Source organism: Panthera leo, chromosome B2, assembly GCF_018350215.1.
Source record: "Panthera leo isolate Ple1 chromosome B2, P.leo_Ple1_pat1.1, whole genome shotgun sequence".
Taxonomy (NCBI): Eukaryota; Metazoa; Chordata; class Mammalia; order Carnivora; family Felidae; genus Panthera; species Panthera leo.
The window spans coordinates 65,089,295-66,095,111 of record NC_056683.1 but is presented as its reverse complement, the minus strand read 5'-3'; the positions used below and the strand labels follow the sequence as shown (position 1 = coordinate 66,095,111).

General features: G+C 38.3%; 9 protein-coding genes, 3 long non-coding RNA genes, 2 other non-coding genes and 1 pseudogene across 18 annotated transcripts; 6 read left to right on the top strand and 9 right to left on the bottom strand.

Annotated features, from left to right (window-relative positions):
• The first annotated feature begins 50,429 nt into the window (after positions 1-50,429).
• EEF1A1 (eukaryotic translation elongation factor 1 alpha 1) lies at positions 50,430-53,977 on the top strand. Of its 2 annotated transcripts, none has more exons than XM_042939168.1 (8): positions 50,430-50,515; positions 51,506-51,683; positions 51,953-52,132; positions 52,251-52,547; positions 52,648-52,798; positions 52,891-53,147; positions 53,231-53,465; positions 53,559-53,977. In XM_042939168.1, the coding sequence occupies exons 2-8, from the start codon at positions 51,540-51,542 to the stop codon at positions 53,681-53,683; spliced, it is 1,389 nt and encodes a 462-aa protein (XP_042795102.1). In that variant the 5' UTR covers positions 50,430-50,515; positions 51,506-51,539; the 3' UTR covers positions 53,684-53,977. The 2 variants fall into 2 exon arrangements, with proteins under 2 accessions (XP_042795102.1, XP_042795103.1); XM_042939169.1 differs by lacking the exon at positions 50,430-50,515 and adding an exon at positions 50,773-50,861.
• A 13,642-nt stretch (positions 53,978-67,619) lies between these two features.
• Positions 67,620-88,971, bottom strand: MTO1 (mitochondrial tRNA translation optimization 1). Of its 3 annotated transcripts, none has more exons than XM_042939165.1 (12): positions 88,660-88,971; positions 85,280-85,479; positions 85,082-85,199; positions 82,923-83,212; positions 80,814-80,926; positions 80,536-80,726; positions 80,169-80,299; positions 79,021-79,225; positions 78,770-78,941; positions 73,740-73,858; positions 70,264-70,424; positions 67,620-68,469 (listed from the first exon to the last, which is right to left on the bottom strand). In XM_042939165.1, the coding sequence occupies exons 1-12, from the start codon at positions 88,874-88,876 to the stop codon at positions 68,308-68,310; spliced, it is 2,079 nt and encodes a 692-aa protein (XP_042795099.1). In that variant the 5' UTR covers positions 88,877-88,971; the 3' UTR covers positions 67,620-68,307. The 3 variants fall into 3 exon arrangements, with proteins under 3 accessions (XP_042795099.1, XP_042795100.1, XP_042795101.1); XM_042939166.1 differs by having other exon boundaries at positions 68,382-68,469; positions 70,264-70,395; XM_042939167.1 differs by lacking the exons at positions 67,620-68,469; positions 73,740-73,858 and having other exon boundaries at positions 70,332-70,424.
• Positions 88,972-94,343: 5,372 nt separating this feature from the next.
• CGAS (cyclic GMP-AMP synthase) lies at positions 94,344-120,026 on the top strand. Its single transcript, XM_042937338.1, has 5 exons — positions 94,344-95,044; positions 102,870-103,089; positions 108,506-108,742; positions 116,507-116,609; positions 118,864-120,026. The coding sequence occupies exons 1-5, from the start codon at positions 94,412-94,414 to the stop codon at positions 119,213-119,215; spliced, it is 1,545 nt and encodes a 514-aa protein (XP_042793272.1). The 5' UTR covers positions 94,344-94,411; the 3' UTR covers positions 119,216-120,026.
• Positions 103,420-103,527, bottom strand: LOC122220879. The gene has a single exon (XR_006203043.1). It is a non-coding gene; the product is annotated as a small nucleolar RNA U13 (small nucleolar RNA).
• Positions 120,027-124,007: 3,981 nt separating the features above from the next.
• DDX43 (DEAD-box helicase 43) lies at positions 124,008-141,651 on the bottom strand. Of its 2 annotated transcripts, XM_042939163.1 has the most exons (17): positions 141,095-141,651; positions 139,317-139,372; positions 137,263-137,389; positions 136,074-136,205; positions 134,514-134,595; positions 133,490-133,646; positions 133,157-133,275; positions 132,593-132,703; positions 132,084-132,225; positions 131,050-131,150; positions 129,860-129,947; positions 128,735-128,862; positions 128,395-128,504; positions 127,486-127,624; positions 126,757-126,844; positions 125,699-125,851; positions 124,008-124,159 (listed from the first exon to the last, which is right to left on the bottom strand). In XM_042939163.1, the coding sequence occupies exons 1-16, from the start codon at positions 141,342-141,344 to the stop codon at positions 125,738-125,740; spliced, it is 1,944 nt and encodes a 647-aa protein (XP_042795097.1). In that variant the 5' UTR covers positions 141,345-141,651; the 3' UTR covers positions 124,008-124,159; positions 125,699-125,737. The 2 variants fall into 2 exon arrangements, with proteins under 2 accessions (XP_042795097.1, XP_042795098.1); XM_042939164.1 differs by lacking the exon at positions 136,074-136,205 and having other exon boundaries at positions 141,095-141,649.
• A 29,510-nt stretch (positions 141,652-171,161) lies between these two features.
• Positions 171,162-173,224, top strand: LOC122220090 (oocyte expressed protein). The gene is made up of 3 exons (XM_042939162.1): positions 171,162-171,463; positions 171,667-171,846; positions 172,212-173,224. The coding sequence occupies exons 1-3, from the start codon at positions 171,274-171,276 to the stop codon at positions 172,289-172,291; spliced, it is 450 nt and encodes a 149-aa protein (XP_042795096.1). The 5' UTR covers positions 171,162-171,273; the 3' UTR covers positions 172,292-173,224.
• Positions 173,225-177,890: 4,666 nt separating this feature from the next.
• Positions 177,891-180,469, bottom strand: KHDC3L (KH domain containing 3 like, subcortical maternal complex member). Its single transcript, XM_042937336.1, has 3 exons — positions 179,798-180,469; positions 179,427-179,606; positions 177,891-179,167 (listed from the first exon to the last, which is right to left on the bottom strand). The coding sequence occupies exons 1-3, from the start codon at positions 179,964-179,966 to the stop codon at positions 178,104-178,106; spliced, it is 1,413 nt and encodes a 470-aa protein (XP_042793270.1). The 5' UTR covers positions 179,967-180,469; the 3' UTR covers positions 177,891-178,103.
• Positions 179,668-207,886, top strand: LOC122220089. Its single transcript, XR_006202671.1, has 3 exons — positions 179,668-179,852; positions 179,931-180,021; positions 207,664-207,886. It is a non-coding gene; the product is annotated as an uncharacterized LOC122220089 (long non-coding RNA).
• On the top strand, positions 194,695-195,951 carry DPPA5 (developmental pluripotency associated 5). The gene is made up of 4 exons (XM_042937337.1): positions 194,695-194,758; positions 194,911-195,022; positions 195,096-195,275; positions 195,700-195,951. The coding sequence occupies exons 2-4, from the start codon at positions 194,911-194,913 to the stop codon at positions 195,756-195,758; spliced, it is 351 nt and encodes a 116-aa protein (XP_042793271.1). The 5' UTR covers positions 194,695-194,758; the 3' UTR covers positions 195,759-195,951.
• Positions 207,887-233,928: 26,042 nt separating the features above from the next.
• Positions 233,929-241,198, top strand: KHDC1 (KH domain containing 1). Its single transcript, XM_042939161.1, has 2 exons — positions 233,929-234,321; positions 240,630-241,198. The coding sequence occupies exons 1-2, from the start codon at positions 234,159-234,161 to the stop codon at positions 240,827-240,829; spliced, it is 363 nt and encodes a 120-aa protein (XP_042795095.1). The 5' UTR covers positions 233,929-234,158; the 3' UTR covers positions 240,830-241,198.
• A 9,664-nt stretch (positions 241,199-250,862) lies between these two features.
• On the bottom strand, positions 250,863-251,825 carry LOC122220086 (annotated as a pseudogene).
• A 19,456-nt stretch (positions 251,826-271,281) lies between these two features.
• On the bottom strand, positions 271,282-787,041 carry KCNQ5 (potassium voltage-gated channel subfamily Q member 5). The gene is made up of 13 exons (XM_042939160.1): positions 786,620-787,041; positions 448,817-448,907; positions 415,068-415,194; positions 380,378-380,553; positions 379,387-379,512; positions 366,166-366,276; positions 359,766-359,861; positions 347,553-347,647; positions 334,810-335,030; positions 299,791-299,899; positions 279,032-279,163; positions 277,081-277,207; positions 271,282-275,779 (listed from the first exon to the last, which is right to left on the bottom strand). The coding sequence occupies exons 1-13, from the start codon at positions 787,039-787,041 to the stop codon at positions 274,817-274,819; spliced, it is 2,796 nt and encodes a 931-aa protein (XP_042795094.1). The 3' UTR covers positions 271,282-274,816.
• On the bottom strand, positions 701,537-701,642 carry LOC122220830. The gene has a single exon (XR_006203007.1). It is a non-coding gene; the product is annotated as a U6 spliceosomal RNA (small nuclear RNA).
• Positions 787,042-801,044: 14,003 nt separating the features above from the next.
• On the bottom strand, positions 801,045-811,528 carry LOC122219072. The gene is made up of 3 exons (XR_006202249.1): positions 811,462-811,528; positions 801,432-801,600; positions 801,045-801,119 (listed from the first exon to the last, which is right to left on the bottom strand). It is a non-coding gene; the product is annotated as an uncharacterized LOC122219072 (long non-coding RNA).
• A 27,267-nt stretch (positions 811,529-838,795) lies between these two features.
• LOC122219073 lies at positions 838,796-865,786 on the bottom strand. The gene is made up of 3 exons (XR_006202250.1): positions 865,668-865,786; positions 850,405-850,473; positions 838,796-839,020 (listed from the first exon to the last, which is right to left on the bottom strand). It is a non-coding gene; the product is annotated as an uncharacterized LOC122219073 (long non-coding RNA).
• Between the last annotated feature and the right edge of the window lie 140,031 nt (positions 865,787-1,005,817).

The window sequence follows — 1,005,817 nt, the reverse complement described above, 5'->3', positions numbered from 1 at the left end:
AGACAGAAATTCTCTCCCCAAAGCCTGAAATCCTACAGCCTTCATTATCTGCACCACTCACATGCCTACGTATCTTATCTCCCCTACTCAGTCAGCAATTTCTTTCCCCCACAATACTTAGCACAGCACATTTTCACATAAATAGTTCTCAGTGAATGTATAGCCCCACATTGTTTGCCCTTCATCCATCCTCTGCTATATATCTGCAAAGAAAAATGATGTATTGATTATTTCAAAAAGAAGAGACTTCCTCCTTATAAAAGAACCATGATTTTATTCAGATATCTGTCCCTCTCTAGTTCTAGAAGTAGACCCTGATTTGTCTGAGCCAGTGCTACCCAATAGAAATATAAGGCAAATGGTATGCATAATTGAAAATTTTCTAGTAGCCACATTGAAAAAGTAAAAATAAGCAGACAGATGTAGAATTGTTGAATCACTGTGTTGTATACCCGAAACTAATCTAACACTGTATGTTAGCTAAACTGGAATTTAAAATTTTAAAGATTTCGTCAATGCAGTCTCCCATCTAAATCAATCAATCAATCATAACAAACAAGTGGGGTCAATTTTAATAAATTTGTAACCAAATATACCCAAAATGTTATCATTTCAATATGTAATCAATATTAAAAACATCAGAGAGATATTTCACTTGTGAGAGAATGACAGAGACAGAAGTTTTTGGAATCTGATGAGTATTTTATGCTTAGAACATATCTTAATTCAGATTAGATACATTTCAAGTGCCCAGTATCCACATGTTTCCAGTAGCTTCCATACTGGACAAGGCAGGTCTGAGCCCATCCACATGGCATTCCCATGGCAACAGTATTGGTTCAGGAGTGCTAGGCTGGAGACCTCAGCTGGGCTGATCAGACTGAGGCAGAAGATTCACAGTCCCTGTTTGGGAGAGTTGTCTGCCTGCTGGTAGTGATCAGGGAAGCCTGTAGCTCTGATTGCCCTGGCAGCCTTAGTGGGAATCATGTTGCAACCCTGAGGGGGAAGTGGCAGGACTGTTGTTTGGATGACACCAACGTTGAGGATGACAGGAGTGGGCAGACAGAAAAAACCTTGTGTTCTTAAGGACATTAATGAATCACTGATCACCAGGGCCCTGAGTTCACCCTACCTCTGGTTATGAAAAATAATAGGGGCACCTGGGTGGCTCAGTCGATTAAGCATCCGACTCTTGGTTTCAGCTCAGGTCACATGTCATGGTTCATGGATTCGAGCCCCACTGTGTTGACAGTGCAGAGTCTGCTTAGGATTCTCTCGCTCCCTCTCTCTCTTCCTCTCTGCCCTGCTCGTGTGCTTTCTCTCTCAAAAATAAATAAATAAACATTTTAAAGAAGGGCACGTGGGTGATTCAGTCATTAAGCATCTGACTTCAGCTCAGGTCATGATCTCACGTTCGTGAGTTTGAGTCCCACTTCAGGTGAGCTCGAGCCCCACTTTGGGTAAGCCCCGCTCCTCTCTCTCCCTCTCTCTCTCTCTCTCTCTGCCCCTCACTCCCTTGCACCTTCTCTCTCAAAAATTTTTTTTAATTTAAAAAAATTTTAAAAAGAAGACAAAAAGTAATAAATTTCCCTTTTGTTTAAGCCAGACGGAGTCAGAGTTTTCTGTAGCATCCAAAAACATCCCAACTTCAGAGCCAAGCCTTGAATCCAGGGCTGCAGGCTTCCCTAGGCCCAGGCTTCACTACCAAGATGCTTCTCAAAAAAGATTTTTTAGCAAATTCTTTTGGATATCTCTTAGATCCTCCAGGAAAGGGGGTGGCAACTGCCAATGGATTACAGGTAAAGATCCCGAAAGATATCGGTGCTTGTGAAGGCTTCTCACTCCACCCCCAGGTAGATCAGTTCAGCTGCAGCGATCCTCTGGGGCACAGAGGTCCCTTCTCAGGGCAGCTGCCGCTGTATTGCATGCTCAAGCTAGCCAGCGCGGGCTCCGTCTGCCAGGGCAGGCACTTGTCACAGCCCTTCATCACCTCTCCTGGAACCCATAGACCCTGGGTCTGGCCCAAAGCTGGATAAGCAAGAGCTTTTTGCCAGGAGGCAACTCAGGAAGCCTTTCCACTGTGATATGGCAGCTTTATCTGGCAGGGTGCTGAAGATAGGATCAGGTGTCCTAGGTCAACTGCTGTTGCAAGAATTTGGAGGAAAGGTCAGAAAGATTGACAGGCACACTAACAACTACAGGGCCATAAACTGAAGAGGGGACAAGGAAAATGGACTGGAAAAAGCCACCCAGGAGAGTAAAATGCTCATAAATTCAGATCACCATGTGTTGCTTACTAGCAGCGGCTGTGTGTGAATGAACCTGCACTGAGGTAGACCGTACAGTTCACTCACGGCGCACAGGTCCAAGCCCCAGAACTAGAAGGGAAGACAGAGCTACACTTAGCCGAACCTCCCTCCCATCTGCCTTGGAGAATATGCGTTGTGCACCAGTGGGTGAAAAACTGGCAACGTGGTACAGTGAGGAGAATGCAGCTTCAGGACCAGAGATCTGCCACTCAGTGCAGATGCGACAGTAAGCAAGCCACAAAGCCTCCACAAAGCTCAGTTTTCATGTCTCTGAAATGAGCATTCAGTATCAATCTCACAGCTTTGTAAAGCTCACATTCTAAACTGCATGTGGAACCCTCGTAGGCTAGTAAGTGCTGTAAATGTTCACTGTTACGATTTCCTTCAAAAAAAACCAAAACAAAACCAAAAAACCCTAATGATTTTTCACACCTGGAAGGTACCACCCACCTATGAATACAGCTTATGAAGAATATATGACAAACATAAGCGTTTCTAATAAATTATATGTTCTTACAGCACTTGTTCTTGTCACTTTCTGTCTGTGCCTCTGGTTTCTGATTTACAAAATGAGACCTCAAATACTTGTCCTGCACCTTGCTGGGGACTGGAATGACAGCTAAATGAGTTTATAGATCCAAAAGGCTTACTAAGATTTAAAGCTTATACAAGCCAAAACATTCATAGCATCTAGTTGCAAAAGAGCTTGCCAGAGTATAGGGTCCCACTCCTGTTTTATGAAACATTTCAAATATTGCAAAGTATAGAAAATGATATGGTACCCATATTACCATCTGTTAAATCTGGATGATAGTCATATGAGGGTCATTATTTTCTGTACTTTTCAATGTTTGAAACATCTCATAAAACAACAGTTTTTTAATGATAATTTTTTTAAAGACCTGAGTCAAGGATCAACATCTCTTGGATACATTTTTTGCCTCTGAACCCTCCATTCGCTCCATCCCCAACCTTGAATTAGATGCTATTTCTCTGTATCTTTGTGATACACTGAAGTGACTTCTGCCAAATTATTTATCACACTTCACTATAACTCCTTGTTACCCTAGGTTTTGAGCTCTCTGAAAGCAGGAGCCAGGCCCTTATCTCAGTCTCCTCAACATGTCTCATGCCTGGCTTATTGTGGGGCTTAATAAATGTTTCATAAATGTTAAGTATTAAGTAAATTAATATGAAGGAAAGACTGGTTTTCTCTCTAAGCCTTCATCAACAACCAGAACTTTCTCTCCTCTACAAGACTGGTTCTTTTCACTCTTTCTCTTTTGTACTAGACATAACTTCCTCTGAATGTTGTAATTCTAAGTGTCTAAGAAAAATCTGATAGCAACAGATCAAAGAAGCACTGTGCTTTGGTACATATTGCTATACACTAAATGGTTGTGTCCCCCCCCCCCCAAAATACCTTGAAACCTCATTTCCAATGTGATAACATTTAGAGTTGGGGCCTTAGGGAAGCTATTAGGCATGAATAAAGAGTCCATGACTGGTCTCAGTGCCCTTATAAAAGAGACCTCAGAGAGCTCCTTTGCCCCTTCTGCTATGAGAGGACATGACAGACGACATGACATGAACCAAGAAGAGGGCTCTCATCAGACACCAAATCTGCCAGCATCTTGACCTTGGACTTCCCAGCCTCCAGAATTGTGAGAAATAAATGTTATAAGCCATCCAGTCTATGGTATTCTATTATAGCAGCTCGAGTAGGCTAAGACACATATACTAAAAATGCAAAAGAAAAGGCAATTAGAACATCACTCATTCTCTAGAAATTCAAGACTGTAAATACAAATTTGAAAAATATGGGAACTTTCTAATATTGATAATCCAACAAAGCAGTCCCAAGGCATCTCAAGCAGGTTCCTGCTGAGAGGACTAAAGGTCTACAGACTTGAAGAAGATTTATATTGTTTGGTCCATGAGAACAAACTCCTTTTGTTAGGATCCCTATCCTTTTTCTTAGTATAGTGAGAATATTCAAACAGTATGACTGAAATAAGACAGTAGAGTCTGTGTATGACCATCCTATAGAGAACTAAACTTTTTTGATCACTGCAACTGCCCTTCCTAATACACATTTAGCTGAATACTTGTTCTGAGTTTCATTATAAACAAAGGCAATTGTCTTCAAGGTTAAAATTACTGTTAAAAACCCCACAATTAGTTCTCTCACACTTCCTGAAGTTTCCCTACTTTATATTTAAGCAATCTATTCCAAATTATCCAGGACAAAAGCTGGTATATCCAGTTATGGGTGCAATTGTGTTATCTGATGTCCTCGCTCACCTTTCTGGTCCCATCTGCTGCCACTCCCTTGCCACACCCTGCAAGGCAGCCAGGCTGAGTAAGTCATTCTCTTTCCTGTCTTGCCTTTACACGTATTGTTTCTTCAGCCTAGATTAAAAAGTCTCCACTCATCTGCCGAGACTCAGGTCCACTGTCGCCTCCACTGGAGGACTTCTCTGAGCACTTCGTACTCTATCAGTCATTGTACATGCCTCTATTTCAATACTTACATTTTTGGAATTAGCTGCTTCCATGACTTCTCTCCTCTAGCACCCTGAAAGCCCCTAGTAGTCTGAAACTATAACGTACTCATCTTTGTGGTTCTGATGCCAAGTATGGCACCTGACACTGAATCAATGCTTAACAAAGGAGTAGCTAAGACTGAACAAGTGAATGAATGAATGAATGAATGAATATGACACAACAAAGCTGTACTTTTTTTTTTTAATGTTTATTCATTTTTGAGAGAGAGAGACAGAGACAGAGCATGAGCAGGGAAGGGGCAGAGAGAGGGAGACACAGAGTCCCAAGCAGGCTCCAGGCTCTGAGCTGTCAGCACAGAGCCCAACTTGCGGCTCGAACTCACAAACCATGAGATCATGACCTGAGCTGAAATCAGAGGCTTAACCAACTGAGCCTCCCAGGTGCCCCAACAAAGCTGTATTTTAAGTCACTGCTCATATGCCACTAGGAACTTATAGCCAAATGGTTAACCAAAATGCATAGACACCCAAAGAAGAAGCACTTAATCAAGTTTTCATTTAAGTTCAACAGGGAGACTGCTGGTTATGTCTGCCCAAGAGTGGTGAGCCAACACACTGGGGTTCTTGGTCCTGCTGAGTCCATGGCACTGTGTGCTTCCAGAATTTGGAGCAAGCTCAGTGCAGAGGTAGTAATTTTTACAACGATGAAGGATTTTGTTGGTTGAAAGCCTGCTTGCTCATCATGCCTTGTTTGAATCCCACTGTTCTATTCCCAAACTGCTCTGTTCCAACAGGTTTTCCAGATACCGTAAGCCAGTATATATATTAAGTGGAGCAGAAGGGAAAACAGCAACAGCCAGGGTGCCAGAAAAAAAAAATGGTAGGTTACAAAATAAAGAGGCATCAGCAAGATTAGCTACACCTGGAATTCTACTGCAGCCCGCAGGATTCAACCACCTGCTTTCAAACAGTAGTCCGACTAGGAGAATGATCTAATATGCCACTTTATAAGTATGAATTCTTTGAAATTATCCTACAGTCTATACAATGGTATTCTTGGTTTATAAAGACATTATTATATCTAAAAGCATACTTATTCAAATATTGTATTCAACATGCACATTAACTGGGAGACTTGTAATAGTGCAAAATGACTAGGAAATAACCTCAGTGATTTTTTTTTTTAACTTTATTTCTTTGTTTTGGGAGAGAGAGAGAGCGAGCATGTGTGCACATGCACACACACGTGTAGGGGAGTGGCAGAGAGAAAGGGAAAGAGAGAATTTCCAGCGGGTGCCGCACTGTCACCACCGAGCTGGGGCTGGAACTTATGAACTGTGATATTATGACCTGAGCTGAAATCAAGAGCCAGACACTTAACCAACTGAGCCACCCAGGCACGCTTAATGATTTTTTTTTTAAGCTGGCAGGAGTCAAGGCAAGGAGAGGCCTAGGAGTATGTAGAACTGACCCTGGATCATGCTATGTGACTATTAGCAAGCTGCTAGGTTTCTAGGTCTGATTTCTAAGATGATTTATTAAGAAAGTCATCACTTTCTAGTGGCCCCTAGTGGCTCAGTAGGCAGAGCATATGACTCTTGATCTCAGGGTTGTGAGTTGAAGCCCCACACTGGGTATAGAGATTACTAAAAAATAAATAAATAAATAAATAAATAAATAAATAAATAAATAATTTAAGATTAAAAAAAAAGAAAAAGAGGGGCGTCTGGCTGGCTCAGTCACAAGAGCATTTGACTCTTGATCTTGGGGTCATGAGTCCGAGCCGCACATTAGGCGTAAAGATTATTTAAATAAATAAAACTTTAAAAAAATTAAGTCATCTTATTCAGTCAATGGTTCTCAAAGTGTGGTACAGCGACCAATAGAATCAGCCTCACTTGGAAACTCGTAAAATATGCAAATTATTAAGCCCCATTCAGACCTACAGAATGAGAAACTCTGGGGCCCAGCAGTCTGTTTTTGACCTGGCCTCCAGGCAATGCGGATGCATCCTAAGGTATGAAAATCTCTACTCTTAAGTGCTGGGAACTCCTTCAGGAGTTCAAAGAGAAAGACTTTGGAACCAGGCATCCCCAGTTGGTCTTTGCAAGAACCCACTTTCTTTTTTTTTTTTTTTCCTTTCCCCCCGAACCCACTTTCTACCTCAGTGCACAACCCTTGACAGTCTAAATGCGGCTGGTCCCACGCCCCTCCCCCTCTGTTTAGCTTCCTCTCAGTCATCTTCCAACTTAACCCACATGCCACGGATCTCTAAGCAATTTCCAGATATGTGTAACAAATGAATGCAAACTGAAGCCTTACATGTGCACTTTGTACCCTGCTCTCTTACACAAACTCAAGCTGGCTGAGCGCAGGAAACCTGACTCTACCCTGTGAACCAAGAACAGGCCAGGGACACCTCAGGAAGTGGCCCTCCCAGAGGATAACTGTAGTTATCCTAGTTCCCTCAAATTAATAGGAAATCACATTATACAAAGCAATCACAGCTTATATTTTTAAATATTCTGTGGAAATATTGCTGTTCGCTACAACTATATAGCCCTTTAAAAGTATTTTTCGTGCTTTATTTTACCCCTTATCCTGAGACTGATGGTGTGCAATGGGTTTTAAAAAATCAGAAATGATCATCATTTTAAAAGTTAAAAAAGAAAAAGAAAAAAGTTAAAAAAGTTTCAGCGAGGTTTATGATTTCTGCAGACTCAGCTGAGAGAGAGGTGCATTAAATCAGGTGGCTGTTGCACAGGCCCTGCAGCACCAAGACTCATGTGGAAGTCAACATACTTATAAACATACGTGATTCTGTTTGAATTCATCTTCCACAAACACCGTTTTATCATGTAAAAACCCCCGCGCCAATTAAACTAACTCAGTGGCTCCAGAATAAGCACAAGATCCTAGCATTGTGAAACCACCATAATCTGCCTCCGTTTTCATGGATGCATTCTTTCCACAGCCTTTGAGCGCCACTCTCTGTCGGGCACTATAGAGATTCAAGGTGTATAAGGACGAATAAGATAACCATGGTTCTTGCCCTCACAGAGCTTACATTCTAGCCTTCCCTCTTCTTTCAACTTTATTTCCCACAAATGTCTGTGAAATTCTTCCCTCAAGCCAGACTGGTCTGGACTGTGATTTAGTTTCCTGCCCTCCTGCTGGTGTTCAAATAGCTCTCCACCCAGAGGCTCCCCTAGTCTCTTCTCAGGGTAGTGAGCTCCTAAGCATCCTTCAAAATTGAACTCCAAGAAATATCACTTTCCCTCAAAATGTTATAATGCTTGGCATGTGCTTATACTTCAGTAGAGAGGGGTAAGTAGGAGTAAAATGAAAAAAGACTGGCCATGAACTGTTAATAGTTGCATCTGATGATTTGACATGTCTATCTTCCCTTTAGACTGCCAACTTCTTGAATTCAAACACTTTTGTTCTGTCTTATTTATCTATACATCTTGGGATGTGGCGCATTCTTCATTAGTTGAGCAAAGGCGAAATTGTCCTTAAATACATAGTTTGTTAATTTCTAGAAATAAATTGGGATTATACTTTCAGAGAATGGAGATATTGTGATGTTTAATGGCATGTAATAACAGTGTATAGCTGCAAACTTCAGTATGTTTCAAATTAGAGAGCATTAAACTCTTCCTTGAATTGGACTAATCATTAAAAAGCCAATTAGAAAGTGGTCAAATATACCCTTACAGAGGATCTTTGAGCGAGATTGCAGGCTATCCCAACTTCTTCACTATCCTGGCATTTGCAAAAATACTTTAGAAAAATATTTGAGCTACTATCTCTTGAAAGTTCCCTCTAGCAGTGCTTCAGGCCAGTTTCTAGTGGAATGGACATTTCTGCTTATCAGAACGCCCTTTTTGTGTCTGCAAATCGCAGATGGAGGCTGGAGATAGGAAGTTGGATACTGGCTAATTCAATTATCCTCCTGTTGATCAATTTTCTTCAAAATGCATGGCAATACACACTCTAATTATAAGTGGTGCTGATTTCTATGTTAAACTTGCATATGGCTTTCTATTCTCTACATGTTTATATGCAGGAATCCCAAAGGTCTGGGACAGGAATGTTAGGCTGCCCGGCACAGTTAAATGGCAAACATTCTTTAAATGTCTGTGGACCCTATCCATTTCCCCTCTGTCTCCTTATCTTAAACCACCCACTGTCCTAGTTGCTGGACTTCCCCTCCTCCATCCCTTCAGCAGACACAGCACACTCCTACAACAATGCTTCTTATACTTGAATGCGCATACAAATCATTTGAATCTTGCTAAAATGTGGATTTAATTTCAGCAAGTTTGGGGTGAAGCCTGAGGCTGCCTTTTTTTTCCTCTGAGACTGTCATTTTCACAAACTCCCAGATAATATTCGTTGCTCCTGGTCTAAAGACCATACTTTGAGCAGCAAAGCTCTACAGCAAGAATCAGCAGAGTTCCCATAAAGGGCTTGAAAATAAAATTTTAGGCTTTGTGGGTAATAGTCTCAGCCCAACTACTCGATTCTGCCATTGTAGCATGAAATCATACAACATGTAACTGAATGAGTATGGCTATGTTCCAATAAAACTTTATTTAGGCCCTGAAATGTGAATTTCATAGAATTTTCATATGTTAGGAAATTTTATTCTTCTTTTGATTTTTTTTCCCCTACCCTTTAAAAATGTAAAAACCATTCTTATCTTGAGAGCTATATAAAATAAGCAGTGGGTTGGATTTGACTGGTGCACCAGTTTGTCAATCCCTGCTTTAAAGAGCAAATTCAAGGGGTGTCTGGGTGGCTCAGTCAGTTAAGCATCAGACTTTGGCTCAAGTCCTCAGATCATGATCTCACAGTTTGTGAGTTCCAGCCCCACATCAGCTGCTCTCTGCTGTCAGTGAGGAGCCTACTTCGGATCCTCTATCCCTCTCTTTCTCTGTTTCTCTCTACCCCTACCCCCCACACACTCAGGCTCTCTCTCAAAAGTAAATAAACATTAAAAACAAAAAAGGAAACACAACAGATGAACATAGGGGAAGGGAAAGGAAAATAAGACAAAAACAGAGAAGGAGGAAAACCATAAACGACTCTTAAATACAGAGAACAAACTGAGAATTGCTGGTGGGGTGTTGGGGGGGGGGTGGGCTAAATGGGCAATGTGCATTAAGGAGGGCACTTGTTGGGATGAGCACTGGGTGTTATATGTAAGTGATGAATCACTGGGTTCTGCTCCTGAAACCAATACTACGCTGTATATTAACTAACTTGAGTTTGAATAAGTACATTTTTTAAAATAATAAAAAGAAAAAAAATCTTCAAAATACTAAATCAATGTTCTTGAAAAATGGGATGGATTCCTCCAAGAGGGAGTGGATTTCCTGTTAATGGAGACTCTCCAAAACAAGCTGGACAAACAATTGGCCAGGATTTTGGAGGTGGGTGAATAGTGTTAAAAAAAAAAAAAAAAAAAAAAAGAAGCAAGATTCAAAATGGAGTCACTTGTGCTAAAAGCCACACCAGGAAACCAAGACTCAATACCTAACCTATTTGCAGTTTCAGCCTCTCCCTCAGAGTATGACCTTTAATTTGTCAATCTGGAATTATCTAGTTAGCACTAGTGAAGTAATCTACCTGATAGGACCCCTTTCTTTCCCCACCCCCCCTGAAGGAAGTGGCCATGTCTGAAACAATCCACTCTTTGCTAGAAACTTATTTCTGCCCCCTTCTTCCTATAAAAGGTTTCCATTTTGTGCTGCTCCTCTGAGTTCCTTTCTATCTGCTAAGATGAGATGCTGCCCGATTCATGGAGCATTAAATAAAGCCAGTTAGATCTTCCAATCTATTCAGATGAATTTTGTTTATTAACAACAGTATTGGTTTAACTGAATAAATTGAAGATCCCAACTGAGATTTCCTCATTCTGTTTTATGATACTTTGATAATCATGCTCTGTGAACAAATGAAATAAGAAAATACCTGATAATGTTACATAAGTATAGATACTAAATTCCCAAAACTACAATGTGCAAAAGCAGGAATCTAAGTTCTTTCTTGCATTATAAATCTTTGCAAAAGAAAAAAAAAAATTCCTAGTGGGAATGAGATCCTGCCCATCTTTTTTTTTTATTTTTTTTTAAATTTTTTTTTTTTTTTAACGTTTATTTATTTTTGAGACAGAGAGAGACAGAGCATGAACGGGGGGAGGGGCAGAGAGAGAGGGAGACAGAATCGGAAGCAGGCTCCAGGCTCTGAGCCATCAGCCCAGAGCCCGACGTGGGGCTCAAACTCACAGACGGCGAGATCGTGACCTGAGCTGAAGTCGGACGCTTAACCGACTGCGCCACCCAGGCGCCCCTAGATCCTGCCCATCTTGTCTGGGGAATAGTCATTAGGCCACAGCAGGGAAACAGGATTGATTCTTTCCCTATTCCTTTCCCTATCCACCTTCTGGTAAGATCACTTAGGTTGCTGAAGTGTCCTTAAGTAGGCCCACCCAAATTGTTTCCTGGTAATACTAGCTTTTCATGCACTGTTAGATAAATTCAAACAATCCCTCTGGAAATTTTCAGTGGCAGGGGAACAATATGGTGGACATTATTATTTTCTAAGTAGCCATGATAATTTTCCAGTTACAAAGGAACATTTGTCAAATGTCTGGGTTCAAATGGTTAAAATGTGAAAGGCTTCCATAATTTAGAATTTTCTAAACTTTAGAGGTAAAACTTGAGCTATTAGCATCAACAGTTAGCTGTTGTTCTCTCTCAAGTGCAACAGGTAAGTGTTAGGAAGACTGAGGTAATGGAGTGATGGGATTAGGGTGCTTCCTGAGATTTCGATCCTTTGCTCTTTGAAGTTAACTTTTTGTTTACTGTAAGCCATTTTTAATTTTGCACAGAAAATTATAGAACTATAATTATCATATATACAATCTGACTCTGCCCTTCTCAATGACAGAAATAGGATTAGAAATTGGGTGGTAAGAGGAAGGGCTGCTTAATGATTTGTATCCCAGAAACTGGATTTGAGATGGGACTTTGAAGAATAAAGGCGAGATTTTTTTTTTTATTTTGCTGTTTTTGTTTTTGTTTTTGTTTTTAAGTAACATCTCTGGTTTCTATTATGGTTATAAGCAATGATGATTAGCAATTCTTGATGGAGAGAAGTAGAAAATTCTGGAAATAGCTCACTCTCTCATTTCAACTATCCTGATTCTCTCCATTTCTATCTCCTGACAAAGCACACTCACACCTGGAATGGCCACTGAGTTTTCTTGATAAAATAAAATATCTGTCCCTAAGCACTGCATTTGGGTGTTTAGATACCAGGGTTACTCAAAGAAGATAAGTATTCTCCCTCAGGAGAACAGAATAGTATGAAAACACAAAGCAAAAGGGGATAGGAGATTGGATAATTCAAAGATTAAGTAATTTAAAAAGAAAAGGAGGGGCATCTGGGTGGCTCAGTCTGTTAAGCATCAGACTCTCTTGACAATCTCCGTTTCTGCTCCTGTCACGATCTCAGTTCCTGAGTTCCGGGCTCTGTGCTGACAATGCAGAGCCTGCTTGGGATTTTCTCTCTGCCCCTCCCTCACTCACACTGTGTCTCTCTCAAACAAATAAATAAATTTTAAAAAATAAAAGAAAAAGAAAAGGAAATAGATCATTTTTTTTTCACATGCACTGTTTGTTGAAAAACCTGCTGGTGATGGTGGCGTGGAAATAGTCCAGGACTAATCATCAAAGACCTGCATCGACTCTTGGTTCTGCTACTTTCTGTTGTATAAACCTTAGACAATCACTTCAATCCTCTGGTTCTTATTTCCCTGGTATTTAAAATAGGGAACAACAGCACCTACATCAGGAATTTTTGAGGCCTCTTACCATGTAACGTTTTTTAAAAATCCTTCAAAGTTTGAATGATTCTTGTGGGCTTTACCTAGGTTTCTGTGATGATGCCACAGATCCTGTATCAATGGAACACGTGTGTTTGTTCATTTCATTAATGCCGGGAGTCCACACCGAGAAAAATCAGGTTCTAGGTAAAGTCAGGAACCATTTTGAAAAGGATTTAGAGAAGGAAAGAGAGAGAATTGATAAGGATAGAAGGTGGAAGACTTGCCTTATAGTTTTTTGATCAGAGAAAGACAAGATCAAGTGCAGCCCTAGACGCTAGCTCCTTACAAACCAAGCAAATCACCTGCTGCACACCCCAGTTTAGGACTTAAGGCATTGTACATTCATTGTTTTTGTTTAGTGAGAAGATAGGAAGGAGTGGAGTGGAAATGAGGAGGGAAAAAGAATAGAGTTGTGGCAGCAGGGGCTCCTGGGTGGCTCAGTCGGTTAAGCGTCTGACTTTGGTTCGGGTCATGATCTCACAGTTTGTGAATTTGAGCCCCGCATTGGGCTCCGTGCTGATAGCATAGAGCCTGCTTTGGATTCTCTCTCTTTCTCTCTGCCCCTCCCACCTCAAAAATAAATTTGAAAAATTCAAAAAAAAAAAAAAAAAAAGAACTGTGACAGCAGAGGACAAAATTGGTGAAGAAAAAAAATAGAAAATAAATTAGCCTTTATCCTCCGTGGAGGTGAAATGCTCCCCATGGTCCCCATGGGCTCTGCCTCCCCAGGGGATTGTAGCTTTTTCTCCAGCACACTGCAGCTGTGCTGGGCAGAGCCAGACAACTGCTGAGCTCAGTCCTAGACAGCCTCGACCCTGTGGTGCCCAGAGGTGCCTGCCTTGAGGTGCCCAGAAATCACCTATTTTGAGAAGGGAAGATGTGGCAGGCCTGTTAAAAACAAACTAAAATACCTACCACTTCGTATTCATACTCGTCTCCTCTGGTGCCCTCAGTCCACTCCCACTAGCCCTCCAGAAAGTGAAGGACCTGGTCTTTGTGTCTCTGAGTCACTAATGCTAAAGACACTGCTAGGACCATACTGGGTGGATCAATGTGGGTGAATGACATCAGTAGTCATCCCTTGTGTTAAAGAACAAAAAATTCAACTGAGGACGTTTGAAGATCTAATTGGCTTTATTAAACAACTCATGAACTGGGCAGCATCCCTTCTCGCAAGTTGAGGGGGGCTCTGAGGAGTTGTACTAAATGGAAAGTTGTTATAGGAAGGAGGGTGGGACAAGAATATTATTAGTGAAAGAAAAGAAAGAATTGTTCCAGGCAAGGTCACTTTCCCTCAGGGGAAAGGGCAGGGAGGGGTCTTGTTAGTCGAATTTCCTCATCTTCCACTGAGGGTTGCAGATTACTTCATTGGTGCTGATCAGAGTTCCTGACTGATCAGTTAAAATTATATTTCTGGGGGAGGTTGAAACTGCAGTTAGGTTATGTATTAAATACGAGTTTGGTGACTTGGCTTAAGCGACACCAGTTAGGGCCTGTGGTTTTCTGTTTAAGAATTGGAACACTAGAGTGTTCACTAGGATTTTTTTTTTTTTTTTTTGAGTTCTTTTAACTGGAAAAAGTCAGCATACAAATTACTATTGATTAGAGAACCTGGTCTCACATAGATTTTTTTTTCTTATGTATAAAAGTAACAAACAGTGAGGTTTCAAATCTATTTACTTTTGGTTTCTAAGTATACTGGGCAATGCAAGTTAAAATATTTCTATCAACCTCAAACCCTGATTAAAACTTATTTTGTGGTCTTAGTGAAATCTCACCCACTAGCCTGCTTTTAATCTCTAATGTAAAAGAGTGGTTCCAACTCAAAAGAAAGTTGAGGACAGTGTGGTTAAAGTCTACCCTTATTGGCTTTATAGAGGGTTCTTTATAGAGGATGAGCCCTTTATAAATTGATAACAATTATAAATGTAAATGCACCACCACAGCCATTTATCATAGTGTGTATCCTCTATCATAGGCATAGAAAATGCCCCAAACTTTTCCTATTTTTCTGAAGAGTTAAGGGATTTCTGCTGTTAATACTAGCTTAAAATATTTAAATGAAGTTTCACACTTCTAAGAAAAACCTAGACTGGAGATAGCTAAAATAATCCGCATATACCTAAAAATGAGTACTGCCTTTAGAGTTCAAATTAATTTCCCTATTAAAGAGAAAGGCACAGCCAAGACAACTGCAGTGGTTTTCGATTCTTGGGTGTTAATTTTCTGCTTTCAAGAGCAGCTCAAGGGCAGCCGGGAGCACTCCTGGTAACAGCCGTGGCAACCGGGCCAGCTCAGCCGTGCCTTCTCCTGGGGCTGATTTAGCTTCTCCCTCTGCACTCAGTGGACAATTATAGCCGGGTTTCAAGTACTGACTGAAAAATTAACCGTCTCTAGAGTAATGAGGGAAATTATCAAGGCCACTTGGCCCAGGGATTGAGAGCCTGGAGTGGTTGGGCCCGCAGGGGATTTTTGGCTCTGGAGCTATCTTCATCCATGCTTAGAGGACAAAGATGATTCTAAGACCCTTCCCCCAAAACAAATCAATACACACGTTTGATACAAATACAGTTTTCCTGCTTTCCTCAAGGCCTTCTCATAACAAGAGGTCTGGCTTCCCTAGGAGTGTCAGAAAGAAATGATCTAAGACCACTTTATAAACTGTCTGCAGATGATCTGTTATATGACCCAGGGGAAGCCAGAGATTTGGAAAACTTGTGACAGGCTCAAAGATGCCAGGACTGGCTTTCTCCTTACCCTGTAGGGATGTTAAAAATAGCAGCGGAATTATAAAGAGGCATCTCAATCCTCCAGGAGAAAGAGGCTATCCATAAATGCAGCGTGGTTTATACTTACAGAGCAATGCCAGACAGTGGCTCTTTCATTCCAGCAAAGTGTCATCCAGCTGCTTCCCTAACACAGAACTCACAGTTGGGGGGAGAAGATAGGACCAGCAAGAAAAAAAGAAAAATAGGGCAGAAGAAAAAAAAGCTAAACTAAAGAAATAGTTTTAATTTTCCTTTGCTATTGTCAAAACTGCACCTAACAGATGAAGAAACACGAAAATATAAAGTAATTAGTCTTGCCCTGCTCTCCCTCCTTCTAAGTTAGCCAGTGATTAGGGGGTTCCTTCCATAGATTTTTCCATTCTCATACACATGTGTTTTTTAAATTTACTGACTGACTTAACATTGGCAAACCTGAGAGTAGAAAATAGGGAAAAAAGAAAGAAAATCCCTATTCACAGCCCTATTAACCAGAGACGACCACTGTCAACATTTTAGTGTATCAGTTTCTGGCACTTTTATACCAGAGAGGAAAAAGAGACTCGAAAGAGGAAGAAAAATGAAAACAGATGAAAGGGGAAGACAAGATGGCGAGCATTTACATCGAGGATAGCATTAAGTGTTGAAAGCTTCTTGCCTATCTAAAAAGGCCAAGTACATTCCTCTCTCCCAAGAGTCTGCTGAAACAATGGAAGGTAAAAACTAAGGAATTGCGTCTATTTGCATTTAAGAGTGATCTGTAATTCCTAACTCCTGTGGCTGATATTATTTGCATTTCTAAACTGGAAACTCTTGCTTCCCTAACAACCTGGAGTTCAAGCCTGCCCACAAAGTTCCACCACAGTGCAGTGATCGATTGTGAGAGTTCTTGGCAACAGATGCAGGAGGGCACGAGTTCAGAAGTGTGGTGGAGGATTGAAAAGTACCAATTTTTTTCATGCTTGAATGTCTATAGAATTACTTGGGGGAGCTAGTTAAATGGGCACGTTTCCAAACCCTTCCCCAGAGACTGTTATCCAATGGATCTTGAGATTGGGCAGGACCCCCAAATTTGCATTGTTAGCCTATATCCTGGGTAACACGAATGCGTATTAGTCATAGACCTCACTGAGAAACACTGCATGACACTAAAATTTAGCAGTCACTTAAGTGGGAGGAAGAATTTTTTTAAGTGAAACAGAGTTCAACAGATTTTTGGCTACAGGACTTTTCAGAGCCTTTACTAGGCTGATGGCTACTGTCAATATCCTAGTGGAGACAGTATGCTGAATTTCTCAAATTTATTTCACAGAGGACTTTTTCTCCCCCAAGGAACATCTCTGCATTACTGTTCTGTGGAACATACTTAGCATTGCCAGTTTATTTGAGAATTACTTCCTTCCTGTTTTCTGTCTTATGTAACCACTGGGTGTTTTTTTTTTTTTTTTTTTCCTTCTTGGATACTGCAGTAATAAAATGTAAGAAAAATCAAAAAGTTTTTCTTTAATTTGTTTGCATAAATCTACGATTCTCTAACCTATCCCAAAACTGCAGCATGATTCTGATATACGGAAATCTCAGTGTAGACACTGCAGGAAGAATATACTTGAGTAAAGAGGAGGGGTGTTACATTTCTTGCTAAACCTTTGGAGTGGTAGCAAAAAAGCTTTGGAATCTGTCAGATTGGGGATCAAAACTTGCCACCAGCTACAGATCTATAAAAGGCTAACGTCTCTGAATCTTTGTTTCCTCACAGGCAAACTGGAAATAATAATATCTATTACACTGTCAGGCCCTTTTGTGAAGATTAAATGAGACAGCATTTGTAAAGCACTTGGGTCTCGGTCAATAAATGTTCTTTTTCCCTTAACAAAGGTTTATCTCTTTGTAAATCATTTACTGGAAAGAGTTGGATGCTTCTGTAAAGACTTCACTTTACTGATTAAACTTTCATTTGTTGGGTTTGGATATCAAAAGGAAAGTCTGAAGGAAGGGTATTCTTGGGTTTTGCATATGTAAATCATTAGAATGTTTCCCAAAGAACTGTATCCCTTTCCCTATTAGGATAATACCTAAGTTGTTTAAAAATGTAAATAATTTTTTATTTTTAGTAGTCTATATTTTATAAATGAGCTAGAAAAAGTTTACTACAGGGGCGCCTGGGTGTCTCAGTCGGTTAAGCGTCCGACTTCAGCTCAGGTCATGATCTCGCGGTTTGTGAGTTCAAGCCCCGCGTCAGGCTCTGTGGTGATGGCTCAGAGCCTGGAGCCTGTTTCAGATTCTGTGTCTCCCTCTCTCTCTGACCCTCCCCCGTTCATGCTCTGTCTCTCTCTGTCTCAAAAATAAATAAACGTTAAAAAAAAATTAAAAAAAAAAAAAGAAAAAGTTTACTACACTAACAATGTAAATAAAATTATAACTAAAATTCATTCCCATGTGGGAACAAATACTGATTATTTATGTTCATACACTGGGTGGTTTACTTCTTGGGGTAACTTCCCAGTGATTTTACTTCTAACAGTAAAAGGCTGCTAGGATTTCATGGGGCTTACAAAATCCATTGTTGGGGAATGGAATTGCTTCCCACCTCCCCACCAAAGGAAGTGAGAAATAGTCAAGATGTCATCAAAAGATTTTTTTTAAACTGTATTTTGGAATAATTTTAGATTTATGGAAAATTTGCCAAGATAATACAGAGTTTCCATATACTCTCAGTGGAAGATTTATTTTAAAAAATAACCTAAGTACAGGGGTGCCTGCCTGGCTCAGTCAGAAGAGCATGCAACTCTTCATCTCAGGGTCATAAGTTTGAACCTGCCATTGAGTAGAGATTACTAAAAAATACACAAATAAAGATAAAAGAAAAATAACCTAAGTACTTTGTTCTATGTGAACATCAGAAGACTAACTCCTAGGAGTGTGGGTATGTAACATAGTACTAAGTAGGCTGGTTGAATACGTTGGTGGCAGCTGGCCTTGACCTATAGATGACACTATCAGCCAGCATAGTATGCGTCAATGAAAGGAATCAATGCTTCAGAAAAATCCAGGTAGGAGACATTCTGGTTTCTTTCCATTCTTCTGTAAACAAAACGTAGTGGCCTTTTGTCATGTCGACTGGGGTCTGACTTAAACGATCTCTGCAAACATGATAGACATCAAATCAAATCAAATGTCTACCTTCCTTGATGCATTCCAGAACTGTAGCTTTATTTCAAAACTTTAATTAAATTTAGATTTTAAAAAGTTTTAACTTTATTTTTATTTATTTATTTCAGTAATTTATACACCCAGCGTAGGGCTCAAACTCACAACCCCAAGATCAAGAGTTCCATGCTCTTCTGACTGAGCCAGCCAGGCTCCCTTAGATAAAATGTTTTCGATTTTAATATAAATATGTTTTCTTTACAGCATTTAGCCCCATACGAAACACATTCTTGTAGGTGAGGTTATCTGGTATGAACATCTTTTTTTTTTTTTTTTTTTGGTCTGGTATGAACCTCTTACATCAGCATGGCCTTTTTGCCTAAGCACATTATTCTCATTAAACTGAATCTAGCAATAGCCATTATTTATAGATCATTGAATTAGGAAATAAATAAGTTATTTTTCCCATGTTAACTCTATTTCCTTAATATGTAGGAGATTGGACTAGATAATCTGAGTGGTGATGGGGGGAAAAGGATTTGCTTTGGAGTCAAGCAGTCACTTGTGTATTGCCACTTTAAGTAATTTTTAAAAATTTCTCTTTGCCTCAGTTTCTTCACGGGTGAAATGGTTACAGTATCTCATTTAATAGTTTTAAGTGACAGCGTTCAGAACATACTACCTCAAAATGTGGCACCTTAGCATATCGAATATACTGGTTTTTTTAGTAAAAGGCGAAAGATTTATACGATCTGAAGAGAAACCAGAGTATATATACTGGTTTTTTTTAATGTTTATCTCTTTATTTTTGAGAGAGCACGCACACACAAGCAGGGGGAGGAGCAGAGAGAGAGGGAGAATCCCAAGCAGGCTCTGTCTGCACTGTCAGTGCAGAGACCAACATGGGGCTCGAACCCACAAACCGTGAGATCGTGACCTGAGCCAAAGTTGGATGCTCAGCTGACTGAGCCTCCCAGACACCCCAGCATATTGAATATTTTAAACTGAAGGAACTCGAGGGGCACCTGGGTTGCTCAGTCGGTTACCCGTCAGACCCCACTCTGAGTTCCAGCCCCAGGTAGGGCTCTGTACTGACAGCTCAGAGCCTGGAGCCTGCTTGGGATTCTGTGTGCGTGTGTGTCTCTCTCTCTCTACCTCTCCCCACTCGTGCTTTGCCTCCCTCTCTCTCTCTCAAAAATAAACAAACATTAAAAAATAATAATAATAAACTGAAGGACTTCGAGAAGCAACAGGTACAGAAAGGACTTTCTGGCCAACACCTTCTTCCCTGAAGCAGGGTCATAAGACCTTCTAGGGAGAGGTGCCCTCCCTATATTTGGAGGAAAGGAATACCTTTGTCTCCAAAGGCAAAGGAATGCCGAGAGGAATCCTAATGAACAGGCCTTGCTCTGTTCCCCCCAGTTTACTACCTTTAGCTCACACTCTTTTGTCCTATCACATTTTTCCACAACTTTCCACTCTTCATCAAACCTAGTATAAAAATGCTTAGGCTTACTTGTTTCTTCAGGTCTTCATTTCCTTATGAGAGCTCCTGTGTCATACACAAATTAAGTTATAAATCTGCATATTTTTCTCCTATTAATCTGCCTTTTGTCAGTCCAATTTACAGGGCTCAAACTTGGTAGGGTGGTAGGAAAAAGAAATTGTGCCTCCTCTACATTAGCACCAAATGATGTGATATATAAAGCAATTACTTGTAGCAAATGGGAGTTCTCAGTGAATGATGAATTCACTATGGTTTCTTATACATTCATCTTGTCTTTCCCACTGAACTGTAAGCTCCTCAAAGGTACACTTCTTTTCTGTCCCAACTGAACCTAGCACAGCACTGAACAGGGAGTAAACTCCAGTTGACTATATTATTGTATTCTCATTCTCCAAATTACCAACTGGTTTGAATTTTAATGAAAGTTACTCATGAGGTGATATTGACTCACCAAACTCTCACAGTTGCAACATAAGCCATACAAATTGAGTAATGTTTCAGCTTTAAAAAACAGCACCAACAAAAACCCTAGCTATTTAATGAGGTTATTTCAAAACTACTTTTCCTGTACTGGAACAGTTCAACACTGATGAAGATAAAGTTCAAAAGCGATTAAGTGGGTCTAAGTGTGAATGGATTTGGAGGGTACAGAGGATGAGATCATGCTTATTGTGTGACCAGCGGATGTGAGTAACTTCAAAAAGACCTATTGGAAAAGAATAATTAGCAAGACTTTAATTAAAGTGCAGTTTGTAGTCTTACCTTAAAGAACAATAACTTGAATAAGATCTTGTTTTTTGATCAGTACTTTCACTGTTCAAACATGAGTGGGACTTGACATCCTAAAGAAATGCTAAGATGTTTCACCAATTGTGAAACTCAGGGGGCCTAAATAAACTATAAACACCTCAGTGCAAACAATATGTCAATAAAGAGCAGAGGTAGGGAAATTACTGGGGCCCACAGGCCAAATCCAACTGCTTGTTTTGTGGGGCCTGAGAACTAAGAAAGTTTTCACATTTTTAAATAGTTGAAAACAAGCCAAAAGAAGAATAACATTTTACGACATGAAAATGATATGAAATTTTACTTTCAGTATCTTTTAGTAAACTTATGTAGTGAGACACAGCCGCACTCAATCAATGATGTCGCCTATGGCTGCTAGGGTACCACAGCAGTACGGTTGCATAGTTATAACAGAGACCACGTGGCCGACAAAGCCAAAAATATTCACCATTCAGGCCTTTGTCAACCCTTCGTAGAGATTACAAGAGGCTTAAACTGAGCTCAATAAATGACTGTAAGTAAAATCTATTATTTTAAATTTGTCATTAATATTTTGTATTGAACTTCATTGAATCAAGACAGATTTTTTTTTTTTTTTTTGCGTGGGCACCGAGGAAAGGAAAGAGCTGTGACCCACTATGAGTTTACTTCTCTGCTCTTGGAGGTGCAACAGGGCCTATGAGTTTTGAAGATGCATGAAGGTTTTCATGCTACATGTTTTCCAAAAACTTCTCATAGAGGATGGCTGGGAAAAAACCACTAGGAGCACAGCTGCATGGTGGAAGCACACCTAGCTGCAGGTGAATGTTCGAGTCCTCAGCTGTGGTGTTGAACATTCTTTATTGCCTTAAATGTGGCATGAAATACATTAGAAGGAAAAATGAAGAATTCGTCAAGGAGATCTAAAAAGAAGCAAATGATAAAAATTAATATGTTATTTGGCATTGATCACCCCACAATAAATTATATGGAAAAGAAAGGGTTCTCTATAATACATTGTTTGTTGTTTTCATGTTATTTGATGTCTGAGAACAAACTCCCATTTTCCTTCACTCTCACATTACATTTCCTTCACTCTGACCCCAGATGTATGGGTTTTCCCGGCACCAGCTGGGTGTCCTACAATTCAGTTCAGTTCCAGTCAGACACTATCCACCTGGAGTTAGCATCGGATCCCACAAATTAAATGCTCAGTCCTACATCCTGCACCCAGGTAATAGGAAAGAGCTCAGTTGGAACTGATCTTGACTTGAACTTGACAGAGGTGACTGGGCATTTTATATTTGTTTTTGTTTATTTATTTATTTTGAGAAAGAGGGGGGCAGAGACAGAGAAAGAGGGAGAGAGAGAGAATACCAAGCAGGTTCGGCACTGTGAGTGTAGAGCTCCATGTAGGGCTCAAATTCATGAACCAACCATAAGATCATGACCTGATCCAAAGTCAGACACTTAATGGACTGAGCCACCCAGGAGCCTTGGTGACTGGGCATTTTAAAGGAAGAATGAAGGAATAGGGAGGGGGTGAATGAAGATTTAGTAGAGTCAGGGTAGTGAAAAATGACAAAATGCAGGTAGAGAAGTTTGATCCTTGTGAAACCCGTCTGAGTTTGTTAACTGGCTCTTATGGAAGTTAGGCTCCTAACCATCCACAGAGGCCAGGAGACAGGACTTAGCCTTAAGTGTATCCTTAAGTGTTGGCTGGAACAAACAGTAAATTCTCTTAGCAGCCTTGAGTTTTTTCAGTCAGGCACTTTTTTTTTTAATGTTTATTTTTATTTTTAAGAGTGAGAGAGAGAGAGAGACAGAGTATGAGTGGGGGAGGGGCAGAGAGCGAGGGAGACACAGAACTCGAAGCAGGCTCCAGGCTCTGAGCTGTCAGCACTGAGCCTGACACGGGGCTCGAACCCATGAACCGTGAGATCATGACCTGAGCTGAACCGTCTGAGCCACCCAGCCACCTATCTCAGTCATGTACTTTAAGGGGGAGCTAGCGTCCTCCTAGGGATGTGGCCTTGAGCTGTTAGAAACATGTTAGTATTGGGGCGCCTGGGTGGCTCAGTCGGTTAAGCGGCGGACTTGGGCTCAGGTCACGATCTCGCGGTATGTGAGTTCGAGCCCCGCGTCGGGCTCTGTGCTGACTGCTCAGAGCCTGGAGCCTGTTTCGGATTCTGTGTCTCCTTCTCTCTCTGACCCTCCCCCGTTCATGCTCTGTCTCTCTCTGTCTCAAAAATAAATAAATGTTAAAAAAAAAAAAAATTAAAAAAAAAAAAAAAAAAAGAAAAGAAACATGTTAGTATTTTGTTCAAGTCTTTATAAACCAAGGTTGAGGTCTAGTCTAGTAGAAGGCTCAGGTGAGTATGGCTAGAGTTTGGTCAAGGAGACTATCTTAGTCAACGTAAACACTTGATAACTTGGTGACCTGAGGAAAGGAATTTGAGATTTTAACAGTATCCTGCCAAAGGAATTATAGTATTTTGGGATGATTAGTTGAGACAATTTAATTTTTAAAAATAATTTTGTTGGGGCGCCTGGGTGGCTCAGTCAGTTGAGCGTCCGACTTCGGCTCAGGTCATGATCTCACAGCTCGTGAGTTCGAGCCCCGCGTCGGGCTCTGTGCTGACAGCTCAGGGCCTGGAGCCTGCTTCTGCTTCTGTGTCTCCCTCTCTCTCTGCCCCTAACCCACTCACATTCTGTCTCTGTCTCTGTCAAAAATAAACAAACATTAAAAAAAATTTTTTTTAAATAATAATAATTTTGTTGAGAAATGATGTACACACCGTAAAGTTCACTCATTTTTAAGGGCATGTTTCAATGATTTTAGTAAATTTACTGAATTGCACAGCCATCACCATAATTCAGCTTTAGAACATCTCCATCAGAGACAATTTCATCTTAATAAGTTATAAAGACTATCCTCCAAGTGAGCTTAGTGACAGAAGAGCATAATATAGTGGAGAGACTCTGGGCTCTGATGGTGAGACTCTGGTGAAGAGCCACCTCAGTTCCTACCAGTCACACAGCGTTGTGCCTGTCAGGGCTTCTCTGTCTCCCTTTGAAAAAGAGAATGAATGAGTCATGGGGATAAAACTATATTCCAGCGTAAGGAATATAGTCAGTGATATTGCAATAGCAATGTTTGGGGATTGATGGTAAGCTATACTTGTGGTGAACATAGCATAAGGCATAAACGTGTCAAATCACTAGCTTATATACCTGAAACCAATGTAACATTGTGTGTCAACTATACTCAAATAAAAGAGAGAGGAGAGAATGATTGGTCTTACCAAATGGGAATATTCTCAGAATCAAATAAGAAAATGGGTATGGGGCGCCTGGGTGGCTCAGTCGGTTAAGCGTCCGACTTCAACTCAGGTCACGATCTCGCGGTCTGTGAGTTCGAGCCCCGCGTCAGGCTCTGGGCTGATGGCTCAGAGCCTGGAGCCTGCTTCCGATTCTGTGTCTCCCTCTCTCTCTGCCCCTCCCCCATTCATGCTCTGTCTCTCTCTGTCTCAAAAATAAAAAAATGTTAAAATAAATAAATAAATAAAAATAAATTAAAAACAAGAAAATGGGTAAAAAAAAACTTCATACAAACGTTGTGGCTTAGGTATTGGTGTTTCTATGTAGAAATGAATATTCCGTTCATTCATTCATCTTTCAAAAAATAGCTGAGGGCCTACTATGCCTCATGGAATATGAAGCAGGGTGGATGCAGAAACAATTGTAAATAAGACTATGTGCGTGCAAAATACACACTATCCACACTTATGGCCCCTATTTTGCAGATTTTACAATCCAATGGGGAACAGAATAGTAAACTATTTTAAGACATAAGGTAACTATTTAATATTCAGTTAAATAGTCTTGATAAATAGGGTTCAAAATATGAAATTCAGTAAGTTGTATTGGTCAGGTCAGGTGACTATAATAGTATACCATAAACTGGGTGGCTTATAAAAAAAGAAATTTATTTCTCACAGTTTGGGTGGCTGGCAGTCCAAGATCAAGGTGCCAGTAGATCTGGTGTCTGGGGAGAGCTGCTCCCTGGCTCATAGCTGGCTATGTTTACATTGCATTTGCACATGGTAGAGGGATGAGGAGTTTTTGGAGTCGATAGTAATTGTCAAACAATTTCAGGCTTTCCTTGCCACCCATTTATCAATCTACAAGAAGAAATAAGTATGAATCTTATTAGTATGTGCTGAAAGTCATCATTATAACTACAGAGCATCCTACCTTTCGTTTGCCTAACACTTTCAACACAGACCATATCACTCCTCTGCTCTAAATCCTTTCCTGGCTCTCTGCCTCATTTGGGATAAAAATCAAAGTCCTTACATTAGCCATCAAACCTATATGATCTTCTTTTCCTCCCCTCTCTGCCCCCTCCTAGCTACCTGGCCCCCTTGCCATTTCTCAAACACTCCAAGGGGCTCCTAATTTCTATTGTCTGAAAGGAATGCTCTTGCTCTTCCCATTATGGCTTATTCCTTTAGGTCTCTGTTTATATGTCATAGTATCAGAGAAGACTTTCCTGGACATCCTATATAATATGATCTACCCCCATAGTTCTCAAAGTATGGTCCCTGGACCCACAGCATCAGCATCAGCTGGGAACTTGTTAGAAATACACATTTTCAGGGGCGCCTGGGTGGGTCAGTCGGTTAAGCGGCTGACTTCCGCTCAGGTCATGATCTCGCGGTCCATGAGTTCGAGCCCCTTATCGGGCTCTGTGCTGACAGCTCAGAGCCTGGAGCCTGTTTCAGATTCTGTGTCTCCCTCTCTCTGACCCTCCCCTGTTCTTGCTCTCTCTCCCTGTCTCAAAAATAAATAAAACGTTAAAAATATTTTTTTAATAAAAAAGAAATACACATTTTCTTCTTCTTTTTTTTAATGTGTATTTATTTATTTATTTTTTTAGAGAGACAGAGTGTGAGCAGGGGAAGGGCAGAGAGAGAGGGAGACACAGAATCCAAAGCAGGCTCCAGTCTCTGAGCTGTCAGCACAGAGCCTGCGGCGGGGCTTGAACTCACAAACCAGGAGATCATGACCTAAGCGGAAATCAGACGCTTAACCCACTGAGCCATCCAGGCACACTAGAGATACAAATTTTCAAGCCCCTGGTTGAGCCCTACTGAATCAGAAACTCTGGGATTGTGTATATTAATTTGTTTTGTATTTTTAAAAAATTTTTTTAATGTTTATTTATTTTTGAAGGAGAGAGAGAGACAGAGTGTGAGTGGGGGAGGGGCAGAGAGAGAGGGAGACACAGACTCGGAAGCAGGCTCCGGGCTCTGAGCTCTGAGCTCTGAGCTGTCAGCACAGAGCCCGATGTGGGGCTCGAACCCACGAACTGTGAGATCATGACCTGAGCCGAAGTCGGACGCTCAACCAACTGAGCCACCCAGGCACCCCAATCAATTTGTATTTTAACAACTGTCTTACTCCCAGGTGATTCTGATGCAAGTCACCTCTGAGAACCTCTCACCTTCATCCCATTTCCACACTCCCCTATTGTCCTCCACAGCTCTCATCTCCATCTGCCAAATTCTACCTTGACTTCTTTATCATCGTGGGTCTCCCTCTGCTAGGATGAAATCTCCAGGAAGGCAGGGACTTGTTTTGGCTCCCTGCTGTGTACCTGGCAGGTAGAAGAGCATCTCACTCCCCCACATGGTAAGTGCTCAATAAATGTGTCAAATGAATGAGTGAACTAGTTAGTGGGAGAGTCTGGAATCACTGACTCCCAGGCCCTAGCTCTTTCCATTGGATTAAGATGTTTTATTTATAAAAACATGACTCCCGACCTCAGCAAGAATAAGGATTCTGTTTTAGTCCTAATGAAGGCTTCAGACCTTGTTGAGGAGGGATGTGGCAGTAAGAGAAAGATGTAAGAATGTATGCAAACTGGTAAGTGCACAGATTGTGAAGAATGAATGGGAAGTAGTTTATCATTCCAAATTTGTTTTTCTCAATTAATCAGTATCAGCCCTTCCTTTCAGGAAACAAAGGCTACTGGAAAAGAACAGAAAATAAAAAATTAATCTAGGTTAGCAGTTTGTGCTTTGTGTTAGCCTGCACTTATAGATTTTGCTCCCTGACCTGCATATAACAATTACTAAATGACCCAAACACATTCTCTCTTATTGATCAAGAGTGACATACTTAAAAAAAAAAAAAAAAAAAAAAAAAGAACGAGTTACTCAGTGCTGACTCTGAGAAGAATCCTGTTTTCTTTGAATGGGATGAAAAATATTTTTCTCCTTCTGGCCTCTGAAATGGTGAGGGCTCACATGAGAGAAACTTTCCCTTACAACCTTCCAAAGTCCTATAGTTCTTCATGTCCAACTTGCTCATTCAGGTTTTCAGTCAACATTTTGTATTTGTGCTTTGTTTTCCAAGATTAATCGAGTGTCAACCCTTCCTCCCAGGGAACACACTGATAATTCAAAAGAAGATAAAACCCACTTCTCAGGATCAGGCTAATAATCCTTCTAGCCTTGGGTTTATTTAGGACGGTAACACTAGGAGAATTTTGTTAGAAACCATGGTATCAATCTCAAAAAGATTGAGCAAAACACATGGATCTTAGGGTTCATCTGGTCTCATGCCCTCATTTTACAAACAAGTGGCAAGGAGCACAGGAAAAGTATGGGACCTGCCTCCAGCCAGTCAGACCCTGTAACCTAAATCTTCAGATGATGTTTTGTCCCCTGATTCTATTTGCAGTTCTCCTGATAACCTGTGTGTCTATCACCCAGGAATTTATCTAGGCTCTTCTCAAATGCATTCATAGTTTTACATTTTGGCCATGCTGTATTATCAAGATGTATATTTACAACCACGGTAAAAAAACTATTTTTAGCCAAAATGGCACCAATATAAATTCTGTTAGTTGCTTTGGTCTATGACCTGCATGAATTTTTTAAATTTTAAAATAGAAATAACCTTACATACTTATAATTATATGATAAAAAGGTCATTACTATATGGTTATATTAAAAAATCATTCCTGGGATGCCCGGCTGACTCAGCCAGTAGAGCATGTGACTCTTTTTTTTTTTAAAAAACTTTTAAAAAAGTTGTTTTTTTTTTTTTTTTTAACGTTTATTTATTTCTGAGAGACAGAGTGTGAACAGGGGAGGGGCAGAGAGAGAGGGAGATACAGAATCTGAAGCAGGCTCCAGGCTTCAGGCTCCGAGCTGTCAGCACAGAGCCCGAGGAGGACTCGAACTCACAAACTGTGAGATCATGACCTGAGCCGAAGTTGGCCGCTTAACCGGCTGAGCCACCCAGGCACCTCCCGCCACAAAAAAAAACCTTTTTAGGGGTGCCTGGCTGGCTCAGTTGGTTAAGCGGCCAACTTCTGCACAGGTCACGGTCTCACAGTTGGTGCGTTCGAGCCCCTTGTAGGGCTCTATGCTGACAGCTAGGAGCCTGGAGCCTGATTCAGATTCTGTGTCTCCCTCTCTCTCTGCCCCTCCCCAGCTTATGTTTGCTCTCTTTCTCTCTCAAAAATAAATAAACAGTAACAAAAAATTTATTTTAAGCTTTTAATTTATTTTTCAGAGACAAAGCACGTGTGCGCAGGACAGAGGCAGGGGTGGGGTGGGGGGAAATTGGGGGTGAAGGATCAGAGGATCTGAAGCAGGCTCTGCACTGACAGCACAGAGCCCGATGTGAGGCTCAGACTCAGGAACCCACGAGATCATGACCTGAGCCAAAGTCAAATGCCTAACCAAATGAGCCACCCGGGTACCCCAAGCAGGTGACTCCTAATCTCAGGGTTGTGAGTTCAAGCCCCACGTTGGGCATAGAGCCCACTTTAAAAAATATGAAAATTTTTTAAATACTAAAACTTTAGGGAGTATCTGGCTGGCTCAGCCGGTGGAGCATGCAACTCTTGATCTCGGGGTTGTAAGTTTGACTCATGTTGAGTGTAGAGATTACTTAAAAATAAAGTCTTTAAAAAAAGTCTTATTCCTACTAACCACTACTAAAATATGAGTATATCCTTCCAGACATTGTGAAGTGCAAAAATTGACGCATATTATGTCCTCCAAAATTCAAATATCACGAATATGTATGAAACACAAAATGAAAATACTCCTCCTTTACCTCCACCCCTGAGGAGGGCAAGTCTTAGACAACCTCAAGATTTCCTGTCTCCTTGGTATACATTCATGTTCTTGGTGTGCAGGGATACCGAATATGAAGGCTAGTCAGTGTCAGCATAAATTATCTGAGTTTAACCTAATCACACAAGTCATTTAAAAGCAAGGGTTTCTTGGGGCGCCTGGGTGGCTCAGTCGGTTAAGCGGCCGACTTCGGCTCAGGTCATGATCTCGCGGTCCGTGAGTTCGAGCCCCGCGTCGGGCTCTGTGCTGACAGCTCAGAGCCTGGAGCCTGTTTCAGATTCTGTGTCTCCCTCTCTCTGACCCTCCCTTGTTCATGCTCTGTCTCTCCCTGTCTCAAAAATAAATAAAACGTTAAAAAAAATAATAAAAAAATAAAAGCAAGGGTTTCTCTGGCTGGTGGCAGAAGAGGAAGTGATAAGTTTGAAGTATGAGAAAGATTAGCAGACCTGAAGATAGAAAGCATCACCTGACGAAGAATGTGGACAGCTTCAGGGAGCTAAGAGCAAGCAGCCCTCACTACTGGCAGCAAGGAAACGGAAACTCAGTTTTACAACTAAAGGAACAGAATTCTGCTAGTAATGATTTTGGTTGCCAATTCCCATGGGGGAGGGGGTGGGGTGTAGCTTCCCCACATCACCAAGCAATTCTCAGGCATGAGCTGGGGGATCTACAATTCAACTCCAATTTTTTTTTTTTTTTTTTAAGATTTTCGGTTTTGTTTTTTTTCTTTTTAAAGTAATCTATACACCCAATGTTGGGCTCTAACTCACAACCCAGAGATCAAGAGTTGCATGCTCCACAGACTGAACCATCCAGGCATGCCACTCCCCTCCTTGTTTTTTGAAGTAAGCGCTATATAAGCCCAACGTGGGATCAAGAGTCACATGCTGTACCAACCGAGCCAGCCAGGCATCCCTCAACTCGATTTTGACATAATATGCCCTGAAGTAGCATCAGATCCCACAGGTTAGGGGCTCATTCCTACAAGACTATACACCCCCTACCCCCTACTTACCCCCCAACTTGAGACACCAGTCCCAAGCCCAGGTTACCACCTCTGCTTCTGACCCAGTGGCTAAAAATTGGAGGTTCCAACAGCCCCCACTCCCTCCTTGTGTTCAACCAATTTGCTAGGGAGCCTCACAAAACTCAGAGAAACATTTTACTTAAACGATTACCAGTTTGTTTTAAAAGGATATAAGTCAATAACAGCTAGATGAAAGAGATACCCAGGGCAAGGTACAGGGAAAGGATGCAGAGCTTCTATACTCTCCCCAGGTGCGCGACTCTCCCCAAGTTTACACACCCTGGGAAACTCTGAAACTTGTCCTTCTAGGTCTTTCATGGAGGACTCACTGCACAGGTACGACTGATTAAATCTTTGGCCATTGGTGGTTGATTCAACCTCCAGCCCCTCTCCCTTCCTGGAAGATCAGTGGGGGTGAGACTGAAAGTAACAACCTTCTAAACACAAGGTTGGTTCTCCTGGCAACCAGCCCCTATCCGGAGGTGGGGTCCAAAAGTCACCTTGTTAACATAACAAAAGATGCTCCTTATGTTCTCCTCACTTAGGAAATTCCAAGGGTTTTAGGAGCTCTATGTTAGAAATACAATGGAGACCAAATATACACTTCTTGCTATAAATCATAGTATCACAGCCAGCAACCTGAATGACTGGAAGTGAAGTCCACATGAGAACTCCACCTGGCTGATAATTCTTTTTAATGTTTACTTATTTTTTGAGAGAAAGAGAGAGAGAAAGAAGAGAGAGAATGAGGGGGGAGGGGCAGAGAGAGAGAGAGACAGAATCTGAAGCGGGTTGCAGGGTTGCAGGCTCCGTGCTGGACTTGAGCCTTGAACTCACAAACTGTGAGATCATGACCTGAGCCAAAGTCGAGGCATAAATGACTGAGCCACCCAGGTGTCCCATCTGGCTAATAATTTGATTTCAGCCTTGTGATTCCCCACACAGAGAACCCAGACACACTGTGCCTGACTTCTAACTTTTTTTTTCTTTCCTTTTTTGAGGGAGAGACAGAGAGAGAGAGAGAGCACGAACAGGGGAGAGGGGAAGAGGGAGAGAGAATCCTAAGCAGGTTCCAAGCTCAGTGCAGAGCCCAACTCGTGGCTACATCTCACAACGTTGAAATCATGACCTGAGCTGAAATCAAGAGTTGAACGTTTAACCAACTGAGCCACCCAGGTGCCCCCTTGACTTCTAACCTATAGAAACCATAAGGTAATCCACTAGGTGTTAGTTTAAGTCTCTGAGTTTGGTAATTTGTTATGCAGTAATAGAAAACTAATAAAACGCCAATCCCACTTCTTAGGAGGTAATCACTTAACACACTTTGGAGAGTCCCCTTCTGGATATTTCAATTCTTATACAAGTCTATATTTAAAGGGGATCACTGCTATTATTTGCAAATTATTTTCTTCATTTAACATATTGTCAGCATCTTTCAATGTGGCACTTGTGTATTTTTTATAAGACAAATCTGTAGAAGCTTTGTCAAAGAGTATGCTACTTAAAATTTTAGAAGTCTTTCAAATTACCTTCAAAAAAAGCGGGGTGGGGGGGCACCTGGGTGGCTCAGTCGGTTAAGCATCCGACTTCGGTTAAGGTCATGATCTTGTGGCTCAGGAGTTCAAGCCCCGTGTCAGACTGTGCTGACACTCAGAGCCTGGAGCCTGCTTCAGATTCTCTGTCTCCCTCTCTCTGCCCCTGCTCATACTCTGTCTCCATCTCTCTCAAAAAAATAAAACATTAAAAAAAAAAAAAAAAAAGATTGCATTGATTCCCAGTCCCACCAAAAGTATATGAGTCCCTACCTCCCCATATTTCTCCTGGACCAGATATTCTTACTCTTTGAATAACTTTCCTTGTCCAATGGTATTTCTTTTATACGCAACAAATTTAGAGTCAAGTAACAACCTACCACTGTAGTCTCCTTTTGTTTATTAAGCATTATCAAAACAGCCTAGGAATGTCACTTAATACAGATATTTGTACTTAAACACACAAAAACTAAAGCAAAATTACTGAAATTTGGCTTACTTGTTGATTAAGCAAGTGTTGTTTCTAGATATAAATATCTATTTTGGAAGAGTCTCAAAATTCTCTTGAGTTTTGGCAGAATATCTTTTCAAATCCACTTGTATTAACTTTTATTTTTTACCCCAGAGACTCAAAATATTTTTTTTTAAATCTCCAATATTGCTTCCTTGAATTACTTATTTGTTAGTCCAAAAAAGCATGGTCTGCCAAAACTTGGAAACAACCAAGATGTCCTTCGGACAGTGAATGGATAAACTGTAGTACATCCAGACAATGAAATATAATTTCCCTAAAAAGAAATGAGCTATCAAGCCTTGAAAGAACATGGAAGGGGGGCATCTGGGTGGCTCAGTCAGTTAAGCGTCCGACTTTGGCTCAGGTCATGATCTCACAGTTCGTGGGTTGGAGCCCCACATGGGGCTCTGTGCTGACAGCTCAAAACCTGGAGCCTACTTCGGATTCTGTGTCTCCCTTTCTCTTACTGCCCCTCCTCCACTTGCACACACACTCTGTCTCACTCTCTTACAAATAAATAAACATTAAAAAAAAATTTTTTTTAAACAGAATGTGGAAGAAACTTAAATTTATATTATGAAGGGAAAGAAGCCAATCTGAAAAGGCTACATACTGTATGATTCAACTATATGACATTCTAGAAAAGGCAAAACTACGGAAATCATTAAAAACAAAACAAACAAGCAAACAAACAAAAACAGAGGTTGCCAGGGGTTGAGAGGAAGGTGGAATGAATAGGCAAAGCAGAGAGGATTTTTAGGGCGGGGAAACTACTCTATATGATACCATCATGGCAGATATATGTCATTTACATTTGTCTAAACCCATGGAATGTGCAACACTAAGAATCCTAATTAAACTGTGGACTTTGCGTGATAACGTCAGTTCATCAGTTGTAACAAATGTACCACTCTGGTGGGGGGTGTTCATATTGGGGGAAGCTGTGCATGTGGGGGCAATGCGAGGCACATATGGGAAATCTCCATACTTTCAGCTCAATGTTACCATGACCCTTAAAAAAAAAAACAAAAACAAAAACCCACTTGAAAAAAAGTCTTAAAAAAAAAAGCATGGTCACATCACCAATCAAAGATGACATACATGTCAAGGTGAACTATGTGGGAACCTTAATATAGTCCAGTAAGGGGTCCAAATTTGTAAACCCTATATTGTAGGACATAGGTCCTTTCTGGGCCTGTTGGCCAATGCTGGGTAAGAGAGCCAAGGACAGAAAGCATTCATAAAAAAGAAAATCCTTTTGTAACAGGAGAGCCCGGCTCTAAAAATAGCCACCCATAAGCTAATTATGGTAGTCTACAGTAAAAGAAACCCTGGGTCCATGAGGATGGTGTGAGCACTTTTCCATTCCCTGGAGGCCCCACCTCCTCCAGTCTCAGATGATCACCAGGTGTTGGTTTGCTTCTAGCATTAAAGCAGCCTACTCTAATAAAAGTATTGTTTTTGATCTATGCAGTGTCAAGTGCTTTCATTTGCTCTCACGAGATCTTAAACAGTACTCAGGGTCACTTACAAATCCCAAAAAGATAACATAGGAGTAACAGTAAGCCAGAATAAAGCAACCCATTTGTGTTGAGATCAGATATTCCATGCAGACATTTGCATTTCCGTAATCTGTGCTTTACACAGTATTGTGACAAAACCATGTTCTGATTCTCCACCAATCAGCTATGCATTCTACCTGATGGAAAAATTTCCCCTTAACTTCTAGTTGGGCATTATAGAAGAAATCCTCTGTGGCTTTAAGAGCTTAACCTTGGACTTCAAAAAAATTTTTTAACAAATTAAGGCAAAAAAAACTGCCTTTAGGGGCGCCTGGGTGGCTCAGTCGGTTAAGCGGCTGACTTCGGCTCAGGTCATGATCTCACGGTCCGTGAGTTCAAGCCCTGCGTCGGGCTCTGTGCTGACAGCTCAGAACCTGGAGCCTGTTTCAGATTCTGTGTCTCCCTCTCTCTCTGACCCTCCCCCGTTCATGCTCTGTCTCTCTCTGTCTCAAAAATAAATAAACGTTAAAAAAAAAATTAAAAAAAAAAAAAACTGCCTTTAGGTAGAAATCAGTAACTATAATTTAGTAGTGTTTTACAATCTCTAATCCTGTCCTTTGGAACCTCTTAAATGATATAACCACAGTATGATACAGTACTTTTGTACCCTGTTTGCAATTTTCAGCTCGACTTTGTGTACATTTTCTACACTAATGTGTGTATATTTTGGTTGTTTTTCAACTTAGTAATTTATCCTTTTACTTCTAAAAGGATCCCCCTGCCCTTAACCTCAAAGGTCCAATTCCATGCTTACTTAGTTAACTGCAAAAGATAATTTAAGAACAGCTAAATGTGCAAGGACTTGTTTTTTTTAATAGACTATTTTTTAGAGCAGCAAAATTGAACAGAAGGTACAGAGATTTTCCATATATCCTTTGTCCCTACACATGTACAGCCCTCCCCAATAGCAACATTCCCCACCAGAGCAGTACATTTGTTACAATTGATGAACCTACATTGACACATCATTATCACTCAAAGTCTGTAATTTACATTAGGGTTCACTCTTGGTGTTGTACATTGTGTGGGTTTGGACAAATGTATAATGACACATATCCACCAGTATGGTACCATACAGAGTAGTCTCCCTGCCCTAAAAATCCTCTCTGCTCTACCAATCGTTTCTCCCCCACACCAACTTATGGCAACCACTGATATTTTTATGGCCTCCATGGTTTTGCCTTTTCTAGAACGTCATATGGTTGGAATCATACAGTATGTAGCTTTTCCAGATTGGCTTCTTTCACTTAGTAATATGCATTTAAGTTTTCTCCATGTCTTTTCATGGCCACATAGCTCATTTCTTTTCAGCGCTGAATAATATTCCATTGTCTGGTTGTACCACAGTTTATCTACTCACTGTCTGAAGAACATTTTGGTTGCTTCTGAATTTTGGCTGTAGAGGCACCTGAGTGGCTTAGTCAGTTGAACGTCCGACTCTTGATTTCAGCTCAGGTCATGGTTCCAGGGTTGTGGGATCCAGCCCAAGTCGGGCTGGGGCTGAGCATGGAGCCTGCTGAAGATTCCTTCTCTCCCTCTCTCCCTCTCTTTCTCTCTCTCTCTCTCCCCCTCTGCCCCTCTCCTCTGCTCATGCTCTCTCTCTCTCTCTCTCAAATAAAATAAAAATATTAATAATTTAAAAAACACAAATAGGCTACTATAAATACCACATGCAGGTTCTTTTGTGTACATAAACTTTCAACTCTCCAAGGACTTTTTTGTTTTTATTATCCATTCCTGAAATTTAACTAGATTGCCCTCAGTTATCATATAGGATCAAGCTGCCAATAAAATGTAACAGAAAGAATTAAGTGTTTGTTTGTTTTTTTTTTTAAGATTCTATTATTTTTAAGTAATCTCTCCACCCAATGTGGGGCTTAAACTCTGGAGTTCAGAGTTGCATGCTCCACCAACTGATCCAGCCAGGCACCCTGAAAGAATTAAGTATTATTTAAACTGCTGAATTAAGTTTCAAAGATGTCCATTGCTCCGTGGAAATAAAAAGTGGTTCTTTTTAGAACAAGGCCTTTTTAAGGGGGACTGAACCTACATTTGCCTGACAGAAGACAAAAGGTACTTCTTCTTCCTTTCTGTATCAAGTAAAATGTCCTTCAACATTTGTCCTGAATTTAACTTTTAACTGGTTTTTCAAGACTTAAATCCATTGCACATATATTTATTAACGTATGTGTGTCCTAATCAGTGTTGAGGATTAAAAGATGGACTTGGGTCCTTCCATGATAAAGCACCAAACTGAATATCCAGCTTTGTTTGTTCTAGAACAGGATTTCTCAACTTCAGCACTACTGACATGTTGGGCTGGATAATTCTTTGTTATAAGGGGCCACGCTGAGCACTGGGAGATGTTTAGTAGCAGCCGTAGCCTCTACCACTTGATGCCAGTAGCATCCCCAAGGCGTGACCCTAAAAAATGTCTCCAGACATTGCCAGTTGTCCCCTGGGAGAGAAATGGGTAAAATCACCCCTGGTTGAGAAAACCCCTGGTTTTAAAACCACACAGGACTACTCAGTTTTCCTGAAATAAGTCATGAATTTACATGTCTCGAAATACTGTTTTCTCAGCCTTGAATGACTGTAGAAAGCCTTTAATCTTTCTTTCTTTCTTTCTTTCTTTCTTTCTTTCTTTTTTTTTTTTAGTTATTTGTTGACTTAAGTAATCTCTACACCCAACGTGGGGCTCAAATTCATGTGATCAAGAGTCACATGGTCTTCTGACCAAGCCAGCCAGCACCCCAGAAATCCTTTAATCTTTCAAGACCCGCATTCTCTATGAGGATTCCTCTGACACAGAGACCCCAATGGTGAACCATGTATACCTGGTCCCTTCTAACTTTCTCAAGGTCTGTGGGGTTAAGGGGCTTATGGGGTTGGGGAGGCTTAGTTTGTCCTACAAACCAGGACAAGTGCCCTGAAGGAAGACAATACAGAAACAAGTTGGTTCTATAAAAAATTATGCAAAGGAAACAGTCCTAGATTTGAAGGAGGGGGGAGCAATAGAATGGGTGGAGAGAGGGTCAGGACAGGATTCCCTGAGAAGGTGACTGGGATGAGATCTAAGGAACCAGTCACATTTAACTAGAAGTGAGGGGTTCACCCAGGCCCTATTAGGAGCAGGGAGCATCCCAAACACTGTTGCCTTGAAGGAATTTATAATCTAAAGAGGAGAGGGTCATATCAAAAGTAATTTATTATTTTTTCAAATGTTATTATTTCTTTAGTTTTTAAAATTTATTTTCAAGTTAGTTAATATACAGTGTAGTCTTGGCTTCAGGAGTAGATCCCAATGATTCATCTCTTACTATGATACCCAGTGCTCATCCTGGAAAGTGTCCTCCTTAATGCTCATCACCCATTTAACCCGCTTCCCCCAGCCCCCATCAACCCCCAGTTTGTTCTTTGTATTTAAAAGTCTCTTATGGTTTGCTTCCCTCTTTGTTTTTATCTCATTTTTCCTTTCCTTCCCCTATTTTCATCTTTTAAGTTTCTCAAATTCCACATATGAGTGAAATCATGATAACTGTCTTTCTCTGACTGATGCATTTCGCTTAGCATAATACCCTCCAGTTCCATCCATGTTTGTTGCAAATGGCAAGATTTCATTCTTTCTCATCGCTGAGTACTCTCAATGTGGCAAATGTTACACAAGCCTTGCAAAAGGTGATGGAGAAGCACAGAGGAGGGGAATTTAGGAAAGATCTCTAGAGGCTTTGTTCTTACTGCTTCACAGGTATAAAAACTGATGCTTATGAGGAATAGACACCTGATCCAATCCCAAGTCTCTCCAACCCCAGTGCCATGCTCTTCCCACTCCTCCAGTTTCCTCCCTGAGGCCACAGCACTTTGCTCATTTCTCCTGTTTAGCACTGACTTCATCCTAACAATGTATTATATGGTAACACTTCCCCTAATTTTGTGACAGCATATGTAGCTTTGCTTAAATACTGTTTCATCATGATGACATATGTCAAAAATGATTTAGAAAATTATCATCATTTTTGTAACATTATCTATGTTACTCTGAAAAGATTATCAGCTCCTTCTCAAAGACCACTGAGCAATAATGCTTAAAAAATGGTTATCAGTAGGGCCCCTGGGTGGCTCAGTTGGTTAAGTGTCCAACTCTTGATTTCAGCTCAGGTCACAATCTCATGTTTTGTGAGATCAAGCCTAGCATGAGTCTCTGCATTGACAGCAAGGAGCCTGCTTGGGATTCTCTCTCTCTTTCCCTCTTTCTGTCCCTCCTCTGTGCTCTCTTTCTCTCTCAAAATAAATAAATGTTTTAAAAAATGATTTTCAGTTTTCTCATTTATAAGCTGGGTATAGTAACAGTACAAACCCTTAGGGCAACTATATGGATTAAATTAACATGCACAAAACACTTAGAACAGTTCTGGTATAGGTTCTGGTATAAATACTATAATTAGTGAATGAAGGGATGATTGATGAATGGATTGGGTGGGTAAATGAAGAAATAGGGACACATCTTTGTTCTCAATGAGCTCCCTCAAGCTTCATCACCCTCTACTTGTTTCTAAGCCAATCTCAGTTATGAGTATAATCAACTCCTTTTTTTTTTTTTTTTTTAAGTCATATGGAAATATCATTCTCTATTTGCTAAGCTGACATCAGGATAGTGATGTCTAGAAATGTCCCCTGCCCTCACCAGGCCTGGGGTGAACCTGTCACTCCTAGCAAACCTAAAAAAATCAAACAAGAGGGGGCGCCTGGGTGGCTCAGTCGGTTGAGCATCCGACTTCGGCTCAGGTCATGATCTCACGGTCCGTGAGTTCGAGCCCCGCGTCGGGCTCTGTGCTGACAGCTCAGAGCCTGGAGCCTGCTTCAGATTCTGTGTCTCCCTCTCTCTCTGCCCCTCCCCTGCTCATGCTCTGTCTTTCTCTGCCTCAAAAATAAATAAAACATTAAAAAAAAATCAAACAAGAGGGTACTTGCCTGGTTCAATCAGTAGAGCATGTGACTCTTGACCTCAGGGTTGTGAGTTCAGCTCCATCATGGGCATGGGGCTTACTTAAAAAGAAAAAAAAAAAAAATCAAACTAGAAATCATTGTACAAGTCCAAGCTCAAAAAAGAAAAAGACCAGGGCACGTTAAGAGGGCTACTAGAAAACAAAAATTTGGGAATGATTTGTAATACCAAAGAAAGGTTTTTATGATTGCTTGGTTGATTCTCAAACTGGAGATAGCATGCACGTATCAAGGAAGAAGTTTACTTGAGGAGAAGCAGATTGCAGTTCCAAATTTCTTATTCATTCATTCATTCATTCATTCAACAAATGTTTATTGACCATCTACTATGTGTCAGGCAGCAGATACCAAGGTAAAAAAAAAGTAAGAAAATATTTTTGTTTTCATGAAAATAGTAGCCAAATGAATAAGATAATTACATGTTGCAATAAGCTTTAAGAAGGAAACAATGAAGGGGCAATAAAAGGGAACCTTTTTGGATATGATAAGATCCCTCTGAGAATGCAAGGTATGAAATGAAACCTGAGAGCGGAGGTGAGCCAACCATGCTTGTGTCCTCTCCTTTGCTCATTTTAGGAATTCTTGTAACCATTGTGCCATAAAAAAAGTCATGGAAGCAAAATATTCCTGTACTATTGCTTCATTTTATGATGATTAACCAAGATAAAATGCATTTTTTTTTTCAGTTTCATAGACTCCTGTCTTCTAATTCCAATTAAGCATTCTGACACTAAAGGTTCCCAGGTTCCATTCTGTAGCTGCATACTTTTTTATGTTCTCCCACACTCCTGTCACACAATGGACATGTGCACATCTGAAGAGGGTTTCTGCAGACAACGTTTGCTTCAGGTTAGGAATCTAATAATAGACTCCTTCTGCCGGCTGGCTCTCGTTTGCTTCATTTGACTACTAAAGTTTGGTGTCAGAATAAAATGTTTTCAACCATAGGAAGACGTTGATAGAAGCCATTTAATTTAGTAGGAGACATTACTTTTTTTCTTTGTTGAATATTTACAGGCCTAAGGGATTGTCATAGAGTGAGGTATTTTTTGCTTGCTTTGCATTGTTGTGAAGATTTTTGCACTTTTCTTTTCATTAAAATACAGTGTTAGTTATAAATCTATTGAAAGCAGCAACAGGAGTAAAAACTTCAAAAATCTTTTCTCATCAGTTGTGTTTTTTTTAATGTTTATTTATTTTTGAGAGAGGGTAAGGGCGGGGGAGGGGCAGAGAGAGAAGGAGATAGAATCCCAAGCAGGCTCTTCAAGGTTGGCATAGAGCCCAATGTGCGCCTTGAACTCACAAACTGTGAGATCATGACCTTAGCTGAAATCAAGAGTTGGATGCCTGACTGAGACCCCCAGGCGACCCTCATCAGTTTTTTTTATATAATGTTTTTTTTTTAATACTTTTTTTAAGTGTTTATTTATTTGGGGACGGGGGCGGGAGAGAGAAAGAGACAGAGCTCAAGTGGGAGAGGAGCAGAGAGAGAAGGAGACACAGAATCTGAAGCAAGCTCCAGACTCTGAGGTGTCAGCACAGAGCCTGACACGGGGCTCGAATTCACGGACCGTGAGACCATGACCCGAGCTGAAGTCAGATGCTTAACCAACTGAGCCACCCGGGCACTCCATTTTTATATAATGTTTTTAAGAAGATATGTGAATTTACTCTTATCATCATTGATGTTGATGATGATGGTAACTACCATTTTGTAATCCATGAAGTATTATATTGATGAAGGAACTAAAGATGAAGGATGAAAGAACAAAGCTCAATAAATAAAGTTAAGAAATTTGCCTGTGGACACATAGTCAATGTCAAATCCTAGAGTAATTCAGGGATATTTGACTCTAAAACCATGATTTCAATTATTCTATATAGTAAAAATATAGTATAAAACATGAGTAAAACAAATGTTTACATTAATCATTGATGAGCTTGTACAGAGTGAAACAATGGAAAGCTATAATAAAGTAAATATATGTTATGTAATAATTATAAGCAAATGATAATGCCACCAAATAGTACATATTTGCCAAGTCCATTATAACCATTTAATAATTATTTTTAACCACTACAATTTTGGACAGTATAATTCTTTCCCATCTTATTATAAGATACCTTATAGAAATAATAGTGATTGAGATAGGCAAAGTTTAAAAGCCACTTCTAGGTACGCCTGGGTGGCTCAGTTAAGTGTTCAATTCTTGATTTCAGCTCAGCTTGTGAGTTTGCTGTGACTTTGAGCCCTGTGTCGGGCTCTGCTCTGGTAGTGTGGAGCCTGCTTAGGATTCTCTCCCTCTCTCTGTGCCCCCTCCCCTCTAAAATGAGTAAATAAATATTTGAAACATAAAAATAAATTAAAAAATAAATTCCATTTCCAATGTGTCCAAATAAGTAAAACCTATTCATACATCATTTAACAGCTTTTTAAATATTTATTAAAAATTTTTTTTTTTTTTTTTTTTGAGATAGAGAGAGACAGAGCATGAACAGGGGAGGGGCAGAGAGAGAGGGAGGCACGGAATCAGAAGCAGGCTCCAAGCTCTGAGCTGTCAGCACAGAGCCCGATGCGGGGCTTGAACTCACAGACCGCGAGATCATGACCTGAGCTGAAGTTGGATGCTTAACCGACTGAGCCACCCAGGCACCCCATCTTTTTTAATATTTAAAATGTGTCTCTTGTAGACAGCATATAGTTGGGTCTTGGTGATTTTTTTTTAATCCATTTTGACAAATTCTGCTTATTAATTGGAGTGTTTACTCCATTAATATTTGTTGCAATTATAGAAATAGATTTAGGTCTATCATTTTACTGTTTGTATACTTTGTCCCATCTGCTTTTGTTCCTTTCCTTCTTTGGATTGTTTAAAAATTCTTTTAGAATTTCACTTTATCAAATGACTTTTTAGCTCTGTCTCTTTGCATTATGTTTTTAGTATTTGCTTTAGGGGTTACAATAGTCATACTCAACTTTTCAGTTATTAGAGTTAATATTAGCTTTTTGTACAATGTAGAAGTCTTGTACACCATAGGCCCACTCACCCCCCAAATCTGCCCTTTAAGATACAATTGTTATATGCATTCAATCCACATGTGTTATGAACCCTGTAAATGAATGTTAAAAAATTTTTGCTTTAAGTAGTTTTATATATTTTAAAGAAATTAGGAGAAAAGGTAGTCTTTAATATTAACCTAGATATGTATCATTTCCATTTTATTTTTTCCTGAAGATTTGAGTTTCCATTTGGTATTATTTCTCTTCAGCCTGAAGAATTAGGGGTGATGCTTAATGCTGCCTTTAATTAAAAAAAAAATCCTAGTTAAAAAAAAAAACTGTCCTTTAACATTTCTAACTTCATGATTATTCAAAACATGGCATCTTTAAGATTCTGAAAAAGGGGCTATGAGACGGGTGTCTGGGTCACTCAGTTGGTTAAGTGTCCAACTCTTTTTTTTTTTTGTTTGTTTTAGTTTATTTACTTATTTTGAGAAAGAATGCAAGCCGGGGAACGACAGAGAGAGAGAGAGTGCAGGGCTCAATGTGGGACTCAAACCCATGAACCATGAGATCATGACCTGAGGTGAAATCAAGAGTCAGATGCTTAACTGACTGGGCCCATCCAGGTGCCCTGAGTGTCTGACTCTTGATTTCAGCTCAGGTCATGATCTCAGGGTTCAGATCGTGAGTTAGAGTCCCATGGTAGTCTCTGAGCTGACAGCAGGGAGCCTGCTTGGGATTCTCTCTCTCTCTTCCCCTCTCTCTTTGCCCCTCCCCAGCTCGCATGCTCTCTCTCTCTCTCTCTCTCTCAAAATACACAAACTCTTTTTTAAAGGGGGGGGGCTATGAGAAAAATTAATAATTAGCTAAAATGCAGGGATGTTAAACACAGAGCATACAGCAAGGTAGTTTGGCATTTGTTTTGGAAAAGAAACTTCATTCTGTGACAAGATTCCAGTTAATGAGGACCCTCCAATAAGAAAAAGGAAAATAATAAGCAACAATTCAGATTTACTGAAGGCTTCCCAGGTGCCAAGGCACTAGGTTAAGTACTTTACATCGACTTATTTAAGCTTTACCACAATCCCCTGGGGTAGATATTATTTATTATCGTTGGCACTTTATAGATATGAAATCTGAGGCTTAGAGAGGTTAGATCTCTGCCAAACATCCCCTCCCTAGTGGTGGGAGAGCCAACAGGGATTTGAGTGAAGGCTTTCTGATTTCAGAGATGCCTCACTCTGAAAATGCTATACATTACAGACAGTGCATAAGAAACAAACAAAAAGGAAAAAACAAACAGCTCCCTGACAATTACTGTTCTAACTTGGTGAAAAAAAAATTTCTTATCTAATTTTCATAACAGTCTTATAGGTTAGGTATTATCATCTTCGTTTACAGATGGGAGAGCTGAAGCTTAAAAAAACAAATAATTTGCCCAGAGCCACACAGTCAGTAAGTGATGGATGCAAGACTCAAACCCGTATCTGTCTGTCTCTGAAGCCCCAGTGTTCTACATATGTTCCTCAGGGGCCTCAGTGAATGCCAAATAGTTTTATCTTTTTTTTTTAATGTTTATTTTTTGAGACCAAGAGAGAAAGAGCGTGCACGAGCAGGGGAGGTAGAGAGAGAGAGAGAGACAGAGAGGGAGACAGAATCCGAGGCAGGCTCCAGGCTCTGAGCTGTCAGCACAGAGCCCAGTGTGGGGCTCTAACTCAAAAGCTGTGAGATCATGACCTGAGCCGAAGTCAGGGGCTTAACCAACTGAGCCACCCAGGTGCCCCTATCTTCTTCTTCTTTATTTTTTTTAATTTTAAATCCAAGTAGTTAACATATAGTGTAATAATGATTTCAGGAATAGGGTTTAGTGATTCATCACTTACATATAACACCCAGTACTCATCCCAACAAGTGCCCTTCTTAATGCCTATGGTCCATTTAGCCCATCCCCACACCCAACACCCCGTCAGCAACCCTCAGTTTGTTCTCTGTTTTCAAGAGTGTCTTATGGTTTGTCTCCCTCTCTGTTTTTCTTATTTTTCCTTCCATTCCCCTATGTTCATCCCAAACAGTTTCATCTTGTTCTCTGCTCCTCTCTGCAGAAGAGCAAACTCTTCCTCCCACCTAGTTTTCTAAGGCAGTCACCCAAAACCTACCCCCTCCATGGCTTTCTTCCACTGGCTGACTCCAGCAGTTCCAGACCAACCAAGGTGAGACTCTCTCTACTTCCCTTGCTGCTGTCCTCTCCCCCGCCACGCCCCCCGCAATCTGAGTCCCTCGAGAGTGCTCAGAAACACGCTAGGTTTTCCTGGTTCCAGCATTCATGCTCCCCTGGAGTCACCTGTTTACTGTTAGTAACTGTTCCCTCTCCCTAAGTGTCTAGAACTCTGCCACACACACTATCCAACCATGATTGTTTATCTCCTCAGTGTCTAGCTAAGCTCCTGGCACACTGTTTATGTTCAGTGAATGTTTTATGGATGCATGAGTAAAAACTGACTTCTGAAGTCCTCTACCATTACCAACATATACTGAATGCCATAATTCAAAAGTCCTTGCCACTTACAGAACACACCCAGTGTGTGCCATATGTATTGGTGAATCTGTAGAGTTCTAATACTTAAATGAAATGGACAGATAGTACTCATTAGGATGAGTAATGACATGGGCAAATTTCTCTATATTTTGAACAGATTTTTCTTGTTTTTTGAAAGAGTTAATGGCTATTTTCTAATTATAATGAGCATTAGCATTTGTCAAAATAGTCCGCATCTTTAGATACATTATCTTATTTAAGCCTTATGATCAGTTCTGTGAAATAGATGTTATGAGATACTGCATAGCGTTTTGCAGCAATGTGGATGGAACTGGAGGGTATTATGCTAAGTGAAATAAGTCAGGCAGAGAAGACAGATACCAAATGTTTTCACTCTTATGTGGATCCTGAGAAACTTAACAGAAACCCATGGGGGAGAGAAGGGGGGGAGTTATAGACAGGGAGGGAGGCAAACCATAAGAGACTCTTGGATACTGAGAACAAACTGAGATTGATGGGGGGTGGGGGAGAGGGAAAATGGGTCATGGGCATTGAGGAGGGCACCTGTTGGGATGAGCACTGGGTGTTGTATGGAAACCAATTTGACAATAAACTATATTTAATGTAAAAAAAAGATACTGTATAGTGGCATAATGAGCTCAAGGGTGATGTATTCAAGGTCATATAACTAATCAATAAAATTGACAGGAATAGACTCCAGCTCTTTAGTTCAGTGTTCTTTCCACTATGTTACCTATGAAGACATAGAACTACTGAAAGTGAGGGATACCTGGGTGGCTCAGTCGGTTAAGCGTCTGACTTCAGCTCATGTTCTCACGGTTCATGGTTTGAGCCCCATGTCAGGCTCTGTGCTGACAGCTCAGAGCCTGGAGCCTGCCTCCGATTCTGTGCCTCCCTCTCTCTCTGGCCCTCCCCTGCTCATGCTCTTTCTCTCTCTCTCAAAAATAAATAAACATTAAAAAAATTCTTTTAAAGAAATACTGAAAGTGAATATTGCCTATAAAATGCAGATTCACAAAAACTAGTGAGTAAGGGAATATTATCCTCTCTTCCATACTAAATGAGAGAAAATTTATTCTAGTAGACACCGGTCTTAGAATCATGAGAGCAGTAGTAGAACTATCTTTAGTTAATTTTCCTGGCATAGTCTTCAGACTTTCTCTAAACAATAAAAGAAAGTAATATTTCACTGAATAACATCTGTACAATGTTTTACGATGTACATGTATTAGCTATTTCCAAATTTTTACAAATTAAGAGATTCTGATGAATTTATTTTCTTTGCCGAGTCAAGTTAGTGTCATCATGTATACCTGAGGGCAGATGTTCTCCAAAAAGCCTGTGGAAACACCATCTTTACTAGATAATTGAGTGCCCCGTGTCTTTTCATGTTGTTTCACGGTAGAATTGTGAGGTAGGTACTAAATACGAAGAAAGAACAGACCCATGTTACAGATGCACTGAGAAACCAAGAACTGCTGGCCATCACACACCTGTAAGCAGCGGATCAAGGACTGAATCCCAGATTTTCTGACTCCAATGCCACTGCAATTTTCATTTTCTAGGCTGTCTAGTCCTGCAGATAAAAGTTATAGCTAGCACTCAGGTCAGAACACCTGGGTTCCAATGTTGCTTTGCAGGGCCCTAAAGTACTTATAAGATCTGCAAGATGTATTAAGAAGCAATGTGATATATTGTATTTTACCATTTTGTGCAAAAAAGGGAAACTTTTTAAAGAGAATGTATGTCTGCATTTGCTTATTATGCATAAACTATCAGTCGCCTACAGGTTCTCCATCTGTAAAATGTGGGTGATGGGATTTCATTAAATAATGCAAATATTAGAACAGTGCATACTGAAGTACCATTTTATTTGGATTCTGAATCTAAATAATTCCTTGGCTTAATCATATTTTAAAACACCCCTTTAAAGATAATTTTCAATTGCATAGGCAAGACGAAAACGTGGAAAGCCACTGCAAAATGTAATTACTTAAAGCTGCTTTAAATTAGTCCCAAAGCAGAGTGATTAGCCAATACTGAAAGATGTTTGGTGAACCACAATTATAGATCTCAAAGAACTATTGCTGTTCACCCTTTTACTAAACTTAATAACTAAAATCATTTTTTTTTCCTAAATGGGGTCATGTAGATGTTTACTACAATGTATTTTGACAGTTTGCTACTCTAAATGGTATGAACAAGTTTAAAGAAAAATCTTAAACAAAATATGACCTTAGATTACAACCTAAAAAATGTATTTACAAGTCTCAACGATGTTACTGTTGCCATTTTAACTTTAAATTAGAAGACATACTTAAATCTGCCGTAAAATCCTGGAGAAAAAAACTACACTAGGATTATGTTCAAAACACAGGGTTTAGGGAAAAGGGCTTAAAAAAATTTTTTTTAATGTTTATTATTTTTGAGAGAGAGAGAGAAAGTACCAGCGGGGGAGGGGCAGAGAGCGAGGGAGACCCAGAAACAGAAGCGGGCTCCAGGCTGTGGGCTGTCAGCTCAGAGCCTGACCTGGGGCTCGAACCCACAAACTGCAAGATCATGACCTGAGCTGAAGTGGCAGACTTAACTGACTGAGCCAGATGCCCCAAAAAGGCTTTTTAAAAAAATATTTGCTTCAGCCTTTTAGAGGCCAGACAAGGTGACAAAAATAGACCCCCACCCAGAGCCGTATGGGGTTTTCTGTCTCCTCCCGAGCATTTTCTTGCTTTCTTCCGCAGTCAGAGGACCAAAGAAAGTGACCTCCAGGTGGGGCGTCTCCAGGGGCGGGCCAGAGTGGCCTCTGTGCTTCGAAGACCCGAGTCCGCAGACCAGCCGCCGACAGGTGTCCCAGCGCACCCACTAGCTCGGGTCGCGCGGCCCCGGGAGCAGCCGCGGGGAAAAGGCAGCCAGGTGTCCGCCTTGCCGCCGGGGACCGCAGCATACCGTCGGCGCCGCCCGAGTCCCCCTTCCTCGGAACCTGGGTGCACCCCCGAGCCGCGCGTGACTTCCTCGGGACTCGCGTTCTCGTCGCGTTCCAGCCCCAACCGAGAGCAGAATGTGACCTCTGTCCTGAGAAAAGGCTGTGGCTAGTGTCTAACCCTGACTCACACTATGGCTCGAGATACCTCCCACCCCTCAAAAGTCTGGGTCATTATTGCAACAGAAATAAGAGCACCTAGTCAGTGATGCCCAGTAGGTTACTTAGATATAAATCAAGGACTTAGGTGTAATTTTGCCTTTCCTTAGGTTCTATTTTTAAAATGGATTCTCTGTAAGGTATGTAAAAAGTATCCAGTCATCTGCAATCATAGGACCTTGGGAAAGACTTGCCTATAATCTGGGATGGCTTTGGAGTCATACTTCTTTAATTTTCCTTTCTTTCCTGGGCATAATAATGAAAGTTTCGTGGTCTTTCTTTGCTCCTGGAACATTCTTGGACCATTTTGTTACTTTATTTGGAAATGTTGGATTATTTTTTTCACCCTCCAAAAGAGCTGTAATGGTGAAATACTAGAAAAATGAAAAGGTGAGATTTGAATCAGGAGCTATAGTTTTATAAGCTTCTGTGGAAATGTTTGTGGGCATCTACTGAAGAATTCTAGTGTTCATTGTAGTGCTGAATACACATACATATCTATAAAAATTACTTTTTAAATTGTTGTGGGTCCGTATTTTCAGACAGAATAATTCAATTGAAAGTACACATATTTCCAATCATTACAGTTTTAGGATTATATAAAAGTACTTAAGTGTGCAATGTCACATTTTAATCAACTGTGCAGATTTCACAGATGTCACTTTTCTCACTTTTATTTTACTAACTGGAAATTATCTTTAATACTTTTCCCACTTACCAACATCCACTTTCATTTGACTTTTCGTAGATTTGATGTTAACTGCAATTTTGGATTCCATGTAAAACTTTCAAATACTCAACTTTTAGTCTTTAGTCTTTGCTTCCTTCCCTCATATCACTAACCATTTCTTTACATTTTCAAAAATTTGTCATTCCTGTTAAAATATTTATATGACCTAGTATTATCTCCAATAATGTTCAAACCTAAACCATTTGAAGTTTACTCAAGAAGGCATGGAAAATAAATCTAGGGTGGCACCCTAATCTTAATCTTACATAACAGTGTGCAGTTAATATTGCTATGATGTACAATTATGACTGATTGTGGGAATCATTCCAAAGAAAATTCTCATTAATTAATATTTCCAAGGAATTAAACAAGAGCAGAGCTATTTGCATTGTTCTATTGGTAGTGACTGCTTTCAATTGGTATTTCTTACATTTTAATCTCATTACAAACACTGATTAGTATATCAAGATAATTTTATACCACATGTATATGATTGGGTAAGGGCACTAGGAAAATGCAGTATGAAGAAAGAATTTATGAAAGGAAAGAAGCTAGAAATATCGACTTAGAAAAGGGTTTTGTTGCTAGAAAAAAGATTAATGAGCCTCTAGGGAAACTTCATATGGCCTGGTGTCTTTCATGAAAATTCTCTCCAAAAGAGAAGGCTATGAACCTCCTAATGAAGAAATTAAACACACATACACACCACATTTTTAGAAGTTTCTATCTACAAAGAGTGGTAAACAAGAAGACACAGGAAGGCTATTCCAGAAGACTTCTTTCATTTAAAAAAAAAAAAGGTATTTGGGTTGTGAGAAGTAACTGCAAGCTAGGACTAGAACTACATCCTACAATGAAATAGAAAGTAAGTAAGCCCCATACAAGTTTGCCTTTAACTGTTTCCCCATTGTTTTATATATTCCTTTTCCTCTTCCAATTTGATTGTGGGTTCCTCTCCAAAAGGAAGTATTTCTTTTGCACAAGCCACAGAACTTCGTTTACCACTGGACACATAGTAGGTTTCAAGCATTTAATAGATTGGCTCTAGGAGTTGCAGTGATGTTCCACACGTGGAAGAGATATACTGATGTAGTAACTAGCTCATTAAAAATAAAAGTTCTTTCCTGAAAGGAGCATTTCTCAGAGCTGCCCTGATTGCCAACCAAAAAGGCCTCATCCGGGTTTGCCCTAGATTTATGCTAACATTTAGTTAAAATCAATAGGACGACATAAAATTAATCCATTTATTTAAATGGGATAGGCCACTTGAGAAGCAGTGATTTCACAAGTAATGATAGGAAATTGTGTGGATAAACTTGCTAATGCTGTTGATCAGTTTCTATATGAGATCAAGTGGAAAGACTGAATTTGAAAAGTTCTTCTTAGGTTTCTCATGCTAGCAATCAAATCAGTGTACACTGAAAAAAAAAAAATACCACGAGAGCAGACAGACACAGGTCTCTATAGCGTAATAGAATTAGAATTAAAAGGCAAACTGTGGGATTGAAATCTATTCTAAACTGAAAAACTAGACGTCTGGAGTGCCATATGGGGTGAAAGTGTGATATGGGCTTCGATAAAAGCAGCTGGCTTTGAATGGAACAAGCCAAGAGGCCAGCCCCAAAAGCATATTCGTTCGAGTCCCGGCCACCGAGTTGAAACCCTCGCTGATTCACCGGCTCTGAAGGCAGCCCCTTGGGTCTTCCGCCCCTCGCTGCCCTGGGTGCCTGGGCCTTGTACTCATCTGCAGCGGGGCGGTGATCCGAAGGCAGGGGCGGGGGAGGAGCCAGCCCCGGGCGGACAGGCGACTAGCGGTGGAAGTGGCTCAAAGGGGTTGTCCCGGACCTTCGAGAGGACCAGGCTAAAGACTGGAGGTTTACTGCCGAGGGAAGGCATACTCCAATGTCTACATCACCTTTACAATTTAAACCAGGAACGGCAGAAGGAATATTCCGCACCACCCGGCCCGGCCGCTTTCTGGCCGCCCCACCCCCCAGCTGGAGCCGAAAGTAATTCATACAAAGGAGGACTCGCCTCAGCCTTGGGGAATCCCAGGGACCGTCGTTAAACTCTCTATAACCTAGAACCGAAGGCTCGCTCGACCCCACCTCCCCACCCACTCGCTCTTGTCATCATCTGGGTCAAAAGGAGCATGCGCGAGTTGAAGTATGCTCTTCAGTGGGCTGAGCGCACATCGCCCACGGTCCCCGAGAAGTAGGGGGGAAGGGACGGCGATTGAACGGGTGCCTGGTAGAGTTGGCGCGGGGTAAACTGGGAAAGTGGTGTCGTGTGCTGGCTCCGCCCTCTTCCCCGAGGGTGGGGGAGGATCGTATATAAGTGCCGTAGCCGCCTTGAACGTTCTTTTTCGCAACGGGTTTGCCGCCAGAACACAGGTGAGTACCGGGTGTGGTTTCCGCGGGCCTGGCCTCTTTGAGCCGGCTGCGGCCCTCGCGTGCCTGTTACAACTGCCGCGCCATCCAGGCACTTTACGAGGTTCTTGACCCCGAATTTCGGGTTGTGAGTGGGTGGGAAGGTTCGCGGCCTTGCGTTTTTTCAGGATCCCCCCCCCCCACCTTCGCCTCGTGCTTGGGTTGAGGCCTGGCTTGGGCGCTGTGGCCGCCGCGTGCGAATTCGCCGCACCTTCTCGCCTGCCTTGTCACAATCTTTTTAAGTCTCGAGCAAATTAACCGGTCGAGAAAAAGCTGCTATGCTTGTCCGCGTCAAGATAGTTTCGCGGAGGTTGGTCAGGATCTCAGCAGGGTGGGCTTTTTCGCGGTCGTCGGGTTTTTGGGGTTGTGGGGCCGCCGCGAGGCGCGGAGGGCGGTGGCGAGGCCGGCTCGTCCCGGCGCACATGTCCGGCGAGGCGGGGCCCACAAGCGGTGGCCACCGAGTCGAGCGCGGGAGGGCACCGTGGAGTGGGACGGGCGGCTCTGGGGGCCAGCCTCGTGCCGTCCACCTCGGCCGGCCAGGCCGGCCCGCTCGGCACCAGTTGCGTGCGCGGAAAGATGGCCGCTCTCCGGCCCTGCTGCAGGGAGCTCAAAATGGAGGACGCGGCGGCCCGGGAGAGCGGGCGGGTGAGTCACCCACACAAAGGAAAAAGGCCTTTCCCTCTCCGGCCGCCGCTTCCTGTGACCCCACGGTGTACCCGGCGCCGTCTTGGCACCTCGATTTCTTCTCAACGACTTGGAAGCAGGCCTTCCTCGAGGGGGAGGGGGGTTTTGTGCGGTGGAGTTAACCCCACGCTTGGTGGGTGGAGACTAGAGTTGGGCCAGCCTGGCACTGGTTGTAATTCTCCTTGGAATTTGCCCTTTAAGAGTTTGGATCGTGGCTTATTCTCAAGTCTTTGGGACAGTAGTTTTACGGGTATTTTTCTTCCAATTTAGGTGTCGTGAAAACCACTGCTAAACCTAAGCCAAAATGGGAAAGGAAAAGACTCATATCAACATTGTCGTCATTGGACACGTAGATTCGGGCAAGTCTACCACTACTGGTCATCTGATCTACAAATGTGGTGGGATCGACAAAAGAACTATCGAAAAATTTGAGAAGGAGGCTGCTGAGGTAGGTGCAGCAACATAACGAAGGTAGTTGGAAGTCGGTTAGCAGGTGTTAGGTGGTAACTCAAAACTAGTCAGTAGTGTGGATCTGAATGTCCTCCTTAAAGGTGGAATAAACTAGTGTTTGCTGTTAAACTTCTTACGTATGTTGTGAGTCATCTAACAGTTGTTGAACTGAAACTTCACATTTCTGCTGAAGTGGGAGTAAGGGATTTCCAAGTTTAAGATGGATCATGTTTTAGTTCCCAAGTAACCCATTTTCAATTCTTACAGATGGGAAAGGGCTCCTTCAAGTATGCCTGGGTCTTGGATAAACTGAAAGCCGAACGTGAACGTGGTATCACCATTGATATCTCCCTGTGGAAATTCGAGACCAGCAAGTACTATGTGACCATCATTGATGCCCCAGGACACAGAGACTTTATCAAAAATATGATTACGGGCACATCTCAGGTTGGTATGATTAATAGTAACTTGAAAATAATGAGATTTGCCTTGTGCAATGGAAAAAGGGTGAGTTCATCCTTTTGAAGAAGCTGTAACCGGATATGGTCTTGTTTTCTTTTCAAAGGCTGACTGTGCTGTCCTGATCGTTGCTGCTGGTGTTGGCGAATTTGAAGCAGGTATCTCCAAGAATGGGCAGACCCGTGAGCATGCCCTTCTGGCTTACACACTGGGTGTAAAACAACTTATTGTCGGTGTTAACAAAATGGATTCCACTGAGCCACCCTACAGCCAGAAGAGATACGAGGAAATCGTTAAGGAAGTCAGCACCTACATTAAGAAAATTGGCTACAACCCCGACACCGTAGCATTTGTGCCAATTTCTGGTTGGAATGGTGACAACATGCTGGAGCCAAGTGCTAATGTAAGTGACTTTCAAGACTTGGAGGAAGTGATGAAAGGGGACAGATGTTGAGACTAATTGACAACCGTTTGGGGGATGCTAATTGACCATCTTGTTTTAGATGCCTTGGTTCAAGGGATGGAAAGTCACCCGTAAAGATGGCAATGCCAGTGGAACCACACTGCTTGAAGCTCTGGATTGCATTCTGCCACCTACTCGTCCAACTGACAAGCCCTTGCGTCTGCCCCTCCAGGATGTCTACAAAATTGGTGGTAAGTTGAACATCACTATCAGGACGTAACTTGTGCTGGTTGCTGCACTTTTTTCATGTAAGGTATTTGACACCATGCTGTAAATATTTCAGGTATTGGTACTGTCCCTGTGGGTCGAGTGGAGACCGGTGTTCTTAAGCCAGGCATGGTGGTCACTTTTGCTCCAGTCAATGTTACAACTGAAGTAAAGTCTGTTGAAATGCACCATGAAGCTTTGAGTGAGGCTCTACCTGGGGACAACGTGGGCTTCAATGTCAAGAACGTATCTGTCAAAGATGTTCGTCGTGGCAATGTGGCTGGTGATAGCAAAAATGACCCACCAATGGAAGCAGCTGGCTTCACAGCTCAGGTAACACTGGAAAGTGGCAATGTTCTCACTTAACTGCCAAACTTGGTGTTTTGAGGCTCGTTAAATGCAACTCTTTTTCTCAGGTGATTATCCTGAACCATCCAGGCCAAATCAGTGCCGGATATGCACCTGTGCTGGACTGTCACACAGCTCACATCGCCTGCAAGTTTGCTGAGCTGAAGGAGAAGATTGACCGTCGTTCTGGAAAAAAGCTGGAAGATGGTCCCAAGTTCTTAAAATCTGGTGATGCTGCCATCGTTGATATGGTTCCTGGCAAGCCCATGTGTGTTGAGAGCTTCTCTGACTATCCTCCTCTGGGTAAGGATGACTTGAGTGTAATTAGAAACTTTACTGAAGATGGGAAATACCCGAACAAAGTTTCTGATGACAATCTAAAATTTGTTTTAATAGGCCGTTTTGCTGTTCGTGACATGAGACAGACGGTTGCTGTGGGTGTCATCAAAGCAGTGGACAAGAAGGCAGCTGGAGCTGGCAAGGTCACCAAGTCTGCCCAGAAAGCTCAGAAGGCTAAATGAATATTATCCCCAATACCTGCCACCCCAGTCTTAATCAGTGGTGGAAGAACGGTCTCAGAACTGTTTGTGTCAATTGGCCATTTAAGTTTAATAGTAAAAGACTGGTTAATGATAACAATGCATCGTAAAACCTTCAGAAGGAAAGGAGAATGTTTTGTGGACCATTTGTTTTTTTTGTGTGTGGCAGTTTTAAGTTATTAGTTTTTAAAATCAGTACTTTTTAATGGAAACAACTTTGACCAAAAATCTGTCACAGAATTTTGAGACCCATTAAAACAAAAGTTTAATGAGAAACCCGTGTCTTCTTTTGGTCAACACTATAAGCTTGTACTATTCAGGTAAAAAGATTAAGAGTTGCCCATAACCTATTCCTGGTGTTAACATCTGGTGAAACTGAGAATTGGGTTAAGGTCCCCCCCCCCCCCCCCCCCCCCCCCCCCCCCGGGCTGGGAAACGTTTTTACCACCTCAGGGAAAAGAAACAAGTACATAGAGGTATGGGAAAAGGGGATCTGCAACAGTTTAGAACAGTAACACCATTAAGGTAGGTTATAAAAAGTTAAGTTTTGTAAATCAAAGTCAAGGTGTAAAATTTGTATACTATCACTATTGAGTAGACGTGATACATTGTCACAATTGAGTTTCCTTCCCACTTACTGGAATGCTTTGTCACATTTATAAATCTTGTAGTTTAAAGTATCCTGAAAGGTGAGGCATTCAATAACGTTATTGTATTTAATGGTAGAGTTCATTGTGTCCAAACTGTAGGAGAACAAAGTATATACTGGAATTTTAATGTCACTTGAGAACTAGAAATCCTCCAGTAGGAATTTTCATCTAAGCCAAGCTTGAGTGAAGAAGGGACATTGCTGCACTGGAGATTTAAAACCCAAAGTGGCAGTACTCAGCCTAAATGAGGACCTGTTTTGGACTGTAGGGTAAGCTTTGTTTTTAGTTGAATATGTTTTGAGATTTTGCTAAAAGTGTCCTTCCAAAATTGTTACCTAACGAGAAGCAATAAAAGAATGACCATTTGAAGTTCATTTGATGGATGGGATGGAAAGTGAAGAGCTCGTTAAACCCCACTGTGGTAATTTTGTAATTTATATAAACTGTATGTAGACTGGTAAATTAACAGTACTTTGGTTGACAACAACATGGTCTTAAGTTCTTGCCTTTGGATAGCTGGCAACTCTCTTTTAACACTGGTGCATTTGATAGAACATTCCATGGATCCTGGCTAATTTGGACATTAATTTCATAAGATCCTATTTGATCTGTAAATTTTAAGTTGCTTTGAAATAGGCAAAATCACAGGACACCTTGTATTTTATAATGCAGACATTTACTAAGTAGGATGTATCTAAGAACTTAGTGGCCATAATGAGAACTGCAATTAAAATATTTTTATTCTAAACTAGGTAAAATGCTTGGTCTCTGGGCAGTATTACCAGAGGCATTGTAAATTAAAAATTAATAAGACTTGGTCTCCACAGCTCCAAAACACCCGTTATTTTTTTCCTCTTATTTGTAAAAATATGTTGATTACTATTGGTTTAAGATAAGGAGTGGAGATAGGTAAGATTCTTAAACAGCATGTTTATCAACAGTAGCCAGCATAAGAAATCTTGTGTACTAGGAGGGATTTATTTTTCACCCCTCCCACCCCACCCCAAAAATCACTTAGCTTCAGAAAATGGCTACCACTAAATGGAGAAAGGGAAGTGGAAATAGTGTCCAGAAAAGCTGGGCCAGTTGGGATACTTAACTCCATAGAACCCAATGCAATATAGCCCTGTGAAGGCAGTCATCTGTTTTGAGCACCATCTACTGGTAGTCCTGCAAATAATTTACAAACTGGTTTCAAAAATGAGTCTGTAAATTGAGAATATAGAAGTTTACTTTAGCTCTGTTGAACTTTATGTACTAATTGCATTGTTCGGATTGATTAAAATTAAGAGTGGTTTCGTAAAACTAGAATGCCTCAAACTAGTGTTTGACCTTCAACCATGTTTAAAATTGGCCAGCTGTTGAATTACCCATGTTTGTGATCTTGAAATTTGTCCCGGGAATTCTGGTGTGGTTTCAGAATATGGGGGAAAGCATTTTAATGTTTAGTTTTGACACGGAGCATGAGTGGAGGAGTGGCAGAGAGAGGGAGACAGAAGCTGGTTCCAGGCTCCTGACCTGTCAGCACAGAGCCGGACTTGGGGCTTGAACTCATGAACCTGATCATGAGATCATGGCCTGAGCCAAAGTCGCTCAACCAACTGAGCCACCCAGGTGCCCCTAGGAGGAAAGCATTCTGATTCAGGACTTAAAACAGATCCTTAGTAAGGCATATTTGATTTTTAAAAAATTATTCTGTTAGTGTCCTTACAGACTGCCAGAATAGATAAATCCGGTTTTGGCCAAATCAGCTCTAATTTATGCGTTTATCCCTTAATCTTCTAGCCTCTTAAGAGCATGAGAATTCATTTGGTTGCTAAAGTTTGGGTTCAGCCCGACATAAAGGCTATTGGCTGTACAAGTGGTGCAAACCCCTTGATTTTAAGTAGTTTTCAGTATGGAGTGAAAGAATCCTGGTGAATGTTACTGGGCTTGCATTTCACGTTTCAATTGGTTTTCTGCTAAGTTCAGCCCCAAGCTCTCCACCCAAAACATTTCTTGGCCATGAGTGTCCACAAATTCTAAAAATGGCCAACTCTCAAAAAAGGGTAACAGTTTGTTGGGTGTTAATGGGACTTTACATAGGCTTTAGATTGGTGGTAGAATATATTCATTTTGTTACCATGAAATGCAGGAATACTCAATTTAAGATTTCATTCTGGTACCTGGTGCCTTGGAGTGAATGAACCACCTTCCAGGTCCTGCAAAAGAAGAGTGAGTGAGTGCATGCTGTTTCAGCTGAGAGGAACAAAACATGTTTTCCCCTTTTGATTACCTTCCTGAAGTTTTCTTTATTCTATTTTATAATGTCTTTCACTTCCAAACCCATAGGTTTTCTCATCCAGTTGGTAAGTCTCTGGGAATTTCCATGACTTAAAATTGTAACTTAATGATGTCTAGGAAACTGCCTCATGGTTCCTGAAAGGTAGTTGATCCCTGGAAATCATTGAGAAGGATCATGATTTTGTCCTTTTTCTAAATAGAGAAATAGGAACTAAGTGTCCTGTCCATCAATCACTGGCAGAAATGAGTGAAATAGGGAAAATAGTCATTCACCTTGGACTACCCTTAAGGGGCCCATAGGTCTCAAGAGTTTAGAGCTCTGGTTTTTGTGGGAGACTACATAACAAAGATAATGCTAAGTTAATGTTAATTATTTCCTGAGTAAGCAAAAAGTATTAACACTTGAGCAATTGAAAGTTTGTTAGTGTTTTTGCATACATTGAAAAATGACCTTTTTAAGAAAAGTTTTACAAGTTAAGTCTGTTTCATATCTAATTTTTCTCATGGACAGTTTGTCCATTTGGTGGTTTTCCAGTTTGGGAAGTTTATGAATTGGACTGTTCACCTGTAGGTTTGTGACTATAGGTTGTCTGTGTAAATACTTAGTGGGATCACTGGATTGTATGGCAAGTGTATGTATACCTTTTGTAGGTATATGATTTTTAAGCTGCACTATTCCTAGGCATTGGAGATAGAATTGCATACAAAATGGACAGGTCTTGCCACTTGAGTTTATAATCCAGTGGGGGAGGTAGATCCTACCTTAAATGAGCAGGTAATTCTGAATTGTGATGATGCTATGAAGAAAAATGCATTGTCAGGCATAACTTGATCTGAAGGACAAGTAGGAGTTACTGGAGAATATGAAAACATTAGACATCCAACACACACAAATTGAAAGAATCTAAGTCTTGTAAATCTAACTTCAAATCAACAGTATATTCATTGAAGTCTGCTTGAATACCTCATCAACGTATATGTCACTCCTTGGAGGGCAGAGACCTTAGGGCAAGTATTAATACCCTCATTACAGGTGACAGACTGAGGTAGAGTAGCTCCTAAGTCCTCTTGCTGGATGAGCTTTTTGTCTCCATTCTATTTGCTTGCTAGTGACATAAAACATAAGTTCTTTTGTAAGGTAGTTGAACTATTTTACTTCATTTTACAAGAATAATTTACTTGATCCCAATTATATCTTTTTGAAAAAAAAAAAAAACTTTGATCTCTATACCCAAAGAGGGGCTTGAACTCATGACCCTGAGATCAAAAGTTGCATGTTCCCTCGACTGAACCAGCCTGGCACCCCCAATTAATACCCTTTGGTCACATCTACACTAAACTGTTCTTAAGCTGTTTCTGAACCTTAGGTCACGGGGTTTCTAGATTCTTCCTATGCTGTTCCCCTTCCCAGTGTATAGCTTTTTAAACTTTTTATCAAAATTAAATCTGGATGTACAAGTGTGTAGTCTCTTCCATTGATCCAGGAGACCCAGGAGTCTGCCTGACTTGGACTTGAAAAGCTGTCCCTTTAATCTGTGCATAACTGTCCATCTCAAGATTGTTCTGAGGATGAAATGAGTTAGTTGGTGTGGACTCTAGCCCAGTACCTGGCCTATTGTAAAAGGCCAGTAATAAAAGGTAGCTTTTATTGCAGTTGTTGGAAGATCCGTTGCTTCTTTAAAAGTTTTTTTTTTCTAACTTTTTTTTTTAAACGTTTATTTTTGAGACAGCATGAATGGGGAAGGGTCAGAGAGAGGGAGACACAGGCTCCAGGCTGTCAGCACAGAACCCAATGCGGGTTTCGAACTCACAGACCGCGAGATCATGACCTGAGCTGAAGTCAACCGAGTGAGCCACCCAGGCACCCATCTAACGTTTATTTTTGAGACCAAGACAAAGCATGAACGGGGGAGGGTCAGAGAGAAAGGGAAAAGTTTTTTAAATGTTTATTCTAAGAGTGAGTGCAAGAGAAGCAGAGGGGTAGAGAGGAAATCCCAAGCAGGCTCCGCACTCTGCAGACCCTGACATGGGGTTCAAACTCCTGAACCCTGCAATTGACCTGAGCCAAAAGCAAGGGTCAGTTGCTCAGTGGACTGAGCCACCCAGGTGCCCTAAGGAGGTTATAACACGGATTAAGATCAAATATCACTTGACTTTTTAAATGCAAATTACATTTTAGATCTTTAATTGCATTGTCAAGTTTTTTAAATAAAACTTTGGTAGTAACTAGGTTCATAGAAAAGTTGGGAAGATAGGAATAAGAGTTTCAGTATACCCCTCACCTAGTTTGCTTCCCGTTAACGTCTTCCACTCCCATAGTATATTTGTCAAAACCAAGAAACCATTGTTACCTTACTATTTCCAGGCTTTATTCACATTTCAACAAGTATCCAATCTGACACTCTTTATTTTTGAGAGTAAGAGGGACAGCATGAGTGGGGGAGGGGCAGGAAGTGAGGGAGACAGAATCCGAAGAAGGCCCCAAAGCCCTGAGCTGTCTGGCACAGGAGCCCTATGGGGGCTCTAACTCAAACCAGAAACTGAGACCTGAGTGGAACTCAGCTGAGACACCCAGGCACTCCTGTCTTGGTTACTTTTAAAAACTGAGAAGCTCCTGGGTGGCTCAGTTAAGTGTCCTCACAATTCAGGAGTTCCGAGCCCCACATCGGGCTCTGCTGACAGCCTGGAGCCTGCTTCAGATCTTGTGTCTCCCTGTTTCCCTCCTTCCCTCCCTCCGTCTCAAAAATATTTTTTTTAAAAACCTCAAATATTGAGGCATCTTGGTGGCTCATTGGGTTAAGCATCTGACTTCAGCTCAGATCACCATCTCGACATCACAGTTCCAAGCCCCACATGGGGCTCTCTGCTGTAGGCACGAAGCTTACTTCAGGTCCTCTGACCCTCTCTCTGTCCCTCCCCCTCGCCTGTGCACACCTGTGTGCTCTCTCAAAAATACTTAAACATCAAATGTTGGGAGTTTACATTTATCCCTGCTATATCTCATCTTGTTGGGGTAATATTGAATCTGGAACCTGCTATGTAAGCATGTTAAATAAAAATGTGGACTTTGTTGTTTATATATCTAATATTTATATTTCTGTAGTTTTATTTAAATTATTACTAGGTACTAAATAAGGTCCAAAAACAGACCTGAGCTATTGTGCTTGGAGAACTATTCTTTGATTATGATGGTCCAGCCACCTGCAAATTCACCTAATATTAAAATTTGGGTCCTATTTTGCCATTTTGATCACAATCATGAAAATTTTAGCAAATGTTGAGTAAAAGTGAGGTGAAGTAGGTAATAGCTTTAAGTTTCCTTTTTTTGGCAGATAAAAATAATTTGCTGTGCCACTTAAGATCAAGATGTGAGTAAAATCTATACTAGGATTTAAATATTCTGTCTTATTAACCAACCATTCACAACCTCAAGGAGTTTGAGTTATTTTAGCTTTTTGTCAAAATTCACATCCAAAAGTGATCAAAGCAGCAACATATGCAGTCCGGGTATTCCCTTTAACACGATTTCTTCTGAGACATGATCTAAAATGTAGATTACTGCTTACGTAAAGCAGAATAGGTTTGAAAATAGACATAAGTCAAAGGTAGGTAGGATATCCTACTGAGAGTAACTGGCAGCAAAGACCGTGTGGTCTCCCTGCAAATGTGGTTCCCAGAGGTTAAGTGACTTGGTTACATTTTCAGTAAAATTATGTGATTGGGAGAATATTCTAGTTGGTGGTGTGATAAACTGTAGGGTTTCCACATAAGTCATTTGAGTTTGGAGTTCCAGGGCTATTTGGAGCCACCCAAACTGAGGAAGTGGTTCTCTCAGACTTCTGATGAGGGCATCTGCCAGGCTTCCTGGGCCTGGGTTGTAACCATTGAAGTAGAAGGGGTGCTGCTGTATCAACAAAGGAAGGGCCTTACCCAGCCTTGACCTGCAGCCCCTCTCTTTAGCTGTTGTCACACCTTGATTGACCATTTGGACATCTCTGTTGAGCCTCCTACAAGATTCTGTGTTGAGCTGCAAACTCAGTAAATGTCTACCAAGAGATAAGATGATTTTTATTGAGTTAGGGTTGGGTGGAGGGAACATTTTCTTGTAGCTAAATCTTTATATTGAGGTTAGGGAATACATCTCTTGGAACTCAGTTTCTCATATTTTATGTAACTTTATGAATGTTTTTCTTCAAAGCTCTGGTATCTGTCATTGAAGTTTGTTAAACTGTTCCCTGCCCCCCCCCCCCCCCCCGCCCCGCTTTAGGTTGTTCTGTATGAATTGGAACTACAGAAAATTCAGTAAGTTTCCTTTTCATTGCTTGAAACATGTCATGTGTGCTGGTCTTCTATGATACACAGTTTAGAATAATGTTTTTTTCTAAATTTAGGTAGTCTATTTTTTTATGTATCTTAACATGCTGACTTAAATTTTGATTGTCATGTTTTAAATAGTGTAGACCAAGTCTAAAACAGAATTCAAAGAGCAACCAACATAAAGACTAAATTTGAATGAAGCACTGTGTTTGAAAAATAGTTGTTTAGCCTAGCAAACGCTAGAAAAGTACTACTGTCTTCCAAGTATATATATGAAGAGTATTTTAAATCTGCAGAGAATGCTGCTCAAAGTGAAATTCACATTTTAAATTCTCCGACAGTCTCTAAACTCTGGAATAACCCTTAGATCGAGTGCTATAATGGTTCATTAAGCATGGCAACTCTGTAAATGCTTAACATGAAATAGGCTACAAAAGGTGGGAGTGGGAAATTGAAGGTTAAGCCAAGAGAAAGAGACATCGATTGTTTAGGGACAGCTGGAGAAACTTTTCATACAATGGAGGACTTCTGGTCCTTAGGAGGAAACAAATCATTGAAAATGGCAGAAAAGGTATTGTGAAATCAGAATACCTGAGATCCATGCTCAACAGCAACTTGCAATTATACTTTAATCACATGACTTAACCAGGCTACAGCATAGAGTTCAATAAGTTTTTAAGTTTTTTTTTTTTTTTAAATTCTTTGAGAAATACACAGATGTTAAAGAATCCTAATATATTGGGGGTTTTGCCCTAAGGAAGTAGTGCCATTTCTTCAAACAGATTAGTCTTAATATTTCTTACTGTGGATCCTAGTAAAGAAAAAAATTTTCTATTGCAACACAGTATAAACAGTATTTCATTGCATCAAAGATGATTACCTATGATTATGACACAAATTTCATGACTTGCTAAAGAATTGCAGCCAGCAGTTTGAGAATGTTGATTTAGAAGTCTGTTGACAGGCGCACCTGAGTGGCTCAGTTGGTTAAGTGACTTTGGCTCAGGCCATGATCTTATGGTTCGTGGGTTCGAGCCCTGTGTTGGGCTCTGTGCTGACAGCTCAGAGCCTGGAGCCTGATTCAGATTCTGTGTCTCTCTCTGCCCCTTCTTTGTTCATTTTCTCTCTCTCTTTCTCAAAAATAAACATTAAAAAAATTTTTTTAGAAGTCAGTTGACAGTCAAAATGAGGTTCTAAATCAAAATAAATGCATCCTCTCTGTAGGGTATAAGAGCTGAGGTTGTCAACCTATACTTGTCCAGACAGGCATTCAAGTATGCCCAAAGCTTACATTTGAAAAAAATGTGGTCTTGCCCACAAATATAACCCACTACCCATTGGAAGGTGGAATGGCTTTCTTTTAGACTTGAATTTCTGTAATAAAGCATGAGTTTTCTGCACAACCAACTTCAATCAGCAGTACAGATTATTTGGATTCCACATTCCTGAGGCAGCACACGGTAAAATTAATTGCAATCTAGTTTCTTCCAAAAGCAGCTGAGACAATGGATATTTATGGAGGCAAGCTAGTGGTTCTCACAGTTGGCTGGGCATTGAAATAACCCATGGAGTTTGTTAAACATGGATATCAATACCTTTCCAGGCCAGCTGAATCAATTGCTTATGATAAGGCATTGCCCCCTACTTTTACAAGCTCGGTTAGGAATTCTGAGGTGAGGTTTAAGAATCCTTGGTCAAGGGCTTGCCAGTCATACATTTCTTTACAGGTTTTTGTTTTAAAAAACAGCTCTATTGACACAAGTCATATACTGTAAAATTTACCCTTTAACATTTTTTTTTTTAATGTTTACTTTTGAGACAGAGAGCATGAATGGGGGAGGGTCAGAGAGAGGAGGAGACACAGAATTGGAAGCAGGCTCTGAGCCATCAGCCCAGAGCCCGACGCGGGGCTCGAACTCACGGACCGCGAGATCGTGACCTGAGCTGAAGTCGGACACTTAACCGACTGAGCCACCCAGGTGCCCCAAAATTTACCCTTTTAAAGTGTACAATTCAGTGGTCTTCAGTATCTTCATAGAGTTGTGCAGCCATCGTCACAGTCTAATTTCAGAACATTTTCATCACCTTATAGAAGAGTTACCCTTTTTAAGGGCAAAGAAGCCACCCCAGGAGTCTCCTTTTACCATTTGTTGGGTCAGTTTGCACACAAGCCTCAGGCCTAGACCAAACACTGGGGGGGAGGGGGGGGGACTGCAATGACCGAGACGGGCTTAAATTAATGAAGATTTAGCTCCTGGAACTGTGAAGGAAAGAGTAAACCATGGTTTTTTGGAAAGGACAATGGGCAGATGTGATTATTAGGAAGACGGCCCAGCAGTGTTTATCATAGGCAAATTAATTATCTCCAAGTCTTGTTTCCCTTGCCTCCAGAACAAGGACAACTTTATCATGGGGTTAAGTGCAAAGGTGCACTCCCTATCTGATGATACATAGGGAACATTATTAGGTAGTAGCTACTTTTATAAGATCACTAGCAAAGGCACTGTTTTCCCTAAGAGGTTATGTGATAAGTTTCTCTTAGATTTTCATAATAGGAAAAAGTTTTCTCTTGGTCCCCTTGATGACACAAAACCGTATCACTGACAGGAAGCTCAGCTAGAATTTTAACATTAAAGTGGGATCTGCCTTTTCCTCAGCTGATCCTTAATTTTCTTCTAAAATGTCTCAAGTATATTTTTAGAAATAAGCAGGGGATAAATTATCAGTAAGTAAATAGGTTTTAGAGCTGAGCTACATATACATTGAGGTTTTTAAAAAAATTGTAAGATAAACAACATAAAATTCACTTAACCATTTTTAAGTGTTCGGTGGCATTAGGTACATTCAAATTGTTGTGCAATCATCACCACCGTACTCCAGAACTCTTCATCTTGCAAAAACAAACTCTGTACCCATTAAACAATAACTCCACATTCTTCTCTACCCCCAACCACCATTCTGCTTTGTCTCTAGGCTAATCTGACTACTCTAGGTACCACATATAAGTGGAATCATAGAATACTGTCCTTTTTTGACTGTTTCTTTCACTTAGCATAATGTCCTCTAAACTCATCCATGTTGAAATGTGTGTCAGAATTTCCTTTCAAGGCTGGAAAGTATTTCACTGTTACTTACATACGTTTTGTTTACCCCATTCATCTGTTGATGGACGCTTAGGTTGCTTCCACCTTTTAGCTGTTGTGAATAATGCTACTATGAACATGACCCTTGAACAGTGTCTTCAAGACCTTGCTTTCAATTCTTCTGGGTATATACTCAGGAATGGAATTGCTGTGTCATACAGTAATTCTTTCAATTTTGGCAGGGGGAGCAGCTACACCAATTTACTTTTCCACCAACAGTGCATAAGGGTTCAAATTTCTCCGCAGGCTTGCCAAGGCTTGTTTTCTGTTTATCTGATAATAGCCAGCCTGTTAGGTGTGAGATGGCATCTCACTGTGAATTTCATTTGCATTTTCTTGATGACTAGTAATGCCGTGCAACATCTTTTCACATGGCTATTGGCCATTTATATATATTTTGGGGAGAAATATTCAAGCCCTTTGCCCATTTTTTAATTGGGTTATTTGGGGGTTTTGCTGTCGTTGAGCTGTAGTTGTCTTTTAAATATTCTGAATATTAACCCGTTATTAGATATAGTATTCTTCCATTCTATGGGTTGCCTTTTCACTCTGTTGTGTCCTTCGCCTCTTACATTAGGAAGTACTAAATATCTGCTTCATAAATAAAATGAGTATCATAAAAATAAATCTCACTTTCATATTAGGAGCAGGAAAACACAGTACAGGAAGGTAGGGAGGAAATGAAGCTGAACAGAATGTGAAGACAGGAGTTATGGAGACAGGCAAACACAAAATTATATAGTTATTTATGTCATAAATATTTTTATCCCATTTAATTATTCACTTTAAGTTTTAGTTTTGTCACCCACTGCCTTTAGTAATATTCATTCATTTATTCCAAAAAAGCATGTATGTCCTGAGTGTCTACAACTATGGCATTGCAAGCATTCAAGAGGTTTATATTTTAAGAGGGTAAGCCAGATATTGCAAATTAAGGTGGAATTAAATAATGCAATAATAAAAGTGTTGTGAGGAGGGAGCCTAAGAGGAACGGGTGATTTTCACTATGTGCCCTCCAGCATAAGCACCTCTGCCAGCTCAGGATGATCTAATCTCTGTTGGCTTAACCGACTGGGCCACCCAGGCACCCCAAGTGAGGTAATTTTGTAAAAGTTAACACATTTTAAACTACAGATTTAAAGAGGTTTCGCATCCTAAACCAAATGGCAGAACCTAAAACAAATGTCAGGGGCACCTGGGTGGCTCAGTCACTTAACCATCCAACTTCAGCCTGGGTCATGATCTCATGGTTTGTGAGTTTGACCCTCACATTGAGCTCTGTGCTGACAGCTCAGAGGCTAGAGACTGCTTCAGATTCTGTGTCTCTCTCTCTCAAAAATAAACATTAAAAAAAAAAAAAAATGTTTTCTGTCAAACATTTTTTCAGTGAGAGTCACTATTGTGATGGATTTGCATTATAAAACTTGAATTTCCTAGTATGTGTAGTGTCACTAGGCCCAAATTACAGCTATCAAGAACCTTCCACAGCATTTAAGAACTTTCTATTTCCTCAAGATAAATTTTTGTTATATTCCATTCATTAGGCACCCCATTTACTGCTTTTACTCTTGTCTTTAACCAGAAAAAAGTTTTAAAACAGCAATTTCCCTTCTAGTGCTAAACAGGTAGTGTAAGATGCCTTCTTTTTTTAATGTTTATTTTTTTTGAGAGAGGGAGAGAGACAGAGCATGAGCGGGGGAGGGGCAGAGAGAGGTAGACACAAAATCTGAAGGAGGCTCCAGGCTCTGAGCTGTCAGCACAAGGCCCAACATGGCTCAAACTTGTGAACCACGAGATCCTGACCTGAGGTGAGATCGGCCACTTAACTGCCTGAGCCACCCAGATGCCCCTACCTTCTTTTTAAAATATAGTATTATGAACAGTGTTGCCTCTGTAGTAAGAATTATGCCCAGGAATAAACATAACTAAAAGTTAACCACTTTTTGAAATTACTAAATCAAATATCAAAAAGAATTCATCATTGCTAAATGATCAGCATTACAAATACTTTTCACTTGCTACTGATATTGACTACTTTAATGGAAAAACTAAAATTAGATGAAACAGGGGCGCCAGGGTGGCTCAGTCGGTTGAGCGTCCAATTTCGGCTTGGGTCATATCTCGTGGTTTGTGAGTTCGAGCCCCACGTCGGTCTCTGTGCTGACTGCTCAGAGCCTGGAGCCTGCTTCAGATTCTGTGTCTCCTCTCTCTGCCCAAACCCCGCTTGTGCTGTCTCTGTCTCTCAAAAATAAATAAATACATGTAAAAAAAATTAAAAAATAAAATTAGATGAAACAAATCCATGAAAACTGAGCTATATCTGAGCAGCTATATAGCATTATAGCAACAAAGTATTTGGCTGCCTCACACTCAGGCTTAACAAATAGATCTGTTAACTCAGGCAACAACAAATGTTGGTGAGGATGTGGAGAAAGAGGATCTCTTTTGCACTGCTGGTGGGAATGCAAACTGGTGCAGCCCCTCTGGAAAACAGCGTGGAGGTTCCTCAAAAGGTTAAAAATAGAACTACCCTACGACCCAGCAACTGCACTACTAAGTATTCATCTGAGGGATGTAGGTATGCTGTTTCGAAGAGGTACATGCACCCCGATGTTTATAGCAGCACTATTGCCAATAGCCAAAGTATGGAAAGAGCCCAAATGTCCATCGATGGACGAATGGATAAAGAGGATGTGGTATATATATACAATGGAGTATTGCTCGGCAATCAAAAAGACTGAAATCTTGCCATTTGCAACTACATGGATGGAAGTGAAATTAGAGAAAGACAAATATATGACTTCACTCATATGAGGACTTTAAGACAGAACAAATGAACACAAGGGAAGGGAAGCAAAAATAATATAAAAACAGGGAGAGGGACAAAACATGAGACTCTTAAATATGGAGAACAAACAGGGTTACTGGAGAGGTTGTGGGAGGGGGGGATGGGCTAAATGGGTAAGGGGCATTACAGAATCTACTCCTGAAATCACTGTTGCATTATATGCTAACTTGGATGTAAATTTAAAAAATAAAAATAAAAATACATAAATTAATTAAAACACACACACACACACACACACACACAAAACCCCACAAAAAAACTAAATAGATCTGTAGCCAGAGTGACTTCAGGGCGCTTGATACTGTCTTAAGTATCTTCTTTGGCCTGAAGCTGACATGGGAGCTTCTCTCTTGATTGATACCAGAGATGTGAGTTAGCATTTCCAGGGACAAGCAAGGCTCTCTGGCCCACTTGTCTGCATTCATCTTCTTAGTCTACCTAGAAGGGTCGAGGTGTCTGAGTCAGCCAGCCAAAGGGCCCAGGTGGTCCTCCCACCCTAAACCCTATTACAACACAGAATTGAAGTACTGAAGAGGAAGAAGAGTGCCAGCACCATTCCAGTTTTTCTGTCAATTCTGACTTAAAAACAGGGAAACACTAGTCACGAGTTACTATGGATTATGTCTTCAGTGTTAAGAAATCGTGCCATAACAGTTTCATAAGAAAATACTGTATGATATGAAGTAACTACCTTTATTTTCCCTTTAACCAGGTTGCCAAAAACTTTTCCATATTGTGGATCAAAGGAAACTATGATCATTTCTGATCTATTTTACAAGATATTCATTGATGTTCAAAGATAATTACTGGTGAGGATTTCCTGGAGAAGTGTAGGAATCTTAGAAGTCAACTTTCGCCCTACATACTACATTTTTAAATGTTGGAAATCAACTGGCTAATTCTAGATGATTTTGTATAGTTTCAAATTTGAAGCCCTAAGAATTTGAGGGCTTTGAAATCGCCTCTTTATCCAAGCAAAAGACTACTAACTTTCAAAACAGGTTGAAACATAAGACTTTTACTTTGGTAACATTTAATGGACAAAGTCTTTATGAGTAAGCAAATCTGCAAGCTGAAGTTTTTTTTTCTGGTTTAGTTGTGGATCCACTATGATCTCTGTTTGACGAATACTCCCGTTACATTAATATGCTCACTGTATTAGAGCACCTAAGATGAAGAGTATAAATGAAGACTTTATAACTTTCTCAGATAAAGAAGCACAGTTATTATAATCTTTGCCCTCTTCATAAATTAATGATAAATCCATAATAACCTAAGGTTATTTTAACAGGTGCTAAAACCAAAATACAGTACTTATCTCCTCTCTCTGCTTGTACTATTTAAAAGTCTTCTATGAATACAAAGCTATAAGTGTCTTTCTTCCAGTTTGTCTGTCTCGCATAAGTATTGGTCAGTGTTGGACAATTCATCCATAGCCGCCTGTCTCTGCTGAGTGGTCTTCACAAATCGGAGCAGATTGATGATGGCAGCAGGTGTCACTCCAGGTATACGACTAGCAGCCCCAATCTAAGAATTAAAACCATAAGAGATATATGTAAGTGCTGAATCACTAAATTCTACTTCTGAAACTACTACTACACTGTATGTTAACTAACTTAAATTTAAATAAAAACTTGGAAGAAAAAAAATAATAAAACCATAAGATAAACATAAGTGAGCTATGTCAAAATCAAATTTGTTTTGCTCCTAATAACAATCTGTATATTATAGTTTATAAAATATTTTAAAAACTATTATCTTAATGTATCTTCAAAATAACTATAAAGTAGGTAAAGGGAATGTGATTATTATTAATACCTTCATTTTACAAATTAGGGAAAATGAGGCTCAGAGAAGTTCAAGTGACTTGTCTAAGAGCACATGACTAATAGATGGTTAGACTACCTACATTTTATTTTCATTAAACTAATGTAACCTCCTCAGCCATGTGTTGGACAGCACCCTATAATCTCATTAATATTTCTGTGGTATATTTTTATAGTGAAATGTATGAATATTCACTCGAAGTGGTATAAAGACTAAATAATCTCATGTCAGTTCAGGTCAAGTTTGATACCAGGTTTGTCTATGACAAACACTTGTCAGAGCTTTTTGTATCCTAGAATTGTGGATAAGGGATGTGAACTCCAATGACCTGTTCTGTCCAATTGAACTTTCTGTGATAATGGAAATTTTCCAAAACATTTGCACTGTAACAATGTACTGTCCAATACGGTAGCCACTAGCCATATGTGGCTACTGAGCACCTGAAACATGGTTAGTATGACTAAAGAGTTGAATTCTGAGTTTTATTTCATTTTAATTAATGTAAATGGTCACATTTAGCTAGTGGCTATCATATTGGGCAGTGCAGCCTATGACTACCCATAAAAACCCAAGATGAATAGGATATACAGAGTTATAAAATTTAAGGCCTATTTGCTTGGTTTCCATGATGACTATTGCTAAGAATACCATGTTTATATTGACGGAATCACTCCTCCCTTTAAAAATATTTCTTTTTAAAATTGTTTTACAGGTCATATTTTTCTTAAATGCCTTTTACTTTATGAATCACCACTAAAAAGAGCCACCGCCTATTAAACTATGATACACCATCCATTTTTAAGATACAACTCAGTTTCAGAAATGTTAAATGTGCATCTCAGAATCAATAAATATAGCACTGTCAGTGTAGACCCTGACGCGGGGCTCAAACTCACCAACTGTGAGATCATGACCTGCGCCAAAATCAAGAGTCAGACACTTAACAGACTGAGCCACCCAGGCACCTCCTAAATATTTGTCATTAGAAGTCTAATACTGTATAGTATACAATAAAGTTTTTAATTTGTTCACAGATGTTTACACACACACACACACACACACACACGCACACACACACACTTAGGCTGAAGCATGGGGTGAGGGACTTCTTTGGCTCCCCTCTAACCTCCTAGTAAGCCAACACTATGGATCTCCTAGGGAGGATTCTGAGCGGTGATTTGAAAACCACTCACATGTATTATATTTTAACCTAATGTGGTTTCTTTTATGTCATGAGTTATGGGTTAGCACATGTTTGGGACTAGAGAATAATTTTAATCAACCTAATTCTTCTAGTTATTTATTTAGACTGTTTTTTCATCTCTCAAAAACATACCAACATCTGTCATACAAAGAAATGTCCTAAGAGGTTAGATTTTTTAATGATGAAATAAAGTATTAATTATGTGTATTAATTATGTGATCACTGTAAATCCAGGTTTAAAAAAAATTAAAGCACTAGTTCTTTATCCTATCCACTGCCTGGTTTCTTACCGTCTCTGGGCGACTGAAATGTAGCTTCTCTCGAACTTCATAAGACAAAGACACATCTCTGAGAGTCAAATAATCTAAGTCTTTTGGCAGTTGGAGAGCTTCTTCTTGCTGAACTTCCTTTATTTGTTGTTGCTGATGGAACAACACTGATTCATAAATGGCTGGTAAACAGAATTAATTATGTTATGATTTATGATACTCCTATTAACAACTTAGGTTTTTAATGTTTATTTATTTTTGAGAGAGAGAGAGTGTATGAGTAGGGAAAGGGTGGAGAGAGAGGAAGACACAGAATCCAAAGCAGGCTCCAGGCTCTGAGCTGTCAGCAGAGCCCGACTTGGGGCTTGAACTCATGAACCGTGAGATCATGACCTGAGCTGAAGTCGGACGCTCAACTGACTGAGCCACCAAGGTGCCCCAACAACTGTGTTTTTATAGCTTTTTACAATTTACAAAAAAACTTCTGAATCTCTCATTCAACACTTTTTCCAACACCACAAGGTAAGTGGGGTAAGCGTACTCTTTTCCAGATGAGGAAATTGAGGATAAATCAGAGGGAGTATCTTGCATAGCAACTACAACATTCTGTCTGGTAGTTTATTGCATGCCCTTTCATCTCAAAAATTTGGAAAATTAAGGGGCACCTACGTATCTCAGTCAGTAGAACATGTGACTCTATTTTTTTAGAGAGAGAGAGAGAGACTGGGAGAATCTTAAGCAGGCTCCACATCCAGCACAGGGTCCAACACAGGGCTCAATCTCACAACCTTGAAATCATGACCTGAGCCAAAATCAAGAGTCAGATGCTTAACTGAGCCACCCAGGTGTCCTGAGCATGTGACTCTTGATCTCAGGGTTGTGAGTTCAACCCCCATGTTGGGTATAGAGATTATTTAAACATTAAAAGCAAAATCTGGAAAATTAAAAATAGAAGATACTGCTTTTCCACTCTGCAAATTTTCCCTCTCAGTGCAAACCCTCAATGGACTATGGCTTTGAATTTTGAGCCCTAAAGACAACCTGTTTTCCTAAGAAAATGGTTTTCAGAATTATGTCCATATCAAGCTGTAATTTTTAAAAGTGGGGTTTTTTACATGTAAAACAATTTAAGGTTTTTATTAAGAAATGACGTTGGATAATTTAGCAATTATTTTGTGAAGCATTCTGTTCTAAGAAAAATAAACTCAAAACCTGTTTCAAAATCTAAATTGAGGTGGTCATTCTATCCTGTAAGAAAGCCGGCTTTCCCTAAGATGTTGTGATAATATCTGCTTCTATCACTTGATTAGCAGTCAGAAAAATCTCAGCTATGAGCCTGGCTCTATCAATGAACCTGACTATGGGTACATCATTATCCTTCTGGGCCTTAGCTTCTTTATCCACAAATTGTAAGGGCTGACCCAGATGCTTTGCCACTCACCAACTGTGTGATCTTAGGCAGGTTACCACTTATTTGTAAAATTAAGACACTAATGCTAATACCTATCCTTCACAGGACAATTCTTTTTCTTTCTTTCTTTTTTTTTAACGTTTATTTTTGAGAGAGAGAGAGAGAGAGAGAGAGAGCATGAGTGGGGGGAGGTGCAGAGAGAGAGGGAGACACAGAATCCGAAGCAGGCTCCAGGCTCTGAGCTGTCAGCACAGAGCCCGACATGGGCTTGCAACCACAAGCTATGAGATCATGGACCTGAGCCAAAGGTGGATGCTTAACCCACTGAGCCACCCAGGCGCCCCCACAGGACAATTCTAAATACCAAACAAAATACTACATGTAAAGGGCTTAATACAACATCGTAATATGACAAGTTAGCACAAAAAACTGTCATACAAATATATTACTCATAAATAGACCTTACAGAGGATCATGGGATATAAGTGAGGGAATGTATATGTTAAAGGTATATTTACTTAAACTTTCAAATCTATATATAATAAAACATGAGAAAGAATACAAAGAAGAATCTGAAACTGATTTCTGCCATTACGAAACTTGCTATCTGGTACAGAGGGTCCATGTAGTGATTTGAGAACCACTGATATATCTTATATTTTAACCTAATGTTTCTATTGAGCCATGGATATAGAGTCTTTATATGTGCCAGAGTCTTTAAAAAACAAGGCAAAACAGTAGCTACTTCATGACTGAAGTCAGGGTTTTCTATGAACAAGTTAATGATAATTATTCTGGATTATTCTAACTCAAACCTGATGATTTATGGAACAAAGTTGCAAACCAAGTTTAAAATACAGAATTTAATCACCTGTCCCCAGGTGAGTTATAACATCCTGAATGTTCAATTAAGTAATTTTTACTTCATAGAGAAATCATGAAGTTGAAATAAAAGTACATTATTTTCACACATCAGTGTACTACTAGTGTCTTGTCATTTGCAGTTTTGGTGAGTTTCCCATTGTTGCCAGACTTTGGTTAACTTGCATGGTGGGATGGTAGGTAGCACCTGGGTCATCCTATATGCACAGCCAAAACATAGCAAAGTGGTAGATCTCTCTGGAACTAAAAGAAAATGCCATCGATACAAGGAATGCAGCATTCTTACCACCTTGGCTGGTCCCCAAAGAATTTAAAGTGCTTTCCTATTTGAACAGTACGTCATTATCCACCTTTTCCTACCCTTCTCCCTATCTCTTTCACTTCCCTGCCTTTTTCTCCACATAATTTTCCACCCCAGGGAAAAACATCTATCAAAACGCAGAAGCTGATGTTCTCAGTATTTTTATGTTTGAAATTTTTCATAATGTAAAACTTAAAAAAATACAGTGCAACTACCAAGTCATCTGTAGCTTTGACGGTCAGTATGAGAGCACGATATGTGTCATAATGTACAGGGGCAGGCTCTGATTTCTTTGCCTGATACAAAATAAGTATTTGTTAATGGTAGAGTATTCCAGTATATTATCAAAGCCAAAGACACTATTATTTTTCTCATTATTAGAATATCAGAGGGGAAAAATGTAAAAAGGAAGTTTAAGGGACACTTGAAATGTACTCACAAACTACCTAGGGATACTGTTAAAATGCAGATGTGCTGGGCGCCTCGGTGGCTCAGTCAGTTAAGCGTCTGACTCTTGGTTTCACCTCAGGTCAAGATCTCATGGTCATGAGTTTGAGCCCAGAGAATCCCTGCTTAGGATTCTCTCTTTCCCTCTCTCTGCCCCTCCCCTGCTCACTCTTTGTCTCTCTCTCAAAATAAATAAACTTAAAAAAAAATGCAAATGTGTTTACTCAATTAGGTCCTAGGTAGAGTGTGAGATTCTGTATTCCTAACAAGCTCCCCTGTGTTGCAATGCTGCTAGGCTGGGAACGCCACTTTGACTAGCAGAGAGCCTAAGACTACGCTGGTTCTATGGTAACAATGCCTCCTCTTAGAGCTTTTTCTTAATGGAGCTGATTTCCATAAATTGCACAAATGGAAAAGAGAACACATAGACATGTTAAGTAAAAAATTATTTTCTACCTTCTATTTTCAGTCTTTCAGCTAGTTCTCTACATGTAATGTACTTCTTCAAGGGCGCTGGAACAGCTGTGGCTAATAACTTCATGTCAACTTCCTCATACTTCAGAACATCTAGAGCTCTGCAAATACACAAAAGTTTCATTAAGATAGGAGTCCCCCCCCCGCCAAAAAAAATAGGGGTCCATATCATGTAAGCCAGATTAAGAACAAGATCCCTTGGAAATAATGCCAAATCTCTGAATTAATACTATTTTCAAAAGATACTCTGGGGTGCCTTGGTGGCTTAATGGGTAAGCGTTGACTTTGGCTCAGGTCATCTCACAGCTTGTGGGTTTGAGCCCCACATCAGGCTCTGTGTTGACAGCTCAGAGCCTGAAGCCCACTTTCAATTCTGTGTCTCCCTCTTTATCTGCCCCTCCCCTGCTCATGTTCTGTCTCTGTCTCTCAAAAATAAACATTAAAAAAAATTTAATAGTAAAAAAGAGATACTCCTAATTCTTTCCAAGTACAGTCACCAAATGCAGTGACATCTGCAACACAGTAGAACCTCAGTAAGACTAGTGTGCATTCTCCCCAGTTCTCTTCTTTATCATGAGAAATAAGTTGTTGGTAAAGATTGCAATCCTATCATCCATTTGTCCTCCCTTTCTTGTAAAGACAAAATATCCTCTGATAGCAAGGATTTGACTGAATTCTCTAAGAATTTGTGTCCTGTGAGTCATCATCTTGCATGCCCAAAATCAGCTGAAGACCTCTTTCTTGCTTTTGCAGAACTCTCCAAGTAAGAACAAAAGGCCCTGTGTGTATGTTTTAGTCTCTCCAAATAAACTGATGACAAAATGATGGTCAAGGGCTTTTCTAATAAATAAGGGCTCCTAAGTATTCTTCCAGTTGGGTATATTCTAATTTTGTATAATCTCCATTTCAATTTCTACCGATTAGGAACTTTAGGCAGCTAATTCTCAGTTCTACTTTCACTATGAGCTCTGGATAGACTAAATCCTCCTGGGCCAAAGCAAGGGGAGAGGAGAGCGATATACGCAGCTAACAGAGATGACTACTAAAGTTCCCAGGCATCTTTCATAGCTCACCAAGAGAACATGCCTAAGGATAAATGCTGACAGGTATTTCAGGTGAGATTTGCAATAACTTCATTCATCGACACTTATTAAGATCCAACTAGAGAGAGAAACTTCAGGTATGTTTCATCTCCAGAAGTTCTGGTGTTCCTTAGGCCAATTTAATCCCTTTTATACTGATCTCAGATTCCTTCTTGGTATCACCCACCCCCATCTCCTTGCCCTCCCTTAACATGGTGTGAACTAGACCAATTGTTGCTCTGTTAATTATTACTGACTTCATTTACGTGGCTTTTTGGTTATAATTCATTTAAACGGTTATTGCCAGGGCAATTAAAAGCAGTACATAATGAGTTCCATTGTTGCCAAGACCTTAGTTCTGCTTGGTTGAACTATGACACTGCCCTAGGCTGACCTCATTCCTGTGCTCCCAAGACTGCAAAATTTTCTGCAGTTTACTTCTCATTTTGTTTGGTTCTCACCAGATTCACCGATCTGTACAATTTCCCTACATTTACTGTCTTAATTCATTTTGCTTCTATTTACTAATTTTGATCTTCCCTCCAATAGATTGCATCTTTGATAAATTCTGTCCATCTCAAACCAATTAAATTATCAAGTCAACAAAAAGTCAGATCTGTCCATCCAAGGGTCCCAAGTCTTCCGAGGCCTCCCAGCCAACCTTCTTTACTGTTTATTCTATTGCCACAGTCATGCATTATCACCCTTTGCGGATGGATGCTTGACTCATTTCTTCCTCAGATGGCCTGCTCTAGGAATGTCCAGAAATTCTGGGCAGCTCTGCTGTGCTCCCAGAGACAAATTAGGTCAATTAATTACAGAGGCCTCATCTCATAAGCTACCATGAAACCATAAAACCCTAAGCTCCCAAAGGAAAACAGCTGAATTGTCTTTTAAACTACAGAACATACTGGAACACACCTAATGACTAACCAAAAAAAGCATTATCTTGGAATCTAGCAGGATGGTGATCTCAAAGAATAGCCCTTGACTGTCCAACTTAATATTTTTTTCAAAAAATAATTTATTTACAAGCCTTGGAGCTGTTCTCAGGTCCAACCTTTAAGACCTGCTTTGAATCAAACGTAAGCCTCAAGAGTTCAGAGCTCTGACACAGAAAGGACAAGTTATCACACCTCAACAGAATGTAAGAGACACTCTGACACATCAGTGTATTTCCCTATAATCCTGGCAGGAAATGTGTGTGTAGTTATTTGTGTATCTCTTCAAAGTCTGGTTCAACTTGTGTTTAGCACAGAGCCTAGCATGTACACAGTAAGTGCAATAAGTGTATTTTGACCAATTTTCTATCTCTCTAGCTTTATATATCTAGGCATTGATAAACTGAGTTCATTTAGGGAGGCTGAATGCTAGACTAAATATTCTGCTGAAATCAAATGGTGGGGGGGCAGGGGACGCCTGGGTAGCTCAGTTGGTTACGAGTCCGACTTTGGCTCAGGTCATGATCTCAAAGTTTGTGGTCCGAGCCCCATGTCAGACTCTGTGCTGACAGCTCAGATTCTGTGTCTCCCTCTGTCTCTGCCCCTCCTCCACTGACACTCTGTCTCTGTCTCTCAAAAATAAATAAACATTAAAAAAAATTAAAACAAAAAGCAAATGTGGGGACTGAGACCCTAGTTTCTCCTGAAGGGAAAGATAACCTGAATTAAAAAGAAAAGCATTTGGCTAAATTATTGTTTTTTTAATCACCTTAATAAAATGGCTACTCTTGGGATTAGTTTGGTGAAGATGTAAAATTGATAGCCTTTTCATTCATATTTTTATTCATCGATTAGCATTTTAGACTGTGTTAGAAACACTCTGCTTGCAATGTTACCTCAATACACATTGGTCACGTTTAATGCAAATTCTAATTATATAAGTTTGAAATAATGCAACATTTGTCAAAAAAAAGCATGATGTTATATATTTGTTTCACAAAATCTAAAATAATGTGAACCTTCCTAAATTTAAACAAACACCTGAAATACCAAGTGGATTATAAACGATGTTTATACAACTGCCATCTCCTAGTGCCACTTAGCTGGTAAATAAATCTATCCACCATCTTCATTTGTCAATCAGGCTGTCGTTCCTGTGACTAAGATTCCCTAGTTTGGGTGACTACTATGCAGGTTCTTTAATACTTATCATCACTATAATTAAAAATCTGCTTAATATCCTCTATTATCCACCAGTGCTCTGGGAAATTCCTGTGAAAATGAAAACCGGGGAACAGAAGTTATAAATGATAAGACACCATGATGAGATGAAAGCCAAACACGGACACGTTATGCCAGGCTGTTAATCAACGTGAGAGCACTAGAAGATTAGAGATAATAAAAAGCAGCATTAAAAGAGGTATACCTTTAAGTTCACAAAATCCCTCACAAGGAAAACAAACTTAAAAAAAAAAAACCAAAAGGAAAAGTATATTGGACTCATAACTGCAAGATAATGCCACCATATTTGCTTCTGAGCTACAATGATTTTACATTTCTGCCTTCTGGGAACCTCCCCACCTGAATTAGCATACATTTTTTTTTTTTTACTAAAAAAAGTTTTTTTTAATGTTTATTTTTGAGAGAGAGAGAGACAGCGCGAGCAGGAGAAGGGCAGAGAGAGAGGGAGACACAGGATCTGAAACAGGCTCCAGGCTCTGAGCTGTCAGCATAGAGTCCAATGTGGGGCTCGAACCCACAGACTGTGAGATCATGACCTGAGCAGAAGTTGGACACCTAACCAACTCAGCCACCCAGGTGCCCTAGCATACATTTTTTTTAATGGAAAAATCTGTGTAAGGTCGTTAGAAATGTATCTATGAAGCAAAAGCTCTATATTAATGTCCTTTAGACTCAGAGTCCATATAACCAAAATGATGAAAGGACAAAAAAATCCCCCTAAAATGTAGCATGGGATTGTTCAAGTGAGTCTACAGAATTTAAAATACTCCACTTGGAATGCAAGCTGGTGCAGTCACCCTGGAAAACAGTATGGAGGTTCCTCAAAAAACTAAAAATAGAACTACCCTACAACCCAGCAATTGTACTACTAGGCATTTATCCATGGGATACAGGTGTGCTGTTTCGAAGGGACACATGCACCCCCATGTTTATAACAGCACTATCAACAATAGCCAAAGTAGTGGAAAGAGCCCAAATGTCCATCGATGGATGAATGGATAAAGAATATGTGGTATATATATACAATAGAGTATCACTCGGCAATCAAAAAGAATGAAATCTTGCCATTTGCAACTATGTGGATGGAACTGGAGGGTATTATGCTAAGTGAAATTAGTCAGAGAAAGACAAAAATCGTATGACTTCACTTATATGAGGACTTTAAGAGACAAAACAGATGAACATAAAGGAAGGGAAACAAAAATAATATAAAAACAGGGAGGGGGACAAAACAGAAGAGACTCATAAATATGGAGAATAAACTGAGGGTTCCTGGAGGGGTTGTGGGAGGGGGGATGGGCTAAATGGGTAAGGGGCACTAAGGAATCTACTCCTGAAATCATTGTTGCACTATATGCTAACTAATTTGGATGTAAATTAAAAAAAATTAAAAATAAAATTAAAAAAAATAATAATAAAATACTCTGCTTAATCAGAGGTTTCTAATTGTTCCATACTTATAGAAGAATGCAGATTAACTATATTTCTTGGTGTGTACCCTCTAAATCTTAGGAAAGCCAGAACTCAATGGGAACGATTAGAAATATTATATTAAAAATGAAAAAAATAATTTAGAATCATACATATTTTTAATACTGAATAAAGAGATAAGTTACATCTAAATGATTCTGAGAAGCCACGTTCATTAAAATGTTCATTTAAAATAGGGAATCCACAGGTAATGTTTCTCTGAAACAATCTCACTTTTCTGTTAAAAGTAAGAAAAGTCTGTATTAAAAGTGCGTACCTGAGAGGCAGACTTTTACCAATACTTATAGAAGCCTCTGGAATTAACTTTTTCCATTTAGAACTTGAAAACTCAATGGATTTTAGCACAGAAATGCCTTCTTCCAAAGAAGACTTCATCCAAGAAGCTCTTTCATATCGTTGTTGGGACACACAGCCAACTTCCTTATACCCTAAAAGAAGGGGAAAGAATATAATGAGAGAGGTTTTACAGAAGAGTAAATATGGTTGCAGGACTCAGTGAAGAGATACCTCGGAACGTGAGCCTGCTGTCGGCGTTATCAGGGCGCAGTGACAAACGGAACTCTGCTCGGCTCGTGAACATGCGGTATGGTTCGTTGGTACCCAGTGTGGTGAGGTCATCAATCAAGACTCCTATGTAGCCTTCTGTTCGGCTAACGACAAAAGGAGGCTTGCGTTTGACCCGAAGACTTGCATTGATTCCAGCTATCACACCCTACAAGAGGACTGAAATGTTTAAAAGGCCATTATGAACTGAACAACGAGCTACGCTATTCAGAACACTATCTGGAAAAAACAGCACGGGATAGTAAGAAAGCAAGCACTGCCCTGAAGCGATAGAATAGAGAAAGAAAATGTGATCCTTATTCAAAACCAGAATACAGGTAATGTACCACTTTAGAATGCTATATTTCATTGTTTTCAAAAATATTTAACATTCCTGATAAGCCTCAGGTGGGCTAATATATTGTTTTAAATCCACCCATAAAGCTCTTCTAGCCTTTTCCCACTTACAAGTAAAAATAACATAACTTCTCACTTAAAAGGAATATGTTAATTTTCAATAATGTTATGTAAGAAGAACTAAATTTTGTTTATAAAAAAATTTCAGGGGCGGTTGCAGCGTGCGTGTCAGTACAGCGTGCGACTCTTGATCTCAGGGATGTAAGTTCAAGCCCCAGGTTGTAGAGATTAGTCAAAAATAAAACCTTTAAAAACAAAGTCAGAAAAAATCTAATCAAATATGGTATCAGACCTAGGAGCTCAAAATGAGAATTAAAACCAAAAGTTTTTGGCACAGCATAAGGAATACAGTCAATGATATTGTAACAGCTATGTAATGGGACAGCTGGTAGCTACATTTGTGGTGAACACAGCATAACGTATAAACCTATCAAATCATTCAGTTGTACATTTGAACTAATGTAACATTTGTGTCAACTGTACTCAAATAAAAAATTAAACAAAAACAAAAAACAAAACCCACAAGTGTTTTCAAAATAGTAGCCATCCCTGTATACCCTGAAACAGAAATAAGTCTTCAACTACAATGTATGAGTTGTATAAGATCTATATAGTTATCATAACAGACGTTTAAAGGAGAAACACCAGTTAAATAGTCCTTTTGTGTTTATAACAATATTTGAACAACGTCTTACTTGAGCTGCAGCTTCCTCATAACCAGTAGTGCCATTTATCTGGCCAGCAAAGAAGAGCCGTTGCACCAAATGAGTCTCAAGAGAAGGAGTGATCTGACGGGGGTCTAAATAATCATACTGAACACCATAACCTGACCAAAGAATAAATGATATAAAGTAAGTAAAAACAGAGCTGGATTTGCCTCAAAGTAGAGATGCAAAGATGATCACTAAATGCTCTTGAAAAACAAAGAATATATTTTAAATGCATAGGTGTTGGGCTTTGTCTTTTGAGGCTCTAAGCAACCATGACTATAGCTAAGACCTCTTCAGTATCTACTAATGTGATGCTGAGTTGATACTGAAGGGCAGCTGTGATTCTCTTTACCTGGCTGAATCATTTTAGCTTTCTCCAAGCCTTTGATGCATGTGATCATTTTCTCCTGTAATTCAGCTGGTAGCGTCACAGATAACCCTTGGGGGTAGATGAGGTCAGAATCCATTCCTTCAGGTTCCAACCAAACCTGATGAAGACGGTTTGGAAAACGCAAAACCTTTGATTCAATGGATGGACAGTATCTAGAACAAGGCAATGAAATTCAAAAATTTAATGAAGCAAACAAAAGAAGGTTGATGTCACTCCTTAAAGTAATGTTCTGTCCTTACCGGGGTCCTCTTGTAGTTTCCTTAATGTGACTATTAAGGTGAAGGTTCTCAAGGACAATCTCATCCACTTTAGGGTTGGTGTGAGTCAAGTAACATGGCAGCTGATCTTCTGGCTAAAATATAGGAAATACTTAAAACACTGTTTTGCTTCTTTACGAGTTTATCTTTTCCTTAAATAAATTACACACATGATATGCACTTAATTTTACAAACATTAAACCTATGCATAATGCTGAGCACTACTTAGGGAGTATTCTTGCCAAAAAAACCCCAAAAGGTGAACCTAAATTTAAACAAGCCTCCAAATCTACCAGTTTACAGGAAATATAGAAGACAGAAGAACCTATTTAAGGTACCAGAAGGATGAAATCAGAGAAATCCAGAATGTGGGAAATTCTAGAGAACAGATGGCTCAGTTTCTTCCACATATAAATGTGAAGAAAAAAAAAAAAAAAACTGGGGGAAACTGTTATAAGGCATATCATCCAACTCAGTGTATGGTCCTTATTTGGTCCTTGTTTGATAGGTATGATAATGGTATTGTGGTTGGTTTTGACAAAGTTCTCATCTGTTAAAAACATATACCAAAGTATTTATAAGTGATATCTGGGACCAAAGCTTTAAAACCTAGTAAGAGGAAAAGTGTTAAAGAAAGATGAAACAAGAATGCCAGAAAATGTTACTTGTTGAAGCTGACTGATGGACACAGAAATTATACTGTTTTTTTTACTTTCTATAAACTTGAAAATTTATAATAAACAGATTAAGTGTGTGTGTGTGTGTATATATATATATATATATATATATATATATTTATACTAAGAAAGTTGCATCACAATTTACATTTTACCAAAGCAAAAATGTGACTTGCTCAAGACAGTGGAATATTTGGAGCCACTTATTAATAAAACACTTACCAGAAACTAGGACCATCAATTATTAGTCCTCAATTCTAAATACACAATGTTTTTTTAATTCCAAAGATAGGCAAAAAGTATCCTGTACTCTTCAAAAATACCAGTATCATGAAAAACTGAGGAACTGTTCCAGATAAAGAGAAATGACAATTAAATGTAATATGTGATCCTGGATTGGAAAAAAAGGGTTGCTATAAAGAAGAATATTGGGATAATCAGCAAAATCTGACTATGAACTTTATATTAGATAACAGCAATGTATCAAGGTTAAATTCCCCAAATTTCATTACTACAATGAGGTTATATAAGAGCATGTAATTGTGCTTAGTTGAAATACATACTGAAGTATTTAGAAGTAAAGAGTCATGATCTCTGCAACTTACCCTCAAATGTTTTGGGGAAAAAAAGGAATAAGAATAAACGTGTGTAAGGTACCTGGGTGGCTTAGTCAGTTAAGCATTTGACTCTTGGTTTTGGCTCAGGTCATGATCTCATGGTTTGTGAGTTTGAGGCCTGCATCAGGCTCTGCACAGAGAGCAGAGAGCTTACTTGGGATTTCTCTCTCTCTCTTCCCCTCTCTGCCCCTCCCTGCACGTACGCACATGCACTCTCTCTCTCTCTCAAATTTAAAAAAAGAATAAATGTGTATATTACTGTTTTATAGATTAAATATATGTATCTATATATTTCTGTATATAGAAAGATAAATATGGTAAAATATTAACAATGGGTGAATTTCAGTGGTTTACAGGAGTTTGTTTTAATGGTCTTGCAATTTTTACATAGGTCTGAAAGTGTTTCAAAAAATTTTAAATAGGCAAAATTATTGAAGAGATGAAACTTAACAACTTATTGGGAAACACCCAGTTAGCCAAATTAGCTAATCCTTTTAAAGATCATTATTTTGCACCCCAAGTAATAGTGATATAAAGTGAATTGCGAAGAGTAGAAAGAAGGAAGGGAAGAAGAGAGAAAGAAGGAGGGAGGGATGGAAGGAAGGAAGGAAGGAAGGGAGGGAGGAAGGGAGGGACAGAGGGAAGAGGGAAGAAAGAAAGGAAGGAAGGGAAGGGAAGTGAGGAAGGGAGGGAGGGAGGAGGGAAGGTGGAAGAAAGGGAAGAAGGAAGGAAGGGCTATATCCTGCTGTGAATGGCCACTGTCAGCTGTAAAGTTAGATTTTCTTAAATTATCTTACCTTAATCCACACTGTCTCACTGATAAAACTGAATGGTATGGATGGATTATCTGGTGTCTGCTTGTTTAGAATGCTGAAATTAATGGACTCTTTGGCAATTCGGGGTGGAGTCCCAGTCTTCAGTCTTCCCACCACAAACCCCAACTTCTCCAGAGTGTGAGCCAACCCTATGGAAGGCTGATCCCCTAAACGTCCTGCTGGATGCATTTCTAATCCAATTACAATCACGCCTCTCAAGAACGTCCCAGTAGTCAGAACCACACTCTCTGCATGTACTGTGCTTCCATCCGCTAAAGGTTAAGAAAGAGTAAAAAGTGTGCCTGTTATCAAGGATCAAATTGGAACGTGACTATTTTAAATTAGAATTACAGGGAGGGGCTCCTGGGTGGCTCATAGGTTAAGTGTCAGACTCTTGATTTCCACTCAGGCCATGCATGATCTCATGGCATGGGATCTTGGGGATTGAGACCCTCAAGGGGCTCAATGCTGAGCCCAGAGTCCTCCCTCTCTGCTCCTCCCCCACTCATGCACACACTCATGCACACACTCGTGCGAGCATGTGCATGCTGTCTCTCTCTCAAAATAAACAAACATAAAAAAAAAGAACTACAGGGACTCCTGGGTGGATCAGTTAGTTGAGTGTCCAACTCTTGGTTTTGGCTCAGGGTACAATCTTGCAGTTTGTGGGTTTGAACCCCACATAGGGTTTCCAGCTGATGGTGTGGAGCCTGCTTGGGGCTCTTTCACCTCTCTCTGCCCCTCCCCCACTCATGGGACTGAAGTCCCAAGGAACATGGGATGATGTAACACAGCAAAGTAGTAAAAAGAAGGCTCAAAATGACATTTGTGCAGAAGGCCCAGAGAGCAATTGCCCTGATTATAGCAGATGGGTTGTAGGGAGCTGGGGAAGTTGATGTCTCTGGGAGGGAAGAATCAAAGAAAAAACAGAATTGATAGATTACTTGATGATTCAGAAATGACAGTTTTTTCCTAATGAAAAAGCTGAACAAGTACACAATTAAAATAAGCAAATAAAAAATAAAGCAAATATTAATCCAAAGCAAAGCAAAGAGGTATATGAAAGGAAACAAACATAATACACTACTTAGCTCTACAATGAATATTTAAAAAATCATAACAATATAAACATACTATCAACCAAAATTTATGGCATAACTAATTAGAAGGATTGAGGGAAGGAAAATAGGGGATTAAAGAGAACTGCTATAAAAAAGGTTAATAGATAACATCTAATACTGATAATTTAGGGAGTACAAATATAAGAATACTATTTAGAAATATGTAAATACATAGAAACGAAACTGCAGTAGTTAATCTGTAAAGGGAGATAATTATAGAGATAATTGTTTTTCCATACAAACTTTTAAATTCAATTTGATTTTTGTAAAAATTATGTGCATGTATTATCTTAATGAAAAATTAATTTATAACTTCTGGGGCACCTGGGTGGCTCAGCTGGTTAAGCGTCTGACTTTGGCTTAGGTCATGATCTTGTGGTCTGTGGGTTCGAGCCCCATATTGGGCTCTGTGCTGACAGCTCAGAGCCTGGAGCCTGCTTCAGATTCTGTGTCTTCCTTCCTCTCTGCCCCTCCCCTGTTCACACTATCTCTCTCCCTCTCAAAAATAAATAAACATTAAAAAATATTTTAAGAAATTTGTAACTCCTTTAAGTAAAAAACATAAGTATAGTAACATTGTAAAATACAAATTAAAAAAACTTAAAGCAAGAAGTAGGAAAAATAGAGGCACTTGGCTGGCTCAGTTGATAAACGTGTGGCTCTTGATCTTCAGGTTGTGAGTTCGAGCCCCACGTTGGATGTAGAGATTACTTAAAAATAAAATCTTTAAAAAGAAAAAAAAAAAGAACTAGGAAAAATAAAAATTACAACAGAAGGACCAGGAGAAAAACACATGTATGTAGGCTATAAAGTCTTACTAAGATGGTATAAATGAGCCCAGAATTTGACTAAGCTTCATGAAGGTCAAGATGAAAGGAGGAATATAATTTTTTATACAGTTTTCCTCTAGGAAAATATAATAATTTCCTAGAATAAGCAAAACATCTCCATGCTCTGCTCTAAACTTGTTTTTTCACATGGAGTTTGACACTGTTATTATCATCTATCACCAGTACAAACCTAAAACCACGCCACTGACACGGCATTTCCCAGTGTACTCAGGCTCTGGTTCTGTAAGAATAAGATCTTCTACAGCTCCCTCCTGAACAGTAAGCAGCGGTGTATTTAGGATTTCTTTCTGTCAAAAGAGAATGCAAGTTGAAGCATAACAGTTAAATAATCACTACAGTCTCTCCTGTTTTGATGCCCCATTCTCACCTGCATGTTCTGCTTATAGAGTTTCCTATCAATTTGAGCTCTCAAACCCCAAACAGCTGGTCCCTTACGCCGGTTTAATACTTTGTAATGTACACCAGACTGGTCACAGATTCTAGAACAAAGCCCATCCAAGGCATCAACTTCCCTCATTAAGTGCCCTTTGCCAATGCCACCAAAGGAAGGATTACAGGACATCTGACCTAAAGAGAACAGACAAAATAAATATATGAACATGTGTACATAGTGAGTTTAATAGAGAAACGTCTGTACAAGTGACTAGAATCATCTGATAGATTAAAAAAAAAACCAACAACCCTGAAACAAACACTAGAAAGGAACTTAGAAAATCCCAATGGGATGCAAGAGTTATTCAGGGCATCCTGGAAGACAAACCATTGACTATAGTTTCTTTTAAATATTTTCCTTGACACATTTTTACTAGTTCATTAGGTTGCCTTTTCCTTTAAAATGTGGTTTTGAAATCCTCACTTCATGAAACCTTCCCAAATCCAGCATACTTTTAAGAAGTCCCTTGGCACTAATTCCCTGTTATAATGAATTATGTCTTCCATAAATGCCATCTGCTGTTTCCTTTTTGCTTATTTTGCAGAAATGATTAAATTATATGAGCTTCCTGAAAGTAGAAACCATACTTTAATCCTTCCCCTTAAATTCCCCTAGTCTGATTTGCAAGTCTAAACTCATGAGGTTTCCTCAAAGGTTTTTAGGGGAGGTGGAGGAGTAGGGAAGTGATCTCAACATCTGTAGGTCTATTGAAGCCACCACCAAGCCGTCTACAAGTTTTTATAGTCTCCATAAGCAGGATGAATAGCGCTGTGATTAGGAGTATGGGTCAGGAATGAGTGAAAGGGATCTGGCTCAGTTCCTAGATCTACCACTTATAAGCTCTGTCATTTTGGGGGCGCCTGAGTGGCTCAGTTGGTTAAGTGTCCAACTTCGGCCCAGGTCATGATCTTGCAGTCTGTGAGTTTGAGCCCAGCATTGGGCTCTGTGCCAATTTTTGGATTCTGTCTCCCTCTGTCTCTGCCTCTCTCGCTCTCACAGTCTGTTATCTCTCTCTCTCAAAAATAAATAAACACTATACGCTCTGTCATTTTGGCAAGTTATCTAATTTTCTCTACCTCAGTTCCCTCCTGTAAAAAAGAGATGATAGCTACAGTAGATTATTTCCCCCCTTCGATTCACAATTTTATTTAGGTAAACACTCTGCTATGAGGCTTTGTACTCAGGGAGTGTGACCTAAACTCAGTAGGAATAAATCTTTAATGATCTAAGTAATCCTGTTTCTACTTGCCAGTGTTTGGGTTAAGAGTGGGAAATAAGTCACGAGGGATGAACTATTGGGGATGAAGTCTCTAGAAATGGGATGTATTTTCCTCTTTAAAGAGATACAGGAGTAGCGGAGGGTGCCTGAGTGACTCAGCTGGTTGAGCGTCTCACTCTTGATTTTGGCTCAGGTCACGATCCCAGGGACGTGGGATCAAGCCCCGTGTTGGGCTCCACACTGAGTGTGGAGTCTGCTTGAGATTCTCTCTCTCTCTCTCTCTCTCTCTCTCTCTCTCTCTCTCTCCCTGTGCCCCTCTCCCCAGCTCACACTCTCTCTCTACAATAAAAAAAGGGGTGCCTGGGTGGTTCAGTTGGTTAAGCGTCTGACTTTGGCTCAGGTGATAATCTCACCGTTAGTGACTTTGAGCCCTACATGGGGCTCATTGCTGTCAGCAAAAAGCCCGTTTCAGATCCTCTGTCTCCCTCTCTATCGCTCTCAAAAAAAACCACTTTAAAATAAATAAATGAGGGGTGCCTGGGTGGCTCAGTTGGTTAAGCGTCCAACTTCAGCTCAGGTCATGATCTCACAGGTCATGAGGTCAAACCCGCATCGGGCTCTGTGCTGACAGCTCAGAGCCTGAAGCTTGCTTCAGATTCTGTCTCCCTCTCTCTCTGTTTCTCTCCCGCTCGAACTCTCTCTCACTTTCAAAAATAAAGATTAAAAAAAAAAAAAAGAATAAACAGGCGCACAAGAGCACAAGACTTTTCCGTTGTGAAATGCAAAAATAGTTTTCCAGAAAGTATTATTTCCAGGTTAGTAGAAAATAAAAGACTTTCTGCCTCTAACTTCATTATTGGCAGATATGACTAAATCACATCACGACAATTCTTGTACTCTGCATTCTTACATCAGTTGAACCTTCTAAGTCAAAGCTATCTTTCTGAGGCCAAGTAGAAATATTTAAGATGCTCCACTATATTAAATTACCTTAAAAATGAGATTTTGATTTAAAGACAGATTTGCGATCCACTAAGCTCATCTATAAGAATTATTATCTCTGAAATGTATTTATTTAAAAAGAAAACGGATTGTATTGTATTGGTGAAATAATATGAATATGGGTTTGGATAAGAATCCCTTTATCCCTCACAGAACTACATTACTCATATTTCATGGTCATCTTAGTTCAATAATACTTTTCATTAGAGTTTTGAATTATTATTGAAAGGCAGTATCCAGTCTTTATTTTTTTTAAATGTAAACAACACTGAAATATATCATAAGCAAAGTATAATCTTTTGGGTAATCTTATCAACCCTCTCTAAAAGAATCACTGTTAACAGTGTATGTTTCTCCCCACTTAGCAGCTGAATGGTAATTTTTAAAAAGTACTTCAGTATACAAATATGTGATTTATTCACAATTTTTGCAAAACACAATTAATATTTCAAGTACTGTTCACTCTTAAGCAAAATGCAGGAGGTAAAAATAGGCATGCATAATTTACAGAATGATGTTTTAGCTAGCATCTATTATGGTGCTAGAGAGAGGTCTTGCTTTAAATTATAGCTGTCCACCCATTGCCTCTTAAGTGTGAAAAAAACACTGCTAGTTCCTGAGCACAAAATTAGAGGACCAACCCCTAGCAGAGATATAGAATGCAATAAAAAGGATCATCCTTCTTCAAAAGGGCTTCAGAAAATCTCGGGAAAAACACAACTGTCGTTTAATAAGTAATTCCTAATAAGTGTTAATTCACTCTTTTCCCAAAGCCACAAGCTAGCAAAAGGTAAATGGCAACAAGGAAATAAGAAGCTATCAGCTTGTATTCTCAAATTTCCCCCCTTTCCCAAGGCACGGCCCCCAACTCCACCTCCACCAACTAACTACTTCGGTGAGCAGCAGCGCAATCCGTGGTCCAAAGAACAGCCCAGTCCAGGGTTCTGGGAAACTCAAATCAGGATAAAACCACAGATACTAGGATTCTCGCTAGCTCTGAGAGAGGGAACAGTCTGCCCATCCGGGAAAGGGTGAAGGGGCATATTGGAAGCTTGCGTCCTGGGCCAACCTCCACTCTACCCGCGCTCCTCACCGATCGTGTCCACGCGGTGGGTGAGTAGCAGGGTCCGGGAGCCGCAACGAGCAGCAGCGGCGGCTGCCTCGGTCCCGGCATGTCCTCCGCCGATGACTATCACGTCAAACTTCGTACCCAAGGGCGCCGCGCTGTCACCGCTGAACCGGGCCAACGTAAGGCGCTTTTTGGTGAGGGAGGCCGCGACCCAGAGACCGCAATTTCGGAGAGAAAACATGGCTGGAGAAAGGCCGAGTGTGACTCTAAACCTGACCCGAGCTAGGCGCAAAAATTTAGGGTACGAGGGAAAGTCTGCAGGACGCAGCCATCTTTGTTCTGATGTCAGAGCGTCGCAGTCCACGTTCAGCGTCTGCGCTGATTGGGGCTTTGGCGGGACTTTAAAGGCGAAGCGAGACCGGGTTAACAGTGCAGGTGGCACGACCAGTGTGAGCCCGGTTTCGTGGTCCATGCAGGCTTTTGATCACCAATGGCTGTGAATTGGTGGTTCCTACGTGGTCGTTTTTGTGTTTTCTGGAGAGTGGCAGCTCTAATCGCCAGGTGGTCACCTACAGTGATTTTGATCAGTTTGCCTTATCAGATTCTTTGAATTTTCTGATATACTATCACCTGGACTTCTGTTTGATATTATAGAGTAGTCTCTGAATAAGAGTAGATTCGAAAGCAGTTAAAATATATTTGTGGATGAAAGATTCATGATGGCTAATAGGGGAATGGAATGGTTGAAGGTTAAATGGCCAGCCTTTTGGAAACACATTTTTTAAAGCCTTCCTTAGAAAGGAAATCTTAAACTGGTTAGTGAAACAACCCATGTGGCAGTTTTATTGTTCTAGTTATTAAAATATATCAAATACATAATTTTGTTGTCTTACTACGTTAACAATAGCATTCGTTATACACAATTTAAACCTTACAGAATTAAACTTTGTTAAAAAAAGAAGCAAACTGAAAAATAATATAATCATAGTATTATATATGCAAAATAATAGTAGCATTAGTATTTGTATTTTAAAAAGCTAGGAGGCATTGGCAACAAAATGCTGACAATGATCACAGAGGTGGGGATTAGAAGAGCTGACGGCAGTTATGGGTTCTTTAACTCTCAATGTATTCTGGACTCCATGCCATGGATATATAAATCTATCACATTTTAACCATAATTTATGTAATTAACTCCAATTACTGGGCATTCGGATTGTTGATCATTTTTAAAAATTTTTTACTGTTTATTTATTGTTGAGAGAGACAGAGAGAGAGAGTGGGGGAAGGGCAGAGAGACAGGGAGACAGAGAATCCCAAGCAGACTCTGTGCTGTCAGTACAGAGCCTGATGTGGGGCTCAAACTCACAAGTTGTGAGATCATGCCAGAGCCAAAACCAAGAGTTAGACACTTAACCGACTAAGCCACCACCTAGGTGCCCCGGACTGTTTATAATTTTTAATGTTATGAATATCATTGTACATACATCTCTTTAATTTTATGGGACTCTTTCTATAATGAAGATACTGGGTAAAAGGATTCCTCAATGTTTAAATTATTGATGATGGCTAAATTAGCCTTCTGAAAGCTTTTGGTCAGGTGCATTAACAGTGTAAGAGTATTTCATTAATACTGTAGCCAGGACTGGATTTTAATGAAGTTTTAAGTGTAAATAGGCAAGAAGATGGATATTGTATGTGTGTCCTTCATAGTCATATCTTGACACATTTTTTTTTGTCTTCTAAGACATTAAGCTATTCTGATTTTCCTCCTATTTTTCTGGCTACTCCTTCTCAGTATATTTTTCTGGTTCCTCCTCCTTGAGCACCGTGCTCAAGCCTAAGGGCACAACCAAACCAATCCCTAAACCCCAACTTTAGGGCTCTATATCCTGAGCCCATCCCCAATACTAACTCTGTAGCACTCTGGGGTCCAATCAGGAGACAAAAATCACACAGTAGGTATTTAACATAAGAAAAATTGACTATACTGGGATGCCTGACTGGCTCAGTTGGTAGAGTATGCAACTTTTGATCTTGGAGTTGTGAGTAAATAAATAAATAAATAAATAAATAAATACAAACTCTTTTAAAAAAAGAGCAAAATAAAAGAATATAAGATATAAGGAAACTCTATATAGTACTCTAGGGCTGAGGGAGAGTACCCAAGTAAGAATAAATTCAAAAGGGGTTCAGACCTCAATTGCAGAAGGCCTTCAGAGAATACGGGCTACATAACACAGGGGGCTTGCAGAGGGAGCAACAGCACTATGTGGACCTCCTGGCCACAGGCTGACTGCACACAAGGCTTGAGGAAGGATCAACTTCTTGGTGTGTGACCTTCTGGACCACAGGCAACTTATGCAGGCCAGGCAGGGATCTTGGTTCCCCTGTCCAGTAACTTGTAGACAGGTTATGGCCAGGCTAAGGTTGCAAGGTCCTAGAGGGATCACTTTCTGGGTCTATGGCTGGGGTAGGCTCTACCAGATGTTCTCACACTCACTAGTCTGTCCTTTCTTTGCAACCCCCTTCCACTCCTCCACTATGTTGGAAAGTGTCTTACAGTGTCCTCCTGCAACCTCTCCTGAGAAATGTTAACATAGTGGACACTTGAAAAGAGAAATGCTGAAAGGAATTCTGTCACTTATCGGATAGCATATCTCGAAGGGTATATTAAGCCCTTGTCTGAAAAGCAGTAAGTTGATAACTGACACAACATCTTAAGTTTCACCAGTTCTTGCCACACTTGCTGTTGTTTGAACAACTAGGCATAGTCTCCCCTTAGGTGCTTTGCATTAACTTTTTCTTCTGCCTGGAACATTCTTCTGGGTATCCCCTCCTTGAAATCTTTGCTCAAATGTCACTCTCCCAGTATCTTGGTATTGTACCATTCCTCATTCCTGATCCCTCTTGCACTGTTTTTGTTTTTTTTTTCTTTTTAAATTTAAGTTTATTTTTTTGAAAGAGAGAGAAAGAGAGAGAGAGAGAGAGAGCAAATGCAGGAGGGGCAGAGAGAGAATCCCAAGCAGGCTCCACACTGCACATAGACCAGTGTGGAACTTGAACTCACCAACCGTGAGTTCAAATCTCTTGGCTTTTCCTATGAGATAATGTCCAAGATCCATATCAAGACCCAACTAAAAAGTCATTCCCTCTATGATCCAGACACTGCTGCAGCAAGATTAAGCAAGGATCAAAACTTTCTCCTGTGACAGGTCAGTAGCAAAGATATGTGATTCTGGCCTGGTGGATTGTTGCTTACACATTTTTGGTTAAGCAAACATGAGTGGACTTTCGAAGACTTGGAAATAGCTGGAGGACAGCATTAAGCTAACTGTAGAGTCATTTACAGGATTCCATGATAAGCAGCTGGAGCCCCTGGAGGAGAAAAATAGAATCATAGAGCAGAGGTCTTCAGAATGAGGTCAGTATACCCCTGGGCATCCTGGAAGACTGCCCAAGTGCACTTGCAGTTTTAAGGAAATGGATTTCCTTATTTCAACTACCATTTTACTTTTCCCTGAAATTGGTCTGCTTGAGAACAAGCCTGACTACACAATAGTCCTCCTTCCATTTTATAAAAGAAAAAAAACACGTTTCTCACGTCACAATTCAAACTAGGTCTCATTGCCCTAGAGCAAAAAAACATAAACAAAAGCAAAAAATGTCTTTGTATCAAAGAGGATCTATCAAAATACTGATTTCAGGAAAACCTTTTCACAGAGTCATCAAGGCATTTTTGTCCATTGACAGATGAATGGATAAACAAAATGTGGTATATACTTACAGTAGAAATATCCAGTCTTAAAAAGGAAGGCTAGGGGAGCCTCAGTGGCTCAGTCAGCTGAGCGTCTGACTTTGGCTCAGGTCATGAACTCACCCCTCCTGAGTTCAAGCCCCATGTCGGGCTTTGCACTGATAGCCTGACAGCATGGAGCCTGCTTCAGATTCTCTGTCTCTCTCTCTCTGCTTCTCCCCCTCCTGCACTCTCTTTCAAAAATAAATAAACATTAAAAAATTGTTTTAAAGTAAAGCTGACAAATGCTACAGTATAGATAATATGGATAAACCCTTGAGGACATTGTCTTAACTGAAATAAGCCAGTCACAAAATGACAAATACTGTATCATTCCACTTACATGAGTTACCTAAAGGAGCCAGATTCATAGAGACAGAAAGTAGAAGGGTGGTTGCATGGCTAGGGAGAGGGCAGGAATCAGGAGTTATTGTTTAATGGGAAGAGTTTCAATTTTATAAGATGAAGAGTTGGGGAAATGGATGGTGGTGATGATTGCACAACAATGTTAATGTGTTTAATGTCACTGCATTGTACACCTAAAAATAGTTAGGATGGTTTTTAAAAAAATCAGTCAAAGCACTCTAAACCCAGGGGGTTCCTGTCTAATATTTATTTATGCAAAGGGCTTGGCTTTAGAAAAATAGGTATTTGAAAGCCTGTATGGAGAACTCTGGAATCGCAATGGCCAAAGCAGCATGGATAATTTAAAATGTAAGTGTCATTTTTTTAAAATGTTAATTTATTTATTTTAGAAAGAGAGAAAGACAGAGAAAACCAGTGGAGGAGGGACAGAGAGAGAGGGAGACACAGAATCAGAAGCAGCATCCAGTCCTGAGCTGTTAGTGCACAGCCTGAAGTGAGGCTTGAACTCATGACCCATGAGATCCTGACCTGAACAGAAGTCAGAGGCTTAACCAACTCAGCCACCTAGTCACCCCTAAGTGCCATTAAAAAGAAAGAGAGAGAGAGAGAGAGAGAGAGAGAGAGAAAGAAAGGAAGGAAGAAAGAAAGAAAGAAAGAAAGAAAGTCTATTTATTGAGAGAGAAATAGCAGAGAAGGGGCAAAGAGGGAGGGAGAGAATTCCAAGGAGGCTCAGAGCCCACTGCAGGGCTGGATCTCACAAACTCTGAGATCATGATCTGAGTGGAATACTGTATCCATAAAGACTCAGATGCTTAACGGACTGTGCCATCCAGGCGCAAGTGCCAATTTTTGATGGGATTTGAGAACCAATGGGTAAAATTCACGGATAAGAACTACACAATTTAAGACTGTGAGCTTTCAAAAAGTCAAATAAAATGAAATATTTATTCCAATTGCAGTTCTCAGTTCATTCCCACCTTGTAAAAGTTGAACATTTCCTATTTCTCGTTACTAAAAAAGAACCCTCACTTAAACTTACATTTAAAAAGTTTCTCAGTCGGGGCGCCTAGGTGGCTCAGCCGGTTAAACGGCTGACTTTGGCTCAGGTCATGATATCACCGTTTGTGAATTCAGATCCCTCCCCTTCTCTCTGCCCCTCCCCTGCTGGTTCTCCATCTCTCTCAAAAATAAATTTTAAAAATTTTATTAATAAAAAAATAAGAAAAATAAAAAGTTTCTCTGCCAACTTCAATGTGCAAGAAGGTCTGTAGTTCTCCAAAATCCTTTGAGGCAGGAAGCGAGCAAATCCGTCAAACTTTGTTTCAAAGCTCCGGAAAGTGTTTTCTGCTTCCCTCCGCTTTAGCGTGCTTTCCCGCCCAGCCACGTCGCTTGTACTGCCGGGTGAGAAAGTTAGCATCTTTCGCACCACCGTGGGCGGGGCGTAGCTCCCAGGGAACTCCCAGCGTTCACCCAGGGTGCGTGCTCCCCTCCCTGTTTCCTGCGTTCCCGCCAGATTTTTAAGTTTCATTTCTCGCTCTGACTGCTGGCTTCTCCTCCCTCGGCCTTTTCGCGAAGCCGAGTCTCCCGGCTTTCGGGGAGCAGAGAGCGCCAGCCATGGATCACCGGGGCGGAAAGGCCACGAGGACAGCTTCAAAGGCCGCGACCGCTACCTCCAAGATTTCGGCTCAGGGAGTGAAGGGTCTCCGGGAGGAACCTAGCGAATCTCCGTCCGCCCCTGGGGCTACCCGACCCAACTCACGGAAGTGCGGCGCGGTCGGGGCAGCGGGATCCCTGCAGAGGAGGAGCATCCCCGGCTCCCCGGAGAGACCCCAGGTACGCGCGCGGGGTGCCCGCGCCAAAAAGGCGCTTCTGGACGCTGAGGACGCGGTGGAGGGGCAGGCGGTTTCGGCGGCGAAGCTGGAGCCTCCGGCGGCGGGGCCGCCCCTTTCCAGGGTTAGTTCTCGCCGCAGGGGCAGCGCGCGCGCCGCTGGGGAGCAGAGACCCCCGCCAGAGCCCACGGAGGTTCCCAGACCTGGCCCGCTAGTTTCAGCTTCGGGGGCGGCGCCCGGCGGCTGGAATCCCCGGGCGGTGCTAGACAAATTGAGGCTGAGGCGCCAGGAAATCTCATTGGCGGCTGAGACTGTGAACAAGGTTGTGGACCACCTGCTGCGGGGCTTGAAGAGCTGTGATTCCGAATTCAAAGACGTCGGGCTGCTGCGCACCGGAAGCTACTACGAGCATGTGAAGGTGAGCCGCCCAGCGCCTCCCCTCCGGTTCCCGTGGCTAGCTGGGCCCATTTTTCCTCGTCCCTCTCCCCAGCCTGTCGGATAGTCCCAACTCCCACGTTCCCTCACTTCCCTTCGAAAGTAACTCAGACTCTTGTTCTCTTGTGGCCTGTGACATAGTTGTACCCCAAAAGGGGAACACTTGCTCGTTTCTCCATCTATACATCCCACGAATATACAGCTAGCTTGGTTGCCAGCTCTTGTCAAGACCCTGCTGTTGGGGGAATTCAAATATATGGATTCATTTCATGCAAGCAGCTTGAGTTTCTGTAACAGTGCTATACTTGGTGTTCCCTAGTCAAATTCTGAGTTGGGTAATTAGGAGTGGTCTGTGAAAAATTCCACAAAATCAGTATATCTAAGAACATTTTTCCTATGGGAAAAACTGCATAGGAAAAACATCTTCCAGCTGCTCCCAGCTCCCTCTCTCCCCAATTTCTTATACAGATGTCATGGGAAGCTCACAGTGAGTGATGCTCCTTATTTTTTATTTATTTATTTTTTTAAACGCTCATTCAGTTATTAGACAGAGTGTGAGCAGGGGAGGGGCAGAGAGAGAGGGAGACGCTGAATCCGAAGCAGGCTTCATGAAGGCTCTGAGCTGTCAGCACAGAGCCGGATGCGGAGCTCAAACTCACAAACTGTGAGATCATGACCTGAGCTGAAGTCCGAGGCTTAACCGACTGAGCCACCCAGGCACCCCGTTGAGTGATGTTCTTTAAAAATTAAGAGAAAATCTATAGATACTAAAAAAGCGTACTCCCTAAGTACACATCCAATGTGATTGTTTTTAAGTATGTATTCCACATCCCATTTGTGTGTGGCTGAATTATCTTCATTCCAGTATGAATTGAAGATTTAGGAACAGGTTCCTGACTGGAGTTTGTTTCCTGACCGGTGACAGATTTCTAGTTGTGTTTTGGCTTAAGCTGTCAGATTTTTCAGGGCTGGACCGTGCACCTCTGTTAGATCTGTATAAGATCTTAGGAGTAGCATGAACAGAAACAGAGGCTGAGAATATTTCCTTATTAGGTAATTGTAATTTATTTTAGAGTTACGTATTGGCTTTATTCAGTTAACTGCTCTCCAGAAGTAGATGATTATTAAACTCTAGATTTAGGATTTAGGATTATAAACTCTTAAGATAGCAAGCCAAATATTATGCATCTTTGTGTCTCTAAGCCTTAACACATAGCAAGCATTCAAGCAAATGAATAATGAATGTGCTCAAGAAGAAAAGATGGATGGTCTCTCTTAACACCTCTGCCTTCTCAGGGTAGCAGATTCAGATTTCATTCCCATGATAAGCATTTAACCTGATAGCTTTCAGTGAAATTAAACCTTTCATATATTTTTTGTTTTGACTGCCACCTAGATTTTAAACTCCATTGTCACAGAACGTTTTACATAAATTGTATCTTAAACAGCTGTTCATTTCATTGGTGTGGACTCAGTGATGTTTTTGTTTATTGTCAGAAAGACAGTGTATGTATCAGTCTTTGAATCTTAAACTCTTTTAGCACTGAAGACTTTATAATTCCATCTAAAAGTTTTTTGAAAGCCAAGTGAGCAAAACTTTCATTAGATTGTCTTAAGTATGATTCTTCGAGAGAGAGAGAGAGAGAGAGAGAGCACGAACGTGTGTGCGCAAGAGAGAGAGAGCAGGGAGAAACAGAGAATCCCAAGCAGGCTCTGCACGGTCAGCCTGGAGCTGGTCTCAGGGCTTGAACTCCAGAACCATGAGGTCATCACCTGAGCCAAAATCAAGAGTCAGTCGCTTAACGGGCTGAGCCACCCAGGTGGCCCATTAAGTGTAATTCTTATTGTATAAGTATCCATCTGTTCAATTATATGGATGGGATAATAAGACTTAAAAAGAGTGATTATTTTTAGAGAACGTGCACACATGGGGGAGGAGCAGAGAGAGAGGGAGACAGGATCTGAAGCAGGCTATGTATACATTGACACCAGAGAGCCTGATGTGGAGCTCGAACCCATGAATTGTGAGAACATGACCTGAGCTGCAGTTGGATGTTTGACTGAACCACCCAGGCAAAATAAGATGTTTAAAGAACAGTTTCCAATCAGGGGTGCCTGGGTGGCTCAGTCGGTTAAGCGTCCAACTTTGGCTCAGGTCATGATCTCGCAGTTTGTGAGTTCAAGCCCCATGTTGGGCTCTGTGCTGACAGCTCAGAGCCTGGAGCCTGTTTCAGATTCTGTGTCTCCCTCTCTCTCTCTGACCCTCCCCCGTTCATGCTCTGTCTCTCTCTGTCTCAAAAATAAATAAACGTTAAAATTTTTTTTTTTTTTTAAAGAACAGTTTCCAATCAGAGCCAGTCTCCTTTTTTTTTTTTTTTTTTTAAGTAAGTGCTATAACCCCATGGGGCTTAAACTCGGGACCCTGAGATCAAGAGTCCAACACCCAACCAACTGAGCCACCCAGGTGCCCCAATTTTTTTTTTTTAAGTTTTATTTAAGTAATCCCTACACCCAGCATGGGGCTTGAAGTTATAACCTCAGATCAAGAGTCATATGCTCTTATGACTGAGCCAGCCAGGTGCCCTGTCTTTTTATTTATTTTTATTTTTTTATTTAAAAATTTTTTTAAATTCTTTTTGATGTTTATTTTTTAGAGAGAGAGAGCGCGAGCACAAGTGGGGAGGGGCAGAGAGAGAGGGGGACATAGAATCCAAAGCAGGCTCCAGGCTCTGAGGTGTCAGCACAGAGACTGATATGGGGCTCGAACCCACAAACTGTGAGATCATGACCTGAGCCGAAGTCGGCCGCTTAACCGACTGAGCCACCCACGTGCCCTGCCCCTCCTTTTTAAAATCATGCACTGATGGAAGAAATGGAATGAAGTTTGTTTTATCTAAAACATGTATTGATTTTTAAAAACTGATTATAATATATATATTCATTGTAGAGTTGATTCAGTGCCTGGCTCTAGCAGTTAATCCTCTAGCAGGCTCCCATGGCTAGTCCCACCTACATACCACTTTTCTCAGCCTTTTCCATATTCACCCCTCTTCCATGTTGATGTCCTTGGGAAATTAGGAAAAGGATAAAGAAGAGCAATATTATTCATGTTTATTTTATTCACTGTTATCATTTTGGTATATTTTCTTCTGTTATGCATACACTTGGATTTCAAAATTGGATTCCAAACTCTTTCTAATTGTTAAAAGGATAGATACAAAATATACCTCTCAGTAATTTATTTACTTGGTTCCATATTGACACATTTTTATTCATATATTTTACTGTAATATTGTCAAGTTCTAGATGAAATTTGGAAGATTTCTTGTAGAAATTCTCTAATTGCCATTCTATAATATTTTCTTTGCCTCTTTGCATTTTACTAATCATATAGTTTGGGCTGAGTGAAAGGTTATATAGAAATCAAGTAATTGTAGTGGTATTAGCCAGTGGTACATTAACCAGTAAAGAAATAAACTTCAACCACATGCAACAACATGAATGAATCTTACAAACATAATGTTGAACAAGAAAAGAGGAAATAAAGGAATACATAGAGCCCATGTAACAAAGCAGGAAAAAGAAAAGATGCTTAAGATCAGAAAAGGAGTAATAAAACCTACTTATGCAGATGACTTTATTGAATTTTTGTACAAACTATTAGAAATACTGTTGATCCTTGAACGACACAGGGGCTAGGGGCACCAATCCTTCCCCACCCATGCAGTTAAAAATCTGCATATAACTTTTGAGTCCCCAAAAACTTAACTACTAAGAGTCTACTGTGGACTGGAAGCCTTTTTGATGAACAGTATGAATAATACATACTTCGTATGTTACACGTATTATATACTGTATTTTACAATAAAGTAAGGAAAGAAATGTTAAGAAAGTCATGAGGAAGACACAATTCATTTACAATACTGTACTATTTTTAAAAAAAGCAACAAAAACATGTATAAGTGGACCTACCCAGTTCAAATCTGTGTTACTCAACTGTTATCAGTGAATTTATCAGGGTTACTGGATACAAAGTCAGTAAACAGAAATCAAAGTACTTCAATATTCTAACAACAACAAAAGTGCAAATGAAATGTAAAAATACCATTTAAATAGCATCAAGAACATCAAATATTTTAGGAATAACTTGCTAAAGATGATAAAAATTTCAAAACATTGCTGAGTAAATTTGAAAACGGACTAAATAAATGGAAATCTATACCATGTTCAGTTTTCCTCAAGTTGATCTGCATAGATTCAATGCAGTTCAGTCAAAATCCCATCAATTTTTTTGTTTAAATTGACAAGCTAATTATACAATTTATGTGGAAATGCAAAGGACCTAGAATAGCCAAGACAGTTCTAAAGGAGAAAATGTTGGAGGATTTCCCTACCAAGGAGCAAGACTTACTATAAAACTACCCTAATTAAGCAGTTATTATTGGTGCAATGATAGATAAATAGGCCAGTTGAGTAGAAAGTCCAGAAACAGACCTGCATATATAATTCAATTCAATACAAAATATATGCAGTAGTGTAATTCAATGGGAGAAAGGATGACTTTTTTCAGTAATCAGTATTGGGTCAATTGTATATACTTGACACCCATCTACTACACATGATACACAAAAATTAATTCAAGATGTATAATAGGGCACCCGGGTGGCTCAGTCAGTTAAGCATCCTACTTTGGCTCAGGTCATGATCTCACTGTTTGTGAGTTCAAGCCCTGCATTGGGCTCTGTGCTGGCAGCTCAGAGCCTGCAGCCTGCGTCAGATTCTGTGTTTCCTTTGTCTACCCCTCCGCTGCTCATTCTCTCTGTATCTCTCTCTCTCTCTCTCTCTCTCTAAAATGAAGAAACATTAAAAAACAATTTTAAAGATATATAATAAACCTAAAGATGAAAGGCAAAACAACAAAGTTTCTAGAAAAAACATTGAAGAATGTCTTCATAATAATAGGATGTACAAATATTTCTTAAACAGATACTCTCTGTACAAAAACAGATACTTAAACATATACTCTCAATATGTACATATGACAAAGGACTAGTACAAATCGGTAAGAAAAAGATAGACAAACCAATTTAAAATTGAGCAAAAGACTTGAATAGATGCTTTAGTATATAATCCAAATAGCAACAAACACAAAAGATGTTCAACATCATTAATCATCAGGAAAATGTAAATTAAAACCATGGTGTGATTCTACTACACATGTATCCACTAGAATGGCTAAAATTTTTAGACTTGACAATTCCATCTTGGAGAAGATGTGGAGCAACTGAAACTCCCTTACCTTGATAAAGGGAGGATACATTGGTACAACCCTTTTAGAAAATTGACACTTTCTCCTAAAGTTGAAGACATGCTTATCCTGTGGTCCAGCAGTTCTGCTAGGCATATACACAATAGAAATGAGTGCTCATGTTCACCAAAAGGCATATATAAGAATGCTCAGAACAGCTTTGTAATAGTTAAAAACTGGAAATGACCCAAATACTCACAACAGAATAAGTAAGTGTATTGTGATAAATTGCATCAGTTCAATGGAATGTTTCATAAGATGAAAAAGAACAAACTACCAATACATGTAACAAGTAAATCTCATAAACATGTTAAGTGAAAGAAGTCACATGTAATAGAGTACATTTTATATGATTCAGTTTATATGGTGTTTCCAAACAGGTGAACCTCATCTATGTTGTTAGAATAGTAGCTACTCTTGGTGGAGGGTTTCTGAGAGTGAATGGGAATAAGAGAACCTTCTGTGCTCTGTGGATGAGAACAGGGTAGTGCCCACAAAGTTCACAGTTCCTTTTGGGATTCAGCCATTTTTCTTGAATAAAGCCTCCCTGGATTGTTGCAAGCCTTTGGTTAATTTACAGACCTGAAAAATTGAATTGACCATTTCTGCCCATTTGTTGCTTTTATGGAAGAGTGGATTTTCAGAGGCTCTTAATTCATTCCCACTGATGTCACTTCCAAGTGTTTGACCCTCATATTATACCCTAGTCAGCTTAGGCTGCCATAACAAAAATACTTTAAACTGAGTGGCTTAAACAACACAAATTTCTTAGAGTTCTAGAGGCTGGAAGTCCCAAGATCAGAGTGCTAGCATGGTTAGGTTTTGGTGGGGACTTTTCCTGGCTTACAGACAGCCACCTTCTCCCTGGGTCCTCATTCTGTTCCTTATGTGTGGGCAGTGAGAAAGGGATCTCCCTCCTTCTCCTCCTCTTCCTCCTCCTCTGAAGGCCACCAATCCTATTAGATTAGAACCCTACCCTCATGATCTCATTTAACCTTAATTAACTCCTAAAAGCCCTGTCTCCAAGTACAGTCACATTTGGGGCTAGAGCTTCAATATATTAATTTTGGGAGGACACAATTTGGTATACGGGACAGTATATCTCAATTTGGACTAGCCACGTTTCACATGGTCACTAGACATATAGGTACCTTCTTGAACAGTACAGGTCAATAGCTGTACTTGAAGCATGCTCCTGACTAATGAAAGATTTGTGGCTTTTTAAATTTTATTTATTTATTTTTTAAATGTGTATTTATTTTGGGAGAGAGAGAGAATACTCACATGTGTGCACATGGGAGGGGCAGAGAGAAAGGGAGAGAGAGAGTATCCCAAGCAGGCTCCAAGCTGTTAGTAAAGAGCCCAACATGGGGCTCAATCCCACAAACCATGAGATCATGACCTGAGATGAAATCAAGAGCCTGACGCTTAACCAACTGAGCCACCCAGTATCCCCCTGTGGCTTTTTAAATATTTTATTTTATTTTATTTTATTTTATTTTATTTTATTTTATTTTATTTTAGAGAGAGAACATGAGTCAGGGAGAGGGGCAGAGGGAGAAAGAGAATCTTAACGTGGGGCTCAATCCCATGACCCTGGGATCATGACCTGAGCTGAAATCAACAGTTAGATGCTCAGCCAACTGAGCCACCCACATGTCCCTTTGTGGCATTTTTAATATAAGAAAAATGATCATTTATTATAATTGCTGATTCATTTATTATTGTGAGGATGAAAAAGATTCTTTGATGCTCCTAAAATGCTGTGGTTAAAGACACTATGAGTTGGAACTAACACTCACTTGGGTGACCAGAAACTATAACGAGAAGGCCTTTGCTCAACTAGCCAGCACATGGCTACACACATTTTTTTAGACCACTGTGACAAGAGGGTGGCTGGAGTGTGTGTCTTGTCACATAAAAAATAGCACTTAAAGGCTTTTAATTTTATTAATCTGTAAATTCAGAAAAAAACTGGTACAGATTTTTAAAGCTTGCATCATATCATTTAAAATTATTCTAAATTATAAAAATAATGCATACTCTTGGTTTTGTTTTTTTACTTTTTAAAAATTTTTTCTTAACGTTCATTTATTTTTGAGACAGAGAGAGACAGAGCATGAACAGGGGAGGGGCAGAGAGAGAGGGAGACACAGAATCTGAAACAGGCTCCAGGCTCTGAGCTGTCAGCACAGAGCCCGACGCAGGGCTCAAACTCACAGACCTGAGCCCAAACTCACAGATCACGACCTGAGCCGAAGTCCTACACTTAACCCACCGAGCCACCCAGGCACCCCGCATACTTTTGGTTTTAAAAAAAGGGTATGGAACCTACCAACCAAAGCAACAATGCTCTCTTCGCTCCACCAGTCCCACTCCCAGAGGGTATAAATATTAGGGATCTTGCTTTTCAGAGTGGGGATTTTAAGCAGAAATTTCAAGAAAAAAATTGTGTTGCTTGGAAAATATTCACAAGCGAGTATTTTTTACTATTTCTTAGATTTCTGCTCCTAATGAATTTGATATTATGTTCAAACTGGAGGTCTCCAGAATTCAGCTAGAAGAGTATCGCAACAGTGGTGCATATTACTTTGTGAAGTTCAAAAGAAATCCTAAAGGAAATCCTCTGAGTCCGTTTTTAGAAGGGGAAATATTATCAGCTTCTAAGATGCTGTTGAAGTTTAGGAAAATCATTAAGAAAGAAATTGAAAACATTGAAGGTAAGAATTTTGACTTTTGATTCTTTTTTGAAAACTTTATTTATTTATTTTGAGAGGGGGAGAGAAAGAGACAGAGAGGATGCTCATGTGTGTGCTCAGGGGAGGGACAGAGAGAAAGAGAGAGAATACCAGGCTTCAAGTTGTCAGTATGGAGCCTGACTCAGGGCTTGATCTCAAGAACTGTGAGATCATGACCTGAGCTGAAACCAAGAGTTGGACGCTCAACTGACTGAGCCACCCAGGTGCTCCTTGGCTTTTGATTCTTAAACGTCTAATTATACCTACTAATTGCCAATGTACACTCCTCTCATGATCTTTTTTTTCTCCCCACATCAGAGAGGTAAAGTGCCTACTTCATAACAGGGCTTGAGTGAGGCACATGTCTGTCACACAGCAGCTTGGACGCCCAGTCACCACACTAATGAACTACAAAAGGATCCTTTCCTGATCTTTCTTAACCTCCTTGTTGACCACTTCTTCTTAGAAACAACTCTTTGCTCTTGATTTTAGTTACTACATTTTCTTGGTGTTCTTCCTAAAGGTTGATTTGTTCAGTTTGGTTTTCATTGGATATTCACTGAATGGCTGCCTGTGCCACTGGTTACATGTGATTGCATGAAATCCCCTCTTGAAGCTTGTAAACACAAATTACATTAAGTGCTCTAAAGGGAATGAACTGGGAGAAGTAGTAGCAACTGGGATGGAGTAAGACCCCAAGGCTGAAGAGAGCTTGGCAAGTTAAAGGAACAAAAAGAGGCCTATGTGGACAAGGGGAAGAGTGACATGAAATGCAGTTGAAGAGGTGGCCAGGGACCATACTGCAAGGACTTGTAGATCCTGGAAATGAATTCAGATTGATACCATGTTCATTGAAGTTTTAATTAGGGAGTGATGATTTGCTTTGTATTTTTAAAAGTTTACTCTGACTTCTCTGGAGAAGATATTATAAAAAGGCAAATAAAAAAAAAGGAAAGAAAAAGGAAGACATTGAAGTAATTCAGGTGAAAGATAGTGGTGGCTTCGATGGAGGTGGGAATGGAGAGAAGCAGACACATCCAAGCTGTAGCAATGCTTACTTCTGGATTAAGTGTAGGGGGTTCAAGAGGATTGAATTAAAGAAGGCCTCCAGGTTTCTGATTGAGCACCTGTGTGAATTGATTGTGCCCTTTTCTAATGGGAAGGACTGAGGAGGAATGTATTTTAGGGTATGGATTAGGAGTTTTTGGCTTTGGAGATTTTAAGTTAGAGATTCCTGTGATACGTTGAAGTGAGTGTATCAAGTTTGTAATTGGATATGGGTTTGAAGTTCAGAGGATATGTTTGGGCTATATGTAAACACATAAATGGCATTGGCAGTGGATGAGACCACATAGGCAGAGAGCATTGATTAATTTATTCATGAATCAGTATTCATTGATCATCGAATGTGCCAGGTGTTCTAGGTGTTTGGGATATAGTAATGAACAAATAAATGAAGATCCTCACCCTTCTGTACCTTAGTTATGTAGGGACAGACATATAATTTCTAACAAATGGAAAACATAATTATCTTCACTACTAGAAAGTAGTAAGTCCTGTGGTGAAAAGTGTTGGCAATAGGATGGGGGAGGGGGAGTTGCAGTGTTAAGCAGAGTGGCAAGAAGAGGATCCCATTAGAGGTTGAGAAGAGAAGGAGCAAAAGGAGACTAAGTGCAGAATGAGTGGTCAGTGTGTAGAGTGCTACTGACATTCGGAAAACCACTGGATTTAGTCTTCAGTTTTGTGGGAGTTGGTAACTTGGACTTAGCAGTTTCACTGGGGTGTGTGTAGGCATATCTTTACAAAGTTTCAGCTGTAAAGGACATAGAAAGGTGAGTAAGCATGGGGAAGAGGTAGGTTGGGGTCAAGAGAGGCATATTTTAGAATGAGAGATACTGGAATCCTTTGTATAAAGACAGGAATGATCCAGTAGGGAGGGGGCACCCACTGATGGAGGAGAGAGGGAACAGTTGAAAAAACACGGTGGTTAAGAAGGTAAGAAAGAAGGAATCCAGACACCATGTGCAGGGGTAGCCTTTGAAAGGGGGGTGTACGCTTCCTCAGTAGTAATAGGAGGGTAGAAGGATATAATGGGTAAAATGTGGGTAAAATGTGGGTAGTTTTACAGATTTAGTGATAGCAAAATGAGGGCATTCTCCAGGATTTTCTCCTTGGTCCTCTTTCTTCTCTCTCATTATGGTCCCTTCCAGAAGTCTTATCTGGGAGTAGTCTCTAACTATTGCTTGTATACCTCCCAATCCCAAAGCCAGTATCTCTCATCTAGAGATACTGAATTTCTGACCACCAAAGCCACCGGCCCAGTAGCCATCTCCTGTTGGGTGTTCTCCAAACACCTAGAGCTCATTGTGTCTAAAATGAAATACATCTCAGCCCAATCTTTCTTCCTTTTGATTATTCCATATTGAAGAATCAAATCGACATCATTCATTTCTCAGGCCAAAATCCTGGGATGGCATTCCGGACTTCTACCTTCTTCCTTACAGATTTAGTCCATCTACTAGTTCTGTTGATTTGAACCTCTTTAATTCCTCTCACTTCTGCTACTTGTGTCTTTAAAAAAAATAATACAATCTCTATATACTGTTGATTTTTGAACAACAGGACAGTTAGGGGCACCACCCCACATAGTCGAAAATCTGTGTATAATACACATATATAATCTATGTATAACTTAACAAAAAATACACATAATGATCTCCTATGTATAATCTGTGTATAATACACATATAATAATCTATGTATAACTTAACAAAAAATACACATAATGATCTGTGTATAAGTTAACAAAATTTATCTACCAAGAGCTTACTGTTGATTGGAAGCCCTACTAATAACATAAACAGTTGATTAGCACACATTTTGTATATGTATCATATACTATGTTCTTAAAGTAAAGTAAGCGAGAGAAAAGAAAATGTTAAAGAAAATCAAAGGGGATTGCTGCATCTAAATAAAAAAGTTTCTGCATGGTAAAGGAAACAATCAACAGAACTAAAAGGCAACCTACAGAATGGGAGAAGATAGTTACAAATGACATATCTGAGAAAGGGTTAGTATCCAAAATGTATAAAGTAATAATCCAATTAAAAAATGGGCAGAAGACATGAACAGACATTTCTCCTAAGAAGACATGCAGATGGCCAACAGACACATGAAAAGATGCTCATTATCACTTACCATCAGGGACATGCAAATCAAAACTACAATGAGGTATCACTTCACCTATCAGAATGGCTAAAATCAAAAACACAAGAAACAACGGTTGTTGGCGAGGATGTGGAGAAAAAGGAACTCTTGTGTACTGTTGATGGGAATGCAAACTGATGCAGCCACTCTGGAATAGTAGAGAGGTTCCTCAAAAAGTTAAAAATAGAACTACCATATACTCCAGCAATTGCAATACTGGGTATTTACTCAATACAAAAACACTAATTCAAAGGGATACATGCGCCCCTATGTTTATAGCAACATTATTTATATTAGCCAAGATATGGAAGCAGCCCAAGTGTCCATTGATTGATGAATGGATAAAGAAGATGTAAAAAAAAAAAAAAAAAAAAAAGATGTATTATATATACACAATGGAATATTATTCAGCCATAAAAAATGAAATCTTGCCATTTGCGATGACATGATGGAGCTACAGAGTATTATGCTGAGTGAAATAAGTCAGTCAGAGAAAGACAAATACAATATGATTTCACTCATGTGTAATTTAAGAAATAAAACAAAGGAGCAGAGTGACACAACACAGAGTACTAATCACTATACAATCATGGCCAAGGAGCAAAGTGACAAAAAGAGAAAGGCAGACCAAGAAACAGACTTTTTTTTTCTGTTTTAAAAATATTTATTTATTGAGAGAGAGAGCACGCACATGAGGGAGAAAGAAAGGGAGAAAGAATCCCAAGGAGGCTCCACACTCAGGATAGAGCAGGATGCGGGGCTCAATCCCATGACCATGAGATCATGACCTGAGCCAAAATCAAGAGTTGAATGCCTAACGGACTGAGCCACCCAGGCGCCCCGCAAGAAACAGACTCTTAACTATAGAGAACAAATTAACAGTTACCAGAAGGGAGGTGGGTGGGGGGATGGGTTAAATAGGTGATGGGGTTAAGGAGTGCACTTCTTGTGATGCGCACTGGATGTGGTAAGGAAGTGTTGAATCACTATAGTGTATATATGAAACTAATATTAGACTATATGTTAACTAACTGGAATTTAAAAACTTAAAGAAAAAAAGAAAATCATAAGGAAGAAAAAATACATTTGCAGTGCTATACTGTATTTACTAAAAAAAAATGCATAGAAGTGGACCTGCACAGTTCAGACCTGTGTTGTTCAAAAGTCAACTGTATTTAAGGTGTACAACATGATGTAATACACATATACATGGTGAAATGATTTCAGCAGTCATGCCAATTAACTTATCTTCTCACATAGTTGCCTTTTCTGTGTGTGGTGAGAGTACCTGAAATCTACTTTCTTAGCTCATTTCTAGTAAACAGTGTAGTAAGTAGTGTTAACGATGGTCATCATGATGTACTTTAGATCTCTGTACATACTTGCCCTACATAACTGTAACTCTGTACCCTTTGACTAACATCTCCCCATTTCCCCCCACTCTCTAACTCCTGGTAACCCCCTGGTAACCACCATCCTACCCTCTGCTTCTATGTATTCTACTTTTTTAGATTCCACATATAAGTGAGGTCATACAGTATTTGCCTTTCTGTGTCTGGCTTATTTGACCTTGTGTAATGCCCTCCAAGTTCATCCATGTTGTCACAAATGGCAAGATATTCTTTGCTAAGGCTGAATGATACTCCATGGTATGTATGTACCACAATTTCTATATCCATTCATCCATCCATGGATACCTAAGTTGTTCCATGTCTTGGCTGTTGTGAATAATGCTGTAGTAACATGGATCACTCCCTGTGTCTTCATGCCTACTGCTTCTGTGATGCTGCAGGCATACAACTTCTGTGTTGGACTGTTGCTGTGGTCTTCTCGATTGCCTGTCTCCTCCCTGCCATTCATCTGGTCTCTTCTCTAGGCTTCCCTCCAAAATGCCATCCATAAATTTAAGTGAAAAGTTAATCACAGCACTCCCAAAGCCCACAGTCTTCATGGGCTCCTCATCATTTATACCAGACAGAATCTTGACAATGCTTCCCCATGGTAGGTATTGATAAATATTGGTGAAATGAGGAAAACACTTTGCTTTGTGGGGTCAGTTTTGCTTTAGAACTAATTTGCACCTTACACTTAGCACTTTATAGATCTCCAATTACAGATATATTATCTTCCCTATATTTTCAAAGAAAACTGGATTGATAAATGCTATCTTCCCTTTTATGTGTTTAAACAGATGTCGTTGTCCAGAGGAAGAAGAGAGGGAGTCCTGCTGTAACACTTCTTATTAGAAAACCTAAAGAAATATCTGTGGATATAACCCTGGCTTTGGAGTTAAACACCAGCTGGCCTGCTAGCACCAAGAATGGCCTGCCCGTCAAGGACTGGCTTGGAACAAAAGTTAGAAGCAGTCTAAGACAGCAGCCATTTTACCTGGTCCCCAAGCATGCAAAGGAAGGAAATGGTTTTCAAGGTATCTTGAATATGAAGGTTAACTTAAAAACATATAAAAGAGTTGTCTGTGTTTTTTTTCTTTTTTTTTTTTTTTTTTTTACGTAAGCTCTATGCCCAGTTCATGGGGCTTGAACTTCCTACCCCATGATCAAGAGTCACATGCTCTAATGACTGAGCCAGCCAGGCGACCCAAGGGCTGTTAATGTTATATACTAGGGCAGTGTAACTGGTGCGGTTGGCATTTCAAGAGCCATAAGGCTAAGTAGACTACAAGGTGAGAGTTTGGTGAGAAAGGGAATTGAAAAGGGCATAGTTGTAGTAGTAATATCAAATACTTGGTTTTAAAATATCATCTCACCCACATTTCAAGTTTATTTTTAGTTTGTTTTCAATAGAGAAAGGCAGTACTGGCCTTGGAGTCAGACTGCCCTGGATCTGAATCCTGAGGCTTCTTCTCTTACTAGGTGTGTGATCTTGGGCTAGTTAACCAAGTCTCTCAAAGCTACTTGAAAGTTTACAGGGCACCTGGGTGGCTCAGTCAGTTGAGCGTCCAACTTCGGCTTAGGTCATGATCTTGCAGTTCGTGAGTTTGAGCCCCGCGTCGGGCTCTGTGCTGACAGCTCGGAGCCTGGAGCCCGCTTTGGATTCTGCGTCTCCCTCTCTCTCTGCCCCTTCCCTGCTCATGCTCTGTCTCTCAAAAAGGAATAAATGTTAAAAAAAAAAAATGTAAAAAAAAAAGCTACTTGAAAATTTCTGGGAAGAGAAAAAATGAGACACTTTATGTAAAATCACAGTTCATAGGACACCTGGGTGGCTCAGTCGGTTGAGCGTCCGACCTTGGCTCAGGTCATGATCTCACGGTTCTTTTTGTGAGTTCAGGCTCCACATGGGCTTGCTTCACTAAAGTCAGAGCTTGCTTTGGATCCTCTATCCCCCTTTCTCTACCCCTCCCCCTGTTTATTTATTTAATAAATAAATATTAAAAAATAAAATCCCTAGTTCAGCACAAGGCAGTTATATATTATTAATTTATCAGAGTCTAGACTCTCATTCCCAGCCATACTTCTTTTCTTCTGTCTTCTTCCCCTTCCACTGCTCCTCATGCAGCTAGCAGACCTTTGCATCCTCAGCTACAGTTGGTCTTCTCACCTGTGTACTCTGGCCTCACGGGTAAGAACAGGTTTTCAGATGGTGCTCTTGGGTAACATTCAGGTTCTGAGTTAGTCTACAGCTAAAACATTCAAGGCTGAGTTAGTCTACCTAAAATCAGGTTAGCTGATTATTTTATTTTTGTCTTATAAATTAAGAACTTTTGGTACCTAGTGCACCTGGATTCCAGGGATATGGAAAAGATCATGAAATGTATGAACCACGTTACAAATTAGTATTCTGAACAAATCTTGGAATTCATTGATCATGCTTAGTTTGATGGCTTATGTTTTGTGGACTCATGATAACTTTTTATATTGCGCATATATAGGAGTCGTTTTCTGCAAGAAAGGTTGTTTTGTAAGAGGATATTACATATATCATTATTCATAATTTTGTAAAAGGAACATAGCTTTCTGTAAAGAGGGGTTCCACCCCTGGATAATTTCTAGAATAGCTGCCCAAGAAACCCTCACTGTATGTGATACAGAAATCTTAACAGGACCCATACCACCCTCTTAGTGGTCTGCTACCGACTGCCGTGGGCAAGACTGGGAGACAAATCAAATTAGGGATGAGAGAGTCCTTCAGTGGTCCTGTGGGTAGTTCGTCACATCCTTGCATTGAGATGAAAGTGGATGCTTGTGATGGTTGCTCAGCTGACCTTTGCTCTCCATTACCTTGGCTGTTTTCCTCCTATCATTGCAGATTATCTGTGTTCAGGCAAGTATGCCCCTCAACCCCCATCTCTATCTGAAAGACTGAACAGAGGGGCATGTTAGCAGTGAAAATACTCATGCTAGATTGCAGACATGTATATCACCTATTTTAGTTTTTCTCTTTCCAAACATTTTACTTTAAATGTTCTGGTCTTATAAGCTATATTTTTAAAAATATGATTTGTTTGGTTTTTACTTACAAATTTTTAAGAATTTTAAAAATCTTTCCACCTGTTTCAAAATAATACCAGCATTGTTATCAAGAGTATAATTGAAAAAAAAACACTTTAAGATTTTTTGTAGTTCTTTTGTTCTTAAGATAAAAGGACAGTCAAAATACCAAGCTTAAATCCACTTGAAAGAATTTCTCCAGGTGGTTAAGCTACCCAACTCAAAATAGTTAGGTTTGTTTGTTTCATTATGGTTTTAAATTTTACATGCTAGATTTTCAATTTTGATTTAATTTTGTCTCATAAATGTATAAGGCATTCACATGGTTCCAAAGTCAAAGCTACAGAAAAAGGAATTTCTAGAGGACCACAGCTTCCATTCATGTTTGCTCTACACTGTTCTCTCCTTCCCTGACTGGAAACCCTCTTTATTGTTTTTTGTTTCGTCGTGTAAGTAAATATATACTTTTATCTTTTTTTTTTTTTTTAAGCATTTATGTATTTTTTGAGAAACAGAGTATGAGCGGTAGAAGGGCAGAAAGAGAGGGAGTCACAGATTCGGAAGCAAGCTCCAGGCTCTGATCAGCACAGAGCCCGATGAGGGGCTTGAACTCTTGAAACGCAAGATCATGACCTGAGCCGAAGTCGGATGCTTAACCAACTGAGCCATCCAGACACCCCATATACCTTTATCTTTTAAGATAAAAAGTACACCTCCCTTTTTTCAGTTAGTGAGATATTTTGAAGATAGAGTTTTGGCTTTATATAAAGGTAGCACTCATTTCTTTTCTCAGTCTGTTTTTACAGCTGATCAAGGAGTAAATCCATATATAAATCTGCTGGACATTGCCAGATCACCCCCATAGGGACTGCACAATTTGCATTCCCACAGCCATGTATGAGAGTACCTATTTCACTCTCAGCCTTAGCAACCAAACTCCTTAAACTTTGGAATTTTCGCGAATAATTCAAAAAGTAAGAAGTGAAATCTCAATGTAGTTTCAAAAATAAACTTTTAACTTTCAAATAGTTTTAGATTTGCAGGAAAATTGAAAAGATAGTAGAGTTCCTATATACTCCATACCTGTTTCCTTATCTTTAACATCTTACATCAATATGCTACATTGTCATAATTAATGAACAAATATCGATTGTTAACTAAAGCCCATACTTAATTCTGATATTCTTAGTTTTTCCCTAATCTCCCTTTTCCTGTTCCAGGATCCTATGTAGGGTACCACATTACATTTAGTCATCATGTCATCTTAGGCTCCTCTTAACTGTAACAGTTTCTCAGTCTTTCCTTATTTTTGGTGCCCTTGATAGTTTTGAGGAGCACCAGTCAGGTCTTTTGTAGAATGTCCCTCATTGATAGGTGTCTGATGTCTTCTTGTGATTAAACTGGAGTTCTGGGTTTTGGGCGGAAGACAACAGAGGCAATGCCATTCTCATCATATCCTATCAAAGGCACATGCCACGAACATGACTTAGCATGGTTGTCGTTGAACCAGGCTGAGGTAAGCCATTTGTCAGGTTTCTCCACTGTTACTCTTTTTCCCCTTTTTCATACTGTTCTATTTGGAAGTCACTGTGCACAATTCACACATAAGAATTGGGGAGTTGGGGTGCCTGGGTGGCTCAGTAAGTAAGCATCTGACTTCAGCTCAAATCATGATCTCATGGTTTGAGGGTTCAAGCCCTACATCAGGCTCTGCGCTGATAGTCTGACCCTGCTTTGGATTCTCTGTATCTCTCTCTGTCTGCCCCTCCCCCCGTCTTCCTCCCACCAAAAATAAATAAACATTAAAAAAAAGAATGGCAGAGTTATGCTCCACCTTTTTAGAGCACAGTATTTACATAAATTATTTGGAATTCTTCCTCATGGGAGATTTGTCTCCTTTTCCCCATTTATTTATTTGCTTAAGCAGTCATATTAGTAAGCACTCATGGGTATTTTTTTTTTTTTTTATGTTGAGCTATAATCCAGTACCACTTAATTTTATTGTCTAAATTGTTTCAGCTTTTGCCTTTGAGAGCTCTTCCAGTTGATTGCTGTATCCCTTGACATACTCCCCCGTAGTTGGGGGTGGAGTTTGTTTTATTTTGTTTTTAGTACTAACTCACTTTCTGGTAACTACAAGAGGCTCCAGGCTCATCTTGTGTATTTCCTGCTTCAGTCCTAGAATCAGCCATTTCTCCAAGTAGCCCTGGATCCTTTTATTGGGAAATGTACTAGAAACCAAGATCGGGGCGCTATGCGTGCTCTGCTACCAGGGTGTCATCACTCTCAGCTAAAAGAGCAAGGAAATATATATACATATAGTGACCCCAGTGTATACAGATATCTATAAACATTTCTATGTGTAACCGCCTGTATTTATATTATCAACTGGAATACAGAGCTTATGTACAGTTTCTATTGCCTTCAGTCTCAGAGACAACATTTCCAAAGTAACTTTCTTTGCTTCCACCCCCCTCCTTCAGGGAGGTTTTTTTGTTTCTATACCAGCCCCCTTCAAGGAGGTTGTTTCATACATTTGTAATATAGTTAGAGTCCCTTCTGCTGGTCTGCGTTATTTCCTGGGCTTACTTGATCTCTTAAATGACTTTTTAAAGTTGTCATACTTCAAGGTTCACTGTGCTATAGAGTTGTTCTGATTTTGGCAAATGCATTGTATCATGTATCTACCTTTACATAATAGCTTCACTGCCTTAAAGAGCCCCCCATGCCTCATTTATTCAACCCTCTGGCAACCACTGATCTGTTTACTATCTCTATAGATTTGCCTTTTCCAGAATGGTATAAGTGGATTTCATAAATGGATTTATACAGTAATGAGCACCCCTAGCCCAGTGCCTTTTCCATATATTTATTGTCTGTATATTGTGTAGCTATTACTAAAGTCTTTATTCTGTCCAATTAAAACCTCTGTCCTTGTGCTATACCATAGTATCATACATAATGTAGCTTTAGAAATCTTGATATCTGGTAGAGCAAACTCTCCCACTTTGTCCTTCTTCAAGAGTATTTTAGATATTCTTGAGCCTTTGTGTTTTCATTAAAATTTTGGTATCCTCTTGTCAAGTTCCACAAAAACATTTTTTTTTGGAATTTTGATTGAGGGTACATTGAATCTATAGATAAATTTGGGGAGACTTGATATATTTATAATAATGAGTCTTCCAATCCATGTACAGCGTGCACATCTCTATTTATTTAGATTTCCTCTAATACTTCTCAGTGAAGTTTTAGAATTTCCTTTTTTTTTTTTTATCTATTTATTTATTTATTTTTAAATTTACCTCCAAGTTAGTTAGAATAGTGCAACAATGATTTCAGGGGTAGATTCCTTGATGCCCCTTACCCATTTAGCCCATCCTCCCTCCCACAACCCCTCTAATAATCTTCTGTTTGTTCTCTGTATTTAAGAGTCTCTTATGTTTTGTCCCCCTCCCTGTTTTTATATTTCTGCTTCCCTTCCCTATGTTCAACTGTTTTGTCTCTTAAAGTCCTCATGATTGAAGTCCTATATTTCTCTTTCTCTGACTTACTAATTTCACTTAGTATAATACTCTCTAGTTCCATCCATGTAGTTGCAAATGGCAAGATTTCACTCTTTTTGATTGCTGAGTAATACTCATTGTGTATATGTGTGTGTGTATATATATATATATATATATATATATATATATATATATATACACCCATCTTCTTAATCCATTCATCCATTGATGGACATTTGGCTCTTTCCATACTTTGGCTATTGTTGATAGTGCTGCTATAAACATGGGGATGCATGTGCCCCTCCACAACAGCATACCAGTATCCCTTGGATAAATACCTAGTAGGGCAATTGCTAGGTCATAGGGTAGTTCTATTTTTAAGTTTTTGAGGAACCTCCATACTGTTTTCCAGAGTGGCTGCACCAGCTTGCATTCCCACCAACAATGCAAAAGAGATCCTCTTTTCCACATCCTCGCCAACATCTGTTGTTGCCTGGGTTGTTAATGTTAGCCATTCTGACAGGTGTGAGGTGGTATCTCATTGTGGTTTTGATTTGTATTTCCCTGATGATGAGTGATGTTGAACATTTATTATGGGTCAGTTGGCCATCTGGATGTCTTCTTTGGAGAAGTGTCTATTCATGTCTTTTGCCCATTTCTTCATTGGATTATTTGTTTTTTGGGTGTTGAATTTGATAAGTTCTTTATAGATTTTGGATACTAACCCTTTATCTGACATGCCATTTGCAAATATCATCTCCCATTCTGTCGGTTGACTTTTAGTTTTGCTGATTGTTTCCTTCACTGTGCAGCAGCTTTATATTTTGATGAGGTCCCAATAGTTCATTTTTGCTTTTGTTTCCCTTGCCTCTGGAGACATGTTGAATAAGAAGTTGCTGTGGCCAACGTCAAAGAGGTTTTTGCCTGCTTTCTCCTTGAGGATTTTAATGGCTTCCTGTCTTACATTTAGGTCTTTCATCCATTTTGAGTTTATTTTTGTGTGTGGTGTAAGAAAGTGGTCCAGGTTCCTTCTTCTGCATGTCGCTGTCCAGTTTTCCCAGCACTGGTTGCTGAAAAGACTGTCTTTATTCCATTGGATATTCTTTCCTGTTTTGCCAAAGATTAGCTGGCCATACGTTTGTGGGTCCATTTCTGGGTTCTCTATTCTGTTCCATTGATCTCAGTGTTATTGTGCCAAAGTTTTAAAGTTTTCTATTTAAGTTTTGTATATATTTTGTTAGATTTACTCATAGGAAGTTGTAACTTTTTATTATGAAAAGTTTGAAACCAATAGAAAAGTAGACTGAAGAACATACACGTACCTGTCACCCAGCTTCTTTTGTATTTTCTATGTATACAATTTTATCATCTTTCAATAATAATAGCTTTATTTCTCCCTTTCCAGTGCTATGTCCCTGTTTTTCCTTCCCTCACTGTGCTTGTTAGGATAGCCAGTGCAGAAATGAGGATAACCAACATCCTGTCTTCCTAATTTCAAAGGAAAAACCTCAACTTTTTGCCTTATATTATCATAGCTAGGTTTTTAAAAATCTACCTTTGCTGAGAGATGTTTTTTTGTTTAAATTATATATATTAAATTTTATTAGCTGCATTTTCTGCTTCTATTGAGATGACCATATGTTTTTCCTTTATTCTGTTAATGAGACAGTATATTGATTAATTTTTAAATTACAAACCAATCATATATTTCTGGTATAAAAACAACTAGATAATAGGATAGTCAGGCGAATGTAAAAGAGATGGCCATGGTAAAACTCTAGAAGTGGGGGGGGGGGGGGAATAATTTTATTCTTATATAAACTCTCCCAAGGAGTAGAAAAAAAGGAAATGTTCCCTAGCTCATTTTACACGAATACCAAAACTTGCAAGGATGGTACAAAAAAATAAACAAAAATTTTGAATCAGTTGATTCAGATTATTTTTGAAACAAAATATTAAACTGAATTTAGCAATATATAAAAGGTAATACATTCATCTTATCATGCTAACTATATTATGCTCCTGATGCTCCCCTCCATTTTTCCTATTTCAACCCATTATTTGCTTCAGATCACTTGTTTTAATATGTAATTACATTATGTGTTCATTTCTTTTGGTCTGTCTCCCTTTAGAAATCTTCCAGAGTGATATTTTAATGAAATAATTTCAGTATTGTGTTGTTTATATATGGATGCTTTTGATAAAGTACTTTTTTTTTTTTTTTTTTTTTTGGAAATTAAGAAGAAACGTGGCGGCTCTCTTTCTCTCACATTGAAAAGGACATTTTGAAAAGTCACGGACAATCTAAAACATGCTGTGAAATTAATGGGATGAAGTGTTGCAGGTAACTTCATTATTTTGTTAAATGGCAAATTACCAATGGAATGTTTAATTCTTTGTTGATTTCATAGCTCCAGTCTGAAGATGATCATTGTTGAGTTGAGTCCTGGGGGCAGCACATGGCTGGATCGACCCTGGAGTATTATCTAGAGTGTGAGCATGAAACCAGGGAAGCCAGATCCAAGGGACCAAGGAAATAGTGTTAGAAGGCAAGGCCAGGGAGCATAGTAAGTCCTGAACCTGGATCAGATAGTTGTATGAAGTAGGACAGAGTGAGAGGATATGAACACTCGCCATGGCTAGCCACGACAATTGGATGTGTCTGAGTCGTCTGGTTGCTTTAAGGTAATGAGCATTAATGTCACATAATGGGAGGAGACTAAAAGATTACTCTTATTGGATACTGGTGCCTGCTTTGAGATGGTTTGTTCGTGGTGAAGGCCAGGGACTGATTAGCTCTGCTTGGAACAACACTAAGAAGTAATTATTTTTCTTGTTAACATATGCACTGTAAAGAGCTGAGATTGAAAAGAGTTTTCAAACTCATCATTCGAGTTTCTAAAGTTGTCTAGTAGAAGGGTCACAAAAGTTAAAAGGTCAAAACAAGAATGCCCCACATGCAGGCACGGGAGATTAAGGCTTCATATGTAGGCTTTGAAACAGGCATTAAGGAAAATATATTTCCTGGGGCGCCTGGGTGGCTCAATTGATGAAGCATCTAACTTCAGCTCAGGTCATGATCTCACGGTTCGTGGGTTCAAGCCCCACATTGGTCTCTGTGCTGACAGCTTAGAGCCTGAAGTCCGCTTTGGATTCTATCTGTGTGTGTGTGTGTGTGTGTGTGTGTGTGTGTGTGCGTGCGTGTGTGTGCGCGCCCCTCCCCTGCTCTATCTCTCTCAAAAAAAAAAAAAACCATAAAAAATTTTAAGTTAAAAAACGAAAAATATCTTTTTTATTTTTTAAGTTTAAAAAATTGTTTCAAGTTTATTTATTTTGAGAGAGAGAGTGGGGGAGTGGCACAGAGAGGGAGAGAGAGAATCCCAGGCAGGCATCACACCATCCACATGGAGCCCAACGTGGGGTTCAAACCCACAAATACAAGATCATGATCTGTGCCAAAATCACGAGTTGGGTGCTTAACCAACTGACCCACTCACCCAGGGACCCCCTCTCCTTTTAAAGTTTTACTTAAGTAATTTCTATACCCATGTGGGGCTTGAACTCATGATCCCAAGATTAAGAACTGTACCCTCCTCCCAGCTAGCCAGCCAGGCACCCCCCAAAAAATATATATTTTTTTTAATTTTCTTTTTTTAGCATTTATTTATTTTTTGAGAGGCAGAGAGAGACAGTATGAATGGGGAAAGGACAGAGAGAGAGGGAGACACAGAATCCGAAGCAGGCTCCAGGTTCTGAGCTGTCAGCACAGAGCCTGACGTGGGGCTCGAACTCACAGTGAAATCATGACCTGAGCCGAAGTCATACACTCAACAGACTGAGCCACCCAGGTGCCCCTATATTTCTAATAAGCCTAAATAGTTTTATAAACATTAAATTTTGTTAACTACGAAATAACTACGAAAATCATTTATTTATTTTATTATCTTTTTAAGTAGGCTATATGCCCAACATGAGGCTTGAACTCATGACCCTGAGATCAAGAGTCACATGTTCTACAGACTGAGCCAGTCATCTGCCCCCATTTTGTAAAAATTAAAATGAGATTTTTCTAGGTACTAAATGACTGGATGAATAAATATCTGCCAGTTTCATATAGTTGAATCTATCCTGATAGAATAAAATATTTAAGCTAAAAATAAGAGGGGAGAATAAAATGTGTTTGAAACTTGAAAGCATATATTTGAAAACAGGTTCTAGAATGGCCCTATAATTACATATCTTTATTTTTAATTTTTTATATATTATAATGTCTGTATTGTTTATTGTATCTTTTTTTTTTGTATCTTTTTTTTAATGTTTACGTATTTTAGAGAGCAAGCAGGGGAGGGGCAGAGAGAGAGGGAGAGGATCCAAAGCAGGCTCTGTGCTGACAGCAGAGAGCTTGACGTGGGGCTTGAACTCACAAACTGTGAGATCATGACTTGAGCAGAGTTGGACACTTAAACCAGCTGAGCCATCCACACGCCCCTGTTTATTGTATCTTTGTATTTTTTTCCTGTTACATGCCTAAAGCTTTTTGTGGAATGAAGCAGGTTGTCAATAAAAAAAAATAAGTGGTTTTCTTTTTTATTCAACAGGAAAGATTGTCTAAAACTAATGAAATATCTTTTAGAACAATTGAAAATAAAGTTTGAAAACCGAAAGGAACTGGATAAGTTCTCCTCTTACCATGTGAAAACTGCCTTCTTTCATGTATGTACCCAGGAGTCACAAGACAGTCACTGGCACACTAGAGACCTGGAGCTCTGTTTTGATAACTGTGTGGCATACTTTCTTCAGTGCCTCAAGATAGAACATCTTGAGCATTATTTTATTCCTGGATTCAATCTATTCTCTCGGGACCAAATTGACAAAATAAGTAAAGAATTTCTATCAAAGGAAATTGAATATGAGAGAAACAATGGATTTCCAGTTTTTCATAAACTTTGAAATTATATTTTTAAAAAGAATCAAGAATTAGAGTGACTTTATAATATTGCAGTGTTTGAAATTTGTCACATTAATGATTAACTAAAATGAATGTAAATCATTTAACTCTTTTGTCTTAATGAACTATAATCAGTATAAACAGATTGATTATCCTAGGAAAGAGGTTAGTCAAGGAATAAAGAAGCAAAAGGAGTATTTACAATATAAAAGCTTTACTAGACTGGAATGAAAAGGACAAAATACTTATCACCTGAATTAAATTCATCAAGCACTTAGTAAACACCACTTCTCACCTAGCACAAATGTAGAAATTTGCAAGAGACGTTAGAAATGATCATTGCCTCCATAAAAATGGCAGACTTTGTTCAATGCTCAAACATATTTGGAAGCAATGTCTTGTCACATATGCCAGAATCAGTAAGAAGGAAATGAAAAGTCTACATCATCTCTACATGTCTCAGGAAATCCATGTCATAGCAAAATATAGAATAATGCACATGGATAAATATAAAACATACAACTTACTTTTATTATATTTAGTAACACTTTTATATATATTTCTGAAAAGGCAATACATGCATATGGTACAACATTCAAAGAAACAGGTACTTCCATACCTGCTATTTCCAAATGTTACCCTTTCTCCTCTGTGCTCAGGCAGCATTCAACTTAGAAGCAGCTGCTGTTTGTTAACTTTTTCCCATTCATACATTTTGCACATTTTCTTATTGGCTATTTTACTGTTTTCTCATTTTTTGTAGTTCTTTATATATTTTGGATACTTACGCTTTGTTGGTTGTCTGTGTAACAAATAACTTCTCTCATTGTGTGGAGTGTCTTTACCATTTTTGGTGTTTTAGTAAACAAGGTTTTAAAATTTTAATGTAGTTGAATGTATCAGTTTTCTCCTTTATAGTCTGTGCATTTTATATATCCTGTTTAACATACTAAGAGAAAAATTAGACATTTGGAGGAAAGTTTTGGGGACAGTAAATCCTAAATAAATAGAAAACTAGACAAACAAAAATCAAAACTACTTTTAATTCCAGGAAGCAAATGTGTGCAAGAAAAGTCTGATTTGATAATATTGGTCAGCTGTAATTGTATGTGAAGGCAAAGTAATACAACCATTGACTATCAGTGTCATCAAAATTATGATTAAGGAGGATAAAGGAATAGACTGAGTGCTTATATGGTGATAGTGAGGTAGAGGGGTTGGATTCTGTAGTTTCCTATTGCTCCATAACAAGTTACCACAAATTTGGTGGCTTAAAACAACACACATTTATTTCAGTGTTTGTTGATCAAGATTCTGAGCATGGCTCAGCACAGGGTCTCACAAGGCCACAATAAAGGTGTCAGCTGGGGCTGCTGTTTCATCTGGGACCAGACCAAGAAGGATCCACATTTGTTGGCATTGTTTACATTGCTAAGGCTGAGGACTTCAGTTTCTTTCTATCAGCCAGAGGTTGCCCTTAGCTGCTAGGAACTGCCTACAGTTCCTCACCATGTGAGTCTCCCAGCATTGGCAGCCCACACAACATGGCAGTTCGCTTCAAAGCTCAAGGGAGGGACAGACTCCAGCAAGAGGCTGTGCTACTGTCTTATTTAACGTAATTCCATACATATAATCATGTACACTCCATCTCCTTTACCATTCCACTTGGTTGGAAGCAAGTCACAGGTCCCACACATACTCAAGGGGAGGGGAATCCCTCAAGAGTGCTGTGTCAGTTTAGCCAGCTATACAGGTAGGAGACAACAGTCCCCACAAGACTAGCCTTACCTCTGACACCAATTGTGGTTTCAGGAGATTCCCAAAAGCATTCTTAGGATTGATAATTCACTGAAAAGACTCGGAAAACTCACTGAAGCAGCTACACTCATGGTTACTGGTTGCAATTTATTACAGGGTATAAAGATACAGGTTAAAATTAGTCAAGGGAGAAGCACTCAGCAGCGTCCAGGAGGATACCAAACACAGAGCTTCTATTCTCCTTTCTCTGTGGAGTAGTGGATGCATTATTCTCTTCGCATCCATATATATAATACACATGAAATATGGCCAACCAGGGAAGCTCACCTGGGCCAGAGTGTACAGAGTTTTTATTGAAACTCCGTGGTCAACTCCCTACATGTCTAACCTCAGAGTCCAACCACTGTGGAGGTCAAGCATCATGATCCAAAGGCCCACCATAAATCACTTTGTTAGACTTTCTGGGCTGTTCCAAGGTCTTACTGATTACCTTCCAGAAGTCAATGGCAAAGGCAAGACCTCTGAGTTAGGTTTTTAACTTGAGTTAGGGCCATATCTTTATTACCTAGATATAAAGCCCAGGAGGGTGAGGGTCATGGAGCCACCCTAAGAGTATAACCAAGGCTGAATTATTTCTTACAATGGAAAATCAGTAAATATCAAATTTGAAAAACCTAGAAAATGCAATATAAGTATGTTATTTAGAAACGGCTAAAAGATGAAGTGGTTACATCTTGGTAATGGAAAAACGGGGGAAGGTGTGGGGACTTCTTTTTAAAAATTAAGCCATGCCCTTTGTAGCAACATGGATGGAACTGGAGAGTGTGATGCTAAGTGAAATAAGCCATACAGAGAAAGACAGATACCATATGGTTTCACTCTTATGTGGATCCTGAGAAACTTAACAGAAACCCATGGGGGAGGGGAAGGAAAAAAAAAAAAAAAGAGGTTAGAGTGGAAGAGAGCCAAAGCATAAGAGACTCTTAAAAACTGAGAACTGAGGGTTGATGAGGGGTGGGAGGGAGGTAGGGTGGGTGATGGGTATTGAGGAGGGCACCTTTTGGGATGAGCACTGGGTGTTGTATGGAAACCAATTTGACAATAAACTTCATATATTGAAAAAATAATAATAAAAATTAAGCCATGTAGGGTCTCCATCAACCTTCCCTGTTGGCACCAGCATCAGTGGTGATCAAGACCAAAGCTAATTATGTTAGAGGCAAACATCCTCCGGAGGGACTGCCCAGCATTCTGGGCCCAGGGCCCTGTCACCTACTCAGTCTCTGAGGTCCCACCAGAAATCAGGCCCTGATCTCCAGAACACCCTCCCTGAAATCTGGCCCAATGGACACCATGTGGCTCCAGTCCAAAAACCCCATCATAATTTCTTGTTTTAAGTTTGGGAGAGTGAAAATGAGCTGGGGAGGGGCAGAGAGAGGACAGAAGATCTGAAGCAGACTCTATGCTGACAGCAGAGCGCCTGATGTGGGCCCGAAACTCATGAACCGTGAGATCATGACCTGAGCTGAAGTCACTTAACCGACTGAGACACCGAGGTGCAGGAAACCCATCATTTTGAAGATCATGGCCCATACTGTAGTGATCCCATCCATCCACATTACTCGAAGGAGCCGAGCCCAAGGATTGCTTTTTTTCTTGGAGGAAAACAAACCCTCCAGCAAGAAGCCTGCTAGGGAGGACCTCTTTAAGATATGTAGCATCCCAGGCACTCCCACTGCCACTCCTGTGCTATACCCCCTGAATGTTGAGTCCAACTCCAGGAAAGAAAGATCTGGACTCCAGGAAAGAAAGATCTGGACGCCAGAAACTTGGAAATGTCTAATAAAGGCAATCCTCCAACCAGCTGGAGACCCTTGGCTCTGCCTCCACCTCCACGACAGGCCATTGGTCTGTATTGCCTTGGCTTTGAGGGGCTGCTGAGGTCAGGAGACTTGGTCAGTCTCATCTGTGCTGTGTCCAAAGTTAATCGAAGTCCTCAGGGTCCCTGTGAAGCTCTGGGCCCCAGATACAACTCCTTCCCAAATCTCCTGCCAGCCGTGAAAGAGGAACGACTTTGTCTTTCTGTGCTGCAAGCTGGATTCTGACTTACAGGTTCACTTAGTCTAATGAGTCAACTCTGGTAAACTTTTTTTGACTACTTTTATTATGAAGATATTCAAATATACACAGAAGTAGAAAGGGTAATATATTATCATATGTCTACCACCTGGCTCCAACAATATCATTTTAGTTTTCTGGTTTCCCTTGTGGTCATTGAATTTGAAATTATACACTTTTTATTTCTATGTTTTATCTGGTTCTTATTCTCATATGCTATGGCACATTTTTAATGTTTATTTTTTGAGAGAGAACACGCAGAAGCAGGGGAGGGGCAGAGAGAGGCCTGAAGTAGGCTCCAGGCTGAGCTGTCAGCACAGAGCCCAACACAGGCTCAGGAGCTGTGAGATCACGACCTCAGCTGAAGTCAGATGCTTAACCAACTGAGCCACCCAGGCATCCCAAGAAACTACTTTTGTATGAATGTGTAGTAATGTAAGAGGAGGTAAAGCCCTAACCAAGTATACACAAAGTGTTAATATAACTATCATGTACAGAACAGAAAACTATTCAAAACTATAAAGAGAAGTTGGGGAATGAGATTAGTCAAAGAATCTTTCATGGAAACGAAATTTTATTTTTCCTAGGATTTATTTTAGCCTATAGGCTGAAACTTAAGCACTGTTGCATATCCTAGTCTCATGAAACCCTTTTACTCTTTCATTTAGAAGTAGGTGAAGTATAATTATTTAGACAAGCACTCCCAAATAAAGTTCTATTTAACAAAATTAAAGGGCTATTCAGGGTGATCACCTTATCTTTTTATCATAGAAAAAAATTGTCAACAGTATCTTTTTCACTGCCATGACATCTGCACAGGCTTTAAACTCTTTAAAGACTGACATTAATAGAGCAACATTTTAGGAGATAAAATGTACTTTTATTTTCAAATAAAGATAATAAAATTGGAAAATTAACTCAAGTTTAAATGTTTGATTTTATTAAAGAAGGTATAAAATATTGAATTCCACCTTTTTAAACACTATTTTAGAATCAGTCATCTCTTCATACAGCCAGCATGTTTGCAGTATTTCCACATATCCTAAATAGTATCTCTAAAGTCTCGAAATCTGAAAAATAAGTAGAGAAAAACATAAATTGCTATTCCCAAGCCTTTAAATTTTAAACTGTGATAAAATTCATGTAACAAAATCTGCCACAGTGACCATTTTAAATATAGTTTAGTGTTATGTATCTTCATTTTTATACAGCCACTCTCTAAACTTTTTTATCTTGCAAAACTGAAAATCTATGCCCATTAAACACCTCCCATTTTCCCCCTTTGGCTCCTGAAAACCACTCTACTTTCTCTAGAAGCTGACTACTCTACCTACCTACGTTGTTAGGTGGAATTACACAGTATTTGTCCTTGACTGGCTTACTTCATTTAGCATAATATCCTCAAGGTTCACCCATGTTGTACCATCCTGTCAGAATTTCCCTTTACACACTAATTAGTTTCTCTGTTTATGCCTGGGTTGCCTCCATCTTTTGGCTATTAAGAAAGCTATGAACTTGGGTGGACAAATCTCTTAGGGACCCTGCTTTTAATTCTCTTGGATATTAACCCAGAAATGAAATTGCTGGGTTATTTGATTTTTTTGAGGAACTGCTTTATTCTGCAGTGGATACACACCTTACATTCCCACCAATAGTGCACAAAAGTTCTAATTTTACCCCTCCTCGCCAAAACTCAGTTTATTTGATAGTAGATATTCTATAATAGCCATCTGAATGTGTGTGAGACAATCTCATTAGTTTTTATTTGCATTTCCCCAGTGATGAGTGAGGCTGAGCATCTTTCAGTGTTTGTTGTCCATTTGTGTATCTTTGGAGAAAGGTATATGGAAGTCATTTGCCCATTTTTAAATCAGGTTTTCATTCAGTTTTGAGCTCTCTAAGTACTAATTCCTTCAGATATGGTTCACAAAAAAAAAAAAAAATAGAGGTATCATGCTAAGCAAAAGTCAGAGAAAGACATACTATGATTTTACTCGTGTAATTTAAGAAAATACAAGCAAAGGAAAAAGAGACAAACCAAGAAACAGATTCTTAACTACAGTACGAACTGCTAGGTATCTGAGGGGAGGTGATTGGGAGATAAGTGAAATAGGAGAAGGGGATCAAGAAGGGCACTTGTGATGAGCACTGGGTGGCTGTCAGTGTTAAAAAAATCCTCTGGAATTTATTCATATAGCCCCCTACTGGACAATTAGGTTAGTCTTTTCCTACTACAAATACTGGAATAATGAATCTTTACTTACATATGCAGACATATTTATAGAATACATTCCTAAAGTTAATAACTGAAAAGGTTATGTATTTGTAATCGATACATTATCAAATTGCACAGAGCTTCTACCAATTTATACCTCAGCCAACTCAGTTACTCTTAATGAGATTTCTATACAACTTAAAATTTTCAACTCTCTAATACTTGCAACTCTAAATGAGATATATTAACTGGAACTTATATAAAAGTTAAATAACCCCTAATAATTTGTGTTAATGACTCTTAGAGATAGTGCTGATTGCAACAAACATAGTAACAGTGTAGTTAAGGAAAACAGGCCGTTGGAAATCCAAAATTTGAAAGTGTTAAATTTTACCTCCTGTAGGTAGGCTGGTACCACTTTTCAACAAGGACATTAGTAATAACATTTCTTAGGTTTTCCTTGGGGTTTTCCCAATTTTTCCATTTCTCTTCTCAGTTTATTTGCCTTGTATCTCTCGGCCATTGCCATAAGTTCATCTGGGACATTCTGAAACATTAAATGTTTATTACTAGGAATGAGATTTTCTTGCAGAGTGAAAGCTTTTCTTGGCAGTTTTAAAAATTTTTTCTATTGTTTATTTGAGAGACAAAGAGCAAGAGTAGGGGAAGGGTAGAGAGAGGGAGACAGAATTTGAACCAAACTCCAGGCTCTGAGCTGTCAGCACAGAACCCGCTCCCAATCCCGTCCCCTTCTCTCTGCCCCTCCCCTCTCAGAAATAATTAAAAAACTATTTCAAAAAATAAATAAAACCAGACTGATCTTTAAAAACTTCCATGACTGGGGTGCCTGGGTGGCTCAGTCGGTTGAGCATCCGACTTCAGCTCAGGTCACGATCTCACGGTTCGTGAGTTCAAGCCCCGCGTCGGGCTCTGGGCTGATGGCTCAGAGCCTGGAGCCTGCTTCGGATTCTGTGTCTCCCTCTCTCTCTGCCCCTCCCCCGTTCATGCTCTCTGTCTCAAAAATAAATAAACGTTAAAAAAAAAATTTTTTTAAACTTCCATGACTATGCTACCACTCCCTGCTTGCATGGCCCTTTACAGTTGCTTGCCAGTCCCCTTAACTACTGTAACTGGTGCCACTTTCTGTATGTTCTTTCTTACCACTGGGCCTGAATGTTTGCCTGCTAGAACATGTACCCCTTTCTTGTACAGTTCTTCCAAACTCTGCCCCATTGGCTTCTTCCTCAGTATGATTTCCATTGAAGCTCACTACCATTAGATCAGGTTCCCCAATTATATACCATAGCTCCTTGTCTTTGCCATGCTATAGCACTCATAACATGTTTAATGTTTTTTCCTGACAAGCGCTAAGCCCCGGTACTTGGAATAAATGAAATTATTTGAACATTAGAAAAGTGATACAAGGTAGAGTTCTGAGTTGTTTATTCTCACCTGATGTGTTCTTTCCAGAATGTTAATTAACTCACCAGCGATCCTCCAGTCATTTCTAGTGATGAGGGTAATAGACATTCCAGTCTTCCTATAAAAGGGGAGGAGTGCATGTAATTCAATTTTATAATCTGTACTCACGATTCAGTTAGCAAAACAATAAAAATAGCAAAACCTCAACTTTTTCACAAGCCCAAATACGTTATTCATTAAAAGTTAGCATCACTCCAACAGCAATTTGGAATCTCAATCTGGAGCTGTTCTATTTTTATTTGAGAGAGAAAGAGTGTGCATGCAAGTGGGGGAGAGGCAGAGGAGGAGAGAGAATCCCAGGCAGGCTTGATGCTCAGTGTGACCCTGGGATCATGACCTGAGCTGAAACCCAGCATTGGATGCTCAACTGACGGAGCCACCCAGGCACCACTGTTTCAACTGCGTATTTCCAAGGGATTTGCTAGTAGTCCTCTTACACAGGAACAGTAGAGTATCCACTGTGTAGCTCAGTGTGACACTATAGATATAAAGCAAAGAGTAGAATGAGAAACAGCTGCAACTAATCAGAGAGGCATCTGGTTGAATCTGGAACAGGCCAATTGGACAGGGATAAAGTAACAAAGCAAGTGGCACAGACAATTTACAGGCAAGACCAAAAAACACTTTTCTAGCTAAGAATCATTTGTGAACGGAGTAATGGTGGTTGGCTTCTTTCATAGGTAGACTGTGCTTACTTACCCTGCCCTTCCTGTGCGGCCTACTCTATGTACATATTCTTCAATGTTCCGGGGGAAATCGTAATTATAAACATGTGTGATGTCGTGGACATCAAGACCTCGAGATCCTAAGTCTGTGGCAATCAGTATTCTTATTTTACCTAAAGAATAAAACCAAAAGAATATACATTCTGGCATAAACCAACCCAAGACATATCAGAAAAGTATATTCTCCCCTAATATCTAATTGGGTGAACCATTGTTACTTTTAATATTAAAATACTTATGACAGTGAAAATTAGAAAGGGATATTTGTATATATATTTATACACAATACAATATAACATAATATTTATATATATTTATATTTCTTTTAAACTGCTGGCAAGTTATAATACAATATACATCATGGTTCAGCAGATGGTCCCTGCATCACCCGAACCATGTCAAAGATATACAACTTTCAGGTAAATTAATGGCAGTACCCCACATGGCAAATTACCTTGATATGCAGGTTTAAATATTAGTTCTTGGGAGTTTGGATAGCTAAATATATTTAATATATGATTAAAACGTATTCTTAATTTGAGAGTGTGCACCCAAGCAGGGGAGAGGGTCAGAGGGAGAAAGAATCTGAACCCATACTCAGCACTGAGCCTAATGTGGGGCTTGATTCCATGACAGTGGGATAAAGACCTGAGCTGAAATCAAGAGTCAGATGCTGAACTGACTGATCCACCCAGACGCCTGTGAAAATCTGAATATTCAGAGCTCTAGCAAGTAGTTTTGGGATCTGCAAACTGAGGACAGATCTTAGAAATGGGTTCCATGAAAAGGTGCTGTCACTCAGCCAGGTGCAGGCATTATACACTTAAACTGGATCAAATACTAATTGTGTAATGTACCTGTTTTTTTGTTTTTTTTTATATACCTGTTTTAAAGTTTTCTAATGCTTTCTCTCGGTCTTTCTGTTCTCTGTTGCCGTGAAGGGACTCCACTGATATATGTTGCAGGATCAGGTCACTTGATAAGTGATCGGCACTGAAGCAAAAGATGAAGTCAGTGATCTTAAGTGCTTATTCTAATACCACTATCAATTTACTAGTTTTACTTCTATTAGCAAGGACTATTCCATTCTATTTACTTCTATTAGCAGAAGACTGAAACATACTGAAAGATATATATACACTGTTTGAAATTAATATACAAATAGAGCTAATGCTAAACACATCAGTTTGATGATTTAATGATGTAAAAGAAAAAATACTCACACAGCTTTTCTACTAACAAACACGATGACTTTGTCTTTGGGAGACATGTTTTCTAGAAAAGTTTGGATATGAGATCGCTTCTCTTCTTCTGTGGTGACAATTATGTTTTGTTTCACCGTACTTACTGCCTAAAGGAGTCAAAAGATCAGTACATCAAAATTGATAGGCAAACAATATACACTGGCTCAAAATGTATCTATCGCCATCACTGGTTAAGTTTTAATAAACTGCCAAGGGGAAAAAGGCAGATCATCTCAAAAGGACCTGTTTCTACTCAAAGATTTATCGTTCAGCCTCTTGCTTCTTACTTATTCACCCAAGCTGAGTTGGAAACTTGAGTACTTGGCAAGTTAGTTGAAAGTAACTGGTTACCATTGTTGGGAAAGATGACCAGAGTGAGGCCAAACTGCCATGAATTTGGGTACAGTTCTTATAATGAAGGAGGATGATCAGCTTGGGACAAGAGTTTCCATTCAGTGAGTATTCTGACACTTTAATGCAAAATTTCAAAATATCATTGATACAACTTAACCCAGAGATAAAATGGGTTTTAATAGCATTTAATGAAAGGAATGCCATATCTAGCCAAACTTTTCATGCAATCTAATGAAATGAGCCTAGGCAATGACCTATCACTATTACTTGTGATTAAAAGATCAGTTTTTCAATAATGATTAATCGAACATCCAATTTCGATTAAGTGGAAGGCCAGGGAACTTTCAAAGGAGGAGATACATAATGGAGATCTTTATGGATTGTATAATTACTGATATCTGAACCCACTGACCCATCGTAATTTCACCAAAACACCAGACTTACACACATGTACTTGTTGACCTTGTTCAGAACCCGATTAACAGGATTAAATAAAAATGAGATATCAGGAAAATAGGAAAAAGGACTGGATAGGAGGGTATTGAGGGATTATTAAAATTTTAGATGTGAAATAACTACCATAATTGTTAAAATTAGTCTTGGATGTATACTGAAGTTTTTATCAATGAATCATACGTATCTAAGATTTTCTCTATAACTAAGGAGTGGACAGAGTTGTCATGTCAAAACAAAGTAATTACAATTCTCATAAGAAATATTTTTGGTAATAGTAATAAAAAACAAGCTTACAATTAGGTCCAAAGTACCAACATATACAATCATGGGCTCTTTTAAATAAGACTGTGCAAGTCGACGGACAGCATATGGCCATGTTGCACTGGAAATAAAGCATGATACAAACATTAAAATTTTATCATAAAAAATTACCATTTCCCTAAGAATGCTATGAATCAGATTACCCATAGAAGACAAATTCAGTACTTTTAAATAAGGAGGACTTTTACAGAATGTGTACTTCACAAAGAATTGCTGGACTAGAGTGAGGCTACTAGATGAAACCTTTAAATAAGCTGAATTAAAAAGTTTATAAACCAAGGTGAAGATCTATGCCTTAAATTCTAATCAAAAATGAATTCAAGATTTAGATTAGTTTTCCCCTGGCCTTTATAAAACAGTATTTTTTGTCAGCATACATTGTCAGTCAAAAAACCAAGTGCTTATGCAAAATAAAAGCATTTTAAGTGTACTGAAAGGACATGTAAATTCAAATGTTTCTTCATCCATACAAGTAATCTTACCTTTTGTACTTTCACTGTAGTTATAACAATGGAACTATTAGTAACAAATGAGGACATACTTTCAATTATACACTATTCTTTTTAATGTTAATGGCATAAAGGTTATAAGCCACAGAGAAAACAGTCTATAGATCACTCTGCATTTATTTTTATTTAATGTTTTTATTTTATTTGAGAGAGACAGTGTGAGCGGGGAACAGAGAGAAGGACAGAATCTGAATCAGGCTCCAGGTTCTGAGCTATTGGCAGAGCCCGACTGAGGGCTCGAACTCAAACTGGAAGATTATGACCTGAGCCAAAGTTGGATGCTAAACTGAGCCACCCAGGCTCATTTAAATAACATTGTTTCTCAGTTTTATCATGGGCAAAAAACTATTCAGTATCAAAGGTTTGTCTCTAAGAACAGGTGCATGTTTTCAAATGTGAGGCCCCCACTTCTGAAACAATCTCTCCTCCATGAGTTCCCTGTATGTTTTCACAGAAATGTCTACCTCTAACTTAGGAAATCCAAATCATTATTATACTGCTACACTGAATTGCTGTCCTAAGTGATGACATAATGTCTTTCACCTAAGCATCTCAAGATACCTTCAATACTCTAACATCCTGTAGGGGAATTAAGAATGGAGTCTAGTCCAGTGATTTCTATTTTGTAGACTAGCAATTAGGCATATTACCCACCTTGTCATAATTGTCTGCCTGTCTGGGCGCACATCTAATAAAATCTTCATTATCTGGGGTTCAAATCCCATGTCCAGCATCTTGTCAGCTTCATCTAATACCTGCATTAAAATGATTGTGGCTACATTAGATATGGGAGGTAACTAATATGCTCTGTTAACATACTATAATAAGGTAATTCTCTCATTTCCCCTATTACTTAAGCCAGTATTTTATTTATTTTAGAAGAATACCTTTTGAGAAAGATAGCAGGAGTTGGGGAGAGTCCCAACCAGGCTCCCGCACACCTGGTGAGGTGAGATCATGACCTTAGCCAAATTCCAGAAGAGTCTAATGCTTAACTGATGGAGCCACCCAGGTACCCCTTAAGCCACTATTTTAATTTCTTCAGAACAAATAAGGGCGGATCTAGTTGTAACACAGATTGATTTAAGCTGGCTTACAGTTTCTAGATCTAATGAAAAAAATGTTAATGTCGGGGCGCCTGGGTGGTTCAGTCGGTTGAACGCCCGACTTCGGCTCAGGTCATGATCTCACAGTTTGTGAGTTGGAGCCCCGCGTCGGGCTCTGTGCTGACAGCTCAGAGCCTGGAGCCTGCTTCGGATTCTGCGTCTCCCTCTCTCTCTGCCCCTTCCCTGCTCATGCTCTGTCTCTGTCTCTCAAAAATGAATAAACATTAAAAAAAATTTATTAAAAAAAATGTTAATGTCTAAAATATCTACATGGATTTTAATTTTTTTTTTACTTATCTACATTTTCTAGTATTTATAAAAACTGAAATAGAATGCAAAGCATAGACCTTTGGTTTTGGCTGAAATCATGATCTTGGGGCTTCAAGCCCTGCATCGGGCTGTGTGGGCTCTATGCCAGCAGCAGAGCCTGCTTGGCATTCTCTCTGCCCCTCCCCCACTCGTGTTCTCTGCTTCTCAAACTTAAAAAAATAAAACTATTACAACATGGATAGTATTCTAAGACTGTTTTAATAAGAATTCTATCCTTCCTCCTAGTATCCCAAACCCTCACTCCATGATTACCAAGTAAGTTATGCTTCTGAGGTCGACAAAGTTATTCATTTGTAGATCATTCAGTCTTCCAGGAGTTGCAATAATAATATCTACTCCTTTTTTCAGTTCTTGTATCTGACCATTTCTATCTCCTCCACCATATATACAAACACTTAAAAAAAAGAGGTACATGTTCAGGCAAAGAATGTCCCATTACAACGCAAAATCCCAACCAAAGCATTTTAGGTACAAAAAACGGTATGTAAATCAGAAAGTATCAGATACCCTCTGGGTAGTATTTGTCCCTTTCTAAGAACTATCCACACCCATCAACCCTCAGTGATGTGTTCTAAAGAGCCATATTTGCATCACTGTTACTTGATGTCACTGACCTGGCTACCTTTGATTTAGAGTGGGGTAATGCCTGACCCAAGCTGAGCCAATCACATTCTCTAAATGTGTAAAAAATGGGGACAATGTATAAAGCTATGAATTATTAAAATGCCCTTACAAGAATGGACAATGAAATGACAACGTACCTTTTAAGGCCTTTATATGAATACTTAGAACATTCCGCTTGTACTTGAAGAGCTAATTCCCTAGTGGGTATAAGGACTAACATTCCGGGTCCGTTCCTTTTTTCTCTAATTCTTTGGAGAGAAAACAATTATTAAAGTACCTGTCTCAGGTACATATAGTACATTCATTCACCGCTTTCAGAATTTGTAGGAATGAATGTCAGAAGTCACATACATTCACCACAAAATGTGGAGTACAGAAAAATGGCACGACAAAACACCAAGGGCCCAGATACCAGCCTTTTCATTTAACATGGCCAACGCTTTCCCTGTGTCAAACATTCCCACACAATTGTATTGGACGTGATAATTTAAACATTTCCAATATTTCACTATTAAGACTACCTATCACTTCCTAAAAATCCTTTGTCAGCTTATACTCTGACCAGGCCAGTATAAGTTCATTTCCCTGAGGCTAGGCATACTTTTTGGTCAATGCAACAGATGAAAGAAACTTTAATTGCATCTTTGATATCCACATCTATTAAGCCCCTATGAAGAGAACCCAGCTGTAGAAATTCTTACACAGGCTGTAAATCGAGATGGATGAATCCAGGCATTAGGTAGGACAATGTCTTCCCTGTTCCAGTTTGGGATACTCCTATAAGATCTATTCCTTGTAGGACTATTGGCCATGTCTGTGACTAAAACAGAAATATTAAAAGTGAATCTTTCAGTCAAATGCTCCTCTTCTCCCTGCCACAAACTTCTTTCAACATTTTTTTTCATGCTAGGCCCTGCTGGTACAGGGGATGCTCACAAGGGATAGTTACTCCCTGGTGATTTAACTTCTAATAATCAGACATTGTTTGGGGGGAAAAAACTGTCAGTAAAACATTGGAATTAAAGAAACCATACCTGAATTGGTGTCGGCTTCCTGAAACCTGCCTTTTTAATGTTTTCCATAACCTCAGGGTAATGTTTAAAGGCGTCCTCAAAAGTACAGGTAGGATTTGGTATCTGACGCTTCTGACCATTTTTCAAGTCATCACACATTATATTATAATTTTCTTTCCTTTAAGGAAAAAAGAGTATTAGTGGCTTTGGTCACTTTATTCCCCAAGTAAGAAATGTTTCCCAGCATTAGCTCATCATATCTAGAAATTCAACTGCAACTGTCAAACTACAGAAAAATACAATAGAAGTGAGCCCATCTTTTTCTTATCAGAATAGTTAACAGAAAAGAAAAAAGATACATGGTATGAATGGGCCAATGAAATTTCATCGAAAGCTGAAGAATAGAGCCTGAAAATCACATGCTTCATGATTTCTATCAGACTTGGCATACACAAGGTTCTACAAATGTTCCACGTACATTTACTGTCAACAATCCTATCAAATAGAAATTTCTCATTTGACAAGTGATCACTTGTCCAAAGTCTGAGCCCTATTCCAATCCTAGAATAACTGTTCTGCTCTTCCATATTATCTTAGTTTTATAACAGACTGATAGAAAACACGTTGCTGTTAGGACCCTTAATTCCAGATAATAAGCACTGAAGAAGAGATGCTGATATTCATATCAACTTATGATTTAACAGTAGTAGAAATAATTCTCTAAAACTGCTGTGCAACACAGCAGGCACTGCACTAACCACAGTAGTCTTCCTGAGTTAAAAACTCAGCTCTTTAATTACACTAGCCACATTTTCAAAGTTCAATAGCTATCAATAGTGACTCCTCTATTGGACAAATACTATCCTTTTTCCATCTTTGCAGAAAGGTTTCTTGGATAGCAATGTTCTAAAATATTTCATGTAGGATGTAACCAAGTTCATGTGAATACCAGAAATGTAGTCTTCGATTGCAGTAATTTTAAATGTTTGCCTGATGAGTTAATTTAATAATATAACAATACAAATACTTAAATAAAACTACTCACCTCCAACTTTCTACTTGCTCTTGTGACATTGAACTTGTTGCTTCTGACTCCTTGTAAAAATTTTTCTTAATTGCAGGTAAGTCTGAAACAAAGATGAAAATTAAAACTTTTTGATAAGTCAGGATTTATATTTCATTGAAATTTATTCAATAACAGAAGTTAAACTAATCTATTTATTAAATTCACCTTACAGGTTTAGACAGTTCTTTGCCAGTCAGACTTATGCTAGTCTCTAAGAGATCTCCTGTTTTGGTTTCTTTCAATTACATTTTTTATCTGAGAAAGGGAGCCCTGATAATTAAGTTTTGTAAGAGAAAGAATACTTTACATAAGACAATCATCCCAATTGGTGAATCTTCTTCTCAAACACAGTAGACTGATTTTACCTTGTCTTTGAAGATCCATTTTATTTCTGTTTAGGTATAGAATATTTATTCCACTTTGAGGCTATTTTGTCTCCTTTTATATGGCTAGCATACTTCCTCCAAACTTAAATCTTTTCTGGACCCCCTATCCTTGATCTCCCTACCACATACTGTTCAGGGCGGCACTGGTAACTTAACATGCAAATGAACTGGACACTTAAGTGGTCATTGTTAATATTTGTCACTATTAGTGCATTAGCTTTTTGCTTTTTAATTTAACTTTATTTTAGAGAGTTTGAGAGGGGGAGAGTGGGAAAGAGGGGAGAATGTTAAGCAGGCTCCACACAGTGCTGAGCCCATTGCAAATTTTAAATGACATTGTATTGCTGCCTTGTGATAGCCAAAATTAGTACCTGAATTTAGACTGAAGTTTAGTGGATGTGAAACATTACACTCCATAATTCCAAGTGAGAATCTCATTTAAGATTAATGCAAATGAAAAAAACCCTCATCTCTTCTCAAAAACTGTTTTTCTTTCTTATTAATGTTTTTCCCTTATTTTGCTCTTGTCAGCAAGGACACTCCAGAATCAATTTCTCAACCACATCCAACAATGTTAACCACTTATGGTTGGCATGTTCATTGTCTTCATTTCCCCCTTGGGCCTGATTTTCTATATTTTATTAAACTCTTGCCATGAATTACCTCCAATAAGACAAAAAAGTATAATGTTTTTAAGTTTACTTTTTTTGGAAGAGAACTCAAATGGAGGAGGGGCAGACAGGAAGGCACAAAATCTGAAACAGGCTCCAGGCTGAGCTGTCCATGCAGAGCCAGATGTGGGGCTTGAACCAATGAGCTGTGAGATCATGACCTGAGCCAAAGCTGGATGTTTAACTGACTGATCCACACAGGCTCCCCATAAGTTTAATATTTTAATTTCCCAATTATAACACTGATAACAGCATAGAAAACATAGAAAACAAGTCTTGCCACAGGGACCAACTGCAGCATTTAATGTTTTATTAACATTTTTCATATTGATTTCATTACTAGAAATAAGACACATCTTAGAGGATAAAAACCTCAAGTAAAACCCGCCCCCCCCCAAAAAAAAAACCCAAAAAAATAAATCAAAAAAAAAACACCAAAAGTACACCAACACTAAATGTACATGTTAGGATACAGCACTAACCTTCCCACTTTTTCTTTTTCCATTTCAAAGCATCTTCTCGAATTTGATCCCAATCAATCAATGGCTGATTCTCTGTACTATTACCCTCTGTCCTTAAATCTCTTCCAACAGAAGGTTGGAAAGCAACAATATCTGTTAAAATATTTTTTACCAAATTAGTTCAAAACAAATCCTAATTGTATAAATGACCCCACTTTACTGTTTTGTGTTTAAAAACCAGACAATAGGGGCACCTGGGTGGCTCAGTCTGCTTAGATCATGATCTCATGGTTGGTGAATTCAAGCTCCACCTCAGGCTCTGTGCTATCAGCTTGGAATTCTCTTTGCCCTTACCTGGCTCATGCACACTCTCTCAAAATACATACATACATACATACCAGAAAATAATGCTTAAAATATAGAGTAGGTTTTAGTACTATGATGCTATGACAATTTGTATAGTTTTTCAGTTACCAGAGTTACTGAAATGGAAATTTATTAAAGAAATGGAAATTAGTTTGAAAGCCTGTTGTTTGCTAATAAATCCCATATTAATCTTTACAACAATCCTGTGAGGCAGAGGTCACCCCAGATTAACAGATAAAGAATCTTAAAGGCCTCCCAGAGCTTCCTTCCTAAGAAACACTAAGAGGCAATGCTGCCATCAACTTTAAGATGCTGTTTCTTTGTTACTTTCATATTTCCGGAAATGGCTCAATAATGGCTTTTCCTTTAGTCCAAGATCTGAGATTTTTTTAAGTAAACTCTGCCTAACAAGGGGCTTAAACTCATAACCGCAAGATCAAGAGTCACATGCTCTACCAACTGAGTCAGCCAGGTGACCCTGAGATTTTTTTAAATGCCAAACTAGGTAGTTTTCAAAGTTGGTCACATTCTAGGGAAGAGATAGAAGCAGAAGGTCATGACTAATCCTTCTACCATTAATAGTGAATGCATTAAAAGGTTATTTTGTTTTTTCTCACTTACCTGTGGCTAAAAGTAAAACTGCAAGGCTTCACTCACCATAGAGATTAAGTGTTTTAATGTAAGAAAATGAGTATTCTGGCATTTCAAAGGAAAAAATCCATAACAGATAAGATTTAATGACAGCAATCTGAAGATGTTATCAGGAAAAGCATCAACTAAGCAATTTTTAAACAAAGCAATTTTTAAAATTTTAACAAGGCTGTGCTATACAAAAATTACTTACCAATTCTAGGCTTTAAACTGTAACTTTCTTGTTGTTTAACAACATTATCTATCGCTGTTTTGGCCTTGGCCTTCATACCCTTGCTACCGAATATCCTGACCTGTGCATCAGGATAACCTTTTATTATCTAGAAGCAGGAGAAAAATAGGTGAGACTGAAGTTCTTTTACCACGCCCCCCTCCAAAAAAATCACTCAAATTCAAATAGCATAAAAATTTTAAGTAAATCTAGTATTGCTATCAGTGTCTTTAAGTTCTAATTGGAGGGGATTCTTCATTCTACAAATCTATCCTGAGATCTATCTCCTGGTTGGAGGAAAAGGAACAGGACAATCTAAATTTAAAAACTACCATGTCAGGGGCACCTGTGTGGCTCTGTCGGTTAAGGTCAGACTATTTCAGCTCATGATCTCATGGTTCATCAAGCCCCTCATTGAGCTCTGCTCTTGACAGCAAGAGGATGCTTGGAATTCTGTCTCAAAATAAACTTACAAAAAACCTACAGTGACAGTTATGGAATACATTTAGCAACTAGTGTTAGAAGATTAAACTGTTAATCTGACCTCTTTTTAACTATGAAATTGTAATTTGGCAAATCATACAGAACTGTAGGGATGTGGCAGATTAACCTATGTGCTATATTAATAGCAGATTGAATGGTCAGGTTATTTGTGTAAAATTTTAACTTGAGGGAAAGCAACCTTACTACAAGGCTGACATGACATTTGAAGACTCTTGAAGTCACATCCTTAACTATGCATAATCCCAGATAACCTCATTGATTCAATATCTGGAAATTGCTATACCAAATGCTATCTTAGGCTGGTGATTTCAAAAAAGCTTAACAATTTCCACTATTTACAGACAACTCTATGTTCTTTTTATGTTTATTTTTGAGAGAGGGCATGTGTGGAGGGGAGAGGCAGAGAGAGGGAGATAAAGAACAGGCTCCTCATGTCAGTACAGAGCTGGATGCAGGGGTCAATCCCACAAACTGAGATCAAGACCAGAGTGAAAACCAAGAGTCAGATGGTTAGGGGCCCCTGGGTGGCTCAGTGTCCAACTTTAGCTCAGGTCATGATCTTGTGGTCAGTGAGTTCAAGGCCTGTGTTGGCACTGTGCTAACAGCTCAGAGCTGGGAGCCTGCTCTGGATTCTCTCTTCCCCTTCCCCACTCAGTGTCTGCCTCTGAAAAATGGATAAAGCTTAAAAAACAGAAGTCAGATGGTTAACCTACTGAGCCACCCAGGCCCCCCGTATAAGTTCTTGAAATGAGGCAGAAATGAACACGGAGAGGATGGAAAGAATGGGGATGCAGGAGGTCTTTGGCCTCCCTGATGAGCAGGAGTTATATCAGCTAAGATAGGAGAGTGTCAGGAGCCCAGCTGTAAGTACTCAAGGAGTTCAGTGGAGGGAGTGAAGGCAAAGGAGGCTAGAGGTTAAAGGAGACAGATCAAGTGGACCATGCTAAGGAGTCTGGACTTAAGAGCCTGAGATATTATGAAAAATTTTTATGCAGGAAAAGAAAACAAATTATGAAAACAATTTGTATTTTAGAAATATTGCCCTGGTCACAGTAGAGCCTAGTGAGAGGGGGATAAGACTAGAAGTGGAATGGAAGATTAGGGGAGAATGTCCCAAATGTGATTCCCCTTGAGAAATACAGGAAATATAAAGGAACTCAGTGACGGACTGGTTGCAGGATAAGGAGAGGGAAGTAATCTGAGATTTCTGGCTTGGGAACTGGGTGAATGATGTAGCCGCTGAGACTGGGAACACAGGCGCAGGTCAGGGTTTGAGGGATGGGGTCCAAAAAGCACATGATGAATATTCAAGATCTCAATGTCAGTTGAGATTATCGCTAAAGATCTTTACCTCCAGGAGTCACAAAACCTAGACCTGGAAATGGACCACAGTGTGGGACCATTCCTGAAAAAGAATGGCAGCCTGAAGAGTTTTGCCAACTCATTTAAATAACCAATAGTATGTTAATAACTAGAGAAATTATAGTTACAAATGAACTATGTTCTTTGAGGATTTAATACAGACCACTTACCTGTATTTTTGTGTTTGTTGTACTTTGTATGTCTTTTATTTTTGACCCACCACGACCTGTTTTTAATAAAATATTTAAGAGATTTAATCAAAGCCACAACTGGATATCACCTCACGCCTATGAGAATGAGTATCAAAAATACAGGAGACAAGTGTTAATGAGGATGTGGAGAAAAGGGAAGTTTGTGCACTGTTGGTGGGAATGTAAATTGGTACAGGGACAGAGGTTAGTCAAAAACTAAAAATAGAACTACCCTATGATCCAGCAATTCCTCTTGTGGCTGTATATCCAAAGGAAAACTGTTTCAAAGGTATCTATCCTGTTCATTACAGCATTATTGTATTATTCACAATAGTTATGAAATGGAAACAACCTAAATGACTATCAACAGACTACTGAATGAAAAAAAAATTTGGTATAGGGGCGCCTGGGTGGCTCAGTCAGTTGAGTATCCAACTTCAGCTCTGGTCCTGATCTCAAGGTATGTGGTTTGAGCCCACACTGGGCTGTGCTGATGACTGGGAGTCCCCAGCCTGCTTCAGATTCTGTCTTCCTTGCTCTCTGCTCCTCCCCAGCTCATGCTGTCTTTCAAAAGTAAATGAGCACTAAAAAAATTTTAATATTTCAAAATTGAAAAACATGTTATAAACATGCTAAAAAAAAGCTTTCAGCCTTGAAGTATTCCTTTTTTGACAACATGATTGAAGCTTGAGGACATTATGCTAAATGAAATAAGCCAATCACAAAAAATAGAGCATGACTTTGAGGTATCTAATGTAATCAGACATAGAAACAAAGATGATGGTTTATTTGCCAGCGATGGGAAAAGGGGAAAATGGTGAGTTGTTCAGTGGGTAGTTGTCATCCAAGATGAAAACATTCCAGAGATCTGTCACACAACATTGCTTTTTTAGCTAACAGTACTGTATTGCACTTAAATTTAAGTTTAAATACATGTGTTGGTTTTTGTTTTTTTTTTTTACAAGGAAAAGAAAGTGGCTCCAGAACCAACATTAAGTGGGTGGTCTCTAGCACAGAGCCTGCACTATCACAGGTGCTCAGTAAGTGTTCAGTGTGTGATTTACTGCAAATCTAGGGGCTTTCATTTATGGAGCATCACTCTTCAGATCTTTGAGCCTGAGCCTTCGAGGAAACAAATCTATACCTGGTCTATCAATCAGCTCTATTTAACAGCAGCCTGCAAAATGCTGTCGTTTTTCAAAACAGGTTTAGAAAAGGGTAAAACAAAATATTAGCTCTCATACCTAATAGGCAAAGTGCTCATATTTATCCTGTCTTAATGGCCACAAATGGGACAAATCTCCATTTCTATAGTTTCTAAGTGTCTTTCAAAAATGAATTTCTAAGACTCAGGTGTACTAAGAAAAAAAGATCCTGTTTTTCAGGAGGTAAATACCCAAGTAAAAGAAACAGTGCAAGATATTGCTACTGTTCTGAACAACCCTAATATCCTACACCTTCTTTAATGGCTCTAAATGGTGCTCAAAGAAACAGATTGGACTTGGACTTGTTCATTTTGGGTTAAGTCGTGAAAAGGCCTGACCTTTCACTCCAAAGATTTGATAAATCTAAGAGTTTGGTTTCCCAAAATATCAACTCCACAAAATATCTAAAGTGACATCATTCTAGCATCAGATGGTATTAGAAATATCACAGTTAAAGACCTTGATCTCATTAGATGGCTGCTGAATGGAGGCGAAGAGAGTGGGTGGGGAGGCCCTGGCCCCGCCCCGCCTATCCAACCTTGTTTCACTTACCGATCACAGCGCCAACCCACATGTTCTTCAGTCCAAAGCAGAGCGGCGATTCGCGGGCACCAGGCGCCACAGGCTGCGGAAGACCGGAGGAATTCCTCCAGCCGCCACCTCTGCCGCCCTTAGGGACCCCCTGACCTCTTCGATTTGAATCCTCCGTCGGCCTCCTTTCTGGAGCCCGGGACACTGCCGAGCTTCGTCGGGTCGCAACGACCCACGAGGAGGCGTTGGCGTCTGCTTCTTGCCTCGACATGGTTCCTTGAAGAAGATCCGGCGCGTCCGACGTCGCTCCAGTAGGGATCTGCAACACCCCCGTGCCGTCGTAGTCTTGAATAAGGTATCCACGCAGCCGCTACTTAAGGAGCCCGCTCAAGGCTCGCCACGCCCTGGCCACGCACCCATTGGTGGACAAGATGTTGTGGGCGTGGTCCTCACTGTTTGACCAATCCACTTTTTCTATCATATGAGGGCTCCTCGAAAGAGTCAATGCGCAGGCTTTAGGTTCCTTTTCAGGTGTGGTACTTCCAAGGGTTCTCCTTTGTGCTTTGCTCTACGAAACTCCCAGCCCAACCACCCTCAACCTCAGTTGTTCAGAAACGTTTTTTAGCCGTGACTCGTAAACGTCAGCCATTTTTACAACATGACCCAGTACGTACATAAAAATTTTGAAACAAAAGGTTAAAAAAACAGCACTTACCATTGTTCTAAGAACAGCATTTTGATATATTTAATCTAATATTCATTTTTAAATCATTGGTTGTTATGCACAAAATTCAATGACCCACAGTTTAAAAACTCTCTGGACTGAAAAATGCTGCTTTAACTCTTCACACCCTTGACCTGAATGTTTGCTGTATGCGAGGTAATGAAATTTAATAAATGCCTGAAGCCCTCCCGTCATTGTAGTGTGGCTCTGTGGCTGGATGTATTATTTCAGGAAGCAAGTCGGCTAGGCGTGCCCCTACTTTGATTAGGATCTTTGAATTGTCTAAACAAATCTCAGTTCACTCATCTATAAAACAAAGTAGTTCTTTATTATGCTAGGTTCTCTGGTCCATGCTCAGGAATGAAAAAAAGAAAAAAAAAGTACCAAACGTGATCCATCCAGGTTGAATGGGTTAACTCACATGGAATTAACTGTAACTTTCTTTTTCTTTCTTTCTTTCTTTCTTTCTTTCTTTCTTTCTTTCTTTCTTTCTTTCTTTCTTTTTCTTTCTTCTCTCTCTTTCTAAGTAGGCTCCTCAAGTAGGGTCGGATCCCAAGGTGGGGCTTGAACTCATCACCCTGAGATCCAGACCTGAGCTGAGATCTTAGGCTGAGGCTTAACTGTCTAAACCACCCAGATGCCCCCAACTGTAACTCTTAATGTAATCATGTCTGGAGAAATAGGATTACAGTGCTATTGAAGCACCCAGGAAATATATAAAAGCATAAATGTGTCCTATACTTAATACCCATTCTCTAATCCTTATCTGAAATGGATAGTATTTTTGTTGGATTAGATTCTAATCCAATCCAATCTAGTTGAATCAAATCGAATCTTAACATTATGTTGAGAATTTTTGCACATAGGTCTTTGAGAAAGAGGTCTGTAGTTTTCTTGCAATGTCCTTGCTTTTGGTATTGGGTCAATGCTGGTCTCATAGAAAGAGTTAGAAAGTTTTCCTTTATCTTCTATTTTCTGGAAAAGATTGTAGAAAATGGTGTAATTTCTTCCTTAAATGTTTTGTAGAAATCACTAGTGAAAACATCTGGACTTGGTGCTTTCTGTTTTGCAGAGTTGTTAAATGTTGGTTTAATTTCTTTAATAGATACAGATATAATAGAAGTTTATTTCTTGTGTGAATTTTGGCAGATTGTGTCTTTCAAGGAAAAAATCCATTTCAATTAAATCATCAAATTTGTGGACATAGAGTTGTTCATAGTACTCTTTTTTAAAGTCCATGGGAGGGGTGTCTGGGTGGCTCAGGCAGTTGAGCGTCAGACTCTTGATTTTGCTTAGGTCATGATCACAGGGTCATGGGATAGAGGACCGCATTGGAGAGCCTATTTGAGATTCTCCAAAAAAAAAAAGTTTTTTTAAAAATAAAGTCCATGGGATATACAGTGATGTCCCATTTTTTTTTATTTCCAATACTAGTAACTTGTGTCTTCTCTTTTTTTCCTTTGTTGGCCTGGCTAGAAGTTTATGATTTTATTGCTCTTTTCAAAGAACCAGCTTTTGTTTTTATTCATTTTCTCTGTTGATTTCCTGTTTTCAATTTCATTGATATCTGCTCTAATTTTTATTATTTCTTTTCTTCTGCTTACTTGTATTTAATTTGCTCTTCCTTTTTTATTTCCTAAGATGGAAACTTAGATGATTGATTTTAGATTTCTAAGTTTATTCATTTCGAGAGAAAGATCACAAGCATGTGAGTGAAACAGCAGGAGCAGGGGAGGGGCAGAAAGAGAAGGAGAGACAGAATCCCAAGCAGAGAATCCATAGTGTCAGCGAGGAACTTGAGGCAGGGCTCCATCTCATGAACAATGAGATCATGACCTGAGCTGAAATCAAGAGTCGAAATCATGTGTCCGAACTTAACCGACTGAGCCACCCAGTAGCCCCTAGATTTTTCTTCTTTTCTTATATGCATTCAAGTCTATAAATTTCCCTCTAAACACTCTGGGTCTGTGGCTTGTCTTCTCATTCTGTAAACAGTGTCTTTCACAGAGCAGAAGTTTTAAATTTTAAGTATTGTTCTATTTTCTTTGTTGGCGTTTTTTATTTCTATATTTTTAAAGTAATCTTTATGTGTACAGTGGGCCTTGAACTTACAACCCCCAAATCAAGAGTTGCATGCTCCATGGACTGAGCCAGCCAGGCACTCCCAGTATTGTTCTACTTTCTGAAGGGCTTCCTTCACTTTATCCTGCCACATAAAGGTGAATTCTACCAAATATAAGAAATTATACCAATTCTCTACAATCTCTTCCAGAAGGTAGAAGCAGAGGAAATACTTCCTAACTCATTGTATGAGGTCAAAATTACCCTAACACCAGTAGTGAACCCTAAAGTAAACTATGGATTTTGAGTGATAGTGACTTGTCTATGTGGGATCATCATAGCAAGGAATGTCCCAGTATGGTGACAGATGTTGACGGTGAGGAAGGCTGTGTGATGGGGGTTGGAGGACAGGAGGTGGGAGGAGTATATAGGAAATCTGTGGACTTACAGCTCAACTTTGCTATGAACCTAAAACTGCTTTATGAAAATAAAGTCTATTTTTGAAAAGAGGAATTTTGTGTCAAGCTTTTCATTTTGATTTTGTTTTTAATTGGATCAGCTAATTTTTGCCCCTTGGCCAGTTGACTAGCAAATAACATTCTAATATTCTATTTTCTTATTTGGTGAGAGGTGCTAAATAAAGGCATATCTAAAATGGTAATTACAGGCCCTTTTATGTATTTTAAATTATTCATAAAATAGAGCAAAATGCATCCCCTGTCGTTCAAGATCTATGACATTAAGCCTTTAGTGATTAAAAAAAAAAAAAAAAAAGGTGAAATATTTTACTCTAGATCCCAACTAGAACTTAAAATATTCACTAAGCAAGTAGAAAATTGTGACCGTGGGGCTTTCAGGTCCGGTTTACCCTCTACTTCTCCCCACCGCCCCAGACAGAATAAAGATAAAAACGCGGAATTTAAGCGCGATTTTTATCCGAGGGCCCCTCGAGCCTGCGCTTTCTTTTTGCAGACAGAAAGCCTTCCACTCGCTCACACCTTTACCTCCGGGAGGGGTCTGACCGCAAGCTCTGGAGACAGGGGCTGAATCAGCCCCACTCCGCAGCTCTAGCTCCCCTCCACCCACTTAACCTCATAAGGTGCACCAGGGCCTTTCTCAGCTGGCAGCGGTTGCCGAAAATTCCCGAAGCTCCCGGGTCGGAAGCGGAGAAGGCGCTCGATGGCCCACCCTCTCCTAGGCGCCGCTTCCCCCGCACTGCGAGTCTCTAGAGGCCCCCGCCCAGGTCCTGGCCCGGCCCCAGCTTCCCCTGGAGTTTGTACAAGGGCGGGGTCATGGTGCGGCGCTCCCGCACTGGCTGTGGGGGTGGGATTAGGGGTCCCTGTATCCTCGGAGGAAAATATCATGGTCTCAACACCATCCCACAAGGGGGCAGCAAACACCTCCCTTGGCTCTGGAAGCAGCTACATGAGCAAATCAACTTGAAATTTAGGCACAAACCAGGGTGTGAATTCAGTAGGAACCCTAATTTTGGGAAATAGGCCCTATAGAGTTTAACTTGCCACCTGAATCAGGGAAGGTGACATTATGTAGGACACCTACAATCAGCCAGGCTTGTCTTCTCATTTAATTCTTGGAAAACTCCTGTGAGGGGGGTCGTGGGTGTCCCCATTTCACAGATGAAGATACTGAGGTCAGGGAGCCACTGTGCTTGGGAACCCGAGTGGATGTGATGCCAAAGCCAAGCAATTTCTGTTCCACCAGTTTGCCTCTCAAGGACCCTTGGGCATACTTCCAGGAGGAAGGGGATTTCAGCTTTGAACTTGGTAATCCCTACCAAGAAAAAACCGTTTCCCTGCCAATGAGTATAGTTAACGTGAGCTGCAAGATGATTATAGAATTAATATGTGTTCACATGATTTTGAAAAATAAAAACGTAACCTAGAGATAAATTTATTCCTCCCATTTTTTTTTCCAGGGAAAATTCTGGGATCCTTATTGTTGTGTAGTCTTTTGCCCTATTTTATAAAAAAGGCATTTCCCCCATGTTGTTAAACATTTTTTCTTTATTATTTACAGTATGTTCTTGTCTATAATCTGTCTTTTCATTTCACACTGGGAGGGCAAGGTATAGGGAATAAGTTTTAATTCTAATTTGGCAAAAAACTATCATTGTTCTTTTATGGTGACAGCATTTGGAGCCATGATCTAGTTCTCTTTACCCTCAAATTACATAAACATCAATCTATATATTCTAATAGCACTGCCTTTTAAAAGATGCAAAATTTGGGGGGCACCTTGGTGGCTCGGCTCAGTCGGTTAGGCGTTGGACTTCAGCTCAGGTCATGATCTCATAGTTCATGAGTTCAAGCACCACATCAGGCTCTGCAGTGACAGTGCAGAGCCTGCTTAGGACTCTCTCTAGGCCTCTCTCTCTGTCCCTCCCCTACTCACGCTTTCTCTCTGTCTCAAAATAAATAAACTTAAAAAAAATGCAAAATTTTTATTCTGTTTCTGGAAATTTTTTTATGTGTATGTCAGATAGCCATCCAAATTTATTTCCAAAATACCCAATGCCCCATCATTGTTTTGAAATAATTTTATTATATACCATACTATTTTGTATATATGTATATGTTTGTTTTGTGTGCTTGTTTCTGGACTTCCTCTTCTGTTCCACAAAGCCAAGGAGACTGACATGACCTCAAATTTTCAAAGGATCACTCTGGCTGCTATAAGGAGAATAGACGTTAAAAGGGAAATATTTTGATCTCATGGAAAAGTTGTAACTTAAGCCGTTGTAAGACCATGGGGAAGCTATTACAGAGGCAAGGGATAATGATGGCTTGGACTGGACTAGTTTCTTAGGAGTGAAGGCCATGAGAAAATATATATAAACATATTTGAGATATATTTTGAAGGTAGAGCTGACAGAATTTGTTTATAGGTATAAAATGTGACACAAAGAGAGGAAATCAACCAGGTGAATAGTTGTGGCCTTTACTGAAAAGGAGAGTAGTAGGGAAGGGCAGATGTGGGGAGTAGGTTTAAATGAGATACCTTTTATAGTGCAGGTGTCAGGTAGGGAGTCGAATATATCAAACATTTTTCTTCTCTGATTCTTTGTAGTTTGATACAAAGTTGCAAAAGAAAAATGCAATCTCTAAAGAGAAGAAAGTTGTCATCCTTGTACTAGTGATTCTACAGCTGAGATTCTTTTTTAATGGAAATATTTGTAACATGAAACAACTTTCATGTATGCAGATACAGCTGATATTGTTTCCTACTTGCTTGGCACAATTAAGGGCTTTGCATGCATTAACTCATTTAAGCATCACAGTTCTAGGATCAAGGTACTATTATTATCATCCCCGTTGTACAGATGGAAAACGAAGGACTAGGAGGTTAGCCACCTTGCCCAAGGTCATACACAACCAGTTAGTGGTGGTGGAGGGAGTGCAGAAACAGGGAAAAAGAGGGGGTGAAGCAGGATCTAGAATTCAGAGCAATTAGTCATCGTTGATGGCAGAATGTCGACAGTCTAAACGTGCCAGTACATCGTGATGTATAATGTTAATTGTATTTATCGAAGTAGGAAAATACGAGGAGCCAGAAATTGTCCTGAGCTTCTTGCATGCATTCAATTAATTTAATCTCCTGAACAATCCAACAAGCACTACTATTTTCATTGTTCACATTTTACAGATGAGGAAATCGAGGAACAAAGAAGTTTGATAAACTGCCCAGAGTCACAAATCCAGAAAGGTAGCAAAGCTGGAGCTGAAATCCATAGCTCTCTATTCCTTTCATAAACATTTTGTGCCAGGCGCAGTACGACCTGCTAAGAATAGCTAGAGAAAGGAAGACCTGCTCCCGGTTCTCAATGAATTCCAACCTATCTGAGCAAGCACACGCAGATCGGACCGTTCTTTCAACCACTTTGCCTTCGAAGGTCCAAAAAGACCTGAGCCCTGACTTTGACCTGAGCCCTGAGCTCAGGAGACCGTGAGCCCTGACTTTGTCACGTTACTTGACGTTGAAGGTGCCGTGTTCATGTGGCGCCTGCGGACTGAGGGGAAACCAGGAGTTCGAAAGCCGCCCCCAGCTTTCCAGTGCGCCGTATCCGGCAGCTCTGGTGGGTCCCCGCAGCCAGCTTCGGGGTTCCCGCGGCCGCCGCTCGGTTGGGCGCGCGGAGCTGCTTTCGGGGAAGCCTTAGGGCACACAGTGACCCGAGGCAGCGGCGCGCCTTCAGCAAATCCGGACCACCAGCGCACGCCGGTTTCTCGCCTGCAGCAACGGGCTGCGGGACTGGGCGGCCCCGGGGCACACCCTAGCCTACGGCGCCAAAACGCGCCTGCCGCACCGTGGGCTTCCCGGTTTCCCGCGGGCCGTGGTTTACAGCTTCCACCCGGACCTGACGGTGGCCTCGCTCAGGAGGAGAGGGAGGATTTATCTGTAAGGCCCAAGACGCTTCGATCTGCGAATTTTCCAGATTTCAAGAAGAGCACCTGCAACCCCAGAGGTGTTTGACCTACCTGTAGTGCGCGCGTCAAAGATTTTTGGTGAGTGCTCCAATTGGGCCGCCCACCATGAGGCCTGTTTAGGCGCGCTCCTTCTCCGGCCACCCCTGGTACAATCGCTCGGCCAGCTCAGGCCTATCCTCTCCGGTACCACCTCCTCGCCCCGCGCACAACCCAAGAACCAAATTACACACTTCTAGCAATGGACCAAGCTCCTGCTGTAAGTGCAAATTCTGGACTCCCAGGGCGGCCAGGATCTCCATTTTCCCACTGTCATAGAAGGAAAAGGTTTAGTCCATTATCCTCTGCGGAAGAAGGCAGCTCCTAGTCCATGAGTCACCTGAGGCTAGGAAGGACCACTGCGGGCCCTGGGGTGGCTGGGTGAGTCTGAGAACTAAGGGCAGTGTTGGGATGAATCCAGGGACTGTCCTGAGCGGGCAGCACTGTTCGCCTTTCTGCAAAGCCTCGCGAGCTTTCTGGAGCCCGCGTCCCGCCCACTCTGTTTGGGGAAACCGCAGTCTTCCGGGGTCACTGAAGATTTAGCCGGGTGATGGAAGGGAAAGAATCGGCATGTCCCCTCTGCATGCCCTCTACCCGCCTAACCCCAAAGGGTACCCACCACATGCTCAATTTAGTCCCAAGGAAAAAAGTGGGGGCAGGCTTCCTCTGGTTTCATTTAACAATGGATGAGGGATTTTCTTAATATTTATTTATTTTTGAGACAGAGAGAGAGCATGAACAGGGGAGGATCAGAGAGAGAGGGAGACACAGAATGTGAAACAGGCTCCAACCCCTGAGCTGTCAGCACAGAGCCCGACGCGGGGCTCAAACCGACGGATCGTGAGATCATGACCTGAGCCAAAGTTGGACGCTCAACCGACTGAGCCACCCAGGCGCCCCAAGGATGAGGGATTTTCAACAAGCAGGTATTATGGGTGGCCCTGTGAACTACTGAAAGTCTTGTAGGTTTTTCCTTTCGGAGACAGAGAAGGAGAAGCTAATGGAAGCCATGATGATCGTCTATATTAGCTGTTGGTGAGAAACTCTGGGATGCCAGGGCCTTTCCTTATGCTCACCTCAACACAAAGAGAGTGGGTGGGCTGTGTAGGTGCACAGTGTGGGTATCAAGAGGCCCATCCATTTGGAGTTCTGTCACAGAATGTGCCTGTCCTGCTTTTGGGGGGGGGGGGGGAGGAAAAATTATTTGCCCTTTACTTTTCTGAGTTCTTGGGTGAAACCCCTGTAACAAAAGACATATTAACAAGAGAAAGATACAGGAAAAAATAAGCAACACCGCCTAACCCCTTAGGATTTAGGCTTAAATACCATTTTAATAGGAAAAGAGGAGGAATGTAAATCTCTTAGGGGAGAGGAAGTCATTTTTAGAAAGATAAATGGGCCCTTAGAAGAATAGGTGTGAGGTCTGAGGATTTGTGACAGTTTGCCTGGGTGTCATCCATTTTTATCAATCTTAACCTCGTTTATGAGACTCTGGCCAGGAGGTGTTTATGCCAGTTGAGTTCCTTTTGGAGCCTGTCTTTGGGCAGAAAAAGGGAGTTCAGAGAAAGCCTGTCCCTGCATTTGCTGTTTTTCAACCACCTACAGCCCAAAACAGTGCATCAAAGCAGCTTATTGGGGGTGGCATATCCTGAACTTCTACAGTCATTTTGGGGTGTCATTCTGTTACCTTTCATTTGCTATTAATAGAAACTTGTTTTAAAGATCACAAGTGGTTCTGTTAAAGAAATAAAATTTCAGTTCTTTAATACTGAGTGAGATGATGACTCTTGTTTTGCCAACATACTTAGCACAATTTTGGACTGCAGTTTAGTGTGGTGTACAATGTAGTAATTTTAGAAATCACTGCAATATAATTTTAGAACATTTCCATCACCCCTCAAAAAACTTTGTGCATCTGCAATCACTCCAGCCTCTAGCCACAGGCACTCTTTCTGTCTCTATAAAGGTTTACATAAACAGAATCCTAATAATATTTATCTTTTAGTGTCTGGCTTCTTTCATTTATTATGATGTTTTCAGGGTTCATCCTGCTATGCTATGGCAAGCATTGGTATTTCCTTCCTTCCTTTCATTTATTTTTTTTTAATTAAAAGTTACATCAAAGTTAGCATATAGTGCAATAATGATTTCAGGAGTAGAATCCAGTGATTCATTCCCTACGTATAACACCCAGTGCTCATCCCAACAAGTGTCTTTCTTAATGCCCCTTGTGCATTTAGCCCATCCCCCCCACACACAACCCCTCCTTTTATTTATTTCAAGTTTATTTTGAGAGGGGGAGGGACAGAGAGAGGGGAGAACAGAGGCTCTGAAGTGGGCTCTGTGCTGACAGCAGACATCCCAATTCAGGGCCTGAACTCACTGAAATCAAGATCTGAGCCAAAGTCAGACGCTTAATCCACCGAGCCACCCAGGTGCCCCAAGTATTTCCTTCCTTTTGGTTTCAACTAGTGTTCCATAAGATGGATATAGTACAAATTAAAAAAAAAAATTTTTTTTTAACGTTTACTTATTTTTGAGACAGAGAGAGACAGAGCATGAACGGGGGAGGGTTAGAGAGAGAGGGAGACAGAATCTGAAACAGGCTCCAGGCTCTGAGCGGTCAGCACAGAGCCTGACGTGGGGCTTGACCTCACGGACCGCCAGATCATGACCTGAGCTGAAGTCGGACACTTAACCGACTGAGCCACCCAGGTGCCCCACAAATTTTTTTATACATTAACCAATTAATGGATGTTTGGGTTGTTGTCATTTGGATGTCATGAAAAAAAAAATGCTATGAACATTTGCTTAGAAGACTTTGTTTTCTCTTGGACAGATATCCAGGAATGCTCATGTAGAGACAGGCAAACTTTCCCAAGGTGGCTTTTGACATTCCCACCAGAAGTGTATGTGGGCTCTAGTTTCTCCACATCCTCAATACTTGTTACTGTCTTTTTGATTTTAGACATTTTGGGTGCTCTAGTGCTATTTTGTGCTTTTAATTTTCTTTTCCCTAATAACGTATGATATAAAGATCCTTTTATGTGCTATTGGCCTTTTGTATGGTGAAAGATACATTAATATCTTCTATCCATTTTTTTCTTTAGACTATTTCTAATTGGTTGTCTTAATAAGTTGTAAGATCTATATTTATCCTTTATATAAAACTCTCAAGTAATTTCTCCCAGTGTGTGGTCAGTCTCTTCACTTTGTTGATGGTGTTTTTTTAAAGCACAAATTTTAATTTTGATGAACTCTACCTTACCAACATTTTTATCCCTTTTGCTTTTGGTATTATATATATATATATATATATATATATATATATATATATATATATTATATATGTATATATATTAAAGCACGTGCGCGCAAGAGAGAGGGAGAACATGAGCTTGAGCGTGAGCAGGGGAGGGGCAGAGAGAGAGGGAGACACAGAATCTGAGGCAGGCTCTAGGCACTAAGCTGTCAGCACAGAGCCTGATGTGGGGCTCAAACTTGTGAACGGCAAGAGCATGACCTGGGCCAAAGTTGGACGCCTAACCGACTGAGCCACCCTGGTTCCCCTCTTTTGGTATTATATCTAAAAACTCTTTGCCTAGGGTTACCTGGCTGGCTCAAGTCAGTGGAGCACGGGACTCTTGATCTCTCAGTGTCCTGAGTTCAAGCCCCACAATTGGGTACAGAGCTAACTCTTAAAAAAAAAAAAAAAAAACAACTTTGCCTAAACCAAGGTCATTAAAATTTCCTTTTTTGTTTTCAGGGCACCAGTAGGGTGTAGAGCTTATTTAAAATCTTTGCCTCAGGGCATGTGGGTGGCTCAGTGGGTTAGCTGTCTGTTTCTGTTGGCTCAGCCCTCCCCCCCCCCCCCCCCCAGGCTCTGTGCTGATTGCATGCAGTCAGCTTGGGATTCTCTCCCTCTCTCTCTGCCCCTTCCTCATGTGCACTTTCTTTTTAAAAAATTTTAAAAACCCTTGCCTCATGGTGCCTGGATTTGCGTCCTACTTCAGTTCAAGTCTGTTCGTATGTTTAAGCCCTGCATCAGGCTCTGTGCTGACAGCTCAGATTTTGTGTCTTCCTCTGTAAGAGTTTCATAGTTTTAGCTTTTGCATTGTCTTTTTATTTTTTCTAAAAAATTTTTTATTAAATATAATTTATTGTCAAATTCGTTTCCATACAACACCCAGTGCTCATCCCAGCGGTGCCCTCCTCAATGCCCATCACCCACTTTTCTAAAATTTTTTTAAAGTTTATTTATTTCTGAGGGACAGAGAGAGACAGAGTGCCAGCTGGGGAGGGGCACAGAGAGGGAGACACAGAATCCCAAGCAGGCTCCAGGCTCTGAGCTGTCAGCACAGAGCCAGATGCGGGGCTTAAACTCATGAACAGTGAGATCATGACCTGAACTGATGTCAGATGCTTAAGCTACCTGAGCTGAGGTCAGATGTTTAACCGACTGAGCCACCCAGGCACCCCTGCATTAAGTGTCTTAATGCTCTTATGACTGGAATTTTCCTAATTTCATTTTTAGATTGTCCCTTGCTAGTATATAGAAATATAACTGATTTTAGTGTATATTGATCTTGCCCCCTGTAACCTTTCTGAACTCATTTTTATAGTAACGTGTGTGTGTGTGTGTTCCTTAGGATTTCTTACATACAAAATCTTTTTGTTGGTGGGTAAAGACAGTCTTACTTCTTTTCCAGTATGCATACCTTTTATTTCTTTTTGTTGCCTGATTGCACTGGCTAGAAACCTCCAATACAATGTTAAATAAAAGTCAGAGCAGGCATCATTACCTTGTTCTTGATTTTCGGGGAAAGAATTCAGTCTTTCACTATTAAGTATGATGTACGATGGTAGCTGTGTGTTTTTTGATAATGACCTTTATTAAGTTGAGGAAGTTGCCTTCTATTCCTAGTAGTGTTATCGTTAATAGATGTTGGATTTTTGTCAAATACATTTGATGAGGGACCATAAGGCAAGCTGAGGGCCAAGCACAAGCTAGCACAACCTCTCCCCCACCCCAGGGTGGGATATGTGTGATATTCCTCAGGCATTCCAGGCTGCCCAAGAATAAAGGAAAGGACAGAAAACAAATGGTTAAACTGATGGAGTCTCCATCAGTTTACAATTATCTCATCAATAACCTAATCTCCAGGAACTCCATGCCATCTTAATAATGCTTTGCTAGAGGGAAAAACACCCTTAGCCTGATAATACCTAGGCCTCCAGTAATCCGTAAATCTTCTTTAGCATAAGAACATCCCTTTAAAAAAACTTTCTCTTGACTTTATGCCCCCAACTCCAACAGTATATAAGCAGTCACTCAGCATAATCCCAGGGCACCTCTTCCTGCCACAGATCCTGTCCCCATGATTTAAAAAAAAAAAAAAAAAATCACTTTTTTGCACCAAAGACGTTTTTAAGAATTCTTTCTTGGCTGTCGGCTCTGAATCGCACCATCACCCCAAAACACTATTCACATTGTCTGCATTTGTTAAGATGATCATATGTTCTTTATTAACGTTGTATATCACATTAATTGACTCTTTAAAGTTTGAATTATTTAAGTAATATCTACACTCAATGTGGGGCTCACATGCTTTAATGACTGAGCCAGCCAGGCACCCCAGCAGCTTGTATTTTTCTAGGAAGTTTTCCATTTCATCCAGGTAACTTAATTTGTTGGCATATGCTTGTTCATAGTATTCCCTTGTAATTCTTTTTATTTCTGTAAGGTCAGTGATTATATCCCTTCTTTCATTTCTGATTTCAGTAATTTAAATCTTTTTGTCAGTCGAGCTAAAGATTTGTCGAGTTTGTCTTTTCAAAAGACCCACTTTTTACTTTGACTTGTTTTGTTTTCTACTGAGTAGATTTTTTCACTTTATTACTTCCTTCCTTCAGGTTGTGTTGCATTTACTCTTCACATCCTTGTCATTTTCCTTGTTGGACCCTTTCACTGCCCACTAATAGGATCATATCCTCCTGGCTCATACGCAATTTTGCAAACTACTTGATCAAGAAAATAGAGGCAGCTGGGTGCCTGGCTGTCTCCGAGGAGCATGTGACTCTTAATGTTTGTTTGTTTGTTTATTTAGAGATGGAGAGACCCAGTGCAAGCAACGGAGGAGCAGAGAGAGGGAGACAGAATCTGAAGCAGGCTCCAGGCTCCGAGCTGTCAGCACAGGGCACCATGCAGGGCTCAAACTCACTAGCCATGAGATCCTGACCTGAGCCAAAGTTGGACCCTTAACCGACTGAGCCACCCAGGTACCCCAATTGGACCACTGCAGCCTTTGACAAAGTAAAAGTTCACTTTCTCAACCTTTCCTCCCTCCGCTCTGATACATTTTCTTCAATGATTTTCAATGTTGGGATTTGCCAACAAGTAGCTTTAGGCTTCAGCTCTTTCCACTGGCTGTTTTACTCTACGTATCTAAAGTGAAGCTCTCCAGTGCCTGAAGGCAGAACTCTGACTCAGAGACTGAAATCCAAAGGGATGTCCAAATCCTGTTTGTAAACCTGGGTCTACTTTCCTCCTTTTTTGATCACTATCTCTTGTGTTCTGGGCACTTACTCTGTTCTGTGGCCTCTGTGAAATAATTTCAAATTTATAGATAAATCAGAATTTATTAAGACTACATGCTAATTGTACTTGATCAGTAGATGTCTAAACTCTTTTTTTAAAATAATTTTAATTTATCTACTTACGTGTACAAATCATAAGGCTGAAGCTCAATGCGTCTTCAGGGAAGCTGTAAACACCCTCCAGATCAAATGAAAGAATATTACCAGGGTCCTTGGACCTTCCCTTCTCTTGGCATGTTTTTGAACTTGATATAAATGGAATCATACATTTGATGATTCTTTAGCTTACTCATGTAGTAGATTTAGGAGTAAAGTTATTGAATCATAGGATGCAAGTATGTTCATAAAACAAGCAGGCATGTGGGTACTGTGAAGAAACAATGTGTCAAAGAACTGGAATCAGTGTCACCACATCTAGCCTTTTTAGATGAAAGGGGTCACCTACATGCCATCATCTGCTCCTGCAGGATTATTGCTTTTTAAGTTACTTTTTTAATGTTTATTTATTTATTTTGAGTGAGAGAGAGTACACAAGCCCAAGTGGGGAAGGGGCAGAGAGAGAGGGGAAAAAATATCCCAAGCAGGCTCCACGCTCTCAACACAAACCCGGATCAGCACAAAGCAGGCTCCATCCCAGGAATCATGAGGTCATGACCTGAGCCAAAATCAAGTGTCAGATGCTTAACCATCTGAGCCAGCCAGGTGGCCAAAGATGATTTAAATTGTGAAGAGGATGTTGTAGAAATGCTTCTGGTACCAACTGAGTGTGACAGTATGTACTTGTAATATTTAGCTATGTTAGCGTAAATATGTAATATTTAGCTAATGTTAGCCTAAATATGAGACATTGAGATAAGTGGCAGTATGTCCAGACATATGGGAAAGCCTGGTTATCAGTTCATAGGGAGAAAATAATGCACCCCTGAGGGAGTTGTCATTATCAGTAATGATTTATATCGAAGAAATTTAGAATTCTCTGAAAGTTTGGCTGACATAGGTGTTTGAATGTTCTGTTTATCCTTTCTATCATACCTGAAGAATGAAGGTGGGATGGACAGGGAGATCATGAGCAAGATGTAATATCTTACAAAGCTCCTTCATAATGGTTCTGGTGTCTCTATCACTGGAGGTAGAACTCAGAATTTCCTAGGCAGGAAACACAAAATCAAGCATCTCCACATGCCACCACCTCAACACTTTTTTGGGAAAAGCTTTGGTCTATCCTGAAAATAGACATGTAATGACTAAACATTAAATCCTGCTGCTGGGGGAAACACAATAAAAACTATTTAGAGGTGCTTAAAGGGGTCTTGAGGGTTTGGTTCCAGGTCCTGTTTCATCTTTACAGTTTTTTTTGTTTTTGTTTTTAATTTTTTTTTTTAACGTTTATTTATTTTTGAGACAGAGAGAGACAGAGCTTGAACGGGGGAGGGTCAGAGAGAGAGGGAGACACAGAATCTGAAACAGGCTCCAGGCTCTGAGCTGTCAGCACAGAGCCCAACGCGGGGCTTGAACTCACAGACTGCGAGATCATGACCTGAGCCGAAGTCGGACGCTTAACCGACTGAGCCACCCAGGCGCCCCTCATCTTTACAGTTTTTAACGGATTATATTATCAGCAAAGAGGACTTCACTAGAAACTTTTTTGGATATGCCTTTACATTTTTTCATCAGGGCTAGTTTAAGACTAATCAATTTATCTCTGCCAGGAGAATAAGGCTAAATATATCTGGGAAATGTGTTATGTTAATGAGCAATAGCAGAATGGAAGAAAATGGAATTCTAATGGTAAGACATAATCATAAGATTGTAGTCAAAGAACATATTATGAACAAAAAGGATATTGACAGACCTCCAGGACCTTTTAATTTACATCATAAAATATCTTATGATTGTTGCCGATGAACAAAGTACAACAGAAAATTGGGCTTTTTCAATGATAACTTCATATGTATCTGAAGTTACTCCCACTCTTCCTTTCTTTCCCTCTCTCTTGGGAAAATTTTAATTTGATCAGTTAGGAAGAAACTACGTTGTCACTGCACTTACATGCCCCTGAGATGACTACCTCCTTAAATTCTGCATCCTAGGCATCTCACTTACCTCACTTGAGTCCTAGAATGGCCACCCCAACTGCTGGCTGAAGAAATGAGCATGCTTCTAGGAGGCAGAACACACACAGAGGCTCTTTCCCAAATGAATTTCTCATGCACAGATAAGACTGAAGAAATATAGACAAACAACATACAAGATGGTAGCAAAGCGCATTGAGGGGAGATAAAGTTGAAAACCATATTTCACCAGAGCATGCCCCAAATCTCACTAGATAAATAAAAAATTTGATATCAAAGTGCCAAATAGGGGCACCTGGGTGGCTCAGTCGGTTGAGCATCTGACTTCAGCTCAGGTCATGATCTCGCAGTTTGTGAGTTCGAGCCCCGTGTTGGCCTCTGTGCTGACAACTCAGATAGAGTTGCCAAATAGATAGATGATCAAGTCCAGAATCAGGAAGAAATGAAACAAACATACAGTTGGAGACAGAGTCCTCAGCGAGTAAAACACAGGGGTCTTGGTCTTGGAGGTATGCATTATTACTGAGTGGAGGGGAGAGTTTGGTCTGTGGCAGTGAGGTTCACAAGCAAACCTCAGCAGACCCTCCTCCAAATTGTCCTAGCCTAAATACTAGTCAGTATAAGACTACGGGGGACAAGCCTGTAGTTTGACAAAGCCAGTTTTATGGACTCATTCTTTTTAAAAAAAATTTTTTTTTTAATGTTTATTTATTTTTGAGACAGAGAGAGACAGAGCATGAACGGGGGAGGGTCAGAGAGAGGGAGACACAGAATCTGAAACAGGCTCCAGGCTCTGAGCTGTCAGCACGGAGCCCGATGCGGGGCTCCAACTCACGGACTGCGAGATCATGACCTGAGCCGAAGTCAGCCACTTCACGGACTGAGCCACCCAGGCGCCCCGATTTATGGGCTCATTCTAATGAAGGACAATGCATAACAGAAAACCATGGAGCATCTCACCAACAAAAAACTCTTTTTTCTTTTTACAGGATTTGGGGAAGAATGAAGTGTAGGTAAACTTTACATAAAAAATGTTGCTTTGGATTGTGGGTGTAAGATGAACATCAGATCTTAACTGTGAAGTGGGGTCCTATTTCCTTGCAAACTTCAAAACTGAGATACATTTAGAATGCTGTATCCAGTAGCTGTTTCCATTTATTTTATTTTTGATAGGCAGAGAGAGACAGAGCACAAGTGGGGGAGGGGCAGAGAGAGAAGGAGACACAGAATCCAAAGCAGGCTCCAGGCTCCAAGCCTGGACAGCACAAAGCTCAACTCGGGGCTCGAACTCATAAGCCGCGAGATCGTGACCTAAGCCGAAGTCAGACGCCTGACTGGGCCACCCAGGTGCCTCTCCAGTAGCCCGTTAACTGAAACTCTGCAACTGACTTGTAAGTCAAGACTCCTCTGTCAAAGTGACTTAGGTCCTCCAGGCAAAAGTGGGATGTTTCCTTGTTACTGACAGAATTTAAAACAGCAGTTTCTGATAGTCTATAATCTTGGAAAGCAAAGTTTCTCATTTAGTAAGAACACAGTAGTCATTCAAAGAAGGGAGGGGAGGGGCACCTGAATGGCTCAGTGGGTTAAGTGTCTGACTTGGGATCAGGTCATGATCTCACAGCTCGTGAGTTTGAGCCCCACGTCAGGCTCTCTGTTGACAGCTCAGAGCCTGGAGTCTGGTCCCCCTCTCTTTGCTCCTGCCCAGCTCACTCTCTGTCTCCCTTTCAAAAATAAATAAATATTTTTTAAAAATTCAAAGGAGGAAGGGGAAATCATTATTACAATTTATGAATTTATGGGTGCAGTGTGTCTTTGGGAGAAACACTGTTTCTTGTTAACTTTGCAGCTGGCTTTATCAGTGCCTGTCCTCTTGGCTTTGTAATCAGCAAGGCAGAATTTTCTTCCTCACCCTGAGCTACTTTTTTCCTTTTTCCTTTCTCTCCTCTGTTACCTAAGAAAAGGTTAATTCTGTCAGCAAAGAGGTAGCTTGAAGGGGACTGTAGGAAGGGTCACAGAGCTCACCTTTACCTTGACTTGCCCCAAGCCATTTCAAGTCAGTATGCCAGCAAGGAAAGTCCAATTTTAAAAAGAGAATTAAGGGGGCGCCTGGGTGGCTCAGTCGGTTGGGTGGCCGACTTCGGCTCAGGTCATGATCTCGCGGTCCGTGAGTTCAAGCCCCGCGTCGGGCTCTGTGCTGATGGCTCAGAGCCTGGAGCCTGTTTCAGATTCTGTGTCTCCCTCTCTCTGACCCTCCCCCCGTTCATGCTCTGTCTCTCTCTGTCTCAAAAATAAAAAACGTTAATAAAAAAAAAAAAAAATTAAAAAAAAAAAAAAGAGAATTAAGTACAAGATAAGTTTCTTCTCCCCCATCAGTCAATCCAAAGGTTAAGAAATGCATTTTTTATAGTTCCAATACAAACTCCAGACTATAATGACATAGGCAAATACAGAGGGAAGGGAAGGTGGAAAATGAGAACATGTTGGTCTTCAAATTCAGGGCTGGGAGCAAGCCTCTAATCTGAGCCTTCCTTGACACCTCAGCAACCATTAACTTTTGTAGCTTGTGGGATTTGGGTTGGCTTTGGTTCTTGCTCCATAAAGTGCAGCATAAAATGGAGTTCTAGATGCACATCTGAGTTGGGCCCCCAAAAGAGCCTTGCCACTGTCCTTTGGCCTCTGGGATTCCACATCACTAGATAAAAGCATTATCACTTTCATGGGTCCTGAGCATTTATGCCTTCTTGGGGCTCCAAGAAGCTTGGAGCTTCAGGGCTCCATTAAAAAAGACTAAGTAAATAAATATTGTACTTTACCATGGTATTGACATAAAAACAAATATAATGAGACAGGGCTCATTATTATAATGTTCTTTTTTTCTGAATCAAATATTTTTTTAAGTTTATTTTATTTATTTTGAGAGAGGGAGAGAGAAAATCCTAAGCAGGCCCTGAGCTGTCAGGGTAGAGCCCTACTCGGGGCTCCATCTCACGAACTGTGAGATTATGACCTGAGCTGAGATCAAGAGTCTGATGCTTAACCCAGTGAGCCTCCCAGGCACCCCACTGATTAAAATATTTTGGGGGAGCTTTCTTCTTATTTTGAGTAGGCTCCACATCCAGTGTGGGGCTTGAACTTTCCACCCTGAGATCAAGACCTGAGCTGAGATCAAGAATCTGATGCTCAACCAACTGAACCATCCAAGTGCCACTGATTAAAATATTTTTTAATTAAAACATTTTCATGGGTGGGGCACCCTAGGTGGCTCAGTTGGTTATGCGGAGACTCTTGATTTCAGCTCAGGTCATGATCTCAGGGTTTGTGGAATCAGAGAGCCCCTCGTGGGGCTCTGTGCTCATAGCATGGAGCCTGCTTGGGATTCTCTCTCTCTCTCTCTCTCTCTCTCTGCCCTGCCCCCCTCAAAATAAATAGAGAAATAAAAAAATATTGTCATGGGTCTCATGCACTGTGCCTACTGAACCTGTTGAAGAAGTGGGCCCTGGCTTAATCATTCTCCCCTCCCTGTCAGTACACAATTCAGCTTGAGGTGGGAAGGAAACACTCCACCCGAGCACCTCAGGAGCGCCATCCATCGGGGACTTGGTTCACCCATATGGCCCGGTCCCCAGCCCCAGAGCAACAGCGATCCCTGGTCCGCAACCTCATCTGGGTTCAAGTGGGAATTTACAAGCCTCAGCCCAGTTGCAGTCACTTCTCTCGATTGCTCGGACTTGCTGGGACTTGCTCAAAGTTAAGGCCTGTGTGAGGGAAGAACATTGGGGGTTGGGGGTGGGTGGTGCGGATCAGTCGCTTTGGCTCAGGTGATTATGTCCGGGTTTGTGGTTTCCAGCCCTGCATCGGGCTCTGTGCTGACAGCTTCGAGCCTGGAGCCTGCTTGGATTCTGTGTCTCCCTCTGTCTGCTTCTCCCTCGCTCACGCTCTGTCAAAAATAAAGAAACATTAAAAATTTTTGAAAAAAAAAAAAAAAAAAAAGAGAGAACATGGGTCCAAGGGCGGAGAGTTTCCGAAACTTGCTGGGCAGTTGGGGGAGCTTGGGGTGGGGTGGGGGGTGGGGGGGAGGAGGAGCGGGACTCGGACAGGTGTCCCGGGTGCTTGCGGGGCTGGGGAGGAGGAGGGACAGGGCCTCACGTGGGCATCACTTCTGTGCTCACTCACCAAAACACATTTTAGCCAGACTTGCTTCCAGGTGGAAGAGACCACCGCCGAACTTCCTAAGGTTCCCAGGTCCACCTGCAGTCGTGAATTAAAGTCAGATATAATCAGGCCACAAAGAGAAACCAAAGCTCAACTCACCTAGGGAGAGCACAGCCAAGACCAGAAAAATAGTGAGCGGCCAAATTTCGGAGGTGTCGCTGAGCCCCGCCCCCGGTCGCTCATTGGCCCGCAGGGCATGTGGGGCGGGGCCATCCAATCCTAGCAACGAGGGACCTCGCGATCCGCTGCTCTTTACGCCCTTCCTTCGTAGTCAGAAGGTAAGGGAGAGTCGCATCCGCCGAGTGGGGAGGGACTTTCTCTGTCTCCTTTTTTTTTTTCTGGTTATGTTCTTTACTTTCAGTCCTAAGTAGACCCGGGTGGGTCGGTCTCTGACGGCACAGAAGTGGCCGCTGTAAGACTTGGTCCTGTGCGCAGGTTGCCACTGCCCGCGGGGCCCCGGTGGGTGGCGAGGGCTGGACGCAGGCACCTAGTCTCCTGGACTTAGCACCTGCAACACCAATCCTGGAATCGACTCGTCTCTTCACTCGCACCCTAGCCTTTGGCCCCACTGTCGCATGGCTGTCTGGTGTCTGCAGCCTCAGCAGCTTTCCCTGTCCGGTACCAGAAGCACCAGCCACGGCTATTGAGGGCTTGATACAAAATTGAGGTCATGCTGTTCGAATCTATAACTTGGTCTTTTTAGTCAACAGTACATCAAAGATATTCTGTTCATTCTTTCTAGTATGTGTGTGTGTGTATTAACGCTTGCAATGCACTGTATTACGTTTATGTGATTTAGATAATTGGTTCCCAAATTTTAATCATTTTCTTTTTTTTTGTTCAGAACTCTGGCACTATAGCAAACAATGCTGAAATGAAAAAACTTTGTTCATGTTGCTTTATTTGTGAGTTATTGTAGGATGGAGTCCCAGACATTTAACTACTAAGTCATAGAGGCTGCAAACTACATTTTTGTAGGTGACAAATTATATCTTTAAAAAGTATATCCTTTTTATTAGAAGTTGGTGAAGAGCACCCTCCCACAGAAGTTGTTAGGTCCCTCAGTATTCAACCAGGTATGTGGGATTGGTAAAAGGGAGTTGAAGAAGATGCTTCAGGGTTATTATGCTGGTCATCTGTTCTGGAAAGCAAGTTAAATGGAAAGAATGAGACACCGAGTTGAGACTGGAACCTGTAGAATTTCTGATATCTTGAGGACTTCATAGTTGGTGGATATGGTAGCATCAGGAGAGAGGTTCTGGGTGGAGACCAGGGTTTAGAAACCTGGTCAAATTTGGGAATCAATAAGAATTCTTAGGAAGCAAGTATGAAGACAAGAATAGAACCAGAGGATGGAATCATCAGAACACCAAGCTTTATTTTTTTATTTTTTTAATGTTTATTTTTGAAAGCTCTCTCTCTCTCTCTCTCTCTCTCTCTCATGCAAGTGGGGGAGGAGGAGGGAGAGGGACTGAGGATCTGAAGAGGGCTCTGTGCTGACAACAGAGAACCAGATGCTGGGCTCAGACTCAGGAACCATGAGATCATGCTGGGCCGAAGTAGGACGCTTAAGCAACTGAGACACCCAGGTGCTCCAGAACACTAAGCTTTAGATGGAAGATCATGGAGAAGTCAGGACTGGTGATAGAGAGTAGAGGAGAATCCATAACTTTAATGCCATCATCATGTTTAATAAAATTAACAGCAGCTTATTAATATATCCTGCCCAGATCCTGTTCAAGTTTTACAGTTACTTATTTGAATCCAGATGTTGGAAAGACCTTCCCATCACATTTGATTAATGTCTTTCAGTCTTTTTAAATTTTACAACATGTGTATGACCTAGAAAACCAGGTTATTTTTCCATGCTTCATTTGCTGATTGTATCTTCATTTCACCCATCTCCATGCTTCCTAAAAACTGGTAGTTAGAGCAAGAAGCTTGAATAGTTTCAGGTTCAATTTTATTTTTGGAAGGAAGACTTTATCTGCAGTGGTCTTTACTTCCTGTTGAATATCAGGAGGCATGTATACACTTCTAATACTGAAAACTAACCAGTGGGTTCAAGTGTTGTCATCCTGATTCACCTATTATGAATCTTTCCACCTGCCTTCCATCTAATAGTTTTTGTGTTCATTGATGATCATTTGCTTAGGTCTATTATCTCATCAGTGATTGCAAAATGGTAATATTTTAATTCCACCTTTTATTTTTTTATTATCACTGGCTTGAGTTCTAAATAAGGTGCTTTCCTTATCTTGATTATTCCAAAAGAGTTTCTACAAGAAATGTGGTGTAAATACTTGGTTCTACCCACAATATATCAATTTCCAGCATAATGACTTAGTGCCTTGTCAGCTTCCAAAGTGACTAATCTGTTGGAATTTGGGATTTGGCTGTGGACAGTCATTAGGTTGATGAATGAATGGTATAGTCCTTTGTTTATTTAGGTCCTCTTTTATATCTTACAGTAAACTTTTATAGTTTTATTCTATTTGGTCTATTACTTTGTGTTTTTTATTATTTGAGATTTTCTTTAAATTGTTGTTTTCTGGGGGCGCCTGGGTGCTCAGTCGGTTAAGTGTCCGACTTCGGCTCAGGTCATGATCTCACGGTCCGTGAGTTCGAGCCCCGCGTCGGGCTCTGTGCTGACAGCTCAGAGCCTGGAGCCTGTTTCCAATTCTGTGTCTCCCTCTCTCTCTGACCCTCCCCCATTGGTCTTCAAATTCAGGGCTGGGAGCAGGCCTCTAATCTGAGCCTTCCTTGACACCTCAGCAACCATTAACTTTTGTAGCTTGCGGGATTTGGGTTGGCTCAGAGCCTGTCTCAAAAATAAATAAACGTTAAAAAAAAAAAAAGGTATTAAATTGTTGTTTTCTGTTTATCATTGTCCGTTAGTATACTAGTGCACTATTGATTTTGGCATGTTGTTCTTGTATCTGATAAACTTGCTCTCTCATTAGTACTAATAGTTTTATTTATTTCCCTCAACAATCATATCATCTGCTAGTAATGACAGATTTTTCCCTTCATTGTCAGGATTTGACCTGACGTCATTGTGGAAGCTGGTTAGTCTTTGTAAGGTTGTTAGCTTTGCAGCAGTTGCTGCAACTTGAAGACCTCTGGGCAGACAGTTGGAAGGAAAGGGAAGATGATACAAAGCAGAGAGAGCAGGGACAAAGTAGAACCAATAAGCATGAGGTGGAAGCCACAAGGATGTGGACTAGAGCCCATGTCAGTCTTTCAGCACCAGTGACGAGGGTGTCCTGCAGGAGAAACTGGCACTCTTCTTCATGGAGTTAAACATGCACCCATGCCCTCAGAGCCATGGTTCTAAATTGTGGTTCCAACTACGGGGCCTCTGGAGAAATTCCCTACTGAGGGAATTAGCCATGTTAGTCCAGCGCCCCCAAGAGGTCTCAACATGAAGGTTCCACACTAAGGTCTTGTACCCCAGACACACCTCAGGGCACCTCAGGCGCCCACCAACTGCTGTGGGATGTTGTGAGGGGAGGTGAACATAGACTCATTCTGGGGCCAGGAGTGACACCCCCACCCCCAGCTACTTCAAGCCTGTGTTTAAAATCAGGAAGGCCCATGAAACCAGAGTCCTGGTGACTACAGGCCAACTCTACCATCTCTCTCACTCTTACTCTCAACCTCTTGGGAAACCAAACACTTTCCCACAAGGCCATCAGCACAGAACTGTCTTTTTAAATTTTAACTCTTCAGATTAGTGGTGAGCTCTGAAATAAATCTATTTGCTCAAGAAACAAGAAAGCCAAAGCAAGCTGAGGATCTGAGTATACTTGCTTTTCTCCAATTTCCAGGGCCCAGCCCACCTCACAAGGTGGGGCCAATTGTCTTCATGGTGCATGGGCAATATGATTCAGTTCCTTCAAGAGCCATTCTCTGAGGGCTTCCTTGGCCTCCTTAGGTCTGAGTTGCCCTACAGAGGAGGGAAGAGCAGTCACATTAGAATAAGAAACTTGTGGCATGAAATTTAAAATAGGCACGTGATTGGCATGCAACTCAATTCCCCCAGGCACTTCCCACTTGCAGAACGCAGTTCTTAGTCCATACTCAGGATGTGCTGACTCTAACAATTCACTTAGAAATTTAGAAGCTCAGGAGTCAAGGTTGGGAGGCTTTGTGGAAGGGAGGGGAGGGGAGGAACAAATGGACTTACCTTTTTAAATATTTTTTTAATGTTTTATTATTTATTTTTGAGAGAGAGGCAGAGCATGAACAGGGAGGGGCAGAGAGAGAGACACACACAGAATCCAAAGCAGCTCCAGGCTCCGAGCTGTCAGCACAGAGCCCAACGCGGGGCTCGAACTCACAAACTGCGAGATCATGACCTGAGCTGAAGTCAGACACTTAACCGACTGAGCCACCCAGGTGCCCCTGGACTTATCTTTTTTTTTTTTTTTTTTTTTTTTTAATTTTTTTTTTCAACGTTTTTTATTTATTTTTGGGACAGAGAGAGACAGAGCATGAACGGGGGAGGGGCAGAGAGAGAGGGAGACACAGAATCGGAAACAGGCTCCAGGCTCCGAGCCATCAGCCCAGAGCCTGACGCGGGGCTCGAACTCACGGACCGCGAGATCGTGACCTGGCTGAAGTCGGACGCTTAACCGACTGCGCCACCCAGGCGCCCCTGGACTTATCTTTTTAAACAAACTTACCGGTGTGCCTGGCAGGCTCAGTCAGTTAAGTATCTGACTTTGACTTCAGCTCAGGTCATGATCTCAAGGTTGGTGAGTTCGGGGCTGTGCTGACAGCTCAGAGTCTGGAGCCTGCTTTAGATTCTGTGTCTCCCTCTCTGCCCCTCGTCCACTCACACTGTCTCTCTCTCTCAAAAATAAATAAACAGTAAAAAAAAATAAAGTGGGAACAGCCATATATAATGAGCAAGTCCCAGAAAATCTCTAACATAAAAGAGGAAAAAGAAACCTGAAAACAGAAACAATGCAGTAAACAGAAGAAAACTTGAAAAGGCATTCGTATCTTCTGAAAGATAAGAGAAGACATTAAATTCATGAAATAACAGATCATAAAAAGAATATCCAAAGAATAAAAGAGGCTTATCAAATAGGAAAGAAAATATAAGAAAAATACAGGAAGAATCTAGATCGACCATAGAATGTGGCAATCAATTAACAGATTTCAGAAAATAATAGAGAAAATGTTGAGGAGCAGATTGCCAAAGAAATAGTTCAAAAAAGTTCCCAGAACTGTAAGAGCCTATGTTTTCAGATGGAGAAGGCACACTGACTGACTGATCAACGTAATGGGTAAAAGAAAATTACACAGGCACTTCATCAGGACACTGAAGGACAAAGAGAAGTTCCAAGACACAGACAGAGACGGAACAAGAAAATGACACACAAAAGGAAGGGGAACCTAGTCTAATATTGTAATGGTAGATATCATACATCTGTTAATACCCATAGGTTTACATTTTTTCAAAATAAAAAGTTGGTGGGAAAGGAGTACAATAAAATATATGTAATATTACAAAACAGTAAAAGCAAAAATTCCCAGATACTTGTATATACATTTGTTTCAATGGAAGGATAATCCAAAAATGAATGATAGTTAACTATATTGTGGAGGAGAAGACAGGATAAACAAGAGGGGATTAAAAATTAGAGGGGATTTAAAAGTGTACATTTTCCATAATGTTTTAAAAATGTACTTTGTAAATTATCCTTATATTCTAAATAGCCCATCAGTGATGATTTTCATTTCTTACTTTGAGTATTATTTAGTAGTGTGGTATAATGTCTCTGTATTTATCCATCCATCCAACCATCCATCTAAGAGAACTAGTGTATAATTACTGTTTGTAAATGCTCTTAAACATTAGAAAAATGTCCTAAAAAAAAAAAAGAAAAATGTCCTATATTCACAACTATTAGGCCTTTTTATATTCCTTTTCTGCATGATTGCTCCTAGTCTGACTGATTTGTTGAGTATCATCTCCTTACTAGTTTATTTTCTTCATTTTAACCATTTTTCCTGTGACATACATTGTGATATTATTATTTGATGCAAAAAAAACAGTGTTACGTCATCATTAGGCTTTGTACCATTTTTCACTGTGTAGAGATTTCTTAAGAGCTGAAAATTGCAAGAAGTGAGGTTATGAAGAACAAAGCTTCTCAATGAGAATTTACAAAATCAATTCACTCATATACTTATTGTCTGAACCCAAAGCTCTCCAGACTGGTTCCTCCAGGGCCAAGCTAGGAAAATGAAAGCATGCGATCTGCTGAAGTCTTCTTGGTGGGGTTTTTTTTTTGTCTTTTTTTTTTTTTTTTTTTTTTTTACTTTATGGGGTGGAGAGAGCTTAACTTGCATTCAGCCACAGAGCTAGAAAATGTTGGAGCAGTATTCAAATCATGACCCCTCGCACCAAAGTTAAATCAAGAAGCCTTGGAGGTAATAGAATGATTCATATTGGCAGATTCTGCTAAATCCCAAAAAACTCTGTTTGACGCTGGCATAAGGTCAGCAAATAAAACTCAAGACTTGCTAAATGTAGGAAACATTATGGAGTAATATGGAGTTTCTGCATAAAGCTAAGATCCCAAAAAAAATAAAAAAATAAAAAAATAAAAAAAAAAAGAGGTTAGAGTGGGAGAGAGCCAAAGCATAAGAGACTGTTAAAAACTGAGAACAAACTGAGGGTTGATGGGGGGTGGGAGGGAGGGCAGGGTGGGTGATGGGTATTGAGGAGGGCACCTTTTGGGATGAGCACTGGGTGTTGTATGGAAACCAATTTGACAGTAAATTTCATATATTAAAAAATAAAAATAAAATTAAAAAAAACAAAAACAAAAACAAAAAAAAGATGTTGGCAACAGAATATTAAAAAAAAAAAAAAAAAAAAAAAAACAACTAAGATCCCAAATGACTATACTTCCAAAATAAAACTAAATCAGAAGTAAACTTTGCTATCTAGATGTGATTGGCAAAGGAACATGTTCAGACCTTGCCTTTCCTCAAGTATGTCTTGACCTAATAACTATCACAAACCAGCCTTGTGGCTAACTCACACTGTATGTAGGAGTCTGAAATTTTTCAAGGAGATCATTTGAAGTGGCCTCAAGTTGAATGTATCATTAAGACAATTGCTGAAGGAAAAAATGATCAATATATGAAAAGATGAAATTACATCCCTTATGCCCAAGTTTAAAAAATTAACCCCAGATCATTCAAAGATTTACACGTTAAGATAGAAACTTTAGCATTCTTAGTAGAAAGTATATTGAGTATCTTTAGACCTTAGTGCAGGGAAGGATTTCTTAAGCAAGACATGGAATGCACTTACTATAAAGACTTATAAGTCTGACTATATTAGAATGAAATATTTTACTCATCAAAAGACACCTTAACATGAAAAAACAATTAAAAAATTTTTTTAATGTTTATTTTTGAGAGACAGAGACAGACACAGAATGAGAGAGGGAGTCACAGAATCCAAAGCAGGATCCAGGCTCTCAGCTGTTAGCACAGAGCCCAACGTGGGGCTGGAACACACAGACCGTGAGATCATGACCTGAGCTGAAGTCGGACGCTTAACCAACTGAGCCACCCAGGTGCCCCAACATGAAAAAACAACTTAAACTAGAAGACATTCACAATACACACAACTGAAAAAAGATTAGTAAGAGATTGAGGGAGAATACTTGAAAGGGAGAACTTTAGGGGCGCCTGGGTGGCTCAGTCGGTTGAGGGTCCGACTTTCGGCTCAGGTCATGATCTCACAGTTCGTGGGTTCGAGCCCCGCATCAGGCTCTGTGCTGACCTCTTGCTCAGAGCCTGGAGACTGCTTCAGATTCTGTGTCTCCCTCTCTCTGCCCCTCCCTTGCTTACGCTTTGTCTCACTCTGTTTCTAAAAAATAAATAAATGTAAAAACAAATTAAAAAAAAAAAGGGAGAACTTTAGGGGTGCCTGGGTGGCTCAGTCAGTTAAGTGTCCAACTTCAGTTCAGGTCATGATCTCATGGTCTGTGGGTTCAAGTCCTGCCTCCAGCTCTGTGCTGACAGCTCAGATCCTGGAGCCTGCTTTGGATTCTGTGTTTCCCTCGCTCTCTGCCCCTCCCCCACTCACACTCTGTCTCTCAAAAATAAATAAACATTAATAAATTTTTTTGAAAGGGAGAACTTTCATATATTATTTTATATCCTTGAGAGGTTTTCTTTTATAGTGTGCAAATACTATATTGATTTTTAAAATTAAATTGAAGAAATAAAAATATCCACTAAAGTTAGAGTCAATATCTCCTCTCATAGAGATTATCTGATAAGTGTTGTAGCCCAGATGATGTGGATGAGGGAATTCAGGACATTAAAACTATCACCCTTTTGTAAATTATCAAAATTTTCCATTAAAAAGATTTTTTAAAACAAACACATCATAGCTAATTGTTAAGAACAAAACAGTTTGCACAATCTGCTATCTATTCTAGAACAACTACCAAACAAGATTTCTAGAAATGCATTAGGAAAAGTATAAGAACATGCATGAGATATCAGCTTCAGAACAATGATTTCCTGTGGGAAGGGAAAGATGCTTTAAGTGATACCTATTTTATAACATTTTTTAATGTTTAAATTTTTTTGTAAATGTTTATTTATTTTTGAGAGAGAGAGACAGAGCATGAGTGGAACAGAGGCAGAGAGAGAAGGAAACACAGAATTCCAAGCAGGTTCCAGGCTCTGAGTTGTCAGCATGGAGCTTGAGGGCTCCAACTCCGTGAGGGCTCCAAAACCATGAGATCTCACTGAGCCACCCAGGTACCCCTTTAATTTTTTTTTTCAGTTTATTTATTTTTAGAGAGAGAGAAAGAGAGGACCAGTGGGGGAAGGGCAAAGAGAGAAGGGGACAGATGATCCCAAATGGGCTCTGTGGTGACAGCAGAGAACCCCACATGGGGCTGGAACCCACGAACTTGGAGATCATGACCTGAGCCACCCAGGTGCCCCTAAGTGACATCTATTTTAAAGAAGAAAGGTGAGGCAAAAGTGGGAAGGTGTTAACATCTTGTTAAATGGGGGAGGTGGTGGGAGTTACATAGGTATTTGTTATACAACTTTTCGAATGTGTGAAATCTCTCATAATTTAAATTTTTAACTATAATTAAGAATATTGGGAAGAAATGTTGTTTTAGGATGTTAGAATTAAACGGGATTTATTTATAGTTGCTACATTTTCTGGAAGGACTACCTCTAACGTTTATATTTTATTTTTTTAAATTTTTATTATTTTTTAAGTTTATTTTGAGAGAGAGCAGGAGCAGGGGAGGGGCAGAGAGAGGGAGAGAGAGGGAGAGGGAGAGAGAGAGACAGAGACAGAGAGAGACAGAGAAAGAAAATCCCAAGCTGGTTCCACACTGTCAGCGCAGAGCCCGATATGGGGCTCGAACTCAAAAAACGGTGAGATCATGACCTGAGCGGAAGCCGAGAATCAGAGGCTTAACCTGAGCTACCCAGGCACCCCTCTAACATTTATATTTTCAAACAGGACACACTTGCTTTAATCATTTTGAAGCAGTAACCAACCGTAGAGTCAGTAGACACCAGGGAGCAGAAGAAAGTAAGTGTAGATTCAATAAGGCGGCCCTTGGCCTGATCTACCTACTTACTCCTGGAAGGTAACATAGAAACCTTAACCTAGACACGGAAAGTGATTTGGGGCAATGAGGCTGCCACTTCAAACCACACTGTTAATCAGCTATGTGCCGGCGCAGGGGCCTTAAAGGCTAAGTGAGACCTTACGCAGCTTCTGAGAGCGGGCTGGAACTCAAACGCTAGTAGCAGGAAATCCGGGGGCCGCCTTCTCAGCGCCACCGAGCAGGGGCGCTGGGGGGGGGAGGGGGGGCGTCAGTTGGGTGGGCTCACCCGGAATCACGCACGGGGTCGCAGGAAGAGGCGGGGTTGGCCGGAAACTTAAAAGGGAGCACAGGATTCGCGCCTCCTTGGAGCTTTGTGGGGGCTGCTTGGACATTGCTCGGACCTTGCTCTTCCTGGGCTGCGGGACCTAGCATGGCAGACGATGCAGGTGCTGCTGAGGCCCAGGGGAACGAATGCACGCCTGCCCAGTCCCTGGGCAGGCTGCTGAAGTTACCACTTTCACCACCTCGGATTCGCACCCGGCCATGGTGGTTTCCTGTGCAGGAACTGAGAGACCCACTGGTGTTTTACCTGGAGGCATGGCTGGCTGACTCGATCTTTGGTGAGCCACCCTAGGTGTGCTGGTGCTGTAACCCCTCCAGTCCGACAGTCCAGAGCAACTCTGGACAGTCTCTGCCTGATTTGCAGGCCACATTTGACACCAAGATGCCCACCTTCCTGCGCTTTCCTCTCCTGGCCTTCAAATCTAGCTCCCACTGACCGTTCGACCATGTTTCCCCTCAAAGTCTCTCTTTTCCTGTTTAGGCCCAGACAGAGCCATCATTCCAGAAATAGAGTGGATGAGCCAAGTCCTGCTGACGGTGGACATAGTTAACTCTGGGGACTTAGTTGAAATCACCATCTTCGGACGGCCCCGTGTACAGAATCGGGTGAAGAGCGTGCTCCTGAGCCTGGCAAACTGGCACCGGAAACATCGTGCCCGAGGTGAGCGTCTCTGAAAACCTGCAAGTGGAGGGAGCCACTGGTTAACCACCTGGCGGTACCTGCCTTTCTTCCAGCCTTTATTACCATAGCAAAACCTTTTGCAGTTTCCTAACTCCAGTGTTCTGCATGCATCCAGTTTTCTGGGCATCCCTTTGTGAGAGGAGTGCAAATAGGACCTTGGGAAAGCAAATCTGACACATTCAAGCCCGTCACTGCGCACGCATCCTCAGCTTGGTTTTACCACTGTGTCCAGATCTCAGGTTCAGAGTCTCCACCTGAGAAGTGATGCTGCTAGCACTTCCCCTCCTCCCCCACTCCCCTCAATGCCGAGTACTTTGGAACAGTGAGCATTTTTCCTTATCCAGCTGAGAAGATGAATCAACTTGAGGAGTTCTTGAAGACCCATGCATCAGGTCCCCAGACTCCTGAACATCCTATTGTGTAACTATTTTCAGGAGCATTGTGAGAACAGTCCTGCTTCTGCTGCTAAAGTTCAAGAGAAGCAAGTATGCATAAATCTCTGCATTCTTTTTTTCCTGTGTCTTGATGGGTAGTGCTCTGATTATTATGATGCAAAAGTGAGTTTGTAGTGCCATTCTAGTAAAGAACTGAATTTCCTTTTTGTCCAATGCTATAAAGAACTTTGCTGACTTAAAATTAAGCAAATACATAAAAGAGTGTTCATTCATGTCTTGATGTGAGAGGTGGGTAAAAGGCTGATGCTAGTGGTCTTATTTTTTCCTTTGCTTCTATCATTTGGAATCTACTAGCCCTTTTATGATTTTATGGCCACAGGCCCCTAAGCACAGGCCCACGAATTTGCATTTCTAATAAGCTCACAGGTAATACCAATGCTTCTCCTCTGGGGCTCTCACTTTGAAGTTGGTGGTTTGGCCCCTGGGTACCACCTACGGTGCATTTTCTTTTTGGAGTGGAGCCTTCCTCCCTGCACATGGGTGGGTGTTCCAACATGAAACCTGAGGTGATTGCTTATTTATTCTGTTGACATTGTGATTCATCAGAGTACAGCCAGGGTCCTTGGCATCTTGACTATTGGAAGGCATCCTGCCACCAAGCCAGCTGTCTCCTTTCTCTCTGAGGCCTGCACAGGTGTTCTGCATGAGCTGGGTTGTTTTTCCATTACCCATTACCATGCTAGGACTAATTTGTGCAAAATAGCCCCCACCTAACACTGCCTCCACTTTCAGGAAGCAGGCTTCTTAGGGGAAAAGTTATGGAGAGCTCTGTGGCTTCAGAGTGGAATTGATTCAACTCCTGCAATTTCTTTACCCCTTATCAGTAATGGATTCTAGCTGTTTGCAAGGGTTGTAAACACACACATACACAAGTCTTTTAAAATGTGCTGCTTTGGGGAGGGGGTTTCCTGGTGGCTCAATCAGTTAGGCATCTGACTTCAGCTCAGGTCATGATCTCACAGTTTGTGAGTTCCAGCCCCGCATCCAGCTTTCTGCAGTCAGGGCAGAGCCTGCTTGGGATCCTCTGTCTCCCTCGGTCTCTGTCCCTTCCCAACTCGTGTGTGTCCTCACGCATGCTCTCTATCTCAAAAATAAGTAAACATTAAAAAACTTTAAATGTGCTGCTTTGATTACAGGTGATATCGAATGTTTTTCTAATTCACATTTTTGTAAAATGCTTTTACATTTCTTATTCCTATATTCCTTCTTTCAACTCTGAAGATAGGAATTTTTATTATCTGTATGAGCTTTTGTAACAAATAATGGCCCATTATAACCAATATTTTCCACTCCTTTGCTTAAATTATTTGTATACGAAAAAATTCCATTTTCTGTAGTTAAACTAATTATTTTCTGTCTGATTTCCCCTCATCCTCATCCCAACCCCTTTTAATTAAGCCTAGGTACTCCTGCGTTTATCCTTCTGCAGAAATTTGATTAAAAAAAATTCCAACAGGTTATTTCTAGTGGGATATCTACAAAACCATTAAACACTTTTTATAATGTTATTTGGAGGAAGAGGATTATGCTTAAAACATTCTAATTGTCTAAAAATTATCCAGAATTATTAAATGATCCTGTGCATTTTTCATCCTTTACATACATTAACATGTTGAAGCCCTTAACCCCCAGTACTTCAGACTGTGACTGTATTTGGAGACAGGGCCTTTAAGGAGCTAATTAAAGTGAAATGAGGGGGGCGCCTGGGTGGCTCAGTTGGTTAAGTGTCTGACTTCAAAACTCAGGCCATGATCTCATGATTTGTGAGTTTGAACCCTTTATTGGGGTCTGCTCTGACAGCTCAGAGCCTGGAACCTGCTTTGGATTCTTTATCTCCCTTTCTCTCTGCCTCTCCCCCACTTGCGTGCACACTCTCTCTCTCTCTAAAAAATAAATAAACATTAGAAAAAACGAAATGAGATCCTATGAGTGGGACCTTAACCAATATGACTGGGGCCTTTATGGGAAGGGGAAATATGCACAGAGATAGGTGGGTGCATGGAGAAAAGACCATGTGAGAAGACAGCAAAATGGCAGCCATCTGCCAGCTGAGGAGAGAAGCCTCAGAAGAAACCAATCCTGCTGACACATTGATTTTGGACTTTCAGCCTCCACATCTTTGAGAAAATATTTAAGCCACCCGGTGTGTTGTGTTGTTATGGCAGCCCTAGCAAACTAATAACACATTTAGTATAGTTTTTCTCTGTGTTCCCTTTCACTGTATGCTGATATGGTATTTTTACTACCTTCATAACTTAATAATTAAAAATAATTAAAAATTAAATAATAAAAAGATTGTCATTCTTTTCAGAATTTGGGGGTAATATTAGCTAAGTATTAGAGCTTGTATCACCTACCAGGCCTTGTGCCAAGCACCTAAATATGCTTGGAACATGATTAACTTGCTAAGGTCACAGAGCTAGGACATTGGGATGGATGGGTGAAATTTGAACCAAAACATTGATTCCAGGATCCAAACTCTTTATACTGTCCCACTTGCTTTCATTTTTCCTCCACACCTGAATTTAGACTCATTTCTCATAGTTTTTATTTCTTTTTAAGAGCAATTAGAATAAACCTCTTAATTGTAAAGAATCAGGGACAACGTGGTTTTTCTTTTTCTTTTTTCTTAAGTTTATTTTTTGAGAGAGAGCTAGAGAGGGAAAGAGAGGATCCCAAGCAGGCTCTGCACGGTCAGCATGGAGCCCAACGTGGGGCTCGAACTCATGAACTGTGAGAGCATGATCTGAGCTGAAACCAAGAGTTAGACACTTAACTGACTGAACCACCTAGGTGCCCCACATTGACTTTTTAAAGTTTATTTATTTATTTTGAGAGAGTGTGTGAGGGAAAGGGGCAGAGAATTAATCCCAAACAGGGTCCACACTCTCAGCATGAGAGCCTGACACAGGGCTCCACCCCAACAAACTGTGAGATCATGACCTGAGCTGAAATCAAAAGTTGGATGCTTACCTGACTGAGCTACCCAGGCACCCCTTGTTTGTCCCACTCTTAGTGATGTTAAAAAAAAAACAAAAACAACCTTGTTTTGGGACATCTGGATGGCTCAGTCGGTTGAGCAGCAGACTTCAGCTCAGGTCATGATCTCATGGTTTGTGGATCCGAGCCCCACATCAGGCTCACTGCTGTCAGTGCAGAGCCTGCTTCAGATCCTGTGTCTCCCTCTCTCTTTGCCTCTCCCCACTCATGCGCTCTCAAAAATAAATAAAAAGGCCTTGTTTTGATCGAAAGTGTGAAACTGAGAGATTCTGATGTGCTAAGTAGTACCTGGCTTAACTAAAATGAAGCTGTGGGAAGACCTTGCAATAGGCTACATGTGTGGCCTACAGCTAACCTCAGAAGTTAGTTCTACAGATTCTATCAACCATGAATTTTTTTCTTTGATGCCTCTAATCAGCCTATTCAAAAATTGTCAAGACTGACCTTTTTACTAGCTGTCAATAGTTTTAGCTGAAAAAATATACAAACATGTCATCGTTTCCAGACTTTTGTAGTTTTACCTTTGTTCCTTCACAATCTTTTCATTGACTGCCATGGGTCTCAGTTCCCAGAGTTTCCCATCTAACTCACCATCTTCTTTTAGTTGGTAAAACATACTCTGTAATGCATATATAATGTATTTGTAAAGAATGAAATGAGCACTCCAGTGTACCCTAATAGAACCCAATATTTTTAGAAGGCATCTGTATACACCTTTTCTCTCAACCAATTTTGTTTTTAAATAAGTTCCTTTATCTGGAAAACAAATGACCAAGAGTGCCAATAGAACAGTGAGAGGCTTGTCCTATTAAATATTAAAACATTCTATAAAGCTACGTAGTTAGAACCGTGGGATAGGTATTGAAAAAAATAGAGAAGTGACACACGTGGACATAAGTACAAGTGAAACTGTTGAAAGTGATTTTCCGTAAGAGAATAGGTTGAAAAGGGCAGATAGAGAGCTCTGGAGACCTTCAGCTGGGTGAAAACTCAGGTGGCACTGCTTCATGCCCTACTTTAAGAGTCTAATAGGGCTTTTTAAAAAAAAAATTTTTAATGTTTATTTTTGAGAGAGACAGAATGTGAGCAGGGTAAGGGGAGAGAGAGAGAGAGACAGAATCTGAAGCAGGTTCCAGGCTCCGAGCTGCCAACACAGAGCCCAACATGGGGCTCGAATTCACAAATCCTGAGATCATGACCTGAGCTGAAGTCAGAAGTCTGATGCTTGACTGACAGAACCACCCAGGAGCCCCTAATAGGTTTTTTTTTTTTAATTGAACATTTGTTCTTTATTTACTCTGATATTCCCCTTCTGGATTAAAAAGATATATCAAGTCTTCATTCTACTCTGAGGTGGCCTCGATTGAAATTTTGAGCCTGGATTGTTTTTGAGTCTTAAATGTTTGAAGTTCACTCCACCCAGGCTTTTCTTTGCTTCTTCTAAAAACAGTTAATAATCCATTAAAATTCAGCTTTGCATTTTATTTCCCTTATTAAAATAAGTGCTAATTTAAAATTGGAGTGGTCATCCATTAGTGGTGACCAAAGAGTGTATGATAGATATACCACTCCTTTAGTTTTTAAAGTTAGGTTTCCTTGGAATTTTTAAATGAAAATTTTCACAATCAAGATTAACGTATGTTTTATTTATCCAAGCACCCAGCTGTTCACAGTTTGCTTCCTTCTGCTAGCTAGACACTGGCTCCCAGCTGCTAGGAGTAGAGCAGAAAGCCAAACTGACAGAGGTGCTGATTATCACTACAAAGGCAATCATATTATAATATGTAAATATCTGAAATTAACCTGTGCACCTTACATTTACACAATGTTACAGGTCAGGTATATTTCAATCAAAAAAAAAAAAAAAAAAAGCGCCTGGGTGGCTCAGTTGGTTAAGCCTCCGACTTCAGCTCAGGTCACGATCTCTGGGTTTGTGGGTTCCAGCCCTGCGGGCCCTGTGCTGGAAGCTCAGAGCCTGGATCCTGTTTCAGATTCTCTCTCTCTGCCCCACCCCGCTCATGCTGCCTCTCTTTAAGAAATAATAAACACTAAAAAAAGTTTTTAAAAAGTGGCAAAGAAGGCTAGCCATCATCCCGCGCCAGTGCACTTTCGCTGCTGCGATAGTAAGGGAGGAGTCTCCAGGACTGCTAGTGTCTCACTTGCGATAAAACTCACTGAAGGTCGGGTGACCCGACTCAAACTCGAGGACCAGGGCAGTCCTGGCTCTTTCTCCCAGTTTTCTCCTTCCTCGCCGTCAGGTGGCCGGGCTAGGAAGTCACTCGCGGCTTCCAGCGCCACGATATGCCCAGCCAGGAGGACAGTATTGGAACCAAGTTTTTTCATCCCACATCACCTAGAGTAGAAACACCACAGGCTTTAAGAAGTTTTCCAAGGAGGACGGACTCGATGGGCGGGAGAAGCCTCTTCACAGGTAAAACCAGATGTTTGCGATTAAAGAACACAAGACGTCTCACCTGCCTCTGGGTAGAGAGCAGCCTAGGGCAGATACTGGCTGCTGGAAGAATGGCCTCTCCTTCCCCTTTTACCTGATAATTAACAGACACTAGGGAAATTCAATTCTTTATTAGGATTCTTTAGATCAGTGTTTGTAAACATTTAACATGGGGGCAGGGACCAAGAACTACCCACACCATTCTTTCCCCAGCTCTGCAGCAAGAATCAGGACTTAGGTGAACAGAGCTTCAGTAAGATCTTCCACTTCAACCTTGCCAGGCTTCTGCTTCCGGGCCCGAAGTTCTTTCATAACCTGGTAACTGGGCCCTAGGTAGCATCCAGGGAGCGCTGGGTTGCCGCCTCGCCTACCGCGCCGGGGTCCTGCTGGGTCGCCGCCTCGCGGACAGCGCCGGGGTCCTGGGTCGCCGCCTCCCGGACAGCGCCGGGGGAACGCTGGGTCGCCGCCTCCAGGAGAGCACCGGGGGAACGCTGGGTCGCCGCCTCCCGGACAGCGCCGGGGTCCTGCTGGGTCGCCGCCTCCCGGACAGCGCCGGGGTCCTGCTGGGTCGCCGCCTCCCGGACAGCGCCGGGGGAACGCTGGGTCGCCGCCTCCCGGACAGCGCCGGGGGAACGCTGGGTCGCCGCCTCCCGGACAGCGCTGGGGTCCTGCTGGGTCGCCGCCTCGCGGACAGCGCCGGGGGAACGCTGGGTCGCCGCCTCGCGGACAGCGCTGGGGTCCTGCTGGGTCGCCGCCTCCCGGACAGCGCTGGGGTCCTGCTGGGTCGCCGCCTCCCGGACAGCGCCGGGGGAACGCTGGGTCGCCGCCTCCCGGACAGCGCTGGGGTCCTGCTGGGTCGCCGCCTCACGGACAGCGCCGGGGTCCTGCTGGGTCGCCGCCTCTCGGACAGCACCGGGAGAACGCTGGGTCGCCGCCTCGCGGACAGCGCCGGGGTCCTGCTGGGTCGCCGCCTCCCGGACAGCGCCGGGGGAACGCTGGGTCGCCGCCTCGCGGACAGCGCTGGGGTCCTGCTGGGTCGCCGCCTCTCGGACAGCCTTCGGAGAGCTCTGGGTTGCCACCTCCTGGGCAGCATTGGGGTCCTGCTGGGTCGCCGCTTCCCGGACAGCATTGGGGTCCTGCTGGGTCGCCGCCTCCCGGACAGCCTTCGGAGAGCTCTGGGTCGCCACCTCTCGGGCAGCGTGGGGGGATCTCTGGGTCGCCGCCTCCTGAACACACTTCGGAGAGCTCTGGCTCGCCACCTGCGGAGCTGCGTCGTCGGACCGCTGGGTCGCCGCCTCCCGGACAGACTTTGGAGAGCTCTGGGTCCCCGTCTCCGGGACAGCGTCGGGGGACCGCTGCGTCCCTACATCCTGGGCAGGGGCCTTCTCTGAGCCTGGAAGAACAGTGTGGAGACCTTACCTGTGTCCCCTACTTTCTCCACAAGAAGATTTATCCAAATGGGCTGGGGGATTAGGGTCTGGAACCTGAGAGTGCAGGATTAATTTGACCATCTATATTCCTTGCAAGAAGGAAACCCTCTCCTGGACTGAGAGGATGAGACTGCTGCCCGGTGATCTCCGGGAAGCATCAAGATCTCTACCAAGGAACCCATGGCCTGCCTAGGGAACCCCTCACTATTCCCGGTTTCATACTTTGTGCCCGGAGTTGGCGATGATAGTCAGCCAAATTCATGATCATCTTGGATACATCTTCCTGGTAATAGGGCCGACCAAATATCAAGATCTCAGCCTCGCCCTCGGGGTCCCAATGATTAACGTGAAGCAGGGTTTGTGACACACACTCGACGTGTGGTATGTGCTCTCCTCCCCGACCTGTGCAGGAAGCAAAGAGGCTGTGAGGGGCGGGATTTGGGAGGGGAAGGCGGCGGGAGAAGGTAGCGCTGGTTTGGGGCTAGGACCACTGGAGAGGCTGGCCCTGGAACGCGGCCAGCCTGGGGGGCGGGGTGGATAGGAGTGTCGGGGGTGGAAAGACCGCATTGGCCACCGCTCTCAGACCCACTCACCGAAGATCGCCTCCACCAGCCACGCCTCGAGGTGAACAGCCTTCGGACTCTTCAGGTACTCGGAGTGGAACCAATAGGGTCGCTTGGTGAGGTTACCGAGCACCTCGAATAGCGTCCCTTCTCTCTGTTCCAGCTGTACGAGCGTCGGAAACCGCTTAGGAGTGGCCATGCTGCAGTAGGCCTTGCTGCTAGCGGCCGTGAAGCTGCAAACCAAGAAGGCCAAGGTTAGTATCAGTTGCGGCAGTTGTGGCTTGGCCAGGGCCTTATTTCAAGGGCTTTTGGTAAGCCCCTCCCCATCCGCCTCCCAAACTCCGCAGCCTGGGCTTCTTCCCGAGATTGCAGGAGTGCACTGGGTAGAGCACCTGGGCGCTGTAGGAGGGGCCACTGGTCTGGACCCGCCCATTTCCCCAGGCCCTGGGAGCCAGAGGTGGAGCTTCTTCTGGGAAGCAGGTCTCGGGGAGATGAGGACAGCCCGGTAGAGGCATGGGAAGATCCAACATCTGGACAATACCTTTCAGAGAAGCGAACTGATATTTGCGCAGACACAGGTGCTTTTCAGACGGTTCAAATGGGACCAGCATTCCTGAGGGGTTGGAATGACTTTTTCACGGAAAACCTAATGAAATGCATTAAAGAAGTAAAAACTCAAGGATTAAAAAAGGTGTTCAAGGGCTAAAGTAAGTCCCACTTTCTCTTGAACCCTGAATACTGAGTTCCCTCCTCAGAGACCATCACATTTCCAGCTTCTTCCTTGACTTGTCAGAGACAGCTGAGCACATCCAGAGCAAATTCTCTAAGTAACATGTTATTTCTATGTCTTGGTTTCGTTTGTTTGTTTTGTTTTGTACAGTTTAAAGCATTACCCATGAATTGCTACTCAGGAAGATAAAGTTATATAACTTTAGTAGTTGGGGTGTCATGCCCAGGCCCAGAGGTGAGAGATCTCTGAACTCAGGTTCAAACTTGTATCCTCTGTGGGAGTTCTGTAGGCCAAAGAAGTGCATGAGAAATTTGTAGGTGTCTGACAGGATCTAAAGTCTTGAGACCTAAGCAGAATGTGAATTAAGAGCCAAAGAAGGGCAAAATCTATTCAAAGAATCACAGAATGGATTGGCAGAACGATTGGGTAGACAGAACAATTGAGTGTATAACTGACACCCAAGGATCTGGGCTCCATAACTATCCCCTCTGGAGGTTACGGACTCACTAACATAGCAACTATAAATTGAATTTTAATGTCCCATCAGTACTGCCAAAAATAATCCAATCCGAGAAGTATTTCTATGAAAATCTCTAGTCTGAAATCTCTTTCTTACAGCAAATGATATAGGATAATATATTGTTTCTTAGTTGGTGTAAGAGGATACTTAGAGTTCTACGCATGTTGTTGTCATTATGCACACGTAGAGATCTTTTACTTCATTGAAGTTTTAGAATTAGGAATGGAAATATTTAAGATAATTAAAATTAGAGTATTAATATTTAAAAGTGATCTGTCAATTATATAAAATCCTAGAATACGTGGACTAATCTATAGAAAGCATGGAGTATTCTCATGGATAGAAAGCATGGATTGAAAGCATGGAGTACTTGCCCAGGGAGGGGAATGCAGGGAGGAAAGGATTGGAAAGAGGCATTTGGAAACTCTCGGGGATGATGGAAATGTGCATTATCTTGATTACAGTGATGGTTTCACTGGATATGGTTTATATGTCAAAACTGGTTAATTGTACACATTTTAATGTAAGCAGTTTATTGTGCTTTATTCTTCAAAGTGGTTTAAAAAGAAAGGAACCATATACATGGTATTTTATATTGCTGTAATATTTTAGATAATTTATTATATTAGAAAAACAGTTTTGTAACTCTATTAAAATATATAAATAAAAAAGTGAAAAATAAAATATATAGTTAAGTCATGGATTTAGATATATGACTTTAAGATGAAATCTTAGTTTATATTCAGTGTTGGATCACTGAGAAGAACTTCAGTTTCAATATATTCATACGTTTTATTTATTTTATTTACAAGAATTATTTAGTAATTGAGAAGTTCTTGTTATTTGAGCCTATTAAAGTACTTTGCAAAGCTCTTTGCCATGTATGAGAATGGGTTTTGTTTTTGTTTTTGTTTGTTTTTGTTTTGTTTTGTTTCTGAGATTGTTTAGTTAATCAAATTTGTCAAGGAGACCTTATGTCATTCGTAGCCCATTAAACATAACTTTTAAAACTTTCTAGACTTATGAATAGGATAGTGAGTTTTGAAAGAAAAACTTGAAAGCTTAAGGAAGGACTAAAGGTTTGATTTTTACAATTTGAAAATATATTTCTTTTTAAAAAATTTTTTTTTAATGTTTTTATTTATTTTTGAGACAGAGAGAGACAGAGCATGAATGGGAGAGGGTCAGAGAGAGAGGGAGACACAGAATCTGAAACAGGCTCCAGGCTCTGAGCTGTCAGCACAGAGCCCGACTTGGGGCTCGAACTCATGGACCGCGAGATCATGACCTGAGCTGAAGTCGGACGTCTAACCTACTGAGCCATCCAGGCGCCCCGAAAATATATTTCTTTTAATGTTTATTCATTTTGAAAGAGAGAGTGCACGTGTGAGCAGGGGAGAGCGAGAATCCCAAGCAGTCTCCTGCACTGTAGGCACAGAGCCCACTCAGGGTAGATCTAACAAACTGTGAGGCTATGACCTGAGCAGAAACAAAGAGTCAGCCACCCAACCAACTGAGCTACCCAGGCGCCCCTGGTTTTTACAGTTTTAGGAAATATTAATTTTCAAAGAAATCTCTAAACACTCTTTTGTATGCACGTAAATCACCCCCAAGGTTCCAAAAAAGAAAAAATACACCGTCTTTCACCCTCCTCTCCCAGCTTACCTATATTTATCAGACCTGGTACCCCCTGTCCCACTTCAGTAATATGATTTTGTTAGAGCAGTGTTCAAGTTTATACTATTATGACCTTGTAAATAATATTCATAAACTGCAATATGATTTCTTGGGTAAAGTTTTATTTTTCTTGATGTTATTAATTGCTTTTTTGTTCAAATGCTTCTTTTTCTTTTTAAAATGCTTACTTTTCTGGGCACCTGGGTGGCTCAGTCAGTTAAGTGTCCAACTTCAGTTCAGATCATGGTCTCTTGGTTCATGTGTTCAAAGTTCCTTCTCTCTTGGTTCATGTGTTTGAGCTTCCTTCCAGGAAGGAAGCACTGTCAGTGTGGAGCCTGCTTGGGGGGTCTCCCTCCTTCCCTCTCTCTCTTTCTGCCTTTCCCCCACTTGCTCTCTCTCTCTCTCTCTCTCTCTCAAAATAAATAAACTTTAAAAAAAATGCTTATATTTCTATGTGTTCCTCCTTTATCTCCAAACTGCCCAACTATGTAAATTTCTCCTGTCCTTTCAAGCCGAGCAGGCAATTTATCATTTCATCTTGACAGTATTGTTCCTTCAGTCTTAACTGTTCTAATCTAAGTTAGTTGCTTTCCAGGCCCATCATCCTGTGGTTTACCACAGCCTTTTTCCGGTGTTGGGTCCTGGGCTCTCTGGATCCCATGACTTCCTTTCTTTGTGCATGTGCCTGTTTGGTTTTGTTGTTGTTGTTTGTTTGTTTGTTTAGTAGATTTTATAGTAGTATCAATAGCATTCAGGCAAAAATTATTAAATTTGTATATAATCATCTTCAAGAGGATCCTTGTGGTTTCTACTATACTTATGTTTCCCACTTTGTTTCTGATCAGCTCCTAAGAAGTTGAGACTGAGCTAGCTGAATTCCAGGAAGGCAGCAGAAAATTAAAGGCAGAGTTGTGAGCACAATTAGTTCAGGCTAAACAAAGAAATAGAGACTTGCAAGCTGATGACAAGACTGAAACATGCAGTGGAAGCATTAAAGGCAATTGTGGCAATAGATGCTGATGCCTAATGTGAGGTTTAGTAAGATGAGAAATATATTTTTTCAGGTGGAACTTAAGAGCAGTAGGCAACAAAAAAAATAAAAGCAAGTTTCAAGAGAATTTTTGAAATAAAATGTTCTCTTCTACTGAACCATGTAAAGGTGGCTTAGAGTTAAGAAGTTCACTTAGAAATTTCATAGCTGTCAGCTTTCTAGCCTAATGTTCCTAACTATAATATTGTAGTTCCTATAATTTTCAAAGGCTGTCAGATAGATTGGTTCATTCTACAGTACTTTAAAATTATATATATGACATATGCAGTTATTTCATTATCATTCATTGTCCCTTCAGTTTTGGAGTCTAATTTGGGTTAACAATTAGCTTTAAAAAGGAGTTTTCAGTAGTACAAAGATTAACCCTTTTTGTTGCTCTTTATTACCTGCCTTAGCCAAATGCTTGGGAGTGTTTTTGCATCTGGGGAGTGAATGGGTTTGGGGAACGTGGTGGGAGAGTTCAGGTAAGGGATAAGGAATTTGGACTCTTAGTGGTGGTTTACACTGGGCTTAACCTGGGCTACATTCACCCTGAGAACCAGAGATTCTCTCACCAAGTTCATAATATTTGAGGCAAAGTTTTCATTATTTGACTTCTCTTCAGAGAGAGACTTCCTTTCATTTTGATGGAGTAAATCCTCTATTATTTTCTGAGGAAATGCATATTTTGAGGCCTTGCATGTTGGAATATATTTTTATTCTATCCAGATAGGTATTTGGACATTTGGCCTTAGAAATTTTTCTTTTTCAGAGAGAGAGAGGGAGAGAGAGAGTGCACACGTGTGTAAGCAGGGAAGGATCAGAAAGAGAAAGAGAGAATCTGAAGCAGGCTTTGTGCTGGCAACATGGCTCAAACTCACAAACTGCAAGATCATGACCTGAACTGAAATCTAGAGTTCCACACCCAACAGGCTGAGTCACCCAACTGTCCCTGGCCTTAGAATTCTTGACTGAAATAATTTTCCCCTCAAAATTTCATGCTTTACTTTATTGTCCTCTAGTTTCCACTGATGTTTTTGACAAGTTTAGGCCATTCTGATCTTAATCTTTGGGAAATGATCTTCAATTATTTTACTAAACATTTTTTTTTTTTTTCCTCTGGGGCACCTGGGTGGCCTCAGTTGGTTAAGCATCTGACTTCCACTCACAGTTCATGAGTTTGAGCCCCATTGGGCTCTCTGCTGTCAGCCCAGAGCTGGCTTCAGATCCTCTGTCACCCTTTTTCTCTACCTCTTTCTCACTTGTGTTCTCTCTCTCTTAAATAAATAAACTTAAAACACACACACACACACACACACACACACACACACACACACACACATTTTTCTCCCTTGTGTTTCCTGGCTCTTTCTCTTGTTATTCAAAAGTTGGCCTTCTGGACCAGTGTTCTTCTTTTTCTTTTATTTTTCATTTGCCCTATGCTGTTTTGTTTGTCTGGTAATCACTGAAGTTTGGAACTAAAAAACTAATTAGAAGCTCTGAGCATGTAGGTTTGTCTACACCCAACATTCACTGAGGGAGATATGTGTAGAATTTTTTTGTGGGAATCCCAGTGCACTCTCATGAGATTTTTCAGTGTTCTCTCCACTGGCCACCCCTTATGTGAGTTCTGCTGACTTTAGAAGCAACACACACTTTTTAAAATCTAGTTTCCTTTTTTCTTTGAATTCATTGTCTTAGTTTAGATAGAAAAATTGTCATTTCAACCATGTACTGAAATCTTAATGTAAGTGAATGCTTGAAGCTAGTCAAAATGGTACCAATATAAAAATGGAGCTAGTAGTCCATGAGCTTGAAATCCATGAGTGATGATTTTTTTTTTATTTATTTTATTTATTTTTTTTTGATGATTTTTTAAATAAATAATAACAGCTATGTGGGAGTGGTATTGGGATGGGGGAAGGATGTCCTCTGTATTAGAGGATGGCGATGATGATGATGATGATGATGATGATGATGATGAAATAATGATAGTAGCTGTGTGTGAATGAATTAAGGAAGCACTAATCACACACTATGTGACCTAATCTGTGGAACAATTTTGAGAGTAGTAGTGATTATTATTCCTGAATCTGAGGCTCGTAGAAATAACAGTGAGTGAAAATCGGATCTCATATCTTGGTGTATTTTGTCTTTTCCCCTCCCTGAGGAACAGAGTTTGTATCTTTATTCTTTTTGGTATTTATTCTGAGACCAAGGACTTGTTTAACCTGGTGATTTGTCTTCGATCCCCTGAAGGTGCTTTTTCCACAATCCATGTGATTCTAAGGCACAAGAAAGTTGAGAATCACTATATGAGATCACTCTGTATTTTCTGATTTCCAGGGCTGATCGTGTAGCTTTAATACATCTCTTCTGTTCACAGATACTACTTTGATTCTGCATTTGTTCCTTGTTAATTTCAGAATGTCTTAAAACCATATGTGATATTTGAGTATGGACATATAAGAAAAAATATATACTTCTGCTTCATTACCTTGACTTTAAAAGACTGTTATTTTTTCTGTAATCAAAATAGATGCTTCTACTATAGAAATAAAATTTCTATACTACCTAAAACAACTATAACAAAAAAGAGTATTTCTAGTTGCATCTTTTGTTCTGTTTTAAGTCTTTCTACTCCTGCTTTGTATCTCTTATGGTCTAGGTTAAAAAACACTGAAGTCCACTGTAAAGAAAGCTTTATCATCTTCTGCACATCCACTTTAAATAATACAAGTTGTGGGGTGCCTGGGTGGCTAGGTCAGTTGATTGTCCAACTCTTGATTTTAGCTCAGGTTATGATCCCAGAGTTTTGGGATCAAGCATCTCTTTGGGCTCCACGCTGAGTGTGCAGCCTGCTTAAGATTCTCCCTCTCTTTCTCTCTCTCTCTCCCTCTCTAAAATTAAATAAACAAGTGAATGAATAAGTAAATAAATAAATAAATGAATAATTCATGTTGTAATTATCAACATGGATGTGTCTGGCTCCAGTGTCCTTATACTGTGTTATAGGCCTGAAAAGTAAATAATTAAAATTATTTCTTCTAACAGTAAAAGGAGCCACCAGCTGCTCTGGAATGCTATTTCCAGGAAGACTCTGACCTCAGCTTTTTGGAAGATCTCTGTCACCCTCCCACCTCTTGCATTACTCCCATCCTACCTTCTTTAGTCAAGAAAGTATTTACTTTTATAGCTAGTAACAGGTGTTGAGGGGTAGTGAGTGTTTAGATGATGGAAAGGCCTACCCTAATAACACACTCAGATGGTTTTGAAGTTTTCAACCAGAATTAAACCTGAGTGGATTAAAATATCCAATTATTTGCTACTTAATAGAGATGCTCAATGCAAAAGGATGTAAACATTCTCCAACAGAAGAAAAGCAAATGAATTAGACAATAAGAAATAAACCTGAAGTTATAATGTTTAATATCTAGTAGACTTTAGGGGCGCCTGGGTGGCTCAGTCAGTTGAGCATCTGACTTCGGTTCAGGTCATGATCTCACAGTCTGTGAGTTCGAGCCCTGCATCGGGCTTTGTACTGACAGCTCGGAGCCTGGAGCCTGCTTCGGATTCTGTGTCCCTCCCCTCTCTCTCTGCCCCATCTCTGCTTGTGCTCTGTCTCTCTCTGTCTTTCAAAAATGAATAAACATTAAAAAAATAATTAAAAAATATGTAGTTGACTTTACTGTGAATGGCATTAAGCAGGAAATGATCTTTATGTAAGAACATACTGTTAATCATTTTGTACCACAGTGTTCTCTTTAAGTCTCTTAACTATCCACCTTTCACTACCAATAGAACACAATGGTATATGGCAGCTAGAAAGGGGTCCCAAGATTGCAACTGAAATTCAGACAGATATTGAAATTTTAAAATTCTTTTTTTTTATTAGTTTTCTTTATTTTTGAGAGGCAGAGAGAAACAGAGCATGGGTGGGGGAGGGGCAGAGAGAGAGGGAGACACAGAATCCAAAGCAGGCTTCAGGCTCTGAGCTGTTAGAACAGAGCCTGATGTGGGGCCCCAACCCACGGACCATGAGATCATGACCTGAGCTGAAGTTGGATGCTCAACTGACCAAGCCACCCAGGTGCCCCAGAAATTTTAAAATTCTGATTCCATTCTTTTAATTAAACTTTTTTTATTTTGGGATAATTGTAGATTCACATGCAGTTGAAATAAAAAATACAGAGAGAAAAAAAATACAATACAGAGAGCTCCCATGTACCCTTACTCAGTTTCCTCCTATGGTAACATCCTGCAAACCTTTAGTACAATATCACAACCAGGACATCAACATTGGTGTAGTCAAGACACAAGAAACCCCCATCTTGCTCTTTGATAGCCACACCCACGTCCTTTCAGTCCCTACCCCCTCATTAATTTCTGGCAACCACTTACATGTATCTGTTCTTCATTTCAATAATTTTGTCATTTCAAAAATGTTATGTAAATGGAATTATATAGTATGTAAACTTTTGGGATTGGCCTTTTTTCCCCATTAGCATTTTTCCCCATGGGCCTTTTTTCCCCATTCAGCATTATCCTATGGAGATTCATCCAGGTTGTTTCTTTCTTCTTTTTTTTTTTTTTTAATGTTTATTTATTTTTTTGAGAGAGAGAGGGAGGGAGAAAGGAGAGGGGCAGAGAGAAAGGGAGAGAGAGAATCCTAAGCAGGCTCCATGTTCAGCAGGGAGCTCCACCTGGGGGTGGTCATTCTTTCCACCACCCCCCCCCCCCCCAAATTGTTTTAACTATTCTGGTTCCTTTGCCTTTTCATATAAATTTCGTTATTTTTTTAATTTAATTTTTTATTTTAGAGAGCAAGAGCTATCAGGGGAGAGGGGCAGAGAGAGAGAGAGAATCTAAGCAGGCACCATGCTCAGCACAGAGCCCAATGTAGGCTTTGATCCTATGACCCTGGGATCATGACCTGAGCCAAAATCAAGAGTCAGATGCTCAACGGACAGAGCCACCAAGGCACCCCCATCCAGGCTGTTTCTGTTAATACTTTGTTTCTTTTTATTGTTGAGTACTATTCTATGGTAAAGTATATCACAGTTTATTTAACTACTCACTTGTTGAAGGACATATGTGTTGTTTCCAGCTTTTGGCTATTACAAATAAGGCTGCTCTGAAAATTCCTGTGAGGGTCTTTGTGTGGACGTATGTTTTCATTTTTCTTGGGTGAATACCTCGGAGAGTAATTGCTGGGTCCTATGGTAACTCTGTTTAATTGTTTGGGGAACTGTCAGATTCTCTTCAGAGTTCCCATCAGCGATGTACAAGTGATGTAGTTTTTCTGAAGCTTCACTTTAGGGTTGTCCCTATTTTTAATTTTAGTCATTCTTTTTTTTTTTTTTTAATTTTTTTTTTTTTTTTTTTTTACATTTATTTATTTTTGAGAAACAGAGTGAGACAAAGCGTGAGCGGGGGAGGGGCAGAGAAAGAAGGAGACACAGAATCTGAAGCAGGCTCCAGGCTCTGAGCAAGAGGTCAGCACAGAGCCTGATGTGGGGCTCGAACTCACGGACCGTGAGATCATAACCTGAGTCAAAGTCAGACGCCTAACTGACTGAGCCACCCAGATGCCCCTAATTTTAGTCATTCTAATAGTTGTGTATGGTATCTCATTTAGGTGTGTTTTTTTTTTTTTAATGTTTATTTATTTTTGAGAGAGAGAGAGACAGAGTGAGCGCTGGGGAGGGTCAGAGAGAGAGGGAGACACAGAATCCGAAGCCAGCTCCAGGCTCTGAGCTATCAGCACAGAGCCTGATGCGGGGCTCAAACCCACAAACTGTAAGATCATGATCTGAGCCAAAGTCAGACGCCCAACTGACTGAGCCACCCAGGTGCCCCATCTAATTTAGATTTTAATTTACATTTCCCTAATAGCAAATGATAATGAACATCTTTTCATGTACTTATTAGGCATCTCTATATCCCATTAAGTGAAATGTCTTTATGTCTTTTATTTTCTACTTGTATTAGTTTTTACTCTTGAGTTTTGGGAGTTCTTTATGTGTTCTTTTTTTAATGTTTATTCATTTAAAAAATTTTTAATATTTTTATTTATTTTTGAGAGAGAGAGCAAGAGTTGGGGAGGGTCAGAGAGAGAGGGAGACCCAGAATCCAAAGCAGGCTCCAGGCCCCTCAAAAATAAAAAAAGATTACAAAAAAAATTAAAAAAAAAAAAAAGGGGGGAGGGGTGCCTGGATGGCTCAGTCAGTTAAGCGTCCGACTTCAGCTCAGGTCATGATCTCACCATTCGTGAGTTCGAGCCTCACATCCTGTTTTGTGCTGTCAGCTCAGAGCCTGGAGCCTGCTTTGGATTCTGTGTCTCCCTCTCTCTCTGTTCTTCCCCCATTCGTACTTTGTCTCTCCCAAAGCAGGCTTCAGACTCCTGAGCTGTCAGAACAGAGCCCGAGGTGGGGCTCGAACTCATGAACCTTGAGATCATGACCTGAGTTGAAGTTAGAAGCTTAACTAACTGATCCACTCATTCTTTGTGAGATATGTAGTTTCCATATGTTTTCTCCCAGATATAGTTTGTCTTTTCATCTTCTTCTTCTTTTTTTTTAAAGTTTATTTATTTATTTTTGAGAAAGACAGAGACAATGTGAGTGGGGGAGGGGCAGAGAGAGAATCCCAAGCAGGCTCCATGCTGTCAGCACACAGCCTGACTGGGGCTCGAACCACAAACCTGTGAGATCTTGACCTGAGCTGAAACCAAAAGTCTCATGCTCAACTGACTGAGCCACATAGGAATCCCACCTTTTCATCTTAATAGGTTCTTAACAAAAGTTTTAACTTTAGATGAGATCCATTGATGAATGTTTTCTTTTATTGATCAAGCTTTTGGTGACAAACCCAAGGACTCTTAGATTAACCTAGTTTCTGAAAGATTACTCCTGTATTTTTCCCTAAAGTCTTTATGCCCATATATTTTACATTTTATCTGCCCATACCATGCAGTCTTGATTACTATAGCTATAAAATGATAGTTAAATTTAGGCAGATTAATCATACTTTTTTTAAAAATTGTTTTAGCTATTCTGGTTCCTTGGCCTTTTCATATAAATTTTATTATTTTTAATTTAATTTAATTTCTTATTTTAGAGAGAAAGCAAGAATGGGCAGGGGAGAGGGGCAGAGGGAGAATCTTAGGCCCCACCTTCTGCGCAGAGCCCAATGTGGGGCTTGATCCCATGACCCTGGGATATGACCTGAGTGGAAACCAAGAGTTAGAGTCAACCAACTAAGCCACACTTTCATATAAATTTAAAATGTTTATTTATTTATTTAGAGAGAGTGTGTGCATGAGTGGGGGAGGGGCAGAGAGAGAGGAAGAGAGAGAGAATCTCAAGCAGGTTCCATGCTGTCAGTGCAGAGCTCATTGTAGGGGCTGGATCTCACGAACAGTGAGATCATGACCTGAGCTGAAATCAAGAGTCAGAAGGTTAACCAGACTGGGAAATTAAAGGGAGACACATAAATACTTGCATCCTGGGAAATAACAAAAGTTAAGATAGTTATTCCTCAAGCAAGAAGGGGTTGGTAGTAGCACACTTTCTGAGGAAGGGTTGGGGACAGGAATATACCTCCCCTTAGTAAATCACACCACTTGCCAAATAGGCCCCCAAACCAGCAGTTTGTGAAACTACAATCAAAATGGGTAAGTGAAAAAGCAACGAGGGCTCCATAGTCACTTATCCTAGGGGCCAGGCAGACAGTGGGGGAATCATTGATAGGAGTGGGGAAGCCAGTGCTTATAAGCTGCTGATAAGTTTGAAATAAGTTTGTATAGTTATGCAGGCTTGTCTCTAATGCCCTCAAGTTGGACATAATTCCTGTGCCTCTCTATCTGCTTCTTCAAATACTATATTGGTGGGACGACTGGCTAGCTTAGTCAGTGGAACATGTGACTCTTCATCTTGGGGTTGTGGATTTGAGCCCCATGTTGGGTATGGAGATTGCTTAAAAATAGAAGCTTTTTAAAAAAGTTTTAAGTTTATTTTTATTTATTTTGAGAGAGAGAGAGAGAGAGAGAGAGAGTACAAGCAGGGGAGGGGCAGAGACAAGGAGAGACAGAATCCCAAGCAGGTGCCACACCATCAGTGCAGAACCCAATGTGGGGCTCGAACTCATGAACTATGAGATCATGACCTGAGCCAAAATCAAGAGTCGGATGCTTAACCAACTGTACCACCCAGGCACCCCTAAAAAATAGAAGCTTTTAAATACATACATGCATACATACTACATTGAACTTCCAGCCAAAGAAATGTTGTGGGGTTAGGTACAGGAAAGTATTTAGAAAGCATGATAAGGAAATTCTCACTGAGGAGATGGGTTACACTTTTGTCCCCCAATAGTGTTACTTTGTATTAGCTAACTAACACACAATTACTTCTCCTCCCTTCCATTAAAATTCAAAACCACAGGTTTTGAACTGAGCCTGGCTGGCTCAGTCAGTAGAGCATGTGACTCTTAATCTCAGAGTCAGGAGTTCAAGCCCTAAGTTAGGCATGAAGCCTACTTAAAAAAAATAAAAAAGCAAAAAAGCAAAACCACAGAAAAGTAAAAAGAATTCTGTATGTCCTTACTGAGAATCAACTGTTGACATTTGTCACATTGGCTTTCTATATATACATAGAAAATGATAGTGTTTCATTTTTTTTGGCAGGGGGCTGAAATATTTGTAAGTAAATTGTAGATATCAACACTTTACATATTTCAGCATGTTTCTCACGGGAAACAGCACTTTCCCTTATATAATAAAACTACTTGGGGTGCCTGGGTGGCTTAGTTGGTTAAGCATCAGACTCTTGATTTTGGCTCAGGTCATGATGTCAGGGTTTGTGAGATGGAGCCCCGTGTTGGATTCTGCACTGACAGTGTGGAGCCTTCTTGGTATTCTCTCACTCTCCCTTTCTGTCTGCCCCTCTCCCACTCACATTCTCTCTCTCTCTCTCAAAATCAATAAACATTAAAAAAATTAAAAAATATTTGTCATGTTCTACAAGTTATGTATTATAGAACATATATTCAAATATTACTTTACAACATAGTCCATATTAAAATGTCCCCATTGGGGGAAGCTGGCTGGCTCAGTCTGTAGAGCATGTGACTCTTGATCTCAACGTTGTGAGTCTGAGCCCCATGTTGGTGTAGACATTACTTAAAAATAAAATCATTTGTAATATTTTTTAATGTTTATTTATTTTTGAGAGAGAAAGACAGAGCATGAGTGGGGGAGGGGCAGAAAGAGAGGGAGACACAGAATCTGAAGCAGGCTCCAGGCTTTGAGCTGTCAGCACAGAGCTGGATGCAGGGCTTGAACCCATGAACCATGAGATCATGACCTGAGTTTAACTGACTGAGCCACCCAGGTGCACCTAAAAATAAAATCTTATAAGAAAAAACAGCCCCCATTGGTCTAAAATGTTCTGTCTCTGCCTTTGATTCAGGATTTGAATTATGCATTGCATTTCATTGTCTCTTTATTAATAAAAGTCTTCATTTTTGTTTATATGACATTGACAAACCAGTAGTCCAATTGTCCTATTGGTGATGCTAATTCTGGTCTTTGTTGAGGTGGCATCTGTCCTCCAACTCTATATTGTAAAGGAACATTCTCTCCTGTCATTCCTTCCAGAACTTGTGAATATCCAGTTCCTTAATAGTTGAATATTTGATAGTTTTAGCCATGGATAATTATATAAATTGATTACATTGGTGGTTGCTAAAATCCCACAGTTGTTCAACATTATTTATTTTGAGAAGGGGGGAGAGGCAGAGAGAGAGAGAGAGAGAGAGAGAGAGAATCCCAAGCAGGGTCCACACTGTCATCACAGAGCCAGACTTGAACCCACCAACTGTGAGATCACAACCTGAGTCAAAACCAAGAGTCAGACACTCAACCAACTGAGCCACCCAGGCGCCCCAAGAACCTAGTTTTTGACTGAATATGAAGAAGTCTGCCCTAAGAAATAGTCTTAATATAGTAAGCTCATGGGCTTAGATGTTACCAGAACAAGGTCTTGGGAAAAGTCAGCTTCATCTCTGCATTTATGAAGCTACGAAACATTGAAATCACACTTTCATTGGGTGAATCCCATGTATGAACTACAAATGATGTGCTTTTTAAATGAATAAAACTATTTTTTTTTAAGTTTATTTATTTTGAGAGAGAGTGTGTGCACAAGTGGTGGGAGAGCAGAAAGAGAGAATCCCAAGCAAGAATCCCCAATGCAGGACTCGAACTCACAAACCTGAGATCATAACCTGAGCCCAAGTTGGGTGCTTAACTGATTGAGCCACCCACGTGCCCCTAAACAAAACTATTTAGAACCAGAAGTCTGGACAGTGTGGAGCCTTCTTGGTATTCTCTCACTCTCCCTTTCTGTCTGCCCCTCTCCCACTCACATTCTCTCTTTCTCAAAATCAATAAACATTAAAAACATACAGTTTGGGCCAAAATGGCCAGGTGCGGCACACCTGAGCTCTGAAATCTGGATAGATTTAAAAGTTCCAGACTCATGGGCTTCAAGGAACGTGGACAGCTGAGGCAGTTTAGAGCCCCCATCACATTCCTTGAAGATAAATAATTTCTGAATCTCCTTTTCTCATTTGTTAAATGGCAGCAATTTTATTCCCAAGTCCCCAGGAGTTGTAGGGGTCTCAGTGAAGACTCAGGGTTGGGCCCCGTTAGGTCCAGGGGAAATGGAACCCTCCTTTGGAACGTGGGAGGCAAGGACTTGATTTGGCAGCTCCCCTGTGGTTCTCGCACCCTCAAACCTCAGTTTTCGACTTTTGCGGGTTCAGGCCCAACCGCTCGTTCCCAGGGGAAGAGCTGCCATCGCCCTCTCCCCCACACACTCCCCAGGCCAAGAGATTCTGGTGCGGAAGCAACGAGTCGACGGAAACCCTTATACCCTCTGAGGCAGCTGGGCCCACCGGTGCTGGGGAGAGAGGAGGGTGACGGAGATGGTCACGTGCACGACCTAAGCGCAGGCGGGCCGGCGGAGCGTTGTGAGTGGCCGACTAGGGCGCCAGGCAGGGGGCGGGGCTTGTCGTAGGCGGGGCCTGCCCAGGTGCTCAACTTCCAGCCCGCGCCGCGGCCCTGGCTGACTGTGTTAGGCCTAGCTTGGGTTGGAGTGTAATTGGATTTGAAACCAGTGCAGATGGGGACGCTGCCGAAACGAAAAGATATTCCACCGTGGGTGAAAATTCCCGACGACTTGAAAGATCCTGAGGTGTTTCAGGTCCAGACACAACTCTTGGAAGCTATGTTTGGTGAGTGAGCCCAGCCCTGACCCAGGCGTCTCGGTCTCCGTGGTCCTGAGCGCTCATCTCCTTCCCCAAACAGGCGTAGGTGGATCTCGAATCCCGTACATCGAGCGAGTCAGCAAAGTCATGCTTGAGTTAAAGGTTCTGGAATCCTCGGGCCTCGCCGAGGTCGTGGTTTATGGCTCTTACTTGTACAAGCTTAGGGCCAAATGGATGCTCCAGTCCATGGCCGAGTGGCACCGCCAGCGACAGGAACGAGGTGAGAGGTTTGGGGAAGCCTGGGTAGTTTTACTCCCTCTTCTGTAGCCCTTCTCACCTCTCCCTCTCTTCCACTGGCAACCACCACCCGCACTTTAGGCACCACCGGGGCGGCCCCCAGTAATGCCGTCTCTTGGTCCTAGAGACCCTGGATTAAGACTACGAAGAGAGGCTGCCTGGGACTGGCCTCATAGGGAAAGATTATCTGAGACCTGATCCCCATTCTTCCCTTCCCTCCAACACTCCCCCTAGCTTCTTAGGGGATATTGGAATGGGCTCAGCGACCCCACCTTCTGAGGACTCCCAAGAATTCCAGGTGCAGACCCCTGGGCTGGGAAGTCCCAGAAATGAACCTTTAAAGAGGCTGAGAACTGCCCAGGCTTTTACCTTCTTTCCTCATGAACATCTGTTGCTTTCTGGTGCAGGGATGCTCAAGCTGGAGGATGCCATGAAGGCCCTGCATCTAGGTCCTTGGATGAAGTGAAGCCAGTTAGCAACCAACGCACCTGGATGCGGGATTGAGAGTAGACTGTGGTCAGAGCTGGAATGATCTGGCCTGGTTTAAAGTCTGCTCCAGCTTGGCAAGGAAAAACCAACTGTTTGTGGTCTCTGGCTTTGCCTCAGAGTCCTAATGTAGCTACCATTGCCACCCGCCCCTCCCCTCCCAAGTTTGCTAATTAAAGACTAAAATTTTGAATAAATAGCTCCTTGATGTTTCATTGAAGATATTGGAGATAACATCACAGCCAAGGTGGCCCTTGAGTTTAACCCTTAATTAAAACTTTCAAAGCTAGAAATGTCCAAGAACACACTTGGGGTAAAAAAAAAAAAAAAAAAAAAAAAGGTGGGGGGGAGGGTCTAGGAGTTGGGTTCTGAGGTGCAGCTTTGACCAAAACTCAGTCAGTCTTAGGGGAAATGTGATATTGTCTGGAACTGACCTGGATTCTTTTTAAGCGTAACTATAATAGGTGAACATAACGTATAAAATGAAAAGCAAATATTCTCAAACAAATATAGAAGTGCCAGTACCTTCTCAGTGTACTACTTTTATACACATGTAAACCAAATAGAAGACCACTAGCTGAGTTCTCTGCATTTAGTCTGCTGCAGAATGTTATTTCGGTTGGAATTTGAAGAAAATTTAGCCTTATAGATAGGAATATGAAAAGGGAAAACCATACAGACCTCTTGAAAGGGTCTCTGGGATTCTCTACCACATTTATACAAAATTACCACACTTGGCCCCCAAAGGGTAAGTGAAATTGGGGGAGGGGGTAGATGAAAGGTTTCCAATAGGTGGGACTCAATCCTGATGGTGGAGGGACAGTCAGACTGGGGACTACACTTTTCCCTACTAGAGATTAGCTTGGTAGTTCACAGATCAGAATGAATCCCACTTAGGGAGCTTTCTGGCCCTATGACCTTAGGTTGTTCAACTGCCTCAGTCTCTAATTTGGAGATAATAGCATCTGACTCCATACGAAGTTGTGAGGTTTAGCTGTTTATATATGTATGGTACTTATAACTGGCATCACATAGTAAGAAGTGTTGACTATTTCTTCGGGAGATTGGCCAATAATGGGAGAGAAAACTATCAATGAGATGTTTTCTGCAAGAGACCAAGGTGGCATGTCCATCAGATAACTGCTCCCCACCCCCCCACCCCCTTCACTATCACTAAATGAATGGCATCACCATTTTAGCCCAGTGGTTCTGGCCAAAAACTAAGAGCCATCATCGACACCTCACATGAAATCCAGGAGCAAGCCCAATCATCTTTACCTTCGAAAAAATAACCCAGATTGAAGCCCCTCCTGCACCTGCATTTTCTCCAGCCCTGCTGTCTCCACTCCCATCTTCCCTTGCCAGGACTCCTGGAAGAGACTCAAACAGGTTTCAATGGTTTCTCTTTTAGTTATCTCATGATCTGTTCTTCAGCCACTCTTAATTATTATTTTTTTTTAACATTTATTTTTGAGAGACATTTATTTAGCCTGACCTGTAAGGCCCTGTGTAATCTAGTTTATTATCCTGTTGCTGCCTCTCAAGCAAACCATTTTGGTACCCCTTCAGGGCTTTTATCTTCTCTCTTGAGCCTGGAACATTTCTCACATTTTCAAATTGTTCTGATCCCTTCTCTCAGGTCCATGTTCATCTCTAGAGAGGTCCACTCCTTCACAGTCTCTACTTAACCTACTTTACTTTTCTTCATCGCATTTGTAAACCTTACTGACAGTGTTAGCTGCTCATTTTCCTCCTCTCTTCCACTAGAGTGTAAACTCCAGCAAGGCATTTTTTTTTTTTTTAAACAGGCAATATGTAGGATAGAATGTTTAAGGGTTATTTCAGAAGACGCTGATACAAGCTAGACTGCTTGGGTTTGAAAAATTATCAGCTACCTATTAGGTTTGGAGCCATGCGCATGTCGGCCTTTGTGCTTCAGTGTCCTGTTTGTAATATGAGGATAATAACTATCTCAATGTGTTGTAGTGAGGATTAAATAAGCCAAGACTATGTCCTAAGACTATGTCAAGTCTTAGAACAATGTCCCTTACAATGGGCATTCAATAAATACTTCTTGAATGTAGGAGGAAGGCTGCTCTTCATCCACTGCCACTGGAACTAGATTGCTCCCTTCCGGCCTCCAGCCCAATCCTTTAAGGTTCTCATTATTGAAGACTCAATGGGAGAAGCCATGGAAATCCTTTGTAAAGGGCCTTGTTTTTCTGTCTCCTGAAAGCGTGGAATGCTCGTCCTGTTTTTTGGGGTCTTTAGCACACCATACAGCTTTTGGGTAACTGGGAAAACAAAGATGCATTTTGGCACACTGTTGAAGTTCCTTTGGCGAGTAGAGCAGGAGACCAGGCATGTACCTCAATTGGCATTTTGACACCCTCCCTTACAGCCTTGAGAATTGTACCAATACTCTGGTCAGAAAGCAGCTCCTGCCCAAGATTTTGGGGGGAAAATCAGTCTCATCTTTCCCACACCCACAAGAAATGATTGTTAAAACAACTGTACCTCTGATTTTGAAGAACTAGACACAGATAAATGAATTTCCTCCTATTTGGAATGTCAGGAGGGGAAGCTGGCTTAGCTCCATGCGGTAAGAGGGCTTGATTATTTACAAAGGTTGGTCTGTCTTGCACATTTGTTCCTTGCAGGCAAGGAGATCTCATGGTCTGTCATGGCAGAATCATTGGTTGCCAGGACCAGAGGCAATACCAGGGCCCAAGACTCCATAGACTGGGGAGGGGCTCGTTTGGGATGAGGTGGGCTGTTGGCAGGTGCCATCTTAGTTTCCAGGGAAGAGATTGTTGGTGAATCGTGGTCACCTCATGGTGGTTCTCTATGGCTTTGGGCACATTTTAATGGAACAGCATTGGTCAGGATATTTTTGAAAACCTGTCAGTGGTTGCAATGTAATGAGAACTATGGACTAAGGGGAGAGTACTGGTTGTAGTTATATTGGAATAAACAGCATTTTCTTAAGTAACAGTAATATTTAACACTTACTTGCAAATTTTTAATAGGTACCACACTCATGGATCAGAATCCCAAAATGATAGAAAAGTCTCCTTCCTATCATTTATAGGATTATAAAAATTATTATCCATTTATCTACCTATTTCTACTCTCCCAAAATAAAAAGCTGTCTATGCACTCTCCCAGAGTTTTTTTTTTTTTTTTAAATACAATTACAATTATAAATGTAGATTATTTTCCTCCTTCCTTATAGCTGGGCATTATTCCATTTAATTAGTTCTCTACCAAAGGATTTTTGGGTTGTTCCCAACCTTTGGCTTTTACATAGGTGTGGTGAATATTTGAAAGTCATTGTTTTGCCAGTTTGCAAGTAGTCTGTAGGCTACATTCTAGGGAAAATTGCTGGTCCAGAGAAGAAAAAGTATATATAATTTTGATAGATATTACCAAATCGCCTTCCACAGGGGTTAAGGTAATTTCACCCCCAGCAGTAATATTGCCTGTTTCTCCACAAGTTCATCCAGAGATGGTTGGCATACTCTTCTTTTGCTGATCTGTTAAAATGCATAGTCTTTCTGAGTTCCGTACTTCTTGCTTGAGTCTGCTCTATAGACCAACAGTTGTGGTTCCCTCAAATTGTCCTTGGCTAGTGCACCCTTCAAACAATCAGTTTGCAATGAATGTGTGTGGAAATGTAAACTGGAGAGTTGGGAATCCAAATTCTGCAATGCAAATGAAACACACAAAACTGTCCTTGCCCTTATGTGGCATCTGGGTGGATCAGTCGGTTAAGCATCGGACTCTTGATTTCAGCTCTGGGCATGATCTCCTGGTTTGTGAGATACAGCCCCTTGTGGGATTCTGCGCTGACCTCAAGGGGCCTGCTTGGGATTCTCTCCTCTCTCAAAATAAATAAACATTAAAAACAACAACGACGACAACAAAAACTGTCCTTGCACTTAAAATCTACAAATTTCGTCCCGAGGGCAGTGCTTCCAAGGGTAGAAAACATCTTTAGGTTAATCTGGGTCAAAGTAGCAAAATCTGGAAATTTAAGAATATGCCATAAATTCCATGCACACCCTGGAATGAAGATGTTTTAGCCCTTAGAAACACACACACATACACAAAACTTTGAGAAAATTCATAAGAAAAGTTTTGGAATAACCTGAAGATTAAAAAAAAAAAGGTTGTTTTGGGGGTGGCTACCTTTTTTTTTTTCCCCTTGAGTTTTAAGCTTTTGACCAGTTTTCCACCAAGGATAAGTGCAAGATTATGAAAGGCAAAACAACTTTCATTGTAATGGAGATGGGGGGTCTGCCCTAGGGAAGGTCAGACTTTGGCACTGATGAGATTTGGAGAGGAGGAAAATCTAGGATTTAGTCAAGGAAAGCCTGGATTGCTTACAAAACAGAGTTGATGAACAGGAACAAAATCCAATCTAGTGAAATCCTTTGGCCCAAAAGTGGTTAACAATAGCCAGTGCTGATTAAGGCCTTCTTGCCTGCCAGGAACTCCATTAAGATCTTGCATTTAGTGACTCACCTAATTCTCTCAATACTGTAATTTTACAGTTTAGGAAAACCAAGGCTCATCAGTCACACCCCCTCCTCATGATTCATATATTCACATTTAAATAGGTATATAAGTTTTGAAAATTACAAGAAACAATTTTACTCTTTACATGGAGTGGGGGAAGGGGGAGATTCCTAGCAGGTGTAGGCACTCCTGGTTGGGACCCACACGAGTGCCCAAACAGATCTCCACTCCCTCTCACTGTGGGCTCCCCAGGAGGTGTAACCAAGGACTCCCAGGACCCAGGGCGTCGCTGGGAGTGGGGCTGCCTGGACATCAAGTGTTTGGAGGAGCTTCAGGGTGCTTGGGACTGACCTGGGTGGTGGTGGTGCGGGGGGCGGTTAGGGAAGTTTCCCCAAGTAAGTCAGTCTGTGAGCCTGGCCAGGCGTAAGGGACTGGAGCAGATGCACCGCCCAGTAGAGACCTTGGGAACCAACGCTTGGGCCGAATGGCTGGGATTGAAGGAAAGCAGAGCAGACGGTGTTAAGGCTGGGAAGGGAGGAAGCAGGTCAGCCCAAGGCCTTGCAGACCATGCTAAGAGCTGGGGAAGTCATCCAGGGGTTTAAACTGATGGTGAGCTTTTGAAGAAGCTCTGGTTCCTCAGAACCACTCAAGTTCAGTTTCTGTCTCCCCTCCAGCTAGGATCTCAGTTTACATCCCGATTCCTCTCTAATCCCTCTGCCTTGCCTCCCCCCTGCTCCCATCAGTTCGTTTAATCTGGAAACTTTTGTTGAGTGTCTGCTTTGCCACCTGCTCAGGAACCTTGTTCTAGGGAGAAAAGAAAAATGAAGATGTGGCCAGGGAGCATTTTCAGGATTTCAGGGAATATTTTCAGGAAGCAAGCATCTGGAACGTGATTTACAGGAACTAAATCTGAAACATTAAATTGTATGGTTAACTAATGAGGAAGAAGAGGTTTATCTGTTTGGCATGTAGAATTTGGGAATTAGATTTTGTTCAAAGAGAGATGGCTGTACCAGGTCCATGTTGTAATCTCTGCAGCAGCAGTTCTGGAAACACTAGGTAATCCTAACCTGACTTCAGCCATCAAAATCTGGACCTAATTTCTTGGGATTTTGTTTTTATTTCTTTTTCATTAAAAAAAAAAAGTTTAAAGTTGGAGAGAGGAGAGAGGGAGAGAGTGCGAGCACAAGCAGAGGAGGGGCAGAGAGAGAATCCCAAGCAGGCTCTGCACTGTCAGTACAGAGCCCGATGGGGCTCGAACTCACGAACTATAAGATCATGACCTGAGTCGGACACTTAACTGACTGAGCCACCTAGGTGCCCCTGTTTTTCTTTCCAACTTTAGCAGAAAGCATGGTTATTGTTGTTGCACAGGGGATGTCTAAGATTTAATTTTATTAAGCTGCCAAATTAAATAGTGTTCAGCTATATTGTTGAAAAAGAAAAATAAGAAAATGTCCAACCTTCAAGGACTGCTAGCATGAACTTCTGCCACAGGTGTGGGACTTTAATGAGGGACAGGTAAGGCAAAGAAACTAGGGTGGAATGAATCAGGGCTTTGGGTATGAAGAAAGGAACTAAAAGGGAGAACAGATAGACAATTCTTCTCTTTTTTATTTGTATTTATTTTTTTATTGTTTATTTTTGAGAGAGAGAGTGTGAGAGGGAGAGGGACAGAGAGACAGGGAGACACAGAATTTGAAGCAGGCTCCAGGCTCTGAGCTGTCAGCACAGAGCCCAATGTGGGGCTTGAACCCATGAACTGTGAGATCATGACCTGAGCTGAAGTCGGATGTTTAACCAACTGAGCCACCCAGGTGACCCATTTTTTTTGTTTTGTTTTTGTTTCTTTAATTTTTAAATGTGTATTTATTTTTGAGAGAGAGCGAGCGAGCAGGGGAGGGACAAAGAGAGGGGAGACACTATCTACCCAGAGATAGCATCAGATTCCACAAGTTAAGGGTTCAATCCCACAAGACTGCCTCCCTCCATCACCACCACTTCAGATGCCAGTCATGAACCTGGGTTATTACCTGTGTTTCTGAACAATGGGCTACATATTGGAGCTTCCAACTCCCCCTTCCTTGGGCTTCAGACACCAGGTGCAAATCCAGCTTATTACCTGTACTTCTGAACAAATGGCTATAAATTAGAGGTTTCCATGACCCTCACCCCACCTTGGGTTTGTTAGGGTGGCTCACAGAACTCTGGGAGCCAATTTACTCACTAGATTGACAGTTTATTATGAAAGGATATAACACAGAACAGCTGAATGAAAGAGATGGGCAAAGGGCAAGGAGCTTCCACGCTTTTCCAAATGTACCACTCTTTCCAAAGCTCCACCTATTCCCTAACTTGGAAGCTCTCTGAACCCTCTCCTTTTGGATTTTTAATGGAGGCTTCATTACACTGACATGATTGATTAAGTCATTGGCCATTGGTGATCAATTCAATTTCCCGCCCCCTATCCCCTGGAGGTCTGAGGGCTGGATTGAAAGTTTCAACTCTCTGATCAGTGGTTGGTTATCCTGGTCCAAAAGTCACCTCATTAACATAGAAAAAGACACTTCAATGGCTCTGCCTCAGGAAATTCCAAGGGTTTGATTTGCTGTGAGCCAAAACTAAGGAGTCAAATAGCCAGTCAGAGGAGGATTCACCCTTGATGGGATCCTGTAGTCAAAGGGCCCTCGCTGGAGGGATCTCTGAGGAACCCACCAGAGGACTGCATAGAGTCTGGAATGGAGTTCCGTGGAGTTCTGTTGAGCAGCATTTTCAAGATGACTCAAGGTGGCTTTTTTCTCTAGGTCGACAGGACATAGGCACTTTTGCCCCACTGGCAAGGAAACACCTCTCCATTTTACACTAGTCCTCTCTCCATGTTTTGCCATCTGGACAATTGGTTGGCCCTTTGCCTTTAGACTTTTGCAGATCTGAAACTCACCCACCCACCAGTCTCTGTGTTCCATCAAGTATAGAGGACACAGAAAATTTCTTGGCAGTTCTCCTGAAGACCCCTCTCTTGGCTTGGGAAGGGGTTGGGGAAAGATCCCTAGATTTCTCCCATGGACACAAGTGGACACAAGTCTTTAAAGAACTCATTTAAATCTTAGCCTTCTTTATATATAGCCTGGAATTGGGTGATGGGCTAATGTTGGTGGAATTGGATTTTTGCCAAGCAGTCTGCTTTACAAGCCCTCTATAGGTGTTATAACTTCCTCTTGTTGAATGTGAGAGTACTTGATATATATTTTTCTCAGCTTTGGGGCCTCAGACAGAACTACAAAGATTAGGAGTCCTATTTTAACATCTTATTACGGGCTTTGGTGGGAAAATTTGTTATTTGGTATTGGTATTTTGTATAGAGAGGAATATAGGCTATTATTTATATCTGAGTTAGTCCTCAACTTACTATTATAAATCATTAATGTTTCTTGCCAGGATTTGGTATGAAAATTATTATTTTGTTTTTTAAGCTGTATTTATTTTTTTGAAAGAGAGGGGTGGGGGGACAGAAAATCCCAAACAGGCTCCACACTTAAAGCGCAGAGCCTGATGTGGGGCTCAAACTCATGAACTATGAGATTATGACCTGAGCCAAAGGCAGACGCTTAACTGATTGAGCCACCCAGGTGCCCCTGAAAAGTTGTTTTAAAAAGGTTAGCCTTTTAATAGATATATAGGAGTATCCAATTGTGGTTTGTTTGTTTTGTTTTTGAGAAATTTTAAAAGTATGGCACAGAATAAATGGCATGTTAAAAGTGTACATTTTGATGAGTTTTGACATATTTGTATATACCAGTGAAACCATCACCATTATCAAGATAACGAACATCTCCAAAATCCCCAAGTTTTCTCTTGCTCCTTTATAATTCCTCTCTCCTGCCCCTCTCTTGCCTTGAACCTGACTTAGAGGGGACACATTCAGTCTTTCACCATTAAATATGATGTTAGATGGAGGTTTTTGTAGATGCTTTTCATCAACTTGCTTAGGAAAAACTCCTCCTGCGTGTCTCCTGTCCTCTCAGTACTCTACTACAACTATTTCACTTCTGCCACTTCTGGTTATGAAAGGTGTGTAGGCTTCCCCACACCAAGCACTTCTGCAACCCCAGCCGGGTGTCCTACAGTTAAACTAAATTCTTATTTTATTTTATTTTATTTTAATTCATTTATTTATTTTTTAATTTACGTCCAAGTTCATTAACTTATAGTGCAATAATGATTTCAGGAGTAGATTCCAGTGATTCATCCCCTTTGTATAACAGCAAGTTTCTTCCTTAATGCCCCTTACCCATTTAGCTCATCCCCCCACCCATAGCCCCTTCTATGACCCTCAGTTTGTTCTCTGTATTTAAGAGTCTCTTATGTTTTGTCCCCCTTCCCCGTTTTTATATTATTTTTGCTTCCCTTCCCTTATGTTCATGTTTTGTATCTTAAATTTCACATGTGAGTGAAGTCATATGATATTTGTCTTTCTCTAATTTCACTTAGCATAATAATACACTTAGTTCATTCACATTGTTGCAAATGGCAAGATTTCTTTCTTTTTGATTGCCGAGTAATACTCCAATGTGTATACATACCATATCTTCTATATCCATTCATCTGTTGATGGACACTTGGGCTCTTTTCACACTTTGGCTATTGATTATTTTTTATTTTAATGTTTATTTTTGAGAGAAAGAGAGAGCACGAGCATGAGTAGGGGAGGGGCAGAGAGAGAAGGAGACAGAGGATCCAAAAGTAGGCTTCCAGATATCAGCACAGAGCCCCAACTGAGCCACCCAGGCACCCATTAAACTAAATTCTGACACTATCTACCTAAAGATAGCATCAGATCCCACAGGTTAAGGGCTCAGTCTACACAAGACTGCTTCCCCTCCCCCATGCCAGTTGAACCCTGCCTTCTGACCAACTAGCTATAAATTGGAGGTTCCTATTGCCCTCTCCCAGGCTCATTCAATATATTTGCTAGAGCAGCTCAGGAATTCAGGAAAATATTTAGTAGATTACAGGCTTATTATAAAACATATAATTAGCAACAGCCAGATGAACAGATTCATAGGGCAAGGTATGGGGAAATGATACAGAGTTTCCATGCCTCCTCCCTGAATCTCCACATGTTTACCAACTTGGAAGCTCTCCAAACCCTGTCTTTTTGTTTTTTTAAGGAGGCTACTTTACAAAGACATGATTGATTAAGTCCCTGGCCATGGGTCATTGATTCAACCTCCAGCCCCTCTCCTTTCCCCCAGAGGTCAGTGGGGTGGGACTGAATGTTTCAACCTTCTACACACCCTCTAAACTTAAGCAGTGATGGGATCCAAAAGTCACCTCATTAACATGACAAAAGGCACCCTTATCACTCTCCTCACTTAGGAAATTTTAAGGGTTTTAGGAGCTCTCTGGACCAAAAAGGGGATGGAGGCCAAATGTATACATTTTATTGTAAATCAAATATCACTCAGGTTAAGGCAGTTCTCTTCTCCACCTACTGGAGCGTTTTGTTTTGTTTTGTTTTGTTTTGTTTTGTTTTGTTTTGTTTAAGTCTTGAATGGGTGTTGAATTTTATCAAATGCTTTTTCTGCATCAACTGGTATGATCTCGTGGTTTTTCTTCTTTAGTCTGGGAACATGGTGGATAACATTGATTTTTTTTTTTTTTAAGTGAATTCTTTCCCCAACAAGGGGCTTGAAGTCATGACCCCAAGATCAAGAGTCACATGTTCTACTGACTGAGGTAGACAGGTGCCCGCTTTTTTCAGACAGTAAAAAACCCTTTATTTTATTTTATTTTATTTTATTTTATTTTATTTTATTTTATTTATTTTATTTTTATGTTTACTTATTTTCAGAGAGAGTGAGCACGTGCACACGAGTGTGTTAGGGGCAGAGAGAGAGAGAGAATTCCCACTAACAACTCAAAGCCCACAGGGTTCAATCAAAAGAACCATGAAATCATGGCCTGAGCTGAAAACAAGAGTTAGACACTTAACTGACTGAGCCACCCAGACTCCCTGAAAACACTTTATTTTAATGATCTGATTATCTCTTAATTAAAAATTTAAATTTAGAAAAGAGAGATTACCATGCTCTGTGAAATTAGAAAAGTGTCAAAAATCACATACATTCTCTCTTTCTCACATACATTCTCTTTAATAGATAAGCTTAACATTAGTGACAAATTTTGATAGAGTAGAAAGCCTTCATTATATTTGTCTGTATTTAAAGTTATCTAGGGGTGCCTGGGTGGCTCAGTCAGTTAAGTGTCTGACTCCTGATTTCGACTCAAGTCATGATCTCATGGTTCATGAGTTCTAGCCCTGCTTTAGGCTCTGCAGAGCCTGCTTGGAATTCTCTCTCCCTCTCTCTGCCCCTCCCCTGCTCGTGCTCTCTCTCTCAAAATAAATAAAACTTAAAAAAAAAAAAAGTTATCTATCTTTTGAAAAGAGAAGTTCCGAGGCTAATGTGCACTGAGGTTGTCAACGTGAAAAGTGTTTTGTCTTGACTCCTGGCACTAATATTAGCAATAAAGAATTAGAGATTGATGTCCAAAGTGAAAGCAACAGTTTTATTAAAGCAACAGTACACTCTCTAAGAGACAGCAGGCAGGTTCCTCGGGATACAACTGCCCTTAGAATTTTATTTGTTGGGTCTTCCTGGGCTGGGAGGAGCCGAGATGTACACTGGGGTGGTCTCTCATGGAGGCTGCTTTCAATCATTTGTGGGACTCATACTACAGGTGGGTACGGGGAGTTTTTGACCCTGCAAGGTTTGTACCAGAAGGTCATGGCAGTCTTTCTCACTGGGGTGGGGGAGAGTTTTAACCACAAGGCAAATGCATTATAATGAATGTAGGGCTTACCCTGGGGCAGAGATGGAAGAGGAGAGCACTTGCTCTGCACCTGTGATTCTTGGTCTGTTAGTCCCAAGGTTTTGGAAACTGCAAAGTCGGGATTTTGTGGATCTCCCCACACTTACCTTCTAACCTGTGACCTATTTATCATCATCCTTGCCTCCTGTTCAAGTCTCTATCATTCCCCCCTTCAAGGACTTGGGACTCTGCCTCCTGGGTTCCTTCCACTGCTCATATCCACCTTCTACCTAACAAAGTTAAGAAATTTAAGAAATTAGATCAACATTTTATTCAAATTGTTTAACCTGGTGGTTATAGCTCATTAAGTTAAAGTTATATATTGGTTTGAGAGTGATTGGTGGTGATAAAAATTATCCAAAATAATGAGTAATGAGATATTTTGGCTTTAAAAGGATACCATACTCCTAAAATTTCAATTTTTTTATTTTAGTAATCGGTCAAATTTATTTATTTATTTATTTATTTATTTATTTATTTATTTATTTAAGTAATCTCTGTTAGGATGTCCTTGGAACCACAGTAGAGGGGACGGCCATCTTGCCAGAGCAACCCAATGAAAAGCCCCTAGTAGCGTGCCAGAACGAATTGGAGGTTAACCAATCACCGAGTGACAGCACGACCTGACTCGAAAAAGGCCCACCCGGACCTAAACCCAGAACCGCTGCAGCTTAAAAACCCCACCCCACCACACCTGGGTGCGACTTCCCTGACTTCTCTCTCTCTCTCTCCCTGAGTCACGGAACTTCGCCTGAGACCTTAGTTCCCAAATAAAGCCTTTGACTGCTAAAATTTTTTAGCCTCTGACTCCTATCTTTACCCTGCCTTGCGCCTGACCCTAACAATCTCTACACCCAACATGAGGCTTAAACTCACAACTCTGAGATCAAGAATTAAACACTCTTCTCACTGAGCCAGGCAGGCAGGCGCTCCAGTAATAAGTCAAATTTAAATATATATATACACACATATATACATATACATATATATGTATATATATACATGTATATGTAATTTTTTTAATGTTTATTGATTTTTGAGAGAGAGAAAGTGCATGTGTGGTGGGGAGGAGCAGAGAAAGGGAGAAAGAATCCCAAGCGGGCTCTGTGCTGTCAGCTCTGAGCCCCACACTGGCTCAAACTCAAACTGTGAAATCGTGACCTGAACCGATATCAAGAGCCAGTCGCTCAACCAACTGAGCCACCCAGAAGCCCCTAAATACATTTTATATTATATATCAGTCTATCTAGTTTATTTCTCACCACAGTTTTGGAAAACTGTCACCAAAATGCAGTTTACTTCACAGAAGAACTTACGTGATGAACCACAGCCATTAAGCACCCACAACTTAAGACACTTCAGTCACCTGTGCTTGTTCTTATACCTTCTCTCTGTCACCCTATCTGATTGGTACACTCTCCACCCTCAGGAAAATTGTCATTTTCAAAACCAGTTTGTAATGCCCCCGATTTCAAATCGGAGAGACCACCAAGGAGCCAATACCGATGCAAATGCACGAGGGTTTATTTGCAAGCTCGAGCTTGGGCCCGAGTATACCCGACACAGCAGAGCAGGGACTTGGACCCCTAGGTTAAAAGGGGTAGCAGTTTTATAGGGGCCAGTGGGCAATGAGATTGTAACACACACAGAAAGTTGCATAGTCATGTCAGTCCACACGCAGGTGGCCAATTGAATTACCATTTACCCTATAGTAACTGTTTGAACTAGCCTATCACTGGGGTCAGAATTGGTGCGCAAATTTGGCGGGCAAAAGGCAGGGTTTAAGAATTGGTGGTTAGGGGTTCTGCATTCCTCTATGAGCTGGTTTCCAGTAAGGGTGTGCTCAGTGGCTTGACTAGGGTGGGGGAGTGTCTTAAGCAATAAGTAGGTCATGTGGGGGTTATACATGAGATGGTGAGTGTAGCACAAAATGGAGTTAGTCTTGCTCTGCTTGTCCAGGGGTAGAGGATTTTTGTTAAATTCCTTGGGTCCCACAAGTTTCCAGACTAGTAGGTCTAGCAAAGCTTCAGCACACTTCCTACCTTGTCCATCACTCCCCACCCCCACCATACATTTCATTATACATTGGTACCTGCATTAGGCAACCTTAAGGAATTTAAAAATCTGTGATTCTAATATGAAGTACCTCTTTAGTAAACATAAAGTCACATGGAGTGCTTGTTTAATGAAGATTTTCATGTCTACTCTCAGAGCTTTTAATTTCATTTCAATTTAATTTTAAGTTCTGGGTGAGGAATTTTTATATTTCATGTTTGACATTTTAATTATTTAGTGTTGTGGTGTGGACCTCTTTGGGTTCATCTTATTTGGAACTCTCTATGTTTCCTGAGCCTAGATGTCTGTTTCCTTCCCATGTTAGGGAAGTTTTCAGCTATTATTTCTTTAAATAAATTTCCTGTTCCTTTCTCTCCTTCTTCTCTTTCAGGGACCTCTATAATGCACATGATTGTTTACTTGATGTTGACCAAGACATCCCTTAACCTATCTGCTTTAAAAAAGTTTTTTTTGGGGGGGTGCCTGGGTGGCTCTGTCGGATGAATGTCCCACTCATGATTTCGGCTCAGGTCATGATATCATGGTTTGTAGGATTGAGCCCTGAGTCAGGCTCTGCGCTGTCAGTGTGGAGCCTGCTTAGGATTCTTTCTCTCTCCCTCTCACTCTCTGCCCCTACCCAACTTTCGCTTTCTGTCCCTCTGTCAAAATAAACAAACACTTAAAAAAAAACTTTTTTTTTTAAAGTTAACTTATTTATTTTGAGAGAAGAAAAAAAGAGAGAGAGAACAGGGGAGGGGCAGAGAGAGAGAGAGGGAGGGAGAGAATCCCAAGCAGGTTCCACACTGACAGCACAGAGCCCAGTTCAGGGCTCAAACTCAGGAACCACAAGATCATGACCCGCGCCAAAACCAAGAGTCAGAAGCTCAACCAACTGAACCACTCAGGAGCCCCAACCTACCCTCATTTTTATTTATTTATTTATTTATTTATTTATTTATTTATTTTTATATTTTTATATTTATTTATTTTTTGTTTTTTGTTTTTTTTCTACCCTCATTTTTAAAGAAATTATTTTTTATTTTTAAACTTCACTATTCTTTTTTTTTTTAATGTTTTATTTATGTTTTAGAGAGGGCAAGCAGGGGAGGTGCAGAGAGTGAGGGGGACAGAGGATCCAAAGCAGGCTATGTGCTGACAGCAGCAAGCCCGATGGATGTGGGGCTTGAACCCATGAATGAAGAAATTGTGACCTGAGCCAAAGTCAGATGCTCAACCAACTGAGCCACCGAAGCGCCCCCAAAAATTGTTTTTTCTTTTTGTTCTTCAGCTTAGGTGCTTTCCATTACTCTGTCTTCAAGATTATAACCCTCTAATCTACTGTTGATTCCCTATAGTGTATTTTTTTATTTCAGTAACTGTATTCTTCAACTCTCTTTGGTCCTTTTTTATATTTTCTGTCTCTTTGTTGAAGTTCTCACTGAGTTCATTCGCTCTTCTCTCCAGTCTGGTGAGTATCTTTATGACCACTACTTTGAATTCTTTATCAGGTGAATTGTTATCTCTGTTTCATTTATGTTTTTCTGAGATTTTGTCTTGGTTTCCTTTGGGACATATTTTTCTCTCTCTCCTCATTTTGTTTGACTTTTTTGTGTTTGTTTCTATGTGTTAGGCAGAACAGCTACTTCTAACTTGAAGGAATGATTTTGTATATGGTCACTGCCTGTGTAGACTGTGTGTGCATGGCGACTGTGGTTGGCTGGCATGGGCTGGGAATCCCGGGGCTCTCTGTTCTGGGCCACATTGGTGGGATGGCTGGATCTGAAGTGAGTGCAGGCTGGGGCAGTCCCAGGGCTCTCTGCATAGAGTGCACCCTAGTAGGACAGCTGAAGCCGAAGTGGGTACAAGCTGGTATGTCTCAGGGTGCTCCATGCAGAGGGCACCCTGGTGGAGCAGCTGGAGCTGAGGCAGGTGTGGGCTACTGGGTACTTTGCTCCGGGGTGCCCTGGCAAGTTATCAGGAGCCAAAGTGGTACAGGCCTGGAGTGTTCCTGGGTGCTTTTCACCTGTGTCATCTTGTCAAGATGGCTGGAACTGTAGTGAGACTGACTAGGGGTGTTCTGGTGTGCTCCACACTGGAGCTGCCTTGCTGGAATGACTGGGACTGGTGTGGGTTAGGGGCCCAGGGAACACTGAGGTGGCAGGCCAGCTATGGTGCCAGGACTGTTTCTGTCTGTGCTATCAAGATGGAGGGGAAACATAAACTCTGGAGCTCATCAGCCCTTCTGACCTGGAGAGAGTTCCAGAAGCTCCCTGACATTTGGCAAGGTTCTAGGGCTGGTTTCTTTATAATCTAGTTGCCGTTTTAAACTGCAGCTTTTTCTCTGTGCCCCAGGGCAGAGAAATTTGCTCACCATACCTCAGTACTATCACTCCCCTAGCTGCAGTTCTCAGCATTGGGGGTGGGAGTTCCCTTTGTTACCATCTCTCCCGCCATTCTCTATGTCTTTTGTTATGCAGAAGCTGTTCAATCAGCCCTAAATTCTTTTTCAGGAGGAATTGCTCTATTTATTGGCGTAGATTTGTTGTATCTGCGGAGGAAGTGAGGTCTTTCAATGTTGCCATCTTGGACTGGAATTCAACATTGATTGAATTTTGCTTTTTTAATAAAAAAATTTTTTTTAGAGGTTTATTTATTTTTGAGAGAGAGAGAGAGAGAGGGAGAGGGAGAAAGAAAGCTGGGGAGGGACAGAGAGAGATGGGGACACAACCACAAGTGGGCTCCAGGCTCTGAGCTGTCAGCACAGAGCCCTACATGGGGCTCAAACTCACAAACTGTGACATCATGACCCGAGCCGAAGTCAGATGGACACTTAACCCACTGAGCCACCCAGGTGCCCCACATTAATTTATTTTTGAATGTTGAAACTGTCTTGCCTTGCTAGGATTCTTTTTCTTTTTCTTTTTTTTTCTTTTTTTCTTTTTTATATTTATTTCTGAGAGACAGACAGAGCATGAACGGGGGAGGGGCAGAGAGAGGGAGACACAGAATCAGAAGCAGGCTCCAGACTCTGAACTCTCAGAACAGAGCCCGATGCGGGGCTTGAATTCACAAACCATGAGATCATGACCTGAGCCGAAGTCAGTGGCTCAACCGACTGAGCCACCCAGATGCCCCGGGATTATTTTTCTTATTGTGCTGTTTTATTCCTTTTATAACCTTTTGGGTTTGATAGGGTAATACCTTTTTTTTTTTTTTTTAATTTAATTTTTTATTTTTTAAAATTTACATCCCAATTAGTTAGCATATAGTGCAACAATGATTTCAGGAGTAGATTCCTTAGTGCCCCTTACCCATTTAGCCCATCCCTCCTCCCACAGACCCTCCCGTAACCGTCAGTTTGTTCTCCATATTTATGAGTCTCTTCTGTTTTGTCCCCCTCCCTGTTTTTATATTATTTTTGCTTCCCTTCCCTTATGTTCATCTGTTTTGTCTCTTAAAGTCCTCATATGAGTGAAGTCATATGATTTTTGTCTTTCTCTGACTGACTAATTTCACTTAGCATAATACCCTCCAGTTCCATGCACGTAGTTGCAAATGGTAAGATTTCATTCTTTTTGATTGCCGAATAATACTCCATTGTGTGTGTGTATGTGTGTGTGTATGTATATATATATATATACCGCATCTTCTTTATCCATTCATCCATCATATATATATATATATATATATATATATATATATATATATACCGCATCTTCTTTATCCATTCATCCATCAATGGACATTTGGACTCTTTCCATACTTTGGCTATTGTTGATAATGCTGCTATAAACATGGGGGTGCATTTGTCCCTTCAAAACAGCATACCTGTATCCCGTGGATAAATGCCTAGTAGTGCAATTGCTGGGTCGTAGGGTAGTTCTATTTTTAGTTTTTTGGGGAACCCCCATACTGTTTTTCAGAGTGGCTACACCAGCTTGCATTCCCTTTTTTTTTTTTTTAATTGTTGAGAGAGAGAGCATGAGCAAGGAAGGGGCAGAGAGAGATCGGGACAGAGGTTCGAACTGGGCCATGCTGACAACGTTTGACAGCAGCGAGCCCAATGTAGGGCTTGAACTTAAAAACTGTGAGGTTATGACCTGAGCCAAAGTCAGATGCTCAACCAGTTGAGCCACCCAGGTGCCACTAGGGTAATAGCTTTTTTTGAGAATTTTTACATTTATACTTATGGCAGATATTGATCTTAGGTGCTATCATTTAGTATTAATAATAGGGTAATAGAAGCCTCTTAAAATGAGTTGGGAAGTGCTAAAAATAGTTATACCAATTTGTGTTTCCACAGGTAGTGTCTCAGAGTTTATGTTGGGTCACATAGGATCATCATTTTGTCTCATTAGACTTAATTTTTTCCTGCATGGTGGCATGAGAAATAAGCCCCTTGACCCAATCAAAGGAGGGACGTGGAGACTCAGAGCACAGTGAAGGGAGGTTTTAATCAACATTCTTGCAAGAACAGGTATCTGATGGACAGGCACACTTGGGGCAGTTACAGCAGACAATTTATCTGCTAGTGTAAGTCCCTCCTCTGATTCCATATTGGCTGAGTACTACAGAGGTTGCAGCCTTACCTAGGAAGTCGCCTATGCCCACGTGAGGCAAAATGTATCTGACTGAAACAAATGTACATTCCTTGAGGTGATGCAGAGACTTTAGTTCTTTGGCGCAGGCTCATTGCAAAGCCCAGGGGGGAAAAAGCCTGTGAAATGGAGACTGGAAGAAGAACCAGGAAGTGAAGTGTCTAAGGGTTTGGGACTACATTATTGCGGGGGAGGGGGGTGTTCATACATATTTCCAATAGGTTCTAAACCTATTGTTAACTAGACAGCACAACTTAATTTGGTATTTCTAAAAATGAAATCTCCCTTACTTATCACAGGTAGATATGAAATGAAGGTTCATTGTGTTTTAATTCCATTTCCTTGATTACCAGTGAGGTGGAGGATCTTTTTTTTTTTTAAGTTGAGCATCTTTTTATATGTTTACAAGCTATTTGTCTTTTTTTTCTTTGAAATGACTATGTCTTTTGCTCTTTTCTATTGCTTTGTCCTTTTTTATTGATTCATAGGGGATGAATTTGAACATATATATTCAGTCCTTTGAATATATAATATAGCTATCAGCGCAGGTCAGCCCTCCAGGACACAGAGCAGGGTGGAGACCGGAGGGGAGTGGATACAAAGGTGCAAAATGGTGATATCCAGCACAGAGCCAGAAGCTGATAGGAGAGGTTTGAAGAATGAAGGGGATTCAACATATATCCCTTTGTTTTTGTAAGGATATAACAGAGTGGTCTAAGGTAAATGAAGATTGGGATAATAGAATGTTTTATTAGTAGAAACGTACACAGATAATCTGCAAAGTTCTATATGCCCCCCTTTCTTTCCTTGCTACATGCTGTGGGTAATATCCTTGGTTTGCCCCACTGGGCCAAGGCTCCTTTTTTTTTCCCCTCCAAGTCTCCTTTACCCTATTAAAAAAAATTTTTTTTAATGTTTATTTTTTTTTGAGAGAGAGAGAGAGAGAGAGAGAGAGACCAAACTCAAGAGGGAAAGGGGCAGAGAGAGAGGGAGACACAATCTGAAGCAGGCTCCAGGCTCTGAGCTGTTAGCACAGAGCCCGACACGGGGCTCAAACTCACAGACTATGAGATCATGACCTTAGCCAAAGTTGAACGCTTAACTGACTGAACCACCCAGGCACCCCCTTTTTATCTGAATGTTTAAAAAATATTTATTTTTGAGAGATAGGGAGAGAGAGCACGAGTGGCAGAGGTACTGAGGATTTGAAGCAGGGCCCCGTGCTAACAGTGGCAAGCCCATGCTGGGCTCAAACTCATGATCGTGAGATCACGACCTGAGCCAAAGTTGGATATTCAACTGACTGAAGCGCCCAGGTGCCCCCCGCCCCCAAGATTTACCTTCTGAGTGTATTATCATGCCTTTTTTTTTTTTTTTTTAGTGGGCTTCACCCCTACCAAAGGATTCAATGAGCCAGATCTCATAACCCTAAAATCAAAACCTGAGTTGAGATCAAGAGTTGGTCCCTTAACTGACTGAGCCACCCAGGCACCCCATACTTTTGACTTTTGTAAGAAATGGCCTCTCCCATGCTCCTGGGGTGGCCAGGAAGACCTGCTAGATATTTGTGAGGAATCTTTTATTTGATTTTGCATGGAAGATGCTAAAAAGCAAATTCAAAGAATGGGGTCACATGCTGTATGCTGACAACAAGATGGAGAACTGGAAGTCCAAGGGGTGCGCTGTGATTAAGTGTGAGTTGCCAGAGGTGGCTGAAAGAGTCTCTGAGATGATGAATGAGAAGAAGCTGACTGGCAGAGAGATTGAGGTTCAAATAGATAGCATGGCATAAACAATTGCCTTTTTAAAACATCAATACCAGACCTCTGAATGTGTATTTTTTCTTGTTAACCATTTCAATTTGCTGGCTAGATGTATAAAGATGTTTCAGAGGCACCTGAGTGGCTGAGTTGGTTAATCAAGAGTCTGACTCTTGATTTCAGTTTAAGTCATGATCCCAGGGTTGTGGGATTGAGCCTTGCATCGGACTCTGTGCTGACAGCTTGGAGCCTGCTTGAGATTTTCTCTCTCCCTCTCTCTCTCTGCACCTACCCCACTCATGAGTGTGCTCATGCTCTCTCTCTCTCTCCAAATAAATAAATATTTAAAAAAGAAAAAGGGGCGCCTGTGTGGCTCAGTTGGTTAAGCATCTGACTTCAGCTCAGGTCATGATCTCATGGTTTGTGAGTTTGATTCCCGCATTGAGCTCTGTGCTGACAGCTAAGAGCCTGGAGCCTGCTTCAGATTCTGTCTCTTTCTGCCCCTCCCCGCTTGTGCTCTCTCTCTCTGTTTCTCTCTGTCTCTCAAAAATAAATACATGTAAAAAAATTAATTAATTAATTAAAAAGAATAAAAAATATTTTAGGGGCGCCCGGGTGGCTCAGTCGGTTGAGCGTCCGACTTCGGCTCAGGTCATGATCTCATGGTCCATGAGTTCGAGCCCCGCGTCGGGCTCTGGGCTGACAGCTCAGAGCCTGGAGCCTGCTTCGGATTCTGTGTCTCCCTCTCTCTCTGCCCCTCCCCGACTCATGTTCTGTCTCTCTCTGTCTCAGAAATAAACATTAAAAAAAAAAATTAAAAAAAAATTTTTTTAAAAATTCAGTTGTGGGTGCCTGGCTGGCTCAGTCAGAAGAGTATGTGACTCTTAATCTCGGGGTCCTGAGTTTGAGCCCCACATTGGGTGTACAGACTACTTAAAAATAAAATCTTTAAAAAAATAAATAAAAATTCAGTTGCTTTTTGGGGTAATTTGAATTACTTTTTGAATGACTGCGGTTCCATTTGACTGTTTGCTTTGAGACTGCAATGTGTGCATTTTTTTCTGTAGTTGTGGCATCTTGTTGACATCAAATATGACTTTGATAATAAATACCGGTTCCTGAAAAGAAAAAAGAAATGCATTCTGAGTGTATTTTTAGTTTGCATGTATGAGTAAAACTGAACATCTTTTCACATGTTTAAAGGCTGTTTTGATTTTTCTTTGGTAAGTTGTTCATGCCTTTGCTCATTTTCTATCAGATTTTGCTACTTTTCCTTGAATTTTATTTATAAAAAATTTTTTTTAAATGTTTATTTTTGAGAGAGAGACAGAGCGTGAGTGGGCAAGGGGCAGAAAGAGAGGGAGACACAGAATCCAAAGCAGGCTCTGGGCTCCGAGCTGTCAGCACAGAACCTGATGCAGGGCTCAAACTCACGGACCGTGAGATCATGACCTGAGCTGAAGTTGGATGCTTAACCGACAGGGCCACCCAGGTGCCCTGGTCCTTTCCCTTGAACTTTAAAAGTTTTTTTATATATTAGGGATGTCATATATTACGGATGTTTGAATATCACCCCCTTTACCACCTTCTTCCTTCTCCAGGGGAGGAATCAGAGCATTCTTTTGGGAACACAATATATATTGCAAATATTTTCTTCCAATTTGCTTTTTCCTTTGATATTATGCTATCTTTTGATGCTCACATTTAGTTATTTTTATGAAATGAATGTTATTAATTTTTTGTCCTGGGTAGGAAGATTTTTTTTTCTGTATACAACTTTTAGAGGAATTCACTCCTGTTTTCCTTTAGGACTTTTGTAGTTACATTTAAAAATTTTTAAATCTTTGAGGGCTGAAAAAAATAGAAAAAATTTTTTAGATCTTTTATCCATTTGGAGTTTTTCTTATGTTGTTATTTGAATGGATCTAGTTTTCTCTATTTGTAAAGGGCTATCCATTTGTCCAAATATATGAATAGGAAAAGTCCATCTTTGTCTCAGCGATCTGATTTTATCACAGTCTAGATATCTATGTTGTTGTACCTATTTCTGGACTGTCTATTCTGTTTTACTGGTCTGTCTATTCATGTTGTGATACCACACTCTTTTAATTATAAAGTTTTATAGTACATTTTCGTATCTGGTAGGACATGTTCCCACTCATAGTTCTTCCATTTCAGTGTTTTCATAGTCTTTTCTGTTTTCCTAGCTATTCTTACAATGTTCATTTTTCCATATAAACTTCAGTTTCAACTTTTCTATTATAGAAAAAAAGCATATTGGTATATTTTTTTCTATAACTGGAAATAATTGTCAAGAATTTCCTTTTTTCCTCGAGAGTTATGTTTTTTTATACTTAGGGAACTTGATGTCTTGCATGCATTTCCTCCCATCATACCTTCTCCCCTTTCCTTTCTACCTTCTTCCCTTCTTCCTTGTGTGTTTATATAGTTGTTGTCTACTTCCTTGCAAATGTGTAGGTAGCTTTGTCAGATGTTTAATTTTTTCCCCTAGACTTCAACAGAAAATGTTGAGGCCATGATTCTTCTCAGTTGAGGATGCATGGGTCCCATAGGTCCATGTAAAGCCCTTCTCCTGTTTCATATATATGAATATTGCCCCCGCCCATCCCCTATCTTCACACTGATTCTTATCCCTCACCCCTTTCATATTTCTGCAGGTTTCTCCTCAAATGTGCCTGTCATAAGACCTTGTAAAAATATCTTATAGCTTTGTGTATGCATATGATTAAAATTTACACAAATATTACTATGCTATAGATTTAATTCTTGCTTATTTAAAAAATCTAATACCATATCCTAAAGATCATCTGGGTATGTCTGTAGTTAATTGTTTTTGACATCTGCTTTGTGTGCATTTACCACATTTTACTTATGTTTCCCCCTAATGATGGGCATTTAGATTGTTTTTAGTTCCTATTTCCAGGAACAATGCTATTAACGTCTTTATATATATGCCCCCTTGTGGACATGTGGGGAAATTTCTCAGGCAATTAGCTAGTAATGTGCTTTCCGCTAGTAGGTTATGTTCATACTTCTCACACTTAATTTCACTAAATACTGCTAAATTGTACACCAGAATGGTCATACCAGTCATACCAAAATTTCATAAAGGTTCCAGTTTCTTAATGTGCTCACAAAAATTTGATATGCTTAGTTTTTTTTTGCTAGTCTGATATGAATAAAATAGAATCTTATTGTATTTTCTGAACCAAATCCTTATTTCTTTCACCACCACCACCAAAAAAAAAAAAAAAAACCCACTTTGTTTCATTTTGTTTGCTTTATTTTTTATTTTATTAAAAAAATTTTAAGGTTTTATTATTCATATTTGAGAGAGAGGGAGACAGAGCATGAACAGGGGAGGGGCAGAGAGAGGCGGGGGGGGGGGGGGGGGGGGGGAGACACAGAGTTTGAAGCAGGCTCCAAGCTGTCAGCACAGAGGCCGAAGCGGGGCTCAAACCCACAAACCGTGAGATCATGACCTGAGCTGAAGCCGGACGCTTAACTGAGCCACACAGACACCCCTATTTTTTAAATTTTAGTTTTTTTTTGGCCATTTCCTAAATCTATCCAGTCTTTATTTACTTTTTTATTTTATTAAAAAATTGTTTTAATGTTTATTTATTTTTGAAGGACAGAGACATAGCATGAGCAGGGGAGGGGCACAGAAAGAGGGAGACACAGAATCCAAAGTGGGCTCCAGGCTCTGAGTTGTTAGCACAGAGCCCGACACAGGGCTTGAACTCACGAGCCATGATATCATGACCTGAGCCAAAGTCGGATGCTTAATTAACTGAGCCACCTAGGAACCCCTAAATCTATCTATAGTCTTAAAGCTTAGCCAGGTTTTGCCTCTTTCTCATATTTTACCTGAATTGCTTCTTCTTTTCTATACTTACTCCCACTTTCTTAGGTCAGTCCCCTAGCACTCACTTTGAGCTTGAAACTGATACTGTGATCTGACTGGTCTCTCTGGCTCCATATTTGTCTCCATCATATCCATCCACATTTCCATCAAATCTGATCCACTTTCAACAGCTTATATCTTTCAATAGCAATGGCATCAAGTCCCCGCAGTATAAAATCTAAATCTCAGCATTATATTATATTGAAAAATTTTGAATACTTATTTTTCTTCTATTGGCTCAAAAGTGCAAAGACAGAAATCCTGTCTAATCATTTTGGGGGCTGGCACGTAATACAATCTCTCTCAAAAGCACTTAATTTATGTCTTGAACTGGAACTCTTTTTTTTTTTTTTTTTTAGTTTATTTATTTATTCTGATCTGAGAGAGAGAGAGAGGGAGGGAGAGAGAGCTAGTAGTGGAGGGGCAGAGCGAGGAAAGAAAGAGAGAGAATTCCAAGCAGGCTCCATGCTGTAAGCACAGAGCCTGATGGAGGGCTCGATCTGACAAACCATGAGATCATGGCCTGAGCCAAGATAGAGAGTTGGACGCCTAATCTACTGAGCCACCCAGGTGCCCCTGAACTCTTTCTTATTTTCTTGCCTGTCTTGTGTTTCTACCACATTCACCTGGCTAGTTTGAGACACTTTGCTGGTGTCTTCAAAACAACTAAGGATGCTTCTACTTCAAGGAACTCATAGGAAACAAGTGCTTTTGCTTCTCTTTCTATGGAAGTGCAGCCTGTTTCTCCTGAAAACACTTCTTGCCCATAGGAGTCAGAGTAACTAGTCAGCTCCTTGCCTCAAGACTATTTAGGCATGGGGACCACCCCCTTCATTACCAAATTCTAGAGAATACAGGTCAAGCTCTCTGAGTGGTACCTTTGAAGTTCTCTCACTTATTTCTATCAAATCTTTACCAGTGACCAAGCCTCCCCTTTATAACCTCCAGGTGGGCAATGGGCTCAGAGTTGCCACACCTACTACCCCTTAAAAAATAGTCTTTATTTTTTAGAGCAGTTTTAGGTTCACAGTGAAACTGAGCAGAAACTACAGAGATTTCCAGAAACGTCCACACACACACACACACACACACACAGCCTCTCTACTATTATCATTCTGTTTTGACAAATGTATAATGACATGTATCCACCATTATAGTATCATACAGAATACTTTTACAGCCCTAAAAATCTCTGTGTTCTGCCTATTCAACCCTCCCTTCCCCTTAACTCTTAGCAACCACGTAACTTTCTACTGCCTCATAGTTTTGCATTTTCTAGAATAATTGGAATCATGCGCTATGTGGCCTTTTCAGATTGGCTTCTTTCATGTAGTAATATGCATTTAAGTTTCCTCCATGTTTTTTCATGGCTTGATAGCTCATTTCTTTTCAGTACTGAGCAATATTCCATTGTCTGGGTACTGACAGTTTATTTATCTATTCACCTACTGAAGGACATCTTGGTTGCTTTCAAGTTTGGGCAGTTATGAATAAGGCTGCCATAAATATCTGTGTGTAGGCTTTTGTGTGGACATAAGTTTTCAACTTGGGTAGATCAAAGGAGTGTATTTGTTGGCTCATATAGTAAGAATATGTTTACTTTTGTAAGAAACTATCAAGCTGTCTTTCAGTGAGGGTGCCACTTTACATTCCCATCAGCAATGAATGATTGCTAACGTTTGTTGTTTTCAGTGTTTTTGATTTTGCCCTTCCTAATAGGTGTGTAGTGATGCCTCAATGTTGTTTTAATTTTTAATTCCTTAATGACAATCATGTGAACCATCTTTTCACATACTTATTTGCTATCTGTATATCTTCTTTTTTTTTTTTTAATGTTTATTTATTTCAAGAGAGAGAGCATGCATGAGTTGGGGAGGGGCAGAAAGAGAGGAAGAGAATCCCAAGCACATTCTGCACTATCAGTGCAGAGCCTGACATAGGGCTCACGGTTTGGTTCATGAGGTCATGAGCTGAGCCTAAATCAAGAGATGGCTCAGTTGGTTGTGTCTGACTTCGGTTCAGGTAATGATCTCACAGATCCTGAGTTCAAGCTCCTCACTGGGCTCTGTGCTGACAGCTCAGCCTGGAGCCTACTTCGAATTCTGTGTGTCTCTCTCTGCTCCTCCCCAGCTCATGCTTTGTCTCTGTCTCTCTCTCTCTCAAAAATAAATAAACATTTAAAAAATTAAGAAAAAAAAAAAAAAAAGAGAACGATGAGCCACCCAGACACCCCAGCCCTCAGTATATCTTCTTTGATGAGGTGTCTTTTCAGATGTTTTGCCCATTTTTAAATCAGGCTGTTAATTTTCTTATTGTTGAATTTTAAGAGTTTTTATATATTTTGGTTATAGCTCTCTACCAGATATGTCTTTTGCAAATATTTTCTAGCAAATGCTAGATGAAAGATTTCACAGAGCATAAATTTTAAATTTTAATGAAGTCCAGCTTATCAACTATTTCTTTCATGGATTGTACCGTTGATATTGCATCAAAAAAGTTGCCACCAATATACAGAATGGAATACTATTCAACAATAAAAAAGAATGAAATCTTGCTACTGTGACAAAATGGATGGACCTTGAGGGTACTATGCCAAGTGAAATAAGTTAGAGAAGACAAACACTGTATGATTTCACTTGTACGTGGAATCTAAAAGACAAAACAAACAGAAAGCAAACACAGATTGGTGGTTACCAAAGGTAAAGGGGGGGAGTGAGTAAAGGTACAAACTTCTAGTTATAAAATAAATAAGCCATGGAGATGTAATATATTGCATGGTGACTATAATTAATAATACTGTATTACATATATGTAACTTAAGAAAGCTAAGAGAGTAAATCTTAAAAGTTCTCATCACAAAAAGAAAAAGAAAAAAACCTTTTTGTTGTACTGTGGTGATTATTTTGCAATGTATACAAGTATTGAATGATGCTGTATACCTGAAACTAATATAATGTTATATGTCCATTATACCTCATTGAAAATAAATAAATAAAAAGTCATCACCAAACCCAAGGTCATCTAAATTTTCTCCTATGTTATCTTCCAGGAGTTTTATAGTTTTGCATATTATTTAGCTCTCTGATGCTTTTTATTATTATTATTTTTTTTTGTATGTGGTTGGTCCAGTTCTTCCATAACTATTTGCTGAAAAAACTTTTTTTTCATGGTGTTGCTTTTGCTCCTTTGTCAAAAATAAGTTGACTGTATTTTATGTGGGTCTATTTCTGGATCTCTCTGGACTCTGTTCTATTGACCTATTTGTCTATTTTGTTTTGTTTGTTTTGTTTTGTTTTGTTTTGTTTTGTGAATGCTGCACTGTCTTGATTACTGTAGCTTTATAGTAAGTCTAGTAAGCTTTATTGTAAGTCTATAGTAAGGTGTCATTCCTTTGACTTTTTCTCCATCTTATTGTTTTAATATTACATTTCTCAACGGGTAGGTAGATCATTTCATATACTTGTATTTTTTGTTTTTACTTTTTATTTATTTTTTAAAAGTAGGCTCCATGCCTAACATGGGGCTTGAGCTTACACCCTTGAGACTGAGTCACATGCTGTACTGACTGAGCCAGCCAGGTGCCCCATCATCTCATATACTTGTAAATCATTTATTTTCCCTTTCTGTGATTTGCCTAATCATGTTCCTTTGTCCATTTTTCTATTGGGATACCCATCCTGTCTTTATTTGCAATTTTTTTTTAAGTTTTCAAATATCTTCTTGAAATCTGTCATCAATTTGATAACATCATGTTGTCATCTTTTAATTAAAAAAATTGAGATTTAATTGACATATAATGACATATAATGTAATTGCTTCAAGTGTACAATAGATTAGATATTTGTATATATTGCAAAATTACCATAAGTCCACACATAGTTACAATTATTTTCCTTGTAATGAGAACTTTTAAGATCTACCCTCAGAAACTTCCAAATATACTATACAATATTAGCTATAGTTACCATGCTGTATTACATCCCTAGTACTTATTTATTTTATAACTGGAGGTTTGTACCTTTTGACAGCCCACCCATTTATCCCACCTCCTATTCCCACCCTCCTTCCTCCAAACTCTCATTTGTTGAAAAGGACTTAAGTTTTAGGTATTTGAAACGTGCTTATATAAAGCATTATTTATATAAAATTCAAATAAAACTGGGCATCTTGTATTTTATCTGACAATCCTGGCTGTGAGAATTTTCTGCTATGCCAGACCCTCCTCTTTTTTTTTTTTTTCAACGTTTTTTTTTTTTTTTTTTTTTTTTTTTTTAAATTTATTTTTTTTGGGACAGAGAGAGACAGAGCATGAATGGGGGAGGGGCAGAGAGAGAGGGAGACGCAGAATCGGAAACAGGCTCCAGGCTCCGAGCCATCAGCCCAGAGCCTGACGCGGGGCTCGAACTCACTGACCGCGAGATCGTGACCTGGCTGAAGTCGGACGCTTAACCGACTGCGCCACCCAGGCGCCCCCAGACCCTCCTCTTTGCAAGGGTTTCCTGTGAAAGACTATTTCTGTCAATATGCTTCTATGTTGTAAATAGCCAATATAAGAATCAGTCAATTCTTCTTGGTCATCTTTTAAGAGCTGAAAAGCACAAGTACTGCCAGATTGAACATTTGGCCACACTTGTTTTACCTACTGCACTTTTAACCTACCATGTGGACATTCCTCCCTTTCTGTTAAGAATGCTCACGTCTTTGTAAATTTGACAAATTTCTAGCTTCAGAGTTAATCCCATTGTTGGCCACTAGGTAGAGCTAGACTATTATTTATGCTGATTCTTGTGTACCCTATTTCTGGGTGTCCTATTTAAGAGGTAACTTGACCTCTGCCTTACAATTCTTAACATCATTTTATTTTATTTTTTAAAGTAAACTCTACTCTCAATGTGGAGCTTGAACTCACGACCCTCAGATCAAGAGTCCCATGTTCTACTGACTGAGACAGCCAGCTGCCCTGTCTTAAAGATTTTTAAAACATTTTTAAAAGCAACCTTCTTCTTAAAATCCCCCACAGATCTGGGGGCACCTGGGTGGCTAGATGGTGAAACCTCCAACCTTGCTCAGGTCATGATCTCACGCTGTGTGGGCACAGAGCACTGCGAAAGGCTCTGTGTGCTGACAGCTCATGGCCTGGAGCCTGCTTTGGATTCTGTGTCTCCCTTTCTCTTTGCCTCTCCCCAGCTTGTGCTCACTCTCTTTCTCAAAAATAAAAAAAATAAACTTAAAAAAATTCCCCACAGATCATCAAGTATATGAAGGATGTGCACCTGGGTGGCTCAGTCAGTTGAACCTCCAACTTCAGCTCAGGTCATGATCTCACAGTTCATGAGTTCAGGCCCCACATTGGGCTCACTGCTGTCAGCTCGGAGCCTGCTTCAGATCCTCTGTCCCTCTCTCTGCCCCTCCCCCCCTCTCAAAATGAATAAATATTAAAAAAAAAAAGGGATAAATAAAGGATAAGGGACGAATTTGCAAGTTCATTTACCAATGACGTTTCAGTATAATAACTATCTCTTCTTGGGGCACCTGGGTGGCTCAGTCGGTTGGGCGTCCGACTTCAGCTCAGGTCATGATCTCACAGCTCGTGGGTTCAAGCCCCGCGTCAGGCTCTGTGCCGACAGCTCAGAGCCTGGAGCCTGCTTCGGATACTGTGTGTCCCTCTCTCTCGGCCCCTCCCCTGCTCATGCTCTGTCTCTCTCTGTCTCAAAAATAAATAAAAATATCAAAAAAAAAGTTAAAAAAAATAACTATCTCTTCTTGAGGATGAGTCTCACAACTGTGCTCAGAGTCAGGGAAGTTCTGTGTTCAGTCAGCCTTCTGCAATCTGCGCAAGATGGTTTAGGTGACTTTGTAGCCAAAAATCAAGAACATTTCATTTTTTTTTTTTTTTTTTTTTTTAACCAGGTCCTAAACTGATTCTTTCTTTTAAAATAGCAATGAGCAGAGGCGCCTGGGTGGTCAGTCAAAGTGCCCGACTTCGGCTCAAGTCATGGTCTTGCATGCGGTTCATGAGGTCCGACCCCGCACTGGGATCTGTGCTGACAGCTTAGAGCCTGGAGCCTGTCTTCAGCCTCTGTGTCTCTGTCCCTCCCCTGCTTGCGCTGTCTCTCTCTCTCTCAAAAATAAATAAAACATAAGATATATATATATATCAGTGAGTATAAGATTGAGAACTTTAAAGACAGATATTAAAAAAATTTTTTTGGTGATGATCCTTTTATTTGCTACTCAGGATTTTATTTAGTAATAATAATCAGATGTCTTAACCTGCTGAGTCTGGCTTGTTCAAGGGTTCATGGTACAACAGCTGCTTAGAACCTTGGCTCTGCAGAAGGGGAGCAGTTACCACAGCATCTGCTATAATTCCAAACAAAAGCAAATCAAGAAGAACAACATCAACTACCAACAGCAAAAAGCACCCCTAACTCCTGGCACTTTGTCTTGGGCAGCTTTATTCTTTGTAAATGTACCTTTATTGGGCTTTTTCAGTTATTGAAATGTCTTCCTAGATTTCATCACCACCTTCATGGATCCCAATTTATGATGCAGTAAGCTAGGCTGGCAGGTAGGAAGATTTATTTTCCCATTGCATCAAAAAAATGATGTATTTTATTTAAAACAAAACTTTTTCTGAAACAAGATGCGATTGGATTTTTTAATTCAGTGAGTCTGTATTAAAAGACACCTTGAGGGGTGCCTGGGTGGTACAGTTGGTTAAGCATCCGACTTTGGCTCAGGTCATGATCTCATGGTTCGTGGGTTTGAGCCCCACATCAGGCGCTGTGCTGACAGCTCAGAGCCCGGAGCCTGCTTCAGATTCTGTCTCCCTCTCTCTCTGCCTCTCCCCTGCTCGCACTCTGCCTCTCTCTCTCTCAAAAATAAATAAACATTAAAAAAAATAAAAAAAAAAAGACACCTTGAGACTGGAGAATCAACTAAAGATGGAACTGTCATTCAAATGGACTTTCCTTCTTCTGTAGCAAGTGTGCCAAATTATTCAATTAAATTTTGTATTTTTTAACACACATGTGCAAACATCAACAGTACAGAAGGATACAAGAGGAAAAGTAAACTCCTTTTCCTAACCCACTTTTCTTTATAACCTACTCTCAGACTTTTTTTTCTTTCATATATCTAGGCATACAGATTTAAGTCATTCTTTTTTCTTAAACTTTCTATTATGAAATATTTAAACATAAATAGAAGTAGGGGGAACAGTGTAACGAGCCCAATGTATTATCCAGCTTCAAGAATTATCAATAATCTTGTTTTATCATATTCCCTGTCTAGATTTTGAGGCAAGTTCTAGACATATTTGTAAATATTTCCTCTTTAATTTTTATTATTTATTTTTTTATAATGGTTTTAGATTTGTAGAAAACTTGAGCAGATTGTAGAGTTCCATACTATATCCCCCCCAGTTTCTGCTATTATTAATATCCCCTACTATTAAGTGTATCATATACATTGTTAACAAATTATACTTGTTACAATTAATGAACCAATAGTGACAATTACTAATTAAAGTCCATACTTTATTCAGATTAAATTTTTTTTACCTACTATACATTTTCTGCTCCAGGATCCATCCAGGATATGTTATATTTAATCCTCTTGACTGTGACATTTTTACAGACTTTTACTGGTTTTTTTTTTTTTTTTTTAATTTTTTTTTTTTCAACGTTTTTTATTTATTTTTGGGACAGAGAGACACAGAGCATGAACGGGGGAGGGGCAGAGAGAGAGGGAGACACAGAATCGGAAACAGGCTCCAGGCTCCGAGCCATCGGCCCAGAGCCTGACGCGGGGCTCGAACTCACGGACCGCGAGATCTTGACCTGGCTGAAGTCGGACGCTCAACCGACTGCACCACCCAGGCGCCCCGACTTTTACTGGTTTTGATGACCTTGACGGTTGTGAGGAATACTAGTCAGATGTAGTATAGTCTGCCCCTATACTGGAATTTGTGTGATGTTTTTCTCATGATCAGATTGGAGTTATACATTTTTGGAGGAAGATCACAGAGGTCAAGTGCCCTTTTCATCCCATTTATGACAGTCGATGTTGACCTTGATCACCTGGCTAAGGCAGTGTTTGTCAGGATTCTCTACTGTAGAGATATTCTTCCCTGCCACACACTCCCCTCACCCCCTTCCATGCTGCACCAAGTACAAGGAAGTACCAAGTACCAAGGAAGGAAGTGACCAAGCACAGCCCACACTTAAGGAGTGAGGAGTTATGTTTAGGGTGGAGTCTCTACATAATTTATTTGAAATTCTTCTGCATAGATTTGTCTCTTCTGCATTTATTATTTTATACAATCATTTATATCTATATAGACTTGGGGGTATTTATTTTATACTTTGGGTTATAATCCAATATTTATTTACTTATTTTGTAAATTATTCTAGCTTTGACCATTGGGAACTCTTTGACTTGGCTCCTGTGTTCCTGCAATGTATATCTGTCTACCTACCTACCTACCTATCTGTCTGAAACTTCCTTATTTTCTGGCACTTCAGGATACTCCAGGCTTGGGGTGCTTGCTTGGCTCAGTCCATGATCCACATGGATCATGCCACTCTTTACATTGGGCTTGTGAGTTCAAGTCCCATGTTGGGTGTGGAGGTTACTTAAAAATAAACTTAAAAAAAAAGGCTTATTTATTTATTTTGAGAAAGAGAGAGAAAGAGTGTGAACAGGGGGAGGGGCAGAGAGAGAGAGAGAGGAGAGAAAGAATTCCCAAGAGAATCCCTGAGGCAGGCTTGAACTCACAAACTGTGAGATCATGCCCTGAGCTGAAATCAAGTCAGCCTGAGGCAGGCTTGAACTCACAAACTGTGAGATCATGCCCTGAGCTGAAATCAAGTCAGACACTTAACTGACTGAGTCACTCAAGTGCCCTCAAAATTAAATCTTAAAAAGGGATGCCTGGGTAGCTCAGTCGGTTAAGCATGCAACTTCAGCTCAGGTCATGATCTCATGGCTTGTGAGTTTGAGCCCCGCATCGGACTCTGTGCTGACAGCTCAGAACCTGGGGCTCCCTTCAGAGTCTGTGCCTCCCTCTCTCTGCCTCTCCCCCACTCATGCTGTCTCTCTTTCCTTCAAAAATAAATAAACATTAAAAAATTTTTTAAATTAAATCTTAAAAAAAAATACTCCAGAGTTTTTTGTATATTTCCTGCCCATTCCTAGCATCAGCCAATTTTCCAAGGAGCCCTTTTTAATGGAGAATGGTATTAGAAACCAAAATTTGGGTGCTAAATGTGCTTGTTGCTACTGGCATGTTGTTTCTTTTAGGCCATCTCAGCTACAGAGGAAAGAAATATACAAGTGTTTATTAACTTGTGTATGTATCTACAAATATATATATATATATATATATATAAAGTTTATATATATATATTATATATATAATATATATATAAAGTTTATTTATATTTATAAAGTATATATTTATAAAGTTTATTTATAAAGTATATATATATTATACATATATATATATATATATATATAAAGATATATATAAAGATATATATATAAAGTTTATTTATTTATTTTGAGAGAGAGAGTGTGTGCATAAGTGGGTAAGGGGCAGAGGGAGAGGGAAAGAGAGAGAATCACAAGCAGGGTCCACACTGTCAGCACAGAGTCCCATGTGTGGCTCAATCTCATGAACAGTGAGATCATGACCTGAGGCAAACCAAGAGTTGGATGCTTAACCAACTAAACCACTCAGGTGTCCCTATCTACAAATATTTCTATATTAAACATCTGTATCTATCAAATTAAATATGAGTTCCTACTGATGTCCCCAACTCTAATCCATTACTATATAGATCATTCTGTGTGGTATAGATTGTTACTTATTTGTAAATTCCCACTCCAACAATGAGAAACCTGGTTTCCACCATCCACCATTCACTTACTTAATTGTTCCATTCCAGTATGTATGTATAGAGGTATCAGAACTGTTAATCTGTGTCTCGGTGGGAAACAACTTTATCAACTAGAGTACACCACTTATGTGCAGCTTCTTTTGCTTTTAGTTTTGACAGATTTAATTCATTTTCAAAGTTACCTGTAGCAGCACCTTTCCCTCCCTTCCCCCTTCGGTGAGTTTTTTTCATACATTTGCAATACAGTTAGATTCTCTTGTCACAGTTTGATTTCTTTTCTGAGATTCCCCCAATCTCCTAAATTATTTCTTTTTAATTTGCATACATTAAAGTCCATTCTTTGTGCTGTAAAGTTCTATGGCTTGACAGACGAATAATGTCATGTAGCCACCAGTATCATATCATACAGAATAGTTTCACTACCCTAATAATACCCTGTACTTCACCAATCATCCCTTCCTAAACCCCTATAACCACTGATCTTTTTACTGTCTCGTAGATTTGCCTTTTCCAGAATGTTATATAGTTAGAATCATACAGTGTGTTGCATTTTCAGACTGGTTTCTTTCTTAGCAAAATGCATTTGTTTTCTCCATAGCTTTTTGTGTCTTGATAACTCATTTATTTTCATTGCTGAATAGTAGCCCATTGTATGGAAGTACCACAGATTTTGTTGCTTTCTAATACAATGTATAACTCTATTCACTCATTTTCTATGATGGAAAGGTAGGCTACTTTCTTTTTCTTTATTTCTTCCTTGGTTCCCCTTCCTGAGGGAGGAGCATATATACTTCCCACTCTATTCATGTCATATAGCAAAGCTTGACATCTTTTGGCCAATGAAAAGTGAAGATGTTTCAAGAGCTATTACATGTACCTGTTTTCATATCAGCCATATGACTGGCATGTCTTACATGGAGGTGGTCCCTTTATCTGGGTCCGAGAGTGAAGACAACTTATAGATAAATGAGGGAAAAAAACCCTTTGTGATTGTAAGCAACTGAAATTTAGTGGTTCTTTGTTACATGTATAACAAAGCAAAAGCTGACAAATACATCCCCAACTTTGTTTTTCTATGCCAATGTCCTCTCCTCTCATCTTAGATTTTGTTATTTTTTTTGCAAACCTGGGCCTGTGATTCATTCAGGAGGGGGAAACACTGAAAGGATTTGCTTCAATTTAATATTTTGTTATTTAATTTTAGGTTATTACATGTTTATGAGAAAATTTTCTAAATTCTAAATCTATGCTTATTAATTTTGGGGGAGATGGTGGGTAATAGATTGCTTAAAGTTGCACTAATACAGTAGCTACTAGTCACAGGTGGCAATTGCAATTAAATTAGATTAAATTAAAAACTCAATTCTTTATACCATTAGCCATATTTCAAGTGTTCAATAGCCATATGTGGTTAGTGGCTACCATATTGGACAGTACAAATACATATTTCCATCATTGCAAAAAGGAAAGGCCTATTAGTGCTGTTCTAGAGAATTTGTTGAGACCTGCATATGCAAATTTGAGGCCTGTACAGATTCCATGACCCTAGTATGGATCTTAGGTAAATACCTTCCTATAGTTAGCATGCCCTACCTTATTTTGGGGTCAGTATCTGACCTTGAAATAACTGAAAAATTACGAGTCTACAAAATTCTGTGACTGCCTGGATCTTGACTATGGGTCCTACACCCATTAATCCATGCAATGTCCAGCAGCCACAACAGGAGAAAAGCTGGTTTTTAAAAATATGCTTTAGTGCCTTTGGCTCAGGAATGCTGTATCTTAAAAGTAGCCATTGTAAATGCAAGGCATGAAGGCAGCTACATTTAAAGAAGAGGCTGCCTCTATCTTTTCTTATTCACCACTAGAGGAATGGATTGTGTGGGAGGGGTGGGTAGAAAGGCAAGCGGAGGCATTTTTCCATGAAACATAGACATGTAAAAATAATACCAGCAATAGTTTATGCCTAGTAGTCTTCAAATACTTGAAATCTACCCCTCCCCCCCCCAAATCTTGCAAGGAAAAGATGATTATTTTCCTTTTTAGGCTGGCAAACCCAATCTCCTATAAATAAATTGCCCAAGATCAAACAGCCTGTAAATGACCAAATCAGTACTTTAAGTTTGGCCTAGTACTATCCCTTAGGCTACCTTCCCAATTTGTTCTCACTTCCCTGCATGTTGATAGATGTGTGGTGAACTGTGAAGGCTGTCTGGGCACTTTTAATAGTCCTGCACATGCGCCAGGAGCTGTCCAGATCCAGACTTGTAAGTGAGGTCTCCAGTACTTACCAATAGCTATAGCTCAGGCTCTGGGACCACAACATAAATGGTGGTATATAGACCTGAAAATTATAACACAGTTGCAGATAAAAGGTAAGGTGAAGGCTCAAAGAAAGGAGTGAAAAAGTGTGCTGGTGATTGAAGGAGAGGTGGTTTGTCTAAGGTAAGGCCTTTTGCCTTGCAGATGGGGAACCCAGAAATATTTAGTTTTTTTTTTTTTTTTTTTTTTTTTTTTTTTAATGTAATAGGAAAAAGAAATAATCTGTGCTAAGGAGAGTAGAAGACTAGGTTTGAGGGCAGCCTGAGTGGCTCAATGGGTTAGGGGTTAGGCAGCAGACTCTTGATTTTGGCTCAGGTGTATGGAGCCTGCTTCTCATCTCTCTCTTCCTCTCTCTATCTCCCTCTTCCCCTCTCACTCTTGCTCTCTCTCAAAATAAATAAACTTAAAATTTTTTTAATTAAAAAATACATTAAAAAAAAAGACGAGGTTTGATAAAGGCCAGGTCCAGGAAATTATTACAGACTGCAAAAAACTCCCAACACTCAACCCCATGCACCAAAAAAGCGTCACTTATGTGTGAATTGCAGCAATTACCAAACCACAATACAAACAGCGCATATATGTGTTTCACAAAGTTGATCCGCGGTTTAAGGGCAGATGAAAAATTTTACCCAACTCGGAGAGCCTGGTGAACCTGGCGGGGGTGCTAAATCTGAGATGGTTCCAAAGAGCCAGGGATTGGGGCTCGCTCTCGGCTGCGAACGGACCTCATCCTGCTTTGAGTCCCCAGTGATCTCACGGTGCGGTTGATTGCCAAGGGTTACCCGCCGCCTGGGTCGGAGAAGCGAGGGGGCCCGAGCGTTGCTGGGCACTGTAATGTTGGGAGCTGCCCAGGTGCAGAGCACACACGGGAAGGGCGCCTGGGGGACTGGATGAGGAAAGCGGTGCCCAGGGCGGAGTTCACCTGCCCGGAAGGTTCCAGCGGACCTGCTTTGTCTCGGAATCTGAAGTTAGAGTATGTAAGACAGAATGCCCAGGTAGGGGAATCAGGTATCGCAGGGACATCTCGGACCTTCGAGCCACAGGGCCTTGGATCCTAGTGCACGTTCCCCTCTTTCCAAACTAGTTGTTTCAGTCTGCGGAGCCTCAGTTTTCACGTAGGTGGTTACGATTTCAGCACACAGCCCGCAGAAGACACTCAGTCAACGCGGCTCTAAGTCCCGCCGCCGCCATCTGAGCGCCGTCAGTTTCTCCCCCGGACGGCAGGTGTGGTTCCTGCGACTGTGGCAGGACGCAGGACTGAAGGGCCTTCTCGAAGGCGTGGAGATTTTGAAGATGGTGGAATTCTCAGAGGCTTCCCTTCTCTCCCCCTATCCCCTTTTCCAGATTCCTCTGCTTTTCACCCTAACTAGCTGGTCCCTCGGTGCCCGGAGGGGGGGAGGGGGGCATTTCCAGTCTCAGCCGTGCCAGACGCACGTGGCTGCGCAGCCGGCCAGAGACACTCGAAAACTCGGAGCCTGGCGGTCCTGGGGACTTTCCAGGGCCCCTAGACGGCAGGGTAGGTAACCGAATGACTGAACGCGGGAAATGCTCGTTCGGAGGCTACAGGAAACGGCGGGCGGCAGAGTCGGCGGGGGTAGCACAGCGGGAGCGGGTGGGAGGAGCGGCCGCGGAAGGGGAGGGCCCGGCGCGCTGCGAGAGCACAGCGCCCCACTCCCGGTCCCGGAGGCTGGGGGGCGGGATGTGGCTCCGCGCTCCCCGCCGGCGCGGGGGACCGTCGTTAGAGGACGGTCAGAACCCAGAGATCGTTTATGTGTCGAGTTGTGGATGTTACCGACGTCGTTTGCTGCGTGCGTGCGAAGCTCTTGCCCTTCGAAGTCCCGTTGTCAGCATATCGTCGGGTGCCTGCCTATGTTACTCCCTTCGCAGGGTGGAGGCCTTAACCCAGTGGTCCTCGAGATTTCCTGGAACTCTAAACTATACATTGATACAGGTTTTTGCCGACGGTGACGACCTCCCTACGAGAACACGCCCAGCGCCTGGAGCAGCGTCCCAACTTCTACTTCGTGAACGTGAAGTGCCCGGGGTGCTACAAAATCACCACAGTGTTCAGCCACGCTCAGACGGTGGTGGTGTGCGTGGGCTGCACCACCGGCCTGTGCCAGCCGACCGGAGGAAAAGCAAGGCTCACGGAAGGATGCTCCTTCGGACGGAAGCAGCACTAAAAGCACCCTGAATCAACATGAGTGGGAAGCTATACCAATAAGCAGATTTTGGATCCAAAAAAACTCAAAACTGTACATTGTTACAACCTGGGTGGACTCTGACCCCGAGTGCTCCTTTCTTTCCTAACCTAAAGCTCATAACTGGTCCTTCCTGCCTGCTGGCCTTGCGGTACCCGGGCTGTCCCTGGCTGTGGTTTAGCGTCCCCTTCCCTTCACAGGCCAGAGTGGCGAAATGCTGACGGTATTCCAGAGGTGCTTCGATGTCTTAATCGTGGTGAAAGACATCCTGGGATGCGGAGTACTGATTTTCATTATTGGATGGCCCTTTTACCAGTACCTTGCGATGCTCCTGAGTACGACAATGGCTTCTCAGCTTCGGATCCGCCGAAATCGAGGTGAGTAGCTTCAGGGGCCCTGGTGCAGAAAGCTTCATTTGCCCAGGGATCTGGGAGATCTGGGAAGGGGGCTTTCGCTTTCCGTATCTTTCTGGCTCACTCCACTTCTTTAGTGTAAGAGTCTGGGACAGTTCTGAAAACAGTCACTAAATCTAAATATCCCTGGGTGTGGGCCCTGGCACCTGAGTAGGAAGAATGAGATGCGATTGGGAAGGAGTCTGTGGCTAGATTGAATGTGGAAAATCTAGGATATCTGTGCACGCCAGGCTTAAAAGTCCCCAGTGAGTTCTCTGGGCAGCTCCTTCAGGGGTCAGGCTTCTGCCAAATCTCTTTTGTGGATATACTAGATACCCTAGGCCAGCGGATTTCAAAACGTAGTGCATCGTCCCTCCTGCAGAGGCCGAGTCACCTGGAACTTGTAAAAAATGCAAACTCTGGCGCCCATCCCATACCCACAGAATCAGAAATTTTGGAGGTGGGGCTCAGTAACTTGTGTTTTAGCAAGACTGCAGATGATTCTGATGCATGCCAAAGTTTGAGAACCACCACTCTGGGGTCATCACCACAAAACATGCACATGACCAGCTGCTTTCTTTTTAGCCACTTTTTAGATGGCTGCTAAATTCTGCGGGGACCTCCACGCTCAGTTTAAGGCTGGGGCCTGTCTGGAATCCCTTATTCCCTTTTCCAGACAGCATGCTTGTGGCTGACCTTGGGACAGGAATGACATTGCTTGCAGAAGAGGTGCTGGCCAGGCAATAGGAGGCCAAGGCTCCATCCAGTTTTGTTTTGTGCCATGAAAGATGGGGATGAGGATGGGTGTGGGGGCATCTGTTCTTAATTGTGTCACGTTCAAGTTTTTGCAAACTCGATTTTTTTTTTTTTTTTTTTTTTTTACATCTAAGTTAATTAGTATATAGTGCAACAATGATTTCAGGAGTAGATTCCTTAATGCCCCTTACCCATTTAGCCCAACCCCCTCCCACAACCCCTCCAGCAACCCTCTGTTTGTTCTCTATATTTAAGAGTCTCTTATGTTTTGTTCCCTTCCCTGTTTTTATATTATTTTTGTTTCCCTTCCCTTATGTTCATCTGTTTTGTCTCTTAAAGTCCTCATATGAGTGAAGTCATATGATTTTTGTCTTTCTCTGATTGACTAATTTTACTTAGCATAATACCCTCCAGTTCTATCCACGTAGTTACAAATGGCAAGATTTCATTCTTTTTGATTGCCAAGTAATACTCCATTGTATATGTATACCACATCTTCCTTATCCATTCATCTATCGATGGACATTTGGGCTCTTTCCATATTTTGGCTATTGTTGATAGTACAAACTCGAACTTTTAAGAGCCATTTCAATGGTTTTATAATAAATAATTTTCAGTGGCTTTGTGTTGATCAGTGTTTCTTCCAGATTATGATGGGGGAAAGACAAAATTTTTCAAAATATGTTTTCAGCTTCTCACTTTTGGGGGCCGTGTGAAATTTTTTTCAGAGCAGTTCCCCAATGCCCCCCTGCTGTAGAATCAATCTCTCCTTTCTTGCCTGGTTCTCTGCCAGTAAAAGTGGAGAGTTTAAAGGAGGGAGTTGTCTGCTGGGAATACTACCTAGTAGTCTAGTCAGATGAGGGCAAAGAACTGCTCCTTGGTTTGTGTGCCCAGGGCTTTCTGCTAGCTTTTGTAGAACAGTTCAGTTGCCACTCTGGGGTTCTTAGAAACTAGGTTGGAATGAGTTGAAGGACTTAAATGGAGATGCACATGAAGTATGTCTAGTAGACTTCTTTGACAAGTGGAACTGATGAAGCTCCTGGATAGTAAAACCTGGATAGTTTTTTGTTGAGGTGGGGAGCAAAGAAATAGCTGGCAATGGAGAAGGAGCTTGACATTTGCTGTAGAAAAGGACAGAATGTTGGGTCAGGGTAGGGATGACACGATGGGAGGGAGAGTCTAAAAATCTGGAGGCAGAAGGGGATAATTGAGGCCTTCAAGCCCTTGTGAAAGCAAGAGGGATATTGCCCAAAGCCGTGGTGGAGGGACCACGTCCTGTGAGGTGGAGGAACATACATAACAGGAAGCCAGAAGGGTGAGGATTCAGGAGGCTTCGTGGAGAGTCATTCTGCCTAAAGAGAAAGGATACTCTTACATATACCTGTTTGATATCTGATTACTTATTCTATGACTATTAACATTTCTCTAATAAAACTAAATACATATATACTCCTTCATAATAACCCAAAATATATGTATTTATAAATGTAATTTGCTTAAATTTTAAAATGATTATTTTTAATGAAACTTCTAAAATGTAATTAAGTCACAAATTTAATATTTTAGATTCTCTTAAATGCTAAAAACTTTAAAAAGGAGCCAAAAGGTTTTCAAAATACATTGGCTAACATTTGAGAGTTTAAGTGCTAGATATGTTCTGTTTCAGATGTGTGATCTTATTCAATATTCAAAACAGCCCATAAGATGGGTGCTTAGGTCATTCCCTTGGAACTTACACACAGAGAAACTAAGCCACTTGGCCATGGTCACACAGTCTGTGAGTGGCAGAGTTAGAATTGGAATCTAGGCTTTTATGTTGTCTTGCTCTTCTATTACAGTGAGTGCAAAATAGATTATAACAGTTTCATTAAAACTAGTTAGAGAAATGCTAGTATCAAGACTTTAGTTTCTTCATTATCTCTGTACTTATTTTAATACCTGAGTGGAGCACAAGTTTTATATATATAATATATATAAAATATATATGTTATATATATTATATATAAGTTATATATAATATAAGTTTTATATATTATATATAATATATATATTATATATATGTAACTCTAGGAATGTATCATTATATATACATTATTATATATATAATGATATTTATGATATATTCCCAGAGTTGCAATAATATTACCAGGAAATAAGTTTATGCTTTCTTTGGATTTCAGTAAATTTTTAAGATCCCAAAAGGAAAGTAAAACCCTCTCAGATCAGACATATTTGTAGCTGATGGATTCTGGAAGGAAACTGGACCTTGTTTGATAGGGTAGTTCTGTGAAAACTGAACTCATCATTAAGCTGAGTGCCTTTTTTTTTTTTTTTAAAGAAGGCTCTATGCCCAGCATGGATCCCAATGCAGGGCTTGAACTCATCAACCTGAGATCAAAACCTGAGCTGAGATTAAGAGCTGTATATGCTCAACTGACTGAGCCACCTAGGTGCTTCTAGGCTAAGTGCCATTTTATAGTCAAGTGTAGCAACCACTCAAGTCTCGTTTTACTTAAAATTTTAGTTCCAAGGAGTGCCTGGCTGGCTCAGTTGGTAGAACATGTTACTCTTGATCTTGGAGTGGTGAGTTTGTTGGGTGTAGAGTTTGCTTAAAAATAATTTAGTTTCAAAAATATGTAATGCATGTACATGGAGATTCAGAAGATACAAAAGGGTATGTAGAGAAAGGTAAACCTCTCATTTATTGCCCCTCAGTCATCTAGTCTCTCCTCAAGAGATATTATGTCTGTCTATATACGCATATTTTATATGTACATATACAGATGTATTTTAATGTGTGGCAGGATATTTCATACATTGATCTATACTTTTATTTTAAATTTTTAGCTAATTTTAAACTTACAAAATAATTGCAAAAATACTACAGAGTTCCAGTATATCCTTCACTGAACTTCTACTTAAGTAAACATTTTATATAACAGAACATTTTTCAAAACTAAGAAATCATTTGGATTGCAACAGTTGTTCCACTGATGCAGTTTTTTCCCTTAAATATTTAAACATTTTTTTAAAGATTTAAAAAAGTGTTTATTTTTGAGAGAGAGCGAGAGAGAGAGGGTGAGTAGGGAAGGGGCAGAGAGAGAGAGGGGGAAAGATGATCCAAAGCCGGCTCCACGCCCACAGCGGTGAGTCCAACTCGGGGCTTAAACCCACGAACCACGAGATCATGGCCTGCACCGAAGTCAGTGGCTCAACTGTCTGAGCCACTCAGGCACCCTAAAGGCTTTTAATTTTTAAGTAATCTCTACACCCAGCATGGGGCTTGAATTTACATCCCCGAGATTGAGATCGAAAATCGCATGTTCTACTGACTGAGTCAGCCAGGCGCCTCTCCTAATGTAGTTTTTCTGTTTGAGGATCCAATTTAGGATCCCACATCATATTTAGTTGTCTTGTCTCCTTTGTTTCTTCTCATCTTTGACAGTTCCACAGTCTTCCCTTGTCTTTCATGACCTTTACATGGTATTTGGATAAATACCGGTCACTTATTTTGTAAAGTGTCCTCGGCTTGGTTTTGTATGTTTTTTAATGATTAGCTGATTGGGCATTATTGGGAAGGATGCCACAGAGATGATGCAACCATGTTTTCTTCTCATTACAGCATATCAGGGGATATATGATGTCAGTATGTGCTACTCTGATGTTAACCTTGATCACTTGGCCAAAAAATCACTTGCCTAGATTCTGTGCTGTAAACCTACTGTTTTTCCATTTGTGATTGTTAAATATTTGGGGGGAGATACACTGAGACTATATAAATATCATGTTTCTCATTAAACCTTCTAATTAAACTTACTAATTTTAGCATCTATTGGTAAGTCTTGTCAGAGGCAATGATTACTGTGCTGTTTTAGTGATTTCTTATTTCTCTCATTTCATTTACATTTATTAATTGGAATCTTTCTTAACAGTTGTTTCTCTCCAATTTATTCATTTATATTCGTATGCACTGTGGATTGAAACAATTTCTTTGGGAGGGGAGGCGGCATGGGAAAAATTTTTTTGGGATATAATTCAATACTATCATTTTTGTTGCTCAAGTTGACCCAACTTTGGCTCTTTCTTTTGGGTTGGAAGTTTGTCCAGGTTGGCTTCTATGGTGTGTTGTTTCAATATGTATCCATCCTTTGTTTTAGTACTCCCTTACTTTTTGGCACCACAAGATGCTAAAATGTCCAAATAAATATATGTTTGTACATGCATATTTTATATATGCACATATATTTTAATATGTGGCAACACATTTCATATGTTCATCTGTATATTTTAAACATAATTTTATCTTGGGGATTTTTCCATGTTAGTACATATAGAAATAAACCATTTAAAAATGTTAAACAGGGGCACTTGGATGATTCAGTTGGTTGAGCGTCCAGCTCTTGATTTCAGCTCAGGTCATGATCCCAGCATCGTGGGATTGAGCCCTGCATAGGGCTTTGCACTGAGCTTGGAGCCTGCTTAAGATTCTCTTTCTCTCCCTCTGCCCCTTTCCCCCACTTGTGCATGCTCTCTCTCTAAAATAAAAAAAGAAGAAAAAAATGCTAAATAATAATTCAGTATATAGATGTTGTATTATGACATTAAAATAAGATGACTTATTTTGCTGGTCTTAGTTGATGGACATTTAGTTAATTTTAGCCTTCTGCTATGATAAGCATCATATATGAGAGAGCATTTGTAGTGTGAATTCCTAGGAATTTTTTTTTTTAATATATTTTGTCATTCCCAGAAATATTTAAAATTTTTCTATTGTGAAATATAGTAAAATCTTGGTTTGCAAGCATAATTCGTTCCAGAAACATGCTTATAATCCAAAGCATTTGTATATCAAAGTGAGTTTCAAGAGCCATTCGCTCAGTTGTGATCATGTGACATTTGGTATCAGGTACTACTCATATTGCAAGACATCGCATGTTTATCAAGTTAAAATTTGTTAGAAATGTTTGCTCGTCTTGTGGAACACTTGCAGAACACGTTACTCGCAATGCAAGGTTTTACTGTATATGAGTAGGAAAGTGTGCAAAACACAAATAAATGTACAGGTCAATGAATTATCATAATGTGACCACCCATATGTTTATCATCTAAGTTAAAAAAAAAATAGACTATTGTCAACAAGCACCTTAAAAGTCCCTCTTGTGCCTTTCCCAGTCCCTCCCCTCCTTAACAAAAGTTCTTGTATGGTAATCATTTCCTTGTCTTTGTAATTATATATCACCTAAGCATTCATTCCTAAACATTATACTTAAGTTATTCTTTTTTAATGGATGTTAAAGTAAAAGTAAAAGAATGCATATTGTTTCCTTTCATGACTAACTTTATTCAGGATAAGATTTCTCCATTTTGTTGCCTATAGCTGTTTCATTTATTTTCCTTGTTGTATAATATTCCATTATATAAATATACCACAATTCATTTATCCATTCTAACATTAATGGGTTTGGGGGTTGTTTTCAGTTTGGGGCTATTATAATGAGTGCTACAATAAACATTCTTGTATGTTTCTTATTTGTCAGCTAAGGCTGCCAGAACAAAATACCAGACTGAAGGCTTATCAACAGAAATTCATTTTCTCACAGTTCTGGAGGCTAGAAGCCCAAGATCCAAGGGTTGGTTTCTGGTGAGGCCTCGGCTTGCCGATGGCTGCCTACTCATTGTATCCCACATGGTCTTTCTTCTGAGTGCGCAGAGAGAGAGAGCAAGAGTGAGTGCATGAGCTAGAGCTTTGGTGTCTTTCTTTTCTTATGAGGGTATCAGTCCTATCAGATCTTATGACCTCATGTAACCTTAATTAGGTCCTACTCTAGATAATCACAATGGGGTAGAAGGCCTTACCATATGAATTTTGGGGAGGGACATAGTTCAGTCTGTAACAGTCTCCCAGTGTACGTACAAATGCAAATCTCTTGGGGGTAGAGATACATACCTAGCTAGGGGCTTATACCATTTGGGTATACCTAGGAGTAGAATTGCCGAGTTGTAGTGTGTTTTCTGAAACTTAAAAGGTGATGCCAAAGTATTTTCTGAACTTGTCATTTTTTTAAAGTTTATTTATTTATTTTGAGAGAGACAGAGACAGCGTGAGTAGGGAAGGGGCACAGAGAGAGAGAATCCCAAGCAGGCTCTGCACTGTCAGGGCAGAGCCGATGTGGGGCTCAAACTCATGACAGTGAGATCATAACCTCAGCTGAAACTGAGAGGGGGAATGCTTAACTGAGCCACCCAGGTGCCCCTCTAAAGTTGTCATTTACACTTTTCCTAACATAGTATATGAGAGTTCATGTTGTTCAGCATCTTTGCCAATACTTAGTATTTTCAATCTTAAATTTAACTATTCCTATGGGAAACTAATGGGGTCTCACAGTTGTTTTATTTCATAGTTTCCTGAATAAAATTGAACACCTCTCACAGTTTTATTCTGTTGTGAAGTGCCTGTTTGTCTCTTCCCCACTTTTTGATTGTCTGTATTTTTCTTACTGATTTGTTGGAGCTCTGTATATATCTTGGATATGAGCCCTTTGTTCATCACATGTGTTGTGAATATTTCCTCTGTTCTATGGTTTGTCTTTTCACCTTTTTAATGGTATCATTTGAAGATATTTTAAAAATTTAATGCCCTTCAATTTATCAATTTTTTTCCCTTGTGGTTGGTGCTTTTGTGTCCCGTTTAATAAATTTTTCCTGTCCTCGAGGTCATAAGGCCCTATTTGTCTTCTAGAAAGTTTATTGTTTTGCCTTTTGCATTTAATCTATACTTTATCTATAATTTATTTTTTAATTGAAAAATTTATTGAGATAATTGTAGATTCACATGCAGTTTCAAGAAGTAACATAGAAAGATTCTTTGTGCACTTTACCAATTTCCCATAATAGAGATATTTTGAAAAATTGTAGTAAAATATCACAACCAGGATATTGATACAGACCTATTCCCTGGTTTTATTTGTATTTGTTTGTGTTTGTGTGTATATGTGTGTGAATTCAGGTCTATACAGTTTTTCTGACCTATAGGTTTGTGTATTCAGCACTACAGTCCAGGTTCTGAACAGTTCTGATACCATAAGGATCCCTCGTGTTGTGCTTTTTACATCACAACCACTTCTCTTCCTCCTCCTCCCCATTGTTTTTTGTGTATAGTTTGAGGTAGGATCACATTTCTTCCTTTTATTTCCTTTTTACTTATTTATTTTTTAAAGTTTTATTTATTTAAGTAATTTCTACATCCCTCAAGGGGCTCAAACTCACAACCCTGAGATCAAGAGTCACATGCTCTTCTGACTGAGCCAGTCAGGCACCCCTTTTAATTTTCTTTTTAAATGATATGTATTCAGTTGCCCTACCACCATTTATGAAAAGACTACCCTTCTCCCACTTCTCTGAAGTGCCTTTTCTGCTATAAATCAAGTCTCCATATGTTCGTGAGTCTATTTTAGGGTTTCTTGCTTTTTTCATCGGTGTATTTGTCTTTTCTCACACCAAAACCACACTGTCTTAATTGTTGCAATTTAAAAAATGTCTAAAAGGAAAGAAATATATATCTAAAAGGGTCTAAATATGCAGTAGAAAAGCTCTACCTTGGGGTGCCTGGGTGGCTCAGTTGGTTAAGTGTCCAACTCTTGATTTCGGCTCAGGTCGTGATCTCCTGATTGCTGGGATGGAGCCTGCCTGGGGTGCTGCACTGGCATTGTGGAATCTGCTCGGGAGTCTCTCTCTGCCCCTCTCTTCTCCCACTATGCACTCGCTCTCTCTCTCAAAGTCAATAAATAAACTTTAATAAGTAAAAAAAAAGCTCTACCTTCTTATTTTTCCTCTACAGGCGAGTCCTGCTCTTCTTAATCCTTTGTATTTCTAAATACTTTTAGAATTAGCTTGTCATTTTCCATAGACAGTGACATTTTCCATATTCCGAGTGATATTGCATGATCATCTATCTCAAATGGCACTCCCAGTTGCCTGGATTTGTCTGGTGCTCTCTATTCTCTTCATAACTAGTTTTCACCTCTCTCTCTCTCTCTCTCTCTCTCTTTTTAATGCTTGGCCAATGTCCTTGCCTAATCCTCCTCAGGACAGAAGTCATCAATATGCATTCCTCTTATCCTTTCTTTCCACCGACTGTTTTGTCAGTGTGGTAAAGTCTTAAGATTAATGATACCTCATTCTATAAGAAATATAGTGAAAAAAAGAAATATGATGAATTCACACCTAAATTATTTTTTCTAGTTATATTACAAAAAGTGGCTCAAGAGCAGCAGCTGCAATTTGTTCCCATCAGCGTTCTTAGGATCATCTACCCTCCAGTATTTGGTCTCTATTACTTTTCTAGAAGGAGCCAGGACACGAGGAGAGTGGCTGCTTGTAAAACTTTGACTCTGTTACATCCTGCCATAAAGTAAGGAGTGAAAAAGTCTAGCAGACAATGTCAAGTTTTGACTCCCCCCACTTTTGACTTGAACTGTGTGACACAGACTTGGTAACTAGTTATCTCTGGCAGATCTGAAGCTGTGAGTGGCTGTCAGTGAGAGTGTCAGGAACCCTGGGCAGTCTTGCCTCACCGTGTGTTGCAGTTTGGGTTCCTGGTAAGCAGGTGTTTTAAGCCTATCCATGTGCAGGGTGCTCATTAGGGATCAGCATCTGTGGAGGGGAGGGAAAGGAAGCCAATCCAGCTAAGTGAGTTAAGATGCAGGCCTAAGGAAGGCCTCATCTGGATCTCTGGAGCAGGGGATTTCTGGAGCAGGAGTAGGCCTTAAGCTGTCCTGAGTTGGGGTAAGAGGACCAAGATTTTGTATCCCTACATTGATCAATTATTGAATGTGGCCTGCCCCAGGAAGGGAGTATGACCTTGGGTGAGGTAGCTCTCTTCAGATAAGGCAATTTTGCAGCCTCAGAGGATTCACAGGAATATGGAAACTCAAAGATTTTCAGGGGCATCAATCCAGATGTCTTATCCTATATATCAGGGTCCCATTCTTTTCCAACCTTGGCAAAGTAGTCCTTCCTTTGTTGGAAGTTCAACTTTGGAGCTCAGCTACTCTCTCTTTTTAAAGTAAGCTCCACACTCTGTGTGGGGCTTGAATTCACCATCCTGAGACCAAGAGTTTCAAGCCCCACCAACTGAGCCAGCCAGGCATGCCCCTTAGCTACTGTTTTTTTTTTTTTTAATTTTTCTTTAAATGTTTATTTATTTTTGACACACAGAGAGAGAGAGACAGAGCATGAGCAGGAGAGGGGCAGAGAGAGAGGGAGACACAGAATCCGAAGCAGGGTCCAGGCTCCAAGCTGTCAGCACAGAGCCCGATGTGGGGCTCGAACGCACAGACCGTGAGATCATGACCTGAGCCGAAGTCGGACGCTCAACAACTCACTGAGCCACCAAGCGCCCCATACCATCTTCTATTTTTTTTAATTTTTAAAAAAATTTTTTAAAATTTACATCCAGGGGCGCCTGGGTGGCGCAGTCGGTTAAGCGTCCGACTTCAGCCAGGTCACGATCTCGTGGTCCGTGAGTTTGAGCCCCGCATCAGGCTCTGGGCTGATGGCTCGGAGCCTGGAGCCTGTTTCCGATTCTGTGTCTCCCTCTCTCTCTGACCCTTCCCCGTTCATGCTCTGTCTCTCTCCCAAAAATAAATAAAAAAAAACGTTGAAAAAAAAAATTTAAAATTTACATCCAAATTAGTCATACTCTCTTTTGATTAAGGCCTGGAACTCAGCTTTTTCTGCTTTCCTGCTGTAGATGGGAACCTTTTTACTAGCAATGACTTGACTCTCAATTGTGCTAATTGCATTCAGCCTTGCACTGACTTTTTCTCAAGCAGTGGTTCGCCAAGTGTGGTCCCCAATAAGTAGCACTAGCTCCATCTGTGAACTTGTTAGAAATGCAGATTCTCAGAATTCACTGCCTTCTGAATCAGAAACTCTGGAGGCAGAGTGTAGCAATCTGTCATTTCACAAGCCTTTAGGTGATTCTAATGCATTCTAAAGTTGAGAATTATGGGGTACCTGGGTGGCTCGGTTTAGTGCCCAACTCTTGATTTTGGCTCAGGTCATGAGTTCACATTTCATGAGATAGAGCCCTGCTTTGGGCTTTGTGCTGACAGCATGGAGCCTGCTTTGGATTCTTGCTCTCCTTCTCTCTGCCCCTACCACCACACACTCTCTCTCTCAAAATAAATAAATTTAAAAAAAACCAATAAGTTGAGAATTACTATTTTATTTTATTTTGTAAAGTTTATTTATTTTAAGAGAGAGAATGTGTGTGCATCTGTGTGCACGTGTGCAGGGGAGGGGCACAGAGGGAGGGAGACAGAGAATCCCAAGCGGGTTCTGTGCTGTCAGTGCAGAGTCTGATGTAGGACTCAATCTCACCAACTGTGAGGTCATGACCTGAGCCACAATCAAGAGTCAGACGCCTAACCGACTGAACCATCCAGGTCCCCCAGAGAATCACTGTTTTAGATTAGAGCATTAATTAAGCTTAGTAGCCACCTAATTCTACTGTCATCATATTCCTTGATATTGTACACTATTCAAATTGAGTAGTTATGGAACTCTAACAATTGGATCATGGCCTTATGCCAGAGGCTATCTGTGCTCCACTAACCACTAATGATGGTTGGATCATTACTAGTCAAGCAGTAGTGATCTAGCTCCCAAACCCCGTCCTATTGCCCACCCCCTTTCTTTTACCACTTTTTTTTTTTTTGTTTTTTTTTTTGTTTATTTATTTTGAGAGAGAGAAAGCACAAGCAGAGGAGGGGCAAAAAGAGGGAGAGAGAGGATCCCAAGCAGGCTCCACACTATCAGCACAGAGCCCAATGTGGGGTTCAAACCTACGAAGCATGAGATCATGACCTGAACCAAAATCGAGAGTTAGATGCTTAACCAACCGAGCTACCCAGGTACCCCACCACTCGTGATGTAATGAACACAAGTTAACTTTCCTAGGAAGGAGATTTTGAGATGGTAGCATTGTGTAGGATGTTCATTAGGGAGCACTCTTGGGATCAACACCTGTGGAGGGGTGGGGAAGGAAGCAGGACTCGGCAGAGAGAGAAGTCGGGCTTATGCCGGCCAAATGATGGCATCAGCCAGCTATCCAGGCCTCTGCAGAACAAAGAGGACCCTTTGTAGTTATAGTGGGATGTCTTGAGAAGACATTTCTTAGTGAGGCAGCTCTCTTCAGTGGAGGCAGGGCCCATATTTCTGACAGCTGAGGGATTTCTGCCTCAAACTCTTTAGCTTGGGTTCTTTCTTTAAAAAAAAAAAAAGTTTATTTCGAGAGAGAGAGAGAGAAATAAAATAAAAAACAAGGGGAGGGTGGGCGGGGCAGAGAGAAGGACCGACAGAATCCCAAGTAGGCCCTGAGCCATCAGCACAGAGCCCGATGTGGGGCTCAAACTCACCAACTGTGAGATCATGACCTGAGCCAAAATCAATAGTTGGATGCTTAACAAACTGTGCCACCCAGGTGCCTTGGGTTCTTTCTTGAAGGATGACTGGGTTGACACAATTCAGAGTTCAGCACACTGTCTGAAGTATTTTCCTTCATCATAGACAAAGACAGGTTTGATAAAATGCCATTGATTGAACGTAGGAAAGCAAGATTTATGTCATGAGAGATTTGACAAGTTTTATCAAGCAGGAGGAAGAAAGTGGGAAGGTGAAAGCACCATATAGTTCTTCAAAATATTTATATACTGCTTTTTGTCATGAAAAGGTCTGCATGCACATCTTTGTAATATTTCTTTAGAGAATAGATGAGGCAGAACTCTTTGTACCTTAACTGATAAATGAAAAGTTGATTTTGTGAGTGACACTGTGGTTTCAGCTATAAATGGAGGAAGAAGTTCATAGTTCTTCATAGTTCTGAATTCTTATATAGTTCAAGAAAAGAAATCCTCAAGAGCAGAGAGTAAGAAGTTAATGTGGGTAATATCTAATTATTACCAATATCATCTTATGTAAATGATATAAGGGACTATTTTGGATATCTCCTTTGATATATTTCTGTCAGCGTTCCAAGTTTTTCCTTCACTGCTTAAAACAAACCACAGCAAAGCAAAAGGCAAAACTAAACTAAATAAGCAAGGAACAGGATCTTTCTGGTGTTATCTGGCTGCAGGATAAGTCTGGGAGTAGGTACAGAACTCTCCCTGGCTACTTAAATGGGTTGTAAGTCTTGCCTTCTTGAGTAGAAGGTTTTGTTGAATCATATAGATAGATGAGCTTAATAGTTTTTCTCTTTGCCCTTTCTCTAAGTATGGTTATTAACAGGAAATTAAAAAAAAGATTGGCCTACTTTGGAAGCGGCCTAAAATCTCTGAGGCAAATGGCCTTTCGTTACCTTTAAACAACTAGACAGGAATATAATTAAGATAAGATTGCATTCCATCTTGTGGCTAACTTTGGGATCAGGTCTGGGAACTAGGAATTGACCAAATTTGGAAATGTCATAATTCTTTAAAAAATAATAATAGAGTAATAATAGGAAGCAATTGTAATAAGCACACAAATGGGCATGGAGCCCAAACTATTAGGGTCAATGTACAGCCTTTGTCAGGGCTTGTGGATTCTTGCTAAGACTTTAAAAGAAGATGTATAACAAGTAACCAGTTGTCTTTCTATGGCAAAATGAACCTGTGGAAATTTACAGAGTGGGATATTTACAATGCAGCTGCAGTTCCTTCATAGGCAGTCTTTGATAGGAAGGTTTCCAGTGGTGGAGGAGGCTGATATCCCAAGACAAAGGGCAGCAAAGAGCAGACCTAAAGTCTGATATCTAAGCCTGGCAGAAGAGGCTGCTGCCATCGGGCAGCGATTCCAGAGCTCTAGAGAGGGATCCTTGAGTGGATGGAGGTGGGGTGGGGGGGAAAGTTGTGGATCCCTCCTTGTACTGCAGTAAGAAGGTACTATCAGAAAGAATGAAAACAAATGAGGTAAACATTCAACTCTAAAAATGAGAAAAAATAATAATCTTAAGGAAACAAAGCAAAAAAAAAAAAAAAGGTTAAGGCAGAAACCAAAGGAGTATGAAACACAAACAAAATAGGAATAACAAAACAAAAAGCTGGTTTATAATTTTTTTTTTAACTTTTATTTATTTTTGAGACAGAGAGAGACAGAGCATGAACAGGGGAGGGTCAGAGAGAGGGAGACACAGAATCTGAAACAGGCTCCAGGCTCTGAGCTGTCAGCACAGAGCCCGACACGGGGCTCGAACTCACGGACCGCGAGATCATGACCTGAGCCGAAGTTGGCCGCTTAACTGACTGAGCCACCCAGGCGCCCCCAAAAGCTGGTTTTTAAAAAAGATAGTAAGGTGTGAATCCATACTGATGCAAATAAATGATTGAATAAATAAATGAGGAAGAATAGACAAATGTATGCAGAATTCCAAATAGTTTATATAGATACTATGCCCTTGAGGAAGTCGAGCCTAACTTCTTGCTCTGTTTTTTTTTTTTTAATGTTTATTTGTTTTGAGAGAGAGGGAAAGAGAGAGAGAGAGAGTGAGCAGGGGAGGGGCAGAGAGAGAGGGAGACAGTGCTGTCAGTGCAGATCCTGATGTGGGGCTTGAACCCACAACCGTGAGATCATAACCTGAGCCGAAATCAAGAGTTGGACAGTCAACTGACTGAGCCACCAGGGGCCCCTCCTTTGTCTTTAGCTGTGAACTGCACATGGTGACTTCTTTACAAGGGTACAGTAGGGGAAGTGGTGTGTGTGTGATTTTCTGGTGGAGAAGCCTGTCAAAGACTACCTCAGCTAGATGATCAAGGTCAATGTCAAAAGTGAAGTCATTTCATAGTATGTACTTTTGATATAATGTGATGAAGTGGGAGGCTACCTCTGTGGTCTTCCCCCAAACCCATTAACTCCAATCTAATTTTGAGAAAAAAAATCAGACAAATTACAATAAAGGGGCATCTAATAAGATAGCTGACCAGTACTCCTCAAAATTGTCAAGGTAATTAAAGCAAGGAAAGTATGAAAAGCTTTAACAGCCAAGAGGAGCCTAAGGTGAGATGATACCTAAATGTAATGTGGGATCCTGGAACAGATAAAGGACACTAGGTAAAAACTAAGGTGATCAGAATGAGGTATGGACTTCAGTTAATAATAGTATATCAATATTGGTTCATCAATTGTGTTAAAAAATAAAAAGCGTATTAAAATTTTAATAGTTATTTAAGTAAAAATCGATTCGAATAAGGCAGTATCCAATCTAGCAGATAAAAAGGAGCTCTAAGGAGCTGTACAAAATGAAAGACTTTTATAGGCAAAAGGGAAGAGGAACAAGGAAGTTATACTAGGCAAAAAAACAAGTTGGTTATTACAAAGTTAATCCTTTAGGGGATGACAGGTGTCTATCATTATTTAACTAGTGCTGACCAGGCGATTCCTGACTAATTGATTTAAGACTCCATTTCTGGGAGAGCTGAAACTGTAATTAAATTTAGTTTCAGTTTGATGGGTTTGGTGATGTGGTGCTTAGCATAAGCTACTCCATTTTGGGCCTGTTGTCTTGTTTTCAACAATTACAATAAAATGTATCATATTAATATAAGATGTAAATAGGGGAAACTGGGTGTGGGGTAAATGGGTATTCTTTGTATTATTTTCAAGATTTTTCTGTAAATCTAAAGCTATTCTAAAAAATTAAGTTTATTTAAAAAAATTAGTAGGAAGAATTCTTGCAAGCCTTACCAAGAAACAAAGAAGATACTGATAAAATCTAGTATGAAGAGGGGTAAATATTGACAAGCACCACAGGTATTAAAAAAAATTAGACCACCTTTCCAGGAAGTATGGGGCTCTGCGCTATCCCATGGCTGCTGTGACCCTCAACAAGGGACACAGTGACTGAAACATGAAGCTAGCTGAGGACAGCTACCACTGCCTTGGGGGCCTCACCAAACGCATCAAGTACTTGGGACACGATCTGGGAGGTGTGCAGCTTTGCCACATACAATTGGCTCACCATGGAGCTAAGGGGAAGCAGGCCCAGAGGTTCAAGAAAAAGGTGGAGACACACATCTGCCAAGAGGAAGAGAGGGGAGCTGAGTACTGTCCTGGCTGCCATGAGGAAAGCGGCTGCCAAGGACTGAGTCCTGAGTCCCTTCCCACCTCTGTGCATAATAAAGCCTTTTCAGGAGAAAAACAATTAGATGAGGCAGAAATCTTTTTTTTCTTTTTTTTATAAGTTTGTTGATTTTGAGAGCGAGAGAGCGTGAGGGGGTGAGGGAATGCGTGGCACAGAGAGAGAGAGGGAGAGAGAGAATCCAAAGCAGGCTCTGCACTCTCAGTGCAGAGTCCCATGTGGGCTCCAACCTGTGAAATTCAAGATCATGACCTGAGCCGAAACCAAGAGTTGGAGGCTTAACTGACTGAGTCACCCAGGTGACCCTAGACCAGGCAGAAATCTTAATTAGTAATGGCAGCCAGACCCTGTAAGAACTTTAAAGGGCTGAGAGAGAATAATAGTCAACTGAAGACTGTTTATCTAGCAAAACTCTCCTTTTAAGAACACAGGTGGAATGAAGGTCTTTTCTGGGAGGAAAATAAGAGTTTACCCTCATGAATGGAATATTTATTTATTTACAACCACCACATTTATTTTTATTAAGCAATAAGCAAACAAATAAAAAATGAGATGGGTGGGGAGGACCTAAACCGGCTTTTTTTCTGAACTATTTTTAAAAACCAACTAACTGGTATTCCTTTAAGCTGCAGCTGCACCTGGAGGTATTTAATTTTCATGACATGCAAGACGAATTAGGTGGGGACCACTCTTCTCCTCCTTCCCCAGAACACATTTATAAACTTCAATGGCGGTGAGTTCCATCTAATACTCTGAAAGCCATTTCTCATTTCATAACTTACCAAAATCATATGCACAACTGCAAGAGGAAATAAACAAACCCCTCAGCATAAATAAGCCACAGTAGAGTGTTAATCTTGGAGCGTCAATCGAGTATTAAGGCCAAGTGATCTTTTAAACATTTTATGGAGGACAGCTGTCAGGCTTTCTCTGGAAAAGCCCACAAGGCTTCCTAAGCACCAACGCCTACATCTTTGGCGGGGCACTGATGAGGTTACGCGTGAACCCGCACATCTCTTCAAGTGCACAAGGCAGGGCCGCAAACCGTCTTCACTTCCTGCCACTCTGCACACACGTCACAGTATCTGGTGAAAGGTGGTTTCTGTTTTCTTTGGTGACGCTGAACACCCGAACATCGTACCTGTTTCTCAGCTCTTCCACGAAGGCCAGCGGCTTTCCTTTAGTTGTGGGATTGTGCCCAGAACTACACACTCCTGGGGTGGACAATGTCTGACGAACAGCCTGGATGAAAGGCTGACTGAGCAGCTCCACTTTCCCAGTCTCATCCATGACACACACCCTCTGCCCTGGGCCTCTGCTGGGATCCCCGTTCTCAAGACCGGAAGTGGCGACTGCTCCGAGGGAGTCCGATACACCACGTACTGCCGAGCTCGGCACTGGCTTTTCCAGGCAGAGGCTCTGACCCAATTCTAGACCAAACTTCCTGCGTGCAGGATGATGTGACAACGTTGAATCCTATTTCCTCCCTGTCTGACTTTTGCGTAAATCCATTGACAGGCACACCAGAGGATTTTAAAATCTTACTGGCTTTCTGGACCAACGCTGTTTTTCCAACTCCTGGGGACCCTGTGAGGAATACGTGCCGGGCCATACCTAGGTGGGTCGGGGTCAGGGCCATGGTCAGGGTCCCCGAATGGAACTTTTAAAGGACATATTTTAGGAAAAAGAAAAATGTCCCCAAGCTGGAGGTTCCAGGGAGAATGACAGACATATCTAATTTTACATTTAAAGCCACATTAGAGTCCAGTAAAGAGATTAAAAAAAAAAAAAAAAGACATTAAACCTGAGAAATAGGCTGTCAGCACAGAGCCTGAGGCGGGGCTTGAACTCCCAAACTGTGAGATCATGACCTGAGCTGAAGTCGGATGCTCAACTGACTGAGCCACTTAGGTGCCTCATCTTCCTCCCGTTTGACGCTTGAGACCCCTACCCCTTTCTCCTTAGCTCAAGATGGCATATAAGCTTCCACTGCCTGTCTTTGTGTTTCATGTCTTTGGGGATTTCATACATATGAAATTCGTTTTTCTCCTGTTAATCTGTCTTATGTCACTTTAGTGACTAGAAAGAAACTAGAAGGTAAGGGAAAAGTTTTTGGTCCTTACAGTCCCTCACTCTTAGTCATGACCTAAGTGGTAAGTTAATGTACAAATTTAAAGATAATTGTAATTCATAAATAAGAAACATAAATGGATATGTTTAATCTGTAATTATTGTAGGAGGATAAATATCTGGGTATTATTTCTTCGATTAAGTATAGATAATGGCTATCAAATATAAGTATGCACATTTTCTCTATAGAGAGAAGGGTGGATTTAGTAAACTGTGACTAGGCCAAAGGAATGTGAAAAAGTTGTAAGTATACCAAGAATAGGAAGAATGAGCAACAATGATGATCACATGCAAAAGAACAAAACAGAGAGATGGTCCAATGGTGCCTCACAATACTAATGGATTAAATGTTCTAAGAAAACAGCTACCATATAAATGCGATAGAGAAGTTGTGAACTATTCATAGACCAGGTTGGGGCACTTGGGTGGCTCAGTCAGTTGAGCATCCGACTCTTCGTTTCAACTCAGGTCATGATATCACAGTTCATGGGTTCAAGCCCTGAACTGGGCTCTGCAATACCAGTGTAGAGCCTGCTTGGGATTCTCTTTCTCCCTCTCTCCATCCCTCCCCTTCTTTCACTTGTTCTCTCTCAAAATAAACAAAAGTTAAAAAAAAATAGACCAGGTCAATAAATGACAAAGACAACAGAATGACAAAAATACTTATCAAGCAAAGCCTGTATCATTTAAGGAGAGAAACAAGAAACCTGAAGTCCCAAGGCTATAGCAGGTGAATATGGACTATAAAAAGGGGCCCAGGCAGCTCTGGCAGGAAGCTGCTTTCTCTGCATCTCTCAGGTACTCCCAGGAGTGAGGTAGAGGAGGGTGAGGGGGGAGGGGAAGTGAGGGGAGTCTGAGAGAGAGGGTGGGCTTGCACCTGTAAATGGAACCCTACCACTCCTAGAGTCAGTGGGGTCAGAACCCTGAGGTCACTGACAAAGACCACATGGCAGAGCAGAAAGAACACCCCCTGTGGCAGGGGGCCAGTCTTTGAGATCCACAGATGTCTGAGGTTCCAAAGCACCTGAATGCTGCCCTAGTCTACTTCAAATTTGAATTCCTAAGAGTGTATATGATTATGACCAAGCTGAAAGATATGTAAGTTTATAAACAAACTTTCCACATTTCTGCCTGGGAAGGTCTTCAAGGCCTTACCCTTGCAAATTGTAGCCCATTGCTGAGGCCCTGAGGTAAAGCCAGGCCCTCTCTCCTAGGGTCTTGTGACATGACCTAGAGCCAGAGGAGCTTTCCTGGAACCTCCAATTTACTCACCCTGTGCCTTTGGGCTAGTGGCTGACCCTGGCTACTTCCTACAGGGCTGCCTGGGTGGGCCCTAAGTACCTACTGCAAGAGACATTTTTAAACCCAGCCAGAAGCTTCCTCAATTCTGTAGGCTGAATCTGGAGTACCATGTTACCACTAAGGGAAATGGGGAAAAACAATAATTTTTCCTGATTACATTATTATGAAACTTAACGACTTTTGATGTTGTATAGCATATACAGGGATTCATACATGGTCAAGTGGTCACATTGTACACCTGGTTTTTATTAACACCACTATTTGCATTAACTAGGGCTGACTGGTTAGTAAATGAAGACAATCACTGTAACTAAGTTAATAATCCAGTATTTAACTATTTGCCTAGGGCCTCAGGGGTAAAAGAAAACGGAATCATCCCTATAATGCCATAAGGAGTTTATAGTGTAGTGTGAAAATATATCAACATGAAAAGTGATAAATAAGCAGGACAACCCATTATTTGATGTTCTCACCCTGCTCTTTCCACATCTGTAAAATGGGTATAATCATATCTATTTTCATAGGATTATTATGAAGATCCAGTCAAATAATGTATATAAAGCACTAAACAGAACCTGACCTACACCAAATGCTCCATAAATGGTATTCTTGGGATCTGATCCAGAGGTAATTGGTCAGTGAACCCAGGATATGCAAATTCAGGCTAAGATGGAATCCTTTTCCTTTTATTTATGATAATACTGAGAAAGTAAAGTAACTAATAAAATGATTTAATCCAGGAAACCTATCCTATTTGGAATTACAGGAATAATGAACACTTATAGATGCTTTTGTTCTAGTCATAATAAATTCTGTACTAATGTGTTTTGCTTTTTAAGCTATTAAAAAAGACATGACAAAGGAAAATAAGGCTTCTTTTTCACTAAAAGCCAAGAAGAATGGAATAAGTTTGTAATCAATGTTTCAACACTTAAGAACTGATTTCTAAATCTTGTTTAATATCAATGAAACATTTTATTTTTTAAATTAGCATCATTGAAAGAATAAACAGTAATGTTCTTTCCAATCTACAAAAGTGCCCTGGAACATTAAAGATTCTAGCCACACTCACCTAATACAAAACACTATGGAAAGTTAGAATCAGCCATTTGTAATTCTTACTTTTCCCATCTTGGAGCAAGCAAACCAAGATTACTTTCTTTGACAATACTAATGTATATCTATGTATGTATCTATAAATGTTTTTTTTAAGTTTTTTTTTTTTTTTTTTAAATTACAACATGTTTGAACCTTTAAACAAGCATCTACGCAGGAGAAAGGTGGGTAGAGCACTGACACTAGTTTCCCCTTAGTCACAGGAGCAAAGGCAGAGTTAGACTGTGCCTCTGAGGGTAAGTCTCCTGACTCAGACCACCCTCCCCTGCACTAAGGTCCTGATCACAAAGATCACACTGTTTTGGTAACAGGTTCCTGGACAGTCTCCGAACCTATTTCCAGTGACTGCATGGCTTCATCCAGGCTGGTCATCACTGCAGTGGAGAGGGAAGCACTGGAATGAACATCCTCTCTTTTAACAGACTTCTTAAGGCTGAGCATCATTATGCCTGTAAGAAAAGCATGGAATTGAGCAAGTATACTGTCCAGGAGAACACAAAGGAAACAGGGAAAGTGACTCCACAGAAAACACTGCTGAGTCTACCTTATTGGTCACCTTAGAGCAGGCCACCTATGTTAGAATCACCCAGAACACCCAACAAAATAATGACAGCTCATATTTATCAAGTATTTTCTATGTATTCTAAGTGCTTTGTTGTATTCATTCATTTCAATCCTTGGGAAAAACCTATATGTAGGTTACAACAACTAGACCCATTTTATAGTTAAGGAGACTGAGAACAAAGAGGTTTTGGTTTGCCAATATGCCAAACTCCTAAGTGGGGTCTCCTAGGTGGGGTTGGGGGAAGTGGTGGTGAACAACCCGTATTTTTTTTTTTTTAAACGTTTATTTATTTTTGAGACAGAGAGAGACAGAGCATGAACAGGGGAGGGGCAGAGAGAGAGGGAGTCACAGAATCTGAAACAGGCTCCAGGCTCTGAGCTGTCAGCACAGAGCCCGACGCGGGGCTCGAACTCACGGACGTGATATCATGACCTGAGCCGAAGTCGGACACTTAACCGACCAAGCCACCCAGGCGCCCCATCAACCCACATTTCTACAGTGCTCTTGGGTTCATTTGAAGTCTGAGAATCCCTGAGGACAGGACTTCCCAGGCTCCAGTTTTATCTCAGAAAGTGGGGTCCAGATGGATTCCTCCCCAACTTCTGAAAAGACAGGTGGGAAGGGACTAGGGTAGGAGTTCCTTATGGTTCTTCCTTCCCTGGGTTTGCCAGCTGTCTCCCACAGTGCCGTATTCTAGGGTTTCTGTGATTCCCCTAGAAACCTAGGAATCCTAGCGTCCCAGGATGTGAAAGGAGTCCCAGGCTTGTGGGAGGGGAGTGGCAGAAGTGAAAGTTCCCGTGGCACAGCCCAGGTCCGCGGCACCCCGTGCCTCGGCACAGGATGCTCCTCACCTCCATACAGTTTCCTTTCTGGCTTCGCGGCCAAAATGCGAAGCAGGCTTTTGGCACGCTTCCGGTATCGGCGCTTCCCCATGATAAAGATTTCAACTTTGCCCTCGGAGTCGGGCTCTCCCATCCGGAGCAGGACTTTGAACTCCTGTTCGAACCTTGGGAGGAGGGTTCTACTTGGACCTGTGGAGAATGGAGGGTTCCCAAGGGATTAGCGGGGGGGGGGGGGGGGGGGGGGGGGGGGGGTAGGGGGGGCCCACACCAGGAGTTTGCGGGGGGGGGGGGGGGGAAGGTCACTGGGATACACTAGCCACTGCCTTAGGTCTGCAGTGGGTGGTTCAATGTGGTTACCGGAGACCAAGGTGGGGCCCTGTGGCAAAGATTTGCGTGTACTCACCGAAAATCTTTTCTAGCCGACGTGCTTCCACGTGAAGCACTGATGGTTTCAGAAAGTGCTTAAATCTGCACCAGTCCCGTCGAGTGTGCAAAAGGAGCCAGTTCGCGTAATGGGAACACTTACTGCTGGCTACTTGGCTGTGCGATCTATACTGGGTCGTCATTAGGTACGGCGCCATTGCTCGTGCCTGGGCCGCTATCCGCAGGAAGAGAAAATCCCACGTGGCCGGGAGGCGGGACGAGACTGCTCGCAGTCTGTCTACAGCCCGGTTGGTCCCTTCGCAGGCTCCGCCCACTCCAGGAGCGCTTGCCCATTGGCTCCCTCAAATCCGGGTAGGGCAACAGAGTCCCAGCAGTGCCTAGCGCCAACCTGTGGTCAGGAGGTTTGATGTCGTTGTGGCTGAGCATGGAGGAAGCAGGATTCCAACAGTGGCCATCTATGAGTTCCATTGTTTTCCTGATAATTAATGTTACCAAAACTGTGGGAGTATGAAAAGCACGTTGCTCACCAACATTAGGTATAGTTCAGAGAGATTCATGTTCCCCAGCACTGGATGCACCTGTATGAGGATTACCTCTGTAGTATCAAACAGCTAATATGACAAATTGTGGTCTTTTAAAGTAATTTATAACAACCTGTGAGGAAGATACGGTTATTATTTCCACTTTTACAGGTTAGGAAGTGGAAGTGGTGAGACTAGGACAGAAGTGCATATATTATATCGTGACCATAGATTCCCAAACACAGAATTTAGACTACTTTATCCTTCATCAGGTTGCCAATTCTTGCGGAAGGGGCAACTTAAAAATCATGGTTCTGAATGAACATGGCCCATCTCCCTCCCAGGTACTTTAAGAGAATTATATGTCTTATTCAGAAGCTATTTACTTGGTTGGATTTTTTTTTTAAGTTTATTTATTTTGAGAGAGAGACTGAGCAGGGGAGGGGCAGAGAGAGAGAGAGGGAGAGGGAGAATCCCAAGCAGACTCCACACCATCAGCATGGAGCCTGATGTGAGGCTTGAATCCATGAACTGTGAGATCCTGACCTGAGCTGAAACCAAGAGTCAGGCCTTTAACCGACTGAGCCACCTAGGCAACCCTTTTTTTTTTTTCCTTAAGCAATACAAATATTGAATTATGTTAGACACCTGAAACTAATATGCTAATTATATCTCAATAAAAAATGACATTTCCAGATGCTTTTTAAGGTTATCTGCTAGAGTATAAGGTCCTTCAATTGCAGGAACCACCTGTGGGTTCCAGTGTTCTGCAAAGTGCCCTTATAGGATGGAATCAGTAACTATCTATTGAATAGCAAACAGTATCAAATTGTACAGATAAATAAATGCAACTTTTATTTTCTATAATACCTCAAAAAATCTGGGGGAAAACCCCATGATAGATAAAAACCAGTAGAGACGAAACATTGCCAATAACAGTAAGTCCAAGTAGGGATCAGATCCAGTTTCTGTGTATTCCTCCCCTCCCACTTCATATTGTGTTGGCTTCATTTTCATGCTGGTAGCAAGATGCTTATAGCTCTTTCCCAAATCATATGTAGTCCCTACCACTAGAAGAAGAGGAGGGACAAAATCATTTTTATGTCTCTTTTCAGAAATGAGAAAACCTATTCTGGAAGCTTCTTAGGCTTTACCTCATTTAAAAACTGAGACATATGCCATTTCCTACTCAGGTCACCAGCAAGGGAAATGAGATTATCAAGATTAATCCAATAACCTGGTATTGAATTGATATTAGGAGCTACTCACATCATCACTACAAGATTCTTTTTCTATATTTTCAAGTCATCTGGGAGTTGAAAATGTTGTTCTATTGTCAGCCAGAGATTGGCAGAGTGATAGAGATGCTGAATAAGAAATGGACTTCCCTGAGGGCCCCTGGGTAGCTCAATCAGTTGGGAGTCAGATTCTTGATTTAGGCTCAGGTCATGATCTCACAGCTTATGAGAGAGAGCTCCAGCTGCACTGACAGTGTGGAACCTGCTTGGAATTCTCTCTCTCCCTCTGTCTCTGCCCCTCCCCCACTTGCACGTGGATTCTCTCTCTCTCTCAAAAACTAGTACATAAACATTAAAAAAAAATCAAATTCAATGTAGAAAAATTGTTTTTGAAAAAAACATCAATTTTTTCATGTAAAATTACAAATATTATCTGCTGACAGCACAGAGCCCCAGGTGAGCCTCGATCTTTCTGACGGTGAGATCTTGACCTGAGTGGAAATCAAGAGTTGGATGTCTAACCGACTGAGTCACCCAGGCACTCCAAATCTGATTTTTAAAAATTCTCATCACAAAAGTGAAACAGTAGCTTTATTTCACCAAAGGGTTGATGTTTCAGAAAGTGAATATCAACGTGCGTAGAAAGTGAACTAGAAGGTTAACTTTGTCGGAGTAGAAACTGAAGCCTCCTGATAATACTGGCATCAGTTACTTACAAATGTTTTGAAATTTTTTTGCCCCCCAACACAAAGGCCATACCAGGGAACCACAGGAAAGCAATAATCTATTTTTTTTAATGTTTATTTATTTTGAAAGAGAGCAATGGAGGGAAGGAGAGAGAGAGAAAGAGGGAGAGAGATAGAATCCCAAGTGGGCTCTGTGCTGACAGCTGGATTTTGGGCTTGAGCCCACAAACTGGGAGATCATGACCTGCCCCGAAAAAAGCTTTTTTTCTTTTTTTTTTTTTTTTTGGAGCTACTTGCTTAAAATCATTAAGTCATAAAATCTTGCTTGCTTTATCTTCAAAGTGCACCTTAAATCCATGTTTCCTATTGTTGAAGTAACTTCTTTTTCTTAAAAATTTCCCCCAAATCCAAAATAATCAAACTTCTAAGATACCTTTTCTTTTTTTTTTCTCTTTTAGTTTATAAAGGAAAAAATAGAATATTCAGGTTTGCTTCACATTCTAAAATTTTGAGTAACTCAAACATTATGAATTTTTTTTGGTTGCCAAATTAGAATATAAAAAACTGACAAATCAAAATAAAAGTTGAGTTTTTTTGGGCTAATTTTAATAAAATCGTTATGTACTTCTAAAGTGAAAAACAAACCAACCTTTGTTCATTATACAGATTGACAATAACTATCAACACATTGATTTTAAAAAAGAAAATTCTGCAGATTGGTGACTCTTTTAGAGTTCCTGGACCCAATTCCAATGTGTGTGTGTGTGTGTGTGTGTGTGTGTGTGTGTGTGTATCAGGTGGGCTCCCCCACATACAACACAATTCTTGGATACCAGCAGGATGTCCAATAAACTCAATTCTGACATTGTCTACTGGGAGATAGCATCAGATTCCACAGGTTAAGGATTCAGTCCCACAAGACTGGTCCCCATCCCTATCCCCTTCAGATGCAGGTAGCAAGCCCCAGGCTGTTACCTGTGCTTCTGACAGCCCAGCTAAAGATTGGAGGTTCCTAAGACATCCTCCTTAGGTTTGATTAATTTGCTAGAGTTGCTCACAGAACTCAGGGAAACACTTAAATTTATCAGTTTATTAAAGGATAAGATAAAGAATACAAATCAACAGCAAGATGAAAGGATACATAGGATGAAGTTCTTAACCAAGGAGCTTCTGTTCTCATGGAACATGAGGCCTGGTTCAGCAGCATGTGGGAGCTTTCTGGTTCCCCAGGCATGGAAGCTTTCAGGGGGAAAAAAAAAGACTAAAAAAGCTGTCCACTTGGGTTTTAATGAAGGCTTCATTGTATAGTCATAATTGGCTAAGTCACTGACCATTGGCTGATTCAACCTCTAGCCCCAATTCCCTCCACCAGAGACTGGGGGTGGAGGGGGTAGGACTGAAAATTCACACTCTTCAATCACATGGTTGGTCTTCCTGGAAACCAGTGGCCTCCCTTGGATGGGGTCCAAAAGTCACCTTCATTAATAACAAGACACCCATTTCCCCTTTATGGTTCTGAAGCATTTTCTGGAACTGTGGATGAAGACTAAATATATCTGAGATATATATATTTTGTCATCTGTATATTTGGTCAACTGAAGGAAGCTAACTTCAAAGTGTAATGGCCCAGAATTCCAAGGAAATACCTTAGCTTATCACTATGCGAAGCAAGCATTGACCAAAGAAATTGCCCCCGGTGATGGTGTATGTACTGGCTATTGTTTACTTACAGGATAGATTGAGGATACTCCTGATGGATAGCCAAGGCTCTGAGGGTAAATTGCTTGATTGTTATTCTGGACCTAAGGAAATCTAACTGATTTCTTTGGTGATGTGGGGTACACATTTCACTGTTGTTGTACTAAAGAGCAGCTCCAAAATGTCCTTTATGAAAAGGCCATGCCAGGGAACTTCAGGAAAGTAATAACCCAATAATTTATAACTGTAAGCATATAATTCTAAGTATTACAAAGGATTCATTTTTTTGTGCCCAAATTTATCATCAGTAAGTATAAGCAATATTCCCCAAATATCCTACCTAACTAGCTTCTGCATGCTTGGAAACTTGGAGATTTAGTTTTTTGAAAGAGACTAAACTTCCAAAAATTATGGAAAAAATTATCTCTGGCCTCAGTTGAAAGAATTTCATTGAGAAACCTTAAAGGATTCTTACATATCCTCCAGGAATAACTGATCTTTGGAAGAAGACTACCAAACCAAGAACTTCATATAAAGCCAATGATGTGAAGTAGAGAGCTTCAACCCAAGGCAATAAAACAAGATAAATTTTTTGGTATCTCTGCCCTCCTTTTTTTATTTTGCTATACTTATCATTGTACTTTGGTGCCCCCTAGAGGTGAAGAGAAATTTTTCATAATTCTTTCTCATAGTTACATTTCTAATCTTAATCCTTTGTAATATTTCTCTTCCACTTGAGGAGAGGCAAACCTCTTTCTGTGTGTGTGTGTGTGTGTGTGTGTGTCCAGGCTATAGATATTGTTCTAAATCTAATTAATGGATTTGTCATCCTACACCAGATTTGACTAACCAAAATTTAATAGCTGTTCTTTTCAACACTTCAAAAAAATAGATTTTCTTCTGCGAGTCCCTTCTGGAATTTGAATCTTCCTGACAGTATTAATCTTAGCTTTCAGCTCTATCAATATTGAACATTGAACCCAATACTTAGCCTGACTCATGAAACAAGATTATAGAATAAAAACAAATATTAAGGCTATCCTTGCAGTATTGGTCTGTTGTCTTCAGTGACTCCCCAGCCTCCACTTGAGGAATCTTTACATATTAAGGGACTAATGATTGTCCTGCTCCCATTGTGATCAATGATACTTGTGCTTCCTATTCAATTTGTGCAACAGTAAGTTACTACGTTTTATGTGGACATCAGGCGTTCACCTGATTATTACACAAACCTATTTTGTGTAATAGTATGGAGTAACTTTTAGAGAGTTTGCAATATTTAAAGCATCTACTCCTACAGGAACTGTTTCTCTAAGAAAGATACTGAGAGACCTGAAACAAGGGAAGCATGGACTATTCAGAAGAGCTCCCAGGAGATGTAATTGACTCCCACTGCAATTTCAATAGTAGGAATAATACAACAAGAAAAGCTGGTACAAAATTTGTCTTTGAACCTAAGAGAAGTCATAAATGACACTACCTCTGCTCTGGAGGTCCAATAAACTAGATTAAATTAAAGTTTCATGGTGGTTATGGATGATTAAATGGCCTTTGGTTTCTTCTTGGCTAGCTAAGACCTTTGCTTTATAGAAAACACTGCTTGTAGCACCTCCCTAAAACACAATTGGTTAGGTAGAGCAGTTAGTAGTTGTTAGAAGAAAGACTATCTGGCTCTCTAGAACACATTAGGGTGGATTTGGGGATCTGATTTCATGGTCTGGGTTTGAAATCTAGGCTCTTTCCTTTGCAACCTGTTAATAGGACTAATAATCACTTTGTTTCCAGTAATTACCTGTATTTTAGTTGACCCATGTATCCTGTCCAGTCTTTTTTTTTTTTTTTTAGTTTACTTATTTATTTTGAAACAGAGAGAGAGAGTGCACAAGTGTGCACATGCATGCATGTGCAGAAGCGGGGGAGGAGCAGAGAGAGGGAGAGGAGGGAGAGAGAAACCCAAGCAGGCTCCACACTGTCAGTGGGCTTGAACCCATGAACTCACATGAGATCATGATCTAAGCCAAAATCAAGATGCTTAACCAACTGAGCCACCCAGGTGTCCCTATCCACAGGTGTCCCTATTAAATGCTACTGTGAAGTCATTATGTTCTTAAATAATTCAGCATCTCACCTTGTAATAAAAGACTCATGCGAAACTAACTGCAGTACAAATGCAGACAGTGTTCTCCAAATAGCCTTGTGATCAATGGATTCTGGTGATAGTGTGGATCTAAACCATGCAGATGAATGTCCTGAGGGCTGGCCAATGTCCTTTGGTCAAAAGGGGAGATGGAAAAGTAAAAAAACAAAAAACCACCAAAAAAAAAAACACCCTAAGAACTTGCAGCTGGAAGGTAAACTCTAATGTTCCCTACTAAACATAAACGACTCTTGCAGAATACTTTAACCAGTCAAGACCACTCAGCGATTGTGATGCAGCAAGATGTAGAAAGGCCATTTACTACAAACTACGTGTACAACCAGACAGAGACAATGACACTCTTCAATCAAGACCACATTAACCTACCTCCTACATAAAAATCATCAGGATAATCACCAGATTTCCCTATTTTTACAAAACTGGCCTCTGCTTCTCTAAACAGCCCTCAGAATCACCCAGTCAAATCCTATAATAGGCTCTCCACAACTCTTCTGTATAAAGAGGCTCTGTATTTCTGGACTGTTGCTTCTTTCTTGAAGCAGCACACCAAATAAGCTCAGGTTTGACCACACATGTGTAATCATTGGTTGGCTGGTAGTAACTGCTATGGTCTGAATGCTTGCATGCCTCACCAGATTCACATATTGAATTCCTAACCCCCAAGGTGATGGTATTAGGAGGTGAGGCCTTTGGGAAAGTTCCTCCTCATTAACGTGATTCATGTCCTTATAAAAGAGGCCCCAGAAAGCTTGAGTGCCCCTTCAGACATGCAGCCATGTAAGGACACAGTGAAAAGAAGGCTTTCTACGAACCAGTAATATCTTACCGGATATCAAATCTGCCAGTGCCATGATCTTGGCCTTTCCAGCCTCCAGAACTGTGAGAAATAAGTACTTGTTTAAAAATTTCTTTTAATGTTTATTATTTTTGAGAGAGAGAGACAAAGAGCAAGTAGGGAAGGGGCAGAGACAGACACAGAATTGGAAGCAGGCTCCAGGCTCTGAGCTGTCAGCACAGAGCCCTACACGGGGTTCCAACTCACAGACCGTGAGATCATGACCTGAGCTGTAGTTGGCTGCCCAACCGACTGAGCCACCCAGGCGTCGCGGTACTTGTTGTTTATAAACCACCTCAGTCTATAATATTTTGCAGTGTGAGCAAACTAAAACAGTGCCTGTCCAAATCTAGGGAGGCCATTTTGGAATCTTCCTGTTCTAGTGTTTTCCATCCCTCAATCCCTGCCCTCACTCATGCCCAGTAGATATGCTCCAAAATTTCTTTGAAATTAGAATGAAGATAATTTTGGATTCTTGGACATCAGAGAGGCAAGCAGGGAGGAGATAATACAATTTGGCATGAAAGGATTAAGCTCCGATTAGACAGTTACTTGGGATGGATTTTATTGAAAGGAGTTGTAGGCATGGGCTGCCCTTCCCCTAAGGCTGTCCAAGATGTGGGGTTGTTCAGGTGCCAATATTTAGCACAGGTCCTGGGCCTATCCTGACTTCTTCCAGGTTCTTTTTTGACAGGTCATTTTAGCTTGCCCCTATTCCAAACCAGGTATGAGCAATTCAGGGCAAGGATACGAGGGCTTGCAGCAGGAAGCCATGGTTGACAGTATCTCCTGAGAACTTTTCCCTTCCATTGGTATTTGACATGGAAGAGAACCAGGAGGAGTGCATCTTTGTTGGGTGGCTCTTGTCTATGCCATGCCCCCTCCCCGGTTTCCAACCTTCCCCTACTCTGCCACAATCTGTCCCAGAGCACACACCCCTAGAGGTGGAGGTTCACACGTCCCTCCTCTGGTTGCAGGCCACCTAGACATAGACCTTCACTGAATTGAGGTGCACAGCTACACCCTCATTTAGCTGGAAGGTTGGCTCATAGCCACATGCCAGACCCACGTCACCATAGTTGGACTGCCTGTGGCAAGGCAGTGGCTATGTGATATGATGTGGAGCATGGGGAGCTGGGACTCTGACTGGCAGGCTCAAGGTCAATGTCCTTGGCTGAATTGTAGAGCTGTGCGGCATCTTGATTTCTTCAGGAATCGCTTGGGTGGCCGGAAATCCAGGCACTCCAGTGAGTCCTTAACGATAGTGCCCTGGAGCCACAGCCATTTTGGTGGTCTTCAGTCTGGAATTGCAGCAAGGTAGCAGGGAGGTGTGTGGATAGGCACAGCCAGGAAGGCCCAGGTTGGGGTAACACTGCTTAATGTCTCCTTGGGGGTCCTGGCCTGCCCTGGGTCTTAGTTGTGAGCCCTGCTTCTGTCTCCACAGACCTTCAGATGCTGCAGTTCGGCTGGACCTAGGCCCTGACCAAGGACGACCTGGCCATCTCCCCCAGAGTGCCAGGGCCAGGGCCCAGTCTGCCTACGAGGGTGGGTGGGACTCTCTCTCTCTCAGGCTTTCCCAGGCTTCCCCTACCAATGGGTTGGTTGTCCTAGATTCCATTAGATTTCACTCTGTTAGTAATAAAGGACTGATCTCCCCTTGGCATTTAGGAGGTGAGGGAAAGTTTTGGCTTTGGTGAGAAATGGCATTGATAGAAGTTTGAATTTATGACCTAATCTTGTTCCTCTTGGACCTTCTAGGCATATGTCTGAGACACGTCTCCTAAATGGAAGAAAGTGTTCTTCCACTTCCAATAAAGTAAGTGACTCCATGTACAAAGTCTCTGATGTGCTGTCTTTTTCCTTTGGATAAGCTTATCTGACCCAGGAGGGGCTTTGGGCGGGTCCAGCACTGAGGTCTTCAGAACCATGATGTGCCACCTGTGCTCACTCCCAGAGATGCAGCCCAGTACTGGAGAAGGAAACGGAAAAGAGCTCTCCCACAAACTGCTTCTCTCACACGTGAAGCCTGGTCAGGCTCTTCTAGGTTGAATGAAGACAGGGGTTTCCAGAAAAGAAGGGACCCTGGGGCTCCTGGGTGGCTCAGTCGGTTCAGCGTCTGACTTTGGCTCAGGTCATGATCTCACGGATTGTGGATTTGAGCCGGCATTGGGCTCTGGGCTGACAGGTTGCTTAGAACCTGGAGCCTGCTTCAGATTCTGTGTCTCTTGCTCTCTCAGCCCCTCCCCCTCTCATGCTCTGTCTCTCAAAAATAAATGTTAAAAAAAAAAATAAGAAAAGAAGGGACCCTCCCCAACATTCCCCTGGACTTTAAAAGGTAAACTAATGAGGGGTGTCTGGGTGGCTCCATCGGTTGAGTGTCCGACCTTGGCTCAGGTCATGATCTCACGGTTTGACAGCTCGGAGCCTGGAGCCTGCTTCAGATACTGTGTCTCCCTCTTACTCTGCCCTTTCCCCACTCGCGATCTGTCTCCCTCTCTCTCTCAAGTATAAATAAACGTTTTAAAAAAATGGTAGGCTCATGTGAGAAGAAATGAAGAGATTGTGTGTGTGTGTGTGTGTGTGGTGGTGGAGGGTCTAAATGGAGACAGAAACTGGTCCTACTTCAAGTGCCTGCTGAAGTAGGCAGCCAGGCAGCCTGGAGAACCTTAGGTACCCAGGCATTGTCCTTGATTGCTAAATGTTCGGGGGTGGTGATGGGGTGTTCCAGGAGCAAAAGATCCTGAAGTCCTTTAAGCTATGAATAAATTGACAATAAGCCTTCCTAAATCTCCTTTCTAGAACTTTCCTGAATGGCAAATCCACAGCTGGATCTCTCTAGTCAAGATTATGACAAGCTAAACATGTCCTCACTTTGAACTTCTCCTCCTCCAGCAGCCTGGATCTCACAATGAGGCTATTGCAGGTGAGGAAAGATGGTGCCTTGGACTACATACAGTGCAGTGGTGGAAGTGCTAGGGAGTGGTTGAATTTGGAGTCTATTTTAAACCCCTCAAGATTTGTTAATTTCATAGTTTTTGGCCAGTTGTAAACACAAGTAAGAATAGGTTCATAGTAGAAAAACAGTCTGGCTGGAAAGAAAGCCAATCATACTATTTTCAAAGGGAACATTATGCTTACTTTCTAATTGATAATTGAACTATTAATGGCTCACAAAGTAGAAGGAAAGCTTTTATTAAAAAAGACAATTTCAGGGTGCCTGGGCGGCTCAGTCAGTTGAGTGTCTGTCTCTTGATTTCAGCTCACGTCATGATCTTGTGGTTTGTGGGATGGAGCCCCACATCAGGCTCCTCACTGACAGCACAGAGCCTGCTTGGGATTCTCTCACTCCTTCTCTCTCTGCCCCTTCCCTGCATGTGCTGTCTCTCTCTCTCTCAAAATAAACAAACAAAAAAAGACAATTGCAAAAAGACTATTTTCTCCCTCAATTAAGTTTCACACTAGGAATTATCAAATTAACATTCTGTCTTCTTGGGACTGTAATTCTGATCTCTAAATCCAGTTCACCAAAGACTTCTGTATGGGCACACTCACATATTAATCATGTAGAAGTGGGGTGCCTGGTGGCTCAGTCAGTTAAGCACCGACTTCAGCTTAGGTCATGATCTCATGTTTTGTGAGTTGGAGCCCCACATCTGGCTCTCTGCTGTCATCACAGGGCCTGCTTTGGATCCTCTGTCTCCCTCACTCCCTGCCCCTCCCTCTGCGTTCTCTCTCTCAAAAACAAACAAACAAACAAAAAAACAAACAAACAAACAAAATGTAGAAGTTAGTATCTCAGGGGTGCCTGGGTGGCTCAGTTGGTTGAGCGTCCAACTTTGGCTCAGGTCATGATCTCATGGTTTGTGGGTTCAAGCCATGTGTTGGGCTCTGTGCTGACAGCTCAGAGCCTGGAGCCTGCTTCAGATTCTGTGATTCCCTCTCTCTGCCCCTCCACTGCTCATGTTCTGTCTGTCTCTCTCTCAAAAATAAATATTAAAAAAAAAAAAAAGTAGTATCTCAAACCCTGGAGTGAGACTACAAGTATTTAAACCGAGCTCTACCACTGAAAAGCTTTATGATCTTCAGCAAGTTAGTAATCTCTCAGTGCACTAGTTTTCTCATCTAATAGTAACTACCTATAACTATATAGTATGACAGAAAATATATATATTTATTATATTTTATATTGTATATAATATATATTTTGCCTAAATTTTTTCTTCCAATAGAACTATGATTTTGTGGGTCCCTTCTCCCTAGTTCCAAAAGGGGAGTTGTGATTGGCTCAAGCCAATCAGGGCAGATACTTGGTGACTGTTACCAGCCTCAAGAATTAACTCAGGAAACAACAGATGTTGGTGAGGATGCAGAGAAAGGGGAACACTTTTGCACTGTTGGTAGGAAAGCAAACTGGTGCAGCCACTCTGATAAACAGTATGGAGCTTCCCCCCAAAATTAAAAATAGAACTACTCTATGACCCAGCAATTATACTATTAGGTATTTATCCCAAGGATACAAAAATGCTGATTCAAAAGGGCACATGCACCCCAATGTTTATAGCAGCCCTATCAAAAATAGCCAAATTATGGAAAGAGCCCAAATGTCCATTGACTGATGAATGGGTAAAGAAAATGTGGTGTATATACACAATGGAATATTACTCAGCCATCAAAAAGAATGAAATCTTGCTATATGCAACAACATGGATGGAACTAGAGTGTATTATGCTGAGTGAAATAAGCCAGTTAGAGAAAGACGAATATCATATGATGTCACTCGTATGTGGAATTTAAGAAACAAAACGGATAAACATAGGGGAAGGGAAGAAAAAATAAGATTAAAAAAAAGAGAGGGAAGCAAACTATAGAGACTCTTAACTACAGAGAACAAACTGAGGGTTGCTGGAGAGAGGATGGGCTACATGGGTGATGGGCAGTAAGGAGGGCACTTGTTGAGATGAGCGCTGGGTGTTATATGTAAGTGATGAATCGCTAAATTCTACTCTGGAAACCAATACTACACTATATGTTAACTAACTTGGATTTAAATAAAACAAAGCAAAGCACAAAAAAGGGAATGAACATGTGACCTGTTTTAGGTTGATCAAGTGTCAGGAAAGGATTTGTATTCCATGGTGAGTGGCAGGCTCCCCACCTCCTCCCTTTTCCTGTTGGCTGTGATTAAGGGTGTGTGTGGCAGCAGTTGCCTCTGGCAGCCATCTTGTGGACAAGAGAAGAATCATCAATACTATCCTGACAAGGAAGACAGTAGAGATAAAAACGTTGAACCTGGAACCTTGAAGATGTAATTGGGCAAACTGTATTATGCCATCCTACCTCTGGACTTCAACTGTGTTAGATAATAAAATGTTCTTATATATTTTTTTAAAGTTTAAAAAAAAGGTTTTTATTTATTTATTTTTGAGAGAGAGAGAATGTGTACAAGCAGGGGAGGATGCAGAGAGAGAGGAGGACAGAGGATCTGAAGCAGGCTCTGCATGCACAGCAGAGAGCCTGATGTGGGGCTCGAACTCACGAACCGTGAGATCATGACCTGAGCTGAAGGCAGATAACCAACTGAGCCACCCAGCCACCCCAAAAATGTTCTTATATTTAAGGTTGTTTCATCCAGAGTGTTGCTGGATATATTACCTGTGGTAATGTGGTAAGGATTACATGGCTTCACACTGTCAGCACAGTGCCCAACATGGGACTTGAACCCACGAATGTGAGAGCATGACCTAAGCCGAAATCAAGAGTCAGAGCTTAACCAACTGAGCCACCCAGGCGTCTCTGGTGTGATGTCTTCATGGCTCACATGAGAATGAGTGGCAGTAAGGGGACGCATGAATACTTCGTTACTTGGGGTCACAGGGATGCGCAGGGACTGGCAATCCAGGAAGGAAGTCACACTAATGTAGGTGAAGGAAGAAGAAGCAAATAATGGAGAGATGAACATCGCTAAAAATAAGAAAAAATGCATGTGGTTGAAAAAGTAGGTGTAGATGTTGTGGCAGGATATGAGAATGCTAGGATCGTGATGTCTCTCCTAGAGCACACCAGACTTAAAATTATGATAGACATGAAGTGAATCATGGGCAAAGAGAAGTAAGTCATACCAGTGTACCTCTGGATTTTCTATTTATTTGAACAAAAACATTTTGCCATTTACCAGTTTTGTGGTGTTGTAATTTCCATGGCAGTGCATAAATCTATAGTTTACACACAATACATCTGATAAATTTCTGCTTCGAAATGTATAATTTGCAATTAGGTGGGCTAGAAAGTGAAGCCTTGTTGTAATTAAAATTAAATTGTTTTTAAAAACAATTTTTACTTGCATCACATTTTTGAAGCAGTGAAAGCCACACTAATAAAAGTTTCCAAGGTCTGGGAACCTATTTTTTTTTAATGTTTATTTATTTATTTATTTTGAGAGAGAGAGAGAGAGAGAGAGAGAGAGGGAGGGAGAGAGCAGGAGAGGGGCAAAGAGAGAGGCAGAGAGAGACAGGATCCCAAGCAGGTTCGGCACTACCAGTGCAGAGCCCAGTGTGGGGCTCAAACTCACAAACCGTGATATCATGACCTGAGCAGAAATCAGGAGTTGGATCCTTCACTGAATGAGCCATGCAGGTGTCCCTGGGAACCTGTTTTTATCTATGGTTAAGATACAGTATTTGTCGTAAGTATAATTTTGCTTTTAAGTGGTGGGGGTGAAAGGTAGTGCTAAACAAGTTCAAACGTGTTTGGAAGTGATTTACACTTTTAAGTTGGTCAAGCAGGCATGTTCCGTACACAGTTTTATTTTCACTCATCTCTAGAAGGTGGTAGAATAGGCATAGACGTGTTTGGTCTCATTAGAGCCGTGGTGGGAAGTCCCCTCACTTTGCTCTCCGGGATAACACTCCTTCTTCCTTCTTCCTCTTGTCTCAAATGCTTCTGTTAGGGCTTTGTTACCTTGTAGTCCAGAGTCCTAACATTCAGAGCTTCCTTTAAAATAATTCCGCTGGAATTAATCATGGATACTTAGTGCAAGATTCCTATGAGAATAGAAGGAATGGGCTATTTTATTTATTTATTTATTTAATATATTGTCAAATTGGTTTCCATACAACACCCAATGTTCATCCCAACAAGTGCCCTCCTCAATGCCCATCCCCCACTTTCAAGTCCTTCTTTGGTATGGTGTTGCTGGCTAGAAGCTAAAAATGGTAATTCTGGGTAGCCAGGGGCTGCAGCTTTGGGCACCTGCCTGGTCTCCCAGTGATTTCCTGTCACTTGTTTAGCAAACCCTTTTATTAGAGTTAATACAAAGCACATGTGACATGTGTCTAGTTAATACACAAGCACTACTTACCTGAATTTTGATCAATATCAAATTAATTTTTCTTATTTTTTATTTTTATTTTTTAAGTAGGCTTCACACCCAGTGCCAAGCCCAACATAGGGCTTGAACTCATGATCTCAGGATCAAGACCTGAACTGAGCTAAGAGTCAGATGCTCAATCCACTGAGCCACCCAGGCGCCCCTAATTTTCTTATGATACACCCTCAAAAACATTTGCAAATCTCCCCCTCCCCAAATTACCAATGGTTTCTTCACTCACATTGCAGAAAGGGAACTTTTATATTTTAGTCCAAAATCTGTACACACCCCATTTGGCTCACTGGGCTCAGTGAGTTCAGAACCAACCGGTTAGTTCCAGATAAAAACAGTCACGCTAACTGTTTATAGACATATTTTTAATGTTTTACTTTAAAACAAATGATCCCAGTAAAAGAGAGCAAAGGAAATTACATTTCAATGATAGCTTGAGATGGGTATGATGTTCCTGATTTATTTGTTTTCAGGAACAGACGACTGTATTGTCATACTTGACTTTTAGAACTGCTCACTTAAAATGCACATAATTATATTAAGTTTCTCTTACAAAAACACAACCATGTCATTTAAGGCAAAAAATATCAGCTTCTGGGGAGATACATTAATGTTTATGACATTTTCTCAGTCTGGTTGAATGAAGTGATCCGTTAATTTAGTTGCTCAGATTTCATCCTTTCTTGTAGTTTTGCTTTGCAAATGGGCATGAGAATTAGTCACTTTGTGCCTGATTTCCTCCTATTAGACTTGTTTCACCTGCAAATTATGAACTTTCAGAATCACTGAGTCAATGGGAGGTGAGAAAGGCACCTTTGAACAGGAGATAAAGACTTAAAAACTCAATAAAGTGTCTTACTTAAAACAAAACTTGCAACCTACAGATATTAATTTAGTTGAACAAAATGCAAACATTTAGACCAGACACAGCAATATTTTTAGTCAACCTCATAGAAGGGATGTTTGCTAGTGCGTGTTAGCTTCATCAACCCTACATATTGAAGAAGGCAGACAAACTTCTGAGCATGTGACTGCTCAGTGCTCAGCTAAATTGTGCTTCAAGACACCATTTGGCATGGACCAATGGGACTTTGCTAAGTGTAAATGGGAGACCCCTCTCAACTCTGTCGAGAGTAGCACAACAGACAAAACCCTACAGTTTGCATACAGCACGACTATCTTTTAACATCCAACAGTTTTTGTGCTAGAGTAAGATAGACACAAAATGGTCATGGCTTCAATGTATAAAAGTTTTTCACATCATGGTTTATCACATTTTGCTACGATTAAGACCTCAGTGATGCATTTAGGGTTTGTTTCTGAATCTTCAGTCTTCAACAATGCTGGATGAATACTGTGTTTGAAGCCTAAAGAGGCCTAAGGAGGGGTCCCCAATACATTCAGAATTCCTGCTGCCAGTGGGGTTCGACCCAGGACAGAGTATGTCCAGGAATCAGTGCTACCTGAAAGTTGCTGCCTCCCTCCTCTTCCTCGACTGATATTTGGAGAGAGCCTGCAGAGTGCATGGCAGGTGTCTGGCTTTAGGTCAGAGGAATGGTGTGTGTGTGTGTGTGTGTGCGCGCGCGCGTGTGTGTCCAACCTCTTTGGGAGAGTGTGTCGCAACTTCAGGTTGAGCAGAGACATAGTAGGTGAAAAACTTCATTTAATAATTTACTAAAATTCTGTGCTTCAAAAATGAAAATAATTGCTTTAAAAGCTTGATAAAATCTTTTTTAACTGGAGTGTAGAATTGAGACCCTAACTTCTGTGTGTCTCCAGCAGCCAAGAAGATTCTGAATGATACACTCCAGGGGAGGATGCTAGAATCCAGGTGGGTTGAGAAGAGAAAGCTTTTAAAATTTCAGTGCTTATCAAAAGGGGCAAGGGTTTTAAAAGGTTGAGAAGCCTATTTGAGGAAGAGCAGAGAAGTCGCTTACTTGGGGATGGAGACTGGGTAAGGCCTGGTGAAGTTCAGGAGCAAAGGAGTGGCAGGGAATTGATAAGTTATTGGAGAGGAAGAGTAGGAGAGTCAGGGGTGGAGAAAGCCAGTTGGGGGAGACAGTTGGGAAGGACTGGTGGATTTCAGGGCCTCCTCCTGCCTTTGGACAGCCAGTTGCTATCCCTGCTTTGTCTTCCTGGCTGATGAAAGTTTTTTGGAGGAGCATTATCTGCCAAGGAAAAAAACTCTTCCTTTCATAAGTCCTTCTGTGGCTGGAGTTTAACTGAACTGAAGTGCTCTCTGGCTTCTCCTTGCTTTTTTTAATGCCATTACCTTGGCTGAAGTTCTGAGACAGCTAGAGAGGTTTCCAACAAGCAGTCAGCGTGGCTTGCTTTTCTGGTAAATGCATCTTTCACTTTGTTTCCCTTGGGTCCTTGCTGCTGCGGCTATATGATTAAGTGTTTTGATTTGCAGACCCAGCCAGGAGTACCTGGCTTCTAACTGTAAATGTATATACCAGAAACGGAACCAATAATTATAGATTTGGGGCAACATTCTTGGGGGAGAATAGAAAATGTTTGCTACAGTATAAAAAGTAAAGGAAGTTTAGTTATAGCCTTCCGTATGCAAAATGTATTACATAATAGCAAAAAACATTCAGGGCGTATTAAAAAATAAATACCTTGCAAAATTCTCTGTTTATATATAAGACGAAGGGATGTTTAGGTAGTTGAGATTCCCTAGTAATATTCATTTTCTAAAAAGATCAAGTTCTTCTATTTTGGTTTGTTTTTCTCCCTCTCTTTACCCTCTGAGGGTGAGGCTATTTTCATTAACTTCACCCACTTCCTGGTGTTGTGTCTGGATTCTTTTCAAGCCTTTCCCGTTTCAGTCTCACTCCAATGTCTAATTCCCCAGGATCCTGCCTGTCAATTCGGCGGCAATGGTTTCTGACACTACAGCAAGCCGGGGATGGCGCCATTGCAGAGAGATCAGCCCAGCCGCACTGGTCCTTCTACTCATCCGTATTGTATTCGCTTGTGTAGAAGTCGACCACTTATAAAGGTGATTTAGCCATCGAGGAATACCTTCCCACGAACTCACATGTATCAAATAGTCTATTTGCCCCACTGGCCCTGAATTTCATTATTTGCACACTTTCTAACTGAAGAACATTCTCGTCCTAAAGAACAACATGAAAATGATGTGCAAAATTGCTTGCCACAGCGTTAAATCACCAAAAGCACACAGATTGACATTCAAATTACATTAATAATAAAATGACTGGATAGGAATGGGTTGGTAAATATATCTTGAAATAAGCAGCCGTTTCTATTATTATTCCCAAGTTCTGCTTTCCTTGATACCTTGTTAGCAGCGGTTGATGGTAGCCATTGTGTTTACATATACATTATGGCCTAATTTTGAAAATGTATTTTGTATTTAATCACAAAGCAGAAACGCCTGAAATTTGAAGTTGTTTACTCCCATAATTTCAAAACACAGAGTCAAATCTTCTAAATGACCTAATCTTGACATTTTCACACACCCCAAAGCATTAGCAGTGTTTGGTTTCTCAGGATTTTTAACTCAAGGTACATTACTAAATGAGTGGGTTAATGTTGATGTACCTTGGAATTTCAGCCATCCCTAACATGCATTTTCATGCAATTAAAAGATAACGGGCTTATAAACTTTCTTTCGTGTTCTTCCTGATTCTTGCAATTTCAACTTTTTAGAAGGGCTTTCGAAATAGTTCATGCAATGATATGTCTGGCTAAAGGAACTGCTATGCTAGAAGGAAAATGAAGAACTTATTTCAGTTTGACATGAGGCAAGCTGAGGGCTTCTGTACTTTCTCCTGCCTTACAAATGCTCTGAGATGATCGTGACCTTCCAGTCCTTAGAGAGTCTGACGCAAAAGCAGTTTCCCTGGCAGGCTGCGGCACAGCGTCAAACGTGTCTGTCTCAGTCTCTTCAGGACCCACCTCTTCATCAGTTATAAACAATTTGGATTCCCTCCATTTGGGGTAAAAATCCTGGCTGCCTCTGGAGCCACTTGACTCACTTCCAGAAAGCTGTATATTCAGTTCCTCCGTTGACCTGATCAGGTTTTGCACTGACAGGGATTTGCCCAAGTCCTTGGGCACCACGGGGTGGACAGATAACAGAGTTTCTCCTCCCATATCAAAGCTTTTCCTTAGAGAACGGTCCTTGGTCAGATTTGACTGTGCAACCTGAACATTTTCCTTGGAGGCAACAAGGCAGGTGGTGACATCAGAAATGCTTTCCTGTAAGCCTGCGGGGTTTGGGTGCAGGGTTTCTGGCCTGGGTAGATGCTTGATGGCTGGGAGAGGAGGCGGGATCTGTAAAGTTGTTGGGGCTGTTGGCTTGGGTGCCACATTTATTTGGTTTGCAATGCTGTTGGTGGCTGCCACTGCAGAGCCATCACTTTGACTCATTGGCACCTGTGTTGCTTGACTGTGCATAGTAGGGCTAAGCGCATAGAAAGTCTGAGCGCTGAACTCATTTGGCGTCAGAATGAACTGCAGGCCTCGAGAGATGTTGGCACTAGCTGATCTGGATAAGCAGCCACTGTTCTGTGCGGAACTGGACAGGTCTTTGCTATCCACAGGGCTCTGATAGTCAGATGTCTGTTCACATTCAAAAGGTGGGATCTGGAATGAGGCCAAAGTGAGGGCAGAGGCAGAGCCTTTCCGGAGGACCTGTTGATATATGTCTAGTAGGCAGTCTAGCTTGGACTCGATGGACTGCACCTAAAAATGGGGAAAATGGTTACATATGAGTATAACCTGTCATAAGAATGGGCTTCATTTCTAGAATTAAAAAGTGCAGTCAGGGTGTTTCAATACAGTTAAATATTGAGTATAATGAACGTCAGCAGTGGTGGGGGCAAGGGATGATTTCAGAGGAGAGGTATGATTTGGCTTCTACATAATCTCTACCAAGACCCACCCCCTTAACTCTTTAAAATGGACAACTGATGTTCTCAAAAAACATATAAGCACTGTAAGAAAGCAACTTCAAGACTCCCAGCCCAATCAAGCTGCCTTTGGCTAAGCCTCCTCCAAGAAATATTCTGGGACTCTACTGCAGTCTGGTCAGGAACTTCTATAATGAAAGCAAGACCTTAAATATCAATGTAGGTGATTCCAAATTTAAAAATAAAGGTACCAGGGGGCAAAGCATAAGAGACTCTTAAATATAGAGAACAAACAGAGGGTTGCTGGAGGGGTTGTGGGAGGGGGATGGGCTAAATGGGTAAGGGGCATTAAGGAATCTACCCCTCAAGTCATTGTTGCACTATCTGCTAACTAACTTGGATGTAAATTAAAATACATAAATAAATAAAAATAAAGGGATAAAATGCTTCAGAATTAATACTTGAAATATTTTTGATTAGACTGGGGAGCAGTTTGATTTCTGGACAGTTGTCTTTTTTTAAAGTTTTTAATTTTAATTCCGGTATAGTTAAGATACAGTGTTATATTAGTTTTAAGTGAACAATGTAGTGATTCTGCAATTCCATACACTACTCAGTGCTCATCATAAGTGTACTCTTTAATCCCCATCATCTATTTCGCCCCTCCCCCTCCCCCAGCCCCCTGCGGGCCACCATAAGTAACCATCAGTTTGTTCTCTATAGTTAGTTAAGAGTCTGTTTCTTGGTTTGGACGATTATCTTTGTATGAGAAGATACAGCTTCAGGGTTAGCAACTTTCAATGTACCATGATAGTTACAATGAAGTTTTGTTCTGTTTTTTAAAGAGTGAAAAAGATAACCACCAAAACACAATGAAAAATAGATCTTTGTTATTTTACTGTTGAAAATCTATAGTTGCCTCAAGTATTAATTGATGAGATGAAATTTTTTATTCCTTATGTGGAAATCCAAGTGTTTTAGAGAACACTGTCTATGCACAAAAAATGTAATTTCATTCACTCTTTCTTGGTTTTATGTCTTTAAAATACATTAATCACTAAAATACATCTAATTGCCAACATTTTGATTAAAAATATTCTGACTTAAAAGTTAACCAATGTAGTTGAACCGTACCTGTTTTTCAACCTTGACCACACGGCCGAGCATACTGAGATCATCAGTGGTCTCATGTTCTGCTGTTATTTTCTCTCGGCTCTTTTTATCCGATGTGATTTGCCCTTTTCCAAGAATTTGGTCAACACTATCAAGGAAAGAGGAGATCTGATTATAAATGCTGAAGGTGGAGATTGCCCTAGGCCAGAATGAAGTGTTTTGAAAAGAAAAATTAAAGACGATTATCTTTAATTTATGTAAGATGAAATAAAAATGATCTTATTCCAGTTGATGTGCTTATTTTCTTAACATGAGAATTACACACGAGATTAATTTTTTCATTACTCCGGTCGGTGATGAAGTCACTTATGGGCTATCTTCTGGAGGCAAAATTGTCCTAAACTACAAGATAACTTGTCTGTTTCCATCTCTGACCAGGCATTTCCTGAATTTGCTGAAAAAATTACAAAATCATAATTATGATTATTTCATGTTAATAGAACAGATTATTCAGTACATCTCATATGTGAGAGATAGGCAGATAAGAAAGTGATCACCTCCATCTTTTGGAATTCTAGTTGGGGAATATACACTGCATGAGCTGGAAATGTAAAGATTAGTTCTACAAATTCTGTGGCATTTCAACTTTATAAAAATGCTTGGAGCCACAGATAGTACTATTAAAGGACTTGGAAGACCATGGCCACACAGGCAGAGATTTGTAACATGACTACAGAATGAATTAAAACAATTTCCAAGGAGACTTGATCAACTGAAATGGGGATTACTGTCTTCTTTTGTGTGTGTGTTAGAACTGAATTATCAGGAGTACTGACTCAACATTCCCGTTTGCTTTGTCTGCCTAGAAATACAGGCAGTGCCTACCTTCTGTCATATCTAATCTATTATACTGCAAGCTCTGCAAGGACTAAGTCATTATTTTATTAATCTCTGAATGTCCATAGTGCCTGGCACACATTCAGGACTCAATAATTGCCTGCTGGATGAATGAATGAGTGAATGAATGAATGAACAAATTATGATTTCTATAATTGATGAACAGGCGTTTTAGTAAGGGCGCATTATATCCCACTGGGCTAAGTGTGCTGTGGGATAAAAACAAATGTTTAAGACTCTCTCCTTGTGTTTTAAGAACTCTTCAAACACAAACACCAGTAATTTGTGCCTGAGAGTGAAGCAAGACTCTTAAAAAACTGAGTTGACTGAACATTCTGGCTTCAAGATAACACAATCAAATGTAGTTGGAGGAACATATTGAACTCATTTCTTTTAATCACTCACTAAGATGCTCACCGGAGAGATAGTGTGTACCTAGCACTGTACAGGACACTAAAGAAGAGAAAGGCCAGTCTTAGTCATGAACAAGAGGAATAAACTTGCCTCCAGGAAACAACATGGGAACCAACCCCTTGTTTTTCAGTCCCAATTCTCTGGCACAGTATACCAAGATTGTGAGTGTTTCTATGCTCTGTAGTAGTTCTAAATGCTGTAGGAGGTCAGAGAAGGGAAAGGTCTGGTTTTGTGGGCCAGATAGTCGGGTCAAGTTTAATGAAGGAGAAAGACTATTCTTGAAGGATGGTTAGGATTTAGAGAATAACAAAACAACAATAGCGGCAATTATTCAAATGACATCAGCAACAACCATTAACATTTTTTGAGCATTTAGTTAATGTGTATTAATTCATTCAATCCTCATGACAACCCTATGAAGCAAGCACTAACATGAGTCCCATTTGTACAGATGAGGAAACTGAGATACTGTATACTGTCGTTGGAGGCTTCTAATGCCTGATTTACAGCCTTCAATAAAAATCTATGTTAAAAGAAAAAGTGCAGTTATCCATGAAAATGAATTAGAAATATGAGATTCAAGAGTTTTCTCTACAAAAAGTTCTTCTCAGATAGTTTTTATCCCTATTCCTTCACAACAAATCTCATTTCTATTGCTTACCGTGTTTGGAGACTTTTAATTCTACACAACATGTCTAGATGACCAGCAGAATATTGTTCAATGACATCTTTTACATCATATGGGCGTAATGTTTCCTTAAACTTCCGTTTTGCAACATGAAATTTCATAATCCTGTAAAAGCAACATATTCCATATTAATCTCCATAACTTTGCTAAAAGAAGTTACCCAAATAGCTTGCTAATAAACATGAGAAACTCTGGGGAAAAAAAAGTCATGCATCAAATTATTTTAGGCTCCTCCAGAAATGCAACATAAAAGTCCAAGATTATAGTAGGCAATTTAAGAATATCTCATGGGATGCACACATTGAGAGTAGAAAAACACACAAAAAGAGACTTAATACTAAGTGTTATACCTTTTTAGTGTTCACTGAAACCTCAAATTAAAATCAAAGTTAAAATGCAATCCTGCCTTTCCTATGTGACCCTCGGAAGTCTAAGAAATAACACACTGCATTCCTTAAAAAATATAAAAGTTGTTAAAATGGTCTTTTGTGTACCTATATGCAATTTCAGATGCAGATGTGTCTGCAAAACTCTCTTATTCTCTCTAGAGAAATGTACCTTTGTATAGACATTTTTGAAAATTCTGTTTCATAAATTACTTTTGCAGAATGCTGCTCCATTAGGCAGCCACGTTCCCTTTGTTTCAGACATAACACACATACACTGAGCTTGGAGATCTAAGATTTCAGAACCAGAGATCTCTTTTATTACAGTGCTTCCCCCAACATGGACCTTTGTTTTAAAACAATGTTTCATCAATAAATCCCATGATGCCATAATAGCCAAGTTGCCTAAGATAACCAGTTACTGCAATAACTTGATATTATTCCCAAAGAAATCAAAGAAGCATAACATTTTAATGAGTCTGTGCAGCCTTATTGCAGGTAAATGTTAAGCCTGCCAGTGTTTTTTCAACCATTAAATGGCTCATAGACTCCCGTTATCACACTCATGGATCCCAGGCTGGGAATTAGTCAATTAGGCTCTGCAAACCAAAATTTGTTGTCCCCCGGTGGAAAGTGGGAAGATTGGGAATAAATGTAGGATTTAAACAGAAAATACTCATTACCTATCCTGATAGCTCATTGCAAGGAATCCAAATTGTTTTACTGGTTAAAAAGCCCCAAACTCTTTCTTGTAATTGTATTATTAACTTCAAATTAATTGCACACTAATTATTCTGGAATCATTTATCCATAATATTCTTTCTCCCTCTCTCTACCACATTTTCTCCAACAAGCTCTTTTTTGTTCAGGGTTTTTTGATCTGTTTTTATTTGCAAAAATATGTAAGCAAAGTTATTCACAGGAAAGTAAAGGAAATATTTTTTGTTTTTATTTTTTTAATTTTATTTTTTTAAATGTTTATTTTTGAGGGAGAGAGAGACAGAGCGTGAGTGGGGGAGGGGCAGAGAGAGAGGGGGACACAGAATCCCAAGCAGGCTCCAGGCTCTGAGCTGTCAGCACAGGGCCTGAGGTGTGGCTCGAACTCACAATCTGTGAGATCGTGACCTGAGCCGAAGACGGATGCTTAACCGGCTGGGCCACCCAGGTGGCCCAAGGAAATTTTTTTTAATTTAACCTCTTAGTATTTAGCTTTAGTTCCTTTTTTTTTTTTTTCCAAATTTGGTTGGGGTTCAGTCTCCTATATTAAAAAATGGAGAAAAAATAGTGAAATATGTACTCTCTGAAATTTTTGGCCGTAATTATTTTTTAAATACCTGTTTCCCCACACTAAATTGTCAGCTACATGAAAGCAGGGCTGGGTCTCTTTTGCACAATGGTCAGTGGTCAGTAAGTGTTAGCTATTGTTACTACCAGTACTTCTACTATGGCTGTGACTACTACCATTTTTCTTCAACATTGTGTTCTCAGAGCTTTGCACAGTTCCTGATACACAGTAGAAAGAAATATTTGTTGAATAAGAGAAGAAAGGAAAGAAAGAGAAAAAGAAAATATCTGTGAATCTGGCTAATATTAAGGATTAATATTAAGGATAAAACTGAAAGAAAAGCTAAGCCAAAGCCCAGACACTTCTTTACTAACTGTCAGAGTAGCTAATGGCGCCTGGGTGGGTGGGAAAAAGGGAAAAATCATTCTTACACAACCTAGGTGGTTTTTAGGTGTTGTTGTTTGTGTTTTCAATAACACTACCACTTGTTATGTGAAGTACTTTAGATGTCTTGTCTTCAAGAGCACTTAAGATATTTTTATTTCCCTGGGAATGCAAGCCGGTGCAGCCACTCTGGAAAACAGTATGGAGATTCTCAAAAAGGTAACAATAGAATTACCCTATGACCCAGCAATTGCACTACTAGGTATTTATCCAAGGGATACAGGCATGCTGTTTTGAAGGGACACAGGCACCCCAGTGTTTATAGCAGCACCATCAACAATAGCCAAAGTATGGACAGAGCCCAAATGTCCATCGATGGATGAAAGGATAAAGAAGATGTGGTATATATATACAATGGAGTATTACTCAGCAATCAAAAAGAATGAAATCTTGCCATTTGCAGCTATGTGGATGGAACTGGAGGGTATCATGCTAAGTTAAATTAGTCAGTATGAGAAAGACAAATATCATATGACTTCACTCATATGAGGACTTTAAGAGACAAAACAGATGAACATAAGGGAAGGGAAACAAAAATAATATAAAAACAGGGAGGGGGGCAAAACATAAGAGACTCATAAATATGGAGAATAAACAGGGTTACTGGAGGGGTTGTGGGAGGGGGGATGGGCTAAATGGGTAAGGGGCACTGAGGAATCTACTCCTGAAATCATTGTTGCACTATATGCTAACTAATTTGGATGTAAATTTTAAAAAATAAAATAAAAAAAAAACCATATTTTTATTTAATTTCCCTCGGTGCCTGGGTGGCTCAGTTGGTTAAGCCTCTGACTCTTGACTTTGGCTCAGGTCATGATCTCACAGCTTCGTGGGTTCCAGCCCTGCATCAGGTCTTTGCTGACAGCATTGAGCCTGCTTGGGATTCTCTCTCTCTCTCTCTCTCTCTGCCCCTCTCCTGCTCACTCTCTCTTTGTCTCTCAGAAATAAATAAATAAACATTAAAAAAATAAAAAGAAAAGATATTCTTATTTCCCTTTCGTATTTAGGGAAACTGAGATTCAAAGACTTGTCCCTACACAAGCAATCAGTATGAGGCAAAGCCAGGATCCCACCCAGATCTGTCTGTTCTCACCTTCATATCACCTCCTGGTTTCCCATGGCATAAATTCTGGAGATGTTGACAAGGTTGGCTGGGATCTTTGGCAATTTTTCTTGGCTATAGTGGTAGAAACCACCCTACACGCAGAGGGACAAGCTTTGGCATGAGTTAGTGTGTTCCCACCGACTGTAGCTCAGGCATTTGTGGCCTGTGGCATGGCTGCCCAGCGGTGGACCCACATGCCTCCAAACTGAATGATCTGTTTTGTCCTAATGGGGGCCTGCCCTTGTTTTTTGTAGGGAGTTGTGTGAATTCTCTATGGTAATTTGTCTCAGAGTTGAATGTTGCTTTTCTCTTTACCTTTCACAAATATTTTAACAGAAGAACAATTTGAAAGCATTCAACAGACAGTGTTACACTCTAGCCCTTAGTCATATTTTAAGCAGATCATAGATCATTTTATTTACATAATTTACCATTTATAAGCTAGCCAGATTAAAAGAAAATTCATTGTTAATAATTTTGATCAATATTTATAATTTGGATTTGTACTATTTGCACATTTCCATGGTATAAATACTCCTACCATACTTCATTTCAAGCTATCAATGTGACATCACTTGAATAAGAAATTGGGAAGAGATGTACAATATTATATCATTAATCGTATTTACACCATAGAGACACAATAGATGTGTATAACTCAAGAACAGAGAGAGTAATATGTTGTAAAATGATTAGGAAGTAGTGAGTGTTGAATATGTATTGCTTTTGTTTTTAATATAATTTATTTTATTGTGAGTTTATACAATTTACTTTTTCATAATGACTGTATTTAACAACCAGCAAAATTCCTAAAAATGTGACAATCAGCTCCTGAAAGTCAGTACAGGCTGGCTCCAGTCCATCCCTGCATATATCCCTCCTTTTCAAATAATTGAAATAATATTATTAATCCAATTTTTAATTCCTAAACATGAAACTAGGCAAATCTGTAAGTAAAGCATTGGAGGGAAAGCAATTCCCCCAAAGAATGATACAATGTGTAGCCTATTAAGAACTTTAACATTGACTCAGCTTTGCATAATCATCATGTGGCCCTACTGAAACACTACAGAAGACAATCAGTCTCCCGTCTAGGACTGCTAAGCATTTACTAGGGCATCAGTGAGTGTGACAAAACCATTTTACCTATTAAGGATTAGGTTTTCTATTATAGAAACAAATAGATTTTCTTTTAACAATTTTAATTAATTAATTAATTAATTAATTAATTAATTAATTTTTATTTTAGAGAGAGAGAGACCACATGTGCAAGGGAGAGGGCCAGAGGGGGAGAGAGAGAGAATCACAAGCAGGCTCTACATTCAGCATGGAGCTTGACATGGGGCTCCACGTGGGGCTCCATCTGGGGCTTGATCCCATGAGCCTGGGACCATAACCTGAGCCTAAATCAAGAGTCAGACGCTCCACCAAGTCACACAGGTGCCCCTATTTTATTTTATTTTTTAAGTAATCTATACACCCAACATGGGGCTCAAACCCACAACCCTGAGATCAAGAGTCACATGCTCCACTGATTGAGCCAGCACCCCTGGACAACAAATAGATTTTCTTAACCGTCTTTGTTGTAGGTTGAAAATGAAAACATTGAAGAGGTCTAAGGTGAGATATGAAAATTCAAAATCGGGCAATATGTTTTATAAATGTGGAGGGAATGTTTAATAACATACATATTTTGGAAACCAGTAATTTATATGAAGGATGATGGCATTCATTTTGCCTTTGTTAAGGACAGACCAAGTATGTACTAATAGCTCCCAAAGCTGTCCCCTCCTTTTGATTTGCAATACTGTAACCTTGAAAGAATAAATCTTTCAAAGTGAAAGTAAGAACATCTTTCCCCCTTCCTAAGATCCTTCATTGGTTTTCATGGCCTGTCAAGTAAACATCAAATTCCTTAGTATATCATAATAATGCTGTTTATGGACTGGCCTTTCTCGACTTCTCTCACCCCATCCCCTTCCACTCTGCCTTTGGAACTTGAGGTTCCAGCAACAACAACAACAAAAACTTGCAGGGCCACAAAACACCATTCAATCAATTATAAACTTCAATTGTTCGCATATGCTATTTCCTCTTCCTGAAATCCTATGATATCTTCAAAAAAATTTAAAAAATATTTATTTATTTTTGAGACAGCATGAGCAAGAGAGAGGCAGAGAGAGAGGGGACAGAGGATCTGAAGTGGGCTCTATGCTGACAGCACTGAGTCTGATGTGGGGCTTGAACTCATGAAACATGAGATCATGACCTGAGCTGAAGTCAGATGCTTAACTGACTGAGCCACCCAGGCGCCCCATATGATATCTTTAAGACTCAGCTCTAAAGTCAATTTTCTTATGGAAATTTCTGTGATTCTTCCAAAGTAGTTAGTCACTTGCATATCAACCTCTATTTTAGTACTTAGCACACTGCACTGTAATTATTTGCTTATACATTTGCCTCCTTCCCCAGACTGTATAACGTTCTTGAATGAAGGGTTATTTCCTCTCCCCTTGATAATCCAACATTTGGATTAATGATCATGAGAGGTTTGTTTGTCTAGAAGCTCTACCAAGGAGACTGGGTGGGCCACCCAAGAGAGAAGAGGGTAATGGATGGGGACCTCACACCTTCTCTCTCCACATGATCATCTCTATTCATTCCTCTTTAAGAAGCCTGCACTCCAGTCCTCCTGGAGTTTTTGTCACCAAAGTGCTCATTTCTCAGGATTCTGTCTTTGTACTCTACCTAAAATGCTAACTGTCCTGGACTCAGCCCAAGCATTGACTTCTCTAGGAAGTCTTTCTTGATCACCTCTATAGGGAAAGATGGTCTTTTTTTGTGCCCTCAAATGCATTGTCCTGTAGCTAAATCTGAGGCACTATATCTCACCCACTGGACTTTATCAATGTTAGGGCTATGGTTTTTACCCTGATGTCTTGCACAATCCCTGGCAAGTATCAGAGGTTCAACAAAAGCCTGCTGAAGAAATGAATGGGGTCAGCTACTCTAGTTGCTCAAAGTTGTTTACATTGTTTTGTGGCAAGGCAGGCTCTTGTAGAGGTCTTGAAAGAATGCCTTAGAATTAAATTGGAGTTCTTCAGACATATTTCAGGGAGCACAAATCTAGAATTACTCAAAGTGTAGACAAGGGACAGAAATTTTTTTCTATAAAGGGCCAGATAGTAAGTATTTTATGCTTTATGGGTTGTATGGTTTCTATTGAAACCATTCATCTTGCATTGTGGCATGAGAGCAGCTACAGACAATACATAAGCAAGTTAAGTGTAGATGTGTTCTAATAAAACTTTATTGACAAAAAACAAACATTGGGTTGGATTTTGGCTCCCCACTGTAGTTTGCTGCCCCATGGTTTAGATAAGAGAGATGCGGGGAGCAGGAGCAATGAGGAAATGGCTTCAGGCCAGGAATAAACAAAAGCCCGTGCACTGGCCTGGGGAAAAGATGCAGAAGACCTCGGTGGTACCCTACATGCATATAAAGAAGTTTAAAATGTTCTATATATTGCTTGGTAGAAAGGAATGTTTAATCAGGTCATTCTAGAGTAAAATTAGGACTGTTAAGAAACATTTCACAATTAAGATAATAATGCCAAGCAGTAGTTTAAATTATAACCCTATGAGAAGGGTATTATTGTCATCTCCACTTGTAGATAAGGAAACTGAGGCATAGAGAGGTTAATAACTTGCCTGAAGTTAGATAGTAAATGTGGAATTGGGATTGGAATGAGTTTGGTTCCAGTGCTGAACTGTTAATCACAATGTTGTACTATTGTCTTAATATTAAGATTTTATATTTTGACACAAAATAACAGCAACAACAAAGATCCTTTCATATGATACAGCTCTTTTCACTCACATGTGCCTGGCATGTAGGTTCTCAAAGCTGCTAAGTGAATGGACTGTTCTTACTGGGCTTGTTGGAAGGTCTTTTGGAGGACCAAAAAAAAAAAGACTGAGGAGTAAGTTACACTCTCACTGGCTTCTTTTTTTCATGAGGGTAAATTGCACCACTGGAGCTAATGCAGCAGCAAAGAGCAAAAGCCCTTGAAGTTGGTTTCCTTTGATGCTGTCGGGAACTGAGAAGCTGGCTAGGAGTCTGAGAAAAGGAAACCTCTTGCACAAAGCTGACATGCCCTGTAGTACCACTAGAGGGGGAAAAAGATTCATCACAAACTTCATAAACTGGCACCTCCTGTTGAAACTGAAGGAAGTCTGCTCACACAATTTTCTGAGCACGAAGAAATAACTAAAGCAAAGTTAAACTCTGGGTAGAATATATCTATATATACACACAAACACATGTGCACTTATAAGGAAATGTAGGTGCATTTGTTGCCATGAGTTATAAAATCTTGCAAAAGTCTTGTTCCAGTCCTCTAAATCAGGGTAACAACATTGCATATAAATATGCAGAGATAAGAACGATTAGAAAGACAAGCGGCAGTGACTGCGGCCGCCACGGAACAGATGGAAGGGCCCGGCCGGCAGCCAAGGCGCGGGCAGGGCGGAGAGGGCTCAGCCGACTGTGAACCGAAGAGGCAGTTTGATTGACTGTAAGGACAGCCGTACTTCCCAAGCTTGGCTGCTCACTGGAACCGGCCGCGAGCTGTAAAAAACGCCCAAGCCTGGGTCCCACCTCCGTTGTAATTGATCCAGGGTGTGGTTCAGAGATTTTGTAAAACTCTTCAGGGGATTCTAACGTGCAGCTCAGATTCAGAGTCTCTGAAATGGAGGTGGGAAGAGGGAGATGGCAGAAAGATTTCCTTGCTCCCTGCCCCCACGCAAAGAAGTGATGGTGGGTGTTGCTAGGTCTTCTTTGTTACACCTGTCATACCCATAAGGCAGAGGGTCAGTGTGCTTTGGCGTCAGGCCTCCAATCAGAACCTGAATGTTTCCTGACCCCCTCCCTGCGTGAGGCCTGAAGTCTCATACAAGGAATAGTTAAGAAATTCCATTTGTTTTTCGGAAGGGAAAGGGAGTGCCGGGCGACGACTGATTGATTTTCTTTAAGTAAGTGTTCGTGGAGCGCCTACCACTGCGTGCTGGGGTGTGTGCTAGGTGCCGGAGGAGCACTGCCTCTGCTGGAAAGGAGCTGGCAGAGGTGAAGGAGGCTCCAGTGATTATCTGTCTCCAGTTTCTTCTCTCTCCAGTCCTGGTGGAGGCAGCAGCCCCTGTGGCCGGGAGCTCTGACAGGATCCAAGAGCCTCATTTGTTCAGAGCCAGAAGCTCTTTACATGAGCTCAGTGTGGCCGCTTCCCTGAGTGATGCCACAAGCGTGTCTGATGCGTGGGATTTAAGAATTCACTCATGGATTCTATCACTCACCTATCAGACATTTATTGAGTGCCCACCACATGCCAGGCTCTGTGCTGGATGCCAGGCACACAGTGATGAAGAAAATAAATCCTGCTGCTTGAGCACTTCGTGTCTGGTAGGGCAGACTGTGTGTGAGAGCAAGGTGGTGGGAGGTTCAGGCCAGCAGGAGTGCTAACTCAGATTAGTATTAGTGATAGGAAGCAATTTCAGGACGTGACAGTCCCTTACCCTTTGTACCTCCACCTCTGGGGATTATATTACCAAATTTTTATTTTCTTTAAAAAAATTGTTTTTTTTTTTTTATTTTTTTTTTTTTTTATTTTTTTTTTAATTTTATTTTTTAATATATGAAATTTACTGTCAAATTGGTTTCCATACAACACCCAGTGCTCATCCCAAAAGGTGCCCTCCTCAATACCCATCACCCACCCTGCCCTCCCTCCCACCCTGCCCTCCCTCCCACCCCCCATCAACCCTCAGTTTGTTCTCAGTTTTTAACAGTCTCTAATGCTTTGGCTCTCTCCCACTCTAACCTCTTTTTTTTTTTTTTCCTTCCCCTCCCCCATGGGTTTCTGTTATGTTTCTCAGGATCCACATAAGAGTGAAACCATATGGTATCTGTCTTTCTCTGTATGGCTTATTTCACTTAGCATCACACTCTCCAGTTCCATCCATGTTGCTACAAAAGGCCATATTTCATTCTTTCTCATTGCCACGTAGTATTCCATTGTGTATATAAACCACAATTTCTTTATCCATTCATCAGTTGATGGACATTTAGGCTCTTTCCATAATTTGGCTATTGTTGAGAGTGCCGCTATAAACATTGGGGTACAGGTGCCCCTATGCATCAGTACTCCTGTATCCCTTGGATAAATTCCTAGCAGTGCTATTGCTGGGTCATAGGGTAGGTCTATTTTTAATTTTCTGAGGAACCTCCACACTGCTTTCCAGAGCGGCTGCACCAATTTGCATTCCCACCAACAGTGCAAGAGGGTTCCTGTTTCTCCACATCCTCTCCAGCATCTATAGTCTCCTGATTTCTTCATTTTGGCCACTCTGACTGGCGTGAGGTGGTATCTGAGTGTGGTTTTGATTTGTATTTCCCTGATAAGGAGCGACGTTGAACATCTTTTCATGTGCCTGTTGGCCATCCGGATGTCTTCTTTAGAGAAGTGTCTATTCATGTTTTCTGCCCATTTCTTCACTGGGTTATTTGTTTTTCGGGTGTGGAGTTTGATGAGCTCTTTATAGATTTTGGATACTAGCCCTTTGTCCGATGTGTCATTTGCAAATATCTTTTCCCATTCCATTGGTTGCCTTTTAGTTTTGTTGGTTGTTTCCTTTGCTGTGCAGAAGCTTTTTATCTTCATAAGGTCCCAGGAATTCACTTTTGCTTTTAATTCCCTTGCCTTTGGGGATGTGCCGAGTAAGAGATTGCTACGGCTGAGGTCAGAGAGGTCTTTTCCTGCTTTCTCCTCTAAGGTTTTGATGGTTTCCTGTCTCACATTCAGGTCCTTTATCCATTTTGAGTTTATTTTTGTGAATGGTGTGAGAAAGTGGTCTAGTTTCAACCTTCTGCATGTTGCTGTCCAGTTCTCCCAGCACCATTTGTTAAAGAGACTGTCTTAAAAAAATTGTTTTAATGTTTATTTTTGAGAGAGAGAGAGAGAGAGAGAGAGAGAGAGAGAGAGAGAAAGGTGCAGAGAGAGAGGGAGACACAGAATCCAAAGCAGGCTCCAGTCTCCAAGGTCTGAGCTGTCGGCACAGAGCCTGATGGAGGGAGGACTCGAACCCACGAACAGTGAGATCATGACCTGAGCTGAAGTCAGACACTTACCCGACTGAGCCACCCAGGCACCCTATATTACCGAATGTGTCCAGGCTGCACAAATGGCCCCTTATGTTTCCAGATCTTATATTTTTGGCATAGATGTGTGTTTCTCCTGCTGACCCCTTTTCTTACCTGATGTTGACCAGTTGGATTGACTTACTGTACTGATATGCATTCCATATCCCTCTCTTTCCCAGTTTGGATGATTCTACCCCATGACTTCTGACTCTTCACAAGAAATACAGCATCCATCTGCCTTAAAAGTAAGAGTCCTTGGACTCATTCTTGAAGTGATACAGGGCCTTCTAATTACTGAAACTTCCCCACAGCAACCTCTTTTGCCTTTCAGAGATTGGTCAGGGGATGATGTTGATCATGGAGCAAGTTTGCCACGATAACTAAGTTTGTGGAACCTGAAATTTTGGGTCACTTATTAAAGGCATATGTGTTACCTGTTTGGATGATTTATTAATGTTCCTTCTTTGTTAATACATAAACATGATTTAATAATGCAGATTTACATTTGTGTACACATTAGACTCTGAAAACCTTTCAACATTAGTTATAGAATTATATATCCCAAACTCCTTTACCCTTCTTTCATCTTAGATCAGGCTACTAGCCAGGGAAAGAGCCTCAGGAGTTCCTGGATGGACTGACCAGCACTTCTACACAGTCTATCAGATGTCCTCACTGCAGGGGCAGTCAGGTACCCCATGTGGCTGACTTAGGGATCAGCCACAGGACCAGTTCTGTGGCCACACTGCTGCCACACTGGATGTAGAGTTGTTTTTCTAATGCTTGTTATTATTATGCTTTATATTCAGGATTTGGTAGACTCTCCTACACATTTTTTTTTTTTTAAAGGGGTTAAGAATAGTAGAACTCAAGCAAGAACTTCTAGATTCACACAAGTCTGCAAATGGTTAACTCTCCTCTTAGGATTTTGTGAGCACTGATCCAGTAACTAAATTTGGGAATTTTGTTTTCCCAGGAGTATAAAATTCTGCATAAACTTTAAAATATGAAGTGAATAAGTAAATAAATAAAGTACCCATACATGTTGATTGCTCTTGAATATTTTTAGTCATAGCAATGAATGGGAGTTTCAGTTTAAATTATAACCAAATAAAAGGTTAGAAATTAGAGGCTGTAAAGTAAGTGTGTCTTCAGTGAAAACACTAGTTTAATGCAGCCTCAGAGCGAAATGTGGCCACAGGCAATTATCTTTAAAACAGAAACAAACAAAAAGAATATTCCAGGGAATATATTAGCTGATTTTAAAAATACGTGCTAAATGATCCCTAAAATGTTCTTCTAACAGCGTCCTTTACTGTAACATGCCAGAGACTTGGCTGACAAGAATGTCTTAACAGTGACTTGCAAACAAAGACTCATCACCTCTGCTAAAATAGCAGAGATGCTATCAGCAAAATTAAGAACTGGTGATGATTAAACAGCTTGTAGATTTAACAAAAACCCACAACGGCAAACATGTGCCTCTTCTTCTCTATTTGTGGAGTGTTCTTGTCTGAAGGATGGAGTGAGATTTAAGAAGGATTCAAAGATGAGAATGCATTTTAGGGGATGGTCAAGAGAATGGTTCTGAGCTGCCTTTCAAAATAGGAAGAATGCAAGGGCAAGAAAACTGGAAAACCTTGTCACCCAACCCAGGGTTCCAGAGAGGCCTGATTTGCATAATCACTTGAGAGACTCTGACAAATCATCATGGGTCTTCTCTTTGCTGATCAGATATGAGCAATTTTAGAAGAGTTGATGAGTCTTTGCTAGTTGCAAAGAAATTCTTGACATTTTATCTAGGTTCTTATTAGAATGAAAGATTCTGATAGATAATTCTAAAAAATGTTTTGCTTACAGTCTGGCTTCCAACCCTTTTGCCACTATTGAATTTTTTTTCCCAAAGTCACTGATGACCTCCTGGTTGCCACTTCCAAATGACTTTCTCACACTTTATCATCTTGACCTCTTAGCAGCACTGAACACAGTGGACCTGGCCTCCTGCTCCTAGGCATTGTCTGCTAGCCCTTCCTCTGCCACCCCCCCCCCCCCACCAGTTTCCCTCAGTCTGGCTTCCTCATTAGTCTTCACCTGAGCCTTCTTCCTTTTGCAGCTCCCTGCAGGTTTGTGAGCCTTAACTTCTGTGGTGACCGTCTTCTGTCTTTACTCCCATACTCTCCTTGGGATGACACTTCTGCAAAACATCTATGTCTGTGCTGATGACTACGAAGTTTGCTCCCATTCCAGATTTTTCTCTGGGACTTCAGATCCAGGGCTTCATCTGCCTGAGGGGCCCCGCCGTAACTGTGCAAACTCAACAGTTGCAACAACGCACCATCTTCCCACAAGCCAGCCTCTGTGTGACTAGCCCCCCGGATGTACCATCCTGATTCCTCCTGCTCTTTCACTCCGTCTTCTTCAACAGTAAATCTCCAATCCTGTCATTGTCTCCTGTCCAAAGAGCTCTGGAATCCATCCTTCACGACTGGCTGGCTCGGGCTCCCAGCAGATCCAGGTATTGTAACAACAATGGTCCCCTCTTTCCAATCTGTTCCTTGCACTGTGGTTAGTCATTGTTCTAAGTATTAGAATAAAACACCAGTCTGACAAAGTTACGTCTGTACTTAGCCTCCATGCCTTCCTGCTTGTTATAACAGTTCCTGTTCCTCCCTTGAGTCTGACCTCTCCTCCCTATGTTCTCTACCCCCTACCAGCACATATACTTTCTTTTTTTTTTTTTCAATATATGAAATTTATTGTCAAATTGGTTTCCATACAACACCCAGTGCTCATCCCAAAAGGTGCCCTCCTCAATACCCATCCCCCACCCTCCCCTCCCTCCCACCCCCCATCAACCCTCAGTTTGTTCTCAGTTTTTAAGAGTCTCTTATGCTTTGGCTCTCTCCCACTCTAACCTCTTTTTTTTTTTTTTTCCTTCCCCTCCCCCATGGGTTTCTGTTAAGTTTCTCAAGATCCACATAAGAGTGAAACCATATGGTATCTGTCTTTCTCTGTATGGCTTATTTCACTTAGCATCACACTCTCCAGTTCCATCCACGTTGCTACAAAAGGCCATATTTCATTCTTTCTCACTGCCACGTAGTATTCCATTGTGTATATAAACCACAATTTCTTTATCCATTCATCAGTTGATGGACATTTAGGCTCTTTCCACAATTTGGCTATTGTTGAGAGCAGCACATATACTTTCTAATGCCATCTTCAGATCTGGTTCTCGGCAACTGCAGTTCCCTCTGCTAAACTCACACCCTTTACAATAGCCTGGCTGGTACCTACCAAGTCACCAGATCTCTGCTAGAAAACCCCTTCTTCCAGAAAGACTTCCCGAATGCCACCTCGCACATAAGTGCCAACATTCTTTGTGCCCAAATATCCTGGACTTCTATTATTGTAGCAATATGTTGCTCTGCATCATAATTGACTCTGTACTTTTCTGTCAGCCCTTCAAAACTCTAAGCAGGAATCCATTTTTCTTGTTAATGTCTATCCTGGTGTCTGGTGCAAAGTAGAAGCTCTACCATTTTTTTTTTTTTTTTTTTTTTTAGAGTGTAGGATCCTTTGGGAGGAACTAAAGAGTTTATAGTCAGGCCTCTGTGAGGGCAGGGGAGGAAAAGGAGAAATAACTTCTCCCTTTCACAGTGCTTTTCTTGGGAGGGTGCCTGGGAAGGCAGCAAGCTCATCCAGAGGAGGAAGGGGGAGAAATCTACCTGGAACATTGCCTCATGGTTGCGTGGAAAAAATGCCCTTTCAGCCCTGAGTGGCGTTACTCTGAGTGATTCCTCAGCATAGGTGGTGAGGACATACCTGCAAGGGGTAACAGCAAGTGCTTCCTGGGGAAGGAGGTGCAGGCAGGCAAGGCTACAAACATTTGGAAGTTGGGAGCACCCCTCAGAAGAGAGAAAGAAGTGCTCCTCTCCCATGATATACATGGGAATCTGTCTGGCCTGAGTGGAGGATGGGCAGAGTAGGCAGCATGCTGGGAAGACAGTAAGGAGCCCGGACACTTGTAGGTTAAAATAGCTCTTACGTAGTGCTTCCATGTGCCCAGCACGGTTCTGAGTGCTCTGCAAATGTCAATTCAGTTAATCCTCACCACAACCCTACAAGGTCAATACTATTACCATCCTCACTTCACCAACAAGGAAACGAGGCACAGAGAGCTGACATGAGTTGCCCAAGCTCACACAGACGCTGTCATTTCTTGGATCACTTCTCCTGAGCAGTTCTCAGGAGGGTGGGGGCTGGGGATAGAATTAGCTAATGGCACCAGGGTAAAGTTGGCTGCAGCTTCAACTAAAGAATTCTTTGAGTTTTCCTCCCAAACTTTATTCATTTGGTTTTCTAGAAGGCTGGTTGTACCTTCAGAAACAATAGGGTGCGTACAAGTCAAACATAGCAGGTGTGGTGATTATGTTAAGAGAAGTCAAGAACAGGATATAACCAACAGCTTCTTGGTCATTTCTGTTCAGAATACCGAGTAATGTCCATTGGGTTGTTTAGATTATCTTTACAAGAAGAATAGGTTGTATGGTATTCTGATTCATTTCTTGACAACTGACCAAAATAGTTGTGTAAGACAAGCTGACAAGAGAACAGTTGTTGTTGAAGATCTCACTGAGAATGGCTTTGATCTTAGCTATAGTAATTCTATGAAAAAAATGCAGGTAAGAAGCAAGTGAGCTTTGCATTGCATCATTTTAACAGACAGAGCTTATTTGCAGATTGCCTAATAAATCGTCTACACAGCACTTCTGTGTTGCCTAGGTGTGCAAATCTAAGAATTTATCTAGCCAGTTCAGTATAGGAAAACAAATACAAACATTTCTCTTGTATTTTTAAAAATTATTATTCTGAGAACTAAAATAATAAAAACAAGAAATAACAAGTGTTGGTGAGGATGTGGACAGAAAGGAAACCTTATGCATTGTTGGTGGGAATGTAAATTGGTGCAGCCACAGTGGAAGACGGTATAGATGTCCTCAGAAAATTAAAAATTGAAATACCATAAGATGAATGGATAAACAATATGTGCTATGTATATAATGGAATATTATGTATCCATAAAAGGGATGATATCTTGCTATTTGTGACAATATAAATGAACCTAGACGGTATAGTGCTAAGTGAAATAAATCAGACCGAGAAAGACAGATACTCTATGATTTCACTCCTATATGGAATCTAAAAAACAAAACAAATGAATAAACAAATAAAAAGCAGAATCAGACCTACAAATACAGAGAATAAATTGATGATTTCCAGAGGTAAGTGGGGTGGGAGGTTGGGCAAAAAGAGTGAAGGGGAGTAGGAGATACAGGCTTCCAGTTATGGAATGAATAAGTCACATGAATAAAGGGCACAGTATAGGGAATATGGTCAATAATAGTGTATAGCGTTGTATGGTGACAGGTGGTAGCTACAGTTGGGGTGAGCAAAGCATATAGAGAAGGTGAATCACTATACTGTACCCTAAAAATAATGTAGCATTGTGTTCAACTCAAATTAAAAAATTATTATAAAAGTTACTATTCTAGAACGCTTTTATAAATAGACTTGTATTGGATATAACTTTAAAAACTTATTTATTATGTATTATTTATTTATATTTATTATTTTGAAATAATGGGCATATTTTAATTTTTGTGTGAAATATTACACAAGATTCTCACTTAGATAGTATTTACACAATGCCGAGTACAAGCTTGAAAGGTAATAGTCAACCTCTTCAGATATTCTCAAATATCCAGATGTTTGATATTGCGAGGGAACATATCTAGGTAATTTGTGGGTTTACTTTTAATCGGAATTTTTTGGTATTGTGCCTGAGAAAATATTTTTTAAACAGTGATAGGAAAACTGATATCTTGCCATGTGTTATGGCTGGACTGTGTACCCCCAAATTTCATATGTTAAATCCCTAGCCCCTAGTACCTGTATTATTGTGACTGTATTTGAAGACAGGACTTTAATAACAGAAGTGATTAAGTTGAAATGAGACCATGAGGGTAGGGCCTAATCCACCCTGACTGGGGCTAGTATAAGAGGAGGAGATTTGGACTCAGGTATGTGGGAGCACAGAGGAAAGACCATGTGAAGACACAGTGAGAAGGTGCTATCTGCTTGCAAGCCAGAGAGGCCTCAGAGGAAACAACCCTGCTGACATCTTGATCTTGCATTTCCAGCCTCCAGAACTGTGAGAAAATAAATTTCTGTTGTTTAAGCCACCCAGTCCGTGGTATTTTGTTGTGGTGGCCCTAGCAGATGAATGTACCATGATATAATGAAAAGTGAGTGTGTAGAAAGTTCAAGAGTTTATCAGTTTGCCTGCCAATCTGCTTATTTCCCTGCCAATGTCAACTTTCTATTTAGAAACTAATTTCTATGAGAGAATGAAAAGAGACTTAGCATTATTTGAATTAAATAATAAACAAGATAAAAAAAATCATTAACAGGATACAGAACTTTTGTTAAAAGTAAGTATAATCTTCCCTCCCATTATGGGTTTAAAACACATCTCTGGCAACTTTGTGCATTCCCACTAAATAATATTTTGAGAATAATCTGTGATAATCCTGGAGGGATTACACAAAACTAAGTATTGTTCTGACTTTTAAGATGTATTTTGAAAATGTCTAAGAACAGCCATTGTTTATTACTATAAAAAGTGATGTCATTCATTGAAAAAAAGTCTCCAAGTGCATTTGGAGAATGTAATCCAGACAAGTTAAGACAGTGGCTTTAGTCATCTCAGAGAATCTTTACTCTCAAAAATAACTACAAATTAGAAAATGGCAGATGCTCAATAAATATTAATAACCCAAACAAGAACTCCTATTTTGCTCTTTGTGGGTGCAGTAGCATTGCTTTCCATGTTGTCATCCTTGCAGTGGAATACATATTTTCTGTTATACATCTAAATTTTAATTTGGCTCTTAGGAAAAACTATTATTATTGTAAGAGCAACTGGAGGACAAAAGGTATATTCAACTACTCATAGTAAATAATCAAACAATCGAGAAATAACAAGGAAAATGCCAAAACAAAGTTGCTGTTTTAGAGATGAATAATAGATGGTTTACAATTGCAATCAGCAACATACATATAAAACAGCACTTTAGGTGAGCTGTAAGAAATGGGTATGTTCTGGCCAAAGACATTCCAGTCAACTGCTATTCAGCTTATTTATTTAGCTGAATTCAAGAAAAGGACAGTTTTGCATAAGATTTAGGGATTTATACCAACAGACTCCTTTTCAGAACTGCTGATTATATGGATTGGTCTTTTAATCATGTATTTTAAGAAAGTAAGTATTACTGTAAGTCAAATATTTCCAATTAAGTTATTAGCTCTTGGGTGTAGCTATTATGTTTTTAGAGAATCCGTGAATTTTAAGGGGAACTTGGAAATGAGTTTTTAAAAACCCAGTAAGCAGAATCTGGATATGGGAGAGAAAAACATCCCCCTTGAGTGTCACAAAGTAGCAAGCAGAAAGCTTCAGAAATTCACAAAAAGGAGATACATGTAAATAATAAAGTCCTGTTAAAAATAAGAACCAAGAAAAGATTCTGAAAAGCAAGGGAATTCTGCAAAGGACTTCACAAAAATCAGGCAAGTTTCAAGAGGATGGTACAAAAGTAAGTCTTAAGCTGCCACTAAAGTGCTTAGCTCGCGGAATAAACCTATTTCATTTTCTTTCATTCAGCTCACAATTCTTTTTATAGGGTGTGAGGCAAAAGCAGAAAGCTATGGAAGGTCTTGGGAAACGAACAAATTGGGTTAAGTATGACTTTTAGGAAACCTAATCTGTTCCCATTAGATAAGATTTTTATGGTACTTGTCGCAAGTCACACTAATCTGTGGATGAACTACTCCACCTTCACATTAGGGTGTTTGAGGGGTATAATGAATGAATGCAGAGAATTTCAAGGTGACTTCTTAGCCAGCCATGTCCAGTAAAACTTTCTGCAAAGATGATGGACTGTATCTTCTGTGCCTAGTATAGTAGCCACTTGTGGCTCTTGGGCACTTTAAAAGTGGATAGCGCCACTGATGAACTGAATTTTAAATTTTATTTAATTTTAATTCAAATTTAATTAGATTTATGTGGCCACTGGTGACTATATTGGACAATGCTGTTCAGGTCCTTTCTGTTCCTTTAACTGAAGACTTCAGGCATAATTTTACTACATATTCTTGGGTTTTCTGGGCTTTAATATTACCTAAGTCTTCTAGGTTCCCCTGGAGTAGTGTGATCATACAATTGTCCATACTGGGATACTTTGAGAAAGACAGGGAGTGACAGGGAGTGACAATGAACAATTATGATGAGACAAGAGGCATACTCTGGGATAGCCCAGGGCACAAAAGAAGGTTGGTCCCCTACTTATAGGGTTTGTTGCTTGAGGGTTCTGTTGAGAAGTAACCAAGTTTTACTTCACTTTTTTTTTTTTTTTTTTGGCCAGGGGTGGGGGAGTGCCATTACAGATAAGATTTAAGTATCTTCTAGGGGTACACATTTTCATCAACCATGATTTGCTTTGCCATCACAAACATTTACCAAAATCTTTTATAACTCATTTCTGCTTTCCCAGTGATTCCCAAACATCAAGTAAAGCGATGTCTAATGATACTAAATGACCAACTAAAAATAGCAGTAAATAATCAGTCACGCTGATCTCTGAAATTAGACTAAGTATCTGAAGAGCTATATTGGGTTGGATATTTTATGTTTTCTTTTGGCTTTTTGGTAAGAGACAGAGAAAGCCAAAAAGACCAGAGGTATTTCTTTGCAAGAGAGTCACTCTGGGTTCCCTGACAGATTAAAATTCTCCCAAAGGGATCAAAACTAGGCAGGATGAGCACGCAGCAGTTTATTTAATCCAGAAGCTGGGTTTTGGAGGGAGTGGATCCTGGAAGTATAAATGTAAGTTACTTTGGGTACGCTTTTAGCTTTTGCCATTGGGAGAGAAAGCATACTAAGATCAGTGTTTAAACTGAATATCTATTTAAAGAGTATTTAGAGGCCCAAATTCCTTCCTTGCCTCGGCCTGGTGGATGGCTGCCATGTGTATTCTCACCAGAGAAGAAGGATGGGGTTTTAGTCTCTGGAGAGGTCTCTGAACTGCAGGCTACCAGGCACATACTCTAACCTTAAACCTAACTCTAACCTGAACCCTAGCCCTACCCATGACTCCTAAAAACTAATGCTAATCCTAACCCTAAACCTAACTCTAATTCGAACCCTAACCCTGCTCCTAACTCCTAACCCTAACCTTATGGGAGGTCTCAAAACTGCAGGATACCAGGCAAACAGCCTCACCATGGCCTTAACTCTAAACCTAACCCAGATCTGAAAAAAAAAAAAAAAAAAAAGGAAAAGAAGATGTGGTATATATATGCAATGGACTATTACTCAGCCATAAAAAGAATGAAATCTTGCCATTTGCCACGACGTGGACGGAGCAGGAGAATATTATGCAAAGCAAACTGATATGTCAGTCAGAAAAAGACAAATACCATATGATTTCACTCATTTGTGGAATTTAAGAGACAAAACAAATGAGCAAAGGAAAAACAAAGAGAGGCAAACCAAGAAACAGACTCTTAACTGTTGAGAACAAACTGATGGTTACCAGTAGGGAGAGGGTGGGCAGATTGGCTAAAAAGGCAATGGGGATTTAGGAGCGCTCTTGGCTGTGATGAGCACCGGAGGTTGTATGGAAATGTTGAATCATTATACTGTACAGCTGAAACTAATACTTCGCTGTACGTTGACTAACTGAAATTTAAATAAAAACTTAAAAAACAAAAGATCAGTGTTTGACATTATATTTCAGCAGGATAGGAGCAAGTCACTGCCTAGTACTTTAGGTTTCCTCTTTTTTAGAACTCAACCTGTTTTGAAACAACCTAGTGGGATTTTTTTCCTTGACACAAGATACAGAACATGGATTGGAGCGTCAAGTCATAAAAATAATTTTAAAAATCCAGCTGGATCTATACACTAAATGTCCTGAAAGCCACAAATTCTTATGGTGAGCCAATTCTCATGGAATCTCTCTGGCATGGCCTGGCATTTCAAATCCTGCCGACCTTTTATATAACGCATTTTGTGTTGCGCACAGTAGAATTTTGTATTAAGAAAATATATTTCAGAATTTAATAGGCATGTGAATGAATAGGAACAGAGAAACTAATTATTTTAGGAGGTTTACCTGTAGGAAAAAGCACTTAGCAACATAGTCATTCACACAATCAGAGGTAGGTCTCGGACTCATTTTGTCAAAGGTTTTCCACCAACCTGATAGCTCGAATGACAGTTTTAAGCGGTGGGGTGAGGTCTTCTACTGATACGTCACACTGGCAGCCCTTTTCATCATATACATCATCAGTGCCAAGCGCTGTGTCAGCTGCAAGAGAAGATTACCAGTTAAACAATACCACCACCAGCAGTTTACAACATGTTTGCTGAATTTGTCTCACATAGGAATAGGGGGGAACTCACAGACTAAGCTTATAAACCGAGATATGTGTAAGGCCAGCCAATTGTTTTTCCCCATGTTATTCCTCCTCCTTTTCCTACAACCTCATTAATTTTATGTGATTTGAGATGAATACCTTTCTGAGCTGTTTTCCACGGGAAAGATGAAGCTGTTGACACACTGTCTTTCCAGTCGTGGTGATGGATTTGTGTTGATCCACCCATGCTCTTTTGCCCAGTTCTTTTGAAACTAACTGCCAGCATTCAAATAACAGCTGTTTGGAATTAGGGAAACAGTCTTTGGATACTTAACTAACTGGCCTGTAAATATAGAGCTTGAAGCCCATGTCATTGACCCCATTAGCCCCAGGCCCTGAACAAGTGTGTAAGCAGCTACTCCAAGAATACTGACTACTTATAGGTTACTGGAAACAGGCAGCTCAGAAGAGAGTTTGCTTAAGATAGTGCAGCCAAAGCTGAGAGATTTTCAGATTGGACAATCAAATCAGTTCTTAATAAATCGAGAAAATTAACTTTTGGGTTAATTGCAAAATTTGGAAAAGGGGGAAGGGTTATAATAAATACCAAATTAATAAAGACTTATAAAATTCATAAGGAATAAGCTCATACTATTGAAGCTTTGTTTTCAGCAACAAGATATTGAATACAAGTTAACATTTCTGGAATGGGGGATGGGTTAAATAAATATTGGTGTGTTTATACAATGGAATATTAGGAAGCTGTTAAAAATGATGTTTAAGACTAGGGACTGGGATAATGTCACAATTTATTATTTAAAAAAATCTATATATCTTAAAAAAATCTTTTTTAATGTTTATCTTTGAGAGAGAGAGAAAGAGAGAACAGGGGAGGGGCAGAGACAGAGGGAGACACAGAATCCAAAGCAAGCTCTAGGCTCCAAGCTGTAGGCATGGAGCCTGACAGGGGACTCAAACTCACAAACTGCGAGATCATGACCTGAGCCGAAGTCGGATGCTTAACCGACTAAGTCACCCAGGTGCCCCTAAAAAAAAATCTATATATCTGGGATTAAGAATGATTTTATTCTTTTTGCTTGGCTATATACATACATACATATATATATATATATATATATATATATATATATATATATATAATGTTTATTTATTTTGAGAGAGACAGAGTGCATGAGCATAAGTGGGGAAGGGGCAGAGAGACAGACAGAGAAAATCCAAAGCAGGCTTTGCACTGTCAGCATGGAGCCCAATGTGGGGCTCAAACTCACAAACCATGAGATCATGACCTGAACCGAAATCAAGAGTCGGAAGCTTAACTGACTGAACCATCCAGGCACCCTACTTAGCTATTATTTTCTAAAATTTCTACAATGAACATGTATTACCTTGGTAGTAAAGTAAATAAAGTAATAAAAATACACTCATGAGAGATGAGTTATGTAGCCTCTAAATACTATTTCAGCCTCCTTAAATGTTAAGGTGCACTAAAGGATTAACACCGCTGTTGCCTTTGCTCTGCCCAGTGTTCATTTGCTAAGTCATGAAAAGGAGAGAATTTGCCGTGAGTTGTCTTGGTTGGGTTCAAAATCCCAAAAGGCTATTAGAAGTCCATTCACTGAAGCAGTGCTTATATTTGGACTGCAGCTGGTGCATCATTTAGACTATTTACTGTGTGGTTACTCAGTTTATTGTGTGCTGAGAGCAGAAGTAGTGGTATGGAAAGATATGTAAATGGGTCTTCATAACCCTTCTTCATGGTCCTTCTGGTCTTCCTGCCCTCAAGCCTAGTGAGAGGGTAAGACAGAGCTACCACTTCACGATAATGAAAATAATAGCAACCACTCATTGACATTTATGCCAGGCACTTAGGTGAAGCTTCTGCAACGATTAGTTTTCTCACTTATAGCAACTCTCCCAGTTGGTGGTGATATTATGCTTGGTTTTTAGAAGCCAAAATTGAGGCTTAGAGAAGGTAAGTATCTCACGTGAGGCCACAAAAGTGGTCAGTGGAGACAGTAAGTTGCGGAGCATGTGGTTAAAATCCAGTTCCGGAGTCTGTAAAGCCTTTGCGCTTTACATTGCATTACCCAGTGTCAGCATGGGTTCAGGGTTCCATAATGGGTTCAGGAGTGGCGTGCAACATGCCAGGAGAGAGCAGGGGAGAGAGATCATCGCAAGCCTCATCGGTGCAGCATATCCCTGGGGGCTATGTTCTCAACTTCTCTCTAGAAGAGTTTGCTACAGTTTATTTTTTAAATTATTATTAGTTTTTTTAAATTTAATTTTTTACTTTTTAAAATTTACATCCAAATTAGTTAGCATATAGTGAAACAATGATTTCAGGAGTAGATTCCTTAATGCCCCTTACCCATTTAGCCCATCCCTATATTTAATTATTTTTGAGAGAGACAGCATGAGTGGGGGAGAGACAAAGAAAGGAGGTCAGAGGATGCAAAGTGGACTCTGACCTGATAGCTACAAGCCCAATGCGGGGCTTAAACCCAGGAACCGCGAGATCGTGACCTGAGCGAAAGTCAGTCGCTCAACCGACTGAGCCCCCCAGGTGCCCCAGTTCATGACAGTTTAAATGAGAGTATTGACCCAGTCTGACACTTGGTTCTAACTCAGTGATGAGCTTGAGGGTAGCTGGCCCATTTCGCTTGATTGACCACCTACACAACACAGCCCTTTCAGTGCACAACATGCCCAAGGTTAGATGACATTCTTGCAGGAACTGTTTGCGATTTCTTCCTCCGATTTGATCCTAACCTGTTTTTAGTTGGTGGAGTGGGCTGAATAGTATTGCCCTAAAGTTCATATGCACTTGGAACATTAGAATATGGCCTTATTTGGAATAAGGGTCTTTGCAGATGTAATTAAGGTAAGGTTGAAGAAGAGGTCATACTGGGTTAGGGTGGGCCCTAAATCCAGTGAAAATGTCCTTATAAGGTAGAAAAGGAGAAGATACAGGAACAAAGAAAAGATGGAAGTGGAGACTGGAATAGTGCATTTAGAAGTCAAGAACACCAAGAATTCTGGGCAACCACAAAACAGAGAGGCATGGGATGGTTTCTCCCTCAGAGTCTCCAGAAGGAACCAACCCTGGTGCTGCCCTGATTTCTTGAACCGTGAGAGAAGAAATTTCTGTTGTTTCAAGCCATCCAGTGTGTGGTAATTTGTTATGGCATCCCTAGGAAACTAACACAGTGGGGAAAACTTTTCTTCATGGTTTCTAAATCTTCACTCAAGGACAATAATGATGATGATAATAACTGTAATAAGCGTTTTTTAGGGAAATCTAATTATGTGCCAAGAAATTTAATAAATTGCTTCAAATCCCACAAGAGGTATGGATAATAATATTTTATTGTTATATTTAACATGATATTAAAATGAAATATAAGCATATATTTAATATAATATGTGTCATATTATATTAAATAATGCCCTATTTTACAGACTATGAAAGTGAGGCACAGAAAGCTGAGAAGCTTGCCCATGGACAAATGAAGAGTAAGTGACAGAACCAGAATTTAAATGTGGGCAGTTGGGTTTTGGAGCTGCACTATTAATTAAATATTTCCTAACCCTGAGACTCATTTCTGACTCCTTCAAGATTTGTCTTTCTTGTCTCTCGTCATCTGGACTCCCTTCTCTTGCATTATATTTTCATCCACATGGCTGTGTGCACCTGGCTCTCATGGTCTCAGCTGAAGTGATCCCATAACACTGAGAGAGAACTGTATTCAGAGGAGTGTGATTTCCATGGCCAAGTGCCGAAGAAGACCTACAAATAGGTCCCATGGAGGCTGGATGGTCATTGGGTGCTATTATGGAACACTTTGAGATGTCCAGATGTTAGCTCCCTTCAAGAAATATCAAATAATGCACTTAATCGGGAACCTCAGGACTGAATTCACAAAAGTATTTTACACTGTCCTTCAAAAAAAGGAATATGTGACTGCTTTCCTCATCTGAACTCTAATGAGAGGTACTTCTAACATGGTCCCACTTCATATCTCAGAAAGCTGGGGGAACACTGGAGAGGCTACAAGGAAGGCAGATCCTGCGATGCCTGTGCCAATGGCTTATCTGCTTGAAAATTCCATGTAACCAACCATAACACAATGATGTATGTCCAAAACAAATAGCATAAAATACTAGGTCCTTTAATTATGAGGTTAGTGGAAAACTTTATCAGCAGGTGTGTACTGTTACAATAGGCACAAAAGGTAAAGATAAACTATAATGTTCTCACTGATTGTGAATGAAACTGGAAACATCCCAAATGATTACGAGACAGTTTCCATCCAGCTTAACTCTGCTTCACCTCGCCCCTGTCCTGTACCCCAATAAGAGCTTTAGTTTAGCCATACTGCTTACATTTAGCTTTAGTTTAGCCATACTTTAGTTTTAGCCATACAGGCGGGGCAGAAGATGGGAGTCAGTCACCAACTGCATCATATCCAAATGCACCTTACTGTGGAATATTATACCACTAATAACTTGATTGTTCAAGGCATAAATTAAATTCTCAGTCTTTAAAGAGATATTTTTTGTAGGTTAGGTCAGAGCAAATGAATAGGAAATATATCTTTGCTGGCATGTACTGAAGCAAGGGCTGAGTTAGGAATTTTTTCTCCTTATTTCAAAGCCACAAAAATGGGGAAAATGCTGTCTTTCTCCTTCATAACTATCTTGAGATGTCCATTTTCTTTCCCGTGAGGTTAATAGCACATTAAATGTCTTTCACATGATTCCTAGAGGCTTAAGACGTTTAGTGAATTTTAAGGCACCTAGATGGGGCTACATTTTCAGCCAAGCCTGGCTGTCTGCTCTCCAATCATATCTGGCTCTCTTCCCTTGCATTTTGGGAGATGTGGGTTATGGGTACATAAGCTCATGTGAGCATCAGTCTGCACAACACCTAATCACAGAAAGCAAGATGCCAATAGAGTGAGATGCTCCCTGGAAGTCCCACTCCCTGTGGGCAATCCTCCCAGGTGTGGGGAACCTGACCCAGTGGAAGATCTGTGCCTAGAGATAAAAGAAATTTAAAGTACAACCCTTTATCTCTCCCAACCCTCTCCTGTTTCCTATTAATTAGCAGTATTCAAAATTTGCTTTCAAATACTTTGTTCCCTACATTTTGGAAAATCTATTTCACAGTGTTTGGAAAAGATCATGTAAACCTTAGGTGATGAAGAGAGAGGACGTAAAGCATATTCTGAAACTTCTGCTATATCCCAAGACTGTTTTTCTGTTCCCACTATGAAATTCTGCCATCAAGATGTAGGTAGTTGTGAAAAAAGGAGAAGTAGTTTCTAGTCACCTCCGCTTGGTCACCTCCGCTTACAGATTAGATTTATTTCTACATTTCTTAGTGAAATGATTACAATGGTTTTCTACCTTGCCTGTATGTAAGAATCAGCTGGGGAGTATTAAAAAACAAACAAAAAAACCTTAATACCCAGAACATCCTCAGGACTAATAACATGAGGAAACTGAGGGCTGGGATCCAGGACAAAAAATGACATTCCGTGGTTTCCTCTCCGCCAGAGCTTAGGAGTGTGTTTGACTAGTCTGCCATTGGATTTGGGCTAATTCTCCATGTTTTCCCCGATACCGCTAGTATATTTTTCATGGGAACAATTTGAGACAATACAGGTGCTTCAACAGAAAGAGGAAATGATTGCCAGAAAACAATTTTAAAAACATCCCTTGGCAAATTGGTGATATAGGAGCTAGCTTTCAGCTTTTTACACAGCTAAAGGCTTCAGTTTTCAGAATCTCAGTTCGTGCTTCTATCACTCAGCCATCTGAAACCCCACTCTTTACAGGCCTTGCCTTGGCATTGTTCTCTTAGAAAGGAATCACCACTGTTTTTACACACAAGAGGCTTGCATGCTCATCATTCAAAATAAAATCAAATTGTCAAAATGTAGCAGAAAATATTTGTTTTGTCTGTAGAGGAATGATAATGTCCTGATGTTTGGGTCAGTAGAAGAAATTATAAAGGACGCAGCTGACAGCTTTGATCATGAAGACGGAAAATGTTACTACCTGAAATAACTAAATTACAGTGCAAAGAAAAATGCTTGATTAGGAAAACAATGGAAAGATATAAAAAGGCTTAATATTTGTAATGCATAAAGAGCTTATTTGAAGGGATCAAAATTCAAAATGTAAATGTATAAATAAGCCTGTCAGGAGAGACCACTAGTATCAAAAAATGACAGAAAACTATTCAACCTAACTAGAAATAAAATAAATATAAATTAAAGCTATGTGAATGTATGGGTTTACACCAACTTATTTAGCAAAAAAAATAATGACTAATACTAATAATACTGAGGTGAATCTGGTGACTCTGACATTGCTAGTGACCATGTAAATTGGAACAAAATTTTATAATCAGCAATCTTATAATTTTACACCAGAGACATCTTCTTTGGAAATAATTCCAAAAAAGAAAATAAAGACAGCTTAGTACAATAATGTTTACAGCATTATTGTCCATTGTAGGGAAATAGTTATAGAAATTTCAATGTCCCAAAGTAGGAAACTGTCAGTTATGGTAAATTACAGTATTTGACCATGATGCTGTACTACACAGCTACAAAAAAGATAATTATGAGTAGTATAGTATAATATTAAAGTATGTATTTTTAAATGTTCAGTAAAATTAAAATATGAAACTAAATAGTCATGTTGATTATAACTATGTACAGTGATACATAAAAAGAAAACCAATGGAAACAGAATATATATAAAAATAAAATTGGCTGTACTGAGAATGAAATTGTAAATAATTTGTATTACTTTTAAAATTCTGTAAGGAAGGGTGCCTGGGTGGCTCAGTCAGTTAAGCATCTGACTTTGGCTCAGGTCATGATCTCATGGTTTCTGAGTTCCAACCCCATGTCAGGCTCTGTGCTGATAACTCAGAGCCTGGAGCTTGCTTCAGATTCTGTGTCTCCCTCTGTCTCTCCGCCCCACCCCCGCCTGTGCTCTCTCTCTGTCTCTCTCCCTCTCTCTCTCAAAAAGTAAATAAACATTAAAAAAATAAAATAAAATTCCATAAGGAATTTAAAGATATTTTTCTATCACAAAAATATTAGAGTGGAGTATTTGAAAAATAGAAAAACAATGAGAGTGAAGAAAAAAAATCTTCCCAAGTTCCAGAGCTTAAAGGAAACAATTATTATAATGTAATTATTACAGTAAAATTGAGGAGGATGGAAATTCACAATACACTTTTATTTTGGGAATTTAAATGAAGCCTATTATAAATTCTATTCCATTATGCTATGGGGAGCATACATTAAAGTGGCCACTGTTAATGGCGGTGATAACTAATTTATTACATTCTGTTATGATTTATAATTTATTTTCCAAGCATTCCTTCCTTCTGTGGCTGTTGTGTTTCAATTACCTTTCCCCACGATCATTTTCCAACACCTTAAATATCATCCTAAAATTAGAGATTCCATTTTCGTCATGTGTTAGTCCAAAGGCAATTCCTTTAATCCAGTTAGAGTTTAGAATAGCTGCTTGGGCCCTGCTGTAGTAGTGCGATTTCATTTCACTATGTCCTTGGCCAGGGCTTTTTTCTTGTTGAGTTAGATGCTGCTATGTCATCAACAAGATGTACTGGGTTCTCAAGGTACTAATAAGGAACCTAGAAAAATACTCCAGTTAATAGATATTTTGTTCTAGATGTTTTTCTTTTCAAATACTTTTTTTAATACTTTTTTAAAATGTTTGTTTATTTTTGAGAGAGAGAGAGAGACAGAGTGTGAATGGGGGAGGGGCAGAAAGAGAGGGAGACACAGAATCCGAAGCAGGCTCCAGGCTCTGAGCTGTCAGCACAGAGCCTGACATGGGACTTGAACCCACAAACCATGAGATCATGACCTGAGCCGAAGTCAGCCGCTTAACCGACTGAGCCACCCAGGTGCTCCTTTTCCAATACTTTTTAAAACTTGTTCTTCTCCCATTATAACAATAATACATGCTCACTGTAGAACTTTGAATTTTATTTTATTATTTAAAAAAAAATTTTAATGTGTATTTATTTTTGAGAGAGAGAGTGTGCAAGTGGGGAAGGCCCAGAGAGAGAGGGAGACACAATCCAAAGCAGGCTCCAGGCTCTGAGCTGTCGGCACAGAGCCCGACCTGGGGCTTGAACTCGATCATGACCTGAGCTGCAGTTGGACGCTTAACTGACTGAGCCACCCAGGCGCCTCTAAAACTTTTAAGTTTAAATTAAATAATAAAGAATGAGAATAATTTGTTTATAGTTTTAACACTCTGAGGCATAGCCTATTAAATTTTGGCCTATTCCCTTCCACTCCCTTTTCCTCTGCATTATCTGCTATTTAATGTCAAAGTCAATTTTTCAACACAGATTGCAAGGTGGACATCTCTGGGTGCCGTGTGAGGGAACTTTATTCGTATAGCTCAGCTTCATTCAACCTCACCTCATTATATATAGCCTTTCCATCCCAACCTCCAGCTGCACCAGACTACCAAAGGTTTCTCCAGGTGCTGTTTAGGCGTCAGTTAACTTTGGATACTCTCCCCAAGGGTAGTGTCAACACAACCCTATCCATTCTCCTCCCTGTTTGTTTGTTTTTTTTTTTTTTGGCTGGCAATCTCTGGGTGCTAAATTTTCAATCAATAGATTATATTATGTGTAGGGCACCGCAAAAACAAGGCACCCTCCTCCCCGTGGGGACAGCATCAGAATATTCAGAAAAAAATTTACATTTTAGCACGCATAAAAGTTTTGCACCATTTTGAAAACTAGAATTTTATCTTGATGCTTAGCAATGACTGATATTTTGAGTTATCCAAAACAGAGAGGGTGAGCTATAGAGGGAAGCATGACAAAGTTTAGAGCCTCGGATCCAGCTCTGCAATTATAAGCCCTTCGAGAGTTAACCACCTCCGTGAAAGGCAGCCTGATGCCCGACACTGACTCAGCCGTCTTCCTCCACTGTGAGCACATAGCTCTCTGACAGTTGTTACAAAGTATGATGCTTGATTGTTTGCAAGCCCCTTTCCTTGCTAGACATGAACTCTGTGAGGGCAGGGGCCATGTCTTTTAATTTTTGTGTCTATCTACCATGTATCTTCTCATTCAGGTGCCTTCTGCCCCTAAAACACTGCATGGTTGAGAGAACACACTCAATGAATGTTTGGCTCATGAGTGATGAAGCATTTCCCCTAGGCTCCGTGACAGTAGTCCCTGTTCAATAATGTCTGGATTTAGGATTTTAAAATTTGGTGGTTGGGTAGATGACGTTTCACTGTGTTCTTGTTTACTGGGTGGATCACCTCCCCAAGTTGAGAGACAAGTGTCTTCACTGAAGAAGTTGTCAGCTGAGCAGTCAGGATGGCCCTAGTCTCTCAACTTTGTGTTCAGAGATGGATGAATTCAGAGCCTTTGCCTTGAGCACTCTATGGCCTGGAGGGCCCTTTATTTTAGTAATGATAGCTGTAATTAATTTAGCCCTTCTATGTGAGGTGGTTTACAGTACAAACTGTAATTTAAAATATAAGACTGCCAGTTTGGAAATGCTATGCTCATTTTACAGATGAAGAAACTGTAGCTGAACAAGGTTAAATAACTGCCTAAGATACAGGCTTATTAAGGGCAGAGCAATAAAATTGAGATCATGTCTGTCTGTGCGCAAGTCTCCAATGGCTCCCCATTTTTTCCAGAGTAAAAGCCTGTCTTTTCTAGGGCTACAAGGCCCTGTATGTCTGTCTCTCCTCCATTTCCTTTCTGATATCATTTCCCATCATTTTCCCCCTGGCTCTTTTCCCTCCAGGCTTCTCTTCTCTCTCACAGGCCTCCTAGTTGCTCCTTAAAGGAGCCTGCACCTCTTCTTAGGTCTATCTTTGAGGATTTGTCTCCAGAAAACCTGGAGCCTCTTTAGCTGCTTTGGGTCTCTGCTCAGTATCAGTTCTTTAGGAGAACTACCTGAACCACCCTCTGTAAGTACATACCTCCCTACTCCACCAATCTGTGTGTCTCCTTACCTTTCGCTCCTTTTTGCTTTTTCTACAGCACTCACGTTAATATATGATTTACTTGTTGGTGTTTATTATTTCTTTTCCCTACTAGAATGTAAAATCTACAAAGGCCAGTATCTTGTTCTCTGATGTATCTCACTCACCTTGAGGAGCAGTGTGCTAATATTTAATAAGAGAACCATCAGGGTAAGGGAAGTCCCTTCTACTCTAGGATCTATCTTACTGGTTACAAAGTATAATTTACTAACTAACTTCTGGATTTTGGCCACCTTGCTGTTTTCTCTTGTACTGTAGTGTGTGTGTGTGTGTGTGTGTGTGTGTGTGTGTGTGTGTGATTTTTCATGACTAGGTATACTCTGAGATCCTACTGTAAAAAAAAATCTAATTTTTCCTCATAATGCTTAATTTTTACAGGATTTTAAAATAGGGTTTTCTAGGCCATATATGAAACACTCACAGCTAACGTCATACTCAATGGTGAGAAACAGTTTTTCTTTAAGATCAGCAATAAGACAAGGGTATCCACTCATACCATTTTTTAAAATCTATTTATGTACTGGAAGTCCTAGCCACAGCATTCAGACAAGAAAAGAAACTTGCACCAAAAATAATAAAATACCTAGGAATAAACTTAACCAAGGAGGTGAAAGACCTGTAATCTGGAGACTGTAAAACCGATGAAAGAAATTGAAGAGGATGCAAAGAAATGGAAAAGGATTCCATGCTCCTGGATAGGAAGGACAAATATTGTTAAAATGTCAATACTACCCAAAGCAATCTACAGATTTAATGCAATCTCTATCAAAATACCAACAGAAATCACTAAGTTGTATATCTGAAACTAATGTAACATTGTGTGTCAAGTATACTTTAATTAAAAAAAAGAAAAGAAAATAGGATTTTCCTCCAGTGGTCCATGAAAATATTTAAGAAGCAAAATAAATTTCAAGTAAATGAATGAATAACTTCTATAGTAGAACCTGGGGAATATCTGTTGAGTGAATGTCACACACTATACTTTTATTTTTAGGTGAAATGCAACTTGTAGGTCCACTTTAAATTTTGGGTCTGTAAGTTTATGATTAGTAAATAATAGAAAAAAATTTAATATCAGTACAATAAGCAAGAGGGATTTCTCTCTAGCTATCTATATCATCCATGTTGATATAATAATAAAGGCAATCCAGATTTATTATTCCCTTCAGGAACAATGCAACATTAATGAAAATGTAATTATATTAGAGTGAGATACAGCATAACTTCATATAGTCACTTTTGCATATTCACACCTTTGTGCTTTTCCAAATGTGACATTTATTCCAGTATCTTATATTGCTAATATTGTAGGGACAAATCGTGAAATTTCAGTCATGTGGCCATTGTTCACTCAGTTCTGAATTTTAGGAGATTTGGAGTAAGTAACTTAAAAATGAGTTCTCATTAAGAATTTGGAAATCATCTTACTGAATTCCCATTGAAATAAAAAATAATTTTATAAAGAAACTTTTCTTGCATCTGTGAACATATTCCCATTAATTTTTTTCTAGATTGGAGAATTACAATGCTATATCATATTTGAAAAAAATTCTGAAAAACCAAAAATTTATTTTTACTGAAAAAAAATCCAAGTACACTCATCTGTGACATAAACTGATTTCAAAGTAATATATCCTCTTGAATTTTTAAGGTGATGTTCTAGTGAAAGATATAACTTTAATATTTTGACCAAGTAATTGAATTTTCCTGTGTATTTTTTTTAACCAAAGTAGATACAATTTATATAGCAAATCTTGCTAGCACAAATGAAGATTACATAATTTAGCTGTGCTCGCTGTGTATTGTACTTTATTATTATTATTATTATTTTTGGTGCTATGACATTCTTGACAGGGAACAGAAAATTTGGGACCCAGAATAGTCCTAGTACCCACAACAGAAGTGACGAGGTACATTCAAATCCACTATCAGAGGAAGTGCAGCTTACTTTTCTTCCCCCCTAAAGACAGTTATATCTATAGTATCCTGTGAATATCACATTCTGACAATATGGCCTATATGCTTTTAAAACCCCTTCAGCTCCATGGAAGATTTTCATAAAAAAAGAAAATACAGTTAACCTTTGACTGCACTTGACTACTTTGTTATTGGCATGGCCTAGCAGTGGTTTCCAATTTTTTTGATTTCCAGCCACAGTAAGAAATATACATACTAGTGTGATCCAGCCCATGTGTGCACACGCACGTGCACACACACAAACTTAAGATGGAAATTCCTTTCAGGGTTAAGATGGTAGATTGAACATACACATTTAATCTTGATCCCTCAAAAACCCACTAAAACTATAGTGATGAGATTATTTTTAAAAAGACATAAGCCCATAAAAGGAACAGAAGAGGAGGCAGCAACGACATAATTTTGGAAGTGGGAAAGCAGATGGACAAGTTAGGTAACTGACTAGCTGATACCAGAGAGAAAACCCTATGCCAACATTGGGAAAAGCTGAGGAATAACAAAATTTACACTTCAGAAAACTCAAAAGGCTCAGGAATTGGCAGCACTAGGTATCTCTGGGGATAACTAAGACAAGGCAGGCTGTGTGCAATCTGTCCCACAACCTTGGGTGTATGCTCCTCTCCTTTTCCAGCAGAAGACTGAATGGAAGCCTTTGGACAAGGGGTCATCAGGCACAGTCGAAGGAGGGGTATTATACCCCAGACAAGGCTATCAAGTGACCATAAACAGCCTGAACATTGAAAACCCACTGGTACCCTGTCACCATCATAACACTGGCAGCTGGACCTTTGCTCTCCAGGTAGCAGTTTGGATGGGTACTCTCTGCAGAATGTGATCAGCCCAAGAAAAAAGAGCTAAAGGTATTGACACTGGAAATTCCCCAAGAAATGGCAACCCCAGGTCAATGCATGGTGAGGATCAAAGGTGATCAGTCCCAATCATATGCTCAGAAATTCCAGTCACCTTCGTCATCTTCCACCCTTCATTATGAAAAGACATGCAAGGTTTACCAAATATCTGAGGAAAATTTCCCAAAGATAAACACCAAAATCAACTAGAAGGAGACTAAGAAAAAGAAAATTTCAAAACACTGTCATTAATATCTTTACAGAGATAAGGTAAGAGAGTATATCTATGAAACAAACATGGAAGCTAAAATAAAGGGACACAGTAAACAGCAACATCAACAGAAAAACTTAGCAATGATAGCAGAAATAAAAATCTCAGTAAGAGGTTGGAACATAAACCCTAGAATTGGCCAAAGCTTCTAGAAAGTACAGCAAAATCATAAAGAGGTGGAAAAGTGAGAGGAAAGAAAAAAATCAGAAGGCCAGTCCACAGGCACAGCTCATGGATTTCTGTAAGAGACAACAGAGAAAATGAAGAGAGATCATTAAAAACAAAGAAACAAACAGAAGATTATGAATTATCAATTTGAAATAACTCCTTGAGTGGAGTTACTCCTACTACAGTGGATAAAAATGTATCCATACCAAAAAACATCATAATGAAAATTCAGAACACAGGGGACAGACAACACGGGGGACAAAAAGTGGATTCTACAAGCTACCGAAGACAAAAACAACTCACTGCTGGTCACATACAACAATCAGAATGGCTTTGGACCTAACAATACTGAAAAGAAGCACACAGGGGTGCAATGTTTTCAAAATTCTGAAGGGAAATTATTTCCAGCCTAAAATTCGATACCAAGCAAACTATCAAGTAGCATGGGGATTTAAAAAAAAAAAAAAAAAAAAAAGCCATTTCAGACATGGAGAGTCACTTTTTTTTTTTTTTTTTTTTTGCTTTCCTTGCATTCTTTCTCAAGAATGTACTGTTTGATGTACCTCATCAAAATAGGAAAGTAAACCAAGAGAGAGGAGGACCCAAGCACAGGAGACACAACAGGAATCACAGAATGATGGTGAGGGAAAACTTCTGTGTGATCACAGTGTGCCAGGTGAAGACGTAATTGGTTTAGGCAGGACAAGGGACAGGCACACTGCCTGCTGTCAGTGTCATACCTTCTGTCAACATCACATCTTTGTACCTAAAAAGGTATTGGAGTTTTACTATCTGAAATACGAGTAAATCAAGAAAGACATGAATATGAGTCCCTATAAACTGGGAATTCAATCCAGGAAAAAGTCAAAAGAAATTCAAAAGATAATGGCTGTGGAGCAGGCTTAGAGAACAGTCAGCTTAGCTCTAAGGAGGATGGAAGATTCCAGGATGAATTCTCCAAGAAAAGTCACAATGGAATTGATCAGTTACCTGATGAAACCGATCCTGTGGAAAATCTTACTGACAGATTACTAGAAGATGTGGGAAGAATTATAAAAGCAATAATAATAAACAGGACATTTATTTATTACAGGGACAGCAAAAAGTAAGAAACAACTGTAGTGCAATGTAACACATATGCATAATGTAGACCCTGAATTTTGACTTATCAAAAAATTACAAAACCAAAACAATAAAAAAAATAAAAGTGAAAACAAAAAATAAAACCAAAAAAATTTGCAAAGCCTAGGTTGGAAGGATGGGAGGGTCTGCAGAAGAGACATAGCAAAAAAAGCAAAAAAAAAAAAAAAAAAAAAGGCTAAATCTTCATTTACTAAAATTGGAAGTAAATAGATAATGTTCAAAACTGATTAATCAGAAGGTAGTTATACACACCTGCTATCAAAAATATGGAAATTTATAAATCTCAGAAGAAACAGCCAAAAAATAGAAAGATTTGCTTCTAGGGGTGCCTGGGTGACTCAGTCGGTTAAGCATCTGACTTTGGCTCTGGTCATGATCTCACAGTCCGTGAGTTTGGGCCCAACGTCAGGCTCTATGCTGACAGCTCAGAGCCTGGAGCCTGCTCCATATTCTGTGTCTTCCTCTCTTTGACCTCTCTTCCTCTCTTTGACCCTCCCATTCATGCTCTGTCTTTCTCTGTCTCAAAAATAAATACACATTAAAAAAGAAAAAAGAAAAGAAAGAGTTGCTTCTGGAATGGAGGCCTGGGGGTAGAGCAGAAGAGCAGAGCAGGGAACCACCATATTCTTTAATAAAGGGTTTATATTATTTGACTGGAGTTATCAATTTAAACTTTCAATTTTATAAATGGTAATCATAAATTTAAATTTGTAATCGTAGGTTCACATGCAGTTGTAGGAAATAATACAGAGATTCTGTCTACCCTTTATTCAGATTTCCCCAATGGTAATATCTTGCAAAGCTATAGTACCATATCACAGCTGGGATATTAACATTGATATAGTCAAGATACAGAACATTTTCATCTCCTCACATTCTCCTTTTACACCATACCCTCCTCCTTCCTATTCCATAGCCCTGACCCCTGGCAACCACTAATCCGATCTCCATTAAATTTGTCATTTCAAGAATGTTATATAAATCATATAGTATGTGACCTTTTGGGTTTTTTGTTTGTTTCACTCAGTACAATTTCTTCGTCATCCAAGTTCTTGTGCATATCAATAGTTCATTCACCTTCATTTCTGAATAGTATTCTACAGTTTGTGGAAGAATATCTGGGTTCTTTTCAGTTTTTGGTTATTATGAACAAAGCTGCTGTGAACATTCATGTGCAGGTTTTATATGAACATACGTTTTCATTCCTTGGGCGCCTGGGTGGCTGTACTGGTTAAGCATCCAATGCTTGATTTTAGCTCAGGTCATGATCTCACGGTTTGTGGGACTCAGCCCCATATTGGGCTCTGTGCTGACATCTCGGAGCCTGCTTGGGATTCTCTCTTTCTCCCTCTCTTTGTCCCTCCCCAACTCTCTCTCTCTCTTTCAAAATGAATAAATAAACTTAAAAATTAAAAAAAATTTTCTTTGGGATAATGTCTAGGAATACATTTGCTTGGTCATAGGGTAGCTGCATGTTTAGTTTCATTGGAGACAACCAAATTATTTTCCAGAGTGACTCTATGTTCTACTTTCCCCTCAGCAATGTATGATTGGTCCAGCATCTTGAATCTTCCTCAACAATTTGTGTTGTTACTGTTTTTTTTTTTTTTTAGTCATTCTGATAGGTGTGTAGTGATGTCTCCTACAGTTCTAGTGGGCATTTCTCTAATGGCTAATTATATTAAATATCTTCTCATGAGTTTATTTGCCATCTGTATATACCCTCTTCGGTGAAATGTCTGTTCATGTCTTTCACCAACTTTCTAATTCATTTTCTAATATAATTATTTTGTTTATTGAATTTTGGAGTTCTTTATATATTCTAGATACTTATCTTTTGTAGGTGTGTGTTTTGCAAGTATTTCCTCTCATTCTGCAGCTTGTCTTTGATCCTCTTAATGAGGTAGTTCTCAGAGCAAAAGTTTTTAATTCGGATGAAATCCACTTTATCAATTTTCCTTTCATGAAAAATGCTTGTGGTGTCAAATATAAGAACTGTTTGCTTAGTTCTTTTTTTAAATCTTTATTTTTATTGAAATTTTATTTTGTTTTATTAAAATTTAAAAAAATTTTTTTTTAACGTTTATTTATTTTTGAGACAGAAAGAGACAGAGCATGAATGGGGGAGGGTCAGAGAGAGAGGGAGACACAGAATCTGAAACAGGCTCCAGGCTCTGAGTGGTCAGCACAGAGCCCGATGCAGGGCTCGAACTCACGGATCGCGAGATCATGACCTGAGCTGAAGTCGGACGCTTAACCGACTGAGCCACCCAGGCGCCCCTTTTTAAAAAAATTTTTAATGTTTATTTATTTTTGAGACAGAGAGAGACAGAGCATGAACGGGGGAGGGTCAGAGAGAGAGGGAGACACAGAATCTGAAGTGGGCTCCAGGTTCCGAGCTGTCAGCACAGAGCCCGATGCGGGGCTCGAACTCATGGACTATGAGAACATGAGTGAGCCGAAGTTGGACGCTTAAACGACTGAGCCATCCAGGCGCCCTATATTTTTATTAAAAATTTAAAATGTTTATTTATTTTTGAGAGAGAGACAGAGTGCAAGTGGGGGGAGGGCAGAGAGAGAGGGAGGTACAGAATTTGAAGCAGACTGTCAGCGTAGAACCCCATGCAGGGCTCAAACTCACAGACCATAAGATCATGACCTGAGCTGAAGTCAGATGCTTAACCAACTGAGCCACTCAGGCACCTCTGCTTAGTTCTAAATCCTAAAATGAATAGATTAAGATTTGGTGTATATGTACACACACACACACACACACACACACAGACACACACAATGGACTACTACTCGGCCATCAAAAAGAATGAAATATTGCCATTTGCAATGATGTAGATGGAACTAGAGTATATTATGCTAAGTGAAATAAGTCAGTTAGAGAAAGACAAGTACCATATGATTTCACTCATATGTGGAATTTAAGAAACAAAACAGATGAACATAGGGGGAGGGAAGGAAAAATAAATTAAGATTAAAAACAGAGAGGAAGGGGAACCTGGGTGGCTCAGTAGGTTAAGTGTTTGACTTTGGCTCAGGTCATGATCTCACAATTTGTGAGTCTGAGACCCACATTGGCCTTTGTGCTGACAGCTCAGAGCCTGGAGCCTGCTTCAGATTCTGTGTCTCCCTCTCTCTCTGCCCCTCCCCCGCTTGCACTCTGTCCCTCTCTCAAAAATAATAAACATTAAAAAAATTTAAAAAAAACAGAGAGGAAGGCAAATCATAAGAGACTCTTAACTATAGAGAACAAACTGAGGGTTGCTGGAAGGGAGGTGGACAGGGGATGGTTAGATGGGTGATGGATATTAAGGAGGGCACTTGTGATGAGCACTGGGTGTTATATGTAAGTGTTGAATCACTAAATTCTACACCCGAAACTATTATTATACTGTTTGTTAACTAACTAGAACTTAAAGATTTTCTCTTATTTTTTTAACAAAAGTTTTATAGTTTTATGTTTTACATTAATTAAGTCTGTGATTCATTTGTGTTAATCTTTATTACTTGACTGTTAAAACTAGGCATGCATATTACTATGGCAACATAGAAATTCTTTGAAAGAAACCTGAAAGACTTGTGAAACAATACTGACTCTTGCTCCTTGTGACACATACTAATTCCTATTCTATCCGACCCTATCCCCCCTAACCCCGTACCTTCCCATCTCACCTTGTTTCATTTCATTACAAAAATGCTAATGAAATTAGCTTGATTTCATGGCACTCTACCATAGATTGAAAAGGACAGTAGACACAGTCTTTCCTGCTTGGTGCCCATCCCTCATTGTTCAATATTTCTTTTTTTAACCTCTCCATCAATTCTATTTCAGATGTTTAAAAAAAAAAATCACCCCCTGCATTTTAAAAGGAAGATAATAAAAAAACTGTTTTTGTCCTGAGGTTTCTTGCCTGTGTCCTTTTCACGTGCTTCCTTATAAAGTGGCACACGTAACATGTGCCATGAGTTCTAAAGTGTAAGGGAGAGCACTGGCAAGTTCAGTGCCAGCTAAGACACCTAAAGCCTGGGAAGACGAGAGGTATTCCTGCTACTTTCTCTTTAAAGTTCTGTACCTTTCTACAATCACCTCCCAAATAGAACACCATCTCCTTATTCTTCACAAGGGCTACATTTTTGCTAACTTCCTAAAATATTATTTATCTCAACTTTCAGGACAAACTCTCAGCAATAGTTGATTATTCCAAGGCAGGTAAAACATCACGTGCCCAGTGCCTGCCAACTGTAGGAAACTCGACTGCTGGGGGAGTCAATCCAAATACTAATCTAAACATGCTTTCCACCTCCACTAACCGGCACTCTTGCAATTTGGTGAATTTGATTTTTAGTGTGTTTGTTTTGAGGTTTGTTAATTAGCAACATCCAGAAATACTAATTCACACTAATGAGGGATCTATTATGTAAGATACTACTGCACTTGAGCATTTTCTTTTTAAGATCAAAGATCCCACTTACACTGATTGAGTAGATAATTCATGCATTATCAGCATCTTAAATTATGTTAATTATGATATGAATTTCTCTAAGATTCTCTATTAAGGGTTGTCAATTAACCTTACTGGCTAACAGAAATGCTGGCAAAATTTCGTGCAATAGTTCCTGACACTTAATTAAAAGGAATCTTTCTGTTCTGAGTGATGATATAAAGCACCAGAGAGTTCTCAAAAACAATTAAATGGTCTCTTCTGCTAAAATTGCTGATGACACCATAATAGCGGCTTAGTAACTGCCCATAAGGTAAAAAGGAAAAATATAAAAACAGTTTTCTTCTTTTTAATTGCATACGTTACTATATTGACTGTCTCTATTCAAAATGGGAACACTGGGGTATATGTTCTTTTAAAATTATTACAACTATAAAGCAATACAAGAATTTCATTATCTTCTTAAAAATCACTCAATGCCCACTTTATTGAATACCTCAGCATTTAGTGATTCAGCAGTAAACACTTCTAATAGTATCACTCTTTAGGCTTCAGTGATGCATCTCATTTGTGCGGTGGCTTTTTACAATCCCAAAGCAATTTTTATCAATGAGGTTTAATGAGTTGACTCCTGAATAACTAAATATTAAATCATTTATTTGTTCATTATCTGTTCACTATTATTCACTGACAATAAATATTTTCTAAGCAACTATTATGTTGCCACACATTGTACTATCCTCTAGTAAACCAATGCCTCTCTTCCCCAACAAATGAATTATTTCTGTCATCTTTAATAAAGGCAATGACCCCTGGATAAATAGTAATAGCATGAGGTATAATAAAGATAACCTCATCTTTCGGTGATTATATAAATTATTCAACAGGAGGACTCTAAAATTCAGTCTGAGGAATATAGGAAGAAAGTTTGTATGAATATATAACTTTAAAACTTCCGTTTACCATTGATAGGAACTGCCATCAAGTACTTGAAGAAGAGAAGATGAAAACATGCAAATTAATCAAGACTAGGACTTCAACTAATTAAAATTAATGAAAAAATTGGTATTAATGAAATAATAAATAATAACAGTCCATTCAACTTATTGAGTGCCTATTCTGTGGTGGGCATTGTGCAAGGATTTTACACACATTCTATCTCATTATTTTTTATTTTACTTTTTTTCCATTTATTTTTGAGAGAGAGAGACAGAGCACAAGTGGGGGAGGGGCATAGATAGAAGGAGACACAGAATCCGAAGCAGGCCCCAGGCTCCAAGCACAGAGCCCGATACAGGGCTCGAACTCACCGACCGTGAGATCATGACCTGAGCTGAAGTCGGACGTTTAACCGACTGAGCCACTCAGGCGCCCCCCCCCCCTTTTTTTTACATTTACGTTATATCTCATTATTACACAAACACCCTGTTAGGTAGGTATTATTTCAGTTACTTGACAGACACAGGGAGAGAGAGAGTGGGAGAAGAAGAGGGAGGGAGAGGGAGAGAGACAATAAACTAAAGTGCCATGTGGTTAAGTCACTTGCCTCATCTCATCTAATCTAGTGGGGAAACTAGGATTTGAAACATGCTCCATTTTATTCCCCAACTGGTTTTTATATCAAAAGTGGTTTTTCTAACTGCTGTTGGGTTAATTCAGTTTTCATAAAAAATTCCTCAAGAACTCACCATACTCAAAGCACTGTGAGTTTTCTCAATGGACAACTCCCGACTTTGAGAAAATGTATTTAAAAAAAATTCATATATACAAATCTACTTCTGTAGACTTTTGTAGTTCCACTAGTAAATCACTTAAGTATTTGTAATACAGGGCACATCATAGGCTAGCAGGAATGCCTTTATTAGAACAAACGTTCAGGTAATCCTAGCAAAGCCAAGTGACTATAGCAAAGCAAAGGCCAACCATTTGCAGGTAACCAGGAGAGTCAATGATCTGTGCCTGATAGCATCACCTCAGACAGCCTCCTCATATAGGAAAATAATTGAACTAAGTCAAATTACAAGAGTTTGAGACCAAGACAGACAGTACTTCACCGTAGGAAGAAACATTCTGAATCAATGACAAAGTGGCTTAAAAGAACTTATTTAATCCTGTCTCCAAAAGGATGAGATGTGTCTTCTTTGAATCAAATTCAGAGATATCTGACCTCAACCAAGGCAGTCATGGTTTGCAATGGCCTGTCAGACTGCAGAGTTACAAATCTCCATTACTCATTAATCAAATCTATTCGGGAATTCAAAATGGATCTGGGAAAATTTTCTCTCAGCTTTCAATTTTTATTAGGCTAGCAGTGATACTGTCAGCAAATGCCATTGTGTAAACCTTTTAGATACCACTTGGACTAGGTTGTCCAGAGATAGCAATGTTTAAGTGTTGCTTTCAAAAAACAAACGTGGGGGGCAGTGGCTCCTAGGTGGCTCAGTCAGTTAAGTGTCTGACTCTTGATTTCAGCTCAGGTCATGATCTCAAGGTTCATGAGACTGAAACTTGTATCTGGCTCTGTGCCAACAATGCGGAGCCTGCTTGGGATTCTCTCCTCTGTCTCTGCCCCTTCCCCCCTCATGCTCGCTCTCTCTCAAAATAAATAAACTTAAAAAAACACAACCCCCCACCAAAACAACAACAAAAAACAAATGGGAATTACTGTGGTGCATTCCCTTATTTGACACTTGAGGGTACGGGGGAGAGTCCTTGTAGTAGTATATACAGTGACAAAGGGGCATGGCTTGAGATTTTCCATATTAATTGAAACAGAGGACAAGACAATCATTTGACTAACACTAAACTTACAGCTGATTTGTACCACATTTCATTCATTCATTTATTAGCGATATGACCTACATGAAAGAAAGATGCTAAACAACATGGTACAACATGTAAGAGCTTTGGAATTATATCTAAATGCAATTTCAAATCCCAATTCTGGCATTTAGACTGAACTACATGGGCAAGTTATTTATATTTTCTAGATATTGATTTTCTTATCTGCAAAATGGCTGTGTGGGTATTGAATGAACCAATAGAAAATGCCTAGTCAATGCCTGGCATACATCAGGCAGGAACAATGCTGTTTTCCTTCCCTTTCCTTCTTAGGCTCTAGAAGTGAAGGAAACTATAGGCAATAATGCAAAACAAATCAGACACCAACACATGGGTTAACAGAACCAATAGCACAGTGCAAAGAATAAAAGCGAATATGCTCCCAGTGACTAGGGCAACAGGTTGCCATACTGCTGACAATACTTAGGGCTCCTCGAATTAAGAGGTGGAGCCTCTTTCTCCACCCCTTGCAATTGAGGTGTCCTTGTGATTTGCTTTGGCCAGGATGCAGTGGGATTTACTCTGAGAATTTTTTTTTAACTTTATTTATTTGAGAGAGAGAGAGAGAGAGAGAGCAAGCATGAGGAGAGGAGGTGCAAAGAGAGAAGATCTGAAGCAGCCTTTGTGCTTATAGCAGAGGGCCTGATGTGAGGCTTGAGCTTGAACTCATGAACCGTGAGATCATGACCTGAGCTAAAAGTCAGACGCTTAGCCGACTGAGCCACCCAGGCACCTGTCCTCTGAAAGTTTAAGCCTAAGCCTCAAATAGGCCTTACAGGTTCATTTCACACGGCTCTTAAGGGCTTACCTCCACTGCAGGGAACCAGCCCAGCCTGCTGGAGGCTGAGAGACCACATGGAGCAGAGATGAGTCAGCCCAGCTGAGGCCTCCTTAGGCAAGTCAGCCCCCAGGCAACCCAGCAACTGATCACAGATGTACCAGTGAGTCTAGCTGAGAACAGAAGTACTGCCCAACAGAACCGCGGGCTAACTAAATGGTTGCTGTTTTGAACCACTGAATCTGGGGGGAAGGGAACAGTTTTGCTGTAACAGATAACTGATACAAATGTAAAAAGACATGAGGTCGTGACATTTTTCAACTGAAACACAAAATCATGGGAACACAGGTTCAAAACAATTTGGGGAAGATTAGTCACTGACTTCAACAGAATGATGTGGTACACCAGTTGCTACTGTATTAGATTAATGAAAAATGCAAATTTCTCACCAGTGGGGAGTTAGGGGTTTCATGTGCAAATGAATCTTTGTAACTGGAGGTACAGAGATTAATTTTCCCCAGGCAATATTCTTGTGAGGTTTCTGCATTTTCGGAGTCCAGGAACTGTTGTTATGCATTGTACATGGCAACAGAGGAAAAAGATGGCAAGGAAAGAAAAGCTGGGAAAAATTAGACATTGAAAATAAAATAAAAGGAATTTGGGACAATGTAGTGAGTTTCATACTGCAGATAGCATAAAGGAAGCCTGGCTGGCTTGTCTCGTTCCTGTCCATTGCAAAGAAAGGATCCCGGCCTTCCTCTAACCTTTTATTTTCTTCTTTACCAAGTAGAACACCCCATGAAAGCGATTAAATATAATTTTAAAATTGTGTCATATTGGTTTCTCTTTGTGAAGCACACAACTAAGTGTGCCTTTGGAGGAAATAATTTGCGATCCACGGATGAAAAATCACCATGCAGCTGAAAAGCGCTTCTCTTAAATATGGGCTAAATCCTGTGATTTGTGTAATGGCTAACTTTGTGCTGATTTTGTGCGAATTTCAGAGGTCACCCACAGGTTATTTCTGAAAAGTACCAAGTGTGAAAAGTGAGGAAGATGCCTTTTGTTACCCCTGGGTGCCAATCAATACTGTAAGGGATGGGACTGGGCAGTAAAATTTACAGGCAAATGGAAATTCTTTGAGGTGGTCCTCGTCATGTCTACTTACTTCGTTCGCCCCTTTGGTGCCCAGGAAAATGCCAGCCCTGAGCAGTGGTCTCCAAATACCTGTTGACTTGAATTGAAATGTGCCAGTTAAAGGCATATCCAAATCCTGTGAATGCTCCACTACAGAGAACACACAGACACCTTGCAAGGATAGATGGGGCCTACTTGACACACTTCTCAGGGCTATAGCTGACAGTGAGAAGGGAAATCAAGAAGGGGGACTGGTGAGAGGGAAGAACCAATGGGAAGCACTCTGCCTCACAGAGAGATGAGACCAGGGTCAGGACAGAAAACGAGTCCCTGGAGTCCCTCAGCCGATCCCCACCTGCCCATATGCCCCACCTGGTTGTCCACTTTTCAGTTTGGAATTGCCAGGAGGATAACGGTAATGGTTAAGGAAGAACCAGAACAGCAGCTATAGAAGCCCAGGTTTGGAGGAAAATTTCTTTGGGGTTGTCTGGTTCCATCTGAAGAGCCTAGAAATCTCTGAATGTCGATCCTCCAAGTTTGGGTTGAAAGCTTTCGATGATGGACTCCATTCCATTGGTGTGAGGTCTCTAATTGTTAGCCTGTCATGATATAAGTAAAACTTAGTATTGTGCACTTGGTTCTAGCTCTGCCCTTTGACGTGACCAAGAACATCTCTTCAGGCTCTTGAAGTAGCTGATAAGAGGCCCCACATTCTAAAAAAAATTTTTTTATGTTTATTTATTTTTGAGAGAGAAAGAAAAAGACAGAGCATGAGCAGGGGAGGGACCGAGAGAGAGGGAGACACAGAATCTGAAACAGGCTCCAGGCTCAGAGCTGTCAGCACAGAGCCGGATGAGGGGCTCGAACTCACAAACCATGAGATCATGACCTGAGCCGAAGTCAGACACTCAACCGACTGAGCCACCCAGGTGCCCCTAGGGCCCCACATTCTAAAAGAAAGTGCGCTAGAATAGATGTTAGAACACTGGTTTTGCTACTGACTAGCTGGTTTCCTGCTCCCTCATTTTCTTTTATTTTTTTGTCACACTAATTGAATGCTCAATATTTTGTTAATATTACTTTTTGAAAGGCTGCACTAAGAATGGAATGTAATAATCTAGTTATAATGTGATCAAGGTTGAGGGTCAGGATGTGACTGGTTGTTTTTGTTTTTGTTCTTTTTTTTTAATATACTACATAGAATACTGGACATGAAGTGTTTAGACTAGAGGTCACAAACCCAAATGCGTTTAGAACCAGGCAGGTAATGAAAACATTTGAAAGAGATGGGAAGCTGGTGGTTGGAGTTCCTAGAAAGACAACGGAGAATGGTGGGTTCTGTGACCTGAAAGACAAACCCAATTTACAGTTATTTGTGGTAGCTAGCCTCTAAGATAGTCCATCAATGACATCTACCTCCTGGTACCCACCCCTTTGAATAGTCCCCTTCTGCGTTGTACCAGAGTTAGTCTGTATGACCACTAGCATATGAAAGAAGTGTCACTTCTGAGGTGAGGTTATAAAAGACTGCAGCTTCTGTCTTGGGTACTCTCTCCCTCTCTCAAGCATGCACTCTGTATTGAATTACTAACTTTGGGGGAAGCCAGATGCACGTCAGGAGGACACTCCAGCCGATGGGGTAGCCGATGTGTGCAAGGAAACAAACGAAGGCTGCCAGCAAATGCTCCATTGCACCTGGAAACAGATTCTCTCCCATTAAGATGACTTTTGTGGCCAGGGAATAATTGGTGGCAACCCCATGAAAGACTGAGTCAGAATCACCCATCTATGCTGCTGCTGAATTCCTGACCACAGAAACTGTGAGATTATGTGTCCCTTGTTTTTAACTGCCAAGTTTGGGGCAAATTGTTATGTATCAATAGATAACTAATACAGTATTCTAATTCACTTTAAAGCACCAATGGACACATCAGCACACTATGATGTGCTGGTGAAACAAAATTCAGAGTTCTGGTTTATAACCCAGTTTCCCAGGAAGACTTGGTTCTGTGGAAGTAAAAAAATATATATATGGTTTAAAGCTGCACGCATAGGTCATTTGACAGCTTAGTTTCTGCTGGAAGGAAGGAGGTGGGATTCATTTATAGCTTATATCTTAAGCAGGAAGCTATTTTCTCCACCCATAGGAACAAAATATAATTTTCCCTATCACTATAGGGTGGCAACAAACATTGGGGCAGAACCTAGAGAAATCTGGACAGATATTCTGTTACAAAGAGTGCTTGAATTAGAATAGAAAGCTAGGGGGAACTCCAGTCCAATCAAAATAGAAACACATTTCTTCAGTAATTAAAAACCAAAAACAGGCGTTTCACAGAAAGTATTGGAAAAAGCAACCCTTCCCAGAAATACGATAAATATAGGCATACTTGCTTTATTACGCTTCACAGATACTGCTTTGGTTTTTTTTTTTTTTTTTTTACTTATTGAAGGTTCAAGGCTTCAGTGGAGGAAGTAAGGGCAGATGTGGTGGAAATAGCAAGAGAACCAGAGTTAGAAGTGGAGACTGAAGACGTGACTGAAAGGCTGCAATCTCATGATCAATCTTGATTAGATGAAGAGTTGGCTTCTTATGGATGAGCACAGAGAGTGGTTTCTTGAGATGGAACCTACTCCTGGTGAAGATGCTGTGAAGATTGTTGAAATGACAACAAAGGGCTTAGAACATGGCATAAACGTAGATGAGAAAGTAGCAGCAGGGTTTGAGAGGATTGACTACAATTTTGAAAAAGGTTCTGCCATGGGTAAAATGCTATCAAGCAGCATTGCATGCTATGGAAAAATCATTTGTGAAAGGAGGAGTCAATTGATGCAGCAAACTTCATTATTGTCTTATTTAGGTATTTGCCACAGCCACCCCCACCTTCAACAACCACCGCCCTGATCCGTCAGCAGCCATCAACATTGAGCAAGATCCTCTACCAGCAAGAAGATTATAGTTCACTGAAAGCTCAGATGATGGTTCACATTTTTTAGCAATAAAGTATTTTTAAATTAAGGTATGCATACTTTCTAAAAATGTTTATTTATTTTGGGAGAGAGAGTGAGAGAGAGAGAGAGAGAATGTGTGTTTCTGCACACATGCGAGAGTGGGAGAGGGCCAGAGACAGAAGGAGAGAAAGAATCCCAAGCAGACTCCAGCTGTCAGCATGGAGCCCAATGTAGGACTCAATCACATGAACTGTGAGATTATGACCTGAGCTGAAGTCAAGAGTTGGATGCTTAACTGACTGAGCCACCTGGGTGCCCCTCATAGTGTTTTTTTTTTCTTATTTTTAGACATAATGCTTTTGAACACTTAATAAACGGCAGTATAGTGTAAACATAGCTTTTATAAGCACTTGGAAATCAAACATTTCCTTTGGCTCTCTTTATTGTGATATTGTTTTATTGCAGTGGTCTGAAACCCGACCTGCAATATCTCTGAGGTATGCCTGGACTTAATCACTTACAATCTGTAACCAGATATTGAGAGTTCTTCCCCTACCATCCACCCCCCATCCCCACTATAATAATACAAACATTGGAATAAAGAAGCTGATCTTCGGGGGACAGGAATAGTATAGGACACACAGGAGAGAACTAGGATGTGTCACCAAATGAAGAATAACAGACTGAATGGATAAGGAACCTGGACAACTAAAGGAAAAAGAAACCTATTGACCAGAATTGAGAAAATTTCTCCAGGTAATGGTTTTCACCAACTCCTTAGTGAAGAAGGACTGAAAGTGTATTTCAGAACCCTACTGAGTACCCTTGATAGGCTTTTGCATAGAAGGATGCTAACAAGTAAGTTGGGCATACAGTGAAGTATGTTCTATCGTGAAAGAAAACCCCCACATTTTGTAATAGAGCTCACAGGAGTGGGCATGCTTCTCACTCAGGGATACCCTGCCAGGAACGTGTACAAACAGAAGCGGAAGCCCTAATAGAATACCACTTTGACAAGAATTGTTTCTGTCAACACAATGCAGAGTCATTATCAGGTAATTTCAGAAAGTGCCAGGAAGCATCATATTTTGTGGAAAATTTTAATCAAAGTCTGGCTGAAGCTAGGCCATCAATAGGGAAAATCAGGAAAAACGTTAAGTGCAATGTGATGCTTGGCATTTTGTGGAAACACCAAAAATGTCAACTGGGGAGACTGAGAAAAACATGAGGGAAGACGATGCCATTGGAAAATAAGTGTAAAAGAGGATTAGTATAAGATGAAAGACCCATGTGCATAAATTAGACAAATATGAAATGTTGGTGGCTTGTGATTTATACTGCTTGGAAAAAATATCCCATTGTTTGTACAGAAGTCTGTTAATTCAGGATATTGTCAAAACCATTGCACTAAAATCCTTCCTTTTTGTCAGTATTCTTGTCAATCTTATACTGATAATCTCAAGCATGAGTTTTAGGGATGGTGGGTCTGGGGCCTGGAAGACAGAGGTTAGAGGAGAGAGGAAGGGGATGGATGGACTTAGTATCTTTAAGAGGAGTTGAGGGTTCTCTCATCTCATGCTGTGCATTTCAACTCTGTTGCTATTTTTAGGTGAGACTCCATTAATTATTATGAGCCTGAAAGGGAAGAAGGAGTCTCTAAGGAAGCTACTTGAGGAGGTGGTGAGGAAGGCAAGAGGCCCCCCCCCGCCCCACGCCTGTTTGCCTTGGTCAAGGTAATGATAGGAAATGTACTGGCTGCTTGTGTGTGGGAAGGGATTATTTTATCTAAATGGGGATTCATTTATTTTCCCCTACATTTTCCTTTACTATTTTGTCTTCTTTTAAAATTTAAGGAGGTAGGCCAGTCTGTGCTCACTGCCTCATGGAAATTATGTGGTAAAAGAAAGGAGAAAAAAAAAAGATTTCTAAATCTGGCTTGTACGTTTAAAAACCATAGACACTTGGAAGAACAGAAATGACATATAAACAGAATGTTTGGGAGAAAACATGCTTAAGGGCATTCTTCCTCCTCAGCCTCACAAAGTAGAAAAGATTTCTTGGCTGTATCAGACACTACTAGAGGTTGCTTTCCCAATAGCCGATTCCCAAACATAAATCCTCAAATCTATCCAGTTACCATCTCCCTTTCCCCTGCTTGATCCAAGGGTTTCTGGGGAGTCTGGCCCCAGATCCAGGTACTGGATCCTGACTGAGACTGCAGATGCCCAATCATTTCAGGCACGAGACCCAATCCCACAAAATGACACAAATGGGCAGTTTTCCTCAATTTAACAAGAGATACCATTGTAATTTGGTCCCTTTTCTGCCTCTCAAAGTGTTGTGTCTGGAGAAGATGCTTAGAGCTGCTGCAGCCATCTTGCTCCCAGCCCGAGGAGGAGGCAGGCACACAGATGGGAGGAGTCAAAAGAAGACCCAAGAGAAGCGGTATCTAAATCAAGTCAGGATGATTGATGCCAGGAGTTTTCTTACCTCTGAATTTCTTTTTAAGTGGTAATATACACTTCATTATTATTTAAGGTATTTGAATCTGCTTCTTTTGTGTCCTGTGGCCAAATGCACCCTAACTGGTACACTGGCTGAGGAGAGAAAGGAACATGGAGAAGTGAAGAGAGAAGAGATACTAACAGTGCCTGCAACAGGGGATTGGCCACAAGGGATCCCCACTATTGGAAAGTATTCCACATCTTTAGCCCACTCAGCTTCTGCTCAGGTGAACCCCCCACATCTCCTGCACTCAGGCCATGCCAGTCTTTCTCAGAAACATCTGGGAGGATGTGCCTCTCATGGCAGCCAGCATGAGCCCTTAGGATTGTCCAGCAGAGTCTCTACATTCCCCTAAAGCGGAAGCAGTGTTACATATGTTGAGACATGCAGTTTATACATGTACGTGGGTTGGATTTTTTTTTTAAACACGACAGGGAGGAGCTACCTCAAGTTACCTCCTTACCCTTCTCTGTCAAGATTATTGTATCTTTGAGTGCACTTCTTTCTGAAAGGCATTCCCAAGTACAGCAGCGTCCAGCAAGTATAGCCCTCCTTGACTACAGACTAGCCACCAGAAATCTGGACTTTCCCCATCTCTAGTTTCATTCTCGTGGATTTTGGCTGCTTGGTACTCCTCTTACTTGCAGTATGCCACTTTCCATTTGCTTGTCTGTTGTTGATAGCCATCCATCCCCTGACACTATGTTTTGCATCTTGAAACCGGCCTTAGATGACCTCACCATTTGCCTCCCTCCCTGGGTAAACAGACACAGATCAGCACGGCTATTATCCTGAGGTTCTTCCCAGATACTAGATCAAAACAGAAAGGGTCATCTAAAGGCCATTTCCTTCATTTGCCTAATCTTCCACCTCTGGCAGTCTTTGAAGATGATATAGTTCTTAGGTTGGCATTGGGGGGGGGGGGAGCGTTGGGAGAAAGGCAAGATGGGATGGGATAGTGTCAAGGTCAAATTATTTATGTGGGAAGGGAATCTGACCAATTAAAGAGGGAAGAGTGAAAGTGAGTGGGGGGAAGGTGGCAGGGAAAAAGAAGAAATGAAAGAGGCTTAAAGGGGAATTGATATGACATTTGGGAGCACATCTACAAATGTGTCCTAAGAGAAGACCATGAAATTAGGCTGCCTGGATGTGTGCTGTGGCTCCCTTATTTCTATGTGTTAGTCTTTGGGCAAGTTTTTCAACTTCAAGTCTCAGTTTCCTCATCCATAAAATGGGGATAATAATGTACCCACTTCATAGGGGTATTGGAAAACTTGAATGAAATAATAGAACTAAAGCACTAAGAACATTGCTTGCCACAAAGAAAGATACAATAGATGTTACTTTTATCATCATTATTTTATATGTTGAGAAAAAAAAGATTTCTACCCTACCTAATTTTTAAAAATTTTATCTCAAAAATAAAAACTGCATATATTTAAAGTGTATAACATGATGACTTGATATACATATACGCATTGAAATGAAATTGTGGTATAATTATATAATGGAATACTATTCATACTTAAAAAAGTACATCCTGCCATTTGCAACAAAATGGTGAAATAAGACAGACATGGAAAGAAAAAGATTGCATGATTGTACTTATATGTGGAATCTAAAAAATTCATATCCTACTTACTTTTAAAAATTATATGAAGAAGCTTAATACTATTGATTGACCAATGGAAAATTTCTACCTCTTATTATTGGATTTATAAACTAAAAATACTGTTCATATCATATTGTTCAAAATAAATTTTCTATGGCAATAGCACACCAGTCCCTTATAGTTTAATTTCTTCCTTCTGCCATATGTAAATTTCTGATTTCAACATCTGCCTATTACTTTCCACTTCTCTGGTATACATGAATGTGGAATATTGGAAGACAGTTATGCCCTTTTTAAGTGCAATATAAAATTTCATAAAAATTACAGCAAAAAAGCCTCACATGGGATATTTAATAACTTTTGTAAGAGTCATTAAATTATAAAAATAATACCATCTGTAGTAAAAGGTATCAGATTTGGCAGGAATTATTAAAATTACAGATTAACCCTAAGTTTCCCTTGTTTTTCCATGATAGTATCTTTTAGTTACAGGCCCATTATTTTCCAAATGTAACTGAGTTACTAAGTTAAAGGCCAACTGGGATTTTCATTATTCTTTCTGTTATTCATCCACTCTCTCTGAGCTGTTCATGGGCAATGAAATGCCTAAAATATGTACAGGAAGAAGAGAAGTAGAAGAAAAGAGCCTCAGAAATGAATGAGCAAATAGATCTGGAATAATTGGGAGGTGGTTGTGGTGCTATATATTATTTTCTATGGGTAATAAGTGGTTTTTAGACATACTTAAAACTGGGAGAGACACTATAAATAAAAATCTATAATTGAAGTCAACATTTTATTTGATAGTTACTTCTGTTTTTTTCTTTCTTTCTATAAAAAGAATCTTCCAGGGGTGCCTCAGTGGCTCAGTCGGTTGGACGTCCGACTTCGGCTCAGGTCATGGGTTTGAGCCTCACGTTGGGCTCTGTGCTGACAGCTCAGAACCTGGAGCCTGCTTTGGATTCTGTCTACTTCTCTGACCCTCCCTGGCTTGCACTCTGTCTCTCAAAAATAAAGAAACATTAAAAATTTTTTTTTATTAAAAAAAAAAAAGAAGCTTCCATTTTCCCAAGCCCTAACGTTGAGTTAAACCAGAGGTAAAGATTCTGGACTACTGGAGAAAAAGGGGAATCAGGAGACATGATCTTCTGCAGGTGGGCAGCCAACAAGGCTGCTTCCACAGAACAGCAATCAGGCCTCCTGTCACTTGTGGAACTCAGAACCAACTGAGATGGGCATCAACCAGGGAAAAACACTTCCTTTCTAACCAATGGAACTGTACTTGTATGAAATGATGCAGAAAATGGATGGCAGGAGACCTTTCCAATTTGTTATTTATTAGAGAATAGGACTTCTATTTCTATCTGTCTGACCTCTGAGACATCTTTGCAGTAACTGAAATACTGTGATGGATAGTGCTGACTCTAGGAGTCTTTGAAAAATGTTTTCCCTCTGGCCAAACATACAAGTAGAATTAATTTTCCATATTCAGGAACCAGATCCTATTGATTTTATATGCAGATGTGCTCAGCCAACCATCAGGACCTCACAGCACAAAGAATATTTTTTGAGGCTCCCCCCCATTGGAAGAGTGTGGACCCACTGTGGGTCATGCATGAATTTCTAGCACAGTGAGAACTCAGGATTAGGTTTGCAGATATTGGCACACCCCAGCTTGTCCAGGGATGCTATGATGTGGGTGAGCAGGAGCTCTGTTACTGGCTGAACTGTGTCCCTCCGAAATTCATATGTTGAAGTCCTAACCTCCAGTACCTCAGGAATGTGACTCTATTTGGAGATGGGGTCTTTAAAGATACAATTAAGTTAAAATGAGCTCAGTAGGGTGTGCTGTAATCCCATCTCATTGGGGTCTTTATAAGACGAAGAAATCTGGGCAAAGATATGCATGGAGGGAAGAGGAAGTGAAGACACAGGGAGAAGGTGGCTATCTACAAGCCAAGGAGATTCTCAGACTTCTGGCCTCCAGAACTATGAGAAAATCAATGTCTGCTGTGTAAGCCACACAGCTGTGCTACTTTGTTATGGCAACCCTAGAGCCTAATACAGCTCTATTTGCACTATGTTAAACTTCATTAGACAATCCATGTCTACACTCAACAAAGGCTGTTCCCCAGCGCTAAGACAAGGTGCTCTTTCTACCTCTTGGCAGCTGGGGAGAGGGAATCAGCCTAAGGAGAGGGATTTGGTGACCATCTGCTAGACCAAGGGCCCCTAGAGTTGGGGAAAGGGAGAGGGCATTATGAAAAGAAGGCTCGATTTTTTTTTTAATAGAAAATCATCCTTTGTTTTCTTTTGCAAAACTTTACATGCTCACTGTAGAAATAATGGGAAATACAGATGAAAAAAATGGACAAACAAAATGCAACTATGATCTCACCACTTGGAGGTAACTGTTCATACATTGTTGTAAATCTTTCCAGACCTTTTCCTATAAATACATGAATTTACACACACATACACACACACACAGCACAGCAAAATGGAATAGTTTGTTTTTTTATGACCATCTTTCCATGTCAATAATTTTTGATTTATAGTATCATTTCTAATGTCTGTTATTATTTCATTATATTGATTATATTCTAGAAATGGAATTGGTGGGTGGGATGTGTCCAAGCCTAGGCATATGTACAGGCTTTTGATATATGTTGCCAAATTGCCTTCCAGAAATGATGCATCCATTTATATTCAGAAAGTCTATTTTGAGTGCAACATAAAGCCCTGTAACGGGTAACTCTTTACTCAGCTGTTCATGGGCTTTCAGCCAAATTCCTGGGGAGGAGAATGTGGAAACCAGAGGACACTGAAAATCTGTGTTGCCAGTGACTCAGGACACTCACAGGCTTGATGGGGGAGTGTCCAGTGCTGGTTGAGGGGGCATTTCCTACCTCGGTAGAGTGATAGGCAGAGTGGAGCCTGGCAGGATGCGTATGTCCTTTGGCCAAGACGGGAGCTGCAAGCTCCAGCGGGAGAGGCCGTGTTGGGTTAGCACCTAGGCATCTACTGGGAAAGCATGGCATCCATGGAGTTGTGGAGAATGAAGAGGTGTGAAGAGGGGACTCATGCTGCTCACTTGATAGTGGGGATCATATCTCTGGGGATCTCTGAATGGGCTGGGAGGGACCCTTCGGCTGAGGTTCCAGGGATTTTACTGCAGGGAGCCTGAGATCACTGAGATTATGACCCCTGGTTGTTAATTTTATCCCTCAGGCTTTCAGGGCCTGGGAAAATACAGGTTATACCAGGGAATGAGTACAGAAGGCCCGATAGCCTTTGCAGTTTTTATGCATTAATGGAAGATGCTGTTTGACTTTGGTTCTTTGCCCAGTATAAGAGATCCCAGGGGGGCATACTTAAAAGGAAAAGCAAGCTAACCTTAAATGAAAAAGGAACTATTTTATTTTATAAACATGAAAATTATACGGCACTCAATAAAATGTGTTGGCAAGTAAACTCCTGACACATTGTATGATAAATAAAGTAGGCTAGCTCCTCTTGGGGGAAGAACTTGAATTCTACTTATCGTTAGATTAAGAACTTTCGACAGGAATCTTTCTAGGGAAGATAAACCATGGTCTCTGATTTACTGGTGGATAGAGCATAGTAGAAAAGGGAATAGCACCTTCATTGTTGTCCAGAAAGGGATTGTTACCCTTCTTACTGTGTTTCAAGACATTCACAGAGCACCTGGTCATCTTTGGGCCATGGACCTTTGCTGGTCAGACATAACCTATACATGAGAAGGACAGTCACGTTGATCTTGATATGGACTTTGAGAAAGAATAATGTATTGTAGATAAGAGTGAAGAATTAACAGCAGTTTGACTTCTTTGTAATGTAGATTTAGCTGCCAAAGTTGCTCCCAAAAGTAAACTTATGTTCTGTACATTTGCCCAAGGCAATGAATAAATTTCCAATAAAACAAACAAACAATTCTTTCCTTGGGGTTGTTTTCTTCTATCTTCAAGTGGTACCATGGAGAATTAATTACTTCATAATCTTGCTCATGATAGCTTATCCAATTAAACATAGTTATGGAAAAACAGGGCTTACCGTCTATCACTGGTTTAGGCTGAGAACTTTTGAGGCGCAGCGAGGGCCGGAAGCGGGTTCGGTCGTTGAAGCTCCAGCTTTTCTGCACTTTGGTGGGGCTGCCCTCGGCTGTGATGTCGGTGCTCGGGGACCTCCTGTCACCTACTGAGGCTTGTCTGCTCTTAATACTCTGGCCCCTTGGGCTAGCCATGCGTACTCGCTCCTTAAAACTTAGCTTCTGACTGTGGACAACAGAGGCATGATTATTCCATTTCAAGCAATCTCTTCCACTCCACTTGGGTAAATACTTTGATGAAACTGTATATTATATTTCAATAGCGTTTTCAGCGAGTAGGAGCATAGCAATATATTCTTCCCTTACTGAAAATCTGAGCTTTATTTAAACTCTCTCTTTGCATTCATTTGAGCTCAATCACACTAGACAGGTATGCACACCCTTCCTGGATTCCTCATAGAAAGGACTGAGATCGGGCACGGTAGTTTGTACACAATTACCCTGGAAACAACCAAGAACTGGTTCGGTATTTGCTTTAGAAACAGACTTTAGCTTTAACCTCAACTTTAGAGATGAAAAAAAAAGTTATTTTTTATTTGGGAAAATATCTCTTTGTGATTTCTAAGCCTTTCTACAGGGATGACAGTTACATATACATATATATCTACATTCTGCATGCATGTCATATTCCAGGCAAGATTACGATATCCATAAATTCATGCAATCTCGTATCAGTTGGTGGTACTGCATACATAATATTAAACATACAACACTTAACACCCATTTCTTTAATGCTCGCATTCATTCTTGTGAGACAAAAACCACACAATGTAGAACAGCCCCAACATATAATGAATGTGATGACTGATTAACGGAATGAGATGTTATGTTCACTAACACAATTTCCTGCTATTAAACAGGTTATTGATTTGCTGTGGCAGCTACTGGTAAATTATATTTGTTCAGACATTCAGTTCTCAGATGCCAGCTAGGACTGAAATGCTGTGTGCTGATCAAGGAAGCATCAACAACAACAAAACCCAAAGTGCATCTCCGTGCTTTCCTAATCAAAAGATGTAGTGTGATGTGGTGGGAAGGGTAGGCTGGAGTCAAAGAGACTTGAGGTTTGGAGTCCTCAGCTCCAACATAAAGATGAAAACAGCAGCGTTGCTAAGAGATTTTTGTGGGAATCAAATGAATGGTAGGAATTGTCGTGTACCCATTTTGTTTGTGTTCTTGTTTCATTTCTAAACCACTGTTACTCACTAGAAAGTGACACTGTTATCCAGTGACAGGCCCGGGACTCTATAGGGTCTGAAGAAATGAAGGGTGAAGGGTCTGAGGGCAGTAACTTGGAGCAGCCACTCTGAGATGCTGAGATTGCAGTCCTGCTGCAGCCTTTGTGGGGCATGAAGGAGGCAGTGTTCTCATGGACACGGATTATCTGAGACGAAGTGGAGTCCTTGTTTTTTCCACTTACCGCAATGTCCACTGTCCCCAGCTGCAGCATGCCAACAGCAAATGTGTTTAGTGGATATGTGTTTTGTAGCTAACAAGAAACAGTAACATTTATTTTTCCATGCCTAGTTGCTTAACAAATGATATTCTAAAAAGACACCACATTTTATGTGTTTACATGAAGACAAATCAAATAATGCACTGCGGTGATCAGAAAGTCCTGGTAACAATAAACAAGTTGACCATGCAGCTGACAGCCCCCCCTCTAAAATGCAGACATAGCTAAGTCCAGCGTGACTAGCTGAAGGCACATGCAGGGAACAGGCCGGGCAGTTTTGTGATGGGGTCAGGTGGGTTCAAGAATTCTTTAAAACAATCGCATCAGTCAAAGGCTTCCTTTGTACTTGACAAATGCATGATTAAATGGTAGGTCACATTAAACAACAGCAACAATAACATATAAAACTGCATCTTTTTATGCTCCGGTTAGGTTCTTCACGTCATCCCAAACCTTCAGATTATTTAAACAAATCCTCAAAGGGACAGGGCCCAAAATGTCTACCCTTTTCAAGCTTTTTCTTTCTTTCTTTTTTTAAATAGTAAAGATTTCATATCTCTTCAGTTTCAGCACATCTGTTCCATCATTTAAATTTATGATGATCGGGTTCAGGAACATATGCTCAACTCTGCACCTTTATTTCAATTAATGAATGGTTCAAGTTTACACAGCTATCATTACAAGTATTCTCACTATACTTCATCTAATTGATTATCTTTTCTGGAGTTAATAGATGCTAATTACTACAGAAGGCCGAGTTTAGTTAATATCAAATCATTTTCTCAAACTTTAAAGATTTATCTCTTTCTTATACTAACTAAATGAAGAGGAAACTGATGAAAAAATCATAAAACCATTTAATATGAAATTTAGTTTTTCCATTTTAAAAATTTCAATTACTGAAGAAGTAAAAAAATCTAAAATAAGCATCAGTGTCACACCTGGCATGGTTTATCTGCAGTCACAAAACATTTAAAAGCAATTGCTTCTATGGAAATAGTTTTTAAAAGTTGCCTCTATGAAACATTTTGATATTATCTCTAATAATCAATGGAAAGTGAAAATAATATTAGTCTCTGAATCTTAGTACTATTTAAAGCACTTAAAGTTGATAGAAATGAATTCAGGTACTATTTCCCTTTTTGTCCTTCTCAACTGCATGAATATTTATTTGCCAATGTCTATACTAAAAAATAGCAGAATTATTTTTAACTGAATCCAACATATTACCTATGAAATTAGAAGAAAAAAGATGTAATGTTTTCACTCTCTCTTTTGACATAATTGTATGAAAGTTAAGAATAAGATCTTAACCCAGAACTTTTTAACCAGGCAAAAATTTTGTTCTCCAAAGCAAAGACCTGTTCTTACAAAAAGCTCACTTTTGTTAGTTTTTCTACTTCTTTTCCCCTTTGGAAATCAACAGAGCATCTTGTTTAGATGACTATTAACTTGATTAGATGAATGTTATTGAAAATGCACATTGATTAAAAATATAAACTCTTTGCTCGTCCATTGAAGTTTGCATTATTTTCCTGCTTTTTTTGCCACATCTATAAACACAATTTTTTGAGGAAGATTTATGTAACAATATTTTGAGGAAGACTGTCAAAGATTATTCCCAGGAGACCAAAAAGGTGGTCTCTCTCTGGAGAAAGTAACCAAAAGGACATCGTGGTCATGGATTGCGGCATCTTTGAGTATGCAGTCCCACCTTCCCATCTGAGGACTATAGTGGGGGAGCCTGCACAACTACTGGGAATTCTGCAAGGGAATTCTCTCTCTAGGAACCAGATGTACAAGTTACTCAAACGGCCCAACATGCAGGCTACTACCGGTTGTTCCCTGCCAGGGAACTATGTGGCATTACTGTAACCCCAGAGTAATCCTCTTGGACCTAGAATGCTATAGTTCTTGTTATCCTTAATTATGGTTTTAGCCCTTCATAGGATAAGCATTCAACAAATTCTCGCCCCAGGCACAATATGGCAACTGAGCCAAAACCATCCAGTGCGTGCGGCAGCTCAGCAGTTGTCCTACCACAAGGGGGCGCCAAGGGGCTGACTGCCAGTGCTGTGCGGGACCCTGCCTATTTGTCCCTGGGGTAGAGTATCAAAGCAGGCAACAGGCAACAAGGAAAATTACAAGCGGGTTGAAAACCTCATTCAAGAAGTCCTTAGGAAGAGTGAGTCTGAGCAGGGCTCAGGTAGGATGGCGGTGTAACCTGGTCATGCACCTGAGGTTAGTTGGCATTCTCAAATTTCATGTCAATAGCCGGGATGCTGGGTACCTCTGCTTCCGTGAGGTGTACATTCTGAAGAGCTTCTGCTTATTACTACAGAACTTACTAGGAGTGAGGGAAATAGAGCAGCACATTACTAAGCATTTCACCACCATGAAAGTGCTCAGGGATTTCTTTTTCTTTTTAGAACAAAGCCATTTGACTTTATTGTTTTTCAGATATAAGTATACAGACTATTTAAGCAGTGAGTACTAACTATGCAGTTTAATCGTGCTGCTGGAAATATAACCAGTGCTCCTAATGGTTAGGCTGAAATAACTGGATGTGAAATAGGGCATTACAGATGATGGACATCTATGTGTTAGCATCTGATTCATATGAAAATTAAGAAGATAAATATTTTAGAAATAGCAATCCTTGTAATAAATAGCAATGCAACAGAGTAGAAATGAGGAACAAAATATTTCAGAACTTAAAAAAATAAATATTTATAGGAATCAATGAAGTTGATACCATTAATTGCTTTGAAATATAAAAAAAGTTTCTTGATTTGTATAAGACACCTGTAGTTATAGTTAATATTGGTAAATAATTGTCAGAATACATGCTCAAAAAAGTCAGAAGAAAAGATTCTAGGTCACTAGCTTGTTAAAAAAAGTTTCTTACTGTAAGTCGTATGATGTGTTTTTAAAAGACTAAATCCTTTCCCTCTATCAATAAATGAGAACAGAAGGAGAGACCATTTTCAAAAGATTATTTTTGAAACAATCTAACATTTTGCCCATAAGGACACAAGTTGATTATGCTGAAAAAAGAAGTCTAGTCTTACTTAGTTTAACAACACATGCAGATCATTCTTTGCGCACAGAAGAAAGAAAATGTAAATAATGGAAAATAAATGCAGACGAAATACAAGAACACACAGTCTTTTCTGTCAGCATTCTAGAGTTCTCTCCTAAGAGCCATTCATCTCAGAACCTTATGAAGCCAACCACATAGGAGCTATTTGGACAGAGCACTCAGTGGATCACAGCACAAGATGATAACATAATAAAAGAGTATCATTTATGCTTTAACTTTTAAGACATGCATCCTTGTAACAGTCTCACAAGAACCTGTTAAAGCAACTTTAGATAGTCTACTAAGAAGTCTGACAGAGTTCTATTTAAAGCTATACACTGTGATCAAGGCAGCTTAACTATGGAGCAGGCACATAGCCAACAATTGTTGATTAAGGAGACAGGGTAAGCAGAGGCAGCGAGATTTACAGATCATCCCTAAACCTCCATTGGCATGATCTATTCTCGTAGCAATAAAAACCTAGTAGGCAGGAAGAAGTAAGAGCCTTTTTGTGGCAGTGTGCTCTCGACGGCTAACTGACTTTCTTGTCAAGGAGGAAAGGAGGAGGACATAAAACCTCAAGGTGAGAATATTGGCTTAATCTGGTTAGATGGTTTATAGGTAAATTCTATTTTCTGACAGTGACAATTTATACTAAAATGGAAAAACTATCCAGTTTAAAAAATGAGTTGGAAAATTCCTTAATGGAATGATTAATTGCAATAAAATCAGTAAACATATTCACCACATATGAGATTAGAACTGTTTTAGTGGGAAGACAGAGGAAAACAAATGAATAATTAAATGATGCTAAACAACTTTCATTTATGGTCTAAGTAAAGGAAGAACAGAGCAGGCTCCATTGACACTAACGGTAATGTACCTGACCCTGTACCAAACAAAGACACATTATTTTAACTGTTGTTCAGCTGAGCTCTTGAGACCGTTGGTTTGCATTTTAAAGAAAAATTTTGGACCTGTCACGAACAATGCAAAAGCATCATGGAACTGGATGTCTTTCCCTAGCCAAAACATCATAGATACATTTTGTTTAAACATACCCTAACCTCAGTGTAGAAAGACAAAAATCTAACAAGAATATTCCAAAGCAGGGAACCTTGTTAACTATGGGGGTAAATGAATGTGTGATGCCTCACTACATTCTGCAGAGAGAAAAGCCTCTCTGTGTATGGCCTGGTCATTCAGAGGTAACAAATGCCAGGCACCTGGAGAGAGTTATTGGCTACTGGACTAACCTCATCTACACTTGAATTACTCCCAGTTCTTAACACAATGAAAAATCATGTGGAAAGATTTAGGAGACTCTAGGCTCTGAGATATCTGGAAGATAACAGAGTTGGCTAAAGTTTCTCTCTTCTGCTTCTCTGAATCACCATCAATAACCCTGTGGCCCCAAACACAGTGAGGGGCTTTGCACTGGGGTGGTGTTGATCAATCCACTTGAAACTGGGACAAGGATTATCAATATTATTAGTCTAAACCCAGATCTGCTCTCGTCCAAGAAACAGTCCTCATTCTAAATGCATTTTCTTTTGTTTGTATTTTGCTGGAGTAAGGGCAAATTTGTTTTTCTTAAGGTGGCACTGTTGCTGTTGTTAATACAATAGTCTTTTTGCATTCATTATGCAGTATTGGAAATTCCATTGCCTATGGAGCACAACAAGGTGAAAGCTAACCTAATGTTAAAATGGGAGTTTCAGCTTGTTTCCTTCAGAATGAAATGTTTTAATTTTTTCATTTTCTCTCTTTTTATGTATTTCCTTTTTCTCATTTTTGTTGGTGTTTTTCTTCATAAAACTACTTGAGGTCAGGAACATTTAATTACTCCATCCAAGAACTGTATATTGAGCATATTCTCTGTCATAGCTTTACACAGGGTGATAGGATACATAATTGGGGGATAGAAGACCTAAGTGTATGAAGTATGAAGAAGCATCAACTAAGGCACGTGTGCTAAATAGTAATAGAGGACATGTTTCACAGTGGTTTTCCAAATGTCCATGACCAGAGAGAAGCAAGAAATCTCTGTTACATAGCTCAGTGTTTCTGTATATGTTCAAAACTGAAGGTGAGTTATTTTTGACACCCTTAGTCACAATTATGTAGAATAAATTTTAACGTTTTAGGTATATGTGAACATCATGAAATTAAAAAACTTTGGTTGTTGTCTTTTTGAATCACAACAGCGGACTAGGAGGTTCCTTGTTGGAGTGAGGAACAGAAGCTCAACAGTGACACTTTAGTTTTGTCTTTACTTTCTGCCTTGGTGACATTGGGAAAAAGTGCAAGGTCATGTGTCAACCCAAGGGGACCCCTCCCTCAGGACTGCCATAAAGAATCACACTTTTGAGCATTTTTATGTAACTCACAAGTTTCCCTTTTAGGCATCAATAGCTCTGTTTTGGAGGATGAAACCAAGACAGGTCACCTTACTCTTAGCTATGGAGTTTGTGCCAAAGATTTGGAGTTTCTGCCTTTAGGATTTGGAGATAAATTACCCTTTGTAAATGGATAGCTCCGAAAACAAGGAAAACTTTTCAAATATCATCAGACTAAAAGAGCTTATAATGGCTATGATTCATTTTGTGTAACTCCTTTCAGGTAAAATTGTCATGACAGAAGGATGGTGGGGTTTGTATGGATGGAGTCTAGACAAAAGAGGACTAAAGGGTCAGAACTGGCCAGCCTGCCTCTGCTAGAGTCTATACAAAGAATGTTCTGAGTCTGATGACCAGAACCTCTCTTTAGGCAGAAATATCTATAAAGTGGAGAAGACCAAATCTTCAGGCTTTAAAACTTTCTGGAAGTATCATCCAGGAATATCCAAAGACCTTTGCTCTAACTCCTTGTCTACCAAAGAAGAGAAGGGTCTTTAATGCCACCCTGGTGTAGGCTTACCTACCCCAAAGGAGTGTTGTGCATCCTACCACATCTGTCTCCCACGATAGGTGCATTTATGTTTTGGCTTGTGAATCTTTTTAGGTGTTAATTAACATAATGCAGAAATGCGTGGGCCAGAGTCTCATCACCCCAAGTGAACTTCCAAAACTAGTTTCAGTACTGTATACATGTATTGCAATTAATGTCATTAGTAGGACAGTACAAAACTAAATGAATGATCCTTGGACTCCCGTTGGTCCCCACTGAGGGGCCAATTCTGTGCGGGTGGGGGGGGGCAGGGAACACCGGTGTTCCCTCAATACTGAAACAAACAGAAGTGACTGGAAAAAGTTTTTTCTTCTTCCCTTTCAGGCACCTGGGTTTCTTCTGCTGGTTCTGCCTCTGCTACTCCTCACACCATCAGTGCTGAGATCCACCTGGCTCTGTCCTTTGAAGCTTTGCTCCCAAATTCAGATCCTTCCTGGCACTTACTAACACAGAATAAAATGTTCTCTTTCACCTCCTATTCCCCTATGTCTAACTCTCTGCTTTTTAATCTGATAAAGCATTTCCTTGAAAGGCATGAAAGAATGACCATAAATTACTTGGTGAAGTTTCTGGGACGATTATCTTCTTCTTAAAGGATGGTGGGTGGGTGAGGGGGGCGGGTAGGGGGAGCTCTTCTGAAGCATGTCACCTGAGTAAGCCTCAGTGCTTAATGAGCTGGAGATGTCACAGAAAGATTGTTCCTACCTTCTATACACAGTGTTCCTTTTGCCAAAAAAACCCAATTTCTTATTCTAAAAGAAGGACCCTGAAGAAGGGGAATATATCTTACACTGCTTCCTGGAATTTGAATACTTGGGTTAAGACTTCTCTCTGAGAAAATGGTAGCATGAAATAACCAAAAGCCGTAGTTACTATTTTTCCCCAAGAATGTTCCATGCCCTGCCGATTGTAAAAAGCAGTGAGTGAGTTACGGAGACACTTATGCTTCTAAGGGAAAAAAAAGAATCAATGAAACAGCAACCTTTGCAGGCAATATTGTGAAAGGTCACTTTTAATCATTTCCAGTTTGTGATCAATTTTACTTACATGAGACACATTTAAAACATCTGTTAGGCATCAGATTTATAAACAAACATGTAGCAGAAGAGAAATCACAAACCTGCTTGATGTTTCCCCTTGTTCTTTCCTTCAGGTGCGTGCAGGCAGAAGAGAAATGATGATAAACTGGTGAATACATGTATAGCACTTGATAATGGCCAAATTGGAGATTGGGGAATAAAATTACCTTAAGTATTTCTTTTCAAGCAAGATCCATAGAAGCAACAGTCTTTGTAATAAGTGTGCCTAACTTTTAAACATCTATTTTTTGTGCCACAGACCTGAGCTGGCACGTTTACTTAGCAAGACCAACAGTGCTCACATGTCACCCAAAACTATAGACTCTTCAGTAGCTGAAGTTATCCATCCATAGTTAAGAAAAAGTGGTTCTGATCTAACTGGCATTAGCAAAGACTCTTAGAATGGTGCTGGCAACACTGTAGCTGTAGTCCTGTACTTTAGGCAGACTTCTGAGTTCCTAAATCTGGATTCATTAATGTGTGACTGTGGCCTTGCACTTTAATCACTTGTTGAGGAAGATTTTGTTTTCATATTGCATTCCATAGGAATTCTCTTGGAATAAATTAGGCACATAGAAAGTTGATCACAACTCTCCTAGCCTAGTGTTGGATGGCATTTTTAATAACCCATCTAGGCAGATTCAGTTCTGTGCAACCTGGTGTAGGGTCCCTGCTCTTTGGGAATGAGCTGTGTGTCCTTGGACAAACATCTTACTTTCTTGTAGGCCTTGATTTTCTTATGAATAAATTGAAGGCGTTAGATTAATAATGTCTAAATTCTGACTTCTTAAGTATCACATGGCATCTTTGGAGCTTGATAATTCCCCACAGCTTCATAAAATATCAGACTCATTCCCTAAAAGAGCACATTTACCTGTGTTATACACTTTACATAGCCTTCATTTTCTTGGAGAAGAAAATCAAGAAAAAATATGTCCTGCTGTAAATCCTTCTGTTATTAAAACAGAACTTTGAAATAGCAACTGCTAAGACCTTGAAAATGTATGTGAGACCAGCCAGACCAGAAAGGAGAGAGTCAGAAACTGCTGTGTGTATCCCTGGCAGGTTTAAGTGGGTATGGCATGCCCCTCCCTCCCCTGCACACTTGTCACACCCCTTTTCCATCCTACTCCCTGGAATAAGGTTGAGGAGTCAAAGCATCTCATTTTATCTCTAAAACTGCTGGGGAGAAGAGCATGAGTTCATGTTTTTTAATAACAATATCATTGATGATGCTGCTGTTGATAATATGATCTCTCTTCCCTGACCACCTGTTTAAAACTGCAGTCCCTAATGTCCCTTAAATTCTTTCCCTACTTTACTTTTCTCCTTAGCACTATTGCCATCTAATATATTACATATTTATTTGTTTGTTTGTTTTCTCTTTCCAATGTTTGTTGAATATATATTCCCTGCAGCCTGAGATTCTAATCTATTTGTTTTTTTTTTTCTTTCACTGCTACATTTCTAGTGTCTAATAGCACTTTCACTGCTACATTTCTAATAGGTACTCAACGAATAGTTATTTAATGAATGCATGAATGAATGAGTGAATCATTTCTTCCTTCAGAAGTTCTTAAACTCTGAATGTTATAGGAAATACACTATGTAAATAAAAAGAAGTTTCAGTCTGTTTCTGACTACATCACTCTGCACTCAGTAAGCCAGCTAATTATAAATGTCAAAATATCCCTCTAAGTTATTGTAAGTTACTCTCTTCACAGCTCTACAAACTTGAATAAAGCAGGTATGCTTTCTAAAGCAAAGGTTCTGAACTTGGCTTCAGGGAGTCCATGAATACATTAAAATGGTAGGCAAAGTTTTGATTTTTTGTGCATTGAATATTTTTTGTCAGAAAGAGTCCATAATTATGATCATTCTCAATGGTTTAACAACAACAACAACAACAATAATAAAGATTAAGAACCAAACAATTTGGAGCAATAATGTGTCACTAAAGGGAGAGATGTTAGGACATCCAGGTTCCTATGAACTTTGCCAGTGACTGTTGTGTCATTCTGGACAAGTACCTGTTATTGAGTAAATGGGACTGAGATTCAGAGGTTAATGTGTGTGTGTGTGTGTGGGGGGCATGTAGGGAGCCGACAATGAAGGGGATGGCTGATAGCCAGAGTGGAATAGGATGAATACAGGTGTTTGCATAAATTCTCCTCTACCCGCCGCCCCCCCCCCCCCCCATTTAAAATGGAAGATATCAGAGGAAACAGAGAAATTATGTGAGTAAAATAATAGCTTATGCATTGGGAGAATGTGACTCATTATTAATTTTTTTCTAGGTTTCAGAATGACCTTAATCCAAAAACTTGCGGAACTAGAAAGCCAAATTATCACATGATAAGAGACCACTCTCTTCTGTCACTTGAGAACCTTCTTTTGTTTTTTTCTACTAGCCTTCCTCTTACAAATTAACCCAGACAACTTCATGAGTACAAGACATGCAATTTCTATACAATTCCCATTTCTGATTCATACCCCCAAGTACTAGATGGCATGAGTTATGTCCCTTTTTTGTTTTTAATACCACAACTTTGAAAGAGTCTTATACTCAACAGAGGAAATTCAACTAAATTTTAAGATCTATGCGAAAAGACAATTCTCATCCATGCGTTCATTCAACACTATCCATGCTTCTATCCTTGCTAAGGTTCCATCTCTTCTAAAGCCTAGGGTTCTGTGAGTATCTGTCACAAGTGCTGACAAAGTTTTGACTCCAACTTCTAGGAGCCATGTCCTATCGGAGCTTAGAGGTTATCTTGCTCACCTTTAGTCCTTCACTTGGTAGATGGGAAAACTGAGGCCCAGGGAAGATTAGGGAAGCAATGTAACGGATCCTGACAGTGAAACATCTATAGCTTCTCAACAGCATGCACTCTGAAGCATCACAAATCTCCTTCGAGACTGAAATTCCAGGCAACAAGTCATGGAGGTTTCCCCAGATGATTCCTCTTCCACATCAAGTAAGAAGGAGGTTTTTCTGACTGAATCACAGTAGTTAGATGCCTTGAACCCTTTTCAGTGACTAGGATTAAGGTTTTGTTGGACTAGGAAGGGAAACAGCAAGTGCTCTAAAATACTGAGTCAGATAAGCACTTTGATAACTTTTGAACAATGTGAGGAATGGACTGTTGTAATCCAGCTGGGTGACACACAGAAAACCTTTCCCTTGACTTGGTTGCTTTGCTTGTTTCACTGATTTCTTTAATTAGATGGTGATTATGATTTAGTATGTTCTGCTAGTTGAACTGGAGTCTAGGATTTCAGGACTAAGGACTTTTTTTTTTTTTTTTTTTTTTTTTTTTTTTTTTTTAATTAAAGATCACTGTGGTAGCCATTATGGTCATTCATAATTTTTCTGGTTCTCCTCTCTTTTTCAGGCACATAGTATGATTGCACTTTCCCATCCTCTTTGAGTTGAAGCATGGTCAGGTGATTTGTCTTGACCAATGGAATGTGAATGAAAGCCATATTACTCTCAAATTTTGAATGCTTATTTCAACTTTTAATTTGATTGGTCCCATGGCTTCACTGTAGGTTATAATCCTATTAGGACTCCAGCTCTTCTTTTGCTACTGATACTAGTTTGATCAGCAAGTGAAAGCTCAAGGACCATCCTGTCAGGAGATCCAGATGAGAGAGGGCTTTGAGGGACTTCATGCAAACATACATTGCTCTCAAAGTTTTCCCTGCTTGGGGTCAGGTATTGGATGGAGTTTAAACAGTCATTGTTTTTCAGGAGCCCTAGTGCTTACCTTTAGAATTTTGGTGGGTTTTATGAAATGATTTATTAGAAAATAAACATGTAATAATAGAAATAAATCTCTATAAAAATTTGGATTCCTTTAATCTTTAAGCTCAGTCTATGAATGGTGAGGAATGATCCTGAGTCCATTTAGTTTTGTGCCTGAGTTGCTGCTGAACAGGGCTGAATCTCTCAAAGAGCAGCAGAGAATAAGACAAGCCAAAAGTCAACACGTGTGTGTGTGCACGTGTAATCATGCATACATGGGTGTATGCGCAAGTGGGTGTGCGTGCGTGTGTATGATTTATTTTGCAAACTTGAGGAGGCTTGATGACAGCATCAGCTGTCACACTGATACCTACTTGGTGGGGCTGCAGGTGTGCAAGGCCTTCAAGTGTGGCTTCCAGGTTGCAATGGAAACAGATTTCTCATCAGCTGCATAACTACGCCAAACGCACTGCATGTGGCATACATGAGGACATAAAAAACAAAAACAAAAGAGAGGAGAAAACAGAATAACATGAAAAGGGAGATTATTAAGTTACTATATCTTAAGAATCTTTTCCTTGTCATACTTGGCCCTGATAAATGCCCAAAGGGTGAAAAAGACTACCTTGGCATATTCTTTCACATTAGTAGAATTGTTTGTCCAAACAACTCACACCAAACAAAAAAAGTACCAAGGGGTGCCTGGGTGGCTCAGTTGGTTAAGCATCTGACTCTTGATTTCAGCTCATGTCATTATCTTGTGGTTCACGGGATCAAGCCCCAAGTCGGGCTCTGTGCTGACAAAGTGGAGCCTGCTTGGGATTCTCTGTCTCCCTTTCTCTCTGCCCCTCCCCCACTTGCTCACACTCTCTCTCTCCCTCTTTCTCAAAAAAAGAATAAAAATTAAAAAAAAGAAAGAGCCCAGCAATTACTTAACAACATTGTTTCAGAAGTAAATTAAAAAAAAAAAAAAAAGAATAAAAGTACCAAAAAGTAAAACATGAAGCAATTTTTGAATTGGCTAGGAAGAGATATGACTTATTTGAGGTAAATTATCTGAGCATGAACATGCCTTCCGGGAACCAACTGTACATCTTTAATCACTATTTGATAAGATAGTGGCAAAGGACTACTGAAAACCCACAATGCAACTAGTAAACTAACTAGTAAATTAATGACCACCAGAGTCATTAATGTACGTGAATTAGTGTAATTCCATGATGAACTGTATAATATTCCTAATGCTAAAAATGGAGACACTGGTAACAAAATGCAGGGCTAAAACAAGATGGGGAAATGTATTCTCTAGGAATATAATTGGAAAGTTAAAAATTAATGTCATGGTTGGGGTGCCTGGGTGGCTCAGTCGGTTAAGTCAACTTCAACTCAGGTCATGATCTCGCTGTTTGTGAGTTTCAGCCTCCCGGACTCTGTGCTGACAGCTCAGAACCTGGAGCCTGCTTAGGATTCCGTGTCTCATCTCCAAAGGCATGGGAATTAAAAGCAAAAATGAACTATTGGGACCTCATCAAGATAAAAAGCTTCTGCACTGCAAAGAAAACAATCAACAGAACTAAAAGGCAACCAAAAGAATGGGAAAAGATATTTGCAAATGACATATCAGACAAAGGTCTAGTATCCAAAATCTATAAAGAACTCACCAAACTCCACACCTGAAAAACAAATAATCCAGTGAAGAAATGGGCAGAAGACATGAATAGACACTTCTCTAAAGAAGACCTCCAGATGGCCAACAGGCACATGAAAAGATGCTCAACATCACTCCTCATCAGGGAAATACAAAACAAAACCACACTGAGATACCACCTGCCAGTCAGATTGGCTAAAATGAACAAATTGGGAGACTATAGGTGCTGGCGAGGATGTGGAGAAACGGGAACCCTCTTGCACTGTTGGTGTGAAGGCAAACTGGTGCAGCCGCTCTGGAAAATAGTATGGAGGTTCCTCAAAAAATTAAAAATAGATCTACCCTATGACCCAGCAATAGCACTGCTAGGAATTTACCCAAGGGATACGAGAGTGCTGATGCATAGGGGCACTTGTACCCCAATGTTTATAGCAGCACTTTCAACAATAGCCAAATTATGGAAAGAGCCTAAATGTCCATCAACTGACGAATGAATAAAGAAATTGTGGTTTATATACACAATGGAGTACTACTTGGCAATGAGAAAGAATGAAATATGGCTTTTTGTAGCAACGTGGATGGAACTGGAGCGTGTTATGCTAAGTGAAATAAGCCATACAGAGAAAGACGGATACCATATGTTTTCATTCCTATGTGGATCCTGAGAAACTTAACAGAAGACCATGGGGGAGGGGAAGGAAAAAAAAAAGTTAGAGGGGGAGGGAGCCAAACCATAAGAGACTCTTAAAAACTGAGAACAAACTGAGGGTTGATGGGGGGTGGGAGGGAGGGGAGGGTGGGTGATGGGCATTGAGGAGGGCACCTGTTGGGATGAGCACTGGGTGTTGCATGGAAACCAATTTGACAATAAATTTCATATTAAAATAAAAAAAGGATTCTGTGTCTCTCCCTCTCTCTGTCCCTCCCCCGCGTGTGCTCTGTCTCTCTCTCTCTCTCAAGAATAAACATTAAAATTTTTTTTTTAATTAAAAAAATTTAATGTCATAGTCTAAGATTATGTTTATGGCTTTTTGATGTAAAACATAAGCTCTCTTTACTTTATACATAATTACACCTGATACATACAATACAATGTATTTTCATGTAGTCTTCACACTCAGAGTATGGATTAAGACTCTTATTTTGTATAAGAGAAAATAAAGGCTCAGATAAATTAAGTGGTTGGCAGAGTTGAGACATTATCTCAGATTGCCTGGCTCTTGGTCTTAGAATCCCTCTATTGTCCTTTGCTTACTACTTGCTGACTATTGCTGGAAAAGTTTTCCTTTAAACTGTCCATTTGAGAGATTGCTTGAATGTACTTTCCATATAGATTTAAGTGAATTTTTTCCTTTGTAATAAGTCTGCAAACATTTATTTAAAAAAATTTTTTTAAGTTTATTTATTTTGAGAGAGAGAGAGACAGAGAGAGAGAGGGAGAGTACAAGCAGGGGAGGGGCAGAGAGAGAGAGAGAGAGAGAGAGAATCCCAATGAGGGGATGAGGGGCTCAAACTCTCAAACCATAAGATCATGACCTGAACCACAACCAAGAGTCGGATGCTTAACTGACTGAGCCACTCAGGCGCCCCAGTCTGCAAACATTTCTAATGACCAAGTGATTACTCCAATATCCCAAGAGAAAAGTTTTTTTTATTACAATTCATAAATCAAAGCATTCTACTTTATTGGGCAGATTCATTTAAATGGGTCATATCCCCGCTAAATAACTATCATTCATGATTTTGAAACTTATAAGGAAGAGAACAGTGATCAATGATCACTGATCATTTGATCAATAGTCAAAACTTACAATGAAGAGAATATCATTAAATAAATGTGCACTGAACAAAAAAAGTTAAAAACTGACCCAACAACTTTGGGAAACTGGCAGTATCTATTAAAGCTGAATGTATATATATCTTATGATACAGCTACATACTTCTACATACATACTCAGTAGGTGTGTTTATATACGTTCATCAAAAGATATGTACTATAGTGTTCAAAACTGCACTGCTCTCTTAATAAACTGAAGCTGGAAATGTTCAAACTCCTACTAACAGTAGAATAAAGAGGTAAGTTGTGGTACATTAACATAATGGAATGGTACACTATTACAACAGTAACAGCACACTGGAACTATGCTCGATGATGGACAAGCTTCATATGAATAACGTTGAGTGAAAGAAACAAGACACAGAAGGGTACATGTTGTGTAATTCCATTTCCATAAAGTACAAGCAACAGGAAAAACTAAGCTATGCTGTTAGAACACCAGCACAGTGAGGGACAGTGATTGAGAAAATGTATATAGGAGGTACTGTTTAGGTTCTGTTTCTTTATCTGGGTACTGTTCACACAGCAGTGCTCAGTTCTCTTTAGATATGTGCTCTATTCTGTATTCACATTGTACTTCAATAAAATGTTCAAGAAGTGATATAAAAAAATAGAAAAATATATAGTAAGACCTGAGGGTATATATATTTTTAAATATTATTAAGGAAGGTTTAAATAATTGAAGCAGGGTTTCTTGCCTGGAGCCTTGCTTACATGGCTCATGTTGATTTATCCTACAGATCTGTGAAAACTTCTGCTAAATATCTTGGTATCTTAAAGAGTAAAACAATTACTGTTTCATCTTGAAATGGTAGTTTTTGCAAATATTGTACAAACATAATTTACAGAGGGACCTCGAGTAACCAATGAAAACACATGGGTTTATTACTGCAGCTTCTTTTTTTTTTTAGTTTATTTATTTATTTTGAGAGAGAGAGAGAGAGAGAGAGAGAGAGAGTGCGTGTGTGTGTGTGTGCCCATGAGCAGTGGTAGGACAGACAGAGAGGGAGAGAGAGAATCCCAAGCAGGCTCCACACTATCAGCACAGAGTCCCATGAGGGACTTGATCTCACAACTGTGAGATCATGACCTGAGCTGAAATCAAGATTTGGACACTTATCCGACTGAGTCATTCAGGTGCCCTTATTATTGCAGCTTCTCATGTAGTGAGGCCCAGAGAACTTCCAATGCTTTGATAGCATATATGGCTGGTTTAATTTAACAATTTTCATAGAAGGCATCATATATATGTGAATTCAGATGCTTTGAAAGCATGACCCACGTAGAACTAGAAGCACACAGCAAGTCTGTGCATTATTAGATACCAGTGACAAAAATCCCAAACAATATAACAAAAAGTGGAACTAAGACATTACCCGCCAATGTTATAAAGAACTGGGGGCAAGAGAAGCCTCTTTTAGAAAATTGAATATTTTCTTAAAAATGAGACCTGGTTTCTTGCTCTTTTTCTATCACATTGATCTCAATAGCTAAGCTCTTATTCCTTTCATTACTCTTCTCCCAGAAATGTCTTGTAAATGGGAGGTACAGAAGGAGCAAGTGGCATCTATATTGGGGCTGATATTAGGTAACCGTCAAGATAGAAGTGGAAAATGTAACTCCATTAGTCTTATACTCTTAATAACTTTGTCTTGTCCTTAGCTCCGTCTCTCTCTCTCAGCTAATTGGCTTCAAGTACCTGAACCTCAAGGCCACAACTACATGTTCAAGTAGCTGATGTTTCTGTATTTACAGTCAAGATCACATAGTGGTTGACATGAGAAAAATAATGCCCCAGAGGGATATGATGTACATGGCATAAATAATCCAAAGGATAAGCCAACAAAAACCAAAATGAAAGTCAAATTTACCATTTATCAGGTGACCCTGGTGCTTTAGGCAGCCCAAAATGTCAGACTTTGGTCTATAATTGTAAGTATAATATCGGTATAATTAAGTTTTTAGGGAGTATTTAGTTTGTATTGTCTGGAGTATAACAGCTATGGCACATTTGACCCTTTCTGGAAATTTTAGTTTCAGGTCACCTCCCAAAGGTATAATTAACATGGATCTGATTATTTCCAAGGTACAGAATTTAAGAGGTCAGAGAACTAAAAGATTTAGGATGAAAACAAGCAATCCCTTTCTCCACTTTGCTTCTGATTAATTTTTAAAAAATGTTTATTTATTTATTTTGAGAGAGAGAGTGTGTGTGTGCATGAGCAGGGGAGGGGCAGAGAGAGAGAGGGAGAGAGAAAATCTCAAGCAGTCTCCATGCTCATGTTGTCAGCACAGAGCCCAAGGCAGGGCTCCATCTCAGGAACCATGAGATCATGACCTGAGCTGAAATCACGAGTGGGATGCTTGAGCCACCCCGGTGCCTAACTTCTTGAATAAGGATAAATGGTAGATAAAGTTTTGAGATCTTGCATGTCTAAGAATGTCTTTATGCTACTTTCACACTCCATGAATAGTTTGGCTGAGTGCAGAATTTTAGGTTGGAGATAATTTTCTTCCATAATTGTGAAAGTATTGTTATGTAGTCTTTTTTTCTTTAATTTTTTTAATGTTTATTTATTTTTGGAGAGAGAGAGACAGTGAGAGCGGGAGAGGGGCAGAGAGAGAGAGGGAGACACAGAATCCGAAGCAGGCTCCGGTCTCTGAGCTGTCAGCATAGAGCCTGACGTGGGGTTTGAACTCATGAATGGCAAGATCATGACCCAAGCAGAAGTCTGATGCTCAACTGACTGAGCCACCCAGGCAACCCCAAGGATCCCCTTTTTTGCAAGTATTGTTTTGTTTGAAGTGCCAGGCACTTGGTAGCCCTTCTCCTGTGACCACCAGTTCTGGAGAATCATAACATAACATTACTTTGATAAAATCCTTCCCTTACAGTTTCCCTGTACTCTTTTTTTGAGGCACTCCTGTTAGTTGGATATTTGATCTCCTAGTAAGGTCACATACCTTTCCTATTTTTTGGTTTCATTTTCTCTGTCTTTTCCTTCTAATTTCTGGGAAGTTTTCACAATTTTAGTGACCTTCTGTTTTCTTTTTTTTTTCCTGCTGTCACATTTTTCACTTCTAGGAAATTTTTTTTTCAGTTTGTTCTTTTTTATGACTAAAGCACTAAAAAAAGATTATGTAATCTCTGAATAAGGCTTGAGTGTATTAACTGGTGGCCTTACTTTTTTTTTTGGTGGGGGGCATAGCAGTATCTATGGGAAATAAGCCTGTCTGGCAGCATCCACTTCACAAGCTTTCACTTAATTCCCCTGTTTCCGTTCCAGTAAACATCTTGGCTCCACCTTGAGCTGGTCCAGTCTCTCTTGATGCGAACTCTCTAACACGGCACTTTTGAAGTATCTTTAAATGCTAGCCCCAAGCTTTCAGGAATACATAAATGAGGATGCAACTGCTGCTATTTGATTATGATTCAGACCCCAGGGACAGAGTTCCAACTCTTCCTAGAGTTGGCCTGGAGATCAAGTGACATCATGTATTAGAAACACTCTACAAACTGAAAAACACTTTGCTAGTCTTGGGTATTATTAATAAAAGTTGTGACATTTGGGCAAGTATTCAAGCTGCTTTCTTTTCCCAGACTGCTCCACTTGAAATGAAAAGTTAATTTAAATGAATCATGCAAAGATATTGACACAGCTAAATTTGCTGAAAGCTGCTGGGCTTTTAAACTTTTCTCTAAAACCCAGAAAGGCTGGTTAATTTAATTGTCTCACCAACCAAATGACAAAGCAATTTGGGCATCTCAGTGCCCTTTTGTTTTTTTTAATTTTTTTTTATTGAGGCATAACTGACATATAACATTAGTTTCAGGTGTACAGCCTAATGATTTGATATTTGTATGTATGTGAAATGATCGCCACAATGAGTTTAGTCTCCCTTCAATGCCCTTTTAGAAAGATAGCAGCTCTGGCTTAAAACAAATGACATTACTCTTGGTCTTGATGCTTTGTGTGTTCAGCAAACCAAGGCAGGTTTATTGGGTGAGAAAATAAATGGATCAGCAAATGAGGATTGCTATTCAATCTAGTGTATTCTTAAAAATACATTTCTTCAGTATATAATCAAAGCTTAAAGCCCTGAATTCTGGCTAAGGGTCACAGCAAGGAAGAACAATGAATACCTTTAATAATTATATTATTATTCCTATGTCTCATAAAAAATCAATTGCATTTGGATGGGGGAACAATTACCTTTTAAATTTGTAGATTCAGGGCACCTGGGTGGCTCAGTCGATTGAGTGTCTGACTCTTGATTTTGGCTTAGGTCATGATCTCACATTTGGTGAGACTGAGCCAGCACTGGGCTCTGAGCTGACAGTGTGGGGCCCGCTGGGGATTCTCTATCCCTCGCTCTTTGCCCTTCCCCCACTCATGCTCTCTCTCTCTCTCTCTCTCTCTCTTTCTCTCTCTCTGTCTCTCTGTCTCTCTCTCAAAATAAATAAAATTTAAAAAATTTGTAGATTCTACTTTGATTACTGAAACTATGATTAGATTTTAAAGGTATTCTTGAATATTTTAAGTCTTTCATTTTATACTATTTTTTGTTCAGCATAACATAAACTAGAGTTTTAAGTAAAATAAGAATTAATGGTTTCATATGTATTACCTACATTTGTGTGAGTTTAATTATTATTTTTTATTGAGGCATAGGTGACACATAGTTACATTAACTTCAGGTGTACAACATAGTGACTGGACCACTCCATACATTGTGCTGTGCTCCACACAAGTGTAGTTACCACCTGTCACCATACCACACTATTACAATACCATTGACTATATTCCCTATGCTGCACCTTTCATCCTGTGACTTATTTGTTCCATAACTGAAAGTATGCACCTCCCACTCTCCTTTACCCATTTTGCCCAATGTTTTACCCCGTTCCCCTCTGTATTTATGGGTCTGTTTCTGTTTGTTTGTTTGTGTGTTCATTTGTTTTGTTTTTTAGATTCTACATATAAGTGAAATCATATGGTATTTTTCTTTGTCTCCCCTATTTCACTTAGCATAATACCCTCTAGGTCAATCTATACTGAAACAAATGGCAAGATTTCTCTCTCTCTTTCTTTTTTTAAGGCCGAGTAATATTCCATTGCATAAATATACCACATCTTTTTTATCTGTTCATCTATTGATGGACACATCTTGGCTGTTGTGAATAATGCTGCAATAGCATAGGGGTGCAAATATGCCTTCAACTTAGTGTTTTTGTTTTCTTTGGGTAAATACCCAGTAGTGGAATTACTGTATCATAAGTTATTTCTATTTTTAATTTTTTGAGGAACCTCCATACTGTTTTCCACAGTGGCTGTATCAATTTACATCGCTACCAACAATGCACAAGGGTTCCTTTTTCTCCACATTCTTGCCAACACTTGTTATTGCTTGTCTCTTTGATTTTAGCCATTCTGACAGGTGTGAGGGGATATCTCATTGTGGTTTTGGCATGCATTTCCATAATGATTAGTGATGTTGAGCATCTTTTCATGTGTCTGTTGGCCATCTGTATGTCTTTGGAAAAATGTCTATTCAGGTCCTCTGCTGATTTTTTAATAGGATTGTTCAGGTTTTTTGGTGTTAAGTTGTATAAGTTTTTTATATATTTTGGATATTGCCTCCTTATTAGATACATCATTTGTAAATATCTTCTCCCATTTTAAGCAGGCTGCTTTTTCATTTTGTTGATGGCTTCCTTTGCTGTGCAAAAGCTTTTTACTTGTACAAGTTTAATTACTGATTACAATATATATTACATAGCCCAGTTCCATACAATGAAATTCTAGATCTTGAAGCAAAACTGTTCAACCAGACTCTTTACTTTTCATGGGTTACCTGAGAGGAAGGCCTTATCTTGCTTTATCTGTGGATATATAAATACCTCTGGTCCAAAGATTTGCTGCAAGAGTAGTAATCTGTTTTCAAGTTCAATTGCAAATTGTTTTTGCACAATTTAGTAGTTGATAAGTTAGATCAGGGAATTTTCTCCAATACTCTCTATATCTGTCTTGTACAATATGGTAGCCAGTAGCCATCATATTGCTACTGACCACTTGAGATATGGCTAGTGCCTTTGAGGAATTGAATTTATGAATTAAATAGCTGCATGTAGCTACTGGCAACTGTATTGGGCATCATAGTTCTATATTATTACAAGGGATTCATGCATGAGAAATGCCTCAAAGGGCTCACTTTTCTTTTTATTATTTTTTTTTAAAGTTTATTTATTTTTTGAGAGAGAGACAGAGAGAGAAAGAAAGAGAGAGCACAAGCAAATGAGGGACAGAAAGAGAGAGGGAGGTACAGAATCTGAAGCAGGCTCCAGGCTCCGAATGGTCAGCGCAGAGCCTGATGCAGGTCTTGAACCCATGAAACATGAAATCATGACCTGAGCCGAACTTGGATGTTAAACCGACTGAGCTACTCAGGTGCCCCAAAGGGTTCAGTTTCTAACAGAACAGCTGATATTTTAAAATGTTTTTTGATATAGAGTTCCACTTTAATATCCAGAATTATCAAGAATATGTGCCTAGAAGTGGTTGTATTTTGAGTATGTGTTGATTGAGAAAATATACAATAAAAAAGTTAATAAATACTTTAGTAAGGATTTTAAATGAATTTAAACTTTATTTTTGATAACAGTATCTACAGTATCCTGGGGGCAAGTAGTCTAGATATGGGGAAGATATATGACTGGTTCCATAGGTAGACATATATGATTAGTGCCTGGATAGATGTAAGGAACTTATAGAATAATGTCTGCATTCACAAATTGGAAAACATTGTTCTAGAATTAAAAGATGAGAGGTAAATTAAAGATAATTAAAAGATAAAAATAGTAAGAAGAAAAATTCATTGAAAGTGTGTTAATACCTCATAACCAGTTAAGAAGCACCAAAGGCTGAAAGGCTATCTGGGCCTCAGGTATTTTGTGTGCATACTAAAATGTGTGACATTTGTTTTAATTATGGTGATTATCTACTTGGCTTCAGATCTTAAAATTCTACTGCGTAAGGATCTTTTTATTTACAAAAACAAAATTTATCTTTAATGCTTTTTTAAAACCTAAAAATTAAAAAAATAGAGACTCTCAGTGATTTGTGTTAGAAGTCATGTCCAATGGTCTGTCGATAGTTGTAGAATAGTTTGATTTAAAAATTAATACTTATTGGGGCACCTGGGTGGCTCAGTTGGTTAAGTGTCCAACTTGGCTCAGGTCATGAGTTCGAGCCCCGCATCAGGTTTTCTGCAGTCAGCACAGAGCCTGCTTTGGATCCTCTGTTCCCCTCTCTGTGCTTCTCCCCCACTTTCATGCTCTTTCTCTCTCAAAATAAATAAACATTAAAAAGTTAATACTTATTTTGTCATTAGATACAAAAAGATGTCCTTCATGATATAACTGAACGGCCCTCCCCTGCTTCTTTCCCTTGTTCCATTTCTGTTGGAGGTACTGCATATCATAGCCATGGGCAAAGGCTAAAGATAGAGTTATGTAGTAGCTATCCCCCAGCAACCCACCCATTTAAACCTACAATCTAAATGAAAACAGTATCTTGTCACTAGTAGGAATTTATCCAAAGGATACAGGAGTGCAGATTCAAAGGGGCACATGTACCCCAATGTTTATAGCAACACTTTCAACAATAGCCAAATTATGGAAAGAACCTAAATGTCCATCAACTGATGAATGGATAAAAAAGATGTGGTTTATATACACAATGGAATACTACTTGGCAATGAGAAAGAATGAGATCCTGCCATTTGCAGCAACGTGGATGGAACTGGAGGGTATTATGCAAAGTGAAATAAGTCAGTCAGAGAAAGACAGATATCTTATGTTTTCACTCATACGTGGAACTTGAGAAAGTTAACAGAAGACCATGGGGGAAGGGAAGGGGAAAAAATAGTTACAAATAGAGAGGGAGGGAGGCAAACCATAAGAGACTCTTAAATACAGAGAACAAACTGAGGGTTGATGGGGGTGGAGTAGGGGAGAGGGGAAAACGGGTGATAGGCACTGAGGAGGGCACTTGTTGGGATGAGCACTGGGTGTTGCTTGTAAGTGATGAATCAATGGGAATCTAGCTCCAAAACCAAGAACACACTGTATACAGTAGCCAACTGCAGTCAACTTGACAATAAATTATATTAAAACAACAACAACAACAACAACAACAACAACAACAGTGTGCTGTTACTACAACATGACGATAAATCTCCTGACATCTCAGATCACCACCCCAAAACCCTTCAGTTTAGAAGTTCTGCATCTCCCACTGCTTGGCAGAAAGGGAAAACAATTTTAGGCTGTATAATCATTGTCTGCATAATTAAATACCAACTTCATGGTATGGATTTAGAGAAGAATATATTTTGTGATTTTCAGGCAACCTGGTTTTAGGATGGTTCTATTCTCAAAAGATATAAATGGCAATGGGAAAAGCATTCCTTTTTAAGCCTGAAGCAAACCTCGAGATATTGAAGAGAGAATGAAATGTTAAACAACCTTATATTATGAGTTAGTTTCAAATAATATGCTTATTAGTTCATATTCTCAAACATTGACATATTCCATAATCCCACCAGCTCTTAAGATATTCAAGTTATTGCTCTAATGATGGCATTAAAAACAATCTCATGGGCAGTAAACCTTGACATCCTGAACAAATATGCTGTTCTTCAGAACAGTAGCACACATCTGCCTGGAGAAAGTAATCGCAATGCAGGGAACAATCCCATGTTCTGCTCTATCACTTAACGATCAATTATGTTTCATCAAGTAATTCGCAAGACATATTAGGTCATTCCAGGAGCAACACAACTGCTAACCTCTCCATGGCCTTGCTGGCATGGTTAATAAATCTGAGCAATACACGGGCCATTTGCTGAAAATATATATAGTCGGGAGGGGGGAACATTTGCCCAAATCCAAGACTGTACATTAAGTTCCAATTTCATTTTTTTTTACAAACAAAACAAATCAGAAGCTCTACTAAGCACTGAAGCACAAAGACTGGAAAATGACCCGGCAAGCGCTTACAGTGACAGATGTTGCCATCAACCTATTACACTGACATTCACCTGAATGAGGTTGGCAGCTGGGTTCCTTCTTTTCTCAAAGTGTTTCTGGCGGTGCTGTTCTTGTACTTTTAATGCAAAACCCGAGCCAAGAATGCCCTGGAACAAAATACAAAAATAGTTCCTAAATTTTTTTCAAAAGGACTGTTAAGCAATATAAATATTAAAAAAAAAACCTCAAATGAGTCTAAGGAAAGACAAACACTAGTCAACCTGTTCGTAAACATATTACTTATTAAAACAAACACTATTTACCTCTTTTATGATACCACTGGCAATGGCAAGTTGTGGGGCAAGACTCCCAAGAAATGTAACAACTTTTGTTCTTTAGTAAATCAACCGGGCAATGCCATTTATTATTTCTTACAGTATGGTAAGAGGCATTACAATTACAAATAAAAATCACAATTTTTAAAGATGTTTTTTGTGTGACCTTCTCTGTGACACTTCTTTATATGTTAGAGGAAATTCCCCATTTGGAATTAGGGGATGTGATTGAATTCAGAGGCTAGGAATTCTGGTTCTGGGCAGAGGTGGATTTAAAATTTGGGACAGTTTAAAGTCTCACTACTGTGGACATGGGAGTTTTTCTAGCACTTTGATGATACTATGAAATTTTATATTTTCCATTCTTGAAATGGTGGGGTATTTTTAAAATCTGTCCCAGCTTAATTCTTCACGATGCTATAATTCTACGCCTACCCAAGTAGAGTGAAAGGGGTGGGGGGAGATAGTTATCCAGACACTCAGTTTTGAACACCAAGTTTTCCATTTTGCCTGTTTATACAATAAAGACAAGAGCTCAGGTTATTGCAAAGAACATTCCTACTTCCCTGAGTTTTAATCTCACACTTTTAGCATTCCTTACCTTTCTGGTTTTAGCTCACTTTTTCAGATTTTGGAGTTAGTCAGACTAGTATGTGTCTCCTATGTTTATATTAGTACTTTTGGCTGGTTTGCCTCTTTCTGCTTATCATTTTGATCTGCTAGAATCCTGGCTCTTTGAAATGCCTCCCTCTTTTCAGTTTGCTCTGGTCTAACATTTGTGGAATCAAGATGCTTTGTTTCAGCCTTGGGCTGGCTTTTGGAGCTTGCTAAATTCAGTCTCTAGGCTTTGTTCATAAGTTTCCACTTTATTGGCATGGGACGTGGATCTCTACTGCTTTCAAGTCTGTGGCTTTTACTTGCTAGCTATAAATTATTACCTTTTTATTAAACTTCAAGGAGTCTAACTCTTAAGCTAGAGATGGATGTCTTATAAGCACTGAGTCAGTATTTGCTGTAGATAGGGAATGGTTGTTTTTCTTTTCATATGTATATGTTTACTTATTCATTTTGCAAGAGAGAGAAGGGGAGGAGGGGCGGAGAGAGAGAGGGAGAGAGAATCCCAAGCAGGTTCCGCGCTATCAGTGAGATCATGAACTCATGAACCGTGAGATCATGACCTGAGCCAACATTGAATGCTCAACCAAATGAGTTACCCAGGCACCCCATCTTTTATTTATATTTTCAAAGTAGCTCAAAGATGGTATAAGCTACCTAGGCAAGTGGTGGGTTTCTCATCTTTAGAAGGTGTTAAGTCTCGGCTGGATGACAATTTGACCAAGATATATTTGGGCTCTAGATCACCTTTAATGCCCCCTTCTTATCTTACATGTTACCATTCTGAGCACATCTGTGACAATAGCCAGATAATCAGTAATACAATTATGTTTAAAATACAGTTACATGATAATACTGCTTGCTATTAATGAGCAATAATCTCCATTATTAATTAGGATGAATGACTGTACCGTGAAATTAGAAATTACATTATAGGTTCTGTTTTCCATCTGCCTTTTTTTGTGATTGTCTCATGCTGTCTAAGATCATTAGGCTGGGGATGCACAAACCAAACTTCGTGCAAACTTAAAAACCTGGTCCGTATGGTCTTGTTTGTCAATTTAAACAACATTTCCCTCCATGTAGAGGTTATAAAAATGGCCTTCCAACTCTAGTCACTCATAACTCCTAAATTTTTTACTGCTATTTGAAGTGACTTAGGAAAGATTTATTTATTTTCCTTTTAATGTTATTTTTCATGAAGCACATACATGTAAGAAAATAGAAGGCATTAGAGTATATTACATATTTGTTATATGTATTGTGTGTACATACATTACATGCATAGGGCACATAATCCACTCATGGAGCATAATTCAGATTTTGTAGACATTAAATTAACAGTAATAGCTACCATTTTTTGGTATTTATTATGTGAAAATGAGGTTTAAATGTAAATCCCTTTTGGAAAATAAAGACAGGCCTAGCACAAACTCAGCATTTGCCAAACAAACTAAAATGTGCTAAAAATCACACTGGCATTGCTTAGAAATATATATTAGTAGTTGGCAAATGTTTGCTACATATCTCTTGTGCCAGACTGTACATTACAACAGTTATTAAACCAGGTCTGCTCATTGTCTCATTATGGCTCCATTCCAATTTTCTTCCACCTCTCTACACAGCTCAGTGAACCTCAGAAGTCTGTTAAAATAAAGTTCATTATGTTATATATATATATATATATATATATATATATATATATATATACATACACACATATATACGTATACATATATAAAACTTATGGGATATATATAAATATATTATATATCTATAACTTATGGGATATATATATGTTATCTATGTATATAATCCATGTGCCATGCCTTCAAATAGCAACATCAATAAAATGAAACTTCATAGAAATTGACTTCTGTTGGGGTGCCTGAGTGGCTCAGTTGGTTGAACGTCTGACTTTGGCTCAGGTCATGATCTCATGGTTTGTGAGTTTGAGCCCCGTGTCGGGCTCTATGCTGACAGCTCAGAGCCCAGAGCCTGCTTCGGATCCTGTGTCTCTCTCTCTCTCTCTGCCCCTTCCCCACCCGTTCTCTCTCTCTCTCAAAAATAAATAAACATTAAATTTTTTTTTTAAAAAATTGACTTTTGTTTTCATTCATTGCCTAAGATCACATGACTTAAATTTTTAGGTTTTATGTTTTAGTGCTATGTTGAGAAGTATTACATAAACATCAAGTACAAAGAAAATATGTTTTGGTAAACATTTAAGTATCTATCCCTTTTTATCTCCCAGATTAAAGGAGCTTAATGTAGCACAGAAGGACAGGCTACACTGAAAGATACTCTTAGCAGGAAGGAAGGGAGTGTTCTAAAGAAGGGAAAGGCCTGCACCTTAGGGCGATGCTGAGGAGCTGACTGCTTCTGTCTGCTCATTAGCTTAGGGATGCTGTGGGCCTCAAGGAAAGTGATCTTCCAGTGGAGTTTGGAAGGGTAGTTATATGGCTCTATGATGTGCAGAAGAGTCCTTCTGCTTTGAAGAAAGATGGGGAAAGGCTCTTCTTTTTCTTGGTCCTTGGTTTCCTGGGTGGGAGGAAACCCAACCAGGGATGGCTCACGTCTCACCTCTAAGTTTCCCAGCAAAATGTGCTTTCCTAAATCTCAATCATACAACACTGTTGCCAGCAGGCACACAAGACATAATGGTATTTCCAGCCACTTTTTTTAAAGGTATATATGGACCATTTAGTTTTTTCTTTTTTAAAGGTATATATGGACAATTTAGTCTTTCATTCAGTAAATATGAGGTTGCAATAAAAGATATATGGTAAGCCAACTATTCTTGGCATTGTTAGGGAGTGTTCTGTGCAAGCAAGTTTCTCAGATTTCCAGCACATATATATATTTTTTAACGTTTTATTTATTTTTGAGAGAGACAGAGTGCGAGTGGGGGAGGGGCAGAGAGAGGGAGACACAGAATCTGAAGCAGGCTCCAGGCTCTGAGCTGTCAGCACAGAGCCCGACATGGGGCTCGAACCCACGAACCGTGAGATCATGACCTGAGCTGAAGTCAGACACTTAACTGACGGAGCCACACAGGCGTCCCTCCCTTTTTTAACATTTTATTTAGATTTCCAACACATATTAATTTAATTTGCATATCTGAAAATTGTAATCACTTTATTGGGAAACATTTCCAAGCATAACAACTTAGTGTCTGACCTCTAACCTAACAGAATAACACAATTTAACCTTCCTGTGATAGTCCAGAGTTTCCTTATGGGGACTGGTATTTTGCTGTGCTGGATACGGCCAGTTTCCAGAGATGGGTTGACCCTAACACTAATGGGCCCCAGGTCCTTACAGATTTTGAACACTCGTGTTTGCTTGCTTCTTACAAATATTTTCCCCTTCCTTTGTTGTTAGTTTTCCACCATCTCTTCCCATTACACTGTTCAATCAGTGGACCTCTGCCTTTGCTGTTTATAATCTTCAGAGAATTGTAAAACTATGTAGCTCAGCTTATCAGAATTTTCTCTAAATTAAGAACAGGTTATGATTTAGGTTTCAAGAGGCTCTCCTATGAGGACAACACATACACTGTTGTCAATTTTAATAGCCCAGAAGTTGCCTGCTTCTTTGTTTATAGTTTTTCACTGGATCACACAGGTTGTTTTATATGTGGTCTCAGGATAAGTATAGACACTAAAGCAGCAGTATTTTGGTAAAAAAACCCAAGAACGTATTTATTGTTTCTAAAGGTATTTTCATGTAGGGAATTTGATTACTGAATGAATCCCTGCTCTGTTATGGATTGTTGAGTTTGCCAGATAAGTTGATTCTGGATAAGTGAGATTTTTTTTTTTTGACTCTCCTTGATTTTGTCATTTCACAACAGAAAACAATACATCTAGATTCATACATAAAATGGGAGACAAAATTCATGAAGGTTTTCTACATGGCAAGCATTAGACATATCACCATATTGCTCTTGACAAAATTTCTGTGGGTGCAATAATTCTTCTTCTATTATATAGATCAAGAAACATACCCCATGTTACTATTATTGGCTGAACTGTATCCCTCTGAAATTCCTATGCTGGAATCCTAATTCCCAGTACTTTAGAAAGTGACTTTATTTGGAGATAAGGTCTTTACAGAAGTAATCAAGTTACAATGAAGTCATTAGGATGAGCCCTAATATGATATGACTGGTGTCTTTATGAGAGGAAGTTTGGACATAGACATGTACAGAGGGAAGACAATGTGAGGATACAGGGAGAAGACTGCTATCCGTGAACCAAGGAAAGATGTCTGGAACAGATCCTTCTCTCATGCTCCTCAACAAGAACCAACCTTGCTTGCCCCTTGATTTTGGACTTCTAGATTCCAGAACTGTGAGACAATAAATGTCTGCTGTTTAAGTCACCCAACCTGTGATGTCTTTATAGCGGCCCTGGCAAACTAATATAGTCGCATGGGTGTACGTGACAAAACCAGGTAGCATGTGGCTTTAAATCCAAGCCAAGATCTAATGCTCAAGTGTATGCATAGTCGTTTCGGTATCTTCTCTGTGGTCTCGTATGGTCTGGGGCAGAACCAGCCAGTCAATCTAAAGTTGGGGTCTGGCCATGGGAACGACATGAGTGTCCTCTGCACTCATTCACAGGCAGAGATGAAGCCCTGTGAGCCAAAGGCTGGGATGCTGAAAATCCCTAATCCCTTGGCTTCCTGTGGAGGGATGCTCTGGGGTCTCTGCTCAGCAGAGACGTGATGCCACTCACAGATAAGTACAGAGCAAGAGTGTCTGGAGCAAGAGTGAAGTTATTGTTCCTTAAGCATGCCTGCTGCTACACTGTAACCCTCCTTTTTGTTGGCTCTCTTCCCCTACAAGAGGTGGAGTGAGCAAAGTGAGAATTTGGGGATGGAGGCAAATTGTAATATTTTGACCAGCTGCCTTTATAAAAACAAGAGGATAAAATGATCAGAGAGTAAGCATCATCCATTAAGGAGAAAATAATCAGAGGCTTGGGAGAAGATAAATGTGCTCTTCATTCTGATAAGATGCAGAAGCTGTTCACTAAGAAAAATCAGTGATGGTGACAGAAAGAATAAATTGTCTGACACATTGAAACCCTTTAAGGTCATATGCTTTTCACTCAAATGGATCTGAAGAGGTAATATTCCACTTATCACATCCAACTCTTAAGCAGCACATGTTATAAGCCAAATCGGAGAGATCAGTTTAAAAAGAAGATATCTTTAAATCTTTATACATATTTTAAATGTATTAGTAGCACATTGAATGAGAGGTGATGACATCTGAATTATTATTTGGTCATAAAGACCAAAGGGCATAAAACTCTCAGGTTAAGTATCTCCAAGGGAAGAACATATTTCACAAATTTTCCAACTAGATGTATGTATAAAAGTCAACATTATATTAATAAAATTATATCTGTAGCGATATAGATATGTTCCGGGCACACCAATTTGTGAAAGCTCATGCTAATAAACCTCTAAGATCTAATTTAAACTGTTTTATTTCTGCAAAGATACTCACGGCAGGAAGTGCAAAGAAAGAAATGCCAAGGAGTGCAAAGCCTGCAGAAAGCAATCTTCCCAGCCAAGTTAGGGGAGTTTTGTCTCCATAGCCAATCGTTGTCAATGTAATCTAAAAACAAAATAAATAGAACGTGCAGCTTAAGTACTTGAGAGGAAAGTTAGGACCTATGAACAGGAGGCAAAGCAACGTTTCCACTAAATCATTATTCAACAAGCCTTGTTGGCGCATTTTATTACTGTGCTTTAATTTTCCGTGACGCATAACAGAGCTTCTCTTTGTTTAAGGAAGGGAATAACCTACATACTTGTTCCTCCCTTATAACACAATTTTCCATCTTTTCTAAGTGTTTCCAAGGAAAGGTTATTTAAATAAGCGGATAACCATCAGAGATACAGAAATGATAGCACCATGGATTTAGGACTGGATCAGTACACAAAACAATAATTTATGTTAATTAAGCCTGTCTATTTATTACCTTGGCAGGCATTTCCTGGAGGTCTGGTGTGTGCAAGGTACGTGTTATGATTTGTAGTGGAACAAAAATTAGAGGCACGTAGTTCTTGTCCTAAGATATTTATGGCACAAGAGGGGAGACACGTCACACACAAATCATTAAAACACAAAATAGGGCAAGACAGCTACTATGATGGATGCACAAATAATCTGCTAAGTGGATTCAAAGAACAGATTGATTGTTTCCAGCTTGGAGGGGGTGGGGGAGGCAGTCAAGGAGGCTTTGAAAGAGAAGCAATATTTTGCGAGGCAAAAATGATAAAGAGGGTGATCTAGGGTGGGAAACAGGTGACCAGCTGCACAGCAGTGAGAACAAATATGGTAGGTTCTAGAAAGTATAAGTTGTTTAGTTGGGTTGGAGCATGGTGGGTCTTAAGAGGATTAGTGGAAGAGAAGATTAACTAAATATGCTATTGCTAGATCAGGGAGTGTCTTTGAAAAACGATATTTGGATCATGTCTCTCCCATGATCAGACTGCTCCAGGATCTTCCCATGTTTCTTAGAACAAAGTCCCAGCTCCTCTCCAAGGCCCATGAGGTTGTGCACGATCTGGAAGAATGATGGTGCAAGCGAACTGGAACAGTGCCAACGAGGCTGTATGGGAGTGCAAAGTAAAGAGACGTGCTTATGAAGTTCAATAGAAATGCATTTGTTAATCGTCTGGGATGAAGGGGAAGACTAAGTCAACTAGGACTTAAAAATTTTAAGAAGACAGCTCCAGTATAAATAGAAATATGATGAGAAAAAGATTTTGGAGCAAAGATAGAGAGTTTGGTTTTGCAAATAAGTGCTTTTTAAACATTTTTTAAATGTTTATTTATTTTTGAGAGAGAGAGACACATACCATGTGAGCATGGAGGGGCGGAGAGAGGGAGACACAGAATCCAAAGTAGGATCTAGGCTCTGAGCTGTCAGCATAGAGCCCAACGTGGGGCTCGAACTCACAAAACACAAGACCTGACCTGAGCCGAAGTCAGATGCTTAACCAACAGAGCCACCCAGGCACCCTGCATAAGTAGTTTTTAAATGTTAGTATGACTCTGATCTAGAAATGTCGAGCAGGAAATTGATATAGAGAACTTGAGTCTTGAAAGACAGAGACTGGGTTTGGCATGAGATTTGGATTTTAGAGTCAGGCACAGGATGATTATTGAAACTTTGTGAATAAATGAGATTGCAAAGTGTGCAAAGAAAGGGCCCAAGGACACCTCAGGAAATAGACATTTAAGAGATGGAAGGGAAAGGAGTCAGAGGAGAATAAATATTTTAAAAAGTAAGGGAACTAGAAATGGGTAAAATACATGGAAACTCAATGAAGAAGAGAGAGTTTCATAAGGGACCAGGTAATCCCTGGTATCACAGTCTCATAGAAAACAAGGAGAATGAGGACTGAGAAAAAAGATACTGGTTATGGAGATAGATAGTCACTGATTTCTAGGAAAGTGGTTGCTTTGGTCTTATCATCCTACCTGGGTTTTGAAGGAGGGGTTACATTTGAGAGACAGAAATGATAGAAGGAGATGATGCTTTGTGATGCCAGACCTTTCAGAAACTTACAGCTCAGCTGATAAGCCTTTCCTAGCTTTCTTCTCTCCTCACTTCCATGAGGTATCTTCGGTGGCTCCCCTTATGTGGGACCTCCTATGCTAATCAAACTTTGACTATTGGATTCTTAAGGTTTAATTCTGGGTCTTTCTCTCTTTTAAAAAATTCTATTCTTCTCTCACTTTCCTTTCTCTTCTATCCCATTTATTTCTGTCTCTTCCCAGGTGATCTTAAGTGTTCTCATGGATTTAAATTTTTATGGTGAACACATCAATTTATACCTTCAGGCAAGATTCTTTTGAGCTCTAGATTCACATATATACAGTTGATATTTCAATTTGGATGACACACAGTCATTTAAACTTCACATGTTTAAAACAGAGCACTTATCGCCCCCAAAGCTGTAACTCCCCCAAATGTATCCCTTCCCATCCTAATCAAGGGCACCACCATCCACCCAGTTGCTCATGTCAGAAGCCTCAGTTGTCCTCATTCCTTGTTTCCCTCACTCCTCTCCCTGAATCTATCAAGTCCCATGGATCCTATTACCCAAAGATACTGCAAATTCATCCCCTGTGCACTGTCTTCCCTGCCACCATGATAGGCCAGGCTTCTGCAGCAATGTCTTAATTGCTATCTCTGCTTTTGCTTTTGATTTCCTCCAGTTCCTTCTCCCAAACCTGTGAGGGAAATTATTTTGTTACTTCCTTTTAAAAATCCTTCAATGGCTATTCACTGAATTCAGAATAAATTCTAAGCTCCTAACTATGGGCCTACCTGATCTAGTCTCCACCTGCCTCTCCAAGATGATTCCGGTTTCACCCTTGCTCACTATACTTTATTCACAATGTCCTTTCAACTCCTCAAACAGGCCAGGCTATTTCTGCCACAGTTCCTTTGCATATCTTGTTTCCTCAGCCAGAATTATTTTTCTCCCCACCCTTCCCAGGGTTTCTTCTCATTCTTCAAGTCTTATCCAAAATACTCTATTGTCAGAGAGGTCTCCCCTACCCACTCTGTCTACAATGGGGCCTCCAGTCACTTTCTATTGCAGCCCCTTGCTTCTTAATATCACTTACCATAAGTGGTAGATTTCTGTATGTTTCTTTGGGGAGGGATCTCTATTTCCTTTACCAGAAGGGAAACTGTGTCTTTACTCTGTTATCTCTCTAACATCTAGCATGAGTAAATTAAGTAAATTATGTAAAGATTGAATCCTTTCAAGAACACTGGCAACAAATGGAGTGAGAAAAATAGGGCAAGAGCTCCCAGAAACCTCTGACTTGAAGGCAGGCTTTCTAGGATGTATTTGTGCATGTCTGAAGAAAGAATGAGGCTGACGGGGGGAAGACTGGTAGCTTTATACAGGGTAAGGCAACCGTGGAGGAAGGAACATGGGATCAAGGGTACAGTTGGAATGGTTAGCCTTGGCAGTATGGAAGAACACCTCTTCCCCCATGGGGAAAAGATGGGGACACAGTGTGAATGAAGAGCAGCACTAAGGATGCTTGAGGTGGTCATCTTCAATTCCAGTGAAAGAGAGGGTGGGATCAGCCATGGGGAGCAAAAGGCTTAGAGCAGGGAAAAGGCTTGGGGCTGTGACAGTGTGAGAGGGTGTCAAGCACAGATCAATAAGTGGTCTACGGAGTGGGGGAGGCTCATCCAAGGTTGGAGAGAGGGAGTTTGTAGTAGAACCTAGTAGTCAAGTTAATCACACATCACCAGCGTTATCAGTGGTGGGGCTCTCAAAAGAATTCCTTGAGATTGCAGAAAAAATATTCAATTTTAACATTTTTAAAAAGTTTATTTATTTATTTTGAGAGAGATGGAGACAGCGTGAGTGGGGAAGGGGCAGAAAGAGAGGGAGACAAAGAATCCCAAGCAGGCTCTGTGCTGACAGCGCAGAGCCGGATGCGGGGCTCTGACTCACGAAACCCCGAGATCATCACCTGAGCTGAAACCAAGAGTTGACTGAGCCACCCAGGCACCCCTTGCCTCAATTTTATTATAGGTTCCTAATCTTAAAATACCTGGGAAAGATTTTAATCTATAAATTTTCTGCAAAGTAGCTTAATCCTTTTACAGCAGTTTAATAATAATAAATTAAAGGAGATATTTCATGGTTTGGTCACAGCAATAATGGTAAACTTTACATTCTAATAATACAGTAGTCCCCCTTATCCACAAGGGATGTATTCTAAGACCCCCAATGGATGCTTGAAGCCACACTTAGTACTGAACCCTATATATGCTGTTTTTTCCTATACACATATATCTGTGATAAAGTTTAATATATAAATTAAGTATAGTAAGAGATTAACAACAATAATAAGAAGAACAGTTATAACAACATACTGAAAGTTATGTGAATGTGGTGGTCTCTCTTGAAATATTATCCTCACCCTTCTTGTGATGATGTAAGATGATAAAATGCCTACGTGATAAGATGAGGTGAGGTGAATGAGGTAGGTATTGTGAAGTAGTATTAGGCTACTACTGACCTCTGACCAAACACAGAGGGAGGACCATCTACTTCCCAAGGGCAGATTGACTGCAGGTAACTAAAACAGCGGAAAGAGAAACCAGGGATAAGGGGGAACTACCCTGCATTTAAGTTATTCTCATTGACTCATCCCTCAGAGAGCGTTTTTTTGTTTGTTTGGTTTTGTTTTTTTAAATCACTGCCTCTAACTCTGAAGAATGAGACACGGCAAAGTGATGATGTGCTCAGTATTTCATTGTGAGTAGAGAAGAATGGCTGTTCTATCTCGTTCTGGATTTATAATTGCCCTCCCTCTTACATGAGTCCTTTTTCAGGGAGAAAAGAATGCTTCAACTCTGGGAGCTGCCCCCTGGAGCCCCGTGGGAATGGCAAAGACTCTGCTCACCTCTCTGCACTCCGGTTCAGGCTTCCAGACCACCCACCTTCTCTCTGCACTTGGTGCAGGCTCCCAATGACCATGTTCCACTGCCTGCAGGTGGCTGGAAAGACGGCAGCCAAGCTCAGGTGCGACAACTTCCTCCACTCCAATTTCAAAGTCTCTCAGGATGTTGTTTGGTTGAAAGCATAGAGGCCTTTTGTTGCCAAGCCGGGCTTGAGGAGGATCTGGCAACAGGGTGGCAGTTTTGTCTCAGTCCATTCTGGGGAGTGGGCTGGTGGGAGTTGCCTTTGTTTTGTGCCTGGTGGGAGTGTGTCTTTTTTTATGGCTGCAAAGGGGGCAACTGGGCTCCTTGATAGTTAACAGACAGGTAGCATCAGGGATGAAAATGTGACATTTCTAAAATGCACATACAATAAAAAGATGTGAACTTCTTTATGAATTCACACTGACCCATCAGCTTGATCGGCTGCTGGCTTTCTAAGCAGTAACTGGTACATGCGATGAAACCATCCTCCAATGAGGCCTACATAGCTGTTCATTGATTTTCAGAACTTTTAGGTCAAGCTGTCCTTGAAGTACTGGTGTGTCCCCTTGGAAAAGTACAACTACATTATGTTTCTTTTCTTTTCCTAGCATCTGGAACGCCCTGCTAGTGATTATCAGCTGATCCTTTGTACATGAACTGAGCAGCAGAAGCTCTTTTGGTGTTTATTTTTCCCACATTTGCACCAAACAATAGACCCATTTCTGTCTTCTAGAAATCTTGTGAATCTTTCAATGGCTGAACGTAGTAACGACTAGTTTCATTTGGATCGAGATGCAGAGATGCTCTGGGGGAGCAGCTTGTCTCAGAGAAACTTGAGAGGGTGCGTATGTCATCTTTAGGGAATTGGAAGACATCCACCATATTGGACATCATTCCATTTTTTACCTACTTCCGGAGCTTACAAGAGATATGCTGGTTAACAAGTGCTGAATAGATTAAAATTTTAAAATGTATTTACATACGTACTTACATATTGATGATTGATTCCTACTCATTGACTTTTGACCATGGTGTTTACAATATCATTGGGAAGTTTGTGAAGCTTTGAATTTACTTATAAAATGAAAAGATAAGTTTAAAAACTTTCAAGTATCTCTTCCAGTGCAGTTTTAGGGAGATTACTACTTTCCTTAAGCGAAAGGATGTCATTTATTGCCACGTGTTGTGACCCGAGGTGGAAACTGGCAGATGCATTCTCAGGCTGTAGCCCGACAAGACAGATTAGGATGAGAGGGAATGGCCCACTGCACCCTGTCGCCCCTCCTCAGTTGACCTCAGGAATGCTGGTAGTTTGTGCCGTGTCTCCAGTCGGACTATCTACTGGAAGGTGATGTGGCAGCCGGGAACAGTTCAGATACATTTTTGCCCTCATCTTCCATACACTCAGTTGCAGCCATGCAGGTGAAAAAACATATTTTATGAAAAATCTGTGGGTTGCAAATGTTGGCATGGATATGTACTTGTAGTAGCAAAGGCAGACTGGGGGCTCCTTAGTGTGTTTAGTAACCCATAATTCTTCTTCAGGAATAATACTGCAACACAAATGTAAATCCTGGCCCAAGCTTTCTTTTTTTTTTTCTTTTTAATTTTTAAAATTTAAATTCAAGGTAGCTAACACACAGTGCAATATTGGTTTCAGGAGTAGAATTCAATGATTCATCACTTAAATACAACACCTGGTGCTCATCATAACAAGTGTCCTCCTTAATACCAATACCTGACATGCATCTAGCCCATCCTCCACCCACCTCCCTCCATCAATCCTCAATTTGTTCTCTATCTCTAAGAGTCTCTTATGGTTTCCCTCTCTGTTTTCTTTCCCCCACCCCTTCCAATATGCTTATCTGTTTTGTTTCTTAAATTCCACATATGAGTGAAATCATATGGTGTTTGTCTTTCTCTGACTGACTTATTTCAATTAGCATAATATACTCTAGCTCCATTCATGTCATTGCAAATGACAAGATTTCATTTTTTTTTATGGCCGAGTAATAGTCCATTATATATATATATATATATATATATATATATATATATAACACACACACACACACACACACACAATATGTATACACACACACACACACACCACATCTTCTTTATCCATTCACCAGTCGAGGGACATTTGTGACCCAAGCTTTTTTTCTTTTTCTTTTCTTTTCTTTTTTTGTGAGATAGCAGATGCTATGGTCGGATTACAATTTGGAAACTGGTTAGGCTGTAGTTTTTTTTCTTTCAATAACAGAATTAATTCTAAACCAGTAGGTATAAACCCATCCTTCTCTTCCAGTAATAAATCAATAAACATTTATTGGTTTAACTTTGAGGATACAATTATGAATACTAGTTTATAGCTAATGTATTCATGTAAACAAACTAAAAACATACTATTTGTAGATTTCCAAAGCACAGTATCATTTCCATGTAAGGTGGTCTTTTACACGAGGATGATTCACATTAGCAGTTTGTGAACCATTAGATGAGAAAGGTTTTCCATCTACAAACACCGGAATCTCTTGTGGTGGTGGTATCATATCATTTGGGTTCTGTCGTGGCAGGCAGCTCAGGGCAATAGCATTTCATGTTGTTCTTCCAGGCTCATAGTCAAATATGTAATACCAGTAGTGACTAACATTTGTCCAGTGTCTGATAAAGCACATCTATGTGTCCTAATCTCATTTTAATACACATAACAACTTTGTATTTGGGTAATATTATTTTCTCAATTTTATAGAGAGAGTAAATGTTTGCTGAATACCACACTAAATCATAACAGTAGGGCTGGAAGCCAAGTTTCTTGACTGTAATTCTTCTGCTCTTTTCCAATAAGTATGTGCTCAACGTTTATGGAATAAATCTAAGCAAAAAATATTCAGAACCATGTGTGAGATGACTTCTTAGGAAGGAACAGACTTCTTAGGAAAGGCTTTCCCAAAGAGGCTTCTGACCAATATACTTCAAAGATCCATGCCATCAGGGTAGGCACAGGGATTGTAGATGCTCACGGCAGCTAGGATGTTTTGGTGGGCAGCAGCTTGGGTATGTGTGTTTCAGTGTTTGCTTGGTACTTGACAATGTTCTTGAATAGTTGGGGGTTGGTGTGTTGATTATCTTGTGGCCAAGTGAAGCTCTGATACCATCAGACAGTGTATTGGTGGTGAGAAACAGCTGTTAACTTTTATTTAATGGATCAGCACTGAGTCAGAAAACAACAGCTTAAAAAAGTGGCAGAAAACATTTTGTACTGTTGAACCCAGTCTAAAGAGGGTTGATTCCTGGTATTATCAAAGAAAAGGGTATTTTTGTTCATTCCACAAATTTACACCATTTCTTATTAATTAAAATTTTTTTTAATGTTTACTTACGTTTGAGAGAGAGAGAGAGAGAGAGAGTGCGAATGGAAGGGGGCAGAGAGAGAGGGAGACACAGAATTGGAAGCAGGCTCCAGGCTCAGAGCTGTCAGCACAGAGCCCGACCAGGGGCTCAAACTCAGACTGTGAGATCATGACCTGGGCTGCGGTCAGACACTCAACTGACTGAGCCACCCGGGTGCCCCACACCATTTCTTATTCTTAGATTTTGCAGGGGGATGAAACTCATGGCATACATTTGGGCTGTACAACCTGCTGAGTGCACCATACATAGAGTCTTCTATATTATTTGCTTTCAGAAAGTCTGTAAGATTTTCAGCATAAATTCTAGGACTAATACTTCTACATGCCTGAAGTAATCATTTCAAGCACACGGTCCCAGGTGGGGGTTGTGCTCAGATGGTTACTCCAGAATAGATTTATACTACCTGCTGCTGTATGCTTCTTAAAAAAAAAAAAAAGGCTACCCCATAACACTGTCTTCATCACAGAAATATCAGTAAATAGAGAACAAACTGGCCTTTGAGAACAGGTCATATCAGGCAATATTACTTCAGGAAGACCTGATCTTATGTTATTTCAGAATAAATCTAACTGAAAAGGAGAAAAATAATAACAGGAAAGGAGATAATAATAGGAAATAACTCCAGGAAGACTTGTTCTTAAATTGTTTCAGAATAAATCTAAAGCAACCAAAAAGGAAGAAAATAATAATAGGAAATAATATTAAATGGAGCTACGCTTAACAATCAGAAGATCCTCTTTTCCTGTAGCTGTCAGTGCCTCAACCACCAGAGTTAAGTCCCCTTGCACCTTTTTTTACTTCCTCTGTCACAGATGTCCCTTTAGTTGCTACTTCAAAACCTAGAATATCTTTTCACTGTAACCCCCAATTCCCAAACCCCTTCTGTGCTTAAGCTGTGGGTCTGACATGAAGTATATAGCTCTTTGTTCTTTTTGTTATAAAGGTGTTTCCATCTAACATCCACAACCAAATGTCCATAGCAACAGTAGCTACCATCTTTGGGCACTGGCTGTGGTCTTAGTCTTATTCCACTTACTGAGCTAGGTGTTGATATTCAATAGTATGGAATGTTTTCAGGGATCAGAGTTCTTTGAATTGCTACTGGCTTTGAGCAGCGCTGATCACACCATGAATTCCTCCAAAAGTCGGCCTTGGAGATGGCCCTCACCATTTTCTTAATGAAAGAAGTTTAATATTTAACATTCAGAATTCACTGGGATTTTGTATCCATAGACCACAAATTGCATTTTGATACTTAATGTCAATAATTTGGGCTTTTTTAATGAAGAGAATTTCCTTTGTTTTAATGTTTATTTATTTATTTTGAAAGAGGGAGAGAGAGAGAGAGGGAGAGCGAGCTCTGAAGGGGTAGAGAGAGAGGGAGAGAGCAAGCAGGCTCCACACCATCAGCACAGAGCCCTGTGTGGGGCTCAAACTCATGAACTGTGAGATCATGACCTGAGCCGAAATCAAGAGTTAGTCGCTTAATTGACTGAACCACCCAGGCGCCCCAAGAATTTCCTTTTTTTAAACGAAAGCCTACCACTTAGAAATACTCCAATTCAGGATGCTTTTATTTCTCCATTTATTATGGATACTTTCATAGTTATCAAGGTGTCCATTATGTGCAAAATGGACAATTTCAACTAAAAAGTATCCAGCCATATATTTCATTAAGGTCTGATCAATATATCATAAAAGGTATACTGTTCTAAATTTATTTTATTTCACACTGGAGATCTAGTATATGTTCTTCTTATAAAGAATAGAAATAATACACACTCTTGTTTGCTTTCTTGTATATTTCTAGGATTCAGACAATTTCATCAATGACTCAGTTAATATCAACAAACTCACTGTGGACCAACACGGCCTTTTCCTAGAAGCCTGACATCGTAGAAGATTTTCACTTTTGCATTGAAGACTAGATTTTTTTTTAATAGAGACATAATTAGGTCATTCAAAGAACCTGTTAAGTACAGGTTAAACTTCAGTCCAAATAGCACAACCGAAATGGGAATCAATGAAAATATGTTGCTTCCCCTCTGAAAGTCACAGATATGACCTTTGAAAACCTGCTACGTGGGTTATTCTGGCAAAAGAAATAAGCTGGTGACTAAGTGAGAAGTATATTAAGACTTTCCCACACACTGTTTAACACACAATACAGCAATTCTTATTAGTAATAAGGAGAAAAGGAAGGCTATTGGGAAGAAAGATAAAGAGCTGCCAGGCTGAACTCCCCAACAACTGCATCTCAGTGGGACAGGTACACCTGAATGTCTCAATAATTTAAGTACGTTAGAATTATCAGAGAGAAACAAAAACTAAACTTAAAATTCAAATTGTTGCTTTGAAGCCTGGGATAATAAACTGTCGTCCCCTTGCTGGCTAGAGAAGCCTCCTATTTTCTCAGTTTACACAGTTTATCCCACAATGAGTCATAGATTTTCATTTGCTCTCTACATATAAAAGGTATTTTAAGAATGTCACATGACTGCTCTCTTTCAGGTTTTCTACTTTCTTCCTTTCAAAATGTCCATTATTGCTTGTGAAGTGGAAGGAAGGAGTTGGGAACCAAGTTATGAAACCACCAGATCGCTTTGTTATCAATGGCATAATCTTGTAGACATTTACTCTGATAATTTAATTAAAAAAATCCTAACCTTCAGGTGAATATATTTCTGATTCTTATTCATTTTACTGCTGCCGTGCAGCCAACAAACATACCGAGTTCTGCTTAATACAAGCCCTGACAAATTGTCCTTGTTCTTGACGAGGGTTCTAGTTCTCCCTGATGAGCTTTTAATGGGTAGCAGAACAATGCAACAATTGGTAACTTAAATCCATGCTTCACAAAACCAACAACCAACTTAAAAATATTAAAAAAAAATTTTTAAACGTTTATTTATTTTTGAGAGAGAGAAAGACAGAGTGCGAATGAGAGAGAGAGGGAAACACAGAATCCGAAGCAGGCTCCAGGCTCTGAGGTGTCAGCACAGAGCCTGACGGAGGGCTCGAATACACGAAATGCAAGATCATGACCTGAGCTGAAGTTGGATGCTTAATGGACTGAGCCACCCAGGTGCCCCTCAACTTATAAATATTTTAATAACAGTTTAAGAAAATGGTATTTTAATTTTGGTGAGTGTCTAGAACTCAAGAAATATTATGATTTATTAGAGAACTTAACTTTGTTGGACCAAAGAGATGGGAAGCTGTTTAGACAGTTAAAAATGCTGTACATTTTCACAAAACACACTTTTGGAATGTCTTAAGGAATAAAATAAAAAGACATATAGTTTATACACTGCCAAAAGCACGCCCCTAGCCTGTGACATTATTATTAGGGCACATGTTTCAATGACTTTTATAGATTCTTTACAATGCAGACAAGATTTTTACTTTAATGAAAAACTGTGCCTTGCTTAGAGCACACCCTTCCAGGTTATCAACTTCTGATTTTATGGGGCTGTGCATCTTTCATGGCTTTTGAGCTACTTTACAACTCTGTAAGTTGTAGATAACTAGTAGCAGTGGAAAGTAATTCTTGTCTATAGACACATAAATAAATTCTGTCTAGTGGAGGTTTAATTGACTTCCCTCTCACATTGTGGAAGAAGCCAGATTCATTTCAATATTCCTGATCTTTACGTGGTAATGTTCTTGGATAGCTCTTTGAACTGGATGTAACATCTTACTGGTTCCCTCATTAATCATGACAAGTTTAAAAAAGGAGTTAAAATCTTTAGCATGTGTCTGTATGAGAGTTACGATTTTTTTATTTGGGTGAAGTTTCCTGTAAGAACCATTTATTTATTTTTTTAATATCTTTTTTCTTTTTAAAAACATTTTTTTGAAGGTTATTTATTTATTTTGAAAGAGACAGAGACAGCGTGGGTGGGGGAGGCACAGAGAGAGAGGGAGACAGAGATCCCAAGCAGTCTCCGTGCTGCCTCTGTGGGGAGCCCCATGCAGGTGGCTCCAAATCACAAAACCGTGAGATAGTGACCTGAGCTGAAACCGAGGGACATTTAACCTAATGAGCCACCCAAGAGTGGCCTTTAGTAACAATTTAAATGAAAAGTAGGTTTTTGTATGGATAGGTTTTAAAAAAAATTATTTTTAAATGTTTATTTTTGAGAATGGGAGAGAGAGACAGAGACCAGGGGGAGTGCAGAGAGAAGGAGGCAGAATCCAAAGCAGGCTCCAGGCTCTGAGCTGTTGTTAGCAGAGCACCCAACACCAGGCTCCAACTCACGGACCTCGAGATCATGACCTGAGCCAAAGTCAGATGCCCAACCAACTGAGCCACCCAGGTGCCTATTATGGAAAGTTTTGATATTAGGTGTCTATAATCTCTGATCTCACAGATGGTTATCAGTTTTCTCTTTTTCACTTGTGCCATACTTTTCTTAACTTTCATTCAGCTATTATTCCTTTTTTTTTTTAACCTCAGAGAAACTTTCTGATGAGAGGTAAGCCAATGCAACAATTGGTAATTTAAATTTGTGCTCCACAAAGTTAAGACAAACAAACAAGCCGATTAAGATTTTAATCACTGTTTAAAAAAAACCAATGTATTCTTATTTTGGCAACAATCTAGCACTCAAGAAATACTTCTGATGATTTATAAGAGAACTTGATTTTGTTGAGCTATAGAGATGGGAAAACTCTTCAGACAATTTTAGTGCTGTATATTTTCATGTAACTCTCTTTTGGAAGTTAATGTTTTTATTGAGACCTTTCATAAATGATTCCTAGGAATCATTACACTGTATTCAAAGGAAACATTTCACAAAATCCAAAAAACAAAACTAGATTTTTATACTCACTGTGCCCCACCAGAGAGCATCTGCATATGTAGAAAACTCTTTATTGGCATCCTTTTCCACAAGATAGACAAGGAAAGATGAAAAAATAAGAACCAAAAATCCTATGTACCAAGCCGTGATTAATTCCTAGATATAAAAGGAATTGAAAGATCGTTAGAAGTAAAAAATCCGTGTAAAAGGGGAAAAAAAATCTATGCATTCATTTTACTACTTTTTGGATATTTATGATAATATTTATTTGTTTATTTATAGGATTTACTCCTTTTTTAATGTTTATTTATTTTTGAGAGAGTGCAAGCTGGGGAGTGGCAGAAAGAGGGGAACAGAGGATCCGAAGCAGGCTCTGTGTGGACAGAGGACAGCCTGATGTGGGGCTCGAAATCACTCACCGCAAGATCATGACCTGAGCCAAAGTTGGATGCTCAACCGACTGAGCCACCCAGGTGCCCCGAATTTGCTTTTTTTATTCAGTGGATGTCCCAGTGAACAGGACAACTTCCTCAGGTTTCTTTTTTAAATGGTTGCACAGTATTCTAAATGTATGGGTTTACTATAATTTATTTGAGGCGTAAGGACTTGGAAAGCATTGCTTTTTATTTGAGTATAGTTGACACACAATCTTACATTAGTTTCAGGTGTGCAACATCTCTGTATGTTACGCTGGGCTCACCACAAGTGTGGCTGACATCTGTCACCACACATACTGCTACAGTATCAGTGTCTATAGTCCCTGTGCCGTCCCTTTTATCCCGTGACTTAGTCATTCCCTAACTGCAAGCCTGGACCCCCCTCTCCCTTTTACCCACTTTGCCTCTCCTCCCAATCTCCTTCCCTCTGGCAACCATCTGACGACTTTTGAACAACCCATTATACATTGTGCTGTAGCCAATTTCTGAAATGACTCCGTTTGCTTGATGGGTTCTACTCTCCCACAGCAATCAACGAAAACGTTTCAAAAGTCTTGTTCTGCAATTCAGAAAGCAGATCTTACCTTGCTGTGAGCATAAACCACCGAACCTAGCAATTTCCAAGTGCCTCCCCTTCGGTCCATGCGCACCATACGGAGGATCTGTAGGAAACGGAGACTTCTGAGTGCGGACGTGGCGAAAATATTACCCTGAGTTTTTGCAGAAACAACTGCTATCGAAGCGATAAGAACAATGGTATCTGAAAGAAACAGGTTGAAACAATCGTAAGTAGCAGGACTAGGAATTTTGATTTCTCAAAATAATGTTTCAGAAAGTTTCACTTTGACCTATTTGAGGCACAAAGAAACAGATCCAACCCCAGCCTGGAATGGTGCTGCTTGGGATTTGTGATAACTGAAGAGTGAAAAGGGAAGGAAGAAAACCTACTTAACTGCCTTAGTTCTGACCCCTTGGCCGTTCTATGCTTTATGTACGCAATTCTGAACCGTTTGCTATGTAACCTTTGATGAATTGGATGGCCAGTGGCCTTCAGAAAGTTCAGTGTACCAGGGAGCAGTGAGGCTGTGCGGCTCTGGTTTCTCAGCATTCCGGTCTGGCAGAAAGGAGCTTCTGCCTCAGTCCCACCACGGTGGCTTCCAGGGTGATGCCACAGAGGCACCACAGCCTGCACGGCTCTGAACGCGCTGCTTGGTATAATCCTATTTCTGGTTTTCTTGCCAAAGAAACTCGTAGCTCCTTTCTCCAAAAAGTTCCCTTATGCTAGGGAGTCTGCCTCGTCATGCACCATTTAACAAAGGTCTTAACTGAGGTGCATCCTCTAGGCTCTCTGCACAGAGTACTCTTTACGCCTGGTCAGTTACATGGAAGTTTGGTATACAAATGAAACAATACTACATTTGTTACAACAGAGTATGTAATTATATACACTGTACATTGCATGGGAATGGATATTTGATGTTTGACATTGACATTTGGCTTAAAATACATCTGCCCTTTTGTAAGCTAAAAAAGAGAAAAAAGAGCAGCTAATGAAAGCATAAAAAAAAAAAAAAAAAAGAGGACTTAATTGCTCCGAGGGCAAATATCTGAGGGATGGCAAGTAGGTTCTGAAGAGGGAGAAGTCAAGTGGGGATGAATGGCCTCCTATGGCAATTTTAAAATAAGTTAACTTGACCTTAACGTTCTCAAATAAATTTTCTTTCCCACTCCAAGTGGGCTGTGCATGACTGGGTGTCCAGACTCCAGAGAGAGGTTCCACTTCAAGGGCATTGGATTTATAATGTTTCTGTGACCCTCAGCATTAACTGCTGTATGAATCTGTATTCATCATCCAGCTGAGTCCTTCTCCCTGTACTGAGCAAACTCTGGTCTCCTGGTGTGGACTGAGCACATCTTTTGAATGACTCTTCTGGTCCCCTTTTTCGGTCAGGACTTGGAGTGGCTGGCGGTACAAGGGTCAGCTAAAGGGCTTTTTCCAATCAGATCTAAACACTATAGGACTTTGTGAGTAGGTACACAAGAAGCCACAGCACCTCCTTGAGTTACAGCTCTGTGCTGCTGTTGGAAATGAGAAGGAACTAAATGTGTTGACAGAGACACCAAAGACATATTTTAAGAGAGGAAGAAGACAGTTGTAAAGCTATATATACAATGTGATCTTATTTTAATAAAAAAAATATGACTAGAAAAGCCATGTGAGAATATACACAGGTTATTACCATTAATTCTCCTTCGGGGTAGAGAGTGGGGTGACTATGTGGGTAAAGGGACTTTTTACTTTGAGTTATTAATTTCTGTAATATTGAATTTTATAACATTTTTTAAAATGACTTTTGAAATCAGAAAAAAAACTTTATTTTTAAAATGTTTATTTATTTTGAGAGAGAGAAAGAGAGAGATAGGGGAGGGACAGAGGGAGAGGGGGAGAGAGAATCCCAAGCAGGCTCCACACTGTCAGTGCAGAGCCTGACTCAGGGCTTGAACCCATGAACCGCAAGATCATGACCTGAGCTTAAATCAAGAGTCCGATGCTTAACCGACTGAGCCACCAGGTGCCCCAGAAAAAAAAACTTTAGAGAAGAGTTAAGTGTAAAAACATCTCTTGGTCTGTATCATTTGGAGGGATTTCCTCCTGAGATAAGTGATTTACAGACAAAGACATTTCTTATATGGTCCTGTTAGATATAGATTTGCTTTTACTTCTCATTGTAAACCTGCTTCCTAGCAAGTGTACAAAGGAAAGGAAAAAGAACAATACCCCATTTACCATGTTAAAATATTGAAGATAGTAGAAATAAGTAAATGACTGAGAGGGGTGCAGAAAATACAGCATGTAAAACTTACTGTGTGCCTGGCCCTTTCTTTAGTTCTGTGTTTTTTTTTTTTTAATTAAAAAAATTTTTTTAATGTTTACTTATTTTTGAGACAGAGAGAGACAGAGCGTGAGCAGAGGAGGGGCAGAGAGAGGGAGACACAGAATCTGAAACAGGCTCCAGGCTTCAGGCTCTGAGCTGTCAGCACAGAACCTGATGCGAGGCTTGAACCCATGAACCGCTAATTCACGACCTGAGCCAAAGTCGGAAGCTCAACCGACTGATCCACCCAGGTGCCCATAGTTCTGTGTTTTTTAATGAATGTTCATTATTTGATCCTTATAACAACTCTGTTTGTTGGTTAGGTCATCTACAGATCCCACTGTACAGATGAGAAAAGTGAGGCACAAAAAGCACATACTGTATTAGTTTAAAAGAATCAGCCATCAAGCTGTTAGACTACAGCACAAAAAGTATGAAGCTATGAAGTTATGCTAGCTCATTAGAGAAAACCTAGACAAAGTAAAAGCAACAGTGCCGGTTTGAGACAATTTAAAAAAGTATGCACACAGTGAATCATAATCTAAGTGTTTGAGGTCATAAAATATGCAAAGGTAACTACAGATATGATTTAACACCCTCATTGTAATTCAGTTCAGATGAGAAAGTCAGAGTTCAGTAAAATGAAATCATAGATGAGCGACCAAATGGCAAATGATGAATGCAGTCATAACAATGTTTCTGGTTGGATTACAGTCCTCCACTGAATTTTGCTGTCAGTACCACCTAGAAATATTTCCCAGGCCCATATTTTAGAAGTTATGACTACTCCTTATTTTTATTTTTATGTATGTATTTATTATTTCTGTAGTCCATTACTTTATAGATTGGAGGTTCCACAAGTTTGGATACTTGTGTCCCAAGTACATAGTGTAGTTCCTGAAACATAGTAAGCTCTCAATAAATATTTATAGAATGAACTCTGGTTAATAAATACTTAAAAATAGCTTGATTTTTGTTCTCTTACCGTATCACTGCCTTAATAACTAGAATCATCATCTAAAACACTCTTTTTTAAAAAAAATTAAATGTTTATTTATTTTTGAGAGATAGACAAAGCACAAGCAGGGGAGGGGCAGAGAGAGAGGGAGACAGAATCTGAAGCAGGCTCCAGCCTCTGAGCTGTCAACACAGAGCCTGACACGGGGCTCGAACTCACAAACTGTGAGATCCTGACCTGAGCCAAAGTTGGATGCTTAACTGACTAAGCCACCCAGGTGCCCCTAAAATACTCTTAAATTAATGAAGGGATCATTTCAGTATTCTATCTTGAAGTCTACTGCAACATATTGATTCATAGCTATCATCTATTAAAGTTTATAACTCTCACTAAGATTCCTTTTTTTTTTTTTAAAGTTTACTTATTTTGAGAAAGAAAGCACGTGCACATGCATGAATGGGGAAGGGCAGAGAGAGAGAATCCAAGCAGGCCTCATGCTCTCAGTGCGAGCCAGACATGGGGCTCAAATCCACGAACCTTGAGATCATGACCTGAGCTGAAACCAAGAGTCACACACTCAACCAAGTGAGTCACCCGGGAGCCCCAACATGTCCTTTTTATAAAATTAGGTGCGGGCAGTTTTTTTTTTTAAGTTATGTTTTTTTTTTATTAAAAAAATTTTTTTTTATTTGGGAGAGAAAGCATGAGCTGGGGAGAGGGGCAGAGGGAGAGAGAGAGAATCTTAAGCAGTCTCCTTAAGCAGAGAGGTAGGGGCAGTTTTTAAAGACAGTGACATAGGAGGCTCCCGAACTCCCTTCCTCCCATATGCACACTGAATAAACAGTTGCACGTGGAGTAATTCCCTCTGAAGGAAATCCAGAAACTAGCTGAGGGAGTCCCACACATTTGGCAAATAAGAAAATACCCACATGGGTAGGAAAGGCTGATGAGACATAATCTTGCCATAAACATCACTCCTGGTACAGTGCCAAACGGGAGCTAACTTGCAACTCCCAGCTTCTCCCTGAGAGGCTAGGGGTTTGGAACCCACATTTAGCCTCCTAACTTTTAAGACTCCCACTTCAAGGACAGTTCTCCCAAACACCTTGCTCTGAAAGCCAGTGGGGATTGCATCCATAGGATTCACAAAACTATAGCACAAAGAAACAATTATTAATGGGTGTGAGCACTGCTATGGCTCTCACCCTAGGGCTCAGTACAGAAGGCACAGGCAGAAATGTCCATCTCTCAGGCTTTCTCTAAAAGGATTCTATTTGCATACTTAAAAAAGTTTTTATTTAAATTCCAGTTTGTTAACATACAGTGTAATATTTAAAAAAAAATTTTTTTTAACGTTTATTTATTTTTGAGACAGAGAGAGACAGAGCATGAACGGGGGAGGGTCAGAGAGAGAGGGAGACACAGAATCTGAAACAGGCTCCAGGCTCTGAGCTGTCAGCACAGGGCCCGACGCGGGGCTCGAACTCACGGACCGTGAGATCATGACCTGAGCTGAAGTCGGACGCTTAACCGACTGAGCCACCCAGGCGCCCCTACATACAGTGTAATATTAATTTCAGGTGTATAAGATAGTGATTCAGCACTTCCATACATCACCCAGTGTTCATCACAAGTGCACTCTTTATTCTCTATCACCTATTTTACCCATTCCCCTGCCCACCTCCCTTCAGTAACCATCAGTTTGCTCTCTATAGTTAGAGCCTGTGTCTTGGTTCTCCTCCCTTGGTTTTTCCTCTATGATTGTTTGCTTTGTTTCTTACATTTCACATATGAGTGAAATCATGTGGCATTTGTTTTTCTCTAATGGACTTACATTGCTTAGCATAATATGCTCTAGCTCCATCCATGTTGTTGCAAATAGCAAGATTTCATTCTTTTTATGGCTGAGTAATAGTCCATTCTCTCTCTCTCATATATATATATATATATATATATATATATATATATATGGTATATGTATATACCACATTTATTTATCCATTCATCTGTCAATGGACATTTGGGCTGTTTCCATAATTTGGCTATTGTAGATAGTGCTGCTATAAATATAGGGATGCATGTATCCCTCTGAATTAGTGTTCTTGTGTTCTTTGGGTAAATACCCAGTAGTATGATTGTAGGATCAAAAGGTAGTTTTATTTTTAACTTTTTGAGGAATCTCCATACTGTTTTCCAGAGTGGCTGCACCAGTTTGCATTCTCACCAACAGTGCAAGAGGTTTCCCCTTTCTCCACATCCTCATCAACATCCGTTGTTTCTTGTGTTGTTGATTTTAGCCTTTCTGACAGGTATGAGGTGATATCTCATTGCAGTTTTGATTTGTATTTCCCTGATGATATGGTGTTGGGAAAACTGGTCAGCAAAATGCAAAAGAATGAAACTAGACCACTTTCTTACAGCATAACAAAAGTAAACTCAAAATGGATAAAGACCTAAATGTGAGACCTAAAACCATAAAAGTCCTAGAGGACAACACAGGCAGTAACCTCTTTAACCTTGGCCATAGCAACTTCTTTCTTTCTCCTGAGGCAGGGAAACAAAAACAAAGATAAACTATTGGGACCTCATCAAAACAAAAAGCTTTTGCACAGTGAAGGAAACAATCAACAAAACTAAAAGGCAATCTACAGAATGGAAGAAGATATTTGCAAATGACATATCTGATAAAGGGTTGGTATCCAAAAAGAACTATAAAACTATAAAAAAGAACTATAAAACTAAACACTCCAAAAAGCAAATAATCCAATTACAAAGGGGGCAGAAGACATGACTAGATATTTTTCAAAGAAGACATACAGATGGCCAACAGACACATGAAAAGATGCTCTATTTGCCTACTTTAAAAACTGCTGCCTAAGGGTCAGGTTTCAAATTTAGCACATCATGATCATGATCACTCATTTTGATCAAGTAACAGTTATTCTAAGGATGCAAGGATGGCTCAGCATCTGCAAATCAATCAGTGTGATATACCACATTAACAAAATGAAGGATGAAAGTCATATGATCACCTCAATAGGCGGAGAAAAAGCCTTTGACAAAATTCAACATACTTTCATGATAAAAGTTCTCAACAAAGTGGCTATAGAGGCCATATATGACAACCCCACAGTTAACACCGTAGTCAATGATTAAAAGCTTTTTCTCTAAGGTAAGGAACAAGGTAAGAATGCCCACTCTTTTATTTAGCATAGTATTAAAAGTCCCAGCCAAACAATTAGGCAGGAAAAAGAAACAAAAGGCATTCAAATTTGAAAGGAAGAAGTAAAACTGTCACTATTTGCAGTTGACATGATATTATATATATATATATATATATATATATATATATATATATAACTCTAAAGATTCCACCAAAACATTATTAGAATAATAAATGAATTAAGTAAAGTTGTAGCACACAAAATATTATACAAAAATCAGTTGTGTTTCTATACACTAACAGTGATGTCTGAGAAGGAGAAATAAAAAAATATCCTCTTTACAATAGTATTAAAAAGAATAAAATACTTACAAACAAATTTTTTAAAGTTTATTTATTTATTCTGAGAGAGACAGAAACAGCATGAGTGGGGGAGGGGCAGAGAGAGAGAGGGGGAGAGAGAGAATCCCAAGCAGGCTCTGCACTGCTAGAGCAGAGCCTGATGCGGGGCTCAAACCCATGAGATTATGATCTGAGCCAAAACCAAGAGTTGGATGCCTAACCAACTGAGCCACCCAGGCACCCCAATATTTAGGAACAATATTTAGGAAATTTAACCAGGGAAGTGAAAGATCTGTTTGGTGAAAACCATAAGACACTGATGAAAGAAATGGATAAGAACACAAATAAATGAAAAGATATTCCACGTCCATGGATTGGAAGAATTAATATTGTTAAAATGTCCCTACTACCTAAAGTAATCTACAGGTTCAATGCATTCCTTATCAAAATTCCAATGGTATTTTCCACAGTAATAGAACAAACAATTCTAAAATTCATATAGAAAGGCAAAAGACACTGAATAGCCAAAGCAAACCTGGCTATTCAAAGGAAAAAAGAAGAGGCTGGAAGCATCATGCTCCCTGATTTCAAACTATATTACAAAGTTATAATAATTAAGACAGAATGGTATTGGCAAAAAAATAGACATATAGAACAATGGAACAGAATAGACAGCTCAGAAATAAACCCATGCATACGTGATCAATAATTAATGACAAGGAGCCAGAAATACACAGTGGGGAATGTATAATCTTGTCAATAAATGGTATTGGGAAAACTGGACAGCCACATACAAAAGAATGAAGCTGGACCACTATCTTTTCTTTTTAATAAAAATTTTTTTTAAATGTTTATTTGTATTTGAGAGAGAGAGACAGAGCCCAAGTGGCAGAAGGGCAGAGAGAGAGGGAGACAGAATCTGAAGCAGGCTCCAGGCTCTGAGCTGTCAGCACAGAGGCAGACATGGGGCTTGAACTCACAAGCTGTGAGATCATGACCTGAGCCAAAGTTGGATGCCCAACCGACTGAGCCACCCACGTGTCCCTGGATCGTTATCTTATACCATATACAAAAATCAACTAAAAATGTATTAAAGATTTAAGTGTAATACCTGACACCGTACAAGTCCTAGAAGAAAACATGGAGAGTAAGCTCCTTGACACTGATCTTGACAATGATTTTTTGGATTTGACACCAAGAACATAGATAACAAAAGCAAAAATTAACAAGTGGGACCACATCAAACCAAAAAGCTTCTCTACAGAAAAGGAAACCAGTAACAAAATGAAAAGGCAATGTACCAGATGGGAGAAAATACTTGCAAATCACATATCTGATAAGGAGTTCATATTTAAAATATATAAATAACTCACACAACTCAAAAGTAAAATAAAAAAAAAATAATCCAATTAAAAAATGGGCAAGGAAATGAATAGACTTTATTCCAAACAACATAAAAATGGCCAACAGATACATGAAAAGGTGCTCAACATCATTAATCATGAGATAATGCAAACCAAAACCATAGTGAGATGTCGCCTCATCCCTGTTAGAATGATTATTATAAAAAAGATAGGAGATAACAAATATTGGTGAGAATGTAAAGGAAAGGGAACTATTGGGCACTGTTGGTGGGAATATAAACTGGTATATTCATTAAGGAAAACAGTATGGAGGTTATTAAAAAAATTAAAAATAGTGGAATAGAGAGTGGAATATTTTTCATCCATGAGAAAGAAGAGAATCCTAATGTTTGCAACAACATGGATAGACCTTAAGGGTATTATGCTAACTAGAATGATCCAGACAGAGGAAGATAAGTACTGTACATCAATTATGTATGGAATCTAAAAAAAATTGAACTAATAGAAACAGAGACCAGAATTTTGATTATCAGGAGAGGAGGTGGGAGAAATGAGGAGATGCTGGTCAAAGATTATAAACTTCCAGTTATAAGATGAATAAGTTCTGGGGATCTAATGCACAGCATGGTGACTATAGTTAATGATACTGTATTATTACATACTTGAAAGTTGCTAAGAGAGAATGCCTTAAATGTTTTCACCGCAAAAAAGAAATGATAATTATGTGATGTGATGGAGGTGTTAGTGGACAATCAGTTTGCAATATAGGTGTATCAAATCAATGGGTTGTACATCCTAAGCTTACACATTGTTATATGTCAATTACATCTCAATAAGGCTGGAGAAAAAAATCAGAGAGAATAGCTTAAGTTGTGAAATTAGTTAATCATCTAAAGTGGTTTTTGAAATAGAGGAGCCTTGTCTTAAGTGAAGATACCACATTTTAGTATAAGGTAGAAACTATAGACAACTGTCAAAGCTCATTGGCTTCATATTCATTTGTTTATCCATTCATGCATCAAGGAGTTAATTGAATTTCAAATATTTTGTTGGATACTTGCATTAGAAATGAATATTCATCCATCTATCTGGTCCTAAGTACTTATTACATACATCATTGTTGTCAATGGGGATGATTTTGCCTCCCAGGGGACATCTAGCAATGTCTGGAGACATATCTGATTGTCTTAATTGGGAAGGGGATTGCTACTGGCATCTAGTGGGATAGGCCAGGGTTCCTGCAGAATATCCTACAATGTCCAAATAGTCCCCAGAAAAAAAGAATTACCTAGTTCCAAATGCCAATAGTGCCGAGGTTGGGAAACCCTGATGTACATACTTTATTTAGTCCTCTTATGAGGTAGATAATATTATTACCAACTTCTTCTTATAAATGAAGAACTAAGACTTGCATTGGTCACCTAGCCAAGGCCCAATATCCTAAGTGGCTGAGCTGGCCCTTCCTTGACACCAAAATTTGTGCCCTTAAAATTATGGTACACCATTCCTTGGATTAATAAAACGCTGGGTGACATGGGTGGGGTGGGGTGGGGAGAAGGGGTGCGGTGGGATGAGGAGAAGAGGGTGGGCTGGGAAAGCAGGTGGATACTAAAGCAAGAATAAATTGTTATCACATGAAACATTCAGGGGAGAGCAGAATGCAGAAATAAAATGATACTAAAAACAGGTGGTACTTTTATAGATACATCAAGAGAAAATGGGGCTAGAGGAAGAAATAGAACTGCTAATAAACAAGGGGGAGATCCAAATTGCATGAAAACAAAAACATAATCCTGAGCTCTTAAAATCTACCTCTCCCAAGAGAAACAGATGCGAACAAGTTGGGACGTGGGGAAGGAATAGTTATTGATTGTAAGCAAGCAGCCCATTAGAAATGTGAAATATAGGCTCATAAGGTGCTAGGAAGTAGGTTCACATACTTTCTGAATCATTTAGAATGATTTATGGATGAATCCTTGAGATTTGAGGAGACTGCAAAGATTTGAGCGAAGTAAATACTGTAATGATATTTAAGACACATAGGGACTATAAAAGAGCATATTATTAAATTCCACTGGAACTCTGCTCTAATATTTTTTTCATCAGCAAAATCAATATAAATTGATCACCCTGGACTTTGTGTAAAAGGGATTAGTCACTGAAATACTGAAAATCCCTCATTATAAGGTGGATTCATATCTAAAGCTACCTTAACAAGGACCCAAAGATTGGGTTAAAGCAAGATCAACTGCATGGATGGATCTAGAGACTATAGGGCTAAGCGAAATAATTCAGTTACAGAAAAATAAAGACCATCATTTCACTCATATATAGAATTTAAGACACAAACCAAAGATCAAAGTGGGAAAAAGAGAGAAAGAGACAAACTAAGCAACAGATTCTTAACTATAGAGAACAAACTGATGGTTACCAGACGGGAGGGTGGGGGGATGGGTGAGATTGGCAACAGGGATTAAGGAGCACACCTGCTGTGATGAGCACCTGGTGATGTATGGAAATGCTGAATCACTATAATGTATACTTGAAACTAATACTGTACTAACTGGAATTATAACAAAAGTTAAAAAAAAAAAAAGCAAGATCAACTGTACACCTGAACTTGACGGGATATATTTTGTTGCTACAATTATATGACATAATGCATCTATTAGAAAGTATATTTACTACACCTGCCTTAATTTAAAATCATTATTGGAACAATGAAAACTTATGGATTGAGCAAAACATGGCTGAACACTTTTAAATTAGTAATTGTAAGGACATATAGATTCTGTAGAGGTAAATTACAAAGGGGGTACATCTTGACTCCTAAAAACTGTCTGGAGACTTTAGGCTTTTAAAATTTTTGCAAAGTATGTAATAGTCTCAGAAAGTTTCCCCTGATGTCGAACATAAATTTCCTTCTTGCACTTTAAACTCATTTCATCTGTTATCTCTGGGAAAAACAGAAGTGCAACAAATACAATATTCTTCTCCCACAATCTTTTTTGTTCTAAATCCTTGAGCTCTTGTTAGTGGCCTCACTATAAGCTAACTTTGGATGATTTAAGTAAAATCTTTCTCTATGTTTTCAAATTATAAAAATAGTAGCTGCTATAAAATATCAAAACACTAGACATATGTAGTATAAGATAGGAAAGAAATTTAATTAGCCAATTATTATTAATGAAGTAAAGGTTACTTTAATTTTTGCTCTAAAAATGATACTGAAATATACAGTTCCTTACACATATTTTTGTAGGTTAAGGATAAATTCCTAGAGATTGGATTGTTGGGTTGAATGTTGGCACATTTTGACGTTTGATATCAAAATACCCTCCAAAGGATGGTACCAATTGTTACTAACAATGTATGAAGGTAAATATTTTTCTGTCTATTTGCTAATACAAACTAATGGTAATAAAAATAATAATAGCATAGGGTGCCTGGGTGGTTCAGTTGGTTAAGTGTCTGACTCCTGGTTTCGGCTCAGGTCATGATCTCTCTCTGGCCCCCACTCGAGTATACTTGCTTGCTCTTTCTCTGTGTCACTCAAAATAAATAAAAAAACTTAAAAAATGTAAAATAACAATAGTAACAGTAACAACTAACAGTAACAGTTCACTGTCTGATAGACCTTGTTCTAAGCATTTTTAGGTATTACATGGAATATTATAAATTTGTAATCTTTGCCAACATGATAGGCAAAAACATCACTTTTTTTCGTTACTGATTCTGGATTTCAGATTATTTAGAAGTCAAATAAGTCAGGTCATCTAGAAAGACTTTGCCCAAGATTATAAAAATATTTTCCTAGATTTTATTTTGGTGTATTTTGATGCTCACTTAGTTAACATACTGACTTTTACTATTCAGGATGGTTCTCACAGCAAAGTTTTGGACATTGTAGGATGCCTGAGTGGCTCAGTAGGTTAAGCATCCGGCTTTGGCTCAGGTCATGATCTCACGGTTTGTGGGTTGGAGCCCTGCCTCGGGCTCTGTGATGACAGCCCAGAGCCTGGAGACTGCTTTGGATTTTGTGTCTCCCTCTCTCTCTGCACCCCCCGTCCCACTCGTGCTCTGTCTCTCTCTCTCTCTCTCAGAAATAAACATTAAAAAAATGTAAAAATTAGATACAATCCAAATTGCTAATAAAAATTGATTCATAAAAAATGATGCAGTCTAGATATTCCAGAGCAAGCACTATGGAGCTCATCTTGCCTGAGTTTCAGGCCTGGCTCGCCTCTTATCAGCTGGGTTACCCCGATGAAGTTACTGAACTCTGCCCCCACTTCTTTATCTGCAAAATGAGAATCACAAAATTACCTATTTCATAGAGTTGTTGTAAGAAGCAAATAAGTTAATGCATTTGAAAGATCTTAGTACAACGCTAATGCACAATAGAGTTTATCTAATTTATTATTATTAGTAGTAGTATTACCATGAATAACTATGTAACCACAAGACATCATGTTTTAATGCTTATTTATTTATTTTGAGACACAGCAAGAGCATGAGCAAGGGAGGGGCAGAGAGAAAGGGAGACGGAGAATCCCAACAGGCTCCATGCTGTCAGTGCAGAGCCTGACGTCGGGCTGGAACTCACCAACTGTGAGATTCTGACCTGAGCTGAAATCAAGAATTGGACACTTAACCAACTGAGTCACCGAGGCACCTCAAGACATCATGTTTTAGAGGAATGTTGGTAAAATAAGAAAATTTCTCCTCCAATATATCATTATGTAAAAAACTAATTACATAGCAGAATACGCAGATGATTCCAATTTTGCCTTCAAAGGATTATGTGCTCTTATAGTATATATAAAAATAAATACTGTAAGTACCTCTACTTGCATGCTAGCAGGGATTATTTTTGGGTGGTAGAATTATGTGTCAAGTTTAGTTTCTTTATACATACCTCTTTTCTTCCAAATAATCTATAATAAGCATGCATTGCTTTTGTAACGAGGAAAAGGAGAATTATTACTTATTTAAAATAAGAAGCTCTGGTGGGGCACCTGGGTGGCTCAGTTGGTTAAGTGTATGACTTCAGCTCAGGTCATGATCTCACAGTTTGTGAGAGCCCTGTGTCGGCTCTGTATTGACAGCTCAGAGCCTGGAGCCTGCTTGAGATTCTGTGTCTCCCTCTCTCGCTCTGCCCCTCCCCGACTCGTGCTTTGTCTCTGTCTCTGTCTCTGTCTCTGTCTCTGTCTCTCTCAAAAATAAATAAACATTTGGGCGCCTGGGTGGCTCAGTGGGTTAAACGTCTGACTTCAGCTTAGGTCATGATCTCACAGCTTGTGAGTTCGAGCCCCTCGTCAGACTCTGTGCTGACAGCTCCGAGCCTGGAGCCTGCTTCAGATTCTGTGCCTCCCTCTCTCTATGCCCCAACCCACTCGCATTCTGTCTCTGTCTCTCTCAAAAATAAATATTAAAAAAAGTTTAAAAACATAAATGAACATTAAAAATGTTTATGGGGCTATGTGCCTTGGATAGTACACAAACTCTATTTCAATCCTTCTCCATAATGGCCCTCCAAGGAGGCACAGAGGTTAGAAGTGTGGACTTTGTGTGAGAGATCCCAGGTATTCCTACTTCTGTTCTTTCCTAGCTGTTTAACTTTAGACCTATTAATCTTGCTGAATCTTGGAGTCCTCACTTGTAAATAAGGACTAGAACCACTCTCTTCACAGGGCCGTTATGGGGATTAAATGAGATCATATACATAAAATTCTTAGTCTGCCTTAATGTGCCTGACTACATGTTACTGTAAGAAACTTATTTTATATACACATACACACTTTTATAGATCGTAATCGATACTAAGAAGGTTCAAGAATCTTATCCAAGATCATTTAGCTAGTAAATGGAGCCAAGAATCAAATTCATATCTGTCTTATTATAAACTGCTTACATTTTATTCCATGCTTCTCTTTTGATAATTTTTCTCTAGTAAGAAACCAGTAAACAGAGATGTAGGCAGTCAACCAAGGCTTAAATGTGAAACTCCAAGAAGTGTTATTAAGAATAGGGAATATAACGACTTACAAACAGTTGGCATTCAGATACATCTAGCCCAAACTTATAATTAACAGATTTTTATATTTTAGCTTGTCCCAACCAGATAGCAGAATATAACAGAGTGGTCAGCCTGTCCTGTCTATGTGGGACAGTTTCTGCATGAATTTGTCATTTTTTAGTGTCCCGTGTATATCATGTGCCAGATGCTTTATTGCCAGTAGAGCAGCAAGACAAGAAGGAATTAAAAATTTGTAGTTCCATTATATTTGCCAGTGTACACAACATTCTAACCTCTCAAAAGGAACAGAGATATGAGGAACAAAGTGTGAACGCATAAAGAACACTGAACTATACCTGGTTTAATGATCAGTTCTGCCATTTACTAGCTTTGTCACCACTTATCTCTTGGGTCTGGTTTCCATATCTTCAAAATGAGATGCACTGAAGTGGAAAGTAGCAAGGATACTTTCTAAGTCCAAGTTTCTATAATCAAAGTGATAGTCTTAGCTGGGACATTAAATGGTTGGGTGACGATGCATCAGTAGGACTATTTTGGAAATGATTGTTTCTTAGATTAAATATTAAGGCAATTCACTCATTCAAGGACTATTTTATTTTATTTATTAAAAAAATTTTTTTACATTTTATTTATTTTTGATAGAGAGAGACAGAGCACAAGTGGGGAAGGGGCAGAAAGAGAGGGAGACACAGAATCCGAAGCAAGCTCCAGGCTCTGAGCTGTCAGCACAGAGCCCAATGCGGGACTCGAACCCAGGAACCATGAGATTATGACCTGAGCCAAAGTCAGATGCTCAACTGACTGAGCCACCCAGGCGCCCCTATTATTCTTTATTTCAAAAGTACATGGAAATTTAAAATTATATATCATATATCTGTTTCTCTTTTAAATTTTTTTTAATGTTTATTTATTTTTGAGAGAGAGAGACAGAGTGCGAGTGGGAGAGGGGCAGAGAGAGAGGGAGACACAGAATCCGAAGCAGGGTCCAGGCTCTGAGCTGTCAGCATAGAGCCTGAGGCGGGGCTCGAACTCACGAACCGCGAGATCATGACCTGAGCCGAAGTCGGACGCTCAACCGACTGAGCCACCCAGGTGCCCCCAAGCACTAGTTTATCCAACAAAGAATTTTTATTGCATGTCTGCTATGAGCCATGCTCTGGGGATAGAACAGTGAATAAAAGAGAAAACTTTGCTGCCCTCAAGGTGCTTATGTTCTATTGGGGTAGGCTGACATTAAACCAATAAATAAGTACAGAATCCAATGCCAGGTAGTGACAAAGGCTCTTGAGAAATAATAAACAGGGAAAGGGGCAGAGTCACAGGGGAGGAGGGGGTGCTTTCTCGGCTGGGATGGTTAGAGAAGACTTCTCTGAGGAGATGACAGTTGAACCTAGATCTAGAGACGTGAAGGGCTGACCATGACAATATTTAGGAAGAAGTATTCCAGGCAGAAAATACAAACCTTGAGGCAGAAGCATGGTCCATGTGTCCAAGGGGAGGTAAGAAGGTCAACTTAATTTCAGTGGAGTGAGGGGGAGAGTGAGCCCTGGCCAGATCATGGTGACTTTGGTAAGGGCTTTAGATATCCCTAGGGGTGTGATGGGTTTGGGGCAGAAGAGTTCAGGATCAGGTTTGTATTTTACAAGACTACTTTGGTTGCTCTTGGGAAACAGATCAAGATGGGGCTGGATGGCAAGAGTGGAAGTCAGAGGCCAGTTAATAAGCCACCTGATGGTCTGGACAAAGGGGAGGGCAGCTTTAGAGGAGCAAAGTTAAAGTGAGGAGGAGCTGAGAAGGAGTTGGATATGGGACAAGTTGTGAAGGCTGGGATGTCAAGACTTGCTGAGGTATTGATTGTGGGTTGTGACATAAAGAAGGGAAGCGGAGGGTGACTTCTGGGTTTCTGGCCTGAGCAACTGGATGAATGAAGTGCTATTTACTGAGATGGGGGAATACTGCAGTTGGGTGGGTGGGTAAGCAGAAAGGAGGGCCATTTGAGGGGTAGAATGAACAGTTCAGTTTTGGCCTTATTAATTTTGAGATGCCCTCTAGACATCTGGTAGACAATGGGTGAATCTGGAGTTGAGAGAGAAAGCAGGTCTGCAGAGTCAGGCAGTAGATGTGTGTGTGTGTGTGTGTGTGTGTGTGAGCGTGCATATGTGCATGCACATGTGTTTTATGCTACAGGACAAATCTCCAATAATAGTAATATACTGAAACTATTGCTTCAGAGTGCAATCACAAACATTTAATTTCAGATGTGGGGTACACATTGGGGGATATAAAGAAGCTGTGTTTCTGTATTTATAAAACATGAAAGAAGCATTTGTCCTCTGAGAATCACTGTAATGAGTAGGAGGCAAACACATCCTATTCAAGGCACACTGTAGTATCTTGAGTAAATTACCTAGGTGTAATCCCATCAGTCCTCAGTACATCAAAAGATGAAAAGTCATGTGTATTTCATATTCAGAACATGTTTTAGGGCAATGACATGATGGCTTTATATTATATTTCTTGATACAGAGAGTACAAGAAAGGCTTTTAGAAGCAGCAATTTCCCACACTGACATCCTCAGATGTTTAAAACGTTCTCCTAGCACCTATTTTCATATATACCAAATGGTTCCGCAGTCAGTTTCAATTCAACAGAGCCCCATACCAGTATTTGACTACAGGTCTAAAAAAAGATTTGGATTCCCACCAGTGAATGATCAAAGTTGAAACTTTTACTGGAAATCCCCTAACATCCTATGATGAAATCCAATGCTTAGATATCTCGTTCAGAGTCATAGCCTGAATGTTTATATATCAGTCAAACAATGCCATTACAGGTTTAAATTTACAAAGTAAAAACAAAACTCCTAACTTTCAATGCTTTCCACTTACCCTAAGCAGTTGAATGATACTGGCTCTTTGAAATCTTGGCAGCCGGTTACAGTTAGTATTGGGATATGTAATCTTTCCTTGAGAAACTTGATATCTATTTTCAGATGACATGCAGGTTATGATTAATCATCACCTACTACTAAAGTTTTTGAAAGGATATCTTCAGGAAGTTCTTTGAATACACTGTGCTATTTGGGTTTTGCAGATGGAGATGCCATTTCAGCTAAAATGTCGCTAAGCAAAGGACACCTATGGATGGCAATTCATTCTAAGTATTGTCTGGGGAAATTGAGAATTACCTGGTACACCTGGCTCTCTTAATCTTTTTCAATACACAATCTCTTATTTTTAGAAATAAGAAATGGATAAAGTTTAGGCTTCTGGATAATCCTTAGGGATAAACACTGGGGTGTGAAAATGGACTTTTCCTTCTGTGAAGAATGAAAAGATAGTGGTTTAAAGGAGTGAATTTGAGTAAATACATGCCACAAATAGATACCTGGCACTCATTATACTTGGTGCCATGTACAGATCTATTCTATCCATCTATCTGTATTTTTAGGAGGTCAATAACCAAATAGATCTTGTTTAATTACACATATAAGTTCCATCTTTAATTATAAAATCCTGGCCAAGTTTGCCCTCATTGGCGGTAGATAAAGGAAAGTTTTAAGAACTTTAAAATCTCACATTTGCTTTTGTGTGCTACTGCTTGTGAACCTTACATAGTATATTGCAGTTTTAAAGGAAAGAAATAGTGTCCCAGAGAGGCTTGTGTAAGATAATACAATGTTACTTCCAGAGACAGGATTAGAATTCATGGCAACCTACTCTGCAAACTGTAGCTCAGACTGGGAAACATATTGCCTCATAACAAATCCTAACACCATGAGGAAAAATCCTACTTTGGACTCGGTTTCTTTTCATTATCAATTCTTTTCCTACCATCATGAGCTTTTTGAATAAGACACGCTCTGTTTAAAGGAGAACAAAAAACAAGGTTTATTGAAAACATGTGGTGATACAACCTAGGAATCCTTTATAAAGAGGATGGAGAAGGTCTGACAGAGTTCAATACCATTCGGAAGCCGGACATTTTCCCACAAACTAAGTATGGGGAAGTATCAAGAAAATGTAAGTAAAAAATAGTTTCAGATGTGCACATTTGAACACTATGATTGGTAAATACTCCAGAAAACCACAGAAACCTGATAAGAGATGGATTCTTAAGTCAGACGATGGCAAACGTCCTGAGGATTAGCATCAGTACTTTGATCTCCAAATTCCAAACACAGATTTGGAGTCTGTGGTAGGGGCTAAAATCAAATACTTAAAGCATTTTTGCAAAAGGCAGGAGTAAAAATATTGAGAAAAAGGCAGCATGGGAATAGAAGAGCCTTCTGTAAAGGAGCCTACAATTTTATAAGTAGGCAAAATAAGCACTTTATTTAAAAATGTCTTCTTGTTCACGTGACCAAGTTAAAGTAGGGAACTGAAGCAATTAGACAAAAAAATGCAGGCAAAAATAATTCTTCTGAAAACTCCTGATAGCTGAGGCAAAGGTGCTATGTTCTATCTTTCATTGTTTAGATAATTGCCACACAATTTTTTCTTTATTTCTTCATATTGTTCTTTTTACACTGTGTATGTGGGTACAATGGGGCTTGAGGTTCTGCATGTGAATATCTACTAGTTGGCAAGTTTTTAAATTTTTTATTCACTTAATACACATTTATTGTGGTCAGAAACTGCTAGAATCTGGGTATATAATAATAAAGGACATGGATGGGGCATGGAGATGGTGGTCAAGACAGACACCTTTTGCCCATACAGGGGTGAAAGGACACTTGGCATAGAAGACACTGAATGGAGAGACCACAATCTCGGATGATGGATGTTATTATAGGAGAAATATAAGGAACCTAGTTATGTGGCCAGAAAGTCCTCCTGGGGGCAACATAGGTGAAACCATAATTAATAACCAGTCAAAAACAAAGCTACAAACCCCGTCTTATTTAACCCAACACCCTTTAGGCACCATAACACAACCATTTCTGCAATAATCACATCTATAGAGCTCTAGTCTCAAAAAGTTCCTGGTGTGGTTCCTTCTCCTCCTCTTTTAAAATAAAATTTATTCTTGTTTAAGATACATAGACTTTCGACCCCTAAAAGTTTAGTTTTGAGAAAGACAATTTAAGAAAAAACAATCAACAAAAACATACAGAGAGGTCTTACCAAGTTGATTTTTTTTTCTGATTATATTTATCACTTCCAGGATTGATGAGAATACAATGAATCCATTACTATTATGATTCAGTTTACTATCCCTAACAGTTGAGTATTTATTACGTGCCAGGCACTTAGCTAAGTACTTTGCATGCACTACCTCATTTAATCTTCTTGGGCAATCTTTTTGAGAAGACACAACTAAAATTCCAAGTTTAAGATTAAAGAATTATATGGAGAACACATTAAAGCAAATCGCAGATCACCTTTTAGAATAGGGCTTTATTAAGAGAGTTAAAAATGCTATATGTTATATGTTATTTCAGTCTAGGATTGTGGGCATTCATGTGAAAATCCTATGGAAAGTTATTGTTGGCATTGTCCTTCTTTGCAATGATAAAAATGTTTTGAGTGGGTGTGAGATCTTGCACAACGGTACATTATATGAACCAACTGACCCCGATATTGCTATGCAATGATAATGACAATAAACATTTACGCTGTGCTTACTATGTGTAGGCAACAATTCTTTCTACTTAGTTTTGAATAGTTGATATATATATATGGTTTAAGTATGAAAATGATACAAAGAAGTGAAAAAGAGAGGAAAGCCAAAAACAAACTCTTACCTATTGAGAACAAACTGATGGTCACTAGAGGGGAGGTGGGCGGGGGATGGGTGAAATAGGGGATGGGGATTAAGGGTGCACTTGTTCTGAGGAGCCCTGGGTGTCTTGTGGAAGTGTGAAAGGACTATATCGTACACCTGAGAACAATATTATGCTGTATATTAACTAACTGCAATTTAATCAAAAACTTGGGACACCTGGGTGGCTCAGTCGGTTAAGCGTCTGACTTTGGCTCAGGTCATGATCTCACAGTTCGTGAGTTCGAGCCCTGCATCGGGCTCTGTGCTGACAGCTTAGAGACTGGAGCCTGCCTCAAATTCTATGTCTCTCTCTGCTCCTCCCCTGCTCATGCTCTGTCTCTCTCTCCTTCAAAAGTAAATAATAACATTAACAATTTTTTTAAAATAAAAACTTAAAAAACTAAAAAGAAGTAAATGACGAGAAATCTAATTTCCCCCACCCCAGCGCCATTCACTTTGTTCCTACTCATTCTTCCAATGTTGTTTTATACAGATAAAAGCAATGTGAATATAGACTCTTTATTTTTTTTACACCAAAAGTTACATACTCTATATGCTATATTACAATTTTTTTTTTACTTAATGTATCCTGGATCCTTCTATAGCAATACAGAAAGACCTTCCTTTTTGCATTCTTTGTTTATTCAGCTATACTGAACACGTCTTATACATTGATGGAAATATTAAGAAGTAGAATTGCTGGGTCAGAGAGTAAATGTTATGTAATTTTAGTAAATATTGACACTTTTCCATAAGAGTGATACCAGTCTGCACTCCTGTGGAGTATCAGGGCCTGTTTACTCATAGTCTAACTAAAAATGATTGTGGTCAGATTTTGGATTTTTTCCAACCTGACAGGTTAGAATAAGATTGAGTATGTTTAGGAGTCATATATGTATTTATTTTTTTGTGAACTATCTGTTCGTGTTCATTTCCTTTCTTTTATTTTCTACTGGGTTGTTGGGCTTTTCTTCTGGATTTCAGCAGCTCCTATACAGTTTAGGATGATTAACTGTCTCTGATAGAAGTTGTAAATATTTTCCCACATTTGTCTTTTGATTTTGCTTGTTGTTTGTTTTCTTTTGTTTTATCATGCAGTATTCTTTAATCTTATGTGGCCTAATTTTCATTTGGCTTAAGTTTACCAATATTTTCCTCTACAGCTTCTTTATTTTTTTAAAAAAATTTAAATGGTTCTTTATTTTCGGAAGAGAGAGAGAGAGAGAGAGAGAGAGAGAGAGCATGAGTGGGGAAGGGGCAGAGAGAGACACACACAGAATCTGAAGCAGGCCCCAGGCTCTGAGCTGTCAGCACAGAGCCCAACACTTGGCCGAACTCAGGAACCATGAGATCGTGCCCTGAGCCGAAGTTGGACGCTTAAACTGACTGAGCCATCCAGATGCCTCTATGACTTCTTTATTTTTAGTTATAGTTAGAAAAGCCTTCTTGGTTCCAAGGTCACAAGAGATTTTACCCATTTCTGCATCCAGTATTCTTGGGTCTTATTTAATGTAAACCATTGATTTATTTGTAGGTTATCTTGATATATGATGAGATAAATATAGATCCAACCTGAACTTTTTCCCAATGAGTAATCAGTTGTTCCAACATTGGTTCTGACCACAATGAGGATGAAGTTGAAATTCACGAATTTGGCCACATGGGGTTGTTACTAACTTTTGACTTTTTTGTTAGTTATAATGTAAGATCTACTGGGACACATTAAGCAGGGTTTGGGAGGAAAAGCAGAGTCTTAGAGAATAGGTTTAAGAACAGGGGAATTTTCAAAACGTTTGGGATCAGGGAGGACTAATGACCTCTTTTTACATCCTCTTAGGACCATGAATAAGGGCTCCAACTTACCATAAAGCACCATTGGGCCTTGGTAGCAATTTTAAACATTTTATTCTGTGGGAGTCATCCTTCGAGGCTGTCATGTGATTATATACATCCTTTAGCAGGCAAACATAATTATTATTGGTCTCAATAAAGTTTACTTGGATATGGACTTTCTGCAGCGTAAAGTTAGATTTAAATAGTGGTGCTTCAGGACTTTGTATAGCATTGGCTTTTTACATTAATTGCTCTCTCAGTACTTCATCTACGTAAACGTCAAATTTATATTCATTTGCCAGAGCATGAAGAACTCCTCCTTAATAGGCTCTATTTTCATTTGTTTCTTGACCCAAATGGTTAAATATGAATTTCAGAAACTCTGCTTATTAAAATAATTTTTATAGAAAAACAGACAAAGCAGAAACATACATTTTCTATGAAAATAAAAAATGTCATTGAAGTCAGCATAGATGTAATTTACTGCCATGGAATAGCCTAGGCATTTCTGTATTTTAAAAGGAACGGCCTTGGGGCGCCTGGGTGGCTCAGTCGGTTAAGCGTCCGACTTCGGCTCAGGTCATGATCTCACGGTCTGTGAGTTCGAGCCCCGCGTCAGGCTCTGTGCTGACAGCTCAGAGCCTGGAGACTGTTTCAGATTCTGTGTCTCCCTCTCTCTCTGCCCCTCCCCTGTTCACGCTCTGTCTCCCTCTGTCTCAAAAATAAATAAACGTTAAAAAAAAAAATTTTAAAAGGAACGGCCATCCTCTGGAAAACAGTTTGGATGTTTCTGATAAAGTTAAACATACACTTACCATATGACCCTCTAATCCTACTCCTGGATGTTTACCCTAGAGAAATTAAAAGTTATGTTCATACAAAAAACTTCTACATGAACATTCATAGCAGGTTTATTTATAATAGCCAAAATCTACAAACAATCCAAATGATCTTTTACATGAAAATGGACAAAATGTGGTACATCCATATCATGGAATACCATTCAACAAGAAAAAGAAATGAACAACTTGGAACTAGATCATTTGGAAATGATCTACCCAATGATTTGGATAGATCTCAAGAGCATTATTGGTTAATAAGCATAGGCCTGCAGTTTAGTTCATAATCTATATCGACATCAACTTTCTGGTTTTGATAATTGTAATACACTTATATAAGATATTATCATTGGGGGAAGCTGGGTAAAGGGTATGGATACATGGGAACTCTATGTGCTGTTTTTGCAATTTCTAAGTAAGTATGAAGTTATTTCAAAATAAAAAGTTGAAAAAAAAGGCCAGATCTTAGAAAGATGACTGTTGACAGAAGGAACTGCACCTTTTTATGATACTAACATCTCTTCTCTTTTAGACTTCATATTAGTAAATGTCTCCCATGGGGTTTGGGGAGATTTGGGGGTAGGAATCAGACCTCATCACATGGTTTATTTATTTGTTCCTATGCCACATGCGGGTTGTGTAGAGAGACAATGTGGTGTCATAGCAAGAAGTCAGAATTTGATATGAGTAAATCTCTTCCTTCCTCTTTTTTTTTTTATTCTCTTGCTTATATGCTGTGTGATCCTTGATAAGGCCCTTATTCTAAGTTTCTGTTTTTTGGTATATAAAAAGTATATAAAATAGGGATCATAATCTCTTCCAACTTCAATAAGATTATTATGAATTATATGAGATAGTCTATAAGCATGATTACAACTTAAACCATGAAATTTTATTCCTGTTCATATAACACCAGGTACCACAACTCCTAATTTCCTGTTATTTTTCTCTTCAAAGGAAGATTTCTTATCTAAATACAGCTCTAAAACTATTGTCTCTTTTCTAATGTGCATATAGGAAATAGAGAATGGATGGACTAGCATGGACACAGACACAGTGAATTAGTGGAAAAATAAACAAAAGTAAAAAATGAAGCAAAATCTCACTCATCTTTTGTTTCAAGAAAGGCTGTAAGTTGTGCATTTAACTCAATATAGTTCTTTCTTTTAACCCAGAAGGAGCGCAGAGGGGAATTATGCACGATTTTCTCTCTTATTTAACAACAGTCCTTATGTTTTATTTCTGACAAAAAAGATGGTTCTGCAGAATTTTCAACTGGAACCCTTCCTTATGTTTCAAAGTAAGAAAAAACAATTAGTCTCTTGTTAATTGTGGTCAGTAGAATTAGGATCATCTGTCACAGCATCAGACACCAACTAGAACATACTGAAAATTTGGATCCCAAAAAGAAGCTAATCTGTATAACATGGTCTCTCACCAACCTGTTAATGAATTCATTTTTTCCTGCACCTTCATTATTCTTCCATGTGTAGATTAAATGGATTATACTATAATTAAATTTGACTCTTGCAAGAGGCAGTGCTTTAGAGCAGTGAGCTATAGGGAGACTGGCATTCTATTCCTAGCTTCACTGCTAACTTAAGGGCCGAGCACAAAGCACCCCCACTTCCCGGAGCCTCAATTTTTTCTATCTATGGAGGGAGATAAACAATGTCTCAGAGGAACATGGTGCTGCTTTATGAGCTCTATATTCTAATTGAGCTCCAAATTCCTTTATAGAAAGGTACTCTTTGAAGAATTAAAGATGCATTTATATTGTTGTTGTGACTCTTAATAGGAATAAAGCTTTAAAATCTAATTTTAAAAGCCTCCTACTGCACAGTACATTATCCACGTTCTTAAATACTGCAATCAGCTGTGCACTGAGCTGCTCTGTGGTTTTTATTAAAAAAAAAAGCAGCAGCACGAAGATATACTGTAGAACATTTTTAAAGCCATGTGCAGTGGTTTTAACTGCAGGACTTCCTCTGAAGTTAATGGGACTCATACTGGCAAATTTCAAGCACCACTTTGAAAATTTACCCCATAGTGATAGTTTAATGCTTCTTATTGATCATAAGTCTTTACATAACATCTCAAGGCAAAAAGGGACAATGTCTCAAAGGAAATAAATAATCTTTAATGAAATAAATCTGCATTGCAACCATCATAACTAAGAGTCTGCAGCAGAGTCCTTTGGGAAGCAGACCCTTGGGAACCGCTCATTGGTGATAGTTACCAGTGGGGCCATAAAAGACCTTCCATCACATTCTCCTAATTCCAGTTGCTCATAGAAGATAACATATTTTCTTTTAATTTTGAAATTTCATGTTTCTAAGGGTAGATATGTATAGATACATGGAAATGTCAGAGGGAACAGATTTATATTCTGAATAAATAATAATTTGTGTATTGCTGATAACAAGTTCGAACAGTTACAGATGACTATGAAACCCTGAGACTTATATACTTTTCACTGCCTGATCAAATTTTTTTTTCTTGTTTTTTTCAACCCAAATATTCACCATTAGGCCTGTCATCAAGCTACTGGATGCTTGCTAGGGCCCCATCTCAGGAAGCTGTCCTGTATCAGGCAACTATTATATGGCCTCAAATGGCCAACATGGTTTTCAGGGTGTGACTGTCCCTCTTTCGTTTCCTACTACTTGCCCACTGCTCACTGAACTCCAGCCATAATGACCTTATGCCTCTTCCTTATATAAGCTGTTGGGTCACAAGAATATTGTAGTTATCATTCCCTGGCCTGGAAAATCTGTGCTTAAATCTCATGAATGGCTCCTTTTTAATATTCAGGTTAACTTGAGTGTCCATTCCTTAGAAAGACTCTCTTGGACCACCTAGTCTCTCTGCCCTTAATCTCTCTGTTTTATTTTTTTCATTGCAATTATCTCTAGTTGATACTACCTTGTTTTTCAAAAATATGTTTGCATAGTATGTTTCTCCATCCACTAGAATATTACTCTACAACGAGGCCATGGGCCATTTGGCACAACATAGCCTCCCAGCATAGAGAGCCATGCTTGTACATGGTAGGTGCTGTATAAACGTTTGTTGAATGACTGAGCTCAAAACCTTGGGTATCTTTTGCTTCTCTGTCTCATATAATCAATCATGATATTCTATATCCTTCTTACCGTGACAACTTCTACCTCCATCACCTTTGCTCTGTATCAGCATAATTAGTCTCCCTACTACTTGTTCTGCCCTTTTCTAAGGACAAAGGAAACCATACTTTCACAGTCAGGGACTATGTTTTAGTCATCTTTGTGTCTTTAGCACCAAAGATCATGTTTGGCACATAAGCGCTCTGTGAATGAATTTCACAGATACAGTGTACAATACTATGTACATACAGTACAGTACAATACAGTACTATGATAGTGCTATGTACTATCATCATAACTAGTGCCTTCCTTTTTTTTTTTTTTTTTTAATTTAATTTATTTTTATTTATTTATTTATTTATTTATTTATTTATTTATTTATTTTTTTAATATATGAAATTTACTGTCAAATTGGTTTCCATACAACACCCAGTGCTCATCCCAAAAGGTGCCCTCCTCAATACCCATCACCCACCCTGCCCTCCCTCCCACCCCCCATCAACCCTCAGTTTGTTCTCAGTTTTTAACAGTCTCTAATGCTTTGGCTCTCTCCCACTCTAACCTCTTTTTTTTTTTTTTTTTTTCCTTCCCCTCCCCCATGGGTTTCTGTTATGTTTCTCAGGATCCACATAAGAGTGAAAAAGACACCTGTCTTTCTCTGTATGGCTTATTTCACTTAGCATCACACTCTCCAGTTCCATCCATGTTGCTACAAAAGGCCATATTTCATTTTTTCTCATTGCCACGTAGTATTCCATTGTGTATATAAACCACAATTTCTTTATCCATTCATCAGTTGATGGACATTTAGGCTCTTTCCATAATTTGGCTATTGTTGAGAGTGCCGCTATAAACATTGGGGTACAGGTGCCCCTATGCATCAGTACTCCTGTATCCCTTGGATAAATTCCTAGCAGTGCTATTGCTGGGTCATAGGGTAGGTCTATTTTTAATTTTCTGAGGAACCTCCACACTGCTTTCCAGAGCGGCTGAACTAGTGCCTTCCTTAATACCCATCACCCATCTAGCCCATCCCCCACCCGCCTCCCTCCATCAACCCTCAGTGTGTTCTCTTTTGTTAAGAGTCTCTTATGGTTTGTTCCTCTCTCTCTTTCCCCCCTCTTCCCATATGTTTATCTGTTTTGTTTCTTAAATTCCACATATAAGTGAAATCATATGGTATTTGTCTTTCTCTGACTGACTTATTTTGCTTAGTGTCATATATTCTAGCTCCATCCACATTGTTGCCAATGGCAAGATTTCAGTTTTTTCTGAGTAATATTCCATCATATATATATATATATATATATATATATATATATATATATATATATAAAAGCACCACATCTTCTTTATCCATTCATCAGTTGATGGACATTTGGGCTCTTTCCATAGTTTGGATAGTTTGGCTCTTGTTGATAATGCTGCTATAAACATTGGGGTGCAGATACCCTTTCGAATCTGTATTTTTGTATCCTTTGGGTAAATACCTAGTACTGTAATTGCTGGATCATAGGGTAGTTCTATTTTTACCTTTTTGAGGAACCTCCATAGCATTCCCCAGAGTGGCACACCAGTTTGCACTCCCACCAACAGTGCAAGAGAGTTTCCTTTTCTCCGCATCTTCACCAACACCTGTTGTTTCTTGTGTTGTTAATTTTAGCCATTCTGACAGGTATGAAGTGGTATCTCATCATGGTTTTGATTGGTATTTCCCTGATGATGTATGATGTTGAGCATCTTTTCATATGTCTGTTAGCATCTGGATGCCTTTGGAAAAGTGTCTATGTCTTCTGCCCATTTCTTAATTGAATTATTTGTTTTTCTGGGTGTTGAGTTTGGTAAGTGCTTTATAGATTTTGGATACTAACCCTTTATCAGATATGTCATTTGCAGATATCTTCTCCCATTCCACAGGCTGCCTTTTAGTTTTGTTGAATGTTTCTTTCACTGTGCAGAAATTTTTTATCTTGATGAAGTCCCAATTGTTCATGTTTGCTTATGTTTCCCTTGCCTTTGGTGACATGTTGAGTAAGAAGTTTCTCTCACCGAAGTCAAAGAGATTGCTGCCTGTGTTCTCCTCTAGAATTTTGATGATTTCCTGTTTCACATTTAGGTCTTTCATCTATTTTGAGTTTACTTTTGTGTGTGGTGTGAGAAAGTGGTCCAGTTTCATTCTTTTGCATGTTGCTGTCCAGTTTTCCCAACACCATTTGTTGAAGAGACTTTTTTTCGCTGGATATTCTTTCCTGCTTTGTCAAAGATTAGTTGGCCATATATTTGTGGGTCCATTTCTGGGTTCTCTGTTCTGTTCCATTGATCTACGTGTCTCTTCTTGTGCCAGCACCATACTGTCTTGATCAGCACAGCTTTGTAATACAGCTTGAAATCCAGAATCGTGATGCCTCCAGCTTTGCTTTCTTTTTCATGATTGCTTTGGCTATTCGGGGTCTTTTGTGGTTCCATACAAATTTTATGATTCTTTGTTCTAGATCTGTGAAAAATACTGGTGATATTTTAGTATATGTGCTGCCAAAGCGAGCACAATACTGGTGATATTTTGATAGGGATTGCATTAAATGTCTATGGGTAGTGTAAACATTTTAACAGTGTTTGTTCTCCCGGTCCATCAGCATGGAATGTTTTGCCACTTCTTTGTGTCCTCTTCAATTTCTTTCACAAGTGTTCTATTTTTCAGCGTACATATCTTTTACCTCTTTGGTCAGGTTTATTCTTAGTTATCTTATTGTTTTTGGTGCAGTTACAAGTGGGTTTGATTCCTTGATTTCTTTTTCTGCTGCTTCATTATTGGTGTATAGAAATGCAACGGATTTCTGCTGCTGATTTTTACATCCTACAACTTTGCTGAGTTCATGTATTAGTTCTAGCAATTTTTTGGTGGAGTCTTTAGGGTTTTCTACATAGAGTATCATGTCTGCAAATAGTGAATGTTTGACTTCCTCCTTGCAGATTTGGATGCCTTTTATTTCTTTTTTGTTGTCTGATTGCTGAGGCTAAGACTTCCAGTATTATGTTAAATAATCATGGTGAGAGTGGATATCCCTGTCTTGTTCCTGACTGTAGAGGAAAGGCTCTCAGTTGGGAAATAATCTTTAGGTATTCATTTCCAACTAAGGGCATTCTCTATATGGTTAAGTCATATCAGCTAATCAAGCCACCTTATAAGTTCAAATTTGTGTACTAAGTCAACAACTATCTGTTTAGACAAGTCTCTCAGTAGTCTACTAACCTTAACAAACATGAGAAGGCATTTCTGGGAGTAAGATCACTTACTCTGGAGATATCCCCAATTAGGAAATACCCAGAGAACTTTATGATAACATTGCTTAAAAAAATATGCAATTTTATACAAGGCAAGTAAGTCTATTTTAGAGACCCATTTCCCTTTTAGGTTAGAAAGCTGCAATAGATAACCTGATTTAGTTGATATAATAAGGCTGATATGTAAGGCCAATACTGCAATTAATGTTGTTTTCTAAAGCGAGGCTTCTCATTCAAAGATCTTAGATTACTAATGATGAACATAAAAGTATCAGATTCTTTGTCTGTAAGTTGATGACAGTGGACAAGTTTCAATTATATTTAATTTTAGGGGCACTTGGGTGACTCAGTTGGTTAAGCTCAGTTGGTTAAGCTCTTGATTTCAGCTCAGGCCATGATCCCATGGTTTGTGGGTATGAACCCTGTGTTGGGCTCTGCACTGACAGCACGGAGCCTGCATGGGATTCTCTCTCTCCCTTTCCCTCTGCAACCTCTTAAAATAAATAAATAAACTTAAAAGTTAATGTAAAAATACTAATAAACTTAAATAAGAGCAATTTTCTTACAGTTGGGTAGTGTGGTTCAATGAGAAATACTCATTGTCTTGGATTCCTGGCACATGACTCCTAAAACCCTTGGAATTTCTGGAATAATAAGTGTCTTTTTATGCTAATTAGATGACTGGTACCTTGGGGGGGGGGGTGGTGGTGGGGGTGTCCCTAGGTAAATTCAAGATGATGCCTGGTTACCAGAAAGACCAAATCATGATTAGAGAGTTGGAACTTTTAGCCTTTATCCTCCAGACATCTGGGAAGGGAACAGGGTCTAGAGATTGAATTTAATGACCAATAGCCAACGTTTAATAAATTATGTCTATGTAATGAAAGCTCCATGAAAATATCTAAACCATGGGGTTCAGAGAGCTTCCAGATTGGTGAACACACCGAGGTGTTGGGAGGGTGGCATGCCTGTAGAGGTCATGGAAGCTCCATGTTAGCCATTCCCTTGCCCCAAGTACCTTACCCTATGCATCTCTTCCACTTGGCTGTTCCTGAATATATCTTTTATAATAAAGTGATAACAGTAAGCAAAGCATTTTCCTGAATTCTGGGAGTTGTTCCTCATAAATCCTCATTTATGAAATAGAATATTATAATACCTATGTAGAATTAAATAAGACAATATTTATAGAATGCTTAGTGCAGTACCTAGCATACAGCAAGCCTCAATAAATATCATTTATCAACTAGAAGGACTGAAATGACTTTAGTATTCTGTGATCAATTAATCCAACAGGGTTTAATTGTCCTCAGATGGTCCAACCAATCATATGGAAAGAGTCTAAAGGAGTTTCAGTGCTTAGAAGTAAAGAGTAGTAGCAGAAGAGTAAATGACTGACAGAAAATAATCTGAGAGAACAGAATTTCTCCTAAAGGACAGGAAAGATTGGAAGATAAAGAAAATGATGCAATTCAAGAGCATGTCTCTTAGAACAAAAGATGGGGAAGGAGGAGAAATGGAAAATGATGTTTCAAATCTTCAGTTTAGAAGCCAGTGGCAGTTCTGGGAGTCTCTGATAAAACTTTTGAACACATTAGCAGCTTATGTTGCCTTTTAATAAGATGAACTCACAGATATATTAGAGTGGCCTTGGCTGTGTGGTTAATTTTAATAAGGGCTTCAATTTGGTTTTAGCCAAAGAAGAAACTGGTTATTTTTTTCTCATTAAAAAAAATGCACTTGTTGACATTTTCCTGAGTGACTGTTATCTCATGTCAAAAACGTATATGCCCAATTCATGTGGGAAACATCTGTGCTGTGGTTTGCCTCTTTTGTCCCCTTGTGGAAATATTAATGCTGAAGGAAAATTGTTAAAATAGCAAGAAGAAATCAACTTATATTTAGCATCAAATACAGACCCAAGATTAATAACAGGCTGGTATTTTCTGCTTCCCTGAGACATACTGCAAGACCAAGAAATATGGCTCTGTTATATATGTCTTTAGAAAGAGTCACCAGGGAATCCAAAAAAGCCACTGTTAGAAGTAATTTGTTGGCTTCCTGACACATCAGGCTCATTATTGTGATCTAAGTACCAGCCTTTGGTACTATTTGCAATTTTCAGGGAGGTCATTAATGAAAGCAGAAAAAAAAAAGAATGACTATGAAATTAGTCTTTGAGTGTATTTCACACATTCTCAATACTGAGGCCACTGATTGGTGGCTGAATGCAGAGAACTCATAAAGCAGCCAGTCTAGATAAGTGAAGGGCATCTTGGGGTAGTTATCCCAAAATATACTTGACTCTCCAAATTGGTAATGCACTGATTATTGCCTATAGCTATACACATGTTATTTCAAAAGAGTCTTAGAGGAGAGATGTAAATTGAACACACAGGTATAAGGAAGAATTTTGCAATACAAGATAAAATTTTTACCAGTTTTCAAAGCAAACTCCCCAAACCAAGAAGAGATAAATCAATATAGTAATGAAAGAAAGCACTTAATTTTTAAAAAATTGAATAAACTTTTTCTTCCCTTTGGTTATACTTGTTTAAAATATATTGTTCAAACACAAGAATATGATGACTTTGTAATTTAAAATGCTCTTCATTCTGCCTAGAATGCAGGGCTGGAGGGGGTAGGCAGTTAAGGAGGGGGAAGTTCAGTCTTTGGGAATTAGCCTGTGGGGCCTCTAGCCACTCCAAATACTATCAGTTGATCTCTCAGACTCAAACTACATGAGCTCCACTAGCTGACCACTGCAGTAGCTTCAGTCTGTTTCCAACTGGAAAGAACAACATTGATGTGCCTACAGAAAGGATTTCTGATGTTGAAGGCATAGCCAGGCTACCACAGTTTTTTCTGTATCCTTTTCTGGAATGCTCAAGACTGCTGAAAACATTTGGGCATGTATTTAGCGTGTGCAGGGTAATCAACTCTTACAAATACATGGAGCCTTGAGAGATATTAGCTACATTTGCAAACTCAGAATAGTTTTCACAGATGAGAGACCCCATTTCTTTCTTCCTTTCTTTTTTTTTTTTCATTTTGTCATGGTAAATTAGGTTGAACAAGGGAATTACAGGGCTCACTTTACATTGCACTTTATCATTTTATCAGTGGTATCAATCATTTTTATGTACCTATTAAACAGGCCTAGAATGGGTTTCTACAGTCACCTGCCACAGCCTGCTGCCTTCAGGCAGATGACATTTGGTTCCTCTGTGTAGATTAAATTTTACTGACATCATATGAAGATCCACATTTGAACATGCTCCACTATTACATCAATTCAGCTGGGCCACAATAAGCCCAAAGGTGATTAGGGTATTAAGATTACAGATATCCTGACATCAGTTTTAGAGCCACATATTTTTTTTTAAAAGATGTTCTATCATGACCACGAAGATCTGAGACAGGAAGAGACAGATTAAAGGACTAAGATGCACTGAGGTATCCAAAGCTGAAAACAGCTATCAAAAGGCAGCAGGCATCTGGGAAAGGACTTTCTTTTTAGCTTGCAGGCCAGAAATACATCGGCATTGCCTCTGGAATTGGAACAAAGCCAATTTTTAATTGGTTTTAAAATCTGGAATGAAACATTCCTTCAGTCATCCATGAACCGACCTCATCCTGTAGAAGCTGAGTGAATCTTGGCCAACCATCTGCCTTGTGAATTGTTTTGTTTGGGGCCCTTATAGGACAGAAAGTACTTGTGCAATAGTTTCACACCAAGTTAAAGTCCTTCATGATGTTTCTGGAGCAGAGAATTGAAAAAGAGAAAAGTCTCTGGAGAGAAAAATCAAATGCCTTCACTGATATGCCTGGGGGCTGGGTAATTTCTACCTACTTTCCTCCATATCTTAGCATAATGGCTTCCAAAAAGGAGTAAAGCCATTTCTCGCAGAAGACAGGCAGCTAGACAAGTAGACTGCAGTAGTGAAAGCCAAACCAGGTATTTTAAGATAGGTTTCATTTAACATTTTACTGGATTCACTACTGTAATTCCAGTGCTTCACACACAACTGAATTTCCATAAATTTCGGTTAAATGAATGGTGACTCTTTTGAAACAAGCATACTCTGAAATTAACTCAGTGGCAAAGAGCATATGGACAGCCCACCTTTTCTCCCATCCCCAGGACAATGCTCCATCTATACAGCAAGGTTGGAAGAAAGGATTCTTCTTAACAGTGCCCAAGGATGAGCAGACACTTTCTCCAAGACCTGCCTAAGTCCATTCTGCCATTAGTGCAGGGAACAGGGGGAAAGGAGGAGACTAAGAAGATTAATCAACAATTCCTGAAACCTCAAATAAAATGGAAAACTAGCTGTCCATGAAGAAGATAGTATAAACAAGCTCGTAAATAAAAACCTACTTCCTCAGATGGGAAGTAGTTGAAGTAAGTAAGCCTCACCAAGAACTTTTAGTATTTGGATCTGAATGGCTGCCAAAGAAGTGGGAAGGAAAAAAGAGTAAGAAAACCAAATGTAGCTTTTATACAACAACAACAACAACAACAACAACAACAGGTTTTATATCTAGGTTTTTTTTCCCCCAAAGGAAGAATATTCTATTTTTAAAAAATAAGCTATAGTCTTCAAAAATGTCAATGTCCTACAAGACAAAGAATGGCTGAGGAGCTATTCTAGATGGAAGGACACTAGAGAGACAGGACAGCTGAGTGCAGTGTTTCATCATAGACTGGATCCAGCACGGGAGAGGAAAGCATGCTATACAGGACATAATTAGGTCAGTTGATACAACTGGAATACAATCAGCAGATTAGGTAAAGTATTAATGTTCAATTTATGGAAGGTTATGTAAAAGAATATCCTTATTCTTAGGAAATCCACACCAAAATATTTGGGGATAAAGGGCTGTGATGTAGGCAATTTACTTAAAATTTGAAAATTGAGATATAATTGAATGAGTTTTCAATCTTATGGTATACTTTTAAATATATTCCTGGGAGTTGCCAGATCCTAAGTCCAGACTGCTGTATGACATCTTCATGAAAATGTATAATTTCAAGCTGGTACCCAGGTGATGGAATCCCTCTGAAACCACAGGAGCTAGAGAGCTGAAAAGAAGTGGTATTTATTCAGGGACTTCATTGTGGGGGAACTCAAATTTAACAGGGTAAAACACTTTATCAGGTCTAAAGTTGCCCATACATAAAGTAAGCCATACTTGTAATCATCCTTGAGGCATGCTAATTGAGATGCTTTATCAGGACTAATACATTGCTATCCACTCCAGTTTGTCAAGAGCATAAAAGGGGTATTGCTCATATTGTAAAGAAAAAAGGGGGCTTTATACATACTGAAATCAATGCTTCCCTAATTCAAGACAATACTGGAGAACCATACATTTCGCTGTAACTTAATTGGATATAAGTGAATAGTCTAGAGCCAGACCACTTGCCTCAAACTCCCAACTCCACCACTTTCTTTCACTTCTCTTTGTCTCAGTTTCTTCATTTGTAAAATGGAGATAATAAAAATACTTACCTCATAGTGTTATGGTTAGGATTAAGTGAGTCAATGCTTTTAAAACACAAAGTGCCTGACCCACAGTAAATGTTCCATGAATGTTATCTTTTAATATTGATTAAATATTGCAATAAAGAAAAAAAAGGATGCAGTGTTGTAAATCCACATCTAGGACTTTGATAGTCACCTATAACACAGAAGGGCTTTCGGGCAAATCTCAGTCTTCCTTGCCATCCTCTATACCGACAACAGCAACCTGCAGACCAGATTCGAATGATGAACTCCAAACCAAAGACGACAATCATCACGAACTCCTAAGATATGAAATAAGACATGTTAGAGAGAGGCATTATGGAGCAAACCAGAGCAAGAAGCTCCATGGGCATTTCTGCACACTTAGACATTTGCTATAAAACACATAGTTGTTAATCACTAACGTTAACATTCCCTCTAAACCCAGAGCACATCTGAACCTCACATTGTCTGTACTTCTACCTTGGAATGCTAGTCCTATGCAAGTTCCTAATACTGCAAATTTAGGAGTTGGTTTTAATACTAAATGGGCAGGCTGAATTATAGATCTTCCCTGTGTGGAATATACAGTGTAACTGACTTAGTTACCTGGTAGCATGCGAGATACTTGAAATGAAAGAGGGGACCCTGAAAACACAGCTTTACACTTGTACAAAAAACAGACCTTCATTTTGCTGCAAGAAATGATATAATCCCTTAGCCCTTAAGAATTGCTCTTATAGAAAAGGAAATAAACATTTAGAAGTATACTGAGTTCTTTTGTTATGATGTCAAAATCTTCTTATTAGACAGAAAGTTCCAAAAGCATTACTGTATGTGTGACACATATATTCTTTGCCTGAAATGAGACCCTGAATCCTCCAGATCTGAAGCTTGTTAATTTTTATGTTGCCTTTTGGTGAAGATGCCCAGAAAATAACACCTGCTCCAGCAAAAGGACTGACATTATTTAGGAACAGTTGTGAATGAGCCCTGGGGAAAGGCCAACTAAAGTGGCTCATTAAGTAGTGGGTCATAGAATGAGAAACCAAATAGAATTTGTTAAGAATAAAGCATCTCTGGAGCAAGCTTATCATAGTCACTGTGTCGTCCCTTTAGAGGGATAGGCACTGAGTTTATTGAAATTTATTTTCTTTAAAAAATAATTCCATTTCTTGTTTTTAAAAAATTTTTTTTAATGTCTTTATTTATTTTTGAAGGAGAGACAGAGACAGAACATGAGTGGGGGAGGAGCAGAGAGAGAGGGAGACACAGAATTCGAAGCAGGCTCCAGGCTCTAAGCTGTCAGCACAGAGCCCGATGCGGGGCTCGAACCCACAAACTGTGAGCTAATGACCTGAGCTGAAGCCGTACGCTCACCTGGCTCACCCAGGTGCCCCTTCCCTTTCTTGTTTTTAAACAAGGGCTGACTTAGCATTTATCATGCAGGACAATGTTTATTAATTGATTTTTATTATAATTAATTAATTATAAAAGTGATAAGTAGTCTTTATTAAAACATTCAAACATCACAGACATATAGAGCATAGAGAGTAAAGGTCCTAATCTCCCACCCCATGTCCCAAGATAAAAACTGTTACTAAATTTAGAAAAATGGCATTTTTGTTGTTTCAGGCAAATGTCTCTGTTTAGTTAGTGCATGTGATATGTTGCACTTTTGCAAAGCTTAGTAGAGATATATCATTCTATCCTTCTGTTATTTTGCACTAAGTGACCCACTAATATTTCTCATGATGAAGAATAAATCTCCAATATCATCACTGCTTACAGTGACTTAAAACTACTTACAGAATAAATCTCCAAAGATGATTTTATGCACAGATAACCAAAACTATGGTTAACATACACTCATTAATGATATGAGGGTTTCATTTTATTTTGGTTTTGCGTATATATCTAGGTAGTTGAGTCTATTCCTTCACTAAGATGGACAAAGTGCCAGATCACCTATATTTAATCCAGCACATCTTTCCACATAAAGAAAACATGCTGAGAGGCCTAAGATGCCCATGAAGTCCAATCTAGTTTTCATGGCAGGTCAGCTTTTTTTAAATCCCTGCCTCTAGCTCCTACTTGTGCCAAGAAGTCCAGCATGCCACTGGGGAGAGGTCATATAATAAGGGATACCCAAGAGAGTCCTGAATGTAGCTTGAGCAACTAGGCACATCATGCAATGAATTTTTTCTTAAAAATTTATTTATTTATTTATTTTTGAGAGAGAGATAGGGCACGAACAGGGGAGGGAAAGACAGAGAGGGAGACACAGAATCTGAAGCAGGCTCCAGGCTCTGAGCTGCCAGCACAGAGCCTGATGTAGGGCTTGAACTCATGAACTGTGAGATCATGACCTGAGCCAAAGTCAGACGCTTAACCTACTGAGCCACTCAGGCACCCCATGAATTTTCTTTTTCATAGAAACAGATGAAACCAATAGATGTGTGGCCATTGTTCTAAAGTAAGGTAGGCCATCACTGTACCATTTCTATGTTGCACTGAGGCAGGATAAATTATATCTACAAGTTCTTAACTCATGGCCCCTTGTTCAGGAATATTGCTTGCTGCCTTTTTTTTTTTTTTTTTTTAAGAGGTTAGGGGAAAAATCCTTCATTTCCAAATAAGCAAGAGGAAGTTGTAATTGGACTTTACCACAGGGTCACAATTTCTGCCTTGGGGTAAGTAACACTAGGGTCAGAATTCTCCTCTCCTTACTAGGCAATTACTTAGTGTTCTCTATAGGGGATAAAATTTCTAATCCTTGAGTAAGCAGCAGTGGGAGAGGAGAGCTCAGCGGATGACTATGGGGCATTTCTTTCAGGTCGAGAGCTGCAGGCTGTGGGAAATGTTCTTTCCCAAGGACCTGGGGCTTATGTAATAGGGAACAAAAGCATGAAAACCACTTTGACCAAATTCCGTCTATTGGTTCCTGAAATATACACTTTACTGCAATTATAAGGAACAAAATGCTATTGAGTCAGAGAAGGGAGGGCATCCCAAATCTGACAGGTGGGGAATAGATCTGTCAACATGCTGTGTACTGGTATTTATCTTGCACAAGTGAAACTTTGTACCCTTTGACCAACATCTCCCTTTCCCCCTACCTCTTCAGTCCTCGGTAATCACTATTCCACTCTCTGCTTGTATGAGTCTGACATTTTTAGATTCAACATATAAGTGAGATGATACAGTATTAGTCTTTCTGTGTCTGATTTTCTTCACTTAGGGTGATGTCCTCCAACTTCATCCATATCCACTGAATAATATTCCTGCGTGTGTGTGTGTGTGTGTGTGTGTGTGTGTGTCTACCTATCTATCAATATATATCACATTTTCTTTATCCATTTGTCCACTAATGGACACTGGACACTTAGGCTGTTTCTATATCATGGCTATTGTGAATAATGCTGTGATGAAAATGGGAGTGCAGTAATCTCTTCAAGATCCCGACTTCATTTCCTCTGAATATACACCTGGAAGTGGGATTCATGGATCATATGGCAATTCTATTTTTAATTAAAAAAATTTTTTGATGTTTATTTATTTTTGAGAGAGACAGTGACACAGAGCACGAACAGGGGATGGGAAGAGAGAGAGAGAGAGAGAGAGAGAGAGACAGACAGACAGACAGACAGAATCTGAAGCAGGCTCCAGACTCTGAGCTGTCAGCACAGAGCCTGATGAGGGGATTGAATCCATGAACCGCATGATCATGAAATGAGCCGAAGTCAGACATTTAACCGCCTGAGCCACCCAGGAGCCCCTATTTTTAATTTTTTGAGGAACCTCCATACTGTTTTCTATTGTGGCTGTACCAAATTACATTCTCACCAACAGGGTACAGGGTTCTTTTTACTCCACATCTCTGACAACACTTGTTATCTTTTGTCTATTTGATAATAGCCATTCTAACAGGTGTTAAGTAATAGCTCATTACTTAAGCTGGTTTTAATCAGCATTACCCAGATGATTAGTGATTTTGAATGCCTTTTCTTATACCTGTTGGTCATTTTTATGTTTTCTTTTGAGAAATGTCTATTCAGGTCCTTTGCCTTTTTTTAAGATCAGGTTTTTTTGTTTTTGTTTTTGCTATTCAGTTATGCATTTGGATATAATTCCTTATCAGACGTTTTCTTCCATTTTGGAGGTTGTCTCTTCACTCTGTTCATGGTTTCCTTTGCTGTACAGAAGCTTTTTATTTTAATGCAATTCCACTTTTTATTTTTGCTTTTGTTGTCTGTAATTTGGGGGTATAATCTAAAAGAATCATGGGGCGCCTGGGTGGCTCAGTTGTTTGAGCATCCGACTTCGGCTCAGGTCATGATCTTGCGGTTGGTGGGTTTGAACCCCGCGTCGGGCTCTGTGGTGATGGCTCAGAGCCTGGAGCCTGCTTCAGATTCTATGCCTCCCTTTCTCTCTGCCCCTTCCCCACTCACACCCTCTCTCTCTGAAAAATAAACATTAAAAAAAATTTAAAAAAATCATTGCACAGACCTATGTCAAGAAGCTGCTTATGTTTTCTTCTAGCAGTTTTATAGTTTCAGGCCTTACATTTAAGTATTTCATTCATTTTGAGTTGATTTTTGTATATAGAGTGAGAAAAGGATCCAATATCATTCTTCTGCATGTGGATATACAATTTTCCCATTCATGGTAAAAACTCTTAGCAAGTTAGGAATAGAGGTTTACTATATTATTTGATAAGTAGCATCTACATAAACCAAGTAGCATCTACAAAAACCTATAGCTAATGTCATACTAATGGTGGAAGACTGAATGCTTTACCCTAAAATCAAGAAACAAGGCAAGATATTAGTTTCATCACTTTCATTCAACATAGTTGAGAAATACAGTCACTGCAGTAAGGTAAGTTAAAGAAATAAAAGGCATACACTGGAAAGGTAGATATAAAGCTGTCTCTATTTGCTGATGACATGATTGTTTTCAGGGAAAATTGCAAGGAATCTTCAAAAATAATGCTTAGAACTAGTGAGTCCTGTAAGGTTGCAAGACTTAAGATCAACTTACAAAATGTAATCACATTTCTGTACACTAATGATGAGGATATAGAAACCAAAATTAAAAGCACAATATTATTTATAAACCACTCCAAAGAAAATAAAATGTTTAGCTGTGCACTTAACAAAAGGAGGATATGCATGCTGAAAATTGTAAAATTTTGATAAGAGAAATCAGAATTCTAAGACCTAAATAAATGGAAATACCACGTTCATGAATTGGAAGATTCAACATAATAAAGATGTTAACTTTTCATAAGTTGATCTATAGGTTAATGTAATTTATATCAAAATATCAGGAAGTGTTTTTTGTAGACACAAGCTTATTCTAAAATTTATATGGAAAGTCACAAAATCCTGAAAAGGGAGAATAATGTTGGAGAATAAAGAGTTACTTTATCTGACATTAAAGCCTACTATATAGTTTCAGTAATCAAGAGTATGTGGTATTGGTGGAGGATAAGACACACAGAGAAAAATGGAACAGAACAGAGAACTTAGAAATATACCCTGACTAATATGGGTTTGGATAGAGGTACAAAAATATGGATTAAAAATGTTTATTTATTTTGAGTGTGTATGTGTGAGAAAGAGAGGGCGGGGAGGGACAGAGAGAGGGGGAGAGACAGAATCCCAAGCAGGCTCCATACTGTCAGTGCAGAGCAAGATGCTGGGCCTGAACCCACCAATCTTGAGATCATGACCTGAGTCAAAACCAAGAGTTGGATGCTTAACTGACTCACATCTTATAAAAAAGTCAATTCAAAATAGGCCATAGGCTTAAAAGTTAAAGCTATAAAATTTTTAGTAAAAAACATAGGAAAAAATTTTTAGAATTTGTGTTAAGCAAATATTTGACACCAAACATAAGAAATAAAAGGAAAAATTGATAAACTGGACTTCATCAAAAGAGGATGAAAAGACAAACTTCAGACTGGGAGAAAATATTTACAAACCACATATCTGATAAAGTTCTAGTATCTAGGATATATAAAAACTCTCATAACTTAACAGTAAAAAAACCCAAACAAGTCAATTAGAAAAGGGGTGAAAGACATGAATAGACATTTCCCTGAAAAGGATATAGAGATGGCAAATAAGCATGTGAAAAGATATTCAACATCATTAGCTATATGAGAAATGCAAATTAAAACCACACGACGTAACATCACACACCTAGCAGAATGGCAAAAATAAAATAAATTTTGTCCACACAAAATGCTGGGGAGAATTCAGAGAAACTGTATCACTCATGTACTGATGGTCACCATGTAAAATGGTACAGCCCTTTCAGAAAACAAGTTGATCATTTCTTGTAAAAGTAAACATGTAGTTCCTCAAAGGCTCAGCAATTGACTTGTGGACATTCATGCCAGAGAAATTAAAAATTTTTTTATATGAAAAACTGTACATAAATGCTCACAGTGGATTTATTCATAATGACCAAAACCTGAAAACAGTCCAGATGTCCTTACCACGTGAATGGTTAAACAGGCTGTGATACATCCACACCATGGACTCTACTCCACAATAAAGATAAATGAACTACTGATACACACAACAATTTGGATGAATCTCTAGGGAATTATGCTGAGTGAAAAAAGGGAAATCTCAAAAGGTTACATACCATGTTATTCCATTTATATAATATTTTTGAAATGAAAACATTTTAGAAATGCAGAGCACATTAGTGTTTTTGAGAAGTCAGGGATGGGGGTAGAGGTATGTGAGTGGGAAGGAGATGTGACTATAGGTTTTAAAGGGCAACCTGACAGATCCTTGTGGTGATGGAGCTGTTTGATGTCTTGACATGACCCTCCAAATATGATAAAATTGTATAGAACTGAACACCCGTATACAAATACATACATACCCACATACAAATATCTTAAGCGCAAATGGGAAATGTGGGATATGTGGGGAAATGTGAATAAGATCTGTGGACTGTATCAATATTATTAGCCTGGTTGTGATATTATAGCTTTCCAAAATTGTATCATTTGGGGAAACTGGTGAAGTGTATGTAGGATATATCTGTATTATTTCTTACAGCTGAATGCGAATCAACAATTGTTAAAAAAAAAAAAACTTCAATGAAAAAAAGAAAGCCATCCCCCACCATCTAAAGGAAATGTGTTCCTCTTCAGACTGGGATACTAGATCTGTTCTCACCGTGTTTTGAGTTAATGATGCTCTCTAAATGACCCTTTGGATGGAGTCTTCTTATTTTATTTTCAAATGACATAAAAATACAAACATTTGCTATGCTCAGTTGAAATGATTTAAATTAGGGGTGGTTCTTCTAATAGTTTTTGGACTAGCCATGTGACAGGTTCTGGTGCCTTTGTTGCCATACCTCAGGATAAATCAGTTCATTTTCTCTTGCTTGTTTTTAATTGAAATAAAATATCCACTATTTATTCAAATGGTTACTAAAGAGATTAGTGAATCATTATTGGAGTACTTGACCTCCTTGGAGGAAAGCTATAATGTAAAGTTGGTGTTATTAACAATGGTTCTATCCTTTATTGAAGCTTCTAAAAGCTTGGCTTTGACAGTTCTCTATAGAACAAAAGGCAATGTTTATTATTTTTATCACCTGTCTTGAAGAAGTTATAGTGTTTCCTCATTTCTACTCACAGAATTTTGATAAAACACAGAATACCTTTCCTATTCTTATAGACTAAAAACAATGTATATAGAAATCAAGAAACCTAATGGGCAGTGGTAGAGCTAGTCCTAAGTTCTATCTAGAATATTTATTGAGAATACTAACTTAGTACTAACTTTCCATTCTAGATATTAAGGAAGAATCTTTATATCTCACACCAGAAAACTGTGATGCTATTTCATTAATATAGATGACTTTGTTGTGTAATTCAAGATTTAAATTCTGTTCTTGCAGCTACTTTATTTTTGAGTTACTCAAAGTGGTTTTAGGTACAGATTGATTTTTTTTTGTACAAATTCACAATGCCTAACAGCTCATGTTCTAATTGTTTTCTCATTAATTAACAGCACTGTTCATTAAAACACAGTGACCTTTGTCTAATCTACAAGCTGTCTAATGTGACCATTAGTTTTTTCTGGTTTTATGCCATCAAATGGCATTTTTGTGAAGATGAAATGCCAACATTATAAACCCCATGACATTTCCACCAATCCTTGAAGAGCTGTGGCTAATTAGACATACAAAATTGGAACTACTGCCTTTATTCAGAATATCAACATAATCAATTTCTAGCTATTTTGGCTCGTGTGTGTGTGTGTGTGTGTGCACTTAAAGTAACACAGGGCTAGCAGGCCAGCATGCCTCCTCACATAATCCCTGGAGGGAAAGGATCTGTGACGTCAACTGAGTCATAAATTTCAAAGAAAGGCATCAGTCAGAAGGGTTGCAGTTATAATTCTTTGTAATTTGGAAAATTCTACTAGTATAACACATATCAAGGAAGTGAAAGTAAGATCTAGAGATCACTCTACATTTAAATCAGAATGTGGAAATAAATACACAAAAGCAAGTCATTTTTTGGATTTTCGTCTCTTCCTAGAACAGAAAAAGACCCTAAACACAAGCTTACTAACCATCACCGAGAGGCCATTACATGCATCCATTGTCACTCTAGCTTCCTTTCACATTTCTCCTTATTTTGGGGGATGGTACATTAACTATTAGTGTATTGGAAGAGAATTTGAGAGAATGAATGTTTCTACCAACGGGGCTGATTTGACCTTGAGTTGAAGACGAGTCAATACCTTCAGGATAATGCTTGCATCCAGGGAGGGGAGTGGTGAGAATATGATGGAACTTTACTAAGTTGCTTAGTGGACACTGAGTGGGGGTGTGCAGAGAAAGGGGACATGGCACTAGCAGTAGGGGAGGGATGGGGAGACCATAACAAAATGTGAAGGGGCATTGATGCTGCCTGCCTTCAGAAACAGCGATTGAGATGGTTTTGAAAGTCACTGATAGACAAATCCATTTCAGGAGCACCAGGAAAATCCAGTGCCTCCTAAGGTCTTCCTTTTAGGGTTGGTTGATTCCTGAAAGTTGTCTAGAAATACTTTATCCTTTCAAGATTTTCATACCTATTAAAATGCAAATATCCCTCTGAAAAGTGATTCATCAACCATGTTTAAAAATTTTTTTTTAACGTTTATTTATTTTTGAGACAGAGAGAGACAGATCACGAATGGGGGAGGGTCAGAGAGAGGGAGACACAGAATCCGAAACAGGCTCCAGGCTCTGAGCTGTCAGCACAGAGCCCGACGCGGAGCTCGAACTCACGGACCGCGAGATCATGACCTGAGCCGAAGTCAGCTGCTTAACCAACTGAGCCACCCAGGCGCCCCCATCAACCATGTTTAGATGCAACATTCATTTATCCCAGAGGATTTTCAGTTGGGGCATAGGGAAGGGAGTAGTTTGAAAATGTCTCATCCCAAATGACTTATTTACACGTTACTACCAAAGGACCAAGGGCAGGTTTTTATCAGGTGTTGGGGTCACAGGTTGAGAGCATATGGGTGAGGGTAGGAGGCAGTGCCTCCTTTGTGGTGGGGAGAAGATCAGAGGAACAGAGGACAAGAGTGAGGAACAGAGGACATTCCTTATTCCCCCTCACCGCCCCCCCCCCACCACCCCAGTTCAGCCTAGCAATGGTCCTATGCACCTTAGTTGCTAGATGAGATGCCATGATGATATCTGCTCTCTTGTAGTGACTTTAGACACTTAGGGATAGGTTGGTTGCTGTCAAGTGTTGTAATGCCTGCCTGGTATGAAGGAGTCATCCAAGTGACCCCTCTGTGTTCCTGTTTTGTGCTCTTAAAGTCACATCTACATGAGGGGAAAGGGTGGCTTACGCATTCTACTCCACCTGCCACATCGTGGGTTGGAGAATTCTGTCCTTGGTACAGAGCCACAGTGGTGCTCTCTGCTGAGGTGCCCAAGTTGGTGGTAGGGCTTTCTGCGCATTCTCTCCTTCCCCCCTTTGGGAAAAGAAAGCAGTCTCACTGAGTACTTTTTTGGTTCCCCATCCCAAACCAAATTAAACCTTAATGGGTTGGAGATTTATATATTGGCGTGTCTACATGCAGCCACATGTGTATGTAGCAGGGATTCATGAACTGAAAGCTAGAAAAACTGAAAACAGTTTGCTGTACCTTGAACTAAACCCACGTATTCATTCTGCTATGGTTTTGCAAAAAAAAAAAAAAAAAAAAAAAAAAAAAAAATCACAAATGAACCTGTTAAAGTTGGAATTGAAGCTAAAAGCTCTGAATCAGATCAAAATGGGAACACCAAGAAAGTCTCCAAAATGAATGAAATCAAACAAAGTTTTCATTTGATTTGAATTGCTAATTTGTCAATTTCTCATTATCTTATAGGCTTTTCTTTCTCTTGGGAACTGTTATGAGCTTGCCCCCAAACAATATAAGTAACAACTTAAAATTAACATTGCTACTAGAAATAAAATTAGCCTATTCTATTGGTTTTATAATATGAAAATATGTAAAGGCAATGGGTTTTTCTTCCTTATAAAAATTTAAAATACTTATAAAATTTTAAATAAAATTCCTTAAAATAACAAGTAATATATTTCAATAAAAAGACATTCTTGTACTTATGAAATTGGTACATGTCAGCCAAGTTGATTATAAAGCAAATCTTATTGTTTCCTGTTGGTGAAATTTCTCTTGAAGGTTGTGGTGAACACCTGCGACAAGACAAGAGTTAGGATAGTTGCAGTGGAGTGAATGTTCCCTACAAAATTCAGACGTTGAAGCCTCAGCCCCCCCAGTGTGATGGTATTTGGAAGTGGGCCTTTGGAGGTAATTTGGTTTAGAGTCAGTCATGAAGGTGGGGCTCCATGATGGGATTAGTGTCCGTAAAAGGAAGAGAGACAGAGCTGCTTACAGGTTCTCCCACTTTTCCTGCCCCCACCACATGGGGACACAGTGAGAAGGCAATTGTCTGCAAGTCAGGAAGAGGGCCCTCATTGGGGAATAAAATCAGTCATTACCTTGATCTTGGACTTCTACCTTCCAGAACTGTGAGATATAAACATTTGTTGCTTAAGCCACCCAGTCTACATATTTTGTTACAACAGCCCAAGTGGACTAAGACAAATGGATTTTGTGCTACCAAAAGGCTGAGAGTCAGGTCAGGACTCAGCATATTCTTAGGAAACTTTTAGAACTTTTTACTTTTGTTGGGAGTATGTCTCAGCCCTTATAGCTACCCTTGCTTGGACCAAAGAAATTACTCTGATAATGAGAGGTCCCATGATTTTTAGAAAATTGGCCCCTTCCCTCTTCTTTCAGGGTGTTTGCATAGTTTAGTATAACTAACTCTTCTGCAACATTTATTTCATTCATAGATGTTCTGCTTTTCATGAATTCCTTTTACAAATGTATACTGAATACCATAACCATGCAGTAGAGAGATGGGCAATGTGGCTATCACCCTTGAGTTTATAATCTATTTGGCACTATAAGATATGCATAGTAGAACACTCATAAAATTATGTGCAGTAAGTGCTATCTGAGTGGTGGTCTTTTGTTTCTGGAGAAACTCCTCACTCATTGTAGCAAATCCTCTACCCAGGCAGGCCCTCACAACAAACAAACTTCAAATGTTTGTTGAAGTTTCCTTCAGTTCAAAACTTCAGGTTCAGCAAAAACTAATTAGCATCCAGCTTTATCAATCCATTAAGATCAAAACTCTGAAAAAGGGCTGGTTAGAAGTAGAAAAATTAGGATGAGTTAATTGGCCTATGATTTTGGTCTAACCTGCCTATTCAGCACTATTACACTAATTGCAATTGGAGAGTGAATGGGTTCTCACCACAAGAAGTCTCAGTGTCAGTGTGTGCTTATTTTGATTAATCGAAGGTACAGAATAGTAACAGTAATTACCTAATTTCACTCTTATGATTTATAGCACTGAACAATTTTGTTTTCACTTGGGGTCACCTGATGATATCTCTTTTCTTTTTACTATCTTACTACTAGAATGATAAGATTTTTCGCCTTTGGTTAAGAAAGTTTAAGAAAATGTTTTTCCACATTTTATTTATTTTCGAGAGAGAGAGAAAGGACAATGACTTCAAGTAAGGGGTTTGTACTCAAACTTTCTCAAACTCCTTCTGACAGTTTTTGAAACCAACTCTTAACTACCCTGTGCCTGGTAAATTGAAATTGACCACACTATCTCTGGTCAATAAAGATAGTAAATACTCTTAAGACAGGCTGGGAAAAGAAAAGAAAGCGAGGGGCAGTTTGTTCCTTTTATCTGAGTATAGTTTGGGTGGAATCCCCAAATGTTTTAATGTTTGGAAGAAATGGAACTTCAGGCAAGAGCCAAAGTGGCTCTCCTGAAGCAGCCAGTGTTTTATTAACTCGGTAATGAGGAAGGCAGATGCTGTGTTGATGGGGGGGGTGGAACTCTGAGAACCTCAACTGTTGAGCTGTCCAATGGGAAGAACACTGCCTGTTGGTAGACCATGAAAACAGTGGGCATAATATGGAAGAAATAGAAACCTTTGGGACCATGGCTTTCTGAGGAGGAAAGGCTATGGGGCAGGGTGGTGATGGAGTCCAGCATAAATCAGTTACTTTCTTGTTTTCTTTCCATGTCCATAAGCTATAGACTGCAATGCAGACCTCCATATGCTACTGGGAGAAATCCCCATGCTTTCTTGGGTCATCTAACCCACCTTTCTTCTAGGCCTCCTGATAGAACAGGAGCTATTTTGATTTAAAACAGTCTTGGTTTCCTCCTCTCTTGCCCATAATAATTGTTTTCTCTCATAAGCATCAAAATGCATTTTCTTACCTAATGTTGTACATGCCCCCCACCCCATTACCATAGTATGTCTTATTGGTGTTAGTATACTCTGTGGTAACAAGAACAGTTTCCTTCGGTGAGCATGGAGAGGTAGGAAAACACATACCTAACTCTGTACATATTGCACATGTGCTGGCACACACACCTGTATGTGCACTTGCACAAAAGCTTTCAGAGCTGATATTGGGATTCAGTCAACCAGGCTCATGTTCAAGAAAAGGAGAGACAGAAATCTAAGAATGAAAATCTACAAGAGACCCTAGTAACAAAACATACCACACAAATAGAAAATGCATATCTGTTCTCAGGGCAATCTTTCATAAATATAAAATGTTAACTATCCCCAAAGTATGTGAGTCAGTGGCACTGTCACAATGTTCCATTAATAACACGTTCTAAATTGGAGAAAAATGTAAAGTTTTCTGACCTTTTGAACATTAATATCATAAAGACAAATAAAATATATGCAAGATCACTTATTTTCATAGTTTCAATTTTATTAGCCATGTGAATCTTCACGTGAATCATCTTTTATGAAATCTGTCATGATCCTGGGATATTTATTTATGTGTCTAATTGTTTCTAGTGATCCCTCAAGATCATTCAAGACTAGTCATGCTATAAATCAAGTGTACTCTTAAATTGGGTAAGATGGAGGGCCTATTCACTGATAAACTTGAACAAATTTAATGAGTTCCTCTGCCTATTGTTCATTTGCACCATTAAACAATAGATTAAGAATGAATATATCTTTGGGGCGCCTGGGTGGCTCAGTTGGTTAAGTGTCTGACTCTTGATTTTGGCTCACATCATGATCTCATGGTTCCTGAGTTTGAGCGCTAGGTTGGGTTCTGCGCTGACAGCACAGGAGCCTACTTGGGATTCTCTTTCTCCCTTTATCTCTGCCCCTCCCCTGCTCTCTCTCTCAAAATAAATAAACTTAAAAAAGAAAAGAATGATTATGTCTTCTATACCTACTAGCTTAAGAAAAAATTGAGATGAGGATAAAATGAGAAAGATATTTGGGAAATTTCCAAGTGTTTTAGAATACCAGCTTTTATGATCCCTAAGCATAAGACAGCAGATGGCACGTATTTATCAATTTGATTTACTAGTAAGTTATCCTGGCAGCAGAATCCAAGGAATATTGGGGATATCCTTTGTTTTTAATCATAACCTATTTCTGTGTTGTGTTATTCACCAAGCCATGTTCTGATTCCAATTTGTTTTTCTGAAGTTTCTCTGCTGAAGAGAAAAATGACTTCACTTGCTACATCTAGCCTTTATCTCAGACAGAGATGGCTCCGATTGTACATTAGCCAATACTCTTATTTGCCCATAATAGTATGTGGAATGCTATTTCTGCCAAACGTCACATCCTCACATCATTGACGTATCTTAATTAATACGTTATCGACTTCTTGTCACCCGTTATGCACACCTGCCAAACAACCTCTGATTGGAGATGGCCTCCTTCTGCAGGATGGATTGCCATCACTTGGACTGATTTGGAAAATTACTTAGTGTAGGAGGGAACTGATCTGTCACAGTAATTTGAAACCCTGCTCTGCTCTCCTGCTCTTTTATTTGGTTGAAGACTTATTCCTACCTGGCAACACGACACTTGATTTGGAGACCACAGTAGTAGTATAATGATATATGAGAGGACTGATTGACAATTTTAACTAAGAAAGCATCCCGTACACAGTTCGTGAAGAAAGTTGTGGAAATACAGACCCATACATTGACTTTATGGGACACTAACAAAAAGTGGGCCCTGAGCAAAAATAACCATCTATTCAGAAGTAAGGCACTGCCCCAGAAAAGAATGCACTGGAGAAAGTACATTCCTTACCATTTCTGAAGCAGCATGGAATGCCTGAATAGATGTAAAGTGATATAGCAGTGTCAAGTTGACCTTTTGTAGAATCTAGACAAAAGAAGTCCTGGAGCAAGGTGTGCTGAAAGTAAATTTGCTCAGAGTGAGGGGGGTGGGGAGGTGATGGGCTGAAGAGAAAAGGAACATCTACCAACAGAGGTGGATTCTCCTGTTGAAGCAAAAGGGCCCTGGGAAATTTTCTCCAATGAAAGGGAAACCGACTCTCTCTTCTTTCTCGTCTGTGTTCCCCTTTATCATCCTCATTTGCCTTCCAGGCTAGTCCATGAAGTCTCCAGTGAAGAAATGCTGTCAGGCCCACCGCAAGGTAGTCTGATTAGGCAGCTGTGTGTATCACAGCCTCTAGTCATGGTCAAAGCCCCAACAGTCTCTCACCAGGTGTGGTTGTAGGGGAGACTTCCTTGCTGTTGCCCTACCTCGCAGCCCCATATCTTGACAGGCAGGGAATAGAATTGTACTAGAGCAAGGATTTCACCACCCTCTCGGCCAATTAAGAGTATCTAAAAGTTACGGAAGGTAGTTTTCAAAGACTAGCTTTATATATCTAAAATGAGTTATCTTATCAGAGAGTAGAAATTGTTTGTACTTCTGAAAAGTTCCCATTTTTACAACTTCTTCCATTATTTTACTCTGCATGTTTACATAGTAAATGCAGGCTCAGTGGAATCTTTTCTTTTTAAAGAACACAAATACAATTCATTACTTCCATTCAGCCTTCTCTAATTCAGAATTTGTGATAATTCCACTAGAGTCTGGGTAACACTTATTTTTGTGCCATTTATTCAAAGAGGATTTACTAGGCAAATTAAGAACAGAAATGAGAGGACAAGGGGGAAGGTTTAACATATTTAAGAGGAAACAGTTTTCAAGATCTTTAATAGTACTTATTTGCATTTAAACAATTAATGGAATAATTACAACCAAGCCATCTCATTAATTAAAGAAAACCCAGCAGGATCTTTATTTGGCAACAGTTAGCAGAGATTCCCTAAGTATCAACTCAATGGGAAATTGGTAAGAAATATGCCTTCTCCCAAATTCTAATTACCCCCTTTCAATCATCTTAAATGTTTCCCAAACACTGAGGTAAACATTCCAATAAGCTGTAGCTAGCTTCATAAATTAGTATACAGATATGCATCAGTCTGTGCCATAGGTATCTCCAGGATCCTGTGATCACTGAAAGCAGCCCCCAACCTAGTAGAAGCATGACAAGTGGAGCAGGAGGAAGGGTCCGTAGCTGATCCAAAGGGCTTGTGTTCTGTTCTGGTCCTTTTTGTATCTCTCTTGTGACCTGACCCGGTAGATAGGCCTACTTACCTCTCCCTCCCAGGTACAAGCCCCTAGAGACCTTATAAACTACAAGTTTCCCTTCCAAGGAAACAGAAAGCCAGCACAAAGACTTGATTAGGTCATTTTCAAACACTGGGATCATTAATTTGGTCCTAGTAGGGCACTTAGGACAAAGTGCAGAAAATGGAGATTCCACCATGTTTCATTAATTCACTTAGCAGAGAGCAGGGGTTCAGAGCACAGAAGGGCTCTGCCACTTACTAGCTGTGTGACTTTGGGAAATTTATCTTAACCACACTGTGCCTCAGTTTTCTTTTCTATAAAATGGGGATATAAATTCCTTCTTTAAGGGTTGTTACCAGGGTTGAAATGACCTAATATTTGTACAGTGCTTACAACTCTGCCTGACAAGTAGAAATCACTTTATAAGTGCTAAATAAAATGAATTCATTCATCTAATATTCAATAAGTGCTTACTACATGACAGGTCCATTTCTAGATGCTGAAGATACAGAAGTGAACAGAATCAAAACCTCCTGTGTTCTTGGTGCTTCTAGTGAGGGAGGCAGATAATAACATAATAAATAAGCACATGTTACAGACATCAGAAGATAAGTGCCACTGAGAGTGATAAAGGAGGGGAAATGTGCTGAGGAGGGCTGGTGGATGTCCAGCCTTAAACAGGAGAGTCAGGGTAGGCCTTTCTGAGCAGACTAGAGGTTGTAGTTACAAGCCTGATGCAAATGCCCTGAAGTGTGGATGAGGAACAAGGAGACAGGGGGGCTGAAGTAGATTGAGTAAGGGGAGAAGAGTGGGAGGTGAGGACAGATGGGAATGGACAGGCAGACAGTCTTTAAGGGTCATTGTAAGTGGGTCTTTTAGGTCACTGTAAGAACTTTGGCTTGCTTTTTTTTTTTTTTTCTTTTTTTGATGTTTATTTATTTTGAGAGAGAGATCTAGTGAGCAGGGCAGGGGCAGAGAGAGACGGAGACAGAGAATCCCAAGCAGGCTTCATGCTCAGAGAGGAGCCCGATTCAGGGCTCAAACTCACGTAATGTGAGATAGTGACCTGAGCCAAAGTTGGACGCTCAACTGACTGAGCCACCCAGGTGCCCCAGAACCTTGGCTTTTACTCTGAGAGAAATGGAATGTGTTCTCCAGGACAAAGGCCTTAGGAAGAACCAGCCTGCTTTCTGTCTCCTCACCCACCATAGCTGCTCTGTTCATTCTCCAGGTTTTGGTAAAGATGGAAGATCTCTCTGAGAGGAACTGGGCACCCACCAACAATGGAAGAAGCAGGGTGTGGAAACTCAGACGGGACCCATATGTCTGTCTATTCTAGGCAAGAAGATAGAAATGAGGCTCTACTCTGAGACTAGGCTTTCCCTGATATGTACTAAAGTAGAAGCTTGAAGCTGTAAATATATTATATCATATGTTCATTAGACGATTTCCATAATTATCAGAACCTTCAATAGACACTATTCTGCTCACTGCCAAGTGCCAACCCACAGGTCTTCATTCCTAGTCTGCAGTGTGGCCCTGAACTGACAAGCTTCCAAGAGCTTCCACTCTGAGGAGATGAGAAACAATGTTAGATCTGATATGATTGATCAGCAGTAAAGGAAAGAAGAGAAGCAGATACAGAATAAAATTATTTTTTATTTAATTTTTATGTGCTTTCCAAACAAGATAAATTTAAATGGAAATTCAGAACACGTGAAATGTTTTTATTTGTAAGTTTGTAGGATATAAAACCCGACAATCCTTGCTTATCCTGTTCTGCTTAAATGCTTCTCTCTTTGGGAATCTAGAGCATCAATAATGCAACAGTTTTTGTAAAATTGCCAGTTTTTTCCTCAAATTTGATAAATGTCTGGCTCAAATTCTCTGAGATAAGATGAAGATAGTGAGAATCAGATCCCTCTTTACTTTTCTGACAGCTAAGCCGAAGCTGGGGAGAAGAGACTTCAAATTTCCCTTATTTTCTGACTTTAGGGCTCCATGTAAAAGAGTGACCATAAAGTGAAAATATTATTAAAGAAGCTATGGACAAAATAGTAATCTTCCCCCATCTCTCAACCAATTCTTCTGTGTTCAAGATGTTAAGAAAAATATATGACTCATAATTGATACTATTACATAAATGTTGAAATCTTTGAGTGTTAAGGGGACTGTTTTTAAAAAATCTTTTTTTAATGTTTATTTATTTTTGAGAGAGAGAGACAGAGTGCAAGTGGGGGAGGGGCAGAGAGAGAGGGAGACACAGAATCTGAAGCAGGCTCCAGGCTTCAAGCTGTCAGCACAGAGCCCAGTGCAGGGCTCAAACCCACGAACCATGAGATCATGACCTGAGCCAAAGTTGGATGCCTAACTGACTGAGCTACCCAGGTGCCCCAATTCAGGGGACTGTTTTAAGCAGTGCTGAGCTGTGGGTGACTACTGGGCACGCAGAGTGCTCTTAGCATCTCAGCATCCTCAGGCTGGGCCATGATTCACAGAAGTTGAGTGTGGTTATTTGCTTTGGTGATTTTTTTGTTTGTTTATTGGAAAGAGAACCTACTTGAATAATGTTTTTGTTCATCTGAAATGTGAGTCTTATAAAAAGTGACTAGAACATGGTGGTTAGAAATTTCCATCTTATAATTAAAAACAAAAAGTTGTTGGCTGTCAACAGAAGCATAAAGATGAATTCTGGCTCTGGTGAGGGTCAGATTATGTTGAGGTTTTATTTCATCCCTCTATATTTCTGAATGTTACTGAGTCAAGAGAAAGAGTAATCCCTCATTTCAGATGAATTTTTCTTGGAGACTTTCCCAAACAATTAATTCCCCTTTTCTTTGGCTTTCCTGCTTTCATCTCCTAAAATCTCAAACTTTGATTTTTTAAATCTCCAGCTATCATTTGATGACGCATCAAGGGAAGTATACATATGTAGGCAACCTAAAGCTTTTTTTTTTTTTTTTTAATTGTTTCCCTTTGCAATCATTCTGTCCTAATGGTGCAAATACTTGTGCCTGTGACTGAACTCTTCTACTAATAATTTGTTGCTCGGGTATTTGACCAGGATTATTTATGTCAGAGGCTTAAGTCCTTAGGCTGACTTTTTACAGTTCACAATAGCTTAGTGAGTGGTTCTCAAGAGGGCAGGACATTACCTATGAAGTGCTAGGAGGCAATTTTGATTCATCCAATGATCGTTGGAAAGGGAAATTATATCGGGTAAGATGCTAGATTCCTGCAAAGCACTGATCCCACACAACCTTGGACATTTATGTAGAGGAAAGGAACTAAGCTTTCCAAGGTGCTTTGTTTCTGGGAGAACTCCAATCTTCTGTCATATGGGACAATGAACAGCATCAGGTGATTCCCCTAAAGCTTCAGGGCTTTTTAATCTTACATTTAGGTTTAAGAATGGTTCTTAGTGAGCCCTTTAAAGTTTTTTTGTTTTTGTTTTTGTTTTTAACAAATTAATTAATTTCCCTTAGTCTTCAGTGCAATACTGATCCATACATCCTTTAAAGGAAGAAGGCTCTATCCACAATTTTGCTTCCATCACTCAGGACCACTAGACTTTGGATGAAGACTGCTGTCTGCTAATACTCTAACTAGTTAAATGCTAGCATTGAAGATGATGCAGGTGGTAAGCCATGTCCTGGGAAGGCACCTAATTAAATGCCTCAAGTCTAAATTTAGACAGAAGGCGTGCTTGGCATTAAGATTTCTAGGGGACATGGCATAACAAAGAGCAGTAATATTGGGTCTGATCTTAGAACGGTTTACTCATCATAATGGTGGCTACTGTTGTACAATTTTCTCACTCTCCACCTCTCAGGTTTCCTTCATTTCCCTACATATCCATGATCTCCAAATATAGACTGCCATATCTCCAAATATAGACTGCCATATCTCCTGGACTATAGATAAATATTATTAATATGTTTAAAAGTAGCCTTTCTTCTGAACCTGTCGAATGCTCTGTGTTCTCAGTCTTGCATAATGGCATCACTATCTAACCACAGTCCAAAGTCAGAAAGTGCAGGCATCCTCACCTCCAATCTCTCACCTTAAACAACTACTCCTTGTTGGCTTGGACTCAGAAATGTCCCCTGGGGTCACCCGGGTGGCTCAGTCCGTTAAGCGTCTGACTTTGGCTCAGGTCATGATCTCATGGTTCTTGAGTTTGAGCCCACTTTGGATCCACTGTCCCCCTCTCTCTCTGCCTCTTATCTGCTCATCTCTTTCTCTCTCAAAAATAAATAAACATTTTTAAAAAAGAAAAGTCCCCTGAATTCAGCCTTTCCTTTCTATTCCTTCTGCTTCTGTTTTAGTCCAGATGTTCACCATATGACTCAGGGCAATGCAGCAGCCTCCATTCTCTCCTGTCCTCCACTGCTCCTTCTCTTTTTCAGTTATCCTCCAAGGTGTAGTGAGAATTATCTTTCTCAAACCCAATTTGATCAAGTCATTGTGCTATTCATCAAAAGATTTTTCTTTTTTTTTTGATTCCCATCACTTACAGCATAAAATCCAAATGGCTTTAGAAAACTAGGGTCTTTTCAGTCTGGTTCCAACCTTCCTCTGAGCCTCTCTGTTCATCTACCTTAAATTTGGCCAGACTGCCCCAGACCTTTGTGATTCCAGACCCAGCTCAAATATCCCCACCTCTGGACACCTTCCCCAACTGGCAGTGGAGAATCATTTACTTCCTCTGCTGTAACTAATTGTTCTTCTTACACATTTCTTTCCTTTTTTTTTTAACAATTTTTTAAAATTTAAGTTTATTTATTTATTTTGAGAGAGAGAGCACAAGCCAGGGAGGGGCAGAGAGAGAGAGGGAGAGAGAATCCCAAGCAGGCTCCATGCTGACAGTGAAGAGCCCAACATGGGGCTCCATCTCACAAACCATGAGATCATGACCTGAGCCAAAATCTAGAGTTAGACGCTTAACCGACTGAGCCACCTGGGCTCCCCTTCTTACACATTTCTATTACTCCATCGTATTTATAGATCACCTACTCTCTAATTCCAGTTACTTTTGGTTCTCTCATTCACTTTTGGTTCTTTCTTTCAAGGTAAGAAATTGGACCTTTTAATTCAAAAAATGGTTTGGAATTTCACTCTCTCTTAAAAACTCTAGACAGAATAATTTACATGAGGTTAGGGAAAAGGCTAGGGCATAAAGCCTAGAATATAATAGGCACTAAAGACATGCTTGTCTAATGCCTGGTTTAAAGCAAAATACGTGTCAAAAGTGAAATATGGGCAATGTTATTATGTGAGGTCTGAGGAGGAAGTGATAACTATGTCTCAGTTTGATTAGGCTCAGTTAATCCAAAATGCCATTATAGGAAGCTATTTGGAGACTTTAGTCCCTATTTCTTTTGCCTTCAGAGATCATTAGTGAATGATTTAGTCATTAGTAAATGACTTTGTAATTAAAATATATTAGTGTTGAATAACTGACTAGGTCATTGCAATATCTCTCTTGTTGTGTGATCTTATTCTTTAAAAAAATTTTTTTAACGTTTATTTATTTTTTGAGAGACAGAGACAGAAAATGAGTGGGGGAGGGGACAGAGAGAGAGGGAGACACAGAATCCGAAGCAGGCTCCAGGCTCTGAGCTGTCAGCACAGAGCCTGATGCAGGATTCAAACCCACAAACTGTGAGATCATGACCTGAGCTGAAGTCAGATGCCTAACTGACTGAGCCACCCAGATGCCCTCGCCTCCCAATCTTATTCATTTTTAATGTTGGCTACAGAATCATTTTATACTATTATTCTTTAATGTCAATGATCAGCCTGCTTTGATATTAGGTAAGAGTACTTGCTTTAATAACATGAATACTTGATTATCCTAGATTCAAAAGGGTATTGAAACTCAGCAGAAAATAAGAATGAGTGAAAAAAGAAGAGGTGAAAGTTAGCAAATAATCTTTGTATTTTAGATTTTGAAAATTGTGTTCTACTACTTAATTATATTTGCCTTTATAGATCTTCCAAAGGAGTGAAAAATTGCTTTTTGGAATTTCATACTGCTAAAATTAAAAGATTAATTGAAACCAGAGTATTTTAATGTCTCCATGGAGGCACTGAACTTATATACTAATTATGAAAAAGCCTGGTATGAGTAGAGGAGAGTAAAATCTGGTTCTAGTCATTCATTTTGTACGTTAATAGTTTTATTTTGCACCTCTTTTCTTCCAGATATCAAGTACCTCTTTTGTCCCAGACACTGGGGAGAAAGTGATGAACAAAACAAGGGCCACTCTTAATGGAGCTTGTATTGTGTTGACAGAAATCAGTAATGAATAACAGTGACAAATAAGCAAGAAAATATCAAATAATGGTAGATGCTATAGAGACAACAAAACAGGGATACACATGGAGAATTACTACCAGTTTCTTTAGACTGGATGGCCAGGACATTTAGTTTTCACACATTTATTGAACATCTCCTATATGCTAGGCCCTGTCAGGCATACTAGGAAATATAAAGACTACTAACATATAGTCCCTATTCTAATGTAGTTTTCAGTCTTGCAGAAATGAAATACATCTTCGGAAAGCAGTGATCATAGTGGAGGACAATGAACGCTGTTAAAGACCACCCACTGCTATAGACCATTCTCTCTGAGCTGTGCAGGACCCCAGAACACAGAGGAGAAAGAAACAACTCCTGGTGAGCTGGGGAAAACAGAGAGGCGGGGGGGGGGGGGGTGGAGAGAGAGAGAGAGAGAGATTGAGAGAGAGAGAGAGAGAAAATCCCAAACAAGCTCCACGCTGTCAGCACAGAGTCCAACCCAGGGCTTGAACTCATGACCCATGAGATCATGACGTGAGCCAAAATCAAGAATTGGTCACTCAACTCACTGAGCCACCCAGGCGCCCTGAAACCTATGGAACTTAAAAAAAGAAATCTAGTGAAAACAACAATCCTAATAAGACATTAGTGCATTTAAAAAGATTTATCAAATTCTAACAAGGAAATGCTGCAATAATTCCAGACTTCACCTACACCAATGTGAAGATAGCTTGATGGAGGGGGATGTCTGGAAGGGCACAGATGGCTGGATCATGAGGACAAGGGCCCTATATCACATGTCACAGGTAGAGAGGAAGGCATAGGCTTTGCACAAAATGCAGTGATATTAAAGATGGATTATTTCCTTTCTAACCTTACATTTGTGTCTTTTGCATAAGATTAGGGAAAATTGACTTATAAGTGCTTCCAAGGCAGAGCAAGTGTCCAAAATTAGAAGGAGGATATGGGCACCATTGTGGTTTTTTTTTTTTTTTTTAATTTTTTTATTCTCAAGTTAGTTAACACAGAGTAGTCTTGGCTTCAGGAGTAGAACCCAGTGATTCATCTCTTGCATATAACACCCAGTGCTCATCCTGAAGAGTGGATATGGGCAGTATTGTACTTTTTCAGCTTTGCTGCATTGAGCTAGGCTGGTATGCTTTACGCTCAGCTGCTGTTATTTGGGAAAAATCATCTTTAGCTTCCATGTTACGTTGACATCGTTACCCTATTTACAATTGCATATGAGGTGATTTGCATTATGGAAACAGAATAGACTGCATACGCATAATAGTCAAAATTCTCCACCTGACTTAACTAGAAAAATAACCTTAAAGAACCATCGCAGACAAGGATGGGGACTGTATGAGTATCTCAGTGTACAGCTGGTGTGTGATGTGTGCCAGGCTTCTGGCTCACAGCATACCTGGTAGGTGCTCAGTGAATATTTGATGAGTGAATAAATGAATGAATGAATCAGCAAGCAGCACAAGATAAAGCAAAGAAAAAAAATATCCTTCTGTCTGTAGAGGTGACTCAAGGAAATGTATGTCCTCACAACCTCTGCCCTCAGACGTAGCTGGGTGCTTCTCATCTCTGACCCCCAGCTTAGACTCTCCAACTCTATGAACAGACAACCTCCCCAACCTGGTTATACAATCCACTTTGCGTCAGTTGGCCCTTGCCATGCTGAACATGCAGTTTGTAGAGAATTGCATCAGAACAGAAGAGAACCAGAAGGAGACTGAGGAAGGAGCCTGCTGGAAAGAAGATGGGTCAGCCAAGTAGGACAGAAAACTGTCCAGATTTACACGGATGGTTCTCCAGTCATTATTAGCATGAAGTCAAAGAGTCAGGGAGGCTCACCACCCGTACACTTCTACATAACACCTCCAATTATATTGAGATTTCTCTTTATTTTTTTTTTAATTTTTAAAAACATTTATTTATTTATTTATTTATTTATTTATTTATTTATTTATTTATTCATTCATTCATTCATTCATTTATTTGAGAGAGAGAGCGTGAGTAGGGGAGAGGGGCAGAGGGAGAGAGAGAAAGAGAATACCAAGCAGGTTCTATGCTGTCAGCACAGAGCCCGTCATGGGGCTTGATCCTACGACCTTGGAATCATGACCTGAACTGAAATCAAGAGTTGCATGTTTCACTGACTGAGCCACCCAAGCGCCCCTCTTTCTTTTAAGATTGCTTTTGACATTGAGTCATCCTTGATTTCACCTGATTTAAAAAATAACATTCATGGGGTGCCTGGGTAACTCAGTTGGTGAGCTACTGACTTTGGCTCAGGTCATGATCTCGCAGTTTGTGAGTTCGAACCCCACGTTGGGCTCTGTGCTGACAGCTCAGAGCCTGGGGCCTGCTTCGGATTCTGTGTCTCCCTCTCTCTCTCTGCTCCTCCCCTACTTGTGCTCTGTCTTTCTGTCTCTCAAAAACACATAAATATTAAAAATTAAAAAGATAATAAAAAAACGTTCAAGAGAGTGACTGGTGGGGAGGGTGAGAGAGTGGGTCCTCTCTGGCACTTGCACTTCGGGGAGGGGGTGTTTCCTCATGTTCTCCACTCCTGACCTCGCCCAAAGGTGGTCTGGGTCTGGGGTTTGCACTTCTTTGTGAAGGTTATTCTTCTGTGTTCTTTCGGGAGGAGGGCTTTCCAGGTTTTCCCATGGTGCTGCAATCTTGCAGCACTGAATCTCCCTCAATTAGTCTGCGGGCAAGCCAAGGCTGGAGGGCTTGTCACCCTCGCAGTCTCTTTCCTGTTCTCCATTTTCCAGTAATGTTCTGTGGATTCATTGTGATTTATAGCCCCAGAGGAAGCCAGGTCTGCAGCATTTTCATTGAATCCAGCCTGTAATGGTGTTTGTCAAGCTGCCATTTACAGCTTGGAAATTTTTTCTCTAATCTACTTTGCAGAAGTGTGATGTGTCTTCTCACCTTAACTGTGACCCCTGATGTTTGCCTGTGTGGGAAAGGGGACCCACCCCATTGCTTCCAGCTTTTGGTTTTGTAAGGCACTAACCCAATATTCAATACAGGAGTACGATTCGTAGTAATCTATATTGAAAATAGTTTTTGATAATCTTATTTGTTACTTTTATGAGAAACAGATGGGAAAGGTATATTCTCTCATGTGCTTATGTCTCAAAGTGGTAATTAAAAAAATGTCAAATTAACCCATTTTTATTTCATCTCCTAATTTCGCCATTTATTCTTTGCAAACCCATGATTTCCAGGCTTTTAATTTGCTCTAGACTCAGTCAGAGGTTGTAGATGAGAATATAATTTATGATATCCTTCCAGGGCGGGATAATGTCTTATTTGTATTTGAGACTCCAGTCCCTGGCACAGACTGGAGTATAGGAAACTTTTAATATATATTTGAGTTAAAACTGCAGTGAATTAATTAGTCAGGATCCAGGGAAATATCTGGAAATCTACAGAGAGAAGATAGCATCTGAAATGAGGCAGGAAACAAACAATTTGGAGCTATGTAGTATGCGAGGGGCAGAATATCTCACTTCTGAGAAGAGCCCTCCCCAGACTCTCTGTGAGGCACCGACCAATGATTCGGAATTTACAGTTTTGATTTAACCTCTAAACCATCTATATTGCTCTAGTTCATCTCCTCTCCTCAGTTCACAGTGCCTCTGTTTTGTTGAGGGCTCCATCATGCTTCGTATGAATGACTTCAATTGCTTCCTAAATGGCTTCAATCCTACTCCCGTGCTTTCTAAGGTCAGGTATTGCATCTTGTTTTAATTTTGGTGCTGTATCTACGATACTGTGAAACTTCAATATTGATGTTGTGCAATTAAACAACTGGCCCTCTTCTTTCATAGAATATTTATTGATAATTTGTACCAGGTACCACCATATTAAGGGGTGTTGCTGAATTGGCTTTGGAGCCTCTTTTCAGGAAATTTTTAGTCCAACCGGTGCCTCATTTTTCCCCACTCATCCCCAGCTTAGTCTCCTTCAGCTGTTGTTGGGCTTCTTGCCTTTCCTTGGCTCAGTAGGTATGCTCCTGCCCAAGGCTCTTATTCTTGAAGTTCCATCTGCCTGGAATGTTCTTTCCTCTAATCTCTGCATGGCTTTTTGCTTCACCTTCATTTAAGTCTCTGCTATAATGCAACCCTTTCCAGTGGACTTCTCTAAATATACTATCCATTCCTCTTTCTTGCTTTCCTTTCATTTGTAACACTTAATATATCAATTTGACAATTTGTTTACTGTAGATCTTCCCCATAAAAATGTGCATTCCATGAGGACAGAGATTTTGCCTATTTTATTCATTGCCATGTCCTTAGCACCCAACAGAATGCCTTGCTTGTATGGATGCTGCATAATTATTGTTAAATAAATGAATAAGGGAGGAGATACAATGTCAAGTAACCCATGCCAAAGGAAATTAGAAGGAAAACACAGTTTATTCCAGGAAGAGCAAGTAACTAAGTTTGACCCAGGTTTCAAATGGTGGACATTACTTAAGCCTGGAAGGGTAGTAAGGGAAGAGTGTTCTTCCTTCCATTGCCAACCATCTTGGACTCTGTTATTTTCTAGGAGCCCTCTGGTGTTCATCATATCACCTTGCTTCTCTCTTTCTCAGCTGAATATACTTTTGTGGAGCTCAGGACATCAGCATTGGCATGAACCTAATGGAGTGTGGTTCATTCACAGTTCTAAGGATGTCTGCTGCGTTGCTCCTCAAGTCTGGAAACAGAGTTTCTCAGGGTGGCTCTGTGATAGATTGGCCACTTGGTCAGGCACTGATACTCACATCAGAAATATGTAAAGTTCTTGCTTTCCTGACTACAGATGGGGACGTGGTCTTTTTCAGGCACAATTTCATTATCTTTAACTCGAACAAGCCTTTCCTCTGGTATCTGAAATACTTTTCACAGGATAACTTACTATATTATTATCCCTCAGTTAAGATTCAGCGTAGGTGTTAAACTACTCCTGCTCTTTCTTTTCAGTCATCAGCAGATTGATGAGGATTGTTAGTCTCCATGAATCATTTGAAAGTTTATTTGCATTTTTCTTGATGAAAGACAAGCAAAGGAAAATAATTGCAGTTTTCAATGTTCATTGGGGTATTCTGAGAGCTTTCTGCAGTAAATTACAGAGATGTGATAAACATAAAGAAGGATCACTCATTCCTCATATCTGACTGCTTAATATCTCATACTCTGTCACTTCCATTACAAACATACGATTTAATATCCTCAAATGGATTCTTATCCTTATCCTTTGTTATCTTCTCTTATAATGTTTAATGCCAGAACTTTAAATGTAGAGACTTAATGTAATCTTCTACATCAAACCCATATAATTTTATGCACAAACGTTTCTACTTTGCAAGGACTAGTACATGTGTTTGTGGCTGATGTTCCACGCTCCTAATACTGATAGATGGGAAGTGGCCACACCTCTAATTCTTCAATGCCATGTTAGATGATGGATGCTTATATAGCAATTAAAAAAACCCCACATGCACCCATATTAGAAAAAGAAAACAAACATGCAACACAGATTAATTATGTAGTTATTAGCTTTTTAAGGGGACTGTTCACTTTACAAAAGAATTCACTACAGATTTTCTTTAAATAGTAAGCTCCACTAGTGCATTTAGTATATAATTAGATCTGTCGAAATCGGATTCGTACACATTCAGGAACTGATTCATTGTGCAAAGAAACAGCAAACCCATGTTTGCTTCACTACATGAAGCAAAACCAGCAAAACTAGCAAATCTGCATATGCTCTGTTTAGAAGGTGCCAAACACCCAGATGTTTGGGAAAACCTGAATATTTGACCATGTGTTTGAGTACTCGACCAGATGCTTCGCACAATCCATTTGTGGTTTGGAGTCTTTCTAACACAGCAGGAGGGTAGAGAAGCAAATATACTAAGACATTCACTAGCTTCCTTAAAATGATAATGGCATTCTTTTGATTGCTTGTGGTTGGGCAGTTTTAGAAATGACCACCTTCAGAGAAAATTCTACATATAATACACATCACTTTCATTAAGTGGAGAGATCATCTATTTTCAATGGGTTGAACAACCTGCATTTAAAGCCCTAGAATGACTACTCTAAAACTAATCTGGAAGGCCAGAAGTTATCCAGTGGAGAGGAACTGCACTCTAAACAGCATTGTTCTTAAGAAGGTGGGATACAAAATGCTAAAATATATGACCTCAGGCTAAGGAAATCAAGACAAACCAAAACAAAACTTTCCACAATAGTTTAACCTGGAAAGAGAAGAGTTTCCTTTAACAGCACTACGATAACCTGAGTAATGTGAGCTGGGACTAGAAAATACAACTTTATACTTGACTATTTACCCCACAGATCAGGCTTTTGCTTGTTTACAAAGCAGTATTTAGAATTCTTGATACAAAGAACTTATAGTGGTCCAAACTGATATACCCATTTATGATAACTTAGTAAGTACACTTTCTATGAAAAAAACCCTAACTTTTTCCAAGTAAAAGGATTGTAGGCATCACTTGACATATATATATATATAGAGAGAGAGCCCAAAAGAAGCCTTACACCTTTGTGAGCAGCACAAATGCACTTTGGTAGTACCTGTCAGTCTTGACTAAGAGGCAGGAGAATATGAGGTTGCTGGCTACTGAGAAGACAGCCCAGGCTTTTCATCAGCCAGGCCTAAGATGGCATCTTGGCTCTGTCTTAGACCCAGTGCATGATCTTGCACAGTGTAATTAGCCATTTGGTAAATGAGAGGACTACTACTTAAATTGAACGTTTTTATGGTTTGTTTTTGTTTTAATAAGAAATCAACGAGTCGGATAAATGAAAGGTACTTAAAAAACGCTAGCTAGCTCCCCTTCAGTTTTGAAGAATTTTTTACAAGACATAGGAAATTAACACCAGCTTTGAACTGCCTTCGGTATGTAGGTACACAGTTTTGTATTATAGTCTTGAGTTCATACATGTTATCCGCAGAGTGAGGGCAGAGCAAGCCATTCTGGCAGATCTAGTTATCCCTGCCTCACGTTGCACCCAGCAGATGCAGATACTGAGGGAAGAACTTACGAAGCCGTGAGCATTTTCATCAGATGCATTTATCAAAGAACTACAACAATAAAAATCTGTTTCATTAGTCACCAAAAGTAAGTGGTTGTTATGAACACAGGCCTCATGGTGAATGTGTGCCATGGAGTCACTTTTAGTTAGATGAACACATTTGTATAGAAAGCTGTCATAGAAAAAAAGAAAGCTGCCATAATTAGCCATGTTTGTGGTGAGAAAATTCTAGCAAAGATCCTTGTTTTGTATTAGAAAAGTGTGGTATTTTCTCAAATGTAGCAATTTCAAATATTCCACTGTTCACTATCCTTATTAGGCTTCACTAATATGGAAGAACCAGTGGTTACAATATTTGCCAACTTTCTCTGTGCTGAGCCCTGTTCTCAGCACTTGAATTTAAGTCATCCTCACAACAACTTTATGAAGTAGGCTGTATTATTATCCACTTTTAACAGACGAGCAAACTAAGGCACAGAGAAGTGGTTTCCCAAAGGCACACATATAAAGAGTGGTAGAAGCAGAATTTGAACTCATTGTACCCAGCTCCAGAGTCTACACCACATTGTTAGGGCTGTGTGCCATGTTTCTGTGGAGAGCCATAAGGGAACCTGGTGCATAGTATGAAACCTCAGTCCACACAACTGGGAAGAATAAAAGAGCAAATTCACACAGCATTTGTGTGTATCCATTTGGCTGGTAACCAAGGCCAGTAAGTCACAAGTTTATAAGTAGCATTGGGAGTGCAATTCTAGATGAGAATGATGAGGCCTCTTCCCTTGGGATGGGAGATGGAGAGCCAAAGACTCTGTGAGAGCAAGACCAAGTCCAAAGACTGGTTCCCTCAAACACAGGTGGAAAGCATGAATGTCACAGAGGGGCTTGGCAAGTTTGTCCAGGAGCCAGCTGGCCTGTCATGTGCTCCGTCAGAGGTGTGGGTGCTTGTTACTTGCACAGAAATGGAATTACAGTTAGAATATGGGAACATCTTTTAAAGTGTTAAAAAAAAAACCCACACGGGACAGAGCTATGAAAAAATATACAACCGTGATGTATGATTTATATAGAGTTGTTCTAAACTTATTTCTCTGGTGCTTTATTTGTGGCCAAAAGTATACAAAAGTGACTTTATTATAAATTTTTGCAAACATTTTAAAAGCCATTCATATGACTATTTGGGTGGCAATTCTTTAGATATGTTTTATCTTGGGAACTAAAAACATTGCTAGTCAGAGTTGTGTTCTATGAATTCTGTTTGATTAGATGTTCAGAGGATAGACAGACTTTCAAATCAGATTAACTGTCTCAAACATACATATTAAAAGGATAAATGAGATTCCCTAAACCATTAAGAAGGTATCTGTTGGCTTTTTCCAATATTTTACAACCAACTGAACTTTTATGATAACCTAGATTAATCGTGAAAAAGAATTAAAACATGCATGCTTTTTCATTTTATTAATTAATACAAAAATAAAAACAAAGCTTATACTTGAATTATTTTTTTTCTACATGATGTATGTGTGTGTGTGTGTGTGTGTGTGTGTGTGTGTGTGTATTTTAGCATTCACTCAGCTAACTCAGGAGAGCATGAAACCTTTAAATAAAACATATTTCTTGGAGAAATGTTGATGCAGAAGAATAACATCAGGGAAACCTTAGACCTGCAACACAGTCTGCATATTTCTAGGTAGGTTTTAAGAGTGTGCTTTGGTTTAAAACATACACCTTGACCATTTATCCCTATAGTGCAACAATAGGAGAATAAGCAAGCACTCTCCCTAGGGAAGTAGAGCAGCCTTTCTGAGAACATGTATCTGCAGCAATTACTGCATTGCTGAAAACAAATGGGACTGGTTTCTGCTTTGCTAAATCCAAAGGCATTCAAGACTGAGGGAGGAAAGAAGACATACAAATGGCCAGCAGGTACTCAATTGAAAAGGTGCTCAATATCAATAATCATCAGTGAAATGCAAATCAAAGCCACAGTGAGATACCACCTCACACCTATTAGAATGGCTATTATAAAAAAGACAAGAAAGGATGTGGAGAATAGAGAACTGTTGGTGGGAATGCAATCTGGTGCAGCCACTATGGAAAACAGTATGGAGGCTCTTCAAAAAATTAAAAATAGAACTGCCATATGATCCAGCAGTCTCACTTCTGGGTATATATCTGAAGAAAATACACACACACGCACACACACACACACACACACACACACACACTGGAATATTATTCAACCTTGAAAAGAAGGAAATCTCACCATTTGTGACAACATGAATGGACCCTGAGGGCCTTATGCCAAGTGAAATAAGTCAGAGAAATATAAATACTGTATGGTCTCACTTATATGTAGAATCTAAAAAACAAAAAACCCCTCAACTCATAGAAACAGAGAAGACTGGTGGTTGAGGCAGGGAAGGTGAAAGTGGTCCAAGGGCACAGACTTCCAGTTATAAGATAAGTAAGTTTTGAGGATCTAATGTACAGCATGGTGACTATAGTTAAAAACAGTGTAGTGTATACTTGAAAACTGCTCAGAGTAGATCTTAGAAGTTCGCATCACAGGCACACACAAAATGGTAACGATGTGAGATTATGCAGTGTTAACTAATTTCATTGTGGCAATCATTTTGCAATATATATGTGTATAAAATCATCAAGTGGCATACCTTAAGCTTACACAATGTTATATGTCAATTATATCTCAATAAAGGTGGCACAAAGAAAACAACTGAGGAATATGTGACAACATCTACATTCTTATCTACTCAAATGCACCCTAGTTACTAAACTCTCATGAATTTGTTCACTGCTCAGAAAGTTTTAAAAATCAAGGTAAAAATCAGCTTTGGGATTTTTAGGAATATGTTTCTTTGGACTATTTAGAAACTCATTAGCAAAGGCTGAATTTATGTTTCGGAGATTTGAACGATGTAAACCTAACATTTTGAATCCTTGACCTGATTGTGAAAAATTCCTTTTTATGGGATTCTTAATGCTTGATTCATTCATTCATAATCATTGGTCATGCAGTAGACCAAGTTTTTCATGTTTCTGAGTCTAAAAATCAGATGTACTTTTTCAGTCTAAAATTCCTATTTGTAATTCTGTATATGAACTTAAAGGCCAGCTGTGCCTTAGACCTTGGACTCAGATCATTTGTTGTTATCAAAGGGGTGCATAAGGCTAAAAGCCCACTTGCTACCCAAATGGAAACCTTATAAGTGAAGCAAATTCCCAGTGTGCTTTTTGGTCTGTTTTCTGTTTGGTTTTGAAATAGCATCCTCAACATTAACAATATACCGCTGAGCACAATTTGTATGGAAACAAATTGGGATAGATTGGTTCCAGGCTCAACAATGATTTCTCCCTGATGTAGGACGGAGACTTGATGAAGTCTTGGTAACTTTAAGCACAAACTGGCCAACTGAAAGCATAGGTAGCAAGAACAGCTGCCCTCCAGTCAGTTTATATGAGTTGAGATCTTTCAGTCTTCATCTTCAAGGTAAGGATAATTTTCTTATATTAAATGTTCATTGCTGTACATAACCCATATCTGTTTATTAGGGCACATAAAAGGCAGCTTACCCCATACCCTCTTTTTCTTTCCTTCTATGTAGTCCACAAGGTTTTATAGAAGTGAGTTGTTCCAACTTATAGTTCATTGAGACAGTTCTGAGACTGTCAAGTCTGATATTTTTTGGACTAAGTGACTGGATCAAAATGGATGTAAATGAACAAAACTTTCAATCAGATGCAATTTGAGTATACAGTGATACAGTTTAGTTGTAATAGAAAGTAAAAGAGCTTAAAAGGCCCAGAATAATTCAGACTAAAATATCTTGGGGTCTTTTTCCATTTTAAAATGAATTGAGCAATTCTGTATGGTTGAGGATTGACAGCATAATGGAAACAGAGCTAACTGCAGAATTTCTTACCAGGTGACTTGTGTTAGCAGCAAAACTCAGAATGTAGTCTGTTGGTCGAAAAGAGCATGAAGGAGCCTTCTGTTTTCTTATGAGGTGCTATATTCTCCTAGTTCTTGGCTAATTACACTTACCTACTGCCACATTGCAATTACTAGAAAATGCTCTCTACCTTTTAATTTTTAGCAATGTAATGAGAGACCTCATGGATATTTTTATTCTTCTTATAATTTGCTTATTGTAATAAATAAACATAAGTAAAACTGCTTCCAAGTCCTGCCTTCTGGTTTTGATGTAACTGCAACATAAGATATTGCTATGTAATAGTAATGCTGAATATCTGTATATATTCCTGAGGACTGGCTAAAAGGTAAAATGGTAGGCCAATATTTCAGTGATCTTTGAAAGTTATATACTTCACAGTAACTCTTTTTTTTCTAGATGGAACTTTGTGGTGGGATAAAATGCATAGCATAAATATTATACACAGTTCTTATATAAACTTTATACACATTTTTGCTCATATGTATCACTTACCAGAATCAAGAGGCAACTTGAGGCCAATTTTGTGTGCTCAGGGATGGTGGAAAACACTGACAAAATCAAGCAACCAAAGACAAGGAGAAAACTGTAAAACAACAACAAAAAAAGAGAGAAATCTGATAAGAAACTTGCCTTATCATGACAGACTTCATTTCTTTTCTATAGTTTAAAGCACTAGACCCATTTGAAATGGCACTAATTAAATAATAAAAACCTTGGAAGGGACTAGCCATTTTGAATGTCAAAATATAATGTGATGTATAGTGCACATAGAGTTCCTTTACAACTTTGTTGATGAAGAGAATTGTGTGTGTGTGTGTGTGTGTGTGTGTGTGTGTTGCATGCTGTATTTAAATGTCTGCAACTAAGAATGTGTGAATTTCCCATAAACCCTTTCCCAAGTGGGGATCCTGAGAAAGGCCCCAGTGTGTTCTTGCCATCCTACCCCAGGAGTACATGCTGCAGCTGATCTCCTTTCAAAGAGGCAGAATCCACCTCACATGTGGCATCGTTGGTGACCCATCAAGTGTTCTAAGCCACTACTAAGCCACTGGTTCATTTTCACAGTCTAATTTTGTTTATGGATATTTGTCATTCCTTTATAATATTCATAAGAACAGTAAGGGAAGGGAATGATTTTTTCTGCTACCCATGTATTTTCTATTTCCTTACAAACTGCTAAAGAAATGACTCCTCAGCTCTGTCTATTCATACGGCAGTCATAGCGTGCAGAAGTGAGAAGCAGCATTTTCTACCAATCAATCTACAGACATTTTCATTCTTAAAATTGTGGTACTCTCAAGATCCAGAGGGGGAGCTGAGTTCCCAAGGAAAATGTCTAATAAAAAGAGAAGGCTCTTTTTTTTTTTTTTAAGTTTATTTATTTATTTTGAGAGAGACAGAGCCCGCATGAGTGGGGGAGGGGCAGAGAGAGAACAGAGACAGAGAATCCCAAGCAGGCTGTGTGCTGGGCTCAAACTCCTGACAAACCATGAGATCATGACCTGAACTGAAACCAAGAGTTAGAGGCTTAACCAACTGAGTCACCCAGGCACCCCGGAGAAGCCTCTGTTCTAAAGTTGAAGTTACTTATCCTGAAATGCAAGATTGAAAACAATAACAACAACGAAACACCAATCCCTGAGCTACTTGCTCTAGGACATACTTTTTACTTTTACCTATCTCTGGGAAGCGCATAGAGTAATCTCCCCTAAAATACCAGTTTCCACATTATTTTTTTTAATGTTTATTTATTTTGAGATAGAGACAGAGAGAGCATGAGTCCGGGAGAGGCAGAGAGAGAGAGAGGGAGAGAGAATCCCAAGTAGGCTCCTCACTGACAGCATGGGGCCCGATGTGGGGCTCAATCTCATGAACCATGAGATCATGACCTGAGCTGAAATCAAGAGCTTAACTTCCCAGTCGCCCCAGTTTCCACATTCTTTTGTATGGCAGTGGAGTTCGTCCATGTCTCCTTTCGGCTTGCCCTGACAAGTCGTCCAAGTCTTTCTATAGCATTTGACTGGGAACTCCCAAGGACCTATAGCCAGGGATTGGTAAATTGTGGCCTAGGGAACAAATTTGGCTCTTGAAGTCTGTTTTTTGTAAATAAAGTTTTATTGTCACATAGCTACATTCATTTGCTTATGTATTGTCTACAGTGGCTTTCACGCTACAGCTACAGAGCTAAGTAGCTGTGGCAGAGACAGTATGGCACACGAGACTAACATATGGACTCTCTGACCCTTTAGAGGAAAAGTTTGTGGACCTTTCACTGATACCATGTATTCTTTATTTCTTTATACCTATCCCAAAACAGAATCAAGTTGAAGCTCATAACTGCCTATGTTCTGTATGCTGGTAACAATGACTAACACTCATAGAGGGTTTCCTATATGCTGGATATGGTGCTAAGCCACTTTCACATGTGTTACCCATGTTATCCTCACAAATAGAAATATCACTATTCCTATTTTACAGATATGAAAACTGAGAATTAAGAACATTTTTTAACTCATCCAAGACTCTGTAGCAGAAAGAGGGTTCCAACATTGTTTGTCCTTGAGCTGCCGCAGAATGTTGCTGAATAAGTGTGGATAGATAAGAATGGCAGTAACATTCTTGGTTCTGCAAGACTTTTGGGGATACCTCTATATCTCTTCAAACTGAGAGGGAAGGAGTTATCATTTCAAATAGATGAGTCTTGAAGGAGGAGTCTACTAGTGAAAAAAAACCTAGTATACTTTGTTAATAACAACTCACCATACTTTTCACTCCTGTATCTAACAATTCAGGATACTTTGAATTACAACTTAAATTGGCCTTCATGAAATGGAAATTGTAAGCCAGAAATGAAATTCTAGTGCACCTACAAACCTCCAAGCTACTAATGAGAAAACGAAATTCAGCGATCACTAAGATAGTTGGGAGGATGATACAACATCAAATAAAGACAGTGACAGATGTTTCCCCTCTTGTGAGTGGCTGTTATCTAGGCATGCTCTCTGAATCCAGGCTGACCAGAAACCATTAGAAAAAGCAAGCAGGGCATTATTTAATCACTAAGGTATCTTCTTCCTTCAAGAGCATCCCAATGGTAGCTTCATGAAGCTCTCTGTGTTTGTGTTCAAAACAGATCTATACCATGAGTCCTTTGCTAGTTCCTTCTTCAATAATATTTGGGTGCTGTTTAAAGTTTTTCCTTCATGTCACTACTTTGCTCCTTTTCTTTCTTGAGCCAATCTTTTTTTTTTAAGTTTATTTATTTTGAGTGAGAGAGAGAGAGAGAGAGTGTGTGAGAGAGAGAGAGAGCGGGGGTAGGTAAAGAGAGAGAGTGAGCATGCAGGGGAGAGGGAGAGAGAGAGAGAGAGTGGGAGAGAGAAAGAGAGAGAGAGGGAGAGAATCCCAAGTTCTATGCTATTAGTGCAGAGTCCGATGTGGGACTTGAACTCACAAACCGTGAGATCATGACCTGTGCCGAAACTAGGAGTCAAAACACCTAACCAACTGAGCCACCCAGGTGCCCCTTTCTTGAGCCAATCTTACACTCCTTTCTAACAAGCATAGTTTCCTAACTAGAATTTTGTTATTTTTATAGGAGCCATCTGAAGACCGCAAGCCAAAGACCTTCACTGCTCAGGCTGCCCAAAGGGCTATCGATAGACAAATACATTCATTAATTCATTAATTCCTCCTTCCCTCAACCATTCATCCATTTAGTCAACCAGAAAATATTAAGTATATAATACTAGGCTGAGTCATGGGGATACAATAATAAGATTTTTTTTGCCTTGACAGAGTTTAGGGTCTGTTGAGGTATAAAGAGTAATAAACAGAAAATTAAATAAATATGAAATTTATTAAATTATTTTAATGTAAATGAATTCAATTTAAATTAAATTAAATAATATTAAATAAATAAACATTCAGCAGATGTAAACAGAAAATTAGAATTCTGAGTGATGACTGCAAAGACTGGGAAAATATAGGGGACAATAGGAATATGCAGGAAAGGAGGGGTTAGGTAGGACTGGTTACTCTGTTAGCGGAGTTGAGTCAAAGTAAAAATGTGGGCCCTTTGTTGAAAACTATCTCAAGATGTTTAAAAAAAATTTCAAGATGCTGACAGCAAAGTATGGCACCAACTGTGGTAACCTTCTAAGTGCTGGGCTCCATGGGAACACACAGGTTGCATGAGCATGAAGCCAGACTTGGGGTTAGGAAGCCTTGCTGGCAAAAATGATGGCCAAACTGAGCCCCGAATGCCCAGCAGGAGTTAGCACAATGATTGGAATGGCCGGGGAGGAAGCAGCACTGTAGTGCATGAGACTGTGTGGGTGGAAGGCCAAGTGCAAGCACAGCATCACTAAAATTTACCAATTAATCAATAAATCAGAGTCAGTGAACACGTGCTAGCTAGCTTATCCTTCAGTAGTACATGAAAAGTGTAAAGTGGGTCATCCCGGCAAATTCAATTTTTGCATAGGAATCATTTCAGTTCAGTTGAAAACATATACTGAGTACCCATTGTAAAAATGGTGTGCCTAACACTACTGAGGTACAAGGGATAAATTAAGCAGTCTATTTTTAAGGGATTAAAAATCTAATGCAGCTGGAATTTAAATAGAAACTTTAAAAAATCTATTTTGGTTGGTAAGATGAACATATAGTAGTCCCTCCCGTATCTGTGGTTTTGCCTTTCACGGTTTCAGTTACCAGTGGTCAACCATAGTACGGAAGCCGATGATCCTATACATTTTAAGAATTTTTTTAATGTTTATTTATTTTTGAGAGAGAGAGCATGAGTGGGTGAGGGGCAGAGACAGAGGGAGACACAGAGTCCAAAGTAGGCTCTGAGCTGTCAGCACAGCCTGACGCGGGGCTCAAAACCACAAACCATGAGATCATGACCTAAGCTGATGTCAGAAGCTTAACTGAGAGCCACCCAGGTGCCCCTAGATGATTCTATTTCTGACAGGTATCCTAAGACTACATCACAATGCTGGTGTCATTCGCCTCACTTCACCTATCACAGAGGCATTTTATCACCTTATATCATCACAAGAAGGAGAAGGTTGAGTACAGTATTTTGAGAGAGAGGGAGAGACCAAATTTATATAACTTTTATTACAGAATATTATAATTGTTCTATTTTATTATTTATTATTGTTTACCTCTTACTGTGAATAATTTATAACTTACACTTTACCATGGGTCTGTTTGTATAGGAAAAACATAGGATGTATAAGGTTTGGTGCTATCCATTATTTCAGGCATCCCCGGTGTTCCCCGCAGTTAAGGGGAGACTACTGTACTGGATCATAATGAAGGGTAGAGGCTGAAAAATGCTAAGAAAAATGCTATAGAGGCTAAAAGTGGGGAGGGGTTCCATTATTCAGTTGGGAATGGTGGAAGCACATCAAGAAAGTCTCTTCATAAATGGGTGATGCTTGAGATTGGATTGTCTCTGAAGGAATGGTAAGGTTTCAACAAGAGGAAGTTCTGGAGAAACACATTTCAGAAGGAGAGTACAACATGAGAAAGGTAATAAGGCAAAAAATAAATGAGGTAAAATATCTGTTCCCTGTTTCATGAACAAAGCATTATCAAGTTTGTAGCACAGGGTAAGACAGTTGCTGAATTGGGAGTCTGGGGCCATGATGTGGAGAGGCTTTTATGGCAGGGCCTGCCTTTAGTTCAGTAGATAACCGGGAGCCATTGAAGATTTTTGAACAGGGAACTATCACCAGAGTTGCACTCTGGGAAAATCAAGTTGAAGCAGTATGTGTTAGGACCTATCTGAGTAATTGAGAAGCAAGGGCAAGAGTAATGGTGACCCAAGTTAGGTTGTAAACTAACTGGTAGAAATGGGAAGGGGATAGAGAGGGACACTGGAGGGAAGTTGTAAACATAGGAGCTCCTTGACTTCGATAGTTATTAAATTGGGCAGTAGAGCTTGGGAAGGGGGTGGAGTGGCTGAAAAGTCTGAGGTTTCCACATATAGTTACTGTGATGTACCTAAGAAGTCAGGAGGAGAAAAGTCAGGAAAGTCAGAAGACAAAATTGATTTTGAGAAAAGGATAAATCCAGTTTTAAACATCCACATGGACTTGTGGGTCTAAATCACGGGCACAACACCAGTTTAACGGGATGGAAGTACTTTTTTCCTAGAGGATATGAATGTAGAGAACACGCTCTCCTAGGGAAAGTGCAGACCGAGCATATAAGGTTTAGGCAAATAAACATAAAGGATATTTGGGGAACATTTCCTGATCTTGGAGAATGACATCATGGGGAATAACAAATACATTCTGCTACTAATTGGATTTTGGTAGTATTTCCAGAGAGACTCCCTGGCTGGAGAAAGCAGTGAACTGACACAGAATGACCCCTTTGAGGTGACAGTGTTCAGACGCTGGGCTCATTGGCAGTGACATGGTAGACCACTGGGGTGTGAGTGTGGCTCTGCTGACACCATTGCTCTTGAGGGTCTCACACAGATCTATGCTGACAACTGACCACTACCCCACTCCATCTCTCTACCGATTGAATAAAATTGGAAGCAGTGGCAAGAGTCACTGGATGCAGAGTGTCTTAATCCAGGGTCCATGAACTTCCAAGGGGTCTGTGGATAGAATTTAGGAGGGCTGTGAGCATGGATGGGAAAAAAATGACCTCTTTGTCACTAACTATGGCAACAAACCACGATGGTATTAGCCGTACTTGTGACTTCGTTACTCATAGAAGGCACAGATATTGTCATGTCCCATTTTACAGTTGTAGATGAAACCATAATCGTTTCATCTTGCATACATATTTTGCTCATTGCTAGTTCAAGATTATTTATGGTAGTTATTAGAGCCACTGCTAGGTTTATAAAAAATGTATTAATAAAAAAGTATAGATATTACTATACCAGAAAATTGCTCAAATTTTTAATAACAGTATTTCAATATAATTTTTTTCTCTTACAATCACATGTATTTTATACATTTAAAAACATTATTCTTAGGAATGGTTCATAAGCTTCACCAGACTGCTGAAGGATCAATGACACACACACACAAAAATTAGGTACTTATAGTGGAAGATTAGGAAGGCAGGAGCTGGGAGCTGGAGAATGGCCCATTTTGGCATGAGTCACCAACTTAGTCAGGTAAGTTTTAAGATCAGTTTGAAAAAATATGGACATTTTTGTTTTAAATATTAATCCTGAAATATCCTGTAACAGCTATTGGCCTTTGTTTTGACGAAAGCAATAATTTATATGTTATTTCTGAGGAAATTATCTTTAATGCAGATCTTTGTCTAAAACTTTAGATGGCAAAGATTATTGTATGCATAGAAGGATATTTATGATACAAAAATATTACCAGTTCAAAGGCCTCTATCACTCAAGAAAACTACCATCAACTTTTTCTGTGGGTTAATTAAGAATCAGTTTGTCAGGTTTAATTCGGCAAATAATAAAACACAACAAAAAAGCTTTACCTGGAAATATCATGGATGTTTAAGGAACAGATGATGTCCAGCTTCCAGAACTTGTGCTTTAAGCATGGGTTCATTTAGCAAGAATTAAAATGATGTGAAAATAAAGCATTCAGAAAAGCTCTGCTGATGCTTGCCAAATGAACCATGGCAAGTTACACAATGTCATTCACACAAACACACAACCCCCGGCCACTCACAAGCAATTATGAATAATGCAATGAAGACAGGAGAAATGGAGCTGATGTTTACAGTAGACATTTCAATGAACTTAGCTCAATGAGGAGGCAAATTAACAGCATGGGCTTTGCAGACTGAAACTACCACACATTTCCACCTAGAAAGTGCTTTTTGCAAGTATTTTGGTGGATGATAAGCTCTCCATAGTATAACTGTCCATGTGAGTCAACTATGAAGAAAGCATTAAGGGAGGGGAGGTCTTTAATGTCTTAAGTGGAATGGAATCATGGGCTTAAAATAAAGAATGATAACAGGAAGAAGATAGAGAGTTTTGTTTTGTTTTTTTCAAGAAAACAATTCTTCAGAAATATCCTCTGAAGGAAATTTAGCCCTGCCTTTGATTTTTCATACATTTTTAAGTATTGCTGTGATAAAGTGTGTGTTTCAGTACATGTGATGGAAAGCCTCGTGAGTGCATCATGAATTAGGATGACTGGAGTACACATGCTAACATTAGTGACCAAACATGACCCACTGGCCGACATGACTTACCTAGAAGATGTGCCGCCTACTGAAATCAAAGCCTCATTATCAGAGGACTGGCTGGAGCCCACTTTTCTCTTCCATCCTCCTAAGTTTACCCCTTCTTTCTAAACTTGGCATTTTGCAAAATGTCCTTTCTGCATAATTTTTCCATAAAGGAAGGGCATTTTGCACATGAAATCTATCCACAGCACACTCAGCTTCCATTGCAAAGCAATAAAAATTAAATATGACATTTTTGGTGTCTTTAAAGGTGATTTGGAATATTTGATTAAAAGCACTGCATGCAAAAACTTGAAACTAAAAAAAACCACACTGCATGATTCTGCTTTTCAGGTACAAAGAGCTCTAAATATTAATAAAGACCCTAATCAATAAATACTATCACTGTAATCTCTGTGAAGTTGCAAAAATAGGGTCATCAGCTAACAGTTTTAAAAAATGAAATGTGGCATTTTACCTGTGTGGTGTTATGAGGAAATTAGAGGGTATGGGAACTAGTTGTTTCTGCTTGCATAGTATGTTTCTGTAGAGGAATATGGGTAATGGAGATGAACTAAAACAAGGCAATAGAACCCATCAGCACTTTGAGAGCCTCCCCTCAGAGCAGCCCCCGGAACTAACTAACCACAGGCAGAGGACATGCTCAGTCTGATTCTCACCCCAGAATCAGGGAATCCTTGTGGTTTGAAGGATTTCTGACTGAGCTCCCTCTCTAGATGGGGATTAGTTTTAAAACATTATGGATAGATGATTGTGAAGTTCCTCTTTGAGCCTTTCCAACGTCCAGAACTCTCCCAACACTAAGGCAGCACAGTACTGGCATAGCCCACGCTACTGTGGGAAGACTACTTCCCTTCTGATTCAAGTCTCCTTATTCATGCCCTTTACTTACAGGTCCTGGGTCAGGCTCTGGACTACAAGCACATGTGTTCCCTCCTCCAAGTGGTAGTTTTTCAGATATTTGGGGCTGCTTTTATCCTCATGACCTTCCTGTCAGTCTTCAGATTACACTCAGCTCCGTTCTTTGTCTACTTAGCATATGAAACAATGTCCACATCTGTCACTCTCACTGTCACTATTCTTTATTATTATTATTGATATAATTTATTGTCAAGTTAATTAAAATACAGTGTATACAGTGTACTTTTGGTTTCAGGGAGAAGATTCCCATGATCCATCGCTTACATACAACACCCAGTGCTCATCCCAACACGTGCCCTCCTCAATGCCCTGTCACTGTTCTTTACACACACGCAGTTTGGTCCTACATCTCTCCAAGTTTGATACAGGCCCATTGTTATGCTCGCAACTAAACAAAAGATTTAAGATTTAGCTGTCAACATAAAGTATCTGTACTGTCACTTCTTGCCAGGGAATCCAAATTCAAATTCTTCACTGCTCAGTTACTAGCAAAAGTTTGGTTTCAAAAAGGACTGTCTTAGAGATATACATTTCCTTCTTTTCCTGCATCTTTCCCACCACAGCACAGGGTCTAGAGCAAACATGACTCCTGACAACCTGTGTATTTTACCCTAATTGCCTTGATCACTCATGGGATTGCTTTCACTAAACTGTGATTTTTTGCTATTTTCTTTTTAAAAATTATTTATTTATTTTTTAAAGTTTATTTAGTTTCAGAGAGAGAGAGAGAGAGACAGCATGAGTTGGGGAAGGGGAGAGAGAGAGAGGGAGAGAGATAATCCCAAGCAGGCTCCACACTGTCAGCCCAGAGCCTGACGTGGGGCTGCAACTCACAAAACCGTGAGATCATGAGATCATGAGATCGTGAGACAGGAACTGAAATCAAGAGTCAGACGCTTAATCAACTGAGCCACCCACGTGCCCCAATTTTTTGCTACTTTCTTGAAGAACAAAAAACATTTAACCAAGTTTACTATTTATAAGAGTTTCTCTGCACTTCACACTGTATTTGTTCAATGAAGTATCATGTGAAAATTTAGAAAATTCTTCTCCAGGAGATTTTTCTTGCAATTTGGTGAATAAATTTGGCTACTTCTAATGAGTTTCTGTTGCTGGGTCTGGATTTATTATGTTAGAAGCCATCAAAGGATTTGTGGATGAAATTGAGGAACTTTTATTAATAAACTGGAATAAATCTTGAAAACTATAATGGGAGCCAAATGACCAGAGAAAGGAAAATATTCTGAGTGTCAAAAAAAAAAAAAAAAAGAGGAAAGTAGGGACCCTGGATTTTGTTGTATATTGATAAGCTCAATCACAACTCCTAGAAATGCTCCAGATAGAATATTAAGCAAATGATTTCTAATCAATTCAAATGGATGACTGTGGTTCCTAAAGAGAAACACAAGTTCACCAAGAGCAAGAGACACTAAACTATGCTCATTTCCTAATTTGATAAGTTTGCCTGCTTGCTCTATCAGGGGAATAGAGCAGATGAAATGTCTTGATTTCAGCAAAGCACTGGGAAGTGTTTTATCATATCCTTGAGGGAAAGAAGGAGAAATTCAGGCAGGACGATGTGACTCTTATGAGGATCTGTACCTTGTGTTGGAAGTCTCCAGAGATGAGCCATCGTTTTTTGTAAGAAAACTCTGAAGATGAGTGAAATCCTAGAATCCATCAAGCCAATGCATCATCTGTTGCTTTTTGAAAAAATTATGAGATTTTACTTTATGGAGACAGTGATCTTTGGATATATTTTTCTCCTTGCCTTGGCTGCTAGGAAGCTCAGAGGTGAATTTGTGACCTATGTTAATAATGACACAGATTTTTTCCGGTATACCTATCTATGGATTAACTTCATTCCTGACCTGTTTATATTATCCTATCATTAACTTACCTTCATTGTATTATTTCAGTCACAAATATTTGCAGGCACTGGAAACTCAGGGATGGTCTGTGCCTAATAGGGTTTTCAATTTAGTGGAAAGACAGACTTTTGCTTATTCTTAACCACTTATACCATATGTATTTTGTTAGCAGTCTCAAGTCCTTTCTAAATGATACAGGGTTTGGGGATATACTTGACTAACGACAAAAAGTGATAAATATGTGGTTTTGTCTATCACTACTTTTTCCTTGAAATGGAAGTATTAATGCAGCCTAAGGTTATAGTACTTTTGGGGGTGCCTGGGTGGCTCAGTCGGTTAAGTGCCTGACTTCGGCTCAGGTCATGATCTCATAGTTTGTGGATTCCAGCCCCATGTGGAGCTCTGCACTGACAGTGAAGAGCCTGCTTGGGATTCTCTTTCTCTCCTTCTCTCTCTACCCCTTCCTGACTCACGCTTTCTTTCTCTCTCAAAATAAATAAATAAACTTAAAAAAATAAAGTTACAGTATTTTTAAAGAAGCAAATGACAACATTGGCTCAAATTTAACTTCATGTAAACCAAACTTATGAGATGTCTCTCAGTTGGATTAGTAAAAATTTTTTACACTTGTTATTTTTACATTTTATTATGTTAATCTTGATTCATTTATTCCCAGCATGAGCTACCAACTCCCTACTCCAAGGAAATCGCCAAGTGTCCTACACTCGTCTTCAGTTTTCTTACAAAAAACCATGGCTCATCTCTGGAGACTTCCAACACAAGGTACAGATCCTCAAAAGAGTCACATCGTCCTGCCTGAATTTCTCCTTTTCCTCAAGGATATGATAAAACACTTCCCAGTGCTTTGCTGAAATCAAGACATTTCATCTGCTCTATTCCCCTGATAGAGCAAGCAGGCAAACATCAAATTAGGAAATGAGCATAGTTTAGTGTTTCTTGCTCTTGGTGAACTTGTGTTTCTCTTTAGGAACCACAGTCATCCATTTGAATTGATTAGAAATCATTTGCTTAATATTCTATCTGGAGCATTTCTAGGAGTTGTGATTGAGCTTATCAATATACAACAAAATCCAGGGTCCCTACTTTCCTCTTTTTTTTTTTTTTTTTTTGACACTCAGGATATTTTCCTTTCTCTGGTCATTTGGCTCCTATTATAGTTTTCTTTTTTTAATTTTTTTTAACGTTTATTTATTTTTGAAACAGAGAGAGATAGAGCATGAACGGGGTGGGTCAGAAAGAGAGGGAGACACAGAATCCAAAACAGGCTCCAGGCTCTGAGCTGTCAGCACAGAGCCCAACGTGGTGCTTGAACTCACTGGCCGCGAGATCGTGACCTGAGCCGAAGTCGGACGCTTAGCCGACTGAGCTACCCAGGCACCCCTATAGTTTTCAAGATTTATTCCAGTTTATCAATAAAAGTTCTTTAATTTCATCCACAAATCCTTTGATGGCATCCAGACCCAGCAACAGAAACTCATTAAAAGTGACCAATAATTTGCCCATCATATATTTTCATTTTCTCTGAATCACATTACAAAAATCCCTTTTAGTTTAAAAACCATTTTTTTTAATGTCAAAGAAGGCGTAAGTTAGGATTTGAATAGCTCAAATTTCTCTGTGTTATAGTAACAATTTGGTCCTCAACAATAGGACTGTATCTTCTCCTATTCCTGTTTTTTATTTTTTTTGGTTTGTTTTCAAGAAAAAGAAGACTGTTTTGGGGGGGGGGGGGTGGCATGTTCTGGTTTATCTGGCTTTTAGCCCATCTGAAGTTATTCTTAAAGACTGTGATTCTGTAAAAGATGTATTCTGTAAAAGAATTCTCTATCTGTATTTTTATACAGAGTAAATACCTGAATTTTTTGAAGAATTTCTGGGTAGACAAGATTGGATTCTTTTGATGCTCCTTCTTTTAGTTCCTCTTCTACGTCTGTGTCCAGAGTTTAAATCTCTTGTTTTTACTGTTGTTAAGTACTGTTTTTCTAACTTCTAACCATGTTTCCTCATCTATATTCGGTCTGTTTCAGTCTCTTTCTTAAAAGGAGCACTTCTTTTTTTTTTTTTTAATTTTTTTTAACGTTTATTTATTTTTGAGACAGAGAGACACAGCATGAATGGGGGAGGGACAGAGAGAGAGGGAGACACAGAATCGGAAGCAGGCTCCAGGCTCTGAGCCATCAGCCCAGAGCCCGACACGGGGCTCGAACTCGCGGACCATGAGATCGTGACCTGAGGTGAAGTCGGAGGCTTAACCGACTGAGCCACCCAGGTGCCCCAAAAGGAGCACTTCTTAAGAAGTGGCCTCGAGATGGGAAGGTTCATTTTTTTTAAGCTTTTTTTTTTCTTTTTTTTTGGGGGGTTTATTTATTTTTGAGAGAGAGAGGCAGAGAGAGGGAGACACAGATCCATTAGGCTCTGCACTGACAGCACAGAGAGCCCTATGTGGGGCTCGAGCTCACGAATCACGGGATCATGACCTGAGTTGAAGTTGGACGCTTAACCTGCAGCCACCCAGGCACCCTGAGATGGGAAAGTTCAGACTTTTCTCCATTGCTGTCTCATTTCCAGGTATCCATCACCAGTCCGAGTCCTGTGAAGACACTCACTTGGTCTGGAATGAATTGAATGGGTCGTGGCCTATCAAAATTAAATTGAAAATCTCTATTTTTTCAATAGCAGTAAGATACGTTTTCCATTCTATGTGTAGACTATGTAGGCAGCTGATGAATGAATCGAACGATTGGGAACCGTCATGCTGAATAGAAAGAACAAGGTAACAGCACACTATTTCTTAAAGGGCCTGAGGTTTGCAATTCAGAAACCCGTCAGTCAATTTCTTGCCTCTGCAAGCTCTGTTTCTGTGACTGTTGCCAGGAAACATAGCTGAGAGTGGAAACCACTGGATAGTGTTCAGAGACCATGAATTTAAAGTAAAAAACAAAAACTGTCTTTCCAACTGTCACCTATTCAGTGCATGCAATAGGGGAACATTCTGTTTAACATTTTGTATTCTCGTTACGTTGTTATATTTTCCTTTGAGCACAGTACCATCTGGGAGTATTTGTTTATTTTGGTCTCCTCTTCTAGAATATAAGCTCCATGAGGGCAGGAACCTTGTCTCTCTTATTTGCTCCTTTTTTTAAAAATTTTTTTTTAACATTTATTTATTATTGAGAGATAGAGAGACACAGAGTATGAACAGGGGAGGGGTAGAGAGAGGTAGAATCCAAAGCAGGCTCCAGGCTCTGAGCTGTCAGCACAGAGCCCGACACGGGGCTCAAACTCATAAACTATGAGATCATGACCTGAGCTGAAGTCAGTCACACAACCAACTGAGCTACCCAGGCGCCCCTCTTATTTGCTCCTTAATTACCAGTAACCAGAATCAGGCCTGGTACAGGTACAGGTTTCCTACTATGCAAAAATAAAGTGTTACTACAAAAACTTTCATAAGCCAAAATGGCCTAGAGTGTCCCCCCCTTTCATCCTTCCCTCCAACCCCATGCTCCAAAAGGTTGTGTTACACCACTTTGCTGTTAAGAAAAACCTACTTTAGTACGGTAACAGCTTTTTTTTTTTTGTAAAAGTGAAAATCCTTTTCAGATTTCTTTTGGTTAGCAAAAACAGGCACTAATGTGGGTCTGCTTCGGTCAAAGCAAAGTGGGTGGCATGTGAGCTTTCAGAAAGCGGAGACACCTGTCCTAATAAATTCATTAATTCATGCAGAACGTATTCCTCAGGGACTGCCAAGCATAAGGCAGTGTTCTGGGTGGTAAAGGCACAGTAGTGGATAAAACAGACAAAAATCTCTGCTCTTGCAGAACTTGCATTCTAGTCAGAGAGCTGGGTCACGCACAATGTAAATAAATAAAATACATACAGTGTCAGAGAGTGATAACTGCTAAAGAGGAAAAAACTTCACACACAGCAGGTGCTGAGGGATTTGCAAGTTTGGATAGAGTGCCAGGGCAGGTCTAACTAAAAAGGTGACATTTCAACAGTAAATCCCATGACCCATCAAGCCAAAGCAACAGTGCGTTTGGAATGCAACCTGCCTAGGCGTTCCAGACCCTGCTCCCTAAAGGACTGCTTTATCATGCCAATTCCTTATTTTGAAACTTATAGTTCCTCTCTCTCACTGTCATATCCAAACTCTTTTGTCTGGACTTTAAGATCCCCATTAGAACATGAATTGCCCCATTCTTTCAGAGAGACCATGTGGGCAGGCCTGCCTCTTTCTTATTTTCTGCACAACATCATGCTGTAATATAATCCTGTGATATAATAGGGATCTTGTCTTCTGTGTGCTGCTTCCCCTGCCTGCAGCCGCGGTCTACAAGTCACAGGTCAGCTGGGCCCCATGCTCAGACCTCTGTCCTATTCAGCCTCCTTTCCAGATACCTCATTGCCTTTCCCTTGGAGCTGCTTTAAGGACTGAGATAGTGTTGAACTCAGAATTTGTGTTTTAACATAAAAATACACACACACACACACACACACACACACACACACACACACATACCAAATTGAGTTAAAAATGCCAGTTGAGCATCACATTGACATGTAATTGCTGCATACTTTGTACAAGGTTTTATTAACACTATTAACAACTGCGACAAAGAATACAAGTGACTTATCATCTAAAATCTCTGCTTCTAAAGCAAGACATTTGAAAATTGAAAACATGAAACTGTGCAGCAAGTTCTGAGGTGCTCAAGTAATTTGTGTGTCTGAGAAAATCCATGTGAATGATGATGTAATAGTTCAAACCTGTGTGACCATGTTCTCAAGGTTGACTAGTCACGGTATTTTCTTGGACATAAGCAGCTTTGGTGAGTTGGACCTCCATGTCCTCTTCCTCACTACTCTGGATTCTCGGAAAACACACGAGGCTGCCCTAAATAAATGGGTAGTAGCATTGTGAAGTCATGGGGCTGCAGTCATACACGGAATGAGCCTTGACTGAACTGACCAGGTAGAGATTAATCAGAGAAATGATCACTAGTTGGGGCACCTGGGTAAGGTTCAGTCTGACTTCAGCTCAGGTCATGATCTCACGGTTGGTGAGTTCGAGCTCCACATCGGGCTCTGTGCTGACAGCTCAGAGCCTGGAGCCTGCTTCAGATTTTGTGTCTCCCTCTCTTTCTCTGCCCCTTCTCTGCATGCTCTTTCTTTCTCTCTCTCTCAAAAATAAATAAATGAGCATTAAGAAAAAAGGTCACTAGTGACTGCTAAAGAACAGGCAATCTGTGTGTGTGGACTGAGAGAGGGGCTGCATGAGAAGATGCTAATTACAGCCATGAATGAAAAAAAGTTAGGGAGGGAGCCAAACCATAAGAGACTCTTAAATCCTGAGAACAAACTGAGGGTTGATGGGGGGTGGGAGGGAGCGGGAAGTGGGTGATGGGCATTGAGGAGGGTACCTGTTGGGTTGAGCACTGGGTGTTGTATGGAAACCTATTTGACAATAAATTTCATATTAAAAAAAATAGAAAGAAAGGTTATTCGTAACAGTGAGGGAGAGGCAACATTTGTAATATCTATGTGAATGTTGCTTTTAAAGTCATATTTTCAAGAGATAATCTTGGTGCTGACACCATGGAAAATAATCCAGCCTACTAGTTTTGAAAATATGAGCCCAGGTGGATTAAATTTTCCATGCTTTGTTTCAAAAGGTCTGTTTATGCAAGAAGCTATGGCAAAGGTTGAAAACATGTGTTAAAAGATGTTTGACAATAGTTGTCTGACCTGAATAATTTTTTTCCACAAAAAGGTTGTAGATTTATTAGGCAAATAATGACTTAATCACTATAATTTTATATAAATATATGATAAAAACCATTAAATTATCTGAAAATGAGAAATAGAAATTCTTAACTACATTTATTTAAGTAGTACTATTGAGAACAACAAAAGGGAATAAAAATAGGCTTAAAGTTAATTTTCCCTGCAAGCACAAGCTATTCTGCAGTACTATAGCTGATAATAAAAACATCAACTATGAATTTTGTTCCTTTCAACTGATGAGACCCCTTTGATCCACTTGCTTTAAAACCAAATTTTCCCTGGAAGGTTTTCTGAGAGCCTTCACACTTCATGGGAAATCTCAGTACAACTCTGTTGCACATACACACAAGGGGGTCCATCACTTCTCATGCAAAGAGAGATTTAAAGCTCTCACAAAAGAAAAACTTGCAACCAAGTACAGCCAGGTTAAGCTATGAGGCTGTCGAGTGGAGAGTTGCTACTGATTTTCTCTACTCTGTTTGGCCTGCAGAAATAAAGTAGTAAAGTGACTAAAACAACAGAAAACAAAATCTTCCTGAGTAGTTAAAGGGCTCTTGGCACTAGACTTTATGATGTGGTACAACATCAGGAAAAAATAAACCCAGCAGACAGATGTCTCCAGAGAGTAATAACCATAAACTGAAACTATATGTAAGTACCTGCCCAAGGGATATGGAAGATACACGTTTCTCTTGGGATCCGTCTACAATGGCACTTGTTGCTCTTGGTGACTTGAGTTGAAAGGAAGCTGAAAGCCAGCACCACACTATGTGGAGTCACTGAAGTATTTTATGGACCAGCAAAGTTGGCAAGCAGCAAACAGACACTAGACAGCACGTACTTCCTGCCTCCAAAAATATATTTGCAGTCAGCTTTAAAAACCGTAGACACTCCTCCAGGGTCTCGTAAGTAAGTAAAAGGGTCTGCATTCTCTCCCTGCTGTTGTATAGACAGACATCAAAGTTTTGCTTGTTTGTTTGCTTGTTTTGTGACCAAAACATTGAAGTTGATGATTCCATGTGGATATAAACACAACTGGAAAAAAAAGGAGGCAAAATGTGGCTGTAGCTAATGTAATACTGTTCCCTCCACTGAAAATTCTAGATGTGTTTAACTTAAATTTTGTTATTGTTTCAGGTGCAGAGTTGAAACTAAAACAAATTAAGTGATAATGGAAGATGTAAAAGTCAAAAGTAGTTAATGGTATGGATGTTTTGCCCTAAATCCTCAGTTTTCATGGGCACCCATCCTTTTATCTTAAACTGGAAACATACCTCAGTTTTCTCATCAGTAAGGTGACAGGAATGCACTAAATGAACCCTAACATCACCACCAGTTAAAATTGTAGTTTTGGGAGTGCCTGGGTGGCTCAGTTGGTTGAGCGTCCAACGTTGGCTCAGGTCAATATCTCACGGTTTGTGAGTTGGAGCCCCACCTCGGGCTCTCTGCTGTCAGCGCAGAGCCCACTTTGTATCCTCTGTCCCCCATCCTCTCTGCTCCACTCCCACACTCTCTCTCTCTCTCTCTCTCAAAAATAAAAATAAAAATAAAAATAAAAATAAAACATTTAAAAAATTATAGTTTTGGATACTCTGATGTTCTGTGTCTGTTCAGAGGACAGTGCAGGAAGGCCATGCTATTGAAGACCCCGAAATGCCTTCTGATTGCTGGGCCCTTGGAAATGTATGAGGCTGTCAGGGGCCTAGAAATATCACTTGCACAATCCAGGAAAAAGATGCATTATGTTCTGCTTCTTGTCGTAAGAGATTTTAGGCTATGTCTTTTCCCACTGGTTATTACTGTCTGCAGGAGATGAAGGGAAAGGAGAAATATTTACAACAGGGTTTGGCAAACTTTTTCTGTAAAGGACCAGATAGTAAATATTTTAGACTTTGTGAGCATATGGTCTCTCTTGTAGCTACTCAGCTCTGCAAGTTGCAGTGCAAAAGCAACCACAGACAACGAAGAAATGAATGAGTATGGCTGTGTTCTAATAAAACTTTATTTAGAAAAACAGGCAGTGGGCCAGATTTGCCCTCGATTCAGTTGAGGGGCAACAACATGACTTCCAATTTCAGCTGGCAAGACTACTGTAATTCTGCGCTGTAGTTCATCCCCCCAAAGGTTTTCACCAAGTCTTTTCCTACTCAAGTCCTTGTGATAAAGGGCTCATCTTAAGTATAATTTTACCACAGAATTTGTTTCAGATTTAAAGGTTATCATTCAAAATAAATTTAAAACATAGGAAAGATTTTATGTAATGAACACTTTTTGTCTCTTTAAATACAGAAATAACCAAAGGACAGATAGATGCATACAAAGCAATGTCACATATTTTGAAATTTTGAGAGGTAGAACTAAATTCAGTACTATTTGTGGTTGACAGAACCAGGAGGAAAGCAGTTTTCTCTCTTTATTATTCCAGTTTTGTCATTTGTATTAGATCAAATGGGTATCAGCCTATCAGAAGAATATTTGGTCTTTATCTCCTCTGTTTAATGTTGCTTGGTGGAAAACCATGATTGAGAGAAGAACGACAGGAGAGTAACAGGCACTATTCTCTGTAATGGATGTCAGGCAACCTTTCCATCACTGTAAAATTTTAAGAGCTTGAAAAGTTTTCCAGAGCATGTCTCTTTGCCATGAAGATTTGGAAGGCAGAAAGTAATTTATGTTCTCAAATTTCAAAATGATTTTCCATAATAATCAGTCTTTTAAAGGATTTCTACAAAACCCTTACCTTCCAATAAAAAAAGCAAGTGCTTTAATGTGCATACATACATATATTAAAAATGCATCTGAGAATAACTTTCCAACATTAAATGTTTGAAAAAAATCCATGGCATCTTGAAAAAGTACTGTGGACCCCAAGGTTTTAACATTTTCTTTCCACTGAGTAAAATAATTTTTTTTGTAAGATGTGGATTTTCTTTTTACTCACTAAAAAATGTACAATCCTACAATATGATACAACTGTGATAAGCAAACAACTATATGACAGTAAACTATTAACTGAAGGCCACATTTTGAAAGCGTGACACTACTTTTTCTACTCATTTGGGGCATCAGCGAATGAAGGAGAGGATATTGTTTTCTTCTGTGTGCCAAGATGCTTCCTTTCCAGTCTGATTTAGTAAGCCTTAGGGGAGGTTTGATCAAACTTGTGTTATATTAGGCATTAGAAGGGCTTGTTTTTAGTTTGGCTTCATTAAACTAACTCGGAACCTGTGATGGTTAATTTTGTGTCAACCTGACTGGCCATGAGGTGTCCAGATTAAACCTTCTGAGTGTGTCTGTGGTCTCTGGATGAGCTTAGCATTTGAATTAGTGGACTCAGTAAAGTAGCTTGCCCTCTCCAGTGTGGGGGAGGGGGCATCATCCAATCTATTAGAGGGCCTGAATAGACTTAAAAGTGGAAAAGGAAGAATTCACCCTTTGCTTCCTGCCTCCCTGCTTGAGCTGGGACATCTCATCTCATCTTCTCCTGATTTACAGCCTCAGCTCCCCTGGTTCCCAGGCCTTGGGACTGAATTACACCACCAGCTTTCCTGGTCTCTAGTTTGCAGATGGCAGATCGTGGGACTTTTTAATCTTTCATAATTGCATGAGCCAATTCCTCACAATAAATATCCTTTGTATTTATCTTTCCTGTTGATTCTGGTTCTCTGGAGAACACTGACTAATACAGAGCTCTTGGCCAAATCTCTTATCTCTTATTTCTTCTGTGTTTTGGTTGCCTCTTCTGTAAAATGAGAAGTCTAATACCTGCATAGGTATGGTTTGATTACGTATGTGATGAAATAAAAGCATTTTACAGACACATGTTACTCTAGTGAGAAGATTATGAAGTCCTTGAGAGCAGGCCTTTGTCTTCTTTGACTTTAAGAAAAATTCATTGAACACCTACCAGGCACCAATATTACCCACCAGGGCCTTAAATAAAGAAGTAGCTCAAAAATTACTCATTGACTTGTACCAGTTAAATGCTATATTTAATGGCAAACAGATATTCATTTATTCACTGGTGAATAGAAAATACAGGATCTTTTAAGTCTGTTTCTACACTAGATTTCTGAAAGGAATAATCTGAAAACCAGCTTTTTTGGCATGGTAGCTTGCATTCATTCTGATAGTAGTTTTCAGAGCCAGAGGCTGAGACAAATGCTATTATGGTTACAGAGTTTCTTTACCAATAGCTAAGAAGGCAGTGCAGCCTTTGATGCCATGCAAAAGCCATAACAAACAATTGCATTTGTTTCTACTAAAAAATGCCTGTCACAAAACTCAGATCATTTTTAGCACTTCCTACAAAGTCTAATTCTCCTCAACTGGGTAATTTGATTTGGTATTACTAAAACTGCATGTGGAGAAAACCCATCGCAATTTTCTATTTTCAGATCATTGAGTTGACATTGTATACATGTGCGTCCGTAATACATACATGGTGATAATCAAACTAATGAACAGTCACATCAAAATTTAGATACTTAATCCATGGAAGCTGATAGTTATTTCAGTCTGTAAACATAGAGGGGGCGATGGAGAATGAAATGTAGGGGACAGAATAGAAATAAGCATGCTTGAATTTGGGGAGCATATTTTCTTTACAGCATTTGTCCCAGAGCCAGTCTTCTTTCTATATAGGCCTTTAGAACTCCTGTCAACCAATTCAGAAGTGACATCAGACAACAAAGGTTGACATGTACACAGAGTCCTCTCAGGCACTTGAATTTCTGGGATCCTCTAGATGCTCTTAGAAGTTAACAGGAATAGGAACAGATACAGAGGAAAGAGCAACAATACTTGACAGATTCTGTGTCGGTGCTACTGAGCTTGACATAGGAACTTCCTTTGACCTTTGAGACCAGAGGTCTGAGAATCTGCCAACCAAGAAACGGATTAGCATATAAGGACTACTGTAAGTAATCAGTCTGTCTGGTAATGTTTAGGAGACAATAAGAGACAGAGTAAAATGATACAGGACAGGAGGAGGCAAGAAGAGAGGAATTCTGGCCCAAGGTGGAGTCAAAATACCATCCCAACGCAACTGGTAAACTGTCTACTCAGGTGAGGAGAGACCACTAATGAGTGAGCGATTGTCATTCCTGGATGTCAGAAACAAATTTCAGCAATTTTACATGGTCCAACCTTACATATTATCCCTGCATTATGCTTATACTTTGCTATACATATATGTGTATTCATTTATTTATACACTCAACACAAAAATTTATATGTCTTTTTTCCTAGATTCAGAAAATTTCCTTAATAATATGTTAGAGAGATGAAGGAAAAAATAGCTTTTCAAACTGACATCAATATTTATAAAATATTTCCTTTGTCTATAGGGTTTTATCAGTTTAGTTACCTTCAAACTTGGTTATACTTTCAGATCAAAATCATATCTTGTGCCTTAGGCATAAGTGGCTCATTAAATATTAAGTAAAAACTGAATTTGTCATTTTTTAAATAAAATATACTTTTAAAAAATGAATACACTGAAATTGGAGACCACCAAATAGTTCTCACAGAAGTCAAACTATAGTTAGGAAGCACAAGTTGGCTGTTTTCAGCTTAGTCTCCAGCTCATTAGTTTCAGGTATAAATTCACCACATAGTGGCTGGATGACTAACCAAAAGGGAGATTTAGTAAGAGACCACGTCGTTCATTCTTATCCCGGAAGTCAGCCACACTTGAGAAATAAACAACAGGTGCTGACCACATTTGCAACACAGGTTGACCTTGGTGTTTCAACTTGTTTTGGCCAAGATATTATATTTGCACACCTGTTTGTAAACGTACGCACACACACACGTGCCCACAAATTATGCCCATCTACACATATTCTTAATCTGATAGGTCAACCTTAGTGAGTTTTAGGGAGATAGCATCTGATTATAAGAACAAGCCATTGTATTATACAGTAAGTATTGTAAAAACAAGCACATAAAATATACAGAAATGTATAACTTAGAAAGTCAAAATTCCTAGTAATCATTGCCTGCACCTTTGTTCACTCCCCATGAACCCCCAAAATAATCAATCTTAACATTTTGGGAGTTATGACATGAGTTTCCCTTTCCTCACCTCAGTGTTCTGCTTTTTTTCAATCACACTTTTATTTCTTTTAAAGGCCAACCTCCTCTGAGGTTCTCTTCTTCACTAAGCTGTATCATAATGATCTATTTCTTCTCTACACTTTCAGGGCCCTGAGTCTGCAGCCAAACATTAATAATAAAATGTCTTATGAGGCTCTTTAATCCATAATTTTCTAAACTGTTTCCATAGAATATCAGTATCTGAAGGGATTTTCTTAGGTCTGACTCAAAAAAAAAGAAAGTTTCTCTGTCAAATACAGTAACTGGGTGTCCTTATCACAGGGCTTGTGAAACATCTTTTTTTTAACGTTTATTCATTTTTGAAAGACAAAGCACGAGAAGGGGAGGGGCAGAGGGAGAGGGATACAGAATCTGAAGCAGGCTCCAGGTTCTAAGCAAGCTGTCAGCACAGAGCCCAATGCTGGCTCAAACCCACAATACATGAGATCATGACCTGAGCCAAAGTCAGACGCTGAACTGACTGAGCCACCCAGGTGCCCCTGGCCTGTGAAACATCTTTGACATCTAATGTGAATGGTGAAGTTCTAGGGGAAGTTTTTAGTGTAGTATATTTCTGAAGCTTGGATCAAGGAACACCATTCTTACCAATTCTCTGATATCTTTTTTTTTTTAAGTTTATTCATTTTTGAGAGATTGAGAGAGAGAGAAAGAGTACGAGCTTGAGCAGGAGAGGGGCAGAGAGAGAGAGAGAGGAGACAGAGAATCCCAAGCAGGCTCTGCATTGTCTACGCAGAGCCTGATGTGGGGCTTGAACCCACAAATTGAAATCAAGAACCTGAGCTGAAATCAAGAGTCGGATGCTTAACTGATGCAGGTGCCCCCTCTTAGTGATATCTTAAGTGACAGTTATATTTCTTAGAACCTGGCATGGTAAACATTACATTCTTGAAAGCCGGAAACATGTTCTTTATTCATGTGAGACTCTTGTAGTACATAGCATCGTTCTGAAAACGTCCAAGTATTCAATAATTATTTATTGATTTATTTATATGGTTGAAGGAAAATGAGAAGTAAGGAATGAAAAATATAGTGAAGGATGTGCCAAAGGCTTGCACCATACATTTAAAAAAATTACCTTTAATTAAATAAACTCAGACACAGGAAAAAATGCTGAACGTCACTAATCATCAGGGAAGCGCAAATCAAAACCACAATGAAATATCACCTTACATTTGTCAGAAAGGCTACAAAGACAAAGAATAACAAGTGTTGGTGAGGATGTGGAGAAAAAGGAATCCTCATGTACTGATTCTTAGTGGGAATGCAAATTGGTGCAGTCACTGTGGAAAATAATATGGAGGTTCCTCAAAAAGTTAAAAATAGAATTACCATATGGTAATACCACTATTGGGTAGTTACCCAAACAAAACAAAAACACTTAATTTGCACCCCTATGCTTATTGCAGCATTACTTATAATAGCTAAGATATGGAAGCAACCCAAGTGTCCATCCATAGACAGATAAAGAAGATGTGGTGTGTATGTATATATATACACACATATATATGCTCAGCCATCTAAAAGAATGAGATCTTGCCATTTGCAACGACATGGATGGACCTAAAGGGTATAATTCTAAGTGAAATAGATCAGAAAAGACAAATACTACATAATTTTACTCATATGTGGGGTTTAAGAAACAAAACAAATGAACAAACAAAAAAAGAAGCAAACAAACAAACAAAACAGACACTTAAGTACAGAGAACAAACTGGTGGTTACCAGCGGGGAGGTGGGCGGGAGGATGGGTGAAATAGATAAAGGAGATTAAAACCCAAGTAATCCAATTAAAAATGGGCAAAAAACATGCATAGCTATTTCTCCAAAGAAGACATACAGATGGCCAATAGATAAGTGAAAATCTGCTTAACATCACTCATCATCAGGGAAATGCAAATCAAAACCACAGTGAGATACCACCTCATACCTGTCAGTATGGTTAAAATAAAAAAACACAAGAAACAAATGTTGGTGAGGATGTGGAGAAAAAGGAATCCCCCTGGATTGCTGGTGGGAATGCAAACTGGTGCCGCCACTCTGGAAAACAGTATGGAGGTTTTTCAAAAAATGAAAAATAGAAACACCATATGCTTCAGTAATTCCACTACTGGGTATTTACCCCCCAAATGCAAAAACACTAATTTGAAAGGTTATATGCACCCCTATGTTTATGAGGCATTATTTCCAATAGCCAAATTATGGAAGCAGCCCAAGTGTCCATCTACAGATGAAGGGATAAAGAAGATGTAGTGTATATATATGAGTATATATATGTGTATGTGTGTGTATATGTATCTATATCTATATCTATATCTATATCTATATCTATATCTATATCTATATCTATATCTATCTATATCTATATCTATGTCTATCACTCAGCCATAAAAATGAATGAAATATTGCCATTTGCTACAACATGGGTGGATCTAGAGAGTATGTATAATTCTAAGCAAAATAAGCCAGTCAGAGAAGGACAAATACCATATGATTTCACTCACATGTGGCATTTAAGAAATAAAACAAATGAACAAAGGGAAAAAAGAGACAAACCAAAATACAGACTTTAAACTATAGAGAATAAATTGACGGCTACCAGAGAGGAGGTGGGTGGGGGATGGGTGAAATAGATGAAGGGGATTAAGAGCACACTCATCTTGATAAGCATTGAGTAAGGCATAGAATTGTTGGATCATTATATTGTACACTTGAAACTAATATAACACTATATATTAACCATACTTCAATAAAAATAAAAATAAAAAAATTATTACATTGAATAAATAAAGAGATGCCTTTTGGGGCACCTGGGTGGCTCAGTCCATTAAGCATCTGACTTTGGCTCAGCTGCCTGGAGCCTGCTTCAGATTCTGTGTCACCCTCTCTCTCTGCTCCTCCCCTGCTCATGCTCTGTCTCTCTCTCAAAAATAAATAAACATTTTTAAAAAAGAGATGCCTTTTGTTTTCGATGTACTTTAAAATCATGTCATGTCATTATCTTTCACTATGTTGACCAAGTCATTGCAAAGGAGGGTTACAGGCAGGCACTGGTTATAAAATCATCGAGAGAACTTGAAAAACTTACTGACTAAAATTCTTATTGGGCAAGGAATGTGCTCTTACCCTAAAGAGGATATAAAAAGGAGGAAATAAAACCCTATAATTAATATCATTAGGTTTATGGAAAACTTTATAACTGTGGACCTTCTCCTTTGTCATTGCAGAAGGGAGCCAGTGCTGAAGTTCTGCTCCGTGTAATAAAATGCACAGAAGAAGAAACATATAGTACCTTAAATATGTCATTGTCTTTGTATATCTTCCTCTGGTCACTATAAGATATAAAACAAAACAGGTCTTGTTCCTTAACTTCTCCAACTCCTTCCAAAAACAACAAATCTTCAAGGCATAATTAAGTGGGTTCTATTGAACTCAGCCATTAATAGAAGGTGCCAATCACCTGTGCCAGTTACTGAGCCACGGAGGAAGTGCTGGACTCCCCAAAACAGTCTGTATGGAGTGTATTCTTTTCAAAGCATTTCCTTTGCAATGTTCTCCGGTCCACAGTGCCTCCTACCTTGACCTGCTCAAAACCCAGACGTGAGTTTCAAACTGAACACAGTTAAGTTTCTCTTTTCCTCATGAAAGTTCGGCTTTAATATAAATATTTGAGTGTCATCACAAATTAATAGGAGAATGCTTTGCAAAATACTGCTTTCCTTTTTAAAATGAAAAGATAAAAATTCAGATTCTCAGTTATTTGGGAATATTTTACTTCTATTCATAAATATGCTTTAAACTAAAGGTATTTATAAGATAACAATAAGAAATTCCTGTTGGGCTTGGGATGACAACTCAAACTAGCAAAAACTGTTCTGACCTCTGTAGTTGGCTTCAGGACTTCCTAGGAAGGGTGGCGTGATGGAGGGAGGCACTCCTAGGACTGGAAGGCAGTGCCTCCAGCTCTGCCCCAGTATGTGGCCTTGGCAGGCACCTTAACCTCTCTAGGCCTGGCATTCCCTTCTGCAAAACCAAGAGGTTAATCTGCATAAGTTCAAACATCATTTCCAGCTAAACTGAAATTGACAACACTATTTATTATTCCATGTAAAAGCATACTTTCGACCCTCTCACACACAGATAAAGTGAGTGACTCTCTTTACACAAGGCACTCTGTTAGGTGTTGCTAGCTCTAAAGTAATAGAATTCCACTGTACTCATTCCAGTTATGAGCCTTTCCTAAAAATTGAAATGATAATGTCTAAACCTATCAATTCAAACTTTAAGAGCAGCCTGCTTATTGAAGTTTGGATTTAAAAACACATGAGCATACAGTGGTTAACAATTCTGGAGACTACTGAGCCACTTTCCTCCGGCCAACTGTTTGATGCTGTGGGTCAATGGACAGTGCAACAAAAGTGGGCATAAAATCGCCTGCTCAGATGACACATTTCACATTCACAACCAGGCCATAATGGCTCATGATGAAATACTGGGAAAATGGCCTTCTAGGAAAGAAAAAAACAGTTTGATTTTTTAAGTAGAAAAAAATAGTTGATTCTCCTTATTGCTGGTAGTTATATGTTCTGTAAAGTTGCTTTGAACACTGAATTATCCAATACTGAATCACTGCTTCTAGGGAAAATACAGAAGTAGGTGCCTGTGAGCATCTGGTCACAACAGTTTTTTCAATCATTCAATAGATAATCTTGTTTTATGTATATTTCTGTTTAATTCTCATTTAATATATATTGCTGGTTCACTGGCATTAAACTCTTGGCCAGTAGTGCTATGGCAGATGCCTGAAAGAAGCTTATCTAACACATGTATTTTCTATCTAAGGCACATCACAGGGTTTTGTTTTGTTTTGTTTTGTTTTGTTTGTTTGTTTTTAAAGGAGCACCAGACAGCACTTTAGCACTACACTTAGGGACCATTTAAAAATAGTGAAATAATCAATAAAAAGCCAAACCTATGAAAAATGTGGCAATAAGTAGACTGTGAAAAGGAGACTTGTTTACAGCATGGGAGCTAAAACAAGAAGGCAGGGATACCTTTGTCCAGCCCCAGCTGGAAACATGTTGGGACAATGAAATTTTTCACTGTTGTACTAATGACCATAAAAGTGGCCGGAGTACTGATTTTCATCTCACAAAATTATTTTATTGAATTAGCAAATTTGTAAATATGGAATCCATAAGTAATGAGGATTGGCTGTATGTATAAACTGCATATAAATTCAAAATATGTAAACACCTAAATATAACTTTATTTAACAAGAATGCTTATTACTAATATCAACTCATGGAAAATGTGAGCTTCAAAGAATACTTTTTTATAAATATTAAGTATAACAATAAAGTATTGACAGTTCATATAAAAACAAAATCTTTCTGTACCATAATGCATACTTTCACCATGGTTTTAGAATCAACAAATAAACAGGAGTTACAATATAAAAAACCACGGCAGCTGCAAATACTCTCAGGAACTTGAGAGCACTGAGGCTTTCTCCTTCTATTGATTAGCACAGATCATTTGGCCATGTCCTTACAATAATCCACATATAATTGAAAGAGTCATAGAGAAAATAAAAATGAGCAACTTAGACAATGCTATCATTCTTAATGTTTCATGGCGTACACTTAAAAGTCTATCAGGGCACAATTACAATTACTGAGTCCATTGACTAAATAAGTACAAAGCTACCAAGGCCCTCACTCATGTAAAAGTGGCCAAGACAACATCATTGTAATCTGTTTAAGTAGATATCCATTCTTTTTAATTTTCTCAAACAATGGATAATTGTGTGAACTCAAACAAGGCACTGAGACTCATTATGACCGACTTGATAAGAAATATAAGCTTGCCATTTTAACAGTTAGGAGCTATGATTAACCACCTTTGCAATCTAATTGAAGGTTTCAAACTCAGTCTTTAACATGAGTGTTTTCTACTCTGATTTAAGTAATGTATATTTGCTAAACAATACTTTTATATTTTAGGCATTTCACATTAGAAATGCAGGTGTCAGCTCTTTTTCTATCACATTTAGTAGAAAGAATAGTCATATACATTTTATTTGTTTGTTTGTTTTTTTAAGTAGGTTTCACACCCAGTGTGGAACCCAAAGCAGGGCCTGAACTCAAGACCCTGAGATGCTTAACCGAATGAACCACCCAGGCACTCCAAGAATAGTCCTATATTAAAATAAATCATTTCAGTTAAGACGAAGGTTTGTTCTGTGAAATATATTAGTTAAATCATATTTTCACTTAAACTTCAAGGAGATTATCCACAAATATGAATTCCATGAATGCAGTCCATGTATTGCATTATGGTTAAGCAAAGAGGTTTTTTTTCCCCTCCATCTCCATCAGATAACTTTCTGCTTTTTTGTAAACAAAGTAAGGAGATCTTCTGAAATATTTCAGAATCTGCAGTTTAAACCAATCTCACTGTTTCCAAAAGAAACTGACTCCAAAATGTCTGAAAATAACTCCTGTCACTTAAACTCAACCAGCTAAACAATGTTTTTTCTTTTGTAAATATGTAAGGTAACTTTTCTTTTTTTTGAGTAATAGATCTAATGTTTTATCTTGTACGTATTAAAATTTGGATGAAACTGTATTTTCCTCAGAAATGTGTAAGATATAAATTTCATCAGTATAGAGGGAAAAAAGAATTAATGATATCTAAAATGAATCTAAATCCTCAGGTAAAAACATTGTAAATGCAAGATAGTTGTTGACTGTAGCTGGGCATTAAAGAATGACAAGTTTGAAGGCCTTTGCAGAGGGACTTGTGTGGCCCTAGGAGGCAATAAAGTTGACTCTGTCCAGTCTAGGCTCCAAAAGCCTTACAACTAGATGCTGTCATCAGCTTCTTATTAGTCTCTCTGGCTTCACTTATTCTCTGCTGCCATATAGTCTACAAACTGCTCTTAAATCCTCCTTTTATCACTTCGCTTTCCACTTCCAACAACCTTCAGTGGCTCCCTATGGCCTCTTGAACTGAACAAGGTTCTGCCTGCCTTCCAAGGGCATCATGGCCAGACCTGGTCTTTCTGTTCTCTGTCAACCAGTGTTTTCCACTTGCACAAATCTCTGGGTAGGTCTCTTCATTTTCATGCTCATTTGGCATCTTGCCTCAAGTTCATAGCTGAAATACTTTAAATCTTATCATCTCAGCCCATCCAAAATTCCACCAACCCCACTTTGTTCAGCGCACTATCCTCTACTTTCTCCTGATACCATCTCCTAAAATGCTTATTGTCTTGCACAGTTTGAGATATGATTATATACTGCTGTGTGGTGTCATCTAACCATTTATATCATTCTTGTCTACAGGCAGATGATGAGGGTCAGGGTCATATTTTACCCTTTTTCACTTTACTAAATTGCATCAGTGTTAGAAGTGAATTAATTAAACCATTTGTTTAATTAAACTAATTAATTAATTAAATGAATGGTTTAATTAAACTAATTAATTTAATTAAATGAATGCTTTAATTAATTAATAAGGATAGTTACTTTTATATTTCAAATGATAATATTCCTGTATAAAAATAACACATCTGGGGGGCACTGAAACAGAATATTGAGGGAAAATATTAAATATTTATTAAAAAGGTAAGAAAACAAAGGAATAGAGAAGTCTTTTAAATAAATATTTTTATCAGTTGGCACTGGATAGTTAAAAAGTCGTCTTAATGAGCTACCGTTAGGTGTTGGTTATTTTTGCCAGTGATACTCTGGCTGAAAGTCTGTGGGTCCATTTGGGGACTCCATCCCACCCCTCCCCCAGTTCTGAGTCTAATGTTGGTAATTTGAATTATGTGACAGCTCAGATGTCACAATGCCTGTAGAAGGACTGTGTTGTCAAGCTTCTTTCATTGTGATCCCAATCTATTGCAGATGAAAACTCAGCACACATAAAATAACATGCATCAAAGCATTCCTTTTCACTCTGGTCCATGGCTGGCAGGTTTTCAAAAATTCTTAGCAGTGCAAAATCACTCTATATTATGTTTATTTGTTTTAGAGTGTTAGATGAAAAGAGCTATTGCTCAAAGTTTAGTTAAAAAATTAACACACTCAAGACACTTCCCATACTTTTGTGCTCTGGGATGTCATTCCTGTAATTAGATTTGAATTGTATTGTGATTCTCCTAGATCCTCAAGTTTATAAATAAACTTCTATTCAGCAGCAATTTCAGTCTGCCTTTTTTTCCCAAAGCAATTTCTCAAAAAATGGTGAAACTATCATTTTGAATTATAAACTCTGAAATAAGAAACTGTGATTTATTTATTTCCCCCATTTTTTGGGGGAAAGTTCTTGTTTTCCTTAACATTTCTGAATCTCAGGGCTTCCCAACACATTATATAACCAAAATAATATTGCTTGGTACTCTTTAGATTCAGATATACTGTACTAAACCATGACTCCTAAAATTTTTACGGCATCCTTAATTGAAAGCACAATTCTAGAATTATGGATGTGTGTTGAATGTCTTTGTAGGTAATCCATTTATATACATGTTTTCTAAAAATACAGAAACCTGAACCTTGTTTGGAAGCTGTGTTCCTTGGAGAGTTTCTTGGAGTTCCTGAACTCCAGCTACTTGTAAGCATCTTTCTTTTCTTGCCCAAATATGAAAGTTAGTGTTAATTCGATGCATATAAATGAAACAGCAAATATGAAACAGCAAAAATGACAGCCAAAAAGGCTCCGGGCAAGATTCCCAGGCAGAGAGCAGCTAGAATTCCAGCTCCGATTTGCAGGATCATTATTGGCCAAGCCTCCCCTGAAAGCTAAACATGTTTTATTTTGCTTATCAATGCAGGCTCTGCCTCATAACAGGACCACAGATTATTAAACTCATTTTCTCCCGCAAAAAATCTGATTTACAGTTAACATTTTCAAAAGGGGAAGCAAAGAGTACTGGCTGGCTGGTAACATCCCAAGTATTAAAATATAAGATAGAAATAGAAAAGAAAAGAGAAGGATAAATGCTTTCAAAACTTTCCTGTTACTTTTACTGCAGTAAATAGGGAGCACATAAACAGGCTTCCATGGAGTTCTGTATTCGTTGCTGTTATTAGTAAAATGGGTCCTAGCTGTGATATAGGAGCATTCATGCTGTGGTACTAATAGCTGGCCACCACATGTTTTCCTGTTTTTAGATAATGTATTGTACTTTGAAAACGTTTAGAAACCATGTACCTGTAGTGCCAATTAGAGCAATTCTTCCATTAATGTCAATGGAATTGTTACCTGATTCTTGACCTTAGTGTAAGGTCTGTTCAACATCAACAGAACATATATTTATTGTGTGTCTCATGTGTGAGACCTCATATGGTTTTCACATTTTGTTGTACCTTAACATATCAGCATAAAATATCTAAATTACTCTACCATACTGTTCAATACAGAGGCAATGTTTGACTTTAATAGCCTACAGACAGACACTTAATTTAAAGTGAGAACTTAGAAAGTGAGCATGCTTTGGATAGAGGAGAATGCTTTGTTTGTGCCTGTAGGTATGTTGGGAGGGAGTGTAGAATAGATTTCTGGGGTCAGACTGGCAGAATATTACACCTTACATAAAAAACAATTGTGAAACAATGTTCATAAACTGAACACAACAACAGTTTTGTGCTTCTACTAACTATGCTATGCACAGGTTATTTGAGACGATCTCTATCCTTAATACTATAATTCCATCAAATCAACTACAGGTAGACTTGAGATAGGGGTGAAGAGGCTATAATAATGAATGTCACACTGCCCATTTGTTTAACAGTATGATCAAATTGTTAGTAGGTAGGTAGGTAGAGGCTTCATGAGGGAGCCATATCCATATGACACTATTCAGCTTTCAAGAGTCCACTGGCTGAACTGGATGCCTTTCATTTGTTAAGAAAAAAAAAAAATGGAGCACCTGTTATGTACCAGGTTATTTAGTGTATTAGGTACTGTGAACACATCAGTTCATAAAGCATATAAGGCCCTGAGGAATCTAGTAAAATAATGTAGTCATCCTCAAAGAGGCTGCAGAATTTTTCTTTTTCACAATTTGTGAGATTTAGCATTCAAGAATAATTGATCAAAAACATGGAAATGACTTGGAAAAGGAAGATGAGAACAAGAATAAAATCCTCTTCCTGGGGAACTCCTTAAGCTATTAGCCTTTTTCTCAGGTTTTCTGTGGAAAAGCCCAATTGTGTGATTAAATCCAGCCCATGAATAATATGGACACTGGAGAGAGAAATGTATAAAAATGAAACTTAAGCTCCTGATGTGATGCAGCAGCAGAGCTGAGATATTTAAGAATGTCCTCATTAGCATTTCAATGACAGCAATCAGTTTAGAAGGACACAAGGATATCATTCAGATCAGTGGTTCTCCATTCTGGCTTCACATAAGAATCGTCTAAGGAGCACTTAAAAAACATTGATGCTCAGGCTTCATCCAAAGATGTAAGCAAATTAGATTCCTTGGGGGTGGCACCTAGGTATTGGAAACTTCAAAAAGCTTCCTACTATGTAGAACCAGGGCTGAGATCTACTGTTGTAGGTCAACCCTTACTCATTTCAAAGCTTAAAAAACCCAGATCCACAAGGCTAAGTTATGCACTCAAGATCACATTGTAAAGTAGGAACAGAGCTGAGACTGCCTGCTAGTTTCTGGACACTGTAACGAAATAGGTCTGAACCCAACTGCTCCCAACATCTACTTTTATCTATGTTGACTTTTGAGGAAGCTTTGGATCATCTACCAACAGTAACTCTATTAAACAATTAGAATGTCTGACATCACTCAAAACTTTGAGATGTCAAAACTCATTTTGGTGAGAGACAGGGAAAGCCAGAATTTCAGTTTAGCCTGCCCTGCCCCTCTCCTCCTGTAATCAGAGTATCTCCGTTTTTGTCTGTTTAATATGCAGGTGTTCCCTTAAGATTTCATGTCAAGAACAAAGCTAAAAAGAAGCTTTAAAATGCACCAATTAAAGTCTTATCCTCCCCCACTTCAAGGAAAATAATGACTTGAGTTCTTATTTAGTATTGTTTAAATTATATCTCCTATCCTTGAAAGAGTATTTATGCATGGAGGAGGTTTAGACATTATAGGCAAGATACTGTGAGACTCCTAAATAATTTCGCTCAGATAATTGACTTGCTATATGTGGCTTTGAACAACCTCTCTGAGTCTCAGTGTTTTTCATATATAAAATAAATACATTATCACTGGGTTATTGCCAAGTATTACATGAAATGATGAGTGCAGTAAACGATTTAGCACACACAAAAGGGAAATGAAAAGCGCTGAGTGTGGCATCCAACATGAAAGTGTGTGTTCAAGTTTATTATTTTCACTCCCTCTCTTCTCTTTTAGGTGACAGCTTAAAGGAAAAGCTTCTATTAAACGGTGACAGAATTATAGGCTAAAGAACTTAGCACTTAAAAATATGTTATGATTGGCCTTATTTGAAAACTATTGTTTTTGCACGGTACCTTTAGAAAATATAACCCGAGAAGACCCATTTCTATGGTGCTTTGGTGCATCACAGTGTTCCAAATTACAAAATGCAAAATAATTCAGTTTCAAGATTGTTAATATCTGAGACATGACTCAAGAACCAGGTCCTCATTCCTTCTATATCAACCTGCATCACTCCCCAAGTAACCCAACCAATATGTGGTAGATTAAATCACCTACAACATACATCTTTCTCTTTTTGTTGGAGGCATAAAGTTCCTACTCGTAGTTATAATAGATGAGAGTTAGCATGCATTTTGGCAACACTCAGAGCAATTAAAAAGGATTTAAAAGGCAAGAGGACAAAATTACCAGAGATGAAATACATCAAAGTAACCCAGTTGTTCAATTTTTTATTTAATCAAAGGCCTCAATTTGACTTTCTGCATTAACTTTAAAGAACTGTAAACTGAACAATTCAGAAGGCCTTTGGATGATTTATTCATGTTTTGTCATAATGTTTATGTAACCGATTTAAATTTAAATTTTACGATTACTCAGACTACATAATGATAAGAATGGACAAGTGGGTTCACTTTGGGAATGACACTGTGAGTGATTATGCTAACTGCTACAATAAAGAGATGAAAAATCGTGGAACAATTGTCTGTGAAAATAACCTAAACTAATGTTTAGATCTGTCCTAGTCCTCAACTCAATGCCAATTTTCCATGATGCTACTGACTCAACTGCCTTTGAAGAACTCTGCCAAGAGACTTCTCCTATCTGTAGGAAGAAAACAAAGGGGACCTTTTCCATGAGCTAAGAGCAAATCTCAAGTTAACAGGATCCAGATAAAAAGGTAGTAACAGCTGACAAGACTGGGAGAGTGTGTGAGCTTATGAGCTCATTCTCTCTCTTTCTCTCTCTTACACACACACACACACACACACACACACACACCCCACACCACACGGTGCTGTGGTTCCTTGACTCGCTCAAGTTTGAAACCGAAGTCTGCCCTTCTTTTCAAGCATCATGTACTCATTAAACACATGTCAAACACACTATTACCACACATATGAAACTGACCACTTAAACCAACTTACTGGGTGCTAAGTCTGTCTGGGGAAGGACTGGATATCCAGAAAAGCATATTTTGTCACTGTATTACCCTTTCAACTTAAATTCCTGTCACCCTGTACTATCCAGTGACATTTTCTATACCTATGAGATAGATTAAGAAGAAATAGCTTATTCTAAGTTTATAAGAAGTGAGAGTTTTATCAAAACATGCCTCCCTACACTGAAGAATCTTGAAATTTCATCTTTTGAGAATACAATTATACTCTAAGTTAATTCCTTCTCCATACAAGTATAATTACATTAATAATCTTTCCTTAAGTAGATGCATTGAAATGCTGTCTTAGTTATCTCGAATTGTTTTCCTGTAGCATTATTTTGTACTTATTTTTACTCATTCTTTATCATCTCCATCCCCACCAACCTCCTTTCTCTCCTCCCCCTCCTTCTACTTTCCTGTGTAACACAGCACTGAAGCCAGGCAGATCCGGACATGACATGCTTGATTTTTCAGGTGAGCCTCTCTAATACAGGCCCATAGTTGGAACCAGAAGCTTGGCATGCTCTTTGTGAATCTTGTACTGTGTCACAGATAAGAAAGCCGGATAAAGTACCTGGAGATGAACCCAGAGACATTCTTACTTAGAAGTGCCGAGGTCTGCCAACGAAAAACTTTGAAAGATTGCCAAGGAATTTGAATTTCAGTAGCTAAGGTCTTTTGCTGACTCAGTTTTGTTACTGTTCTTTGTTGGTGGATGGTCATTATGATGGAAATCTCATAAACCACGCCAGGGAAACCTCTGATATACAGAGTAATGATTATGGTTAAAATATTGGCTGTGCTGCCTTCTCCAGCCATTTGTTTTTTCTCACCACACTGCCTCTATTTTCCTAACATTTTTTTCTTTTAAGTTTTTGTTTGCTTTTGTTTTGAATAGATAACACATTCTCATGTTTTATTTATTTATTTATTTTAATTTTTAATTTTTTTAAAGTTTGTTTATTTTCAGAGAGACAGAGACAGTGTGAGCAGGGGTGGGGCAGAGAGAGAGGGAGAGAGAGAGAGAGTCCCAAGCAGTCTCTGCGCTGCCAGCACAGAGCCTGATGAGGGGCTTGAACTCACAAACCGTGAGATCATGACTTGAGCTGAAATCAAGAGTCAGACACTCAACTGACTGAGCCACCCAGGCACCCCAACATTCTTATGTTTTAGAAGTCAAAGCTCTGTAACACATGTAAATTGAGAGTCTCATGCCACTCCACTCTGTCTACCCTGCTTCCACCTCCACAGATAACTACAAAAATGAGAGTACTCTCTTGAAGCAGGTACAAACAGACCAAGATTTCTTACTGACAGAGAAGGGATAGACACGGAAGGATCTTAAGGGGGCAGAGGAAACGAAATATGCACTTTGGCATAAGGATTATTTTGAGCTGATTATTTTGAGAAGCAATAGACACAGAAGCTCAGAATACAGAGTAGCAGTTGCTCTTCTGTGAGGAAATCTCCATTTGCAAGGGTGTCTCCCTCTCTGTACCAGGAAAAGAAGGATGACTCTAAATCACAACGGACTCTTATCAATGGAGAAGGCACCCATTTAAATCTGTATGATAAACTTTACTCTTTTTAATAGTACTTTTCCTGGTCACCTTCCCATAACTTGCCTCCTCCACACCCTTCTTTCTTTGTTATAGTTGAAGATACAATTTTAAGCCACATATTTAAGTTTACTCATCACTGAGTTTCTCCCATGTATACATTAATATGCATATTAATAAACTGTTTTTCTCCTGTTAATCTGTCTTCTGTTACAGGGGCTACAGATGAGAACTTAGAAGGGTATAAGGAAAAAGATTTTTTTTCCTCCCCTAGAAGGAGCAGCAGAGATACAGCAGGGGAGGGGAGCTGTCCTAAGAGGACTCTTGCTTGGTGGGGAAGAAGAGGAGACAGAGATGACAGGTTAGTATGATTCATCAAATTTGAATGTGGATTTAAGCGTAACAGTTCTTTTAGTGGTATTAGATATTTAACAATTTGTTGATGTCATTTCCTACAGTATGAGAAAGATATTCTGCAACCAAAAAACATGAGTCTAATACCAATGGCATTGGTGACATTGAGCTAATAATCTCCCCTATTAGAACCAAAGAATGAATTACCAGCTCTTATTCTGAGGGCTAGGAGGGTCTTGTGATTCACAATTTGCCAATGCAAATTCTTACAAAAGAAAATCTTGTTTTATAGCTAGTTGGCTACAAATCAGCCTGAAGTCCACTTGGGAAAATGTTAATCAAACTTTTTATACAAATATATGTGTCCGAATAAGATGTGTGTCAGGAGAAGTTCTCATTTTGTATGCTTCATCACTGGGCTGTAAGATCTGTGAGAGCAGGGACCAAGTCTGTTTCACTCACCTGGTGCGTTTAGAGCATAGTGCTATTCCTGGCACATGCTAGGTACTCAACAAATAATCACCAAATGAATGAATCACAGAATAATATGGAACTAGCCCACTGGAAAGTTGTTACTCAGCATTTATTACATTCAGAAGCACATTACTGAGTCCTCAGAAGAAAAATAAAAGGCAGGAAAGAGAACAGATGCTTGTTTTTGGAATTTATAATCTAGATGTAGCATACAAGTTCACGATCGTTGACTTAAAAGAACAAAATTGGGCTATTAAAAGCAAAAAACTTCAGCTAAAGAATGGTTTTGGCAAGATGATAAAAGAGGGAATAAATGGTAGAGAGGATTCCTGATGAAGGTCTCCAAGAGCTTTATAATTAGAAAATTACTGAGAAAGAAAGGGGTTACTATCAAAGTAGAAAAGATAATTTCAAAGAAGGTGGAATCTGATATTTGGCTTTGAGTTTCACAATGTCTAAAGTCAGTTCAAGCTAGAAAATAATTTATAAAATAGTCTTAGGTTTAAAATTCAGCATCAGTGTAGGAGGCTGAAGGGAGCAAAACTGTCACCCCAAAATATGCCTCTTTGGCATAAAGTTTATTTTAGGCTGATTATTTTTAAGAAACAGCAGACATAGGAAAAGTTCCAAAACTGAGTGGAAGTTACCCTTTGGTAAAGGAAATGTACATTTATAAGGGAAATCTCTATTTGAAGGGTGACTCCCTCTCTGCACCTGGAAGAAAAGGATGCCTCTAAATCTCTAGAACTGTTGTCAAAGGAGAAGTCATTAAATCTGCATAACAACCTTGTTTACTGGGCTTGTCCTAGTGACCTCCCATAACTGGCCTACTCCTCTCCCATAACATTTTCTGTTGTCTTTAGCTGGAAATGGTATTTAAAATAGTGATTTGAGTCATTCAGGAGTTGCTCGGTTTTCCTGGGTATCTCCTATGTATATGGGAGATATACATGTTATTAAACATCTGTTTGTTTTTCTCCTGTTAATCTGTTTTTTTTTTTTTTTTAATTACAGGGAGTGTCTCATCCAAGAACCAAGAAGGGTACAGGAAAAATTATTTTTCCTCTCTTACAAAGCTAGAATATTTTTGTCAACTTTCCAATTTTATTAAGGTTATTTCACATCACTATAAAACTATTTTCTTTCTAAAATTTTGTAGTGCTTCTTGAAACATTTTGAAGACAGATTCTAGAATACTGTGGTCTATAAGGAAAAGTTCTGAGCTATGCATGTTTCTAGAGTATTTTTTTTTAAGTTTATTTATTTATTTTGAGAGAGAGAGAGAGAGAGAGCATGAGCACGGCAGGGGTAGAGAGAGAGAGAGGGAGAGAATCCCAAGCACGTTCTGCACTGTCAGAACAGAACCCTACCCAGGGCTTGAACCTATGGACTGTGAGATTATGACCTGAGCCGAAATCAAAAGTTGGATGCTTAACCAACTGAGCCACCCAGGTGTCCCTGAGCTATGTATGTTAAAGAAATGTTCAATGCAAGGTCCTAAACTGAAACTAGCATCAATAAAATTTCTTTTCAATGGTGCAAATAATGAGGCATCTCAATAAAAAAAGAAAATCCTAGGCCAAATGAATAGTAAAGTTGCTGACAAAAGTGGAAGAAAGTACTGAGTATTTGTGTTTGCTTTGTGTGTATATGCATATGTACAACTGTGTGCTTTCCTGCAAAGTTTTCTTTGAAGTTGACCTCTGGAGTTGACTCCTTTGTGTGATACAACAGTGTCCTCATTCAAAAATATTTTACGTTTTTAAAAATGTTTATTTATTTTTGAGAGAGAGAGAGAGAGAGAGAGAGAGAGAGAATGGGGGAGGGGCAGAGAGAGAGGAAGACACAGAATCCGAAGCAGGCTCCATGTTCTGAGCTGTCAGCACAGAGCCTGACGTGGGGCTCAAACCCATGAACTGTGAGATCATTACCTGAGCCAAAGTCGGATGCTCAACTGACTGAGCCACCCAGACACCCCTCAAAAATACTTTAATAATGTCACTGGATCTTTCCTCTTTGCTTCTATTTCACTACCTACCCTTCTAGCCTACTTCGATTTGGCAAACTTACAATGGCCATTTTTCCCCCCACATGGACAAATTGTTCTTAAGTAATGACTTCAGTTGTCAGGCACAAACATTACCCTTTCATATCTAACCACAGTTATAAGCCAAACTATTTAATTTCAGAGACATGACCCCATTTTATTTGGTGAATGTTAACTACTTTTCCACCCAGATCCTTCAACCTCTCTTTTAATTTAATGAATTTGGGTAGAATATGAAGTTCTAAGAGTACATTTCTCTACACTCTTCAGGAATGAGATCAGCTTTGCCATGTATTAAGAACTAAACTCTGCCCTTTGTTCTAGGTACAAAATCCTCTCCCTAAAAGGTATTTGTTCTCTGGGATGTCCTATGGGAAGTGGCTGTGAATTAGGATAAAATAAAAACACCATCACCAACTAGAGAACACAGATATATATTTTCATGGTTACTGACAAATTACATATCTTAGAGGGGGATATACCTTTCTATACTAGAAGGCTAAGGAGTAAAACTAAGGGAGAGTAATTTTTGGGAAAAGAAGATCTGGGAAGAAGAGAGTTTAAAATTCAGATCATGAGAGAACATCCCCACTCTTGCTCCCTGTTCAAATGCTTCTTCTGCATGTGAAAATATTCAAATTCTCAACACTGAGTTTTCAGGATTTGGGGAGCAGCAGATGGTACTGGAAATCAGGCTCAAAGTTTTCAGAAAAACAATCTACATTCTCAGATCCAAAAACCAGCAGCAGAAAAGGCTAGGGAAGATTGTTTTAAGGTCTTGGGATCAGACATCTAATCTAATCATTGATAGAAATGTGATTTCACACGATATTTTGTAGAGCACAGAAGAGTCAATATTTGGGTTTCCCCCTTTCAAGATATGAACTTCCTCCAAATTATGAAAACACATCTTTAGAATTCAAGATGGACCATGCCAGACTGGGACTGTTCTGCTGTCCAAATCCTTGGAATTTATGCCTTTGCCAGTTCTCTCTAACACATGAATGGCTGTGAACCAATTGCCCCCATTGGTGTGGTCATTGCAGCAGCCATGAGTGTCTTAATCATCACTGTCACCAGCTGAACACAAGGCATGAGCAGTGAGACAGCTGAGAGAGGCTCCAGTAGCCTGCGGTTCTTGTGACCATGAATGCAGACCAGGCATACCATTAGAGTTTTACTAACCACTTGGGTTTTTCTTTCATGCATCATGCAAGTTGGCAATAATCAGTGAGGATTTTCTGCCTGATTTTTGGACAACAATTTTAGTTTTCCTTTTTGTGAAGCAATAGCCTCATCAACTCCATTCAGGGACACTAGACTGTATCCTGACTCCAAACATGTGAATCAGTGTAGCAGATGATGAAATTCTGGGTGACAGATCATCTTCTAATCAGTTTGTTTACCAAAACTGGCTGCTAAGGGCTATCATAAAAAAGGATATTGGATACTCTACTATTTTTTTTTTAAATACAAATGGCTATCAAGACAAACCTTTAAGAAAGGCAATAAGAAATCAAATTTTTAATTGTCCTTGAGAGCACAATTTTGGTCTTCTTAGCTATTCTTGAGTTTTAGTGATCTGATATACCAGAATAGTTATTGAAAAAATTATTTAAGAGAAATTTCTGATATACTACTTCTGTTCCTGAAAGAACAAAAGCAGATTTCTTGCATCTCTTTTGGGAATATTAAAAAGGGAGAAAGTTTTGAATAAAAAGATTATGCAAGACAGTTTTTTAATGCAAGACAGTTTTTGAATAAAAATTAATTTGAGAGGGTAGAGCATTTTGAAAAAAAAATTCTTGTTCTTCCTTCATGATTAAAAAGAGCATTAAATTGATAATCATTTTTAAATAAACTTAGTTCACTGGGGGGAGGGGAAAGGGTAAGGCAAACATGACTCTTGCTTCCCATTTTAAAATTGGTGAGACATGCAGCTAGACTAATTCCTATCATGATTTATGAAAAACAATGACAAGAATTATTTATTAATCATTGCAGAAAAGACCAGTCACAGTCCATTGAACAAGTGATAAAATCAAATGTGGTACAATATTTACTTGACGTATACGTAAAAATTAGTGCAATAAGGATGTTTCTAAAACTGTATCAATGTAGTTAAAATTTTTTGTATGGTTTGTAATGTTGACATTATAATAAGCAGATAGCACATAAACTCAGAAAAGTCTCACACTGACTGCTGTTGATGTTTCATAATCAATTTTAAAGAAATGGGCGAGACATGAAAATACAAGGGTATTCACAGCTGTCCTTGCCTATCATTACACCAGAAGGCTCTGTTCCAACATGGTGGATCCAAGTGTCCCGCTCCACTTTACATGGTTGCAAATGCTATTTGCCACATGTAATTCTATTCTGTGCCTTTGGACTCCAGACATGAAAAACAAGAGCCACAGTAACTCCAAGAAGGGAAATAATACTTCCATTATTCATATTTCCTGTGAGATAGCACAGGCAGATGATTTGTATAATGTTGGAGAGAATTAAAATTTAAGTGCAAGCCGGGGCTCAACTTTCCAAGCTGGAATGCCCATTTGAGAGGGATCTTGTGTCACTGTTTTACTTTAATTTTAATGAATTGAAAATTAAATCATTTCTGCGTTTTCCTGAATCAATATAAGTAAATATGAACACTGCCAATTCAACAACAAGTTTGATCCAATAATACTAACCAGAAGACAGTGAAAAAAAATAGTAAAAAAAAAAAAAAAAGTAGCGAGGAGACTAGAGATTCTAGCAAGACTGCATACTTGTACTTGTTTGCTGTTTAAAATTTCCATTGGTCAACATATCTGCTATCATCCTTTCCTATGGAATTTCAAAAAGATAAATGTTGTTAACATTGATCATTAAAGTAATCACATAAAATCTTCATCTTCTCTTGATAAAATTCAAACTCTTTCAAACCTTCCTTCCTGAATCTATTTAAGGAAAACTATAATGAACTATTGGCATGTGTTAATCTATTAGTATGACAAGTAACCTAAAAACTGAAATACAGACAATAACTTAAGGCAGTATTTTTCATAAACATGAAAACATACATTACCTAGGGGTAGGCTCAACCTCAAGATAACTGGCAACTTGAGTAACTGACAAGTGTATAAAGATAGCATACATTCAATATCCACTTTCTCTTTTCTCCTAATACATACTTTGAGAGAAAAAATTGGTAGTGACTATAAATCCATGAGAAAGAATTATCCATTCCATGTGAGAAAGGAAGCCAAGCCTAATAAAACATTGTTTATATCTTAATCACAGAAGATGCTCAATGCTCACTCTGCATGGGAAGTTAGCCAGAAGATTCAGAACAAGTTGTTCTAATGATTCTTAACTGTGAAGTATGGTAAGGACAAGTCAGTTGAATTTGTAAGCCAGCTGGGTTTTAGAAAGGTCTCGGCTGTTTGTGAAGCCAATCCATTTTTTTTTTTTCAAATAATTTCATTCGAATAACCTCAGGGAACCTTAACATATTTCCTTCAAGTTTGTGGTATTGTTAATCAAAGTTCAGTCAAGCAATTATTTTAAATTAAGTATCTGACCAGCATGTAATTTGACCCTGAGATGATGGGAAAGGGCGATAATTTCTTTTTAGACTGATGTGGTGATACATTAATTGATTTTTTTTCTTTTGGTGTTCTGGGAAAACCCCAGCATTTGGTACTTCTTCATAACATTGTATAATTGGGCCCCTAGGACTTATATGAAGCTTTTAAAAATGGTTGTATATAGTTTTACTATATCTAAATTGTACAGATGCCAAGGTCCTAGTGAAAGTCTTATATTGTAAAACAAAATTAACTATAAACAATCTCCACCTAACTTATCTGTATAAGTGTGGCTGCAATAATAAATCTCATTTTTAAAATTTGACAGAATAAATGTGGTCACTATAGTTAGACTGATAGTGACAAATGTGGGCGTTCTTCATAAGATAAATCACATGTTTTGCTTTTTGAAGTACAGAACAGATAATGTTTCTAGATGTGGCACAATTATATCTATTAGGACTTTATATTAAAGTGAGAAACCTTTAACACTTCCAGTGGTGTTTGTTAGAGATACTCCACTGACCTTTAGATATCCCAAACTGTACACAACGGGCTTATAACCTATTAAATATGCAAGAAGTCTTATATCTCAGGTATGTTTAATAGTCCAAACCTTGCCCTTATTCTGTGTAATAAATATTATGTGATGATGATGATGATTTTAGATGGTCCAAAATTTTCCCTCCTGACTTAGATTCAAAAGAGTAAATTAAAAACTGCCTGACAGATTTGCAGTGTGAAACAATGCTTCTTTCATGTTCAAAGCTCAGGAGAAACAACATGTCAAGTGGAGTGTATTTATTAGTTTCAACTTCCAAACAAAATTTTACCTTTGTTTCTTTGAAACTCGTTATTATTAATTATGACCCATAACAGCCTACATACAGGCCCTGGCAGCTCACTAATACAGTCGAAATTAATATCGAGGCTTAAAGGCTCTTGTGGGGTTAATCATCTAGGGATACAGTCAGAATAATCACTGATGGAAGACTAGCTGCATAACCTAGGGAGAGGAAGAATTGTGAAACTCTGCCCGCCTGGAAGGCCATAAGGCTCACAGTCTAAGGGCTGGGCACGGCAACATACCTCATAGTGGAACTCCACATCACCTTGCCCTGCTTCATTTTCAGGTGGAGAAAATAAGAGAAAGGAATTTTCCTCCCTGTATGTTGCACATGAGACAAATATTTAAAGTTTATTAATTCATTTTAGAGAGAGAGAGAGAGAGAGAGTGAGCGAGGGAGGCACAGAGAGAGAGGGAGAGACAGAGAATCCCAAGCAAGCTCCACACTGACAGGGCAGAGCCCGATGCGGGGCTGGAATTCACGAACCGCAAGATCATGACCTCAGCCAAATTCAAGAGTTGGATGCTTAACCAACTGAACCACCCAGGCACCCCCAGATAGATATTTTAAATATAAAATTTCCGTATACAAGTTGTTCTATGGTCAAATTATAATTAACAGCAACATCAAGCACTTTACCAATCAAAGTCCATATTTATTTCATTTTCTCTTTGCTTTCCCAATTAGATTTAATAGATGTTTAGGTAAGGAAGAAACAAGTGTGTTTGGTTTCCTGGAAGGAACAGTTTAATTCAAAGGCATAAAAAAATATATATATGTAAGGCTTTTGATTTTTTCCACTTTTTCTACAAATGGATATAAAAATATTTCAAATCAGTACATAACATTTCTATTGCAGTTAAAATGGCTCACAAACTGTTAAATAAGCAATAAATCTTGCTTTGCCTGTATCTTAGTTATGCTTTCCAGTCTGAACTCTTTACTTCTAGGAATTAGTGTGTAATATTATTTGATGATAATGGTGAGTTTAAAGGGTATATCATAAAATGAATGGGAAAGGTGCTAATTTCATCCATGCCAATTACATTATTTTTATTCTTTTCAATGGATCATCAGGTATAATTTGTTAAAAGGGTAGCACTTTATCTGTGAAGTATAATTGATTTACAATTGTTGCAGATGGCTATTAATTCAATGGTTTTTTGATAAGTTACAGGAAAACATTTAGAGGTGGTTCTTCATGCTAATGATAATGTGATACATGTATAACAATAAAGTCTATAAAAACTGTTCAGAACTTCCTTCTCTTGAACAGCAGTGATCTTATATTCATCTGCACGATCTCTGTTCAAGTAAAACACTGTGGTTTCAATGAAAAGGACATGTCCATGAGCTTTGGACACAACTGGTCTAGTCTTGGCTCTGCTACCTTGGGGAACTTGGGCCAGATACATGGCTTTCCAGAATCGCTATTTTCACATGGTCAAATGATGGTTAAATGTACTTGTTTCCAGAGTTGCGGGAATTAAGTGAGATGACATTTATTAAATTTGTAAGTGGCCCATATATGTAAGTTTCCTTTCCCTCCCTTCATCTCTTAAGAAGAGATCATGAAAATCGCAGAATAAAGAAATAAATGTTCTCTCTCCTTAAATTTTTAGGGGATTAAATTTTCTATAAACTCAAGAATTTCTTCTCAAATAATAAAATGACTGAAAAAAGGATCTTGAATAATATTGTTATAATAAGTTGTTTTTCTTTGTATAGTCAAAAGACATAATCTGATACGAAAAGCATTCACTAATTTAATTATTTCACACGCTATTGATAGTGGCAGAGAATGAGAAAAATCTTTAAAAAGGAGTAAGTACAGGAGAAAACAACATAAGAAAATAAGATGAATGGTTAGATTCTCTTCTCAGGAGTCTAAAATCTCCAGCTTCTATTTTGGAACTCTGATGGCTTTTCTCCATGCAGTTATGAGGAGAATGGGTTAAATTTCGAGACATCCACTCGTGCCAGTGGAGAAAAACATGGCCAGCACATTCTTTCCCAGTCGGCTTCATTTATGGATGCAGTTCTCAGAGATCCTAGAGTGCCTTCTCTAAAGCGCATGGGGCAAAAACCAGTGACAGAGAGGACTGTGGCCTGTGTAATGCATCACCCTACTAATGTCCCAAGTGTTTAATGATGGAAGATTTCAATTTTAGTTGTGGCACTGTTTCCCAGGATTAAAGGCTCAAGTTGGAATTGAGTCAATGACAAAATGATTTACTAGGAGGTAAGCTCTGTGACAGCCAGGACTTTGTCTGTCTTGCTCTTTGCTGAATGCCCTAGAATAGGTTCTGGAATAATGCCAGGCATGTAGTAGGTGCCTTATTCTGCAAATAAGTATTTATAGAAAAAAATGAATGAATGATTTTTAAAAAAATTGCTCTTGATTTTTGTATACTCTGGTGTATGAAATTCTACAAATCAAAAATGCATGATGTTTTTTGGTATATGTTGACCCCAACATAACCTTATCAAATCCTACAAAACATAGGTGAAGATGGTGTAAAAAAGAGAAAATTTTAGTGAAATGTGAAGTTTTTAATGCAATAAAAGAGAAACATATAGTAAACTATGATTTATAGTTTTTATAAACCAACAATAGTAATTAATACTCAGTGAATATTTACTAGAAACATGCAATGGTATACATGGTTTATTATATAATCTCACTGATGTGTGCATCAGGAATTGTAGAGTTGTGGTTTAAGACAGGCTTGGGGGCTAGACATCCTGGTTCTCAATTCAAACTCTGGCACTTAGCTGCCTCTGGGAAAACTATTTTACTTCTTGGTTTCTCAGTTTCCTTATCTGTGAGAAGGGGAAAATAACAGTGCCTACCCCATATGGTTGTTGTAAAGATTAAATGTGATAATTGATCCTAGAATTGTACCAGGCATGGAATATCTATTATCTCCCTGTATCTCTCTGCCTGTCTCTGTCTGTTTCTCACTTGCTTACAACAGTGTCCAGTGAAAAGTAGGAGCTATGTAAATGTTAGCAACCATTATGTATTATTATCATCCCCATTTTGCAGATGAGGAAACTGAGGCACACAGAAGTAACTTGCTCAGGATCACACAGCTAAACTAAGGTTCCAACACAACTAAGGCTGGAACCAAGGTAGTTTTAATTCTTAACCTACTGTGTGCTCTTAACCTCTATGCCACTGAATGAATGTACTGAAAATGTAGTTAGTTCACTCAGTAATAAACTGCTCCTAGAATTTATTCGATAATTTTCAAATGATAATTTGATACTCTTTGACTAGCATATCATCTTGAAGACATCGGATGAATAAATACAGGTGTTTCTGTATTTCTGTTATTAATAAAAAATGCTATTATTAACCCAGTTGCCTGATTAATTTTAAGAGCCAACGCACAAGAGAATGATTGCTATTTTCTGTAATTTAGTCTTCAAAAACTGTTAGTAACTAAAAATAAATCTCATCTCAGTGAGACCAGCTCTGCATTCATTTGACACTAACAAATTCCTAATTTTAATTCCCATCTGAGGTGATGGATCCTCAGCAAAGCTGTAGCTTAGGATGTATCCATGCAGATTCTACATGACACAAGAAGGGCAAGATTACCTCTTAGTGACTGTATAAGAGGTTGGTGGATTTGCAGAACAGTTGAGCCACACATGTAATTAAAAAAAAAATATGGACCAGTAACATGTATTGATAATAGTGCAGATTATATTTAAATAGCAAATGTAGATTTGTTTGAATATCGAATTGACCCTTTAGCTGTTTCACAGGTAGGATCATGGGAGGATAAAAAAGAAATCAATTATCTAACTTCCAAATCTCCCCTCAAATTATTTTAACTTTAAAAGTTTAAACGGCCTATGAAACATGGTCCAGTATGTCAAATACACTATTTATAAAGTGAAAGACTAAAACTTCACAAAAGTTATTTTCCATTAAAAATTACAACCATTTTCTTTCCTGAAATCAGTCAAATAGGTTTGTATACATAGATTCTGGCCAAGGCTGAAGTGATTAACCTTTTAGCTAATTTAATTTGTCATTTTAGCTCTGGACACTGTCTCTATTGTAGCCATTTCATGTCACCTTAGAGTCTCTATGGCACCACAGTGAACATTTGGAAAAAAAAACAATTTAAAGAAACCTATATATCTACTTTGGAAAACTCAGTTACACTTTTAAAGCTTCAATTTTCCCCAAATAATATTCAAATTTTCCCCAAATAATCTGAAAAGTTAGAAGGCAATTAGTGTACTGAAAGTAGAATGTCTCTGCAACTGAGGTTATGATTTCTTTAACTCCTTTATCTGTCAATCACTCTTAATTTTTTATCTGTAAAATATATTTTTGAGCCTATTCTGGATGCCAACCTGACAGCTACAGAGCTGAGATGTCAGGAATGACTCCACTTCTTGATTTTTATAGGATAATCATAAAACCCTTGATGAATATTTGGCTACATATGGCGGTAATTATTGATAATTATGTTAACACAAATTTATGTAGAACAAGAGAAACAGGCTTAATTTTAATACTCCAGGTCAATCAATGAATAACTATGTATTTTTAAAATGCATAATTCTGTAAATGAAAAAGAAACTCTTATTTAGGAATAAATCACAAGCCACTGTTTGGTTTTCTGTATGGCAGAGCAACTTTTTTCTAGATATTGCCATACTTCCCTCCAATCCCTCCAACTTAGCTCTCTTCTGCCTGGGCACCACTGTTGCCTCTCTCCTGGAACTCCAGTCTTGTCCTAAAAATGGGTGCCCTAGCCACAGGTCTCTGTATGAGCTATTGCTTCCATGGAGAATGCCGTCCCCTTCTGTAAGCCTGGTAAAGTCTCTCACAGCCTTTATTATTTTTTAAAAATTTTTAAGTTTTTGGGGCACCTGGGTGGCTCAGTCGGTTGAGCGTCCGACTTCGGTTCAGGTCATGGTCTCGCGGTCTGTGAGTTCGAGCCCCGCATCAGGCTCTGTGCTGGCAGCTCAGAGCCTGGAGCCTGCTTTCGATTCTGTGTCTCCCTCTCTCTCTGCCCCTCCCCTGCTCATGCTCTGTCTCTCTCTCTGTCAAAAATAAATAAACATTAAAAAAAATTAAAAAAAAAAATTTTAAGTTTTTAAAAATTTATTGTTAAGTTAGCTAACATACAGTGTATACAGTATGCTCTTGGTTTTGGGGGTAGATTCCCGTGATTCATCACTTACATACAACACCCAGTGCTCATCCCAACAAGTGCCCTCCTCAATGTCCTTCACCGATTTCCCCCCTCCCTTACTCCCCCCTCCATCAACCCTTTAAGAGTCTCTTATGGTTTGTCTCCCTCTCTGTTTGAAACTATTTTTTCCCCCTTTCCTTCCCCCATGGTCCTCCGTTAAGTTTCTCAAGTTCCACATATGAGTGAAAACATATATCTGTCTTTCTCTTCAGATTGCATAAATCTTGCCTCTCACAGCCTTTAGATCTAGGTAACGCTCCCAACATTCTCTTATAGGTCAAGTGCTTCTGACATATGCCCTTAAAAAACACCATTTTGTTGGATAAGGAAACTTACCTAAGTTTGAAATTAGACTTTCATTAGTGAGGTAATCTGAGGAAAACCTTTCTCCCCCATTAGACTGTAAGAGAGTCAGAACCATGTTGGTTCGTCCCCCAGTTTAATTCCCAGAGTCCCAGCATGCCTGGCATGGAGGATGAAATGAGTGATCGTTAGTTGAAAGAGAAATAAAGAAAGGAAAGGAGGGTGGGGAAGAAGAGGAAGAGGAAGAGGAGGAGGAGGAGTAAGAGGAGGAAAAGGAGAAGTAAAGGAGGAGGAGGGGGAAGAGGAGAGTGAAAGGAGGAGGGGAGGAGGAGGAAGAAGGGGGAGGAGAAAAAAGGAAAGAAGTAAGAAATAGAGGAAGAGAGATAAAGAAAGGAAAATAAATACAGAAATGAAAGTAGAAGAAATAAAATTAAATATTGGGCAGGAGAAGGGAATAGTTATTGAGACCAAACTTTAGGTACTTTATAAACATCTCATTTTGGCCTCATGACCATCTTAGAGAACAGAGATTTTTGAATCCATGTTCCATAAGACTCCACCCAATGCCAGCACCCTTCATGTTATACTACATTTACTTTGCCCATCGAAATGTTCTTTTCTTTGTAGCTTATTTTTACTTTTTTTCTACATGGAAGTATAATGTACAGATAATGAACATAGAGTGTTTATCATGTGCCAAGTACTTTTCTAAATACTTTCTATATACTACCTTATATCATCCTTAAAATAGCTCTATTATTATTCCCATTTTACCAAAAGGAAACACTAAGGCTATGGGTCACCAAGCATGAGTCAAAGCCACGATTCAAACCCAAGTATTCCAGATTCAGAGCCCAGGTGCTTGATCACTATCTTGTCCTGCCTCTTTTCGTAGAACAGACTGTGGAACACACAAGTGATTTGTCTGAGGAGCTTTTATCTTTCTGGCCAGAATGGTCTATCTGGACATATGCACTAACGCCATCTCTGCCCCCATCTGGGAGTGTTGACTGAGAGCGGGTAGCATCAGAGTCCTGGCCACACCCTGACTGTCTTCCCACTGGCTCAAGGACACCGTCAGTGGTTGGACATGAACACTGCAGTCCCTGCAGTGTGAGGAGGGATGAGGACATACTCTCTTGTCAGACAAGATTAAGTCAGGTTAGGCGATAACCCATCCTATTCATGGGAAGAAACAGAGCTGGGCCAAAAGGTTTTTCCTGGTGAAGCTTTAATAATTTGACTGAAATGGTAACCATTTCACTAATAATGTGTAAATAATTAAGCTTGATAAAATGTTTCCCCTGATAGACACACTCAAGTTATTAAGCTTTATTTTGGGGAATAATCAGTCCCATTTGGTTTTTTGTAAACCTGTGCTTCTTGCTGTGAAGCTATGGACTCAATTTGGGGTATCATGTACCGTTTAAGCTTAAAGAGGCCTTTGAAATCATGAATGAAACTCCATTATTTTATGATAGAAAAAAACTTAAGATCCAGAGAGACAGTTTAAGAGGAATGAGTATTTCTTTCAAGCCTTAAAATCATGCAGAGAGAAAGACACCATAGAGAATAAACATTTTTCATATGTTGCCCTTACGTTTCCTTTACAAAACTGAGAAACCAGTAAACAATGATTGTCGCTATTCATCTTTGACTCATTTACACATTTTATTCATCTTCCACAGAGGTGACGATAAAGCAATGCTGACCTCTCTCTGCTAAGAGAACACATGCCTATGAGGTAGTCAGGGGCCAAATACAGGATCTCTGTTAGGAAATGTCCATGTAGGTTTATGTAGTTTGGTATCAGAAATATGACCTGATTTTATAGGCTTGGATAACTTTTAAACAGATAACAAGGACTGATAAGTATTTGTTGAGTGAATGAAAGGATACACAGATTAATCAGTGGGCATATGTAGGGCTTCTCTTATCTGAGGCGTATAGATCAAGCTGGAAGAAAATAATATCCAGAGCCCATTCAGGGAGGCAGACACTCTGTGGAGAGATGTCTCTCCAAGGAGGACTTGTCTGTAAGTGGAAAAGGAGTTTGGGGTGTAGGATTTATACTGGGACAATTGTTGGAAATACAAGAAAACTTGGAAGAGTTGGGATCTAATTTCAAACCCAGAGAAAGGGAGTCTTTTATATTTTCCTAAAGCAGTAAAGTGTCTCTGGAAATAGAAAGCATGAACTGGAATCACAGACTTATTCCTCCCAAATGCAAGCAGAGCTCCCAGCTGTGGAGGGTCTGAGGTCGCCGTTCTGCCCACCCCCTTCCATTCTGCCTGTTCAGTGATGATCTGGGAGCCTTGCCAGGCAGCATCCCGGAGGGGTTGGGTTCAAGCAAATGAGTGTGCCAGGGCTTGGCTGTTCCTCCTCAGCCTGGCCTCTACCAGCTCTCCAAACCACACTAAGGGTTCTGTTATGCTCAATGAATGTCAAATTGACAACATTGGCAACATTTCCAGGCATGTCAAGGCCTTGTTTCTTAAACTAAAACCTCATGCATGCCAAGTTCAGTACAAGGGTTAATGAGTTTTTCCAAATTTTAGATATTGTATGTCTCTCAATAAAGCTTGAAAGCTGTTCTGGGTTTGAACCAGTATTGCTAAGCTAGGAGTACATTAAAACTTACTTTTAAATTCTAAATCATTTGAAGTTTCAATTATATACAACTGTAGGCCAATAGCATCCTTGTTTTCCCAGTATATTGTAGTGCTTTTTTATTTATATGTGAGGTTTTCTCATTATAGACTACAAGCTCCTTGAGAGTAGGAACAATACCTTATGTATTTTTTTCTCACTAGACTACAACAAGCTCCTTGACAGTTGGGACTAAATCTTATCTATTTTTAAAAAAAAAACTTTATTGAGGTATAATATACATACACAAAATTCACCTGTTTTAAATGTATAATTCTATGATGATTGATAAATTTACAGAATTGGGCAACCATCATCACATCTAATTTTAGATCATCTTTATCACCCCAAATAGATATCTCATTCTCATCTGCCTTCATTTGTCCCCTACCATTGTTCTAGGCAACCATTAGTCTACTTTCTGCTCTATCCATTTTTGAAGCCCTGGTGCCTTGGGACATGTTGGGCACCTAGTAGTCACTCAATAAAATTTGTTCTTAATGTCTTAATTAATTAATTCGGTACTAGATACATAGCACTTTCTGCTAACAAAATCCAACCTTTTGTTTGTATAATAAGTATTTTAATGTGAAAACACTGTTCATCAGAACAAATTGTGAGGCAGGGTGGCTCGATCGGTTAAGGATCTGGCTCTTGATTTTGGCTAAGGTCATGATCTTGCAGTTGTGGGATTGAGCCCTGGGCCAGGCTCTGCGATGAGTGCAGAGTCTGCTTGGCATTCTCTCTCCACGCCCCCCCCCTCCCCCCGCCACTGCCCTTCCGCTGCTCATGCTCTCCTCTCTCTCTCAAAATGAAAACAAAAACCAACCAACAAACAAGAAAACAGATTTAGAGAGGATAAATGATGTGCTCAAGTCAACCAGCTGCAAGGGATAAACCTATGCCTTTTGACTACATTCTGACTACACAGTCAGTTCTCCACTGTGGTCAAATAGAGGTGATAGAAAATGGAGAAAACTTGTGGTACACATAAATATATATGGAACTTCACGTAGAACCTAACATAAAAACTCCCCCATCTTTAAACCTGAATTTATTTGAATAGTACAACAAAAAGCATATAATTTTACAAATATTTTACAAATGCAAAATAAATAAGAACTGAAGAAATTATTTACGGTTTCTAAAAATACACATTAATCCTATTATTTGGCTAATTCAAGAGCATGCAGCCTTCTGAGGACCCCTTTGTGTGGTTGGTTGTCCAATCTTGCCCTTAGTTTTGGGTGAAGAAAGTATGATTTACCTACTTTAATATAACCAAAGTGATAGAGGAAAGAATTATTTAAAAAATGTACAAAAGGAAATTACCTTTTTAAATTAAAATATATTTCAACTTGATTACAATTATCTTTTTTTGATCAAATTATCTTAATTTTCCTTGTGCTATATTTTACAGATATATTATTCTATGGTGGAAAGAAGCATGAATTTTCTTTCAAAGTGGTCATGGCTGGCTCATGTCCTAGGAAATTTGTTATCATATCCCTTTGGGCAGATTCTTGTTGGTTCAAGCAAAGGATGACACAGGTCCTTGCCTGAAGTGACCTGGGCTTCAGCTGGGAGCTGAATTTGTCCCAGGCTTACAGAATATTGCACAGGACCTTTAAGTCTTGTAGTCCTTGAATATCCAAACAGTGAGGGTATGTGAGCCTCTCTGGGCATCTAAAGCTATAATTACTTTCTATAGAGCACTATTGTAAATTACCACAATAAAATTTTCATTTACTTCTTTACAATCCCAGCTTATATGTATAGTTTATCAATATGAATAGTTTTTATGAGTTTGTTTTGTTTATACTCCCAACTCCCTGGGGACTCTTACAGCCCCAATTACTGTTATAGCTACCGTTCTATACTAATTATGCAAAATGCACAATTGAAATTTTGGGGCAATTACAGACAGAAGCAAACACATGAACACATTTGTAGGATGTAATATTCAGATGGGGTCAGAGAATTTGAAAACTGGAAATCACCAAGTCCAAGGATGAAAAAACTAAGGTCTAGAGAGATTAAACAAGGTGTGGGAATTTAAGTTGAGGAAGACAGAGGTTTTGACAAATGCCAAGAATTTGCTATGGAATTTACATTTTAATAAGTTAAGTAAATGCATTAATTTATAAAAACAGATTAACTTAATATATATAAATTTTGAACTTAACTATAAAAATGTACTTTATATTATATTTTATTAAAATATAATAAAATTATTTACCATGGTTGAAATTTCAGTTGTAAGAGGTTGGAAAATGAAAAGTTTATCAGTTCAGAGCTTTGCAAGTGACTGATTTTAAGACAACATCTAATTCTATGCTACTTTCCCTCATTTTAGGAAAATTCTTCATGTAGATTGAATTAAATTTAAGGTTAAAGTCGAAGTGTCCAATCATTCATTCATTCATTCATTCATTCATTCATTTTACACTAAGAATCTACTTACTATCTACTGTGAACCAGGTGTTCTGTGCTCTTGCCCTAAAGCCAGAAAAAGTCAGATGAGGTTCCTGCCCTCATGGAACTCATATTCTAGAAGGAAGGCTTATTACGTACAAGAAAATCAATAAATTAGTAAGAATTTCTTTCTTTCTTTCTTTTTCTTTTCTTTTCTTTCTCCTTCCTTCCTTCCTTCTTTCTCTGTCTCCCCCCCTTCCTTCTTTCTTCCCTTCCCTTCCCTTCCCTTCCCTTCCCTTCCCTTCCCTTCCCTTCCCTTCCCTTCCATTTCCTTCTTTCTCTTGCAGTGCTTATTTTTTTCAGCTTTATTGAGATATAATTGACAAATAAGGTTGTAGATATTTAAGTACAACATGATGGTTGTATATCTTGTGAAAAAGTTTCCCCCATCAAGTTGTTAACACATCCATCACCTCACCCATCTCCTTTATTTTTCTTTTTTCTTTTTTCCTCTTTTTGATGAGGCCATTTAAGTTCTATTCTTTTAGTAATTTTCAGTTATACATTATAGTTCTATCAACTACAGTCACATTATGCATTAGGTCCCCTGATCTTATTCATCTTATGAATATTTCTGAGAGTGACTTGTACAATGAGAAAATAAAAAAGGGCAATGGGATAGTGAGTTACTGGAGAGGCTATTTTAGATCAGATGGTCAGGGAAATCTTTTCTATGGAGGGGACATCTGAGTTGAGGCCTGAATGGAGAAGAATATTCTAAGAAAAGCAAGGCATAGGAATAAATGGGTGAAGGGGGTCAAAAGTTACAAATTTGCAGTTTAAAATAAATAAGTCTGAGAGATATACAACATGGTAACTATAGTTAAAAGTACAATAGTTTAATATTTTTATTTTTATTTTTTTTATTTGAGAGAGAAAGAGAGAGTGTGAGTGGGGGAGAGAGGCAGGGGGAGAGACAGAGAATCTCAAACGGGCTCCATGCTCAGTGTGGAGCCCCAGGTGGGGCTCCATCTCCCGACTCTGGGGTCATGACCTGAGCTGAAATCAAGAGTCAGACGCTCAACCAACTGAGCCACCCAAGCACTGCAATTATACCTTAATATTAACAAAAAATGTTATATAAGTGAGAAAAAAAGTGCAAGGCGTGAAAGGCCTTCCAAGTGGAATGATCCTCAAGTACAAAGGCCCTGGGGGCAGAAACAAGCTTAAGGTGTTTGAGGAGTGAAAGGATCTGGAAATGAGTGAGGGAGGAGAGAATGTAGAAGCACATGAAGAAACAGTCAGGGACCAGACAGTGCATTTTCTCTCAGGAGGTGGTAATTTATTTCAAGGGTAAAAGAAAGTCAGGAGGATTTCAAGTGAAACACAGTCATAATCTAGTTTACACTGCTTATTTTGGCTGTTGTTTGGACCATAGGGGCAACAGTGGGAGAAGGGGAGTAGTTAGTTTGGTATTACAATAACCCAGGCAAAAAGGATGGGAGTTCATAATGGCAGCCGGGGGAGGGGATAGGCAAAAGAGTTTGAGACATGGACAGATTCAAAACATTTTAGACATAGAACTGACAGGATTTGCTGTACAGCAAGGAAAAGGGAAGAATCAAGAATATGTGTAGTCAGTATAAACAACCAAGTGGAAGGTGCCAGTTACTGAGATGTGGATCACTAGAGAGGAATAATATTTTTTGTGTGTGTGACATTAAGAGTTCTTTTTTTGGCTGTGCTAAGTTTAAGATGACTCTCAGACAAATAAATGGAAATGTCAAGGAGACTTCTAGTTGTGTGAGCCTGGAGTTCAGAAAAGAGATTAGGACAGAAAAGAAAAAAGAGGCATTATCAGCATAGAGATGAGATTTGAAGACAGCATCAAAGAGAGATTTGAAAATAAAGAAGGCCCAGTGCTGAGTCCTGGGACAATCCCAAGTGTAGAGGCAGGTTAGAGAAGAGAAGAGGCTGAGAAGGCTTCTTCTGGGAGACAGGAGAAAACCAGAAGAGTGTAGAATCTTAGAATGCAAGAGAGAAAAGCTTCTAGAAGAGGCTGGTCATCTGCATGAAATGCTGCTGTGAGGTAAAGTGAGAGCACAGGGGTGATGCCATTGAATTTGGCATCGTGATGATTTGGAATCTGGCAAAAGCAAAGATGGAACCACAATGGGAATGATTGAGAGTGGTCGAGAAGCTAAGGAAATGGCTGTGAAGAGGAACAGAGTAGACAAAAGCTTGATGGGAATCTGAGTTCTGAGATATTTGCTTTTTCTTTTTAAAAAAATTTTTTTGGTAACATTTTTGTTCATTTTTGAGAGACAGAGACAGAGCGTGAGTGGGGAGTGGCAGAGAGAGAGGGAGACACAAAATCTGAGGCATTCTCCAGGCTCTGAGCTGTTAGCACAGAGCCCGATATGGGGTTTGAACCCACAAATCGTGAGATTGTGACCTGAGCCAAAGTCTGATGCTTAACTGACTGAGCTACCCAGGTGCCCCAACTTTTTCTTTTTTTAAACGAGAAATAGTAAATCGTGTTTAACTGCTGCTAAGAATGATGGAACAGGCAGGAAAAATTTAATCATGTAAAGGAGTGAAGGTTTGATGCAGCTGTCCCTGAGTGGTGAGAAGAACATGTAGCAGGGGCATGAGGACCCATTTGAGACAAATGGTCATGAATTTGAGAGAGACCAGTCAGCATGGTGGGTAATTTTCTCAAGTGCAGTTTAGTTTCTCAGGCACAAGATAGGAGGAGGCCAATACTTGGGTTTCGTCCAGGTTGGAGTTTTGTTGAGAGAGGGGATTGAAAGTGTATGTGTGTCATAGTGAAGATACAGGGGATCTACACTAGTGAAAAGAAAGAAGTGAGCACATAAGGGTGGTAATGGGTAGTTAAAGTGTTAGGGTCACTGGACTGGAGGTTCTCATTGGCTTAAGATTTAGTGGCATTGGTAACAATAAAGTTAAGTGTTGCAAGGGTAGGAAGTGAGAGGCTTGAAATCAGATTTTCAAAGTTGGTGACATTGTTGATGGGTGGAATAAAATAACAGAGCTGAGGTATGCAGGTCACGGGAATCCAGACAAAAGGAAAAGATCAGCTTGTTATCAAGCTGGAGTCCAGCATCCTTCCACATAGAATAAACTCCTGTAGTTTGGGAAGTGCTTAAGGAATCTTGAAGTTAGGGGATTCTTGTAAAGATAAGCCAATTCTCTAAGGGGACCTCTGATATAACAGTCAAAAGGCCAATGTTCAGGTTGCCTTTTAAATCTCACTGTTAGACTGAGGGCTGATGGGGGGTGGGAGGGAGGGGTGGGTGGGTGATGGGTATTGAGGAGAGCACCTGTTGGGATGAGCACTGGGTGTTGTATGGAAACCAATTTGACAATAAATTTCATATATTTAAAAAAAAATTGAAACTATGGTTATGCATAGTAGGGTAATTTAAAACAAATTGTAAAGGACACGCTCGTAAAAAAAAAATAAATCTCACTGTTACTAAATATTTTGGTTTGGGGACTGTATCATTTACTATGAGGTGACCATTGGCATTGTATTTAGTTTTTTTTTTTTAATGTTTATTTATTTTTGAGAGGGAAAGATGAAGCAGGAGAGGGGCAGAGAGAGAGAGAGAGAGAGAGAGAGAGAGGCTCTCAAGCAGGTTCTGCACTGTCAAAATAAGTCTGATGCGGGGCTTAAACCCATGAACTGTGAGATCATGACCTGAGCCAAAACCAAGAGTCGGGCACTTAACTGACTGAGCCACCCAGTTGCCCCTGTATTTAGTTTTTGAGCTTCATTTGTAAAAGAAGTGAACTACCACCACCACCATTGTCATCACCATCACTATCATCCTTAACCTCATCCTCACCATAACCATAACCATCATCACTACATACACATCATCATCATCATCATCATCATCATCATCATCATCATCACCACCATCATCACCACCACCACCACTGCTATATATAGGTGGCTATAAGTTATTTGGGGTCTTTCTACTGGCTCTGCATGGAACATTCTGTCTCCGGATCTTTGCTCAGCAGGTTGTTCAGTCATCAGTTCAAATGCCACCTCCTACCTGAATAGATACTTTTCCAAAGATGACATACAGATGGCCAACAGACATATGACACATATGTTCAACATAATCAATCATCAGGGAAACACAAATGAAAACCACAGTGAAATATTACCTTATGCCTGTCAGAGTGGCTAGAATAAAAAAGACAAGAAATAATAAGTGTTGGCAAGGATGTGGAGAAAAGGAAACCCTCATGCACTGTTGGTTGGAATGTAAATTGGTTCAGCCACTGTGGAAAACAGTGTAGAGGTTCCTTAAAAAATTAAAAATAGAAATATCATATGACCCAGTAATTCCACTACTGGGTATTTACCCAAAGAAAACAAAAACACTAATTTGAAAAGATATATGTACCCCATATGCTTATTGTTACATTATTTACAATAGCCAAGATATGGAAGCAACCCAAGTGTCCATTGACAGATGAATGGATAAAGAGGTGGTAAATATATACAACGGAATATTAGTCATAAAAAAGATGAGATCTCCCCATTGAAGCAACATGGATGGACATAGTGGGTATAATGCTAAGTGAAATAAGTCAGAGATAGAAGACAAATACCACATGCTTTCATTTACATGTGGAGTCTAAAAAACAAAACAAATGAACAAGTGAATAAACAAGCAAAAAAGCACAGAACTAGAATCATAAATATGGAGAAAAAACTGGTGGCTGCCAGAGGGGAGAGGGTTGGGGGATGGGAAAAATAGGTGAAGGGTATTAACAGGTATAAACTTTCAATTATAGAATAAGTAAGTCACAAGGATGAAAAATATTGCATAGGGAATATAGTCAATACTATTGTAATAACACTATATGGTGACAGATGGTAATTATTAATATAATATATGAGGTATACTATAATATAAAATGTAATACAATATCTAAATAATATATGCGATGTCAACTTTACCTCAATAAAAAAATAAAAATAAAAAAACCCAAACAAACAACTGTCACCTCCTCAGGGAAGCCTAATCACTCAAACTAAAGGAGGACGCCCTGCCTTCTGACATTCTCTATTCCTAAAACACCCAGTTTTATTCCTTATTGAACTCACGACTATCTGGAATTATCTTTTTTTAATGGGAGAGGTTATATACATTTATTTACTTGTTTACTTGTATTTATTTGCTTACTTTATTGTTCGTATTGCCTCTTTCAAGAAAAAAATTCTATGAAATCAGGGACCTTGTCTAAAGATCAGAACAAGGAATAGCTTAGAGTAATGATGAATGAAAAGGTAAACTATAAAATCCTTTACATACAGTGGCTGTTATTATTAGGAGGAGATTTGTGACCTCAGTACAATCAGTTTAAATCCATAAAGTTGCAGTTTGTAACTTGAAGAGAATATACTTAATTTGTATGTTGTATTTTCGTTTTTTGTTTTTAAATGTTTATTTATTTTTGAGAAAGAGAGCGAGCACTAGCAGGGGAGGGGCAGAGAGAGAGGGAGACACAGAATCTGAAGCAGGCTCCAGGCTCTGAGCTGTCAGCACAGAGCCGGACTCGGGGCTCGAACTCACGGACCGCGAGATCATGACCTGAGCTGAAGTCGGATGCCCAACCAACGGAGCCACCCAGGCACCCCTATATGTTGTATTTTTGAAGCATGACTATCAATTTATTTTTAAAAACCCTCCAGACCGACTTATGGAGTGGAAGACAAGTACTGTTCAACCCAATAAAGTTAATGTGACATAATCAGGTAGAATTAATTACCTGGGATAGATGACAGAAGATCGTTAGTTGGTACTTGCAGCAGAGACTAAGCAAATATAATGTGGTCAGAGGCAAGGTGTAAATCCCCAGAAGGATACAGGGATAAATAAGTGTGCTGCCTGCCGCCCCCACACCCACTCTCCCAACACACTCGGACTGGGTGAGATGCTCATCCTGTAAGAATTATGATTGGGATTTGACTAGAAGCAAAGGCATCATCCTTCCACAAGTGATAGAAACTAGCCTGATATGGAAAGGTGAAACATGTGGCCAGGAGAGAATAATTTCGTAGCTCCCTCCGACGCTCTGGTTTTCATAATACCTCTTCAGGTGAGTCTTAATCTAATGGTTTTTAATGTCAATTTTAAAAATTGTTAACATAATGCCTTCTGTTCAGAATTCTTTCCAATCTGAGCATCTAAAGGTGATTTTCATTTAACATACTCCAAAATATATTGGCTTTAAAAATTAAGATATTTCTCCCTTCTTGCTGTTTTATTGAGAATAAATGACACTCAGGAATGACACTGCTTTTGTTTTTTTTCACGCTTAAATCTGTTTTAGAGCAATATAATTAATTTGTGTTTCAAATAAATCATAGTGAATTGACAGACATATTCTTAGTTACAAAAAATGTTACACAGTCATGAGAATTTTCAACAAATGTTTTCCAGACATTTTAAGAGTAGTTTTAGTGTAAAATAAAGTACACAGAGAGTGATAATGCTAACAAATCATAAAGGAAATGGATTCCTTAAAGCAATAATAATATAAAAGCAAAATTTTCTTTTTTAAAATTCTTAAATGTTTATTTATTTTTGAGAGAGGGAGGGCAGAGAGAGAGAGGGAGACAGAGGATCCAAAGCAGGCTCCGCTCACTGTCAGCACAGAGACAGATGTGGGGCTTGAACTCTCGAACTGTGAGATCATGACCTAAGCCAAGGTCCGAGGCTTAACCCATTGAGACACCCATGCACCCCAATCCTCTTAAATTTTATACAACATCTTATATTTATATTTAATGCAGGGTATAGGTGTATTTTGAGCTATTTGATATGACGTAGGATGGGGCATCCAAACGTAATAATTCCTAAGGCTATGTAGGTCTTAAGATGACAGATAATCATGAGGTGTAGATGAAAATAAGTTATAAAAGACAAACTGGGAATTTGGTAAAGAAAGAATAGCAGCTTTCTCTTACTCTCTTTAAAGTTTGTTTTTAAATGAGAAGAACTATGTAAGCATCTATTATAGTTTTAAATTTAGTTTTTATTTTTATCAAAGTGATATGTGCATATAATTGAGAGTCACATAGTTTCTTCCTCCCAAGCCAAATGCTTCCAGATCTAACTGATTTAAAAAAAAAATCTAGGGGTGCCTGGGTGGCTCTGACTTCGGATCAGGTTATGATCTCATGGTTCCTGAGTTCGAGCTCCCAGTCGGGCTCTGTGCTGACAGCTTGGAGCCTGGAGTCTGCCTTGGATTCTGTGTCTCCCTCTCTCTCTGCCCCTCCCCCGCTCTGCTCAGTCTGTCTCTCTCTCAAAAATATATAAACATTAAAAAATTAAAAAAAATCTAAATAAGATGGCTATCTGCTGCTTCTTGGTTATTCAGGCATTATCTATTGACTCCTCTTAGAAAGCTAAAGATGTGGTTCTCTTTCTCCTCATCTCCCTGCCACCCTCACCACACACACACACACACACACACACACACGCACGCACATACACACACTTTTTTCTGTGCCCAAGCTCTCACTCTCCCAAGAGAGTTGGTACATATTTTTGGTAGGATCCATGTTCAGTGTTTCTATTATTAAGACCATACAATCCCTATCCTCAGCTGATCTCTCTCAGTGAGAAGAGTAAAAACTGAGAGTTCTGTTGAGCTTCAGCATTGGGTGATCCGGTTGGGCCTTTTCATGAGGAACTGTTCCCCTCCCTGTCCCCCTCATTTCTAAGGAGCCAGGGCTTTGTTCCTAGGCTACAGAAATTCCTGAGAACCATGCTTCCAGTGCCTGGGGGAGGATGTAATCCTCTTTTCAATGTTTTGGGTGTCAGGTGGGAGAGAGCTACCCATAATGTGTTATCTTTCATTTTACCTGCCTTCTCTCAGTACAGTAGCCCTCCCTCAACAGTGCCTGGGGACCACAGTCTGAAAGCTCTCTGGGGCAGTCTCTCTAAAGAATGCACCTCCCATTTTTGCCAGGGTTTGGGAGGGTCAATTTCGTGGTTGTGTGGAGTTGGGGCGGGGCTCTGGGGTCTAACTGCCTCTTTGGCAAACTTATAATAAGCCCTTGTCAGAGTGCCCATTTCACTTCCACTTCCTGGGTGCCTAGTGTTGAGAGTCCTGAGCCTTTTGGTTGTAGTGTAAGTCAGGTGGCTTCTTGGCTTTCCCAGCTGCTGACTTAGAAGTTAACTTTCTGGGTTCTGCTAAATCAGTTACCACTTGTCCATGTGCTTTCCAGGGTTGTTGTTTGTGTTTTCGATTTTATTTCCTGTGTCCTAATGAGGTAGGATCTTTAAAAAAACAACAGCAGTTTATAGTCATTTTATTGGGATTTCAGAAAGGAATCTATGGCTAATGCATGAGTTCAATTCACCAAATTTATCCAGAGATTCTGAGATATGACTCTTAACAAAAATAATTTAAACAGTGTTTAAGAGGGGCTCCTGGGTGGCTCAGTTGGTCGAGTGTCCACTTTGGCTCAGGTCATGATCCTTCGGTCCATGGGTTTGAGCCCCGAGATGGGCTCTGGGCTGACAGCTGGGAGCCTGGAGCCTGCTTTAGATTCTGTCTCCCTCTCTTTCTGCCCTGTCTTTCTCTGCCCTTCCCCCGCTCGTGCTCTCTCTCTTTCTTAAAAATAAATAAATGTTAAAACAATAAATAGTATTTAAGAAAAATACTGGTTTTTAAATGAGATAGTCTAGTAGTAGTGCATTATCACATTGTATTTGCCAACATGATATAGATTCAGGGAAACAAACCGATGAAATTAAAAAAGTAAACTTTTGTCTTAATGAAATATGAGTTATATTATCTAAAAAGGGTTACTTGTCTGTAAGAATCATCTCTCTAAATACAAACATTAGTATCCAATTAAAAATGGCCATAAAGGACATCAAGCATGACACAGTCTGTGTTTCTATATAAGGATCAGGTATATGTCTGGTTGTATGAAAGTACAGATTCTGTCACAAAAGTAAGCACAGTTAATAATGACCCAATTTACTCCAGACAGCAGCAGGTGGAAACAAACGTAAAGGTTCACGACTCTATTACTTAACTAAGGATGACTAAACGGTGATTAAAATTGGAATTACACGATCATCACTTCCCAAGTGTCTTTTCTAATGTATTAAGACACAGGACAGCTTGAGATAGCAAATTTAATTTAAACAAGTAAACCAATGGTTTATTCTTTTATTGCCTTCAATCACTTCCACAGCTGGTGTGAACATTTGTTAAGTTCCAAACGAACAGAAGCCAAAGCGTGTTGCAGTAATTAACTTATAAAAGCAATTAATGTAAGCAACATATGTATGAACATTATTATGTTGTAGTGCATATGGTTAATTAAAGTTTAACACAAATTAGATCTATTTAACCTTATTTTGAGGGTCACTGGCACAGGTTGTTTGCAAAATGCCCATATGTCTTAACCAAGGTGATTATATTAATGACCTCAAAAAATTAGCTGAAGCCTTGTGATTTATTTCTTAGTTGACAGCAACATGGCTCAAATGCCCTGTTTGCTTTCAAAACAATATAGAAAGCCATGACTGACTAATATACGCTAAAGCCAAATCAAGTATCAATCTTTCTGGAAATAACTGATATATTCCATATTAAAAAAAAAACAACAAAACTTCCCTTGAATTTCAAGGTTATAAAACATACCATAGTTGCTCCTCTCAGATGAGCTTGAATTGCTTTGAATAAATTGATGTCTTTTTCTCTTTATTTATTTCACTTATGCAAGACTCAACAAAATTATACTCAATGTGGCAAATGTGTGTTCAGCTGCTACTTTGCATAAGGAGCTCTATTCAACTCTTTGATACCAAGGGAAATATTTTTTTCTTATTATATATCACCTCTTTGCAAAGATGATTCAAGATAGCTTATCAAAATAGTTATTCATCTAAGGAGATGAACATAGAATAAGAAAATTAAACATAAGGTCAGAAGAAGAGCCCAAGTAGTTACCAATTACTATAAATGTGTTATCAAATCTACACCAAGTTTTCTAATATTCATGGGGAAAAGAACCAAAACAAGTTAAATTCCATAGGCTTCATCTACATAAAAATAAATAGAATATAGTCCCTGCTCTTGGTATTTCCTGTTACAAGGCTGTGTCTTATATTAACATCTATCAAATGATTTTCTTGATATTCTGTATTAATTTTATTAACTTTTGTATTTAACAAATCTCACAGACTTTAAATTATCCTGGATAAAATGAACATTTTTAATGTACTGGATTTTACATATTCTTATCTTGGGCCATTTTCTTCTATCCTATTAAATATCTGTTCCAATCTATTTTTTTTCCAATTTGTTGTATTCCTTACATTGTATTCAGTACAACCAAACGTTTGTAAATGGGCAACTTTGCAGTTTAAAATCTTATGAAACACATGGAGTTGATTTTGTAATTCCAAAAGGTAAGATTCTTAATATATTTCAGAATTCAATAAATAAGAGACACATATCTCCTTGAACCTAGATAAGTACAGGTGCATTTTCGGGCAGTCACTTTCTGGCCTGTGGGAGGCTTAGGAGGAGTGGGTAGTTCACACTGCCCATTTGGTCTTGCTCCCCTAAACTTTACTACTTTCTCTTTCCTTTGGTTAACTGACACAAGCTTTTAGCTCTCTGCTCCTCATCCACATCAATGAGGCATTTGATTAACGATCCCTTTCATCTCAGTTTTATACATACAGAAGAAATCTTAGTTTCAGCACTGCATTTTACAATTCGAGTTCATCCACTCATTGGGAGGTTAAAGGATTTGTTTGTGGCTTTACAACTAGTTAATTAACCTCAGTTATGAGTCAGCTTTTATGAGGCTAGGATTTTAAAATATCACTTGCATAACTGATTAATTATATAATCATAATGATCCTCCTAAATTCATATACATGTGATCCTCCTACTCCCATATACATGATTCAGGATTGGGAGACAGCCTTAGGATGTTTTGTGAGTCTTGGAATGCAATGACCAAGTCTTATTTATCTTTGTTCCAACACATAGTGAAGTGTTGGGCACAGAATGTTTAATAAATGCTGGTTGATTGAGTGAAGAAATTAATGAATGAAAATCAAATTCATTCTGCTGAGTAAAGAACTGTATTGGGGGAATTAGCAGTTTATTTTAATGTCTAATTTCCATAGCAGACTAAGAATTATTTTTCTTCATAGATGACACATGTAGACATAAATTAGACAATACTCTATCTGCAACTATATCTATACTATCTACCTAGGAATTTCTTTTTTAAAGTTTGTTTATTTATTTTGAGAGACTGAGAGTGCAAGTGGGGGAGGGGCAGCAAGAGAGGAAGAATCCCAAGCCCAATGCTGGGCTTGAACTCACAAAACCATGAGATCATGACCTGAGCCAAAACCAAGAGTCCAATGCTTAACTGACTGAGCCACCCAGGCGCCCCAGGAATTTCTCTTTTCTAAATTAAGACTTATTTGAAAATAAAATTAAGATTTTTCATGCCATCACAGATCTGAAAAATATGGGGCCTTTTGTTTACTTTCTCTCATTAAAATTAAGTGAAAGTTGTTCATAAATTTATGAAATGAAGTGGTTAAAAGCTAATAGAAAATTATTTAATGCTAAGATACTTCTTATGTAGAAAAGATATTAATATAAATGTAGCTCACAGAGCATTTATGAAGCACACTATGTGGAATCTCCAAGATTTCTGAGTTTTTTGGAATGGGTTCTTTCCATTGCATATAGTTCTCACGCCATCATCCAGGTAGGGTTTAAGACCTACTCCGTGCCATTAGGTGTTCAGGCATATTTTGGAACATCCTCCTCTTAAATTTAAGAATGCTTTCTATGAAGCATCCAGTAAAATATTTGCCCAGTATAACAGTATAACAGCAAAGATGTATTTCTTTTTTAGCCAGTTAAATGAGAACATCACAAACTAAGAGGTAACAATCTATGGTATACTTAAAGGACTTGACACAAGTATAAGAGAGTAACATGAAGGATTTGGTTTCTTCCCAAGCATCTTTACCTGTCTGTATTTAATAGAAACAAAAATTTTGTTGCTTAAAGAGTTCTGAATGGCACACATTTTTTTTTTAACATGTAAGTTTTCTATCCTTCCTTCTATTCATATACTTACTCCCTGGACTACAGTTTTCAAAGGGCTTATTTTTTCTTCCTGCAGTGCTTGGAGGTCTCAGGTATAGGAATGGGAACAAATGTTTGTTGAACGCCTGTTGTGGCCAGGAACAGTCTCTAGAGATTTCTTCTTCTTCTTTTTTTTAATGTTTATTTATTTATTCACTTACTTTGAGAGAGAGAGAGAGAGAGAGAGGCAGAGACAGAGAGGGAGACAGAGAATCCCAAGCAGGCTCCACACTGTGATCACAGAGTCCGATGCAGGGCTCAATGACATGAACTGTGTGAGATCATGACCTGAGCCTAAATCAAGAGTCAGATGAGCCACCCAGGCACCCCTCTAGATATTTCTAATTCCAGAATTACCATTTACAAAAATAAGTAGGAAAAAACCACATGCATTGGTCACCTATAAATGACCAAATAAATGTTGATATATTTAATTAAAATAATACAAATTGATAAATGCAATGCAACCTTAGGTAGAAAATTCAGTTAATGGTAGCAATAAAGTACGCAACGGTAAAGAAAAGTACAGAATATGACTGAGTTAGCATTATTGCTATTTACATCATGGTCTTTAAATATTTTCTTTCCTGATAGGAAGAGATTAGCCGGATTATCCTCCCTCTCTCCCTCCCTACCCATTTTCTCATTTCTGAGTACTGAAATGATTATATGTTTTGAGACACTGATTTTACTTGAAATTCTCCTTGTGTTAGTTTCATCGTCACACACTCTGGGCCTAAAGCCATTGTAGAAATCACTAGGATCCCCAGAATCATAGGAAACACATACAAAAATAAGTTACCATAAAATATGAGGTGACTTGCTTCTGATTTGTACTATAAACAAACAGTTTTCCAAAGTGAGATATGAACAAGTCATATTTTCTGGAAAAAAATTCAGCTTATCATAGCTGAAATATTTGAGAAGCTCAGTGTTACTTAGGCCAGGGATATCTGCCACATATTAAAACTACAGAATTCTAGGTTGTAAAAGTTTTAGCATTTCCACATGGCTAATAAAGAACCACTAAGTACTACTGAAACTACTATAAAATTTCCTGCTGTGAGACCAAAGTTAGCCAGGTTTGTAGAATTTAATTTCTTGTGTCAATGTTTTGTGAGGCTTCAATTTTTATTTTTTAAATGAAGCCTCTGAATCTGGACTCTATCTAAACATTTACCAAGTAGTAAAAATGATTTGTTGAACTTAAAAGATAAGAAGTTGCTATGGTAATGAGAAACTTGTTGGAGCATATCATTTGTCCCTACATGTTTTTAATAAAAATACAAGTCTTATATTTCCCTTAAAAATGTTATATGACAAGGAGTTGGAATTTTCACAGAGGCATTTCTCCCCACTTACCAAAGAATTAAATTGAAAATTCTAAGGAACATTAGGGTTGTGGGCACCTCTTAAAGAATGCTTATTGTCTTTTAATATAATTTGAGGCTTAGGGAGTCATTAGGTACCATTGCTTATATAACTAACTATGTGATCAGAAGTAATAATTACAGTTAAAAATATATGGACTTCCAGAAACCAAAATACAATGCCAGAGAGAAAAGAGGAAAGTGGAAATTGAAATGATGCCCCAGCAGACACTATGAACAGATGTTTCCCATAAACAAAGTAAGCATGTTAGTTTTTTTTTAACACAGTGTAGCTTTTCATGAGCTGATAATTTCTTGCAGCAGTAATATTAATTGATCTTTTTCTATCCACTTCTGTGTCCCAAACCAATAAAATTCTGTGAGGCAGAGCTGTTTATCATCTTCCCTGGCAGTGAATGGAATGAATAAAGGTGGATCCCTGAAGGCAAAAGAGCAAGGAAGCAAACACCCAATCTCTGCTTTCAGTCTCCACCTACTACTGCTGCAGAGAAGTATTCCTGGGTCCATCATGTTGCCGAGATGCAGCCTCTTTGGGATCCCTGCTATTTCTCTTGCCTTTCCATGTCTGTTTTCACCATGGTTGATGGAGTAATCTTATTACAACATCAACTGGACCACACCTCCAAGCCTAAAACCCTTAGATGGCATCTCATTACACTTCATATAAAATGCAAAGCCTTTGCCTTAGCTTCAAGGTTCTAGGCAATCAGTGACTCTCCTTCAGCATTATCTCCCCTTTGCCTACAAGGTTCCGCTTAAAGTGTCTCCCTCAGGTTCCCCAAACTACTAAGCAAACTTCTGCCTCACACAAACTGTTCTTTCTCCAGAATTCTCCTTCACCCCTATCTGGATGATGGCAACCTTCAGATTTCAAAAAGGTCACCTTGTTTTTTCTCCCTTCTGTTGTACCCGTTTATTTTTCTTCTGAAGCCCATATCATGTGTTTTAATTATTTATCTATTGGATTTTTTTTTTTTTTGGTTCTATACCCTCAATGTATTATAAACTCCATGATGCCAAATCCTGAGACTTGGCTCCAACATGCCTAGAAGGGCAACTGGCATTTAGTAGGTGCTCAATTTGAAAATGGTTAGATGAATAAATGAATGATTATTTGCAGATCCATTCTGATGATATTGGTCTCTCAGGGATATAAAAACAAGATACAAAAAACAAACAAACAAACTAACAAACAAACAAAAAACAAACCCTAGCTGTGTAATAAAGCATTTAATTGACTTCGATGCTAGACAGATGTTCTGAGTTTTATAAACATCTTTACTGAATTGACAGATTTGGATTTAAGATCTACATTTGGGAACTTATCTAGATTTCTAAGGCTCCACATACATTGATATTTTGCCACTTGCCCATTCTGCCTTATTCACAGGAAGCTATATGAGAGCATCCTTGTCCAGAATGTTGGGCATACTTGTTTATACACCTTTCTGAAAGAAAACCATTAAAACCATTCTTCTCTTAAGAGTTGTTAACATTTCACTGAAAGATAATTTTCTTTTTTTTTAAGAATATTTTATAACAATAGCATTTCTTTTTTTTATTAAAAAATTTTTGTTTTTACTGTTTGTTTATTTATTTATTTTTCAATATATGAAATTTATTGTCAGATTGGTTTCCATACAACACCCAGTGCTCATCCCAAAAGGTGCCCTCCTCAATACCCATCACCCACCCCCCCTCCCACCCCCCATCAATCCTCATTTTGTTCTCAGTTTTTGAGTCTCTTATGCTTTGGCTCTCTCCCACTCTAACCTCCTTTTTTTTTTTTTTTTTCTTCCCCTCCCCCCATGGGTTTCTGTTAAGTTTCTCAGGATCCACATCAGAGTGAAAACATATGGTATCTGACTGAAAGATAATTTTCAATGGCGGGTCCTGCCACATATGATCAAATAAAAACATTTTCATGGTTTATAAAATGAATTCAGAGGATCATCCCTTAAAATGATAAATTATGAGAAGGAATAATTGAACAATAAAAGCACCCTCTCTTTCTTTTTCAAAGACTTTTGGGAACAAAAATAATGAAAACTTGGCTCAGATCATGAGCACATGTTTGTGTGATCTGAAAGCAAGAAAAAAAAAATGAAGAACGATGAGGGACTGCCAGGTACCTCTCACTACCTCTTCTCTCATCACTCTTCACCTGTGGTACCAGCTGTCCTGGTTTTAGTGCTGAAAATTCCACAATCCCAAGCACTCTTTAGTTGTGGGAAAACTGGGACAGGAGTTGTTCACCCTACGAGAGAGGTCAGAGGGTGAAGGCATGTGTCACGGGGTGGAGAAAGGAGGATGAGAGAAGAGGAGAATCCTGTACAGCTCTGGGATGGGAAGGGAGGAATCTGCTACGCGAGGGAAGGCTTTGAGCTTGAAAAGCAAATTTCAAAATAACACACTGAGTTCAGTGCAGAGCTGGTAATGTGCTGTGGATAACAATCAGACTGGGGGGTCTGGAGGGACAAGATGACATCTATAACCAAAGTGGGAATGGGGATTGATGGGGTTTGGGACACACTACCTCAAAATTTGGCACCTTGGCATACTGAATATTTGAAGCTGAAGAAGTCTGAGAAAAAAGGCAGAAGCAGGAAGGTCATTCTGACCTTCCCACCCCTTCTCCCCCGATATATGTTATAAAACACTCATCATGTAAGAGGTGACTTCCTTATACCTGGAAGAAAGGAGTATCCTTATCTCCAAAGATAAAGGGATCTGGAAGAATCCTAACAAACAGGACTTGCTAATTTTCCCTCAGTTTACTACAATTACCCATAAAAATACACAGGTCTGTTTCTTTGGGTCTTCATTTCCTAATGAAGGATGCTGTGTCACATAAAACTTATATTAGATAAACTTGTATGTTTTTCTCCTGTTTATCTGTCTTTGTCAGTTTATTATTTAGACACAGCCAGTGACTCTACAAGTGTCAATGAAAACTTGTTCCTTCCCAAGACCCACGAAAAAAGGCAATTTTACCTCACACTGAAGGCCTCTAAGTGGGATTTTAGTGACCCTACTTTTGACTTTCATATAGAACGGTAATTCTACAACTTGATAGTTCCAATATTAATTTCTGTTCAGAAAAGAATTGTTACTTTCAAAAAATGTCATAAGCTCACCTCTAAGCTACACTGGAAGTTATTTTGAAAATGGTAAATTGCAGATGGGCATGTTATGGCATGCAATGATTAGAAGATGAACTACAAGAAAACTTCTTTTCACGTTAAAAATTCTTTGGAAAAAGGAATTAAAATGGAAAATAGTATAAATATCTCCCAAGTTGAATGTTAATTGATGTTACCCATGAAATATCAGGAAATGTTCTAGTTTAGTAAACTGGAATTGAATTATTTTAATACTTCTTTTCCAAACTCATCTTGACCGGAAATGGAAACCATCGTGTTTCCATCCCCAAGGACAAAAACTGTGTTTATACTTATCTTTTATTTAAAGATCATATAAAGAATAGAGTAATTAAAGCACAGGTAGAAAAATGGTATGCTCTTCTATTATATAAGCCACTAGTATTGACTGAGCATTTGCTATATGTTTAGATTTGTTCATAAGGTGATACATAAAATATGGCCACAAACATGAGGTCAGTTTAATATAGGTCTGAAACTGGTACCTCAGATATCTTTTGAGTGAACTGCTAGTTATGTACCATTGTCATTGTCAGTAAGCTGTAAGCAGATGGATTTTTCTGGCATTGTTTCCTGGCAAACCTCCCTTCCCCCACTTTTGGAATAACACCCTTTGACAGTATCAAGGATTTCAGGCTGAAGGAGCCATATGCCCTAAATTTTCCTCACATCCTTAACTGAAAAAGTTACTATCTAAGGGTCACAAAGCAAAATTAGGTTTGGGTTCAGTGATGCAATGAATTATGAATTGGAATATTTACGGTCAAAACATTCAATTCAAGTCTCTCTAGGATAAAAGAGTAGCTAACGAATTTTGAGTCTTATTATGATTACTTATTAATAAGTATTTGTTGAGTACTTATTAAGAATTTAACATGTTTGGGGCTCCTGGGTGGCTCAGTGGGTTAAGCGTCAGACTTCAGCTCATTTCAAGATCTCCTGGCTCATGAGTTGAAGCCCTGTGTGGGGCTCTGTGCTGACAGCTCAGAGCCTGGATCCTACTTCGGATTCTGTGTTTCCCTCTCTCTCTGCCCCTCCCCTGCTTGCACGTGCTCTCTCTTTCTCAAAAATAAACATCAAAAAAAATTTTAAAAAGAATTTAACATGATTTAGATCATGTAATTCTTACTATAACCTAGTGAAATAGATCCTCGTATTTTCCTCATTTTACAGAGGAAGAAACTGAAGTCAAATAGATTCTTATGTGCAAGTGAGGTAGTACAGCTAGTAAGTGACAGAGTCAGGACTCAAACTCTGATATTCCAGGTTTTGCTATCTTGCTCTTTGCCACTCACTACACACTCAGGTTTTCCAGAAGTATTCCTGGTCAATTCTTTTTGGCTCATCCCTCATTCTTCCCCCACACTTAATGTGCTATTGAGTCCAATGAACCTTCACACTACTCTAACTTGCCGTGTGTGCTCCTGTTTCCGTGTCTTTGCTCATATATTTGACCATTTGTTGGAGATGACTGATCTATCCAAATCTTAGTTGTAGCAAAACCATTGTATTTTTTAAAAATCAGACTAAATATGAACATAAAAAGGATTGGCTTAGATTTAGTGAAGCAAGGGGCACCTAGGTGGCTCAGTCGGTTGAGCGTCCTGATCTTGCAGTTTGTGGGTTCAAGCCCCGTGTCCGGCTTTGTGCTGACAGCTCAGAACCTGGAGTCTGCTTTGGATTCTGTGTCTCCCTCTCCCTCTGCCCCTCCCTTATTTGTGCTCTGTCTCTGTCTCTCTCAAAAATGAATAAACATCAAAAAAAAAATAAAAAAAAAAGATTTAGTGAAGCAAATATCTCTAAAAGACAGGTTGGAATCAGGCAAAGGACTAGAACTATTGACATTATCCTGAGCAAAAATGTAGAACACAGAAAAAGAAAAGAGCAATGAGCTTTCTCTTCGCTGAAATTAATGTCAGGAAAATGTTAGAGTTTCCTGATTCTGAAATAACATCTGAGTGGCAGAAGTCGTCTTCAGGAAGTAGCTCTAATGGCTACCCTATTAATAATGGAAATTAGGAGGAGTATAAAGGATCCGCATAAGGCCACAGATCTTCTTAGATGTGGATTCCCACACCCTGGTTCAGAATGCTCCGTTATTTTTAAAGGGATCACACTATTACTTTTTTTGGGGGGGATCACACTATTATTCTGATTAACCAATGAAGAAGAAAGACATGGATCATGACAGAGGCAGACAGGCAGACTGGAAGATGAGGAGGGACGCAGCACCCCTGTCTCAGGGAGGTGGAGGTGGAGGCATGTTGCTGTAAGACAGCTTCAGTGAGCAGCCTCGACTCAGCTGGGATTGTGCTAAATTGTCCCTGGGCTGTAGGCTTTTGGGCTCCAAGCAATAGGCACACTCTAAGCTCTGGAAATTACTAGAGAACTCACACAGAACACATCCATCTTGGGCATGGAAGTTCTGACACAAACTACATGATTGATATATAACCACAGGCAGGTTTCCTTTAATATTGGCTGATGCTTTTTCTGAAATACCTGCCCACCCAGGACAGTTTGCTGAAATTCAGGCATCTGTTGCCTAAAGTTACAGTTTTTCTTTCTGATTTTATTTATTTTTTTTGCCAGAGAGGGGGTTCAGCAGAGTAACTAAGAGCATAGACTGAACCAGGTTTGAATCTAGGTCCCATTATTTATCAGCTGCCTGATTTGGGGGAACTTCTCTGGTTCTGTGTTTCCTCACTTATAAAATGGGAATAACAGTTGTATCTACCTCAATAGATTTGTTATGAGAAAACATGAGTGAACCACCAAAATACATTTATAAAAGCACCTAACATACAAATAGTTAGCACTTAACTGCTCAACAAATGCTAGTTGCCATTGTTATTATTATTATTTCTGTGAGCACATTGTTGTAAATGAAACACAATAGTGTGTTCTAACAGTTGTGTTTGGGGTTTTTTGTCTCATCCCTAATCTCTTTCTTTAAGAGCTGCCTAGGCCCTTATAGCCTGCTCAATGGGCAGGTCCAGGTGACCCTAGAAATAATTTGTGTCTGTCCCCTCTTCCTTTGACTGCAGATTACTAAAACAGAGGCCAACACCTGATGCAGTTCATTGGATGGCCACAGATACTCAAGTTATTTGTGAAAAGCAGGGCCAAAGTCAGCTCAGGACAGTGTAAAGTCATGTGCCACATGCAGCTTTGAGGATTGGGACGGAGTGAAAGCAGAAGCCTGTCCACAGACAGGAGGATGGAACAGCCATTCTGAGATCAGGAGAGAAGAAAGGCTACAAAGAGGGAGAGTGAGAGCAAGCATGAGAAAGAGAAGAAGAGAAAGAGAAGGGAAGGCCGGGCAAAGCAAATGGAACAAACAGGACGAGAGCAAGTGATGTGGCCCTTGAAGTTTTCCCAGTTGCTGGCTGTAGTCTCTATGAATGCTTTCTGGGCTTCATGCAACTTTTCTTTCCAACTTGCTGTTTACTTGAGCCACTAGTTCACTTGCTTATTTACATGGATTTTTGTTCTTTTCACTATAATATATGAGAATATTGTAGAAGTATATAACTTTCACTGGGTAGCTCTTTAGACCAGGTACTGTTGCTTATCTTCCTCTCACTGTGTTAATTTGTTTGGTTTTGTCTGATGTTCTGGAGGGGAAAGGGATGTAAGGCAGCCAGCATGCAATTTCCTATTAGGACCTTTGCTGTCAGCTCCTTCTTTGTCTGTCCTGTGTCACTCTGACTCTTCCCCAAATTTTCAAGTTTCTGGGAAAAACAAACTTTGTCTCTCCTCATAATAAGAGATTTCTCTTTCTCATGACCTTGAAATATGTTCACAAGAACGGTTATGTTATGTTCAGAGCTTTTTGATCACATGAAGCCTTAAAATAATAAACTATTTACTATATGAGGCTCTATCATCCAAAGCCCATCCAAAGTGTGTTTCAAGGACAAAGAGCTTTGCAAAATACTGATGGATGTTAGTGGAAAACAGGGGTACCATGTTAAATATATTTGGCATTGGTTTAAACACAGTTAGGCTGGACTTCTGAGAGATTTAAAAATGCTAATGGGCAGAAGGAATCTTTAAGAAGAGAAGATAGTGTGTACCAGTTCTCAAGATACCACTTTCTCATGGAGCATAGTGAAATAAGAACCCAGTTTGGTATGTTCAATCTAGATCAATTGTTCTCAGTCAGAGACAGTTTTGTCCATCCACCTCCCCCTGACCTTCCCTGGGAACACGTGGCAATGTCAGGAGCCATTTCTGGTTGTCACAATTCGGGAGAGTGGAAAGTTGCTATTGCATATAATGGGCAGAGGCCAAGGTGCTGTTCAACATCCTATAATGCACAGGATAGCCACCTACACAGACCGTTATGTGGCTCTGAATGTCCACAGTGCTGAGGTTGAGAAATCCTGATCTATAGATCATGGTAACTTGATCTAGTAATACTAACGGTAACTTGAGGCACAGGGTGGAAAGAGTGGGCAGCAGGCTTCCTGGGCACAGCCTTCCTTCTCAGGGCAAAATGCCTTGTGAAAAGCTCTGAAATCTCTCGGAATCTGTACCAGAGTAAGTTCTCTGCAGGTCCCTGATGTTCCTAGTTCAACAAAAAGCTTTTTCACATTTCTCAGTCCTATTATATTCATTCTTTTAAGAATATTGCAAATTTACAACATAAAAGGGAAGGTAAGGGTGAAATAAGTATTGGTAGTTTTTTTCTAGCCTCATGCTTTCTCAAGATTTACTCAGTTTAATTTATTTCTCCCACGTGCCATGGGAGATAAGCAGTAGCCGAGGTGTCTGCGGTTACAACAGCATGGCGATTGTGAGACTGCTCCGGCCCCTCCTTCTTTCTGCATCAGCTTTTCCTTCAGTGTCCTGAGTGCCTCTGAGGTTGCCCTGACTCTCTTCCCAGATGGAGAGCTCACTCCTGTGAGTGTACAAGTATGAAGGAAAAGATAGGATAAAATGGGCAGAGAGGGAAGGATTAGGGCCTGAGGTCCCTGGGTGGGGAAAACACAAATTTTGGAACAATGCTGGGAGCGGTTGACCACAGCAAACCCCCTTGGGCGTAAGGTCCTCTTCTGAATGTAACAGACACCACCTACTCCCCCTCAAGTTCCCCTGATGAATTTAACAATCAAAACACTTAACCAAAAACAGTAAACCATAAAATCTATGTTATACAAGGGACAGTAGGACCATAGTCTGATTCCTCATACAATGGAGTTGAGCAAATCTAGCGGCCTAGAGCTATCAAGCTAATAAGGGTAGAACCTGAGAAGGAGTGAGGGGGGGAAGGAAGGGAGGGCTGACCAGAACCTTATAAAACAAGGACCCTTGCCTATAGTCACGGGTATTGACCTTGGAATGTCCCCTCTCTGTAAAGAGAGCTTTCCTACTATGCTTCCTTTCTGATCCTGTACTCTAATAAACTTTTGCCTGCTGCTCATTTTGTGTCTACCTCTTCATTCTTTGAAGCAGTGAGACCATGAACCCTGGGTATTGTGGGAAAAAATCCTGCAACACAAGGACATTAACACCTTATTCCTCCAGGGCCAGGGAGTATGTTCGTGGTGCAGGAAGAGAACAAAGAAATGAAAATTCATCAGAAAGTACCAGGCATCTGTACTTCAGTGTACAGTCTGCTTCGCCACCCTCAAAACCGTCCTGTAGGCAACTGTGGAAGCTGAAACTTCTGACTGAGGATGCATCTCAGAGGCATTACTCATCATTAGGAAACATCATTGCCAAAGGTAGAAATGGCCCAGAGAGTGTAGGGGTGTGGATTCTTTCCTTGTCTCCAATAAGGACACTCCTTCTTGCCCCTTCCTCTAGATCATTTGCCTTCCCAACCCCTAAGGAGTTTCCCCAGTTTGTCATGGAATGGCCACTTTAAGGAAAGGCACCCTTACTGGAGGGGGGGCGGGTAGCGGGTGGTCCCTGCCCAGTGTAACAGTGCTACCTGTTTCTTCCAGACCTTTACAGCCACTGGTTGACCACTACAACTGGCCAACTGTATACAGAATAGTTGTGTTCCCACAGACCAGACAGCTACTGAAAAGTGCTGAGAAGTTCAATATACCAAGCATTGAAAGATTAGCTTTTTTCCTCCCATTTTTTTTTCAAGTTTGAATGAAATAAAGCTAAAATATTCTCTCAATCTGCTACTTAATATGTCACTGTTGACAAATTAAGATTAATCACTTTTTTTTTGTTTGTAAATAAAAGTAAAATTACTAAAGCAAATATTGCAGAAGACAGTTATGTAGGAAAACTGTCGATTTACTTAAGAGTTAGGTCCGAAAGGGAAGAATTCACTTCCACCTCAGTGGAACTGGGAACAAGGAATATGTTTTCCCTTTCAGATTTGAGAAGGTTTACTGCTAAGGCCTACAGCTGGAATAACCTAGCTGAACAAAGCCTGCTCTTGTCCCCATCTGCTCAGGAAGCAGTGGTCTGTGCAAAACCGCTCCTAAGGAGGGCCGCCTTGACTGTATGTGCTGGCTCTCTTCCTCCTTGTCATCAGTACAGTCCCTATTTTTTATTCCCCTTTGGCTCACTTCGATTATCTCCTGATCTGTTTCCCCTAAAATGTCTAAGAGAGCATGCTGTTGTCAGTTTCATATTAAATATTTCCAGGCAGGCACAATATCTGGAAATTATGGGGTTATGGTCATGTAATGGCGAGGGTGAAACATGATTGTTTTTACTTTATATTACGAATTAATATCCATTACTAATCCTGTGTAATAATAAAGTGGCTGGGAAGAAGACATAAAATGAGAAACTGCTGCCATAGAAACTGCCAATGATTCTGCTCTGTCACTGTAGTTTTTTTTTTTTTTTTAGGAGTCGTGTAAAAGAGCTCAATTTTTATAATTTAATATTAAAAATAAATTACTTTTCTTTAAAAGACTGATTCTAGGGGCGCCTGGGTGGCTCAGTCGGTTGAGCGTCCGACTTCAGCTCAGGTCACGATCTCACGGTCCGTGAGTTCGAGCCCCGCGTCGGGCTCTGGGCTGATGGCTCGGAGCCTGGAGCCTGCTTCTGATTCTGTGTCTCCCTCTCTCTCTGTCCCTCCCCCGTTCATGCTCTGTCTCTCTCTGTCTCAAAAATAAATAAAAACGTTAAAAAAATAAATAAATAAATAAAAGACTGATTCTATAGCTATGTCTTAATTCCCCAAGATTATCTATCAGGGATAAAACCAAAGCCACTTAATATCCACAGTCTAGGGAAGAAGGCAAAAAGCAACCTCATGTGTGAGGCTCTGTTTGCACTTGAATTGCTGTGCAAATTCTGGTTTAGGTGAGAACCTTGGTAGTTATGATTTTTAGTAGTGTCTCTGCATTTCAGAGATCTTCCATTTCAAGCCTGATTCATTTTTGTGTGTTAATATTCAAGCAGGATCTTATGTAAATAATGACACAGGTTAGACATGTAAACAGAAGTACAATGAATAAACTTGTCATTTTTCTAGTGGTTGAGGATTTTTGATAGCACTTAAAATTTAGTCACTGTGCCTGTGTGTGACTGGGAGCGTATGTGTGTATACACAAGGGGAAGCTCATCACACAGGAAAACGTCTGTTATCCAACAATTTTCAAGCCTGTAGTATAGACACATACACATCTTATTTTAAAGAGATCATGTTTTTCAAAAATTTAAATACTTAAGATAGGATCTACTATTTTCAGGGAGATTTAAGAAATATTTATTTGGTGTGAATTAAAAAAAATTACTCAAGGGGCGCCTGGGTGGCTCAGGCGGTTAAGTGTCCAACTTTGGCTCAGGTCATGATCGACAGTTCATGAGTTCAAGCCCCACATCGGGCTCTGTGCTGACAGCTTGAAGCCTGGAGACTGCTTCAGATTCTGTGTTTCCCTCTTTCCCTGCTCCTCCCCTGCTCATGCTCTGTCTCTCTCTGTCTCTCTCTCTCTCAAAATAAAAAAACATTAAAAAAATTACTCAGTATAGAGGCCATTTGGTTAATATTTTTCTGAGTCTTTGGGGTCATTTTTTCAGACAAACAAAAAGCAAAAAAATGTGAATCTTTTTATTTGGGAGCAAAGAGTCAATAGTTACCTAATCTTTTAGAAATAAGAGGTAAAATATCTTTGAACCCAGACTACATCATAAGTAGCAAAACTATACTCCCCTTTGACTAGAATAGACACCCCTTATAACCTGGAAATCCTTCCTCATGTCTAGCCTAAATAGGCCTTGCTGCCACCTCTGCCTTATTTTGCTTCAGTGGTTACAAAAATAAAGACGATTTACATGGTCACTGTGACATATTTGTTTTTGCTAAAAGCCATTATTAAGTCTTTCCTTTGGAGTCTCTTCTCTTGACTAAATAGCCCCAACTCCTTGACCTTTTTTTTTTTTTTTTTAAATTAATAGATTCGATTTTCTGGTTCTTGTATTATTCTTTCTAATTTCTATAATCTTACCACGGGGCTAGCTTGAGAGTTTCCCAAGCTTGCTTAGTATCAACAATACCACTGATCTAACTTTTCTCCCCACATCTTTTTTGAAAATGCAGTGCCATAGAAAGAAGCAACGTTCTCTGTTGAGTGGGGAGAGCAAGTAAGAGACAGCCCAGAGTACTATTTGGTCCTGGGTTCTGCATGTTTCCTTTGACCAGGAGACATGCTGAGCTTGCATTCTTCCAAAGGCTCTAGGCCACCACCCTCCAACCCAGGTATATAAATCTACAGCTGCTCAAGTCCCTGGCTTGAGGCCTGAGTGTAGGGATTCAGGCAATGGCTCTCTTAGGGCCAACACTTGCAGCAAAGCTGCCCCATCCTCTCCCCCCCGCCTCCCCCCACCAGCTTCTTATGCTCATAGAATGCTCTTCTTGGTAAAGAAACCAAGATTTATTCCCTCAGTTCTTTAGAATCTCAGTGCTTCTTTTTTCAGAGCAACATAAGTCTTCCTGCTTTATTTTACTTTTTTTTTTTAAACCTGCTTTTACTGGGCTTTTATTTATATTTTCACACTTAAAACAGGAGAAGAGAGAGCCCTGTGGCACAGCAGATGTGTCAGTGGGAAGCTGAGCCTCAAAATGTGTGACCAGCTCCCTCTCCCTCTTATCAGCACTGAAGAGGCTGAGCTCACAAGGGCAACCTGGTCCTGAAAGCCTCTCTGTTGAGTTGATAACCCCACCTCTGAAGCACCTATGTCTGGTAATAAAACAAATTAATGCATCTGCAGGCTAAAAATTATCTATTCCCCTTTCCATCATCAATAAAGCAAACCCATGCATCCTTCCTAGCTCTTCTTTATTACCTTTATTAAGTTCCTCATGACATTATTCCCCAGCATGGACTGTTAGTACCTCTCCAAATGTTGTCTGGACATACCATAATTTCTCTGTTACAAGTTGCTATACTCCAAGCCCTTGACCTTCAAGTACAAGGACTCTGTTTAAAATATCCAAAGGTTCCACAGGGAGCGGTTTTATCTTATGCAACTATTAGTTGAGAAAGCACGTAATGAAACACTACTCAAACTCATTGATGTCTTTGAATGAATTTTTCTTTTTTTTCTTAAAAAATTTTTTAAGTTTATTTATTTATTTTGACAAAAAGAGAAAGAGAGAGATAGGAGGGGTGGGGGGAGGGACAGAGAGAAGGAGAGACAGAATCCCAAGCAGGCTCTGCACTGTCAGCACAGAGCCTGATGCAGTGCTCAAACTCACAAAACTATGAGATCATGACCTGAGCAAAACCAAGAGTCAGACCCTCGACTGACTCAGACACCCAGGTGCCCCTTGAATGAATTTTTCTAATCCCAATAGCACCTGCACACCTTTGAAAAGCAGCTGTACACATACATGAGATATGTAATACTGATTTTCTGTAGACAATGCTTAGCAAACCCATGGACCCACACACCTCTTGCCACAACTCAGTCTCCTAGTGGTCCTCAGGATACACAATAGGAACCACTGCTCCAGAGAATATAGACTGACACAATGCCACTTATCACTCTAAACTCTCCTTACGATCTGGTGGCTTGAAGATCAGATTTATTCTGAATTTCTGTCATCTTTCCACAGGGCTTGTTTAGCATCAATAATACCACTGATTAAAATCTAACTGATAACTACGAGTGGCGAGGAAAGAGAACATGGGCAAGGCACCTGATTACAGCTAATACTCCAAACACTTCAAGTTAGTATTTTACCTAAATTAAATTAAGCTTAATGTGAATATTATGAAAGAAGGTTGCAGAAGTACATTTTGTTTTTAAATAATCTAATGAAATTCTGAATAGAAATACAGAATTCAAATAACATTAGTCTGCTTACCTTTGAGCTTCTGTCTTTAGCCCATCTAATGTTTTAAATATGACAAAGATATCTTTGGAAAATTTTTTATTTGACAGAATGGTCATAAAGGCATTTTATATAATTTTGCTAACCTCCTTTTTTGTGTCTGGCATCATGGTACACTTTTTTTAACATAATCTAATTAAACCCCTCAAGCACGTATTTGAGATTGTGATCATTACTTATAAGATAGGAGAACGACTCAGAAAAGTTTGACAATTTATCCATGATTGCCAAGCTGAAGTGTCCCAAGACCTAAATCAATATGATGGCAAAGCCTGAGCATTTTAAAAAAAATTTTTTTTACTTTATTTATTTATTTTGAGAGAGAGAGAGAGAGAGAGAGAGAGAGCAAGCAGGAGAGGGACAGAGAGAGAGAGGAAGAGAGACAGAATCCCAAGCAGACTCTGCACTGTCAGAGGAGACCCTGATGTGGGGTTCAAGCTCACGAACTGTGAGATCATGACCTAAGCCAAAACCAAGAGTCAGATGCTTAACCAACTGAGCCACCCAGGCTCCCCGAAGTCTGAGCGTTTTGCATTATATGAGGCCACAAACTGATTAATTCAGCAAAAAGGAAAACAGTTGTTGCCAGTTCTGGGAAATCACAAATGACTCTGAAACTAAGCAAGAAGGACCCTGGATTAACAAGGAGGTGGAAAGTTTTACTGTCCAGTGAAAATATCCATAAATTTAGTAAACAGATCTATTCCATTAACATCCCTTATGAAAGAGTTACAGATTAGTAAACCCAGTAAGTCTTTTTCATTTGCCTTCTATGTGCATGGCCCTCTGTTGCCAGCAACACGTAATCCCCCACAAGTAAGTAATTATTTTCAGTGACAGTGAGTATTTTGAATCCTGCCCAAGACTGATCTGTCCACATTCGGAATGATAATGCTGTCAATTAATAGAGATTCTCTACGATAACTCAGTGGGTGTGCACCTGCTTACTCTCAAATGTTTGTTCTCCAGTCTCTTCCCCCCACAGACGTTAACAATTAGAAAGCTTATGTGTTTGAACCTTGCTGTGAAGAATGAGAGAAGAAATGTGCACTGCCAAATGAGAAAGCAGAAAATGTATGGGCAAGCCCTCAAAGCATGGAAGCCATCAGCAAAACTGTCAGCTCAGAAGTAATGCAACATAGTGGTAACAGACAACATCTTTAAGGAAAGGAAACTGCTATCAGGGAAATTCTATCTCGTCAAACAAAATTGAGAACTTTTTCTTTGGATCCAGCACACAACATAAATACATAAGATGTTCTTAGTTTTGCAGACTTGTATCAGACACTTAATCCTAATGCACAGCTGATGACAAGCTACCATGCTGGGCCAGTAAACCTTTCTCCTGCCCAGGTCTCTGAAACAGCATTATAATTATTCTCTCTGCTACCACACACACTCCGCTATCATTTATCAATCCCTCTTATTTCCAGGCACCATTCTAGGTATCTGTCTTTCTCACCGTTTACCACTCTTTCTCCATTGTTCACATTAAAACCAGAGGAAGGTTTCTAAAACAAATCTGATCATGTTATCTTCCTGCTATAAACTATGGACTTTCCATTGCTCTTGGGATAAAGTCTGAAGCTCCTTAGTACAGCTAACAAAGGTGTTTTACAACCTGACACTGGCTCAAGCTGGAGTCATGGGCACAGGCCTTGTTATGTGAGCTTCCTTAGGTCCTTTTCACACATCCCCCCTTGCAAATGTCTAAGACAATATGTGTCTTTCATCTATGGATGCGTGAGGTGATCATCTGAAATAAAGTGGGTAAATCTCTATACCTGCTTCAGTGCTGTTCATACAGTGAATACTAAGTCACGTTCATGTTTGTCACTTTACATATATGGTTACTCATATTCATTTTTTATTTTATTTTATTTATTTTTTTCAATATATGAAGTTTATTGTCAAATTGGTTTCCATACAACACCCAGTGCTCATCCCAAAAGGTGCCCTCCTCATATTTTATTTTTAATTTTTAAAAAGTGTTTATTCATTTTTGAGTGAGAGAGAGGATGAGAGGGGAAGGGGCAGAGACAGAAAAAAGGGAGATAGAGAATCCTAAGCAGGCTCCCCACTGTCAATACAGAGTCCAATGCAGGGCTCCAACTCATGAATTGTGAGATCATGACCTGAGCTGAAACCAAGAGTCAAGACACTTAACTGACTGAACCACCTCAGTGTAGTGCCTCTCATGTTCATGTTTTCTAATAAGAAGTTGAAATTTATTTAAATAATCCTGGAAGACATAAATTTGGGGGTGGACTGTCCTTTTTTTACTTTTAAATTTTTAAAATTGAAGTATAGTTGGTGCACAATGTTGTGTTAGTTTCAGGTGTACAACATAGTGATTTGACAACTGTATACATTATGCTGTGTTCACCACAAGTGTAGCTACCTTCTGTCACCATACAACACTATTACAATGAATTCATGTTCATTTTTATCCTCTTCCAGCTTCTCATTTAGAAAGTAGTCCAGGGGCATCTGGGTGGCTCAGTCAGTTAAGCGTCCAACTTCGGCTCAGGTCATGATCTCACGGTTCGTGGGTTCAGGCCCCGCGTTGGTCTCTGTGCTGACGGCTCAGAGCCTGGAGCCTGCTTCGGATTCTGTGTCTCCCTCTCTCTCTGCTGTTCCCCCACTCACGCTCTGTCTCTCTCTATCAAAAATAAATAAATTAAAAAAAAAAAACTAAAAAACTAAAAAAAAAAAAAGAAAGAAAGTAGTCCAGACACTGAGAACAACCAGATTTAGAGTCCAAGGGTATTTGAGTAAGAAGAGTAGGAGCTCCTGGAAATGGGTGAAGAAGTATGTGCAGGAGAATGGTACACAGGGGACAATAATTTATCAGCCTCAAACACAGAAAATCCTTTCCATTCTGTAAGAGTTATTATAAATAAAAAAGCTGAAATTTATAAGTGTCTACAAATTAATCAGCTAATCAGGTGAAGAATGATAGCTAAGAGAATTCTTCACAGGTGATATGTAATAAAAATGTTATTCTTACACTATTCTATATAAGCATTTATATGCACTGGTAGGTGGTTCCTTTCTATCTCTGTCACTAATTATGTAACAACAAAGAGATTTAACCTTTATGGTTTTAAAAGAAATGAACTTTAAGGTGTGTCTAGTTCTAGGTTCAATAACTTTACTGGCATTGTCTTAGAAATGTGTAAGCATTTGTGTAAAGCATATGTGTAAACATAATGAATTCCACAGCTTAATGTCATAGATAATGATCACATTAGCAATATGGTTAAAATACTCCTGCAATTTAGGTGTATAACCATTAGGTGGTAGTAATGTGCTTGTATCATGCAACTCAAGATAAAAACTGAGTTGTATTTGATAAAGGATTTCATATATTTTCTTACATTTCATTGTGGAAGATAACTCTGCATTAAAGAAATTCAGTAACATTTAACAGTAAGGAAAATTCTGGGATTGTTTTCACTGATGGTCACCTTTTACTTTATCCACTGAACATGAGTTTGATGTCAGAAGTCCTGATGGGATGTCCTAAATCTTCTATCTTACTTAATGTAGAATTGTCCATGATTATCAGTTTGGAACTTTTTCTTTTTATGCATCAGCCATGCCAGCCTATTTAGAAATTCCTAGATTTTTTTTTAGGTATCTCTGCTTGAAATTGCCTATATTCTATATTGAGGAAGCTAAGAAAACTCCAAAAAGAGGCATGGCAATCTCTAAATAGGAGCACTGGCTCTCATCATGGCCCTATTTTCATTCTTAAGGCCCTAGATCTGGACTCAAGCAACGATGTACCCTGGTTGTTTTCCCATTTAAAGTGCCACAATTACCTTTCCTTAGCTCCCATCCATAAAAACAATCTGATGTTAGCCAAAGGTCATCATTCTAACTTTGGCAAAATTTATTCTTGGTGTTTTAACATTCTATCAGATTGACCAAGGAGAAAGTTTTGGGATCCCTTGTATACTATGCTCTGATTTAATCTTCTCTTTAATTCTTGTTCTTTCTCTATTACTGTTTCTGTTTTCTTTGTTTCTAATACCTCACTCTGTATCACACCTCATTTCTCTTCTGTCTTCCCCAAAGCTATTTTCTCTAGAGAACACTATCAGTTTTTGTCTGATATTTCTCACAAGTATTAAATCTTATTACCTGTAACTTTTTCCCTTACACTTACCCTTTTCTTTCAAATGATTTAAGATCTGACTGCCTCCATAACTTTACCTTTTGTTTGAAAACTTTCCCACTGAAATGTTATTTTTCTAATTTTGAAACATCCAAAGATTTAAAATATCAAAAGGATGCTCATATAGAAAGGTCTGTTGAGGATTTTTCTTTTATATATATTTAATTTCATAAGAATATTAAACTATGTATATATATTTTTAATTGCAGAGAATGAGGAATGTTCGTGAAATTAAATGCATTTTTCTCAATTTATTTATATAAAGAAACTGTTGAAGATAGGTATAAAGCAGAGGTGGTATATTCAAATTAGCAGATATCTTTAATTTAAAAAAAGAATATAAATTTATAAAAATTTCTTCAATTCATTTGATTCTCCTCCATTCCACCAGAGTCAATAATCCTAAATATCATTACATATTAATTTACAGAGTTTTGGTTCCATAGCACAAAATAGTTTCCCCTATTCCTTTGTCTCCTGTTTTTGAATAATTCACTACAGCTTGTTGCATCCAACACTATTCAAAAGTCTCTTAAAGTTCCAAAAAGGTTTTCTTAATTTTAGAAAGTCCATATGCTTAGCTTCTGTTGATAAATGCTCTCTAGAGCCATAGTTAAATGGATATGGAAAATCTGCCTGTGGATAAAGAATATTCTTTCACATATTTTTAAATGTCTAGGGGAAAATAAAGATAAAAAAATCTGAATCTTGATGATAGAAATGCTGAACAAATGTACATGGTAGGTTAAGGCACTTGAGGAAGAAAATGTCTTTGCTTGTCAACACATTTCTATTGATATTACTGGTGTAGACTTGGCCATGTTGTATGTTTATTTTCTTATACAAGAAAATATACATATCTATCCAGGATAAGGATGAACTATTATGAATCTGTCTCAATGAGGCAACAAAACAATAGCATGGGAAGATATGAAAGTCACGAGGGCAAGGTTGAAAGAGTAATAAAATGGTGTCAAGGAGGTGTGGACTCAAGCCCTGGCTTAGCCACTATTGGCTTTGTACATGTGAGTCCACCTCTCACTAGGATTCTTCTCTGTGAAGATGTAAGGGGGGAGCAGAGGACCTCATCCTATAGTGGGTTAAGACAAAATAAATGCTGGCACTCAGGTGAGTTTAGAACTAATTTGAAGGATTTTCAGACTATGTTTTTAAAAAGATTAAGTAGAAAACAATTTAGGAGATCTGTCTAAAAATAACAATGTGGCAATGTTCCTATATATTACAATTTCAAGGGTCATGATAATTATTTGTCATGGTTCATTATGTGTACTAATCACTTAGGAAAAGAAAAAGTCTACATATCCTTTGGTGTCACAGAATAAAAGTGGTTAGAAATAATTAACAGAAAATGGCACTACTAATCCTTTATTCTCTTAATGATGTGGGTTTGGAACATTCCACCTTTTAAGTGATCTGCTCTTGAAAAAAAAGTACTTAAAACTCACTTTTTATGAAAAGTCTTTACTTGATTACTTAGAATCCTGCACTAACCTATTTTTGTTAGTTATTGAAGGTTGAAGCTCAGAATTTCTACCCCAAATAAAGTAAAATTGTCCTGACTTGCTATAAACTGTTTTGATAGTTTGTTTTGTATCAAAAAGGATTTAAGATGGTATGCAATGTCATAAGAATAGACATATCAAAGAAGTAAAAGAGATAGCCTAGAATAAAATATACACAAAGTTCATTTTACTTACAATGAAAGAAATGTCATCGTTAGCGGAAAAGGAAAGGAAGAGTAAATTGTTGTAAGGCAAGTGTCTGGCTATTTATGAAAAAAGTCTTTCACACCCTTCACCAACAAAAAGAGATTCCATACATATTGGGGATAGCTGTAAATAATAACCCCCCCAAATAAGCTTATTCTAAATAAAAGTATAAATGCTTGATTATAGAAAATCAATATAAGGGTGTACTCTTAAAAGCATGCACAAACTAACACAGTAAACGTAATAAAAATTTTAAGTGTCTATATGATCTGAAATACACTGGATTTCAGATATATATACTGGTTACACTGAAATCCTTGCAAGGTAGGTCACAATCTGGTTGGAAAAAATATGGTATGGTCAACAATGTGATGACAGCTATGTACTATAAAATTCCTCAAAATCTTTAAGAAAAATGTTATGATCACAATTAGTAAATAAGCAGCAAATAATACAAGTAGAAAACTTACAACAAAGGAAAATTTATGGATAAATTGGTTTGACTCAATTAGTAATCAAAGCAATGTAAATTAAGATAAATATAATTTATTATCAAAATAATAAAAATTGATAAATAATTTAACATACTGCAGAATATACAGTACAACTCCATTTTCAAAGTAATTTGGAAATATGTATCATATGTATTAAAAATACTCATACTGTTTGACCCAGTAATTTTACTGATATGAATGCATCCTCAGCAAATAATAGGAGATAAGGAAAAACATTATGCACAGCAAGATTCATTTCACTATTATATGTACAAGAAAAAGAATCTTAAAAAATTTTTTTTAAGTTTATTTATTTTGGGAGACAGAGAGAGCAAGAACATAAGAGCATGAGTGGGGGAGTGACAGAGAGGGAGAGAGAGAATCCTAAACAGGCTCCACAACGTTAGCACAGAGCCAGGTGTGGGGCTCAGTCCCATGAAACGTGAGATCATGATCTGAGCCAAAATCAAGAAGCAGACACTTAACCAATTGAGCCACTCAGTCACCCCCAAGAAAAAGAATCTTTTTTTTTTTTTTAAACTTGGAAGATAACTTTATTTTTTATTTATTTATTTTTTTAATATAATTTATTGTCAAATTGGCTAACATACAGTGTGTACAGTGTGCTCTTGGTTTTGGGGGTAGATTCCCAAGTTTCATCGCTTACATACAACACCCAGTGCTCATCCCAACAAGTGAACTTGAGAAACTTAACAAGAAAAAGAATCTTAAGTGTATCAAGGAACGATAATGGTTCCTGAGAATGCACTATTACCCAAATATGCTCTGATTTTGCCATATTTGTGTTTGGTCTTTTATTCTTGATTTCCATTCTGCTTAGAATGACTGTAATGCCAGAATGTGAAGTCAAAAATTTACTAGAAAAAAAAGAAATTTTGGTACAAGTTGGAATAGTATACGGCTAGTAAAAATGACTTTAGAGAATAACATCTAATATCAAGAGAAAATGCTTTTGTTAAAATGTAAGTGGACATGAACTTATTTGCTTCATAATATATACATAAGTAGACTGACATTTTCCCTTATGTGTCCTTCATTACTCAATAATAAACAAAAAATGCTTTACACATATATTAAGCTAAATAGCAAGTTGTTAGTACTTTTATATTTATCACTGAAAAAAAAATATTCAAGGAAAATATTCCTTGCTCTACACTGGTAGTATGGACAGGAGACAAGTTTTTGGTAGTGTAGACAGGAAAGATACAGCCTCATTTTTTATAAAGGCATTGTCAATTGTCAGGTAAAAATATTTTCTAGGAAGTTCATTTAATCTTAAAATTAGTCTTAGAAAAGTTTCCACCCCATTCCCCTATATCCCATCAACAAAGCCATGAATTTCAGTCTGTGGTTCTCTACTTCCTCACACTTCCAGGATGTCCTGATGTAGCCCTCGCTTGCTGTCAACCATTTTGTACTTCCTTTCTTCCTCCTTTTTCTTTTCTTTCTCTATCTGTTGTCTTGTTTCTACTTTTGTTGAACCCCCAATAACCCTGATAATGGTTCACAACCTTTATTATTTACCAAGTATCTTCATATGTACTCTCTTAGTTAACCAAGAAAAAGGAAACAGTTTCAGCTGATTGGCCCTCATTTTCTCATAAAAACATCTTCAATAATTCTCACCCTGGTAGAGTGAAATTCCCCGTTATTTTGAGCCCCACAGTGGGCCAGTCTACACAGCTGTACCCTCTTCTACTCCTGGAGTATTCTGTTCTTCTCACCATTACCCAAATGTGCTCTATTTTCTGCATATTTATGTTTAGTCTTTCATTCTTGTTTCCATTCTGCTTAGAATGACTGTAATACCAGGATGTAAAACTCAAAAATTTACTAGAAAAAAAAAAGGCTTCTGAGGATTTCCCAGCAAGAGAATACCAAAGGAGACTTCCTTTGGAGTAAGTAGTTTCTACAGTACTTGACTTTTCTGTGAATTTTTGACAGATGGCTCAGTGACGATCACACAGCTGAAGGCACCAGTGACTATGGTGGTGGTGGTGGTGGTGTGTAAGAATTCTAGGAGCATTACTGCTTACCATTTGGAAGACTTCTGGAAATATCTTCCACTCGAAATTTCAGCTGACCATAATTTATCATTCAAATGAATACACTGAGAATAGAAGTGGGAGTTATTAAAAATTATACCAGGACAATACCAAGTGAAAAGCAAAACAATTATGGACAAATTTTACAGCTTCTTACTTTATATTTTAAAAATACAGACTCCTAGATTTCTGACCTTCTGAATATGAATTTCTGCAATTTGAGCCTAAATCTGTATTTTAAACAGGCTCCTTAGTTGCTTATTAACTGAAGTTTGACAACTACTATTCTGAAATGTTTTTTAAACATGTAGGCATTTGTGATTTTCTTCCATAATCTTCCTCTAACATATAATGGAGATCACCATCAATACATTTTATTGACTAAACAATTATAGAGGGTGCCTTTATGGCCCAGTACACACACAGTTAAAATTTGCTTTCTTTATGACATTTCCAATGATGCATTTATACCCACTATAGCAATCAATTTAAAGACTTGATTTAAATACTGTAATTACAGAACTATTATTTTCTACTATTTTTCAGGGCAATTATATAACATTTCAATTACAATGCGATCTCCTTTACAAACTCTTATTGGCCATTTTATTTTAACTTACAAATAATCTCATTATAATTTAATAGACTTGCTAAGAAATGAACTTTTGGAACTCAAGTCATATTTTTATTGATAATTATTAGTTTTGTGACTCAAGCACATTGTTTTAAAATAAAAGAAAATTTTCTGCAATGTCCAACTTCTGGGGTTTAGAATTTTTCCAGTTCACCTAGTAAGGACCTCACCAAATTTTCTACTAAATAATTATATTCTCTGGAGTGGATACAAACACTTTCTAAGTTGCAACCCTTTAAAATCCTTTGAGAATTAATATAGAATATTTTGAATGCAAGAAAAAAGCCTCTAAAGTCCTTTTTCCATTTAAACTGTACATGGGTAATGAATAATTAAAAATATCAGTTAATGTTCTTCCTAACCCTGCTTCTCTTTGGTGCTGTATTCTCTTAACGAATCCTTTACAACTGCATGCATTTTTTGCTTTTTTTTTCTCTTCAAAAGGTCCTGCTCACCCCACACCCCCCACCTTCCAAAAAAAAATCACGCTCTCAGTAGCATGCTTCTGAATTATTCATCATATGTATGGATGGCCAGCAATCCTGTCATTTCACACCTCAGCTGAAATTAAAGTAGCACAGTGTGGTGCTTCTCCACCAGGGGTGAGCATCTGCATCATTGTAGAGGTTTTTAAAAATACAAACTCCAGACTCCACCTTGAACCTGTATCAGAATGTATGGATCTGAGGCCCACATGTGTGTGTTCTCATGGGCTTCCTCAGGTGCCAACCACTGCATGTCCTTCATTAAGAAGGAAACCACTGATTGCTAAGAGTTTGTCTAATTACTTTAGAGTTTGGGCTTTAGTTTCCAGTGGAGGATCTAATTAAAATACTTGTCTGACTACATGATAGTTGTGTGACCATATTATTTACTCTCCCTGAGATTAACTGCTCCTCTGAAGTTATCTTATCAAATTGAAAATGTTATTTTTACAGAGAGGGAGGGAGGCAAACCATAAGAGACTCTTAAATGCAGAGAACAAACTGAGGGTTGATGGGGATGGGGGGGTAGTGGGAGTGGGGGATATGGGAGATGGGGATTGAAGAGGGCACTTGTTGGAATGAGCACTGGGTGTTGTATGTAAGTGATGAATCATGGGAATCTACCCCCCCAAACCAAGAGCACACTGTATACTAGCCAACTTGACAATGAATTATATTAAAAAATAAATAAAAATAAAAATGTTAATTTTGATAATCAAAATAAGACAACCAATGTTAAGTGCCTGAATTTCCCTCTATGTAAGACAAATTTTCTTCTTTAACCTTGAAAATAAATGATTTTATGTGAAGAGTATTCTTTATACAATCTCCTTATGCTAGTTTTCACTTAATCAAACAGAGCTGACAGTCTCCATGAGGAATCATAAAAATAATCAACCTTATCCCAAAGAATTGTCAACCAAGACAAAGCTGGAGGGAAATTCATTTTCACCATCTCTTAATATTTGATTTACAACGAAATCTGTTTTTATAGCCATTCTTGGTTTCAGAATAAAAACCTGAGGCATAATCTTCTGGAACAATTTGTATATCATTTCTAACAAAGATGTTATGATGACCATCTATCAAAGCTCAACACCACTCAATAGCAATTACTATTATTGTAGTAATACCAAATTACTACAGAGGTAACAGTGAGAGCTGTTGGGTTGAATGTCAGAAAAGAAAAGGGAAAACTTCAAGGCATGGGGTAATTCTGTGTATTCACTTCCGCTTTAAGTGTAATATTCTGATCCCATGGGAGAGGTAGGGATGTGTGTAAGGTATGCTTCCTAGGAAGCATCAAAGGTAAAACTTCAAGCATCAGAATAACTGCTTTAACTCATTTGAGTCAATATATATGACAAATTTTAAAGGGACCCTGCTTCTGCCTGGAACACTCTGCCTGCAGATATTTCCACAGTTTACTTCCTCACCACTTTCAAGTCTTAGTTCAGATAATTCCTTCTTAGCAAGGTCTCCCTGTGACCACTTACTTAAAATTTTAACCCCTTGTTTGCTCAAGTACTATCTACCTATCCTCTTATTTTTCCATAATACTTGTCACTTTCTAATACCCTTATAATTTATATTATGTTTATTATCTCTATCTTCCTACACGTACACACAGATAGTCAGAATATGGGCTCCATGAAGGCAGAGACTTTTTTCCTTTTGCCTGCTGCTGTTTCTTCAATGCCTACAAAAGAGTACCTTGCAGTAGTAATTTGCTCAATAAATACTGAATGATTAAATGAATAAATAGATAAGCGAATGAAGGACTATTCAGTAACGCAACGTGGCAAGAAAATAGGACGTCCCTACATATGGTCAAATGGTGGATATTCATCAAGGCTATGTGAAACAGGAAACTCATCACCTGGGCACTTCAGAGAGAAGTAAGACCCATAAAATGTGGACTGACACATTTGGTTTTGGAGTTGCTTTCACTGCTGCATCATTCCCTGATCCCAAGACCAGATACATGGTTCCTCACATGGTCTGTACTCCATCTAAGCCGTTATGCTCAACACCACCAGAATAACTGATCTCAAGTCAAAAGTTGATCATGACTCTCATCTGCCTAACAGTCTTCACTGACTCTCCACTTTTTCAAGATGAAGTCTAACAAAATGTATAAAACTCCTACTTGTTGTTCTTCATTTTTTCCTCATTATTGCTTGCCCTCTGTGCGCCAAGTCATATCCAAATACTTGCAGTTTTCTAGAAGTGCTGTGTTCTCTGTGTATGTACACTTGTTTTCCTTTAGCAGTTCTAGCCTATCTAGCCCACACCTGGGATCCTTTGAATCTCAGCACAAGTGTCATCTTCCTTCTCCAAAGCCTACCCTGAATTGCCCAGGATGCACTGTTACCCTCTACTACTTAGCATGGTGAATCTGTCAATTCCTTCTTGTAGTTCCCCCAATTTCATGTTTTATGTAGTAGCCCTCTTTATCTCTCATGTTTTTTGTTTTCAAATTTATTTTTCTGCTTTTAATGCAGTTATACCAACTTCCTCCTCCTCAGTTTTCTTGGTATGTATTTTCTCATGATTTCATTTTTTAAAATATTATTGTGTTGTTATTTTTAAATGGGCTTCTTATCATAATATAGTAAAAAAATCTGTCAAGCTTGGTCCTTTAGAGTAGTTTATTTTCACTTATTAGGTTAGCAGTATATTTATGCTTTTGCTAATTTTTTACCTTTTAGCTTTTTGAATTAATTGAATTATGTTTCTTATCTTAGACTTGTTAACTAGTTTTGGAATTATACTCTTGAATTTTAGTATTTTAGTGCTTACTCTCATTTCCAATATGCATAGTTAACTTAAAGCTTAAATTTAATCAATATATTTACTCTTCTTTTGAATAATACAAGGGCTTTGAACACTTTAACTCTGATTACTGATTACTGCCACCACCCCCAACTAGTATGCTGTTACCGAAGTTTTCAATTGTTTTGTTTATTGTGCAAATCAAATGCTATCTTTAATCACTTACTGTCAGTGTTTGTTTAGATTTATCTATGTTTACTCTTTTCTTTGCCCACCATTCTTTCTTGCATCTTAGAATTTCCTTTGAGGAAAAATTTCCTTTTTTCTTAGGATACTTTTATTCTGATGATCTCCTTAAAATTTCTTTCCCATTGTTTCTCAGTAGGTTTTTTTAAACACTATGACAATCAGTTTTTTATTTATTTATTTATTTATTTTATTTATTTATTTATTTTTTTTTAATTTTTTAATATATGAAATTTACTGTCAAATTGGTTTCCATACAACACCCAGTGCTCATCCCAAAAGGTGCCCTCCTCAATACCCATCACCCACCCTGCCCTCCCTCCCACCCCCCATCGACCCTCAGTTTGTTCTCAGTTTTTAACAGTCTCTTATGCTTTGGCTCTCTCCCACTCTAACCTCTTTTTTTTTTTTTTTTTTTCCTTCCCCTCCCCCATGGGTTTCTGTTATGTTTCTCAGGATCCACATAAGAGTGAAACCATATGGTATCTGTCTTTCTCTGTATGGCTTATTTCACTTAGCATCACACTCTCCAGTTCCATCCATGTTGCTACAAAAGGCCATATTTCATTTTTTCTCATTGCCACGTAGTATTCCATTGTGTAAATATAAGCAAATAAATTTAAAAAACTGATTGTCTTAGACAATCAGTTTTTTAAATTTATTTGCTTATATTTACATAGTTATGTTCACCATTCTTTCTTATCTTTCAGACAAGATATGCTTTCTGGGAGAATTTGATTAAAAAATAATTTTTTTAATGTTTATTTTTGAGAGAGAGAGGGACAGAGTGTGAGCCAGGGGAAGGGTAGAGAGAAAGAATCTGAAGCAGGCTCCAGGCTCCCAGCTGTCAGCACAGAGTCCGACGTGGGGCTCAAACTCATGAACTGCAAAATCATGACCTGTGCCAAAGATGGACGCTCAACTGACTGAGTCACCCAGGTGCCCCTATTCTTTCTGGATTCTGATTAAATGTACCTCTTTCAAAAATTTTCATATTTTTCTTCTTTATACTGCATTCTGGATAATTTTTTCACATTTATATTCTACTTCTCTAATTCCCTCTTAAGCTGTGTCTCTAATGTTATCTAACATTTATCTCACACACACACACACACACACACACACACACACACACACACACACACCATATATATCTAGAAGTCTTGCTCATTCTTTTTTCAGCTATGGTGCCTCGTTATCTCTAATGTTCCTTTGTTCCTTAGCTATATTTGAGGGACCTTCTTTATTTGTTTAAACAGATTTAACACGTCTGTTTTATATTCTGAAATGGCAAAAATACAGTATGTGCAATCTTTAAGGGTCAGATTCTGGCATTTGTTTCTTTTGCTGACCCTCACTCATGTTAGCTCATAAGTATATAATGTGAGAATTCTTGAAGTCCTGGGTTAAGGTGTATTTCTCTAGAGAGGATTTTCTTTTACTTATTGTCAGGGGTAAACTTAGATTTTGGGAGAACACACAATTCATATAAACTCAAGTATACACTTCATGTAAGAGCTGGTTTGCGATTCTTGGTGGAGACTTTTTTCCTCCCTCTAGCAAGAGCTAATGTTGAGACAAATAAATTTCATTAGTCTCTTGCTTTTAAGAGTGGTTTTCCTACCTTATTTTACTATTTCTCTGTGGTAGTTACTCTTAAACATTTTTAGCTTTTTTTGAGACACTTCTATAGTCCCCCTAGGCTTTTCCTCCTTTGTCCTGAATATGTGTGATCTGAGCCCTATGCCACTAGGCATGGGCAAAAGCACAGGATAACATGCCAACTGCCTTCTATTTGGATTCATGATTTGGGCCTTTGAAGAAATCCTTTACTTTCCTGTCAGCTCCGGTATGCATTTTTAAGGTGATGTTTTAAGAGGAATTTTCAGGGTATCTGTCCCATCATATAGTTAGAAAGGTAAGTCCCTGAGGTGCCTGGGTGGCTCAAAATCTCCTGATTTTGGCTTGGGTCATGGTCTCATGGTTCGTGGGATTGAACCCTGTGTTGGGCTCTGTACTGGCAGGGCAGAGCCTGCTTGGGATTCTCTCCCTCCTCTCTCTGCCCCTCCTCCACTCTCTCTTTCTCTCTCTCTCTCTCAGAATAAATAAACTAAAAAAAAAAAGTAAGTCCTTCGTTCCTTCTTTCAGTATTCTCAATTATCCATTTGATGGCATACATTCTTTTGTAATTGTCAATTAAATTTTCTATTTGTCCCAGTTGATTGTGTTCATCCTGGGGGCAGGAACTGTTGTTTCTTAATATATACTAATTTAAGAAATATTCAAAAATACTTATTCAAGAAATATTCAGTTTCTATTTCTTACCATGCCCTGGTATGCTGAATTAGTTGTTGTATATACAAAGGTAGTCTAAATTGAAACAGTGTCTGAACTTAACATGCTGACAATTAAAAATAATAAAAGCTTACATTTGTTGAATCATTTCCAGTTACCAAATGGTCAGCTGTTCTGATAAATGCTTCATATTTATTGTCTCATATTAATTTTCACAATTACTCTCTGAGTTTGCCATTATTATTATTTCATTTTAACAATGAGGAGACTGAGGCTGAAAGAAGTGACTTGTATGTGGCAAGAGAAGAGTGTGATAATTATTATGATAAACTAGCCACTACTTAGAAGAGTATCTTCAGGCAGGAACATGAAACTTTTCTAATAATCAGAGCATGAAACCTTTTTCTGAAAGAATTCAAACCTTGGTTACTTTACATGTATCAGACTTTTTAACTGAGTCCTATCTTTGAGCACCTACTTGATGTGGTAGATTTATCTCATCATGTAAGTTCTAGGAAAATGAAGAAGACGTATATACCCTTAAAGTTATGAACTCTTGAAATGTATCAAGCTATGACAATAGTAATTGCTATGTAACATATAGTTGCATTTTATTTTATTTAATGACATCCTTTCTGCAGCAATGTGTACTTTATTCAGCCTCACTTGTACTTGACATTTGAAGTTCTCCCAACCCCTGATCATTTTAATCTGCCTTATCGTAGGTTCTAGCCTCTTACATTCTTTGTTTTCTTTATTTCCTTATCTTCTGTGGCAGCCCAGGCAGCTGCCTAGTCTCCTCTTATTCTCACTCATCACCTACTATATGATGAGTTGCAGCATGAGATTTCCCTGCAGGTAGCAATGGGAACTTTTCTGTTCAGTTGTCTTGTACCCCTGGCCTCTATGTATACACAATGCTCTCTTTTTGATGTTATCTCTCCCCCCTTGCTTGCAAATGCTCTATTCTGATGATTCTTTTTTTCTTGAGTCAGCTCCATCCTGTGTTTGTTTCATTTTGGATTCTTCTTCTTTCTTTTCCTGAATCCTTTAAAAGGTTTTGGCTCTGAATTTTCAAGAGGAGTCTATAAAATCCAACAATGGGTATTTCAGGGATTTTTTTTTAATGTTTATGTATTTATTTTGAGAGACAGAGAACACAAGCAGGGGAGGGACAGAGAGAGAGGGAGAGAGAGAATCTCAAGCAGGCCTCATGCTGTCAGCGCAGAGCCTGACGCAAGCAAGACTCCATCTCACGAATCCATGAAATCACGACCTGAGCTGAAATCACGAGTCAGACGCTTAACTGACTGAGCCCCCCAGGCACCTCTGCTTCAGGGGTTTTTAATAGAGCATGAGCTCAGCAGGAAAAGAAGTCTTATCAGGATTTTTCACATTATAATTTTGCACTTTGTTTTATGACGACGGTACACCCAGAAAAAAACACATTGTTCATTTGAGTACGGGAAGTATCAACTGTTCTAGAAGGAATGGTGGTGTAAGTAAATAGAGGAAAACATTGCCAGAGGAAAAATCATCTTGTTTAACATTTCAAAAAGTGCAGACAGCATAGATGCTGTTCTTATTTTCAGCAGCTCTAATCAGACAATGATTACCTGGTACACCTTAAGGGTAGAGAAGTAAGATTGGTGAGTCTAAGACTCAAGTGCTGGAAATCTCACAGAAGAGTGGGCTTTTGACAGATCTTAGGCCTCTGATTAATTACAGACCAACAACTGCATGAGTCATAACTTGTTAGTCACATTAAAACTCTATCTAAATCAAGTTGAAAATACAATATAGATGTATTTTCCCTCTACGTGAAAAAAAAAAGCAGCTCCCAACATTAAGGACCATAAAGCTCCTGTAATTATGCATACATTGTTGTCAAACTCCCCTCAATTCTTCAGAAAAATATCTCACAATCAGCACAAACCCAATAGAATTCAGGGAAATTAGTCAAACCATCCCTAGAATGTTTGTGAAGTGTACTGATAAGGAGAGAAGAAATGAATAATAGTAGTTACTCCAAAATTCCCAATAGTAAATTAGAAAAGTAATAATTTTTAGAAAAATGAATATCTGAAAGTTAAAGAGAAAGCAAGTAAAAGTATCTACACTTATGAGCATTTAAATCTTGTTCTCTTAACAACTTTATACAATGTCAGTGCCTTGTGCTTTTCCTAAAGACATTACTGATGGATTCTCTCATTTTACTCCACACATTTGGTGGCATTTTTCTTTATTTTTATGACATCTTATGTATTTAGAAGAAGTTTATCAAGATTTGTTTGTGCTAATTCAGTCTTTTTAAAAAAGAGTATTTCCCAGTTGATGCCTGTACCCTGTTCTGCATTACTAACAATTATGCAAATGAATCTTAGAACCACCCACGTCCACTTGTAACATCAAGCTCCCTCTGTACAGTAGGACTAAAATTCAGAGATTAAATATATCTATAATAGTGCTGAACTTTTAAAATTTAAATTGGTATATTTTGGCTTTTGAAGTGGCAATCATATATTTTATAACATTATTACTTAGTGGGATGGCATACTGTTTTTTTCCCCTCCATTCTGTTCATTAAAATACTCATGTGCCTGGGCAAGCTTCCATAGAAATTCACCTATCTCTATCCTTTTATTTCTTTTGTTGGTGAGTGAACAGTAAAAAAGCTGAAAAATAAAGACTGATTTGCAGAATTACCAGCTGGAAAGAGTTTCAAAAGGTAATCTAATCTATTCCTTGGCTTTAATCCCGAGTAGCATTTTGCTTATATTTTTACTTATAACATTTCTTTTATTCTGCCTGAAGTTATAATTGGTCATATCCTCATTTGTCTCCTTTAGTACACTGAAATCTCTTTAAAGATATTTTAGCTACCTTTCAGTGTCTCATCATGCTTATCACATAATGTTCAATAATTGTTTAAGTGGAACCTAAGAAACATGAATTTTTGTCTTGTTTTTAAAAACTTCCAGAGAAAATAATCAGAGATACATTTGAGAAAGAAGTGAACATGAGCTTAAAATGATTTATGCTAGAGTTAAAGTTCATTACTTCTATTTCTGTTCTTCACAGAAATAAAGAAATTAACTAATGTCTAATGTTGAGGGTTCTAAGGGAGATAGGCTGGATTTGTGTCCTGTATTCATCAATCTTTAGTTGTATGGCCATGAACCAGTCACTAAACTTCTCCAGGACTCATTTTCTCATTCCTAAGATAGTAATAATAGCAGTTACCTTTCTCAGATTGTTTTCCTAAGAGTTAGATATCATACAAACATAAAATGTTTAGTGCAATTTCTGATATGTAGTAACGCTCACTCATTAAATGTTGGCTATCATCATCACCATTATTACCATCATTCAGCTGGATTACCACAGTCAATAGTTTCAAATGTAATCTTTAATTCCTTAATTACTTTCTATCCCATAAACCTTGAAAAACTCCAACTGTTTTTTTCTTTTTTTGCTCTTGTCATTTGCCCTTTGAATGCTATCAGTCCTACTATTTAATATTGCACTAGAGGTGCTAGCCAAAGCAATAAGACAAGAAACTGAGTTGGGAAGGTAGACAGAACCGCTGACATAATTGATGGACTTCATAATCTACATACAAAATCTGAGATACTAAAAAGTTATTGATTAAAACTAATTAGACAATTCATCAAGGTAGAAAGATAGAAGACCAACCAGTAGTCCTTCTATACAACAGCAATAGCAAAACAGAAAATGAAATAGAAAAAAGATACTACTCATAATAGTGACAATACCTTTAAGGTTACTAGGCATAAATATAACAAAGACATGCATGTTTCTGTGGTATTTATTGTTATTCACAAAGAACCAGCATGAATTTCAAGCTAGGATTAATGAATGCATAGGAAGACAGTATTATTTTGATATTACCTTTTTCAAATTTTTCTATAAATTCTGTCAATTTCCAAGCAAACCGTAGAAGGAGGTTTTTGGGAGGGGACAAAATAAAAAAGTAACTTTATTATCATACGGAAGTGTAAAGGTCCAGAATTGGACAAGACAACTAGAAAAAAGAAAATACAGAGGGAAAGATGCCCTACCAGATGATAAATATATTATAATTAAGAATATGGATGGGCATAGGAATAGACAAAAAGCAGATCTGTACAAAAAAATTTGAGAGTCCATAGCCTATTTAGGTTTACATGGATCTTGGTATATTATCAGGAGGCATTATAAACCAGTGAAAAAATAAGAAAATGGACTAATGGTGATACTGGGACAATTGCCTTTGGAAATGAAAACAAAATGAAATTAGGTTTAATTTTTTATACCATACATAGAAATAAACTCCAAAAGATTTAAAGACCTAAATGTGAAAAAAGAACTTAAAAATCTTGAAAATAAAGAAGAATATCCTTATTACAACAGGGCAATAAAGAATTTATTATATAACACACAAGACGATAAAAAATAGACAAATTCAATACATCAAAATACAAAACTTTTCTACCATGAAAGACACCACAATGCTAAAAGAGTAAAGTGCCTGCAAGATATATATGTTAACATATAAGACAAATAGTAATATTTAGAATATATAATATCATTTAGAAAAAGACATAAGAGAGAAATGGGCAAGGAAGAGGTTAGGAAATTCACTAAATAGGAATCCCAAATAGCAGATAAATTTATGAGAAGATGCTCAGTATCATTTGTAATCAAAGCAGTGAAAAGTAAAACAATAAAGAGAAGACTTTTCACGTTATTAGAAGTAGCAAAAATTAAAATGTCTGACAATGTCAAGTACTGGTAAGAATTAGGAGAAATTGGAAGTCTTATATGCTCTTGGTGGAAGTGAAAATTGTGAACCCAATTTGAAGTATAATTTATCAATATTTAGTAAAGTTAAAAACGAATGGAACTTAGAACCTAATAATTATACTTCTAGATATACACCCCAAAGACATTCTTATACCTGGTGACAGAGATATATTTAAGGATATTTGTTTATAGCATTATTTTTAATAGTCAAGAAGTTAGAAACACTCTAAATCTCATGGATCAATAATGGTATAATCATATGAGGGACTACTGTATACATATAAACATGGGAAGATCTTGAAAACATAATATTTATCTAAAAAATAAACATAAAATGATGATTTACATGATGAAGAGAATATTCAGTTGTATCCGAATTGAATGTAGGATCTCAGTAATTACATCTCATTACATAAAGGCTAGACATTCTTATAAATTAATCATATAAGTTGATATGGTAACTTATTACATGGCATATTTAGACTGATGAAAAGATGATAGTCTGAAAGGAAAAAGAATGAGATGAAAACATTTATATTAGAACAAGATTTTTTAGCAAAACTTAATAAAATTGAATTTAAAGGTATAATAAACTTCATGAAGTTCACATAAATTAAAAAAAAATGTTTCTCCTAGCTCTGTTATTAAGTAGTCATGCCTTAATATGACATGCCACCATCTCTTTCTTCAATTCTCAAGAATCACAATCTGACATGCATCCCTGGTAGCTAGATTTTGGTCCCTTTGTTCCATAAAAGGAATCAGGAATCCCTAAAAGTAGTTGATTCCTTCTTACCAAGTAGGGAAAATAAAGTTATACTTGAAATGAGTAGTAAGAAATGCCTTCAAAATGTTGAAAGTGAGAATGCTTTCAAAGATGTCTGAGGGCAGTTTCTATAGGGAAAAATATGCCTCCAGGGGTTGTGCCAATCAGAGCACCAGAAGAAAATAATGATCCTGTCAAAGTCCATGAGTTTATAATATTACTTAAAATAGGTAAATCGTATGAATATATAGAAGCAACAGCATCTATCAATTTCCAGTAATGTCTATAGAAAATACATGTATCAACTGAACTATGTAAGTATATTTTATTTTCATCAATCCCATTAGGAAAAATTCAGATGGTAAAAATTTAATGGGGAAGCCATGTTAAAAAGTTGTGTATGAGGTACTAAAAGGAAAATGGGTGAGGGTGACAATTAAGGGATGCCCATAAGACAGTATGTGAGAAACCATTTCTCAGCAACAGACCAACTGACATCCAGCAGCAGGTGTATCATAACAAGAATAACATTCCAATAATCACTGGCTCCGTGGGACCCTATAAGAAAGCACACCCAGGTCCTATGTTTTGGTCTCACATCTCTGGCTAATAATCTAAATGTATAAACATATCAAAGTACTAATTCTATAATATGTAAACTTAATCTCTAATTAAACAGCCATCTTGAGATGGTTGTTTCCATGGCAAGTAATTTTGCATGGGATGGTATGACAAATGGTGGAACTGACGGAGAAACATACCACATTCTTAGTATTAATACTTTGGTGTTAAGTGCAAGTATAGTAATGATTTGTAATTACTTTGCTGATTTGTATTTGTGCTCTCTTCTTTTTAAAGAGAAATATTTAAAGAAAACTGACACAAAAGACTTGAGATTCTCATTGAAATACTTAGAAAGATCTAACTTAACTTTGTGGTCAATGTTTAGATGTTCAAGGCAACCTGATTTCTAGAATCATCCATTTAGATTTATCGAATGTATAAGTAGTGTTTCAATGCTTAGTAAGATTTGTTTTGTTTTGTTTTTCTCGTGGGTATTTGAAAGTGTGCCTTCCTGGATGTTTGAAGTGCTTGAAAGAATCAGATATATCAAATTTGTCGTTTTATTTAAAAATGTTTAAGACAGTCTGCTTAACTTTTTAAAAAATATTTTTAAGTATTTAGAGGATTTTAATCTACCAAATGTATAAATAAATTTAATATTAATTCAAGGACAAATACAAGATGGTATTTTACTTTATTTTGTTTTTAAAGTTTATTTATTTTGAGAGAGAGAGAGTGAGAGCAGCAGAGGCACAGAGAGTGAGAGGGAGAGAGAGAAAGAATCCCAAGCAGGCTCCACAATGTCAGTGCAGAGCCTGATGCAGGACTTGAACTCACAATCCACGATATCATTACCTGAACCGAAATCAAGAATGGGATGCTTTAACCCTACTGAGCCACTCAGGCTCCCCACAAGTTAGTATTTTAATGTATTCACAAAATTGTTGTTTTAAAAAATAAGATTCATAAGTTTACTTTGAATTTTTACAAAAACTGAGCTTTAAAATTAAATCTATCAAAAACAACACCACCAACTCCATATATTGTAGATGGACTATCATATAGATACCAGGAAACATAAAAATGTGACCTGAGGAGAGGAATATAGCAGACATGAAATTTTATCTGAAATGTTTAATTTGTCAATAAATCTGAAATAATCATAACAAAATATTTGTTTATTGGTGGCAGGTACACTGGTGATAATTTTATTATCCATTGTCTTTTCAATTTTTCTCAAGATATCTGTTGTGAAGTTTCAAATAATAATATAGGAAGAACCCAAGAGACCAATAAAAGTGGTGAACTGGACATAGACTTGGGCTATTTAAATAGATTAACTATGAGGACAATAGCTGGATAATTAAAATTATATAACAAAACATTTTCATTTAATGCAAAACAGGTTAGAAATGAAAGAAGTAAAATTAGAAGAAAATAAGAATGAAAGAAGATGTCAACATGTCTCATACATTATGACTGATGAACTAACACAGTGACAATCTGAGATTCGCTGTGTTCTTTCATGTAAAGTGGACAAAATAATGTGTATTTGAGTAAAATAGTAACTGGTGATAAAATATATTCTTTCCAATAAAACCTGGAAATAAATCATAAAAGTCTGCAGTGGAAACTCCAACATGGAGAAAAGTTTACTTGCTAAAATCTAAGTGAAATAAAGGATGATTTATTTCTATGTTATCAATGACATTATTCACAGAGAATTCATATTATTGGGTAAAACACTCAGGAGGCATGACATAACATGAAGTACCTAGCATAGTGTTCATGGCAGATACTCAATAACAGGTAGCTATTATGATTGTGATTGTTATTTTTTATGATATTATTATTCATTTGGCAAAAGGCATGAGAACTTTGTTTTTCTTCTCATTTAATCACTCCCATTAAACTTGAGAAATAATAAGGATTTCTGTTTTGATTTTAGTTATTTCAGTGATTGAAGTGAAAATAAATTTCCACAAAAAAATCTCATTGTACAATTGTTAAATCATTTGCAATAGATAATTGCGTTGACAGACCAGTTAGGTCTCAGAGCTATATTGCCTACCACTTCTGTAACTTTTCTGCCTTACTTTCTCTGGGGAGGATGGTTATATTTATCTCTTCCAGTGAATGAATGTGTTCACTTTAAAACATTTTTGCGAAAAACAAAAGTCACTAAGCCTGTATTTAGCTTATCTAATTAATTTGATAAAATTATTGATAGGCTGTTTTCCAGAAAACTAAAACTAGGATATTCCTTAACTTTTCCACTTTGAATATAGCAAAGGTGAATTATGTTTTATATTATTAAAATACTTGTCCTTTTAGGTTAGGAGAAGCATTCTCATTTGGGTTAAATAGCTATGAATTTTAATGCTTAAATGATATTATAATGAAGACATTAAATATCAGTTATTTTTGGGTTTACTCACATGTATAATGAGAAGCTTTAATCCAAAGATATATGTTCAGAGTTTATATATCACTGAGTATCATGGTTTATACAGTCTTTTCTCAACTCATACTATCAATATACTTGCGGACTATCATTAAAATTTTGTAAAGGATATATACATAGGTGTATTGGGAAAGCACTTCAAAATATATGTGTGCACTAATTAAAATGTCTACCTTAGAATATTTCTGGTCGAGGGACCTTACCTCATTCTTAGTCTAGGAAATACAATTGGAGTTTTTCTGGATTATTTTTAATGTACTACATACTACTTCTAATGAGATGCTTTGGAAATATAATTAAGTATGAAGATGGCTACTAATATCATTAAGGAGAAAGTACAGCTAGGCTTTTCTAAGCCAGTTGAACCATTGTGCCAGCTGCCTCATTCGGTAATAAATCATATCTGATATCTGGAAGCAGAAATACCCTGTAAGCATGTTTTTTTTTCTTTTCTTGGCCATAAAAGTTTGGAGGACTGTATAGAATAGGATTTCTGATAGAGTCAAATCAAGTCTCAATCAGACTGTAAGTACCTGCTGATCTGCTTTTTTTAGTGGGGTTTGAGGTTGTTTTGCAAAATCGATGGTGTGCTTCAGGAAGAGCATATCATGTTTGCAGTGGATATAATACAAAACCATAAACTACAATGATTGTTCTTAAATTACCCAAAGTGAGAATATCTTACAAATTCTAAGAATTATGACAAAAAGCCCCCATAAATATGAGTATTACCTTACATTTTATTTTAGCTCTATTAATATTAATGCCAGAGAGAAAAGATGGATAGGAAACTTATCTAATTATAAACAATCTATAGAGAATGAAAATCTAGTCTCACTGACTGAAAATAAATTGAAAGCTATATTAATTCTAGAAGAGTTTAGATTAGCAAAACAAAGCGAATGGTGCTAAATAGGCTGAGTTCAAATCCTGAATCTATCATTTACTAATTGTGTGACCTTGGTCTAGTTACTTAACCACATTTGTCTGTAAAACCGGGAAAACAGTAACTGCCTAAAAGCATTTTTGAGAGTGTTAAGTGAAATAATATATGTGAAGCTCTTGGAAAAATGACTGGCACATAGAAATTAGCCAATGAATATCAGCTATTATTGCTATTTAAGAGCTATAGTCCCCAATATTTTGTTTTTTCTGAGACTCACCAGACAGATAATGTCCAACAGGTACAATATACCCTGTTGGTACATCTTCTATAGAGCACCCTTCCATACTGTTTCACGAAAAGTATGTTGTAATGCAAATTAGCAAGAGTGACATTATTATAAAGATAACTCTGAATCTGTTCTAACTTAAAATAAGAAATAATTAAAAACTTCAGTACTTAATTTAAGTAGCAGGTTAATAACAACACATGTCACAGTATATTATGACACAGTTGTGCTGAGAACAGTTCTTTTAGGAAGTAAAGGGAAGGGAGAGAGCTATGTGGTGAAACAGAGGCTACAGTTTTGGATAAGGCTATTAAATGAAAACCAGTTCCTTTTCCATTCATCATCCCTCCATCTATCTCTACACCAGGCCATCCACCTATGTATCCAACCATCCTTCTATCTATCAAATATTTATAGAAAGTCTACATGGGGTTGGCAATACTGAAATATTTCTCTGGAGGCCTAGGTTTGTTTGTTTTGCTGTTGTTCTTTGTCTATTTTTGGTTTTGGTTTTTACTCTTTGGGGGAACATTTCATCCTGGCAGAAGGGGGGTAAGAGTAAATTTCTCCTAATACTCTCAAAATGAACTTTCATCTCTTCAGTGCTCTGTTAAAAACAATCTGATGTTGCAGATGAATGCCTGCCCAATCCCAGATTCTAGATGGAAAGTATTTTTGGACCAATATTCAGAGAAATGAGAGAGAGAGAGGAAGACATATCTTTATGGACAGAATCAGAGTATGTTTCATGGAACCTGGGGCAGTTCCTTTGATTTTTCCCTGGCTTTTATTATTCTGTATTTAGTGACCCATCAAGGTGGCTTTTAAATTAAATTCTGATGAAATATTGTTCTTTTGGGGTTAATATGGCAAGTATAATTTAGAATATTTTTGTTTAATTTTGCTAGTTCCTGATACAGGGGCATTATTATACTCAAAGTAAAATAAGCCTTTAACTTTAGTGCATAGCTACTTTTTTAATGATTCCAGCACATGTTAGTTACCAGATTAAATGATGGAGTTGGCAGCCATCACAGTATTTACTATATAAGTATGTAAATCTATTACAAAGAGTTAGATATAACAGGAAAGGTAAAAGCTATAGCAATCTATTTCTATTTGTTTCCCAGAATTTCCTGCTAGGTTGTACACAATCAGTAATAGTATGTTACATGGTCAAATAAAACATCAGAAGTCAGACTATAGAAGTAATGTATATTTAAATTACTTCTTTTTCCAAATTAAAAAATAACTTAATTAAGAAGTCTTGTTCTTGGTGCTGCGGGTTTCTTTTAAATGAGGTTGCTAGTTTTTTTCTCAAAGATGTCTGGTGATAATTAAGGATACAGTTAGTAGAATAATTAGAACTCTGCACTTAGTACAGGGGATGCTCACCAACTGTAACTATCACTGTGTGTAAAGCATTAGTTAGACCGACCCCATGCCAAAGTGTGTGAGTCCTCAGGGCATTTACCTGGAAGCTAGAAAACTTGTTCTTTTCAAGAGTATTGCTCTCAAATACCTAAAACAAAAGTAAAAATTAACATAAGAGAAAACTGAAGCAGCAGAGAAATAGAGACCATCCTCTTCTGTTGAATATTTGACTTTAAAAATCTACATAGTATACAAAGAATAAAGTATAGTCATTATGAAGATATACACAAGAAATCTGCATTACTGGATTATTTGTACATTATACCATTTTTTTTCCTTTGGGTAAGAAATTTCCACCTGGTTACATGTTAGATATCTTTAACATGAATTACATGAGGGATGTCTTCAGTGCATTATAATGAAGATGAGGAGTTTATTATATTTTTTGCCAAGCTTATAGGGTACATCAGCATGAAATATTAAGAGTCATAAAATATGTCACTGGAATAGCATAGGTATCCTGATGTCACTGTAATCACAACAGAGATCCAGTTATCTGATTACATAATGTAATAATTATACCATGATTCTAAATTTTAATACTTAAAAGAAAGCAGTCAAATAATATAATCAAAATGCCAGCAACTCAGAAATAGTTGTACTTCACAGTATGAGTACCAGCAGGTAAAATTCTGATATGGCCATTTTGATGCCATGGACTCTTCAGTGCAGAAATTTTGGCAAAGGAACATTTTGATATGACACAAAGAGCAAACCATTAAATTCTTAACTTCTTAAAATGCCATGTTCTTTGCACAAAGCCATCCACATCCTCTCCCGGACATTCACCACATGCTAGTGCATGATCTGTCCTGAAGTCATGCTGGAACCCATGTCTGGCCTCACTGTATGCAGAATATCATGAAGGATGGCACAGAATGGGGAACACTGCTTAACTCGTTACTTGAAAATATCATCCCCATCAATATATTTAAATTTTTTTTTTTTTACAACTTGAAGTGACTGAATTTCGAAAAGGCTGTGTCAAAATGTTCTGTTCTTTACAAGTGTTATGCTTGTAAAAGATGAGCAAGGAAACCTACGGAAGAAAAAGCACTCCTGCATTTAGTTCAAATACATGTAAAAACGGAAAATCTAAGTACGAGGGACTCCATACATTATTACAGTATCAGAGTATTTAAGGACTGGAAAATACCTCAAGAAGCCTGTGGTTTTAACACTGACCAGATACTCAAATGTTCCCCACATTGGCTGGTACCCCGGTCTCACAAGGCTGCTCTCCGGGCAAGTCACTTGACCCTCCCCTGCGATGTCAGTAGACCTCAAGCTGAGCTTTGCAGATGGTGAGGGTAACAGGAATCCTGGTTCCTGGTTCCACACTCTGGAAGACTTGGTCTTATCACAAATCCCACTCTGTAAGTGAGCACTGCTTTGAACTGGGTATTTTCCTTCTATCTGAGACTAAGTCTCTACCAGATCTTCACTCTTAAAATGGTTTCTTGTGCATGCATCTCTTTTTTCATTCTCTTTCTTAGGGAATGGGGGCTACCTCACTTTCCTCAGGTCCCTCAGAATGCCACCTATTTCATAAAAGTAGTTTTATTTTATTTGTATGTTAGAGCCATAATTTATTCCCAGATTGAGGAATAAGCCAGCAGTGGCAACTGAGTATGTCTATGAATGCTTTGCTTTAGGGCCTTGCAGATTATGGTAAAGGGTTAAAAACAGTATTATTTTATTTTAATTTTAAAGTTTATTTATTTGAGAGAGCAAGAGAGTGAAAGAGTGGGCAAGCGAGTGAGCGGGAGAGAGAGAATGAGTGGGGAGGGGCAGAGAGAGAGAAGAAGAGTGAGAGAATCCCAAGCAGGCTGCATGCTGTCAGCCAGCAAAGAACCCGACATGGGGGTTCGAACTCACAAACTGTGAGATCATGACCTGAGCCGAAACCAATAGTTGGATGCTTAAATGACTGAGCCACCCGGGTGCCCCCAAAGTGGTTTATTTTAAATTCATTTTTATATTTTATTCATTAGTTAGTTAACACATCCTTTGCCTAACATAATTACTATTTTGTTGTTGTAGTGATTTACTCTCTCAGCAACTTCCAAGTATACAATATAGTATCATTAATTATAGTTACAATGCTATATATTAAATCCCAGAACTTATTTCTCTCATAATTGGAAGTTTGCATCATTTAACCAACATTGCCGCAATACCCCCAAACCCTAGCCCCTGGTAACCACTGTTCAACTTTGCTTCCATGAATTCAGCTTTTTCAGATTCCACATATAAGTGATATTATACAGGTTTGTCTTTCTGTGTCTGACTTATTTCACTTAGTATAATGCCCTCAAGGTTCATTCATGTTGTTGCAAATGGCAGGATTTCCTTTTTTATGGCTTGGATAATATTCCATTGCATATATGTACCATACCTTCCTTATCCATTCATTTGTCAATGGACACTTAGTTTGTTTCTATGTCTTGGTTATTGTGAATAATGCTGCAGTGAATACGGGAGTTTAGATATTGCTTCAAGATCCTGATTTCATTTCCTTTGGATATATGCCCAGAAGTGGGATTGCTAGATCATATGGTAGTTCTATTTTTAATTTCTTGAGGAAACTCTATTATTACATTACTGCCAATAGTACACAAGAGTTCCCTTTTCTCCACATCTTTGTCAGCATTAGAATACCCCCTTTTAATGGGAGCTCTGCTACCTCCAGACATTATCTTTCTGATATATAGGCTGCCATCCATTTAGCTACACCTCTAGGCTTTCCTGGTTCCAGTCTTTCTCATGACCATGCTCCAGCTGTCTGTTACTTTTTGCTGATCCTTCTTGATACTAGCTCCAGCTGCTACCTATCACAATACTCACTGAATGTAACATGACACCTGCCTGAATCCATTTTCTCCAATTCCAGCTGGGCCTACTCTCTCAACAACCACTGCCAGTGTTGGAATAGAGGCTCAGGTCCTGTCCTTCCCAGACTACTTTTGGTCATTATGCCTCTCTCTATCATGATTAGGATGCAATTTCTATTAAGTGGTCATCCAATTGCTTGAGCCTTAGAGGTCCAATGACCCATTAGTTTTTGAGGGAGTACATTTTATCAATTAAGACTAATGACTAATAGAAATATTTTTATTATACAAACTTGACATCAGAGCCTACATAACACACAGTGCTTGCTTTTGTGCCTGGTTCTGCCCTGTTGAGTCTCAAAAAACAGGTCAAAATGGCTCTTTCACAAAAGAATTCTCCAATTATTTGGTGACAGCTACTCCATTCCCTCTGCAGGTTTTCCCCCCTCCTTTGGGCTAAACATCCAGGTTCCTTCAATTATTCATCTTCACAAACGTTTTCAAATCCCTTCACTCTTTGTTGGCTCTTTTTGGAACATACTTCCATTTACCTATATTTTTCTTTCAGCACACTCTAAACCAAATTCAGCAATACTCTAGGTGGGTTTTTACTGACGTAGAGTGCAGTGGAATTCCAATTCCTCTTGTTCTCCAACATTCTGTGCTTCTTTTAAATTAATCTAAGATTGCAGAGAGTTGGAACAGGCTGGCAAGAGAGACTCTGAGCTTTAATAATAAGTATTCTAAGATAAATAACTATCAAACAGAACAAAACCAAAACTATATTTTCTTGAGATCATTTTTTAAAAAAGGAGTATAGAGAAAGTTACTCTGAGAAGGCAAAAGCTAAGTTGATTTTGTGTAATAAATCTAATTAGATTAAGGTTCAGTAACTTATTTTCTTCCATAAAGTAGATGCTGATTTACATGCATATTTTCAAACTATCTTCCTTCAAGTCTGTGTACACACATATATTTATCATTCAATTATTAAAATAATATGCAATCTGTGCCTCATATCAGTTGTAGCGGTGTCAGAGCTTAATGGGTTAGAATAATTTCATAAAGGCTAGACAGAAAAACATTCAAATATACATTGGGAGCAGATAATTTGAGCTCATACAGACAAAGGGGAGATGGTAAAAATGAAGAGGTTTATGTAGTTTTCTATATTAGGGAAGAATCTTCTAATTATGCTTTGAGTGGTATTGAAAATGTTGATGATAGAGGTCATGAAGTTCAAGGTCCTTCAGCAGGGTGGTTAGATCATGGCAAAGACTGAAATCTGAAAACTGTTTCTGTGTTTTTAAATTAATCAGCTGCTTGATAATTTGGATGCACTGCAAGTACTGAATTAGATTAAAAGGTCCGAATAAAATGTGCTTTGGAGGCAAACCTATGCATGTAACTATTTACACATATCCGTATCTTCTTTTTCGGCTTTTTTTTTTTTTTTTTTTTTTTTTTTGTAGATAAGATCCTAATAGAGGAGAACCAGAAAAGAGATGGCTGAAATTAAGAAGGTGGAGGAAATGAGAATCAGCATGATGATTCGAGGTGGCATAATAAGGGGTACACAAGGAGATTCCAGAGTCAGACAGACATGGTGTCAGTCTTGACTCTGTCATTTTATAGTATGTGACATCTGGCCAATTATCCGATTTATCTGACTATTAGTATTCTTGCATGTGAAATGGGGTTAATAATAGCTATTTTGAGGCACTGTTGGAAGAACTAAGATTATATTATGTAAAGCTCTGTGGATAGATATATGTTCAATAAAAGGTTTGTTAGTATCTGTATATCAGGAAAACTGACACAGGCAATAGGGTACCAAGAGTGACTAAAGGAGTGGACAGCTGGGTTTAGATCTTTAATTTGTAATTTTTATTTCGACCCAATGCTGGTTAGAAACACCAGCTTGCATTCCTTCATTTTAAATGAATGTTCTTTGCAGTTTCCACTGACACAGAGTAGTTGTGGATACCAGCCCTCCTCTGAAGAAAAACAATATTTCTCTTCTCATTGTCCCGTATTAAAGATCCTGGGGACTTGAAAGCGCCTCATATTCAGAAAGTGAAAGGGCTGCTGCACATTGATAGGAGACTTGGAATCCTCCTGGATGAGGGTACACATGCATAGAAGACATTATTAATAATCTCCAGTTGTCAGTTGCAAAGCATGTAGCCAGGAACTAAGTAAATGATATGGCCTAATTTCAACACACTATTGGCTTTGGAATTGGGGCCAAGTTTTCCTGACATGTCTCCAGCTGGCATCCCAGTAGTGCTGGTTTTCTGGATGGCAAAACATCCTGTTCAGGATCCCTTATGATCAAAAGAACTCAGTATGGGATTATCCTGTCAAAGAGTTGATGCACTGAATCTTACAAAGAGTAGGATTGTGACATGACCCTGAGTCAGGTTCAAGATCTTGTAGTGAATCCACCAATTCCACTTAGTTCCTTTAATTATGGCAGATGAGGGAGATTCTATCTATGAGACAGTTTGCCTATTAGTTTTTGTATTTTGACCAAGACTGTCTTTCCGTATACATTTTCATAATGACCTTTTGACACTTGAAGTAGAACACATCTGTTTGAATAACATCAGAAAGGAGAATGGCAGAATGACAATACAATGGCGTGAAAAGAAGTTGAGATTCAGATCCAGAGGATTTGGGATTCAGGTCTCAGTTTTCACATAACAACATTTAAGTATCATGGTAAAGTCACTCCACTACCGTAGACTTCAGGTCCTCACCCTACAAAGTATGGATTATGATATCTACCTCCAAAGATGCTGTAATGATTAAGTGAAGGAATATAAGTAATGTAATGTAGAAGGCTCTTAACAAGTGTTTCCTGGATCCAAGACATGAAATATTGCTCATGGGGTGGTTATCCAAATAGCAGAAACTTTATTAGCTGCTAATTAAAACCATGTTAAAATACAGATTATTGACTCAGATGTGGAAAGCTCTGTGTAATTCTTAGGACTCTAGCTTTTCTGCTTCCATGAAGTACATATTAGTTCCTCTGAATTAGGGTGTCAAACACCAAAGACAAGTAAAAAAAACCCCAAAACTAAAGTTTTTTTATTCAACATTCACAAAAATAAGTAAATGAGAAAGAAAGCTAAATAATTAAACTTTCAAATGATGTTTATCTGTAAGTATGTAGGACTGTAGCATTTATATTTTTAAATTAGTTAAGCCTAAAACTTCACGAAGACTTTGGGACTGTGTGTGTGTGTGTGTGTGTGTGTACCTAAATTAGGTATTCATGCTATTACTGATAGAAACTAGCATTTTCAAATAATTCCACATGGCTCCATAATGTCAAATTCATTCAAGCTTTGGCTACTGCTAACATTTTCATGTTTAATAAATGTTACCTTATGAGAATATCAGGCTATTTTGCAAATCACCAAGCTAACATTGCAGGAAAAAAACTTGAGATAAAGAAAAGACAAGCAGCTTAACTAAGGTCAGGTACTGACCCAGATTTTCTCAGTGAGCAAACACTGCTTCTGGGGAAAGAGTTTGGCATTCTGGAATTGGCGTTAAGTTAGTAAGGCTACTAGAATAATACTTAGTAATTTATCACACATGCATACTAAGTAGCTCTGTTTCTTGACTAATACTGATAGCCCATTAGCATTGAAAGTGGCATTCATGGGACACAGAAAGGCCAGCACGTGTGCTGCATTTCCAACAGGTGTGGAGTACAGGGAAAGGGCACAGTAATAAGGTCGTGCAAGTAAAAGTAAAGCATATAGGAGAATGATACGTAGAGATACAAAAATTTATGACATGGACAGCAGGGTCAGGACATAGTTTTGATATTTTGGGGGTACCGAGCTACTTATAGGGGGGCTGTGATCTCTCTGCAATGCTGGTTCTAGGTAGTTTCACCATAAGCATCTTTCCTCCAGTATTTTTTCCGCCAACACTTTTGCCTCATAACTAATTGGCAGTAAGGCAATTTTCCCATAAAAGGTAAAATCACAAAAAAATAAAAGAGGAACATTCATTTAGAGGGACATAATGAAACACGAAAAATGAATAAAAAATTAAAAAGACTTACTGCAAAATATGAAATATTTAAATGTTTTTAAAATGTGTGTAAATTCATGGCAATACTTCACAAATAACTGATTCTATTTTGTGGACTGAACCTAAGTGCTAGTCTTCAAAGTCTTTTGTTCTTAGTGTTACACATTTTTAAAAACATCTTTTTGTTTGTTAATTCATCAAATTGGCATCACAATTTTTCTTTTTTTGCTAAAATTTCTTCCTTAGAGTTACCAGTCTTCAAATACCAGGATGAATATTTGTAACTGAGCTTTGTTTTGTGTTGTGAAAGCCTTCTATGCTGTTATCTGTTCTTGGTGTATTATCACATTGGAATGTGACAGATATTCCAAAGTTCTATGGGAAATGTGGGTTCAAAACTCTGTGCCACTGTATAGACCATTATAAGGGCTAAGATTTATATAATACAAAAATGAGGAATATTGCCTCATTGGAGAAGTGAAACAAACTGTCAACCAGCTGATGAAACTATCAAACTTCCAAACCACACTGTCAACCATTTATTTTTTAATCTTTTATAGCAAAATTACCTTACACCCAATTAGTTATATGGTGAGAATATTTGCATGAGAATGCTTGCGGCAAAGATGTCTATGGCAAAGATGCTTACAGTAAAAATACTGGACATCTGCAAGTCCACAAGAAGGAGACAAATATGGGCTGAAATGCTAACTGTTGCTACCAGGCAGCTGTCATTCCCCTGGTAGGAGAAAGTGGTTGTCAAGGAAGTTCATACTTTTATTATTTACTTACAACACACAACACTTGTAATTATTTATGCAATATAAATTGAAATATCTTGTATTTTCAGCTGTAATTTTTGATGTTACCCATTTTCAACTGTAGTTTGAAAGAAATTTATTTTTTTGAATAAGAAAACACTTAAAAATTTTTAAAACAATACTCCAAAGAAGTATTTGTGACAGAAATTCCTATGTCTGGAGGGAACTAATGACCTACTGTGTTGTCCAGGTAGAAATCTACCAGTCTTCTCTGGGTCTACCTATTCCATCTTATTCATCATTGAGCTATTAAAAAAATAGTTTTTAATATGTCTCAGAATAGCTGTCTAGCTGGCTCTCTTAGCGGCTATATTTTACTTTCCTTAAGCCCTCTAGACTGCTTTCAATAAAATACATTGGATTTAAATGAGAAAAATTTTGAGCAATCATATGCAAAATTAGGAATTTAAAAATGTAAATTTTAGGAATGCATTAAAAGAAAAGACAGTTGGATCAAAGAAATACTTATTTCTAAATTGGGTACATCTATGGTATTAGCATGACACATCTTGCCTACTGAGAACAGACTACTTTGACCCTGTTTGTGTTGAGCCATCTGGTAATTGCCCATAAGAATTAACATATAAGGGGAGGTCTGGAAAAACTGTAGTCTCTTTGTGACTATATAGTTTGGGCATACAAACAAGATCAGAAAAAGGGTGATTTCTTAGGAGTCTGGGATCAGCTTTTCCTGTATTTACATCTAGCCTATTTAAGATATATTTGCTTGCTAAGAAATATATCCTCCGCACATCATAGAGTATGTTTACACACACAAAATCAATTGAATTAATTAATCTACCATAAACCACTTTCAGGTTTTCAGCCTATGTTGTCCAGAAGATAACACCATTTCTCTTTTTTGGCTCTGTTCCTATGAATAACAGTGCAAAGGTATTTACCTTAAAGAAAAACAAATAAGTATTACTATCTATCTTTAGATATAAAAAAAGACATTGGTTAGATTTGTTTTTCCCTAGCCTAAAAGAGTCACTAGATGGTTGCCAGAACACTAGAATAAGCTTATGAGGTATTCTGGAAATTAGTAAAAATCTTTTTTGAAAGCTATTTGCTTAGAGATTTGAAAGTCATAGAAAAACATAAAAAGAAAGACTACAGGAAAAGAGAGGCTTCCAAGCACTATGTGAATCACAGTGAGAAAGCAAGCCATTTGCTATCACTCTTCCTTGTTCAGTTATTAGTATATCTTAAGAAGATTAAAAACTGAGTCAACTTCCTTTTTAAATACAGTAGACATGACATTCATGCCAACCTACTCACTCCTCCTTAGAGAATTTGACTTCCTACTCCCCCCCAAAACAGTTCTCCTAGTCCATGACAGGACATTCCACAATGAGCCCCGTCACAACTGATTGGATAGAGGTGACAAGTGACTTGAGCTAGGGAGTGAGAGCTCTCTCTGAGGAATTTAGAATTGGAACGTACGGACAGGAGTCAGTTGTTTGCCTGTAGGGGTTTGGTTTGAAAGTTCATGTAGGGTCGGAGCCAAACTTAGCACCACCGCCAGCGAGAACTACACCCAAGCCCAGAGACCTAGCAGGGCTGGGAAGTCACGAGCAGGGAGCAAAACTGTTTTGCAGAAGGGAGGAATGTGAAGTAGACAGAGTGAGAGGAGCAGTAACAAGATAGAAAGACTCCAGGAAAGAGGAGTTCCTTGCGTTGATTTAAATGAGTTTTTATACTTGACAACTGGGGGTGGATCCACATTTTGTGGGGCCTGAAACATATGCCATTTTGGGAGTATTCTTTCAGAAGATTTCACAATTACAGTTGAGAATTCAGTACAGGGGTCCATGATGCTGAAGTGAGAGGCCCTGAAGCTCAAACTCAATCATTTGGCCTTCATCTCTACTCACAATCAGGTCATTTCTGAGGGAGGTGTCCAAAACCACACTGAGGGGGGATTTTCTGCAGCACGTCAGAAGGAATCGGGACTGATTTATAAGGGAATCTTTCTAGAGACCCCTAATTAGGGACATTCTGGTGAATCCTTTCTTCTGGCTATTCCATCTTTGGAAGTGTACATGCTCTGGGGATTCTGAGGGCAACACCCACTAATTCGTTCTCTAACTCCCCACACATTTCACTGGTCCTCCTGCTATTTCAATTTTGCGGCTGGCCCTCTGGGAATTTACTTGTGTTTTAAATTATCCTTTAAAGGGATCTCTGATGCTTATTTTCTGTATTTGGAATTTTGCTGGTTGGTTTGCATAGTTGAAACCATCTGCTTTCTTCTTGAGTCATTATTAATAAAAAGAAAATTCATGAGGCACATGCTGTTTCCCTGTCTGGCTGGACTTCATTCTAGTCACATCCTAGAAGGATTTCAAATGGATTCATGGCTACTCTTGTAATCCTACAAGCCCGAGAATACTTTAGGAGACTGGGTAGAAATACTCGTGTTGCTATTTGAAAATGAGAGCTCTCAACCCCGATCTATCTAGGACACTTCAGCTAAACTTCTAACACTATGTATGTCAATACTAACATCCAAGAAATGGACAAAAAGTACAATTAAAGGGAAACTACTCAGAGTGGAGGATGGCCTCTTTTCTCTACCTCTATCTCCCAACACACACACACACACACACACACACACACACACACACAGTCATAAAGGGCAACAGTGAACCAGAAACACATTAACACTAAGACCAAAAAAAAAAAAAAAAACCCCCACAGGAATTAAATTCATATCCCAATGTATGAAATACAGTAATGTTTTTGAAGGGAGAATTTTATACATGGAAAATGGATTTTTTTCCAGGGAAAGTGGATATTGCTTGATTAACATTCTGACAGTAGAAAATGAATAAACTGATTCTCTAAATTTCATTGATCCTGAAAATTTTTAACAAAAGGCAAAAAATAACATATATATAATATATATAATATATAACACATGTAATATATATTATATATATAGGGATAAGCTAATTTTTTGGTAGTATGCTAAGTGCTTTCCACAAATTGTTCCAAAAATCTTCAGAACAGGTCTGTATTAGTGTCCCCATTATTTGACAGATAAGGAAACTGAAGCTTAGAAAAGATTAAGTAAGTAAGTCAAACTTGCACACTAGGTAAAGGTGAAACCAGGGCTCCTATTCCTGTATGTCAGGGCTTTTTAAAAAACATTTTTCCCCAAGGAAGACTGAGCACTTTGTAAAGGTCCTATTGAAGTGATCAGATTGGGCTGCAATTTAAACAGGATTGGGTTGCAGGTATTTGCATGTTTTGCTATCTCGCAGGTGAAACTTCAGAGGAAGACATTTTGGATAGAGTAAACATGGGGGTACAGCTGGGGAAGTGTCACCGCATGTGTGACACTTACCACTATGAACCTTGTATCATTTGTATTTGAGTACTTGTTTTTCTTATCTCTCCACTAGGCCTTGGCTTTTCAGAAAAGGGCATTGTTTTCCCTTTGGCGTCCTGTCCTGTATCTTACACAAAGAAGATCAATATTTACTGATTAAGTGCTGAGACAGCAAAAGGAAAATGAGATTTTTTGATCAGTAACATTACAAAATTATAAATACAGAAGAGAAAGATAAATGAGTATTTAAAAATCAGGACTAAGTGAGGAAGGCAGGCACAAAGATAAAACAAAAAAACAAACAAAAAAACAAGTACAGAGGCGCCTGGGTGGCTCAGTCCACTAAGCGTCTGACTCTTGATTTAGCCTCAGGTCATGATTTCACAGTTCTTGAGATGGGGCTGGTGCTGAACAGCACAGAGCCTGCTTGGGATTCTGTTTCTCTTATATCTCTGCCCCTCCTACCGTGCGCGCACACACATGGGCACACACACTCTCTCTCTCTCTCTCTCTCTCTCTCTCTCTCAAAATAAATAAATAAACTTAAAAAAACACTATGGGGCTTAAATATTTTAGGAGAATCAAAGATAAAATCGTATTGAAGGAAGTGATATATAATGCAATTAGTTTGAAAGAAACACTGAAAAAATGTAGGGAGAACAATTAGAAGTTATTTGCCAGCCATTTCTATACATTGGAGTAGAGTTAATTAAATAAATTTTGCTACCCATGCTTACAAAAAAAGTATTATTTGATGATTTTTTTTTCTTACAGCACTATGTAATAGGTGGGTGTATGTAGTTAAAAGGAAAACTTTATTATTATCATAGACTGTATTACAATAAAACTTTATTATCATAGGAGAGAGACTTGGAATTTTTTAACGAGAGAGTTTATACACTCTTTGAGTATATCAACCTTTTAAATTTATGTGGCATAAACATGCACAATTTGAAGAAAGATGGGAATGAGAGAACCCCTTAAAATTTTTTTTGAAATAAGCGTAGACTTACAGAAGTTTCAAAAATAGTATTGAGAGGTCCTATGTACCCTTCACCAAGGTTCTGCCAATGTTATCTTAAATAACTATAACACTTCATCAAAACCAAGAAACTGGTGTTGGCACAATAAAATTAACTAAATTACAGACCTTACTCAGCATTTTATGCTTCTTTGAATGTGTATGTATTATTTTATGGAATTTTATTGCATGTATAGATTTGTGCTACCACCAACACAATCAAGACACAGAACTGGATATAGAACCCTTTAAAATGAGGGATCAGATAATAGAGAGATGCCATATTTAAGAAAGCCATTTTAAGAAAGACAAATGTGGTATAAGGCCAGAATATTTAAAAGAAAAAAATGAGGAAAATTAAATATAAAGGAAAGAAACACAATAAGCTGAAAATATAAATATAAAGGTTAAGGAGCAAAGATGTAAAAATCACATTTTGAAGACTCGGGAAATATAAATATATATGTGACATATTGTGCAATGAGAGAATGGTCAAACCCAATAAAAATTTACACATGTCAGGAAAACAGCCTTTCTTCTTGAAAAAGGGGTATGAAGTGATAGAAACATAGGAACATCTGATCTCATTGTAAAAATGCAAAAAAGTTTTTGAAATAAATTTCTATGAACATAGAGATATAGACATTAAGAAAAAAATGTTATAAACAAATAAGAGCTTTACTCAAATCAAAGCAAATGGATGATAGAGACTATAGCTATAATGAGGATTTTAAAAAGCCTCATGGAATTATATATTTTCATAGGGGAAAATGTTTATGCCAATGCTGTAAACAGTATCCATTTTTCCACGCTTCTTTCTTTCCAACAGAACCACCTCCTGCCACAGAAGTTGAACTTGCTTTCGCAACCTCCTTTGCAGTGGGGACATGGACATATAATCTACCCCTGGTTGATGGAAGTTGGAGAAAAGCATGCTAGAAAGCATTCCAGGAAAGAATTTCTTCATAGATTAAAAAAGGAGAGTGAGAAAGACATTGAGAAAGAGGAAAAAGAGATACGAAGCTCTGTCTCCTTTCCTGCTATTGATCTGCTGTGAGGACAAGCTGCTTGGATTTGCTGCAGCCATCTTGCAACCATGAGGTGAGGATAAGAGTCACAGAGAAGCTGAACCATAGCTCTGTCCACTGAACTAGGTTTGGATATATTTTGTGCCTAGACTTCTTGTTATGTGATCAAATAAAACTGTATTGTTTTAGTTAAGTATGTCCAGACTCTGTTACTTGAGGCCAAAGCACCCTGACTGATTCAGTCAGCTAAGAGTCATGCAATAATGCAGTAGTCACTCACTAAACACCTACCAGGTGCCAAGCATGACACTAAGCCCTTTACTTATCTCTTCCAATGAATGACATATGAATATATGAAACAGAAGTGACCAAAAGCCAAGAACGGGCCACAGAATGACAGTTTTATCTTGGAGATGGAAAAGAATCCATAGGAACTTTTTTTTTTCTTTTACACCAAGGAATTTCTCATTTTGGGGGTGTTGGTGTTGAAAGCAGGTATGAAAAGGGAACAGGAGTAATAAAGAAGAAATATGTAAATGTGCATTTGAGGACTGCTCCTTTGTAAATATATGCAATGGCTAAATATATTTTGCCTCTTCAGAACCTGGAAATCTTAGAGATTAGCTTTCTTGGCAAGAAAAAGGCCATTTTCTGGCTTTATGATTATGAATGATTCAGTCCGCATGCCACATATATATCTGTATACATACATACATATTATGTGGGTCTGCAATATTTTTTCTCCCGAGAGGAGAAAAAGAGGACATGAAATTCTGTAAATACAAGAAAACCACTAAGTTTGGATGAACAATGTTTGCTCTCTCCATAAATACTATTCTCCCAGTTTTACCAAAAGTTTGCACTTGTCTGGAAAAAGAAGTTGATTGTTCACACTGTCACAGAATGGTTTAAGGCCATTAACTTTAGATTATGCCCTCTGAAGGGAAAGAACTTAATGAATAGAAATTACTTTGCTCAATGGCTGTCATACATCTAATAAGAAGAACTTCACGATGGCTGCTTCCTCTGCAATGCTGCCATGTGTATATTTTAGTAGAAATATAGAAATAATTTTAATGCATAGATAAGTATCTGAACACTTTTTCTCTATATTTATAATTACATTTTTCAAAGCAAAAGAGAATTTTATATCTAAATTCCATGAGAAAATTTTTGAATAATTTTATTCTAATGTATACTTCATATACAGTTCTATTCATTATGATTCAGCTAAAATTCTACTTTTTCCAATGTCTTACCTCTTATTATTTGTTCTCCTTTTTGATCCATATAATTTTTCACTAACCACTTTCCTTACTTATTGCTGCAGAATAAGAATGCAGGTTCTCTGAGGCAGAGTTCTTTGTGCATTTTTGTCCTCTTATATATTCCAAGAAATTGATGCCTGACACGTGGTAGCTATTCTAATGTTTATTGAAAAATTAATGAATATATTTTTATCCCTTAATTAAATTGCACACTCTTTGAGAGTGGGGTCTATGCCAGGTAATTTTGTATCCTCTCCTACATACATAGTGGGCTATTAGTAAATAATTGTTGATAAAAAGGTTGGATAATGTAACGCATACTGAGAAAATTCCCATTGTTTCAGGTCATAAGTCAGTGTCTTGGGTCAATAAGCCCACCATTGTTTTCTCTCCCTTGGCTTGTAAATATGCAAAAAACACAAATTATCTCACTGGGCAAATGCTCATTTATACTCTGAAGTCATTTAGAGCAGAGTTGAACAGCAGGAGTGTGCTGGGCCCATAAAGTCATTTAGTTTTATGCTTAATCCAAAAGGCAGAATATCAAGGTCAGTATATAGACAACTGCAAAGGTTCATCTTGCAAACTTGCCTGGTACTGAAAACTGTTCTTCCTGTAGAATATGCCAACATTAGAAGCATACAGGCAGTCTTTGCTTTGCATAGTAGTGTGGGACTGTGAAAAAGACCGCAAACTGAAACAATGAAAAGTGATCCTGATAACCAATGGAAAAATTAAAATTGACCTTTAAAATTTTTGTCGAAACATTAGAGTCCCTCATTGTCAGTTATAAAGGTATAGGAAAATGAAAAATGGGTAAAATAGGTTTTTTTTTTTGCTAGTATACTATAACTTAAAACCTTGCAAACAGTGTGGATTAAAGTGTTTTACTTCTTTGTAAAAAAACCAATTATAATTCAAATAACACTTTCTTCCTTCTTGTCATGCCACTTACGGCTGGGCAGGGTGGTTATGCGCAGCTCCCGGCCCATGCATGGTCTCATAAGTGGCCTTGGTAATGAACACATCCATCACCTCACATAGTTAACATGAGTAGCTTTTTGTGTGTGTCTATGGTGAGAACACTTAAGATCTACTCAATAAAGTTAAAAAGTCATTAAAAAAAGGGTGGTCTTGGGCCCCAAACATTTTTTTTATGTGGAGCTAAAGAGTCCTCAAGTCCTCAAGTACTGGGCTTATCATCTTTGGAGGGAGTATCTTTCTCTGTTTTGGGCTTGATGTAGATTCTTTTGTTTTTCTTTAAGCATGTGCATCAGTGGCTCTCAAGCACACCCCCAGCTTTCCATATTTCAGACCCCGTGGGAAGGGGTCAGGGCCCTTCTACTCCAGCACGAAGTATGTGGCTACACTGCCCAAGTTGGCTCTGGAGTGGATCTGCTGTCTATGGAGGGCTGATGTGTTTATAAAGAGCTGGATTTGGGGCACTTTCTCTCTTCTCCTGCTGCAAGTAAATGTTGTACTACTTTTGCCTGGTGTGTGTGTTGTTTGTTCCTGGGTGACCTTGAATCATGCACTGGTCTTTTTGCTGGGTGGCACTTATCTATCTGCCTTTTAACTTTGGCTGCACAGCCTGGCTACCTAGTGAATTGTACAACACTTAGGATATGGAAAAGCATCTTTTCCATGGCTTGGAAAATTGTCATACTCCTTTCTAGGTTTGGATTAGCTTCCAATATTTTGTCCTCCGCACTTTCATGGCATGATATACCTCTGAGAATTCCCTTAATGTGCTTTTTTTCTTTCTGGCGCCACCTCCTCGGACATCTTCAACCTTTCATCGCCACCACTTTCCTCATGCATATCAATCAATAGATTTGCTTTCACGAAGCTCCTTTGGCAGCATATTTACAGTCTGTTGAATGGGGGCAGTGCCAACATTCCCAGTCAGCTATTATTTCCATAATGCCATTTACATTTGATTTGAATTTCACTGTCAGTGTTATTACTTTTTGTTTCTTTGCTGCATTTTCATTTTGTCAACATTTTATTTTCGTTGTTCATTTTTGTGTGAACATATACATATACATTATATATATTGCTATCAAGGATTTGGTAAAATTAAAGTTTGCCTGCTGCTATTATCAAATTCTTCTTAAATCATACATTTCCAACTATGTAAAAACCCTTAACTGAGAGACTAAAATTCACAGCAGGAATCTTTGAACTTTTCACAGAAGAAGCTTTCCCCAAATGATGTATCAACCACAAGCATTATTGTAATAAAACAAATTCAGCAAGTAAATACACATCAGGCAGGCTTTGATCTAAACCAAAGTTTCATATGCATTGACTTCTCAGAAGACCTCTTTTTAGAATGCTTGAAGAAGTTGAGGAAAACAGTCAATGACAGGAATGACATAACTTCTAACAGAACAGAGCAAAAATAGAAACACCATTTGTATGTAGCTGTGTCTAATAAACATATTTTGAAATGTTCATTCAAAATTTAAACAGGAAGACTGTATACTTTCCTCAGTTAATAAGGAATAAAACCCTCATTTTAGTGTATTTTTTAGAAAGGTATGAATATGAGTTACAGTGGTTTTATATAGGATCCCACATTCAACTTCTTGGTTAATTAAATTTCACGGTAAACTCAGATATACCGACAAATTCAAATCAACATTTTTAGTTTAAGATTATCAGAAGATAGGCCTTTAGCTATATTTACTTTAAAATCTCATCTATAGCAGGGGGTGAAATTTGCACGGTGAATTTTGTATCTCAGCTGGGAGCACTCATTAATTCTAGAGCTTAATATCTCCTGAATCATAAACCACTTACTTCCAAGCCCTTGGTTTCCATAACAGTGCTTTTTTCCTCCCCAGTATAATAGCCAGAATTTTACCAGAGTGCCTTTCCAAACTGCATTAAGCCTATGAGTATCATTCCTTGGTGTCTTATCAGAATAACTGAAAACACTTAACAAAACTGAATGAAATATTTATATTCTAGCTGTCTACCAATATAATGGACAGTGGTATATAAAACTAAGATCTTTTGCTTACGTTATTGTGTGTGTGTGTGCATACTCACATAATCAGAAACAAAGTTTGCCTTTCTGCATTTGAATTATTTGTTTTAATAATTGCTTTTTAAAAACCTAGCATTTTAGTAAAATAATGCATTTAATGTAACTAAGACTTGAAAAACATTTTTCTAGTTTCAGTTAATTTTTATTAGCATGTTCATATTCTTTAAAAATAAACTTTTAAATTTCAAATAGTTTTACTTTATCTTATTTAAAATGCTAGAACTGGTAAAAAATATTTTGGCCTACGATGGTATACTTTCTTATCTTCCTATCAAAAGCATGAATTTAATTTGAATGTTTAATATTGGTGAGGCTTAGTGAGAACATAATAATTTGCGCTGGGTTAGGCTTGGTGCTGTGCCTTTTCTAATGTGTGATAATTGATGATAAAACAATGGCTATTGATGAGTGAGTGCTTATATAGCACTTCTTGTTCCTCTGAATGAAGGAAGAGTATCATTATCCATGGTACAAAATGTCAATATCAAGAGCCGTTTGCTCAATGAGGCCAGGGACACTGAAAATGATAATTATGTCTTTTTTTCCACAAGGCCATGTAATTACAATAGGAAAATTGTGAATCCATAAATGACACTTCTCATCTGGCATGATAAAATTAATCTACTTGCTCTGATCACCCATGTAACATGGTTTTGTGTGTGTATGTATATACATACATATATACACACATACACATTTTTTTCTGTTACTAACTTTCTAGCAAGTCATTTAGATATGACTTATTCATGCTTTGACATTATAAGAAAGCATGGGCTCCTGGGTGGCTCAGTTGGTTAAGCATTCAACTCTTGATTTTTGACTCAGTTCATGGTCTTCCAGTTTGTGAGTTTGAGCCCCACTTCTGGCTTTCCACTGACAGTGAGGAGTCTGCTTGAGATCCTCTCTCTCTGCTCCTCTCCTGCTCTCTTTCTCTCTTAAAAATAAATAAACTTAAAAAAAACAAACAAAAAAAACATACAACCACTCAAAGAACTAAAGAATGACAAAATAATCCTTTAACTCTTTTTCTCTTTTAAGAATTATTCTCTCTTAAGAATTAATAATAGACATTGTAAACTTTTTTTGGATTACTTAAAACTATGACAAAATTCAGTAATACTGAATGTTATATATATGTGTATATATATATATATATATATATATATATATATATATATATATATATACATACACACACACACACATATGTGTATATATATATAGCAAAAAACATTTCCATTAATTAAAGCTACATAATCTCTTAACAATTTTGCCACCTTGGATAATATTCTGCTCATCCCATACTTAGCATTGTCTCAGTAAACTGTGCTTATAAGTATTGTATATGCAACATTAGTTAGTTAATTTGAAATTTAAATACAGCCAGATTGTAAAGAGATAATTTATTGACATTCACATATCATTTTTCCCTCTTTTTCTAACTTTACTAGTTGGGACAAGCATGTTTTTCCACTAAGTTGTAAAGATCTGCATTATATTTTAGGAGGAGGGCTCATTTAAGAATCACATTTAAATCTGAATGTAATGCTGCATGCAGCAGATTTTTTAAAAAAGTATTCTCATTGTATTGCTATTTATTAGGTAATTGTAACCTCTCTGCACAGACACTTCACTACAAAGTGGGCATTGGCATGATCTGATTTGTTGTGGTCCCTGTTAGAAATGGGTTATAGAAAACGACAAACTGACTCTGTCTAGAAACTGTACAGTAAATGGTAAAATTTTACCTTAAGGTTTCAGTGTATACATTAATATTGCAATTACACATTTCTCTAAACATTTATAAGAAATATAATAATATACTATAAAATAAAAATGAATGAAAACTGAATTGTCAGTGCTTGGAGCATTGTTGAAAAGGGTACTACTGATGAATTACTTTCGTGAGATATATTTAGACTGAGAAATCTTACCCCTTGCCCAAGGTCACTCCTTTCAGTGAATGTTGACGGAGTTTTTTTCCTGCTACTGGACATAAGGGCAAGCTATACAACCTGGTTTCATATCAGCTAGGGCTGCCCTAAAGACAGGTGCAAAAATTATTTGCCAGTCTACACTTGAAGTGAATTTTTCAATGCTGTTTAAGATCACACCTGATTTTCAAGTTTAGAAAGAGGGCTTAGAATCATAAAATCTGAAAGCACTTTTTACAGACTGGAATATACAATATTATCCTTTCCTCATTTTCACTAAAATCTATCAGAAGAAGGATTAATGGATACAAAGAATCAACAGATTTAGATATTTATGCAATAATTTAATTAGGATAGGTCAGTAGTATGCCAGTAATATTTTTAACAATCACCTTTCTAGCAAAAAAAACAAAACAAAACAAAATAAAACACCCTTTCAACTGTAGGATTTGCTGATTTTTGAGGTGTAAATGTTCCCAACATAGCCAATATCAAGCTACTGATGTTATGTCACTGAATGTGAAACTGGGAAGAGGTGTCCAGTAGCTTCTTATTATACAATATATTCCTTCATATAGATACTGTAAATAACTTCAAGAGCATAGATTTAAAAATTGGAGATTTAGGAGTTTTGAGTATTAATTAATTTTGCTTTAAGGGTACTTTATTTACTTATACATTCATATAATCAGAAATTTAATAATGCGTATTTAACAAATGGCTCACAAAATTCCTGAAATTTTAACATTCAGCTCTCATAAGCTGGTGTGAGCCACTTCCAGCACACTGCTGGGCTAGGCAGACTAATGTTTCTACAGATACAGTCAAGTATGTTCTACTTACGCTTAAATCACTCTTTGTGTTTTCTTTAATATTGTTTCAGAATTCATTTAAAGTTTTTATTTATTTTGAGAGACAGAGAGAGAGAGAGCACATGCGCGCAAGTTGGGGGAAGGGGTGGAGAGAGGGAGAGCGAAAGAAGCCCAAGCAGGCTCTGAGGGGTCAGCGCAGAGCCCAATGTGGGGCTTGAACTAAAAAACTATGAGATCATGACCTGAGCCGAAACCAAGAGTCAGACGCTTAACCAACTGAGCCACCCAGATGCCCCCAAAGTTCATTTTAAATATTATTAGAAATGCCACAGAACTTGGTTTTTTTTTGTATTAAATATAATTTATTGTCAAATTGGTTTGACAGGTGCCCTCCTCAATGCCCATCATCCACTTTCCCTTCTCCCCGACCCCCCATCAACCCTCAGTTTGTTCTCAGTATTTAAGACTCTTATGGTTTGCCTCCCTCCCTCTCTGTAACTTTTTTTTCCCTTTCCCCTCCCCCATGGTCTTCTGTTAAGTTTCTCAGGATCCACTTATGAATGAAAACATATGGTATCTATCTTTCTCTGCCTGACTTATTTCACTTAGCATAATATCCTCCAGTTCCATCCACATTGCTGCAAAGATACCAGAGATACCTGCAAAGATCCAGAGATACCACCTCACACCGGTCAGAGTGGCTAAAATGAACAAGTCAGGAGGCTATAGATGCTAGCAAGGATGTGGAGAAATGGGAACCCTCTTGCACTGTTGGTGGGAATGCAGACTGGTGCAGCTGCTCTGGAAAACAGTGTGGAGGTTCCTCAAAAAATTAAAAATAGATCTACCCTATGACCCAGCAATAGCACTGCTAGGAATTTACCCAAGAGATACAGGAGTACTGATGCATAGGGGCACTTGTACCCCAATGTTTATAGCAGCACTCTCAACAATAGCCAAATTATGGAAAGAGCCTAAATGTCCATCAACTGACGTGTGGATAAAGAAGATGTAGTTTATATATACAATGGAATACTACTTGGCAATGAGGAAGAACTTGCTTTTTAATAGTTAATTTTTTCTGGAAGAAAAATCAGAAATGAAAGAGATAGTTTATTATACACTAATACTATGAACATGTGTATTTATATATGTAGTGAAATGTCCCCATCTTTCTATATCTATAGTCCGTCATCTATCTACTATCTAGATATATAGATTAAAATGGTAAAATCTGTCTATATTGATCTACATATGTTATAAACTATGCTCTGGAAAAAGCATCTCAATTATTTCCCAAGACAAGTAACTCTACAAAATATAATTTCACAAAAGTAATCATAACTATTCTTAACTTTATTAACTTATATAGATCACTTTTTTAAAGTATTAATTTTCACTTATGGTGTTTACAGAATAACTTAGATTTTTGCAAACAACTATAGTGGTCAGAGAGTAGTTAGGGAGACTCAAGTTGACTATGTATCAAAAATCGAAATAACTGTAATCCACATGACATAAGATTTTGTATCTCGTCATGTACGTGCCAATTTCTTCACAAAGTGACCTTTTTAGTAAATTGCAATCAGTGACAATAATGGTGCAGAGTAATAAAAAACCAAATGGTAATAAAGCCTTCTTCATAAGTATGGCATATTATGAACTGAAGGACCAGTAACCAGACTTGTTTAGATCATAGGAGTCTTTGTTGAGTTGGTCCCAGATTAACAGCTGGAAATGAGCTCAGTTCCTAACTGCTGAGTGCTAATTAATGCCACTAACTGTCAACACACATTATAAGAGGCACAAAATTGTATTTTTCAAAAAGTGTCATTGAACAAATAATTTCAGATGTATGTTGACAACTTTATGTAGTAGAGGTTTTCAGCAACTTAGAAAATAAATTTGCAGGATGTTCAGCAAGTCTATTAAAAAACCTGGATATCAATTGCTTTCCACTTTTTGAACTACTTGAAAAGGTGATAACAATATGATCCTTAATCTGATAACACATCATTTTAATGCAATAACTTCTTAAATTGCTTTGGAATTCAATAGGACTTTAAAAATTGAGGGGCGCCTGGGTGGCGCAGTCGGTTAAGCGTCCGACTTCAGCCAGGTCACGATCTCGCGGTCCGTGAGTTCGAGCCCCGCATCAGGCTCTGGGCTGATGGCTCGGAGCCTGGAGCCTGTTTCCGATTCTGTGTCTCCCTCTCTCTCTGCCCCTCCCCCGTTCATGCTCTGTCTCTCTCTGTCCCAAAAATAAAATAAAAAACGTTGAAAAAAAAAATTAAAAATTGAGGAGGCAAGAATATACAATGGGTAAAAGACAGTCTCTTCAACAAATGGTGCTGGGAGAACTGGACAACTACATGCAAAAGAATGAAACTGGACCACTTTCTTATGCCATACATGAAAATAAACTCAAAATGAGTCAAAGGCCTGATTATGAGAAGTGAAACCATAAAAATCATAGAAAAAAATTAGGCAGTAATTTCTTTCACACCGCTGTAGAAATATTTTTCTACATATGTCTCCTCAGGCAAAGTCAACAAAAGCAAAATTAAACCATTGGGACTACCCCAAAATAAAAAGCTTTTGCACAGCAAAGGAACATATCAACAAATCAACAAAGGCAACCTACTAAATGGGAGAAAATATTTGCAAATTATATACCCAATAAGAGGTTAATACCCAAAATACATAAAGAACTTATACAGCTCACACCAAAAAACCCTGAAAAATCCAGTTAAAAATACGCAGAATATATCACTTTACACAAGTCAGAATGGCTAGATAAAAAGGATAAGAAATAACACTTGCTGGTGAGGATGTTGAAAACCAGGGAACCCTTGTGCACTATTTGATGGGAATGATGTGGAAAACAGTACAGAGGTTTCTTAAAAAATTAAAAATAGAAATACTATATAATCCAATAATTCTACTATTGGGTATTAACCCAAAGAAACAAAACACTAATTCGAAAAAACATATACACATTGCACATTGTTTACTATAGCCAAATTATGGAAACAACCCAAGGGTCCTTCAATAAATGAATGGATAAAGGTGTGTGTGTGTGTGTGTGTGTGTGCATGTGTGTGTGTGTGTGTGTGTGTGTGTGTGATGGAGTATTATTCAGCCGCAAAAAATGAGATATTGCCCTTTGCCACAACGTGGATGAACCTAGAGGGTATACTGCTAAGTGAAATAGACAGAGAAAGACAAATGCCATATGATTTCACTCACATGTGGAATTTAAGAAACAAAGAAATGAACAAAGAAAAGAGACAAACAAAAAACCAGACTCTTAAATGGAGAATAAACTGTTGGTTGTCAGAGGGGAGGTAAATGGGGAGATGAGTGAAACAGATAAAAGGATTAAGAGGTACGAACTTCCAGTTACAAGATAAATAAGTCACAGTAATGAAAAGTACACATAGGTAATACAATCAATAAAGATGCTAATAATGTTTGGTGACAGATGGTGATCACTTATTTTGGTGAGCAGTGAATAATGTATAGAATTATTGAATAATTATATTGTACACCTGAAACTAATACTACATTGTACGATAGTTATATTTCAATAATAAAAAAAAGAATCCAACTACTATCTCAAAGAACAACAAAAAATTCTAAGCCATGGATTACTTCTGGGTTTTAAACATCTTTGCAAGAATCTTCCTGAACACAAGGAATATTTGTTAGTTAAAAAGCAAGATTTTGTTCTTTTTCTCTTTTTTCCTTTCTTTTTTCTTTTTCTCTTTTTTATGTATAATGAACCATGAAGATTTGAAGAAATCTATTCAAAAGAAACAAAAGAGATTAGGAGACATTCAGTCCATGTAAAATGTAATTTGATCTTTATACCTTTATCTTGTTCTGGGCCATGAATCATGGACACATATGAATATAAGGCACATCAGTTAGTTCAGAATAACATAGTCCCAGGCCAGTAGCATCCAACCAGGAAAACCTGGTTTGTTAAAGAAGGTCTAGATGCAGGCCGTGGCCTGGAAAGGCAGCATTCTTCCATGTTTATATAACACGTTAATCTGAGGATTTCACGTACTTCACAAACATTCACTTGTCAGTTTTCACAGCATCTCCAGGAAACAAATAGTGTGAAAGATTATTATTCTCACAGGGGAGTTGGGGTAAGAGTCATACAGGAGATGTGTCTTCCAGGAGTCACAATGAAATGGATAGAGTACTTCTGCTATGCCTGTAGTAGGCTCTCAAAAAATACCATTTAATGGAGCTGAATAAGAGCCCGAGTTAATAAGCAGCCACAGATCTGCTTCTGCACCCTTCCTTTCTCTACTTCTTCCTCCTTAGGTTCCTTCCTTCTTATTTTCGCACCACCATAACTAATTTTTATCCGATCAAGGGCTCATATTGAAAGAATTAAACCAAAAGTGGGCTTTGATTGTGTGAGTTCAGATTCACATATTTAGAAAGATAAAAGTACTGTGATCTGTATACCTGAATGAAAACTGAAGGTTTACGGTTAACCTCATTGTACTTCTTAAACGTCCACAGCCTAGAACTCAGAAGTCACAGATCTTTTAGGTCCTTCTGGATGTCCCACAGGGCAATGGCACTTTTCTTGAGTTAAACAACCTTATCATCTTTAGCTTTCTGGTTGATAACTCCTTCACAAGGAAAGTAGACCCGAGAAATTCTGAAATAAATATCATTGTAGATCATGTCAATTGTGCTGGTCATCTCAGATAAGTAAACTTTTAGATCTAAAGTGAAGGCCAAACACTGAATCATCTTCCACTGGACTGGACAGTTATTCTGTTCTCTCTGTGAATGGTTGATACAAGACTGAGTCAGCTTTGTAGCTCCTACCTGATAATAAACTCCACTAGAAATCATAACTGCTTCTAAATAAATATTTTATTCCTTGAGAAGACAAAAGCCTGATGTTACAAAATTTCTTTAAAAATATCACAAATTGATTAAGTTTACCAGGAAAACCAGCAAAAACATGTTATCTTCAAGAAACATACTCAGACCAATATATTTAGATAAGGAATATGTCCGATGCAGAAAAATGTGTTTTTAAACATTTGAGTGTTTAAAATTTATTTCTGAATGCTTATTCTAAATTCTAGGGCTATTTGTGGATTACTGGAAATAAATATGCCATGGATTGGGGGTGGGGAGCATTCATGAGTAGGAAGTGAAGACAGGATAGGATCAATGGTTCATGGACTCTCCCATTGTTGATGCAATACTCTAAAGAAGACTCCTCTCTCTATAATCATGAAGGGCTAAGTATAAAGAAGCATGGCCACACTGTTTTTGTTCTAAATTGCTGGACTCTTTTAGCCCTCTCTCCTTGCCCTCTTTCCTCAGAATCTGTTTGGTGGGCATTCGGCCTCACCATTGATTTTTCACATGTTAATATGGAGCCTGTGGTAGTAGCTCATGACTCACCTGTAATTCTCACAGATCTGCTTAAAACCATTGCCTCTGGAGGAATTCAGAAGTATCTGTTTCATCTTTGTATGCATTTTGACAGTACTGATCCTGGTTCATTGCTTTGGTCCTCCTCCATTTCCTTGAATATTTAATGATTGCTTGGGAACACTTGGATTTAATAATACAAATTTCAAATTCTGTTGGATATCTGGCTAGTTAAATTGCCCTACCCTTCTTTTTTACTTTCAACTGAAGCACAGTTGGCTGTCTTTACAGTGAAGCAATTTTAGATAAATATGTTTAGATGCATATATCAGCTATCTGAAGGCTGGAATGATGTTTTTGTAAGTTGCCTGCTAGCCACTTTCCTTTTGGGTTAGACAAACTGTTGGGGATGGGTTATTTGAATTACAAAGCCAGGTCAGAATACCCCTTCCTTCATTCCAAATCACACAAGAAAACTTTAATTTTAATCTTGTTAACTAAGTACATTTGTTATTAGTGAGTCAACCTTGGCCAAAGTTAATATCTTGTGATATTAATATTATAATCTTGTGAATGGTAAACCTTATCAATACTCAAAGGCTATCCTGAGAGTTTTCATAAAGGCATCACATGAGAAGGCTACTACTGACCCTTCAAGTGCCCAGCAAATATCACAGTCTTACTATCCTTGCCTTCTCCGGGACATGGGCTAGACTAGCTTTGGGTATTTTCTTTGAAATTGGATGGTTTTCATTGGGAGTTGTCTTTCCTAGCCTTTCTGGATAGAAATACAATGCCAGAAATTCAAGGTTCTCTTCAGGTATTCATCACTTGTGATATATAATTCTGTTTATATAAACTATTTAAGTAAAATTTCTAAGCTATTTGGTTTTCTCTCTTTACAGAAGGGGCTGAGGTTCACAGCTGGTTTGCAAGTCTCCACTGATTTACTGTCTGGTAAAGAGAAATGGGTGCAGAGGACAAAGTCATTCCTCTGTGGTTGAGTTAGACTGCATTTTCCTTCTTTAAAAGTTTCCTTCTTTAAAAGTTCCTTCTAAAACTAGTCTTGGCATAATGCAAATATTAGTGGTTGGTCTCATAGCAAACTGCCATTAGCTAGTACCTTCCTGACATCCAGCATAGAAAAAGAATTGAGATACTGGGTGGAGGAAGAGAGGATTGGAGGGTGCAGTCTCATTGGGAGACATAGGGGTTCAACAAACAAAGTAACTACTTCTAAGCTTTGCCTAAGACCAACTCTCAATTGCTACTAAAAATCCTGTACTCTTCTACTTTTAGTAAATCCTTGTTTACTATCTGTACCATCTATCATCACCATCACAATTAAAAGACTCAGTTCAATGGCAAGGAGTTTTTCCCAGAGACCTCAATCTTATAACATTCTGGGGGATAAATCAGTAGATAAACCTCCCTATTCTCTACTCATCCCTTATTTTCTATTATGGAACATAGAGCAAGGCTGAGGTTTTCGCACCTGGATTGTAGAAGAATTGGGCTAGTTTTGGATCTTTTGAATAACTCACTTAATCCAAATGAATAGGATCCCCACCAAAGCTTCCAATTTAGTGGATACCTGTATAACAATGGGTTTATTACTGAAAACAATTTTAGAAGTGATTAAAATAAACCGTGACAGATCCCTTTGAATACTTTGACACTTGGCACATTTTCACCCTTTGAGGGTGGATTTGATTCTTTTAACAGCCAAGTGTCATTCTGAGCCAACTCTGGTGAGGAATGTGCATAATCATGCAGGATAATCCTCTTTGGTTAAAAAAATGGTGAGACTACACAGCCACTAGGCTAAGTTGTATATGTTTGTGTATTATAAATTTGCTTTAAAGTAAATTCTCAAGGACAGCTCTAGAAGTGTTTTGAGAAATGGTGGTGTCATTAGCATAATAAGGTGAGAGAGTGTCCCAAGAGGCACATTCTGAAACTCCATACATATGAAACCAATGTGATGTATTTGTTTGAAAACAAGTTTTTTTCTTTTACCATCATATTCTATTGTAGTTTGATGTCTTCCTCTAAGCTGGAGTATCATTCATTTATTCATGCATTCAATTTAATAAAGATTTGCCCATCAACACATTAAGAGAAGGATCCGGAGCCAGACTAGCTGGGTTCAAATCCGACTATGACATTTTGTACTGTCACCTTGGACATGACTACCTGACTTCGGTCTCCTCATCTGAGTAAATGGGTATAATATTAGTGTTGTTGGGAGATTCAGTGAGTAAGCATGCACTGTTTGATACTCACAGTAAGTTCTTCACAAATGTCAGCTGTCACCAAAGTTTTACTGACAACTCATTTTGTGCCACTCACTGTCTTGCCAAAATTCTTGGTTTGGGATTAAACTGAATCATCATAATAATTAATAACTTAAATAAATTCAAATAAAAATAGTAATTAAATAAATAACATCACTTTCACATGATTATTTAAAAATGTAAGGATAGAAAATCTTCTAAAAATATCCACAGAAGATTTATCTACATAATTGCACGTGACCAAAACATGAACTGTTATGACAATAGCAGTTCGATGACAGTTATTTTAAATTAGTATATGCTAATGGCCCTGAAAAATCCTCATTGAAAGCAACCGATATTTTATTCTGAAAGCTCTTAGCATTTAAACTATAAAAAGCATATTACCTTCATGTAACAATATTTGAAATATGAGCTGTATAGAAATATTTTGCATAAAACTCCATTACTATTCTTTTGTAAATGCTGCACATTTGCAAAGATTAAGTCATTTTTGGATCAAATTATAAGTGAGATGGTGTTCTAATAAGACCTCTTCTGGACACCTGGTTGGGTCAGTTAGCAAAGTATCTGACTTCGTCAGGTTAGGATCTTATGGTCTGTGGGTTCGAGTCCCGCGTCAGGCTCTGTGTTGACAGCTCAGAGCCTGGAGCATGCTTCGGATTCTGTGTGTGTTTCTCTCTCTGCTCCTCTCCCACTCATGCTGTCTCTCCATCTTTCAAAGATAAATAAATGTTAAAAAAAAAAAAAGAACTTTTCTGGTGATTCTGATGGCTGAACTTCTACAGCCAGAGTCCACAGTTAAACGATGGGCATGTGATGCTCTGCTTTAGAGTTCAGTAGGACAAGATTTGGGAAGCTTTCTCTTCTGGTCACAGAGGACTGATGTTTACAGTCTTTTTTTCCACTTGTATGTGCTTACACATTTACTGAATGTATTATCTACAACTAAATAATGCACCTGAATCTCTCGTAAAGTGGGCAGCATTAGAAGTAAGACAATGTTGAAGAATAATACAGCTTTTCCATAAGGTTTTCCAAACAATGGTTTTAGTTTAAGATTGATCCCACCAAAGGTATGATTTCCCAGTTATTTTGGCAGTTGCAATTATAGTTTCTTGGGCTTAAATGCTTAATTAGGATCTTTTGGAAAGTTTCATGTCAAGCTAAAAATATTTCTAATGTACACTCTCTGCTTACTCAAAGCTGCGTGGAGCTGTAATTTACAAAGGAAATTTGTTTCCTTAATTGTTGTGTCAGTCAGCGAAAGCACAGGGAGCAGGCACAGAATAATCTGTTTATATTTAGCTGTGCCAGTGGCCATGAAATGTCACAACCTTCATGTAATTTAGGGAAAGGTTAAGGATGTTATTGCTATAGAACCGATTGCTTTACAATGTGTTTTATTTTTTTAAGTTGTGTACTTTGCAGGAGTTTTACACAGGACTTTTACTTCTATCATTATAATTTTGCTTTTATACAATACTTTAAAGTGAAAGCTTGAGTAAGGTTTACCAGTTGATTCCTATGTTTCCTGGTTTGCCAGTTGTTTCCTATTATAGTTAGTTGTTATGAAAAATTAGATGAATAGAAAACATAGACTAACATGTAGAGTTTGAGTTATAGGGGTTTATTTTATTTGAATTCTATTATCTTTACACTGTCCTCAGCTTTTGAAGAGTATGTTTCATTATGGAATAGATTTAGAGATGAATAAACCGAAGAGAAGCACGCATTTTCAGGATGACTCATGTATTTACCAAGTGTGATGAGAGAAAAGGGTAAAAACAAAGAAAAATGAGCAAACAAGAAGGAACAATGCCTTGCATCTCTATAGCATTCTTTGGCTTTCAAAACATTTTCACATCTATGATTGCAACCTTTCCAGAGAGAGCTTACAAAGTGTGTTCTTATCAGCTCATTCCCTGTGTTATGTAGTAGTTACAAATTCAGGGTTCAGAGTTAGATAGATGGGGGTTATAATCCCATTTCTGCTGTTTCCATCAGTGTGACCTTGGATAAATTACATAATGTCTTTGAGTGTCAGTTTCCTTCTGTGAAAAATGGGCATTATGGTAACTGCTTTACAGACTGTCCACACAAATGGGTGTATGCACATGGTACTCACTCAATGAATCTCAGTTGTTAATTCTTCTTGTTATCACTGCTATTGCTATCTAGTCCTACAGGCAGAGAAAATACTTTCCAGTTTTTGCTTAAAGACAGAGCTAAAGTAGAATGGACATTGGAGACTTGACAATGGACTTAATAAGACAGAAAGGTGTTTCATCTCTTTCCGGAAATCATTTCAACAAATGATGTCAACATACTGGCTTACTTATTTCCACGTCCCATCATCTCCAAAAGTTATTTCTTAGAGTTGACCCTCCCTCACTAGAAAACTTTTTCCCTGATCTCTATTGCTTTATGCTGTTTGAAAATCTCTAGTTAATGGGATCCTATGATAAGTACCTATTTATTCTATTCTTTAGCTAGATTTGATTGAAATTATTTTTGTACTTTATGTGCATTAATTGAAAGTCAATAGGAGTATAGGAATTAGGGACCTCTTGAGATCCAAAACCAACCATCTAATAGTTACTTCATTTCATCATTTTTTGGTACATTTGTTTGATACTATATTTAATTTGAATATCAATATTCCTTAAGTGTTTCATAATAGTTGCAGTAATTTATAGAATTAATCTGTTATTGATAGAAATAGACATATGAGTTCTACATCTTTTAAGAAATAAGTACTGGGATTCAATGTTTAATAAGCATTATGTATCTAACTGAAAGAAGGAGCATATGGTTCTTGAGGAATAATCAGGTATAATATTGGCAGAGAAAGAGCTCAGGGTTTATGGTGAATAAAAACAGCATGTAAGAAATATGGCACTACAGTCTTTAACAATTACAGTTTTAGGAAGAATAAAAACAAGAAATAATGTAGGAGTCTAGAGGTATTTCTTTCAGTATCCTAAGCATTTTGTAACAAAGTTCTGGATGAGAAGTGACTTGGTATATCTATGACAGAATATGAATGGGGGCATGTTCATAACATGGAAAGAAAGTTGAAAGAATAGATAAATTCAGTTTAAGAAGGTATTTTCAAGCTAGATAGAAAGTTTTACTCAATTTAAGTAATAAGTACGGGGCTTTTCTTCATCATCAGAAGTTTACAATCAAATAGTGTTTTTACAAAACTAATGGGAATTATGATGCTTTTATAAAAAATAACCAGTGAACAATATGCCGTGTGACTGGAAAGGGGGAATGTGAAGAGGTGTGGAATCTATCTTTCAGGTCATGGCAATGATAGAGGCAATAGGCTAGATTTAATTTAGATTTTCTTGGCAATCGTATATTAAGTATTGCAATAGATTACTTGGAAAATGATGGAAAAAATCTCTCTGTAGTTACTTGAGAGCAGGATTAAACCTCAACAGTCTGGGTCTTCTGGTGAATGTTTTTGGTAAAGATGATAACATGGGACAAAAGTAAAACATGGCCTTAGATTCTGTGTAGAACAGTCACCCATAGGTTTAATGATGACTGTATCAAAATAACTGTGTGCTTGCAAGACAATATGCATAACATACACAATCAGTGCTGCATACACACAGAGTTGTAAACTGCCTAACCCTCAAGGGAGCCATTTAAATCACAGACTTCATAAATTTGTATGTATTGCAATGTGGTTTTGGCAAATGACAGAAAAATGTTTTTTATATAAAATCAATATAGGAGTTTCCATTTCTGGTGTGGAAGAACAAGCTCCTAACAGCCTCCTGCAAATTACTACAAATTTTGGTGAAAATACAAGAAGACTCTGGAGAATGAACAAAAGTAGGAAAACTTTGAGGGGGAGTAAAAATTTGTAGGAAGTAACTAGCTCAAGCTGATTTTCAGATTTTTGCACTTTTATCCTGAATTTAGCTAGGACAACTAAAGGAAGAAGGCACGAGGAAGTGAGGGGGAAATTTCAGAAACGAGAGGGTCTGAGAAGGGGAGCTCCTAGGTGTGTGTATAAATTCTATCTACGTCTCTTACTAACCCTTGAAGTGCTCTCGTGTGCAGAACACATTCAAAGTGATCTGAACAGTGATCTAAGCTGCCACCATGTAAGTGAGAGGGTTGGCAGGTTGAGTCTAACCATAACAACTGCCTGCTAAAACGAACACATCAATGCCCTTTAGAGTAATATAATGGAATCCAGAATCTCTACAATGGAACATTCACAATGTCCAGGATATAATTCCAAATTTTTGACAGAAAGTAAGGAAAACATGACCCATTTTCCAGGGAAAAATGATCAACAGATGCCAACTCCAGATGACCCAGATGTTGGAATTGTAAGACAAGGACTTTAAGGCGGTTATTATATAATAAGTTGACAAAACAAAATGTGCTTGTAAAGAAGAAAATGATATAGAATATCAGCAAAGAAAACTTCGAAACAAACCAGTATGGGGCTGGCTCAGTCGGTTAAGCGTCTGACTTTGGCTCAGGTCATGACCTCACGATTCATGAGTTAGAGCCCCGCGTCGGACTCTGTGCTGACAGCTCAGAGCCTGCAGCCTGTTTCAGATTCTGTATCTCCCTCTCTCTGTGACCCTCCCCCGTTCATGCTCTGTCTCCCTCTGTCTCAAAAATAAATTTAAAAAGTTTAAAAAAATTAAAAAAAAACTTTATTAACTTGAAATTTTTATCTCATATTGCTTCCCAAAAGGTGCTAAATGGCTCACTGAGGGTTCACATAAAGTGAATTAAAACACTGTTTGACAATCCTAGGTGAGAACAGAAATACACAAAATTTTCACTCTGTTCCAAATTCTAACAGACTTCTAAGAAATACAATATACAACAATATTGATAAAGAGAATACCTTCTATGAATCCAAGGACTAGATGAATTCTACATTTATCTGCAACTACAAACTGCAACATATTTGTTCAAAGACAAAGGGTAGAATGAAGAATGGAAATATAAAAATAAAAAGACATGGCCTTGCTTTCCAAAACTCACATCTTTTGCTGAGAAACTGAAACGACAGATTATCTGCTATGAAGAGTGGTATTTGACATTGCTGGTGGCTGGAGATTACAAAATTAATCACCTATGCTTACAGAAAAATGGGTATGTATAAACTACCAAATTTGTAAATCTCTCGTTTTGCTCTAATAAACACAATCTAAATTTCAGATTCTTGTCTAAGGGTCACATAGTCAGTTTATTAGTTAAGCACAACTTTCTACTTTCTTTCTTGTCATCTAATAAATATATCTGTTTTTAAAATTCAGGCCTGTTTTGTTAGTAACCTACAGTTAGACTAAAGCTAATGAAGCTCATTGTTCTTCTCACTTTTTGATTAGACAAATTCACCAAAAGCTCAACTCACCCCAAATTATGTTAGTAGTGAGGAATTCAATGAAGGAAAAACAACTATGAAATTAACAAATACACAAAACCACAAACATCACCACCAAGGTTGTCAGTTTAACAACCGTCTTTCAAACAAACAAAACCAAACCCCTCTTTGTAGCATTTGCTAATTTCTGTGGCATAAATTCTCTATCCGTGGCTGATTTCAAGCTACCTATGTGATGGCACTAAATGTAGAGCTGGGAACACAAGCTCACTAATACACTATTTTATAGTCTTCCCACCCTAAAGACACGATGAATGCAAATAACCTTAAGAGTCATAATAGTAAAGTGTAGTAAATAATTAGGAAGTGATGGACTTTGAATATTTATTACCTTTGTTTTTAATGTACTTTAAAGTTTATATAATTAAAATTTTAATAATGGCCATGTTTAACAACCAGCTTGTAAAATTCCTAAAAATTCAACAGGTGGCTGTTGTGAGCCAGCATGAGCAGGCTCTACCACACTAAGTGTAGTATAATGGTTAAAGGGTACGGCACATGGATTTGAAACTGATGCAGCCACTTTCAGTGATTATTGGTCAAATGATCTACTTTCTCTATACCTCAATGTTCTCATCTGTATAATTACAGTACCCACATCATCGAGTTGCTGCAAAGATAAAATGAAGGATTGTTTGTGTGACACTTAGCCCAGTATCTGCAACATAATAATAATTCACTCCATGTATTATTATAAATTGTTACCACCACAATACATTGTTGATGAAATTACTCTCTGTTCCTGCTTGGGAAAAAAAATGAGTGAAATTTTGTTGATGAAAAAATATGTTTGTTTTGTGATCTACAAAGAGAAAGTCAATTTTGCTACCAACACAGCAGATGATAATCTACTACCAGGAACTAAGAGGGGTAAGATGGTCTCAACCAATATGGTTGAAGCAATGTTTTATTAGCTGGATTGTGGCAGAAAGCGAGTCCATACATTGTGGATTACGTCTGCAGTAAGAGGTTTCATCTCAGGTAATAATTGTGATTAACTGAGCATCAGACTGAAATTGAATGCTGAGAAGGATTCTGAGGCTGCTTCTAGGCTTGGCAGGAAAGAGCATTTTAATATGTAAGTAATAGTCACTATGGCTAGTAATGGGGAGCAAAGAAACCATGATATGAATTTGATAGACTGAGGTCTATGCCTACAATGTTTGTAGATAATTTATGTTGTAGCCTGCTGGCAAAGAAGAGAAAAAAAATACTACTTGAACATATTTCCAAGTTTGGGGAGTATCGCACATTTGAAATGGAGGTGGACTAAAATATTATGGTGACCTTACAAAAAATTTATATAATTTATGGTCAACGTTAGAGCAAGAAAACAAAAGTGTCTCAATTCAGCAGTTTTTGGGGGGAGGGACAGCTGGAAAATGATATAAAGCAAATGGGACTTGGAATCTAAAGAAAAATCAACATTCCTGGTTATTTTTCGTTTTCCATCTGAGAGCCACACAACAAAAATAGCGAGGCCAGAGTATTATTTGAGATATGTGTTAACGGAAGTTACACATGCATTTTAAGAAAAGATTACAGGCCTTGGTTTAGCCTTCCAGGCTGTATAACAATCCCATTTCCACATAAAAGAAGCAAGGCCAGCAGGGTCTTGCAGCAGAAGGCCAATCTAAAGTTTCCTTAAGTGAATAGGGTTGAATTTAATTGTCTTGCCCTTTTTATCAAGAGGCAGCTTGTGTTCTGTGGGATAATTTTGTGTAAAACCCTTGACAAGTATTATACTATCTGGAATCAGGTTTTTCAGTGTATAAAAATCAATTCCTATATTCTTCAAGCCTCTTTCAGGGTATTCTCCTCAGAATCTTTACTCAAAAAACAAAATCTTTATCCTATTTAGGTACATACTTCAGAGTCGGATGAATACCCATAATATTCAATACTGAACCCCTCACAGGAATGGAAATAGGTGTTACTTCTTTTGAGCACTATAGGTCTTGGCAAATTATCCTAATTTGGGGTAGTTATTTTGCAGTCAGTTCAGTTCTTTTTTTCTAAACTCAAGCCCCATTTAATGAAATGTTCTTTTTTTTCTTTTCTAACGCTTAAAAAATACAGCAAAGTACGGAGAAAAACACACCAAACACCCATGTATCTAACCCTTAAATTCACAAATTTTCATGTTTTGTCATTTTGCTTCTTGTATATTCACTTGGTTTTACTTACATAAATAAAACTACAAAACTTTTCATCAAGTTGAGGTCCCTTTTTCTTCCTAGCCCATTCCTCTTCTTCCCTCACCAGATACAATTACTATAGCAAATTAGTATGTATCTTTCCAGTCTATATTTTTATGCCTTTACTACATCCAGTCATCCATAATCCATTTACAGGTTTCCCCAGCTATCCAAAGATAGAGCCTTCCTACGAAACTTTTCATAAGGTGAAATGGCATAAAACGAAGAGGCAATGATATGGAAAAATTACATGGAAAAATTTTTGAGCATTCCCAGGTCCCTAAAATAATTTCTCTTGGGCTTTTCTTTTACCTCAGGATACACCTTGCTAATGGATGCACAAAATAAATTGAGATAAAGCACAGATGGTCACAGACATAGTTCAAAGGTAAGGCTGCTTGATGCTGAGATGATGAGAGTAGCTCCCGGGGAAGGAGCCTGGTGGTGCCACTCTGCTCTGTGTGTGTGTGGCCTCTGTAAGGGCTCAGGGCAAAATGAACACTGAACCCTATTTTTGCTTTTCAACTTTTTTTGTGAAAGTGAAAATCCTCTTTAGATTTCTATTGGTTAGCAAACACAGGTACTAATGCAGATTCATAAAAGTGAAATGGCCTAACGTGAACTTTCAAAAAGCAAGGGACACCTGTACAGCATCATTTAACATTTCTTATTAAATTTACACAAGTAATATAATTTTACATACTACTTTGTAATTTGCTTCTTTCATTCATTCAACTCTTATGTTTTTGAGATCTATTGATGTTGACTAACATGGATGTAGATCATTCTTTTTAATGGCTATATAGTTATTTCATCAGATGAATATTTCACAATTTATTTTATATTTTCCTATGGATAGATGGACATTTAGGTTTTTCTAAAAGCAATCCTAAAAAAACCACAACCATGTAATTTGTTACCTTTAAAAAAATTTGTTTTCTGGTTTCTAATTTAAAATTTAATTCCAATGCAAACCATGTAGAAACCAACCAGGGGAGAGTCAAACAAAACCTGCCCCCGTCCATAATCTAGAAGTTAAATGAACATATACTCTCTTAATATTTTAGTATGGGGATCTCCAAAGATACACACACTCTTACAAAAATGATATCCCAAGTATACAGACGACCTGTCAAGGAGTTCATGAATATTTTTACTCTTTCACATTTTCTTTTTGTTCTAGTTTTATTGCAATGAATTAAGTAGGCATCTATTGAGGAAACTTACAAAAATAAAATCGTACTTGCAAGTGCAGAAACACTAGGAACCTGGGCAATGCAGTGCAGGCACAGCCCAGCCAGCCCTTGTGTATCGCTGCTGCTGTCGACAGGCGGGTGAGAAGGCTCCACGGCAGACTAGCGCTGCTCAAGGACACGAACATGTTCTTTACTTGCCATGTGCATCTGTGAACACCCTGGACAAGTATGACTAAGTGTGAACTAAGTGTTCCTGGTTTTCCTCCCAGCAGTTTTACCATATATGTGTTAAGTTGGAATTACTTGAAAAAGATGAGTGTTGGCTCGCTTTTGTGTAAATAATTTGCTCCAGGGTCTCCTGGGAGGCTTGGTCGGTTAAGCATCTGACTTCGGCTCAGGTCATGATCTCACGGTTTGTGGGTTCAAGCCCCGCATCGGGCTTTGTGCTGACAGCTCAGAGCCTGAAGCCTGCTTCAGATTCTGTGTCTCCTTCTCTCTCTGCCCCTTCCCTGCTCACGCTCTGTCTCTCTCTCTTTATCTCAAAAATAAACAAACATTAAAAAATTTTAGAAAGCAAATAATTTGGCCCAAAGCTGGTATTCTTATGTTGAGCATTTAATTTTTCTTTTATGGGGGAAATGTGGTGAAGAGTTGGGGAGGCTTGTCGAAAAGCTTATGTGCTTCTGAAAGGATTCCTATAAATTCTTGTAGGAGATAAAAGCATTTGGGAGACAATGTTTGTCTGACTAAACAAGATGTTGAAGGGATTTTCTTTTGGCAAATATAAAACAGGGTTTCTTAACCTCTGCACTACTGACATTTTTGACCAGGTAACTCTTTGTTGTGGGCCTGTGTAGGATGTTTACTGGCTTTCCTCACCTCTTACCCTTGGGATGCCAGTGCATCACATCTTCCCCCTCCTGCACTTTTAACAAAATCCTCCCCATCCCCCCACCCCAGTTGAGCAGGGCTAGTGTAGAGTCAGCTACAACAGGTAGAGCAGTAAAAGCTAGGGCTGGTCATTAAAATCTCTTTATTCTCATTCTTTCAAACATACCATCCATTGCCAATCTCATCAGTTCTAATCGCTATGGGAGTGAGTCCCAGTTTTCCCTTTAGGGAAGACTCTCTCTCAAATCCTGACCCTGTCTTTCCTGCTGTCTGCTGGATATTTCTCTCTGGATGACCTATAATCCTTGTAGGAAATTGAGAATGCCCTCTTGATTTTCCAATTCCATTAAAGGCCCCACTGGGATCCACACCTGAGAATTCTCCCTCTCTGGTACCCTGCATTCCTCCCTCACAATCACATAGGCTTTGCCTGCCCTGAAAGTCTCCCTGAAATCATGCCCACATCACCTTCACAATAGCCCCACTTCAATCATCTCTGTACACCAGTTTAACCCTACTAAAGGAGCTCTTTAATCATGCCACATCCTCTTAATGGCTCTCCTTGTCAGTTAACACACCAATCTGGTCACTCAGCCCACACTTGAGATTATTCACAATCTGTCCACTACAAATCTTTCTTTTTTTAAACATTTTTTTAATCTTTATTTATTTTTGAGAAAAAGAGAGACAGAGTGTGAGTGGAGGAGGAACAGAGAGGGAGAGACACAGAATCCAAAGCAGGCTTCAGGCTCCGAGCTGTCACCACAGAGCCCGATGCGGGGATTGAACCCACGAACCATGAGATCATGACCTGAGCCAAAGTCGGATGCTTAACCGACTGAGCCACGCAGGTGCCCCCACAAATCTTTCTAGTCCTTGTCTCCCACCACTGTCTTAGAGAAACCTGGTTTACATAAACTTGAAAATTTGCCTTCTCTCAAACATCTACTCGTTCTCCCCCTTACATGCTTTTTTATGTCTTCCCTTACCCTAGAATCTCTCTGTCTTCTCCACTTACAGGGCTTTTACTTACATTTAATGATGTCACTGCTAATTCAGATCCTTTTGAGCCAGAGCATTCTTATTCCTGGAGCCCTTATCACATCTGCACAATTCTCTAAACTATTCACCTGGGAAATTCGTACTAAACATATATATCCTCTAAACATATGTATCATGTGTCTCATGAGTCTAAAGTCTCCTCACAGTTCCTAGCACTGTCCCTTATACATAGAATGTATTCAGTAAGTATGTATTGAATGAATGAATGGGAGAGGTGAGAGAGAGAGAGAGAGAGAGAGAGAGAGAGAGAGAGAGGCTTTTAATATGATTGTAGTCACTGGCAAGCAGATCCAAGAAGTCCTCTTTATGTGATGAGTGCTACAAAAATGCTTTTGGCCAAAATATCGCTCATGTATATAACTGCTGTATGAAATCCTACTTCAAAAAATAAACTTCTTTGTTGTCGTGAGGTTTCTGAGATTTTTAAGAATGTACTAAAATTAGCGGGAGCTAGTTGATAAGGGCCTCCATAAGACATCCTGTGGCAGAATGGGACACATATTGGCTCCTGGGCAGGGGAGTATATGAGAGCATCTTTGGAGAGCCAGGGTATACTGGGAAAGAAATGAACAAGGAACAAGCAGATGCAGGCCACACCACAGTCAAACTGATTAACCATGAATATATCATACAAATATATACACAGACATGTACACATATGTGTGTGTGTGTATGTATATAAGTTTATTTTATGGGTTGTATTTAAAACAGAAGTACTTAAAAATTTTAAGATCATAGCAGGAACACTCAGGAGATAACATTTAATATAAATATGTTTATATTTAAGCAGATAGACATGCAAGACATGAGGAAATAATAGCCTTTTTTTTTTTTTAATTAGAAGCACAACATACCTCTTTTTACTCATTATTTCCTATCATGTTATGTAGCTTCTGGGGTGAAGAGACTGATAGAGAGACACTGACTTTCACTATTTCTAATCCACAAAAAATTACTGTGGTTTCTAAATTTAGCTTGTTATAGTTATCTGTTTTCCCCCCAGGCATTAACAAGGCTAATCAGGGGGTCGAATGATTAATCTCAGAGGAAGAATGACTAGTGTCTAATGTCATATATGAGTGTATATATCTTTTGATGCTTAGATCAGATTAAGCAGATGTCTTTACCTTGCAAGCTTATAGTTTTGCATTTATATCCTGAACTAGTATGTATAAATTATAGTATCCAGAGCCAAACTCTCTGCCATGGATCTATGAAGGGAAGTGGTAGAAAAAGTCCCCAGAATCAAGTGGTTATCAACCAGGGAAGTGCCATTGCTTGCTGGCACAATACCTGAGGTTGACCCCGTGAAGGCAGATGTAATTGGACAACTGAGTTGGCCTTCCAGACCCCAAATATCTCCTTTATTTGGTGACTTTTGTTCCACTGAAATTTTCTTTCTACAACTAAGAATAAAGCATTCCATACCATTGATTTACTTTAACATAAAATGACTGGTTTCATTTGTTTGTTTGTTTATTTATTTATTTATTTATCATTCATTCATTCATTCATTCATTCATTATTCATTGGACAAATGCTTCCTATGTTGCTAATGTGGGTATACAAACAGAAAACCCTAACAACTACTTCCAGGTTGCTTGGGAATGAGGTACCTGGACTGAGGGACTGACTTATCTTCCCTAAGCAGGAGGACCTTGTTCCCAAACTCAGCTTATCATGGGTCCTCCAGGTTTCATATCTTAGACAATAGGGATCCCATAAACTTTTGTAAAGGTTTGATAGATAAGGCCAGATTGTTTATTACACTAATTTAAACTATATTAGTCTTGCTTATAGGACTGTTTTCACCCTTGTCCCTGAAAAGGAGAGAACTCTCCCAGTGGAGCACCAGCTCAATATTCTGGTCGTTGAGTCCAGTCTGCACCCAGTGAGTCATGTTGGCATTTGATCATGCCCTTTGCCAGCATTATTTCAGTTGCTGGAGACATATGTACAAAATAGACCAAAATCCTTACCCTCAAGAATCTTCCATTTCAGTGGGGGGCCAGACAACAAATACAATGAGTAAACCAGTGAAATATATAGTACACCCAAAAGTAATAAGTGTGATGGGAAACACAGGAAGTAGGAAACGGGAACAGAGAGCATTGTGATTGTTGCAGGTGTCATATTCTGTCTGCAGAGTAGATTCGGAGGTGTGATAAGGAAAAAGACAGCCTAATAGCATGGAACAGTTGAAGGTGGGGGGGTGGGTGAACATTTTGCTAGGGCAAATAGGGAAAAAGGTGTCAGGGAACACCAGAAGTGCATCAGGCCAATAGGTTTTGTGTTTTTTGTTTCTCCCAGGGCTGCTCTTACAGCAAAGTTCACCTGGCAGTCATAGATGATAACAATGCCCAGGGGTCCTCAGAGATGCTGAAGCTTGAAGAGGTCGCTTCATGAGTCAAAATGGGAATAGCACTGTCTCTCTTGCCCCCCTCTCAGGGTTGTTGTGAGGATCAAAGGAAAGAATGGCTATAAAGGTGCTTTGAAAACAATGAAAGCTCTCCATATTGGCAAGGCATCATTATTGCGGGATTGCGTCAGAAAGAAGTGGAGTGAACGTTCTTGTATCCAAATATTATTAACTGTAGCATAAAGATGAGAAAGAGAGGGAGGGAAGGACAGAGAAAGAGAGCGGGTGAGAGAGGAAAAGATTTAATATGGGCTCAGCTTCTAAACATATAGATCAAGCTGTTAGCTGATCATTTCATTCCAGGTGAAGTGATACCCTTCCTACCCCACCTGCAAGTCATTGCTGTTGGCTGGAACAGCTTTATGTCTGTTTCTGCCACACCACTGAGGTTGGTCTCCTTATCATTAGATTGTAAAGCACATGCTCAATTCTGGGATAAAAGTATTGGCTTTACCCTAGTAAGTGAATGTGTAAGTTGAAAGGCAGGCTAATTTTTGCATCCTCTTAAATTACTCAGGCAATAGAAAATAACAATAATTGCCAAACGGAAAACAAGGAACAATGATGAGAGAAGTGTGTCTTTTAAGAACACACAACAGATTTCAAAATTAATTAATATCTTGATACAAGAAATAAAATTAACAAATTCTTAATTTAGATATCACTTTTGTTCTCTTTTCAAAAACTCAGTTTTCTTCTTCATTGTCACAGACCTTACCCCTCCCTAAATTTACTGGTGATCAAGAATTGAAGACCATTTCTATTCCTTAATTACTTCTAAAATAGTAGGTAGGGAGCTTGTAATTAGTTTATGACTCATAATCTTCAAATATTAGTAATTATTTAAATAGAAAACTAATTCTCTAAAACATTATGGGAGCAAAACCGGCCATGTTTAATATTTGTCTCACTGGAATACAGTGGCTCTGTTTTAAACAAAAACTAGAGGGAAGAACATTGAAAATGGTAGTTATTAGCAGAAATAATCTGGAAAAATTAAAAAGAATCTAACAAAAACACACGAAAGTGTTCTACCTGTTGTGTACTATGAAGGAAAAGAAATCATAGACAAACATGCTGGAGGAAGCAGATCACACTAATGGTTTGAAGTTGGCTGGACTTCAGCATATGAAATGTACTTGAATGTGCTGTCTTCACGATCTACAATCTACCCATGTACGTTTTACAAAGTTAATTACATAGTTTTCTCACTTCAACATTCGTTTCTGAATCCGTTAGCTAGCATACAGTGTGGCCCGCAAAGACAACCTTACTGGTGTGGCAGAAGCAGGACGTGAGGGAACTGTGAAGCATCTGGCAGGCTCAGAACAAGCTGGGGTCAGGGACTGAAGGGAGCCCTCGCACCTGCCAACAACATGCAGGGCTTCCTTCTGCAGCTGCCATTGGCTCATAGGTTGTTACAAGGGAAAGTGTTTGTGTCCAAAACAAATGCAGAAGAAAAACCTTGGGGAGGGTAGGAAAAAGTGTCAGTGGGAGAATTTTTCATAAATTTGACATGTTCTTACATTTGAAAATTCTAGAAGAGTCCTATAGGTACTTGTATTGAATGGAGTCTGGAATTTTTAAGGTCTTATTCATTTTCTTTTTTATTTAAAAAACATTTTTTATATGTTTGTTTATTTTTAAGAGGGAGAGAGACACAGTGCAAGCAGGGGAGGGGCAGAGAGAGAGGGAGACACAGAATGCAAAGCAGGCTTCAGCCTGACGCAGGGCTTGAACTCACTAGCCGCGAGATTGTGATCTGAGTTGAAGTTGGCTGCTTAACCGACTGAGCCACCCAGGCGCCCTTGGTCTTGCTCATTTTCAATGCTACATACTATGAATATGCATGTATTGTATAAATGTATCAATGATACTCTGATATGTAACTCTAATGGTGTATGAAGAATATGTGATGTTCTTCCATTAAAAAAGCACAATATAATGCTCTATCAATCATTAAGCACTTGCTTGCTGTGATCTTAAAAAATAACTTTGCTCTATTTATTTGAATATTAGTATGTTTATTTTCAATGCATTATGTGAAAAGTATTATACACAGGTTCAAATTGACAACTAAATAGAGCGGGGGAGACAGAAGGATGCTCCCCGCAAAGAGGTCCATATGCTAATCTCTAGAATCTGTGAATATGCTATCTTTCATGTCACAGGGACTCTGGAGATGTAATAAGTTAAGGATATAGAGATGGAGAGATTATCCTGAATTATCAGAGTGAGCCCAATGTGATCACGAGGGTCCTTATAAGAAGGAGGCAGGAGGGTCAGAGTCAGAGAAGTGGCAATGAAAGTGGAGGTCTGAGTGATACAGGATCATGAGCCAAGGAATGCAAGTGGCCCCGGAATCTGGAAAAGGGAGGGAAATGGATTCTTTCCTAGAGCCTGTAGAAGGAATGCAGCACTGCCAACATCTTGCTATTAGCCCTGACCCATTTTGGACTTCTGACCTCCAGGATTGTAAGGTAATACATTTGTGGTATTTATTGCAGCAACAATAGGAAATTAATGAGTTTATAAATTGATTTGTCCTCCCATTCTCCAGTAGATGTTAGGGGTTCAGCATTATTTGTAATAAACACTTACTCATCCCCAAGTGTTTCTTACAAACATCCTTTGTCGCTAGTGGAGACTTTGCAAACTCAAACACACAAGCAGAAGCTGACTGGATGTTATGGACTGAATGCTTGTGTCCCCTCAGATTCATATGTTGAAGCCCTAACTTCAAATGGGATGTTATTTGGAGATGGAACCTGTGGATAGTAGTTGGGTTTAGATGAGATGATGAGAGTGAGACAGCCCCCCACCATGATGGGATTAGTGTCTTTATAAAAGAAACCAGAGCTCCGTCCCTGCACACCCCCAACCCCTGGCCCCGTCAGGTGAAGATGCAGTGAAAAGGCAGCAGTCTGCAAGCCAGGAAAAAAGCTCTCATCAGGAACTGAATCTGTGGCACCTTGATCTTGGGTTTCCCAGCATCCAGAATTATGAGAAATAAATGGCTGTTGTTTAAGCTACCCAGTTCATGGCATTTTGTTACAGCAGCCTAAGCTGACTAAAACACTGGTTAATAACAGTATTTCCTATGAGGACAGTTCAGGTTGATGTTGTTGAGCAGGGAGGCTGCATCCTTATTCATTTCAGGAATTTGAGAGTCTCTAGAAGTTGGTCAGGAAAGGGTGCATGCAAGAGATAGATCTTCCAAGATTCCCTGAGGGAAAAAGAAGGTGGTGTGGAGCATGCTATGAGCCTAGGTTCTTCGGGATAAGATTGATAAAGAAATGAATAACTTTTCTGAGAGGAGCAGACAGGAAACATAAGGGCTGCAATGGGGCAGTTCATGGGGTGTGATGACAGCCTGAATGCAGAGACTGAATTACTTGATCCCAGTTAATGAGGAAATAAGAAGCATTGCAAGGGGTCTGGAGAGAAAAACTACATGTCATTAAACAGAGTTCTGTGAGGGAAGTTTTGGCAGTAACACTAAGGTACTTCAGTATGAGGGCACTAGGTTCCTAGACCCCACGAAAAATAATATAAGAGAAGTATAATAGTCTAGATAGGAAATAACTGTTTTTTAATAAAAGTAGAAGCAAAGGAGATGGAGAGATAATTTAAGAGAACAGTAATGTCAGAAATTACCAGCTGACTAGAGATGTGGAGAAAACTGTAATATATTTTTAAAAAAATCCCTTGAAACTTCACAAGTGGCCACTCTGCAACAAACATTATTTGGAAGGAGAGATAAATGACTGTGGCATTTCAGTTGTGATAGAATATTTAGCTCCAAATGTCTTCCACATTGACAGGATATAATATATGAAACTCAATGAAAGGCAATTTGGGAGGAAGACAAGTAAATTTGTCTCTCATTTACATGCCTGCTACCGTTGAGCTCAAGGAAAAGGGTACGTCTTTACGTGTCCAAATGTTGGAGAGAAGAGAATTAGAATCCAGGACTGATCTTTGATACTCCTTTCTTGAAGTGGTTCTTTTTTTTCTTTTTTCTTTTTGAGTGGTTCTTTATTGGGGATGGAGTGGCTGGGAGGGTGTGTGGAACAAGAATTTTAGTAGAGAGCAACTTTTGTGAATATATTTTGAATTACTTAGGACGCTAATGCTAGGTAACTGTGTGGAATATTCCACCACTATTTATAGGACACACTAGCAACCCCTGCCACATCTGTAACATCACTCCCACACAGTTACTAGAAGCTTTACCTTTCTCTTTCTCTCAACATCCCCACATTATTATCTTCACCGTCAGTCAGTCTTCAAAGCCACACTGTCACTGTGGTACCTGTCACTTTTCTTTCTTTGTCTTTCCATTGCTGTCACAACATGCGTATCCACTACTGATAGATCAGCTTCTTTTCCCCAGAAGTCCAGCTAAAAGTCTAGTGGGATCATTTAATGCATCTCCTCCACATTTATAACTGTAGTCATAAAACAGTCCAGCAATCACAAGGCGAATACAGGCAGCATTCATATGAGCATAGCTCTAGGGCTCCATTGGTGCTCAGAGGCAGATCCTCATGGCAGAGGGAAATGACACATTTCATTGATATCTCTACGGCTGCCTATGTATTTTTCTAAGTCTGTCTTTGACTTGACACTGGAGAGAGCAAAAAACTGCCATTTTTTCTCAAGTTTTCCCCCAGGCCCCCTCTGTTGTTCTGTTTTTAATGCATTTTGTTCTCTCTACTACAGGAAGATGAGATATTTTAAATACATTCCTTATTAAAGAATACAAATACTTCTTGGAATTTATACATATACTCACCACCTTTTAAACTTACTCACAAAAAAGGAAAATAAGGGCTTGCTGGTGACTTTGAATGGGTTAGATTTGTTAGGAGTCTCCTGGTATACCATGCTCATATTGTCAAGGTAAGTGTTTAAGAACACACACTCAGGCATTCCAACTCTCTAGGTTGGAATCCCAGCTATAATTCTTACCATCTGGATGGCCTGTCCAAGTGACTTAACCTCGCTATGCATCAGTTCTACCATCTATCCAGTTTGCGATAATAGTATTTTAACCCTTGAATGGGAACCATAAAGTCCTCTGTTTGGTCAATCTGAAGTTCCACAGACTATGACAAGAGGAGTTGATTGGTGTCCACAAAGAAAAATACAGACCGAAATATGATTACTGTGGCAGAAAGTATAAATATCTGAGCCTAATGGGTCCACATGGGTATAAGAGAGATGGGCTTCAAGGCCTTAGATGGGGAGAGTGAGGGAAGCGGGGAGGTAGTACAATGCCTGGCTGCAGGAGCCCCTGTTAAGGGGATCTGCAGAGCACTGGGCACAGGAAGGAAGGGAGCAGAGATCAGAAAGTAAACTGAAAAAGGTTCCACGAGAGAAAACCAAATGTGGGGCTATCCTCTCAAGTCAACAGGTTGCCTAGGAAGTGGAAATCAGGTGCTATTCCAACAAGCAAACAAACAGGAAACTTAGATCACCTTCGGAGAAGCTCAAGGGGCACCAGGTCAAAGCTGAGCTGGCAGAACATGATAGGTACGAAGTTACTCCACTGAGTGGGACATGCCAACCTGGCATGATGGCTCATCCCAGCTGAGTAACCACAGAGTTCCTGGGGCCAGAAGGTGGGCGATGAGGAGAGCTGTCTTTCCTAGAGCAAAATGACCCACCTACAAGGCCCTAGAAATTTTACTGACTACTCATCCTAGATACTCCTCACCTGGGTTGTTGGAATATTAGATAATTCTTATTTTTGAATACTTTTAGAAGAAGCACTTAACAGTGTTGATTTTCATAGTGATTTTGTAAAAAAGAGCTTCAAATTATGAAGAAATGTGGATCAGGTTATGTGATGTCATTATTTCGTTTTCAATTCTTGGGATTCTTATTCACAGATTTCCCTTTTTTTAAAGTAGCTTTATTGCTGGATGAGTATTGATTCCCTGTATCTATTATATATGTTACTAATTTTTCAAGTTTTCAAATAATTAAATAAAGGACGTCAATAGTAGGAAGAACTTTCTATTCCATAATGAATGAATAAACAGACATTAACTCTTTTTTAAGAGTATGTATCATGTCTAACAAACCATGTTCATGCAGCTGAAATATTACTTTGAAACAAGAAACTATTCAAATCAACTAATTCTGCTATTAAACATTCTAAAATATCTCTAAAATAATTCTTCACACATAAGGGTCAAGAGGATCACACACATGATGTAATATTTATAGTTCTGTAACATAGAAGTCAATTACAACATACTCATTTTAAGTAATGCATAGATTTTAGTTAAATATTAATGGTAATGTTTTTACAAATTTCAAATTAGCTGATCTTAGCCTTCATAAAATCAATAATTAAAATAGTCACACATGCACTATGAATATAACTATAATGTATAGCACTCAGAAAAATATCCTTCCTGGCTGTTTTCTCCTGCAATATGCTTACTTTGTGTAATAAACAAATACAGATTCTTAAAATTATAAAAATCTCTTAACAGTGTCTACCACATTGCAGTCTGTACTAATTAGTGTCCTTAAAATTATTGAATTCAGATTTATGGTTTTAATAAACAGAGAAAGCAGGTTAATTTTTAAAACCCATGCTGAGTAACATATGAATTCTCAATGGAATTTTTTATTAATCAGCATTTCTTCACACTCAATACAAGTTTAAATATGTATGTGTGAATGCTTATTCACAAAATTTTCCAATTCATGATATAAAAGGGCTAATTCCTGTAAGTTTAGTTTCATTCAAACTGAGCTTAGATATTAAAAAATATTAACTGATGAATATACAAATATAAAATCTGTCATAGTTTAATGTGCCCTACTGATTTATTGAAGGGGTTTTGATGGGTTTATCTGAGTATTTATTTAATGAGGTTCTTGGACACTCTGGGCTTCAGTTTTCTCAATTCTAAAAGCAGGAGTCTGTCACAGGAACCTCCGAGGTCCCACACAGCTCTAATTCTGGTTTGATCATTGCATTGAGTGGTACTTTCTTAACCTTGTGCTCAATCTTAATGCATTTTTTTCTGAAATATTATCCCTTATTTTATACTGTATTATTAGTGGCCTTTGCACTTGTGCTATAGCAACATGTTTGTTTTATATTTGGAATATAATTTTGAGTAATGTATACTGAAATACATTTTTGAACATGCTATGGTCATTTTCTCATATAAATTAAATCATTGCTAAACCAGGATAAATTGCACCTTATTCTGACAATTTCTCAATTAGATATTTAGTAGCAAGGTATATTCTCACTATTTCTATTAGTACTGATAATAATAATAATAATAATAGTCATGTTAATTGTAGCATTTAAATTTATTTTTAAGATGGAGTCTTTTATATATCCCTTCTTGGTTGGGGAAGCAGGAAAATCATCATTATGTCTTCCCCAATATTTTATTGTGAAGCAATTCCTACTCAGCATTGACAATAAGTGCATACTAGCAACTCCTGGACAATACCCCAAATATCTTTCCATATTTCTTAGGCCAGTAAGATACTTCTACTGTTCCTGTCTTTCACATGTATGGCAGGTTTTAGGAGTACTCTTTATCCTTCCTCCTCCTGAATGCAGTGTTGAGAGTCTGGCTTCCTTTTCTATCTTGAGGAACACTCTTGTGAAGAGATGACTCAGTCTATTTCTCAAATATTACTATGGTGTATGACAATGGTAATGGAAGGGCAATGGTTTGTTTCTCTTCTATGGGAAGACAGGCCACATCCATAGGCAGCTACATGGCTGGATCATAAAATGGCTCATCCACCACTGGGATTCTCCTCATGGCCAGTTCTGAGCTGTTTGAGACACCACATTATTTGGTAAAATAATTTATATGCTTAATGTTATAATACCTTATATGCATAATGGATTTCATACAATTGGAACATATTAACTATGTTCTTGGTTCCATATGTTACCACCTTCTTGGAGATTTTGAACACCACTATTAGTTTTCAAATTGACTCCCTTATGGTGTCCTGAGGCCTTCTTTCAGTTTATAGGCCTGTTAGAGTTTCCCTCTTCTTACAAAGTTACCTTAACTTTACTATCTCCTTAAATTACTGAGTGAAGTTGGTGACTTTTAAGAGAGTAGTAGAATTAAGATAATTATAAGATCTCTTTCCTTTTACTACCAAACATCCTGAAAAAATCTTGTCTGCTCATTGCTGCTACTTTTTCAACACACATTCCCTCCTTAATCCTTTACAGCATGGCTCTCACTACTCTTTTGCTCTCATGAAAGGTCATGAGTTTCCTCTTAGTCACCAAATTCAGCATCTCTTCTCAGGTTCCATATTTATTTGCAACACTAAAACTCTTGTCTACCCTTTCCTTTCTGACACTTTCTCCCTCTGTGATTTCTTGGATACTCCATGATGTTCATCATTTTTATTTTATTTTTTATTTTTATTTTTTGCCATTCCCTCTTGGTGTGTTCCTACTCTCTAAATGGGAGTATTCCCTAAGGATCTGTCCTTAATACTCTGTCCTCAGGCCTTTCTCACTTTGTAATTAATTCTAAGACTTCAATTATCTTCTGTATGTGAATGATCTCTCCACTGAAAATCTCTCTCATGAATTCTGGTGTTGAATGTCTTGCCAGCAGCTTCAACTCAATGCGTCCCTAGTTATACTCATCATCTCCCCTGTCAAATCAACTCTTCCTTTTGGGCTGCCTAGCTCTGCTAATGACACTATCATCTGTCACTAGGAGGCGCAAAATGAGTCATAGCAGTTAAAACTTCTAAGTGCCCCTTGCACTGCTCTCACCTTTTCTATGCTTGTTACCAGATGGTTCAATACTCATTCCCATTGGATTCATCACTGGAAATTTACTGATCCATTGAAATAATTCTCCTCCTAAAGCTCAGCTTTGATCATGTGACTATCCTGCTCTAGAGTCTTCCATGGGTCTTCATTGCCTACAGAATCAAGTCCAAATTCCAAGCCCACTGGAACTGGTCTGGAGCCAATCTGCTTTTCAACCTCTTCCCTTTAGTTAAACTATACTGCTCACAATCACTCTCACATCTCCTGCATTTTCTAACCTCACTGCCTTTGCTCATGTCCTCTCTGCCCACAAAGTCACATATCCTGCACATCAGTAGTAGACCTGGCTCAAGTGCTTACCTTTTGCATCTTTCCCTCATCTCTCCATCAAATTGTAATTTCCCTTAGTGCACTTATAAACACATGTTTTTAATCTTTTATTATATTTTCTCATTTTGCTATATTCTGAGGATAAAAAGTGAGCAATTCATAGTTCTATGTATCAAGTATGTGTTAGGTTGTGGGGGATGTAAAGTTCCCATGTACATCCCAAGTCACCTATCTGACTCTATAAGCTCCTTGAGAATGAAAAGTATGTCTGATTCTTTTTTGTATCTTCTAAAACATCAAGCACTGGGACTCCACCCATACATACATAATACATAACTTAAACAGATGATCTGCATCTTACACTTCCTGACTATAGTCCACTCCTCCACCCCCTTCCTATGCTCTCTTCTACTTGATATTTGCTCTCTGTTGTTTGAATTCAGCTGACAAGATTCTATGTGAAAATCCATGCGGAATTATGAATATTATACCAAATTGTTTCCTACTTAACACTCTAAACAAGGGCTCTATTCTGCTGTAAAAGAAATGCATTAAAAAACAGCCACAGAAAAGTTACTCTTCTTACTGTCACTGTGGCTTGGATTGATAGCATCCCCAGTGCCTTTGTCAATTAACAAGATGAAAAAGGAAACACTGGAACTATACCCCCATGTGTAGGTGTTCCACACGAGTAAATCTCAATGTGGATTTAATGTGAAAATCAATGTACTGCAAAGGATTTGATAAGAAAACAAAGACTCTTGCAAGTAGTCTTGGTGGAAGAAAGCCATATAGAAATTAAAGACTTCAAAAGCATGCTCTTGGATTGCAAAACACCATGCAATGCAAAAATACTTAATTCCTTGTATTGCTCTTTACAGGAATGAGCCATTGTATTCTATATTACCTAACTACTCTTCCCAGGCATCTATAAGGTTGATAATGATTTTATAACCTCTATTTTACAGACAAAGAAATAGGGGCAAGGAGAACTTGAGTCATCTCCCTAAGGTGGTACAATCAGTAAGTAGCAGAGTGAGGATTTGAAGCGAGGTAGCCCGAATGCAGGCTAAGGAGTGAACTGCTATGGCACACTGCAGCGGAGGGGTACAATGGAAAGTAGCTAATTCATCCTGTACTCAGGGGGCCCACCGGTGTGTTCTTCCTAGGGGACATGATGGCACTGCCACTCTCCACTGGGAACCTGGCCCTTTTCTGCTCTGTTTGCTGTACTATTGTCTCTGTTCCCTGAAATTTCCTTCCATTCTGTTCCTCACCCTTAAGTGTTGTGCATCAATGACCTTGGGGCTAACATTGTGCTGGGCCATGCTCTTGTTGTGGTAGCAACATTGCCTACCCTCTTTCTTGCTCTCATCCTGCCTGGTCCCATTACCTCTGGTTGATGGTGGCATGAACCAGGGCTCAACACAGTCAGCAAACCCAGGATTACCCACTGATAGCCCAGCAAATGATGCTAAATATCTGGCCTAAGGAATACAACAAGAGAATTTAAATGAAAGCCTCTATTTGAAAAGGTGGTATATGAAGTGGGTGTGAGATAAAGTAGTATTAATTGTGGGAAGTAGAAGAAAAGGCTCATTTGGATAAGAAGGTATTTCTCTATTTTCGGAGAATGTGTTCCATGCTAATAAAACCTTGTAGACTCATATTACTGTTACCCAGCAATAAGCTATACCTAAGAAGGTTTTAAAATGTAACTATTTCCCCAGTTGACCTAAGATATTCTCAGGGTGAGACCTTCATGCTGGGAGAATCCTGGAAATAAGCTTTTGAAAAGAAGGCTATTTTAAAATATTTTGTTAGGTTTAAATATATATTTCGCAGACTGTTCACATTAGTAATAGGTAGCTGATAAAAACAAACACAGTGAACTGCAAAAATCAAGTAGATGAAACACCACAGTTCTTTACAGGTGAATAAATAGCATCTCCAGATAAGGAATAAGAAAGAAAGAAAAAAAAAAGAATGCTTGATTTCACCAGAAAAGCAATCACATTTAGAATATTTCCTGGGTAGTATACATTATCCTGTAATACTATCTTATAAATAAATTCTCAATGGATTATAAATCACCTAGGGAAATTTGTATTTTAGTCCATTAAAAAAATGTTTCCAATTAAAAATTTCCCTTCCTTGATTCAGTATTCTCATGACAGTAGATACTGGGGCAAATCCTAGCTTGCTGCTTATTTTTATCTTTTTCTCCTAACATTTATTTATTTATTTTTGAGAGCGAGAAAGCATGAGAGGGGGAGGGGCAGAGAGAGAGAGAAAAGACAGAGGGACAGAGAGACTCCCAAGATGCGGGGCTCTATCTCCGAACGGTGAGATCATGACTTGAGCTGAAATCAAGAGTCAGACGCGGAACCGACTGTGCCACCCAGGCGCCCAGCTTGCTGCTTATTTTTAAATTTGTTCTCACTTGCTCTTAAAACCTTTCCAATGTTTCCTTACAGTTAGAAATGAAGCTTGGGTGCACTTCATGTGCTTCTCACACTGACTGTGGCTTCTCAGTAGATCTTGTCTTTGAAGCCAGTCCAATCATCTTAGTGCCATCCTATAAAGAGTTAATAAGCCTCCCTGTCTCCATTCTGTCCAGGATTATTCCCCATACAAAGTGGCTCTCTGGTTCTCTCCCCCCCCCGCAATTTTTATCATGACAATTCCAAGTGACCCTATACACAGAACTTTCGCACTAAGTCCATGACAGAAGAGGTTTTGCCATTCAATGAATTCTGACACCAAATGCTTTTCAGCATTTTATAAATGGGATTCCCTGTGGGCTCCCCCTTCAGTATGATTTCATTCAATGAATCAGATTTCAGCACCTACTAGGGATAAAGTCCTGGCCTATGCATTGTATGAGGAGTGGGCCTTGGAACCTAGCACCCACAGGCTCACAATCCAGTGAGGCAGAAATCACTCTAACACATGCTGACTGAGAGATGTGCTGTTACTGTTGCAGTACTGTGGGGATACAGAAGATTAATTCTGAGATGAACTTGTCTTAAGAAAATGCTGGTGGAATAGAGTATTCTCTTTTAGTAGGAAAGAAATGCTTACTTACATCACTTATCCTCTATCCACAAATATAGAAAAAATAAATTCTGATCCTTTACTAAGAGAGGCTGCATAAAAGTCGACTAGCTGAAGATATTCAAATGAGCCTTCATGACTTTCTCTAGATTTCAAAATTTATTAGACCTCGTTGGATTCAGGAAGCATAAGCAGAGGATCCTTCTGGGAAGAGGAGTAAAAGAAAAAAATCTCCTCCTACAATTCTTCCTTTCTACCAAAAGTACGCTTTTTAGAACTGACCGTCAACAGAATTTTCCTCTGCTTCAAACTTAGCACAGGGAATTTTTGAGGCAGCTCAATGCCAACAGTGGCAGTCTACTTTGCACACAAGCTCCAACCCTGGCAACTCCCTGTTCCTCCTGGATTTTGAAGCCACCTGGCGAGGTCTATGCCTGAGCAAAGCCACATGTAGTGATGCCATGCCTAAGCTTTAGGCGAGAAGACATTTTCTTGCCCTTGTGTAAACACATGGAAATGAACCTCACCATTTAAAAAAGTGAATACTCTGTACCAAAGAGAACCAGACACAGAGTATTCTCAGCACCGCCAGGTTAGCCAGCATAAAAATATTACCATGGTGTTTTAGAAAATGAATTAAAAGATACTAACCCCTTCCGAGTTGTAGCTGTGGAAAATAATGTTAACTCTATATGTCAGAATGAAAAACACATGTTTGTGTCAGATTTTTTTCCTTGTCTTCATTCTTAACCCCAAAGTAATGACTAAGCATGCCCAAAGAGGCACTTTATTTTTATAGCCATACTTACAGAAAGCCAAAATGGCACCTGAATGACTTTTCCCCTCTAATTGCTTACAGTCATAATTTCTAGCACTCACATTATAGTATTTGGGACTGTTTTCAATAGCAAGCACTTCCTTTTTCATTTTCAAACACAGCAAAAGAAATAGGTTTCCTGCAGATCTGGCGGGTGAGAAAGTTAGATACTCTCACTACTTCTATGATGGGAAAGAAAAATAGATTTCTACTATGGTCAGACCAGAAATCCTGGTTCTCCAATCCCCAGAGAAAAGATACCCCCAGCATATGAAAATATCATAGTACATGCATTCTGTGCAATAAAATGTCATATCAAATCTAGTGTTTAGATCTATGTACTGTTTTTTTCACTCCTAGTTCTTCTTTCAAAAGAATTCTTTTACTCAACAGGTCAGAGAATATTATTGGAAACAGGGATAGAGTGGCAAAGTTAGCCAAAGAATTCAGAAAGCTAAAATATCTTCCTGAGGAAGCATGCATAAATGATATGACATCATTGTTAAGAAGCATTTAGCTGTAAGAATCCAAAAGGCATGGTTTGCTATTTCAGACACAGGGAAATGACAAACATGTTCGAGGGAGTAACAGCTATGCACTGGGAGCTTATTTAATAGGAACAGGGTTTAATGACATGTTAGTTTGAGCTCAAAGTGTAGTAAACATTTACTGCCCATAGTATATAATGAAACAGTGGGGTAATGCCTTTTATCAGAGGCTGTTTCTTAATCATTCAGGGCCCATTAACAGTCACAACAGAGGCAAACAGAAACTGTGACATGTGCCTCTAAAAATACTGCTTATTGGCAACTGCACTCTGGAAGAGGTATTTTGTGTTCATTGGAACCATTAGTGTGTGAGTGAAATTTTCCAGCAGTTCAAAAAAATACTCAGACCACATCAAGAGCACATCTGTGAACTTTAGAAAAAGTGAAAGTAGAAAGCAGCATATCTCTGTTATCAGAGCAGACTGGCTGTCACTAAACACTCCTTTGGCTTGACATTATTAGGATCAAATTGTAGGGAAGTGCTCTATGTGCAAATTTCCACCAAATGCAGTCAGCATCTAGCCTGCATGGATTATTACTTTTACATGTGTTCTTCTGTGTGCAAGGTTTTGCCTTGTCAACATGGATGCCACTCAAAAAATGGTATCCCTTCCTCAGTCATTGTCATTCACCACCTGGCTTGGGAAAGGCTCCTCTGCCAATTGAAAGGCACAAGACATAAAAATAACAAAGAAAATGGCCCTTCCCTTTTTTTTCCTGCTTTAAATCAATTTATTTTAAATAGATACAGTGCACCATCAGGATGGATAACACAAGGAGTAGAAGTAAACTTATGGGTAATCTAAAAGTAACATGACTTTGGTAAGGTTACATTTCACCCAGAGAAATGGAGGCTTAACTAAATATTCTAAACCGAACAAGAAAAAAAATAACTCAGCCACTGCTTCTTTATGCTGTATACCACCACTTTCCCACCTCCATTGGGGGTGCCCTTTCCGTGTCCTGTCTAAACTGTGCATTCAGTCACTTAAAGCTGCAAATTCAAATTCAACAACTTCTTCCTTAGGTATTCGTAAGCACTGCTCAAATCAGCCTACTTCTCTCCATTTCCTTTGCCACTACCTTGGATAAGGCCCATCATAGACTCTCTCTGATTTCTGTCCTGAGTCAACTCTTCACACTGCTGCCAGAAGAAGGATTTTTTGTAAAGCAAGCATTCAATCATGCCTGTCTATTGTTAACTCTTTTGTGGAACTTATTACCCTTAGGATAAAGTCCAAATTATTAACCCTACTTCCCCTTCTACACAACAGCCTTACTGAACTTCTTCCAGTTACCCTCAATGAACAGGTTCTCTTATTCTGTGGGCTTTTGCACTTTCAGCTCCCTCTGCCTGGAACACCTTCCTGAATTCTGTCCCAGCTTCCTGCATAGAACAAATCCTTCCTCTTCTTCAAATCCTACCTCAGATGTCACTTCTGCTAGGAGGCTGGTTTTGCTGGGGGCCAAAGAAGAGGTATGTTGGATGCATACCTCACTAACCCATGTAGGAATGTTAAACAACAATGATTTATCTCAGTGGTCTGTAAGCTCTAGTGAGCCTCACAATTGCCTAAACCCCACTATTCAATAGATTTGGGTGCATCCTGGACATCTATTTGTAAAGCTCTCCTAAAACTTTGAGAACAAGTGATTCAGCTCACAATTAATCAGGATAATCGACTGATGAATGGATAAAGAAGATGTAGTGCACCATGAAACATTACTCAGCAATCAAAAAGAATGAAAGCTTACCATTTGCACCAATGTGGATGGAATAGAATGTATTACGCTAAGTGAAATAAGTCAGAGAAAGACATCTATCATTTGATTTCACTCATATGTGGAACTTAAGAAACAAAATACATGAACATAGGAGAAGAGAAGCAAAAATAATATAAAAACAGAAAGGGAGACAAATCATAAGAGATTCTTAAATACAGAGAACAAACTGAGGGTTGCTTGAGGGGTGTTGGGTGCGGGGATGGGCCAAATTGGTGATGGGCATTAAGGAGGGCACTTGTTGGGATGAGCACTAGGTATTACATGCAAGTGATGAATCAGTAAATTCTACTCCTGAAAGCATTATTACTCTATATTTTAACTAACTTGGATTTAAGTAAAGTTAAAAAATATGAAAAATTAATCAGGATAGAAGATAAGTGGAGAAATGATTTCCAAGTACAAAAGATGTTGATCTTAGGTGATAATTTATAATTTAACAGGTTTAATCTCCCAGTGAGAGAAAAAATGACTATTACATAAATTAGTTATACCTTTGAAATATCTATTCTATTGTTACACATATAATAAATACTATATAAACATGATGAGGTAAAAATTAAAATTTACTGACCACTTATTATGAAACTAATCTTATGGTATGAATGTTGTATACATTAGCAAGAGGTGGCTTGTACTTGAAACCAGATATACTGATATCAAAACCTGCACTGTTTCAATACTACTCTGTTGTATGATTTAAATAACCCAACTATTGAATTTCCTGACATCAAAAATAAACAAATACACAAACAAATAAATAACTAGGCTAAAGCACTTAACCACACATATTAAGGGAATTCTCATTGATACATCCTCATGAGAAATGAGACATAATTACAGTAAATGAGGGACAAAGGCTGTAGTACTGAATGTTCATTATGTATAGGAAAGAAATTTTCAAGTTGCAAAATCATCTATATATTTTATTTCCATAGAGTGAAAAGGTAAGGCTGAAAATTAACAAATAAAATTAAAAGGAAGAAAATGATTAATCCTCAAAAACATAAGGTAAGTCATTAGAGCCAGTTCAGTAAAAGCCCTAAGGACAAAGTGGAAACAAAAAAAATAGCAACAGATAAAGTAAGGTGGTAAGAATAGACTAATAATGCTTATGCTACCTTACGAGGTCATTTCAGGTAGAATGTACGAGGAAAAGAACTTTGTTTGAAACTTCCAAGACTCTAAGATGTTTGGCCAGTGTAGCTATAACTAGGGAATTAAATATCCCATTCTGGCGAGTTGGCCTGTACTTCTTCAAGCCAGTTCCACTTCTGCTCTTGCATGATACACCACTGCACTGGAGCTCATGAAGTCTTCCCCCCTAGTCCACCCAAAGCATTTAAGAGGAAACAGCAGTGTGTGGAGAATGATTAATAGCACGGATGAGCATAAAAGGAGAAAAAAGACACACATTCTGGTTCTGTTCTTTAAGACTCTTAGAAAAGCTTTATAATCATAAAGAGGAAAAAAGGACAACCAACAGGATAAAAGAGGACTATTTCTCAGTAGTTTGTACTAACCTCCTTTACATCCTGAGTGCTTATATCCACGAATATAATAATGTAATTCATCAATGACAATCAGTGGTGGCTGGCAATTAAGTGGTTCTTTTAATATTAACATTTCCATATTTATTGTTATGTCACTCTGGAATGGCACACCAGGTAAGCTTCACATTACCAGAGAGCTCTTATGTAAAATTCTCTCATTTTCAAAATTCTCATTTACATTAGTACTTGAAAACCTACCCCCGCCATGATGCACAGATAGGCTTTGCAATAAAGACTTCCATAAAAAAGGTGGTGAAAGTATAAACTAAGTTGCTACAACCCTTTGACAAATCAATTTTATATGCATGCAGATAGCCTTGTGGACCAGTAATTGCACTTCTCAAAATCTATCCCACATAGTTAATCACACACACACACACACACACACACACACACACACACACGATTTTAGTACAAAGGCATTCCCTACTTGCAATAGTGAAAAATTGGAAATAAATAAAATGTTAATCAATTGGGACATTCCACATGATGGATTATTACCAAGCCATTACAATAAGTTTTGTGAGGAATTCTCAAGAACAAAAATAAATGATGATGTTACAAAGTTAAGTGAATATAAGTAGAATATACTTTTATGATAAAAATGGTCAAAACACACATATTCTAAAAAGATCAGAAGAAAATACAGCAATATATTAAAAGTACTGGTACTCAAAATTGTGAGATTATTAGCAAACTCTATTCTATCCATTTTTCTTAGTTTTCTAATTTTACCCAATAAATATATATTACTTTTACAACGAGTAAGATAAGGGGACAAATGTATTTTTAAGTGCATTGCTTAGATGATGACTAATCCTTTCCTCATGGTGTGTAGGTTTTGTCATCTTTTGCATTTTTTGCCTGTCTTATTTCTTGGGCCAGTGGATTCCACCACTGGGAGGTGGTAGATGTGGGGAATGATGCCTGCATTCCCTCTTACAGTTATAAACATACTTAGGAAATTACCATTACTTGGCAAGGATCTCAATCAATGTCAAGTTAAAAAGAAAACACTCTTGCAAGCTGTAGCTTGTGTCTAGGTACATGGAACTTGTTTAGCATCATGAAAGTTAATAAAAGACAACTGTGGCAGACCATCAAAGAAAGATATGTCCAAGTCCCAAGATATTTCTGGACTCCACTTCCACCCTGCCTCTTTCTTAAGGTCTCTATCACTACCTGCCTCTCAGTAGATTTTAGCCACCAAGATAAAGTAATGATATAAAGCACCTCTCAAAAATCCAGAACAGTGAAATGTAAGGTTATTATAAATGTGAATTGTAAATACTTCTGCTTATATTCAAGACTAAGTTTTATCATCTGCTATGCTTTATTCCTCTCCTAAAATGCACCTATTTGTGGCCACTAAAGGGAAGATTATTGGGTTTATATTATTCACAACCAAAAGTATTATTTCTAAGAACAAAGAAGATTCTTTCTTGAGGGATCTCTGAAAAAGGACTCCAGGGAAATAAAAAAGGTGAGAAAGACTTTGGAATTAAGCATTCAAAGAATCAATTAAGTAAAAAATATCTGACAGCAAGTAGGACCCATACTTCCCAGTGAACACACTAGGAATATCTTCTCTTTTTTTAGCAAGTATATAAAACATCTAAAGCATTAGCACAATGCAGTCAAAGCTGTAGAATTTTGGGGGGAAATCTAATATGTGACTAATTTATAGGATAGACCTAATGCTTGTAGGGATATTCTGGTGTGGACAGATTGGGCAGACCTACTGGTAGAGACAGCAAGCTCTACTTTTGGAAATTGAAACCATTAAGCATAAACTCTTGGAAAAGCCTATGAGTTAAGACCCTTGAAGAAATGTATGTGCTTGGCAATTCCAGCACCAGACTCAGAGAGGCATGGCTTTTAGGACTCAGCAAGGAAGGAGTGTGGTGACTTTTTCCCCATTAAGTGTCTGTTCCTGGTCAAGATTTTATCTTGAGTCATTACATATATTTGAATATGCATAAATTAAAATGCTGAGAACGAACTGACATATGATGATACTCCACACCCCTTCCACTCCTGAAAGTAGAGGGGGGGGAATCCATGGGAACATAATGGTAGGAATAAAGATTATGTCAAAGAGAAATATTAACTGTGGTTGGACTGAGATGGGACTCTTCGGCTGCTTTGAGAATAAGGTCAGGTACTGGTCTTAGAGACCAGAATAATTGTCCTGGCTCAATGTCTTGAAACAGTTCTCTAATTATCTCTGGAAACAACACTGATGCAGCCTGGGGATTGATAGGGCTGTAGAAGAATCATAAAAAAATGGGATCATTCCCTATAATACAGTGACCATATTATAATTACTTACGTTCAACACAGAGATGCATGTTTATATGAGGAAAGAGTTTACAAGGAGAAAGCAGTTTTATGAGCCTGAGCTCCAATAAGACCAGAATGCAGTGTAATTGACTGGGCTGCAGTTGGGGTAGGGGGTGAAGGTTCTGGACTCTGCTCTATTTTTAACTAGCTATGGGACATAAGCTCTTGGACCTTAAAAGGATGACTCTATATGGACTTTGAGGCTCATTCTAAACAAAATGCCTGGATTCAGAAATATATTAAAAAACCCATCTTTAAAAATGTCTTATATTGATCTTTGTTACTGAAATGAGACTATAGCTAACACAAACAGAATTCTTTGTAAGTTAAAACAATGATATGGGGTTGAATTTTGCTTTGTTTACATGAGTGAACACTGAACTGAGTCAGTGGTTAATTTTGTTAGCAGAATATGTAAAAAAAAAAAAAAGATATTTTTTTATCTTATAGTAGAAAATGTTTGAGTAATCCAAAGTTGCCACCACTGTTTTGGTGCATAAGGTATGAGAGGTTAAATAACACCTAAAAAGTGTGTATAGCTTTACTCCTCGAAACCCAAACTGTATTTTGGGGAGTGTGGCATTTGTGGTGGGAATGAAGGTAGGCATTCTTTCATATACGTGTCCCTTGCTTTTTGAATGTTCATGTTCCACCACTTTGCTTTTACAAAAGACCTACATTAGTACCTGCTTTTACTACCTAAAAGAAATATGGAATTTTCCTTCTTTTTTGGGGAGGGGAGTGTAAAAAAAGGGCGACAAGTGGAAAGAGCATTTGGCTTTTTTTTTTCCTGACAGCCTTTATAGAGGCAACATGCACCCTGAGCAGTGAGCATGACACCACCAAGCTCCTTCCCTGGGAAGTACACTCAGCATCTCAGCATCAACCCGCCACAACTTGGAAACAGTGTGAACATCTGTGCTTTATCTTGATTTATTTTGTGCATCCGTTAGCAAGATGTGTCCTAAGGTATCAGAAAAGACTAAGAGAGGTTATTTTTTGGATTTGGGAATGCTCAAAAATTTTCCATGTAAATTAATGGTAATTGCTTCTTTGCTTTATGCCATCTAGGCTTATAAAAGGTTTCATAGGAACACTGTACTCTCAGATAAAAGGAAAACCTGTAATTATTTATTAGTCTGGTTATTAAGATTATGTGATCTAAAGCACTTAATTGTAGTGGCTAATAATCAAAGTAAACTGTTTTTTCCCATCACTGCTTTAATCCGAATTATTCTGAACGGTCCTAAAATGCAGTTATTAGGAAATTTCGATACAACAAGGATAATTAAATAAAATTAGAACTATATATTTTTTGAAGTAGACTTGATAGTTATTCAGCATCATCTGGAGGGACACAAATTAAGTCTGTGTTACACTATTTGTAAGAGTTTTAAGAGGTGGTTGGATTAAGGGCATGAAAAGTTCTTGGCCCAGGGTCTGGCACCTAGGATGTGCTCAGTGAATTGTGCTAGCCTAATTATCATTCTCATTCAAGAAGAGGACAAGGGGCCAGTCCCAGAGTTAAGAGCTGTTTTGCCAATAACCAGTTTCAGTGCCTTCTTCATATCCACTTCACATTCTATTCTGGAGTCTGCATGTTTAATCTCAAGGAAAATGTTACTAGACTAGGCTGTGAGAATACAGACTCGGCTTTCTTCATTAGTTGAACTGGGGTGTACAATTCAGTTAAATTTATAAGTATGTTCCCTTGTTGAAGCTATGCATATGATTTTAGGTTAATAAAGTTACTTGATGGGGGTGAGGGAGATGTTCTTAAGTAGAATAGGACATCAGAAGCCATGTGTGATGACTAGTTTTATGTGCCAACTTGGTTAAGCAATAGTACTCAGTTACCAATCAAACACAAACCTAGGCGTTTCTGTGAAGGTATTTTGTTGACCTGTTTTAACATCTACAATCAGTTGACTTTAAGTGATGGAGATTACCTTGATAATGTGGGAGGGCCTCATCCAATTAGCTGAAAGGTCTTAACAGCAAAACAGGTTTCCCTGAGAGAGAAGAAATTCTGCCTCACCTCAAGACTGCAGCATCAGCTCTTGCCTAAGAGTCTTTAGCCTACCAGCCTGCCCTTCAGATTTTAGACTTGTCAGTCCCCACAACTGCATAAGCCAATTACTAATCTCTCTCTCTCAATATCTTATTGGTTCTGTTTCATTGGAGAATCCAGACTATTACACACGTTCTTCTATTTATGTAAATAACTGTTTGTAAATTTAAAAACACACATTATTATATGTGTTGGGTATAGATATATCGTCTATATCTATATCTACAGACAGGAAGGTCTTACATTAAATATACTTGAAGAGGTACCTATGTGGGAAAATGGGACTCAAAACATGTCTTATGAAACCTCATACTTAAAACTAAAATATCAGCTTAAAAAATATTTTCAAAAATATAGACTGACTACAGCTAAGGAGATATTGGGATAAAAAGTATCTGGACATACATGTGAACTGTCTATCACATTCCATGGATATGAATTACAGGCATCTCTCAAGACCTGGTTCAATTCCCATAATAGTTTTGCTCTGTTTTTGAATTATTTGAGCATTTACTCTCCAAATCGCTTAGTAGGTATTACAGGATGCTTTATATTGTTAATTGTTATTGTAAGTATTTTATGTCTTGCATCCCATGTAGGCTGTAAATTCCTTAAGAAAATCAACAATTTTTACATTTATTTATGTCAACATAAGGACTGGCTTAATGTCTCATCTATTGTGACATTCTTATTTTAGGCACTCAAGAATTGATTAACAATAATGAATAATTTATTCATTATGTAACTAATAATGGATAGAGAAGATATCATTCCAATGAAGAATTAACGAGTTTTAAAATTGTAAATAGAATCCTTATAACTTGATATTTATTTTCCTGACAAAAATACTAGCCAAAATTTGATTTTTACTTTGTTATTATTTATTCACATAAATAGCTAATAGTTGCAACTAATGAAATGTCACTATCCTATAAAAGTCTAATAAAATTTCTTAATGTATATTGTATACTATTCACACAATTAAAATCTCAATTGCACTAAATAATATCACTATACTGACCTATTACATATATCATTAACTTACTTGGCTGAGCTCTGATAGCATATTGGGGTACTTGCCAATGTAACTATGATGAACAGTATTTATGCTTAAAATGTTAATAAATTAAAAAATGGACATAGTTTAGAGTCATTATAAGTTTTTATTTGATATTCTGTTTCAACAAGAATAGTTAATACATAGTTAATTCAGGTAAATTTAGGATTAAATACAAATTTAGTTACTTCCATGAAGCTTTGCTGAGCTACTATGATAAATGTTTCTGTTTTCTAAAAAGAAATCAGGATTAAGGTATATTAACAAAGCGCAAAAGTGTAGTGAGTTTATATAAGTTTCAGTCTTGCATGTCTGCTCTGCATAGCTCATTTTCTTGTTTAAGCTAAGAAGTCATCTGCCTGAGAATAATCTTATTATGCTCAATGAACAGATTCACCAACAACAGCTCTTCTTGTCTTTTAATACTATTACAGTATCTATTTGTATCTCAATTTTGACCTTTGGAAATTTAAAAATCAGTATTTCCTGCAAAATTTAATATCACTATCTCTAATATGACAAAGACATCTAATTATGTTGAAACTTTAAAGTTTCACAGGTCAGCAAAAATCAGTTTAATACTTTCTCTATCATTTTATAATTCCCATTTATGACATAAATGACTCTCAAGAGTCTGGCTACTAACACAGGACAACATGCTATACAGATGTGGTTATAGGGCAGGGAATGTTCCACATTACTCTCTCCATATCTTCACATCTTATTCCCTCTAATGATAATGACAGTTCTCTGGTCTGTGGCCTTGGATCCAGGGTGCCTTCAGGCACTCCCAGAGATCAGATCCCTGACCTTGGCCTCCTTATCACCAGCTCTAATGAACTAAGGTAACCAGATGCAGACACAAATGAGTTCCTTTGGCTCCCTGTGGTCCTGACTTGCTTTGAAATATGACACCTGCTTCACATCACTGTCAGGGCTCCAGAATTTGTCCATTTGGGGTTCTTATTGCATTCCTTTTAAAAGTGTATGTTTTCTGAAATGAACTCCTATACATTTATGGAATGATTATTTTCTGCTTGCAAATGACAGTATACCAGTTGTGCTTACCTACAATAATTAGGAGAAACAGTGATCAAAGGAATAAAAAATATAAGGAATTAAAAAATCAGAATTTCTTTTCAATAAACATCTTAAACTGAGTAACAAGTTACTGTAATGATAAAAACTTGAGAAATGAAAACATAGCTGGGAAGGGAAAAAAACATAGGATTTTAAAAAATTTCATGTAAGCATTTGGTAATAACCTCTGTTAGTCCACCTGAAGAGTCATTCCAAAGTATCTTTGGGATATACAATAAATGCTTTAATAAAATTCTAATTTATATTTTATAATACCCTTCTCAAGTATTTTGCACTGCTGTAAGATAACCAGTTCTTGCAATTAGAAAACTCAATTTAAAGATGAGCGAATTCTTGAAAATTACTTAAAATTGATGGTTTTCAACTACATAATTTACAAAGTCTCTTTTGGTTCTAAAATTCTGTCATTCCCTAACTGTGCATTCTTACATCCCAAGAGGAAGATGAAAATTAGGATTTATGTAATGTAATATAAGTAAAGTAGATTTTGTCAATACCTGGCTATTCCCTTTAGGTTAGGCCACCAACAGTTGGAAGATATATCATCTCATCTCTTCCAATCTCAGTGCATTCGGCTCAGGTTCTGGTGGAGCTGATATGCCTTCCCCTATGAAGGCACATGACCTTAGCTTGACCAATCAGCATCATCCATCCATTCCCCAGCCCACAGTATTTGCTTCATAGGTATGTGACCCAAATTGGTTCAATAAAACACATCCCAAAAGAAGACATAAAAAATGGACAACAGACACATGAAAAGATGCCCAACATCACTAATCATCATGGAAATGCAAATCAAAATCACAATGAGATATTGCCTCATACCTGTCAGAATGGCTAAAATAAAAACACAAGAAACAGTAAGTGTTGGTGAGGATGTGGAAATAAAGGGACCCTCATGTACTATTAGTAGGAATGCAAGCTGGTGCAGTCACTATGGAAAACAGTATGGAGGTTCCTCAAAAAATTAAAAATAGAAATAGCAGATGATCCAGTAATTGCACTACTGGGTATTTACCCAAAGAAAATGAAAACATTAATTTGAAAAGATATATGCACCCCTGTGTTTATTGCAGCATTATTTATAACAGTCAAATTATAGAAGTAACACAATTGTCTATTGATAGATGAATAGATAAAGATGGTGTGGTATATGTATACAACGGAATATTACTCAGCCATAAAAATAATGCATTTTTGCCATTTGTAACAACATGGGTGAATCTAGAGGGTATAATGCTAAGTGAAATAAGTCACTCAGAGAAAAACAAATACCATATGATTTTACTTATATGTGGAATTTAAGAAACAAAACAAATGAACAAACTTAAAAAAGAAACAAATGAGAAAACAGACTCTTAATATAGGGAACAACTGGTGGGGAGGTGGGTGGGGGGATGGGTGAAATAGGTGAAGGGCATTAAGAGTATACTTATTGTGATGAGCACTGAGAAATGTATAGAATTGTTGAATCACTATATTGTACACCTGAAACTAATATAACACTGTATATTAATTTTACTGGAATTTAAAAAAAAGATACAACGTAGGACCTTTTGTGTGTGGGTTTTGTTTTTTGTTTTAGTTTTTGGGAAAAAGAAGTTTCACTCTGCTTGAATAAGAATAATTTAGTCATGGTGATTCTGTCACCCAACATGTTGAGAAAGACTCTGCTTTAAGTGAAGTCAATCCAGAGGAAGCACAGCAGAGTCAAATGGAAAACGAGCAAGGCAGACACCCATTTAATAATGTCATTTGAGTCCTTGTATCTACCTATGCCTGAAGCAAGTACTACCCTTGGACTTTCCAGTTTACTGAGCCAGCACATTCTCTTTTTTGCTTAAACCAGTTTTATTACCAGTTTTATTTTCTACAACTTGAAAGTAAACCTAAGAAGAGAGGTTTATAAAGATTGATTCTAGCCATCTTCAACTTTATTACAGTGGTTGCAATACACACCTTTTTAGCATAGGTACCCTCTCCCCTGAAGTTGGCTCTTCCTACATTGTTTTATTCTTTTGTAAGGCAATACTCTGGTCAGTGAAAAATGAGATACACAAATATGCGCTCCTCATTAAACACTAACCTCTAGCTTTATCTAGGCATTTAAAAAAGAAAGCAATCTGTCACTTACTCTAAATTATAACATGTTTAAATTGACAACTCTTTACACAGTAAAATTATCTTCCATGCTTTAAAATGCCTAGGCAATATCTATGTATCAGAAAGATCTTCATTTGTCACTCTTTAAAAACTCTCATCAACCAACAATGAAGGATTAGTATTTAATTCTGATAAGATTTAATTTTCATACACAGCATCTTTTAAAAATAATTTTGGGTCAGATTTATGACTGCCATATCTCTCAGTCTCTGTTTTTCCTTATTTTTGCTTTTTGGTTCATTTAAAAAATTTAAAATTTTTTGTACTTTCTAAATGCCTGGAATTTGGCTCAGTGGAGATAACCACTTTTGAAACAACTCCATAGCTAAAAGTGGATATAAACATATGTGTAGCATTTCAATGTTCATTTATCACTTGCGGATGTGTCCTGAAAGCTATAAATAGGAAGCACGAGCACAGCAATGTGCAGTGACATTCATATGCATATGAATTCGTGTGTGTTTCTACTATGATTTTTTTCAAACTTCATGATAATACTTCTTTGTGAAAATTTCATTAGCTACCATAAATCAGGCTCTGAGCCTGTCATGTATTTAATAGAACTTTTAAATAATTTTAACATTCCAGCAATGTCAAGAATATTCACCTACTCATTTCCTCTTATTCTCTGCTCTCCAAATGTCAAGCAGACAGCTCTGAATGTGGCACTCTGGGGCCAGGAGATTCAAAGCACACATGGCATTTCTCAGCACCATGCACAAAAAATTAGATCATGCATTTGAAAGGCTGGGCATAGGGCCTGGCACAGTAGGAGCTGAAGTCAAGGCCAATTCTCTCATCTCCCTTTCCTGTCTTTTCTTTCTTTGCACTAAAGTGCACACGTGTGCACACACACAGCATCCCCCTTTCTTCTCGCAGGAGAGACACATTTTAGAAGAATCACTCTTAACCTTATCTCACCTCACTCTCTTTTAAAAACATAATTATTTTATAATGTCCCTCTAATACCATGAAATGAAATTCATAAATAAAACAATTTGTCTAAACACATATTCCCAAAAAGTCTGTAATATAAAGGAAACATATAAGGAGAGTAATTTATAATAAAAATAGATTTCAATAGGCAAATGTTTGGGCATGATACGCTTGATGAGAAGATATAATTAAATTGTTGGAGGGTGTCATCTAAACACAGAATCCCCATGACTGTAACTGCTACATACATCTAATGCAGGCATGGTTTACTGGCAACTCAAGTACCACAAGCTGTGCTGTCAGTGGCATAATTTTTTTTGAAATGATAACCAAGTCTTTGTAAAGTTCCAAATAAAACTAGCTACAGTCATCTATTAATTTACATAGTAGTTGCATTCTTGCAAAATTCAGTGAGTATTAAAATAGTGCCAAATTACCTTGTGTTTATTTCCAAATTGGAGACAGGCTTATGTTCAGATGACTATAACGGGCTTTTTATGCACATAAATGTCCAGCAAGATTTCAAAGTTGAATTGCCCCCGTGCATTGCAGACATTTAGCATTTCTGACCTCTGCAAAGATATTGTGACAACCTGAAGACATCTCACCCATTTAAAAAACTCTCCCTAAGGGGGTGATTCTATTCCCACTGAGAGGTTTTAGAGTGATACGTTTTATTTCAAACCACATCTTTAGTTACAATAAAATAATTGGAGTATATGATAAAATATTCCATATTCTTCCTCAAATTCCTCTGGTGTTGCTGTCCTTTGCAATGAAGACATCACCAGTGTTTCTACGCATCTCTAACTATGTATGGATAGTCTTTGGGTTTTGAATTTGCTGAAATGGCCTTGAAAGAGAGACATTAATTACATGCTTAGTTGGAGACAATGTAATAAGGTTCCTTTGCCAGAGTAATTGGAACCCTGCAGTTATACTCTCCCAGTTATTATACAGTAGCAACAAGTTTTAAGGCACATAAAACACCAGAGGCAGGTTGAATTGTAACAGCATTTCAAAGTCAATTTAAAAAATTCTAAATTAAGATTTTAAAAAAGCCACCACCTGTCATTAAAATGCTCTGTTTCTTGACTTTGTGATCTCCAGAATATAGCCATCTAAAGAACCATATTTAACTTAAAGATCTGTTTCATTCGAGAGCTAATTTATTTGTAAGACACCTAGAAAAACATTGATTCCAAAATAGTGGTACAAGAGGCTGTCTCTAATGTTTGTTTTATAGTGCTTCAGAAGAACAACATGGCAAGATCTCTTACACCAATGTAGAAACAACAGCAAAAAGAAGCTTATATTTAAAATGAGATTTTGCAAAAGTTCATGAACAGTAACTTTGAGAACTAGATGGATGTGGTAAAGGAAAAACACTGTAAGGTGAGACATTAAAAAGAGGACAAAGAAACAAATATTTAAAGATTTTTAGAATACAATATACTAGCTTTCTCCACAGAGTTACCACCATGAATAAGAAATGAAGGTCAAAACAAGGTTTTATACTCATGGCTTCCAAAGAAGTTTATTCTCTGGGAGTCTCAATTTAGATAGTGTGTTATATTAGTTTTCTTTCCATGAAAATATAGGAGCTTTCTTTTGCTGCATACTAGTGTTTGGAAACTAATGGTTTCCTAACAGTTGAATTTACAAAAACCACCCACCAATCAAGCCCAGGCGGAGTCATTTGCTATGACATTCTGAACTAGAGATAAAGAGGCACGTTTCTGGAAGTTAATATTTTAAATCTTTTCCTGCAAATGTGTCTGTTTGAGATGGGGGAAAGGAATGGGGGTAGGATTGAAGGGAATTAGAACACCACAAAATATGACATCAAGGGTATTTTTCCATTCTGATTTCTGTTTACCTGATGTTGCGCTTTGTTACCATTCTGTGTGCATGTGTGTGTGTGTGTGTGTGTGTGTGTGTGTGCATGGGCATTTGTGCAAGAGTGCATGCATGCACACATGCACACACACACTCAGACACAGACATAAACACATACATTAGTAGGCACTCTGGCCTTTTCATCTCTGTCGTATGCAAAGCAGCTATCTTGAACATTTGTCTAAACCACTCCATTTTCTAACAAGTGCTTCCTCTGACTTGTCCTGTGGGTGGCTCTTTCTTAGTCTTGGGATCTCACCTCAAAAGTGATCTCTTCAGCAAGCACTTCCTGACTCTCAGTGGAAGGTACCATTCCTCCCTGACTCTGTGGAAGGTGCTGTTCTCACCCACCAGTCACTTTCCAAGACCACACTCTGTTCATTTCCTTTGGAGCATTTAAAAAGTTTAAATGATCTTGTTTGTTGACTGACTGTTTACTGATGATTTCCCTCCACTAAAATGCAAGCTGTTAGAGGGCAAGGTCCTTGTCTGTCTTGTTTACTATTCTTACTTCCAGACCTAGAACAATTCCTGGCACATAGAAGATACTAAAAATCTTTGTTGAATAAGCAAATATAGAATATAATTCTTTGGACCTAAAATTCTGTTCTTTAGCTACAAATTTAATGCTTTTTGCTTTATTCTTTTAATTTCCTTAACTTACAAAACTACGTTAGTATTACCAACTAGATTTTAACCCCCACAGAAAGAAATAATTATGCAAGTTCTTTTTCTGTATTTCAAATTGATGCTAAATTGCATTAGCCACTAAATTTACCTTTACTATTTTCCAGTTTATGCAATACTTACTGTGGCTCTCCTAGCTTCCCTAGCTTCACTAGCTCTTTTATTTACACAGAGAGCTCTATTTTGGGAGTCTTTCTTGTGATTACTCTCAATCTATAGACAGTAAAAGACCTAGACTTAGGGGGGAAAAACTTGGTAGTATAGATTTTTAAGCACTTAAGATATTGCTTTAAGAAAGTGTTAATGTTTGGGGCGCCTGGGTGGCTCAGTCGGTTGGGCGTCCAACTTCAGCTCAGGTCATGATCTCTCAGTCTGTGGGTTCAAGCCCTGTGTTGGGCTCTGTGCTGACACCTCAGCTCAGAGCCTGGAGCCTGCTTCAGATTCTGTGTCTCCCTCTCCCTGTTCCTCCCCTGCTCATACTCTGTCTCTCTCTGTCTCTCTCTCTCTCTCTCTCTCTCTCAAAAATAAATAAACATTAAAAAATAGAAAAAAAATAAAGTGTGTTAATGTTTAAATCAGCATTTTAACAAATTCTGTAGAGACAAGTTATGTCAACCATTCATCTTGACAAGTTGAGTCTAGTTCTATTTGTTTGGACACTGTAGCATCCCCTCATCTCAATACTATTCTTCTATTCTTTTGAACTGGGACCCATCCAAGTTCATTATAAAATGGCCCTTTGTGAAACATAAGTACATCCTGCTCATCACTCCTATCCAGTGGGTCTTTTCCACCGAGTGTAAAAAATGAAACCAAACAAAATGACACCCCCCACACTAAATTGATGAGAAAGATCCCTGTAAAATATTACTGAGATGTCTTAGATGATTTTTATGATTGGGTACAACCAGTAAAACTTACAAGTTTACCTTTTCATGCATCTTTCTCTGGTTTTCTAAATAAAGAGAATCTTGCCAGGGTTAATTAAATTACTGGCTAAACCAATTGAGATAACAATGTCTGCAGGGGAAAAAAATCACAGAAGATGAAGAACTATACAAATGTAAGATTCTATTTTTAGAGACAGAAAAGAAAGTTGGGACTGTGTCCTATGACTTGGGATCATTTCATGACTTTGCCACTCCCTCACTGTGTGGACTGAATGTAAGTCTATTGACCTCTTTGTGTATCAATTTCCTCATTTAAAAAATGGGTACAGTAACATTTACCCCAAAAAACAGACCTAATGATGAAAGTCACCATACATAACACATAAAATGTGCTTAACTGAATTTTAAAGAATGAATTAAACATATACACTTTTTTTTTTTTTAAGTAGGCTTCACGTCCAGTACAGAGCCAAATGTAGGGCTTGAACTCATGACACTGAGATCAAGACTTCAGTTGACATCAAGGGTTGGAGCCTTTACTGACTGAGCCATCCAGGTGTCCCCAAACATATACACTTTAATTCTTCTTCCACTAATAACTCTCTTTAAATCCACTCATTTAAATTAAGCAATAGTCTACACAGTAAAGTTTTTGTATATGTCAAGAAAACTGCACATCCTACAATTCTAGGTTTAGGATAAGCTTGAAACATTGGTCTGGAGGTAGAAAAACTGGGTTTCAGTTCCAATTCAGCTGGGGGGGGTATCAATCATTTAATCTCTGAGCTTCATTTCCCCCCATATGTTAAACAGAAGGTGGGATAGGTAAGTGTTTTCCAATCTTGGCTATACATTGATATCATTTGGAAGACTGGAAACAAATGATGCCTTGGATCCACCCTCAGGGTTTCTGGTCTTGAGTGGAGCCTGGCATTAGAATTTTAAACGTACCTCCTCAAATGATTATCACATGAAACCAGGGTCAAGAACTTTTGATTCTTCATGATCTTAGGACTATTTTGGAACCAACAAATAGGAAAGGACAACATTTTAAAGAGCAGACCATGTTTTCCCTAAGTATATAAAATATGAGATCATATGAAGTAATTTTCCATCTCAAAACTTAAGAAGCCTTTGGAAAAAAAATAAAATTTAATGTTATGTAAAAAGAAACAAGGCCTACAAAGTGAATAGGTTTATGTGATGCTTATAGTTTGGGAAAAATCTATTACTAGAGCCATGGTATTGCACTAGAAAGTCAATTACAGAATTTTGTTATCTAGAATTATTTGAAATTTTGTATCGTAAAATATATGTTCAAATAATAAAATCACTGTTTACCAAGTCATCCTTAATAAGTGTTATCAGCTGCATAATTTAATAAATAAGACTGTAAACTACTCAGGACCTTTTCAGGCAAAAGGATGCCTTAGCCATGCAGAAGGAAGGACCAGGAAACTTTGTATTAAGGAGCTATTATGGGTCAGGGATTATACTAGCAACTATTGTATTTGATAAGTCATCCTAATACAACTCTGTGAAGTTGGTTTTACTCTCCTCACCTTAAAATATCCAAAGTCTTGTTCTCAGACATATGAAATGATCTTCCCATGGAGATCTCCAGGGAAAGTAGCAGAACCAGGATTTGAATATGGACACTTTGATTTTAAACTCACTATACCCACAAAACAGTCTGCAAAATTCCTGTGTATTTTTTCTAACTTTTCTTCCATTCCAACTTTTCATTCATTCTTTCATTCATTCGTCCGACTACCAATGAACCTATCCATGAAACACTTCAGTGACATTTCAGGCTGGAGACTCAAAGATACCCAAGAATAGGAACAACTGGAATGTAAGTTGCCAAAGGCAAAGGCATTGAGGCAACCAAGAAATAATTTGGAAAAAAAAGAAGAAAAATAAAATTGGTCCTCAGAAAGCTAGAAAAGCAGCACATACATAGTGAATCAGAACAGACATAAACAAAATCAGGTTAGAGAGACAGAATGGCCCCAGGCTGATAAGGCCGGATTAACTGGTGAATGCACAGGAAGAGTGTGTCAATCAGCAGGAGTTGGTTAAGTATGGAAGTGGAGGAACATCATGGTCACAGAAAAGAATACTGGCGGTTCTGGATGAGCACTGAGTTGGAGGAATGTGCCTCGGCATGCTGACTCAAGTGGCCTGTATGCTGACAGGTCTGGATTGTCTGAAGCTGGATACTCAAGTTGCTTTCCTGACTTGAGTCCATGTTCTCCACACAACTTCCTGGTTACTTTGTCTTCCTATACAGATTGGCTATAGTATTAGAATTAAAAATTTAATGCCAATGCTTAGTCCTCACCAGAGACTAATTAAAGCAGAATACTTGGGGTGGGTGCTAGATATTTGTACTTTGTTAAAGCTTCTCAAGTAGTTCACACACACAACATGGGGTGAGAGCTACTGGTCTATGGCAGAGGTTGGCAAACATTCTCTGTAATAAGGCAGATAGTAAATATTTTAGGCTTTGTGGGCCATATGGTCTCTGTTGCGACTACAAAACTCTGCTGTTGTAGCACGAAAGCAGTCATAGATAATACTTAAATGAGTGTGTGGTAGTGTTCCAATAAAATATTTACAGACACTGATAACTGAATTTCAGGCAGTTTTCATGGATCACAAAATTCTAGTCTTCTTTTGATTTCCTATCAACTTTAAAAGCATAAAAACAATTCTTAGCTAATGGCTGTACAAAAACAGGTGGGGGGCTGGCGTTGGCACCTGCCAGGGGAACGAAACCCTGGTCCATGGAGATGGCATAAATGCATATACGCCTTCTGACACATTTCATTGCAAATAATCTAGCTTGGATACTCATTTTTACACACAAGTCTCAGAATCTTGTCACTTAGGAGCCAGGATTCTGAAGTAAATCAACTTTAGGACTTCAAATAAATCAAGTTTTTCTAAATCCATGAAGTTGAGATCTAGACTCTGGGCAATGGTAAAGTCACTAAGATAAATGCCTACTTTTGGGGAGTCGACGAAAAGGGCAGCTGGCTTTCTTTACATGAGATTGCTTCCCTTTTTACCACATGCCATGAACCATGCATATTAGACATTTATTAGGCATAATTTTTTTAAATTTTTTTTAACGTTTTTTTTTTTCTTAATTTATTTTTGAGACAGGGAGAGACAGAGCATGAACAGGGGAGGGTCAGAGAGAGGGAGACACAGAATCTGAAACAGGCTCCAGGCTCTGAGCTGTCAGCACAGAGCCTGACGCGGGGCTCGGACTCACGGACCGCGAGATCATGACCTGAGCCGAAGTTGGCCGCTTAACCGACTGAGCCACCCAGGCGCCCCTATTAGGCGTAATTAACAAGCTTTATAATAAATCATTATTTAAGGCCTGTAAACTCTGGAAAAGTGCTAATGTGGTAGCCACTTGCTATGTGTGGCTACTAACCACTTGAAATGTGGTTAGTCAGAATCGAGATGTGCTGTATCAAATGTACACTGGACTTTGAAGATTTAATACAAAAAGTAAAATATCTCACATACATAGTGAAAATACCTCACAATTGTTTTGTATGTAATAATAACAATCATATAAAATAATATTATTTTGGTATTATTTTGATATAATATCGATACTATAATATTTAATATTATTTAAACCAATATTTGGATATATTAATTTAAATAAAGTGTGTTATTAAAATTAATGTCACCTGTATCTGTTACCTTTTTTAATGTGGATAACAGAAAACTTACAAATACCTAGGCAGCTTGCATTATATTTGAGGCCCACGTGCTCTAAACCCAGACACAGCTTTTGGCAGAGAGTGGAACCTGGTGGGTTCTATGTAGTTGTTTGCTGAGGGAAAGAATGTTACTCTGATAAAGGCACACGCCAGCTGTGATGTGTGCACACAGGATGAGAAACTGTTAAACCACTGGAGAGGGCATGAGATGCAAGCAGACTCCAAGGAATGGGTGAGTTAAGCTTGGACTTGAAGCTAAATTAATTAGGAGCCGAAGAGGGATGACCAAAGTATAAAAATTCTGCCCTGCTCCTGTATCTTTACTAACTCCCTACCCAGTCATGTTTTCGAGTCACCTTCTCAGCTCCATGGTGTCTCTAACCTTTGCTGCTGCAATCTTTGACCCAGACCAAAAGAGCAGCTAGTGCAGGGAGACTCTAAGGGGCATGTGCCTCTCCTAACTCCTGGGAGAGAAAACTGACTACATAAGTTATATAAAATATTGTTGTCCTATTTTTTCTTCAATAGAGAACAAATAAGAGAATAGAAACATTTCACAAGATAGGGGGCACCTCGGTGTCTCAGTCGGTTAAGCATCCAACTTCGATTCAGGTCATGATCTCACAGCTCATGAGTTTGAGCCCCATGTATGGGGCTCTGTGCTGACAGCTTGGAGCCTGGAGTCTGCTTTGGATTCTGTGTCTCCCTTTCTCTCTGCCCCTCCCCCTTTGCACTCTATCTCTCTCTCAAAAATAAATATACATATAAAAAAGAAACATGTTACAAGAGAAAGATTAAGCAAAATCTAAAGCATTTTGGTATTGGTCAATGACCTTTCTTTGTTGTCTTTACTGACTGGTGTGTGGTTCTACCTGCATGACCTTGGGCCATCATAATTCCTGATTAGCTTTGCAAGTGCTTTGGGCACTCATATATACACTTTTCCTTTGATTATTTGAGAATCTGGCCTTAATCTACTGTGGTTCATTCAAAATCCATAACCATCACTTTCTCTCTCAGTGCCGTCCTCAACCACAGAGGCTGGAAAAATAAACCCCCAAGTTCTCAGTCTTTTACAGGTAAGGGTTCTCATGGGACTCATTTCTGGCCAAAGGGACATGGGCAGAAATCCCTGGAAAAGTCTCTTTTCTCATGAGAAGACAAAACTTTTCTAGGAACTTCTTGGTCTCTTTGCCTCTTGACTGAAATGCAACTGAGGCTGGAGGTTGAGCAGCCATCTTGCGACCATGACAGAACAAACAGAACAATGACAAACTGAGCTGGGTAGAGCAGATAGAGCCTTAATGACAGTGTGGAAGCTTGACTTCCTTCTGATTTCTTGTTGTGTGACAAAAATAAATCCTGAATGTGTTAAGCTACTGTTTTCTATTACTTGAAGTGAATATAATCTTAACTAACACAGTACCTATTATTTATAACAATGACATAATAGAAGTCTTTTTTTTCCTTCCTGAAAAATCTTTCAATGACTATGCCTCTCTTACACCTTCCATCCAGTTGTCTCGCCCCTTGCTCTCTCCCTTCTCTCCTCCCTATCAGGTCTTGTCTCAGCAGATTCAGAATTCCCAGGAAACGTTACATAAAAGAGAAGCACAGAACTTGAACAGCAATGGTGGTTTAGAACCACGATCAGTAACACATACAGCTCCAATGCCCTTGGCCTCAGCCCTCCCCCTGACGTCTTGGTTGTGTTCTCCCCAAGCAAAGAGGTATCCATCAGAGCACCCTGCTGAATGTGTGCCCACAGCCTTGGCCACACAGGCCCGGGATCTGAGGGAGGAAAAATTGCCACCAGACGTATAGAGGCAGGTGAGGTGGAGTATCAGCTCTCCGTGTTGGTGTGTTCATCTTATTTCCCCACTTGGCAAGCTCTCGGGCACTAAATGACATATTTCAGTTCTTTACGGGTGACACAGGCTTTAGTGTTCTGTGGTAAACCCACACAAGCTTTGCCATCCCAGCAAAGTCATCAGGCTCTAGTTAGAAAAGCATTCCTCCCCACAGATAAGAAAAAGAAGCCTCCATTCCAAAAACAGCCAAGTCAACAAAGGAAAATTGAAAAGACGCCCAGACAACAGCACAGAGACATATTAACTCAGGAAAGGAAAATGTCTTTTTCCCCTTGAGCTGTTTACTCAGAACTTTTTAATGTAACTAGGTGACACTGGGTAATGTTGATATAGCTACAGTTCTCCTTTTTCTTTCAACACAGTGATATCTTCTGCTTTCTTTCTGTAATTTCTTCATCTGGCAATACATACCTAGGATATTTTGGGTGGAATTAGCCTCTCTTGTTTCCTATACAAGCTATGTGAGATCAGATGTAGAGAGAGCAGGCAAAGGCACATCCTAGAGCTAGGTAACCTTACCTGAATGTTTGCTTGAATGCATTCTGCATATTTGAACTTAGTTATTTCATTTCAAAGTCTAAATTGTTTATTCCAGCATGTTATTTCACTGCATACCACTGCTATATTATAATTCAATTACTCATGGAGTATACACATAAACACAGGATTTCAAAGTGTATATTTTTGTTGTAAAGCCCCTGGAAATGGTACTTGGGAATTCATCAATTTGCTTTTTTGGGAGTCTGATTTACTTGTCACATTTTATAGGCAAGCTTTAGAAATGTTCAGCTTACATATGCCTTTTCACCTCTATCTACACCTGTCAAAAGAACATAACTTTAGGAATTAATTGCCTTTTTGTTACTGACCTACAGGTTCCTTGTGCTCATCTTAGGCTGCCTCCCTCTTGTCTCTGCAGATTGTGAGCCCGACCCTTTTCCAACATTACCCAAGATTTCGCCTCAGGTTCCCACTAGAGTCCATGCTTCTACACTGGTAAAGAACCTCTGTCTTCAATGACCTATAACTTCTATGATAGCTTCTTTTTCTCAATCCTCACTCTTTATGGTTCCTGGGATACCTACTCTGCATGCATTGCTTTATTCATTGAATAAACATTTAATTAGCAACAGGCACAGTTCTAGGCTCTGTAGGGAGCACAGTGAGTAAGGCAGATAAGTGTCTGCTAGTCTGGACAGACAAAAAATAGATCAAACAATAAATTAATGAACAAGAAAACTTAGGTAGGTGTGATGATTAAGGAAACTGGAGATCTCTGTGGAGGAGATATTTCAGCTGAAACCTAAACGTCAGTAATCTCATCACTGACCCTAAGACCTGCATCCTGCCTCCTAATATTAATTCATCAAAACAACAACCATAAAAACCTTCCAGGAGTGAATTTTAAAAGGAAAGTGGTAGCTGCTTTGTCACAGTGTATTTGTGTTTCTGGAGAACAGGGTAGCATTTACTTGTGCACAAACCACTAAAATATTCTTGCTCATTGCAAAGTATGAAATGATTTGCATCATCTGGGTAATTAGGGTAGCAGGTGTGGAGAAAATGGTCTGGGTAGAACTGCTCAAGTCACCAAATCTCCCTTTTTCCATCAGGTTGCACCTCAAGCTCTTGTGGGAAAGTGTGTGTGTGTGTGTGTGTGTGTGTGTATGTGTGTGTGTGTGTGTGTGTGTGTGTGTGTGTGTGTGTGTGTGTGTAGAGGTCTCTGTGACTGATAAGTCTTAGCAGGCAGCCCCAGAAAACCTCAAATACATTTGTTTCCAGCTTTTCTCTGAAAAATGAATGGTAAATGGAATATTTGTGAAACAAGTAACAAATGTAAGTGATGTGTCAACAAGAAAATGGTTTGCAGGGAAAAGAATAAATGATGTAGGGTTAAATGCCATTGTGCTGGTAGAAATTAAAATGTTTTAATTCCTTTTTTGTTACATAGGAGTTACATGTCAATTTTATCTGAATAGCTCTAAAATCCTACACTTCTATCTTGTGGAAACTCAGAGTTTCCAATAAGATGTGAAAAGACTCCCTTTTGTGTTTGATTGCTTACGTTGCTTATCATATGCTTTGCAAACAGCTCTTGATATTTCCTGTCTTAAATAAGAGCAGACTCTGTCAACTCCTGGGTCAGTGCAAAAGTCAAGCCTAAAGCAGGCTTATACATTTTTATAACCATTTTCAAACATAGATGTTGGTGTTTTGGTTATAAAATAAGTCTTACCTTCATGGGACTTCCAGGGTAGCAAACAAAGAGAATTCTGTTTTTGTAACCCAATATATTTAAAGTGTGGGTACTAATATGAAGGTGAAAGCAAGACTAACCTCAGGGAATCCAAACGAGGTTAGTCTATTGGGCAAATGGCAGTGAAATACAACAAAGATGGCAGACTCACGAGATCATCAACTGTGAATGATCTTCCCTTCAAACATCATACACTTATTCATATGCAGTTAGAAATATATGAGAATATAACCCCATGTGGAAATTTAACTTAAGGAAAGAAGGGTGTTGTATTAGTGTCCTAGGGCTTCTGTAACAAAATAGCATTGACTTTTGGGCTTAAAACAACAGAAATTTAGAGTCTCACAGTCTGGAGGCCAGAGGTCTGAGATCAAGGCGTCAATAGGGCTATGCTCACACTGAAGGTTCTAGAAATGGATTCTTCTTTGTTTCTTCCTAGCTTCTGCTGGGTCCTGGAAATCCTTGTCTTTCCCTGGTTTACAGCTGCATCATTCCAATCTGTTTCTGTCTTCACATTCTTTTCTGTGTGTTCTCTCCTTTTCTTACAAGAATACCAGTCATTGGATTTAAGGACCACGCTAATCCTGTATGACCTCATCTTAACAACTAGTTATATCTGCAAAGGCTCTATTTCCAAATAAGATCACACTCTGAGGTTCTGGGAAAATGTGAATATTTTTCTGTGGGGGGTGGGACACCAAACCCACTACAAGTGTCATCACATATATGTTTAGATATAAACAGAAAAACTACAAAAAATAATAAAACAATGGCAAGAACACTGGCCTCAAATCTAGGATCGTAGAGCTGGTTCTTTTTCCTTTAGATCCACTGTTATTGCCTTAGGCCTAGTTCTCGATATCTCTTACCCAAGGCCACTGCAATAGGCTCCCAACCAATATCCTTGCCTTAGCCAGCCTGCCTGTGGTTCAAATTCTGCCTCTGCCACTTTTTAGCTTTGAGATCCTGGGCACGTAATTTAGCCCATCAGTGAAATGGAAATGACTACACTTCCATCAAACGGTTTCTATGATGATTAAATTATCAAATCTGTGTAAATTGCTTACATAGTGTTTGATCCAGTGTACACAAAAGCTCATAGTTTTCATAATTATTAGTCTCACTTTTGTATAATCCATCCTGCTTGTCACTGGCAGGATCATTTTCTAAAACTAAAATCTGATGTCATTCTCTTCTAGATATTTGCAAATGATATTTGCAACCCCTATGAGGGGTTAATACCCCAAGTACATAAAGAATTTATACAACTCAACACCCCCAAAACCAAACAATCCTATTAAAAAATCAGCAGAGGATCTGAATAGACATTTTTCCAAAGAAGACATATAAATGGCCAACAGACACATGAAAAGATGCTCAACATCACTCATCATCAGGGAAATGCAAATCAAAACCACAATATAATACCACCTAACACCTGTCAGAATGGCTAGTATCAAAAAGACAGGAAATAACAAGTGCTGGACAGGATGTGGAGAAAAGGGAACCTTTGGGCACTTTGGTGGGAATGTAAATTGGTGCAAACACTGTGGAACACAGTGTGAAGTTTCCTCAAAAAATTAAAAAAGTTAAAAATAGAAATAGCATGTGATCCAGTAATTCCACTATTGGGTATTTACCCCGCCCCCGCCCAAAACGAGAACACTAACTTGAAAAGACATATGTGTCCCTGTGTTTATTGTTGCTTTATTCACAATCACCAAGATATGGAAGTAACCCAAGTGTCCACTGCTAGATGAATGGATAAATAAGATGTATATACATACACTGGAATATTACTCAGTAAAAAAAAAATGAAATCTTGCCAATGGCAACAACATGGACAACATGGATCAACCTAGAGGGTATACTAAGTGAAGTAAGTCAGACAGAGAAAGATAAATACTATATGATTTCAGTCATATACACGTGGAATATAAGAAACAAGACAAAACACACACACAAAAAAACAAACAGACTCCTAAATGTAGAGAACAGAGTATAGGTTCTCAGACAGGAGGTGGGTGGGGGGGATTGGTGAAATAGATGGGGGGGATTAAGAGGTACAAACTTCCACTAACAAAATAAATAAGTCACAGATATAAGTACAGCATAGGGAATATAGCCAATATTATTGTAATAACATTGTATGATGACAGACATAACTACACTTACTGTAGTGAACACTAACACACAACTGTCAAATCAATTGTACATCTGAAACTAATATAACACTGAAGGCCAATTATATTTCAATAATTAACAAAATCTGACATCATTCTCTTCTTTCAAACCTTCCATGTCAGCCAGCTACTACCAGACAAAGTAAGGTCTGATGCCCTTAATATTTGCTCTCATATCTCTCCCATCCCTCACCCAACAGTCACTCTATGCCCCAGGTGCTTTGAGCAAAAGTGTGACGGCTTCATACCTCCTTGATTTTTCACACACAGTCCTGAGTCTGGAATGCCCCTGACTCCTCATTCGCTTGGTGAATATTGACTCAGATCTGCTCAGTGCTCAGGTGTCTGCTCCCTGATAAGGCTTCCTTTAAAGTTCAGAGTGATGGGCTTCTCTTCTCTACTGTCTGAGCATATCAAACCCTGATATTTGCTTGTGATTATTTATTCACATATCTTCTTTTGTGGATTAGGAGTTCCCTGAAGCTAGGCAAAATGTTGTATCAATTCTTAAAGCTCTAAGTCCTTGGGAGGAAACATAGAATATTGGCTTGTTAGGCACATATAGTTTGGAGGTGGACAGAACTGTGTTCTGCCTTTTTACCGGCTGTGAAACATTGGGGAAGTTACTTAATCTGTAAATTGGGGTAATAAATATAATCACCTACTGGGGTTGAGGTAATGTTAGCAATGCATAATGCCAAGCATACATTAAGGAATATTTAATAAATGCCTTTTAAAAATTCTGTCAGTTGAGCATAACTGAAAAAATCATACAAGTTGCAGATTGTTGCTGTCAAACATTAAGAGTCTCCCACTCTTAGCCTCAGTTTAATCTTTTTTATTTTTATCCTTAGTAACTCCCTTGCCTACACTCCTTAAAATTCATCCAAACCCTCACTGTTCTCCTAGGACTCAACTTATTCATTGTCAGCAGATGACTCTACCTCCTACTAGAAAAAAGAAATAAGAATAAATAAATAAATAGCAGTCAAAGTCTTTAAGCATGATCTTCATCTCTGTACTGCCCCACTACCCTCTCTCTCTCTCTCACACACACACACACACACACACACACACACACACACACTCACACACTCCTACAAACTTGACTGTATGTTAATTGATGTTGGCTTCCTTCCTTCCAGAGAAGGAAATATTCCTTCAACTGTTGGATGGCATCTCCTCCCTCTGTATTTCTTTTATCCCAATATCCCCTGCCTTGTCCATGAACCTCCCTCACTAGATTCTTTCTCATCAACACCTGTCTTGCTAGGGGGCACTTCCTTGTAGCTTACAAATCTACTAAACATCTCACCCCAAACAAAACAACAGAAGAGTCTCCACTGCCTCTGTCTCTAGATTTTTTTCTCACCTTTCTCCTTTTACTCTCATCCAAACCTCCAAAGAATAGTCTAGAAAAGCAATCTCCACTATTTCATCATTCACATACTTATTAACCCACCTCACTGCAATTAAGAACAATTACTCCATTGAAAGAACGCTCACTGAAGTCACCTATGTCCTCTGCATTGCCAAATTTAACCGATTTTTAATGTGCGATTACGAGTGGCTCTTCTATATTCAATATCGTTGACCGCTCCTGAAAACTATCAAACTTCTATGCTGTTGGGGTACAACACTCTTTAGGTTTCCTGGTAGAGTTTTGACTATTTCACTGAATGTTTTATTGAAGACTTCACTTTCATTCCAATGTTGGTGATCCTGCATCTTTGGCCTGCTATTCTTGCCACTGTTTTATCCTTGAGAAATGGCATCTACTTTCATGATTTTTTTTTTTCATACTATAACCTCTGACTCTCAAATTGTTGTCTTCCCCAGGTTTCAGAGTTGATTATGCCATTTTAATTTTTCTAATTAAATATTCCACAGGCATTTTAAATTTGGCTTCTTTAAAGCTGAACTAGTTATCTTTGGTCCTGATTTTCTTCCCATAATCTCTTTTTATAGGCAGCTCAATTTTCCACAGTCACCAAAGCCTAACATGGGATGCATGGGGGCAGGAATTCAACGTGTGCTCCTTTTGGAGATATACTTAAAATTTAGGTTGAACTCTCTGGAGCCTAGGGGTGAAAACAAAAGCCTTGGAAGCAAATCCTCTTGGTTCTGCAAAGAATCGCCTCAGTAGTTTCTCTTGATAATGTGAACACAGGGTAGAAGTTACCTTTCGTCCTCGGATGAGTTTTATTGTTGTTTGCTTTCTTTTGAATATTTATCAAAAACTGCTTGACTTGTTGGTATTCAGAGCTGTTTCCTAGGTTGGAGGACAAATGGGTAAATTCAGCCCAGGTCTTATGTATACTCCTTGAGATTTGAAATCCAAAGACCTGTGGTATAGACTAGGGATGGTCAGCAACTTCATCCACCCACTCCACTGACCTCAACCCACCCAATTAATCATCAATCATCTATTCTTTTTTTTTTTTCTTTAAATTTTTTTTTCAACGTTTATTTATTTTTGGGACAGAGAGAGACAGAGCATGAACAGGGGAGGGACAGAGAGAGAGGGAGACACAGAATCGGAAACAGGCTCCAGGCTCTGAGCCATCAGCCCAGAGCCCGACGCGGGGCTCGAACTCACAGACCGTGAGATCGTGACCTGGCTGAAGTCGGACGCTCAACCGACTGCGCCACCCAGGCGCCCCTCTTTTTTTTTTTCAATATATGAAATTTATTGTCAAATTGGTTTCCATACAACACCCAGTACTCATCCCAAAAGGTGCCCTCCTCAATACCCATCACCCACCCTCCCCTCCCTCCCATCCCCCATCAACCCTCAGTTTGTTCTCAGTTTTTAAGAGTCTCTTATGCTTTGGCTCTCTCCCACTCTAACCTCTTTTTTTTTTTCCTTCCCCTCCTCCATGGGTTTCTGTTAAGTTTCTCAGGATCCACATAAGAGTGAAAACATATGGTATCTGTCTTTCTCTCTATGGCTTATTTCACTTAGCATCACACTCTCCAGTTCCATCCACGTTGCTACAAAGGGCCATATTTCGTTCTTTCTCAATCAATCATCTATTCTTAAATATTTCTTGAATACACCTCTTTTTCATATTACCCACCACCTTCCTAAACCAGCCCTTTACCATCAGTCATCTCTTAACTAGTGCAGTAACCTCTTTGACTGAGTTCTCAGTAATTAATCTTGTCTTCAGATCTATCTTCCAAACACCTGAGTGACCTAACTAAAATTCAGAATCTTTCAGTAACTTTCCATTTCTTACAAGACAAAGACTTAGCTCATTACAGGGCATAAAACCTTCTCCATGATTTAGCAGTTTTAGTTTTGCTGCTCCTTGCTTGCACTATTCTGAAGTAACAGCAGACAGCAAAGTTTCCTATACAACACATTATTTCGCCATTTCTGCCTTGGGCTCAGGTGACAAGCTTTGCTTAGAATGTCGATTCTCAGACTCCTCATTTGTATAAACTCTAACTATCTTCCAAAGGCTCAAGTGACACCTAGCTCTGTCAGGTGATCTGCTCCTTCATTTTCATGGCACCCTGTACTATGTCTGCTAGCTCACTTCCACATTGTATGGTATTCATCCATTCATTTCCTTATCTATCTCCACCCCTGTGTCTTCCTCTGGAAGGATAAAGTCTTACTCATTTTTATATCTCCAGCACCTATCACAGTGTTTAAAATATAATAAATAATCGGTAAATGCTTGTTCAACTGAATAAGTGAATTCCAGCTCTCCCACCAATTTATTAAGACCCTGGGCAAATCCTAAACTCTCTGGCAATCAGTTATTTCATATAAAGTTAAGGAGCTGAACTAATCTCTTAAATGTCCCTTTCAGTTCCAACATTCTATGATGCTTCTATTATATTTGTTGAAAGGGTGTAATGGAGTGAAAATTTATTTTTAATAGTCTGTAATTACTAACAAAAACATTCTCTATTTCATCACTCAGCTACTCTCCTTGAAGTTTAATATAAAGAGTTTAACTTAAAATATCTGAGTAAGTTATAGTACATAAAGTTCCCACCTTAATGTGTTGAAGTAAACAAAAGTAATTCATGTTCATAAAGTTTAATCACTAGAAATACATCCAAACTTGTAGAGAAGGCATAGAATAATTACTGCATTATAACTGGCTATTGGATTATGAAACCATTCATTGTTTCCTACTCTTGTATTTTCTTACTGTTAATAACTTGATTCCGTAGTTTAAGTTTAACTCGGTGTTTATTATGTAGGTTATTTTTTCTTTTAAATAAAACTTTTACCTTGAAATAATTTTAGATTTACAGAAAACTTGCAAAGATAATACACAGAATTCCTGTACACCTGGACCAAGTTTCCTCTATTGTTAACCTCTTATATTAGAGTAAATTTGTCATAATTAATGAACCAATTGGATATATTATTATTAAAATTCACACTATATTCAGATTTCCTTAATTTTTACCTAATATCCTTTTTTTTTTTTTCCTCTTCCATGATCCCATCCAGGACATGATATTACATTTATTTATTTATTTATTTATTTATTTATTTATTTATTTAAAATTTACTTATTTATAGAGACAGAGACAGAGAGAGAGAGAAAGAGAGACAAAGAGAGAATTTCAAGCAAGCTCCACACTGTCGACACAGATCTCGATGTCGGAGCTTGAACTCATGGAACCGTGAGATCATGACCTGAGCCAAAACCAAGAGTTAGATGCTTAATTGACTGAGCCACGCAGGCGCCCCCATGATATTACATTTAGATGTTGTGTCTCCTTAGGCTCTTCTTGGTTCTGATGGTTCACAGACTCTGTTTTTGATGGCTTTGACAGTTTTGAGGAGTACTCTCAGGTATTTTATGGAACGTGTCACAATTTGAACTTATCAGATTTTTTATGATTAGAGCAAGGTTATACCTCCATAGGAGGAAAACCATAGAGGTACTGTATCATTCTTATCACATCATATTAAGAGTTCATACTGTCAAAACAGAAGAGACTCATAAATATGGAGAACAAACTGAGGGTTACGGGAGGGTCTGTGGGAGGAGGGATGGGCTAAATGGGTAAGGGGCACTAAGGAATCTACTCCTGAAATCATTGTTGCACTATATGCTAACTAATTTGGATGTAAATGTAAAAAAATGAAAAATAAAATTAAAAAAAAAAAAAGAGTTCATACTGTCAGTATGACCTATTAGTGATGATGTTGACCTGATCACCTGGCTAAGATAGTGTCTGTCAGATTTCTTTTTTTTTTTTTTAACATTTTATTTATTTTTGAGACAGGGAGAGACAGAGCATGAACAGGGGAGGGTCAGAGAGAGGGAGACACAGAATCTGAAACAGGCTCCAGGCTCTGAGCTGGCAGCACAGAGCTCGACGCGGGGCTCGAACTCACAGACCGTGAGATCATGTCCTGAGCTGAAGTCGGCCGCTTAACTGACTGAGCCACCCAGGTGCCCCAGTGTCTGTCAGATTTCTATACTCCAAAGTTACTCTTTCTTTCCTTTCCATCTTGTACTTTTTGGAAGGAAGTCACTATGCCTATCCCTAGCCTAACTCTTAAGGGGCAGACAGCATGGTCCACCTCCCTGAGGGTCAAGTATCTGCATAAATTATCTGAATTCTTCTGCATGAGAGATTTGTCTTCTGTCTCCCATTTATTAATTTACTAAATCACTTGTTTTTACCATACTGGACTTATGAAATATGGGTTATTTGTGCAACATCAAATGTACATTAAGCAGAAGTCAAAGGAGAACAAAATAAACATGATGCAGAGAAGGGAACAGGGAGTCAAGAAACATCGGGTTTATTTATCCTGATGCTAATCTAATTCTCTTCAAATGATTTAAGCCCCTTACAGTAAACTATAGTGAAGTGTACATAGAACAGTGCCCTTAAGTGTACATCTCAATTAATTTTCACAAACTGAATAAATCTATGAAACTTGTACCTAGTTCAAGAATCAATACTGACCCTCCAGGAACTTTCCCTTCCAGTTACTGTGTCCTCCCAACCCTGTGTAACCATGATTTTCAATTCTAACAGATAAGCTTTGCCTATTTTTGAACTTCATACAAATGGAATCATACGTGTATTCTATTTGTGTCTGGCTTCTTTCACGTAATAATTTTTTGGAGGGTCAAGTTAGGGAGACATTCAGTCATGTTGCATGCAGTTATAGATTATTCTTATTGTTATATAGTGTGAAAATATATTGTGTGAATATACAATGTATTTACCTGTCTGTAATTGTAGATCTTTCTTAATGCTGTATTCACAGTGTGACTATATCACGTATATTTGTGTTTTTCTGTTGATGTGGATTGGGTAGTTTCCAGCTTGTGATAATTATGGATAGTGCCACAAGGGACATCCAGGTACATGTCTTTTAGTGAATACACAGACGCATTCACGTTGATTTTATACCAAAGAATATACTTGTTGGATCATAGGATATACTTAAGATTACCTCACATAGACAATTCCATTTTCTAAAGGTGTTACTCCATTTACACTCTTGCTACCAGGATATGAAAGTTCACTTGTTCTATATCCTTAATAACACTTAGAACTACTGATTTTTTTCATTTGTGTATACATATTAGAATGTAATTGAAGCCTTATTTTTTTTATTTTCCTGACAACTAATGAGGCTAAGAACTGTTCATATGTTTATTGGCCATTTGGATTTTATCTTTTGTGGAGTTTCTTTTGTAAAACTTTCATTCAAGAATTTCTCGCCCTTTTTTTTCTATTAGGTTGGCTCTTTTTAAAAAATTGGCCTGTAGAGTGTGTATGTGTGTGTGTGTATGTGTTTACAAATTTTGGATATAAATCCTTTGTTGAATATATGTATTTTAATTTTTTCTTCTACTCTGTGGCTCGCCTTTCAAAATCTTAACAGTATCTTTTGATGAACAGATTTAAAAATTTTAATGTCTAATTTATCAAACATTTATTATTTGTCAACAACCTTTTGTGTTCAATTTAAGAAATCTTTACTTACTGGAAGGGAAGAGAGATGCTCTAGAAAAGGGGTTGGAAAACTATGGCCTACAAGTTAAATTCAGACTGTCATTTGTTTTTGCAAATAAAGTTTTATTGGAACACAGACAGGCTCATTCTCTCACATGTTGTCTATGACTATGCTACAAATACACTACAACGGCAGAGTTGAGTAGTTGCAAAAGAGACTATATGATTTGTAAGGCCTAAAATATTTACTACTTGTCCTTTAAGAAAAGTTTGCCAAACCTTATTCTAGAAGCTTTAAACAAACAAACAAATGAAAAAAAATCCTTATTTACCCTTAGAGTTGAAATTCATCTAAAATTGATTTTTGTGTATGTTGTGATAAGGGGGTCAAGATTTGTTGTTTCCATAAGGCTATTCTCCAACAACCTTACAGATCTCATTGTGAAAAAAATTCCTTTTCCTGCTGCACCACACTGTCATCTTGGTCATAAATTAGGGGACCTGTATGTGTGGGTCTGTTTCTGGACACTATTCTGTTCTATTGATTTATTGCTGTCCGTCCACACACCAATACTGTACTAAATTAAATGTTATGATTTTATAATAGGTCTTAGGTTTTTGTTATGCAAACCCACCAGATGATGGTAGGTATTCTCATCCTTTGCACTTCCATATGCTTTTTTAGAAAGTTTGATGTTGATGTTGCCAAATATTGTGACTGTTAGGGAAGTAGGAAAAAAAAGCTTTCCCTTTTATATCTATGTATCTATCTACCTATCTAATCTATATCTATATTTATATTTATAGTTTTCATATACAAAATAAAGCTTCAAAAATTATTAACTTTAAATTTAAAAACACTGAGGCTAATAGTTTTCATACACCGTTACTTTTGTTTATTGATATATATTTGATATTGTGTGTTTTATAAGATGCAATACCGATATGCAAAAATCTAGATTATCTGTGGCACTAAAGAAAAGATACCTTGGGAAATTTAGTTCAATTTTAAAATTTTGTTTAAAATTTTGTGGTGTAAAGTAACCCACCACAATTCAGATGGTGCAAATGTTATATTTGCAGTAAAGACAACTTTTTGGGCAGCTTCAGAGTTCTTAGGAAAAAGCTCTACCTAACATTTCTCAGTGGAGTGTCTTTGTGTGGTGGGGAAGAGAGCACACTGCTGTTATTTTTTCTGAATGCTGCAGTTCAGTGAAGTCTGTTTTAAAAGTAGTACTGTCTTCTCATCCCACAAGCAACAATTAATATGTTAGGAATTTTCACTTCTACAAAGCCCATTTATTTTACTATGATAAACAAAAATTTTTCTGCTTAGTGTATAGAATCACTTAACAATTTACAATGAACTATGCACAAATGTTATAAACTGGTGTCTATTTTCTAAAATTTGTGAAGTATTATCTTTTTTAACAGTTAGCCTTAAGACTTTCCTCATTGTACTTTGCAATAAAGTAGGCTATTGTAATAGCTGATTATAAATTCTGGCCTACATTGTAATTTTGTATATAATCTTTACAACAATATATTTTTTCTAAAATATATGCACCGTTTTAAAAATATAAGTGTTTACCAGAGAACCATCTCAAGATATATAATTCACTAATTTAGGGCCAATTTCATAAAGCAATATTTTTCATAAACTCAGAATAATAAGAATACTGAATTGATTAAAATTCTGTATCAGAAGATATATAAAATAATTTCTTACCTTAAATCAAAAGATTTACCTTTTTGAAACTATGAATCATTTTAGAATTTGTTGAAAACTATAGACTACTTCCCCAGAAAAAGTACACACACACAAACACACACACACACACACACACACACACACACACACACACACACACTGTGCATACAATAGTTCAGGGGTTTTTAAAGTCCTCATTCTGAATCTATAAATTCCCTGTCCATAGATCCCATCCTCTGCTCCCTTATACCTGTCCCCCCCAGCTTCTCAGATCATAGGAACTATTAAATAAATCTGTTATCAAATCACAGAACCCTGTTTTTTTTTTAAAGGTTAATTTTTTAACGTTTTATTTATTTTTAAGACAGGGAGAGACAGAGCATGAACAAGGGAGGGTCAGAGAGAGGGAGACACAGAATCTGAAACAGGCTCCAGGCTCTGAGCTGTCAGCACAGAGCCCGACACGGGGCTCGAACTCACAGACCGCGAGATCATGACCTGAGCCGAAGTCGGCCGCTTAACCGACTGGGCCACCCAGGCGCCTCCACAGAACCCTGTTTTAATGAAGTCTGATAAAAAAGTCCTTATGTATAAATCATATTGCTATCAGCAGCTTTTTTTCTCCCCAAAGTTTATTTTATTTATTTTGAGAGAGGGGCTGGGGGGGAGAGAGACAGAGAGAATCCCAAGCAGACTCTGCACTATCAGCATGGAGGCTGATACACGGCTGGAACTCATGAACGTGAGATCATGACGTGGGCCAAAAACAAGAGTAGGGCGCTTAACCGATTGAGCCACCCACACACCCCCATCAACAGCCATTTTTAAGACTAAAAACTACTTAAGTTTCCTAGGGGTTCTTGGGTGGCTTATTTGGTTGAGTGTGGGACTTCAGCTCAGGTCATGATCTCACTCATGGTTTGTGGGTTTGTCAGACCACGTCAGACTCTGTGCTGACAGCTCAAAACCTGAAGCCTACTTCGGATTCTGTCTCCTTGTCTCTTTGACACTTCCCCACTTTTGCTCTGACTCTCTATCTCTCAAAAATAAATAAACATCAAAAAAATCTACTTAGGATTCCTAATGGGCTAACCATCCCATTTTTCAAGCACTTTATTAAAAAAAAAGTAAGTTTAGGGGTCCCTGGGTGGATCAGTAGGTTAAGTGTCTGACTTCAGCTCAGGTCATGATCTCCCAGTTCCTGAGTTCAAGCCCTGCAATGGGCTTTGTGCTGATAGCTCAGAGTCTGGAACTTGCTTCAGATTCTGTGCCTCCCTCTCTCCGCCCCTCCCCTGCTTGTGCTCTGCCTCTCTTTCTCTCTCAAAAATAAAAATAAATATTAAAAAAAGTAAGTTTAATTCAACTGAAAGAATATTAATTGTTATTTTTTTGAGTTAGAATATATGAATATATGTCCATCTTGTCTGACTCTTGAATGCTACTTACCTGCTACTATCACAGTTCCCCCAATAATCCCTCCTTCCTGGCCACACATAAACTTGCATCCACACAGTAAAGCTGTTTTTCATGCTTTCATTTCCCACTCATCTTTCCAGAAAGGTTGCCTGCTCCTTTATTTGCTCCTTTTCTAGATGTGCAAGAACTTCTTTAGTGCATCTGATTTCTTGCCTATCTTTGATATAAGCTCCCTCCCACATCCCACTTATAGACTTAGGGTCCTTTGAAAGTTAAGGGGATTTCATATTTATTTACAAATCTGAATGTCTGATACAATGTTTGGCACATTAGTAAACAATAAAAGTTTGTGAATGAATAAATGAATAAAAGAATCTTTTCTGTAGTTGCACATTTATTTAAAAGATATTTTTTAGCGGGTGCCTGGATGGCTCAGTTGGTTAGGTGCTGGACTCTTGATTTTGGCCCAGGTCAAGATTTCACAGTTCGTGAGTTCAAGCCCTGCATTAGACTCCTCACTGTCAGGGTGGAGCCTGCTTGGGATGCTTTCTCTCCCTCCCTCTCTGCCCCTCCCTTGCTCACTCGCTGTCTCTCAAAATAAAAAAATAAACTTAAAAAAATTTAGTGTCGTAAGAACACTTAACATGAGATATACTCTGTCAATAAATTTTTATACCACAATACAGTATTGTTAACTATAAGTGCAAAACTCCTTTACGGGCTAATATTTACTAATTTATGACTGCATACACAAAGTAGTTCTAAGGTACTTATTTTTAGTTTTCAGTTATTCTATGATACACATATGGAAGTATTAAATGAATCTCCATAGCAGACAGGAGTTGTAATTATCTAAGTTCACCTGCAATAAGAGCACCCTAGAAGTATGAGAAAATGGACTGACCCACATCTATGAATAATTGTTCTTCTCTACTTGAAATAATTGTTGACTTCATACTAAATGTTCTTCATTTAAAAATAATTCGGGTCATTTTAGTTTTTAAAACAAAATTGATTGTTCTGCAGATTATATTTAGTGCCATATTTCATTCCTTTCAAAGATTATATCACTTAGTTTCATTCCTTTCAAACCCCTAAAGTAAATCTCCTTGTCATTCTTCCTTAGACATCACAGGCACTTATCAGGATCATCTACTGATGCTTTAATGTCTTTAATACAAAAGCTGAAGAGAAGGTGAGAAGTCTCTGGATGTCCTTCTGTAGCAATACCATCTAGTCATCTGGAGAATAGAACTCATCCTTCTACCTCTTCCTTTCTTCCCATTGCTTCTATTTTTGGACTATTGATATAGAATGATTTCACCCAGTATGACTACCATTTCCTATTATTTACTTCTCATGAAAACAAAATTTCAGTCAAATGAGCCATTAAAATCCATTTTTAAACCATATCTCCCATACAACCTTTCTCAACTTACTCCTTCAGATGGTACTGAGAGAGCTTCCATGCTGTTGGCTCTGTTTATAGATTTACAGGATTCTGTTTCTTTTATTGAACATGGTTTTAAAAATCCCATCTACTCTAGGCAGGCTCTCTACAGGAGGGTGTGATAGAAGGTATCACCTATCAGCACAGTGCCTAAAAATAGTTCTTAAATAGTCCAGCTGAATTCCCACTTCAATCGAATTAACAGCTGTTGAGTCCTTTGCATCTCTTAAGTCTGTTGAACTTTTTATTCTATATCCCCATCCTGAGACAAATCAAGAAAAAGCCATCAATTTAGCTTCTTGACCTTTACACAAACTGTTTTCAGACAAAGCTATGAAGTAAAAAGTATATTTTGTGATTGTATGTATGATTTTGAATTTGGTAATGCTTTGATTTATTTTGATACTTTTATAATTCTATCAAACAACTCACACTGTTACCCTCAAGCCTGTGTTTTTAGGGTGCATAGCATTAAACATTATGTCATTGATATATGTGTATATATATTTTATATACATATATGCACACTATATGTATATATGTGTATATATGCATATACATATGTATATATGTATATATATTTCCCATCTTACTTTCAAAATTCAAAAATCACTTTTGAAATGATGAACTAAACTAAGACTATATGCATTTGTTCTGTACACATGAGTTGGCATACTATAGTATCTCTGTTTAACTTTAAAATTATTTTACTTTATTCTGTTCTTCTACTGGTAGTTCATCCTTTTCTGATCACTGCATAAGTAGAAATAGGAAAAAAAAGCATTTAGGGAAAGAGGAATATTTGGGGAGTTCTCGGCTGGGGCCTAAGATAGGAAGACTGGCTATTTGGGGAGTGATTCTTTTCATCATCCATTCCATGATGAAATGCCTTCCTTTCCTCCACTGCAAGGATTGTTGGCTGAAGCCCAACACTTTGCTTCAGCAGTGAAGTGGACAGTGAAATATTTATAAATGTAAATTATGCAGGATGGTCTGATATTGGCACATGTTGAAAAGGAACTAAAAGTTGGCTTTATTATAAATGAAAGAAATTACACACACATACATTCACACATTTAAAAAAATAAGGTAGCTTACAGAGCCCACAAATTTCATGAACTAGAGTGTAATATAATGACTGGGGCTACTCATTTGCACCCACTCTGTCTTGCCATCCTTCCGCCAATTATTTTAGATGATGAGTTCCAGCTCATTTCCAAGGCTCATCCCTTTCCACCCAGGCCACAGATCCATCTTCTCTCAGAGGCTTTGCTCTAGTAATTATCCTCTGACTCTCTTTTGTACATCAATTTCTCCTTCTGTACTAGAACAATCACATTAGAAAACAAAACTGCTCAAAAACAAAACAAAACAAGAAACAAATATAAAAAACAAAAATCACACTTAAACCCAGCTCCTGTCCCATCTCACCTTCTAAGCAAAATTTCTTGAAGGAGCTATCAGCAGTTATCTTCCCTTCCTCACCCCTTTTCTCTTTTCCATCCATTCCAGTTGGCCTTCCCTACTCAACTTCACCAAGAAGTCTCTTCCCCAACTGCTGCCACATTGCCAAACTCAATAGTCAATTCTCTGGTCTCTTTTTAGTCAACCTCTCTGCAATGTTCAACCCAGATGACCCCTCCAACTTCCCTAGAAATGCATGCTTCTCAGCTCTTGTTGGCAATGTATTCCACTAGTTCTCCTTCCAGCTCACTGCCCACTGCTTTGCTGCTATGCCTATTTTCCTTTTATTTATTTATTTATTTATTTATTTATTTATTTATTTATTTATTTATTTATTTATTTTTGGGTAAATGTTTTATTGAGATTTAATTCACACAGCATATATTTACTAAATCCTAGTGTATAATTCAATGATTTTTAGTATATTCAGAGTTGTGTAAGCATCACTACAATCAATTTTAGAACATTTCATCACCTCAAAAAGAAGTTCTATACTTTTTAGAAATCATTCACATTTCCTTTTAACTGTCTCCTTCCCACTTGCCCTAGGCAATCACCAATCTACTTTCATGAATGGGTACTGGATTTTGTCAAATAGCATTTGATGCTATTTCTGCATCTATTGGTATGATCGTGTGATCTTTTTTTACCTTATTGATGTGATAGATTACATTAAATTGATTTTTGAATGCTGAAGCAACCTTGTATTCCCAGGATAAATCCCAGTTGTGGTGGGTAATTCTCTTTGCACATTGTAGGATTCAATTTGCTAATATTTTGCTGAGGAAGCTTCCATGTATGTTCATGACAGATATTGGTCTGTAGTTCTTTTTCTTTGTGATATATTTGGTTTTGGTATTAGAGTAATGCTGACCTCATAAAATAATTTCAGAAGTATTCCTTCTGCTTCTATCCTCTCAAAAAGATTGTAGATAATTATTGTTTTTTTTAAGTAAATATCCAGTAGTGAATACAATAATATCATAATGTTGTTTGGTGACAGATGGTGACTATACTTATGGTGAGCAGTGAGTAATGTACAGAACTGCTTAATCAATATATTATACACCTGAAACTAATATAACATTGTACATTAATTTAAAAACTTGTTTTAAAAGCCCATGCCATGAGGAAAAAAGAAAAAAAGTAGAGAGACTTCCTCAGATTAAAAGATACTAAAAAAAAAAACAAAACAACTAACTGCAAATTAAAAAAAAAACAGTTGCAGATTATTGGTACAGTTTCTTCCTGAAGTGTTTGGAATTCACCTGAACCCATTTGTGCCTGGTGCTTTCTGTTTTGGAAAGTTATTACTTATTAATTCAATTACTTTAATAGTTATGAGCCTATTCAGATGGTCTTCTTGTGTGAGTTCTGGCAAATTGTGTCTTTCAAGGAATTGATCCTTTTCTCCTAGATTATAATATTTGTGGGCATAGAATTGTTTATAACATTTCTTTGTCTTGTAATGTCCACGGGCTCTGTAGTGATGTCTCTCTTTCGTTTTGAATATTAGTAATTGTGTCCTCTCACTTTTTTCTTAATCTGGCTAGAGGCTTACCAATTTTATTGATTGTTTTAAATAATCAGTTTTTGGTTTCATTGATTTTCTCTATTGATTTCCTATTTTCAATTTCACTGATTACTGCTCCAATTCTTATTACTTCTTTTCTACTTTGATCTATATTTAGTCTCTATAGATTTGTCTATTCTGGATATCTTATGTAAATGGAATCACACATTATGTGGTCTTTTGTGACATCATACTGTTTTCAAGGTTTATCCATGTTATAGCATGTATTAGTACTTCATTCCTTTTTATTGTTGAATTACACCATATTTTATTTGTCCATTCATTAGTTGACGGATATTTGAGTTATTTCCACTTTGGGACTATTATGAATAATTCTGATATAATCATTTATATTCAAGTTTTTGTGTAGACATATATTTTAATTTCTCTTGGGTATATATCTAGAAGTGGGATTGCTGGATTATAAAGTAACTATATTTAACACTCTAAGGAACTGCCAGAGTGTTTTCTAAAGTTGCTACACCATCTCATATTCTCACCAGCAGTGTATGACAGTTCTGATTTCTCCATATATTCCTCAACACATTATTATTAACCTTTTTTGTTATAGCTGTCCTAGTTGAAGTGAAGTGGTATCTCATTGTTTGGCTGCCATTTCCCTGATAGCTAATGGTATCAAAAATCTTTTCAAGTACTTGCTGGTCATTTTTATATCTTCTTTGGAGAAATGTCTATTCAGATCCGTTATCCATTTTAAGAATTCGATTATTTGTCCTTTTGTTAATTAGTTGTAAAAGTTATTTATATATCCTGCGTACTACATCCTTATGAGATATACAATTTGCAAATATTTTTTCCCATTGTGTGGGTTGTATTTTTACTTTCTTGATGGTGTCTTTTGAAGCACAAAAATTTTGGGGCACCTGGGTGGCTTAGTCAGTTAATCATCCAACTGTGGCTCAGATCATGATCTCGAGGCTCACGAGTTTGAGCCCCGTGATGGGCTCTGTCTGACAGCTCAGAGCCTGGAGCCTGCTTCAGATTTTGTCTCCCTCTCTCTCTGCCCCTCCCCTGCTCACACTCTGTCTCTGTCTCTCTCAAAAATAAACATTAAAAAAAATTTGAAGCACAAATGTTTTTACTTTTCATGAAGTCCAATTTACCTATTTTTTTCTTCTATCCTTCATGATTTTGGCTTCAAATATAAGAATCGTTTGCCAAATCCAAGGTCATGATGATTTACTCCTAAGGTTTTTTTTGAAGAACTTTATAGTTTTAGCTTTTACACTTAGGTCTTGATCCATTTTGAGCTATTTTTTGTATATGGTGTGGGGTAAGGGTTCAACTTCAATCTTTTGCATGAGGATATCAAGATGTCCTGGCACCACTGGCTGATGTCACCCCTTCCTGGTTTTATTTACTTATTTTTAAATTTTTTTTTTTTTTTTTTTACCATTTATTCATTTTTTGAGAGACAGAGAGAGACAGTGTGAGCAGGGGAAGGACAGAGAGAGAGGGAGACACAGAATCCAAAGCAGGCTCCAGGCTCTCAGCTGTCAGCACAGAGCCTGATGCAAGCCTGGAACTCGGGAACCGAATGATGAGATCATGACCTGAGATGAAGTCTGATGCTTAACTGACTAAGCCACCCAGGTGCCTGGCCTTCCTGGTTTTAAATTTCTACTGCATATTAACAAGTTGATTTGCATGTTAACAAGTTGATTTGCATGTTAACAGGCATCCCAAATTTAATATGCCAGAAGAAAACTCTTGATTCTTTCCCTACAAACTTACTGTTGTTCATTTTCCAGTCTTCCCCAGCTCAGTGAGTAATGCCACTTTATAGTTACTTGTTCAAGCCAATAATTTACCCTTGTTGTCTCTCCCTAATTCTTCAGCAAGTTCTCTTATTTCTATCTTCAAAACACATATTATATGTATTCTCTACTCTTTTCTACCTATCTTCACTTTTTAGGTGATTTCACCTGGTTCCATGGTTTAAATACCATCTATATGTAATGATAACAGAAATTTAAATCTTTAGTTTCACTTCCTATTCTTTTTTTTTTTTTTGAGAGAGAGAGAGCGTGAGTGAGCAGGAGTAAGGGAGGGGTAGAGGGAGAATTAAAGAAAGAATCTTAAGCAGGCTCCACATCCAACACGGAGCCAGAGGTGGGGTTTGATCTCATGATCTCACCACCTTGAGATCATGACCTGAGCTGAAATCAAGAGTCCAACACTTAACCAACTGAGCCACTCAGGCACCCTTCATCTCCTATTCTTTACTTTCTTTCTATTCAACCTTCTACTAGACAACTCCACTTGGATTATTTAATAGGTATCTTGAACTTAACATGTCCAAAAGCAAACACTTGGTATTAAACCTTACCTTACCACTCCCTACATTCCATACCCTCCTGGCTCCATCTCCAGGAAATGGTACCGCCAGTAACCTAATTGTTCAGGATACAAGGCTTGCTTGGTGTTTTCTTGGCTTCTTGCTCTCACATCCAATATCCAACAGTTTAGCAAATTCTGTAGGCTCCACCCTCAAACTATATCCAGAATATTACCAGTTCTTACCACTCACACTGATACCTAGGCCAAGCCACCATCACCTCTTGCTGGTTCACTCCAAGGGTCTTCAAACACATCTTCCTGCTTCCTCTCACCCCACATTCATTGTCTCTTTTCATAAAGCAGCCAGAGTGAAACTTCTAAAATATAGAATCTCGGAGTGCCTGGGTGGCTCAGTCAGTTGAGCGTCTGACTTCAGCTCAGGTCATGATCTTGTGGTTTGTGAGTTCGACTGCATCGGGCTCTGTGCTGACAGCTCAGAGCCTGGAGCCTGCTTCAGATTCCGTGTCTCCCCCTCTCTCTGCTCCTCCCCCACTCATGCTCTGTCTCTCTCTCAAAAATAAATAAACATAAAAAATAAAATAAAATAAAATAAAATAAAATAAAATAAAATATAGAATCTCTTTACAAAACCTTTCAATGGATTTTCATAAAATTTAGAACAAAATCCAAAGTCCTTACCATGGTCTATCCAACTCTGCATGATCTTGCCCTAGCTAGCCTCCAGACCTCAACTCTTGCCGCATGCCTCCTACCCAATTGTGCTTCAGCCATACTGCTGTTGTTGCAATTCTCCCAGCATATTCCCATTCTAGGGTCTTTTTGCTACCAACTGCACTGTTTGCTCCTTCAGTTCATTTATGTCTGATCAGAATTCTTCCTTGACCAAACTATCTAAAATAGTCTCACCACCCATCATTCCCCTTGTCTATATTCATCACTGAATATAAACTATATGAGGGAGGGCAGATTCTTTGTTTTTGATTTTTGCTGCAAGCCCAATGCTTAGAACAGGGTTTGGCATGTACAGGCCATCAATAAATATTGCTGAATGAACAAATGAATTTAAAAATGTTTTCATTACAGTTAATATACTAGTTTAAGCCACTGTGGTCTCTTATTAACAATTCATCCATCTCCTAATGGGTCTTCTGGCTTCTATTTTTGTCTCTTACAGTTTACTATCCATAGAGCATATGTTTTTTAGATGCTAATCATATTAAGTCATTCTCTTGCTTAAAACTCTCCAGTGGCAACTCATCATATAATACAATCCAAATACAACATAATGCACACAATACAATCATATATAACCCAAACTCCTTACAAGTGGTATACAAAGGTAGGTATGAGCTGTCTCCTACCTCTCAGTATCTAAGTCCACACTTCCACCTTGACCAGTGCATTCCACCTACACTGACCTTCAAGCACATGCAGCTCACTACTATCTTTGGGCCATTTTTAATACTAACTGGTCCTTCTTCATGGAACACTCATACTTAAGTCTTCATAGGGCTGGCTTATTTCAGGTCATTGAGATATCAGCTTAAATATCACCTTATCAGAAGGGACTTTCCTGACCACCTAGTGGAAAACAGACACCAGTCACTCTCACTCATTGCTCTGTTTTTAGTTCTCTCCATTGCCCTTATCTTGACTTGATGTTATTCTTACTTATTGATGATTGTGTGCCTCTCTGCCCCCTCCCCCAACTAGAATATAAACTCCAAGAGATGAGAAATTGTGCCCCCCTTGCTCAGCACAGTATCCTTAGAAACTAGTATAGTAGTTGGCACATAATATATGCTTAATATGTATTTATTGCATCAAATGGTTTATATTTTTTTCATCTTATCAGATACAAAACACCAACTTCTAGTTAAAGGAATATATCCTGATAAAGTCTCATACAGTTTTTTGTTGGTTTTCATTTTTCATCATCCCAAATGAGTGCAATTTTTAATTCATACCAATTTTTCAATTAAATTAGCAAGGTGTTTCCTCATGATTAGATTTCTTTTGTTCTTCTAGTTAGCCACTATCAGAATAATTATCATTAGACCTTATATTTGTATGGTAACTTAGAATTTACAGAGTTATTTTATAAAATGAAGTTTTTGATCTGCCCCCAAATCCTATATTCATTAGTGTTGTATATTGAGATGGAGGTTAAAGTGCAAAGAGATAAATGATACAGGATAAGAAAATGGTGGAGCCAGAACTAAGTTTAGTTTTCTTTTTACTCCTCCAAATGTCTTGCTCTTTCAACAATAGCACAGGATTACCCCTCAAGGGACAACTTAGCAACATGGAGTGTTAAAAATATTCCTCCATGAAGCTCCTTTCTCTTTAGGCTTTCTCTCTCTTTACTTGACAAACCTTAACTAGAATACCATGGAATTCAGAGAAAGCACTAGCTGGAGCCTTCCTTTTGTGATAGAAATTATAATAGAGGTCTCAGACCTGAACACCTTTCCTCTGATAACATAATTTGTTCTGTACTAAAGCACTGGAATTGTAAGAATTTATATGGTAAACATTCAGATATGAAGAATCTTCACACAAGGCAATAAAGGGCACCAAGCATGACTTATAACTGACATTTTATGCATTTATTTAAAGGAAGGGTTTATTAGGAAACACTGGAAATTTGCAAACTTTTAGGAAAGAATATGACAGGAGATGAGTATATGTGTGGGAGAAAGATGAAAAATAGGTTCTTGAACCTGTAATTTTAACTCCCACGCTGTTTCTTTCAAATATCTACACAGATAGTGTTTATGATAACTCATCCCTTTAAGGCCAACACATCCAGTCTACGGGGCTATTATGTCTGTTTAAAAAATAATTAATGTTATTAATTTGTTTGTTTGTTTGTTAACATTGTTCAATGTGTTGTGAAGTGACACACCTAGGGCCCCAGGCACTTGCACGTTTTGAGAAAAATAAATAAGAACATATATCTTTATATGAAAGAGAACATTTATGTTTTTGTAATAAATAAGTGATGTATTATGTTATCTAGAGTTCATAACTAAAATCTACCATTTATTATTGTTACATAAAAATGAATCTGATTCTAGATAATAGCTTAATATAATTGTGTAGGTTTTTTTGTGTGTGTATTTACCACAAGCACTACTAAAATGGTTTATATCTTGGGAAGATGAGATTAAATGCTCAAATCAGATTCAAATGACAATGATAGGCCAATTTAACAGAAAGCTTAAAAAAGAAAATTTAACTGAAATGGATGAATGTAATACATTTACTTAAGTAATTCTTGAGACATAGCAGTAAATGTAACTTGCTCAAACAGTAGCAAACAACGTGTAGCATTACTTACTCACTGAATCACAACACAGTGCCATACTTTCATTATTTAGGCAGTAGGTTGTGTTTATTCTAGTACCTAGGAAAAACTGTCCAACTTTGGATATTAATCTAAATTAACTTTCTTCTAGATTCCAATAGTATCACATTTTTGGCCATATTACACACTGCCTGGTGTGTTCAAAATCCTTCAATGTCAAGGGCTATCTGACCACTGTGATATCTAATGTCTGATTAAAATGATAAAAGATCTGATATTACATCATTAAATGTGCCTCTTTTCAGTCAAAAGATGTGGAGGGTCCAAACTTAAAACATATAAAAAAATAACATTAAGATTACCCAGCTAGTTAATGGCAAAGCTGTGTTTCAAACACAGGTTTATGGTTTTTACATTGTGCTTTCCTCCTCCCCTCCTAATGCATTCTTACAAAATTAAAACCATGCACTAATATTTTTAAATCTGTAAAGTTACACACATACATACATGCACATACACACATGTGCGCGCGCACAATACACACACCACCAGCATTCCTTCCTGATATCCTATTCTTTATTCCCCCCCCCAAATGTTTAATGTGATTTTATGAATTCTTCATATATACAATTCCAGCAGATATTTTTGATTGGGCCCCTCTAGTGGGGTTCTCTCTGGCTAACAGTGAATATCGCCTGCAGGTGGGGCTGGGAATAATGAAAATATTTTCTGGACATGCCCCAAACCCAGCTCTAGTGGTGAAAAGGGGTATGTGTGGAACCTACAAATTCCTCTACCCAGGCATCCTGGCCACTGTGATCAGGAAAGGAAAACCAGGCCTTTTCAGCACCTGGCCTTGGGCACTTCCAGATACTATCTAGAAATCTTGGTGACCTCTGCTTATCAAAGGTTTGTTTCCAACTGCCACTATTGTTATTGGAGCTAAGAATATCCTAAAATGAAATTCCACCAAATATTTAGGGATAATGACCTGTAATATTTTAGATTAGTGCATCCTCTCCCCGATCCTTATTTAAAGATAGAAATACTAAGCAAGAAAATATATGTATTGCAGTTACTGAAAAGATATCTTTTAGAACTGTAAGTCAAATTAACCACATAAAGAAATGAAATGATACATGATGAATATGTATCTTATTTAATAATTCTGGAGGAACTATGACTATAAAAATTATGACTTTATAACCTTTTATGTTTATATTTGTGATGAGTAAATATGATTTATATGGATGTATTTTGGATATTAAGAAACACATACATACATTAATTATTTTTTATAACATGGCTTAGAAAATATAACCTATTAGGCTAAAGAGGAAAAGAAGAATGAAGTTGAAGGATTTTTTTAAATGACTGTCAGTTAGTCATCAAAATAGTCCTAATTTTTATCTATTAAACCTTATGTGGAAAATAACTTTATAATTTTACTGTTCTCTTGCTTTTTGTAATCTTTAAAAATACTTAAGTTCTTTTGATCTTAGTATCTGTAAAATGATAGTGATTACAGCTGGTTATTGTGCTAAATTTCTTTTCCCAAAGGTGCTATAATTATTCTAAGAGAAAAGAGACAAGTTGATCATTCTTGGCTCTTAATATTTTCTTAAATTTTTACCTTCTATTTGAAAGTGAAGAAAATAAGACTGCCCTAGGGCTAACTTCATGATGTCAAATTCAGGCTTACTTTATATTCTTTCATTCCTAGTTTCTCAGAATTGACAAATATATCCAGGAACAGGACCCTCCAAAATAAGAAAAGGTAAAGAAGGGTGGCCATTATCACAGATGAATATATGGGACAAATAATATAATAAAATGTGGTCATGACCATGGATTTAAACTAGGAATTAGAAACTAGTTATGAAAACTAAAAGTGTAAGCACAGAATGTGAACAAGGTGGCACGTGGGTTTCGTTTCTTTGTTTTGTCTTGTTTTGAATTTGTTTTTTTTTCTGTTTAACAGCTTTCCTTGTGACAATTTTCTATCAAGTACAGTCATGGCTGTACTATTTTTTTTTCCTCATTAGATAAGTAGACCAGATAAAGTACGTGCCTTTAGGGTCTGGTTCACCAGTTTTGACAATAGATACAGTCCCAGTTATGAGGAAGAGTGATGTGCTAATGGGCAGACGTATTCAACCAATAAAAAAATAATACCCGCCCCTTCTAGCCCAGAGGGTTTCCATGGGAATCCTGTCTATATTAGCTTTGGCACAGACGTGTGGCTATTTTTAGAGGTTTTGAAAGCAACTAAGAATGCCTTTCACTTTTATTCCAAAGCTGATCTGGTATCTATGATTATGAACCCTCTCATCCCATTCACATACTGCCCCCCCCCCCCACCCCGCCCCACTCACTCCTGAAAAAACAATTGTATTCAGCTTTAACTTGGGTGCAGCTCAAAATCAAAAGCCAAGTCACTGGTTCTTTTTCCACACTGTTCAGGTGCTGACAAGCCTGTCTTTTTAATTAGCTCTAATTGCTCTTAAAACTTTACCCAAGAGACCTTGCTACATTGTGTATTAGACCCAAATCTGGAGGCTAATGTTGCTCTTCCAACAAGAGCCTTTCTTGGTATAGCATAAATTACTGGACATGGTTTATTAACAAAAATTACCAAGTATAGACAAAGTCCAACAGGAGCACACCCTCATTGTGAAGAAAAAGTCTGCCATCTGGAAAAAGGCTTCTTTGAGTTTCTCATGAAATTATTTGCTGAGAGGAGTTCTGCATCATTCTGGGACAGGAATGCTGAGTGTTTCAGTCTGCTGGGTTCAGCAACAGCTATGCTTCGCTTCGCCCCTTCACCCTCTCTGTAATGTTTGTCTCATCTGCACGTCTTATCTACTTCCTTCCCTTTTCATCTTACTAGATTTTTAAGTCCCATAGGTATTTCAATTTGAAAAAAGACTGGAGCGTATGTGTGCGAAGCTTTATCCCTCTACTTTATAGTGTGCTTCTTTTGCATTGCTTCTTTTAATGTGATTTAAAAATGTATAAGTTTAGTTTTCAGCAGTATTTAATACTATCTGTGGGTATATTTAGCTAGTAGTTTCCCCTCTAGGGCAGAGCTATCTCTTGAGGAGTGGCTCATTAGCAGGGTGACCTGTGGCTTTGTATTTTCATCAAAAGCGTATTTTGAGAATAAAAGGGGTATAAAACTGGGACTGTACCAGGTAAACTGAGAGGCATAAGGAAGCAGTCCTCCGTGTATGTATAGGTAAAACCTGGGCAACACTTCCACTAGAAATAATTATTTCAGAATACTCAGCTGCATAACCGTCATTCTATTGAGGAGCTAAATAAAAATGGAAGGAGGCAGACTATTATTATATGCGGTTGAACTTAGATATGCTCCTCCTTTAAACTTAGCCACGGTCAGCTTGAACTGATCATTCTGTCTCCTGCCATAATTATGTTTGCTTATAACTGGAGTGGGAGAGACTGACAGCCTTGGAGCAAAGGAAATTTGCTTGCTTAAGATTTATGTCTTTTGACCTCAGATTTACAGCTTCAAAATTTATGGATCAGTGTTTCGGTTTAGACCATATCTCTTCACATTCTCAGATCTTAATGAGGAGATCATTTACCTCCAAAGGATTTTATGCAGTTCGAATTGCTGTTAGTACTGGTTGTGTCCTGGACAGCCAGGCTTATCTGAAATGAGAAGCATCATGTAGCACCTTTGACTTTTTAGAAAGCTCTTGAAAGCCACAGATACACTTCCCTACTTACTAAACCTCTAGTTTCAATGGATTCTTTCTTGTAATTATTCATGTTGAAATTTCTAGCCATTCTGGGAGATTTATTATTTTCAAACAATTTTATTTGAGTATAGTTGACACACAATGTTACACTGGTGTCAGGTGTACAACATAATGATTCAACCTCTGTATACATTATGCTATGCTCACCACTAGCGTAGCTTCCCCCACACAATGCTATTACAACTGGGTGATGTGTTTTAGTAACCTCTTCTTCCCAACATACTATATAATCCCTTTGGTTGTGTTTTTAGATCAACCAAGTTAGTAAGAACTCTGGACAGGGCCTAGCTCTGACACACCTCTTTCTTAGAGATCCACAATTTACTATTTTTGTATAATGGTAAACTAATGGAAATAATAAAATATAAATAAATATGCAACACAAAGGGCACAATCTAAGTGAGTATACTCAAAGATGACTAGAGGCAGTAACTACATATGTTACAATTGCCGAGTCCCATTTTTATTCCTTTACTTGTTTCTCTTCTCACACTTTTCCTAATTGGCAGCTGGTGATGTCAAAGGCTTCTTGCTATATACTGGCTCTCAGCTCAGGCTTCACTTCTCTACTCTGTCTTGAATTCTGGTTTGACCTAAGCTCTTTGTAGTTAGGTAACTGTTGATGACATAAGGAGAAAATTTACAGCTGTCATCTCAAACCCTCCCCTGGGTTGTCTGTGGGCTACAGATTTGATACTTATGCTTTTTCACAAAATTACTAAAATCTTCTAATAAAAATGTCTTAAAAACCTAAAAAACAAATACATAGAAAAATAAAATGAGAATAGTTCTAAAATATCATAGTTTTAAAGTGTATTCATATGAGCAACAAAATAGAAAGGTACCTACTAACGGGAGAAAAGGGAGCAGGGAGAGGTAAGTGAATCCCATATGGAATTCCACATTCTTAAAAGTGAACAGGAAAGATCAATTTTGAGGCCACAGTCTAGTGAACAGTATCATGGGACTGAGAAGAAGGGATTGTTTTACATATTTTCCTCCTGAGATGATCTCCATCCTCCTGCTTTCCTTCCTCTGGCTGCATGGGAGACCTCTGGACATTCTGAAGACTTGTGCATGCCTCTTGCAGCTCTTATACTAGGTAGCTCTGTTTTCTTGCATTTGTGCTGAGTTTCCATCATCCCCTTACCAATCTGGAAGTCACTTGAGAGCAGAGAGACTATGCTATTGCAGCCATGAAGTACCTGATCTGTGCCTAGCAAATAAATATTTCTTGAATTGCTTGGACCCAAATGCTAAATTCCTCAAACTCGAAAAAGAGGTTATTGATATGGCTTGTAACTTCATAATTAACTTGGTTTATTTTCTTCTGTTCTTAGACATGGATTTAAATTGGGGCACCTGGGTGGCACAGTCGGTTAAGCATCTGACTTCAGCTCAAGTCACGATCTCACTGTTTGTGAGTTAGAGCCCCGAGTGGGACTCTGTGCTGACAACTCGGAACCTGGAGACTGCTCTGGATTCTGTGTCTCCCTCTCTGCCCCTCCCTTGCTCACGCTTTGTCTCTGTCTCTGTCTCTCTCTCTCTAAAATAAATAAACATTAAAAACAATTAAAAAAAGAAATGGATTTAAGTCAAATGTTAATTTCCTAATCATATCAATTTTCCATGGTGGAAAATTCTAAAAAGTAAACTAATAAAGACCTGTTTATAAAGGATGTATATATTTTCCTTAAAAGAAGGCTTAAGCGCACACTGATTAGGTAGTGCTATGCGATTAGCATTTTCCTGGGGTGTCTTACTTGGTAATCTATACTTCATCACTCACGATTGCTATGATTCAATCTGATTCACATTTTTTTAAAGGCTAACATATGAGTGCACTACATGAAAAACTCAGTTTGAATGCTCTATTACAGCCCAGTGTCTTTTTATATTAATCCATAGGCAATATTAAATTTCTTCACAACCTTTCATCCCAGCATAAATGAAGATGACATTATTTTGTGGGTATTTACATTATTCTTTATATTTGAATTGCTATATTACATTCCATACATCTGGAAGGCAGCTTTCATTATACAGAAGCTGACTTTAATTCTGATATAATAATGTATACATATTTTAAAAGAATCCTGAAATTTTGGCTTTTGTATATAGTCTAGATTCAAAGGAATCAAAAATAACTATTGTTTTTATAAGTGGATTTAATTTATTTGTGTCAAGTATGTGTATATAAATTATTTGAGTACATATGAACAGGGGGTGATAAATTTGTTTCACAGATCACTTGGTTATTAATCTGATATACAAAATTTATACAAATGAAAAAATATATATATTAGTACATAGTACTGTATTAAAGTACAATGTAATGAATAGGAATTTAAGCAAATCACAAGGTTAATCTCATTCCATGCCATCTCCTCCAAACACCTCCTAATCTTGAGCCATGGAATTTATAGCACTTTCACAATCACTGCTTTTTGGGAAATGATTCTAGAAATAAAATCTTATATAGAAATAGACCCTTTGGGGTCATGCTAAATAATCTCTAAAATAAAAATTTCCAAGGAGCTAATAGTGACATATATCCTTCTGAATAATAAACAACTAATATAAGATACCACAGAGCAATATAGACTCTACCCTAAAATACATATACAGTAGAGTTCCAAAATGGTTTGAGCTATTTCAAATCCAAAACTAATTACCACCTTTTTAAATTTAAGACATTTAAAGAGAAGGCCTACTTCAACACAGGAGGTAGATGATGTAGAAAACCATGAGAGTATTGCTCTCCTCTATCACTAAACAAATGCCAGATGATATACAAAACCACAACTTTCCTTAATGTAAGACAACCAAGTAAAATGAATTCCAAAGAGTGACAAGTTTCTTTAAAAGGGACACACAAGTATTTTATCTTTGGCAAAGCATGGAAGAAAGAAGGAGTGATGGTATAGAGGAGTAAGAAGAAATTAGAACAAGCATGAACTAACAGAACTCCAGGCACAAGGGATTCCACATTTGCTCATAAACTTTTGTCCATGGGCCTCCATTAGGTGCTCATGACAAAGATTGGGAACAGGAACAGAGAAAGGGCCCTGCTGTGGCAGAAGCATGCAGAAGGTGACCAGATGCTGAGGGATAGCCATGAAGCCAACATATCTATGGCATAAGAAAAGTGAAAGGAGGTTCTTTAGATAGAATGCATAAGATACCAGATGGAATTTGTAGTTATACAAATAAATAAACAGCACTGGAAATGGAAAAAATAAAGGTACATATGAAGATTTTTTTTCTCACCTTTAATCACTTATATAGATTACATGGCTTCCTAAAGCAAAAATAGTAACAATGTACTGCGAGATTATCTAAAGAAGTGAAATGGATGATAACAACAGCACAAAAGATGGGAAGGAGTAAATATAATATGTGTTGTAAGGTTCTTACACTACAGATAAAATGGTGTAAAAATACTTGAAGGTACACTGCTAAGTTAAAGATGTAAATTGTAAACCCCAGAACAACTACCAAAAAAAATTTAAAAGAGGAACAAAAACAATAGGCCAATAATAGGGATAAATAGAATCATAAAAACAAACAAACAAACAACTTTAATTAATCCAAAGTCAGGAAAAGAAGAAAAATAAAAAAAGAACACATGGAATCAATAGAAAACAACTAGTGATATAATATATTTAAACCTATCATGAAAATAATCACATTAAATGTAAATGCTCTAAATGCATTAAGGGACCAAAATTGTCAACATGAATTAAAGAAAGTCCCAACTATATGATGTGTACAAAAGCACACTTTATTTTATTTTTTTAAGTTTATTTGTTTATTCTGGGAGAGACAGAGACACGGTGAGCGGGGTAGGGGCAAAGAGAAGGCAAACAGAATCCCGAGCAGTCTCCCCACTGTCAGCACAGAGCTGGATACAGGGCTCGAGCTCACAAAACCATGAATGAGATCATGACCTGAGCCAAAACCAAGTGTCAGACGGATGCTTAACCAACTGGGCCATGCAGGCTCCCCAAAAGCACACTTTAAATACAGAGACACAGACAGGTTAAAAATTAAAGGATGAAAAAATACATCACATAATCACCAATCAACAGAAAACTGGAGTAGCTATATTAATTTAAAAAAAGAGTAGATTTAGAGCAAGAAGTATTAAAGGAATAAGAATGACCTCATGTATGATGAAGAGGTTCATTTTTCAAGAATTTATAAAAACCTGAATGTACTTAACTACATAGCTTCAAAATATGTGAAGCAAAAACTGATAGAACTGAAACAAGGGAAGACTTCACAGTTACCGGTGGAGATGGCCACACTCCTCTCAGCAATCTATACAAGTAGATAAAAATTCAATAGGGATACAGAAGATTGCAACAATACTATCAACCAAAGTTACCTAACTGACATGTATGCAATAGTCCCCTAATCAAGAGAATTAACTTTTTTTTCCATGTGTATATTGAACACTCACCAATAGTCATATTCTAGGCCATGAAGCAAATGTGAACAAATTTTAAAGATTTGAAATCCTATAAAGCAGAATTTCTTAAACTTGCCACTATTGACATTTGGAGCCAAATCATTTCTTTTGTTGTGGGGGAGATTTCTTGTGTAATTTAGCAGCATTCTAAGCTGCTACACACTAGATGCCAGTAGCAAATCCTCCCCATCCTAAGAAAAACAAAAAACATGTCTCTAGATATTACCAAATGTCTCCTGGGGAACAAAACTGTCCCCAGTTAAGAATCACTGATATAAAATATATTCTATATTTTAGCAAATCAAATTCAGTGGTGTGAAAAAAATAATACCTTAGGCCAAAGTGAGTTTATCCTAGAAATGCCAGATCGATTCTATATTCAGCTGACCAAAAACAACACTAATAAAAATATAATCATTTCAATAGAGATGGAAACAACATTTGACAAAATTCAGGATCCATTCATAATCCTCAGTAAACTAGAAATAAGGAAGAAACTTCAACTTGATAAAGGACACTCACAACAAACCTACGATTAACGTTACATTTAGTGGTGAAAGAAAAAATGTTTTCACCTAAGGTCAAAAACGTGCAAGACTGTTCTCACTATTATAATGCCAATAGGCGGAGTGAAAATATAGGTCTAATAAAAAACTCTTCCATTCTGAATTTTTAAAGAACTAATATAGTCAATAATAAAAACAAAGAAGCCATTTTTTTAAATGGGCAACTATGGGTGGTGAATAACATATACAAAAACGTTCACCATCATTAGGTTAATGCATCATTAGAGAAATGCAAATTAAAACTATAATAAGATATTATTATATAACAATTAGAAGAGTTAAAATTTTTAAATTTTTTTTTTTTCAACGTTTATTTATTTTTGGGACAGAGAGAGACAGAGCATGAACGGGGGAGGGACAGAGAGAGAGGGAGACACAGAATCGGAAACAGGCTCCAGGCTCTGAGCCATCAGCCCAGAGCCTGACGCGGGGCTCGAACTCACGGACCATGAGATCGTCACCTGGCTGAAGTCGGACGCTTAACCGACTGCGCCACCCAGGCGCCCCAAAAGAGTTAAAATTTTTAAAGCTGTTGCTACCAAGTCTTGGTTTAGGTTTTGAGCAACTGAAACTCCATTCATTGTTAATTGGAATACAAAGTGATATACCCACTTTGAAAAAATAGTTGACAGTTTCTTATAAAGCTAAGCACACACTTACCATAAAAACCAGAATTCCCTCTCCTACATATTTACCCAAGTAAAACACAAAGACCTATATGAGGATGCTTAATACAGTTTTACCATATCACCAAAACCTAGAAATACATTAGTATCTGACATGGCGTTTTATAGAACATTCAGAGGGAAAACACCCCTAAATAAAGCTGACTGCATATAGAGATGCTAATTACGAACTCTGCTCTATTCATGAATTCAGTATCAGAAAAAAGAAAGATTAAAGCCAATAATTAGGTTTCTACCACTATTTCTACCCCCAAATCTCAAATTTTCCTCCTATTATCCTACATATTTTAATGTTTGACATCCTTTGTCTGTTGTAACAAAAAATAAGAACTTTTCTTAGATGAAAGTGATTTTTCTTTTTAGCAGGTAAGAAGTTGCACTAAATTCTATTTATTAATTTATAAATAACATTCAAACATTCACAATGGGTATATAGTTTTCCTGTCTCTTCAGAAAGTATTCTTCTAGAATCTAGAAGAATCTAGATCAATTGATTCTTTGTTTCCTGTCTTTGGTCACTGCATGTGTTTGCTATGCTGTGTTTCTAATAAAGCCACATTTTAAATGAGAGCAGAATAGAAAACTAGAAACTTAATATTACAGGTTACTGGGGACAGATACAGCTTTGGAATAGCCTAGGCCAGTTCCCTATTTTACATATACTGGCTATTCCTGTTTGTCAGTTTAAACCATGTGCAACTTAGAATGTATCACTTCAGGAGGGTGTGGAGATCCTATATATGCAATGGACTGTGGTAGTGAGCACACAAGATATAACCTGGAGACTCATATAACTGATGTTGATTTTGAAGATGAGTGCTCATGTCAATGGGTGGGGCAGAGCCAGAGTGAAACTAAGATGTTCTTTAACACCCTGGTTTTTATTTCCAAGCTCATTTGCTTTGAGATACAGCCAATAAAAAAAAAAAAAAAAAGAAGAAGAAAAATAGAGAAAGCTGTTTTCTTTGCCTAAAATCCTCTCAGCTCTTTTACCTGTTAGCTCCTTTTCATCTTTAGGTCTTAGCATAAATGCCTGAGGCCATTAGTCCTGCCCCAGGATCAAGTTCTTCCTCTTAGGCACTTCCTACTTACCCAGTACTGTCTTGATTTTAGTGAAGCAATTAGTTTGTAATTAGTGTTGTTTTTGTTTTTGTTTTTTAATCTGTCTCCCAACTCAAATATAAGCTCAAATCAAAACCCCAGCAAACTAAAAGCAAACAATATGCCTTTGAATTCAAACACTATCATTTACTTGTTAATGATTTGGGGAAATTTATATAAAATATTCTGGCCATAATTCATCCTTAAAATGAGTCTAGTAGCAATTATGACATAGAGGTATTTAGTAATGTGCCTCACAATGTGCTCAGGTGGTCAAAAAAATTGTAAAATCAATCTATTGCTTTTTGCACTAAATCATAGCGATGCTTCTCTCAATCTTATGTTACATTTTAAGAGTTTCTTTGCATAAGACAAGTCAAGGATGAATTTATGACATTGGTGACATTTGACGGTTATTGGTTTTCGAAAACAATAATTTTAAGTGATTCAAACTATTTGATGCTTTTGTATCCTAAATATGTATATTTTCTTACATTTCTCTTTTTTACAACCAATGTGAATGTGACTGGTAACAGAAAATCTCACCAAACTCACAGATAATTCTTTCTTGGTCCTTCATTGCCTGTAAGAATAGTCTTTAACTCTATAGCATGTCATTCAAGCCTTCTCATCTGGCTTCAACCAACATTTTCAACCCTTTTTTCCACACTGAGCCCAAATCATATCAGATGATTCATTACCTAAATGTACCCTGTACTTTCATGAGTCCATGCCTTGGCTCACCCTGTACCCTGTCCTTTGGAATTACCTTTCAACATTTTCATTAAAAGCATTGTCTATCACTTACAACCCAGTTCAAACGTTTTTTCTTACTGTCCTTCTATGCCTTTCCCTCCCCCCTATGCGTTTGGATAGCCCTTCTTGTATTAAAGCTAATTTGGGGCAGGATTTTCTACTGAGCTACTTGCATACTTCTTAATGGTAAAAACCGTATGTTAGCTTTTGTATTTCACTACTAGCTCCATCAAAGCAAACATCTAAAATAACATCTTGGTCAACTGGAATACTCTGAAGATATTTTTGAGTAACAAAAGTTGATGAAACTCACTAAATTATACGTTGAAGAGTTAGAAGTGAAGGACTGGTTCTTTTTTTAGGGTGCTATAATTAGGTAAAATGATTTATTCTGGGCAAGTTATAACCTTTTAGCATCAGTAGCAACCAGCTAGCATTAGTAGATTTGCTTCTAAGATACAAAATCAGTGTAAGTGTGACCAAATGGATCAGGCAGTTTTATTACATATCTATTTAATTCAAAGCATTTTAACTTCAAATTCAGTGATTTTAATGTATCAGAGGATATTTGATCATATAGTGTAACTTTGCATTCTGAAATGTTAGTGTTGTGGTTTTTAATTTTATTTATTTATTTAACTTAAATTTTAGTTAGTTAACATATAGTGCAACATTGGCTTCAGGAGTAGAATTCAGTGATTCACCACTTACATACAACACCCAGTGCTCATCACAACAAGTGCTCTCCTTAGTACCCATCACCCATCTCCCACCCACCTCCCTCTGTCAACGCATAGTTTGTTCTCTATCATTAAGAGTCTCTTGTGGTTTGTTTCCCTCTTTTCTCTCTCCCCTCCCCACTTTCCATATGTTCATAAGTTTTATTTCTTAAATTCCACATATGAATGAGTCATATGGTACTGGTCTTTCTCTGATTGGCTTATTTCACTTAGCATAATATATTCTAGCTCCATCCATGTCACTGCAAATGGCAACATTTCATTCTTTTTGATGACTGAGAAATATTTCATTGTATATATATATATATATATATATATATATATATATATATATATACCACATTAGTGTTGTGGGGTTTTTTAATCAAATGGACTTAAAATGTATCATACTGTGGCAACATGAAAAATCACTTCAACTTCAATAAAAGCTCATCATTTTTCTATAACTCAGTCTGATCAAAATCTACCATCACCTGATTTTATTGCTTATAAAATTAATAAATCCCAAAATACATTGATAATTCACTAAGAGCTATCAGACTCCTGAGTAAACTTTTAGTAGTATTAAGTTTCCAAACCTACTGTACTGAAATAAGATATTTTCTGAAAACTCAAAATGACATTGAAATTGATTTCTGGTAAATCTTTACTGCTAAATAATTAATACCTAATCATATCAGACTTCATAAATTATTTATTTCCAGGGCACTCTTTCCCACTGGTTAGAAGTAGTGCATTTGAATTCACAAAACACCTTATGAAATGCATTTGAAAGTCCTTTTCAAAGTTTGTGAATGACTCACATTGTATTCAGGTTATTTGCTTTTTTGTCACTTGTGTTTCTCCATTTGTAAGAAGTACGTAAAATTTGCAATTTGCTATTTTGGACAACATTTTGATACCAAGATATACAGACCAAAGTTTTATGGAATTTAAATCCATGTTCTTTGCATTTAAGTTTTAAAATGATAAACAATGAGGTAATTATAGATCTCAAAAAACAGTTTTGCTTTTTTTTGAAGTGTTGTCAACTGCAATTATAATTTGACCACGAATGGTGGGTACTTCCTTGACAGGCTACATTAATTTATATGTTTGCTTTTAATTAGATAATGCTTTCTGAAGAAATAAATTTACAAAATATCCTGTGAAAAGAATAACCAAATGCTTCAATGGTTATGTCAAAACAACCCTAAATTGATTATATAAGTGGAAATAAAAATATTTTTAAAATATTGTCAGTGACTGTTCCCTATGTGGACTTTTTTGCATATTGTATTTTTCCATTCACATACCTATGTTTGGACCATTTCCCTGCCCATTTTCTGTGGAATGGAAAGCTGAGCATGGCAGGAGAAATAAAATCTAATGAAGTTCAAATCCTTCCTTTTAGCTACTTGTGAGCAATTGGACGAAGAGGTGTAGAGGAAGTTTTAATAGCAGGTACTAAAGTTTACAGAATATTAATGATTTTAATTTGCCCACATTATTCCATGAATAGTGGTAGCTGAGGATTAAGTGACTGACCAATGGCATGAAAAGTGTATTTTTAAATGAGAATAATTCCTACCCCCAACTAATAAACAAACAGTAAGTAGAAACATCTCACAACCAGGTGGCTTTAAGTTATAAACAAAAAACACCCTTTCTAATTGGCTGGGTAAATTAGTATTCTGTTTGAACTTTTAACAGAACCTCGATGTAAATATCAGAATGAGGACTTGCCTTTAAATGAAAATGCTTTAGAGTTGAGAATTCTTTCTGTAGTTTATTCAAACTTCTCTGAATTGTAAGGTTCTGTCATGGCAATGAGCAGTGAGGAGAAATATGAGGAGGAAGAAAATAAATATGTAATTTAGAATTTGTTTAAGATCCAAGAGTTAACTCCCTTTATTCAAGAAAGTTGAGTCATGGGGAAACCACAGGTGGTCAGGGAGTGGGTGAACCACGACACATCTGTTTCTCATAAAACCCGACTGTGCCATTCTAGAGCCTTCACTTTTTCTGAATGAAATACATTCATGTGTGAACATGTCAGACCTCGTGCGGGGAAAAATATTAATTTTCCCTGGCATACCATGTACTTATGATTTGCCTAAATGCAATACATGGGCCTTCTTGCTCCCTCTAAATATTCACCACTTACGTTCACCAAGCTTTCCTAGCAAGTTTGTGGTCTCAACAGGGGCTGATTTTTCTAATATACTGTGTTCTCCATTATGAAAATCGGTTTACAAGCTCTTCAGGAACATTTGCCTGATTTAATGAGATTTCCACCCAAAGTAATTATTAAATGCATTTTTATTAGTATGGGCCTCACATCTCCTGATGAAGGTACAAACAACAGCTAAAAACTGAAACCATGAGAGTAAGGTGTAGGAATTTAATGTCTTGGTTATTATAGTTGAACTTAAAGTAATCAGTGCTTCTCAAATTTCAATGTACATTCAAATCACTCAAGGATCTCATTAAAATGCAAATTCTGAGTCAGTAGGTCTGGGCTCAAGAATTTCATTTATAATAGGCTGCCAAGTAATGCCCTAACAAGCTCTTGGTCTATAAAACAATTCTTGAATAAAGAGGACGCTAGGGACAGTTCCTTTACAGGAAGGTTACAATTAACTGGATGATATGGAAGCGAGGCTGGGTTTATCTCAGCTTGACTCTCTCTGTTCCTAGTTTTTGTTGAGTATTTGCACTTAGAAAAATGTTGAGATAAAAACAATTGCACATCAACTGTATCAAAGTTCATGGACAGCAACTACTTTCCGAACCCAACATCATTCCCCTTCTTTGTCTTTGCTCTTTCCAAGGTCCTCAGGTCCATTTTATTCCTAATAAGCTATCTTATACTTTTATAAAAATGTGTAGACTAGACCCTGAAAAGACTAAGGATTTTCTAATGTAGAATTTTTCTAAGGAAACAGTGATGTGAAGTGATTGTCCCGCTGCACTACAATTTGGAAGAGTTGACCCTTTACTTACTCCATCTCTCTCTGCTTAAGGGAAAGTCACTTCTTTCCTTGTAAACTGGTAAGATCTTACTCTACCAATTTAACAACTCTGTTGATGGTTTCCAATAAGTTTTTATTATGTAGGAAAGCATTTGGAAAACATTTTTAAAAGCCTTATATAAATATAAGTTATTATTGAGGCACCTGGGTGGCTCAGTCGGTTCAACGTCTGACTTTGGTTCAGGTCATGATCTCACTCACAGTTTGCAGGTTCAAGCCCCACGTCGGGCTCTGTGCTGATAGCTCAGAACCTGGAGCCTGCTTTGGATTCTGTCTCTCTCTGCCCTTCCCCCACTGTGCTTGTTTGCTCTCTCTCAAAAAGAAATAAATAAACATTAAAAAATTTTTAAATATGTTATTATTTTGAGATACACAAACAATGGGAATTCATGTGCTATGTAACTGAAGTGTAATATCATTGAGAACAAGAATTATGTTATACTTCCATTTTTAAGACCTTGTATCTTAATTCATGTAGTCCAAAGCTAGGTATCATAATAGTCTAAAAAAAATTCAGATGATGAATAAATTGATTTACTGAAAATAAAATGAAGTTGTATTATTTAATGCTGACATTTGAGCCTGTTGTTTAACCTGCCATTGTGAAAGAGAGGGTACTTAAACTAGCCCAGAGGCTCTGTTTTTGTGTCATGGGCCATTCTGGCAGTCCATGAAGTCTGTAGAGCCATTTTTTTTAATGCATAAAATAAAGACATTACAATGAAAACAAATTATAAAAATAGTTAACAAAATATTAAAATAATTGTTAATACAAAAAAAATAAGGTCTAGCATTATGTGTTGGAGCTAACATAATTTTGAAATAGTGATGGGTACATATGATATGAGATATTTAAAATAATTGACATGCAATTCAAAAATAATCTATGATTTCTATTGGTGGCCAATAATACAATAGTTTGTTGCTTACATTCATAATTAAGAAGATATCAAATATCACAGTTAGTGAACATAAAAATGTATCTTTTTCTATCCAAGTTCTGGACCTTAGGTCATGAACCCTTAAGCTAAGGACAAGTATTAGAATTACAAAATAATATAATCCTTAAGAGATCTCAAAATCCACACCCTATCTCCTTCTAGGCAAGGTTTACAATACAACATATCATCTTTTGTTACTATAAGTAAAATGATTTGCAGTTCTGCCAGGTAGAATCAAGTCATTTTATTACTTTGGGCAATTACTATAGGTATATGTAATACTTGGTATGTATTAGTTTCAAAGAGTATAATATAAAAGGATGCTGCATTGGATCTCAATTTGTAATCTAAAATGGAAATTTCTAACTTTTTCTTTATTCTTATACTCAAAATTATATTAACATTACTTTGAAGGAAAAGATGGTGCTCCAAGATTCTGCTTAGATTTTTAAAAAGCACTTAGCTAAATTTGTCCAGTGTAGTTGTTGAAGAGGAAGAAGGAAAAACAAGTCTAAGTATCTCTATTAAAAGCAGTGCAAACTTTGTTTTCTTTCACCATTGCTTCAGATTTAGTTCAATGACAGCTACCATTAGTATCTGTCAGCAGATCCCTGACAGAGGGGGGAAACAGTGACTCACCCTTGATCACTGGCATGTCTACTCTGGTTCGTCTGAACTGTCTCCCAATGCTTTTAGAAACAAGGTAAAAGTTTGACAAGTCCCACTGAGAGAATCAAGAGAAAGAGAAGAGTTGTTATCAAGGAACCAGGTCTTAGGGCAAGTAAACAATAATGCAGAATTTTAAATAAACTGGCAATCAGAAACAAAGGGAATGATCTTGATGAAATTAGTCTATGTCATGCATTTGGGGGCTGGGAGCAGAGGTATTCCACAGAATTTTCCCACAAAATTACAGAGAAGTTTCAATAATGTCATTGTTGTGGGTTAAATTATACCTCCACCCCCCTGCAAGGATACGTTGAAATCTTAACCTACTGGACCTGTGAATATGACCTTATTGGAAATAGTCTTTGCAGATGTAATATAGTTAAGATGAGGTCACACTGGGTTACAGTTGGGCTCTAAATCCAATGACTGGTGTCTTTATAAGTAGAGAAAAAGCTGGAGAGACACGGAGTTACACAGGGCAGATGGAGGATAACAGCCACGTGCTGACAGAGGCAGATTGTAGCATTGATGCTATAAGCCAAGGAATACCAAAGATTGCTGGGAACCACAGGAAGCTAGGTAGAGGCAAGGAAAGATTCTTCCTTGGAGTCTTCAGAGGAAATATGGCCTTCTAGCATTTTGATATCAGACTTCTGGCCTCCAGAACTATGAAAGAATAAATTTCTCTTGTTTTAAGCCACCCAGTTTATGGTAATTTGTTATGGCAGCCCTTGAAAAAGAAAAAAAAACACTTCCTTTAAAAAGAGTTGGAAATTCACTATGATTGGCATCAAGGTGACACCTAATTTCTGTCTTAAAAAGTTGCTTTAATTCCAAAGTAATATAAACTCAGTTTAAAGACAGCATGACTGCAATATTCTCATAAATATAAGGTTAAAATTTAGGAAAATTAAGTTATAAGTACTCTACCTGATCTTAGCCTTGACTGCTGCCATGACTGAATGACAATGCTGAACACTGGCGGTGGCTCCCAGAAATTGCAATGAGTGTGCAAGTTACACACATTTATTTGATTTAAACATGTAATCACTTATTGATCTGATACTACAATGAATTGCTAAGTTTGGAGAGCACGATGCAAGCAATTGACTACAGTTGACAAAAGAAGTATGGAGTACCCAATGATTCCCTAACTAATCTTTACAGTTTTAAGGAGTGATTGCACACATTGAAATGTGCATAGTTTCCAAAATTTCTGTCATTGCTAGACTTTTAAATGGTAAAGCGATAACACAAAGTGCAAGAGAAACAGACACAAAAAGCTGAGTCATTAGATTAAAAGGCCCTGATGTTTTCACAAAAACAATATAAATGTACTCATTGAGAAGAGCCCCCAGATCAGAATTTCTGGAAGGAATTTTTCTTCTCTGTATTTCAGTGCATCACTTCCTCTCCAGAAATCCATGCCCCTTCTATTTTTCAATATCCTGTTCTTAACTCATGTTTCTCAAAAATCTTCCTCAGTCTAGCTGTAGGATTCCTCAGCAGGGGTGGTGTCCCTCTACCTTTCTTCATACTTTTTATTATATAGATACAGATATATAGATATTTGCACTTCCCCTCTTGTCTCACTGGGAAGTTCCTGGTGGCCACATGACTTGCTCTGGCCAATGAAATGTGAGAATTGGCATGTCATTTTGGGGAGAAAGTTTTAAGTGCCAGTGCCTGATCTGCCCGCATCTTTCCCTCACCTTCCCTCACCTAGTGATTGTGGAAGCACGTATTAGCATGGAGCATTCCTTAGCCTGAGTCTCATAAGATTACAATGAGCTCAACTTCTGTAGATGTGAAGTGTGAGAGGGAAATAGGCTTCCACGTTTCTTTTTTTTTTTAATTTTTTTTTTAACGTTTATTTATTTTTGAGACAGAGAGAGACAGAGTATGAAAGGGGGGGTGGTGGGGGCAGGCAGAGAGAGAGGGAGACACAGAATCGGAAGCAGGCTCCAGGCTCTGAGCCGTCAGCCCAGAGCGGGGTTTGAACTCACGGACCGCGAGATCGTGACCTGAGCTGAAGTCTAGTGCTTAACGGGCTGAGCCACCCAGACGCCCCTAGGCTTCCATGTTTCAAGCCATTGAGATCTGGGCTTAATTTTTCTTTTGTTATTGCAGCAAAACCTAGCCTATCGGGAGAGATACAATAACAAAACTTCACACTGAATCCAATACTTTATTTCCATCTCAGTTAATACTTCTCCATAAAATAGGCATGGTTTAGATTAGAATTACCAGGTCACCAAACAGAAAGCTAAGGCTCAGTGTTATGAATCTGGTAAGAATACAAACCATAGAGTTGAATCCTGTCTAGCAGTCTTTCCTTTATAATATGCTTGTGATAGATACAACATGAATATAAGCATGGTCTTAATAGCAAGGGCAAGATCTGGATTTTATTTTATTTTATTTATTTATTTTTTTAAATACTTATTTATTTTTGAGACAGAGAGAGACAGAGCATGAACAGGGGAGGGCCAGAGAGAGAGGGAGACACAGAACCTGAAACAGGCTCCAGGCTCTGAGCTGTAAGCAGAGAGCCTGACGCGGGGCTTGAACTCACAGACCATGAGATCATGACCTGAGCCGAAGTCGGACGCTTAACCAACTGAGCCACCCAGGCGCCCCAAGATCTGGATTTTAAAAGGGCATATGTTTATTGAAGAATCATACTGGTATGATACTGAATATATTGTTTTTGTGAGATGTTAATAAATTGAATTTGTGAAATTGCTATTATGTTCTGTTTTCACCCATTGTATTGTATAATAAAAAATAAAAAAAAATAGTTTTGTATTTACTACAAATTTATTTAAAAATTCAGATTATGAAGCTGCATGGTAATGTTAGATTAAGTTCCATTAAAGCTCTGTTAACATACTTAAATTACATTTTAACGACTAAAATCATAAAAAATGCTTAATAAAATTCATTATATTATTAATAATTTAATAATTATATTTAATAATATTTGGACTTTTTACCAGTAGAGAAAAACTATACCCTACTGATTACTGCTTTTATGTATACAGTTACACTTCTTTCCATACTTTGGTTTTTAAATCCTCTAATGACTGTTGCTACATTTCCTAAAGTCAAGAGTGCATTTCAGATCAAAACACAACTAAAGTAGTTAGAATGATCAAATGTTTTTGCAGAATTTTGTGTAGAAGAGACAGAGTAGGCTTTAACCTGGACAATTTCAAGATAAAAATATTACTGGTTGGTTTCACCCTAAAAAGAATTTCATATTCCAGGTTTTGTTGACTGATATTTGTCTCAAAGAAGCAAGAATATTTCAGGTTTCTCTTAGTTAGGGGCATGGAAATAAGCAGACGCCTACACTCTTTGGGTCTGAAAGTTAACCGCAGACTGGGGGCCAATCAGACAGCTGCACTCTACTGAGTACGTTATGTTCATCTCTGCATTTGGATTTCATTTGAAGTTTCTCATGAAAATTCCAACTCAAGGGCATGGCCTCAAAAGACCACCACTGCTACTTGTTTCTAAATGTCCCTGTAGTGTCCAAACTCAGCTTATCTGCTCATTAGGAAGAGTGATTTTTTAATAAAATCATTGAGTTCAGGTATAATATTCATTGTATTTTACCTAAAAAGTATTAATTTATATTAGTAATAAAAGCATATCACCACCAAATCATAAATATAAATAACCAGATATCAGTCCATGAGCTACCTGGAAATCTTGAGCAGATTATAGAGAACTGTGGTTATTTATATCAGATACTGCAAAGAAAGCTGATCTGTAGGACAGCTGATATAAATAGCAGTAGAAAGAGGAGCAGGGGAAGTCACATTTGTATATGTGAACAGATCAAGTAGAACTTTTGCAACCCTTATGAACTTTGAAAACTGTTTCCAAGATTGCATTACAACAGCATCTATTATACAAGGGAAGTTTTACTGCACTAAGTTTTAAGAGAAATACAAATTCTCTGGTGATCCTTGAATTGCATTGCATTAAATATTCAAAGAACCTATTACAATGAAGGATACTGAAGCTATCTTCTAATCAGCCTTGCACCATTATTCCACCCCTCGGGAGATTTCATTACTCACCCCTCACCCTCACCCAGATCACTCTAGATTATCTGACAACCAAATTCATTCACAGGCCAGGAACCTTCAGTTCTTCCTTACTGTATAGAAGTAGTTGAGAGCCAGTGGCAGCTATGGGCTGAATGGCAGGGCATGAGGGGGTGGGATGGGAGAAGAATAGGGTGTGAGAGTGTGACACAGTTCTTTAACCAGATGGTATTAAGTTGCCCCTAAAACTAAAACAGAAGATCATATCCTTCAGAGTTGGAGGATAATGGAGTTAGATTTGTCTGCTTCTCTAGCAACTGCCACATTTCCCATTCTTTCCTGATGTGCTCTTTAAAGATTTGCTTCAGCAAATGTGTCTTTTCAGGTTTTGTTTTTTCTGTGCATCTATAAGTATTTCTGAAGAGTTCTTTAATTCCTACTTCAGCTGCAAGGGATAAACCAAACTTTTATTTTGCAGTTTTATAATGTATGAAGACCATAATGACATCTAAGGTTTATTTTCCCTATTCTAGTGCTCCAAAGTTTTGCTACTTAAACTGAGGTCTGTGGATCAGAAGCATCAGTACCACTTGGGAACTTGTTAGAAATGCAAATTCTCATCAACTCCATCCTGCTAACCTACATTTTAATAAGATTTCCAGATGATTCATATGATCATATATGTTTGAGAAACAATGCCCTAGGAGATATTTGGACTCTTGCTTCTGCAGCTGAGAGACTTCGTATCATGTGCCCTTGGGACTCTCTTTCACAGGCTACCTCCTGAGGGAAGTAAAAAGTAAAGAAGCACCATCCATTTCATTATACCAGTCTTCCTGGTTATCTGTTACTATTCAAAAGTCCCCAGGAAAGGAGACATTGTGTGATCTCATGTGACTTTTAAGACCTTAACCACGGAGCTCCCTTTGAGAACCCATTTACTGGACAATCTTACATCCCAGTTTAAGTCAGGCAAGGTTCAACTCATTGCCAACTCAACCTTCCTGAACATCTGGACTCTTATTTCCCACCCTCAGGGAAAAGACAAGCACACCACTGCCTCCGCCCAAACTCCCATCAGAGACTCTCTTCCCTAACTTATAGATGACAAATGTCATCCTCGCCATTCTAAAGAGAAAGTCCTTTAATGTTACTTTAGGTACAAGTTTAATTATACTACAAGCCCTGGAACATGACCTCCATCATCACCAAAAATCCTGGAACAATTCCTAGGTCCCCCTCCTGAAAGATACTCAATTCCAGCATGAATTAATTCACAATTAGAGGAAACGGGAAAGGACTGGACAAGGACACAGACCTGACAAGAGTTAGCAGCTACAATCTCTGGGGTTCTACCTGGAGTTCAAGATATAAGATGGCACCAGTAGCTTCTTGAATCTTTCAACATACAATTCTACCTCCTAGAATCTTTACTTCCTTTGCATAATTATGTTTGGAAAAGTCTTCACCTGCCCTTTGATCCTCTCTCAGAATTTCATCTCCCTTATCGGCTGGGTGAACAAGGCTGTATCTTCCCAACTACCAACACTATCATAAAACTGCTGCTTATACTTGGTCTTTCATTGAGAATATCATTTTTAGCCTTTAAGGCTTGTAACGGTCCTCATCAACTCAGATGACCTCTGCAGACTGATTCATAGACTCTACTTCATAGACTGCAACAGCTGCCCATGACAAATTTATCATTTGCAGAGAATTTCCAGTTACTCACTAGTTGTAGGATCAAGACAATTGATCTTGGCAGTTACTCTAAGTTTCTTTCCTCTTCTCAAAATGATTCAGGCCTGATCTCCCTCAACATCCTTCCCCAATTTGTTTCACTACTAGGTCATTCATTTCCTAAGATAAGGTCCTCTTATTCATCTAGTATTTCTAATACCTTGAACTGACAACTAAGATGTACTCAATAGACATTTCTAAACTGAAGATAATTGGAATGAAAAATCTAGGGTGGCTCTCTGCAGATGCTACTGTATCCAGGGAAGACATCAAAACTTATTGAGAAGGACTACTTAATAAAAATTTAGAAAAATTATTTCTTTGGTAAGTACTTCAGTATTTTGGTGGCCCATATCTGGATTTCAATCAGGTGAGACCCAGAGCAGAGAATTCAGATAAGTTGTGCCTAACACCTCACCCAAAGAAACTGTGAAACAATAAATTTATGTTGTTTTGAGTCACTACATTTGTGGTAATTTGTTACATTGCAATAGATTACTAATACAATAGTTTAGGCTTATAGTGCTGTAAATACTCTTAAAATACAAGAGCTAATTTTATTTTTCTCATTTTATAGATTTATAGTGTATGAAGCAGACTCTGAATGACATCAATTCCGGGGACCATAAAATCATTAGTAGAAGAGCTGCTGTAAGAATTAATAGCTTCTCAGCCCTAAGTTCTCGGCTCACTGAACATACCATCTGTAGCTCTGTTGCCTTCTCTGACAGAGAAACAAATTATTTAGGGGGCTATGATGTTCTTTTTTTATTTTTAAAGTTTATTTTTGAGAGAGAGAGAGAGAGAGAGAGAGAGAGCACGAGTGGGAGAGGGGCAGAGAGAGAGGGAGACACAGACTTGGAAGCAGAGCCCGACGTGGGGCTCAAACTCATGAACGGTAAGATCATAACCTGAGCCAAAGTCAGACGCTTAATTGATTGAGCAACCCAGGTGCCCGTACTCTGATTTTCTTTAAATGTTGTGTTTGTAAGAGAGGTGTCTATGTTAATATTCCTAAGAAAGAGTATGTTTAAAAATGAAATTTAGTAAAGCAGCAAAGGCTCAGAGTTTCTGTTAGGAAATGAAAGTTCAGAAGCAACAGGCACTCAGCAGAGTAAAACCAAAATGAGCTGTGGCAAGGCCATTGATAGAACAGGATGTGGTAAAGTTTACGTTTTTTTTCCTCTTGTGTCTTATTTATCAGTCCCATATAACACATCACAAATGGTGGCTTCAATCCTTCAGATGGAGCATTAGCGTCAGGCTTTTTCAGCAGTTACTCTATGGAATTACCCAATGATTTCTAGAATTCCCTATAATTATCCCTGATTGCAATTCTTATATTAATCCCTAATTTCTTTTTTAAATATTTCAAATAGACTTTATTTTTTAGAACAGTTTTAGGTCCACATCAAAATTGAGCAGAAAGTAGAGATTTCCCATATAGGCTTTGCTCCACACTTGTACAGCCTCCCACACTGTTAACATCCCCCACCACAGTGGTACATTTGTTACAATTGATAGAACGGACACATCATTATCACCAGAAGCCCACAGTTTACATTAAAGTTCACTCTTGGTGTTGTACATTCAATAGGTTTTGATAAATGCATAATGTCATGTATCCGTCATTACAGTAACATATAGAAGTTTCACTGCTCTAAAAATCCTTTGCTCTATTTGTCCTTTCCTCCCTGCAATCCCCAGTAACCACTGATCTTTTTGGTGTCTCCACAGTTTTGCCTTTTCCAAAATATCATATAATCGGAATCATATTGTATGTAGTCTTTTCAGATTGGCTTTTTTCACCTAGTAATATGCACTTAACTCTCCTCCATGTCTTTGTATGGCTTGATAGCTCATTTCTTTTTAACAGTGAGTAACATTCCAGTGTCTGCATGTACTACCATTATCTACTCACCTACTGCAAGACATCTTGGTTGCCCTAATTCCTTTTAAAAATATGTTTTCCATGCTACCATGCAAGTTCTTGTAGTTTACCATGGAAAGTAATGTAACAAATGCAATATAACGGCAAAAAGGAAAAAAAGGGAAGAAAAGGTAGATATTCTAAGGAATAAGTGAATTGAAAACCTTATCACTTTATTTGCATACTGTTTTGAATATACTGAAAAATCTTAAAAGGCTACAGTTGAGAACCTAAAGTTTAATGTAACATTTTAGTGTATTTATAGTCATTTAAGGAATAAAATTATATTACACATGAGAATATCTGAATTCTATAACAGAATGTAGCCTCTGAGAATTGAAAGCAGCCCCAGAACTCCTCATCCAGGTGAGTGAAGCTTCAGGTGCCAGAGTTGTTTTGAATGTGAAGGACTTGGAGGGTCAGTGTCCTCAGTCCTCTTGCATCGACAGATTGCTTTTGCCCTCTAAGGTAGTATTTGAAGCTTTTTCACCCAGATTGTAGATAATACATTTTATGTTCTCCATCTTCCTCCTTTCCTGCCCCCCTCCCCCATCTGTCTCTCTCTTTCATAGCTCTACGACAAGACTCGCAGGATGAAAAAACACCCTCTAACACCTACCCAAGCTTTCCCTCAGGCCCCCTCAGGAAGCTGCTTCTAACTCTGATCAGTCTGGTGGCTTCCAAAAAGAAAAAAACATCATCTATATTTTATGGAAGCCCTTTGAATCCAAAGGCAGAGCCTGTGTCTTAATCATCTTTGTGAGCCCTGTACAAACTGTGCCCTTTGGGGATTATGCTTTAACTCCTTACTGAGGTTCCTTAAGTCTAAAGAAGAAAAAGAGAACATGTGACCCAATTCCCCTTGAAAACATTTTAAAGTTAAAAACTAAAAAACCAAAAAAACCCAAACCCAAAACAAAACAAAACAACCCAACCAAACAAAGCAAGTGATAGAGAAGGGGAGGCAAACTATAAAACAGACTCTTAACTATAGAGAACAAACCCAGGGTTGCTGGAGGGGAGGTGGGGAGGGGGATGGGCTAAATGATGATGGGTTTTAAGGAGGGCACTTGTGATGAGTACTGGGTATTGTATGTAAGTGATGAATCACTTACATATATTGTACTCCCGAAACTGTTACCCTGTACGTTAACTAACTGGAATTTAAACAAAAACAAAAACCAAAAAAAAAAAAGAAGAAGAAGGAAAACTAAAAAAACCAAAGCAGTGATTTCCAGCTCAGATTTTGCTGAACACTAGATTGTTTTAAATGATTCTAAAATCTAAAAAATAATCAAACTGCATTCACTTTATTCGCTCTCCTATTTTCTTGTTGGTATTTTCTTTCTCCTTTCTCACTGCGCTTTGAGGAGAAAATGAAAAAAACGCTCTCATTGTGGCAGGGATTGAAGGTTGCCTTCCTGAAATCAATTTTTCCTTTCTCTCTTAGTAGCAGAATCTCTACTTGGGAGCATCCCCTTGCCCAGATAAGGAGCGGGAGGTTAAAAAAGTGAGGCTGTGGAAGACAGTTGGCTTAGCTTGGTGGTGCACATTTTTTGCCCTTCTCCTCATTCTTTGTTCTCATCCCTGAAATGTGCATATTGGTGAGAGCTTCATCAGCCATCTTGAACCACGAGGCAAACTTGAAGATGGAAACCACCCACTAAAGATAGTAGTGGAAAAAGAAACAAGAAGACTGGATCACTGGTGTTTATGAAATTACCACACCGAGGCTGGAGTGTCAACACCCAGAACTCACGTATAGGAGAGAAAAATAAACTTTTATCTAGTTTGAAGTCATTGTTATTTGGGAGAGCGATTATATGCAGCCAAGTTTAATTGATAAAATTCTTAGATCTACTTCTAAATGACAACTGTTCTGCCTTCTGTGGCCTTTCTAAGTACATTTTGCTTTTCCCATGTTGTGTGTTCCAGAAAAATCTGGTGGCTTTCATTGGACAGGATGACAAAAGCTAGTTAGCACCAGGTATGCTACACCTCCCACCTGTCCCCTTATTTGCACTTAAAAGTTTCATCTGCCTTCTTACTACATTATCTGTTTCTTCTAATCCAGCAGGAATCTAGATGTAGAGCTATGATTAAAACAGCTAGCAAGCCCTTCCTTCTCAGCATCACATATGTTAAGCCATACATAGAATTAAAAAGAAAAGTACTTAATCAGAAATGTATGCAAACCACATGAAGGATTTGAAAACGCTTCTAAAAGACATAAAAGACAACCTGAACAAATAGAAACACATACATGTTCTTGGATAGGAAACTCACCATAAACATACTCTTCTTCTCAAAGCTAATTTGTAAATGTAACGGCACCCGAAAGAAGTCAGTATTTTTTTTTTCCTTTGGAATGAAATACAGTTATTCTAAGGTTTATATAGAAAAATAAACAAGAACATCCAGGAAAATTCTAGAAACAAGAAAGAGGAATGAGTAATTCTACCATATAAAACATCCTAAAGCCTTAGTAATGAAACCAATACGAAACTATTACATGAATAGAGTTGTAAGCTTCGGGGGAAAAAATAAGGTTCAGAAATAGATACCAAAAACCAGAATCTTGGTATATGATAAAAGTGGCATTTCATACTCATGGAGAAAAGATGGACTACACAGTAAGTGGTATTGAGACAACTGGGCGGCCAGATAGATAAAAAATTGGATTTCTATCCTACACATACACTAGAAAATTTTTTTAAAGGATCCGACTAAATGTAATAAAACAAAATAGTGAAAGTACTAGAAGAAAAGTATATGAGAATTCTTTTTATAACCTTAGAGAAAGGCTTTTCTGTTATACAAAATGTAGAAGACATAAAAGAAAAATTGATAAATTAGGCCATACACTAAAGAAAAACAAATTTCTAAATAGTTTTTTAAAAACTACGAAGTCAATAAATGTGAAAAAATATTTACAATTCAAATAACCTAAAAAGGACTAATTTCCTTGGCATACATGCAGCTCCTACAAAATACTCATTTACTCAAGATCTATTTAAGGCAATAAGACAAAATCCAACAACCCAATGAAACTTGGTCCCAGTCTAAGAACAGGTAATATAAATTTTAAAAAATACAAATAGCTCCTAAATATATGAAATGTGTTCTCCCTCATTCATAATATAAGAAATGCAACTTCATTTTTCATTTAGGAAATTGGCCAAATTCCAAGAATCTGCTAACATACTGCTGGCAGGGCTATAGATAAAGAGGCCCTCTCTGTACTGTTAGTGGGAGTAATATTGTTAGAAATTCCACGAAAGACAATTTGGTAGTTTCTTTCAAAATTACATACTCATAAACTCTTTGACTCAACATTTCCACTTTTGGGTTTTTTTTCCTGTGCATAAAGACAGGCATACAAGATTATATATTGCAACATTATCTGTAACAGCAAAATATTTGGAACACCACAACTGTTTTTGATGGAGGACTAATTAAAAACTACGGTAGAGGCATCTGGGTGGCTCAGTCAGTTAAGTGTCTGACTTCAGCTCAGGTCATGATCTCATGGTTTGTGGGTTCAAGCCCTGCATCGGGCTCTGTGCTGACAGCTCAGAGCCTGGAGCCTGCTTTGGATTCTGTGCTTCCCTCTCTCTCTGTCCCTCCCCGCATTAGCACTCTGTCTCTCTCTGTCTCTCAAAAATAAATAAACGTTTAAAAAAAACTTCTGGCTAAAAAAACTATGGTATATCCATTAAATGAAGTAATACATAGCTCTAAAGAATGAGAGAGCACTTTCTGCACTGATACGGAAAAATCTGTGAGATATGTTAAGTGAAAAAAAGACTATTGTATAATATTTTTGTTATACTACAATTCTGTGTAAAAGAAAGAGATGAAAATGTTCACTCTATATATCTTCATATACTTTTTGATATTGGGAGGTTCACTTTATATCTTTTATACTTTTTGATATTTGGGCGATTAAAATATATTACGTAGTCAAAAAACTAACCAAATATTTTTTTCATAAAGTAAAGGAAAGAATATGTATACATAACATTGAGACCTTTACAAATCTGGAGACCTGTGTGATTACGTCCTAGAAGATATCATATTAAAGAAGTATAAAAAATGCCAAAAATAAATTGAAAAAAGGAGTGTTTTCTTTCCTTGTCTCAAAGATCTTGATGCTTCTGAATACATTCAACAAGGCAAAAGTTGATACAACATCCTTTCCTACTTAGCTAATTCCCAGGGAGCAGAATCAGTACCTAATCAAGAGATATTCCCTTCCTCCAGGGTAGGGAGACCTGGCAACATTTGTCCAGTGGGATTTCAGAATTACTATGGACCAGTGATGACAATGTGCCTCTCACTGTCACTTTTTTTGAATGGACTGTTCATTGTGGCTATCCTGTCCCCATTTCATAATTATGTGTTGGGAGAATGTTTCTTATGGGGCAGGATTAGACAATTTGTCTTTGAAATTCACAAGCCTTCAGATGAGGAGAAGCTGCATCTAGAACTGATATAAATCATAAAATCCTGGACTTTGAACCTGACTCCATAAATTAATGATAATTCTGGGATGTTTGGGGAAAGGAGATTATTAGAATGAAGGTATTTTGTGTGTGGAAGGCATGTAATTGTGATCTAGAATGTAAAGCATGGCGAACTGCATCATTATTACCAATTCCCAACTTTTCCCCATAGCTATGCCATATGCCACGCGATTGTGCAGAACCTCCCACTAGAATCAAAGCATATTTTCTTTCCTCTTTGGTGTTAGGCTTGGCAATGTGATTTGCTTTGACAAGCAGAATGTTAGTGGAAGTACATAAGTACGGGGTTAAAATGTTCTTGGCTTGTTGGGCTTTGGCACATTTATGCTGCCTTTTACCATAAGAAGACAATGCCTCACATAGCTTCTGATCCAAGGAAGATGGAAGAAAGATACAATTGACCTAAATCAAACATGCAACTGAAAGCCAAGCCTAGTTAAGGGCAGTTTATAACAGCAAAATTTGAACCGGCCCCAACCGATGTGTGAGAAAGAAATAAATGCTTCCTGAATGCTCCTGGGGATTAGATAATCTATTATCCAGTATTATTGTGGTAACAGCTAATATCTAATTAATACCAATCTAGGAGTATGAAGAATTACTGAGGGAATAAAAGTTGCTAGAAATTGATTCCAACTTATTTCAAGGGCAACTGTTAGGAAGTCATTGCTATTTGGTACATGTCTACAAAAGTCCAAAAAGATCCAGAAAAATTGTGAAATCAAGTGGCTGCTTCACAGAAAATAGTAGGGAGTCTCTGAGAGGGAGGTGGCACTGAGTACCTAAATGCATTGAATTTACATGTAAAAATATTTTTATTTAATATTAAGAATAATGTTTGGGTAGTATACAATGAAAATCTTTTCTTTTCTTTTTTTTAACATTTATTTATTTTTGAGACAGGGAGAGGCAGAGCATGAACAGGGGAGGGTCAGAGAGAGGGAGACACAGAATCCGAAACAGGCTCCAGGCTCTGAGTGGTCAGCACAGAGCCCAATGCGGGGCTTGAACTCACAGACCGCGAGATCATGACCTGAGCTGAAGTCGGACGCTTAACCGACTGAGCCACCCAGGCGCCTCTATACAATGAAAATCTTAAACAAAAACTGGAAATCATTACCTCAGAGATGGGCTTAATGTTTTCCCATAAATCTTGATCAAAATAAAAAGTAGAAATCTCCAGCCCATGAGCTAAAACTGACTCTATGTGAGATGTTACTGCTCAGAACAGTTAATGGCTCATCCCTGCTGCCCCTTGGCAGGTAATACTAAGATCCTGCTGTGTTCCAATCAGCATATGATCTATCACAGTTAAACAATGATAGTTAAAACAGCTCCATTTCAAGAAAGCTTTTCCATGTGTAAGGACTGAATTGTTATAGTAGCTAGCCAGCTGATTAATATTTTGAAAAGAAATTACTTTTCCTGCATGCCATGAGTAAGTATGATCTGAACAGCTTACCTTTAATCAACATGCCACAGAACTTAAGGCCTTAATTCTGCCTTTAGTCTCCCTTCCTCTATCTTAGGTAGGGCTGCTATTACAAATTATCATAAACTGGGTGGCTTACATGTCAGATACTTATTTCTCGCAGTTTTGGAGGCTGCAGGTCTAAGATCAAGGTGCTAGGACATCCAGAGGGGCTGTTTCCTTGTTCATAGACAGCCATTTTCTCATTGTATCCTCATATGATGGACAGCAAAGAGCCAGAGTGAACTCTTATGTCTCTTCTTATAAGTGCACTGATTCCATTCAAGAGTGCTCCACCTACATAACTTGATGACCTCCCAAAAGCCCCACCTCCTAATATCACCACACTGGGGGTAAGGATTTCAACATATGTATTTTGGGAAAACACAGTCTATAACATTCTCTTAATTTTATTCCTTGCTGGTTTTTCTTTCCTTTAACCACAAGATAGAATTGAAAAGAGTATATTACATGTATATATATATATATATATATATATATGTATATATATATATATATTTGTATTTATTTTATATATTTTATATTTAATATATATTATAATATTAATATATATTTGCATTGAATAACATTTCATAATCTATTTTTCATTGCTTTCTAATCACCCTACCAGCTTCCCTTATTTGCAACTCCTACACTGACCAATCACCTTTGACAAGAATTTTAAAAAGTGCCCTGTTTAATTTTAAGAATGAAATTTATGAAAAGAAGAAGTCATTTGTTGTGAGAAACTGACAATATTAAAAAACAAGTTTTATCCACAGTTTGTAAATGCTTTTTCTCTAATGAATTTAAGATATAATGTTATTAAGTAAAAAACTTCTTCTTTACCAAAGTTAATATTTTTTTAGATTATGTGAGATGAGAACTTTTATATACAATGGATCCCTTTACAAATTACTTTGGAAATAGGGCATTTTTGGAAACTGTACTTAGAAAGAGATGACAATGACATATTCGTTTTTCTTACATAATAAACTGTCTGATAAATTATATCTGAGTATATAAATTATTTTCACTGTAAAATTTAAATATTATAGTCTAAAATGGGATTCTTCCTAAGAATAAAAATAACCAGGTTATACTATATTTGGTAATTAAAAATGATTCTTATAGAAATTATTTTTTCCTACTACACTTATTAAAGTCAAGCCCACTTGACTTTAGTCAAAAGTATATACTACTTTTACTACTTAAATTAATCAGTGACATCCCCACTACCCCCATCCAGCAATCAATATGATCAATTCATTTTTTGGGAAACATAGGAAAAATGATTGCTACTTGAACTTCATTAAATATATTGAATTTATACATTTTTGGAATATATATTTAAATATTAAGAGTTGATTATAATTCAGTGTTATTTTGTCACCAACTAGGTTACAATATAATTCATATTGCATTAAAAAGACTATTTGAGAAGATACCGTGGTTCCCCTACTAGCTAATTTTTTGTTCTTTTATTTTTTCTTTTCTTTCTTTCTTTCTTTCTTTATTTCTTTCTTTCTTTCTTTCTGCTATGATTTAGATTCTATTACATGAATTTTAAAAACAAACTGTGTTTAGGGGAAAAGCAGGGAAAATTTTTTAAGTAAAAATTCATCCTTATTTTAATACTTAAGACATCAATTTCAACATTCTTTAAGACTGTATGTAAGCCAATTTGACAATAAATAACATTTTAAAATTTTAAATAAATTAAAAAAATAAAAAAACCCAAAAAATTGAAAAAATAACATTCTTTAAGATAAGTTGTTAACTTCATAATGGTGAACTAATACATTAGGATTATATTGAGTTGTTTAAATTTGTTAAATGTAACCATGTTATAAGGTAAAACATAACTCGTATTTCTGCTCTGAAATCTATGGTAAATTAAACAATATATTTTCTATTTGGCTTCAAATACCTCTTTTTAATGAGAGAGACCCATAAAGAGAGGGCACAGATGGACATTTTGCACAACCATGAACTGTTGCTTATTCGTGGGTAAAATCACTCTCACCAAGTCTGTAAAGTAGTATGGTTTTCATTCGGCACCGCCTCTTAATTCTCCGCCATGGCACTCCGTGCACTGTGGTCAAAGAGAACACGGGGCTATAAATCTCTCAACAGGGCAAACACTTTCTATTTTGTCAGATGAAGTCTCCATTTCTCATTTTAAATTCACTTACTGTGTGTGTGTGTGTGTGTGTGTCTAAGTCTAGAGTTAGTGTCTCCTTAAGGCAAAATGAATGATTTTCCAAGGCACTGGGTCACTAAGAAAGGTTTCCAGGGAGCGCCTGTAACTACTGTGACTGCCATTTTATATTCTAGGAAGAATACACAAAAAAGAGACTATCCCACAGGATGAGGGATATTCCCAATTGTCTTTTAAATTTGATCCCTTAAATTACAAAATTAAGTCTTTGAATAAAAGTGGCCAAAGGAATAAGAGGAGGTAATCTTTCCTTGCTTTAAAAATAATAAATGACAAAGGGTGAATTCTGAGTCATCTATTTAGTACATTTCAGTACACTTTTTTTTATAGGAATTAGTTTCATTTTCCTTTCTTGCTTTTAATGAATGGCAAAAGCATTTACTACCAAATTTTCCTAGCATTCTTGTATCATATTTCCTTAGTGATATGAAGCTATTTTATAAGGCTTAAATAAAAGCGAGTAATTCCAAGTCTCTCTAAAATAATTAGAGGACAACCAGGGAGAAAATATCTATATGAAATATATCAACATGTATAGATAAAAGACGCAAATAAGCCTGAGTTTCTAAATAAGAAATCATGTCAAAAGAAACCCAATTACTTAAAAATTTTATAACATTAGCAGACAAAGGAAGTGCAGAAGATGTAATAGATCTTAATTTTAGCATAGTCGCTCATGAACTCTCATTTGAAAAATGAATTCAAATTAGCTGGGATAAGGAGAGCTCCCATCTGTACTAAAATAGCATGAAAGGTTGTAAAGGGAAGGTAATGATGAATGGCAATGTACTGAATCACGGTTTTTTTTTTTTTTCTTGCAAAAATGGTTCCAAAATCTAATGTATTCAAAGTATTTAAAATACCAAACTATTCATACAATCACCTGAGATGAAAGAGAGGAAGGAAAGAAGAAAGGGAGAGAGGGAGAGAGTGAGGTAAGGAGGGAGGGAGGAAAGAAAGTAGCCAAGTTTTGTGTTTCTTGCACACTTTTGTCATTTGAGTATTGCACCAACAGCAAGCCCTAAAAGCTTGTGGGACTCATAGTCTGTAACACATTTGATAGCAAAGCACCATGTATTAGACATATACCCAATTTTCTTCCTCCCATTTATCTTATTATTGCCATATATAAAGTACCAGGAATATCAAGATTAATAACAGAATAAAGACAAGTAAAAAGAAAATTGAATAACTGATTCCCATTAACAATGGTTAACATGTATTCAACTCTCACCATCTTCTAGGTGCTAAGATTTAAATTGATCATTTGACTTAATCCCAAAATCAATTTTAAGAGGTAAATACCATTATTATTCCCATTTTACAGAAGAAGACACTCAACTTCTTTTTTTTTTGAAGAAACTCACTTTCTTTCAAGACAGCCAGTAAATTGTGAAGCCAGAACTAAAACAAAGTCTTCCAAAATCATGCTCCTTTCATTATTTCACTTTGCTATTATTGTTACTGTTGTTTTATTATCATGCTTATTTCCATGGAGTTAACAGATACAGAAACAAACCACAAGCACATTAAAATTTAAACAGTGTGGTTGAATAGCCCTTCAAGATGATAATCAGAGATATACTGAACGATACTTCATATTATCACCAACACATTTAAAAGTCATTACTCTGATTTAGCTACCATGCCAATTCACTTTTATGTGAAGCATCTCTAGACTTCATGGTCCTATGAGGTTGACAGAAATAGACACTGAGACTTAGAGGGCTTAAGAAACTTCTCTAAGGTAGTTGTGGTAGAATCAGGATTTACATCTAGGAGTTCTGATTTGAGAGATTTTGTGCTTACCCATTCCTGGATGCAGGCTTTCATTATCGGGTGCACAATAAATTGCACAGGTCCTGATTGCCTTAGAACGTCAGAGAAGGGAAAATCACTCCTGGCTGGGAGGATCAAGGAAGGTTTTTATGCAAATAGGAGAAAGGATCTTTGAAAAAGTGGTCAAATAACAGACAGAAGGAGAACACCAACAACAAAAAAGAACATGCCAGGTGGCAAGTGAGCACAGCTCAGAGATGAGAAAGCATAAGACTATGTTCAGGGAGAGGGCAAGGACCACCAAGAGAGGAGCCAAAGACTAGAAAAGATGAGTACTTGGAGAAAACAAAGGTATTCGTTTTCTATTGCTGCTGCAAGAAATTACCACAAGTAGATTGGATTAAAATAGCACATATCTAGTATCTTATGGTTCTAAGATTGTAAGTCCAAAATCACTCTCACTGGGCTGAAGTCAAGGTGTCAGCAAGGCTGGTTCCTTCTGGAGGCTGTGAGGGGAGAATTTGTTTAATTTTCTTTCTCAGCTACTAGCAGTTGCATACCTTCCTTGGCTCAGTACCCCTCCCTGCCATCACTTTAATCTCCTGCTTCTATCTTCACATATTAACTGATACTCCTGCCTCTCTTATAAAGACCATTGTGATTACATGGGCTCACCTCAATAGCCAGGATAATGTCCACTGCACAATCCTTAATTTAAGTACATCTGCAAAGTCCCTTTGCCATATTCTAAGGTACTCTACTTCTAGATTCTAGATATTAGGACGTGGACATCTTTTGGAAGACGTTTTTCAGCCTATCACAAGACTAAACAGGCAAGTTCACACAACCTGATGGCCCTCCTTGCCAAACTGGAGAGTACCAAGAACTACTAAAGATTATTTAAACAAGGAAATTAAAAGTAATATTTTAGGTTGACTAATCTGACATTTAGGATGATTCATCTATAGCTGTGGTTCTCAATAGTTAAGAGTGTATAAAAATCATACTTAGCTTGTCATAAAACAGATTCCTGGACCCCTTCATCATTAGAGATTCTCATTCATTGGGTCTGTTGTGGAGTCCAGGAATCTTCCTTTTTTCAAATGACCACCCAAGTGATTCTTATGCAGGTGTTCTAAGATCGTGCTTTGAGAAATGCTGGTCTATGACACTTAAAAATCCTTTGTAAGTATACACTCATTTCTTTGCCACTCCATGCAGAGAATCAGATCTGGATTAAAGAAAAACAAACCATGAAAATCAAATGCATACTTAAACCTATTTACAAACTTGTTTGTAGGACTTACCAAAAATCTAAAGTAACCTTAATACAAGAAAAAGTCACTATTTTAAATATAAAGGGAGAAAATCTCCTTGCTTTATATAAAAGAGAAGAAGGCATATGATAATTGTGCATCTCTCTTATTGGACACATTACTGTAGGCCGGGCATTGTTCTCAGCACTATTTAACTCAATTCATTTAACTCTCACTCCATGGTTATTATTATAACCATTTTATGGATGAGAAAATTGAAGTTTAGGGGAATTAAACAGATTGTCCAATATTACAGCCAGAAAATGACAGACCTGGTATTTGGTCACTGTCTTTCTGGCTTCTAAATTTATACACTTCTTACTTTGTGGCTTTCTCCTCTGCAGGATGCTAACCCAAAGGATAGTAACTACTGTACTCATAAATTTAAATATGAGTTGTATAATCATTTAATAGATATACTTGATTCTCTCTAGGAAGGAGAAGAAATAAGAGTGGAGAGAGAGAGAGAGAGAGAGAGAGAGAGAGAGAGAGAGAGGCAATGAACTAAGAAGCAGAGGCTGGGGTTTTATCCTGGCTCTTGGAGCACTATCTCTGGGATCTTGAACATAGCCCTTCATCTTCATGGTCTACATTTTCCTGACCTGAAAATAAAAGGACCAGACAAAATAATCTCTAAGACCCTCACTGTTTCAAACTTCCAGAGTTTCATGATTATAGCACTTATGAGTCACATCAAACATCACATATCACTCCACACTGATTTGATCATGGTTTCCTTGAAAAGGGACTTGCACGTATTAGCAGAAACCTCTTTTGCTGAAAAGTGGCTAAATAAGAAAGAAATTGAAGAAAATTGCATGCTCAAAACTTGCCTAGAATCTGTGGGAACAAAAGGAAAAGAAAATATCCTTTACCACTTATTCCAAGAATACAGCAACATGAATAATATGATATAGTTGAGAGTAAAGGAGGAAGCAAAAAAAAAAAAAAACTTCTTGGAACAGACAACAATTAATTTGATAGATTCAAAAACTTAAGTGAATGCAGAGGAGTCCTGCCCTAGGAGTCTTGTCATCTCTCATTTTAGGTAAAATATGAAAAAGCATCCATTCCATGACAGATTAAAAGCAGCAAACCTACCAGAAGGTTAAGTGAGCTGTGCACTCACTTTTATAGAAGTAAAAAGCAATGGAGAAAATAGTAAGATTATAAAAAGCTGACACAATGACTCAAAAGCACAGGTTTTGAAGCTCCTTGGTATGGGGCAAAGGACACTCCAGAGACCAAATGGTGGAATGATAGTGAGTGCTGCCTTGGATGCCAGACAAATACACGGATTTGGATCAAATCTCTAACACTGACTCAACATTTACTGAGTCACCACCAGGCTTTACTTATACATCAGGCATAGGAAGGATGGGAATTAAGAGAGAGAGGAGATTCTTGCTACATCCTTCAGTAGTCTGGGACAAGGGTGAAAGATCCTGGTCGTATGTCATAAAGCCAGCAGGGCCCAAGATGAGGGTGTCAGTCCTTAAGGAAGTGCCTTGGGAGAGGCCTGGAGAACTGCTGCCGACACTAGAAGGTTCTGGAGATGATGCTGACCGAGTAACACTGTGCTGCCCAAACCCTGAGGAATTGTTCAAGGAAGGAAGGGAGTAACCAGAGAGACAAGAGACGAACATAGAAGAGCTACCCACAAAGGGCCCACTGGGCCACCACCACCAAGAAAAGATGCCACCTTCATAGGAAGGACATCAAAGCTTCATAGGAAGGCATCAAAGGATGCCACAAAGTTATAACTTTAAAAATGTGTATGACTTTGGAGTCACATGGACCTGGTTTTGAATCCTGACTAGGCTTGGTCGTTCAGTACCCAGATTTTTCACTCGTAAAATATCTGCCTCATCTCATTGGTGTAAGAATTGAATGAAATATTGATGGCACATAGCTGGACTTCAGTTAGTTAAATTTTTTTTTAATTCTCTTTGTTTTTCATTATGTAAGAAGTTTGGGGTGTACTCAGAAGAACATATGAGAGAAGAGGCTTCCTAGTGGGGTTATTTCGGGAAGTAGCAGGTAGAATGGAACAGCAAGGAATGCCTAATGTCTTGGAGAGATCTCTGCTTCTGTCTTCCATCTCAGTGTCCTTCATCTTTGGGGAAGGGAGACTATAGTAGTCTTTCAAAATACTTCTCCAGGGGAAGAATACTTTTCCATCTGAAACCTAGCATAGTATAGGGGTCTAAAATTCTGAGTGGAGTTCAGATACCTGCTGGTACAGGGCAGGATTCCAATTTATCCACCTAGGTTGCATGTTTTAAGGGAGTACAATTATGTTTTGTTCATCTTTGTATGCCCTACAGATCCAAACAAATAGTAGATGTTTAACAGTTTTTTAACGAATGAATGAATGAATGAATGAATATCCTTTCCTCTGATCCCAGTAGTATCTCTTTTTCACTGATTCCATTTTACAACCATGTTTGAACCATTTCTTAGAAGTTATTTTTAGAAAACAAAGCCAGAATATTTTTGCATTTCAAATTTCTTTAATGTATATTTATTTTTGAGAGAGACACGACAGAGAGCGTGAGCGGGGGAGGGGCAGAGAGAGAGAGGGAAACACAGAATCCAAAGCAGGCTCCAGGCTCCCAGCTGACAGCACAGAGACCAACGCAGGGCTCAAACTCATGAGCTGCGAGATCCGAGCCAAAGTTGGACACTTAACCGACTGAGCCACCCAGGCGCCCTGATTGTTTTTATATTTCAATACAAAAAGAGCAACTGATGAAATACTAGTAATTACAAAAGTAGGCTTAAAATGGGACTTATGTTGGGGAGTAGGGAGAAACTCATTTTTTTGTCCTTCCTTCTCTGGGCACCCCCCAAGTATGTGAAAGGATTTCTTTTTTTTTTATTTATTTATTTTTTTTAAATTTTTTTTTTTCAACGTTTTTTATTTATTTTTTTTGGGACAGAGAGAGACAGAGCATGAACGGGGGAGGGGCAGAGAGAGAGGGAGACACAGAATCGGAAACAGGCTCCAGGCTCCGAGCCATCAGCCCAGAGCCTGATGCGGGGCTCGAACTCACGGACCGCGAGATCGTGACCTGGCTGAAGTCGGACGCTTAACCGACTGCGCCACCCAGGCGCCCCGTGAAAGGATTTCAAATAAGACCGTAAAAAGGAGCAGAAGGGAACAATCTCAAGACCTGGCTTAGCTCCCAAATCTTCAAGTGAAAAGCAAGATAAAGATAAGGCAGCTGCTGCTGAATGCCACCAACTGCTGATGGAAAAGTGGCAAGCAGAGTAGGCAGACCAGCAAAGGATGAGGCCCACGTTTGTGACATAACTATTCAAACTCTCTTAGAGATCAGTTCAGAGGAACTCTTTTATAAGATCCCAGTTATCAAAAGAAATTTAGAAAAAAAAAAGTAAATGCTTGCTGCCAGGGCAACCTCAGTTTTTCAGGAAAGCTACTCAAGGGAAATTTTTAGCAATAGAAAGCAAGGAAGAAGTCTGTGTCTCCCTCTCTCTCTGCCCCTCCCCCGTTCATGCTCTGTCTCTCTCTGTCTCAAAAATAAATAAACGTAAAAAAAAAATTAAAAAAAAAAAAAAAAAAAAAAAAAAAAAAGAAAGCAAGGAAGAAGAAAGGGTTCTTTATAGCTCTTAACCAAAACCAATTTGTAAAAACATACGGGTACTCCATGCATGAGGCACTGTGTATGTTTTGGGGTGGCTGTAGGGATTGGAAGGGGTACACATATAAAATACAGTCTTTGCCCTCTAGAGATTTACAGCTAAGGATTGGCAGTGTGATGTTTGGCAGAAAGAGAGTCATGCGAGGTCATGCTAGGGAAGACTCCAAGGCCAGATTCTAGCTACTGTTGTTACTACTGTAGTGCAACAGCTGAGTGAATATCTACTCAACAAATGGCCTTTAATTGAAATAATTTTTCAAAAACCTTCTTAGTACTAGAAGCATTTTTCATGTTTTTAGAGAAATTTTTCATGTTTTTAGAGAAATTCATTCATGAATGCATAAACAGAAGTATTCGCCCAGTTTTTATTTCTGTGGTTGAAATACACATTAAAATATCTAGAGGCAGCCTCATGGAGATGGATTTTAAGTAGAGACTTACTTAGGTGATGCTCTGTCCATTACTCTTTAAATATGTGGCTAATACTATGATTAAAAGCCCAAAGCCTGTAGCCTTTATTAGATAATGTACCAAAAATAAGTGTTCCTATACTAACACTTCACATGTATTATTTTCTAAAAGCATATGTCATCCAAGAATGACCTCTCAGTGAAGACATTGTTTGGCAACTCCTGAGAAATCCAAAGTGGTCAACCATTCCTCTTAAGCAAACCATTTTTTTTTTAATTTTTTTTTTAACGTTTATTTATTTTTGAGACAGAGAGAGACAGAGCATGAACGGGGGAGGGTCAGAGAGAGGGAGACACAGAATCTGAAACAGGCTCCAGGCTCCGAGCTGTCAGCACAGAGCCAGACGCGGGGCTCGAACTCACGGACCGCGAGATCATGACCTGAGCCGAAGTCGACCGCTTAACCGACTGAGCCACCCAGGCGCCCCAAGCAAACCATTTTAACACTGGTGAAAGAACATTAGGTGTTAGGCATCCGGATTGTCTACATTTGCTCAAACTGGGTAGAAAGCACTCTCTTTTGTGATACAGTTTACGAAGCTCACCAAATTATGCCAGTGAGACTCCACTGCTTTGGGATCATTACTCACATTTTGTCAATAGTCAAAAACAATGCTCACAAATACATTACAATATCTTCAAGAATCATCATTTGCCCCCACTAAAATGCAAATTATGTGGGAGCTCTATTTTGTTTATAGCTATTTTCCCAGTCCCTAGAATACTCTTTGGCTTATAGTAGGTGTTTAATAAACATTGTGTAGATAAAATGCATAAATGAATTTAAATTGCCACTTTGAGGTAGCACTGGGGAAGAGTGGCTAAAGAAGAAGAGGTTTATATGTTTTATGAATAAGCATCCCTGCAATCTCTTCTTTAAAATTGCTTTTGTTAAAATATAATTTTATCTCGTTTCACCAAAGTTGAACATGTCTCTCAAATAACATTTTTAGAAAACCTAAAAATGACAAATTGTGTGTGTCTGACATCTGACATCCATTCAAGAGACAGTAATTGAACACCTACTATATAATGAGTAATATGACAGCCACAAAACAGTGAACCAAACATAAGTGGTCTTGTTTATGCCATAAAAACGTGAATATAAATTTAATCTTGTGGCTATAGACCCAGCCTTTACAAAATGTGGTGCCCAGAATTAATTCGCACAAAGTAAAGCTTCTGTTGAGATGAACAATTAAAGACCATGGAGAAGCCTCTAAAGCAGGTTTTCACCCACTGCGTTTGGTATTGCACAAAAGCTAAATGAATATTCAACTAAGCAAAAAACCTTAAAACAAAAAGAGAAACATTTAAAATGCCTCCTTGATGCTAAGAATAGTTTTTCACACTATTATGGTAGTTCATTCATAAGTAAATAAATGAATAAAAACATATGACTACATGCACATACCATATCTTATACATCCAAATAATTGATTTCCTTTATAAAATAGTTACTTTATAAGGTTATACATTCATTTATTCTCATGAATAGCCTTTTAAGTATTTCAAAATTACTTTTTAAATTTCCTTCGGAACTGTGTCCCATTCTTTTAAATTTACTCAAAGAATGAATTTTATTGTGGGAGGCTATAAAAGGATATTTGGAGTCCCTTATGATAAACAGTATAAATAATTAAGGTGGGCAATGGCATTTGGGTTAAGAACAAGATGCAACTGTAACATACTGGAAATTTTTTTAATGTGGTTCATAATTTGGTTATAAAGGCAAAACCAAAAGAAGAGCTCTAAAATAATTTTGAACAATAGCAATATCACTTGAATAAATAGAAAACTTATTATGGTAACTATTAAGATCAACTCACATTGTCTTACTGAAATGTATTTTTGAATCTCAATATCTTATCCCTTAAAGATGCATTTAAGACTTTATTATTTTTTTCCTAAAGAAATCAGACATAGGACATTGCTGCAAATCTTTCAAATGACATACTTTGAAGTGAAATATAATTTTAATAACAGAGCTAAAATAATCCATGAGCCAATAAAATGTATTCAAATTTTAAATACAATGGGATCTATGTCCCCAAGAAGGTCTATAGGAAAAGAAGAATTGACCTGTGTTTGATCTGATCTAGTTCTTTAAATTCAACTTAGATTTCCCCCCGCCACCACCAATTCTTTATATTACTGTTTTTAATTTTTAGGTAGACATATGTGGTTTGTTATCTATTTGTTTGTGTAAGACCCCAGATACTAAGCCTTCTTAATGCTTTTTTTTTTTAAGTAGTCTCCACAGAGCCTAACATAGGGCTTGAATTCATGACCCTGAGATCAAGACCTGAGCTAAGACCAAGAGTCAGACACTTAACCAAATGAGCCACCCAGGTGCCTCAAGGCTTCTTGATGTTTTCATATCATTTAAGAGTTCTTTAGAGTAGAGGTTTCATTTATTAGATGACTTTCGTAAAATTATCATCATAAGTTCTTATAAATATGCTATTGTACTTTCTTTAAATATGTGTGCATATTTTATAAAAATATTTGCATTAAATAAAACATCAGGAAGGATATGGAAAGTTTAAGACAGCAAAAGATTTAAATTTGAACACTACTGTGTGAGAATATTAAAATGAGCTTATCAGCTATCTTTTAATCTGTTATTAATCATATGACATACTTTCCATGTGAAAATTATCTATTAAGCAATTATCTATTTCTCAAAATTAAAATAAAACATAAAATCCACTGCATTATTTTTTCTATGATACACATAATGTTTCTGGGCATGGACTCTCATATTACAAGTCAAATGTTCTCTCGCTGTATTTCATCCTTAACAAACTGTACAAGAGTTCTTATTGACTTGAAATAGGTACTTAATTATGATCTCAAGCATATTTCCATGATTTTACATGTAACAATATAAAAGTAATTATACCACAAACATCAATCTTGAACTTCTGAATTTTGATGCACGCTATGGAGAAAAATTATTTGTAGATACAATATTTCTCAAGACTTGAAAAACTGAGAGAATATTAGGATATTCAGATACTATGAAATAATTATTCTTTTTAAGAACTCAGTAAGAGATATCATTATAATTTCATAGTATTAGATTAATCATCATTAAAATACAATAGCGTAAACCACAAGAATTATTTTTAAGATGTTTTATAAATGTGATTTTATAATTGATTTCCCCTTTTTAATTTATATGTGTCTATATTTGAAAGTAAGCCATTCTGCAGGATGAATAAGATCTAGAGATCTAACGTATAGTATGGCACTTATAATTAACAACACAGCACTGTGTACTGGAAATCTGTTGAGAGTAAATATTAGGTACTCTCACCACACACACACACAGAAAAGGTAATTATGTGAGATGGATAATTATCTTGACCATAGTATTCATTTCACTAGTATATATGTACATCAAAACACAATGTTACACATCTTAAATATATATTTTTTTGGCCTAGGAATAGAATTTACTTAGCAATATTATATTTTATGTGGATTATTGGAGAGGAATAAGTTAGCCACTTTACTCTCAAATTGTCTGGTTCAACTTCACAAAATGTGTAAGGGAACTCTTAAACACCTATTGTTTGTGAATTTCTTTTTTAAATGGAAGTGTAGTTGACATATAATTTAGTTTCAGGTGTACAACATAGTGATTCAACATTTATGTACATTATAAAATGATCACCGAGATAAATCTAGCTACCATCTGTCACCATAGTTGTTAGATATTATTAACTATATTTCCTATAAAACTATGGAACGCGTCACAAATTTACATGTCAACCTTGTGCGAGGGTCATGCTACCTTTTCTATATCATTCTAATTTTAGTACATATACTTCCAAAGTGAGCACAAGTATATACAATTTTTATTAAAAAAAAAACCCAACAAAGTAAATTACATACGCTATTAAGCAAGTACATGTCCTCGGCCAAGGAGAGGATCCATCCTCTTCACATTTTAGTGAGAAACCAAGGAGACTCACTACCATGTGAAGGCAGGAATTGGTCTCAGCAAAATTACATTTGGCTTCTTCTGCTCATTACCCATTTCATCTTATGCTTCAGAACCTTGTCTAAACCTCTGTAGCAAGAAAGTCTTTGTCATAATCAAAGCACAAACATTTTCTGAAAGCCTTTGGTATACAAGATTGTAACTGTCATTAACAGCCAAAATCTGCAAGGTGAAAGCCAGGGCCTCAAGGGATTTGGCCTGAGGATTTGGGACAGGTTGGCAGAACCCGTATTGTGTAGTTGTACTGTGAACACACCCAGATACTGTCCAGTTTGTGTGCTACAAACACTGCATGTCTCTAATGATCTCACTGGTAGGTATAGAGATGGGAGTCAGTCTTCACACCCACCCTGCCTGAAATTGGCCACTTTAGGGATGAATCACATTCTCACTTACCTCAGTCCAATTAAAGAAATATTCACTAGTAAATAATTTGGCAACCACTTCTTTGTCATAAAACATATTTAAACATCAATTTTGGCCCCAACAGAAAGACAAATATTTGATGGTAGGAACAAATACTATGTTATTTAGCTAAATCATATAATTTTAAAACTCTTGCCTAGATTTAAAAAGTTCCATCTAATTTACAAAAGCAATTAATTTGCTCACAGAGACTGTATTTTTCTTCTTTGTAACATTTATTTTTGTTTTCCCATTTCCTTTATTATCTCCTGTTAGAAAACTGTTTCTAGCATTAATTTGTATTCTAAATATGATGGCAAAAATCCATCAGATTTATTGCCCAGACTCCCTGGTGCCCATTAATATGATTCTCAGGATATTAAGGGGAAATCAAGTTTTCGCTGTTTTTGAACTGCCTTGACATTAGCAGTTACCATTTAGAAACTGATGGAAATTAGCCAGTATATGGAGTTCTGACATATATCAGTTGACAATTAAGCTCTGTATCTGCTGGTCATTAGTGAAATCACCCTAGCTACCAAATAATACCCGAGGTTACCACTATCTATATTTATGACAAAAAGAGATTTTTGCATGTCCTTTTGTAACCACATGATTATTAGGCATAAAGTACACAAGCAACTGCTGCTGAGCTACATTAGCAAAAAAAGGGAAAGCAAAGTATTTAGCCATATTGCACAGGACGTTCTATGAGGATCTGTTCAGCGCAGTGGAGGATCCATTTCCAGTTTGAACTCTAAAGATGGTGTGAGTCTTCCTACCAAATGGGCTATAAAAAGCTGCTCATTGCTACAGCTCAAGGATGGAGAACTTTAGAGAAATAGAGCATAGCAGTTATTGTAGTGTTGCACAATCATGGCTAGCACTTAATAGAACATATCGGAGGAAAGGTAGGAATACTTTAGAAAGACATTATTTGATATGAACTTGAAATCTCAAATATGTAGAGAAATTAAGGCTTAGTAATAAGATCCCTTAAACAAAAAATGAACTCACCAGGAGCATATGTCTCTAAGGTGCTCAGAACCTACTCCATAGCACATATAAGTGCTCTTACAGAGGACTAAATGAAGGCTGTGAGCAAACAGAAAAGATGTAATTCTTCCTGTGGTGGTGGAAAAGGGCTCATAGGTGAGCAGATTTCAGTTAGGCATCTGAGAATGAAAGGGATCTTATCATGTGGGTAAGGGGAAAGAGGAGTCCATTCCAGTCAGAGGGATGAGATGAAGAAAGTCACAACTCAAGATGAAGTGCATACCCTTTCTAGAAACAATACAGGAATTATGTAGAGTGCTTGTGTTTAGGGTCATAGGAAGGATTGGATATAAAACTAGGAAGGCAAAAGAGTTTGGAAATATCATTTTAAGGGATTAAGTTTTACTGAATGTAAATGGGAAAATGTCTTTGAACATTTTTGAGAAGGACAGTGACATGAGCATATCTAGTCTTTATGCCCTCATGTAAGACAAAGAGCCCCATTTGGCCTTAGACTATTCCTTGAACCTAGAATGCACACACAATAAACTTAATGTTTTTTATTGATTAGCTAATATTCACACTGCTAAGTGTGGAATATCTGGAATATGGAATATCGACTGGAAAAAAAGGGAGACTAGAGGCACCAGAAGTCCTTAGGAGGCCTTGCAACTGTCAGGAAAGGGGAGTTATCCAATGAATCATGACAGGGGCCATGTGGTTGAGAGGTTGGGTATCAGAAGGAGAGGGATTTTATAACTCAAAGGAGCAGGTAGGTAAAAGGTGATAAGAAGGCCTTGAGGAGGAGGAAGAGGTGTGAGGGTTGTGGGGGGTGGGGGGCAGAAAACAAAAAGAAGGGTGATTGGGTGGGATACCTTGAGTTCAAAGCACCTTTTGGATCTTCATGTGGAAACATCCAATGTGGGGCTGGTGCTTAGGAGAAGTCAGCTAAAGATGTTAAATCCAAAGCCAAAAAGTTTGCCTATATTTCAAATGTGTGACTTGATATCAAGAATTGCATTTCATGCTAAATAGCAAACTCAATCAGTATTTTATATCTACTTCCCACCATCAGGATTTAAGTATCTATTTATTTATTTATCCTGTAAATATTACTGAGCTCCTGCAATATGTCAGGCATAGTTTTGAGTGTGAGGATGCAGCAAAGCTGAGAGAGACAATGTTCTTGTCTTGTTCTTATTTTCCGTTGGAAGATAATCCAAGACCAAATAAAGTAAAAAACATATAATAAAATTTCAAGTAGGATAAGTGTATTGAAGAAAAATAAAGCAGGGAGGAAGAAACAGAACTATCCTTAAACTAAATATTTATAATCCACAGTTGGGATCAAAACCAAGGACTACTTAATGACTTTTCTCCTTATTCTTTCTATTGCTAATAATGAATAAGAGTCAAGTGGGTCATCTACCTCAAGAAAGAGGCCATTCAGAAGAAATGGAGAGGCAGGATTTTCTGCTGAATATTCTTGATCTCTCAGTTGAGGTCCATGACCCTAATTCAGCTATAAGAAAACTATGGTCATGAGAATAAGAAATGTCCCCAGATGGTTCCATATAGCTCTTCTGCAAGGTGGAGAATCTATATGAGAATAACTAGGATTACACAAAATATACTCATAACTTTGGAAATTAATAAATTAATTAATTAACCAGTCTACATTTTTTGTAGACAGTATACAGGTAGTGAAATAAAATTACTTTTTACCATTTATTCAGGTCTTAATTATGACTTATCATGTGGTTATTCATGAAGCTAATAAAGTCTTTGTTATGCAGAGTGTAGGGAAGCACAGAGTGAAATAAAAAGAGGGAGGGGAGGAGATAGTAAGGCAAAAAGCGGTTGAGTTTTCATCCAGAGAGAAGACTTCAAATGCATTTGTCAAGAAAAGCTACTGGTGTTCCATTACTCAAATACATTATTTGCAACTGTCGTTATGATCATAAATTAATGCATGGAATGATGATGAAATTATATACACACCCATGCTGGGAATGTGTCAGAGATGTGGTTCCAAGAGACTGTTATTATCTGAGGTAAATCCTGCACATAAGAAATCAAATCTTTTTTGATTCAAAGATTGACAACAGTGATAAATAAATTCAAGTATTTTAAAGCCGTTAGGATTCAGAAGTGTTCATTCATGGGCTATGCTTGCTGCTGCATGCCACTCACTGCAGAGGATGAACTCACCTTTCTTCTTGAAGCACTCTTCCTCTGGCTACACGTACCTACCTCAGACTTTACTGATTTTCTTCTGACTGTTCCTTCGTTGTATATCTGTAAGTTCTACCCAGCCTATGAATGTTTCTTCAAGGTTTCATTCTAGACCTATTTCTCTTTTCATATGAAATGCTCTCTGTAGGTAATCTATTAATTAATTCATTCAACACATATGTATTGAGTGCCTCCCATATGTCAGCACTGTTCCATGCACCTGGGATACATTTGTGAACAAAACAAATAAAATCCCTGTCTCTAGAGAACTGAAACTACAGCAAGTTTCAATTACTATATATATGCTGGTGAACCCCAAGCTTATATCTCCAGGTTCCATCTGTTTTCTGAGCTCCAGATTTATCCACTTACTCATTCTCCACTTGGATATTTTAGAAGCATCTCAAATTCAACATGTTCAAAATGGAACTGATTAGGTTTGGAGATAAAATTATGAATTCAGTGTTCCCTATCTCAAGAGTGGAATCAACTTCCTTCCATCTGCAAGGCCCAAAGATGTAGGAGTAATCCTTGTCCTGTCAGCTTCATCCGCAACTATCTACTTCTCTCCATCTTTATTGCTTCCTTTCCAGTCTAGTCTACTTCACCATCCCTCTGGGACTTTAGAGTGGTCTCCCTGCACTCATTCTTTCCCTACTCCAATTTTCCATAACCAGATGATGTTTAAAAATGCCAAATCTTTTTGATCATATGAGCCCCTTTAAGATAAAAGCCAAAATCCTTCAGAGAGCCTACCAGATCTTGTATGATTTACCTTCCCTCAACCTCTTCCATCTCTCCATGTGCGTTCTTATCTTTGCTCTCAGAGCTGCAGCCAACAGGCTTTTGGAATCTCGAACACACTATATGCTTTTCAAACATAGGGTCCTTGCACATACTGTTACCTTACGCTACTTTAAGTGGTTAACTCCTATATTTCCTTCAGTTTTTGGCCCAAAGGTCACATCCGCATGGAAGCTGTATCAGTCTGCTATTGCTTTTGTAAGAAAACATTACAGGCTGGGTGGCTTAAACAATATAAATTTATTTTCTCACAATTCTGGAGACTAGGTGTCCAAATCAAAGGGTTGGCAGGTTTTGTTTTTCCTCAAGCACCTCTCCTTGGCTTGCAAATGGCCATCTACCTTCTCACTGAATCCTAACATGGCCTTTTGTCTGTGTGCATGGGTCCCTGGTACCTCTTTGTATTCTCATAAAGATACCAGTCTTATTGGATTAGGATCTTACCCTTCTACTTCATTTACCTAATTACCTCTTTCAAGGCCTTATCTTCAAACATGATCACATTGGGGAATTAAAACTTCAACATATGAATTTGGGGGGACACAATTTAATCCCCAACAGAGGCCTTCTCTAATTCCCCAGGTTAGTTTAGGCTCTCAGTTATCTGTTTTTTTTAACACTGGTATTTGTTATAAAGCACTCTGCACAGTTTGTAATAACCAAAGGTATTTGCCACATAAAAGATCTAGCCCCTTCCTATCTCTCTGATCTCATCTTCTACCACTCTCCCTCACTCACCCCATTTCCCTTGTGGATTCCCTAATATGTCAGTCACTTCCTGCCTGGAATTCTCTTCTCATGACTCATTCTCTTTCTTCATTCAGGTCTCTGTTCTAACATTTCCTGACCACTGTGTCTTGAAACATATTACCCCAATCCCCAAAATCTTCTATGCCCTCATATAACATAATTTTTCTCATAGTACCACCTGTCATGATAACATCTATCTATTTTTATTTGCTTACTGTTTTTTTGCCTGCCAGAAGGTCAGCTTCTTAGGTTTTGGCACTGTGTCCTCCAAGTCTAGAACATTTTGGAAAAACAGGAGGCACTCAATGCATGTTTCCTGAATGAATAAAAAAATGTCTTTATTTATATAATTATTTGATCTTTATCTACTTGCCCTATCAGACTGTAATCTCTGTCAAACAGGAAGAATGTGTGCCCATGCTTACCAGTGACTGGGCATGTAAGACTAGTGGCTGGTACATGGGATATTTTTTTATATTCTTAGTAAATTCTTAGTAAATTTATTTTTAGTAAATATTTGCTGAATGAATGAGTAAAAAGAAATAAAAGCAAAAGTAGTGCAAGTTTATAGAAAACATCTTGAAACAATTTGCAGAACATGAAGAGAAGTTGTGGCATTTCTAGCTATTTCACAATTCATTTTGATTTAGCAGGGGTGCACCCTCAGTTTAAACATGCTTTTCTGGGCCAAATCTCTGTTAGTGGCCATAAAACTGCCATCAGAGTGCTATGAAAATTACAGGAAAAAGAGAATAACAGTATTTTTATTTCTAGAAATATTTCCTTTCCAAGGACCAAGAGTAATCCCAGATTATTATTTATTTGGATGGTCTTTTAGTTTGCCAATGAATGGGATTCCAGAACTAAATTATTTAGATGTTTTGCATGGATTAAAATAAAGGTCTTAAAAACAAGGCAATAAAAGCACACATTTAGAGTGACTCCTACTCCAAACCAAGTAATTTTTTCTATGCTTGTTTTATTTTTGGAGGATTTTGAAAGGGAGGAAAACTGATCAATATTATATTTAGGTAATATATTATTTTTGGATGTGTCACAAATAGGTGCAACAATAACATTATATGTAATATTTGTAATTCCATAGAGAATCACGTCCTTTCTCTCCAAAAATACCCTGATAGCAACCCAACTACTTATTGAAAACTACATGAGTCAAAAGAGGAACTATAATTTTGCTATTTTGATTTGTCCCTCCATTTAGAAGAAAGTTTGAAAAAAGTATTTGATTAATAAGTTCAAATCTAATATTTTTTCTCTCTTTGCAATAAGGTAAAATTCTGAATAATTTCATGTCTTTAAGAACATCTGAAAGAATTTTCCTTTTCACATTTCAAATTTTTTCTCAATTTTTTCCTACCCTGACTCCCTTTAATTTCATATCTTAATACATATGAAATATGTGTTAATACATGCAAAAAGTCAAATTTATGAATGCTTTGACACTTAGTTGTAATTACAATTTCAATATCAAAACATATGTTGACAAAAACAGAAGGTAATATGAATAAGAATGAGTAAAAACTGCTGAGGAGCACAGATCAGAGTAAATTTAGGATGAAGAAAGTTGTAATAAAAGGAATAAGGTGGTCCCTACCATGTTTTGATAAATGTGGTGTAGACTCAGTTTCTGTTGGATCTTATTGTGTTGGTAGCCATGTGAATATTTAATGAAGTGTTTTTAAATCACCTCTGGCTGTCTTTGGAACATTTATTTGATCTTCCATTAACAGTGGTAAGAAGAGAAGAAATGCATACAATGGCATTCCATGGCCTAATCCCTAAAGGTTCTTGCTTTTGAGGAAATATATAAAATCTTAGATTGTTTACTGTGAAATTTAACACCTATTTTGGCAGGATTTCTTAACTTCAGCGCTACTGACTTTTGGAGGGTTGGGATAACTCTTTGTTGTGTTCCCGTGCACTGTTAGAATGTTCAGCTGCACTCCTGGCTTCTGCTCATTAGACGCCAGTAGGATCTCCCTCCCAACTGGGACAAGTAAAAATGTCTTCAGACATTACCAAATGTCCCATATTGCCCCTGATTGAAAACTACTGCTTTAAAGTTTCATAATGATCCTTGTAATCTACACTCAATAAATGAGTATTTCTTGAGGACCTGTTATGTCTTTTTGTGTTCTAATGAGGATTAAGAGAAGAATATGACATGGCTTCTTCTCTTAAAATGCTGAGTCCATGTTACAGAGACAGTATCACTGGAGTACAATAGAAAACCTTTATCACTAGTTCTAGATGTCCTGTATTGCTAATAAATACCTGAGTGACTTAAAAGAGTATCCAGAGGGGAACCCATGGGGGAGATTTCTTAAAGGCACGACTGGGCATGGGCTCTGAAGACTGGATGAGATTTGGAAAGACAATATTAAGAGGAAAGTACATTTCGGGTGTCATGGACAACATATTCACAAAGGTCCAAAGCAAAAATCTGGGTAAAAAGAGTATAAGAGAAACTAAAGAAATAGATAAAAGGTAAGAACTCTTTGGGAGCTTATAGAAGGCAGTTACTTTGGAAATATGACAGGATGTCAATGGGGGGGAAATAGAAGGTCTGGCTAAGCAGGAGGTGTATTTCTTAAAAATTGATTTCCTTAAAAGCAGTCTAAAGTTCTGGATGAGTGGTTGAACAGCAGATGATGAGACTCAACAAAGGTAGGGATGACAGCTTTAGGATTGATAAGAGAAATGGAGGGGAAGGTCTGAATCCGAAAACAAGAAGAGCTATATAGTTTTGGAGCTGATTTTGGGTAAAAGGTCAGAGTCAGACTGTTGACTGTACTAGCTGATTGAGTAAATACTATGTCAGCTATAGACCCTGAACACTTGTCCACTTGCTTTGGAGTGCTAGTAGAAAAAGTGTATTTTTGATTCAGATTTTATTAGTCAGTTTTATAGCTACTGAACAATTAAACATATACATATAAAATTTTTAATTGGTAACTCGTTTCTATTCTGTCCTTGATTAACTATCTTCTGATTAATGTATACTTTAAATTCCAGGAGAATCATGGAATGAACTAAACATTCCTAAGCATTTTATCTTAGTTATAATTTATCTTAAGGGCTATTTTTGGATATTTTTCAATAATATTCATTTCTATTGATGAACATAAACTTTATTTCATTTCCTACTATATCCAGATATACCATATAAATGATGTCATTTTTAAAAAGTTCTGAAATAAGCACACATGCACACACACACACACACACACACACACACACACACACACACACACAAACATAATCAAAAACTGGATAATGCCTGCCAGCGAAGGCAGAATTTTCACATACAGAACACTTTTATTATTGATACAAATCGATACTGATTTATATTAATTTAATTAGGCTTTCTGCCCTGATATTAACAAAAAAAGTATCAACACTGGTTCTCCAGTGGATTGGGCAACATCTGTGATTTAAGATTTCACATTTAGTAATGGAAATGGTAATACTTTAAAGAGAATCAGGTGGCTTTGTGAATACACATACAAAAGCATCTATGAAGTTGAATTGCCATTCCCAATTGGAAACCCTAGGTGGTACACATGTCTAAATGGGTATACACAAATGCACACACACTCACAGTTTATATGACCATGTTACCTAGACATCTCTTTCCCCGTTATGGACACCAGGAAACAATTAAGTTAATACATTTTCCCTAAAATAGCTTAAGTACAATACAGGCAGGATGGTTATGCTGGTGTGGGTATCTTCATGTTTATGAATATTAATGAGCATAGAAAAATATTACATGTGGTTGTATTATTCTTTTGATAAGGAACATAGAAAGATGATACTTGCAGATTACTATAGAAAATCTATCTTTTAGGAAGGTACCTTGATACTTTCAAGGCCATCACGACACCAGTTTATTGTGCCACATAGGAATTTACTAAAATAAAGATTTAATTGCTTAATGGAGTTGATGTGCTTTCTCATTTGCTTAATATAATATCAAGAAGTGATTGGGGCATGAGAAAAATATGAAACAAACCATTATGGCCTGATATTCATAACTGATTGAAAATATGAATATGTACATACACAGACATTAACATTTGTTCTCAGATTTTTGCAACTATAAAGACATGCATTTATATAAATATATTATACCATATATAATAAATATTTTAGAACCTATCATGAGGCCATGGGCAAGTATGGTCACTATCTTCATGCTTCTACCATATCCTGTACACACATTTACATAACATTTACTATTTCTATTGTATTTATTTGGTTATAGATTTATTTACACTCTTTGTACTGCAAATCTCTGAGGAATTACAGTTGTAATTCATCTCTCCATCTTGAGTGTCTACCACAGTGTCTGGCAAAGAGAAAGCACCAGTACATGTCTAATGGATGAGTGAATATATCTTTTTTTGATTCTTTAAACAGACATCTTTTAAAATTCAATTATAACAAGATATTTTATAAATTATTAAATTTATCAGAATCTCTCAAACTTAAACAGAAAACATATTTCCATTTCACATTTTATACTCAGAGTATCTAAATGCTCCTACTTTGATAAGAGGAAAGATAACAACAGCCAGATTTACGGTGGCCAATAAGGTGCTTCTTTTCTGAGCCACTCAAAAATTCATTCTAAAAAGAGAAAATACAACTACACTATTAGTGGCATTTTAACCAAATTTAATTTTATGATGTTTAATATTTCTGCTATCTGCTGCCTTATTTCACTAAAATTTCAAAGTAAATTAACGAAGCTCTTTATGCTGTAAACATTTATCAAATACTTTTTTCAAAAATAATTTATGCAAATGTAATACCTCATTTTAATAGTTTGCTATTCTTTCTCTTGTTTAAATTTTCACACACAGAAATCCTCTTTTTTGAGTAAGACAACAGTATCAAAAAGAAAAACATTTTTAATCTTATACTAGACTACTTTCTTTGATCATTTATTTTAGGGAATTTGAGCCTGTCAATATTGTAACAATATTATAACAATAATATAACAAATTAGCTCTTAAATTGAAGTAATTAAAGTACAAAATCTAACAGCTCTTTTTGCCTCAAAAATCAAGGCTGATAATTGGTTAGAAAATCTCCTGCTGCCCAACCTCACTTCTTAAAGGGACACAAACTCCTACAGGAGGAGAAAGTAAGTTTTACAAATTTTCATTTATCTCATTGGCCATGTTTTATTTTAAAAATACTTTGACAGTAAAAATGCTAGGCATATTTTTATTTATTTATTCATTTAATTCAAATCCAAGTTAGTTAACATATAGTATAATAATGACTTCAGGAATAGGATTTAGTGATTTATCACTTACATATAACACCTAGTGCTCATCCCAATGAATGTCCTCCTTAACGCCCTTGCCCATTTAGCCCATCCCCTCACCCAACATCCAGCAACCCTCAGTTTGTTCTCCATGTTTAAGAGTCTTTTATGGTTTGCCTCCCTCTCTGTTTTTATCTTATTTTTGCTTCCCTTCCCCTATGTTCATCTGTTTTGTGTCTTAAATTCCACATATGAATGAAGCCATATGATATTTGCCTTTCTCTGATTGACTTATTTTGCTTAACATAATACACTCTAGTTCCATCCACGTTGTTGCAAATGGCAAGATTTCATTCTTTTTGATCACTGAGTAACATTCCATTACACACACACACACACACACACACACACACACACACACACACACACCTTCTTTATCCATTCATCAGTCCATGGACATTTGGGCTCTTTCCATTATTTGGCTATTGTCAATAGTGCTGCTATAAACATCGGGGTGCATGTGCCCCCTCGAATCAACAGCTTTGTATCTTTTGGATAAACACCTGGTAATGCAATTACTGGGTTGTAGGGTAGTTCTATTTTTAATTTTTTGAGGAACTTCCATACTGTTTTCCAGAGTGACTGCACCAGTTTGCATTCCCACCAGCAGTAACGCTGGGCATATTTTTAAGAATACTTGCACAATTAAATGCACTATGACATTTCAACCTGCTCCTACTTAAATGTTCTTACTCATAAAATACAAAGTCTCCAAAAGGCAGCAGCTAGTATTTCTTTTAATCTATGGAGGCAATTCTACCATCTATATCTTGGCAAAGTATTTTTCCTATTCATACTTACCAAACACTGACAAAAGTAGTAAATGGATTCAATATAAAGACATACTCTAGCTTTAGCTTCTGCTGTTTAAATTTACTGATGATTGATAGGCATGCAGTGAGTTCTACTGACCCAGGATTCTGTCCTCACAACTTAGCCATCTAAATCAAAGTGAATAAGTAGTTATTTAGGACACCCAGGATGCAAGTACCAAGAAAGTGATCACATATGTGGTAAAGGGCACTGGTGTGAGTGGGATTGGGCTCAAAAACAGAGGAAAGCACATCAGGTGGAAGAAACTGAGCAAAGGCAGAGAGGCAGAAAAGAATAGATGTTATTGCAGAAACACTGACTAAATCAGTTTATTTGGAGGAAAGACACCAAGACAGAGTCAAGTCAGAAATAACTTGGAAGCTGGGCTAGGCTATTGGGTAGGCACTGGAGTGCCTCTCTCTTTGTTTCTAAACTGAGGAGACATAATCAAATCTTCAACTGTAACATCTTCTCTGTAAATAATGTTTATATTTTAATGAAATAGTACAGTAATCCTCTTTTAAATGCAATGAACTTAATGGAGTAGAAGAAGAAGGAAAAGAAATAGTATGTTTTATACAGTATCACCAAATCAAAAGATAATGTAATAGAATGGAGTTGGAAGTCAGAAATACATACAGATGAAATAATAGCAATCCACTTAAAAAAGAAACCCTCCTAATTACAAAAATGGTAATTCTAAGCAAAGAGGAAACTTTACATTTCACATGAATGGAAGGAACTTTTCCACCACATACAACAATTATTCTCCAGAAAAACCGTGACTACCTTTTTTAAAAAGCAAGAACTAGACATATGGAAACGTAAACTCATATTTTATATGTTCCCTTTTTATTAGGAAGGAGTCTCCCTAATCATAAAGTTGATATTGGCATTCATATATAATTCTATACATGATTTTCATGTTTTGGAAAAATACTAACCATATTGTACTAAGGAAAGAAGGTCATTATTGCTGTTGCCTAAAAGAATCTATTAAGCACCTCTTGCAGATATCCCTACAGGGTTCTCACTGGGTAATCTCTGACAAATGAGAAACAGGGCAATTTACAAAGACATAAAAAAGAACATGCATGTTGTTAATGTATTATTTAAAGACTTAAATAATGACTTGCAAATATTTCAGTCTGGTCCTTATGGGTATTAAAAAACAATCTTTTTTGATAAACTTAACATGATTTCACTGTCATTCTATAAATATAAGGAGAAATATTTTTTCTAAAGATTTGTGTTGCATACATTTAAAAAAAGAAGAAAATAGGAAATGATCTTCCCAAAACCTAATTATGATAATGAAAACATATCTAAAAATGTGAAGCTCAAGGCTAGAATAGAAGCTATTAATAAAATTTAAAAACACAACACCTTATGTGCAGTTATCAGTATTCAGAAGGAAGTAGGTAGGATTCAGTTTTATTTTTATAGAAAAGTATGGCTTGGTCATATATTTTAAGGCACACAAAAATGGAGTACAAAATATTGGTGTTTAAAAGTAGCCACAAGTAAACGATTTATTGAATTTGCCCTATTTTAAAACCTTATTTTAAGAGAAAATCTCTTCGAATGAGTAGTTTTACAAGTTTCACAGGAACAGCAAATATATCAAATGTCCTCATCCTGGGTAATTACTTCCTTTGCAGGGCCATGTACATTCTTGCAATCTAACTGAAAATTAGAACACATATTCCAAACAGAACTGGATAAATAGAAAAATGCTTTAAAAATCAGACCAAATGGAGGAATATTTTAAAATGCTGACATGTATCTAAACCACCTGAACTTGCTAGTTTTGCAAATGCTTCTTTGTAAGAATTTAAGTCTGTGTACCTTGGTTCTGGCCAAATGAAATATTTTTTAAGAAATGGTTTAACTAGACATTTTCAGCCCTTTCTGGTTTTGTTGGATTCTTATGACATTGTTTTTATCCCCCCAAAATTAATCTACTGGGGGTGGCAGACACTTAACAAATCATTACAAAGTAACATGGAAGTGGAATAAAGAAGACAGGCTCAGGCCATGGGCTCACAAACAAGGGCCACCTGACCTACATCTGGAGGAAGTGACTTAGGAGTGGAGTCTAAGGGAGAAATAGGAGTAAAGGAAAGAGGATGGGCAGTAAGGGCAGCATGGGCAAAGGCAGAGGATGCAAAGGGCAAGACACTGCAAGTAGTTTAGGATTGCTGGAGTAGAGTCCGAGTTTTAGGGGAGAGTAGATGAAGAGATGGCTGCTCCTGTACAGAGGGGGTATGCTTTGCCCTCATTAGCACTTGTCCTCTGTCTGCTGAACTGCAGGTCATTGCAGGGCTCTAGAAAAGGGGTAATGGCAACAGATCTGCACCTTAACAGACCACCCTTGTGGCTGTCTTGAGGAAGACATGGAGGAGAATAATCCAGTTAGGAGGCTGTTTAAATAGGAGAGTGAATAGGCTTGAGGCAGGTCAGAAATAACAGGGATGGAGAGGAGGAGAAAGATGAGTATTTTTAAAAGGAATCATGACTGATTCTATGGAGATAATAAGGCTGAACACTTGGAACAACAATAATAAATATAAACAATGTTTTTTCACTTGCGTCTGCCAAAAGTATAGCTTTATGAAATGAAATCTCATTGTAAAGTCACCATTTTTTTCTTCAATTGCAATGAAGTCTAGGGTAATGCATACTCCTTGACAATGAGAATCTGTTTGTCAATGTTCTTCGTGAATGAGTCATGTGCTGAGGACATGGGAGAACAACAGTCACACTTATCTGATTGTTGCACACAGACCTGGGGCTGAGTCTTAAAGTATTTCCACAGAGAGTGAAATAAAACAAAGGGAGTTTTTGTTCCTTGAAATTCAAAAACACATCTTTCTCTACGTGAACCTTAGCTATTTACTGCAACATTCCAAGAACTTAATACTTTTTTTTATCACTTGCAAAAAACTGTTTCCTAAACCTTTTTATATACTCATTAAAAAATCTGTATTTCTTTCAAGTTGACCAATAATTCAGGAATTCCCACCTTTATTTCCCTTGGCTGCATGAACTGGAGACTGCATTTGATTCCTACCTTTTATCTGAGAAGCATTTCACATTGCTACACAGAATTTAGTATTTTATACTTTTTCAGCCTCACTTTCACCCTTATAATGCATTTTCATTGAAAAGGCAATAGTTTGTGAATACTGGCTTTCCTCTGAAGGAGGAAATAATCTAGGACAATATGTACAATTTAGAACCTCAGTCAAGAAAATAATACTGTATTTGTTATGAATTGTTTTATAATTTTAGTGTTTTAGATTATTCTATAATTTTTTTTAATTTTAAAAAATCTTTTTATTTATTTTGAGAGAGAGACAGAGTGTGAGCAGGGGAGGAGCTGAGGGGAGGGAGACACAGAATCAGAAGCAGGCTCCAGGCCCCGAGCTGTCAGCACAGAGCCCGACGCGGGGCTCAAACTCACAAACCGTGAGATCATGACCTGAGCTGAAGTCAGATGCTTAACCAACTGAGTCACCCAGGAGCCCCTAGATTATTCTATAATTTCTAATGTGGAAAAAATTTAGCAACTTAGTTGAACATTCTCCTGGTAGTGATGTATAGTGATGTAATACAGAGTTTATTTAATACATCAAAAAACAGTCCGCAATACTCTTTTTTTCTGCCATATGCATGGAGCACAAAATAATTCTTAGCTATAGAATTCATAATACTGCCTACTTATGAAAGTGTGAAATTTGTTACCAATTCTTAGACAGTATTTTATTTGAAAAACTGGGTCACAGTATTTGGTACTTGCTTATCAGAAGCAAAAAAAAGTTAAACCAAGTGAAATTTGTTTCAGAGGGTCTAAAGTTGTGATAAAAAGTCTTAAATATTGTGTGCGTTTTGGTTAACCTTTGTACAAAGAGATAAAAAATTCAGCTGATTCTTCTGGATTGCTGGCTAAATTTTCATGAGCATAAAGTTCTCACTAAACATGCTTTTACCTTGAGCCTTCTACAAAGTCCACCAGAATACAATTTATCAATCTTCTCAGAGAGTCATTAACAAAGCTACTAAAATTTCCCCCCATATTTTTGGTATTAAACTCCCACCTGGAACTTTAGGTTGGTGTTGATGCTGTACTTCTAAAATGAGTTGACACCATAAATGAACCTGGTAAGCAGTAATGTAGTCAGATGATAGAAGAGTTAACATGTCATTTGATCCCAAACTTACAGGATATCTGATGAATGTGATGATTCACCTGGTCAGTTCAGTTAGGAAGGGAACCTCCATGGAAGTTTAGCTGAGGGCGGGGGGAGGGTCTGCTCAGCCAATTCTCCATCTTTCAACCCAGCAACTGTGATGGATGACATGAAAGACCCTTTTGCAGGCATGAGCAGATTATAGGTCTGCAGTTCATGTGAGATTCCCAGGAGACTGTTCTCACTCTCAAGAAAGAACGTAAGTTTGTAATGGAGTGAATGGGATGTTGTTTTAAGGATAATTTTGTATACGCTATAATTTATGCTTAAAGAGTCATTTGTAAACGTTAGTTCTTTATTGTACTATTTGACTGTTTTGAATTAAATTACCTGTGACACACCTAACAACTGGCACTGTTGTTGAGAACCTCAGAATTGGATATTGTGTTCTAAAAAGAGAAACTCTATCTAAACCTGATAAGTCTTTAAAGCAAACAAAAAAGAAAAACAACTGAATAGGACAGAGTTGATGGGCTTGAATGGAGCTAGGATAGTGATGATAGGGATGGGGATGTTTCTGTCAGGGTTTGTTTGAATAATTTGGAGTATGTTAAAGTTTAAAAAAATTAATTTCTATTTAGCTCTTTGAATGAAGGGACTGGACTCTAAAACCAAACATAACTGGGATTTTTTGCATCTCAGTGTTGCCAGCTCCTAGCTATGTGAACTACCTGTTTACTAAAAATTGTAATAATAATAATGCTTTTCTCATGTGACTGTTTTGATTATCAAAATAGCTGATTTTAGTATCTTACACTTATTGAGTGTTCACTCTCTACTGTTCAAAGTGAGACTGTAAATAATCTCATTTAATTTTTAAGCAAGCATTTGAGATGGGTCTAGTTATTATCTTCATTTTACAAATGAAGAGTTAGAAATAAAAAATAAGGGGCACCTGGGTGGCTCAGTAGGTTAAGCATCCACCTTTGGCTCAGGTCATGATCTCATGCTCCATGAGCTTGAGCCCCGTGTTGGGCTCTGTGCTGACAGCTCAGAACCTGGAGCCTGCTTTGGATTCTATGTCTCCCTCTCTCTCTGCCCCTCCCCCACTTGTGCTCTGTCTCTCTGTGTCTCTCAAAAAATAAATGTTAACAAAATTTAGAAATGAAAATAAGGAATAATAAAATAATGTATAAAAAGTGAGGTGTGCAGTATGGAAAGTATGCCTCATATGTAGTTAACACTCAAAAAAATGTTAACTACTTTTCTCACAGAAGTTTAACTTAACAGTGTAAATAATAAGGAGCACTCCAATATGTGAATATTTAGGCCTAATCTATATCATGTTAAACTTTCAAATTAAGCAAAGTTCAAATTAGTCATTTCATCTCAACATAAACCAAACTAAATGGCTAAGAATGAAAATCATCTCATTAAAAGATCCTGAGTTTTCCTTCAACTCCTCAAATTATAAATTTCTGAGAGTAGCAGAGACATTGTTTGTTCTTCAATTGTAATATTTATATAGCTCACAATGAAGCTGGAGGTTTGGCATTCTTCTAATGAACTTGATAATATAATCAGTCAAGTAGGATAGTTTAACTCTTATAGTTTAAAAAAATTGACCTAAATCATTAATTTTGGAGATCAAGAGAAGAGCTAAGCAAGGTCTTCATCAGCGGACATGAATAAAGGAATTGTTTAAATCCTTTTTTGGCCAGTGGAGCACTTTGCGAATCTCTAAATGGCAGTTTGTCAGCATTGAGCCACTGATCTCATCTCCAGCCATTGTTAGTTTGAACCTGACACAGTCATCTGATAAATACTATTTCATATCAGAAGGAAGACTAGAGCAAAATTCCTCACTTCCTCATTTCTTCTAAATTTTCCAATTCTGAAATTCATCTTGCATTACAGTTTGTTTTGCTGCCCTCACCTGCTTTCTTTGCATATAGTTAAGAGAAAAATGTCCTTCCAGGAATAAACCTAGAATTTGTATTCCAAATTTCAGGAGAAGATGCTGAAATAAACACAGCTGTGACCCATAATGAGTTACTTGATTCTATAACTCCTCTACATGGCCCTTCCTTCCACCTCCTGCATCCCACTTGCTCCTTCCTCATTTCAAATGGTGCCCAGAAATACATACGCGAGAAGTTTTATGTGAATTCAGATATGTGAACAATCTGAATAGCTGGTAAAAACAACCATTGTATGAGAGCTGCAGAATCAATATTCTCTGCAATACTGCTTCACAGTGAAAAGGTCACTCAATGATTCTTGAGTAGAATGAAATCACAAAACAACCTTGCTTGACTTTAATGATCACCCAATTTATAGCATATTAGTTTTACAGAATGAGTTAAGAATATCCCATCAGCATCACAGTGATGAACATGGCAAGACATGAAAATAATGATACTATGATTGACTGCAACTATAACACTTTAGAAAGGTGAGTAGCAATAATCTGGTTATCCGCATCTTTAATAGAGTTTATCACTACAGTCACTAAAATGTGATACTGAAATGTCAATTATTTATTAGTGCTAAAATAACTATCTGTCAAATTATGGATGTACCTTTACTCCTTATGCAATAGATGTATTCTGGAAGCAATGAAAAAAATAACTTGGTATTTTGAGTCATATTTAAGATATTGTGTGTCTTTATCCAAAAGTGTTTGTATCCTTCCATTTTAGGGAATCCCCAATATGCTACACATTTAAGGTCATGTTTTAAGATGCCAGATCTTCTTAAAGCAGAGAACCCCTAAAGAACACTAATTTAAAGGACTTCTTAGATTATAATTTACTAAAAGATAGTGTAAAGAGTTGCCATCCAGCACTGCATAAAAACACTGAAGTAAAATTGCAAAGTAGATCTTGCCTATTTACTAACCTGCATCTCTTTTGGAGATGTCTTATTTTTCTCCTGTAGTTATGCAATCCCAATACATTGCTTTAGAACAAAAATAGATTATATAAAAATTATAGTGAGTAAAGTATAAGAAAATATACTTTGCTTTACAAGGTGTCCAAATTAAATAATTTTTCACACATAGATTTTCTCAAGTATTATTTTTATACTTACATGTTTTTATTTATTTATTTTAATATGAAATTTATTGTCAAATTGGTTTCCATACACACCCAGTGCTCATCCCAACAGGTGCCCTCCTCAATGCCCATCACCCACTTTCCCCTTCCTCCCACCCCCCATCAACCCTCAGTTTATTCTCAGTTTTTAAGAGTCTCTTATGATTGCCTCCCTCCCTCTCTAACTTTTTTTCCCCCTTCCCCTCCCCCATGGTCTTTTGTTAAGTTTCTCAGGATCCACATAAGAGTGAAAACATATGGTATCTGTCTTTCTCTGTATGACTTATTTCACTTAGCATAACACTCTCCAGTTCCATCCATGTTGCTACAAAAGGCCGTATTTCATTCTTTCTCATTGCCAAGTAGTATTCCATTGTGTATATAAACCACAATTTATCCATTCATCAGTTGATGGACATTTAGGCTCTTTCCATATTTTGGCTATTGTTGAAAGTGCTGCTATAAACATTGGGGTACAAAACATCTGCCTATACTTACATGTTTTTAATAGTTTGATCATTTTTCTAAGATTATCATATACTGCTTTATTAAAATGCTATTTTAGCTGTTATATAGTATTCCACTATTTGTCCATTTCATTAATGGGTTAGATTACTTCCATATTTTCATTATTAAAATCACTGCTATGAAAAAACTTATTCACATTTTCTGCAAATGTATGAGTTTCTAAAGATTTTGTATAAGTTTCTTGGCTCAGGATATACATTCTCTGAAATTTACTCAGTATTTCCAAATTATTCTACTCAATATTTGTCCAGATTTACCTTCCTACCAATAATATAAGAACTCATATTCTCTTTTCAAGTTAAAATGAACAGAACTCTATGTGTAACATGGATGAATCTCCCAAACATTATTTTTGAATGAAATAATTTATTTACAAGTTTAAATCCTCCAAAACAACAGTACATGTGTATATGTGCATATATTATATGTATACACATATATAAAATATATAATTATATATATGTACATATACTTTGTGGGAAAATTGATATGTAGTAAAAGCATAAAAACATTCCTGCATGAGACTGATAGATGCCCACTAAAGATAATAGTAACATTCAGAGAAGGAAAGAAACTGAGATGGGAAGGTGGGCTTCAGTGGTATTTGTAAACTTCATTTGTTTGCAAGAAAATCTGAAGGAAATGATGCAAAATTGTAATACCATGCTATCTATGAGGAACATCTATATTTTCTGTACTTTACTATTAGTTTAAAAATTCATAATAAAAAATGAGAATTGAAAACATAATGGAGCTTAGGTTGAAATTAATGTCCTTTTAAATGGAACTGAGTCATGAAACACTGACACATGGTGCTTTTTTTGTTTTACAACAATGATCATTTATGTGTCCAAATGTCTCCATAGTACTTGTCCTATAACAGAGAATTATGTGGTTCTAATATATTGACAACAGCACACTTCTTTGGGTCATTTGTCCAGGTATTTGCTCTCTGGATCCTCATAACCATTCTGCAAGGTCATCAGGGTACATTATTGCCTTTGTTTTAGAAATGAGGAAATTCAGACTCCACGTGCTTCACTGACTTGCCCACAGTCAATTATAGAGTTAATATGGGCCTAAGTCAGAACTAAAGCCCAGGACTCCATGTTTCTGGGCCGGGGCACTTTCTCCTAACTCTGCCACATGTCCCTTCTACATCTCTCAATCCACGAGAATAAAGGACAGACACAAAGAAAGGATGCATCTGTTACCATGGCAAGCCTTCAGACCAAGATAACAGAAACCCCCAGTCATCCAGCTGGTTTATCTGTAAACCAAGTCCTCCTCCCTGTATACCCCATGCAAGGCCTCTCTGAGGGCCACAGATGTTGCATATTTCCTGTGTACTGTTTCTCATGAAAATGGTATCTTGTGAAATATTGAAGAGGGCAAGTACAAAAAAAAATTTTTTTTTTCTCACTACCCTCCGTGAGCTTGCTGCTTACAACAGGGTGGGCTAGAATGGGACTGTTTTAGTTTTTGCTGGGCAGAAGGTAGCTAACATTCACATGTAAGGGTCCAAAGGAAGAAATTAATCTGAAAATTTAGGCTAATCAATGTTCTCCAAAACCCAGCAAAAAGAATAAAGAGAATGGAGTTCTGACACCTTTAGGAATTAAAATATTTGAAGCTATATTTTTTATTATAGCAGTTCTACTTTCAAAATTGAGAACCAATTGTGAAATAACTATGGTTTTGAGAAAGGTTGAAAGAAAAGTCTTAGAAACAGCTAATATAAATGTCTCTCTCCAAATTAAATCAGTGGGGTGCTAGTTTTAATACGTCTGCTTATTAGCTCAAAATTTGGATTCAATATAAGCAATTAAAATATTTGCCTCTCTGAAATAGTTTAGGTGGAGTCTTGGCCTATGGTGGCACAATTTAAACAACCAGTAATAGTCCTGTAATTCTATGATTAGGGCTTCCTTTAGTGCCGTAAGATTGTTTTCATTTTCCTGTAACGCTTTTTTTCCTTACAGAGAAAAACTTTTACTCCATTCGATTCCCTCTCTTGCCCCTAGAAAATTTCTTAGCCCAGGACTAACAGATTTTTTCCTTGACAAAGTGAACCCAAACAGCATGAAGGCTCAAATGACCTTCTGATTGCAAGTCCACTGGTACTTTTTCAATGTTCACCCTACTTGACTGCTGGGGAGCAGCAACCTCCCCAGCCAACCTCCCCACCCCTTCCTTACCAACTTTTCTGTCTTAAAATGCACTCCTTGACTGGACCCTAAATAAACTTTCCTGGTTCTCTTCTTTCTAATCACTCCTTCACAGTCTTGTTTGCTTGTTCCTCCATCTCCAATCACATATACTGCCAAAGATTCCTTCCTTCTTTCCTGCCTATCTTCTTATTTTACCTGCTTTCCCTAGTTCCTCCTATCCATGGCTTTAATTATTATCTATAAGTTAATAACTCATACTTTTGAGTTCAATCTCTTTCCTGAAACCCTAAACCCAATATATTCTCCATCTTCGTACTAGTGTTATTATCTTCTTAAAAAAATGATCACAATCCTCTTATTGAAAAATTTGATGGCTAGTCTGCCTAGAGCACAAAGTCCAAAGTTCTTATTATTGCATACAAAACTTTCTATAATATGTCTTTATATGGTTAGATTCTAATCTTTTTTTAATGTTTATTTATTATTTTGAGAGAGAGAGAGAGAGAAAGAGAATGAACTGGGGAGGGGCGGAGAGCAAGGGAGACACAGAATCCGAAGCAGGCTCCAGGCTCTGGGCTGTCAGCACAGAGCCTGACACAGGGATCGAACCCACAAACTGTGACATCATGACCTGAGCTGAAGTCGGATGCTCAACCGACTAAGCCACCCAGGGGCCCCTCTAATCTCTTTTTTTAATGTTTATTTTTTATTTTTGAGAGAGAGAGAGAGCATGATGCGGGAGGTGCAGACAGAGGGGGGGACAGAGGATCTGAAGTGGGCTCCACGCTGAGAGCAGAGAGCCCAAGGAGGGGCTTGAATTCATTAACTGTGAGATCATGACCTGAACCAAAGTCAGATGCTTGACAGACTGAGCCACCCAGGTGCTCCCTTAGCTTTTAATCTCAATTCTTATTGCTCCTTATCATAAACCTCACACGACAGCACAGCAGTGCCTCGAAGGTCCTCCTCCATTCCTGTGTATTTTTGCTACATTGACCATATTTCCAAAATCAAGTGCATCAAGACATAAAGTCTGATAGACAGGATCACCAGGGTAGGAGGACTCAGTTGAAGTTAGGACCGTCTTGGGAAACAAGAGGAAACAGAGGCTGTTCCAAGCTGTCCCTACAGAGTTGTTTTTCCTCTTTGCCCAGCATCTTAGAAAATGTCAAAAACATTCATGCTCACATAAGATGGATTTACAGAATCTTGGGTAGAGAAACACATATTCCAGACTCTCTACTCTGGGAGACAGAATCTTCACTAGCTGAGTTATCTTCTTTATCAACGAATTAATTTCAGAAGTTGAGAGAAAGGAAAGAGACATGCAAAGAAACAGACCAGTTGGATGAACCTTGATAATCAAGGAAATGACCCTGCAGGCAGGTGTTTCTCACATACATCCTTTCACAGCTAAATTTGACAGTCAGGGAACATAGTTCTTCCTCTGTGTTCCTATAACATCTAGTTTATGGCTTGAGTATAGTTCACAGTGTATATTAATCTAAATTACTTGATTTTATGTCCATTTTCCCAGTCTGTGACTCCTGGCGCAGAGCAGATGCCAATGAAAGAGTAATGAACACAATGAAGAGCTTTTGTCAAGATTTTTTGCAATCATAGCAAAGGCTATATTAAAATAGCACAGTTTGGTCAAAGCAATTATGAATGCTGCTATAAACACTTTCTATTGACTAGGAAAACCAACATGCTAAAAACAACAACAACAACAATCTATTACTCAACTGCAGTTAGAGATCACTGACCCCATCTGCTACAAATTTTCCAAACAGCATAAAACAATTGTGATGGCAAAAGCTATCTCTGCTTTCAAGATACAAGACAAAAAATTGACGAATACCTTAGTATGCAATTCCATCAGAACCTCACTTGCATTTTTTCAAAATCCACCAAGAACTAATGAAATATTTGTGCTACAAAAGAAAGTCTTGGGCCAGCAAATGGTGCTATTTTTCTAGCTATGATGCGTGGAAATGCAGAGTGCTCAGGAGATTAGGATATCTATCCAAAATATCAGGCAGTTACCAAAAAACTGCTGATAACAATTCTCTTTTTGATTTTCACATCTCTAATATTCCTGTTTCTATTCCTCTCTTGATAGTTCACATTTATACGACTTCTTTCTCTGCAGTTTAGCTCTTTATTTAGCTCACAAAGTAGGCATTATACTAAGGAGGTAGAGTATTCATCTTTTGGCGTCAGTAGCAGTTGCCCTTAGCAACCACCACTTGAAGGGAAACCTTATTTTCATCTGGTAACTCAAAATAGGACTAAAGGGTCAACTGCAGAGCAATTGTAAAAGGCAGGTCTCAAACTGGCAAATTGCTCAATACAAGACTCTCTTTCATCTGGAGCATTCCAAAGACATTGGGAGTTTTGTTCACAAATATTTCATAAATCACAGGGTTTATAAATTGGTTTCTAAACAATACTTACAAAAATAGAACTATACATTCCAACTTAAAATTTCTTTATTATTGAGGCTATAGAGAGGAACCATAGAATTGACACAAGTCTAATGCAAACAGAGAGGTAAAAGGAATAAATATTCATTTCAGATATATTATATCACATACTCTGAGACCTTTTGAATTTACTGATCTTTAATTTCAGTTCAAGCTTCAAGAATCTATATTAAGAAGAAAAGCCAATTTAAGCTCATAAATTCTATGATTAAATAGTTAATCATTCTGGATACTTCTGAATTATTATCTGATACATAATAATTGCTAATCTATTATTAAGGAAAAAATCAGGGATGCATGTAATTTTCATTCTTTTTATGCTCTCTGAACCCTACTTATATATATAACTCATGCACCGTACTCTATGTGATATTTAATATATACTATACGTTAGCATCCTTCTTATGAGCCAAAGAATGGAAGGAACTGGAAAAAACACACTTCCACTATTGTGTCCTAAGATATCTATCTATTGTGAGCTATTAGGCTTTTCTGGACACGGATTCTAGAAGTCACTTTTTGCCCCATATTAGCATTCTAAGTGTGCTTGGGGGAACAGAGATGACATCAACATTGACAACAGTGGGATTGATTCTACACAGGTTTTGCCTCTTCCATGGTAAGTCTTACAGGAAGACACCTAGTCATTGCTAACATCAATGTTTTACATTAAGTCCATTCGTTTCAACAACACATGACATGAAATTTTGCTAGTGCTCTCTGCCCACAACCCTAAATAGGACACAAGCCTTGCTTTCCTGAAACAAGGGAGATATGGCAAAGAGGAGTGGGAAAGGAAGGCACAGATTACTGGAAGCAAATCAAATATTAGGAAGAGTAACTTGAAAATATGATGATGATGATGACGACCATGAAATTATTAATAAGCATGGGAGTGTGACCACGTATGATTGCATGGCAAAAAGATCCTGCAGAAACAGCATGTTTTCATGCTTTTGCAAGCTACTCCAGCTAAGTTTTGAAATTCACATGTTACAAATGTAATCTTGTACTCTTTAACTCTTAAATAACTCTTGAAATAGAAGATAAATCAGTTACTGAATCAGATACTGTCAACTTCTGATGGGATTTTATTTTTCATTTTTCCTTCAGCATTGAGGTTGCATCAAAAATTATTGTTTTCAACTAAAAAACTATAATTAAAAACTACTTGAAAACTACATGCAATGTCATCAAATTGTACTTCGTTTCACATATGTATGTAAATTTTACCTCAGCAATAATAGTAACAAAAAATATAATGAACATAGATAAACTCCAGTTTGCTTAATACTTTACAAACATGAGTACATATGGTCTTTGAATCTTTATTTGAACACAACTTCTCAGGTACTACAAAGTCTGCCACCTCTGAAATTTCTCTTTCCAGGGGTACTGAAATCTTCTGGGGCTCATCTATCACAAACGTGTTCTACTCTGTGCATATAAGAATGTTGCTCCAGACCTTTCCCTCACCTGACACTCTTAGTGTTTGGAAGGCACTGCTCAGGGCTCTCTTACCTGTTGTCCCTTATAGCACATGGGACACTATGGAAAGGGCTTAGATGAGCGTGGGGATGCTGCCTGAGACTGGAGAACATCTCTTTGTGCTGGAGATTTTGTTTTGCTTTTCCTGTGTGGAAGCTAACTCCATCCATGGGGGAATTAGACTCATGACTTTCTGTCCACCAGTCCCTGCCTATCTGTCAGGGCCCTCACTCATCCTGTCCTGACGGCTGACAGGAGAGATCCCCACACACTGGTGAATAGCTGCACTCTATTTGTATTCTAACCAGAGGGCTCCAGAGGGCTGTCTCTGTGAAATTTATTTTAAACTTCAAAGTTAATTGTAGATGGACCATCAGTAAATTAAGTTCCCAAATGTGAGAACTTTGAATGAACAAAAAATGTTTAAGAACTTAATGTGACATTTTTAATAGTGAAAACTCTTCAATTATTCTTATAGCTATAATGCTCCTCTCATTCTGAAGAATTGTTTTTACTTTATGTGTGCTCAACTTTGACATGAAACATTCCTGAAGGTGAAAGGTATTTACCGAGCTTATATTTTTTAGTAACTCAGGTACAATGAGAAAACCACACACTAAAAGACTGAAATTTTCAAAAACTCACTTTTTTTGCAATTATATTTTATATTATTATGCACCATCAAAACAAATGGAAAAATATAATAAAAAGTAAATACTTTCCACAGATAAATATGGCACAATTTTAACAAAGGGTATCAAGAATGTTGATTAAATGTTTTCTGTAAAACTTTTTTTTTTTAATGTTTATTTATTTTTGAGAGAGACAGAGACAGAATGCGAGTAGGTTAGGGGCAGAGAGAGAGGGAGAAGCAGGCTCCAGGCTCTGAGCTGTCAGCACAGAGCCCAACGCAGGGCTTGAACTCATGAGCTGGGAGATCATGACCTGAGCTGAAGTTGGACGCTCAGCCAACTGAGCCCCTGGAAACCTTTTATAGTTTGCCCCTGGAAAACTTTTATATTTTATTTTTTATGTATGACCAAATCTTACCTGTCCTCAGATAACCCTTCAACTGTATTGAACATTGCTGAAAAATTAACAATAATTTTTAAATATCTGAAGACAGAATGATTGCACAAGCTCTGGCACTATTCAGTACATATGTTTATTTATAGTAGGAACCTCACACTATCACAGGGATCCTAGTATTTTTCTAGATACAATTCTGACCAGCTTTTTCATCTGTTTTCCCAAACCACGCATGATAAGCAGCAGCAAATGAAAAGATGTAGAGATAAAGAAACGCTCAAAGTAACATTTGGATCCCAGTCTAGATTTAGACAATGAAGGAGAGGAAACAAACAAACAAACAAACAAACAAAAAACAAAACTCTTGAAAGAGTGAACTCTTAAGAACCTTTTCACCCAGGAGGTCTTGAAAGGTGCTGTGTGTGTATAAAGCATGAACTTGATGATATCTCTGGAACCCTTTTTTATTGCCTCTTTTTTTCCCCCCTTTCATTCTGTGTGTTTATTTGTTTTTGGCTTGATGTATAAACAAACAGAACAGAGGAGGGACAATGTTGTATGCCAAGAATGTAGCCCATAAGGAAATGTTTTTAAAGCATCAATGGAGGAGGAATAGAGCAATGCCTGGGGCCTGACAATGTTGCCTGGTGGGAGAGGCAGGTCTGCCCCAAAGGACAGTGATAGAAGTTTTTGTTTTTTTTTTAAAGCTTTTACTGCCTGTCAGAGCGGACAGAGTTTTCCAGGCAAAATAGCTGAGTAATAACTTGGGAATAAACTCAAATACTTTGTCAGCGCGGCTCTCACCCACTATGTGGATGTGCCCTAAAATGGACAAGTCGCTAGGGTCCTGTCTGTCAGTGACCTCAGATGTCAGGGGATGTGGTCTCCACTCTTGCAAAACAAGACCACCTAGATCGGAAAGAGGAATGACCTTGAATGAGTGGAGTGAGATTACCCTCATCCAGAATGGTGAGAGGGAGGCTGGGATTACCACGGCGGGGGCGGGGGGGGGGGGGGGGGTGTGTGCTTTCAATGTATTTATTTAGTTTTTGTTGTGTAGAAGCCAGGTAATCACACCATGTGCATAACAGGTGATGAGGCCATACATATAGGAGAAGGGTTTACTTATAGGAGTTGAAATCAGAAGACCTGTGTGTTTATTACTAACTGCAGGTCAGTATAAACTCTCCAAGTCTCAGTTTCCTTACTGGCAAAATGAAGGTACTAAAAGCTATCTCACAGGTAAGATTTTCCGTGAGGACAAGCAATGATGGTTTATATGGATGTGTAAAAGGAAAGCTAGTTGTTGACAATTATAAAACTAAGCTCCAGGCAATGTAAATCTGAATGTTTTGACATAATCACTCTGCTCATCATAATTAGGTTAAGTTAATTGGTAAGCAGTTACACAAACAGCTGAGTTGGAGACAGTTATGAGACAGCTACACCAAGTACAGCTAAGATTATCTGTGTAAGAGAAAAGGTATGTGTGCCCCACAAGACCCTGCTTTGAGGTCCCTCTGAAGACCAGAGTCCAGGAGTGGGTGGGAATGTGTGTGTGGATTTCTCCCTCCTCTGACCACAGGTATCTGGAGGTGGGGGATTCTGAGAACCTAAGAAAGTCTTGAGGCAAAGCCTTGGCTTTGGGATTCAGGCACACTTTAGTTCGAGGACCTGTTTTAGCATTTACTATCTGTGTGACCTTTAGTTAATTATCCTTAATTTCTCCACTTACAAAGCTGTGATAAAGACACCCTAGCAAACTGGCTGTAGAATTAAAAGCAAAGTAAATCAAACATGTGAAGAATCAAGCATGGCATCTTCCATCCACTGTACATAGGCTAAGGTAGACACTGAAGTCCCAGGTCAGATATGGTTGGGGCCAGAGCAGTCCTCACAGGGGGTGCATACTACAGGGAGGAAGAAGAGGGATGTCTAGATGTAGGGTAGCAACCTGTCCTCCTATCAACATAGAAAGGAGAAGAGCCTCCTGGAAGCCGGGGCCACAGCCTCTCCTTTCTCTCCATTCTTTGGGCAGTGTTAAAAATAAGAAGAATTCTCCTTCCACAATTCCTTTACCCTCACCACCCTGGCAATCCACCAACTAAATCACTGGAGTTCATAAGCACTTCCTCATTCCACCCCACCCCCTTCCTAACACTAAAGTAAGAGATACTCCATGCCATTTGTTCTCAGCAGGAATCAGTTTAAACAGCTCATTTTCATGGTTCCTTATAGTGATAGACAATTGAATAGCAAAAAGAATAAAGCAGGGGTATATGGCAGTACTTTGGGCATCAGGACACTGAAGGGGGGGACAAGATACAAGTGAGCACTGTAGCCAAGAGTGGGTGGAAGAACCAGACGTCTGGGCACTAAAGGGAAGAAAAGTAGGGTGGAGAAAAGTAAGGAGGGTCTGATATGGGGCAAAGGAAGTCCTGAGTATGGAGCAAACTGGAAATAATTACAGAATCAGACAACAGTAGAGTTAGAGTAGAAGTTTAGAGGATTATCTCTTCTGGGGGCTTCAGAAAAAAATGGCTTTAGGGATCAAGTAGAGAATATTAATTAGGGAAGCAGGAAGAATATGATATAAAAGATAGCAGAGGGAGCTGTGGAGAACTTAAGCAAGTGTGTCTTTCCCAAAGACAACATGATTGTGCTGTGCTGGCCAGAAGAACTTGACTGTGGGAGGAATTTCTCCAGTCCTTTCAATGTTATAAATGGGATTCCTAAGCATTAAAATACATAACAGAATATTTTATGATGTGACCTTATACAGAAATAGCTCAGGCAGGCTCTTTTCTCCAAGGATTTGAAAGCTGGGTCAGATTTGAAGATCTCACAAGAAATGGGTTAGCTCCCGATACTCCAAGAAATCCTCAAATCCTAGAGACTCCAGGAGGTTCCTAGTTCCGTCTCAGGTAAGAAGAACTTTCACTTTCCAAGGCAACCCAGGAGTGAGTCCAGGCTACATCCAGAGATTCCTCAAAGAAAGATTTAAATACTCTAGGGTGATTGAAATTCTGTAAGTCATAAATGGGTCCTGAAGGTATTAAAAAGGGTGATTCACTTGTTGATTCCACTAAAACTCCATTATACCTTCTGAGTAACTTAAGATCACAGCATGAGGGATGAGGGCAAGTCACAGGAATAAGCTTAAAGAGGCAGCTATGAAGTCACAAGATCCAGAACAAAAGCAGGCGAAACACATTTACTTGGGGCAAGCATGCCACATCTCCTCTTTTGGGCCACAATAAACCACACTTTCATCAATATTATGGCTATGTGACATGTATAGTTTTGATGTCAAACATTAATTGCCCATCTTTGATTAATTCAAAGAGAGGGACTTTGGATTTGGTCAAGCCTGTGTCTGAATCCCAGCTCCATTACTTCTTAGCTATGCTATCCAGGAGAATCACTTCACTCTCCAGTGCCACATTTTCTCATTTGTGAAATAGTGACAAAACAACTTATCTTGAAGGGTTGTGAAGCTAAACGGTAAAATATAGATGCAATGCGCCCTATAGATTTAGTAAGTATTTGATGAATAACAGTCACCGCTATTATCTCTTGTAATCATTGCTATTGTTATCACCATTGTAGGAACAGACAAGTGCCATCACACACAGCAAGCCCTCATGCCTGTTTCTCAGCCCCTCATGGGATTTCCCAAATACGCAGGGCCTGTGTGTCCCCCAGGAGACCTACGATAATTTGCACAAGTCACTCAATGTGCATTCTGGTTACAGAAGCAAGTAACAGGATGAACAAAACTCCATGGCCTGTCCATGCCTTTTTACTCAAGTTCTTTGGGACACAATTAGTAAGTGGTATTTCTAGCAGCTTGTGATTTGCAGCAAGTAATTGCAGACTAGTGTTCTTTCTTCTATTGCTACTTGCTAAACACCCACATAAAGTATCAGATCACAAAATTCACTATAAATTGAAATATATGTTTCTCTTTGGGAAACATTATCTGGGAATAATCCAACAAGGACGAGGAGGAAAACACAACCCTAATTTCTACTCTTCATTTCATAACGCTACATTGATTATTTTCAGACTTAATTTTGTGTATAATAATGAAAAGAGATATTTCTTCTTATATTTTTGTTAATGTGGATTTTGGGGGTGGGGGGGGGGGTTCCAGCCAATGCATTTATACTACCAAGTGTCAGGTAAAGTAAGGGAAAGCAAAATTACCTTACTGAGGCGTGTAAGTGAGAAAACACATTCTCGTGGTTCTCTAATTACCTGAGTAATGGAAGTCAACGTTTTCTTTCTAATGTTATCTTTTCATAGACTGATGTTGTTAACATGAGAGAAAAGGCACAAGTGTTAATTATTGTTCTCCAATTAGAAACTAGCATGGGTTGTATTCAAGCTCCTACTCTTCAGATTTTAGTATAAACTAAAAATACGACCCAAACATCCATCACCTGATTAATAAATAAAATGTGGCCTATCCCCACAGTGGAATATTATTTAGCAACATAAAGGAATGAAGACTGAAGCATGCTACACCATGGATAAACCTTGAAAACATCATGTCAAGTAAAAGAAGCCAGGCAGAAGACCCCATAACGTATAATTCCACTTATAGTAAATGTCCAAAACAAGCAAATCCACGGGGGCAGAAAGTTGATTGGAGGCTGCCTGGGGCTGAGATGGTGGGGCTAGGAGTGCGGAGTGACTGCTAAAGTATATGAGGTTTCTTTTCGGAACGATAAAAATGTTTTGGAGTTACATAGTGACAATGGTTGTACAACTCGGTGAATATACTAAAAACCACCGAATTTTATACTTAAAAAGGGTGAATTGCATGGCATGGGAATTATATCTCAATATTCAATGTAGGAAATTCTTGCCTGTCATCACTATATTCCAAAACAAACATTCACTGCAAGCTTACCTTGTGAGATTCAGTGAATTCTTGAGTGACACTGCATTAGCAAAACAAGTTTTGAAATCCTTGTATGTAAATCTCAACTTGGTTTCCATAGTTTTATAAACAAAATTTCCTGCCAATTTAAATTAAAAAAAAATTGCCTTGGGTGATTCTTTCCTTTTATTGGCTTTTCTCATAGGATAAAATAAGTGTTCACATTTCTTTTTTTGTTTGCTTTTGTTTTGGTAATGAAGTGGAGTCAAAATGGAATTAAGTAAAAATTATATTGTATGGCTTCTTGAAAGCAGCAGCAGATCAAATATGGAGCATACCCAAAAGGGGAAAAAATAAGTTCCTTAATCAAGCACATTAATAAAAAAGAGCTCTCAAATAAAATGTTGTTTCACAGACATCTTAAACACAGAAGCATGACACACACATGTTGAAAAAACGCCAAGTTTTACATTTTGGTCTTGTAGCAACTTAATGCCATAAAAATTTCCAGAAAAATGAAACGATTAATGCAATTTTTATAAAAACTGTACACATACGTATGACCAGTGTTACTTTTTTCTTTATGTTTTTAATGTTTATTTTTGAAAAGGACAGACAGAGCATGAGTGGGGAGGGGCAGAGAGAGAGGGAGACACAGAATCTGAAGCAGGCTCCAGGCTCTGAGCTGTCAGCACAGAGCCCGACCTGGGGTTCAAACCCACAAACCAGGAGATGGTGACCTGAGCCAAAGTTGAATGCTTAACCGACTGAGCCACCCAGGTGCCCCTCTTTATTTTTTAATGTAATGCATTCCGAAGTATCTTTAATGATGGGGCGCCTGGGTGGCTCAGTTGGTTGAGAGTCTGACTTTGGCTCAGGTCATGATCTCACCGGTTCGTGAGTTTGAGTCCTGCTTCAGGCTCTGTGCTGACAGCCTGGAGCCTACTTCAGATTCTGTGAGTGTCTCTCTCTCTGTTCCTCCCCTGCTCTTTCTCTCTCTCTCTCTCAAAGATACATAAACATTAAAAAAACAATTAAAAAAAAAGAAGTATCATTAATGCAAAGTTTAATTTAATAATGTGTAACAATTGTGGCATCAGGAGCCCTGGAGTCAGACTGATATGAATCCTGATTCCCTTACTAATGCCCTTGAGAAAGTTTCTTAATCTCTCTAGGCCTCAATTTCAACATCTATGAAATGATAACACAGGGTTGAGAAAATTCAACGATGGCACATTTAAAGTGCTTAGTAGGATGCTGGGCATGTGGTCAGCTGATACTACTGGCATCATCATCACCTTGTTTGTAGCATTGCTTAATGCCCTTTTATAGGATCATGTCTTATTCCAGTGACACTTCTGATAAAATCCACAGATTTCCGCTCGAGAAGCAGTGACGCAAACCGATTCAGTCCTACAGGGAGACACTTTCCTCTGTTTCTCTAAAGAGTTCAAATTATAATTCCAAGAAACCACACATCCTTTTTGCTAACAGGCCTCTAACCACAACTTCATAAAATGTCCTTTTTTCCATCAAGAAAGCCAAACATAATATCTTGTTCATCTGATTATAAGCAGAATAGCTGCTTTAGGAGCACTGCGGTATCACAGACAATAATGGCTATAATTACTATCCACCTGGCAAAAAAAAATCACCTAAGAAAGACACGTGGTATCCATCAATGTAATGAAAAATGAAAACAAGGGAACAATGCTGCTCGCTCAACCTTATATATGGATACTTGATTTACGGGTCAGTAGCGTTACATGTAGCGTGTAAGTAATTTCTCATTCAATTGTATTCCCTAGTAATAAGCTAGGTGACACAGATACACCCTAAACTTAACACATGCTCTTACCTAAACTTTAAAACCTTATTCTGGTAATTAAGATTATCCTAAGACTTTGAAGTTCTGTGATCCTCTTAGGAAAAATTAGGAAGTTTTGTTCAAGATTTAGGGTTTCATTTCCGAAAAGTTAAAAAAGAAACAAAACACCTTATTCTGAAACATGCTGTATTCAAAACCAAAAAATGAGCAAGTTTGTCAATTACAAGATAAGGCTTAGTAAAGGCAAGACAAACATCGTTAAAATGTTTGTGCTGGACACATTTATTCTCTGTGTCATTGGACACATCGCATTTCAAGATAAATTTTAAGTAATTTAGAAAAGTTCATGGTACAGTAAACAGTGACAGTAATCTTTTCAAGATTCCTCCTTTCCAAAAAAATTATTTTATGTCATCTTAATATAAACATTCCCATTCCTGAGGTTCCCAAATTGTCTGGGAACTATCCCATCGGCACCATTCCTGGAGACAATCTCATCAGGTGAATTTAAACATAAAGGCTGTTGGGGTGTTTCCAGACGGCAGCATCTGAAAGGCCCAAGTGTTGAGCAGTTACTGTGGGTCTGATGTGAGTCACCCCCAGCTGGCTTGTTACATGTCACAGCTTGGGAGCAGGGCTTCAGAGACTAGTGTGGCATGGTGTATATTCAATATTATGAACCAGGTTTTAGCTGACCAGTTGTTGGGGAGACAAAATGAATTGAGACTACAATTACCGAACTAGTTTGATTTGTTAGCTCAAGGAGGTAAGCCTCAAACATTTCAGAGCTTGTTATAGAAACACAGATACACAGACATACACACATACACACACCAAGTCAAAACAAAACAAAACAAAATGAAACAACCCCCCCCCAAACAAAAGAAACTGAAGAGAGAGAAATACTAACCAAAAAAGCAATTGTACCCAAGACTTAAACACTCCCTGCTATCCAAAAAATAATGCTTTGAGTTGAGGCCAGCAAAGACCTCCTAACATTTGGTCCTATGTTATTCTATACAAGCTTTGAAGAAAAACAAAATGAAAGATCTAGACACATCAATTTCATCTCCACATAAAAAGGTTTTAAAGATCAGCATTTTAAGAAGTAAATCAGAGAAAGAGAAATATCATCAGATTTCACTCATTTGTGGAATTTAAGAAACAAAACAGATGAACATAGGGGAAGGGAAGAAAAAATAAGATAAAAACAGACAAGGAGGCAAACTATAAGAAACTCTTAAATACAGAAAACAGGGGCGCCTGGGTGGCTCGGTCGATTAAGCGTCCGACTTCGGCTCAGGTCATGATCTCACGGTTCGTGGTCCGTGAGTTCGAGCCCCGCTTCGGGCTCTGTGCTGACAGCTCAGAGCCTGGAGCCTGTTTCAGATTCTGTGTCTCCCTCTCTCTGTGACCCTCCCCCGTTCATGCTCTGTCTCTCTGTCTCAAAAATAAATAAACGTTAAAAAAAAAATTTTAAATACAGAAAACAAATTGAGGGTTGCTGGCGGGGTGTTGGGTGGGGGGATGGGCTAAATGGGGGATGGGCATTAAGGAGGACACTCTTTGGGATGAGAACTGAGTGTTACTTGTAAGTGATAAATCACTAAATCCTATTCCTGAAATCATTATTATGCTATGTGTTAACTAACTTGGATTTAAAATAAAAAAGAGAAGAAAACTTGAATATTTTAGTATTTTACTATCATTTAAAAAAAAGATCAGCATTTTATAAGGGATCAGGACAAAACTATTATATTAAGGATTTCATCCAGTTTTTTTTTAAATTTACTTTTTAATGCTTATTCACTTTTGAGAGATGGAGAGAGACACACCATGAGTGGGGGAGAAGCAGAGACAGAGAGGGAGGCACAGAATCCGAAGGAGGCTCCAGGCTCTGAACTTCCAGCACAGAGCCTGATGTTCAGAGCCTGAAGTTCAGGCTTGAACTTATGACCCGTGAGATCATGACCTGAGTCGAAGCTGGATGCTCAACTGACTGAGCCATCGAGGCACCCCTCACCCAGTTCTTTTAAATGTCAAACTTACAGGAAGAAACAAAAAAAAAGATACTAACAAAAAGGCAAGTGAAAGATAGTATTTAAAACATTGCTAGCATATTGATCAATTAATGTCACAACTGCAGAATAAATAAATAGTAATTTTTTTCTAATTACCTAAGTTTTGTTTTCTGTTATTTCCACACAGAAATATTTATGTTTTTCTCTTTCTTTCTTTCTTTCTTTCTCTTTCTTTCTTTCTTTCCTTCCTTCCTTCTTTCCTCCTTCCTTCCTTCCTTCTTTCCTTTCCTTCCTTCCTTTCCTTCCTTCCTTCCTTCCTTCCTTCCTTCCTTCTTCCTTTTTTGAATCTAAGGAAGTTTGAGATATTTACTCCAGGAATTCACTTTGAAAACTAGGGGCATGGATACCAGCCTGCTTCTTCTTAGACTTGCCATACAATAGAAGTATGCCATCCTTCCTATGTCATCCCTGAGTATACTCTGACTCAGTATAATTGAGTTTATGATAAAATAAAATACTTTTTAATGGGCATTTTATTCTATTACTTCATGAGAGAGAAAAACAATATTTAAACAATCCAGGAAAAAAGAGAGAATTTCCATTCTTTTGGATGTATTGCATTCCCATACCCCTCTCCTATTTGTAGTTCACATGCTAGGAGGCGTCTTTGTGTTCAAGAGAAGAGTACAGAATAACTAGTCCTTCCATGGAGTGCTCAACGGGATGTACGGTAGTTCAAGGCAGATTAGTCAGCTCCCGTTAGTAACCTCAAAAATCAGAAGGTCTTTCTAAGAGTTAGATCCTACAATAGCAGCTCCAAAGATTCAGTGCTCTGAATTTATTTAAACAGTTACAACAGGAGTAATACACAGTATCAAAATCAATAAGAGGCTCAGATTGGATATATTTTAAAAACAAAGGAAAGACTGTCCTAGTAAACTAGGTTAAAATGTCCAACGATTTACTCCCTCAATTCTAAAACGGATCAATTCTTCTAAGCCATTGCTCCCATCTCATAAAGCCACCACTCTACAAATTAATAGTGTAAGGCTACAGGAATGTAAAACCCTAAGGCTTAGTTTAAAAGAATCTATAGTGAAATAAGGGAGATGAATTCCAAAAAGGCAGAGTTTCACTAGGGGTCATTCTGGAAAACTGTGACACATACCTTCAACAAACATGCCAGGAAAGTTCACAGTAATTATCTCACTGGCAGTTGTTACTATTGTCCAGTCATTCAATCTTAACCACTGACGGTTAATCTTAGATGGCTGTTGTTTGTGCAAGAAGCAAGACTGTAAGACAAAGTAGGAGCAGACACTAGGGCTCAATTTGAAAACTGAAATCAGTGGCCCATAGACAAAGACTGCCTTTTCAAAACAGAATTAAAATACACAATGTTTATAACTTAAATATTACTTCAATTCCAACATAAATTAATACAATTTAGATCTCTCTCTAATTCTTCCTTTTAAACTTTTATTTACAACAGATGACAATTTTATAATTTCTTGGAAAGCCATTGAATAAAATGTAAAATTAATTTACTAGTTTAACAAACAAGTTCATGATCAAGTCTAATGTGTCCTTAAGACAGTTTTGGATATTCGATTTTAAAAATCAAGTGGTCCCTTGATACCAACATATAATGCCATTAGGGAAATACAGACAGAGAAGGTTTATTTGTTTTTGTTTTGTTTTTGCTCAGAAAGATCTGAGAAAAGCAAAAAAAAAATACTACTGCGTTTTTAAAACACTGAAATATAGCGCCTTACATAACAATGTTAAGTGCAACTTAGCAAAAAACTTTCTACAAATCAATCTTTACATAATAATTATATTAGTTAAAGTAAGAGATCTAGTAGCATCCATGCAGTTACGCTCACACATGTATTTACTAACTGAACAATAAAACATATAGACTTATTATATGAAACAGAGGATCAAAATTAGTTGATAGTGGGGCGCCTGGGTGGCGCAGTCGGTTAAGCGTCCGACTTCAGCCAGGTCACGATCTCGCGGTCTGTGAGTTCGAGCCCCGCGTCGGGCTCTGGGCTGATGGCTCGGAGCCTGGAGCCTGTTTCCGATTCTGTGTCTCCCTCTCTCTCTGCCCCTCCCCCGTTCATGCTCTGTCTCTCTCTGTCCCAAAAATAAATAAAAAACGTTGAAAAAAAAAAAAAATTAAAAAAAAAAAAACAAAATTAGTTGATAGTAAAGCCTTTTAGTTGATAGTAAAGCCTTACTTAGATTGTAGAAAGACAATTTGCCACACCTACTCCCAACCTATTTAAGGACCTCCTATTAGCATCTATTAATTCTACCCTCCAACCCATCAAGTTAAGAAATTTAACTCTAATTATTATCAAGGGTTTAGGAGGTGAAAAATAATTTCTCCTAAAAAAAAAAAAAACACTGGAGATGATAGCTAGCTAGCTAATTAGCTAACTAGCTAGCTAGATAGACAGGGATAGAAATATTTTCCTTCCTCTATTTCCAAAAAAAGATCTGGAGTAACACTTATAATTCATTGCATAATTTCAATCTTTAAATCTTCAAAGTTAGCTTATGAGATAATGTTTCATTAGAATGAAATAAATAATTTGTTAACGTTTGGAATGTAGCATGTTGTATTGAGACTGGTTGAAATTCTAGAAATAAAAAGCTGATTCATGTTACCCTCATCATATAGCTTAAGTGGAGAACTTCTGGTTTGTGAACATTTGGTATGCTTTCATCCAAATGAAACTGCTTTGTCACTGCCACTGCAGTCTAGAAAACAGTTTCCACTGTCCACTCTGGTGGCCCCCTCAAGTTACTGCATCAAGCTAAAGAAATCAGAGGGTTGACAATCTGGATGAGGTAGTTAACCAGTTAACCAACTTTTAAAGGCAGAAGATAAATGATAACAGTGTTTATTTCCACAGTCAGTCTAAATGGGCAGTAGGTGTTCCCTTTATTGAATCTAAATATCTTCATTCCACCTCCTCCTGCTTGTACCCTCCACCACCCTTCATTGTACAACCCTTACTGTCTGTCTGAATCCTTCCACTCCCATAGCCTTTCCTTCCCCTCCCCCGCCCCTGCCCCCATCTCAGTCACTTTTAATGAATATAACTTTGGAAAGAAGAATGTTTTACTGTTTACTATACTCGTTAAAGAAATCTCTTCTCAATATTTAAAATAAAAACTAAACATTTCATTTTTCAAGGAGGGAAATACAGTTGATACACCGTGTAGTCAGTGTGTGACTTTCCATTGTTAATTTTTCTGTAGGTAAACAATCATTACCAGGAAAGTAAAAGGTTCCCTTATTATCACAGCACTCTAAATTCATATGGAAACAGAGCACAAAGCTCAGATTAAAGAAGTCCTGGGTCTCTGAAGTCCAAGCCCCTGACCCCAAGGCAAGAATGAAGTTCAGTCATCCCCAGCCAATGAGCAGCTGCCATGAAATGGGTTTCTACAACCTCTCCAGAAGCCAATTCTGCTTTGTAGTTACTCTCGCTATTGCTAAGTTATTTTGTTTAATTAACCTAAATAACTGAGGCTGAACTTTTCCATTCTTCTCATTATTATTAACTCTTCAGAATAGTATTCACGTGCTTCAGGACAATGACTGGATTATCTATTGGCCTTCTCTTCCTCATGTATAACTCTACAAATCATTTAACCTTTTCAAAAGTATTTTTTCTTATTTCTATCACTATTTTTTACTGATGCTGATTTCTCTAGAGTTTCACTATCACCTATAATTATGAAATGTGAAAGTGATAAATATTGGAAAATAATCACTATCATAGTAATGAAATAATGAGTAAAAGAAATGTAGTGCACTTTACAAAGTCCTTTCTTGGGCATGTTGTCTTCTGATTCTGACAAATCTGTAAGGTAGGTATGGCAGGGAATATAACTCCCATCTTCCTCAAATGAGGAAATTGAAACCCCAAAAGGTTGTCATTCCAAAGAATTAACAGCCATGTAGTGCCAAGGATTAAACTAGAACTTGGGATTTCTCACACCAAAACTTTTATACTTTGTATTTCTAAAAATGCTCAGCTGCCTACTCATACCAAAGCATATGATACACTCTTAGTGAACTGTTCTTTCAGAACAAAAAAATTTTTTTTTAAATTCCAAAACACATATATTAACAATTTTTATAATGTACATACCTATCTATCTGTATTTATATATCACCACAAACAAATATTTCTTGCTAAGAATCTGCATGCCCATGTGCTCTGCTAGCATGGATTAGGTTGTAAGGAAGCATGTTGTTGTGGTTACTTTGACAATCCTAATATACTTTGCTTTGTATAAATGTGAAATTACTATGCTATTTCTTCAATAAATAATATTAGAGAATTTAAGACCTAAAGGCAGAAGTATTTTATTTTATTTATTATTATTTATTATTATTATTTAGAGGCAGAGAGCGCAAGTGGGAAAGGGGGGGCAAAGGGAGAGAGATAGAATCTTAAGCAGGCTCTACATTCAGCACAGAGCCCAATGTGGCACTTAATCTCACAACCCTGGGATCATGACTCTAGTCAAAATCAAGAGTCAGATGCTCAACTGACTGAGCCACCCAGGTGCCCTGAGACAGAACAATTTTGAAGTGATGAATAAAATGTATTTACTGTCATTACCTTGTCCCTCTAGAAAGCAAAACCCAAGAACACAAAGGTATATGGCTTGGAGATAAGGTTCAAGACAACCTCAGTAATCCTAATTTACTGAGACTTAATGTAAATGCTGGTGACAAAACTATGAGAAATCCTTCTGGCAATTCTGACAGTAAACAAATCTAAGCCTTCAACACAGTCCTGCAAGCCCTCACTCTTGACCCTCTTTGAAACTCAACAATATTCCTGCTCCTTTCTCTCTCTCAGAAAGTAATTCACTTGGCTTTCTCAAAGTCAATATTTTCCATTGTTATGGAATGAATGTGTCTCCCCAAAATTCATATGTTGAGGCCTCAGCTCCCAGTGCAACTTTATTTAAAGATAGTGTCTATGAGGAGGGAATTAGGGTCTAAGATGGATTTTGGGCCCTAGAAGTGAGGTGCTACTGTAACAAATACCTGAAAATGTGGAAGTGGCTTTGGAACTGTGCAATAGGTAGAGGCTGGAAGAGTTCTGAGGTGCATGCTAGAGTCAAGATTGAGTCAAATCACGATTACCATGAATGGACTGTTGGTACAAACAAGTATGCCTACTAAAAGCAATTCTTATGGTAAAAGCTCAGAAAGAAGACCTGGAAAAAAGGCTTCCATCATTAGAGAATACATAAGTAATCATGAACAGAATGCTGGTAGAAACATGGAGGTTAAAGGCCATTCTGTGAGGTCTCAAAATGAGGAACATGTTATTGGAAACTGAAGAAAAGGCAATCCTTGTTATAAAGTGGCAAATAACATGGCTTAGTGATGGTCTAGAGTTTGTGTAGACAGAACTTATGATCAATGAAAGCAGATATTTAGCAGAAGAGATTTCTAAGTGAAGTATTGGAGGTGAGACTTGGGTCCTCCTTACTGCATATAGCAAAATGTGAGAGAAGAGAGATGAACTGAAGGAGGAATTGTTAAGTCAAAAGGAGCCACACTGGAGATTTGGAAAACTGTCAGCCTATCCCTATTGCAGAGAGAGAGAGAGAGAAAGAGAACACTTGTTCTAAAGAGGACACTAAAAATGTGGCTGAACAAGCTTTTATAAAAAATCATGAGTTGGACTAATGGATTTAGTCCATCTCAGCCATCTCAGCAGGTGCCAGGAATAAAGATGGGATTATACCAGCAAGACACTGCCAGTTTGAACCAAAGGGGACAGAGAAAGCAGGGCAGTATAAAGGAAAACTGTCAGACTTTGTAGATTCCACAGGATCAGATAAAGGAGCTACTGGGCAGTGAATATAGGCTATTCCTCAAGGAAAAGGAGGAGATGACTCCTGGGCAATTCAGAGATCTTTAGGGCTGCCATTACAAGCCCATGAGCAAGGCTGTTTCCTCACAGGTTTCAGAGGGCTGGATACCTGCACAGAGCCAGAGGGGACAAGGTCACTACCCCCCGCTGAAGGGATGGGCCCACTCTACCTAATCACAGGGCCAAGATTAGTGGGCCTGGCAGGTGGAACATCCAGCCAAAGAGGATTATTCTCAAGACTGAAAATTCTATGGAATTTGCCTTGCTGGGTTTTGGATGTGCTTAGTATCTGTCATCTCTTCCTTCTTTCCAACTTCTCCTTTTGGAAAGAGAATATCCTATGCCTGTTCCACCATCGTATTTCAGAAGCTCATAACTTGTCTAGATTCACAGGTTTATGGTTGGAGAGGAATTTTGCCACAGGTTTATCCTGAATCTTACCCACATGTGGCTTAGACGATACACTGATGAGGTTTTGGACTTCTTTAGAGTTGGTACTGGACTGAGTTAAGACTTTTGAGGCTGTTGGGAGGGAACAACTATATTCTGTATAAAAGAAAGGCATGAATTTGTTGGGACCAGGGATGGAACATTATGGACTGATATGTTCAAGTCCCAACCCTAAATATGATTGTATTTGAAGGTGAAGATTTTATGGAGGTAAAGTTAAATGAGGTCATAAGGGTAGAGCCCTGATCTGACAGGATTAATGTGCTTATAAGACAAGACATGGAAAAGCTCCTGCTTTGTCTCTGCAAATATGAGGTCACAGTGAGAAAGCAGCCATCTCTAACCCAGGAAGAGAGCTCTCACCAGGAATCAAATTGGCCAGCAACTTGCTCTGGGATTTTTAGCCCCCCAAACCATAAGAAAATACATTTCTATTGTTCAGACCACCCAGTCTATGGTATTTTGTTACGATAGCCTGAGTTAAGACATCATTAATCACCTAAAGTAACACACAAGTAACAGTCTATGCTTTGGCAAACTAGGCCACCAATTAGTTCCAAATACGCTCACTTTTTTGCCTTTTCTTAGGTTGATCTCTGCCTGGAATCCTTCTTTTCTGTCTTCTGTCAAAATTCAATCTTCAAGTTCTATACGTCTATTGTCTATTGAGTTTTTCTAAACCTACTATACCCAAATGACACACACACACACACACACACATGCACGCACACACACACGCACACACACACACGTGCACACACGTACACACACACATGCACACACACACACACATGCATGCACACACACACACACACACACACACAGCCCCAGCAGGTCATCCCTGCCCCATTTGTGTCAGCTCTCATGTCACTGACTTACTTTATTTTATTGTTCTCATTAAACTATAAATTCCTTGAGGAAAGAAACTGTGTTTACTCGTCATAGTATCCTCTGCAGTGTTTAGCACATGGTGGGTACTCAGTAATTATGTTTAGTCAATACAACTGACTTACATTTACCTGAACTGTCAAGTTTCCTTTTTAAAAAATAACCTTTTAAATTTTGAATTCATTCTAGACTTACAGAAAAAGAGGCAAAAATAGTACAGAATTCCTGCACATTCTGTGCCCTGTCTCCCCAATGGCAGCATCTTATACGTGTATCAAACCCCAGCAATTAACATAACATTACATTAGCATTACATTACATAACATTACAAACTAAACTGTAGGAGTTCTTTTCTTTAGTTTCACCAGTTTTCCACTAATGTCTTTATTTTTTCTCAGGATCCAGACCAAGATCCCACAATGCATTTACTTGTTTTATCCCTAGTCCCCTCTAATCTATAACAATTTTTTCCTTTCCTTTCATGACCTGGAAACTTTTGGAGACTACTAGTCAATTATTTTGTAGAATATTCCTCAAGTTGGTTTTTAATGATAGTTTCTTGTTATTAGATTGAGGTTATGCATTATTAACATAAATACCAGCTTATATGGATATGTATTTTAGTATGTCCTATTATCATCATATTGTGATATATCACATAGATATATCTTATTACTGGTGATGTTAACCTTGATCATTTGGTTAAAGTGTTGTCTTCAAGGTTTTTCCACTATAAAGTGATTAGATTTTCCCTTGTAATTAATATCTTGGGGTGGGGGTATCTTGAGACTATGCAAATATCCTATTTTGCATCAACTTTCATCAATTCATTCTAGCATCCCTTGGCAGAGCCTGGTAGAAAGAATCATTTCTGTGGTGTTTATCTAATGGTGATTACAAACTTTCCTTATTCTTTTAAACTGCCAATTTTCAAAACAAACTGATCCACTGCAGTTTTCTGTGGAGAAACAAAAGGCAAAGGCCTGGAATTCCCTGCATATTGAGGTAAGGGGTGAAATCCAAATTAAGAGTCTAAAGGATCAATACAAGTATAATAGGAGGTTAATGGGCATCCATATCCAGAGCAGGGACACATTTCAGGCATAGGTAGCTCTGGTGGCTGCTTTCATTTGATGTATGAGGCCCATCACAATCTTTTGCTCCTCCTCCTCCTCCAGGTTTTGAGCTGAGTTAGTCTGAAGGCTTGTTGTAAAGACAATTGAAAATAGATGTGTGTGGGGCGGGGTGGGGTGCCTGGGTGGCCCCAACTGAACAGCCTGACTCCTGGTTTTGGCTCAGGTCATGATACCTGGATCATGGTGATCAAGCCCTGCATCAGGCTCCCCGCTGGGCTCTCTCTCCCTCTGGCCCTTTCCCATGCTCACGCATGTGTGTGTGCTCACTCTCTCTCTCAATCAAATTTAAAAAAAAGGAAATAGATGTAGGGGGAGGAGGAGGAGGAGGGGAGGGAGAGCAACAGAACTTAGACATATTTCTTATCAAAAGCTATTTCTCATATCTTCTTTGAAAAAAATTTTGTAGTGAGTATTTGCTAACGTTATAGTAGTGTAGTACTACCCTTTAAAAACATTATTAATTAATTTATGTGGTGATTGATCTTAGCCAATATTGTCAGAATGTTTATTGCAATATATCTATAAACAATGGAACATATAATTGTGGAAAATGGAAACAATAACCTACTAATTGTACATTTAGTTGGAATGCTAGAAGTTAGTTACCCATTATAACTAAACCTAATAATTTTTTTATTGTACTTTCTGCTACATTTAATTGTGATTTTAAAATAATGTACTTTAAAAGTTTTTAAGTATAAATGTTCGTGAAAATAATTATGAAAAAGCTATTACAGATAATTATTAAAATATTTCTCATGTTTTCATGTTAACATTAAATAAATCTACATTTCAAATCACCTTCTAGTATTTTGTGTTTTCAATCTTTTCATATACACATGTATAATTTCAATACTTCAAGTTATTCAAAAACAAATTAAGAATTTTTTAAAGGCTTAAGATTCAAATTTATAGATCTAAATTGTTCAAAATAGGAGTAAATCACTTATCAGTACATTAAATTTGGTAAAAAATATTAATATTCCTTCATTTTCAAATGATTGTTTTATGACATTGATACTGGTGATTTGATAATATCAAGAAGTTGGGATAAGGCTTGGCTTCCTCACAAATCAATATGTAAATTTACTTCATTTTTTATTATTTCATTTGTTATATATTTATAGGTTGCTAAAATGAACACAAGTTTACAGTTGGAATTTTTTAATAATGACATTAAAGGCCTATATAAAATCATGACACATGGTTCTATTTCTTTTCTCTTTACTGTTATTAACTTTTGGAAAAGAAATAACATTTCATTTTATTTTTTAAAGTGTGGAAATAACCTCACCAAATCCCTGAATATACAGGTCTTTGACTTTCATGGAGAAGATGCAATCAAATGTAGCTGTAAAATTTTTCCTGTTATATTCAAGAGCTGAATCCATTTATGGAACTACTAGTTTGGAATTGTTTCCTTTTATTTTGATTACAGAAACAAAGATGGAGTCATTAGAAGCCAAAAGCAGTAAGAAAGGTGAGTGACAGGTTTGGGGTTTTATTCATAATAACTATAAGATCTTATGTGGTTCATTAAGTGATTAAAGACAATTCCAACCAGACTGAGAAACAGATCCCCCTGTAATGTATACCAGTGGTATGACCTTTTGGGAATATTGCCTCTGGGACAACAGGGTGTGGGCTACATAACCTCTGGCATACTGTAACCACCTTCACACAGGCAGCTTTTGATGATTTACACCAATGAGAGTAAACAAGTGGAAATTTAAAAAGGTGGACTACCCATGAAAAATATAGTTACATGGAAAGGAAATAGATTGATTGCTTTGGGCAGAGTTACCATGCTTCTAATGGCCTCATACAAGTGCTGATTCTGAAAGTGGTTTCTTATGTAATGGCCAATCTACAATGTGAATAATCCACACTGAGCTAATTATAATTAGAGCTTTATAAGGATCCTACTGATTCTCTTGCCAGAAATTCATGGCAATTCTTGGGTAGATCTAAATGATGACAATAAGCTTTAGACTCTGGAAATTTTTAAACATCAAATTATGCAAATGGATTTTTCCCCCCAAATTACAGTCTTAAGAATTGAAAGTTTTAATTGTTGCAACAGGTAATGTATGAATACTATCTTGTGAAATGTAGAACATTGCTATTTATAAGCAAGTCTTAGTTGTATATTTAAAAAGGCTTTGTTCTAGTCTCAAAAACAATGCTTTTATCCTAAAATACATCTGCACATAGTAAACTCCAGTCTGTCTCCCTATGTGATAAAGTATCTCTCACTAACATTTCATGTTTTTATCAATTCAAGGCAGATTAATGACAAACAGATTTAATAGTAATAGTGGCAATAACAAGCCTTAATCAAGCTTCTGAATAACAAGCTTTCTTTTTTATTTATTTAATTAACATCATTACAATAAAGTTCTTCTATCTCATGGCCTTAAATCAAGCATTTGATGAGATGATTTTTCTCAATCTGTCATTTCACAAGTTCAGTTTATTCTCCTTACCTCTCATATAGCTTTCCAGATATTTACTAAAATTGTATTTCATGAATATGAACTGTATTTTTATAGTATACATTTTGTACTTCAACCCAAAAAATTTGAAAAAGATGTGCCTTTGAAAGAAAAGCCTATTTTAGAACTGAAGTATGCATTTTATTTTATGTTTTTAAGATTATTTATTTATTTTGAGAGGGACAGAGAGAGCACAAGTAGGGTAGGGGCAGAGAGAGGAAGAATTCCAAGCAGGCTCCAAGTGGTCAGCACAGGGCCCAATGCCAGGCTTGAACTCTGGAACCACGAGATCATGGCCTGAGCTGAAATCAAGAGTCTGACATTTAACCAACTGACCCACCCAGGCGCCCCCTGAAGTATGCATTTTAAAAGTAGGGCTCTATAGTGAGAAAGTCCTAGACTTAGGTTACTTCTCAAAATCTTAATTTCTTCATTTGGGAATTTATATTTATCTTTTTGACATGCTATGCCAATTTCAGATTTATTCCTGGCTTACATCCTCATAACTAAAATCAGAACATTACTGTAAGAAAATTTCATTTAATTTTAGAGAAGTGTGACATCCTAAGAACTTAGCATTGGGCAGCATCTAAGGAAAGAGGGGTATATTTTCAGAGTACTCACTCCTAGGCACCCTAGTTAGTCTTAGTCAACATTGTAGGTGGCCGAAGATACCAGGGCAGAGAGTCAGAGGGTTCAGTTTACCACGAAGCATCTCCGAAGCAACACTGATTTAGGTAATCCTGGGCCTCACCAAATTTCAGTACAATAATGATGAATGTTGTAGATAAAATTATACTATTCAGCAAATCATAGAGACTATCTTTTAGAGTTCCTTCACATTAGACTAGGGTTATATTAAAACTAGATAGAATTTCTCACAGAACCATAAGATTGATCTCTCTGAGGAAAAAAAAAAGCAAAATTACAAATATAAAATTGGGAAATTAAAATCAGAGCCTTGAAAAGAGCCATGCAAGTGAAGGGATAATGAAACTTAGGGTTCATTTGCTTTATGGAAAATTTGCCTCTACATACCCCTGGAAAATGTAGATGGACATTTTGTCACTTTTTTCCAACCTCAGAAATGATCTCCCATGAATCCTGGACTGTCAAGTACCAGACCAAAATATGTTGGGTTCCCTTACGCCAGCTACATGTAGTATAAGGACAAATTTAAAATTAATTGCCATGTGTTCTTAAGAGTGCCTCTTCCAGGCCTCACATTACACCTTTAAGGAGCTGTGCTACCTGAATAGCAGGTCTCACTGCTCTCTGCAACCACAGTGATACATTCTACAGGACCTTTTCTTATTAGATCAGTCCCTTCCTTGCCCTTTTTACATATGTCAGGGATGGCAATAACTCTTGAAACCTCTACTTATTCCAGTTTTGGAGTGTGATGAAAATAATGTAAGGGAGACCTCCCTTACACATATGTAAGGGAGACCTCCAATGAAGTTGCTCTTAGTTCTTATGAAACCAGGGAGAAGTATCCAAAGACTGAATTCTAGACAGGTGGTGAGATTCCTTAGAGAAACACCATTTTTTGTCAGCATTGAGGGGCCCTCCAATGACCAAATTGTACAATACTCCTTGGGGATTGCCAGAGCAATCCTGAAGAGAAGTGGGTGGGATAAGTGAGCTTGAACTGAAGCTAGCAATGCTGTCTGTTCGTAAAGGTGTCATGGGCTTGTGGTACTAAACTGTCCTCTCTTCCCTGTCCTCTACTTTCTGTGTGGAGGCCAAAGGTACTTCCATGCTTGGAGCAGCCACTACTGATGAGGGGACAGCCAGAGGAGGTAGATCGAAACCATGGAATGGGGAATGGGGAATGGGGAACAAGAATAGAGGAGTAGGACGAGGCTTCAGAGAAACAGACCTCAGCACAGTTCACTGTCCTCATTTATATGCAGAAGATAAAATATTTTGAAACCACTGACCAAAAAGGATATCCCGCAAGAAGTGAATTATGCTAAATACCAAGTGTGATTATAATTGCAGTATGTTATGCTTCACATCCTTGACAAATCTTAATGAAATGAAACTTTAGGCCTCCTTGGAAACATGACTATTTTAATGATCAGGCAACTACTATTGTACCATGCATGAGTTTTCTGGAAGACCTTTAAAACATTTCATCTTGGCAGGTTTTTAAAAGAGCAGCACAAAACTCCCCAATATGACTTTCTATGCCTTTATAAGTTCAGAGAAAGTTTGGCAATTATTTTAGATCATCATATTTATAGGTTTTAGATGTTAGAAATAGACTTTTTTATTTTTCTTTTACCAATAATTAGGGTGGTTTAAACAAAACAAAGCAATAAAAACATAAAAGGAATCTCCTCAAAGGATGAAGGACGCCAATCTTAAGTTGCCTAAAGTCTTATGACGCCAATCTTAAGTTGCCCAAAATGTTATATTTGCTAAATGACATGACACCATGGACCCTTTCTAGGGGTAAAATAAAAGTATATCTTTAGGTAAATGAAAAGATGTTCTTTCTCAGGAAGTAACCTGAGTTTTTGATCACTTACTTGTTTCAGTTCGATTATTTGTGAACATTATTAATTTTTTAAAATTTTTTGTCTCTCATGAGCATAGTGTAATGTTATCTACTTAGTAGCTGCTCCCACACCTACTTTTCAACAAATAAAAATATTCCAGATTAAAGTTATTTATGTCATCATGTCACCATCACATTTCTTCGGTGGCTAAAAAGAATAAAATAGAAACTAACTACGGATACATGCCTACACAGGAAAATGACGAAATTTTATTTATCTTATTCCTAGGATATAAATATCTATTTTTCATGTGTATTACTTTTAATTATTAAAAAGTATTGAACAGTAATTGTGTCTAAAGAACTGTGCTTATATGTTAATATAATTTATTCTTAGCTGCACCATAAAGTTCAGGATGTAAATATACTGAAAGGGAAAGAAGCAATAATGCATATTCCTTTCATAACAGGTGGACACTATGTATCAGATGAGGAAAGAAAGATGAGGAAGAAAGATTATGTCAAATAGAGGCTTAGGAGAGAAAAGAAAATATTAAACAAACCTCAAACAGAAAAAGATCAAATGTGTGGGCAACCACAAAGTATGGTACCTCCTGTGTCCCATGTGCTCATTTTGATGTGGCCTTCTCTTAGAGATTAGTGCTATAATGGAGAAAATAAATAAATAAATAACTTAAAATCAGTGCATTCCTTCATCTCATGAAGCTTATTCTAGTCCATGATGAGATTCTACAAATCCAGAAAAATAGCTGATTATGTGTCAAGCAGTATGCTAACCACTTTACACATATGAACCCATGAAGAACTTGGTTAGGAAGGTTAAATAATTTGATCAAAGGACAAAGCCAACTAGTTAAATAACAGGTCAGCCTTTAAGCCCAAGGATTTGTGTCTCTAAAGCTCATCTAATCACTACACACCAGTGATCCACAATGGTGCATGTATCACTGGAAATATAGGACAGTATTAAAAACATTTCCAAGTCTAAATCAACACAGAAAACTAAAACCAAATAAATGGAAAACGTATGCAAAGAAACTGATTCCTATGGAAAAAAAATTATCTATGTGCTTATGTGCTTTAGCTATGTTAGAATAATTTGATAATGTTGTAGATGGTGGGTTAACTTGTATTTTTCCAAGCATAACTCTCAATTTAAGAAAAGTACCCTGAGGCAGGTACTCACTTTTTATTATTTTGATTATATAACTGTACAATAGTGATCATGCTAAATAAGTCGATAACCTTCCAAGGTAGGACTAAAGAAAAATTAACCAAGTTTTAAAAGTACTTTAAGATATAAAATAATGTTAACTTTATGTTGTACTTCCTTCAGTACACTCACAGTGTGTGACTGCTATAATTTAAATAGAAGTAATAACTGTGCTTGTTTCAGCAGCACATATACTAAATAGAAGTAATAATCAGTTATGTAAAATATTACATTTCCAAAACAATAAAGACTAAAGAATATATTAGTGACTTAGTTCTTGACAAGAGGATTACATCTTGCTTTGTATAATGGGTTTCCTTTGGACAGTTATTTAGATGTGAATATCTTAATAAACACTGGAAGGAAGAAACATATTAGACCTGGGTTTTATTACACAAAATATATAAATTTATTTATTTATTTATTTGTTTATTTATTTATTTAAAAAACAACTTTTAATGTTTATTTATTTTTGAGAGAGAGAGACAGAGACAGAACATGAACATGATCAGGGGAGGGGCAGAGAGAGAGGGAGACACAGAAACTGAACCAGGAGGTTCCAGGCTCTGAGCTGTCAGCACAGAGCCCAACATGGGGCCCAAACCCACTAACCGTGAGATCATGACCTGAGCCAAAGTCCAGTGCTTAACCAACTGAGCCACCCAGGCACCCCCAAAATATAGAAATTTATACTTGTGTAAACATCACTGAAAATTCATGTGATTTACAAAATTTTGGGGCGCCTGGGATATATATATATATCTCAAGAAAAAAGAAAAATTTTGCCACCCACAAAAAGGAGTCTTCCATACATTTTTAGCAGTGCTTTTTATTATATGGTGATATTTAGATTATAATGACTTTGGTTCCAGTCATCATTATTAGACTGATAAAATACAGTAACATTAATACTTCCCAACCGAACTAAAATTCTTATTATTTTTTTAAATTTTTATTTATTTTGAGAGAGCAAGAGAGAGAGAGAGAGAGAGAAGGCGGGAGGAGTAGAGACAGAATCCCAACCAGGTTCCATGTGTCAGCACAGAGCCCAGAGTGGGGCTTGATCTCATGAGCTGTGAGATCATGACCCGAGCCAAAATCAAGAGTCAGACACTTAACCAACTGAGCCACCCCGGGGCCACTAAAATTCTTCTTTATCTACAATTACATTCTTTTCAGTTCATGCTAGTTCTCATAAAGAATAGAACTTAATACATTTTTCTGAGGATAGCACTTACCACTTATACTCATTTATCACCTTAACGAACAATGATTTTAAAAATACAGTGATAGTGAAAAAGAAAACATCAATACCAGAATTTAAACGAGGACTAAAGTGCAAAATAAACAGTAAAACTTAGCAATGGTAGTTTCAGCAAGACTAAAACACTGCGGGTGCCATCAGTATCAAGAGAAATATTTGGTGGTTACCCAGTGTACTGTAAACTACTTCTAACACAAACAGGATGCTAAGACACTTTATCACAAAGTTACCCTTCAAAATATATTATCTGTTATTGTTAGCTTTTTTCATTGATAAAAATGGAATATCAGATAGATCTTGTTTATAACAATATGCTATGTGAAGAGGTTAAACAGTTACCAAGAAAGGAGAGGAAATTGAACTTAGCTTTTTAGTGTCCCTACTCTGGATTCTGCTTATGTTCAAAGCATCCATAGCTTTACCACCTCACTACCTGAATGATCTTCAGAAAGTTGTTTAATCTTGCTTCAGCTCAATTTTCTCATATGTCAGGTGACAATAATAAGACATTGTGGTGAGGATTAAATGAGACTAGGCATGTATACTTTCAGCATAGGCTCTGCTACCTAGTAAGTGATCAATACCAATTAGCTTAAGTTATCATTAATAATTTTCATAACATTTTAATGATATCACTAAAGGGTTTTCAACAGAGAAAACATATGATCTAACTTAGGTTTTAAAAGATTCATTCAAGAGGCGCCTGGGTGGCTCAGCTGGTTGAGAATCTGACTCTTGATCTCAGCTCAGGTCTTGATCTCAGGGTCATGAGTTCAAGCCCTATGTTGGGCTCTGTGCTGAGCATGAAACCTACTTGAAAAAAAATGTTCACTCAAGCTTCAGTATTGAGAACGGACCAAAGGGCCTAAGAATAGAAACAGGCAAAGCACGTAAACAGCCACTGTAGTAACAACCAACTTGAGAAGGGAGGGGAGGAAGTAGTGCAGAGTGGGAAGGTTACAGAGATAGCATGTTGGATTATTACTTTGTGGACTGGACATGGGTTTGAGAGAAAGAAGAGTAAAGATAATTAATGTGTGTATGTGTGTGGAAGGGGTTGTTTATTTACTTGTCTGTTGGGGGAGGGGTTGTGCATGTTTTTGTCTGAGTGACTAGAAGACAGAGTTTGAAGTGGTAAGATCCCTAGATTGGGATGATAATGCAGGTGTAGATTTGGTATAAGGAAATGAGGACAACCAAGAGTTTGGTTTTGTATGTTCAGGAACAGATGCTTATCAGACATCCATGTGGAGATGTCAAGGAGGCATTTGGATAAACAAGATCTCGGAGAGATGTGGGCTGAAGATTTAAAAGTAGATTCATCATTGGTTAAATTACATTGTTAGGAATGCTACTCAAATGTGACATAGCAAATTGAAAGAAGACAATCCTAAGTGGACAATTAACTGTAAGGTAAACTAATTTTTCTCCCACTAGGGATTATTTGAAAACCCTTAAATTATCTGAACAATTGTTGAGCTGTATGCATGGCACATTTTGGCATTAGCTGGATATTGTTAAATATGTTTGGAAATCTTACACTCTTTAAAGTCACAGATCACTATAAAAAATTCACGATTCTAAGAAATGTCTATCATGAAATGTGCATATCTGAGTAAGAACACAGGAAGTGGCCAATACTCAGGAAAGAGACAAGTTTAGTCAACAGATCTCAACTGTCGACCCAAGGAACACTAATCATTGCTTAGTTGCAAGATTCAAACATTAAAATAACTCTCTACAATTCATCTTGGCAGTGGGCTATAGTCTCTAATAAATTAGCATTTATCCATCCAGTCATTTGGAATAAAGATGAAAAGCCAAAGCCAGAGCCTAGAGGAGTATCCCTAGTAAGGGATACACAATTGTTGAGGGAGAAATTCCCATGTGTTCTACTAAAGGCTCTGAAGGTACTGAGAACACATAGGTATAGAGCCAGTCACTGGATCCATCCATGGAGTCTCAGGACAGACTTCTGAGAGGAGCTGACTTTTTAAAAGGATCTAAAGATAGCTAGGAACTTGCAAGATTGAGAATATGGAATGGAAGAAGCATGTTAGAACAGGGAGCGTACAATGAAAGGCCTTACTTTGCCCTCTGTAGCTGTTCTATTCTAACTTTTAAATTGAGCTGTCTTCACATCACTAAAAATTAATTAATTGACTTTATAAGTTGACAAAATAAATGTAAATGATTCACAAAACAAACCGTCTTTATTTTCAAAGGGTACTTGAGCATCTATTCATTCAATACAGCATCAATTCATACAAAACATGGAAGGTAGACTAAACCTTCATCAATGATCTAAGCACAGAAGGTAAGAATTTCAGAAGTTCCAAGAAAGCTTCTTAGGCTGCCCTTCATACTCCTGGCCTACAGATGCTCCAAATACCATACATGGCTATGACTCATTTGAATCTAAGTAGTTGATTAAAATGCAAACATTATGACAAGTTTGATCATATTTACATCTTAATGTCACTTCAGTATCAGATTCTGAGGACCTTTCCAAAAAAAAGTGATGTTGGAGAAGTTGCAAAGTAAGACTAACAACTGAGAATGGGTGGATTTGGGAATATTAAAGATTAACTAATGTTGTTTTATAGGCTGTTATTAAATTCTCTTATAAAATCATAATAATTATACAAGGTGGACAAATATAAAAGTTGTGACTATATCATAGCATCATTCACAAATAAGTAATGAATTTCTATCTACACAGGACTTTATTTGAGGGAAGTGTTTCATAGTCTTGGCATATTCTACAACTCTGAATAAACTAATTAGGCACCTCCTAGGAACCACTGTGGGTGAACAAGACCTTGTTTCTTCCCTTAGGCTCTAACAGTCCATGAGGTAAATTCCCAAAAGCTTTAAAAGTAAAATAAATAATCTCTTATGCTCTGAGAAAGTATATTACAGGACTTAAATCTATTTCATTGAAAAAGCTCCAGTGATCAACTGGGTGAGTTGATGAAGAGACAGATTTTGAAAGAAGATAAGAAAAAGTTATAAATGACTCTTTTAAGTGCTAAAAATCATACCACATTTCTAAGACTTCTCTCAATTAAAAAATAGGATTTGATTACATGCTGTACTTGAGGGGAAGCTAAAAATAATTTGTGGAGTGAATTTTTAAAAGCAGGGTCTTTTAGTTTTTGATCTATCATTTTATTAGGCTTTAAACTGTACCTTGATTCATAGGGTTTTGGTTAAAAATTTTTGTTTTATGATGTGGTGTAAAAATGTCCTAAAGCACCTAATGACAGAGCAAAATGCATCTCAGATGCACTAATTAATGGGAGTGATTAGGTCCAGGCCAAAATTGTCAGAGCCAGAGATAAGGGGCTCAAAATGGACATATATGTATGTGGTGACAAAACCTTCATGGAGCACAAATAACAGGAATTTGAGTCTAGCATGTTTATTTGATTCATAAATGAAGAAAACTAAATTTACCTTTCATCAGGTGAAAGGGAGATAAGAGCAAGGCCAAGAATGATTAATTGATTTCTGATTCTTCTTTTATAGTTATTTGTGCTAGAAGTTTTATTATAATTAAATGCATTTTATTGTGGCAAAGATATAATAGATGAAAAAATAATATAATATCGCTATCTTAAATGCTCTTAAATGCTCTGAGATTCATGAAAAATAAATAAAGCAATAAATTTCAAGCATACCAATTGCTTCTGATGGAATATCAGGTAGAGATGCATGTGAGAACTGAACCCACAGAGCAAACACACAATGTCCAAGTGAGACTGGGTGAGAAGAGCAGTTGGTTGCCTTTGTAAAGTAATTAAGAAGTGTCTCTAAAACTCCTGGGGCAACCAGTTCATAACATCATACAGTTTTATGTGGTCCTGAATCCCCAGTGAGATTTGGCTGCGTGACTATCCAGGATGAGCAGACGAGAAGCAGCAACGGACTTTACTTATGTATCAGCTTTTGTGGTCCTGAGAAGGTGAGAAAATCCCATTATCCCAGAACAAAAGTGGTTCTCTATAGTTGAGATTCACCTGCACAAAATCAGAGCACATCTCAGTCTGTGCCAAATATCTGAGGGCACAGTGGAAAATTGAAACAACTATTTGGACATGTGCTCTATGGAGTTCCACATAAAATGTTTCCAAATATTTGCATTTGGAAGACCCATATACAGAGTTTTTCCTTTTTATTTCATCCTGGTTCACACTTTCATTAACAGCTGGGCTATAACAATAGCTTCCCAGCCAGTTTCCCCAATTCCCATCTGTCTTCATTGCAGACCGTACTATGCACTGCTGTCATACCACTCTTTTAAACTGCTGCTCTAGTAATAGCATTCCCCTATTCAGAATGATGGATGGCTCTGCCTTGCCTACTACATGCATTTCCTCACACTAACATTTCCTCACATCACATTATGCCCTCACACCTCCCTCTCTACCTTAAGCTCCTATTACTCTCCCACTTTCATGTTCCTTTTCCTCTAGCCAACAGGACTAGCATTCCCCAGGAACACCATGCACCAAGCCTGTCTCCATGTCTCTGTTCATGTTGTTCTTGCTGTTGGGAACACGGCATCACTCTTCATTCCTACTCCTCATTTCTCTCCAATTCTACCTCCTCCACAAACCTTTTCTTGCCCTCTCTCAACCAGATGACCCCATTCACCTGAGAATCTCCATAATCTTTTGGAAATGTCTCACAGTGATCAACACACTCACTCTCCTTTGTGCCATGACGACTTAATTATCTTTGATACTTGAAGATTGTGAGCTTATTGTTTGCAAAATCTAACACATTGCTCACAAATGGGCAGTAAATATATATTTGTTGACTGGAACTGAATCTAACAGTATTTGATGTCTCTTTTGGTGGCAGGGGGTTGGGTTATAAACATCATAGGTCCATCCCTGTTTATTTTGAAAGCATTTTCCCCACCCCTTCCCTTTTGTTTGCACATAGCCACTGAGATAAAACATCCATGGTTTTCTTAAAAAATTAAATCTTTGTTACTAAATATAACAAAAGAATGTAAACATTATTTATTATAAATGGGTCTGGTTTACTACAAATTTTGCAAGAAATTGCAGTACTAAGCATTTTCAAACATTTGAGTAATGCACATTCAGGATTGAGGCAAAAGCACATTCTTCATTGAATAACTACTTCAATATCTTTACTTTTATAAACACAATGATTTCATATCAGAATAAGTAGATATGTGTAACCATTTTCATATGCAAATATGATAGACACAAGCCAGGAATAGGCTACCTTTACTTTCATCTTCTATCACTGTAATTTATGAGAATAATCTTAAACTCAAAAAAACATATTCAATGCTTTGAAAGTGATTCTTCCAGGGGCACCTGGGTGGCTCAGTCGGTTAAGCATCTGACTTCAGTTCAGGTCATGATCTTGTGGTTCGTGGGTTCAAGCCCTGCATCGGGCTCTATGCTGGCAGCCCAGAGCCTGGAGCCTGCTTCAGATTCTGTGTCTCCATCTCTCTCTCTGTCCCTCCTCCGCTCATGTTCAGTCTCTCTCTCTCTCTCTCTCTCTCTCTCTCTCTCAGAAAATAAAAAAACATTAAAAAAATTTTTTAAGTGATTCTTTTGAACATCTATAATTTTTTGAAGCTCTTTCTCCCCCAATGCAGCACTTTCTTCACATGCCATCAGCCTCTTGTGTTGGTGCCTTAAAGATTTGCTCCTCTCCCCTCCCATTTGTAATCATTGACCGACTCTTCAAGCTTAGCACATTGTTTTTCACTCCTAGCTTTCCCTTAGAAAACTGACTCATCAATTTTACATATTCCCATTCTAGGTTTTTCATCTAAGCACAGCTTCTAGTGCACATTTGGCCCACAATAAATATCTCTTGAAAAAATAAGTAAACAACATAAAATTCCAGTGCAATCTATTCGATGGCTACAGTACATCTTCACTACAGTGACCTTCTACTACTCTAAATTCAATGTATCCCAAACACAACTCAGTATTTCCCTTCCTTTCCAAGCCCCCAAACATTCTCAATTCCCTCCCTCTGGGCCCCAATTTCTTTCTGTTCCTATTCTTACATTATATAGAAGTCATTTCTGTTTATTTCCTTTCTGTCTTCCCCTATCTAAAATGTTGATTATTCCTATTGTTATGTCCCAAACGTCTTATTCTAAGTTGTGTTTATAGCATGAAGTCAATCACAATATCTAGCATTTACTAAATCCTTCACAAATGCTAGGCACAGAGTTCTCTGTGTATTATTTATTATTTATTTTTATTTATTACTTTTATTTTTCAAAGTAACTCAATGAGAGGATGCTATTATTTCTATTTTACAGATGAGAAACAGTTTTTAAAATATTTATTGATCATAAGGAAGCACAAGGATATATAGTTATATACGAAATTGTCTGATATCCAGGTGTGTATAAATTTCCAACACATAGTCAAATATGTAGTATTTATAGTTTTTTCTAGAACATTTTCTCTAATAAGCATTGATAAAGTCTTCTTGAAAAAATTTTAAGAAAATATCACTTTACTGGTATAAATAATTAAATTTGGCAAGAGAATTAACTTTTTCTATGCACATTTAATGAGAGGAATTATTATCTAGTACATATTTGCACTGGCTAAATAAAATGCCGTACTTATAAATATGTTATTTAGAAATTGACATTAATGCACTAATTCCAACAACTATGTATGATGACCACGATCATAAAATAATGTAGCTGATAAAAATCACCAAAATACACTAAAAATACAAAAAAAAGACGTGTTTAGTTTTTCTTTGAGGTACCACACATTATTTTATCCTCAGTATTGAAAGAAAATAACATCTATGAAACAAATTTTACAATTAGAGATGGAGGTAAAATGACATTAACAGACACCGATTAAAAAAATTATATTTAAACCAAGAGAATCCTTAAAGCAAAAACTGAAACACTGGGGGAAACTCATTGAGCGTATCTAAGATATACAGTAAATGGCTTGCTCCACTGATTCCAAAAACCTGCAAGCTGCTTATTAAACATCAATACAAAGGCTTCAAGATGAGGAAGAGTCAGAAAATGTGGCTGCTGAAAACTGTTGTAATGAAAACCCAAGGGAAATGGCTCTCTTTTAAAATAAATTAAAACTACTCTTGTGGAATAAACAAACAACAATAAGCAATTGTTACTATGATTCTTATAATCTGCAAATACCTGTGATTATCTGTGAGTAAATGGTGCTGACTGAAATGGGAAACAAGTCCAGGATGCTGTGAACAATAGCACGCAGGGAAGGGAAGATGTACTAGGCACAAGTTGGGTGCATGGCTTTTTACTTATATCATTTCAGGTAATCCTCATGACACTTCAGTGAGGTAGTTCTAACCATTGTCATTTTATAGGAGAGGAAACTGGAACCTGGAGGTTTCCTTACTTAAGATCACACAGTAATTTGTGAAGCTGAACTGAATTCTGCCTTTTGACTATGATTGAGTGTTCTTTTCTTGCTAGTATAGAGCCTCTTTTCAGGATTAAAACACAATACAGCAATTTCGATATGAATAAGTGTTCCTCCCACCTTTCCAAAGGTCTCTGAGCAATTCCCGTGATGGAGTGAGAGGAGAGGTGGACTGATATGGGTCAGAAAATGCCTAAAGGATCCAAGGACATACAGGTCTTCCTGTCCCTCAATGCACTTGGGAGAAGGTAGGGAATAGGAGGAAATGAGAATTACTCCCAGTTTATTCTGCTCAATCACCACCAAGCTGTTTGGGCTTTTTGTGGGAAGAGGGAGGTGAGAGAAAGGAAAAAGAAGAGAAGAGAGGGAAAATCTTGGAAAAAAGAAGAGAGAGAAAAAATGAGAGTGGTACTCCAAGTTGGAGAGAATGATTCAGAGGAGTTAATTATCCCACTTTGCTAGGGAAGCACACAATTAAAACATCTGCATCTTTTGAAATATCTAACTAAAAAAGACAAGACTAGAAAGCCTTTTCTTTTCTTTTTTCTTTTCTTTTCTTTCTTTCTTTCTTTCTTTCTTTCTTTCTTTCTTTCTTTCTTCTGTCTGAAGCACTTTTAAAGTTGTCTACACATTGCAGAATGTTTTATGTTTGATTTCCTTTTAATGACCTGAATACTTGGATTGTTTCTTAATTTATATATGGTGTGCTGTGGTTTATACATAGGTCCCATGAAAAATAAAAATAAAGATACGTGTGTAAGTCTGTGCACCAAGACAGGAGGAAGAAGTAAATAAAGGAAACAGTTTAGAAAAACCTGTTTCTTACACTTTCCACCCCCATCAACAACAAGAAAAGAAACCAAAAAAGACCATAATTCATGAAAAAAAAAATAATCTGAGTTTTAAATAAGCATTATGAAGATTCTTATTGAGTATAAGTTTTTAAGTATTATGTTATAAAATTTAATGGAAAATTTTTCTTTCCCTTAAAAATAAACCAAAATACCACAGACATTTCCCAAAAATTCCAGCTGTCTGCTTGCTCTCCTTGTGTCTCCAGAACTATTTTATTTTTCCTCCATTGGTAGTTTAAAGATGTACTCCTTGATATGTAATACCATTTTAAAGAGTTTAACAGAATTAAGATTTTGTTCCTGTATACTAAGTTTATTTTCACATAATTCAGGTACACATTGCAAAATTAGAGTGTTTTAGTTGGAAGACTTTATTTTCTAGTTAAAAACTGTCATCTCAATGAAAGAAAATACATCTAAATCAAAGGACAGTTTAGTCCAACAATTTAACAAGTATACTAGTGTATGCATGAGTGTGAAATTTTGGAAGAGCCAGACTTAGGAGGAAATAATTTCTAATTTGTAATCAAGTCCAAGAGTATTTCTAGCAAAAATATTTTTACATTCTACCACACCCAATGTATTGCATTTTTTTCTTCTATGTTGGTTTTTCCACTGAAGCAATCATAGCCCAAGTACATTTCTTTCTAAATCCAGAGCATCCATCCATCCATCCATCCATCCATCCATCCATCCTTTCATTCATTCAGTTCAAATAAAAGAGCATTCATTGCACACCTACCAGGTGCCTGGCCCTATGCTAGGCACGAGAGAACAGAAATGAATAAAGTACTGTTCCTACTCTTGAGGACTTGACAGAGCAGATTAAAGAGTAATTGGGTAATTGCAGTATAATGAAGGGGAAGTTACATTAACTATCTGGACAAATGGTATGAGAACAAGACTCTAAGAAGGCAGAAATCTCACCTCTTACCTCACCTGCACACGGTACTATCTACTGTTCACAAAAGCAGTTCACAAAACATTCTCTCCTGCCTTTGGCCTCTGTTCCTGTTCCTTCCTACATGTCCCCTCAAACAGGCTGACCCTTTGTATCTTTCATCCACCAAATAAGCATCACCTCCCCTGACTATCCTCTCCACTGTGTCCCACAAGGTTAGTTACTGTTTATTTCATTCTGTTAGCACACTGTCTTGTCTCTTCAGTTTCTCCCTTAAACCTCTAACTACTTGAAGGCAGGGAGCTTTTCTTTCAACTTCATATCATCAGCGCTTACCTTGTAAATGTGTGATGAATGAAAAAAAGAATAATTATAAGAGTCTACATAAAGACATCTCACTGTGCCCTCCCATACACATATATTGCCTCCCCCTAAAAAAGAAACCATTAAGAACTCTTTTTTTTCTTCCATCAAAGTAAGAATTTAAAATATTTTCTCTTTTAAATGCACTACTCCCCAGAGGGCAAGCCATTCATTTACTTCCCTGGCAGAGAAAAATAGTAAAGTGTCAAAATGTCTAAGCCAGTTTGAAAATATTCTGGAATTTCTGGTTTCTCTTCTTTGATTTTTACACAGCTATATAAATGTAGACCTGTTCTGAAAGTCAGCTTGAAACACACATTTCAAGGCATTTGCAGTATTTTTTTTTCTTTTTGCATTTCATTTGGTTGGACAGTTGTTTAAAATTTGGTATACCAGACTGCACCTATTTATGTTGGTTATTTCAAAATAGATGTCCATGAGTCACTGTTTTTATATACTTTAGCTAGTCAGCCAGTTCAGAGGGGAAAAAATGGTTAAATTATTAGAACAACAATTACTAACAATTACTAGAAGAATGATCTAATACAGATTAAACTATAAGAGAAAACAAGAAAAGGAAACTTAGTTTATATCTCACACAAGTGCATTCTAATTGTCTGATCAAACTGTAAATGTCATTTCAGAAGAATGGAAAATGGAGCTCCATATTATAAAAGGGCCACTAAGTATTTAAATCATGAATAAAAATGCATAACAGAAAAAAACATAACACTTGCAATGAGAAACTGTCTGTATTAAGTATATTTGGATATGTCAGTCACTGCAATATTTATTCAATGAACCAAGCTTCTGGAATTTCATTTCTATTTGCCACCTGGTGAATAAAAATGTGTTAAGTTCATGTTGTCTCTGACCTTTTACTAAAAATTTCATTCCTTAGTCATATTCTGCATTGGTGGTCAGAGTTTGTTGCCAAGAATTTGCTTGTCATCTGAATTTCCTTTCACATGTAATCCTTCAACTGAATTACACCATCCTAGTGATTGCATTTGAAGTGACAGAACTAGCTGAAGAATTTTCTATGCCGAGGAGCTTCCTTCTTTAAAGAACCATCAAGAACCATTGTAAAACAATTAGAACAAGGACAGATTCTGTATATTTTGGTCATTTGTGCTCTGAGATTGATGGTAGTTAACAGGGTATCTTAAGTCAATGCACCTACAAAGTCTCATTGAGTGGCACAAGCTCACTGTGAGTCTATCGCTCTGTCTCCAGGGGCCTGTAAATAGTCACAGAAACTGCGCCATTAGTTGCCTTCACTGGAGGATTTGACCAAATTTATCTAAGGTTATCACTTCAGATCCCATGGTCTATGAACTTTTTTTTTTTAATGTTTGTTCATTTTTGAGAGAGACACAGAGACAGAGAGACAGAGAGAGATAGAGAGTGGGGAGGGATGGGGTGGGTAGAGAGGATCTGAAGCAGTCTCTGCGTAGACAGCGGCAAGCCTGATGCAGGGTTCCAATTCATGAACCATGAGATCATGACGTGAGCTGAAGTCGGATGCTCAACTGACTGAGCCACTCAGGCGCCCCAGAACTTCTTGAAATAAATGCAGTCACTTGTGTACGTACACACACGTGCGTGTTTGTTTAAGGAGATGGTTCATAATTTTTTCATATTCTGAAAGAAGCTATGGCCCAAAAACATTTGAAACCTTAGCCTTTGTAGCAGAAGTGTTGGCCAAGGATTCCTGACATTATTTGCCAGTCAGTTCTCAAATCCCTTCTGCTGCTGTCCAGCTCTGCACAGCTGCACACCTGTGGGCAGGACAAAGGCTCTGCTGAAACATAGCCTTCTCCAGGTTTCATTTATGAGTTTGACCACATGAAGTGGTGCCTTGACTCTATCACAAAGTGGATTTCACTTGGTTGACTAATCCGATTAAGCACACAATAAAACTGAGAAGCTCAGAGCTAAAACTGGGCCCTAATCCATATCATCTGGCCTGGCAAATTGAGTGTGACCATTCACATTTCCTTTCTTTGGTATGTCTCCATATAAATACACTTAGGATTTTTTTTTTTTTTTTTTTTTTTTTTTTTTTTTTACTGTTCTGAGATATTTCAAACAGAAAAGTTCTGAGAATAATATAATGAATGTCCATGTAGCCATCGCCCATTTGTCTGTATTTCTTTTAGAGTTAGGCCTTTAAAAGAAACGAAATTAAAATATTCAGATACATTTGAAACCCAGCATATCCTCCTTAATCTCAGTTCTCTCCTTCGTCCCTCATTTAAAAGCAATCCTTTTATGTATCACTTCTAAGCAATAAAATATTTATACCACATATGTATACTAGCCTGAGCATTCTGTAAGTATTGGTTTCCCATTTTTTAAAACATTATATAGGTGCTCTCATAGTGTAAGAATGTTGTCACACCTTATTTTTGGCTCAGTAAGTTTGAGATTTACCAATATTAATTCATATAGCTCTAGTTCATTCCTTTCAACTCCTGGATGGTATTTTATTGTATGATCACACTGCCAACTATTTATCCATCATTCTCTTTGTGGATATATTAATATATATTCCTTCCACCATTCTAGTTAGATGGACATTCTAGTTATATCTCATGTGCCCATCTGCACAAGACCCAATGATGCCTTCCCTGGTCTCTGTGGCAGGAAGGAATTCTCCCTTCTTATGAATAGCACTACTGTTCTTCCAAGGTCAAAGGCTCAGCCTCATCCATATTGGTATCCATGGTATCTGGCATTATGCTTAGCACATAATAAGTCTGTTATAAATATTTACTATTTAATTTAATTACTGCTGGTTTCCCTGTATGGTAATTGGTGTATCTGGCTCAACTTTCTTACAAGATTGTTTATGTTTCCCAGGAGTAGGCCTTGTTATGTACATATTCTCATTCATCATACTGTACTGTACAAGTTCTTTGCATTTAGTAAGTCTTTAATATTTACCGAATGACTGAACAAATGAAATAAAAGAGGAAATGTTAATTTTATTAAGTGTGAGATATCTTCATACTGCAGTCAACATTACATTTGAGTTTCTATCAACACAGCCCTTGTCCACTATATCAAGTGACTTTTCTACCCAAGTTAGTCTATTAGTGTTTATTGTCAATACTGAGGTCTAAAAGGGGAGTTATTCCCATAGAAACTTATAAATTCCCATAAAGAACTAAATTTGTCCCATGATGGCCAAACACATAATGGTTTCTTTTAGTCCCTTTCTTTTAATTGCCCAGGAGAAGAGCGTCTTCCCTCATATGAAATAGCTCCTTCCTTTATAAGGTTTATGTACATATGCCTGTCTATTGGACAGCTGTCAGAAACCCTGGGGGCTCAAAGAACAAGCTAATCTCTGAAGACTATATGGTTTTCTTCTCTCTCATCTTAGAACATCTGTGGTTTTTTCTGGCTCTGTTCTGGCCCCCTTGGTCTCCTGACCAGGTTCCTCTGCTTCATTCATGGTTTCTGCTCCCTCTTAACTTCACATTGCACTCTCCCTTATTGATCATGACCTGAACTCCAACTAATGGCATCCTTTAAATTTTAACTCTACTGACAATTGACTCACCATGTTTATGTTTTCATCCCATGTGTCCATAAGTCACGTGCCAGCAGGGAAATGACACAGTGTAGAAAACAGAGTTTTCCAGCCTAGGCCAGAGAGTAAACATTTTCAGCTTTGTGGGCCATAAGGTCACTGCTGGGACTACTCAAACCAGCTGATGTAGTGTGAAAATAGTGATGGACAATACGTAAATGAATGTGCATGATAGTGTTTCAATAAAACTTTATTTATAAAACAGGTAGCAGGCTGAATGTGGCCTGTGGGCCATAATGTGCTGACCCCTGGCCTAGGCAATGGAGATTTCAAAAGGAAGTGTTAATGGGAGACAATCTACTGACATCCCTTACATAGAATCAAAATAGGAATAAGCAATTGACTCCAGAGCTACAAGACTTGACCAGAAATCTGATTGTTCTGTGCTTATGTTTACCAAGGCACCTTCTAATGATGGTTTGATTTTGCACATGGCTCTGTTTACAGGAAGATAATTGGACAGTTATGTGCATTTGAGTATTCTAACTCATTAGAGAGTTTTACAAGGGCTAGTAAGCAAAAAGAACCCTTTCATATGTGACTAAAGTGTACAAAGTAATGGTGACTCATATGTCAGGGTTTACAGTCATGGCTGGATGGTGATTTGTAATTGGGACAATGCACCTAGGCTGTGCACTTGCTCATGGGCACCAGTAACACTTTACAATGTACAGTCATGGAACAAACGACACTAAAACCAATCACAGAGAACTTGATGCCAACCAGTTACGATCCAGAAGTCATCCTCAGTAACTCAAGAAAGCCTTGACCAGTGGAACACACTCACTCACACCACTTCTGATCCAAAAAGGTCCCTTTTAGTTTCACTGAAGGTTCCCATATACAGATGCAACTGTAAACCATGAAGACCAATAGATATCCATATGCTTTTTCCTAAAACCCTTGTGGTTTTATAGGATTGTCAATAACTACAATCTGTTCCACTTGTAGATAACTGTCATATTTGGTAAGGAAAATAAATGTTTGAGAAATCTTACTATTTTTATTTTTAGAGGTCCATACATTTATGAAGTTTATTCTTAAAATAAACTTACCATTTGTTGCTAAAGTTATTCTTTACAAGCCTGTTATTTTTTTTCAAATGAAGGAGTGTTTTCACACATTTTGATTATATATGTGTATACGCATACAAACATATTTCAAAGACAATATTCTCAATGTTTGAGAAGAGATAGAATGATGGACGAAACACTGCTGGCAGAAACCAAATTACACAGAAATTTTAGTTACTTTTGATTACAAATAATGGGCATAAGGTGACAGTCCATGGGAAGCCATTAATACCAGTGAATCCCAGATATAACTAATAATGAGCATGACTTTTTTTTTTCAAATTTTTTTCAAATGAAGGAGTGTTTTCACACATTTTGATTATATATGTGTATACGCATACAAACATATTTCAAAGACAATATTCTCAATGTTTGAGAAGAGATAGAATGATGGACGAAACACTGCTGGCAGAAACCAAATTACACAGAAATTTTAGTTACTTTTGATTACAAATAATGGGCGTAAGGTGACAGTCCATGGGAAGCCATTAATACCAGTGAATCCCAGATATAACTAATAATGAGCATGACTTATATATCTTCTTTTTTAACCCATTGTCAGCTTAGCTTCCGTTTGCTTTTAACCAGGACTACAGTACATCACAGGAAGTACCTAGCAGAGGTGAAAATCTCTAGATTAATTAGGAAGATAGATTTTCAGGGAGATTACTTTCTATTTAGGCTTTTCATAGGTGCTAAAAGAAAAGAATGCCATGGCATATGCAAGGAAGGAAACAGAAAAAATTAAAACTTTTCCCTCTTTTCTAAAGTTATAAGTTATAAGGCAAGACTTCAAAGTAACCCAAGAAACCAAGCATATGAGCTGAGGACAAGTCAGAAATGGATGCTCTTGAGTTCTGGGCATCCTGTGGAAGGGAGACTCGAGAACTCTGAGCCCAGCAAAAAGCCAAGGGACTAAACCTGGGGATTTGCCACCCCCTCTGTTCTACAAGGGAGGTGAAAGGAGACGAGAAACTGGAATTCTACCTGAAGAAAATTTCCACACATATGTCAGATACCAACTTGATAGTTGTCATTATTAACATCATTAATATTATTTAAGTAGTTTTCTACTTATTAAGCCTCCAATCTGACAACCTGTGCTAAGAATTTAAGCAAGGGTATTTGGCAGACTTAAAGTGCCCTAAAGTCCAGGCTTTCTTAGGGTGCTAGGAAATAGGGTAATATTCTGTAACACAAATTACCCGGAGAACTCATGTTCTGAGTGTCATACTTAACATTTGTAAAACACGCTTCCTTTACAAAATTATATTGGCCAACTTTGCCAAGAGCCTGATTCAGTGTATATTCACTATGATAAATTTAGCTAAAATAAAATCTTATCCCTATAGCTCCTCAGAAAATGCATACAGCTTGTTGAAGAATAAAGATGGTGGTGGTGGTAGAGGAGGGCAAGAGAGGACAGAGAAGAAGTATATGTTATGTACACACACACGTACACACACACACACACACACACACACACACACAAAACAGCCACATGGGACAGAGAGAGAGTTACAATGGAAGGTGCACCTTGTCTTACTTCTGCCATGGAGTCTTATTCTCTAACAGTTCCATCTAGCAGTTTCTTACAGTCCTTTGAGGAACCGTCCATTTGCACACACACACAAAGGGGCGTGTGTGTATGTGTGTGCACACATATATTCTGATCCTCATTACTTGCAGATTCCATATTTGTGAATTTTCCTACTCCTAAAATCAGTGCTCGCTGGGCACTCATGATCACATGTAGACATGAAAAAGGTGGCCCCAAATATGTCTACTGAAGCCACATTCCCAACTGACACTGAAGAAAGCAATTCTCTGCCTTCTTGTTTCAGCTCCCATTGTAAACAAGTGTCCTTTTCAAGGTGCATTTAATACCATGTTTTTCATTTTTTTGTTGTTTTTTTGAGAGGAAGGTGATTTCACTGTTTAAAAAGGCCCCCATTATAGTGCTGAAGCACTGTCTAGTGGTTGGTTTGTTTTTGTTTTTAGGGTGTTTTGTTGTTGTTGTCACTATCTAGTTCTTAAGTACAAGTAAGCTATGGTGTGCCTTCCAGAGAAAATACATGTAAGGTAAGCTTCATTTAGATATGAGTTATAGTACTACTCACTATGAGTTCAATATTAATAAAACAATTACATATTAAATAGTAATAATAATGAACCTAACCCTGTATTTCTGCTAGGGGCAATGATTCAGTATTCACTAACTCAGTGTTTACAGTGACTTTATAGACTATAAACCACAAATAATGAGAATCTATTAGTGTGCACATTTTTAATTTACAAAAATGGATACTTATGTACATTATATCCACTATTTTATATCTTGATTTTTTTTTACCTACTAATTCATTTTAGAAATCATGACATACCATGTCATGCACATTTACTTCCTTCTTTTAGAAGAATGCAGTTTTCCCTTGGACAATTTTGCCATTGTTGATTTAACTACTTGATAATGATAGAATTTTCTTTTAATGACAAAACAATGCTTCAGGAAACATTCTTATACTTACATCTTTGCAAACTACACAGATCTCTGAATGAAGAGAATTCTGGCTTCTGTAACAAATACCTAACAGCTGCAGCTGTCTTAAGAGCCATCAAAAATGTTTAGCAGATTGGTATTATTACATAGGGTGTGGATTTGGCCTGCGAATTTGATGTGGCTGAGCAGCAGCTACCACACTGAGCATGTTTAACAAATGTCACATAATCAGGGGCGCCTGGGTGGCTCAGTCGGTTAAGCGGCCGACTTCGGCTCAGGTCATGGTCTCGCGGTTTGTGAGTTTGAGCCCCGCGTAGGGCTCTGTACTAACAGCTCAGATCCTGGAGCCTGCTTCAGATTCTGTGTCTCCTCCTCTCTCTGTCCCTCCCCCACTTGCACTCCATCTCTCAATAATAAATGAACATTAAAAAAATTAAAAAAAAAACAAACAGATGTCACATAATCAGACCTTCTTCCATAGGTAAGGTCAGGGTTTCATAACTATAGGATCCCTTTATTTGAGTGTCAGTGTAAGTGCTCTGCATTTGTGTACAGATCTGCTCCATGACCAAAGGGAGCAGATGTGAAGTGCTCTGTAAACTGCTCTTTGTCTTGTGGCACCAAACCAACCCTATTCTTAAGGAAAACTGCAAGAGCCATGTGTCAAAGAAAATCTAGCCTCTCCTTTATCTGCCTCCCCCCACTCCCATCCCTGTGTTTGGGTAAGGAATGAAGAAGCTTTGAGTAGTGAATGAAGTACCTCTGAATCAGGACCACGTCGAGATTATGATGACTGAGAAAAAATACTGTTGGTATTAAAAACCACGGGAGTAATTTAGAGCACAAAGGATTGTTGATAAAAATAAATGAGAGCTTTTCATTTTCTCCAAGTCACTTCTCTGCCTCAAAATTTTCCTATCTACAGGGAAGATGCCTAGAGGAGCATGTAGAGCACATCAAACTCTCAATGTATATATACAAGATTCATGCAAAAAATTGCCATTTATAAGCCAACAATTTTAATTTTTTTTAACATTTATTCCTTTTTTAAAGTGAGAGAGACAGAGCATGAGTGAGGAGGGGCAGAGAGAATCAGAAGCAGGCTCCAGGCTCTGAGCTGTCAGCACAGGGCCCGATGTGGGGTTCGAACCCATGGACTGTGAGATCATTACCTGAGAAGAAGTCAGATGCTCAACCGACTGAGCCACCCAGGTGCCCCTATAAGCCAACAATTTTAAACAGTAACCAAAATTCCTTTACTCTCATAATTCATTAATGAAACCATTAATTTTCTAATGATAACATTAACCACAAAAAGTACATTTGATATAGTCAAAGATGGGGTACCAGGTGGCTGAGTCATTTAAGTATCAGACTTTGGCTCAGGTCATGATCTCATGGTTCGTGAGTTCAAGCCCTGCCTCTGTGCTGCAGCACAGAGACTGCTTGGGATTCTCTCTCTCCCTCTCTCTCTCTCTCTCTCTCTCTCCCTCTCTCTCTTTGACTGTCCCCCCCCCTACTCCCCTCTCTCTCTCTCTCTCTCAAAATAAATAAACTTAAAAAAAATACCAGGAGGGCAGAAATCAAGTTTAAGTTAATTTTAGGCATTCACATTAGGAAATATATATTGTACCTGCAAAGCTGGAGAGGTGCCTCACTTCTCATGAAGTAGGGCAAGGAGTTTCCAGAAGTTGGGGTCATCTTTCCCTGCTGCTCCTGTATGTCATGGCCCAGGCTCTCTTGGGCATATAATCTGGGTGCTAGGTCTCTTTAACATGGCACATTTAAATACAGGTGTTCAAGTTCATTTGAACTTATGGATGAACACATTTGCTTTCACTAATGAATCTGACTAGTGAGATTGCTTGTGTGTGTGTATGTGTGAGTGTATGAGAGAAAGAAAGAAAGAAAGAAAGAAAGAAAGAAAGAAAGAAAGAAAGAAAGAAAGAAAGAAAAGAAAAGAGAAAGGAAAGAAAAGAAAAGAAAGAAGGAGAGAAAGAAAGAAAGAAAGAAAGAAAGAAAGAAAGAAAGAAAGAAAAAAAAAAGACAGCAAGAGGGAGCGAGGGAGGCTTTTGGAATCCTCATATAATGTTTGTATGTGCTTTTCCCACTCCCACTTGCTGGAATTCTGGAGATATTTCTCCCCAGATTTTGATATCTGAAAGAAACCACAGTGCTGCAACTGAAAGTACTAAGTATTAATTAGTATCTTACTTGATCTATTCATTTATTGGAGCCTTTAAAGAACAAGCCAATATATATTTTAACCCCCAAAGAGACCCTTTTTTCAGAATTCAACTTCTTTAGAAGAAAGGTCATAAAAATTAATACCCTTTTCTGGCATTTAGAAATTTGTAAAAGAGAGAAATATTTTCTCTGATAATATACAGAGTGAAAGAGAAAATGCTTTTTAAAAGATTATTCTTGGGGTGCCTGGGTGGTTCAGCCAGTTGAGTGTCTGACCCTTGATTTCATCTCAGGTCATGATCCCAGGGTCATGGGATCGAGCCCTGTGTCAGGTTCTTTGTTGAGCCTGCAACCTGTTTAAGATTCTCTCTTTCTCCTTCTTCCCTTCTCCCCTGCTTTCTCTCTCTCTCTCTCTAAAATAAAATTAAAAAAAAATTTTTTAAAGATTACTCTTCACATAATAGTTGAACAAACAATAGTATTTTTAATGAATGTCATTGTTCACTTCTTTTGTTCATATGTTAAAAACCATAGAGAATCTTCAGTAGAGCAAGGTGAGGGCAGATCACAAGACCTATAACTGAAGTCATTTCTGTAAGGGCAATGGGAAAGTTTGGCCACCAGTGCTGCTCTGATAGTAAATGACTGGTCTTGTGCAAGTTACTCAACATTTTTGCAGAGTCTCAGTTTTCCCATCTAAAAAAAAGACAGTGTTAGAGCAGTTACCAAAGGTCCTTCCAGCTCTATAATCTTATTACTTAAATGTGTCATATCAGTAGTCTTTGACAGTGTTTTCAAATTTAAGCTTTAAGAATGTGCCTTTATCCAAGTATTCAAAAATAAAGACACTATAAAATATTTCCTGATTCCTGAGAAAAATCTTTTAGCTCAAGCTAAAAAAGCTTATACAGACAAAGGGAAATTTCTGACTGTCTAATCTTAGCACTAAATACAATGCTGTTGTAAAATAAGTAATATATTGTGGTAATTCATTTATTCACTCATTTATTCACTAAACACGTTTTTACATGTATTTATTATTGCAGTATCTCCTCCTCTGAAGAAGCTAAAAGACTATATTTGGTTAGGAAGTATAAAAACTACCATTGTGTGTGTGTGTGTGCATGTGTGTGCGAGTGTGTGTGTGTGTGTGTGTGTGTGTGTGTGTGTGCGTGCGCCAGCAATTATATAAGGAGCTTTCATAACTTGTACATTTCCACATTTATCATGTCTACATTTTTCAGATGGTTGGTGCTTAGAGAAGTTAGTGATTTGCCCAAGGTCACCCGCGTTTAGTGTGTGTGACTCCTAGAGCATTTCTCATTCCCTAGACACAGTTGCCAGCTCTGGGTTATGGCTCCATCTGCTTTTTAAATCTCCTCTGCACACCACCGTCAGAGAGATTCTCCAAATCACACACACTGAGTCTTCCACCTGGTTATGCCAAACTCCATCAGGGCCTTGCAGTTGTTAAGAAATCGTGTTATTCACCTCTGGCTGCTGCCTTAAACTGTTTATTTACCATAAATCCCTATCTCTCTTTTTCTAGGATCTGTTCCTCTTCAATTACATTCATCTTTCCTCTTCTAGAGGGGCCCTTTCCCTAGGTTTTTATACTTGTGCACACCTCCAGCTGCTTGGGGAAATAAAGAAAGGTTTAGTTTTACACTGCTGCTCTCTAATCTACCATTCTCTCTCTCTACCCATTCAATTGTCAATTCTGCAGCCTAATCTGTCTCCTTCTTTTCCCCTCCAAGCACTGTTTGGTGCCTTATCTCAAACTCTTTATAACTGCTTGGCACTTATCAGCATCTCTCTCAGGGACTGCAAAACCCCTTTCAAGCCAGATTTCCCTGCTTTCACAGGAAGCTCTCTGAATACCACCCTCTCCCCTGAGGTCCCCATTCCATACCTTCAGGGACACCCCTCATCCTGTGGATGCCTTTTGAAATGCTGACTGCTATACTTGCATTGTAACGGGTTGTTGAGTTATTTTGGCCCTTTTTCCAGGACATGATTTTTCCCCCTGTGATACCAGATGTCCTCCTAGCACATAGTGCTGCAAATGCTGTTCACTCCTAGATCACTGAGTTTTCTTGTAGGTTCTGGCCCCTCTCCCTTTATCCTGCTTTCCATATTATTGCTACTTTTTACATTGACATCTTCATTTCTCTTCTTTATATTTCGCCCCACTGCAATCCTTCTCTGAGTCTTGGTTCTCCTTTGGATGCTGTATGGCACTGGTCTCCCTCCTCTCCGTCCCTTTCACAAACCCCTCTTTCCCCTCTTTTCTCCCCACATGGCACTATTTGCTAAACCTCTCTTGCTACATTTTTCTCCCAACACCTTTATTATTTTTTCATCCATCACCTCCACATTGGTAACTAATGACCCTCAGTCTTTCTCTCCCAATGCCCAAACGTGTCCACTCATGCATCCCGTCTCTCCCTAAAACAGAATTAAGCAACTTCTACTCGGCCATAGTCACATTTGCTTGAAACCTCGAAACCTTTAATTCTTTTATCTCTTTTTCCTACCAAAAATTGATCAAGGACTAAGACCTCCAGTTCTCCCTTTGAATTCTATTCTCTGCCCCTTCACACTCTCAGAGCAAACACTCCAGGCCAAGTCCTTGTCATGCAATGTGGCCATACCACTCCCAGACAATTATTCTGGAGTAACCACTCACTTTATGTGTGGCTCTTGAGGCAAAATAAAAACAAACAAGAACAAAAATAAAACATAACAGAGTTACTGTGAATAGGTCTTTTAAATGTATTATCATGTGCTTTGCAAACTTATATTAAGATTGCAATGTGAAAAGGGACTTTGGACCAACAACCAACAAAAGAGAAAAAAAATTTCAGGTAATTGCCTTTAACCTTATTTGGAGGAAAAATAGGTAATCTCTCACTGATAGCACTTGTGAGTTATGATAACTACCTCTGAATTAGAGGAATATTATGTTTTCTCCAGCACAATGTGATGATAACGTCTTGATTATTCTTGTTTAAGGTTGACTAGGCTACCTCACTTAGGACCATCTATAAACTTATTTTTATTATCTACTTCTTGCCCCAAAGCCTGGAATGAAACCCCATACCCATGACCTCTGGAAAATAGCTCTTGGAAACATGACCCAACTAGTTTGGGAACAGTAATTTGTGAAGTAACTCATCAAGTCCAACATTGGAAGTGAACACTCTAGAACCATGTAAGAGAATCTTTCCTGCTAAAGATAAGTTATACTTTCAGTGGGATGACTACTATTCCCTTCTTCTTAGAGAAGACAATAACAGGCCACTGAAGCATGATGGTCAAACCAAACCGGTGGCCTGAATGACTACCTAGAAGTCAACATGATTGGCACAAATGTGATGACTGGATACTTTTTTCTTCCCTTTTGTGTCTCTTGTCTTATCTTTGGAAGGTCTGCAGGACTATCTCAATTTAAGATTGAAGTAAGGTAACATAACTAGGGTAGCTCATTCCTTTGGGGGTGATTTTGAAACATCACATTGTGTTTCTCTTTTGGTGGACTTGAATCTAAAAGACCTTATCTGGCTTTCTTCTGAAGGAAAAAGAAAACAAAAACCATGATACCAATTTGTGCAAGCTTGGTAAAATGTTGCTCCTAAACAAAGTGACTGTCATATCTAGTTCTCAAGGACAGCAAGAGTTAAGAGTAAATGTTCCTTGGGTTCAAGATCCTATCTTGAAGGTTAAAAATGGGTTCCCTCAAAGTCTTTTGTATTGCCATTCAGCTTCTCTACCTTTTCCATTTGATGAAGCAAAACAGAGCTATAGGATTTTATCATCTGGCATGGAAAATTTAAAACTAATTTAATCTCACCTTGTAATTCCTTAACTTGATTGCTTATCTAGCTCAGAAATATATTTGAAGGTTAGATTGTAGTCTTAAGGAGATGAGTGAAAAGCACCTTAGAGATCACAATGAACACAAATTCTTCCACTTACTGATCTTACTTTTATTCTGAAGTGAAAGCTGAAGAAGAGAGCCATTTTCCACATGCCTAGAGAAAGTCAATCAGATGCAAAGCAGTATTTTCAAAGTGTTCCAAGGACATGAGGACAGGATATGCAGTGGACATTCAATTATTGAATGAATGAATCCAAGAATGAATGGATGAATGAATGAATTCTAGACCCTCTGGAAAGCTGGGTATAATATTTTCCTTCCAGGTACCAGAATAAAGAAGTTAACAATATTAGAAACTTGCATATATACTGAAGACAGGCATTTCATTTGATGTAAACAACAACAACAACAACAACAAATTTTTGGCTTACGTTATTGTTCTTCAGCCATTTTGGGGAGAAAAAAAAATTACATTCCTAAACAAAGTATTATGAAGCAGCACTGGTTTCTTTTCTATTTTTAAAAATACTTTGGAGCAAATTAAACATACTCAGAATGTTTTATTAACTAGAACATTTAGTTTAACTAGTTTAATTACCACTCTTTGGAAATTACTATGATCAGTGGGAACTCCTGTATTTGGTCTTTGTGTGGGAATGCCCTGAGCAGAACGCCCACCTGTACAGGCAATTGAACACCAAAGTTTCCCAAGGGGTCAAGAGAACTGGTAATCAGCAGTTCTTTATATGGTGATTCTGGAGTTTACCTTGTAAACCCTTTCAATAGCAGCAACAGCTAAAAGCCGCTGGAAAAGGGCCAACCTTTGCTTTTATCCTAAGTCAATTCAGATAAATGGTTTTTTTAGCTCAGTAAATAGTAAACTAATATCCCTCTGGAGTAAAATATTTCTTGAGAGAACAGGTTGTGTTCTATTTCCATTTAGTCCTGGTAGTTCCTACTCAGGATCATACATATAGTAAGAGGTCAGGTTATTGAACAAATATTCCAAATTATGTCCTAACTTTACAAATCAGAAAGGTGAGGGGTGCCTGGGTGTCTGAGTCAGTTAAGTGTCCTACTCTTGATTTCCACTCAGGTCATGATCTCACAGTCTTAAGATTGAGCCCCGTGTTAGGCTCCACAGTGAGCCTGAGATTCTCTCTCCCCCTCTCTCTCTGCCCCTGCCCTGCTCATGCTCTCTTAAAATAAATACACATTAAAAAATGTCTCTTTAAATACACATTAAAAAATAAATCAGAAAGCTGAGAAATGTATCCAACAACTCAAAATGTGAGAAGAAGAATCCAAATTCTCAATTCCATCTAGTCCTAGATTCATTCAGGTATGAGAGAAAGGTTTAGAGAAATGGAAGGCTCCCCTTCTATAAAAGGTTATGGAAATAGCTTTCACATGGTCTATGCTTTGGAAAATTTTCCAAGTAGGAAAAAATACAGGTGGTTTGCTATCTCATATGTACTCCTGTGACACTTGCATTTTGAATCCATGCTTTAATATCTCAATTAAAGAGGAAAAGTACAGCTCTCTGCTGCCAAATTATTGATCTACTTCTTGGCTCAATGAATAAGGAAACCCCTCATGACTATAGCAGTCTATGTGTTGAATATTTTCAAGTTAACTACTATTGTTTACATCACAAACATATTTAGACTTCTTTAATGTACTTTTCTCTATAATTCCATCTGGAATAAAAATTATTTCCAATTTATTTCTCATCCATATATAGCAGTCAGTTTCCAATATAAAAATATGCTTTTTATAAACTATTTATTGTATATCTATCTGAATATTTCCAGATTTCATAAATAATAAATAGATATTAGAAAACCTCAGAGCAATTTTAAGACTTCACTCCCTTATTTTCTAAGAAATTTGACCTTAACTAAAACTCTAAGAAAAGTAGAGGTCTCTAGCCCTCACATCTTTCTGGAGGCTTCTGTTAATTACTGCAATACAATGTGTAAATTAGGTGGCCCAGTTTACTTATATCTTGGAGCAGTGCACTCTTGGAGCTTGTAAGCAATTACAGAGTCAATGCATCTCCTGATTAAGAGTAGACAGCTTTAACAGGAAGAGAATTAAATTATACAACATGATATAAAGAAATGTGCAGAAACACCATTCTAAAAAGATGGGTGCATGGAGAGGAAGGACAAAACAAACAAAAAATTAAAAGTAGATTAACTGGGGGCAGGAGGGTGGAAAATGGAACAAATGGGAGAGAGAAAAGAAGAAACTCCCAGAAAAAAAAAAAATGTATATATAAGAGGAGACAGAGACAAGCATGGAGGAGAAATGAAATGTATTTATGTTAGCATGAAGAAAAAAAGCTTATTTTATTAGTTTAAAGAAATAAAATCCTGTAAATTCAGTTTGGAGAAAATAGTTCTATGCTCAGCCATTATGAAACTTAAGCAATTTCTGTTCTTTTTAAATGAATCTTAGGTATTCTGCAGTGAAAGTATAAATTAGAAATTTAATGTTCATAGGGAATGGTACTAAGAAGCAATAACAGCAATTTGGGTCTTCAATACAAATTGCTCTACAATTTAAATTAGGAGAACTTAAAATTCGTGTTTGGGAAAACAAAAGATTATAAGATTCAAACAATCTTATTGGTAGCAATAGGTAGGGTGAATTTTGATTAAAAATAAAGAATGAAAATCTGGGAGATACTAAAGAGGTTCTTTGGTTTCCTTAGAAATTATTTGTGAAGAATTAGATAAATGATACAATTTGAAGTCAATGCAAAAATGTAATTAAGGGCTAAAGTGAATAGTCTAAATAATAAAAGCAATGGGTAAATAGAGGTAAGGAAATAAGCCAAAGGTATCAGGAAAACCTTTATGGAAAAATTACAACTTGAGCTGGTTAGAATTTGAAGACAAAGGAACAAACATTCCTAATACTACTAATTTATATATAATTCTCTGGTACCAGTTCATAAGGAATTTTAACTATTGTTCATTTTTTCACCAAGTATTTATTATGCATACACTACATTGCTAAGAGCTATCTATAAGAGACCCAAAAGCAGTTTTTGTAAAGAGCTACCTGATAGGAGGATCCCTAGGCCCACAGGTACCATCACAATCAAGATATAATGGCTAAGAACATGGGCTCTCAACCAATCTGCCTTAGTACAAAGCCCTATTCTGCCATTAATTCAGTGGCTGACCTCAGACAGAGTACTGAGCCTCTCCCTACCTCAGTATTCTGATCTATTAAAGGGAGATGATATTAATAGTATCTTTTAGGGCTATTCTGTGGATTAAAAGAGTTGATGTGCACAAAGAATTTAGGACAATGTCCAGTACATGGTCAATAATTAAAATGACTACTGATGATGGTAACTTACTCTCTCTTGCTTTCCCCCTTAGTCTTGTATTTCCTTCTAGCTAGTGTTCCAATCTCTCTCGAAACATATTCTTGCTAACTGGTTAACTGAATACATAGTTTACATTTGCTGTTTCGTCTCTTCATTTCTGACTCATTTCCCAATTAAGAGCTTTCTGACTTTTGCCCTAACCACTTCACTGAAGGTGAACAATTGGTGAGCTTACAAAATCACTGAAGACTTCGAAATTGCCAGATCTAATGGTAACTCCATAGTCCTTATCTTTCTAAATCACTGTCTACATTTCACACTTTTTGGAACATCCTTGATTTCCCTGACCATCTAACCATTTTTTTAATCTATTGTTTTATAGATTATTTATAGTTTTATTGTTCATTTGTTTAATCTATCTTGCTGTCTATTCCTTTTAATGTCCCCTATTTCCTCTGTTTACCATTTACATGTTGGTATTCCCCAGGTTTCCATCCTTAAGTTATTTTTGCCCTCTCTCTTTACATGCACTTCTTGTAGTTTTAACTCTTATTTGTGCTTTTATGTATTTTAAATTTTTATTCACAGCTGCTGGAAATATATAGCTGGAAGTCCCAGGCACTAAAAGCTCAACATGTCCACTGTTAAATTCATTTTATCACCCCCAACATTCCACTCACCCTACTGTCTGTTTTTGTGATCTCAGTTAATGGCCCCACTATCTAGCCAACCACCCAAACCAGGAATCCAGAAATAACAAATCTATCTCTCTTCTTCATTTTCCAAATTCACTTCATTAACTATATTTCAACTCCATCATCATATTTCAACTTAATCACCATATTTTTAATACATTTCTACTCCATCATATTTTTTCCCCATCTTTACTACCACTGCCCCAGTCCAAGTCTAAATTATCTCTTGCCTAAGTTGAAACATCAGTTTCAAAAGCTTTCCTATCTCCTCTTTCAAGCCAGCATTAATAGAGCTGACAGAGTGATCAATCTAAAATAGAAATTCAATATCATTACCTGCTCAAACCCCACCTAACTGAAAGACTGCCTATCACCTACAGGATAAAATCCTAGACCTTTAAAATAGCAATATAGCCCACCACTGCATTATTTCTATTTTTCTCTATAATTTTATTAACAGCCACCATTCTAAGTGTGATTATACACATATAATTTATATGATGCTGTAATACCTTGGTGGAATATTATTATGCCTATTTTACATATTTAGTAAGTACTATTGGAAGTAACTTGCTCATAGTTATCAAATCAATAACACTGATAATTGAATCCAAATGTAATTATATTCCCTAATGGAATTTCCTTGAGGTTAGGGTCCACATCATTCCCTTTTTTGAACCACCAGCAACCAGCACATTAACTGATTCACATAATGGCTGTTAATTAAATATTAAACTAAATTGACTATTAAAAAAAGAAAAGAGAAATTATAACATGATTATAAAAGATCATCCTACCACTGACTAAGAAAGAGTAGAGATTCTAGAATTACCTCACTGGTAAATGGAAGCAACAGACACTATGACTGAGTTTGTAACAAGTGCCCATATATACTTAAATATCTTTAAAATTATGATATAATCTCCATATTGCCAAGAGTAACTTTAAGATCCTTTTTCTTTTTAACCTGCAGTTTATTCAGATGTCTTACTTTTAGAGGAGCAAAAATAAGGTGCATGTAAATATTTTCATGAACAAGTTCTCTGCTCACTGACAGTGTATGTGTGTGTATTGTATGTGTATTGGTATGTGTATGGAATATACATATGGAATATGTGTGCATATATATGCTTATATAATGGAGAAGTTCAAACTACCTTTAAGTTTAGGATTAGATGACGTCAGTAGCATTTAGGAAACTCATTCTTTAGCCACACTGATAACAAAGGATCAAAAGGCTCAGCTGAAACTCTGAGACCCATCAAAGAATTACAGTAATTATAAAAAATACAATGGTGAAGCCAATCTATCTCCCAGGTTGCAACAAAATAAAACTTCAAATAGCATACTTGTAAATAGTTGAAGAAAAGAAAATTAAAATGGAAACATCTACAAATCATTAAACATAACTCTGAACTGCAGCTATTCAACAATTGGACTTCAAGTCGTTTCACACCACTGGGTTAGGATAAAACATGCTCTGCTGGCATTTTCATCTGCCAAAATAGCCATTTGCAATTAAAAATTAAAACTGGCACCACTTCTTTGCAAGCAATTATCAAAAGGCTGCTGGCAATCTTCCTTGTTTATAGTGTTTCTTGTATCAAGACTTCAGTCCATTTTGAAATGTTTTTTTCTTAGGTTTTATTTCCTTTAGGCCATAATAGTCCCAATACTAATATTTTAACACTTTCAATATTTTAATTCAATATTACTATGAGCCTCAAATACTACAGCATTGTTTAAATTTCTGAAAACAAATCGATTTGAAGGATATATCTGTAGCATTTTATGTTACCCTATTAGCAAGGTATACAGCAGTATAACTTGGATAAGTCCCCTCTACATGTAAGGGAAATAGGTGATGTTTAAGGAATGTAGGAGTAAAAATAAAAGGCAAATATCAATTTATATGGACATAGCTTTAATCCAGAATAGAATATATATGTAAATAATAAAGTCATTCATTGGGTCTAATTGAGTCCTGACACAGGTAGCGACCAGTAGTGTAAACTCTTGTTTTCCACCAGGAAGTCAGTAGTATACTTTGGAGACTGGGGGTATCAGTAGGCGAATCAGTCTGTAAGTAGAAGCATCTTCTATGTGGCAGACATTGTGCTGGGTGCTGGTGATACAGCAGAGGACAAGATGGAAAGAGTCCCTGCCTTTAAAGAGTTGGGTAGAGACAGACAACAAACTGATTCCTTCTCCAAGCCTAGGAGTGATGTATTCTGTTTAACTCTTTAGAAAGGTCACTTTGGTTACTATGTGGCACAAAACCTCACCAGGAGTTAGGAGAAAACTTAAACTGACCATTTAGGAAGCAGTCCTGCAGCTAAAAATGAGGAAGGGAAATGATAAAAGATAAGATCCCTTCTTATTACAAATATACCTTCCCTTTGTGATAGAATGTTAGACTATCTGCAGCATCCTCCACCATCTTGGCTCCATCACAGACATTGGACAGTGACATGTCCATTTCACAGATACAGATTTGGATACCCAAAATGGTGAAATGGTTTATTCCATGTCACAAAGCTAATTCGTTGGAAAGTTGGAAGCAAAGCAATGGTCTCCCACTTCCAGCTCCATACCTTTCTCCTCAAAATCAGTCATCAATATCTTCTAAGAAAATCAAAAAGATTTAGTAGTTCCATCAGCTTTAGTTCACTCGGAAACTCCTCAGTGAAAGGCTTCTAGAGAAATTATTTACTTAATCATTAAGCAAGCATTTACTGAGAACCTACTAGGTACAAGGCATCTTGCTAGGTGCTTGGAATTCAGAGATAAGTAGTTTTCCTTATCTCTGTGTGGGAGGTTTGCCCTCCTGTGAGAGAGCCAGACCAAGTAGCTCACAGAGAAAACAGTGGGGCAAGCACCATCATAATGACATCCTGAAGTGCCACAGAACCTAAGACAAGGGGCACCTAAGTTATCCTGGGAGTGGGGAGATGTGTCTAAGAGGAAGCAATCCTTAAACTGTGTTTTGAAGAAAGAGCAGGGGTTAGACAGCCAGAATGCATGGAGTGGCAAGAATTAAAAGAAGCAGCATGAGCAAAAGCACAGCAACGAGACACACGGAATAAGGCTGGAGCTCAGAGTGAACATTAGGAGGTGAAGAAAGAAAGATGGACAGAGGCCATGTCATAGAGTGTCTTGTGTACTGTTCCAAGGAATTTGGTTACTACACTATTGTCTCTACTTTCCCGACTCTTAACCATCCTCAATCCATTTAATATACATTTATGACCCTCACCCCAAAGGTTATAGGTAAGGGGATGATATGATAAGATTTACATTTTAGGAAAAACACTATGGTGCCAGAGTGGAAAGCTGGAAGGCTGAGAACAGAAGCTGGATAATTAAGCAGGAGAATATTACAAATAATCCAATGGAGAGATACTGAGAAACAGAGAGGGATAGTAGCAATAGCAAAGGAGAGAAGGGAATAGATAGGAAATATATTTACAAGGTGAATACACAGAATTTAATGATCTTTTGGATGGCCAGCAGGACCAAGTTTCATAAAAACAAAGGTGTCAAGGATGAATTGCAATTTCTTAGCTTGGGTGAGTGGGCTGTTTCTTCTAATTTAAAATATCTATAAATTCTGATCCATGGCATTACCTCAGGCAAAGATACTCTGGACAAAGTAAGGGTTATGTGTATCTGGCACCCTGTTTAACATGCTGTTTTTTAGAACCACATTTGCTGCATCAATGCAAATTTATATATGAAGCCCTATCATGTGTTCTACTACCACCATTATTCTTCTAAACTTTTCCCAAAAAGAGGATGAATTAAAAATGGACAGAGGTGCCCAGGTGGCTCAGGTGGTTAAGTGTCCGACTCTTGATTTCTGCTCAGGTCATGATCTCGTGGTTTGTAAGTTTGAGTCCAGCATTGGGTGTGCGCAGAGCCTGCTTGGATCCTCTGTCTCTTCTCTCTCTGTGCCCCTCCCCCCACCTCAAAGTAAATAAATAAAATTTTAAAAAATGGACAAACAACATTTAAATAAATATATCACCTCATATTTGAATAGTTCATCTATTAAGCCAAAGAACAGCTGAAGACAGGAAATGAGGAGTCATAGCTGTCTGGTAAATCCTTAAGAATAGTAAGGGAACAGACTCTCCTAATCCCCACTAATTCATAAAGATTGGAAGAAAGTATTTGAAGTAGGTCATCTCTTGCTCTTGCCAGACATCTCATCAGTAGATATACACACTTGAAAACACATTTTATACCATTAAAATGCCATTATAATAATGATTTTTACATATTTAATAGAAACTTGTCTTTACCTGAAATATAACTTTAAACATACTTTTCTTGCTTTTTGGCAGTGAAAACACTGGTCGACCACGTAAATCCATCCCTGAAGTACCTCATTAATCTCAGTGCACTTGCTCTTGGCAAGAACCTTAATGTGCTACAAACACTGTTATTAAAGTAAGATTTGGGGATTCCCAGGCTGGCAGGGAATTAGTTACACTGCTTTAGAAATTATTTTCATATAATTTCCTTTATTATTAATGGTCTTGTTAGACTCACAGCTCAAAGTAACTTTTACTCATTTAATGTGTAAAGTCAGCTCTCTAAATAAACAGTAAGAAGCAATTGCCAAAGATGGCTTGTCCCTCAGGGTGGGCTATAGTTGTGTAGAATCCTCCCAGAAGATGATGCTATCCATTCCCTCTCCCTGCTAATGTGGATCTAGCACCCCTACCTAATTGCTCAAGCATTACAGTTTCAGAGTCTAGAAATGTATAAAGCAAGACTTCCTATTAGCACATGGTATTGGCAAACACATAATTTATTTCATATCTACCACTAAAGGCATTGATTGATAGGTTGATATGAAGTGTGGTGAGTAGAGAATTATCCAAACTTGAGCCTCTTGAAAAATTATTTGTTAAAGATTCTAAATTCTGTAAGGCCATAAAAATCTGTTAAACACCAATATATTGAAAAGACAATGTTGCGTTACAGTAAATCCTCATTCATGTTCAAGGGCAAAACTTAGGATATGTAAAACATGAGCATCAGCCAAAGTTGCCTCTCTATCCAAATATACAGTGCATAATTTACCAAAAGTTAAAACTTACCAATGGCATCGTATTGTAAATTTAAATCTACAAATATTCTGAGCATACGCTTGTAAAAAAAAAATCATTTTCCATACAGTATATACTTTGCTGCCAAATTGAACACGGATCATTATTGCTAAATGTTTTAATAGACCCTGACAGGTTAAAAGAATTTATCTGGCTTGCTAGGTAACATGATTAATTATATATCAACTCAGAAAGGACAAACATGAAAAGTATCATAGTATTTCTCTATGTCTATCATTTAGTACACTGACCACATCTAAACCAATGTGAATCTTACAGTAAAAGTTACACCTTTTGATGTGGTAATGATGCTACACAGTGTTCTCCTTGTGTGCATTGTAACATGGAAAGTTGGCTGGAATATTCTACCTAATGCTACATATTCACATCAATCTGAGACTGTAAAATTTTCCAGACACCAGAGCCCCACGAATTGTAGACTCCACCAATTTCCTGACTCCTACATGGTCAAATTCCAGGTTCACCTATTTACAAAACCAGCCCCTTCTTCCGTGTTATTTCAAAAAATGCTTTTGCTGTTGATGCCAATCCTCCATCCCAGGTGAGAACTATGTTTGGATGACATGCCTCATTTCTAAAAGAAACCTAGATTATGTGTTCAAAGCCTATTTTACTAGGAAATAAGGTACGGATCAGTGAGTGCCTGAAACCTTCTCTACAGGTCTCCTTAGGCTGATGTCTTTATATTTCATTTTAACATAAGAAACGGGGGAAAAAACTAAAAAGAGATGACAAATGAGAAAAAAAGAGAAATAATTAGATAGGGTGTAACGGCATAAAACTACCTTAAAACGTCCAGATAAAGCTAACTCTAACAGGAGACTGAATGAATGGACCTTGTGGGAAAAACAGTAGTAAACTTTAAAGCCATTGAAAGGTTTTAAATGCCTAAGGGAAAAATAAACATTTGCTTCCAATCATTTTCTCATTAAGCATTCATTCTCTGCTAGATGGTGAAGGCGTACACACACACACACACACACACACACGCACACACACACTCACACACGCACTTTGACTAGGAGGCACAAATGCCTACTTAACCCACTGCCTGATCCCTGTCCCAGGTGGCTCATTTGCGCCTCTGCTATCGCACTTTGGTCCGGAGCCCCAGGCTCGGCACTGGCCTCTACCACTGCACGAGAGCATCACCTCGCCCCGCCCAGCTCGCCTTTTCTAGACCTTAGCCATCTCGGTGGCAGAAAGGACTACACGCACTGACAGATTTTCCGTTAGTGGTGGAGATGGTGGCGAGGCGTGTTTCCGGGCGCACCTAAAACCTAGCTGCCCTCCCCACCAAGTGGCAGCTTCCCCAGCTCCGCCCCCAGGACTGAGGACCCAGCCGTCCGTTTCTCCTCTCACTACCCGGTCCTACCCTGGCATCACCTCCTAACCTCTCCAGTACACTCTCACGAGCCCTCACACCGGCGCACATCCTCCCTTCGCCTTTCCCAGCTCCCGGGCGCCCCTCGCGGTTGAAATTTTTGTATCTCGGGACCTAATCGCTCCCAATTATCCGCGCAGCCTAAGTCCCAGGTCTGCCCGGCTCTCGCCTTCGGTGCCTAAAACTGCGGGGCAGCTCATTGGGTGTGTTAGGGGAGACGGCTGAGTCCGTAGAGGTGGAGGAGGTGGGGCTGAGGGAGGTAGAAGGCTCTAGGAGGAAGACCATAAACACGTGCAAAGAAATAAAAGCCACCACGTGTGCGCGCGCGAGTGTGTGAGAGAGTGTGTGTGCACGCGCGCGCGCCTGGCCAGGGCGTGGGCGCGGAGTGCGTCCCACGGGGCCAGGCACATAGACCCCCCGGAGCGGGCGTGGCGGGGGGCGCGCGGGGGCCGCGGGTACTCACACGAACGCGTGGTAGATGAACGCCCAGCCGCGGGGTCTCTCCAGCACGTTGTACAGATAGTTCTGCACCCGCCGGTACTTCACGTTGCGCCGGCAGCTCTGGCTACTGGTGTACGAGAGCGGCTTCCCCAGTAGGCTCATCCGGGCCCCCTGCTTGCCCCGGCGGCTCTCCCTCAGGCCGCCGCCGCTGCCGCCGCCGCCGCCGCCGAGCGCGGCCGCGCGGGTGCCCAGCAGCAGCAGGCCGTCGCCCCTGGCGGCGGCTGAGTTCAGCAGCACCCTGCCCCGGCCCGACTCCACATCCTTCATGCCGCTGCCCAGGCGCCCCCCGCCCGCCGCCGCCGCCGCCGCCGCCGCCGCCGCGCCGCTCTTCACCCAGAGCCCGGCGGCGCCGCCCTCCTCTCCTCCCGCGTGGTGGCGGGGCATGGCATCACCACGGGCACCGCGAGGGGGGCGCCAGCGCCTGTGGCGGGGGCAGTGGCCTCATGCGCGCGGGCGGGTTTCGAGGAGGAAGCCGCGGCCGACGGAGCGCCCGCCGGCCCGCGACCTCCGAGCTAGGGGCGGGGAAGCAAGCAGCCAGCAAACCGCCGGGGCTTTGGGGTGGGGGCGGAGAGGGGTGTGCGAAGGAGGCCCAATTTCTAGCAGTCTTTAGCTTCGAATTCGAAATCAGGACCTGTTTGGGACGTCACTTTGAGAGGGTTTCCCTTGCTTCCTCTTATTACCGCAGCTAGAGCCCCTTCCTTCCCAAGTGCCCCAGGGCCGGACCCGCGGAGTGCGGGACGCTCCCACGCGCGCTCCCAGCGCACACCCAGTCCCAGGCTCCCCCCTTTCCTCTCTCACTAGATTCCCCACGCCCAGACTGCGTCCGCCCCCTCCCCTGGCTCGAAAGCCCCTCTCGGAGGCGCGAGTTTGGTTGAGTTCTCTCAGGGGCTTTGGAGCTGTCCGGAAGGTAAGTCGGCCTCGTGCCCTGAAGAGAAACTGGAGATGCAGGTCTCTGCTGACTCCCGCCGCTAAGATGCCGGGCCAGGTCCTGCTATCCTTTCCGCAAGGGGTGTGTGTGTGTGGAACGGCCCTGACCTGCCCTTCAGGTACCAGCCAGTACCTGAGCGCGTGGGGCGACGCTCCGGGAAGTGGCGCTCGGGTCCCCGCACAGCTGGAGGGTCCCTGCCAGTTCAGTGTGCAGACCGGCAGGACACGACTCCCAAGGCGGAGAGGCGGGCAGCGGGCATCTCCCCGCGGCTCACTCCAGCTTTCGGGCTGTGACTTTCCATCCCAGCATCAGGCAGCAAGCCCTCGAGTAACTGGACATCCTTCCCAGCCCGGGGGGTGGAGTGTAGGGAGGGCATAAAAACTACTGAGTGGCTCCTCCGCGGTTAAGGAGTTGCCCCTGGGCTTCGCCTGACAGCGGCGCGAAAGCACGGGAGAGCGAACTGGGTTCCCTTCGTCAAGAAATCTCCATTTAAGTCCGAAAAAAGTCACAAAACTGTTAAGTCTCCGCAGTGGCAGCGGCGGCCCCAGAGTCTGGGAGAAAAATCCTGGAGGGAAGAGAGCCCAGGACACCGGCTTCTTGGGGTCCTTCCCCCACCCCTGTAGGCTGTAACTTACACGGTGAGAGACATGTGGCGACTTAGTGCTGGCTGAGTCTCCCACCACCTCTGACACTCTGGGGACCCAAAGCGTGCGCGCCCTAGGCGAGGAGGGAGGCCACGGTGCCACTGGCTTCGGCCTCTGGCCTTCAGCAACATCGCATTATAAAGCATAAGCAGTTAAACCTCACAGTCAGCGTGGGGAAACTGAAAGGAAGCCAGGCTTGGACCTTCTACCGAAAGAGTGGATTCTCACCCCCCACCCCCACAAAATTACGAAAGAAAACAACCACCACGTTAGACTGAAGAAAGAACTAAGGTTCCACCAGAGCAGATGATCTCAAGGTACTGATTCCGTCTGCCTTTCCCTTCTAGAAGCCTGAAGCCGAGGCAATACTAAAGCAAAAGTCTTATTTCTGCTGTCTCCGCCCCTCGGGGATACAGACTCTCTCAACTCCCTCCTGTACACACACCCACGCCCGCGGCAGCTCCTTTCTGCCTCTGGCAGTAGCTGCATTTCAATGCTTTACTTTTACTTTCTTTTACTTTGCATTGTTACACTGTTGCTTGCGTGAAGCCCTCTCGCTGGCTCCTGGTCACCCGCTGGACCCTGCTTCCCTCCCTCCTTTTCCCCCAAGCCTCTCTTGGCGGTCACTAGCTCAGAGCTGGAGCAGCTAGATGCAGCTGGCCGCGGTGCCACGTGACTGTGAGGCAACCACCAGTGCCCAGAGTCACTGTCTCTTTCCCCTAATACACTTCACACCCACGCACTGTGGAGGTGCGAGAGATTGCTCTGTGCCCTGCTATTCGAGGCACATGCGGAGAGCGCCTTGGAGCAAGCTCTCCAATCCTAGAACAGCACGAGACCCCAGCTGAGGGTGGGGGGAGTTTGCTGTTGCTATATTTAGACTCCCAGCGGAGTTTCTGTGCTTGGACTTTCAGGGCGAAAGATCTAGAGTCAAAATGATTCGTGTGCACGCTTTAAACTTGAAAATCTTGGCTATTCTGCAGGCAAGTAAACAAATACCATTTCTTCTTAACCAAGCGGTTTTCCCTTCTTGCAAACTTTGACCACCACCTCTGAGCAGGTCAGGTGACTTCCATCTCACTTAATGTAGCTGGGCCCAGCGTGCAGGCAGGAAGTTTTGGGAAGGCAGAACCGGTACCGACACGGTTCTCTGGAAGAGCACCTGCTGCTTAGTTTCCCAGTGATATTTTCCTGGCGGGGCAGCAGTATCAGTAAAACCATGATGTTAAGTAAATGCCATGAAACTTAAAAAAATCAGATCTGGTAATCAGTAGCTGCTTAGAGGCGGCTTCTTACTGGTTTCGACCTTTGGGATCTTTTAGGGTAACCTCCAGTTAGAGGGCTAGCTTAGGTAAGGAGACCTGCCCAAGCGTTCATAGCATAGGGTTGCTAGGAACTCAGAAATCTCACTTCCCAGTACAGTATCCCATCAAACAGTCCTTATCTCCAACTGAGTACGTACAGAAGAGCACATGGTTTTATTTCAATGTGTCTGTCAACTACCTTTCAGAAAGAGGCATTTAGCTGCACGCCCTACTCATTCAGCCCTTGCATACCTGAGAAGGAAAAGCCAGGTGAGGCTGCATGGCCTCTAATACCAGATTCTCTTTGTGTGTCCCTTGCTTTCTTTACTACCTGCTAACTTACCTCAAAAGGCAGGAATTAATTGTGGGGAAAACAAAGTATTGTCATGAAGCTTTCTCTGTTGTTGTGTTTGAGTACAAATGTTGCTAGGAAACTACCTTTTATTTTCCTGAACTATTAAAATCCAGATATCAGAAGAGAGGATGGAATACATATTGTGCGGAGTAAAAACATTATAGGGTGTATTCTGTGCATAACAATTATATTAGGGCATTATAGAGAGATATAAAAGGCAAAAGACAACCACTTTTTTTCCAAAGGCAAATGTTTATTACTAATGTAAAGTGTGAGTTGATTAGCCTTCCCCATTCTTTGAGATAGGTTTGCTTTTAACCATTCATTCTCCACAGATTGTAAGATGACTGCCTGAAATTTGTGACCTTGGAAACTTGTGTTCTCTGAAGTCTACATGGAGATGGTTTCAACTGAAAATAGTTACTAGAAATATTTTATTTCAGTGTGTTTTCTATCCCATTATATTTTTCTTCTGAAGGGTACTCTTAAATAATAGTATTGAAAATGCCATACAAGAGCCAGGAGATGCCCAGGTTAAGACTTTTCGGGAAGAACAGCTAGATCTGAGCTGGTTTCACAAAATGTCAGTGATCCCATTACTCTCCCCCTTTTCTTTTTCTTTATGGCTTTCCATCTTCCCATTTGCCCCAGCCCTACCCCCTCAACCTATCTTCCCATCAAGTCATGTTCATGGTTCATATAAACTAGTGAGTGATATAAATGCCACTTTTTAGTGAGGTGGATGCACTTTGATCCATGTGAGATTCCTGGGTCAACCAGAACAGTAATAATGGTAAGAAGAATTCTCAAACCTTAGAGCAAAAAGGAAATTTACCGATGAAATGGAAATCCATTGTTTGGCTGCTGTTCAGTGACTTGCTCAAGGCTTAGCTATTTGTCTTATAGTCCTAGAGGTAGAAGTGAAATCTCGTAACTCTTGAATAGAATGCCCTTTAAGCTATACCATCATTTTCCTTAGCTTTTATTTCCCTCCTATCAGATCATAATCAAACCAACAAGCATAGCAACTATAATTGCATTTGTTAGGTATCTTATTATAACCATTGGTTAACATATTTACCTTTTCTTAATATTTTAAGTATATGGGTATTGTGTACCACAGCACCATTTTTAGTCAATCAAGAATTCTTATCTGTAAGAGATATAATGTTAAAAGCTACTCAAAATGTTTCTCCAACAAACAGAAATTAATCAGAGAACCCAGGGTAATATCAGAGATCTTCTGGGCCTAGCCAGAATATATGAAGCTTTTAACACAGTAGGGATCCCAGCTCTTCCCCACACAATGGATGAGGCATGGCCCTTTCAGAAAAGCCTCTGCCCCAGGGATGCAAAAAGGGTGTAGATGGAGTGTATATGGGTATGAAGAGAGGCTGGTAGGGGAGCAGACAAAGAGTAGGAGAGGCTGAAAAAAAAATCCATTTTATTATAACAACTAATAAAAACTTATTTTCCTAGGAATTACTAAAATAATGTGCTAAAAACCATTGTCAAAGAAAACAATAATATTTAGCACGTGTTTTTATGCACTGTGATTTGCAAGAATTATTTGATTTGATTCTGACAATGGCCTCACAAGTAGGCACTGCAATCATACCCAATTTATAGGGGAAGAAACTGAGGTGTGGACAAGTTAATAATTTTTCAAAACAAATACTTGTTGAGCCAGCACTCAAACTTATGGGTATTTAATACAAAACAAAATAAAACCCACTGAAAGGAAAACAAAAACCTAGATTTTTAACTATGAAACTAATACCAAACTTTTGAAATAAGAAGCTTAGCCCACGAATATGTATTAATAATGTTGACAGTTTCTCTTTCCAAAAGAAAAGGATTGGGAAGTTTCTGTTAGTTGTTTTAAAGTAATTTGGGGTTTCACTCTAAACACAGATATAGCCTCAATATTCCTGTTCACTTTTCCTGAAGAAGGAAGGGCTTTCTTTCATAGATACTTTTTTCTACTGAAAATTTTAAAACAGTCCCAAATCTTGTAGTATCAATTTCTTGAGATTGTATTTACATTGTGACTTTTTTCCTAATACTACCTTCATTTTTATTCATAAAACTCTTCGTTGTATTTGGCAGAGTGATACAAGTGCCTAATTTCATTTTTTTTTCTGACACGCTGGTATGGCAGCAATACTTTTTCTTTCTGCCAGCTACTTTAGTTCTTCTTTCTGAAGGTAATTTGAATATAGCTATTCGATCTTTTAAAGATCCATATATTTAGAAACTGTGTTAAGAGACTGATACAGAAGGAAAACGTCTTTGAGCTAGTGTACTGGAAAATTGTGTTATAATTCTGTGCCCCCTAGTGGTACTCACATTTTATCAAAACTTTTTCAAAGAGGAATTAAGAAGGCATCCTTTATGAACTTCCCAAAACTTACTTATTTTTTCAACAAGCAATTATTAATTTCAGGTGCTGTGCTAGCTGGAATGGGTACAGAAATGAAAAACAGTCCTGAATCTTATGATGTTCCTGGGCTAGTTGGGGAGAAGGATAAGTGACAAGTTCACAGAGTTTTGCAAAGGATGTTATGGGAAGCTACACAGGGATTCCTGAAGAATGCAATTGCTGAGCCAAGTCTTGAGGAGTAACTGGACTTTTAAGAAGACATGAAGGCAGGGTATTCAGAGAGAGAACATTCGAGAAAATGTGAAGTCTAGAGAGCTGATTGTGCTTTGAGAATGACAAGAAGTTGGGTTCTGCTGGAGCCCAGGGTGCTTTTGCTGGTGTGACTGTAAGGAGGAGGGTAGAGGAGTAAAGCACTAAGTCACATATACACATATATATGGAATATATGTGTATATATATATATATGTGTGTGTATATATATATTTACTTGGAAGGAAGAAGCATGTTGGATAAACAATATATTTTTGTTTGACTTTATTTATAAGGAAAGGCTGAGGAACTGACCAGATCATCTAAGAGAATCTACCTATATATTTAGTTACAGTTATAGTTATATATCACTATATGTATATATATATATATAGTTATATAGTTATGTATATTTAAAAGGCTGATATCTCTTAAATATTCAACACAGTTTTCAAACACTGCTGCTCAGAGCTATAGGGAAACACCTGGAGTCCTTCAGATAGGTCAGTAATTGACAAGAGAGGGGCATCCAAGTTCCTGGAATTTTAACTGGGGATTTGTTATTATGAGGCTTCTGAATAGCATTATATTAAAAAAACTGTTAAAATTATCTTTGAAAACCAATGACTTTAGAGACTAGTCCTGTTTGCTTGGCTACTGACAGTAGTACTTCCTACTTTTTTGAGTCATGGCTACAAATGGTAAGACTCATAGCCCACTTGGGGCAAAAGGAGAAGGCCAGTGAAAGCCAGAGCTCATTGGCTTGAGGTTATGGTCATCTTGAGGTCTGTAGCTCTGTGGCAGGGATGCTCTGGATCATGGAAAGGTTTAGGATCAAAATGGTACAAAGAAACGTTGGGTCTTGTGTAGAAATCTTTAAAGTAAAGAGTTAGTTTGTGTGAGAGGCAGGTATCTTGAAAAACAGAAAGTGGGATTGCAACCAAGTTGCCTTGTTTTTATTTTTGCATCTTATTTTGTATGTGAGACTGAAGCATGTTGAGAAAAAGAGGTACGAAGTTGAAAATTGTTTTAAGAAAGAAGAGACTTTACCATGTGAATAGGAAGATTAAAAATGAGGAAGAAACAGGGGGCAACAAGACCCAGTATTATTTTGGGTGGTGAGAATCAAACATGGAACAATAATTACTAATAAATTGCTTTTAAACTGCTCAGGATTTAGAGTCAGAAAAAACTTCTAGGTTGTGGGATCCTGGTTCTTGGTTGAGTTACTGAATTTCTCTGTCTTCATTTCTTTCATGTTTAAAGTAGGGATAATGAGGGGGTGCCTGGATGGCTCAGTAGGTTAAGCATTTGACTCTTGGTTTTGGCTCAGGTCATGACCTCACAATCCTTGAGATGGAGCCCGGGTTGGGCTCTGCACTGACACTGTGGACTCTGTTTGGGATTCTCTTTCTTCCTCTCTCTCTGCCCCTGCCCCACTCATTCTCTCTCTCTCTCTCTCTCTCTCTCTCTCTGAAAATAAATAAACATTAAAAAAATAAAGTAGGGATAATAATGTCTGTATCACTGGCTTTTGTGAAGATTAAATGAAATAGTTATGTAAAGGCCTTAGCATAGATCTGACACACAATTAGTGTTCAATAGATACTAACTACTATTACTACTAACCAACATTCATGCATACCAAGATTTACTTTAGGTTCAATTTTTTATTTAGGCTGCGATTTAAAAATAATAGCTGATTAATTTTCTGAAATATTAGCTTCTATAATTTTTAACATTTAACTGAAATTTAGTACTTAAAAATTATAGACATATGAACTTGTGATGTTCAAGGCAACCTCCATAAGACTGTTTCCTGATTTTTCAGCAGAAACTTTGCATGCCAGAAGGGAGTGGCATGATATATTCAAAGTGCTAAAAGAAAAAAGATTCCAACCAAGAGTAGTCTACCATGTAAAATTATCATTCAAAATTAACATTCAAAAAGGAGAGAGAAAAGGCTTTCCTGACAAGCAAAAACTAAAGGAGTTAGTTCATTACCACTAAATAGCCTTACAAGAAATGTTAAAGGAACTCCTTGAAGCTGCAAAGACAGGGTGCTAATTAGTAACAAGAAAACATATGAAAGAATAAGTCTCATTAGAAAGATAAATATATACTAAAGGTAGTGGATTAATCAATTATAAGGCTACTATAAAGGTTAAAAGGCAAAAATAGTAAAAGTAACTATGATTACAAGAATTAGTTAAGGGATACACAAGATAAAAAGATGTAAAATGTGGAGCGCCTGGGTGGCTCAGTCGGTTAAGCATCTGAGTCTTGATTTTAGCTCAGGTCATGATCTTACAGCTCGTGAGTACGAGCCCCGCAATTTGTGAGTTTGAACCCCACATTGGGCTCTGCGCTGACAACATGGAGCTTGTTTAGGATTCTCTGTCCCCTCTCTCTCTCCCCCTCCCCCACTTATTCCCACCCCCCACTTTCTCTCTCAAAAATAAATAAACTTTTAAAAAATGTGAAATGTGACATCAAAAACATAAAACATGAGGGATGGAAAATAAAAATATTAAGCTTTAGAATGGGATCAAACTTAAATAGTTATCAACTTAAAGTAGGTTATTATAAGTTTTATATGTAAGACTTATGGTAACCACAAAGTGAAAACCTATAGTAAACACACAAAAGATAAACAGAAAGGAATATAAGTGTACTAGTAAAGAAAGTCATCAAACCACAAAACAAGAGCACCAAATAAGAATAGAGAAGAACTACAAAAACAGCCAGTAAACAATTAACAAAATGGCAATAAATACATTTAAATGTAAATGGACTAAATTCTCCAATTCAAAGATACAAAATGGCTGAATGGGATAAAATAACCAGACCCATCTATTTGTTGCCTACAACTGACTCACTTTAGATGTAAGGGAACATGGGGCGCCTGGGTGGCGCAGTCGGTTAAGCGTCCGACTTCAGCCAGGTCACGATCTCGCGGTCCGTGAGTTCGAGCCCCGCGTCAGGCTCTGGGCTGATGGCTCAGAGCCTGGAGCCTGTTTCTGATTCTGTGTCTCCCTCTCTCTCTGCCCCTCCCCCGTTCATGCTCTGTCTCTCTCTGTCCCAAAAAAAATAAATTAAAAAAAAAAAAAAAAAAAGATGTAAGGGAACATAAGTCCCTTTAAGTGAAGGGACAGAAAAGGATATTCCATGCAAAAAGAAACCACAAGAAAGCTGGAGTAGTTATATCAGACACAATAGACTTTAAAACAAAGACCACAATGAGACACAAATATGGGCATTACAAAATGATAAAGGGGTCAGTCATTCCAACAAGACGTAATTTTGTAAATATTTATGCATCTAACATAAGAACACTTAAATATATAAAGGAAACATTAACAGTCCCAAAGGGAGAAATATACAGCAATACAATAATAGCAGGGTATTTTAATAATTTACAATATTAATGGATAGATCATCCAGACAGAAAATCAATACAAAAACATTGGCTCTAAACAACAGATAGACTTAATAGATACAGAACATTCCATTCAAAAGCAACAGAATAAACATTCTTCTCAAGTTAACATTCAACATTTTCCAGGATATATCATATGTTAGGCCACAAAACAAGTCTTAATAAATTTGAGAGAACTGAAATAATATCAAGCATCTTTTCCAACCACAATGGTATGAAAGTATAAATCACTGACACAAAGAAAACTGGAAAATTTGCAAATATGTAGAGATTAAACAACGTGCTACTGAATAAACAATCAAAGAAGAAATAAAAGAAATATAAAAATACCTTGAGACAAATGAAAATGGAAATGTATCAAAATTTATGGGATGCAGCAAAAGCAGTTCTAACAGGGAAGTTCATAGTGATAAATACCTACCTCAAGAACAAGAAAAGTCTCAAACAACCTAACTTCACACCTCAAAGAACTAGAAAAAGAACAAACAAAGCCCAAAGTTGGTAGAAGGAAGGAAATAACAAAGAACAAGGTAGAAATAATCAAGTAGAGACTAAACAGACAATAGAGAAGATAATGAAACTAAGAGCCAGTTCTTTGAAAAGATGAAGTTGACAAGCCTTTAGCTAGACTCACCAACAAAAAAAGAGAGAGGACTCAAATAAATACAATCAGAAATGAAAGAGGAGATGTTACAACTGCCACCACAGAAATACAAAGGATCGTAATAGACTACTATGAATAATTATATGCCAACAAATTGGACAACCTAAAAAAAATGAATAAATTCCTAGAAACATACAATCTATAAAGACTGAATCATGATGAAAAAGAAAATCTGAACAGACTCAGTACTACTACAGCGATTGAATCAATAATCAAAACTTCCCCAATAAACAAAAGTCCAGGACCAGATTCCTTCACTGGTAAGTTCTAGTCAACATTCAAAGAAGAATTAATACCAATTCTTCTCACACTCTTCCAAAAAATACAAGAGAAGGGAACTCTACTAAACTCATTTTACAAGTCCAGCATTACCCTGATACCAAAACTAGACAAGGATGCCACAAGAAAAAATAGGCTTTGTTAATATCCCCAATGAACAAAGATGAAAAAAATTCTCAACAAACTATTAGCAAGCCAAATTCAGCAATATGTTAAAAGGATCATATACCACAATCAAGTGTTATTTATTCCAGGGATGCAAAGATGGTTCAACATCTGCAAATCAACCAATGTGATATACAGTAAAACCTTGGACTGCAAGTAACTTACTTGTTATGTGAGTGTTCTGCAATACAAGCAAACATTTCTAATAAATTTTAACTGATAGACAAATGATGTCTTGCAATATGAGTAGCACATGATGCCAAATGTCACATGATCACAACTGAACCAAGGAGTCTTTTCTCTCTTGCTCGCTGCGGGAGTGTGGGTGATTGTCTCCCATGCTCTGATGCTCAGTCTCAGGCCGTGGTCCTTGGCAGAAATCAGTGACTTTTCAGTACCTTGGAAGGTGACCACAGCTGGCACTAGTGTATTTTTTTTGTCACTTCAAAGCAATTATGGACAGTCTTTTGCTTTTCCATGCAAGAGTAAACTTAAGAATGCTTTGCTTCACTCTAGGTCAGACTGCTTGCAGATATAGACCCTTTCCTCTGCTGCCTTATTGCTAGTTACATTAAATGCAGTATATGACAAGACTTTTTTTAATACTGCACTGTAGTCAACATCTGTGTGAGCCTATACAATGGTCCCCATGCAGGAAAAGATTCCAATGAGCCAATAGATAGCAGTGATTCCATTAGTGATAGTGGAAGTCATCTTACACAATAACCTTCCTCTCTCTTGTCTCCCTCACACCAGCCACGAAGGTTTTCAAAGATAAGTGCAGGTTAATTTGTTTATTTTTCTTTATATTTTGTATTTTATTATTGTGTCATATTAGGAATTATAATCATTTTTATATGAATATTTTTGTGTTGTGGAATGAATCATCTGAGTTTCCATTATTTCTTATGGGAAAATTCACTTAGATATAAAAGTGCTTTGGATTACAAGCATGTTTCTGGAATGAATTATGCTCACAAACCAAGTTTACTGTACCACATTAACAAAATGAAGGCCAAAAGGACAAAAATCATATGGTCAACTCAATAGATGCAGAACAATCATTTGACAAAATTCAACATCCATTTATGATAAAAACTCTCAAAAAAGTGGGTATAGAGGAAATGTTCCTCAACATAATAAAGGCCATATATGATGAACCCACAGTTTACATCCTACTCAACTGTGAAAAGGTGAAAGTCTTTCCTATAACATCAGGAACAAGACAAGGATGTCCACTCTCACCACTTTTATTCAACATAGCATTGATGTGGCAACAAAAATAAATAAAAAGCATCCAGATTGAAAAGTAAAACTTTACTTATTTGCAATAAGAAAAACTCTATTTGCAGATGACATGATATTAGAGAAAATCCCAAAGACTCCATTAGTTCTGTTAGAACTAATAAAATTCAGTTAAGTTGCAGGATACAAAATCAATATGCAAAAATATGTTGTTTTTTATACACCGATAAACTATCAGAAAGAATAAAGAAAAAAATCCCATTTATAATTAAAAAGAATAAAATACCTAAAAATAAATTTAACCAAGGAGACAAAAGACCTGTATATTGAAAATGACAAAGACATTAATCAAAGAAATTGAGGAAGACACAAATAAACAGAAAAATATTCTATGCTCATGGATTGGAAAATCAACATTGTTAAAATGCCCATACTACCTTAAACAATCTATAGGTCCAATGCAATCCCTATCAAAATTCCAATGATATTTTGCAAAGAAATAGAATAAATAATCCTAAAATTTGTATGGAACCACAGAAAACTATAAATAGCCAAAGCAATTGTGAGAAAGAACAACAAAGCTGGAGCATCACACTCCTTGATCTCAAAATATTTTACAAAGGTATAGTAATTAAAACAGTGTAGTTTTTCCATAAAAACAGACACACAGATCAATGGAACAGAATACAGGAAAGAATACAAGAAAGAAACCCACACATGTATGGCCAATTACTTTATGACAAAGAAGCCAAGAATACACAATGAGGAAAGGACAGTCATTTCAATAAATGATGTTGGGAAAACTGGACAGCAACATGCAAAAGAATGAAAACTACTTCATTAAAAAAAAAATGAAAGTCAACTACCACCTTACACCATCCACAAAACTTAACTCAAAATGGATTAAAATTTTTTATGTAAAATTTCAAACCATGAAACTCCTAGAAAAAAATAGGTGGTACTCTTCTTGATATAGGTGTTGATGATGATTTTTTTAATCTGACACCAAAAGCAAAAACAACAAAATAAATAAGTGGGATGACATCATACTAAAAAGCTTCTGCACAGCTAGTATATATATATGGAATATATGGATATTTTTCAGCCATAAAAAATAAAATTTGTCATTTGTGACAATATGGATGAAATTGAGTCATGTGTGATGAAATGGATGAACTTAATGAGCATTATGCTAATTTAAATATGTCAGACACGTTTGTTCTATTATCTGAGGTCAAATTTTTAAAAAAATAAATATGAACTTGTAAACAAAATATGGCTTTTATGGGTAAACCTTGAAATAACCCAGAAGTAAAATTTTAAGAAATGTTGCAGATGATAGCTTTCAGGTGAACTATTTGTGAAACAAATGAAAGCAACCATACCTGGTAATATACCAGGCCATGCATTCATTTGTTGTTTAATAATACTTTATTACAAGTTACTAGATACAATTAAACAAAAGAAACCTTAACATATATATCTTCAGATATTATTATACTTCTAACAGCAATATTCAAGCACTAATGAGTTTTTAATTTTTGACTCTAAAATATATGTGATATTTTAGATGTTTGGTGATAGGTGTTGAATTCATCACCCTAGAGTACCTGTGAATTTATCATTCTAAAGTTCTTCTGGATGTCAGAGGTTTGAGAATTTGGTGAAAGCCTTAGAAAAAGTCTGAAAAGCATATGCATAATTTTACATACAACTTCTAGGGTTCACAGACACTCTGAAACAATTTATAAAACCTGAAGTTTATGAATCCCAGATTGTGAGTCCTTGGACTGAATTCTTAAAGGAATGCATTTTACAAGGATTCTCTGGGATGTATTAGACATATTGGAATATTTGGAGTAACAGAAACTTCCTTGATCTCCCTGAAATAGCCCATGCTATTTCTTAAAATGAAGTTAGGAATACCCTGATGACATTTATCAAGACAGGAAGGCCTATGGTTACCATAAAGCCCTTGAATCAGCAAAAATGAGATGCACAGACACCCTCAACAGAGTTATCCTACCCAAAATGCCAAGGTTGAGAAATCATGCTTTGGACATACTTTTAAAGCCAGTCTTTGAAGATATTGAGGTGGGGAGTTTTGCTGTCATTCATTGTATACCATTTGCTTCTATATTTAGAATTTTAGGTTTTAGTCTATGCCTGGAGAAATGGTGCTAGTTATTCTTAAGAAAAATATTTTCCATTTAAAATAAAATCTTTCAATGTATACAATACCAGGGAATGTCAAGAAAGTATGGCTATCTCGGCAGTATTCTAGAAGGTTAAAGCAATATCAGAATTATTTATATCTAAAAATTGACATCTTCCTGTCTGTACCATAGGACCAACATGAAAGAGGTAGTAAAAGAGTCAGGGAACAAATAAATGGCCAGTTTGAGGGCTCTTTGTGACATTCTCTCTTGACTGCATTAGAATATAGATCCTTTAAATAACAATATAGGTTGATTCATTATCTAATTTATACAAGAGCTCCAAACACAAATTTCTTACCTCATTTGGGACACTGAGATGCTTGTATGTCTCTATTATTTTATAGAAACATAAATTACAAGCAAATGTAATTTCAAAGATAAATAAACAAACAACAAACAAAAGGAAAGATTTATCAGGGAGTTTGATGACATGATATGTTCTTTGTTTTCTGAGAGAGGTTACAAGAAACTGAATTTTTATATCATCACCTTTCCAGAAGGAAAACTCACTATGTGGTGTTGTCGGGGGCCACAGACTGTGTAGAACATATTCTTGAGGGGTTGTCATGGATTCAAATGCAAGGTAAACTGAAACAACATAAATTGACAACAGCAGGTGATAAAAAATGTTAGTTAAAGAAACACAAGAATTTTGGTATTATCCTCAGACATGCGCATTATATGTAATTCAGATAGTTATTGACTTTTCACTGATCAATATTAGAAAGCAGATATTTTTACATACACACACACACACACACACACACCACACCACCACCACCACCACCACCACCCTGAAGTTAAAAAGAAACACATTATTGGTATTCTGTTTCTGGCATTGTGGATCCAGCCTCCCTTACAAGCCAAAAACTAATGAAAATGAGAATTCTGAGTTCCTACCGTAAGAAATATTTGCCAAATTCAAGTGAACTTGAAATTCAATTTTCACAGGCTGTTGGTGTTGAAGACATATACTGGCAGGAGGCAAAACTACTCAAGGTAAGAGGTTTAATAGGTGATTCTCCCAGCATAGAATCTCGATGGGCTAAATCTCCAATTAAAGGGCTAACTGGAAGAAAATAGAAAAATTAACTGTCTTAAAACTTGACAATGGGTTTGGGGGAAAAGAGGCTTTCCCAATAATTTTAACAAATCAGTACAAGAGCATTTGCAAACTAAAGTCGTATCATGTAGGTAGTTCAAAAAGGCTACTAGTAATTCATTAGTTCAAAGATGTTTTAGGTTTTAGTTTCCTCAGGAACTTGGAAGAAACAAAAATGCTATCCACTATCAAGTGAGGTTTCAAGGGAATACTACAAATGACATTCCAAAGAATGAGAGCTCACTGTCAAAATCACAAGGAACAGTGATACACGAGGAAACAGTACAATGTGAATGGCCACCAGAGTAAAAAAAAAACAAGTGAAACAACTAGCAAAACTTTTAGATATTGGATCCATCAGACAGATAATAAAATGGCTATTTAGCATTTTTAAAATCCTTGCTTTAAAAAAGAAAAGATTAAAATATAAAGTGCTATAACATTAAACAAGTAGACTTGAAAAAAAGATAGAACTTTCAGAAATGAAAAAAAAATTGAAATAAAGACAGTAGTTATGTTTAATGAAAAACTAAATACTTCATGAAAAGATTAGTGAACTAGATGATGGATCTGAAGTATTTATCCAGAATGCAGCATAGTGAGTAAAAGAGAAAATATAACAGAAAAGAGATAGGAAGAACAAAGTGAAAAAAATCTAACATGATTCAAATAATTGGAGTTCTAGGAATAGAGGAGATAGAATGAGGTAGAGGCAATATGTGAAGAGAAAAAAGTATGAGAAATTTTCTGATCTGATGAAAAGTATCAATTACAGATTCATGAAACCAAGTATCTGGCTTAAAGTACAGAATGCCACAGACTAACAGAAAAATCTTAAAAACTACCAGAAGGAAAGGAAATATATTTAAGCTGACAATTGACTTCTCAGGAACAACAATGGAAGCCAGAAGACAGTGGGATATTTTAGTGTGGTGAGAGAAAATACCTATTACTCTAGAATTATACACATAGCAAAAATAACTTGGAAGAATGACAAAAAAGACAAAAATATTATCAGATGAGGAAAAGTGAGAGAGTTTGTATCAAAAGATACTCTCTTTAAAAAATTCAACAGATGTACTCCAAGCAAAAGAAAACCAATTGCATGTGGAAGAGGCAAGAAGGATTAAAGAAAAATAAAATGGCAAATATGTGGGTAAATATAAACAACACTGAATGCACAAAACAATACTTCTTTTGGGGGTTTAAAACAGGGTAGAACACTGATATCCAATAAAAATTACATATAAGTCAGGAAGGTCATGATTAGATTGAAAAGTTTAATAAGATCATTGTTTAAAAGGAATGAAATGATAATTTAAGATTTTGATAAGTAGGCACCTGGAAATAAAATAAAAGATATAGAATATTTAACTTTCAAATCTGTATGGAAAATTGAGAAAAAACATCCAATCAATATTATAGAAAGGTAGAACAAACAAAAAAGGAACAGATAAAGTGGGACAAATAGAAGGCACACAAATAGAAGAGTAGAAATAATTCCAAATAGAGATATCCTTCACTTCTGAGCTCTCAGTATTTAGGTATTCGCAATAATGACTTGCGTACGCTTCATAAAAAATTTATTATCTGATATGAAAACCAATTCTGATATAACTGCATACCATATACCAGCAAAAATGTTAAGTTCTGTGTATGTTCAGGAAAGAGACTTTACAGCTCTTGCAGATGTATGTCAGTTGTTTTCCTGATAATGTCTTATCTCTTGCTAATGCTGTTTTCCTGAGGGTTTAGCTTCTGTGTTTGCTTCTGTCAGGCACTTAGAGGCACTAACACCTAGATCCAATTTAGATAGTATCTATGCCATATTTAACAAAGGGATTTCTTTGTTTAGTTATGTAACAGTACCTATTTTTTATCAAACATACAAAGCAATTTGCATTCAATACTGCACATAATAAATATATACTACATGAAACATACTCAGAAACATCATTAAGCACTAAATAACTTGATAAGTTAGGTTTGAAATATTCTATATAATGCAGAAATCTTTGTTGCTTTGTTAGATGAGTTTTAGAATGTCAGTGTTTAGGGAACTGATTTCAGTTTCTGTTTTATTATGTTTACTAATTTTCTTAGCAAGTATATAAAAGAATAAAAAGGCAAATAAGGATCCATTTAAAAGACAACGATTTTTAGTCTTTATTACAAAATAAAAGACCCACCTAAAAAACTTCAGGATACAGTTTGAACAGTTTGGAAGGTTGGAACAAAAATGATAGCTAAAAGAAGAATGCTGTAACTGTAAATATCAGACAAAACATATTTCAGGGCAACAACATTAATAGAGATAAAAAAGATAATTGCAAAGTACAGAAAAGTTTCAATTTACTAGCAAATTTAAGAATTTTAATTTGTATAGATCTACTTAATATCATATTTGTATATAGGTGTATGAAATGAAAAGGATGAAAAGACACACACCATCAGAGTTGATAGATTTTAACATATTTGTCTAGTGACACATTGAATCTATGAGAGTACTGATCTGAATAACACAAGTACAAGCCTCACCTAATGGATCAATCGCAAAATGCTTATTCTGTTCAAAGGTACTTAGAACTTTTATGAGATTAACCACATATTGTTGCCATAAGGCAAGGCTCACCAAACTTTAAATAACTAGTGTCATGTATAACATGTTTTCTGACCACAATGAAATCAAGTTAGAAATAATTAACAAAAAATAAGATAAAACTCATAGTTCTGGAAATTAAACATTTCTAAAAAACATGTAGGTCAAAGAAGAAATCATAATGAAAATAAGAAAGTACTGAGAACTGAATGCCAGGGAAACTGCTCCATATCATACTTATGTAATAAAGCTAATGTGGTTCCTAGAAAAAAAATATAGAGCTTTATGTTAATATGTTAGAAAAAAAAATCTCAGGGTCCCTGGGTGGTTCAGTTGGTTAAGCATCCAACTTTGGTCCAGGTCATGATCTCGTGGTTCGTGGGTTTAAGCCCAAGTCAGGCTCTGTGCTGACAGCTTAGAGCCTGGAGCCTGCTTATGATTCTGTGTTTCCCTCTCTCTCTGCCCCTGCCCTGCTCGTGCTCGGCCTCTCTCTCAAAAATAAAAATAAACATTAAAAAAAAATCTTAAAAAAAAAAGAAAACAAAAAATCTCAAAGTGAATAGGCATAAGAAATTAGACTAGCAAAATCTGAATTCACCAGACAAAAACAGAAGGCAGGAAATAATAAAGAACCAATGGAAAAGAAACAGACATACAAGAGAGATAATCAACAAAGTTGAAAATGGATTATTTGAAATGAATAGCAAAATTGACAAACTCTGGTAAGAGCAAGAAAAAAAGGTGAAAAAATATTATTAGTAATAAAGATGAGGCATAACTAGGCATTATGTGTAGTTTAAATGATAAAAAGTTAAAATTCAAATACTATGCTAACAAATTTTTAATGTCAGATAAAATGAACAAATTCTTAGAAAAATATAAGTTAAAATACACTTAAGGAGAAACGGGAAAAATAAAATTTTCACTAGTAAGAAATGGAACCAATAGTTAAAATCTCTTCTCCCAGGCATGTTCTCAAAAACGCTCAAGATCTTACTCCTATTTTCCACCAAACATTTATTTTATTTTAAAGTTAATTTATTTATTTTGAGAGAGACAGCGACAGTGCAAGTGAGGGAAGGGCAGAGAGAGAGGGAGAAAGAGAGAATCCCAAGCAGGTTTCACACTGCCAGTGCTGAGTCTGACACAGGGCTCAAACTCATGAAAGCACAAGATCGTGACCTGAGCAGAAACCAAAAGTTAGATGCTTAACCAATTGAGCCACCCAGGCACGACCTCTACCAAACATTTAATAGATGAATTAATTCCAATCCTATACAAATTATTCTAAAGTATAGAAATAAAGGAAATATTCCCAGTTCATTTTATGTGGCTCTCCTTACCTTGATTTCAAAATTTGAAAGGACAGTATAAGAAAATTATGGACCAAACTAACTTGTGAACATAGATGTTAAAATCTTTGTTTTATTTTAAGTTTATTTATTTATTTTGAGAGAAAGTGAGTGAGAAAGAGGGTATGCACACCACATGTGTGAGCGAGGGAGGGGCAGAAAGAGAATTCCCAAGCAGGCTCCACAGTCAGCACAGAGCCTAACCAGGGCTCAATTTTTGGGAATCATGAGATCATGACCTGAGCCGAAATCAAGAGTCAGATGGCCTAACCAATTGAACCACCCAGGTGCCCCCAAATCTTAACATTAGACAAATGTATGTTTATTCAAGAATATAAGGTGGCTTAATCGAAAATAAATTTCAATAACATACCATATTTGCAAATTAAGGAGAAATGTACAATTGTCTGAATGGATGAAGATAAAGCATTTGATAAATTAAATTTCTCTGTGTTAAAATGCTTATCAAACTAAGAACTGAAAGCAAAAATGTTTTCTAATAGAAGGGATTGTCAAAAGCCAGAGAGTATACCTAGTGATAAAACTTTGCAAGTACTCTTTTCAAGATAAGACAGAGACAAGGGTTCCTGCTATCACCTTAGTTGCATTTTACCTGGGCAGCAAGGGAAGAAAAGAAAAAGTATAAAGTTTAAAAAGAAAAAATGAATTTATTTCCTACAGATGATATAATTTCTTTAATATAAAAACTTTTAAAGAATCATTTAGTAAATCTAGCAAAGCTGCTGGACATAATCAATGAAAAACTTCAATAATATTTCTACATGTTAGCAAACAAATAACCTTTACATGAAAGTTAAAAAATTAAGACTTAAGAATAAATTACCAAACAATATGCAAGACAGCGTGTTGTATGGAGGTGTTGAATCTCTGTATTTACACTTCAAACTGATAGTGCACTGTAGGTGAACTAACTAGAATTCAAATAAAAATATTAAAAAATTAACAAAAAATATGCAAGACATTCATGGGGAAAATTATAAAACTTAATACTATTAAGTAAGTCCTAAATAAAAGGAGAGAAACACCATATTTATGGGTTGGAATATATAATTTAAAAACATCAGCTTTCCCTTCAGTTAATCTGTATACTCAATGCAATTCTAATAAAAATTCTGATGAAACCTGTTTTTGTTTGTGTGCTTTTTTTTCTGTTATGGGACTTAACAAACTAACTTATTCTAAAACTTATATTGAAGAGCAAAGGGTCCAAAAATAGCTAAGGCATTCCTGAAAAGAATAAACTTTCCTTACTGAGATAAATTGTAAAGAATGATTATTAAACTATAATAATCAAAATAGTCAACAAAACAGAAGAGAGCCCAGAAACAGAATGAAACATATAAACTGGACTGATGATGCGCTGGGATTTCATGTTAATGGTGATAAAGGGACTTTTAAAGAAAAAGCATTGGGATAATTATGGGGAAAAATGAAACTGGGCCTAAACACAAACACAAAAATAATTTCTAACTGATGTAATGATGGAGAATATCTTTATGCCCACAGGATAAAGACAGCTCTCTAAAAACAAGACCCAAAGAATGCATTAATAGGACATTGATATAAAGAACTTCTGCTCAAAATATCCATAAGTTAAATAAAAAGAGAAACCAAATTTGGAAGATATTTGCAATATATATAACTGACAAAGCATTAGAATTTAGGATATATAAAGAAATCACAAAAATCAACAGGAAAAAGACAATCCAATAAAATGGGCCACAAGAAAAAAAAAATAGTGTGGAGTCATTTCACTTCAGAAAAACAGAAAGCCAGAAAATATATAATGTTCAATCTCATTAAAAATTAGAGAAATGGGAGCACCTGGGTGGCTCAGTTGGTTAAGTGTCCGACTCTTTTTTTTTTTTTTTTTTTAAATTTTTTTTTTTTTCAACGTTTTTTATTTATTTTTGGGACAGAGAGAGACAGAGCATGAACGGGGGAGGGGCAGAGAGAGAGGGAGACACAGAATCGGAAACAGGCTCCAGGCTCCGAGCCATCAGCCCAGAGCCTGACGCGGGGCTCGAACTCACGGACCGCGAGATCGTGACCTGGCTGAAGTCGGACGCTTAACCGACTGCGCCACCCAGGTGCCCCAAGTGTCCGACTCTTGATTTGGGCTCAGGTCATGATCTCAAGTTTGTGGGATCAAGCCCAGCATCAGGCTCTGAGCTGACAGCACAGAGGCTGCTTGGGATTCTCTCACTCCCTCTCTCTCTGACCCTCCCCTGCTCTCTCTCTCTCTTTCTCTCAAAATAAATAAACATTTAAAAAAATCAGAGAAATGGTTAAGACCATTATGAGATGTTAATTAATATCCACTACATTAGCAAAAAATTTTAAATATGAGAGCATGATATTTTGCTTACTGTATGAGGCCACCAGACCACTATGTGCTTTTGGTAGAAGTGTAAATGAGAACACATTTCAAAAATATTTGACATTTGCCAACTGAACTGAAGATAACACCAATCCTATGACCTACAAATTCCACTCTTGTCTATATTCCTGAAAACCACATGCACATGGATACCAGGAAATATGTGCGAGAATGTTGTTAGAAGCATTGTTTGTTAACAGCAAAAAACTGAAAACAACCCACTAGCAGGCTGAAAAAATAAATTGTGGAGTATTCATTCAGGGAACAGTCAACAACAAAAAAATGAGTGAATTACAACATTGATGAATCTCAGGAACAAAAAAAGGCAAATTCAAGAAGACACTTGATAATTCCATTTATATAAAGTACTAAACCATGCAAAAATTAAATGGTATGCTGTTTGCATGTATAAATATACTTTGTACCAATTTTAAAAAGCAAAGGAATGATACAGAAAGATAGGGAAGGGGAGAGAAAAAGGGAGGGGACTGGCAAACAGGATGAGATTGGAAAACAGCATTTAGGAGATGTATAAAGTGATAGTAATGCTGGGTTTCTGAAAACAGGGTGTAGGTAAGCATGTATTTGTTGAAGTGCTGCACTGCTGTTTTTTGTTCTTTATACATATTTTACTTGTGCTTTTTTGTATCTACACAATGTTTAACGAAAATAATTTTTAAAAAGCTATTTTCAATAAGAGCTGTGAGGAAAACTCATTTTCATAACGTGATAGCTGGAGAAACTTCTAATAGTTGATTTCCTATGAGACATCAGTGTTACCTGAGAACATCCCAGAGTAGATCTGATTCTAAATAAGTCACTCCTGGTGAAACTTCTTAAATATCTTTTTTCAATGTAGAGCCCACCTGACATTACTAAGCCATTATTGGTAGAAAAAAAAATAGATGAATAGCAGGATAATGATAGCTCACAAATCTTTATGATTCTTGACCTTCTTAAGATCGCTCTAAGTGGAGGGACAAAATATGTTGAGATAAAACATGGCCTGATCTTTGAGTGAATTTGTTGTCTGGGGATACTTTAATTAAGGTTAAGTAGGAAGCACTTAAAGACAATGTTAAATGGGATTTACAAGTATTCCACATGATCTTTTGTCTTAATTTATAGTTCTTTTTATGTGAAATATCTTACTGTTTTCAGTCAACATTATGAACTACTAACTTGCTGCTTTATTTTACAGGATTTTAAATAGGAACATCTATACCAAGTATATACTCTTGGAGGTTTTTTCCTCAATTTTATGTGGGTCTTTATGTCTTTCCTTATTAGTGTTATCCGAATAGTTCCCCACTTCAAGGAGTTTATAATCTGTAATTCTTTGCTTAAGGCATGATTGCTGACCAAGGAGCACGTTTAAGAAGCACTTAGTTATTGCTTTTTGTAGTTGCTGCTTTTTATAGAGATGTGCCCTCAATTAATTGTAGATTAAGGCATGAGCTTTCTTGTGCAGGATTCCCCTCTTACTGTCTTATCTTCATTGATTCATTTAGTGGCTTTCCCAGAATTTAGGCTACTGAAGACAAATCGAATGTAACGGTACTTATCACCCTTCCTTCTGGCTAATTTGAAGGCACAGCTTTTCAAATTAAAAAACAAAACCAAACAAACAAAAAATGCAGCTGATATATTATTTTAAATTCAACTGCCTTAAAACCTTTCAGTAGTAAATGAACTTATGTGATTAATATGGAAAATTAGTCTGCTCTCCTTCACCCCCATGCTTCATTCTATGTTTTAGTTGTATTTGTGCCAAGGAGTTTTGGCAATCTGTACATCTTTTTTTAAAACCTCAAAAGTAAATAACAAAACACAGACTCCATGGTTGTGTGGCTGATTTTACACAGTATTATGGCATGGATAGCTGTGATAAAATTCTCCCAAATTTTCCTACTCCCGCAAGTGCATCTTTGGAATCCTTCCATAACATGTGTTTTGTGTGTGTGTGTGTGTGTGTGTGTGTGTGTGTGTGTGTGTGTGTGTGTGTGTAATTTGTAAATTGATACTACATTTACATGATTCAAACTTTTAAAAAGTGTAGAAAGATATTTAGTGGGCCCTCAGCACCCTGAAATGATAACTAAAAAAGCCAGATAGAACATTTAAAAATTTTTTTAAAACACATATGAGTTAATAAAATAGTGAAGAGTTACCTGGCCAAAATCTAAGATAAACTAAAATTCAGACCAGGACCAACATAAAAAGCTACTTTTGCCTAAAGGGTATTTGTCTATTCAAAGAAATAGCTGTGGAATTGAGCTGTGGTTTGGGGACACTCCTGGGGCAAAAGGACAGACTTCAAAAATCATTAAAAAAAAATCATTTCCTACCCAACTGCAGAGTCTGAAAAGAGCTATACCCTCAGAGAAAAGGTGAGCCAGAAGCAAAGAAACCCTCGCTTGATCCTGCAGCCTGAGATGAAAACATTTTGTAGTTCCCTGCCCCCAGCAAAAGCAAATAAAAATTCTCTTTCGAGTCCTCAAATTATTCTTGCAATTAATTTTTTCAATTAATTCAATTCAGAAAAGAAAATACCATAAAATAAAACAAGCAGAAAAAAGTAGACCATAGAAAGAGATCATAAAGAATTCAGATATTTAAATTAAAAGACATATATTACAAGACAACTTATGTTTAAAAGCTAAAAATATAAAAATGACAGGCTTGAGACACAGAAAATTATTTAAAAAATGATACTGATTTTTAAAAAATCAAATCAGTCTATAAAACGATAACTAAAATTAAGAACTTGGTGGAAAGGTTTAACAACTGACTAGAAATAACTGAAAAGAAAATTAGTGAGCTAGAGGATAGGTTAGAGTAAGTTTTCTAGAATTCAGTATGAAGGGACAAAAAGATGGAAAATGCAAATTATATGCTAAGAGACACAGAACATAGACTGAAAAAATAAAAAATAACATAGGTAGGAATTGATTATTCTAGAGTATGTTGCTCTAGACCCAAGAGGCTGCAGACAAAGATGGCTGTGCTCATAAAAAATCAACTTGAAGGATCCTTGTGGGATTGGAACTATTTTTATCTCAACTGGGGTAAGGGACAGACAAACCTACATATGATATAAAATTGCATAAGACACACACACACACACACACACACACACACAAATAAGTACAAGTAAAACAAGAGATCTGAATAAGATCAGAGAATTGTTTAAGTGTTAATCTCCTGGTTGTGATATATATCACAGTTTTCACAAAATTTTAACACTGGAGGGAATTAGAGAAAGTATACACGAGATCTCTCTGTATTATTTCTTACAACTTGCATGTGAATCTACAATTATTTCAATTAAATTTTAATTTAAGCAAGAAGCACACATCTTGACACATAATAATGAAAATACAGAATACCTAAGGCAAAGAGAAAATTTGAAGCACAATAGGAGAAAGGAATGGCAGAGTACTTCCAAAGAAACAGCAGCTTGACTGATAGCTCACCCTTAGCAGCAACAGAAGATTCTGTAGACATCTTCTACAGTCAGTAGAATATCTTCCATGTTTTAAGATAGATACCCAGTGAGTGAAGTTATCCTGTAAAATGAAGGTAAAGATATCTTCAATTCAAAAAAAAAAAAAAAATTTGAGAGTGTTCTACACCTACCAAGCTGTATTTAAAGATGAATTGTAAAGGATGTGTTTAATAAGAATAAAAATGACTCCAGATGAAAGATTAAAGATGTATAAGGGAATAAAAAGCAAACAGAGTGGTAAATATGTTAGTTTGTAAAACATGACAAGTTATCAGATATCTCCACCAGTTATCAAGATCTAGTAACATTGAGGCAGTGAGAAATACTTAAGACAGCTCAATGAGGTAGAAGAGAGACCCTAGAAACAGAGTCATGCATGTATGGACATTGGATTAAGTGCGGGGACAGCAGTGGAAAAGGATGCCTTTTAAACAATGCAGTAATAATTATCTATGTGGAAAAAAGTAAATGTAGATCTCTATCTTACACCATTCACAGGTGGGTGAAGCACCAAAATGGGATAAGAATATAATAAAGCTATTGGAAATAAATTTGCATAATATATTCATGATATCTGGAAAGGGGAATATTTCTCAAATAAGATGCAAAAAGCACAAACCATAAAAGAAATGATCAGTGATTATGACTGTGTCAGAATTATGAATTTTGTTCATCAAAAGGTTCTAAAAATAATGATTAAAAGATAAGCGAGAGTGGGAGAAGATATTTACTAACAGATAAAAGACTCATGTCCATAAACACACAATGAGCTTATATAAATCAATAAAATGAAAGAAAATCCAGTAGAAAAAAGTGGGTAAAGTATACAAACAGGCACTTTCCCCCAAACAAGGAGTCTGAAAGGCCAATAAACCTTTATAAAAATGCTTGAATTCATTTATAATCAAGGAAATGCCAGTTAAAATCATTATGAAATAACATTACTACCTCCCACTGCCCACCATCAGATTGGCAAAATTTGAATTCTCAAAACACAATAATAAAAATGACTCAGTTTCAAAATCAGTAGCATCTTTTAACAGATACTTTACCAAAGATATTCTGACAGCAAATAAGCACATGCAAAGGTGTTTATCCTCACTGGTCATTAGGTAAATACAAATTAAGATCACAACAAAATACAACTACACACCTATTCAAATGGCTAAAATTAAAAAGACTGACCATATCATGTGTTGAGTGAAAATGTGGAAGAAATAGAACTCTCATACACTGCTGGTAATAATGTTAAAAAACGAAACAAAACATTGTTTTCATTTGCAGTCTTCCATGTATATATGTCTCCCAGTTTCACTAAAAATGTAGATTTTAGGTTTTTGTTGCTTTTCTGTTTCCCAGTATGAGAAGGGGGGAAATGTTGACTTTCATAGCCATGTTTATCTGGAAGCATTCCATATATATATATATATATATATATATATATATATATATATATATATATATTTTTTTTTTTTTTTTTTTTTTAAACGTTTATTTATTTTGAGACAGAGAGAGACAGAGCATGAACGGGGGAGGGTCAGAGAGAGAGGGAGACACAGAATCTGAAACAGGCTCCAGGCTCCGAGCCATCAGCACAGAGCCTGACGCGGAGCTGGAACTCACGGACCATGAGATCATGACCTGAGCCGAAGTCGGACGCTCAACCGACTGAGCCACCCAGGCGCCCCTCCTTATATTTTTTTAAGCACATCAATTAGTAATTTTAAAAAGCTAATTATGTGGCTCCTGAGAAACTTAACAGAAACCCATGGGGGAGGGGAAGGAAACAAAAAAAAAAAAGGTTAGAGTGGGAGAGAGCCAAAGCATAAGAGACTGTTAAGAACTGAGAACAAACTGAGGGTTGATGGGGGGTGGGAGGGAGGGGAGGGTGGGGGATGGGTATTGAGGAGGGCACCTTTTGGGATGAGCACTGGGTGTTGTATGGAAACCAATTTGACAATAAATTTCATATATTGGAAAAAATAAAAAATAAATAAAAAATAAAAAGCTAATTACAGGCACCTTTTTAATACTAAACTTTAATTTGTTATATTGACTTGTACAGTTGACTTTGAACAACATAGGTTTGAACTCTGCAGGTCCACTTATAAGTGGATTTTTTACAGTACAGTACTATAAATGTATTTCCTCTTATGATTTTCTTAATACCCTTTTCTCTAGCTTACTTTATTATAAGTATATAGTATATAATACATGTGACATATAAAATATATGTTAATACACTCTTCATGTTATTGGTAAGGCCTCTGTTCAACAGCAGGCTATTAGCAGTTAAGTTTTTGGGGAGTCAAAAGTTATACTTGTATTTTTGACTGCATGGGGTTGTGCCCCTAACCCCATGTTGTCCAAGGGTCAACTGTATGGTGCTATCAGGTTAACAAATCAAAAAGAATATATTCCTACACTATATCATTTATTATATAATTATTATTATCATGAAATTTAATTAGGTCCAATTTATTCAGCAAAGGAGTGAATATTACAATCAGAAAAATGAATGGTAAAGGAAATCAAAGCAATTATAGCATCCTAAAGCAATACTCAATACAATAAATAGATTAAAAAATATGTGGGCAGTCTCACCCAAGGCACGTGACTATTTTAACATCTTAAGTGGGCAGAGAATGTGTCCCCCACTGCAGACTCACAGAGGAATCTGAGATTACCCACTTGTCTCCTGAGGGCTAGCCTCGTTCCTGCAAATCCCGTGGAGAGAGCTCAGTATATGCTCTTGTTATTGGATAGAACTAAAGTTTAATGTTTAGGCTTTGAACAAAGCATGAATCTGACAGGGCCATAGGAGTGTCTTTTCACATTTCTGAACTGAAAGATACTGAACATTTTATACTTGATAAAACCCTAAAAAAGGCTCTCTCAGAAGCAAACTAGATTCTGTATACTGGTGTTGGTTTTCAAGAGGCTTTTTGTTTTGTTGAGCCACTATTACCTAGAAATGGCCTGTTCCATTCTTCCAACACAAGTAAATCTTCCATTCGTTTCTGTTTTATTATCCCAAACCATTCTTGCAAATTTTATCTTATATTCCCCCCATCTGTTTTACTATATTCATTTCTAGACCTCTTCTGTCTTCTCTGGAGTGTTTCAAGAAGTCCCTCTTCTAAAAGTAGAAAAGAGAGAATTGGTATGGTGGAGAATGTGGGTTAATCCAAAAGGGAAGACAAATGGTGAAGGGGCAGGCAAGAAAGACTGAACTAAGTGTGAAGATGGCCTAGAGAGGGATAACAGAAAATGTTTTTGGATAACATATTCTATGAGTTGGACTAAATGTTAAATATGTCAGGATAGAGGCAGGTGACTAAGTTAAGGGATATCTTTAAAAAACTACAGGTGGAAAAATAAGACTAAAGTTTGGACTTTTATTCTTGAACAAGTCTCTGAACAGCATAGACTAGATCACTGGCAGAAACTCAAGAGATGTCCTGGGTCTAACCCTGGGTTTTATATAGCTTTTTGATATTTGTTAGTGTAGTTCTTTGAGAAAGGAATATATTTTAGAGTCCAGTAGACTTAGGCTCACATGCCAGTTTCACTACTATTTTCTCTTGAGCAATTATGGGTTAAATAACGTCGAGTGAAAAGAATGAATAGGGAGAGTGGTATACACTTTCCAACCATAACAGGTAAGTAAAACTGGCCCATCACATAGCTATGGTGAAGCTAACTTTGACATGCAAATATTTTGAAAGTATAACCCTGCCCATATGGTTGTTTTTTTATGGATGTATAATCTCCCATTTCACCATAGTGTGGAGAGAATGGGCTTTATCAGATTACTTGGATCTAGGAGAAGAGACATCAGGAGAGCATAAAAACTTGGGTCCCAGATGGAACATGAAAAAGAGAGACTTAAGACAGGTAGAATACAGTAGCTATATCTTTTATTTACTAATCCCAAATAGGGTGTCTTATAAATAAAGCAGATATTGCCAGGTATTCTTGGCAAACTAGTACTCTTTTCCTAATCACCATAGGGTGTGTGTGTGACAAGAATTTCCAAGGAGTACACTTAGGCTTGCATCAAACACCGTGAACTTCTGCCTCTTTGTACACAAAATAACATTTACTTTAGTGACTTAAAAAGAAAATCTAAATATTATTTTCATTGTGATTAGGAAAGGTTTTGATCAACTCTAATCAATTGGCTTTTAGAAATAAAAATTGACACTTTCTTTCAAGAGTCCTCACAATTTAAGTATTTTTGCAATATATTTGTTGTTAGCTTGTAGGGCATCTGATCATATTTGTCCATGCAGTCTTTTACTCTAATACTTCTAATTTCTTCATCATTTTGCAACTGAGATTTGCTTTATACATAATTAAACACTTTTTGCATTATGACAGAGTCTGCTTCATTTCCAATTTTGAGAAAATGGCTTGTGTACTTTTTAGGAGGCTAACATCTTAAAACACTATTGGGAATAGGATTCCTGAATTAATTACCTGCCAGATGAGGATGGTCTGTAGACAGGGTGAAAGAAAGGTTTGATTCTTTGGAACAAAAAGAAAAAATATGGCTCAAGGGATTACTAAGAGTAACTGTTACAAATATATAGTTTAAAAGATAAAGACAGGTAGTCCTCTTTGGACATTTTATACCCACATATTTTAGGTAATAAATTCAACTGTTAAGGATTGAACTGTGTAATTATCTTAATAGAGCATGTTTAATCATGCTTGTTACAGCACGTATGAAAATCGAGTTGAAATTTAGTACTTACTGAGCCTCTTGCAGGTGATCCAAAGAATGACCCACTAGGTGGGGTGAGTGATGGAAAAGCATCCATTAAATAATGGAGTCACTCCAAGTAGCATATTTCCTTGAAACTTAAGGACATTCAGGACCTTCAGAATTAGAATAAGGGGACAGATTACAACCAGAAAAGACTCAAGAGCTTGGTCTTCACTGGCAGCCACCCTAACACACACCAGACCTTACATTTTAATGAGTTTTATTTCAGAAAAAGACAATCTAAGTCAGGAAATAAAATATCAAAGGAATATGGTTATATGATATGCACCAATATTCAGAATAGTTACAGACCACGTTTCCAAATGGTGTTATTGGTTAAGGAGTCATAGGGTTGCATACTTGGATACTTACCTATTCCACAAAACAACATAATTACAAATAGACTTTCTTTTACACTTAGGTGGTAGTTAGCTATCAACATGTATCTTTGGAAACGCTCTTCAGAGTAATGGGGTCATCTATTTTTAAAATGTCTTTCTCTCTCTTCCTATTTATTTTTTAGCTCAACAATAAGCCCTTTAATTAAAAAAAGAATATACAAAATAAACTTTATTATTAATGCCATCAAATTGTTTTTGCTGCTTCCAAATAAAATAGATTCATTACTTTTCTGAGGAGCAAGCTGAAAGATAATAATAGCTTCATTTTAGAAGAGCTGAAGCTGATGCTACTGATAGATATCAGATGACATTACTACACATACACTTTTTAAATAGAAGAAACATTGAATAAATATTTTTAGTGTAAGAATCACAAAGCATATTATTGTTAACTATTTCTAAGAGTTTCAAAAGAGTTTTCTATATGAGAATGCTATTATAGTGTGATTTCTTTCCTCACATGGATTCCAAATTGATAAATATGATGTCAACTCTTTCTAGATCAATAAACTCCTGTTAACTAGAGTAGTCCCCCCCTACAGTAGCCGGAAGCATGCAGCAGATGGCACTAAGAACATTTAGCAAAGCAGCCAGGAAGAGGCCTTCCTTAATGGCTCCTCAGGGACTGAAAATTGCTTGAAAAATGAGATGTAGTAACTAATTGAATAAGGCCTTCTCAAGTTAAGTTACACAGTAGAAACTTCTACACAGTAGAAAGTTCTACTTTCTGGAATGTGAGCTGTCACAGCCACCACCTTTTCATTTTCAGATTAAATACATTTATTTGTTTTAACTTTGGAAACATAAAATACAATACGTGTAGTTTTTATATCTCAAAAAAAGGATGATTCGTACAATAAATGGCACAGCGAACATCTGATTGTTTCCACAATATGTTGTTCATGCTTTCACTCTGTTACTTCCTTCCCTATATTTCCACTGATGTGGTGCTGTAGAGTTTTTTTGTCACACTTAGGCTCTTATTCTCTGTCTTGTGCTTTTCTTGAGCAAACTGACATTTGTTGCAGGACTGTATTGTTATGATATTTTTAGATATTCAACAATATATGATTAAACCATAGAAAAAAACTGAAGCCAATCCAATATCTACAATGGAAAATAGAAATCAAGGACATTTCCAAGTCACTGTTGTACTTTAGAGAAAAATCTCTATTAGATTATTTTCTTTTGTATCCACAGTGCTAATTTCATCATTTTTTTTTTGTCCACAGGTAATTTTTATACAAACTATTATTGTATCAATAGCGCATGTTTATATATCAAAACCATAACATATAATGAACACTGAACTACACAAGGGGAAAATAGCTTTTCAGTCTTCTTTCAGTAACTGAACCTTAATTAAAAGAAAATTAATTCATTAGAGGACATGGATATACAAAGCCTGGGTTTTGGGGAATGTGCATCACTCAATGACATTCTGTCTCCATGAATGATTTCTTATTCTATTTGGTTTCTGCCATCCAAAACTAACAATTATAAAAACTTTTTGTGCTTTTTGCTGATATTAATTGAAAACTTTAATCAAATTAATCCTAAATATAATACAGATGAAAATAAATATGATAGCTACTGTAGAGAGATGAAGTAGTTCTTGTCTCATTTCTTTATGTAGAAAATGTTTCCTCCAGGATGGTTGTATAGAGGGAGGAAGGAAATAACATATAGGTCAGTTAGAGATCCTAGGAGCCCCATATATCAAACTAAAACACAAATAGAATACTGGCTTGTGAATTTAATATTTATCATTTCTTGAAGAGCCTATTCTGTTTTCAAGAAGGCTTTTAATAATTTCTGCCAGCCCCATATACTCAAGGAATCACCAGCTTTTGAATAAATATATCCCCCATTTCCAGCAGTGTCTCTTAAGAGAAGAGAAGAAATGACACTAGAGCTTAGCAAATTCACTGTTAATATTCTTTTCAGGAAAATTAACTTGAGGAGCCAACATGGCGTAGAAGTAGGGGGACCCGGAGTTCCATTGTCCCTCATACACAACAGTAAATTGAAGGCAGAAGACTTGGAATTCCAGGAATCTGGGCTACAGAATGACAGAAACATCTCCCAGGGCCCTTGCAACAACTTGGTGGGCCACAGGGGCATGATTATAAATTGGGAGAGATAAAACAGGTGGTGTAGGTGCAGAGGGGAAGGATCCGCTTCTGTGGGGAGACAAAAGAAAGAGAAAGAGAGGCTGTGGAGTGTAGGATTGTATTTGGAAAAGAGAGAAACCTCCCCAGACCATGGACTGGGGAACAGGAAAAACAGAGAAGTAACCGATTTCTAACAGCCTTAAGAGTAAAGATCCAGGGTTGTGGTACTTTCTCTAGGCCGAGGCCTGCCTCCCTGTGTGTGCTTGGAGGGAGGGGGAGCCAGGCCCAGGATCCATAGCTAGCTCAGAGGCACAGTCGGAGAGACCAGTCCCCTCCCTTGGAAGAAGGAACATAGCCGCTCCAAGGACAAAAGACCCTGCAAGTGCCTGCCAGCCAGAGGCCCTTTGTTGGCTGGGTGGAGTGGCTCTACCCTGGAACCAAGGTGCGCCAGCAGGATCCTTTAAGACATCGGGGTTTGAATCCCAGTCAAGCATCTGGGAGGCACTGCAAACTGCAGTGGGACAAACCAGTCTGCTCAAACCTGCGCAGCACTGTGAATACAGACAGAACAGAGTGGTTGGGGACACTGGTCTGGGGAGGAGAGACTGAGGTATCACCATTTTTTTCCCAGTCACCAACAAGGTGGGGCTTCAGGGAACAGTGTGCCCACAGTGGAGTCAGGACCTCCTTCACCAAACCCCGCCCCTCTGTGCTGGTAACTACTTATGTACCAGAGCAAGATTGACATTGACAGAACCAGACAGCCCCTCCTCCAGACCAGTGAAGCCACTGGTTCCAAGGCACTATCAGATATCATTCCAGAAGTTTTGCATTCTCTGATTTCTTCCTCTTATTTCTTCCCTTCTCTATTCTGGTTGTTGGTTTGTTTAAGCAGACATTTTTAATCTATTCTTTTTATACCTCTTCTGTATCTCCTTCTTCTTTAGTTTCTTTTCTCTCTCTCTGGATTAAGCCATATAGTTTCTCTGATTTTCTGCCTGGCTAATTTTTTTCTCCTTTCTTTTCTTTTTCCCCATCCCTGTCATTTCTTTCTTTGTATGCAATAAGGCTTCTTCCACCACCACCTCCTTTTAAATTTTTCCAGGATTACTTCAATGAATAAATCCAAGCACACCTGGTGGAAGGTCCCAACCACCACTACTAGGGAGATAAAGCAACCAGAATTACACCAATAGAGAGCGTACAACACACTCCAAAAACACCTCCTGAAGGGCCAGTGTATGACCCATTTATAATATAGTAGTGCTCACAGGTGTAGGACACGTAACAAGTTATTAAAACATGTAAAGGACAGAAAACTAGCCAAAATGACAAAATGGAAGAATTCTCCTCAAAAGAAATTCCAGGAAGAAATGACAGAGAATTGCACAAAACAGATATAAACAATATATCTGATCAATAATTTAGAATAGTCATAAGATTAATAGCTTGGTTTGAAAAAAGCATAGAAGACAGCAGAGAATCTACTGCTGCAGAGATCAAGGAACTAAGAAATAGTCATGATGAATTAAGAAATGTTGTAAATGAGGTGCAAAATAAACTAGATGCAGTGACAGCAAGGATGGAAGAAGCAAAGGGAAGAACAAGTGAAATAGAAGATAAAATTATGGAAAATGATGAAGCTGAGAAAAAGATAAAAAAATATTAGACCATGAGGGGAGAATTAGAGAACTAAGTGATTCAATGAAACATAATATCTGTATCATAGGAGTTCCAGAAGAAGAGAAAAAGGGGCAAACGGTTTACTTGAACAAATTATAGCTGAGAACTTCCCTAATCTGGGGAAGGGAGCAGACATCCAAATCCAGGAGGCATAGAGAACTCGCTTCAGATTCAACAAGAATAGGTCTTTACCACGTCATATCATAGTGAAACTGACAAACCAAAAAGATAGAGAATTCTGAAAGCAGCTAGGGACAAATGGGCCTTAACCTACAAGGGTAGACACATAAGGGTAGTAGCAGACCTGTCTGCTGAAACTTGGCAGGCCAGAAGGGAATGGTAGGAAATATTCAATGTGCTGAATAGGAAAAATATGTAGCCAAGAATCCTTTATCCAGCATGGCTGTCATTCATAATAGAAGGAGAGATAAAAACTTTCCCAGACAAACAAAAACTGAAGGAGTTCATAACCACTAAACCAGCCCTGCAAGAGATTCTAACGGGCACTGTGAGTGAAATGCTGCAAAAACTACAAAGGACCAGAGACATCATCACAAGCATGAGCCCCACACATAATATAGTGACACTAAATCCATACCTTTCAATAATAACTTTTAATGTAAATGGCCCCAATCAAAAGACATAGGGTATCAGAAAGGATAAAAAACCAAGATCCATCTACATGCTCTCTACAAGAGACTCATTTTGTTTTTATTTTATTTTTTTAAATTTTTAATATTTATTTATTCTTGAGAGAGACAGAGAGACAGAGTGTGAGCAGGGGAGTGGCAGAGAGAGAGGGAGACAAAGAATCTGAAGCAGGCTCCAGGTTCCGAGCTGTCAGCACAGAGCCTGACATGGGGCTCAAATTCATGAACCACGAGATCATGACCCGAACCAAAGTCAGACGCTTAACTGACTGAGTCACCCAGGCACCCCTACAAGAAACTCATTTTAGACCTGAGGACACCTTCAGATTGAAAGCGAGGGAATGGAGAACCACCTATCATGCTACTGGAAGTCAAAAGAAAGCTGGAGTAGTCATACTTATATACTTCTACATATACAAGATTATAAACTAACGATTGTAACAAGATATTAAGAAGGGTGTTATATCATAATTATAGGGTCTATCCATCAAAAAGAGCTAACAATTGTAAATGCGCCTCCAACTTGGGATGTACACAAATATATAAATCAATTAATCACAAAAATAAGCAATCTTATTGATAAAAGTATGGTAATTGCAGGGGACTTTAATACTCCACTTACAACAATGGTCAGATCACCTAGGCAGAAAATCAATAAAGAAACAATGGTCTTGAATGATACACGGACCAGATGGACTTGACAGATATATTCAGAACTTTTCATCCAAAAGTAGCAGAATACAAGTTCTTCTCAAGTGCACTTGGAACATTTTCTAAGATAGATCACATACTTGATTACAAAATAGTCCTCATTAAATATAAACAAACTGAGATCATACCATGCATGTTTTCAGATCACAATGTTATGAAACTTGAAGTCAACCACAAGAAAAAATTTGGAAAGCCTCCAAATGCATGGAGGTTAAAGAATATCCTATTAAGGAATGAATGGGTCAACCAGACAATTAAAGAAGAAATTTAAAAATATATGAATGCAAATGAAAATGAAAACACGACAGTACAAACCCTTTGGGATGCAGCAAAAGCAGTCCTAAGAGGAAAATACATTGCAATCCAGGCTTATCTCAAGAAACAAGAAAAATTGCAAATACAAAACCTAACCACACATATAAAGGAACTAGAAGTGGTGCAGCAAAGAAACCCTGAAGCCAGCAGAAGAAGAGAAACAGTAAAGACTAGAGCAGAAATAACACAGAATCCAAAAAAAAAAAAATCAGTAGAACAGATTAGTGAATCTAAGAGCTGTTTTTTTTGAAAGAATAAACAAAATTGATAAACCCCTAGCCAGACTTCTCAAAAAGAAAAGAGAAAGAACCCAAATAGATAAAATTACAAATTAAAGAGGAGAAATCACAACCCACACACAGAAATACAAACAATTATTAAAGAATACTATGAAAAATTATATGCCAACAAACTGGACAACCTGGAAAAAACAGACAAATTCCTAGACACCTACATACTACCAAAACTCAAGCAGGAAGAAATAAAAAATCTGAACAGACCCATAGCCATAGAAACCCACAGAAATTGAATCAGTTATCAAAAATCTCCCAACAAATAAGAGTCCAGGACCAGATGGCTTCCCAGGGGAGTTCTACCAGACATTTAAAGCAGAGTTAATACCTATGTTTCTCAAGCTGTTCCAAAAAATAGAAATGGAATGAAAGCTTCCAGACTCATTCTATGAAGCAGCATTACCTTGATTCCTAAACCAGACAGAGAACCCACATAAAAGGAGAATTACAGGCCAATATCCCTGATGAACATGGATGCAAAAATTCTCAACAACATACTAGTAAATTGAAGTGAACAGTATATTAAAATTATTATTCACCATGAACAAGTGGGATTCATTTCTGGGCTGCAGGGCTGGTTAAATATTCACAAATCAATCAATGTGATACATCATATTAATAGAAGAAAGGAGAAGAACTATATGATCCTGTCAATAGATGCAGAAAAAGCATTTGACAAAATACAGCATCCTATATTAAAAACCCTTGAGAAAGTCAGGATAGAAGGAACATACATTAACATCATAAAAGCCATATATGAAAAGCCCACAGTGCATATCATCCTCAATGGGGAAAAACTGACAGCTTTCCCCCTGAGATCAGGAACATGACAGGGATGTCCACTCTCACTGCTGTTGTTTAACATAGTGTTGGAAGTCCTAGCCCCAGCAATCAGACAACAAATTGAAATAAAAGGCAAAGAAGTCAAACTTTCACTTTCTGCAGATGACATGGATGACTCTACATGGAAAACCTGAAAGACTCCACCAAAAAGCTGTTAGAACTGATACATGAATTCAGCAAAGTCACAGCATAAAAGCAATGCATAGAAACTGGCTGCATTTCTATACACCAAAATGAAGCAACAGAAAGAGAAATCAAGAAATCAATGTTATTTATAATCAAGAACCATAAAATACCTAGGACTAAACCTAATCAAAGATGTAAAAGATTTGTATACTAAAAGCTACAGAAAACTTATAAAAGAAATTGAAGAAGACACAAAACAATGGAAAAACATTCCATGCTCATGGATTGTAAGAATAAATATTCTTAAAATGTCAATACTACCCAAAGCAATCTACACATTCAATGCAATCACAATCAAAATTGCACCAGCATTCTTCTCAGAGCTAGAACAAACAATCCTAAAATTTGTATGGAACTGCAAAAGCCAAAGTAATGCTGAAAAAGAAAACCAAAGCAGGAGGCATCACAATCCCAGACTTTAGCCTCTACTACAAAGCTGTAATCATCAAGACAGTATGGTATTGGTGCAAAAACAGACACATAGACCAGTGGAAGAGAATAGAGACCCCAGAATTGGACCCACAAATGTATGGCCAACTAATCTTTGACAAAGCAGGAAAGAGTAACCAATGGAAAAAGACAGTCTCTTTAGTAAATGGTGCAGAGAGGACTGGACAGCAACATGCAGAAGAATGAAGCTGGACCACTTTCTTACACCATACACAAAAATAAACTCAAAATGGATGAAAGACTTAAATGTGACTGGAAACCATCAAAACTCTAGAGACGAAAACAGGCAACAACCTCTTTGACCTCAACTGCAGTAACTTCTTACTTGACACGTCTCCAAAGGCAAGGGAAATAAAAACAAACATGAACTATTGGGACCTCATCAAGATAAAAAGCTTCTGCACTGCAAAGGAAACAATCAACAAAACTAAAAGGCAACTGATGGAATGGGAGAATATATTTGCAAATGACATATGGGGTAAAGGGTTAGTATCCAAAATTTATAAAGAATTTACCAAACTTAACACCTGAAAAACAAATAATCCAGTGAAGAAATGGGCAGAAGACATAAAGAGACACTTTCCAAAGAAGACATCCACATGGCCAACAGACAGATGAAAAGATGCTCAACATCACTCATCATCAGGAAAATACAAATCAAAACTACATTGAGATACCACTTCACACTGGTCAGAGTGGCTAAAATTAACAACTCAGGAAACAACAGATGTTGGTGAGGATGTGGAGAAATGGGAACCCTCTTGAACTGTTGGTGGGAATGCAGACTGGTGCAGCTGCTCTGGAAAACAGTGTGGAGGTTCCTCAAAAAATTAAAAATGGAATTACTCTGCAACCCGCAATAGCACTACAAGGAATTTAACCAAAGGATACAGGAGTGCTGACTCATGTGGGCACATGTACCTAATTTTATAGTAGCACTATCAACAATAGCCAAATTATGCAAAGAGCACAAATGTCCATCAACTGATGAATGGATAAAGAAGATGTGGTTTATATATACAATAGAATACTACTTGTCAATGAGAAAGAATGAAATATTGCCATTAGCAAAAGCATGGATGTAACTGGAGGGTATTATGCTGAGTGAAATAAGTCAGTCAGAGAAAGACAGATATCATATGTTTTCACTCATGTGTAGAATTTGAGAAACTGAACAGAAGACTATGGGGAAGGGATGGGGGAAAATAGTTTCAAACAGAGAGGGAGGCAAACAATAATAGACTCTTAAACACTGAGAACAAACTGAGGGTTGATGAGGGGGCAGGGAAGAGGAGAAAATAGGTGATGGGCATTGAGGAGGGCACCTGTTGGGATGAGCACTCGGTGTCAGATGTAAGCAGTGAAGCATGGGAATCTACTCCCAAAGCCAAGAGCACATTGTGTAGACTGTATGTTAGCTAACTTGACAAGAAATTATGTTTAAAAAAATTCTTGTCAGTGTTTGCCAGGATGAAAGAAAATACTGTTTGTTCACTTGGGGTCTTCCAATAGAACATTCTTCCCTTATTCTGAAGAGAGTTCATCACCTAGTGCAGAATTTTCCAAATCCTGTTCTATAGAATACAAGTGTTTCTTAAGATGTTAGTAAGGTGTTCTATGCAAAATTATTAACAATTCCTTTCCTTCTAGATGTACCTTTTTAACTTAATAAAAAGTTTAAGATAGTTATATATATTTTTTATTATTATGCTAGAGTCTAACTTTAAGAAAAATTCCTGAGAGTATTAGGAAGTAAAAAAAGGAGTATGCCATTTGACAGTGTGCTAAAGCAGAGGCTGCATTCACCAAAGCTGTGTGCTGGAAGACCATCTGCTCATTTGCACCGTCTGGTTTTGTACCTTTAGCACACAATGGTTATATTTTCAATGTTTAAGGCATATGAAACCTTGTAGGTTAATGAATTCCTGTGGGGTTCTGTCAATACATCATAATTTAAAAACTGTTTTAGGATCAAATAAGTTTGAGATATGCAATTCTGGAGAGCAATTTTAAAGCTGTCAATGGCCCAGGAATAACAAAGTCTTTACATTATTTTGAGGAATAGAAATGAATAAAAATTTTCACATATATGATAAGTGGTAGTTTTGTATACATGTAGTAAAGTCATTATTTTCAATTTTGCTGCAGCTGGTTTGATAACATTTCCAATTCTTGAGTATTAGTGTACAGAGAATAAATGACACTGTTACTTAAACATTTTTTTAATTAGTAGACTTAATTTTTATTTGAGTTTTGGAGTCATAACAGAGTAAGCAGAAAGTACAGACAGCCCCTCTGCCCTCATACATGCAGAACCTCCTCCCAATAGACACCCTCAACCACAGTGTTGTTAAAACTGATGAATCTACACTGACACCTTATCATCACCCAAAGTCCATAATATACACTAGGTTCACTCTTGTTTCTGTGCATTTTGTGGGGTTTGACAATTGCACAATGACATGTATCAACCATTATAGTATCATACAGAATTGTTTAACTGTCCTGAAAATCCTGTGCTCTACCTATCCATTCTTCTCTCCTTCATAAGCGCTGATAATGGTATTGTCTCCGTAGTTTTGCCTTTTCCAGAATGTCATACAGCTGGAATCATACCGCAGTAACCTTTACAGACTGGCTTCTTTAACTTAGTAATATGCATTTAAGTTTCCTCCATGTCTTTTCATGACTTGATGCTTCATTTATTTTTAGAGCTAAATTATACTACATTGTCTGGATGTACCACAGTTTATTTATCCAGTCACCTATTGAAGATGTTCTTGGTTTCTATTTGGTTTGAATTTGAGTGAGGTAGAACTTATCAGTTCCTTTTCTCATGGATTGTTACCGCAGTGCTCTATCTAAAAAGCCATCACCATACTCAAGGTCACCTAAATTTTCTCCTATGTTATCTTCTACGAATTTCATTGTTTTGCATTTTACATTTAGGTCTATAATCAAATATTGAGTTTTGTGAAAGATTTAAGGTCTGTGTCTAGATTCATTTTTTTTTGCATGTGAATGTCTAGCTGTTCCAGCACCATTTGTTGAAAAAAGTATCTTTGTTCCATTGTACTGTTCTTGCTCCTTTGTCAAAAATCAGTTGGCTATATTTATGGGGATGTATTTCTGGGCTTTCTATTCTGTTCCATTAATCTATTTGTCTATTCTTTTGCCAATACCACGCTGCCTTCATTATTGTAGCTTTATGGTAAGTCTGCAAGTTGGGTAGTGTTAGTCTTCCAAGTTTGTTCTTCTTCAAAATTGAGTTAGCTATTGTGTGTCTTTTGCCTCTCCATATAAACTTTGGAATCAGTTTGTCAATATCCACAAAATAACTTGTTGGGCTTTTGACTGGAATTGTAATGAATCTACAGATTAAGCAGAGAAGAATTGACATCTTGACAATGTTTAATCTCTCTCTCCATGAACATGACTATCCATTTATTTAGTTCTTCCTTGATATCTTTCATCTGAGCCTTGTAGTTTTCTCATATGCACTTAGGTATTGTTGGGTTTTTTTTTTTTTGAGTGATAAAATGTAAATGGTAATGTCTTTTTAATTTCAAATTCTATTTGTTCATTGCTGGTATATAGGAAAGTGACTGACTTCTGTATATTAACTTTGTATCTTACAGCCTTGCTATATTGCACTAGTTCTAGGATTTTGTTGTTGTTGTTGTTGATTGTTCTAGATTTTCTACAAGGGTGACCTGGTCATCTGTGAATAATTTCATTTTTTCCTTCCCAATATACATACTTTTTATTTCCTTTTCTTGTATTCCTATGTTAGTTAAGACTTCCAGTACAATGTTGAAAAGTAGTGGTGAGAGGGAACACCCTTGCCTTGTTGCTGCTATTAGTGGGAAACCTTTGAGTTTTTTACCATTAAAGTATGATGTTAGCTGTGAGTTTTTTGTAGATGTACTTTGTCAAGTTGTATAAGTTCCTCTGTAACCCTAATTTGCTGAGAGTTTTCCTCAGGAGTGAGTGTTGAGTTCTGTTAAATATTTTTCTACACTGATGGTCATGTAATTTTTCTTCTTTAGCCTGTTTAATGAATTTTTGACTGAACATTAATTGATTTTTGATTGAACCAACCTTGCATACCTGAGATAAATCCCATTTGATTGTGGTGTATAATTCTTTTAAAATATGGTTAAATTTGACTTTCTGGTATTTTGTTGATTTTTACATATATGTTAATGAGAGATTGGTCTGTATTTTTCTTTTCTTATAATGTCTTTGTCTGGCTTTGATATTAGAACAATGCTGGCCTTATGGAATGAATTAGAAAGTATTCTCTCTGTTACCATCTTCTGGAAGAGATTGTAGAAAATTGGTGTCATTTCTTTTTTAAATGTTTGGTAGAACTCACAAGTAAACCCAGGCTTCTGTTTTGAAAGGTTATTAATTAATAATTCTATTTCTTCAATAGGTATAAGCATATTCAGATTTTCTGTTTCTTCTTGTGTGTTTTAACAGATTGTGTCATTTAAGGAACAGATTCATTTCATCTAAGTTATAAAATTTGTGAGCATAGAGTTGTTCATCATGTTCCTTTATTATCTTTTTAAAGTGCATGGGATCTGTAGTGATGTCCCCTTTCACTTGTGATAATAGCAATTTATGCCTTCTTTCCTTTTTTCTTAGATAGTCTGGCTAGAGGCTTATCAATTTTATTGATTTTTCCAAAGAATCAGCTTTTGTTTTGGTGATTTTTTATACTGATTTCTTATTTTCAATTTTATTTATTTATGTTCTAATTTGTATTATTTAATTTCTTCTGCTTACTGTGAATTTAATTTTTTCAATTAAATTCCAGTTAGTTAACATAGAGTGTATATTAATTTCAGATTACAAAGAGTGATTCAACACTTCCATACAACACCCAGTGCTCATCACAACATGTGCAGTTCTTAATCCCCATCATCTATTTCATCTATCCTCCCAACCTCTGGTAACCATCAGCTTGTTCTCTACAGTTAAGAGTCTTTTCTTGGTTTGTCTCTCTCTTTTCCCTTAGCTCCTTTGTTTCATCTCATAGCTTCTACATATAAGTGAAATCATGTGGTATTTGTCTTTCTCTGCCTGACTTATTTTGCTTAGCATATTATCCTCTAGCTTCATCTATGTCATTGCAAATGGCAAGATTTCATTCTTTGTTATGGCTGAATAATATTCTGCTGTATGCATATGTGTGTGTGTGTGTGTGTGTGTGTGTGTGTGTGTGTGTGTGTGTATACACACTTTCGTTGGATATTCTTCTCTGCTTTGTTGAAGATTAATTGACCATACAGTTATTGGTTTATTTTTGGATTTTCTATTCTATTCCATTGATCTATGTGTCTATTTTTGTGCAAGTAACACACTATTTTGACCACTACATCTTTGTAATCTAACTTGAATACCAGAATAGTGATGCCTCCAGTTTTGCTTTTCTTTTTCCAAGCTACTTTGGCTACTCAGGGTCTTTTGTGGTTCCACACAAATTTTAGGATTCTTTGCTCTAGCTCTGTGAAAAATGCTATTGGTACTTTGATAGAGATTGCATTAAATGTGTAGATTGTTTTGGTAGTATCAACATTCTAACAATTTCTTCCAATCCATGAGCATAGTATGTTTTTCCATTTCTTTGTGTCATCTTCAGTTTCTTTCATTGGTGTTTTATAGTTTTCAGAGTACAGGTCTTTCACCTCTTTGGTTAGGTTTATTCCTAGGTCTTATTGTTTGGGTACAACTATAAATGGGATCATTTGCATGATTTCTTTTTCTGCTGCTTCATTATTGGTGTATAGAAATATAACAGATTTCTGTACATTGGTTTTGTATCCTGCAACTTTACTGAATTCATTTATTGATTCTAGCAGTTTTTTGGTGGAGTCTTTAGGATGTTCTATATAGATTATTTCTATATAGAGTATTATTCTATATAGAGTATTATTCTATATAGAGTATATCATCTGCAAATAGTGAAAGTTTTACTTATTCGTTGGTGATTTGGATGCCTTTTATTTCTTTTTGTTGTCTGATTGCTGTGGCTAGGACTTGCAGTAGTATATTAAATAACAGTGGTGAGAGTGGACATCCCTGTCTTGTTCCTACCTAGAAGAAAAGCTCACAGCTTTTCCCCATTGAGGATGATATTAGCTTTGGGTTTTTCATAGATGGCCTTTATTTGTTGAGGTACGTTCCTTCTAACCCTACTTTGTTGAGAGTTTGTTTATCATGAATGGATATTGTACTTTGTACCCTTCTATTTATTTATTTATTTATTTATTTATTTATTTATTTATTTATTTAATTTATTTTGATTCTACTTTTAAAAAATTTATTTAAATCCAAACTAGTTAACGTATAGTGCAATAATGATTTCAGGAATAGAATTTAGTGCTTCATCACTTACATATAATATCCAGTGTTCATTCCAACAAGTGCCCTCCTTAATGCCCATCACCCATTTAGCCCATCCCCCCAACCACCACTCCTCCAGCAATCCTCAGTTTGTTCTCTGTATTTAAGTTTCTTATGGTTTGACTCCCTCTCTGTTTTTATCTTATTTTTGCTTCCCTTCCTCTATGTTCATCTGTTTTATTTCTTAAATTCCACATATGAGTGAATATATGATATTTGTCTTTCTCTGACTTATTTAGCTTAGCATAATACACTGTAGTTCCATCCATGTTGTTGCAAATGGCAAGATTTCCTTCTTTTTGATCACTGAGTAGTATTCCATTTGTATATACATATACCACATCTTTATCCACTCATCAGTTGATAGACATTTGTATAGTTTCCTTGTCTCTTGTTATAGTCTTTGTCTTAAAGTCTAGTTGTCTAGACTTTAGTATTGCCACACCAGCTTTCTTTTGACATATATTTGCATGATAAATGTTTCTCCATCCCCTTACTTTCAATATGCAGGTGTCTTTAGGTCTAAAATTAATCTCCTGTATGTGCTGTTTTGAAGGGATACATGCACCCCCATGTTTACAGCAGCACTATCAACAATAGCCAAAGTATGGAAAGAGCCCAAATGTCCATCGATGGATGAATGGATAAAGAAAATGTGAGATATATATATATATCATGTCAATGAATGCTGCCTCTCGGGGCAAATAATAGCCCCACTGTGTGCCCCAGGCATTAATCAGATCTCTGCCTCCATGCTGTCTGCCTCCGGGTTGTTTGCCTGCCTTCTCTCCAGGAGCAGTGCAGTGCTCTCTGGGCTTTATCCCAGCCAAGCCTACTGACCTTTAGAAGTCCAGGCTTTAAATTCTAATGGTTGTAAGAATTCATGAATTCAGTCCCTCACATTTTCTAAGCCAATGTTTTTGGGGAAACATTTTCCTTGTGTGTTCCCCTGGGTGCTCCTCTCTCTCCCTTCTCAACCATGGCTCCCTCCCCTCTGCAGCACCTCAGGATCCCTTTCTCTCCTAAACCATGTCTTCACACTTCCTACCTTCTTCAGTATGAACTTCTCTTCCTTTATTTGTGGAGTTTGTTCTGCCAGTCTTCAGGTCAACTTCTGGGGTATTTAGGATAATTTGACAGTTATCTAGTTGTGTTTGTGGGACAAGATGAGCTGAGGGCCCTCTTACTCCACCATCACCATCCTCTTTCTCCTCTACTTTGAATTTAATTCATTCTTTTTATACTTTTCTAAGGTGGAAGCTTAGATTATGGATTATAGATCTTTCTTCTTTTGTAATACATACAGTCAATACTATAAATTTCTGCTAAGCACTGCTTTCTCCTCATCTCACAAATTTTAATATGTTGTGTTATCATTTTGTCTAAAATATCATTTTCTCCTGATATTTGTTCTATGAACCATGTGCTATTTAGAAGTGTGTTGTTTAATCCCTAAGTATTTTGAGGTTTTTCCAGCTATCTTTCTGTTATTGGTTTCTAGTTTAATTTCAGGGTGGTCTGGGAGTAGACATTTATAAAATTTCTATTCTTTTAAATTTGTTAAGGTGTGTTTTATGGCTGAATGTAGTCTGTCAATTTCCTTTTTAGATATTACAACAGATAGAATACTTTATAAAGCAAAATGAAATTACCTTTTAAGCTCCATCTTTTAGTGGCTACACCTAAGAAAGAGTTAAAATGGAAATTTTAACTCTTTATCTGTTCTTAACATGAGACTTGGTTAGGTCTTTCTAAATACAGTAAAATGTATTATAATTAAACTTCAGAAATTTTATTTCCATTAAAATTTATCAGAAATCATCGCTGTGTGGAGGTCATTAGTTTTTAGAATGATGGATAATAATACATTTTGCTCCACCTCTGCTATGAAATAGTAGTTATATTTTGGCTAAAATTCAAAACTAGCTTTTATTTTCATTTGGAATGTACTTTTTAGGTCCACTTAAATTTTAGTATAAAAGTTGTAATTGGAGAAGATGGAGAAATTAGTGGCTCTCCTAACTTATTCTATTTTTTCAACCGTTTACTTGTTTTATTAGTCTGCTTTTATTGTGTTGTATTGCTAAGAAGCTGCATTTATGAGTAAACTTTTTTCTAAAATCTGAAAAGATGAGATATGTCCTTCTTGGTATATTTGATTTGTTTATTGAGCCTTTTTTTCTCAACATTTCTCTTAAAAAATCTCATTTATGTAAATACAGTATTTATTAGATTAAGTGGCAAGATCACCAATAGTTTAAAAAAGAAACAAGAAAAGATAATTAAGGTTTGTTATATTTTACATGTCCAGCAAGTGTGAATTAATACTCAAATTGCTATCACTAATGGCATTGACCTCACATGACTATAATTATCATGAATTATTCAGTTTTCATCTTTCTGACATTTTAGAACTATAAGCTGAATTTTGATTTAAGTTGTATCTGTATCTTGAGAATTTTAAGTGGAACAAAATCACATTATCATTATTGTTGAAGTCCTGAGTAATTAACAATCTTTAAAGACAGAAGACAATCTTTCTCTTATTTTTTTAAGACAAAAAAAGAGAGAATGTAAAAGACTAAAAAACTGTTTACTGATATCTTATCCTCTGCTGTGCATAGTCTTTGAACAACACAATATTAGAGCAGATATTGGTCCTAAAACAGCATTCAAAAGCTGCTACTTCAAAATGTGACACTCCAGGGGGCCTCCCAAATGCTCAGTCACTTTTCACTGTGGCATTTACTATAAAAAATCGAACAGAATGTCTGATTGTACTTTTCCATCCCTAGTGGCTTTCCAAATGCCAAATGACATTGCTGGCCAGAAGATTCTCAGTATTAGTCTTCCCAAAGCATGTGTTTTGAAGCTGTTTTTCACACTATTAAGTTCAATAAAGACAAGTAAGCCATGATCTCTGCCCTCAAGGAGCTTACATGTTATCAAGGGATAGAGATAAACAGACAACTAACCAAAGACAGTCAAGTAAATACTATGCTCTTTGTGGAACACAGGGGAGGAAGCTAGTGATTCTTCTGAAAGGATCAGAAAATCTTTTATAGATAAGGTGAGTCTACAGTTTTTCTTTGACTACTGAATTTATTCCACACGAAAAATGTCAGAGGGAACTAGGGAGAAGAAATTAAAGAGGGTAACACAAATCTTTGAATTTACAACATTGTATAAATGGTTAGTAGAAAATGAAGAAATGTGCTTAGTATGGGAAGAAAAAGAGCTACAACTTAAGATGTTAAGGTAGAAGGACTCATTTCATCAAAGAATATAAAAATGCTTGCACTCTACGTATCATTTGTGCATTTGTTACATGGAAGGTACAATGCTAATGTCTTTGTAAATGATATCTCAGTTCATTGTGTCAACAACTCTTACAGTTATTATTTCCATTTTTAAGCTCAAAAAACCCTAAAGATTAGTAAAGGTTAAATAAACTTCCTAAGGTCACTTGGCTACTAGGTGGTTTAAGAGGGATTCAAACCCATCTTTTATGATTCCAACGTTCATTCATGCTCCTACCCACTCCATCACACTAACTCCACTGTACAAAAGATGTGCTGAAAAGAACATCAAGACACCTAGATGTACCTGATCCCAACTTCCAAAGGGTGCACTCAAGATGGAAGCCTTGCCTGGAAAGAATCTGTAGAGACTGAGTTCAGAGTGCTCACCTTGTCACTATTTTTTAAATTGACAGAGACTACCAAATAGCTCTTTTCCTTCAGAGAAAACTATGACTTTTGCAATCCCAGTATTTGGTTTAATAATCCAGGAGCATATTAGTCCTCACATCTTTTGTTAGAGCTATCTATCAGATAGTCTTCTGACATTCTATTTTCTTGGCACGTGACTAAAAATCCTATCCTACACACACACACACACACACACACAAACAATATTCCCAGTTTCTACCCTTAAGATTCCATTGACTTAAGTTATTTTCTTCTGTTTTTAATGCTTGGACTCTGTATCAAACTAGGAATTCTCTACTGTTAATAACTGTGGAATTGCACTGCTGGGGAAATGTGAGAAGGAGGTTGAAGATGGGAGACTGTTAATTTTGGCTGAGTATTCCTGCCAGACAACCAAAGAGAGAAGTTGTGCAGGCAGCCAAGGGCATTTCTGTCTCAATTTGCATTTCTGTGGCCTACAGGCTACAGGAGAAAAGTGTCTGGCAGATTCCCTGGCAGTCAGTGCACATGTCTGTGGGTCATACAGGACCAGGTAGGCAGTGGCCAAATGCCAGACTTTTTGGGATTGATCAAAATTAGTCAATAACAGGCAATTCTTTCTTCCTAAAGCTATTACTCAGAAACACACATTGGTCGTACTTCTCAGGAAGCTTTTTGTTTTACAGAGTAGACAGTGCTTTCATGTTGGAAGGGCAAGTGAAATCCATCATTAATTCACCTATTTCATACTCAATTGGATATCATAATGAACATTCCTAATGGTGAATTATCCATGAAAATTGCTTGAGTTTTTCTCCAATATTATTAATTCTCTATAAAAAGATTTCTATTGTAAAACACAATAGATTCCAACTCAATTCAAAAATTTCTATCAAAAATTAGACTATAAACCATCCTATCTCAATTTTTTAGTTTAGAACTATGCTTAAAGTGGAAAATAAAAAGAAATTAAAATATCTTGGAGAATCTCTGTTCATAGGCAAGTCTCAGCAAGTCTTACTTAGAGCACAGTGAAATGTTTTTTTTTTAGTATTACATCTTATGAAGTTAAAAAGAGAATCATGTATCCAGTATGCCTGGTATACATATTAACTTGTGAGCAAAAGGAAATTATGACAGATATTGATTTAAAACTTTAACACGGGGGAGATTATTTTAATATGACAAAGTTAATATATTCAGTAATAGAATGATTACATTTGCAAACCTTCTAATTGGATTTTTGTCTTTATATAAATTGCAAAACACATGCATTTTTGATAAATGAAATAGTGTATCCACCCAGATAATTATCACTTAATAATGAGCAGGCACCTCAGGGCTTATAACTCATATAAATTTGGACTTTGATTACTGAACCAGGTGCTTAATTTATATACCTTTAAGTTATTACTCATTCATAACTCTAGTAATATAAAGAATAGGATGCTATAATATTCTTCTGTTCTGATATATTAAAGATAAAAATTTAAGATGAACACTCTAGTAATAGGCATTATAAATTATGAACAAGGTTCACCAAATAAAATAGCTTACCTGTTATCACTATCATCAGCAGTACCATGACTGTTAAGAATAATACTATAAAATTTTAAAGTAGTAATAAATTATTTCTTTCATTAGCTTACAGAGTAAAATTAATCAATGTTGCTTTATCAAAAACAGACATTAACAATTTGGTTTTTTCAAGGTAGCATGTTTTAACAAATGTGATCTCAGAGATGAGAAAAAAGCAGGAAATGTATCAATTATATATACAGTAATTGGGAAATAAATTATATTTCTTTGTTTAAATATTGGAAGTAAAAAGAAAAGATAAAAACTCAAATATACTAGTTCTAGTTAGCAGCACAAAGAGTCAGAATAAAGAAATCTGGGAAATAGCAAACCAGTCATGACTATGAGCACTTTCTCCTTTGGCTTGTGCCCTGGTAGATAAACTGTGTACAGGAGAACCAGGGAATAGGTAAAAGACCTAACAGAATATATTTCCCTGATCTCTGTTTCCTTAAAATTCTATTAAAACAATATTCTTCATAAGCTTTTCATTACCATCAGCAGTATAGATGCCCTCTAAGGCTAGAGAGGTGGGTGTGGAAGGCATGATGGGTTTACTTTTCCCTTGGTTGCTGAGGAGTAAGTGACCACTCTGCTCCTAAACAATGCATAGAACAACAGATACTGCACAAAATGAGAGACCCCAGGCTTCTGGGTTGTAACTCCCCTAAGGTCCAGCACCCTTGGTCTGCAATGAGGCAGGTGGAGACATTTGGAATATTCAGCTAGATGTGTGGAACAGAGGTCCAGGAGGGGCTGGAGACAGTAATGGAGCGTTTGTTTTCCTTCAGGGATACTTGGGGAGTTGGTGAGATACTCTGCTGGAATGCAAATGAGAAAGGTAGACAACAAAGATGGAACTCTGGATTATAAAGACGAGACATGGAAGAAAATCCATTGTGAACAGCAGGACAGTTAGCATATTTTACAAAACGGGGAAGAAGTATAGTTTCAGGGGTGATGCTTTAATCATGGTGTCAAATGATGCAGGAAGATGGAGTATAAAAAGGACAGTGGATTTGTCAGATAGAAGTTAGTTAGTAGCCTTAGCATGTGCAGTCTGAGAGTATGGTGAGGGTGGAAACTACTTTCTAATGTGAATTAGAGGTGAAGAAGTGATGAAAAGCCGGCTTTGCCTCTGTTGGTATTGATTTATGCTATTATTTCTACCACAGAAATGGTAGGAGGAGAAACAGGATAGCTTAGTGCCACAGTTAATAACATTATAGTCACCTTGAGAAGAGTTTACTCAATTTTAGTTTTTTTGTTTTTTTTATATTAATGTCTGGGTATCACCCCAAATCAATTAAATCTGAATCTCTGATGATGGGACCCGGATACTGATATTTTTAAGTAGCACTCTAGGTGATTCTAATGTTTAGCTAGAATTGAGGATCACTGGATTAATTAGATAAGAATATGGGTTCTAGAATCAGCTTTAGTTTAAGTGTCAGCCTCATCATGTGCTAGCTGCATGACTTATCTGACTCTCAGTTCCCTTATCAAAGAAATGGGAATAGTAACAGTATCTTTCTCATTGGATAGTAAGAAGGATTAAATGACATAAGGTATGTAAAACACTTGGCAAGGCACTATGTATTACTGGCTGTTGTTACTGTTTATATTATTAAAACATATGATATAAATTTAATGATACAAACAGTAGTAACAACAACCAATAATAGTGCCTTGGCAAATGTTTTACATACCTTATGTCATATATATGTGTGCATGTGTGTGTATACATATATACATATATGTATGTATTATGTATATATACATACACACACAGAGGGGGAGGGAGGGAGACCCCACTTGGTGACCATATACCAATCAAGAGATGAGGAGTGGAGACAGACTCTGCCATTCTTTCCACCACTTATACTTCATGTCACCTCAACAACGCTGTTGCTACTTATGCCTAATAGCTGACCTAGTATTAGCTGTTTCAAAACTTTATTGCTTTTTGTTGTCTCTGGAGTTTTACATATGACTCTTGTGCCTTTCGTCTCTAACACCAACCATAGAAATTTGTGATTCTCTCATTGAACTTTATAAGATCTCTTAAGCCACTTGACTCATTTTCTATTCAGTATTAAAGTCTTTTGTGGCGATGCCTTTTTATGCCAGTAGTCTGTAAATACTACAGAGGGCTGATAGGAATTTGAAAATATTTGTTGGACCGACTGAATCACTCAGTCACCTTGCTTGGCTTTCTATCCTTGGGTCTTACCTTGGCTGTCATTGTCAAAACTAAAACGGCACTGGAGAAAGTTGAACAGGTAAGGGAAATTTTATCCAAGGCTATTGAAATATAGGAGAGAGACCTCAGTCTGAAATAAATTCTCTTGAAACAGAAGGAAAGGAGGGCTTTTCAAAGTGCTGGGGTGAGCAAGTAGAAAGTACTGAAGCACTTGACGGGAGAGGCTAAGCAGTGAGTTGGGTTGTAACACTGAGTTATTCCTGAGTTTATAAATGCTCTTGTCTGTTTTAGGCCATTGGTGTTCGCTAATTGGTGCCCATTAAGGTAGGCTCCTACCTTTCCACAGAGACTGGGAAATAGGGGATGTTATCTTCCTTAATGATTTCATTTCAAAGTAGTAGTTCCCAGGTCCCTGAGAAAGACATTCCTTACTCATAAATCAGGCAAGAGGCTAGGAGAAGATTTACATCTCAAAGGGGCTGAGACATCATTTTGGAAAACAATTATGTTTTTTAAAGTAAATGCTCTAAGAAAAAGGGAATTCAGGGCATAAAGCCAGGAAGTAGCCTGTCTAAAGTTTAGTCAAGCTGAGGGGAAAGTTAAGGCTGTCTTGGTTACCATATTTGAATTTTCTTTGCTTTAATCTTTTTCTTAACATCAGGTCTTTTAGATTCTATTGATTATAGTTTCTCTCTGCCTTTATACTATGGCTGAAGGCAAAATTTTATTCAGCTAAGAGTTTTTTTTTAATCTTAAAAATACTGTATTAGTTGGGAAAAGTACCTAAATTTAAAATTACACATACACACACACACTCTTTAGATTTGGAAGTAATCTTAAAATTAATCTAATATAATCCTGAGTCAAATATTTTAATCTCCCTTTTAGCATTCCCATAATTATCTCCAGGAAAAATAAGTGTTAGATAATTCTTCCTTTCTTTGGCTATGTTCTCCCCTCAAGGCAGAAATGTGCAAATCAAATTAATTACTCACATGAGAGTGCCTGAAGTAATTGTACACATAATTGAACTCTGACTTTCCTTTCTTTGCCATGTCTTTTCTTCTTCAGTTTTGACGTCCACTATTCCATATGTGATGTTGATTCAAGGCAGCTCATTATCTTGGTTGTTTTCTTCAATATTTCCTTGGTTGTTTTCTTCAATATTTCCTTGGTTGTTTTCTTCAATATCTCCTTTAAGATGTGGCACTTAAATGGAAAATGTCCTGAGTGGATATTGAACAGTTTAGAGTGGAGAAGGATTGCCTCCATTTTCTGGACACTCTACCACTATTCATGCAGACAGAAATCAAATTCACTTCTGGAAACTTTTCACAAAAATTTGTCTTGCCATGTATTTTTAAAAGTAAGTATTGGACTTTACATATACTCTGATTAAATGTATTTTGTTGGATTGGGTTCATCAGTCTAGTTTGTGAAGAACATTGGGATATATCTTTTTATTAGCTAATTTTCCCACTTTCATACAATCTGGTAGACCTAGTATGGATTATTTACTTCTACTGGATCACCTGAGGTTAAGAGCCCTATTGTCCACCACTCACTGATGAGTCAGTACACTTAGAGCATGGTCATTTAACAAGTTGTAAATTTACCTCATTGTTACCCAGTCTCCATTTATCTATCTTGTTCATATCCATATTCTAAGATACTCACATATGTTGGCAAACCACATCTTCAACAAGTTTATTATTTTCTGCCTGTTCTAATGTGCCTAGCTTTTAAAAATTGAAAGATTTTTAAAGAATTACAGTAGATCCTTCAACCCTCTAGTGGCATTTATAGACATTTATCCAAACTAAAATACATGGTACTCTAGTATTTAAGAAAAACTCTATCACAGACTATCTGCAAAACTTATAGTTAGTTGTTCTGAGAAAAAATGGTTAGAGTTATTCTTGGAAAAAAGCAGAATTGTCATTCTTACATTCAAGCACAACCAAGAAACAGAAGGGCCAGGAGTCCTTCCCTTGACTTCTCTGGCAGAGTGATGTGTTCTCTGTTTTCAACTCAATTAGAAAAATATTTCAAGGCATAAACCTCCTTTAATCTCCCACATAATTAGTATTCAAACTTGTGAATTTTCATAATTTCTTTTTTTTTAATTAGCACTCTATGGATTGGCAGCATAATAAATATTTGGATGATTTATTTAAATTTTTATTACATAAAATTTTATGCATATGAAGACATGTAACATATAAGGCATGTTGGTTAACAACAAAATGAACTTTCATTACTCACTTTAAGAACTAGAATATCACCAATACCATTGTGCTTTTCCTTATTGCATTCCACTGCCTTCCTTCTGGGAGATAACATTTATCCTGAATTTTATGTTTAGCATCCCTTTTCTTTAGAAAAATATTATCATCTGTAAGTATCCCTAAATAATATATTTAGCTATGTTTGCTTGTATATTTTATTTTTCAAAAGTAAGGTAAATATCAGAAATGGGTTAGATACTCATGAGGGCCAAAATGCAGATTAATGTGGCCACTTTCTTTCAGCAGACCACTTGGCTGCACACTTGACAATTTGCTTCTGTTTGGGTCTTACTATTAAATCAGGAGAGGCTTTAGAAAGCTGTATTATAGACCATGTATTCTATATTGCCCACCTGCCAATGTACTTCTTTACTTTTGCTTTCTGAAAAGTTACATGCAGCATATGCAATAATTTTGCTGATGTTAATATAATATTAGGAGATAAAACATATTTAACTAAAATTTTGATATAACAATGACTTTTACCATTCCACTTATGGGTATAATCAGGTACATTCACAACTGAAGAGTAATTATGCTATTTAATGTATAAAATGGGTAAGTTAGCTGTAAGTGTAAGTGCTAAATTTCACATATCTTGACCATGATTAGTTGAGAGTCTTTTGTCTGGATCTTGTAAAATCCTGTGGTCCTTTTTAAGGGGTCTTTAGTCTCTCTCTCTCTCTCTCTCTCTCTCTCTCTCTTTTTTTTTTTTTTTTTGGACTTCCTAACTGCTTGTGTATTTATTGATTCATTTCTCTCCTATTTGAATTTTGCCCCCTTCGGCATCTGCCTTTCCTTAACCCTCTATTGTGTTTGGCATCTGTCTTCATGTCATGTCTGTCTCTACAAGTCTGTTATTCCTGCTTTGTCCGGGATGCAAAATGAATTTAAATTCTGGGTGTTAGGAGTCCAGATTGAAACCTTCTAAAGAAACCCTGGCCAGTTCTAAAATAAGTTGTGTGATCACAAGGAAAGAGATGCAAAAACTTCAAAGATAGGGTGGCAGATACAGAGATAGACAAGGGGGAAGTGAGATATGGAGACAGGTGGGGGTAAATTTTTAGTACAAGATGAAAAATAAGAAGCAAATTAATTTTAAAGTTAAAGGAAATCTACACTAACCACTAGTGAAAAACCGAGATTTTTAAAAACTGCTTGATTGGTTTGTAATCTGTACTGAAGACCCTTGGTTCTGGACAACTGACATTCAAGTTAAGTTTTCTTATTTTATCATGGATTGTTTGTTGGGGCTTTATCATAAATAGGGAGACCAGGTTCTGTTTCACTAGAGCTTCCACCTAGCTGGTAATATAAATAATTGGTGATTTTGTTTGCAACTTCTTGTTTTATTTACATTATCCTTCTATAATTTAGGCACTGATGGCATCACTTCAAGTAGACTATAAACCCTTATTTGGCAGGATAAGACTCTGGCACTAAGCACTTAATCAGAATTAATCTCCTGAATATTAAATAAACATTTAGGGAAAGGTGACTGCTGAGACAGCCAGGAATAAAGGGAAGGAATGGGAGGCAGGAGTGGTGTTTCTGTGTCACAAGTCTGCCACTAAGCTTTCACTGTCAGCTGCCATGATTTCCACCATCTTACATTGACCTGAATTCAATATAGTTTTTCGGTTTCAGCTTTGAGTTTTTTTATGCAGTGAAGCACACACCAAAGTCAAGGAGTAACTGAAAACTGTGACAGGTCTGATCCCAAGGTGAAACTTTTGTGTCATTGATTTCGTTGGCAATCTGAGGAGAACTAAGGCTCCAAGAAAAACATTTTCCAATTTACAATTCTATGAAGAAGAGCCATTTTCAAGTGTGGCTACAACTGTCACCTACCATGTCTTCCTAGAGAAATCTCTGGTCAGCTGAGACTGAGTCCTGGAAGACTCCCCTGACACACAGTAATGGATCTTCTAAATGTGAGGAAAAGCGATGGCTGAAGAAGTCCTCTAAGTTGATGTTTCTCCAATTTTAACATGCATACAAATCACTTCGATGTCTTCATAAAATGCAAATCCTAAAGATACTGATATAGTAAAGCTGGGTGGTAGGACCAATAAGCTGCCTTTGGAGCAAGCCCTCAGGTGTTGCTGCTCTGCTATTTTGAGGAACATACTTTGAATAGAACCACCCTTAGCATTCACTTTACTAATTCCATTCAGAAAGAGGATGGCTTCTATAAATATCTACAACTAAAGAATGGGTCTCTGGAGGGCTGCCCACAGACTGAGGGGGTTGGAAGGGCACACCTTTCTAGCCAGTAAGATCACAGAATCAACTCTGGAAGTCAGTGTGGTAGTAGATGACACCACTAGATCACCTTCCCAGCCAGGAACCAACATCATGAGTGATGAGATGAGCCATGGTTGTGACCCAGGACAGGAAAGATTGTACACAGAACCCAAGTGCCATCATCATAAATTAATGAAGGCTACACTGACTATTGCCTGAGGTGGTGAGTGACCATCTGTGTGGGCATATATAAAACTCTTTGATATAGAGTGGGACAGCCTGGCAATAGAAGACTTGCACTGTCACTTCTCAGCTGTGTCCCTGAGACTGTTACTTAACCTTTCTGGGCCTCTTTTTTTTCATATGTAAATAGAGATATTAAAAATACCACCTTCTCAGGGTTGTTGTGAGACATATAAAAGCACTTAACACCATGCCTGGCATTATAAAGTGCTCAATAAAGATTAGTTACTACGCGTCCAGCAAGATATATTTTGCCTTTGATGATATCTAGTGACTTCATCAGAAACAAAGACTTCTTTATATATTTTAACGTGACAAATGCAAAATATTCACACAGGAGCTGGAGATTTTTTTTAAGGTTAATTTGATCAGAGTATATAAAATCTCCTGTTAAGATTAATTCAGTTACTGTTTTTGTGATGACTGTGCCTAGCTAAGGCTATCCTGGGCCATTTCCTCTAAATTTGCATTCCAACTAGGGGACAATTTTATTTCACAAATAACAAAGTTAGAATGTTGGTCATTTCTGGTATCATGAACTCCTGGGTAACTTTTCTGGCACCCTCTCAACCATCAGCTTGCTTCTGAGTTCTCTCAGAATATGCATTGTATTTATTCATTATTCATTTACTTCTTTTCACTCTTTATTGTACACAATCTATTCCTATTGCCATGGAGATAGCTATTCAATGACAATAACCTCTTTACTTCATTTCAGGCATTTATACAATTACTGTTGTGTCAGGTTGATTCTGGCTTTGATGCTGATGAAAAGATAAAAAGAAACATTTAATAAAGTGATTTTTTTCACTCAATTTGCTTTTACATCTCTTTATCTGTGCCTCAAATTTAGCAAGTGAAACACTTGTTTCAATGGATTATTTGAAATACATTGTTGGCTGTCACATGCATGACTGATTTTAAACGTATGCCTGAGTCCTTTCTACCAGACTAAACTCCTAGGACAGCAAAACACACTGTAAAAAAACGGCTTTCCTGTCATCATCAGATATACCTGTCATCTTTGACCTAACTCCCATATTGTAAGCAAGTAGTTGCTGGCAAGAGATCATAAACAAAACCAATCTCTCTGTCTCTATTTTCCACACGTCTCGCCAGGAAAGGTATCTCTCTAAGACATCACTCCATTTCATCCTCTCTTGGTCTCTGACTCTCTTTGTCTGTCTTCTTCCACACCATATTCACTTTCCCTATATCCATTTTGAGTCAGTCTGCACCACTCTGGTTACTGTGGCTCAGCAATGAGTCATGGAAACTGCTTAAGATTTGTCTCTCTCAATTTATCCTACCAGCCATATCTTGTTATTTTTCTGCCTTTCAGCTGCACTTGTATAACAATATCCTTTTTCATTTGCTTTGTTCAGTGTTACTTCTCTTGTTTAAATTTTCTATCTTCTTTGAAATACCAGCCTGCACCTTCATTTTTAATGTTAAATATGTCCATTAAGTTTTTTTTAAAAAGTAGTAATTTGGCTAAACAACAATGTCTCTGTATTATAAACTAGGTAATAGTATAATGTTCTAAAATTACTTAGTTCTAATTAGTGTTACAAACCGAATTAATCGTATGGTCATTCTTATCTCTCTTCAATAGCAGAGGGATATGTAGTTTCAGAGTATACATGCAAAACCTTGATTTCCATTTCCCTTAAAGATCACACTATTTTTTATGATTTTTGGAAGGTCCAGCTTTATCCAACTGAATGGACTGATTTTCCAATAAGATAAATTTAATGTCACAGGAATATTGGCTATGTGACAATAATTGGAAAACTACAGCCTGCAGACCAAATCTGGCCGGACACCTGTTTTCTTAAATAAAGTTTTATTGGAATATGGTTGCACTCATTTACTTATGTATTGTCTGTGACTGCTTTTACCCTATGAAGGAAGAGTTGCAAGAGAAACTGTGTGACCTGCAAAGCCTAAAATATTATTGAATCTTTAAGAAAAGGTTTGACTACTTAATAAACCAAGTCTGCCAAATTTCCCTAGGTAGGTCTTGAAGCAGAGTTCATACGATATTTACTTGTTGAAAATCTCTTTCCCCAAAATTTGTGAATATCACATATTAGCTCATAGGAAAAGCCAGATAGATTATCTTTAGAGGTAGCTCAAAATTATTTGTATACAAATAGGGTTATCCGATAAAATATACAGGACACTCAGGTAATCTGAATTTCAGATGAACTACAAAGAATTTTGTAGTTCCAAATAGTATGTTCCAAATATCGCATTTATTTGTTGTTTATCTGAAGTTCAAGTTTATCTGGGTATCTTGTACTTTTATTTGTTAAATCTGGCAGGTCTATATATAAAAGGATAGAAAGAAAAACTGAAGAGAAGTTGAAGCAACATCTACAAGGCACTGTGTGAAGTTGTGAGTTTATTAGCACCTTCTAATGTTCTGTCTGATAACATTCCAGAGTTCTCCAATTTATATTCATGTTTTGAATCAATAATGAGAGGCTTCATACTTTACACTCAGGTGTTTGGCACACAGATGGTCAGCTTTCTGACCCAGGGATCCATGCTGTTTATTAGTAGTTTGAAATTTTCGATTGTACATCAGATTGCAGGAGAAAGAGCACTTTTTACTATAAGATGAAGGGGAATTACACAGGAGGACTTTATAGGTTTGATTTAGTCCCAGGAAGAGAGCAAAAAATAGAGTTTACAAAACGAGTTGATGGGGGAATTGGCAAGAGTGCATTTGTTCTAATAATCCTCTATCTGAAAGGAACAATGCTAGGAATTTAATTGCAATTGGGAAGCATTGGACAATGCAGAATATTAACTGAGAGAAAGCAAGGTTTGTTAAATAGAAAGATAATATATTTTTTTAAAAATCTATTAGAGGCAAGCTTTTGCTTAGGTGTACCTTAGAATATTTAATGAATTCCTGCAATGCTTTCTTTCTCATACCTATTTTACATTTCTAACTTGGTTGCATATAAGAAAACACATTCAGGGGCACCTGGGTGGCTCAGTCAGTTAAGAATCCAACTTCGGCTCAGGTCATGATCACACAGTTCATGAGTTCAAGCTCTGTGTGTGGCTCTGTGCTGACAGCTCAGAGCCTGGAGCCTGCTTGGGATTCTGTGTCTCCCTCTCTCTCTGCCCCTCCATCACTCACACTCTGTCTCTCTCTGTCTCAAAAATAAATATTAAAAAAATTTAAAAAACCACATTTATATATGTGGATTAGTACCTATGTCCCAAATTACTAACTTGCTGAGTGATTTTAAGTCAATAATTTTTTGGTTCTCAATATCTCATTCGAAGAAGCTGAATTAGAAGATTCTGAAGGCTCTTACCAGCTCCAAAACTCAACTTCTATAATATGCCTATGCACATTATATTAGAATGTGATGACTATAGTATATCCAAAATATCAAAATTATCAAAATGTAAATTATCAAATGTATCAAAATGTAAATGTGAATACTAGCCTCAAGTTTGGTAAACATGACAGCATCAGAAGTTAAACTCTATAGATGAGACTGATTCCCATCAAGGTATAACAAACCTGTAAACATTAGGTGGAGCCCTGGGTTATTATGTTTGGTTTGTGTATATCTAGCATACTTTCATGAAATATTTGAATGTCTGAAATTCTATTCCTCTCTTTATAAATATTTTGGTTTCTTGGTACTTCCTAAAATTTTAAGAGAAAAAATTTTTTTTTAAATTTTTAAATGTTTATTTATTTTTTACAGAGACAGAGACAGAGAACAAGTGGGGGAGGGGCAGAGAGAGAGGGAGACACAGAATCCCAAGCAGGCTCCATGCTCAGAGCTGTCAGCACAGAGCCCATTGCGGAGCTCGAACTCAGGAGCTGTGAGATCATGACCTGAACCTAAGTCGGACGCTTAACTGACCAAGTCACCCAACGGCACCTTAAGAGAAAATTTTACTTGATAGTAACTTCTATTATAGGATACCAGGTTTGGAGGCAAGTGCAATAGAAAGAAAATCTGTCTTTTGTGGGTTTTGTGATATAGTAATCTATCAGTTAGAACAAATACACATGAAGTTATGGTAGAAACTGAAAGGTAAAGAATTGACTCGATATGCTTGTTCAGAAATAGCTATTTAAGACAGTATAACTAGAATTGGGGAAATGATGCCATGTGTTTTCTGTCTTAAGCAATTTTAAAAACATAAATCTGAGGAAGCACATATGTAAGTATGTATAAATATGCTAAGATTAACTTAGTGTTTAGTATATCTACTAAAACACTTTTTCAAATTGATTTCTCATTTACACAAATGGTATATGAAGGCATTCTGTCCAAAACTGATGAGGCTAAAATTGCCTTTGACCACCACCTAATTTTTCTCCATTCACTCTCTTTTTAGAGGTAAGTACTGTTGTTGGTTTTGTGTATGCCCTTTCAGATAATTTCCAGTGCATTGTCTCACAAAGATCTGATTCTTTCCTGTATTACATATGTGCTAGCAAGCCTAGACCCCTGTGTTTATTAATGATGAACGGGCAAACAATGCTACTCATGAAAGAGTTTTCACACTGGGCTTGATACCAAAGTGAAGAAAACTACACTGGTAGACAGTAATTCATATCAGGGCAGTGTGTGTGTGTGTGTGTGTGTGTACACATATAACACACACACACATTTAGTTCACAAGCTACTCTGTATCTCAGTTTTCATATCTGCATCCCAGAACGTGATGATCCAAAACATCTCTAAGGTTTAGTTCAGTTCTTACTTTCTGTTGGTCTGTTATTTCCAGTCCTAATATAGCTGAAAAAATGACTGTGTGACAGCACTTCTGCTTTTCCCCCATGGCATTTAGTTTTAGTTTCTGTTTATACAACCTAATATTGTTTGCAAAAGCTGGATGCATACTCCTTTGCTCAAAATAGATCCAACTCAGACCTGGCTCCCACAGACCAGGAGGGAAGATCCAGTAATATTAGTTAATCTTTCACACCATTTCATGGTTATTTCTTATCAGTTTTGTCCAACTCACTTAGAATTAATCCCACTAAATTTACACTCTCATACTTGTTCTGGGTACCATCGTAATCCCCTGAATTACACCAACCTTGGTGGGCAATGTTGCTACCTGATGTGATATTCTGTGATCTCTTACTTCAGAACTGCACATTAAGCTTAGCTTCTATACCCTCTCTCGGATGTCTCATGTTTTCTTTCTCCAAATCACTGCTACCCATACTAAAGTATCAAAAAGTAGAGTTTTTTAAAATCTCTTTTAAGTTTGTTATTTCTACTCTCATGTGAAAGTATTTTTAAGCAGCTAATTTTCCTTCTCTATCAAATACATGGCTATATTATCTGGGTGCCAGTACTCATTTACAAGCTCAGCATTCTGACCCTGAATCTGTGGCATTGTGATTTGTTGTTGTTTTCTAACATTCTTTAAGTCTCCTTCCTCAGCCAGATTTGCTGTTATTCTCCACATCAAATGAAGCAAAGGATCGGTACAGAGAGCTGAACACAGGGTAATAATGTGTTAAGAGTTCCTTGTTATTTTCAAAGTGGCAAGAAAAATGCAAAACAAAAATAAATGTCATGAAAACATTTATATTTATAATTTCAAAGCCCAGTGTAAATTACTTTTGCAAATTTGTAACCTCTTTATAATTAATTGTGTCTTCATTCCTAACAATCCCGAGCAGTTGAATTGCTGGTTAATTTGAGGTTTTCAAAATAGGCTTGAATAATACTCTACCATAAAAATAACATTCATATGTAACCACTGACAGTTACCACTTGGTTAAGGTATCTTGTTTCTAATTTTACAGGTGTAAGATCTGGCTTGCTTCAGCCAGCTTCTTTGCTGGTCTCATCACCGGTGATTTCCAGTTAAAACTACAGCACACTTAGATGATTGGAAAACAGTATAGACATGTGAGGAAGAGATTCAACTTCTGAGGTACAAACATTCCTTAATGATTACCAGAAAAATCTCCAGAGTGAACACATTCAAAAGCATCTAATAAAATATTTCAAGCCAATGGGAATTTAATGTGTCCATCTTGGGTTTAATTTGACATTAATTGACATTCTTATGGTGTATTAAAAGACCAAGTTAGTGTGATATTCTTAGGGGTCATGAAATATATTGCTTTTTATAGATGATTTGAGTCTTGTGTTAAAAAGAAGTTGTGCTTTAATTAAATCAACAATTCTTTCAAGATTAAGAAAGACAATAAAAAGCATATGAGTTTATGCCTTTTTATGAGCCAGCAATGCTCCTAGAAGTTAGTGGTAATATATAGTTCAGATATTTTTATGGTAATTGCTTTCAGATTTTAAGGAAGCAAGTTCAAATGTTTCTAGAGAAGCGTCCAGTGCTCATCTTAGTTCTCTAGGGTGCAAAGAAATGAGGTTTATCTCTAATCTTTGTGCCCAGAAGGGAAAACAAACAAACAAACAAACAAACAAAAAACCTTGTGATTTTTATAGTACTCATTTCCTCAGGTTATTAGGTCCTACTTCTGCACCCGTAATATTACAATATTGACATCCTCTTTCTGATACACAAAACTGTGTCCTCCCTTCAGTACACTGTTAGTGACAAATAAGCCTGAAGTTTTTTTCTTTCTTAAAGTCAGCAAGACAATTCTCATCAGTTTCCTTGTGTCTCTAGGTGAATTTACTTACTTTTAAGATTTAGTACATCAGTCAATGTCCAGTCTGGTGCCAAGTGGCTATGCTTCTAAAATAATCATCATGAAAGTGTATAATATTCTTTGGCTTCATACATACAAATCCTCTTCAGTTTAGGCTAAGCCTATCTCATAAATTTGGAATACATCTTCTTTAATGCTGCATAATTTTAGAGCCATGCTCTTGCCTAAGATCAGGCCATAATTTTCAGTCCAGGCCATAATTTTTCATTCGTACAGAAAGTTTAATAATAGAGTGATGTCAAAATTATATTAAAAATTTCAGACTCACACAAAAGCAAAACTGTAGCATAGTTAATTGGAAGGTAGATTTACCAGTATTTTCTTTATGGTATTTTTCTTAAAATATTAAGAAATTTATTTGCCACACTGAGATCAAATAAGTACCTTTTAATAATTTATTGTTCCTTTCCTGCATATTTGAAATACAATACATTTAATCATAACATGTACACATGCTTACATGCATAGGGGCTCTGTCCTTTTTTTTTTTTTTCCTTTTTAAAACTCAATATTCAGTATCAATACCTTAGTTCTGGAGTCTGCAAATGCTTTTTTGTGAAAGACCAAATAGTAAATATTTTCAGCTTTGTTGGAACTACTCAAGTCTGCTGCCATACCACAAAAACAGCCACAGTCAATATATAAGGAATGGGTGTGGCTGCATCCCAATAAATGTTTACAAAAGCAGGTGCTAGCCCATGGGTCCTAGTAGTTGACCTGGTGGCTTTGGTATCTTGTATGTTCTCAGAAGCATATAAACCTCTGAGATAAGATTTCAGGCTGCCTTGTTTATGGTTATATCTACCTTTTTAGGATAGGTTTTAGTATGTACCCAATATGAATACTGAGTGAAAAAATAATTTCTGTTCTGTGTTCAAGCAAATATATTTTATATGTGTAAGAATAACAGTTAAAAGTATATCTGTAGGAGTGACATCATCAAAAATGGTGGGAACTCAAAGAGCATGTCTCACTGCAGAAACACTGGAAAACCTGGCAAAAACTGTCAGAATCAACTTTGTCAGAACTCTGGAAAACAGTCAAAGGTTTTACAGCAATCAACTGAACTTTCAATCAATAAAAAGGCAACTGAACACTGGCAAGATAACTTTGTAAGAATTTAACTTACCCTTGACTTTACTTCCCCCAGATGGATGGCAGTCTTGAAGATGGCAGTCCACATCCCCAGTGTGGGCTCCTAGGGCCAAAGGGAACACAGAAAACTTTGTTTTCAAAGAATTATTGCTGTCTGTTTTGATCTCTCTTGGAGCTCCCTGAAGCCTAATGCAAAGAGTTTGCTTTTATTTCTCTAATTCAAAACTCTTTCAGAGAAGAGAAGCAGTAACATGGCTGCAGAAGGCAGTGGTTGAAAATATTCAAAGGCAAATGAACTTGCTGCCATGTAAGGCAAATGATATCAATTGTGAGAAACAATAGACACCTCAAAAAAGCTGGAAGGTTGGGGCGCCTGGCTGGCTCAGTCAGTTAAGCGTCTGACTTCGGCTCAGGTCACGATCTCACAGTTCGTGAGTTCGAGCCCCACGTCAGGGTCTGTGCTGACAGCTCAGAGCCTGGAGCCTGCTTCACATTCTGTGTCTCCCTCTCTCTCTGCCCCTTCCCTGCTCATGCTGTGTCTCTCTCTCTCTCAAAAATAAATAAACATTTAAAAAAAAGCTGGAAGGAAATGTTGGAAAGAAGATCCTTTTGAGGAATAAGGGCTTTGAAAAGTTCTCATGTATATCAGGGAATCTACAAGGCCATGCTCATGATCAGAGTTAGAAATATGCTCAGAAAAAACTTGAGAAGATCTCAAGCTCTTAACTGTCATAGGCATTCAAGCCCATGCAAATAGGAAAACAAGGCCAAGCCAGAATTGTAAACAGCTGGAGCACTGAAGACATGTCCCAACAAACATACAGAGAGAGCCCTGCTGCAAAGACTGAGGGATTTTTTTTTTTTTTTGGCTCCAGGCATCTAGAGACTTCAGTGGCCACATGCAACAAAGTCTTTAGTCTCTCCAAAAATATGTTATAAATGTCACTAAACAAATAAGTAAAACCACAACAAGCAGCAACAATAAATTCTGGGGAAGGAGGAGATTTTGAATTTTAGAGTTACTTTATTATAATATTTCTTTATTTCTTTATTATTTTTTTAACGTTTATTTATTTTTGATAGAGAGAACATGAGCAGGGCAGAGGTGGAGACAGAGGATTTGAAGAAGGCTCTGTGCTGATAGCAGTAAGCCTGATGTGGGGCTTGAACACATGAACCACAAGATCATGACCTGAGCCAAAGTCAGAAGCTTAACCAATTGAGCCACCCAGGTGCCTCATTATATTATAATATTTAAGATATCAAGTTGTCAACAAAAATTATGGGGCATGCCAAGAAACTATGGTCTATTTATACACACACACACACAAAGAAATGAATAGAAACTATCCCTGAGAAAGCCCTTTGGACTTATGAGACAAAGATTTAAAACAACTTTTTAAAATGTGCTCAAAGAGCTAAATGTAATAATGAACAACAACAACAACAACTAAAGGGAACCAGGAAAAGAATATATCATCAACTAGAGAATGTCAATAAAGAGAATTTATAAAAATAAGCCAAATATAAATTTAGATACTGAAAAATATAATAGTTAAAATGAAAACTTCATTAGAAGATACTAACATAAGACTTGAGCAGGAAGAAGAAAGAATCAGTGAACTTGAAGATAGGACAATTGAAATTATCCAGTCTGAGAAGCAGAAAGAAAAAAGAATAAAGAAAACTTCACCAAAAAGTAGAAGAGGAGGGAAAACTTTCTAGTTCACTTTGTGAGGCCAGCATAGCTTTGAAACCAAAGCCAGACAAAGACATTACCATAAAAGGAAACTATAAACCAGTATCTCTAATGAATATAGTTGCAAAAATCCTCAGTTGAATTTTAGTAACCCAAATTCAGCAGCATATTGAAAAGATCACACACCATGGCCAAGTGAGATTTATCTCAGGAATGCAAAGATGGTTCAACATATAAAAACTAATTGATATGATGCACCACATAAATAGAAAAAAGGGGGGAAAAAACCCCATGTGACCATGTCAATTGTTACAGAAAAGCATTTGACATAATCCAATAATCTTTCATGGGTAAAACACGCCACAAACAAGGAATAGAAAGAAACTTGCTCAGAAAGACAAAGGGCATTTTCAAAAAACAAAACAAAACCCCCGAAAAAAATTTTAATTAAAAGATTAAAGAAATTTTTCCATATGATCAGGAACAAGACAAGAACACCTGCCTCCATTCAACATTTTACTTGGAAGTTCTAGCCAAAACAATTATTCAATAATAAAAAGAGGTAAAAGTCATCCAGATTGGAAAGGAAGAAGTAAAACTCTCTCTTTTCACAGATGACATGATCTTATATAGAGGGAATCCTAAAAAATTAAGAACAACAATCAAACTATTAGAGCTAATAAATTACCCGAAGTTTCAGGATATAGTATCAACACACAAAAATCAGTTACATTTTAACAAACTAATAGTGAACAATCCAAAAAAGGAAATTAAGAAAAAAGTATCTTTTACAAAAGCACCAAAAAAAAATTTATTAATAAATTTAGCCAAGGAGGTACAAATTTTATACAGTGAAAACTATGAAAACAATGGTGAAAAAATTAAAGAAATAGACAAAAGGAAAGATACCGTTTGTTCATAGATTGGAAAATGTAATATTATGAAGATGGCAATACTCTCCAAGGTGATCTACAAATTTGAGGCAACCCCTATCAAAACCTAATGGCCTTTTTCTTTGCACAGATGGAAAGAAAAATACTAAAATTTGTACAAAATTGCAAATTACCTCTAGTAGTCAAAACAATCTTGAAAAAGAAGAACAAACTTGAATGACTCACACTTCCCAATTTCAAAATTTACTACAAACTATAGTAATCAAAAAAGTTTGGTACTGTCATAAAGATAAACATATGGCTCAGTAGAATACAACTGAGAGTTCAGAAATCAGTCTTTACATCTTTGGCCAATTGATTTTTGACAAGAGTGTCAAGGTCTTTTAATGGAGGCAGACAGAACAGGTTCTTCAACAAATGATTCTGTAAAAATGTCTACATGTAAAAGATATCTACATGCAAAAGAATAAAGGTCAATGTCTACCTCACATAATATTAAAAAATTAGCTCAAAATGGATCAAAAGTATAAGATCCAAAACTATAATATTCTTAGAATAAAAAAATCGAAGTAAATCCTGATGTTGGATTTGGCAATGGATGCTGAAATATGACACCAAAAGCATGAGCAACAACAACAACAAAATGGATAAATTGGACTTCATCAAAATTAAAACTTCTTGTGAATCAAAGGACACTATCAAGAGAGTGAAAAGACAACTCATAGTATAGGAGAAAATATTTGCAAATGATATACCTGATAAGGGTCTAGTGTGTGGTACATGTAAAGAACTCTTACAACTCAACAACAAAGGGAAAAACAACACAAATTTAAAATGAATACTGATACATTCTACAATATAGATGAAGCTTGACTGAAAGAAACCAGATACAAAAGACTACATATTGTGTACATGTGATTTTACTTACATTAGATATCCAGAAAGGGCAAATTCATAGAGACATAAAGCAGGTTAATGGTAGCCAGGGGCTTAGGGAAAGGAGAATGGGGAATGACTAATAAATGTGCACCAGGTTTCTTTCTGGGGTGATAAAAATGTTTAGAACTACACAGTGGTAATGGTTGCACAACATTTTGAATGTACTAAATGCCATTGAATTGTATTCTTAAAATGGTTAGATTTTATGTTGTGTGCATTAACCATAAAAAGTGTATGGCATGAGTTTTTAAAAATAAATTAATAGGGGCACCTGGGTGGCTCAGTCGGTTAAGCATCTGACTTTGGCTCAGGTCATGATCTCATTTGGGCTCTGTACTGACAGCTCAGAGCCTGGAGCCTGCTTTGAATTCTGTGTCTCCCTCTCTCTCTGCCCCTTCCCTGCTCACGCTCTGTCTCTTTCTCTCTCTCAAAAATAAACAAACATTTAAAACTTTAAAAAATAAACAAATATAAATATTTATATATCTCAACTATAAAATTCTACGATGCCACCTGACTCTATTTCTACTTTAGCATCGTCTTAAGCATCAAGGCTTCAAGTGTCAGAAAGCCTTGGTTAATAGCTTTCAACACTAAAAAAAACGTTTATAAATGGGGGTGCCTGGGTGGCTCAGTCAGTTGAGCTTCTGACTTCTGCTCAGTCATGATCTTGCATTTGTGGGTTCCAGGGCCGCATAGAGCTCTATGCTGACAGCTCAGAGCCTGGAGCCTGCATCAGATTCTGTGTCTCCCTCTCTTTCTGTCCCTTCCTCACTCACACTCTGTCTCTCTCTGTCTCTCAAAAAAATAAAAGAAAACATTAAAAAATTAATAAAAAAGAAACATTTATAATTGTACAGGTGAGCCTAGAATTAAAAGTTCTAACAAAGTCAATCTACCTGAACTGAAATGTTTCCATGCAGGGTTGTGTGTGTGTGTGTGTGTGTGTGTGTGTGTGTGTGTGTGTATGCATACATGTGTGTAGGTCTGTGTGTGTGTGTGCGCAAATTTTTCAGATGTAAAAGGGCAATGATGATGACTTGAGATTATTGTGAGGATCATAGTCTTGAATACCAGGGGAAAACCATTGGTATTATTTAAAGATATGAAAACTGAATTTGTGAGAAGAGATGAAAAGAATTAGGGATCAACTTGACTAGCGGCAATACACTGAAGATTGGTTTAATAGGTGGAACCAAGTTACTGTATTAAACATAACTACTTGGGGAAAATAAAAGAATGTTGCATTACCTACCTCAAAAATGTGGAAGGCCAGGTTGGGCAGGTGTGGTGGATTTGCAATAGTAAGCTCTGTGAGAGTGGGGGATAGCAAAAGATCTGTGCCATCCTTACCTTACAAAGTCACAGTAATTTTGATGGCTTAATGGGCCAAAATAAAAAGAGAATTATTCTTTTTCCTAAATATTTATAAAGACTTTTGGCATTTCTCTTCAGATAGGTCAGATAACTTTGGTAACTAAGAGGATTGTAATAGACAATGGGACTATGGGACTGAGACCATGTTTGTAGAAGAAAGAAGTTTCCTTAGAGTCAGAGACAATAAATACATTTTTTAAATGTGGTTTTCTTTGGAAATCTTTTAAATAGATTACATTCTAATCTATAAAAAACTATTTTATTACCATTTCGCTTGAGAGGAATGAAATGATTAGATGGCCACTCAAATTTCACTTACGTGAAGTAGGAGAATCATGTTTTTCTGATCATAACTCTCTCAAAATCCATAAATTCATAAAAACAGAATTGCACTTGAGACAAAATTTAATTCTTTAACAGTCTTACTTAATTTTAACCATTTTTGTAGACAGGTAGTATCACTAACACAGTTCCCAAGAAAGTCAGTAGCCTGACTATAGATTACAAACACATTTTATTACTACAAATAGAAACATAAATCTAGCATCAGCCTGGGAAACTTTAAAAATATATCATCAATAGTGCAAAATTCCTGCTATATGCAGCGTACAGGACACTACACTGAAGAAAGTCCTGAAAGGGGACCTTCCTGCTGAGAAAAATAAATTCACCCACAACTTTCTCAACACTTGGATTAAATACAAAAGTAAATAAATTAAATATAAGGAAAAAAACTCAAAACTAGAATAAAAACTTTCTCTTTTTGACATCACATATTAGATATCCTGAAAAACCCTTAGGCTACCAAACATTTAAAATTCTGGATTCAAAAAAAAATTTCTAAATGACCAGCTGAGCCACTAACAAAGTAAGGGAAAAGTCAAAATTCAAAAACTAAGGTAAAGGAGAAGTCTAGGGAAGTAAGCAATAACTGAAGCCATGGCTGCTCTGAGCATCTTTTAAATTGCTTCAATGACCTAGAAATGAACCCTAGATATGGTCCTAGAGGTAGGATGGGACTGAATTCAGTAGATAATGCTCAGTTCTCATATAAAAGAAAATATTGGATTAGACATCCTATTGCAAAGCCCTACCCCCTGAAGGGTAGTACCCATGCTTAAAGGGTGAAATACATAAATAAAGAAACTTGCCTCTCACAGATCTGGCTTTAGATAGAGAGGGGGGAAATTTCTCATGTGGGTTTGAAGCTATAATTCTCAATATATAATTCTTCCAAAAAAATAAGAATTTGGTTTGAAGTCATCTTGAATTGGAGGATCCTTTTCCATGTCTAACAAAAACAAACCAAAAAATGAAAGTAAAACAAAAGTAAACTGAAATTTTCCAGGAAAGAACATTAAATACAGACCTCAAAATTAAAAAAAAAAGTATCAACAAATATGAACCCCCAAGAAAAAACTTCACAAATAGATGAAGAAAAAAAAGCCAACTTATGATAAAGAAGAAATAATGAACCTGTAAATATTCAGTAATCAGAGTGATTAGATGCAAAATATAAAGTGAGTTTAATATGCTTAAGGAAATGAAAGAGAAAAGAGATGATAAAAAAATGAACAGGCAGGGGGTGCCTGGGTGGCTAAGTCAGTTAAGCAACTGATTGTGGCCTGGGTCATGATCTACTGGTTTGTGAGTTTGAGCCCCATGCCGGACTCTGTGTTGACGGCACAGAGCCTGCTTGGGATTCTCTCTCTCTTCCTCTCTCTGCTCCCTCCACTATGTCTCTCTCTCTCTCAAAATAAATAAACAAATAAACTTAAAAAAAATGAACAGGCAGAGGTACTACTTCTGGTAATAGTGGATTACCTTCATTTGGACCAACCCTACTGTAGAGCACAATTATAAGCCCTGTACAAAATACTACTTAAAAAGGCAATTATTTGAAGGCATAGGATAAAAGCAGGCAGATATTGAAGGGGAATCATCTTTGAGAAAAGTTAACTGAGAGAGATTCCCATACACATGGCTTTCTTCCAGTCTGCAGTGATAGGAAATTTTAACTAGAGCAGAAAACCACTGTCTTTCTGGCTAGAGGAGTCAATGGATAAAGTTAGGTACTACTGCAATGACTGAAAAGTTAGGGGGATATGGAAAAGGAGGGATGTATACAGTGGATAATAATAACATCTAATAATAATCTACAAAAAACTGTATCCAAATCTTTGGTTGAACCCTGAATTATGCAAGCATGAGGGAGATTACAAGAGCTAAAATGCTGAGAGAACTGAGCTGCAAATTCAGCTCCTGCCAAATGCAAGGAAAACGGAGCTTATGGTTCAAGTCCAGCCAAGAGAACTCCCTCCTAAAACAAAATAAACATAGTCAGAAGCCAATAATAGATTCCCTCTCTACAACAGATTGTCTACAAAATTAAGTATAAAATTTAAGAATTACAGATATGTGAAGAAACAGAGAAAGGTGTTTGTAATTAAGGGAGAGAGGAGTCAATAGAAATAGACTCTAATATGATGCAGATGGTAGAATTAGTGGTTGTGCACTTTCAAGAAGTTATAATAAACATATTCAAGAACTAAAAGAAAATATAGTCTTAATGAGTGAACAGATAGAGAATCTCCATAGAGAAGTGGACACTAACAAACAAGGGAAAAATAACCAAATGGAAATTAATTAACTGAAAAGTTCAGTATCTGGAAAAAAATTTCACTGATGGGTTTAACAACAAATTGGAGATGGCAGAAGTAAGGGTTAATATACTTGAAGTTAGAGAAATAAAAATGACAAAAACAGAGGTAAAATTATGGAGTAAAATGATCTATGTAACAATATCATGTAGTGTACATGTTGGTATTGCAATCATTTTGCAATCATGTTGCATACGTGAAACTAACATAATGCTGTATTAATTGTATCTTAATAAAAAAAAAATAGAATTATAAATATGAAAAAAAGCAACCAGAAATAACACACAGTGGAATAGAGGATCAAATTGACAACAGAACTTCAAAAATAATTCAGTCTAGAAGAAAATGAGACTTCTTTAACCTCTGTAAGAAAAACTGGTCAACATATATTTCTATGCCCAGCAAAAATATCATTTAAAAAATGAAGGAAAAATAAATACACTGTTCATATAAAAAGGGCTTTTATTAACAGGTTTATTATGGGTTGACAATTCTGAAGCTACTTTCTTTGAATTATGCTATGCCAATGAATAAATATTTTAAAAATAATGGGAGCCAAGGTTATCACTGCTGGAGAAGGGATTTAAAAAATAAGGAAAGAAAAAATTGTATAAGGTACCCAGTAGTATTGAATTGAAATTAATACCAATTAATCCATTTCGCACACACACACACACGCACATGCACACACACACACACACACACACACACACACACACACACACTGTAAAGCTCTGTTGTTGAGAAGCCTTAGAAGCAATGACACACCAGAGCAATAAGTAAATCTATTGACCTGACATTGGTTTGTAAATACTACTCTTTCCAAAAGGAATCAGTACTTTTGGGACAAAGAGCTGATTCTAGGATTGGGACATAGAAAGTACTAGATAATCTCACAATATCTTATTTCATCAGAAAGTAAGAAACTGGCAAAAAAAAAATGATGGGTACATATCAAAAGTATATAGGGACCAGCTGTAAAGGTCTCCATCTAGAAACCTGGAATTGGACTTTTCAAAGAATTGATTTATGTTTCATTAATTTTGTCTCTTTTGTTTTCAGCTTCTTTGGTTTATTTTTTTAATTATTTATTTTCAGAGAGAGGTTGTGCATGTGTGAGAAAGAGAGTGGGGGAGGGGCAGAGAGAGGCAGAGAGAGAATCCCAAGCAGAGCCCCACTTGGGGCTCAATATCAAGAATTGGGAGATCATGACCTGAGCCAAAATCAAGAGTAGGACGTTCATCCAACTGAGTCACCCGGGTGCCCTAGTTTTATTGACTTATCTTTATTATTTCATTCCATTTGTGTACTTTGGATTTATTTTGCTCTTCTTTTTCTAGGTTCTTGATGAGGGAGCTTAGATTACTGATTTGAGACTTTCCTCTTTTCTAATGTATTTTAGTATTATTAATTTCCTTCTCAGAACTGCTTTAGCTGCATACTAAAAATTTTGACATGTTTTATTTTCCTTTTCATTTAAACACATTTTTTACTTCTCTTGAGATTTCCTTTTTGACTTATGGGTTATTTAGAAGTCTGTTGTATAGTTTCCAAGGGTATGAATTTACTTGGTATCTTTCTGTTACTGATTTCTAGTTTGATTCTCTAGTGGTCAGAAATCATACTCTTCAAGATTTCAATTCTTTTAAATTTGTTGAGGTTTGTTTGTTTATTGGCCAGAATGTGGTTTTACTTGGTGTATGTTCTATGACTACTTAAAATAAATTTGTATGTGCTGTTTTTAGGCAGATCCCAAATATTTTTTGGATCCTTTTGGCTAATTTTTTTTGAGCATATACTTTATCCAGATTTCCTTAGTTTTTAGTTAATGTCTTTTTTGTTCTAAGATTCCATCCATGATACCACATTATATTTAATCATTATGGCTTCTTCAACTCCTGTTGGCAGTGACTGTTTCTCAGACTTCTTATCTTTTTAATTTTTTTTTAACATTTATTTATTTTTGAGAAACAGAGAGAGACAGAGCATGAGCTGGGAAGGGGCAGAGAGAGAGAGAGAGAAGGAGACACAGAGTCTGAAGCAGGCTCCAGGCTCTGAGCTTTCAGCACAGAGCCCGATGTGGGGTTTGAATTCATGAACCGTGAGATCATGACCTGAGCTGAAGTCGGATACTTAACCGACTGAGCCACCCAGGCTCCCCTTCCCTTTTTTTGGTGACCTTGAAAGTTTTGAGGAGTATTGATCAGGAATTTTGTAGAATGTCCTTCAATTTGGATTTGTCAGATATTTTCTCTTGATTAGACTACATGTATGTGTTCTTAGGAGGAAGATTACAGAGGGGAAAATAGCATTTTCATCATATCATATGAAGGCCGTATACTATCAACATGACTTATTATTGTTGATGTTGTCCTTAATTACTTGGCTGAAGTAATGTTTGTCTTATTTTTCCACTGTGAAGTTATAACCCCCCCTTTTCGATACTATACTCTTCAAAATAAAATCACTATGAATAGCCCACATTTAAGGATTGAGGATTTTGCTCCAGCTCCTTGAAAGTAAAGTAAATTATTTGGAATTCTGCATGGAAGAATTACCAAAGAATTACCAAAAGGATTACCCCCTTTCCACATATATTTATTTATTCAGTTAGTAATTTATATCAGTATTACCTTATGGATATGTATTTTATATTTTGGGTTATAATACAATACTATTTTATTTGTTGTGTTGCTTAAATTTTTTCCGGCTTTGGCCACTGGGACCTCTTCCAGTTGTCTGTGCCTCTTTCATACACCTCCTATATTAGTTTTCTAGAGTTGCTTCACCAGAGTACCAAAAATGCAGTAGTTTAAAACAACAGAACCGTGTTCTCTCACAGTCTGGAAGCCAGAGGTTTGAAACTAAGGTGTTGGCATGGCCATGATCCTTTTGAAGGCTGAAGGGAAGAATCCTGTGTCTTCCAGCTTTTGATGCTTGCTGACAATCCTTGGCATTCCTTAGCTTGTAGACTCATCACTCCCATTTTCATCTCTGTTTTCACATAGCATTTTCCTTTCTATGTTTTTGAGTGCCTTGTCTTCTTATAAGGATACCAGTCATTGGACTTAGAGCCCAACCTATTATAGTATGACTTCATCTTGAGTATTTTCAGATCTGCAAACAGTATTTCCAAATAAGTTCACATTCCTTGGTTCTATATGAAAATGAATTCTGGAAGGACACTTACTACCCCATTATCATTGTGAGATTCTTTTTGAGGATTTCCTAAAATTATGATATTACAAGATACTTCAGGATAATGTTGTATATTCCCTATGCCAGTACTAGAATCAGTTATTTCTCCATGGAATTCCCTGTCCTTTTATTGGAGAATGTACTAGAAACCAAGGTATGGGAGCTAGGTGTGACTGTTGTTACTGGGATGGTGTTACTTCTAGGCCCTCTCAGACTGCAGCATAAGAAAATATGTGTGTCTATTAATCTGTGTGTGTAGACCTATATATATATTTCTATATGTAACAATTTACAAGTATATTAAGCTAAAAATGAATTCATATTAATCTTTTCAATTCTGATTCATTACCACATGGATCATTCTAGCCTTCTTCTCTTGCTTACATGTAACATCCCAGCCTAACAGTGAGAAACCTGGCTGTAACCTTCCACCATCTATTTACTTAATTGTTCAATTCCAGGGTACATCTATAGAGGTATCAGAATTGTTAACCCATACCCCCATGGGAAACATTTTTATCAACTTTTTAAAACACACTTCCCTCCCTCCTTTCTCTTTCGGTGAGGTTGCTTCAAATATTTGTAGTACAATTAGACTGTTTTGTCAATTTTGAATTCCATTTTAGGTTCTCTGAACTCCAAAATATTTTTTTAATTTGCACATATTAAGATTCATTCTTTGTGTTTTGACAAACGCATAGTGTCATGTATCCACTATTAGAGTTCCTACAGAATAGTTTTACTGCCCTAAAAGAATTCCCTGTACTTCAACTTGCTTAACCCTCTTGCCTTCCTCTGACCTCCTGGCAACCACTGATCTTTTACCTCCATAACTTTGCCTTTTTCAGAATGTCATATAGTTGGAACCCTATAGTGTATAGTCTTTTCAGACTGGCTTCTTTTTAGCAACATGCATTCAATATTTATCCATGTCTTTTTTTTGTGACTTCTTAAAATCATTTTAAAAACTCTCTGAATAGTATTCCATTGTATGGATATACCAGTTTGTTTATCTATTCACCTATTGAAGGACATTTTGGTTGCTTCCAGGTTTTTGGCAATTATGAATAGAGCTGTTATAGAAATTTGCATCCAGGTTTTGGTGTGTGCATAAATTTTAAAATAGTTTGAGATGAATTAGAATGAAACCACAACATATCAAAACTTGAGATGCAGGAAATGCACTGTGCAGAGGTAATTAAACCCAAGGAAACAGAAGGAAGGAAATAATAAAGAAGGTGGACATAAATGAGATAGAGAATGGCAAAAAAAAAAAAAATAGACAAAATCTATGCAACTTGGTATTTTAAAAAGATAGAAAAGAATAATTTATCTTTACTTAGGATAACAAAGGAAAAATAGAGAAGATTAAATTACTAAAATCAGAAATAAAATAGGGGACTTGTCAATTTTCCAAATTTAAAAAGTAAAATAATGGAATATTATTCTATGAAAAATTGTATGCCAGAAAATTAGATATCCTTAATGGAATGGATAGAAAGACACAATTAGACACTGAAAGACACAAACTACCACTCAGGAAAAAAAATAGAAAAAGTGAATAAATCTATAAAAAGTAATGGGATTCAATTAGTTATCTAAAAAGTTCCCACAAAGAAAACTCCAAGCCCAGCTGATTTCATTAGCAGACCTCCAGTCTTGCATGGTTTTGGGCTCTTATCAGGTGTCACTTCCTCTTGTGCCTACTTTAAATGCCACCATACTATCTCAGATCTTCACTCTCATCTGCATTGCCTGCCAGTGCCTAAAAGCCAGAATTCCCCACCTCAGAGAGAGCCTCCAGCCTCTGTGAAGTGCCTTTCCAGTTGTCAAAGTTGTCTCTGAAAGTACAAATTAATGTTTCCCTCAGTGTTATGGTAATAGTGCTATGATACATAAGTTTTAACTGTCTTATCTCTGTTTTTCCAATAAACTCTGTGATTTTTAGTGTGTAATTTTAGAGAGCACGAGTTTTGTTTTGTTTTGTTGTATTCCCTAGGACCATATGAAGGCCTATATGTCTATTTCCTAGGATTTTTGTGAGAGTTAACTAAGCTAATAAATGTATGGTGCCTAAAATATTCCTGGTACATAATAAGCTTTCTTTAAGTACTTACTGTTATTAAGGATGACTTTTTTCCTAATGTGATTTTTTTGGGGGGTTTCTGTTTTCCACAACTGAGTATGTGTTACCCTAAAATTATAGAAACATGCCATTTTAGTAGTAATTACCTTCATGAAACTGATGAGTGTTCAAAATTTCATTTTAGTTTAATTACAAATAAACCACACATAAGCCAGGATCAATATTTGAGATTAATTAATAAGAGAGACCTGTATGAACATGGTAGGATGCAAAATGTGAAATGATCATCATTCTAAACCCAGTTCTGATATCTAGGCCTAAAACTGACAATTGAGGACAGCATAAATTTTAGACACCATAACAGAGGGAAGATGTTTTCATCATATGATAAGGTAGTCTTGAAAATATAAATATCAGTAAAAAATTGGTGTCCTATTCACAAACATGCTAGGGCTATAGTGATAAAGTATGGTGGTCATGTAGAAACTTTCTGTAACCTTTGAAAAACCTAATACAATTTTCAGGGGTAAAGAGAATGTGATTTCTAGGCATATTCATAGACATTTATTTCACATCAGAAATTATAAAGAGATGTCAAAGGATTTCAAATCTGCCATACTTAAGAGCAATGCAAGCCTAGTTACAGTTATTGAAGTTCAAATGTGTTGGCCTCAAAGGAGAGACGTTCAGCTCAAAAGTGTTCAGTGATCATCTGAGACTCTTGAGGCAAACATTTATAAGCCTTTTATGTCGCCGAAGCTCTTGAAACACATGCACACATGCACATACATGCATATAATAAAAAGTATAGATAACTGTACCACTTGCAGATTGAAGTTAGGGCAAAAATAGGGAGAAAGATATCAAGACACACTAATCTAAACTTTTAATAACCCTTGCAACTACATGGATGGAACTGGAGGGTATTATGCTAAATGAAATTAGTCAGAGAAAGACAAAAATCATGACTTCACTCATATGAGGACTTTAACAGACAAAACAGATAAACATAAGGGAAGGGGAACAAAAATAATATAAAAACAGGGAGGGGAAAAACCATAAGAGACTCATAAATACAGAGAAAAAACTGAGGGTTACTGGAGGGGTTGTGGGAGGAGGGATGGGCTAAATGGGTAAGGGGCACTAAGGAATCTACTCCTGAAATCATTGTTGCACTATATGCTAACTAATTTGGATGTAAATTTAAAAGAATAAAAAGAAAATTTAAAAAAAGGCCCAATACTGTTTAGAATCAGACACGCACACACATACACACAAAACAACCACAACAAACTTTTAACAACCCAAGCAGTGAAAATCCAATGTACCAGAGCTGGGGAAGTATGATAATCTGAGGTACCTGTTGTGTACATTTCTGCATAGTCAGATCTTAGTATAGTTTATTTTTACAGTATATTTTATATATTATTATATTTTTATGTCTCTTTCTTTACCTGCACACACATTTTTTTTCAAAAAAAAGATTTCATTCATTCATTTATCATTCAATACTTACTAAGTACCCCCATGTGCTAGGACTATGCTAACATACCAGTGATTCTGCAGTGAAAAGGGCAATGGAGATTTTCAAAGGGCATGGTCTATAGGTGCTCAAAACTCATACTATGCAAATAAGTGAAGCCAGCAAAGCATATTGTAACAGAGAATGGCAAAGGCTTATTAAACCTGATGAAACCTTCTCTACTGGCATTGAAATTCAGATTATTAAGCAACACTGAGTCACTCACAGGATGCCAATTGGAGACTTCCACAAGATCAAGAGAAGTAGTTATTTCACACTTAAAACACAGAAGGGGATGTTCTGCAATACAGCTTCTGGAGGACGTTTGAATCATACAGTAGAACACTGGGGTAGAGGGAAGACAGACATGGGTTTTGGGGTCCAACGGATATGAGCCAGCACTTCTATGCTTGGCTGAGGAGTCTTCGTTGTCAACTCTAAAGAAAGCACCACTGTACCACTTCTTTCCTATTTCTCATGTCTTTCTACATATTTGCTAATATTATATTCCTGGAGAGCTGAATCGACTTCACTTTTCTTCATGTCCTTAATTTAAATTTCCAAAGAAAAAAAAATCATAAGAAAGACATAAAGACCTACTGGGATTATGACACTGATGACCTACAGGAAGAAATCCTAAAGTAATGGAAAATAATTTCCAGGTAGAAGCATGAGAACCAGCTGCTTCAAATTTTAAGGGTGCTGGTGAAAAGGGGTTCCATCTAGCTCCTATGAATACAGAGGAGTAATACCTCCTAAAATGTGAGGGGAGGAGTGGTGTATGAATCTTTGAAGGATGCAAATTCACTTTAGAACAATATCAAGGAGAAGCAGCCTCTCAGTGAGGCAGCCTCAGGGCAAAGCCCACACTCTACCCCAGAGCCATGGATCAGACAGTGGGACACAAACAAGCTGAAGGTTACCTGAAAAAGCTTGGCATCCAGTGCAGCCAGGGGTCAGCAGTGTGATGCAGAGAGGGGGAGTCACAGGGGAGTGGCAGAGCCCTTCACAAGGGGCATAAGATGGCTCCCCTGTGCCACTCATCTTGGCCACTGTGAATCAGAAACAGTGCTGTTAGAAGTGAAATAAGGCCCAAGGCAGGACGTGGGGGGGGGGGGGTGTCTTTCCTAGCTTTTGATTGTAGCAAGGCAGGTTAGCAAGTAGGGTGCCACCCCTTGTGAGCCACCATGGGACCCCTCAGTGAGGGAGAGACGGCATGACACTGATGTGTGCTGTTGGAATGGCCTGACCGCCACCCTTTGCATAGGGGGCAGTAATCTGGAAAATGTTGCTTCCATATGCTGCCCTCTATAAGATCCATATCAAAAAGAAAACAAGCACAGTGAGTAGTTTTCTCTACTTTTAAAGAGTGTTCTGAAAACTCTCCTATTCCTTGATGTCAGAGTAGCAATACCCAGCCTGGGCATATATTTCCCACTCCATCTGGTAGTGATATACTTCCAACTGCCTCTCACTTGTAAAGAGGAAAGAGCCAATAAAGACTTTAATAAGTAATAGGTTTAATAGAACATCTTGAAAGGTGGCCACACATTCTATTAGAATAATTCCAATACAATTTCACAAGAGCAACATTTTGGGTGAATACATAAATCTTAAAAGCAACTAAATAATCACTTAATACAGTGTTGGCAAAGTGCTTCTTTTTCTATATGTATCTAGGCATATAGTGAAACTTTATAATATTTTGGGGAGATAGGTTTGTTGCTGGTATATGCATATGTTTACATTTGAAAACCAAACTCATGGGTAGCTTATAGTCCAAACGCAGACTTTCAAGGGAAGCACATTCCTCATGTAGTTATAATATCATCTCCCTGTTAAATAAAGGTGATACTAAGTAAACATATGTCAACTTTTCCTCCCCCTAAAAGTCACAAATGGCTCTATACATTTTATTCTATATCTTGTTCATTCTCCTTCTAATAAACTCATGGAAAAACCATTTCTTTTAAAACTGTTCACAGTGCACAGAATATTTGGAAATTAGCAGCAAAATTCGTCAGGAAGCAGTTTTCATAAGAAATTAGAACATCACCTCTCCCTTATGCCCTTGTTGCAAATTCTTAAGTGTTAACTAAAACAATTTATATACATGGTTTCCTCCATGACCGAACAAGAGAAATTACACACTGAGTTAGGAACATCTTTCTCCATGCATTTTAATAGTTTCTATTATTGGATACTAACTAACGTATTCAGTTTTACTGTACTTCTCTTAGCAGATCCCTCAGATTTAACACTCATAAGTTGAGTAATTACCCAGTGTATATATATTGACAGATCAACAGTCTCAAACAAGCAATGAACAAACTTGCTACATATGTTCATCTCACCACAGATGCTTCCCCCCCACTCTGATTTTTCAAGTGCATCAAATATTAATAAATACACTTGTGAATATTCTTACATATATCTCTAAGATAATCTTATTTTGTACCAAAATCCATCTTTGCTAGGTTTAAAAAATCTTTATATAGGCAAATCTCTTGTAATAAAAAAAATTCTGAGGGTGGCATAGTACTATAAATACAGATTGCTAAAGGCAGAGAAGCAATAGGATTGATTAGCATGGTTTAGACTCAACAAACCACAATGAAAGGCAGATAGCCAAATAGTTACTATTTAGAAAATTCATAATCAGGGCCAAGATGGCAGTAGTATGGGGTGCTGATTAAACGATGCTAGGGCTGCATATCATATAAAAATCCACAGTGATCAACAGTAAGGCCAATGTTAATAGAGTTAATTTAGGACCTGCTAAAAATTCACAGGTAACATAATAATCAATAGCCCTTTATGTATTTGGAATGAGGAAGTGATTTTCAACCAGTAATGTTCTACATGTATGCTAGCTTCCTCTGAGAAATAATGAACCCATTTTACTGAGCATAGTTAGCCGCTCAGTGATCTAGGCAAACATTTATCTTCTCTGAACCTGTGTTCAGAGATGCTGTTACCAGCTCTGTCTGATGAATATGTTATTGTGAAGGTCTGATAAGAAGTCACATCACTGGGGATTTTATATTCTCTTCCTATGTGGCTAATGAAATGATAACATGTCAACTTACACTAGAATGACTGAACTAGACCATGCCAATTTTTGATAAGTGGTGCTTCTCACTTACTAGCTTAAGGTTCCTCAGTGATGCTTGATTTATTTGATCTTCTGTCCTTTCCTGATATAGTTCAAGGTTATATATAATGGAGACAGCATAATATAGAGAAAAGCCTGGGGATTAAAGTCAGAGGGTCTAGATTCAGGGTAAGTTACTTAATTAAACTGTGAGGATAGTTATGATGATGATGATGATGATGATGATGATGATGACGATGACGATGATGATGATGATGGAGGAGGAGGAGGAGGAGAAGAGTTTATACACACTCAGGACTAAGTCTCATATGACATCTTGTTATTGATTCTTTACATCAACCCTCATTTTATGAATGAGGAAACCAAAACTTAAAAACTTATATGACTTCCCAAGTTACCCAGTATTGTAAACAGTTAGTGATTTGAACCCATACAATTAGATTCTATAATCCTCACTATTATCTGCTGCCCTCCCATCAAATGGGGACAGTAACTAACTTGAAGTGACAGTGAAAGTGAAAGACAGCCATAATCCTGTAAAGTTCATGCAATGCCTAATCTGAAAAGACTCACTGAGCCTTTATAAGCAAACTTTTTGGGAGATAAACATTGTGAAAATTTCTTCTCTTTCTCTGTGATCCCCACTGAATTTGAGCTTGAGAAAAAGCCAGTTCATGATAACCTGAGAAAGGATTTCAAGTACACTATACATTAGGAGAGAGGGGGATATTGCTTCCCACTCCACCAACACTAGGAAAACCACAGAGAGGAGTTTTAGAAAGTAAAGGTTGTTATGACCTTGGTAAGTGGTTAGAATTTTTTTTAACAAATAATAGGGATGGTGACATACTGTGGAAACTCTTGGTTATGAAATCTTTTCTGTAACTGTCCATAAAAAGAATGGCTACTCATCTCTCTGAGCTTAGTTTTGGGTTAAACATCTAGAATTAAAAGTTTAAGATGTCTTTTTCAAAATCCTTTCTAAATCCTAGGACACTGTGATACTATACATTTTTAATGATAATTTTTCTTTAACAAACCACTTGATGCAAATCCTTGAAAACAAGCCTTTTTATTGTTAAGCTTGCTGGGACTGCCATAAAATTCTTAGAGACAAATAAAGTTTTGACTAAAATTTATATAAGCACTCAAAAAGTATACATTCATGTTTACATGCATATGAAGTAGTTTAATTTCAATTAAATTGGGTAAAATTTATCATAAAACACTTGAGATCTGGTAAATTGTTTTTCAGGAACAGATGCTGTTATGACAATTTTAAAAACTTGGTTACATTTTAATGAGAAGATGGGATGAAGCTTCAGTGGTAGTTTTTAAGATCTGAAAACAAAAGCTGACATTCCAGGTTAGTTGCAACAATGCTTTGGTGATACTGGTGTTATTATTATTGTTTTTGTAGATAACTGCTTTTTAGGTATTGCTTTTGAAATCTTTCTGACTTTTAAAACATTTTTTTTAATGTTTATTTATTTTTGAGAGAAAGAGTGTGAGTGGGGGAGTGGCAGAGAGAAAGGGAGACACAGAATCTGAAGCAGGCTCCAGGCTCTGAGCTGTCAGCTCAGAGCCCAACCCAGGGTTCAAACCCACAAACCATGAGATGGTGACCTGAGCCGAAGTAGGACGCTTAGCTGACTGAGCCACCCAGGCACCCCTTTCTGACTTTTTTCTTAATTAGGATATTTTAAATATACAAAACAACTGAACTTTGGAGTAAAATATCCTTATTAATCAGGCACATTTTAAAATAAAATCACCTATTTAATTCTAACTAGGAAAGTTAGCAGGGCTCATCATTAATAAATAAAATAAAAAGAAATATAGTAATCAATTCTACTTCAGAGGAGTATCTATACACTGGTCAGCTTTTTCCAGCCTTAGAGGGATGGTAATGGTTTCAGGGCTTGTTTGCATGTCAGTGAAAGAATGTAGCTGCTTTTATGAAATGGATGTCAAGAATTCACAATATATACTTCTTTGGTTCAGGACACTGACAGCTTTTGTTAAAATGAAAATATTAATAATAATATTTAATTATTGTCAACAATAACACCTTAACTCAAATGCATAAAAGGGCTAATTTAGGAATATACACACCTTTTATGAAAACATCCAGCATGGGCTGTATGCTCTAATTTTGGATATGTGTGAGATAGAGAAAATTCTGGAGTATGAGGAAGTTCCTAGTGTTGAAGGATTCAGGTGGACAACATGGCAGAAAGATGGTGGCTGGGATGAAGACACCTGCTCCTTTTCTTAAACACGGGGTAGATGTCTAAGGTATACGTTTATCTGGGATGATATGTGTATAGGATTTGCTATGCAAAGAATCTTGGAACAAGAAAGAATCCCCATATGCATTCATTCGGTGACTCATAATTAATAAGAATCTTGATTGTATTCACTACGAGGTAGGTCAGTATGGCTTTGAGTACCTGGGAAAAGTGATGGAATGTCTGTAAAAGTGTGGTAGTCTTGACAGACTTTGCTCTTTCTTCCCACGTGTAAAGGAAACAGTAGAGAGGGATGGCTATTTCTGAAGGTCAGGCTGGAGTAGTTGGGCCAGAGTCGCTATGCCACAAAGAGAATGGGAAAGGTTATTGGATTGATGTCAATCTGGTTGTATTTCTGTAGGAACATGACAGAAGACTCTGTGTTTCATCCTGTTCTGTTCAACAGCGTAAATACATAGACTTAGAAAAATACATTGATGCATATTACTCAAACTTAGAAATTAAAAATTTAGAAAGATTAATATTTTAGATGAAAAAAACAGGAATCAAAAATAACTTTAAATATAACTGTAAAATAAATAAATAAAATAAATATAACTTTATATAAATAAATATAAACTTTATATAAATATAACTGTAAAATAAATAAAATAAATATAACTTTTAACATAAATAACTGTTAAAGTAAATATAACAAAGAAATGTAAGATGTCTAAAAGCAAAGTGATATGTTTGAGTTCAGAAATCAAATTGTACAGTTCTAGGACAGAGGATATTTGGTTTAGCCAACTGTGAGTTCAATGAATAAAGAGCAGATGTGTTGGCTTAGAAAGCTCCTGAGGGTTAGGCTAGGTTTATAGAGTGTGTCTAAGTGGTCTTGCTGGGTTTTGTGTTGATTAGACCTCACTAGGAATCATCTGTCCAAGGATAGTTAAAGAGATTCCTGAAGGGTAGCCAGAGGGAGGTGTTTAGAATAGCTAGTGGTCTAGAAACCATATCACATGGTTGTAGGAGAATGGGATGTTTAATTTATAGGAATAAAGACTTGAGGGAGGGCACATGATGGGTGGTCTTTGAGTATAGTGTTTTTACCCAGAAGATGGATTAGATTTCTTCTGTGTGGTATAAGAGGGCAAAGCTAGAACCAATGGGTCCAAGTTTTGGAAATAAAAATATTGGCTCATGAGGGATGATTATAGATAACGAGGAGGCAGCTTCCTGGGTGGGAGCAGTGGTTATTTGAAGTGTTTATACTTAAATGCACTGAGTTCTTCCAGGAAAGCCAGAAATCCAGGAAAAAAGACAGTCTTTGGAAATGGTATTTTCCATTGCTAGAGGTGATTAGGAATAGGCTGAAAGATCATTTTTCAAGGATGTGGTTATATCTGGGGGACATTTAAGCTCTCCCATCCTGAATTTCTGTGAGATTTTTCAAGGGCAAAGTCTGAAAAAAGGTAATTGCTAAACTCTGTTTAAAGAGAAAGAGTAAATGTCCTTTTCATGTAATTTTTTATATGATTATTCTCCTAGTTTTGATCTAATTACTTTAATTCTTCTGTGTAAATAAACTGCTTTTGACATTTGCAACGCACAATTATATTTCTCTAAATACATATAGATATGTTAGCACTTGAAAAACTCCTGCAGTTTTCTGTGCTAGAGTGTTGAGATCTCCCTCCACTATGCAAACATTATTTGACTTTTGCTAGCTACACTCAACATAGAACAGTCTTAAAAGGCGTATCACAAGAATAAAGTTAACCATACAAATGAGAAAAGAGTTTGTAAACTATACCTTTTGTGAAAGTGGCTTAAGTTCAGTAAAGAGCATTTCATTAGAGGTTGAAAAGACCTCACCACCTGGTAAATGAAATAATTTTAGAACGATCTATTCTCACATAAAAGAAGGAAACAACTGTGGGAGTGACATTTCTTTCTGACAAGGGAAGAAACACCAAGGAAGGAAGAAATAATAGATGCTTTTTGGGAATTAAGAAAGCTGAATAAGTGAGAAATATTCAGTGTGGTATAAAATGAAATAATAGGAAATCATTCCAGGAGCTGAAAAGCACTTAAAGCAGGAGATAGAGGTTTCTTGGCATAATCTTTCAAGGCTCCCTTCCAAGAAGAGGGATTTATTTTGTATCCAAAGTTTATCTGGTTCTTGAGAAGTATGGCTGTTTAGGTGAGCAAAGTGATCCTAAGATCTCTTATATGTAGAGTGGAAGTGAAGCTTTGGTTTTAGGAATCTTATCTGAAACGTACTGGACTTAAAGGCTATTAGTAACCAACTCCTCCAAGAAGTAATATTTCTGAATGTTCTTCTCTCAGATATTCTGGTACTAATAGCTTCCTCTTCACAATTGCCTTTATAACTTTTTAAGGGGCTAAAGAAAATGTACGGAAAAGTATGTGGGATTCTAGATTATCCTTCATAAATATTTTCTGGCTGCTATTCATCACAGTCACATCCTTCTACTAACCTAGCACCTCCTTCAGTTTTCAGCATACATCAACATTCACGTGATGCTTTTGTTGACTGATTCCTAGAAAGATAAAAGCCTATTGCCAGGGCAAATTGTTCACATTTAGAGTTTTGTCTCAAAATAAAGTCTTTGATTAAACTCCATGGGAAGAATGTGTGTAGCAGGCAGTCTAGGCAAAGATAAAACTAACTTTGTGTTGAGTTGCTCTGCTCAACCTTGACCTGGGAAGTTCCTTGGGACTAGTGACTCCTTTAAAACGGTCTCCCCAGAGCAGTCAAGCTCAAGGGTGAGAGAAGGCAGGTGGCGGGGTGGGGTGGGGGGAGAAGGAGAAAGAGAAATGCATCTTTGGGGTTTTAGAAGGTTGATGCCTTATGTGGCAGCAGGAGTAGGGGGACAATAGCCAACTGAAAGCCCAAAGGGCTCTTATCCTCCTGAGTAAGAGTTAGAAGAGGATATTGGATTAGACTTTCCTTTGGGTCTGCATAAACCCCTGGAATTGGTGACAGTTCGGGGAGTAGAAGCCGTTGGCTCAGACTAGAGAGATACTGGGCTTTCAGTGAAATTTAGGAAGGGGACAATTGAACTGGTGTACATCTACTTGGGAGCTATCAAAGAAGTGTGGTGGTATCAGGTCCCCAAATGTGCTGTAGCTTCTTAACCCTGCAAATAATTTTTTGTGCAGGATGAAGGAGAGTTGAACAGAAAATATTAACTGTTGACAACAGATGGCTTTACTAATTTCCGCCAGATGGGATATGCAGGGAAAGGGTTATTGTTATTTTTTTCGAAAGGCCTTAACTTTATTTATTAATTCTTCACTAATCCCATACCCTCCATCCCACTTCATTCCCTCACAGGATGCTCAATGAGTTCACTGGGGCTTGAAGCATCTTAGAAGCTTCTCCTCATCCCCCAAGTCTACACCTTCTTGCTCATGCGGAAGACAGGTGGTCTTGGCTAGTGCAGATGGCATCCTCCTGTGGGCTGTCCTGGCATCACTGGGCACTGAGTCCAGAGGCTACAGAAATGTTCCATGGGGGTGTTGAGGTGGGACCCCTCCTCTTTATACAGATCCAACTCCTGATTTCTGTGCTTCTGATCTTTCTCATGCTTCCCCAGTGGCTGAGCTGAGTGCAGCAAGGCAGCCAGCGGGTCAGCCAACAGGTGCAGCATTTGGGCAAGCAGGAGGCTGTGCACACACTAGTGAGCACCGTTTTACAGCACGAGATCCCCCCTCCTCTCCGTAGCAGCACAGCAGCATGTCCCTCACCCAAAGGATGGGCTCCAAGACGCACAGGAATCATGTGGTAGCTACTACTCCAAGTGGCATTGTGTGCAGATGGAAGACTATCTCCTATCCTGTTCTTCATGCAAGAAGTCAGCCCTTTGGTGGGACAGCTGATCCTGGAGGGGACATGGAGGCCCAGTGGGCACACCTCCCTCCCCTCCCCTCCCCTCCTCAGGGCCCTGTTTTCTCATTCTCTCCACCTGTTGCAGGTCCTGCTTGTAGGCGTTTTTCTTGTTGTTGCTGTTTGTTTTGTTTTCAAATGTATTATGGAATTTATTTCTATTTCACTTTTAAAAAGCCAGAACATAAGGAATTTCACTTTCTGGAAAGTCAACTTATTAGAAATACATGTTGTGCCCTCAACACAGGAAAACAGGTCAAGTTTCTCTGACCACCAGTGAGACAAGTTTTAATCACTTCTCAAATGAAGGTTTTGTCAAATTTCTTTCCAAATTTCTACAGAGATGTTCTCAAGTCAGGGAAGTTTGAGAGAACATTTTTCAGAAACTACAGTGAAGAAGATGACCTTAAAGTTTGGGTTAGAAAAAGTTATTGCCCCCAATAGGCCATATCTTCTAAGGGAAGAGGTCCACAGCAGCAGGGTAGGTTATATAGTATGTACTATTTGATTCCACTTATATGACACAATTGAAATAATAAAAAGATAGAGATGGAGTACAGATTATCGCTTGTTGGAGGTTAGACATGGGAAGTGAGGTGAGTGGATGAGGTCAGAAATGAGGTAGCACAAGGGAATCTGGTGATGAAAGTCTGTATCTTGCTGTGATTGCACAAATCCACATATATGATAAAACTCCACAGAACTACACATACATACACACACATACAGGCACACAAACCTGGTGAAAACTGAATAACTCTGTGGATTATACCAATATAGATATTCTGGACTGTATACTGTATTATAGCCAGGCAAGATGTCACCATTGGGGAAATCTAGATGAAGGGTAAACAGGACTGCCAAAGTTAGGGTATGGAACTTCTATTTTAAGTAAGAAGCTAGGCATCATCTGTTTGGGGGAATAGAGAATATCAACAGCTAAAAGTTATACAGCACATACTATATGTCAGGCACTCTGTTATGAGGTACACATGCAGTTTCTTGTACAATCCTCACATTTATGAGATAGGTGGTATTTTAATCCACTTTTGAGACAAAATAAAATCTCAGAGAGTTTAGTTTCTCATGTTTTCACAATTAATATAGTACCATATTCCACAGAGCAAGGTAGAAACTGAGATGCTTTCAGGGTAGTGGGAAAACTTGTCTGCCTGTGTTAATACCTCTTGCTCTTGTCATTAAAGTCTACACTTCCTATGTCAGGTGTAAGACTTTTCAATTTCTAATTAGAAATGTGTCTGAGTCATAATATAAGGAAAAGAGACACCATATGAAATGCAGAAGACAGATGTGACACTATCTGAGACATACTTTGTGATTTTGCTCAAGAAATGTTCTAGTCTCACCTGAGGTTAGGAATTTCTTGAAGACAAACTTTGCACACTGGAAGATCCCTCCTAAGATTGGCATTGATACTGATACTTAAAATTGAAGTATGGCAAATTTGATCAAAATCAGTGAATTAATTGGAAAGTTTGTAGGAAACAAAATAGATGCAAAACACTAAAAGTTCCAATTGATTCACTATGTTCAATCAATATTTTTTTCATTTCCAATTCAGTGGGTAGCCTTCTTTTAAACATCCATGTAAGCCAAGAATGACTGAAAAAGTATTTGATTTTACTACATACTGCTAGCTGAAAGTTAACCACAGGGAGGCAGAAGACAGGATATTCAACAGTAAATCAACTTTTCTCTTCCATATGAAAAAGTCTAGTCACATAGACTATTAAAAAAAAATCCATAGTTTATATATTAAGAGCTTAAGTGTATTTTTGGTTGATTTTTAGTGTGTCTTATATTCCAACTAATGATTGCTTTCTTGTGTTAGAGACATTTTGTGATTGAGCTTCAGAAATAGTAGCATAGCTGAAATCATTAACACACTTTGCTGATTTAAATTATGACAGTTTAGTTTCTGATCTTAAAATATTAAATATTTGATCTTATAATATAACAATGAAGCCTTTATTCCAAAGCCATAAAAACCTAGATGTCAAGAATAATTCATCCCCATCGATATTTCTTTCAACAAAACATTATCTAACATTCATTAAGCTCCAAGTATTACACTAAGAGCTGGGATATATCAAGTTAAATGACACAAAATTGTTTATATGTGACCTAGGGAATATATGACCTAAAACCAATAATTTCACACTGTTTAATCTAATAGAAATGAAAAAACAGCAGTTCCTACCATTACAACTTCACAATTTAATGCAAGACATTTATGAGTAAACAAAATTCCATGTTAGGGGAATTCTGAAAAACTTCCTTGAGGAAATGCTCCAGCTATTCTAGAAGGAGTATGAAAAGCCAGGTGAAGAAGGCAATGGGAAAGAAGGTTGCTTCTGAAAGAGAAGTGTTCACAGAGTCTAGAGTCTAGGAGGTAACAGGAAAAATTATGAGTCTCGACCGGAGAGAAAGCATCAAACTACAAAATCTCTTATGTGAAAAGATTTTTACTTAGGGTAATTGGGAAAACTTAAATGATTATGAACTGGAGAATAGAAGGTATGGTTTGCATTTTAGGAAGATCGCTTAAGCCGCAGTGTTGTATGTTATTTCTCCACACTTCTCTTTTCTCTCACATCTTCAGTCTTTGCTGTTGTGTTGTGTTGTGTTGTTTTGTTTTGGAGGGGTTGAGTTTTTTTTTTTTCCTGTATTTTCTGGGAGAATTCTTTATCTTTATTTTCCAATTCACCTATAACATTTTTGGCAGCAATATATTTCATAGGAGCTCATTTTAATTCTCTGGTTGTTACTTTCATAGCTTCCTATTCTTATCTTGTGGATTCAAGTTCCCCATGAGTCTCTAAGGATAACAATTAGAAGTATTTTGTTGTTGGGGCGCCTGGGTGGCTCAGTCCGTTGAGCGGCTGACTTCGGCTCAGGTCACGATCTCGTGGTCCGTGGGTTCGAGCCCCGCGTCGGGCTCCGTGCTGACAGCTGGGAGCCTGGAGCCTGTTTCGGATTCTGTGTCTCCCTCTCTCTGACCCTCCCCCGTTCATGCTCTGTCTCTCTCTGTCTCAAAAATAAATAAACGTTAAAAAAAAAAGAAGTATTTTGTTGTTTACTGTTTTTTAAGTTTATTTATTTTTGAGAGAGAGAATGCACGCAGGGGAGGGGCAGAGAAAGAGGAAGAACGAGGATCCGCAGTGGGCTCTCTGCTGTCAGCAGAGGGCTTGAACCCACGAACCATGAGATTATGATCTCAGCTGAAGTCAGAAGCTTAATCCACAGAGCCACCCAGGTGCCCCTACTTTTTTTTTTTTTTTTTTTTTTTTTTTGAAGTTGGTTTTTATGTTAGTTTATTTTGGCCACTCTTCCACATTAAAGGCTTTCTTCAGACTTCTAGTGAATCTTAGCTGTTTATTTTTTTTACAAATAAACTGGTAAAAGAGCTGATTGGAACATCTCTCTATATGTTGGTACCTCTATTGCTAATTCACAGGCAAGCACTTTTTAAAAATGATGGCAGGGTTGGGGTAGGGGCCAGGGCGGGGGCCTGGGAATCCTACATTTAAGTTTCTTATGCTGAGGGAACTTTAAATAAGTTATTTTCTCTAGGACTGTTCACCTTCTTTAGAGAAGTACCCCCTTGCCTGGTGGATAGGAGCTTGCTTTTGAACTGGTTTCACTTAGAGGTTGGGATAGTTAACCATGCCACCAACAGATACTCTATTATCCCTCCTATTTTTAGCCTCATGTCTAACTTTGCCCTCAGCTGAGTGTAGCATTTTTCAGTCCCAAGCATTGACTAGATTCTGCATTACAGATGGGTTTAGACTACAAGCCTCTCTGTGTAGTCTAGGCTGGAGAGTTCCTCTGATCTAATTCACTAGTTAACACTTCTCCACCTCTTTTATGTATTCCATAAATTTCCTAAAATCTCTTATTTGTTTATGACCCATCTCCTCTTCTTTTCTAGATAGTGGCTTTATAAAATTGCAATGGAACTGTTTGATTGGAAATGAGATACAATGTATCTCTAATCACATATTTCCTTAAGCACAGGTTTAATTCTGTCTGTCCCTCTAGTTTATAAACTCTATGAAAGTAGGGATTATAGATGTTTTCACTGTTGTATTCCTACTGCCTATTGTAATGTCTAATAATGTCTTAAAATAGTCTTGCTGAAAGAGCAAATAGGACTTGTGAAAACATCATGAGGGAATATGTAATTAAAAAAATAAAACCATGAAATTTTAATATAGTTGGATCAAATTTTAAAACATTAAGGAGGATACAACCTGCCTTACATAAAGTTAGCATAATATTATCATAGATTCATTAAGAATCCACCTTGGCTACTTGTTTTTGAATAATGAAAAGGGTGACACTGGCACAAGAGAGGCAAAGAATTGTGCTTTTTCTGGCACTGGCTGCCCTTTGTGATGTACATCTATTCATGTATGTACATGGGAACATGTGTGTGCAAATGAACATGCACATACAGGATATATTTTTATTATTTTTCTCTGAGTCCTCTTTATTCACTAGGCATTAATTTTGTCAATTATGATTTTTTTCCAACTACAATGCTTAAGTAAAGCAATGTTCACAGTTGGTGAGGAATAACTATACCAAAGACATTAAGATATAGAAGCCATCTGCCTGGCTTCCAAGTTTTTACATAAGGCACATTAGCAGCTTGGCTGATTTAATCAGGCTTTCTGAGTGTTGAGACACCTAATGCCTGTTGCTCATTCTCCTTAGTTCATTTGTCCATTCATGAAATAACCTACTTTTTAAAACAAAAAAGAGTTAGGATTTGTGCGTATTCAACCAGACAAATATATAGGCTATATAAAATATATATGCTATATAAAAACAGCATAGGGCACCTGGGTGGCTCGGTCAGTTAAGTGTCCAACTTCAGCTCAGGTCATGATCTCACAGTCCATGAGTTCAAGCCCCGCATCAGGCTCTGTGCTGACAGCTCAGAGCCTGGAGTCTGCTTCAGAATCTGTGTCTCCCTCTCTCTCTGCCCCTCCCCTGCTCATACTCTGTCTCTGTCTCAAAAATAAATAAAAACATTTTTAAAAAATTTAAAAAAAAACAGCATAGGTGAAGAGACACATAATTTTGTAACAGAGAACAGAACATTTACAGGTACTCAGCAGCTATGGCATAATAATGATGGACATGAAGAAAGAGAAAGGAAGAAATGCCATGATCATTTAACCATCAGTCCTGGGGAACAGAGATTTGGATACAGGCTAGCAAGTCAGACCCCAAGAAAACATGTCCAGCAGTTCCAGACAGAGCAAGTTAATTGTATGCACCGACACAGGGTTGCCAAGAAGATTCCAATATACTTAACTAAGCCATAATTGGTTATGACCCTGCCCTTCCTGAAGTGATGGACCTGGACTGGTGGACCAAACTGCAAGGAAATGGGGAAAGCAGAACAAAGAAAATAATACAAAAAGTTACAGAATGTATTGAATGAAAAAAAAAACAAACTGGCCTTTTTGGTCTGTGTTATTAATTTAAAAGGTAGGTTAAGTGTATTTCTTATTATTTCTGACGCCTGGAGCTCCCTCCTAATACTTGTGGTCTTAGATCACTAGAGAAATGAGCAGAGAGGACAAATTTCAAGCATAGTTTGAAGATTGCTAAGACTAAGGGGTTTCAGCTAGCAATGAGAAAGGTGGAAATATGACAGCTGGAGCTTAGGCTGAAGGAATAAACTTTGGCAAGGACACCTTCTATAAGTTAAATGTTCCTCCTCATTATGAGACTTTGAATAGGATGACAAGTGAAACCTAGCATGCGAAATTTAAGGGGCACTCACTCCCAAAATTGTGCAAGGCCACCCTGCTCTTGCAAGTTCCTGAGAATTATTGCCTCCTTAAATTTTCTGTCTTTGGCCTCTTAGTTGCCTTAGACTACTTCTGGCCCTGCCACATTAAAATATGTTTCATGGTGGGGGTGCTGGGATAGCTAAGTCAGTTGAACATCTGAGTTGCTCAAGCTATGCTCTCATGGTTTTTGAGTTTAAGCCCCAGATTGGGCTTTCTGCTGTCAGTGCAGAGCCTGCTTCAGATCCACCGCCCCCCTCTCTCTGCCCCTCCCCTGACTTGAGCACACATTCTCTCTCTCTCTCTCTCTCTCTCCCTCTCAAAAATAAACATTTAAAAAATATAAAAAATAAAATAAAAGTAAAACATGTTTTATGGCAACCACCCATTCCATGCCTCATTCCATCTCCAGAATTACCTATACCTCAAAATAAGTAGTGAAGGAATTATCAAGAGAAATGGGAGGGAGATACATGCCTAAACATGAGATGTTCATTTGTCCTTGGATGTCTCAATTGGCAAATTTTAATCTTCTCATTTGATTTTTACCTTTTTTCCTATCTTTATATTTTTATCAATCTCATTTGATTTTTGTCTTTTAAAGCCATTAAAATCCTGTAACAAAGCAGCACATGCCTATGATCCATTTTCGGTAGCTGATGAGAGGATAGAGAATATACTTAAACAATTACATTTGACATGAAGTTGGTAGGGATAGTTTATATTGCATGCCAGAACCAAAATTCTAAAAGATCTTGACATGCTGAAATGATGGGCCAAATACAATATGATGAAACTTATCAGGGACAAATGTCGGTACTTTGGTTAAAATTCCATGTAAACAAGGGCAAAATGACAGAGATGCAGTTGAAGGCAACTTTTCTGAAAGTCTTGAAGATATCAGTCTAAACAGTTTCAGTGAATCAATTGTGCAGTATGTTTAACCTAAAGCAAAGTGTAATTTTAGGCATTGTTGACAGAAGCAAATATCTAAAGTGAGGGAGATGATAACTCTGCTCTGTTTGAATAGAATCACTCCCCCATCAAGGGGAGTGGATAGCTCTTCTGCTTAGGAAAACCTATTAGTGGCCCCTTTGTGATGAGAAAAGTGGACTGATTTAGGAGAGGATGAGTGCTACAGGGAAGCTAAATTTTCTAAATATTTGAGAAATGGGAACTTTCTGAGAGAAAGATCTCTGTAGGTAGAGGTAGCATCTAACAGTACAGTGGCAGGCTGTAGACCAAGGAGAAATACTGTTAGTAAGAACTTTCTTGTTAGGGAAAAGAGCCTTTGGAGCTTCTGTTTAATAGAAGATTGTTTTCTGTTCTGATTTATAATTTCCCCATAAGTCCCCAAATCTTCATTATAGGTCAGTTACATACAACAAGTTTGTTTTTGGTGGACTAGAAGGAAATTCCCTTGTTGGGGGGACGGGGATAGTAAAGGAAGTAAGATGAAGACATTAAGAATGAAGCTCAGGGCAGGGATGTGGGGCAAGAGGTGACAAATAGCTTCTAAACCTAATTCATCCCCTGATGAATTCCTAATAAGATCAGTATGGGTGCTAAATTTCACTTGGTATAGGTTTTTGAATTATTTCATACTGCATGTTCGAAGTAAAGGCTGATTTTGAAACATTGGACAACTTCCAAGCTTCCAACCTTGGTAAAATTGAACTGCATTTGCATACGTGGTAGACTATGCATTTTTGTCACTGGACTGTTTGTCTCACTGGCATCTCCTACACAGTGCTTAGGATACAGAAATACTTTAAATATGTGTTGAGTGAATGAATGAGATTACTGATTTTGATATATCAAGAATGATACCATATAAATAGACATTATTAAAATAGAATCTGTCCTTAAGAATCCTATAGTCTTATAAGGGAGTCACTCTTTCCATTGAGGCATTTTATTGGCATTTGGGATATGTAAAAAAAAAGGTAGACAACGTCTGTGCTCTTATGGAGTTTTACCTTCTAGCTGGGGGCATACAGATAAGAAAAAAATTAATAATTAAGAAAAACATTCAGCCAGGATGAGCACTATGCAGAGAACTGAAATGGTATACAGTGACAGAGACCGACAGAGGCTGCAGGAGATAGGGTGGTCGGGGAAGCTTTTCTGCTGAGATGATATTTAAGGTAAGGTATGAATGACAAGGAAGGAGTCAGCTATGTAAAGACCAGGAGTTGCAAGCAAGTCTCCAAATAAGCATGGCAAATCTGAGGACCAAAGAGAAGTCCAGCAACACGTGTGAACACTGAGGAAGATAAAGAGTGGTAAGAGATGAGGTGGGAGATTTAGAGTGAGGTCAGATAACATAAAGTTATCTGAACCTGAATAAAGAATCAGATTTTATTCTGAGAGCTATGCAAAGCTTTTGAAGGGTTTTAAGCTTGACTGTGGTTATTAAAATAGTAATACAATATGATAAGTGCTCTGATACTAATAAAAGATAATCACAGGATTCTGAGGAAACAACCAGTGGCAGAGGGGCTATCAAGGAAGGCTCCTTGGAAGACATGGTATCTCTTATTTATGCCCAACAGTTAACAATGTGAAAAACAGAGAAAGGAAATGGGGGCATAAAGTGCATTCCAGTATGGGAGTTGGATAAACTATGACTTTGTCACAGAACTGCAAGGAGCACAGAACTGATAAGAGAGAATGAGAAAAGACGAAGCTGGAGAGGTGAGCAGTGGCCAAACTGGGAAAGATCATTCACATCTTGTTAACAAGTTTTTGCTTTTTGCCCAAAGGCAATATGGGGACAACACAGAATTTTCATCAGAGGATTTTCATAGCCAGATTTGTGCTTTACCACATATGCTCTGGCATCACCATGAAGACAAATGAGAGCGGGGCAAAGCTTCTGTCCAGGACACCCAACTATGAGGCTGTAATCCAGAGCAGAGATAAGGGTGATCTTAACTAAGACACTGGAGGGGAGAAAAAGAAATGTATGGATACGGTTAATAAAAAGGAAATTAAAAAACATCTTTTTGGCCATTAGGTAGATAGATGGCAATGTGAGGAATAAAAAAGAGCACCAAGCCTAGTGGAGGGGATTTAAGGGAGAGTAGGAAAGTAGGAGATGATGAATTCAGTTTTGTATATACTGGCTTTGAGATACTCAAGGATAGAAATGTGGATGTGTTTGTAGGCAGTGTAAGAGCTCTCAGAGAGAAAAGAATCTATGAATGAATTCCACTAAGAAGAATGAATTCCTGGAGAGGCAAGAGGAGTGCAAGAAAGCCTTATCACGGAGTCTGGTGACTTGAGAGTTTCAAGGAGACAGAGGCCAAAAATATCAAATGTTTCAGCAACATCAAGAAAGAACTGATAACTATCCTCAAAGTTTAAAAATGAAGAGAGAGACAGGTGATAACAACTGTTAAAGCAGTTTCATTGAAATGGCAGGGAGCATTACAATACTGGGAAAGTTCCTAAAGAGACAGAGAGAGAGATGTACCCAAGGAGGAAATATGAGAACATATTCCCTGTGACTAGATGTATTCAACTACCACTCTTTTGATATGGTTTTTGCATAATGAAAATCCAAACCTGAGAATGTTTAAGATGTAAAAAGTCATAATCAGTAACTTATAAGGATATAGTTTTACTGCCTTTTCACACCAAAATAAACAGGCATAATATAGTTAAGGGAATATAACAAAAGAGCTGTATTCTCAAGGAAACAAGTGAAATCTCAGACTGTTAATGCAATAAAATGTCCTGTAGCATATGTATTTATTTTTTACTTTGAAACAATTTCAAACGTGGAGAAAAGCTGTAAGAATAAAGAAATTTTCTCCCCTTGAATTTGACAGTAAGTTGATGATGTGATGCTCCTCACCCCAAATACTTCAATGAGTATTTCTTATAAATGAAGACATTAACTTACATTACCACAAACCATCAGTATCAGGAAGCTAATATAAATATATCACTCCTATATAATCTTATAGCCATTTATGTTTTATGAATTAAAATAATGTCTGTTATAGCAGAAGGATATAGCTCAGAATCACATGTTGCATTTAGTTGTCACATCTCTTTCCTCCTCCAATTTGTAACAGATCCTCAGTCTTTCCTTGACATACAACTTGACACTACTGAAGATAAAGGTCAGCTATTTTGTATAATGTTCCTTAATTTGCATTTGTCTTTTTTTTCTCATAGATTCAGAATATGCATTTTATTTATTGCAGGAATACCACATAAGTGATATTCCATTTGTCTCACTATATCCTATCAGTCAATACATAATTTGATTTTTCCTATTACTGTTTTTTTTTTTTCATTTAAATTCCAGTTGATTAACATGTAGTGTAATATTAGTTTCTGGTGTACAATTTAGTGATGCAACACTTACACACAATAATACCCAGTGCTCATCACAACCAGTGCTCTCCTTAATCTCCATCACTTATTTAACCCATTCCCCCCACCTCCCCTCCCCTCTGCTAACCATCAGTTTGTTCTCTATAGTTAAGAATCTATTTCTCAGTTTGCCTCTCTTTTTTTCCCACATGATCATTTGTTTCTTAAATTCCACATATAAGTGAAATCATATGGTATTTGTTTCTCTGGCTGACTTATTTTGCTTAGCATAATACTATCTAGCTCCATGCATGTTGTTGCAAATGGCAAGATTTCGTTCTTTTTATGGCTGAATAGTATTCCATTGTGTGTGTGTGTATGTGTGTGTACAATTTCTTTATCCATTCATCAGCTGATGGACATTTGGACTCTTTCTATCATTTGGCTATTGTTGATAATGCTGCTATAAATATTGGGGTACATGTATGCCTTTGAATTAGTATTTTTGTATTATTTGGGTAAATACTTAGTAGTGCAATTGCTGGATCATGGGGTAGTTCTATTTTTTTTTCTATTTTTAACTTTTTGAAGAACCTCCATATTGTTTTCCAAAGTGGCTGCACCAGTTTGCATTCACTATTTGCAGATGACATAATACTCTATATAGAAAACTTGAAAGACTGCACCAAAAAATTGCTAGAACTGATACAAATTCAGTAAAGTCATAAGATACAAAATCAAACACAGAAATCTGTTGCATTTCTATACACCAATAATGAAGCAGCATAAAGAAAAGTCAAGGAATTGATCTCATTTACAATTGCACCAAAAACAATAAGATACCTAGGAATAAACCTAACCAAAGAGTTAAAATATCTGTACTCTGAAAACTATAAAGCACTGATGAAAGAAATTGAAGATGACACAAAGAAATGGAAAAACATTCCATGCTCATGGATTAGAAGAACAAATATTATTAAAATGATACTACCCAAAGCAATCTACACATTTAATTCAATCCCTATGAAAATACTAACAGTATTTTTCACACAGCTTGAAGAAGCAATTCTAAAATTTGTATGCAACCACAGAGGATCCTGAATAGTCAAAGTAACCTTGAAAAAAAAAAAAAAAAAAAAAAAGCAAAGCTGCAGGCATCACAATTCTGGGCTTCAAGTTATACTACAAAGCTATAGTAATCAAAACAGTATGGTACTGATACAGAAGTAGACACATAGTTTAATAGAACAGAACAGAAAGCCCAAAATTATATGGTCAATTAATCTTTAACAAAAAAGGCAAGAATATGCAATGGGAAAAAGTCTCTTCAATAAATGGTTTTAGGAAAATGGGACAGGAACATGCAAAAGAATGAAACTAAACTTTCTTACACCATGAACAAAAATAAATTCAAAATGGATTAAAGACCTAAATGTAAAACAGGAAACCAATAAAATCCTAGGGGAGAACACAGGCAGTAACCTCTTTGACACTGGCATTAGCAACTTCTTATGAGATGTATTACCTAAGGCAAGGGAAACAAAAGCAAACGATCAGGACTTCATCAAAATAAAAAGCTTCTGCACAGTAATGGAAACAATAAAACTAAAAGACAACCTTCAGAATGGGAGAAAATATCTGCAAATGACATATCTGATAAAGGGTTAATATTCAAAATACACAAAGAACTTATAAACCTCAACACCCAGAAAACAATCCAGTTTAAGAATGGGCAGAAGACACGAATAGACATTTTTCCAAAGAAGACATACAGTTGTCCTATTATTGTTTACTGTTAATATTGGCCATTAAAGTAGCATTTACCATAATTCTTCACGGAAAAATTATTATTATTTTTCTTTGTAATTAGTACATATTTAGTGCATTTGTACTTTGAGATTATGTAAATATGAGGGATGGTCTCATGAAACATTATGGGCTCATGGATTCTTATTTTATCTGATGTTACAATCTGTTGCTATTATTACTTATTTTGATGTTCCAGTTGTTCCGGCTTTGGCCAGTAGGAGCCTTTCCAAGCTGGTTCCCGTGTTCTTTGACATGCCCTCATCATTCTTTGAGCACTCTTATATGGTACGACAAGATGTTCCAGGATCATATTACACTTACCCTGCCCAGCCTTGGATTCAGCCATTTCTCTAAGGAGCCCTTTTAGGGAGAATAGTATTTAGTAACCAAGATCTGGAAGCTAGCTGTTTTTAAACACAGACACCCAAGCACACACACTGTGATGCTTAATTTTATGTATCAATTTGGGTCATGGGGTGCTCTGACATTTGATCAACTATTATTCTGGTTGTGTCTGTGAGGGTGTTGGGTGTTTCTGCATGAGATTAACATTTGAAACAGTAAACTGAGTAAAGCAGATTGCTCTTCTCAGTGCGGGCAACTTCATCCAACCCACTCATGGACTGAATAGAACAACAAAACTGATCTTCCTACAAGTAAGGGAAAATTCCTCCTGCCTGCCTTTGAACTGGGACATCAGTTTTGTCCTGCTTTTGGACTCAAACCTAAACATTGGCTCTTCCTGGGTCTTGAGCCTGCTGGCCTAGCTTTCCTGGGTCTTAGTTTGCCAACTGAAGATCTTGAGACTTCTCAGCCTTCATAATCATGTGAGCTGACTCTTTATAACAAACCATATACATAAACACACACACATACACAGAGGCATATTGGTTCTACTTCTATGGAGAATCCCAATACACACATATTTACCTCTGTATCTATTTCTATGTCATTTCAGTAAGTGATAAAACATAGGTTCATACCGTTATCTCCCATTTTGATACAACACTGAAGGACTCATCCTAGTTTCCTACTTTTCCATACTTGTACTTCCCGTCTCGACTATAAGAAACCTGGCTCCCATCATCCTTAATACATTTTTGTGATCAGACCCACTATATGTAACCAATCGTCAGCCCTTGTTGCCTCACTGCAACTGCAACTTGTCTCACTGCACTGACACCCTCCTAACTCAGCTCAGGCTCGGACACCACTTGCCTGGGGCTGTCCTCACTACTGCCCCCTGAGCATTCCCTTACATACACCACTGTAGCTGCAATACTTCATTTCATCCTCACTTCAGATATACTCCTCATCCTACTCAGGCACTGACACCTGTACTAGACAGCTGCATCTGCAGACCCCTACTTCTCCTTCCCCACCGCGTGGATCCCTTGCTCGCCCTGGTTGTTCTCCCACACCATGTGTAGGGCTGCTCTTCTATGTAAAAGAATGTAAAAAAAAAAATCCTCTCCTGTTTTTGTTTTATGTTAGTCCACCAAACTGTAGGGAATATTTCTAATAAAATTTTGACACTTTCTGGTACAAACAATTCTCCAATTCATAAAATACATTCAGAAAAATACCTATATGAATATGGATAGCCTCCCTCCTCTACAATACCATTTTCCAGCCTTCTGTGTTAGTATCACCACCAAATGGAGTAAAGAAACCCATGGCCTTCAGACAGATCAAAAAGACCCCATATTATATTTGAGAAATAGCATTCTATGTCCCACTTATAGAAGTTGTGTATTCAAATTTAGGATTCATGGCAGCTATGCTACTATGCTTAGCAGAAGTGTGGATATGGAAATGTAATTTTGACAGACTTACCAACACAGCTTAAATCTTGTCTTGAAATATAAATTATTTAAAAACGTTTATTTACACAAGTGTGCTGTTCAAAGTCTCAATCAAAATATTCACCACTCTCGTCATGAAAGTATATATATCATGATAAACATCCCTATTGCTAGTATAGTTTTTGTAGCACATATTTTTTTAAAAGAAAAATGTTTCTACAGAAAAACACCGGCAAAATCTCTTTATCTTTCTCAATTTTTTACTCTTTCACTTAGAAAAACAATGAATACTCTCTCCCCTATACAGGCACTGAAATGCTGACATATGAAGTGTAATTATTTATTACTTTTCAAGAGCAACATAAAAGTTGGCAGATATGTGCTTCTTAAGATTAAAGAAGAAACACTGCAAATTTCCTTGCCAAACACTATGGTGACAAGAGAACTACATGTGATTTATTCACAATAATAGAGTTGTCTAGAAATCAGAAAAAAAGAATATTCTGAAATGATTCTTCACATATATGTTGAATTGACTCCTATTGCTAGTTTCATTTCAGGAAAACTACCCCATAATTGTATCTCATACTAAAGCATTTTATTAAAAAAAACAAATAAGGAAAGAACACCTATTAGAAATGAGCACCATTGGAGAGCTTTAACTCTTTCACAATAGGAAGCATGGATTTGCTGTTTAGACTCAGCATTGAAGATTGAAAATGGGAACTGGCCAATCCAGTGATTGCAAATCCTGCTTCCGATAACTCAGTCTGCTTCCAATGATTGCAATGTGCATGAAAAATGTCCAAAAAATTCTCATAACAACCTATTTGTTGTCATTTAATAGTAGTGGTGGTATTTGGTTTCTTAATAGGTGTGCGTGCATTTCTCCCAGATTTGCTAAAAAATACTTAGCACATACAAATCATTAAAATCATTTAAAAACCATTAAAAATCACTTGAATATACTATAATTATAATCATAATAACCATATCATACAAATCATTAAAATCATTTAAATATATTATAATTATTAACACTAGTTCAGCAAATGTTGTTGATCATTTAATTATATTTCATGTACTATGGGTAGATCTGAGGGGATAAAGGATCTATGCTCCAGAAAGTTGGTTTGAGTGGCAGAGTGAAATGTGAATAAAAGAGAAGTAGGCTGTTATCTGAGTGTCTCAATAAATAGATGGACAAAGTAGAATGGCAGGGGCACACATGGGCCTGAAGCTGAAAACCCCATGCAGAGTGCTCGCTTCAGCAGCACAGATGCTGAAAATCCTGTGCGAAGAATACTTGAAAAGAATCTTGAAGGTGAAGTGTAATAAAATAGAGGCAGGCAGAAAGGAGAGCAAATACAGAGACACGAGCATGTTACAACCTACTGAACAAGAAATGATTTGCATCTAGAGTCTGAAGGGGAGTGGGCTGATGGCACTAGAATGTAGCTAAAGGGTTAAAGAACACATTCCTAAGGGTTCTATTTGCTGTGCTGAGGTGCTAGTATTCTATCCTAATGAGAAAACATCACCCTTGAGGTTTCTATGAGTCACATGATTATATCAGCCTTCATAACAGATAACTTGGATTGGAAAGAATGATTGGCAAGGGGGCCCCCATTGGAGGAAGGGAAATACAGTGTGAGCTTATTATACTAGAGGTGACAAGGTGCAAATTGAAGCCCTGAAAGTGAAGGAAGGCAGGAAAAGAGGTGAATTTGAATGAGGTCTAAACGGAAGAGCCATAGAACTTGTGACTGGACAGCAAGGGAGGGAGAGATAGGGGCAGGTGTTGAGTGAAGTTAAAGCAAGTGGGCTATGTTGACTTTCACTGAAATGATGAATATGAGAGTGATGGGTAGATTTGGGGGCCTAATGGATTTAATTTCAGGTATGTGATTAGGGTTTTGAAGAACCATTTCATGAAGACACTTAATAGGAGGTGGGATAGAACAGGCTCTCAAAAATGTTTGTTAACTGAATGAATATACAAGCAATTGGACATTCAGGTGGACAGCTCGGGAGCAGCATCAGTGATTTGGTTATCTCTGGTTTAGAATAAGAGCAAAGAGCCTACAGAGAGATTCTGGGGAACACCAATACTGTGGGAATCAGGGAGAGAAAAGAGAAGGTAGAATCAGAATAGAAGGTTTGCAAGGCATGTAATCATACAACATCGTTTTAGTCTAAATGTGGATTTTAAATTTCAGGATAGAGCATTTGTTAAAGGAAAAAAAAATATCCATATAGTGTGCTATGTCAGGTCAGCTATCTTTACTGACTTCCATAGTTCTCCAGATCATGTTAGTATAAAGATTTAAGGAATGGATATCTATAAACTATAATATAACTCAGAATATTTTCAGGTACATAGGCACCCTAGATTGTTGTATGCTTTTACATTTCGTGAAGGTGTCTATGAGTTAGTGTAGTCAGGAGCAAAAAGACTTGAATTAACAAGGTGAGAGATGAAGGCTATGGTCAAAAGCCATCTGCATTAACTGGAAAGCTATAGGATGTGGGCATCATTATTACTACAGGTATTGCTATATCATAATAAACTAAAGGAATATGACTGTCAGAGAATGATAGTATTTATTGAGTCTCAGTAGGAAAACAGACTGGTTACTGGCCTCAGAAAGTACACTGAAAAAAACCTGCTGGCATATAATGACTCATAACTTGTGAGAACCAATGCGTCTTTTTATTTTTTATTTAAAATCTCTCTCAAATCTGTCAAATCTTTCCAACAGTGCCACTCTAGGACATGCCACCACTGCATCATCTTCTTTCACCTGGACCACTCTATCAGCTTCCTGACATAATTTTACACCAACCTTTGCATTTATTCTCTACATGTTAACTAGAGTGATTTTTCAAATGCAAATCTGATTATGTCACCCTTTGCCCAAAACTTTAAAGACTGAAATCCTTACAGTCTACAAGTTCCTGCATGATCTAGCCCCAAATAACTTCCTTACCTTGTCCTCTGTGTTCCAGATGGGCAGACGGCTGTCAGAACCTTGATCATGTGATACCACCCAGATGTTCATCCTTTTCTTATTCTCTACTCAAAGGCAATTTCCCTAAGCCTCTAGACTTGGCCAGATGGACTTGGAGATGATGTAACAGGACAATGAAGTTTTCTTTTATAACAAAAATTATACCTTGTACTGAAGACTGGATTTGGTGAATACAGGTGACCCTTAAACAATATGGGTTTGAACTGTGCAAGTCCACTTATATGCAAGTTCTTAGAGTATGATACTGAAAATACATTTTCTCTCATGATTTTCTTAACATTTTGTTTTCTTTAGCTTTACTATAAGAATACAGTATATAAAACATGTAACATACAAAACATTTGTTTATAGACTTTATGTTACTGGTAAGGCTTTTGGTCAACTGTAGGCTATTAGTAAAATTTGGGGGGGATCAAATGTTATACACAAATTTTGACTGTATGGAGAGGTTGGCACCCCCAACTCCTGTGTTGTTCAAGGGTCAACTGTCACATAATTGCTGTCTGTCACCCTCACTGAACTGGAAGCATCGTGTGATTAGGGGCCACATTTATCTTATTCATCATTGTATCCCAGCACCTAGCACAGAGCTACGAATATGGAGAGGCTCAATGGCTCTTGGAATGAACAAAGCCCTGAGAAGGAATCAGCTAAGTTGGGGTGCAGTTGTGTCCTCTTGGATGAGCAGAGAGTTCTTTATAGAATCAGCCCAAATTAATCCATTTCACAATGATATATTAATATAAATGTGTTTTTCTGGCCATTCTGTCTTATGTAGAAAATAATGACAAACAACTTACCATAATAAAGAAAATATCTTTATTATGAAGTTCTAGGATTGAAGTATCTCTATAGTTCTTTCCAGCCATGAAAAATTAGTACTTAATATGATATTCAATATGATAACTTTATACTTGGAATGTCTGTACCTAGTAATATGCTTTTTTCTTTATTATTTCCTATTTGTAAGTCATATTACTTATAATCAATCTTTGCTCTTCCTATTTTTAAGGGTCTTTAATAATAAAAATTAAATGCAGTATCATATAATGCCTTCTTATCAGGGAGGAAAGAGTTTGATGACTTGGTTTACCTCTGTGCAACTGTAAATTATCCTAATGTCATCCTTTGCCTCAAACTGACTAAAATATAGGGCACCTGGGGGGCTCAGTTGGTTAAGTGTCCAACTTCAGCTCAGATCATGATCTTGCGGTTTGTGGGTTCAAGCCCCGTGTCAGGCTCTGTGCTGACAGCTTGCTCAGAGCCTGAAGCCTGCTCCAGATTCTGTCTCCCTTTCTCTCTGCCCCTTCCCTGCTCATACTCTGTCTCTGTCTCTCTCAAAAATAAACATTAAGAAAAAAATTTTTTTAAAATGTTGATCACTTTAAAAAAATTGACTAAAATATAATTTGAATTGTACATCCTGAATTAAAAAGCCAAGTATTTGTGGATGTTAATACAAAGAATCCACTTAAGGAATAATTAGTATTAACTTTGAAATAATTAATAATTTCATTAAAAATTTAAATACTGGAAAAAAATTTAAATATTAGGGCGCCTGAGTGACTTAGTCAGTTAAGCATTCTACTCTTGATCTCGGCTCAGGTCATGATCTCGCAATTCATAAGACTGAGCCCCATGTGAGACTCTGTGCTGACAATGCAGAGACTGCTTGGGATTTTCTCTCTCTGTCCCTCTCCCCTCTCTCTCAAAATAAATAAATAAACTTAAAAAAATTAAATATTGTATTAGAGAGTATAAGTATTAGGCCTATAAAATTATGCCTTCATTTATGAATTGTTAAACATCCCTGACACATAAGGAACAATAATACTAGATGAGCTTGTGTCTGGTGAGCTGATAGCAAAGGGTTCTAGGAGGGTGGAACAGTGAATTTCATGGTTTGTGTCCCCAGCAGTCATCCTCCTTTCAGCAGAAGGCTCCATTTTTTGTTTCCGTTTTATGTTTTGTTTTGTTTTTTATTTACGTTTAACCAGCTGAGTCATCCAGGCACCCCTAAAAAGCTCCCGTTTTAGTTTAAGGTTCATTCTTCCCCATTCTTTCCTTTCCATAATGGCCTCCATCCTCAACTCTAGGAGTGGAACAGGTGCCTAAAGCCCAAGTCTAATGGCACTTTGTATTCTTATATTCTTCTGATCAGAGTAATTGATTGAGGGATGGACAGGTAATGCAATCAAAGCCAAGGAGACATAATAAAACTTTCAATTGGGAATATTGAGACAGGCAGGTCCTCTCTCCATTAGACTTGAGGTTGGAAGGATGTGAGGTTGCTGCAGATGCTACAAGCGTCTTGCTTTCATGAGAGGAAGAACCTACATGAGGCACGGATCCAGAGGAAGAGTCTTAGTGACATCTACCATCCTCTGCATCAAGGCACACTTGAAACTGTCCCTGTTGCCCTGACCTTTTCAGTTATGTAAACCATTCAATTTCTTTATATCTTTTAGATCTTTTTGAGTTGGTTTTTTGTCACATGTAACTCAGAATACTAACACTGGTGCTTTCAAGAGTTTCTAGAAGGATAGGGCACCTCGGTCATTCCCTCGGTTAAGCGGCCAACTCTTGGTTTGGGCTCAGGTCATGATCTCATGGTTCCTGGGTTCGAGCCCCATATCGGGCTCTGCGCTGAAGGTATGGGTCCTGCTTGAGATTCTCTATCTTTCTCTCTCTCTCTCTCCCTTTCTCCTTGCATTTCCCCTGCTCATTCTGTCTCTGTCTCTCTCAAAATAAATAAACTTAGAAAAAAAGAGTTTTTAGAAGGAGCTGAATTTATGCTATGAAAACAGGAAATATTCACTGAGTCAGTAGACCTCTGATATTTGTAAGGAGCTCCTCAGATCGTTCACATCCTCAGTTTGGAGGATCTCTGTAACTTTAGGCATAGCTTCTTTGGGGAATCATTTTTCCAAGAAGCAAAGTTTTTATCACTGTACTGTACCGTACATGAGTTACTGTACTATGTAACATGAGTGAATTTTAATTACAGAATTCTTTAGCCTAGTGCATTCAACTTGACCAAATAAATTGTTCTTATATATTAGCCTTGAAGATGGCACAGTTCAATGTTATATTTAGACAAATTCTAAGTTACAATGCCATGCAACATCATGGCTGTTTTAAAGCAGTCAAAACCAGAACTTAAATACCTCAGATGCCAAGAAAGATTAGAAATTATTTGATAGTGGTCGATGCTTGCTTGGTTATGCTCTTTTAGAAAATAGAAGTAAAGCATTGCCATTCTTGCTATATTTTATGCCTAATCAAATTGATGATGAACAAATTAATGATATATTCTTAAAGTATAAGCAAAAATTGAATATGTAAAAAGATAGACACTTTTCCTTTGGGGGAAAATGAATTTAATCTAGTAGATGAAAGACTATAAAGTTACCTCTAGGTAGGTATCTAGTAGCTAAGGGGATCTTGTTGCAGCGTGGAATAAATGGAGAAGTGTCGGGAGGGAAAGATGAGTTCCCATCGTCCTCTCAAAATGAGATAATAATTATTGTTTTGGGACTGTGCTTTAAAGGAGATTGTGCCTTTCTGACTGAATAGATGAACTCTGCAGTGGTTTCTTCTGAGATGCAGGTCCAGCCTTTTGCAAGGAGTCTGACCTTGTAAATGTCCCCTGCTTGTTAGTAGATAAAGTTTGCCAAGGACTCCAAACACTTCCACAAAGGCCACCCTCATTCTCCAAACACTAATCTCATTTGTTAAGTCTCTGCACAGTGACATTTTGTTTTTCTGTGGGAAGAGAAAATTTTCTACTGGAGAGCAAAAGCAAGGAATAATTGTGTTAAAAGAGTAACAGATTTCAATGTTCTCAAATGGCTATTCATCTGTATGTATGCTACAATATCTATATTTTCACATCTGTAAACATAGCAGATGTGAAAGACAAACTACACTGCATATAATCTCTGTGCATCAACTCACACCACTGAAGAGCTCAGCCAGGCTACCAGGACTGATTCCAGGAGTTGGTTCTAATCTCACCTTTCCCTGGTGCCAAGACACTGTTTACACAAACTCCCTGAAGCATGTTATTTATTGAATGACCCTTGGGGGGCGGGGGGCAGGGGCGGCACAAACAAGTGTAGGGACTTCATGGATCATCTTTTGTTTTTTATTTATTTTTTAATGTTTATTTATTCCTGAGGGGGGGGGGGATACAGAACATGAGCAGGGGAGGGGCAAAGTGAGAGAGGAACAGAGAATCTGAAGCAGGCTCCAGGCTCTGAGCTGTCAGCACCGAGCTGGACACAGGGCTCGAACTCACGGCTCGTGAGTTCATGACCTGAGCCTAAGTCAGCACTTAATCAAGTGAGTCACCGAAGTGCCCCTCATGAATCATCTAATTAAGAATTTTTCTAATGTTTCCTGTTTTCTTGGTATGTTTGCCTCACTTTGTTTTTCACTTTAACTCTTTCTCTTAAGCATCACTAGGGGAGAAGATATAACCCCATGTGGGACATTAGATGCCGGTTGTTTTATAAATTAAAAAAAACCTATTTCAGTGATCAACCCATGTTTTATTCAGTTAAGCTGTCATATATTTTTCCAGAGTATAAACATTTAGACATCAATATTTTCATTATTAGCAGTAATGAAAATACTGTCATTTATATTTTGTTCTATATGAAAACACTGTCAGAAGCCAGGTTAGTGATTTTCCATAACAGTTCTTGGAGGGTCATTAGCAAGAAAAATCTTTATCTGAATTTTAACCGTGTAAGAAATCATTCTTGTTATTTTTATTTTCTTTGAAGAGTTCAATTATAAATTGAACTGTATGGACGGGGTATCATTTTTATACTATTTTTAAAAGATTAGTTTCTTTTAAAACTTTGCTCAAATGAAGGGAAAATAAATGCACCCACATGTATATTCAGGGCTGCTCAAAATTACTTCCTGGTTTGGAAGAAATTGTGTGTTTTTGAGTAACAAAACTGAATTGGCAAAATGAAAAAAAATGAACCTTAATTTTTCAAAACCTGGACAATAAATAAGAAAAGACACTACTATTCAACTTTTGCTTCATCTTATTTTCTGACTCATATTTAATCAACTTAGCTTTTGATCCTCTCCCTATTATTTAGTGATTTATAAATAATGTTTACAAAGATGAAACTAAAAGGGACCCTATGTTCCTTCTGCAGTGTGAGATATCTTGCTGATTTAATGGTGTTCTCTAATTTATGTTTACAAATAAAATGTTCAAGTGCAAATGTTAAATATTCTGTTTAATAATTTAAAATGCTGTCTCAGAGTTAGAAGGTACATATCTACAGAAAATTTTTTTCTTAATATCCTGGTATCCTTTGGTGGTATGGATTTTCATAAACCCTATCTAGAGACATGTGTGTGCCTGTTTGAATACACACACACACACACACACACACACACACACACACACACACGTTAGAGGTACAGATGTACATTACACAGCAGTTAGTTCCCAAACTTGCAGATCTCAACATCTTTAATATCAAACATTTCTTCTTACCTGCATGATAATAGCTGAAATCTATTTATCTATTGACTAAGAAGATAGAAAACCTACACAGGATTAACCTAGTGTGTCAAATACATTTCTTCATTCACTGATAATATTACTGTACACATGGAGTTACTGTCCATGTCCACATGGAATAGCTCTTAGTACCCACTAAAGTCCATGGCATACAGGCTCAGAACAATTCCTAAACAGAGACATTTAAGCCATTCTTTTTGAGGGCCATATAGAATAACTTCCAAGAGATTCCATAATGGAAAAAAGTATAAACTCATAAGACAAATATGAACTCTGTATTGTTCAGGTCATTTTCTCATGAATCAAACTGTGAGCCCTGCTTTGAGCTCTGCTTTGGGCTCTGTCCTGATTCCAGCTTGGGATTCTCTCCCTCCTCCTCCCCCCACACACTATCTCTCTCTCTCTCTCAAAATAAATGCATAAACATTTTTTTTTATAAAGAATCTAATTACTAATAGAAAAGAAACAAGACTTGCCCATCTTTCTAAATTATTTTTCTAGAAACAGAATGGTCTCCTATATTCTTCATTTAGCCATTCCTATGCCATTCTTTTTTTAAATTTATGATTAGTGTTTATTTTATAAAAAAGGAAATTAGTTACTTATATCAAAATTTGAGAATAAAATTATAATTGTCTCAAATTTTCATTTTATTTTTTAATTATTTTTATTTTTATTTTTGTTTGTTTCATGCTTTCATTTAAATTCCAGTTAGTTAACATATAGGGTAATATTAGTTTCAGGAGAATGTTAATGATTTATCACTTATATATAACACCCAGTGTCATCACAAGTGCCCTCCTTAATGTCCCTCACCCCATTAACCCATCCCCCCACCCCCTATCCAGCAACCCTCAGTTTGTTCTCTATAATTAAGAGTCTTTTTATGGTTTGCCTCCCCCCTCCCCATGTTCATGTTTTGTTTCTTAAATTCCACATGAGTGAAATCATATGGTATTTGTTTTTCTCTGACTGACTTCACTTAGCATAATACACTCTAGCTCCATCCATGTTGTGGCAATTTTCTATGCTGTTTTTCTTGTTTCTTAACGAACTGCACTACCTCTTTATTTTAGTAGCTCAACCCAGGGTAATGTTCTGCTCTTCTAGTAGGACTTACTAACATCTTGGTTAGCCAGATTTTACAATTCAATAGGATTATGACTTCTTTTCATGCTCCAGAATGTTAAATGTTTACAACAGATTAATTTTTTTAAACTATCAATTAAATCAAACTGGCTTAGTAGAGCTAAGAAATGCATACCCTAAGATTTAACAGTCTCTCCCAGGTATAATGCTAGAGGAGCTTCCATACGTGTACCAGGAAACAGATAAATGTATGTTCATAATTTGTAATAGCAAAAACAAAACAAAACCTGAAATAACCTACAGATCCATTAACAATATAATGGATAAACTGTGGTATATATAATGCCACAGAATATTATTAATCACAAAGGGAAAACCAATAGCCACACACTACTTGGATGAATCTTAAAGGAATAATAGAGAATGAAAAGAGCAAGTCATAGAAGAATGCACATAGTCTGACCATTTCATTTATATAAAGTTCAAAAACGGGCAAAACTAAACATAACATTGTTGGTATACACACTTATGGTAAAATTATAAAGAAAAACAAGGGAATGATTAACACAAAACTCAGGTTAGAAGTTAACTCAGGAGGATGGCTGGGGGATGTGATCTGAGAGAGGCACAGAGGAGAATTCTAAGGTGCTTGTAATTTATTTAAGATGGCTGATATGTACACGTTGTGTATTAAGGAGAGTACTGCTGTGTGTATATTTCACGTTTTTAAAAAAAGAATGTACAAGAGGAAACATGTAAAAGTACAGTTTTTTTTACAGATTTTTTCAGATTTTTATCACCAACCCAAACTTTGATGATTAAAATAGATGCAGACTTTTCCTTCGTATCCAAATTTTTGTATGTTGGGAAAAAACTCTACAGGTTTGATGTAGGTTCTTCTGTTTTTATTCTGCTTTTTAAGAAGTAATAATTTTAAAAGGTCCTTCTTCTAAAATCCATTTCACTCATACGGATTCTTAAATGAACCCAGGAGGACAACTTGTACAATATAAGTTGGGATTTGTATCAGTATTTCACAGGCAGTGTGAAACCCCCGCTACCTCTCAAAGAAAAATTTGATATGGAGCTCAAGTTCAGAGATTGCAGACCCAGTCTTTTTTTTTTTTTTTTTTTTTTAAGGTAAGAATAAAGTCAAGTGGAAGAAGTCTGGAGTGCTTCATCCAGGTACGTTTGAGAATTGCCTCAGGCCATGGAAACTCGAAGTATGTTGAAAAGAGAAAGAAATCCTTACAGTGTTCTCATTCAATTCCCTAATTTTATATAGAAGTAAACCAAAGCTAAAAGAAGTTAAATTAGTTATGAAAGTTACTCAGGGAGCTAGCAAAAAGCCAGCATAGAACTCAGCTCTCATTTTATTTAAATCTAGTGGCCAGTGTTACAGTAGAGTGATTGGGCATGGGCCTTTGAGTCAGGGAGACCTGGATTCAGATCGACCTCTTCCATTTACCAACTGTGTATTTGGGCAAATTAAATTACCTAACCTCTCAGAATTGTAAAATGTAAATCTATGAAATAGAACTCTGTTCTTATTGCACAGGGTTTGTATGAGAATTAAATAAAGTCCTACACATATAGTATTTTGTACAATGTCTCATTCTTAGCAAGTGCTTGACAGCTATTTATTACTATGAGTAAAAAGAAAGTTGACTTGTAATCAATTCTGAAGCTGGTATTAGTTTTTTGAATGTTTTATAAACCATATAACAAACTGTTCATACTTTCCCAATTACAAGGAAAGGGCTGTTTAACATTTCCTTCTAGAATCGTATTACATGTTATGTACAATAAGTCAGACACACCTGAGTTCAATTGCTCGCATTTATTGGCCTGTTACATTTTACGAGTTTCAGTTTCTTTCATTATACAATAATATGTACAGAAAGATTGTGTGAAAATTACATGAGGTGACTGATAAGAGAATGCATAAATATTTTCTTCTTTTTATATATTTCTTCATAAATCACTCTTCATTCATAGTCAAAAGAAGGAGAAAAATTAAACTCTGATTCCTGAGATAAAATTTTTATGGCACAGTTGTAATATTAGCAGTAGAAAGGAGAACGTGAAATCTACAAAGAACAAATATTCACAATATTTTGACTTCTGATGTGTGCCTTGCCCACCATTTTAACCTATTTGCCAAAAGTATTACTGTCAATTTATTGAGTGATATTTTTCTTTAGGTCAAATTCTTTATATTAAAATGGAGGTGCATAGAAGGAAGTTTCTTTTCCAGTCAATATTGTTTTACTACAATGTAGACAATAATTACTCTTACCTATTCAAGCAGTGTTTTTAATTTCACATACAAAAAAATGAAAGACCATAACAGAGTATTTGACCTACATATAGATATATATACCTTTATATCCGGAAATGTGTCTTAGTTCTAATATTTAAGACACATAAAGAACAATCCTTCAGAGATACATGCTGATAGAGTGCATGCTATATGTTTTAAGATCAAATATCAGTATCAGGACATATCTACAAATATAAGGAATACTGTTGTCCTATAATTGACACACAACAAAATTCATTTTGATGAAACATCTTTGATTGCAAAGATTCATGAAATCATACCATGCCAGTGATGAAAGAAATCTTAGAAAACATCTGACCCAAATCCCGATATTTCAAGTGAGAAAGCTGAAAACCTCGGAAGCAAAATTACTTGTGCAAGTCACACAATAAGTTGGTCAAAAAATCTAGACTGTACCTGGAACCTGACACTCTACTCCTGAGGTTTCCAATAGCCTCTAAGGCCCATGGCCAAGGACTATGCCATGGAAAGTCTTCCCAGAGGTTGCACTCAATAACAGAATATTCCTTACCTTTTCCAATTATGAGTGGAGCAAGGATTGAAAAAAGTAAGATAGAGATCAAACACCAAAAAAGTGGAAAATCTTGAACTGGCCCTAGATATATAATTTTTCCTCCCTAATTTAATCCCAGTAAACTAGCATCATAGTGAACTTGGTAGGAGAACTACCATCTTGGGCCACATTTCCAGGGAAAATTCCAAGCACTTGTGGTTGAAGAAAACAGGGGAAAATGAATGAAATGGATTTACTGTTGGGTGCTGAAGTTTTGAGATAGGAAAGACATATGTCACTATGGAGAAGCTATAAAATGAACAACATCTATTGTATAACAAACACCTATTGAGATTCTGTTACGTGCAAGCCAGGAAGTATACCAAGTACTTATAATTGAAAGATGAATAAGAAAATAGTGTACTTAACTAGCATAACGTTGTATTTAACTAAAGAAATTTAATAGCTCACGTGATGTACAGAAACACTAGGAGCTGACTTTAGGCATTGATGTCTTTCTTTAGGGACTTAGATGATACTTTCAAGACATTCTCTTTTTCCCTTCATCTCTTATCCCATCCTCTCCTGTAAGCCTGCCTCATAATCTCAGGCTTTTCTATACATAAGGAGCATCTAAGTCACATCCTTATACTATCTGACTTGAGGAAAGAAAGCACTTCTTTCTTTCCAGATTCATATATAAAAGTCCCAGCAAGGGTGCTCGAGTGGGTCAGTCGGTTAAGCATCCCACCCTTGATTTTGGCTCAGGTCATGATCCCAAGGTCATGGGATCCAGCCCTGTGTCAGGGCACAAACTGAGAAATTCACAGACCATATAAATAAGCTATGAACATTTCCCTTCCCCTACGAAAATCTGTAAAAACACAAGGAAGGGATGAGGGAACACTGTTTAAAAGTAAATTTAAATGTTAAAGAGAATTTATTAATGTAAAAAACTAGTAATAAAAATGGTAATATATATTCAAAATAATTGCATTAATAAAGAATGAAAATTCAACATGTAGCAAGGAGAAATAAAAATATTTTAAACATTTGTTTCAAATTTTCAAAAGATATTTCATTTTTGTGTTTAGTAATCAGAGAAAAAGAGGTTAAAGAGGATAAGAAAAAGAGAAAAAGAGGAAAAAAGAGAAAAAAGAGGTTACTTTTACAAAACGCAGGGTTAAACATCAGCAAAATGAAAAATAAAGTATATAGCTTTCAAAATTATAGGAAAGCCAAAACAAAGGAACAAAAAAGAATAACATACATATCAAAAGAGCAAAGATAAAGAATTCTCTAGCAGCAAAAAAAAAAAACCTAAAAACAAACAAAAAAGCCACACACACAAAACTCAACCCAGATATCTTAGAACTGAGTGACAGAAAGTTTTAATATTTGTTTTTTTAAATATAAATAGCTTAAATATCCCTAATAAAGACATAAAGGAAAAAAAAAGAAACCACTCATACTGAGTCAAAAACAATGCCTACTGATAGGCTAAGCATGAAATATATCAAAAAGTGATAACAAGATATCAAATATAAGGATAGTAGGTAAAGGAAGAGAAAGAAGGAAAAAGTTACTATCAGACAAAAAATAATGCAGAATAAAAAAATGTTAACTATGGTATTAAAGTGACTGTGTTATCTCAACAGCGTCCAAATCATTATGTAGGTGTAATTTTAATGAACATTCATGAACTGAATATGTCACAGTGAGATACATAAAGGAAGAAAAACCACTAAACAATAAAAGGAAACATTTATAGAAATATGTAACTGGAGAGATTTTTAACACATTTTCCTTAATCTTTGACAAAGGAATATGACCACAAATAAGCATTTGAGAGATCCATAATCCCAGAGCACCTGGGTGGCTCAGTTGGTTAAGTGTGCATCTCTCGATTTTGGCTCAGGTCACGATCTCTTGGTTTCTTAGATCGAGCCCTGCATAGGGCTCTGTGCTGACAGCACCATGCTTGTTTGGGATTCTCTGTCTCTTTCTGCCTCTCTGTCTCTTTCTCTCAAAATAAATAAACACTAAAAAAAGAGAGGGATATAATCTGAATAGTACAATTAGATTTAAAATATCTATATTGAACTTTTACCATATAGAGAATGCATCTTATTTTCCATTGTCTTCAGAACATCTAAAAATTCTTAGTCCAGAAAAAAATCTTAATTCCAAAACCGAAAATGTACAGCCCAAATATTTAGCACAATGAAATGAAAATGAAATTTTATTTTTTTAAGTTTTAACTGCGGCAAAAATAATGACTTGGAATTAATCAATAATCACTTGGAATTTTCATAAACAATTACAGGATTATGAAGAAATTAAAATGACAAAGGCTTTTTAGAAATCACCAAACCAAAATACTATATACAAAAACATACAGCCTGTAGCCAAAGCTAAAGTCAGAAGAAAATACATCATTTAAATTCCTTCATTAAGTTATAAAGAATAAAAACAGAGGCGCCTGGATGCCTAAGTTGGTTAAGCGTCCTACTTACTCAGGTCATGATCTCACAGTTTGTGAGTTCAAGCCCCACATTAGGCTCTGTGCTGACAGCTCAGAGCCTGGAGCCTGCTTAGGATTCTATGTCTCCTTCTCCCTCTGGCCCTCCCCCACTCACACTTTGTCTCTCTCAAAAATAAAGAAACATTAAAAAAAAAAGAAATAAAAATTAGTTAAAAGCATAATGGTAGATTTGATCAATAAACCTCAAAAATCTCACTAGAAAGTGAGATTAAAATAACCAACTCTCTAGCATAGCAAATCCAGAGAAAGAGAAAGAAAACCATTTGAACATTAAGAATGAAAAGTATTAAACAACCACAGATTGAGAGCGATAAAAGTTTTAGGAACACATGATATATAATTCTTGGCCAATAAATATAAGGAAATTGGTAAAATGGATATTTTTTCTCAGAAAATTAGCTTACATGAAGAAGAAACATGAAATAAATTAGTAAACCAAAAAGAAGTGAAAAAAAGTTGCTCAAGAACTCTCTTCCTCAAGCAATTGGGTTCAAATGCATTTACAAATAGGTTTTAGTTTGAAGAAAAAATGACTCTACAACATTCAGTTAGTTCTGAAACATAAAATAGAAGGAAAATTCCCTATTCTTTGTACCAGGGTATTGTAATGCTGATGTCAAAATATAATAAAAACAGCTCAATTTAAAAAACATAAAGACCTCTCTCATTTTATGAACATAGTTATAGCAACTCCTCATTTAGGAACTAAGTTATATCAAGACTGGCTTACCTGTTATGCACAGCAGGCACATGTCCAGGGCTCATCTATATGGTTAAGGGCTCATAAAATATCTTCATTTAAATTAAAATTAGAAGGAAAAATGAACTTTTAGGTCAAATAAAATGTTTCAATATAAACATATTCATCTTTATATGAATACCTTTAAAATATAATCTTTAATAAATATTTAAAAATTTTTGATTATGACTTTTATGGAGGAAGGGGCCCACAAAGCCAAAAGTGGCTAAGGGCCATGAAGGTCATAACAAGCCCTGCTTGCTTAGTGATGGCTAGACAACCATTCAGAGCAATATTCAGGCTTAGGAAAACTGTGCCAGAGACATTTCTCTGTAATTTATCAGTGTGGAAATATGAGCACCTGTTTGAGATTCTTTTTCTCATTCACAGATTTACCATTTCCCACACATCTCAGTGTGTCTCTTTGAGAAGTGACAATTTATTATTCTTTGTAAAAATATCCCAAAACACAGGAGTTTTATAATCTAAAGCACAATATGCTTTGGCATCATTCCATAACAGAGCCTGCATGAGGTGGGTACTCAGGTGGGCACAGCCCTGGGGCAGCATCAAATCGGAGACTGAGCAAAAGCAAGGCCTGGGAACCGTGTCCTCAACTCCACCTTGGCACCGCGGCAGGCGATATTTTACTGCCTCCTGTTCTTTCCACTAAATCCCTTTACTGTCATTCATCAAGATGTCTCTTTCGCCTAGAAAATTATAGAATTAAATCTGCAGTTCATGGAGGGAAGCACTTGCTCTCACAGTTCTAAAACAAATAAGAAAACCCAGAAGAAATAAATTTTTAAAGGAACAGAATTCCCTCCCCCGCCCCCTTAACCAATAGCATCATTAACATCTTTCAGCCCCAGACCCACAGTTTTAATTTTATCTTTGAGCTCTTCCTTCCAAATCACTGCTTTTTCGGGTCATATATGTAAAATCAGAAGAATTCCTCTTTCCTCCTCTTCCCTAAAAGTCCTTATGTATCTTACATTGTTTATTTGTGATATTGTCTAAACTCTCAGAGAAGGGAAGAACTGCCACTGAAGCAAAGAGGATGGGTCCTAGGCCCAGTGTGAGGACATGGGTGCAGCTGAAGCCAGTTTTTAAAGGATAAATAAGACAGTCCAGTATTTAGGCCTTTATCTACAAAATAGCTGGCAAAGAAGCTGTGTACATATAATTAGGAACTAAGCTCCCAGGAAGTGTATCCTGTAGTCAGAGGAGTAATAACAGTATCTAACTTTTCAGGGTCGTCATATAGGTTAGAGAAAGTATAATATAACCTCTTTGCAGAAGACTTAATATTAGCAGGTGCTCCAGAAACAACAATCACTACCAATATCACTATTATTGGCATCAGACAGTTTACTGAATCAAAATCACTTTCATGTAGTTGCTCCCCAACTTACAAATCGATTTTATGTAAATACTCCACACATACTTATCTCATTTCTTCAGACTCTGGGGGGCCAGTATTCCCATCCCCACTGTGTGTGTGTGTGTGTGTGTGTGTGTGTGTGTGTGTGTGTTTACTTTTATTTTATTTCCATCCCCAATTTTATAGGAAAGAAACTAAGATTTGGTAAATTGAAATGACTTGTCCTAATCACCCAGGACTATTTATTCCAAATCCTATGTGCCCTTGCTTATAACAAGTTAGGGATCATAATTTTAAAGGCCTGCTTTACATGCATTATAAGTGCTTTTATGTTTGTTGGAACAGTTGCCACTTGCATTTTCCACTGAATAGTTGAAGAGATTTTGTAATGACTCTTTTTGAATATCTTGTATCTCCTCTTTCCACAAGGAAGTGATTGAATTGTTAGCCATCAACACAGTATCGTACATTTTGCTAAAATGGAGGAGTCTAGATTGTGATTTTATTTTATGTTTATTTTTGAGAGAAAGAGAGAGACAGAGCACAAGTTGGGGAGGGGCACAGAGAGAGAGAGAGACATAGAATCTGAAGCAGCATCCACAGAATCTGAAGCAGAGAGAGGGAGACCCAGAATCTGTCAGCACAGAGCCTGAACTCACAAACTGTGAGATCATGACCTGAGCTGAAGTCAGCCGTTTAACCGACTGAGCCACCCAGGCGCCCCTAGATTAAGTGTGATTTTAGAGTTTAGAATGTAATAGAACAAGGGGTAGTGTTTTTTTTATTAATCTCTACTCTATATGTATAATGTTTCTAAAATAAAATTGGTATACCTAACACTCTGTACTTTTTACCTTTCATACAATGCTCTTAATAGAATGGAATCTTCCTCCTATCATTGGACTTAAGACTTTACTTTTACAAGTATTAGATACAAACTGTTAGATACAGTTAGATACCGATTTTTGTTGATTGCCAACCTCTAGCACTTATTTCATCTTCCGTTATTGCTTTCTTTCTTGTCTTCATTACATTTTACAGGATGACTGTCAGTTTTCTAACATCGTTTAAAATATTACTGATTCACACAATGAAATTCTGAATTTACATGAAGGCTGTAAACCAAGCATCTGAATCAGAAATGAAGACTCCAGGATCACACCTGGAGAAAAGTTAACCAACAGCTAAAACCAAATTGCTAACTTATAGTATGTTGTCTGTCCGATTACTGGAAACGGGGGCAAAATCTATAGCAAGATCTCAGAACAATCATAGAATCATCTCAGAGAAAGTATAGATGTGAGAATCAGATCTATCAGACTAAACCCACCCAGTTAGTTAGGAACAATTTACTTGTTTTAGCAAAGGAAAATGCTTCTCCGTTTTTCGATACTTAGGGATAAGGAGCTGTATGCAAGGATGGATGATAGCAAGAAAAGGTTGAGTGAATCTAGGAGCAGCTGCTCAAATTCAATGAACCAAGGAATAAATTAGGACAATCAAATCAAAACCAGATAAGGCCACACAGCTAAGCTAGCGAAACAGCCAACAGCTAATGCCAATAAAGCAGTAGGATGCTGGCCCTGAAGCAACAGTTGTCCCTGAAAGTGTCATGTTCTGGTTCTGTAATACCAGCTGCACTGCACAGTGGTGTTGTTCAGACATCTGGGGGCTTCAGTCCTGAAACACAGAGCTCGTCCTTTTATTTACAAGCAACAGATGAATCCTAGTGACGGACACAGAAATATGCTCAAACTGGTACGTCCTCCGAGTTCTAGAAGCCCAAGCGAGGCTCTGCATCATGTTAGAGGACTGTAAATGGCTCCCTCTGGGCTCTGCGTCTCTTTCCATAGCAGCGGCAGTTTGATCTGCTCTTTTGATTTGTGCTGTGGTGCCACTAAACGCCACAAGCTGCCACGGAAGCCTGAAAACCACTGAGATGGGTTCTGTTTTCTTGATCTGTAGGGAACAGAGAATAAAAACAGACACCTCCAAAGATTATTTATTTCTCCTCTTCTGTTTTACATGGGGGGCACTGGAAACAGGAGCTGTGTGTGTTGGAATGGGTTTAAGCTACTAGTTTAGAGGGCTGAACCCGTGGCTGTGCCAGTTGCACGGTAGAGGGACCGTGAAGTCCTCAGAGTTGGTGAAAGCAGAGTTTTCAAGTCAGAGTTTTCAAGTATGTACCACATCCTTCTTTTTCTTTGACTTTTTAAAATTCTGGTTTATTTAAGGGAGGCTTTTCTTCTCCCCCTTCATCCAGAAAACTGTTCCTGTTATTTTCTAAGGTAGTTCTCTAGCTGAAGTGCATGTAGCCATTGCCTGACTCACTATAAATAGTTCAGTTTTACATGCCTGCCAGAAAGAAATGCAAACAGGCACACGTTCCGTAACTCTCTATATTTTCTCAAGCCTTGCAGGGAGTTCAGGCCTACACTATGTCCTTTCATGTATTATTTTACTGGCTCACCCTTATTTTTCCACATGGTTCAAAATCACATTCTTTTAGGCACCAGAGTGAGAATTCTGGCATTTCTGTCACACAAACCGAAACCTTGTAAAGAAAACTTTTGCTTTCTTCCTAGATAGCTATAATTTTTTAAAAACTTCTTGGATTAAAAAACAAAAACAAAGTGACTCTTAATTTCTTATATGATTCCTTGTTCCGGGAATGCTATAAACCAGAGTTTGGCTAACATTTTCTGTAAAGGGACAGATAGTAAATATTTTTGCTTTTGTGGGTCACAGGGTCTCTGTTCCAACTACCTGACTCTGCCACTGTAGCTTAAAAGCAGCCACATAAATGAATGGGCATGATTTATTCCAATGATACTATTTATGGATACTGAAACTTGAATTTCATTTTATTTTTACATGTCATAAAATACTATTCTTCTTTTGATTTTTTAACCAACCATTTTAAAAATGTAAAAACCATTCTTAGCTTGTAGGCCTTTCATAAACAAGTGGCAGGCCAAATTTGGTCCAGGGGTTGCAGTTTCCTGACCTCTGCTATAAATGTGTTTTTTCTTTTTCTTTCTTTTCTTTTCTTTTCTTTTCTTTTCTTTTCTTTCTTTCTTTCTTTCTTTCTTTCTTTTCCTTCCTTCCTTCCTTCCTTCCTTCCTTCCTTCCTTCCTTCCTTCCTTCCTTCCTTTTTTAATTAGAGAAAGCCTGTGCTCCACACACACATTAGTGATACGGCATCGTAACTCTATGGAGAAAGTATTTACTTCCTATGAAAAAGCTGTAAGAACAGCAATTAAACCCTGTGGATTAATAGCAAAATATCAAGAAACTACGTTTAATTTTTCAACCTCTTGAGCTATATGAATGCCTGGTGTACATTGCTTGAATAAATCATCAAGCAACATTTATGGATTATAACCAATAAAGAGATAATGGTGGTGAGATTTTGGAATTAAACTTTCTGAAGTTATGTACAACCCTGATAATTCAGTAAGAAGGTAAAACTTTCCCTATAAATACATCAGCTACTTCTACCTTCCTTTTTCCCCACCTCTAGTGCTTTTGTTTTTAGTGGAAGGGATTCTTCATTTTACTGGCAGTATCCTCCTCCTGACTTAGCTGTATAATGAAGCCATCAGGGACAGCAAACAGCTCAACGTAAGATTGATAGCTTGATTATAGCATGACTAGCCTAATTGTTCCTATGAATAATAATGTGCATTTCATTTGCTATTTTTTCAGCTAGTCTCATAGTTCATGGCCAACAGGCCTATTACTAGATTCCAAGGGACAACAATTTTGAAAACATTTTTAGACTGCTGCAATACAGTTCAAGATGATAGCACATAAAGACAAATCCATACTGAATCTTACAACCACAATTCATGATTGTTGTTGTTGTTATTATTAATATTATAATTTTTTTGAGAAAGACAGAGAGTGTGAGTGGGGGAAGGGACAGAGAGAGGAGAGAGGGGGACAGAGGATCCAAAGTGGGCTCCACACTAACAGTAGCGAGCCCAATGTGGGGCTCAAACTCACAAACCACGAGATCACGACCTGAGCCAAAGTTGGGCGCTCAACTGACTGAGCCACCCAGGTTCCCCACTATTGTTATTATATAAACAATGAGACCATTTAGAGAAAACAGACTCCTTAAAGCAAGGCAGTTTGTTTCTGGATGGGGTTCATTTAACTTAATATAATTCAATAAAATATTCATCTTTGTTTTTTTTCCCAAGAAGCAAAAAATTGATATTTGATCCTGAGCTAAGCAGGGACAAGTACACAATTCCTGTTAGTGTCATTATTGTTGATGTCATGTGGCAATCTTAATAGGCTGTGTGTCTTTGGTATGTATCGCTTGCATTTAACACTACAATAAACCCTTATATATTTCTCCTCTCTCATTTTCTCTATTTTAAGGTTATCTATTACTTTTTAAGTTGACAGGTTTTATATTTTCCTTAAAGCCCAAATCTGATCATACTTTTCCTCTGCCTCAAAAATCCAATATCCATTCACTTAAGTGAGAATTAAGTTCAAACATTTAGCCAGCTGCTTAAATGTCTCAATAATCTGATTATTTCAGTTTACCACCTTCAATTTTCACAATATTCCTTCTTCACCATCCTTTGACATCTCAATGCATCCATACTTTTGTCCAGGTGGTTACTTCAGGGCTGCGGGCAATGACATTCTCCTTCACAGCTGCCTATCGATGTATCATTTCTCTCTCAACGCCTAAGTCAAATCTCTACTCTTTCAAGAATTCTTAAAAACTCAAACCAAAGATATACTCTTCTTCCCTTAGATAATCATGGTTATTCCCAGATTATCTTGGAAATAAATTTTTCACATAAGATAGGTAGATACATAGATCAATTGATCGATCCTTTTTCTTCCAGGCTATAAGCCATGGAGGATAGGTATCTTGGCATGTTCTAAAGCATCTGGTATGGTGTTTTACATACATAAGAACAAAGGAATCATGATTTCTAGAGTAGGGCTTTGCAAGGATGCATCATTTAAGAATCTGCTGTCATCATTACATGATTTAGGTCTTCATTTAAAACAATGTATTATCATGCGGTGCCTGGGTGGCTCAGTGGGTTAAGAATCTGACTTTGGCTCAGGTCATGATCTCGCGGTTTGTGAGTTCGAGCCTGGCATCAGGCTCTCTGCTGACAGCTTGGAGTCTGCAGCCTGCTTCAGAGTCTGTGTGTCTCTCTATTCCTCCCCCCACTAGCTCTCTGTCTCTCTCTCTCAAAAATAAGTAAACATTAAAAATTTTTTTTTTAAAAAAAGACCGTGTGTTATCAGAGACTGCTGAGGACATAAGTATACGTCTTATAAGCAGTTTTAATTAAGCCAAGAATTTTATTGGGGGGAGGGGTGGTACAAAATGAAAACAAAATAAAAACAAAAACTTATAATTTCAAAACTTCCAGTTATTTTCTATGTATAAGAACTAAGGACTGGAAATCTCTTTTGCTTCAGATGCTTTATTTTAGGTAAAATATTGAAATTTAAAAAAAAATTTGGTGTGGAAGGGGTCGTATGGTTTTGTTTTGTTTATGCATAAGTAAGGGAAAACCCATACTAAATGGAGATTGAAGAGATTTTGTAGCTCTGAGAAGAAAAACATTTTCATTAGAGGGAAAAGAATGGGATCAGAGAAAAACTGTTTTTGAGGGATCTATATAAGCTAACTCTGAGCTAATGGGAAAGAGACAATGGAAGAGCACATTATTCTCCACACTCTTTCCAAAACCCAGACTACTCTGAGAACCAAAGACTGGAAGCTTTGGAAACTCCGAGAGACACAACTTTGATATTTATGTGTTCTCACAATAGGCATAGTCAACAATGTCTGTGGATCTCCATAGAGATTCATGGCCAATGATAATGGACAAGCGGGAGCTGGAGCTAAAGAACAAGATGGAAAACATGGATCATGGGCTGCAGCTGACAGACTAGTTGCCAGTTTCACGCCAGTTTCATCCTCCTTTTGGAGACTCTAACAATTAACTGTTAAACCCTCTGAAAAGGATGACATACTGACATCACAAGAGGGCATGTGGATCTTAAAAACTGATATGACATCATTTTGTAGACAAAGGCCAGAATATACAGTTATTTAATAAGTTTGTTTTTATTTTTGTTTAATGTTTATTTATATTTGAGAGAGAGAGAGCACATGTGGGCAGGGAGGGAAGAGACGAGGGACAGAGCGAGAGGGAGACACAGAATCCGAAGCAGGCTCCAGGCTCTGAGCTGTCAGCACAGGTCTGATGCAGGGTTTGACCCTGAGATCATGACCTGAAGTCCAATGCTCAACCAACTGAGCTACCCAGTTGCCTCAATAAGTTTTATTTAATAAAAGTCTATCAATGTTGACTTGAATTCTGGATGACCAGAATTGTTATTCTGGTGTAATTGCCTCACATAACAAACTCAGTCAGTTGAGTATCCACTCTTGATCTCTGCTTGGGTCATGATCACACTTAAGTGAGTTTGATCCCTGTGTCAGGCTCTGCACTAACAATGCAGAGTCTGCTTGGGATTCTATCTCTCCCTCTCTCCACCCCTTCCTCGCTTGCACTCTCACTCTCTCAAAATAATAAATAAATAAACTTAAAAAAAAAAAAAAAGAAACTCTTCATCCATCATCCTAATACACCCTATTGAGACATCCGTAATGCACTGTTTTCTGGCTAAACAGAAATACGCAGGCCCAGTCAAGGACACAAACTTTGGTAATTTTGATATTTTAAAAGTAAACATTATACCTACTTAACCACTTAAGTCTTCAAGTTTACACAAAATGTTCTTAGAGCTAGGAAAATAAGTGCTGTGGTGGCCACTTATGATATGTGAATGTATATTCTCCTCCCCGTACTACCCACGAACACAACTGGTTTGTGGGTATACTTAAGTCTGTGAGTGAGTGTGTGCCTGGCAATGAGTACAGCTACCTCTTATCTGCTACCTCAAGTCCAGATCTGGAGTTTGAGGAATGAGGCATTCATTTAGCTCACAGTGTAGGGTAGACTGGGGGGCAGTGCAGTTTAACATTCCACCACAGAAACACCCCAGAGTTGCCAACGAGACAACACCAACAGCCTAGTTCCCCACCTTCAACACCATATTTGTTTTTTGAAATTTTGGTCACATTAGATACATTAGAATTTCATTCCATCACAATTATTTTAAAATTCTATACGTTAATTTACAGGCATACACACATGCACACGCACACATGCACCTACACACCCCAAGACAAATACGTAGGCATATAGAATTTTGTTTTATATGAAAAGAGATAGTTAAATACAGCTAATTCTCAAGGCTCCTAAATGCCTTTCACCTCCATTTCTCTGCTACTGTGCAGAGCAATAATAAGAAAAAGAGATCTATCAGCCAGACATATCAGTCTATTCCAATATGCTTTCGATTTTAATTTTAATCAGAGTCCATGTAGGCTATCAATATCTTTCCTCTAATTTTCTTTCCTTGATTTTAATTATGCTTCTTAGGGAAATTTCTTTTTTTCTAGAATATTTTCACATTATAAGTATTCTCTTCACATATTAAAAACAAATTTTTAATCCAGTTTCATTTATGTATTCTCACTGGCCACTTAAAAAAAGACTGGTTTTGGAGGAAGACAGAAAAGAAGCGTAAAAGCAATGCTGATTTTTAAGAATTTTCAGTCTGTTTTTTTCTATATGTTGAAAATTGCATTTTTGCTTTAAGGGGCAAGTAAGAAGAAAGGAAACTATATTTTTCCTAACAGGCTGCTTAATAAGTATTTTTTTTTTTCCAGGAAAGGAAAAAAGCAGCTTCAAGCCTGCAGTGATGGATCAAAGTGTGTAAATTACCTTCCTCAGGAGGACTCTATAGGGTCTGCCCACATTGGTGGGCTGCCTCCCTACATAGCATGGGGCATGCTGCTAATGTCAGAGCAGCTATGTTCCTTCTCCCTTCAGTAGCCAGATATTTCTGGATGAGATCATTAAGTAAACAGGATTCACTGATTGGGTGTTGGGTCCGGCCACTTTCCAAATGCTAATTTGGATGACAGGCTGTGATGAGCACAGTGGCATTTTCAGTGTGGGTCACTTCTGTCCCCTTAGTCTCAAGCTGACTTTAGAAATGTTGTGCTTACATGGAGTGTTGGCACATGAGAGATGGAAAGAAATGCCAACAAATCCTTTGACTTTCTCCCTCAGGAGCATGAGTCATGATGGTTCAAAGGAGGAGAGACTTCACAGCCTGTATTCTCATTGTCTTCTTGTTGCATCCTGCAGTGCCCTTGGCCAGGACCTGCAGCTTGCAAAGACCCAGAGCTGAAGAGCTCCTCACTACTCTTGGCTTGGCTCCCACAAATCAATTTGAAGGCACAGTCAAGACTGATGTTAGAACGAATAAAATGCAATGAATAAAGGTAGGGAAGATAAATAAGATTTCTCCAATGTCGAGTTATGTGTTAGTACACGTGCTTGTAAGTAGAGCCATGAATACAAGCAGAGGCATTCACAGAAGATTTGATCTATGACTGTAATTTGTATTTAGACAGGAGTATAAACAGAAAAAAAATTGTTAGAGGGAACAGTTTATGTATAAAAGATGGGAGAAGAACGTGTTGATTTCAAGGTCAAAATGGGAGAGAAAATTGTGGGAGAAAAATCATCTTGTTAACAGCAAGACAGGGTAAAAACTTGGTTGTGGAAGGATATAGAAATACTTTTAGGAGATACAGTAAAGTGTGAATTAAATGCCGAAAGTTGTAATTGATAGAGAAAGAAGATCTTATCTGTACCTAACCAAAGATTTTATTCAAAGTGACTCCACTAATAAAAGATTATTGATGAGTGACATTACAGACTAGTATTAACCACTGCTTTGCCACCTCTGCTGGCCATTGCTTTAGACAATTTTGGAGGCTGTTTCAAAGATTCAGGTTTCATGTTTATCTATAAATCCACAAGGTTATTGCTGTGCTGTGTAAGTTCCACACACTAATAACTACTTTCATTAATGAGTTTCATGCTTCTGACAGAATCCAGATTTTTCATTTTATCATGTTACCACAGATTCATGTTTGGTAGGGAAAATGTTATCAATAAGCCAAGTAAGGATATGTTGTCTGAAGAGTATTACTGTTTCCATGGGAAAGCTTTTGAGGCTTCATGGACTATTCTAGGATAAAAGGGAGAGGAAAAATAATATGTATAATTTAGATAAACTCCACTCCAAGTAGAAACATAATCCTTTTATTTTATTTGTGAAGAGGGAACATGTGACAGGAATTGGGTTTCATGGTTTTCCATGGGGTTCAAAATAGAAAAATAAACATATGCACATTCATTAGGATAATTATCTGGTAATACTGATAATGATGTTTATTTAGCAGATGAAAATAGAGTTTCAAACCTGCAGATATAAGAATTAGAATTCCAGAACATTAGAGTTAAAAGAGAACTTCAGGACAATTTAACCACAATGACTTCAGGAAGTCAACTGGCACTCAAGGTCACACATTGAATAGAGAAATAGCTGGACTCATCGAAGATGTGATTATAGCCAATAGCTCATAAATAGAATAGAGTGTGCAGATTATGAATTACCAAGCCCCTTTTCTCTTCTTCTCTGCTGATTTCACCTTTCTTAAAGGGAGTGATATGGAAACACTGAAAAAATAAGTAAAGTGAAGAGCTGTGCATATTTCTAGACCTATTTATCAGTGGCACCTATGAACAGCTTGGTGTATAAAGAGGTTGAAACTGGAATCTACACTGAAAACTTTAATTCTCTATACATTTGCAAAGAATTAGTAGTTGATTATATAACTATTTATATTACATGACTATTTATTGAAGATTTATTTTCCAAAGATGGCAGTAACAGTGTCTTTCATTCCACCTGTTTTTGCCACTCTCTTCATCCAGAGGTGGGTTGATTTCCCCATCTGATCTACTCCTCACCTTCAACCAATCCCCCACCTTGTTCTACCTATACCTGGGCATTTCCTTGTGACTGTTTGGTGAAATGATGCTTTTCAACTTCAGAGGCTAGGCCATATAGGGCAGTATAGCCTTTACATCTATGTTGAGATACTTGCCTTGGGATCAAGTTGCCACTTATAGGTGTTCTGGCTGGAAGCCCCAGCTGAGGTTCCAGCCAACAGCCATGTGTATGAGAAAGTGTTTAAGATGACTCTGGCAGTTAGGGCACCTGGGTGGTTCAGTTGGTTAAGCATCTGACTCGATTTCGCTTCAGGTCATGATCTCACGGTTTGTGAGATGGAGCTCCCTGCATTGAGCCCCAAGTACAGCTCCATGCTGGGCACGGAGCTTAAGTTTCTCTCTCTCTCTCTCTCTCTCTCTGTCTCTCTCTCCCTCTGGCCCTTCCCAACTTACACTCCTGCTCTCTCTTAAAAAACAAAATAAAAACAAGCAAAAACCTCTAAGATGACTCCAGCAGCCAACACCATCTGATTGCAGCTGCATAAGGGACCATGGACAAAAATTGCCTAGCTGAGGCCAGTTTTCCTGCCAAACAATGACAAATGACTGCTGTTACTTTAAATTATTAAGGTTTTGAGATGATTTGTTGCAACAGACAGGGAAAATGCTACTCCTCAGAACAGGAGGGAAAAGGTAAAAAAAGAAAAGTTATTATTATTATACTTTAAAAGATAAAATAAATTTAGAATCAATCAGACTCACATTCTATCACAAAGATACAAATTGATTTTGAAGAAAAATGTGAATAGCAAAGCTCATATAGTTTTATTAGCAAAACCTATAGATAAGATAAAATATAATGGGGGCTGTAAACAATATTTTCTAAGCTTAAAATGCTAAGTTATATAGGTTCAAACATTATTGTGCACACATTTTTGTATTTGCTTAAAAAAATAGGCAAGGTGACCTTATGCATCTTTTCCACCTCTAACTTCTGTCATTCTATCTTTATTGTGTGGGTGTTGAGTTTGCTGAAAAAGCCAGATTTCAGAACAGCTTTCTTTAGGAAATGATGTTTTTAAAAGTTAAGAAAAAAAAGCTTGCCACATTGTAGAAGTGGCAGCTATAAAAATAGATATAAAAATAAATTGAAAATTCATAACAATTGTGCTGCAAAAGATGAATTGAGAACTGAATTACAAAGTTACATTAACAAAGTGGGTCTTTGATTAAATGAGTAAGCCAAATTACTTACAGTATGATACGTTGGAAATGGCTAGAGATGTTACAAAATAAATGAAGAAAACATTGTGTGTACAGTTCTAGGACTGACTAGCATAAAATAAGAATTTCAGAAAGTATGATCTTATAGTATAAGGCAAGGGGTCAGAGAGCTGGGTTAATTCCTAGCTCTAAAAGAAAGAACACTCAAAAGTGTGCTTAGAAACTGCAGAGAACTGGAAACCATGATATGTCAAAAAAAGTTTTGTACTGGTAAAAAGATACAAGGAAGAAAACCAAGGGATTTGGAGGGGGTTGTATAAGATGAAAGTAAGTTCCTTCCTTCCCCTTGCATCCCACCCCCGCTGTCCTCAGACACATATCAACACCATTCTTTTTAAAAAGCAAAAGCAACTCCATGTTCCTCACTTACATCTGCACAGATGGCAATAATAATTCATCAGTTTCCTAACAACTCATCATCACTTTCTAAGCAAAGGGTGGAGACCTTCATTGGACTGAAATTCTAATAAGGTAAAGGATTTCATTGGAGTTCCTCTATTAACAAGTAGTTTTGCTAATTTACTCAGCACAATGTTAAGCACTTTAGAAGAATACAAAGGTCTAAAGCCTATTAGCAGCTAGTTCTTACCCAATTGAGGGGACAGAATTAAATTAATAAAGAATAATGAGTCCTGGAAAAGTCCAAGCGTTGTTTATGAGAAAAATGGAGTAAGCGGAGTTTGAAATATAGGTAAGAAATACTGACAAAGGAAGTCATCCCTGGTAAGTGCCTTGCTCTATACCCACTATATAGTAGGTGTTCCAGCAACATTTATTAAAAAAAAAAAATGAACAAGCAGCACAAAACATCTGAAAAAGTGGCCTAAAATCATGTTAAGCAGTGTTCCAGCTCAACTAGAGATGCAAGGGCAAGGTTAGGTATCAGGGCATGCTTCGGTCAAGGAGGCCTGGGAAGAAAGGTGATACATTCACTTTCTGTGGTAGGAAAATGGAAATCAATAAAGCTGACTGCCAGATACTCAAGGGAGATTACTCTGACAGCAGAATGTGAGATGCAACAGAAAGAGAAATTCAAGTGAAGTAGCATCAATTTCAATTCTTCCCTGACTTGGTAGGCTTCTTTGCGCTTTGTGCTCAAATGAAGTCAAACAACCTCAAGCGAAATATGTGTATTATTGGGGAGGGAAGGTTGCTTCAAGAATATTATGAAGGACAGATGCAACTAGCTTTGTAGATATTCTAAGCACGTAGATGTGGAATGCTGAGGTGTGGGCAAGTCAGTATGAACCAAGATTTCCAGAAGCAAAAAAAAAAAAAAAAGGCTTATGAGAAAGTATGCAAAATAAAGCCTTAGAACTCAAAGGATGAACCACAATGAAGTTACTGTAGAATGACTAAAAGCAGTATACCCTCTATATGTCATAATGTTCACAAAGAACCAGGTTTTTCTTGCCACAAGAGAAAAGTAATCATATACTTAGCTTTAGCTAAGACATGAGGGACTTACTTTATTTATTTATTTTTTTCAACGTTTTTTATTTATTTTTGGGACAGAGAGAGACAGAGCATGAACGGGGGAGGGGCAGAGAGAGAGGGAGACACAGAATCGGAAACAGGCTCCAGGCTCTGAGCCATCAGCCCAGAGCCTGACGCGGGGCTCGAACTCACGGACCGCGAGATCGTGACCTGGCTGAAGTCGGACGCTTAACCGACTGCGCCACCCAGGCGCCCCGGGACTTACTTTATTTAAAACAAACAAACAAGCAAACTTTAATAGTCATTTCAACACTGATCTCTGCTGACCCACTAAATGTTTGATGTTGGGGATGAGAATTTAACATCTGTCATTTCACTGGAAAAGCAACAAGGTTTTTCGTGGGCTCTGGAAACATGTTGATTGAATTTAAATACATCACTTACTAGTCCTGAGACTTTAGGCAAGTTATTTATAACCTCTGTGTGCCTCCATTTCCTCATCCGAAAATAGGGATAATTCAAAAAGCTTTGATATAGGGTTATGAGAATTAAAACATTATTAATTTATTAAGTGCTTGGATGAGTATCTGACTTATAAGTAGTGATCAATAAATGTAAGCTATTTATTATTAGAAGTAACTATTTATAATTAGTATTATTACTACATTATATTATTACTGTATCATTACTATTATTACTGTATTAACTTTGTCTTTTTGTGTCTTTTTGGTTAAAGAAGAAACAAATCATTACTACCCATTTTTCTATGGCAGCATGTCAACTTGGTGGCTTACCCTAAGGAACACAATGAATTATTTGATGGCATTCAGAAAGTCCCCCCTTCTCAAATCCTTCTGGTAAAGAGAACCATATTTTTATTTTTCTGGAACAAAGCTCAAAAGAAAAATACACTTACTGAGTTGAACAAAACAGAATCATAAATAAATTAGTTGCATTTTGTTTTTCCTGTCTGAGAAAACCTGAAAAATCATTTTCCTTTCTATCTGAAAGGACATCTAAAAGGAACCAGACCACACAATGACACAGAGATGGCTGTACCTCAAGTAAAATAAATCACAGTGGAAAAGGACAGTATCTGACAGGAGGCTTTGGATATTGTTTTCATTATTCAGTTATTTTCTATGTAAAAGCCACTTGTGTCTTGGAGTGGACCTTGTCATCTGAAAAGCACTTTATCTTGTTGTATTTCCAAAGATTTAAATGGAAATTGTTGCTTTTGGGAAATAGCCATAAGGAGAGAGTTGGCTGCATTTAAAAGCCTCAATCCATTTGCCTCCTAATACCGGTAAGTCCCTCCCTCATGTTACAGGTTCTTTTCCTCCAGAAGCTAATACTAATTTCATAACCATAGAAATAATCAAATCTTCAAAGCGTCGTATACACTTAACATGTGTGTATGTTGTGTAGTCACACAGAATCATATGTGATTCTAAACAGCAACCTTATAATGTTTGAATGATTTTTCTAATTTCACAGATGAGAAAACCAAGGCTACAAGGGTTAAGTCCCTTGTTCAAGGTCCCACAGCCACCAAAGGAAGGGATAGGAAGTCATCTCCACTAAGCTTCTTTGTTTCCACTTCTCAATTATTACCACCATCCTCAGTGGATGTTGCTCTAGCCATTTCATTCAAAATAATAGAAAACTTAATAAAAAATGGAGCCATGGCCTCCCAGGATTCTTACCTGAACTTGGACAACTTAAAACAAGATTCAAAAGAAGACTTGGTCTATCACTATATTCTGTGCTATCTGGACATCAATCAGTGTCATGTGAACTGATCTCATGCATTTCTAGTAATATAAATTCACTGGAAATTCAATACTTGGGGGTTGCCATCCCATTTTATTGGCTTTTCTTGGACATGGCACCCCCACTGTTTTGACATCATTGTATTCTAGGTATGTTATTGATACAAAATGAAATCACTTTCAGTGAAAAGATTCTTTAGAATGCTAGACAGGTAAAAAGTAAAACTGACTCTGTTTGCAATAGTGTTAAGCTAAAAATGAATGCCCAGGTTAAAAAGTAATGATTTCAAATATTACCCTCTGAGATTCCTTCTAAGGAACAGCATTGAATTTATAGTTATTCATTATAGATTGGTGGGTGTATGTTACTAACAGCAAGTTTTTCTTTCCCAGATGTATTAATTATTTACTGATATTTGAAATTCTAAAAATATGCTGTCTTTTGACTTGTGGGGAAAAACAAACAAAAGTTGGACATAACCACACTGCTGTGAACCTCTCAGATAAACAAAGTTGAAAAACGCATAGGCAGACACAACTGATTCTTCCTTTTCTATCTACCCAACAGCTGCTTTAAAAGATTCTAGGAACATATAGAGGATAGGAAGAACAAAAGAGATTTCTAATCCTATTTGGGTAACTCATGTTTTCTTGCTCTGCTAGCACTAAACAGCACGAGATTACATCGTTCTTTCATTTAAAAAAAAAAAATTCATACAACTAACTGCAGAATTCACAGCCTTTTCAAGCACGTACTATTATTTTTAAAAATTGACCATATACTGGCCATAAAGCATGGCTCAATATATTTAAAGGATTAAAATATTGGAGACTATGGTTTTTTGCATCAGAAGACAATTATGTTAAAAATGAAAAACTACCAATGCACCTGGGTAGCTCAGTTGGTTAAATACTTGACTTCAGCTCAGGTCATGATCTCATGGCTCATGAGTCTAAACCGCACATGGGGCTCTGTGCTGATAGCTCAAAGCCTGGAGCCTGCTTCAGATTCTGTGTCCCACTGTCCCCCTGCCCCCCAACCTTCTCTCTCTGTCCCTCCCCTGATTAGGTTTGGTCTCTTTTTCTCTCTCTCAAAAATAAATAAACATGGAAAAAAAGAAAAACCACCATAAAACTAGGAAATATCCATATGTTTGGAAATATAAAAAATAATCATGTAAATAATATATAGGTTCAAAGAAAAAATCCTAATGAATTAGACAGTATTTCAAATTGAATGATAAAGAAAATATGATTTCATAACTGCTGCTAAATCATTACCTAGAGAATATTTTTATTTAAAACACGATCACTAGAAAAGAAGAAATGTTGAAAATAGGTGAAGTAAGCAACCATATCAAGAAGTTATAGAAAGAAAATTAGCCAAAGGAAAGTAAAAGAAAGAAAAAATAAAGGTAAGAGCAGAAATTCATACAACAGAACAAATTGTACAATAGAGCAGACCAAAAGAGCCAAAAGTTGGTTTTGTTAAAAGAAAATCAAACTGATAAAACCTCCCAAAACTGACATAAGAAACCGAAAGAAAGAAAAGAAGAAAAGAAAGTCCTCAAGAATTTATCTACAAATATTAAAAGAAATAGTAATAAAAATTCTTATCAAAAAAGACACTCTGAGCCCAAATGGTTGTAATATTATTACCAAAACTCTTTCAAAGTAGTAAAATGAAAGGGTAGACTCCCCAAATCATGTTATGAGGATAATATAACATTGATTCTAAAACTAGGGATGCAAAATTATAGAAGCGTTTCTCACCAGTTAACATACATGCAAAAATCCTTTGAAAATTAACAGATTTATTACTAATAAATTAGTAAATTATTATTAATAAACAATTTATAAAGGGGTAATATGTATGACTAAATTGAGTAACTTCCAGAAACTCAATATTGGTTTTACATTCAAAACCTATCAATAGAATTTTCCATTACTAAGACATTAGAGGAGGGAAATTATAGTATCATTTTAATAGTTGCAGAAAATCCATTTGATAAAATTAAACATTCATTCATAATTAAAAACTTTAAAATTAAGAAAAAATAAAAGTTCCTCAGGTTGAAAAGAGGACGGTTAACCCTTGAACAATACAGGGTTGGGGCACTGACCCCCTGGGCAGTTGAAAATCTGTGTATAACTTTTAACTCCCTCAAAACTTTACTACCAACAGCCTACTGTTGACCAGAAGCCCTAATGACAACATAAAAAGTGATTTAACACATATTTTGTATGTTCTGTGTGTTACATACCATATTCTTACAATAAAGTAAGCTACAGAAAAGGAAATGCTATTAAGAAAATCATAAAAGAATATTAATTTATAGTACTATATTTACTGAAAAAAAAACACCCACATATAAATGGACCGATACAATCCTAACTTCTGTTGTTCAAAGGATGAACTGTATTTGTAAAAAAAATCTACAAGAAACATTGTACTTACTGGTATATTTTAACACAGAAACTAAGGATGCCACTATCATCATCTCCATTCATCTGTACGGTGATGGTTTCAGCAACTGCAGTAAACAAGGAAAAAGAAACATAAGAATTGGTAAGGAAATGTTATGTTTCACAAATCTTGACAAAAAATATTCAAATGAGCCCACAGACAAAATGTTAGTTTTAAGAGAATTTAGCAAAGTTACTAAACTTTGTAACCATGTTATATCTCTATGACACAATGTTATATCTCTATGACAGCCATAAATATTATAAAATGAAATTTATAAAATAGTTTATACCAACAAAATATTAAGGACTAGTAATAAAATTAAGAAGAGATGCATACGACTTCTTTGTAGGAATTAATACACATTTAACAAGATAATTTTTAAATAACTGAAATAAATGGAGAAATACTCTGTGCATAAATCAGGAAACTTAATTTTGTAAAGATGTCAGCTCTTCCAACACTGATTTATAAATTCAAAGCAATCTCTACACAAATCCCTACACAGTCCAAATCCCTATACGGATCTCTGTGGAACAAGACAAGCTTAATTCAAATCTGTATAGAAATGGAGAGGCCAAGAGTAACACAAACACTCTGAAGAAGAACAGCAAATTGGGAGAAGAGGTTCTAATGGCTATTAAATCTTATTATAAAGGTATAGTCAGAGGCAGATTTACTATGGAGCTTGCACTGTTCCCTTTCGGGACCCTTGGGTTCATATGGGGGAAAAACTGGACCCTCTACCTCACATCATTCACAAAAATAAATTATAGATATGTCATAGCCACAAATGTGAAAATGAAAACAATAAAGCTTTTACACAATATAGAACACTATCTTCATGATAGTTAGGGAATAATTCCTTAATTAGGATACCAGAAGCACTCTTAAAGAAAAATACTGATAAATTTAATCTAGAAGGGGAGAAATTTGTCACCCTAAAATATGCCTCTTTGCCATATGGATTATTTTAAGCTGCATATTTTTAATGAACCTGTAGACCCAGGAGAAGCTCTGAAAAACAAGTAAAAGTTACCCTTTTATAAAAGACATTTATGCTTGTAAGGGAAATTTCCATTTATAAGGTTGTCTTCCCCTCTGTACCAGGAAGAGAACAATGACTCTAATCTCTAGAAACCCTTTATCAATGGTGAAGGTAAGGATTTAAATATGCATAAAACCTTATCCCGGTTTACTGTGCTTTTCTTTGTAACCTCCCATAACTGGCCTCCTCTGCCCACTCCTTTTGTCTTTAGTCGGAGATGTTATTTAAGGTGGGGGCTTAGGGCATTTGGGAGAGTTACTCAGTTTTCCTAGGTCTCTCCCATGTGTACAGGAGGTATACAGATTATTAAACTTTTTGTTTTTCTTCTATTAATCTTTTATTGCAGGGGGATCTCAGCCAAGAACCTAGAAGAGTAGAGGAAAACATTATTTTTCCTACCCCACCACCTCATTAAAATTGGGAATTTCTGTTTATCAAAGGACACCACTGAAAGGGAACCCAGAGAGGGAAAAACCATATGCAACACACACAGGTGTCTTTAGGTGCACATCTAGAATACATTGGTCCACAATCAATTAAAAACAAAGACAATGGACAAAAGTCACTTCACAAAAATCTGAATGCCTAAAAAGACATATAAAAAGGTGCTCAACCTCATTAGCCATCAGAGAAATGCAAATAAAAACCACAATGAGATATCATTATATACCTAGTATATTGGCAAAATTTTAAAAGTCTGTTATCCTGTAGAGCAAATGGGAATATGTTCTCACTACTGGTAGAAGTACAAATGGATACAATTTTAGACAGATGTTTAAGGGCAACTACTAAAACTTATTATATTAATACTCCACGATCAGCAATTTTACTCCCAGATATACATCCTAAAGAAACACATGCTTATGTACACTATGACACCTGTTCAAGAATATCCATACAGCACTGTGTTACAGACCCAAACTAGAAACAATTCAAATATCCATCAACAATACTGTATATGTTCCACTATACAAATTATAGATTCAATTCTACAAAGTATTAATGCATTATAAAGGCATATTGTTAAGCGAAGAATATAAAAGAATTGTACAAAAAGTTCAAAAACAGGCAAAATTAAACTACATTGTTTAGGGATATATGATTGGGTAGTAAAACTTTAAAGAAAAATCAAGGATTGGTTATAGTAAAGTATAGGATATTGGTTCTTATTGAGAAGGGAAAGGACAGAAAGGAATTTCTGAGAGATGTCAGTAATATTTAATATATATATGTTTGGTTTTTTTTATTTTATTTTTGGGACAGAGAGAGACAGAGCATGAACTGGGGAGGGGCAGAGAGAGAGGGAGACACAGAATCGGAAACAGGCTCCAGGCTCTGAGCCATCAGCCCAGAGCCTGACGCGGGGCTCGAACTCACGGACCGCGAGATCGTGACCTGGCTGAAGTTGGACGCTTAACTGACTGCGCCACCCAGGCGCCCCTTTGTTTTTTTACCTGAGTATAGTTTACTAAGATTTTTATTTTATCTTTCAGTAAGCTGCTAATTTATGTTTTATGTACTCTTAGGTATATTTATTCTGTTTCATTACAAGACTGTTTTTTAAGTTCATGGTGAGTAAAGTTTTATAAAATTAAACATTACCCCAAATAAATATCTATTAAGGTGTTAAAAAACTTCATCTGAGTAAATTTGAAGATCTAATTGGTTTTATTAAGCAATTCATGAATTGCACAGCATCCCATCTAGCAAGTAAAAAAGAGCTTCAAGGAACTATAGGCAGAAAGATTCTATAGGCAGAAATGTGGTGAAACAAGGAGGTTACTGACGTGGAAATGTTGGGGTTTGGAGCCTACTACCAACAAAGAATTCTTGAGCTGTTTTTGGTGCAAAAAAGGTGGTTTTATACAGGATCCGTGGGGAGAAACAGCTTCACTGGGGTCATGAAAAGTGGCTGATTACATACTTTCAAGTTCGGAGAGGGGCAGGGATAGCACAAGCCTGTAAGGTATTTTGGATACAAGGGTTATAGGACCCTGAGGAGGCTAGCTATTATTAGGAAAAGGTCATTTATTACTGTTCAGTACAACTCAGTCATGAGACCCTTCAGATATATGCTTGGAGTATGATTGCCAACATATATTTGGGGGGTAGAGACAAAGGAAGATTCCAAAGGAATTTTTATATATTAAAGTAGACTTACAGGATCCTGGAGGTTGGGATGATGTTAAGCTAAGATTGCCTTTTGCCCTTAGCAAAGTGTCATCATTGAGGCAGTCGAGTTCCTAGAGGGAGGTCACTCTGCCTGTTTCAAAGACTTGTCAATGGGCTAGAAGTTGTAAGAAAATTTAATTTTTTTCTTTTGCCTTTGTTTCGCATATCAGTTATCAGCAAAAGATATGATTATTTCAAGTAAGGTTACCTTCTCTTAAGGGAAGGCAGGAGGTTTTAACTGGCAGGTTATCTCACTAGTGCTGACCAGGAAATTCCAGACTGATTTGCTTAAAACTCCACTCCAGAGGGAGGCAGAAACCACAATTAGGTTAGGTACTAAGTCTTGGAGGTGCTTAATGTAAGTGACACCAATTGGGGCCCTGTTTCTTTTTTTTTTACCGTCCCCCCTTTTTTTTAAATCAGTAAATGCTTGTTTATGTTTTTAAAATCATGCAATACAAAGATACAAGAATGGAGGAAGTCACCTCAAAGCCCATTAGGGAGGGCCTGTTTCTCTTTAACAAAAGAAAAGATGTTTTTTACACTTGTCAAAATGAGAATCAGACGTCTTATCTTACTAACTTTTTTTTTTTTTTTTTTAAATTTTTTTTTTTTTTTCAACGTTTTTTATTTATTTTTCGGACAGAGAGAGACAGAGCATGAACGGGGGAGGGGCAGAGAGAGAGGGAGACACAGAATCGGAAACAGGCTCCAGGCTCCGAGCCATCAGCCCAGAGCCTGACGCGGGGCTCGAACTCACGGACCGTGAGATCATGACCCGGCTGAAGTCGGACGCTTAACCGACTGCGCCACCCAGGCGCCCCTATCTTACTAACTTTTAATAGAAATTTGCATTTTACAAAAACGTTTAGTGTCCTATGGAAAAATATTTCATTGAACGCTCACAGCCTAGCTTTGCTGAAAGTCTCCTTTTTTGGTGATGGATTGCCTATCCCTGCTAAACACTTTAGTGAAATAAAATACTTGTTTTATATGAACTTTTACTTTGATGGTAAGGATTCAGATCTCTTAATTAGTGCCTAGACAAATAACTTGGGAAAAAGCAATCAAAAGCAAAGAACTATCAAACACTTAAGATATTTTATTTTATATAATAAAATAAAAGGTATTTTAGATAATAAAAAGAAGGTATTTTATATAATAAAAATAACTTTTAAGTGTTCATTATAATTTACTTAGTAACTCAGGGTACCATAAAAATGGAATCACTTGAACTACATTCTCTTCTAGACACCTAATAAAGTGGAAAAGGGACAAGTCACTAGGGTCCAAATAAATACATTTGTCAAAATGTATTTATTCATTTATTCAAAAAGTACTTGTTGAGTGACTTTTATGTACCTTGCACTACATTAAGTGCTTGGGTTATGACAAAGGGCAAAACTGTCCAAACTCCATGCTCTCCTAGAATTTGCATTCTCATTTGGAAGACAGGTAATAAACACATAGTTAAAATGACATCAGGCAGTGGTAAGTGCTCTGAAGACAAAGTTGAACGAAGGAACAGAGTAAGGATACAAACTCAGGTAAGGTGGAATGCTGAATGCTGGTCTTTGTATACCCAGTCTGCTGGTTTGGGAGGTAGATAGGGAAAATTCGTCAGACAGCAGATTATTTGCCAATGCTGGGAAACTCTCCAGGAATAGAGATGGTATTCTTCAGGTGTGGGAAAACTACAAAACCTGCAAGTGGGGAAAACTTCTGAGATTCTTGAACAATCCCTGAAGTAATCTGGTAGCTGATCTGCCTTTCAAATTGAGGCTTTCCATAAACTAGTTTCCAATCAGGGGGTGTGGGTCTCATGTCTACATTCGCATAACATCATGAGATTTTTATTTTCTAGGAGAACTAGCTTGGAAGTAGTACTATGTAGCTCAGGAGTCAGCTTAAAATGTTTCTGTTCTCTTACGATTGAGATTCTAAATCATGCACTTTTCTTATTCCTGCATGAAAAAGAATGGTTAAATTGAGACAGTTAAATGGTTTGTGGATGTTTGAGACCCTCATAAACTAGATTATTCTCAATAGCATTCATTCATCTTTATCTTCTGATGTAGTAAGAAATTAAACTAAATGTGTACTAACCCCAGAACCTCCTCTGAAAAGTGACACTGAAAAGTGTCAATCTGATCTCTTTGATAATCTGTCACTTTCTCCTAAAACTGAAACACAGCAAATAGAAACAAAGTGTTTTCAAAATCTGATTGAACAAACATTATTTATAAATTTAGCCCTTGATATGGGACCTGGAGTAATGCACATTAAAGTTTACTTTTTTTTTTTTTTAATTTAATTTGCTTTTTGAGGAATAGTCAGACTGATAGCCCTGTATCTTTCTTGGAGAGTTTTTCATGACTTAACTTGAAGTCTAAACTAAACTAAATTCCACTAGATGAAACTCAAACCCATTTCTACTTTTTAAATACTTAATAAGGCTTATTTTACACAGCTATATTTACAAAACATGAAACTGAATACATTGAATTTATTTAAGCTAATGCATTTATTTTCTTGTTTCTCAGAAATCAGTCACTTTTTTTTTTTGTCTGCTTTAGCTGCGGAGTTCATACTGGATACAAAAAAATTGGTAGTTCAAAAACAAGTGGTAACTATTTTCAGTGAATATTATCTATTGTGTGATTTCTGAAAGGCATGAGTTTTCTTAGTTAAAAACAGATTGCTGAACATTTATTAGTTGGATTAATGCTGGATTGATCAAAGCTACAAGTAGAAACCAACAACAGTTCTCCTGAGCCAGATTATAAGAAACATTCCATAAAGCAGCTATTTACAGTTGTATAGGTTATGCACTGCACATCTTTAGCACACCATTAACCTTGTACATGACTGCTTTAACTTGAGAAAAAATCATAATCCTGGACCTTGAGATAGAAAGGAACTAAGGAGCTACAGTTATCAGCATAAGAACAGATACACTTATGCTGCACTAGTGATGCCCACTGGGGTATAGAAGACTGGAAATTATGCAGGCTTAGGGAACCTACAGATCCACCTATGCAAAACAGTTCCATTAGAGCACAGGTGAACAAGTAATTCTTGCATAAACTGCTATGGTCTCTGGACAGCTTGTCCACTTTGGCCCCAAGGATGCCTCTCTGGGACCAACTTCTCATACTCTAATCCCTCAAAACAGTTCCTTAATCCCTGGACAGATATGCTGACAGAGAATACATTTTTACTCATGGCTTCTGCCAAATGACTGGGAGGTGAGTGGATTAATTTATAACCAAGAACTTGAAAATGCATCAGCATGGAATTGGAGATTGTGCTGTGAATTGAATTTATATCTTGCATTCTGCTCACACCTACAAATTGAAATTCTCCAAGTAAAGGCATTTGAGGATAATAGAGAACAAAATATATCTGAAAGGAAATAGATGCTTTCCTCAGCCACAGAATTTGGCATATTACATCACTTGGACAATGAATTTGGCTCCAAGCTTTCTTATAGCCAGGAAATGCACTAAGGTTCTGGAGTTTTTGGTTTATGACAACAGAAAACATACAAATTCATCTGTAGTGGAAAAAAAAATCTTAAATAGAAAAGACAGCAAGAATCTACCGCATGCATAACAGTATTATCCGTCTTAAAGGAATCTAAAAAATATCTCATTCTATGTGAAAACTGAGGCTTAGAGAATTGATAATCATAATCTTAGAGCATATTCTTCATTAGTTTTCATGAGGGAATTCTAAAGATGTTTGTAAAGGGGAAAAATTGCTGATTTATTAATAAGGTGACAAGATTTTTGGAGTTAGAAGCAGCACTATTGATGAGGGAGCATAAGGCAAGCTGAGGGCAAAACACAAGCTAACAACTCCTCCTCCCATCCCACCCCTCCCAGGTGGGCTATGTGTGACATTCCTCAGGCACTCCTGGCTGCCCAAGAACAAAGGAAAGGACAGAAAACAAATGGTTAAACCGACAGAGTCTCCATCAGTTTACAAATATCTTAGTAAACTATAAGAAAAAGGCAATCTTTCAATAGCCCAATCTCCAGGAACTCCCTACTAGCTTAATGTTAATGCTTTGTCAGAGGGAAAAACAACCTTAGCTTGATAAAAGCTAGGCCTCCTGTAATCTGTGAGTCTTCCTTAGCATATGGAAATCCCTTTAAGAAACTTTCTCTCGACTTTACCTCCCCCAACTCCACAGTATATAAGCAGTCACTTCTTATAATGCCAGTGAAGCTTTTTCTGCCCACGGGTCCTGTCCCCATGCTTTAATAAAATCACCTTTTTGCACCAAAGATGTTTCAAGAATTCTTTCTTGGATGTCAGCTCTGAATCCCCACCACTCCAAAACCCTATATCCTTGATTTCCCAGATTTAGAAACTGAGACTCAGAGAAACTAAAACAAAATAAACAAAACAGCATTAGTTAATAGAAGAGGTAAGAAGAGTTAACAGGATTGTGAAAAGGGATTTCCTGTTTAGCATGACGTTGGGAGAGTGAACTTCAACCTCAAATCTTTCTTGATAATCGCCCCCCAATCCTCTAACACTTCACAATCAAAAAGAGGATGAATGGGCATCTTTTATTGATGGAGAAACTTACTCGGGTATTTGAAGCAGCAGCAACAGCAGTAGGTGCGCCAAGCCGGCTTTCAGGTGAGCCGCCTTCACGTGAGCCGCTGACTCTCTCATGGCTGTTTCCAGATGGATTGAGTAACTGACATTGCTGCTGACCCCCTGTGCTTTACTTGGCCGTGCTTATCACAGCCTGGCGCCTGGAACCGTCCCAGGCCGATTGCACAGCCAAACCGGGGCACACTACCCCATGTGCCCTGCTGCCGGGGTTCCTAGAGCGACAGTGAGCCAAGCGCAGTGAGGACCACACCGTGTTGCCCCACGGGTAACCGCCAGGGCACGTATCACCTGTGTGCGCAGGGGAAGGAGTTGGGTGGTTGGGACGGGTCCCCTGCACCGCACCTGGGAGAAGTCGGGCAGATACTGGAAGCAGCTGGCTGCCAAAGAACAAAGGCAGAACCGGAAGTACGTCCCCCAAGGCCCCAGCCACGTGGCTTGGATCTTCACCCTCCCGAGCCCAGTGCGGGTGTGGCGCTTTGGAAGTTCGGAAGGGATCCTGCTGCCGGTGAGTTTGGCTCAAGGGAAGAAAAGGAAAAAAAGGTTAGGATTTTGTTTTAACATATATATAAGAAAACAATACTTAAGCACATAAGTGCCACATTTAAGTGGTCGCTAAGAGATTTGCTATTAAGTTTAAATAAAACGGGCCATTTTACAGAGCAATAAAGTATAAAGGACTAGAGATCTGGGAAGATCACCCTTTAAACGGAGAAAGAAATCCAGAGTAAATGTCACTTAGAATGAGCTTGAGAGCAAACGACAGTCTCCAATTCAAGTTTTCATTAGAATAAACAAATTTTATTTGGACATACTTTATGTGGCTGCAGCTCTGCAGGTGTAAGACAGAGGGGGCATTACAAAAGACTGAAAAGGAAAAGAAGTTTGTAATAATTGGTTTAAGAGTAGATAGAAGAAACTAGAGAGAAGAGATAGAGACAGGGAGAATCAACGGATGTGGATAAGATGAGACCATAGAAACAGGCTGGATTTTATAGATTCATATAAAGGCCCACTGAGAAAAAAAAATCTTTCTCTTTGGTTGATATTTCCTGCTATTGAAGAAAAAAAGTCACCTAAGGAAAGAACACTGAACAACCGCAATCTTATTACACCATGAAAATCAATGAGGTAGTGGCTAAAGTAGACTAACTTTTCTGGGTCTTTGCCCTTACCCAGAAACCTCTGATTTCCTCAAATTTTTAACAAAAACTCAAATTCTCTTGGGAAAAGATATTTAAACACCATAGTTTTCATGAATGGTAGATAAATGGGGAAATATGGGAAGGACTAGTACGAACTCAACACATTTTTAAAATCATGCTCATTAAAAATGTCTGGTAAGTCTTTTTTCCAAATTCACACCTTAGCACCTTAATCTCAGGCTAGGAAGCAGCAGAGAGGCCAATCAAACCTCCTCATGGACCCTTTCCTCAGACCTAATCAGAGGATCTGACTTCAACCTGTCCCCAAAGCTTACAGCTTTCTTCTCAAGTTCCCTCAGGCCACAGGAAGGCCTGCTGGAAATTCAAAGTAGGAATGGAACAAGGTGCTCAGCTGAATGAATTAGGGAGGAAATATTTTTTAGTGTAGTAGAGACAAACTACAAAGCCACAAAACTGATGTTCCTCTTGATCATTGGATGCATTTTTGGAGTAAGAATAAATGTATTTCCTATGAAACCACTTAGACAATACTCATCTGGATAGGCAAGTAAATTAAAGAAAAATATGCTCAATACTTTAAGATTATATAAAAGAATTGATCCTTGACAATACTGAATTGAAATTACTGCTGTTCACACGATTGTATACTTTTGTAAATGTGGGCCCAAGAGGATAATATGTCTGGTATTACGGTTTCAGGATCAAAATCAGCAAATTGAGTTTGGCTATCATTCAAGGAAAAGCTTTGAGGACTTTTTATTATGAATCCACAATTGGTGAAGAGCCACAAGGTAAAAAATGCAGCACACATTAGACAAGCTCATGCAATTTAAAGTCCAGTGTATCTTTCATAAAGTCAGGTACAAAGTACAAAGTGAGGCTCTAGTGCTATATGAGATAGACATATAAGAAAGTAAAAAATCTGTTCTTAAAAACAAATTAGCAGTTGTTTTGTGCCTTTCACCTATTCTTGCAAGAGATGTCTGCATGAGCAAAACATGGGAGCAGACCCATCTGTATTTTTTGCTCAAAAAATAGATTTAGTGGCTGTTGTGTTTTGGGAGGCAAATTAATGCTCAGAGACTGAGTTTCATCTTTGCCAGCAATTTATTTAACACCGGTTCACTGTGGGAATTATAATTTCACAAGCCACTACCGTACAGGATAATGTCTCTTAATAAGCTTCATATAGGAGTAACATATTCTAAGCCAGTGATAGATTAATCACATTCTTCTTCCAGGCAAAGGGAGATGAAAGGAGTAAAGTCCAAATTTAGTTGAGGTGTACCTATATAGGTGTTGGTACTTCAAAAAGATGGCTTAGCTGACTGAGAACTGATGTTCAGCTGCCAGAGTAAAAGTCTCCTGTTGCTGGATCACAGTGCTAAGCAAGGATGGTGTGGGGTGTTGACAGGCAAGAGGATTTCCTTTGTGGGGGCCACTGCATGATTTTTACTACTGCCTTACTGTGGTGGGAGCTAATTGCCCCAAGGCCTTCAGAGAACTGTTTAGATCAGCAAAGAGTCCCCTCACCCAGGCCAAATACTCTCAGGTAGTCCTTACAAACTTTTGGTATTTACAGTCTGAATGTGCCTTCCCTCGCCATAGTTGCTGTTTCATGTGTTTTTATTGATAAGCCCCAGTGGGGCCCCTTAGCAGCTGAACTACTGAGTTCTTATCAGTGACAACAGATGAGATGATGATATCCTGTCACAGCTTACTTCACTCATATCAAAACAACTTCACTCTTAAAAAACAGTTTCATTTTTGCTATAAACAAATGGAGTGGAAATTATATCAAACCAACATACAACGGTGTCCCTAGGTCAAGTCTACCTTAAAAAGTTGTAGACATCTGAGTTCTGTGGGCCGAAGGAAGATTTCCCTTCACACCCTAATGTATAGAAGCAAGAAAATTGTAAGGGGTGACTGAGACAGTTGTCCTACAGCTGTTTCAAATAACACAAACCCAGTCTAACTTTTAAAGAAAAAGGGTCAATTAATCATAAAGATAGGAGTACAAGGAAACCTCAGAGGGATTGGAAAGCCATCAGAATGTAGTCACTACTTTCTCAGTGACTCTCACTCTCTAGGGCCACATGCTTTCTCATCTTCACTTCTCTGTGTGATACCTTTCTTCTCTGGGGCCGATATAGCCACTCCAGCCCTCCACTTTTGTGGTTAAGAGCCTGGCAGACATTTAGTTCTTGTATCCCTGATTAGCCCAGGTTGTTCAGGTTCACCTCAGACAGTTGGCAAAAGCTTGGGTTATGAGGGCACCTGGCTGGCTCAGTCAGTTAAGCGTCCCTCTCTCGGTTTTGGCTCAGGTCATAATCCACAGTTCGTGGGTTCAAGCCCCGCATCGGGCTCTGCACTGACAGTGGGGAGTCTGCTTGGGATTCTCTCTCTGCCTCTCCCCTACTCGTGCTCTCTCAAAATAAATTAAAAAAAAAAAAGAATTTGGGTTATGGAATTTAAGCATCACTTCCAGGGTTCATCCACTTGGGTAGGTGACCTATTTGCAGAGTAGTCTGGGGAAGCAACCAAAAAGACAGGCCTACCACCATAGTAGGTTAGGTTACTGCATCACATTAAATCACCAGACAGTTACCAGGTCACCCTGTATTTTCAAGTTAAATATATTTTAGAAAGTGTTTTAATATGGATTGCCATTCATAGTTTGGTAAGGAAGGCACGTACTTACATATATGAAAAGATGTATTTAAAGTTAATGGTCAGAATTTTAACCCCTTATTATATCAATGAATATTTGATAAAAAGCATATTTGATTGCTATTTGATTTACATTTTAGTGCTGGAACAGATAATGCAGATTGTTGTGACAGGGATAGCCAAAAGATTCACCCTTCTCTTCCATAGTGTCAGATTGTTGTTAGGAAGAAGCCGTCCACTTTGGGACTGCGTATCCCAGGCGCTGTTGAATCTAGGGAGAACTGTATCCTGGTTCTTGCCAATGTTGACATAGTGCTACAATTAAAGCCACATGTTAAAGATGACAGAGCCTCTGTCAGCCTCGGTCCCTGAATGCCTGTGTGGACCAGGGGCCTTAAGAAAGGTATCCTGGGGACACCTGGGTAGCTCAATTGGTTAAGCAGCTGACTTCAGCTCAGGTCATGATCTGGTGGTTCATAAGTTCTTGCCCCATGTTGGGCTCTGTGCTGACAGCTCAGAGCCTGGAGCCTGCTTCGGATTCTGTGTTTCCCTCCCCAGCTCACATTTTGTCTCTCTCTCTGTCAAAAATAAATAATCATTAAAAAAAAATTTTAAAAACCAAGAATTGTGCCCAAGGAAATACCTTAACCATATGCTTAGGACATACAAATATGCTTGGGAGAGGTGAGAATTTCTCTTAAAATCATTTTAAAGTATACATTAGTGTTATTCAGTGTGTGATTGAAAACCACACGAGAACTTTTTGTTGCCAACCAGTGAAGGATGAAAAGCTTGCCTTGGAATGTAAATCGACTGCATCACTGAGCATACTGTTCAGTTCTGCTGACATTATTATTTTTCAGGGAGACTATTTTGCTGGAGAAGCAATGTGTTGATTTACATTTTGACATAAGCACCTGAACTTGTCATAGACCAGTACTTTGAGTAACCCTGGTATACATGATCCATATTTGATTTGTTCCTGAGAGCAAGTTGATTTTATTCTTTAAACCAAAGCAACATATGGACATGCTGAAAACAAAACAAAACAAATGGAAACTAACAGTGCAGAAAGGAGGCATAGAATGAAAAGAAAGAAGTTTCCTTTCTCCTTGAGCCCGCTCAAATCTGTCACAAATTAATCACTTTCTTGTGTATCCAGTCAGAAAATATTATGAGCATATCTGCATATAAAAATATATAGTTTTAAAATACACACAAATGGAATTAGAGTATTCAAACTCTTTGATACCTTGCCTTTTCATTCAATGTTTCTTAGAAAACTTCTACATCAGCAAATATAGATCTATCCCATCCCATGTGAAGGCTGTATAGTAAGACTATAAATATATCATAATGTAACTAAGTAATTCATTTGTGGACATGTACCACATTTCTAACTTGTTTTTTTTTTTCTATTACAAACAATATTTCAATGAATAGAATTATACATACAGAAAATTTTGTGTACTATTAAAAATATGTCAGATGTAATCTCTGAGTCAAAGGAATGTATATATGAATATTTACAAGATATTATCAAATTGTCCTTCAAAAAGGTGGTTCCCATTCATATTCTTTTGCAAATGAATATGAGAGTATTTTTCTTATATTTTCTCTACCTTTTATTTTACTTTTTCTCTACTCACCAAAGCAACTACTGAACAGTAACATTTTAGCCAATCTGATAAGTGAATAATGTTTAGATTTGCACTGTTTGAGTGTGGATGAGCTTTTCTTCCCCTAAGTAGGGCAAGCTTAGGAAAACCAATTGTACCAAGAACATCCAAGGAAAGAGCCTGAGAACTGGGAAGCCGTTTAGAAAAATAGATTTTCTCTCTTATGGGTATAAGGATTCTCATTTGTTTCTTTCTGCATGTTTCCTCTCTCCCCTCCCCTCCCCTCCCCTCCCCTCCCCTCCCCTCCCCTCCCCTCCCCTCCCCTCCCCTCCCCTCCCCTCCCCTCTCCTCTCCTCTCCTCTCCTCTCCTCTCCTCTCTCTTTCTCTCTCTCTACTCTCTGTCGGTTTTCTCTGCTGAGTTAGGCACTGGCAAAGATGATGGTGCATTACAGCACCAGTGTTCAAACAAAAAAGAGTGACTAATATTCTGATTTTAGATCCCCAAGAGTGAAAAACTGATGAGTCCAGTTAGTCAGGGTTGCCACAATATGAACACAGGGTCCTCCATCCTATCCACTGTGGTTTCAGTGGTAAGAGAAGAGAGTGAGTCTAATAACAGAATAGCAGAAAGAGAAATTAAGAAAACAATTCCATTTATAATTATACTAAAAAGAATGAAATACTTTTTACCAAGGACGTGAATGATCTATACACTGAAAACTATAAAGCATTGTTGAAAGAAATTGAAGGTGACACAAACAAATGGAAAAGATATTCCATGCTTATCAGTTGGAACAACTAATGTTAAAATGTCCATACTACCCAAAGCAATATATAGATTCAGTGAACCCTCTATCAAGATGCCAACAGCATTTTTCAGTTGGCTAGAGAAAGTAATACTAACATTTTTATGGAGCCACAAAAGTTCCTGAATACCCAAAGCAATCTTGAGAAAGAAGAGCAAAGCTGGAGGTATCACAGTCCCAGATTTCAAGATATAGTACCAATCTGTAATAATCAAAACAGTACTGTAGTAGTACAAACATAGACATATAGATCAATAAAAAAGGATATAGAATCCAGAAATAAACCCATGCTTATATAGTCAATTTACGACAAAGGAGGAAAGAATATACAATGGCAAAAGGAATCTCTTCAATAAATGGTGCTGGGAAAACTTAATACCTACATGCAAAAGAATGAATTTGGACCACTTTCTTATACCATACACAAAAAGAGACTCAAACTGGATTTAAGACCTGAATGTGACACCTGTAATCATAAAAGTCCTAGAAGAAAACATAGGCAGTAATCACTTTGGTAGCAGCCTTAGCATCATTTTTCTAGATATGTCTCCTCAGGCAAGGGAAACGAAAGCAAATGTAAGCATTGGGACTACACTAAAATAAAAAGCTTTTTCCCAGCAAAGGAAACCATCAGCAAAATGAAAAGGCAACCTACAGAATGGGAGAAGATATTTGCAAATGACATATCCAATAAGGGGTTAATATCCACAACACATAAATAACTCATACAACACCAAAAAATAATCCAATTAAAAAATGGGCAGAGGACTCAAATAGACATTTTTCCAAAGAAGACATACAGATAGCCAGCAGACAGATGAAAAGATGCTCAACATCACTGATTATCAGGGAAGTGTAAATCAAAACCACAATGAGATATTACCTTTCAACAGTCAGAATGACTAATAACTAAAGCACAAGAAATTACAAGTGTTGGTGAGGACGTGGAGGAAAATGAACCCTTGTGCACTGTTGGTGGGAATGTAAATTGATGCCACTGTGGAAATTTTTTAATTTCAAAACACTAAAAGTAGAAATGCTATACAATACAGTAATTCCACTACTGGGTATTTCCCCAAAGAAAACAAAAACACTAACGTGTAAAGGTATATATGCTACCCTATGTTTTTTGCAGCGTTACTTACAATAGTCAAGATGTGGAAGCAACCTAGGGGTCCCATCGAGAGATGAATAAAAGATAAGTGATATATGTATAATATGGGATATTACTTATAAAAAAGAATATTTTTCCATTTGCAACAACATGGATGGAACTAGAGGATGTTAAGTGAAATAAGTCAGAGAAAGACAAATATCATATGATTTCACTTATATGTGGAATCTGAGAAACAAAATGAACAAAGCAGAAACAGACCCATAAATACAGAGAACAAACTGGTGGTTGGCAAAGGAAAGGGGGTGGGAGGATTGGCAAAATGGGTGAGGGGAAGTGGAAGGTATAGAATTCCATTTATGGAATGAATAAGTCATGCCGATGAAAGATACAGCATAGGGAATATAGTCAATAGTATTGTGATAGTGTCGTATGGTGACAGATGGTAGCTACATTTGTGATGAGCACAGCATAACTTAGAGTTGTCGAATCTCTATGTTGTATATCTGAACTGATTACCATGTGTACCGTTGTATGTCAGTATTTCCATTAAAAAATAGAAGGGAGGGATGAGTGGTAGATGAGGAAGATAACTGAAAAGGTATCTATCACACAGACTTCCTATATGGGTCGTACACAGTATTAACTCATGACCTACAATTGGTCTGTTTCTTAAATGTTATTCTTCAGTAGTCTACTCTTTATCACAACCAATCTCCCCATTTCTTTTTTACTTCTTCGTTACTATTACAAACATGTTCCTCAAATTCATTAAGCCCTTATATATTTGACCCTTCCTTCCCCTTCCTCCCTGTCCATCACCTTCTACCACATGTCTTGTTCAAACCTAAAAATACTGACTCCCTGATCTAGAAAAATTACACATGACCACTGTGAATTAATTCAACCATAATCTTTCTCTGCTATGCAGCTGGACTTCTGAGCACTGCCAAAAAAGTCCCCAAAGCAAATTGATTGTTCAGAGCATTACAGTTTTTAAAACTGAAGCAAGATGCTCAGTACTGCTGGGCAGTTCTGTGCCTTCTCCTTGGTTATGCTCTTTCCTCATGCCAAACTTTTAGCCTCTTCTCAAGTCTCTCACTCTAGGAAGCCTTTTTTCTCTTAATCATACACGGTGTAATGTCATTTCCTTTGCTTTTAAGCATCTGAGGACTCGTCCTCACATTGATCTATAGAATCAAAATTCCTCAGCATAAGATCCTTCATGGAGTGGCTCCTGCTTGCCTCCCATTACATCCCACATCCCTTATGTACCCCATACTCCAGCCAAACCAGTAACAGAGATCTCAGGATGCTCCAGGCTCTCTCATACCACTCTGTTTTTACACTTCCCATTTCACTCATTAGCATGTCATCTTCTCCTTGCTTGGCTTGGCAAGCTCCTCTTTACCCTTTCTAGTCAGTTCAGGTGTAACATCGTGTGAGAAACCTTGCATGCTGCCCTTCTCCTCCCACGCCACATCCTTATCTGTTAGAGTTTGTGTCTTTCTCTTCAAACCCAGAGACCCTTTGCTTGTTTCTCTGCTCCCACCTCAGTCCCAGTCTTTTAATTCTGTGCGAGAATTAGAAGAGATTTTATGACTCAAAAACTAAAAATTGCAGCTGCTACATAACCAATAAATGTTTCTAGAATGAATAGACAGATGAGTCTTTAATGTGAAGAACAAGAAATTCCATTTAGTGATTGGGTGACTAGGAGAAAAATGGGGGTGACTTTTAGTATGTAAGATTCTGCCCTCCTATTTTATAATATTGTGGGGAAATAGGTTCTACTTACATAAATGCATTAAAAAAAAGCTTAGGGTGGAAAAGCCACCATCATGGGGTGAAAGCACCTGAAGTTAGCTAGCAAGATATTGTAATGGAATCACAAGTAACTTGTTACTTGTTACTTGTTATATCACGTGTAGGAAATTACTTTCCATCTGACACCAATGACCTTGATCACAAACATCACTTGCCACCCCCCCCCCCCCCCCAGACCCTTTGCTTCTTACACAAGTTAATGATTGCTAGCTGATCGTTTTCTTCATGTTTACCACTTGTGTAAGATCTTGTTTTCTTCATGTTCACCACGTGGGTAATATCTTGTGAGCTCAGTAAATATGGAGACAAAACCCTTGCTCGGGGCTCTTGTCTTCTCCCGGACATTAGCCCCTCTGGTATTTAATTCTGCATCCACTCTCTTGCTAGACAAGAGAGAACTCCAGACTCCTAGTCTGCAACATAATATCACTAATATCAATAACTTGAAATTAACACTTAAATGTCTCAATCTGCTTAAAAGAGAGGAATGTCCTTTCCTGAAGTTAATTATCTTCAATAGTTTTTGGAAAAATTTTTTTTAGTATTTATAGATGTCACATGGGATTGAAACTGTAGTATCCCTACTTTCTACTCTCCATTCCCAATAAGGGGATAAGGGAGAGAGATATGCTGACGCTTTTAAGGGAAATCAATACCCATAGATTCATCATCACCTACAGAGACAGAGTTGTCCAGGCTGACAGGCTTTACTGCAACCTCCGAAGTAGGTTACAGGCCTACAGCCCTCTGTTAACAGGCCAAGAGGAAGACAGTGTTAACCAGAGCAGCATCAATCAGAACCCTGTGGAAGTAGAGGCAAATAGGCAGATTGAAAGACGACCACAGACGACCACAGTTCAGTGTTTCTTAAGCATCTGGGACACTTGTTTAAAATGCTGGTGAGCAGGCCCCATTTCAGTCTTACTAAATAAGAATCTCTGAAAGAGGAGTCCATGAATCTGAATTTTTTAAATTTTTATTTTTAATTTCTTTAGAGGGAGTGTGTGGAAATGTGTGAACAGGGGAAGGGCAAGGGGGTGAAGGGGGGGGAGAGAGAGAGAGAGAGAGAGAGAGAGACAGACAGACACACACACACAGACTGTGTTAAGCAAGCTCCATGCTCAGTGTGGAGCCTGACACGGGGGTTGTGGAATCAATCCACAACCCTGGCATTGTGAACTGAGTTGAAATCAAGAGTCAGATGCTCAGCCGACTGAGCTCCCCAAGCACCCTCATGAATCTGAAGTTTAAAAAGTTTTATGGAGGTGACTGGTGGCTCGGTTAGTTAAGTGTCCGACTTCGGCTCAGGTCATGATCTCACTGCTCTTAGGTTCAAGCCCTATGTCAGGCTCTGTGCTGACAGCTCAGAGCCTAGAGCCTGCTTCAGATTCTGTGTCTTCTGTGTCTCCTTCTCTCTCTGCCCCTCCCCTGCTCACACTCTGTCTCTGTCTCTCAAAAATGATTAAACATTAAAAAAATTAAAAACAAAGTTTTTCTCATGTTTCTTTGGCCCATTCTCCTGTGGGAGCACTGATTCAGACACGACTCCCCCAGAGCTGCCCCAGAGCAGAAGGAAGGATCCCAATGTGCAGATGGGCATTTCAGGCTAAGCAAACCCAGATGCCCTTTACATTGTCAGATTACAAATGTACTTCCCCTGTTTTGACTCCATGCTCATTAACACCCTCCAACAATTCAGTTTCCATATAGCTAACCTAGTTGAGGAGACTGTGCAGTTATAGCCAATGTGTATCTTAGTTCTTTCACAGTGAGGTTTCTCATTGTAAATTAACAAATAGTTGTGGTTGTTCTATTTAATAATTAATTATAAGCTCTGTTCCTGTGAATCAAAGCCCTGAATCTGATCAATTCTTTAATAATTCTTTCCAATATATTGAGCATCTGGACATGTCAGGCTCGAGAAAGACCCTAGATTACCTCCGTGTGCAAGGTCTTTATTAAGGAATATCTCTGGCCTCCTCCTCTCAATCCCTTCTCCTTTACCCCAACTGTCTTATCTTTCTGAAATATTTATGAATGAGTTTGTAGTGGCTTTATCTGAAGAGATTAAATTCTTATAAAATGTCTAGCTAAGTTCTTCTGTCTGAGTGAAACAGGGCACAAAAATGATGTTTCTTGGGTTCCTGGGTGGCTCAGTTGGTTAAGTGTCCGACTCTCAGATTTGGCTTAGGTCATGATCTTGCAGTTTCAGGAGTTTGAGCCCTGCATCAGGCTTCACGCTGACCGTGCAGAACCTGCTTGGGATTCTCTCTCTCCCTCTCTCTACCCCCCCCCCATTCTCTCTCTCTCTCTCTCTTTCTGAAAATAATAAATAAACTTAAAAAAATGATACTTCTTAAGAAACTTGACAGAATCTAGTTCCTATTTTTCCTCTAGGAGTAAGGCCAAACTCTGAAACAGTAGTTTTTAACCAAGGATGAATTTGCCCACGAGGAGACATTTGGCAATGTCTAGTGACATTTTTGTTTGTCACAATTGGGGGATGCTACTGGTGTCTAGAGTTTAGAGGCCAGGGAGGCCAGCTAAACATTTTACAGTGCACACGACAGCTCCCTACAAAAAAGAGATTATGGTAGGCAAAGGATATATGGGCACTGTCTGTACTTTCTGCTCAGTTTTACTGTAAACTTAAAACTCTAAAAATCTATTTTTTAAGAAAAGAGAGTTAGCCTAAAATGTCGATAGTACCAAATTTGAGAAGCCTTGCCCTGAAGGAAGCTAGAAAAGTTCTTTCCTACTTCTTAAACTTCATTCAACTTTTATGACAATGCTAGCTAGATTTGTAAAGGATAGAAATTTTGCATCTAAATGCTTTTAAACTGAGTTCAGATGTATCTCTCTCTCTCTGTTTTGTTCAAATCAGATGATGTTATAATTGAGTAACATATGCTCTACAACATCACCCTTGAGATGAAGCCATTTAGTTTTACCACAAATATGAACCATGCTGAGATGAGCGTTGAATTCACTTTTAAAAGACACATTTATGTCAACAGAGGTAGACTAAATTAGAAGTATAAGATGTTAATGCAACAGAAATTTGGTCTTGGAATCTGGTTATGAGGGATGACCTACTTTGTTGGGGGGCGGGGTTTCATTTTTGATTTCCAGAATCTGTGTGTTTCCCTCAGCACATGAGCCTTCCATACCCTCATCTTGTGGGCCATATGGTGCTCTTTGGAATGACTTTCATTTGATTTTCTCCCTTCTTTAGAAATATTTCTTTTATTTTCACTTTGTCAGGCAATGCTGAGGTCCTTGAAGAAGGGTCTTTTGTCTTAATGTTCTTACTAGTAGTGACCTTTGATAATTCCAACAAGATTCTTACCAGAACATTATACCTTTTGGAAAAAAGCAGAAGTGTAACTCTTTTGGTGAAGTTTAGAAAAGCATTTCTGCATAACTTATTTGGATGTAGAGAAATGAATGAATCTGCTCTTCATTTGGACTCAGGTCATCAATAATTGTGTGTAAAAATCACAGGTTTCATTTGTGTGGTGGAGGAAATGGGCAAGAAGTAAGTTAAAGGTTAGGGGTGTGAGAATATAAATGTCACTTCCTGAAGAGTTACTGAACTGCCTACCTCAAGACCATGGAAGAAGGGCATTTGACAACATCAGCTGTGATTTGAATGTTTCATTAGTAAAGATGAGAGAAAATGGTTAACTGCTTTTTACAAGGACAAAGGAAAAATAAATGGTGGAAATTAACTATCTGTTAGTTTTAAAAGATGCCAACAGGACAGCAGGGGAGAATCAGGATTAATTAAAAACAATTAAAAAGTGGAACTCACACACAAAAAAAATGGAACTCACTGTACCAAAACAGAGCCTGGTTGCTTCCCAGAAAGGCAGTATCTCACTGTGTTTTACCTCCATCCGTCTTCTCCTTTGGATGTCATCGTTCAGCTTCAGTGTAATACTCAATTGCCATCGAGACTGTGCGGAAGCACTCTGCTCCTTCTGGCAAGTTGCCTCCACCACTATGTCATCTGTTATATTTGCTTAGGACATTTCCACCATTGCATCTGCCCCCAAATCCACACGCTAAAACTCTTGGTTGGGAAATTGCTTATCAGAAATGTAGACATAGTCATTATCTATAGGATGACACCTTCTCTTAATGTTTAGTATCTCAGATTAATGGAAAACCTTTCCCAGTTGATGGTTTCATTTCACCTGCACAAAGCCAGGCAGCCTTTGAGTAAGTTTACACATACTGTTTTAGCCAAAAACACACAAATCTTAAATCCAAAATAACTGAAAAGCAATTTAAATCTTTACTGCAGTGGCTCAACCCAGTGTCAAAAGAGGTTTACGTTCACATCACATGGAAAGTAACTTCAAAGCCTCTTTCCCCATTTCTTTCCAACAATCTCACCAGGAATACAAGATGCTGGGGGAGTGGCTCTTCTCTAGCCTCCAAAACTATCTCCACATTCAATTTATGTTAGGCTGAGTACCTCCTACCAGCTTTTGTTCTCTTAAGCTGTCCCTCAAATGTTCTTCAGTTATAATCTAGATTAATCTAGACTTTCAAAGTTTTTTTCAATTCTCCTTTATATCCTTTACATGGGTCAACAAAATCAAATGCTGAGGACCTGCCAAGCAATGAGGTGTTGCTACTTTGGAAGTGATATTAAAGACAACGGTTATACAAATCCACAGTTTTCCTTTACACATGCACACAACAGCAAGGCACTATTTTTTTTAAATGTTTATTTTTGAGAGAGAGAGAGAGAGAGCGCACAAGCAGGGGAGGGACAGAGACAGAGGGAGACACAGAAGCAGGCTCCAGGCTCTGAGCTGTCAGCACAGGGCCCGACGAGGGTCTCAAACCCATGAATGAGAAGATCATGACCTGAGCCGAAGTCAGACACGTAACCGACTGAGCCACCCAGGTGCCCCAAGGCACTCATCTTCTTGAAGGAGAAGACTATCAAGTCTTATGTCAAATTGTTAAAAGTATGTCTATACAGAATTAGTATTTTGGTGGCCCAGAGCAGGAAAAAGCATTTCAGCATGAAATGAAATTAAAGAATAATTCCACCCTATCGTAGGCTACTCTCTGAGAAAGTTCTTGAAATGTTCTGATTCGTGCTGTCAATGCCACAGAGTTTTCTCTTTCTTAATGTGTTAATGCACAATCTCTAGGCAGAAAGAGTGGCATGTCTTCAGGCTTCTCAAAAAGTATCCTCTTTTCAGTTCTTCAGTGAGTTAGTTAACCCTGCAGATGGTTTGCTCATCTGGGCAAGGTGTTCAGTTGGCCTTCAGAGGATCTTTTCAACTCAGAGAGTCCTCCACTGGCTGGGATTCTGAAGATAATGGTCAGCACTCAGGGCTGGGAGCAGATGATGAGAAGCACTGTTTTCCCAATTAGCAAGAACAGAGGGCTTTGTTACTACAGGTCCATTTATATGTGTATTTTGTAAAGGAAAGTATCATTTTGTTAACACATTATCTTTTTTTTTTAATTTTTAAAAAATTTTTCAAATTTATTTTTGAAGAAGAGAGACAGAACATGAGTGGGAAAAGGGCAGAGAGAGAGGGAGACACAGAATCCGAAGCAGGCTTCAGGCTCTGAGCTGTCAGCACAGAGCCTGACATGGGGCTTGAACTCACAATCTGTGAAATCATTACCTGAGTGAAGTCAGTCACCCAACTGACTGAGCCACCCAGGCGCCCCAACACAAAATTTAAAAAAAAATTTTAAAATCACAAAATTGATAAGTGCTACATTTAGTGTTACATCTGGTAATGTAGAGCTTCAGGTAGCTGGAAGATCAGAGCAAATTGAGTCCATCCTGGAGAGAGAAGGAAAGATGAGGTGGGCCCTGAATAATTACTTAGGGGAGAACTAAAGATCTAACCATGAGCTGTTTTTTACATACTCCCACTTTTCTCAATTGGAAGAAAAAAAACTCCATGTATTAAAATTTTTGCTCTTTTCTGAATGTTTCCAAATTTTCTACCTATCAACCCAGGAAAAAGTTTCTACATATATATTTCATCTTTTAATTACTTATTTTAGAAGGACTGCAAAAAGAATGTATATTTAAGCATCAGATTGTCAATAATCCAAAGAAGTGAAGGTATGTCTTCTAGAAACTATAGATGTTCATTATAGAGATTTTGGAAACTACAGAAAAGAGCACCAGTAATCCCACCATTTAGAGATAATCTCTGTTAACATTTTAGTGTTAGCTTGTGTTTTTAAATGTTTTTCCTGAAGAGTGACTCCAGAAGTTTTCTAATATTTTGAACATTTTATTATGAAATTTAACCATCCATAAGTATAATCATTAGTTAATTGTTGTCTGACTGGAAACATATGCCAGAAAAGTTCTTCTTTCTGAGCTGTAGGCACTCAGTTATGGTTCTTAATAGCCTCGTGTTTTCTTCTTTCCTACAGCCCTAGTTGCATTTCCTAAAGACTTTCAAAGGGACTATAACAAGTGAAATGGTTAACTTCTGGAAATAAAAAGCCACCTGCTCTTATGAATAGTTTCTGGAAGTCATTCCATTATTTTTGTTTGTTTGTTTTTTGTTTTTTAACAACCTCTTACCCCAGGTCATTTGGAAATGTATTCTTTTTTTTTTTAATCTTTATTTATTTTTGGGAGAGAGACAGAGTGTGAGCAGGGGAGGAGCAGAGAGAGAGAGACACACACAGAATCTGAAGGAGGCTCCAGGCCTCGAGCTGTCAGCACAGAGCCCGATGCGGGGCTCGAACTCATGAACCGTGAGATCATGACCTGAGCCAAAGTCGGACACTCAACTGACTAAGCCACCCAGGCGCCCTGGAAATGTATTCTTAAGTTGCAGCCTTATGGAGTTTTGAGGATTTTTCTATTGCTAACATAAAATGTGCACAATAAATGCACACATACTTTTTTTGGTCAACAAATAGGATGACTCCCTATTTTAACACCAGAAAGATCTGTTTCCTGACAAGATAGTAAACCTTCCATTAGTGTCATATTTAAATTTAAGGACTGTTTTATTTACTAATTATTTTTCATATGTCTAACATACCTTAAAAAAGGAAACATTGGAGTTATAAAAACCAGCATATTTGAAAGTATTATATTTATTAATAAGCTATTTTGATTTAACAGCATTCTTCTTGCTCCACTCCTAAGTATTTAAAGGCATTTGGAAGACTTTCATGTCATTCTCCATTGCCACTTTGGAATTTTTGCTGTCTCACATTTCTCTAAAAAACAGAGTTATTTTTAGATTCATATTGTGCAGCTGTACCACCTTCTGGCCATAAACAATATAATCATCACTGTTCTTCATGTCACTGATACACACTCTTTCAGGATTTTATTCTTTTTTTTATTGTTTACTTGTTTATTTTGAGAGAGAGAGAGAGAGAGAGAGAGAGAGAATGTGTGATGACTGGGGAAAGGGCAGAGAAAGGAGAAAAGAGAGAGAATTCCAAGTAGGCTCTATGATGTCAGTGCAGAGCTCGATGTGAGGGTCAAACCTACAAATTGTGAGATCATGACCTGGGCCAAAACCAAGAATCAAATGCCCAGCTGACTGAGCCACCCAGGTGCCCCCTCTTTCAGAAGTTTAATATTTGTGTCAGTTACCGTGTTACCTCCAATTCCTGCCATAACCTTGGAAGAATTCAGTTTCCAAAGGAAACAGTACATCCCATAGTTGAGGCTTAGTTTCATAATCATTTTAAATCAAATAACTTTTGTCTATTTAATAAATATTCTTTCTTGGAATTGTTAACTAAACACAACTTTGATATTCCCCTCCACAACCAAATCTTCCTCTCCTTTCACTCTCATTTGCTTTTATTAAATCTGCTCTTTCATTAACTGAGACCAGTAGGTCTTAGATTGTTCTCTTTAATTCCATTTGATCAGTTCCCTTTTGGCTTTTCTTCTTCCCTTTATGGCTTAAATACTGTGGTCAAATTATTTCAACTAGTTCTTCCCAGTGTCTCAAAGTCTTACCAACTTGTGTTTTTGTTCTATCTGATATATTGTGTAGGAAAACCCACTGCTCCTGGGTGTTGTCTTTACTCTGTCACTGCAACCTCTTTTGACACCAGATGTTTTCCCCACACCAAGAAATTCTGGGACACTAGCTCTGTGCCCTACAATTTGACTCAATTCTAACACTACCCACCCAGAGATAGAATCAGATTCCACAGTAGAGGCTCAGTCTCTTAAGACTGCCTTCCACTTCAGATGCTAGTCGCCAGTAGTAGGTCTCCATATTACCCACAACTTCTGTCCAACTTGGCAACAGATTGGAGGTTCCCATGATCTCCTTCTTCTTGGACTAGATTATTTTCCAGGACAGCTCATAGAACTCAGAGAAACATTTATGTATATCAGTTTATTAAAGGTTACAGATGAACACTCAGACAAAGAGATAAAAAGAGTGAGATCTGGGAGGGTCCTGACCTCAGCAGCTTCTATCCCTGTAGAGGTGAGGTACACCACTCTCCTGGTACATGGGTGTATTCACCAACTTGGAGCTCTCCAAACATAACAGTATTAGCATTTTATGGACACCCCTTATGTAGCCAGGATCAATTATTAACTCAATGTCTAGTCCCTCTTCTCTCCCTGGAGAATGGGACTGGGGCTGAAAGTTCCAAGCTTCTAACATTGGCTTTTGTTTTTGTTTTTGTTTTTATGAACAGACCCCATTCAGGAGTCATCCTGAGTCACTTTATTAGAACAAATTTTTTTTTAATTCCCCAAAATTTCATATATATTCTAATATTATATGTGCACAGAATACATATATATTTAAACAAAAAGCTGTAATATCATATTGGAGATTTATAATATAAGAAACTGTAATACATGTGACAACTATAATATAAAGTTTGGGGCGGTACATGGACTTATACAATTGTCAGATTTTTACATTTTATGTGAAGTATATTAACTCTAAGCAGACTGTGAAACAAATTAAGGATGTATATTATTAAAAAAAAAGAAAGAAAAAGAGAAAGAACAAAAGATACTCTTATCACCCAGGAAATTACAAAGGACTTGAGAACCCTATGTCAAGAACCAGGGTCAAAGACCAAATATTAGAACAAAAGGTGGTCCTAGTGCTCTTATCACTTAGGAACTTACAAGGTTTCAGGATCCCTGTGTCAGGAATGAGGGACAGAGACCAATATATATCTTTTCTATTACCTCACATATGTGAAGCCACATTTCTCCATTATTCATCCATTTACCTTTTCTCCTACCTGAAGACTTAGGAAGCCTGCTGAAAAAAAAAAAAAAGATCTCAAAAACTTTTCAGATTGGAGTTTGTACAAATGTATGATTTCCAATATCCACTGAGCCTTTTATGTAGCCTTGAATTCCTTGTTCTTGGAAAGATCACTTTCCCACTTCCCACCACTATCTTCAACTCAGTACCTCACTTTAACTCAAGTCCCCCACCCCGTCTTTCTTGGCAGATGGCCTTGTCTTCTACTTCCTAGTGAGAAGAAACTAACAAGTCCTCTCAGCTTCTTTCTTGCTTACTTCCCATTTCACAGGATGAAGTGTTTTCTTCCTAAAACAAATCCCTCACAATGACTATTGGTTTCTCCAAAGATTTGCCATTATTTACTTTTTCAGCTTTTTATAAACATCTCTTCCTCATGAGTAAAATGCTTATCTCCATTTCTTCTGAACTGTTACTAAAGTCTGTAATATATGCTTTTTATGCTTTTATTTTCCAAGTTTTTTATGTATTATGTCACTATATACAAAAACAACTCAATGTAATACAATCCATTCTATCTCTCACCTTGAGCAAATTTCTTGAAAGAATAATAGCATTATATACCGAATATTTATATTTTCTCAGGGTTTCTAGGCGGCTTAGTTGATTAAGCATCCGACTTCGGCTCAGGTCATGATCTTGCGATTCGTGGTTTCGAGCCCTGCGTTGGGCTCTATGCTGACAGCTCAGTGTCTGGATCCCGCTTCAGGTTCTGTGTCTCCCTCTCACTCTGTCCCTCCCCCACTTGTACTCTGTCTTGCTGTCTCTCTCTCAAAAAAAAAGAATACAATTTTTTTTTACTGTTTATATTTTCTCACCTCTAATTTGTTATTCAGTCCCATGTCACCATGTCTCTGCTACACTTTGTCATCCTTTTGTTCACAAAAGTCACCAATAATTTTCTAAATAAATACATTAACACTTATTCCTTCTTTTTCTTACTTGACTTTTCTATGCCATGTGTTCAGGAGTCTTGTATTCTCTCTCCTACTTTACATGGTCTCCCTGGGTGATAGCATCCACATCCATGGCTTCCAGGGATACAGTCACACTAAGGATATCCAGGGTTTTGTCTTCTTTGAGCTCCCAAATTAGATCTTAACTCTCCATTGATCATCTCTTCATGGGTATGGAACACAGGCCTCTCAAATTTAAAAGGGTTAGAATGGAACCAGTCATCTCCTCATTCAAATCTTCTCTTCCTTTTTTGTTTTCTATATTGATGACTAGTAATGCCTGTATCCCATCTTCCAAGCCAGAAGAGCCATTCTAGTCTACTTTGTTTTCCATATTCAATCATTTACCAAATCTATGTTGTTTCTGACAAATACATGTAGAATATGTTATATAATTTTCCTTTTAATCCTAACTGTCCCATTTTACTATAGAGCAATTGCTTTCTAACTCTCTTTGGTAAGTGGCTACTCAATTTTAGCAAATCACCAGCTCTAATAGAGGAAACTTAATGGCCAGGCTTCTATTAGTTAACCCCATTTCCTAAATATGAATGGTAATCCAGGTTGGGCCATCAGATTCTTTCTTCTAAAAATCTGAAATATTTTTGAATAGGGACAGAGAGACCAAGAGTTGGTGGAACTGATATACAGTAATGGTGCCACTTTAGGTAGACTGCCCACCATTCCTGTAGCACCCTTGGTTCTGTCCATTGTCTTAGTTGTTAATAACTTCCTCAAAGAAATGAGATAACATTTTACAGCAAATTTCCTTTTTTGTTAATTTTAGCCCATTTGTTCATGTTCCTTAAAACCAAAATATCCTTAAAGTATGCCCTCAGGTTTCTAATACTGCTATTGGAGTTCTCTTTCTGAAATGAGAGGTAGGTCTTATTTCTCTTCTTAAATTATTTCAGAGATACACCATGGCCTGGCATGTAAAATGAAAATTCCATAGCTAAGCATGAAAGAACCTTCGAAATCTGGGTTCTTCTTCCTTCCTTGTGTTATTACCCAATACTTTCTGTGTATAGTAGTAATTACAGCCCCAACACTTGTGATTCTGGGATCTTCTGTGTTGGGCAGGCAGCTGAGCCCTGGCCATGCCTCCCTTCCTGCTCAGTACTTTGGGTCTCCTCTCCCCTCCAGTGAATCCCCTCACTAACCTCCTCTAACACTCTTGGGTGCAGTCAGTGCCTTCTTCCCCTCTGTTCCCACAGCACATTCTTACTTCTGTAAGTGCTTACGATGCCAGAGGGTCACTATTGGTTTATATGCTTATTGTCCTATCAGACTGGAAACTCCTTGGTGGCAAAGACATCTGGCCAAAGAGTCCATGTGCCTCTGGAGGCATCGTTATGGGAAGGAAGATGACAAAAGATCAGAGACCCTTAGAAAGGTTGGAGAATGATGGTGGCCTTGTAAGCCTGTCAGGCAGCTTCCAGGGCAAGATACACCCTGACAGAAAATTATATCATGATATCAGAAAAGAAAAGAAAAAGAGAAAAGGAAGGAAGGAAGGAAGGAAGGAAAGAGGGAATTACTACATTTGAAGTTTTAGCAACCAAAAGTAGTACTTCTCTAATTTGGAGCTACAGGGTTAACAACACAGAAAAAACCTGTATGTCAGTATGGTGATAGCAGGAATGCAAGAGTCTGTGGCATGAGCATGGGGGATGTGAGGAAGAGTGGGATGACAGTTTAGGGACATATGCAGGACATACTAGTGATGGCTGAATAAAAATTCAGGCACCACTAATTTGGCTTCTGGACACCAGGAGATCTTTACTGTTACTGGGCCCACGACACTGCCCTTTTTTGTAACCATTGCTGAGGTGACTAAAGAAAAGATCCAAACATCCCACAAATGATTTCTAGAAACAATGAGAACAGCTATTTGCACTCAGGACCTCTGTTGTTTAAGAGTTAGGAGAGATTGGTCAAGGATATTGAACAGATGAGTGAGTCAGTCTGAACACAATGAGTCTAAGTATGTGACTAAGAAACCAAGGAGTACAATATGTTGAACAAAGGTTAATTAAAATATAAGTTTGGCAAGCACTAAAATTTTGGACTGCCTTAAAACTTTTTAAATGTTGCCACTTTAATATGCCCTTAGGTTTCTACTTATTTCTTTAATTACCATCTGTTAAGTGAACAGTGATGAAGAAGTAAAATAAAGTTTTCCCAGAGCTTTTGGTATTAAATCTGCCTTAAAAATTCACTCATCTGTGAAACTTCACTTTATTTTTATTTTATTTTTAATTTTTTGGCTATTGCCTATTCTGTCCAGGCCAGCTACTTTTGGGTGTTTACTTATTCCAATATTCTCAGTTTTATGATGGTCACTATAACCACCATTTTAATATTCCCTGTGATGTTGCAGATGAAAACCCTGAATCATTCTTATCTTGTGAAAATCATCTGCTAGGTTTGATGATGAAAAGGAAAGTGCTTTTAAGAGCCCAGTATGGATGTACTTGTGCAGTTAGCATTTTAATATCTACCAACTGTGAATTTGGTTTTGGCAGAACACATTGTCACCTTTATGGATATTTTAGTAGTGGCTGTTGATTACATGGTTTGACATTATTTTTTCTAGTATTATATTTATTAAAATGAACTATATTAAAATGAAGTAATCATAATGTTTACCACCACTCTGTGATATAAAAGGTAAAGGAGATTTCAGATTGTTTGTTTTTCTACAGCCTGGGTAGGAAACAGTAATATGGGTGCATTTTGATATAGCAAATTCGCTAGGACAGATTTCCAGTTTGTCCTTTATCTACTGAAAACCTGCACCTAGGAGAAGTAAAAATGAATTAAATCCAATATAACCAGATTATATTTACTGCATAGAAGTCACAAGAAAAATCAACACTTTGGGGTTCCATTATAAAGTAAAAGAGATAAGCCAGCTGCTGAGGAAATGAGATATAAACCCCATGAAGACATAGAACTATTTTTTAGACTATGCCTGCCCTAAGGATTAGATTTAGATCAAATAGCTTGTTCTTAATGCCTTCCACCAATCTTGCTAGCCTTCTCATTGACAGGCACTTTGCCCCAACTCCCAAGTCTCCAGTTTTCCCTAAGTATCCAAATACTACATGTTTCTGATAGTCCAGTTCAATCCTATTTCAACTGGCCTCGAGTCTTAATGACTTCTGTCCCATCAGAATTATTTCACTAATTGGCGAACTGTGTATAACTAGCAGTTAAGTATATGCAGTACAGTATTGCTCACTATTGTGGCATGTGTCCACATCTTTATTCTCTATGTAGATTGTAAACTTTAGAAGGCAGGTATCATGTTTCATACTATTGCACTGTCCACCCCAAGAAAACCCTGCACATATGTCTGGCATATATTTATTACTTGAGGTATGGCTTCCTATAGGCTTGCTGAAAAGAAGGGAAGAACGTTATAAAAAGATGATCTGGATTAACTAAATTAAATCTCCCTGCAGGATGGATTATTAATACTCATGCAATTCATTTGCTGACACTTGAATTTGTACCATTTTTCAAAGAATGGGGAATAAACAGGAAATAGTGGTAGTAGGGAATCAACAGGGAAGAATTCTATATAGACTCCCATTAATTCTGACTACTTTTCCTTAAGAAAGTTCTGTCTGTCTTAAATATGATTTATAAGCTGCTATATACTCACTGTTGTATGAAAGCACAGTTTCTTCTGATATCTGACTACCAGTTCATTAAATTTGCAGCTTGTTTCTATTTTTCCTTCTTTTTATCCAAAGCAAATAGTCATTATTTTTTCTATTTCCTGTAACAGTTATTGCTACCATTAATCTATCCAATAAGTTCTACAGAGAGATATAAATCTGCCCCCAGTACCAGATAAGACAGATCCTCAAAGAAATAGATACTTAAATTAAAAATGACGCAATTTTAAGCTAGATTACAGTCTTTAAAAAAATTGTATTTCAACTTATTTGACCATCCATGACTCCGTTCACACACTCCTGTACATTTATTTAAGAAATAACAAATAACATACTCTATAAGGTAAGTAAATGAAATTTAGGACATTCTATTTAATCCAGCATTTCAGTTTTAAAATATGGCACTTCCAAAATTTGAAAGCAACCAAGATGTCCTCAATATGTAAATGTATGAACAAACTGGTATATACAATGGAATATTATTCCACTATTTTTTTTAATTAGCAATTGAGCCCCAAAAGACATTGAGGAAACTTAAATGCATATTGCTAAGTTAAAGAAGCCTGAAAAAGCGACATACTGTATGATTCCAACTATGTGACATACTGGAAAAGGCAAAACTATAGAGATGGTAAAATAAAAAGATCAATGATTGCCAGGAGTTCACAGGAAGGAGGAAAGGTGGGATGAACAGGGGGAGCACAGGACGTTTTTAGGGCAGTGAAAGAATTATGTATGATACTGTAATGGTAGATAGCTGGCATCATACAGTTGTTAAAACCCACAGAATATACAACACAAAAAGTGAACCATAATATAAACTATAGACTTTACTTAATATATTAATATTGGCTCATCAATTGTAACATACTACAGTAATGCAAGTTGTTGCTAATTGATGAGACTGGGATAAGGAAGGGGGTGAGGAGGCATGAAAACTGTCTGTCCTTTTTTTTTTTTAATCTTTTTTTTTATTTTTTAAATAGGCTCTATGCCCAACATGGGGCTTGAACTCATGACCCTGAAATCAAGAGTTGTGGGGTGCCTGGGTGGCTCAGTCGGTTAAGCGTCCGACTTTAGCTAAGGTCATGATCTCACAGTTCATGGGTTTGAGCCCCGCGTTGGGCTCTGTGCTGACAACTCAGAGCCTGGAGCCTGTTTCAGATTCTGTGTCTCCCTCTCTCTCTGACCCTCCCCTGTTCATGCTCTCTGTCTCAAAGATAAATGAACACTAAAAAAAAATTTTTTTTTTTTTAAAGAGCTGCATGCTCTACCAATTGAACCAAGCAGGTGCCCTGAGAACTCTGTACTCTCTGCCCAATTTTTCTGTAAACCTAAAACTTCCCCAAAAGTAGTCCATTAAAAACAAATATGGGAACATGATTTTTTTTCTCATTTTATATGCAATGAGTTGCATTCTTTAGTTAAATATTTTGTTAATCTTTAAGATAACTGAACTTTATAAGGGCTAAAGTTGTTAATGACTTGTTCAGATGAATTTTAAAATCTGAATATAAAAATGAATGTTACAGTGAGCATGTTCAAAGGTTGTGTTGTCAAAATACATAAAGCAGTGGGCACAGAAGGAAGGTTGATAAATATTATTTGAGAATATGCTATAGCACACCCAGAATCTGCAAGCTGTCATGTGTGGGTGCATCAACTCTCGTCTGTCATCCTTAATCTAGTGTCTCCTTCTCTAGCTTGTCAGAGCAGTGAATGGACTTTTGTTTGAGGGGAAATAAATGTCTCTTGTTTCATCTGTAGTTAGATTTTTAAAAATGGATCCTGACTTGTAACATTTGGGGAGGCTAGTGTGTATATGGAAAGGATTTCAAAAATGAATGACTTAATTATGATAGTAATTTTATACTATTGAAATTAATTTTATACTATTTAACATTTATTAAATGTTCAGTTAATGACAGGCATTGACAAAATGCTTTTATAAGCATTCATACAGCATTTACTTAACAAATATCTAATAGGTGGCCACTAAGTGCCAGGCATTATTTGTTTCTCATTATAACTCCGTAAAATGAGAGCTCTTATTACTTATATTTGCTGTTGAGGAAATATATTTTCAAGCTTAATGAAAATTTCCGATGGTCATATAGTTAGGCAGTGGAAGAGCCAGAATTCTGACTTCAGACTCACCTGAATTCTGACTCATACTACATCAAACCTAGAATTTCGAAGGTATATTGCAGGGCACAGCTTTATTCTCATATATGGAACAAGCAAGGAGATAAGTGAGAGATAAGGAAAGAGATGAGAATCAGGTCATTTCATTTTAAAAGTTATACATTTTGGGGGCACGGTGCCTTAGAGGCTCAGTAAGTTAAGCATCTGACTTCGGCTCAAGTCATGATCTCACGATTCCTGAATTCAAGCCCCACATTGGGCTCTCTGCTGTCAGTGCAGAGCCTGCTTGGATCCTCTGTCTCCTTCTCTTTCTGCCCCTCCCAACTCATTTGCAGGTGTGCATTTTTTTTCCTATCAAAAATAAGTATATTTTTTTAAAAAGTTACACATTTTTGCCACATTTTGGTAAAATCTTTGAAGTTCCATTAATTTCTCATTCTCCCAGTTCAACCTTAACTGGCAGTATGTTGGTAAATGTTTAACAACTGGCTCTCTAATATGAAAAGCCCTGATTTATAGCATTTACCAACTTCTGTGGAAGTTTACTCCTACCATGGCTGATACCAACACGACATAACTGAACACAGAGTTGGGAAGAGACATGCACCATTGGTTCATTTAGCCTGGCTTCAATATACCACTGTTTATATCCTGTCAAAATGGGCACTTACTAGTTGAGAAGTGATAAATTCCTGAAGGAAACTCTTTTGAAGATTGGAAGATTGAGGCTTTATGATATTTTTTGGTACACTGGGCTTGTTCCTTGAAAAAAAATCTAGAGAGAAGAAACAGTTTTCCCCAGGAGATTTTATGGTATTCCATTCAAGGACCGTGAATAGTTTCTCAGGTGATGAGCTGATCTCAAAGTTCTGGAATTAAAAACAAGGAATGTGTCCAGCTACATAAGCCAGAGGTAGATTTTTGATATTGTTGCCAGATGATTTGCTGAATTAATTCTTTGGATTGGTGATGGCCTCTAGCATCAACTGGTCGGGAGGAACAAGTAATGAAAATAGGGAATAAAAATATTCCTAGAAACTCACGTATAAAGGGCTTTAATTTATAATGTACATTCAGCATTCCCAGTAGGAGATGATACTGGGAAAAGTGCCACACCACTCTGGCCTCTGCATTCTGGCACAACAGTGCTGTGCTGGAAGGAACTGCTATCTGCAGCAACTTTCAGCCCTCCGTTTATATACTGCCACAGGACTCAACCGCCAGGAGGAGTGCAAGCACAGGAAGCATGGGTATATCCTGAGGTGATGGTGGGGGGTGGGGTGTTCTACAAGCTGCAGGGAACTCACCCAGGCCCCACCTCCTAACTACAATAAAAGCCAAAACCACTTGTTCCTCACTTGGCTCAACCATTCCAGATCAAGCTTGGGTGCTTGCCACGCTGTCCTCAGAAAATCTTACTCTATGATTAACAAACCTCTTCATATCCTCTGGGTACGTGCGTGTCACCATCAGTCTTGATACCCAGACCAATATCAAGTTTGGGATTGATTTCTCCCTTGACAGGACAACCACAAAACAATAAAACTAAGTCTATTTATTAATAACTAAAAGACCAGAAGATCTATAGAATCTTTATGTGGTTTGCACCAAGGGAGGGAACACCCCCAGCTTTTTTACTGGCTTCTGAGTGGGGCAGAAAAAGGAAGGGAAGTGTGAGGCCTGAAAGCTGCTAGTGGCCAAATACCAAAGCGGAGTCTTTGAATTTAGATATAAGATAGTCCAATATAGTGTAGCTTGAACTTAATATGCAGAAGGGCATGGGTAGAGTATATCTAGATAATAGCCATTTGCACTGGGTGATAAGTATGTGGAAGCTTCTACACTGTTCTCTTTTCATATGACTGAAATTTTCCATAAGTTTTTGAAAAGTATAGTCCAGTCTAATATCACAACTTCAGCCTCTCATCCAACTTAAGCTTCTCACTTTTTGCCAGCATGGGCTTGATTCAGATTCAGAAATCTACAGAACAGAGTGGGGTATAATCCGTTTCTTTTCCATTTCTTGACTTCCTCTCTGTGGCACTTCTGGCTGCTATCTTGAGAGCTGGGAAGAGAAAGTGAGGACTGACAAGGTTGTGGTCCAGCACTGGTGTGCTCCAGAGTATGGGAGGTGCCCAAATGCTGAGTGCTAGGTCACGTTTATGGATGCACACAGACTTTGTGAATCCTTTCACTTGGGCCTTCTTGTAGCCCCAATTCCAAGGTGAGAATGCAATCTATGGCTGGCCATTTACAACACCCACACCTGCCTCCATCCCCTCCAATTGTAATCCTTCTGCCAGGGATGCCTACACCTGGAAGGAAGTGCTCTAGAGCAGAGTCTTGATCAACAGAGACCCATGATAGGAGTGCTGTTTACATCCTAAGCATTCTGTGTTCCTCCTGCCTTGGGGGAATCTACAGACTGCCTTCATCCCTCAGTCTTCCCCAGGTGAGAGTCTAGTGCAAGTCCTTATGACACTACACCCCAGCTAACCAAGGGAGTATCTGTAAGAATCGGAGGCTGTGGGGCCAGCAGATTTCTGCAGCTTAACAAACATCCCTCAGGAGTGGGTGGTCACCCTCCCTGGTCTTGGCAAGTGCTCATGTCGCCCATGCATGGCTCCCTAGAAGCTCTCCTCACATAGCTTGTTGTAGAGCAAAGCCAGCTCTTTTCTTACCCCCAAAGGGTGATACGCTGCATTCTGGCAACTGTCCCCAGAGAAAATCTTTACTCCTAACCTTCCCACAGTCCCTTTTTCATAAATACCCTAGAAGTGGAATGTGGAGTTATAGGTGGCCAAACTGTGTTTTGGATTACCACTTAGCAAATTTTGTCTAAATGCTCTGGCATCTCCTTTTAGAATGTGCAGACAATTAACACTCTTCCTTATCAGCTTTGGGGCCTCAGCCAAAATTCTAAAACAACAGGGAATTCACACTTAGCGTCCTCCCTCTTGCATTTGCGATCATTTTAAGGCAATATTGCTCATGACATTTCAGGGGAAAAAATGTATTATAAAATGTGGTTGTTGGTGGTTTTGTAAAACCTCTTAGGAATTAGTAAGAGTCCTATTTGGGTGATAAACACTTATAGGTACATGACACTGATAGAGAGACGTGAGCATTCACAGAAAATGGCTCGTAATTTCCATCTACAGATTACTGGACTCAAGTGATTTTAAAGCCTGGGAGCTAAAGAAATCAGTGAGAGTTGGGGAAAGTCTACCTATTACTACTCTACTGAATACTACTTAGAAAAATCTTTGTTGCATGAAATCATGATCTAGAACCTCATTCTTTTCACACCAGATACAGAAAAAGAAGCAAAAACAAAAGGATTGGAGGGGAAGATGCCATTGCCCTGTGCCTACCAATGTTTTTGTCCAAACAAAAAAGGCAGGACCTAGTGACAGCCCAGATACTCCTAAAGACGAAAGATGAAACTGAGAAAGGTACCTGTTTGATATCATTCTTATTAAAAAGGGGACTTTCAAGTCAGTTTACATATAGCTCCTACCTTGTGTTCACTAAGAGAACTAGTCTTTTATCAAATGGTGTTTAGATGTTTCAAGGCATTTTTTGTAACAAAAACAGAAATCTTTTTAAGTTCTACCTTTCAGCCATGAGTCTTAAACGGTTCAGTTGTGGTGTGTGTTTGGGGGGGGGGGAGGGGGGAGCAGTTCTTCTTTTCAATGCCATCTGGATGGCACTGTTCACTTTGACTCTGGGGATCAGAGTATGAGGTGAACCATCTGGATTCTTTTCCCCTCCTGGTGATATGTTAGAAGGTACTTGGCACAGAGGACAGATTTGCATGGAAGCAAAAATAATAAGGTAAGAAATGAGAGACCAGCCCTTTGCTTTTAGACCCTGCTCCACAGAGCATGAAGGGGCCACCCCAGGGACCTGGGCAGGGGAGGGCCTGCAGCGCAAGTGTAGTTACCCACACAACCACCAAAGCCAGGCCATTAAAAAGAGTTCTTTTACAGATTAAGCTTTTGCTTTCCTCTAAAGAAAACCTGTTACTGCACAAATAATAATACTAATAATGATAATAATAATATTAACAATAGTAATAAGTTTTGGAAACAATGATATGTTTCAACTCTTATATGTCCTAGGAGAGGGGTTCAGAAGGAGTGAATGATTTGCACAAGTTCGTGGCAGGGCTGTGCAGGAATCCAAACCTCCTGACAAACCTCAGTGCACATACGTACAGTTGTGCTGGCCTAGCTGCCTCCTCAGGGATCCTCCCCACAACCCTGCCCTACTCTCCCCCCACCCCCCTACCATGCAGGGAGCCACAGAAACAGCACCTTCTGAGGTGAACAGACTTCTGGGTTAGTCATTTTCCCCTCATTCCGTCTTGATCCTTCTGAAAGTCAGCAAAAGCCAGGAATGACTCTTCTAAAACAAATCTCTCTCATGTCTTTTTTTTCTTGTTTCCTTTGTGTGTCTGTCACTGAATAATTCTTCCTGAGCCTGCTCAGTTCTCTGAAATCCCTGAGCCTGTATTGAGGAAAAACAAGGGAACAAAGCTGCCTGTGTGCACATGGATATGTGACTTCTGGCATTTTGACATTACTGGAATGAATCCAAATTGAGATCTTTCCAGTTGAGGAGTAAACTCCAGAGGCAGAGGAAGGGGAATTGAAAATCAGGAAGCTTCCATCTTCACTTAATAGATTGTTATATAGAAATCAATATAACAAGTGTGCCAATCAAATGAGATAAGTTTTGTGAATTGTTTATTACCTCATGGACAAACAAAAACAAGACACCCAGAGGCACTAGTGCGGGTGTCCCAGGTTTCATGATACCTGGTTCTAGTCTTGGCTCTGCCCCCAACTAGGAGTGTGAGAAGGTCACTTCACCTTTCCAGGCCTAGTCACTTCCTCTATAAAATGAGTAGTTCCTGCCACCGTTGGTAATTTGGGATTCAATCACACTTAGGGAGCTAAACCAGATTTCTGGCACTGCTGCTTTGTAAGGCTGCTTTTGACCTAAGCATATGCAATGCTAAATATAATGTTTGAACTGCATTTCTGTCTCTGTTTATGGCTTCTTTTACTAAGCTGAGATGAGCCTGTTTGGTTTAAGGCTAGATAGCCTGGGTGTGTTGAGCACGTTCAAACGGTACTGCCTGTAACTGCAGCCTTTCTGGAATTGGCTATGGAAAAACAGCAGGAATCTTAAGTGAGGCTATACTCTTAATAACTAGATAAACTGCAAAATCAAAAGTCCTTATTAACTGAATGGTATGTATGAATATCTGGGCTGAAATACTTCTCTTTACAAAGTAATAGCAACTGAGCAGCAGGAACCTTTCCATCCCTGGGCAAAGCTGCTTAGGGACTGAATAGCCCTCTTTAGTGTCCTCTCCCCATCCAGAAGGTGATTACCACAGGCAGACTCTTGAACAAGCTCACTAGTTTTCTTCTAACCAGCTGTATAGATGCTCAGCAGTCTGTCACCAACAAGGATCACATGTGTCCCTCTTCTGTGAACTAAACAGCTCCCCACCAACAGCAAGATCTGGGGCCAGAGCCTACCCACTGCTTCCAGCACATTCTGAGATGCTGTCCGCTACTGATGACGGAATTGCACAGGGAAGGGATCTTGGCAGAGCCAGGGTGTGATGAAAGACCTCTAGTTTTGGGTGGTTTTATTTATTTTATTATTTTTTAATTTAATTTTTTTTTTTTTAATTTACATCCAAGTTAGTTAGCATATAGTGCAACAATGATTTCAGGAGTAGATTCCTTAGTGCCCCTTACCCATTTAGCCCATCCCCCCTCCCACAACCCCTCCAGTAACCCTCTGGTTGTTCTCCATATTTAAAAGTCTCTTAGGTTTTTGTTCCCTTCCCCGTTTTTATATTATTTTTGTTTCCCTTCCCTTGTGTTCATCTTTTCTGTGTCTTAAAGTCCTCATATGAGTGAAGTCATATGATATTTGTCTTTCTTTGACTAATTTCACTTAGCATATAACCTCCAGTTCCATCCACGTAGTCACAAACAATATTTCATTCTCTGTAATTGCCGAGTAATACTCCATTGTATATATATATATTCATCCATCGATGACATTCATCCATTCATCCATTGATGGACATTTGGGCTCTTTCCATACTTTTGCCATTGTTGATAGTGCTGCTATAAACATTGGGGTGCATGTGCCCCTTTGAAACAGCATACCTATATCCCTTGGATAAATACCTAGTGATGCAATTGCTGGGTCATAGGGTAGTGCTATTTTCAGTTTTTTGAGGAACCTCCATACTGTTTTCCAGAGTGGCTGCACCAGCTTCCATTCCCACCAATAATGCAAAAGAGATCCTCTTTCTCCGCATCCTTGCCAACAACTGTTGTTCCTGAGTTGTTAATGTTAGCCATTCTGACAGGTGTAAGGTGATATCTCATTGTGGTTTTCATTTGTATTTCCCTGATGATGAGTGATGAGCATTTTTTCATGTGTCTGTTCATCTGAATGTCTACTTTGGAGAGGTGTCTATTCATGTCTTTTGCCCATTTCTTCACTGGATTATTTGTTTTTTGGGTGTTGAGTTTGATAAGTTCTTTATAGATTTTTGGATACTAGCCCTTTATCTGATAAGTCGTTTGCAAATACCTTATCACATTGCGTCGGTTGCATTTTAATTTTGTTGATTGTTTCCTTCACTGTGCAGAAGTTTTTTATTTTGATGAGATACCAGTAGTTCATTTTTGCTTTTGTTTTCCTTGCCTCCAGAGACGTTTTCAGTAAGAAGTTGCTTCGGCAAAAATCAAAGAGGTTTTTTCTTGCTTTCTCCTTGAGGATTGTGATGGCTTTCTGTCTTACATTGAGGTCTTTCATCCAATTTGAGTTTATTTTTGTGTATGCTGTAAGAAAGTGGTCCAGGTTCATTCTTCTGCATGTTGCTGTCCAGTTGTCCCAGTACCACTTGCTGAAGAGACTGCATTTTTTCCATTGGATATTCTGTCCTGCTTTGTCAAACCTAGTTGGCCATACATTTGTGGGTCCATTTCTGGGTTCTCTATTCTGTTCCATTGATCTGTCTGTTCTTGTGCCAGTACCATACTGTATTGATGATTATAGCTTTGTAGTATAGCTTGAAGTCTGGGATTGTGATGCCTCCTGCTTTGGTTTTCTTCTTCAAGATTGCTTTGGCTATTCGGTGTCTTGTCTGGTTCCATACAAATTTTAGGATTAATTGTTCTAGCTCTGAAGAATGCTGGTTTTATTTTGATAGGGATTGCATTGAATATGTAGATGGCTTTGGATAATATTGACATTTTAACAATATTTGTTCTTCCTATCCAGGAGCATGGAATCTTTTTCCATTTTTTTGTGTCTTCTTCAGTTTCTTTCTTGAGCTTTATATAGTTTTCAGTGTGTAGATTTTTCACCTCTTTGGTTAGATTTATTTGTAGGTATTTTATGGTTTTTGGTGCAATTGTAAATGGGATCGATTCCTTGATTTCTGTTTCTGTTGCTTTATTGTTGTTGTATAGGAATGCAACCAATTTCTGTGCTTTGATTTTATATCCTGCAACTTTGCTGAATTCATGGATCAGTTCTAGCAGTTTTTTGGTGGAATCTTTAGGGTTTTCCACATAGAGTATCATGTCATCTATGAAGAGTGAAAGTTTGATCTTCCCCTGGCTGATTTGGATGCCTTTTATTTCTTTGTGTTGTCTTACTGCAGAGGCTAAGACTTCCAATACTATGCTGAATAGCACTGGTGAGAGTGGAGATCCCTGTCTTGTTCCTGACCTGAGGGGGAAAGCTCTCAGTTTTTCCCCATTGAGGGTGATATTAACATTGGGTCATTCATATATGGCTTTATGATCTCAAGGTGTGCTCCTTCTATCCCTACTTTTTATCAAGAAAGGATGCTGCATTTTGTCAAATGCTTTCTCTGCATCTATTGAGAGGATCATATGGTTCTTGTCCTTTCTTTCATTGATGTCATGAATCACATTGATTGTTTTGTGGATATTGAACCAGCCCTGCATCCCAGGTATAAATCCCACTTGGTCGTGGTGAATAATTTTTTTAATGTATTGTTGGATCTGGTTGGCTATTACCTTGTTGAGGATTTTTGCATCCATGTTATCAGGGAAATTGGTCTATAGTTCTCCTTTCTAGTGGGGTCTCTGTCTTGTTTTAGAATCAAGGTAATGCTGGCTTCATAGAATGAGTTTGGAAGTTTTCCTTCCATTTCTATTTTTTTGGAACAGCTTCAAGAGAATAGGTGTTCACTCTTTCTTAAATGTTTGGTAGAATTTCCCTGGAAAGCCATCTGGCCCTGGACTCTTGTTTTTGGGAGATTTTTGATTACTGATTTGATTTCCTTACTGGTTATGGGTCTGTTCAAATTTTCTGTTTCTTCCTGTTTCAGTTTTGGTAGTGTATATGTTTCTAGGAATTTGTCCATTTCTTCCAGATTGCCCATTTATTGGTATATAATTGCTCAAAATAGTCTCTTATTGTTGTTTTTATTTCTGCTGTTGGTTGTGATCTCTTACATTCTTGATTTTATTTATTTGGGTCCTTTTCTTTTTGATCAAACTGGCTAGTGGTTTATCAATTTTGTTAATTCTTTCATAGAACCAGCTTCTGCTTTCATTGATCTGTTCTACGTTTTTTTTGGTTTTGATAGCATTGATTTCTGCTCTAATATTTATTATTTCCTGTGTTTCGCTGGTTTGGGGTTTTATTTGGTGTTCTTTTTCCAGCTTTTTAAGGTATAAGGTTAGGTTGTGTATCTGAGACCTTTCTTCCTTCTTTGGGAAGGTCTGGATTGCTATATGCTTTCCTCTTATGACCACCCTTACTCAGTCCCAGAGGTTTTGGGCTGTGGTGTTATCATTTTCATAGGCTTCCATGTACTTTTTAATTTCCTTTTGAACTTATTGGTCAGCCCGTTAATTCTTCAGTAGGATATTGTTTAGTCTCCAAGGATTTGTTTCCTTTCCAATTTTTTTCTTGTGGTTGATTTCGAGTTTCATAGCATGTGGCCTGAAATATGTGCGGTATGATCTCAGTCTTTTTGTACTTGTTGAGGGCTGATTTGTGTCCCCGTATGTGATCTATTCTGGAGAATGGTCCATGTGCACTGGAGAAGAATGTATATTCCACTGCTTTAGGATGAAATGTTCTGAATATATCTGTTAAGTCTATCTGGTCCAGTGTGTCATTCAAAGCCATTGTTTCCTTGTTGAGTTTTTGATTAGATGATCTGTCCTTTGCTGTGAGTGGGGTGTTGAAGTCTCCTACTATTATGGTATTACTATCGATGAGTTTCTTTATGTTTGTGATGAATTAATTTATATATTTGGGTGCTCTCACATTTGGTTCATAAGTGTTTCCACTTGTTAGGTCTTCTTTGTGGATAGACTCCCTTCATTATGAAATAATGCCCTTCTTCATCTCTTGTTACAGTCTTTATTTTAAAGTGTGGTTTGTCTGATGTAAGTATGGGTACTCCTGCTTTCTTTTGTTGAACATTACCATGATAGATGGTTCGCCATCTCCTTACTTTCAATCTGAAGGTGTCTTTACATATCAAGTGGGTCTCTTGTAAACAGCATATAGAGAGATCTTGTTTTCTTATCCATTCTATTACCCTGTGTCTTTTGATTGGAGCATTTAGTCCATTGACATTTAGAGTGAGTACTGAAAGATATGAATTTATTGCAATTTTGTTTTCTTGTATACTTGGAGTTTCTGTTGGTGTTCTCTTGTCCTTCTAATCTTTGTTGCTTTTGGTCTTTTTTTTCTTTTTCATCTTTTCTCCCCTCAGAGAAAAATCCTCTTAAAATTTCTTTCAGGGGTGGTTTAGTGGTCATGAACTCCTTTAATTTTGGTTTGTCTGGGAAACTTTTAATCTCTCCTTCTATTTTGAATGACAGACAGCCTTGCTGGATAAAGAATTCTTGGCTGCATATTTTTCTGATTCAGCACACTGAATATATCCTGCCACTCCTTTCTGGCCTGCCAAGTTTCTGTGGATAGGTCTGCTGCAAACCTGATCTGTCTTCCCTTGTAAGTTAAGGAATTTTTTTTCCCTTGAGGCCCTCATGATTTTTCCTTGCCTGAGTATTTTGTGAATTTGACTATGATATGCCTTGTTGATGGTCAGTTTTGTTGAATCTAATGGGAGTCCTCTGTGCTTCCTGGATTTGGATGTCTGTGTCTTTCCCCAGGTTAGTAAAGTTTTCCACTATGATTTGTTCACAAAGCCCTTCTACCCCTTCTTCTCTCTCTTCATCATTTGGGACCCCTATGATTCAGATGTTGTTCCCTTTTAATGAGTCATTGATTTCTCTAATTCTTAAATCATGTTCTTTTGTCTTAGTCTCCCTCTTTTTTTCTGCTTCATTATTCTCCATAAATTTGTCCTTTATATTGCTGATTCTGTGCTCTGCCTCATCCATCCTTGCCACCGTGGCAGTCATTCGAGATTGCAGCTCAGTTATAGCATTTTTTGTTTCATCCCTTTCATCTCAAGAGAAAGGGATTCTAATATGTTTTTGATTCCAGCTAGTATTCTTATTATTGTGATTCTAAATTCTGACTCAGACATCTTGCTTGTATCTGTGTTCTTTAAGTCCCTGGCTGTCGTTTCTTCCTGCTCTTTCTTTTGGGGTGAATTCCTTCATTGCATCATTTTGGAGGGAGAAAAGGAATTAATGAGGTAAAAAAAATTAAAATTAAAAAAATTTTAAATTAAAAAATTAAAGACAACACACAGACCAAAAAAAATCAAGTAAATGATGCTAGATCCTAGGTGTATTTGCTTCTGGGTGTCGAAAGGGGCTTGGGAGGTTAGAGAAAAAAGAGGAAAGGAAAAAAGAAGAAATTATTCGAAAATTTGAAAAAATGAATACACTAAAATAGAATAAAATGAAATGATGGAAGTAAAATAGAATTGAAAAAGTTTACACAAAAGTAAAGAATATAGAAAAAATTAAAATATTTTTAATAAAAATTGAAAATAAAAGTAATTTTTTCTCTTTCTGTATTCAAGAAAAAGAAAAGAAACAAAAAGAAAAAAATAGATAATTGAATAGATTGACTAGTGAACGGACTGAAATACGATTGAAATTACTTCACTTTCCTCTAGAAGTCAAACTGTGAAGTGCTTTGTAGTCAGTAAACTAAGCAGGCAGAGAGATTTGTGTTCCTGAAGAGTCAGTTTGGCCCAGTTGGGCAGGACTTAGTGTAATGGCTCCATTCTCCACTAGTTGGCGCTGCATAGCTTACTGTGGCAGATTGTTGTGGTCCTTGTAGGTGCGTATGCGCATGCGCAGGAGCGGTGAAAATGGCGTCACTCAGCTACCCAGTCTCTACTATCAGAACTCTGTTCTCCCCGATCTGCAATCATGCACCCTTCCTTTGTCTCTGGCTTAAGTCCACTCCCTGCTTTTATACTGTCTGTGACCAAGCCCCAGGCAGCACCTCCCTTCTGAGTTTTATCTCATATGCGGCTATTTTTCCTGACTGCTTACTTCTGAGGGATTGCAGCTTTGACCCATTCTGCCCCTCTGTGGGAGGGTCTCACCAAGCAATGGCCTGGTGCTGGCTGCACCCAGGAATGTTCTCTGGATTGTGCTGCTGTCGATGCCCAGAGACGGCAGCTAGGTGCCAGCCTGCCCCAGGAAAAGTTCATGCTGTCATGTAGCAGCAATATCAGGGCTGCTGATATTATGATTTTATGGAAAATCATAGCACACATCTGGCATCAGGCTTCACCTCCACGATGTTCCGGCACCAGGGAATGTGGTTGTTCTCCCTGGTCCACTGGGACCTTTGCCTGTGGGGGTGCCACACAGCCTCTACCAGATGTCCTCCCAGCAGGGGAACTGCCTCTTCCCATGTGGCCCAAAAACCTCTGGACTTCACTCTGCTCCTGGGGATTCGACCTTCTCACCAGAGCACTGCCAGGTATTGTGCTGCAGAGTTTCAGACTCTGTTCTCCCCCTGTTTATAGAGTCTTAATGGAATTTAAACCCTCTCTTTTCTCCTTTCTCCTTTTTTATTTCAGTCCCTGCAGCTGTTTCCACTTTTCCACTCTCTTTCCAGCTGCTTTGGTGAGGGGGGTGCTTTTCCCATATTATCCACCCCCACCCACCATCTCCATCCTCTCTCTGCAAGCATAAATGGCTTCGTGCCCTCCACATCTTCTCTCTCCCCCAGTTCACCTCTCCGTGCCACGTACCTGCTGAGTTCTGTGGTTCGGGTTGTGCAGATTTTTGTGTTACTCCTAAGATCAGTTTTCTAGGTGTGCAGGATGGTTTAGTGTTAATCTGGCTGTATTTCATGGACACAAGACACAAAAAAAACTCCCATGTTGTTCTGCCATCTTGGCTCCTCCCTGGTGGTTTTATTTTCAATTGCAGATGAAAAAACCTGCCCTTCTATAACCTGTGCCCAGAGACTTTTCAGGAGTGCCTAAACCCAAGATAATTAAGAAATGATAGAAATTTATTTGGAAAGTCAAATGGGGAGGGAGATTACCTTTGATACAGGCCATTCAGTGGATTATATGGAGGGGTGAAATGTAGAGGTTTTAAAAAGTGGACAATTCCTGTTCTTAAATTTGTAAAGAAAACCGTAATGTCTTTAAATCACTCTTCGGTAAATAGATTACCTTTTTGCAGTGTTAAAATAAAACAAAACACTTGGGAGCAAAGCAAACCCAATTGCCCAAATGCTATGGGATGAAAGTCAGCAAGTTCTGCATCTCAGCTGTCAGGGAGCTCTCAGAAGGTCACCACTGGTCTCTAGAAAGGTAAATTGTGTTCTCTGCATGTTACCAATATGTCCAATTACAATGTATATTGGCGGTGGCATCCACAGGACCCAGGTCTTATGATAGCAGGAAGAACACTAGAAATGGAGAGCAGTCTATCAGTCATGTACACTTGTTAAGCACTGAGGACCACGGCAGCTCATCTAAAGTGGAGGAGGAGCCTTGGCAGCAAATACTAGAAGAGGGCAATTCAGTGGTGTGGGTTCCTCAGCAGGGCTGCTGATTGGCAGCTCATGGTTACAGAGTCCCTAGAAAAGCATGCATGCGGGCTATCACATTACTTGTGGATGGCTTCTACAGAGTAGTGTTCTATTTCTACTGGTGTGGGGGTGAGGGAGTGGGGGAAATGGATTCGTGTGTGACAATGAATTTACAGAAATAGAAAAATGTCAAAAAATATAAAGAGAAGACCAAGTCCTTTAAAAAGGCTGCTAAAGAGCTTTTTGAAAGAAAACATGTTTTTCTCCTCTCCTGACCCCTACCAAGCTAGTGGGGCAGTGTAAAGGTGAGGAGACCCAAAGGTCTTCCAGTCTATCCACATTAAATAGGGAAGAAAAATGTTTTTGTGAATTTTAGTTGGTAAATAGGAAAGAAGATAAGAGCCTCTGTTTGTTACTCCTTAGTTTTCAAAGCACTTCCACAAAGTATTATTTGCTCTTACTACTTCCTTTCACAGATGTGGAAAAGATGTCAAATGACTTATGGAAATCCCACAATGATATGTTGGAAAGTTGTGATGAGAATGTCAACCGACCAGACAGAATCCTTCCTCTTCTCTTGCGTGGCACCTTTTCAGCTTCTCTAAGCTTTTAATTTTTTTTAATGTTTATTCATTTTTGAGAGAGAGAGCAAGAGTGAGCGAGTGCCAGGGAGGGGCAGAAAGATAAGGAGAAACAGAATCTGAAGCAGGCCCCAGGCTCTGAGCTGTCAGCACAGAGCCCAACATGGGGCTCAAACTCATGAATTGCGAGATCATGACCTGAGCCGAGTCGGACACTTAACAGACTGAGCCACCCAGATACCCCAGCTTCTCTAAGCTTTTAAAGAAGGGGTGATTTTCAAATGATACTCTGATGATGCTCAGATTTGAGCAGCTCCTTCAGCCTTAAAAAAAAGCCCTTTTTATAATAGAAATAATACCAATTATTAGTATGATATGTAGGTAATATGATAATTGTAATTTGTTGAGCATTCATTACTATGTGTTGGGAATTGTACTACGCATATTTGCATACATTGCTTAATGTAATTCTCACAGAAGCCTTTTTAGGAAAGTGACATGGCGTGCCCCACTTTGAAGGTGATCGCTCTGGAGTACAGTGAAAGTTACTTGCAAAAGGCTACAGAGCTAGGGATTATTGCAGCATGGATTTGCTCCCCAGTGTGCTTTGTCTGTAATTGTACTGGCATTATTAATCATGCATCACCTGCTCCAAGTGAATACCACCCAACCTGATATCTTGCCTGATGCCTTATCACCAAGGATGGTTTTATCACTACAAGAGGTCTGTGCTCTTTACTCCAGAGATACCATATTAGAGGCTCTACATGACCCTTTACAAGGCCCTAGAATATTCTGGCATTAATGGCTAAGAACATTGCTTTGCATTAGAGAGACCTGGATACAAATGCTGTCTCAGCAATGGGCTAGTTGTGGCACCTATGTTACTTACTTAACCTTTTGGAGGATCTGTTTCTTTTTCAATAAGTTTGGGCAACCCTACCTACCTTATAGTGTTGGTGGGAACATGAAAACCAAATGCAGTAGCTATATAAAGTGCTGGCAACTAGTAAGTCTTCAGTGTAGTGATTATGTTGTCTCTACATCACTGAGTTTTTCTGAAAACTCATTGTTTGGTTATGTCTGCTCCACCTTCTCTCAGACTTCACTAAGAGGCAGGTATTTCTTTCAAATCATTACTGAGGACCAACCATGTCAGACACTGTGCCAGGTACTTGGAATAGAGAAATAAACATTATCCTTGATCTTAAAGAAATTACTTGAGTGGTAAAAGGAGCAGGCCCAAAATAGTTACAGTAGAATGTGATAATAAGGGCTGGAATATTGTACTTGGGAACACAGAGGAATAACTAATTCTATCTGGAGGCAGTCGAGAAGAGTTCAAAGATATGCAGTGAACAAGACAAATAAATGGCAAATCCAAATCCTGTATCTTCTCCAAGAGGAGAAGATGGCAAGATAACATTTTTTTCTATGGTCCTTTATGAGCATTGTGCCAAGACAAGGCAAAGACATTATCTGAGGCTGACCTAGTCATTACATACCCAGGTTTGCCTACAAGAAGAATGATAGGGCTCCTGTGCCCAGCTATGACAGTGATTCCCCATAGAGCCCACAGTCTAGGCTTAAGGTTTGTACATCCTGTTTTTTGCTCCTAAAGAAGCAAAAAATTGTTACGAGTTTCTATTCAAGTGAACTCTGTGGAGAAGATGGGCATGATTCCTTTCATTGGCCATCATTTGCTTTTCCCTGGTCACTCAAAATATATGTCTTTCATTTGAAATCTGCTCTCAGCTCCACCAATCAACCAAGAACCTAGGCCACCCCAGTCTCTCCCTCAGCAGTTTCCTTGACAACCAGGGCCCCAACCCCAGAGCTCACCAAACCACAGTGAGACGGAGGGAAGCCCTGCAGGAGTGTCAGCACTCTCTCTGCTTTTAAAAACTAAGAGACCACATCAGAGATTCTCTCTCTTGCAAAAATGCCAACCTAGTTGCCATCACTTTGTGTTTGTACAGCATCTTTCATCTGGGCACCTTAAAGCAGAAATGCTTTTACAGCGTGGGTCTTACCCTGTCAAGAAGAATGTCGTCATTATTCCCATTGTTCCTGTAGGGAATCCAGAGTGAGAAAAATCAAAGGATTATCCGGGGGGCTCTTTTGTTCTATTTTATTTTTATTTTTAACTATGTGCATGGCCTTCCCTCGCAGTTACTCTTTCAGTTGCTTGTGAAAATGCCAGACTACAGTACTAAAATATTGAGGTGAAAATCACAGAATTTTGTATGGTTCCCCAATCAGTATAGCCCCATTGATCTTCCACAGTAATCAAAACTGAACTCAACTGATGTCCAAGCCAGGCATTGTGATTGTGGTATGTAATCTGGCTGGCTGGGGATTGTCAGTGAAGAGGGTCCACGTAGCAGGAAAGAGTGACTTTTCTCTCTGTCAACCACTGCTCATATCTGGAGTGTTCCCAAGGAGCTCCTAATAATGGGGAGAATATTGAGGATCGCCATTGAGTGTATGAAACTGTCCAAACAGAGCTGGGCCTCTCAAACCCTAGCATCTGTGTGCATCACCCAGGGAGCAGGGAACCTGGTTCTGGTTCAGTCTAAGGTGGGACCTGAGGTTCTGCATTTCTGACATGTTCCCATGTGATGCTGCTGCTGTTGGTTGGAGGACTGGACTTTCAGTAGCCAGAGCTCAGGCTCTATGTCTATTCCTGTGACTACACGTGTGCCTGCACTTGCTATGAATATGGGAGAGAAAGCAAAATACACCTCTCATTTTTTCAGCGTTTTCAGTATTTTAAAATACTTTAATATATGTTCCCCTTAGGCAAGCAGGTAGGTAATACCGTCCCTCTTTCTTTTTTTTCCACAGTAACACATAGCTAATGAGATTTCAGATCCAATTTTTCCTGTTTTAGCACAAAAGACTAATCCAAATAGAATATTTTTGTCATTATTATAGTATCTTTGTTATTATAATGTTCATATATGAATTAGAAATGCATTAGGAGGACTCTTATTAAACACACACATACAATATTGAAATGCTCTAAACCAAAGAGGGCTTAGGTTACTAGGAAATTATGTCATAGATCACAGAAAAGTTCACAGAAACATCTTTCTGGGGAAGGGGGTTTCTTTAGCAATGATGCTTCTTCAGAAACTCCCATATTCATAGTCAAGTGAACTTTGATACTTGGCCTGATATTTACTGGCTGCTGTTCAGATTCATTGAAATTCCATAATTCTGGTGAGAATAATTAGATGTCAGGGAATAACCTACCTCCAAGCTGTAGTGTGTTGAATGGTGTGCCCCCACCCCCAGATAAAAGTCCACCTGGAGCCTTAATGGAAGAAAAGTGCAGATTTAATTAAGGTGAGGATCTCAAGATGAGATCATTGGTGATTTAGGGTGGACCCTAAATCCAATGATGACTGTCTTTGTAAGATACAGAGAAGAAGACACAGGGGACACAGGAACGGCATATGAAGATGGAGGCAAAGAATGGAGTAATGTTGCCACAATCCAAGGAGTTACCAGAAGCTGAGAGAAGCAAGGAAGGTTTGTTTCACTAGAGACTTTGAAGGGAGCTTGGTCCTGCTTACACTGGCCTCCAGAACTGTAAAACAATACATTTTTCTTGTTTTAAGCCTTCAGGTTTCTGGTAATTTATTGTGGCAGCCCTAGGGAACTAACAAGCAACTCCTTCCAGATCTTTCAAGGGTTAAAACTCCTTCCAGATCTTCCAAGGGTCCTGCCTTGGAAAGCTGCTCACAGTGCTATTGATGCTCTGTCCTGGTGTCTCAGGCACTTGGCCTCAGCTTGGCATATCTATGTGGCAACTAGAGGGGAGTGTGGTGGCATTAGCCCTGGAGATAGGGCAGTTTACTATTAAATACATGGAAATTATATTTTGTGAGCAGATATATTTGTGGACTGAAATAAACCCACTGTACTCTTAAGGAAGGTGAATCCTAACTCAGAATTCATTCAACAAAATAAGACCTCTTAACTAATTCTTAATGGAAATAAAGATAAGGAAAGCTTTGGGTATGTTTTCCTTGAAAGAAGCTGTTTTCCCAAAGTTTTGTCCTTGATCTTAAACTTCAGTCTGTCCCAGTCTAAATCTTCCCTACTTAAGACTTTCACATGGTACTGTCCCCTCCACAGGTACTTCTGCCTGTTGCAGCTTCCTTGAGCTGCGTGAAGCACTAGTGCCATCTTGTGGCTGAGTTGTGCCACCACTCCCATTTGTTTGATCAGATTTCAGTTCTCACCAACAGAGGGCAGGGATTGAGGTCCTGGATTGGAGACAGAAACCTTTGTTTATAATTTTGAGCTTTTGGCATTAAACCGTTATGGCAGGGTGAGATTTGAAATTGAATATTAAGAAGGACCATATAATACAACTTCTGTTTGCTTATTATTAAATCAGTGGAAATTCACAAATATTACACAGCTTCCTTGGGGGTGAAAACATTCCACATAGATATACCGTTTTGAATTTCCAATTCTTTTCTTAACCCCCACCCATCCTATTCTGTAGTTGTAGCCAACAGGCAGGCACTTGGAGTAGGAGGATGATGAGGGTCAGATTTCAGGAGGCTAGCTAACCCCCAGTCTGCTACTGGGCTTCTTGTTATGCCTGGAACTGAGAGGCCGCCTAATCCTAAATTGTTGGAACTTTTGTTAGATTACTTGTTTATTTAACTCTCCAAACAACTAAGGTTTTGATGGCCTAAGGTACTAGGAAATAGGATTTCATAATTGGTGTGTGGCTTCTGTTAGATTAGAAGAATCATTCTCTTTGTCTCCATCTAACTTTTCACAACAGTAGAACTTTCCTGACTGAGTTACACCAACATTCTCTGTCTCCAACCTCTAGAGAAATTTCCAAGCAGGTTGAAAGCTCAGAGCTCTGGTTGGAGCAAGAGTGAAGGTTCTGAGACCTATCTTTTTCTACAAATATCTAGAGACAGAAACTGTCCCTCACTTCTCTAGAACATCATTTGAAAAGCTCTTGTCAAGAGAAACGGTGTTCCAAAGGGAGGAGGGGAGAATTCCTAGAACATTGCTTCAGAAGTATCAACTTACCAATTTTAATCAAATCAATCAGAGATCTAAATGGTTGAAAAATCTTTACCTAGGGACTGTTCTTAGTAGAGAAAAAGCTACCGGAAAGGATGGCTAACCACAAGGTTTTGCTTTCTAGGCCTGGACATTCACAGTTTTCTACTCAAAGTAACATCCACCAACTCCTGCATCACCTGAGAGCAGGGCTGGCTTCATAGGTGTACATAAACTTGTACAGTCACTTGGGGCCTTGCACTTGGAAAGGCGCAGCACTTGGCTTAATGCTCTGTTGCCACCATCTTGAAATTCTTAATTTTTAAACATGAGACTCCTGTATTTTGTTTTGCATTGAGCCATAATATATCCTGCCTGGAAGCTTTTTAGAAATATATATGAGGTCCACCTCAAACTTCTAAAATTGAACCTCAATTATAACAAAATCTTGAGTGAATTGTTGCAACATTGAGGTTTAAGAAGCACTGATCTCAGCTACCTCTGAGGTAAGTAGGGCCTAGATAGGGTAGGAGGGCTCAGATAGTAGCAAGTAGCTCCTTGGTGGAGAACACAGGGGAAGATCTGCATTCTTCTCTTTAGAGAAGAATCAAAAGACATTTTAGACTGGAGGAGCTGTGGGTGGGTCACAGTAGGGAGATAACTGTAGGACAAAGAAAGAGAATATGGAAAACTATTTTGTTGTATAGGAAATAGCATCTCCAAAATCATTTCTCTTAAGTGATAGTGACCTGTCACAAATTTTTGAAAAATTCAATTGTAACATTAGAGTACAAAAGGGAAGTTGAACAATGAATGCCCACTGTTTTTTTACTTTGGGATAATGTCTGATCAGTGCTGAGCTATTGCTGTTAGGGCCATCCATTATTAGGGCCAAGTTGCCCTTTATCTTCTCACTGGACATTTCTAAGAATGTCCCCCCTGTTCCTCTTTTAGCTCTCAAAGTTCCTCTTCCTCCACCCCTTTCTCTGGACATGTGTGCTTTCCTTTATATTATCAGAGGGTTTACATTTACAAAAGAACATAGTGGAAGAGATTTTGACCTTGGCTTTAGTTACTTTCAGAAAGCAAGAAGGAAAAGGCTTCAATAGGCCAACTGCTAGCAAGAGTGGTGGTGGATTTGTAGAGTTTAAATCAATTTATAATTTAAAATTATACTGTTGTGATAATTAAGAAAAAATTAAATAGTAACATTTGGGATCCTGTTATCATAGCACCTTTTATATTGGTTATACTTGTAATTTTAATGAGCTAAATTACTGTATCTCCAGTGTAGAAGTCTCCATATTGGTATGAATAATTTGAGAAATCAGAACAACATCTTTGATATAATGATACAATTAGATAAAGCAGAAGCAAACTAAAAGTGTTTTTTTTTTTAAGTTTATTTTGAGAGATACAGAGAAAGTACAAGTGAGCAAGGGGCAGAAAGAGAGAGAGAGAGAGGATAGAGGGAGAGAGAGGGAGAATCCCAAGCAGGCTCTAGGTGGCCATTGTGCAGAGCCCACATGGGGCTCGAACCTGGAAACTGTGAGATCATGACCTGAGCTGAAATCAAAGTCAGATGCTTATACTGAGCCACCCAGTTACCCCAAATCATAAGTATTGTTTTTAGAATACAAGCGGGAGAATAGCATACAAGAAAAATCTTGACTAGAAGCAACAAAAAAAGTATGGAATTTACTTTGTTTCTCAACTGCAGGAAGGCTATAGACCCCTTGGACATGATAATTGTAGCCATGTTGGGTGTAGGAGTTGAAATTTTTATTTTCATCCAAAGGAGATCGAGTTTTAATAGACTGAAAACAGTGATCTAGGAGAATATAGGGTTCTCAATCTTCCTGTCATTTGTTCATTCTACAATCATTTTTTGAAAAATTTTTAATGTTTGTTTATTTTTGAAGGAGAGAGAAAGACAGAACACGAGCAGAGGAGGGGCAGAGAGAGAGGGAGACACAGAATCCAAAGCAAGCTCCAGCCTCTGAGCTGTCAGCACAGAGCCCTACATGGGGCTTGAACTCACAAGCCATGAGATCACAACCTGAGCCGAAGTCGGACGCTTAACCAACTGAGCCACCCAGGGGCCCCTACAGTCATTTTTTGTACATGTTCTATGTGCCAGGGACTGAAGTACTAGTTTATGTCATTGTTTCTACCTTGAATAATTTCAAAAGGATTTACAAAGAGTTTCATCAAGCCATTTCCTTATAACAATATTGGAATAAAGCATAAAAGGGAGAAAAAAATACACTAGCCATTAGCTCTACTACAGTTGATATGAGAGTGTAATTGTTGATCAGGGTAAACTGAGGCAGGGAAAATTGTAAGGTAATTGCAGCCAAGGTAAATTGAGACCCTGGAAGCAATTCAGTAAGTTTTTGAATTTGGATGAGAAACAAAACAAAACAAAACACTGCACCTTCCTTTGTCTTTCCTACCTCTAATTGAAAGTATCATTTCTTACAATTGATACTGTAGGCAGCAAGCCATAACAATAGCATAGCAGTACCTATGACCTTGTTGTAAATACAATAACAGATATTTTTATATCATATTACAGTTGTTGCAGATACTTTGAACTATCATTTATGTTCATCACTTCATAGTAGTCATTCGATCTGTCACTTTATTTAGCACATCATTAAAGAAGTCATATGTATTACTACATCACAAGTTATTTTTAAAATATTTTTAATTTTACCAGTGTAATTAGTTTCCTTTGAATCCTATGTACTTTTTAAATTAGTTAACGTTACTTTAAGAAGGAGTCCATAGATTTCACCAGGCCTTACAGGGGTCCAAAGCATACAACAGATTAAGAACCCTGTGGTAGAAGAAAGCACAAGTCCATAGAAGAAAATTATTTTTCCAGACACTACGCAATAAAGTATAGGACACACAAACAACATTATGTGCATCTATTTGCATGTATTGGAAACTAAATTTAAAATGGATTAAAGACCTGAATGTGACACAAGAAATGATCAAAATCCTAGAGGAAAAAACAGGCAGCAACCTCTTTGACCTTGGCCTTGGCAACTTCTTACTAGATATGTCTCTGGAGGCAAGGGAAACAAAAAAGCAAACTTGAACTATTGAGACCTCATCAAGATAAAAAGCTTCTGCGCAGCAAACAATCAACAAAACTAAAAGGCAACTGATGGATTGGGGAAGATTTGCAAATCACATAGCTCATAAAGTGTTAATATCCAAAACCTACAAAGGACAATCAAACTCAGCACCCCCAAAAACAATAATCCAGTTAAGGCATGGGCAGATGACATGAAAAGACATTTTTCCAAAGAAGACATCCAGACAACTAACAGACACATGAAAAGATGCTTGATATCACTCATCATCAGGGAAATACAAATCAAAACTACAATGAGCTGTCACCTCACACCTGTCATAATGGCTTAAATTAACACAGGAAACAACAGATGTTGGCAAGGATGCAGAGAAAGGGGAACCCTCTTATACTATTGGTGAAAGTGCAAACTGGTGCAGCCACTCTGGAAAACAGTATGGAGGTTCCTCAAAAAGTTAAAAATAGATCTACCCTAGTATCTAACAATTGCACTACTAGGTATTTACCCAAAGAATACAAAAATACTGATTTGAAGGGATACATACACCCCGATGTTTATAGCAGAATTATCAGTAATAGCCAAATTAGGGAAAAAGCCCAAGTATCCACTGACCGATGAATGCATAAAGAAGTTGTGATATACATACATATGTGTATGTTTATATATGAATATTTGAATATATGAATAAACATAATGGAATATTGCTCAGCAATATGGTGTGAAATCAAGGTATGAAATCTTGGGGCACCTGGGTGGCTCAGTCTGCTGAGCATCCAACTTCGGCTCTGGACATGATCATATTGCTTGTGGGTTCAAGCCCCGCATCGGGCTCTGTGCTGACAGCTGGGAGCCTGGAGCCTGCTTCAGATTCTGTGTCTCCTTCTCTCTTTGCCCCTCCCCTGTTCACACTCTGTTTATCTCTCTCTCTCAAAAATAAATAAACATTTTTTAAAAAGTACAAAATTTTGCCATTTGCAATGACATGGATGGAACTAGAGTGTATTGTGCTAAGCAAAATAAGAGAAAGACAAATACCATAATTCACTCATAGGTGGAATTCAAGAAATGAAACATATGAACATAGAGGGGAGAAAAAAGAGAGAGGCAAAGCATAAAACTTTTTTTTTTTTTTGTAAGTAGGCTTCATGCCCAGAGTGAAGCACAACACAGGGCTTCAAACACATGACCCTAAGATCAAGACCTGAGCTGAGATCAGGAGTTGGGCACTTAGCTGACTGAACCACGCAGGTGCCCCAAATAGACTTTTAACTATAGATAACAAACTCAGGGTTGCTGGAAGGGAGGTGGGCAGGGGGATAGGTTAAATGGGTGAAGAGTATTAAAGATGGCAATGGTTGCCATGAGCACTGGTATTGTATGAAGGTGGTGAATCACTAAATTCTTCTGAAATTAATATTACAATCTATGTTAATGGGTTAAAATAAAACCTTGGAAAAAAGGGAAAACGTCTTTGACAAAAAAAATGTATAGCTAATGCAAGAATTTCTTTTGAATTTGTATTTATTTAATTTACATCCAAGATAGCATATATAGTGCAACAATGATTTCAGGAAGATTCCTAAATGCCTCTTACCCATTTAGCCCATCCCCTGCTCCCACAACCCCTCCAGTAACCCTGTTTGTTCTCCATATTTAAGAGACTCTTATGTTTTTGTCTCCCTCCCTGTTTTTATATTATTTTTGCTTCCCTTCCCTTATGCTCATCTGTTTGATCTCTTTTTTTTTCAATATATGAAATTTATTGTCAAATTAGTTTCCATACAACACCCAGTGCTCATCCCAAAAGGTGCCCTCCTCAATACCCACCCCCCACCCTCCCCTCCCTCCCACCCCCCATCAACCCTCAATTTGTTCTCAGTTTTTAAGAGTCTCTTATGCTTTGGCTCTCTCCCACTCTAACCTCTTTTTTTTTTTTTTTCCTTCCCCTCCCCCATGGGTTTCTGTTAAGTTTCTCAGGATCCACATAAGAGTGAAACCATATGGTATCTGTCTTTCTCTGTATGGCTTATTTCACTTAGCATCACACTCTCCAGTTCCATCCACGTTGCTACAAAGGGCCATATTTCGTTCTTTCTCATTGCCATGTAGTATTCCATTGTGTATATAAACCACAATTTCTTTATCCATTCATCAGTTGATGGACATTTAGGCTCTTTCCATAATTTGGCTATTGTTGAGAGTGCTGCTATAAACATTGGGGTACAAGTGCTCCTATGCATCAGTACTCCTGTATCCCTTGGGTAAATTCCTAGCAGTGCGATTGCTGGGTCATAGGGTAGGTCTATTTTTAATTTTCTGAGGAACCTCCACAATGTTTTCCAGGGTGGCTGCACCAGTTTGCATTCCCACCAACAGCAGTGCAAGAGGGTTCCCTTTTCTCCACATCCTCTCCAGCATCTATAGTCTCCTGATTTGTTCATTTTGGCCACTCTGACTGGCGTGAGGTGATATCTGAGTGTGGTTTTGATTTGTATTTCCCTGATAAGGAGCGACGTTGAACATCTTTTCATGTGCCTGTTGGCCATCCGGATGTCTTCTTTAGAGAAGTGTCTATTTATGTTTTCTGCCCATTTCTTCACTGGGTTATTTGTTTTTTGGGTGTGGAGTTTGGTAAGCTCTTTATAGATTTTGGATACTAGCCCTTTGTCCGATATGTCATTTGCAAATATCTTTTCCCATTCCATTGGTTGCCTTTTAGTTTTGTTGGTTGTTGCCTTTGCTGTGCAGAAGCTTTTTATCTTCATAAGGTCCCAGTAGTTCATTTTTGCTTTTAATTCCCTTGCCTTTGGGGATGTGTCGAGTAAGAGATTGCTACGGCTGAGGTCAGAGAGGTCTTTTCCTGCTTTCTCCTCTAGGGTTTTGATGGTTTCTGGTCTCACATTCAGGTCCTTTATACATTTTGAGTTTATTTTTGTGAATGGTGTGAGAAAGTGGTTTAGTTTCAACCTTCTGCATGTTGCTGTCCAGTTCTCCCAGCACCATTTGTTAAAGAGACTGTCTTTTTTCCATTGGATGTTCTTTCCTGCTTTGTCAAAGATTAGTTGGCCATACGTTTGTGGGTCTAGTTCTGGGGTTTCTATTCTATTCCATTGGTCTATGTGTCTGTTTTTGTGCCAATACCATGCTGTCTTGATGATTACAGCTTTGTAGTAGAGGCTAAAGTCTGGGATTGTGATGCCTCCTGCTTTGGTCTTCTTCTTGAAAATTACTTTGGCTATTCAGGGCCTTTTGTGGTTCCATATGAATTTTAAAATTGCTTGTTCTAGTTTCGAGAAGAATGCTGGTGCAATTTTGATTGGGATTGCATTGAATGTGTAGATAGCTTTGGGTAGTATTGACATTTTGACAATATTTATTCTTCCAATCCATGAGCAGGGAATGTCTTTCCATTTCTTTATATCTTCTTCAATTACCTGCATAAGCTTTCTATAGTTTTCAGCATACAGATCTTTTACATCTTTGGTTAGATTTATTCCTAGGTATTTTATGCTTCTTGGTGCAATTGTGAATGGGATCAGTTTCTTTATTTGTCTTTCTGTTGCTTCATTGATAGTGTATAAGAATGCAACTGATTTCTGTACATTAATTTTATATCCTGCAACTTTGCTGAATTCATGTATCAGTTCTAGCAGACTTTTGGTGGAGTCTATCGGATTTTCCATGTATAATATCATGTCATCTGCAAAAAGCGAAAGCTTGACTTCATCTTTGCCAATTTTGATGCCTTTGATTTCCTTTTGTTGTCTGATTGCTGATGCTAGAACTTCCAACACTATGTTAAACAACAGCGGTGAGAGTGGGCATCCCTGTCGTGTTCCTGATCTCAGGGAAAAAGCTCTCAGTTTTTCCCCATTGAGGATGATGTTAGCTGTGGGCTTTTCATAAATAGCTTTGATGATGTTTAAGTATGTTCCTTCTATCCCGACTTTTTCGAGGGTTTTTATTAAGAAACGGTGCTGGATTTTGTCAAAGGCCTTTTCTGCATCGATTGACAGGATCATATGGTTCTTCTCTTTTCTTTTATTAATGTGATGTATCACATTGATTGATTTGCGAATGTTGAACCAGCCCTGCATCCCAGCAATGAATCCCACTTGATCATGGTGAATAATTCTTTTTATATCTGTTGAATTCGATTTGCTAGTATCTTATTAAGAATTTTTGCATCCATATTCATCAGGGATATTGGCCTGTAGTTCTCTTTTTTTACTGGGTCTCTGTCTGGTTTAGGAATCAAAGTAATACTGGCTTCATAGAATGAGTCTGGAAGTTTTCCTTCCCTTTCTATTTCTTGGAATAGCTTGAGAAGGATAGGTATTATCTCTGCTTTAAATGTCTGGTAGAACTCCCCTGGGAAGCCATCTGGTCCTGGACTCTTATTTGTTGGGAGATTTTTGATAACCCATTCAATTTCTTCGCTGGTATGGGTCTGTTCAAGTTTTTTATTTCCTCCTGATTGAGTTTTGGAAGAGTGTGGGTGTTTAGGAATTTGTCCATTTCTTCCAGGTTGTCCAATTTGTTGGCATATAATTTTTCATAGTATTCCCTGATAATTGTTTGTATCTCTGAGGGATTGGTTGTAATAATTCCATTTTCATTCATGATTTTATCTATTTGGGTCATCTCCCTTTTCTTTTTGAGAAGCCTGGCTAGAGGTTTGTCAATTTTGTTTATTTTTTCAAAAAACCAACTCTTGGTTTCGTTGATCTGCTCTACAGTTTTTTTAGATTCTATATTGTTTATTTCTGCTCTGATCTTTATTATTTCTCTTCTTCTGCTGGGTTTAGGCTGCCTTTGCTGTTCTGCTTCTATTTCCTTTAGGTGTGCTGTTAGATTTTGTATTTGGGATTTTTCTTGTTTCTGGAGATAGGCCTGGATTGCAATGTATTTTCCTCTCAGGACTGCCTTCGCTGCATCCCAGAGTGTTTGGATTGTTGTATTTTAATTTTCATTTGTTTCCATATATTTTTTAATTTCTTCTCTAATTGCCTGGTTGACCCACTCATTCTTTAGTAGGGTGTTCTTTAACCTCCATGCTTTTGGAGGTTTTCCAGACTTTTTCCTGTGGTTGATTTCAAGCTTCATAGCATTGTGGTCTGAAAGTATGCATGGTATAATTTCAATTCTTGTATACTTATGAAGGGCTGTTTTGTGACCCAGTATATGATCTGTCTTGGAGAATGTTGCATGTGCACTCGAGAAGAAAGTATATTCTGTTGCTTTGGGATGCAGAGTTCTAAATATATCTGTCAAGTCCATCTGATCCAATGTATCATTCAGGGCCCTTGTTTCTTTATTGACCGTGTGTCTAGATGATCTATCCATTTCTGTAAGTGGAGTGTTAAAGTCCCCTGCAATGACCACATTCTTATCAATAAGGTTGCTTATGTTTATGAGTAATTGTTTTATATATTTGGGGGCTCCGGTATTCGGCGCATAGACATTTATAATTGTTAGCTCTTCCTGATGGATAGAGCCTGTAATTATTATATAATGCCCTTCTTCATCTCTTGTTACAGCCTTTAATTTAAAGTCTAGTTTGTCTGATATAAGTATGGCTACTCCAGCTTTCTTTTGGCTTCCAGTAGCATGATAAATAGTTCTCCATCCCCTCACTCTCAATCTAAAGGTGTCCTCAGGTCTAAAATGAGTCTCTTGTAGACAGCAAATAGACGGGTCTTGTTTTTTTATCCATTCTGATACCCTATGTATTTTGGTTGGCACATTTAGTCCATTTACATTCAGTGTTATTATAGGAAGATATGGGTTTAGAGTCATTGTGATGTCTGTAGGTTTCATGCTTGTAGCGAGGTCTCTGGTACTTTGTCTCACAGGATCCCCCTTAGGATCTCTTGTAGGGCTGGTTTCGTGGTGACAAATTCCTTCAGTTTTTGTTTGTTTGGGAAGACCTTTATCTCTCCTTCTATTCTAAATGACAGACTTGCTGGATAAAGGATTCTCGGCTGCATATTTTTTCTGTTCAGCACATTGAAGATATCGTGCCAATCCTTTCTGGCCTGCCAAGTTTCAGAAGAGAGATCAGTCACAAGTCTTATAGGTCTCCCTTTGTATGTGAGGGCACGTTTATCCCTTGCTGCTTTCAGAATTTTCTCTTTATCCTTGTATTTTGCCAGTTTCACTATGATATGTTGTGCAGAAGATTGATTCAAGTTATGTCTGAAGGGAGTTCTCTGTGCCTCTTGGATTTCAATGCCTTTTTCCTTCCCCAGCTCAGGGAAGTTCTCAGCTATTATTTCTTCAAGTACCCCTTCAGCACCTTTCCCTCTCTCTTCCTCCTCTGGGATACCAATTATGCGTATATTATTTCTTTTTAGTGTATCACTTAGTTCTCTAATTTTCCCCTTCATACTCCTGGATTTTTTTATCTCTCTTTTTCTCAGCTTCCTCTTTTTCCATAACTTTATCTTCTAGTTCACCTATTCTCTCCTCTGCCTCTTCAATCTGAGCCATCGTCGTTTCCATTTTATTTTGCATTTCGTTTAAAGCGTTTTTCAGCTCCTCCTGGCTGTTCCTGAGTTCCTTGATCTCTGTAGCAAGAGATTCTCTACTGTCCTCTATACTGTTTTCAAGCCCAGTGATTAATTTTATGACTATTATTCTAAATTCTCTTTCTGTTATATTATTTAAATCCTTTTTGATCAGTTCATTGGCTGTTGTTATTTCCTGGAGATTCTTTTGAGGGGAATTCTTCCGTTTGGTCATTTTGGATAGTCCCTGGAGTGGTGCAGACCTGCAGGGCACTTCCCCTGTGCTGTGGTGTATAACTGGAGTTGGGCGGACCCGCAGTCAGACCTGATGTCTGCCCCCAGCCCACCCCTGGGGCCACAGTCAGACTGGTGTGTGCCTTCTCTTCCCCTCTCCTAGGGGCGGGATTCACTGTGGGGTGGTGTGGCCCATCTGGGCTACTTGCACACTGCCAGGCTTGTGGTCCTGGGGATGTGGCGTATTAGCTGGGGTGGGTAGGCAAGGTGCACGGGGGCAGGAGGGGCAGGCTTAGCTTGCTTCTCCTTAGGTGATCCACTTCAGGAGGGGCCCTGTGGCAGCGGGAGGGAGTCAGAGCCGCTGCCACAGAAGCACAGCGTTGGGTGTTTGTGCGGATCAAGCAAGTTCCCTGGCAGGAACTTGCCAAAGGGATTTTGGCTGGGGGATGGGCGAAGGAGATGGCGCTGGTGAGCGCCTTTGTTCCCCAACAAACTGAGCTCTGTCGTCCGGGGGCTCAGCAACTCTCCCTCCCTTTGTCCTCCAGCCTTCCCGCTTTCCGAGCAGAGCTGTTAACTTATGACCTCCCAGATGCTAAGTCGCGCTTGCTGTCAGAACACACTCCGTCTGGCCCCTCCGCTTTTGCAAGCCAGACTCGGGGGCTCTGCTTGGCCGGCAGGCTGCCTCTCTGCCCTGGCTCCCTCCCTCCAGTCCATGGAGCGTGCACTGCCTCGCCGCCCTTCCTACCCTCTTCCGTGGGCCTCTCGTCTGCGCTTGGCTCCAGAGACTCCATTCTGCTAGTCTTCTGGTGTTTTTCTGGGTTAGTTAGGCAGGTGTAGGTGGAATCTAAGTGATCAGCAGGACACGCGGTGAGCCCAGGGTCCTCCTACATAGCCATCTTCCGCTGCTGTTTTGTCTCTTAGAGTCTTCATGAGTGAAGTCATATGCTATCTGTCTTTCTCTAATTTTGCTTACCATAATACCCTCTAGTTCCATCCACGTAGTTGCAAGTGGCAATATTTCATTCTTTTTGATTGCTGGATATACTTCATTGTGTGTATGCGTGTGTGTGTGTGTGTGCATACACACCACATTTTCTTTATCCATTCATCCATCTGTGGACATTTGGGCACTTTCCATACTTAGGCTATTGACAGTGTTGCTGTAGACATTGGGGTGCGTGTGCCCCTTCAAAACAGCATGCCTGTATCCCTTGGATAAATACCTAGTAGTGCAACTGCTGGGTTGTAGGGTAGTTCTATTTTTAATCTTTGGAGGAACTTCCATACTGTTTTCCAGAGGGATTGCACTAGTTTGCATTCCCACCAGCAGTGCAAAAGAGATCCTCTTTCTCTGCAACCTCACCAGCATCTGTTGTTGCCTGAGTTGTTAATGTTAGCCATTCTGACAAGTGTGAGGTGGCATCTCATTGTGGTTTTGATTTGTATTTCCCTGATGATGAGTGATGTTGAGCATTTTTTCATGTGTCTGTTTGCCATCTGAATATCTCCTTTGGAGAAGTGACTATTCATGTCTTTTGCCCATTTCTTCACTGATTATTTGTTTTTTGGGTGTTGAGTTTGATAAGTTATTTATAGATTTTGGAAACTAGTCCTTATCTGATATGTGTTTGCAAATACCTTCTCCCATTCTGTCAGTTGCCTTTTAGTTTTGCTGACTGTCTCCTTTGCTGTGCAGAAGATTTTTATTTTGATGAGGTACCAATAGTTCATTTTTGCTTTTGTTTCCCTTGCCTCTGGAGATGTGTTGAGTAAGAAGTTGCTGTGGCCAAGATCAAAGATGTTTTTTCCTTTCTCACGAGCATTTTGATGGCTTCCTGTCTTACATTTAGGTGTTTCATCCATTTTGAGTTTATTTTTTTGTATGCTGTAAGAAAGTGGTCCAGGTTCATTTTTCTATATGTCGCTGTCCAGTTTTCTCAGCACCACTTGCTGAAAAAACTGTCTATTCCATTGGATATTCGCTCCTTTTTCGTCAAAGATTAATTGACCGTACATTTGTGGGTCCATTTCTGGGTTCTCTATTCTGTTCCATTGATCTGAGTGTCTGTTCTTGTGCCAGTACCATACTATCTTGATGATTACAGCTTTGTAGTATAGTTGGAAGTCTGGGATTGTGTTGCTTCCTGCTTGGGTTTTCTTCAAGATTGCTTTGGCTATTCGGTGTCTTGTCTGGTTCCATACAAATTTTAGGATTGTTTGTTCTAGCTCTGAAGAATGCTGGTGTTATTTTGAAAGGGATTGCACTGACTATGTAGATGGCTTTGGATAATATTGACATTTTAACAATCTTTGTTCTTCCTATCCAGGAGCATGGAATCTTTTTCCATTTTTTTTGTGTCTTCTTCAGTTTCTTTCTTGAGCTTTATATAGTTTTCAGTGTGTAGATTTTTCACCTCTTTGGTTAGATTTATTTGTAGGTATTTTATGGTTTTTGGTGTGATTGTAAATGGGATCGATTCCTTGATTTCTGTTTCTGTTGCTTTATTGTTGGTGTATAGGAATGCAACCAATTTCTGTGCATTGATTTTATATCCTGCAACTTTGCTGAATTCATGAATCAGTTCTAGCAGTTTTTTGGTGGAATCTTTAGGGTTTTCCACGTAGAGTATCATGTCATCTGTGAAGTGTGAAAGTTTGACCTCCCCCTGGCCGACTTGGATGCCTTTTATTTCTTTGTGTTGTCTGATTGCAGAGGCTAAGACTTCCAATAGTATGTTGAATAACACTGGTGAGAGTGGACATCCCTGTCTTGTTCCTGACCTTAGGGGGAAAGCTCTCAGCTTTTCCTCATTGAGGATGATATTGGCGTTAGGTTTTTCATATATGGTTTTTATGATCTTGAGGTGTGATCCTTCTATCCCTACTTTCTTGAGGGTTTTTATCAAGAAAGGATGCTGCATTTTGTCAAATGCTTTCTCTGCATCTATTGAGAGGATCATGTGGTTCTTGTCCTTTCTTTCATTGATATGATGAATCACATTAATTGGTTGTGGATATTGACTCAGCCCTGCATCCCAGGTATAAATCCCACTTGGTCGTGGTGAATAATTTTTTTAATGTATTGTTGGATCCTGTTGGCTGTTACCTTATTGAGGATTTTTGCATCCATGTTCATCGGAAATTGGTCTATAGTTCTCCTTTTTAGTGGGATCTTTGTTTTGGTTTTGGAATCAAGGTAATGCTGGCTTAATGAAAAGGGTTTTGAAATTTTCCTTCCATTTCTGTTTTTTTGGAACAGTTTCAAGAGAATAGGTGTTAACTCTTCCTTAAATGTTTGGTAGAATTCCCCTGGAAAGCCATTGTTCCCTGGACTCTTGTTTTTGGGAGATGTTTGATGACAGATTCAATTTCTTGCCTCGTTATGGGTCTGCTCAGATTTTCTATTTCTTCCTGTTTCAGTTTTGGTAGTTTGTGTTTCTAGGAATTTGTCCATTTCTTCCAGATTGCCCATTTTATTGGCATATAATTGCTGATAGTATTCTCTTATTATTGGTTTTCTTTCTGCTGTGTTGGTTGTGATCTCTCCTCTTTCATTCTTGATTTTATTTATTTAGGTCCTTTCCTTTTTCTTTTTGATCACACTGGCTAGTGGTGCATCAATTTTGTTAATTCTTTCAAAGAACCAGCTTCTGGGGGCGCCTGGGTGGCGCAGTCGGTTAGGCGTCCGACTTCAGCCAGGTCCTGATCTCGCGGTCCGTGAGTTCGAGCCCCGTGTCAGGCTCTGGGGTGATGGCTCAGAGCCTGGAGCCTGTTTCCGATTCTGTGTCTCCCTCTCTCTCTGCCCCTCCCCCGTTCATGCTCTATCTCTCTCTGTCCCAAAAATAAATAAAAAACGTTGAAAAAAAAATTTAAAAAAAAAAAAAGAACCAGCTTCTGGTTTCATTGATCTGTTCTACTTTTTTTTTTTTTTTTGGTTTTGATAGCATTGATTTCTGCTCTCATCTTTATTGTTTCCTGTCTTCTGCTGGTTTTGGGTTTTATTTGGTGTTCTTCTTCCAGCTTTTTAAGGTGTGAAGTTAGATTGTGTATCTGAGACCTTTCTTCCTTCTTTAGGAAGGCCTGGATTGCTAAATGCTTTCCTCTTATGACTGCCTTTGCTGTGTCCCAGAGTTTTTGGGTTGTGGTGTTATCAGTTTCATTGGCTGCCATTTAGTTTTAAATTTCCTCTTGAACTTCTTTGTTAGCCCATTCATTCTTTTATTAGGATGTTGTGTACTCTCCAGGTGTTTGTTATCTTTCCAGATTTTTTCTTGTGGTTGATTTTGAGTTTCATAGTGTTGTAGTCTAAAAATATGCATGGTATGATCTTGAATTTTTTGTACTTGTTGAGGGCTGATTTGTGTCCCAGTATGTGGTCTTTTCTGGAGAATGTTCTATGTACACTGGAGAGGAATGTATATTCTGCTACTTTAGAATGAAATGTTCTGAATATATCTGTTAAGTCCATCTGGTCCAGTGTGTCATTCAAAGCCATTGTTTCCTTGTTGGTTTTCTGTTTAGATGATCTGTTCAGTGTTGTAAGTGGGGTATTGAAGTCCCCTACTATTATGGTATTATCAATAATTTTCTTTATTTTGTGATTAATTGATTTAAATATTTGGATGCTCTCACATTTGTAGCATAAATGACTTCAATTGTTAGGTCTTCTTGGTGGATAGACTCCCTTCATTATGAAATAATGCCCTTCTATATCTCTTGTTACAGTCTTTATTTTAAAGTCTAAATCTTCTGATATAAGTATGGCTACTCCGGCTTTCTCTGTTGACCATTAGCATGATAGATCATTCTCCATCCCCTTACTTTCAATCTCAAGGTGTCTTTAGGTCTAAAATGTGTCTCTTGTAAACAGCATATACATGGATCTTGTTTTCTTATCCATTCTGTTACTCCGTGTCTTTTGATTGGAGCATTTAGTCCATTGACATTTAGAGTGAGTACTGAAAGATATGAATTTATTGCAATTTTATTTCTTGTGTAGTTGGAGTTTCTGGTAGTGTTCTGTTGTCTTTTCTAGTCTTTGTTGCTTTTGGTCTTTTTTCCCCCATCTTTTCTCCCCTCAGAGTCCTCCTTAAAATTTCTTGCTGGGGCAATTTAGTGGTCATAAACTCCTTTAATTTTGGTTTGTCTGGGAAACTGTTAATCTCTCCTTCTATTTTGATGACAGACAGCCTTGCTGGATAAAGAATTCTTGGCTGCATATTTTTCTGATTCAGCACACTGAATATATCTTACCACTCCTTTCTGACCTGCCAAGTTTCTGTGGATAGGTCTTCTACAAACCTGATCTGTCTTCCCTTGTAGGTTAAGGAATTTTTTCCCTTGAGGCCCTCATGATTCTTTCCTTAGTATTTTGTATTTAGTATCTTTCCTGAGTATTTTGTGAATTTGACTGTGATATTCCTTGTTGATGGTCAGTTTTGTTGAATCTAATGGGAGTCCTCTGTGCTTCCTGGATTTGGATGTCTGTGTCTTCCCCCAGGTTAGAAAGGTTTTCTTCTATGATTTACTCACATAACCTTCTACCCCTTTTTTCTCTCTTTTCATCATTTGGGACCCATATGATTCTGATGTTCTTCCCTTTTAATGAGTCACTGATTTCTCTAATTCTTAAATCGTGCATTTTGCCTTAGTCTCCCTCTTTTTTTTCCTGCCTCGTTATTATCCATAAGTGTGTACTTTATATTGCTGGTTCTCTCCTCTGCCTCATCCATCCTTGCCACTGTGGCAGTCATTTGAGATTGCAGCTCAGTTATAGCATTTTTTGTTTCATCTTGATTAGTTTTTACTTCTTTTATCTCTGAATAGGGGGATTCTAATCTATTTTCAATCCCAGCTAGTATTCTTATTATTGTGATTCTAAATTCTGACTCAGACATCTTGCTTGTATCTGTGTTGGTTAAGTCCCAGGCTGTTGTTTCTTCCTGCTCTTTCTTTTGGGATGAATTCCTTCATTTCATCATTTCGAAGGAAGAAAAGGAATTGATAAGGTGGAAAAAAAAGTAAAATTAAAAAAAAGAAACATACACACACAAAATCAAATAAATGATGTTAGATTCTAGGTGTGTTTTGGTCTGGCTATTGAAAGGAGCTTGTTAGATTAGAGAAAAGGGGGGGAAATGGAAAAATGTTTGAAAATTTGTGAAAATGAATACAGTGAATAGAATAAAATGAAATGATGGAAGTCAAATAGAATTTGGAACGTTTATGAAAAGAAAAAATATAGAAAAAAATAAAAATATTTTTATTTTTTTTAAGAATGAGAGGGACAGAGCATGAGCAGGGGAGGGGCAGAGAGAGAGGGAGACACATAGTGTGAAGCAGGCTCCATACTCCGAGCTGTCATCACAGAGCCTGATGCGGGGCTCAAACTCATGTAATGTGAGATCATGATCTGAGCCGAAGTTGGACACCACCCAGGTACTTCTAAAGGAAAACATTTTTAATAAAAATTGAAAATAAAATCAATTTTTTCACTTTCTGTACTCAAGAAAAAGAAAAATGAAAAAGAAAAAAAATTGAATAGATGGACCAGCTAACAGACTGAAATACTATTGAAATTACATTGGTTTCCTCTAGAAGTCAAACTATGAAGCACTTTATAGTCTGTAAACTAAGCAGGCAGGGAGATTTGTGTTATTCCTGAAGAGTGAGGTTGGCCCAGTTGGGAGGGGCTTAGTGTAATGGCTCAGTTCTCCAATAGATGGTGCTGCTTAGCTTACTGGGGTGGATTGTTGTGTTGCTTGTAGGTGTGTATGTGCATGTGCAGGAAGGATGAAAATGGCGTCACCCAGCTACCTAGTCTCTAGTATCGGAACTCTGTGCTCTCCCTGAGCAGCAATCGCGCACCCGTCCTTTGTCTCCAGCTTCTATCCACTCCCTGCTTTTACACTGTCTGTGACCAAGCTGTCAGGTTACCAGGCGGCACCTCCCTCTTGAGTTTTATCTCAGATGCAGCTGTGTTTTCTGACCCCTCATTCCTGAGGGACTGGGGCACTGACCTGCTCAGAACTTCTGGGGGAGGGTCTTACTGAGCAATGGTCATGTACCAGCTGCACCCAGGAACATTCATGGGACTGTGCTGCTGCCAATACCTGGAGACTGTGGCTGGATGCCAGCCTGCCCCTGAAAAAGTTCACATGATCATGTAGCAGCAGCATTTCAGGGATTATGGAAAATCATAACACATGTCTGGCACCGGGCTTCACCCTTAACGATCTTTTCCCAGCACCAGCGAATGTTGTTGTTCTCTCGGGTTTGCTGGGACTTGGTGGCTGCAGAGCTTCTACCAAACGTCCTTCCATCAGTGGAACTGCTTCTCCCTGTGTGTCCCGAGAACCTCCCAGGCCCCACTCTGCTCTGGAGATTCACCTTCTCACCATAGCACTTCCAAGTATTGAGCTGCAGAGTTGCAGACTCTGTACTCCCCCTGTTTATAGAGTCTTAATGGAATTTAAACCCTTTCCTTTCTCCCCTTTTAGTTCAGTCCCTGCGGCTGTTTCCACTTTTCCACTTTACTCTAGCTGCTTTTGGGGTGGGGTGCTTTTTCCATACTCTCCCCCTGTTCCGTCCTCTCTCTGCAAGCAAAAACATCTCCCTGCTCTCCGTGGCTTCTTTCTCCTCCAGTTCACCTCTCCATGCCTTGTACCTGCTAAGTTCTGTGGTTCAGGTTGTGCAGATTGTTGTGTTAATCCTCAAATCAGTTTTCTAGGTGTTCAGGATGGTTTAGTGTTGATCTGGCTGTATTTCATGGATGCGGGACTCAAAAAGACTTCCATGCTCTTCTGCCATTTTGGCTCTTCCGCAAACGCAAGAATTTTATTTTGTTTATTTATTTTTATTTATTTATTTTTTAAGTTTATTTATTTTTGAGACAGAGAGAGACAGAGCATGAACGGGGGAGGGGCAGAGAGAGAGAGGGAGACACAGAATTGGAAGTAGTCTCCAGGCTCTGAGCCATCATCCCAGAGCCCGACGTGGGGCTCGAACTCACAGACTGCGAGATCGTGACCTGAGCTGAAGTTGGACCTGAGCTGAAGTTGAAGCTTAACCGACTGAGCCACCCAGGCGCCCCTTTTTTTAATTTATTTTTTATTTTTTTAAATTTATTTATTTTTGAGACAGAGAGAGACAGAGCATGAACGGGGGAGGGGCAGAGAGAGAGAGAGGGAGACACAGAATCAGAAGCAGGCTCCAGGCTCTGAGCCATCAAGAATTTTAAATTAAACTTAAAACCAAAAGCAAAACATTACAGAAAAACTTAGTGAATGTATGTTAGAGTGAACAAGAATAAGTTAGTGTGATCTGAGTGTATAGTTTCTGGTGTGATTATGTGTGATATGTGATTATGTGTGATAGAACTTGGAAAATCTAGAGGAATGAAAGGATAATAAAATACTTGCTAATCAGAAAAGCCATGGTCATGTCTTGTGGATTGCACAATAGGGAAAGGGCTACCAGAATGAAGTATGGAATCTCTTCTATGGAAGAAGATGAATGAGAGACTCTAGCATTTAAAAGAAGAGGTCTAAAGAAGAGGGTGTACACTGTGAGAGAAAGTAAAAGGTAGTGATTTCAGTGAAAGGAAGTAAGTTCCTCTCCACCTGGAAAAATTGGTGAGGGTTCAGAGATGTGGGAGCAAACCTGCAGGTACAGTATAGGGTGGTAACCTCACATAGCAGAGGGAAGTCAGGGAACATTGAAAGATTGAGAATTCTGGGACAGGAATTGTTAACTAAATGTTCCAGGAAATGTCACTAAAAATGCTGATGAGAGTAGTTCTGCTGGCCTGGGTCAGAGAGGGAGTTCTCTGCCTGCTTTCCAGAAAGTGGTGCTGACTAAATGCAATCATTGGCATAGAAAAGGAGTGAGCCATCAGCCCCACTGAGGTTGGCCAGGAGTGGAATGAAGAAAGCATATGTGGTATGGGGCACGGAAGTAAGAACTTCTGTGTCGCTCGTGTAGAAAAACAATCTTCTAGTCTCATCTGAGTGTACAGGGAAGGAATATCCCAGCAGTGGTGGTGGGTTGAGTACATAAGCAGGCACTAAAGGCTAGATTTGCCCAAGAGTTCTATGTTCAGTACAGTCTTCACTGTAACTTTGATGTATATTAGTATTTGATGCATAATAGGTATAGTTGCTAACATTTATTGGGTATTTACTATGAATTTAGATTTTACCTAAGAAGTCAATATTTACTAATTACCTTAATTTTCAAAATAACTCCAAAAAGAGGTTAGTATTATTATTCCGTTTAACAGATATGTTCTATAGTATGGTTTTATTAATTCAACTCTTAATATAACTTTGTGGTAGGAGCAGGTTTCCCAGTTTCACAAATTCCCAGTTGTATGAGCAAAGGCAAATTATCAAGTTAGCCTTAGGTTTCTTACATAAATCAAAATATGTCAGTTGCTATTGACATTATTACAATGGTATATCCCTCAAAATACTAGCCTGATATCCTAGAATATTTAAGGTTCTAGATGAGTGGTTTCTTAATTTGGAAGACAGGGAAATATGAGTCTCATCAAGGGAGGGGCATGATTGGGCATGGTCAGCCTTGAAGACTCTTGTTCCTCCTTCCCCAGGTTTTGAGGGAAGAGAAGGAATGGACCTAGAGTAGACAGAACTTTACCAGCAATTTGCCTTCTAATAGCATCCAGCTTTGCCATAGGGCACTATGTGATTTGGGTGGAACCGTTTAGACTCTAGATCCAGGACTGGACTCTTGACGTAAGCCTGACCATCAATATATTTCATCTCCCTGACCATAGATATTGGTTCAGTGTTAGGCAATGACTCAAGATGGTCCAAGAAAGTCAGGCCTGGGATTTTTCTGTTGTGTTGGTAAGTTTGTGTGCTTTTTTCCACCCTGAGGTTGAAGTATGGGTTATAAATCTGGGACGGCTAGCAGCTGTTTCTTTTCTTTTTAATTACATCCAAGTTAGTTAGCATACAGTGCAACAATGATTTCAGGAGTAGATTCCTTAATGACCCTTATGCATTTAACCCATCCCCCCTCCCACAATCCCCCCAAGAACCCTCTGTTTGTTTTCCATTGTCCCCCTCCTGGTTTTTACATTATTTTTGCTTTCCTTCCCTTATGTTCATGTTTTGTCTCTTAAAGTCCTCATATGAATGAAGTCATATGATATTTGTCTTTCTCTGACTAATTTCGCTAGTTCCATCCTAATGGAACTAATGCCCTCTAGTTCCATCCATGTAGTTGCAAATGGCAATATTCATTCTTTTTGATTTCTGAGTAATACTCCATTGTATATATATATATACACCACATCTTCTTTATCCATTCATCTGTGTTTGGCGCTTTCTATACTTTGGCTATTATTGATAGTGCTGTAAACATTGGAGTGCATGTGCCCATTCAAAACAGCATACCTATATCCCTTGGATAAATACCTAGTAGTGCAACTGCTGGGTTGTAGGGTAGTTCTGTTTTTAATCTTTGGAGGAACTTCCATACTGTTTTCCAGAGTGGCTGCACCAGTTTGCATTCCCACCAAAAGAGATCCTCTTTCTCTGCAACCTCACCAACATCTGTTGTTGCCTGAGTTGTTAATATTAGCCATTCTGACAGGTGTGAGGTGATATCTCATTGTGGTTTTGATTTGTATTTCCCAGGTGATGGGTGATGTTGAGCATTTTTTCATGTGTTGGTTGGCCATCTGGATGTCTTCTTTGGAGAAGTGTCTATTCATGTCTTTTGCCCATTTCTTCACTGATTATTTGTTTTTTGGGCATTGAGTTTGATAAGTTGTTTATAGATTTTGGATACTAACCCTTTATCTGATATGTCGTTTGCAAATATCCCCTCCCATTCTGTCAGTCCCTTTCAGTTTTGCTGATTGTCTCCTTCTCTGTGCAGAAGATTTTTATTTTGATGAGGTACCAATAGTTCATTTTTGCTTTTGTTTCCCTTGCCTCCGGAGATGTGTTGAGTAAGAATTTGTTGCAGCCAAGATCAAAGGGGTTTTTGCCTGATTTCTCCTCGAGGATTATGATGGCTTCCTATCTTACATTGAGGTCTTTCATCCATTTTGAGTTTATTTTTGTGTATCCTGTAAGAAAGTGGTCCAGGTTCATTTTTCTATATGTTGCTGTCCAGTTTTCTCAGCACTGCTTGCTGAAAAAACTGTCTTTATTCCATTGGATATTCGCTCCTTTTTTGTCAAAGATTAGTTGACCGTACATTTGTGGGTCCATTTCTGGTTTCTCTATTCTGTTCCATTGATCTGAGTGTCTGTTCTTGTGCCAGTACCATAATGTATTGATGATTACAGCTTTGTAGTATAGCTTGAAGTCTGGGATTGTGATGCTTCCTGCTTTGGTTTTCTTCTTCAAGATTGCTTTGGCTATTCGGTGTCTTGTCTGGTTCCATACAAATTTTAGGATTGTTTGTTCTAGCTCTGAAGAATGCTGGTGTTATTCGATAGGGATTGCATTGAATATGTAGGTTGCTTTGGGTAGTATTGACATTTTAACAATATTTGTTCTTCCTATCCAGGAGCATGGAATCTTTTTCCATTTTTTTGTGTCTTCTTCAGTTTCTTTCTTGAGCTTTATATAGTTTTCAGTGTGTAGATTTTTCACCTCTTTGGTTAGATTTATTTGTAGGTATTTTATGGTTTTTGGTGTGATTGTAAATGGGATCGATTCCTTGATTTCTGTTTCTGTTGCTTTATTGTTGGTGTATAGGAATGCAACCAATTTCTGTGCATTGATTTTATATCCTGCAACTTTGCTGAATTCATGAATCAGTTCTAGCAGTTTTTTGGTGGAATCTTTAGGGTTTTCCACGTAGAGTATCATGTCATCTGTGAAGAGTGAAAGTTGACCTCCCTCTGGCCGACTTGGATGCCTTTTATTTCTTTGTGTTGTCTGATTGCAGAGGCTAAGACTTCCAATAGTATGTTGAATAACACTGGTGAGAGTGGACATCCCTGTCTTGTTCCTGACCTGAGGGGGAAAGCTCTCAGTTTTTCCTCATTGAGGATGATATTGGCGTTGGGTTTTTCATATATGGTTTTTATCATCTCGAGGTGTGATCCTTCTATCCCTACTTTCTTGAGGGTTTTTATCAAGAAAGGATGCTGCATTTTGTCAAATGCTTTCTCTGCATCTATTGAGAGGATCATATGGTTCTTGTCCTTTCTTTCATTGATGTGATGAATCACATTGATTGTTTTGTGGATATTGACCCAGCCCTGCATCCCAGGTATAAATCCCACTTGTTTTGGTGATAATTTTTTTAATGTATTATTGTATTTGGTTGGCTAATACCTTGTTTGGGATTTTTGCATCCATGTTCATTAGGGAAATTGGTCTATAGTCCTTTTTAGTGGGGTATTTGTCTGGCTTTGGAATCGAGGTAATGTTGGCTTCATAGAATGAGTTTGGAAGTTTTCTTTCCATTTAAATTTTACAACAACTTCAAGAGAATAGGTGTTAACTCTTCCTTAAATGTTTGGTAGAATTTCCCTGGAAAGCCATCTGGCCCTGGACTGTTGTTTTTTTGGGAGATTTTTGATTACTCATTCGATTTCTTTCCTGGTTATGGGCCTGTTCAGATCTTCTATTTCTTTCTGTTTCAGTTTTGGTAGTGTATATGTTTCTAGGAATTTGTCCATTTCTTCCAGATTGCCCATTTTATTGGCATATAATTGCTGATAGTGTTCTCTTGTTATTGGTTTTATTTCTGCTGTGTTGGTTGTGATCTCTCCTCTTTCATTCTTGATTTTATTTACTTAGGTCCTTTTTCTTTTTGATCACACTGGCTAGTGGTGCATCAATTTTGTTAATTCTTTCAAAGAACCAGCTTCTGGTTTCATTGATCTGTTCTGTTTTGGGTTTTTTGTTTTGTTTTGTTTTGTTTTTTGGTTTTGTTAGCATTGATTTCTGCTCTAATCTTTATTGTGTCCTGTCTTCTGCTGGTTTTGGGTTTTATTTGGTGTTCTTCTTCCAGCTTTTTAAGGTGTAAGGTTAGGTTGTGTATCTGAGACATTTCTTCCTTCTTTAGGAAGGCCTGGGTTGCTATATGCTTCCCTCTTATGACCTTCTTTTTGGGCCTTGGTATTATCATTTTCATTGGCTTCCATATACTTTTTAATGTCCTCTTGAACTTCTTGGTCAGCCTGTTCATTCTTTAGTAGGATGTTATGTAGTCTTCAAGTATTTGTTACCTTTCCAAATTTTTTCTTGTGGTTGATTTTGAGTTTCATAGTGTTGTAGTCTAAAAATATGCATGGTATGATCTTGAATTTTTGTACTTGTTGAGGGCTGATTTGTGTCCCAGAATGTGGTCTATTCTGGAGAACGTTCTATGTGCACTGGAGAAGAATGTATATTCTGCTGCTTTAGAATGAAATGTTCTGAATATATCTGTTAAGTCCATCTGGTCCAGTGTGTCATTCAAAGCCATTGTTTCCTTGTTGGTTTTCTGTTTAGATGATCTGTTCAGTGTTGTAAGTGGGGTATTGAAGTCCCCTACTATTATGGTATTATTATCAATGATTTTCTTTATTTTGTGATTAATTGATTTATATATTTGGGTGCTCTCACATTTGGAGCATAAATGTTTCCAGTTGTAGGTCTTCTTGGTGCATAGACCCCTTCATTATGATATAATGCCCTTCTTAATCTCTTGATACAGTCTTTATTTTGAAGTCTAGATGGTCTGATATAAATATGGCTACTCCAATTTTTTTTTTCGACCATTAGCATGATAGATGGTTCTCCATCCCCATACTTTCAATCTCAAGGTGTCTTTAGGTGTAAAGTGGGTCTCTTGTAAATAGCATATAGATGGATCTTGTTTTCTTATCCATTCTGTTACTCCGTGTCTTTTGATTGGAGCATTTAGTCCATTGACGTTTAGAGTGAGTACCAAAAGATATGAATTTATTGCCATTATGTTGCTTGTAGAGTTGGAGTTTCTGGTAGTGTTCTCTTGTCCTTTCTAGTCTTTGTTGCTTTTCGCCTTTTTTCCCCCCATCTTTTCCTCTCTCAGAGAGTCCCCCTTAAAATATCTTGCAGGGCTGGTTTAGTGGTCATGAAGGCCTTTAATTTTTGCTTGTATCTGTGTTGATTAAGTCCCTGGATATCATTTCTTCCATGTCTTTCATTTGGGGTGAATTCCTTAATTCCCTCACTTTGAAGGAAGAAAAGGAATTAATAAGGTAAAAATAAATTAAAATTAAAAAATTAAAAACACAAAACACACCAAAAAAATTCAAATAAATGGTGCTAGATCCTATATGTGTTTTATTCTGGTTGTTGAAAGGAGCTTGATAGTTTAGAGAAAAAAGGGGAAAAAACGAAAAAAAAACCTGCAAATGTTTGAAAATTTGAAAAAATGAATACAATGAAATAGAATAGAATGAAATGATGGGCTAAAGTAGAATTTGACAAACTTACAAATAAGTAAAAAATTAAAGTAAAAAAAATTAAAGAAAAATATTTTTTAAAGAAAAATTTTTTTAATAAAAATTGAAAATAAAAAATTTTACTCTTTCTGTATTCAGAAAAAAGAAATGAAAATGAAAAAAAAAGAAAATTGAATAGATGAACCAGCAAACAGACTGAAATACAATTGAAATTATATCGGTTTCCCCTAGGAGTGAAACTGAAGCACTTTATAGTTTGTAAACTAAGCATGTGGAGAGGCCTTTGTTGTTCCTGAAGAGCATGGTTGGCCCTGTTGGGCAGGGCTTAGTGTAATGGCCCCATTCTCCAGTAGATGGTGCTGCTTAGCTTAGTGGGGTGGATTGTTGCGTCACTTGTAGGTGTTTATGCGGATGCACGGGAGCAATGAAATTGGTGTCCCTCAGCTGCCCAGTCTGTAGTATTTGAACTTTGTTCTCCTCAATCAGCAATGGCACACCTGTCCTTTGTCTCCAGCTTCCATCCACTCCCTGCTTTTACACTGTCTATGACCAAGCCATCAGGTTGTCAGGTGGCACCTCCCTCCTGAGTTTTATCTAAGTTTGGCTGTTATCCCAACCCCTCATTTCTGAGGTACTGTGGCTTTGACCCACTCAGACCTTCTGGGTGGTCTGAGCAATGTCCAGGTGCCAGCCCACCCCAGAAAAAGTTAATGCAATCGTGCAGCAGCAGCATTTCAGGGATTATGGAAAATCACAACACACATCTGGCACCAGGCTTCACCCTTAACAACCTTGTTTCAACACCAGTGAATGTGATTGTTCCCTGGGGTCCGCTGGGACCTTTCACTGCCGAGTGGCTGCACAGTCTCTACCAAATGTCCTTCCAGCAGGGGAACTGCCTCTCCCCATGTGGCCTGAGGACTGCCCTGACCTCACTCTGCTGCTGGGGTTTTGCCCTTCTCACCAGAGCACCACCAGGTATTGAGCTGCAGAATTTCAGACTCTGTGCTCCCCCTGTTTATAGAGTCTTAATGGAATTTAAACCCTCTCCTTTCTCCTTTGTCCCTTTTTAGTTCAGTCCCTGAGGCTGTTTGCACTTTTCTACTTTCTCTCCAACTGCTTTTGGGGGTGGGGTGCTTTTCCCATATTCTCCCCCCCCCCGCCCCCATCTCTGTCCTCTCTCTGCAAGCAAAAACAGCTCCCCGCCCTCTGCAGCTTCTCTCTCCCCCACTTCACCTCTCTGCGCAGCATACTGCTGAATTCTGTGGTTCAGGTTGTGCAGATTGTTGTGTTAATCCTCAAATCAGTTTTATAGGTGTGCAGGATGGTTTAGTGTTAATCTGGCTGCATTTCAGGGATGCGAGACCCCAAGAACTCCATTGTTTTCTGCCATCTTGGCTCCTCCTCTGCTAGCAGCTATTTTGCTATACCTTGGAAGTACTATCTGAGCATGAAGCCAAAGAGAGGACATCAACATCAGGAGATGGAGAGAGACAGATTCTTTGTGATGTCTTTGATATACTAGCTTCAACCTGTGCCTGAAACAGAATCGACCTGTAGAATTTTCACTTATGTGAGTCTGTCAATTCCCTTTTCTGGTTTATGCCTTTTCAACTATATATAAATCATTCAATTTAAAAGCATATGGACACAGGATCTTAGCTTATTTTATATGTCTCAGTTAGGAGATGATCTGGATAGTGGAGGGGTGGTGAGCCGATGTTGGTTCCGTGTGGGTATGGATTACATCTGTAACTGGTTTGGTCATACCTCACAGATGCTTGTCACAGTACACACTGGGCCTACAGCAAACTGCCTTTGCCCAAGAAAGCACGTGGATAGTTAAAAAACAGAACTTACTGAGAACAGGTGAAAATACTGAAAACCTTGTTAAATGTTGATCCTGTTGCTTGGATCTTGTTTAAGGAAAGACAACTTCTTGGGATCAGTAATTGAGAGAGGCTTATGAAAATGTCCTGAAGACAGGTCATCCCAACGCTGAGCATGTTTTAAACAAATGATTTATGTGTCAGAGATTGTCATCCTGTACTCAGGATGTTTTCTACTGTTTTTGAGTGTGTTACTTGTATTGCTGAAACCGAAAGGAAAGTACTCAAACCCAAGGACACTAGTATGGGCACTAATAATATGCTTTGGCCTCCACATATTCATTCATTTACTGGACAGAGACTGCTAATTACTCATCAAAATCCATGTTCTCATGTTTCTGGGCATTCACATCCTCTTTTGCAGTTAGGTAAGGCCATGTGACTGAATTCTAACTGCCGGAATATAAGTGGAAGCATGTCCCTCTTCAGTCATGGGCCATAAATGTCTTTTGCATGTTTTCCTCTATATGCTTTTCCAATTTCTAGATTGCTGCAATAGAGCCAATTTTTAGGGAGGTTTAGAAGTCATGTGTTAAAGATTCCAGAACATTCATCAACCTGGTTTCCTAAACACTGTGTAGAAGAGGACTGTCCTGGTTCACTTGTTCACATTCCCCTTACTGTTGGCCAGGAAAGAGTAAATTGTACTGTTGTACTTGAGCCATTATATATTTTGGGGTCAATTCTTTAGAGTAGTTACCCTCCCTTAACTAATACATTTACCAAAAATGTATTGAGCACCAAGTATGTGGAAGATAGATATATACTTTAATTAAAGGAGTTCTGTGGTTAAGAGCTGTAGAGAGTTATAAGCCCCTCTGGATTCTCAGAGAGGTTAAAGACAACACAGCATGATTTACCCCTGCCTACTTTGCTAGCCTCTTTGTTCTCTGCATTTCATTCAAGGTGACCTCCTTTTAGTTCTTAGAACGTGACACATTCTCTCCTGTCTCTGCCCTTTGTACATATCTCCTTTGTCTAGAATGTCTTGCTCTTTCCTCTGTATTTTTCAACAGAAATTTTACTTCTTCAAGAAAGCCTTCATAGCCCAGACACTCCACTTTCTCAGTCTAGGCCCAAGGATGGGCAAGATACTCATTATATGTTTTTATAGCACCCAGTAACTTTCCTTTACAGCTTTAATTATAAGCGGCCATTTTCTACATGAGCTATTATTTGAGTAATGTCTTTATTCCCCACTAGATTGTCGGTTCCTTTAAAGTGGGGCTCCTTTTTGTTTCTTTAATTTTGTATGATCGATTATTTGGTAAGGTACCTAGTATAAAATAAATATTCAATTAAAATTTGTTGAATGCATAAGATATAAATGGAACCCTTTCTCTTTCAATTCCTCATGGACTTTATTCATTAATTATCACTACCTTTATCATCAATATCAAGAATAAATCATGTATTGGAAACTTGGAAAAGGTGATGCTGAACAGAAATAGGATGACTTTGGGGGTATATAATCAAATTTTTTATTTAAATCTGTTTAGTTTGAGGTGCTGAATCCTTAAGGAGATATCTTATAAATAGTTTAGAAGGCAGACCTATTAAATGGAGAAATTGAAGTGCTAAGATTGAAATAAGGGCAATAATTGAAATCTGGGAGTAGATACGATCGTGGAAGGAGAGCACAAAAAGATAAAAAGGTAATATTTATGTGGAATAAATACAGTTAAGGATTGTTAAGGAGTCTGTGTCCTATTGAGCTTTGTGCTTTACTCAGTGTCTAGCATGATAATTATACATAGTGGTTGCTAATGAAGAGGAACTAATAAAGAAGGATGGTGTAATAGGCTTTGCTATAATAATGCTGCATAACAAATGACCTCTAAATCTTTGTGGCTCACAAGAGTGTTCTTTATCGTCCACAGATCTGGAGGTCATCAGGGGTAGCTCTGTTTCAACCTGGGAGTTGGGTTCAGGTCTGATCCACATGTCTCATATTGAAGGACCAGGTTGAATAAGCAGTGCCTACCTGCAGAAACCCAAAGTCAGTGTGATGGGAATATATGTTGTCAGCCTATTCTGTTGTGAGGCACTGTAAAGCATTGTGGCAATGGGTCTGTGTGTGTATAATCCTTTCAGAAGGAGTAAAGAATTGGAGACAGAATCTTGCCTTCAAGTTGGAAAAGTAGGACCATGAGAAGAGGAGAGAAAAATTTCCAAGAAGAGAATCTTTAGTAGTAGACTCAGAGAGGGTCAATAATTATGCTGTGAAAAGACTGGAGTTTGTCTGTGGTTAGATATCATTTATGGGAGCATGTCAGCAAAGTGGTGGTAGGGTGCACAGACCACATTACCAATAGAGGTAAGGTGGCCAGATTTAGCAAATAAAAATATAGGATGCCAAGTTAAATTTGAATTTGTGATAAAGACTAATTTTAAAATTGTTTAATTATTCATCGTTTATATGAAATTCCAGTGTAACTGGGTATTCTGTATTTGATCTGGCAGCCATATATTAGTGTTATGAATGAGCAGTAGATGAGGTATTGGAGTCAAGATAAAGGAGACCATTGTTGAAGGTGGGTGATAAAGGGAAAAGGAGGGATAAACTAGAAGGTGTATATAATTAGGAAGAGCTCTATTAGTAGTGTAGACCTGACCATGTCATCAGAAATCATTACACATATACCCATGGTGTATCTGGGGGGCAGGTAACACTGCTCATTTGGGGAGTTAATGCGACAAAGGAAAAAGTTTGAGCAGCAATTGGATACGATGACTCCAGAGCATCTCTGTGGCAATTTTAAAAAGTAAAAAGAAAATAAAAACTCATAAAACTTTATCCCAAGCTATGAATATAGAGTAACCTCTGTGAGAAAAACTAATAAAAATGTCATTATGTGATGGCTATGGTATTGATCATGTTTTGTTTACACTTAGGAGTTGTGAAGACTTGCATATGTTGTATCGTCTTGAGAGATACTGAGGAACCAGGATAGAAGTACTGTGTAGGATATGGGAGCTACTTAAGGCACCGATGACTTCTGAGCTCCTCTGAGGAGAAGGGACTCTATGCATAGATCAGGAGTCATGGAACCTATTTTTGGGAGCAAATAACTTAGAGGCCATATGGACGCTCTCTGGGAGGACTGAAATCCTTTATGGGGCTGGGATTCAGGGCTCATCAGTTTAACCCCAAAATGCAGATTTTTGTGACTGATGCATAATTGAGGGGCACTGCTGCATTGGGATTAGGGACAAGGAGTCAGGTAGAGGTACTCCAAAGACAGTTTTACCTTGGAACCAAAGGATAAGTCTGGGGTTCAGCTAAGGAAAAGTTTTTCTAGCTCCTTTAGTACTTTTCCTGAAAGCTGATATGATGATGAAAATGGTGAGTGCAGTCGGAAGAGGACACAGAAGAGTTACAGGAGAAAAGTCTTAGAAACAGGGTTCAGTGGATGGAGAAGAGTTCACCGGCTCTCTTTCCCTACTCCCCTGCCTCCCGTGCTATTGGCAGAGTGCTTGGGAAACATGCAACAGGAGACCTTACTGGCTGGAATGTGTTGGATATTTTTCACATAAGCATCTTTGCTGTAGACATCTTTACTGCAAGCATTTTTGCCACACAGCTAATTGGCTGTAAGGCAGTTTTGCTGTAAAAGATGTCATGAAAAATAAAAGTGTATGTACATGCAGGGCACCTGGGTGGTGGAGCATCCGACTTCTGCTCAGTTCATGATTCACGGTTTGTGAGTTAAAGGCCCACACCAGGCTCACAGCTATCAGCGCAGAGTCCACTTCAGATCCCCTGTCCCCCCTCTCTCTCCTCCTCCCCCGCTTATGCTCTCTCAACATAAATAAAACATTTTAAAAAATGTATGTAGATTCATGGCAATGCTATTTATATAACAGATTTTATTTTGTGAATTGTATCTAAGTGCTTCTTGTTTCTGAAGTCCTTCACTCATAGTACTATACACATTTTTTTTTTTCCTTGTTGATTTGTCTCTTTCCTCAGCACATACTTTTTTTTCTTTTTGGCTACATCTCCCTTTGTTAAGAGAGATATCAGTTTCCGAATACTAGGATGCATGTTTGTAACTGAGTTTTGTATTGCGTCATGGAAGCCTTCTATTGTTTTTGGCATATTGTTCTTGACATATTGTCACATGTCTGTTGATAGATGTGCCAAAGTTCTATGGGTTCACAAATCCCCACCACTGTATAGGCCATTATGAGAACTAAGACTTACATAGTATACAAATGGGAATTCTGTGTTGATGGAGAAATGAAACCAAACTGTCAACCAGTTGATGAAACCTACAAATTGTCAAACCAAACTGTCGTTTTGTTTTCTTGTTGTTTTTTTTTAAATCATATAGGGCCTAATAGCCAAGTAGCTATGTGGTGAAAATTTTTGCAGCAAAAATACTTGTGGCAAAGATGCCTATGGTAAGGGTGCTTATCGCAGAAGTATTTTTTTTTAAACATTTATTTATTTTTGAGACAGAGAGAGACAGAACATGAATGGGGGAGGGTCAGAGAGAGAGAGAGAGGGAGACACAGAATCGGAAACAGGCTCCAGGCTCTGAGCTGTCAGCACAGAGCCTGATGCAGGGCTTGAACCCATGAACCGCGAGATCATGACCTGAGCCGAAGTCGGACGTTTAACCGACTGAGCCACCCAAGCGCCCCATCGCAGAAGTATTTGAAACTGGCCAGGACTTGCCTTAGGCAGAAGAGTTTGGGTTAGAATTCTTTCCCATCTGATGGACTCTTCATTCTTAAAGATCTAGCTCACCATCTGGTGGAGGATGGAAAGTGTTTGGCAGGGCAGGCTCTGGAGTCAGACTTTGGTTCATATACCAGCTCCATCAGTAACCAGTGCTGTGACCTTTGGCCTGTTGCTTAGCCTCTCCAAGCTGCAGATCCTTTATGTAAAATAGGGTTATAAAAGTACTTAACTCTTAGGGCTGGTGTGAGAATTAAAGGTAATCCCCATAGTGTTTTGTATACAAATTCAAAATTTGTTACTGTAATTATTTCTTTATGTCATGGTCTCCTTTAGTAGATAGGGAGCTCCTTTAAGACAGGTCAGTTTTTTTGTTTTTTCATTTTTACATCCCAAGTAAATAGCATCTAGTATCCAACAAAGCCCTTAATAATGTTCCTTATGTGTAGTCAGATTATATATCTCAAGGTGGGATTTCCAGATACTAAGTTGTCAGAGTCAGCAGGAAACCATGAAGACTTAGCAACATTGCTTTCCCTACTGTTACTTCCTCTCCACCATTACAGGCACTCAAGTCATAATGCTGTGAAGGTTTACATGATTTGAAGAGAGATTTCTGCTTTTCTGTCTCTGTCTAGACAAACAATTTTAAAGCTATATTTAGCTGCCTCCTATTTTAATGTCAGATTTGCCCCCGCCCTCCCCTGGTTATGTGCATTAAACAACTCTGCTCTGACAGCCCATTGTAAACTGAACCGATCTGTTGTTTTTTTTTTTTTCCTCCTTGACTCAACCTAACAGATAATTTCATGTCTTGTAGACCAAACAATTGGTTGACCCAATAGGGTAAAATTCAGTCAACTGCTTAAAAAATTTTAAACAACTTATGCAGTGACATGTCTCACATTGCTTTATTGTCTCAGATTTGATATTTCGTTGTGTTTATTTTGCTTTATGTTAAAGTTGGTTTGGTCTAAAAAATATTATGGGCTTTTAAAAGGTGGAGATTAGATCCCAACAGCAATTTTACTAAAAATGTACTGCAATATGAAATTATTGCTTACCAAGTATTTTGTGAGGATGATGATTTTATGAAATACATGAACACACTTTTGAAGAAGAAAGTTATAAAATTAAGAAAGCTAATAATTTTTCTTTTAACATATTACCTATAGAGACTGATCTATGATATTTGAAGATATATTTATTCCCTAAGATTCTGCTGAAGATAACTTAATGGCTTGCTTGGTTTGTTAAGTTGGCCTACTCTAAGGCAAAGGTCTACAAATCAGTCAGGGGTTCAGAAAGAAAAGATGGAAAGAGGAGCCAGATG

Excerpts from the sequence above, each read along its gene's own strand:
- EEF1A1 (XM_042939168.1), top strand. The coding sequence starts at position 51,540 with ATGGGAAAGGAAAAGACTCATATCAACATTGTCGTCATTGGACACGTA. Across the intron at positions 52,799-52,890 it reads GGATGTCTACAAAATTGGTG|GTATTGGTACTGTCCCTGTG; the intron begins GTAAGTTGAACA and ends TAAATATTTCAG. Across the intron at positions 53,466-53,558 it reads CTCTGACTATCCTCCTCTGG|GCCGTTTTGCTGTTCGTGAC; the intron begins GTAAGGATGACT and ends TTGTTTTAATAG.
- MTO1 (XM_042939165.1), bottom strand. The coding sequence starts at position 88,876 with ATGTTTTCTCTCCGAAATTGCGGTCTCTGGGTCGCGGCCTCCCTCACC. Across the intron at positions 83,213-85,081 it reads TGTCAGTGGCGTGGTTTTAG|CGGATGGAAGCACAGTACAT; the intron begins GTTTGTACTGGT and ends CTTAACCTTTAG. Across the intron at positions 80,927-82,922 it reads GTGAGACAGTGTGGATTAAG|CCAGAAGATCAGCTGCCATG; the intron begins GTAAGATAATTT and ends CCTATATTTTAG.
- CGAS (XM_042937338.1), top strand. The coding sequence starts at position 94,412 with ATGGATCACCGGGGCGGAAAGGCCACGAGGACAGCTTCAAAGGCCGCG. Across the intron at positions 95,045-102,869 it reads GCTACTACGAGCATGTGAAG|ATTTCTGCTCCTAATGAATT; the intron begins GTGAGCCGCCCA and ends ACTATTTCTTAG. Across the intron at positions 116,610-118,863 it reads AATGGGATGAAGTGTTGCAG|GAAAGATTGTCTAAAACTAA; the intron begins GTAACTTCATTA and ends TTTATTCAACAG.
- DDX43 (XM_042939163.1), bottom strand. The coding sequence starts at position 141,344 with ATGTCGAGGCAAGAAGCAGACGCCAACGCCTCCTCGTGGGTCGTTGCG. Across the intron at positions 134,596-136,073 it reads GAAAAAGAAAAAGTGGGAAG|ACTTACCTGCAATTAAGAAA; the intron begins GTTAGTGCTGTA and ends TCTTTGTTTCAG. Across the intron at positions 126,845-127,485 it reads GGCCGCACAGGAAGGGCAGG|GAAGACTGGAATGTCTATTA; the intron begins GTAAGTAAGCAC and ends CCCCTTTTATAG.
- LOC122220090 (XM_042939162.1), top strand. The coding sequence starts at position 171,274 with ATGGCAGACGATGCAGGTGCTGCTGAGGCCCAGGGGAACGAATGCACG. Across the intron at positions 171,464-171,666 it reads GCTGGCTGACTCGATCTTTG|GCCCAGACAGAGCCATCATT; the intron begins GTGAGCCACCCT and ends TTTCCTGTTTAG. Across the intron at positions 171,847-172,211 it reads CCGGAAACATCGTGCCCGAG|CTGAGAAGATGAATCAACTT; the intron begins GTGAGCGTCTCT and ends TTCCTTATCCAG.
- KHDC3L (XM_042937336.1), bottom strand. The coding sequence starts at position 179,966 with ATGGCCACTCCTAAGCGGTTTCCGACGCTCGTACAGCTGGAACAGAGA. Across the intron at positions 179,607-179,797 it reads GCTGGTGGAGGCGATCTTCG|GTCGGGGAGGAGAGCACATA; the intron begins GTGAGTGGGTCT and ends CTTCCTGCACAG. Across the intron at positions 179,168-179,426 it reads TCGCCAACTCCGGGCACAAA|GCTCAGAGAAGGCCCCTGCC; the intron begins GTATGAAACCGG and ends CTGTTCTTCCAG.
- DPPA5 (XM_042937337.1), top strand. The coding sequence starts at position 194,911 with ATGGGGACGCTGCCGAAACGAAAAGATATTCCACCGTGGGTGAAAATT. Across the intron at positions 195,023-195,095 it reads ACTCTTGGAAGCTATGTTTG|GCGTAGGTGGATCTCGAATC; the intron begins GTGAGTGAGCCC and ends TTCCCCAAACAG. Across the intron at positions 195,276-195,699 it reads CCGCCAGCGACAGGAACGAG|GGATGCTCAAGCTGGAGGAT; the intron begins GTGAGAGGTTTG and ends TTTCTGGTGCAG.
- KHDC1 (XM_042939161.1), top strand. The coding sequence starts at position 234,159 with ATGCTGACGGTATTCCAGAGGTGCTTCGATGTCTTAATCGTGGTGAAA. Across the intron at positions 234,322-240,629 it reads TCGGATCCGCCGAAATCGAG|CTAAGGCTGCCAGAACAAAA; the intron begins GTGAGTAGCTTC and ends CTTATTTGTCAG.
- KCNQ5 (XM_042939160.1), bottom strand. The coding sequence starts at position 787,041 with ATGCCCCGCCACCACGCGGGAGGAGAGGAGGGCGGCGCCGCCGGGCTC. Across the intron at positions 279,164-299,790 it reads ACTGTCATTCGAGCTATCAG|GATTATGAAATTTCATGTTG; the intron begins GTTGGTGGAAAA and ends TTGCTTTTACAG. Across the intron at positions 275,780-277,080 it reads TGGTCAAGGTTGAAAAACAG|GTGCAGTCCATCGAGTCCAA; the intron begins GTACGGTTCAAC and ends CCCCATTTTTAG.